The sequence below is a fragment of the Hesperophylax consimilis genome, chromosome 9, assembly GCF_061612785.1.
Source record: "Hesperophylax consimilis isolate HC1 chromosome 9, BYU_Hcon_1.0, whole genome shotgun sequence".
NCBI classification, from domain to species: Eukaryota; Metazoa; Arthropoda; class Insecta; order Trichoptera; family Limnephilidae; genus Hesperophylax; species Hesperophylax consimilis.
Genome location: NC_142844.1, coordinates 12,997,781 through 13,814,040, shown reverse-complemented (window position 1 = coordinate 13,814,040; position 816,260 = coordinate 12,997,781). Strand labels below are relative to the sequence as shown.

General features: G+C 33.8%; 8 protein-coding genes and 3 non-coding genes across 14 annotated transcripts; 6 read left to right on the top strand and 5 right to left on the bottom strand.

The window, feature by feature from the left end:
- Positions 1-18,324: 18,324 nt before the first annotated feature.
- On the top strand, positions 18,325-22,692 carry LOC149420949 (DNA polymerase beta-like). 4 transcript variants are annotated; one of them, XM_089635308.1, is made up of 6 exons: positions 18,325-18,455; positions 18,697-19,137; positions 19,300-19,422; positions 19,521-19,695; positions 19,786-19,972; positions 20,091-22,692. In XM_089635308.1, exons 2-6 carry the CDS (start codon positions 18,713-18,715, stop codon positions 20,183-20,185), a joined length of 1,005 nt encoding a protein of 334 aa, XP_089491434.1. In that variant the 5' UTR covers positions 18,325-18,455; positions 18,697-18,712; the 3' UTR covers positions 20,186-22,692. The 4 variants fall into 4 exon arrangements, with proteins under 4 accessions (XP_089491434.1, XP_089491432.1, XP_089491433.1 ...); XM_089635306.1 differs by having other exon boundaries at positions 18,691-19,137; XM_089635307.1 differs by having other exon boundaries at positions 18,325-18,604; positions 18,691-19,137.
- A 1,025-nt stretch (positions 22,693-23,717) lies between these two features.
- LOC149420948 (ATP-binding cassette sub-family C member 10) lies at positions 23,718-62,888 on the bottom strand. The gene is made up of 21 exons (XM_089635631.1): positions 62,756-62,888; positions 61,630-62,276; positions 58,390-58,516; positions 57,166-57,324; positions 55,581-55,824; positions 52,598-52,862; positions 50,774-51,011; positions 45,817-46,085; positions 44,307-44,724; positions 44,079-44,201; positions 43,861-43,974; positions 41,758-41,937; positions 41,503-41,672; positions 40,571-41,140; positions 38,319-38,451; positions 37,849-38,022; positions 35,579-35,785; positions 32,861-33,095; positions 28,588-28,779; positions 26,850-27,081; positions 23,718-25,224 (listed from the first exon to the last, which is right to left on the bottom strand). The coding sequence occupies exons 2-21, from the start codon at positions 62,254-62,256 to the stop codon at positions 24,970-24,972; spliced, it is 4,932 nt and encodes a 1,643-aa protein (XP_089491757.1). The 5' UTR covers positions 62,257-62,276; positions 62,756-62,888; the 3' UTR covers positions 23,718-24,969.
- Positions 62,889-63,236: 348 nt separating this feature from the next.
- LOC149420947 (coiled-coil domain-containing protein 97) lies at positions 63,237-64,433 on the top strand. Its single transcript, XM_089635632.1, has one exon. It carries the CDS (start codon positions 63,237-63,239, stop codon positions 64,431-64,433), a length of 1,197 nt encoding a protein of 398 aa, XP_089491758.1.
- A 9,175-nt stretch (positions 64,434-73,608) lies between these two features.
- On the bottom strand, positions 73,609-109,164 carry LOC149420945 (uncharacterized). The gene is made up of 4 exons (XM_089635304.1): positions 109,046-109,164; positions 76,711-76,896; positions 76,042-76,318; positions 73,609-75,669 (listed from the first exon to the last, which is right to left on the bottom strand). The coding sequence occupies exons 2-4, from the start codon at positions 76,889-76,891 to the stop codon at positions 73,980-73,982; spliced, it is 2,148 nt and encodes a 715-aa protein (XP_089491430.1). The 5' UTR covers positions 76,892-76,896; positions 109,046-109,164; the 3' UTR covers positions 73,609-73,979.
- Positions 94,259-94,330, bottom strand: TRNAG-UCC (transfer RNA glycine (anticodon UCC)). The gene has a single exon. It is a non-coding gene; the product is annotated as a tRNA-Gly (tRNA).
- A 138,178-nt stretch (positions 109,165-247,342) lies between the features above and the next one.
- On the bottom strand, positions 247,343-489,410 carry oaf (BRICHOS-like domain-containing protein out at first). Its single transcript, XM_089635629.1, has 5 exons — positions 489,233-489,410; positions 487,254-487,367; positions 427,410-427,544; positions 399,065-399,248; positions 247,343-250,771 (listed from the first exon to the last, which is right to left on the bottom strand). Exons 1-5 carry the CDS (start codon positions 489,338-489,340, stop codon positions 250,503-250,505), a joined length of 810 nt encoding a protein of 269 aa, XP_089491755.1. The 5' UTR covers positions 489,341-489,410; the 3' UTR covers positions 247,343-250,502.
- LOC149420944 (5S ribosomal RNA) lies at positions 255,888-256,006 on the top strand. Its single transcript, XR_016302664.1, has one exon. It is a non-coding gene; the product is annotated as a 5S ribosomal RNA (ribosomal RNA).
- Positions 256,329-256,447, top strand: LOC149420943 (5S ribosomal RNA). Its single transcript, XR_016302692.1, has one exon. It is a non-coding gene; the product is annotated as a 5S ribosomal RNA (ribosomal RNA).
- Positions 270,204-272,731, top strand: LOC149420942 (uncharacterized). The gene is made up of 4 exons (XM_089635630.1): positions 270,204-270,854; positions 271,354-271,515; positions 271,747-271,845; positions 272,509-272,731. Exons 1-4 carry the CDS (start codon positions 270,692-270,694, stop codon positions 272,613-272,615), a joined length of 531 nt encoding a protein of 176 aa, XP_089491756.1. The 5' UTR covers positions 270,204-270,691; the 3' UTR covers positions 272,616-272,731.
- Positions 489,411-490,979: 1,569 nt separating the features above from the next.
- Positions 490,980-493,717, top strand: PIG-A (phosphatidylinositol glycan anchor biosynthesis class A). The gene is made up of 2 exons (XM_089635303.1): positions 490,980-491,047; positions 491,265-493,717. The coding sequence occupies exon 2, from the start codon at positions 491,276-491,278 to the stop codon at positions 492,599-492,601; it is 1,326 nt and encodes a 441-aa protein (XP_089491429.1). The 5' UTR covers positions 490,980-491,047; positions 491,265-491,275; the 3' UTR covers positions 492,602-493,717.
- Positions 493,718-494,079: 362 nt separating this feature from the next.
- ft (cadherin-related tumor suppressor fat) lies at positions 494,080-793,761 on the bottom strand. Its single transcript, XM_089635628.1, has 9 exons — positions 787,870-793,761; positions 556,457-556,768; positions 544,522-544,755; positions 532,900-533,101; positions 530,444-530,631; positions 527,742-528,164; positions 526,942-527,452; positions 498,197-503,549; positions 494,080-497,720 (listed from the first exon to the last, which is right to left on the bottom strand). Exons 1-9 carry the CDS (start codon positions 793,078-793,080, stop codon positions 495,050-495,052), a joined length of 15,105 nt encoding a protein of 5,034 aa, XP_089491754.1. The 5' UTR covers positions 793,081-793,761; the 3' UTR covers positions 494,080-495,049.
- Between the last annotated feature and the right edge of the window lie 22,499 nt (positions 793,762-816,260).

The following is an 816,260-nucleotide window of genomic DNA, read 5'->3' as shown; positions in this document are numbered from 1 at the left end:
TGATTTAACTCGAACCGATTTTGTTAATCGAGATGGCATCAAGTGAAGTTATCGCTGCGAGCGTCCCTATGATTTCGGACCTTTTACGAAACGAACTTTAGAATATGAAAAGGCACAAAAAACTTCGTATGTGGGCTAAAAAATGGATTGATATAAATATAAGGGGTTAGAAGATACCGAAGGCTATCGCAATCATTTGCGAATTTCGGAAGAACGATTTGATGTATTGTTAAAATATCAAGAAAAAATCCAAAAACAGGACGCAGTTATTTATGCTCGCGGCTGTCCTGCCAAAAACTAAGTTACAAATTACGCTAAGATACCTGGCAACGGGGGATTCTTTTTCAAGTCTGGCTTACAGAGTTCCAAAAAATCATTGTTTATAAAAGAAGTATTCGTTGCAATAGTTGATGCCCTAAAATTTGTTGTGAAGATAAAAAATATTATTTTGTTAAACATTTAGAGACGACGAGATTGCGCTTAGTTGCAGACGTGTTTTAACCGCTCCGGTTTGTTTAATCCTTTCAGAAGGTTTCCCTTGTTAAGAGATCGCTGAAAATTGTTCAGCATCCGTGTTTTATATAGTGCTTACCTTCTTATTTCACGAAATGCGCGTAACTTCTACCGTTTAGCCGGAATTTGCAATTATTATAGCATTTTAAACCGATTAAGTTTTGAAAGTGAAGCTAGAACAAAGATTTCTCAATGCAGTCGAAGATTTTATACCTGAATCAAGTGTCAAGTGGTGTCGGGATTTACGGGACCTTTTCAACCGAGGATGTCTGCCTGGAGGACAGATAAGCCATATTTTGTTTTTGTTTTTATTTTCTGTTTTTGTTTATGTATTTTGTTACAGATGACACACATAAACTTCTCTTTGACTTTGGTTCAAGATTTTGCTTATGATAGCCTGCGATAAGCGAGCCCTAAGGGTCTGAGACAGGGGTGTGAAATCGTCGGATCACGATATTATTATATTAGCGGCGGACACATGCCTGAACGGATGACGAGCCTCGTGCTGGCACAGTTGGTGGACGGGGTAGTCTCTCTCCCTGCAGCAGCTGGTACAGTTCCTTCGCTACCTAGGACTCTTGCAGCAGAGTCTCCATCTTCTGTCTTCGTCGAGCGTCACAGCGGTGCTGCCAAGGTTTGTTGTCTATGTGAGGATGTTGTGTCAGCGCTCTTTATTGGCAGCAGACACATGTCAGCGCTATATTGGCGGCAGACACATGCCTGAACGGATGACGAACCTCGTGCTGGCACAGTTGGTCTAAATAACAAATGTAGATCCTAGGAAATAAATTGTACAGCGCCCTTGAGGTGATTTTTCACAAAAACGGCGCTATACAAATTATCCAATTATTATTATTATTATTAAGTTATTTAATTATAATAACTGCTAAGTTAAAGTTAAATAATAAACTCATACATACAAATACAGAACTCATTAAAACGTCCCAAGTACACACACACTTTACACGGCAACACGATAAAATACATTTAAACACCATATATACTCATTATGGCAAGCAATCCATTGGTTACGAGGGAAGCAACATATATTATTGCCTCCCAGACAAAATTAAAAATGATAAAAAGTATAGGTACTTTAAAAAAAAATTGTTCAGTTTAATGCTCAATCAACAAAACAATGAAAGTGAATAATATCGGTGTGTAATATATTTATGTGTAATATATATGTTATTTCTAGTTAAATAAGTGAAAATGTAATTTTCTTTTATCTAGAATAAAAATTAAAAAAAAAGTAATATTTCAAAAATAATATTATTAATTTCAGTTTCACGGGCATTCTTATTTTTGTAAGCTTCTTGCTTCTGATCCCAAAGATAAGGATGGCTGCTCGGGCCAGTTATAATTGTTCCATAGTATTTGGTTCTGTTGTTTCCCACCCGCGTTCCGCGCTTTTACCTGCATGAGTCAGTTGTGTTAAAATTACCGCGCCGCCCGCAAGGTTCAACCGACCTACCGCTTCCGCATAACCTATCTTGAGGTATTAAAACCACCGCGCCGCGCTGTAAACAGCAAATGTTATACCGCAAAAGATCGCCGTGACGAAGTGCATAAAAAGAAATACCAATCTCTAACGCATTGACCATTTCGCAAACCCAATATCACCATTTCCTTTCCTGAACTCTCTTCCAATACTAACAATTACCCTACCGGTGATTACCGCAGAGTAAAGTGGAAAGGTGCCGACAGCTTGGAGATATTGGTAAGTCAAATCAAAAAAATTCACAAAATATCGCAATTACAGTCCCTTCACGCTGCAACATTTGGTCCTTCGAGCCGGATTATTTAAATAGAGAATTACATTTTGGTAATTCGAGAACCATATTTGTTCCTATTCAATCGCATTCATTTGTGCAAGGATTCGGTTAACAATACTCGTCCGCTATTTGAAATTACATGCCTAGGTATAGGTACTCTTTGATATTTTGGGTAATTAAATTATTTATCGATGTTGTTGTAGCAAATTTGTTCGGTGCAAATCGCAAAGATATTCCAGCGTAATATATATTCGTCTATGTGTATTAATGCCAACCTAAGTACGTACGTAAACATCGCTTTGAGTATCGCTCAATATATTTAATTATTTAGTAAATAACTTCTCCACTATAATTCGTCGGTACAAATTGTCGCCAAGTACACTTGTGTTTCTTGCGCATTATTTTATAAATAATTAAACTTTTAGTTTGCAAATAATTCTAAAAATGGAAGACAAACAAAAAAGGCAATTAGTTTTACTAAAAAGTAAAAGAGATATTATTCTAAAAAGGGTTCAAAATTTAGTTTCGCTTGCAAATAATTTGCCGATCAATTTCGAAGCGTCACGTTTGGGTGAGGCATTTATGTCCGAATCTGAAAGTATTTTAGAAATTAAAAATAAATTTGAATTAATTATTGATCAAATTAACGAGAATACTGTTACGTCAAATCCGAATTCTGAACCAGATTATTCAAGCTGGGAACAGTTTGAAGAATTATACACACGTATTATTCACGCAAGAAATAATTTTAAACCAAATTTAGCTACGGAACCGCAAACATCTACAAGTGCATGTGCTGCTACGAGTAATAACAATTATTTTATTAAGTTACCCGCTATAGAATTACCTACATTTGATGGACGGATGGAAAATTGGCACCTATTTTATGAAAAATTCAAAACAAATGTTCATTTAAATTCACAACTATCTGATTCGCAACGCGTACAGTATTTAATTGAAAAATTAACTGGAACCGCGAAAAATGTTACGTCAGGTTTAGTGCCAACTGGAGACACATACAAAATAATCTGGGATACGCTAGTCAATAAATATCAAGATAAGCGATCCCTTGCCACTTATTACCTGAATAACATATTTCATTCAAAAACCGTAGCTCACAACGCAAACAATTTGACAGTTTTTATAGAAAAATATTCAGCATCTATCGCCGCACTAAAACAATTGGGAATAGAAGACCTTTCGGATCTTATATTACTACAATGCGCTTTGCAGAAGTTAGAGTCGCAAACTGCATAAGCATTTGAGCTCTCAGTTCGAGAAATTGAGATTCCCACCTGCAAGCAATTGGTGTCGTTTGTGCAAGATCGGGTCAAAATTCTGCAACGAACTTCAACAACTCGTGGACCTAACACCGCCAACACACATTCAATCAGTTCTGGTGGAACTGGACGCACAGCTCAACCCCGCACACATCATACTTACACGAGTACGCAATCAAAATGCCTTTATTGTACGCAACTGTACACTTGTACACAATTTTTAAAATTATCACCAAAGGAAAGGTTTTCCTTCGCAAAGGAAAAATCTTTGTTTTTTAATTGCTTGAGCCCGCAACATACATCTACAAAATGTAAATCAAAAGGCACTTGTCATAATTGTCATGGCAAGCATCATACTTTTCTTCATTTTGATAAACCCAGTCAAGCAAACGCCTTCACATCCAATGGAGAAACTCAACCTAACGATGCAGAACCGCCGATATGTACTATGTCAGCAACCACGCGACAAGGGGCAACCACTGAAGTTCTTGCTACCGCCAAAGTTCACACTGTTGATCAAAACGGTGAAGAGAATACCGTCCGCTGTCTTCTAGACCCAGGCTCACAAAAGCATTATATAACTTCACAATGTTGTGAAAAATTAGGCCTGGCAGTCAGTTCAGGAACGCGCTTCGCAGTCCAGGGTTTAGGTGGCAAAACGCAATCAATAAGAGGAAGTGTCACATTGACAATTCAATCTAGGATTGATCCCTACTTCAAATACTCCATAACCGCTCTAGTTTTAGAAAAAATTACCGCTCATTTACCTACTTACAAGGTGGACTTAACGTCATATAAATTTATAAATATTCCGCTGGCAGACGACACCTGGGCAATGCCAGGCCCAATCGATTTGCTAATTGGCGTCAGTCTGCTCTCTCAACTGTTGCTACCAAATAAGATAATCACCCCCGGTTTTCCAGTCGCGATTCAAACCACATTAGGTTATGTTTTTATGGGTGACCCTCCCAGAGGCGGATTTGCAGTCTTGGCCGCCCTAGGCCCCAGACCATGTAGCCGCCCCTTTCTCAGTACCCATCATATTGACCAGGAGTATCCAAACTTTTCAGTAAGTTCCTAGGGTCAAAACCGTTTTAATTTTCCTGCCATTATCATTCATGGTTCATGGGGTGAGATTTGTCCAGGTCTTGGCGGCGGATACGTCTGCCCACCTGCTGCGTGGCGGGCCGGATCGAGACAGACTGGGTGAGGGAGGCCTTTTGACCTTTCCAGCCGGACTATCTTGACCCATCGCCTTGCACCGCAGTTGGAGGGATGTATTCATACGTATGTCACTCCTGGACACACTAATCCCCAGATTCCTACCCACCCCTCATACATTTTCCTTTTCAGAACTTACTATCCTTCCCTTCCTTAAAAAGACCCTCCACACAGCATCACCTAAGATGACATAGGTCGTGAGGGAAAATATTTTCCTCAAAGCCTCCTGTGTGGAATTAATGCAAAAAAATACGCTTGCTAAATTCGCTAGTTCAATTACTGTATAATTGTCGATTGTCGCAGGCCGGATTGATGACATTGGCGGGCCGTTGTTTGGAGACCCCTGATATAGACTATAGACTACATAATGAATTTACTTTATTGACAACTTTTATCAAAATCGATTCAGAAATTTAGTTAACTATAATAGCTGCTAGTTTGTAATACTTTCTAAGGTTTCAAGGATTTGAATAAAACATTTTAAACAGTTTTAGGTTTAATTTATTTAACTAGTTTCAGGTTTATTCTCATACAATAATATATAAGTGTTTCACAGTTACAATTAGGGTTGCCAGATACGGGATGAATAAAAAGTTATTATTAAGTCTCCAAACAAATAAAAGAAATCACCACCTCTATTAAATAAAAATCAACTTAAGGTACATATTCGAATATAATAACTAAACTTAAAATACAAATTAAAACGTTGGTAAAAAATTTTACGTAATGAATGAATTTTACGGGATTGGAAATACGCGAGCGGACGAGCGACGGAGCATGATAGGTGTGGCGAGGGCGGCTACGGGGCGTGGGGGCGCGCTGTGTGCTGTGTGTGAACACGCTCGTGCATATCGCTATTTCGTATGTAGAATATTTAGGTACTTAGGAAGTAATTTCTTCTTATCATCTGTGACGTTTTTGTCACGATTGGCCGCCCCTAATATCTGGCCGCCCTAGGCCCGGGCCTACATAGGCCTAAGGGCAAATCCGCCTCTGGACGCTCCAGTAAATTCTCAACCAAACACCGCATTAACTTTCTGCGCTACGCACGAAATTGAGAACTTAATGCATAAATTCTGGGAAATCGAAGATATTGGTTCGGAACCAGTTCACAGCCTCGAAGAAAAAGAAGCTGAAGACATTTTTAAAGGCACCACAACTCGCCTCGAGGACGGTTCTTATGAAGTGGCTTTGCCATTCAAAAGCAACCCTTGTAACTTAGGTGATTCATTGCAAGCTGCGCAAAATCGGTTTTATGCACTAGAAAGAAAATTTAATCATCTGCCAGAACTAAAACCGCTTTATGATGAAGTGATAAGAGAAGATATTCATAAAGGTTATCTGTCCCAGGTAGAAGCCTTACCGTCAGAAAACGCATACTACATCCCGCATCACGCAGTTAGGCGTGAAGATAAAATGACAACAAAGGTGAGAGTGGTTCTGGACGCAAGCGCAAAGACAAAAACTGGTTTATCTTTGAACGATATTTTACACACGGGACCAAGCCTACAGAATGATTTATTTTGCATTCTTCTGAATTTACGCCTTTTTCCTATCGCAATATCCGCAGACGTTCGTCAAATGTATTTATGTATAAATGTTCGTAAGAAGATCGTCGTTATCAACGAATTTTATATAGATTCGACCCGCAAAAGCCGCTTCAGGCTTACCAATACAATCGCGTAACATTCGGTCTTAAATGTAGTCCGTTCTTAGCCTTTCGAGCAATCAAACAATTATTTATTTATTTATTTATCGTTTCTTTACATTGTATCTTTTTTTTAAAGTTGTAATGTTAGATGAAGGCGCTCGCTTCCCTCTTGCAAGGGATATTATTAATAGAGATGTTTATGTAGACGACATCGCTAGCTCTGCTTTAAATGAGCAAGAAGCTATCCGCGCGGCTGAAGAGTTGATTGAGCTCTTCCAGTCAGGAGGTTTTCAACTCGCTAAGTGGGCATCCAATTCCAGCACAGTTTTAGAAAACGTTCCATTGGAACTTCGCCTGTCGCAAAGTGTAACTTTTCATAGTGATGCATCGCTAAAAATCCTTGGGCTACGATGGCATCCTTCGGATGACTTTTTCGCATTTGAAGTTACTCCAGACAATCGAACTTGTACGAAACGCAATATTTTATCATCTGTCGCTAGACTCTTTGACGTGATGGGTCTGGTAACACCTATAATTGTACAAGCCAAGCTTCTAATAAAGGAGCTGTGGAATTTAAAAATCGATTGGGACGAAATTCCACCCGCAAGGATATCACAACAGTGGCAGCAGTTCAACGCGGAATTGCCGTCAATATCGTCGATTCGTATTCCACGTCATATAGGAGTCACGGAAGGATGCACGTTAATACTTGTTGGATTTGCGGATGCAAGCGAAAAGGCATATGGAGGAGTGGTATACGCTCATGTGACCACTCCTGATAACCGAATTAAGGTTCAATTAGTTTGCGCAAAATCAAAGGTAGCACCGCTAAAAATCGTCTCCTTAGCACGCCTAGAATTATGCGCTGCATTATTGTTATCGCACCTGTTAAAAAAAGGTAATTGATAATTACTCCGCGAGGTTTACTATTCATTCAACATTTGCCTTTTCTGATTCGACTGTAACTTTAAGTTGGATTCATTCATCACCTCACCGCTGGCAAACCTTTGTTGCCAATCGTGTAGCAAAAATACACGAAAATTTAAACAGCAGTCATTTTTATCATGTCGCAGGTGCTGATAACCCTAGCGACTGCCTGTCAAGAGGTATGCTACCATCGCAATTGATAGCAAATGACATTTGGTGGAATGGTCCAAAATAGCTTTGCCAGCCGCATTTCGAGTGGCCTATTTCACCATTTAAGCACGCCCGCGGGCCCCCGCCTTCGCTCCACAATTATAATTTCCACCAATTTAATTATAAGCGAGCAAACATAGAACTGTGCAATAATATTCTTTCGCATTTTGATTGGACATTTTTGTACACCATAAAATCTGTAGACGAAGCAGTGAAATATTTAAACAATGTACTGTTTAGTATTTTTGAATTATGTATACCAAATAACAAACCCAACATCACAAACGATGTATATCCGATATGGTTCAATAAGAGCATTATAGATAAACTGAAAAGAAAGGAATCGCTCAGAAAAAGATATCTATTGCACAAAAAGCAATCCGATTATCTGATATTTTCAGCGAGTAGATCCGAGCTAAAATCTGAAATAAAATTTGCTAAAAAACAATACATGGAAAATGTTCAGAATGGGATCAAAGACGACATAAAGTTTTTCTGGAACTATATTAGGTCACAAAAAGTTAACCCAACCTCACCAACATGCTTGATTGAGGAAGGCGTAACTTTTACTAACCCTAACACAATTGTAAATAAGTTTGCTGACTATTTTCATTCCGTCTATAGTCAAGTAACCCCTAAACTTGAAACCAATTTCCCAACAGCATCACCCTGGAACGTTGGAGATATCTCACTCGGATTGACCAACATCCAGGAAATAGAAACTTGTATCCGGAATCTCCGACCTGATAAGGCTACTGGTCCGGACGGTATTCCTCCTTCAATAATTATAAAAATCTCTCCAAATATCTGTGTTCCCCTTGCGTACATATTTAATCTCTGCATCATGTCTTCCACATTTCCACAGTGTTGGAAACTAACGAGGGTCAGCCCCATTCACAAAGCTGATGAAAAGACTGACGTCAGAAATTATAGACCAGTTGCAGTACTGTCAACAATTCCAAAAATTTTTGAAATGATTATCTGTGATAAAATCAGTCCACAAATCACGCCTTTCTTAAGAGGTAATCAACATGGCTTCTTACCGAAGAAATCAACGGTAACCAACTTACTCTCTTTCTCTCGACGGGTAGCACAAGGCCTAGACTGTAGGCATCAGACGGACGTAATCTACACGGACTTCGCAAAGGCATTTGACCGAGTAGATCACGATATTCTAATAAAAAAGATGCATAAAATAGGTTTTAATCAACCCTTACTGACATTTTTTGCGTCATATTTAAAAGATAGAAGTCAGTATGTAAATATAAATGGATACGACCCCCATAAGTTCGCAGCTCTGTCAGGAATTCCTCAAGGATCGAATCTCGGTCCCATGTTATTCCTCATTCTGATTGATGACATTCAGGATTGCATACGTCACAGCTCATGTCTACTATTCGCAGATGACATGAAACTGATGAAGGAAATCGAATCAGATTATGATTATTCGAAACTGCAGGCCGACCTCGATTCAATCATGATATGGTCGGTAGAAAATAAACTTAACTTCAATATTAAAAAATGCGTTGTTATGACTTATAGTCGTTCACAAAATCCGGTATTCTGCCAGTATAGAATGAATGGTGAAGTACTTACACGCGTAAACATCATCAAGGACCTTGGGGTGATCTTTGATCCCAAGCTGACATTTTCAAACCACATAGTCCAGCTTACCTCGGCTTGCTCCAAAACTCTTGGTTTTGTAATCAGAACTTGCAAACAATTCAATAACAAAGAAGCAATGACCTCCATGTTCAACGGAGTGGTCAGAAGCAAGCTGGAGTACGCCAGTACTGTCTGGATACCTTATCAACTTAAATACATAAATATGATTGAACAAATTCAAAAAAAATTCCTAAGGTATGTTTACATGCGATCATACGGAATATATCCGAAATTCATGCATCACGTGGAACTGCTAAAGGAGACAAATTACCAAAGCCTGGAGACTAGGCGTAATGCCGGACTCATGGTATTTGAATTAAAGTTACTAAAAAACCTTATCGATTGCCCATATCTCCTGTCATGCTGTGGATTATTCGTTCCTGATAAATACTGTCGAAATCGTAGCCACGACCTATTCTGTATACCGCAGGGTCGGACAGATGTCATTGCCCGACATAGCATGACAAGAGGTATGACCTTACTAAATGCCCTACCAGCGGATATAGATGTGTTTAATATCACTATACCATGTTTTAAAAAATATATGTACATGTATTGTTAGTTTTAATAAAATTGTACCATAATTGGACTTACCTGTCTGTCGTACAATAATAAAAAATAAAAAAATAAAATAAAAATAAAAAAATAAAATTCAGAACAGTTACCGGAATTGAAACCCAATCAGTATGAACAGCCAACTACTTTTGGCTTGTGCTCTCGTGTAGCTGATCCACCTGAAATGAAACCTAAAAACAATGGCTTTGGTATAGATCCATAAATCTAAACATCATGTGATCCGACCACTTGATATATTTTTTCATTGAAGTAGATGCCATGATGGTAGGAACTAGGTACGCATAAATATATTGAGTAGAGACATCTAACGTCTACTTTAGACCGCAGCGAACTAAAAATCGCAAGTGACTTGAAACATATGTTCACACATTTCGATTCGGCGGGAAAATCGAACGATGACTCATACTTGAACAACAAAGGTAAACGGGCTTTCAACTCACGTCGTCGAATCTTGATCAACTCTGTTGAAAGGCTGTTCATACTTGTCGATTAGCTTTCAAGTGTCATTCAACTCCGACTTGATCAACTGAAATCGCTCTGTGTGTAACAAAAAGAGGGGCTATGCATGGGCTATGTATGCTCCGATAAAATTAACGGAAATTTCCAAGACGCCATTTCGAATGTTGAAGTTTTCAGATGTTTACGTTGCAAGGGTAAATATTTTGAATTTTCTTTTACCCATCTAAAAATAATGTTGCTTGCTAGAAATCTTCACCTTGTTGTGTTAAAGGCTGCTCTGACATATATTCGATTCGATATATATATCCGATCCACGCGACAAAGAAAAGTGAGTTTCGTGAATGGTCGAGAATTGACAAGATTGACAGATTCGATTATATTGATAATCCGGTGCTAGCAAGAAGTGCATTTATTTGTGGGTGTCATTTTGCGATTGAAAGCAAACATACGGTACTACTGGGATTAAAAAATAATGCGTTGCCAACGCTTAATCTTCCAGGCATCGGTAAATATACCGATCTATCTCCACCAATTGAAAAAAGGACCCATTCCCGTTGTTGGATGCAGGTGCTAACCTCCCGTTCTTTGTTACAATGTTCCTGATTACTGAATTTACTACTTATGTTTTATATAATAGCACGTGTTATGATGGTAAAATTGCTAAAAAGGCCACGATTACATCAAACAAGGTTATTTAAACCTCTCCGGAATTGCATCATATAAGTACCTCATTCAGATTTAAGCAGCATTTTCCATATTATTTATAAGATAATATAAGATGTCGTAAGTCACCTACAGTAGCTTCAACAGTGTAGAATCCTCATTTAATGAAATATTCTGAAGATATACATCTAATTTATATTACAGTGAAACTCGCTTTTCAAGAAGTTTTGTTTTCGGTCCCGACAAATTCTGCAAAAAACACCATATTTTCCCATATAAGAAAGTTCAAAAGTTCGACAGTAAATCCATCACAAACAATAACTAGTGGCGAAATATTAATGTCCCCTTTTTCTTAAAATATTTTAAATTCATTTTATCTATGAAATTTAATAATACTAATTTAATAAATATGTGTACAATACCAGAATAGTTTTTTGTTTGTTCATCGTTGTTTGGTATCTTTTGTTTGAATAGTGTAATCATTGGCCGCAAATGTTGTCCTTTTCTAGGTAAGAGGAAGGGCATTTTGAGCTATATTGGACCGACGGCATCCTTTTCTCCCAGGAAACAGAAGACGCACTTGGAGATTTTGGGGACCAGACGGCAGCTGCGTTTGTGTTCCCATAAACAGTTCCAACTCGTCGTGGAAGGAGATTTTAAAGAATAAGTTCTTTATATTAAATCAGGGATTTATTCAATACTTCGCGTATTACAACAGTGACTTCGATAGTCGACCTAACTAGGAGCTGGTTAAATGAAATCTGCAAACACTATGTTTGTCTGGAAGCAGCCTAACTGGCCCTAGCGACTATTGACTACTAGCTGCCATCTTGCGGACTCCCAAGCAAGCTCTTTGCACTGCCCTCTATGAGTGCATCTGTGAAGCTCTTAGCTAACTCACTTCCCAACATGAAACAATTATAAATCTTTAATCAAACGTATCGCTATGAAAACTCGCTATAGATTGTACAGCTTAGAAGATTCTTTTTCAAATTTAAATCACATTCTCTCTAGATTCATTTTTCACATGAAGAAAAAGAATTAAATTTGTTTAAATATATCTTAACAATGAAATTCCACCACGAATTGTATCAAAATAGAAATATTAAATGCATATTCTTAACTTCTATTTTATAATATCCTTTGTTGTATTACAAACTATATTTCTTTTCGAGCTTTTTTTTCTTTATTCATAAAATATATTTGAATACAAATATGATTTAAGATTTCAAAAACAAAAATATTTTAGTACGGTTTTTTTTACATGCTTTTTGACTACCACACTAGAGACATGTCCGTATTATGGTAGTCGATTACTTACGCGATTTGTATTTCTTATATTATGGTTTATGTCTTATGATTACCATGTAAAAGTCAAAAGGCCTCACTGTTGTTGTTCGTCTAATCAGGGCCAGCCCTGAGCCAAATGGGGCGTGGCGCAAGTTAAATTTTAGCGCTCCTTGCCAAAACCAGTAGATGCCTAGGCCCTAGGTAATAGATAGGTGATAGGTGATTATATTTGTATGTTTGCGTTGCGCGGTTTTTATGAAAGATAATCTTAAGGGTGGTGTGTTTTTTTAATACCTTTATTTTTCCCAATTTATACATTAATTACACACAATATTATAAAAAATCAATAAGAATAATGGGAACCCACTAAAGCGCAGCCTGTGCGTGGGTAATATAGTTAAATACATTATATTATTGTACCTAGAAAGAAACAAACTGTGGGCAAATAAAACAAAAACAAGATTACATTTTGTCTAAGCGGTTTGTATAAAAAGTGTTTACAATAGTGTTTAGTGAAGTTAAAAGTGTTTAGTGTAATATACTATGGTGAATAGTTTATGAGAAACATAAATTGATACAAATTAAATAAAAAAAAGTCTCAACTGCTGTATTGAAACGCCATAATCTAAACTCTTTTAAGAATTGAGGAAGATTGGTAATCACTTAATATTTCTCGGTAAAAGATTAAAAGTACGAGGTCCAATGAAACTGCAATGTGTTTGCTTTTGTTTTGTGTTCGTTTGGGGAGTATAAAATACATTTTTATTTCTAATGTTGATTCTGTTTTCATTTATTTCGATTTTATTTTTGTTTTTAAAGATATATTTCATAGTTTGCAAAATAAATAGTTTACGAAGACAGTATAACTTAGATTATTTGTACAACTCCGTTGAAAATGTTCTTTTCCGACTATACACAGCATTGATGATATAATTTTGAGTTATTTATAAAGGTTTTATTTGTGCATGAAGCGCACCGCCCCATCCTATTATTGCGTAAATGAGTGAAGATTGCACCAAAGAAAAATAAATAATTTTCAGTTTTTCAATATTGAGCACTTCATTTTAGTCTGTAAAATGTGTAGGTATGTAAGATATCTTAATTTACAGACGGTATTATTAATTTGTGATTCCCAATTTAATTTTTTCAACTATTCCAAGTTCAAAGGAAGATGAGCATATTTCTTGATTACAGTTAGCATTATGTATTTTAATTTTAAGGTTATTGGGGGGTTTGTTTTTACTATTTTTATAAAAGGTTATGTAAAATGTTTTATTATTGTTTAAGAAGAGTCTATTACTTCTTCTTCTTCTTTCGTATGGTGGGGGGTCAGAGGGGGACATCTAGATCTGCGAGCCATTTTAGGGCCTCAGGCGTCGCCATGTGGACCTCATCAATCCCGCCGGGGAATGAATGGAGCGGGCATTCGTTGACCACATGTTCGGTAGTCTGCACCGCACCACATTCACACATCGCCGACTCTTTAAGGCCCCATCTGTGCATCATGTGGGCACAGCGGCTATGGGAGCACCTTAACCTATTGATGGCGGACCAGGTTTTGCGAGGCAGTGAGAACCCAGGCTGTCTCTCGGTGGGGTCCTGTATGAGATGGGCATTTCCCACGTTGGCCGTTTGCCACTCAAGTTTCCACCTATCTTCTTTGGTGAGAGGTAGTCGGAGGAGCCTCTCTCCTTCCGCCCAGAAGGGCTTTCGGGACTTCAAGCGGCATGCCGGGTGGGAGACGACATTTTCGTGTAGAGGTATTGCGCTTTTTTGCAGCGCCTTCTTGTATTCCCTCAGTGTTGCAATTTCTCGCCTGATGTTTGGCGGGGTTATGTTTGCAAGTCTATTACTTTCTAGCCATGATGAGACATATGTAATACATTTTGTTGCCTTTAAAAAAGTTACAGGACAGGATTTTCCATTCACTATTATTGCTGTATTATCAGCGTAAGATACAATTTTACCAGGGATCATAACATCACATAAATCGTTTATGTATATTAGAAAGAGAATTGGGTCAAGCACAGTTCCTTGTGGTACTCCATTTAGTTAGTTTATTTATTATCAGCCTTGGAAATTCGGCGCACTGCTCCAATTGCGCCCACATGGGGCCAGCCCTGCGTCTAATTCTTTTTTTATTACTTACTCACAATCGTAATGAATATCTTTCAACACTTTCTTTAAAATGTATTTTGTGTTCATATTCTTGTATTTTTGTGCAGGGTTAAATTAAATCCTATTAAGTTGTCGCAGAAAGACAGAAATTCTGGTTTCGATTCCGTTGTCTTGTTCTGTTTCATGTTTCATGTTTCGTTTACATTTATTAGTATTATCTTCTACTTCAATGGTAAATCAATGCTCAATACATCGGTGGTACTGACTGTGTTTTGTGTTACTGTAGTGGTACGCCACTACTTGACTCGAAAATTATTCTAGAAGTTTCCAAACAAGCTTCTTGGATTTTCTTTTATTTTTTTAATATTTGTTTCTGTAGCAACTGGAATGTTCGAGAATGTTTTACTTTCCACCTAGATAAGCGACAACGTGAACGAAATGGTCAGTACAGTACCAGCAACCGCGACATCGAATTATTTTGCCTATGTGACACGCTTCGGAACATTCTCGAACCTTCCTTTCGTAAATCATTTTGTTGTATTTTCTACGTTTATTTATTGTTTTCGGTTGTATTATTAAAAATAGCTTCAGCCAAATTTCGTAGTTATTTATTAATAAAAAGAATACTGAACATAACTACACATCAAATATTTTTATTTTTAAAATATAATTATTACAGCATAATCAAAAATAGTAATGATAATGTTCTAAACCACTTCTTAAGCATCTTAAATAAAATCTTCCAGACTGGTATAATGCCTGATGACTGGAGTTCTCAAATAATCATCCCTATTTTAAAAACAAACAAATCTCCAAATTTTGGATCCAACTACAGGCCAATCGCTCTTTCATCCACCCTCAGTAAACTTTATGAAAAATTAATTAAAAACCGATTAGAATTTTTTGTCGAGAGTAAACAGCTTCTCTCTCCATCTCAATTTGGATTTAGGAAAAAAAAATCCACTCAGGATAACCTTGCCATCATCAGCACTGATATTAATTTATCAATTTCTAAACAGGAAGTTTGTCTTGCCGTCTTTATAGATATAGAAGGCGCCTTTGACAATGTTTCCATCCCAATCCTGAAAAAAAAACTTCTAGGCCTTGGCCTTCCCCCCATGTTTGTCCAATCAATTATTAATCTATTTCTAGATAGAAAAATTTTCATTGAACTTCCAGATATTTCTCCTCCAAGTAGGTCTATTTGGAAGGGTTTACCACAAGGCGATGTATTGTCCCCCTTACTGTATAATATATACACATATGATATGCATGTCACTATTCCCCCACAAATAAAAATTATCGAGTTCGCAGATGACATAGCTTTCTTCTTATCATCCAAAATCATCCCTCTTGCCGTCAAATATCTTAACGAAGCCATGAATGCCCTTTGCACATGGCTCACGTTACATGGTCTTGAACTTTCAATCCAAAAGACTCAGTGTGTCACCTTCTCAAACCGCCATAAAAACCCCCCCGTTCAAATTTTATTTAAAAATTCTCCAATCTCCAACGCTTCTGAAGTAAAATTTTTGGGAGTAACATTTGATAGGAAACTTAAATGGTCTTCCCATATTAATAATTTAGTTACTAAATGCGAAAAAAATTTAAATATCATCAGATCATTATCTGGCGTTTGGTGGGGAGCTCACCCTACTTGCATTAAGTTGCTTTACAATGCACTTATTCGAAGCCATCTCGACTATGCCTGCCCACTTTTTAGTACTGCCTCAAAAAATGTACTTAATAAATTAGACAAAATTCAATCTAAATCTTTGCGAATAATAACTGGAGCGATGCAATCGTCACCCATCAATTCCCTTCAAGTAGAATGTTCTGATCCTCCTCTTTATTTAAGGCGTCAACTATTTGCTGACAAATTTGTTCTTAAATGTTTAAATTCTAAATGTCATCAGGTTATCCCCAGCGTCTCGTTGTTCATTGACTCAAACCATTCATCTACAATCAGAGCTTCAACTAAACCTATTCCTGACATCTGTAAAAATTTTAAGTCTCTCTCAGAGCTCCACATCATCCAAAATGATCTACTTCCCTTATACAAACTAAAATATAGTCACGTCACCCTATCCCCAACAATATTAGAAGGGATCGGAATCTTTAAAAGTCATTCCAATCTCCCGGCCCGAACTGTCAATAATATGTTCAATGACATTATTTTATCTAAATGGCCCAACTTTTCTCTTTTATTTACTGATGGATCCAAATCTCCCGACTCTCCTAACTGTGGTATAGGTATTAACGTTTACCACAATAATTCTAATGATAGAATATTTCATTCAATTTCAAATCAATTTTCAATATTTTCAGCTGAGTGCATTGCAATAATAGAATCTCTCAAATATATAATCAAAAATAATTTTGAACATTCCCTCGTTCTCTCTGACTCTCTCAGTTCCCTCCAAAAACTTAAATCCAGTCCTCTTCTTCATCCTGATGATCATTTTGTATGCCTTATTCGAGAGATGATAGCATCCATTCAAAGCTCTGGTAAATCTGTAACTCTGATTTGGATTCCTGGACATGTTGGTATCATGGGTAATGATATTGCGGATGCCTTGGCAAAACAAGGAGCGTCCAACCCTGTTGTTACCCTCGTAAACCACATTCCCTTATCTGACATTTTTTCCATCATCAAAGAAAGATCCCGCAATGTTTGGTCAGAGTATTGGCACATTGCTAGTCAATCCAAGGGAGCCTGCTATGCCTCAATACAAAGGACTATACCATCAAAACCGTGGTTTCAGCAATTCCCTCATTTTTCCAAAAAAGAAATTTCTTCACTCATTCGAATGAGGATCGGTCATTGTTCCGTTCCTTCCCATCTTTTTAAAATTCACGTCCTTGACTCCCCAGATTGTACATTCTGTGGTCTAGAAGTGGGAACTTTAGATCACATATTTTTTGGTTGTCCCTCTCTAAACAAATATCCTCTCTTCTATCAAGCCTTAAATAAAATTGCCTCCCCTCCATTCAACATTTCATCTCTTTTAAGTCTGAACTCGACTCCAATTTTCATTATAATTTTGAAATTTGCCTATTTAAATAAAATTAATATTTAAATTCACCTTTCAATACACCTTTCTCAATAATTTTAAATGATGGCCAAGAACACCCTTGAAGGGTGAAAGCCAGAAATAATGGAAAAAAAAAAAAAAAAAAAATATATATATATAATTATTTTGGGCTAATTAATGAACGATGCTCGCTGAGTGCAGTTATATTGTCTATGGTCGCACTTTTTTTAAAAGGTCTTGAGATTTATCTATCTATATGAGTGGTTTGGTTATGGTTACGACCTGTCTGGAACGTAGATAGTTGATTTATGCTGGAACGTACGACGTAGGTCGTAGGTGGTTTATTTATGCGTACGACCATTTATCTGTGGTTAAGTTGATTATAAACTTTTCCCCTACAAAAAGCACGAAGAAATCGATTTAGAGAGTGGCAGTGGTTTATTTATATCCCACACAAATCCATTCTGAAATTCTACCGATTTTCGTATCTAATCTACCGATATTTTTCTCAAAATCTACCGATTTTCACTTTCGCGATCTGGCATCACTATAGACAATCTTGGAAACATTTGAAACTTCATCGAAATCGAACAAAGAATCGAGAGTGAGTGGTTTATTTATGATCCAGCATTGATTTATGATCGAGACGATCGAGAATGGATCGAGACTGGGTGGTTCATTTATGATGGAGACCACGAGACAGGGGAGTATAACTCCCGTCTGACCTTGTAACCCTGATGGGAGGAGTTATCCCTAACCCAAATTCTTATAGACAAAGCTGTTGTGGCTGAAAGTTCACATCTCATTGGCTTACAGCAAAATTTGTAGTTTGATCTCTCGCTCTCTACCATAGCGACTTGTGTAACAGAAAGAGAAGCTAAGCATCGGTTACGCTAGAGTGGTTTATTTATGCTGTCAGCATAGCTGTCAGACTTGGTCAGACTTTTAGGTTAAATGATGTAGATAAATGTAGACGTGGGTGTAGTATATATATGGTTTTTATCACATCTTTTGTTTGTTTACGAGCTTCATAAATAAAGAAGTTTGCAAATAAATTTTTAATAAATCAAAGGTATACTATTATTGCGCTTAATTTTAAATACGCCCAAATTATTGAAATGACACTTTGTGTTAACTTTTAACTTAATTAGTTTAAAGAAACAACTATTTACATCTACGGAAAGAGGAAAAATACGTACAAAATAGGTTAATAATTTCTGGGTGTTAATAAGAAGTAAGCGAAGTTTTGAAACTTTACCATTTTTCATTATTGAATTGGTTCATGAAATAAAGGTTTGTTAATTTAGTTACAGTTGACAAATACTCGAAATGAGTAAACGAAAAGGACCGTCTGAAGATAACCTGAACCACGACTTTTGTGATTTTCTAAACGAGTTGGCGGACTATGAAAAGAATATTAACAGAAATGTGCACAAATACAATGCATACAGGAAGGCCTCGGGAGTTCTCGCTGCATATCCAACCCGGATAAAATCAGGGGATGAAGCGAGGAAGTTGAACGGTATCGGTGACAAAATTTCCAAGAAAATTGACGAGTTCCTAACTACTGGCAAATTAAAGAAACTTGATAATATACACAATGATGAAAGTAGCATAGCCATTTCTCTACTGACTAGGGTAACTGGGATTGGCCCTGCAAAGGCAAGAGAACTTGTTGATCAAGGCATCAAAACATTACAAGATTTAGAAGCCCACAAAGATAAACTAACCCACCATCAGAAGATTGGTCTACGGTTCGTGATCTTTCTTTTCTTCTTCCTCTAGCTCTATGTACCTACACATTAGTTATTATGTCATTTGATTAGGCGTAATGAGATCAGGTGATGTTGACTTTTTACAAATTGTGTACAAGACCTATCCTAGTTGACAAAAATTAACATAAACATTGTTTTTAGATATTTTGATGAATTTGAAAAGAAAATACCCAGGGCTGAGATCGAAGAGATTGAACGTAAATTAAAAAGCATTATATACGATTTGGATCCTGCTTTTACAGTAACAATTTGTGGGAGCTACAGGTAAGGATTAACGTTCTACACATTTAACAGGTTATAAAGTTTTGTATTATTCATCGAAGCATTGATTACATTTCAATTCACCTCACACTTTTGTGTAGGAGAGGAAAGGCCAGCAGTGGTGATATTGATGTGCTTGTAACGCATCCATCCTACATCAGTACTTCAACTGTTGCCAAATCTGAAAAAGGATCGAGACTGAAGAGTGTAGTCACAGCACTCCAAGATGCAGGCCTCGTGACTGATACATTGTCTCTGGGAGAAACTAAGTTTATGGTATATAATATATTTAAATAATGTTTATTATTCTTGTCCTTCATTGTTGTCAATTTCTGATACCATATTCATAATTGTATTTGTTTAAAGGGTGTGTGCAAACTAGAGACATCAATTGCAAGAAGATTGGACATACGGCTTACACCGTTCGATCAGTATTCCTGCTCCACATTGTACTTTACGGGCAGTGATGTATTTAATAAAACTATGAGAAGTCACGCCTTGGAGAAGGGGTTCACTTTGAATGAATACTGCTTAAGGCCTGTAGGGTCTACAGGTATTGCAGATTATTAAATCATGAAAAACATTTATTTACATAATATGCATTTACATATAAACAAACTAAATATTTGCATATTCAAAACATGTTTATGATATAAAATATCTTTCTTCAGGTGTCGCTGGTGAAGCAATTGAGATAACTTCAGAACAAGATGTGTTTGACTACATTGATTTTCCTTTTAAAACGCCAGACCAAAGAAATATGTGAATAATAATACTAACTGGATAATTTGTATTGCGCCGTTTTTGTGAAAAATCACCTCTAGGGTGAGTTTATGAGTTATCTTCATATTATTATTATAGTGGATTATGTTTATCATTATTGATTAACCCCTCTATATTTATTAGACGCTGTCAGAAAGCCGTAGCATATTTCCGCTTAGCAATAAAATCCAAATAAATTGAATATTTCAGAATGTATCCGAAAACTGAAAAGTGCTTTGAAAGGTGATAAAATACAATTTCAAATGAAACATAATGAGGTTTTAAAAATGACTCACATTAAGTTTTTTTGTCTAAACACTGAACCAAAATGAAGATAATGAAGACAAAAAAAAATTATTATACAAATGTACTTTAAACATTACTGCCACCTCACTTTTTTGTCGTTGAATATAAATATAATTAACACATTGTTTGCGGGAGATGCTTAAACGCGTCTTTTGCATACTGTTGGTAGAGAGCGGTAGACGCTTAAAAGCGTTTTTCGTATTTGTACACTATTGGTAAAGCGCGGGAGACGCCAAAACGCGTTGTACACTTAGAGTAACAATATATTACGATGATATTTTCATGTTGGTTACTCTGTGAAGTAAAAATTATGCATCAGCTCTCGTTAGACGTGTACTAGGTACCTGGCAATTCGTGGAATTAGGGTCGGGTGGCCGGCCGACTGTGGTCATAAAACATGCACTTGAATAAAATAACTGTAAGATAAATGTTTTTTTTTTTAAATCTTTACATTTCTTCAGTGTTAAAGCGATATTGTTTCGTTCAAGACGTTCTCTATTTTCTTTTCTGCCTACATTCCGCTTTAAAAATTTCGTACAAAGTATTTGTGTGCTGTGCTCTAAAAGTTATTTGTTACATAATAAAGGGATATTTTTTTATAAAAATGGACTACGGTAATGATAATCTATCACAATAAATATATGAAAGGCGTTGACCGAGCAGACCTATATCTTTCGTATTATTCTATTTTACGAAAAACCACTAAATAGATAAAAAGGCTAGGCGATGTACATAATAAATTGTGCATTATTCAACTCATTTGTTGTGTACAACTCCGTAAAAGAAACGAAAATAAAATATAAACAATTTTTTAAGGAAATCTCAGAGCACTGGGTGGCTGATCAGATTTCGTCAGATAATAGTCAAGACCCGGAACCAACACCATCAACATCTGGTATCCGAAAAAAATCTTCAAAATCTGATCCTCCAGGAAGACTATCGATGTATATGCGAAAACATATATTGGAAAAGATTGAAGGCCCTGGTGAAAATAAGAATCTACGAAGGTGATGTCGTGTGTGCGCGGCACACAAAATACGTAGCGAAACCCGGAACATGTGTAAATTCTATGATGTACCTTTACATAAAGGGAATTGTTTCCAATGATTTCATACTTTCAAACAATATTAGTGTTTAGTGGTGTGTATTTTCCAAAATATATATACTATGTTGAATGTTCATAAAATGACTAAATCGACAATACGACAAAAGTGCACTTTTTTTTTAAATTTTTTAAAATTTAAACTTAAATATCATAATTGTTTCTTCAAAAATATAAAAATTTGTGACCAGATCATAGTGAAAGATTTCAAATAAGGTAAAATTTAAATTTGATCAATAGTTCAGAAGTTATAGCTATTTTACATGAAACGAAATTTTGTGCGCGAACGTGATAAAAATTGCCCGCTTTACGGCGTAGATTGATTAAAAAACCCCCCGCAAACATTGTGTTAATAAAAGAATTCACAAAATTTCCTATTTTTTTCTCAAATTGGAACCTTTGGTTTCATAGAGGTGTTCATTTTAATTCTTCTGTTTTAAAATTCTAGATTTAATATAAAGTGTGGCATTTTCTCTCTTTAACACCGATAGATCATGTTTCTCACCATGACAGGGAAGGGAGATGAAATGATTTCTATGAGATCATATGAGCTGTTCTCAAAAGTGAACAATTTGACTCTACAGATAATAACTGTTTGTTCCCAAAACTGAGGGGTTAAGTATGTTTCTGGTAACCCATAGTTTTTATTTATGACGTGTAATGAATTTGTTAGTTATTCCAAGTAAATATTTATGGAATATTGTGTTTATTTTTATATAGAAATGGTGCATTAACAAATCAGGTGTGTGTACACTAGAATGTTTCTTTCATAAAAATATTTAGTCAAGTATGTTATTGTAAAACCCAGTTTATTACTTTACATAGGTCCAAGTCGGCTATGGTAGGTCAGTTTTTTTTTTTATTAAGCTGATCTTTATTGATTGAAAATTTTACTTTTTTTTTTTTTTAGACAATGTATAGATAGTCCCACGAAGCTGCCACATGTCAGTTTTGTATTGAGGTGAGAAAAAGGACAGGATGCCAAGGAGTCAGGTGCACATGAATCATTACATTACTCCAAAAAACATTATGTATAAAAATATTTATTGAAATATAAAATTACATTGCGTTGACTAATAATAACAATGAAAAAATAAACAACTATGTAAATTGTGTACAAAGTAGCGATTCAGAGTCATTCCTGAGCGAGCCGCAAAAATGAACTAGTTCTTTTTGATGAGCCTTACTCGTACGACTCCCGGTAAACCGTATCACGGCTCAATTGAACGGTTACTCTTCTTATCAAGAGATATTTTAAAAAGATATCACCATTAAAACTATTCAAGTATTAATTTTTATTACATACTCAGAGATGTGATTGACATCTGGACTTGGAAATATGTACCCACACATACTAAACTACGTAGCACCCGGGGAGTAGTAACGGGCGAACACAGTATTTTCATTGGTCATATGCCCCAAGCTCACGGCTCCCGTTCAATTGAGCCGTTGTTCAATTGAGTCGATTCTCTGAGCCGTATGAAAATATTGAGCTGGTACCGTGGCTCCAACTCTTAATAAAATGAGTCATGATCCATCACTAGTACAAAGGTTTTGATTCAAAATAGAATTGCACATGACATGTGTGGAATAGACAGTTTGATTCAAATGTAGGAAAAAATAAAGATTCGTTGTAGGTTGTTCTATCATTATTCTTAGCTTTATTTTGTTTCTATTCAACAATTTTGTATCACTTTTTATGAATTAGGTGTTGTAGGGACCTACATAACAAATAATGAAATGTAATCATTTCAGACTAGAAAAGAATTGAAAATGCATAAATAAAATAAAGCAACAACCATTTTGTGTTTTTACAATACAATGAACCGACATAAACATTCACAACTTGACCATCATCAAAAATCATTTAACCTAAATATGTAATGTAATAGTCATAATATAGAGTACTACAAAAATATTTCATTGTAACATTTCGTCTAATTTAAATGGGCCCCATGTACTGGATGGAATTTTGCATGGAAAACTATATGAGAAAAATCAAATTTTCAATAATTTCGACTTTTTACCAATTAGGGCAGTTATTATTGTAACACTTACACGGTAAATTTTTTTTCTCAAATTGGAACCTTTGGTTTCATAGAGGTGTTCATTTTAATTCTTCTGATAAGCCTGGCGATTTAACAAAACATTTGAAGTTCAGGGACAACTGTCATCATAAAAAATAGGTTAGATTAGGAGAGCTTTCCTTAGCATTGAAATGTATGAGTATATTGTAGAAAGCCTGATTATTGACTCTGAAACACCAATCAGCTATGATACATTACTGCATTTTAATATGTAACTGGGGGGTTTGGAAGGGTTAAGATGTGGAACTAACAAAAACAGTAAACATACCCATAAACAATTTCCCATTTTACAGATTAAAGACGACAGCGGACAAAAATGGTAAACATAAAAAAATTGGGCATTATGCATTTAATATAATTATTTATATGAATATTTCTGTAGAACCTAAAATTATGAACTATATACATAATGAGAGCAAAACTGAAGAATTGATTTGAAATGTGTAAAGCTACATACAGATATTAGCACAACAACATGCAATGCAACATGGGTTTCAATAGATTACCACAGTGTACCATGCCCATTCGGTGCGCAGTTCGTGCGCACATGAATATACACACAATATTAATTTGTTTTATTGCATGTTGTGTTGCTAATATCTGTATGTGGCTTAACATTATTGTGAAACATTTAAAAAAAAAAATATAATAGACAAAAATTAAACAACCTCAAAGCAATTAATTATTAAGTTATTTTAAAATAACATAGGAACAAGGGGCGACATAAACTTACATTATGACTCGACAACTACTATACATGTATAAACAAAATAGTTTTTGATTACTTCAATATGGTTTTCTTTCTCTAGAATACATAATAATTTTCACATTCCTTGCAACATAAGTAACGCATTAATCACAACTTATCAAAACATTTCAACCACATATTAAATAATCAGTCATGTTTCTAAGATAAATAATAATTTGTAGTTTGTCAAACACATACTAAAATTAACTCATACATGTAGTACATAATATAATCTTTTTACCATAATACATTGACAAAGTGACTTCATAGTATTTTGCTTCTTCAATCACTAATTATATCATCACACAAAGTAAAACAAGGAACCTAACAAACTAAACAAACTACATAAGTATAGACAGTAAAAAACAGCCTTAAATTAAACATTAAAACCACAAACATTGCATAATAGGGCAAATTTGGAATGTTGGAATTCTTCTGTAATATTTTTTGGTTAATTTTTTATAAATTCGCTAAAATATCATTTGAGCCTCTTCTTAACTATGTAATAATAAATTATTAAACATATTTGGTATAAAAAAACATTATTATGCATTGAGGGAATCCTGATTGATAAGCTGGTAGAAATGAGAATTGGTGTTGTGCTTCAAGTTTTCTGGAGTATCGAATTCAAGGATTTGTCCGTCTCCCATTACCAGGACCCTGTCTGAATCCAGGATGGTGCTGATTCTGTGGGCAATTGTTATTACAGTACTCTTGCGGAAAGAGCACCGTAAGGTCTCTTGAATGAGCCGATCTGTCTCCTGATCTACGTTGGCAGTAGCCTCGTCGATGCAAAGAATCTGAAAACGATTAAAATATTAAATCATGTAATGCCCATTTATTTATGCATGGTCAGCAATGGGGCACACTTAGAACCCTACCAGAAATAGAAGATGGTTTCCGATTGCAATGGTAACGCTACTTCTGCCTAACCAGGGGGTATAACTCCGATCAAAAATTGGAACCGTAGAAAAGACATGGCTTATGATGTCAAATTATTGACTAACCACATTCACCAATGAAACCATAATTTAAGGCGGCTATCTTAAATAGCCTTCCCTCCGATCCACCATAATTTAGGGCGTGTTTATTTTACGTAAAAAGTTATATGCGTTGACATCTTTATATGTTTTTTTTGTACTAAGATAGCTTAAAGATAAAGGGTTCTTAATTCCAGATCAGAACCAAAGATTGTTTCTTGAAATAATCGATATTGAAGATTTCTTTTTTTTAATTCCCGCAGTCTAAGATTCATTTTACTTTGTATACGCATGGCAAACATGGCTGGAAAACGAAGATATCCTAGACTGTACCATCGACGACCTTGTGAGTAAACGAGTAACTTGGGGTATTGTTTTGATTTCAGCATTTATACTGATAGCAAAGAAAGAGTGCGAACGGTGCCAAATAGCACTGTATGTCCCAGAGTGCTTCAAGGAGTACCACACTGTACAGAATTTAGGCTAAGATAATGTATTATTATAATTCATTTTTATTTAAGGTTTTGTGTTACATGTTTTTGTGTTATGACAAAAAAAATATACATAAGATTATTTATGTATAGAAGAACATTAACCCTTACCACTCCATTATTTTTAAATATTTTTTGTCAGCCAACTCTAATTCAAATAATGGCAAAATATTAATTTATTGATAGGCAGTTACAGTTTACAGAAAACATTATGGACTACTTATATTTTTAATGGTATGGTACTTTTTAAAACATTCTCCAGGATGGAAACCAGGTTTTCTGGAACAGGTCTAACAAAACCAAACTGTTTTGTGACTTTCGACATTTGTTGTACTGTCATCATTATCATTGTTATTTTCTGTGCTGTTACCACTATCATCATCAGGATCTTCAAAATCACAAGCAACAGGCTCGTACTAACTGTCACTTTCATAAGATTCATCTTCCGAAAACACTTGGTATTCAGATGCCATATCACGCCAAGTTCCCACATTTTTATGGTAAATAAAAACAGAAAACAGTGAAAATCTTATGAAAAAGTGAATTTAAATGTTTTTTTATCGAATAATCACAAGAAACAACATCACATGTCAAGTTTTGCGCACGAAAATACACCGACAGCGCACGTCTTGTCGGCCCCCAGCCGACAACTGAGTTGTAGCGTACAAATAGTGATGTCGGCTGGCACCCAACAAAGGAGTGGTAAGGGTTAATAATTACATTTTTACTTATTGATTTTTTACATAAATAACTAGAGTGACTCAATGCAACATAGCGTAAAAAAAATAAATGAAATACATAAACAAAAAAGTTATGGCATTTTTAGTACATTAATAAATTCAGGGTAAGTTAGCACCAACATTAATTTAGTTACTGTGGTCAGTTTCAGTCAAAATAATTTCGAACGGGATGGGTTAAAGATTTGATTTCGAATGTTCCGATATTAAATCTCACCTTAGCACTTTGCAAAATAGCTCTGGCCAAGCACAGCAGCTGCATGTGGCCCCGTGAGAGGTCTGCGGCGGAGGCCAGCAGCCCCCCTCTGCTGATTATGATCTGCTTGGCGCCGCACTTCTCGATGGCATTCCAGAGCTCAATGTCCAGGTACTGCTCCAACGGGTCCAGATTATCCCGGATGGACCCCGCAAACACAAACGGCTCCTGGGGAATGATGGCCAGACGAGCCCTAGAAAGATACAACACATGTTTTAACAACCTGATCCTACTCAAAAATGGTACTAAAGTGTGCAAGGCACATTTGAGTTACTAATAATGCTTTTATGTTAAATGATTCAGTTTATACAAAATCCTGATTTTTTTTTAGTTTAGAGAAAGAGTCAACAGAAAAAAATATTGAGGTACCTATTCACATACTATAATGATTTGTAGAAATCGTGATAACATAATTTTTACAAAAGTTGGTTGTTTGTCTCTAAATAGTATGAAATAAAGTCGCTATCCGCGTCTATCTGTTTGTGTGCTTATTTTTAATAAACTACGCAATGGATTTTGATAGAGTTTTCACTATCATTTAGAAAATTTCTTCCGGAAGGTTTATATTTACTAAACATACATATTATATTTATAGAAAGTAGAGAAAGGTCGATGTTTATCATAGAATTCAAAACCTCTAAATTTTCACAACCCAGAGCAATGCCGGTACACATCAGCTATTTAAAAATAAAAAAACAGTATTTTTCCACAATACCACAAGCAAGTAAAAAGTCTAGATCCGTGAACGCAATAATTTTACTTTACATAATGTGTTTTATTTTTTATCAATATTTTATTGCAAACATACATTTTTTTGCACAGCTTTCTTAGATATTAGCTGTAAATATCAATTTTTATCTTAAATCAGACTATACTGCTAGTTACTACAGAATGTCTTTATGTACAATGTTTACAGCTGTTCTTTCATTAGACAGCACAAACAGATTTTACTTAAAAGTTACACTTGCGAAAGGGCTTCATATGATCCATGTAAAAAACACTCAACGCTCAAATCAATACCTCCAACATTGAATGTTTGAGTCAGTATTGTACACTCTATTATAAATGTTTTCGGTGCATCAATCTTCGAGAGAATCAATTTATTAACCTTGTTCTCCTTGTTCTTTAGTAGGTGACAGAATTGCTCCCTCCTAGATTCGAAACGCATTGTTATATCGGCGTTTAGATTTAGGATGATCACCCGCCAGAAGAGAGTCTAGTGGTTCAGGTGGAGGAAGAATTTCCTCTAATTTTACTTTTTTCTGTAAGCAACACATACCTTCAGATTCATCCTTCCATTTCAGAGTAGAGCAATGTTCACAAACAACAGACATTGTACCTATTGAAACCACAGGATCATTATTATATTCAATTGAAGAATCGTAATTCATAGCAGCATTAATTTTAATTGAACACAAATTAGTAATCCTCATGGACCGGCGGTTATTTTGTCTATTTCGATCGGTGAGTAATCGACTGTTTCTTTTATTATGAGTAACATTTTCTACTAACCAGTTCTTGTTCCTCAGTATGCTATGGTAAGGCGGAATGTGTCGTATGTATTATAAACCTCTGTTTCCAGCGTTTTCCGGCAAGTGTCATTCAATGTGTTAATGTGAAGTGTTAAAATTGACCTGTAAGATCTGATTTTTTTCGCAAGACAGAACAGAACAGAATCAATATGCAACATGTAACTCACCTTAATGTGTCTAAAGGCAAGAGACTGATGTCCACTGAGTCAATGGAGATACTTCCGCTATGCAGCTCGCACAGTCTGAACAAGGCAGTCAGTAATGAGCTCTTCCCTGCCCCCGTTCTACCAACCACGCCGATCTTCTCTGCAGGCACCGTCTCAAAAGATACACCTTTCAAACTTGGCGACAGATGGTCCCTGAAAAGAAACAAAATATATATTTATATTGGCTAAGGGTAAACCTATTCAATAATTTAACATTACCTACTTTGAAAATGGTGGGTTGACAATACATGCATAATATTGTTTATTATTTTAAAGAAAGACAAACACTCCCGCCTAAAATAAATAAGAATAACCTAAAAATATATTTAAATGTCTCCTACTACCATTATCATGTTGTTTGTACAATGATGGAGGACTTAGCTAGCTGAGGAATTGAACCCACAACGCTTGGGTGGGAACCTGACGTATTTGTCAACTCAGCCACCGACCGGTCGATTATTCGTTGAGTGTTAATTTAACATTCCTTATTTTATAAGCAATAATTATTAGCCTGAAACACTCATCCACATTGAAAAATCTCCTGATAAAAGATACATGACGCCAACGGGACTTGAACCCGTGTCCTTTCGATTTCCGGTCGACAGCTCTGACCACTGAGCTATGGCGGCTTATCTCTTATCCGTGAAATAATTCAATATATACAAGTGTTTCATTCAACAATTACTGCTTGTTATATTTTTTCACCTGAAAACAACCAACTTTATTTTATACGAGAAAGGCATTGTAAGTGCTAACTCTCTCACTAGATGGCGTCGAGACAAATTGTCTACATTTTTTGGTGAAGATACTAGAACTTGTCAAATATTAATTATTATTTTTTTTTTTGGTAAACTAATGTTTTAAGACAAGATTTTTTATGCATAGCACAAAGGGTAACAATTATTTTATAAGCAATAATTATTAGCCTGAAACACTCATCGTTGGCGTCATGTATCTTTTATCAGGAGATTTTTCAATGTGGATGAGTGTTTCAGGCTAATAACACTGGTCGACATTTATTTTTTTAAGTGCAGTCCCTTAAGCATAGCTAATTTTTTTATATGTATTTAGTATCCATAAACACGAAATGAAACAAAACAAAAAAATTTATAGGTCAGGTTTTTTTATTATTTAACAATGTTTTTTTACATAATTCTTCCATAGTATGACGGGTACTTACTTAACAAAATTTCAAAACTAATTCAATTTAATTTTTTTTGCTCCTGATTTGCGCTTGAGAGTATCTTGAGAGTCTCTCTGCAGGGTCCAGCAATAGTCTGCTAGCATAGATGGACTCCACTTTCCTTGGTATCGCTTTTCCATAGCCGCAATGTCCTGGTGAAATCGTTCGCCGTGCTCGTCACTGACATCTCCCATATTTTCGGGGAAAAAATTCGAATGAGAGTGAAGGAAGTGTATTTTTAGTGACATGTTACATCTCATATTTTTATAGGCCATGAGCATTTCAGACACAATGCTGATATAGTCTTCACTTTTATGACTTCCAAGAAAGTTTTCGACAACATTCTTGAAGGATGAACAAGCGGCTAGCTCGACTGTTCTCAACAATGTTATAAAATTCGGATCAGTCAAGACCTCCCTTATTTGTGGTCCCACGAATATTCCTTCTTTAATTTTTGCGTTGCTGATCTTAGGAAACTTTTGCTTTAAGTAAATTATGCCATTTCTATCCTTAGACAAGCCTTTTAAAATTTTTTTCATCAAACCCAATTTCATGTGTAAGGGTGGAAGTAAGATATCTTAAGATTTTACTAAGGGAGCATGTTGAACATTCTTTGTGCCAGGTTTAAGGTGCTTTCTAGTAGGCCAGTCCTTGGTCTTTCCTGTCTCTGCTGTCCCACTTACACAGAAAACAACAATACTTTGTGTATCCCGCTTGCAGTCTAAATAGGAGCCCTATTACTTTTAGATCACCACATATTTTCCATTTGTATTACGCATATTTAATTTTTGTTAGCAGCAGCTTCATGTTGTCATAGTTCTCTTTCATGTTTGTGACATTCAAATGACATTCGAGCCTAGTGTTGCCATATTATAAAAAAAAATCAATGATAACTCACGAATAAATATGAATTATTACACATTTTAATAAAACTTAAAACCCATAAAAACCTGACGTGATAGAAAAAAACTAATCACATATCTGAAATCAGCGTGAAATTTCCTGTCAGATTTGGCTACTTTCGTTAAAGGGACAAAAAATGTGTTGACCAGTGTAATTATTGTTTATAAAATAATTGTTACCCTTTGTGCTATGCATAAAAAATCTTGTCTTAAAACATTAGTTTACCAAAAAAAAAAAAAAATTAACATTCCTTCTAGAGTATTTACGTTTCAAAATGATAGCAGCTTTTAGTAGCTTTTAAAATTCACAATAGAAAAATGCTACAAAATTGCATTATTTAAATTATGCATTGATCTTGAAAAAGTCATGTATTTATTTTTATTTTTGGAATAAATTAATGAGTAAATCCTCAAATTGTAATATTTAATTATTGAAGATCATATTAGCGATTCTTAAATGAAAAAACGGCTGCTATCTTTATAGCAGCCGTTTTTTCGTTGAATCAAGATAGAGTATTGGATAAATATATCCTATTTTTATTTTAGAACGGGTTGTTTCACAGAATTTGACCAATTCATCAAATTTCAAAGTTGATTTTCAAGTTCTACGAAGGTTCTATTCAAGTTATATTATTATTTCAGTTTTTTGAAGCCACTGGCCAATAATTATATAATAATAGAACTTGGATAGAACCTATACAGAACTTGTAAATCAACTTTGAAATTTGATGAATTGTTCAAATTCTGTGAAGCAACCCTTCCTTAATGTGTGACATCTATTGACTTTTCTGCAAGTCCAGTCCAGGATGAATAGTTAGTAGTTCTTATTCGAAGTATATTATAAGTAGTATGTATACAGTTAAATATGACCGATGGAGATATGGTCACATTAGCTCAGTTGGTAGAACGGCGCCCCGGCAAGGTGAGGGTCCTGGGTTCAAGTCCTAGATGAAACAATATGTTTTTCTGATTTTTCTGTTTCAAATTTTCATTTAAGAATCGCTTATATTGTCTTCAATAATTTAAGTCAAGTTTTCTTCCCTCAAAAATAAACACACTTAAAAATATAGCATTAACCACTCGGAACATTAGAACGTCAAAAGACGTAAATATGATAATAGCGGTCAAGACATTAGTACGTCTTTTCACGTAAACGCGCGAGATTTTACAAAAATCGATTTATTTCCATCACTAGTAAACGGATTGCCATGATTTAAAAAACAGAGTATCGATAATGAATAACGCTACGCGTCTGCATTCAAGAATATCTATGGAATGTAGAGGTGCATTATCTGAGTCGATTGAATCTGTCATCTTGTTCGTTCATAATTTATTGCGTTTTTAAATAATTTATTAAAAATATTTTAGTTTGGACGGTTAATATTTTGAGGTGACTAATAGTTTTTAATTATATTTCTTCAATATATAAAGTGTTATTTCTTTATGATACTCAGAAAAAAGTACATTTTTCACAGCTTTGAAATAATGGTCAGCGATTTTTACATATTTTTGACGTTTTCAGAAAATGTATATTTAGACACGCAAATATTTACGTATAACAAAACAATACGATAGTGAATTTCATAATCTTTCCAAAACATTTTTTAGAATGAGGCTACGTTTCCCAAAACGTGAGTTATGAAGCTTTTAACAAAACTCGTGAATAACACAAAAATTTTCGCGTTTTGACAGTTCGCAAAGGAACACAAAGTAAATAAAAGTCCTTTTCTGAGAGGTTAAATATCATAGAATTACTATTATTACTATGGGTCCAACAGAATTTGAATAAATCCAAGGTTAAATCATATTGATTTCTACAGATTTATGTAATAGAATAATGATTCTATTACACAAATCTGTAGAATGTGTAATGATGTAATGACATCATTCGGCATGCAATATCACAAATGTAACTATTTTTCCAAACACAAATTAATGCCATTTGATTAATAATCATTTTCTCCGAGCATGGTCATCCACAGAATGCCGGATATTTGTTAAAATTTAATTTTTTTTGACATTATATAACCATTACACCATTTCCTAGGAAAATACTTGGTTGTTTTGCTCTCCTGTACAATCTATAAAATTTCACGTATTGCAAGCCGAAAGAAATTATTTCACAGAACTATTGTTTGTTTTCACTCACCTATATTTCATGACAACTTCATTGAAGTTCACAAGGCCCATATTTGGCCACCCATATGGTGCTGACTGTAGTGAGAGATCAGTGGGTGCAAGCCCTTCAGGTTCTATTTGCTTGATATATTCCCCGACCCTTTCCACGGCAATCATTTCTCTCTCCGTTTCCGTGAATGCATTGATAACACCCCCGAGAAGTGATGTCACAGTCAGGGCATACGAAATCGCAAGACCCACCAGACCTGAAAACAGATAAGTACATAATGAGAATGGATACCAACAAAATTTTAACCTACATTTATGTTATTGTTTCTTCTTAAACTGTAATAAAATGAAATGTAAGTACATACATATTTATATTGCCATTTCAATTAGGTATTTATTAAAAAGCCAACGTTGCTCTCTCTTTTTTATCCAGTACTTGATCTGAATCTCTCTATTTTTACATCAATGTCGTTTAATAAGAAGTACAACTCTGCGACAACTGTTACAACTTGACATCTGTCCATAACTGACCTTACAACATACTTGAGTATGCGAGTGAAATGTAGACACCCAGGACACAAATGTAGCAACGGCAACTGGAATTTTAACACATCATTTGGAAGAAAAAACTGCTTTTAACTTAAGGCGAAATAGGTAGACTTGACCTGAAATTTGGCATATTTGAGGCCAGTTTTAGACGTATGGACACTTTTCTAGAAAAAAACATAAATTGATTTTGAAAGATCGTTATTTTATCTAGTAAAGTAAGATGTTAAATTTTGAAAAATAATATTATTTCCATATCATAATAAAGTGTTACCGTTGGACGTTGCGCAGATTTGTTGCATTTTCAAAGGCGAATTTGTATTATACAACAAATATTTCAAATCATATAATAATACAGTATAAACAATCAATAAATTATCTATTATATTTATGTATAAGAATTTTGTTTTTATTTCAAATAAAATTACTAATAAATAAATCCGAACACGCGTTTTGTGACGAAAATCCCTCAATTTGACTATTTATTTATGGTCTTACTAATTGGTATAGTTCAGATTTTTTTACAAAAATAATTTACCAAGCATTATTGAAACATTAGAAATAATTTATGACGAAAAAATATATTCTTAAAGTGTATAGTAGTAATTAATTTCGATTCGCGTTTGTGCATTTTTATTAACTCGGCACAAGACAAAACATTGTCATTATCCGCCGCGACCGGGCGGCAAGCGGACGTGTGTTCCACGCAGGTCTAGTTAATAACATTTTAAATAAATTCCTCGCTTAAAAATGGGGAGGAAAATACCCTTGGAACAAAAGTTTCATTACAAAACACAAATTACGACATCAAAAACGTACGCGGGAGATATATTTTCAAAAAAAAACCAAAGATTAGTGATATGTATTTAATTATCCGTGTAAATTGTACTTACTTATATGCTACAGGATCGTTCGAAAGAATCAGTCAGAATAAGCACATATTTTTTATAACATTTGGCGATAATTTTGTGTTGTTTAATTTCCAGGGAAAAGAATCAACTATGGACTATCGGGAGTTTATGTCTGTCATCGATGTTTCATGTATAAATGTTAAAACTTATGCCAAAGTACGTGAAACTGTTTGTGATTGGTGGTCAAAACGTGCCACGAACCAAATGAATTTTGATTCGTGATATGCGATTCAAATCATTTTATTGTTCATAATTTCTATTTTATTGTCCAATTCACTATTATATTGGTATAATTCAACATATTTAATTTTTTTTTTTGTTACTTTATTCAGTTTCATAATGTCATATTGTGAATTGAACTTCTTGTTTTAGGAAAAAAGACGAGGTTATTTTTGACATACTAACCTATGATTTTTCAATCGAAATTTACCTCGTGAATTTAATAATATTTCGAAAATTAGACGAGTCAGGTCGCTCCGTTAACCATGAAAGCGATACAATATTATGCAATCGCATAACTATATATGTAGGTAGGTACCGTAGAAAATAGTTGGAAATAAAACCTAGTTTTAATATAATATACTACTTCAGTTGTAAGGAATAAACCCTCTTTTCAAAAACATACGTATCAAATCAAGTAATACTTTAAAGATAAGTCTTAGAAATAAAACTTACCGGTAATACCTTTCGGACAAACGAATAAATATGTAAAACAAAAGATTTTTACTCAATTTTGAAAACCAATGTAAAATAAATTAAAAAAAATCAAATTAAACAAATATTTGAAATATTTTTATATCTACCATGTCAACGCACTGCATTTGTATTTATTTATGTTTACGCACTCCGACGTATAATTTACAAATATAACTACTTATTAGGAAGAAAGCTACAACCGAGAAATCAACAATAATTGTTATTTCATCGGAACCATGCTGTAGTTTTCGTCAGCCGCGCAGGTGTTCGGGTCGCAGTGGAATGAATTCGGTATTTCTGTCTCGTTCTAAAAAAACGTCCGATCGCGAGACTGTCTTTTAACGAAATTTGAATTCTCGTCCGCTGGTTATGACGCCTTAAGATCTTTGTGCGAGTTCCCCAACTTTAATTAAAACTACACCCAGTACAGGAAAAAACTAGAAAATGCACTTCAAACCAAGTTGTAAGCAAGTCCCCAGTTTAATTAGCATTACACTCATATCTGAAATCTGAAAGTGCTCGCGGGCCGCACCAAAAAGCCTAGCGGGCCGCAGGTTCTGCACCCCTAGATTAGGCGTTAGACTTACCAGCGTCCACTTGGTCCAGGTTCCTCTGCGCCACAGCCACGGAGGCAGCCCCGGCCAGGAGAGCAGCTCCCATCAGACGCAGGCGGAGCCCCAGCCACTGAGCGGAGGCGGCGCTACAGAGCCCTGCACGCTGTGACCTGTCCACCAGGTGCTCACCCCCGTGGCTCCAGCGTTCTGTGCGCGAGAGGGCTCGGATCATCGTGGAGCCTGGAATTTAAACATGAATAATTAACACATTGTTTGCGGGAGACGCTTAAAAGCGTCTTTTGCGTACTGTTGGTAGAGAGCGGGAGACGCTTAAAAGCGTTTTTCGTATTTGTACACTATTGGTAAAGCGCGGGAGACGCCAAAATGCGTTGTAGGTACACTTAGAGTAACAATATATTACGAGTAACGTATGATGTTGGTTACTCTGTGAAGTAAAAATTATGCGTCAGCTCTCGTGACACGTGTACTAGGTACCTGGCAATTCGTGGAATTGAGTCGGGTGGCCGGCCGACTGTGGTCATAAAACATGCACTTGAAATAAAATAACCGTAAGATAAATATTTAGTTTTTTTTTAAATCTAAATATTTCTTCATTGTTAAAGCGATATTGTTTCTTTCAAGACGTTCTCTATTTTCTTTTCTGTCTACATTCCGCTTTAAAAATTTCGTACAAAGTATTTGTGTGCTGTGCTCGTAAATTTATTTGTTACATAATAAAGGGATATTTTTTCATAAAAAATACCCTATAAAATGGACTACGGTAATGATAATCGATTTCAATAAATATATGAAAGGCATTGACCTAGCTGACCAATATCTTTCCTATTATTATATTTTACGAAAAACCACTAAATGGACAAAAAGGCTAGCGATGTATATAATAAATTGTGCATTATTCAACTCATTTGTTGTGTACAACTCCGTAAAAGAAAGGAAAATAAAATATAAACAATTTTTTAAGGAAACCGCAGAGCACTGGGTGGCTGATCAGATTTCGTCAGATAATAGTCAAGACCCGGAACCAACACCATCAACATCTGGTATCTGAAAAAAATCTTCAAAATCTGATCCTCCAGGAAGACTATCGATGGATATGCGAAAACATATATTGGAAAAGATTGAAGGCTCTGGTAAAAATAAGAATCTGCGAAAGCGATGTCGTGTGTGCGCGGTACACAAAATACTTAGCGAAACCCGGTATGTGTGTAAATTCTATGATGTACCTTTACATGAAGGGAATTGTTTCCAACGATTTCATACTTTCAAACAATATTAGTGTTGTGTATTTAAAAAAATAAATATACTTTGTTGAATGTGCATAAAATGACTAAATAGACAATACGACAAAAGTGCAGTTTTATCAATTTTTTTTAATTTAAACTTATATATCGTAATTGTTTCTTCAAAAATATAAAAATTTGTGACCAGATCATAATAAAAAATTTCAAATAAGGTAAAATACTGAAAATTTTATTTAAATTTGATCAATAGTTCAGAAGTTATAGCTATTTTACATGAAACGGAATTTTGCACGCGAACATGATAAAAATTGCCCGCTTTACGGCGTAGATTGATTAAAAAACCCCCCGCAAACATTGTGTTAACAATGAAAACTTATTTTACAAATTTTCATAAGGGGTGTGAAAAAATAGTATCTTTACCCAAAATATTTGGATAAAGATACTAATTTGTTGGTTTTCCGTTAGAAAAAAAAATTATGTAAAGCAAATTCGAATTACGATTTATATTATACCTTCAATTTTTTTTGAAAGACAGTGTATTAAGGGACGTATATGACAAATAACCATAATAAGTAAATGGCAGTAACATTTTTTGTTTGTTTTTTTTCAAATATTCTGGTTACTCAGTCGAGTAACCACCAAACACCCCACCCCTACCTTAACTCTCCAATACCTACGGATTTAAAAAATGTTTTTAGGTGAAAAAAAAGTCACAGGAGAACAAAATGACATTTACATTTTGTTTTTTCAAAAAAGATCAAGTTTTTCTTTTGCATGCTCATCTATCTATTTATATAGAGAAGAGCGCCTGTTGCAGGCGTGCACCGAGCAGACACCGGGCGGGCGGCGTATTTGATTGATGAAGCACAGAGTGATGAAATTTTGCACACTTGGCCTTCAAAATAAGAGGTCTACATTAGATTTAGAAAAACTTTAGGTAAAGCCCGGGCAAGCTTTAGCTAGTTTATAAATAAATAGGAATTAAATAACTCATTTAAAAAAAAAAATCAAAAATATTTGTTTCTAGGAATAATCTTTTACCTTCCAGCGTGTCATTGAAGTGTGAATAAATAGGTGACAGTGTCACACTGGAGAGTCTCTTTAATTCTCGTGAAGTAAGCCTGTATCGGTGTTGCAGCCAGTGGTATATTGGTATCAGGGGGACTATCACGAGACACACCCAAGGAAGACCATATGCAGTCACAATCACGGAGCCTGGGAAATTTACGTACAAAATTAATCAACACGTAATTTTTGTCAAATAATCATGTCAAAGACACTTACATAAGCTTTACTTAATTTAGTTGTTATATATAAGCGTTTTCAATAAAATTCTACAATTGAACTTGTTTATTACTAAATGATGTCTAATACTAAACAAGTTTGTTGCTAAACATGTTCGTAATTAAAGTGTAACTAAACATGTTTGTTGTAAGAGGTGTTTGTTACTCAATATATTTGTTGCTAAATATATTGGTCGCTAAATATATTTGTTACTGAATATGGTTTACCTATCACTCCAAACACTTGTGCAAGTAAGATATTCATAATGAAAGGTAGCGAATCATCCACAGTGTAGGTGTCAGATGAGAATCTGTTTAGCAATCTTCCAGCTGGTGTAATGTCGAAGAATTTCATTTTCCCCTTAAAACATATTAATATTAAATGTGTTATTTATCATGGTCATAAATTAAAAAAAAATATATATTGATATAAATACACAAACAATGATCGGAAACTCGTGGTGTTAGCGAGAAACTGGTGACTCTACATCACATTTGTAGTATAACTTTTCTGATTTGAGCTTTCATTTTCGAGCAAATCGAGTCTGAAGTTCGATTTTTTTATGTCAAATTTGGAAAAAAATCAATCTTCAGGGGGTTAGTATCAGCTGTTTAATGACTTTTAAAGTGTGTTGAAGCGTAGACACAGCTCAGGTTAACCCTTAAATAACCCAAAAAAAAAGAAAAGTAAAAAAAAAAATTAAATGGTTAAAGTTTTTTTGGGTTCTCCTATGTGTGATGTAGATTCACCAGTTTTCTGGTTGTAATACGTATTTCTGTACACTGTGAATACATATATATTTAAACTACAAAATAACATTTATAAAACGTGCTTGTAGTTAATACAAAAATTATTAGTATTCAAATATAAATGTCCCAATACTAATGCGTAAACAGCATTCAAAGCATAATTTGGATTCTACTTTCAGTCAGTATTTTGAGAATTCAAGAAGAAATGATATATTAATTTCTTAGCTTCAGAGCACTATTGGCGCACCTAGGTTGTGCTAAAATTATCACAACCCACACTTAGAGGTATGATATAAGACAATGGAATACGAAACATTGCGAAACAAAAAAAACAAACCGTTAAAGGAACCTTTTGTCAACCAAATACATATACAGTTGATAACACAAATTAAAGGATAGAGACTCAGGAAGGGTTGTTTCACAGAATATGAACAATTCATCATTCAGTCCATGGCTATCCTACGAGAAGCTGCAACGATTTTAGACTTCCCAAGACAAATTTATCGGCAACACAAAACAATATTATAAATGTTACAAAATGTTCAATGAACTCCCTTTGAATGTTAACCCCTCCGAAAATCGCCATGTAAGCACTTTAACTGTCTTTAACGAAATGACATTTTACGAAAACTTTTTGTTATTACCGCTTCACAATTAAAGCTCTATAAATGAAACATTTCTGAACGTAGCCGAATAGTAAAAACTGTTTTAGAAAAGTTACAAAATAAGCTTTCAAATTATTATATTACAAATAAATATTAGCATTTTTAAATATTAAAATTTAGAACGCAAACATTAAAAATAGGTTAAAAATGACTCACGTCATGTTTTTAGGTGAAAATGGTACTAAAATCACAGATTATGTAAACAAAAATATTTATTCTATTGTATATATGTGTAATAAACACTTTTATCACCTCATTTTTTTATCATTTCATATAAAAATATTTTATAAAAATTTAATATGTGAAGCGCGCGGCGCTACCGGCAGACATTTTGCGCGGATAAAAATTTTGTGTCAATTATGCGACTGTCAGCAGATTCCTGTTTTGTATTTCCATAGACAACTTGGTAGTGATGTGTAGCTTGATCTATAATCGACCTTTTAGTTTTTGTTTGAGGGATGTAACTAAAATAATAACGGAGTAAGAACGATTTCTATGGAGAGACACGCGTTGACGTGTAAACACGCTTATTGTACTTGACTGCTGTCGTATTTTTAACGCATATATCTGCTTACGTTGCTGAGGGGTTAAGGAAGCCAAAAGTCTTGCAGTTTTTCGTGGGTTATTTCTCAATGTTGTGAAGTTCAAATATTAGTACGTAGGTAATAGAATATTTTTATAGTAGTTTTAGAATAGATGTACACTAGATATAAAATTTAAATATATTTAAAAAAAAATAAAAAAATGTCAAAGTTAATTTTCGAGTTCTGTGAAAGTCCTGTTCAAGTTCTGTTATTTATCCAAATACTGTGAAACAAGTGGCCCATGATGAAATAATAATAGAACTTGAATAGAAAATCACTGAACTTGAATTTCAACTTTGATGAATTGTTCAAATTCTGTAAAACAATGCGTCCTTAGATTCAAGACTTGGATGTTCTGAGGTTGATTGTTAAGTTTAATGGATCTCACCAAAACTTACTTTACGGCTGTCATAAGGAACATTGTAAATAAATAAAATATTTTAAAAAAATGTAATTTTTTAATAATGAAGATCATAGTTACCCGCATGACTGTTTTGAGAAGCGTTTTATGAATAACAACAGCCGCATGTATGCCTCCGTAAGCAAACATAAACGCTCTGATGAGAGTAAATATTGAATTCAACACAGCAAATCCCGCATAGAAAGATAGGTAAAAAGACACCTCACTCTTGGTGTCATTATCTGAGACTTGTGTACTTCTTAACCACTGACTCGGGTTGTAAAAATCATTAGTAATATTGCTTGTTATTTTGTTGAAAAAGTTGTTAAAGATTTCTCCCGTTATATTCATGAACAGGTCTCCAACGGGTAGTTCTCTTTTTGTAATATTTTTAATAACCATTTCGTTTGGATTGTAAGATTCCGGGGAAGGACTCGGAAGTTCCAAAACTCCTTCATCGAGCGATGTTGAATTGGTTGAGTTTTTTGGGGACATGGACGACACCCAGAATGATAGCCACAAGTCGGTTGTGTTGCGGGATATTTGCATTAGGAATAAAGATAAAAGAGTGGCCATGGCTAGCCAGTGTCCTATGCTCTTCCAGTAAAGGGCTATAACCCAGAAGTCTACACTGCCAACTGCACTAATTTCCTGAAAAAAAACAAAAATTATTCCATTGTCTTTAGAAGCATGCTTCCGATTCATGAGATGATCAAAATCAAATACATATCACTTGTGTGTTATGTATTCTCCGGAAACTCTTTTCTCGATATAACCACATTTTGAAACCCAATTTCGAAACTCTTTTAATGTACTTAATGCATCAGCCATGCACTATTTTCTGATCCCTACATTTGTAACACAATTCTTGTGAATTCCTCCGTTTATTTCATTCTTCCTCTGCCAGTTCTATGCCTCGTTACCATACATCAGGGTTGGCATTGAAACCTCATTGTGGTCTGCTAGCCTCGCTTTGTTTTACAATAAGTATGTTCATATAGTGTGATTTTTACCTCTTGCGTCATATTGTTGTTGTTGGAAGTCTCACTTTTTAAAGATATATTATCCATTGCCACATTGTTGGGGAAAGCAGTAGATCCGCCAGGACCTTCATTGTCACTGGCTTCAATATCGCTAGGAGATAAATATTCATCCAGCTCATTCAGAATTACTTTTGGTGGCCCTAAAAATGAAGATCACAACAAATATGAAAGAAAATAATCAGACCTAAAATAGCAAGATGAATATGAAAATATAACTGTACGTACCTTGATTTTTAATGGTTCCATTTTCCATGACGATGACATGATTGGCCTGTGAAATATACTGCAGGGCATGTGTCACTAATATTCTAGTCTTGTATTTTAAATGCCCCATTATGCATTTTCTGTAGATGTGTGCTCCCACCTTCGCATCTACAGCTGATAAGATGTCATCAAGTAAGTACACTGCAAAGCAAAAGTACACTTAATAAAATAAGATTAATTTAACCATTGTAAGATTCCATAGATTCAAAGGACTGCTTTGGTCATATGGAAAGAATGTCAGATGACAAAAGACCATAGAATAATGACAGAGTAGACCGAAGCAGAGGTGAACTGAGTGAGTGGAAGAGGTTTGTAGCAAGATGGGAAGGTCTGAGGACTTGAGACAAATGGTTAAGGATTGGAGCTGGTGGAGAGCATTTGTGAAGGAGGTCAAAAATTAGATCCCTAAGGCGTGTGTGTGGTAAAACCATGTATGATCGTGTGAGAAATGTGGAGATCCGAAAGAATGCAAGTAAACGTAATGAGCAGCGGCGGCTCGTATGCGGAGGTCTTTTGGTCAATGACGTCCCAAAATATGCTGCAATAGTATTAATATAAACAAACTACCCGATTATTCATTTTTAATATTTGTGCATATTCGTACGGAAATAGCGAGTTCCAGTGCCATCTAGAGTCCAAATGAGAAGCTACTGTATGAACCTAGAGTGGGTCACATCAAGTTTTGTCCCCAAGCTATCTCCTTTCTTTCTAGGGATTTTCGGACATGACCGCGGTGAGATAGAGATATTTACGACCTAAGATTATTAATGTATTAGAAAGAGATGTGAACAAATGTTGAATATTAGTTCGCGAAATTGTTTATACATTGTTGACATAATTGGCATGGAATAATTTAAAATGTCAAATTCTGTGGATATCATATCGAAAGAAATCGCAAACAATTCATTGAATCATGACAAACGTACTAAAATAAAGTGATAATTAGTTTATGTTACAAGAGAGAAAAATAAAGAGGTTAAAAACAAAAGTTATCATTGTTATCAGTGCATTTGCGGGTGCAATAAAATGAATGTATTTATAATGTATAAATACTTTTGCTTTCATTTTTACTTTTTAAATCTACTGATAAACAATGTAATGAGTTTGGAGTTAATACAAATTAAAATTAAAACTTTTAATGGGAAAAGATCTTTAAAAGAATAAGGTAGTAGGTAAAAGTTTACTGAAAAAAAAAAATTAATTAGTCATATGCAGTGGCGGCTCGTTAATTTTGGGTGTACTAGAGTGCTAATATTACAAAAATGGCATTATTGATGTTCTTGTAGCTGAAAACAATTTTTTTTCTAAAATTCGATTTATGTATAAAGATTTTCAGGAAATCTGTGCGGTGCACGGCCAAACTGAAATTTCCTGAAAATTTTCATTAAAAAAATCGAGGTCAATTACCTTACTAATGAAATTGCTGATGTTGTTATAGCTGAATATTTATTTTTTATCGAAAGTTGAATTTCAGGAAATTTCAGGTTAGCCGTGCGCGGGCGGCGTGCGCCGCACGGATTTCCTTAAAATCTTCAAACAAAAAATTGGATTTTCGAAAAAAAAAAAATTTTTTTTCAGCTACAACATCTGTAATGTTGGATTTTTCAAACTTAGCACTCTATCGCACTAAAAAGTCACGAGTCGCCACTGGTTATATGTGTAAATAAATAATCTTAAATTAAACAATATTGTACTACCGGCTTCAGAATAAGTGGGTACCGGCAAAATTAATTACATACATTGGCGTTTTTATAATATTAATTACGCATTACCAAGATGTATTAACATTTCTGGACCCCTGGAGCCACCGTTAGTTAGTTAGGCCAAATCACACCCTGGGATGTAGGGGTTCTGATGATAAAGTTCTTTTGAGTGTACATTCATTAGTGGAGTTATGATTATAAGGAAACCAGAATACTTTTGAAAAGTGACATACATACAAAAATTTATTGACTAGCTTAGGATAAGGCGAGTTAGGTGAGTTTTTTTAACATTACTTTGAACGACTTTATATCCTTTTGTTCATTGTTCATTCCGATTTATCATGGAACTGATTATACATACCTTGCTTGTCTTGGTATACAGCACGTGCCAGGGCTATCCTAGCAGCCTGTCCACCACTGAGAGAACCACCCCCTTCCCCAATGCTTGCGTTACTTCCCAAAATTGCAATATCCTCTGAAGTAAAAAGAAAATATACAGTTAATATTTGTTACATTGTAAGGTAAGTAATTTGTTTGTAATCAGATATCACAAGTTTTATTTAAATTTTCTGTTATAACCTGTTAATCCGCATGCATTGATCACTGTTCTGTATTTAGTTTCTTCATACGCTTTTTCAAAAAGTATATTTTCCTTTATTGTGCCTCTTTGCAACCATGGTTTTTGACTAGCAAATCCAAATTCTAGAAAAATAAAATAATTTAATTAAAGGAGCAAACAATAGAGTTGTACGCAACAGACCTGATAATCAAATACACTATTATATTATTAATTCATCTTAATTTTACCTGCTTTGCTATCCAATGTGCAAATTTCTCCATCCACTTTGATCATTTCCGCGAGAATTGCATTTAAAAGAGACGATTTTCCACTTCCCACTTTCCCAATAATACAGACCAAGTCACCGCGCTTCACGTGGAACGTCAAATTGGTCAACACAAATGGTAAATTAAATTCGCTCTGTCTGCTTGATGTTGTAGCTTCAATTGAAGAATCTCTCCTTTGGATATGTTTGAATTTGGACTGAGAACTTAATTTACGGCTTGAATTTTCTCGCCTTGTGGTTTCCTGGATATCATTTTGCTTTTGATCTACCATAGCTGTCGCCCAGGTAAACGTTGCATTTTTCATGGAGAGAATTATGTTTCTATCATTGTCCTCGTCTTCAAGTTTATTGTAATAGTGTTCTTCATTCATATCTTGCAGCTGTAAAGAGAAATAGAAAAGTTTGATTTATGCAAAAACTAAATTAATATTAAAATAAATGGTGTCAGAAATGCGACATGGATCTTGGTGGATTTCAATCATTACTAATTAACTAACCATGCAACTCCATGGTACACACTCCTTGCTTCATTCACAAGGATGCTTACCCTTCTGTTGATCTGACTCTAAACTTTTGTATCTAAGTATTTGATTAACTTTATCATTCCTTTTCTTCTTGGGGCATCCCCGACTACTTCCATACACTTACAGGTTATATAATAGTCTCCTGACACTCCTTTTTTATTATGTATCAGATTTATATTCATGTCTAAACTTCTAAGCGACCCTCTTTATATTTTATTCACTGTGCTTATATCGCCATGCACTCTTTTTGGATATTTATTATTATTTACGCCCTTTGGGCTTTTACATTAAAAAAGGTCTTATTAAATTACATTAAAGTGCATTGAAATTAACATAGCAAAAATTTTAGTACCAGCGACATTAATGGGATATGCTATTCAATTTACCATGTTTTGGCACAATAGCAAACAATGGAATATAAAAAATAAGATAGGAACAAAATGAATCAATGTAATACCCGTAAGTACAGTAAATGTACAATGTAGTGAGAAGAAAAAAATAAAATAATACTTGCCCAGAGTAAATAGCAAAAATCAACATTGAAAGAAAAAGTAAGGTATGAGGTAAAAATCAACAACATAAGTAAGTTACAGATTATACTACATATATAATAATATTTAACATCGAAACAGTGTTTCTGATTCAAATTTTAGTAAGGAATAAATGAAAATATCAACAGAACCGAATTTATTTCCAAGTCTATTTTAGCTTTTGGAGTGTGGATGAATGAAATAGTTTGCTTTCAACGAATAAACAATGAACAACTCTAGAAGTCTTGTGATACAATATCCTCAATGTACAAGACATATACTGCCGTTGTAAACAAAAACGCAGTGTCTTCTTTGGGAGTAGCGAGGAAGTAGAATACGACTAAAGATATAATTTCTACTGCATTAGGTTTCAATTAAAACTACTACTGTTTGCAAAAAGTAATAAAATTCAAGTTACATCAAGTAATCTTTGAATGCGTTTCACCGACACCCATGCTTCAGTAATTCCATTCAGCACCCAGGGAAATGCATTCAAGGGAGAAATCAGCATGTTCAGCAATGCAATGGTGGTGAATACTGTAGCAGCAGTCAGCTTGTTTCCCAGCAGCACATAAGTGGAAAGGGTGAGGGCCGTTACTATAACTGGTGTCGTCGCCCACAAGAAGACACATATCGCGTCCAAGTACTTCCGTCCTTTTAGATATTTGATCTCATTGGCTCTTATCACTGCAAAAAAAAAATTATTGAATACTGACAAAAAAACTATTACTGTTACATATTTTGGAATCTCTTCACAGTACCTACCTATGTACATAATAATTGGATTCTTATATGGTAAATAAACTAATTTTACTACTGGGCTTCACCTGAGACTTAGATAAGATCAAAAAGTAAATAATTCTTAAATATTTGATAGGTCTAATAATTTAATTCATCTCTCAAAATTTTTTCTTATTCAATCTTTCTAAATAAAAATGTTCGTTTGTAAAAAATCTTAAATCTCCGAAAGTTCTTCACCGATTGCTTTGAAATTTTGACTCAACGTTGCATTAGAATACGCGTGTATTACATGTATATATACAGGGTGTATCGGCACTAACCCGACAAACTTTAACCAGCTATTCCTTAGCACATTTGGAGTAAAAAATGTTATGGGCACTTTGCTGTCCGGTAGCATTTTTTTTTCAATTAAAAACAAAAAAATTAAAAATTTCCACACTCCATCACTGTCATTGGCATTGCTTTTCGTGTTCAACAGCTATTATAAGCAAGTATGTCGAAAAGCGTCTTCGCTCTTTCGCACACACTAAATAATAATAGTTAAAAATGAGACGAATGGTGCCGTGCCATATCGTTGTGATTGTAAAAGCGCGCCAATATAGGTACACACGTACATTATTCAACGGAATTCGAATAAAATATTGCCAGATGGGTTTTCAAACTTTGACAAAGGATAAAACAGTGGTGATATGTGGTGAAAATATGAATATTAAATTTTTTATTAAAAAAAACGTTACCGGAGAGCAAAGTGCACATAAGAATTTTTACTCCAAATATGCTAAGGAATAGCTGGTTAAAGTTTGTCGGGTACGTGCCGATACACCCTGTATATATAGGTACATAAAAACACATGCGTGTTATAATGCAACGTTGTGTCAAAAAAAATTTGTGTGGGAAATATATGTTTTTGACGAGTACGACTTTCAGTTAAAAAGCTGTGATTTTCTTTTTTTTTATTATTTGAATTATTATGCTTTTTCGGAGAATAAATTTTAATACTTCAAATTCTTCAAAAATTAGGTGTGTTATATAATCTCATGGTTTTTTCAATATTATTTTTATAATTAGATGTTGTACAATTTCAACAGGGAGTACATTTGTTTTGTATGCAGCTCCCCAGCTGATTACAGCGTATTGGAGATTTGATTGTACTATAGCGTGGTAGACCGATGTTAGATTCTCCAATGAGAGAAAATTGCGAATTTTCAAAAATAAATTAAATATTTTTCTTATTTTGTCATGTGTGACAGGTATATAGATGTCACCTGTGACAGGTAAAACGTGTTTTTTTTTTTAAACAGCGCCATCCATTGGACGTAAAAGCAACACGCGTTATGTTTCTCTATCTGCACAGAGAGACAGAGCCACAGCAATGCGTTGCGGGGTACAGGTACAGCTAGTAAATGTATTTAAATAAAAATGTTCATTTGTTCAAAATCTTAAATCTCCAAAAGTTCTTCACCGATTGCTTTGAAATTTTGACACAAAGTTGCATTGGTATAAACATATGTTTTTATATACCTATATTATATAGATGTCACCTGTGACAGGTAGAAACATGTTTTTTTTTTAAAACAGTGCCATTTTTTTGCTTCATATTTTGGAAATCGTAGACAGTTTGTTTATTATAAGGGTTCCAGTTCTTTTGAATTCATAGTTTTTTCTGGAGTTCCTCAGGGGTCTATCCTTGGACCACTCCTGTTTCTGATTTTTATTAACGATATTGGTTCAGTCATCACACATTCGCTGTATTTACTATTTGCAGATGACTTGAAACTATATCGCTCAATAAAAAACCATCTTGACTGTATTCTCCTTCAACGTGACATTGACTGCGTCTCAAACTGGGCCAAAATAAATGGCTTGAACTTCAGTACACCCAAGTGCAATATCGTCTTGTATACAAGATCAAAGAAACCGCATGTATTTGAATATACAATCAATGAAATTATTCTCCAACACCTAAACCAAATCAAAGATCTAGGAGTTATTTACGACAGCAAACTAACTTTTCACCAACACATCGATGATTTAATAAGCAGAGCATACAGGTTTCTCGGCTTCGTAATTAGAAACTCATATCCGTTTCGTAACACAAAAACACTGACGTTATTATATAACACACTAGTCCTAAGTGTACTTGAATCAAACTCGATCATCTGGGCTCCACATGAATTAACATACACTTTACGCATTGAAAGAGTCCATAAATTTTTTTTAAGGATTTTATTCTAGCGGCTCTATGGACGTTACCCTTGGCTTTACCCATCGATTTATATATTAGGCATGACCAATTACCACTCCCTAGAGACACGTATAGGTATTGCTTTGCTTAAATATTTTTTACAACTAATAAATGGTCACTTAAATTTTTTTGTACCAGAGTCTCACTCTCGAGGACGTCATCACAATCTTCTATATAGTAGAGCAAGCCGCACTAATTTATCTATGAACTCACGTGTGGGGAGAGCTACATGCTTTTTGAATGCGGTAGATAAAAAAATAGATTTATTTTTTGTCCTGTAGCGCATTTGCGAGATTTTTGGCATTGCATATACACTGCATAAATGGTACAATTATAACTTCTTAGGCTATATTACCTGTAATTGTTATAAATAAATGTACAAATTATACAGGGTGTCCGGAAACTCGTAGTACAAGCGGGAAACTGGTGAATCTACATCACATTTGGAGTTGATTTTGTAGTATATTTTTTTTTGATTTGAGCTTTCGTTATCGAGTAAATTGAGTTAGAAGTTGTTTTTTTTTTTTTTTTTTTTAATCAAATTCTTATAAATTATTACTGAAGATCAAAGTACCTAACTAATTAAAACTATTTGAAAGTAAAACAAATGAAGAAACTCGGATTTGAAGCATTATTTTGAAATCACCCTTCATTTAATCCGGTGTAATCATAAAATATTTCTGCTCTGCAGGGTTAAAACATCTGTTGTTCAACCCTAAACACCAGAAAAAACTTTAACCCTAAAATAGCTGAAAAATTTTTTTTTTGGTTTTTTTTTTTTTTTTTGTGAAAATGCTCAAATCAAAAAACTTTATGTTTATTTGGGTTCCCCATGTGGTGTAGATTCTCCAGTTTCCCGCTTGTACTACGAGTTTCCGGACACCGTATATATATATATATAAATAAATTATATAAATATAAATATAAATTATGCAATTATCTGTTGGACAAATATCCATTTTTTGAAAAACTGCGCCACCTCTCAGACGTAAAAGCAACATGCGTTATTGTGTCTCTATCTGCACAGACAGACTGAGCCACAGCAATGCGTGGTAGGGTACATCTAGTCTATGTAAATAAAAATGTATAGGTTCGTTTGTTCACAACTTAAATCTCCGTAAGTTCTTCACCGATCGCTTTGAAATTTTTACACAACTTTGTCACCAGAGATGTGCTTTATTTCAAATAAATCCATTTCAAATGGAAATGCAAAATGGGTATTTTCCATTTTGCATTTTAAATGCTTTTCTAAAAACCATTTTGCATTTTAAATGCTTTTCTCAATGCATTTTCCATTTTAAATGCTTTTTTGCAACATTCTTCCTACTTTCTCCACTAATCTTTTTTTCATAAGCCCCAAATATCAGTCGGTCCTCAACCTCGCTATGAGAGATAATTTACATTTGTCAAGTAGCTCCCTCGTAGGAGCCCTGGCAATTCAGTGATACCATTACAAAAAATACTGAACATGGGGCCATGACGCTGTAATTATTAACTGCTAAGTTTCTATGTTTTTATGTTGGCAACATTAGTCCCGCGCAAATTTTTTCGTGGTTTCATAATCTGCAGTCGTGGTGTTTTTGGATTTACCATCATGTGATATGTTTGTTCTACATTGATATCCATTATTAAATGACAAAATTGTTTAAAAATTCTTTAATTATTTTATTGTTTGACCTGAGAAATCATTTTGCATTTTCAATGCATTTTGCATTTTGCATTTGAAATGCTTTTCTAAAAACCATTTTGCATTTTCAAATGGAAAAATTTTGACCCATTTCCATTTTGCATTTCAAATGGTTTTGGGTACCCATTTTGCACATCTCTGATTGTCACATTTTAATACCCGTATGTTTTCATATACCTATATTATACAGATGTCACCTGTGACAGGTAAAAACGTTTTTGTTTTTTTTTTTAAGCAGCGTCATCTGTTGGATGTAAAAGCAAAACGCGCTATTGTTTTTCTATCTGCACAGACAGACTGTGCCACAGCAACACGTGGCGGGGCACAGCTAGTTGAAAAATATGAAACAATCAATATGCCATTTTGTCATATTTTTTGAGTTATATGAATATGTATATCAAAACTCTACAGTTCACAATGCAAATTATATTGCGAGCGGGAAATAGTTGCCTTGACCTAAAAAATTTAGACAGAAAAGTTGTCAAGATGACAGAGATCATGTTCAAGAGTTTTTACTTCTTCAAACAGATATCCGTTTTATAGTTAAGATAAAAAATATGTATGAGGATCTTGTATTAAAAGGTGCACCTTCTATTTAAGGCTTTATGTTGAATTAACCGAAAATAATAAATACGCATCGGTATGAAAAATAACTTTTCATCCGATAAACTAATACCTAGTACATTAAAAAATAAAATTTACCTGTAATTTTGTCCACAAAATGGTCCTCCCAAACGTAAAGTTTGATGGCTCTCATTCCCTTGATAATTTCAGTCATCAGACTGACTCTGCCATCTTTGTAGTGCATAAGATCTGTACTTAATTGTCCTATTTTATTGGCGATGAATTTATTGATCGGAATCAATACAATGCTGAATATGAGGCCGGCGAGGAAAGATATTCCAACTTGCATATGAAGCAGAAAAAGGGTAACGCCAAGCTGAAAAGAAAACGTAAAAAAATATATATGTATATCCAAAAATTTCACAACCTCCCTCTTCCTATCTCCACTCCCTGAAACCTCACAACATATCATAGTACCTCTGGTTCCAGATAGTAGGGTTTTTTGTGCGTTATTCACATAGTAAAACATACATTATTAAATCTGAACTGTTGTACTAATTTGAAAAACATACAAAAAAAAATCTATTTTCTTCGAGGTGATTCATTGGCAAACAATAAATAAAAACTAACTTGGCACACCTACAACAAACACAAACATTGATTGTGAAGTTTATTGCAACTATGTATGTATGTATGCACAATGAACACATTATTTTGTTATGGATTGTTATTTTTTTTCTCAATATATGGTTATTTATCTTTCTTAGTTTAGTACGCACACAGCAATTTTGTGGTTTAAAGATAATAATATGAGCTTGGTAGTTGAATTACACCATTCAATGGAAAAAATGTTGATTTTGAGCACTGTTTAACATTAACTAATATGTACAACTAGTTTTTTGAACCCTTAAAATTAATTATTTTTTGATATGCCGCTTCAAACATTGGATTCAGTTAACAGCCGATTCTCGGCCCGTGTCAGCGTTTGAACAAATATGTTAAGCATAATGGTTATCAAAATTTAACCAAATGCTGACACAGGCTGAGAATCTTATTTGAAGTAACAAATGAAAAAAATTAAAAATGGCGTAGATTGCCAATTTGTGATTATGTAAAATGTGACAAGGTTTCAAACAACCACGCCTAGCCTGATGTGATGGTGGAATGAACGTGTGTGGTCGAGCGGCACCCAAGATTCAAATCGAAATTTCGGAGAATCTGTAGGTCAAATGGTACTCAACCCTGGTTTAAAATAATGTGGCTTATTCTTTATTCCATTGAGGTCTGTAGTAATATTCAAGAAGAAATATCTTTACTTCAATATGATACATGAAAAACAAAGTCCCCAATTCTCGATTTAGTCGATAAGTATCTATATCTCTCTGAATTTGTTTTTTTTATATAATTTATATTTTGTTGTAAACTGTAACCAAAATTTTAGTACAGAATGGTTTTGTAGCTTACATGTTTATGTTATTGTAATGAAATTCAAGATTTCAGAACAAGATAAGTGCTTTAACTTCTTGACCGCCAAAGCAAAATTTTTGCCGTGCGCTACGTGAATTTATTTTCGTAATAACTAGCTTTTTTTTCGCAAAACGATATTTTGATAATGTGTTTATTTATAAAAATAGCATATAATCTATCACAAATAGTTTCAACAGAAAAACTAGTTTGTGTCCAGAGAAATGATTTTTTAATAGCATCCTTGGATACGCTGGCGAACAAGAGGTGAAATGTTAAGTAAAAAATGTCAAAATCGAGCCATTCATTGTGGATGTTTGAGCTGATTTGTTGAGGAGTGTACGGGTTAAAGAGCACATATAATAAATATAAAATATGTCAAAGGGTAGACCCGGCATTTGCCAAAAAAAAGAAGTAAACAAAAAAAACAGATTCACCAGTTTCCCGTTTGCGCCACCTATAAGAATAGGAGCGAGGTTAATAGGATTAATTTTATACCTGTAAGGGTATGCTCCAAATGGCGTGAAAGCTGGGGCAAGAATTTACAATTCTGTCCGTATCTGTGGACATGTAGTTGGTCAGTTCCCCAACTGTAAAGTTCTTATTCAATTCCGTTTTGGTAACAGAAAGGGTCTTCCTGAATACCGTTGTGATGATGGCGGCTCTCAGCTTCAGACTAACAACGGACATCAGCAAATTGAAATGGGACTCGCAAAAGGCGCCGATCAGTGCGGAGAGTAATAATCCTCCGGCATAAAGGTATCTGGAAAAAAAAAGGTTATTGTAGAATAGGCCAATAGGTAGGTATCATGGTTACCTTCAGAGAATTAGAATTATTGGCAACAACGGGGTATTTTACAACCCACAGGATACTGTTAAAAATAAGTGGAAGATTGAAGGTTTATTTTTCTGATTCTTATCATCATACTAAAAATTAGATTTGAATATTTTCATTCATAATTTAATAATTTGAATATTTTCATTCGTAATTAAATAATTTGAATATTTTCATTCATAATTAAATAATTTGAATATTTTGTAAGTCAATATTTTAAAAGCAATATAAAACCGCACATTCCTAAATTGTTCCAACTGGCTACAATGACATTATGACATAGAAAATGCTACTAGCTAGTAAGACGGATGTCACCAGTATTGGCCGGCGGGACGTAAATGAAGCCATATTCACAAACAAGAATGAACAATTCATTTTGGCAGTAAATCAAAAATGGCACATTTTAAATTGTTATAGAAAATTTATTCTTTAATGTAAAAATAAATAAGCTATCATTATTACAAATTTTTTGAAACACAAAAAAAAAAAACTGAGAAAATACCCTAATCTGTCCTTGCCTGTACAATCAATACAAAATGTACTAGACCTATTGACATTTATTCCCTCTTTCGACATAGAAAGATTCAAACTAGGAGTAGTCAGCCGTCTTGGTAGGTGCGGATAAAATAATAAACAACAAAGAATTATAAGAAGATTACCACAACAGATTGGGAGACCCTGCTTATAGAGTTAAAAATCAGGATGACGAATTGAAATGAGAACATGGTATCTTTAATAAGGCTTCTTTCTTAATGTGTGTAAAGCGCAATAAAGGCCTTGCTTGGTCATCCTACCCATCCTAACAATAAAATTAATCTAATAATAACCAAACATGTTTTCTTTTTGTCGTAATATGCACGGCAGAGAAATTTTTAAGAATATCACTCTCTTGTGATTAACAACGATGCCTTCCAACAATATGTTAACACAAAATGATAAGAAAACTAAGATAATTTGTGGTAGATTCACACAAAAAAAATATAGAAGATTAATAGAATACGTTGTAGTTAATGTACCAGTGAACTAATTATGATTACAGTATGAGTGGTCGTTGAAATCTCGAGTTTCATAAATATATTTACGTACTAACATTAATTAATAAATTAAGTCAAGTATAGTTGTGGCTATTTAGCTGCCACTATTTAGAAAATAAACTGGATTAATATAAATTAAATAAAGCAATTATCTTAGTAGAGGTTATTATAATATAAAGCCACAACTACAGCTACAACGGTTAACTACAGCCACAGAAATTAATGCATAAAAAACTTTCACAATGTGTTTATGTAAATTATATAAATAATAATTTATAACATTATTATAAATTTTTTCGGGATGGTAAGGAGACGATTGAAAGAAGTGTGTAGTATCAGTGTTTATTGAGTCAGTGTAGATGTTGCTATGACTCCGAACAGCAGCAGTGGGTGGGCATGACATAAGATCGACATTGTGTCAGTCGATATAGTCGAAGGCGAATCCTCTAGGTTGACGGTCAACACCGGATGAAGCGAAGATAGACAGTGGAGTGTGGTCGTGGCGTTGAAGTAGGTGGCTCGACACCGCATTGGTGAAGACCGGACTTGCAGGTGGTGTTCATTACTGGTGAAGATCATGGGTCTTCCTGATGCTCCAGTATGAAGTAAGCCGAAGGTACAGTGGAACTGGTCGGCAGATGCGAGTGGTGGGCTCAAACCTCGCGTGCGATGCCGGGTACACTTGTATGCACCTGCTGGAGCGGGTTGAGGGGAGCGTGCAAGGAGCGCGGGGAGCGGCGGAGCGGCCGTTCATCGCCAGACGCTTAAACGAGACTGACTGCTAAAGACTGACTTGGTACCGCAACATAGCCGCTTTATATATGATAAACTCGTTCGAGAACATTTCAGTAGACGCCAGGAGATAGACGCGGTGCACTTTCACCGCTAATCTTGTAGGTTCCAAATGTGATGCGCATTGCACAAATCAATGTTCTGGAACTTACAAATAGCTTGCCGCTACAACTTTATAACAGGCGGCACAAAAGCCCTCGATTTCCTAAGGCGGTAATATCATTTGTAAATAAAAAGAATTGGTTTGACATAATTATTCCGCATTCTAGAGGTGTACATTTATTTATTTTTTATTAATACCCCAAACTAGGCAAATTCCCGTATTATGGTGGTAATAAATAAGAAAATATAAAAAGAAATCATAATAAAATATAAAAAACATATAAAATAAAATATAAACACAATTATACAATGTTGTCCATATATCGTTATACAAATGGTAAAACGAAAAAAAAATAATAAAAAGTACATTGGTTTATCGATGTGTATTCTGTTTCTGTTTACTTGACAAATGTCAAAGTCATAGTGAAAAGACATTATTTTCAAAAATGAGAGCATATTCCGATTATGTGATGGACAACTTTTGCGCCACCTGTTATATTATGAATGTAGGTGCATAACTGCAAACATTGGCACATTAAAGCAATTTTCAATTCATAACATTTTGGGTGTTATCTATCAAATTGATATGATACATTTACTACTATCATAAACAACGACAAAGCAGTTATCTGGTTATGTCCAAACATCAGTGAAATGCATCATGGAATGGTGTGAAATAACATCAAAAGTTTTGTTAAAAATTAAATATTAAGCTTACCCAAATTCAACATCAATCGAATTGTCCTCAACGTAATTTATTAATCTGCTCAAAAGTAATGGGCCGGCAAAACCAGACAAATCAGAAAGCAGCTTCAAAAATCCAATGGAGTAGAATTCAAAGCCAAAGCATCTATGAAGGGCTTTAAAAAGTGTGACATTGTATTTCCTTTTTGGCGGCAAAACTTCTACTTTGGGCAAGGAACTTCTTACTCCCGAATGTTCACCAAGAGATCCATAACTTCCTAAACGTAAAATAAAGAAGGGACATAAAATTAATCATTTTACTGGGCATTGTATGTTATTTGGATATTATATTTGACGAAACATTAGTTGGCATTTGAAAACGTTACAACCAAAGAGGATTATAAACAAAGACATTTATTGAGACATTACTTGCATACAAAGTAAATTTACTTTCAATAAAAAGACATAACTTTGCCCTCTTATAGTATTATTTACCTAGCATCAATGACGTTACAATATATCTTGTTATTGTACCACAAAGTTAAGATAAAATGTAGCATGTAAGAAACACCCTAATTTTTTCAGTAAATTCTTAATACCTTGGCTTTTACTAGTGTCAAATCTGGCTTCCAAGAAACTGGGCATCTTGTATAGGGCTATCAGATTTTTCAATAGTGACCAGTTGACAACCATATAAAAATCTCAAGTATTCCAAAAATTGAATTTGGGAGCCACCTCTGGGCTGGATCCCCACAATACTTAATAAAAATTCTTGATTCTGTGCGGGAGGGTGGTCTGTCTGATTGACAATACGTTGTTAACAGACCGATTGTCATCTCTAATGCACATACGTATTTTAACAGAGCCTGCTCTAAGGTGCTAGAAGCATTGATCGCCGATGCACGGGCGTGAAACTCAACTGACATGAGCGGAACACCCATTCACAGTTGATGCTTTCTTCATGAGAACGGGTAATTTCTTCAACTCAATTTGTGTAAGTCGGCTCAAGTCGGCATGTGGAATGAGCTACCAACATCTGTTTTTCCTCCTTCATATAATCCGGGCCTCTCCAAGACCCGCATTAATAAATCCCTTCCTACAGCCCCTATCTTAACCAGCCTCACAACGCTGCCCAACAGTTGGCCTGTCTTTACACCGTATAGGCAGGGGTACTCTTGTGAGGGTCACATAATAAATAAAGAAATGATGAGAAAAAAACAAGTTAACTGGGTTAGGTAAGATTAGTTTTTTCTTTTTCAACAATTTTCAAAGTCGAGTGGTCCCTGTCCCGGTAAGACAAGAGATCCTGGGTTCGAATCCTACTTGTGACTGTTATTTTTTATTTTCTCTCTTGTTCTGTTTTCTGTTTCATTCTGTTTCACATGTTTTATCTTCCTCTTCAATGATACTTTTAAAAGTGTTCTGTTTTGTCAGTAATCTATTTAGTCATGGAACCATAAAATATTATTTATATACCTATTTTATGTAAATATGAGAGTACCTACCTAAAACCTAATATATAAATACTAGCCAGTAAGTAGGTAATTTTTGTAATAAAAAAAATTATCTTTGATTAGTGCAGATTCCTGTGTTATCATCAGAGGATTCATTTGACTTACCAGCACTGCTTCTTGGAGTGTTTTGTATGTCACTTGGAGCCTGATATTTGTCAACATTTCCTATCAAAGCCTTGTCCATCTTGCAACTTATCGTATTGCAGGACATGTCAGCAGGCAAGTCGAAAAGGTCATCTGGATCTTTGAGTTTCCTTTCTAAACCTGAAATATTAAAAAAAGCAACAAAAAATGTTTATATCACATTTGAAAAAACTGAAATATGGAGTCTTTAGGAACAAATTAGAACACATGAGAAATACATGTAGCTATTACAATATTCTACTTCCAAATTAGTTATTTATATTTGAAATATAACATTAATAACGTTTGGATAAACTTGTCGAATTCCGCTACACGCTTTATACGCAAAAAATTTATAAATAACACTTGGTTTCAACCTGATTACTACAAGAAATAAAGGTAAAGGTTACGAATTCCGCTTCACGGTAAATATGGAATGTTTACTTCGAATTAATACTTGAATTTAGTTATATTATTACTAAAAGTTACTATAAATGTTGGGGAACCTTTAATAACGCCTGCTCGCGTCCCTTTTAGAGTTATATCCCAGTTTTCAAGTAGTTTGTGGGCTACGATAGGTTTGTATAGACTGGTTTGTGATTTAATTCTGATACGATATTATGAATATAATCCAACTCTTGATATGAACATAGTCACCGTCGGCTGCGACTATAACAGCGCCGCATACTAATTGACATATCGCGTAAGCTACTTAATAAACGAAATTAAAATTAAAAGTGCATATTTTTCCATCTCCCCCGACATAATAAATCATGTTTTGAATTAAAGCTTTTAATTTTAATTAGACCATTTATTTAAAAGTGAAATATTGCGTATTAAGAGTGAAGCGGAATAAGAGAAAAATAATGAAATAAATATTTATGTGGTAGGAGATGGTAAAAGATGCATTAAAGTTTAATATTTTCTCAATCAACGTTAAGTTTTAAGGTTAGGAAATATGCACAAATTATTAAAATAACCCAAACTAAACCCTAAAAACCTATTTTGTGCATGTTTTTTAAATCCCAGACTTAAATAGTTGTCTCCATTAGATAATTAAGTTTACCAAAGTTTGTAATAATATTGTCATTTCAGCAACGCCGAAGAATGACTTGATTGGTGAATGAATTCTTAAGAAGTTTAGAGTTCCCTTGTAAAAATATTAGTGCAAACATTAAAAAATGTATATAATAGTACAGTTGGCACCTCTTAAGAACAATGGTTCCACCCAGTGAAATAGGAGTTTTGAAACCGGAGTCACTCCGAGCATAGCCGTTCCCAAAGTTCCTTCATCTTCTATAAAACCAAACAGGAGAGGTTGCTGCTCCCCCAACTAAAACAAAACAATGACATTCAGATCAAACAAAAAACTAAATACAAAATGTCAATTTGTAAAAACAGTATTTTACTTTGACTTTTACCATTTTTTTCCTTAATAAATCAGAAAATGTGCAGTATTTTGACATTTTGAGGAATATTCCCAGTGCATTTTTCATTAATTTTGACTGAAATGTCAAATTTTGAATTGTTTACTTCTAACTATCTACATGTTTGTTGACATACAATAATTATTGACACAAACCTAAACAGAAAAATGTGGGTTGGGATAAAGTAAATTTAATAAATTAAGTATTTAACTTTTTAAGTGTCAAAAGTACCCATTTGATATGAATAATTTGTATCCGTTGAGCGCCAGCGTATCCAATTGGTAATTGAAAATGATAATTTCTGTTTGTGGGATTTTTACCCTCGACACACTAGAGGTATTAGGTTGCGGTAGGTCGGCATTTCAAAGGTTAATAAATCTGAAGGGTCAGAATACTGGTTGATGGATATCTTTTAACCTCTCTTGGGAGTGATGAATTCATACATCTGTCACTCCTGGACGCACTTGACCCCAGATTCCTACCCACCCCTCATACCTTTTTCATTCCCAGAACTACCTCTCCTTCCTTTCCTAAAAGAGGCCCTCCACACAGCATACCCAAAGATGACAGAGGCCCCAAAGAGAATTATTTTCCTCAGGTCTGTGTGTGGTCTGTGGAGCTAATGCTAAAAAAAAGTGACTTTTTCTAGTCAATTACAACTGCCGTGGCAACACTGGCATCACTTTTCAGGTTGTCATTATCTAGAAAAAGACACCGGGAGCCAGGGGGGTATAACTCCGATCGAAAATTGGAACCGAATTTATGTGACGTCATATTGTTGCCTAACTATATCCACCAATGAAAAACTATGGAATAAACTGTTGAAAGGTGAGTGCTGGCTGAGTGTAACATTTGTGGTTGTTTGATATTTTGATCTCTAACTATGCCGTTTGGACGGATTTGAATACATTGTTTATCCAATATTAGCGAGATGTCAAACAGTTTGTGACTCTCATTTCTCAATCGGAAGCAAAAGGCCGAGTGGTTCCTTATGAAATTACGCGTTTCCAATGCTTAATCTTGACATCTCAAACACATGTTTGTACACAGGTGAGAATCTCTCTCTGTTTGGTTCCTAATTTGAAAATTTGTAATAGCCTTAATTTAACTTCACCGCAGAAATGAATCTATTTTCTTTTTCAGACAGTATCCGTGTTCCTGCCTTAACTGAGTTTTTCATTGTTCTGTCGTGAGGTAATATTTTGACTTTTCAAACAATTAAATTTATTTGGTATAATAAGTAGGTTCCGAATGAAAATTATATTGTCTATATATTGGCATATCTATGGTTAAATAGAGGACCAATTTGTTTCATACAAAAAGCCCAAAGATATTTATCTAGTGAGTGGTTTATTTAAGCCGGGAGCCATTTGACTCCCAATATGAACAGGGCATTACTATTTTTAATGTAACGTAATATAGGAGTTATAAATTAATTAACTGCATTAACATTGCAGGGGAGGGCAGAGGGAAATTATCACAAGCCTTCCCCGACAAATGCTATTTGCTCCCTTCATAAATACTTATTTGATAAACCATTGTATATTTAAGGCAAAAGAGTGTGTGTTACATATAACCAACACCTTTCTAAATAAATTTCATTACCCTGACAACGAAGATAGCCGCCGATCTTGTTCAAACAAAATTTAATAAATGGCTGACATTTATTTATTTACTGAATTCCTTATCCATGGCATATTATTATTTATTTATCCATACCTAAATAACATAGCAGTCAAGTATGAAAATTTTAAGAAATAGATTGGCAAAAATTAGAAAAAAAAAAATTAAATGTTTTAAACTTAACCAGCCTTAAAGAAAAATCACTTCACGACAGTTAAATGGTGTTTTTGTTACACACCGTGCAAAGACCGTGCAGTTTCTTTTCAGAATTGTTACCAATAAAAATGATTCGTTACATTCCAGTTTTAATCCATTAATAATGTCATACTGTGAATAATATAGTATAATCTTAAGGGAAAAAGCGAGGTTATTTAATAACACAAATGCCTTATGTATGTGCAGGTAAAATCAATGTTTATATTGATGAAAAAATGAATCCAAAATGGCCGATTTTTTTTAAATTCTCTGGGAATTGTTATAATAATGTTCAATCATTTTTAATTGTATGAACGAGATAAAAAGTTAAGTGACAGTAATCTTGCACAATCTTTGAATAAAAGGACTGTGTTCTTTATTTTTAATTCTCTGAAATTATTCAATGTTTAGATGGACGGGTTGTTTCGGAAAATTTGAACAATTCTTCAAATTTCAACGTTCATTTGCGAGTTCTGTGAAAGATATTTTCTAGTTCTGTTATTATTTCAGTTCTGTCAAGCAACTAGCCTATAATGATATAATATCAGAACTTGAATAGGACTTTCACAGAACTCGCAAATTAACGTTGAAATTTGATGAATTGTTCAAATTCTCCGAAACAACTGGTCCAAAAATTTTAAGTTATTTTTTTCATGCTTCAATTTTTAAACATTAAAGTATATAGTAAATACAAAAATGTAAAAAGTAATTTTAACTAGTTTCCAAAACAGTATTTGTTTTTACAACATCTTTAAAATTAACAAAAATATAGAACATTTAATTAATACACCTTTGAGAAATTCCGAAATTCAATGAGAAATTATATTATTTGAAGTTTATACAACAGATAAACTACCCCTTTTGACTGGATAAGAAATATGTACATCTTAAGTTTCTTTCCATGAACTATTTCATGTCAGTTTCTATTTTGCGTTTCAATTAATAAGTTTTTCATATGCACAATAAAATTTGATGGCTGTTAAATGTCAGCTTAGTCATTTTACTGTTATTAAGTAATGGCTGTTAAATGTCAGCTAAGTAATTTTACTGTTATTACATAGTAATGTTTTCTATTGAATGAAATTTTAACCTCTTGCAGTGAACAAGTTTAATTTTTGCATTTGGTGCTAGAGACGCAAACAATTTAAAATTTTTTACATAAGAATGAATTGGTTTAAGACGATCAATATATTTTATTTACCTGTGAATATTGAGATCCAACGAGATGGGGTGAGTAATATGTGGGACTCGTGATGCCTTCAGATGGCAGCAATGTAAAGGCGTACAATATTTGTAAAACTAACACTATTAATTCCAACACATACGATTGCTTGAGCAAGATCAGAGTCCTCAGAGAAATAACACTCAACACCGCCGTAATACTCCACAACACTAAAACTACAATCGGTCCACGGGGACTTATCCCAAGTCTATGTCTTAAGGCGAGAATGAAAGCAAAATGTATGATCCACGTTAAACATTCCGTCCCGCTGGTGAAATAATCAATCGCCATCGCTTCATTCTCAACTCCTTGTATGACCGTGTAGATTTTGATTACCGGAATCACAGCGATGCATAGAGTGACGATACTGCGCGAGTTTATAGCTATTTCTTGTAGTCTCCCGCGTACGACCCACCGCACTTGTTTGCCGACGTAATAGGCGGATGTGATGGCCAGAAGAAACAGGATGGGGATGTGCAGAAAGAGGCGCTGGAAGCAGTATCCCAAGTCGTGGGTAGCCGGGTTCCAGGGGTGCAGCCCCCCCGGCCCGCACATGTCCTCCCATCTCCACTGTATGCCGTGTAAATGCAGAAATGCCTCCAACATTTTGACTATTTATTCATGTCCTGAAAAGAAGAAATACTAATCAAACGGTGGTATAAGTAAACAATTTATAAAACCTACCAATATGGTCTGTTACAAAGCTTGGCACGCATAATATATCTTGGTGATGGGGCTAAAATAATCTCTTGGCCAAATAAAACATTTTTGAAGGCTAATATTTACACTGATATTTTTATGTGCTGCCACAACATCTAAGCAAGTAGGACTTGATTTATACATTTGTATTACCAAATTTTGGCTGTAATTTTTTAAGTGATGTCTCTTATAAAATTCTTAAATTGATTGAACACTTCGTTTTGGATAATAATATTATCAATCATAGGTCCTGATCAATAAGATAAGCTGCGCTAGCGGATTTATTTACCTTGCTATGGGGAAATAGTGGTAAATTCGTGAAATTATTAAGTTGTCAATAATGCAAACATCAACACGCAGAAAGCATTATTATTGATTCGATATTATTTACTAATGTTGGGCTCACCTGGTTTCATTATTTATACGAATCACTTTTTGCAAAACACACCCACTGTAAATAAATTGCATGCGTAATGAATGGTCACTAGCTAAAACAAAACAGTCAACAAAGAATGACAGGATGTAAAATTGACAGCAACACTGTTGTAGTTGTAAGAAATGTGAGGTTATGACGGCTAATTTTAGATTTGACGTTTCGAAAATTCAGCGATTCGCGCGGCTGTCATTCTGGTTTGATTTGGATTGTTATTTTACAAAATACGAACAGTTTTCACAAAAGAAAAGTATATTTGAAGTTATTTTATTACGGACTTTTTCAATTACTGTTAGTGAAAAGTGAAGTGGCTTGATTCGATTACTAATTGAATATCCACGATTTCGATTGATAAAATTGTATCGCGCTAGTATTGCGCGATGTCAATAATGGTAAGGCAGATTTCTGTTTGAATAGTTGATTGTTGTATTGAATCGAAGCGCCAACATTCAAAATGGATGTTGAATCGGAGGTGATAAGTTGTCACGAAGGTTCAACAGAAACAACTGAAATAATGAAAATAGATAACAATGCAACGTCTGAAATAATTGACAAAATATTGCCTTTAAAAATAGACGATTCTGACATTGGGGTTGAAAAGGAAAGTGAACCAATTGATGACATCATAGATTATTTAGCACACAATAATGAAGTGACTTTCAAAAGTCAACAAATTGGTGAAGCGGATTTGGACATACAAGAAAAAAAGCAAATCGCTTTAGATTTGTACAAAAAGGGAAAATCGTTATTTTTAACCAAATTTGGTTCGTATCTAACGCACAATCATCTCTTATATTTTGAAAAATCAGCAACTGAAGAGTGCGAAGTTAAAATAATTATATCGCAATTACAGAAAATATTACACGATATGGATAAAAAAGTTCTGACAAAAAATCGACGATTTGAAGCCCTCAATAAAATGTTGAAAGAAAATGCATACTTTAGTGAAAGTGAAATGATGAGACGAAATCCATTACTCTACGAACATCTAGTTGGTCAGTATTTATCAGAAAAAGAAAAGCTAGACCGTGACAATATTGACACAGCTAACATCACACTTTTAAATGTCCTTTTGGAAGGTATGGACAGGCGCAGAATAAAGGACATTTTAGAAAAACAGTTGGATGATGAAGATTCTTCTTCAGAAAGAGAGGAAAATGGTAGTTCTTCCGATTCCGAAAGTAGCGATGATCAGTTTGAAAGAGCACAAGCATCAAATTGGGGGGAGTTTGAGAAAAATCCTAATGTTCCTACTAAACGGATAAAGCCAATAAAAAAACGCCAAAAAGTCGAAATCCCCGTGGCGACTTCTTTCATTAGTGCGTCTGAAAGAGCCCTTCTTCGCCAAGAATTCGTCCAAGAAATGTACCGAAGCTTCTTAGCTGGTGAGGATGAAATTGACTACGAACCCATTGACAGCAATACAGATCTGGATTGTTTGGACGTCAGAGCAATGGATGAAGAAGAGAAATACTTCGATTCTGAAACTCCCCAGGAGTCAGAAATGCCTTCCCCCGCAGCCTCTTTTACTAATGAGCCCAATGGATGTGCAGATGAGAATATTGCAGACAGTGAAGACGAGTTGGATGTTTACATGAAGCATTTAAATAATCACCCGGCACTCAACATTATATCGGACAATAAAATTTAATAAACGATTTTCAAATAACCCTTATATTATTTCATTGTTAAATAAAAACCACTTAATCCTAGAAATCATCACTATATTATAGTAATTAATGATATCATATTAACATTAGCTACCTACTACCCGGCTTCGCCCAAGTTTCTTCCCCTTTTTCTCGTTTTAAAATATTGAGCAAAAAATATATGGTGTCTTGTTTTATTTTTTTACGCAACTTAGATATTAATTTAAAAGCTATGTATTATCTTGAAAGACCTTACAAGCATAAACTATGCGATGACTTACAATTTGTAGATAGAAACATAGAGATAGAGCTCACCAATTTGATGATTTTTTTGCATCAGTTTTGTGGACGTGTTTCGTGATCCAAATATTTGTCCAATCGGGGCTTAAATTTCCAACACAAAACTGTTTAAGAAATTTAAATGGGATGGTGATCTACGATGGCGACTGTAAGTGAGACAGAGCGATGGGCTATTTGGCAAAATGTTTGTTTTGGCACTTCTAGTTTCAATTCTTCTTTATTCTATGTGTCTACCGTCTACTATCTATAATTGCGTAATTTTCACACTTATTATTTTTTGAACTGTAAATAATAACAAGTAGGTACCTACCTACCTACATATTATGAACCTATATACTATTATTTTTTTTATCGCGATACAATATTATTTGATCGATTGCATTAATTTAATTAATATTTGTTTCTCACTATTAATATGTAACTAACGTTATTTGAACAAAGAAAAAATGATAACATTTTCCAGCGAACATGCAGATCTACATACCTATTTTGGATATTTCTGGGTTCTATGGTTTTTATGGTCAGTTTTCACCATAAATAAACCACTCACCAATGACCAAATATAGTAAGTACTGTTTATTCCCTGTTCAATGGTTTTCACAGTAAATTAATCGTAGAGAGGACAGAGCAAGAGACATCATTTAAAATGCCTTCTTTTGATAGTAAGTACCTAGGTAGGTAAGTACTTACTGCAATCTAGATGACCATTGTCGTAATATCGTGATCAATATTGTTAATGTGGTATATTTATTACGCATTTATTTACAGGTCGACACTACTAAATAGGCGCCTCTCGTAAATAACATTAAGCCCCTACATCTTATCCTTATCTTTGATAACGTTTGGCATTTTTTGACATTACCATTATTAATCAATTTATGAATTAAATCATGTTTTGTTATCTGATGACTAATGTTATTAGTAGGTACGGTAGTTTTTAAGGTAAACATCCCGTCTATATAGATATAAAAAAATAGGTTGCGTCGTTTCGCGTTGTGAATTTGCGAGAATAATAAAGATTTATGTTATTTTTAATAGATTTTAATGTTGAGAATAATGTGTAGTAACATTCAGAGTTTTAAGAAAGGTAATTCCAATAAAAGGAAACATTCATTGCTATTTCAATTTTTAAAAGTGCTTTCACATATTTTTTTAAACTAGTTTACTTCTTATTAAAAAAATAATTTATTGGTATAAAAAAAAAGAACATTAATTTTAAACAGTGCTTCACCTTTTATTACAAAAACAAAATTAACTCAGCTAGCAAAATTAACTCATTTAACACAGTTAACTCAGTATTTTAAAAAGTTTTCCAGGTGGAAATATTGCCTTTTGTCAGTTAACATGTGGTTTGAAAACTTCGAGTGTGATAGAGCCGTGGAGAGAGTCGGACAGATCATCAGTCATTATTTTAATATAGCCGCATGAATCCAGTTTTAAAAATAACTGAATTTAAAAAAAAAAATTGCGAAAAATGCAAAAGTTGTATTAATCATGTGAAAAATGCATTTTTTTACGAAAAACGGTGAAAAAATGCAAAACAACCTTTTTTTCGGTCTCTAAAGAAAATACTATAAACTTAACAATGTTTCAAAAAAAAACTGCAAATGTCGAAATTTTAACAGTTGTATTTTTGACACTTCATTTTGACACATTGCTGTTACCGACACATTTGAAATGATGACATTATTTTATCACATCGAAGTCACTTTATTTATTGGCTTACCACGCTGATCAATAACACTGGCCAACACACAGTAACTTTGGTGCCTCGGGTTTTTAATGCTGTTTTTGTCTAATTTTATCACGCAGAAACCAAAATCATATTTGGTGTATACGGAGAAAAATGATTATGTATATCTGATTTATTAAAATCCTGTTAAAAATGTGATAGCAGACCATTTTCTAATAAACTGTTAGTACTTTCAGAATATATCGGAACACGCGTTCATAGAGCTACGTTTATCTACAACGATAAAATGCGAAAATATTTGAATTTTATGAACACGTGTTGGGAAATCGCCATAACACGTTCGTGTTTTAGTTTATTAGCAAATCCGTTAATTCATTAGTCCCGCCTTAGGCCTTATTAGGCCTGCAGTCCCGTTTTTAACGGGAATACGAATAGTTTTAAGAGATTTTTTAATATAATATATACACTAGAGCGATGGAGATTTCCGGATGTTCGGCTTAAATTTTTTTTTAAATACTTAATTATAATTCTTTTCAATGTATTCGTTTCACCTTAATTTGGGTAGCTATCGCTCAAGTGGATAAACAACAACGGTTACAAAGTTAAAAACATATTATTTAAAACTGTACATTCAACAATATTACTCGACACAAATAAATGAGGGAAACAATAAAATAATTCCACAAACAAAATAAAAATACAAAAAAAGCTATATTAAAAAAATATAGGTATATCTTAAAACAATAAAAAATATACCTACACAGTACACTTATTAACACAACCGGACCAATAATCACATAATATATAATTATATATATATATATATATATATATATATATATATATATATATATATATATATAGCGGGATATATATATATATATATTTAAATCTTAGTCACTGCAGTACCTACCTATGTGCTAGGTAATACACAAAGGAAATAGCTAATAAGCATTTGTTTCTCAGCAAACATGTCAAAGACGATTTAAGTGGGTAGATTTGTTAGCTCAGTAATACATCGGCATAAGAAAGGCTCGGTATGCAGGTAGTAATTAGACGGAACAGCCGATGTGAAATCACTAAAAAGGTCAAACAATTTAATCAGAATGCTTCGATTATGTTGTAAATGATATGTGTTTTTTATTCAGTGGTTTACTTTAAAATCCATCTGTTTCTAGCTTCTACAAATAGAAACACAGTGCCTCCATAAATACTAGCATCTCCCACTAAGAAGAATGAGGATGGCGCAGCGTTAGAAAAAAAACTTGATTCTCCATGTTATCATACCCCCAGTTGCCAGTAGGTAAGTACCCTGCGCATAGGTATGTCACCAGGTAATCAATACTTTATTGAGGTTATGATATTATTTACGAACATATTTATTTTTAAAACTTATTCATATCTGCATATTAACCCGAGAATAGATAAAAAAAATTCCATGCACCGTAATCTCCACATTTCGTGTTATTTATTTCTAAAGGTAGGCAGGTATTCCTGATGTGTCGAGTTGATCAACCAAAATTGAAACGAGTGAACCCGCTATACTTCTAATAAAATCGGCGATGAATAATGTAACCAAATTGGAGTAGATGTAGGTACCTATGTACAGTATTTACACTTACCACGTAGCTCTATATCAATATTATTTGATTGTGTTTCAATTATTGAACGTGCAGTTTGGTAATATCGCAGCCATCTTTATAGGTAATGTGCAAAAACGAGAATTATTTGAAAATTGGTGGGAAAACACTATTTACCTACCTTCCAATGTAAGCGTAAAATAATTAATAAATATTAATGTAAAAGTGTAATTTAAGGATACTAAGCAGTAGAGGAAAATAAAATATGCGTGTAGGTATCTACCATAAGTTCGCAACAATATAAGTCGTGATACATTTAAAAGTCAGTCGATAAATGAAATTTTAAATGGCTGTGCGATATTATCTTGGTCAGCCGGTACCTACTTGATAAGCGAGAATAATATTCTGGGAAATGGGAAAAGGCCTTGGATCGCAAGATGGTTTTTACCCGTCGAGAATAAATACGCGGGAAGTCGCATTGGGGCGCCTAGAAGCAGAGCAAATACTCGCCATAATTACCTATAACATATCGCATTACTTTCTACTACGGTAGCAATTAAAATGACCCCAATCTTATTATTTACATGGGTATCTATCTACCTTAATTTAAGCATTTTCATTTTATAAAATTAAATCTTATTTCAATTTTGAGAAATTGCAAAATGACTCAGTGTTACGTAGGTGGGTACTCCACCTTGTCTTCGGAACATGCCTAAATAATTTGAAGAGTCATGGTGCTGCCACACGCAAAGCTCACATCAACAGATAATATAAAGCACAATAGCGCTCGCCATACAATCCCATACAGACCCGACACACGTAAAAAGATAACGCGCTATAAGTGTGGTTCTGAACTTCGCTAACCGAATTTATTTTACGTAACCGCTCCCGACGCGATATTTGAAAAGTTATGCGTCCCCCTCTCCGCCGTAAAAAGGAGAGGGGGTCATTTTAATTACGGAGCTACCAACTAAGTTCCGTGTTCCCTTTGACAGCCATGACATAAGCAGCCTAATAATGCATTTCTTATTTATTATGTTAGCTCATATCGTCATGTGTGCTAGTATATTTAGAAACATAAAAAAAACTTTATTTGGCAAACATACTTAACATATATTTAAAATATAAATATAATCAATATTTGAATTTGAAGTAAACAAATTTTCGCCCTTTCAAAATTAATCATATTTTTAATCTCTATGTTTATATGGTAATATCATTCGGTTTTTTGATAAAGTTGGACGGCCTGATACCTACATAGAGAAGCTTCTAGTTTGTTCGTTTGTTGATTGTTTTCAATTGTTTTCCTGGGTAATCTGGTTTGCTCTCGTCAGCTCTCGTGCTCTCTTCTCGTTCCCTGCCCTGGTGTTGGTCCTTGCCGCCTTTGCCTTCGACATTTTTGGAAATCGACGTGAGCTTATTTTACAATAATTTATTATATGTCGCTTTCGTCGATCGGCGTGCGAACTGCGAATTTCCTGATTCGACGGAGAGGTTATGTCAGGTTATGTGAAAATGCGCTATTTACGCGCAGATTGTTTAAAATCTAAAAACTTTATAAATAGCATTTATAATTATATAGTTGGCGGCATCATCATCTGAGGATGAGCTGTCCAACAGATCCAGAAATAGGCGACAAGTATCATCCATTTCGAAAACGCGCTCAAGCTGTCAGTAAGTAAAGTTGTCACTTTGACAGATGAAATTATGTTCCTCGGCCGCTCTCGAATTCAACTGACCCCCTCTCCTACCATAGGAAGAAATATTTGATAGCGTCGTGTGTCGGTAGAAAAGATGATGCGCTGTACATTAACTTTTGATGTGAGCTTTGCGTGTGGCAGCAGCTTTAAGGGGAAAAAATCATTTCATCAAATACAAAATTTCTCAAATTACAAAAACGTATTGCAGTGCCAAAACAGTGAACACATTATTTAAGTACGTCGTATTGTTTGAAATGTGCTAATGTGCTAGGTAAAGGATTGTTTTACAAATTCATACAAACCCCAGAAAGTAAATCCTAGCTAATTTCTGATGTCAGAACTCCCCGTTCGAGCGTCCTTTTCTGCTTCAGTTATTCAGAGTTCTGTTAAAATGAGAGCGAAATTTTTGATGTCATTGTTTACAGAGAATCATTAACTGTAAAGTATTTGTGGTAGGTAATCTAATAAGTATTGGTTTTCTTTTTTTAAAAGGTACCGACAAGGACATCAACGTTGATAAATCTTTTTTTACCTTTACCGCTTTAAGAAAATTCCAAGAGAAAAAAACGTTGACACTTGAAACTGAAAACCATTAACTAGAATTACTAAATTAATGATTCTACAATCTATAGTTCTGATCATCGATATATTAACTATAGATATGGCTTGTCATACAAATTCGGTCGAATAATTTGGTCAACCAACGAGTCGTTTTATAACCAAACTCCCCATATGATTCCGTCGTCTCGCTTCGAAAGGATAATATCTTGGGAGACAAATTTGGTCCTTTGGACCAACAAAAGATATAAAACAATTCTTATTATCTGCGAATCCTGTAAAATGATGTGCTTTCTTTTCGATACATTTTTTGTAGCCCAATTTTTGGAACCAATAATTTTGGTTTCGGTGTCATTTTTAACATCCATACGCCCTGTCTAGACTTTGTTGGTCGATGGTTCTGATAGATAAGATAAATTCTTTTTCCAGTAATTTAAAAAAAGGTCAATGAATCAATCATTTTTTTCTGTCACGACAAATCAAAAATCATATCTTTTTTTTTACAATCTTTGCAAGCATCTGACATTTTTTTGTAGTTTTTAGTGATATTCATCAATTAATTTTTCTTGTAATCTGTCATAAGTTTATAAATCACAATGGCTTATCATAACTAATCTTCCATGGATATCAATTTTAAAATTTCTTTATGAACACAAACGTTCTAACTTTACTTCAAAGTCGCAAAATGTTTTGTAATCACATTAATCAACAACTTCGCTTCTCACGTGAGTCATATTCGTTTGATCTCTCAGTAAGATATTTAAATAATAATGCTTTCATGCAAAATATCTCTGAATATCTCTCTGTTCACTTTCATGTTATTATTATTATGATAATATGCATGTAACGCGTAAGGATTATGCACTCAAGAGTAAGTGCATAATAAGATATGACATGAATGCTTCACTTTCCGTGTGCACACGAATCTACGTAAGTAGGTACCTACATTTAAATCATGTTCAATGCCTCAATGCGAATTACTTTCTGTTCAAACTCAATGTAATTTCAGCCAGATGTGACAGTGGTATCTTAATTCGAATCCAATGCATTGATATACATATCTACTCGATTTTTATTGTCATATGTATCACAACAAATGTTGTTGATATCATTATGAATGCGTCATTTTATTTTCATTTCGTTGCCGTGCAGTTCTCCGCATAGAAGTACGTATTATAAATAGCGCGACACGAAGTATCTACAATCGTCAAGTGAGTCGAGTGAGGTATGGTTTACACTGTTTTCATTCGTGCTGAATCGAATGAGACCACTCCCAAGTCGATAATATCAATAATGAAGTTAATTTTAAAGTGTAGTTAAAAAAAAACATGAAAATTACAAGGTTTAACTCGCTCGAGGGGTGTTCGATCGCTTTTTTGCAGATCTTCATTTCTACTGCCAAGAAGAATGTATGAGCAAATTTTCAGAAATGTATCAATTTTGTTATTCATTTTGTGCATTTTGGTACTTTGTATGGAAAAGATTGATGAATGCACGATTTTTTTTCATTTATCGAACCCTATTTTATCTGTACTATTCCTCGGAATCCATCCTGCGCCACGCTGCATTTCCACTACACCAAAGAAGATAAATCATTGATGAAAATACTTCTCAATGGTTACGATGATAATGTCGCTTCTTGTCTCGCCATATCCCTTTCCGACAGCTTCTTTCCACGCTGCACTGTTGTCATTTTTTAAAGCATTTATTGTAACACTCACAGACTCAGAAGCAAAGCGGTCGCTTTTGGTGCCACGATGCCAGCCATGTGCTCTGTCCTCTCCGATCAGCATCCAGACACTACCAAGAATCAAGAACTCCGTACAGTTTCTTGACGACTGGTAAAAAGTTGTCCAATGATCCTAATAGCTTTTTACGACGGGATTTAATTATGATTTCTCTTTAGCCTTGATTTTCCGTCCGAAGTAGTTTGCTCCTTATATCGGTTTCTTGATACAAGACGAGTGACAGATGTGTAAGGAAATGTTTTTTTGATCAGACAGCTGGTTTGCTACTGCTAATTTTTCATATATGCAATGCAACGTTCTCGTTGCATATAATCGTTTTTATAGGCCATTCTGATATCGATAGGAAATTTTTCACAATCGCTGACCGAGTAAATTCTCGGTGGCATTTATGTTATCGATTTCAAGCGCAAGTTGACATGTTTATAATTACCGAGAGTGTACGTCTTCATTAGTATCTACATTTACTACTGTACGTTTCATGGTGGGCTGACGGCTTTGATCAAAAACATTATTTATCTACCTTACAATATTTAGAGTTCGTTCTTACAACTGTGATGTGAGTATTAATTACTACTTTTTAAAACCAAAAATTCTGTCATTTCGGGGATAATTATATTTTTTTCTCCTGCGTAACTACAATATTTACAATTAGAAGAATAACCCCATAATCTGTTTCTCGCCGCAAAGATAATGGGAAAAATATATTTATTTGTTTTTTTTTTTTAAATTCGTGAATTTTTACGTGAAATATTAATTTAATACTTTTGATTAAGCACAACATTAAATATTCAGTGTTTTTAAAAGTTATTTCGATTAATACTTAATTGTTTTTCCTTCAAATCTTATCAATATGTTATTAGGACTCACCGAAGAGTCTCTGGTGGAAACATTGTAACTGAATCAATTATCAGACCAACAAAATATATTCTTGTTACATTGGAGGTCAGAAAATCTTGGCTATAATTTAAGTCACACATTTCACTTCCGAGAAGGCATTGTACGTAAGCGATACACATCTAACAATTAAATTATGACACGGTTCCCATGTACCAGTAGAATGTATGGGATTCGGAGTGGACGTAGACTCACCAAACCACAAAAATATGTAAAATATTTACATGTAAAGTGAATTAAAATATGAACAGGTTAAATTTGGTACCATTGACAAATTTATGGTTTAGTGGGCGGAGTTGAAATAGCAGCGATATCATAAAGGATTTTCAATTGTTTACACAAACTTAATAGAAAGTTTAGGATTGATGTGACTGTGTATTAACTCTCGAACCGCCGTAGTATCAATTATAATAATTGAATAATGTGTAATACATCGAGGTTTTTGTTTAAAAATAAATATCTTTTTGGATATACTCAAGTGCATCAATGAAGCCAATAATTTACTAATGAAAGGTAAGAGCGATTGTGTTATATGTGTTTCTTTTTGATAAGTTATTGTAATGTATGTAAGTTGTAGGTTAAATTTGTATGCATCTTTCAAAATAAAAGTCACTAAAAATTGATTCTTTCATCTTTATTATGGAATTCAAAGAAAGACAGTGATATTATTATCTTTGCTAAATAATATCAATAAATAATGGGCTTATATTTAACAAATAAATAATGATTGAATGAAAATAATACTAATTCTTATTTGATTTGTAGCAATAGTACGTTGCACAAAAAATCAAATAAATGACGAAAAGTAAATATAAACTATAAAAAACATGTCAAGCGTACATACTATAAGTAATCTTGTAAGTCGATAGTCAGCACATACCAAATGAAGAATGTACGCGAGAAGTCGTGTAAGAATACACCCAATAGTCTTGAAGCACTATTTCCAATACCAATTCCGGAGTAATAAATTTAACTCCCCCTTCACCGTACAGTCCAAAATCACTTAAATAATAAGTCCTTATAAAATAATAAAAAGTTATTAAAATGTTTTTCTAAATTATATCACAATTATCTTTTAAATGTCTTCGTCTACTTCGTTGTCATCGTCTTCGTCATCATCATCATCATCATCGTCGTCATCTTCTAAAACATTAATATCGTATTCTGAGCTATCATTTGTTATGGCTGAAGCTACAATGGCACCTACACCCGATCCTTCGCTTTGTCTCTTTAAGTAATCATAAACATACGTTTCAACAGTATCTTCTACTACTGGAATAAATTCTTCGAGTTGTCTTTTCTTTCTGATTTTAGCGAGTTTTTTCAATTTTTGTATTTCAGCCATTTCGTTTTCTTCTGATTCTACTATTCCCTTGTGGTATTTCTCATTCATTGTCAAAGTTTTATCATCACTGACTTCGTATTTTACACCGATTTCGGCTTCTTGAAAGTTTCCGTAACCCACGTTTACGAGATCTTTCAAGGTCCTACCATTTTTGGTTCGGGAGTGTTGGGTATCTTCCTTATTTTCTGACCTTTCTTTATGTCCGTGTAAATGTTTAACGGGGTATTTATCTAGTTGTGGGATTTCGTTGTTTTCTGGCATAGAAAAATCTCTAAGTATTTCTTTGTTACTCGGTCCGTAGGTTTTTACCTTTGAATGTCCCTGAATAATGAGGTACATTGGGCCTCTAAGTGGCTCCATTGGTTGTTTATAGTGTTTGAATAGCGGGTCGGTTGTTAGCGACGCAACTGCTGTAGTGGTGGGCGTTGGAGTGGTTGACGTCGCAGGGGTGTACGAGAAACTTGAGGTTAATATTGTTTTCTCTGTAGACGATTCTTTATGTAAAAGGGGATGTAAAAAGCCAGATGGCTTTTTAGTAGTTTTCATTGAAGTGAATCGGGAAGGCGGCGGTGGTTGCATTGTTTGCATCGTCTGCATCGTTTGCATGGAGTGCATTATAATATCATCTGTTATAGGACCTGGGCGTCTGTTGAACGGTTGACCATTGTTGATCAGATGAGTGTTCTGGGAGCCTACATTAGTGTACACAGAGTTTATTTGATTATTTAGATAGTTTGCTGGTAAAGCTTGCAAAACATGGTGGACTGGCTTTGCGGATGAAATAAATGGTTCGTAAGTATTTTTGTATTTTTCTGTTGTAGTGTAGACAGGGCTTGATATATATGGTGTGTTGGTAGTGATTTCTTTTTGAATATGCGCGTTTGGTTTTCCAATGTTTACGTATGTATTTCCAATAGTATCATCTGATACTTGACCCTTGTGCATTGGCTGATTGCCAACTGCCATCTGCGTGGCGGCAGGCTGAGAGCCAGCCACGTGGAGAACATGTAATGCAGGACTTCTGGTAGGAGCTGAAATAATAGGAGACTGCCCCAACATGATATCTGATGTCGGAATCCTCAATGAGTCTTGCGAAATTGATCCATGCGCCAAGTTTGGATTATATGATGAGTGATGTTCAAAGACGATTCGACCAGTCTCCGTAGGGAATATGATCGGCGAATTATGTGGTCTCCGATTTTCCAAAGGTTGGGATACATGTAACGGCGTCTGTACAAATCGCACTGTATTTGCAGTGCTGGAAGAATTACGCTTAAAAACTACAGGATTATCCTGTGTTTCTGATTCTTGGAAAGTGATTACGTTGGATGGATTTTCCGTTGGTGTCCTCCATGTGGCATACTGACTGCCCGGCTCATACTGGTTAGACCCCTTTTGCCATTGGTTGTTTCCAGCATCGCTGGAAGAATGATACACCAGATTAGCCTCTTGCAATGAAACTGTTGGCAGGGGAGCGGTAGTGGTCGCAGGCGGGGTGTAGACCGGCCTGGCGGTGGTTGACGGGGGTGGCGGTGAGGGGGGTGGAGGGTTGGGTTTAAATAGCGGCAGCTCCATGTGGGGTGGAGGAATCGGTGGGGGTACCAGCACAGTGTAAGGCATACGCTGTTCGTCCGATTTGTAATGAACATCATCAAATCTATTTTTATAAAATGAATGATAGGATTGAGGTTGTGAATGCAGCGGTCGCTGTCCCTGGCTCGTTCGAACATATGGATTATGATTTTGATTTGTAAATTTTGGTCCATCAATAAATTTAAGGAACGATTCGTACGGGTCTCTTCTGTTCTCGGCCGTGGGCGGACTGGTGCTTGATTTCTTCGATGAAACTCCTAGAACTAGGATTTCGGATTTTTTCCCTTCGTGTGGTGGAGGTCCGTCTTGTTTCCTTATAGGAGGCTCTACCCAGTAGTGGACCCTCTCCAGCACTGGTGGAACGTAGTCGTACGTTGGGTCGTTTTGAAGAGGATCTCCTCTTCCTAGTGGCTTCCACTGCTCGTAATCCATCCTGGGTGAGAAGAGACCTCGAGAACTTTTAGCTCCAATTTCATCTGAAATCAAAGACAATAATCGAATAAGCGTAAAAGCAAATTATAGTTGGCAACCGATGATAAGCGATTAGAAATGTCAAATTAAATGCCTCTTCAAGGTGTCAACAAAAAAATATTATTTATAACTTCTCTTAATTTCTCTTCGATCATGTACGTCTCTTTTAAGTTCAACTGTACATGCTACAATATTGTATTTTTAGATGTCGTATTTTAGATATTCTAACAATGAACGGACTTAATTAATATTATATACCTTGCGATATTCAATATGCAATTGGCTAGAAAGTCTCTGAATGTATAGGTATATTTTAAGAAAATAGTTCTGTTCTTTCGCAATCTTGATACTCAAAATAATTATTAAAACGTAAATAAATTATAATTATTAAACGTACATGATATGTTAGGATGTCTTTGTTCAAACTTTCCAGGATTTGCTTCATCCCCTTCAGATCCAGGAATGCTGGCTCCAAGACATGTTCCAAGGCAGGAAAGAAGGAAGACGATAGTCAGGCTTTTGATCGCTTCCATTTTGAGTCTCTTTGGTTTTCTTTTGGAAGATTTAGCCTTTTTCATTGTTTCTGCAAAAAATAAATGTATATATAAGTAACTGCGCATAATTTATTTATTTGTTTATTCAAAGGCCTTATAATGTCTTTTACAATACAGTGATAATCGAATTACAAGCATACAGTGGTAAACAGGATAATAATAGCAATAAATTAAAGAACAATTAATGTGTAAACAAAAACACTATTGTAAGTAATAATAATAATAATAATAATGATTTATTGTCTTCTTTTCTTATTAACACATAGACATAATGATATCCTCACTGGGATCTCCCGTGGAGATAAGTGATACAGTTATTAATATAAGTGTAGTAAGACAATGCATAATTCAAAAGAAATATATACCAGTGTAACAATAGTTGAACTACTTTATACTAAGTTTGTATAAGACCTGTCATAAGTCGAAGCATGAGGTGTCTTTGATAATAGTCAGTACTGAGTTACCTATGTTGAGCATTTTACGTAGCACATAACGTGCCCACGTACAACCAATCGTTACCATTTAATTCGAATTTGAGAGTTGTTTTTTTACCAAGTCATTTTATGAATGGCAAATATCGTAAAAAGATATCTTGCAATAATTTCAATTACTTATGTCAAAAAATCGCCATTTTTACGCGTGGCAAACCTGACGACTAGTTACCTACAAAATGTATCTTTTGCTGACAAAAATAGATAAATTTTAAAGCGACTTCAATAGTAATTTTTGATTTCCAAATAATAGAAAATTTGACGTGTTTCATAAGGTAATTTCAAACAGCAAAGTACTATCTATGTAACTTTTTAACCCTTTTTATATATTTTGGCGTGACTAGTAAAGTATCTTTGACTAGGTATTGGCGTTATTTCAAAGGAAAATCCCCGGTTTGCAGGGCCAGTAAACGATTAACTGAGTACAAGTGATGTGGGCTGCGATACGATCACGAGTTCGTGACTCGGCGGAGAAGAAACAGTGCTTTACCCCTTTATGGAGGTAGATAACGAGGGTACCTACCTGGTGCCTCGTACCTACTTGGTTCCTACCCTGACATGGTGACTAATAAGTCGACCCCACACTTGCGAGATAGGTACTGGGACTAATATAATATTCCGACGAATGAAGTATAAATTATATATTTTTGAATTTTAATCAAGTTTGATCCTGTAATGTGAAATAGTAATTAGTTGATTACAGTCGGAGATAAGAATTTTCATGATAAGCATCGCATTGTTATCATAATTGATATGTTTTACGTGCAAAGTAGGCACGACCAAACAAAAGATAAAGGTTTTTTTGTAAATGAGTACAATCACACATACAAACATAATTTTTTTTTCTTGCAGCGTTATGAATAATACAGACATAATAATTAGATTTGAACATTGATGAAACTCTCCTTTTTAAATGTTTAAAAAGGATAGAAATTATGGATATAACTAATTTTATGCTGTCAAACTATTGGGAAAATAGATATTCTTTTCTAATGATGCGATTATTAACGATTACTTTAACAACCAAAATATCTCGATCTTTACAAAATCACTAAAATAATCAACTAAAAAACTTATTCGAGAATTTCGATACTTTATTCGATTATTTTTAATTTTGTCATTTTATTATTGATTGGCTGCATCTAGAAGTCATCTCTGCGTTATCAGGTTATGAAAAAGCGATTATTTTGATATCAAAATTATTTAGTATGATGGGTTTTACAATGAGGGTATTAAGGCTGTCGTTAAAACATTGAATTATAAATGTATCTAAAAGATCGACAATATATCTAATTCGATTTATTAAATTAAAAAAGTGAATTAAATACGAAACATTACGTTGAACGTGATGTGTATTACTATTATAACTTTCCCGAGCAAAATGGAACAGTAATTTTATATATATCAAAATATCACTAAAAATCACTGAACCTACCGAGTTATAAAATACCCCAGAATAAGTATCGATAATAAAATAATATAATATAATAGATATCGAAAAACATCTGTAAAACAACTTTATATTGATTATAAAAAAAATTAAAAATAAAGTGTAATAATGCTGTATGTCTGAAAAAGCACTCCACAGAGAGCACTGGATAAACTTGTCCGGTCTGCATGATATACTCGTTTATCCGTTAGATATTTAGAATAAAACATTTAACAATAATTAACTTTTACGGAAAAGCTCAACTACCACTATGCAGAAAATCATTGAACTTTTTAATATCACTTCATACAAGTACCTACCTACATTTCTCCCATTGAGACTGTATTTGGCGGATTACACATTATTATAAACGTTGTCCGGAAAGTGGTGTTACAAGCGGGATATTGGTGAATTTACATCACAAAGGAACAAAAAAAAATATTTTTTGTGTTCAGTGCATTTAGATTTTTTTCGAAAGATATTCTCTATACATTGGCCGAGTTGAAAAAGTAATTGCACACAGGGTTCTGTTTTTTTTAACATTTTTCGATATGTTTTTGTTCCATTTCAAAGAAGTCGTGTTTTATAAAATACCAGTGAACCCCGCAATGCTTCGCTGTTTCTAATGTCTTTCGTCTTAATGTCGGGCGTCTTCATTTTCTTCCACTATTCACTACTGTATACCACAATGACACTGTTAAAAAACTACATTACATTGACTTTAATTCTACTTCTTCCTGGGCAGAGACATTGCCTTAAGTATTCATCGAGCTTCAAACTGCTCTCTAAACACTTCTGGCACTAATAAGAACAAACTTTTCAAGTTTTATGCACAAATATATCCAGGCTGAATTTTATATATTAACATTTGAACAACAGTCCTTTACGATAATAATCGTTTTAATTTTTTTCGTCTTTTTGGCAACTACAGGGTTAAAAAAACTTTTGGAGTCGACGCTTCGACGCATTTTAAAGACAAAACACAGCTGGTAGTAACCCCGCAGAGTTAATTTTTTTTTCAAATTTGACATTAAAATTTCCATCTCTGGACTTACTCGAAAGAAAAAAAGTTTTACCACAAAATCATAAACGCCAAATGTGATTTAGACTGTGTCACTAATTTTCGGACAAATACGAGTATAAGTAAGAAATAATAACTTCTCTATGTAGGTGATGGTGTACCTACTCAGAATGAAACAAAATAATAATAATTTGTAGTGTGCCGTTTTTGTGAAAAATCAAGAAGTATGCAATGGCAATTTCTATGTACAAAATAGTGCATTTATAAAGATAGTATACAATAGTAAATATGTTCTTCGTTATGCAATAATATTGTATGTAGGTGTTAATTCGCAAACAAAAAAAGCGAATAATCCCAGCAGAAAGCTCCGCGCCACAACATCTTATGCTAATGTGAAAACAATGTTAGATTAAATAATAAATAAATAATCTCGAACGGGTCAGCGGAAGATAAAATATAAATATATAATTCTCTTTGTGATCACAGGACCGCCGGTTCGCGGCCATAAAGTTTAACGAGGTGATCAATTAGCATTGTTTGAGATGCCGTGTTCCTGATCAGTCAGTTCTGATAAAGCAATCAAATACACAGCTAATATTATTATCCAGACCACTGAACACAAAGTCTCTAGACGTGGGATGTATGTAAAGAAACACATATTACCAACTCAAATATTTATAATTTTTATTTTCTACTACCAAGCTCCAGTAATACATTTCATTTAATTACTATTATAATATCACATTAAACAAACGAAAAAATGTACATAGTACACGGGGAGAAATGAGTATCGCTAATTTATTAAGAATTTCTTCAAAATATTGGTAATCCGGTTAAAAACGAGATTGCAGGCCATTTCAAAACTTGTTCATGCACAAGCATTTGTCTTGATAATATATAATGACGAAATGCGATAATATTATAATTTTGATGATCACGTGTTCCGACATCGTGATAATACATTCGTATTTTAGTATACTTTTATAAGAAAACCTATCAATTCAAAGGCCCTGCAATCCCGTTGTGAATCGGATTACGAATAATTCTTAGTAAATTAGCAGGGTGTATATGTTGTACACTTTGAAGGTGGATATTCTATTCCTATTTCTTCCTATTTCCCCTTCCTTATCTATTTCCCTTTCCCACATTCCTCAGCCTCAAAAAAATGGTGATGTCATGGTCCAACACTTGCACAGTTGGGATTAGTTAGGACTCTTGGAAGAAATCACACGAAAAATAAAGAATTTTTAAAGTTGATCAACTTCTTCCGAAGTAAGGAAAAATTGACATAACTTCGGGCATACGGACACGCCCACAACACTCTTCTATCGGCGTGTCTCAGACCAGTGGTCCCGACCAATAAAGTTTATAACGCCGAGTTCCCGGGCATAGCGCTCGCAAATAAGCAAAGCCATATATCAATATCGATGACTCATTTTTTGCACCTTTTTTTGCCGTTTGATTTGCAGGACGAAGATAATGAACGAGATAAATAAATTTGAATTTAAAATTTTTGCTTGTGCAAAATAAAAATGCTTTGTTGATCTGATTGGTCTATCTATAATCTGGATCAATAGGTGTTGGGAGTTAAGACTGTAAAAAATTTCACATGTCAACTCACTCCCAAGAAGCTTCTAAATAATTACATTAATTAAATGAATGTAATAATATATTTCTAAAAATATTTTTTTAAAGGTAGGTTTCCAAAAATTGAAAGCAGGCAAAAAAAAAACAAATTGTAAGAAAGCGATTTAAAAAATAAATTTTTCATTATGTTACTTCCCCCATGGATAGTGGGGCAGATTAACAATTAATATGGGATATAGTGTCTTAACTATATTGCCTACACACTCTATAACTCTCATCTAGATATGTATAAAAATAGTCAGCATATACAACACATTCAAAGTAAGGCTTTAAAATAATATTATTTTTAAAGATATAGAAACGAAAATACGTAATTCTTTTCGTGTTGTATTTTGTCTTATTTCTTTTTCTCTCCTTTCCTATCCCCTTTTGTTTATAATCGAACATAATCTATTTTTACCAATGTATTAGTGGGTAAGTACCTTCTTGTAAATTCCTACCTTGGCTTTGTGCTTATGTGGATATCAAAGTTTGTTTCCTTTTTTTTGTTTCTTCTTGTTTATTCTACTTAACCTCTCTTTTTCTATTTTCTACTGTTTTGTATGTGAAAATTATAATTTTGATTATTTTTCTATTTTTGTACTGTTTTGTATGTGAAGCTTATAATTTTGATATCAAAATACGAATGTAAAATTGTACATATTAACTCCCACCTATGTATTGTAAGATTACCTCGTATTTCAATGAGTTTTGTAACTCATCGGGATTGTTCTAGCAAAAAAAAATACTGGACGAATTCTGGAACACAGAATTAAAAAAAATCCTTTGAACCACAACTACTCTACCAGGGGTAGAGAGCATGAAACAAAAACCTATATTACCTATATCTATGTAAGTATAATATTACGAAATAAGCATAATTACACACCGTGATAAATGGTTAGAAATAAAACCTAATTTTAATATCACACTACAGTTTGTGCCAAGAAAATTTTTAATGATAAGTAAAATTAAACTGAATATTACTCAGTTTTGTAAGACTCAAATGCAATTGTAAAAAAAAACTTGTTTTTTACAGTGAACTGGAGAGAGCTTTGAAATGTGCTGTGGCCGAAAGCAATTAATAAGAATCTTAAAACATTTACTGTCGATTGTCTTCCATTGTAAGTCTAAAAATTAAAGGACATTATTTTTTAGAGTATGAATTGAACTGTTCAGCTTCAAAGATAACTGCTGCCAATGAATCATCGTTTATCATTGGGCCATAATTACACCTATCACCAAGCAAAACCAAGCTGACTGAGTTATTTAAGTAATGAAATTATAATTTAGATTTCACTTAGAATTACATAATTACACTTCACCAGGTCTTTTTAAAAGAGCATTTGCTCAACTCTTTAAGTTCCACGAACAATTTGTTATATCCAGGACAACATCTGCATTAGAAAAACTCTCAACCGATGAGCTTTGTAAAATGAATTTTCACTTATTTTTTATAGGTTAACGCACCTATTTTTAGCTGGCCTCATTATGTGCTATGGAGCTTTGAAGTAGCCACTTAAATAGGAAAAAAAATAAAACAATATTCTTTGCTTGTTCTACATTTTTTTCAATTATTTCTCATTTAGAAAAAATAGTGTTAACAATCTTGTAAGTTCGCAAAACAAAAATTTAAAATATATACTTAGCAGGGTTTTGAACCCTGGTTCCAAAATGATAATCTGCACACAACAAAAATTTCAAATATATACTTAGCAGGGTTTTGAACCCTGGTTCCAAAATGATAATCTGCATATAAATCAGAAATTTTCAATTTGCCCACTCCCTGTGTTCGGAAATCACGTCGCAACGGTAATTTGAGGCAGCCCCGCCGACAGAATGCCATCGGATGATGAATTCCTATGAATCCTTATTAACTTCTCTTGTCTTTAGTGTTAAATAAAGTTACATCGCGTCGTAAGTATATGCAAGGGGGATTATTAACGAAAGATGTTTCGGAACTCTTTCGTTGATCATTAGTGTCAAAACTATCATGATGAATTGAAGTCTATATATCACGGCTGCATCATGATATAGCCAACATCATGGACAGGGTCGAGCTGATTCGGATTCACATTCTTGTACTTCAAACCAAGTCTTTAAATCAACTATTATCTGTTTGATTGGGAAAAAAGTTGCGCATCGTTCTATAGTTCTAATTGCTAGGAGCCAGTCAGAATAATCTCATGCTCATTTCAAGGAATGTTATGACAAATTTACCAGCAGTGCGGGAGAGGAAGGGGAAGTACTTAGCGAATAAGAACTGTTTACTAAAAATAGCTGAAGCCACTCGATTTTTTAAAAATATTTCAGATACAAGGAGCTTGCCACAACAGAAGTACACGTAGAAAAATTATCCTGTTAAAAAATGATAACATGCCAATTTCCTGATGAAATATTAGTAATTCAGAATATATCGAGAACACGTATTGTTTTCCTAATAAATATCATAACGGAATGCGACAATATCAGTATGTGCATACCAATATAAATATTTGTATGAACACGTGTTCGGCTGTCCTCATAAAACACTCGCTTTTAACTGATAGTTTGTTAGGAACTCTATCAATTCATTCGTGCCTGCAATGCCTGCAATCCCGTTTTTAACAGGAAAACGAATAATTTGACCAGATTTTTAATATAATAACAGTATTTTATAAAAGTAAGTTTTTTCCGTGTATAAGCTTCAAATTTACAAACAGCTATTTAAAACTATTTAAACATTTTAGAAATGCCCTTTTCTAATTCAGTTTCGTAGTAAATAGATGGTTATATCCTGTCGGAAATGTTTTTATGAGCTTTTGTTCTGGAAGTAAGCATATATACCAAGTAAGCACGTAATTATTAAAAAAAAATTAACTGGTTAATTTTTTATTTCAATTTATTGCCAAGCGAGACTAAACTAATTTGCTAAAAATAAATATTCTCATTATCTGTCTATTTAATGATTACACTTTAAAATGAAATCATTATTATTAATAATTTAGTAAGCAAGGGCTTGATTTTTAAATAAATTATTATTTAAGAATTTAAATTATGAAGTAAAATTATTTATAGAACATCTACTATCCTAACACAAATTTCAGCCACATAAATTAACGTACATTATGTCGGTATATAAGTATAACCAAATAAGTATGACCGGTCGGTGGCCGAGTTGACATCGCGTTTGGGACCCACCCAGGCGTAGTGTGTTCAATTCCTCGGCTGGCTAAGTCCTCCATCACAACACAAGCAACGTTTTCAGCTTACTGTGGTGGTAGTAGGAGATTTTCAAGTATTGTCAGGTTATTCGTAACCCGGGAATGTTTGTCTTTCTTTAAAAAAAAAAAAAAAAGCTTCCAAAAATAATCACATCTCCCGCCCCTGTTGGCGGCCCTGTTTGTGGGTCATTATATTCTTTGTTAAAGTTAGTGAAGTAGTTTTTGTCGGTAGTGATAACCTAGTTTTTATTCCGAACGTGTGACAGGGCAAAGCCGTTAGGTGGCCGGACCCAGGCTCACCCAGTTACCCGGAATTATCAGACATCTAATATCTAAAATCTAAGCCAATGCCCAATGCCCAGTGCCAACGTCCAAGGCTCAGTGCCAACGTCCAATGTCCAGTACCCACGTCCAATTCTTAGTACCTCTCAGCTCAATACTTCCTCCCAATTTCCAATCACCTGGGCCCATTACCTAGTACTTAGTGCTCTGTGTGCAGTGCCCAATTCCCAACGTCAATGCTTTATGCCCAGTTCCCAATGTTCAGTGTCCAATACGCAATGTCCAATTCTCAATACCCGTTCGTTGCCCATTTTATCTAATTCCCAAATGCTCTTTAGTTAATGCCTGTCGAAAGTGTGCAAAACAAATTTTTTAAACACACAAATTATAAATTCAAATGACTCTTTGCAAATAACAAACGCCCCTTTGTAAATAATTAAGCGCCCTTGAAGTGATTTCTCACGAAAACGGCGCTATATAAATTATCCAAATATTATTATTAACACCGAATCCTTAAAATTTCACAACTTTACTCCACTTCAAACACGTAGATTAATATCTGATCAAATATTTTATACAAAATTCTGAATAACGGCCTGGACTCTCCTGAACTCGTAAATTATTTAAGAATTCACATACCTACAAGGCCAACCAGAAAAAAACATTTTTTTCATTTGCCCGCGTGCAGAACCAACCTTAGAAAAAATTCTCCAATCTCCCGTATATGCGCGCAATATAACACGCAATTTAACAATATCGATATTCTTAATAATACTCTTGTGAAATACCGAAACGAAGTCAAGCGTACGACCACAAATGTTAATTTAATTAATGCACAGTTATAGAAAAGGTACAACATAGGCATCTCCTGTCCCCATCCCATCCTCCTCTGCCTCTTGCCCTTTCCTATTCCTTCTTCCTTCTAATATATTTATATGATTTTTTTTTCTTTTTTGTTAATTTCATTTTCAGTTAATGGTTATAACCAATTACAATTTTGTATTATATGATATTAACCAACATTAGCATAAGAAACTATTTTGGCTTACCTCATATTTAATCTCTTGTATAACTCATTCTGTATAAAATTGCTGTTTGTTTCTTACAATAAATAAATAAATAAATTATCTAATGTCCAGTGTCCAATGCCCAACGCTGACTACATAAAACAGAATGTCTAGTACTCGAACCAATGCCCAAGCCTAAGCCACCTTCCTAATGGTCAATACCAACTCCATCGAATACCTAATGCTCAATGTCCAATGTTCAATGCCCGATACCGAATGCCCAACGCCTAATGTTCCGTTGTTCAGTTACCATTTCCAAATGACTACTGGCAAGAAACAATTACCCAAAGACAATTGCAGTGTCTAGGATCCTGTGCCAAGTTCCCAATGTCCAATGCCCAGTGGCCACCCAATAGCCACCCAATACCCATCTTTCGCCATCACCCAATATTTAGACCTACCCATTAGGCTCTGCCATAAATACGCTTCGGAGCGGTGGTAACTCGCCACTCCAGAAAAGTAATGTCCGAAAGTAAGGTAACGGCTTACAGCGCCAGTCCATTGTGAGACTTTTCTGCGCGGTGGCCTGGAAAACGTATATTAACACGTATCCGAAGTGTACGTGCGGCAGAGCCTATTCACTAGTCACCGGTAGGTACCCAACAAAAGCCAGGTCCCAGGTACCACTTACCGGACAAGTCGTGACGAAGAACAATATTGAAAGCAGATTTGGTTATGCAAAAATTTACAGCTCGGTCGGTTTGGCTATCGGCGGCTCCATCTACCGATACTTTTATGACACACTCGATAAATTAATATAAATTGATGCTATTGATTTATATTGTGTGATCCATTATAACAATCCGCAGGGGTATAAAAACGCCGAGAGTTTTTGTACCATTATTCGACCTATTGTTACTTTTAACTGGCATTGTCAACATAACAAGGTGTGCGGATACAACATGTACACAACATATCTTAGTTCTAATACATAACCTATTGTATTTTACATTTGTGATTTATTTGCTTCTGCGAGAACTCTTTGATACATTTTTTGTTATGAATCAAATTTAAAATAACGGGTGGCGGACGTGGGAAATCTAAACGTATAAGTAGTAATATATCACGCATTGTTTTCACAGAAGAGCGAAATATAATCCACAAGAAAAGTGAAGAAAGATAAGGAAAATAACGAAATATCCTGGAAACTTCGTAACTACGGGCGAAGCGTTGTTGATGACATGTGCTTTATTATCAAGTTATCATATTATCTTGTATAACATCAAAGAATATAATTAAGAAGTTAAGAATATAGTTTATTTAAATTTATTATATTCTTAACTTTTATGTTGTATTAGTTGATGTTATACACTCATAAGATTATATTTATATATATTATACCTAGGGGTAAAATGCCCATCACCCGTCGTTTGTCGGCTCATACTATTTTCGTAATGACTTACTTGTATTATGCAAATTTATATTTTTCTAAATTGAAACGTCTTAGCAGTTAATGTGTTTGTATGTTTTTTTTTAAATTTATTTTTTCCTTCACGTATAGTCTCTCCAAGATAGCAACATATATTCAGAGATATGTTTGTTCTCTCTAATATTATAAAACATATTAAAATTTAATAATATGAAATATTCTTGGGATTTATTATATTTTCCAGCTAAATAAGCTTTATTTACAATAAAAATAAGTAATACGAAAATCTCCTGTAAATAAATACAGTAACATGACTTTTGACAGCTTAAGTTTTTTAAAGAGCTTACAGGGAAGGAACAATGAAGTAGTCAGAATAGATTAGAATTTATTGCTCAGGGTTATGAACAGGGCCGTTTTAAGCCATGAAGGAGCCCAACCTATTCCTTTGCGTTTGGAATGGTTAAATAAAAATTTATCTGTTTATCTTAATACCTTGATATAAAAAAAGTCTTCTAAAATAATTGCGAATACAGCACATTAATCTCAATACCTCAATAATATCGGAGCCTAGTGGAACTATGACAACCCCAACTGGAGTAAGTGACGAGAGCGAAAGGAGAGGAAAAATATTTTTTTCATGGTATCCCCTTGGGGTAGGTATGTGGTGTGGGTGAAGGGAGTGGAGTATGAATTGTTGGGGCCCTATGGAAATTGTTGGGGCCCTATGGAAATTGTTGGAGCCCTATGGAAAATTTCTTGTGTCCTCAATGTGTACCATTCTCACAGTATCCCCGAAGATGACACAGTAAGTCTTAAGGAACTTTTTTCCCATCGGCGTGTTTGGATTTAACGTTAAAAATTAATTAAAAATCGGTTCCTGAATGCCCCCCCCCCCCACACTCCAAGGTTGGGGCTCTAGGCAGGGACCCCTCTAGCCCAAGACGACGCGTTACGTCTGTATCTGGCACTAAACATTAATTATAAAAATAACAGATTGTAGTTTTGGCGCCAGGTACAAACGTCTTTTACAAACGGGAGGGCAGCAGCCCCCCTAGGCAAATAAGCAGACGCCGACGCCCATTAAAGGTTTCCTTCTTAAATGCTTCTGTAGATGAGTCCGTTGTAAACTGTAATTTTATTTGTAAACGAGCCCCCAGTTTAATTAGCATTACTCTCATAATCTTTTAATAAACATTTAATTTATTATTAGTAAAATAAAAATAAATTATGTTGAATCGCATGTTTATTTGTGTCCACACTGCTTTCTAGTAGCGTAGGTGCATACACAAGTACCTTCAGCTATGTTAAACCTTTTTCTGGGTTTTGTAATAATGTCTAAAAAATGTACTGAAGCACCGTGAAAGAAAACCGTTCTCGAGTTCTAAAAGTAATTTTTTTATACTATTTTTTTTTGTGATCAGCGGGCCGCACCGAAAGTGCTCGAGGGCCGCGTGTTTCTCACCCCCGTGTTAGAACAAAAGTATTATTTCCTTGCCAAAGCGAATAAAATATATTTTGATGTTTACAAATAAACCCGTAAAAAACATTTTTTTACCATAATAAATCTATTTTAAAATGTCTTTTAAATAAAATAAAAAAACTAATGACTGTATCTTCCTTCCCAGGGAGTAGAGTTTACCACGCTATTCACCTCGCCAAATGCTGATCGGGTAGGACCGACATTAATTTGTATATTAATTGCTGTAATGTCATCCGATTTCACGGAAATGCGTGTCCGTGTCCGCGTGTGTGTCCGTGATTGCCACTAAAAGGTGAAATACTGCATTGTCATCGACAACTAGTCTATCTGCCAAGTTTTAGATTGATCAGATGTTAGGAAATGGGTTAATTTCCGATTAAAAAATATGCATTCCTTCATTCCCGAAAATAAAAAGTTTACATCAGTAAATATTCAGCTATTAGGAAATACGTGGTTGATTTTTTCGTATTAAACGAAAATTAAACCAAAAGGAGATTTTTGTAAAAGCCGCAACCTTCCGTCTCAAAGTTAAATGCGCAAACCAATACTTATTGCAACGCCATTGATGTGCAGTACTGGATGGTTCTAACAGATAAATATAACTTAGCAACAGGGAAGGGGAGGTGGGTGTGAGGGACCCGGCTAGCCCGACCCAGTCCTCAGTCTCCAGGCACTCACGGACTCACGCTTGAGATTGGCACTGGAGAGGTTCATGTGTGAATAATGTCCGTGGGGAGATACACGCCACGATAGCCTTCGGGTACCGACGTGATAATTTACAAAGCCTCGTGTGTTTCGGTGAGAATTAAGATTTTATACTTTCGTAGACTAATATTAAAAAATAATGTCAGTCTAACCTAAATAGCAATTGCGGAGGGTCCATTAAGGTTGAAAAGCTGTGCATGTCCTAAGAAAAACGAATCTTAAAAATAAATTAAAAAAAGGCTAGTACTTTCATATATTCAGTCAACAATTCATTAGGTAGATGCTGTTGTACCATGTTTATAATTTAAATTACGTAAAGGCATATCGTAATAATATTTAAATATTCTATTGTATTACTAGTATTGTGTTGTAAAGTTAAAAAATAATAACGGTTTCGTTAATACAGAACGTTGATTGCGGGATTACAGGCACTGTTATGGTTACTGGTTGATTACTGGCACGGATTACAACACTGGGTTCGGAAAGATTTGAAGTAAAGTTTTGAGGCTGTGAATTCTAGGATAAACATAGACTTTTCCATAATTATATTATACATGTGTTATATATAAACCTCACGGAAGAAATTCTCTAAATGATAGTAAAAACCCTGGTTGCGTAGCTTAGAAGAACTAAGCGCATAAACAGACAGACGCGGATAAAGACTTTATTTTATACTGTTCAGAGATGAAAATGAAGTTAATAATCATCAGAAGGGAACGTATTTGAAAGTCAGTAAAAACGAATGAAAAGTCGTAAAGAAAGAATACGTTTATTGATAATAAAGTGGTTAGGTAGTAAAGAAAAAAGATGTCAATTCAATATAAAAATACAGTTAAGTAGCTCATAAAATACAAACGAGACTAATGTTTTATTCGAGTGTGGTCTGTAAGTCTGCCCCTGCGCAAAATGCATAAAGGATACACGTGTAGATTGGTAAGTGCATTATCGATGCACGGGTGGCGTTTTGAAACGTGGGAAAAAAATCCAGTTTCCGAATTCTTCATGCTGTAGGCGGCGGACTACCATACAAACTGAAACTGCACACAGTTAACTGCATACGTATTATAATATTCTGTCCGACGCGGAAGGAGGGAGGGGGGATTCCGCGGCTCCCTTTGACTCCTCTCTGTAATAAGAGGACCGGACCCTGGACCGGCGGCATTTTCGGGGTCGATTCTGACGCTGTTTTACGTTACTTTCCGTATACGTTAGGTTTGTATCTATGTCAGAGAAATACAGTGAAAAATAGGAATCGCAATTATTTTAAATGAGCAATTAATAAAAAAGCAATATTCCTAAGCCAATGAACCATAATGTTAAAATCACTCAATTCGTAGATGATAATAAATTAACATTCAGGATAGAGTCATTAATACTAAAAATTATAGAAAGCATATAATCAAAGATACAAATCAAATTGATGATTTGTGTAGAAAATGTTTGGCTTTTCCGGAAACTATAGAACATATTATATCGGGATGTTCTATATTAGCACCGTCCGAGTATACATTTAGGCACAATCAAGTTTTAAAATTAATTCACCAAAATTTGGTAACTAAACATAACTTGATTGACTGCCGTAATATAGTACCGTATTATGAATACGAACCAAATTCATTTTTAGAAAACGAATTTTATAAAATATATTATGATAAAACTATACTAACAGACCGAGCGATTAGTCATAATAGACCCGATATAGTTTTACATGACAAAATTAAAAAAAATAACTTATATCATTGATGTCGCTATACCAAATTCCTGTAATATTCAAAAATCTGTTAGCGAAAAAATAAGAAAATACACAGATTTAGGAAATGAAATAAAAAGAATTTGGCATTCTCAGACTATAAAAATATTACCATTTGTTATTTCGGCTACTGGCATTATACCTAGCTCTCTAATAAAAAATTTTGGCGTATTAGATCTATCAAAAAATTTATATATAAAGATGCAAATGTCGGTCATTTTGAATACATGTAGGATAACAAAGATTTTTTAAATATTTATGTTGAGGGATCAGTAGGATTTATAGGCCCTGTTAGAAGTTCTACCGAGCCGAACCCTCTGATATGAAAATATCTGGAGACGGTGAATTTTTTTTCCCATTTGATATCTGGTGAGTTGACGTGTTGTTGTTCTTGTATTGTTTTGTATTTATTTTACTTATATAATGCACTTACATAGTGTTGATTGACTAGCTGATCATTTGTGGAAAAGTGAGTGGAAGGGTTTAGTTTTTCCTATGGGGAAGATTTAACCCGGACAACAAGATCGGAAGCATAAAAAATATCATTTTACGCCCGACTGCCGCTGCTACAAGATGCGTACAACTAATGGTGCAAAAAAATGAGAATCTCAATAAATCCCTCAAAAAATGCCGCAACTGTCTTCTCGCGTAGAAGGTCTAATCAACCACTGAACATAATCATTGAAATACGCAATTATACTAGAGTCAGTAGACTCATTGTTTAGGAACTCTGTCAATAAATAATACATACCGAAGTCTAAGTCCAAGTTGCAGATTAGTAACCTCGGTACTCTCAGTACTAGCAAATGTTTTTAATACTAAGCAAATATTTGAGATAAAATAATAATTGTCAACATTAAATGTAGACAATTATTAAGTAAAATATGTACTTATGTTGGAACACCAATCATGCACATTTAAAAATGTCATAAAAAAGCTTTCGACGGTAAAGAAATGTCAAATTCCTTATTTAGTACCTACGTAGTGTAATTTTCAATTGTGGAATATTATTAATAATTATCAAGTAGAATGTATTTGAATCATGTCCTTCGTCAAAGAGCCGCACTCAAGTAGCCAAAGAGCCGTATTTGGTTCACGAGCCACAGTTTAAGATCACTACCATCGCCACCAGGCCTTACACTTGTAAGGTCTGTGTTGGGTGCGCAGGAATCAGGAATCAAGACATGAGCCCTTCGGGCCCCTTTACCTTTCCGGGCGGGCGCCGCGCCGTAGAAAGTCGCAATGGAAAATTAACCTCTGACAGGACCGACAAATAAACGTAGAATCTGCCGTGATCATTATAATTATTGTTGTTATTTTATGGACTTATTATCGTTTAAATGCTTGTTAAACATTTATAAACAAATAAGGCCTAGATAAAGGAGAAAATATCATGGACTAAACATAAACATTTCTGAAGAGGACATCCACTGTTATTATAATGGTATGACAAAGTAAAATACAAAATATTAATTATTTATACACCCACAAACTCTATTACATTTGATAAACATCAATTCGATGGAAATGTTATTTTACTTAAATTACAGGTAGCTAAATGGTAAAAGGTTACCTATTTAAATGAGGAAGAAATAAGAAGTTTCATATTTTAAAAGTGTGACTTATAGTAAAAAGTAGGATCTAATAATGTGAAGTTTTATAATATTGTGAAAGTGTGACCTGATAGCAACGTTACTCTTCCACGAGGGACCTAATAATAAATTATTACCAGTTTTAATTTGGGAGGCGTGTTTGGGTACCGCTGCCCCAGGAACTATTTATTGGATAACCAACACCTCTGACATAGGTCACCAAAAGTGGTGTCCTATGTTTGTTGATTTAGCACCGGTGCCCCGGTTCATCGGGTGAGGCGTGTTTAGGATGCGTCTGCCCAACCGATGCGTGGCTTGCCAGATCAGTTCGGGGAGACCCTTTGACCTCTTCAATTGGTCTCTTGACCCATCGCCTTGCGCCGAAGCGAGAAGGGTATATGCATTAGTCCGCACTCCTGAACACACTTATCCCTAGATTCCTACCCAACCCTCATACCTTTTTTGACAGAACTTCCTCTCCTTCCTTTCCTTAAAAAAATCCTCCACACAGCATCCCCAAAAATGACACTCCTGTGGGGAGGTTAAAATAAAAAAAAAATAATAAAAAACCATCTAAACATGACCGACCTAATAATGGGATATTTATTATTATAATAGATAGTGTGATTTGATTGGATATAATTTTAAAACCAACCCTAAAAGGAATGATTTGATAGAAATCAATTTATAGGGTCTTAACACAAAACAGGAAGGTACACACTTGATTGACCAAAACGGGATTTAGTGGCCGTAAATTAAGTATTAATAGACTATCGGAAATAATTAAAAACTGGGTGTGTCAAGCCTACGCAAGACAGAAGTGAAACTTCTAGTATTCCTCTCTCTCTATTTTCATTTCATCATCTCTATTTTCTCTCTTAGGTTAGTTTGAAAATTAGAGGTTAAATAATTCAACGACGAAGCATGGATTTGCTTTTTCTAATATTTTCTTATAGATGAATGACGTTCGATTAATGTATAGTTCCAAAAATTTTCAAAATAAAATATAATATATTTTTAAAAATAATGTACAATGTACAGAAATAGAATCCCACACAAGATCGCGTAGTGCGCTCTAGCGAACGGATATTTTATCAGAGGGAGATAGTTTTAATTTTTTTTTCTGTAAATTATTACATATTATCAAAATAAATAAATTAATTAAATAAATGTAATACAATTATCATAATATACGGATTAGATAATAATTTTAATCCAACACAATAACGCAAAGCGCGCTCTAGCGGAGTAATGTTTTATCACAGTGAGATAAGTGTTTTTATTATTTTGCAATATTATTTTCTTTTAAAAAATGTTCTGACCTACTAAAAAATAAGATATTGAATGAAAAAGGCGTTAAAAACAAAAAAATAATGTGCGATGGCCGAGAATCGAACTCGGATCAACTGCTTGGAAGGCAGCTATGCTGACCATTACACCACCAACGCCAGTTGTCGGGATGAGCTAAGAAGCATTTATATGTTACTTCAAAACTTTGACTAGATCAAATGAACTTTAATCGGTGGTGGGGGTACCCGCATTTTCGTTTCGATCGTGACTCGGTTTTACTCCGTCCCCGAAAATTCATTACGCGCCTAAAGAAGTTTCACTTCAATAATAGGAAGCTACCCTCTTATGTGGAACCTACTCACCTAAGTGGAACCTAGCCTCTTATGTGGAATCTACCCTCTTAAGTGGAACCTACTTTCTTTAGTGGAACCTACTTTCTTAAGTGGAACCTACTGATATAAAGTTAGATCTACCTACTCTACATGTTGGGAACTAATGATCTTATGTGGAAGAAAATAAATTTTTCCTTTATCACAAGAATGCTTTTAGACGCTAAATTACTAAATAAACGTCTGGAAGGCAGTAACATAAGAATATCTTAAATAAACATTGAAATCGATTTCAATCAGTGGTACAACGCATCGTACATTTAATGAATAAATTATCGTATCCATTATCCATTGCTTTCTTTACAAGTATTTGGGCGCTTCGTGTGCGGTGGTTTTGGGGTTTCACCGTTGTCCCGTGAGAGGGTCCGAGTACAGGGCGACAAGCGACGACAAAGGCGACACCGGGTGACAAGACTGGCGACACAGTTTGGCGACAACTCGGTGGTCCACGAAGACTTCATTCACCGGGTGGTGAGACATAACGTCATTCTGTAGGGACGGTTTTTTACCTTTAATAATATACCCGTTTTGCCAGACTGGTCCTTTTATTCATGGTAACGATATCTCTCAATAACACGCGTGCGATGAATAAAAAATCTTTTGCGGAAGGCTATTCAAAGTGCACGATTTGGATCTATATTTTTACTAAGTTGAAGTAATTAATCGAAAATAAATTAAGCATGAAATGTAGGTATTATGTAGGTACTCTTCGTCCGCATAGGTAGTTGAGAAATGTAACAAATTAATCATATGTAGTTACTTTCCTGTTTCCCCAGAGTTACTAAGACCCTTTACGAGATCTTTTTCCTTATTCGATAATATCAAAAAAGTTTTATTTAATTCATTGGAAATTAATATATTTCAAAGTTCCATAACTTGTGATGGATTTGATTTCGATGGTTGAAAATACTTGGGTAAACCGAGAAATTTTGACGTCAGAGCTCCCCGTATCAGTGTTTTAAGTGATACCTACGAACATGAAAATATTAAAATTGTTCTGGGAGTCTAGCACAGTGACATCGATAATTTTACAAAATAAGATTAATAGGCGTAACTACCGATAATTTTATACTTTATACCGATTACCCGAGCACGGTTGCCCTGTTGATAACTAAACCAATGTTGAAAACGTAATAAATCAAAATTGGAATTGCGCTGGCATCACTGGCGCATCTCTCTATTAATTGAAATGTTAAAAATGCTATTAAATAAACACAATATCGAATTTAAATATTAACTTCAATGTACATTGGCAGACCGCGTGTACTTTTTGAGACTAAAAAGGGGGTTGATAAGTTCATGAGGTCGTAACTCACAACTTTTGTTTCTCGAAGCTGGAACGGAATCAATTGATTGCGTCTTAGATGAATTAATCTATGTTGCGTCTTAGATGAATTAATAATTCAGTCTATGAATCGCGTATACGATTTGTTTCAGTTCTAAGAGCTTAGTTAGTTCATAAGTTCATCAATAAGCCAGTTATTTTGCATAACGAACGACATCCAAAAAGTAGTGCATATTGAGAGCTTATCCGACACCTTGGATGCCGCGCTAAAAGGTTTTTTGTCTACCGACTGCCGGAAAAATTTTCTGACCGTGCTTGCAAATATCGCTGACTCACCATAGATAACAGGTTTCCTTAATATCATATCAACATAGGGCTTTATCAATCGTCCGTGCTAGACCTCCTAATCTTATAAACTCAATGCTTTGACAATGTTATCTAGTCACCACATTATTTCGAGTCCAAAAAAGGATTCCGTTTTATTACCAATTGAGGTTTTATTACCAATTGAGTATTTAAGACATATCGGTCACTTTAAAGCAAGTTTGAGTTTCTTCCTTTGAATGCCTTTATAATAAAAGCATTTAATATCATTAAGTACGCGGGTATCGGAATCGTCCGAGCTTTTTATTACGGAGGTATTAAAGAATAAAAGTACGGCATTTTGCTTGATGAAAAACAAGAAGATGTCCAACGAGAAATTTCGACGGTGTCTTCAATTACTGGAGTAAAGCAAACGGTCCACAGTGGAGAGAGATTTTTTGAATTCTCCAGAGCAGGAAGTGTTCAGAGCTGCACCTTATTTCGGGACTTAATATCGAGAGCTTCTGGGAAACGGACAATTTGAGCGAGATTCGCTAAATAACTGGCCGAAATAATGAAGACCCATTTTAATTTATTTTTCCGTGTGTGATACCTCACAGGAGTTCCAGCTTCCTGCAGCCAGTGGAACTATGGCATCATCATGTGGGATGTTCTGGCCACGAAATGCATTTGAAGCTACTTCAAATAAAATTTCCATTTGAATTCATGGTCGTGTCGTATAAATTCCAATGATAGAGAATGAATAGAATAGAGGTGGAAGTAAAGCGCATTTGGAGTGAAATTTGACTAAAATTCTCCAAATATGTGTTCTTAAGTCAGTTATGATAAGATTAATTAATGTTGAACCTTTAATGTAATTTAATTATGATGTGTGTGCTCATTTGATTGATACGAATGTAACCATGATAAGATCGTCTTATGCACAATTGATCCACCATCAAAATGAAGCAGCGCAATTAATTATTTTTTGATTTATGTTGCAAGTGACAGTAATTGAAAGCTTCAAGTTGTTTTCCTGAGAGATAGATTTTATTTATTTGTATTATACGACCATCTGGCTTTTACAAACATGTTATATACATGATAATTTAGTGAAGCAGTAATCATGGAGCCAAATTTGTTATAATTATATATATTTTTATTTGTGAAAAAATTGCCAACTGCATGCAATCTAGGTTCAAGCGAATATCTAAATGACTCAGTTCTGATATTGTTGTTGCAATTAAAAATAATTTTCGATCGAGTAGTTCTAGTTGATATATTGAAGATGATTAGGTTCAGTAAATCAGGGCTGTCTATAATACCACTACCAATTTTAAAAATAAAAGTCAAGTCGGGAACAAGTATTTTCTATCTATGAATTTCAATAATATTATTTTTTTCATAAAGTGGTTGTTATTTATAGTTTCTACAGGTAGACCGAGTTTATAATTAATATATCTTCTAAATTTAAAAACATTTTTTTAATGGAATTGGAGAGTATTTTACGAGGAAAGTGAGGGGACCAGATAGGAGAATTATATTCGACTTGATTTCTTTTAATATATACATTTTTTAATAAAATTCTATTTAACATTTTTAGCACTAACCATAAATTGACTAACCTTTTAGGCACTTTTTTCTTCCATTTCCTAACATTATCTCACGGTGATTAAATAAAATATTGCTTCTATTAAAACCTACCGTTCATAAGTCGGTCTAACCTTTTCAAAGTAATCGATATATCGATGAATGAACTCGATAGGTAAGTGCACAGGAACATAAAACAGGTTAAGTGATGGTCCGAGTAGTAAGTAGTTGGATCTATGAGAAATTGAACGGCAGTTATCGTGTCTTATGTCTTGTGTCTCGGTATTATAATACACGCTAGTGGTTTTGGTGTCAAAGTGAAAGTAGAAGGCTATACGATATCACGATTTTATGAGTAAAATCTATTGGGATAGCCCTTGGGACCGCGGAGAGGTAAAGTTCTTGTTTTTTACATTTAAATTTTTTGTATTAAACCGTTTTTTTTACCTGTCTTTGTCTTAAATAGAGATAACTCTCAATCGGTGAGATTTGCATCATGAAATTTGGAGATGGTCTCGATTTTTTAGATCAACGCAATTTTGTTTTGTTCGCTACGTTACGGGATTTTTGAAATATCCATTTACACGTCAAATCAGTCTCAGTTTTATGATAAAACAAGTATTGTTTGAAGAGTCGTCAAAATTATTCAATCGATTGGGTTGATTCAATGCTTTAAAATTTTAGTGTCATTGTACTGATATTTTCTAATCCAGTTAATGATTAATTTGTGGCCGTTTTTCTAAGAGCCAAAGCCATATTCAGTCACCATTGATGGTAATTATGGACTTATTTTCTTTAATTTATTCGTGAAAAATTTGATAATCACTTTTTTTTTGACATGGAATATCCGTATTCTGTATCACAAGCGTCATGTAGATTTCTGTTCATCTCAGGTAAAATAATATCGGTTCAGCGGAAGCTGCGTCGCATCAGTGCAACTCTGGTACCGGAGTACCAGAGCAGCAGAAGAAACACCGGGTACCTGTACCTGATTATCTGGGCAGACTGCTTGGCGCTGTTGATCGTGAACCAGTTCAAACCTTTATTAAGGTAATTCCACGCGTTGGTTAAACGCTACGAGAACTGAACTGCACATGTCGGATAAGCTAGGATAGGTAGGTACCTACAACATACATAAGCGCCCTTGTAGTTAATTTCAACAAAAAACAGGCTATGGAAACAATTACGTAAATTCTGTTTGAATTAGCAAGGAATTCCTAATTGATTCAAGTGAAGGTTTCATAAAATAGATTTATTACTTTTTATCAAACTACCTAAGTAGATTTCGAAATTAACTTCCACCATACTAAATAATACAAACACATATATAGATTTGAGATTCCCACGCTCAAAAGTATTATAGTGATTTATTTTTGAAATATTATATCGTTTTGCCCTACCTGATCTACCTCCTTCTTTAGTCAACGTATCGGACAGCATTTCAATGTCCATCATCAAAGGCGATGTGTCACATCTGCCTTGATGAGTGTAATGCTGTCCGAAATGTTGGCTAAATAAGGAGGTAGCGCAACACGGCATCACACCCCAACAATAAATTTCTAATATATTAATAATGTTTTTCACGTTACGTACCTACATAATCTGCAAATATATGTTACTTTAAAGGAGTTTTTTATCGCGTTTTTCGAAAACCTTTTTTTAAAAACAGTTTTAGTTCGATTTTTTTTATACAAAACACAATATATTGTCTGTATTTGAATTCTCCATTTTATTCCCGTGATAATGTAAATTTGTTCGATTGACACCATAACCAACAACAATTTTATGATAAAAACGGTATATAAGGCTAAAGATTTTAAACATAATGAATACACTTCCCTACGAATAATATGAAGGTTCCCACAGGTAAAACATCATTTACAACTTTAAAAAATGCATATGTGCCATAAAGAAATAAAAAAACGAAATGGTGAAGTAATATGTGACTGTTTTAAAAGCTTTTCAACTATGTTAAAACTAACGCAAGCCAACAATAAAAATAAATGTTTTTCATTTTGGGGCATCGAGACAACGTAGAAAAAAGCCAATATATAAATCTGAGCCTAACATTGGAAAGTTCCGATAAGCAGAGATCAGAGACCACGTGACGACCTAGCCCCAAAATAATACTACAGCATATCTAGTACCTACCTGCCAGGTCGAGTCAAGCCCAAATCTTCATTTGCATAGTACTTACTCTTGTACTTCAAGCATTGTACCTTGCACCACGTAGTTTGAACTTAAAATCACCTATAAATCACGGTTTTACTCCCAAAAAGGCAATGAGATGTATTACCCCATTCAAGATTTCAATCACTCGCTAAATCATTCAAAAACGGTGTTGTTTATATCTTCGTTGTAATTGTTTATATGGTATGATCGTTGATCCCTCTTTGCGGAGTGCATATGACTTATCGATCAAGTTGATGCGTTGAGATGTATTACCCCATTCAAGATTTCAATCACTCACACAACCACTGATCAAAAGCTTTTGCAGATATGTTTAAAGTTGTGTTTTGTATTCTTTGATGGTTGATCTCTTTTTGTGGAGTGTATATGGCTTATCTATCAAGTTGGTGACGTCTAGACGTAGTTTGAGTGATTCTAATATGGCGCAGTAATATTATTTCTAGAGACCAGAGTTGCTAGTCGGTCACGGTCACGGACAGGCCACACCTTTGATCATAAAACATAAAGGAAACGCATTGTGTGCGCAACAAGTGTTGTTTGAACAATTATTTATCGTTGTTGTCATTGTTACATGCTTAACTGTGCGGTCGCGAGATAAACGCGTCATAATCTTCCCGTTAGCCAAAATGATAGGAAAGTTTTGGAAATTCTAGAAACTCATGATTTATTTTGCTCTAATTTTATAGGTATCCAAAAACAAAAGTAAAAATTTAAAAATTAACAGCATTGAGGAAATCGTATGGTACGCTTGATCAGAACATCAAATTTACAGACTTTCCATTTGGATTTTACTTCAAAGAATGTGTCTAACCATGTTTGCTACACCATTTTCTATGGTAAGATATTCATTAAACCAGTCAGTCATTTAAAATGCTTGTTCTAATTCTTTAATCTGTCTATTATACCTACCATCGAAACTTATGACAATAGAAGCTAGTTTTAACCTCAACCCCCAAGTGTCACCACTATGTGAAACATTTCTAGTACCGGCATATTCTCCATGCTTCAACCACATGGAGTATATTATACCGTCTAAGCTTTTCAAATCAGTCCAAAGGCGCTGTGCGAAATAGTTCATAATCTATCCATACCAACACTATGTGAAATGGTTCGATCTTACCATAAATACGATCAATACTGCAAGTGTTTCAAACATTCTCGCAATAAATTGTGAAGTAGTTCATCCTACGCATGCAACTATTACGCTCAATCTATCCATGCGGTGGTATTTGTAATAGCACTAAGTAAAAGAGTTAAAAATTCCATACTAACACCAGTTGAAATAGTTCAATAAAATCATACACAAAAAATCATATTTTCAATAATGCTAAGGACGGGTTGTTTAGGAGAATTTGAACAATTCATCAAATTTCAACGTTCATTTTCGGGTTCTGTGAAATATTTATTCAAGTTCTGTATTAATATCATTGTAGGCTAGCTGCTTGAAAAAACTGAAATAAAAACAGAACTTGAAAATATCTTTCACAGAACTTGAAAATGAACGTTGAAATTTGATGAATTGTTCAGATTCTCCGAAACAACCCGTCCTAAGAGTAGTTAAAACAATCCATTTTCCAATATGTGAAATACTGCGAACACTACGTGCAGCTGTATTCCAAGTGGTAGCACTATGTGGAAGAGTCTAAATTATTTATGCAATCATCAGATGAAATAGTTCATCCTATCCATATTACCACGCTGTGAAATAGTTCTTCTATCACCGGTCCACAGTCTGCACTGCGTGAGGAGGGCGCGGCTCACGGCTCGTGGCTCGTGGCTCGTTACAGGCGGAATTGTTTAAAAAAGGTCGGAGCTATTTATACACATAATATTCGAGCTCTCTCGGTTCCTCGGCTGATGTCATGCCGGCGCGGGCGACGCCCCTGCTACCCCGGGGCTCGTGGGAACAATCTGCCAGATTCCGTTACCGAGATCGTTATATCGATCGATGTGTTCCGCAGATCGGATGCTGCTGATGATGTCACCTCCGAGGATGAAATTTCGCTGCAGAATTCTTTCGGTCGCATTTCTGCCACTTTTTAAAATATTCATAGCTCGGTATTCCAGCTACGGTATTCGTAATTCGTTTAGTGGATTAACTACTGTCTCTTTTGAACACCCTTTTATTAAAATTCTTTTCTTTAGGTCGTAAATACAACAACACAAATAATGTAGTGATCCAACCATGTGATGCATAATGCACCCTGCGTATTACATGGTCTATTAAAATGTATAACTAAATTAACTGAGTTTATACGCGTTTGTCGACAGGCTCTGAAAAGTCGGGTACTTACCAACCTTTTCCTTTCCTATATCATTCCTCTCACTTACCATCAAATTTACAACATATCCCGATTGATGCCATAGCCCCACAGGCACCGAACAGTGGCAACATTTAGAACTCTTACCATACACGCAGAAAACTTACTGATGTATAAATTGTTGATTAATGATATATTCTGAATGACTAATATTTTATTAGGAAATGGTCATGTACTCACATTTTAAAAAGTAATGTGGTTAAAAAAGCCGTACTAATTTCTCTCCGTCTATACTCATAAAACTACTAATTTAAACAACTTCTTATACAAACTCGTCTATTATTCTGCCCTTTGGCGCGACCCACCTCAACTTTTTAAGTCCAATTCTCCTGACACTCCTTCCCGAGACACATCTTTGTAGGTGTATACTTGGATAAGATACAATGTTTACAAATGAAATAATATATAATAAATAAATTGAGAGCTATCCATGAGCTAAATAATACCTATACATGAGCTAACTAATACATATCCATGAGCTAACTAATACCTATACATGAGATAACTAATACATGAGCTAACTAATATCCATATAACTTGATAAAGGATTCACTGTTTTTAACTAAATTAAAACTTCCTGATAAAAATATTGCTAATTTATTAAGCATCTCTTCAAATTATCCATCCTGTACAAAAAGCGATTGTAGGCCATCAACGAATGAATTGATGGGTATACTGATATTTCGTCATGATAGACTATTAAGACAAACGCAGGTGCGTGAACACGTGTTCCTATATTAAAACAAATTTACTAACACTTTATCAGGAAGCGGCTTGCAGTCCCGTTTTTAACAGGATTATCAATAATTTAAAGAGATTTTTAATAAATCAGCATCACTCATTTTACTCAGTAGGTCTTCTACCTAAATAGATACGGTATCAGTACCCTACATATAAGTATAGTGTTAATAAGGTCATAAAGAAATTAACATTTCATTAAAAAAAAACGTCTTCCTAAAGAGTTGATTGAACTTAGACAACAATTACACCACAAATTTATCTATTCTCTAGTTTAGATCATAATGGAATGAGATGCGCACTTGTAGAAAAAATATACAGAATTTAAACCTTAGAAACCTGAATAAAAAAACGCCAAATAAACTTTTTTACGTTTAATCTATTGTTTTGATTCAGACCAAAAACTAATATTCCAGCAAAGTAAAGTGAGAGCATCTAGTATAAAGATAGTGTACTAAATATTCAATTTTAAAACTGATGTGTCTTCTTACAAAAACGAAACAAGAATTATAATGCGGAACAACCGAAGATGCAGCTTCCAACAAATTAATAAATAAGATTATTAATCTAAAACATTAAATAGAAAATTTGCGATCTCATTTGTTCCAAATGAATTACGATCTATGCACCTACACATTAACCACTTGAATAAAAAAGAACGCAGGTTTTATTGACATATCAATTAAATAATCAATACTTAAACCAATACACAATCTCGTACGTACGTACACGAATGCGCGTATACACAACACAGGTAGTTGTAGTTAGGTATGCATATAAAACACAGAATCCGTCGTGACCCCGATTCCGTACGCGCGGTGTACTTTCGTATACTTTTACACATTATTAGGTGGGCAATAAAAGTCATCAAACGTGTACAGTATTCACTGTCCACTGTTCTCTGTTCTGCTCTGCGCATACAAAAGTCCCGCGTTCATACATAATAATGTAGCAATAGCTTGCCATCAATCGGAGCCTGCGCTTGTAAATCACAAAACGGCCAACGGACATACAACTGGTAATTATGAAATTTTAAAACCGCTGAAATAATAATACACGTCGTGATTCGTTTATCGGCGAGAAACCACGGTTGAAAAAATCCGCCATTAGCCCGCCTTGGTTCCGTTTTGCATCACACACAAAATGGCGAGGCTGTGGGCTAATGGCATCTTGTCTTCTCTGCCTCTTCTACTTGCTCGTCTCCTCTTCATCTTCATCTGCTTGCTTGCACTGATCGCTAAACATTGATGGCCAACGCAGAAATGACAGCTAATCAAGAGCCGATCAAATAAATACGATAATTGTAATATTTCTATTTGAAATCTAAATTTTGATTGACGGATGACGATAAAAAGCAAGCACTCGGTCATTGCGCGGATCGTTGCTGATGACAGCCCGGGGCTAATTTTAATTGATCTTAAATCAAGCATTGTGAACAAATTCACTGACTAACTTTACTCATGGAACATTTAGTTATGCGGTTGGTAAGAAATGTAAACATGTGTATGTTTTTGTAACTTTTAATTGGTAATTTTATTCGATTAAACAAAAAAATGCATATTTATGAGAGCCGTAATACAACATCGTGAACTGCAAGGAAGTGATACTTACATAATCCACTTAACCAACATAATTCATATTACCTACACAATCCATATAAACCACATAATCCATAAAACCTACCAAACTCATTTAACCTACACAATCCATGTAACTTACACAATCTATTAAATCTAGATAACTTATATAACCTACACAATCTATACAATTTACACAATCCATAAAACCTTCACAATCCATTGAACCTACACAATCCATATAACCAGCACAATCAATTTCACCTATATAATCCATATAGCCTACACAATCCTTATAACCTATCTAAACATACCCAAACAAAACTGTTAAATGGGGCCTCCATCACCTGCACGGGTATAGCATCCAGTGAGGCCCACACAATAAGTTTTAGTTTATTACTATTGTAAGCGGCAACAGCATAAATGTTGTTAATTTATAAAAAAACACTTCAAAAGCATTTTAATCACATTAGATTACTTAAAAAAAACATTTTACTGTTGATCATTGGCATATTTTTTTTGACGGTATTTACAAAAAAATCTGACAAAGCTGTTAGGAGTTAGAAAATAACCTAATTTTCTATAACTCTATACCTAGCTAGCTAGATTTATATATTATATCTGATTATTCAACCGCAAGCCATTCGGTCGATCTAAGAGATCGATCGAAATGTTTAGATGGTAACCTCTCGATTAAAAGCAATGCTCGGATGCCACTATGGAACGGGAAGCTGGAACGTGAGACCATTTTTTTATAAATATAAATGCAATGGTTTGATGCACTTTAGTTGACTGCAAAATGAATAAGTTATGCAAGTCTACACAAGAAAGTAAAAGTGAAATCGTAAGAGAAGTAATGATGGTTATTGGTTATGATTGGGTAGTTAACCATGTATGAGATGGTTTCTCACATAAAATAACCATATCCTCAAGTAAAGAAGGTCCACGAATATGTAGACTTGAGCTTGAACAATTGAACCTCTTTTCTGTATTTTCGTACCTTAGGAAATTCAAGACAGTTAAATAATAAGGCTTGTCAATTCAGTTATCTATAAAAGAAATAAAAAAAACTGTTCAATTTTTACTACACGAAAAATGAGTTTTGCTGATTTATTAAGAATCTCTTCAATTTATTGGTAATCCGGTTAAAAACTGATCTTTTAGTAAATTCCTAATATATCCGAACACATGTACATTCACCTGCATTTGCCTTGATAATAACGAAATGCGAGAATATTGGGATTTTTATGATCACGTGATCCGACGTCACGATAATACATTCGTATTTTACTAAAAAAATATCAGAAAACCCATCAATTCATTCTGCAACCATTTTTAACCGGATTAAGAATAATTTGAAGAGATTCTTAATAAATTGGCAATACTCATTTTTCTCCTTGTAGAAAAAGCGTTAGTAATTAAATACATAAACAATGAAAACAAATCAGGTAAAAAGTTGGATGGTTACGTAATTAATGGCAAAATGATGTATTTTAAAAAATACTAGTTTTTCCTAGAAACTTCCGATTAACCACTTGATCAGTAAAATTTATAAAATGCAAATCGCTTTAGCTTGGATTTAACATCGATCAGACGAAACGAATAGGGACGGTCTGGTGCAATATCTACGAATTTAGATATTGCACCAGTCCTGATTAATTTTAAATTACATTGACATTAAATATCGTGACGTTTTGGAAAGAAAATGAAAGTACCTTAGTTTTAAATGTGTACCTAAACAGTTTAGTGATAAAAAATAGAATACTTTTTTAACCATGTGATATACGTACTTACTTTTACGCTAATCAACAATACATCTACAATAAAAAATAACTAAATAATTACCTCACTAGGGGTATCGTGTTTGATAAATTGAATTCGGAATGGAAAGGTACCTTGAAATGGCTAAATCTATGTACGAGTATATTTAGTAACTCTCTCCCAATATTCCTCATATTCCTCTTACCTCACAAAATTCTCCAAAAAGGGACATTCACGTTTGTGCAAGCAAAATATTTTTAAAGAGGACAAGTTTTAATGATTTGTGCATACCGATAGTATCGAAAGTTTTAAGAAATAATTTCGAAGTAGTTTGGAACACCCGCCCGTAGTCCTTTCTTACCTCGCAAATACGCAAAGATACTGGGTGATGTTTAATAATTTGGTATAAATATAGACCTGCAGTTCATGAAACAATGTTCTTTTTATATTTTTTTTGTTCTTCAGTTTCCAATATTACTATAAAACAATTTTTTTCCATCCAGTACACCACTACATATGCGAGGGTCTCCATAAAACAGGTTAACTGTGAGTTTCTTGTATTTGTTATTTATTTGTGGATATCCCGATAAAAAAGGTGTGCATTCAAATTATTTGCGATCACCGTTGCCATGTCATTGTAAATAAATGTATTAAAAGAGCCATGAGAGGAAAAAGGTTTAATACTACGTTGAGTACTTATAACATAAAAAGATATTTTATTCAGAATTGTTTACACCAACTTTTAATTAAAAAAAAACTATTCGTATGCTTTGCATTTATCGTGTTTACATTTATTCATAAAATCATCTGTCTGAAATATTACACTTCATTTTAATTCCTGACAAAATACAACACATTTTTGTCATTCACGTGATGATTGGTTGACTTAACCTACTCAGCGAGGAGGAACGAAACAGAAAACAGACAGATTAGCACTCGAGTGTGCCATCGACAAACAATACTGAGTGTCAACTAACCGCATGATATATGTTAATACATTAAAATTCTGCGACTATATTGAGAAACATTTATTCTGCGATTTTCTTTGACTGCAACGCTTTCTTATGCCTGTTTTGAATACGCGATTGTCATCAGTCGTGATGATGGCAGGCATAGGGCTATAAATAATGCATGCGATTGATTGTATTGATTCGAAATGTAGGTGGGATAATGCTAATCATCATAGATGTATATCAAATTGATACTGAGCACTCATCTATAAAATTTTATTCACTTGAAGTAAGGAATACAATTGAATTCGACAATAATAAAAAGCAGGTAGGGTTCAAAACAAATTTGTAAAAATGTCTGTTTTATTATTTGATTGTCATTTATAAGTTGGTTCCATTTTTATCAGTTACACGATGACTTAAAAACGAAAAAAAATTGGATCCCCACAAAATTAACATAATATGTACTTTGATGTTTTGGTTACCTTTATTGCTTCCCATTCAAAATATATATGGAGTACAAATGTGTACAATCATTTAATTTTATGCTTAAAAAGCATAGACAAACTCACAGTACTAACATCAGTATTATATTTATCTTGAGGAGTTAAAACTGCATGTAAAAAGAGTTTACTGATAATTTAATTAGGATTTTTAGTAAAGGTTGTTCAACTGAACATTTATAATATTTACTTGTAAAGACAAATAATGACAATAACAAAGATGACTGTTTTTTATAAAGTTAAACCCAAAATATTTGGATAAATGTTTTAGTTATTAATCCCTGTTTATTAAAATAAAAATAGACATGATTTTATGTTAAGGTGTGTAGAGGTTCTATAAAAAGTTGACATTCAAAAAATTATTTCATAATTTTTTCTTTTTAATAAATCAAAACCAAAATTTCTTCTGAAATCATAAGATTTGTAAAAAAGAATATCTACCTGCATAATGATAAAACATGTTTTTTGTCTATAAAAAAACCTATTTCATATGAGGAATTACTCAATTCGTCCAAAGAAACGTTACTATCTCAATGACAATTATTTTATCATTTTTTTTTTCCAGCAGGTAGGTACGGGTAGGTGCAGGTAGGCAGGTTGAAAAAAAATGCTAATATGAAAAAAACGACGATTTCTAATTTGATTAAATAATCTTTACCTGACCGTTAAAATGGAAACAGATCGAAAAAGAGATCTGCAATATGAAAAACAAAAAAAAAATTAAGGAGGGATGACCAAATAAGGCTTAAAAAATTACTTTATAATTATTTCTTGGGGCCATTTAAGTAAGAAGATGATTGGCTTTATTAATAGATGATTAAATTTCTTTACGACAGCTATAAAGCCATTTTTGTAAGGTTCATCAAATAGAATAATCTACATAAGATCACCAAGACCTACAACATCCATACTTGAAAATAATTACCTATCATATCATCATTTGCGGTAAAGAAACAACGACGGAGAAGAGTTAAACGCTAATCGATTTCTTTCTCATTATTATAACGTGTTGTGCACGTGTGATTTATACGTAATATAATTAAAAGCTCAAAAAGTTAAAACAAAAGTCATCTTACCATGTTTTTAACACTCAGTTGAAAAAACTTAAGCAGAATATCTATCCCATTTAAAATTCAAAGGCTATTTAAAAATAAGTCAACTGATATAATTTTATTTAAAAAACACAATCATATTTGATTTCTAAAAAATAATTGACATCAAAGTTTTGGTTATAAATAATAATATAAAGTGATCCACTGTTATTACCGTGAAGAATTTTTGTTTAGTAACACTCGTGTTTTACAGATCGCGGTGCCTCTACCACTGTGCTGGGTTCTCAACAAGAAGTTAGTACGAGTATAGCGAGCGTCAAGCGATGCGGGCTCTTGGCGCGGTACTGAAGTCATATTACTCGTATGGAAGTGATATCAACGCGCGGAAAGAGGGAAGCGTCATCGGAAGTGGAAAGAAAGCCTTTCGACTTGGTGAAACGTGCGATAGAAACACAGCCTCACAAAACAAGCACATACAAAAAACAATTCTAACATTACATGCAATATTATATTAACAAGAAACATTTGATTTCAACCTTTTGCCCGAGTTGCTTTAAAACTGATTATGGTTGGATCATATTTGAATATACGTGCTTTGTTTAACTACACTACTTCTGTTGTCCCGTGAAATTTAGCGACAAAAGGATTACACACGGTGGATTTTCACTGACATGTGGGATTTTCAGAATACCACGTGACTTGTTTTCACTTTCATTATTATCTCCGGTTTTGTGACGCAGATCAACCGAGATTATTAGATTAGTTGCGTACAAAACCCGTGTTACAGTAAATACAGTCATAGTAATTGGAATTTTTTGGTTGAGAAAGAATTTATTAAAAACTTTGCAATATCCTATAAACAAAAAGTATGTTTACAGTTTGTTAACCTAAGAAAAAGTCACCTGGTGGTTCCGGTTAGGAAAAACGCAATATAATCATTATAATCACTCTCAAATGAAAGTAGATATATCTACCCACAAGATAAATTAACTTAACAATCAATCGGTGCTCAATTTGGGAGACAAGTATGTGTACCGCAGCATCGGGAATGATTTATTGCATAACTAACTAATTAATTAGATAACATCTCTACCATAGATCACCCCAAGCGCTTTGCGACGTTTGGTGATTTAGCAGGAGTCCCTAGTATGGGCGTTGGCAGGGTACACAGAAAAAATAAAAGGAAAAAAAAGAACTTTGTAATTGGCGTCGAAACTAAAAATGTTATTTTTTTATAATGGTGCCAGATGCAAACGAAACGCGTCGTCTCGGTCGGGGCTGGAGGTCTGCTTAGGCTCAAGAGGTCCAACCTCGTAGTGGAGGTGCTCCTGCCAGGAAAAGATTTGAAAAAAATATATTAACGACACACAAAAAGCCCCAATGAGAAATAAAAGTTACTTGAGGCATAATATGTTATCTTTGGGGATGCTGTAAAAATTGTACTTATTGTATATCTATTTTCCATAGAGCCCCAGTTAGATTCCAAAATGATATACACTGAGGACACATAATTCAGAATAAAAATTGGAGTTCGAAATTTTGCTTGTGCAGTGATGAAGTACTTAGATAGCTTCCCGAAAAGCTCTATAAAAATTTAAGCTGCCCCCCTAGCTAAGAAGCTGGCAATGCCCCTGGTCCCTGGTTCATAGGTGGTAGGCTTGTATCGGTGTAGGCGGCGGATGCATCTGCCCACCAACTGTGTGGCAGGCCAGATCGGGTATCAAAATAGACTGGTTGAAGGAGATCTTTTGACATATCCAGCAGGAATCTCTAGAAACATCGCCTTATACCGCAGTATAAGGGATGGATTCATGCCTCCGTCACTCCTGGATACACTCACCCCAAGATTCCTATACATCTCTATACCATTTTCCTTCCCCGAACTTCCCCTCCTTCCTTTTCTAAAATGATCCTTCGTACAGCACCCCCATAGATAACATTTACTTAGGACCTTCTTTATCTAGCTAATGTTAGAAAATTGTACGTAAATGAATTGTCTCATGTAATCCCTTATCTAAAATATTTAAAAAATAATTCATATTTTAAAATGTTATCATTACGTAAGAGCCCAAACTAGTCAATATGACTACGGAAACCTTAATTTTGTATGTAATTTAAAGATGCAAAAGAAATAATGGGCTGTAAGAGAGATAAGTATTGTTTTTTTTTAAATTTTTATTATTTGAAGAGATTATATTATATGTATATAATATTCTCCACGCTAGGAGTACACCTGCGTTGTCAAGGGTTCCATGATAACTCAACACAGTAACAATTCAACACACTTTAAAAAGTGATATAAAGTTATTAGAAAAAAAAATTTTAAACCTAACCTAACCTAACTTAACCTAACCTACTAAACCCAGTTAATAAAGTTTTTGTTTCATCACTTTCCATGACTTTATATAACTTTTTAAAGATGAGATGAATTATCATTGTGATGATTTATCCGGTCACCGTTGCCGAGGACATTGTTTAAGGGTAAATTGATTCACTACTATTAATATAAAATATGCAAAGCTACACCCCACATGATAAAACAATGATATATTTGAGTACATTAAATTTTATACGCATGACATCGCGGAAAACTTACTTTACAATTTACTATAATTAAAAACGCAAGAAGCATTCTGCATTATACATCCATATTTTAAAAGGTAGGAATTCATTAAAAAATTAAAATCCAGAAGATATTAAGAATGATAATGTATTCATACATCGTTCTTTCCCTTGTTCATTATATGTAAGGAAGGAACCAGATCTTCTCAGAAGATACAGCTTGACAAGGGATCAAATAATTATCTGGTAATAACAAACATTCTCCCCTTGTCTTGATCGTTAAAGATAAAAAACTGGTTTAAGATTTCATATGCAGAATGGTATTTTAAGCATGCATATGCAAAGTTTCGATACATATATGAAATTAATCCCTATCTTAACAATATCATATTTTATCTTTATTAAATAACCCTTGACAATAGATTCCCTTAAGATAACAAACGGATTGCAATCTTTGGAGCACAGGCATCATGTGGGAATGCTTCACGGAGAAAAATGAGTATTGCTGTAAAAATGAGCAGTCCATTTCCTAAAAAACTATAACTATAACTATAAGTGGTTTCATAGTGTAATGACGATTTGCGAAAATATTTAAAAATATATGAACACGTGTTCCGACAAAACAAAATCATTTTTATTGATAATTTATTAGGAAATCTGTAAATTCATTCTTTAAAGGCCTACAATCCAGTTTTTATCAGGGATAGGAATACTTTTAAGAGATTATTCATAAATTAGCAATATTTAATATCAGTGAGCTTTCTCGGTGTGTCCTAGTTTTACCGGTATTTCAATGTAAGATGCTCTCAAGGAATTAGCGTCATTGATTCCTTCAGCACCGGTGCATCGTTGGAAAACACGCCAAATGCGTGCACAATATTAGAGCGCGTTTAACATTAATTTGTTGCATTATAACGGGTCGTTTCTACGACTAGTTCTTTAGTTAAACATCTCGGCTGTGGAAAGATTTGCCGGCCTCTGTGTTTCTTCTCTCACACGACATGGATTCTTCAAGACCCATGTTCACTCCTTCCTCTCCTCAAAAAAACCCTCTACACAGCATCTCCAAATACGATGTAGGCCTTTAGGAAAATTAGTTTGCTCCTTATGTAACATATAAAAAAAATAATTAAACGTGAACGTTCACAGTATCAAAACAAAACATTACGATTTTAATTTAAATATTTACAAAACTACTTGTTAAATATTGGAAGTACCTATATTATAAATGAATGAATATAGAGAAAAATAAAACGAATATATAAAAGTAATCAAAACATTTAAAATATTTGGCACCTTTCAGAAGGAAACGTAAAAAATGAATAGGTTATGAGTGCGCTGTAATTGCTCAATAATTTCATCCAACATATGTGGTACAATGCTTTTCTATATTCTGACGCACAATTATCTGACGATGACACGTTGCCTAAAATTAACACTTCCCCTTTCTTAGTAGCTCAATGAATAAAAATACTCATTCGAACAGAAAAATTAAATACATGAAAGCTACAAAAATGTTATTCTTTTAACAGTACACATTTTTTCCTCGTGTAAAGCATTACAATTAAACCTTTTCCGTAAATGGATCATATAACAGCTATTCGTTATTATACATATCAAAAACAACGTTTATTAAATTCGTTCCATTTTAGAATTTTTTCTCATCGTTACATAGGTGGAAAATCTAAAACAATCACAAAAGACACCATGGATTTGGAGTGTGAGAGAAATATTCAAGTTATTTTTAAACTTGACACGGAGGGCAATACAAAAAGAAAGTTTTATTTCACTGTCCCTAGTTAGTTGATAGATCTGTTATAGTGTTGTGTGGATGATAAAAAATCTAAAAAAGTTGTCACTAGGAAACTGTTTGAAGATTCCAAGTAGGCTAGACAAGAAGTATAATTACAGTTGGTTAGTAAAATACTCCGACCAGTGCAAGTTTTATGACTAATCCGAGGGCTACATATTGATGTTTTGTTTAAAACTATTAGTAATTCCAATGCTTATCTCGTGATAAAAGAACGCTTTATTAATACTTACTAAATGATAGTAATATTCGATTGCGTTTTAAGATGTAAACTGGAGTATGCAGCTGGTGTGTGGACGCCGCACCAAACTAAATACAGAAATATGCTGATACAAATCCAGAAAAAAATATTCTCAGGTATGTCTATATGTGGATGCATGGTACTTATCCGAGGTTCACATAGAGACTTATATAAGTCATAGACATAGGTTATAGACATAACTTAAGGGAACAAACAGATTTAGCCTAGAAACAAGACGTTATGAAAATCTTGCAATACATAGTATTAATAAAATTCATTATTTTATACATAGCTCATTCCTATCGGGAATCAATGGTTTGCACGTACCTACCTGAAAACTTCAGCCGTAGTCGTCGTTATGACTTCCCCAATATACCGAACGGCATAACAGATGTTCTAGCATAACACAGCATGAAAAGAGGAGTTATGCTTTTGAAAGAAATTTCAGCAACAGTGGATATATGTTATTGTTATATATATAACAAAATGCGGGATACTTGTACTGTCTAAGTGGTTGACATTCACCACATGAGAACGGATCATTTCTACGATTCATTATTGTATTCAACAGATCAGCTGTGGTTGTGGAATAATTTACCGGCCGTTGTGCTTTCTCCCTCCTCCATCACGGGTATTTTTAAAAACAATATTTACCATTGACTAAGTCTTATTACATAAATGATATTAACTCCTTCCTTAAAATAAATTTCACACCGCATCCCGAAAAATGAGATAGACCCTAAGGAAAATAATTTAAATTTTATGTGTTGGTAGAAAACACAAAAGGAAGCTATTAATAGGTTTTACGATTCTGCTCTGAGAGGTCTTTGATTGAAAATGGTTTGAAGTATTTTTAAATTTGTACATGATGTAGATTATTTGTTTGTACATGATGTAAAATTAAAGTATGTTCAAAATTTGGTATCATGGATGTTGGTTCTACATTTTACGATCTAAGGTCACAGAAGTACGCATTGGTGACTATATAATTAAGGAGTTCGTTTTCACTTGGCAGTTGTTGACAAGAAGACCATTCCGGCCATTGTCTTAGAAAGTGTTTCCGGTAAGCCCATTATAGTCACGCACCCGCCGAAACAAACACATCCTGATGAAAGCAAAACTAAATACTGTCACGTACTCAAATAAAGGTTATCAAATTTATTAAGTGCCTATTAAAATATGTTGCATTGCGTATGATTTCATAATTGTAAGAAAGCTATAATAATTAAAATGTATTTAAATTGAGCGACGATATGTTTTAATTATATTTATGTATTATTTTTTACATTAACTCCACACAGGAGGCCCTGAGGAAAATAATTTCCCTCAGGACCTATGTCATTTTTGGGGATGCTGTGTGGGGGTCTTTTTGAGGAGAGGAAAGAGTGAAAATATTGTAGGAGGGACGAAACGCAGAGGTCGGCGAATCCTTTCATAGCCGAGCTGTTGCACGAGTCGTAGAAGAGACCCGTTCTCATGTGACAAATGTCAACAGTGTACATATGTTGGGCGGGCGTTTGGAGTGTTACATTGTATACCGGTAGAACTAGGGCTGCATACCTACGCGTATACTCTACAAATTTTAATCTGCTTGCTAAGGTAGGGAATCTAGCAAACGGATCGTCTGTTTCTGCAAATAGTCAAGGGTTTTTTCAGGTTAGCTTAGGTAGGTAATATTTCAATACCATGAAATAAGTTTTAAACGGAAATAATTTTTAGTGCATTAGATGAGCCCTAAGCTACGAGAAAGGTTTGGTGCATAAAAAATGAAAACGGCGCAGTCTTTTTACTTTTATTTCGAAAAATTGCCGTCTATAATTGAATAATATAAAATTTCATTGTGTTAAAAAAATTATGAAAATAATCATTTTAAATCCACACAAGCGATAAAGTTCCTACCTTTTTTTTAAAAGATTTTATTCTAGATAAAAGAAAATAACATTTTCACTTATTTAGCTAGAAAAAACTAACACATTACACATAAATTCATAACATAACGATATTATTCACTTTCATTGTTTTGTTGATTGAGCATAAAAGTGAACATTTTTTTTTTAAATGTACATACACTTTTTTAATTTTTAATTTTATAATTTTCATTTTACCTAGAATAATATTTTCTCCAAGATTGTTATTTTAACTCAATGTTTAAAATATACGGCCTCTGCGGTAGGATTTAGACTAGCAATCCGAAAGTCGTGGGTTCAAATTCCGGCGAGCGCAAGTAAAATTTATTTTTATGCTTGTGTAAGACCATCATTCAGAATTGAAACGGTACTTGAAATGGTTTTAGTCGTATTTGGTGACCAGATCTGCATAGCCAGGTACTCCCCTACCTTCCTCTACCCCTATCTCCTTCCTCTCCCCTTCTACCTTGAGCCCCATAACATACCTCACGTGGGGATGCCATAGTCTCACTGGCTACAGTGCAATGTTATTAACAGATTAGGTAATGTTAAATTAAAATATCATAAATAAATAAATACATAACAAATCTACACGAAACGTGAAACAGAACAAGACACTCTTTATGCATTCCACCATTGGGACCTAATTATTATACGTTATATTTGTTGATATCATATTTCAATTTCAGAATTAATAATGTAGCGAAGCAACTAATTTTTCACATATTTTTGGCAGCTATCTTTTTAAATGTTCACAGAGTTCTAAAGAATTGGTTTGTAACCTAGATAGTATCTCGGATAAACATATCCGATATTTATTTATATGGGATACCAATTGACTTTTTTCTAAAAGTCTAAATGAATATTCAATTTTTATTGGAACAACTTTCTTTAAATTAAAATATTTTAAAGAGAAGAATTAATTAAGTAGGTAGTATATGAAAAAAGAAAAAAATGAGACATTTAAAAAGATAACTAGATTCAAAGAAAAAAAATATTTACATGACATTTATTGACCTTTATGGATTCCGATCGAATGATGCTAAAAATACATGGAAGAATTTGTTTCTGAAATAAATTCACTTATACAACTTGATACGCAATGATTCACCGGGTTCAGATGGTTCAAATGCCACGATTGAGGTCAGATTCAATTTAACATGTGTCAAAATGTATTGTTAATTCATCAAATTATTCATACAGTATCCAGAGCAGTCGCGTGAGAATTTATCACCACCCATTATTTTGAATGGTGAAATTTATGACCGATGAGATCAAATAAGGCGTATTCAAAGTTCTAAACAACGGGTTAACTTTTTTTATGTAATTATAAGTTTCTTCTTGTCTCATGTGACTCACCAAGAATTTTTCTTCTCGTGATTTACAATACCTTCTGACCAAAGTTCTGAGTCATGGTGTATTCATTACTCATACGGGTGGAATTTAACTTATTATAAAATTATACACCAAACAATATTATTATGTCGCCTATAAATAGCAAAGATGACGATAGTTCAACGAACTTACACACATTACCAAAAGCTTCTCTATGTAGTCTTTCTATCTAAATCTACCCACACAATCATCGTTCTGCTTCTAGTTGAAATATGTGTAATATATATTTAGTGGTCACTAAATCTAGAACCACACAATTCTGGTTTATCGCTCCTGAAATATGGAATGCATTGAGCACCGATATCAAATCAAGTAATACTATATCCCTTTTTACTATCCGTGTTAAACATTGGATATTTGATAGAGGACAAGATTTTTCTAAAGAATACCAGAATTCATTTTCTGTTAAAAAAATATCATACCTTATTATTCTTTCCTTTTCCAGTTTATTTCACTAAATCGCTGAATTAAAATGTGACAAGATGACCATAAATATTTTCTCTTCTAGACAGGTACCTACCATGATTAACTTGTGTTAAAATGTTTGTCTTACATTTATATTTTTTTCATTATTTGTTTTAACCATTTTTTTTTCCAAATATTTTTTTCGTATTAATTACTTTATATTTTTTTGCAATACGGGCATGAACCTAGTATGGTAATTGAGAAAATCACAAAAAAAATTCTTAGTAAAAAAAGTTTTAAAAATTGTGAATTTTGTTAGTCAATTGTGTACTAACTAACCTTCTCCCCAAAACCTCACATGTGTAGGCAGATATGATGGAAGTACTTTCTTCCTCCATTCACTTGTTCATATTCTCCTGATCGTCCTTTATCCGTATATCCATTATACAAATTCCAACCACCTTGCGTCCGTTCTAAATATTGTTTAATATTTTTATAAGCGTACTAATTCGCAAAAGGTCGCAAATTATTTTATCACATAATGTACGTCTCAGTAAAAAAGTGTAAAGCAAATTGAAGACTCCAGTAAAAATTGGCAAAAAAGCCATGTTGAAAAAACATTGTATGACCACTTTAACTCGGTTGATGATACTATCCCAAAAAATAATATTTCGATTCCATAAAACTTAAGTTCAAAGTCACCAATGGACATAAAGGTCTGTGCATAAGAAGGTACTTACATTATTTTATAAACCATTTGCCCTTCACCTGAGTAAATGTGACTCATTATGTACCAAATGCATGTCCCGTGTAACGTGCACTTAAACCTTTTCTTGAACATATATATTTACCATGGATGAAGGTAGTTAGAGAGGTACTTAGGAGGCAAGAGGCAAAGTTCGTTTGGGAAAGTGAGAAGTATTTTAAAGACTAACCAATAAGTACGCGTCACTTCCAAATAACCGGATGCAGTTACGACGCCATAAAAAGACGGTATAAGTAATTTTAAGATGACATTTCATAAAAAATCATATTTACTAGAAGATAACACGATAATGATGATTCTCACCAGAGAAATTGCTTTGCAACACAGATGAACTGAGGTTTTTTTTATTCATGAGTTCTCATACTAAAATTTTGTTCAGTATTTATTATTTATCGGTACGAGTCAAAATATAGGTAGGATAATCGAAATAAAAATATGTAGGTAGTAGGTAAGAAATTATTATTTGGAACAGTGAATATAATTAAATTATCCCGAAAATGTCACATAATGTAGGCATAAGTGAGTAACAATAGCATTTTGAACGTGAACTTTCCATGCCTTCTTTTTACCATAGTTTTTATTACGTACATGTACCTATAAAAGTTTACAAAGTAATTGTACGCAATGGGAACCCCCTTTGACGCTGCCTGGTGTGGGTAATACAAGTAATTGTACGCAATGGGAACCCACATGGATGCTGCCTGTGTGTGGGTAAACCAAGTCATTTTTTTTAAAAAGACAAACATTCCCGGGTTACAAATAACCTGACAATATTTGAAAATCTCCTACTACCACCACCACAGTAAGCGGAAAATATTTCCTTCGTTGTGATGGAGAAATTGAACACACTACGCCTGGGTGGTATGTGGGACCCATACGCCACCTCAACTCAGCCACCGAGCCAATGAATATGTATTATTTAAGAAATTGGGTATAACAGCTAGAAAGTTACTGTTCTAATGTAATATTGAGTTTACATTAATACTGATAACTTATTATAATTAACAATGAATTTACAGAAATAATATTTTATTAATTTATATTTTTACGCCCATATGTGCTTTTACGAACATGTGATATACACAATAATTTAGTTGAACAGTAATCGTGAAGTAAAATTTGCTATTTAAATTACAAAGAACCCATGCAGAAGGATAGTATTACGCTAAAATTAATCTTAATTACTATGGAGATATGTTATTTTAGCCTTCTTGTAACTGTATTTATTCCGTTTAGTCGAATACGCTTACTATTTCTACGAAAATTTTGCCAACTGTATGCAATTGAATTGAAAGAACGCATTCCTGATATTGTTGTTGCAATTTAAACAAAATCGATCGAATAGTTTTAGGTGGTAAATGGATGGTAATTTAGACGAGTAAATGAGACTGTCTATAAGTCCATAAACAGTATTAAAACTAAAAGTTAAGTCGGAAATAAGTTTTAACTATCTGAGAATTTTAATAATTTAAATTTTTTCACTAAGCGATTGTGAAGAATTTTATTTTTTATTAAATATAAAAACATATTACAATAGATTTAGAAATACAGATAGTACGAGGCTATTTGTGGAAGAGATTTCTTTTAAACGAATCTGCCCAACTGGCCAATTTCTATGGGTAGACCGAGTTCATAATTTCTATAAAATTTACGCACAACTTTTTCAATGCAATCGGATTGGATTTTAAAGTGAGGGGACCAGATTGAAGAAATATATTCAACTTGACTTCGAACTAAAGAATATAAGATTTTTATTGTTGAAATGTTTTTTAAGTCTCTGCCAATACAGATAATGAAGCCTAACATTTTTAATCCTTTATTTGTTACTTTATAGATGTGAGAAAAAAATTGGATTCGAAAATACCATCACTATCATTAATTTCATTGACAGAGGTGAGGGAATTACAGTTCATTTTATATTGATAGTTGAAAGGTTGAATTTTTCTAAAAAATCTTATTATTTGGCATTTGAATTATAAATCATTTAAGTAATATAACAGAAATATTGACGGTCTATGTGGACGAGAGGTAAGGCTCTCCACTAGCAAGCCAAAGGTTGCGGGTTCAAATCCCGGCAAGTATTTTATTTGATTATTTTGTGTTATTCCCGGTGTAAGACCACCATTCAGAATTGAAACGTACTCACCCAACTTCCTCTTTCTCATCTCCTTCTACTACCCTCGGCCTCACAACATCAACCCCAATCGGGGATGCCATCGTCTCACCGACCCAGACGGCTAGGAGCAGTTGGGACTCTTGTGCGGTAATCACATAAAACAAAAAAAATAAAAATATGTTTTAACTTTAAAGCATGTAAATTTTAGATGGATAATTTAGAAATTCGCAGTATCGTAGTTAAGTGAATTAACAAAAAAAATTATGGAAATAGTTTTTCAACATCTAGGTCGTTTAGCCACAATTTTACTTCTTTATGAAGAGAGATATTTTATTATTCCTTGCTTTAGTAAAAGTATAGGTCTTACTTATAAACGTGTTTTAAATTTCACAAAATTGATGAAGGTAAATTTACAGTAAATTATTTTTTTTCAGCTGTATAAAATTTAATATACGTTTATTAGTAAGGAGATTTAATGTGCGAGGATCAATCTACTGTGCGTTTGCACTAATTTGGTGTTAGTTTTTTATTTTTTATTGTTTAACTTATAACATTGTTACACTGTACATAAAATTAAGTAATAATAGGTAATAGTGAAAAACATATGTTATTAAATTTCTACTCCAATGAAGAGTGCTAGCTCTTGAGCTTGGCGTAGGAGTTATTTGACAATTATTTCATGTTTATATCAGTAATTAACATAAATACAGTACAACAAATATAAACTTTAAAGAGGATTGTGACGTTAATTTTGGTTGTAACATGAATTGAAGTTACAACATTTGATAGGTGATATTAATTTTTTTAAGATAAATTTGACCTTCTTTTTGAATAAAATAAAATCTGTTTTTTTTTCACTTCTTCGCGAAGACTATTAAAATATCTTATGCCTTTGTAAATGTAATTATTGTGCATTTGTTGTGTTGAAAATAGAGGAACTTGGATGTTAAAATTATGCCTTAAGGATGAGTTAAATTTAAGTTTTTTTATTACAGTTTGTTTATATATTTGTAATATTGCATCTTTTTTATATAGTTAACACATTATTTTTTACCTTTTACTAATTCGAATTCCATTTTATGAAAAAAAAATAGAGATGTTTCAGAGCTTGATGAATATATCATTTCCAACTTGGGAAGCGGGTTTGTGTACCGTCGCCAGGGAAATATTCATAGGATAACCAACACCTCTACCACAGATCACCCAAAGTGGTTCGTTACTTTTCGTGACTTAGCAAGGGTGACCGATTTCATTGGGTGAGGAGTTTCAGGAGGGGCCTGCCCACTAGCTGCGTGGCGTGCCAAATTGGGAGAGGCTAGTTTGGGGAGATCCTTAGACTCTCCACAGCTGGTCTATCTTGACCCAGCGACCAGCTCTTGACCTTGCGCCGCAGCGGATAGATTTGTACGTCTATCACTCCTGGACAAACTGATCCCTAGATTCCTACCCATCCCTAGTGCCTTTTCCTTACCAGAACTTCCTCTCATTAATTTCCTTAAAAATACCTCCCACACAGGTCAGGGCATTCTGTATGGAGTTAATGTAAAAAAAAAAATAGCCTATATTGATGTTTCATTACGTTACTTTATTCTATTTCTTAATATTTAATTTAAATTCGTTTATTTAAATTTAATTTTTTTTTATTTGCTAAGACATACACAGTACAATAAGATACAGTTAAATATTTTTCGTTATTACATAGTTGTAGTACCTATTACGTATGTCAATAAAATATCATTACGTAATTTTGCCTGAGATTGTTATAAAAGGAAGGAAGTGTGTGGATAGATAATAATAAATGAATTGAAAACAAGAATTATAATAACCTCATGAATTGTAATTGACTGTTAATACATAGAAGTTTTAAAAAATGATGTGAAAATATTTTTGAAATATGTCTAAATTTAATAAGTTAGTTTTGTATGTGAGAAAGGAATCATGAAAGATGTCTAAATGTAGTAATTTTTCGTAATGGGTGTATGTTATGGTTACTAAGTTGTTTGCTGCATTGGTATTGTTGGCTTCAATATGAAAATGTGTAGTGTGCCTGGTACGCTTCGTTGGAACATTTAAACCAATGACGGATAGCAATGCGGGACTATCGATTTTATTATTTAGCAGATTATGTAGAAACAACAGGTCTGACAATGTGCATCTTTTTGTAAAGTTAACATATTTTTTGTAGTTTTGTTGTATTTCTTGAGTAAATGTTCGAAAATTTATTCTGTATACTTTCTACTAAATTTATGTATACTGTATAATTTATGTTTAAGTAACATAATTTCAATACAGTTCATTTTTGTCACATAAAATTGTAAAATGGTGGCTTTGAGGGGGCCGGGTAAAGCACCCAGTGAGGCTCACATTACCAAAAAATATTAAAAAAAAAAAAAAAAAATTTAGTGTAAAAAAAAAAAAATATTAAAAAAAATCTTAAAAACATATAATAAAATAATTTCGGTTCCTTGTTCAGTATTTAAGTTGATATCTTTTAATTACATATAATTTTAATAATATTTGTAAACGCTTAATACATTCACCATGTGCACCTCCCCATACTATTTACACTGTAATTGATTATATTAAATTATACCAGATGTTTGCATCATGGAAAATAAATAATTTACAATTTGTTAATAATGAGAACATTCCCAATCTATAAAAATACATATTGAAGATATTTTAATTCAGAAACGGTTTTATTAATTTGACATTGTCATTTTAGATTTGTATAAAGAGATATATCTAAATATTTGATATTTCATTGAACAGTAAATATGTTACTTAAATTATAAATTGCATTTGTCAACTAATTATTAAGTTATTGCCCGGTTTATTTTCAATGTTTTTATAAATTAACCAAATCTTCTCGAATGGGTTTTTATACACAAATCGTTTCCTATGAACAAATAATAATTATATGATTTCTTTTTTAAAAAACAAATACTAAATCACTTTATTTCATTAAAGTGCTTTTTTGCACTGCAACTTTGCTTTTGTTCAATGTAGTATCATGTAATGGCAATAGGATTAGTGTATAAATTAAAAGCTTAATATTATGTTTCATAAATGAAAAAAAATGCATTAGAATTCAAAATATCAGGTCAAGTAAGAAATTCATAATAAGTCCCATTAAAAAAGTTAAAATGTTTTTAAATAGTGTTTTATATAAATATTTATAAAGCGGTTGGTTTAATTTTAAACACTGATTTCAATCTATTCAATGATTAAGAAAAGAAAAAAAACTTTCCATATTCATGAACCAATCTAGGATATTCTTGTAGGAAACTAACCAATTACATTGATCCTTCGGTTAAAAAACCTCCGAATAATAAACTTTTTTATAAAGATGTTAAATAGGTACATGGAGATTTTAATATCAATGTGCGAATTTCGTAGAATCACTATTCTGTAAAAAGGCGAATAAAAAAATAATTTTAAAGAAGAAGATAATACTAATAAATCTAAACGAAACATGAAACAGAACAAGACACAGAAAAAATAAAAAGATAATGGTCTCAATTAAGAATAGAACCCAGAATCTTCTGTTTTACCGGGACAGGCATCTTAACCAACTTGACCATTAGGACCTATTTATTATATCATTTTACAAAAAAAAAATTATTATATAATGATTTATTAAAAAGTACACATAAAAGGTTGCTATAATTAGTGCAGGATAAAAAAAACTGGACATTTATTTTATTTTATGTGAATACCGCACGAAAGTTCCAACAGCTCCCAACTGCCTGGAGCCAGTGAGGCCATGGCATCCCCAATTGGGGTATATTGTGAGGCTGAAGGTAGTGAGTAGGAGAAGGAGATGGGAAAGAGGAAGGCAGGGAAGTATCTGGCTATTATATCTGGTCACCAAACTAGGCTAAAGCCATTTCACGCAACGTTTCGATTCTGAATAGTGGTCTTACACCAAGACGATACTGAGAGTATCTTCCACACTGGAACGTGCCGCAAATATACTGCATATTATTAAATTATGAAAAATTAGTAATACAAAAATATAATAAAATTTAAACCCGCGACCTTCGGATTGCTAATCGAGAGCCTTACCCCTCGACCATGGAGGCAATCAAACATAAAATCACAAAAGTTTTTAGTGTAAATACAACTAACGAGTAAGAAAAAATTCTTCTCTAAACGATATTAATCCTTGCCATTTTTAACTGCTTGAAGTTTTTGTATAGTTATAGGTAATAATCTATTATGAGATAAAATAAGTAACTAACTTTGATGTTTTTGAAGCTATCGACTACGCCAACCGAGATATCAATGTATCGTCTTAATAATAATAATAATAATAATAATAAAAACAGCTTTTTAACATAAATGACATCAAGTTTTTAATTATTTCCATTTACTTAATAAAATAACTTCTTTTCTATCTAATTTATTGTGGCGTTAATGAGTTTGTTCGAGTTTTTTTTAGATGACTGACCCAGTGGAATGGGAATACATATTTTTCTCAAAAAAGACAAGATCACACAAAAAGACGTAAGATCAGAAAAATTATTATTGATTAGCATCAGTATTTATTTGCAACGAATTTCACACATAATATAAAGACTTCGACATATCATCAACTTGATTAACGATGTATTTGGTTTGTTTAACTGTTATAATATTTGTTACATGGAAAATCTTCGACAGCAGTGAATTTTGCCAACAGATGGTGTGCATTTACTTATTTTATGTGAATAGTTTCAATTTCTCCCAACCGTCAGGAGCGTGTGAGACTATGGCATCCCCAATTGGGATATCTTGTGAGATTGAAAGTAAAATGGGGAGGAGAAGGAGATGGGGAAGAAAAAGTCGGGGAAGTACCTGTCTATTCAGTTTTGGGCACCAAAAACGGCTAAAGCCATTTCAAGTAACGTTTCAATTCTGAACGGTCTGACACCACTGTAACACTAAGAGTATCTTCCACTCTGGAGCGCGTCGCAAATATACTATATACTACTTTTAGTTAATAAATTGTGAAATAACACAAATTAATCAAATAAAATTTGATTAATTGATGGATTTGAACCTGCTACCTCCAGATTACTAGTCGAGAGCCTTCCATCTCTACTACTGATACAATTTCAATTTTCTGAGTTCGTTATAAATATATATTAGAAAAATTCGAAATTTTCTTTAACCAAGATTAATCAAAAATATTTGGCATTGAGATGTAATTTTACTAATGTAACTAGAAACAAAAATGCATTGTACCCCCGCATGCGTTGAGAAATCTTTTTTCTAAAATAAAATATAAATTCTTGTGTTTATTGCCTTTGATTTTAGTTAGCATTTGAAACAGTTTTTGTGTCTCTTTCTTAAATACGTATTACAGCAATGAATCTTAAATGTCAAACTTGATTAACATAATTCTCCAAACTTCCGATTCCATTCCGATGTTTGTAGGTATTCCCCACTGCAGCTGTCTTAGAATTAAATAATTATTCAAAAACAGATATAAATTAGAATGCGCCGCCTTTGTGAGTTATATATTAACAATATCAAGTGTCGCTAGAATACAAATTTTATCGAAACTTTTAGATGTGCCGACATCACCAAAATGTCGGAAATTCAATAAATCAACGTACTTTTAGTTCAAATCAATCACGAAAGAAAGTGCTTTATGGGTGCTTATTATTTTATGTACATTTACGCATAAAGCCCCGCGAGCGGGTCCCCGAAAGCTCAAGAAACTTCCCACATAATTCCGATCAGCAGAAACGATAAAACAAAAGCAATATGCAAATGAGTGCCACTTTTCATTATTAACCATTAAATAGTGTTAAACTGACGATTTATTCATTGACCCGCAAAAAATAATTGGTAGGAGTGAATATCAAGTAAATTATGCTCTGCAGTAAAAAGGCAGTGTTTTTAAAACACTGAGTTAGTTGTAAGAAGTGCTTTTTGATGTATTGTCTAGTGAAAGAATGTTAAGTTGTCCATTTAAGTTAGTTATAGCGGTCAACTGTTTGTATCTTCTGGTCAGAGAGCTCTAATCAGTAATCGGTCTACGCACTGCAATGGTGAAATTTGAACGTGAGCTCTCATAAACAACAGAACTGATGATAAATTTTGCATAGTTAAAACCTATTAGAATCTTTATATTATTTAAATGTTGCCGTTACATAGAACTATAATTAGATATCTAGACCAGCGCGTGAACATACATTATTGAAATTTCAGCAGCCGAAGTAAATTATTCTGCGAACACAACTGAAAGTCTACGGATATGCTATAAAATGAAAGCACACATGGAGAAAATTAATTAAACGAACCAATTAACAAATTAATTCAAAAGTCTTACCTACAACTTAGGACGGGTTGTTTATCAAATTTAAAAGTCGATTTTCAAGTTCTATTATTATATCATTATTAGACAGTTTGATTATTGTTTCACAAAACAGAAATAACTTTTTTTTAACTTGAAAATCATGAATTGTTCAAATTATGACTATTATCTTTGTCCATCTATATAAATAAAAAATCGGGTCCAAAACTATGCTATATATTTCAAACTGGAAGCAACCATACACATTCACAAAATTTCATTGAAATCGGTTGGGCGGTTTCGGAGATTAGCGTAACCTGAGATTTTTTAAAATTAAGATATTGTATAGATGTCATCAGTGTCAGGTAAAAATATGCTTTATGAAAAACAGCGCCATCTGTGGGACGCAAAAGCAACAAGCGCTATTGTTTCTCTATCCGCACACAGCAACGCGTGACGGGCTACAACTAGTTATGCAGAAAATTCTTGATTTGCGTTATTTGGGCGGTTTTTTAAGTGGTCAAAATACGGAGTCGATTAACTTAAAATATCATAATCTTAAATTCAAAACACCCTGAGCAAACTTTATGTTACAATTAAGAAGGAATAATCGCCTATAAACATAACGTCTTCTGTGAGATCGCCATCAAAATGATTTATTATAAATATAATTGGAAAAGTATCAATTGACATGTTGAACCGGTCAACGTCCTGTTTGTAAATTCTGTTCCATTGAGAGTCAAAACTTAAGAATTATTAATAATTAATGCTATAATAGTAAGAAACTTTCATTGCTTTTATACTTAACTGTAATAATAATAGAAACTAATTGGAAACGATAAATTTGTTAAACTGGTTAAATTTAATAATTAATTTATTATTAACCTAAGTTATTCATTTATACAATTAATATGTTTTTCACTTCTGTGGTTCAGATGTTACAAATGTAAGCGATAGTGGGATTATCGGGTTTTTGGTATTTTGCGGTCCGGTTAGCCGGAATGTTATACACGGTATTTGGAAACTCGTAGTACAAGCGAGAAACTGGCAAAACATTGAGAACGCAAAAATAAATAAAAAAATTATGATGTGAGCATTTTGTTGTTTTTTTTAACTTTTTCCTTTTTTTTCGCAAGTAAAGGGTTAAAAAAACTTTTTAACCAGGGTTTTACTCATGGTAATTTTTAAAATAGGTACATTGAACAGTTGATATTAACCCACTAGTAACTGATATTTTTTCAAATTTGACCAAAAAATTAGTTTAAAAAAGTTTGGATTCGATTTACTCGAGAACGAAAGATCAAGTCAAAAAAAGTTAAAATCGACCCAAATGAGACGTAGGCGCACATCATACCAAATATGATATAGGCCCTGAGGGGATTATTTTCCTCGAGGCCCCCTGTGTGGTGCTAATGTAAAAAAGAACGACTAAGGGGTTCTGAAAATCTTTGGAAACCCGTAGGATAGCAGCATTGTATAGTACAATAAACCTTTAACGGTATTTTTATAGCAAAAAGGTTTTCTGGAATATACTTTTGTTCCTGAAGAGTTTAACGTTGTAAGAATTTATTAATTACCAAAACACAAATTTAAATATACCGAAATGCATATTGTACTATGAAATATTTTTTTAAAAGTACTAGAAGGTTTACAGGCATGCACTTTGACCTCTAAAGCCTTTTCGTTTCCAGCAGTGGGTTGTTGTGAAGAAGCCTGTAGCTTATCAATACCTCCTGTCCACTCTCCTCTCCGTTGACCCCGATAACAGGTAGTGTGTGTAGGTTGCGGTAGTCAGCCTTGTTAACGTTAGAAGAAAAACGCAGACGCGCAGCGCTTCTGCGCTAGTCGCGCTGTGCCGTTTTGTTGTTGTTTATGTCCGGTCTACGCATTTCCGGCAAAGCTAAGGCGACGTGACAAAGCATACGCTAACTGACTTTATGAACCACTTGCTTTTTACCACCAAAATGTGTGGTTCACACAAGTGTTTAACTTCGTAGTTTCGTGCCAATTTTGAAACGAATCTTTTAATGATGCACCAACACCTCTGTTCATAATATTTTCCGATATCTCTAGTTTATCTAAGGACTTTTGACAACTAGACCAGACTGGCCAATAAAATTGTTTATCTATTATTGAAAGATTTTCGATATTTGAAAATGTTTGATAAATTTGACTACATGTAAGGAAAAAAAAATAGTTTGCTTCGGGCCACGGAAATGGCTACAACACCTTTATTTTTGATTTTTCCTTAGTTACCAGCACTGGGTAAGCTGATGTCTTTATAGCTTTTTCTTGTTGTTTCCCTACTGCACGTTGATTATCGAAATTACGTTTTTAATCAAGTGAATTCTCAATTTGCCACTACTTCTTTAGGGATGGATCCACATGGCATGGCGAGTAAAAATAAAAAAGTTAAGCGATACAAAAAGGATTCTTTGAACAATAAAGTGATGGAAAATTAACAAGTGGTTGAGCGGTTTGGAGGAGAAAATCCCAGGTTTAGCTAAAAATCTATAAATAAGGAAAAGTAGTAACTTAATTATTGATGTTCAATTATGACCCCCACCATAGAAGACGAAGAAGAAAGTGGAGGGGTACAACAGAAGACTAATAGAAGTGAGGGTGTTTCCTCTAAGCTACAATGCAAGGTTTGAAGCGCTGATCTTTATAATACTCAAGCACAATGGAATTCGGCAAGAGTTCAATATGACACGCCTATTGACAATTAATTGGGTTTTTGAGGTTTTGCAAGGCCATCAAAATGCTTACATCAGATAGAGCCAATTTTTTAATGCCGCAATGAAATATATAGCGGCCAACTCTCGATGCAAGCTGTTCAATTCCAGAAATGCTCTAATAAAAGTCGCAATCGGTTGGTTAAACGTCCCAATACAAAAAATGGAAACGTCAAAAACCTCCATTAAAGGAATTAATTATTTATAATATTATAATGTCGATATTTATTATCATTTTATTTCAATAAACATATTCGTGTTGTACAAGGTAATGTATAATTTCCTTCACTTTACGAGTTTACCTGTGTAGAAGAAAGTTTTTGCCATTCAATGTACCTATACTTTCCATTGCACAACCACTGCAAGTAGCCCGAAATATTATTATTATTATAACGATAACTTTCTACTTATTATTAATATCTACATCATCGTATTATTGTCATCAAGTTTAATTTCTAGAAATAAATTTTAATTTAATGTTTTTTTCAATACTTAGTACAATTGTTATTTAATTTATTTAAAAAACTGTTTATTTAATAAATTCTACTACGTAATTTATTTTCGCGGTTTAGGCAAAGTCACACAGCAAAACTTGTTTATAGTTGAATAATTATTAAAATTATTAAATAATATTTTTTTCTTTTCCGATTTTATGTCCGGGTTAAATCTTCCCCATAGGAAAAACTAAACCCTTCCACACACTTTTCCATAAATGATCATCTAGTCAATCAACATTATGCAAGTGCATTATATAAGCAAAATAAATACAAAACAATACAAGAACAACACGTCAACTCACCAGAGATCAAATGGGAAAATAATTCACCGAATCCAGGTATTTTCATATTAGAGGGTTCGGCTCCGTAGAACTCCTAAATCCCACTGATCCCTCAACATAAATATTTTAAAAATCTTTCGTTATCCTACATGTATTAAAAATGACTGATTTTTGCATTTTTATTTATAAATTTTTTGATAGATCTAATACGCCTAAATTTTTAATGAGAGAGCTAGGTATAATGCCAGTAGCCGAAATAACGAATGGTAATATTTTTATAGTCTGAGAATGCCAACAACCAACAGTATTATTATTAAATATGAAAATTAAAAAACATATATTTAGTATTTTAACTGCTGTGGTCAATTCATGGAAAACCTCCGCATTCGAATGAATGCTGGATACCATAGAAGACTTAATCTAATAATTGGACTGACTACTTGCTTTCAAATCTGAAAACTTTGCTGACTCTAATCTAAGTAGGCAAATACATTCAATGTTGATTGCAAGAATAAATCCGACAGATTAACAATCTGCACTGTAAATAATAACAATTAGTTAGACGTGTAAGTAGTAAATGTCAGGTGCTACTCATGTTTCATACATTTTAACAGTAGATTTTCATACAAATATCTAGATAAATAATATCTTAATTATCAACGCGCAGGAATACCAACCATTACGAGTGGAAGGCTTTGAACTTAATATATAATGAGGGGCATTCAAGTGTGACAAGCTACAAACATAAAGATTCGCAATTGTCTTTAATTACCAGGTGCGCGCATTTTGCATACTTGAAGACATGCAAAACTTGGGAGAGGTAAAAGGCGTTAACCCGCATGACTAAGAATATAGACTGAAAAAACAGAAGGGCACTACCCACATTTACAAAATCAATTTTATTTTTTTTTTATTTTAGATCGTTTTATAACAGTAAAAGGTGCACCCAAGAGTAGTGGCGGCTCGTGACTTTTGGGTGTACTAGAGTGATAATATTACTTTTTTTTTTCAAAAATTTTATTTCAATTCGAAATTCATGCGGTGCACGGCCAAACTGAAATTTCCTGAAAATCTTCATAAAAAAAATCGTATTTTCGAACAAAAATAAAAAAAAAATCATTTTCAGCTACAACAACATCAATAAAGCAATTTTTTTGTAATATTAGCAATTAGTACACCCAAAAATCACAGGACCCAAAAAGCGAAATTTATTATTAATCTAACTTTCCATTTTAAAAATTCGTATGCGCTATTTTCCGCTGCACGTCGGATATATTTTATTGATTAGTTGACAAATACATCGAGTTCCCACCCCAGGCGTCGTGAGTTCATTTTTTCTGCTAATAAAATAAGTTCTCCATATAATTATGGTAGTAGATAGGAAAAGTTTTTCAAATATTGCTTGGTTATCCATAAACCGGATTATGTTTAAAAATGTGTAAAAGTACTTAAATAGTACAAAAAACCTCCACTGATTCGGAATCGCTCCAGGAAATGTAGGAAAATTTCAGTTTTTTTTCAAATTATTAACTTCAACACCAATTAATTTATAAAATCCCTTATTTCAAGCATACACAGCTTAGGTAACCATTATGCGGAATTAGCAGATATTTTAATAGCACCGAAAGAACTTAAAACAAAAGCATTTCACACGTTTTTTGAAAATGATTATTAGTTAATATTTTTGTTATCACATTAGTATGTTTGTCCTGCATATTTTTTTAAAATTTTTCATTCTATATTCAAAACCGTAAATATATAAATTGTTCAAAAAACCTCTACAGATTTTGAATCGTTCCCGGAAGTGCAGGAACATTTTTTGTTTTTGTTTTTACCTGAAATGAGAAATAAATGTTTTAATCATTGACACAAAATTCCCATTCCTGAGTAATCCGACTTTATTTCGGTCAGAGACAGCCTTTTACTATTTCACTGTTAAAATTGTTGCATAAGTGACGAAGTAGCAGAATTATTGCTGTAAGACGTGTTCAAAGCGTGTGGGATGGTTCTAAGAAAACAATGAACTTCGCGGTGTTATTATTATTGCCCCAGGGGGCTTGATGCGTATCCACTGAATAGAAAAGGGCGGTCCACAAACAGGAAATCAGGATAATTAAAACGTAATGTACACGAAGTTGTAAGCTGCCTCAATAAAAAAAGACGGTAGTGACATTAGTCAACGAATTTCGAGGTTAGGAACAAGGGGAAAAAAATCGATAATCCATATAATTGTTATTTTCAGTTTCCCACTCCACCACTTCTCAGGTACAATATTAAATTAATATATCTTATTTAGTACACTCCAGAAGGTTTGCAGGGTAACGCAATGAAATACCTTCCATAAATAAATAGACAGACCAAAAATTAAACAACCCCGTGAATATTATTTTCCTCAGAGCTTTCTGTGTGGAGATAATGTAAAAAAGAAACAAATTTCTTACGAAGGGAACGTGAAGTATTATATAACATGTACTAAAAAAAATTATAAAGAAGTAAGAAGATGCAAGTAGAAGCAAGATGAGGCAAAGCAAGAAAGATACTGAAAAGGCAAGTAGAAGCCAGACAAGTCAAGAAGAGTCAAGACGAGGCAAGCAGAAAAAAATAAAATGCACAAAGAGGTAAGAAGAGCCATAAATGAGCAATATGAGACTATAAAAGGCAAAAAGAAAGCCAGGCAAGAAGGGGCGAAAAAGCCATGACAAGCCAAATAAGAAGTAATAAGAAGAAGCAAGGAAAGCCAAGAATAGCCAAGAGAGAGCCAAGACATGCTAAACAATAGTCAAGAAGAGAACAGAAGAGGCAAGAAAATTATCGTGGAAAACAAAAAGAAGCGGGAAGCGAGAAACCAAAACCAACGCACAATTAATTCCTTTATTCCTACCCATCCTAATTCCATATTGGCTTATTAGGTTGCCATCATAGACTAATATTAGACATCAATGGTTGCCATGCATACCTGTCGATTAAACTCCAACCTCCTTCTAATCCTTTTCATTCCAGTTCCAATTCCAGCACTTTTTTCTAGATCTTATTTTCCATGAAATGGTGAATCATTTGAATTTACTGAACATAAAGTTAATGTTCTTTATGCAAATATAAATATACGCCTCACATTTTTTACCTCATATGAGCGTTTCAAATGTTACCTGGCTATTATAGACTTACGCCCTTGAGGTGATTTTCTCACGAAAACGGCGCTATACAAATAATCCAGTCATTAAAGGTCTTGTATATGTAAAAAACGTCTAAAAACCCTACAAAAATTTGAAGTTTTTGCATCATCATCAGTCAAAGCATGTGTTCCAAGTCCTAACAAATCAGTGCCCCCTGGTGTACCGGTCTTACCAGGACAAGAGTGCTCCTGGATAGGTAAGTACATTCGTATCCGTAGAGTTGGAGGAGCAAGGAACATTAATTCAAAGTAGTCGCTAAAACGTTTGCTATAGATAAATAATTGTTGTGGACAACGATATTATGAGTCATTTGGAAGCATTTAATTCATAGAAAATCAAATAAATAATCACTCAAGTGGTCTACTCAATGTGTCAGTACACCTTAAAATTGTAATAACCTAAATAACTAGTCATAATTTGTGTCTGACCTTTTTTATATATGCTTTATCTAACTTTATTGTATCGATTTCTGTTAGCAAAGACTGTAAACAAGTTGAAAACTTTAATAATATCACTGAAAAGATTTTTTTATTGCATAGCAATTTCATATTACTAATATAATTATATAGTAAAATCTAATTATTATTTTATCCGTACAATAGGACATTACTGCCATCTCTGAATGTAACGTAACGTTAAGTTCAGTATCACATTCGAGTCTATCAATTGGCTTCACGGATATAAGAAATGTACGTGTTGAATTATTTTGACGGCAGATGTCAGACACAAACTAGAAGTTAGTAACTTCTTCCCGGTTGGCACAGAACTTTTATTAATTGTTCAATATTAAATTTGCTTCCAACTGAATTTAAAGTTAGTGACTAACTTCTCGAGAAGTAAACTTTAAGGCTGAACGATTTTAACTAAATCTGTTAATTTATACACTCGAATTCCATTGTAAACAAAAAGCATGACATTTTAGTCGTTCTTTAAGATTTATTTATTTTAGAAGTTATACATATACTTTCCTAGACTTTCGCCAAAGACTACCAGCCATTCAAAATAAAAGAAAATACAATACAAAATATTATTTTATTGTGTATTTCAATAAGAAAAACGTAAAAATACATAAAAAACAATGACAAGTATTTTAAATGATAAAACTATTTAAATACCAAATTATTAAATCATTGAAGACAATATTAGCTACTCTCGAACGAAAAATTGAAAAAGAAAAATAAGAATACTATTCGGTCACAGCCGGAAATTGGGTCGGATTAGCTCAGTGGTAGAGCAAATCTCCGGCAAGGCTGTGATCTTGGGTACGATTCCTAAATGCGACAGAAACTTTAGCTGTTTCAAATTTAATTTTGAGGGTCGCTAGTTTTGTTTTCGATAGTAAAATATTACAATTTGGGGTGGTACTCAAACTAGTAATAGGTATTTATTTGCTTTTGTGTGTAAACAAGTAAAACATTAAAAAACAGTTACAGTGGTTTACATAACCATATGAAAATTTTAAAAAAATATTTGAACAAAGAAATTAAATTTTTCAAAAGCTTTTCATTAAAAAATTAAGGGTTAATTTTAAATTGACGGCCTCCGTGGTCTAGGGGTAAGGCTTTCGACAAGCAAACAATATTTTTATTCGCACGGAGACAACTTAATGATATTAAATACTGTTAATTTACTAAAAATATGATTAAATTATTCGTTTTCTCGTTAATAACAGGACTGCAGGCCTTGAATTGACAGAGTTCCGAACAAAGTATCAGGGAATGTTTTATGAGGACGGCGGAACACGTGTTCATACAAATATTGATATTGATATATATTTGCGGGTATTGATATTGATATTGACGTATATTTGAGGGCACATTCCAAAGTGGAAAATACTGTCAGTATCGCCATGGTGTAAGACCACCATTCAGAATTGAAATGTTAGTTGAAATGGCTTTGGCCGTGTTTGGTGGCCAGATCTGAATAGGCCAAGTACTTTCCCATCTTCCTCTTACCCACCTCCTTCCCCTCCCCACCACCTTCAGCCTCACAACATACCCCAATTGGGGATGCCATAGTATCACTGTATCCATACGGGATGGAACCGTTGGGACTCTTGTGGAAGGACTGGTTTTTCTTTGTCCTCTCTCAAGTATGAAGCAGAAAACCTGCTGTGATATCTGGCATCATGAAAAATGAACAACATTTTCTATTGCGTCACGTGGTTAAAAGTATATAATGGTGATGTATTCAAAGTATGTAAGTGTGAGGAAAGATGTACCAAAAAAATACCTTTAATAGCTGACGTGTACCCGGCGTTGCTCAGGGTTATCAATGGTTTAGGTATCATGATATTATTTAAAAATAGCTGACGTGCACCCGGCGTTGCTCAGGGCTATCAATGGTTTAGGTATCATGATATTATTTAAAAATAGCTGACGTGCACCCGGCGTTGCTCAGGGCTATCAATGGTTTAGGTATCATGATATTATTTAAAAATAGCTGACGTGCACCCGGCGTTGCTCAGGGCTATCAATGGTTTAGGTATCATGATATTATTTAAAAATAGCTGACGTGCACCCGGCGTTGCTCAGGGCTATCAATGGTTTAGGTATCATGATATTATTTAAAAAATACCTTTAATAGCTGACGTGTACCCGGCGTTGCTCAGGGTTATCAATGGTTAAGGTATCATGATATTATTAAAAAAAATACCTTTAATAGCTGACGTGTACCCGGCGTTGCTCAGGGTTATCAATGGTTTAGGTATCATGATATTATTTAAAAAATACCTTTAATAGCTGACGTGTACCCGGCGTTGCTCAGGGTTATCAATGGTTTAGGTATCATGATATTATTTAAAAAATACCTTTGATAGCTGACGTGTACCCGGCGTTGCTCAGGGTTATCAATGGTTTAGGTATCATGATATTATTTAAAAAAAATACCTTTAATAGCTGACGTGTACCCGGCGTTGCTCAGGGTTATCAATGGTTTAGGTATCATGATATTATTTAAAAAATACCTTTAATAGCTGACGTGTACCCGGCGTTGCTCAGGGCTATCAATGGTTTAGGTATCATGATATTATTTAAAAAAATACCTTTAATAGCTGACGTGTACCCGGCGTTGCTCAGGGTTATCAATGGTTTAGGTATCATGATATTATTTAAAAAAATACCTTTAATAGCTGACGTGTACCCGGCGTTGCTCAGGGCTATCAATGGTTTAGGTATCATGATATTATTTAAAAAAATACCTTTAATAGCTGACGTGTACCCGGCGTTGCTCAGGGTTATCAATGGTTTAGGTATCATGATATTATTTAAAAAATACCTTTAATAGCTGACGTGTACCCGGCGTTGCTCAGGGTTATCAATGGTTTAGGTATCATGATATTATTTAAAAAATACCTTTAATAGCTGACGTGTACCCGGCGTTGCTCAGGGTTATCAATGATTTAGGTATCATGATATTATTTAAAAAAATACCTTTAATAGCTGACGTGTACCCGGCGTTGCTCAGGGCTATCAATGGTTTAGGTATCATGATATTATTTAAAAAAATACCTTTAATAGCTGACGTGTACCCGGCGTTGCTCAGGGTTATCAATGGTTTAGGTATCATGATATTATTTAAAAAAATACCTTTAATAGCTGACGTGTACCCGGCGTTGCTCAGGGCTATCAATGGTTTAGGTATCATGATATTATTTAAAAAAATACCTTTAATAGCTGACGTGTACCCGGCGTTGCTCAGGGTTATCAATGGTTTAGGTATCATGATATTATTTAAAAATAGCTGACGTGTACCCGGCGTTGCTCAGGGCTATCAATGGTTTAGGTATCATGATATTATTTAAAAAAAATACCTTTAATAGCTGACGTGTACCCGGCGTTGCTCAGGGTTATCAATGGTGTAGGTATCATGATATTATTTTAAAAAAATACCTTTAATAGCTGACGTGTACCCGGCGTTGCTCAGGGTTATCAATGGTTTAGGTATCATGATATTATTTAAAAATAGCTGACGTGTACCCGGCGTTGCTCAGGGCTATCAATGGTTTAGGTATCATGATATTAATAAAAAAAAATACCTTTAATAGCTGACGTGTACCCGGCGTTGCTCAGGGTTATCAATGGTTTAGGTATCATGATATTATTTAAAAATAGCTGACGTGCACCCGGCGTTGCTCAGGGCTATCAATGGTTTAGGTATCATGATATTATTTAAAAAAATACCTTTAATAGCTGAAAACAAAAGTGAAATTGAAATAGATGCATATAAAAATAAGTAAAATGGAATTTAACATTTAATTAATAAAAAGGGAGTTTGGATTTGGGCGAAACCAGCTAGTAATTAGTAGTGCAAACTCTTAAATAATTATCTATTTGGAAGATTATAACAATTCTTCAAATAAATTGGTTTAATTACTCGTAAAAACTATAGCTTTAAATCAAAAACTTCGCTGTCTTATTTCACTTTTGTTAAAAGAAAGCGCAAAAACTAAATAATTACCTCACAATGACTTTTAACTCAGCGTGGCCTCAAAATACGACAAAGTCTGACTTGCACAAGAAGCTAGAAGGGTGCTTGCTCTGGAGCAAATAGCGCCTCTGTGTTCCTTAAACAAATAGTTTCATTAAGCTCCGCAATTTCCCTGTCATCTCGGAGCCGAGTGAACTGTGTAACTAATGTCTGGGACTGAAGAGCTTCCGTAAGCTCGGCTTCTGTTCCCAACAATACCTCAATCAGTCCTCATTAAACGGGAACAAAATCATTTCCACGGTGTATAAAGAATTGCTGATTACACGGTTCATTTGGAAGTTTGCGTTTAATTTATAAGGAAAAAATATGAGGGTTAGTAACAGTCTTTGAGGTCTGCGCTTTTGTCGATGTAGGAATTATATTATTGAAATTGAGAATCATAGGTTAGACGGTAAAAGTAAGCAGGGCCAGACTTACGTAGGAGCAATTGGAGTAAAATTGGCTCCGAATTGCCAAGGCACCAAGGTGCTGATAATACCTTACCTTACACATCACCATTCAAATATTTTTCATAAAAACTAATCTAAACGAAAAAACAAATGAATTTTGAATGTTGATTACAGCCGTCTCCTACCTAACTACTGGTATTGATTACAGTGATCTCCTACCTAGCGTCTTTTAAGGCCGGCCCTGTAAGTAAGTTTTGTTAAGTGTTTGTAAGTAAGTTAAACCACAGTTTGAAAGTTTAAGAGCATTGTGTCGGAAAACGTTGCTTTCAATATAAATAACAAAAGATTTCCCTTTGAAATGAAGTTTAGAAGTATTTTTTGCGTCTTTTAAGCCTAATGCGTATGTTACACGTAGCCGGCCCTGTGCAGGCGCAATTCAAGCGGTCCGCTTCAGGCGTTAACTTGCCACGGCGCTAAGAAGTCGAGGAGCCAAGGCGATGTTAAAAAAAACACCTAGTACAGAGCCATTGAGGTTTTAACAAGCGCCAGGCGCCGTTTGACTCAGGGCCGGCCCTGCGTATTTCGTAGCAAGAATAGTGATACGTGGTAACTAAATACTATCTCGAGTGAAGTGATAAGTGCCGTATACAAATGCAAGTAATTGATTTAGTAAATTCTTGTATTTATGGTTAAACTTAATTGTGTACTTGTCCATCTAACTAAAAATGCGCCCGCAACGTGGAGAGGGTTACTGAAAACATTCTAATCAGAGCAACTAAATAATAACTTCTCATTGTCTTTGTAAGGATAAAAAACAATTAATATAAAGGAGTATTATTATAAAACGTGGGAACATTTGGGAATTTTGAGCTCCTGGCTAATATTTTTTTAGAAGGCACTTAAGTCCAAACGTACACAGCGATTTAAAATTAACTAAACGATTTAGTTGCCACTTATCACTGTCCTCGATACTAGCTACTTGTAAATTTAAATTGTGAAAATATTTAATGAATTTCAGTTGGTAGGGACACTAATATAGTTTTTTAACTATCAAAACTCATTGTTTAATGGTACCATTTTTCTTCATAACGACAGCTGTATTCAAATTTGACAGGTCACTTCTTCTTTTCTAATGCTTTTTTGACACTTAACTGTTATTATTCTTTTCAAAAAATAATGTTACATTTTCTCCGATTTTCTATTAATGTGGTAGAAAAATTAATATTCAAAGTACGGATATTTTAATCATTATTTTTACTTTTGAAATATTTTTTCCTAACATACAAAAATACCAAATCCAATCAATTAAGCCCATCAAATGGCCGCTCAGCGGTATTTTGTTCCATTGTTCGATTCTAGGTGCGTTTTAGCTTTCTACCAAATTGTAATAAGCTGACAAGCTTAACAACATTTGTCTTCTTCTGTTTATCACCATTTTTTAAAAGCTGAAACGTATTTAGAATCTTCATTTAGCGGGAACCTTTCAACTGTCGAAAAACAAAATGGCGCTGAATGGCTATTTGATGACTTCGCCACACATGATTTTGTGTGAAACGACTGGGCCTAAGAACTTGGATCTGGAATAGAATAAGCGCTTAGACAGGGTCTAGCTTTGTCTTTCGCTAATGTACCTTAGTATTTTGTTTTTTGATTGGTGAACACTATCCGGAGACATTCGAAATAAATCATTCAACAAAGTAAATGTTGACTTTCAATTTTCAGAACGGAAAGGCTATTTCTATAAATTATACGCAAACACTTAGGCGGAGGGGTGCGATTTCAACCCTACTTTCCCTTGAGGGTTGGCTGGTCCCATTAGGACCGGCCACTTCAGGCACCTCGTGGTAAAGTGGACCGGTGTCATCAATTTCTAGAGCTTATGTGAATAATATTTACATTCTCCGTATCAACTACCACTTGAGAATCACTTCCAAGAGAAAACCTTTTGAAGAAACGCCGCCTTTAGGTTAAAAGAGAAGGGATAGGCAAAGGTTGACAAATAACTCTATTCAGATCTTGTCAAAAATAAACTAAAACCATCTAAGAATCGTTTCCATACTTAATGGTGGCCTCCTCGCGGGCTGTATTGGAAGTATTTTCGACATATTGAAGTACTTAAACTATAAAATGGAAAATTTGTGTCAAGAAGCGGCGAAACATTTAAAAGGTCGAACTGAAATTACATAATTCTTTTTGTCTGGAATTTATCGTATATTATTTTTTTCAACGCAACTATTGCTAGTCATTCAATCACAGCGTCTTTTATTTCTTTCGAGAGTTATGGAGCTTAAAATTAAAATTAATATTATTTGTTATTTAAGTTAAAATGTAAAAAAACTGTGATAAAACTCGAAAATTTTTGATCAACACTATTATTATTAATTAATTTAACTATTTTTATTTTTTTTTATTCTAGATAAAAGAATATTACATTTTTCACTTATTTAACTAGAAATAACATATATATTACACACTGATATTATTCACTTTCATTGTTTTGTTGATTGAGCATAAAATGAAAGTAGATATACATTATTACTTTGACGACAGCCATAATTCACATTCGAAACATTGTAACCACCACGTATTTTATGAGACTTACGGCTTAGGAAACAGTGGTGCTCTCCATGCCAGTTACAGTTAATGGGTCTCATCGAGCAAGACGAGAACGCTAATTGTTCAAGCGGATTCAGGTTCAGCAATTCAAGTTTCTCATTCTCAAGCTTAGAAATGTAAGAGGTTGTTAGAATACAATGCATATATCTTTGAAATGTGAACGTTTTCAGCGGAATAACTTGCTCCGATAATTTTCATGTATTTTTGTCGACTAGCTAATTGGACTATCATAATGTTTTGTTTGTTTGATGTAATATAGACAACCATGCTGATTTTATTTACAAAATCGACACAACTGGCCCACAATTAACTAACCTTAGTTCACGGGTAGGTACAATACGTGCCGTGCGCAAGTAAATTTTATGATATTAACTTATTTTGCTTCACAATAATGAATTCCAGTGAAAAATAATATGACTTCAAAAATACATTCATATACAATAAAGATCAATAAAGGCTGATTCAGTATATATATTTTATTATATATTATTATACGTAGAATTTAAAAACGAATAAAATAAACCGTTTGGTTGATACGACTGAACCTGCTGATTCTTACATCTCAATCAGTCAACGTGAGCAATATGTCAATGTCCACAAAGAAGAAAATGTTGTTGTTTTTTTATAAATTTTTGTGCTTCTTTTTTAAGTTTCCACATTTAACGCAGTTTTCCACCAGTCTTGCAATGCCATAGATTAATGGCATTATTTTTGTTTTTGATTGTAACATTAAAACAATACATATTTGTTTAAAACGTATTCCTATTAAAATATTAATTTTATGTTTGGTTTAAAACTTTCACTGAAATCGACATATTTAATATTATTTTTTTTATTTTCTAAAACGAAAATGAATAGGTGCCTTAATTTTTTGTTTAATTCTTAATCAAAAAATCTGTGACAAAAGTGACCATGATGCCGACCTTACCCTGTATTTCTATAACTTTTTTTTATAATTGTTTCAATGATATCTTTAAAAAAAACTTCATGAAAAAAAGATAAATAATCAGTTATGCCTATAATTATAGTGAAAAATCAGTCTCACAATGATAATTTAAATATCTCGAATAATAAAGCAATAAATTCAGTGCACACTTCACCAGGAAATGAAAGATTTGTATCCTTTATCAGGAAAATTAATTCCCGATATTAAATGAAAACTGACCTGACCACTCGATTTCCGCCGGCCATTTTGGTCCGATACTTCGTTGAATTATTACCCTTTGAGCGCTAACAGGATTAAAAATATCGGAAAAATGAGTTAGCGGATATTCTATACATTTTTAATTTTTTTTTTAAATTCAGCCATTTAATTTTATTGCTGACTTATTATTCTGCCTTGATAAGAAATTTATAAATTAAATTGCTTATTTAAATTTGATAAAGAAGTATTATTATTTAAAATTGGTACCAGATTCTATATTATTGGCTTCCGGATTTAAAAACATTGACGAAAAATGTTTTGAAATACCTAATATATTTTGGAGAAAATATTCAGAAAGACTAAAACCCCGACACATTAAAAAAATATATTTTTTAAATCACTAAGGGAGTGTTTGAATTAATTTTTTACTGGGAAGTTGTCATTTTAATTTTGAAACCGAGAATTATTTATTTAGAAGTTGATAAAGAGTAGATACTACTTGGCTTTGCCCGACTTTTATTTATTTATACTGGGTTTTTAAAGATGTTCTCACTTACGTGAGAATTATCCAGTTACAAAAAATCACTTAAGTTACTTGCAAAAATCTAGAAATTACATATATACAGGTAAAATGAAATTAAATACAGGTTACGTACAATTAAAAAACCAAACAAATAATAATATAAAATTATACACAAGTTCAGTAAAATGACAAAAATACTAGGAGAGACAAGATACACGAGAGTTACAGTGAAACATAATATAATTATCTGAACATATTATTTAGCAGCACCAGAACATTTTTTTTGACTTTCAACACATATTATTTGTAAATGAAAAAATCTCACAAAACATTTAAAAAAAAATTTTCAAACCATAAACATGACGTCTGGTAACATATTTATTTTTTATTTTATTGATACATAATTTAGAGAGTACATGTGGTTTTTTTGTGATAATTCACCCTCCATGCTAGGGATGACCCTGTGTTATGGCGGGTGAATTTTACAGTTTGCGGACATAGAATCTATACATTACTAAAATATAAAAAAAGAAAAACGATGTATAGCTAGTTTGGGTGGCAAGAAGAGGATGGAGAAGTTAGAGAATTATAAGAAGATGAAAAATTTGAGAAATTATCAGTAAATAGATCACACTAATTAATTATGTACATACTATACCGCTAAGTTCGGGAACAAGGATATATTATATACATCATCAAAATTAAAATTTATAAGTTCCATTGTTCACGACGTAGAAGACGTAGCGGGCTCAAAATATTTGAGTTTATCCTCACCTTTCAGATAGAAAATGGTATGAAAATTTCAAGATGCCAGAACTCACTCTTTCGCTAATAATTATCTGATACATTGCTATGATTACGCATTACCACACACAATCCCTGGTGTGTACGTTAAATAAAAAAATCATTGAAGACAATATTAGCAACTCTTAGTAGAGAATTTGAAACAGAAATATTAGAAAAAGATTCGGTCGCAACTAGGAGTTGAACCGATGACTTCTGCCTTGCTTTGTTTAGGAGCGAAGACCCGACAAGGATGGAATAATAAAAAAGAAATGTTGATGGACCACAAAAAATCTCGTTCTGGAGGCTCGTTTGATTAACTTCAGGTTTCTTGGAGGAATTTTAAGACTCTAGGAATCATTAAAAACAACCCTAAAACACAATATACCTTATTTACGAAATATACGATGGCGTTCTCATTAGGCAAATAAGGAACCGAGGCCGTAAATAAATTCTCATACGATTTAACCATGTAAGACTTGACAGAATTCAGAGCGAAGCTTATAACTCATCTCTTTAGAAAATCATTTATATAAATAGCTGCAAACCAAATTTACATAGCCAAGCTTGCCGGTTATTTACGCAGTCATTACAGAATATACACGGTGTCCGGGGGTAAAGTGCACTTACTTAGGGAGGTGATTATACATGATGGTAGGAGTAAAAAAGAAAAAGTAAGTTTTTTCGAAATTCATTTTTTTTATTTATAAAAAAACGTACCTACTAAAAATCCTTAGTGTAATTTACAAACTTACCTGATAAATTCGCCATGAGCACACAGTGGCAACGTCGCATATTTGTGATTAGAACCCTCAAATTAGACGGAAACAAATTATGCAGGTTTATCGTACCATTTCTGTTGAACTGGGCCTCCAAAGGATGCACCAATGAAGTTCGGGCTCTCAAGTTGCAAGAGGAGTAGCCACTGACATTGAATGAACTTATCGGAATACTAGTCATGACGAAATTCTACGAAGTGACAATTTAGGGTCAATTGTAGCCAAGATGAAGTTTTCTTCCGCGAGTGGTAAATTAGCAGTAAAGTTGTTTTGAGGTCTTCGGCCTATGCCTTGTTGGCGAATAAGTTCATGCATTTGAACAAAACAAGAGTGTTAGGCAAATTTCGATTTGGAAAACGATGTTCATATTCCTGGCGGGCGGCGTTTACGTTTTCATCACGAAGCCCGATGTCTGATGCCCTTTCTTAATTTATTTTTTATTATCTTATAAATGTTTACATGTTACATTTTTTGACATTTTTTTAACTACCATACTAGGCTAATGCCCCAATTTAATTGGTAAATTAAATAGCAAAATTACGCTAAAAAAACAACAATTTTAACAGTGAGGTAGTCTAAAACTTAATAAACACAATTTTAAAAATAATGTAAGTCAGGAGAAAACTTGTTCTGAATAAAGATGTTTTTTTAAGTAATTCTTAATAATTACACACTATGTAGATACTAGATTAACAAGTTTTGATTATAACAATCACGTTTTTAAAGTCAACACTGCTAAGTACACTGAGTTATTGACACATCGCACGGTATACATTGAATTCAAGGCGCAAGACGGTAGTTTGGCAACGACGCAAAATAATAATGCCTGACACACACGTTGAACCAATTTAATCTTTTTACATTAAAAACATTCCCTAAAAGTTGGAATTTCGAAAAAAGTACTGAGTAGTTTTGCTTCGGTAGAATCATCTCCCGAAGTTAGTGCACTTTACCCCCGAACACCCTGTAAATTATTATTTCAAGCACCAGTGCGTAAATTTACTGCTCTTCATGAAAAAAATCATTAAACTTTTCGAGTCAGTTCGCATTTTGATAAAAGAATTGAATGTGAGTATATTTCTGTACACTAATGTAACTAACATTTGCACCCCAGTGCACGGAGAAAAAATAGTACAACTAATTAACAAACTAACCATCACGCTGTTTACCCGCAGGGTTAGGTAGAGAGGACGGACCGCTAAACAACTCGGTCTTGGCACACACTCCTTGCCTCATTCACATTTGTACATCGTCTCATATATTATATTCTTCAATTATTCTGAATCTTGACACGGCCCGATTCAAGTATCTGATTCACTTGATCATGCCATGTCTTTCTAGGGCGTCCCCAACTTCATTGCTGATTTAATAAAAAATGATTTAAATTATTGGTAGTCAAGTTAAAAAGAGAATTGCAAGCCCAATGTTTCCTGATTAACTTTTAGTAAGATAAGAATTCATTGTCACGATCTAGATAAAAATCTAATATTTTCGTATTTCGTGAATATATTTCATCAAGAAAAATGCAGGTGCATGAACCCGTGTCCCGACATGTGTATTATATGTGAATTTATCAGGAAACGGCCTGCAATTCCGTTTTTAACCGGATCACTAAGAGTTTGATTTGTGATTTAAAGATATTTTTAGTAAATTAGCGATACTCATTTTTCTCGGTGTGATTATCCAATTATTATTCAATTCTTAGGGACTTACTTAAAGACGTATTTTAAATTGTATACAACCGATAAACAACCATAAATGTAGGGCAGTTAAGTAGTTATTCATCAGTTGTATAAAATTTAAAACACAATTATTAGTAAGGGCTCAGAATATTCTTGAAGGAGCGGAAAAAATATTTATTGAAGTCACCATCAATTCTCCGTCTCACATTACTTACCCGAAAGGTTTGAAAGTCGGGTACATTATTTCACGGGAGTATTTAATGCAGGATGAAATTTAAAAATGGCAAAAGCGGTGCCATTAATCCGAAGGCTCTCCTTGCTGACCTCACTCTGGCGGAGATCTTATAATTTATCACGCTACCTTTGACTGCAGGAGCATTAGTTTTACCTCTAACCCACGTATACCTACCCACGGAAACACTGAGCAAAGCGATTCGGGTTTAGATACATGACATTCAAGTGTTACGTTAAAGCTCTTAGAGTAAAAATCAAAAGCAAGTAAAAATTAAGGAAAAATATTATAGATGTACCTACTGTCGCATCACTATCTTAAGTAGGTCAAATCACTATTGGTGGATAGTGAGATTATTATTGTTTGGTGACCTGTCTAAGGAACACGTCGAATATCGTGCTTTTCATTAAAGTAATTTATAACAGCAAAAAGTGTTAAACCAAACAAAACATGGTGTAAGAAGTGGACTATAATTGAAGTAAAATATTATTCATAAATCATACTATAAAGATATGTGGAAACTAAAAAAACGTGTAAAAATACAATTAATTGCAAATTTGTATGTTACAAATTTATAAGAATACCCCAAACGACAAAATTTTCCGAATCAGATATTCTGATGACATCCATAAAATGATATAAACACAATTGAATATCTAGCGTCACTCTATATACTTACACAAATACACGCCAATATGGCTGACTACATGGAACATATAGTCTTGGACAACCAACATTACTGTGTACGTGACTAATGACTAACCAATGGACCAAAATCACAAAAGTACAAAATAGAATCAAAATATTACACAAAAAACATAAAATCGATTAACAAAAACTTGGATGTGTTTATGATATACCTCCAACAGCTTGAACATAATTTTGATGTCATTGCGATAAAAGAAAGCTGGTAAAATGACAAATACATACGTAAAACAATCGAAAATTATAGCACACACCGTACAAAAAAAAAAACAAAAACCAAAATAATGGCATAGTTATATACATCAATAACAAAATTAACACGATAATTCAAGAAATAAACATCATAGACTCCAACTGCATAAAAATGACATATAATAAAGAACAATGTATCCTAGTTATGTACAGATCTTCATCCAAAAACAACATTACAAATTTCCTATCTACGCTTAATCATCTTCATATGAGACCTTAAGGTTAAACGCAACGCTCGTTATAATCTACACGTTCATAGATAGCGGTAATTTAATTATTGCATTAAAATATGCTTTTTGCAAGTTATTGCTTTACAATTCAAGATCAATTATTTGATTGCGCTGGTACATATGTAATATGAAAATGAATAAATAGTTATATCCGTTTAAAAACTCAATTCTTTCGAGAAAGTCATACAAATACAATATTCTACCGATGATTCAATCCAACATTGTATTTGCATGCCTTTCTTGAAAGATTCTTTTTTTCATAGAGTTTAATATAATAATATTATTATTTATATTGTGCATATACGCAAAGCATAACTTGTAAAACGTGTATTTAAGTGAAATACTTTAATTAGCGCCATCTATGAAAGACGAGATTATATATTCTTTTAAGTTTACGCTTAACACAGATTTAAGACTCAGGCATCACTTTTCAGCCAAATCTTTATTTGTTAACCACGTAACAGTCCAACTAAATCTCTAATAAAGGCTTACTTTGGGCGTTGGAGTTTATAATTAGGTTAACTAGAAATTTTAACAATATTAAGTTTATTAAACTGATATATTTTGCCTGTATTATTAGTTGACTGAATCAATTCGCCGGTCTGGAACCAACATTACAATAGCTATTGAAAGAATACAAAATAAATTCTTACGTTTTCCAAGATTTAAAATAGGTATTCCCGCAATGTTGTTGAAATACAACACTCTTTTAAATGACATGAATATGCTTAAATTGTCGGACAAAAGGATTTTCCCTGACTATTTGACCTACCCTGACTTGGTATTTTTATATAAAATTTTAAATTATGCATTTGATGCTTCAGAATTGCTTGCATAGCTTTCGGATTCCACTACGTAATAATTTAGATTTATTTCAGTGCATAAATTCTGGGATATGTATTCCTCATTTGTCAGAATATTAATGGAGGGAAATAATTACACCGAGTCAGTGGACACTTTTAAATTTTTTTACTCATCAAAATAAACAACCGCACTGCCAAAGCGGTTTGTCAGCAGCTCATGTTTGCAATATTAAGTATATAATGAGGAGCCACAATCAAATAGAAACAGAAGAATAACATTTCAAGGGACTAAGATACAATCAACATAATCGTCTTAGTAACAAAATATTGTTACTAAGGCAATTCGGTTATGAATAATAAATACAAGATAATTATTACTATTCATGTGTAAAAGCACATGTTTTCAAAATGTAAAGCATATTTTTTATAGAATATTCATAAACCATCGCGTAAAATGTCTACTAACAATAATCTAATATTTTGTAATATTTTTGTATTATTATATATTTTTTTGTTTTATGGTATATGTGTGATTGCACAAACCTCCCCAAATTCTGGAAAAAAACTCGTAATTATATTATTATTAATACGGACATTTCCAACATCTGTAAGATTAAGTCATTTCCCATTAGAGATCGTTTTATAGCTCGTACATTATTTATATATACGAATTGTATTTGGCACACGCCTAAGATGGATTCAACGATAATTCTTTGTTTTATTCGCTTCGTTTCCAAGTAAGATTGATGTTTAGCCGAGGGGATAATATATGAGGAAACAACATTGCTTGAAGTATTGACGATGATCGAATTGAGAATTAAAGAATATTAATTGATCGATCGTTTATAATCAACATGAGCGATTGAATCCTACAAATAATAATATATATTATGTATGTAAGAATAATGTCGGTCTTTTCACGGAGTGGAAGGTATAAAGATTGACCTATATTCAAGAGGGAGGAAACAAAAAAGCCTATTAGTTCTTGTGTTTACACAAAAATGACGGATTCTATATCGGCAAAATGTTAACAGTTGCCTCAAGACTAGTCGCACAGAGAACGCGAGCTTCCCAACTAGCAAATTAGTAATTAGGCTGTCAAAAAGGATAAATAAAGTATTTGTAATAAGCATTTACTTTGTGGCTCGTCATAATTTACAATAAAAGATATAAATTTGTTTTAGACCACTTTAATTTTAATTGTACTCTACCGGTTTCGGAAGCACCCTTCCTTCGTCAGGAGAATATTAAAACTTCCGAAACTGGTAGAGTACAATTAAAATTAAAGTGGTCTAAAACAAATTTATATCTTTTATTGTAGATAAATAAAGTGTTTGAAATCAGTTTTGACTACAGGGTACGGCAAAACAAAGAAGTTTTGAATGGCTTTTAAAAAAACGGCGCAACTGACAGAAACTTGCAAAACTTTTTATTTCATCTGGTACATCATGTCGTTTTATGCATCAAGTCCTGAAGATGAAATCAGAAAGATGAAGTCTCCCAATAGCGAAATAGTAATGAAGGCGATTTCTGATGTTATCAGCGGCATTTTGGCACAACTCAACGGGTATAGCGGCGATTACCTTCTGAATTCGATCCTTGAGGTCTTTCAAGGTATGGGGCAGATGTTTAAACATATTTTCCTTCATGTGGACCCTCAGGAAAAAAAGTCGCAAATGCTCAAATCAGATGAGCGACTACCGCAGAACATATGTCGCAGTTTCATCATAGAAACTTGTTCAAAAAATTTTCTAAAACAAATTTCGAAACATCACGGTTCGTGCATTCTCCTAGTAAAAATAAGGCCCAATCACCCCAAATTTAGAAATCGCACTCCAATAATAATAATAATAATAATTGGATAATTTGTAGAGCGCCGTTTTTGTGAAAAATCACCTCAAGGGCGCTGTACAATTTATTTCCTAGGATCTACATTTGTTATTTAGACCAACTGTGCCAGCACGAGGTTCGTCATCCGTTCAGGCATGTGTCTGCCGCCAATATAGCGCTGACATGTGTCTGCTGCCAATAAAGAGCGCCGACACAACAGCCTCACATAGACAACAAACCTTGGCAGCACCGCTGTGACGCTCGACAAAGACAGAAGATGGAGACTCTGCTGCAAGAGTCCTAGGTAGCGAAGGAACTGTACCAGCTGCTGCAGGGAGAGAGACTACCCCGTCCACCAACTGTGCCAGCACGAGGCTCGTCATCCGCTCAGGCATGTGTCCGCCGCTAATATAGCGTTGACATGTGTCTGCTGCCAATAAAGAGCGCCGACACAACATCCTCACATAGATAACAGACCTTGGCAGCACCGCTGTGCAAAATCACCTCATCCTAGTCTACCCTAGTCTCTCCAGTCACCTCCCAGCCTTTCATGCCACCTAGTGCATCCTCTCGACCCTTTCAGACTCCTTCCTGGCTCCAATACCTAAATAAAATACAGCAAAAAAAAAAAAAAATTCTTTCTATTGTCGTGATCCGACGATTTCACACCTCTGTCTCAGACCCTTAGGGCTCGCTTATCGCAGGCTATCATAAGCAAAATCTTGAACCAAAGTCAAAGTGAAGTTTATGTGTGTCACCTGTAACAAAATACATAAACAAAAACAGAAAATAAAAACAAAAACTTTAAACAAAATATGGCTTATCTGTCCTCCACGCAGACATCCTCGGTTGAAAAGGTCCCGTAAATCCCGACACCACTTGACACTTGAGTCAGGTATAAAATCTTCGACTGCACTGAGAATCTTTGTTCTAGGTTCACTTTCAAAATTTAATCGGTTTAAAATGCTATAATAATTGCGAATTCCGGCTAAACGGTAGAAGTTACGCGCATTTCGTGAAATAAGAAGGTAAGCACTATATAAAACACGGATGCTGAACATTTTTCAGCGATCTCTTAACAAGGGAAACCTTCTGAAAGGATTAAACAAACCGGAGCGGTTAAAACACGTCCGCTCTTGTAAAAAGAGTGTAATACAGTCTCTTTTGGGAGTGAAAAGGTCTCTAGTAAAGTTGCTTGGGTTATTTTCAGCCCAGTACCGAAATATTTGTTTATTCACCGTTCCACAGAGATGGAAGCAGGCCTGGTCCATGCTGAAAAAGGTTGACCTCGAATGGATCCGGTTCAACATTTCTTGGGAGCGATTCATGCAGTTTCATAGTCAGGAGGCTTCAAATCTTGGACAATCATAATCTTGTAGGGGTGAAATGATAAGTTTTGATACAAAATCCTCTCTTAGTGCGTGTTCAGCCATCCCCAATGCAATTGTATTCTTCCGGGCAGAGCGCCTAGGCGACCGTTCAATGGCTTCTCTCACTCTTGTTAAATTTTCAAGTGTTCTTACCATTTTGGGTCTTCCTAAGCCCCTAAGTCTTAGTGTGGAATCAGTTTCCTTGAATGTACGTACCCAACTCACGATAAAATTACGGTGAGGGACGGTATCACGACGTGCAAGATTGAAGTGCAGCCGGAAGGCCCGCTGAGCAACGACGAAAGAACGGCCACGTTCTACAAACACGTGGACATCGAAGCCCCGGTGTTGTCCGGACCAAGCTGGCACGACCCTCTCGATACAATGAGACCCTTCCCAGGTTCCTACCCCCACCACACGGGATGTACCGGCCCTTCAAAACTGTACTGTCCATTTTGCTACACCCTGTATTTATTAATTTACTTGCCAGTTGGGAGAGGCTCGCGTGCATTGTGCGGCCCTTTTGGAGGCAAGTAACCATGCACAATTGTTGGGTTTGTGTTTTTCGTGCCTCCCGATTTGCACAGTAGTCAAAGTGAAAAATTATCAACTTGTCATAGTCAGACATAATTGAATCTTTAAAACATTTAATTTGAGGGGGCCAAACAATAAACATTTTTTTAAACTTGAAAACAAAGAGAAGATTAAAACTAAAATATACTACCTGCTTTATGAATTTAGAAAAAGTTTTCTCTGTCATATTGTAAAATACTTTTTATTAAGAAAAATATAAGTTACAATGAAAGTTTGAACCACATTGCAATATATCTGAAACAGAATATTCACCGTTATAACGCTCCGGGCATTGTAACTTAAAATTTCTCATTTAATATTTGAAGTTTCCCGTCTTTCTTTAGATATGATATTTCTCGAGAGGCGCTTTAAACTAATGGTGACGATTCCCATGCTAACCCAAGAAAGGGTATATATCACACAGGGAATATAAATGAACGCATTCATTTAATACTCTCGTCTTTACTCCACGTGATCTTTGACATTCAACAGTAAAGAGTAGTGGTTATGTATTAATATCATCAAAAGAGCGCGAGCTTTACGATGGAACACTACTCAAAAGTATTAAATGTTTGCATCCGTGAAAAGCACAAGCCGTAAAAAATCACGGGATATAAAATTAAAAAGAGTATTTACAAAAATTAAATATATGTATAGACATTTAAATAAGTACGTTTCCAAACAATTCCAGATAATGCAATGGCCGAGAAACGAACACCGATCAACTGCCGGAAAGCAACTTTGATGAAAATTACACCACAAACTATTGTAATAAATGAGGCATTCATTCATTACATTTACTGAAAATAAAAGGCTTCACCCCTTTACTGTTTTAAATTTTACACAACTGTTAAACCACCATTAGAGATACTTTAATGGTGGTATATCAGTTGTGTAAAGTTTAAATCAGGTTTATTAGTGAGCCTTACGTATTTTTGAATGTTACGTACATCATATCTAAAATAATATTGATTTATTTAATACGCAATACTAAATTTTAAAAATAAAAATAACATAACTAGCAGAGATAATATAAGATATACTAGCAGAGACCCGTCAAAAATCACCGAATTCTATAATCTTAAAAAAATTATGAAGCTGAAAGTATTTATAAATTATTAGACTCTCAAAATAAAATATTGACAATTTTCTATACACTACAACAATATTTTTATTGAAACATTAAAGAGGCGTCAGAAATTTACCTTTATGAATTAATACCGTTAGTTTACATGAAAAATCATTTATCAAAAATTTAAACAGAAGGAAATAAAAATAAAAATATTTTACTTTATGTACCTACTTTGTCGCTTGTATGAATTCACAACATTTGAGTTCAGATTTTGAATACCAATTTTAAACCAATTTTGAGCTAATTATACATCAATATTTCACCACGCAGACAACCGAAATTAGTACTATTTTTACATTAACTCCACAGAGGTGGCCCCGTGTCATCTTTGGGGATGCTGTGTGGAAGGTCATTTTTAGGAGAGGAAGAAGTAAATGACTATGTACCTGTGCCGAAGGGATAATGACGCTAGTTCCTCGGAGCATCTTCCATTGTAATACCGGTAGAACAGGGACAGCATACCTACCTGACGCCTGTGCTCTGAGGATTGCAAACCGTTTAATAGAGGGAAATCTATCAAACGGACCGTTTCTGCACAGAGTCAAGAGTTTTTTCAGTTATTTTGGGGCTCCAGACCAGAGGTGGCTGCCAAATTTAACAGTGAGGTGCATTTACAATTTGTACAGGGTCAGCAGTTGTGTACTATTAAAGTATCTGCGAGACCTGTACAGGACGCCCAGCTTCTGAGAGGCCAATTTGACTTTGGTTTCGATGGAGCCCCAAACATTAATTTCGACTAGGTTATTCTTACCCCAAGAGAAAACCCTCTCGCTGTAACCGTCCATTCTCTGCTTCAAAGCCCTTCGAGCTGTTGGAGTTTGTCAATCTTTTGGGGCCTGTCAAATAAAAAGCTATCATCAGTGTAAAAATAAATTGGTGTACATGACAAGAGGTCATTGATGTGCAACAAAAATACAGTCGAAGACAGAACCGATCATTGTGAGACGCCAGGATTTATTGAATGTGAGATGAGGTGAAACCGTCTGAATTGACCTTTTCCTCAAAAGTCGACAATCCAAGCACACAAGGATGCGGTAAGTCAGTAAGAAGTCAATTTGTCGACAGGTCCCCGGTGCCAAACCCGCTCAAAGAAAATATCCACTGCAACAGTTTGGGTCTCACCGTAACGTTTCAGGTACCGCCCCCAAACATCCGTCACATACGCGAGAAGATCATCGCGTTGCTCGGGCTTTACACTGAGTTTTTTTTAAATCAGACATATACAGTGTCGTTACTCCTATTTTCAAGTTCAAGTGTACAAAATTTCATCGATGTGGGGATAAAACTATAGATTTGTATACAAATCCAACAAACGCCGGCCGCCACATCTTCTGTATATAAATAGCTGAAGTGAACCAAAACCTCCTACGATATACATTCTGCTTACACACCTTTCTTAGTTTATCACATACGCCTCAATTTAGCACACACAATTATTTGATTCACTTGATCGTGCCATATCTTCCTCGGGCGTCCCCAACGTTTTCTACCAGACACTTCCACTATGTAATTCAATATCCTTATCAGCTAAACGGATGCAATCCCAGTCTGAAAAATGAAATAATAATAAGTAATGAATGATTATACAGGGGAAAAATTCAAGTAAAAAAATGCAAATTCAAGTAACTGTTTGTTGTTTGCGTTTATCGAATTTAAATTTTTTGTCAAGAATAACTGCCGTGACGTGTTTTGTTAAGTTATTATTTGACACTTTCTGTAGAGAAGTTTCGGTGTCAGTGGCTAATGATTCTATTTGTTTTCGTGTTACTTCACTAGGAATTTTATGATTTTTTATAAAAAGATTATATATATGGGTCCCCATGGGGTCACCGTTAAGCCCACTTCTAGCGGAGATATTTATGGATCATAATGAACAGGGACCGCGGAAGTACTCTATGACGGGGGGGGGCAAACTTGTTTAGTCACCCTCTTCCTTCAGTCTCCTCTCCAGTCAATCAACTAGTTATAAATAAGACAAAACGGAGATGACTAGGTCAAACAAATAACAAGTTCCGTGAATAAAAAACTTTTTTTTTTAAATATTGCTTTATTGCATTCATTGAACGATACCAAAAACGTTGCGTCTCTCAGCCGTCTTTGAAGCAAATTCCCTAATAATTTCATTTAAATCTAAACTAAATGTTAAAAAAAGTCCTCGAATGCTTTGATTATTTAAATAATTAAAGCTCTAATGCTATCTCTTGACAATTTTTCTTGTATACAACAAACACTTTTCATTTATGAAAAAAGCACTGTGAAGGATACAGATAATCTTTACCAGCACAGATTAGATAATCCTTCTTTACACAGGTAGTAAAATTAGAAGGGGCGCGGCCCCCCCTCATTTGATTTTAGGGGGGCATTTGGCCCCCTCTGCCCCCCACTTCCGCGGTCGCTGATAATGAAAACATAATTTGTAAGTCTCCCTTAACTAAGTATATAATATACTATGTCAGATATGTAGATGATATTGTCATTGATGATATATTATGTTGGAAAGGCACCAACCGTCAGTTAGATATCTTCACTAAATGGGCCAACACTTTTAATAATAAAATCTGCTTTTTCAAAGTTTGCAGAACATCTATTAGTCAATGATCACGTCCCGCTTGACAACAACGAGCACCCTTACATATGGAAAGAAAGGGCCTTAGATTAAATTTACTTGAACAATTCAAAATCAGTAAACGAACCAATGACCCTAATTTAAAATTAATTAATAAAGTAAGGAAAATTATTTATTCCACAATTCTAACTTCTAAATTGCTATTAGTTAGTTCAGGTTTACAAAACCTGAACTAACTAATAGCAATCACGTAATAATTAAGCAATTCAGATTACGAGTACATTAATGTCGGGAATATAGATTTCAAAATATCCCAAAGAATAAGAAATATATTTATAAATTATTTTATCAATTAATCGGTTTAACCAATAATAAATCATTTAAGACATCATACAATTTAAAACGGGAGGGGGTAACATAGAATAATATAAATAAGTCGTCTAAACGTGGTATGACCAAAGATTTGAGCTTTGAGCTTTAGTTTCGAGTTTGGAGATTTTAGCTGTGAGCATTGTTGAGTATTTAGCTATAACTTTACAACATACTATAGTATAGTTATATATTTTACTATAGACTATAAAGCTGTTGCTTAAGATGAAGAAAATTAAACGTCCCTGGCGTTGCCCGGGCTTTACGCAGAATTTTTCATAATTAGATGTAGACTCTAATTTTTCTCTAATTTTAAACGTCAAATGTTCAATATACATTGTTGGCATCAAATATCTGCTTTAAGGGGTGGTAAAAGAGGATTGGGGTAGTTTTTGCAAATCTCATGTAGAAAGTAACTTTCCTCATGTTTTGAAGGCCAAATCTGAAACTTTTCATAAACCTCGGAAAAACTGTAGACTTGCACGCAAATCAAATCTAGCCAGGCACAAACACACACTCAACTTTACATAATATATTAGCCAACTGACTAACAAAAACAACATGAGGTTTGGTCTTATTTTTCAAAGTTAATTGTATATTTCAAAGTTCAGGATATGGCGCGGTGATAGAAATATATAAATCTCAGACAAGTACTAAAATAGTGCTAATTCCGTTTTCCAATATTAGCCCTCCGGCACCCTCTATCTAATAAGTTGTGGACCTAATTCACAAGTTTATGTTGGCAACATTGACACAACATTATTTATGTACCTACTTGTAATGCGTTAGTCATGCCCGAACTTCGCTAAATCCTAAACGGATATAAGTTGGCTTCTAAGACATAACATTTCGCAAAGTGTGGTTTGTCTGGTGAAACTTCAGCGAGAAAAGCATTCCAGTTTCCATAAATCTCTTTCAAACACACTTAAGACCGGGAGAATCGAGGAAATTGCAAACATCAATCGGAAGATGACATTGTCACAATCGAAATACTATTGAAGATGAAGTACACAGTGTAACACAGTAATAAACAGCTTACAGCCAAATTTCGAAGTTCTGTAGGTTTCTCGCAATAACATTGTCCTAGGAGCGCATAGGCATTGAGAGCTTTCAAGTTGTAGTCGAGCGAACAAAGCCCCTTTAAAAGGATTATCCATCTGTCATAACATGAATGAACTGCTATCACAATCTAAATTTCAATCTTGAATACGTATTCAAATAGTCAGAAGTATGGAGACCGCTGTAACTTGGCTCGTAAATAAACTGAGCTGGCGTGAATATAATAAATAGTTCCATAGGTAACTTTAGTACAAAGGTTTTTAGTAATAATAATGTTTTGATCATTTTAATAGCACCAATTTTGTGAGTAAATCACCTTGAGGGCGTTTTACAACCTAATATATATATTGACCGTCCTACCAATTACATTAAAGCCGGCCTCGAGCCTGATTTAAGACCGTTTTAACCAAACAAACGCCATGGTAATAAGTAAAGTTTTTCACTGACCTTACGCCCCGCGTAATATTTACACCACGTTTTTAAATAAGGCTGTTAACCTATACCCCATCACTTATACTAATTACTTAAAACAATACATATTTTTATGGCTGAGTGGATATTTACACAATACTGATATAATATAACTTAGGTACAACAGTGGCTTAAAACTGGAGATTTACTACTAACATACATATTTACATTTACAAATAAGAGCTGTTATGATCACTGCGTGTCCTGTCAGTGGTAAGGTATTTAAAAAAATATTACAAAAAAATTTTGGCTTAGTAAAACAACATTAAAGTGGGTAGTGAAGTAGAAACTTACTGAAATACTACTGAAGAACTGCGGCTGTTTTTCTGGTTTCGATGGAAAAAGGTTAGTGTTTAGTTTTTTGAACTCAGACGAGCTGTCGATCTTTCGCACGTGAATAGAGTTTGTTTGAAGCTGTTGGTCTGCTACTACCCTTCTTGTGCTACAAGTTATCGTTATAACCGGAAGTCCGATGTCTTAACTATTTTCGATGGTTTAAAAGTATTCTTTTTTAATAATAGAAGATACAAATAAAATAATACATAGCAATCTTAATTAACTAATTACAATTCCCGGTTAGTGGAGAATTATTCTCGAGTCTAACTGGGTAGTTAGTCAATTAACAATTTTTTTTTTTTTTTAATTATTTTCCGATTTATTATTTTATTTTTTTAATGTTCTACCATAATAAGCAATTGCTCGTGTGCATGGGATGAGGTATAATTTGTTTAGATTTTTAATTTTTTAAATAAACTTATATAATTTTATTTTTTTATAATGAAATTAATTTTATTTTATTTAATAATAAAAAAATTAATTTATTTAATTTTATTTTTATTATTAATTTTTTTTTTTTTTAATTATATATTTTTTTAAGGTTTTCAGTATATTTTTTTAATTGTGTTTAGAATTGAATCTATCATTAAGTGATCTTAGGTATATTTGCTGGCAATTTAGTGAAGAAATTTGTAATTGTAGTTCTGTTGACCCAAAGTTTTTTTACAAATCGGAATTAGTAACATGTATTTTTGCCTGAGATTTACTGTAGTTTTGAATGGTGCGGTTTTGTTTATGATATCCTCTTTGTAAACTTTTAAGGTTGAGTGATACAGGAATAGAGTATTTAATTTTCTGACTTTAAATTCTTTGTATATGAGTTCAGATGAATAAAAAAATGATTTCTTTAGTATTATTTAAATTATTAGTTTTGGCAAAATGTAAAGATGTTGTTTATTGGTTTTATAGGCGCCCCCTCATCCTATCATACCATATTGGACTCTGTATTGTCAAAATGCGAAGTACGTCATTCTCAGTAGTTCTTTATTTAGAATATGTCTCAAGCAGCTAAAAATATAGGTTAATTTTCGTACTCTGTTTTTGAGAATGGTTATATGTGGTATCCATTTTAGGCATTGGTCAATAGTGATACCTAGATATTTGCTTGAAGTTTTGATTTCAATATTAGTACAAAGTAAGTTACAGTGGTGTTGTTGAGTGTTTGGTGCAGAATGAAACGTTATGTTTATTTCATGCATTTGTTTTTTTATGAAAAATGGTACGTAGCGTGTTGTTTTAGAGTTTAACGTTAGTAGGTTATTGTCGAACCATACTTACAATTTATTGATGTCTGTGTTTGCCTTTTTGTTCAGTTCTAACCATGTGTTTGCTTTTAGAAGAAGCACTGTGTCATCTGCAAATGAGACAATTTCCCCTTATTTAGCAACTTCAAATATATCATTTACATATAATATAAACAATAGTGGTCCTAAAACTGTGCCTTGTGGTATCGAGAAGTTATTACTTTCGGAATCACTTAGTTCATTTAATAATTTTACTTGTTGTGGTCTATTTTCCAAAAAACTTAAAGTGGTTGTGGTTGTGGTAGTGGTTGTGGTGGTGGTTGTGGTGGTGGTTGAGGTGGTGGTGTAGTGGTGATTGTGGTGGTGGTGGTGGTATTGGTGGGTGTTACGGTGGTTGTTGTGGTGGTAATTGTTTGTTGATTGTGGTGTTGGTTATGGTGGTTGTTGTGGTGGTTGTGGTTGTGGTTGTGTTTATTGTGAGGATATTCTAGTGGTAGTTGTTTGGCTGTTGTTGTGGTGGTTTTGACTGTGGTTATTGTGGTGGTTGTTGTGATAGTCGTTTTGCATGTTTGATGGTTGTAAGCCCAAAAGTCTTGTATTAATAATTAATTAATAATGCGATAAAACACAACATATTTAAGAGGTAGAGTAACAAATGTTGCGGCATTAGTATGCAATTCAAATTGGTAGATGAAAACACTGTGTGTTCGTACATGTGGTTGTAGAAGCTGTGTATTCATTTACATAAACAGGAATATAGTATAATGAGCGTAGAAACTGTGTATTTATTTACATCAACAAGAATACTGCTTCATTACCTACCAAGAGACGTAAAATTGCGATAACAACAAACACAATTTCAACAAAAACATACAAATTTGATACTGAATAACTTCCCATACTCAACTCATTTTTGCCAATTTTGGTAATTACTGAGTTTTTAGTTACGACAGCAGTATTCTGCCCATAGACGAAAAGAGCAGAGAAAAGTAGTATGATTTATTCCGCCTACTCAGAATATCCTCTATGATTATCCACTCCGAGAAAAGAAATGAAGTTTCATTATATTTTGTATGTAGGTACTTGCTAAAAAAATACGCGAGAACTTATATTTACTAATTTAAAAAAATCGAGTTTCATGTTCTAAAAAAAATCTACTAAGTACATGTGCAAAGTTTTTATTAAGCTATTCATTATAAGTAAATAAAGTATGAAGTTAATTATGATATTTCAGTATCACTATATATTATAAGTAAATAAATTTAAATTTAAGGAATCGTTCGGAGACAACCTGTCCTTAGTAGATACTCGGATATACCCACTGTCACTAAAAAAATACGCCATTCGAATCTGAATCCCTACATAAATTTTTTGATAGGGTTTTGTTTCCGATTTTAAATACGGAATGAACATTATAAAAAGATGACACAAAAAATTTGGAATATAATGTGGCATTACTTTTTATACAATATAACGGAATCAGTCGTTAAATGATTGATTGAATACCTGAAATTAAAATAAAGCACTTTTATGTTAATATGTATAAATGCTATATATGTACCATCGCCAATGCCCTAAATAAAAGATTATATGCAACAAAAATATTTGTTGCTATACAGCCTATAGCAAAAACGAAGAAGTCGGTTGGTTTTAACTAGTAATGGGTGCTTTTCTCTTTAAGCCCTTATAGGTAGCTGGTTAGTATAATTGCGACTTGTTTCTCAAATTTCATAATTGTGCCTTATAAAATGTTAAAACGCACTAGATAGAAGTACTGATAGACATTAGTCGTCTTTATTACTAAAATGGCTGACAGCGGTGAGTTCACTCCTACGATTGATTTAGAAAATTAAAGAAAAATGGCTAAAAAAGTAAGAAAACTGTGAGGAAAGTGTTGAGAATGACGGGAATGGAGTATAAGACATAAAATGATAATGTCGTTAAAGCTAAAAAGCCTAATAATTCATTATTAAATCATTTTAATGTAAATTACAACATCTATAAATCAATAGCAAGAATATAAGGAAATCCTGAATATACTATTCACTATTCATAGTACATAAGCATGCGTACACTTTAATATTTGTATGTTTTGTCGGAAGACTTTTCCACAACGCTGCATGTCTGACTCGCCTTTTTTCGGTTCATTTGTGTTCTATTAGACTCCTGTTGGTCGTGTTTTTGCCTTTTTTATTATTTAAGGGTGTCTTTTACTATCTATGAAAATATCTTCTGGCAGAGTTATTTGTCCGTTTGAAAAGTTACATCCATATTTCAGAATTTCAAAGAGGAAAGAAAGGACGGCATTAAAATTAAAATTTTAGTAAATACAAAATTTTCAGAATATAAATATTAATATCCAAATCTTTGTAATAAAATCTTTATTATGCTTTACTCAATTTGAAAATTCTGAGAGCTTTATTTTTGTTTTACAAAGTTGATTCTATAATTTTTACAATAGGTACATTGGAGGTATACCCTCCAATCTACCTATTATAATTACAATGCGTCATTATTCGGTCTATATTTGACTTGGCCTAATCCATTGTAGGATAATTTTTTTTATATAATTTATATTTTTATATTAAGCAGCAGGTACACATACCATCATTTTAAGAAAAAATTTTTAAATATATAAATCTGTAATTTTTTGAATACATGTTAATAAAAAATGGGGCAAAGTTCATATAAGAACAGTCTGAATTGTTCAAAAACCGACTTAGCGAAAATGTCGCACGTACTTACAAACTTTGGGATCCGCGTCTGCTATCGAATGATAAACAACCTACATAAATAACAAAGCTTTTGGGAGCTGAATTCTAGAATAAATGTTGACAAATCTTCCTCGTGTTAAAAATCTTCCTCGTGCGACCAAAGTAAAGTGGACTTGCGGAAAAGACCTCACGACCCTTTGGGATTCTCCTACCAAATTTTTACATGCTTTTACCAAAATGACGCTTTTAAATCGGCCGTATAAATATACCCACCCAAGTAAATCCCCGATGAATATGGTAAAAAGGGAAAGTTTCACAGTTTTGAGATTCACTGCCTTTTTTTAAACACTATCTGTTATTCCTAGAAAATGGGAGTCTTTATTGCATTATCTGTATCGGTAATATAAGGGAAAATATTTTCCTATTGTTTAACGGGGGATGAGTTACAAAGCTTTTATAAAATGGAATGATTAACACGACGTAATCGTAGAAATATTTTCCGAGAACGAAACTGGGAACTGCGAACCGTATCCAGTTATTTTGTCAAAATAAGTAAAACTCTCGAACAGTGAACTCTGGCATCGTGAACTTTGCTATTTTTTGTCTGGAATTTTAGGAAATTTTCCTTTCTTTCAGGTCGAAAGGCAATTTTTATCATATCTTGGATTTAATAATAATTATACGTTTCGCAAAAAATATATTTCTCCATAATTTACAAGATTTAAAAAATAAACATATATTAAAGTATTGGACTGATGTCGGGTAGTATCTAAAATAGCAAAGCTTGCAAATTAAAGAAATTAGCTTTAAAAATTTTTGAACCTTTGTTAAAATTGCTGAAAAAACTTGGTTTGCATAAAGGCAATTAACAGAGTGATTCGACATTATCATCAAATGAACTTTGTGTTTTTAATTTAAAAATTCCCTCTTGAATAGTTAATCGTTATGAAAGTTTATTGTGTTTAGAGATATCGCTATCACTTATCTGCACACCCCTTAATGTAATAAAAATATCCCGAATATCACCTGATATAATAACTCACCTATTACAGACGACTTCCGTAACAGAGTGGTAAGTATTCTTTGGTCAGGCCCCAGAAGTCGTGAGCTCAAAACCCAACGACGGAACTTAAATATTTTGTGAAACATGTACATAGTGGTGTTTTATATGTCGTAATGACGTTGTAGCCAGTTGGAACCGTTTTGAAATGTGCCGTTTTACATCGTTTTTTGAATCAATAATCATGAATGAAAACATTAAAAATACATGTTTTTAGTGGTGACCGGATAAATCATCAAAATGATAATTCATCACGTCTTTAAAAAGTTTTACAAAGTTATGGAAAGTGATGAAACAAAAACTTTATTAACTGGGTTAAGTAGGTTAGGTTAGGTTAGGTTTAATCGTTTCTAATGACTTTACATCATTTTTTAAAGGTGCGTTGAATTTTTAATGTGTTGATTTATCATGGATTCAGAAAACATACTTTCCCGACAGGTTTGGAGAAGATATGACCTTGCACGCAGAGGATGCTGTAATAAAAACACTGGAAAGTGCACGATTTTACATTTGCTGTTTTACCCCCTATTAACGTTAATTTATTACATTTATTAGAAGATTTTGGCAAAAATAAAGTTGATATTCATTTTGAATATTATTTTTTATTCTTCACTTTTAGGACTGGACATTTTTTATAAAATGACCTTAAAAAGCTTAGAAATTCTGCTTAGGGTTAACTGCGAAATTATCATAAGTTATTTATATTTTCAAAACATTTTATTATTTAAAATGTCGGGGACTATGGTAAGCAGAATTTCAACAGCCATTTGTGTGATTTCACAATTTTACGTACCTAGCATATTTGGCATGTTTCAAAGTTGTAGATACTTTCAGTATCGCCCCTGACAGATAACCATTCAGCATCGAAATGTTTCTTGAAATGGCTTTAGTCATGTTTGGTGACCAGATCAACCGTCAGAAACTACCCCGAATTCCCCCTCCCTATTTCATTCCTATACACACTGGCCTCGGATGGTTGGGAGCTGCTGGGACTCTTTAAAAAAAAAGGAAAATTAAAAAAAAAATATATAACAATAATAATGATAATACAGGAAGAATCGAGATGAAAAAATGAATGATTTTGAGAACGCCATCAATATTTAAAGGTTTTTTTAACTAACCCATCGCTCTCCTACGTTCTTGTAGTTGATCGCATATTTCAACGCCCCACGCCCACTCAAAGCCAATAAATAAGGACATCACTACGAGAAAGATTTAAAAATACAAATATGTTCCGTGTAGTTGGCCCGCTGAGGATATTTTTAGAATGCGAATTATTGCATGAGAATCGGAATTTGTCGTTTAATTAATAAATCGTGCAGGAAAAGGTAGAGGGATAAAGTGCCAAACGTAATGTTATCTGTTAAGTCACAGTCAACGCCGCTTGCTTCAATTACATAAATATCTTCTCTCAGATTCTTGACGTGACACGACATAAATATTTGGTTCTCTTGACCACAAACATTATGTTTACCTGATATGTCTTTTAGTGCAGAATCATATGTTTTTAGTTTGAAAATTTATATCCTAAAAATATTACAGATTTTTTAATTAAATATTGCGGCTGCGAGTTGACAACATCTTGGCCTTTACTGTAATGGAGTATTTTTATAAAACTAGAAAAATTAAGCATCGGTCTTATGCTTTGAAGTGTAAAATCTCGTACTTATGAATTCATTTAAATGTTTTACTGTATAACGTGTAAAATTAAGTTCTTTCGATTATGGTTCGAAACACGCATTTAGGGGATCTTTCCTTATAAATCAAAACTGGCGGCCTGCGTTAAGCGGAAATTTCAACCCTATCGCCATCTACTTAATACTGCCCGATTCGAAATGTTACACGCTGAGGTGAGAAGAAATAAGTGGAATAAATTCAAAGTCAACTTTTCTGAAACAGCTGATCACATCTGAAAACTGAAGCTGAACCACTTCTCCTTACAAAACCTACATTCCAATTAAGTGAACATTTTCAGCAACCACTAAAATATTGTATACTGGGAGTATTTATTAAAATTATTTTCATTTCGTAGGGTGAAAGCTTTCGAAATTATAACATAGCCTTCGCTGGAGCTAGTAGCAGAATTATTAATTCACGAAATAGGAATTTTAACCAAAAGGTCTAAAGCCCCCGACTACAGGGGGCGATTCGGTGAATTAAAATTACTAATAAATTGCGAGCCTACGGCGGAGTTGACCACAGGATAAGGGCATGGCGCGGCTAATCCAGGACATTAAGGACTGAAGGAAATAAAGAGATTATAAAGAACTGACTACACTATTATGATGGATAATAAAAATTCACGCGCAGCAATGTGAAGTAATGACACCGTGCAATTATCATTAGAGTATATAATATTAGAGACGATAACGCCCGAGGAAGACATGGCACGATCGAGTGAATCGAATACTTGGGCCGCACCAAGAGTCAGAAAAACAAAAGAGTTTTTATGTGACGATATATGAATGTGAATGAATTGAGGAGTGTGTGCCAAGATGGAATTGTATTGCGGTCTATTCTCTCTGCATACCTCCCTCCACGAGGAAGCAGAGCGATTTTTAAATTAGTTACCATATTTACCACGATCAATATCAAAACGTATTTACTTCGTAGTAATATGAAGTTAGCAGATTTTTTGGATTTTGCAGCTCTCTTCCTTTAAACTTACAACAAGCATATTTACTTGCAATTTTAAAGATCTATGGGTACGCAATTTTCGTTTTCGTTGAAAAGGTTCGCGTTTAATAGATTTTTCTCAACCGGTTTTAGCTTTTTCGTAAAATTTTCAGTTGTAAAGCATAACGGTAAAATTCCGCTTTTCAGCCGATGAAAATGGATCAAAAGCCGAAACGGACCAAGACCGGTATTTTTCTACTTGGAGCATTCGAATAACGAAAACGGCATTGATCATCGATTTGATAGTCATCCACTTAAAATTAACCGTTATACCATAACGGTTTCGTTTTCTGAAGATATTGTAACTATTTGATAGGTAAGAAAATACTGCATTCAAAGTTATTGTCGCATAAATTATATTTTAACTGTTAGCTTTTCATAATCGCATGAACATCACAGCTGTTTAGCGTCGACATTAAACGATAGACAAGTGGGAATAGCGTGTTGACATGTTGATGGGTTTCTGGTTTACCACAATATTACGAATATATTATTATAATTAGACGGGTTCTTGATGTTCTTTACAAGTCGATGCTGAGACGGGTCTTGATCTCACGGATTCTTAACAAGTTTATTATATGATTCTTTACGGGTTCTTGATCTCACGGATTCTTTACACGTAGATGCTGAGATGGGTTTTCGATTTCATGGATTTTTTACACGTTAATGCTTAGACGGGTTCTTGATATCATGGATTATTTTCACATTGATGTTAAGACGGATCTTGATATCATGGATTATTTTCACATTGATCCTAAGACGGGTCTTGATATCATGGATTTTTTACACGTTTATGCTGAGAGTGATTTTTGATATCATGGATTCTTTCGTAATTTCATATACCGTTTACATAGTATCTAAGGATTAAACCTACTCAAAAATGCCTTAATGACCACAAATTACTTGACCATTTTATACTTAAAAATATTCTGTATGAAACCAATGAAAAATTACATTACCAAAAATGTGGTTTGAGGAGTTTTACCAAAACACAGTTGACATTAATTATATAAAAAATATATAAATTTTATATTACATATAAAATTATTTTCCTAATACATTAAACAATGGGATTCCACAAAGAACTATCAGTTGCAAAAATATGAATTTGAGATTTTCACTTTTGTAAAAAAAAAATAACCCCTCAAAGTGAGAACACTCAAATAAATTCTTTTGACAGAAATATAATTAACTTCTTATTTCGTATGGTGGAGGGGTCAGAAGAGGACATCTAGGTCTGCGAGCCATTCTAGGGCCTCAGGCGTCGCCATGTGAACCTCATCAATCCCGCCGGGGAATGAATGGAGCGGGCATTCTTTGATCACATGAAAAATATCTTTATGACTATTAATTTATCTTATAAGTTTATGATCTTCAAATATATGGCAGACGTCTAGTGGAAGCTTTAGCTACCTTGATAGATTCCCGAGATTTGCATTTTTAGAAGTAATCGCTCATAAAGAAGGAAAATTAATCAATGAGTTAAAACGAAAGTTTTATCCAGTAACCTTTATTAAAATTCGTAATAACAACACCTCCTTCAATAAGAAAAAATAGTTTTTATTTAGAGTGTATATAAAACACAACCCACCGAGAATACAAAACTATATATAGTTAAAAGAAAAAACATTGGACACCCGAGGAAGGCGATCAAATACTTTAAGGCTTTCATATGTATAAATTTTTATATGTAAGTTGTTTAGTAGTACAATAATAAGTGTATAGTACATAATCATAATAAACTAAATTTGAACAATATAAGAAGGTACAACACAAGTTATCATAGTGAGTTCTATTTTACAAACAAGTTCAATAATTGAATATTATAACTAGAGTTCAAAACAAGTACTTAATGCTCTACGAAAGTAGTTACAGACCAATGTGTAGTAAGTTTGATATTAATAAAAATAAACGAAAACAGTTTATTGTTTAGCAAACCTTTATTACGCCAGATTGGGTGTTTTACAAAATGTGGCTAAATTTATACAGTGATAAAAAATTGACGTTTGAAAGTATTAAATGTATAATGTTCAGTGGAATATAACAAGTGTATTATAGTAATATAATAACGTAGGTAATTATAGTAAGTTTATAACATAATTACAAAATAAACACGATCAGTTTGTTGTAAAGCACGTTTGTAATAATAATAATAATATTTTGATGATTTTATGGCGCCGTTTTGGTGCAAAATCACCTCAAGAGTGCTATAATTTGAAAAACCCTTATTACGCCTGACTGGGTGTGTTACAGAACGTAAAAAAATAATTTAAAGACAAAATGTAGATCTTTTAAAAATATTCTAATAGACTGGATTTTAGTTTGTTCACTGAGAGGTTTCGGTAAACACCGATTGAACTATCCTTATTACTAAATCTGTGCGTAGCTTCTGAATTGGCAAATTTTCGATAAAATTATTAGCAAACTTTGGAACATTCTAGAGAGCAGTCAGTTAGAGAAGCAAGAAGTGTGTGCCGAGACAGAGATATGTGTTGGTCTATCCTTTCTGCCTATCTCTATGGGGAAATGGCCAGATGGTTCGTTATTTTTTTAATATATTTAAAAAATATATATTATACAAAACTGTAGGAAGAAAATGGTTACCTTCTTATGTACCTGCATAACCGTCTTTGGTTACATAATACGAATATTATATCATAATCTTAATCTTAATTACGAAAATTTTCGGAATAATTGATTATCTCACCCTTTTTAAGTTGCCAAAATGATAATGATGAAACTTTCATATTTCAAATTTGAGGTAATTTTAATCTGTCTTTCAAATAATAATGAAATGTTCGTCTTTCAACGGGAAATTTTCAACAGTCCTCAAAATTTTTGCATAAACGAACTTCGTAACAATTTTACTGAAATTTAATTTTACGCCAACTTTGTCGGCGACCATTGACGTATCTACTTAACAAGGTGTTCAAAATATAACAAAATGTTGATAACTTTGAGTGCCAAAGTTTAGCAAACTTTAAATGATTTATCGTTTTCCTACATTTTTCCGTTCAAGTATAATAAATTCTGAGTCTCATTTTATCGGATTTCAGGCGACGGAAACTTTCAATACCAAACTTAATTTACTCTTTGTAATTGTGATTTAGTTCTAACAGTAAGTTTTACTAATTAATTTTGAAAGAAATCAACACTGGGAACAACCCGGCTTCGACCAAGGTTATTTTTTATTGGTGAAAATTAAATTATATAATTCCATAGGGTATGGTTATAATCAATAGATATAAAATATGAAAATAGTATAGTTTAAAAATTCACGACAGAAAAAGCTCCGTAAATTGAATGGGCCATGGCGTGGTGAGTTTCAGAAGGACATGCTTACCGATTTTTAACATACATAACATAACCGCAATGAAGGAAAATAATGGCAAAATAAAGAACAATATTTTTTTTGGGGACTGCTGTTAAAAATTCGTATTATGTAGAATATGCATAACTATTCAATTTCCTACGTATTTTTCGCTAATTCCGAAACGTTCCTAGATTATTTAAGTAAGATTGTCTCGTTCATATTACGAACACTTTTTTGCAATTCTATGATTGACTCAGCTACTTTGTTGTAACTCTTCTCTTTCAATATACCTTCCCATAGACTCAGAAATAATGACTTGCTTTTCCTCAATCAACACTCCACAAATGATGGCTACCATTTACCAATGTCCAGAATTAATTGTTTGGTAAACCTTAATAATTTTAATCAATCATTACGCAAGTAATATTTTGTATTGATGTGGCAGAAGTCTTGAACTCCATAAAAAACTTATTACTGTCTTGACTTGACACTATTTTTTATTGTTTGTTCCCAAGTTTTGTAATCTCTGTATTTTTTTTAATTACCCTGTGTTGTAACATTTTTCATTGCAATAACTTCGTGTAATATGTTTTGTTGGACATGGTCAGTTAGTAAATAAATAAATTCTATTATTTGATACTGTTAAACCTCTTATCGGCCTATTTCAAAGCAAATTATATAACTTAAATACATTTTAAATGTAATTAATCATTAATATGCTTAGAAACATTGATGTACGAACATTGAACAAATCTTACTAAAGGTACAAATAGTACATACATTCGTTCATACTTAAAATACGTCAGTTTACATTATTTACTAGCAAACATTTTCCTGGTCTTCTAAAACATATTAAGATTATCGACGATGAAAAATTTCTTCATGAATTGGATCAAAATTCCAACTACAAAATAAATGAAACGACCCGTTTTCCGGTGTCATTAATCTTAATTTTTAAAAGGTTTGTGTCTTTGCTTTCCATCCCCGAATTCTATCGCGACCCCTTCAGGACGAAACCTCCCATCACGTGCGACCCTCCCTCGCTCATCCTCTGTCCTCTAAGGGAAGGCTTTACCGGGCCAAGTCCGAGATTCTTAACAATATTCCCACAAAAGAATCTCCAATACGTGACGCTGTCCGAAAACTGTGCGTTCGATTTTATATGTAGGTATATTTAAAACTTTCATAACGTATTTTTTATTGCTATGTTTTAAGAAAAAAAACTAGCTTTCATTGGTAGGCGTACCAAACATTTTTTTAATGAAAATCCCAAACAAATGTTTACCCAAGTCAACTATGGCACTTTGAATTGAGAATCTTATGCAGTGGAATGAAATATATCACGGAGGTAAATGAGAGGTTTTGCAAATACCTGGCTAATCAGAAAATGATATATTATATGATATATACAGCCTTAATAAATCTAAATACTGATCTTCCACGATGGCCATATACTCTTAGATAGTAATTTTCACTTTGGAGCAAAGTGTGAACTAAGTAAAATAAATATTTAAAGCTACCCCGAAACCACATAAATATACACATTTTTTTCTTTGCGCCTCTTCGGCTGAGGGAACTTTCGTCCAAGAGTCCACAGGGATGAAGATGATGACAGAGTCCACATGAGATGATTTTTCACAAAACGAAATAAATTTTTCAATTATAATTATTAAAACCTAATGCTTTCTTATGTAGGTCATTGAATAATAACCAAATCATCAAATTATTGCATTACGTAGTTTTTCACAAGCAAAATAATTCGGTTATTTTATATGCAGAAGGGTATTGTAATGTTTTTTACCTCCCTTGATAAGTTCGCTCAACTTAAACACTCCGCAATAGTCCGATATGCCAATTAAAATTTGTAATAATACTCGCGGATTCGAAACCTTTCTAATCCATTGCAACAGAAATTCCCGACGGGGCATGCAAAGTGGTGCATTATTCATAAGACGCTGAAGTTTGGAGTGCTCTGCTCAGCGGCTTAAGGTAAAGGGTAGTCCAATCTCCTTCCATTCTCCCTCATTCCTGGTGTCCTGGCGAGGCTTGCAGATGACAGGAGGGATTTGTGGGAGACTTGACAAGGCACGGAGATTAGCTTCTTCCGAGCTGTAAACGGCTTCCCTGAATTGTGGATCGAGACTACGTACCCCGTGCGGAGCTTTAAGGGAAATCCACCTTTCGCCGGCAGATTTAAATAATTCATTCTTAATAACGGCTTGTCCTTTAAATGGCACACAGTTATTCTAAAAACTATTTTGAAATACTGAAAATGGAAATTTCATTTAATTTGTACAGCAAGTTATATTATCGAAGAAAACACTTTTTATCTTGACATTTTACTTAAATGAAAAGTTATTTTGTTTTTAACCACATTGTTAGAATGTATACATTACAACACCTTGTTTAAGTGATATCGTATAAATTGTCAGTACAGTACTATTGTACACTAACCTGGGTACAGACATTCACAATATAAAATAAAAATACAGAGAGAGAGAGACTGAGAGAGCATCTTATATAACCGAAACTAGTTGACAAAATGTATACATTCTAATAAAGTGGTTGTAAAATTACCTTTTAATTTAAGTAAAATAAACTAATATACAATTTAGGAGATAGTGAAGAGGGAGGTTGTACAATACCTAGGTACGCAGATAAAGTATGTAAAAATCAAAACAAAAAACGTTATGAATGTAAGATTTAACTTTGAGAACCTAATTAAAGTAGATAACAGATATGTCTAAATATACCTTTCAAGCATTGAACGTACAATAGTTGCGCGTGAGGTTTTAAAATTGAATAGCCTTAAAATGTGTACCCTTCACCCCCCCTTTGCCCCTTGTCCCCTTTCCTTGATCCGGGCCAAAGACAAGGAGTATTGTTATCGTTGCATCTTACCGCGAACATTCGTGTCATCTTGAGTACCCGCATATGTTGAACTCTTCTGTGACTGTTTTTGGAGCACACATCGTCCAGTGAAACGTTTTACCCGCCGCAGTGAATGTCACTGTTTTTGTTTTGTGTTAAGTGAGCGAATGTTAAAAGGGAATTGCAAGCTGATAAGTGAAAAGAAACCAGCGGCTTATGGAGGACGAGGCCAGGGTAAGTCTTTGGCACTTTTTTAACACTAAGGCAAATTCAATTCGTTTGTTTGTCTTAGTCTTTATCGCACCACCGCATCCAACCCCGCACAATTGCGAACGAAGGATTTGCGCACCACCATACAATCTTTTACATTCGTCTTACTATGCCACATTTATATTCTAAAATGAGATATTGTAATCTTATGTACATAGCTTTTATTAATACTAAGATTAACACAATGAATTGTTGTATACATGAAAATTACGAAAGAAAAAAGGATGTAATTCGTAATACCGAATAAAGGTAGTTAGAAAAAGCCTCCGATGTAAATGCAGAGCCATCAATTCTGTTTCCGCTTCTTTGTTCGTTATTTTTGCGTGCCATCAAAGAATGAAGTTATTTGATCTCCGTATTTAGTCAGTATTGGGAGCCTGGTGCCTGGTGGGGGTTGTAGTGTTTTGGCAATACATCATGCTGTCAGGTGAGCGTGTGTTCTGCTTTGCAACTATCTGCGGCTTACAATTTACATTCATGATACAAGAACAGACTGCAGTGGCGGAATTGGGGATTGGATGTCCCGCGCGCCCAAGGACTACAATAATCAGCCTATAATATCTAGCCTGTACCCCGTCACGCGATGTTGTGGATGAATCTGTTTGTGCAGATAGAAAAACAATAGCTCGTCTTGCTTTATGTCCAATATATGACACTGTTTTTCAAAAAAGCGTGTTAGTCCAACAGATGGCGCGATTTAAAAAAAAAATTGTATGTCCAATAAATGGCGCTGTTTTTCAAAAAACACATGTCTTTACCTGTCACAGGTAACGTATAAATAAAATGGGTAAATAAAAACACACGCGTATTCGAACGTGTGTCATTCAACAGTTATGAGAGTCAAAATGTCAAAGCTATCGGTGAAGAACTGTTGGAGATTTGAGATTTTGAACAAATGATTTACATTTTTCTTTATATAGATAGTACATTTTGTACTTATTGACATCAAATTGATAAAATAGCCACTAGTACTTGTCTTAATAACCCAAAATAGTACTTGTCTTAATAACCCAACCGAAAATATTAAGACAAGTACTGTACCGAAGGTGACAGACGGAATAAAATAAACATATTTCTATTTAAGCTATTATTTATAGTTCTTTCTTTTGAAGCCCACACGTCTCGTACAAATACTTATTAAATAATATTTTATTTATTTTACTGATTGATCGGACACTTTCGGTTGCTTTTTTTAAAGAAAGGCGTGCTTTTCCGTCTTAAATATTCCTGATAATTTCTCCTTACTCCGATCATAAAAACGCAATTTTTTACTTGTGTCTAGATGGATACAAAACCCGGGTTGAACCCGTAACGCCTGGATGCTTTGTACCACTGAGACACATGAAGGTCACTCATCATTTTTAAAATATTTCTTAATATATGAATATTTCTCGAATACCACGTAAAAAAATAACAATAGAAAAATAACAACAAAAAAATAAATTAACAATTGAAACTCGAATGTGTCATCCGTACAATTCTATTGAATGTAACTACATAGATGTACATGCAAATAGTCTCGCTTATTTTAAAAAGCAAATACGCAATAGATTGTGAATGTTTGTTTGTTTTTTATTTACTCTATTTATTTTCTGTTGTGTCCCCACAAACAGTTCTCCAACTCGTCGTGGAAGGAGATTTTAAATAATAGGTTCTTTGTGTTAAACAGGGATTTATTAATACTTCGCGTACTACAATGGTGACTCGATAGTGGACCTTACTAGAAGCTGGCTAAATGAGATCTGAAAACACCAAGTTTGTCTGGGAGCATTCAAACTGGTCCTGGCGACTGCTGGCTACTAGCTGCCATCTTGCGGACTTCCACGAAAGCTCTATGCACTGCCCTCTATGAGTGGATCCATGAAGCTCTTCTCAACATTTTCTTTTTTTTTGCTTTTGTTTTTTGGATATATATGTTTTGTTTTTGATATCTCGGTTTTTTGCCTTTGTTCTCGTTTTGCTGTTTATATTTTTTGTTAATACAAAGTGTATAATAACACTTAAACTGTGCATGATGTGGACATTTTTAAGTGGACTGTTGGCATATACATTTTTTACAGCGATTATTTAAAGACTTTTTCATGTCAATAGTCTGTAAATGTTTCTAAACAATAAATGAATAAATAAAATTACAATACATCCCATTTTTTCATGAAGGTTGCATACGCCGCTATAATAACAATAAAACTTATTTTTGGCAAATGCATCGTGGAACCTGAAAATAATATTCTTTTTTCATAACAACACAATTTTCACAATTTAGGAGGCGGGTTTAGTTACCGCCACCCCGGGAACCATTTATTAGATAACCATCACCTCCGCCATAGGCCACCCCAAGTGGTTCGCTACATTTGGTGATTTAGACCCTTTGACTTTTCCAACTGGTATCTCGACCCATGGCCTTGCGCCGCAGCCGGAGGGATAAATTTATACGTCACTCCTGGACACAGTGATCCCTAGATTCCTACCCACATCGCATACCCTTTTCCTCCTAGAACATCCTCTCATTAAAAAGACCCTCCACACAGCATCCCCAAAGATCACATGGTCCTTGAGAAACTTTTTTTCCTGAGGGCCTCCTGTGTGGACTTAATGTAAAAAAATGTTTTGTGTCACTTCATCCAGGCCATTTTTCGATTAGGTATCAAAACACTTAACGAATAATTATTGCTAGTGAGAGACAGCTATAAAATGAACTGACAATTGGGCACATTTACCCAAGTAGGCACCCTAATCCATGCGCTGACAATATCGCCAGCCGAGTACATTGTACACTGTACAACTCTGCCAATATTTCACGAAGCGCGCATGCCCCTTTATTTTTGGCAACAACAAAAAACACACTAGTATCTCTTTCATAGATTATGGATGATGAGTGGTTTGCACACAATGGGAAATATTTTGAAGTCCTCCATTGTGCCCAGGAAGAGCACAATGGCGATAGCGAAGATTTAAAGCAATGCAAAACCCCACGTTTTCCGGTTGGAAGCCACTTTTTTATAATAAAAATTGATACAATGAGATATGATCTTACGTTGGAAAGCGAGAATATATTGAGAGTTATTTCAAATCTTTGAAAACCAAATTCAACCAAAATATTTGAAGCTATTATTATTTAAACATTTTGAGGACGGGCACGAGAGGCACCGTCGCACAGCGAAAATAGCAGGTTAAATTTGGAATTGATGACGATAGGTATACATTTAAAATAGAGATATAATTTTTAGAAAAATCCAAATATAATCCTGTACGCATTTTATGATGTTAGGGCTCAAAGTTGGAAATTTCCGGTTAGTATTTACGATTAGTTTAGTTAGTTGGTATAAGTAAGATAATTTGTGAAGTAAGTTTTTGAGTTATAATTTAGTTTGCTTTTGGTATAGAGTCTAGATCAGTGATTCCCAACGGGGGTGGTAGCGCCTCCTGGAGGCGTTGGTTATACCCAATGGGCGGTGGTGACCTCGTGGGTAAATGGGGGCGGTGAAATGCACCTAGAAGGCGGTAAAGGAGTGAAATGGGGGGCGAAGAAAATTAAAAAAAGTTCCTATTGAAATCAACTAAGTCGTAGATACAACATTGCAAGAATAAGACGAACCATTCAATTCGTGATTGTGATTAGTAGTTATTAAAAATAAACTTAGACTATTGAAAATACACACACTTTCATCATTATAAGCGGAAATGTGGCTAGTTCAATGATACTAATCTAGTAGAGATAGAACCCGCTACGCTACTGGTTGGTCGTCATTTTGCAAAACGTTCAACTTACACTTTTTTACAAAGTAATATTATCATTATTATTATAGGTATTATCAAATATACGACACACAATTTTCCATGAGAAATCTGTTTTACACTTTACTCTCGAAAAGGTGCCTCAACCCCTTCCTTAGAACCTAGGAGAAAGGGGTAGTTTGGGTAGGATGGAATGATGAAGGGGTGTTTTTGGACACGTGGACAATTTCACTAGGAAGGAAACGATATCTTGAAAATATTATAAAATTGTTTTCAAATTGTATAAATTGATTATAAAATTATTTTTGAATTATTTAAAAATTGTTTATTATTGCGACACTAAATAACAGCGAAACAAATGTGAATCCTTGCATGACTCATTAGTACTACAATTTATTTTAATGGTTTGGATTAAATTTTGTTAAGCCAGTGGATGGTTTGAAATGGAATTATAAATATTCGACTAACTAACGAATGCGTTAATCCTGTTGGACTTAAAATTTAAAGGTTTTAAAATATATTTTGAGGGGATTAAAATTAAAATCGGGAAACAATATCTGAACGTTTATCTAAATATAAATGGCAAGTTTTTTAGTGTTAATGATATAATAAATATATTTTGTTATCATATCATAGTGTGCATTAGAAAAATACACTATAAAAACCCATATGGAAAGAAGTTGTCAGTAGGCATGTTTCGAACTCTATATCGACGGCCTCCGCGCTCGAGGGGTAAGACTCTCGATTAGCAATCCGAAGGTCGCGAATTCAAATCCCGGCGTTCGCAAATAATATTATTTGATTAATTTGTTTTATTTCACAATCATTTAAAAAAAAGAGGAATATATGAGTGCAAGATACTTTCAGTAACGCCCTTGTGTAAGACCACCATTCATAATTGAAACGTTTCTTGAATTGGCTTTGGCAGTGTTTTGTGACCAGATCTGAATATCTAGGTACAAGCGGCATGTAGGGTGAGATTGTCATTGTGCAAAGGTACTGCGTTTTTATGTTTGGTCATATAATTCAAAATAACACACATTAACTTATTTTATTTATTTAAATTTTTGTTTGTTTTCTAAAATTTAAATCCGAATAGTTACCGTGCGGCGGTAGCCGTACCCGCCTCCCAAATTGAAAAATAATATGTGATCCAAAAAATCTTTGTGGAGTAAGATATTTAAATATCGATGACCGGATAAATCATCACAATGATAATTCATCACATCTTTAAAAAGTTATATAAAGTCATAAAAAGTGATAAAACAAAAACTTGATTAACTGGGTTAAGTAGGTTAGGTTAGGTAAATTTTTTTTTCATCGTGTCCAATGACTTTATAGCATTTTTTAAAAGTGTGTTGAATTGTCACTGTGTTGAGTTATAATAGAACTTTTAGTCGAGAGTGTTCGCTGCTTCCGATAATCACATTATGTACGTTTTAGATACTTTGCGTAATATTTATTGAAACCAATGTTTTACTAAATAAAATTTAGGGGTGCACCTTATTGGAAAGTTTTAGATAAACCTGATTCCAAAAGCCTCTTGACAACTTACAACCTGTGTCTGTTTAGTTTTAGAGTACAGACTCTGAATAATAAATAACCGAGTTCAAACAGATCTAACCGTCAAATAAAAGTGGCTCGCCTTTAAACTCGCTTCGGTCCAATGTCGTGTGGTTCTTTTAGTTGTTAGAATATACTTTTATATGGACGCCTTTGAGATTACTTATTGAAGTATACTCTGTAGGGACACCAATCCGAGTAGGTTCGTGGAAATAAAACACATGTTAAAAAAGATTACAAAATAATGATCAGATAATAATATAACTAGTGATATATTCAATGTTGTAATCAACATTCATACGAAGAAAAATTCCTACCCTGCACAAAATAAAATCACATTATGTTCCTGGAAGATCATTAGCACCTTCCAGAATAAGTTGCACAACGCAACTAGCAAATAAACAATTAAATTTAGCAGTCATAAGGGCAAAAAAGGGAATTTTTCGTGTTAATTTATAAATATAAAAACAAATCAATGTAAATAATTTAGATACACAGCATGCATTATGCATTTAGTAAACCGAACTAATCAAAGAAACCAATTGTGACTATATTACAACAACAATATTTTTTGCAACATAATTTTGGCATTTTCACGAGTATTTGGTTCCTTAGAACAGACAATCTGCCTAATTAGGAACTAAAATCGACCTGGCAAAACATAATAACACATTTAGTTTTATGTTATGATATGTTTATGTTATGTTCATAGTATGTTTGTGTTATGTTTTTCTTTATGTTTTATAATCACATTTGTTTACTCCCATATGCTGTGTTTGTTTATAAGATTGCCCATTTCATAATTCTATTTTTAAAAAACGCTACTAATTTTAGAAAAATCTTTGGTTTAATAACGAAAAGCGCCCACTTATATTGTACACAGGTTCCTATTTTTATAATTTTGTGATAATCTACTGTTACCAGCTGTGTACCGTTTATTTTAAGTTTGTTATGTTTATGTTATGTTATGCTTATGTTATGTTATATTTATGTTATGTTTATGTTACGTTTATGTTATGTTTGGTTTATTTATGTTACTTTATGTTATGTTATGTTGTTTTATCAATGTTGTTTTGTCAATCATGTCAATTTTATCCTGTAATTTGTTGTATTTATTAATAAGAAAAATGTTGTAATGTATGGCCAAGATCACTCTTAATGGGTGAAAGCCAAAATAAAGAATAAAAAAAAATAAATAAAATAAAACAAAACGCTTTGTACACGGTATTGAAAAATTGGTGCTTTGAATTTTGAAAAATCAGAACACTTATTGCATAAATCATCCATTAAATGAAAACCTTGCTCAGAAATCATAATATTACTGATGTTTGTTTTTGTGCAACCTTATGACTGCTTTACACCATACTTTTTTTCATACCGATCTCCTAATCGGGACCCACACAAACATTATTCGCTTTACACGATCATTATTATCATACTTAGGATTTCAAATTGACATTTGCCATTAGAGAAGAAATAATATTTTGAGACGGTACTAAATCGTCATAAAGTGGTAACACCTTGAACATAACCATAGATCTCAATCATATGTCACTGTCATTTGCATGTTTTGTCATTACCCAATCGATGTTTTTGTCTATGCGTTCGTCTTCGAACCTTCGTCATAATGATTTTATAGGTAATATACTCATAATGATTTTATATTTCCCACCTGATCTTCGTATCTTGATCGGTACGATATTCGTATAATATATGAGGTGGAACTACCAAAACAACATCTCTCAAAATCATAAATAAACAACTTACTCTGTTTCTTTAATTTAATTAATTATTTAAAAAGTAGGTTACAATATCAGGTTAACACACATAGATATTCTTTATTCTACGAGTTAAATATAGATACGTATGTAAAGTTCTCGTGTATTAATAGTAATAATATTTGGATGATTTGTATTGCGCTGTTTTTGTGCAAAATCACCACAAGCGCGCTCAAAATGTACATTGTATTATTTCCTCAAATAAAATGTCAAATCATCAAACATACACGCGAAATTTACAAAACTAACAGTAATACACATTCACAAACAGTAATAAATACAAATTGTATTAATACTTTAACTTTTATATAAAATTAATTTTTTTACATAATGTAGTGATGTAAAACAAAAATATAGTTAGGTAAATGGCAGAGAAACAAAATGTGAAACATACACGCGAAATTCACAATACCTAACGTTAATAATACACATTCACAAACAGTAATAAATAGATATTTTACTAATATTTAAAAATAAAACTGAATATATATATGAAACATTTTCGCGTAATATAGTTACGTAAAACAGTGACAGATGGCAGGCGTCCCTTTTTTTATCCCGATTAGACAAACTGGATGAAAAAAGGTGTCATGTAAAACAGCCATTATGCAGGTGTATCTAATGTATAACTAGGTACTTACCACTCTCTTCATTAATTGCTACTGTTTTTCAGTTCGTATTATATGCTATATACTGTGTATTGTTGGATAATAGTCTGTAAACAAATGTTATAAATAAATAAATATTATTAATGTATTTTAGTCACTCTTTCAAGCGATTAACCCTTTTGACGGCGTTGCTCATTGTTCTATTATAAGTATTTCTGTTCGAAATACACCAGCTGCGAAAATAATAATGGCATTTATAAAAAAAGCCGTCCGTCAAAGGACTAATCCTTTGATGGGAAGGCCCGAATAAGCTATCATAGTAACAATAATTCATTTGCTTAACTTTTTCCCTTTTGACTGCTTTATTATTTATTTGCTAGTTGGAAGCTGCTCGGTGCGTTGTGCGGCTTTGTTCGGACGTAGCAATTGGAACACAAAGGTCAGATGTGAACAACGTGTTTGTCCTACCAATGGATTCGCTCCCAATTATTACCGCCAGTACAAAAGCAGGAGACACGCCAAACGTATGCCGAACATTCAGACATTTAATACTCTCAGAGTAGTAGATGCTCTCAGTGTTTCCCTCGTGAAATAACACCATTCAGAATCAAAACGTTATTTGTTACTTTGGTAGCTAGGTAGGTACTACCCAAACTTCAGCTGTTTCAACTTCTTTCTATCCCCACTTAATCTCAGCGCTCCCCAATCGGGTCGTAGACTTAGAGTAATAACATACTCTAAGGTCGTAGACCCATGGGCTCCGGGCAGCGTTTTTACAAAGCCTATACCATTTCTGACTGAGGTGAGTTGCCCAAAAACAGTCACACGGAGATCGGAACAAGACTTAGGGCGATTCGTCCAACAGCTGGAATGTGGCAAGACGGCAAACAATACTTATTCAGACAGCAGTTTAGAGTGATGCACCCCACGATAGAGGAGTGGGACACGGTTCCAGGCCCTACCCACAAACAGGAACTAATCTGGTTCACAGATGGGTCCAATATGGAGGAGGGAATAGGGGCCGGGGTCTGTTTATAGGGTTCCAAGAGGGAACTTAGTATACTTCTAGGAACACAATGCACTATATTTCAAGCTGAGATGGAGGCCATCTTAGCTTGTGCACAGGACAACATACGTATCGGGCATAGGCATAAGAACATAGGCATATGCTCTGATAGCCAGGCAGCTCTAATGTCACTTCAAAGTAACCGATGAGACTCCAGACTGGTGATGGAACATAAAGGATATAGCACAAAAAGGAGTATTAAAGATATAGCACAAAATTAATATTAAAGATATAGCTCAATATAGCACAAAAAGGAGTATTAAAGACTATACTGAAAGTTCCGCTTAGAACTCCGACAGAAGAAATATTCAAAAACTTCAATGTTTACAATGTACAGAAACTATATTCAAAAAATATTTTATTTAAACTGAAAAAAAACATATCCGAATACTCCACTGCCCAACATAAATACACAACCAGGGCAAAAAGCGAAAATATCCTGATTACTCCCAGTTTGAACACATCCTTTGGACAGAGAAATAATAAATTCCATGCTATAAAATTGTTCAATGCTCTACCAAATGAAACCAAAAAAATAAACGAAATGAGTATATTTAAAACAAAAGTCAAAACATGGCTTAGAGATCAAAGTAATAATCAACTTACAAACATTATGAAGACAATGTAAAGACAATACAAAACTAAATACAAAAATTTAAGAAAAACTACAGGCCGCCTCAGAACAGGAAACCCTAGTGAGGAGGACTGTGAAAAAAATACAAAAAATATACTTATATTATACTTTAAACCTACATAATGTACAAATTTTGCTATTGATATTAATAAAAAATAAAAAAAAAAAACAAAAAAAAAGGAATTGAGGGCAATTTGCAGGCTGATGGACTAGCAAAGAAAAGGGCGAAAGCACCACTTGACAATGAAAACCCTGGTGAAGTTTAGAAAAGGGGCCGGATTACTGTTAAGGGAATGAGGTAAAATGGGAGACAGCACAATGGGCCTGGACTAAGTGATCACGGGAACCTTAAGTCAAACGAATCCGATAATAAAAAAAAATCTGACAACAGTTGCAGTTGTCACCGTGACTGAAATGATATAGGCGTTGTAAATACCCCTCAGTACAGTTGGGACTGTTTTGCGGAATTAACATAAAAAATGGCAATAAACGCATAAGAAGAGTCGTAACTTTGTAGTGCCTATTTGTTTTCTCTCTCCTACAACATGGCTTTATCATAGACCCAGTTTGACTCTTCTTCTTCAAAAATGTATGAATTTTTGCCGTGCGATCATCATGAATATAAGATAAAATGCATCAAAATCGCTTGGCGAAACGGAGTCTAGAAACGGTCGATTGTAGCGCAAAAGAGTTTTTATTTTGTTATTTTAATATAATAATAATATTATAAGAGAGAGAGAGAAAAGTATGTCAAAGGAAACTGTCACAGATAAATCTTAGGTACTTGAAAAAAGTTTTTTTCATACATTTCTGACGAAAAATACATGTGATACAACCATAAGTAGTTTATGGTTGTATTTTTTGTAAAGTAATTAACAATTTTATTTTAATTCTACTCAAAGGAAACGATAGAAAAAAACTTTGACCATTGAATGTTATCAAATATACTAATTTTAGTTGTTTGTTATGACGTGAAATATTTCTGCGTGCTCCTGCGTAAAATTATTCGCGTTCAATGAACTTTCAATTTTGTAATTTGTAACAATTGTGGGAACAATTAGGACCAGCGAAAAGGTTTTTTTTTCAAACGTTTAAATAATTCCATAATAATAATATTTCAATGATTTGTATTACGCCATTTTTGTGCAAAATCACATCAAGGGTGCTATCTGAAATAAGTATTTCTTTTGTTAAAATTGTTGACAAATGATTTTTCAAGTTTACTAACGATTCATTCGAAAGCTTAAATTTCAACAAAAACTATAATTATATTTTGCTTAAAGAAAATTGAAAATATTTATTTGTAAAAGGCAATGAATGAATCCCGATGCAAATATTGAAAAATTCTTCCAGCTTCACAAAATCTACAATTTCAATATCCCCTGATTTTTCATCAATTTGTCGTCGCTAGTAAAATATGAATTCTTTATAATATTTGTAAGAGCGCATTTCCATAATCTTACTCATTCGTCAGATTCATTGGGCATTATTCAAGTGAACAATTTAAGCCTTTTCTACAAAGGGAAGAAGAGATGACGTGTTGGTATTAGCGCATGATGGATGACCCCTACCAGGGAGGCCAGGGAGGCAGGAGATACAGGAGGCATCCCACTGCCTATCTCCCTTCCTCAGCATCTGTGAAATCACACGCGTAATCTGACACCGATCCTGACTAATTAGGGATTATAACATAATCAACACGGAATTGCCTGTGTTTTGTTACATTTTATGATCACGTGTTGACAACAGATGCACGTATTGAGCTATGGAGTGTTTTCTTACTCAAATATATTCTAGATATTTTTTTTATTTTTATTTTTTATTTTTTATTTTTTATTTATCATTTTTTTATATAGGATAATGTGTCCTTACTGGGGTACCCAGTATATCTGTGAAAATGCACGAAAATTCTATTAATACACTGAAGAAAATTAGTACATTCAAACTTATGTTTGGGTTTAATACTGCGTTTTAAAAATAAAGCATTAATTATAATATATTGAAGTGAAACTTCTTTACGCGCGTCATGCAATTTCGAGGACTGGAGTAAAACCGACTCATGACCGTCACGAAAAACCGTGATCATTTCGCTATAGGAGCCTAGCTAATATTATATACCTAGTTTAGGTCACTCTCCAAACTCAGCTTCGCGGTCTAGAGGCAGAGCGCCCGACTGTGGTCGTGAAGAACCGAGGTTCGATCCCCGCTTTAACTATTTTTTTTTCTTTTTGTGATTTTTTAATACGAGGAAAAGTGATAAAATTTTCCCGTGCTGCGACTTTTAGATATTTTGACTATATGATATTTTGGTCGAAATATAGCTTACAAATCGAGCCGGTAGAGTCGCTCGGTATTTTGATTAATTATTTTTATTTTGAATCATTAAAATTACTAATCAAGGCCGATAACAAACACAGCCGTAAGTGAGTTTTTCAAAATTTAGAAATGTTTTTCAAATTCAGACTCCATACGGGTATGAGACTGTTAAAACTCGATAGATCTTTTCCAAAACGGACAAATATACGGAAATATTTTGAAAAACGACAGCTGATATGACTTCACACTGCCGATATATCTTCGATTCGACCCTATATAAAGCGTTAACGAGACGTTATGTGATATTATTCATTTGCCGTGTTTGAAAACGAAAATTTGCGGGGGCAAGTCAATTGAGGAGTACACGTTGTATACGCGGTTCTCGTCGCGCGAGATACCTCTCCTCGCGGTCTAAAGGCAGAGCGTTCGACACTCGTTATGCAGGACCCGGGTTCGAAACCCATATTTTTATAACTTTTAATTTTTTTTATCACATGCTACTTATAAATATGTCAATAGACAGAAAAAAAGAGAGAATGAAATGAAAAGAGAGAGAGAAGAATACTAAAAGTTTCACTTCCGTCGTGCGTAGGCTTGCTACACACTGTATTTTTTTTAAATACCTCTAATGAACACGAAGATAAAATTAGAAACAAAAAAAATGATTTAAACTCATAATATCGTGTTTTCAAATAAATAATACAATATATTCTCAGTATGATTCGTATAGTTGATCCACAGAAAGATTGGCGGACATCATCGACGGTTGTTCTCGTCCCCCTCACACTGTATCAAAATCAAAAAGATAGAAGATACTAGAACGATGACATCACGTCTGGGACCGCATTACCTGACACGCGGGTGTAAAAAACGTATAAAGAGCTTTAAATATATTTTTTTCAATAATGTAAAATTATTTATTTAGTGAAACAAAACAAAAGTTCGGGCTTGTTTCCAAATTTTAATGTGTTACACTATTTGGTAAGAAACTTTTACAGATGTGTTATAATTTACCAACCTTATTCAATTTTAGCGTCGCTACGCCAGCCAATTCGTTTAAGATAGAACATTCAGATCCTGCGCAGAAAAGTCCCACAATGGACATCGCTGCAAACCTACGCCTGCTTTTACCGGTCTAGTAATTTCTATATGCACCCTTCTGTGGTCTATGTTAATATGCGACTGATGTCATAGTTTATTCAAAGCAATCTATTAATTTGCATGACTATGTGTACCTATGTGAATATATTTTTGTTTACTTTTTCCGTTGAAAAACGCACGGTCTTTGAAATATAAATAATATTGATTAAGAGAGAGATACTTAGCTGACGTATCGCCACGAGGCATTTAAAAATATCCCGAATGGATAACAAGTCTGGTATTTACGACTATGCGGCCGAAACTCGTTTACTGACGAAACTTGTCGCAACCGAAACTTCGTTGGATCAAAAGTTGTAAACAATACAAATGTTTATTAATAACCAAATTATGGTGAGTTTTAAAACCAAAAAATGCTTTAAAATAATCTGAAAGGCTACGTTCATTCGGGTGTTTATTTATAATCTTTTTGCTGCGGATAAAAGTGGCTTTGGGAATTGACCCGCATTAAAGAAACGGTTCCGTGGGTTTAATCATTTAAATTAAATCAATATCCTGAATACTTAATTGAATTCGATTTATTTGTCTGATTTTAACGTTCGTAAAACATAATCAGGCATTGCGGGAAAGTCTTAATTAAAATCCTGAATTTATTATTTGTATAGCAATCCTCGGATTACTGAATATTTAAACGGGATCCATTAGAGAACAAATATGTTGTTAAACTATATACGAAATGTTTTCCACTTTTCTACAGGTATCATTTATGAGATAATGGGTTTTGAGGGTTTTCGACTAGTATTTAAGTTTAACTTAAGGGTAACTTAAAACCATAAGTTTAAAAAAATAGTCTAAAGTGTTTTGTCAAGTGACGCATTTTCGTATATTTGAGCGAAATTACAGTCGAAAAGATTTGTTCATAAAACATACACAGTCTTTCTTATAAATATTCCCTAATACGCCGCTGCAGGGTTGGTATAGCTATACGGTCAAGAGGGCCGTATACTGCCCGGGTTAAAATCTTTACTCATAATAATGGTCATAAAAGATTTTTTTAGACTGGCATAACTTTGTTCCAATCCTTAAAAATAAGGTCATTTTCGCATTTCGCGTTTATTTGCTAACTTCACGCTTCTGATATTTGCGATGTCATTTTAAATGCTTGTCATTTCTGTTTTAAATTGCTTCGAAATTTTACCAATTCGATTGTGCGTAAACCGATTTTTTTTAATATTCCACTGATAGTGCAGCAAATGGGTATAACTGCTTTTTTACATTTTCTTTGCGCGACCGATCGACTATTGTCAAATCAACCAGATTGTTGACAAAGTCCGCGATCTCCGTCTTAATACGATCGTAATACGTCTCTAATCCTGGCGGTCGGGCGGTTTAGAAATCTGTCAGCCACTAATACTGCCTGATTGTTAGTAAGGTTTTTTACTAACCCGTTCTTATCCCTCGGTATTATTTATTATGAATAAGACTGAAAGGGTATATCGTGTAAATTTTGCTGATTAGACTTAACGAAGCTGTAAAATTGCTCCACGGCCTATTAATGTTCGAGACGAAAACGCACTGTGTCATATCTATAATACGAGTATTTTTCGAGTTATTGTCTGAAATAACTCGATTTTGCATAAATCTTTTCAGCGAATGAGCACTAAGGGAATTTATGCATATTCCTTGGCAATATTAAACTTGTAAAGTGTAATGTTCTTACTGTTTTAATAAAAAAGGTTCTATTATACAAAGTATTGTTTATTGTTAACTCAGTTGTTAAAAGTACAATCCAGTCCAGCTGCATGGAAGGAATCGAATGCCCGCGCCTCCCGTCCGTCCCACTGCCCGCGTTCCCCGAGCAGTGTCGGAAGCGTTCGTCAAACCTCGGCTGTCTCCGGCCGTGCACGATCGCCTATACGATACACTACATAAAGGTAGGATCATACTGGGTTGACGTACGCTACATAAGCAACGCATTCCCATATCAGGACTAATTACAACTCAAACATTAAATGGAAATAAATGCTTTAGAAACACACTTGTCATACGCAACGCAAACCCGCGCTTCCATCGCTGCGCCGATCTGGACAGCGATGGAACGTGGCAGAAGGACGGGGTGGCTGTCAGGTCTCCACCGAGTAGATTTCACACCTGTGAGTGGTATTATCTATGCATTTAAGGTTATGTTTACTTAGACGTATTGATTTGACAGTTGATTGAACAGCAGCTGGCTTGACATGAATTTATTAAAGATCAGATATTAATAGAAATTAATTTGCGATCAGCCACAAATGAAGCAGTCCTCTTCAGCAGCTCGCCATAGGTAGCGGTAGGCTGGAGGAGCAGGTGCAGAAGACACAACAACCACATAAAGATCGCTATGATCGTTAACTTCATATTGTGTTGAAATTTAATAAAAGTATTCTATAATATCATTCTTTTCAATATTATTCCCATTATACCCGTAGAATGAATGGCAATTGTACCGTTGAAAACTGCCAGTCTTTCTCTGGTACCAAGAATTGATTTTTGAAGACTTTTTTATTGATACAGAAAACTTATAATTAACATATTAGGCTTAATAATATAATAGTTTATTGGATATATGCACAAAGACATTTATAATATGAAAAGTAGAACGTACGTCGAGGATAATTTGAAATAAAAGAGTGAATACATTACCGCCTGGTCAACTTTAGTTTTGTAACTGGGCAATGCCTGTTCATCGAAAATATTGTTGTTTAATACTAACCAAAGATATTAGAAGAACGAGATGTGCTATGAGCAGTTCATACTGTGTGGAATTGCTTTGCCGAGTGTCGCCGGTTTTGTTCACCAATACTACTGCACACCTTCGCTTACGCTAAGGTATCCGCACTAATACATAGAACAGATTTCTGTGTGTACACGTCCCGATACCGTTCAAAGTACCCTAATTAGGTAGTACTCCGCCTACGGTCCGGCGGCCAACATAGCATATCTCGTTCTTCTAATATCTTTGATACTAACCTTAAATTGTAAATTAAAAAATATATTATTTTAAAATTAAAGTAATTACATAATTAAAAAAAATTAATTAAATTTTGAAAGAAAAGTATTAAAAGTGAAAAGTTGTCGATATAAACTACCACGCCTATATTGGTTGATGTGTGATATTCATTATAGCCAAAAATTTATTTGGCGATATAGGAATCACTATCATCCAAAAATATAAAAAGTCGTCCAAATTTTCTATGGTTGTAATGTTCTGATGTAAAAAAGATAATTTTATCTGACCCCCAATCGAATTCCATAATTTTATAATTTTCTTCAAAGATTATTTCAGTAGGTACTCGGCATTATGATACTATCGATTTCATCATACCGTTTATTACCAATAGAATTTCGTGTTGAATTTGTTATTGTTTAGTGGGTTAAGTTTTAAAACCGTTATTTTGTTAGTTATAAGTACTTGTAATAGGAAATAGGCAATGACAGTGACATAATCTGTGGCATTTTATAAAAAAAGAATAAATGTCGTAAACAAGTGTGCAAAGGAGAGCGATCCGTCTGATTGACAATCCGTTGTTAACAGACCGATTGCCTTCTCTGATGCATAGACGCAATGTAGGCATGCTGTGTCTGTTCTACAGGTATTTCAATGGAGCCTGCTCCAAGGACCTAGCAGCATTGATTCCTGATGCACCGGTGCACGTGCGCGAAACTCGACGGACACGAACTGAACACCCGTTCACGGTTGACGTTGGCTTCATGAGAACGGGCCGTTTTTACGACTCGTGTAAGTCGGCTCGTATGTGGAACGAGCTACCGGCATCTGTTTTTCCTCCCTCCTATAATCCGAGCCTCTTCAAGGCCCGCATTAACAAATCCCTTCCTACAGCCCCTACCTTACTCCGCCTCACAACGCCGCCCAACCGGGTGGTGACATAGTTCCCCTGTCTGTGCACTGCACAGGCAGGGACACTCTTGTGAGGTGTCACATAAAAAATAAAAAAAACAAACAAAAAAAACAATTCTTATGTTATCGTAGATTCAATGATGCTGTGAAGCTTGTCATATTTCACTTTGCTAATATGGAAGTACATGAAGAATCGTTCATTAGATTCTAGTTCCCTTGCCAGAGCATGGAACTCTCAGAACATTTGTATTTGTTCGTGAACAAAAAGCGTTCTTCTCAATTTTTTAATTTTCTTTTTGTGAAAATATTCATTTAAAAAATAGTAAAACTAAGTAAATCGTCCTCAAATTCGCTTTCAGGATCGCAAGACATGACAAAATCGCGAATCAAGTGAAACATAACCTAAAAAAATAAACGTCAAATTTGGTCAAATCAACTGACGACCCTGCGCGCCGCGTACCAGAGACCACCCGTCACCACCTTTCACGTGGTTACACTCGTTGTATACGTAGAGCCAGTCTGCACGTTGACCTTGGAACGTAGTATGTCTTTGTGTCTTTACCTTCAACCGTGTAATATACTGTGTGAAACAGCATTAAGTCAGACATTTTAGTAGCAATTTCATTGAAAGATTTTTTTTCAGTTGACAAGAGGTTGAGAGGTCAAATGGTCTCCCTCAACCAGTCTCTTCTGCTCTAGTCCACCACACAGTAAGTAGGCAGACAAATTCGCCGCCAAGACCTAGAAAAACCTCACCTATGAAACCGGGCACCCCTGCTAAGTGACCAAATGAGGCGAACCCCTTGGGGCAACCTATGACAGAGGTGTAGGTTATCCAATAAATTGTTTGCGGGGCGGCGGTACCTATACCCGCCTCCCAAATGAGACAGAGGTGTTGGTTATCCAATAAATGGGAGCCGGGGCGGCGGTACCCATACCCACCTCTCAAATGTCAATACATATTTGATAAAAAAATATTATCAAAATAAAAATGTTACGCCATGCTTGCTATATATAATTTATCAGTGAAAAAGTATCAAGTCATGGCATACTCTTCTAGTTTAAAAAAAAAGTAATAAAAACTTTGTTGTTATTTTTGACTAAAACGTGCGGGCATCAGTAGACAATAAAAGAATCTATTATTCACTATTCCTAACTATAGTGACTTGAAAATTTGAGAAGTTATTGTTGCTCAAATTTTCTAATTCGATTATCTCGATTATTTTTAACTCAATACTTGTTCTTAGAAAGCCCATGATTTGATGTTTTCTTCCCGTGGAAGCAATGATCCGCAAAAGAATATACATTCTTACCTATTATGTGTAAATCTGTAATTTTTTTGAAAATAAAACATTGACATAACAAAAGCTATATGTTTTAATCATTTTAAACCTACCCACCAATGGAGTTACCTTTCTTCGGGTTGTTGCGATCGTGTAAAAGCGTATTTTTTTATATACAGAATTACAATTTATTTCTTCTGTTCACAAATTTAAATTTTTATTACAAATTTAAATTTTTATTTTAATTTTATTTTCTTTTATTTTAATTTCATTTCTATTATTTTCATTTTATTTTACGTTAAAAAGTAAGATGTTAAAAAATATTGTATGATAATTATGTGATACAAGCGCCTGATTTATTTCTTCTGTTTACAAATTTAAATTTTTATTTTAATTTTATTTTCTTTTATTTTAATTTTATTTCTATTATTTTCATATTATTTTACTGTTTATTCTATTATGTATTAAAATATAGTAATATAAAGACTACGTGTATCCTCGCTTTCACTCTTGTAATCTCTCAAAATAAATTGTATCGGTGATTTCACCATTAAGTATATTCACTGTCAATTTGACTGTCCTAGAACGGGAGACCTTCCTAGTTGGACAGTCAAAATCTATGCTGTAATATTTTTGTAACAAACAAATAAACAAATAAATAAATAAAAAATAAAAAACAACATTCCTGCCTTTGTACGAAAAAAAAAGTTTCGTCTTGGAAAAAAGTTACTCGCTTCTGCTGATGAAAAGCTTAAAAAACTAATAAAAACGATAACTCTATACTATTTCAAAATTCAAAATAAGTTAAGTTCAAATTCATACTTATCACATCAGGAACAGCGTCTTAATCCACTAAAAGTTTCAAAACAATAACAGTTTCCCCAATATGCAGATTTCTAACATAAGTGCTAAGTAACTTACTGTATTACCAACTCGAACAAGATACGTTGTTAATTGTTTATATCAACAATGCATTTCATTAAATCAATCCTTTTTGAAACACCAAAGGAGTTGGATCTCCCAAAAAGGGTTCCTTCAGAAAGAACAGTTCGTGTCGGTGTAACTATTAAAACTCCATTTGGATTATAATGCATCACATACAAAGTGAGTATAGCAACACCAGGGCCGATCCTATGCAGGAGCAATTGGAGCAGTCACAAGTCACAACACCTGACACAGTGTACTGCCCCTGATAGCCCAGAAAATCTCCACCTGCTGACAAAGCCCAAAAAGCATCAAAGTTTTTCATTTTATGTCAACCTTATTTAACATATTATATTACCTGCTAATGTCACAGAGCATATTTAAACAAAAAAATAAGAAGCCTTTTCTTTTACCTCAGTGTCTCCTTTAAAAAAACTCCCCTCCACGCTAATGTCTTAAAACTGTAAGACTAACTTGTTCAAGAAAGTTTAAAAATGAATTATTATATCGAAAGATAATTTTAAAACAAATTTTCTTAAACCAAGTGCTTTCTAAGTGCTTGCCAAATGCTACATTGAACTGGTTTAAGCTCCTGGCACTTGGTTACAAAACAAAAATGTTTAAATGACATAATTGCTATCTTTCATAAACTTTAAAAAATATATTTTTTCACTTCAATGATCTCGTGATTTATTTTCAATATAAGAGTTTCATTCCTGAAAATGAGAATATCGCCAAAAAATTTTACTTTTTAATACTTGCAAATTTACGGGGTAAGAAACTTACGCGAGTTTGGAGTTTTTCTTTATAAGCCTTTTGAGTTAGACGTCTCAAGACTTCGTTGTTGCTCGGAAGTTTGCTTGTTATTTTTAAGTAGGTAACGTCTTTCAATAAAAACCTGAATAACCTTTATAAGTAATTTAGCCGTGATTTAACGAGTTTAACCCAGTTTCGTACATCAGTACCTTTTTAATATTGAAACAGTTTAATGATTATCCCACATTCCAGTTCCTACCTAAATTACCCTATCCCTTTTTTTTGTTCCATTCCTAAAGGAGAAATTTAATTTTAGAAAGATTTATTCTTACTTCAATGAAAATTTGAGTAAAGAAGAACAACGTTAGTAAGCAACGCGAGTCTTATTTTTTATGTTCGAATTCTCATATTAAATTATCTTTTTCAAGTTAAAAACATTAAATATTGTCGTGTGGTGATCACAAAACAGTTCGTGTAGTGGAAACAAGGGTGCTAGATGTACATCTATGAACTAATAACAGTGCCCAGGAAACCTTCCAGAAACCACCAGAATTTCCAAATGAAACAAACATCATTTACAAGGTAAATGCCTCCTTTTGCCCACTCCTAATTTTCCTGTGAAAAATAAACACGATCGCTTAATTCATTTTATCTCGTTAAAATTACAGTTCGTTCAAGTACCAATCGTCAGTACGCAACCGCACCAGTTTTATACAAATTTGTCAGTTTTGTTAAAAAATAATTATGTCATTTATCACATTTTTTCAATGTTAACTCATGTCTCTTGGTCACCTCCCTTGGAATTTTCTGGCTGCGAGAAATCTACCTCATAATACAGATTTTTTTAAACCTTATTAAATTTGATAGGTATCGTAACCGCTTGTACTGCGACAGGAACAATTAATATGCATCTTGTTAAAGCCAAAGTTTTAGAGGAATTTTATGGATAATAAATTTGTGTACTTTCTATTATTAATTAATTAATTAATTAATTTGTTGATTATCCATTAATTTGTTAACTATCCATTATCTATTATTTAAATTTAAAGGAATTTTATGATTTACAATTTTATGATACAAAAATATAATGTATACACTTATATTACCCACGCACAGGCTGCGCCTTAGTGGGTTCCCTTTCTTATTATTATAAAACTGTAATGTCAAATGTATAAATTGGGAAAAAAAAGGAAAAAAAAAACACAAAGGTACTATGCACAATTTTGTTACCTGCGCTGTACTAGAGCAGATCCGTGAAAAATCACGGGATTGTAATCAATTTAAAGCTAATTTGAGTTCATTCATCATCACAGACAACAGAAATTAGTGTTTTTATAAAATAAAACGGAATTTCCAAAACGTGCAGATAAAATTTTCGACAGCACCGATCCCTGTAGCCTATAGGACGTCAGCATTATTTGAATGTGAGGAAGAGATGAAATCCCTAGCAATGGTAAATTTACGCATTTATTTATTTTAAATACGAACAAGGTAGTATAAAAAACAACAAGCACTGTGTGTTTTTATGATGAAGAGGGGGGGGGGGTGTTAAATGTGTTTTTACGGTCTAATATTATTTAATATTATGTGTGTGTGTGTGTGTGTGTGTGTGTGTGTGTGTGTGTGTGTGTGTGTGTGTGTGAGTGTGTCTGTGCTGCGATTGTCTCAGTGGAACAGACGGTTGAATTTGATAATCTTAAATTCTAAAGAAGGTTATATAGTATTCAACGACCACACTCCTCAGTTCTTCAAGAAATTGTCATTGCATGTTTTATTTTATTTTTTAGTTTTATAGGTATGTTAAGAAGTTCAGGAGATCTAGCACGGATAATAAATAGCCGTATGCCAACATGATATTTTTGAAATCCGTCTTCTACATTCAGTCGATATTTGCGAGTACGGTTAGAATTATATTCCGACAGTCGGTAGACAAAAGCCGCTACTTTTAGCTTTTAGCGCAGCCTCCAAGTTGTCGGATAAGCTGGCATCATGCACAATTTTTTGGATAATGTCGTTCGTTATTAAAAAAAAATTGGCTTTTTAAGGAATGGGGTTGCACTAACTAAGCTCTTAGAACTGAAATACGTCGTATACAAGAACCATAGACTTCAATAATTTATCTAAGATGCGATCAATTGATTCCGTTCCATCTTCAAGAAACAAAAGTTGTACTGGACAGGAGTCCGCATAAGACTGTAGATTTGGGTAGGTTTACCGCTCGGCCGGGGTACGTGCGCGATACGGTATCGATGCTTTTCGGGGTCAGAGTTTTCGGGCAATTTTGGCCGAAAGAGGAGATAGGAGGAGAGAGATAGAGAGATCGTTTTTGTGGTTTGTGACACAACCACACAAGCGTTTTTGTCTGGCTTGTGCACTCAGCCAGGCCCCGCTACTTTTGCCGGCCGGAGGAATCCCGCCGGCCCACTGAACAGGCGCTCGCGCCCACCCAACTGCCTTTATCAAGGCAATCTTTCACGCAAAACACTCAACTTACGAAGATCCACGCTGGCCCCCACAAACCGCCCGCAAGCACCTGAGACGTGCTCCCTTTTTAAGAGGAGTCACCGCTCGACACAGATGACCATGTTCCCGACCCGGATGCTCCCCATTGACCACGAGGACTCCCCGGTCGTGGTACCGCCCGGCGCTCGCCAAATTGCGCATCGCACTAAGACCGGGACCGTGCGCTATACGGTCCCCGCACCACAGCCCCGCCCCGAGGACCCAAGGACCCGGAGACCATCCACCACCACGGCTCCCACGACGCCCGACGCCACCGAGATGACGGAGCCCGTAGCAGGCCCCTCCTGGGCAGCAGGACCCAGTCCTGCCCCCACGCGCCCCCCGATAGGCCCAGCGTCGGCCTACGTGGCGCCCCCGAGACCGCAGCAGCCGATGGAGACGGCTGCCCCCCAGGATGGAGGCTGGACGAGGCCGTCCAACCCCGTGAAGAGGCCCATGTCCCCACGGGGACCACAACCGCTCCAGTGTGGCAACCGATTTGATGAGTTGCCCGAGGTAAGCGAAGGCGCCGGCGCGCCGCGTATAAAGCGTGCCAATACTAATAATAATTTCTCTCCCGCAGGTACCGGCAGGAGAGACCGCGTTCCCCCGGTTGTGATGACCCTGGGGAACATGACGCACGCGCAGATCACAGCTGCGGTGCAAGGACATCTGGGAGCTGGTAAGCCCTTCACTTTCAGATACAACAGGGGCGGCACGGCTAACATTTTCGTGCGCACGATGGAGGACCACCGCGCCCTTACCAACGGGCTGCGAGCGGAGGCTCGCGGCTTCCACACGTTCACGGCCGAAGCGGAAAAGATGAAAAAGGCCGTCATCAAGGGCCTGCCGCTCGTCGAAGTGGAAGAAATAAAGGCAGATCTGGAATCACAAGGATTCCCAGCAGTGAAGGTGGTCAAGATGACCGCCTCAATTGAGTATCCCCTATACTTAGCGCACTTCAATAAGGAAGTCAACATGGGACAGCTGCGTGCGGCCGTCAAATATCTGTGCCACTGCCGCATTCGCCTCCAGAAGCACAGGAGCAACCATTTACAGCACGGCACCCAGTGCTACAGGTGCCAAGACTTCGGGCATGGGTCCCGAAACTGCTCGCACACAGCAAGGTGCGTAAAATGCTTACTGGAGCATGCTTCGGCAGAATGCCCCAAGAAGACAAGAGATGAGCCCGCCGCATGCTGCAACTGCTCAGGCCCGCATCCCGCCAACTACAGAGGCTGCCCCAAGCGGGTAGCATACGTCGCCTCAATACAGCAGCGACCTGCCAGAAGGGCCCAACGACCGCCGGCAGAACAGAACCCGAGCAGGCCACCTCCTCAGCCGAGGACGGATGGACGCACATGGGCCAACGTAGCCGGAGGCACCGCCCCCGCCCAAGAGCAGCGCGAGACCGCGCCGCCCCCACAGCCACGCCCACAGCAGGAGCCCGTTCGCGCGCCCACCTCTTCAGATGACAACCTGGACCTGATGGCCCTGCTCCAAGGCCTCCTGAGGATGCGATCACAGCTCGCCCGCTGCGCAACAAGAGCAGACAAGCTCGTCATCCTGATTGAGCTCCTAGACACCCTCGATGCCTAATACCGAGACGGTGAAAGTCCTCGTATGGAACGCATTTAGCGTGCGCAACAAGACAGACGAACTGCTCGCTTTGGCAAACGAATTACACACCGACATTATTCTCCTATCAGAATCTCACTTGAATCCAAGCGTACCGCTGAGAGTGCAAGGTTTCGAGATTTATCGTGACGATCGACAAGGAAGATCAGGCGGAGGAACCGCAATATTCGTTCGGCAATCTATGACGTCCACAAGAATACCTACTCCGAAGTTGAAGCACGCTGAAGCCACGATTATCGAAGTCACCATAGAGGGTAGAGCGCATACCATCATCTCCGTATACTGCACCCAAAGTAACCTAGTGAGAGAAGATCTCAATAAATTGCTCAATCTGGGACCAATTGTTGTGATGGGAGGCGATTTGAACGCCAAACACAACTACTGGAATAACTACAGAGGTAATGCGAACGGAAATACGCTCTTTACACACATGCAGACAAATACCTATTCGATAATGGCGCCCGACAGACCTACGTACTACTCGCGACTATCTAGATATCCGAGTACATTGGATATAGTACTCGAGAAAAATGTTAAGACAATATCTCCACTGCGCACATTAGACGAACTGTCTTCGGACCACCTGACCGTGAGCTTTACTATAGGCGGCACAACTTCAAGGACCCCCAGAAAACAGCGCAATTACAAGGATGCGAACTGGGAAGGATTCAAAAAAGAAGTCAACGAACGAATTCATCTCACTTCGGGAACTCTGCGCACGCCACAAGAAATCGACGCAGCTACAAGCACTCTCACAGAGATTCTTCAAACAGCACAAGATACACACATTCCTCTCAAAGAAATACACCCATACACGATCAAGCTTCCCGAGTACGTTCTATCGCTCATCAAGGAGAAAAATCGCCTGCGACGCATGTTTCACCGCACACGCGACGAATATTTCAAGACAGCGTATAACTGCCTGCAGAGGGAAATCAAGACCGAAATCGCAGAACTCAAGCGCGAACTTTGGGACAAAAAAGTCGCATCACTCACGCCGAAGGATAATTCCCTATGGAAAATGGCAAGCGCGCTGCGACATAAAGACTTCACAATCCCCCCGCTACAGAAATTGAACGGCCCCGGGACGGCGCTTTCGCTACAAGAAAAAGCTGAAACACTCGCCGACGGATTCGAGAGAGCCTACGCCGCTACAGACGGCCTTTCCGACCCGGCCACGGACCGGATCGTAGCTGACTCTCTACGAGACTTGAGGGAAGCGGAGCAGACAAACGCTGAAGATATTCACTTTGCTACGCCAAGCGAGATTGCTGTCACAATCAGGCGATTGAGAACAAACAAGGCGCCGGGAAGCGATCAAATTCACAACATTTTACTCAAACATCTCCCTCAAAAAGCCATCATCTACACAACAAAATTGTTCAATGCCTGCCTCATGACCGGGCATTTCCCCCAGATTTGGAAATCGGCGACCGTGCTGCCTTTCGCAAAGCCGAATAAAGATAGAACGCAGCCGACAAGTTACCGGCCGATTAGCCTATTATCTACGCTGAGCAAGGTATTTGAACAAATTATACTCAACAGGCTTGTACCACACCACGACGACAACAAAACGTTGCCAGACGAGCAGTTCGGCTTCAGAAAGAGGCACTCCACGACCCATCAACTCACCAGAGTAGCGGAATACATCGCAAGAAAATTTAACGAACATCGCTTCACCGCCGCTGCGCTCATCGACCTAGAGAAGGCATTTGACACCGTATGGATAGACGGGCTCGTGCATAAACTGCACCGCACTAACACGCCCATATACCTAACGAGATTGATACAAGAATACCTAAAGAATAGATCGTTCAGAGTGTTCATAAGGAACGTGCTATCTTCAATGCGTGAGATTCCAAAAGGCGTGCCGCAAGGAAGTTTACTTGGACCATTTCTCTTCATTCTGTTTACCTTCGACATCCCCCGAGACGAGAGATGCAATCTGTCTATCTACGCAGATGACGTCAAACTATACGTTTCCTCGCTGAAAGCGAATATGGCCGCTATTTACCTACAGAGGGCGCTCGACGCGCTCGTAGAATACTACAAAAAATGGCGCCTGAAACTGAACGAGGCGAAAACTGAAGCCATCATGTTCACGAGAAAACGTGTAAACAGAACACCTGACTTTAACATCGAAATGGGAGGACACAGCATAGAATGGAAAGATGAAGTGACATATCTGGGCCTGACCATGGACTCCCGCCTCAACTGGAAATCTCACCAAGCGAAGATGCACACGCGCACGCGACAAGCGATCGGCATGATGAAGCCAATTTTCAATAGACGGAGTCCGCTACTTCCCAAAACCAAACTCCTCGTCTACTACTCGCTCATTCGTCCAGTAATCTCGTATGCGATTCCCGTATGGAGCAGCATCTCACACTCAGACCACAAGAATCTACAGACACTTCAAAATCTCTGCATTAAAATCACATACAACACGAGACTCAGAACAAACTTGAAGAGATTACACGAACGAGAACAAATTCCAACTCTATACGAATTCACACACAGACTGACTGAACGCTTTTACAAATCACTCACACTTAGTAAAAATCAACTAATACGAGAAATAGGACAATACAATGCTCCGAGCGACTTGAAATTCAGATACACACATAGACTACCAAAACACATCCTCATGGACCATGACCACATATGGCACATACCAGAACTAGACGCGGACAAATAGCGAGCAGTAGGTATTTCCTAAACTCCCGACCTTCTTCCCAAATATATAATGTTTATATATCTATTTATATATTTATATAATATTTTATAATTTGTATGTATATGTATGTTTATTTTCTATCTTCCCATAAGTATATATTAACATAAAAACAGACACACACACACACATCTCAAAAATGCAGGACATCATATACCGATGTTACTGAAGGCCGCAAACGTTTCAAGTTGACGTTCGGCCGCTCCTTCCTGGGTAAGGTTTTCTGCGATTTTCCTTACTCCCAACGGCAAATGCGGAAGGACTCCAACAAAAGGGCGCAGCCAAAATTTCCTCCCCATTCCCAACACAACACAAACAGACACGTATGTAGTATATGGCCGCTGTAGGTCGCCGCTGGTGCTGATGCTGGATGATGATACATGCAATTTTAGTAGGGTTTTTAGGTAACAAATTTTTTCCCTACCGAGAAAATACAAGGCCTCTAAGTCTATAAAAGCCAGGTAATATTTGAATAAACCCATATGAGGTAAAAATTGTGAGGCGCATATGACGCCGTTCTATTTGTATAAAGAACATTAACTTTAAATTCAGTAATTTTAAATGATTCACCACTTCATGGAATATAAGAATCTAGAAAATAAAATAAATAAAATATTTTGGCCGAAACAGGATACAAATAAGCAGTGGCGGGGAGTGAGGAATTTTCCAGTGGTGTGGAGTTGGTGTGAAAACATATTTTTGAAAAAATGTGGTCAACATCGTCCGTTACAAAAGTTGTTAGTTATGTTATGACTAATGACCTTATGAACTAATTAACTCCTATTTTAGTGTTAAAAAGTAAACGCGGATTAATATTCAATTTTGAAATTGTCAATTTATTAGTATTTTTAACTTTTACGTAGCCGTCTGATGTTTAGGAATGTTCATAAAGAATTGCGCATGTGTTGAGTATTGATTCTTATTTATCGCGTTATCAGTCTGGATATCAAACACAGCGACCATACTCGGGAAATCGTTATAAAATCATCGGTAGTTATGGATATCGATCCGATATTGTGAAGTCATCGATTTCATTGTGCTAGACCCTCTGTTAAATCAGAGTTCTCTTCGGTATTTTTTAAAACGTGAACATTGTTATTTTTCTCTCGTTTTCACCGTAACGGTAAAATTTATCTTTAAAAAAAAACAACCCACATGCAATTTAAAACGAACATGCGTTATTTGAATTTTTCATCCCCTGACCCGAAAACCCTAACGAATACATTTTGTTAGGCTACCCGAGTGGGGTTGATTTAATAATACTGTGCGCTCAGATTTAGTGCAAGAAATTGCCAATTAAATTCAATTGTTGTTTCAATTTTTATTGTATCCATTAATTGTTAACATTCTCTTGCATTTGTATTTAAAAAAAATCCCTTTGTGAAAATATACATAACAAAATATCAACAATAATATTTGTAACACATTCAATGAGTTGAATATAACTAATAAATTTCGCGAAAGACACCATTATACCTACTAATAATAATAATAATAATAATAATAATTGGATAATTTGTAGAGCGCCGTTTTTGTGAAAAATCACCTCAAGGGCAACAATTAAAAAGAAATTAATTTTACACCAGAATACTAATTGTAAAGGGAGTTCAATGAAAAGTGTACATAGATTTTAAAACAGACTTTATACGGAAGGCAATACTTAGTAAGGAAGACATATAGGAGTTAGACTTCCATAGGAAGATTCGGTCGCTGGTTAATGAAGCTGTTGAGGGAATATCTTTTAAGAACTTTTAGAGTTATTTTTTGTTTGTTATTGGAAGTTTTAGGTTACTAGGTAATGTGTCGTATTGTGAATGTGCGACGTATTGTAAGAAGTTAAATCCAAATTATGTAGTGTGAGCAGAGGCGGCTCGTATACAGGGGTCTTTTGGTCAATGAAATTGAAAATACACAGATGCAAAAATTCATCTCTTAACCGGAATTGTGACTGCCCATGCTTAGAACAAGTAAACAATATTAAATATTTAGGTATAACTTTTGACACAAATCTTAATTGGAAACAACATATTCATAACACCACGAATAAAATCCGCAAATCTATATACTTTTTCAAACAAACACGCAATTTTATTGACCTTAAACTTTTAAAATCAGTCTATTACTCACTATGCCAATCACACATAGAATACGGAATTCTAGCTTGGGGTAATGCTTCTTCTAGTGCCCTTGACCCCATTATAAAAGCACAAAAATTAATCATCAAAATCATCCTTAAGGTTCCTCTTTCTACCAGCACTGATACGATCTTCAATACTATCAATTTTATGGACATAAAACAGCTGTATGCAAGATCCATCTTGGTCAACTTACACCAGAACAATAAATCACTATACAAACCAACACAAACTACTCACAATACCCGAGCCAAAAACAAAGAACTTCTTCAAACTCCTTTTGCTAAAACCTCATTCGGACAAAGACATTTTAAAAACATAGCTTGCAAACTATACAATACACTACCAACTACGATCAGACAATTAGAAACAATGACAAAATTTAAACACGAAATAAAGAAATGGATTGCAATCACAGGGCGTCCCACTATTGCAAGCATATGTAAACCAAATTGCACATAGACAACAAGTACTATTTACACACGACCAAATTCAAACTTAATTAAAATGATCTATTTATATTTTCCCAGATACTAATAATGAACACAATCTTAACAGGATTAACCCAATCGTTCTTTTGATTGTATTGAAATTATTTTGTATTATTTTTATATTTTGTATTTACCCTTATTGATATTCACTTAACTATATGTATATATATCGATGTACTCTATGTCTGTCTCGACACAGGTTTACCCTAGTGAGACAGGCATCGAAAAACCACTTATAAAAAACTTTATATAGATAAATAAAAAAAAAAAAAAAAAAATGACCTCCCAAAATATGCTGCAATAGTATTAATATAAAAAAAAGGATTTAAAAAACTACCCATTTTTTTAAAATATTCGTGCATATTCTTACGGTAGTAACGAGTTCTAGTGCCATCTAGCGTCCAAATGAGAATCCACTATATGTACCTAACGTGGGTCACTTCAAGTTTTGTCCCAAAGTTATCTCCTTTCTTTCTCTTTGCTATACAGACAAAGGAGGTAAACACTATCATGTATGACGTGTGCGTAAATTAGTATCATATAAAATTTATTTTCAAGAGATTTTCAAACATGACCGCGGTGAGATAGAGATATCTAAGACCTAAGATTATTAAGGTATTAGAGGGAGATGTGAAAAAATGTCAGTAGTAAGTTTTTTGTGTTATAAATGATGGCCATGAACTAAAGAGTTCCACAGGGATCCATACTAGGACCACTACTGTTTTAAATTTATATAAATGATATCACCCAATTAGATTTAAACGGTGATTTTTTTTATATGTATATGATACTGCAATTTTCTACTGGGGTAAAGATTTATACATCTCACTAGAAAATGCACAAAGAGACCTAGAAAAAATTAACAGTTGGCTCTAATCAAATAACCTAACTATGAATATTAAAAAAACAGGATATATCATTACAGGAAAAAACAGGATATATCATTATTCCTTTAAAATTGAATGGTTGCTATAACCTGCAAATCCTAACACAGGAGAAATATCTTGGGCTGTACATTGATAAACACCTAACATTTAAATTGCACATTCAAGATATTAAAGGTAAAATCACCCCCTTAATTAGCGTATTTAGCCGGTTATCATATCTGTTGGCAAATGAAATTAAAAATCGTCTATATATATATATATATATATATATATATATATATATATTTTTTTTTTTTTTTTTTTTTTAATGTATATTTTATTTAGTTATAAGAGTTTACATCTTATACCTAATATATTATTTCTATGACTACTACAATATTATTTACTTCTTACATACTAAAATTTAGATTTCACAACATTGAGACATAATCCAGGAAAAACTGCAAGACTTTTAGCTTCCTTAACAATTACCGAAAGTTCATTGAACATTTTAAAACCTTTAAAATAAATATTGTTTTGTGTTCCTGATAAGTGTGTTTTAGGAAGCCTAAAATCGTTGCAGTTTCTCGTAGGATATAAATGAACTGCACTATTAATTCTAAGATTCTTTGACATATAGTCAGGTAACATTTTATTTTTTAGCTTATAAATAAACACTAAGGTATTATAAACTAATCGTTGCCACACACTTAAAATATTGAGTTGACGTTGCATGGTTTTTATTCTGGTGTACCTGCTACAACACAGTATTGACCTCATGCCTCTGTTCTGGATTACTTCCATTCTCTTAATTTGGGTTTTGTTACTTAGAAATATTACACTTGTACAATAATTTAGATGGGATGCTACAGTGGTATTGTAGACCAATATCCTTGTTTTAATGTCCAATTTTCCTTTTATCCTACTTAAGAAATTAACCTTTTTCGCCATTTTTTTATTTAAAATTTAAAAGTTAGTGTTAAATTTTAACTTGTTATCTATTATGATTCCCAAGTATTTAATTTCTTTTACTTCTCCCATATTTTGATTGTCTATATTTAGGACAGTATGTACGTTTAGTTTTTTCCCTAATACCATGAATTTACTTTTAGTTACATTGAATTTCAATTTATTTATGTTTAACCACTTAGATAATTCATTAAGTTCATTTTGTATTTTTGACAACGCATCTTCAATATTATTTGCTATAATATATAAAAGTGTGTCATCTGCAAAAAGTTTGATGGAACAGTACTTTAAGCACTTCACTATATTATTAATATATAAAATAAATAGGAGCGGTCCCAAAACAGATCCTTGAGGAACTCCAATGTTGATTTCTTGTTCTTCAGAGATAGTATCTCCAATTTTGGTTTTTTGTTTTCTATTTTTTAAGTAATCAATAAACCACTGCAATTCATTAGCACGGATTCCTATGTCCTTCAATTTCATTGTTAGTCTTTCTCTGTCTATCGTTTCAAAAGCACGTCTAAAATCCAAGAACACTGCTATTGTGATTTTCTTCTGATCCATAGCCGTTTTCCATTCATTTATCACATAATTTTTTGCTGTTTCACAGGAATATTTATTTCTAAACCCAGATTGTTCTTTTACTAGGATGTTATTTTTTTCTATAAATTTACTCATCTGTTCTTTCACAATGCATTCTAGTAATTGTTCATATTTAGGCAATCCATTTATTGGTCTGGAGTCTTCGAAATTTTTAGCATTTATTATTTTGGGCACTGGTGTTATTATGGAGGTTTTCCATGACTGCGGAAAAATTCCCTTAGTCAGAGATTCATTTATTAGTGCAACTAATCTGTCTCCTATAGCTGGCAGTGCATCTTTGATTATGCTTATAGTAATTCCATCCGGCGATGATTTTGGTTTCATTGTTTTAATGATTTTCATTAAATACTCATTGTCAATTTTACTAAACCTGAAAATATTTTTATTCTCTCTTTTTTTCGATGATTGAGAAGAGGTATCTGCGACTAATGGAATACTCTTATTTATGTTTTCGACACTAAGTACAAAATTTGTGTTAAATTTTTGGGCTATTTTAAGTGTATCATCTTCAACTCCATCTGGAAACCGAACTTCCTTAATGTTTTCCCTCTGTTTGCCGCTTATAATTTCTTTAAGTGTAGTCCACATTTTTCTTGAGTCACTTTGAGAGGTAATTATTTTTTGCCTGATATACGAATTTTCGGTATCTTTTATTTCTGTACTGTACATGTTTCTAAGTTTCTTATAAGTTTCCCACCTTTCTTCAGTGAATTGTATTTTACAGGCTTTATAGGCTGTATCCCTTTGTTTTTGTAGAATATGTAGGGATTTCGTATACCATTTATTTGTATCTTTTAATATAATATTAGTTAAAGATATTAGCTCATTTACTACTGTTTTCAGATGTCTTACTAGTTCATCGGCTTTTCCGTCTAAATTTCCTTGGGTATCGCAGATCCATTTTTTGTTTTGTAATGCTGTACACAATGTATCCTTATTATTGTTATTTTTTTTCTATAAGTTATATTTCGTATTCCCTGTGGCTTCGGACTTGTGGTCGTTTCAAATATTGTTAATATGTTTTCGTTGTCAGATATTTTTGGAGTATCCATAACATTAACATTCAAGTAAAAATGATTTGTTATGACTAAATCAATAATGCTTGCTGATGTATTTGAGATTCTAGTTGGTTTGGTCACAAGTTGTTTCATTCCTAGATAATTCACTAAACTCTGAAGTCTATTACTGTAGGTATTCTTGACTTTCATGTCAATGTTAAAGTCACCGGTTACATAAAACATATCTTGATTTTAGCCTTGTACATTAACATTTAAACTACTTGATTGAAATCTTGGGAAACGCATATGAAACAGATATAAATGAACTACAGGTAACACAAAACAAAGTAATCAAAAAGCTATTTCACTTCAAACCTAGAATATCCACAAATAAGTTATACCTATATAAAAACAAAACTGTTAAAATTGAGAAAATTATATGAATATCTCCTTCTATATCTCTTCTCTTCTAGGTCTCCTTATAATAAAAATAAAAAATAAACTCATACATACAAATACAGAACTCATTAAAACGTCCTAAGTACACACACACTTTAAACGGCAACACGATAACATACATTCAAACACCATACATATTCACTATGGCAAGCAATCCATTGGTTCGAGGGGGGGGGGGACAACAAATATAATTGCCTTCCAGACAAAATTAAAAATGAAAAAAGTAAAAGTAAAATGAATGTTGAACTCTTGTTATTTTTATAATCCGATTATCTATGTCTCTAACGGATGCTGTCAACAATTAATGATCGATGAGCTGTTTCAATTTGGCTCTAGCCTTGTTATTTATTTAGTTCATTTGGATAGACAATTACAATCAAACAATTTTTGGCAAATTATGCCAAGTTCACAAAACGTTTTGAACGTTCGCTTGCCATAATGTGCCAAATTTATAAAAACTAATAACATTGGATAAACGGTTAAATATAGGTGGATTTATAGGCTTTAAACCACAGTAAGCAGTTTTATATGTTTCCATATTAATATTTCGAGGAATGGTTAAATAATATGGTAAAAGTATTCACAATTATTTTTTTATCGCTTCCAGCTTATTAAAATATATATAAGTGGCCATTAACAATATGGGATTTACCAACGCGGCTGAGCGTAATTTTAGCTATGCGGTGTGTTTTAAGTTAAGCTAAAGATTTGCAAGGATTAAATTCTGCTGAGCGTTAAACTGCCAAGGTGACGTCTGGCTACTTTGCGGGTCAGCTACGCCCACAGGGCAATACAAAGGGCATACATACTAAAGAGAAAGCTTAAGAAGAGCATATTCCGGCTTTTAGTACACTAAAAAAAGGTCAGTATTTTTTTGGTAAAACAGAATAATTGTAAAAACCTTTGCAAAGGAATAATATTTACTTAAAATAATGCTCTTTTGTAAACGGAATATTTTTACTGGTAATTTAATCAATTATTGAAATTTTATGGTTTAATCACAAGAGTCGAAAGAGTATGTGTTGCATAAAAAAAATACAGCACAAAATACTGACGACGCCGCGACGTAATAATAATTCGAATATGCATTGATTTGGGAGGTTGCGATTTCGATTCCAACTGCAGCGCAAAACAAATACATATAAACATGGATAAAACTGATTTCTTTCGCGTAGGCCCGTTTAATCAATTAACGTTATTAAAAACACACGCGAAAAAGCACCCCAGACAATATAACGTTATACAGCCTTAATGAAGTTTGATTGCAAGCGGAATATACAATAATTGAAAACATTCATTATGAATACAAAAGTATCTCAAATTTTTATGTTCACCATTTTAAAGTATAAGTCTACAAAAAAAAATATTTTGATTGGTAATATTCAATTTATTATTTGAGAGCCAAGTATTGGCTTGCCACCGATGGATCATTGATAAAAACGCGGAATGTGTTTGTGGTTGATGAAGTATTGTGAATTTTTGCTGCAATGTTTGTTGGTTTCTGGAATATATTAAAATCTGTCAATTGTATTGATTAAATCATTATTGAGGTATATTCAATATTTTTTATCGAAAAAAATTATGGTTATGAAGGTATTTTTATGTTAACGAATAAATTTTCTATAAAGATTTAAAATGTGCCATTTTCGGTTTGCTAAAACGACATGTTTGTATTGTTTGATGTTTGTTCTTATTCGCGAATTCGGCGGCGTTGATGTCACGAATACGGACAACGTTGGCGACAGCCGTCTAACCAGACATCAGCAGTTTCTATGTCATAATGACGTTGTATCCAGTTGAAACCGTTTAGAATTCAGCGGTTTTTAAAATCAATAATTTTGAATGAAAATATTTAAATTACACATTTGTAGTTTAGTTACCAGAATCAGAAAAAATTACTTTAAATCTTCCCACATATTTTTAACGGTATTCAAAGGTTGTGAAAATACCCAATTATCTATTTAAAAAAAAAAACTCACCCATTGATTTGAAATGCCCTTGTTCCCTTTCAACCCAATATCCACCCAAAGTCAACTGTAAACTGTATTTCTTGTTATACTGCCCTAAAACAATAAACAAGCGCGCCTGTAACCGAAACTAATTTTAAAATCACAATAAGTAGTGGCTGTGCCTGTAGATTTAATTAAATTTATTTTATAACTGTATTAAAAACTAATGAAATCCTCTGTTTTTTTGCTCATAAAATTAAACAATTTTCAACGAAACTATTTAAAGTTATATTTAACGAGTTATTTTTTTAACGTGTTTTTTTAAGGTTATTAACGTGTTCAAATGAGAATAATATTTTTCCTAAATCGTGTAAAAAAATTGCATATTATGTTATTCCGGCAATAAGGATAATAAATAGATAATACTAGTAAAATTAATATTAAATTTACACCTAGCCTGAAAGAGTGCCGATGTTTCAATATTCGCCACAAACTTTGTGATTTCCGATGTTACATTTCACATTAAATTACAGCAAATAGGTTAATCTGCTAATTTGTCCCTCAGCGGGCTATTCTCTGGCCGAATATTTGATAGAGGGAAACACATTTTGCTAATTGTTTGGCACCGAACGCAAACTAATGTTCGTGGAGTTTCATAAATCCTGTGTAAATACGTGTATTTAAAGATATTTGCTTTTAAAACCAAAAGGAGAAATAATAATATATATAAGAAAAAATTAATTGTTTAACAACACGAAATAACCCAAACATCGATTAGTAAAATCTTACAGGAAAAACACTACTTATTTAATATAAAGTTACGCTCTTCCTTATTTAGATTCGGTACAGCAATTTGAGATTGGTAGCCGAAGTGCTTGGTATGAAAATATCAACAACACCTGACGAGATGGAGACTTCAATTTCACCAACAAAAATCAAAATTTTTTGATATTTGGAGAATTCTCATGACTGCATCCTAGACAAAGAATATTTTGAAAATAATTTTCTCACGTTCGTTCAATAAAATTGAAGGAACTCCTTCGACGTAAGTCTACGAGTGCCACGATTATTCCTGCCGTTTTAAAGTACATGTTTGTTCTAAAATGTTTTCTTGCAGAGACGAGAGTCGAAAAGAAGAAAACAAAATAAACAAAATTAAGGTAACTTTCCCCGCCGTTTTGGGAAAACGTATTTTATCAATATACTTTTCGAAGAATAAATTTTCGTTGTATTTTTTAGTAATTTATTTTGTTTGGTTTTGTTCAGGCAGACTTGACAGACTGGCAGGCAGGCAGTACCAACACTCGTTTTAAACTTTTAATGTATTCCTGCTTTCTTTGATTTATGTTACCCTCGACTTTTAGGTAACTTGGCGTACGTCTTGTAAGTACAAACTTGTATAAGTTATTTTATAAAAGCAGTTAAGTACACTCACCATGAGCCTTGAGCGTAACTTTTTAATATAGAGGCTTTCGAAACTCCGGAAAAATAATATATTTGTATTATTGGCGTAGTTCCAAATTATTGGTGAAAATCCCTAAAAACGTATTATAATATACATTCAATAACCATTATGTTACCTAGTGGCATTTTTTCAGGTCGGGCATCGAAACCAATTTCAGTGAACGAGATAAAACAACATAAATAATAATTGCCTTACAAAAGGCTTCTGAGGATGTCATGGACTGTACGAGTCACGAAAAATGAGCAGAAGCCTATAAAACTTAACAAGGAGAGAAAACCATTGAAAATTATTATACCGCTTGAGGTGAAATATCACGAAACTTCGATATAGAATTGTCATATATTTTTATTTTATTACTTACTTAGCCTAAACATAAAAAAACACATTACATACTGTTTGCAAATAAAAAAAATGTAAGTCTTAATTTAAGTCTTGATAATAACCGCCTTGAAAGGGCTGATGTTACAAAATATCTTGGCCTTTTCATTGATTCACAACTCACATGGAATCACCAATTTAAACATGTTCTATCCAAAATTACTCCTATAACGGGTGTTTTATATAGACTTCGCGGGTTACTTCCTCCCTCTCTATTAAAATCGATTTACCATGCTATGATTCACTCACATCTAATATATCTCGCCGGAATCTGGGGATTTGCTACAAAAAAAATGATTTCAGAAGTCCAAGTCGTCCAAAATAGAGCCCTGCGAAATATTTTCAGTTTACCTTGGGACACACATGTCAAAGACATCTACAGAAACACCCAAATACTTCCTTTTAATACCATTCCCACTTTTGAAATAACGAAAACTATATTACAAGTAATTCAACACTCGGCACATTCCAACACTACACTCTATTACAATTGCGACGTACACCAACACAACACAAGAAATCACAACAAACTTCATATACCAAAAATCAAATCAACAAAATATGGACTAAGATCCCTAGAATACATAGCTCACACAAAATATAATCAACTACCCAACGAGATCAAATGTGCAAGTCAATGTAAAAAGACCCAAACTAACATGCTCAAACTTCAACTTATTAATGACTATCTGAAATAATAATGTTGTGTATGTCCCATTATATGTCCATTTAATACATACAACTATATGTTTCATGTAATGCGTATCATTCCCGCAATGAGTTTATTAACTCCTGGGAGTACGATGCTTTATATAATATACTATATTCTGTATTGTATACTTTTAATAAATAAAAAAAAAAAAAAAAAAAAAAAAAAAAAAAAAAAAAAAAAATTTATTGATTTTCAAAAATACAGTTTTCAGTTCCCGTTAAACTGATTGACATCAGTTTGTCAACGGGTTCTTTTAACAATTACTTTTTAAGTACATAAAATATACACATAATTATATTAGTACAAAAAAATTCTTTCACACAACCATTCGTTTAACATACATTTCCTTCTGTGAGTCAATTCACAGCTTTTTGTTGAGTTTGATAACATATTGTTAATTATTGGAACGAGGTATTCTAGAGTTATTTGACCGTATTTATTCAGGTATCTGGGAACTACAAGTCCATCGTTTGCAATTAGTCTTGAATTATGAACATGTGTCACTATTTTATTATATTTAGATTCAGATGTATGCTGACTCGCAATTTTAAGCCACAATATAGCACGAACAGACAGTAAATTTACAGAATTGTATAGTAATGTCTTTGGTAGGGTTGGGCGGGGCTAGTTGAACCGCAAAATGTTATACCGCAAAAGATCGCCGTGACGAAGTGCATACAAATAGCAATCTCTAACGCATTGACCATTTCGCAAAACCCAATATCACCATTCCCTTTCCTGACCTCTCTTCCAATACTAACAATTACCCCACCGGTGATTACCGCAGAGCAAAGTGGCAGGTGCCGACTGCTTGGAGGTATTGGTAAGTCAAATCAAACAAATTCACAAAATATCGCAATTACAGTCCATTCACGCCGCGACAATGTATATTAAATAAAACACATTTCCTTCACTACCTCAAGTCTCACAGGTTAAATTTTTTTCCGATAAATTACGATTAATAAAAAATGACTGGACAAATGCATGAAATAATTAGGTAGATACCAAAAGGTGTTACTGATTGGGATTGAATTTGAGCCCACAAGCACTACCTAAACACTAGCAAAAAACTAACACAAAAGAGTAATCATTTGAATGCACCCACAGCATTTTTGTTTTTTTTTTTCTACGCAAATACGGTAGAGTAAGCAGTGCTCGTGTACCTGAATGGAAAACACGCTCCTTATTAAAGCATATTTTATGTTCATACCGCCAAATTTTAGAGGAGTATTAGATCAAAAAGAGGGGAATGAGGAACCGAGGGAATTTTACCAGCGTTGTGAAGGTAAAATGTACACTTATCTTCCAAATTTTCGACAAACACAACTAATATAATCGGCACCCAAAACTTTGGTAAAATAAATGGCGAAGGTAGATGAGCCATACTATATCACGAAATTTAACGTTTGCATATAAGTGTTACATTGCTTTTAAACAGTTTGGTTTCTTTCATTAGGTAAGTAGGCGCGACGACGTCTAGAAAGGCATGTAGTACGAATATAACAAGGCATCTTCCCGGTGAAACGGTTAGGATGACTCGAAGGTGTCGCCGGAGTAATCCATCACGCAAAATTGCTGACTTGTCGCAATATTATAGATACGTGCCTTATTGCGAAAGCATGATTTTCCATTTTCATCATTTTCTTCCATTTGAAAATATTGCTTACGTAAGGGATCTTTTAAAAATATTCCAACACCTATCTAACACCATTTAAGAACCTCTCAAATTAATAACATAAAAGTTAAAGTTTTGGTTCAGTTTATTTTTGTGACGGAATCTCAAGACTTTCTGGTCCCAGTGAATCAAAAAAATATTCCGATAGGTGTATTTTTTTGCACTAACTTCACGTTGGAGGCCCTGAAGATAATAAGTTATTAACCCTCAGGGTCTATGTCTTCTTTGGAAATGCTGTGTGGAGGGTTATTTTTAGGAGAGGAAGGAGTAAGTGAAGGAGTACGGTCTTGAGGAGACGCATGTTGTAGGAAGGAGGAAATACAAAAGCCGGAAAATCGTTCCACAACCAAGCCCTTGAACTCAAAGACGAGTCGTACAAATGACCCGTTCTCATGTGACTAATGTCAACTGTGTTGGGCGCGCATTCGGCGTATTTCCAGTTTTGATCCTCGGAGTATCCTTCATCGAAATGCCGGTAGAACAAGAACAGCATTCACGCCTGAAGCCTGTTCTCTAAAGATTTCAATTTGTTTGTGAAAGGGAAATCTATCATTCTACCGCCATCTTTATTAATAAAGAGAAATCACCTCAAGGTCGCTGTATAACACTATGTATTTTATTCGGTTTTGGCTTAGCATCCAAGTTTTAACGTCCGCGGAGACGAAATATTTCCACTGTTCGGAGAATAAATTCAAGGACTAATAAAAAATTTAAGATGATTCCATATCTCCGGTAGGAACATTGCAAGGAAATGTTTTAAAATAGGAAGTTGGTTTTTTTTTTGCTTGGCTGTCCGTTCTCTCTGCCCTCCCGTGGAAATGGCGTGATGGGTATTAAATTGAAATGTAGCTATTTTATGTGTTTCATAAGCAATCTAATTCGAGATAACACAAGCATTAGGCGTAATCAATATGAGTCCAGTACCAATTTCTGCTCTGGTCACCGCACGGAGAAAGGAGTTTTTTTGAGAATCTCTTCAAATTTCAACGAATAAATTGATAGGTTTCCTGATAAACTCTTAGTACATAACATAACATACGGATAAATTATCACGATGTCGGAACACGTGTTCATAAATATCAAGATATTTTCGCATTTCGTCATTATGTATTATCAAGTCAAAAGCAGGTGAATTAACACGTGTTCGGATATATTAGAAATTTACTAAAACAGAAACGGCCTACGATCCAGTTTTTAACCGGATTACCAATAATTTGAAAAGATTTTTAATAAATTCGCTGTACTGATTACAGCCGAGTAACCGCCCAACCCACCAGTCTGACGCTAACTGTCAAATGCTTATCGTTTTTTTAAATGTTTTTAGTGGAAAAAAAACAACGAAAAATTTCACGGGTGACATAATTTTACGGATGACATCTGAAAGTCTTATTCAATTTCTGGTTATCACTGAAGGCTAGTTGCTTGACAGAACTTAAATAATAACAGAAATTGAAAAAGTCTTTCAAAAAACTTGAAAATTAACTTTTAAATTTGAAGAATTGTTCAAATTCTCTGAAACAACCCATCCTTAGAGTAGGTATATTTCTACTCTAAGTTTCTTAATTTGCCTTTTTTACTCCAAATAATGTCAGAAATCACTGATTAAAGTAAGTCAGGAACGTCCGTTAAGATCTCACAACCCGAATTTCTAACGAAATATATACTTTCCATGTACACTTTTAGTTTTTAAGTTTTTAAAAAATCATACGTTATTTTCAAAGACAATTTCTATGAATTTGCTGAGTTGAAAAAGTAAGTACACGAAAATCTTGCAACAGAAAAAAATCACAAAATATGCTCCGAAAATTATAAAAAACTCATCCGATTCTGTTATTTAAGATGTTATAGGCATATAAAATACACAATGTTTCTTTAAATGCTACTTAATGCTAGTCGCACATGAGCGCTTTACTCTTGTAATATATATTATGTGAGGTTGGCCTGTTTCACCATATCGGAATGTATAGCGAGCGATATGGTGAAACGGGCCAAGCCCTCATATACTATCAGAGAATAGCGCTCGTGTGTGACTGGCATAAGACATTTGAGCTGCTCGAGTTTAGGTAATGTTAAAGTTGAACGCGACGCTCATTATATTCTACGTGTTCATAGATGGCGTTAATTAATTAATTTTATTAAAATACGCTTTTTCCAGGTATTGCTTTGCAAAACTAAGACAAATTATTTGTTTGCGCCCATACATACGCAATATGAATATGAATAAACCGTTTTGTCCGTAAAAAAACTCAATTAGAGAAAGGCGTCTCTTATTGATTTGTTTCATCATATATAAGTGTTTTATTATATAATAAGTCCTTAAATATATAAAATAAGTGTTTTATTATATATAAGTGCTTTATTATATAATAAGTCCTTCAATATATAAGATAAGTGTTTCATTTTAAATAATATAAGTGTTTCATCATATAATTTCCAATAAGAGGTGTTATTTTGAATAGCCCGCTATTTCGGTAGATGTTACTGTTGAAGCTGTCATTTTTTGACATTTGACAAGTAAAAACTACGCCTTTAAGAAAAATGAAACGATACACGCTTCAACAACGCATTGAAATTATCAAAATTCACTTGAGTTAATCAAATGCAAATCATCTTGAGTGATGAGGCCCATTTCCACCTCGGTGGCTTCGTCAACAAGCAAAATTTTCGCATCTGGGGCTCGGAAAACCCAAACATTATTGTTGAAAAGCATCTTTATTCTCAACGTGTGACTGTTTGGTGCGGTTTATGGTCCGGCGGAGTCATTGGACCTTACTTTTTCGAAAATGAGGCTGGAGCAACAGTTACGGTGAATGGATCGCTATCGAGAGATGATCAATGATTTTTTATGGTTGGAATTGGATGGTATTGAACTGGACAAAGTTTATTTTCAACAAAACGGCGCTACGTGCCACACAAGCAACGAAACCATTAATCTTTTACGATTTAATATTAAAATAACAACTCTTATTGGAAAACCCTGTATAAGTGTTTCGTTATTAATTAAGAGTTCATCATGTGGTCTACATAACCATCTCAGATCATACGAAGTACGTCTTGAATACTTCAAGATTAATGCATAAAATTAGAAGTCAATTGACTGATCTGATAATAATAATAAAAATAATATTTGGATAATTTATATAGCGTCGTTTTCGTGAAAGATCACCTCAAGTGTGTACGAATATATTTATTAAATAGTGAATATGTTACCGTGGAATTAAGTGGAAACAAATAAAAGTAATGATGAGTTTATTATCTTGAAATAAAAAATATTTAAGAATACTAAAAATGTATTACCACAAAAAAGACATAAAAAATAATTAATTAGTATCCTACTGTCTGTCAAAGGGTTGCATAGGTAAAATGAAGGTGTGATACCAGTTCGTTCATGATGCGAAGTAGTAGATTCCGGTTCTTCACAGCAACTCCCAGTTTATGATTTATCCAAAAATAATCTTGTAGTCCAATGCAAAACATCCTCACGCTGCAGGTCTCCAAAAGGGTCCCTCTTAACCAATGAGGATCGGCAGATGCCATCTGATTCCATCAATCCAATGGTTGATGCTGCATATGCAAATCTGATGCTCACAAAAATTGGCGAATGTGTTCGTCGAACCTAAACCAAGAGGAATGCCCGCTGCTCTGGGCTGGTGATCAAAGAATGGCGACTGCTTCCAATGCAAATCACAGATCCTTGCTCCCTCAGGTTTGGCAACTCTCCAAGTCAGAATTCCAGGGCTGTCAATTTGACCAATAGCAAAATGACAATGTGTAGGTATTTAAAGGTCCCACACACCAAGACCATAGATGCGATGTAAGTAAAGTGATGCGCACACACCTTGTTACAAATCTTATATGTAACAAATACTAAAACTAATGAGTCAAAAGTAGCGATTTACATCTTATACTCATCCAGTAACTTACGACTAAGGCCTATAACTACTGTCTTAACGACATATAAATTTACACATGTAAAAACTTACAACTAAAATACTCTTTCTAATTTTAATGCGCCATAAGAAGAAGGAAGTTCTATGATATTAGGGTGTTTCATAACTAAATTTTAGAACACCGGTGCAAAATGCGTCCAATAGGTTAGCAGGATTTCTAGAAAAGTATACATATATACCTTAAATGAATGAAGTGAATAAATTAAATTAATCGTCGATCTCTAACCCCATTTAAATTATTCATCTGCCAACAATTAAACCGGTTGACGTGTTATGTTCCCACTAATATTGTCCATTGATATTGATATTGTCCATTGATATTGTCCAATGATATTGATATTGTCCATTGCTATTGATATTGTACATTGATATTGTCCATTGATATTGATATTGTCCATTATTGGCAATATGTTTACACAAAATAATTCATTGCCATCTTGATACTGCACTATGTCTTAGCAATATAGAAATAAATGTTAACATTTCCCATTGTTTAAGACGCCATAGCATGTTTCACACGAATACACTTGAAAATAATATCGCCTATCTTAGCCCTATGACCAAATGTGTCGACTGTATAATAAGATAGAGTGTGCTGAAGTAGACATTTTCGTCGATAATTTGTACGGATTTCTTAAAAATGTTCTGCTGTTGCTAAAACATATATTATGCTATTTATATTTTATGTAATACTTGTATCTCTATTTGTGTCCCTTTGTATCTTGCCTTTTTTTTGCACTGTTTGTAACTTGAGTAAGCTTTTATCTTATTTTGTTTTTTTATTTGTTTTGTTTTTGAATCACTATTTAAATGTATACAAATGAATGTATCCCGTATTTGAATAGATTTTCGCAATTGAATGTACCTATTTGTGTGTGAACTGTGTTTTTATAACTGGATTGTTCTAACGTTGGTGAGATCATCTGAAAAAACCAGGATAAATAAAAAAATTAAAACGAATTTTATTTTACAAAGTACTGTTTGCGTTAACGTCTTCAATACTTTCAATTGGAATTTAGCAATGTATTGAATAATATAATTGGCTTAATTGTGTCTAATTCGATTAATCATTAGTTTAGCATTTAATCAATTTGTTATTTAATTTTTATATCAATACGAATATGGTTCGAGACTTTTCAATTCCTAGAAAGATCCTGAGACAAGTTTTGTTTTAACGCAACTAATTTATAATGGAAACATTTCCTCTTCTTTGATGTGTTCTTCTCCGACGTCTTTATCTTTGTTTTTATCTTCCTTGTTACTTTTATGCCCGCCCTCGCTGCGGGGCGCTTAATTTGTAAGGATGTAATTCCATTTAATAGGAAGTCATATTTTCTAGCACTTTTTCACATGAACGGTAATACCGTGCATAATATTTATGATCATTTCCTTTATCTCGTAAAATTATGACTTCTACCGAATTTTTCAGTGCATTTTTTGAACACCAATATTTTACATTATGTTGAAAAAGGTCCAACTGTACTCGCTATGTATAGCACTATTGGTTTCAGGTAAAAAAGGTCTAACTGCTCCCGCCATGTATAGAACTATTTGCTTCAGGTAAAAAAGGTCTAACTGTACTCGCTATGTAAAGCACTATTTGTTTCATCGCTGGAGATGAACTGCCGCACTGCAAAACATGTTTTAATTTTTTAATGTGAATACATGAAAGCAAGGAGACAAAGGAGAGCAAAATTGGGAAGTATACTGACTATTTAGATGTGGTCATCAAACACGGCTAAAGCCATTACAAGCAAAGATAAGATTCTAAATTATGTCATTTCTTTGATACAACTGAGTACCCTATGTCTGCGTATTACCTGAACAAACCTACACCCATGGACCTGTCTAATCCAATCTTTGTAACTGTATCTCTTTAGGACTCCGTGCACAGGTAAACGTCTCCTTTATATCCTGAAATCCTCCTCCAGATATAAAAGATTTTTTATAAAGAAGGCCATCGATTCACAAATTTTACAAAGTTGCACTCACGACCCTGAGTAAAATAAAAAAAGATTCACTCACCTTCCAAACACCCCCTCTTCCTCCTGCCTTTATAAAAGCCTGAATATATTGCACATAGTCAAAATTCTGCATTTTTTATGTAATCATTCTGTTAATTATGGTCAGTGCAAGACAAAGGCTTTTAAAAATAAATTCATTAAGAATATGGAGAATTTTAAATCTCTTCTTCATATTTTATAATACAAGCTGAAATCCCTGTTGTTGCCCGGGTTTTACGAAGAGTTTTTTGAAATCTAATGTAGACAGTGACCTTCCTCTTATTTAAAAATGAACAAAATTTGTGTCCGCCACGCGGCCGCCCGTCTTGCTCGCCACAGTCACTCATCAAGAGACAAATATATTTTGAAGTTTTGGTGGGATGTATTCCGACAACGCCGAAGACTTCAGTTATTATTAATAATAACATAGATACATATATATAAAATGGTTTCTTCGCCTTTCGTATGTAATTTGAAAAGAGATTCCCAAGTACGCGTAGTTACATTATGTAACAATAAATTCAAATATCAATTTCCATTGGCATAAGTAGGGGAGTAAAATAACGTTAAACAGTTTTTTCGTGAGCGTTTATTTTCAAAAACGGTTGCACATATATATAAAATGGTTTCTTCGCCTTTCGTATGTAATTTGAAAAGAGATTCCCAAGTACGCGTAGTTACATTATGTAACAATAAATTCAAATATCAATTTCCATTGGCATAAGTAGGGGAGTAAAATAACGTTAAACAGTTTTTTCGTGAGCGTTTATTTTCAAAAACGGTTGCAAAAGTTTTGTGGATTTTGGGATAACCGTTTAAAAAAACATGTAACTACGCCGAAATGATTCCAATAGTGTACAATAAGATTGCAAAGAAATGCTTGTTCGTTAAACGCTTTCACTTTAATAGCTTATCCGCCCGTACGCAATACTCTGCCCCTAAACCTATGTAAAGAAACGCTTTCTCATTAGACGATTATCCGCCCGTCCTTGACTGGCCGCCCGTAAACCGATGCAAAGAAAAGCTTATTTACTAAACGCTTTCTCGCTAAACGGTTACCCTTATTCACATGTCCACGACTGGCCGCCCATAAACTGTTGCAAATAACGCTTCCACCCGCCTGCGATTGGCCGCCCGTAAACCGATGCAAAGAAACGCTTATTATTAAATGCTTTCTTGCTAAACGTTTACCAGCCCGTCCGCAATTGGTCGCTCGCAAACCGTTGCCGTAAATTTTCCACCCGTCCGTAATTGGCCGTCCGTAAATCGATGCAAAGAAACACTTGTTTAAAAACACTTTCTCGTCAAACGCTTGGTGTTAACGCTTTCGCCGCCACCGTTCACAGATAAATTTAAGAAGTATAATTCAATAGAAGAGTTAAAATACCCTAGAATAAAATATTTTACCTTAATTTTCACGGGGATTGAGTTACAATAAGCCCCGAAACCAGCCGTAAGCGAAATCGCCCGATTTTGGGTTTCCGCTGCCACAACACTGCTTCAATAGATGTCTTTGTGGCTGAGATTATACTTTTCTGTCTTCATTAAATTCAACGCATTTTTCATTTTATTTACGTTAGACATTTTCTATTTTCCTTTTATGTATTCGAGGTATCGTTGTTCCCTGCAAACAAATTAGAAAAAGTAAAATTAATGTTTCAGGTTAAAGTTACTGCAGTTACTTGTTCAATTCCCCCAGTTCAAAATTAGTTCTGTCCTCCTCACGCACCTAAAATAAGTAAAATAATTCTCAAAAATGCTCTGTGTAATATTCACCCCAAACACACTGAAATAGGTACTACACAGCTTATTTATTACTGCAATTTTGGATCACTTATCGTTGTTTAGAACCGATCAGCAGGTGTAAAGCTGGACACACACGGCAGCATCGTGTGTGGGGAAACTTAAGTGGCTTGGCGTGGCTCGTCAGCTTCTACTTGATCTTCGACGAGCTCAAAATCTACAGAGCCAAGCCAAAAAGCTGTGGTTTGGCTCTGCCGTATTTAGCGAATCCCCGAGACAGTGGCTTACCGGCTCTGTCGTGTTTGTGTAATCTCCGAGCCAAAATTCGTTCAGTATGAATTCAAACAGAGTCGGACAGTACGGCACACCCGGGAAAGATTCCTTCATGGTATGGCGTCTTCAAGCGGACGTGATTTTGTTTTGGATGTTATAGAAAAATGTATACCTATTTTATGTACCTACTGGTATATTATTTCTTACTACTTAATTTTAAATAAACCTTCTCTTTTATATAAAAAAATCTTTACGTATTTTATTTATTAAAACGCAACCTTAAATAAAATTTCTTCGTTGAATATTTGTAAAAATACTATTATATAATTGAAGAAGAAGATAATACAAGTAAATATAATCGAAACATGAAACAGAACAAGACACCGAAAAATAAAAAGTAACGGTCACAACTAGGAATGGAACCTTGTCTTAAAATGGTAGCTTCTATAAATATGGTAAAAAATTATTGCAAGATGAGATTGTTAATTCTGAATTTGAAATATGTTATCAACAAAAATGAAGTTTAATAAATAGGTCCGAGTGGTCGAGTTGTTAAGACGCATGTCCTGGTAAGACAAGAGAACCTGTGTTCGATTCCTAGTTGTGACCGTTATTTATTTATTTTTCTGTGTCTTGTTCTGTTTCATGTTTCGATTATATTTACTTGTATTATGTTCTTCTTCAATTATATAAAAGTTTTTTTACAAATATTCAACGATGAAAGCTTATTTAAGGTTGCGTATTAAAAAATAAAATACGTAAAGATTTATCAGTATTATCTTCTTCTTCTATTATATATTACATATATGGGTAAAGCCTTCAAAATAATTTAAAGAAAACGTTGTTCCTAAAAATTATTCTATTTCGGAACCTAAGATCTATTTTAACAAAATCTTTGTGGAATATTTGTGAAAAATAATAAATTTTATGTACCCATATATATAATTTCAGTTCACAAGTTCGAGTTGTTACTCAAGGGTGACGTAGATAGTGGTGCCTTTCCAATATTCTGGAGAAAGTGTTCTCTCTGAAGTTCTCAAGACACCAGAAATATAACAAATAGCCCGTATAAAGATTTTCATTTTTGCAACATGGCATCACCGGTCATAGATAAAACTGGTTGCCTCCTCAGCTCGGTCGTGTGTGACCCTTATATTGTACCGTGTCCAAATGGATTCATCGAAAATGTTTGTGTACAAATGGCTTTGCCGTGTGTGTCCAGTTTAAAATACTAGTGCGGTACATGTAAGTATTAAACAAACATTTGTAAGCAATACGCTGGTCAAGTTTGAACACGTTTAGATTGGTATTTCACAGTCACATGTTCATTGATTCACTCCTTCCCATGGATCACTCCTAACCAAACCCTTGCTCCCTTACTAATTTAATTCAAATTAACATTTTGGTTCTGACAACGTCTTAGGTCGGGCCAGCCATTAACATACTGGATATACATGACATTCTGTGAATGAGGTTACATATTGCTAGCCGTATTTATTTATTTATTTATTGACGCCCTATTGGGCTTTTAAGTACATAAAAATTACAAATTTCATTTTTAGCAACAGTATAAAACAAATATATAATATATACAACAAGTATATTACATTTAATTACCTTTGGTTTAATCATGATTCAAAATATTAATATTTTTATAATTTCAATTCGTGTCTTCTTTATAAATACATCAATTTAATAAAGAAGACGCCTTGCTTTGCCTCTTAACTCAAGAGCATCTTTCAAATTATTTTAAATAATTAATACTATCTCACTGTCTAAAAATTTCTTTAAAAAAATTACGTTTTCCTTTGAAAATCCAATGTACTCTATCTAAATAATATTATAATGTTTTTTGTTTATTTCAGTTGAACAGAGCGACGAGTGCAGTACTCTGTCTGCTATGCAAGAGTATAGTATATTACATGATAAAAATTAAATAAAGCATATAAATTATAATATATTTAACACTTGTATTACGGTGGCTTGAGGGGAATTATCCATCTATGGTATAAGAAAGCGCCCTGCCACTCGGCGACTGTCTGGACGAGAGTGTGTTCCGATTTTCGGTAGCGCTAACTCGTCCCGGCTACTCTGTGGCGCATTAAATCAGCGGACCCATGCAGTCTTCTTGCGCTTTAACCACTAACCTAATATACGATAATACGTTATCTAACACGTGCTAACACCTGTTTAAAGGCAACAAGGTACTTTGGTAACAATAACTAAGTGACAGATGTTGTTTTTATTTTGCTCCCGTATAAATTGATAAGAAAATAAAGTTTACAAGCTGCAAAAGCCTACAAAGTGATATTTATTATGAACTATGTTGAAAATTGGCGTGGGGCACCCGTGTTGAGAACCACGTAGGGCGCCAGTATTACAAACTGGGCCCCAGTGTTATGGGCCGCGTGGGGCGCCAGTGCCGGCTTTGGCAACGTCAGTGAGTAGAATCATGGGACTCTAATTATTTTAGCTCAGGTTTGGGTCGGCAAGAATACCTTTCCACGGGGAACATTCAACAATCTAGATTCCACTTCTCTCGTCAAATGAAACTCCTATGGGAATGATAAATGAGTGTATTTACAGTCAACAGGTACATAGAATAACACAAAATGGGGACAAAGTATACGTATAGATCCTAAATTATTTCCTGGCTGATTGAATTGAACAATCTATTTCTCATAGTTGCTCTGTCTGGCATACGTGTTTAACAGACATTAAAAGAAGGCACATAAAGGGGCAAAGGTTTAGTAAACGCTTAAATGAGTTGTTCCGGGGGATGCAGAAATTGCGAGGCCAGCGAAGTGTTACTCACATTCATTGTGGAGTGGTAACCAAGGTTGTGATCGTCTACACGCGCAAAACGGGCGCGTGCTAGACTTTGGTAAAGTTGCGGGAACGGGGTCTGGCGCTCAGCGTCCGAGACCGTTTTTGTAGTGGCAAACCCGCACGTGTTGTTGAGACCAAGACTAGAGTTAGAATGGCGGTCGCCGCTGGTCACAAAAACCGTAGGGGCTTTGGCGTTGATGCGCAGTAGAATGTGCGCGTCGCTCTGTGCTGCCAGGTTAGTTTTGCGGGGTTTTTTAAATGCGTTTGAGAGATCTGCTTCGTGACAACTATATAACCAATAATACACTATACAAGTCCCACATAAAAAAATGCGCCGGGCATTATTAAAAATAGTTGAGTATCGTTGAGGTTATTTTTGACAGTTGCTGGAGTACAGTATCAGAACAGCTATGGCCGAGAAACAAACTATGAGCAAAAGTCTAGGACTGAATATTCCTGACACCAGTGAGACCGAAATTGGAATCTTCATGAAGCAGATAAAATAAATTTGAGAATTTATGAAAAAAGAATTTTTTCAAAAAAAAAAACAACGAAAGCAAAGATGTACGAACTTCTAGAGATTTTATCAGCAGCCAATATGACGACCTCACTACAAAAATGAGTACTATTGCAAATTCAGTATCGGAGGTAGAAAACTTAAGAAAATAATTAAATGAAAAAAAAAATATTATAAAAAATTTCGAAATTCGCCTGAACATGAGGATGTTTTTATTTTTCATTCCATCCTGAGAATGCATTAGAGGTCACAGGCATACCACCATGTGAAGGTGAACAACCCTCGGAGACCGTCAAGAAGCTGGCAGCGGCTGTAGGTATATAGCTTCTTCCCCACGATATCCTGGAAGTCAAAAGGATTCCCAACAGACGACCCGGAGCTCCCTCGAAAAAGAAACTTACTACTAGTAAACCGAAAAAAATCACTTTAACTGCGAAAAGATTTTCATAAGTGCTATTCTTAATCCTTACTTCAAAGAACTTCTATGGAAAACCTAAAATATAGGCAAGGAAAAAAAGTTTTTGTACATAAATCAGCCACGGACAAAATAACATATATTAAACATTTTGATGACTTTTGTAAAATTATTTAGGTTGCTGAAGAGTTCTGACACATATCGAACACTGGCCCGATCGCTCTTACCATACATATCCTGCTCCTAACTGTTGTAAATTGTTGTTGAGAAATCACTTTACAGTGATTGTTTCCAAACTGTCAGAAATCATATATCTTACCCATGTACTTACTACTATCGGGTATAGGGCGAACTCCCAGTTTTAGCCACTTTGTCGGGGCTCCCAATACAAAATATAAAGCTCAATTGTATTTTTTTTTAAATGGCTAGACTGATTTTAGATAATTAATCAGTATCTTCTGATAAAATTAATAATTATGTATCTTCAGATATGAAATTGAATAATTTACTAATAAAAGACTACACGAACCTAAAAAAATCCATAAATAAAAATTGGGAATAAATTCTCACATTACTGAATAATCTAAGGGTTAAATTTGATATAATTATTCATCAGAATGTTGGTTTAATGAACTATATGTACCAAAATACCTTCCTGATTATACTCACTTCTCCACAGAAACCCATCACAATCAGAATGACGGCATTATTAAATACGTAAATAATTTACTGAAGGTTCAGACTTGGGAATTAATAATCCCGGGTGCAAATTGTCTACAAGTATCGTACGGTGACACATGCATACTATCAATGTATAGATCTCCCTCCTACCACAATATAACCCCGTTCATACAAAACCTAAATGAAAAATTATCAAAAATTGCACACAAAAAAAAACTTAATTTTAGTCGGAGACATTAATATTAATATTTAACCAAATAATTTTGATTGCAACAATAACATTTGGCTGTCATCAGTTGTTTTGTTTTGCTCTATCTAAAATTAATTTTTTTCCATTCTATTTTGTTTTCTGGCCAAAAAAAAGTGTAGTGTGTTGTGCCTTGAGGTTTCTTCTCCCTTTTGATCTTCCAGGAGTCACTTTTCGCTGCTGATTTCCAGATATTTATAAACTTTTTTACTTCTGTCATTTTTCATACTATTATTGTAGTTGTTTACTGTTGTGAATAATGGAGGAAGATTTCCCTCCTGGACCCCCTACAAAGCCCCCAGATCCCTCTCCGGACCCCCCAGACGGGGAAAATGTAGAAATTTCTGACAGTGATTCTGTCATTTTGACTTCTACCAAAAAAAGGAAATTTACTCCTTCTTCCCCAATAAAACTTGACTCGCCTTCGACTTCACAGTCCCCACCAGCACTTTCTCAACTTCCTCCAACAAACTTTTATTCTCTTCATTCCCGTGGCCCATTCATAGTATACGCCCAAAAAACTGAGCAAGGAAAAACCATCCACCCTCTTGAATTTGGCAAATTCCTATCAAATAGCAAGAATCTTTCAATCAAGCCTGGAGGTGTAAAAGCCGAGGGTCGCTTCCGAATCTCCGTCGAATTCCTCTCAGGGTCAGCTGCCAACAGTTTCATCAAAAATATCTTCATTTCATCTAATTCAAAGTTTAAGGCATATATCCCTACTTTCAATGTCACTCGCATGGGCCTGGTCAGAGGTATCTCGACCGATCTGTCCATCGAAGAAATTCTGTCTTCACTTTCAACCCCCCAACACATTGGCAATCCCATAAAAGCCAGAAGGCTAAATTACAAGGACTCCTCTGAGGGTATAATTTCCTGGAAGCCCTCCCAATCTGTCGTTATCACCTTTGAAGGTCAATCTCTTCCCTCCCATATATATTTATTCTTCAACTCATTACCAGTTGAAATGTATACTTATCCCACCACTCAATGTTTCAATTGCTGCCGTTTTGGTCATACCAAAGCTGCATGCAGATCTCAACCCAGATGTTTTAAATGTGGAGAAAACCACGCAGCTGACCAATGTCCTTCTTCCTCCTCACCTAAATGTTTTAACTGCTCAGGCTCACATACAGCTATCAACACATCTTGCCCAGAACAATCTCGCCAAAAAAATATTAAAATTTCTATGGCCTCTCAGAACTTGTCTTTTCTGCAGGCTTCTAAACTATTCCCGCCTGTCAAAAAATCATTTGCTGAGGCTTTATCCAGCAACTCCTCATCCAACCCTCTTCCCTCCACTACAACAACTTCTTCTCGTTCAACTAAATTCACATACAAAAACGCTATTTCTAAACCGGCTCCTGGATACGATCAGCAACAACACAACTCACTACTCTTAAATCCCAATGGTTCACCTCTTTCAAATGCCACAAATGGGTGTGCAAATAATTATAATCCGTCCTCAATGAACTCTCTTAAACTTTCTGAAAAACTCTCCCAAGACAATTCTTCATTTATCCAAACTCTTATTATGCTTCTAATTGACCTTATTTCTTCTCAAACTAATCTACCGTCCAACGCTGCTACTATTATTTCCACATTAAAATCATTTATTCAAAATGACTCTTCAGGATGTCAGAATACTTCAGTGGAATAGCCGAAGTGCTATTTCTAACAAATCTGATCTCCTTAACCTATTAAATTCCAACATTATTTCTTTGGCTGCTATCTCGGAGACTTGGTTTACTCCATCCACCCACTTTAATGTGGGAGGGTATTCCTGTCTCCGCGACGACCGCCCGGAAGGTTCGGGCGGCGGTGCTGCCCCTTTTTATTAAAAAATCCATATCATTTTCCCCAATAAATAATATCAAACCCCCCAATGCTGACTTCCAAATGGTTGCAGCTAAAATAAAGGACACATCCTTTATTTCAGTCTATCTTCCCCCAACAGCCTACTTCAATAAACAAACTTGGTTGCAAATTGTAAGTCAACTAAGCCCTCCTTTCTTTATATTAGGCGATTTTAATGCCCATTCCCCCGTCTGGGGTTCTGCTTTCTCCGACCGAGATGGTCGAAGTGTGATGGATTTCCTAGATCAATCCAACCTTTTCCTTTTGAATGACGGATCTCCTACTAGGATCTCACGCCCCAGCACAAACCCCAGTGCAGTGGATCTATCGATATGTTCTACTAGTTTGGCTTCTCTCTCCTCTTGGGTGGTGTCCCCCGACCCTTGCTCCAGTGATCATTTCCCGATCACCATTACTTATCAAACTTCTTTCCAATCAGACAAGTCTCATATTTCGACAAAAATTAAAACGAAACACACCAAATGGGATGAATTTAACTCTCATATGGACAAATTCCTATTAAATTCACCCGCCACCGATATATTTTCCGTCAAAGATGATTATAATAACTTCAAATCAATGCTCGTAACTGCAATAAATAAATCAAATCCTCCCCCTAAAACTAAATCTCTCAAAAAACTCCCTCCAACTCCCTGGTGGGATGAGGAATGTTCCAAAGTAGTAAGAATTCGGAAAGCTAAATCTCTTTCCTATCGTTACAATATGACTATGGAGAACTATCTTATATACAAAAACGCTGAATCCAATGCCAAAAGGGTATTGAGGTCAAAAAAAAGATCCGGGTGGTACAACTTCTGCAGTTCAGTATCTCCGAACACTCCAATTTCGGAAGTTTGGTCTATGATCCGAAGATTTAGATCTTCCTTCAGTTCACCATCTCCTCGAGCGTCTCATTCTAAATGGATTGATGAATTTTTGGACAAAATTGCCCCCCCTTCTGTACCTAACTTAGATGAAATAACGCCCATCTATAATACTCCTATGTCTAATCATTGGCTAGACTCTCCGTTCACCTTAATTGAGCTAAAAAATTGTTTATCAACAGTCAAGGACTCATCTCCAGGCAGAGATGGTATACCTTACAGCATAATCAAAAATAGTAATGATAATGTTCTAAACCACTTCTTAAGCATCTTAAATAAAATCTTCCAGACTGGTATAATGCCTGATGACTGGAGTTGTCAAATAATCATCCCTATTTTAAAAACAAACAAATCACCAAATTCTGGATCCAACTACAGACCAATCGCTCTTTCATCCACCCTCAGTAAACTTTATGAAAAATTAATTAAAAACCGATTAGAATTTTTTGTGGAGAGTAAACAGCTTCTCTCTCCATCTCAATTTGGATTTAGGAAAAAAAATCCACTCAAGATAACCTTGCCATCATCAGTACTGATATTAATTTATCAATTTCTAAACAGGAAGTTTGTCTTGCCGTCTTTATAGATATAGAAGGCGCCTTTGACAATGTTTCCATCCCAATCTTGAAAAAAAAACTTCTAGGCCTTGGCCTTCCCCCCATGTTTGTCCAATCTATTATTAATCTATTTCTAGATAGAAAATTTTTCATTGAACTTCCAGATATTTTTCCTCAAAGTAGGTCTATTTGGAAGGGTTTACCACAAGGCGATGTATTGTCCCCCTTACTGTATAATATATACACATATGATATGCATGTCGCTATTCCCCCACAAGTAAAAGTTATTGAGTTCGCAGATGACATAGCTTTCTTCTTATCATCCAAAATCATCCCTCTCGCCGTCAAATATCTTAACGAAGCCATGAATGCCCTTTGCACATGGCTCACGTTAAATGGTCTTGAACTTTCAATCCAAAAGACTCAGTGTGTCACCTTCTCAAACCGCCATAAAAACCCCCCCGTTCAAATTTTATTTAAAAATTCTCCAATCCCCAACGCTTCTGAAGTAAAATTTTTGGGAGTAACATTTGATAGGAAACTTAAATGGTCTTCACATATTAATAATTTAGTTACTAAATGCGAACAAAATTTAAATATCATCAGATCATTATCTGGCGTTTGGTGGGGTGCTCACCCTACTTGCATTAAGTTGCTTTACAACGCACTTATTCGAAGCCATCTTGACTATGCCTGCCCACTTTTTAGTACTGCCTCAAAAAATGTACTTGATAAATTAGACAAAATTCAATCTAAATCTTTGCGAATTATAACTGGAGCGATGCAATCGTCACCCATCAATTCCCTTCAAGTAGAATGTTCTGATCCTCCTCTTTATTTAAGGCGTCAACTATTTGCTGACAAATTTGTTCTTAAATGTTTAAATTCTAAATGTCATCAGGTTATCCCCAGCGTCTCTTTGTTCATTGACTCAACCCATTCATCTACAAACAGAGCTTCAACTAAACCTCTTCCTGACATCTGTAAAAATTTTAAGTCTCTCTCAGAGCTTCACATCATCCAAAATGATCTACTACCCTTATACAAATTAAAATATAGTCACGTCACCCTATCCCCAACAATAATAGAAGGGATCGGAATCCTTAAAAGTCATTCCAATCTCCCGGCCCGAACTGTCAATAATATGTTCAATGACATTATTTCATCTAAATGGCCCAACTTTTCTCTTTTATTTACTGATGGATCCAAATCTCCCGACTCTCCTAACTGTGGTATAGGTATTAACGTTTACCACAATAATTCTAATGACAGAATATTTCATTCAATTTCAAATCAATTTTCAATATTTTCAGCCGAGTGCATTGCTATAATAGAATCTCTCAAATATATAATCAAAAATAATTTTGAACATTCCCTCGTTCTCTCTGACTCTCTCAGTTCCCTCCAAAAACTTAAATCCAGTCCTCTTCTTCATCCTGATGATCACTTTGTATGCCTTATTCGAGAGATGATAGCCTCCATTCAAAGCTATGGTAAAACTGTAACTCTGATTTGGATTCCTGGACATGTTGGTATCATGGGTAATGATATTGCGGATGCCTTGGCAAAACAAGGAGCGTCCAACCCTGTTGTTACCCTCGTAAACCACATTCCCCTATCTGACATTTTTTCCATCATCAAAGATAGATCCCGCAATGTTTGGTCGTAGTATTGGCACATTGCTAGTCAATCCAAGGGAGCCTGCTATGCCTCAATACAAAGGACTATTCCATCAAAACCGTGGTTTCAGCAATTCCCTAATTTTTCCAAAAAAGAAATTTCTTCACTCATTCGAATGAGGATCGGACATTGTTCCGTTCCTTCCCATCTTTTTAAAATTCACGTTGTTGACTCCCCAGATTGTACATTCTGTGGTCTAGAAGTGGGAACTTTAGATCACATATTTTTTGGTTGTCCCTCTCTAAACAAATATCCTCTATTCTATCAAGCCTTATCTAAAATTGCCTCCCCTCCATTCAACATCTCGTCTCTTCTAAGTCTGAACTCGACTCCAATTTTCATTATAATTTTGAAATTTGCCTATTTAAATAAAATTAATATTTAAATTCACCTTTCATTTCTCAATAATTTTAAATGATGGCCAAGAACACCCTTGAAGGGTGAAAGCCAGAAATAATGTTAAAAAAAAAAAAAAACCAAATAATTCACACCCGCAATGCCAATATTACCTAAGTCTATTTAGCTACCATGGATTGATTTCTACAATAAATCACCCAATTAGGGTCACTAAAGAATCCAGCTCTTGTGTTGACCACATTATGATAAAAACGAACTATCGGTATAAAACACTTGTTTTTGAATCTACCATTACCACCACTATGCAACTATGATTTCAACCATTACCACCACCACCATGAAACTATGATTTCATTAAACACGCCTTCTAAAAATAAAAAATAAATGAAACACAATTATTGCATAAAACGAGTTGATTATGAGAATCTAAAAAAATCCTTTTCCAGTAATTATTGGCATAACTTAATACATATACCCAATGCTGATGATGCATGGACTTACTTCATAGACAAATTACAAACTGAAACACTAATTCTATATTAAAAACAATTTCTCACAAATTTAAATCTCTAACTCCCTGGATAAATCACAACATTAAAAATTGTGTAAGAAAAAGAAACTTACTCCTTAAAAAAAACTTTATTGAATCCTTCTGACACTATACTTAACAACTTTTACAAAAGATACAGAAACAAATGTACAAAAGTCATCAGGAATGCTAAGGAATTATATTATAGATATAAAATAGAAGAAAGCAAAGGTAATCCAAAAGAAATGTGGAACATTCAACGCCAAGCTACTCATACTAACCCTAACTTAAACACTGACCTAAAACAACTCAATATTGATGGACAGACCGTCGACTCCCCAAAGAATCCGGAAAAAATCCTAAACCATGCCAATGACTTTTTCACTAATGTTGGGAAAAAAATTAGCAAACAATATGTCCTCCCCGAATTTTAATACAAAATTATAGGAAAAAACACATATACCCAACAATTTAAATTTCAAAAGGTTACACAATTACGATATTAATAATACAACTAGCAGTTAAAAACCCGCTCCGCGGGTTTTTTTCTGCTAGGCCCTTCGGGCGGAACTTGGTTGGGCTTCACCCAGTTTAAGTGATACTAACAACAGTTACATTTAATAGGTAGATATTAGGCCATTCACAGAGAGAGGGTGAGTATATATTGTTAAAACACGGAGGAAGGAGTTTAGGCATAATAAGAATGACAGTTATTCGGGTAAAACTTTACCTTTCCCGAATATTTGCCTAAATGGCTAAAGGTAAATTAATATAGGTAAATATTCGGAATCGCTGGACACGGAAAATACGAAATATTTTTAAATAATACTTTCTGATTTACCTTAATTACTATAAAAGGAATCGAACAGCATTTGGGAATTTTTTAATTTTAGCTTTTTAATTTTTAATTACGTAAAATGAAAATTCGCTTTCGCTGAATGGGATGACAGCCTGAATAATTTCTGTTGATAACATTTTCTTTTGTCTGTATTCCTGACATGAGCGGCTAGAGACAATTGAAAAACGTAAATTAAAAAAAATATAATGTAATACAATATTCCGGCAAAATAGTGCCTTAAAAGCACAAATGATTTATTTGGCTTTTATTATCATTATTATTTTATTTAACCTCACCTATAATAACCTAACCTAACCTATAATAATGCAGCCTAGCCTATAATAATCCAACCTAACATATGTCCTAACCTAACCTATAATAATACAACCTAACCTTTATCCTATCCTAACCTACAATAATCTAACCTGACCTAACCTATCCTCACCTATAATAATCCAACCTAACCTAACCTATATCCTAACCTAACCTATAATAATCCAATCTAACCTAACCCAACCTAACCTAACCGAACCAATCCTAACCTAACCTATCCTAACCTAACCTAACCTATAAAAATCCAACCTAACCTATAATAACCCAACCTAACCTAACCCATAATAACCCAAACTAACGTTATGATTTAAGATTTTCACGGCCAAAAGTATTTTTGTTATTTGTTTTGGGGTATTATGCCGTGTTGCGCTAACTCCTTCTTTAGCCAACGTTTCGGACAGCATTACAGCACATTGCCAACACATCTGCCCTGATGATGGACACTGCAATGCTGTCCGAAACGTTGGCTAAAGAAGGAGTTAGCGCAACACGGCATAATACACCAAAAACAAATAAATAAAAATTTTAAAAAAAAAACAAACTAACGTTACCTAACCTAACATAACCTGACTTATCCTAACCTATAATAATTCAACTTAATCTAACCTAACCTATAAACTAACTTGAACTATACTAATCCAACCTAACCTAACCTAACGTAGCATAACCCAACCTAACCTATCCTAACCTATAATAACCTTTTTTAATATTTCCTTACTTGTAAAAGAAACCAAAATACCTTTATTTTATTTTTCGAGCTTGGCTAAAATAGTACCACCTACCTAGTATTTGCATAGAGTAAATGGTAAAAATTCTAGCCACTCATATCAGGAATACCAAAAAAAAGAAAATGTCATCAATAGAAATTATTCCGGCTGTCATCCAATACAACGAAAGCGAATTTTAATTTTACGTAATTAAAAATTAAAATGCTAAAATTAAAAAAAAATCCCAAATGCATTCAGATTCCTTTTAGGTATATTAATTAAGGTAAATCCGAAGGTTTTATTTAAAAATATTTCTTATTATCCTTGTCCAGTGATTCTGAATAATACCTTAATATATATTATATACCTGGCAAAATGATTGTTTTATTATACATATAAGTACATGTCAGATTAGAAATTTGTTGGCTAATTTTACAATCAACGAAGCGTTTCTATCTTTCGATTGTCTTTCATGTTATTTTATTGGGTTGGCAGTGCCTATACTTCCGTATTTTTAACTTCATGTCGGTGTTCTGTCAAATAGTGCGAAATTATTATTTACGTAAATAATATTAAATATCAATATTTCTCAAAATCGTACATGCAAAGAGTTGTTGTTTATTGTCATTAAGTTGAATCAAATGTTTGTTTTATTTGTAAATGCGTATTAAAACGGTAGTTTCACGTAAATAATTACCGTTGTTTGAATAAATGAAATTATACGTATTTGTATATCGCTCTTATGCGCTCTGTCGGACAATAGGGAAACTACTCCAGCGGCCGGTAAAGGAGGGATTGACATTTTTAAGGAACCTGAAAATGTTTGATTCTTGACAGACGTCAAATATATAAAACGTAATTGTGGATATTTTTTACTGTAATGTAATTAATCCAATGGATTGTGAACTTTCTAAAACATATTTTCTTCGATATTATCCAAAAATTATATCAGCAGAAACGATGCTTTTGAAGAAATCTGGTGATCCTATTTTAGTATGAAACTGGGTGTTAATTTTCAAGTTAGCGGAATTTAACCGAAACAAACAATTTAAATTTGACCAATCAGAGGGCCTAAATCGTCCAGACGCTGGGACAATAATACTATCAGATTAACTCATTAAAAGACAGTCCGCCGGTATGGACGGAATCACAGTAAACTTACTCACGACCACAGACATAGGAATTAATAGACGAGAAGATAATGGCGAGGGGTAAAATCAACTGTTGAAGAACGAAGGGCGTAAGGCTGACTGTGATTCGTCAATAAATCAATCTGACAGTAAATAGGCATCTCGCATTATAATATCACCATTTACTTCTTAAAAGTAAAATCTGCTTTTGAATGAATAGACATTTTTACATGGGAGCGCAAATTACTCGCCACGTTATGAACAAATTTGCGAAGTCCAAATTCGGCTTAAAAATTCGGTTCTATTTTCAGAGTCGAATATTTCGTTTAAGTATTTAGTTAAGACACTTTTATAAATGTTCATAATTTACTTCCCAGCAACCAACCAGCTTTGTGTTTCGCGTCCAGACGTTTCTCGATGTGATAGTATATGAAAACTGATCTATATTATACGATGTGAATATGCTTAAAATAAAGTAAAATAATGCTTATATATGGAATGTAATACGACAATTGGGTTTATTCTCTTTTTCACATCTATTTTTACAAGTTTTCATAGTACAAGTCAACATTTTGCCGTGTTATTTCGTAAAATGAACCGATGATGCCTCGACCATAGTTCGAACAAGAATGATGACGTCACGTTTTCAAATTTCACTTGAGGCCATACGCGAGCCCAGCCGGCTCCAATGGAACCGGTATGGAGAGTGGGGATAATACGCTTTTAATCACTTAGGGCAGGTCTACTAATATTCATATGTCTATGCTCACGACACTTGTTCATGAACTATTGGACCCTCTCACTTACATAATCACCCTCAGCATAACACAGGGAATTTTCCCTAAATAATTAAAGCAAGGGCTTGTCATACTCATATTCAAAAGTGGACATTAATAATTACAGGCCCATAACAATACTAAACTCACTCTCGAAAGTAGTTGAAAAAATAATTAACAAACAACTGAAATCATTTTTGGAAAGCAAGCAGCTATTCTCCGAAAATCAATTTGGTTTTCGGTCAAATAAGAGCACTGTCGATGCTATTATTGCTGTTACAGACTTTCTTGTTTCAAATTTAGATAAGGGCAAGAACATGCATTTCTATCTTTCTAGACCTCTCAAAAGCTTTTGATACTATCTCCCTTGACATTCTTCTTAATAAACTAAATGCCATTGGTACACGAGGGAAAGACCTAGAATTTTTTCAAAGTTACTTAACTAATCGAACCCGAAGTGTCAAAATCGAAAACACATGCAGCCAACCCCTAACCTAACCTAACCTAACCTAACCTAACCCAACCCCTCCCTATAACCTACGGAGTTCCCCAAGGAAGAGTCTCGTCACCTCACCCAAATATAATCCTCTATCTCATTACTGTTACCACTACCTAACAACCTGAAAATTGTTGTGAAATATTTTTGCTTTATTGAAAAACGTACTTTATTTTAATATTTGTAAACTAATCTGTCTCGACACAGGATTTCAACGGGAGACAGGCAAAGCCAAAAAAAATTATGTAAACCTTTTTATATAGATGCACATAGTAAATATCATCTGTTTACTTGTAAACTGTATGCACGAGCATATAAAAAAATAAACCTGACTTCACTTGACTCAAACTTTATTATATCTTGTTTTTGTTGTTGTCTTACATAATTATATGTTTTCACATTTTTGTTCACCGTAATCAGACGGTTTGTATTTATTCTCTGTATTTATTTTATGTTAACCTTCTGTATGTTGTGTAAATTAATAAAGTAATAAAACAAAGTATTTCTCCATAATTCTCTATATTTAAAATGAACACAGTGGTATCTTTTAAAAATCCACACAAGAGTCAAAACCAATAATAAAGACTATATAAATAAAAAAAATCTGAAAAATCTCAAACTCTGAAACAAATATTCAAAATAAATTAATGCTATAAACTTGAAAGTCATATTCACGTTGATTTTTCATATTTAAAAAAATACAGTCCTCTCCATAAAAAAACATTATGTTTTCACCTAAATTTAACACAAACATGATGTAACATTTTTGTTAAATATACATCTAAAAGAATCTACTATTGAATATCTAATTGTGGTTTTTATTGGAGGCTACAAATCTAACCTGTCAATTGCCTTGTGGGTGTTTGGTGAGGCGGTGGAAAGCGTGGTGAGAATGGAGGTGGGGGTTACGTGACAGAATAAGTGGGGGAGGGGGTGACAGAAGAGCATCATGAAATTTAAACAACAAACTGGGACAACTGTACCTGACACGGGATGTTTATTCGGATAAATGGAATTCGGGTGTGATTTATAACAGCATTGCCGTTTCATTACGTCAGAAATCATCTGTTGTTTACACGATGCTGATGGGTGATGACGGTATAATGGGTGATAAATAATATGCCTACATTAAGATCTCACTTGTTAAATAGATCTTGCTGAATTGAGTCTACTACTATTAAAATACATTAATTATTAAAAAATAAAATACGGGTAATATAAGTTGGAACTTTCTCCTCATTTCTCAGGTATAAGGGCTTCTTTTGTCAGACTCTCGGATTATGTATTTAAATACAAATTCCGCTCAAGTGACACTCTGGCCTGCTAAAAGTAAGTACCCTATAACGAGCTACATTGAAGGAAATTACTTTTTCTTCAAATACTGGGCGGGTTTCTTTCTTTTATTAAAACCAGCCACGCCGAAGCGGGGAAGGGATTATTTCACCTATCTCACTTTGTATTTAAATGAAGATACTCGGTGGATTTTTTTTCTTTGGATGAATAACCAGTCTTTATTCCGGGGGACTCATTAATCATTCTTCCTTAAGGGCGTATTTCTTTCATTTTATGAAGGGTGCTCTTCGCGAGTGAAAAACATGGTGTTATTGATTTTGTGTGTTCAACGGCGAAAACTCGAGGGAACATTCCATAGTCTACAAAACTTTTGTAAGCTCTCCTTAATTGTCCTTCAGTTTTTCATTCACTGTCTGAATGCTTTATCCATTACGAAATGTGCATTTTTTTTAAATAAAACTCGGTTACACGAAAGACACAAAAGAATCTCGCCAACTTTTAAATGCTTGAAAACAGTTCCAAACCCTTAAAAAGAGGCGTGCTGTAAACTTGGAACAATTATTTTTTCCAGAAAAGGGGAAAAAACATTATTATCCGTCGTCACGCTAGCAGTTTTTGCGATCAAGTGGGTATAATTGAAAAAAACACATTCAAAATAATCACTAAACTGATGTGTAATGAAGACGAAGTAAAAAAAGCTGTATTTCGTTTAAATCACATTCGAAATGAGGATTTCCATCTCATAATATCAATGGATTATTTAACTTGTGAGCTTTTGAGACATAATTTAAACAAAATACGGCTTTTGTTACTTAGTCTTCATTAACTGGTGTGTAATGAAGACTAAGTAACAAAAGCCGTATTTCATTTAAATCACATTCGGAATTAGGAAGTTTCCACCCCCTTATATCAATGGATTACAATTTGTGAGCTTTTGAGACATAATTTAACTTGAAAAAATATATACGTACGAGGATTTTACTAATAAGGATGTTTTTATGCATTAGTAAGCATTTTTTTTTGTTGACCCCAAAAATAAGTTATTTAGAAAAAAGCATTCTTATATTTTTAAATATATTTGGATTCATAAAATATAATTAACAATTATTATTGATAATTTCTAACCACCTTAGGGAAAGGGATAGTGTGGGAAAAGGGTTCTAGTGGAGTGAAGGTGAGATGGAAAACTTCGATAGACTTTTGGAACTCTTAAACTATCTGGGATTGATTTTCAAACTACAATAAGTTTCGGGAAGAATTCTCAAAATTGATTGTGATATGGGCAGTGAGTAATCCAGTGGGGAACAATATTATACTAGTGACCGATGGGACATAAATTTGGATGTAGGTACGCAGTGTGGGTTGAAGAGGAAAATGAAAATTTTTGTTTTTTTTTTTTGTGTTTGATTCGTAGAACTCCATTTAATTTTATAAAAATTTAATTAAAATCAAATTTAATAATATATTTTTTGTTTTTATTTCGTTAAAGCTGTTTCGGCTTTCAAGGCCATTTTCAAACTGTCTACAGTTGTAACAATTGTAACCACCATTCAGAATTGAAACGTTGCTTATAATGGTTTTAGCCATTTCGGAGACCAAATTTGAATAGTCAGGAACTCCCCTACCTTCCTCTTCCTCATCTTCTTCCCCTCAAGCCTCACAAGATACCTCAATTGGGAAAGCGTAGTCTCACTGGCTCCAGACGGCTGACAGCAGTTGGGACTCTTGTGCCGTATTTAAATGTTAAAATATTAATTTTGTAAATTCTTTGTTTATTCCATTGATTACACTCTACAACATTGCTTATACGTAGGTACTGTAACTTATACTTTCATCCCTTTATGCTGTAATTTATCAAAGAATTTATATTCAACTAGCTGTACCCAGCCACGCGTTGCTGTGGCTCAATTTGTCTACGTAAATAGTGAAACAATAGCACGTGTTGCTTTTACGTCCAATAAATGGCGCTGTTTTCCAAAAAGTGTGTTTTTACATAAAATATTTTTAGCATAAAAAAACACACCAGTATTCGAATGCATCGTTGTGTCAGAATTTCAAAACAATCGGTGAAGAAATTTCGGAGATTTATGATTTTGAACAAACGAACATTTACATTTTTATTTATATAGATTATTACATTTATCATATTACTTGTATTACCCACTATGGGTTACGCACAAAACATTATGGGTTCCCTTTCTTAAAATTCTTATTTAAATTATCATACATGTATGTAAAACATGGTAAACGTTATTTTTTGTAAAAACTGGGATTTAAAAGAAGAAAAAAAAGATAAATATTCGATGTCTTTGTATATGGTTTTTGTGACTGCAGCATGGGCAGGGATTTTATTTTGTTTGTTTTGGGAAACCGTTATTCGATGAACCCACTTTCACACGCTCTTATAAGGCTAGTTTTGAAGTGAAAAAGTCAAGGGTTGCTGAAGTGCAATGCTTTGTTTTAAATTATTATTTTGTGTAAAGCGGGAGCTACACAAAAAAGTGCACTCTAAATTGTCGCGCGGATTACAATATATGCCAAACCTCGAGGCAGGTGTCACTGCCGCAGATTGCCTCGCTAAATAAAATAGGTTAACATTCACCGCGCGTTGCGCCGAGTTAATTTGTGACATAATAAATACACATATGTCATGTCTTCAATTCTATTCGTGGGGCAGATAGCACGTTGAACTGAATTAAATTATAAATGGACAGTGATATAAACAACACCACACGAGCCTTCCCAGAATGGAGATTGGTGGAAAAAGCTGGAAATGCATTTTCACAGAATAATTCTAAAATAAAACACTGAAAGAGATGAGTGTAATAGTACCGATTTTGGTAAAAAAAAATAGACAGAAAAAGTGTAAGAAGTACAGAGGAAATCACAAAAAGTTACTCTAATGAAGAAATGTTGGATTAAATAACAGTTTTGGGTGAATAGGTAAATACAGAATGAGTCAAACACGTCCATCAACTAAATCACATTGAATACGACATTCGGGAACTCAAAATGGCCTACCAATTGGAAACAGATAATTCCCATTAAGAACTATTTGTGTCGAAGAAGCAAAATGACCATGTATCAGAATAGTGGTTACCTACTGTGCCTTACTTAAAATGAACATAGTAAATATACGTCTTAGTATTTCGACTATGATCTATCACAATACTTCAAAAATTAATTGATCATGAATCCACTGCATAACTTTGTTGGACCCAAAGACGGTTTTGGACTCAACGTGTAGAAAGATTGCCAGCTCAAGATCATGAGCCCAAGTGGAGACATAGGTTCTAGAGGCAGACCAATAATGAGAGGGCTGGCTGTGAGAGAAGACTGAATTCATTCATGTAGAAACATTCAAAAATATTTTGAAAATGAGGAAACAAAGGATTGGTGATACGGCGATGTTTTCCACTGCGTTTGCTTGGGTTTTAAATAATTACATCAATATTCAAAATACTGTTTATTTTCGATAAGATACCACTCAAGTAGAGAGTTCTATCGGATTTAGTCACAATATGAATTTATGTGATAATTTATTGTATGTGAACTTTTTTAACCTGAATATAATGACTTTATGGTCATGGTAAGGAATATTGGTTGTGCTGTATTAAAGTTAATCGCGTTATTCAAAGCGATTTGTATTTTACGAAAGCAATAAAGGAAACTATGAAAGAAAGATAAATCATACTATCATTTGTATCATTTTGATGAACTATGAAAGCTTTGGAGTTCAGTGAATGTGAAAAGCCGAATACTACGCGATGTGAAAACAAATAAATTGGTACAAATTAAAAAGTATAAACTAAATTACATTACATTGGAAGATTATAAGCATCAGTGACAGGCTGGTTGGTATAGGTGTAAAAAGAGGGGTAGAGTAAGGGTGGGGGTTACGTAGGGAGATAGGGAACAACTTTACAATCGGACGTTTGGTTAATTCTAACTGTTAAACCTCTTTTATCTGCTTTCTCTTTCTCTTTTGTCGACATTATTATACTTAGGGAAAGTTATTTTGCTCTAAGTTATTTTATATTCTTCCTCTTGACTGTAATTAAGAGTATTTGTTTATTGTCTTGATGAAGGTTGAGATCAACCGAAATTAGTTGATTTGTCGCCAAAACAATATGTTTTTTGTATTATCGAGAATATGGCGTTGTTGACGTCACACCGGCTAACGTCGGGGTCGGTCGTTTTATCAGCCAGTAGCGTTTTTCTACTTCGTAATGACGTTTTAGCCAATTTTAACCGTTTACAAATGTGCAGTTTTAGATCTTTTTTAAAATCAATAATTATCAAAGAAAACATTAAGTTACAGATTTTTAGAATGATGCTCGGTGATCAGAATTAGAAAAATTAACTTTAAAACGTCCATAGGTTTTTAACGGTATCCATAATTGGTATATAGTTGGCAATAATTTAATTCCAAATTAAATTACCTAATCATCTTACACATTCATTTCGTTTAAAATGAATTATACGGAATTATTTATTCTATATACATAACCATACTAGTCCCAGCGTGAGGTTCGTTCTAGTATCTTCTGTATTTTTCGTTTTTATACAAGACCAGTGAAAATAAAGAAAACGAGAGTACTGGGGGATTAGTTTACCCCCAATGTAAGGCAACGCTCATTGAGAATATATCTGATGAGGATGTTGTAATCCTTCAAGATTCATTAAGATGTCTTTCAAGAGGTTTTGGTCATTTCTGTAACATTGCGTCAATCTAGCGTAATTTTAATCAATGAACCGGGATTGTAACAAAATGATCGCTTTGTAAGGCCGTCATTTATTCTGAAGGGCGCAAGCCTCTACTCCGCTGTCAACATCGAGCGGTCCTCTGACAGCGCGGAGAGCTTTTAACACAATTTCAGAGGCGCGAACTTTTAATGTGACGGGAATTGAAAGTTGGGCTCCGAGGAAAACCTGCGAAGGTTATAAATTATGACAGGTAATAGAAGTTGCTCTGGCTGTCATTTCCGCGGGCGATCTAAGCAATTGTAGCGCTTTGGCGAATGATGGAAAAAGGAAACTTCAAAATATTCCCGCAACCCGAGCTGGCGAAATTTTAACCATTAATAGTTTTGATGATTCTTTATTTTTTGTTATTCCAGTGAGACTATAGCATCCTTAATTAGAGTATGTTGTGAATCTGAAGGTATTGGGGTCGGGGTAAAGAAAGGTGTGGTGTAGCGGGCTATTCAGATATCGGCACCAAATATAGCTAAAGCCATTTCAAGCAGCGCTTCAATACTGAATACTTGCCTTTTACCATGCCGATAGTGAGAGTATCTTTCACTCTGGAACGTGTTACAAATTTACTACATATTATTTTTAATTAATAAATTAAATAAAACTTACTTGCGCACGCCGGGATTCAAACCCGAAATAATATTCAAAAAGAAGATTAAAAAAAAAAATTTTTGTTTGAAGCAGCAAAAACTCTTGAGCTGTGAGCTCTAGTGTCATGAAATTTGCACAGCGTTTCTCTCTGGAATTCCTAGAATCACACTCGAATATTTTCAGGTAGTAGCGTCAATTTCATTCCTAGCTATGTAGCTTTTCAAATACCCGTATGACTTAAAAAAAGTCAAAATTCTTTATTAATATTTCGTTGTCTAGTGCGAAGCCAAGGAGCAAAGCTAATTAATTTATCAAACAATGAACTGCAACCCTGACAGATGTGCATTGTATTCGATTTTCTTTTGTTTTGAAAAAGCTTTGTTCAACTCGCAGCGGTTGTTGTAAAGAACTAAGAAGTTTCGGTGACAACCTTTTTTTAGAAATGGTTTAGTTCTATTAAAATATTCTAGTGGGTTTGTAAAAAAAACAAAACTAACTAACTAACTAACCATCACGCCGTTTCCCCGCAGGGATAGGCAAAGAGGACGGACCGCCAAACAACTCGGTCTTGGCACACACTCCTTGCCTCATTCACATTCATACATCGTCTCATACATACTCTTCTATTGTTCTGACTCTTGACATGGCCCGACTCAAGTATCTGATTCACTTGGTCGTGTCATGTCTTCCTCGGGCGTCCCCGACTTCTGCTACCAATCTAAAAAATAAAAACTAAAAAAACAATCACAATGTTAAACTCACTATCAAAGATCTTCGAGTGTTAAAAAACCAAATTACAAAATACCTGGAAGAAAACAAATTAATCTCGGACAAAAATTTGGTTTTAGAGAAAAAAGAAGCACAAAAGAAGCATTGCCATATGTTATAGATTATATACATGATAACCAAATAATAAGATTGGGGAAATAAATGCATAGCGATATATATATAGATTTGGCTAAAGCCTTAGATTTAATCTGCACCAACACCCTTTTTTAAAAATTGGTATCAAAGGCAAGGAACTCAAGCTGATTAAAAGTTGTATGAGTAAGAGAACACAACAAGTCAAAATTAATCACCATACTAGCAAGCCACTGCCGATTACATATGGAGTTCCATAAGGAAGCATACTATGGCCCGTCCTATTCAATATTTACATAAATGAACTCTGCAATATAGAAATAAACAGAGAAATAGTATAGTAGTTATACGAACGACGCAGTTTTACTCTTTACATCAAAAGACTGGAATAATGTCTACAATAAAGCAGAGTTAAGAAACGAGTGTAGCATGGTTAAACTAAAAATATCGAAAGCAAAATCTACAACATGCAGTATAAGTAGCAAGGAACAGCCAAAAACTACACGAACACCATAAAAATCAACGAATTTATCTAATCTACCAACATCTGCGATTGCTCTACTCTTGAAAAAACAGACCAAATAAAATACCTAGGAATCATAATTAACCATAATCTCAGATGGACACATTATACCAAACAAATCATAAATAAACTCCTCAAAACAATATATCTTTTCCTAAACATAAGAAACATATATAAACTAAAACAAATAATAACAATTTATCAATTCATAATAGAATATGGAATCATTGTTTGGGGAGGAGCAACATACTCAGCTATCGGTCATATGGAAATTGCTCAAAAAACCATCTAAAAGGTAATACTTAAAAACATAGACTGTCGGACACTGACCAAATATTCACCATGTTTAACGTACTAGATATGCGAAAATTATACATAAATAACAATACTAAACTAGATTTTTAACAACAAAAAAAATTCAACGACACAAAATATCACTGAAAGTCCAGTTGGATAAATAGCGTACAAAAATACGATAAAAATTCAGACGTTAAACACAAGTTTTGGATAAAGACACCACAAATCCCAAGCAATAAAAGCATTCAACAATCTTACACTCGACAGAAAAAATGAGGGAAACAAACACATTTCAAAAACAAAAACAGGAACAAAAAATATCTTAAAAGAACAAACCATCTACCTACATAGTACACATGAGGCTCACATTACCAAATAATACTTCATAAAAAAATACTTATAATGTATCAATAAATAAATAGGATACTTCAACTCGAATGGTACAAAAAGCGTTGTTGTTGCGTTAATTGCTGCCTTCCGATTCATCATTTTCCCCAATATTTTGTTAAATAAAAAGCGCGTTTAATGTTCTATTGTATTTAAATTGAGTGAACTAGGAGATACAATTCTATAGATCGCGGAGATTTGTTTCGTAAAATATGATTACCCACATATTTCATTAATAAACTGTCAGAAACAGGAGGGTTCCGCTAAAGGACGGAGTTCTACAAATGAAACAGTATCTTTCTTTGTTATTCATTTCTTTACAGTTTCGCCATTCTTGAAATGAATTTCGCAGTCTAAGTGGATCCAATAATAACAACGGTTACGGCGATATTATGTACAGTATATACAACCTTTCTGCAGAGCCTTTTGGATAATTTTCTGAATAAATTTAATATTCGAAATAAGGTATTGGCCTTTGGCTCAAAATATTTGCATTTCAGAGGGAATACGCCAGTTTATAATCGAGATAAACATTGTTATTACATAATATAACAGATAATGGAAGCACATGGCAGCGAAGGATCAAAGATTATTCCGCATGAACGGGAGATAATTTGAGTATCGCCGTGGTAAAAAAATCCAACGGAAAAGTTGCTAGGTAAGACTTGAGAGGATATTTCGCACTCACTGTGTTAATTGTTGAGTAACTACTAGCTTTAGTCAAAGGATTCATATGGCGGTATAGAAACGAAGGTTTCACTGTCAAGTAGCTTACAAATAGTTCGAAGGATTATGTGTTGAGTAGTGGTGAAATAGATTATATAGGCACGCTACTCGACGAGCAGTATTAAACGTGTTATAGCAGAGGTGGTGAAATATTGCCAGTGTGCATAATTACTGTGTACATATTCAGTCATAGCATGTTGGAAAGTGGAGGAAAATAGGGAAGAAATTAGAAAGGAAAAATAAAAATAAAATCTAACTTCATAGTAAAAAGGTTGTTTAACCCACTTTTCGATTCCAAAAGTTGGTCTTTCACCAGGGCGATCCTAAGGGTAAGTATGAGTACATATTTTTCAGTCAGGATCGAAGCCCAATAAGAATTGATTCCCAGGAAAATAAATTATAATTTGTCGGGTAATGAACCCGAGACCATATTTATAGCTATTCTTATTATGGCGTTTCTTAAATATGACATGAAACAAAAAACTCCCCAACACATTGCGTTGCGGTAGACACCTAAGTAAAATAAAAATCTTTTTATCCAGTGACTTTTTAAATTAGTAAGTAGCCATTTTCAATATATTATATGTACCGGGATTTAACCGCATAATTGCTTGTGTTTAGGTACTGGAAGCAATTTGATTAAATTCCTAGCAAACTTCCACTGAGATAATAAACAGATGGGCGCTGACTCACTCTGGCTAGTGGTTATCTCAATATATTGTGGAAATACCAGCAACTAATTACTTAAACTTACCTACCTAAACATACAGTCCACAATTTGGCCCTTTGAATAACTTATAAAATAATCAATATAAATTCATTATTCCGGATAATGATTATTTAAACAGAAAGATAATACAATTTTTTTGTCACCGTTGTCACCGCCACGACGACATAGGAAACACTCTAACAACTCCGATGACGCCGCAGCAGCGACATAAACAACGAGTATACATTTTATTGTTCAAAAAATAAAAGGGTCATTTTATACACATGGTTCTATTCAGTTGTATACAGTACCCATTTACAATTTGTTGCGCTTTTTGCTCTGTTTTCATACATAACAATAACTACGCATTCATTTTATTTGAATATTTTTTACTTACCAATAAATATTTTCACTCCATCAGAGACCAGGCATAATGGAAAACTCCATATTTTATGAAAAGGTCCCAAGCGGGACTGTGTGGTCTGCTCGAAAAGGACAGTAAAAGGTGGCAGACGGGAAACCAGTGAGACTGTGACGTGTCCAAACCAGCCACGTATGCATTTGGGAGACTGCTTTCTAAAATACCACACGTTAAAAATTATAAAGATTAGAATATGAATGTTTTTTCTGTCTATTTTTTTCATTTCCAGTCAATTCAATGGACACATCTGCCCTGATGATGGACACTGTAATGCTGTCCGAAACGTTGGCTAAAGAAAGAGGTATCGCAACACGGCATAATACCCCAAAAAATCACTTTAACGCCTTTAGAACATTTCCGATACAAGGAAAGATTGTTATACACGGTGGTATGGTATGGTAACTGGTGACGGACGTATGACTATATCCCTTCCACTGCGGCGCAAGGCGATGGATCGAGATATTAGTTACTAAACAAGCCTCTTCCAATCTGGCACACCACGCAGCTGTTGGGCAGGCGCATCCTGAACACACCTCACCCTATGAACCCGGGTACCCCTGCTAAATCACCAAACGTAGGGACCACTTGGGATGACCTATGACAGAGGTTTTGGTTATCCAATAAATGGTTTCTAGAGCGGCGGTACCCAAACCCGCCTCCCAAATTGTATTTCGGTTGTTTATTTAGGTTCTCCATCTGCAGCAGATGATTAGATTTTTTGCTACACCACCAGCACCCCCACCACCACCAGTTTTCGGACACCGTATGTGGTTTGGTTTGATTTACAAACACCTTGATTGTAAAATATGTGTAAAATATTAATATTATGTAATGCAAATAAATAATAGTAAAATATTAAAAATCCATTTTTCTGTTTCCCAAAATTCCCAAGAAAGGAAAATAATAAATAAACAAAACAACATTCAGTTTGCTATCTTTTCCAAAACGACATTTAGTTTTTAACTTTCTGTTGCCCAAACACCATGTAGTCAAATGAAGCTTAATGTCAAGATGGTGCCATGATATTATATGGATGCGTTCATAGAAATTAGTAAGCGTGGAGAAAGTCGCCGTTTGTAAATCCGCTTCATACGGCTGGTATTTACTTTTGTTCGTAATATTAATTTATTTATCTACTGAAGTATTGATGGATTTTAAAATATTTTAAGTTTGTTGGAGTAACTGTCTAATTACATTACTGTGCCATAATTGTGCGTAGCTATAGATGTTTCGTTAAGCTAATTATTTTCTGGCATTGTTAGACGATTTCAAAGATTTAAGTTAGTCGGTATCCTCCTTTCTCGATTTATCACCTAGACTTTACGAGGAATAATAACTCGAAGCCGCCGGCTTCTCTAGCGGAATGAAGAAATCCATAAAGAAGAATGTTGTCTTAAATCATTAATAATGCGACTAATTCATAGATAACTAACTAACTAACCATCACGCCGTTCCCCGCAGGGGTAGGCAGAGAAGACGGACCGATAACTCGGTCTTGACACACACTTCTTGCCTCATTCACATTCATACATCGTCTCATACATAATCTTCTATTATTCTGACTCTTGACATGGCCCGACTCGAGTATCTGATTCACTTGTTCGTGCCATGTCTTCCTCGGGCGTCCCCGACTTCTGCTATCATTCGCATTTGCATCATATATCCTCTTTGCCATTCTTCATACATTTAATCGAGCTTTCTATCTATTCATAGATTGAAGTTGTAAATGTTGTTTTTACTGTGTATCGATGTTTAATTTATTATGCTCGAAGGCCTACTTTAATTATTGATATTGCATGAATTACGTATTTCATCAAAACAATGTTTAGAAATCATAATCATTGTTTTTGCTGCAGGTGTAGCTAATGTTGCCAGGTTCCTACCACGTTATTTAATCTCTACTGTTTTTTAGTTCGTTTTACGTTCTTTGTATTGTGTCATTATTGGATATTAGTCAGTAAACAAATGTAATAAATAAGATTAAAAAAAAATACCGTATCCAAGATAATATATACACAAAAAAAACACAGAAATAAACTAAAACGTTACAAAAAACACATCAGGAATTGGCTACATGGCTTGTTTAATGCGACCCTACCAGAGGTCCAATGTTACCATCACAAGAGCGTATTCGCTCGTGGCTATTCGTGTTCTGAGTATAGATTCTTCAATCCAGGCCGCTCGCAATCGCCGTCGAAAGTACATTGGTCGATATTCTTATTCTTCGAAGGTACACACGTACACACGCCAAACATCAAAAGTCATTCCACTCGAACAACGAGTGGGACAAACCACTCGTTGTTCGAGTAGAATGACTTCATCGGGAATCGAGGCCCTGTAGTTAGCGATTCGTTTTCTGATTAGGGCTTGGAATCCGGGAACGCGCCCTTCTTGTATTACAGTACTAGGACAACCCAAAAAGAATTCGGTACGAGTTTTATATTAACACAATGCTCTACCGTTTTCTTCCTCCATCAGGAGAATATTAAAAGGATAGTAGTTGCTAATTTGAAACGTCTTGTAAATTAGTAACTTTATGCTGGACAATACATATTTGAAATAAAAATATACCTTTTGGAAACACCACTTTTCGTGAGTTTAAGGGTTAAATTGCTATTGTGTAAAAACCTTCTTAATGGTGGTAAGAGTATAACTTCCAAGTCATTTTTTCATACTGAACAACAATACCTTATTTAAAATATATACCGAATAAGCAAGAGTCCAGACTGCATGGTACCAGTGGGACTATGTTATTCACAAAATGGGTATTTTTGTGAATAACATAGATGAAGGGTGTGGGGAGGGGAAAGAGATGGGAAGAGAAAAGTTGGAAATTACCCGACTATTCAGATCTAGTCACCAAACAGAGATAAAGCTATTTCAAGTGATAATTCGATTCTGAATGGTGGTATTTTATCAGTTCCATACTAAGAGTATCCACAGATCTGAAACGTGTTGCAAATATACGAAAATGGATTATTAGTATTAACTATTGTTTAATTTAATTAATATGCCATGCCATGGAGTTCGACCCTAATTATAAAATCTATACCTGAAAGAATGCGCGTATGATCTAACTAACTGGAATGTAGAAAATAATACCATAAAGTTAGTGAACACATATTACGCAGTGATAATATAAAATATTTGATTATCGTATTATTGATATCATATTAGTTAATAAGCCAAGTTTGTCCACGAATTTGGTATTGTATAACATGTAAGATATAAATACGAGTAAACAGTTTTGTATAAATAGCTTTATTGAGTTTGATTTCATAAACAGATTTCTATTAATAATCGGTAGGTTGAATAATGAGTATAAATATTCATATGGGTAGACAAATTAATTAGTACAGTAATACCTCAGTAAATGAAACGCTCCGTTATCAGTAAAAAAATGGCAGTATAAGTAAAATTCATCATGGAAACATAATTCTTTTTAATGTTTATTTTACAAGGCATCCTTCAAAATTACGACAATTCGTACTCGGCATTTTAAGATAAGTCGAACCGCTATAGATAGAATTTAATGTATACGAAGCATAAACACAAAATGATCTAATAATAATTAAATAACTTATAAAGCGCCGTTTTTGTGAAAAATCACAACAGGAGCGCTGTACAATTTATTATGAATTCCAAGTCACCGTCTAATTTTATTATTTACAAACAGATTAAAATTCAAACAAATACAGTGAAACATACTTTCCTGGCTGAACACTTCAGATAAACACACTTCTATTAAAACGTAACTGGACATTGATTTTAGATTTGCTATTATACACTCCATTAATATTGATATTACATTTATTGGAAGATTAGTGGCAAAAGTAGACTTGATATTTCTTTTAAAAGACTGGGAATTTAGGACTGAAGAATTTTAATGAAATGACCTTAAAAAGCTTACATAGCTTACAAAAAAAACTAAAATTTTACACATTTAGTTATTTACAATGTCGCAGACTGTGAAGGTGAAAAGTTTCTGACTTTACGGATAAGACTGTCTGAAAAGGTGAGGTTTAAGTTTAGTTCTGAATTCTGTCGAGTCTATAATCATTCTTAAATCATGTGGCAGTCCATTCCAGGCTTTATGTCCTGACACTTTATTTAAGGGATTGACTGATTTAATATTTAGAGATCAATTAATTGATTTTAAACACAAATGATAATGACAGAGTAGTTATTTTTAACATATTGTGTATTTGCTGCAGTAAAAAAATTATACTCGACGACGTCGATATCACGGAGGATAGGACGCCCGACTCGAAGTCGATACTCAAAGCGGATACCGATTATAGCGGTTCAGCTTATGTTACATTTCAGGACAAAATATTAAATTTACATTTTATCTTACAAAAACGAGGTATTACTGTATTGAATTTTTTTTACTTATAATTAAATTGGATTCTGGAAAAAGACCATGGTTGTTCGAAAACTTTAAATTTGTACACAAAATATTTGTATAAAATAAATAGAGGGAGAAATTACTCTCCGTCACTGGAACGATTATATTCAAGGTCAAATAAAAGATTAAAATATTGAATTATAAAGTCACCTAAGGACACTTAGTTAGGTATAAAAGCTTAACGTGAAATTATGACAAAGAAAAATCAAAGACTTTAATTAACGACGCGACGTCTAGAAATATAATTACAAATTCAATAAAATATTCCAATGATAAACCAAAATTAATTGTGACGAAATTGATACAATTTTATAAGGGATAATTATTTTGTAAAGCTTTGACATTTATTTAATAACTCAAATTAAAACGGGGATTAAATACTATAAGATTAAAAAATACACATATTGGTAGTTCATAATCATTACCTATAGATAAGTCGAAATAAAAGTAAATTACTAATCTGTCTAAACATTTTTTATATACGAAGGACCACGACTGAATGAAAAATGAATTCATCCGTAATGTCAAGGCATCGCAATTTATACACGTTATAATTTTTTAAATATTCCTATATCAGTTTTTACACTCGTTCCTACTTTAAATACACACATTTTAACATACGACAAAGAGTGCTTTAAAGTTCCTAGTAAAATTCCATTTGAATACTTGGTCATAACAAAAAGCTTTTTCGGACCCTCCAAGAAAATAAAAGCATGATAAAGGCAAGTATCAATAAAAAAGTCTTTCAGATAACAGAATCGTTTAAAATAAAGAATCTTAAGAGAAAAGGAATGAAGTAATGTAAAGCAGCGACTTTTAATGTTCACATAATGCGCATTAAAATAAAATGTAGAAGTTTATAATAATCGAAAATTAGTGAAAACTTTTACGAAATAATTGAATCTGACAGAGCTTTTTAATGATCAATTAAATAATATAACTGTCGAATATCAAGGGTTCATAATTTCTATGATATAGCGGATACCATACATGACATTAACTATAAATTGAAGAACCTTCTCATTTTCTTTAAGTGGCCCGTATGTAATATTTTAAAACAAAACTGGCTGAAATGTATGTAGTTGAAGGATGGAAAAAATTTTGCTCGCATTTTAAAAACCGGCAAGTATTATCACATTTTACTTTTGAAAGATCAAAATATGGAATTCCATGAAAGAGTTATTTTTTATAATCGGTTATTTCGAGTTAATTGTCTTGGCTCCAGTATGCAACCCAAGTGAAGCACTTACAACACTTCTTCAGGCTTAATTCCACAGAAGAAAAGCTCTAATCTTTACCCTTTAGCTTAACAAAACATTATGAGATGTGAAGATAATGTTAAATGAGAAAAAGGAATTCCGGAGGAGTTAGTCAAATGATGAATTCGCTGTAATTCCTGCTAATGATGAATGTTTTACTTAAAATTTCTACAGAGTTTTCATAAGAAGATAATACACAAGATAAAGAGATCCGCTTCGCTTATTTAAGGTTAACTACGGAAACAATTAACATTTTGAATTAAAAAGTTTAAAAAAATATTCTCATATTCATTCGGTTTTACGTCAAACAAATTATAAAATTGTTTTTTAAATTAATGTGAATAAAAAAAGTTAACCGCTTACAATGTATCTACGCATGATCTTCAAAAGTCTTCACAAGACTTCGAGACATGTACAAAATGTTTACAGAGTAAAAATCGTTGTTTTATCGATTTGATTCGTTATATAAAATAGAAAATCTAACATAAAGAGCTAAAAAGGGCGAGAAAAAAGGAAGGAATTTAGGCATGTATCAAGGGATTGTTTTTGAATTTTAGAAAACAACAGAACAATACAAAAAGCAAAATGATAATATCGTGAGTGTATATAATATATGGAAAACTTTGAGATAAAACGATAAGAATGTCCGCAACGACAGTTGTATATAAAAAAGTGTTCATGATGATGCACTGTGGAAGGAAGAAAAGCACTTTGCGCAACCTTCCGGAAGTGTGGTGGCTGTTTGAGGGTCATTCGTCCCAGAGGCAGTGGTGCTTCCTGTGCACATAGTAGTCAAACAGCTGGCAGCGCCGGCAGGTGTTGATGCCGCATCGGTAGGAGAGGGGCGCAGCCGCGGGGGGCCCGCGCCCTTTGCAGTACTTGAGGCCGCAGGGGTACCAGCCCACGCACACCTCGAGGCGGCAGCGGCAGGGGGCGCGCGCCTCGCGGGACCCCCGGCACGCGGGAGCCGTGGCTGGGAAGGGCTTCACCGATTCCTGGAACGCCTCTAGTGAAGCACCTGTAAAGAAAATCATTATTAGAAATCATTAAACAGAAATCTTCTTGTGAGGCGGGTTGCTTTCATGTTTGTAATTTTGATCATGTTATTGCAATAAACGCCCGGGTTGACAGCAATTAAAAAAAAAGAGTCTTTTCCGGTCGATTAGTCTTCCCAATGATTTGTGTAGCAACTGCCGTCTATTATTTATAGTACATACACATCTATACATATTTCTGAGTTATATTGTTTGGAGTTATTATAAAGATCAATTTAACAACAAGGTGGTACGACGAATGGTAGATGGTATATTTGATAAAGACATAAACATTAATAAAATTCCATAGCTTCACATGAAGAAGCAATAAGATCCAAGACGAAGCGAAAAGAGGTAAGGAGAAGTAAAGGGGGGAGGGGGAGAAACAATACGAAGAAAAAATAAGCGCGAAAGGGATGGAGGGGCCAAGAAGAAGCAAGAAGAGACAAGAAGAACCAATAAATACAAATATAGGGCAGGATGAAACAAAAACATATAAGAAGAGAATAGGTGAGCCAAGAAGAGTCAAGAAGAAGAACGAAAAGCGAGAAGAAGCCAGAAGAAGCAAGAAGCCGAGAAGAATAAAAAGAGCCAAAAAGAGACAAGAAGAACGACCGTTCAGTAGCTGAAATGGTATCGCTTTCGGGTCCCACCCAGACGTAGTGTGTTCAATTCCTCGGCTGGCCAAGTCCTCCATCACAATACACGCAACATTTTCCACTTACTGTGGTGGTAGAAGGAGATTTTCACATTTTGTAAGGTTATTCGTAACCCAGGAATGTTTGTCTTTCTTTTAAAAAAAAAAGAAAAAGATAAAGAAAAAAAGAAGAGATCCAAAAATAGACAAGAAAATCCAAGAAGGGCAGAGAAGATGCAAAAAGATGAAAGAAGCTCCCCAGAGGTGATATCGCACAAAAGCGGCACTATACAAATTGTCCAATAAATAAATACATAAATAAAAAATAAAAAAAAGAAGAAAAACAACGCTCAATAAATTTCTTTATTTCTGCCCACCCTAAATTCCAATATTGGCTTATTAGGTGGCCATACAAAAAATACTCATTATAACATGAAATGAGGAACTTTGACGAAACGCTGGAAAAATGGAAGGAAATAGCGAAAGACAAAACCAAACTTCGAGAGTCAATCCAGAACATATATGCCATGAACGAAACGGACTCGGAGAATAGAGACCTGACAGAATAAATAGAAAGGGAAGGATGAACAAGGTAGAAGAGCCAAGAAGAAACAAGAGAATCCAAAAAGAGTTAAGGTCAAGAATAGCCAAGAATAGACAAGAGTATTCAAGAAGAGCCAATAAGAGGCAAGAAGAAGAAAACAGAAGAAAAAAGAGAAAAAAAACGCTCGATAAATTCCCGTTATTCCTGTCCATCCTAATTCAAATACTGGCTTATGAGGTTGCCTGTATACCAGACGATTAAACACTAACATACTTCCTCTCCGCAGAACACGTGTTCCAAGTCCTAACAAATCAGCGCCCCCTGGTGTACCGGGGAAAATAATATCCCTGAGGTGCTAGATCACCTTTGGGGATGATGTATGGAGGGTCTTTTAAAGAAATAAGGAATAGAAGCTTCTGTGTAGGAAAAATATAAAAGAGGTGGATAATCATCCGGTTGGAGAGTTCATGGGGTCTCGCTCAATCGGCCTCTTTAAATCCGGCCAGTCGCATCCGCCGTCAAGACCTGGCAAAACCTCACCTCGTGTACCCGAGCACCTCTGATCAGTCCCGTTCCAAACGTAGCAAACTTGGGTTACCCATGGCAGAGGGGTTAGTTATTCAATGATGTTGGTTATTCAATGGAGCGGCGGTACCGATCCCCGTCTGCCAAATTGGTTCCATGATAAATCAACACAGTGACCAATAAACACACATTTAAAAAGTGATATAAAGTCATTAAAAACGGTGAAAAAAAAAATTTAAACCTAACCTAACCTACTTGAAAAAGTTTTTGCTTCATCACTTTCCATGACTTTATATAACTTTTTAAAGATGTGATGAATTATCATGTTGATGATTTATCCGATCACCCCCAAAATTATTGGAATTTATCAACAAAAAAATAGTAGGTATTATATTGGTTTCCGAAAGTATAAATGAAATCGTATTGAAATAATGCCAACATATAAACTATAAAACTAATTTACTAACCATCGTTTTCCGCTGGGGTAGGCAGAGAGGACGGACCGCCAAACAACTCGGTTTTGGCACACACTCCTTGCCTCATTTACATTCATACATACTCTTCTATTATTCTGACTCTTGACATGGCCCGACTCTAGTATCTGATTCACTTGGTCGTGTCATGTCTTCCTCGGGCGTTCCCGACTTCTGCTACCATTCATATTTGCATCGTATATTCTCCTTACACAACATATAAACCGTATATTATTAAAACATAAAAAAATCATCTAGACATGAAAACTGGAACAAACAACAGTTTTTTTTCCAAATAAAACGTAAGTATCTTTATTTAATAGTAGGTTTTATCATGCGATATTCAAATTAAGTGTATTTATTGTATGAACGTATTAATAAGATGATAAATAAAATAATAAAGAAATTGGTGACAATTTTAACGTATTACGTAATGTAGATTCGTAGAATCTGAGAAAAAGTACATGGTAGCTGATGTCATTATGTGCTGTTCGGCGTAAACATAATTTGATTTCGAGTCCCATTTGATTCAAATCATACGGAAAAATAAACATGAGCAATACCTCATCGGAATGGGAATATATAACCACTACACTTCTTGATGAAAACAACTTTTGAAAGCTCGGAAGTTAGGATGTCAAAAGCCATTATTATGAATTTAAATAGAAATAAATGAGACTAAATGTCAATTTTAACCCTGATAATTCAAAATTTTTTTTTTTTGACATCCGAATAAATTACAATTTCACAATGCGAACTGACACTACTAAGGCGAAGCTTAATACTAAATCACTATTTTGATTAATCTTTATAACGAATTGGTGTACATTATGAATACCAAAAATATGCTATAGATAAATTGAAGGTTTTCCTATAGTTTCGCTTGAGTTAAATACAAATAAAAAAATAAATTACTCAATAAAAAATATAAATGTAAACTACTATAAAAAATATTTTTTCAATAGAAATGTATGAACGCGCAAAGGAAACAACTTTTTAAAAACACAGTATTATAGCTAAGATTATCTGTGACAGTTTCACTTGATTAACTTTTTTGCTTTCTTATAAAATTATTTACAAAAATAAATAAAAACAAGTTTTGTGCTTGAAATCGAACGTTTCAAGACTCCGTTTGTCAAGCGATTTTAGTGTCTATTACTTAGAATATAAGGTATACCGAAAATATACACATTTTTGGCTTGTAGCTTCCTCTTAAGAGGTAGAGCTGCGCGGCGTTTTTAATACAAAACTTAAATTTGGCAAAAATACTTGACCAAACCTAATACTTTCAAATCTAGAATCAAAATGTGTAGGACGTATCTAGTCAATGTGTTCCTTTAATTATTGGCGTTTTAAATAATAATACAAAATATAGGCCATTCATGTTTTAAAATTTAATTTAATGGCCTGTATAAATTAAATTTTTCATGATTTTAAAGGCAAAATTTGTCATTTATTGGTAATTAAATTGACAAATTTTGACAAATGGTGGTTAATGGTAATCATTTAAAAAATAATCTTGCATAACCTACCATTTAAATATAATAACAAATAAAATATAACTAAAACAAAGGATATTATTGGGTCAATTTTTTAAATTTATATACGACAAATTTGTGTTCCAACATAAATTGGTCGTTTGTAATTTACATAATATTTACCCGTTTAATCGTTTTTATTTTTTTATGTATCATTATACATTTGCGTCGTAGTAGATAAGGCGAGATTATTATTATTTAATTACAATTAAAGCACAAAAAATGCGAAAGTAATGCCTACAAACTAATGCAATTTTTTTTTATGACCTACATATAATCATTTAAAACAAACATAAGCAAAGTAGCACACAACCTTTACTTGATATTTGTTATATCTTTTGTTAAAAATCAGTTTGTATTTTCGCCTCAAATCCAAATTAAAGTTTTAAATGAAAAAGGCCGCGCAGCCGTTCCTTTTAAATATTATATAGACAGGTTTTATCTTCTCGGAAAGAAATGCTAACAGAAAACAGAATACACATGTTTCAGAATTTCATAAATATAAAGTTGAAATATTTTGAGAATATTACTCAAACGAGTGGGGAAATTTAATTTATTTTGGAGAAAATTTTAATTGTTTAGGATTAAATTTTATTTACTTAATGCTCATAGAGGTATTATTTTCCTCGAACCACGTTTTATAGTAACATTTTCCTAACAAAGGCAGCAGTAACGAAAACTAATACAGAAACTTCGTCTTCTTTCGGGCACGAAACGTGAAATAATTAAAAACAGCGGTTAAAAATAAATACGAGTAGAATCTAATAACTTGGTCTGAATAATGGTTTGATGGAAATTAATGAAGAAGAAAAAAAAACAAATATTCTCTGGCGGAAGTTCAACCTCTAATATCTCATATTTTCGTTGATTAATTACCCTCTTTATAAAGTCTCATAATTTATTTTCCTTTTTTAATATTAAAAAAGGTTATGATAAAAGCCGGTGCGATATCATTATCATAACATAAATAACCGAAGACATTTTTAAAACAACTTCTTTTTTACTTGAAAAAAAAAAATGGGTGTGTCAAGCCTACGCAAGACAGAAGTGAAACTTCTAGTATTCTTCTCTCTCTCTCTTTTCATTTCATTCTCTCTTTTTTTCTGTCTATTGACATATTTATAAGTAGCATGTGATAAAAAAAATTAAAAGTTATAAAAAAAGAAAAAAAAAATTAGTTAAAGCGGGGATCGAACCTCGGTTCTTCACGACCACAGTCGTGCGCTCTGCCTGTAGACAGCGAAGATGAGTTAGGAGAGTGAGTTAAACTAGGTATATAATATTTACACCTTGCTAATGTTTTCAGTATTATTAGGGCTTTTTTATACTAATTTTCATATATTTATTGGCAGGTAGAGTAGAAATTAATATTGTTTAGCGTTTGCCAACGACCATACCATGTTGAACACACCGGTTCTCGTCCGATCACCGAAGTTAAGCAACATTGGGCGCGGTCAGTACTTGGATGGGTGACCGCTTGGGAACACCGCGTGCCGTTGGCCTATTTTTTATTTTAATTTCATGTTTTTTTTATTTTTTTATCATTACTATAATTAATAATATCATAAAATTCTTTAACTTTTCAAGTATGCTACAGGCCTAAAATATTACTTAGTGGATTGATATTATGGTCAACCATTGAAAAAAAAAATTCCTACAAACTTATTAATGTAATTACGATCTTTTTCAAGCGCGTATGTAATGATTATTTTTATCAACCTCGCACACACCTTGCTAATTTTTTCAATATTATTAGGGCTTTTTTATACTAATTTTCATATATTTATTGGCAGGTAGAATAGAAATTAATATTGTTTAACTTTTGCCAACGACCATACCATTTTGAACACACCGGTTCTCGTCCGATCACCGAAGTTAAGCAACATTGGGCGCGGTCAGTACTTGGATGGGTGACCGCTTGGGAACACCGCGTGCCGTTGGCCCATTTTTTATTTTAATTTTATGTTTTTTTTCATTTTTTTATCGTTAACATCATAAAAAATTTTATATCATTCTTTAACTTTTCAATTATGCTACAGGCCTAAAATATTACTTAGTGGATTGATATTATGGTCAACCATTAAAAAAAAAAAATTCCTTAAAAACAAAAAAATAATATTCCATGGCCGAGAATCGAACTCGGATCAACTGCTTCGAAAGCAACTATGCTGACCATTACACCACCAACGCCAGTTGTCGAGATGAGCTAAGAAGCATTTATATTTTACTTCAAAACTTTTACTACATCAAATGAACTTTAATCGGTCCCGCATTTTCGTTTCGGTCATGAGTTGGTTTTACTCCTCGAAATTGCATGACGCGCGTAAAGAAGTTTCACTTCAAAAACAAACCCGTCAAAGAACAAAGTTTTTTATTTATTCATTTTATTTTAGCGATTTGTGCATCAAAACTTTACAATTTCAAAATTAATTATAATTTATATACTATATTTTTCTTGCTTGATGTGGCTCATACCATACACTTTGAATACTTTGTATAGTAAATTATTTTGCATATTCACTTTGTTCTTTTTTGTAGCCTGATTTCATTGCACGTCCTTGTGTTATGTATGTGAATGTCCTTGTTGTATATAATTTTGTTTGAAAAGTGTAACAGTTTGTTCATTATTTTATGTATAAATACCATCGTGTTAAAGGTTTTACTGTTGGTCAATATAGTTTCTTAAACATTTTAGTTACTTTTAGAAATCTATTTCTAGTATTAGTCTAATTGGACTATTTTGGAGAATTTACAACTTATTTTGTTCTCTGACGTTCTAATCTTTGAGCAGTAATCAAAATGTGGAGCAATAATGGAGTTGTGCATACTATAATACATGTATTTTTATTAATAGGTGAATTAGAAAAAAAAAATTGGTTTGATTGAGGATTTAACCTTCCTTCCCAGGGATTGACTAAAATTAGTGGACCGCGCTATCACTTAAACCAAATCCTAATAGGATGGTACCGAGAATTATTTCGTATATAAACTGCTGAAAATTTTAATAATGTCATCCAAATTCCGATAAATGCGTACCTGTGTGAGCGATTACCACCAATTAAGTGCTTTGTTATGTCGGCAGATAGACAACTAGTCTATCTGCCGAGTCTCAGCTCGATCGGATGTCGGGAAGTGGGTTAATTTCCAGATTCCATTTCATTAATTTATTAATTTATCCATTCACTCACAGAAACCAAATCTAAATTCAAATAGATTTATTTAAAAAGTATGTTAAATTTTATCAATCCATTAAAAGCAACAACGAAAAAGTTATAAATAATGAAAAAATATTTTTTAATAATTAATACCGTCGTCATTAAACCAAAATAAAAGTATGTTAACTTTAAAAACATTTAAGCAAAAAAAGTGTTTTCTGAAAGTACTCGTAAGCTGATTTGAGTTTGAAGTAGGGTTTGTGTGAACGAGTACGTTGTGTAACTATAAAAATAGCAGCCAAAGTTGAATCAGTGACAAGATCGGGAGCTTTTTATTAATACTCAAAGGTCGAGATTGATAATAATAAATACATAAAAAGATTTATTAAAAAAATAACACAATCTTTAAATTGCCACAGAATGTAAGTACTGATCGTTGGTTATTCATTCGCAAATGCATGGCAACAATATCATAATTCAAAACATTTTTATCAGAACTCATTCAAAATACATGATACATTTTAAAAATTGTTTGCCTTATTGGGTGTTAAATTATTGGTTTTTAATTTGGTAAATAAACCATTGGAATTGGCGATTGTCTCAATTCATCAGAATTTAGGGGGTTTTATGAATATTCAACGCGGGCCATTCCAGGCTCCCATTCATTGCGCGCCGACAAATTATTATCAAAATAAGGAATACGAACGGAGAACTTTAATAAAACAAAGGAATCTACTTGTGTTTCCGCACTACAATGGTGGCGTACTGGATATAACTTCACAACGTACCGAGACTAGGAAAAGAGGCCATTTGCAGACAACGAGAACCGGAAAGGGGCCATTCTGCAGACACCGTGGCCGCAACAATAATATATTGTAACAATTCCACACAATACGAGAGGGAGAACTACAGCATTCACAATATTGCACCTGGAAAAGTAATAAGAATATTTACGAACCCTTCGCCCCGATAATCAACAATTTAAGGTATGTATGTGAAATTTCGTCGATCTATTTCGCGGTTGTTTACGCTATGCTGAAACCGTCTACGAGAAACACTCTAAGTATAAAAAGACCCACTTTAAAGTCCAGAGAATCAGTGAGGAAGAAAACGCGATTACGTGAAGTGTATTGTCTTTTTTGATTCGGTGTCTTCGTACACCCGGTCACGTAAATTCAGGGGGTTGAATCGTGGAGACGTCCTGTAGAACGTGTAGTACGACCAGTTTTTCGATTGTCTCAGGAAACGTGATAAAAGCTACTTCCGGAGGCTGTAGCCGGCAATGGAGATGGCGATAAAATTGGTACGTGCCTTCACGACCCGGTGGTTCACGGAATGGGAGGTGTCTATTCCATATTATCTCCGGATGTAATCCGATTTGAACGGATACGGAGGCGCCCGGAAGAAAACACTACGCGGCCATTGTACATTTCAGTGCCGAATTGAATTTCATTCACGTCATTACGGGTAAAGTAGGTGGGATTTTAGCGGCGCCCCGCGCCAACACTACAATTCGGCAAAACAAATGATTGGAAGCGACACAAATGCAATGCTACATATGTTACCATAAAGTATAGAACAAAGGATTGTTTATCCATTTTAGCAATCATCGTCCACACACATGTAAAAACTAGGAAAACATAAGTGCCTGCTTAGAAAGCGGTATGTAAATTCTTATATAGCGTAGACTTATATTGAGGGTTAGGTTTGGGGACCCCTTGCACGTACCCTATGTACATATTTTAAAGACATTAACAAACAAACCCAAAATAATTTATTTTATCGCGGTACCATCCCGCGTGGTTGTCATATTATGCGCTTAAAATAAAACCTAAAACTCCGCGATTCCCGAAAGTTTAATCACGCCAGAATAATTTATGAGGTCATAGGGGTTCCGTGTGTAAAGCTCGCTGCGAATTAATCGAGCATAAAAACCTATGTTCTAATTCAATAAAAAATACTAAATGTCCAACAGCTGCCGCTATCGTCGCGTAAAAAATATCATGGTTTGAATATTTTACACAGACATACCCGACTTTCGAGGGATTTACCCAAAAATATTAAATATTCCGTATTCTCGGAGGACTAATATGAGGAATTACTCCATATACTGAACCCCAATTTTACAACCCTTTCAAGAACGTACACGACTGAAACATTCATAGTGTGGGCACATCCCGGGCGAACTGCGGAAATGAATCCAGGCTGTATTAAATATTTAAAACACAACCGCGTTCCCCGATACCCGAAATTGAAAACGGCCCGATTTCCTCTTTCAGGGGCGGGCACTTCCGTACACCTTGCGCGGGTGTATTAACTATCCCTTGTACGTTTGTCGGTAAGGGAGGCGAGAAGACTGCGTTAAATGGTCCCCACACTGACTTGCTCGGCACGGCAGGGGTAGGTAAACGCAGACCGCTAACAGCCTCGTCGTAACTTCTCCCTATGCATCATAAACGACGCATGTAACAGAAAGGAAGGTTCAATTCAAGTTTTCAACAGCAAACCCCATAGACATCCTAATTGATAGATTTGCCCTAACATGAAATTTGAATATCGTTTCGACGAAGCAAACCTCGTGATGATATTTTTGGCACCAGGAGGATTCGAGAATGCTTTGAAGAAACTACGACATTAGTTGTGCGTTGACCGCCGAAGAGTACCCTGCGCAGAAAAGTAATATCCAGTTTGGGAAACAAGCCGAAATTTTGTTCCCGATTTGTGATTTGTAGTTTATAAGATTTTTATGCGCGCCATTGTAAAAAGAACTAGTAATTCGTAGGAATATTTTATTTTAGAGAACTGAATAATGATATTACAATGCGAGTTGCCCGTATACTGTCAGATTCAATTATTGATAAATAACAGAAAGGGAGATGGTCACGCGCCTCCCACGCTCCTCGCAACTCTAATTTCTCTGATTGGCTCTGATCTATCAATTTGAATGTCAATGGAAAGAACGCGGCACCACATTTGCGCCTTGGCGATGAGGTACTAAATCGTAGCTATGTCTTTTTAAAGCACCAACAAAAATGTTGATGGTTGTTTTGATATGTGTTTACTAAAACAAAGATAAACGAAAACTTTCGTAATCATAACTACACGATTTCTTTCCTTCACCCCACAACGCAGATGTAATGAAACAAAACTGCGTAATTGAAAAATGAATTACTAACATTGGTTTTAATCTAAAAAAAATTTGACATTAAAAAAATTCAATTAGGAAAATTTGAATAATTATATTATAGTATAATAAATTTTTAACACCGAGAAGGCATATTTTTTATTCAAAAAGAGAAGGTACCTTCTACCTACATGTGTAAAGCACAAATTGTTCTCTGAGGAGGAATGGATCATTGTACCGCCGACTTTTCTGTTTCCGACATGCGTAGGCTTTTATTTACACACTTAATATATACGATGAAATGTGAAGAAGTGCCGCTTCTGTTTTGAACACAATTGAATTTTTTTAACAACACCCACGTTAGTAAACATTATTGCGTTTCACATGTTACATTATGACGAACTGCTGCGCGGCCTTGTTCACGAGAAACTTATATTTAGATTTAATTTAGGCTAAAATACTAAATAAACAGAATAATTATTTTTGTAATCAAAAGGCATAGCAAATATCCAGCACGGATATTTGTTAGCTGCTTTATTTATTTTTATTTTAAATTATAGCTGCTTTATTTATTTTTATTTTAAATTATAAAATACAGGCCAATAAAAAGATCAGATGTTCACGATTTTAGAGGTAATTTTGACAGTAAAAAATTGTGATGTAATTATTAACAAATAATATTTCCCAATATACTACGTTAATACAATGATATTTATTAATAAAATAAAAAAAAATGGTAAAAATAATTTTTATGTCTTTTTGTGTTTTTTATGGTTTTTTTGTGTTCCAATGTAAATCGTTCGTTTGAAAATTAAATTTAAGCCCATAAAAATCGATTATTTAAAAATTCGTTTTTTTAAATTTTGTATTTAATTATATTTGAGGTTCCATGATAAAAACAATTCAACACACCTTTAAAAAGTGATATAAAGTCATTAGAAACGATGAAATTTTTTTTTAAACCTAACCTAACCTACTTAACCCAGTTAATAAAGTTTTTGTTTCATCACTTTCCATGACTTTATATAATTTTTTAAAGATGTGATGAATTATCATTTTGATGATTTATCCGGTCACCATATTTGCATAGTAGAAGAGGTAAAATAATTTTTTTAGTAATTATATTTGATTCAAAAACAATTGCCAAAAAATCGATTTCTATAATGGCCCATTTTTTATAATTTGAAACACAAATTAATAAAGTAGCACATATCCGTACTAGAAACTTTCTAAACCTTTAGAATATTTTTTTTTTCTTTTTTGTTGGATATTTTGGCCTCAAATCCAAATTTGTGGTTTGGTATGAAAAAGGCCGCGCAACCGTTCCTCTTAAGTGGTCAGAAAAAATTGCGTAAATTCTACTGTTTGAACTTAAAGCTTTTCGTATAAATTTATTTCTTTTCATTATTATGCAATGCCGAATAAGAATTCCGGCTGCTCGGAGCAGAGGACGAATGACATCCCAATTTGGGGAAGAATAAGAGAGACGAAGGTAAGCAGGTGTCCATCAGTCTATATATTCAAATCTGGTAATTAAACATAGCTAAATATATTTCAAGGGATTTTTTTTCAGAAGGACTATCTACACTGGAAGTATCTTTCAATCTGTAGTCTAAATTGAAAGAAAATTGAAGCCTTAGGAATAAAAATGATTTGATTTTATTTTTATATGATTTTATTGAAAAAAGCTTAAATGATTGAAGGAAGGGAAGCATGTACACATTTTACAACAAAGACATTCGAAATAGATATTTTATGAACGAATAATACCTTGTTAACATCCCTTGAATAGCTTCAAGGGCCATGAAAATAATATTTTGTCCGAGTAAAAAGGAAATTCCACCGACGTGGATTGAATATAAGAGATAAAACATTGAATCTTCTCCAATATCGACTTAAAGAGTTTTTTTTTAAATTACGTATGGTGCCAGAATGTTTTATTACCTAACAACATTATATAATATGAAATATTGGATCAAATTTGAAAATTGAAAAATGTTAATAAAGTTTTTCTATAGGCTGATTAAATAAATTAAATACATAACAGTTGTTAAAATAATGTTTTGTGCAATTCGAACAGGGGAGTCATCAATGGAAGGATTTCTGTAGAATTTTTGTTATTTAAAGAAAAATTAAATACTGCCTGCTAAACTAAATAATTGTGCTTTTTAAAATAAAAGAGGAAAATTTATGATGTATGAAAGACAACACTAAGGAAATAGCGCAGAAATGTACAATACTGAGAAAGTCATTAAACATTTTCATAACTTAAAAATGACAGATGAATTGTTATTATTTAATTGTTTTGTAATTTGGTTATAGTGAACAATCTGAGGGATGATGAACAAGATTAACAAATGGACGCTTAAGCGTATTCGTTGAGGGATGGTAATTGGTTTTAGGCGATGCAAATTATATACTTGAGTTGGATCATGTAGGGAGTCCTAATAATAGAAATGCATATATGAACGTGAATATAGGAAGTAGTGTGTACCATGGTTTACACATCCAGCATCCATTAAAGGTTAGAACTGTATTTCCACAACAAATCCAATTTCACCATTAGCTGAGCAACGCGAACTTTAATGAAATGAAAGCGTCAATTGCAATCATTGGAACGTGCTCTGCCACTGCAGCCGAGGAAAGGGAGTGCGTTAACATTGATTGCTACAAAGCCGAAAAATTGGGCACTAAATTCGGGTTCAACCTCTAAAACCCGTGTCTAGCAAAACCTCTCCATATACTCGTACATTCCCACAGCCCAGTGGTTCTTAACCGGTGTCCTTCGTAACACTAATATTCCACAAAATTAAGAAAATATTAGAGCTAGTGAACTACACTTGAATAAACCTTAGCGTAAATGTAGACAAGACGCAACTTGCAATCATCACGATGTGCTAAGGAAATATATTATATTATATATAAATAATATATTGAGATTTTAGTAATCTTTGGATCCTGATGAAGAAACTATTGATACTCAAACATGGTGATAATAACTTTTTTTCCCAACATTGTTTTACACATAAGTTAGATACACATTTTCAGAATAAAAAAAATACAAACGTAGGTATAAATGTTTAAAAAATGTAAGTTAAGGGAACCCACAAAGGAACTGTCTGTGTGTGGGTAGTATAAAAATAAATTAAGAGATTAGGGAATTTATTATATTCGCATTATACCAGATATTTCAGAAATCGGTGAAAACTTAGCTTTTGCTTTACGATATAAGATATTCCATTTTAAGAAAGGATAAAAGTAAATACAAATATTTTAGATACAGTTTGTTCATTAGTTTTTCGTGATGGTTATATAAACATCGTAATTTAGAATGTTCCGTGCAAAAACGTTCAAAACCACTACGTTCATAGTCAATATGACCAACAATCTTCTTTTTATATACGACTCGATAAACATGGAGGATATTAACAGACAAATTTAAAAAATCAAAAAAAATCATCATACTCTGCTACAAGAAAATTATATATTAAATAAATCTAACGAGATTCCCTTGCATCTACCGCTAGAGGCGCTGTCAGTGTCTAGTCATTTAAATAGGAAAGCTTTGGTTCTAGTCGGGGGAGGTTGGGGTTTAAGAGTTGGGGGGAATTGCAGAGCGTGTGGCTTTTAATACCGACCCATTATCCCCTTCCTAGTTAAAGCCCGAAGGGGTAACATTACTCGGAAGACCGATTAAAAAATCGTCACGGATTCTAATGAGTTGAGCTGAGCAGGATTCGGAAGAAAATTCAAGCGGATTGCGTGAGATTAATAAAGGTATTGGAGTTATTAATTAATTTTTAATATTACTGAAACTAATAATTCGTAGTATCGTCCAATCCACTGGTTTTTAAACTTTAATCTAAAGTTTAATTTACTTCAATCGTTTAAACTTTGTTCCACTTATTTATTTGGGACTTATCGGTTAAATTCTCATAACAAGATTTTCCCTCTTTACTTACCTCGGATTTTATAAATGCCCCAGTGTACATTGATCCACAGGTCTGACGATATCCCTCGCAGAGAGAAGCCAGTTAGGTTTGAAATAAATATATGGAACAAAGCTTTAGCGTTTTTTAATATAATAGTGGAGGAATTTGAATTCAGACGCAGCAGAATCACGATGGAATTTTAGAGTTCGTTCCGTATGATTGTAGTAAGTAATAAATGTAGTTTTAACTCAGGAAAACCGTGTTATGTTGTACTGGGTTCCATGATAGCTCAACACAGTGGCAATTCAACACACTTTTAAAAAGTGATATATAGTCATTAGAGACGACGAAAATATTTTTTTTCTTAACCTAACCTAACTTAACCTAACCTACATAACCCAGTCAATAAAGTTTATGTTTCATCACTTTCCATGACTTTATATAACTTTTTAAAGATGTGAAGAATTATCATTGTGATGATTTGTCCGGTCAAAATTTTACTGATTTTACCGTTGTACTGCACGAAGATATTGTCATAAGATTGAGTAAGTCAAGTTGGGTCATGTAAAAGCAGTATGAATACGATTAATCAATATGAAAATGAATCCTCAAAAAGCGCGATTGATCCATTCGAAGATAGACACTAACCAAAAGCGAAACCTTTATAAATGTAAAATAGAAAAGCCAGCAGCGAGCATAAAGTGCGGGTGATTGAGAGCTCTGGGAGATAGCTGGAGATAAATCTAAAGCCATCCGTCCGAGGGGACGAAACCGACAGTTCACAGGACGGCCTCATTCCAGCGATTGGAAAAATATAATATATATCACCCTTTGGTTGATATGTGCTCCTGTACAGCACAAATCTACGAGTGATACGTGATTTGGATGAAAGTATCGCGTATTACCACGAAACGGGAGAAAACACATAAAAGAGTGCCGAGTATTTATTATTTACCGGCTCGTTCCATAAATACTAATATAACCATTTTGACTCCAAACCGTGGAGCCAGACTTGTACTCGTATTTAACCACGCAGACTGATTTTGGACTATTGTTTATTACCTTCACAATTCCAATGGCCACTTTTTCCAGCTGCGGGTCGAACAGGAAAAGTTCATCAATCAATGACTGGCCTTAATGTAAAAGCTTATGATGCCGATCTAGATAAATGCGCGAATAAATGGAAACGCAAACATTAAATCACATGCGATAAAATACAATAAACATACCAATTATGATGTTCACGTTGCGTATAAAAAGTAATTAAAGCGTGCGAACAAAAATTGGTCAAACGCGAGTTCCATTTTATTGAATATGGGTTTATATATAGAATTAAGTACAGCACTGTGGCCCTGGGGTCCATGGCATATTTGGGGTTGCTGTGTGAAGGATATTTAGGATAGGAAGAAATGATCCTCGACCTTGGAGAGATCCAAGCTACAGGAGGAAGGAAACACAAAGGCCCGTTCTCACGTAGAAAATAATTATGAGCAGCTTACAAATTAGAGTTTTGCGTCTCTCCCGACTGTGCACCTGTGGAAAGGGTCGATGAGGCGAATTTCTACAATGAAATTCGAGTATAACAAATACAGCATCTGATATATCTGTTCGAAAGATTGTTTTCCGTCCGTAACCACTGAAACTCCGAGATATTAACGATAAAATGCGTAGAATGCACTGTAGATTTTCGAACGTTTGGTTTTGAATTCGACTGCGCTCATTGAAAAAACTTACTTCCTGAACTGTTCACTGTCGTAAAGAAAATGAATTGACCGATATTTGGTAATTTAAGGTTTTACAAAAAATAAATATAAAATCATAAAATTCGAAACGCGTGAAATTCGTCTGATTCCTTGGTAGTGAAAAGATTTAAAGTGGTACTTAATACAGGAAATGTGAACATGTATTTAAAGTTCAATAAAACTAAAAACAAGGTTCAAACATATATATTTATAAAAACACTAAGCATTATTTTCAATTAAAAAAATTGAAGGTACTTACGAAAATAGCTTGTTAGTTTTCACTTGACTTAAGTAAAAATTATTCTAGAATTTTGTATTTATTTCTTTTTTATGAATCACTCTAACTGACGAATTAGTATTAAAAATCACATAAGTTACGATATTACACATTTCTTTTAACGATAACTTAGGTATGGCACCGAAAAAATACATGTTTTGACAGGTGAAAATTAAATTTCACTTTTCCATCTTATTTTTCATTTTAGGACTTTACAATATATTGAAATACAAAAAAACCTAACCGAGTTTCTGTAAAATAAACATTCACGAGATTTTTTATTCGGGAAATTATTATTATTATTATTTAGGAAAAGACGGCATTTTCGAAAAATATTTCTAAAATGAAAAATCTTGTTTTCATATTTGTAATAAGCATTTACTTTGTGGCTCGTCATAATTTACAATACAAGATATAAATTTGTTTTAGACCATTAATTAAAGTGGTCTAAAACAAATTTATATCTTTTATTGTAAATCTTGTTTTCGTTAAAGCACTGTTCAAAAATGAGGAAACGATATGCTTTGTAAAACTGTAATCTCAGTAAATATCTCAATCACGAAGGCGCAGAATTTTTTTTTGAAAAAATCCTAATTTTTTAATACATCTCACATTTTTGATACATACACAGCAATATTTTGGCCAGCGTAAGCTTGGGAGTTTTGCGAATTGGTTCAGTGTTAGGGGAATCTATCAAACGGCTCGCCCGCATATCTTGTCAAAGGTCTGACGTTTTATGACTTTTAGAGACCTATAATGTACCTACAATGCTCATTAAGGATTTTCTTTGTTGTGGTTGAACCTTTTTCGGTTGAAAGCAGACACCCTTTTCTCTGAAAAGGGACACACGAGAAATTATAAGATTATTTAGAAATCTTTTCTCCTCACAAAGGGATATCACAAATTTGCGTTTCACGCCTTTAAAATTATACGCCGGGATGGAAATAAAATTATTCATGTCAGGGTAGTAAAATGGTTCCTCGACCAAGTCCGCCGAACCAATCTAAGCTCTCATCGCGTCCATTTATCCTGGATGAAGAAAGATTTTCTCGGGCGTTTTCAGCAATTTATAAAAGCCGACACAAACTCTTAGGACAAATTGTTTTTGCGAAAGTTCATTAACTCGGAATGAATTGCTCATACGGCAGGATTTTCATTTAATTTCCCCGTCACCGACACTCAACCCCCCTTATCCCACTCTTCCACCCTCCTCCCAAACCGGTGATGAAAATGATGAGGTTTACTTACTTGTTGGGAAATAAATGAACAATACAACAGAAGGCCGCTTTTATTACAGAGAGCCGAGACAGACTATTTTTTGGAGGAACAATAAAGATTCCAGCACAAGTATTATTACTTCCGAGAAAATCAATCAGAAAATGATCTATTTACTTTTACCTGTAAATACTATACAAGACATTGTAAGAAATCGAATTGATCGCTCTCCGAATAATGAGTAGAGTCGAATGGGTAAAACCCACATAGACATGAGTACAGATTTGATAGTCTTGACTAACGATGTAAGTTCTGACAACAAGATTCAAAATACTATCAATGCCAACATTGTAATTGAAAGTACCTTTGTTTAAATTTCCCAGATCAGATGGATTATACTGGATAACGGTGGATTTGGTAAATATCTGAATAATTAAATATGATTTGAATTGAGGTGAAATTTGTCGAAGGTTTATTTGAGCACGTGTGGTTTAGAATATATTTATTTGTCCCTTTCCCGATCACTCAACGGAGCAGCGCTACCCCAATTACCTCGGCAGACCCTTCAAATTCCCTTCATAAAATAGTTACGACTCGAGGTAAGCATTCACCATAATCTACTCTTGTAGCCGTAAACCAAAACTTAATGACTTGTTTCTAAATTCGGCTTTGGGGTGCATACGTTATTAGCGTCGGTACTACATTAACTATGAAGTGCTTCGGTCAAACTCCGCCAGGACTACTTTAGATGTAAGCCTTCTGTGGAATTAGGATTTATTATTTATCTTTAAAAAATCTTTACGGACATACACGGTATACAAGCTGAAGCACGTCAAAATCTGGGCACAGGTATCTGCCTCATTTAGGCATTAAAATATCATGATTTTTAAATAAGTACAACAAACTCTTTTGAAGTATCGCGGGTATGCCACCGTCTTAGAAAATCTACACAGCAATGAATGTAAAGCAAATAAAAGTAATAACAGAATAAAAGATAAGAAGAAATAATAACAACGAAAACAAAGTAAAAATCCCCGAAACGGAATAATATAACATCAGCTTTATGAGCGAAAAAATCGCTTAAAACGAAATTATCCTCTTTTTCTACTAACAAGTTAATCCAGCTGTGTACTTTTAATATCAAGAAAAAATGTTAATCAACTTCATGATACAATTTATGGAATTCGGGTAGGGAAGAAGGATTTACAAAAGCGCGGAAAAATTCACTGGAAAAATTTACTTAAATTTAATCTAATACATTTTGGGGCGTGATAAAGAAAAAATGTGTACTTATTAAAATGAAATATTCGCGTTTTTGAACTGATCGACCGTTTTTAATTGGATGAAAAATTAGGGATTATTGTAACAGAGATGAAAAAATGTATGCAGAGTACTTAAGCTGCTTTATAAATGACACATTTTAATGTTAAGTCTGAATAAAATTAGCCGAAAGACTTGGAATTCCAACTAAATTTCTGCATTTATACCAATAAAACTAAAGGCAGTAATGGACATTTGTAAATTTTATTCTAATCGGTTTGATAACAAAACAACTTGTCTTTGACATCAATCTGTAGGTAATCGTTAGTCAAAGATTAACCCGAATGAATAAATCGCTACTAGGTGCGATGGGCGTTAAAATGCATAGTACTTGTTTTTCAAACTGTTGTTTACTAGTGGAATTCCATGATATTTTCATAATACTTGTTTTTCAAACTGTTATTTAGTAGTGGAATTCCATGGTATTTTCATAATTGTGTATTGTAGAAAGGACCGATTTCATCCACCAACGAGCAGTATGTCAGAAATGTCAAATGTTATTTAACGGTACAAAAACTTAGCAACTTACTTATCTGTAGAAACTGAACGCTGCAATAGTTCATATGGTAGTCTGTCTAATGTACGATTATATTATTTGTACGAGACTGCAAGTCTCGTACACACAATAGCGATGAGTCGTTCATAACGAGCCCTAGAATGGAACTTTTTTTATGAGCCGTATTGGTATGGACTCCCGATATTATTTCAGAAAAATAGCGCCAATAAAATTATCCAAGTATTGATTATTATTACTTATATATATATATATATATATATATATATATATATATATATATATATATATATAGGTTTATGATACGGCACTTTGTACATCTTAGCGTCTGCAAATAACCGGAACTATTGGATCATTTCGACTTACTTGATCATTGAGCACTTACTTGATCATCGACAAATTGAGATTTAAATGCCATTTTAATCGTCTCGGCGAGACGAGATCAGTGGCATTTTCAACTCAATTTGATGTGACAAGTGCGATTTTCGTGAGCATTAGATATGCTCCTATATGCGATTTTATCTCAGATATTCAACCTGACTTTGTTAATTATTTCTATCGTATGTTAAACTAACTTCATTGATCTCAAAAAGCGACGTTGCCATCGTTATTTGTGTCAAACGCAGGTGTACAAATAATTTTCTAAAGTAATTAAATGTTTTAACAATTGTATGCAAAAATAGCCTCTAAAGTAATATTATTTAGAGCTTATTATCGTACGACATTGCGTATTGGTCTAAACAATATTCGAAAGGAACTATAAGGCTCAAGAATTGTATGCAAAATTAACCTCTAAAGTTATATTATTTAGAGCCCATTATCGAATGATGTTGTTTGCTAGCACAAGGCTGGTTTGTTTGTATTGGTCCATTTGAAGCTAGCTTCAGGTTAGTTTTCTGAAACACTTAATGACTTGTAACTGGCTAACAGATAATATTAAATATTACCGTTATTCAATGTTCGTATATCACGAATCAGTTGACAGGTTGATTTGTTTTTGCGTTTTATTAGCTTTATTACGAAGGAGATTTAATAAAATCTTTCAGCTTTGCGAAATGGATTTTAAATACGGTAAGCTATTACATATTTCTAAATAGGTAATAACCTAAATTGTAAAATATAGAATTAATATAATAAATATAATATTAACAATTTTAATCTATGCTTATCAAATGAGTACAGAATAATTACCGTATTTTATTATATAGGTCATGATTTTTTTCTTTCTTTTTTGAGAACCCAAGCAGTAAAATTATTTTGAATAATAGATATATATTATGTATTAACAAAATTCAAAAAAACTAACCTAACAACTTGTGGTAAAAATGTCAAATCAAACTAAAGCCATATTCCTATACTAAAATATGCATTTAAAAGCATGTTTTGTTTTCAAACAGTTGTTTCTTAAAATAATTAAGTTAAAACGAAGTTTTACACGTCGGATAATCACCCATTAATTTGTTCATATTCAAATTAAACAAATTCCTTTGTGGAAATAAAATTTGCAAAAACAGAAAACTGCAGGTACATATATGTATGTTTCAATGTGTTTGTTCTTGATATTTTATAGATGTTCCAAGAACCAGTGATTTACGTACATCAATAAACAGTACTGACGACATGATCTCGTCTTCACCCTTTTCGCTAATTTCCAAAGGACAAAGTTTAATCATCAGCAATATGCAGAGCATACTGGGCGAAGAAATTAACCATGAAACTTCCTCAGATTCAGGTAATATTCACTGATAATAATCTGAAATATTACAGAGCTACCTTAGCTTATAGTAAATTGTTATAGGTAATATCAGAAATGCTGCTAATTAAATATTCCGTTGCAAATGCTTAATTAGTCTGTTGTTTTGTCATTATATTAGGTTAGGTTTCATATTTGTGCACATGACTTACTTACTACATTGAGATATTATTATTGGATAAATATATAATATATTATGCTTTATTTTAGAAACCAAAACTGAAGTAATGTTAGAAAGGAGTCCGCCGACGTCCGAAGATGATGATTCACTATACAAACCGAACAACGTTACTTCTTCGATAGAATCAGGTATCTACAGAAAACATGTTTAATACTCTTGAAACAATCAATACGTAACATATAATTTGATTATTATATGGTCAGAGGTGCGGCCCAGAAAGCCGAAGGTCCGGTGCGAGTCCCAGATGTGACCGTATCTTTTCTGTTTCAGATTTTAGATTGAGTGATGCTAATATTGTCTTCATTTAATTAAATAATTTAATTTAATTATAATTATTTTAAAAGCAATAATTATTCGCCTGAAACACTCATCCACATTGAAAAATCTCCTGATAAAAGATACTTTATTTATTTATTTATTTATTTAAACGCCCATAGGGCTTTTACAGAGAATAATGTACATCTTTATTTATTTATATATTTTTTTAATTATACAGATCTTATATCTTATATGATAAATATATGTTATACAAAATAATATAAGAAAATATCCGAGTTAACAAAATATAGGTACAAATAATTGAGATTTACATAACGCCAACGGGACTCGAACCCGTGTCCCCTCGATTTCCGGTCGACAGCTCTGACCACTGAGCTATGGCGGCTTATCGCTTATCCGCGAAATAATTCAATATATACTAGTGTTTCATTCAACAATGACTGCTTTCTTATAATTTGAGGTTTTACTAATTAAGTTTAAAGAAAGCTAAATAATGTATTGTTACTTTTTAGATATGAAAATTTCCAACGCCGATGATGAGCAACATCATTTAGAGAAGCAGGAGGCAATCGAAGTGTCATCGACTACAACTCGAAGCACTATTTCTACTAGTAAATGAGCACGAGTGCATGACCGTAAAAACTCATGTCCATATTGTACTAAACTGGTAACGAACATACCTTCAATTTCAACCTTTGATTTAGCGTTTGACCCTGTGCATTTTGATGTTTTTATTAAAGCCGTACAAATAAATAGTGGTTACGATGAAATTACAGGTTCTGTAAAAAATCCTAGCATGTCTCAACGACTTTGTACAATCTTTTATAGCCGTACAAAGTCGTTGAGACATGCTAGGAATTTTTACAGAACCTGTAATTTCATCGTAACCACTATTTATTTGTACGGCTTTAATAAAAACATCAAAATGCACAGGGTCAAACGCTAAATCAAAGGTTGAAATTGAAGGTTTCTGTTCTTTAATAACTATATACACCTTGGCTAAATCCCTCATCTTCGATGTTATATGTGTATTCAAATGGTGTTCCGTGTGATTACTTAATAATAAAGACCCATATGAACATATTAATGGGTCAGACATTGCTATTTTTGCAATATTTTCATTTTTAAATACATGAAATATTTGAGTTTCTTAGAGATTCTGAAATTTCAGAATTGTCTGGGCATAATAATATAGAAGATGATTTTAGTACTCTAACACGATCATGTGGATTTTTCTCAGGTAACGTACTTTTTGTACATTTTAAAGATAATTACCTCTGTTTCTAAAGGATGAGTTGAATTTGCATTTTCTGGCTGTTCTGAAGGATGAGTTGAATTTGCATTTATTGTAGTGTCTGTAAAAGTTGGTTTTCTAAATATTTCAAAAGTATGTTTATTATTATTCTTTCCAATTGTTAGATCTAAAAAAAATATTTTACCTTTGATCTCATGTTCGACTGTGAAGCAGATTTTATTATTAACAGTGTTGGCCCAATTAATAAAGATATCTAATTGACGGTTGGTGCCTTTCCAACATATTAAGATATCGTCTACATATCTGACATAGTATATTATATATTTAGCTAAGGGAGACTTTAGAATAATATTTTCAATATGATCCATAAATATCTCCGCTAGAAGTGGGCTTAAAGGTGATCCCATGGGAAGTCCGTCCAATTGCTCAAAATATGTATCATTAAAAAGAAAATAATTTGTTTGTATGCAAATTTTATGAGCTGGAATAACTCTTTTCTTATTATTGGGTTGACATTAGATTGTTCTAGGATATTTTCAATTATTTTAAGGCATTCTTTAATGGGGATGTTGTTAAATAAGGATTTTACTAAATAAGGAAAATTAATTAGTTGAAAATGAATGCAATTTTTTTTTTAAGTGTGATTTATTTCTCTATTTTGTTAAACTCTGATAATGTCAGTTTGGTATGACGTTTTCCATATTATTTTAAACTGAAATTATGTAAAAATCATTAATTAATTATTTTTTAAGTATGTTTTATTTCAATCGATTTTGCTATTATATATTTTGTTAATATCTGATAATGTCAGTTTGGTATGACGTTTTCCATATTATTTTAAACTGAAATTATGTAAAAATCATTACTTCATTATTTTTTAAGTATGTTTTGTTTCTCTCGATTTTGCTATTATATATTTTGTTAAACTCTGATAATGGCAGTTTTGTATAACGTATTGTATATTTTTTAAACTGCAATTATGTAAAAATCATTACTTAATTAGTTTTAAAGTTTGTTTTAGTTCTGTTGAATTTCCTAATGAAAGTTTTTAAAAATGTCTGAAAATAAATAAATTAAAATGTGAATTTTTTCAAATTTGTTTTTATTTTACCAAACAATGAATTTGTGCAAAATTTTATTAAAACACAAGACTTGTGCAATATGTGGCTATGGTAGATTATACTACAGCTACTGCCGGGTACATTCCAGAGTGGAAGACGTGACTGGTAACCCCATGGGGAATGGCGACCATTCAGGAAAGTATCTTCTAATCTATTTACAATTTGGTACTGCCACCCCGGGAACCATTTATTGGATAACTACACCTCTGCCATAGGTCACCCCAAGTGGTTTGGTGACTGTGCCCGGGTTCATGGGGTGAGGTTTGCTCGGGTCTTGGCGGTGGATGTGTCCTCCAGCTACGTGGAAGGCCGGAGAGACAGGTTGAGGGAAACCTTTCAGGCAGAACTCTATGGGAACATCGTCTTGCACCGCAGTGGGAGGGATGGATTCATACGTCCGTCACTCCTGGACCCACAGACCCCACCCACCCACCCCTTATCCTTCCTCTCCTTCCCTTCCTTTAAAATACCCTCCACACAGCATCTTCAAAGATGACATAGGCCTGAGGGAAAATATTTTCCTCAGGGCTTCCTGTGTGGAGCTATTGTTAAACAAACAAAAAAATGGCTCAGTAACATAACTAGTTCGAAGGTCGCGGGTTCGAACCCGGCGTGCGCAAATAAATTTTATTTGATTAATTTGTGTTATTTCACAATTAATTAATTAAAATAATATATAGTATATTTGCGGCACGTTCCAGAGTGGAAGATACTACCAGTATCGCCCTGGTGTAAGACCACCATTCAGAATTGAAACGTTGCTCCAAATGGGTTTAGCCGTGTTTAGTGACTAGATCTGAATAGCCAGGTACTTCCCCACCTTCCTCTTTCCCTTCCCCACTTACCCTCAGCCACACAACATCCCCCAATTGGGGATGCCATATTCTCACTGGCTCTAGACGGGAGCAGTTGGGACTCTTGTGAGGTATTCACTATAAAACAATTCACTATAAAACAGTTCTGAATATTTCAATTAATTGAGGTTAATGAGGGCGTACTGTACAGGGCCCGCAAATACTTGAATAGTACACAACTGCTAACCCTGTACAAATCACAAGGGCGCCCCACGGTTGGATTTGGCAGCCACCTCTGGTGTGAAGCCCGAAAATACCTGAAAAAACCCTCGACTCTGTGCAGAAACGGGCGGTCTGTTTGATAGATTCTCCCATCTTAACAAACGGATTGCAATTTTTAGAGCATATGCTTGTTCTACCGGTATTTCTATGGAAGATGCTCCGAGGAACTAGCATCATTAATCCCTTCAGCACCGGAGCATAGTCGGGAAACACGCCAAATGCATGCCCAACATATGTACACGGTTAACATTAGTCGCATGAGAACGGGTCGTTTCTACGACTCGTTTCGGTGTTCAACGGCTCGGCTCTGGATCAAATTTCCGGCCTCTGTGTTTCCTCCCTCATATGACATGGGTCTCTTCAAGACACATGTTCACTCCTTCCTCTCCTCAAAAAGACCCTCCACACAGCATCTTCAAAGATGACATAGGCCCTGAGGGAAATTATTATCCTCAGGGCCTCTTGTGTGGAGTAAATGTAAAAAAAAAATCAAAGATTTATTCCACTAAAAAATAATAATAATATCTTTATTTAGGAAAGTTTACACATTACAACTATACATACATATTATGGTGTACATTGATTTGTAACTTTTATATTTAAGGTTATAAAATTAACAAAAATGAAGAACTATTAATACAAAATATGTATTAATAGTTATTATTATACACCAGCACAAATATTGTGTACAAAAATCGTTTTCTGAAAATCATATAATAGGTATTTTATAATAAAAGGAAAGAAAACAACTCAAATAAATCAGATTTTATAAAATATACTTCCAATAATACTGTAAACACAATACTAATATTATTGAACTTTGGTATTTTAATTGTAAATCAATCTACATTTTCAAATAATAAATTAATGCTATTAAAAAGATAGAATATCTTATAAAAGCCTGTTCTACAAAACTAATTTTAAAATAATTAATTCAACTGTAAACGTAATATAAATAAGTTTTGATTGTATAACTTTACTTTTAAATAAACCCGCAATTTTAAATATTCGCGCCAAACGTTCCAATGCATTACGTATTTTCGAATATTCAACCAACAAATAAATCTGTTCAAGTCCGTCCAAACAGAAGCTCGACAGAAGGACAAAAGATTTGGCAACATTGCATATCAAGTAAGTGCTTTCATAAAAAAGATCAACATGCGTTCATGATTTAATGATGAAAATTTTGTGAGCATATGCATAAAATAGCTGTATATATAATAGCTGACCACATTTTAAATTTATTTCACAAAAAAACATGTTGCCACGTAATTTATAGCGTTATATATCACATGTGAAAGGATGATCAAGAAAGGTGGTTTACTCAAAGATGTTCCAATAAGTGTTGTCCGATATAAATATATATATATATATATATATATATATATATATACGTGCTTGGAGACGTGAACGGCGTCTGACAGTCCGACATCTGGACAAGGAAATATGTACCTACTTACACCTATAACTACCTAGTATCTTATTTTTACCGTACCGGTACTAAGGGTTGTACAATCTTTCTCTTTCTGTAATATATTCAATAATATTATTATTAAATTTAAAAAAAACCAGCCTATTTATAAATATGTCGTGCTGTGTAATTATTATTACGCGTGATAGCTGTTTCGCACTCTAAAGGCATTCTCAAACTGTGGTGATAATAATAATAATGTGCGACACTGCTTGACAGTCCGATAAAGTTTTACATAGTACCTATGATGACTATGATATATAATGCACTGATATCAGCTTCTACCTATCGAGTACTAGTAGTTTTTAATCTGAAGTACATAATTATTATGATGGTATGGTATTACTCGACAATTTTTGTTTTATGCATCTTTTATATGATAATAGACAATCAGCGTGATCGATGTTGGAATATTTATTGCCTAATCTGTGCAAGCGATGGATTATTGAATTTTGTTCTGCGTTAGTTGCAGTATTGTTGCAATAATAAGGTGACAATAATAAGGTGACTGTAGTTGGTCTACAGGGAACGTGGTAGTTTATCAACGAAGTTAATTCAGGGGAGTCAAACCGGTGATTGCTTATTTTAAATACAAAAATTAGATCATTAAGTATTATTCTATGTTTTAAAGATAAGAGATGCATTAATAATTAAAACATATGGTTATAATTTTTATTATCTACGCTATTATTGATTTACGAATTAATATCACAAAATATGAATGGATTTTGAAAGGTAACAGCTTTGAAAACCTTTATATACAAGTATATAAAAATAATTTATGCAACATAATTAGTGTTTAAATTATATTGCAATGAAAGATATAAAAAGAATCATAAGACAAATAAGAAAAATAATTTTTACTCAATTTTGATTAAAACGCAGGTATACCAAAGACATTTAGAGATTATTTGCATAAAATGAGGATGAAAATGTTCTTTTGTTGAAAATTTATAATTAAATTAAAGCTGGGTTATAAATTCGCGGTTCAGGGAAGAAATATGAGAACAGACATTATTTCCGTGTGCTTGGGAATTGCACAGCGAACGAGCATTATTTCACATCGCGTAAGTAGTTAGAATAATATTGAATCAGGAACACTAGGAATTTATTCGCCACAAAAATGTATTCAATACAAGATAAATATTTTTTTACTATTTTATAAAATAAAAAAAAATATGGTGAGGTTTTACAATTACCATAAAAAATAAATAAAATTGATCAGAAGGGTTTATCACACCCAAGATTTTTCAAAGCATCCTGTCATATTCTGACCAAGAGAGGTATTAACCAAATAATAAAGAACAGAATAAGAAATGCAATTCGGGATTGTCTCGTGATCCAAAAGTTTTTCAACGCTGGCCATAAATTTAAAATTCATAAATGCTCTCTCAGCACAAATTCATAATAATAATAATAGTACACAACTGCTGACCCTATACAAATCGCAAGTGCGCCCTACTGTCGAATTTGGCAGCCATCTCTGGTCCGGAGCCCCTAAATACCTGAAAAAAACCCTTGACTCTGTGCAAAAACGGGCGGTCCGTTTGATAGATTCCCCAATCTTAACAAACGGACTGCAATCTTTAGAGCACAGGCGTCAGTTAGGTATGCTGTCCTTGTTCTATCGGTATTACAATGGAAGATGCTCTGAGGAACTAGCGTCATTGATCCCTTCGGCACCGGTGCGTAGTCGGGATACACGCCAAACGCGTGCCCAACATTTGTACACGGTTGACACTTGTCACATGAGAACGGGTCGCTTCTACGATTCGTTCTTAAGTTCAACAGCTCGGCTGTGGAACGAACTGCCGGCCTCTGTGTTTCCTCCCTCCTACAACATGGGACTCTTCAAGACCCATGTTCACTCCTTCCTCTCCACAAAAATACCCTCCACACAGCATCCCCAAAGATGACATAGGCCCTGAGGGAAATTATTTTCTTCAGGGCCTCCTGTGTGGAGTTAATATAAAAAAAAAAAAATTCAATATCAATTGAAATGTAACTACATATATAGTATACTTATTTATTATTAACTTATTATCTACTCAATGATCTGACTATTGCAAATTTTTTTTAACTATTATTTACATAATTTATTTACTTGATAATTTATTTACCAATTTTCGTTTATTTTTATTTTTATCCCTCTTGACATTTTCAGTTGTCATTTTTGTTCTAATAAATTCAAATACTATGTAATATTAATAATATCTCCAACTCCAACGTTTACCATACATTCTGATGGGAACGTGCTACACTAGCGCCTCGTAGCGGCATAAGTTGTGCGCCTTTCATACATTTTAATGAATTTGCTGTGAAATTATATTATTTTTTATGTTAATAAATTATTATGTCGTAATTAATATTAAAGTGGCTATTAACTATGCCTTAAATGATGTAGAAAGGTAATAAAATAATATAATTGTGATAAATTTTACAAAAAGATATCAATATATTTAATAATATGAATGTATAAAAGACCCGCATTAATAAATCCTTTCCTACAGCCCTACCATAGCCCGCCTCACAAGGCAGCCCAACCGGGTGTCGACATAGCACCACTGCCTTTACGCTCTTGTGAGGTGTCACATAAAAAAATACAAAAATGTTTTGAGCATCAACTTGAATGCAGAAATCTACATGGAACTAACACAACATTGCTGAATTAACCTTAATTTTTTATAATTATATTTTCATAGTTTAATCCACGTTTACGTAATAAATAACATTTTATTTGCCAGGATTTCATGAAATCATTTCACCAACCTGTCAAAGTTTTTGGCATCTTGAATAATGACTTGGGAGTGTTTTTGCTGTTAGTTCGGAACTCTCTTTTTTGAACATTTTAATATATTTTTTTAATTCAAATTGTAAAAAAATACTAATTGGAAACCGCAAAACACCGCCACCAAATACTACACAAATTCAATTTGCCGCCTTTGAAAGTCAACATGTTACATTAGCTCCCTATAGCGGCTAGAATTGTTGTAATTGAATGAAACTATTTTACTGGAGTTGGACGTATTATTTGGTGGTATAAACCTAAGATTATTTGATTGAAAGCCAGACATGTTCGTATTTTAAAATTGTTTCAAGTTCGCTAAAATATATCCCACCTCTTATCATAAAACTAAACAAGAATAAAAACTAAATAATTCTGACGATCAACCAAGTAATAAGGACAACTTAAGATGTGAGAGTTGCTTATGGTCAATTTAATTTATAACGTAAGGATCAAAGCATCGAAAGCAGACTAGGAGATGGAAATAATTATTTATTCATCAAAAGCCATTGTAGAAGCGTCGAGGAATACGATGCATGTATGTAAATATAAACAAACTACTTACCTACATACCTGGTAAGAAAGTAAAATGTTGTTCCCATGCGGGAAGTAGAAAGGGGGGTGTGGCGGCAGTCGGCATCGCCCGAATCCTTACGACCGCGAACGAACGCAATGAACGGAGTCAAACGTGACCTTCCGAAACATTTGAGCAACCGGCGCGCCAACTTCAAGGGCTTGATTTTTTAACATTAAAAAGCCAATTCGCATGACTACTGATTTTGGTATAGTAATAATCATAACATGCCATTTATATAGCACAGTTTAGTGTCATTTCACTTCAAGTGCGCTTTAATATAACAAACTTAAAAACGGTAATTTAGGATAGGTGGTCATGTTCTTAAAATTATTCCTACAGTGTGCCTGCCTTACCCAATACAGTCTAATATTATAACACTAAATATACTGTTTATAAAAAGTGATGAGAAAACTTAGAATAACAATAACAGCAGGACAGGATAAAACAAGAACATTAAAACTAAAAGATAATATAAAACAGGGCGCAGTTTGTGCTCAGAAATGATAATTAGAAAATGGGTATATACCATATTTACCGATAAATGGTTATACCATTTTCATATCTTTTCCAGAATGATTTGTACAATATCTCGGCCCTTTTTCAAGTTATCGCCGGAGACCTTTGCCCGGTGAGTGCTCGACTGAAGCCTGTGGTATCTCACAGCCGACAATGAACCGATGTCTGTGGCCCATACTTCGAACGCCAATGTTGGCTCTATTTAGGTATATACCTCAATGGTAAAATTATACAATACCCACTGCAAAATTATCAAATAAAACACCTACTTCTTCGAGGTATGAAAAAGAACATCCCTCAAAACCAGTAATTCATATTACGGGAGAAGATGGCCAAGAAATGTATTGTGATATTATTTATGTAATTTAATTCGTAGAACTCAATTTTTTTGTAAATTAAAGCAAATTAAATTTTGAAGAAGAAGATAATACTAATAAATCAAAACAAGACATAAAAAATAAAACGTTCTCAACTGGGAATCGAACCCAGGATCTCTGTCTTACCGGCAAAACGTCTGTAACCACTCGACCATTGGAATCCTATTAATTATTATAGATAATTTTTGTCGATCTCATATTTCAAATTCAGAATTAACAATATTATCTTAGCAACTAATTTTCAAATTATTTATTAAGCTATCTTTTTTAATGTTTCGTTAGGATTTATCAGTATTATTTTCTTCTTCAATGATATGTAATATATTAGGTTCTTAATTTATCGCTTGTCGGAATTACTCAAGCAACAAGGGGAAACTTTTCAAAGAAAATTCAAGACCATTGAACCAGATTTCATGCTGGACTTACTAACGCTCAGCACAGACAACCGAAGACCCGTCAAAATTAAGGGATAGTCTGGATTCTTGATTCCTGATAAATCAGTTCCAACTTTTTATTTAAATAGTATATTATATTACAGGACCTACTTTATAGTTCGTTCTTATTCCAATTTTGAAAAGATCACTTAAATTCAGAAGAAATTTACAAAACATATTTCTCGGGTTAACCGACCAATTCACAGACAATTGAAATTAGTTCGATTGAGTGATGATAATGATTCGAGAATAGTTTCCGCTTCAACAGAATTTGAACCACGAATTTCCGAATTCAAAGTTTGCAACCACAACTGCTTCATTAGAATTAGAAGGTATTACGATCTTCAGTCGGTATGTTTGAAGTTGCCTACTGGACTTCCCGATTGTTTGAAAGCTCTCCATCAAGGTATAGTTAAGTAGGAAAATAAATAGTCATGAATAGGCAAACCACTGATAGATCCATTGTAACTTTTCCCTCTTTCCCACGAATACGAAACTTTCAGTGGCAGGTCCATACCATAAAAGTTTTCATAACAATAATTATTATAATTTCGATAAATGTTGATGTATAACTGTAGAACAAACTTAGTTAAAAATTAAGCCAGCTTATCATACATTCATATGCCACCGCTTATATTATTTTCAGTCATCGCACAGGTTGGTAACGGTGCAACGTGTACTGTCGGACGACCGACGATGCACGGTGTCTTCATCTCATAGAACCAACGTGACATGGTGAATTTAGACGATACAATTAAATTAACACTTTTTACGTTTGATAAAACTTTTTGAGGATTATCTTAATGTGATTGGAATGTTATTTTTTTATTCAACTTGCGTGGAAATAGTCGTAGGTCAAATTTGACTAGATTTTAAGTAATTTAAATTTGAATAGTTTATTGGTTGTTTTCGAAGGCTCACATCGTTAATATGGTTTATTTTATGTGTAATAAGTCTATTCCATTTTATTTTTTCCTACATTTATATGAATTTTATAGTTTTAAAAATATATATAAATATAGTTTGTTCTCCTGGAAACTAAAAAATTGTTAGCAATATTAAAACGTTAAATAAATGATTATGATGAAATATAATATTGTGTTCGCGGTCTATGACAATAATAACATCCAATATTCAGTAAGGTTATATCGGGCATTGCACAGTTCAAAATCCCAGTCGTTGGTGGCGCCTATTGTAATAAGAGGTTACAAAATTTCAGCTGCGGATATTTGCGGGAAGTTAGTTTTTTGGAGACAATTTTTTATATTTATTTATTTTTAATTTCGGGGACTCCAGAGACCTGTGTCGTGCATGTGGAAAATTATTATTTATATCTATTTTCCTATACTATGTCTCTTTCAAAACATATTTTGGTAGGAACTGAGTGATTTTGTATAGTTTTGAAAATGATAATAACAATTAATCAAAGAAATTCGTTTGACTTGAATGAAGTTCGTAGTTCAAGATGGTCCAGGAAATGAATAACAAAATATGTGTTAGTCAAAAATAGTTACTAAAAAAATAAAAAATGTGATGAAAGAAATAATTTAACTCTACATAAATTAAATATTCAAACTTTTATCTTCGCCTTTATGTTTTTAAAATACATTTTGTATTAATTTATAGAATTATTTTTTTTATTTATGATTTATATTTTTCCCTAGATACAATAAATGTTTGAATAGGTTAAGTACATATTAATTTTTTAATGTGTTATATTTTAATTTATTCGACTGTACTTGTACAAAATAACTTCATAAAATGACTTAATTTATATATAAACCATGCAAACATAATTTATATATAAACGACGGATCCTCCAATAACCCCAGTAAGGAAACGTTTTTCGTTCCGTTAAAAAACCTTTGAAGAAATTAATAAACATTAAAATCGAAACATTAAATTAAATTTGAAAACAACAAATTTACCATTTCTCAAGATTTGTTTTTGGTTTTTTATTTTATTTCTTGTAACAATTTCTTAACATTTTTGTTTTATTTTTCAATGTGTACATTTGTTACTTAATTTTTATTTATCTTGCTACCGGTTCGAGTAGTATTAGTACCTTACTAACATACCAAAAAATTATTTCGACGATTCAATTTGTTTTTCTTTAAATATAATAAGATCATATTCCCGAGAGTATAGAAGAAAAAATAATGGACAAAATATACTTATGATAAAAGAGTTTTGTTTTTGACAGAGATATTTCCATTTTAATTGAGTACCATATTTATATGAACCTATTTTTATCAATCTATCCAGAACATAATGACAAATAAAACAATACATATGTTAAGAAAATGTGTAAATAACAAATCAAACAACGATAGTGCAATAAAATGTTAACCACATACAGGAGGCCCTGAGGAAAATTATGTCCCTCAGGGCCAATTTCATATTTTGGGATGCTGTGCGAAGGGTATTTTTAAGGAAAGGAAGGAGAAGAAGTTCTGGGGAGGTAAAAAGTATGATGAGGGTTGTTGAGACCAGTTGGAGAGGTCAAAGAGTTTCACCAAACCAGCGTCTTCGGATTTGTCACGCCACTCAGCTGCTGGGCAGGCGCATCCCGAACATACCTCACCTGATGAGCCCGGACACCAAACGTAGCGAACCACATGGGGTGACCTATGGCAGAGGTGATGGTTATCCAATAAAAGGTTCCCAGGGTGGCGGTACCCGTGTCAGCCTCCCAAATAATATATATATTTTTTTTAATATAATATGTAAGGTACTCAGCATAAAGATGTGAAACATAGTAAAAATGTTTAAGGGTAGGTAGGTACTTAACAGGTATAATTTATATCAAGTTGAGAAGATGTCTATGTATTATAAGAAAATACTAATTTCCAATAAAACAATCATGAACGAGTAAAATACGAAAGATAAAATTAAGAATATCTGAAAATAGCAAAGCAAGAATAGCCTCTTAGGTAGGCCTTTATAAAATTTTGAGATCATGAAAACAGAAAACGTTTTCAAAATAAATGTATAAATTTACAGGGGTTAACATGTTACTTTGTTTCTGATTCTACTGTAGCAGAGTACATAGTAGCAGGACTATACACTATCTACACCGTTAATTTTAAATCAGGCTCGGGCGATGAACGTCCAGCCTTGCGGTAAGTAGTAAGTAGCGAGTTTCCAGAGACTCGTAACAGCTGATTTATCGGTAATGGCGGCCGGGGTCATAATAATGTGATACGGGAACCGGTCATTGAAACGACCACGTCATTTTATGAACCGAAACCTATTGGTGGCCAATGGAAACTACACGCTCGTAGCTCGTACACCGTTAATGAAATTTAATATACACATTATAAATACTGCATCAATGTTGCAGAACGGTATTTCGATGCTCGATAACACTAAAATTCCAGTAATCGGACGTATTTCAATTTAACGCAAATAATATAATAAATAAGTTAGGATAAAACAAACTTACACACGAAATAATTGAGAATAAATTGAGGGGTACAAATGCACAGACAATTATAATGAAAATGATGTAATTAAGAAACAACATCTGTTTTAATTAAAATATGTAGTTAAGAAGAATATATTTTTTTAGTTATACTAAGGATTGAATCTTCCTCCCCAGGGATTGGGTCTTGATTGCTGAGAACTTTCGAAATTTCTTAAAAAAAATGTTGTTACTGAGGATTGAACCTTCCTCTCCAGGGACTGACTAAAATGAGTGAACCACGCTATCACTTGATCCAAATCCTAATTGGATGGTCTCGAGATTTATTTCGTATATTAACTGCTGTAAATTTACCATCAAATTTCAGAGAAATATATGTGTGTTCGTGAGCGCCACCAAAAGCTGATAGAATGCATTGGCATCGGCAACGAGTCTATCTGCCGAGTTACAGCTTGATCGAATGTCAGGAAGTGGGTTAGTTTCCACTTTAAAAATTCCATTTTATTCATTCATTATTTCAAAAAAATTATATTTAAAACAGCGTACAAATATTTCTGGCAATAAACATAATTTAGGAGGTATGTATGTTTGAGTATAATGTTTAGGAGGAGGTGTGTATGTATAAGTATAATGTTTGGTGGTAATAAACATAATTTAGGAGGACGTAAGTAAGTTTAAGTTTAATGTTTAGGAGGAGGCGTGTATGTTAAGTATAATGTTTGGTGGCAATAATAATATTACCACAACTTCAACTCCCTTCATACACGACGTTTGATTTTTGAAAAAATCTTATTATTTATAATTCTTAACAATGGCCTCGACTCACCAGAGCTAACCAATTTAATAAATATTCATATTCCAACAACACGGCAATCCCATTTGTTTCTTATACCTACATATAGAACTAACTTTAGAAAAAAATTCACCAATTCCACGTATATGTGCCCAATATAATACTAAATTTCAAAACATAGACATTTTTAGCAATACACTTCACAAATATCGATTAGAAGTAACACGTAAGATCGAAAATTAATACAATAGTATGAAATGTATCCAGAGCATCTCCTATCCTCATCCTAAATTCCTATTCCTCCCCTCCTCACCTAAAATATATAAATATATATATATATATTATTTTTTTTTATGCAATAAAACTCCATCTCCAATCAATTTTAATATAGGAGACTTTTTTGGCTTGACTGTATTAAACATGTATATATTTATATTTTATGTATAAGCTGTTTGTCTCTTACCTTTACCAATAAATAAATAAACATAATTTAGGAGGAGGTATGTATGTTTAAGTATAATGTTTAGGAGAGGGTGTCTATGTTACGTATAATGTTTGGTGGTTTTTACATAATCATTCAATTTATTTGTTCATTAAACACAAAGAAAAAAAAAATCTAAATTCTAATAGATGTATTAAAAAATAAGATTAAAATACATTCAAAATATACCTGTTATAAGACAACCATTTCGAAAAAAGTTAAAATCACAGAACTTATTACTGCATAGGGTGAAGATGATCCAAGAAATACCGTAAAATATAAAAGAAAAAGAATGTACATTTAAATTTAACAAAATAAGTGACGAAATATGTGTAGCGTAATTTTTAATTCGTGTAATGAGCGTTCAATGAAAATAAAACAGTTTACATTAATATTGTGACAACGGTTGGGTAAAAAAAATAAAAACATGCAGTAGAAAATGTGGACGCATAACCAGAATGCAAGTTAAATAATTATGGAACGTTTAGAAATGCTCAGAGATGGAAGATATGTACTATTATTTGAAGATAATTTTAACCGTGATAAATGATAGGTGAATGATATGCATGACTTAAAATATCTACAAACAAAATGTGATTCGTTAAAAACAGTAAAAAAAAACAAGATCGAAAACCAATTTAAATTAGAGCACTGTTCAGTGCGTATATGCTGTATTTAGTTTGTAGTTGCGGGTTGTTCACGTAGGAATCAATAAACAAAGCGGTCAAATAAAAAAAAGCTCATAAAATGTGCTGCGCAATTTGCGTATTTCGAATTCGGGCTGTAGTGCAACTAAAACAAAGCAGTGCAGTAAGCATTGTGTTCAGCAATTGAACAAAACTGGTATCAGAATGCACGGGGTCTCGTTAGGGAGGGTGTCTTTATATTATGCGCTGGCATTGGCGGACGCGGGCACTGAACAGACAATCTCTAGAAGTAGTGGCGGACGGCCCTTAGGGTCAATCGGACACTGATCACTTGGTTTCGACTTCCGCGGCGGAGCGGTTAAGATCCTTGATTACGAATCCAGTGGTCGCCGGTTTTAATCCGATCTCACGCAATTGAAGAAAATTTATTGTTTCACATTTAATTAATACAAAATTATATAGTTCATTTGCGGCTAGTTCCAGAATTGTACATGCTCTCAGCATCGCTCAGATGAAAGAAAACCATTCGGAAATGAAACGTTTCTTTAAATATCTTTCGCCGTATTTGGTGTTGATGTGAAAAGCCAAATACATTCCAACCATTCTCTAACCTGTCTCATTTGCTTCCTCGCAACATATCCAAATTAAGGATAGCCGTAGTCCCAATTGCTCCGGACAGTTAGTAGTAGTTGGGATTCTTGTGCGGTATTCACATTTGAAAAGGCCGCAATGAAATTGAATATATGTTCAAGAAAGACTTTAGATATTTGATTTGATCCATTATTTCACTAGATGTAAGGACATACTGGGCTTACTTTGGGTACACAAAATTCTAATTAATAGTTTTTTGTGATGTTCTTCTTTGCGTGAGAGCAAGGGATTGTCTTCAGGTGTAAATGATTAATCTCAATTATACACGTAGTTCCAATAAAAAAACTTACCTATTTAATATAATGATACAAGAGTATATACAGGGTTTTCCAATAAGAGGTGTTATTTTGAATAGCCCGCTATTTCGATAGATGTTACATTTGAAGCCGTCATTTTTTGACATTTGACAAACAGAAACTACGCCATTTATAAAAATGGACCGATACACGCTTCAACAACGCATTGATTATTAAAATTCACTTGAGTGAATCAAATGCAAATCATCTTGAGTGATGAGGCCCATTTCCACCTCGGTGGCTTCGTCAACAAGCAAAATTGTTGCATCTGGAGCTCGGAAAACCCAAGAGTTATTGTTGAAAAGCCTCTCTATCCTCAACGTGTGACTGTTTGGTGCAGTTTATGGTCCGGCGGAGTCATTGGACCTTACATTTTCGAAAATGAGGCTGGAGCAACAGTTACGGTGAATGGATCGCTATCGAGAGATGATTAATGATTTTTTTATGGCCCGAATTAGATGGTATTGATCTGGACAACGTTTACTTTCAACAAGACGGCGCTACCTGCCACACAAGCAACGAAACAATTGATCTTTTACGATTGAATATCAAAATAACACCTCTTATTGGAAAACCCTGTATATTGTATATGTCAACAGAGCCATGAGCGCCTGATCTTCGCATGAAGCTTCTGCCTACTGCTGGCTGGCCGCTCGCTTAGCGTTCGGAGGCACTCGGTAGTATTCCGCTACCTCCGTAAAACGAACTAGCGGAATCTATTGGAATGCAAAAACACATTTTTCAAGAGAGACTTTCGATATTTGAACATATGTATCAATATCACTAAAAGTAAGTAAAAAAAATATTTCGCGTAGGGTAGGTACACGGACACGCCCACAATATACTTTCATTGGTTTATCTTTTCAGTGGGCACCGGAATGTGCAACGTGGCGCCTCGGTGCCTTATAAAAGCAGATATATCCGTGAATACTTTCTAATATGGCAACAATATGTGTCAACTTTATTATGCTCCGGGATACGGCTAACGATGGCTTGGGGCCATCAGAAGTGCAATAACGAAGGTAGTGTTAAATTAAATTCCTAATGATTTGGTTGGAAGTTTCGTTACTTTATTTTTTCGTTTTTTGCGTAGAATTCACACAGTGGACACTTTCTGTAACTGTCGTTCGACTTTAAACCTTTTTTTTTATGCAACAAATCTATGTTTTTTTTTCGTGTTCCTTGTACAATATTTCATTAATAAACATAGGATGCAACATGCCATACGATGATTAAAAATTATACTTACTGCTTAAAAGAATTAAAGCACGTGCCTTGGAAACAAAGAAATTTCAGTAATAATGTTGTTGTGGCAACACTACAATGTAACGAGTTCAGTCTAAACCAATCACAGAGAGCATAGGATCGTCATATTCTCCAATCGGGGCACTTTAAAATGCCACATGATTAGGTTTGCACTTCTGTTAGTCAGCCAGTGCTTAAAGTAAAGTGAGGTAGTTTTGTGTCAATTGTTTTTTGGTTTTTATATTATTAAAAATGGTTCCTACGACACCAAAACGAGCAGCTTGGTCACCCGGAAAGAGAAGCAGAGCTGTTACGCTTCGTGGTGAAGGATACACGTTTAAAAAATTTTTAGGCTGAGGAGCTACCAAGACTAGAGTAAAAAAAGTTTGCCAACGATATGAGGAGATGCAAACTACAAAAAAACTGCCCCATAGCCAAAGGTAGCGCCATAAGACGAAAGGAGAATTTATCGACTCGTCCTGCAGGACCACCGTCAAACATCCAAAAATATTAACAAGGTCCTTAAAGCTGCTGGACTGGATATTAATGATAGAACAGTTGGGAAGAAATTATGCATGATTGGATTACGAGCAAGAATAAAAAATCTAAAAAAAGAAAAAAGCTTTACCTTAACATGCAACAAAGGCAAAAATTGCTGAAATATGCTGCAACACATAAGGAGTGGACCTCAAATGACTGGGTAAAAGTGATATGGAGTGATGAGACCAAAATTTCCACATTTTGGAGTGATGGAAACTTGGTTCGTCGTCGTCAAGGCGAAGACATGCTACCCAAATGTTCCACTGCGACAATGAAACGTCATGTGGATGTAATGGTTTGGGCTTGGATGACAAGAGAAGGTGTTGGATGACTAGGAGTGGTAGAAGGCACAATCACGACTAAAAGGTATCAAGATGTGATTCTGGGGCCCAAATTATTGACCTAGCATCAATGATTTGTTCAAAGGTGACAGGGGCAGATCCAGCAGGATGTAACCCCATGCCACACAGTCAAAACGAACATGAAATGTTACACCATATTGATGTTCTGACTTGGCCAAGAAACAGTCTGGACTTAAACCCTATCGAAAATCTTTGTTTCACACTGAAAATACAAGTTTCTCGCGGAAAAAACCTCAATAACCCCAGCAATAAAAGAGAAACAATTGAAGCGATTAATCAAGCACAGTTCCATGTCATCACACCTGAAGATTAGCGACGTTTGGTGAACTCCATGCCCCGAAGGATTGAGCAAATTATTAAACTAAAAGAATTTCAAACGAACCGGTCGGTGGCCGAGTTGACATCGCGCTTGGGTACCACTCGGGCGTAGTATGTTCAATTCCTCGGCTGGCTAAGTCCTCCATCACAACACAAGCAACATTTTCAGCTTACTGTGGTGGTAGTAGGAGATTTTCAAATATTGTCAGGTTATTCGTAACCAGGGAATGTTTGTCTTTCTTTTAAAATAATAGAAATAGAATAGAAGTATTAAAGTTAAACGTAAATTTTAAAAACTTTAAATAATATTTTTCAGTAAAAATTTGATTTGCCATTTCGTTGTTTAATTCAGCATTTTTGTTATGTTTTCAATAAAAAAAAACATTAATAAAATTAAAATATGTCAGTATTATATATTTTATTTGTATTAATTGTATTAATTAGCTAACATAATAACAGTTGTTGTATTAGTTAGCTAACATAATTACAGTTAAACACCCACATGGTTTAAAAAATATGCGTGAATATCGAATACAAGCAATTTATAAAAAGTGTCCACACAAGTCCACTAGTGTACATAATATAAAGTATGTGTATTTATCCGCAAAATACAGTAAAAACATAGTTACGGCGTTACTGCAGAATATTAAATCAATACAGATGATAGAAATAACAATTTTTTTTTCAAAATTCAATTAGTACATAGCAAACCTTAGTTGATTAGCCCCTATGAGTATCGAACTCGATCTGTCCGACTAGTAAACTATCGTCCTGTCCACCAGGACATCGATCGCCTCTGATAACAATTGATTTTTGATATCGTCCTTATATAAACCTGTCACATATATTGTATATAAATTGGAGTATTATGTATTACAAGCTCTTGCTTACGGAATAACAAGAAAATATCATAGTGTGTGACAGTATGAGTATGAAGTGATTGCTATTTCTAGTAGGGTAGAAGGTGCTTATATTTGTAACTATTTTGGAAGTGATTAGGAACTAATTGATTAGGATTACTTAGGATTGATGAGAAATAGAGATTAATAATTGTCTCTAGTTGAATACCACACAGCGACCTTGAGGTGATTATTCACAAAAACACCGTTATACAAATCACACAAATATTATTATTACACTATCTAGGTTACAAACCAATTTCATTAGTACCTTTGTAAGCATTTAAAAAAAGGTAGTTACCAAAACTACAGGAAAAAATAGTTGCAAGATGAAATTGTTAATTCTGAATTTGAAATATGATATCGACAAATATAGCATTTAATAAATAGGTCTCAATGGTCGAATGGTTTAAATAAATAAATAATATAAATAAATTCTTTAAATAAGATCCAGACGCCTGTCGCGGTAAGACAAGAGATCCTGTGTTTGATTCCTAGTTGTCACTGTTAACTTTTAATTTTTGTGACTTGTTTTATTTCGTATTTCGTTTAGATTTATTATTTTTATTCTTCAATAAATAATACATTTTCTAATTTATATCCGGGTTAAATCTTCCCCACAGGAAAAACTAAACCCTTCCACACACTTTTCACAAATGATCATCTAGTGAAATCTAGTCAATAATCCACATTATGCAAGTGCATTATGCACAAAAAAAAAATACAAGAACAACACGTCAACTCACAAGAGATCAAATGGGAAAATAATTCACCGACTCCAGATATTTTCATATCAGAGGGTTCGGCTCGGTAGAACTCTCAACTGGACCGATAAATCTTACTGATTTATATTTATATATTTTTTTTAATATATTTTTTTCTATTTTAGACTTTATATCCGGGTTAAATCTTCCCCACAGGAAAAACTAAACCCTTCCACACACTTTTCCACAAATGATCACCTAGTCCAGGTGTGGCGAACCTAGAGCACGCGTGCCCGAGGTGGCACGTTTGATCATTTGGATGGCACACTAACGATTTCTGAGTTCAAATTATTTTTTTTTAATTAAGTTTAATTTTTTTTTTTGATTTGACCAGTTTTTTCAAAAATATCTGAACAATCGTTCATATTCTTCTTTTCTTTTCAAATGTAACAGTCATTCTGTTGATTTTTTTTAAAACCAGAATTGGGTTGTTTCAACTCAAATTTAACTTACGTTACATTTGAAAATTTTATTCAATGTTCCCCGCCGAAACTGTCAATTTTTCCAGAGAAATCGATAGGAATATTTTTTTTACGCTTGCAACATGATTGGTTTATTTATGCTTGCAACACTCACAAGTTGTTTATGGAGTTTGCTGCCTGTCAAATTTTACCGGTTTTTATTGTTCGCCGTGCACACTGTTTTCTACAAATAACACATAAGTAAGTGCTGTTTTTAATCGTATTTAGTTAATTACATGTACAGTAAAGTTTTAAAGACCACATAACACGTCGTGAAATACAGGTTAGTTGTGTATTTTTACTCGACATTTGATAGGCTTGAAGTGAAAGATTTTTTGTAACAAAATGTCTTATCCGTATTCAGAAACGTTTGACAAAAGTTTGTACGGTGTGATATGATTGTTTAACGTGTATAATTAATTAATATAACTTGATAACTATGTGTTTAATTACATTATTTGTGTTTTTTTCTAGGGTAAACATGGCTGGTGGAAATAAAAAAAGTATCGGAAACGAACCGCAGAGACTTCCAAAGTTGGTGGACTGAAGAAAATGGTATGATAAAAAAGGGTGAAAAGGCGGTATGTGTTTTATGCTCCGGTACAGTTTTTTACTGATTTGTGCTTACATTTAAATGAATTAAATATTAAATTGCAAGGCGTTAGCAAAACAATTATTATTATGTTTGATTTAATCAAAGCATTTCAAGCTAAATTACAAATTTTTGCTCGTGACGTTGTTTCTAACACCTTCAAATATATCCCAAATACAAAAAAACTTTTTGCAGAAGAAAAGCCAGATCAAATCAAATTACACAAGAATTTTCTGTAGTTATTCAATCGATAATCAACGAGTTTTCTTCAAGATTCAAACAATTCAGGAGATTTGAAAAGACATAAAAAGTTATTTTATATCCAGATACACTATCAGCAGATTACCTCAATTTGGAGATTTTCGAGTGGTTAAATCTAGAAGATTTTGAAATGCAATTTATCGAATTCCAATCGAGTTCGTTATGGAAACAAAAATTTGTTGATTTGAGAAATGATTTGGAAATAATTGAAAGCTATCGATTAACGAACATAAATAATAAAAATGCAGAAGAAGAAATAATGAGAATTTAGAAAGCCATTCCAGAAATCTTTAGCGATTTAAAAAAACTAGCGAGAGCAATATTATCAATTTTCTCTTCTACATATGCTTGTGAGTCATTATTTCCAGAAATGAATTTCATAAAATGTGATTCAAGAACGAGAATGACTGATGAATCCAGTTGGTCGTGTGGGTTACTAAAACTGACGAAATATGATCCAGATATTAAGAATTTGTCATCGAATATACAACAGCAAAAATCTCATTGATAAATAACTAATATGTACATTTATTGATTATAACTTTATTTTTTAGACTCTTGAGGAGGCCAAGACCCACCAGGGGTTGTAGAGCCAAAAGTGATGATGATGATGATGAATTTATTTTTATGAAACTCTATTGTAAAGCTTAAAATAAAATTGAAAAAAAACTTTTTTTTTATTTTATCTATTTGGTTAATTTTTTTTACAGCTTGGGCACGCCACACAATCTAGAAATAATATTTGAGGATTTTTGGCACGCGGGCCCAAAAAGGTTCGCCGCACCTGACCTAGTCAATCCACATTACGCAAGTGCATTATATAAGCATAATAAATACAAAACAATACAAGAACAACACATCAACTCATCAGAGATCAAATGGGTACATATATTATTATAATTATTATAATGGGGGCGAAAATAAAGATACTATCGTTATTTACAAGGAATCATTATACCTTGAACAACAGGGAACCATTTCTTGGATAACCAACACCTCTGCTGTAGGTCACCCCAAGCTGTTCGCTACGTTTAGAGACTTGGTAATTTGCAGCGGTGCCCGAGTTCATGGGGTTAGGTTTGTCCAGGTCTTGGCGGCGGATGAGTGCTGACAGCGGGCCGGATCGGGGGAGGCCGGTTGAGGGAGAACCTTTGACCTCTTCACCCTCCACGTCCCTCAGTTCGTCACTCCTGGACACACTGACCCTAGAGTCATTTTCATCCCTCACGCCATTTTACTTAAAAATAATCTAAGCACAGCAACCCCAAAGATTGACCCTGGATTACCAATACTAAATAACAATCACAAAGTAAATTCTAAAATTTTCAATAAACTAAGATATCTGAGTCAGAATTCAAATAATGTAGATTAAAAAAGTGTATTGCTTGCCAATTACCAAATAAAAATGACAAAGTATATTTTAACATTTAAAAAAAAACAAAGATAACTGAGTTAGAATTCAAATAATGTAGATTAAAAAAGCGTATTGTTAGCAAAATCCTGTTGAAAATACCAATAAAAAGTAGTAGCAACCATTGGAAGCGCAAAAAAATGACTAAGCAAGAAAAAAATACATAATTTGACTTCTTGGAAACAAGCGAGGGGAATGAAAGAATAAAAAATACAAATATGAGAACATAAGGGAAGAATTACATGGAATTAAGAGGTAAACTTCTCACAATACCGCCAGTGCGGGCTCATAGTAGTAACTTCAAAGCATTTATATTTTTTCCATGGGAATGAGGAAACCTTCATCCTGCCAGAATTTAAATGCAAATTATGTAAGACAAATTAATATTTCTGGAAGGTGCGAGGCGGAAGGCGGGAGGGTTTTTTATGCCCCGGACGTGTGAAATATGTTAACAAATAATGATATTTTTTTACAACCTGAATAATTAATTGAGGTGTACACAAACAAATATGGTAATGTTTGATATAATTTAGTGAGTTAAATTGTAGCAGTTCACTTTCGCCCTGCTACATTTAGTGTGAATTATCCACTTGTCAGACAGCGGAAGAGGCAGTACCAAACGGACAGCGGGAAAGGAGACACAATCATCTGGAGAGACTGGGGCGATTGCTCCAGGCGACATTATGGAAGGAATCTTGCGAACATATTGTTCCTGTTTAGCTAGCTGATGTTATCGCTGGACATCACGTTATTCATTATAAAATTTTCAGTTTCAATCTTTGAATTGCATGGCGCACTTCTATGAAACAGGTCAGATTATAATCGTTGTATTTCTGTGTCACTATTACTTATAAAAGTGCTTTCATTGTAATTCCAACTGTGCAAGTGAATCTTCGATCACTGCACACACCCTGAGATATTGTTATCAATCGTAAATTATGAGTCTCATGTTCTGGATAAATTTTCGTAAAACAACTCAAATAATCGATTTATCGTTCTTTGCCAATAAATGATCTTGTGCCATTCTTGGGTTATTTCAATACTACCTATATCACAACTACCTCACACCGTGGTATTTGTTATTATAAAATGAATCTAGGTACAAGTACCTAGTGGATTATCGAGTCATGTTATAACCTTTCTGTAACAATGGCGTCCAACGCGTGTTGAGATAATCATTTTATTACAAAGTGGCTTTAATTGTTACAAAATGTGATATTCGAAAAAAATATTATACTATGACTGCTGTTTTTATAATACGACTTAATAAAAACAAATAAAAAACAGTTTTCAAATGGACCATTCAACATGCAAGATATCGACATTATGAAGATAGTGGTTCTAATATAATAATATAAACGTTATATAATATAATTATATAAACGTTAGATTAAAATGTAACCTATATTAGTGGTAAAAAACATGTCATCTTGTATTCAAAACGTAACGGACAGTCACAAACTTTGTAACAAAAAGTGACAATTATATAAGAGCAGATACTAGCGCTATTTCAGCGAACTGCCAATACATATACAGACCTTTTCGATGTATTTAAAACCTTTCCATCCTACATCAAAGCAAAAATTATTAATTGTACGTAATTGATATGTTTCTGAATTAAAAAAATATAGCTAACATGTGTCTGTATTATGTTTGTAAAATGACAAGTATTTACTGTACTGATATGATATTAATAATACTGATTTACTATTATGTTTTTAAAAGCCTTATGGGCGTTAAATAATAATAAATAAAAAATAAATAAATACCTAATAACAAAAAAAAATACAAACAGGATTCAATAAATTCTTTGCTTGCCAACATTTGCTTAGCACTGATGCTTTCGATTCTATAGTAAGAGGTATCATATTATACGAGTATATCAAGTATTAAAGAAATACTGCTGAAAACAATTATGAATTGATTGGTTTTAAAGGGGTCAATATTTTAATAATATTAAGGGAATTATTTACATTGTGTTTTGCAGTGAAGAATTGACTATGAATTAATAATAAACATTAATAAATTATTATTAAGAGTGATAGATATTCAATATGTAAGTAAAAAAATAAATAAGTAAAATTTAAAAAGTATCTTAACTTATTAATAGAAAATCTGTCAGCTGACTCCCGAATGCTCTGGGTACTTTCACAAATATTCATACATTTTTCTGTTCGATGAATCTATTTGGAATTCATGGCTGAATACACATATTTTCAGCTCGCAAGATATATCAAGTGCTACAGAGCGTCAAAATAAATTATAAAACAAGACGTCATAGTAGTTGTTCCATAATAATTATGTTTCAAGAATACAAAATATTCCGAAAAAACAATGTTGAAACACGGTTAAAATCGGAAACAATTTTTTTTTTCACGCGGCTCTTTAAAAACAACCTCAAATTGTTAAAAGTAATGATTTTTTGGTTATAATCAGAAATAGACGGAATCGATTTTAACATGAAACAGCTTTCAAAAACCTATGTTTTAAACTCTGTCCCAGAAATAAACACGATATAAAATAGCAAATGAGTAAACAATTTCACAGCAAAGCCAGCGCATAAAAGCTTCACAAATTTAAGCCACTTCATTGAAAACCGGTCATTACTGCCAAAGCCGTTATGCAACGGAACCTTTATTCTACATATAGGCAAACAGAACGCGTAGATAGGTATTTCAAAATAAATTTTTGGTTTGGTTTTAAAAGTCTGTAAAAAATGCCAGCCCGCATTCACAGAAGGGTTCTTTTGAGCGTAAGTTTCACCACATTGCGTTGCATTGCTTTTGAATATAAACTGAGAATAGCGTGCTTACCACAAGCTTAGACATCACACAGAATTAGATGGAAAAATTTAATTTTCGGCTTTAAAAAACTTTTTGCAAAAATATAATCTTATCTAAATTTTTCTGGGGGTTTTTCCGTGTAAAAATGCACACTTGTAATGGGTACGTAAAGTTTAAAACTCATTTTTTAATAACAGTTTTGATTTTTCGTTTTCTCATGTAATTCTATTCAATATCTAACAAATATTGAACTAACTATAGTTAAATGTTTTTATTTTTTTATTTTACGTCTCGAAAAGCACGAATAATACTGTTGACTTTTTGTCAAACATTTTTAAATGAAGTTATGAATTTGAATTCGCTGTCAGTGCGACTGACACGCAAAAGCCAAAACTACATGGACGTTGATTTGACAAAGGATAACAAATTATTATTGATCATTAACCTCAACACAGGGTTGTTCTAGTGAGGTTGAAAATTCTAACGAAAATAATGATACAATGTTTTTTTTCTTTTAAAAAGAAAGACAAACATTCCCGCGTTACGAATAAACTAACTAACTAACCATTACGCAGTTTCCCCGCAGGGTTAGGCAGAGAAGACGGACCGCCAAACAACTCGGTCTTGGCACCCACTCTTTTGTTTGTTTGTTTTTGAATTTTTATTTAGATGTACGCAAATTTTTCATACATCTAGTTGGAAAATATAAAAAATACAAAAAATAACAATTACATTTTAAGAGAAAAAGATAAATACACAAAATTACATTTTATAAGATATCTAGGTGACTAAAATAATATTAGTGAGTATGTTCAACAATCAAAAATTATTTTTTACATATAAAGCACATGTCCTACGAAAAGTGCTAAGGCTTGGGGCTTCCTTTATGACATTTGGTAGGTTATTATAAAGTTTTTGCCCTTTATAAAACGCGTTGTTTTGTGTGCATGAAAGTTTAGTTTTGGAAAGCCTAAAATATCTGCGTCTTCTCGTATGATAATTGTGAACATTTTCATGGTACATAATACTTTGCCTCATTCATACATCGTCTCATACATACTCTTCTATTATTCTGACTCTTGACATGGCCCGACTCAAGTATCTGATTCACTTGGTCGTGCCATGTCTTCTTCGGGCGTCTCCGACTTCTGCTACCATTCACATTTACATCGTATATTCTCCTTACTCTCCTTTCTTCGCCCATTCGCTCTACGTGCCCAAACCATCTAAGCGTCCCTTTCTTGATCTTACTCACTAAACTTACATCAGCCTTGCACTCTTTGCGGATCTCCACATTTCTCACACGATCATACATGGTTTTACCACACATACGCCTCAGGGATCGAATAACCTGTCAATATCTCCTTCTACCACCACAGTAAGCGGAAAATATTCCTTGTGTTTGATGGAGGACTTAGCCAGCCTAGGAATTAAATACACTAAGCCTAAGTGGCACCCAAGCGCGATGTTAACCCAGCCACCGATCGGTCTATAAGCAATAATTATTCACATGAAATAACCATACAAATTGCAAATATATCCTGAGTAAAAATAAATGCCACGACGGGAATTGAACCCGCACCCTTCTGATTGCCGGTCAGGTGATATAAGCCACTAAGCTACGTAGGCTTATTCCCAATCCGCCAAATAATCCAAAATGTACTAGCATTTCATTCAACAATTATTTCTTATTAAATTTTTTTATCTGTAAACAACCACCTTTATTTACATTAAAAATCAGTCAATTTGACACTTTAAACGACCCAATTCTAACGATTAATGGAGGATAATCCGTCCAAATTTATTGCTTATCTTTTAGTGATGCTCAGCAACATTGGTGCTACCGAAAATGTGCTTTTAGGGGAAATTTGAATAGGTGAGCGTTTTAAAAGAGTTTAGATTTTCCGTGGTCTAAGTTTCTTACTTTTCATCAGCGAGAGAGAGCTGGCTGTACCACGCACGTGATATATATGTCATATCTTTATTACAACGGAAGCGCAAGTGCAACTTAGTGAGATACGCCATCGTGCGCTATGATTTTCCAATAAATGAATGACTGCAGTATCGAACAATATCGAATTATAAAGGATGCAGCACATCATTATTTTTAAAAAATAGCGGTGGTTTTAATTTGATGGTTGACAAAGAGTGGTTTATCGAAAACATTATAAAATATACGTTTTTCACACTGAACAGAATTGCATTCTGTACTGATTTAAAGGAAAACTTGTTATCGCCAGTTTACATAAAATCGTTCGACTCCTATGCCTCAGACAGGCCAAGGAAATTTATCCGTTCAAGAAAGAAATTATATTTTTTAATAATTTCACCGAAGGTAAGATAAAAATGTCCTTCTTCTGGAACATGTACAAGCCCACAAGCCACTGGAATTGATTTATCCCTTCGGTGTTTAATAGTCCACAAAAGTTAAATATCTTTTGGTGAGGATTTTTGAGGAATACCTTCATTATATTGTCCTTAAGATATTTAAAGGTGAAACCGAACTGAGCTTCAACATATAATATATTCACTTTTATATTAATGCCCCATAACTTAGGAAGTGATTTTAGAATTTGAGCCAAGAGTTTTAAAAATAGGCACAAAGAAATGGACTCGTGATAGCCAAACAAAAAGTAAAGTGCATTTTCAACTTCACCGATCAGAACAGATCTTCTATATTGGTTTAATCAGCGACTGGACAATTTTATTATGAAAATATTTGCTCAGCGAACAGACCAGACCATATGCTCCCATCCAGTTTGATGGGAAAAATATCAAGGTTGTATTTTTATAACGCTGGGATGTTGTTAATTCTAGATTGAAGGGGAGATAATTTTTATTTAATTATGAAAAAGGATTACTTACTTTATTATTAAATCAAACGATGATTTATCACCGTTAATTGTTTTATTTTCCTTTTATATATTATTTTCGCTTACGTAAAACATTACCAATCACTTACGGCAGCTGTCACTATATAATAATAATAAGAATTTATTCCAGAATGTATGCAGGGGTAGTGCAATGCAATACATTCCATATTTGAAATAATATACAAAATAAGTAATAAAATATAATAATAAGCACGTAATACCATAGGTAATTCCAACAGGCACAAAAAAGCGGAATTTTAGTGAAAAAAGATAAAATATAAAGACAAAAATGAGTGTGAACAGCCGTTTATGGGGGAAATTTGCACATCTCTCCGCCATCAGAGGGGACTCCATCCAGGCAACCATGGCAGTGATGATTTTGTTAGTTGATTGGCGTAGTCTGCGCCATAAGCTTCCCATGTGATGGCGGAGAAGCTCTCTGAAAGAGTGTACTCGTTCCTCCAGGAACATTTCCGTGGCGCTGCAGTATTTTTTTTTTTTTGACTCGTAGGACCCAGACAAGCAATGCAATCGGTAAATAATGCAAGTATTTAAAAAAAAGAATTTCATCTAGAGTAAGGAAAAATTGACCTTAACTAAGGCCACACAAGATATCATTTTTTTTTGATAATCTAGTCTCCTTCAACGGAAGCAATCTTCCGAACAGGACTTCCATTGATATGCTTGGTGTAACTATAAGTGACCAGCTCAGGTACGGGGGCTCCATCGAAGCCAGAGTAAAGTTGGCCTCTCAGAAACTGGGCGTACTGTACAGGGCCCGCAGATACTTTAATAGTACACAACTGCTGACCCTGTATAAATCGCAAGTGCGCCCTACTGTCGAATTTGGCAGCCATCTCTGGTCTGGAGCCCCAAAATACCTGAAAAAAACCCTTGACTCTGTGCAGAAACGGGCGGTCCGTTTGATAGATTCCCCAATCTTAACAAAAGGACTGCAATCTTTAGAGCACAGGCGTCAAGTAGGTATGCTGTCCTTGTTCTATCGGTATTACAATGGAAGATGCTCTGAGGAACTAGCGTCATTGATCCCTTCGGCACCGGTGCGTAGTCAGGATACACGCCAAACGCGCGCCCAACATTTGTACACGGTTGACATTTGTCACATGAGAACGGGTCGCTTCTACGATTCGTTCTTAAGTTCAACAGCTCGGCTGTGGTACGAACTGCCGGCCTCTGTGTTTCCTCCCTCCTAAAACATGGGACTCTTCAAGACCCATGTTCACTCCTTCCTCTCCACAAAAAGACCCTCCACACAGCATCCCCAAAGATTATTTTTTTCAGGGCCTCCCGTGTGGAGTTAATATAAAAAAAAATCATAACAAACATTTATCCATTTTATCATCTACCATCTCTTAAGTGGTAATAAAACTGTAACGCGTTAAATTTTAATTATGTGTATACGTATTATATTAGCACACTTGTAGAGTTTTTAAATATAAAAACATCCTAAAAATTGTGTAAGCCCCTAAAAAATAGCACCGATAATATCTCGTAATAAAGTAATTCAGATAACTGGATCGAAAAGGGATTTATCAGAGCCGTCGGCAATAATCGGATCGCCAGAGGCGTCTACCTAGATGTATGCGGCCGCGGCTGGCCGGTACTAATAATTTACAATCCGGCTATTTACACTGCTAACTGAAAGATGATCTGCCATAGAGATAGGGTGGAAGTAAACAGATTCGGGGCGGAATCAGATATTGCCTTTGCTACGCGGGAAATGAAATAGGTACCTACAAAAAAATCAATTTTACGTTATAAAATAGTGTATTTCAAACCAAGACCTCATTAAACTGATGATTTCAGAGAACATTTTTAGTTTGTAAAGTTAATTCGAGATAAAACAGTTTCCAACATTTGGAACAGAAATACCGACTTTCACCAAAAACAAGTTAAGAAGAAATTAGTCAAAACAAAAAAGAGATATGTTCTTGATAATACCTAGATATACCAAGAACGAGCAGATGAAACTTACAGAAAAAAACAGCAACTTTGAACATGTGAATGAGTATCACACCGTTCTAAGATTCCATAGCTGCCAAAAATTGTGACGCGAGAGGGATGCTAGATGACAAGACATTTTATGGGTACCTTAGTGGATACATCCTAGAGGCATACCGGAGGCAGTGGAGTGACTGCGTGGATCAGATTGGAGATATATTGAAGGTATGGAAACTGGAGAAGAATTGTTAGAGAAAGAAATTGGTGTCGACGGGAACTAGTGTGAAAGAGGTTAGATCGATTTCTGAACTGCAACACAGTGATAAAAACGATGAACTTACCAAGAGGCGTATATCGAAATAAATTTGAATTTTTCTGTGATGGATCTTACCTGCGAAAAAAGAAAAAAACGATTTAGTATTGTAAATCATTAATAATGTTAATATAAAGATTGTCAAGAAAATTCACAAATAGCAACTGGTTGAAGAAGCTAAAAACCGACCGTAAAATCAGAGACGTGTAGACTTTAGAAGTCTAGTATCGTATCTGTGAATAAAATAATCTATGAATATCTAGGAATTTCTATGTAAAGGCACTTTTTTCAGATCATATAATTAAATAAATAAAAGTAAATTAAAAAAATCATATAACTGTTTCCAATTAATCAATAATAAAATTGTGTAAAAAGAAAAAAATAATAAAGCCAGTATAAATAAGGTTATTAACCGCAAATAATATTTGAATAAATATACACAAATTTTCCAACAAAAGATTTTCTAGAAAGCAACGGTACTCGTGTATTCAAATGTTAAATCAAGGCACCTGCAGGCAGTATTATAAGCATTCGTAAGCTTTTTACAGGCGTCGTTATTCAAATTGTAAGCTAAGAATAATGATGTAAACTGATTCATTGAAGTTTATACAGAACTTGAACGTTTACCGCGCACAAAAGAGCTTTGAAAGCACCCCAAAACCTCACCACCTTTATCCTCTACCAATTATCATTTCACATTTCAAAGCGCTCCGGTTGCAGATGGAGAAAATGGCTGGTTACTAAATTCTCCGGCTCCCTTTTTGGATATCTAAGAAGCTCTGCTATTATGTAGAAGTGACTAGATGATCCCTGCTCTGGGAGGAGTCAAAGGAAACCGTACCTACTCTCACCTATATAAAGGAGCCTTCGAAAGGAATTTTGGAGGAGTGAAGGTCAAAAGAAATACAGGGGAGAAAATTCAATAACTTGAAAAAGTACCCACGTAAATGAATATACTGGAAATAAGCATAAAATGGCTCAATAAGCACCTACAAATTGTCAATAAAATAAAAATTACCACACTACCAATAAAAAAGCACAATTACAAATACATTTTCTTCTTCAACAATCGTAAATTCACTTTGTGGCGTCATTTAAATTTAATAAAACACTTCGTATACACCAATATTTAAGTATTAGTGTAGACAAAGTTAGTTATTTTCATTAAAAGAAATACATTCGCTTTTTTTTGCTCGATGGACTACATTCTCCTTATTTGTGTTTCGTGATTCTGCAAAAATACGAATTAAATAGGTATGTATGTTACATTTAACAAGTAATTCTGAATTTCATAGTAATAGGCATAGTCATACAGAAATATATGTTTAAAAGTATTACCTAAAAAGCTCTACGACTACTGTCTTAGAACATCAAAACTTAACAGGCGTAAAGGTTGAATTCTTCCTTTCAGTACCAACCCAATGAATTACTTCTCAATGTCGGCACAACTTTGTATTCAGAATGTTCGGGTTAATTTGAATGATGAGAATGATAAAATTTAAGGAATTTTCACCGTCAGGGGTAGCCCTTTTTGATTATGTTAATGAAACAAGATTTTTCTATTAAATATAATGGAATCCAAAGGAAAGGCTTTCATATAAACTCGGAAAACAGCGGATGAAATGAAATGTAGAATTTCGAGAAAATTTATAGGGTTTATTTCAAAATGTTACGAATTCATGATTTAAATCGAAAGAGAAAAGCCAGTACATAAATACTGTCGTACAAAAGGGAGATATAAACCGTATTAAGACTTCCAATTCCAATTCGAGATTTTTTTAAATCTTCTACTAGTAAGAATAATTGGCCAATTCGCTGCGCTGTTTCTTTCTGAAACTTCACATTGAGGACTGTCGATGGGAGTGAATCTAATTTAGAAAAAAATATTGGCAATTTAAGGCCTGTTGCCAGAAGTAAGCTAAATTTTTGGCGCCGTGAGTCTTCGGGTAGGAGTAATAATGACTTTGTTATTTATATAAGCGCATTGTCGGCAGTTGAAAAATTGACATTCACATGTGGGCAGTGAATTTACTAAGTATATTTTTTGTTAGCAAAATAATTCTAAATTTCAAATGCAGCATAAATAAAAGGTAAGACTTAATTACAATCTATATCTAGAGAAACTCTTGGCGAATTGGAAAAGTAGAGATAATCGAAAACCGACTAACATTGCACAGATCCTTTTTTACTAAGTATGTTCAAGATCTGTAATTGCGGGTGATTTTTTAAGCAGAGGTAAAGTTTTAAATACAAATAAAGGTGAAAATTGTTTTGACGGAAATAAGTACATAAGAGCATTTAGAGGTATTTAAGAACATTAGGTTCCTAAAAATCTTCAAACAAAACAATCATCCTCGGAAAAAAATTGATACATTTTTTCAGATTTTGCCATTTGGTAGGGAAAAAGTTTTAAACACCTGGTATAAGTATCCCATTTAATGTCAAAGATATGTTCCTTCTATCATTTATTTACTGTAAGTAGGTACATAACACATGAACGTACATATTATACTAAGCGTAATACTGTATTATTCGTTTCTAGATAAATTTAATAGATGTAAGATTGCTAAATTAATTAATATTAATGTGGATTAGCACAACTGAATTATGTTGAGCTATGTATGTAATACGCCATAAATTCTGTTGAGCTATGTATGTGATACGCCATAAATTCTGTTAAGCTCTGTATTTGATACGCCATAAATTCTGTTGAGCTATGTATGTGATACGTCATAAATTCTTTTGAGCTAAGTATGTGATACGCCATGAATTCTGTTGGGCTATGTATGTGATACGCCATAAATTCTGTTGAGCTATGTATGTGATACGCCATAAATTCTGTTGAGCTATGTATTTGATACGCCATAAATTCTGTTGAGCTATGTATGTGATACGCCATAAATTATTTTGAGCTATATATGTGATACGCCAGAAATGACGTAAATTCACGTATACTCCAATTATAAAAATTTTTTGGAATGTTATTGCCAATTCTGAAGAATAAATAATATTTCTATCAAAGAAATCAGGCCAAAACAAAAAGCTCTACGTAAAGCGTTCTCTATCGGAAGTTTAAAGACAAGCTGTTCATTTAACTTAATTGCGCCTAATGGATTGGACGAATGCAAATGGAAAAGCGATGATTCTCGTCGATTTGAAACACTTCGGTTGAACGGAATGCGAAAACAATGCAAGCGACGAATGTAGAATGAAGTATTTCCACCTCTGCTAATTTATTGCTGTCTCCCAAGAGAAAATTTATTCCAGTAAAATTGAACTGTTAACAATAAAGAGACGCGTTTAAAAGACATGGTAAAAATAAAACATAGGTAAAACAAAAATTTGTGTCGGTTAAATAAAAAAAAAACGTCGGAATTAATTCCTCTTCTTCAGACAAATAAACCAAAGCCATGATGGCCTTTGACACTAAAGATATTACCGAGGAGGTATTCTAGAATATTTTAACATTTTGCTGCTATTCCATGAAAAATCTCAATTTATGTGGCTTGATCACGTATACATGCCAGAATACCGAATTCCTCTGAAAATATCGTGCGCGAATCCAGAGGGAAAACGTCCAAGGAAAAAATTGGGAAAGATATTCCAGAGGCATCGCGAGTAGAAGCTGGGATTGCTATGGACGAAGGCCACCGAAGTAGTGCAGGACAAGGACGCATAGACATCTAGACATCTAGACCCCAGGACCGAATAGGATAAGAGGAAGAAGATGAGAGAATTGTGAAATCTGAAAGGAATATGGAGACGTGAGTTGTAAAAAATCCGAGGCTAATTTTAACTTCAAAAAGTGTACGGAGATATTTAAATGCCGTGCATGATATGATAATATGAACCTTACTTTTCAGACGATTATAGTAATATGATATATAAGTATATTTTGATAATCTTGCCATCCAAGACAACGTCGTCAGCTTGAAAATACTTGATAGAAACATTAGCGTTGTGTACACTCAGAGTGTAAACGTCGAAAAGACAACTAACAGATCGTTGGCATCAAAAAAGCGTTGAGCGCTCAGTGCAAATGGCCAAGCGCCAATTTCCACAACAAAAAGTCTCAGCGCCGAAAAAATAACTGAAACCCAACTGAAAATAGCTTTATAGCTAGTGAACAAATCTACCATTTCAAGGTATTATATTTTTTGTTGTTGTAAAGGCTTTTCCAAAAGACATATAAGAAGGAATAAACAAATAACACTATCAGACAGGTAGAATAATGATAATTATCTCAAGGCAAATATATAGCTCGCATAAAACGTTAGAGGCGGCGTGCTTGTGGAGCATCCATCGACATTCGTTGAAATAAACAAGGCGTATCATGGCGTTTAAAACAACAAATTACACAAAAGTACAAGATGCTGTAATTACCCTGTTTCGGAGGAGATAAGATATTGTTCAAGGGAGGTGGCCGACAAGGAATGGAGGTAGAAAAAAGAGTTATTACACTACTTGAAAGGGAATCTTGGAAAATAAATTCAAAAGCACTAATAGGGAAGGTGCTTTAGTGGTCCTGATTGCAAACTCGCAGGAACAATATTTAAGGATTCAACCGGGCGGAGTGAGGCGTTCAAGAACTTATTCAGATTAAAAAAATCATAGTAAAATCAAAGTTTAAAGATACAATATAATATTTTTTTGTCAAAACGGGTAGTATCAGAAGACGTCATATGGTGGTCAATGTGGTCATCGATGACTTCCCAGATGGAATCAATGACGTCAGAGGCAAGTTTTTTTATATTCCAAGACCGATTTTCTAAAAATTTATTCTTATAGATCTACACATTATATGAATACACAATTTTGAAGTCATGATATTTATCACTGGAATTCCATCACAATTTTTTAAATTATTTTTTTTTAAGTTAGTGGGATCAATTAGTTAACATTGAAGTTCATTATAAATTAATACATTGGTGTTCCTGGAAATGCAATTGTAAGGGGTGGTGAGATTATGTATTCAGTATTATATTGGGAAGTTCATAAGGATAGATACAGATTGCGGCAGTACATTGCTCGATGATATATTGCTAATTGCTATCAAACTAGTTAAACACATTGGTGGGGTAGGGTAATTTACAAGCTTTCCACAGTCGGAATGTGTTTACACAATGTGAACATATTTTGTTTTCGGCTTATTTGCAATTTTGTGTTTCCGCATCACAACATAACTTCATCTTCCCATTCTACTCGTGTAACAAAGATTATTAAGATACCTACATTTATTTAATTAATTTTAATAATAATTTATTCCAATCAAATATACTCAAATATTATAAAAGTTCGTTCGTAAAAGAAATAAAGCTTTGTTAAGCCTAAGCTTTGTAAAAGCATAAGGTTAAGGGTTCATGCAGATACCCTTTTCCGCAGCGGTTAAATGTCGATTATGTTTTGTTATGCCGTTTTGCGCTACCTCCTGCTTTAGCCAACGTTTCGGACAGCATTACAGTGTCCATCATCAGGGCAGATGTGCCTTGATTATGGACACATCTCCCCTGATGATGGAGACTGTAATGCTGTTCGAAAAGTTGGTTAAAGAAGGAGGTAGCGCTACACGGAATAATACCCCAAAAATAAATCACCAATACTTTTGGCTGTGAATATATTAAATTACGTTTGCTTGTTATTACTATCTTTCAATTTCATTTAGCATCTTTGACGAATAGAGCGTATTTATTTTATTTAATGCATTTTCACAGCTTTTTTAACATCACAGTAAACCGCTATTTGTGATTATTTCAGTTCACGGCAATTTGTCTATTCAATTAATAATTTGCAAACGGGCAGTAAAAACATGTCAATTTTCAATTAAATACTTTCCATTATTTCTTATTAATTATAAATATGACAGGACTGAGTCATACAAAACTTAACCATTTAAACTGTGTTATAAGAAATAATATATACGTAAACAATAGGACACGATAGTAAAATCAGCTATTTAAAACATAAATTTGTTTTAAATGAACTGCTAAAGAAACATACATTCATTAGATATTACGAATATGTACCTGATATACATAAGTATATAAATAAATTGTCAACTTTACACCTAACTTTAATACATATTTTGTTAAGAGTAGTATTTATTTTTTAATTCTTTATTACTCTTTAACCACAAACGATGGAAAGTTATTCCAAGAATGTAAGCCCAGTAAGTTGAAACCTCTGCCCACAAATTTTATTAGAGAGTGTTCAACCAGTAAACGAAAATAACTACAATTAGGTATAGAAATTAATTTATACGGATTCAGAAAAAAATGTTATGCTATTGCTAAAAAATATGTTGCGCTGTTATGTATTAATTGCGTCTCTATTTGCGTTTCTTTTGTCTTCATTTGTATCTCCTTTGTTTCAACTATTTGTCATTTGAGAGAGCTTTCATAAAATTTTCTTTAGATGTGCGAATATTAATGTATCCAATGTTTGAGTAGATTTTTGTAATTGTTGTACCTATTTGTGTATTAACTGAGTTTTTTTAACAGGATTGTTTTCGCATAAGTGAGATCGTCTGTAAAAAGCCTGTATAAAAACATAAACTAATAATTGTGGCGTTATTTTATACAGATATGCCAAATAATTAATAATAAGGCTACCGCTGAAGTATGGCTAGGGAAATAATTTCAGATGGTGGTGCAAGAACGTAAATAAATGTATTTGCTTCAAGAAGTTATAATGTAAGTGAAGTACATAATAATAACAAATAATTTCAGGTTGTACCTACACATTAAATGCTCACAAAATTAACATGATTCGTTAAAAGCCAGACTCAGGCAACTATAATAATATTCGGGTTATATGGATGTGAATGTTATAAACCGATTTTCCATATCAAAGGCTCGCAAAGTTAGCAGTAGGAAGAAGAGGAACTACAGTGTACTAACCTACACATTCTGTTGAAATAATATCTAACATAAAGCCAAGCTCAACGGCGAGGTAAATAAATAGGCACTTTGTTGCGGCGAAATATGTATTCTGTAATTGTGTAAGTACTAGAAATTAGTGTGTGGCTGACGGTATTGATGTGTCCCTTAAATACTCGAATATTGCGATGGAATGTTAGCAAAGGCAAATAAGCGGATAATGTATTTTAATAATCATGTTCAAATTAATCTAAATAGCAAGTATTCAATATATTTTCAATTGATAAGCCGAGCGGAACGATAAGGAAATTACTCGGATAATCCTTTTAGTTTTTTATTTATTGAAATTTCTTGACATTTCTACACGACAAAACTTAATTCACTGTGTCTTTCAATAAACTTAAAAAATAATATATCGAACAAAAAAATAAAATATTTTAAAGTATGCATAGGTACCTACCTACACAGGGATTTCGTTCGCAAATTAAAAAGTTTGGAACAAACGTCAAAGAAAATTAAACAAATTTTTTTAATTCATCTGTGGAAAATATGTTGGCGGAATACAGATACGAATATAAAACAATAATCTATCTTCTATGTAGTTCGTTTGTTCTATCTCCGAAAGTTCTTCAGCAATTGCTGTGAAAAATTTGACACAACGCTGCATTCGAATACGGGTATGTTTTTATATACGTATATTATATAGATGTCACATGTGACAGGTATAAAAATGTGTTTGAAAAAAACAGCGCTATCTGTTGAACGTAAAAGCAACACACGCTATTGTTTCTCTTTCTGCGCAAACAGACTGAGCTACAGCAATGCGTGGCGGGGTACAGCTAGTAATACATATAAAATATCACCAATTACTCGTAACTTATACCCCACTGCGAAAAATTACTACACTTGGATATTTTTCGTGATTGATTTCTAACAAATAAAATTAATTTATTAAATTTTATTTATTTATTTAGTACAGGACAAAAATACTGTAAAATTGTTTGACTGTCAAACTAGGAGGAATTCCCGGTTTAGGGCAGTCAAAATTTAGACGAATTAGCATACATATTTTGTACAAAAAAAAGGAAAAGAATAAAAAAATATGAAAACATAAAGTTAACTGATGGTTTTTTAGCATACTTATTCAAACAATAATAATAGTAAAATAATAGGTACGTATTATAAAGGATTAAAACATAAAGGTAGGTGACTGGTGTGCATCGCATATTATATTTTATTGTTTGTATTTGATTTAATTTAAATTATAAATTGACATTTTAAAATAAATTGCACCTTATCCATTAAAACTTATAGTCGATTACAATTCGTGAGCTTCACGTAACAATTGATTTTTAAAAATCTTTTCATCTCTCCAAACAAATCCTTCCGATTGAAATTTTTTCTCTTCATATTTTGACCCACTTTCTTACTATTTAGTATATTTTGTAACTATTACTCAATAAATTTCATCACAAACGAAATTACCAAGATACTTTAAAGACATAAGTAATTGGTAGGTTGTAATGTTTCCGTCCTGCTACATTTATACCTACGTTAAAATAATGATTATTTCTCCTGTCTGATCTGCAAAATGTTGTAACATCCTGGTCGTTGTCCTACGATTTTCCTAAGCTGTTGGTGGCGCCCTTTAAAAGGACTACCTTAAGAGGAAACCCTAGCTAAGCCTTTCGACCCCCGTATGGAACATACGGCAAAGATATTAAGATTTAATTCGCAATAATGCCCCTTTTTCAGCGTTGTGTTTCTTTTTTTGGTTTTGAAATTCATATGAGATATGAACGGGCTATTAATGCATATATTTGTGGTAATCCTGGTTCGTTTAAATTAGAGTGAATGATCCCCTTATCATTGAAATTTTTTTTAACTTTCTTATAAGACCGCGTGTTTAGCCTACTTCTGTCCCCTGGAGTACGCCTAACTCTAATACAGTGGTAATCGCTCACAACTTTTCCTTCCTGACCCTAAGTAAATCCTAGAACATGAAATAGTTTCGTTATTGCACAAATTAGTATAGTACAGTATAGACATGCATAGGGCGTCGGCTTTCGGTATCTCAGCTCCGGGGTCGCCTCCATCTATTTTAACATATATTAATTTTGCTACTCGACACTCAATCTTTTATAGGGAAGGGACGAGAGGGGGGGGGGGGGGGGGGGAAGGGTAAACTATATGATCGAAATATTTTTTTTTCAAATTACGTTGGCTCCTCCGCTGACCAAATACGAGAACGGTGGATGGTGATCAGAAATCAAACGCTGACTCCGACGTGGCTAGACTATACCCCATAGCTGGCAACCCATTTCATAAAGGTACCCTGACCTATCGGATCCGTTCACGTCCAAGAGAAAGCGAATTAAGTCATCACGCCATTTCCGAAATCGCTCCAACGCCCTTTCCTCCGGACGAACTACTTTACTGAGTCTAGATGGGGAAGGTAATTGCATCCCATATCATGATACTAACGCGAAAAGTGTGTCGTGTAGGTTTCGCCTGATTAAGCTCAAACTCCTGCGTGCTGTCGGACCTACACTCCACCTCAAAGAAGCTGCTGTAATTCCGCCAAGGGAGCGTTCCAGTTGGCTTACATCAGCTTCCCAGTCGACACCATTGGATAATGTGATAGCGCTGCGGACTTATTCCCACGTATCTCACGCCGTCGCCCTCCCACGTGGATTTTCACAGACGTCCAAAGTGCTTTCAGACTATACGCCCCAACTGCTGACCATGTTCCCATTCATTACCAATTGGCATCACTATTTCCATTCTACTTTCGCGCCCCTTTTTCAACACGGCCCCGTCAGAGGGAGTAGCCCCCCCAGCGCTCCGTTGGTCCGATCCACCCACGTTGGCAACCCCTCTCACGTGATAGCGTGAGAAAAAAATCCTTCTGTCTAGTCCGTGTTTGTGAGAAACGGATTTGCAGCGACACTATCAGACATTACCCAACTATGAAGTTTAGTCGAGGGGTAAATTTGGGAATGGGGTAAGGCTTGAGGGTAATTATATTGATATTGTCGGGGAATCCTGAAAATCGACATGTTGGTTTTATGTACATATTAAAGTGGATTAGTAGTAACTGTCAGTCGGCAAATATCAGCATCGCGCGTTCCAAGTCCATCTGGGAATTTGGTTGAATTGAATTGGAAATAAAAAAAACTTACCAAGCCCCTATCCGCTAAATAACAACATCCAGGTTGGGTTTTACACAACCGTTGCCATTTTGGCGGGGTGTTCGCGAATACCACTAGATTTACCCTAAGTTTATACCTAATATTTTTTCTTCACCTGAGATATCCCCCCTTTCTTATTTCCCTAATTTTGATTGTGTTACCCTCGTTATTTGCCGTAACGAATGTACTTCGGTCCTCCCTCCCTAACCTAGTAGTTATTGAAAAATTTTTGTTGTAACGCGGCTTCGATCGAGCCCAACACGCGGTAGCAAGATACTTAGGTATATCGATTTTCAGTTATAATTTGACTTTAGTCCGACGCCTCATCGAAGCCCCAACGAGAGATTTTAACACTTGCGTTCTATTTTATTCTAGAAGGAATTTTTAACGTTTATTAATTTCAATTACTGAATTTAAACCAATTAAACTTTTCAACCCGAATTTATTATTACGTCTAGGACACTGAGTCTAATTTCTTCAAACACTGAATTGAACTGTATGTTTTGACCAGAAAATTTCAGAAGTCCAGAATAAATTACCAACGTGATAATTCCTCGTAGCGCGGGGCGTATACTTCCTTAAAGGTCCTCGGCGACTTGTGACGAACTATCCCGATTTGTGCCCGCGCACGATGTTTTATAACAGTAATTAACTACGCTTGTCATTGCAATCCCACCTTTATCGAAGCGTTACGGCCCTATCTTTCTTGCCCAATATCCCCTGTATCACTGAAAACTTATCAGGTCTATACTTCTGCGTTTCTCAGAAAAAACGGGCATTTGCTGTTTCACAACACAGGCCCGTACTGGTGAAATTCTTAAGTTCGCCTCATCTGGTAGGTGCCTTCTAATCCGTCAGAATTGACCTGTTTTTCTAATTTAAATTTTTTCGCGTTCCTATTTGGTCCGTGATGTGTGTTCTGATGACCTTTCCTTTAGTGCGCTAAGACATCCTCTTACGCGTAACTAGTCAAAATTTTCCTCTTAACTTTCCGTTTTCGTGGATATTTCCTACAGCCTACCTTCAGTCTTCTTTCTTCCGTGTGAAAATAGAACTCGCAACTCGCCTTTTGTCGAATTGAATGGTGTACACGTCCGTCCCTCCCTTTACCTTCCGAATCGATCACTTCTGACAAACATTCCCATTCCTCCGTATGATAAATCCCTTGCGTAAGGTCGTCTCTTACATTTCACATTTATTCACCTTTATTTTCCGTGGTTTAGTATAACTATCTCACCTCTCACCGATTATTTCAGGTTCCTATCGGTATTCGCTCTAGTTGATATGCCCCAGTACACATTATGTCAGCTATTTTTGTCCCTCGCCCAAGTCCGCTTCGATTTGATAACCTGTTTATTTCTTTGGCCAGTTTTATTCCAAGAATTATCACTGGATTTTCACGACCCCTCTCTGTAATTTTGGGTGTTAACTCCGGCGATGCCTCCACACGCCCATCTTATGTCTTCGTCCCCCAACTCATTTCACATTAATCAGAGGTTTCAAGTCCCTGCCAAAACAAACTCGTATGTACTTGGTCATAATTCCTCTGCTAAACGTTTATCCATTAATTTAAATGTATTTTCGTCTTCCATAAGCCACGTATAAAATTAAGTATCTTCGTTAACTGTTATTACCGTCTAAATGATGCAAAACCATGTTCGAATTTTTTTCCCAAAATCAACATTTTCGAGGGTCTGAAATCGACAACCCTTTTACTTCTTTTAACCTCGAGTAACAGACCTGTTGCCACCAAATCTCGCTTCGTCCGAGTGATGCTACGCCTCAAAAAAAGGTTTTGAACCCCTAAAGTGATTTATCCTTGAATCTAACCCCGTTCGTTCACCTAATCATTTGGTGAGAATATTTCCAAGGTCGATGCCACATAAATCAAAGCCTAAACACACCCCATAGCTGTAATTTCCTTTGTCCTGTCAGAAAGTCGCCTCCCCCTTTTCTCCGATGTTCATGATTGGGCAATCCAACCCTTTCGTCGCAACCCAAAAGGAAACCTCCCACCTTTGCATGCAGTTCCCTGTAATTCATATGTGTCTGTTCCGATAGATGGCTCTACTATGACGGTTTATATCATCTACCTCGGGAAGGACCTTGGTCCATCACAAGGTACATTTACTATGTATAATTTAATATCTATTGTATTATAACTCCTAGTAAAATGTACTGGGAATGTGCAAATGAAAAAAATTGGTTATGAATAGGTTTATTCACAAAACACGGCTTAAGCTAATTCAATCAATGTTTTTAAATAACGTTTCGATATTTTCTATTTGGGAGACGAGTAAGGGTACCGCCGCCCCGGGAACCATTTATTGGATAACCAAAACCTCTGCCATGGGTCACCCCAAGTGGTTCGCTACGTTTGGTGATTTAACAGGGGCACCCGGGTTCATCGGGTGAGGTGAGTTCAGGATGCAACTGCCCAATAGCTGCTTGGGGTGCCGGATCGGGAGAGGCTGGTTTGGGGAGACCCTTTGGCCTCTCCAACTGGAATCTCGACTGGACACACTGATCCCTAGATTCCTACCCACCTTTTTCCTTACCAGAACTTCCTCTCCTTCTTTTCCTTAAAAAGACTCTCCACACAGCATCCCCAAAGAAGACGTAGGCCCTGAGGGATTTTTTCCTCGGGGTCTCCTGTGTGGAACTTTATTTAAAAAAAAAAAGATTTGCTAAATAAAAAAGTCGCATTGTAATACTGATAAAACGAAACTTCACACTTATAAAGAACAAAGTTTCAAGAATCCGCGGATTCTTTAGGATCGGGTTTTTATCCATGACCGTATTTTTTCTCTACAATGCTCTTAACGTCTACCCTAAAGAATATTATTATAATTTACAACTGTTCCTTGTTCTTTGGTTTTATTTTAAATATCAACCATTAACGGTAAGAATTTTACCCAGGCATCTTGTTATTACGCTTTAGGTGTCTGCTAAAATAATATTATTCACTCTAATACTTATCAAATCTGAACCTCCGTTGAGTCTAAACCGCGTAGGTTTATAATCATTAGCAATTTACCAAGTTACAATGTTAATCCAGCCTCTTAGTTCGTTGTTTATATTATGTAAATACGGTAAGAAAACAATGATAGTAATTTAACAGCAGAGCGTAGTTACGTAACAACCAACTTTTAATATATTATAAACGGTGACCGGATAACTCATCAAAATGATAATTCATCACATTTTTAAAAAGTTATATAATGTCATGGAAAGTGATGAAACAAAAACTTTATTAACTGGGATAAGTAGGTTAGGTTAGGTTAGATTTAATCTTTTTTTCATCGTTTCTAATGACTTTATATCACTTTTTAAAAGTGTGTTGAATTGTCACTGTGTTGAGTTATCATAGAACCATTATAAACATATTAAAAACGCTCCTTAGGTTATATTTCACAAAAATGGTGGATATCACAAAACAGACAAATATAACTAAAACTATAAAAGTTTTGCAAAAATATATCGTGTTGTATTTACAAGGTAAAATGCATGAGGGGTGTATCTCTTAATTCGCTTTGTAAATCGATGATTTTAATCGTAATTATTCAACCATTATTCGCATGAAAACTTTATAATGCAAACATTTTCCATGCTTTGTCATTGAATGCAATAACGATAAAATTGAGCACTATGATTTATTGTAGACTCGCTGACGGGTACCCGGCATTACTGGGGGTTATCCTTACAAGATAGACAAATACCATCGCTTTTCTGTTGGCCTTTTTAAGAGGAAGCTAGAAGCCAAAAATGTGTAAATTCTTGGTATATCGTATATTGTAGGTAATAGGCATTAAGATCGCTTGACAAACGGAGTCTAGAAACGTTCGATTTCAAGCAAAAAACTGGTTTTTGTTAATTTTGTAAATAATTTTATAAGAAAGCAAAAAATGTAATCAAGTGAAACTGTCACAGATAATCATAGCTATAATATTGTATTTAAAAAAAATGTTTCCATTACGCGTTCATACATTTCTGTTGAAAAAATGTTTTGTTTAGTATTTTATATTTATATTTTTTATTGAGTAATTTATTTTCTAATTTGTATTCTACTCAAGCGAAGCGATAGTGTAACCTTCAATTTATGTAAAGCATATTTTTTGGTATTCATAATGTTCACCAATTCGTTATAAAGATTAATCAAAATAGTGATTTAGCATTAAGCTTCGCCTTAAGATGAACAATTCAATAGTACATTATTATGAGGTATCGTATAATGTTTAGCCAGCGTTAGCGTGCCCGTAAATATAATTATTCTACTTGATTATAAAACATCAACTTTTCTTTACTTTCTATAAATATAATATGCATGCATCATATTTGTAAAACTTCCGGAAAAAAAATCTCTAAATGAAAGTAAAAACTCTATCGAAATCAGTTGCGTAGTTTAGAAGAACTAAGCGCACAAACAAACGATTTTATTTTATACTATTTTGAAGATAAACATGACAGTATAGAAGAAACCAGAGTGGTAGATATTCTCAGTATCGCCATGGCAAAATACCAAAATCCAGAAACGAAGATTTGATTGAAATGGCTTTAGCAGTGTTCGGTGATAGGATCAAAATAGTTAGGTACATCCCAACTTTCCTCTCTCCCATCGCCTTCCTACCCTATTCAAATTCACAAAATAAATTTATTGAGGATACCATAGGCCTACTGGCGACTGATAGTTGGAGAGTTGGGACTCTTGACGGGTTATTCATATTTAATAAAATCTGGCAAACCTAGGCTATGTCACAAGATAGAATATCCAACAAGAGTTGAAGATAAGAAGTTAGAAGATAATATTTATTACTTCCTAACTAACTAACGGTTAGCCAGTTTGTTAGTTCTTAGTTAATCTTCTGAGGGCGACTCAAAGGGTGGCGAAAAAACGGAAGTTGAAATATATGGCCGCGATACAATCTACCCCAAAACGTCGCTCCCTTGGCAAGCCGGGTTCATAAAGGACATATAGTTCTAATTCCCGGGATTAATCACATCACTTGACGTCTCGGAATTTCCAGACACGTTCACAAATTGCATCAGTTTTAGTATTCAGTAATCCACAATTGAGATACCACGCCTTAGGCATGTCTCATTTGGGTCATTTTCTTTTTTGTAGTAATAATAATAATAATAATAATAATCAAACACTTAATTTTCGGTATCTCGTGCTGTGAGTTAGTTAGTCCCGTGCGAAATCTGGTTCAAAGAACTCAAATTTGCTTTAAATTTAAATGTCATTTTCAAAATTGATTGTGTGAAGAATTGCTATAAGAATAGTAACCTAAAATATAATATTTTAACAGAAAATCATTTTAAAAATAGAAATTGTAATATCTTGTGATATTTCACAAGTCTGCGCTAGTAATAAATAATAGTGAATAATACAGGGCAATTAAGTGATATTTCACTTGAATGCGTTTTGCTCTAAAAGCTTAACTTACGTACGTTCTACGTGAACTAAGATAATCTACTCATGTTACCGTCTTCTTCGTTCAAATTACACGCACGGTGAAGTTTGTATAGTGTTAGTTAGTTGCGTAATTAATGTAAATATTAACAAAATCATACAATATGTGTTTAAGGTAAATATTGTTAACTTTAGGGAGGCGGATTAAAATAATTAATGAACAAGTAAAATGAGGCGTTAACGGTATGTAATCTAGGGAAGTTTTTACTGAAGTAATACAGGGAGAAAAATGATCCTGTTAAAAAAAGTGATAACATGCCAATTTCCTGATGAAATATTAGTCAATCTGAATATATCTAGAACACGTGTTCTTTTCCTAATAAATTTCATGATGGAATGTGACAATATCAATATCAGTGTTTGTATGAGCACGCGTTCCGACGTCCTCATAAAAAAATTCATTCGTTAAAGGCCCGCAGTCCAGATATAATTATAATTTGACCAGATTTTTAATAAATTAACAGAATTTTATATGAGTACGTTTTCTCCGTGTATGTACTTTATGTGTAAAGTAATCTTTGTCAATAAAAATTCGAGTAATTTAAAAAAATATTTTAAATAAATTTTCATATTCTAAAAAAAATACCAGTATTTAAAAAAAATTACAATTGTCGATTACATACTTAAAATATTGTTCAAAGTTTGCATTTTTCAAGGCTCGTCAAAACGATAAAAATCTGACGGGGTACGCGTGACGTCATACGTTTCTCGGTTTTGTTGGTTAACAGTTAAGTCCATCCCGCTCGGGTCGGTATGAAACAAAAAAAAATAAAGATATATATATATTTGTCAAGATCTCCAAAAAATATGAATTACTTTGAAATAATTTGTAAACCGCAATAACGACTCGTATGCGAGTATATGCAGCGCGACTTGCACATCACAATTGTCCTCATTCTCAATAAACGCGGCCGACCAACCCGTGAGGTAGCTGTTTAAGTGCTGTTAGATCCCGTCAACCAATCAGAGGGCGTTTGAGTATCTCAGGATTTGGTCGTTTTTAAATGACGATTTATTCATTTTACATGTAATTATATATATTCAGAATCAACGTTCGTTGATTATGAATCTATGTTATTTGAGCCACATTATTTTTCGCTCAAGTTCATTATTATAAATAACAAATTAACAAATAACAAATCATCTTTTTCGATAACCCAGGTAAAAAAGTTTATAAGAAACATTTAGGTGCGCCCAATCGAAAATGTACAAAGAGAAGAAATTTTTTTCGGACCAATGAAATTTGGAGAAATATATTTGTACAAATAAGAAGTGCCCATAACAACATTGAATACAGAATTTCCCCTATACGATGAAAAAACCAAATAAGAAATTTACTTATTCCAACAGTGAACAGTTACAATAAAAATATGGCATAGCGAATGAGTTCGAGCTGAAAATATCTACCCTAAAAGATTACACTCCTCGTTTACTCGAAATGGTACCTACAAATTTGAATATTAATAATATATCTAACATCAAATTAACATAATCGATTTGTATTCAGGCAAAGAAAACCGTTTCACCAAGCCAAAACCAAATGAAATTCCCGATAGTTTCGTTAGTATTTTCTGGAAAAGTTTTGTACGAAAACCATTTACCATTTGGGAAACCTTATGTTTACATACGTTCTGCACATGCAGTGGTAGTAATGTAGTCATGTAGCAAGACAAACGTGCACTGTCATAACCGCTTCATGTGCATTAAATAATTATAATACATTAAGCGCGTTATTATTTAGCCTGAGGCATACGGCACGGCAAAATCATGTATGATTCAATTATAATATAGTAGGTCCAAATATAATGCAAGGTAAATATTTAAACGTGGTTAATCAGATTATTAAATATTATTATTTTATTCCGGGCTACGTGCAGGGGTTCCGCAATTTTTTTTTATTTTTTTTTTTATAGTGAATACCTCACAAGAGTCACAACTGCTCCCGTCTGGAGCCAGTGAGACTATGGCATCCCCAATTGGGGGATGTTGTGAGGCTGAAGGTAAGTGGGGAAGGGAAAGAGGAAGGTGGGGAAGTACCTGGCTATTCAGATCTAGTCACTAAACACGGCTAAAGCCATTTGGAGCAACGTTTCAATTCTGAATGGTGGTCTTACACCAGGGCGATAATGGTAGTATCTTCCACTCTGGAATTTTATTATTACACTGCAATGCAGTGTAATAATAAAAATAAATAATAATTATTGGATTATTTATATAGCGCCGTGAGAAAATCACCTGAAGGACGCTTAACAACTTCGCTTAAAAATTTTGTGCATTTAATCTATTCCTATCACTTATACTTATAACCTATTAATTGTAGCTTATAACTAAGTTTAATATTTAGTGACTTATAAGTAGTGACTTACAACTAAGATTAATATCTAGTGATTGAAACTAAGACTTTTAACTAGAGACTTAAAACTATATATATTTTTATGACCAAGTGGGTATTTACACAATACTGCTATAATATTTTTATTTTTATTTTATTTTATTTTACATTATCGAAACAAACAGTACATGATTTACAGAGATGAAACAACATACAGGAATTAGATATTTCATGTTGGGTACCAATGATATGTTTCTTTGTAACGTTTGCTAAGTGGTATGTTTATTCCTTAATTACCAGGTGACGTATGTAGTTTATGGGTGTGTGTGTGACCTGTGTAATGTATGTGTGAGTGTTTGTGTGTGTGTGTGTGTGTGTGTGTGTGTGTGTGTGTGTGTGTGTGTGTGTGTGTGTGTGTGTGTGTGTGTGTGAGGGTGTGTGTGTGTGTGTGTGTGTGTGTGTGTGTGTGTGTGTGTGTGTGTGTGTGTGTCTGTATGTATGCGCATGGAATAGTTTAAATTATTGACATGATGCCACGTTTGAATTTGGGCAGTGAATCCGAAAAATGTCATTATTAGAGTTAAGATTATGACTATATTATATAATGACTTTTAACTACGGCTTAAAGTAGAGATTTACGACTAACAAACATTTAAGTTTACAAATATAGATTGTTATGATTGTTGCTCGTGGTGTCACTGGTAAGATATAAAAATATTTAAAAAAATTTAACGCTTAGTAAATGATTATTACTTTAAGTGGGTAGTCAACCAGAAAGGTAAAATCACCTGGACTGAGCAATGAAAGACTACTGAAAAAATGCGCTCATTACTATGGAAAGGACATGTTGAAAAGGTGAGTCTTTAGTTTTTCTTTGAACTCAGATGAGCTGTCGATCTTTTAAATGTGAAGGGAGTTTGTTCCAAGCTGTTGGGCCTGCTACTGCAAAAGCCCGGTCTCCAAAATTGGTATTGGGATTGGGCAATAGGTACAGAGAGTCTACTTATGACTGTTAGATGCTGATAGAAGCATTACTTGCCTGATATTAACATCGCTTGGAATGCACAGTTCCGACAAGTAGGGTGGCGCCATGTCATGGCTTTGAAAACCATCCAGCAGAGTTTGAATTGGATTCTCTCAGGGCACTTAAGCCAATGAAGGTTACGCAGATGTTGTGAGATGTGGGAATATTTGGAAACACCTCCTATCAGCCTTGCTGCAGCATTAAAAACTGACTGAAGTCTGTTAGTGCATATTTTAGGGAGACTTGCATATGCCATTGCGATCTATATTGGCATAGCATGCAATAAAATATGAAAAAAAAGGAAGAAAATAAAAATTAAGAGAAAAAAATGTTGGTAGTACATTCAATACATAGAGCTACAATTAGAGGCGTTACTAATATCTCTAAGAAACTTGTTCCTTAAACTGTTATTAGAACGCGATAAGCGGTTTCGCGTTATTCGGTAGGCGTTGGGAGAGTTGGAGGTAAAAAAGCGGAACCTATTTATTCGCTTCATGTCTCATCTAAATACATCAATGTATTTGAGTACAGTGTATCCACAGATCTGCCGTATAGAAGTTTGTAAAGAATGCATTGAATTGATATTGTTTTATTCGTGGGACATTTACATTAAAAAGTAAAATCCATAATATTGATGTTGAATTTAAAAAAATATGGTTTTCAAACTTCACTCACTAGGATGACGTTCTACTTAAATCTCACGTTGGAATTTTTTTACTTTAAGATACTGCACAAACGTAGGAAGGTCGAAACTATTAGATAAATGTTTCTACCAATAAAAACCCAATGATCCACACCCGGTCACTAGGCCACGAAATTTTTTCTCAAAGGATATTCTGTACTCCATAATGAGTTTAGATTTTTTAACTCATAGATGTACATACTACCGATGGATCAATATTAAGATTAACTCGGTACCGAAACAGCTTGATCTTATTGAATTCGTCCAGAGGGGAAGCATTTTTTAGAAGGGTACGACTAATGGTAGACTTCAAAAAATAAATTACGAAGAAAAGTATGTGCTTTGAATTAATTCGATACTGCTTTCACGCTTTAAAAAGCGAAAATATACGAAAAAGACGATAAGCTGTATATCAAGAAACATTACTTATGCAAAGTGTCACATTATTCTATTTTTAAAAGGGCTTCTTTAACTGATGAACGTGACAAAAACAATTCAATTAAACTATTTTATTCCCTTAAAAGAACAGTACAAAAATCACAATTTTAATCATTAATTTAAAATTATATTGATCCGTTAGTTAAAAAAGCATAATTAAATAATAAAAAAAACAGGTTTTATACAAGCCGGAACAAAGCGTGCCATTTAAGCTCTGCTTCATTGACGTTAAATAATATGTCAATATTCGAAGTGATTCAATTAACAAGATACGTTGCCATCGGCATGACCACTTGCAGTTAGTTCTGCAGGCCGGGAGGTAAAACGGTATATGCTGTGGGTGACGGAGAACCATTATCACCAGGAAAAGTTCGTATTGTTTGGCGTAACTAGTTTTCAAATAGTAACAATAAAATATACAGATAGATTTAATATTAAGTAGATCTTCAGTATAATGACATTACAAGAAAAGGTGTATCTGACGTATTTACTCCAACGAATGTACGATGGAACCAAGTCAACACTTCCGTAGGATAGTGAAAATAATGGCAGCCAGTTGAAGCTACATTACCCACATACAGTAGGTACATTACATCGCACAGGTTCAAGGTTTTAGTTTTAGGTAATTTTTTTAAAACGATAGATTTAGAATGAAATATAACAAACCAAGCATATGACATGTTAATTAATACGATTTTAATGGGATTGTAAATGAATATCTTTAAATAATATTTAATTATAAAAGACGCCAGTGGCGATCTACCGCCATCATCAGAATTTAATTGTTTGTACTTTAGTAAGTTGTATTAGTTGAGAGAAAAGTTTGTACGAGCTTAGTTCTGTGCGGGGTCCGCTCTTTGAATGCTTTTGAAGCGGGCGGCGCATCCCGACCACCGTATCAGCCGCCACTCGCGAGAGCGGCGTCATAAACAACGTGCCGGAGAATCTAATTACCCTCCGGCGCTGAGGTTAAATTATTACGTATCAACGGTGCCACATCCGACCGAAACTGTAATACACACGTCCAGGGGGCGAGGGTGCTCTACACCACCCACTGCCATGATGCGGCCACCTCACGGCCTTTCCACCACCTCGTGGACATCTCAAAGCCTCGCTACCAGAGGTGCAGAATTTAAGAGAGGGAATTACTCCGTCGCGTCTGTCATCCTCTCGCCTCTAACGAGCGACACATAATGTTATTTTTAATTCGGTCACGTGTTGGTAGTGTGCGATGCGACGGAAGTCTCACTGCACTTCACACCGCACGATATGCTCGTGGTTTATAGGAATGTTTCACTTGAGTACATACTATTACTGACATCAAATGGAGGTTTTTAGAAGGTCGGAAGAGCTTAAAACTGGTTTGTTAAAAAACGCTCGTTAAAAATTGTGAATTATTCATAGATCGCTATCTTTGGTAGTGAACAAAACATGATATTAATGATTCGAACGGACTTTAAATCACCTGTCAGAAATATAATGAAGAAGTTATAAATAGTTCCATGAAACAAAGAACAATAAATAAAGAACAATAAATTTCCACAAAAATAAGTCTTGAAAATTACCTAGAAGAATAAATGCCAAGAAAGTCTAAAAAATTGACTTGGCATCTGATAAAATACAAAAACCGTAAAACATTAATTTTGGGTTAAAATGCCGGAAACGAAAAGAAAAGCGGTAGGATTTTAATTACGCCAAGACTCCGGGCACGATTTAACAGATACTAATATTTATAGACCTTTTACATCACTCGCCTTCGCAAATCACCGCCTAAATGTTTTACCCATGCCGACAGACATGAATAAACCACCTACCCTTGTCTGGATGGATTTGAATAAATAAAACGTAAGATAGAAGGTAAACCCTCGGAACAAATCACGAAAGGTAGGATAAGTAAACATAAAAAGAAATGCGCAAACAAATCGTTACTTTAAAAAAAGAACAATATGTGATCCATCCCACGCAAATCGTTGCTAACATTATATTGGGCAGACAGGCTAAACAATTACTTAGAAAGCGTATACGGGACGTAAAAGTAGGGAAAATCAAACAGTTTTCAGGGTGAAAAAACATTATCAACATGCCGATGGGGTGGGTCGACGATAAGAGCATTATTTCAGACAAAGAGTCCATTGTGCGAGAAATAACAATAAGATGGAAAACGTATTATCCTAAGACGGACAAGGGCAGCGGCCCGGTACTATGCACGCACAATACGGCCGGACAGGACTCCGGAGATCACAATATGTTGGTAAGGCCGGTACCCAGAAGACCGCTACGTCTACTGTTTTGGGATGAAGGGACGTGAGGAGTCAATCGTGTGGATGGGAGACAATACAATTACTAGAACTGAAGGCCTATACTGATATCTACATTGTGTGCGAGAAATGTTGAGCGAGCGATTGTATTATTTTGTTATTAATAGTAATAAAGCTTTACAATATTGTCAGTCTTGCTTTATTATACGAATAATCGATACAATGACTATTACAGCGTTTTGTGCTGGCGTTAAATTTAATCAAGAGCTTAAAGCGATAGAAATTGGAAAAGTACAAATATATTTTAAAAACATATTGTAAGAAATGAAAATAGAGAGTTAGGTAAAATGATTACGTTCTAAGCCTGTTTGGTAAAGGTTTTAGGGTTAAGTATTTTGCTTACAATCGTTCCGTTGAGTATTTTAAAAAAGGCAAAGACTTCTTACTTCGCAAAAGCTTTTCTGAATATTAAAATAAAGTATTCCAACAAAAGTTATCCTGTTATAAATTTGACTAATTTCAGCATTAGCACCTACCACAAAACTGTTTTGGGAAAAGAGAAAATAAAAATTTCATAATCAGAATAATTTTGTGGTGCTAGTTTTATGAATAAATGGTGGTAGTCAGGTAAATGAATCGAGCTGAGGTGTTTCAGAGACAAAACTCGAACGAAAATCCGAATGAAAGGTGAGAGAAAGATTCCTTTGTTGCCGATGATGAGAATAGATGATAACATCCCACCAGTCACCCCACGAGGTAGGACTGAAAATGTAAATCAGAATCAGCCATTTATATTATAATGCAAAATGTCAAAATGAAGTATCCATAAAGTTAACGGGTTATACCCGCTTCAATTTTCGATGGAACAGATACAAACGTTATGGCAGAATCCAGTATTCAACGTTTACGAAATGGCCATTATATCGGGGAAAATTAGCATACACCCTTTAATAATGTGTACTGGTAGCTAGAATTTTTACATCGGTGCGGAAAATGTTTTGAGATTTCAACATGTTTTTTAGAAACGTAAGAAAACTATGAATAATCGTTCACCAGGGGGACGATTCCGGTTAAACTTAAGAGGAAACCGGGTGGTGTTTTTTCCATACAAACGTATTCCTCATTTCCCTCTCTGGATTTTGACACTAGAGAAAATATTTTTTTTACATAATATGAATATTGACTGCAAGCGTGTCGGTACGTTTTGATTTTTTTGATAAGTTACTTTTTATAGGAGTTATAACCCTTCAAAAATTGTTAAAATTGCCTTTTTTAACGCCATCAACAAACGTTCAGTATACAAATAAGACGATGTATTTTTAAAAAAAGCAAAACGTACAGACATAGAATGTTTTCTTTCAATACATTTGGTAAAAAAAATCTTGGAAATCGGTTCAGTTTTGGAGTAGAAAAATGAGGACTACAAAACCTCGATTTTGACTATTTTATTTAGGTATTATCAGGCTGAGGTGCATGTGTCCCTTTCTCTCAGTATTCGGGGGTGAGGGGGGACGGAGAGGGTTTTGTTGAATACGTATACAGTCAACGAAGTGATGTGACATTCTCAATAATTATATCGATACACTAGTCCACTAGTGTTGTCATGTCCCGAGTTATCGATGTTTTTTTTAAATTATTTTTCTGTTTGGTGACTTATCTTGAGTGTGCCAATACTTACCGAGCTTATTTACTAAAGATATTGTGACAAATTTAATTTGTTTACGTCAAATAAATTAATCGAAAAAAATTGAAAAAAAAAACACCTGTTACAGAGAGACCCCGAGATGATTCCGTTCCGTATTGCCGAGTTGGATATGGAACACAAAAATTAATTAAAATATTTTTTGATAACTTTTGAAGGTTGTACTCAACATAATATTATCCCTTTGTAGGACACTTTTTTTTAAGATACAACTACCGAACCAAAAAAAAACTTTTATATTTGACTATATATATTGTTCTAGATTTTTTTTTTAAATTATATTTTACAAGAAAATGTGTGATGGTAAGTAAGTACATACACCACTGATCGTTTGATGGAATGCTGGTACAGCGTATGTTCAGTGGTACATGCATCTACCACGTGTTGTTGAATCGATTATGTTATTATAATATCATATTATACAAATGAATATTGAAATATATGTATAAGAGGCACCATATTGTTTATTGTGCTACATATTAGGTACATACACATAACTAGTTTAGTTTTTATTTAACTTTTTTAATACGTTATATTATTACAGAAAAATGCACTTTTGGGAATACCTCCTACATCACTTGACATTTTCAATCTTCTTCAATGATCTAATATTTTTTGTTTTTAAACGCTTTATTGTAAAAAAAAATACTGTTTAACATCTACACAATGAAATTAAAACAATTTATGGTCCAGACCTTTCCCTCGCCGGTAAATTTCTTGGTATGCGACCGTCAATTATTTCTGGTAAAAGGCATTGGTGGTAGAAATTTTCTAACAGTGGAACGATTTTTTGCCAGATTTCATCGTCCCCCTCAATTTTTTCATACAGCAAACCTTTTGGACTCCACACAACAAAATAACAATAATTACGACGAGTAATATGTAACTGGCCTTGTACTTGGTAGAAGTAATTATGATTCCGTTTTAATGTTAAAGAATGGTCTTCCAATTTACAGTAATCAATTATCTTTTGTGCAATTCCCTCTTCTGGTGACATATTTGCTACACTATAAGGGCATTTAATTTCAATTATAGAATCCTCACCGATAAGGCCATCCGGACTTGCCGCTAAAAAGTTTTTGGTTTTATCGATAAATAGCCCACAAGCGGATACCTGCAAACTTGTTTTTTTTTAAAATTGCTCTATTGCTAGGCTTTCGACATGACTTTTTTATGTGTGCAGCAACCTGTATACACGCACCCACAAGTCTCATTTACTTGTGCGTGTGCAGAAGATGAGCTCGGAGCAGGCAGTCACATGTATATAACTACGCACAAGTCGCGATGTGACTGAGGTGATGAGCGAACAGCAGGCGCTCTAGTTGCGAGTTGCGACGTGACTTTTTGTATGTTAATACCGCACAAGAGTCCGAACTGCTCCCGTCTGGAGCCAGTGAGACTGTGGATTCCCCAATTGGCGACTTAATTGGACTAGTATTACAAAACCCTGTAAGCTGATTTGGCCGTAACTAAGTTTTGGCCGTAACTAAAAAACCACAGCTTGATGCCGACAACCTGGGTAATTATCGACCTGTATCAAATCTGCATTTCGTAGCTAAACTACTAGAAAAAATTGTGGCTTCTCAAATAATCTCCCACTTAAATCTTAATAAATTAATCACAAATCATCAATCTGCATATAGGAGGTTCCACTCAACAGAAACCGGATTACTTCGTGTCCTGTCAGATATAACCCTTGCCATAGAGTCAGGTAAGTTGGCACTTATTTCACTTTTGGATATGAGCGCTGCATTTGATACCATTGACCACGACTTTCTCATTAAGAGACTAGAAGTAACGTTTGGCTTACATTCTAACATCAAATATTGGCTAGAATCCTATCTATCCAATCGCTCGCAAGCAGTAAAGGTTGGAAATAAACAGTCCAACTTCTCAAAACTCTCTTCAGGGGTACCCCAGGGATCCGTTTTGGGTCCACTTCTCTTCATTCTTTTTACAAATGACGTCGCAAAAATTATCGAGTCATTTGGCCTTTTATCTCACTGTTATGCTGACGATCAGCAAATATACTTTTACTGCTCACCAAATGAGATCGACGGCCTAAAAATTCGCACAGCTGAGTGTCTAGAAGCAATCAATCTCTGGATGTCCTCAAATAAACTTAAGCTAAATCCTTCAAAAACGGAGTTTCTCTGGGCAGCCACACATAGACGCCAACATTTAATAGAAAACTCACCAATCGCTATTTCCGGCAACGACGTAACTGCTAAAACAACCGTCAAACTTCTGGGAGTTTATCTGGATTCAGACCTTTCTTTAAAAAGTCAGGTAAATAAGACCGTTAGCACGGGGTTCTTCTACCTTAGACAACTTAAGTCAGTTCGTAGAAACCTTTCAACAGAGGCAACTAAATTACTTGTGAACTCATATATAGTATCACGTCTTGACTATTGCAACGGCATTTATGCAAATCTTCCTAAATGCGAAACTGATAAACTACAATCAGTGTTCAACGCCGCAGCAAGGCTTATCACCGGGGTACCCAAGTTTTCGCACATTTCGGAACACCTCCGAAATCTTCACTGGCTGAAGTGTCCTGAAAGGATCCAGTACAAGCTATGCTGGATGGTGTTTAAAGCTATCAACGAAATGGCGCCACCGTATATTACTGAGCTATGCATTCCGGAAAATACTGGTCTAAGGCAGTCAACTCTTAGATCAGCGACATCATCTGCAATTGGAAGGTTGAAAGAGCCTAAGCGAAATCCGAACACTAAGTTTGGTGATCGTGGATTCGGGGTATCCGGCCCCAAGGCTTGGAATAAACTTCCTATGGAATTGAGATGTATAACCAGCCCAACAGAATTTAGATCCAAACTAAAAACTCACTTTTTCAGACACTCATTTCCATAAATCCGTCATTCTATCCAAATATTTCTTTTTTTTCATTTTTTTATACCGTAATTGTTACATTATCTAGCGATTCCGTTCATTCAATTTTGCTATTGACTTGCCTACCAGTGGACAATGGACAATATCAGCGGGAACATAACAAGTTAATCGGTTTAATTGTTGGCAGATGAATCATCTAAATGCGTTTAAGATTGGCGATTGATTTATTTTATTCATTAATTTAATTCATTTAACATATAATATATCCAGCTAACAATAAATCCACCCTAATATAATAGAACTTCCTTCTTCTTCTGGCGTTAGTAAGATTAAATTGTTAATTTTAATTTTAGTTGTAAGTTGCCAAATATGTAAATACTCGTGTATATGTCGTTAAGATAGTAGTTATAGGCCTTAGTCGTAAGTCACTAGATATAAGTCTTAGAGATAAGTCAGTAGTTCTAGTATTAAATATTTAAGAAATATATTTGTACAGCGCCCTTGAGGTGATTTCTCACGAAAACGGCGCTATATAAATTAGCCAAATATTATTATTATTATTAAGTCGCCGCGTGTATCATTATTTCTCCAGACAATTATTTTATATTATATTTAATTAATATTCTTTTTAATGAATATTATTTTTAATATTGTGAAACAACATAAATTAATTAAAATCAATTTACTTGCGCACGCCGTGATTTGAATCCGAGACCTCCGGACTCGAAGTCGAGAGCCTTACCCCTCAACTACGGAGGCAAAATAAATGTATCTACGTACATATTTGTAGTAAGTAATAATAATAATAAAGTTAAGTACAATACAATATTAAATAATGTAGACATCACTATTTTATTACGAATATGTACCTAGGCACCTACTTAATTTTTGGAATAAATGAATAACAGTAAATGAAATAATAAGAACTGATCGCGATAATTTGACGCGAAGTCGCTATCGGGCGCGGCGCGACGTTTCGTGCTTCGAACACCTGCAGCCACGCACACACACGCATTGGGGTTCACCAATACACCGATAGCGCTTTTGCTGTCTCCGCTGAGATGAACGAAATAGAAATAATTTTTACAAATACCTATCGTTAAAATTTCTCGGCGCTCCTGCGCGCTCTTAAGGTTAAGATATTGTCCTTAACCTTAAATTGAACGACTTTTTCGTTAATATGGGGCAATTCCGGTTCTACATAAAGGATAACGAATTGTCCTTAACCTTAAAATGAACGACTTTTTCGTTAATACGGGGCGATTCTGGTTATACTTATCTCCGTAATATAAAGAAGGAATTTTATTTGACCTTAAAATGAACGACCTTATCGTTAACTGCGTTTAATTTATGATAGTGAAAAGGCGGTTAATTAAGAACAATTCCTTGTCCTTAAATAAAACCAGGAGTCATCCTCAAAGAAAACATAGGCTCTGAGGGAAATTATTTTCGTCGGGGCCTTCTGTGTGTAGTTAATGTAAAAAAGGAAAATAAAACTAATATATGAATGGTGGTCATTCAGAAGGGTGATATTGGGGTTATAATTTACTCTGGCAATACTTATTGGCTATAAATATTTTGTAAACAATTGCTAATTGATTTTTACAAAGTCTCAAACTCAAAACATTATTTTATATTATATTCCATAACAAAAAACAAGCAAACGGTATCAGAATACCAAATAAATTATTTACAACACAAAATAACAGGATTCAAATTATTTAACGTAATAATTTAAATTCGTAGACACCAAGTATTTATTGTATTAATCATGCCCCCCCCCCCTTCTTGAAATTCCAATCCAGAAAACTTATCTCAAGAAGTTATAACATTAGTTCTAATTTGCATTTTCTTACCCCTGCCAATTTAACTTAGAGGAGTGGAAACAACTTGGAAAATGAAATTCATCAGGCATTGACACGCGTGGGGCACGTAACGTTGTAACGGCGCCGAGGGTTCACTTATCACGCAATCAACTAATACTCAACTGGCATGATTAATTTCCACACTTGATACGAACTCTAAAGTTCATTAATTAATTTGACATGCCAACAATCCCGTGGTAAATCGTCTAGCGTTAACTTGAAAAGCGGCAACGCGGAACCCTGAAAGGGTGGCAGAAGGAAAAATAACTAATCGAGCAAAAGATTAGTTAAACATTCATGTAGAAAAAGGACAAAGTAAAGCTCTTTAAATCACAACGTGCGTGAGCTGTGTGTCTGAAAGAGTTGTAATTGCTAACATGGAGCACAAAGACAAAACTTTTTTTAGCTAACATGGAGCACATATACAAAATTTAACGCGGATATCACAATTCTTAAGGCGATTCACTACGTAGTAATGCAAAATTACATGTTTTTGGTTTGAAAATTTGGTCGCCTCGAAATATTTCAGATTTAGAATACATCCTGGCCTTTAAAATAATCGAGTATTTTTTAGATAAGTCTTTTATAAACCCAGAAAAAATAATGTATAAGGCCTATGAAAACTGTTTAGAGATCAAAATCTCCTACTTCCGGTTATACCCATTTTCGGTTATGGTTTTATTGTATAATATGGCAAATTAAGTTATTTATTTATATTTATAAAAATTTAAATATTTGTGGCTGAACATCCACAAAATAAAATAAAAGGCACTTTTTGGCCATGTTTTTTTCTTGTATAAATCAAAAAAGGAGGATTGTGTTAAGCAGGAATTTGAGCCTTATCGCCATCTACGTAAGGTGTGTTATTGATAGCGACTCGATTCAAAATATTATCATCGCCATAAGATACTTGCAAGCCAAGGAACTATTTATTTACTAGGTACGCATTAAATATTATATCGTGTTATCGTATGTGAGATGTAGCAATAAAAACTCGCAAATAATGAGCATGTCTCATGGATTTTGTACAATTTTCATGTTTTGTGAAAAAAAATTACATAACTAAGTTAGGTAACCTAACCATTTTAGGTTAAAACTAATACAAGACGCCACTTATTTTGTGTCGTTTTTGCAATGAATAAATAAAATACTTATGTATTCGTGGACGAAGCGCCATTATGTAAAAATGAATTAATGTGAAAAGTATGAAGGATATCAAAGAAATTACAGTGTACGATAGAGGATGAGAAGACTTAATAACCATCAATTTGCATGTGAGTATTGATGGGATGTCTTGTATGAATACAGGTAGGTACACTAGGTACCATGATAGTAATTTCATCCCTACTGCATCCAACCCCTTTTAAGGATGTAAATGTTTCAACTCACTTATGTTGATTCAATTATACGAAACGCCAAATACTCGACTCATTGAGATGAGACGCAGTTACTAACGTAACCAACGAAATGCTTCCGAACTCAATAAAACGACATACGAGGGAAAGTGGCAAAGTAATTGGCTCTAGACATAGAGATCACGGGTTCAAGCCTGAAGAATATTTGCAAATGTACACTTAAAAAATATCCAATCAGTATCAAAACATTGGATAAAATGACTTAAACCATGTTAAGTGAACGTATCTTTTACTTTATACATAAAATAAATATGAAAAAGTTAAAATTTTCGTGGAACAAGAATCAAGAGGGCAACAATTTTGGGGATACTGTTTATATATTTATAGACTATTTATAAAACTAAGCGTAATCTAAACCAGCACTTTGTTGAATCCTACAAATTATAGTAGGGTTGGTAATGTAGTTTTAGTAATTTGTCTTATATAATAATAATATATTTCATAAAAAATTGTACAACAAAACATATGCGGAAACTTTGACTAGCCAACTAGGAATGGATCCTGGTTTAGGCCAGTCAAATTAACAAATTTAGTTCATTTCATAATTTCATAGTACATTGTTTAATTTTTTTATTTAATATATATAAGTGAGTACAGGGATGTTATCCCTAGAAGCCTTATCTACGCCTGCGAGGCGTACACACAATCTAAAATTCTCTTTCACTTTCTAATCGTTGAAGTTAGCGCCCCGTGCTATTTAACTTACCACGTGGCCGACGGGAGCTTGCCGATGGTACCTGTATCACTAAGGTAAGTCCAGCCACTTTTGAGTTTTTGAGGTATAATACGCCTGCGAGACGTGTGTTTAGGCTTTGTGTAACTTTTAGCTGAGATAATGTGTTTTTACTTTCTTTAACTTTTCGTACATTTTATGTTTATTTTGGCATTGTTTCAGATACTAATATGTCATGGTCTTATGTATTAAACAGTGACGATATTTTGAAAATCTTAGATCAAGAAGGTCTAAGATCTCTGGGAGAACCAGCTTCTCAAGACGACGACAACCAGTTTGTGGACGACATTCAAAGCGAAGATGAGAATAACTATGTAACTGAAGAGGCTTTCCCTTCACAAGCATCTACTCCCACTGAATAAGCCGACTCAAAATTGCAGAAGCTGACTTCGCATCTGATCCTGCTCATGCTTCGCAATCTGCCAACTCAGGGCGAATTCATCGTGTTCTTGGAAATATTCTTCACGGTAAGAATGGACGCGGAATGTTTGGTCAACTAATAAGTGTCAATCATCTCACAGAACTTCAGCTATGAATACAGTCCGCACCTCTCGAGGACTAGCTCAAATTACAAATTAAATCTAGTGGGCACTATTCGATCAAATAAGCGGGAAATCAACGAACATTGAAGAACTCGAATTCTCAATGTTTTGTTTTGATGGCCCTCTGACACTTCTATCGTACAGGCCAAAACCTGCAAAGATGGTTTACCTTTTATCTTCTTGTGATGAAAATGCAATAATTAATAATTCAGGTGGCAAACCTGACATGATTCATTTCTACAACCAAACCAAATACTAGATTCATTTGATCAAATGTGCTCCTCAATGTCGTGTAGCCGCAAAACTAAAAGATGGTCAATGGCTGTATTCTATGGCATCTTGAACATGGCTTTTGTCAATTCTGCTGTAGTTTATGGCCACAACATGATCAAATAAACCCTCTAACAAAAGATAATTCATCAAGCAACTCAGCACAGATTCGGTTAATTGCCTTGGTTGGAGATGAGACTTAAAAATATAAGCCGAATTCTCGCAAAACCTAATGATTCGGGTAAAAAATTTCAGGCAGGAGAACCAGAGCCCAAAAAACGTTAATACTGCGCTTTTTGCTGCTAAAAAAAAGAGAATATTGAAATTAGTGTGCTGTAAGTGCAAAAAGTCAGTATGTTCTGAGCACAAAGTTGATGTCTGTGTAGATTGCTCTAAAATTATAGCTAGTAATTAAAAGCATGATTAATTTTAATGTTTGCCCCAAGAATAAGTAATTAATGTTAAAAAAATATTAGATTATTTAAAAATGACATGTGTTCAATTGGATTTTTAAGAAGATGATTTTTTTGTTTTAATACAAGCATAATGTTTTGATTCGTTGTAATAAATACCTGTGATAGTAGTTTTCACTGATAACTGTTTTTAATTATTAGTTTATATACCAACCTTAACTTTCCATCGGAAAATAGGGCACAAGTAGGTATATTTTGGCCTACAGGCTGTCATTTATATGTGTACGTTTCTGAGACGTATGTTAAGGCTTTATGTAACTATAAAATAGATTAGTCTTCTAGGGTTATATAAATTACACATGGTTATAAAATATATTTATAATCGCAATCTCACCAAATAAGAAACTGGTTCTTGTGCTTGGTGAGCGAGTTACACTAATCATAAGGAAAATAGAATAACTTTATGCAATAGGTAATTTATATAATAGGAACAATTAAAACTTCTTGATTATCTATATGTGTAGTTGTACATATATAGAACTCAGTTACATACTAATTATTCAACACTTAATAATTAGAGTAATTATAAGGTAATTAGGAACTTTTAAATACAGTGGAGATGTATATAGATAATAAATATAAATATAGGGAAAAACAAGCAATTGTTTAGTTAATTATTTCTGAAAGGGTAACGTCAGTTTTAGTTTAAGTTTGTTGATATCCTATAATTTCTTTATTTCAATCGGAAGGTTGTTGAAATACTTTATTCCTAAATAGGTTGCATTTGTTTGGTATTACATTTTGGTATTTTGATATTGTATTGATATCTGTATATTTATTCTTATTAATTATAGAACATTTTATTTTATAGAAGGAAAAAAGTGTAAAGATTGAATTCCTGTTAGAAGCCTTAGTTAAATATACAATTTTGTACTTATAGGAATAAGCGAAGAGAAAAAATAATATCTTAAAATACAAAAATTATTATCGAATGCTTGTGTTTAACAATAGATGTATGTTTGATTATTTAAATCGCTTGCAAAAATCGAAAAACAAAACATTCTTCAAGCGTGATTACATAATATTATACTTAGAGTGAATGACGTGTCCCCCAGCTTTAGAAGCCGACAAAGAAACTAAAAAGGATGCAGCAAATAATTAATAATAGATTGACATTTATCTTAAGTAAGTGTAAGCGACATGAGACAATGGTTGATACCCAAATGTATTTTCTTCCATTTTGCTTAATTTTTTAATCCTACTATAATATAATCCTAATAATAAGATATTTTCCCTTAGAGCACATAAAATCAAATAAAACCGGTTAAGTAAATAAAAACCAGATGGTAATAATAAAAAGACAGATAAACGCAGGAGTTGTAAGGTAGAAAAATGGGAAGGGTAGTGTTATAAGTTTATAATCTAGTTGGGTGATTAGAAAATAATCAAAAGCACAGATTAATAAAGTATAGATAAATAAAGAATAGATAATTGTGTTCAGAGGTGAAAAATATGTGTTTTTGTATTGTATGGACTTTAACCAATTGTTTGAGTATTTTTGCAATTATGTATGAATACATTTTTTATTTTTTATAATGAGATTATCTATTGATCAACATATCTTCACTTTTGACCCTCACTAAATAAAAGAACTAGTTTGAATTTGCACAAAACATTTGAACTTTCGAGGCATTGGGAATGATATTAAATAATTTGGGTCCTATGTACGAAAATTGCCGTTGCCCAATGGACGTCGAGGTTTTTATTGGGACCATTAGATTATTCCTTGAAAGTCGGGTGTCGTGAAGGTGGTCGATGGAAGGGAAGTGCTGACGTTGTTTTTGTGCAACTCGTAATATAATCTTTCTAATATACAATTGTCTAACATCGAGCACTTTTCTTTCCTTGAATAATGCATCACTGTATATGTATTATTGTTTTAATTTCTATATTATTTTATGAACATATTTTACTAATATTGTTTCATATTCAGATCAGATAATTGTTATATCATGCAATAAAAAAATTCTATGATTAATATTATTGTATTCTGTTCTTAAAATGTAAAAGCCCGGCTGGGCGTAAATCTAAAAAAGGAAGATGTTAGAAGCGGAGAATTTAGCAGCTTCTCAGCTTTCAGACACGCGCGAAAGGATGTTCGCTGAACTGTCTACATTTAAAATTGAAAATGTCGACAAAGTCAACATACATGAATAATAAAGAATTGTTCGAGGACTGCGTAGGAGATAAATATTGATATACTGCTTGAGGAACGACGCTCAATGAGAAAAGGGCGATTAAACGAACAGTGAGCAATAGAAGAGAATTGATTCAGTGTTCCGGTCAGCGGGCGCTCAACTCGGGCGTGTTATTGTTCGTTTAGCTCGCCGTCCGAGCGGCGCGGCCATCGCCCGGGCGTCTGCCGTCGGCGTCGCGACGTCTAAAGGCTCCGGCGTCGTTACGGAGCAGTTAGGTTGTTAGCCATTTGCCTCGCGCCACGGAGCGCCGCGGCGGTGCGGCGTCGGCGTCGACACGCGGAAGTAAATCACCTGCCACGAGCGGTGGGTGCAATTGGGTGGCGAAATTAGTCTTCAGACGAATTAACCAGCTGATTTATGAGGGTTTATGAATAATCAAGGAGTCTTGCAATAAAAATTGTTACTGTTTGCCCATAATATTGTCCCAGTCAAGACCTGAATACAAGAATAAATGTTTATTGTTATAGTTAATTACTGTGTTGCGATTGTACAAATGAGGGAAATAAAAAATGTTTTTTTATTTTTTTATTTATTTGAGACACAAACAGGATATTTATAAAAACATTAAATATGGATTACAAAATAAAAAATACAATTATAAATATCCCTAGACTTATGTGTCTGCAGCAATCACATTTGCACATTCACATAAGCAAACATGTAAAACAGTGACAGTATTTATATACAAAACTTAAAACTTTTTTATTTATTTATTTTTATTTTTTATTTTTTTCTAAGTATAGAAATCGTGGAGATATTTCTTGAAACAAGTTATATTATTTTCAAAAATATCTATGACAGTGTGTGTTTTAGCAAGATCATTGTATGATCGAGAAATTCTTGACAAAGGATTAAAATATCCAGTGTTATTGGCAAATATTTCGGTCCAAAATAAGTTCATAATTCTAGTATATTTGGGCCTGGCGTAAAAATTGATTTGATTGACTAAGTTACTATTTACACGATTATTCACAATTTTGTAAAGCATTAAGAGGTCATTTATATTTCGTCTTTTAACTAAACTCTCTAGTTTGAAATACGTAAGTCTTTGTTCGTACCCATTTAGAAGATGGTAGATGGTAGATGGTTTGATTGATTTGATAGCCGTATTACTATCACGTCAATGTGGTTCACACGAAAAACCCTTTGAATTAATGATTCCGTATCAATATTTTGAGGAATTATATTAATTATAATATGGTAAATGTATATATTCAATACGAGTTACTTCGAGTCTTGTCTTATTTATATTTCGACTATCAAGAAAAAAATATTTGGTCGGTGTTCTCATAACGGTTTTTTATTCTAAATTTTTCGATCTCAAAAATTATTGCCTAAAAAAGTTTAAGCCAAATTTTTAGTTCATGATTAAATCGTTAAAGAAAATCTGTAAAAATGTGTAACGGCACGCCTCTGTCATCCAGACATAACTGTATCCCAAGTTATCCGATATCACGTAAATCCCACCCCAAAGTTACAGTTTACAAGCCAGAGGGCCGCACTGAACATTAACTAGTAACTAGTATTACCGTAAATACGCCTTATTCCGGGATATGTGTATTCAACGATAGCAGGCGCAAACAGTTTAAAATTACTAACAATATTTACAGGCGATAAACGTTACCGTGCAGCAGGTAAAATTAATTCCACAAACCTAATATGAAACCGGGTGGATTTGCTCGCGGTTGACTAAAGAAATACAGAAATTTGAATGGATGATCGTTAACACACGGGAGAAATCGATTTATTTCTACGATATATATTAATACACCTTTTTAATAAAACATCAACTTAAGATTGTTTTATCGATTTGCCTTGATAATAATATATCACGACAATACAAAGAATATTCGTTGTAATGCAAAAATATTCGGATTTTCATGAACACGTATTCTGACATAATGGCAATATATTCATTATTTATTAAAAGTTTATCAGAAAACCTGGTAATTTATTCGTAAGGTTTGCAATCCCGTTATTGAACGGATTACGAAAATTGTAAGATAATCTTAAAAAATTAGCATTAGTCATTTTTTTACGTGCACACAAAATCTTACATATGTAAATAAAGTAACATGGTTGTTAGGTGCATGGGCTCCTTTAGTAAAATCATTCGATAAAAACTAATTAATCTATGTGAATGGTTTACTATAATAATGGGAAGTGACATTTCTGTATGCCGTTGAAAGCACCTTCGAAAGCAACCTGGATCGCACGTTTCCACATGATTGATCAACTCACCGCTCCACAAATCAACGTTCGAGGTACTACCGCTCCATTAATTAATGCCCACTAAATTCACAAGCCTACTCATCGGTTAAGACGAGACAAAACCTTAAAATGAAGTCGGAATCTTAACGATGTTAATTGAAGAAGTCATGAAAAAAATTATGCGACGCGCGACCCTATGTGTGTTGGATAGGTCTACGGTTGAATTTTCCCTAGTAATTCTCAAAAATAAAGTAGGAATCATAACGACCTAAGTGATGAAATCGAGTTAAAAAATATTTGGCGCGCTGCTCGGCGTAACAGACGGACCTACAGACGAATTCGCACTAGCAGGTCTAGAAAATGGATCTTTCAGTTGGGTTTATTTTAATTATTTTTGATGAACGTATTACTAAAATCTCAAACAATTTTAGAGGAATCCCTCGGGAAGTTACTAACTCATCGTCGAGAAAAATAAAATTTGGTGTTTACCGCTAATTTTGTAGTTAAAAAACTTTTTATAAAATTTTCAAAACGTTAAATATTTAGTAAGGTACTGTAGGGAGCGGTCTAAATAAAAATATATATTTAATCTTTACGAATTCGTCGGAATTAATTAAAATTTGAGCCTCGTGCAAACCACCGTTATTAGAGTCTTATTCATATAATTTTATTTAGAATTTACTATTTCACAACTAACGTGATTTACGTGGAGTAATAATAATGCTCCATAACAAAGAACATGGCATCACAAAGAAAAACAGACCAAAAATTTTACGGGTTTACTTTACTAAATTGGTAGGTCTGTACGTACATATAAAATGGTGTTGGTCGTCAATATTAGGATTAACTCTAAATAAACGAGTACTCGAGTACTTCACATAACTACTTTAAAACTCAAGAAGACACTCCCTCCCTAACCTCGAATTATTCTAAATTAGGGAAGCATTAACAGCTGGAAACATATATTATATACTAACTTTATGCAGATCATTTTAAATAACATACTGTTGTACACCGTCATTGGACGGTTGGTGTATATACTTCGTAATTGTCTTAATGTTAACCCCCCGTCCGCTGTACACTTACTGATGTTTTTACTTACTTACTTACTTCTATCAGCATGTATTATTTGTTAACACACTGTTAATAAAAAAATGAAGAAAAATAAACAATAAAATCCATAGAAAAATAACCAAAGATATTACATACAGTGTTACCAACTCTCAAAAATATTTATTTATTTTGGTTTGTGATAGAAAAGAAAGTGCCCCCTTCGTAGCGCCTACTCGCGTGTTGGCAAGAAAATATCCCAGTTTTTCTATGGATTTTATTGTCAACGTGTCGAAAATGGGGTATTGTATTTTGTTCTGCATCGAAAATTTTTAAGTCGTGTATTTCAGTTTATATTGCTTGCCCCAACCTAATTCTTTCGGATTCGGATTCCCTGACCCAAAGTTAGTATAAAGATGTATAAAGATAACTAGTTTTATTGTCAGAAAGCGTTCAAAATGGCCAGTTAAATTGTTTGTGCGTCGAAATTTTAAAGTCGTGTAATTCAGTTAATATTGCTTGCCGCAACCTAATTCTTCCAGATTCGGATTCCCCGGCCCAAAGTTAGTATAAAAATAACTAGTTTTATTTTTTAGGAATTTCGCCCATAAACCGAATTTTTTACCATATTTTTTAAGATTCATAATTTCTTTTGGTATGTTTTATTTGTGAGCACAAATTTGGTGTTAGTTTCTCACCTAACAGGTGTACTAGGTCACCTGTATTGAGACAAAAACATAGAACATGAGAAAATGCTACTCCGAAATCTAATTGAATTTCCTGTAGCTAAATCTGAAAGTAACTTTAACAATTTATGAAGTCTCGTGAAAACCACAGAATTTTATAATTGAAGAATCGACAATTAAAGTTAGCTAAAATGCGCAGACTCTTGAAAAATTTGACGCAACTTTTGACCACAAGAAATTTAAACAAAAGAATAGGCGTTTCATATATAGAATTAAAAAAAATTTCGGGTAAAAAAATATATTATAGGTAGGCAAGTAGGTACTGTATAGCTTGTCTGATAATTACATTGATAACAAATCCGAGTTCATTGAACCAGAGTTACAATCACAGTCAGACATCCGAAATTAGTTTTTTTTTTAAATACAACAAAACTTAATTATTTAAAAGGATCATAAAAGCGCTTAGAAAGTTGAAGAAACAGTAATCTTTTGAAACATTTAAGTAAGGCAAATAAAAACGCATTTTTACCGGTAACCTTCCTTCAAGTAACTTGTACAATCAGTGCGACAATAAACAGTAATTAGTGTACCTTCAATCTATTATTATAATTAGTCTGCCCATCATTATAATATTCAAAGAATTTCAACGTTCATTTTCGGGTTCTGTGAAAGTCCTCTTCAAGTTCTGTTACTATATAATTGCTTGAAAGAACTGAAATAAAACAGAACTTGAAAAAATCTTTCACAGAACTTGAAAATGAACGTTGAAATTTGATGAATTGTTAAAATTTTCCGAAACAACCCGTCCTAAGTCTCTTAAGAAGAAGTATAACACTAAAGTACAACAATTTATTTGCCTTACTTAATTGGAATTGCCATTCAGGCTAAACTGAACGTACACGGCCTCGATTCTCAACGAAGTCATTCCACTCGAACGATTGGATTGACTTTTAACGTTTAACGTATGAAAGTGTGTACCTTCGACAAGACTAAAGAATAAGAATGTCGACCAATGTATGTTCTTTCGACGGAGATTGCGAGCGGCCTGGATTGGAGAATCAATACCCAGATCGCCTTCCCAACATGTACTCGTAGTCCCCTGCTGCTAAGGTAATGTCGGTTCTCGTTGACATATCTCTATCAGGTACAGCCACCGGCTTAAGCCAGACGAAAGTACTTTAGTATTCCGAATAGTTACACATAAAATCCCTGTATACAGCTACAGTTCGTACTTAAACTTTGGGGTTTGTTGACACTTATACTATAAAACCATCCCTCCATTTCCGCGATTGTAATATTTAGAATGCCCCTTCGATCAATATAACCCGTCACATTGTGTGTGATAACTCCAGGAATCACCGCCCGTGCTTAAACTAATAGTTTACTAGAATATTTAATAAAGGCTATGGGTTGATCAAACATTGGATATGATATGAAAGTGGAATGTATACCACACATCATTTGTATATTACGATAGTCCTAATGTAACAAACTACCGATCTTTTAATATATTAAAAAAGCTGGAAAGACTGATAGGTCGATACTGTAATGAACTTATGTCTAAATGTGTGAAAGAGACATCCGTGTATGAAAGAGATATTATTTTGTCGAGGTATAAATGGGTATGTCAGCTTTCTTATTTTGTATTTTTACCGGTAAACTTCCTTCAAGTAATTTGTACAATTAAGCAAGTAACTTTCAACAAAAACAGTAAATAGTGTACCTATACTCTGTTATTATAATTAGTCTACCCGTCATTACAATACTCGAAGATCATTCACTAACCCCCTTAACTTATTAACGAGATGTAAATATTACGCGGCGCGTGATATTTAAAAAATGAAAAATCTGACCTATTACCATGGCGATTGTTTGATTAAAAGATCTGAAACCAGGCTCAAGGCCGGCTTAACCACACCAACATTGAGCAAGCGTGTACGAATCTAATTAGTAAGACGGTGAGTCTATAAAGAAGAAGCTACAGAAGTAAAACACTAAGGTACTTCAAATTGGAACAGTCTACCACAGATACCTACATCAAGAAAATGTACAGTTTAATTTTTAAAAAGATCCACATTAAACTCTTTTGAAAAAACATGAAATCCTTGAGAATTTTCTAGTAATTAATTCGAAAACATTTAGTAAAACAAATTAATGTGAGCTTCGTAGCGTCGTGCACACACGAGTTAGCCGTGAGCAATCTTGGACTATTTGCCTTGCGAAGATCACTTGAAGCATAGCAAAAATAAAAAAAATCAATTGGGAAGACGGGTGTGGGTACCGCCGCCCCGTGAACCACTTATTGGATAACCAACACTCCTTCTATAGGTCACCCCAAGTCGATCGCCACGTTTGGTGATTTAGCAGAGGTGCCCGGGTTCATGGGGTGAGGTTTGTCTAGGTTTTGGCGACGGATGCGTTGGCACACGTTCTGCGTTGCGGAGACTTTTTGACTTCTCCAGCCGGACTCTCTCTCTCTCTTGACCCATCGCATTGCACTGCATGATGGATTGGTTCATTCGTCCGGCACTCCCGGACACATTGACCTTCAGATTCCTTTCCACCCCTTGTCTTTTACCTTCCCAAAACTTTCTCTCCTTCCTTTTCCTGAAAAGTCCCCCCACACAGCATCCCCAAGATGAAATAGGCCCCCAGGGAAATTATTTTCCTAAGGGCCTACTGTGTGGAGCCAATGTAAAAAAAATGTTGTACAGAGTCTTTAAAATCTTATATAATACTATTCACTTCTCACTCACAGAGCTTTCAAATAATGTTGCTGTAGGGTTTATTTCTATTGTATTACTTTTACTATCGTTTCATCAAATTATTGTCTGGTGTAAGAGGAGATATTATATGGGGATTTTTTATGTTAAAACAATAGGCTATAAACCAGGAACACAAAAAATATATTATATACAGCCTGCCACTTCAGTTAATGTTCACGATTTGAGAGCATTTTTATCGCTGTTATTTTTGTTTATAAAACGCTGTACGTAAATAATATTTAAGAGCATTATTTTATAGCCGGAAGAATCATAACTCAACAAGAACATAATGTATAAGAAAAAAAATAACAATTACCAAACATTTTCTAAACATAAAACATATATTTATTAAACCCGTTTTATTTTTAATGGTGAATCTTTAATTGTTTTTTCTAATTTGTTTATGTGTCACTGATGTTTCACGAGAGTTTCAACGACCTGAAGGCAAAATAAATGTTGCGAGGGAAGTGGGGAAAAAAGGTAGGAGAAAAGGAAGGGGAGGTTGGGATGTAAGTACCTGGCTATACAGACCTGTTGACTAAAAATAGCAAAAAATATTATTCTTTTTCGGTCTCTATATCGCAATACTTGGTGTGGGTGTTCCATAAATATTCAAATATAAAATTTTCAAAACAACATGACAATCGTGCTTTTGTGATGATTACAATTTATTCAAAAGCTGAAACCGAACGGATCTTTCGTCGTGAAATGTCGCCGATTGACGATGTTTCATTATTATTTATTTATATTCCATGTGCCGACTAGGAATACAAGACAAAATATAACATTCTTCTGCAATACATACACGACCTACTATCAGACACACTCACTGACCAATAGGATTAATGATCTGGGCAACAAGTTTGGGGGTGCTATCGATTTATTTATTGACTCCATTTATAGAACTAAGCATAATCTATACCACACTTTGTCGAATCCTACAAATTATAGTAGCGTTGGTAAATTAGTTTTAATTTTTGTCTTATATAAAGTGTTGTTGTAATTTATTTTTTACTTTATGTTACTCTTACGTTTTACTAATATTGCTTCATAACTAGTTTGTTTTTATTATTTCATAATATTTTCTCATTATAATTGTAATTACAATTTTACAATTGTGTATTTTGTATCTACTTTACAATGGATTACATCTATTTACTGTTAGAATCTCGTATATAATACAGATATTCTCCTATGTACACTGCATCATGTATCACTTTTATGTTAAAGCCTTTTTAGGCGTATATATATAAATAATAAATATTGTTTTCATTTTTATTCCTTACATGTCATGAATAAAAATTGAATGATTGACGGTAATCAATAATAAATACCTACAGTAAGATATAAGATTACTCCCATTATTATCAGTTGAAACCCATTACAGTAATTCTTCGATTTACTGCTTTTAAGCGTGAGTCTCTAAGCCTCGTTACAACGAACATAGGAACATATAATTTTAAATTTTCAGATTCAGAGAAAATAAAATTGGGGAAAGTGCAAAGAGGTTAGCAAAAAAGATCTTGAAAATAAAGCAATAGGAGATTGTTTTGAAAGAAATTGATGTTTTGACAGAAAAATATCGTGGTATTTTTAAAAATGCGTTGTAAAAAGAGGGAAATTTTAAAAAAACTGAGCACTGATAAGCTCTGGGAATCGCAAAGCCAGAAAAATATAGAAAATCAGTCTGCAATAAATAGTCGTTTTTAAGAAACCATCAAGATAATATTTCTTTTAGCCATAGAATAAAGAAGAAAACTAGAAGCGCCTTCCATATAAATTTTAATAGAAACAGATATTCCATTGCAGACACAAGACACATGCAGAAAAAATATTATTTCTATGAATGAATACGACTGTTAACAAATCCATGGCTAGAATATTTTGCCGGTTGCGATACGCTCCGTCCATACATACATACATACGGGCACAGAACGCTATGTTGAAGAGGGCATAGTGATGCGTGTCGCGTTTCTTTTTGCGCCTGAAACGTTCATAGCCCGATCATGGTATGCTCCGGTTATATGGGCATACTCCGTTAACCTAATAGCTCAGCGCCCTGTCTCATTTACATTCGCCTGACAACGTTGATCTCCGTCCCATTTGAATATTGTACACACAGTTTTGTATGGAAAATGCATGTCTCGATTAGACAAATATTTTAATCACGAAATATTTGGGCACTTCTAGGGTTCTTCTTTATTCGTGTTTAGCCAAATTCACAAGTAACTCTTATTATAAGTTTAAAGTACATGTAGATATTAAAGCTTTTATGCTGATCCTTTATTATTGACCATAATATCTCCAAGAGTGGCTAGTGACTTTCACTAGAGAGATAAGATTTAAAAAATACATAATTATTAACTATATTTTTGTACATAAATACATACTCTTTCATTAAATTCATACATTGATTTTATTTTATTTTATTGATCAACGTTATAAGCAATCTTTTTAAATACATATTTGACAATGTTATGAAGGTTATGGACCAATAAAACAACTTCATTTAAAATTGTAAGAAAAAAGAAAAAAGATATTGAGAATAACAATGCAAAATAAAACAGTTCTGAGAAAGTAGTTATTAAACGTATACATGAAACACAACCTAAGTTTAAATATAAATATGAACATGGGTGTCAATAATAACAGTAAAAAAAAGTGATTTTATTTCCGCACATGTGCCCAACACGATTTATATTTGTCGCATGAAAACGGGTCGATTTATCACTTATTGGTGGAATAATTTGCTCTTTAGTTTCCTTTAAAAAACATCTTTTAAACAATACTTATTCAAACTTCAGGGGAAAAAATATAATATAAACATTGATTTTAGTAATTATACTAATCATTGTAAAGAGCCTATGAGGTTTTTTTTACTAAAATAGCGTTACATAAAGTGTGTAATTTTATTACAATAATATTTAACATACATTTGAACTACCTGAATAAAAGGAGTAGATGAAAAGGGGAGATATATTAACATTCCAGAGGCATAAAGTGCATTCTTCTTGCTCCTAATAGAAAGATAATGACGTAGTTTATGGGCTATTTATATTCTAGTCTGGTAATATCTGATGATCGTGATTTGAGGTTTCCGTAACACTGATTGGGAGTAAGTCCCCTGGTACCTGTCTCTTCGCCGAAGCTTCCTTCCGGAAACCTATCCCCTACCCCCTACCACCCACTATCTCCACCTCACCAACACTTCTTCCCATGCTAAAGCAAAATACATTTTACAAAGAAAATAGCATGCTTCAAAAAAATTATTCCATTTTTCAATTCTTTTTTCAAACAACAAATCCAATTTGATTAATATATTTTTTTTAAATTAACTGAACTTTGTGGTTTTAGAGGAAATTGAAAATGAAATGAGATAATAATGCTTTGTGCATTTTGGTGAAAAAACCTTTGCGAACAAGTAGTTTTTCGCGTGTTTCAAGTATCTTTTACCTGAACAACGACAACAAACATGACGAACAGACAATTTAAACTACACAGAAAAAAACATTAAGGCGAAGCTTAGTGCTAAATCACTATTTTGATTAATCTTTAAAACGAATTGGTGTACATTATGAATATCACAAAATATGATTTAGATAAATTGAAGGTTTTCCTATCGCTTCGCTTGAGTAGAATACAAATAAAAAAATAAATTACTCAATAAAAAATATAAATGCAAACTACTAAAAACTTTTTTTTTCAATAGAAATGTATGAACGCATAAAGGAAACAACTTTTAAAAAATACAGTTTTATAGCTAAGATTATCTGCGACAGTTTCACTTGATTAACTTTTTTACTTTCTTATAAAATTATTCACAAAATAAATAAAAAACAGTTTATGCTTGAAATCGAACGTTTCTAGACTCCGTTTGTCAAGCGATTTTAATGCCTATTACCTACAGTATAAGGTATACCAAAAATACACACAATTTTGGCTTGTAGTTTCCTTTTAATTCGATAACTTCTATAACTTTGTGAGCTGAAAATAGTGAGAACGATGTGCAAATTTTGTGACGTTAGAGCTTACCGTTCGAAAGATCTGGTGCAACACGAAAACATATTGTCTGATTAGAAATGAAGATTTTTAACATGTTTATCACAATATTGAATAATATTAAATAAAATATATGTTAAATGAACAGGAGTGGAGACTCCGCTAGTGAATAATAAAATGGTGCAATATATTTAATCTTTACCTCGGGATAAGGTAATTTAATTTAACTGAAAGGTAGGTCGTAAATTGAAATTCATTATTATTACAAAGCGTAATACATGCAACACAAGTTTCAGTTTTATGAATATTGCACACGTCATGTAAACTGAGCACGAACGGAAAATCAGGATATTTGAAAAAATTGGAACACAAAATCTTCAATAAAAGAAAACATGAACAAAAATAGTTTTAATAAATGATTGACTGTACAAAAACATAAATACGCGCTTATAACAGCATTGTATAATTTCGAAATAATCACTTTCTTTTTTATCATCGAATCTGTTGTCACGACATTCAAAACATTGTTTATGGCGGAATAATTTTTATTACGTATTTGCCATATGGTTTAGTAATTTCTGTTGAGAGTCTTTAAACACGTTGAAGAAACATTGATCTCATTTAGCATCGCTTTTATGTAAAGTTAAACAGCAGTTTTAAATAAAAATGACAGGACGACGTTTACATACACAAACATACACAAATTGATTTTACTGCATTTAGGAAAATTAAATTAAATGTAGTGCTGTAACTGATCACAAATGATGAGTCATATGCACATCTAAGAAGAAAAGGATGGTGGTTTAGGGTAAAACAGTAAAAATACCCTAAAACCTACTGGTTTACCTACACCATGTGTCTTAGTTTAAATCGTAGGAAGGTACTACATATACTCGTGCTAAAAAAATAACGTTTAAGGCGATGCCATACGTAGTAATGCAAAATCATGTGTTTTTGATTTGATAATTTGGTCGCCTAGAAATGTTTCAGAATACTGCGAGTAGAAAACATCTTGGCCTTTGAAATAATCGAGTATTTTTTAGATAAGTTTTTTATAAGCCCAGAAAAAAATAATGTATAAGGCCTATGAAAACTGCTTTTAAGTTCAAAATCTCCTACTTACGAACCCATTTTGGGTTATGATTTTATTGTATAATGTGGCAAATTAAGTTATTTATAAAATGATCGAAAAATTTTTAAATATTTCTGCCTGAACATCCACAAAATAAAATAAAAGGCACTTTTTGTCCATGTTATTTTCTTGCATATATCAAAACAGGCGGATGGTGTTAATAGGGAATTTAAACCTTATCGCCATCTACGTAAGGGTTGTTATTGATAGCGGCTCAATTTATAATATTACACGACGTAGTGCATTGCCTTAAAAGTAATCACTTAATCGCAAACCACGCAATTTTGATGCAAACACGAAGAGTTTATCTTTCAAAAACACCATTTTGATTATGACACAGATGCAACACTTCATAAATTAATTTAGATAATAAATGAAATAGACAATCATCTGGAAGAATAAAGAAATAACAAGTGCAATGCGATGTAATTTATTTGCAATGCGGTCTTGAAGAAGGTAAGTTGGGATCGGAAACTGATTTGCAACAAAGATATATTTTAAAATTGTAAGTATGTTTGGTTTATTCTAGGGATTCCATCGGATAGAATCGAAATGGACAATAATCCATCAACGATATCAAAGCGATTAGCCGGGCTTCAATTCAAACACAAAGAGAGACAAATAAACATCGACAGGAATAACAATAATCAGAATGAAGCTGGTGATGAAAAAATCTTAAAAACCTGTAAAAATGGTAGAATCCTCGATTAAAGAAAAATATCAGTACATCTTTCAAATAGCCCCATTTTATATGCATATCTACATTGACAAGCTGAGGTCGATTGCAAATTGCAACGTAAATTTTCTCTTATGGTTTAAAAGTCGTCAACTCAAATTGGGTTTAACCGTTGATACACGAAAGGAACGCAAAATCGCTGGAGAAAATCATGACTATCAATGTGTGCTAACAAATATTCCACCTTTAATCTCTTTTGGTTTTCACCTTTTCTGGAAACTTACCTAGGCGTAAGTTGAAAATTTGAACAAATATTATTTGCAACTATTCAACGCTGCGGAGAGTGACCCAGAACTTCCTTTACCTCCACCGAGGGTTTTGGTGAGTTTTTGCCCTCGTCCGCCCACGGGGTAGCGATTAACTACGAATACAATATATAGTGATTAAAAAAATACTCAATTCAATTGCTAAGCCTACTCTTGTTACAAATTTTTCTAGATCCTTACACGTGCCGGTAATTTAACAATGAATCAAGTGCATGCACAGGACGAGATGCAAACACTGAAAAAAAAACTCAACTTATTTTAAAAGGACGATGGTATATATTTTTTAAATCGCTGAAGTTACAATGAAATACGTTCATAATGATCCCAAAAAGTTTATATTTTTTTATGAAATCTCCTTAATCTCTTGATGCCTTAAGACATATAGAGTCAGAAATCCTGGATCCATAAATTCAGATCACGAGAGGTGCCTAAATAGTACAAGAATACCAGAAAGTATTCTAAATTGTGCGAATTTTTGAGAGGTTCAGCCACCAGAGGACAAGAAAAGTGTCAAATGTACCTACTGGGTTCCCGGAAATATACCAATGCTGCAGGGCGCAACAATGGTTGCCATTAAATGACTGAAGAGTCCTATTTAGAATCACTATTGAACCATGCAAAGAAGAAGGCCAGGAAGAGGACTAAAAATACAATTATACAGATCAATGTTCATCGTACTGCTGGTTGATCCACACATCTACAATCTACAGCCGGGCGCGGCCGCAAGGCGCGCACTTAATATGCAAATACATACAATTCGGGATTCCGCTCAATCGATCAAGCAATTATTGTAGATAGCCATACTGTACACATTGCCAACAGCTTTAAGCCCTCGCAGTGGCAGAAGGGGGGAGGAGGTGGACAATTAGTTAATCCGATCCGAGTAGAGCACGACTTAACTCGAGAACCAGGGCGTGTTTGGCGGTCGTTTGAATAATAACTCTGGGGGCTAATTGACTTGGTTTTTGAGTTTCGACCATACGAAATTTGTTTAAGGGGGGAATTTTCGCTAGGTTTAAACGGTTGTTGATAATTTATTGCGGCAGAAATATATACATTTTTTTAAAATTCATAAACGGTTATAATGAAAAAACTTTTCAAAGCAATTGCACGAAAAAATGGTCGTAGGTCAACGTTCATTTGGAGACCTATTTTTTTAATAAATAAATACAAATTTAGATCACGAGATAATGCTGGGAAATTGAAAAACTTATCTCGATATTTTTATAAATTTTTTTCACGAAATTATTTTCGGCAATTCTTATTTAAATAACTGTTATTTGCAAATTTGCATCTTCAATACTTTCCATCCCTCAAAGACTAAACCTAACGTGTTGTGTCTTCATCTTAACATAACTTAATTAACATTAATTCTAAATGATTTAGTTGATAGTCCGGTATTGCTAGAGTTGATACGCTTCCGGATTCCACAACGTAGTACTAGAAGTCAGGATTTATTTCAGTGCAGAAATTCTGGGACTAACTACCATATCTATTCCTCTTTGCCCAGAATACTAATGGAGGGAAACAATTATACCGAGTCCATGGACATCTCCAATTTATCTTTAAACAAATATATAAAATGTTGTTAATGAAGCAATTCAGTTATGTACAATAAATAATGTATATTTCTTAATATTCATTTGTAAAAGTCCCGAAAAAGGGCGTTAATTAAAAATAAATAAATAACACCTAAACACAAAGGTCACAGAAATTCAAATGTAACATTAACATTTGAAAAGTCCCCGTTAAACGCCGAATATAACGAAAAGCATAAAAACGTGACAATTACGTTATGCATCAGCATATGTCGACAATCACAAATGGCGCAAGATTATTAAGTACAGACAAAAAAATATATAACGAAATGAAATGTAAGTAGGTATAGCAGAACTAATATGATTTATTATCTTGTAACCAGGCGTGTGTTAATACGCATAAATTTTCAATCAATATAATTGATAAACCTGATTAATTTCCGAATTTGTTTTCTTCTTGGCAGAATCTTGATTGAACGCGGGGAGGGGGATAATCTCAGCATCCCAAAAGTTAGAATTACACATAGAGGAGGGACGGTGGGGTGTTCCGGCAGATCCAACGCAGCCAACAAACTCCCGGCTAACGAGCGTCCGTGTTCGATGGGATTGGGCCAGTGAATCTATCAACTTGTTAAGACGCTGAGTGGAAAACTGTGTTTCAGGAGCTGTTCTGGAAAAGCGATTTAGTTAGGCACCAAAATAAGGGGATTATTATAGAATGATCTGGAGCAAGGAATTCACTGGGCTCATCCCGGATAATCTCACACTTGAAAAATAATGATCGATTAATTTGACAATTTGGATTTTAAATTATTATAAGCTTATAATTCTGTTGTCAACACAAACAAAAACAAATTATTCATGTTCTTGAAAAAATAGTTAAGCGAAGTTTAAGGTATGGACATGATTGCAATAACTATACATGTAAAAGTTATGAAAACCATTGACTTTTCACAACTTAACTTTCTTATTACAGAATATTATGTGAGTTTTGAAAAACAAATGGATGAATGGATTCTTACGGTGAGATTACATTTGGGACGCATGGCAGAACATCGGAATTATTTTTTTATTGAAGGAAGTGAAAATCAAAGTAAACATGTCATTATATTTTTGATAGTATAAAGACATGTTAATTTTATAATTCGCTTTCGTTTAGACTAGATTCATTGCGAATTTTAATGAGAATGGAAGAAAATATTTCGCAGAATTCTGGCGGTCGGACCGAAAGAGCCGTTATGTCACGAGGCTGACAGCATGAAACGTCATTGAGTGCAAGAGCGTCGTCCCGTGTTGCCATAAAATATATTTCACATCAAAAATATTTGACTCCCAATGCGTTTGCATTCACGTCAGATATAAGCTATTCCGTCGTTAGATCTGGAGGTTTTCAGTATACTTAACAAATTTTTAATTTATGCATTTACTAAATTATATCTTAAATAAATTCTGTAATGGCTTATATTTTTTGCAAGGAAACTTTTAATCCCCCAGACAAGAAATACAGACGGCTACATGTGGTTACAAGAAATAATAACTATCCTTAAGTACACTACACTGGTAGTGCAAAGATTAAGACAGAAATACAGACGGCTATATGTCGTTACAGGAAATAATAACTATCCTTAAGTACAGTGCACTGATAATGCAAAGGTTTAGACAGAAATACAGACGGCTACATATGGTTACAGGAAATAATAATTATCCTTAAGTACACTGCTCTGTTAGTGCAAAGGTTTACGCAAGTTTCACATATTCGTTTATTTCCAGAAAGGTACCAAAGATTAAAAGACAATACTTTATAAGAGTCTTTGGCATATTTTAGAAATGCTGCTTATAGGGGCAATAAAGAAGTTTTCTCGCAAGAGTGTATGAACATAGTAAATGCTCACATTACTTCATATACTTTATCCAAGGAAAGTTATTACAGCGAACAAAAACATACCGCGTTAAAACGGGGTAAACGCTATTCTAATGGAGCTACTGGCGCGATTAGGGATGAAAATTCAGGGAAGAAAATAAAATAACAGTTTCTTCCTCTGGGTAAGATGGGGTTTTCTGGAACAATGAAGAAACTATGTACGGAGCAAAACAAGCATATTAGCTGCAATAACGAACGCGCCGCGTGTTTCATTAGTAGCCAGCCGGGCGCGAACTACTCCTATCTACTTTTATCTTTAATAATACCTTATATCGCGGGGAATATTATCTCCCGATGTGTGCTAAATATATAAGGAAATAATTTCAGTCTTTTCCAAGAAAATTTTCTAGTCTTTAAGAGTTCTTAATGTCAGGCAATTATACATTAAGGAAAGCCTAAAAATAATATATGTATCAAAACCATCGATGTATATCACGCATAGAAAAGACACAAGAGCAAAAACACAAGGAAGACTTTTGGTACCGACATATACGATAACCTTTTGCTCAAAGACACCACATGTATTGTATATCCTACCTCACGCATACAACAAACTTCCGCTACAGACCATAGCAATAGCTAATATGTATTCCTTTAACAAAAACATCACTGATTGGTTACAGCTAATGAGAAAAGATCACAATGAAATTGAAGAACTTGTTATTATTTATACATTGTCTTGCATTAACATTGATTTATTATTTTATAATACCTAATCGTCGTCTTATTGGCCGTATGTTTGAGAATATCTGCTTTTCTTTTTCTGTTAAATACAACATACTTTATTAATTCTTCTTCATAACCATTTATCTAAATTTAACATTTCCTAAATCTGTCAATAACATGACAATGCAATATTTTTACTGTACATTCCTGTCACCTACCTAGTGAGGTTGGGTTCACTTTTTTTGTGAGAAAATGTTATTTTTCAATAAACGCCGATTTATAGGCACTAAATGAACTGAGAATTAATTAGCTTTAAAAATAATAACGACGAAATTCGGAAAGTAAGAAACTTCAGTATGTTTTATGTATACAGGATATTAAAAAACGTAACTGCCGTTAACGTTACTTTCACAAGTGATTCCAGACATTGTTTGGAGTAAAAAAAGTAGTGGTCTGTGGTGACATTTTTTATTGATGTTTTTTTTCAAATCAAACGAAAAAATGTTGTCATTTATTACTCAGTCGATTAACCGCTCAACAGCCCACTCCCACAGTAACCGTCCATACCTATGATTTTTTAATGTTTTAAGTTAGTTTAAGTAAACTCGACCGAAATGTCATTCATATTTTTATTATAAATAATCTCGAAACCACGGGTTAAACTAAGTCTGGTACAGCTATTGAAATTTTGTATAACACAAATCAATGAATGTCCACCGTCCCACTTTGGAAAAATTACGAAAAATCAAGAAAAATGCAGTTAATTTTCCTGGAAAGCAATCACTTTCTCTTTTGACATTATGCTAATGTAATGATCCACAATGTAATGATCTATTGTAGTTTTAAGAATAGATATAACGTTGGGGAAATATTGATTAGGAAGAAGAAATCAACGGTGTTGGGTAATCGTATCATATCTTTAGAAAACATAACATTTATTTTATAATTTTAATGACACTAATTTTCTGCATCTTGTAAGGGCACGGTTGCATCCGAAATTAGTTGACTTTAAACTTTAAACCCAAATAAAGTGGCAATGCAAGGTATGTACACCAATTAATTTTCAAAACATTATCTTTAGGGTTATTAAAATAACTTATGAGAACAAAAATTTAAACAATATTTTACTGATATTGTTAATAGGCATATAGGATTGGGACATATGTTCAGATAGCCAGCAGAACGACTAACAAAAAAATCTATCGCCAATTCCCGAGGGAAGATGTCCAGTTGACCACACGAGACAAGATGGGAAAAACAGAATGCAGAAAATATGTGCGGCTATCGAAGGAGAGTAAAATATAAAGGTCTGAAAACGACTTTCGCAGCTATGTCCCAAGAGTCGACTAAGAAAAAGGATATTAGAATGATGATTTACAGTTAAATTTTATGTACGTTTTATTAAATAAAGTCAAGATAGTTACAGGTTATTGTTGAGACCAATAGAGAATGGAATAGAAATTAGAGAATTGTCTAACTTTAATGTTATAAAGCATTGATTTTTCGAAGCAACCTACGGATCCGTTGTAAATAACCAAAACGAAAATTTGATGTAAAATAATTCAATTAAGGATTTGTCATTATCATCATTGTGCATTATAAATATTCCCTTACAGTAAAAAAAAAACAGTTTTTTCTCATTGAAAATGTATGAAAGTTCGAAAAAGACCAGTGTACCCAGCGGTCGAGATTAGAGCATAAAATAAATGAAAGATATCATAACAAGAAAAGTTTTACGGTATGAGTTAATTGAATTATTTACGACTTGAAAGAAACTTTCTCAAAACAAACAAAAAACTAACACAACTAAAATAAGCGGACGCTTTAATTTATATGGGAGCTCCACAAAGGGTCTTAAGGTCTTATGTATTTGCCCAACGAATCTCATGGAAGTTTGCGAAAGGTAGTGGGTGGGAAAAGAAAGAGGAATCATCAGCGTTTCCAACAAAATCTGTAAAGCAAACACATAAATCCACACGGAGGGTAAACAAACCCCAACAGTGACCAGATACCGGGAGGCCTTTCGGTCGGAACATTTCCAATACTGTTTCGAATGGCTGCCACGCACGGGATTTTTTCATTAACTGAATTGATACGGACTTTTATTTATACTAGCGATTTTATGGTAAGCTATTTCAAAGAATTTGCATTGACGCTGAATTGAATAAAAGTATTATATTCAATTCGAGCGGTTTCCGATAAAAAATTAAAACTTTAACTAACTCACCATCAGACCATTTTCCCAGAAACGAAAGAATGACGATTATTTATTTTTATTTTATTTAAAGATAGATACCGAAGAAAGTAAAAATTACATATTAGGAAGCTTTGCCTGTCCAACAAGGAAAGTTTCCCGTTCCAGGACAGACAAATTAATAGGTGTAGTTCATATTATTCGTTAAGAAATGTACATAATTACATAACAAAAAAAATAATTTTTCTCTGCAACTAAGTTGTGTAATGAAGAAAAATATATACACAAAAAATTACAGAGTAGTGGCTTTAAAAAAAAAAGTTTAACATGGTAACATATATTGCATTCGGATTTACAGTATAAGAGATATGTTAGGTATTTAGTAGTAATGAAAAGTAGAAATGGAGTTTTTTTTGTAGTTGTGACAATGTAGAAAAAGTAACCTGGTATCATGTATTATATTCGTGATTTACCGAATTAACCTGGTAACATATAATACGTAAGGATTTACAAACTTCAATCAGTGTTTAATGCAGCAGCACGGCTCATAACCGGGGTTTCAAAATATTCGCACATTTCAGAACACCTTCGAAACCTTCACTGGCTCAAGTGCCCTGAAAAAATCCAGTACAAATTGTGCTGGATGACGTTTAAATCCATCATTGAAATGGCCCCACCCTACATCTCTGAACTATGCGTCCCGTAAAACACTGGTCTATGACAGTCAACTCTTAGATCAGCAACATCATCAGCTGTAGGCAGACTGATAGAACCTAAGTGCAAGCCAAATACTAAGTTTGGTGATCGCGCTGTCGGAGTATCTGGGCCGAAGGCTTGGAATAAACTCTCTCCGGAACTAAGATCCATAACAAGTCCAACAGAATTCAGGTCTAAACTAAAAACTTACATTTTTAAGCTGTCATACCCTCAAATTAAATTTACCATTCCTGAGAGAAAGTCCAGTTATATCCAACTTTCTAATTATGTCCTAAATCTTGTATCTAAATTTCGCTAATAAACAATTAAATAATGTCAATTATTTAATTGTTAATCTCAAGTGACCTACCAGGTAAGTATTGTACTGTATATTATCTCCATAAGTAGTTAGTAATAACATAGATCACTGTAGAAATGTATTATAAATTTGTACAGAGCCCTTGAGGTGATTTTGCACAAAAACGGCGCTATACAAGTCATCCAATTATTATTATTATTATTATTATTACAGTGTATGAGATAAGTTAGGTAAGTGAGTAGTATTGAACAGTGTAAACCAGGTACCTGATAACATGTTGGAGGAATTACATTAAGATTTACAACATAAAGAGATGAAGTAATGTTAGGTTAGAACTTATAATACATAGTACACTTATGGGAGAATCGACATTAAAATTTACAATATTAGATATAATTTACGTATGTAATAATATATATATATATATGTTTTTTTAAGCGCTGTGTTTAAAATGTGTAATAATTTATGTGCGAACATGATTATTTTCATGTTATAACTATGTTTTGGCACATACGCCCTTTTCATTAATGTTCTTCTATACAAATTCTTGACATAATATCGTAACTTCTTTAATGGCATTTTTTTATAAATACAGGATACAGGCGCAAACATAAATAACATAAAATATAAGTAATATAGAGATATATAGTAATAGATATATAAATAGTAATAGAGAGATAGAAATAAAATATTTCATATATTAGATATTTAGATAGAAATACGAAGAATAAATCGCAGGAAAGGGTTACTCAGTTCCAATTTAATTACCCAGCTTTAAACATTTTTTCCACATGAGTTCAGGTTTTGGCTCTTGTTGATGGAATTGGGAAAGGAATTGGACAATTTTGGGGCAATACAGTTATTGCCTCTGGGTCAGCCTTTTTGTAGTGGGGCACTGTGTACATGCATGCTTTATGTCTGGCTAAAGCGGTTTGGGTTTTTTTGGGAAATTGTTAGGACGGGTGTATATAAATATAAGGCATTGAACACAGTATATCTGCATTAGTTCTATAATTTCATTTTCCTGAAACAATGGATTGGTAGGGTAAACTGATTCGCTTGGTCGTGTCTCGTCTTTTTAATGCGTCCCCGACATTTCAATGCCTTGCCCTATGTCCAAACCATCTAAACGTTCCTTTCATGATGTTGTTCATACCGCAGCATGTTCTAGGGTGGTAAATATTCTCAGTATCGTCCTGGTGTAAGGCACCATTCAGTATCAAAACTTTGATTGAAATGGCATTAGCAGTGTTTGGTGACAAGATCTGAATAGAAAGACAGATACTGCTCCACCTTCCTATTCTTCATCTCATTCCCCTCCCCACTAGCTTTAGCCTCATACCTCAACTGGGGATGCCACAGTCAACGGTGGCAGTTTCACTGGCTCCGGACGGTTTTGAGCAGTTGGAACTTTCGTGCGGTTTTCACATAAAAAATGAAAAAATAATAATAATTGGATGACTTGTATAGCGCCGTTTTTGTGCAAAATCACCTCAAGGGCGCTGTACAAACTTATAATACATTTTTACAGTGATCTATGTTATTACTTAACTATTTATGGAGAAAATATACAGTACAATACTTACCTGGTAGGTCACTTGAGATTAACACTTAATTAACATTACCTATCTAATTGTTTATTGGCGAAATTTAGATACAGGATTTAGGACTTAATTGAAAAATTGAAATTTGAAAAAGGGTTGACATAAAACTCGCAATGAACTGCTAGCCTCGATTCTTACAATAAAAAAAAATTACTGGGTCCTAGTGCATTTAGAGCGGTTTTTTTTCAGAGAATTTGAACAATTCATAAAACCTTAAAGTAAAAATGCAAGTTCTGTTACTATCTGTAAACATCCGGCCCATGATGAAATAATAACAGAACTTGAATTTTGAATTTTAATGAATTGTCAAAAGTTCGTAAGCAATCCGTCCTCAAATACATTTATCATTATTTTATTTAATTTCGTAAGTGCCTTTATTAAGTTAAGAAATATTATTGTTCGTCTGGATCTAAACAAATATACCTACCTAAATAGTACACCAGAAAACGTATGAGGGTGAATAATGAAGTCGCGTTAAAGTGGTAACTCATTTATTATCTAAATTGAGTATAAGTAGAGCGAGTAAATACCCACTTAGATTTAATACTTAATAAAAATTCGTCTCTTATTCCCTTTATTTGTGGCGGGTTTGAATGTATTACGAAGAAATTTCCCAAATGTCAAGGAAATTCGGTTACTGAATGCATGGCTGCTTTTCCCAGGAGGTTTGAAAACTCGATACAATTTACTTCGGGTATCTGTTGGTTGTATTCAATGCCATTATAGGAGCGGCAGCAAGGATTTTAGTGTATTTGGCTGGAACCTGGATTATTATTTGGTATCTAATAACATCAGAGTTAAGCGGATTCAACAAGTTGAAATGACGCATCGAAAAAGCAATTTAATATATCGAAATGGAATCCAAACGGGTAGAATTATTAATACATACTAATCCATTATGCATGACGTGTTCTGGATGAAACCTACAATATTAAATTATATATTTTATATCTATTCAATGTACCTTCAATAGAGAAAATGTTTTTTAAAAATGTTAAATTCAAATTTTTTTTAATGAAAATCGGTTAAATAAACTCGTCAACAAGATATTGGAATAACATTAAAATCCCAAAAATGAACACCAAGCATATTCAAAAGACGTATCTCTATCTACGAATAACTTACTATGTTAGTCCGTTTTTGCTTTTTATTTTTAATTGATTATTATTTGAATTTTTTTTTATTTTATTAAATTATATTTCTTTTTAATATTTTAAAATAATTAATACAGAACATTTTTATTTACATACATAATTTGTCAAAAAAAAATGTAAAATGGGGGCCTTAGCACGGGTAAAGCAAAAAAATGCTTCTAATGTATTAATAAAAAAATAAAAATCTTTTCGTGTGTTCGATAAATCTTGTGTATTTTTCTTGTTACCTTTATTTAAATTATTTTATTACTTACTTATATATGATTTTATTATTTTTTTAACTTGAATTCCCTTGCCAAACACGAGATCCTTGTCTTTTTTGGGGAGGACGAGTTATTATGATTTTACTTTATACGCCGTGAACAAATGTATGTTTTATTGTAAAAAATGCACACATTAAATGTCAAAATAATATATATTTGATTATTTTTACTGTATTTATCCTATATAGGTATAGATAGCTAGCAAAAAAAAAAAAAAATAATAATAATAATAATAATAATAACTATTGAGAGTTAAATATTTTTTTGGAAATTCCAACGATTAAGGTTTTTCAGGTAAAAAAACATTGAATCATTTGTAAGAATAAAAAGAAAAATTCTTATATGGAAAAATATTTTTGTATCGGAAAACACAAAACAATGGAATTTCGAAAAAAGTCATTCATTTTTAAACTTTTACCGTCATGTAGAATCACCTGCCATGGTTAGTGTACTTTACCCCGGACATCCTGTATATGTACAAATGAACACTCGTACCCATATTATAAATGCCAGTTTTTGCTTCTAACCAATGTGAATAGCCAAGTATTTTTAGGGTAAGTAATTTAACTGTGATTTTTAATTAATTGTATTCTAGCTTTGTAGAGCGGCTCTTGTGGAATTTTAAACAATGTCTCTACTTGAAAATTCCATTAGTTAAAATAAATGTTTCTTTACGGAATGAGATGACTACGGAAATAATCGACTAAGTCCTCTGGACTCAGACTTAAACTTCGATGGGGTAATGTGCACTTAAGTAGCTTTCTGGACATGTTCAAAGATTAGGGCCTAATCGCTTTAAAAGCACAACGAAGCTTTAATGTCAAAGCTTATTTGAGTCAATAAACGAGAAGGAAAACTTTTAATTGCATTAAACGCTTATTTAGACTTTTTACATTGTTCGAATTGAGCAGGCAACTATTTTGAGAACGCAGGTCTATTTTTTTATTCAGATAAGTATTGGATGGCCGTCGTACAAAAACGTATTTGCAATCGCTTATGTTAAAAATAAGATTAAAACCATCCCAGACGAAATAAGTTCTGAAATATATTGTACGGCTGTGCTTAATAGGTAATTTATTTATTTCTTTATTAACGCCCTTTTTAGGGGCTTTTACGTATAAACAGTAAAAAGTATATATTAATACAGTACATATTTATTATACATAACGAAGCTTTTGTATTTATTAAGTGATAAATTAAAGATAACAGCTGATTTGGTATAATTATTTACATCCTTCTTCTTTTGGTATAAGTATTCTGGGCAATGAGGAATACATATGGTAGTTAGTACCAGAATTTTTAAAATTAAATAAATATCAACTTCTAGTATTACGTATTGGAATCCGAATGCTTATCATGCAAGCAATTCTGGTCTATCAAATGCATAATTTAAAATTTTAAATAGAAATACTAAGTCAGTGAAAATCCTTCGCTCAGACAATTTAAGCATATTCAATTAAATTAGAATAGTGTTGCAGTTCAACAAAATTGATGGAATACCCATTTTAAAACAAGTAAAACGTCAGGATTTATTTTGTATTTTTTCAATAGTTTATACATGAATATTGTAATTTGGGTTCCAGACGGGAGAATTGTACTCAACTTGACTTCTAACAAAGGCAAAAAATAGCAGTTTAATAGACTTAATATTGTTGAAATTTCTATTTAACCTAGTTATAAGCCATTGTTAAATATTTCCGTTATGTGTAAACACCTGACTATTAGACAATTTGCGAAATTTAATTTAAGTCTGTATTCATTGTACTATATAAAATACAATACACATTTAAAACCATTATCACTTCAAAATAAAAGATCGTATTTTAATAAAAAATACCATGAAAAGAGTTTCATACTAAAGACTAACGAAAGAAAAAAAATACATTTTTACATTTTACGCGCCATAAAAATCAAGAGGAGCTGAGCACGGGAAGAAAGTAGTGTAATATAACAAATATTTTTTTTAATTTTTTTATATCAGTGGTCACTAAATCAACATAATCGCTGATTGCGAACCGCAGCCGAGGTCAATCACAACTAAGATGGGCTGAAGAAAATTGTCAACGGGTGAATGAGAACCGAATTAAAGAATCTGCAAAATTTGAGATATTTTAAAGACGCCCTTGTTCGAAGCTGAACGCCATAAAGCTGTAGGTGTAGAAAAACCAGCGAGTGAACAAGCGGTAAGTGAAAACCAACGATCTAGATAATGCGAGTTCATTTCACATCAAACTGGAAGCACATAATAATATATGAACATAATTTGGAAAGACCATTTGCGACTAGATTAAATTAAGCTTTAGCAATAGAAATGCCATCATTTTTCCCGTCTGCGCTTAGCGATAACGCGAATCGTGCGACATAAACATGTAACCCCTTCTGCCAGGTAAAAAATTAAAGAGTTAAAACGTTTTAAATGACGAAGCATTTCCACGAGTGAGTTGGATTGTTGATAAATTCATGCTCGTACGTGAGCTTAAAAAGCACTTGTACGTATGGACGTCGCGACGCCTGACGGATGCCGATAGGACATAACGACAGCGGCGTCCATTCAAACGGGCGGATTAAGGCTCGCCCGCCCGGCGCCGGCACCCGCCCTTTACAAGTACCCAGTATCCAGTACCCAAGTACATTAGGTGCCCGGTAACGCAACTGCCGTTATACACAACGATAATTGGAAATCATTAAAGGATATTTTTCGATGTCGCATTAGGGGAACATCGCGTCGGTTTATTTTTATCACATAAACAAGATACTTTGATATCGGAAACGTTACACAGTTTGCCAGTTTTATAATGATGCGGTGCTTTTATGTACACATATAAAAATGAGTTTGAATTGGTATATATGCAAAGTACCCGCCGTAGGGGTTATGAAAACTCTCATACAAAATTATAAACAAACTTTTTAAAACAAACAAACCTTCTTATCGTTTGGGTTTGATTTTATAAATTCAATAATTTATTTTACGAATTTTGCACGTATAATGCAAATAGAACAACTTTATAAAAGTATTTTATCGTTAGGAGATTTAGAGTTGTATTTTTAATTAGCTTTGGAGGAATTAAGGGACGTATATGACAAACTTTAACCAGAAATTCCTGACCTAACTTGAGGAAAAAAATGTATACGAAAATTTTTGTTTTTACTTTTATATAATCAATAATATTATTAAAGTTACAAAAAACAGTCTGAGCTCTAGTGAAATTCTTTGGTTGTTTTTTTTAAACGAACAAAAGCAATAGTAGTCACTTTTCCAATACCTACTGATTTTACATGTTTTTAGTTGAAAACAAAGAGACCGGGGACCAAAACGTCATCTACGTCCTTTACTTTAATAACTTTACACCTCACTTTAGACAAGTTGGTGACTTGTATTTTATATTACTAGAAACATGAATCGACATTTCATTCGGTGACTTTGGTTTTCGCTCTACGAAAAAGCTATATTTTATAAAGTCCTCCAAGAACTCTTAACAATACTCTTGAACCAAGTGGTCGACTGTAAAATCGTTGTTAATTTAATGTTTATTTGGGCTTATAAAAGTGATCAATTCCACAAAAAGTTGTTGCGTAATTAATTATTTCACTTGTATATTGTACATCGTAAGTGATCGTGTGATTTCGTTGACTCTACAGAGTGCTACAATTCATTGTTTCATAACCTTGACAGTTCAGTACCTATTCATAATGTCTGTTCTACCTACTAAAGCGGGTACTAAGTCAAAACGTAATGTTGCCGTAGAGAGCCCCGCTGCTGAGGCTGGTTCAGAGCCAGACTTTGGTAATTTACTAATTTTGTTTAAGGACGAAATTAAAGAAGAAATTAATAAAGTGTTCATGCAATTAAAAACAATGAATGATGCGCTAAGAGAGTGTCACTCCAAAATTAATAGCCTCGAAGTCAAAAACAATGAACTTCAAACTAATTATAATCTGGTATTGTCCAAATTAAACCGTCTTGAGCAAACCTCATTAAAAAATAACGTGGAAATTATTGGCATACCGGAAAAAAGAAATGAAAATTTAATAGATATCATAAAATTGCTAGGAGCCAAGGCAGGTGTTGATGTTCTCCCAAATGATATTGATGGAATCTCTCGTACAAGGGTCAAGGAATTACCCAGAGAAAATCCTAAATTTACTCGTCCAATTGTAGTAAAGTTCACAGCCAGCCGCAGTAGAGATAACTTTCTTGCTGCTATAAGGAAGAAAGGCAGTCTCAACTCAAGTGATTTGAAGCTTCCCGGGGACTCCAAAATTTATGTCAACGAGCATCTGACTGCTGCAACCCGTGCGCTCTTCAAGACAGTGAGAGACTTAAGCAAGGATAAAAACTTTAAATTCAGATGGATCAAATACGGAAAAATTTTTATACGCAAAAATGAAACTAGTCCCATTATTCAGGTGACATTGGAATCTGACGTGACTCAGGTTTTTTGCTGATAATCTTCTTAGATTTAGCATCGTCTCGTGTGACTATAAGCTATTATCAATTTATTTTTCCTATCTACCTTATCTTTTTTCCTACTTTAAAATATCATCCTTTGTACTGGTTTTTCTTTATTTGTATAATATTAACAACTAACTCTTTTAATACTACCAACTTTAATCCAAATTATCCTACAATTACTCTGCTTGCGTTACTACAACACCACTCTAATATTTATAATTTACTAGAACATGCTTACAACTATTTTATCAATCTTATATTTTATATATATTATCAACTAAATGTACTAAAATGTTGAATGTATATTATCAAAATGTGACTGGACTGCGTTCTAAGACTGATAGATTTTATTTTAATGTTACCAATAACAACTATGATATTATTATGATAACTGAAACTTGGCTTGTAGACAGTATTGCTAGTGAAGAGCTATTTGACAACCGTTACCTGGTATTTAGGCGCGATCGCAATGAGCAAAAAAGAGGAGGTGGAGTAATGATTGCGTTGAAGAAGCACCTCATAGCTCATGAACGTAAGGATTTTAACACGAATGCTGAAGACATCTGGGTGACTGTTAAGATTAATAATTTCATAAAAATTCATTTATGCTGTGTTTACATACCTCCAGGAGTCAATCACTCACAAAATATAAATGAATTCATGGATAAATTATGTGAACTTCGAGGACTACATCACGATGATCATTTTGTCATATCGGGTGATTTCAACTTACCTCAAATTAACTGGTCTTTAAGTAATGGTAATAGTATGCAAATTACGAATGGCTCTAAATCTGAAATTATTTCCAAACTATCTGACACCCTTTCATTTACTGATCTATCACAGTATTGCACCTTTCCAAATAATAATCATACATACCTAGACCTTGTTTTTAGCTCGATCCCTGTAATTGTATCAAATACTGACCAGTATCTCATCCCTGAATGTAAACATCATAAAAGCATTCTTGTTGACATTAACATATCTCTGGAAACTCCTATGGTGGACAACAAACGAACAATCAATCTTTTTAGGAAAGCTAACTATGAAACAATAAATAACGTCCTTAGTAGTATTGATTGGGATGCAGAATTTTTAAACCTATCAACCAATACTGCTATTGACCGCTTTTATACAATTTTATATGAAATCATTCGATTAAACGTCCCGTCAAAGGAAGTTCATATTAATAATTCTTATCCCTATTGGTTTAGTCCAGCCCTAATAAAACTGACTAAGGAAAAATATAAAGTGTTTAAAATGTGGAAAAGGTGGTCCAATCCTTTAGACTACCATGAATTCTGTATCCTTAGATCAAGGCAAAAGAAATTGTCTAGAGAATGTCTTAAACAATTTATAACAAACGCTGAACTTAATATATCTCGTGACCCTAAAAACTTTTGGTCTTATGTTAAAGGAAAAATAAATAATTCTGGTTTGCCTCATGTTATGAAACTGGGTGAAGTGACTGCTGAAAATCCTTTCGCAATATGTAACCTGTTCTCACAGCATTTCGTCTCCACCTTTAATTACAACACTAATTCCGATGTACACTCTACCAACTATCATTTTGACAATCAAGTTAATATCTCCTCGGTATCAGTTTCAAAACAAAAAATAGAAAAAATAATCGATACTATTTCTAGCTCACTGGGTGCGGGTAGTGATAAAATTCCGGCTTTCTTTATCAAAATGTGTAGCAAGGTAATCTCGAAGCCCCTATTATTGCTCTTTCAATCCTCATTGAAAGAAGGTATCTTTCCTGATCGTTGGAAGAGTGCTCTCATCACACCTGTTTTTAAGTCTGGGGCTAAAAATGATGTCCAGAACTATCGACCGATATCTAAATTACCAATCTTTAGTAAAATTTTTGAAAAAATTGTTCATGAACAACTATATAACTGCATCGAGTCTGTAATACTCGTGAACCAACATGGCTTTATGAAAAAAAGATCGGTTGTATCTAATCTTGCCATTTTCATTGAAAATATTACTAAATCAATGGATGATCAAATCCAAGTTGACGTAATCTATACAGACTTCTCAAAAGCGTTTGATAAAATTGACCACAGTCTTCTTTTGTCCAAATTACTAGCTTTGGGAATTCATGGGGATTTATATAGATGGTTAGTCTCCTATCTTAATGGGCGCACTCAGGGAGTAACAATAAATGGCTTCATCTCTGAGATTGTAAATATACCCTCAGGTGTGCCCCAAGGATCTCACCTGGGACCGTTACTGTTTACAATTTTCATCAACGACATTATAAAATGCTTTAATTATGCAAATGTTCTACTTTTCGCTGATGATATGAAAATATTCCTGCCTATTAATTCTATAATTGACTGCTTTAAACTACAAGAAGATCTGTATAGGCTTAATGATTATTGTATCCGCAATCGTCTCAACATGAACACTTCTAAATGTTATGTAATTACCTTCACTAGAAATAAAATTAAGTTTGACCATAATTATCATATAGCTGGCCAACTACTCAAAAAAGTTACACAAATTCGTGATCTAGGTGTTATACTTGACAGTAAACTTACATTTGAGGCTCATATTGATATGATTGTTAAGAAAGCCCTTAGAATGCTAGGATTCTTATTCCGTATTGGAAAAGAATTTAATAATATCATAACACTTAAAATATTGTATTTTTCTTATGTTCGCAGTCATCTTGAATTCGCTTCTCCCATATGGAATCCTCAATATAATATTTACATAAATCGCATTGAAGCCATCCAAAGAAAATTTGTCCATCATTTAAATTTCAAACTAAATTCAAACCTTGACGTAAACAGCTCGATGGACCTTTATGGACTTAAGCCATTAAAAACTAGAAGAGACTCCGCAGATATAATATATCTCCATAAAATTATCAATGGCTTTATTGATTGTTCTCCCCTTCTGTCTGAAATTAATTTTAGAGTTCCGAGCGTTAGAACTAGAGAAAAATCACTTTTTCATCTCCATAAATGTTCTACTAATATAAGACAAAATGCGTTTATATTCAGAGCCTGTAGTATATTTAATAAGAATTTTAATGATATGGACATATTCTCAAGTAATTTAGGAACCTTTAAAAGATATGTAATAACTAACATTAAATAATTTTAAATATTCTACTTGAAGTTATCATGTTATTGCTTTGAATCCTTTCCAGTTACTTACCTTCCAATTTATACTCATGTGTTCAATTTAGTTGTAGGTATACATTTATTATATTGTTATTATTGCTATTGTGTAGTGTTATTGATTGCTGCTGTGTTGAAATTTTACAATACATTTTGTTTTGAATTTTAGTTGGTTATTAGTATATCAGTTAAATTTAAATTTTTGAAATTTAGCTGGTTATTAGTATATTATTTGTGTTCCTAGGTTATTATTTTTTATTTATTATTTACAATTTTGTATTTTTTGTAAATTTCTCAGGCCACGGGTACAGAACCCTTAGTTTCTTGTTTTAATATTTTTTATTATTATTATAATTTTAAGTGAAAATCTGTTATTGGATTTTATCTATATTATTTAGTTTATTCTTATATATGTAAATAATCTGTTGATTTTCCCAAATAAATAAAATAAAGAGATTTTACTAAATTTATATGAATTTCCACACGCTTTAACCCAATACGTGACAATTTAGTGGGCGAAATATTAATTAAAAATATAGCTTTTAATGCATTATTGTGAATTATTGTTCCCCCAGAAGCATAAACATTATTATGTAAACAGTATTAATTTGATAGCTTCCCTAGCGCGGGTAGTGAAAAAAACACATAGGAACTTTAAAAAAAAGGGAAATATGTCCCGCATCGTGCCTGAGGATGGACTAAAATCACCCACAACACATAATGCGAAACGTGTGCATGATGTCAAACGAAAAACTCGCCAAAAATGTGTCTGAGCGGGACAGAAGATAGAGGCGAGCTGTCTCGCCTGGCAGGAACCCGAATAAACGACCCGCGAATAAACGTCACATTATTTAGTGATGGCAACCACGTGAATTTACACAAATAGGATGAGAGAAATTGGAAGGCGACATCTTTCCTTCTTCTGCACCCCTGGCAGGGAAAATATAAAAAGTCCAATTTATTCCATAACGCAATACGAAATTGTCAAATATTCAAGAGATACAGATGTAGTTCGGAGTACACTAATAATACGTACATGAATAAAATACGATATAGCTTGTTTTTCCACGGATCATAAATTTGGTTTTTCTTATGTTTATTTCACAATTTAATCATCGTATTATATAACAGCTTGATTCTTGCGTATAGAAAATAACTACTGGTAAGTGGACGAATATTTCAGATTCCCGCCCAGGCGTCACGGGTTCAATCCACTGCCAGATAAGTCCTCCGTTATTGCACAATCGATGTTTGCGGTTTATACATAATTATTGTTTATATTGTCCCAAAATAATAGCATAATATCATATAGTTACTATTCAATTGCTAATTGAAGACCATAACTAGTATGATACCAGCATATCCTTCTATGTGACATGACCTCTAATAACGACTGAGCGTAGGTACCTGCAATAACAAGAAGGAAGTAGTTAAACGTTCTATGCCTGTGACAGACCACCCTATATTTTCGTGGCTTGGCCCATTTCAACATGTCGCTCGCCATAGATTCCCATTGGAAGTGTATGTGTATCGATATGCTAAAATAGGCCAAGCCATGATGCGTACAGCATAATGTGTCGCCTACCTTATAGCTTTTAGGAACAAAATATCTGAGACATCAAATGCGGTCATCCTAATGTCGTATATTCTCACAGACATCAGAAATGTTGATTATTAACCGAATACGACGTTTTACACTGTAACATTTTCACAATACACAAATATCATGTGGACTGCGAGGATAGAAAGTCGCCTCTTTGACTTTCGCAGTGAAGAGTGATTTTTGCCAGGTGTTTTGGGTTATTTACACCTTCATATTTTTAACGGTCACCAAAAGTAAAAAAGTATAAAATGTGCCATTTTAGATTTGCCGCCGAAACGATATGTTCGTTTTTATTCGTGAATATAGCGGCGTTGACGTCACGGTGGGCAACGTTCGTTACAGCTGTCTTATACACCCAGTGGCGTTTTCTACGTCGCACTGACCTTCTAGCTAGTTGGAACCGTTTCAGAATATGTTCTTATAGATTGAATATTAAAATTACACATTTTTATTAGAATGATCAGAATTAGAAAAATACAATTTGAGTCTTCAACACATTTTTAAGGGTATTCATAGTGAAAATAACCTATTCTATTCAAACTTACCACCTCTTAGGTGAAGGGACGTAAGTATTTTTTTTTCTTCAACTAAAAGAGCAAGTTCTTAATTGCACACACCAAACAACTCCGAAGGAATACAACAACTTTCAAATAATTGTAGGTATACTTTTCAAGAAAGTACCGAACAAAAATGGATCTTTTTCAAATACAGACTTACTCACATATTCCCTTGATTTTAGACGGGTACAAGTTAATAAGTAATAAATTTACGGGGATACGAACGAATGGAGCACACCAGGCATCGGGATTTACACGACACGTAAAACTGCCAAACTATGACAGGCGATAAAGGCGAATAGAACGGGGGGGTTTAAAAAGGGATGGCATTTACCTTTATTTCTTGAATTTGTTAATTAAAATACCCCGGAGCGGGACTAGCAGGCTATAGCTGAATTTCGATAATTGCCCTGATATAACGAAATGAGGGATACCAAAAGCGAAATTGGACAAAATACAAAATAAATTAGGTCCGTTAGGCACACACACTTTGCATCACCAAATTATAAATGAAGAGGACCGAAAAGAAATCAGGGTAAACTTAATGAACAGAATATTAAGAAGATGCTCAGATGGTTTGAACGCGAACAACGAATTGACAGACGGAGGTAAGGAGAATCTACATTTATAAATAAGGGGCAATGTTTGTATGTGCATGGCCTATAGACTCAAAACTACTGGACTGTCTTCGCTGAAAATTTCAAAGTTTGTTTTTATCAGTGCCAGGAGGAGTGTTTTGAGAATGGTTTCAATAGCAATATTATCTCTGGATAGAGATATGGAGTCGAATTCAAGTCGAGATAATGTTGTTTTTTAACAGTAGCAATATGGTATAGTAAGGAATGGAAGAAAAAGTCGGGGATACCCGAAGAAGGCATGAATCAAATATTTTTTTGTGAAAAAATGAGGCGTACATGACGAACTAAGAAAGAGGTGTTAAGACAGAAACGTGGAAATTTATGGTAGAATGGGGACGCCCGAGGAATACATAGCGTGATCATGTGGAACAAATACTTATTTTTGGTAAAATTACGCATATATGATGAACGAAGAAAGGGGTGTAGGGAGAATGCATGATATGGAAGTGAATGGTAAAAGGAGTCGAGGACGCCCGAGGAAAGCATGGAAATGGAACAGATACTACTGTTTGGTGGGCTGGATTTGGAGAGATTGGTTGAGGGAGATCCTACTCACCCCTCACACCGTTTTACTTACGAGATCTTCCACTCCTTCCTTTTTTTCAAAAACCCGCTACACTGCACCCCAAATATAAGATACGCCCTCAGGGATATTATTTTCCTCAGGGCCTCCTGTGGAGCTAATATAACAAAAATAAACAATATTTTTGCTGGGGCACCTGGAACAAAAATTGTCTTAACTACAGTGATAGCTGTTTAACAGTGGATATTAGAGTTTGCGTGCAAGTACACACTTACTACCATAATTTCTTTTTATAGTACTTAAAGCCAGTTGTGTCGCAGGAGTCCAAACGTAACATTCGAAATTAAATGTAAGGTTAAAAAATTCAAATGTAACAAATGGCCATTTAGGGCCAGTTAAGTAATCTGTTCAATTTTTCACAATAATATTATATCCACATTAAAAATGCACCCAATTTTCAGGTAAACTAGAATACGTAATCTCCAAATTTTCCTCCAAACCATTCATAACCCCGAGCAAAGATGGGTACACGTCAGCTTGTACTATATAAATGAGAACCAATCGAAATGAAACCTGGGACATCCTAGAAAGACATGTGAATAAAATGCTTGAGTCCGGTCGCGTCAAGTGTCGAAAAAACAAAAGAGTAAGTAAGAATGCGGATGGGTAGCGTATCACCCTCTCGGACTAAATCTGCCTCGGGGTGATGTTTTTGACAAAAAAACAGCGCTATCAAATTATTAATCTAATAAGTATGACGGTACATGTGGATGGTGTGTTTGAGAGAAAACTGAAAGATCACGTTTACTTATTGATATTATTTCGTGTACACTATCCATCGTCGTATAAAAGTTCCGAGATTACAAAACAGATGCCGTAGATGTGTCGGTAATACGGGGGTAAGAAATAACACGATATTCCGTTAAGTTTAATAATGGCGGAGTTATATTTCATAAGTCTCGTCCACCGGAACCGAAAAGCTTCATATATATGTGTGTGTATATATATACAATAGCACGTGAAAGCTTAGGAAGCAATAAACAGACAGTAAATACGTACAATAAAATTGGTATTACAATTGCTCCATTTCTTGCCAAATTCACGTTCAATTTTGGTTTTTTTCTTTGAACTTTATAAAAATAATATACTCTTTGAGTTGACGCGTCAACAATCGCAAAGACGTCAATTAGCATTGAAATTTGTTATAACAACAAATAATGAATCGAAATATATTTTCTCACAACGAAAACAAATCAGTCAAAGGAAAGCAAAATATCAACAGCAGAAAACAAGGTCTCTACATATTCTGAATATTTCATTATAAGTTCGAAATAGAAGTATCGTGAAGAGAATGTTCAACGTGCTGGAAGATGGCAAACACATCACAAGTAAAACAGCATAAGTATGACATGAATAAGAATAATGGTGTAGCATTAAGATTAAAAGTATGTTCAACTAACTGAGGTATATATTGTACCTACATGTGCCAAAATTAATAGGCAGGATATCAAATATTTCAAATTGGCATCAAAATCAAACCATTTTATTTGTGTTTCATATTGTCCATAAAGCAGTTAAACACCAACATAATTATATAATCATTACAGAGATTAAAAATTTAGAATACATAATGGCATGGCTAATTACCACTCCTTAGAGACACGTAGAGGTATTGTTCTGATTAGATATTTTATCTTTTACTAAACCGTTACATATCTAACAATGAGATTCTGGCTCAAATAAATTTCTTTGTACCAGAATCTCACTTTCGAGGACGTCGCCATAACCTCCTTTACTGTAGAGCGAGCCGCGACAATTTTTTATAATAAATAACCACTAATTTTGCTTTTTGACATCTGACAGGTCCCCGTTAAACGCAGAATCTAAGTCAAATCGTAATAAGATTACAAGCTTAACAAAATGATAGTTGTCTTGTTCTGCTGATTACAATTTGTTGAAAAGCTAAAACGGACTTAATCGGCATTTCAACCGTCAAAAAAAATGTATTTTGTTACATTTAAATTTCTAACGTTACATTTAATATCTAAAGTTACGTTTGAATTTCTGTGACACAACTGGCACTAAGTAATAAAAAAATAAATTATAGTGGGAAGTGTGTACTTGCATGCACACTCTAATATACATTGTTAAACAGCTATCACCGTATGGAATTTAAGACCATTTTTGTTCCAGATGCCCTAAAAAAAAATAATTTTCTAAATTTCATTTCTATATTTCAACCGTCAAAAAACAAAATGGCCATTTGTTACATTTGAACTTTTAACCTTACATAGTTTCTAATGTTACGTTTGGATTCCTGCGACACAACTGGCACTAAGTACTAAGCACACTATAATATCCATTGTTAAACAGCTATCACTGTAATTACATAAGAACATTTTTGTTCAAGATGCCCTAAAAATTTTTTTGTTATTTTTGTTGTATTAGCACAACACAGAAGGCCCCGAGGAAAATAATAGCCCTGAGGGCGTATGTTATTTTTGGGGGTACTTTGCAGCGGTTTTTTGAGAAAAGGAAGGAGAAGAAGATCTTGTAAGGAAAATGGTGTGAGGGGTGAGTAGGATCTCCCTCAACCAGTCTCTCCAAATCCAGGACACCAAACAGTAGATGGGCAGACGCATATAATTATTTTCGTGAATACCACACAAAAGTTCCATTTGCTTCCAACCGTCTGCAGCCAGTGAGACTATGACATCCCCAATCGGGGTATGTTGTGAGGCTGAAGGTAACGAGGAGTGGAAGGAGATGGGGAAGAGGAAGGTGGGGGTGTACCTGGCTATTCAGATCTTGTCACCAAACACGGCTAAAGCCATTTCAAGCAAAGTTTCAATTCTAAATGGTGGTCTTACACCAGGGCGATACCGAGAGTATATTTAACTCCGCAAGTATACTATATATTATTGCGAATAAAACAAATTAATAAATTACTAAAATTTACTTGCACACACAGGGATTTGAATCCGTGACCTTCAGCTTGCTAATCGAGAGCCATACCCCTCGACCACGTAGGCTGTCATCTGCCGCCAAGAAACAATATACACTATTCTCACCCCATGAATCCGGGCACACCTGCTAAGACACCAAGCATAGTGAACCACTTGGGGTGACCTCTGGCAGAGATTTAGGTTATCCAATGAATGGTTCCCTACCCGCCACTCAAAAAATATAATTAAATTGTTTCAATATATATTTAAAATTGAATGTATCTGGAGCTCACAACCCACCTCAATATTAAATTTGTATGAGACGATGTATGAATGTGAATTAGGCAAGGGGTGTGGGCTAATACCGAGTTGTGTTCATATTTCAAGAAGAATGATATTACCTAAAGGTACCTACTACCAGGCGAGCATGTTGTGAAAGGTGGTCCTTTCACCACACGTGCGGTTATGTGGAAGAGAATAATCAACCTAAAAACAGTAAAGACAGGCGGTAAAGTGGGTTTCCCGTAACACACCCCGTTCTCTGATTCTGTTACCTAATAAAATTTAATGAGTTAATAAAATTCCGCCGACCGGGGAAATCCCTTACCGAAACGGGATAACATAAGGTGGGAAGGATAGAAGGGATCTCTTCACGAGGCAAGGTACCGTAAAGGGAATGAACGACGCATTCGTGATTCCTTTTACCTGATCGCGTACGGGGCCATCTACTCCTTTAAATGGTTCTATAAATAATATTTAAAATACAGAAAGCTCTGCGTTAATCTCGTACTAAATCCAGCTTGGTTTTGGCTTCATAAGATTTCATTTAAAATTACACCATTTTCATAAAGAAAAAAGAGAGAACTAAATAAAACAAAGACGCCCGGTGTGAATATAAATCCAGCCCTTATGGTACCCTTTCACTGGCCAAACAATCTATTGTCGGACCAATACCTGGCGTGTACTTTTAAAATGCGTGTTTTGTTTTCGATTAATCCCCATTTTTATCCACGTCATTGTGGGGCTCAGACCGCCTACTATACAAAATGTGGTCCATGCGTGAAACACATAGTAGATTGGCCGATTCGGCTAAAGCGTGTAACAAATCCCGTCAAAAATATCGCCTAATCTGACAAGTAACCGCCCGAAGCAAAAATTTATGCTTTGCGGGTTCCCGATAACATTTTGAAATGGAGTGACGAACACAGAATAAACTAATTTGCATGAAGGGCTGCGTAACTCAATAACTGTACATAATTCGATAATTCAGGATCCTCGAATACAACTAAAGCCGAACATTTATGTACACAATATACCTTTATTACATTATATCTTCAACAATCGAGAGAGGCAAACATTAATCATTTTAAGTGGTCAATCGAAAATAACGTCAACATAACCACTAAGAGGCGGGTCAATCAGTTGACAGAATAAACAGGAAAATAGTGGCGGATAATAAAAAGTAAAAATGAAACATTTCTACGTTCTTTTACATATTTTAATGGAACGGGTGGCGTTTAAAGCATTAGCCATTTAATTGTATTTAATGAAAGATCTCGTTAAGTCCTAGTCCAAACTAATCCTAGTCTAACACTAATAAGCAGAAATAATAATAAAAAAATCCAAAGCAATCTACTAAATATGTAAGTGTTTTTGTTCCGAACTGCTGAGAAAGGGAATAGTAAATAAGATTTAAATCACACTTAAGTTAAAAACAAAAATAAGCAGAAATACATTACGAAACGAGTAAACTTTAATATTGTATTTAAGTAGTATGTGTGTTGTAATATTAAAATAAAGCATATAAAAATAATTTCCCTCAGGGCCTTTCATTTTTGGTGGTGCTGTGTGGAGGGTTTTTTGAGAAGAGGAACGAAGTGACTTTGTTGAAGGAGAGGAGATAAAGTGGTCGGCATATCGTTCCATAGCCAACCTTTTTAACTTCAAAACGAGTCGTAGAAACGACCAGTTAAGTGTGACAAATATCAATCGTGTACAAGTATTTCCCGACTACGCATCGGAACATTTTCCATTGAAATACCGGTAAAACATGGACAGCATTTGGGTCTTTAAAAAAATAAATTCGACGAGGTTATTCCCAAGAGGAAACACTCTCGGGGTAACCGTTTATTCTCTGCGTTAAAGCACTCCTTGTCGTTGAAGGGTCCTTTGGGCGCTTTGCAAATAAAAATAACTCATGGACTGTACGGTGATCCGCGTAACAATGCATTGGTGCACACGGTAAAAGGTCAATGGATGTGCAAGTCGAAGACGTAACCGATCCCCGTGGGACGCCATCATTTATTGAATGTGAGGAAGAGGTGAAACCATCAGAAACCGTCTGAATCGACATCTCCCTCTAAAAGTTAGCAATCCACGTACACAAGGATGCGGGAAGTCCACCCGCAAGAAGGCAGTTTTCTGACAAATCCTCGGCGCCAAACCCGGTTGAAGGTAGTGGAAATATCCAGTACATTGGCTCTCGCGATAACACTCTAGGTCCAACATCTAGCCCCAGTAAAACGTGAAGTACATTCCGATGCCGGATCCTTAAATGATGATCTCGTATGGATATCGCAATGAGGAACCGACGCAAAGGCGGGACCTACTATTTTACCTAATAAGTTTATGGCCTTTTCGGTGGCAGTGTTTGTTAGTGAGCCTTCAGGTCTGGTGAGAGGTGGCAGACCGGAAAAAAATCGACATATGGAGCACGCTAGCGACCAGAACGCTCTGCTGTCAGTCGGGCAGGCAGCCAGCTTTTTGCTGATCCACATGAATAAGAATTTATCATAAAACATGCAAATCAATATAGGGTTCAACAAAAAAAAACACAAATATAATTTGATGTTCAAAAATCTGATATTTACATCTTGGCATCCCGCGCAGTGCAAAAATATGTAATTAAGTACAATAATATGACAATTTAATTTAACATAAATATTCTGTCAGATAATCTAAAAGTAAATATAACGAATGCGATTAACAACTTGCTTGTGACTTGATTATTATCTGAGGAAGCAGAACGGGTAAATTCTTAGTGCAAAGAGAACCTTTTTCAAAGGAGCATTCAATTGTACCATTTTCATTTACTTGTTCACTACCCAAGCATTCCGTGAGTGTACCGACCCGCCCTAGTATCATAGCGAAATACGCGAATAAGACATCATTGTTCATGCAGAGGTAGAGGTAGTTTCTGTTTGAATTAGGCACGAAAGCCTAACACGAAGCTCAAGTGAAATAATTAAAACAAATGGTAATAATATCACGTATACAAATACCATTCCGGTACACCAGGCGGTTATAACTCCTAACAATAATATTTGGAAACATGGCTTGGCTACAGTACTACAGAATACACATCTTCTAGTCTAGTGGAATATTATGTTGCGATGTGTACCCTGGTGTTATCTTCAAACACGGAAATTTAAATACGTATATGCCCCTGAACCAGCGCTCCGTAATTATTTAAGTCGATAAGATGAAATATTGTAATAATATTTGGCTGACTTCTTAAAACATTTATTTTATATTCACTTTTGTTTTTGTAAATGATTGCAAATCTGTGGAAATTGACCCACTTTCCAAAATCCGATCAAGCAGAAAGTCGGCAGATAGACTCGTTGTCGATGACAATGCACTATCTCAATCACGCACACACGTACGGACATATACGACATTACAGTAGTTAATATAAGCAATAAATGTCTATCTTTCCATTTCATCCCAAATGATACAATTATTACCAATCATTTTTAAACGTTTGTGAGCACGTCAAGGTTTCAATTAAAATTCATTACAACTCGAGCTAAACACGCAAGATAACGTAACGAAAAATATACGCATGAAACATATTTTACAATTTTGTTCATCTTATGATTAATTTCAACCCAGGACATTCAAAACTCGGGTAAAAAAGGCTAGGGTGGGAAAACGGCTCAGGCAAAATCTCGTGGCCCTCTAACCTGTTTAAATGTGTCGCTATGGGGTGACAATTAGGGTCGGGTCGGGCCTATTGTGGCGTTGACGGGGGTGGAAAACAACCTCCCTTCTAGTTTCATATGTGGCAGTAAAAAAACAACCCCTGACTCATCTTATTTGCGAAAGCCTAAAGATATACCAAAACAAAGGCGTTGATGAAAGACGAGCCATTATAAAATGTATATTCTGTACGGTATACATTATTATTAAAGTCGTGCCATTAGTTACACGAAAGAAAAAAATATATAACGTTTAAAAAATAGGTAACAAAATACACGTTAGATAAAGATAAACATAATCAGTCTTACTTATAAAGATTTACTAATGCGCCGCTGCAGCGTAGGTGTAACTATAAGGTGAAGAGGGCCGTATACTGCTCAAAATAAATGGTTAAAATTTTTACTCATAATAATATACATGCAAGAATATTTTACACCGACACCACTTTGTTCCAATCCTCAAAAACACGGTCACTATCGCATTTCGCATTTTGTTGTAAACTTTACGTTTTTTCACATGACATTTGCGAAATTAGGACAATTCATCGACAAATAATGCGTCTGTATTTGCTTTGGTAAATCGGTATTTCGATTTAAAAACTTTTATAATGCTTTTTAAATTTTCATTGCGCGAATGATCTTTTTTTTTTCAAGTCCGCTATCTCTGTCTTAATATGATGCCTGGGTGACAGGCGGTTTAAAATCGGCTTCTAATACCGTCGTATTACGGCTGGTATACGCAGTACGGATGCGCGTGATTATGAGTAATGTGTTTTACAAACTCGTTCTTATCCCCCCGTATTATCTATGATGAGTAAGACGGTGTGTAGATAGATAAATATTTACATTTATAATTTGTGAAATAAAATTGTAAAATAGGGGCCTCAGCACGGGTAAAGCGCCCAGACCATTACCAAATAATACTTTATAAAAAATACTTATGTTGTATCAATAAATAAATAGATCAAATTAAAATTAAAAATTACTCAAACTAAGAGCCAACTACGCAGTTCCACACTATTATTATTAAAAATAATTTCGATTGTGTATCTCCGAGTGATTGTAACTCTGGTTCAATTAACTCGGAGTTATTTTGAATTTAAGTGTAATAAACTACATAACTAATGTAATAAGCTACATAAGCGATAAACTACATAACTATAATATTGTAATGTTTTTCCAGAAAATTATTTTAATTCTTTTTTTTTTAAATAAGTATTTTAATTTTTTAGGGTTCATTTTAACAAGTAAAGTCAGATTATGTGTTTTTTAAAGGTTCCGAACTTTTTAATTTTTAAGAAAGTATTATTTACAAATTAACTAAATTTACTAACATACTATCCATTGATTTTTGACGGGAATGCGGGTACGCGCTAATAAAGAATAAATATAACTAATAACACAAGTATACAACTAATCAGCTCATTTATACCTGCTATATTTCTACATTACGTGAAAATTTCAACACTTAGAGGAAGCGACTGGAAAATGATGCATGCATTACCGGTGTAGCTTTTAAAGAATGTTCTTGACATCACAAGCAGCCAAGGGTACAAATCGAACGATCCAGGAAAAACTAGACTTCCAAAATAGCTGGTAACTGTCTGCCTACAACATACCCCAAGACTTTGACCAATCTCGCTCTTCCGACCGGAAAATATAATACGAAAACTCTAACGGAAATGTGAAAAAACAGAGGGAGGTCACCGATGAATTAAACCAAACTCAATTATTCGTTAAATCGGTGTGCACAGCTTTACAGTCTACAGCCCAGGACCGTGAGGAGTAGAGAACGAGTCATCGAGGCAAGACGTTTGGCAAAGGGGTTTGCGAAACTTTTATTCATTGATTATTATAACACATATTTACAATTATACCAAGGTACCAAAATTATTATATTATATTTTTTTTTTGTTTTTACTTGAAATGTGTACTTCTTTTGTTTAAATGTTTGACAGATGCTTATCTGAATTAATAGAGTGAAAATAAGTTACTGAAAGCGTGCTTTAACTGAACTAAGTCAAGTGGACATACTTTCTCGGACCTTTCATAATATATCTATTTCATTCGTACACACATTCTTTTTTTTTTTTTTTTTTTTTTTTTTTTTTTATTAACAAAATTTTTGATACATATACAATTCAGGTACATACATAGTAATATAGAATGAAAGAGTAACAAAAAAATCCCACAAAGGCGAAGCCTGAGCGTGGGTATTATAGTGTAAGGATAAAACAGTGGTGTTTAAAATATAGTTTTTTTTTAAACTTGTTAAATGTATCTATAGAGATCAATGTGATTGGTTTTTTTTTTAGAGAAGTTTCTATTTTTTCTTTTTTTTTTTTTAAATTTACAAACATATACACACACACACACACACACACACACACACACACACATACACACACAGATACACGCACACACAGACACACGCACACACAGACACACGCACACACAGACACACGCACACACACTCACGCACACACACACACACCCACACACACACATAAAACATAGATGCATGTATATATTTCTTTGATTTAAAGAAATTAATCTTTAATTTACAGAGAGACATGTGGTAGCTTAGTTATTTAGAAACAGATGGCTTAAATTATAGAAAAAAGTTACTCGCTTCGAAATTATTTCTTATCCAACTTTTAACATTTTTCTTATATAAGTTCAGGTTTTGAGACATGTTGATGGAATTGGGTAAAGAATTGAACAATTTTGGGGCAATATAGTTGATGTGCCTTTGGCCCAGCCTAGTTTTGCAGTGAGGGACTGTGAACACGCATGTGGTATGTCTTTGAATGGATATTTTCATAAGCGATGCAACATGTTTTGTTCGATTAGTGTGAATATATCACGTCTTGTATTTTTATAATGTCATCGGATAGATGTCGAAATTTTACATGTTTACCATCATTCGATGGGTAAATTTCTTCTTTTGAAAATCAATGACCGTGAAGCAATTTTTTTTTATAAATTCTAATTGCTCCACAAACCCACAATTATAATATTTCATGATTTTCACGGGTACGTGCTAATATTAATATAATTATTGCCGTTTTTAATTCACCATTGTAATAGCATTAATCTGTTGCGTTTCTGTCATAAAATGTTTACTGTTTATGTCAATGTCGGTATATTATTTTAGATGTTTATAGCGGATGCCACAAGCGATTAAACTATACCAGTACGGTATTTATTTGATAGGCATCGATTGCATAGTAAATAAAATAATTTAAATGCTTTCGATTTATGGTGAGAGCATATTTTTCCGAGATATTCGTTTATTGGAAAAGTTATCGGTAATAAATTTCAACGTTAACCGAACTTTCTGAAAATAACAAACTTGAGCCCATTCATTGATTAACATTGCCCTAAACTTCAAAAGCCCTGCGATGTTTGTTTTTCGGAAAATTAAAGGAAATACCTCAATGAAGAAAGGCTTAGTTGGAGAAAGCTTTGGTAAACGAATTAGCGGACAATGTAGAAGCTTTATAAAAAGAAGGGAGTTATGTAACCTATTACTACAAAATACTGAGAGAAAAGAAACAGAATGTATTTCCGTTTTTCAAAAAAAAATTCTTGGAATTTCGAGATAAATTAGTTGACAAGAAGAACAAAGACTAGCTAAAATTGTGTTCGAGATTCAAAGAAAAAATGTAAGAAAAGGGTTTCCTCAGACACTCGAGACGGAATCGTTTGATGGTTGTTTCAATTGAAACGGAGTTAGAGCACGTTCGACGAACTACATTAATAGTAGGTGGAGACTAGGGCTTTCAATCTTGCGATTTTTTTCAATCCCGGGATCCCGGTTCTGGCATCGGGATTATATTTGTTTAAATTATTAAAAAAATACTAGTTGGCAAAAATGTTTACTTTTAGGCTTCAGTTATTATAAATATATTACGTTAGGTACATTAATAATAATAATATTTGGATGATTTTTATAGCGCCGTTTTTGTGCAAAATCACCTCAAGGGCGCTGTACAAGTATATAATACATTTCTACTATGTTATTACTAACTATATATGGAGATAATATACAGTACAATACTTACCTGGTAGGTCACTTGAGATTAACACTTAATTGACATTAACTAATTGTTTATTAGCGAAATTTAGATACAGGATTTAGGACATAATTGGATTTAACTGAAATTAACTAAATTCCAATAAAAATTAAAATAAAATAGCTGCACAAAAAAATAATACGTGTGAAAAATATACAACAAAACATATTTGAGACTTTAAATGCGACCTCAATAAGATTAAAATGTCTAAAGCTTCATCATTTGGTGATGATGGGTCTCAATTTTCCCACATCCCGAAAAAACCCGTTCTGATTCCACCCTGGCCGGTGGCATTAATTTTGAATGATCTTTGCATTTTTCTAGATTTACTCCAAGCTTCGTTATGAATTCGAAATTTACCAGCTCCTTTTTAATAATAAATAATAAGATTTTCTTGCAGAAACAGATTTAAAACGACTTTCTCTAGAATTTCAATGTCTAATTCCGACACAAATAGAAACCTTTTTTTCGACTGATTTCGACATATAGTAACCATTGAGATTATTGTCATTTTGTTCAAACGCCCAAAATTCAACAGTGGATCAAAATTAAATGCTGCATAATCTTGGATGCCTTTGTGCAAAAACTGGAACAAAGAAAATACACGAGTTTTCACGAGTAAAAATTCGAATTCATGAACATGTTTTCCGACATCGTGATAAATTTTTTCACGATGTCGGAACACGAGTCCAAACCTTTCCAAAGATTCGCGTAAAAAAACTTCTGTAATGGTGTATTTTATAAATAAGCTTTCACTGCATTCGTGGAAATTCTTATATTATTTGGTTTTTCTCAAATCAAGTGAGAAAAGTATTCTCAAAAGAGTTATCTTTAGCACTACAGATTGGATATACGCCGTAATGTTTTTTCTCAAGTCCTAATCGTTGACAGTACCCTCAACACTTATTAATATAGTAATAAGTCTATCCCACGTAAGCGCGTAAACAGAGAATGAATTATATAAATTCATGAATAAATCGTACGTACCTTATTTTCATATGCAAAAAAAACTCAACATTAAGAAGTGAAGGATCGTCTGCCTGAATAATTCTCCAATAAATCAACAATACTGTCAGGTGCAGTGTTGCCACAAGATTATATACTGAATGTTATTCGGACTTCAATAAGACATCTTTAACCCACCACCCACAACCCACCCTTTATGACCTTTATTCTGTACCCCCGAGATCTCAACAATATTGCGCAATAAACGACATTCCGTCAATAAAAATAAAATATTCTCATGGTTGAAACAAGGTCGTCGAACCAAAACAGAAATCCCGTAATGCCAGTATTAAAACATGTGCAGCACCGGGATTACGGTGCCGAAAAAAGTGCGGGATTCCCGGAATCCCGCTTTTTGAGATCCCGGAATTGAAAGCTTTAGATAATTTACTAAGCTATTTACTAGACTTTTCATGTGAAACCGCACAAGAGTCCTAACTGCTCCCAACCATATGGAGACAGTGAGACTATGGCATCCACAATAGGGGTATGCTGTGAAGCTGAAGGTAGTGGGGAAGGGAAGGAGATGGGGAAGAAGAAAATGGGGAAGTACCTGACTATTCAGATCTGGTCACCAAACACGGGCAAAGCCAATTCAAGCAACCTTTCAATTCTGAATGGTGGTCTTATACCAGGGCGATACTGAAAGTTTCTTTCACTCTGAAACGTGTCGCAAATATACTATATGTTATTTTAAAATATATTTATTTTTTTATATATTTTATAGCACAGAAACAGTGATAAAAAATGGAATACCACAGGGGACTGTGCTTGTCCCAATTCTGTTTCTAATATATATTAATGATTTATGTAATGTTGTAATCCCTGGTAAAATTGTATCTTACGCTGATGATATAGCAATAATAGTAAATGGAAAATCCTGGCCTGAAACTTTTTTAAATGCAACAAAATGTATTTCATAATGTCTTATCATGGTTAACTTGTAATAGACTTTTCTTAAACTATAATAAAATATTTTACCTAACTTTTCATAAAAACAGTAAAAAAAACCTCCCAATAACCTTAAAATTAGATTACATAATGCTAACTGTAATAAAGTAACATGCACCTCTTGCTTTGAAATTGGAAAAATTGAAAAGATCAAATATTTGGGTATATATTATATTGACACAAATTTAAACTGACAACCACAAATTAATAACACCGTTTCTAAATTAAGATATCTGACGTACATATTTTATAGACTTAAGGAAGTACTCAATGTTGACAAATTGAAAATGATTTATTTTTCTCTAGTGCAATCCGATGGGGTGGCGCACTAGATACATTTACAAAACCACTACAAATAGTACAAAATCATATTATCAAGGTTATATATAATAAAAAGAGGACATTTTCGACTGATCAATTGTACAAGGAATCTCAACTATTCAATCTCCGTAAACTATTTTTACTTCAAAGCCTGAAATATGTCATGAAAAACCAAAACAAATTTCAAAAATATGAACCAAAAATCATGTATTTTATACCCCACAAACCAATACCAAACTAATGCAAACTCACAGTAGCTTTATTGGACCTCGCACTTTTAATCTATTACCAAAAAAATTTCAAGTAACAACTAAACTAGGGCAATACCAAAAAGAATTAAAGTTGTGGCTGTACAATGCAAATGTTGAAGCATTACTCATTTAATTTTTACTTTTTTCTCTATTTCTATTTTGTTTCTGTATAGTTATTTATTATTTTATTTTGTGTTCTTTTACTTCATATATATTATCTTACAATCTTTATTTTTACTTTGATTTATTTTTAATATGCACCTCTTGCATAATCTTTTAGACTAACTTTAATTATAATCCTACCGTTTTTCTTTATATGCATACTGTTATTTTTATGTACAAAAATATAATGTATACACTTATATTACCCACGCACAGGCTGCGCCTTAGTGGGTTCCCTTTCTTATTATTATAAAACTGTAATGTCAAATGTACAAATTGGGAAAAAATAAAGGAAAAAAAAGAGTCATTTGAGAAATAACACAAATTAAATTTACTTGCGGATTAAGACAAAAATATTTTTTAATTTAATTCTATGACACAGTAGATAGGCAGAAATATAGGACAAAGAACCATTAACTTGAAAAGAATTGATGAAAGGCGATTTTGATACCTTTCATATAAAGAGAAATTTACAATAGAGATAAAAAGGTTTATATTCTTTTAAGCGAAATAAGGTAGTCAGATTGTATGGGGAGTTTCTTGTTTACTTTCTAAGGCATTTTTATTTGAAGAAAATCTTTGAATGGCGTAATAAAGGAACGATTTTTGAATGACAGGTTCAAAGCAACAAATTATGATAAATCGTAACGGGGGTTGCGAATTTATTACAATGTAAGCGTCAAGTAACGGTACGTAAGTGCTTACTTAAATAAAGTCCATAGAAAACTTATTTACTGTCAAAATCTCTGAGAAACACAAACGTTACAAATTACATAAAATAGTTTCAGTTGTATCGTATTTTAAATAATATTACGGTTTTGGGTAGCCACGTTAATTAAACACCATCTCTATAAGCCAAGAAAACCATACACAAATATTGAAGTCATCTTTTTGCAAAGCAATTCTATTCAGAGAGTATTCGCGGAGAATTGAGGGGTTCAATACAGAAGTACAAAGCAAAGACCGGGGTCTAATCCACGGAGCCGATCTACCGTAAAGTCGCGCCACTCGGGATTTCTATACACTCTATACTTCTCTATAGTACACCCAGCCAGCAACCCAGTTAGCTAGATCCGACTTCACTTTTTCTTGCATCCTTTTTGTACAGGATGGTCCAGAATCCAGTGTTAATATAAAATTTAATCAAACTACACTAAAATTAAATTTATTCGTAAATGAATAATACATTACGGCTTCCGTGGTGGAAGGGTAAGGCTCTCGATTAGCAATCAGAAGATCGCGGGTTCAAATCCCGGCGTGCGCAAAAATTTTTATTAATTTGTGTTATTCACAACTTATTCAATTAAAATAATAAATAATATACTTGCAGCACGTACCAGAGTGGAAGATACTCTCAGTATTTCCCTGGTGTAAGACCACCATTAAAAATTGAAATGTTGTTTGAAATGGCTTTGGCCGTGGTTGGTGACCGGATCTGAATAGCCAGGTACCTTTTTCCTCCCCTCTCCACTATTTTCAGCCTCACAATATACCCCAAGTTGGGACTGTGCGGTATAAGAAAAAAAAATAAGTGTTCAAGGGATACTTAGGTAGGTCGGAAAAATACGCACTATAGACTGATACTAACACAGGAAAGATTACGAATGATGATATATAAATTACACGAGGGCGATTAGGAAAATGTAAAAATTTCGAATGAGAAAAATACTTAGACTGTAAACTTTTAAGTTCTGCACGAAATACGTATACAAATTTTAGGTAAAACTTTCGAAAATGCCTTCACTGGTTTTCAAAATGGACCTATTTTCAGACATGTATTTCATCGAATTTAAAAGATTTCACTTTGAGCATTTTATTCATTGGTAAACGTTAGACATTTTCATAACTACCCGTATATTTTATACGGATATATAATTTGAAGTGCTGCAGAAGTCAACAGACAACAAAGTGATATTTATTATAAATTCACCAGTTTCCCGCTTATACTACGAGTTTCAGGACAGAAAAAAACTATTACCGCATTATCCAGTACAATCATTGTGAATTTTATATTTTTTAAGTTTTCCGTTTCTACTACGAGTTTCTGCCAATCTGTATAAACGTGATCCAGATCATAAATAATGTTTTACATCGCTATCATTTCGAAGCATTGATTAATCATCTTCGATCAGATGTCAAATTACATATTAATGAAACACAATTCAGGTACCATTGCCACCGCCTCTACGAACGAGATTTGCAACATATATACATACATTATTATCTACGCGTAAACTACCGACGCGACGTGCTACTTAAGAATATTATAAATTACAACGCATCACGTACAAACTTTTCAAGTAAATTCAAGTTATATTTAAATAATTTTTAATTTAAATAAATATTCATAATTTAAAGGAACATCTTCTATGATCACGATTAACAATACTGAATAAAATGTAAATCTAAGATAATCACCTTAATACATAATGGATTAGATACAAACTTTTGAGACAGTTTCAGGCAATGTTAAATTTCTCATCAATATTCAGAAAATTTTGAAAGAATATCGTCTTTGAATTTGATGAATAATACAAACGGAACCAAATATACTTAGATGGGGGATACAATTCACTGTGAATGTAATATAAAACGTATTGAGGCGGTTAAAATCATATTATTACATCTACAGATCATATTATTATAAGTACCTATTAATAAAATATGAATAATAGGCATCAATAAGTCGATGCAAACGAATTAGATTTAAACCATTAAAATCTATATTTTTTGTAAATATTCATAAAATCTTAAAGGAATAACTTCTGCAAACAAGATTATCAAAATGATCAGTCAGTGGCCGATCCGGCAAAGCTTCGGGTTTCCACCGAGGCATCGTTCTGACTGCAATTCCTCGGCCTGCTGTCCTCCGTCACGACATAAACAATTTCCACTTGGTGGGAAGATTACAAAATTGACTGTCCTGAGTTACTCCAATTAAACAGCATCCACAAACCCAAAAGATCTTGCCGAAATTTACTACCCTTTTATTTTTACAACACGAGGACACTGTCTTATCAAAATTCCCCGATTCCAAGACTTCACAGTCTCGGAAAAAAATAATCTGATCTGGGAGATATATTTCATCTTAAAAATAATCAACATAAATATTGTTTATTTCAATTCTTTTATATATCGAGACACAAATAGACATCTATAATTTCCGCAATATATATATTTTTATTTTTATTTTGAATATCTATTTATGTGAGACTTCTTATCATTTTTACTAATGTATCTTATTTTATTATATGCTTTTGTTGTAACATTTAATATTTTTCTTTTTTCGTTGTATTATGTTTCCTTTATTGTTTTCATTTTGTAGAATTTATAATAACTGTGATACTCTAATATTAAACTTTGTAGTGTGTAAAAGCCCATTAGGGCGTGTAATAATAAATAAATAAGATAGTAGGATATTTTCAAATATTGTCATGTTATAAATAAATAAACCTGGAAGATTTGTCTTTAAAAAAAAGAGTGTCAGTTTAATTTTATTGAGGCTAGACTAGACGGATAAAAGTTGTTTTTCGTAAGACTCCTGCACTTTATAGTTAGCATGCTAGATTCTGTCTGTGTGAGCTAAACATGTACATAACTACTATTAGTTTACTCCTGTATTACTATTATATTATGTATCATGATAAATTATATAAAAGCCCATATGGGCGTAAATGAATAAATTATGTATTTATTTGAAATATCCAGTAAATCTTAAAGGAATATCACAAGCCACCGATCAGAGATTCAAGATATCGCCCGTTTCCATTCATTCCTACATTAAAATCAGCTACACACAGAGCTCAGATCTTGGAATTTATCTCCGGGATTGATGTCTTGGCGGGCACAGGTTCCGGCTATTTATTCGCTCCATGGACCCGAGCCGGGGGCGGGACGAAGCACGCCCTGGGGACCTACCTCGAACTGGGACCTAGGATTGGGATGGAGACCTGGGACCTGGGACATGAGACCTACCAGCACTTTCGGTGTAATGCACGAAGTGATTTACCAGCCAAAGGTTTTAGGACTGAATTATGATTTCAAATTTTCATAAATACCACTTAGGTACTAAGTTTTTTTTATAATGATTAGCTACCTAAACCGCATACTCAATGGCTAGAAGATGATGGATGGTGAAAAAACTTATTACAAAAAAAATGTCTGGTAATTGATTAGAAAATTCTACAGTTATCTACGAATTTTCCTATGGCTATTAACATCCGTGTCATACATGTACACATATTTTTAAATCCATCAGCACTGGGAAGATGGTGGAATCGCAGTCTGCCATACATGTACAATTATTACATTTAAATATAAATATAAATAAATAAAAACATAAAAGGTAGGTACGTACCTAATCTCTGAATAGTATAAAACAAAGTCGATATCCACGTCTGTCTGTGCGCTTAGTTCTTCTAAACTAGGCAATGGATTTTGATAGGGTTTTCAACTATCATTTAGAGAATTTCTTTCGGAAGGTTTATATATATATATATATATATACATAATATAATACATGCATATAATATATTAAAAATTAAAGAAAAGACTAGCAATGCAGGGTACTCGTCGGCTTGTAATATCATAAAAATAATTAAAATTAATCAAAATAAAATAAATAAGATAGTAGCACCTAAATTCAAAAATACATACTATGAAATATGGAAGTTAGGTACACCTATAATCTGCATTTTTTTCATTCTTGAAAATTAATTAAGATCACAAATTTGAACCATTTTCAGCATACGATCACTGTAAATAATATCTATATAAATAAAAAAATGTTAATGTCGTTGGTTCCAAATCTTAAATCTACGAAAGTAATTCATTGATTGTTTTGAAATTTTGACACAAAGTTGCATTCGAATACGCGTGTTTTTATATACCTATTTTATATAGAGGTCTCCTGAGACGGGTAAAAACATGTTTTTTTAATCTGTGACAAGTAAAAACAGCGCCATCTTTTGGACATAAAAGCAACACGCGCTATTCTTTATTTATCTGCACAGACAGGCTGAACCACAGCACCGTGTGGCAGGTTACAGCTAGTAAAAAGTTTTCGTTTATCAATCAGCGGAAATGGCATTGTTTTTTTACTAGAATATAATTATTATTAGAATACTAAAATATAAAAAATAATAATTTAGATCAGGAAATCCAACTTTTAGGGTATAAGTTTCGGTTTTCCATTTTATAAGCACATTAGAAAAAGCCAACAAAACTTGTTTTCCTAGAACCAAGATATATCTGTAATAAATCTGAATTTCATACGTCAGAAATTGTGCGCGACTCTAAGATTTATGAAGTAATCGCACCTCAGTCTCGGCTCTATTGAGCCGTTATCTGGGCCAGGGGGGAGGGGGGCAGGACTGTGATTTGAGTTCCTCATTCTATCCGCGCAGAATCCCCATTGTACCGAACAGCAGCCAATTTTCAGCAGATAAGAAAAATAGAGTAGAATGGTGATCTCGCTCAGGGCTTGGTAAAGTTCCTCTTCTATGAAGATGGGAACGGGTACGGCAAGTGCACTCTAGACGTGAAACATAGAATGCCATATGCACATATTATATGTCCCCATACAACTTTGGTAGCATAAAGACTAAAACGTATACGTCTCAGCACAATAAAGATCGCAAAACATGTCGTTGTCTGCAGTCAGGCCGAAGCACAAACATTACTAAACCGAGAATGGACGGACGCAAAAGGGTATTTCTGGAAGAGTAATTTGTAGCTTATAGCGTCATTATGTATGCAATTAAGAACTGCTTAAAAATGCATGTATATCTTAGCACAGCTTCCGTTAACTTATTCATTACTCAGGCCACAGGCGAACTTAATGTTTTAGTAAAAAGGAAAAGATCAAGAAAGAAAAATTATTTTATTTTACGGTGGCAGGTCCATATCTTGAAAAATAAAAACACTTTGAAAAATTGTCATGCCCTAATATCGTGAAAATATTAAAAATGTACAGTTTTCTTTATGAAATAATTAGTATACGAAAGTACTCCAATTAAGGCAGAGTACTGAATCAGTTTGCCATCCGCAGCGACTTTTAAAATATTCATTGGTGAAAAACTACGACAGCTACTTAACAAAATGAAATAGAAACAAGGAAAGTGGATTTGCTTAAGAGTAAACTCTGAAAATACCCAGTAGAAAGTTATGTTCCGTTTTCAGCTAAAAAATACTTTAACGCATTCGTGAGAAATAAAGATTGAACTAAATAATTAAAGAGTTCGCTTTGGGGGTTGAGTTATTTGGGAGGGTAGGAAATAACATTTCTATTTATTATTTACTGTAGCTGGAATAACACGAGACCCGCGAAATGAACATTAGTCAATGACATTAGCATAACGGCGGCTTCAGAGAGTTCACATTCAAAATACAAACATACCTTTTCATTATGTCATGGAATGAAGGACGCCTCGATAAACATACTTAACGTAGGTTCATGTAATAAATTTTTCATTGCGTACTCTAAATGTCACGTTCTTTGTCGATTAAGTCATAGTCATCACTGTCATGCGTTCAAATAAATACTCGTTTAATATGTTCAAGGGTTAACTGATGTTTATTGTGAAGTGTAATTAGTTTTTATTACCTGTGTGACGGGACCATAACAGCGGGGAATAATGTTATGAAAAGGGGTAGGGAAAGTGAAAGATAGGAAAATTTAGTTTTTAGAATCCAGTATTAATAACCGTTGTGTAAATTTTATACAGTTGATAAACAATCGTGTATACAAAAATCTTACTAATAGAAACTGACATTAAACAGCCATAATAGACAAAAGAAAGATATATGCAAAGAAGGTCGTTTATTTGTTGTATAAACTTATAACTTTGGAATATTCCTTAATTATTTATAAATATTGGAATATGTATAAGGTATTTAAATGTGCTATATATTACTTCTTTTTGGAGATGTCGTAAAATCAAATACCACTTTACAAACTCGATAAAATTACTGTTTAGATTTTTGTTTTTGGAAATGTAATTTAATATTTTAAAATTGGAATATTTTAATTTCAAACATGAAAAAACTTTTTAAAAAACCACATATTTATGTATTTATTTATTAATTAAGGCCCTTTTCCGGGGCTTTTACATATATGTTTTTACTCCAAATGTCGAATAATTGTAGAAAACACGAAATTTACAAAACACATTCCTATCATCTAGGGAATCTGCAAGAAAACTTTACTTTCAATTTTATGTCGTTTAGTTACCAAATAATTTAGGATTGATTGTTTACGTAATACAACGCGTTGATTTCTTAGATTTATATATTTGTTATTAAAAAACATCAATAATTGACTGACGCATCAGATTCACGTCTCGAAAAAGTTAGGTTATTTCTCACATATTATTTTTTTAATTGACTGTTACTTTTTGATTTTCATAAAAAATCCATTAATAATAACTTTTTAGAGACGAGAATCTCATTCGTCAGTCTACACAAATGCGACGTTGCCAGCTGTTTCGTAGCCCAGTTAAACACATTTTTTATTAAGAATTCAAAATAGAGTTTGTACAGTCTTCATTCAATGTGTAACAAAAACACAGTTTAACGGTTGGGGAGTGTTTTATTATTAATTAGTAAGGCTGAATGTTTACTGCCCGGTGTGGAAATGCGGTATCCACAACTACTACCTAAAAGAAGTACGGGAATGAGTCAGGACAACAAAGTTAGAGTAAAAAGAAACAGTTTTATTATAAACGTAATAAAGTGTTGTAAGCTAGCATTTGTTCATTTTTGTCATTATTGTAGACTCGGTTTGTACGTTGATAAACATCTACATACTATGTATTATTTTATTAAAAATTATTACTTCTTATTCGTAAGTATCATTGAATCGCTGAAAGCCCTGAATTGTTAATGCCAAGTTGCGACGACTACTCAGCTATTCCAAGTACAATTAATTTTGTGGGTAACAATAAACTCACTACTGACTATTATCATAGAGACCTCATGCTTCGACTTATGACAGGTCTTATACAAACCTAGTATAAAGTAGTTCAACCATTGTTAAACTGGTATATATTTATTTTGAATGTTTAAGAATGAGAATTATCCTGTTTACCGCTGTACGCCTTTAATTCGATCATCACCGTATTGCAAAAGCCATTATATGGCGTTTGAATAAATAAATAAATACTTTCATTATAATATGTGTAATTATTTTCAATATGAAATTAATGCAGATGGTTCATTACCAAATTCAGCTCACAAAAGTCCGGTATGAAAACATAATAAACTCCTATATTTGGATAATATGATGTAGTACCTATGCTAACCATGTATTCTGCACTATAAATTCAATTCATAGTCTGGTGATATACGAGTACCTAAGCCATAAACTTAATTAGACTTATAACTTATAACCATTGAAACGCAGTTTACGTATACGTAGGTAGGCCGGGACGTAAAGGCCCCATAAAAAACGGCGCAATTAAAAGCAGTTGAAATGCCCCGTGAGCGTGCTTGGCGCAAATGCCAAACAAAGTTAGTCATAGATCCTTATCCAGCGGTAGGGAAATCTGTCCACATAACTACAAGTCTCCGGGAATTCGGCCGAGCCCTAGGCTCTGTGTTGATTACGTTACCAGCAAGTGGATATGGTGCGCACTTGTTTGCCGAGTCAACAAAAGACATTACAAAACAACAAACTTGCGTGACTTGAAATAGTTTTGACAATTTTTAGCGAGAGAAGATTTACGTTTGAGTGGTTATGGCATACTGAAAAAAGTTAAATGAACAAGGGACGTGGTGTGAAGCTTTGTCGCCTTTATTATAATAATATATTAACGTTTATAAATATAATGACTGGCACCCAGTAAAAGATTGTGTTAGGTATCTAATTTCAATTAAAAAAATACGTGTTCTAAATACTAATTTCAATTGAAATAACCAAATTTACAGATGCGAACTAAAGAAAATTGTTGCTCCCGTTTCGCATGGTTTGTGCGTTGTATGGGTAGTAAATTCAAAAATTTACTTCGTGTTAGAAAATTTTCTCCTATATTTCTTGTGGTGTACAAGTTGTAAAGATTGAAAAAAATATACTGAATTGTGTGAAACGAAATTTGAAAGTTATATAGCTGGAAGAAAAAAGGGTTACATATCATTTTACAGCAGAGTTTTTAAATTTATCCAAAAACTTACTCAACTTAAACTGCATTCGGATGAGAAAAAAAGGTTTGGCCGAGAGTTCTTAGCGTGGGAGTAGACCGTTCACAACAGAACGCAAGGTGTTTTTTGATACATGCGATCAGTCGAATGTTAGTTTGTCGTTTACAGTTGAATATACACGACGTTAAAGTTATCGTGGATTTGAACAGGCGAAGAGTTGGAAAGGGAAGACTTTCAAGTCGTTATTATTTCCGACAAATTATTTATTTATGAAATAACGAATATGAAAAACGACTATCGTCGAAGTTGGAGCTGCATGCTCTTTATGAGGCTAACTTCGGTCTCTAGAGTTTTTAGCAGTTGCCCAAGCAAAAATCGCTAGGATACAACTCCCATGCGCATACGACTGTTAGATTTCATACAAAATCGGCAAGGCGAAAATTGTACCGAACAAAAAGTAAAAAAAAACACATCAGAATTAAATGAAACATGAAAAGTGAAAATAGTAAGCGATGCCACGTTCATACTGGAAATGAAAAAGCTTCCAGCGTCTTTTTCTAGCAACTGACAACTATCTGTGACAACTGCTGTGGCTACAATAAAAACCATTGGCGGCACTTCTTTAAACTAGTCAAGACAAAAAGATACACTGGCAGCTTTTTAAATCCCAATGAGAACATTCCAGAAATAAACTCTCAGAGGTAAATCAGTTATTAAGGCGATGCCATACGTAGTAATGCAAAATCATGTGTTTTTGGTTTGAAAATTTGGTGGCCTAAAAATGTTTCAGATACTTTAATTAAATACTGCGAGTAGAATACATCTTGGCCTTTGAAATAATCGAGTATTTTTTAGATAAGTATTTTTATGAGCCCAGAAAAAAATAATGTATAAGGCCTATGAAAACTGCTTTAAAGTTCAAAATCTCCTACTTACGACTCCATTTTCGGTTATGATTTTATTGTATAGTGTGGCAAATAAAGTTATTTATAAAAGATCGCAAAAAAAATTAAATATTTATGCCTGAACATTCACAAAATAAAATAAAAGGCACTTTTTGGCCATGTTTTTTTCTTGCATAAATCAAAACAGGCGGATGGTGTTAAGCGGGAATTTAAGCCTTATCGCCATCTACGTAAGGGTTGTTATTGATAGCGGCTTAATTTAAAATATTACACGACGTAGTGCATCGCCTTAAGAAACTTGGTAAGTCTATCAAACTTAACAATCCACATTACAGGGCCCTTGGGTCCTACAGAAAAATGGGAATCGAACCAGTTATCCCTAGACTCAAAGTCGAACGCGTCTACCTTCAAACAAGAAAATATAATATAAGAAACTGACCTAGTAATTTTAATGCTTACATATTTTTATTTTTAAGAAAGCTGAAACGGTTTACGGATAGTTCTTGTGAATACTCAGGCCGTGGGCCTATTGTGCTCCTATTTCACTTGACGGTTTCTTTATTACAGTTCACCAGGGTTGTCACTGGATATCTGGATGTCTCGTTATTCTACAGTGTGTATTCCCAGGTATCTGAGCCGTGTTGCCATCAAAGAGGGACATGGGCATCATAGGTGAATTGGAGTCTCTTCATTCTCTTCACATTTCCTGTATTTATTGATGCTTTCCATTCCCAACAGCTGCATGTGTCTCCTGAGATTGCAGGATTCTGTTAGTAGTTTTACCAGTTCCCTTGGCGAGTTTCTGTATTGAGTGGATGCCTGGCTCGTCTAGGGTCTGGTCCGTTTATTAGTACTTTGGATTTGGAAATGTTTTTATAAATATCTTACTTCTCACTTGTATTGCAAGAAAAAGACAATATACTAGAATTATGACATCACCTACGACCTCTCTCTGGGACTACTATATTAGGGGTAGAAACGGTGGAATTAACTGCATAAAGTTTGGTAAACAAATTTCAGGAAATGTATAGGATTCATCTATCAATTCACTTGTGGGATGCCTACAGTAATAAAATCCAAGGTTTCTAAGCAAAGCTGAAACAAAAAACAGTAGAGCAATAGGAGCTGGAGCGTATAATGTTTTAAAGCTCCGTACTCCTGATTTTTTTAATAGCACCAGCAATTTTCATTATAATAAAAAAAAACACTTCGTATACTTTAAACGGAGTTTTAGTAACACATTTAATAAAGACTATATGTATAAGCTGACTTTCGAATTATTACAAAAAAAAAATCTTTAACTGGCTGCAACAGAGCTGGCAACGTCGCATTTTGACAAAAAAATATGAGGTTCCGAGTTTAAAAAAATATTTATCAAAAGGTTATTTCTGACATATTATTTTAAGAATTTCACAGTACTGTTTTTTTTAATTACATAAAGGTCTTAAGTATGTGAAGGTATTTATAAATCCAAGAAATCAACGTGTTCGTATTGCACAAACAGTTAATTCAAATGTTTTTTTTTAAAATATTTTCTATTAATTAAAAAAAATATATTGGTATTAATTACTTATATTTTGGGAAATAGCACTTTTTAATTGTATTAACGAGATAAAACGTTAAGTGATCATTTTCTTGAATATTTTAGAAATAAAAGGAACGTGTTTTTAAAATTTTGTATTTTCTACAATTTTTCGACGTTTGGAGCAAAAACAGATTCGATTTTTTTTTTTTTTCTTGATTGTAATTAAAATATTCCAATTTATAAATAGTACATTTCAAATACACAACACTAAAAGCTAATTCTATCTAGTTTCTAAAAATGGTATTTTACAACATAAAAAAAAAATATATATATATAATATAGAACATTTAAAATAACTTGTAAATATTCCGATATTCTATGAAAAATTTCAAGTTTATACAACAGATAAACAACCCTCTTTTGGCTGTATAAACAATGCATATATCTTTCCATGAATTGTTTATTTGTTAGTTGTTTTTTTAACTGGATACAATATTCACCACGTTTATAAGAAAGGCTGTTAATGTTTTTTATCAATACGTAATGAGTAGCACATACGACTGTGTTTCAAAATATTCCAAGCTGTTGAACTTATTTATGAGTGTACAATTTTAGAATTTTGATTTTCCGAAATCCATGGGATTATGGTATCCACAATAATAGGGTATGTTGTGAGACGAAGAGAGTGGGAGGGAAAGGAGACAATGAAAAAGGAAATCTGGGAAGTACCTGTCAATTGAAATCTGGTCACTGAACACGAGTAAGCCATTTCAAGCAACGTTTAGAATCTAAATAATGGTATATCGCCAGGGAAATTCTAGCACAATTTTCAGACCGCAAAGTAATTTCAAAAATTATATAAGTCGCCATGTGCATGTATTCCATATTTTTCAATGCGTGAATAAGTTCATATCATTTATTGCTACTGAATGAAATTTCTATAGCAGATATTAATTTACAATTATTTTTAATTTCCTGTAAAAAAAAATGATTATGTATATTTAAGTATTAGATTATTAGATTAAGTATTATTTATTGAAATTATTCTTACATCTCATGTGATCGATACATATTACATATACATAAAAGTAATAATTGTATTTAATTAACCTTTACATAAAATTATAACTCCCAAAATATAAAGTCCCAAATGTAAGAACTAGTACACTAAAGTAGATTGAATAATGAATAATAGTAATATTTAATAATGAATAATAGTAATATTTAATAATGAATAATAGTAATATTTAATAATGAATTATAGTAACATTTAATAATGAAATGTCAACAAAATTGTAAGAACTACTGTCAATGGATGATGTATAATAGTTAAAATTTTAAATAAATGGTTTGATAATAAAAGGGAAAATATTAAAGCCCTGACAAGAATAAAACCCCAGTAACATTGATTAGATATCTGTTATTCGGGGTAAATAGCACCAACCCTAATGAAAAATAAGGGCGGGAGTGGGCGGCCAAAGTTTATGTGTATTCATTAATGGCGTATGTCATTTGGAGAGATGCCATTAGTGATATGGGCCTTGTCCAAGTGAGCCATTAAATATTGAAGGCCATAAGGAAATTAGTCGGTGCCTAATCGTACAGCCTATTGTTAGAAAGAGATTTGTGGATATAAATGCGTGAGCGCGTTCTATTCATGTCAAGTGCGTAATTCCTACGACAAAAAACCTTTATAAAGCGATTGGCTATAAAAAAATAGGAAGCCGTATAAATATTTTCTGAAAATTTTGTGCAGTAGATTATTATCAGGTCGTTATTGAGTGGAGTCACAAGTAGTACGTACATAGTTCGATATATTTTTTTAATGCGACGAAAGATGAAACTTTATTTCTCACTAGAAATGAGCGCAGTTGGTGGGTGGAATCGCAAAGAGGGCAGTTGGCTAGTGTTGCATGTAGGACACAATTATTCATAAGATGCTATTCTTGGCGATCTCTCTCTCACCCGACCCAAACCACTTATACAAAAATATGAGTAAGTCCCAGATCTTTTAAAAAACTTAACTTATATTAGAACTAATTAATTATTATGCTAAAGAGAGTTCGGTCTTTCTATCTGTATTATAAATATTATAATACCTTCAGCCTAATTCTCGTTAACTAATCCTAAACAAAACAGATTAAAAAAATATACTTCAGTTTCATGTCCATAGTTTCACTTTTAAGTAGAGCCGCGTCTCATCGGTCCGCCGGGCGGGCCATCCTGGAGCGGCCATCCATCGGTCCGCCCTGCTCGTAGTGAGGGGAAGCGGGGCACGGGTAAGTGAGGCCCAGGTGTTGATGCTCAACGTAAATATAAACCTCACCCGCTCCCCGCTCCTACGATTTCATAATATGAGCTAGAGGGAGCACCTCGCTGAGCGCTGTTCTTGCACAGGGAAAATAGAAAACGAGGACGGACGTAGCGACAACATCTTCCTCTTCGATTTCCCCGTCAACTCGATTGAGCGAATCGAGAAAAAACGAATAAATAATGTAGCATCGAGGATATGTAAAGTCGATAGATACATCATTTATGACAAAGCCGGAGAATAAGTCGTATTTCCACAATTCAGTAGAATCATTTCACGAGTGGTTACCTACTCTAACCCGCTCCACCTCAACCGATCACAACCCGATTTAGATTCGGTTTGAAATTCAGTATACCTAGTAAGTTAACAACAAACCTGGAACCTGCGACCAAGCACGCAGGGCCGTCTCACTTGTGTAGACGTTCTCTCCCGCCTCGGCGCACAGGGCCGGCGCACGGCGGGACAGTGCGCCGAGGTGCGCGGCGGGCACCCAGGCGGTCAGTGTGTGGTTGCTGCGCCCCCGGTCCACTTCGGCCGACCTGACGGTGCCAGGGTTTTTCTGCAAAAAATAAATAATGTTAGAAAATTTTCAAATGGATTTTTAACCTCCCCGTTGCCAATAAAGGTAACTAAAAGCTTTGAAAATACTATTCTCCGTGTATCAGTTTACTGAAAATATTATTTAAATTTTTATATTTCTTCAACACCTCTACAACAATTCTCAACAATAATCTTAGCTTTTTATAATGATAAAATGACTTCTGATAAAACATGTTTTGCATCTTGGCATTACTAAAGTAAAAACATTACACCTAAAACAAGAAAGTCGGAAAAGGGAATACATATTTACTATACATATTTGATTCGTAAATAGTGGAGATATTTTATAAATAATTTTATGTAAGTATTTGATATAAGTAGAATAGGGGAAAATCAAAATGAAAAGCATATATATATATATTACACATGTAACATTTTAAGCATGATAAATAAAAGTAAATCTGTATAACTTTCAGTTGAAAAATCATTACCTATTTATCTTTCATTAATTTAATTGTTCATTTTATATCTTAAAAATATCAGCATCTCCGATTCTTAGAATAAGAAATCTATTGGGTATTCTTGAGGCTTCATTAGCAAAATGTAATGATCAGTTTTCTACGAGAACGAATTCTATGGGAATCAGACCTCAGTTTTACAGGCAGTTTTTTCCAGATAATTAAAACGTATTACGTAAGGCTTTTTATCAAAAAAATATTTTATTTAGTAAAATAGATGCTGATGGATTCCGTAAACAATTTAATCTTTTACTGTTGTAAAAAATATTTTTTTCACTTGAAAAAAGTTCATTTCAAGAATTGTTTAATTGAATTATGATCGTTAAGAAAAGCGACTGTTAGAAATCAAACTATTTCTAAGGTTTCAGGCGAAGCTTAGTGCCAAATCACTATTTTGATTAATCTTCATAACGAATTGGTGTAAATTATGAATACCAAAATATGCTTTAGATAAATTGAAGGTTTTCCTATCGTTTAGCTTGAGTAGAATACAAATAAAAAAATGAATTAGGTACTCAATAAAAAATACAAATGTAAACTACTAAAAAAATATTTTTCAATAGAAATGTATGAACGCGTAAAGGAAACAACTTTTAAAAAATACAGTATTATAGCTTAGATTATCTGTGACAGTTTCACATGATTAACTTTTTTGCTTTCTTATAAAAAAATATTTACAAAATAAATAAAAACCAGTTTAGTGCTTAAAATCGAACGTTTCTAGACTCCGTTTATCAAGCGATTTTAATGCCTATTACCTACAATATAAGGTATACTAAGAATATACACATGTTTGGCTTGTAGCTTCCTCATAAGTATAAAAAAGGGGTAAAAAATCTACTAGATAATACATTTATTGTAACTGAAAAATAGCCACGAACATATTGGTTTCACCCATTTGGAAGCCTTTTAGGAATTCGATAACACTGAGTGATGTTTTATATTGTTTTACATTTGTAAAACTGGGGTATTTTATCTCGAGTTACATTTTTGGCAGAAGTGATGACAACGTACGAAAAGCTTTTTGTACGGTAAGTACCCCATTTCAACGTGATCGTAAACCATTCTTCAGCGGACTTTCCAAAAGAGAATTTGAGTAAAACGAAATAACAATGAAATTTAATCTGATGAATATATATTATAAGTAGGCAATTACACTCTGAAACAGGTGAGTGAATTAAGCAGTTAATTAATCATTTAAAAATAATGCAGAATTTACATTTTTAAAATTAAAAAAACTTGTGTTTTGAGGTGAATTTAGAATTTGCGGACACGAAGTGACATGATTTTTTACCACGCAATATGATTAATGAAGCCTCAAGCTTTCAAACTTAGTCTAAATCGGTTAAAAAAAATCTTCGCTAATGAGGCGTATTATTCACAGCGCTGAGTGTAGCGTCACGTAGCGTAAGAACAGTTAATTTATACGCCGTAATTATTTTGTCGTTAAATTGAATATTCATGTGGCGTTATTTGAATAAATCACCCCTTTAAGGTATTTCCCGATACCACACCTTTCCCTTGTGTACTTCAGCCATCACATTGCATAAAGCTAAGGTTGCCAGACAGCCACTTTCAAATGTATGAACCCATTCTTTACGTTCATCTCTGAATATATTACGGGTGTATCGTCCGTTTTCACGAATGTAGTACAACCACAAGCAGTACAGGGTGCAGCAAAACAGATAGTGCACTTTCGAAGGGCCGGTACTTCCATGGAGTCTCATTGTTTCGGAAGGGTATTGCCGATTTCAGTCGTTACCATGTGTTAGTCCGGACAATACCGGGCTTTGCCGTCCGCACGTTTTTTGAAAATGGCCGTTCTTTCGTCGCCACCCAGCGGGCCTTTCGGCTGAACTTCAATCTTACTCGCTGACCTGATTCGATCATTTGCGACTTCTTCCTGTGGGGCTTCCTGAAGAAAAATGTTTTTAAACATCGGCCTTATACCTTGGAAGAACTCAAGGATCGAATTCGGGAGAAAATCGCAGCTATACCGCAAGCTCACTCAAGACCACACCCTACATAATTTTCATTAATTACAATTTTTTTGTTATCTAATTTGGATTTTCGTAATTGTCGTTTATATTTTGATCTCGTGTATGTCTTGAAAATGCTTTATTCACATAACTACTGATTATTATTATGAATTTTCAGACTTACTAATATTTAAAAAAAATTATATTCACGTATAAGTGTATATCTATATGGGACGTGTTGGATTGCACTAACCTTACCACATCCTGGAATAATAATAATTATTACTGTTATACCCGTTGAGATATGCCAAAATGCGGCCGAAAACTTCAGCAATCGCCTTCATCAATGTTTCACTGCTGGAGGCCATCATCTTTCTGATGTCATCTTCATGCAAAAAAGGGGCATGATGTACAGAATAAAATAAAATAAACCCTATTTGTGTACTGCGGGCCGTTTCTTTGAATAGTCCACTAAAACTCCACCGACTGTTTTTGCACTGTCCGTTTAGCCGCACCCTGTACTTTGTTGTTCTTTATTTTTGTGGAATATAATTCAGTCTAGTCGCCCGTTGCATTACCGATGTGATTGCGAGCATTTCAAGGATTCGTTCTGAATACAGCAGGTAAATCTTTTGTATTAACAAATACTTTACACAAGTAGGTGTTTTGTTCTTGCGATTTGAACATATAATTCTTCGTTAGACATATTTGAATCGGTAAGTTAGATTAATGTAGAAATTGTGGATATTGTAGAGTATTGCGAAGATTCGTCAAAAATAAAGAACTATAAAAACTTGGAAATCAATAATTAGATCCCGGTTTCTGACAAAAACTATCTAAATTGTATATCTCAATAAAATCTTATCTGAAATAATGTTATCAGTTTTCGTTGACTAAACCTGTGATATATCATAGTGATTTATTTTTGGGGTATTATGCCGTGCCCTACGTTCTTCTTTAAGCCAACGTTTCGGACAGTATTACATTGATGGACATTGTAATTCAGTCCGAAACGTTAGCTAAGGAAGGAGGTAGTTGCAACACGGCATAATACCCCAAAAATAAATCACCATACAAGTTTTGGCCGTGAAAATACCAAATCACATCTGTGACATATTATTCACTACATTAAATTGTTTGGAATTTCTAGGCGAATCAAATTATTTCTACTAGCGCAAACCCGTGAAAATTCACGGGGTGGTCTGAATTCTCGACAAATCAGTTCCAATTTTGAAAACCGCAGTAAAAATAATTTTCCGGTAAAATTATATCATAGGTAAAAAAATATTTAACAAATTTCAAGTGCCTACAAATTTACGCCAGAACAATTTTAACTCACCTCTACAACACCAAATAATTATTATTTATTGGAAAATAAATATTACAACATACCTTTAATCTTATACGTATTTGTATGTATATGTACATTTAATCATGTATGTATAAGTACATTTAATCATATGTGTATTTGTATGTATATGTACATTTAATCTTATATGTATTTGTATGTATATGAACATTTAATCGATACGGAAGAATGGTACAACCCTGCCCTAGGCCATGCTCATCGTACGCGTACACAACTTCCGAGACAAGCAACGAACGTTAAATCGCTAGAACTTAAATTTGATTGGATTAACCGGTTTTGTGCGAGATTCGTGAAAGCTCAGACGACTCTTGCGGCGCCCATCAACATCGAAATGCAAATAGGACCGGCCAAGTATTTGCATTTATGTCTTAATTCAAATTGAATTCTAGCAGGGTTGACCTAAAACGTTTTATATCCATTGCGAGAGAGTGTTGTTATTTGTGTGAGGCCGGATTTTCGCGATTTCTGGAAAGTTTCACATCACGAAAAAGAACATTAAACGAAATAATTAAATGTGATCCGACCCACGAGTTAAGACCCCATTAGTAAATAATGCGTTTTGGGATATTGCAGTAAAACAAGTGCTGCTGTAGAAGAGGTGCTGGAAAAACAAAAATAAACAGGTTCGGCATTAGTAAGTTAGTCAGGTCAGTGGCTGATCTAACAAATGCACCGGGTTCAATTCCCCTGCTGGCTTAGTGTCTTCCATCATTATACCTATGCATAGGTGGAAACTTAAGTGGCAAACGGCCAACGTGGGAAATGCCCACCTCATACAGGACCCCACCGAGAGACAGCCTGGGTTTTCATTGCCTGGCAAAACCTGATCCGCCATCAATAGGTTCAGGTGCTCCCACTGTACTGCCGCTGTGCCCACATAATGCACAGATGGGGCCTTTAAGAGTCGGCGATGTGTGAATATGGTGCGGTGTAGACCACCGAACATGTGGTCAACGAATGCCCGCTCCATTCATTCCCCGGCGGAATTGATGAGGTTCACATGGCGACACCTGAGGCCCTAGAATGGCTCGCAGACCTAGATGTCCCCCTCTGACCCTCCACCACACGAAAGAATAATACATATGCTCTCCTCTAGCAATATTTTCAGGTTATAATGATGGTAGTAGGAATTTAAGAAAAAAGTAGGTAAGTCGGTACCGACCTTCAAGGCAATAAACAAAGGCTGACAAGGAATAGAAAAACGTTTGATATCGCTCATCAAGAACTGGATTAATGTTACTGTTGTACGCATAAAAATGTGCGACGAACACCGATGCAACGAATTAAGTTTGTAAGGTTAACTTAACCTTCGTTGGGCTGTCATAACCAAGAAATAAGTCAAACTTACTATCAAGGTGAGTCACAGAACATTAATTAATTATACACAGTCTCCAATATCACATCCCGCAATTTCGGGAAAGCCACTTTGGAACAAATTTATGTAAATTACCGACATTTGGTAGGCAGTTAACTTCTGTTAATTATACTGTTCGTTGTACGTGATACCGGCGTACATTACGTAGCATACTTAACCGCACTACCACAAGAAACCAGGTGTGTTCATGTCAAGATTTTGAACATATGAAATTATTATGGTAATTACTAATTACATATTATGCCTACCTAAATACAGCTTTCCTAAATTATATTGAACTACCCTGTAAAATACAAGTGATTGCTTCCGCAGATTCCGACACATAACATTCTTGTTAGTTTTAAAAAGAATACTAAAGTATGACTGCGTGAGGGATTTTCGGTAGGAATAACAAATTTATGTATTGTATAGGTACCCAAAATACGTTGCAGGTGATATGTATTTCTAATTTTGTTTGAAGGAGAACTTTCATAGTGATAATTATTGAAAGCGTTTTTTTATTAAATAGTAAAAAAAACTGAATAAATAACTATTCCCTGTAATCAGAAGTTGAATACATAATTTGAAACGTAAGAAATTATGAATAGTAATTTTTTTTTACTATGGTAAATCTATTTACAAATGTCATTTAAAACTTCACAACAAACAACCTCGACAAATGCCGATCGGGTAGGAACGATATTTCTTTCGTATATTGAATACTGTGATGTCATTCAATTACAGAGATATACGTACATGTCCGCGTGTGTACATTAAATGCCCTGGATTGAAATTAATCATAAGACGAACAAAAGTATGAAATATGTTTCATGCATTCATTTTTCATTACATTATCTTGCGTGTTTAGCCGCGTTATAACTGAATTTTATTTGAAAGCTTACATGGACACAAAAGCTTATATATGAATGTTAAAAATGGTATCATTTGGGATGAAATGGAAAAACGAATGAATTTATTGCTTATATTTACTATTATATCTAATGTCATAGAATTTCAGATAAACGTGTATATTTTCGTATGTGTGTCCGTGCGTGCCATCGACAACGAGTCTATCTGCCGATTTTCAGCTCGATCAGTTGTCGGGAAGTGGGTTAATTTGTGCTTCCAAGATTTGCATTCATTCATCCATTCCCGAAAACAAAAGTAAAATTGAATTAGATGTATTGAAAAAGCAGTAAAACGACGGTAGTAGTATAATTTCACGAACAGTTAATTTACGTGAACAAACTTCACAAAATCTTTTAAACCACGAGCCATTTTTTATGCCAAATTAAAAAAAAAACTCCACTTTTTGAACAGAAAATTTGAGAGATGAACATTGAAGGGTAGCCCATTTTCTTTTCTCTTCATTAGTGAAGAGGGTCGCCATCCACTTCCACCATCCCGAGTGTTTAGACCGACGGAGTGATAGATAACACCCCCTAGGACCAACTTTTTATCTCACCCATTTTAAGGGAAGCGTCTTTTGTGGAAGTTTTCACCCCCCTCAACTTCCAAAACCCACCCCAGTGCACTAAGCCACTGTGTTAATCGCTTAATACATACAAAGCTTTAAAGACTACCCTTAGGCTCCATACAACACTACAGTTTGTTGTTTAAGTGCTCGCAGCTGCAGAAGACATTCTCCTTCGGACAATTTCTCCTAATGACATCTCTGTGCAGTTATCAAGGAAAAATATAACCTCCGGATTCACAACAAGAAAACATTCCCCCGTAAACAATGTTCCCAACCGAGAAACACAGTGTTTTCCCGCAAGATGAATGACTTGTTTTATTCAAGACACGAGTATATTTACAAGCGAACTCTGGTTCAAATGAGGATATTTATGAGATAAACAAGAAAAATGAAAATCCAATACAGTTTTATCTTAAAGAAGTGTATATGGGAAAATACGCGAGGTTCCTTTTGCGTAAGAAAAATAGGGATATTTGTTTCTGTGGAAAAAAAGATTTAAGGAAAAAAAGTAAAAGTAAGGTACCTATTTGCAGTGGCGAGGAGATGGGAGATAATATAAGAGGCTTTTTTGTTTTGAAAGATGGATACAGATTTTAATAGAACTTAACCGTAATTTATCAATATCATTGAGGCATACATTTTGGAGAAATATCAACATTAAGTAAGTAAGGCATTAACATTTGGATGGTATAATTGGAACAAATTTCATTCAAGGTTTGCTCTATTTTATTTCACCTTCATTTTTGGGCTGACCGTTCAAATTTGGCAAATATATTTTAATATGAACTAATTAACATTAATTAAATTCTATTCTTTTGATAGAAAACATATTTATTATTTTACATGGTAGACTGCATAAATAGATTAATATGTTAACATTTTTCATCAAACTTATGAAAATAGAACCGTGATTTTAACAAGAACAGTTCAACGAATAGCTGAGATTAATCGAAAAAAGGAGATATTTAAGCACACTTTGCTAAGATATCGAAATTGTAAGCGTCAAATTTTAACTTAACGGTCGCAGAGTTTGATCGACAAAACCGAAAATAAGGTATGTCTGTGTCGACGTTAATTAAAGCTTTTTTCAGTTTTAACTTTATGAGAAACTTTGTTATTTTCAGGAACTTGTGCGACACGTCGAAATGGCATAATTATTGTGTTAACCCAATGGTATGGACGTCGGGACCATAATATAGTAAGAGGAGCACGTTCAAGTGAGGGAAAGGGGCTGGTGATTGGGCCCCATCCGCGGGGAATCGAGAGTCCCATAAAGGAAACAGCCCCATTTACATTTCCACCGAGTTTTCCCATTTTGCCGAAAGGACAGAGCAACCCAACTCTGAGGTCGCACTGGAAGTTTAACAAAATTGAAAATCGACCCATTCCGAGTTTAGCAGTGATATTGGTATTTTTCGGACAAGACATAGAAAAAGGTACGGCAAAGTTCATTAATTAACTTGCTTGTGTATGTAAACTTGGAACATTCCACGAATTGATTAAAATTTCGGGTGAATATTACTTTAATATAAATGGTATAAAAAATCAACAAGTACGAGACGAAATATATTTTTTAATTTGTCTTTTTGATCGCCATTGTTTTCTATAACTGGACGACTTAAAGCGAGGATAATGTTTTATTGTATTTTCAATTTTTCGCGAACATGAGTTATGTTTGCGAAAAATGAGAGTGAATAACGAGAGTTATAAATATTATTTACAAAAATAAGAAACCCATAATTATTATTCACACCCTTCCAAATACACTTATAATTTCAGTGCACTAAAATCAGTTATTCAATTTCACTGTGACGAAATAAGGGTAGAGATACAACATCAATCGGCACATTGGTTTGAGTTGTTTTAAAGCAACTAAAAAATATATAATATTCAATACAATATTAGCGGTTCTTAAACGGGGCACCACGGCAAGGCAAGTGTCCTGGATTCAAGTCATAGACGAGATCTTTTTCTGATTTTGCTGTTTTAAATTTTCGTTTAAGAATCGCTATTATTGTCAATAATAGCGATTCTTAATTTGAAATTTTACTCATTAAGTAATTCTACAATTTGAAAAATTTAATTAAGTTACATGGAAATATTCATTGGTTTCATTTATTGTTAAATCAAGAAAACGTTGGAGATACGTAGATTTTGGCAAAATTTAATCACTACAGAAGTTGACATTTTACTTTCACTGCGGTATTACGTTCTTAGTGTGCGTCACGAGGAACACGATTATGACCAATAAACCAGAAATTCCATATAATTTTGATTAAAATTCATAACGCTCTTAGTGGCACGGTGGTTCAGTAATTAGTTTTTAATCTGGGGGTATTGTAAAATAAACAACTTAATTATAATACCGCTTTGAGTCGCGTGGTTTAAAGCGTCGGGTTCTCGTTCCCTCGTCATTGCACAAGCGCTATGTGGAAGATACTCTAAGTATCGCGCAGGTAAAAGTCCACAGAGTCGTAATGGAGACGATCTCCAGATATTTCCCGAAACCTACTAAAAGAAAGAAAAAACAATTGATGATTTTTGTTGTTTTTTGTTTTTGGGGTGTTATGGGTGTTAGCGCACTAACTCCTTCTTTAGCCGACGTTTCGGACAGCGTTGCAGTGTCCATCATAGAAGGAGTTAGCGCAACACGGCATAACACCCCAAAAACAAACAACAAAAATGCTTTTGGCCGTGAGAATCTAAAAACTTACCTAATTGATGATTTGTCTTTGTTGATTTTTTGTGAGATATTAAGGCAACAAGCGACCGCTACGCGCTGACTGCGTGACTTGTTCATGAAGTTTTATATATTCTCAGGGCAGTAAAATTTCATCACACGTAAAAAAATATCAGTCCCCGCCATGGAACAAGTGGTCGAGCCGTCACTGGCAGTACCTATCCACATTTATAAAACAAAAACAACATTTTCAACAAAAAATCAAAAATTGTGCGAATATTCGTAACCCAGGAATGCTATAATAAATAAAAATATAGAATCATCGCCCAAAAGCAGGTTTCTGAAAAACTTTAAATTTGAACTAGAAAACATCGGCCATGCGTCAGTGAATAAAAATGTTTTTAGGAATATAAAAATAATTGAAAGCCTTTAGAAATTCACCGATGCCACGGAACATAACGATGCCAGCGCCCGCATTGACAAAAGCTACATAAAGTAGAACTACCATGCTCAATACACTGAAGATATAAATCGAGAGAAATGTGTCGAGGCCGTGTCTGAATGCTCGAAGTTACCTCATTTGTCCTTACTGCTGATATTCGAGAAAAAAATTTAAAAACAGAAATATTGTTTGAACAGATTTTTTGTCTGGTACATAGAAGTCGAAATAACATGTTTAAATACTAAATTAGCGACATCAGTTTTGTACCATAAATTACACTTTAACACTGTTTGTTTGTTATCTGTCATTGCCTGGTCATTATCACAAGAAGTTTTATTTTTATTTTAGCGACTATATCAAATTACAATACATTATATAAATACAAAATATAATGGTGAATTAAAGCATAGTGATGATGTTTCTTAGTCCTCTACACTAGGGAGTCCTGTGCTGTGGCGAACTAAATTTATTTAATTCTATTTTATTTGTCTTCGATGGCGGTTTTAGTGTTTTTTCAAAGGTTTCTTCATTGACCGCTTACAGCCAGATTTTTATTATTGATTTATATTCATTAAACTTTCCTATTCGTTTTATACCGGTGGAGAGGATGTTGCAAAGTTTTGTTGAATAAAAAATTAACTTTCTTTCCCCAAACGTGGTTTCATAATTTGGAATGTTTTTTTTAAATGTAATTTTGATTCGATCTAGTGTGATGGATACGCAGTCTTGTAGAGGATACCGTGTTTTTCAATTGTTTTAATAGTACATTTTTGTCATATTTAATAATCATAATAATAAAACATTTATTTGCCAATAGATAATTTTTTATCAATCAAGGAATCATTTTATGATTATTCTATAATTTCATATTCGATTTGAGAATAATGTAATGCATCGTAGATTTTCTCACTTTCTTTTTATTTACCACATTTTTTACATTTTTGAATTTCTGAAGTATACAAGACAAAATAATAAATTGTAGACTAACACAGTAAAGACTAATGTTGTTGGTAGAAGCATTGGCAATGAGAGAATCCAAATTTACAATCTCCTAAGCGAACAAAATTATAATGTCTTCTAAAGTAGAATAAATATAAAAATATGATGTACCTATTGTTATTATTATATTATTATAATATATAAGTGTCATGTGTATTCATATTATATATTGATGTAGTTAGAGAGTGAAATATTTACATTTTTTAACTATGTGTAGTAAATAACAAAAATAAAAAGACAACCGAGTTCTTTGAAATCACTAAATACGTGATGTTTCTCGAGGGAATATGTTCAGTGGTTCAGTTGTAAGCAGCGCATGTGTTCAGTGTTCATCTCTCAGCCGTTTTAAGCCTTTTGTTGTGCTCAGATGGGGGCGAGGAACGGAGCCACTATCGGCGCAGTGTGAACGATGCATGAATAAATCATTATTGGAAGCCGCGAGCTTCGCAAGCTTGGAAATATACCTCGCAACAAATTTACTATTAAATTTGCCGAATCAATCATTAAAATTCAATACTCATAACAAAATTTAGTATAAAAGAAAAAAAGCTTTTTTTCATGGTTAGAAATCTATAATTTAGTACTTATTAATATATAATTTGTATTATTAATACTATTTGCGGAACGTTTCTCCCTTGTGAAAGACCATTCACCACCCTCCCCCACTCCATTTAACTTCTCAACACATGCCAATCGAAAATGCCAGTCTTACTGGCTCCGCATTCGGGAGCAGTTGGGTCCCTTGTGCGGTATTCACATTTTAAAAAGTACAACTGAAGACGACGGATTTGGTGGACAATTGTAAATTTTATAGGGCTATCATTTAAAAATTCAGCATACTATTGAGGTTTCAATCAAATATAAAATGTTTTCTGCACGCAGATAATTAATTAGTTAATCGAGTAGACAATTATGGTCAAATGTCAACACAACAAATGACACGAAATAACCTAACCACGCATCGAGCATAACATTTTGTTCACTAAAACATTAGCAGGTTATGATGTCCAAATAAAGTTAGACGTTTTTTTTTGCTAATCCATTATTTCATTAGCGAACCATTTAATTAGTTCTCATTTTAGAGTATAATAATGAACATAGAAATGTAGGGATTTATATTGGTTTGGGACGACTCCATAAACATATAAAACGATTGATTTATTTAAATGTTCATGAATAGATTTTGCATAAAACGCCTTCCGGGAAATGAAGAATGCGCCTGGTACCATAAAATTAAGATTGAACTGTGATGCAGAGCCATAAAACATGCCCTCCTTTGTTAGGGTTTTGCTAGCCGCTTTTTCTAATCAGAAAATGTCTACATTATTTTGGTCGAAACCTTGTTCCTTATTGAACAATTGGAAAATGTAGCGTCCAGTCATGTTCTTTATAGAGCAGATAAACTTATATTTTTATTGTATATTGAGTTAGATCATATACCATTTTACATGTATCAACTAATATTTAAATGGTTACATTTTGTTATTTATATAATAAAAAATTTGCATACATTAAGCAATTCTGTGATTATGCTTTTCTCAAATGTGGCAAACTGTATTTAAAATTTTCGTTACATAATTATGTATATTTTCACTAAAAACTACTTCATCCTGAAATTAATTGGACATTTGGTTATTCATAATTATGTGTATAAAAATGAACACAATACAAATATTTTTATTTTAATCCAATTTAGATCTTATCTCATTCGATTAATGTTATCATAATTGCCTTTCCTTAGTACATTTCTCATTGCTCTGTTTTGAATAATTTCTTGTTTGTTTAGGTTTCCATCATTGGCTAAATACAACATCGTGGAACGGTAATTTAATTGTGGAACAACAATAGTTTTAGTTGTCACGTGTCAGATAATGATGTTCATTTTTGGTGGCATTATAAGAAGAAAGCTGGAGTATATTTTATTTTCTTAGAGTTTATTTTCTTTATTTTAAAGTGGCATATTAATTGCTCTTGTGTTCATGATTTCAATTTGTATTTTTCACGTTATAATATACGTGATCATTTCAAATGACTACTCAAGTATTTCTATTAAACTTTCTTTTATTTTTTAGGCACTTGTCACTAAGAATTTTTTGTATTGTTCTTATTTCAAAATTTATACAGTTATATGTGAAATTTGAACATATTTTGTTTGTTTTGTTTTCCTGGCTATAATTTTCCGGTATTTGATTTCTATCATTAGCTTATTACCTTCATCCATCATTGACTGTACATTTACTAACTCATCTCCCATACCACTAATCACTGCTGTGCAGAGACATTCGAGGGTCTAAAGTCGTTTTATTACGTGCAACTTCGTTTATAAAAAAAATTAAATCCAAGTGAGAGCCCTGAAGGAGGAACCAATGGTTACTTAAACCAAGGCGGGAAAGAGCTATATTTTATTTAAAAATTTTGTTTTTGTTTATGTTTTTTGTTTCAGATGACACACATACACTTCACTTAGACTTTGGTTCAAGATTTTGCTTATGATAGCCAGCGATAAGCGAGCTATAGGTCTGAGACAGAGGTATGAAATCGTCGGATCACGACAATAGAAAAAAATGTAATTTTTTTTGTTGGATTTTATTTAGGTATTAGAACCAGGAAAGAGTCTAAAGGGGTCGATAAGATGCACTAGGAGAGATGAGGTGATTTTGCACAAGAGCGGTGCTGTATAAATCGTCCAAATATTATTATTGATAGAGACTATGATGGACTCGTCGAACGTTACAGAGGTGCTGCCAAGGTCTGTTATCTATGTGAGGATATTGTGTCAGCCCTCTTTATTAGCAGCAGACACATGTCAGCGCTATATTAGCAGCAGACATATACCTGAACGAATGACGAACCTCGTGCTGGCACTGTTGGTGGACGGGGTAGTCTCTATCCCTACAGCAGCTGGTACAGTTCCTTCACCACCTAAGATTCTTGCAGCAGAGTCTCCATCTTCTATCTTCGTCGAACGTCACAGCAGTGCTGCCAAGGTCTGTTATATATGTGAGGATATTGTGTCAGCGCTTTATTAGCAGCAGACACATACCTGGATGGATGACGAACCTCGTGTTGGCACTGTTGGTGGACTCTTTCGCTGCAGCAGCTGGTCCAGTTTCTTCGCCACCTAGGATTCTTGCTACAGAGTCTCCATCTTCTATCTTCATGTCACCTGTTCCTGTTCTTCGTTTTACTTTACTTAACTTCACTTTATTTTGGTAATATTTATATATTTTTTTAATACCTGCATCAACTGTAAAGCGCCACTGAGGTGATAACTCACAAAAGCGCTGTCTAATTTTTATTTATTTATTTTATCCGTAAATCAAGGGAAAATGGCGTCGCAAGCTGAAAAAAAAATTGGCCTAAAAACAAATCAACTGTAAAAAAATACCAAATTTATAAAGAAATCACAAGACCGAAGTCCACAATATTAACAGCCCAGGAATACAATAGAAAAAAATTAAGCAAAGGCAGGCCATAAATAAAATTGGCTGTATAAACAATAATCGAACCACATTGCCTTAGAGAAAAATATATTTAAAGAGCTGATTGACCGTTAGGATAACAAATTATTATAAGCAATAATTAGTCGCCTGAAATATCCACACAAATTGAAAATATCTCCCGAGTAGAAATAAATGCCGTCAACGGGACTAATTATTGCTTAAAATAATTTGTTATCCTTTATGCTAGGCATACAAAAACCTTGTCTTATAAACAGTTTATCATTAAAAAATAATGATTGCCCGTTGCCTAGTTGCAATAAAAGATAATAGGTAAGTCAATATGATGATATAAAAAAGGTATTTTTTTTATTATCTATTTCAATTTACCAAAGCGTTTCACTTTTAGACATCATTAATTTTCGCATTTTCTGATACTTGGAAACACTTTTGAAACACAATTTATATGAAAAGCTGGTTTTCAAAAGATGTTCACAGAATTGAAATGATTATTGTATGAATAACATCATTTCGGAATTTATCGCGTACGCATTCAGTTATTTCGAGAATTTATTGAATATGAACCACTAGGCAATAAAAGCTATTCGCTTATTCAGTCGTATAACTAAATCAGTGAGTTTAGAATTATTGACAATGACGGTTTACACAGAATAATCTATAAAGTATCAATTCAAGCACTTGAAGTCTGCACTTTACAAATTCTATATAATAAGTTATTCAAGTGAGTTCGTAAATCCAACATTACACTAGTTCCAGCGAGAGCTCTTACGATCGTCCTCTGCCTTCTTACAAATCATGTATGAAAACAAAAAAAAAGATAATAGTCACATACGACCTCTTGCTTGTAATATAATATTATAATATACAGGAAAAAATAAATATTTAAAGAGAATAAAACATTAGTAATATGATTTCAAGAACTCACACGGAGAAAACTGAGTACGGTTTTTTTTTATCAAGATAGTTTAAAAATGTGACTACACGATTATTTCCTAATAAAATATTAGCCATTCTAAATATATCTGAACACGTGTTCAACGCAGATGGCCGTGTACGAATAAATGTAATGGACGAGATGCGAAAATATTATTATTTTGAAGAACACGTGTTCCGACTACCTCAAAACATATTCGTGCTTTAGGTACTGATAGTTTGTTGTGAAATTTGTCAAATCATTTGTTATAGGGCTCAAGTCCCGTTTTTAAAAGGAAAACGAATAATTGACTAGAATTTTAATACATTAACGATATTTCATATCACTAAGTTTTCAACGTGCAATAGGCACATATTACTACTGTAAGCAATATTTATTAGACTGAAACACAAATATAAAGTGAAAAAATCTTCCGAGAAAAAAAAAAGCCGCCGGCGGGAATTGAACCCGCACCTCATGTTGAACCACTGTAATAGGTTGGTTTATTTTTAACAGCCAAAAAATCAATAAATACTAGTCCAACAATTATAGCTTTTTGATTTTTTTCACTCGAAAACAACCAACTTTATGTTTGTAGGAAAAGGTATTGTCAAATACTTAATTTCTCACAATGTCGCGATATACTATATCTTCATTTAATGGTGACATATTTTGATTGTAAAATATCATTATTTTTTTTATTAAAGGTAAAATTTTGTTTTCACAAGACAAGGTTTTTATGCAAAGTACAAAGGATTACAAATTACTATAATCCTGAAACACAAATATAAAAAAAGTCTCCAGAGAAAAAATAAATGCCGCCGAATATTACCTTACTTTCCTTAAAAATATATCGATAATCACGCATTGCATAAAACATGACATCTCTACCATTCCAAAGATATTGACTTATTTTAACGCGTTAAAACTCAAATTTTCTAAGTGAGTAAAATGATCAACATTTATCTATAATTTATGAGAATAACGGAGATACAAAATCTCGACTAAAGCCACCGATATGGGAGAAGTACAATGTGTTAAAAACCTTAAATTTTCGCAGAAATGCTGCAGGTAATGTATGTTGTTGACTTCTGAAAAACATGAAACGAAATTAAATACGGTTTTCTGAGAAATAATAAAATGAGATTACAATTTCAAACAAACCAAAAAGATAAAACACAAATAACGCTTGGTTTGGGTAATTTTACAAAATTTTGTAAACAAAGTTGATCGACATTTTTGCATTTCCGTGAAATACATAATTTTATTTATTTTTTATTTTATTTTATTTATACGCCTTTTGGGCTTTTACATACATAGTTCTTAAGAAAAATATTCTGAAGATTGTTAGTTCACAATAGTAACAGTAATAATACATTTAACCATATCCATTTGACATATTAGCAAGTAAATAGTAAATGCATACAACAATTATTTTTAGGTATAAACCTCTTAAACAAAAATAAGAATATGTATTGTTAACAAAATATAGAGCGTTTGACTGGTTATCGTGGCCTGTTAAATCGAGGGCGTTCGGTCTGCCATTTTACATAAATATTTTAAATAGTCTATATTATAAAAAAATATTGTGAAGATTATAAGTATAGAATAGTAAAAGCAATAATATAACCTTCACCATGTGATATATAAAAGTATGTATCTCAGGAAAATAATTTGAATCCTTTTTAACACTTGTAATTGTACAATATAAATATTTCTCAAACAAAATTGTAGACGAACCCGAGTAGTATGGGTAGATATTTTACGAAAGGCTACATTCGTTGTTGTACAATCATTAACTCGTAAGTGCTGTTATAAAAAAAAACTTATTGTTAAAGATGTAGGTCAAGGTCGCCCTTGGTTGTAAGCCAAAAAATAAATACAAAGTATTAATATCTACTAGTTTTTAATTATTAAAGCGAATATGATATAAAATCTTATCAATATCACGCTGAGCAGAGACAGTAACAACACTAGAACAGTATAGAAATTACGATGAGTGCGAGGACCCTCCAAGCCCCGCCATGGGTGTCTTAATAATTACAAGTTATTCGGTGACAAAGGTGATTTATAGTGATAATTTTACAAGGATCACACCCGGTTCCCGCCATTACTCATTCCGTGTCAGAGCCGCGCCATAAATAATGCAGGAGTAATAATATGAATCATGGTGTTGGCTTTTATGCCGTGTTATACTCGAAACGTGGAAGATACTGATATGAAAAACGACCCGACGGATGGCACGACACCACGGCATATGAATATCAATGCGTGGCGTTGTTAACAATCTAAAAAATCCCTTCTAAAGAATTCCAGAGCTGGAATCGTAACTCACGATGAGAGAGTCGGGAGAGCCGGAGAGTTGGAAGTGTTAGAAGTGTTCACGTTTCTTGAATATGACATTTCGCCTTTCTTTTTCCATTTTTGAAAGTTTTCAGATGGGGTAGGAGGGGGGGGGGGGGGGCAGGGCGAAGGGCGTCACGTCGCGCATCACGGATCCCGGTACCAGTGGTGTAGCCACTTCCTTAAAAGGACCATGCTGCCAGCGGCGCTACACGGAGAAAAATATGTAATAATTTTTTTTATTGAAAATCTCCTCAAATTATTGGCAACCTTGTTTAAAACTGCAAGCCGCTTCCTGATACAGTGTTGGTAAATCCATAATAATATCGGAACACGTGTTCGTCTACCTGCATTTGTTGTAATAATATATCAACGAAATGCAAAAATGTTATGAGCACGTGTCCGGACATCGTGACAAAACATTGGTATTTTACTTAAAGTTTAGTGTTAGACTTAATAGTAAAGTCCATGGCTATCCTACGAGAAGCTGCAACGATTTTAGGCTTCCTAAGACAAATTTCTTAACACAAAACAATATTTTTATAAAGGTTTGTAAATGTTCAATTTTTTGTATTTTTTAACTTTATATTTTACAAACTTTACAAATATAAGGAAAAAAAAGTCATGATAAACTTCTTTTTAGCAGTTTGCCAACGGGATGAACTACGTCTAACGGAATGAACTCCCTTTAAATGTTAAGGAAGCCAGGAAACTTGCAGTTTTTCGTTGGTAAAGTCTCAATGTTGTGAAATCCAAGTATTAGTACGTAAGTAATGGAATATTTAAATAGTAGTTTTAGAATAGATGTACACTAGGTATAAAATGTAAATAATTTTAACTAAATAAAATATACTTAAAATATATTTTTTTAAAACATCAGTGCCTATCAATTCCTAACCATTCATTCGTTAATGGACTTTAATAATAATGTAAGTTGGTGCTGGTGCTCAGGAAAGAAGTGTTCGTTAATATATATTTTTGAACTGTAAACTGAAAACAAATTAATATAAAAATGAATAAAATTTAAAAAAGGCAGGAAAAGTATATGAGTTTTTTATTATAAAAAATGTAGACAAATAGTATTATTACATGCATTATTTATACGTACGATCATTGAAAAATATCTTAAAAGAAATCTTACGTTCATAGTTATATTTCATTGATGCATGTGTTCATAATATTTTATAATTTATAAAAATCAGTAAAATTAGTATAAATTTCATCATGATATATTATAAGACGATTAGCTTTGATAATACATCTTAAAGATACAAATAATTTTCATTGAAATGCAAATTTTTTCGGAATTTCATAAACAAGTTGTTCCGACACCATGATAATATGTTCGTAATTTACTAAAGTTTATCAGAAAACATATGAAGTCAATCGTAGGGCCTGCAATCCCGTTTTATATCGGAATTACCAATAATTTATAGAGATTCTTAATAAATTAGCAATAGTTATTTATCTCCGTGCAGAGATAACATAACACTTAATAATCTTGATCCGTTGTTTCATAATACTGCGACGTTTCTACCGACATAACCCATAAAAAATATGATTAAACATATTGTCAAGGGTGATTTACCAGGAGGGGGCGATTTCAAGGGTTGCGCTAAGTTGCTCAGGGGTTTTAGTCTACGCCACTGGCCGGCAATAGTAGGTTCTTGTGTTAAAACGTCGTATACTACTTAATAGCTACCTACGTGACCGGGGAGGTTTCACGTAGACGTGTGAATTATCTATTCCGCCTGTAATTTGGGGCTGAGCATTTCGGATAATTTACGGCTTGCTCAGGACACTTTAAAGTTATTTAAGACATGCCGCTAACTTAACTTAAAATGGTAGCAATAATTTATCAAACACTGTGCAAGTTTTACATTACCCCTGCTTTTCAGGAACCCACCCTAATAAAATTTGCGGACAAGGTAAGTAAATTATTAAAAATGCTTCTTTACTATCAGTTCTAATGTTTTTCTCCTTTTCCACAAAATATAAATAATAAAAGTTGGTTAGCAAATTTATAGCAAACAGATTCTACAAATGCATCAAACAACTTAATATGTACTAAGTGTGGCAACGTTTGGTCTGTAATACCCTAGTACTTATTCACAACTTAAAAAAATAAAATTTTACCAGATTATGTTAAAAATTGTTAGAATTAATAGTACAGTCCATGGCTATCCTACGAAAAGCTGCAACGATTTTAGGCTTCCTAAGACAAATTTATTAGCAACACTAAACAATATTTCTATAAAGGTTTCAAAATGTCATATTTTTATTTTTTTTATTATTATGTTTTACACACTTTACAAACTTTATAATAAGGCAAAAAAGTCCCGATAAACTGCTTTTTAGCAGTTTGTCCAACGGGATGAACTCCGTCTAACGGAATGAACTCCCTTTAAATGTTAAGGAAGCCAGAAAGCTTTTCGTGGGTTAAGTCTAAATGTTGTGAAATCCAAGTATTAGTACGTATGTAATGGAATATTTAAATAGTAGTTTTAGAATAGATATACACTAGGTATAAAATGTAAATAATTTTAACTAAATAAAATATACTTAAAATAAATTAAAAAAAACATCAGTTAATCAATATGTAGATTTTATCAGAAATACAATTAAAATAATTAAATATAAATAATCACGGCACTTATGCATAAAAATAATGTCCTTATTCTGTTTATTAGGTTATACCTATTGTAACGAGGAATAATGGAACTCAACCTAACCTAACTTCACCATACCCTCCTAATCCAAACCAAATGACTGACGCGAATATTTAAATATGCAGCTAACAATACGCAAAATTACTTGACCATTAACAAGCGTTTAATAGGAAGATTTCTTCTGGAAGCTTATCACTTTATAATGGCATTATTTATTTTATTAAAAAATAAATAACTTTGTTCAAATCACTTAATTACATACAACCTCTACATGTTACATGGACAAATTTATAAGTTACTCATCAGGAGGAGTAAGTATAAATTGAAGTCAAAAAATAAATATAGATTACAATTAGAAAGAAGAAGTAGAAGTAGGAGGGAGGGGTAAGAGTGGGAGGAGTTTATCAGAATTACGAATTACAATATCGTTAGACGGGAAAGACCAGTTGAGTGGAAAAATATTTAAAAGAGGGTTTATATTTTTTTTTGCTTATTAATTATATCTGATTTTATATTGACATGTTTTCATATTTCTAAAATTCCAAAATTATTTACCCGCGGAGCGGGTTTTTAACTGCTAGTTATTTAATATTTTCGCAATATGGTATAACTTTCTACATTCGGTGCTTACTCAAGAATTTCGATGATCGATAATAAATAAATCAGTGTTCATTTATTAAATTCTGATGACCATCAAATTTATTTAACATAAATGGGTTCTGGTGCTAAATTATTATGTTATCCAAGTATTATTTAGGTGACTAATTTAATTTGATTAAGCAATTGGTGCTTATTTCTCCGTAAAAATACAGTGAAATCAAATAATTTTATTTATTATATTAACCTTATTCAGCCGGAGTTCAACGATCCATCGAAGCCTTTAGTATCAAGATTGTCCATAGGTTAACCAAAGGTTAAGTGAAGGTGAAGAAACGTGGAAGGAACACGCACAATATACATAAACCACCCTTGAATTCAATTTGAAAACCAAAAACTAGCAGAGGTCCCGGATCATTACGGAACGTTGCAGAGTTTAGAGTCACATTAGGAAGTAATGAGTGCTCAAAGCGTGCTGATGGTGTGCAATGAATCAACTAGGAAATGTGCAAAGTCTGAACCTCATTGGACTTATAGGATTGTAAAGCCTAGAGGATAAAGTCTAAAAATGAAATGTAGTAATTCATTTATTACATTCAATTTACAAAAAAATATATCTACGTTTTCCTTTTTTTACATTAGAGGCCCCGAAGAAAAAATCCCTATGTCATCTTTGGGGATGCTGTGTGAAGGAAAGGAAAATAAGGGAAGGAAAAAGGTGTGAGGGGTGGGTAGGAATCTGGGGGTGTATGTGTCTACGACTCATAGTGACGGACGTATTTATTTATTTATTTATTCCTTTAGATTTACACACAGTACAATATGATACAAGATATTATTAAAATATTTTTATTGATTATAGATTATTGTACCTATTGATTATAGATTATTGTACTTATTGTCGAAATTATTGGTTCCTAACTAGGCAAATTGCCCGTTCCAAGGAACCAAAAATATGTGAAAGTAAGTGTGTGATAATATATCTCATTATGTGGTATTATGACTCATAAAACAAAAATAAAAAAAACAATCGATCTATATAACAACAATAATGATAAGTAGAGAGCGAGTACATTATATTGAGTATGTGTTTTCTTATCGAAAGTAGCCAATTGGGTAAGTAAGAATACAAATGTAGTATTATAAAATAACGGAAAAAAGCATACTATAATACAAACATTAATGTATATACTTGATAGATTAAAGAAGAATAATGTATATCTCGTGTACAATATCATGGTGGTGTTATGACTCATAAAACAAAAATAAAAAACAGTCGATCTAGATAATAATAATAAGTATGAATCCATCCCTCCCACCGCGGTGCAAGTTGATGGGTCGAGAGAGTCCAGCTGAAGAAGTCTCCTTCACCAATCTCTCCCAATCCGACCCGCCATGCAGTAGGTGGGCAAAGGCATTTTCTGCCAAGGCCTAGACAAACCTCACCACATGAACCCGAGCACCCTTGCTAAGTCACCAAACGTAGCAAACCACTTGGGGTGACCTACGGCAAGGGTGTTAAATATCTAATAAATGGTTCCCGGGGCGGCGGTACACATACCCTACTTTTTAGTTTTATAAAATTTAAAATAAATATCCATTCATTATCATTTCTTATTAAATACGTAAATTAGAAGATAGACGTAAAATAAACGAATTGACTATTTTTTATTTAAAATACTCAACTCCAAATTCGACAGTTCCTAACTCCTGCATCCCATAAACCTACACGTACCAACAAGAACAATCCGAAAAAATACGCTATTCTACTGCAGCATACCTAATCATAACTACAGTGCCCAATATCCATTCCCCGATACATCGGTTTCACACTATGGGAAACCAATACTAATGTGATATTGAAATGTTTAATATTCAGATGATGAATTTCGTGGACCACATTTTATAAAATATATATTCCAACCTATTCTTAAACCCGATCACTGTAGTTTTCGTTTCTTGTCCATTTATTTCCTGTATTCTTCATAATTATAATTTTATGTCATTATTTCTAATTTAATTTATAAATTATTTCTATGTTTAAGTTGTACTATCCTTAAGGTGAGCAAGTTACATGAGCGTTAAATAAATAAATAAATTTGGAAACCAAAAACTAGCAAAGGGCTCCGGATCATTACGGAACATTGAAGAGTTTAGAGTGGCATTATGAAGTAATGAGTGCTCAACGCGTGTTGATAGTGTGCTATGAATCAACTGGGAAATGTGCAAAGTGAGAACCTTGTAATACTTCGATTGTAGAACCCAGAGGAATCAGTCCTTAAATGAATTGTTGAAACCTATAATTTTTTTAAATCTTTAACGATCGATTTTTTTCGATTAGTTCGGAAGTGATATTGATTTTCATGTTTTACAGCAGCATCGCTTTCTAGAGATATTGCAAAGCAATATTTTTCAGATCTCAACATTCCCATCATGAGATGTAAGCCTAGAGCTAGATATTGAAACATGGATATGTATAAAACGTTACTATATTTAAAAAAAGATTTTAGAGTCGCTAGTATCGCTACCCCAATTTAAAAATTATTTTTACAGTTAATAAATAATGTGTTCTTATTGTACTATTTATTTCTTATCTTGTTAATTTCTTTCGTTCCGTTGTATGTTTGTTTTGTTTCTTTCTCTTGCAACGGGAAGAAAAGGCTTGCTTTATTATTGTTGTATTCTATAAATAAATGTACCAATGTATGGACGCGGTGGACTCTCTAGCTGCAGCAGCTGGTCCAGTTTCTTCACCACCTAGGATTAGTGCTGCAGAGTCTCCGTCCTCTATCTTCGTCGAACGTCACAGCGGTGCTGCCAAGGTCTGGTATCTGTGAGAGGATATTCTGTCAGCGCTTTATCAGCAGCAGACACATACCTGGACAGATGACGAACCTCGTGGTGGCACTGTTGGTGAAAGCGGTGGACTCTTTCGCTGCAGCAGCTGGTCCAGTTTCATCACCACCTAGGATTCTTGCTGCAGAGTCTCCATCTTCTATCTTCGTGTCACATGTTCCTGAACTTGATTTTACTTAACTTAGCTCTACTTTATTTTTGAAATATTTATATTTGATGTATTTCTCTCCCCTGAGGTGATATCTCACAAAAGCGGCGCTATACAAATTTTCCAATAAATAATTATAATAACAAATTATTAATAATTGATCTAAATTGTCGTTTTAAGGCTACATTGCACGTACATGATTGTTATAAGGTAAACAACAATTTAGGTAGCACAAGTAACATTAAATATGTTTCATGTAGTTTGTAAAAAGATCAGTTATGAAGATACTTCGTAAAAACTATGTACATAAAAAGGAGAAATTTTAAAACATACAAACATTTGCTAAACAAGCCCATTAGCTAATATCTATGAAAACTTGCACACCCCAATTTTGAAATTCTCATAAGACATTCATCTTATTTTTCTATTTTAGACCACTTTTTGGTATAATACCTTCTATTCTTTCATCATTTGTATGTGCAAACATAAAATTCGGTTGAAATCGTAAAGCCTGCCGTACCTAGTACCTAGCACTAAACAGGCGAATATTCGGGGTCGTAAATCAGAGAGCGGTAAGCAGACGAGCTAAACAATAAGCGATCATGTATGAGATATTAATGCTAGCTTTTATCTGCGCAGTAAATAACAGAATGTCGCTATCATATTTATTATACGGCGTGTAACGGGAACAGACAACAATGTGAATCCAAAAGTCAAAAAGACATAAGAATATTATGACATTTTACTTTTTAATCGTAATTTTCAATCAGCATATAAATTTCATATTCGACCCCTCCAAACATAAAATATTTTGTTAGCTATCTTAAATTTAACTAACATAATTCGGTAAGGATTTATATTTGTATCTTTTTTTAAATTTTAATTCTCTTTATTTTTTACGAACGATAAAGCGAACTTCGACGTACGATCGGCATTATCTTTAACCGAGTACCCGTGATAATCAAGTACCCGTGAAATCCTAGGTCCTAGGAGGTTTATTTTTCTAAAAAATCTGGATAACATTTGAAGGAAGTCTGACTTTGCACGTGCCTTACAATTCAATAAGTATCTATGCATATTTTGTATATCTACTTGGTCTGCAGTTACCTTCAACCAGCAAGTGATACATTTTACCTGCATTCTTTACAAGATTACATAAACGGAAAACTTAAGAAATGTTTCATATAATGTAGCGACTTTCCGATATAGTTCCACTCACTTCAATGTCATTATGAAAACTTTTACTTTGGGAGATGTTTCCTATGGGCAGAACTTCAAATTAAAAAAAAAAAAAAACAAGTTTAAGTTGCCAAGTTCTTTTCACCACTAAATGGAAAATCGTTTTATGTTTCGGTTCATCTTTTTAGCTATTTACGAATACTTATTTTATTTTAACAATTAAATTAAATAAAAAAAAATAAAAAAACATGACTTCATACTTCAAAGCTTCATTTCTCGTCATGAAAATGAGCTTGCAATCTAAAAAAGGGGTGTTTATGTAGATAAAATATAGACAGAGAAAGCTGTGCAATTTTAGGACGCCAGAACTCACCGTTGGAGAGATTGCAGCGTCAGACAAACCAGAATAAGAGGGATAATATGAATATTACCATAGATTTTATAATTCAATAAAAATTTCGCAAGTGATAAATGATTTTCCAGGTGTCCAAAAACATCTGAAAATTAATACAAAATTTAACTTCAAAACAACAGTGAAATAAGGGCAAAATAAACTCGGCGAATTTGGGGAAATAAGACTATCGAAATACCCTAAAAGTTTACATTCAATTTTATCGGCAATAAAAAACACTGTTTTATTACAATCAATAGAAAAGTTGGAACGTAAAAGAAACACGTACCAAGACAATGGGCGATCTCACAAGAGGAAAACGTTTACGACATTTGACGGGAGTGTTAGGTTGATCCGGCGAGGGTATGAGACGTATATACGTGGTGCACGTTGTCGATACGTGGGATACATTATTGTCAACACAACGAAGATGTAATGTCACCTGAAAGGTAGCAAATAGCCCCTATGCTGAATGTTATACGTATGTTCTGTTCGTTGCTGAGCAACACTGTCTCAAAATTTAAAAGCATTTTTTAATGTAAGCAAAACACACAAGCTGTCAGCTTGACTGTTTGCTGGCAATAAATATACTTTAAACATAAAGCGTATACATAGATACATAAGTGAGAGCTTTGAAAACAGGACTGACTTTTAATCGAATTCCATGTGAAGGATTACGCGTATAACCTTGTCACCACCAGCGTCATTCCAAAGGAACAAGAAGAAGAAAAATCAATATCTAATAACTGTATGAAAAAAACATTACTTTTTTAAAATGTTATCCTAAAAGTTTCGAAACATTTCTTATATTCAAAACATTATATAATAAGGCTCTAGATTTCGACTTTTGAGTTTCTTTCCAATTTTGCAGGTAATTAGTAATTTTCAATTTACAAATGATTACTTAAGAGTTTATTACGATTATTAGAAGGCTCCTGAGAAAATTCGGTTAAATAGTTTTCACGTGAAAGCCGCAGGAAATCGATCTTCTTTAAATTTGAAGGTTTCCGTCGAACGGTACCGAAAAATGGGGTGACAACTTTGAAAATAAATATTTTTTTTGTAAAACATTTGGGTCGGAAAATTTGTTGTCATTTTATTGCGTATGTTTATTTATTTATTATGTGCATCTGTATAAAAAGGTTTACATATATTTTTTTAGCTTTGCCTGTCTCACTAGGAAATCCTGTGCCGAGACAGACAGGTTCCATGATAAATCAACACATCGACAATTCAACACACTTTTAAAAAGTGATATTGTTCGAGGAACGAACAAGGGTTGGAATAGCCGACTCAAGGGCTATTCCACGCAGATAACGAATAAATGAATTAAATGGCTTTTGACAGGCGAATGCGGAAACACAATGCGTAACGTTACTTCACAATCAACTTACCGGTGAAATGATGGTGAAATCTGCATAAGCCTCATCTGTCAGCACTGGAACGGGATTGTGGTTCTTTAGCACTCGTTGTTGTAAATTAAATTGCGATAAAAAATACGTATTATAATTATTCCGATAAGACAACCGGCGATGGTGTTTTGACAGGACGAACGGTTTTTGTGCGACTGGTTCGGCTCACGGCCATCCGTGGTTTTAGCTGACGGGTGCGAACTTAAACTATACAGTTTAAATTCTGACGATACGATTGGTTAGCACACGACCTGTCAGAGCAAACGGCGTAACGGAACAGATATAAAGTCGTTAGAAACGAAGAAAAAAATTAAACCTAACCTAACCTACTTGACCCAGTTAATGAAGTTTTTGTATCATCACCATGTATCATTTTTGTATCATTTCCATGACTTTATATAACTTTTTAAAGATGTGATGATTTATCCGGTCACCGTTTAAACCACACAATACACGCACTTTTTTTAATTTACATGTGTTTAGGGAGTGAAAAATAAATTTTAAAAACATGGTGTTCAAAGTCACATCTTGGAGGATATTAAAGCGACTTTGATATGCGTATGTGATTTTATAAGTTTATTACAATGATATAAACAGTATTTTAGGGAAAACGTTAGCAAAGAAACTGATTCCCCTAGTTTCATATTATAAATTATCATATTATACTCTATTTATAATCCATAATATATATTTTTTCTTCCTTCCAAATACAATAATTTGTATGAATTTTAATTTTGTATTTTTTTTTACTTTGTAACCTAGTTATATTATTTTTTCGCAAATGTACACTCCTTTTCCATCCACAAGCAAATGCCTTTAATGGAAGTGAAATATAAATTAAAACAATATGATTTGTAAACATTGTATATTTACTGTAAAAAAACACAAATAATAAACAAATACAAATACAAATAAGCCAATCCAAAAAAAATGTAAAAAAAACTGAGAGTTAGAATATTCTAGTAGTTACATATACATCGACGGTCACTGATATACTTTACGATTATTATAATCACTGAGGAATTTATAAAATGTACTTACATTCTCTGAAAATATCTAAACAAAAAGAATCACAATTCCATCGACAATATGTTTTAAAATAACTAGAAACAAACTAATTTGACACCTTTTTCTTTTCATTGTTGCGCGGAAAAAAACATAAAAAAGCGATTAGTAGCGAATAGTAGCGAGAAATAATGCAGATATTCGCGATGGTTAAAGTAACCCCCTGATTCAAATGTCACCCTATATTACGGTACCATTAAAATGTTAAGAGAAGCATTGCTTATGTACATATTTAAACAATGAAACTAGAGATCATTTAAAACATAATAATATTATGAATGAAAATATAAACCATAGGATAGAGCATGGATAAGATTGGGAGACTCACCTGTCTTAATTTGGCCATGGCGTCGGCCGATATAAATTCAGTCTTGTCTGCATGAAGCAAGAAGCACATCACTTGGTACTGCGACTGGCCCCGCTCCTCCTCTCCCAGGACCAGCGCTTTCAGGATTTGCACTTCCTGTGAGAAACAAGAACAAAACACCATTATTAATCAAAAGACAATGAACACACATCTTGAATGGAAATACCGTATAAGAAAAAAACCTACAACGACAACAGCACATAAAAAATATAAGCATAAAAATCAAGAAAATGTCATATTAAGCGATTAAGTGGCATCAAAAACAAAGTCAATACGAAAACTCCGCCGAACAGACATGTTGTCCTCTCCTCGAGATGCTGAGTTCATAGTCAGCCTGACAGCCTGAGTCACCGACTCAGCACTTTGCATGCACGGATATACGCCTAACATAGACGCAGCGTAAATAGACGCAAAAAGTGATTCTCAAGGAAAATTCATGTGATTTTAAATTATATTCTGATACATTCAACAACAATATAAAAAAGCGAAACTTAAAAAATTCATAAATTATTCGTTATAAATTTAAATAATTATTTAAATATTGTCGTACTACACCATCTATCGACAAATGGACCAAGCGTAATCAGTCACCTACCGAGCAATATCTTTCAAAAACTAGAAGTAAGCCAATAGATGTCACTACAGTGTTAATTTAATAAAAATATAAATATGGAGGAATTAATAGAAAATATAAGAATCGATATTAATAAAATAACAACTGTAAAAGACTCGAAAATAAAACAAAGTATGGAAAACAATATTAAAAAGCTGGAAGAAGCAATAAAATGTGAACAATTAAAACTACAAAATAAAATAATTCAATTGCAAGACCAAATAATTATTAATAATGAAAATTACAGTCAAAAATTAGAAAAAATAATCACAACAAATCAAAATGTTAAAACATACGCTGAAGTTAGCGCGCAACACAAATCTCCGGTTTTATATCCCATTATTATAAGCTCAATAAACGAAAAAGAAGACATCAAGGAAATAATAACTAAGAACGTAAAGATATCAAACACTGGCGTTGGTATTGCTAGCATCAGAAAAACATCGAAAAACCAACTTATAATTAACCTTAATAAAGAAGAAGATAGAATTAAGACAAAAAACGAAATAGAAAAAATGAACCTAGAAGGAATAAACGTGGGCGATTTAAAAAAGAAAAGTCCTTGTATGATTTTCAAAGGAATCGACGAGAATTATAATAATGGAGAATTTATGAATGACTTAATCCTACAAAACGAAGACATAAAAACAATATATATGGAAGAAAAAATTAAAATAAAAGGAACAATCAACATAAAAAAATATAAACAAAAAAACATTATTATCGAATGCACTAGAGACATTAGAAATTTACTAATAAAAAAACAAAAAGTAAACCTGGGTTTCTCCCAAATAAAGGTGGAAGACTGCAACCCACTAATGCAGTGCTTCCACTGCCAAAAATACGGCCACACAGCCACGCGCTGTCTAAGAATAAATGAAAAACCTATTTGCCCTCATTGCGCTGGAGATCACGGCATTAGAGACTGTACAAACAAAAATGAAGTCCCAAAGTGCATAAACTGCACAAATAACAATCTTTTGAAAAAAAGTTCTTTTCCAACAAATCATAAAGCAAACAATGAAGAATGCAAACAACGCATAAAAATGTTACAATTTGCAAAGGAACGAATCAATTACAACTAACATGGATGATTACATTGCAAAAAAAATTGACCAAAACTACAACATTGCAGAAGAAATATGCGAAAACGTTACCGAAATTAACAAATGGTGTCAAAATAGGGATTCTACTTTTTTAGTGCTGAATATGAACATAAGAAGTATCTCAAGAAATCTAGATGAATTATTAATAAATATTAATAATTTAAATACATCACCGGTGTGCATAGGGTTAACTGAAACACACTCCAACAGCGATCAATACATAAGTGCGCTACCCAACTACCGAGGAATAGCAACTAAAAAATCTATAAACAAAAATAGTGGAATAATTATGTTTGTACGTGACGATTGTGAAGTGATAAACACAGAAGAAGTAAATATTGAATTTGTCAACTGTTTAAAAATAGATATTAAATTTAAAAATTCTATTTATAGAATCATTACAATATACCGCACACACAAATCAAACATAACGAATTTTACAAACGAACTTTATCTATACCTGAATAATTTAACAAAGATTTTTACGATTATATGTGGTGACTTTAACATAAATATTTCTAATAACCATAATTCTATAGAAAAAAATAACTTCTTGAACATGATGACTCATCTTAACTTCAAATCGTGCATCAACAACTATACCCGTGAAGTACCAAATCAAACGCCATCTTGTCTAGACCATATTTGGTGTAATGTAAACCTGAATTATTTAAAAAATATCAAATCCTCAACCTGGAAGATAAATATAACTGATCATCACGCAACCCTTTTAAACTATGAAACAAAAAATAAAACAAAAAACCTACCTAAATCAAGTACCACAAAAACCACATTAAACTACCAACTATTAGAAAAATCACTCATAACCGAAAAATGGACTGAAATAATAAACAGTAAGTGCGCCAATCAATGTGCATCATTATTTGAAAAAAAATTATCAGAACACATTTTAAATGCCTCTGAAATTAAAAATCTGCATCAAAACTCTAAAACAAAGAAAATAAAACCCTGGATCACTATCGGATTAGTGAAAGCAGTTAGAAAAAAAAACAAACTTTACAAATTAGCTAATCAACCGACTGCCAAAAAATCAATTATTTCTTATTATAAAAAATATAAAAACATCTTAACAACTTTAATTCGAAAAACGAAAAACAGCTACTACTCCCAATTAATTCTAGATGCTAAAAACAATATGGTCTACAATAAACGAAATAATAAATAAGAATAGAAAGAACAGTTGTGTATCCGAAATTTCAGATGGGAAAAAAACGTATAATGTCCAACTTGACACCAAAAAATGCTGTAATATTCTAAACAACTATTTTGCAAATGTCGGAAAAAATCTGGCTAACGCCATCAAAACATGTCCCAACAGTAATAAAAAGAATCCCCACGCTTCCCAACACCAATATAATAATTTCAACAAAATAACAGAAACTGATGTCGGAAAAATTATCGATGATTTAAGGGGGGGTTCCACACCCGGTTATGACAACATAGATGTAAACGTATTAAAAACAATGAAACAATATCTAATTTACCCCCTAACTCATATAATAAATACAAGCCTTATAAAAGGTGTATTTCCTGATAACTACAAAAGAACAATAATAACACCGATTTATAAAGCTGACTGCCCAAACGACCCACAAAATTACCGCCCTATATCCCTTTTATCAAATATATCAAAAATATTCGAAAAAATTGTAAAAAATCAAATCTGGTCCTTCCTAGAACAACATAAAATTATTAATTCAAAACAGTATGGTTTCAAAAAAAATACCAGCACCCACGATGCTATTGCAAAAATAACAAATTTTATATATACCGCCCTAGACTCAAATGAAAAATGCATTGGAATATTTATTGACCTTAAAAAAGCATTTGATAGTATTTCACACACTAACTTAATAAAAAAAATAAAATTAATTGGAATAAATGGAACGGTACTATCCTGGATCATAAGCTTTTTGGAAAATAGACCACAGCAAGTAAAATTATTAAATGAATTAAGTGATTCCGAAAGTAATAACTTTTCGATACCACAAGGCACAGTTTTAGGACCACTTTTGTTCATATTATATGTAAATGATATATTTGAAGTTGCTAAATACGGGGAAATTGTCTCATATGCAGATGACACAGTGCTTCTTCTAAAAGCAAACACATGGTTAGAACTGAACAAAAAGGCTAATTCAGACATCAATGAATTGAAAACATGGTTTGACAATAACCTACTAACGTTAAACTCTAAAAAAACACACTACGTACCATTTTTCATAAACAAACCAAATACGCCGCATGAAATAAACATTCGAATTCACTCTACACCAAGCACTCAACAACACCACTGTAACTTACTATGTACTAATATTGAAATTAAAACTTCAACCAATATCTAGGGATCACTATTGACCAATGCCTAAAATGGATACCACATATAACCATTCTCAAAAACAGAGTACGAAAATTAACCTTAATTTTTAGCTGCTTGAGACATATTCTAAATAAAGAACTACTGAGAATGACGTACTTCGCATTCTGTCAATCCATAATCCAATATGGTATAATAGGATGGGGGGGCGCCTATAAAACTCACACACAACCTCTTTACATTGCGCAAAAACTAATAATTAAAATAATATTAAAGAAATCATTTTTATATTCATCTGAACTCATTTTCAAAGAATTTAAAGTCAGAAAATTAAATACTCTTTTCCTGTATCACGCAACCTTACAAGTTTACAAAGATGATATCCTAAACAAAACCGTACCATTCAAAAACATAGCAAATCTCAGGCAAAAATACATGTTACCAATTCCGATTTGTAAAAAAACTTTGGGTCAGCAAAACTACAAATACTTAGGAACAAATTTCTTCAATAAATTGCCAGAAAATATAAGATCACTAAATGATAGTTTCAAAGAATTCAAAACACAATTAAAAAAATATACTGAAAACCTAAACTAAATTAAAAAAAATAAAAATAAATAAAAGAAAAACAAAAACAAAAAATTAAAAAATTAAATAAAAATCTAAGAAACTAAACAAATAATACCTCATCCCATACACACAAGCAATTGCTTTTTATGGGAGAACATTGAAAAATAATAAATATTAATCATATCATAATATCTTATCTTACTAGTGAAATATATATATGTATATCACACATTGTAAATTTGTTTATTGAATAAATTGAATTTGTTTTAAAAAAAATAAAAAAATATCGCTGAATTAAAATTTAAAACAATATTTATGTAGACACCTACAAGTTTTTATAATTTTTATATGTGTGTGTATATTTATTTTTTAGTTCAGTCTGGTACGTTTTAACTCTTTTTTTATAACTACCAAGGTTGAAAAACATTTAAACGGTTCAAAATTAAACAAGTGAAAAGATAATAATAGGTACGGTGATTTCGATCGTAGAATAAACCTTTAACATTATAAAAGTTCGAATGAAAAAATATTTATTTATTTATTCATTTATTGAACGCCGGTAGGGATTTTACAGACATAATACAGAATACAGACATAATAATATAGTAATGTAATAAGTACATATAATTAATATCATTAGGTACAACAAATACTTTTCGTGTTACTTTGTGTGAGTGCTCATATTACAAAAATGGCATTATTAATGTTGTTGTAGCTGAAAACGTTTTTTTTTTATTTTTTCGAAAATTCGATTTTTTGCCTGAAGATTTTCAGGAAATCCGTGCGGCGCACGGCCAAACTGAAATTCCACCAAATTACCCAAGTCACGAGCCGCCTCTGCGTTGTATTACCATTATCGTAGAATTTGTATAAAGGAGGGCAGCAAGTTATTTATCTTTTTATCCCGTTGAATAGACTTTTACATCAATAATTGTATATTTTATATATTTTTTAGAGAAATACTTCATTTTGCACACCCAGAGTTAAAACATTTCACCAAATGATTCAGTTCTATTTTATGAAAAAAAACATATTAAAGTCAACTTATAATGCAACATTGTTGAACTAAAAGTATCTACAACATCGGAGTATATGTTTCCAAAATTTTGAATTCGTCTCATAGGTGAGTAATACTGTGACGTTGTAGTAGAATTGTTACAATAATATGGTAGGTACTGTCTTGTACCTGTTCTGCTAGGAACATGGAACAAAATTAAATGTGGCATCTCAGGGGTATTCAATATCGAATTTTTAATTTTAAACAAAACATAACAATAAATAATTCTTCGTTCCGAAAATTTTACTAAATTTAATGAGTAAAGAAGCCCGTAATCTAGGTAATGTTAAAAAACATATACATATATATAGCTTATCTATTCCACAAAATACTATATTTCAGGTTTTGAAAATCTGCACTTTCAGGGAAAATGGTATCCAAAAAAATTCTACAAAATCATCGAAACCGTATAAAGCCATGGGTCACTTGGAACCTATTTTGAAACAAATCATCGAAACCATATAAATTCATGGGTCACTTGGAACCTATTTTGAAACACATATATTTAAATTTCACTTTTGTTTTAGGGAAAGGAGTTCAAACTTGAAAGCGGAAACTAACCCACTTCCCGACATCCAATCGAGCTGAAACTCGGCAGATATACTCGTTATTAACTCTTCTTTCATATTTTGGTAATTACGTAATCACGCGAATATATAAGCATTTCTCTGAAATCGGATAACATTACCGAAGATAATATACGAAACAAATGTCGGTCCCACCTGATCGGCTTTGGCGAGGTTTGTAGAGTTGTCGACGCCAGTTCCTGGGTTCTAATAAGTTATTTATAGGGTTCAATATTCAGTCAAACCAAAATAATTTCAAGTTTTAAAAACAGATGCAGAAAAAAAGAGAAGAAATAAAGGAGCTCTGAGATACATAAATATACATAAATTACAAAGATACATAAATTGAGGTGATTTTTCACAAAAACGGCGCTCTACAAATTATCCAATTATTATTATTATTATTATTATTATTATTATTATTGTTGAATACTATGTATTATGCAACTATCATTTTGTTTCTTTCGTGTATACTTTTCCAATGAGTATGTGATACCGGACAAGAGTTCGAAATACAGCGTTACTGAGATAACATTTCACTCTGGAATGTGGTGAGAATATATTTAATTTGAATTATATATTATGTGAAGTAAGCAAAAAATAACCCATGTACGTTTATTAGATTTCAAAACTGCAGCCTCTGGTTCCAGATTTCAAGGTCTGCGAGGTATTGTTTAGTGTCAGTATCGCCCTGGTGAACGTCCACAATTCAGAATTGAAATGCTTTACCAGTGTTTTGAGACCAGATCTGAATAGCCAGGTACTTCCCAACCTTCGTCTTTCACAACTCCTTCCTTTCCCTACTCATTTCACACTCACATTATATCCTAATAGGGGAAGCCTTAGTCACACTGGATCGGGACAGTTGGGAGAAGTTGGAACTCTTCATTCGGTATTCACAAAATTTAAAAAAACGAATTAGGTACCATTCAGAATTGCAAGGAATAAAAATAATCAAAAGAAATAAAACAGAGATTATTATAAAATTAAAAATATACATAAGTAATGTGAGGCTAGGTTCAATTTCATATTATGGTACCTACGTTACCTGTGGTTCCACGTAATATTAACCGGTGGAAATTTTGCACGGTTTTAATTAAAATTTCGCTCAGCTTAATCGTTGAGGTGCACCGTTCTTACGTAGCGTTTCTTACCGCCAACTCGTTCAAATGGAAACAACCAATGAAAACTTTAACGTGACTTCCATTCTTATTCCTAAAGTTTACATACGAATATAATGTTTAACATTTGCCGGCTATCCGCTAACTGAGAAATAAAGGATCACTTGTTAAAACTTATTCGTAAAAAGTTTGCAGTTAACGGTTAACGGAAGAGGTTAATTTTCAATGAAAAATTGCAAAAGTAATTTTACCTAATTTAGTTTGTGTTTTTCGGAGGCGTTGTTAGTAAACGCAGGTACTCGACCAATACTAGCGATTTAAATTTAATTGTTACCATAATTTATGAAATTTAAAAACATCACACTTAGTTTAACTTGTTAACTTAACATAACCAAATAGGAAAAAAAAATATATCAGACGTCGAGATCCGGAATCATGAAACCTGTACAGATTTTGTCTCTATTTTCAATTCACAATGTCATTTCCACCATGAGATTCGCAGCTTTTAAATATTTATTTAACAGGGAAAACGAACAAGTCGCAATATTCTTCATAACAAATGTTGAAAAATACAAAATTGTGTTGAAATTTGGTAGTAAAGGATTTTTTTAGAAGGTGGTAAATTTAATAAAGGCGAAAAAGCAGCGTTAAATAAATACTAACCACGTGATTTTCATACTGGGGCAAAAGTTCAACAGGTGAAAATATTCGAAGCTTTCGCGGAATCGATGGCAAATGGAGTAGAGGAATTAAAATTTCGTTCTTTTGTCGAAAAACTCGCCTCGAACAGTTAGTCACCGAAATTTCCGGCATTTAGCCACTTATTTAGCGATTAACTGATACGTAAATTAAAATGGAAAACAGGAAAGTTTTAGGAAGGTTTAATAAATGAAATTATTAGTTCTTTTTTGTAGTCATAGAATTTTTCGAATTTTTCTAAACTTGAACTTACGTTATTAAAAACCTCGGTTAATTCTTTGGAGTGCGGTAAAATCTATGCGTTCAAAACTGGTCAAAAATAATAAACCACAAAGATGTTATCACGATTATGATGCCATAAATATAATATTTTGTAAAATGTTGTATAAATGTAACTCATATTTTTTTATATTTCAATACAAAATATATTAAACCCTCAGGCCTCCTCTAAAGATGCCGTCAGAAAGTCAGAGAATTCCGCTTCGCAATAAAATCCAAATAAATGGGAGATTTCTGAACGTATTAGAAAACTAAAGACTATTTTTGAAATGTGATGAAATTTTATTATAAGAAATAAACATTAAAATTTTGAAATCCAACATGAAAATGTTTTAAAAATGGCCCAGCTTACGTTTTTTTTTGTCTAAACACAAAATTGCTTAAGAGGAAGCTACAAGCCAAAAATGTGTATATTCTTGGTATAACTTATATCGTAGGTCATAGGCATTAAAATCGCTTGACAAACGGAGTCTACAAACGTTCGATTTCAAGCAAAATACTAGTTTTTATTTATTTTGTAAATAATTTTATAAGCTTTTTATTAGCTATAATTTAAAAGTTGTTTCCCTTACACGTTCATACATTTCTATTGAAAAAAAATTTTTTTTAGTAGTTTGCATTAATATTTTTTATTGAGTAATTTATAAATTTATTTGTATTCTACTCAAGCGAAGCGATAGGAAAACCTTCAATTTATCTAAAGCATATTTTTTGGTATTCATAATGTACACCAATTCGTTATAAAGATTAATCAAAATAGTGATTTAGCATTAAGCTTCTCCTTAAAACACCTTTTATTTGACAAATATACTATACCATTACTGCCACCGTAATTGTCGTTTCGTATAAAAATAATTGATAAAATACAAAGTTTCATATTGCATCCAAACTGCGGTCGGAACTTTTGCTTTCATAGAGGTTTACATTTTAATTATTCTGTGGTTAACTTCTAATTGAATAAAAGTCGTAGTGTTTTCTCTTACTAACACCGTTTATATCATATTTCTAATCATGACAGTAAGGGAGACGCAAAGATTTCTATGAGATCATATGTTATCCTATTATTACCTAATTTTATGTACAATGTAACAATGTTATAAGTTAAACAATAAAAAATTAAAAAAATAAATAAAAATGAGCTGTTCTAAAAGCGAACAAATTGTCTCTACGGTTAATTTGTTCGCAAAACCGAATAACTTAGCCTGAAGAGATAATCGTTATTATTTTCTTAACTAACCGGTCAAATTCATATTCAACAGCCTTTTATTTCGGCCATTCAGTTTAATTCGGTTGGCAAGACTGAGTTCCGAGATTCACTACTTTTTGTATTACCGCCGACCAAGGACAATCGACGGGAGTATGACTTGTCAAAATACACTTCAGTTTTCGGAGTACCTAATCCCCTTTGTTTCGTTTCATGTTAATTAACTTATTTCAAACAGGTAGACACTTTAAATTGGCAGTATAAATAATATAATTAACAACGCACAAAGGAAAAGGTACTTGCTTGCCGAACAAAGATATTATAATTATCGTGTCTTATTTGACTTCACCAGCGTACGAATGTGCCGCGAAGACGCCGTGCTATATTAATTAAGAGATAATACTACTTAAAAAGGGGATTTTCGTAGCGGTTTCATTTTAACTAGGTACTACGCCTTAAGGACGCCTTAAACCCAATTTAAATTACGTGTTTTTTTTTCAATTTCGTTGATTAAATGAATGAAGGAAAATTAGGTTTTTGCCCATATATATTATTAAAATAATTTTTCTGCCACTCGTAAAAAATGAAGTAGCCAATTTATTTGCAGCCATTTACGACCAAACACACTTTTTTGAGAAAATAATGTCAACGTTTTGAACATGGTAAATGTGCAATAATAATGAAGCGATTCACTTAAAAAAAAGTAACAGTAACACGGAAGGCACGATCTTGAACATTTGATGCATTGTGAGGAATTTTTTACATTAAAAACTTTAATTTTTATTATTATTACTTGCGCAGACACGTGTTAAATCACGGGATAGTCTGAATTCTTGAAAAATCAGTTCCAATTTTTAAACTCACAATTATAATAATTTTCTGGTAAAATATTATACTGTAGGTAGCTTGTCTGAATTCTTCAGAGAACACTAAAATTTTTTTAAATGACACTTAAATTCAAAACTTGCTTAAATATGTTACCTGCTGAAATAAAAAAAAATGTACAAATGTAAAAACAAATATTATGTTGAAAAATTGGCTCGCTGAAAGATGTAGTTTGTATTAGAGTCTAGTAGATACTATCACTGTTGTGTATATGTTTTTATATTTTAAAAACAAATTGTTATTTTTATTGTTATCACTGTTGCCATTAAGTAAAATAAGTTTTTATCTTTTTTCAATATTTTTTATGTGAAAAGTTGCCATCGACAAACTACTGAAAAGTAGTTTATTGGAACTTTTCTGTTTTTTTTTTCTGTTTTTTTATTTTATTATTTACTGTATATGTATTTTGTCTTGCTTTCTTTAAATAAAAAAAAGCAAATCCGTGTTAATTGAACAAGAGTTACACAGACATTCTGTATTTTTATTTTATTATTTACTGTATATGTATTTTGTCTTGCTTTATTTAAATAAAAAAAAAAAAGCAAATCCGTGTTCATTGAACAAGAGTTACACAGACAGACACACAACCAAAATTAGTATTTTTGATAATCTTCTTATAAATATGTATAGATTATAAATTATATATCTGTACGAATGTATGTGTACTGGACACCTACACCAGTGACATCGACTGTAAAATGCCGGTTTCCTGTCGGTGGTGCCTTGGGGAAGGATTTGCAATGAAACACAACTTCACGAAAGTCGTCGGACAACTGACTGATTGGGCCAGTTGTTTGCGAATTTATTGGGTTAAAATTCAACAGTTTTACACGTGTTAATGAGGAGCAATTATTCGTATATATAAAACAGAAATATTATAATTCGCTGAGAATTAATTACTAAGGGTCCTTAGTTTTGTCGTGCGAGGAATTCATCCTTGAACTGGCGATATAGACACGTGTACGGTGATTTAAAATCTTTTCAAGATGACTCATCGTGTGAGATAAGCCTCAAAGGGTTCGGCATCGTAAAATGTGTGAAAATAGATACATATTCATTTCCTTAATTATTTCATTAATTATTTAGGTACAGTGGCCTGGCCAGGCCATGTAAGAGGTGTGGGCTAACAAACTAGTTTTATATAAAGGTAGGTGTGCAAATAGTGCGTGTGAACGTATATAACATGTTGCATACGTGTATATAACGGGACAAACACCCTGTTGGCGCGTACGGTACCAACGATAGCAACTACTTTTTCCGCCAGAAGTGACATAAAAAAGTTATACTGTGCGGCCAGTAGAGTTATACTCGACTAAATCCAACGCAACTCGTGCATCTTGATTCGCTTCACGATATAACGATATAAGCGCTTCACGATATAAGTTTTCCAGATGCTTATATCGTCCACTCTACTCATAGAATCGGTGTCATTGCGGTATTTAATTTAGAAAGGGGAAATCAGGCTTCATTCCAATAAATAACTAATGACCAAAGATAACGTATCCCAAAAGCCTTGCCAATATAGGTATGAACAACAAACCTCGCTCCAAACGTTTTATTTTGTTCACAGGGATTGTTACATCCACAATTATGGCTCTTTACCGCCGTGTAAATCATAACATTTTTAGTATTTATTTATTTATGTCTATTCTTGAATACACATTTTACAAATGATTACAGTGGTTTATATTGTAGTACAGAGAAAAAAAGTACAGAAAAAAGGTTAAAAAAATAAAGAAAATAGGTTGATAGGTATAGGTTAAACTGTGTGTGGGTGATATGTATGTTACGTGAACACCTCACTAGGAGAACCTGTGCTGAGGTGTTAACGTGTTTGTGTGACTGGTATTATTTATGTTTTATAGTAGAAAATATTTATTTTTTTCACAGACATATATTGAAACATGAAAACACACATATCTATGTGAGTGTGTGCATTTTTGGTTAATTCTTGAAAAACGTGCATAATATTTAATTTTACTTATTATATTTTGGTTATGTTTGGTTTGGAATTATAATCTTTTGAATACAGTGAATATCTTGATTTTTTATCCACGCTACGATATGTCTTTCGAAGAAAAATTTTAGATGTATTTGCAGTCAGTAATTGTTTCAAAGTAATGGGCATACTGTTAAAAAGTTCGGTTGCGTAGTATTGAAAGTGTCTTTGTCCGTGTGTGGTGTGTGTCATCGGAATGTTCAGTGTTTTATTTGTTGAGGACCTGGTTTTTATTACGGCTTTTGGTTGATTTTAAATATGAAGATTATTATGGATGAGGTGTAGGAGAGCAGTTTTGGCGTAAAGTTGTCTTATTGACATGACGTCTAGTGTTTTGAAGATTTTAGTTGAGTCTGTATAGAATAATACTTGCAGTACGAGTTTTATTATTTTCCTTTTGAACTTTTTGAATTGGGTCAATTGTTGTATTTATAGCGCTTTCCCAAGCTAATATTCCATAAGTGGCAATGGATTGACACAGTGCAAAATATATTGATCTGAGTATTGTTAGTGGGAAAATGTTTTTAATGGATTTTATTAAGTGCAAGACTCGTTTTAGTTTATTAGTGATGAAAGTAATGTGGTCAGTCCATTGTAAGTGTGTGTCAATAATAACTCCTAGGTATTTTATTTGTTTTACCTTTTCGATGTGTTCGCATTGGCAATCGGATGATGTTTGTTTAAAGTCATGCAAAAAGAGGTATATTTGTATTGTTTGGATTGTGGCAGGAGCCGGGAAAGGGGGTCAATTTTGATAAATTCCATCACATACGGGGCACAAAATAGAGAGATCTCGTCGAGAGGCGTGGAAGAGTGATATACTCTCAATATTGCCTTTGTTAAAGACCACTATTCAGAACCTTATGTAGTTTAAAATAACTATAGCAGTGATTCGTGACCATATCTGAATAGCCAGGTACTTGCTAGCCTTCCTCTTTCCCAACTCCTTCCCTTCCCCACTCCCATTCTCATAACATACCCTAATTGGTATGTTAATTGTTATGCTTTTGACAGTTGGGATTCTTTTGCGGTGCACATACAAAAATACAAAAGACAAATAAATACAAAAAATTAACACACCAATTATTCACCGTGAAGTATACTTATATTTACACGTACAACATCAACTGAAAATGATTATCTTTATAGATTTCGTATGGTATCCACAGTCTTGTGATATGATGATGAAGAAATTGGGGCAATAAAATGCCATCATAAAACAATAGTAAACGTCAGTAAATAATAATAATTGCTTCAACTTTCGAGTTCTGTAAGTCCAACACAGAAGCAGTTATATTGCCGGGCAACTTTATCCATAAATACAAGTGCTTTTGCCGAACAATGTGCGCTCGCAAAACTACAGTTACTGTCACGAGTGACAGAAAGTCCTAAAAGATATTTTCGTTTGAAATATCTTTTACTCGTATGTAATATTAATGGGAATGTAGAATGTACAGTGTGGGTAATGTGAAACTTTTTGTATTTTTATTATTCAATCTATTTTCTTTCAGACAGCTGGAAAACTGTAGTATGGTTCATCAAACTTGGGCTTCTACATCACAACACCCTAATCGAGTTCCAGTAAAATTAGCACGAAAAAATAAGAAGACGTTGGTTCAATTCAATCAGAAATTATTTTTTTATACACATAAAAATCATAATATCACACGTTAAACTGCAGGTAGTTCAGTTCAACATAAAACAACACAGAAGAGAAAAATGAAGAATGTTTTTCGATAATTATTTACACATATTTTGGGAACGTTCTTGGATAATTTACACAAATTTTCAGAAAATCCAACAAAAAGGTAATGAGCAACAAATTTTCAAATTAATGTAAGAAAATACTATGAAGCCCTCTTCGTGTTTTTCTCTCGTATTGTATTTGATATTCTTCAGCGATTAAAATACCAACGTTAGCTTTTGTTAGTTTAAAAATAAACGTCAATAGCGAAACATTATACTATTCGTATATAGAGATGAAAACATATTACAAATTAAATCAGAAATTTATACCATGAGTATTAGAAGTCGAAATATAATTATTGACAACCACAGTGGAAAAGAAACAGCTAAAAAATATGGTTGATATCAGAGCCGGATCTACCAAAAGCGGAGATGAAACTACAAACCAAGGCGCAAATACCTAAATTGTCTTTATTATTGTTATGTACCAATACGAACCATAATCTGTTAACATTCGTTTTTTATCTAATATACAGGTTTTCCGTGAGCAAAGTGCGCTAACATCTAAGGGGTGATTCTACATGAAAGTACAAGTAAAAATGATAAACAAATTTTTTAGAAATTCCAAGGTTTAAGGTAGTTTTGAGGTTAAGAATTTGAAATTTTTGTATTGGAAAATAAATATTCTTCTTAGAAAAATAAATTGTACGAGAAAATAAACATTGACATTTATAAAAAAATAATAATAATAATTCTACCATCATGTAAAATCACCTCCCGAAGTTAGCGCACTTTACCCCCCGGAAACCCTGTATAATATCAATGCCATCTAAAGACAAACATAACTTAACTTACCAAATACAACTAACTAACTAACTAAGATGATGCATAGACGCAATGTAGGCATACTGTGTCTGTTCTACAGGTATTTCAATGGAACCTGCTCCAAGGAGCTAGCAGCATTGATTCCTGATGCACCGGTGCACGTGCGCGAAACTCGACGGACACGAACTGAACACCCGTTCACGGTTGACGTTGGCTTCATGAGAACGGGCCGTTTTTACGACTCGTTTTTGTGTAAGTCGGCTCGTATGTGGAACGAGCTACCGGCATCTGTTTTTCCTCCCTCCTATAATCCGAGCCTCTTCAAGGCCCGCATTAACAAATCCCTTCCTACAGCCCCTACCTTACTCCGCCTCACAACGCCGCCCAACCGGGTGGTGACATAGTTCCCCTGTCTGTGCACTGCACAGGCAGGGACACTCTTGTGAGTTGTCACATAAAAAAAAATAAATAAAAAAGTTAATTAGTTGTATTTGGTAAATACAAGAGGTCCATAAAATAATATTTCTCTGAAGGTTTGTGTATAATGTTATGTCTATATTGTTTATATTTCTATTATGTTTTGATTTATACCTACAACCTATCTCCATGGCTATAAAGGTTTTGATTTGTTAATTTTTCGTTTTATATAATCTTTTGTTCTGTAAAAATTTATGAAATTCATATTCCTTTCTTACAAATTTAATTTACTTATTCCTTATGATGCTGTCTCAGTAGAGGCAGTCACAAGTAGGAAATCCATAATTGGTTTTATTTTGGCTATATAATACTTATGTACAAACTGAAATAAATGTAAACTGTCGATTTCCAGAAAATTAATAAATAAAAAATAACAAACCGAGCGCTTTCCGAACACAAAAATATATCATAATAATAATATAAAGACAATAATGGCAAATTACAATAAGTATACTTATGTTTCTATAAAATAGTATTTTTTCGTTATTTTAAGTTATTTTTATTATTATTTCATGTATGATTCATACTTGCATACTTATTTTTCTATAAAATAGTATTTTTTAGTTCTCTTATGTTATTTTTATTATTATTTCATGTATAACTACCACAACACGGGCATTAGCCTAGTATGGTAGTTAAAAATGTCAAAAAATGTAACATGTAAAATTTATTAAATAATAAATTTTAAAAAGTAGCTGCCAACGCGTCAACGGCTTTATTTACTATGTAGATTAGGCCGTAGCCGGAAGAGGATTGGTTTTCCAATACAAAGGATGGTGAAATACGAACAATAGTAATAAAAAAATATAATCACAACACACTTCAATCACAAAAAAACTGAATTTCTGATGCAAATTCAACTGTGAAAAGTATAAAATAAAATAATGTGAATAGTAGGTAGTTATATCGAGTAGTGTTTTATGAAGCTATATACTTATGAAATTTACAGCGGTTCCATGACCTTTTCATCCTTGGTCACCCTAATCTTTGTCGTTTTTATTTATTTATTTATTATTGGATAATTTGTATAGCGCCGCTTTTGTGAGATATCACCTCAGGGGCGCTTTACAGTTGATGCAGGTATTACAGAAAATATAAATATTACAAAAATAGAGTGAAGTTAAGTTAAGTAAAATGAAGTAAAGGAACAGGTGACATGAAGATAGAAGATGGAGACTCTGCAGCAAGAATCCCAGGTGGTGAAGAAACTGGTCCAGCTGCTGCAGCGAAAGAGTCCACCGCGTCCACCAACAGTGCCAGCACGAGGTTCGTCATCCGTCCAGGTATGTGTCTGCTGCTAATAAAGCGCTGACACACTATCCTCTCACAGATACCAGACCTTGGCAGCACCGCTGTGACGTTCTACGAAGATAGAAGATGGAGACTCTGCAGCAAGAATCCTAAGTGGTGAAGGAACTGGACCAGCTGCTGCAGTAAGAGAGTCCACCGCGTCCAACAACAGCGTCCAGGTATGTATCTGCTGCTAATAAAGCGCTGACACCTCACATAGATAAGAGACCCTGGCAGCACCGCTGTGACGTTTGGCAAGTCCATCATTTATCTCCATGTAATCCTGTTCCTGGTAATTGTTAAAGTGGTGCATTCTGTCCGTAATAAAGCGACGGTTGGGTAATAAATTATTACCCTGGGCTTAGTAAAAAACTTGCCAGTGTCCAAGCTTGCCCAGTTTCCGAGACTTTTGTTGAAACATCTGGAGTGCATTTACCGGTCGCCGTTCGTTTCGAAAAACCAATATTTTTGAGCAAATTTCAGAATATTCACTTTAAAACACTGCACTCAAATCACATATTATAAAGTTCTAATAATTATTAAGTTTATTTTTATTTAAGTTCAAATGTTGATGGATTGATTTTAAAAATAATTTCAAAGGGATGTTGCCTCATTTCCCTTGAAAATACTAAAAAAAACACAAAGCGGTTGGAGGAAGCGTTAGGACGCGTCCTGCTGCCACGAAGGGCGCTATGAGACTATTTCATCAGAGATTCAGAGTCAATCAATGGAGAGTGCAATTGACGAAAAAATGTGAAGGACTTTAAAATGACTTTTCATTTTATTAATCAGGCGCTATTTACATTTTCTTTGACGGGCCCAAAATGTTCTAGGTCGGTCCTGTTTGCTGTTGAAGAGCTAAGGAAATACATAAATCATATATTTCTTCACGAAGAAATTGAGTACCTTCACTTTACTACTTCAAAGGAGTTTTCAAAGGATTCATAAATAACTAATGAACATAAATAACACGCCAATAATATTCCATTTCAGTATTTTTCTTCATGTTCTATTTGTAATTTGAGTGTAGGTAGGTACATGAAATCAAATATGATAAAAAACGTTAGTTATAAATAAATATTAAGTTGTATTTAAAATTTATACGGACGAGTTCTTATAATAGATTGTAGGTAGAATTTAATATTTAAAACAGTGCTTCTCAAACACTTCCACGTCGAAACTTAAAGGTCCCAAAACGTGTACATTTTTATTAATTGTTTTTAATTCTTGCTAGTGCAATCCCGATGAGTTACAAAACTCATTGTAGGACGAGAAGAACTTACAATACGTAGGTGGGAGGTAATAGGTATAATTTACATTGGTATTTTGATATCAAAATTATAAGTTTAAGATACGAAACAGTACAAAATATCATAATTATAAGTTTCACATACAAAACAGTACACAAAACAGTTTCACAACAGTCTTATCGCAGCAGTCAGTCTTTACAGCATAAAGTCCCTTGTGAAGTCATACATTGTATTAAAAGCACGGCGTGTGTCCTTTGCAATTACAAATCTCCCTTTCATAATAGTACAGGAAAAACAGGTTTCGATAAATGACATAATTCGTGCATTAGTGAAACTTTGGTCGTACATCCATCTTGGCAGTAAAAATGAAGATCTGCAGAATCCGCCCAAAAAAGTGGTAGTGGTACAAACTAGGTCGAGTGAGGTATCGTTTACAATGTGCTAAATTGAAAGAGACCACTCCCAAGTCGAAAAAATCAATAGTTGGTGAGATAAGACAGGTTTTTAGTAAAGAAACGTAAAAAGGGTTAACCCCCGGAGGGATGTTGTTAGAATTTTACTTAGTCTAGTACCTGCAACGGTAAAATAATTTCAAAATGCACAAAATAAATGAAAATTTACTCAAAAAATCGTCTTGGCAGCAGAAATCAAAATCTGCAGAGTTCGCCCAAAACAAAGTGATGGAACATGCCTCTAGGGGGATAACCGTTGTTATTTTCTTTACTTTTAGGTTCTTTTGCTAAAAACCTGTCTTCTCTCATGAACTAAATTTTTTAGATGGACTCTGCAGATCTTCATTTATACTGCCAAGATGAATGTAAGAGCAAAGTGTCATTAATGCACAAATTTTGTAATTTATTTTGAGCATTGGTGATATCATTTTACCTGTACTGTAACCTACGTAAAGATTCACATATTAGATGTGTAATTTCGTAACGCAATCCGAAAGCTTATCAATGCAATCAAATCTGAGCTATCAAATGCATCATTCTGAATTTTAAATAGAAATACCAAGTCAGTCAAAAGAGTGTTGTAGTTCAACAAATTTTCTGGAATACCCATTTTAAAACTTAGAAAAGGTAAGAATATTTTTTTCTTTCAATAGCTTATACATGAATAAATAAACATTATCTATTTTATATTAAAGATTAATATAAATTTATTAATAAAAAAAATAATGTATGTATAATTTTTTTTTTTTTTTTTATGCTTTTATATTTATATTTATATTTTTTATTTTATGCTTCCAATTTTGTTGTCCGGGTTAAATCTTCCCCATAGGAAAAACTAAACCCTTCCACTCACTTTTCCACAAATGATCAGCTAGTCAATCAACACTATGTAAGTGCATTATATAAGTAAAATAAATACAAAACAATACAAGAACAACAACACGTCAACTCACCAGATATCGAATGGGAAAAAAATTCACCGTCTCCAGATATTTTCATATCAGAGGGTTCGGCTCGGTAGAACTTCTAACAGGGCCTATAAATCCTACTGATCCCTCAACATAAATATTTAAAAAATCTTTTGTTATCCTACATGTATTCAAAATGACCGACTTTTGCATCTTTATATATAATTTTTTTGATAGATCTAATACGCCTAAATTTTTAATTAGAGAGCTAGGTATAATGCCAGTAGCCGAAATAACGAATGGTAATATTTTTATAGTCTGAGAATGCCAAATTCTTTTTATTTCATTTCCTAAATCTGTGTATTTTCTTATTTTTTCGCTAACAGATTTTTGAATATTTATAATAATAATAATTATTATATTAATTATTACTAAATTATTATTAATTATTATTATATTAATTATCACTATTTTTTATATTTTAATAAACTGAATAGTACTTAATACACTTAAAATTTAAAATTATTTACAACTACGTTCGCCAAAACTTTCCTGTTATGCGGGTTTTTAAGGGACGTACCTGATTTAATTTAACCAGTAATTCCTCACATTTTTTGGAGAAAAAACTGTAAATGAAAACTTGGTATCCGGTGATATTTTTGTAAATTATTAGCACGCACGAAGAAGTGAGGTAACTCAAGATTATTAAACAATAAATAAACTCGTACAAATATAAACCAATTATTAAAAATAAAATGGTTTTCCAGTTCAAAAATACACCGTCCCTCAAACATAGGGAAACAATCGATGAAAAAAAATGTAGGTAATAGAAATAATATTAAATCGTGTAATTTTAACTTTTATTGTGGAAGGAACAAGCTTCGTTCTACTTCGTGCAGGCAATTAAAAGTAATTTAACACTAATTTTAATTAAATAAAATATATTCCCCGGTCAGAACAGAGCTCCCAACCTCATGCGTTGGGCGCTCTCCCTTTACAGGCCGGCCCCCAGCCCAAGGGTCTTGGGTAGGTCCGGGAAATGCTTTGGGCTCGCGTAAAATACATTTATATTCAAAAGACCGTTTTAACTGATCTAAATGTCATATTTGTGTTAACGGGAATATACTAGATAATATATTTTATAATATTTGTCACTATTAAATAATGTCTTTTAAGTTACACTGACACAGTACAGTCAGAGACAATAAGCATTTGACCTATTAAAATGTTATGTTGTGTTTTAAAAATTATGTGCGAGAGGCTAAAAGATTAATCAACGAATGACTTGTTTTGCGATGATGACCTTATGTGGAGACACGACGCCCCCGACTGCAAAGAAAAGTTTCTTAATATGAAGTAATTTTTTTACACATCATAAGATCGGAAAAAATAAAATCAGAATAGAACAAAAATTCAGTAATTTTTGTGTTTACTTCATCTTATTCAATTGTAATTGATGCAAAAGACACAATAAAAAAAAGTTCCTGATTCGTATAACAAAGAGTGCAATGTTTGAACAAGGACCGGACTGGTACTTAAAATCTATGCTCCAGCGGACAGTCGCAGTAATAGTTACCAATCCGCTCCGTCCCTGCTTCCGGATACCCAGAACACAGCGTCAAGGGTCCTTCCTGCCCGGCGAGCCTTGCGGTACAAGTAAAAACTTTCCACCGGAAATTAACAACGGACGCTTTTTCCGGTAATGAAAGGAAAAACTGGAAGAGTATTTTTGTTATTATCACCGGGAACAAAAACTTTCAGAACAAAACAAGGGGACATCTGCTGGCCGCGGCGCGGGACTTCCCGGTAAGGTGGGGGCGGGGGGTGAAACCTAACCTAAATGAGAGGGCGGGACATTATACGCAGAATACATACAAAAGAGAGGCCTTTGCGGGGTCGAACATGACAAATGTTTTGCTTTTAAGTACCTACTTAACTTAAGTAGATTAAGTGCGGCCTCCCTTAACGTAATAATCAACTCATTTCCGAGGTTGCAAGTTCGATTCGAACTGCGGCACAAAAATATACTGACAAGATTTTTTTTAATTCATGCATGAGTGTCGCAAGTGCGGAACTAGTAATGCTCTATGAAGTTGTTCTATGAACATATTCTAAACGGCTCCACAGTCATGGTTAGAAACGTTGATAAAAACATAAAATAAAAAATATATATTATAGAAAACATCACACGGAAACTTGTCTACCAAAAATGCCTCTCAAAGAGATGAATCTGAAAAATAGGCATGACATTTTTATTTGTTTATTCTTTATTTAAAGAATAAGTTAAGTTTTTTTTTTTTTTTTTATTTTTTTTTTTTTTTTTTTTTATTTTTTTTTTTTTTTTTATATATACAATAATATTATTATTGGGTTTATAAAAACAGTTTATTTTTAAACAAGTTCTGCTGTGTAATTATTATTACGCGTGACAGCTGTTTCAGTTTGATAATGCCTTCAGAGGGCGAAACAGCTGTCACGCGTAATAATAATTACACAGCAGAACTTGTTTAAAAATAAACTGTTTTTATAAACCCAATAATAATATTATTGTATATATAAAAAATAAAAAAATAAAATGGAGTTCTACAAATTAAACTTAATAACAATAAATAAGTTAAGTACATATGAAATAGGTTTCTACTTCTTTGAGATTTTAATACTATTTTTCCATGGAAGCGTTAACTTGTTTTCGGAAGAGGAGTGTACAGTACATTATTGTAGTTATTTATCAGTAATTAATAATATTAGCGATACATTATTAATAAAACAACAATTTTTTTGCTCGCCTATTTTATAGCTCTGCCGAGAATCTACGGGTAGTATTACAAAACAATTTAATATTTAAGTATTGAAGACAGAAAATATACTGTCACGTCTAGGACTCGAACCCAGGACCGTTGCCTTGCCGGGGCACCGCTCTACCAACTAAGCTAATGGGACCCTATCTTCTTCGGTCATATTTAACTGTATCATACTTCGAATAAGAACTGCCGACATTACCTTCATTTTTCTAACCGCAAATTTTGATTGGCAGCCAATATTTCTAGATGTGACCGTATCTTTTTTCTGTTTCAAATATTTGTTTAGGAATTGCTAATATTGTTTTCAATAATTAAATATTTATTAATATTAATTTGAGGTTTTACTCATTATGTTATTCCAAAAAAATAAAATAATATATAATACTTACACAGACAGCAGGTTCCGACATATTCCCTTTTCAGAACAAGTTAGGCTTATTGAAAAGGTCTGTATCTACTATAAATATAAGGGCTCACTGTTTTTTTTTAATCTAAGACAAGTAAACTCAACAATCATAAGGGTTAGGAGAGAAGTAAAACAAGATAAACTTTATTTAAACTATGATTAGTAAGTCCAAATTTAGTTAAGTGTTTCTATTATCTAGTATATCATATATCAAAGGAGAGGGTGTTAAAGTATACCATACACCATTTCCTATAATCCTTGAAGATTTACAACTTCATATCACGAAACGAAACCGAAATGTGTTAAAACTTCTGACTATGAGGTGCGTGCGAAGAAAACTTGGTATGTAAATGACGTCTATGAACCTACTACGTTTTTACATACTACCTCGAAGTTCATATTCCTCATGTCAACATTATTTGTTCAGAGTTGAACCTTCATGAGCTTTCTGTCAGTTGTTTGGCTGTTTGATTAGTTCAGGCTTATTTTAGAATAAACAAGCTACGTTGAATGTCATGATTATTGATGTGGTAGCGCTTTATTTCCATATTAATAATATTAGCTGTCGCATTAAAAAGTAGACATCAGGATGTAAAAGACAATACGATTAATCGTAATATTATTTGGAAAATTATAAAATCTAGCGCTTGATTTCCATATAAATAATATTAGATGGCACATCTCATGATGTAAAAAAATACTATTAATCGCAATATTATTTGTATAATAATATAATATTATTTGGCATTTGTGTCTAAGTATGTTTAATTTTCAAAAAGTGGGTTTCGTAATTGGGTATGCAGGTAATATTAATATGCATGACAAACTAAAGAGGATAGTGCTTCATTGGAATTATTCGTATTTGCCGAATACTATTTATTGGTGTCAATATAACGCAGATTATGCTTTGTTGAAAAACACTAAAAATATAATGCCACCACAATCCTCAAATGTTCCAAACAATTCTTAAAATGTCCTAAAATATTGTCCAAATGGATAAATATATATAGGGTTACAATACTATAATTTAGAGGGATAATAATTTAAGGGATAATAATAACAATACTATAATTAAGAGTGCAAGGCTGATGTAAGTTTCATGAGTAAGATCAAGAAAGGGACGCTTAGAGGGTTTGGGCATGTAGAGCGAATAGCGATACGATGCAAATGTGAATGATAGCAGATGTCGGGGACGCCCGAGGAAGACATGGCACGACCAAGTGAATCAGATACTCGAGTCGGGCCATGTCAAGAGTCAGAATAATAGAAGAGTATGTATGAGACGATGTATGAATGTGAATGAGGTAAGGAGTGTGTGCCAAGACCGAGTTGTTTGGCGGTCCGTCCTCTCTGCCTACCCCTGCGGGGAAACGGTGAGATGGTTAGTTAGTTATGTATATTACACGGACTGTACATATGTACATTACACAGACTATACATATGTATATTACACAGATATGTGTATATTTACATAGAAACCAAACAAATACTCGTACTTGCCCACACGAAACAATTAAAAATAGATAATCCTTTATAAGCGTCAATCAGTTTCATGCCCCATTACAGACCCAAAAATTTAAGCAATAATTATTAAGGGAGGAAAACTTCCCATTAGAATGTTTAATGTGCGGCAGATTCCCTGGCTTAGGGCTAAATTATATAGTCCAAACAACAACCCTTAATGAATAAAAAACGAGAACAATTTCAAATGTATTTAATTGGGAAACAAACAGTCGTACATTAAAATATAAACAATAATTATGCATAAGTTCATGTTTCACTAATTTAAATTATTGATTTAATATTTGTAACTACACAATATTTACAAAAGGCAAAAAATAAAATAAAAATAAACATTATAAAGAAATGCAAATAATTGTAAAAACAAGTAAAGAAGGACAGTTTTCGCACGATTATACGAATCAAAACAATAAAATAAACTACGGATAATGAAATTGATAGTGAAAATTATTCACAAAAAAATGAAAATAGAATGTGAATATTTGTTAGAAGAGAGAGCATTAGTGATTCTGTTAAAGTTTCTGTCGCCGACATGTTTTTAAATACAATAACTAAAACTCAGGGACGTGCAGCTCATAAAGACTGAAAAGTTGTTGCAAAACTTAAAAACAAACAATAAAAATAAGTTAAAAGATAAAATAAAAAAATAAAATAAAATAAAAAGATAAAAAATAAAATTCGAAAAATTTCTAATCAAAATGTTTTTTTTTTCCTAAATTTGTTAATATTTGTTAAGTCACAATCGTTCCATATTTTTATAAACTGTTCCTATTTGGCACGCTCAAACTTCTGTATTGACATTCTGGTACACACACTTTCAATATGTGTATGTTCAATTGATCTTCTTCTTAAGGATCAATGAATGGTCCTGAAGGAAGGAATTATTGTTATTTCAAGAATCCAATTCCTGGAGCCTATTCATTGCCTTTATAACAGAACCCAGATTCCGTATCTATATAAATCTATGTATTATGTAGTCAACATGTATGATCCAGATATGATATGAGATTTTCACGGCCAAAAGTATAAACGAGATTTATTTTTTAGGAACCGTATTGCGCTTCCTCGTTCTTTAGCCGACATTTCGAACAGCGTTCCGGCAAATTGGTTACAAATTGTCGTGATATTTTCTATTCCAAACCATTTTAAAAAATAAATATCGTGAAAATTATCAATACGAGGGCAAGGGTAATTGACAAAGCTATAAACTAAACTGGAATTATTTTTGTTATTTTACGGATCAATGTTCTCCGAATGCGAAATAATATTAAATTTAAACAATAAACATAAATTAGCCCAGGAAGAGTGGAAACTATCAAGGACAAGGAGTTAGGAAGGAGCAGAACTCAAATAGGAAAGGTTAAACTTACCGGAGTGGCCTAAAGGTAATAGTTCAGTGGATTTAACTGTTCGAAATGTTGAACTATAAATTAATAGAGACAGCTATAAATATTTCAATGGAAAATTTACAGCTGTCTATAAAATAATTTTGGACTGGGATATAATAATTTAATAACTAAACAGGGAGGAAGTTGAAGCCTACTCGTCTGCAGAAGTTTAACAGGATTAAATTCGTGAGTTTTGTACAAATATGAAGAAATTCATAATTTTCATTAGTAAAAGGTAGGTAAGTAATATATTTACAAAAATAAAATTTGGCAATCAATGAATCAATATGTTGTTTGTTTTCTACAATATCATTTCAAAATAAAACTCTTTTAAAAAATATTAAAATAATGTAAACAATTTTCAAAACAGAGTTCACTTGCCTAAAATAATATTACATTTGGTAAAACCTGCTCAATATGAGCTAACGTGTCTACGATCTCAAAAAGCGAACATTTTATGCTTTAGAATGTGGGGGAAGAAAATAAGAAAGGAAATAGTAATTTCCAAATAAAAAATCATAATAATTTAAGGAACTACTAATGCACGATACAGGAGTGAAGACAGTAACACTTGGCCTCGATAAAAGGATCGCTACAAAATGTAAATGTCTCGAAGAGAAGTCTGTCTGAGAGTGTAGAGCAGAGTTTCCCAAAGTGGTCTATATGGACCCCCAGGGGTCGACATCGGCTTGCTGGGGGTCTATGTCAGCGAGAAAAAAATTTGGGGGTCCACGAGATATGAAATGGGGGTACATACGAGCGGACAACACAAATAACACAGTTTACGTAATATTAATAATAGACTGAGAAATTACTTATTTGATATTTGTATGTTTATACAGTGGTACCTCGACATACGAGTGCCCCAACATACGAGTTTTTCGAGATACGAGCCGGCGAGCGAGTGATTTTTTGCTTTGAGTTACGAGCGAAATTCGAGATACGAGTTCGGTGGCTGACTGACGACTGAGGAGACACAAGAGTTATAAGTCACAGCAGCATACGGAAAACACCCAGAAAAAGTTGCAACAGGTCGTGCATCTGATCTTTTTAATGACACTTGCCTAACTTTGCCTAACTCTAACAATTTCCGGAACATTCTGAGAGGGAGGAAGAAACAAACCTCCTTGGACATGTTTTTTCTAAACGGCCTACAGGTGAAAGCGAGAAAAATGTAGCGAAAAAGGCAAAGACCAGTAAGGATATCTAATTTATTTATTTACATTCTCTTTTTTGTTTTTGTACAATAAACATTTGTCATTTATAAATACGTTTTTATTATTCAAAACCACGTAACAAAAATAACTGGGGTGACATTTTGGTGGTTGGAACGGATTAATGGTAGTCTAATTGTTTTGTATGGGGAAATCAATATACTAGTAATTCAAGATACGAGCAAGGTTGCGGAACGAATTAAACTCGTATGTCGAGGTACCACTGTATATCGTAAAGTTGTTTATTGAGGTATATAAATAGAGTCTACGTTCCTTTTCTCGTCAGAATTAATATATTGAACCAAAACATTGCACATTGGAAGCCGCGAATTTTCCTAGTTCCCCATATGTTTTTGAAAAATTTCCAGGGTAATAATGACGTTCAACATTTAGATGTACTTCACAGACTTCAAAACTAAGTTTGAAGACATTTTGACTATGGAAATGGTATGTTGAAGAATCGGATATCATATGACAAGAAGAACTGATCGGAATAAGCGCTAACAAAGAACTTAAGGGGCAGTTCTGTAGGGCCAGCTACAGAAAGAAATTCCCGTTGCTTATCCTGCTCCATTTTCATTTGATGTAATACCTCACAAGGGCGCCCCTGTCTGCACAAACAGAGGAACTATATCGCCACCCGGTTGTAGGGCAGGCAAGGGAAGGGAATCTTTTTGCGAAAAAAGTAAATGATTATCAAATGGTATTGATGATATTATTAGTAAATGGGACGTTAATAGTTTTAGAAAAATTCAATATTCGGCAGGCAGGGGGGTCTATGGAAAAAAAATATTTGGCAAGTGGTCTACGGGGCAAAAATGTTTGGGAACCTCTGGTGTAGAGCATTAGGATGAGTTGTAGACTTAGAGTACACGCCTGTTTTAGAGGGTTAGCTCTCCCAAAATCAATACATTTGGATAATACGCCTGGATGTCATTTCCATGAAACAGAACGAAAAACTTCAGAAAAAAATATTTTTCAAAATATATTGCTCATCCAATAAACGTCGAAATCTGACAGTTTAAACTGAAAACACGTGCGAGTTAACGATGCAATATGGAGGGGGAAATGTGCAGAATTTATTCCCTCCGTGCTAACGATTCTCCGCTCGGAATACGATCCTGGAGGGTTTACACTCGATTCGTTACTTAACAGTCGACACTCGAATAACGACGAAAACTCGCTGCAAAGCTGCAAGTATGAAAATGGGTTTCAAATGAAATATTCCGCTAAAGGAGACGCTTTCGTTCGAAGACGGACAAGGAGCTTTTGCCAGCTTCAAGTTCATAATTGACGACCGACGAAAGGGAATGTTTCAAGCGCGACCACTTTTAGACATACCTAGTGCTTAACACATCAAATTAAATATGAATACCTAACTAAAAGTGTAATGTTTAATAGGTTTATGTATACTTAGAGGCATTGCCGTAACGAAACAAAACGTTGTTGAAACGAAATGTAAAATATCGTTCAGTACATAAAAGTAATAATACTATACTTATAAAAATACATGAAACAGCAAATGAAAGTAGATTAGAATGAATAAAACACATTGAAACAATTAAGCCCTTACTAATAAACGTGTTTTAAATTTTAGACAACTGATAAACATCCATTTGTGCATCGGAAACGGTTGTTTATCGGTTGCGTACAATTTAGAGCACGTTTATTCGTAATGCCCTAGAGAAAATAAGAACACATTGTGATATTATAATAATATCTAAATTTATAATTTAATTACAGTTTTATGGTCTGTCTGCTGATATCCTTTATAAAACATTATCAAATAATCCGTATTAATTAAAACGAAAATGGTTTAAACACTTTTTCCACTTAATAATTGTTTTTGACGCTCACTGGTCAGGTAGGTAGGTACCTTCTACATATGTAAATTATTTTACGTCAACTATAACTAAAATAAAGTTCGGTACTCGTACATCAAAGAGTTTGATTTATTAGGTAGTTAGCTGAAAGTAGGATAATTTGCCATGAAGATACTAGTTTTTCGTGAGAAATTATAAATTATTTCATAATCGGGGAAAATTGCTGACGTAGACGAATCAATTCTAATTGAATTGCGGTCACAATTGATTCTTCCCCAGTTAACCACTACACTATTTTTCTTCATTTTGGAACAGAGAAATATAATTAAAATATGGTAAAAATCAAATGTGTAAAAACAAGAAATCATAAATATGGCATATCTAAATAGTATAAAATAAAGTCGCTATCCGGGTCTGTCTGTTTGTGCGCTTAGTTCTTCGTAACTACACAACGGATTTTGATAGGCATCATTTAGAGAATGTCTTCCGGAAGATTTATATATATAATACGTGCATATCAAAACAACAACAACAATCATAAACGTCAGACGACTATTTAAATGCTCCAACATTAATCTAATCAAAAGTGTAGTAAAAAGTTAAGTGGATCACTTCAGTTTATGAAATACAGTGTAGTTTTTCGCGCACTATCATCGCGTGATCTTAGATCCTGAACTGTAACACCCGAAAGTATCAAAATAGTGTTTTGAAATTAAAACAATAAACTTCCTACTAGATTGCACAGTTTAATCTCATTAAAAATTAAAATCATATAGACTGTATTTCGACAAGAAGCTATACAAAACAAAGAGAACAGTAGTAAATAATTCACAGTTTTTCGGTGAAGATAAAAAGTGAAATAACAAAATAAAAAAGTGCTAAAAACGTTACAAGTGCAACAATAAATACATGTTTTTACCCAAGAACATAAACAAAATATAAACAAGTACTAAATGAACTTTACACAAGTATATTTAAACGTATCCCACAACTTTCGCCCAAGGCTTCATAGCTCAGTGGTCTAAAACGTCAGCACCGCGCTATTCTGTCGATACAAGTTCAAATCCCAGACCGGCGAACGACTTTAAAAAAAAACCTTTTTTTTTAATACATATTAATAATAAATATTAATAAATAATACTCAACCCAGAATATAAAACTCTCACTTGGATTTTAAAAACAGCTTCACAATCAGCTACCATCACGGATTCAAACCAAAACACAACCTGTGTAACTGGTTTTGCCTGCCTATAGGCGCTAGAGAGTGTGCCAGTGTGTTTGCCTACCAACAGGCGCAACCCTCAAAATACATAACCGGTGTAATTGATTTTGCCTACCTTTAGGCGCTAGAGAGTGCCATTGTTTTTGCCCACCAACAGGAGCAATCCTAAAAAAAAAAAAAAGGACAACACAACATGTCTAAATCTCGCAGTAAATTCTCCAGCGCGAAGAAAACCACATCTTCACCACAAACTAGCACTATGGACTCACCGTCGGCGACACATCAATCTATGATTAATATAGACAGTGAATCAATATTTGAATTCATCAATACGAAATTCGAGGAAATGAAGACAGTAATGCTCAATAAAATTGAAACAGAGCTGCAAGAAATAAAAAACTTCACGAACTTCATCAATGACAAATATGATGACATTTTACAAAAACTTCAACAAATCATGGACATTCCAAACACCGTCAACAAAATCAAGGAGGAACTAGCGGATAAAGAAATCAGATTATCTACGGTAGAAATCCACCTGGCGGATATAGAACAAGCAGCCCTGCTGAACTCCATAGAGATAAACGGCCTAAAATTACAGGACAACATATCCCCAGTCCACGCTGTTACACGGATCGCTGAACTCGCAGGCGTTACGATGTCCCCAGAGGATACATACAAAGTCACAACAAACAAAACAAATGATCAAACAAAAATAACAATTAATTTTAAGGATACCACAAAAGCACAAACCATGTTAGCATCCAAACACAGTGACCCGATAAAAAAATTCAACGGAGAAGGAGCCAAATATGTTTATCTTAATGCGGCATTAACCCAATATTACAAAAATCTGCACTGGAACACCAGAAAAAGAGCCCAAGAAAAAGACTACAAATATGTTTGGGTAAAATCAGGAAAAATTCTCGTCAGAAAATCCAAAGACTCAAAGGTTATGGAAATAAAACACCTAAACGATATATCTAATAAACTGACATAAACACGACTGTACATCTAACACAACCTCACATCACATACTTACACAAATACACACCAACATGGCAGATTACATGGAATATATAGATTCGGACAATCAACACTACTGTGAAAGTACAAATGATATTAACCTCTGGACCAAATTCACAAAAGAAAAACATAGAATCAATATATTACACCAAAACATTAGATCGATCAATAAAAATTTTGATGAATTTTTTATATACCTCCAACAGCTTGAAAATAATTTTGATGTCATTGTACTGACAGAATGCTGGTTGAATGACAACTACATACCAAAAACAATCAAAAACTATAATACACACCATACAAAAATACACAAAAACCAAAATGATGGTATAGTTATATACGTCAGTGATAAAAATAACACAACCATTCAAGAAATAAACATAATCGACTCCAACTGCATACAAATTACATATAGAAAAGAAACATGTATCCTAGCTATGTACAGATCTCCATCCAAAAACAACATCACAAATTTCTTAACTGATCTTAACAATACATTAAATGATCTCAACAAATACAAAAATATCATCATCATAGGAGATCTTAATATAAACATTCTACAAAACGGACACCCACAAAACATAGAATACCTAGCAATACTAGCACAATACGGACTGGAGCCAATAATAAAGGTCCCAACACGGGTCACACAAAACACTAAAAGCTGCATAGACCATATAATGATCAAGACAAAACTAAAAACCAAAACAGTAGTACTTGAAAGCACAATCACTGATCACTACATGAATATGATAGCAATAGACACCGAAAACACTACTTCGAAACAACATAAAATATTTACAAAAAAAATAATTGACTACTCAAACTTAAAAGAAAAACTCCAAAAAATAAACTGGAATACATTATACCAAATAGATAATGTCGAGGAAGCCTGGAATACATTTACAAATACGCTAACGCAAGAAATAAATAATTACACTACAGTAAAACATATAAAACTTACACACAAAGCAAAAAAAATTAAACTATGGATAACACAAGGAATATTAAACTGTATTCGTAAACGAGACAAAATTCACAAACAAACTAAACAAACACCGTATGACATGGAACAACTTAATTACTATAAAAGATATAGAAACATATGCACGAAAATTATTAGAGTAGCTAAGGAGATGTACTACAAAGAAAAACTTAAAAAAGCAAACAATTACCCAAAGGAAATATGGAAAATATTAAAGGAAGTTACATACACACAAAAATACAAACAAAAAAATACTATCGAACATCTAAATATTAACTCGAAAAAAATAGATGCCAAAACAAATATAGAAATGATGGCAAACCACGCAAATAACTTTTTTGCAACTATAGGGAAAGTTTTAGCGAATCGTAAAAAACACAGCACAAACACACTAACACAAACAAACAGATCAAACATCGATACCCAACCAACACAACACAGATTTATATTAAAAACAAGTTCGGAAATGGAAATTAACAAAATAATAAATACATTAAAAAACCAGATTGCTCCTGGATTAGATGAGATAACAACGGATTGCATTAAAATAATAAAAAATGAAATATTAAAACCTATAACACACCTAATCAACCTTAGCATAACACATGCCTGCTTTCCTAATACTCTTAAAAAAGGACTGGTAATCCCTATGTATAAATCCGGAGATAAAATGGAAATAACTAACTATAGACCAATTACTTTGTTAAACTCTCTATCAAAGATTTTCGAAAGACTATTAAAAAACCAAATAATAAAATACCTGGAAGAAAACAAATTAATCTCGGACAAACAATATGGATTTAGAGAAAAAAGAAGCACAAAAGAAGCTTTAGCAAGTACAATAGATTATATACATAGCAACTTAGATCAAGGGTTTAAATGCATAGCGATATATTTAGATTTGGCTAAAGCCTTTGATTCAATATCCCACAAAACACTTTTTAAAAAATTAGAAAATATGGGTATCAAAGACAAAGAACTACAACTATTAAAAAGCTACATGAGCGACAGAACACAACAAGTCAAAATTAATAACTATACTAGCAAACCACTGCCGATTACACACGGAGTTCCACAAGGAAGCATACTAGGGCCCGTTCTTTTCATAATTTACATAAATGAACTTTGCAGCATGGAAATAGATGGAGAAATAATTAGTTACGCAGACGACACAGTTTTATTATTTAAATCTAAGGATTGGAATAAGGTTTATAACATAGCGAATCTAGGAATCACGCAAGTGAAAAAATGGTTGGACTCAAATACACTCACACTAAACATATCGAAAACAAAATTCACAACGTACAGCATAACTAACACAGGACAGCCAAAAAACAATACAAACACCATAAAAATACACGAATGCATAAACACCAACATCTGCGATTGCCCCTCTCTAGAAAAAACAGAACAAATAAAGTATCTAGGAATCCTAATTGACCATAATCTTAGATGGACACATCACATCAAACAAATCACAAATAGACTCCTCAGAACAATACACATTTTCCTAAACATAAGAAACATATATAAAATAAAACAATTGAAAACAATATATTATGCACTATGCCAATCAATAATAGAATATGGAATAATTGCTTGGGGAGGAGCGACAAACGCAGCTATCGCTCAAATAGAAATTGCACAGAAAACGATATTAAAGGTAATACTCAAAAAACATAAACTAACCGACACAGACCAAATATTTAAAAGCTGTGACGTACTTGATATACGCCAATTATATGTTAAAACACTACTAAACTACATTTTCGACCAAAAAAACAAACCCCAACAAACACAAAATATCACTAATAGACCGGTCAGACAAGCGTACAAAGAAAACATAAAAACTCCGACGGTAAACACTACCTTTGGACAAAGACACCATAAATACCACGCTATTAAAGCATTCAACAGTCTTCCACTTGAAACAAAAATTGAGGAAAATAAAAATAAATTCAAACACAAAATAAAAAAATGGATTAAAGAACAAAAAGACATTATTACCAAAATACTATAACATAAAAGAATAAAACATATACACGCAACACAAAAAAAAAATATAAAACACACAACACACACAAACACATATATCATTATAAATGCCGATTTACATTCTCTTTTGATATTTTTCTTTTAGTGTTATAATTATATTTTAATTTTTAATCTTTATTTTTTATTTTAAATTTATCTTTATTTTAATGTTGTTTTTCTTTTCTTTTATTTTTTTTAAATGTATAAATTCTTAAATTATAACATGGGGGCCTCAGCACGGGTAAACAACCCAGTGAGGCCAACATTACTAAATTGAAATATAAAATATTGTAAAAAAAATGTATCAATAATAAAAAATAAAAAAAAATTATATTTACAAAAAAGGAGAGAGAAGTCGATGTTTTGAAATCAGGTCGTAAAAAATATTTTCGGGCGCTTACATGGCTAAATATGGATCCTTATGAGATACATAAAAATAATGTACTACGGAATTGTACACCGTAAAAAAGCCCGCATAAAAATACGCGATGGTATATCTATCTCCTAAAGATGAACCCTAGCAACGCCGGGTACACGCACAACCTCTTAGATCACAAGACCGGGACACTGAATCAAATCAGCCTCCTAACTTGTATGGGAACCTCCAAAAAATGTATTTATATTTAAATTAACTTAAACATTTTAAGAAGTTAATAATTAATAATAAATTGAAAAAAATAAATATAACGAATTTTTTTGTAAAATCCCATACAAGTTAGGAGGCTGCTTTGAATGAGTGTCCCGGCCTTATGATCAAGGAGGTTTTGGTGCACGTCAGCTAGCCTATCCATAAAAAACGGTTTTTAATTTTGATTAGTATTTAGATAAGATTTTTATTAGGTCGTGTCGACGAGAGCTTCATTGTTACATAAATTAAAAATAAAATAATCGTTCAAAGGGGGAGAGGGAAAACGGACCTATCATCAGCTTCATTTGTCAATATTATTTTCACAGGTCATTTTTGTAAGATTAACCATACAAAACAGCATACAGACTTTGTACCGCCAATACCTGGTTAAAGGCGGTTTGTGGGTAGGTATTTCAAAATACTCTTTACACAGTCAATAGCCATTTATTACGCATACTTGAAACTTATAATCACTTATTTATTAATTTTCAATGGTATTTACGATTCCAAGACAACTCAGGACAGTGACAATAGAACAAACTTTTGAAAAGTGATATAAACTCATTAAATATTTAAGAGAAGGCGCGCCACTAGCTGACTACAGTTACAGACCCTTTACTGATTAAAATAATGTTCAGTTCTGTGATACGACGCATTCGTAATTATTTCTCCTGAATTACCAACCCGTCTCATGTTAAACTCAAAGATAGTATCATTATTTAATTGTAGTTGGATATCTGAAGAGGAATTTGGTATTGAATTGATAATTTCATTACAATAGAACATACCTGCATCCATACGCAGAATCATTGGAATGTATAGGGGTTTGAGAGACATGGATAAATTGGCGGAATTCCGAGTTCAGAGATGAACTGTCAGGGAGATTTGTTAGAACTACAAGTGAAATACAATAGAGAATGGGGTTGAAGCTAGGACGTAGGAAATATTTAGGAGCGAAATATATTCCGAAACCCTGAAATTGTGGAGTGGGTTGACTTAGTACATACTTATTGGGATGATCGTGACAAATTTGTAATTGAAATTTGTCGCGTCAATCGCCTACCTCGAATTACCATATTTTAAATAATCAAAGTGCTTCTTTTTAAACTCAGAATGAAACCTTAGTTTTTCATCAGAATTTAAATAACTAAATGTGTCGAATTATCAGGAAAAAAAAATTCAAAGACGGCCTCAGTGGTCGCGGGAGAAAATCACGAATCCGGAGGTCGCGGGTTAAAATCATGAGTTGCACAGGAAAATTTAATTGAATTAATTGAACTATTAATTTAATTAAAATTATTTTTAAATTTAATTGAACTGTTCGATAAATTTAAGGTCCTACCGGTTTTAAAATTATTTGAAAGATGTGCTATTTTAAAAGTTTTTAAAGAATCTGAACTGTCCTCAACGAGAAGCTTAAGACCTAGAATATCTGGGAATATATATATGTATCTAGATGCAACATGACAGCTGCACAACACCAATATCAATACCTACGGCCGTTGTTCCCAATCCTACTGATCAACTGTTGAACCGAAATTTTGGCTCAGCATTCCTCAAATGCACAATTACACTCTTCCCAATGCAACTCTCATATCAAGCTAAAGGAACCAAACAGCTGGATTAACATCCAGCTCAGTAAAAGAGTTAGTTATAAAAAGTGTCAACAGAGTGAAAAGTGACAGCGAAATGTCGAACGTCACTTGGTTCACGCATTGTTTTTCGTATTGCTTATTGACAATTTTATTATTATTTTTAGCATTAAATTAATATGACAGTGAAGATGAAGATATTAATGATAATATTTATAATAGATATTGCGGAGTGAATGAAAGTCAAGCTAATGCTTTATTTTTAATATATTTACATGCGTTTGTTAAAAAATTTAAAAAAATCGGTTTATGTATCACGGTACTCAAAACAAATTATCTGTATTAATAATAAGTAAAATATTAACTCATCAATATTAATTTAGATTGAAAGTTTTTATTTTGATGTCATTTTATTGTCTATGAAAGTGGGCGGGGCCACTTAATATTATCAGCGATAAAGATGTTTGGAAAGAGGCAAATCGAGGGTTAATGAATAAATGGCTTGGCTGATTGGAGCCTCAGATTGATCGATCTAAAAGTTGGGAACAACGGCCGTTAGACCCTAAACTATTCAACGATTTACCTGATATAATAAAAAGTGAAAAAAACTATTTAAAATTCAAACTGCCATTACTTTTTTGTACAGAAAACCTACACAACGATCGATGATTTTCAGATATACACCGTTGTAATTTATTTATGTATTGTAATTTTGTTTTACTTTTGTCCTTTTAATACTTAGACACTGTATTTTTGTTGTAATAACGATGCCTACTATTTATGACCACCTAAACTCTTTATAAATATTATGTATTTAATTAGTAAATAGAATAGACCCGAGATTTTTCTACTAACTGGGTAATTGAAATGTTCAATGAATATCATGTATAATAAGAATTATCCCGTATATACTTTATTTTAACAAAATACAAATTAAAATTAAAAAAATTAAAAATTTTGTTCAAAATTATTCATTTAAAAATCTTAAACAGTGTATTTGTGGCACGTTTCAGAGTGGAATTTACTCTCAGTATCGCCCAGGTGAAAGGCTACCATACAGAATTGAAATGATTTTAGCCGTGTATGATGACGAGATCTGAATAGCTACGTACTTCCCAACTTTCTTCTTCTCATATCCTTCCCTTCCCCACTACCTTAAGCACATACCCCAATAATCGGGTATGTAAAAGTCTCAATGGCTCCAGGAGGTTGGGAGCAGTTGGGACTCTTGTGTAGTTTTGACAAAAAACTGGAAATCCAAAAAAACAGTTCAAAGCATTTTTTAGTCGGACATAATATTATTATTATATAAGTTTATATACGCTTACGAATAATTGCAAACAATTTGCTCGATCAGAGTTCAGGCAAAGATGTGTCCAACTTCAAAATTAAAATCACGTGTGTGTTACATTATGTGAGTTGCTCGTTTTTTGTTATTTTTTTAATCTAAGTACCGTACGAGATTCCCAACTGTTCCCAACCGTCTGGAACCAGCGAGACTATGGCATCCCCGATCGGGGTATATAGTGAGACTGAAGGTAGTTTGGGTGATAAGGAGATGGGCAAGAGGAAGGTGGGGAAGTACCTGGCTATTTGAATCTCGTCCCCAAAAACGGCTAAAGCCATTTGAGGCAATTCGATTCTGAATGGTGGTCTTTCACCAGGGCGATACTGAAAGTATCTACCACTCTCTAACGTGCCGAAAATATACTAGATTATATTTTTAATTAAGAAATTACGAAATAAAGCAAATTAAACAAATAAAATTTACTTGCGCACGCCATGATTTGAACCCGAGACTTCCGGATTCGTTACCGAGGATCATAACCACTCAACCACATGATCGATGGTGAACATGAAAAAAAATCACTCTTTTTAAGTTATTAAACAGATCAATCACCCTAAGAATAACGCTAGAACTTCATGCATACCTACAACAAAATGTAGTAGAATTGAAATTTAGAAAAACAGTTACAGATAAGTTTTATCATTTTAAAGCGAAATCAGAACGAAAACGAAAGTGAGGATCAAAAACGAGCAATATAAGATGGAACCAAGCACCCAAACGACCATTCAACACATCTTTAAAAAGTGATTTAAAGTCACGAAAAGTGATGAAACAAAAACTAAATTAAAAAGGTTAGTTTTTTTCATCGTTTCAATGACTTTATATCACTCTTTAAATGTGTGTAAAAATGTAATTATATTGAGTTATCATGGAACCAAAAAAATCAATAGGAATAATTTTGAAGAGCTTCTAGATGAACTTCCTGGGAAACTCGAAGAATAAAGATGAAGGGAGAGAAATGTTAGAATGCAGGATAACGTAATATCGTACCTTCCGAGGAATACGTGTAAAAAACGGAGGAATCTTATTGAATTCTGGGAGATAAAAAATCCAATATCTATGCATCGGCTCCTGGAAAAAATCCTCGTTCATTCAAATATGCACCCTTCTGTTTGGAAAAGAATTTATTGAAGATGGCTTCACGCGTAGGCGCCTGTCAATAGACAACGACTGTCGAAAATAAACAACTTTATTTATTGAGAGAGTTCCATTATAAATAATTTCAACGAATATTGCTTCATACAAAAAGAATCGCCAAGTTGTACGAAAAACCCAACCAGAAAAACACCCCTTCTTAATAGGTATAACTTCCAATAATTCGATGGAGTAAATATTTGGTAAATTATATTTCAAGAATTTACCAGAATATTTTAATAATGTCTGCTACAGGATATCAATTTTCAAGCATTTTCTTAGATTTTACCCAAAGCAGTAAACATATTTTTATGGAATCAAAATGCTTTACATTCACGCGAAGTAGGTTTATCCAATTAGTGTGCTCAATTAAAGTGTTGATAATATGAGGCACGGAAATCTGTTATTACTTTTTACGTCGAATGAGAAAACAATGTTACGAGACATGGAGCTGTACATAGGTTCTTACGTCAAAGGTCAAGATAATCTACCGAGGCATGGAGCCGTAAATAGGTTTTTAAGTCAAATGAGAAGATAATGTCATGAGGCATGGAGCTGTACATGGGTTCTTACATCAAAGGAGATGATAATGTCATGAGGCATGGAGCTGTATATAAGTTCTTACGTCAAAGGTCAAGATAATCTTCTGAAGCATGGAACCGTAAATAGGTTCGTAAGTCATAGAAGAAGATAATGTTATGAGGCATGGAGCTGTGTATATGTTCTTACGTCAAAAGTCAAGATAATCTTCCAAGGCATGGAGCTGTAAATATGTTCTTACGTCAAAGGAGAAGATAATTACAGCAATAATCTTCAATTACCACTTTATAATACAATACGCAAACATAATAATAACCGATTGCCCTCGATTTAGCAGGCCACTACAACCAGTCAAACGCAGTATATTTGTTAACAATACTGCCAATAATTATTTCGTTAGCTTTCTAACTCAAAGGCCTCATACACTATGTGTCGTATTGTATCATGTTACTGCTGCCACTACCTAGCATTTACATATAAACTTTACATTTCGTATTAACTAATTTAAGTCTGTATAACTTAGGAGTAGGAATATTCTTATTTTTGTACTATTTACTTGCTGTTATAATATGTCAAATGGATGTGGTTATATGTATTTTTACTATTACTTTTGTGAATTTGCAATCTTCAGAATATTATTTTTTTATTAACTATGTATGTAAAAGCCCAATGGGCGTATAAATAAATAAATGAAAAAATAAAATAAATAATGGAAATTGCATAAAATTGAACTAATGGGGGTTTAAAGTTTATTTTTTCTAATTCTGATCAGTGTACTAAAAATGTTTAATTTTAATATTTTCATTCAAGATTGTTGTTCTTAAAAACTATCTAAGACCGCATATTCCGAAATGGTTCCAACTGGCTACAAAGTCATTATGACATAGGACAGATTCCGAAAAATTATTAAAAAACGTAGTCTGAGTTGATTTCTTCGATTTTATATTTTGTATTTACCTAAAAAATATTTTTTTTATTTTTCTTTCTTACATTGATATATTATAATTTTATTTTATATTTTACATGTACCTATCTGGATTTTATTGTTTATTACTGCTAAATTGTATTTTCCTAAAAAAAATATTTTCTTTCTTACATTTATATGTTATATTTTAATTTTATTTTTGTATTTTACATGTACCTACCTGGAATTATGTACACTCAACCTGCCAATTTGACTGTCCTAAAACGGGAAACTTCCTAGTTGGACAGTCAAAGCTTCCTTTTATATTTGTATATCTTGTATGTAATAAATGTAAAAATAAATAAATAAATAAATAAATAAATAAAATAAATAAATAGAAAACGCCACTGATTGGTGAGATGGCTAGCATCAACGTCGCCGGGCGTGAAGTCGACGCTGCCGAATTCTCAAATAATAATAATATCGTTTTGGCGACAAATAGAAAATGCCACGTTAGAGAAAATTTATTCGACAACCTAAAAATACCTTCATCGTCGCAAGTTTTTCGAGAACAGCTAAAATACCCTATTACCTAGCGACCCTTTTACAGTGGGATAAAAATACAGGGTGAGTGTTCTAATTAAATGGGAAAAGGATGAAGTAAGGAAATGAAATTAGTTAAGAAGAAACGAAAGCAGTGCTAGTAGAAACAGATTTTTATTTTTATCATAAACAATTAACTTGAAATGTTAAAAGAGGTTAAAATTATAAATTAATGTCTTGGCTTGTCTAAATGTCTACACAGCTTAAGATAACGGTGATCGTTTTTTTTTGTCTTTTTATTATTCTTTTTATTTTGGTAAACAATGTCGAACGATAATGAGGTAAAAAAGAAGCAGCTATGTACATCAGTTAATTAATATTACAAAATCATATGTTTAGTAATATTAGAATTAAATATATATAATATATATCAGATACATAGGTATATTCGGAAGCAATTATTTCTTCTTTGACGCAGGACAGAGAGGTTTTGAGTATGTCGCAAAGCTATACGAATTATATGAATGGTTATCACATTGGAAAATGTGGTGGATTCGAGACAGATTTAACAGAGACGCGAATATTTATAGCACTCAACATTTGGGGGCAGTCTATAAATATTCAGTAATTCAAAAAGTATTAATCGTTATTCTGATCTAAAATAGCGGTAGTTTTAGATTCGTCATTAATGTTTACTTTGGTAGAAAAAGTTAATTTAATATTTTATTGCATGTATTGTATTGTATTGCATGGTGATTATTTCTAACAATACTTGTCCAGGAAAAACGAGGTTGTGTATAAAACGATTCAATTATGAAGGTAACTGCGGCCAAAATAATGTGTAATATAATTTTGAATTGTTGGAGCAAGTGGGTAAGTTTGTGTGCTTAGGAAGTGTGTTCGCGAGAGACGGAAAGGCTGATAAGGACACTAACAGAACATGTGTTGCGGTGAGGCATGAAATTGTTAGAGGAAGTATGAAAGTAGGCTGAATGCAACAGATAACGAAATGAGAGCGTATGTGTGTTAAACCATGTATAAACTAATCGAAAGGGAGGTCCGAAAATAAGGCGCAATTAATATTAAATCAACCCGTAAAAAAACAAAGATGTTTAATATAATATATTTATTTTATAATATATTTATTATTTAATACATGCATATATTTTAAAACATCTTTCAAAACATTTTATTTTTGGTTTGATTAAGGATTGAACCTTCCTACCCAAGAACTGCAGTCGGAAACTCTGGTAGGACCGATATTAATTTCGTATATTTTATTTTGTTTGAGACACAAACGGGACATTTAAAGTACATTCTTGTGGTTAGTATAAAATAAATTTACATACAAATATAAATGTCCCTAGACTAATGTGTCTGCAGCAATCACATGTGCACATTCACTGAAGGAAACAAAACAATATCAGTATTTTTTTATACAAAGTCGGAAATTACAATAATTACAAGACATAATAATTTTAAAAATATGTTTAAATTAGGTATATAATAGAAAATATCAAACCATCAAAAATCAACAAACAATAATTGTTTTAATATTTTTTTTATTTATTTAGGTACAGAAATCGTGGAGATATCTCGTGGAGAAACAAGTTATATTATTTACGAAAATATCGATGCAAGCATGTGTTTTAGCAGTGTTATTGGTGAAAATTTCGGTCCAAAAAATGTTAAGGTTTCTAGTGAATTTGGGCCTGGCGTTTAACTTGATTAGATGGACTATGTTACTATCTACTTGATTATTCACAATTTTGTAAAGCATTAAGAGGTCATTTATGTTTCGTCTTTTGACTAGACTGTCTAATTTGAAATATGTAAGTCTTTGTTCGTAACCGTCTAGTTCTAGTAGATGGTAGACACCTGATCGATAAGACAAAATCCGTATAAATTTTCTTTGGACTGATTCAAGTCTAGGTACCTGTGTGATATAATTTGGATTCCAGACTGTTGACCCATACTCAAGAACACTGCGGATTGACGAATTGAATACAATTATAAGGCTATTAGAATTCTTGAACAGTTCAGTTGATCTTACAATAAAACCAAGTTATTTATTTGATTAACTTACAATGTATTCAATGTGTTGGTTGTACGTTAGTTTGTTGTCGAATATAATTCATAAATCTTTGATCGATTCGAAATGTTTCCAGATTGAAATTAAAATTTATTAACTGCTGCAATGACATCCGATTTCAGAGATATGCCTATATATCTGCGTATGAGTACCTGATTGAAGCCTAAGATGATAGAATGCATTTAATCGACAACGAGTTTATGTGCCGAGCTGTTTCAGCTCGATCGGATGTCGGGAAAATTTCCGCTTCCAAGAGTTCCATGATAACTCAACACAGTGACTATTCAACACACTTTCAAAAAGTGATATAAAGTCATTAAAAACGATCAAAAACAAATTTTAACCTAACCTAACCTAACCTAACCTAACCTAACCTAACCTAACCTAACCTAACCTAACCTAACCTAACCTAACCTAACCTAACCTAACCTAACCTAACCTAACCTAACCTAACCTAACCTAACCTAACCTAACCTAACCTAACCTAACCTAACCTAACCTAACCTAACCTAACCTACTTAACCCAATGAATAAAGTTTTTGTTTCATCACTTTCCATGACTTTATGTAACTTTTTAAAGATGTGATGAATTATCATTTTGATGATTTATCCGGTCACCAGGGATTATATACAAGTATTTTTTTTTTATTTCACTTATATTTGAATATTACATTTAATTACAATAATGAAATATTACCCATCTTAGGTAGGTACTATGTGTGGAACGCCTGTGTTGAGATGGCAATTTACAAAGTGGTTGTTAACTAGGTTTTTGTTTACACAATATTATGAAAATGCCAGATTAAATAAAATCAGTATAATATGTTATTTTCTAACTATAGAATTCAAGAATGAATGTATTAGATGAAGACGATGAAGAAGAAATTTAAATTAATTAAATTTCAGTTTGACCAAAATGCATAGTATACATATATGTATATACACAGTAGGTACAATTTTTTTAATACTTTATTAAATACTTCTAATGTATATTTTTATTGGAGGTAATCAGTGATTTTAATTTTAAAAGAAGTTTTGGTTTGTGTGTTTCTAATGGCAGTAGGTAGAGAATTGAATAGCTTAATAGCATAGTATTTAAAAAAAAAATTCCATAGGAGGTTTGACAAACTGGGATGTTAAAAGATTTTACGTGTGACTGTCTCAAGGCTCTAGTGCTTATTAGTTATTCATACATATGGGTATTTTTAAATTGATGAAGCAGGATATTTTTTAATATAATTTTTTTAGGTTATGAACATTTAGTGTCTTAAAAATAAAATCGATACTCGTTCTTAACGGGACTCTTAGAATAACCTTCAAAATAAAAATATATATTACAGTAAATAATAAAATAAAATACAAAAAAAACAGAAAAGTTCCAATAAACTACTTTTCAGTAGTTTGTCGATGGCAACTTTTCACATCAAAAATATCAAAAAAAAGATAAAAACTTATTTTACTTAATTGTGATTAAGTAAAATAAGTTTTTTTCTTTTTTTTGATATTTTTGATGTGAAAAGTTGCCATCGACAAACTACTGAAAAGTAGTTTATTGGAACTTTTCTGTTTTTTCTGTATTTTATTTTATTATTTACTGTAATATATATTTTTGTCTTGCTTTCTTTAAAAAAAAATAAATAAATAAAAAACGTGCAATTGCATGGAGTAAACATATTTAATTACAGTGATAACAATAAAAAATAACAATTTGTTTTAAAAATATAAAAACATATACACAACAGTGATAGTATCTACCTATAGTTTGTATTAGACTCTAATACAAACTATTTCTTTCAGCGAGCCAATTTTTCTACATAATATTTGTTTTTACATTTGTACATATTTTTATTTCAGCAGGTAACATATTTAAGCAACTAGGTATAATGTAGTCCAGTGTTCTTTGTCCATATTTGTTTAAATGCTTAGGTACAATTAGTCCTTCATTTATCGTAAAACGAGTATTGTAAGTGTGGTCCAGTCTATTTATGTATATAGGGCTATTCATATACTGAAATATAATTTTATACCACAGAATTGATCTTACTGAGAAAATTTTAAGATTCTGATAAAGGTAAAGGTTAGTTCATGAACAGAGAAGTCGGGCACGGCCCTGGAAGATATAGCAGATCAAATATGTTGAAATGAGTAGGATCGTGTCATGAGCAGAAGCGGACAGTTAATAAGTGCTTCCGAGCGCCGAATAACCAACAAAATTTCCGAAATGGCTAATCACAATACGAAACTCGGTTCGGTTATAACATCTCACAAATATCTCATACGTTAGATACATACTAAGCGTGCGTACAAGCCCCTACTCACCATCCCATATGCAGAACACCTTGCAAGACAGCATGCTATGGTTCCGCAAATTGGATCGTGCATAGGCAAAACTGCCAGCCGAGTTATTATCACCTTTGCCGGGCCGTCGGAATAATAATTCGGTTGGAGCATCAACATGCTGTTCTACAAGTTGTTCTGCAAATCGGATGGTAAGTAGGTCTTTTCACTTGCATTGCGACTGTGCCTATGTTCGTAGCAGTTCGTTTCGTTCAATGTTCAACCTACAAGCGTGGATAACAGAGGAGTAAGAAAGGAGAGGAGATGGCACTGTACCCCGCCACGCGTTACTGTGGCTCAGTCTATCTGTGCAGATAAAGAAACAATAGCGCGTGTTGCTTTTACGTCTAACAGATGGCGGTGTTTAAAAAAACATAGTTTTACCTGTCACAGGTGACTTGTACATAAAAACACACGCGTATTAGAATGTAACGTCGTGTCAAAAGAAAGTTACTTTAGAGCTTACAATCGAATAGCATTTATTTATTTATTTTTTTGCATCTCACTATACATAAATCACGTTTTTTCTCATAAAAATTAACGTCACTAGTTTAGTCCTGTATCGAGGTAAGCATTGGGTTGTCAGATGTAACATTTTAGGGTTTAGAATTTTAAAGGGAGAATTGAAGTTTTTCTGAAAAAGGTACAAAATTTAGCCAATTTTGAGCAATGGTGTAATCATACATTAGTTGCCATATATCAACAATAGACATAGATGTTTTCGCTAAACAAAAGGAGCGGAGAATAGAGGTTCTTTATTAATAGGTATGAACCTAATATTAAATTTATCTGACTAAATATTGTACTCTGGTGAACCCCTGCATATTTTGACAAACGGCCGCCACTGGTCATGATAACATGAATGAATGTGGATGAACCAACGAATGTATGAAACGAAAAACGCGTGTGGTATTACATCCTCTCGAGTAAATAGCACAAAGGCTTAGATAGTAAGTTATAAATTAAACATCACAAATTAACCCTAAACAAATCTCTCTAATTATACCGCATTTGTGTGCGGGATTCCTAAGCGAGCACCAGTTTACGTACAATTGTACCGAGCAAGTTACAACCGAAGAGATAACATAATATTATGCAACTGCATAGATGCAATGTGTGCAGTTTTAATGCACGGAGCATCCGTCGCTTCGCACAGCGCAGCGGAAAGTAGAATATTAGTTTCGTAGTTTACTTCACTTAAAAGCTATAACCATTTCATACAGTGAATATTAACGAAAACACGAGTCGCTAATAATATTACATTCTATGCTTACGTTTCATGGACGAGGAAGAGCGTGCCTCAATGTAGCCTGCAGTCCTGAACATTTCAGTGTAAAGAAAAGGATTTCCATAAATGTATGCACAGCTCAATTATAACATTGCAACAACATTCGTATCAAATTCTCAAAATTTCACGAAAGTCATGAATCACAATATTTTGGTGAGTCTATAATAATAATACAGAACTATTTTCGAAACTCATGGCAATACCTAAATAGAAATACGTGGAAATAATTTTCCCGAAAGCGAAATTATTTACAAAATCCTATTGAATTAAACAACGTTATGCCAACCATACTAATTATTAAGCTTCCGTGAATTATTTTGATTCGGTTTTCTTCTCAGTATTTTTTATTATTATCTACATGTGTAATGCCCAATATAAATTAAACATTTTTCTGTAATTTCTAAATATTAGAAGAAGCATTTCTTATTTTAAAATGTTATAAATTACCAATTTACATAACAATATTAGGTACACAAATTCAAATTCCTTAATTATATTTACCTTTCACATATTTTTAATTTCTATGTTTACATAAATATCAAGCCTACGAATTGGTTTGATCAATATCAATAACACGATGAAAGTTGTTTATAAAACATTGGGAAATAATTTCAACACATAAGAGTGCCCCTTATTATCTACGTGTACCCCTGATTGGGTGTAGATTCAGAATTAAGGGCACCCGGGGATAAATATGACTAAAATGCGCTTTGTACATACTGAAAATAATAATTGTATTTAATGCCGCTTTACAAAGCTGCACAATAAACGACCAACTAAAAACTAAAAAAAAAATAACATAAAAATAAATAGATATTTTACTTGATTACACCACTCAACCTGTTTCGTAAAACACTCTAAAAAAAAGAAGTGTTTTACTAAGTAATTTATTTAAATATTTATAATGAACAACCACAAATAATTAGCTGAATACAATATAAAGTACAATAACTATTTTACTTAAAATAAACAAGGCTTTATGTAATGTCACTTTATAATTATTATTAATACCTACTGAAACCTAGTTATTTGCATTGAAAATACTACACGCTATTGTACTTTACAATGCACAGCACACAAAAAGGCTTCTCAAGCCCCGAGCTCGAAGCTCTGAATTCCGCACTCAGTGCTCCAAGCGTCACAGTACCGGGAAGTGTGCGCGTGGTGGTAGTTTGTCTCATTTTAAAGCTCTAACTCTAACCGTTTCCTATCGGCAGCAGAGTAAGGACAATGGACCGTGACGGAAAAAGTGCAGCACTCCGCAATGGAAACAAACATTTTCCCTCCCCCATTCATCCACTACTATTCCGTTTTGTACCAGGGAGGACTTCTGCAGTTCGTCGACAGGATTTATACATTTGCAGTGAGCTTTATCACAATTCGCTCACGAGTTGTTTTTAAAAGTCACTGAAGTATAATTAACCGGATTTAGTATTCACTATAATGGCTATATTCCGTTCAATATAATTAATTATAAGCTGTCAACATTTTTAGACGGAAAAAATAATAATAAATAATAGTTGACCTGCAAAAATCGCCAATGTTTTCACACATCCAAACATTTACATCGTATTTTAAAGGTGTAATTATTAAATAAATAATATAACATATCTTCGTCATTTTATAAATTTCCAAATCGACGTCATCCGTATCGAAACAATAAAGTCGAGAATCAAATGTTTCGGAAACGCATTTTTTATTAAACTCAATAGAAGTATTAGGTATAAAGAATCATCGGGTTATTACTATTATAGAAAAGCTTTAAAAGAAAATCTCTCTCCATTTCTACGTTTCCTGCCCATCGGAGCGCTGAAAGTTTTATAAATCAAGAGAGACAAAATAAATCACAAGTGTACACTCGGCATCACAAAAATCGCACATCTTCGAAAATAAGTTTCAAGCGTAAGTTCCCCGAGCCAATACATCTAACCCAAAAAATACGGATATCAATTGAAAGTACATTAAAAACGTTAATTAACGTTAAAAAATGTTGCACATATATACTCTTTACAGGTGCCACAACGTGTGTCATCTTTCTGGGCTATATCACTGAGAAAACTTACTGATATAATATTTTGCTAATTTATTGGAAATCTCTTCAAATTATTCGTATGCCTGTCGAGATTTCCTAATAAAATATCAGTAAAACACGTGTTCATGAAAATAGTAATATTTTCTCACTTCGTCATTACATAATAACGGAATAAGCGCAGCTGTGTGAACACGTGTTTCGATATATTATGAAAGTACTGATAGTTTATAATTAATAAATCAGCAGTAGGTACTCATTTTTCGCCGTGATAAAAGGAGCAGTTTAAATCAAATGTAAGTCATTCACTATTCATTCACAATTCATTCACTATTCATTCACTATTCATTCACTATTCATTCACTATTCATTCACTATTCATTCACTATTCATTCTCTATCCATTCACTAGTCATTCACACAAGCGTTGAAGAGGACACACGTGATTAATAACTAGAAAACAACACCTTAAAATGGACATCACTGCTGATAATACTGTAAAGTGGTGGCACTACTGCGATTAGAGATGCGACAGCGTGTGAACTTGAGCCCTTTTGCCGTTCGACGGGTTTTCCAACGGTTTCAAGAGACTAGTGGCTTCATCCAGAGAAGTGGATCAGAGCGACGACGATGCACATCCGAAAGAGAAGAATTCTTTATTATGTCATAAAATTGCAGTAGGTGCGATTTTTGTGACGCCGTGTTTATTATATATCACTGCAAAACATACAGACTGAGGTTGCTGAAGTAATTCGGGATAGAAACACCTGGGGGCACCTTTGTTGCGATTTGTCCCAGACCAAAGCAGGAAAAGGGAAAATAAGAATAAGCATAATCTATTGCAAATAAAATATTAAATTATCAGACCCTCGGTCATATTTTGACAGAAGGTCGGAGTATTTCCGTTTCGCAATAAAATTCAATTAAATTTGAATATTTCTGAACGTATATGAAAACTAAAAAATGTTTTAAAATTAAATTTTATATTTCTTCATATGAAGCGGTTACTTTGTGATGTGACATTATAATTTAAAATTAAACAATAACTTTGTAAACATCACTTATAGGTAAATACTTAATGCCGACCGGGTTTCGCTACAACTGTAGCTTCATCAGGGCAGTATAATACGGTATTATACTGCCCTGATGAAGCTACGGTTGTAGCGAAACCCGGTCGGCATAAAGTATTTACCTATAAGTGATGTACGGTTGTAGCGAAACCCGGTCGGCATTAAGTATTTACCTATAAGTGATGTTTACAATGTTATTGTTTAATTTTAAATTAAATTTTATAATTATAAAATTTTCCATGCATTCAAATTTTGAATGCCAACTTAAAAAAATTAAAATAGCTCACCTCACGTGTTTTGTAACTTAAATTACTGATAACGAAACATATATAAAAACACATGCATGTTATTAGACAAATGTATTAAAAACGTTACTGTTCACTCACTTTTTTGACGTTTCATATAAAAATTGTTTGTAAAAAAGTCGGCTTCATAATTTATTTTTTTCAAATATCGTTCGGAACCTTTGGTTTCATAAAGGCGCACATTTAAATTCTTCTGTAATTAACTTTTACAATTGAATATAAAGCTTTGTGTTTTCTCTTTCTAACACCAGTTAGATCACATTTATTACGGTGACAGTAACCGTGACGGTTCCCAAAAACGAAAAAATTAGCCGGTAGGGTTAATATTTATCCAGCGTTAGATTTTAATGTTTTATTCACAAGCAGTCTGAACTTCTATGTTGCAAGTCGGAAGACTTCCATTGCTGTCTGCAGTGCAATGCAGTTCGGAGCAGTCGTCTCTTGGTACTTACTTTCCTCTCGTATTTTGCCTCTTCGATTCACGCGAGCGATGTGCCACGGAAAACAATGGTGGCAACGAGCACCGCTCAGTCACTATTTAAGTACTTAACGGTGCCGTGCAATGATAATACATAATACTCTAGTAAATGCGGGACAATCATTCTAATGGAACTTCTCAGCTGGCAGAGACACTATATCATTTGGTGTTGCAGTAAAAAAAATAAAGTTTTTCGCAGGTAAGTGGGTAGGTACTATGGAAAAAAGATCAGGGTTTTGTTATTATCATCAAACAAACGACTTTCCAATAAAGCCATACACTTTAATGGCAAAGTCAGTAACAATCAAATCAACCTAAATAAAATCCCAATACTTAGGTTGTTCCTTATTGACAAAGACCCCTATCTTTCCAACCCCCCACCTACTCCTACAACCTCATCCACTAGAACTCAGCCCAACCCTAAGTGAAAGCTTAATATATTGATAACACATGTTACTGGTAGATTGTAGATTTAAAAAGTATTATAAAGCCGAAGTTACGGTTGTAGCGAGACCCGATCGGCATTAAGTATAAGTAAGCGGTTCTGCGCTAGTATTATAATATTTTTATTCATTAGAAAAAAAGCAAAAAAAAAAGTTATTCCCAATTCAAACAATTTTGGAAAGAGAACATTGAAGCGATTGGCTTTTGGTCGGTGTTAACTGTAATAATAAGAGCGGCGATACAGATAGGAATTCCAAAACACCAAAAAAACGTTATTCCAAATTCAAACAATTTTGGAAAGAGAACATTGAAACGATTGGCTTTTGGTCGGAGTTGATTGTAATAATAAGAGCGGCGATACAGATAGGAATTCCTACCAATTGAAACAACATTGGGTTATCTCCAGTCCCTTCAGTGTTCTGGGTTTATATTGGAATTACAAAATTACTGGAATATTATTATCATTTCAAATAACTTGTAAATTGTTTGGTACGAATGATCTCCGAATCGCCTAAGGCACTATAATAATTCTACGATACCTTTGTCCAAATATGGAAGCATTGAATATCTATTTGATAGGTTACATTATAACAATCTAATACTCTAATACAATATGATTAATACAAGCAGTGTTTTTAGATAATGTTTTTGTAGTATTTTTGGTGTTTGATCGGGTCACATCATTATTAGAGGAGAGAAGTATCCTTTGTTTGTGTGGCAGGCAGTTCATTTTCTTGATGCTTAATGTTAATTAATTTGGGATAAAACTTTTGGTGCATAATATAGTAGTCTGTGTATAGTTTTTTCAAGTTCGAGCAAAAATCATTTTTAACACCGTGGATCGCTATACTTCGCAATTGCTAATGTCCTCGGGCAATTTTACTGTTAAAAAACTACATTACATCGACTTTAATTCGGCTTCGTATCTCATTCCGGTGCAGAGACATTGCGTTAAGTATTCTTGTCTTCTTCTACCATTAAAACCACTATCTAAACACTCCCGGTACTGAAAAGAACAAAATTTGAAATTAAGCGATATTGGTCGACTACTTTTCGAGTTTAGCGAGCACAAACATCAGAAGGATGAATTTTTATATACATATTCAGATTGAATATATGAAAATGGCAATTTAATTATTATGTTCCGCTGATTTTTGTAGCCAACTGAATAAATGAGCTACACGTTCATTTAGTAATTCGTTGCATTTTGAAATATTTTCTAATTAAATTATTTTTATGGTTCTTTATTTTTCTTAGAGTAGGCACAGCTACACGTATATCTATGAAGCTAGATATAAAGAGTAAAAAATCCTTACTCAATACTCTTTCAAAAGTAATAGAGAGATTGGCTTAGTCGAGATTGGTATCATTCTTAGAAACATATAATATACCTACTCTCTAGCAATCAGTTTGGTTTCAGAGAGAATATAGGAACAAGTGATGCAGTGTTGAGGGTATTGTCCAAAGTCACTAGTGCGTTAGACTATGGAAACAAAGCTTTGGCTGTGTTCTTAGATCTATCAAAGGCATTTGATACGGTGTCTCATGGATTACTCCTCAAAAAATTATCTTTTCTTGACATTCATAGTACAGCACTAGGCTGGTTCATATCCTATCTAAGTGATAGAACGCAACAAGTAGAGATAAATAATCATTTAAGCAATAGCAAAAAAAATCTCTTTTGGAGTTCCGCAAGGTAGTGTGCTTGGACCAATATTGTTTTTAATCTACATTAATGATTTGTGTAATTTAGATATTCCAGGTAGCAATGTTAGTTTCGCAGACGATACTGTTTTAATATTTGAGGGTAAAACCTGGAGAGATGCTTTTAACAAATGTGACTTGTAAAGAGTTGGCTGAATAATAACATCTTAACTTTGAATACAATAAAAACTAAATATGTGACATTTAGTATATCATCAAAAAGTCAGCCTTCTGACACTCATAATCTAATTATACATGATTGTCTGCTAAATTGTAATTGCCACCCCTTGGAAAGTGTAGATTGTATCATGTATCTAGGTATAAAGATTGATAATTTTTTAAGAAGGAATGACCGTATCGATATGTTAACAAAGAATATCAGGAGACTTACATTTATGTTTAAAGAACTTCGACACATATTGAACAAAGAGAAATTAAAAGCTGTCTATTTTGCCTTAGACCAATCTCGACTTTCTTATAACATAGTATGCTGGGGATCATGTCTAAAGTCTAATGTTGAACCTCTAAATATTACTCAAAAATTGATCCTTAAAGTGATGTACAAAAAAAAATCTGCTATCCATCCAACCTACTTTATAAGGAATGTAATGTTATGTATATAAAACAGCTATTATCACTCAAATACTTTGTCGATTTTTTATCAATATTAAATTTGCTGAAAGAACTCAACAAATGCGGACAACTAGAATTATCTCTGCATTGAACTTTGTGGCGGTACATACTAAAACTTCTTTTGGTCAAAGAAATTATTTATATCAGGGACCACTTATGTTTAATATTCTTCCAAATCATATTAAGTCTACCAATTCCTTAGTTAAGTTTAAAAAGTTGACTGAGATTTTTGTATTGACAGACGATTGTCTTAATATTTTTTCATCTTTGTCCTTTCTTAAATAATAAGATTTTATAGAAGTCCCATTTGCTAAAAACTGAATGTCACCCTATCTATCTTTATTATCTACTTTGCTTCTTAATAATGATTAATGATTAGTTATGGTTCGAATATTGTTACAATATACTGTCAAATTACCCATCTGGTAACACATCTAATACTTATTTTTTCTTTAATTTTGAAATATTTTGTGTTTGTGTGTAAAATTACTTTATGTTTGTGATTAATCTTATGTTTGCTTCACTCAAATGTAAGTTGTTAACGTCGATACAGGCTTAGTCCTAATGAGGTTGATTTTTATGTGAAAAAAGTGTTTTATGTATAGTGAGATGCAATAAATAAAAAAATATAATTATTCATATGGAAAACAAGAGATTTTTTTATCAATTAAAGCAGTGCTCTGCAACCATTTCTCACCTAAGACACCCCAAAATTCTTCCGCGGCACACCAATAGCTAAAATATATAGGTATTAAATTGATACACAAATTTTACAATAATTTTTTGTTTTTTATTTGAAAAGTGTACATACATATAACTTTAACATATTTATTTTTACGCAATCTTAATAATTATTATGAAATAATAATAAATTAATGTGATACCTGCGATTTTTTCAATGAACACAAAAGTTATATATTCGGTTCGATTTTTGACAGCGCAACCCGAAGTTCAGAGACAAGACCTTTTAAGCATGACCGATTATCATTTTTAATTAATACAAGCGTTGAAAAACTTTGCTCACATAAATATATTGTTGAGAATGGAAGTAGTGTTAAGATTGCTTTCTCGGAAAAGCGAGGATATTCTTTTTTGTAAAAAGCACACTGTGTAGTTTTCAACAATTAACACCTGGCGCTGGAGGAATAAACATTGAATAAATGTGTAGTTATAATAATTATTACATACTACATTTTGAAAAATTGACAACATTATGAAAAATAATTTGTCATTGTGTATTAAATACGTAATGAAATATTTTAAAATGTCAAATACATTGAATTTGACCGAGGCACACTTGCATCCGGCTCACTGCACACCAGTGTGCCACGGCACACCGGTTGCGGAGCACTGAATTAAAGGATAAACACTATTCGTCGTATAGAATATTAAATGGCCAAATACATTTTAAGTATTTTCTTCTGGATGCCATATAAAGATTTTCTCCCTGAGAATGAAATAAAACATAATTAAAAAAAATGTTTTTGATAGATGTTCATTATTGTTATATATTGTTCACTATTGATAGGTAGGTAGTTCATTATTGGCGGTGAACTTTCCCCGCAGTGAATATTCCATATTGTGGTCGTTGAATATTCGTAAAGCCATAATTTATAATGCGTTATATAGATTCACCTTGTCATAAACATATATGAATGCAAACACGGAAAAACCTACACGGAGAAAACTTACTGATATAAAAAAGTGTTGATTTTTTTTTATCTGGTCGTTTATTCGCTTTCCTGTTAAAAACAAGACTGCAGGCCTAGGACGAATGAATTGACAAATTTCATAACAAACTGTCCTCTAGATCCTCCTTTTTATAATTACGTTATAAGCCAATCTACCTTATTTATTTATTTAGAATTAACGGTACGAGTGCCATTTACAAACCTATATAAAAGTTATTCACAGTCATAGTAGGCATATTAAAAATATCAGCTAACATTACATACCCGTTACCAGTGGTGGTTGGTAATCAATTTAAAACTGAGTTTCAGCCTGAAAACGTAGTATGATTGTTAATATAATACATACCAGGAAACCTTGTTCTAATGGAGGGACATGAAAGATTATCAACATTAATATATCAGGTCAATCCAACTGATAATTTACAATTTTATATAAAAATATAAGATTAAAAAAATATATTTTGTCACTTTATTTCAACAATTTCAATGAATTTAATAAAAAACTCATAATCTATTGATTATAAAGGAATTCTAATTTTTAAATTAACACTTCTCAAAAAATTGCGTTGGACTCTTTCATTGTTTATTAAAGACAGGTGACGAGATTGTAGGGTTATAAACTAATAAAATCCAATATTTTAAAATCTATAGACCTATTAGCGATAGAAGACACAAAGCAGAGTTTTTGGTCAAAAATGATGCCTAGGTCAAGTATTTTGACTACTGAGATTAAGTCAACATTACGCAATGAATAATTATATATTAATGAATGCTTGATTTTGTAGAACCTCTAAACTCTGTATTTGTTCATATTTAACTGAAGTTTGTTGCCAAAACACCATTATCATATCGTCAGCAAAGATTAAAATTTTGTCACTGTAGAAAATGATAGTCACGTCATTGATGAATAGGATAAATAATAAAGGTATCAGGTGCGATCCTTGGGAAACACCGCTGGTAGCAATAAATTCATAAGATGTTCAGTCATTGATCTTAACAAAAAGTATTATTTTGGATAAGTAATTAATCAACCATGCCAATAAATTGCGACCTATCCCTAATTTTCTGCTTATTGATTAGAATTTTGTGGCAGACCTTAAGTCTTAAGACCTTAAGTCTTAAGACCTTAGTCTTGGATAAATCAGTGTAGATGGAGTCTACCTGTTTCCTATTACCCAATGCTGTGTTAATATAATATTCATATAATATAAAGTTTGTGAGAGTAGATCTAGATGAGACAAACCCGTGTTGGCAATAAGTGATAACATGTTTACTATATTTGGCTAAGAATGATTTTTTTCAAAGAGCTCAGGAATACAAGATAAAATAAAAATAAGTCTGTAATTGCATACATAATTTGTTTAATCTTTTTTAATACGGGAGTGAGGTATGTAAATTAGCGGATTCTTTGTATTGTAAATGTTCAAATGTAATTGGATATCGTCCACTCACCGTGATATCAACACATGTTAATTTAGATATTAGATGTTTAGTATTATACTGCCCTGATGAAGCTACGGTTGTAGCGAAACCCGGTCGGCATTAAGTATTTACCTATAAGTGATGTTTACAAAGTTATTGTTTAATTTTAAATTATAATGTCACATCACAACGTAACCGCTTAATATGAAGAAAAAAAATTTATAATACTGTTTCATCTTTCAAACAGAACATGATCGCTTGAACAAAATAGCAATACATTTTTACAGCGATGTTACTAAGGGTGAATTCGGCATGTGTGATGTAGCGACTATACGTGGGGAGTTGTGTTTTGTAGCGGGCATTCGGTTTATTATTAATAACCAGGGTCAGCAAGCAGTACCTAAATGAATGAATAAATACATTAAGCATAAAATAGGTACAATAATGGTACACAATAAATCTCGTCCGAGGGTTTAATTGTATTTATCTGATAGTTGCGAAAATATACGACGAAAAACGCGCGATGAAATTGGTCGGAGAAAATCTAGAACTCCACCTATTGGGGAAATTACCTGTTTTAAGAGATCTGTTGAAGATTATGTAAAATGGATAGAAAAGACTATATACACAATTGTTCAGGACCAGAACTTGTTTTTGGGTGGACGTGGTTTTGCTTAGACAGGGTTTCCAAGAAAGTTATTAAATCAAGGATGTGATACAAAAATAATTAAGCAAAAACACGAAAATAAAATCTATCGACTGGATTACATAGTGTAAAGAGTCGTTACGTAGATATTATTACAACTATTGACCCCGATCGAAAATCAAAACCTTTTTTTTCGAAATTATATTTGATATTTCAAGCTACATAACTCACAGCGGAAATGACGTTGAGAAGGAGAAAATAATTGATTTGACATTAACATACATAAACACACAAAAAAACACAAAGAAAAAAAAATTATTTCAGACTCTCACTACTCTCTATGTTTACATCAACACTTTTTGTACACGGCTTAAAATATGTACCTACATATTATTAAAGTAACATCTATAAAAATGGATTTATTAAAAAAAACACCATTCAAACATACTTCATAGTATTATCTTCACACAATACCTCTAAGAGATATATTGAAATAAAAAAAATTAACCGGGGAAAAATATATATTAGCAGTTTTGATGAAACAGTATTAACATGGTACCACCAAACAGGAATGGATTGCACTTAAAAATATATTAATTAATCACATTGTGTGGACAAAATGAAATGTGGTTTGTTTCAACAACTAGGTGAAATTTATTCAAATAATTCAAAGTGCAAATAAATTATTACACCAAATGAAAATTATTTTTGTTATTAACAATATATTTATTTAGATCAACTTTGATTTATATTTTTTCATGTGGAATAAATTTATTTATAGTGAAAAAAATAAAATTTCATAATAACAATAAGCATATATTATTATTGTAGTGAATATTATGGTTTAAACCAGAGTTTCTCAAACTTGTTTGCCCCGTATATTTATGCCTGCCGACTATTAATTTTCCCTAAACCTATTAACGACAAATGTGATCATCATTTATTTTTTTCCTTTTATTTATTTTATTTTTAAAGATTAAAGATTCCCATCCCTTGCCTGCCCAACAACCGGGTGGCTATATAGTCCCCCTGTGTTTACACTGCGCAGACAGGGGCCCCCTTAATAATAATAATAATAATAATAATTGGATAATTTGTAGAGCGCCGTTTTTGTGAAAAATCACCTCAAGGGCGCTGTACAATTTATTTCCTAGGATCTACATTTGTTATTTAGAAATGATACCAAAACATACTTACCTGGCAAGTCACTTCCAACAAACACACTTATATTAAAAAGTTTATGCTTATAAAAGATAGAACTGCACGCAGAGGACACTATATCAAAAAACACTGGTCGTCGCATGATCTTAAGTCTGCTATAGTTTTTATTTTAATTTAAATGTATTTTAACTGTCTTAAAAGCCTACAAATTGTTAGTTGTTATCATTTTTATTTATTTATTTTTAATTATTATTTTTATTTATTTTATTTTATTTTTAGTATTTTTTACATTTTGTTAATTTAAATTTAAATTGCCGTCAACTGTGAAAGTGGAGGTTTCTGAAATTATGGATACGACTGTCTGAAAAGGTGCGTTTTAAGTTTAGACCTAAATTCTGTCGAGTCTGCGATCATTCTCAAATCATGTGGCAGTCCATTCCAGGCTTTAGGTCCTGACACGGCAAAAGCACGCTCACCGAACTTAGTATCTGGTGTGCGCTTTGGTTCCTTCAACCTTCCGATAGCTGATGACGTTGCTGACCTAAGGGTTGACTGTCGGGAGTTGGAATCTTCTGGAATACACAATTCTGATAAATAAGCCGGAGCCATTCCGTTAAGTGACTTAAATACCATCCAGCATACCTTGAACTGGATTCTTTCAGGACATCTGAGCCAGTGCAGATTTTTGAGATGCTCTGAAATGTGGGAGTATTTAGATACTCCGGTGATAAGCCTTGCCGCGGCGTTGAAAACGGATTGTAATTTGTTGATTTGACATTTAGGGAGACTTGCATATATTCCGTTGCAATAATCTAGACGTGAAACAACATAGGAATTGACTAGCAATTTAGTCGCCTCTGTTGGCAGGTTTCTCCGCACTGCTTTAATTTGCCTTAATTGAAAGAACCCCGTGCTTACAGTTCTGTTCACCTGAGTTTTAAGGGAAAAATTAGCATCCAGATTGACACCCAGTAATTTGATGCACGTTTTTGGAGTGATGTCACTTCCAGAAATGGTTATTGGGGAGTTTTCAATGTTATGCTGACGTCTGCTTGTAGCAGTCCACAGAAACTCAGTCTTTGTGGGATTCAGTTTCAATCTATTTGAGGTCATCCAGCGAGTAATTGCTTCTATACACTCAGTTATACGAATTTTTAGACTGTTTATTTCTTCTGGTAAGCAGTAAAAGTAAACTTGCTGGTCATCAGCGTAGCAGTGAGATAGAAGGCCGAATGATTCTATTATTTTAGCGACATCATTTGTGAAGAGGATGAAGAGTAGTGGACCCAGAACGGACCCTTGGGGTACTCCAGATGAAAGGGTTGCATAATTTGATTGGTTTTTTCCTACTTTTACGGCTTGTAAACGGTTGGCCAGGTACGATGTCAGCCAGGTCTTAACATCGCAGTTTAAACCAAATGATTCATCTAATCGTTTAACCCTTGTGAAGTTGCACAAAATAAAAATGAAGTTTATATAGCGGGATAAGGAACGGGAATTTCTTACTGAAGTTGAAACTGACCCTTAGGTTCTTCGTTAGAGCTTATTCCGATAAGTTATTCTTGTCATATGATCTCTAACTCTCATTTCTATAGTCAAAACGTCCCCAAAGCTAGTTTTTAAGTATGTGTGCAGTGTGTACATTTAATTGTTGAACGTAGACCAAAAGGTCATTACCATGGACGTTTGTCAACGACAAGTTGGGGATCTGGGAAAATTTGGCGCCTTCCAATGTGCAATGTTTTGATTCAATGTATTAATTCTGACAAGAAAAGGATATTTACTCTATTTATAAACAATTTTATGAGGGATGAAATAAATAATTTGTATGTCTATTTTTAATATTATATAAAATATGCCATCTGTGTTAGGCGTATTATGTCATTTACGGAAAGCATGAATGTTGATGATGACTTAAATGTAAATGGGGAAAAAAAAAATTCTCGCTGACATGGACCCCCAGCAAGCCGAAATCGACCCCTGGGGGTCCATATATAGGTCCACTTTGGGAACCTATGGTCTAAACTAATAAAAACTCTAAACAAAAAAGTTATTTAGTTGAGATTACTTACATTAGTAAAATCTATCAATTGTGTAATGAGCGTGCCGTCAGGCCGCTGGAACTCCAGTGTTACCGTGTCATCGGTAGTATTGGACCATATTGTCTCTTGCACAACATCTCCACCCTGTCAAAAGAATCATTGTCATTAGTTATAAACTGAATACACAATACAATACAGTTTTAACAATAATAATAGCATGTATGGTCGAATGGACTAATATGTGTAAAGTAGAGAACGCAATGACATAAAGCCAGAAATTGTGTTTAGACTTTTGGCAAAAATGAGTTATGAACTAGATCAGTGATGAGCAACTTTTTTATCCGGGCGGAGTGCCAATTTACCAATTTTCAATTTATGCGCGGGGTAGGGCCTAGGGCACACACTACTCGGCGTAGTTAACTTTGCAGTCGGTGGTGTCGGGTACCTATTTATATTTTCTAAAACCGTAACTATTAGGCGCCGAAGGCGAAACATTTTTATCTCCGAGGTCAAAGGTCATTTTTCAAGAAAACTTTGATATTTTATAAAACGTAAACCTTTAAAATTCATCTAACATATATAGAAATCGACAAAAAAACGCTGCGCCGAGAAGTTGAAAATGTTTGTACAATTAAGGTCGAAACACAATATTCTTTCTGTCTGATTTTGGTAAAAAAAATTATATATATATACATGTATTATTTTGAGCGGCTGATTCAAAACTTTAAAACTTTTTACAAAACAGAACAGATGTCTAATTTTTTTTACCGCAAATATTTTGATATTTTATTTAGTCAAGACAGAGTGGCCCGTGCGAAAGTGCTCGCCGCCCTTACCAAATAGTTTCACGGGCCGTTAGTTGCTCATCACTGAACGACTCTGCAAAGGAGAAACCAAATTTCAATTGCTTAGAGTTATAATCTCAATATAAATATTGTATGTACAACTTTAGTCGAAATATTAATTACTTAATATATAGTAATGAAATATACTGAGGATAGTCTACATTCATGGTTTAAAAAATTGCATCTCCTAAACCTACCGTCCCAAAGATATAATAACATATTAAAATATATTGTAAATCTTCCGCAATGTTTTCATGAGCACAGCTATTATATATCTTTTAACAAGAGATATAAAATCATTAAAAGCGATGAAAAGAAACTGACCTGTAAACACAACCTACTTAACCTAATTTTTGGTTCATCAGTTTTCAGTTTTACCACCTTATCATTATTAGTTATCACCTTTTAAAGGTGTATTGAATTGTCATCGTTTTCCGGTTACCATAATTATTATTAAATATGTCATAAAAATGTTTTAATCTTAATATTGATTGGAGTGAGTATCAATTATTTATTATGTAAATATAAGGAAAATTATTACATAAGTTTACCAAAATTTAAGAGATGAATACAAAATTGTAATCAACCGCACTATGAACATAAACAGTAAATTCAAATAACTTTGTAGGTACCTACAATGATTGTTGGGTTCTTTGTTATGAAATAGAATGTATCATTCATTACTTACTTACTGTTACTTTATTAAAAATGTTATCTGTTTACATTATACAAGTTGACATTATGCCTGACATTAAAACAATGTCCGGCATACATGTCAATAAATGATTTACGTTTTAGATTGAGAATTTGTAGAGACCGAACAAGAAATCGACAGATCAAAAAGTCGGCGTTTTACCGGTGAACTAACTACGTTAGACTGTGATAATATTTATAGAAAAAACAATTGCGATTAAGTGTATTCGCTTACAAATAAACAACACAACATAATGGACAAGATTTCCACAATTTTCACATTTAGTTCATTGTTGTTATGATTGCCGAATGGGTTTATCAATATTGATAATAATAATGGAAAACCATTAAGCATGCCTAGAAAATGTATTTTTATGCATCAAACACTGATTTTACAGAAATAGAACCGACATAGAAGCCTTTCAAAAGCATTGAAAGAAAAACAAACAAGCTTAATATGTCTATAAATACCTGATTTTTAACATTGATTAAAAGCTGTGTATTTCCTATATCTATCACAAGTATTAAAAGCACCGTTATCAAATTCATAAACTGTCCACTATTACACACTGTATACATTTTCACTTCGAACACGTAAACTCATACTTCACAGTAAACAGTCACTAAACACGAATCAGGCGGCCATATTCTCAGCTGACAAACTGACAAGTGACAGGAGCGGAGGTTATGTTGATGTTGCCATGCTTAAACTTCTTCTTCTTTGCTTTTAACCCGAGGCGCGCGCGGCTGGTTGGAACCGGGTGCGTACTTCTATGTGTGATGAACGGAGATATAGAAAAAGCGGGCCATAGACGCATATTACATATTTCATTATTTTTCCATTCTAAAAGGAATATTTGAAATCAAGTCCTTTATTTTAAGAAAGTCAGAAATAAAATGTAAACAGTAATTATTAAAATATCACTTGACTGTTAATAAATTATTTCGAGCAAAGTTTGTCCATAACTTTTAAAAAACATTTTTTTTGTGTGAAAACACTGAAGGTCTTTTCAAAGCGATAGCATTGTCGATTTTAGAAATTATATAATAGAGTTACCCAGTCATAAATATTTAATATATGACAAAAATACCTAATAACAAAAAAAGAGATTCATAAACAAAATCTTTGTGGTTTATTATTATTATTGGTAAATTTGACCAGTCGGTGGCTGAATTGACATCGCGCTTGGGTTCCACCGAGGCGTAGTTTGTTTAATTCCTCGACTGGCTAAGTCCTCCATCACAACACAAGCAACATTTTTTCGCTTACTGTGGTGGTCGTGGGAGATTTAAAAATATTGTCAGGTTATTCGTAACCCGGGAATGTTTGTCTTTCTTTTAAAAAAAATATATTATTAACTTTCGGCGCACTTACCAAGCATCTTAACGGTTTTAAAAAACGTTTTTTTACCATACGAGTTTTCGTCAACATGAGCTAGAAGGGATTGACTAAGTACACAGTTCAAAATCCAACGCAAATTTATAAAAATGCTGCTTCTGAAATAAAATTTAAAAAAACAACAGATGGTTTTAATATTATGGTAGCATCACGAACATTTCACATTTCTATAACACCAAAAAGTTTTGCTCTCCATTACCAGCAAACTTGTGGCATTTTTCAACTTTACAACACTTCCCTTTCTCCAGGAGAAATTAATACGAGAGCGAACTATTTTTTAAATCCAAAGACTTTGACGAAGTTTACACTTCTATACCTCAATATGTTCATGTTTATCGGCTATTTTATTTTCACTTTCACATTACTCGCAAGTTTTAGAATGTCCTGAAATTTATTTGTGTTACTTGCTGAAGCTAAACTGATTTTTTAAGGTAAGGTAAGAGTTTGAGATTTGATTAATACTGTTACTTACGAGTATCGGACTTTAAAAATAATATGGAATAGAAAAAGTTCCGCTCCACTGGAGTTTACAATAGACAATCGTACATTCAATTCCTTCAGAGACATCAACTTCATCTATGGCATAAAAATCTTCTGTCAAAATGATGGGAGTATTATGTCAAAAAAGGTTAGAATCAGTAATAAAAAATAATATAAATTGAATGAAATTTACTTCAAAGGTCTTCATCTTAAAAATTTCTGACAAATGTTCAATATTTTTTTCGGGTTTTCCTGATGTACAGATAAAAGACTTGTTTTCTTTTGATACAAAGCATAAAATATTTATTTTGTTATTATCTCTTTGGTTTTATGGGGAAAAATAGTTTGAAGGAGATCTTTATCGATGGCGTGATATCTCAAATATTATTGGAAAATCTACAATATAAGTAAGATTTCATTCATGTACATAACAGTAAATTAAAAAAAAAATATAGCCTAACAAATAATGTATTGATATTTTGGTAAGTTGATTCGTTATTTGTTAACTGTTTTTAATGGTTCATAACTGAAATAATATACACACAGTTATCTCTGTTGTCGGATCCCTTCAAATTCTGACCACAAAACAAATTCACTTGTTAACCTACATTGTTTGGTTTTCAGGTAGAGAAAAGATGCCTAGTGTTATCTGTATGGCGTCCGACTTCTTCTATCCGAATATGGGAGGAGTCGAAGAACATATTTTCAACCTATCACAATGTCTGCTTCGTAGAAACTATAAAGTGATTGTAGTTACTCATTCATATGGCAATCGAAGTGGCATCAGATACATGACGGAAGGACTGAAAGTATTTTACCTTCCCATTAAAGTATTTTATAACCAGTGCATTCTACCTACAATGATATGCAATATTCCCTTAATTAGAAATATTCTTATAAGGGAAAGAGTTGATATCATTCATAAACACTCTGCTTTTAGTGCTCTTGGACACGAAGTCTCTTTGGTTGGAAAACTAATGGGGCTTAAAACCGTTTTCACAGACCACAGTTTATTTGGGTTTGCAGATACATCGGCAGTATTAACAAACAAGTTCCTGGAGTTGGCTCTCGCTGATAATAATCATTGTATTTGTGTGTCTCATACGGGCAAAGAAAATACAGTTTTACGGGCAAAAGTGCCTTGTGATCGAGTGTCTGTGATTCCTAATGCGGTGGATGCCAATGTGTTTACTCCGGACCCGTCGAAAAGAGATCCTAACAAAATAACCATTGTGATTGTGTCCCGGTTAGTTTACCGCAAAGGAGTTGACTTGATGGCTGCGGTGATGGCAGATCTGTGTCCACGATATCCTGAAGTCAACTTCATAGTCGGTGGGGATGGACCTAAAATGTGGCTTCTGCAACAAGTTCGTGAGAGAAAAGGGCTTCAAGAACAAATCACTCTTCTTGGAAGTTTGGAACATTCACAAGTAAGAAGTATCCTCAACAAAGGAAACATTTTCTTAAACACCTCACTTACTGAGGCGTACTGTATGGCCATAGTAGAAGCTGCTGCCTGCGGACTTCAAGTTGTATCTACCAAGGTTGGCGGCATCCCGGAAGTGTTACCTGAAAAGCTTATATACCTTACTGAACCCAATGTCGAAGGGCTTATCATCGGTCTCGAAAAAGCCATTTCAGACTTAAAAGATGGAAAGAATCTTTGTCCTTACAAATGCAATTCCATGGTGAAAGGAATGTACAGTTGGTTCAATATAACTCAGCGGACAGAAATAGTGTACAGACAAATATCCAAGGAACCCAACAAGTCAATAGGAGAAACTCTGAAAGATTATATTCCCTGTGGAGTCTGGCCATATCTCTTAGTCATCAGTTTAGTATATTTATTATTACAATTCATGGAATGGTTTCATCCAAGAAACTGTATAGACATAGCCAAAGACTGGAAAGAAAATACTTCACCGAGAAAAAGAAATAAGCAAAAAGCTCATAATAGTTGAAATTATATCTAAATAGTAATTGAAATTATACATAATTAGTAGTTCAAATTATACAGCAATATTAGGTGATCATTTTACTATTATTTAATAAATTACTTACAACGTAAAACAAAACTTTTTGTAAGAATGTAGTTATTTCTTCACTGCTAAAGAAAAAGTGTTGTTCAAAATCGTCAAGTATTTAATTTTACATGAGAGTCGCTAACGGAAAGCTTTACATTGAAAATTGTATTCATACTACCTGCGTTCATAGGTATTGGTGATTACGGCAGTATATATATATATATATATTGCTTTCCAGTGATGATAAAGATACTTTCAATGATGGTATGGTTTTTACATATAACTTATTTGTATATTATGACTGAACTCTCACCTTTTTAAGTTATGTATCTCATTAAAAATGTTTCACAAGCTTTTCAGAATAGGAAGTAACTATATAATTTGACCGGTCGGTGGCCGGTTGGCATCGTGTTTGGGTCCCACCCAGGCGTAGTGTGTTCAAATCCTCGACTGGCTAAGTCCTCCATCACAACACAAGCAACATTTTCTGCTTACTGTGGTGGTGTAGGAGATATTAAAATATTTTCAGGTTATTTGTAACACAGGAATGTTTGTCTTTATTTTATTAAAAAAAAAGAAAATTTCTTTTTTAACCCCTTCAATAATCATTTAAAAATTAAAAATGGAAAAAAAAACACCTTTTTTTATCAATGAATTTTATTTACTGAAAATATATATCCTCATATAAAAGCCATATTCGGGCCCAAAATGGGACTGAATATTGATGTTGTGGTGCATAGTGTGAAAAAATAATTAAAAATTTTCTTTAGTATGAATTCCGAATTCTGGCACATAATAGCCGCCCGAGTATACTCGGGCGTGGTCCTTAAGAGGTTAAACAATTTCCATAATGTGAACAATCAATTTTTGTTAGAATAACATTATTGTAGTTATATTTTATTTCGTATTGTGCAGATAAAATATAAATCAGTGTGTTACTTCATTTGTTTATTCCCCGTAGTCAAGATTGATGTTCAGTACTTCCCAAAATATTTGATTGTAGGTGCTGGTAAAATGTAACCATTGCTAAGACTGCAAAACAATTTTATGTTTTTTTTTTAAATAAATATTAATATTTTACCATTGTATTTTTTACTCCTCTCTGTTTATATGTTGAAGGTACTGGAGATTTTGACCGTAAAATCTTTAGGTAGGTAACTTAACAAGTATTATGTTTAATTCATTTTTCAGTTTCCTTATTTTGCAACCGAAAATACACAACAAAATAAGTGTTTGCCGAACGCGAACCTAATAGATGAGAAAAGTCTGATAGTTCTTTGGCTACAGCATATTTCTATTCCAGGTTTAGATGTCATTAATATTTTCCAACCTCTGATAGGAGCCGACCTGGAAGAAGCGGTTTTTGAGTTAATTAAAACACATTTATTACTTATTATGACACAATTTATTCTGTAATAAGTTTATAATTAGACATCATAAAAGTATTCAGTTCTACCATGCGTATGAAGATCGTCACACGTATTTGGCACATTAATATTGTATGGCTATTCACATTAATTTCAATTATACTTTTTACACAGGGTCAAAATGTATACATTTGTATGACACTGCAACATCAGTTCTCAACAAATTGCTTCCATAAAAATTTATACTGTTGGTAATTTTGTACATTTTCAACATATTTAAAAAATTAATACATCAGTAAACAAAAAGAAAACAAGTTACAATTTCAAAATTATATGCTTTGATAATATTAATTAAAAAATTTTAATATCCAATCATGCGAATAATTATTTAGAATAAACATTTCACTTATTTACAAAGTTTAAATCCACATGGTTAATAACAAAAGTAGAGATACAAAACATATACGATTTCTTGAATTAGGAAATATTTTTCACTTTCATTCAGGTTGATTCTTTGTTTTAAATGGTAGAATAGCTTAGAAAAACGCTAATAAGTATTTACAATGAGGTTCATCAGACATCTTCAACAATTTTTATATTTCTAACTACTTTTTACATTATTTGTCGTATTGTAAAGCTGACGGTTAATTTCCGCCAAAGGAAATATTGTTTTTCTTTCAACAATACAAAAATGAAATGACAGTTTATTGAAATATAAAAGGCACATTTTTAATTTTAAAAGTTGATTCTATCAAGAATTATTACTGCATTTAAGTCATCAGTCGTTATTTTGCTAGCTATTTCAATTTTCAATATGGCAAGAAAACACATTGAGGTTTATATTTTAAAAACCTTGATACAAGGTTAAAAACATAAATATGCACATTTTTTATAGATCACCTTTCTTGATTTCACAATATATAAAATATTATTTATTAATTACATTTACTGTACACTTCTTATTTACACAGAATTTTCAATTTCACTATTTGTCCTTATAAATACTGATTTTGTTTCATCAAACATACTCTTCAGAGGGTTTGGGCCCGCTGTTAGGAAGTCTTAGAGATGAAGGAACACGTCCATTCATAGAGTCTGGAAGCTCTGCAATGTCTTTAAACACTCCTACTAAACTTTCAAAGTTGGGACCCCAGTTGAGAAGGTAGTCCCAGCCTAAAGCAGTCGGGGCAGATGGGGACCCATCTGACTGTCTGTACAATGGTCCACCCATATGCGTGGAAAGATCATCATCGGAAGCTACTAAAGTACTAAGGGAGCCTCTGAATGAAGAATCAAATCCATCATACGACGGCCGTAACATTGGAGGCTTGCCAGCGCTGGTGTTACCACTGTCGTTAGCTCTTCTGTCATCATCGTCTGGTTTGGAATACTTGTCTCCCGCTAAACTATTATTGTCGTATTCTATTTCTGAACACGTAAAACTATCATTTCCACTCTCATCTGTTGTTGTTGAGCTGTGGTGATCTGCAGCTGGTGAGTGCATATGGGGCAGATGGTGGGAAGGACCATTTCCTCTCGGAGCTTCGCTGCTGCTGGAAACTGCATCCAAAGTTGAAACTAAACTTGATGTTCTTGGTCTAGCATTTAGTCTTTCAATCTCTTCCGCTGTTAGTCCCATCGGACCCGATCCTACAGACCCCACATGTCCGACATGCGGTGCTTGTGGAGGTGCACCTGGATTCTTTCTGCTCGCTGATGAGCTTTGTCCACTTAATTGTGACATGACTGGACTATTTAAACTTCTTTCACTATTACTATGAAGCACATCTTTTCCAACTCCTCCAGAACTAGATGTTGTTGCCAGCAGTGCGCTCTGCAAGGGTTTTCCAGAAATGTCGTGAAGAGTTAATATTCGGGGCTGTTGCGAACTGAGCTCACTGCTTGGTGAAAGTCTAGCGAGAGGTGTAGTTTGGTGTGGTCTTGGAGCAGTGGGTTGTGATGGCTGTGGTGGCGCTCGTGGAAATGCAGCATGCCTGTGTTGTTGTGCGGCTTGATGTTTATGTTGATAACTTGCAACTGGTGGGGGGGTGGCTTTATATTTTCTTACACCTCCAGCCTCTCTGTATCCTTTGTAATGATAAACAATGTCAATATCAGATGGTGCAATTGAACTAGCATTCTCTAGGTCGTAATGTTCTGGTGTTTCTGAATTCATGTCCATTCCCCCCGGGTGATCATGAGGGTGGTGGGCGGGGTTAGATGTTGGAGGTGGCGGAGGGTGATGATCTTCCCGGAGCGGTGGGCTTTTGCCTACAACTTCCCTTTCTATTATATCAGGTCTTTGTGGTCTCTGATGTTCAGCTCCAATTATTTCTCTCTCCTTGTACTTTTTGGATATAAGTTCTGGTCCGACCATGTGATGTCCACCAACTCCACGAATAACATCTCCATTTTCTGACAAGTAACCCAGGTTAGAGTCTCCAGAGTGTAGTCCTCTATTCATAACGCCGTCATTAGAGGATACCAGGTTAGATCCCATTATCGTTGATCCTCCGTTTTGTTTAGAATGCAATCCGGGAGCTTTACCAGAATGCCCAGTTTTCTCTTTCTTTTGCTTTCTTAGTCTGAACACTACGAATGATACTAAAATCGCCACGATGAGAATAACAAAGAACACAATAACGAGAGTGATTCCAATGCTCAATGGGTCGGGGGCTTGAGTAGCTCCAATGCCAATAGGACCGTGACAACCGTAGAACACTTTTCCATTTTGTAACACTTCGTTGAAAACACTTCCCGATCCATTGAATGGCTGAATTTCATTGTTGACACTGAAGTTAGCAAAACATCCTTCAAAGTTGGAGGGGTTGAAATTTTGGTACAGTTCTCTTCTGACACCTCCGAGGGATAACACTGTTAGGTATGGATCCAGAAAATCGTGAACACCAGCAGAATCCAATTCATCACCAATTTGGAAGTCATCTAACAAAAGTTGAAGTCCACGATTATGTGAATGCAGCGTGATGTTATGCCACTGTCCATCGGAAATACCATTAGGGTTAACTCCCGTCATGTTGATAGAGGTTCCTTGCTTGGAAGTATAAACAATCTTCCCATCTCTCAGTTCCAATATTGTGTAATGTTTGTTGGTTCCGGCAAACAATATGACACCTTCTGTTCTTATTGTACGGAAGAGCACTGAAATGCTTTTGGCTGGCGAAGATAGTTGTATGGGCAAGTTATTCACATTGGATGCGGTAGCTGATCTTTCTTGTCTATGATTATACCAAAGTGTCGATCCTCTATAAAGGCCTTCAAGAAGTTGCATTCGGCGATGTTTTTCCGAGATAACAAACTCTATAAAACCTCCGTCATTTACTGAAATTGGTTCTAAGGCATTATCACAATCGGGAGCCATTAACTGTGCTCCACACAGACAAGATGCTGTCTTCCATCTATCTAAACACGTTCCGAAACCTCCACATCTCTTGTTGTCATGATCACGATTGGGTGCAGCTGAACAAGGTCCATTCGAAGATCTTCCGCAAGTAGAATCGATCCCTCGAGCTGTGATGGGGCTGCTCAGATTTAGGGCTCGTCCATTTACCGAGACACTGTGCAGACAGCCAATCAGGTCATCAGAATGTATTTGTCCAGGTCTCTCCAAGACTGGGTCAGCATTGGTCAGTCCTCCAATCAGCAGTGCTTGATTGTTGAAGTTGAGTGTCCTGAAATGAAAATAAAATAAAATTATTATAATTGCTAAACAAATTTCGGTTATGTCCAAAACCAGTTGGTTTCATCAAAAAGTAAAATAGTATATACCAATTTACAGTATTAAAAAAAAAAAATTATTACATTTATAAATACATGATAATCTCATTTCATTATCAATAATTTATTATTGCTTATTGCAGTGTGGTATTCATTTGATTAAGTCTTTTGGTAATTTTTATGTTTCATAATGACGGGCTGCAGTCTGCATAATAACATGTATTGTTTATCACCTCTTCCTAATAACCTTTTTATGTCAACCATAAACACCACTCAACTTCAGGGTGATTTCATCAGCAAAATAATCTTATATTATTGGTATATTGTTTTATCTCATCATGTTTGAATATGAAATAATATTAAATGTCATGTTGTGATTTGTATAATCTTTTTAAAGAAAGATTGTATGAAAAACGAAAATTATTCTTACCCAGTTGGTCCAATATCGTCAGCATAGCATGCATTATCTCCAGGTCTGCACTCCACACATGTGTCTCCGTGCTCAGAGCAGTGGGCAATGCTGAGAGAAACAACTCGACCATTCCTTGTTGCTGTGATCTTGTGCCATTCTCCATCTGCCAGAGTTCCAGTGTGTCCAGGTATAGTCACTGAGGTAATTGAAGTACGAGCACCTCCAAATGAAAATATTGCTTTTCCTCGCACTAATTCTATGGCAACAAAGTCAGATCTTCCTCCAGTCTGAGCGCCATAGTTATAAATCAAAAGTGAATCAGATTTGGTTGTAGCAAAGATTATAGAAATGTCATTTGTTGCCGCATCTAGCGCTGGGAATGTCATGTAAGAAAGTTCATTGAAGCCAAATGTTGATTTTTCACAATGCCTTCCGTAACGACCGTCGAGGCAGCTGCATTTGTACCCTGGCTTCAAACTGACACACAGACCATCATGAAGACAAGGATTGGGCCGGCATGAATCTGCCACTGCTTCACATTGATTTCCTCGGTATCCTGGGCGGCACAGACAGAAGAACGTTGACCCATCAGAGCTTTCTCTGCAAGAGCCACCATTGCGACATGGGTTACCAGAACAAGCATCTCCACGTTCCAGCTCACATGTCTTCCCCTCTCGTGAAGCCAAACAAGTGCATTGAAACTCAAATCCTTGTCTCCTGCATTTTCCTCCTGACTGACATGGATTTGGGGTACAAGGATCTTGACGCTTTTCACACTTGGGGCCTGTAAAGCCTTCTGTACATCTGCAAGTAAAGTCATGGCTTACCAACGGTGATGTAAATATTAGCGTTTGGCTGTCTGTTATGCTTGTGTCCTCATGAACTCTTATCTCTTCGCTGCAGATTCCCCCATTTTGACAAATGAGTGTTTGACACGGAGAATAACCTATTCTTATTTGTGGAGATTGCAAAAGGAGGATCATAGCTTCATGTTTTCTATTGAGTCTATCGTACACATAACTTTTTGGTCGTAAGCCACGCTGGTGTTTGATGGCGATTGATAATTCTAGACCGTGGTCTACTTCGTATAAACTGTATAAAGACAGTGAGTCGTCTACATCCAAACTACTCTTCATCAAATCAAGCAGGCTTCTATAATAGTGCGCTAAGAATTTGGATGCTGTCATGTTTTCGACACGAACAGTTATGGATTGATCAACGGTAGAGTTATCAAATGATAGAAATTCAACAGTTACTGTAGATATGACATTGCTATGTTTACCATCATTACCAGAAACTGATAGTGAATATCCCTGACCTGATGTAATTCGAGCAGCGTGAAGGTCGCATCCCTTTGGAACATTGAGTACTCCATTTGGGTTTGGTCCGTTAATAATTTTACAACTGTATTCTCCACTAGTGTCCGGATCGTTGGGATGCACATCAGCAATTTTACCTATGGGTAAGATGTCATTGAAGGCGTGAATCAACACATGCACAGATCTTGGTGTGGATGGACTGTCATTTTGATCAAGAACAACGACTTTCACGTAATGTTGTGAATGCATCCTTGGAGTACCACTGTCTTCAACTTCAATCAGAATTTCGAGTTCTGGAGTAATTTCTCTATCGAGGCTTTTTGTTGTGCGTAAAACACCTGTATGCTTTTCCATTTTGATCAAGTTTTTGTGTTTTCCTCCAATCAAATAATAAGTAAACGGAGCACCGTTTGGTGGCAGATCTGGATCTGTTGCCGATAAAGTCATCACGCTGGTATTCGGGGGTTCATTTTCTGTTACATAGCCAACTACTTCAGGTGGATCAAATACAGGTCCATTATCATTGATGTCACTCAATGTAATTTTCACTGTTGTGGTACCAGTTTGTGGAGGAGTTCCTGTATCAATAGCTCCTAAAATAAGTGTGTACAGCGGGATTGTTTCTCTATCCAATTGCAAAGCTGTTTCTATGTCTCCAGTTTGTGGATCCACTTTGAAGGCTTGGTCTGTATTGCCACCGATAATCGAATAACTGAACTGATTATTCTGTGGTCTCACATCTTTGTCAATAGCTTTCACTGTCATAACCATTGTGCCGTGTATTGCTCCTTCTGAAACTGATGTTTCATACAACTTTTGTAAGAATTCTGGTGGATCGTTTCCATCTTGAATCGATATAATAACTTGGGCTTCGTCTGTATCGTTGCCACGTATTCCTCCATAATTTTTAGCCATTACAGTTAAAACTACGCGATTTTGTGTTTCTCTATCCAAATTCCTGGACACAAGAATGATTCCTGTTTCTGAGTTTATTCCAAAACCTTTGTCATTGCTGGATCCGACGAACAAGTAGTAAACTTTACCATCTTCTCCAGCATCTTGATCAGTGGCTTGTATCAGACCAATGCTGGTTCCTACTTCTGCAGATTCTGACACATCAAAGTGGAATACTGGTTGTATGAACTTCGGATAATATTCATTTACTCCGGTAATGTGGATTATGACTTTGGTTGATCCGTACATTGGTGAGTCAGGATTGGCAGCAACAATATCCAAAGAATAAGCATTTGATTCTTCAAAGTCAAAGCTAATTTTGGAAGAAATTTTACCAGTTTTTTGTTCTATTTCAAATACATCTTTGCCTGAACCACCAACAACTGAGTATTGAATGATTGAATTTTTAGGCGAATCTTTGTCGTAAGCATGAACAATGTAAACAAAACTATTTGGAGCAGAGTTTTCAGGCAAGAAGGCGTTGTATTCACTTTGATTGAACTTTGGAGCATTATCGTTGATGTCGGTCAATGTTACAGTTAGCATAGCTGTTGCTTGTAGGGGTTCGAATCCAAGATCTTCAGATGTTAAATTCAAATGGTATTCTTGAACAGTGTCATAATCCAGAGATTGTAAAATTGTGACAGCACCGGTGACAGCGTCAACACCAAACTCTTTTCGCTCATTTCCACTAGAGATTGTGTATCGTACCATTCCGTTTGGACCATCGTCGTCATCCGAAGCACTGACAGTCAGGATAGTAGAACCAACTGGCTCATTTTCTGGTACAATCACTTGATAACTTAGAGCAGTAAATGTAGGTGAGTAGCGGTTTTGACCAGTTACAACCAATGTCACTAACACTTCATCTTGCTGCGGTGGCACACCTCTGTCGACTGCTTGAATCTTCAAGAGGTACATTTTTCCTGCTCCTGTTATTGGTTTGGTAACAACGATCCAACCTTGAGATTTATCAACCATGAAATATTCTGTACCGTTTCCTCCTGCTTGTAAGTAATCAATTTCAGCATTGACACCAAAATCAGACTCGTCTTTAGCTGCTACTTTCATTATTCTTTGTCCAACAACTGCTCCTTCAGGAACAGGTGATAAATATTCCCTCAGATCAAATTTAGGTGCATTATTGTTTGCGTCTACAACATTGATAGTCACGAGGCACTCAGAAGACATAGGAGGTTTTCCGTTATCTGTTGCCAAAATAATGACAGAGTACATATTTTCTGGTGAGGACTCCATCTGTGTTTGCTTGTATTTTAATGTTTTCTTGCTAAATACTTCTCCTGATGCGGGATCCACAGTGAAAAGATCAGAAGGTTGTTGCAGAGAATAGGAGATGACTGAATTGGGTCCTTGCTTATCTCTGTCTGTGGCGGTGACTTGTCCTACAAACATCACATCCCTTTGGAGTTCTGGGAAATTAAAACTGTAGTACGAATGTTCAAACTCTGGTGCATTATCATTCTGATCTTGGATAGTGATGGTCAGTGGGGTTTCAGCTCTCCATGCTCCATCTACAGCTGTTACTTTGAGCAAGTATTCGTCTTGTTGTTCTCTGTCAAGTGGGCCGGCAACAGTTACATTCCCGCTTACTGGATCAATAACAAACTTCTCTCCAGGATTGTCGGTAAAGCTATATGTAGCATTCGCATTTTGTCCTATATCTTGATCTGAACTTGTAACTCTGATGACAAATGACCCAACATCTGCATTCTCTGTGACGTTAACGCTGAATAATCTGGTGAACCTTGGAGGGTTGTCATTTTTATCAAGAACTGTCACAAGCACAGAAGCAGTTCCCGTCATTTGAGGATTTCCGTGATCTACAGCTTCTACCACCAGTTCGTAAAATGGAATATCTTCCCGGTCTAATCGCATGCTTGTGTAGACTTCCCCTGTTTCGGAATCAAGTTCAAAAGCTCCTTCATAATCGTCGATTAACTTGAAGGAGATTTGACCATTTTCATTGGAATCGGCATCAGTGGCGACAATTTTGACAACCAGCAGTGGTGGTGGTTCCTCTTCGAGAACGGATGAGTTATACAAAGCGCTTTCAATGACAGGAGCATTATCATTTGAGTCGGTGACATTGATTTCCAGTTCTAAGACTGTTCGCAGTGGAGGGTAATCTGAGTCTCTGGCTTCTATCCAGACTTCATACAGTGGTAAGGTTTCATAATCTAACCCTTTTCCAGTAACAAGTACTTCTCCTGTCACAGCATCGATTTTCAAAGCGTCTCCCACATTGCCTCCTGCGATTGCATATTGAATATTCCCAGCTGTCTCTTTCTTGGGAGATGTTGCACTCAGTTTGGTAACCAACTGTCCTTCGGCTACATTTTCTTTCAAAGTGAAATATGTTTTAGGGGGTGAGACAAAAACTGGAAACAGGTTGGCAGATTTCAAGGAAACTTTCAATTCGGCCATTGCGTATTTTGGAACGATGCCATGATCCGAAGCTCTGATGAGAAGTTTGAATGTTTTGTCGAGTTTGATGTGTGCCTTGAATTCATCTGAAGCTTTAATGACTCCAGTTTCAACATTGATCACAAATTTAGATTCGTCTTCTCCGCTGAGTGAGTATTCAATCTTGCTGTTGAGTCCAATGTCTGCATCGATGGCCTTTGCTCCAAAGACAAATTTTCCCGGAACGGTGTTGTCTGGAATGTTGACAACATAGCGTTCGCTGGTGAATGTTGGGGAGTTGTCATTCTCATCTAAGACAGTGATGGTGAGGTTGACAGTTGTGGCTCTGGGATCAGTGGCCGAACAGTCCTGTGCCATCAGGGTCATGTAATACTCTGCTGACTCCTCTCTGTCCAAACTAATTGATGTAGAAATGACTCCAGTGTCTTGATCAATGTGGAACCTGTCAACTTTGTCTCCCAGTAAGCTGTATCGAATCTTAGAGTTGATTCCTGTATCTTTGTCAGTAGCTATGGGAGCAAGCACCTCGGTGCCTGCTGGAAGATTTTCTGAGATGGTGGTCCTGTAGGATTGTCTGGCGAATTCAGGACTGTGGTCGTTTACATCCTGTACCACGATTCGGACTGTTCCAGTCCCAGTCAGGGGAGGTGATCCTGGAAAAAAGAAAACAATTTGTTAGTTAAATAGGAAATCTTGTACAGGTACATCTTATAAAATTACGTGTTAAATGCGGGAAAAAACAAGTAGTTTTTATACATTATGTTCTAAGCATGTGGATTTGACTTTTCAGCCTCTTGTTTGCGTGATAAATGAACATAATGAGTTGAATAAGAAAAATAAACATCATGATAATTCTACCATTTTTTTCATTCTTGTTGGTTCAAGCTATTTCCAGCCACTAATGATGCTCCTGAAGTTTATATCGCGAGTATCCCTCCACATAAACAGTTCCGAACTATTATTTCTGTTGTTAGCTGTGACTTGTGCATGTAGATATCTGTGGCTGCTAAAAGCAACCACTGTAACTATGGCGCAGCCAGGGTAGAATTGTAGAAATGTAAGAACGTGAACAATTATACTCGACCATGCTGCTTTAAAATAAAGCAAATACCTATTGCAGGAGATTAATAGAAACTGATTGCGCATGATTTCTGTATTGAATCGTGATTGCAGCAAAGTTCTGCACCTATTGTTGCCGATGCATTTTTCCCGCAGACGATCTCAAAGTAGTTTCTCGTTGTCTATTGCAGCACTATTGGCTACCCTCTGGAATTCAACAGTGATCCCAGCAGTCTTACTTAGCCTTAAATTTCCAATTTTTTGCAACAGGTGAATTAAATTCATATGGACAACTGCTGAACAAATAGTTCATTAGAAATATTTAACAGTGTAAACAGAACCAGCAAACCATATTTCATCACAGATTTTTCTAATGAATCAGTCATACAATTCACATAAGTATGTTTTTTTTGCAATTTCGAAGGATAAATAAATTTTAGTTGAGATGTTATTTATTTTGTCAGAATCCATAAACTTTAATGAGATGTTTGGACACGAACCGCACCCATTACAGAAATTCTAGACATAATCATTCAATACTAGCAGTTAAAAACCCGCTCCGCGGGTTTTTGCTGCTAGGCCCTGCGGGCGGCACTTCTTCCTCGGCACTGATATTAACTGTAAAGCTGCCGACAGACGTAGCTATAAAAGATCAAAAGTTATTTGGCTTGGCGTATTTCGGCATATCGCTCGCCATACATTTCAATTGGAAATGTACGGCGAGCGATATGCCGAAATACGCCAAGCCAAATATCTTTTGATCTTTTATAGCTACGTCTGTCGGCCCCATTATGGTACCTAATATAATTTGCTCATAGGAGACTTGCAGTGCTTAAATATGTGTTACAACCGTCAATGTCTATAAGTTGAATCAATATCGTATAGTTTGTCACAACAATTAAAGATAGTTATATCAAAGTTGACTGAAATAATAGATTATTACATATTGATTAATTGTACCCGTGTTTATGGATAAAAGGAGGGTAATTGTGCGATGAGATTAACAGTCGGTTTAATTAAAAGGTGTAAATTTTACTCCAACTGGTGGTAATTCTTTACCTAAAACTGTTACTGTATCTAATAAAGTTTAAAGTTAGAATATATATACACCTTCATCAGGAGAGTAAAAATCTATATATAAAGGTAGATTATTACAATATAGCGCCCCTGAGGTGATATCTCACAAAAGCGGCGCTATACAAACTGTCCAATTAATAAATAAATATAATGTTTACATTTTATTATGTACGTATGCATTGATATACAATGGAAATAGATAAAATAATGTTATCCTATTAAACTTTATTTTATTAAAAAACAAATAACTTTTTTAACATCACTTTATTATATACAAACAATACATGTTTCATGAACGAAGTATACACCGAAGTCAAAAATTAAATATAGATTACAATTATAAAAAAAGAAGTGGAAGGAGGGGGGAGGGGTAAGAGTAGGCTGGGTTTATAAGAATTAGGAATTACAATATGAAAGACCAGTTAAGCGGGAAAATATTTAAAAGAGAGTTTATAAAAAAAAATCTTGTTAATTATATCTACCTTTATAAACATGTTCTCTTATTTCTAAAATTTCGAAATTATTTATTTGTGATGCTTTATATCCTGTGTGAAGTATTTTAAGACCTGAACAAAAAAATTGCATAAAACCATAAAACAATATATTCATAAGACAAATAACATTTAATAACGGTTATTCTAATAAATTGAAAGTTGAAATACTAAATAAAAAAATTAAACATATTCTCTTCAAACGGTATTTTTACCCTATTTCTTAAGATATAAATAAACAATCAGGATTAAAGCATCGCAAATAAATAATTTTTAAATTTTAGAAATTATAAAACATGTCAATATAAAATCAGATATAATTAATAAGCAAAAAAAATTATAAATAATAATGAAAAATGCCATTGCAAAGTTTAAATAAACTTCCAGAAGAAATCTTCTTATGAAACGCTTAATGGTCAAGTAATTTTGCATATTTAAATATTCGCGCCAGTTATTTGGTTAGTTTTTACACCGCCAGAGGTGCGCTCTGTGTCGGCCAGCTATTGCCGGCCATATTGAATGAACGCGTGCTTTTTTCGTCAAACGTCAAACGTAATCACGTAATTGTGGATAATTTTCACTGTAATTTAATTAATCCAATGGATTATAAACTTTCTAAAATATATTTTCTTCGATATTATCCAAAAATTATATAAGGAGAAACGATATTTTTGAAGAAATGTCGTATTACATGTGGCGATTCTTTTTCAGTATGAAATCGTGTCTTAATTTTTAATGTCTTATTTTTTTGTATCCAGTCGCCTGCAAACCGAAATGAACCTTACGGTTGCTTAAAATTGAGGGGCAGATTGGTATTTTTTGCCTGCAGACCCCCAATGCAGAATTTATCCGAATCACATAATATGAATTTGACCAATCAGAGGGCCTACATCGTCCAGACGCTGGGACAATAATACTATCAGATACGAGGTATAAATCCCATTAGTAAATTTTAAGGTATTTATATTTTTCAAATATATTGGAAAATCGTTTGAACTGCAGAAGACATTCTTAGGTAGCTCTGTACCCACAGAAGCGTGGTAGGGATCGGGTCGCCGTGCCGCAGTACAAATTATGTTCATGATAAATTATTATTTGCGAAATCGATCAGCTACTCTTAGAATAATAATTGCCTGGAATGTCTACCTCCGCGAATGTGACCCTTGCACGATGATTATACATATATTTATTCGTATCTGGAAGGTTTTCTAAGACTCTTTTTTTCAGAATTAAAAAAAAAAATCAACCCGTAAAAAAAGTTTGTTTTTACTATAAAACATCGATTTTAAAATTTATTTTTTTCGTTTGACTGAGGAATATACCTCCCTCCCCAGGAACCGAATTTATCGCCAAATGCCTATCGGGTAGGACCGAAATTTATTTGATATATTAACTATTTTAATGTCATTCGATTTCAGAGAAATGCGTATATGTTCGCGTGTCATCGACAAGGAGTCTATCTGCAGAGAGTATTAGCTGGATTAGATGTCGGAGATGTGGGTAAATTTCCGCTTCCAAGATTTGCATTAATTCCGAAAACAAAAGTGAACTTCAAATAGATGTATTTAAAGGAAACTATTTAATCGTAGTTATTTCAGAAGCCACAGCAATTTTTAGAAAAACATATGTAACGTTTTTAACATCTACCAAATTTAAACATTATTAATACCTTCCTACTAAGTACTATGTGCTCTTTATTGTCATATACCTACATACATTTTATGAACTTCATACCTATCTGCTACTTTATTAAATAAGTACTACTTTAACATATAGGAAGGACATGGCACGATCAAGTGAACCACATATTTGAGTCGGGCCATGTCAAGATTCAGAATAACATAAGGGTATAAATGGGACGATCTATGAATGTGAATAAAGCAAGGAAAAGCTAGGCCAAATAGTTTGTCGGTCCATCCTCTGCCTACCACTGTTGGGAAACGGCACAATAGTTAGTTACAAATCGAGATTGATTTTTAAAAATATATTTAAATATATGATTTTTGGTGACCGGATAAATCATCAAAATGATAATTCATCACATCTTTAAAAAGTCATGGAAAGTGATGAAATAAAAACTTCATTAACTGAGTTAAGTAGGTTAGGTTAGGTTAGGTTTGGTTAGGTTAAATTTATTTTTTTCATAGTTTTAATGACTTTATATCACTTTTTATAGATGTGTTGAATAGTCATTGTGTTGAGTTAGCATTTAACCATGATTTTTATCAAAAATTATCATAGGTTCATGATTAGAGAAATTGGTTTAAAATTTCGTTAACAAAACTAGTAAAAATTGTTCAATACATCGCCAGTTAATACGGTTCAAGCTTGTATTATATGATGGATATTCTCATTCTTGGATTACGGATATGATATGGTCATTCTTGTATTATATGATTGAGACTTTAATAAATCTTTGTCATATAATACAACAACCCGTTTATTATTACAGTGACGTCATGAGCTAAACCCACATATTAATTTCATTTATTAAAAAAATATCATTTCACGTGACTTTTTCTAAGTCAATAATTTATTATAAACCCTCAAAGAACCTGCAAATCGCAGTGTACTTTTATGGTAGGTACCTACTAAAAGACCGTCGGAAGAAGTTCGAATTAAAAGTTTTCATTATTTCCATCGGCGGGGACATCAAATGAACTAAAAGATGGAGTCATTCCCTTAAAACACCGACATTGGCGGCTGCATATTTGTGTCGTTTATTTTAGGATATTACCCACCGTGTACCAGTATGGCCGGGACTCGGGGACGTGCGGTTTATTGCCAATGCGCAACTCGTGATCTTCTGCGGTTAGTTCGCCGATTACAGAGATTTTAATATTTGTTGGCTTCTTTGCTATACCAACCCTTCAAGAGTTCCCTGTAATTCGATATCATTTTGCAAGAGCAGTACAAAAAACTGGACTTTGCAGAAAAATGCTTAAAATTGTTCCCGAATATTTCACGTAAAAGTCCAAGTTAGTTCTTCAAATACTCCTTGTAAGAAACGAAATACTTTCAGAAACCACCTGGCTCTACACAAAGTATTGTAAACTTTGTGTGTGTGCTTTAAGTTCCTACTTACCTATATGAATTAACAAACTGATAAAGGTATAGCATATTTGCACCTCGTTCAGTGCTCTTTGATAACATGTTATTTTAAACGGATATTGCTATTTTTAGTGACCAGATCTGAATAGCCAGGTACTTACCAATCTCTATTTTATTCTTCACATCCCTTACTTCTCATTCAGCATCAATCTCACAACAATCCCCAAGTAAACCTCGTCAGTGAAATTGTAAAAATTGTTATTGTGTACAATGAAAAGTATTTGTATTTAAAATTTTCTTAAGGAACACGATCCAAGTCGTTTTAGAAGATTCGATAACCAAGTAAAGCATTGTGCAAATTTTGGCTTTTTGTGCCACGACATGAATAATTCTTACGTTCCGCCGCCCCAGGAACCGTTTATTGGATAACTAACATCGCTGCCATATGTCATTTACTCCTAGACACGCTGAACCCAGATTTCTATCCACCCTAATACCTTTTTTCTTCCTTTCCTTAAAAAAGCCTCCACACATCACCCCAAAGATGGCATAGGCTTTTAGGGAAAATTATTTTTCTCAGAGCCTCTTGTGTGGAGATAATATAAAATAAAGTAAGGTTAAGTTTTGAGATATCTATTACCTAATAGATATCTATTACCTATAAACCTTTAGGAACATATTAATATCTTACGGACGGGTTGCCGTCCTTCCATTGGTTTCGGGTGGTAGAAACTCGTGTGTATCACGTAAATATAAATAAATAAAAAAAACGTAATAAAAACATTGCAATAAATAGTTACATGCAAATGAAGTTTTTGTGTAGCGATTATTTAAGAACAATACTCGCCTTTATCTCGTGACTGAAATCACTAATAGTGATCATTATATTATTCAGAACATTTGCTACACGCCACAAGCCTCGGATTCGGAAAACTTTTAATGAACCGGATAAGGCTCCGAAGCTTGTCTCGAACTGGAAAATGGATGTGCCACAGTTTGCATATAAACCTTGGATAATTTGCACGGCCTGAGTCACATTTTAATTTAGGCATTTGAGGCTTTCGCGGCGTGGTTGATTAGATGATTTAAGCTTTGGTTATGAATAAATTACCATCCGTCCAATAGTAATAAATAAATCGTTAGATTTACAGCGCTGCTCCACACAGCTACCCAACCAACTACCAACTGGCCGGGAGTTTTGCAAGCTTATTCTGCGTAGGAACATAATCAACATTCAAATTGTAATAATAATTTCAACAATAAGAATGATCATCTGGTTCCCAATAAAGTAGGAATTAATGAAGTGTCGATGCTTATACGCTGTTGCGCTGTAAACAGTTTTGTAATAATTTAGAATAACATATCGAAGGTTGTAATGCGTTTATTGTCAAGCAGAGTTACTGGTGTAATTTGTATTGATTGAATCCGTTTCCAGGTGTCCGGCGTCAATCTGCCGGAGAGATCCATAAATCTCTGTCGCACTCGATCAAAGTGACACGAAAATTTACTGATACCATGTGTATTCATTTTAATCGTGTCGATCGCATAACGATGAGAACATTCGTCCAGCTCTGAGGCTGACTACGGCTGACACACATAAATCGGGTCGCTAATCGCTGAGAACTGAGAACTGGGAACTGGGAACGGCAACTTGGTCCGTAAATCCCCCAAATAATTTAGACAGAAGACAATAAAGAGTTTGTTGGCACCGTGGCTCGCTCGGTACCCGGTGCCTACCTGCTTGCGCTCAGTACTCAGTAACTCTACCTGTGGCTGTTCCTACTGTACCAAGTACCAACGGCAGTTGCTTAGATCAAAATGTAGATACCTAACAGTGGCAGTTACTTGCAGAGTTTCGCTACATAGGATCACAATATTTGGGCCACAATATTTCTTAGTATGACCATCGTGGCAGTGAGATCTAGAGAGAAAGGTTTTTTTGAGATATATGTGACAGTATATTATTTGCAGTTCGTTTCAGAGTGATCGGCGGGAAGCGGGAGACCACCGTTCAGTATCGAAACGTTGCTGGAAGTGGCTTTTGCTATGTTATGTAACCATGTAATAAGCCAAACGATTCCCAGCCTTCCTCATCCCTGCCAACATTTTTCAAATTAGGGATGGATTCATCTCATTAAATCATCTGTTAAAATGATGAAAACTATTAGATAAGATATTTGCATGTTTAATAGTTTCCCTATTGCAAAACTAACCAAAATTTTTGGTTACCTCTTCGGAAATGCAGGGTAATAAGAATAAGCATTACAAAAAAGTGCAAATCTTCGTCTAATATATTATATGACTTTACTTTGACCACAGTACGCAGATTTTTATCCTCTGGCCTGACGAGTATAAAATATTATAATGCGAAATATTGGTATACAAATACATCAAAACTTGTTGTCCGCAGGCTATTGTTTAAAGATAAATTATATCGGGTACATAGAGCTAATATTTTATCGATGATACAACATATATTATCTTGTAACGTTATGGGAGATCATTAAGAATCTAGTCCGTAATTATAAGACACGATGGAAAATATTAAATTTTGAATATTTAACTTGCGAGGAAATAGCTTGACTTTATTAGTTTTTTAAAATGGCTTGATGGTGCACATTATTCTGGGAGATGCAATCATTTGACCATAGCTAAATACTAAATAGTTTAGACTGGAAATGGCTATGTACCTTTACAATAGTATTTACCTACCTCAGGGGCGCTGCATCATTATGTGTAAGGTGCGCGGTGTACACGGGCGGCCGAACGAGGGAGCGGCTTTTTGAATTTGCATATTTTCACTTGATGCGGTAGTCTTCATCACTGAGTCATTATTTTAGACAGTTTATTTTTATTTGCAAGTGTGCATGCAAAAGTTATTACGGAGTCAAAATTTTTTTTTTTTAATGCAGGAATGGATTTCTTAAAGTCTTTGATACGTACCTATAAGTAGTAAAATATATGTGACTGAATTATAAATGCAGATATCCGAAAAGGAGTTAAAAACCAAAATAAGCAGCATTGAAAAAAATCTCAATGAAAAAAAAAACACTTCTTAGTGGTTTCAAGAATATGTAGGTAACTAATATATATTTCGTGGAGATTTGAAAGAAATTAACAATCCACGATCCGTTTCAAAATATTATTGTCAGTGCTTTCACATGAAAGTATCATCGTGCATAACGTTTATACACTGTTGCCAGATCTTGAAAGCTTGTACCAGCTATGGGTGAAGCTTCCAGAACCACACATTTTGTATTATTAGACATTTCTAGCTTGTAACAGATTTTTTTTTCGCACACTGACGTATGTACCCCTTGTTGCGGCCCTGGATGTAATTCCAGGCAAGCCCGCTTAACGTACCTAGGATGTGAATTAGCTCCAAAGAAGAGCCTTGGGCACATCCAATAAGTCACGTACGTGGCCATGAATTCTCACGGCCTTGCAATGTGTCTGCCGAATGTGTAATAGTCAACACAATTATTATTGGTATGCTGACATCGACCCGCGATCCAACGGGCATGTGGCATGGGCATGATCACTCTAGACAACTTCTCTAGACCTGACTCTATTTATACCGGTGACCGTTGCAAACTTAGTATTAAGGCAGATGAATCAATCACGAACGAAGCAATCGAATCAATCAGTCCAAGGAATGTGTTCCAAAACGCGGTGTTAAGTATGTACTTAGTATGGACATTCTTCTGTGTGTTATAATAATTAATAGTAAGTACTATTAATTATTATAACACTGGGTCTTCTCTGGGTCTGATTCTATTTATACCAGTAATCTTTGCATGCTTGGGTGGCAGACGAATCAATGAATACGGAAACAACCGAATCGATCAGTGGAAGGGATGTGTTCCAAAACGCAGTGTTAAGTAGGAACGTATTATAACTCTTTTTCTTTACCTGTCATGTCATTAATAATATGTATCCATCTATCACGTGATCGTTAGAACTCTAAAAACGTTTTCTAGAGTTGACCGTATTTATATCGGTGACCGTTGCAAACTCAAACTGCAGGCAGAGGAAATCGAATCAATCATTGCAATGAATGTGTTTCAAAATGCATTGTTAAGTAGGTGCTTAGTATGGACGTTTCTTCTCTGTGTCATCATTAAAAGGTACCTATTTGCTACAGCTTTTGTATTCAGCCAGTTATAAATAGTTAAATGCGCTGTCTACATTGAAAAATTCTGAGAAAAACATATCTGAAACGAGAGCTGATTTTTTGCTCAAGTTGAATACCTCGTTATCACTTTATTGTATCGCATTAAATGAGCCTATGGCCAAACGTCTCATTCCTTATGTAACTTGGTTTGCGATCCTCGTACGTTTTTTTGATGTGCCAAAAATTGAATAATAGATCTCTGATACATATTGCCAGGAGCTTACCTCTTCTCGTGATGTAAAGTAAGAAATAAATAAGTTGCTGTATCGAAAATCATCGTTTAAACGTGGCTTTTAGGAATCAGCGAGACGAGGTTAAATATGCGATCAAAGCGAGCAGTATAATATTATTTCGAGCCGCGTATAAAAACAAATATTCATTAGGAAATTCAAAACACCTTACAGAGGATGTAAAAATTATCTACAAGGCGACATCAGCAGGCGACCAAAAGTCAAGCATATGCAATGAAATATGTACTTGTCGTAAATTTTAATTAGCAGACGTTAATAGATCCATCGCTCGTTGGTTTTGAACCATTCAAGCATTAAGTTTCTCTTATTATGAGTGGATAAAGCACCGCATATCTGGCCATTATTTCCCACACTCCTAAATAGTTATGGCCGTAATCATTGCGCATAATCGTGTAACGTTATCGTGAATTAAAATGAAATGTCATTATGTTCTGTTATTCGTTTGACGTCCGAAGGTTTGTTTGGAAACCTATTTTTACGATAATATTTCAATCATAATAAAATTTTATAGGTGAGTTACAAATTTTTAATGCCTGTCATTTTTAGAAAACTTAGTTTAGAATATAGTTCCCAAAAAGATTTACTGGCTTTCAAATGAATGTGTACTTTTAAGGGTTCAATTCCAATCACAAACTCTAAAATTCGACCAATTTTATTTTCACTCGTAACTATTAACCAATGACTATCTCTTACTATCGCATTTAGTTGTAAGGATATGATTACGAGAAATAGTTGATTTTTATCAAGTTACCACTTTATATAGAAATTCACCGTTTGCAGTATGGAGCAGCTTTCAATCCGTGTCATTCCTTTCCTGATATATTACATGGACATCCAATAAGGTAACGCTTAACAAGTAACCACGTAGTTGCAGTTCACCAGTGTCAATTCTTGGAAGCATTATTATTTCATCTTTGACATTCCAACGTAAGAAAGACCATCTATTTTATATTTCACAGTTCTAAAAATTCATTATTTTTCATTTCATCGCTGTTGTTAGTTAGTTATTGGGAGAGTTTCAAATTTATCAATTGTCTCGCGACACATAGATACGAGTAAATTCATTCTGTTCAAGTGGTCTTATGAATTTTGCATATTTACCAACCGTGTATTGGTACTTTTAAAAGTCAGTCCATTCTGAAGCTAGTTCATCATCACCCGTTCTTTGGAGCTTTTCATCTATACAGGGTGTATCGGCACGTACCCGACAAACTTTAACCAGCTATTCCTTATCACATTTGAAGTAAAAAATGTTATGGGCACTTTGCGGTCCGGTAACATTTTTTTGTAACAAAAAAATTACCATTCATATTTTCACCACATGTCACCACTGTTTTATCCTTTGTCACAGTTTGAAAACCCATCTGGCAATATTTTATTCGAGTTTCGTTGAATAATATACGTACGTACCTACATTGGCGCGCTTTTACAATCACAACGAAATGGCATGGCACCATTCGTCTCATTTTTAACTATTATTATTTAGTGTGTATGAAAGAGCGAAGACGCTTTTTGACACACTTGCTAATAACAGCTGTTGAACACGAGAAACAATGCCAATGACAGTGACGGAGTGTGGATTTTTTTATAATTTTTTGTTTTTAATTGAAAAAAATGTTACCGGACAGCAAAGTGCCCATAAGATTTTTTACTCCAAATGTGCTAAGGAAAAGCTGGTTAAAGTTTGTCGGGTACGTGCCGATACACCCTGTATAATTTTTTTCTTGAGACTTTTAAAAGTCAGTTTATTCTGGTTCTGAAGAAATTTACATCGTGTTTCCTGGTACATTGAAAAGTCAGTTTATTCTGAGCAATTCGCAACCCTAGTCAATATTACAGAAATGTTGAAAACAATATTAAATACCTGCTCTAAAACCATCAGGTCTCTAAATGAATTGTGCACAGTTAAACTAGCGAAAATACCGTTCTCGTTCTTTGATTTTTTTCCCAGAACTGATTTTTTTCATCCAATTATTTCACAAATTAAAAAAAAAGACTAGGGTGAAAATGACCGTTTAGTTCACCGTTCCCAATTATTATGAGCTTCTTATCTCGTTTTCATAACATTTAAAAGTCAGTTAATCCTGAACAAGTGACTTGGTTCACCGTTTTCAGTTCTTGTCTCGTCTCTTGGTACATATAAATAAGTCAGTACAGGCTGAACAAGTGACCACCTAGTTCACCGTTCTGTTCACACGCAGCTCCTAGTTTACTGAACGGAATACTAGTAGTCTGGCTGAACTCTAAGCCAGAATAATGATATTCGAATGAGATGCTAATTAGAGGAATGCTAATTGCAGTCGATCCGGTGGAAACAATGAATGTTTCGAATAAATTTAGTGTAACTTGATTTTAACTTTACCTACTGTTCACATGTGTGTAATAGTGCAATGTATTGCGTATCTATCGAAGCGCATTATTACTTGTAGGTAGGTATGTTATGCAAGAAATTATTTGTCGATATTATGAACCTAAATATGGAATATTTTCAGTATATGGAATATAATTACTCCAAGGAGAATATTATGTTGACTCTGTATCGATGTGATTTTATAAAATATCACTCAATTATCAAATTGGAAAAGGCATGTTTATGTAATTGGCGTAGATTATATTTTGTTACTAGATTTATTATTCCCCTAAACAAATATTTATGAAACGTGATGCCTTGTGACAGTTAATAAGATAGCTAGGTTGGTACCTTACGTACTTAGGTAATAGAAATATTAAAACATCGTTAAAATTGGTTATAGTAGGGATGAACAAATATTAGTAAAAATGCTACCCATAATGTTTTAGCTAGTTAAAATGTTTGTATTGAAAGATTGTCGTAATATTTTTTTATCCTTGTTCTTTCTTAAAAAATAAGATTTTATATATTTATAAGTCCCATTTTTTAAAAACTGAATGTCACCCTAGCTGTCATTATTTATGTACTTGGTTTCTTCTTGGGAATAACGATAAATGATTAGTTATGTTTCAAATATTGTTGCAATATACTGTCAAATTACCTATTACATCTTTTTTATTCCTTTTTGAAATATATTGCGTTTGTGTGTAGTATTACTTTGTGTTTGTGATTACTCAATGCTTCACTCAAATGTAAATTGTTAACCTCGATATAGGCTTATGTTATTTTTGAAGTCCTGGTTCTTTATCCACTTCCCACAATGTTAAGTTTGAAGTAATTTTACTAGTAACTAGCTTATCATCAACTTCTCACATAGTAAAGTTAAACGTAATAATATTACAAGTTAAGTTAAGTAGCTAAGCACGTTCGCAGACTTTATAATTATTTGTGCGTGCGCTGAATTGATTAAGAAGCGCCAGTAACTGCGTGCTCACTGACTGTCGCATTTCCTTTCAGCATATTATATATCATAACCAATATATCAGATGGTGTAATGATTACTGGAATCGTTAACGAGTACAATAAGCGGCGGCCGGGATATGTCGGTGTGCGCCAAGCCCGGGGCGTCGCGACGCTGCCAATATAACACGAGGGCGCAGAATACAAAGGGTTATACGTAAAAATTATTTTAGCTTGTGTCAAAATTAATTGATCATCACCCGCTTGCAACCATGATCCCGAATTATTGTTTGGACTCACAGAATTAATTTATTTGCTGGTTTAAAACACTTATGCATTAAAAAGTCGAATTTGGGCAATTCAATCCCCTTTTCTGTCTCTCATATTTAATACAGTATTATTTTGTATCAACATTTCAATATATATTTATTTTAAATCATTTGTGGTTTTTGCAAGAGATGCTTGTTATTTAATAATTTCGTAGATACTGAATGAATTCAAATGGGTGTTAAAATCTCAATAATTTTAAAAATCACATTATTATAGTGTTTCTTTAAATATGTATTTTACCTAACAATTCTTGTTGTTGCTACCCACTTACTCAAATTTAAAACGTCTTATATTTTTAAATACGTCTATTTGAATTTCGATTTGTTTTCATGATTGAAAGAATGAACTGAAATCTCGGAAGTGGAAATTAACTCACCTCCTGACCCGATCGAGCTGAAACTCGGTGGACAGATTCGTTGTCGATGACAATCCATTCTATCAATTTTGGTGGCACTCAAGCACACGCACAAGCGCATTATAAACATTTAAAGAAGTTACATACGAAAAAAATCTCGGTACCATCCAATCAGGACATGTCTTAATTGATAGCGTGTTTCACTCATTCTTTTTTAAGTTTTAAATATATTTGTAAAGTTCACAACAATTGAGAGCCAGTCCTTGGGGAGGAAGATTAAATCCTTCAATTCAAACAAAAATAATGCATGTATTTAAAGAAATATATGTATTGTTGCATCTTGTTTTTTAACGGTTATTTCGTTTTGTTTTACTGCACAGATGTTTATTTTGATGGTAAGAATTTTCTACCCACACCCAGTTTCTACTTAGTGAAGTTATTTGTCTTAACATTTACTATAATATAAAAATTTACTATTTACGCACTAGAACCCATTGACGGATGTTTAGTCAGTACTTAAATCTGTCATCTTGATGTTTAAAAATACAATATATTGCTGCGTAGTTTGATTTACGTCTTGCATATTTCAATCGACATTTTAAGTCAGTTGAAGATCAAGTTGCTATTATTACGTTACACTGCTCTGGAGTAAAATTAAATTAGTAGAACACCTTGTTATAAATGAAGGACATATATAATAAATACAGATACAATTATTGATGTATTAATAGCGGACTTGTATGATTTGTTACAGTATTGTGTTGTAAAAATATATATAAAATACAGTAATTATCACAACTTTTATATTGAAATTAACGTATTTACAATTATTGGCATTCGTTGTCCAAAAAGTCAAAATATTAAATGTTTTGGGTTAACCTTTGATTCGCCATAAAAACTACTACTAGGTTTATTTAGCCGAAATGTATGAAGGATGGCTTGCTCTGAGTGAAAAAAACGTGTTGTGTGTGTATACGCTAAACATTAGATACTTAATGGCTGGGGATAATTGATGACCATGAGTCGCAAAGTGACATAAAGCTTGTCAGTTAGCGGAGGAACAACACTCGACTTGCTGAACGGGGTTACAAATAAAGTTTTGGTTCTAGAAAACGTGGGTCAAATAGCAGTTTTTTTTACACAGATTTCCATCAGTCAAAGCACATAATTACATGAAGTATCATGTTTAAAAATAGTTTTATGGTGTGTCCTGGAAAACTTTTTTGGTTCACTTAGCCATTTTTTACTCGTAATTGCGAATATTTCAAAAATTACACGACAATAATTTCGTGGTGGTGGAAAACGTTGGTCATAAAGCAATAAAAAATGGGCTAATTTAGAATATAATAATTATATTATTATAATTATTAAAAAAATAATAATAAGGTTTTCATGTGGTGATAAATAGGATATATTGAAAGTAGGTACCTAGCTTTCGTATGTAATTAAACAAACAATTAGTAAGCAGTTATCCATGGAAGTGCAAGGTGTTCCGCGATAATTTTATACAATTATATTTGGTTGTTCATTTTTTAAGTTCTTCTGGGCAGCTAAAACGTGTTATGTACGTAAATATTTGTCCATATCATGAAAAATCAAAACTATAAAAAATTTATATTTTTTGCTACTGAAAATTCGTGGTGGATTCCCATTATAAAAATTTATTGAAATAATTTTAAACTTTTTTGAACATATTTTATTTTTTTACCCTTACCAGTTTCAGCTTTTATAGCCAGAGTGGTAAAATTATTCTTTGAACTATGGTTTATGTAAATAACATTTGGGGGAGGGAGAGGGGTTAACAGGGAATTTACGCACTGATTTTATGATGACTTGCAAGATTATAATAATAAATTCATCGTGTACCATCCCCATTAACCGCCCCCCCACCCAAACGTTATGCATTTAAACCAAAGGTTAAGGAATGATTGCACCAGTTTGAAGATGGCTATAATAAGCTGAAACTGGTAACGGTCAAAAATAAAATTAGTTGAAAAAAGTTTAAAATAGTCTCAATTTATCATTACCTACGTTTTGTACACATTGTAAACGTGTAATAGAAATGAAAACTGTCACGATGTTTGCGCAATTTGGATGCGGGGATATTTATGGTCTGCTCAACGCTCGGAACTCAGAAGTGAGAAATAGCCAAATTAGACGCAAGATATCAGTCTCTTCTCGCTTCTCACTTCTCACATTCTCCTTCAGTGATTAGAGTTTCGAGAGTAAGAATGAAGAATGAAATAAAGTCGGTGGAATAGATTTAGTGTGTGATTAGCCCTGGGACCATCGATCATCAGCCGCCACTGGCCGCCCCCCTCCCCAGTGTCATACATCGCGTGCGCGCCACTGCCCGGCCCGGGCATAAATCAATGACCTTACAAATATATAAATAAATCAGTTATTGATCGAGGCTATCGACTAATGAACCGGCTTCAAAATGAATGTTTTAATTTATCTTTTGTTGGCTTTAAACGCCGTATGAGCTTTAATTACGAGCTTTATTTGTTTGTTGGTTTTCGGACGTCGTGATTTTTATTCGTGTAATTAGCGGGTCGGATTAAAATAGCGGTTTATCAGGGAATATTGATTATAGATGCTCTGGGATCCGTGTATGTCATTTATATTAGACAACTCGTTGTTGTTCCTACTGCCTACTTTCGCCAGTTACCTGTATAGTTACCACACTCTAGCATAGCTATCTTATCTGGAGTTAAGTGCACTGTTTCACAGTTACTGTTATTACCCTCTTCTCTAATAATCTAGTCATTTCAATAAAGTAGAAAGAGTTCTAATTTCATTTATTTGAAAAATAATCTCCACACCCGAGTTCTTTACAGCATTTTGTCATCCATGATCCATAACGTGTAGTGTTTTTTGTGAGCGGTGTAGTAAATTTATAAAATTTTTCCTTCTCTACAAATCACCTGATGTTTTCTAATAAAAATCAAAATCCGCGTGTAATTCCATTATTTATCACTTTAATTTATTTTATTTGAATATTTAGAAAGTAATAAAATTCAAATTTTGTGATATTCATCTCCACGATAATGTAAAATAAGATTCTATGTATTAAATTAAGGTGATGTAAATATCAATATACCTGTCCATTGAAAGTAAACATAATTTTCTTTGCTATAAAAATTATAAAGCTGTTTATTCGTTTTAATTCAATGTAAATAATTGAAACAAGTAATTTCAGAGATTTCGTTGGCAGATTTATTTCAGTCCTTTCAATATTGGTATGCTGCATTAAAATTAAATAAACTTCTACGACTCATTTAAATAAACTATCTGTAGAAATTTCCTAATTTGACACTAATGTTGCTTTTTATTAACGTAAAATTGAGTGGAATTTTTAAATGTGTGACGTCAAAAGATTTATAAAGAACGAGGATTATTTTCAAAAAATTCAAGAAGTAGATTTCCCTTTCGCTGCTAGAAAATGCCTACTTCTCTTACAGTCTATCGTCGTTCCGCTGTACCGTAAAAACGCGGTTTAACTTACAACTGTTTAATTGGTGAATAAATAAGTTGAGATGTCGACTTGAAGTTTTCGTTCAGACTTCAGATAGAGAGGAGGGTTACCACCCAGACACTTAAAAGGCAGTGGAAAGACTTGTAAAAATTACAATTATTTAACGTGATGCAGCATCTTTGGTATGCCGAGATCTTTACTCGAATCCGCGACACCTACCGGCTCCTCACTGGAAGATGAAGCGTGTTTCAAATGTCACTGAGATAGGTAAATAAAAGATTTACTGCCAGTTGCGTTTGATAAACGTGTTTACTGATATTTGAATAGACGTATTCACATAACACTGCATCAGAGTGAAGGCTTGAATTTAATAATATGATGGTCGTGAGTACTTCAACGGATATATTGATAATTAGGTAGTGAGGTTCTGCCCCTGGCTCTGGCTGCAGCTAGAGATCACTGCGACTCGCCCAGCCTGTACTAAAGAAATGCAGCAATGGCATCACGAACGGGTATACGAATATTAATATTACGATGGTAATTTTACCGTAGTTGCTTCCACATGTACAATAACTTGAAAGCTTGTAAGCCGGTAGCTAGCTCTTCATAAAGCGTACAGTATGATTCCTAACATTCCACGATATTTTCTGCGTCTACACTGAGAATAATGATCCTGTTAACAAATTTACAGTAAGATAAATTCTTGATAAAATATTGGTCATATATCGAGAACACGTGTACTTTTCCTGGATATTATGACGGAATGCTTCAATATAAGTATATCAGTATTAACATGAACTCATACTATGTTACGAACTCTTTCAATTCATTCATTATAGACCTGCAGTCACATTTTTTAACAGGAAAACGAATAAGTTGACTAGATTTTTGATAATTTAAAAGTATTTCATATCAGTATGTTTTCTCCGTTTACCCTCATTTAAAGTTTCCCGGTATTTCGTTAGTTAAATATTGAAATAATGTACGTAAATATTAACCCATTCAGTTAGATCGTTGGAAGAAATAAGAATACGGAACTTACATAATCGTTTCTTTCTCTAAAGAATACGGAACTTACATAATCGTTTCTTTCTCTAAAGTGAACAAAAATTGTAACGTTCCTCGAATATTTGAAATCATGAATAAACTTATGTCGAATAAGCTAGTCACGTTTCTTAGATTTGAAGTGTAACGCATTGGGAACTACAAAAAAGGCAAAGAAAGTCAGTGTTTTAAGTCATTATGCATACTGCATAGTGAAAAAACACCTGTGAAAAATATACCGTTAAACTTTTGGCCATTACATTGTCGATTTACCAAGGAAATGTTGGTAACGCGTGATGAAGGTATTAAGGTCACTCCAAAGGAAGATTGGATACGCTTCAGCAAAGTTCAAAGGGTTATTATTCATAGCGATAAAAGCAAAATTAACGTGAGGCTTGAGAGATAACAAACGAAATCCATACATTTCCCCTGAAACCATAATAAAGATTTGTCTGAAAATAATTTCATTCTGCTTTATCGTTTTCCCATTCACTATTACTCTAAGCTGGTATTTTAGCCTGGAATGCATTAACCTGCTTATTTTTATACAGACATTTATAAAAAATTATATTAAATACAAAACGATTTGAACGGTTGCGATACCTACTATTTTCGGTACTGTTTAACGATAATGGAGCACATTTAAGGCGGTGATTTGGTAAAATAAAAATTTATCGATTCTAATAAAGTAACGCTCTAAGGCAGGTAACGGTTACTTGGACCAGAAATATATAAATAAGCTAGTTGTATGGAAGAGGTTCTCTGAGCGAGATGAGTTTATTTAATCTTGATGACAAGAGAGAGAAGAGAGTAAAGTATTAAACATCGGCTAGTTTTAAACCACTGAGGGATAATGAGAATATTTTTTTATGAGAATATTAAGTGTTACTACCATCCACCGCATTTTTTTCTCATTTTTGAGGCATATGACAATAAATCATAACTCCCATAAAAAAGAGAAATTTCAGTAGGTACTTACAGTCCAAAAGGTAAATAAGTTTTTACCATACTTCATTTTATAACTTAGATAACTACGTCATAAAATGGTTCTATCGGATTAAGTGATAAATACCCTCAGGTCGAGAGAAGAATATAAAACTTGTATTTTTATCACAACCACCGCGATAATTCCCTGAATATGAATTATTTGTAAACAAAGGTAATTTTTTATTTGCCTGGATAATGTTGGGATCGGTACTTATGTATGATAATGAGAATCGGGGTTTGATTTATCACGTTAGAATTAGAACCGAGACGTGGTCAGTTTGGTAAGGTTATGTATTTTTGCTCGGGGGGGCTCGCATGAAGAAAGAAGGTCCGACAATATAAGAATGAAGAAGTAAAGGCCCATAAAGATGACCATTAACTCGGTAGAAGGCCCTGAAGGATCGCTAGACGTCGAGAGATACCCCTGAGATTATGATCGGGCCGGACATTAAATATGTATTGCGCGGGCAAGCGGCGAGCTGCGCGGCGCGGTTCGCCGGATCACTACATCAATTGAATGTTAATGTCGCTTAATTCGGGACGGGCCGGTCCTCTTTACTCTAGTATAGTAATTTCGCCGTGGTAATATTATAACTGCGTGCAATGAGATGAGTTAGGGCGACAGGCGCGGCCAATAGCGGCCGGGAGGAGGGACGAGCGTAATTGTCCGCGCGGGAAGCTCCGCCTCAAACACTCTAACAGACTACCGACACATGCCCGAACTTTTCCCGTACTCGTTTCTGCACCAGGCAAATCTTGTAACCCTCTAACCACCAACCACTCATGCGCTTCTGATACCGAAGATTGACTTCATACAGTCTTGATGACTAAAAAGACGATTTCCATCCTTAAAACTGAGCTTTCAAATCCCCACGATATTTAATTTTGTAGATGGGGATATATCAAGGACATAAATAGATTATTTTCATTGTCATTTAAACAAAAGCTTGAGAATTTGCAAAAATTATTTTGTGAAAGTTATTTCCGAAAATCGTCGCTGAATTTGATAGGCATTGAAAAACGACAAACTGATGACACTCACATTGAAAGAGACTTCTAAATTTTGAGATACATAAAAATGAAGTAAGCCGGTAGCTTGCTTTTTATATATGATTTCTTATTAGGCAGGTGCATGATGTTTTTAACTTTTTCTAACTTACGTTTCTTAGGTTCACAAACAAGCTATGAACATTATATTTACTTCGATAAATTAGGTACGAATCTTCGATTTTTTAAATGAAATATGTGCGGCGTCAATTTTTCGTACAATTAATAATATTTTTAAATTTGTAAGTTATCTCTGGCTTGTTCAATAGGTATCGAATATCTTATTAGTCTTTGAAAACATATTTAAATATTTATGTTTGGTGATCTGTCGCTGGGAGATAGCATAAGGAATATACGTGATAAATGTAGCGATGACACCAAATAAATTGCTGCAGCGGCGCTGGGAAATAAACAGAGAAGATGGCCGTACTCTACTGTCCAAATGCATACAAAACAATAACCAGTGTGGCTCTTTTGACACCGGACTGGTCGAAAACAAATTGACCGCACTGCTATGGGCTATCTCTCTGAATCTGCCATACTTCCTCGTGCCTCGTTGTATTATGTTTTTAAAGTTATCTGCGTGGATTGCTTTTGAATGTGTTATGTAATATATATTGAAAAATTCTTACTTATTTATAAAAATTCAAGCCTTTCAAGAGATTATTCTATTCATAAGATAGGCAGGTGGTCAAAAATAAAAGAATATTAGATTTTTTTAGGATAATGTGAACTATACTTTATAATCATTATTGATGCATTATTTATAGAAGTCTTGTGGTTTGTCAGGTATATGTCGAATTTGTTTTGTCAATATACCAGAGGGAGCACATGAATGACTAACAAGCAAAGGTCTTAGATAGAACAGACTTATCGATGGTAGGAAGTATGCAAGGAATAGTTTGATTTCTTGGAAAAGTGTCGCCTTTAAGCCAATTAGCATGCGCAAAAGCATGCCAATGAGGGCATGGCTACCTCAGAGTGCCACATACTGCTTTGAATTCACCACGTTCACATACCTATTTATTACGTAGAATTATTTCATGCTAATTTACAAAGCTAAGGTGTCATTGCACTCGCTTCTAGGAAACTTTGAAATATTTTTACACTTCTAATTTGGAGTTTTATTGAGTTATAAATGTTTATTGACATGGAAAAATGTGATTTTGTTTGAATAACCTGTCAATCGGTTTCCTTTAAAGAACTTTACTTCACACTTCAATCGAGGTTCGTATTATTATGACTTTAGCTTCCTACGTACAAATACGTTCCCAAACCAAGCATATATACAAGTAGTACCCACACTGCCTACACATACAAATATTAATATCTTTATATTATCTGGCATACTTTATATTTAATACATTAAGTATCCAGCAATACTATACCATGTTAAACTTTGTATAATATAGTTTCAAAAGTTATTATCACATATCCTTACTTAAACACAAAACATTTAAAGTAATGAAGTTATCACTACGATACAGGTTCAAAGAAGATTAAATATACAAATTAGAGAGACATCACTTGAATTCTATTAGCTGTTGTAGGAAAATACTTATTAAATTGCATATGACCGAACCACTTGTGTCCTAGTAAGGTATCAACTATCAACAGTTGTTGCTAATTAACGTGTAAATTACTGGTACATAAATAGTGGTGTTAGTTTAGAATGTTTCCTGTCATAATTATTGTGTAGGGTATTTCTAATGCCTGACAGAAGCCATTCTCCCACACTGCATTCCACTGCACTTCTAAGCACCACGAACTCCGAAATAATATATTAGTTTAAACAAGATGTAATAAAGACGTCGTATGATCATTAAGGTAGTTTAGATGGGTTCTCTTATAATCCGTGTTTATTTTATTTGATTGAGCGGGAATGTCTAAGCATCCATTGTTATTTCGAACAATTTTAAATAATAGCTTATAATATACCTCCATGCTTGTATTTATTGCCCTAAATAAAATTTGAGCTATGTTTACTCAAAGTTGCTTGATTTTCATTGGAGCAATCTATTCAGGCATTTTTTATATGTTTTACACAATACTTGTAGCTTGTTATTTCTAAGGAAATTTTACATTTGCATTTTATGAGTTGTTAAATACTTTTGTGAGCTTTTGGATGTTGTCAACACATAACGCAGAAGTCATGTCTCAATTGTTATACAATTTATGACGTACGTGGGAATCCATTTAATCAATTTAATATTTAAAAACGCATTAGGCTTATTGAAACATCGCAAACTGCAAATGAAGTTCGATTACCTAAATATTTTGATCAGTTTGCAACGCCCTTGATGAAACGCTTTAGGCTTGTTCGTGTTCCGTGTACGGTGCACAGGATGTATGTATGTCTAGTGAAGTACACCTTAGATTAAGTTTGTGGCTGATGACGCGGTTAGTCGAGAAAACAGAATAGCTGCCTCTTATTAATGTGCCACAAGGAGGTCCCAGCAATCCACGCGGAGGAAATCGTAATTAATGTAGAGGCACCTCACACGCCTCCCGCGTAGTTAGCAGCAGAGCTATTTTGTTTTATTGCCCCGTAATTACCGCATTCGAAAATATTTTGAAGGTTCTGAAACATTTGATATATACATATAGTTTTAAGGCTTTATTCAATCCAAAAATTGAATTTATCTGAGTCGTCCATTTTGGAAGATGGCCGCTAAGGTCCCTCGAGCCAAATTAATTTGCATCTCGCATTCCTCAGATCGCCGTGTCTCAGGAAAGTGTGGGTACCTACTTAATATTTTGTTCTTACTTAAGTTGTGAGGCTTGATCTTCCACTACTCTCAGCAATAACTTTAATGCATTATCACGTACTACTATTTATAGGTGTATGAATGCTGTTATGTGGGTTTTGATCGTAATTAAACAATACATCAATGCTATGAATTATATGACGCTGACGCGCATGATTCATGTTCTATGAATATAATAAATTATCTATGGTACATTTTCCATAGACAAGTTACAGATATTCACCAAACTCATAAAAGTGAGTATATAGTAACAAACCGATAGAACAGGGAACAAAGTTTAAAGGCATTACAATTTTAGCAAATACCACCTTCTCAGCTGAGAGCAAAGTTCGGTTACTTAACCTGTGTGCGTGCCAAAAGGTTTTCTCGCCTCGTGTCACGGTCTCCTTTGGTAAAATATTAAAATTAACAGCCGATATTTACCACGTGTTCCGTCACGGTTAGAACCCTTTGATTTCACCAGACGATTGGGCATTAAATCTTTTGTCGAAGTAATGGGGAAGCATTAGTCTCGCGAGGGATTTTGTCGCGTTTTAGAGACTTTTAACTCGTACAATGGTGTTCGCTGGGAAGGTAACAAAAATATTAAGCTTACAATACAACAATAATATTTGAAAACTTACCGGTATCCATAGCAACGAGGGTCAAGGTGTATTCTGCCTGTGTTTCTCTGTCCAAGGCTCTCAGGAGAGAAATCTCTCCCGTTGAAGCGTTGATTCTGAAGAGATCAGCATCACCCTCTTTGATGAAGTATCGCACTTGGTTATTGAAGGGAGGCGTGTCCGCATCATAAGCCTGCACTGTTATAACATACCCTCCATTAGGAGGGATCACATTTTCCATCACAAACGCTAAATAAGGCGAATCCAAGAAGGTAGGCGGGTTGTCGTTGATATCAGCGACTGTGATGCTCAACTCTGCAGTGTCGGAGCGGGCCCCGCCGCTAGCCGAGCCAGCGCAGTCTTCCGCCCTCACGCGCAGCAGGTAGCGGGACTTCCTCTCGTAGTTGAGGTTCTTGGCGACGCGCACCACGCCACTGTCCTCACTGATGCTAAAGTCCCTGTTGTCGTCTCCAGCTGCGATGGAGTAGCGAACTCGTCCATTCGTGCCCTCATCGATGTCAGTGGCAGAAACCTATACAGAATATACAGCAAAATTATTATATTAGATATGTTATAAGAACACATTTTATGAGAATTATTACTTTAAAATAAGACATTTTTCTAGCTTTTGGTTTGACGCCTAAAAATATTTTACTGTTACATCCTAGTCGCGGTTTCTACTCTTTGCATTTCATGTAAACAAAGAGAAACTTATTAAAAACAATCTCCTAACGATTCAATTATCTCGCGCAGTGTGAGAAAAAGCCAAACTTAAGTAGGAGTGGATAATGAATAAAGCATAATAATATTTAATAACATACCTGTAAAACACTGGCTCCAATGCTGGCGTTTTCTGCTACGGAAGCGCTATACTGCTTGGGGTCGAACACGGGACTGTTATCGTTCTCATCGAGTACATGAACGAGTAACTTCATGTGCGTAGCTCTCGGGGGATCTCCGCGATCTTTGGCCGTGATGTCTAAGGAGTAGATGGATCTGACTTCTCTGTCTAGCGGGCCAGATACTCTGAGGAGGCCATCAGCGGCTCCGAGGGAGAAAGCTGCTGCCACGTCAGGGTCTGGACTGAGGGAGTACTCGATGTAGCCGTTTCTTCCTTCGTCTTTGTCCACTGCCTTGACGGCCATGACCACCGTGTTGAGGCCGATGTTCTCTGCCACGGAAGTCTCGTTGGGAGTGACGAATTCCGGCGACATGTCGTTCACGTCTTTGAGAACGATCGTGACCTAGAGAATAATGTAGTTACTGTTAGTTCCGTGCATTAGTGTGTGCAGTCTGGATGCCAGCAAATTCCACGTCAAGGATTAGGTAGGCTCGTATAAATTATAAATGTATTACATAGAAAAACGGCATGACTTATGCCTTTTGGATGGAATCATCCATAGACTGTAGTAATATAAGAATTCTTGGCTATGTTTTATAGCCTGTTTTGTGAAATATCTCTTCCAGAAATAGTGATGTTTTACCAAGCTAGAAACAATTTAAATCTATTTTAAAACTACTAAAAACACTTTTCGTTACATATTCACGTAGATTAACTGTGCTGGAACCGATATTTACAGAAACCATTAACTGCGAAAAGGTTTAAATTTGTGAAGATAGAAAACCAGTTAAACTATACGAAGAAAAATCAAATCAGCACAAACAGATAAAACAATATTATAGAATTTAGGTAGTTTTGAGGATAAATTTAAAAAACCACTTACATATGTAGATAGGTACTGGTTTATAAGATAGCTGGCATTTATTACAATAATATCTGATATTCCCAATAGGTACTTATTTTCATTTTGCATACCAAAAGCCATAAAATCAATCCATTCAAAATCGAACACAAAAAGGGTGGCGTTGGTCCGAAAAAACTTAATGAATTCACTGTCTGTTCAATGAGTCCTCTTATATCATCAAGCAGTTCTTTTGCTGTCAGTCCACTTGAGATGCCTTTACTTGTCAGGGCTTAAACCAACAATAGTCCCCGTGATTATTATATCCCGTCACTCCTGAAGAATGTGTATGAATGAGTGTTTACTCTGAACGTGAATGTGACATGTTTGTTTTCCCATCTGTTAGTTCATCATCATTTTATTTGAATTCGTCCGGTTCGTTAAAGGTGTTGGATCCCACAGTGTTAATAATGTAAATTAATAAAAATATTTTATCGTTAGCTGGTAGGCACATAAGATTGGTACTCAAAGAGGTGGGTCATTTATACTTTATTGATTCTCCTTTCAAGAATTTCAGTAGGTAACCATACAATATGTGTGTGAAGATTTTAGTATTTGTTTTGCAGAACTTTACAAATGTTTAATATGAGTTATGTTTAAGTTGAGTTTTTAAATGCCGAAACAGCTATCCAGCACGACGATGGTCTTAGGATATAATACTAGCTTAGAACATTAAAAAAATTGATTAATTTTAAATACGTAAATAGAAAAACTAAGTTTTCGTTATTGATTGAGAAGGTTTTTGTGTAGATGAAATTTTTTTTTACCTATTAGTTTGAAATATTTAATCTAAGCCCGCAATTCACTTCAATACTTTTCAAATATTAATAAACTAGCAAATAGTACCTAACTGTTATAATTTGTATTTAAAAATTGTAATAAATTTAGCAAATATAATAAAGACTGAACACCTAGTAGGGAGTATGTAGGTGGAAAATGAAACATGGAGTGTTTGAGGGACAAAAATAAAATAAAAATCACAACTAGGCGTTGCGTAAACACTTCAAAAAGTTCTAATCAAACAGATGCGAACAAGGTTTCACCACCGAACAAATGTCAGCGGCGGGTTTGGCTTCTGACCGAGCGTCGACATCTTCGGTAAGCCTGAAAAACATTATGTGACAAGCAACTTGCTTACCCACAGAACACCCGGAGCATGTAGGAGTTTTTTTCCCGTGTTTACACAACGCTTGAGTTACCAGAGAATTGCGCCTGACAACGGATATTACATACTATTATTATTTTGTACCTATATTGGGATTACAATGATACGCCATTTGATTACATGCAGAGTGTTTCTTTGATTAAAATATCTAGAAGGGCTCTTTTAAGACGAGGTGGCAAAACATAAGAGATAAAAATATCAAATGTATACTAGTCAGCCTTTTGTCCAGTTTCAAAATATAACCAGTTATTTGTTTCCTAATTGAATTTTCAATTTAAATCTTTTTCAATTAAAAAAAATAAGAGCTGAATAAAATATATTAGGAATACTTCGGTACAAGATTAAAGCAATACCTGTCTACTCAACCACACAAGGCGCTTTGTCGTGCGTTAAAACGTATTCAGTATTTCGTTATATTCCAGAACAAGTAGTTTTTTTTAATTTATAAATAAAGGTATCGGCTACGATAACAATAATATTTTTTGCCATGAAAAACTTTTAAAAAGTTCCGTGGTGTTTGTAGAAGTTAGCGCTATAATTTTATTGGTAGGTATTATGCATTGAACATTGATTGTTGGGGAATAGATTTTTAAATTTATTTTCTCATCTGTATTACCTGTACAGTGGAAGACAGTTGCGCTGAAGAAGGCTGCGCTTGGTCTATGGCGGTGACCACCAGATTGTAAAGGCTTCTCACTTCCCTGTCCAGAAGTCTTCGAGTCATCACAGTTCCATTTTGGGCAATCTCAAAATCATGCCCCTCATCTCCCGATGTGATGCTATACACAATTTTGCCATTGTCACCTGAAAAAAGGAGTTATAATTAGATTTTTAGCACGTTCAACCAACATCTGAGAAAAGTATCTAGGTTTCATGTTAAAAGGGAACAAATAGTTCAAACTGAAGCTGTGAAGTTGTATAGTGTTGAATTTAATTTCAGAAGGGTGCGGTGCCAAACTTTTAAGTCTCTAAAATGGAAAAAATACAGCCCCAACATTAAAATAAATCCTTTGAAAGGTTTTTTCTTCAGTTGTAGGTACCAGAATAAAAGAGCAACATAAAATAAAATATATGAGCAGCTTAGTCGATGGCGGTTAAAACACGTTTCATAAATTAAATCCTTCCATAAGAGTCGACATATTTGTTAACAAGTTTCTACAAGGTTGTTCCAAAACAATAACACTAAAAAGCTCGCGTTTAATAAGATGTCTTTAGGGAGAAATCGATCTATTCTTCCGCATGATGTGTGAACACCCGGTTTGGATTCCTGGCACTAATTCACCCTCAAGCCCGGCGCGCCTGTGTGTGCGCCGTGTATACGTGTATAACTAGCTATACGTATGTATAGCTAGTATCACTTAGTCAGACATCCTGACTCTCGGGAAAAGAATAATAACAGACGGTATTTCTTTTATCGATATTTACAATCGAAATGACGGGCTTTTACGAATATTTTGACATTATCATTTGAAGTGAAATAATATTTTTGGATGCCTTTGAATTTTATCTTGGAAGATGGAATAGGACTACCATCTCTTATGATTCATGCTTCAAGCTTTCAGCCGTTCAGGAGATTACTGCGGTTGATACTAGTAATGTTTACTTGGGTGATATAGTGCACTTAAGTTGCGTGAGAAAATACATTGTTTTTACTTTGAATAAATATTTAGTGTTTCTAATGACATTCTCAGTACCTACTTGATACTTAACTCTTTCAATACCAGAGTTTCTTCTGAGGAACATGAACAAAAAAAATCTCTTGATTAATTTTAAATTAAATTTCTTGTCAAACAAATCGCCACCTAAATATTCATAGCGTCTATTTTTTATGCTATATTGCAACCATTATTCCAGCAACATGCAGTGTTAATATAATGGCAGATACCATTTTGGCTGTTTTGCTTGGACTGCGATCCATTATTATTTTTAGGTTTTTTAAATGTTATCTTTATGTTTATTTATGTCACATTGTAAATTAATATATTTTTAAAATTAAACTATTATGCTTGTCATATATCTTGTTCTCATTACAAATAAAAAAAATAACCCTTTGAGACCAAAAAACAATAAAAAATCAAATCATAGAAAAAATCGAAATTAGAAATCAATATTTTTTTGAATTGTTTAATGGTTTAAGCTTAAAATATTGTCATGGAAATAAAAGTGCGGTCCTGGAAGTGTTAAAAATGAGTCTTTCAAACACAACAGAATGAAAATTATACCGGTGTAATAATTATTATTCTAATCCAATGCGATTTTATTGCTCTGTGTGGTAAGTATATTATTACATATGTGTGTATGAAGTCTAATGATAAGATCACCAACATAGACTTGAACAAAATCAATATTAACTGTTTTATCATTGATATTACGTAAACCTAAATCTCAATATTGACGTTTTTCTTTGTTAATCTTTGAGACGCTAAGGTATTTTTATAACGAATATTTTTGTATTATTAACTTAATACTGGAAAAAAATCCACATTTTTTTTACTTAATGTAAGCACTTTTCATTTTAAGCATAAAAGTAGTTTTTGACTTACTATCTTTTGACTTACTATCAAATTAACAGCGTTTGTATACTGTCCAGTGCACCTATATAATTAGAGTTCAACATCACAAATGACTATTTTTGAAATATCCAATATAATACAAGTATTCGTTGTATTGAAAATAACTAGTTAGCTCCGTTTTTAATTGCTATATCAGTAGTGCTGGGTTCCCACCAGATCTATTCTATAAGTCTATATGGTTAATTCATAGAACGAATGTTGAACTCGTTTCAACTTTTGATTTCTATTACATAGAAAAGCTTGTTCTCACTGATCTATTTCAAAAGATCATATAGACTTCAATGGAATCGCATTAATTTATTTCAATAGATCATAGAATAGATCAGGCGGGATCGCACCTCAAGATAAATAAAGTAGTAAGTAGTAAAAGAATTAAAATCAGAAGTTGATTTCTTGAAGGAATAGTATCTAGGTAGTTGGTTAATTCATACAGTGCCGTTTATCTGAAATATCAACAGGGTACGCTTAAAAAGCTAGAAAATATTTCTGTTGAACTTACCAGAATCCAAGTCCGTGGCACTAACAGTGACCACGGAGGTGGCGAGGGATACATTCTCGAAGATCTCGTTGGAGTAGCTCATTGGGTCGAAGACGGGTGCATTGTCGTTGAGGTCGAGGACGTTGCAGTAGATTGTGAGGGTGCTGGAAAGGGCTGGGTGGCCGCTGTCCTGAGCCTGCACCACGAGGATGTAGTGTTGCACCTGCAGGAGATCAGGTAATTAGTAAGGTAATGACAAAGTATAAGATGTAGTGTATGTACATACATTTTGAATCAATAGGTAGAAGTAGCTGAATAAAGGACAACCTTATGAGATGTGTATGGTCTTTGTGTTTTGGTAGTTTTAGGAACTGCTCAGCCATATTTTATATTGGTAGATTTACAAGTTTTTCTGATTTAATTCTGTACTCAATTCCATTTAACCTGATGTTAGAAAGACTTTACTTGTTTGATTTGTCATTCTAAAATAAAATTGATTTAATGCCTTGTTCTAACTGATTGTTAGCTCATCGAATAATAGGAATAACTATTCTAGTTATAAATTAATATGTTACAATTTTCAGTTTTATAATATACAATTCAAAGACGTAAAGAATTAAAATTATAATAAAATAACTTAGTTTTAATTCCACTTTGTTTGGGTTAATATACAAACGAACCAGTTTCGATTCGACCTGAACCTTCATCAGAGATGTATAAAACATAAAACCCTGATGAAGGTTCAGGTCAAATTGAAACCGACTGATTTATATTATATTTATACACTCAAATAAAGTGGTATCAAAATTAATTTATTTTATTATAATCAAAATTATGTATACCCACAAAGTGATGTTGAACAAATTATTGCAACATTCAGGTAAAAGTAATGTATTCTTTTGAATAATTTCCCTAAATGTATATTTGAAATAGGTTTGTAGAGATTATTTATTATTGGGTGAATTATAAAAGTGGTTATAATAGATTTTAATCTACATTATTTTAGAGAAATTTATATAACTTATAGTTTGATATTATTTTTTGTTGCCTTTTTAAATCACCCAGTTAAAAACTGACGTAAGACTTGACAAATGTGACTTTAAATATATAAGTCACAATGGTCAAGTTGGTTAAGACACCTTTGCCGGTAAAATCCTGAGTTCGATTCCTAGTTGTGACCGTTGCGATCTTTATATTTTTCTGTGTCTTGTTCTGTTTCATATTTCGTTTAGATTTATTACTATGATATTCTTCATCAATGATTTATTATTTTTAAACTTTCGTTTTTAATTTAATTGATAATGTAAAACTGTTAAGAGTTGCAACCTCGATTTAACACAAAACACGTGATAAGTTCAGGACTAATGTAGTATTATGGTATATTAAGTGAGAAAAGATCTAAGAAATGTAAAAGAGCGGAGAATAGGTAATTCCAGCCCGAGGGCGCTCATTCGTAGGGGCGTCATTCGGGACGACATTCCGCAGCGGACATACAACATTTCCGCCACTCATTTGGGCGCTACGGCCGCGCAGAATTATTACAATCCCGCGTTACCATATAAAAGGACACGGCAGAATTTCACCAATGACAAAATCGCTCATTCCCATGTGATACGCGGAATATGGGGGGCAAAAAATTGAGAAGTCGACTTTGGGCGAGTTGGCCGGCCCGCTCTGCGACCAGGGACTGTAAACACACTGTCGTGTCAGAGTCGGCCGGCTCGCTCTGCGACCAGGGACTGTAAACACATTGTCGTGTCAGATTTGGCCGGCCCGCTCTGTGACCAGGGACTGTATTGTCGTGTCAGAGTTGGCTAGCCCGCTCTGCGACCGGGTACTGTAAACACACTGTCGTGTCAGAGTTGGCCGGCCTGCTCAGCGACCAGGGACTGTAAACACACTGTCGTGTCAGATTTGGCCTGCCCGCTCTGCCAACAGGGACTGTAAAAACTTTATCATATCATTGGCACATCACATCGGATGTTGGCTGTTTGTTATTAGTTGTTCGGCGTTTCACAGAGCTTGGTAGTCACGAATATTTTTGTCGCATTGGGTGTTCGGTGTGACACAAATCACAACGTACAGAACACAGAACAGGTCACAAGTTACTGTATCTTGGCGTTAGTTATTAACTTATAATTGATTTACATGGAATCGTTAACAATGGGTAATCTCTAAAATCAACGGAAAATATATGTCACGTAGATCATCGTGCCGTCTTTAAATTCCATTTTTTTTTTAATAATCATTTTATGTTTGATAACGATATCCCGATGGTTTTTAAATATTACGGTAATTTCAATTAAAATTCCATATTGCATAAATACATTTAAAAGTGAAAACAATATTTTCTTAGTCCACACAAAATACACATTATTTTATCACACATAATTTTACTGTTCTGGTATCTGAAAATTATCTCAATATGTTATTTGGAAAATTACGTCCAATCAAATTGTTATTTCTTCTACGATTAGAGATCGTGACGTAAAAAAATGATGTAAGTAAAAATACATAGTTTTTTCCCAAATCAGTTATATGTGTGAGTCATTTAGCAGCATTGTTTATTAAGATCGACTTGTTCATAATATACGAGTATATTAGTTTGAAGTCACTAGTTATGAGTCTCGGATGTAAGTCATTATTTCTCAGCACTTAGTTGCTAGCTATAAGTATTAGTTGTATGTCACTAGTTATAAATCTTAGTCGTAAGATAACTACTAATAAATTTTAGCTTTAAGTTATTACTTACAAGTGATAAGTCAAATAAATCTAGTAATAAAGTGCCGTAAGTGCCGGGCACGAAAACAGCGCTATGTAATTAATCCAATTATTATTAAAAAGAAGATTAAAAAAAACATTGTCCTCGGGTTGAGTGCAACTGCCGCGGGACAATTTAGTTTGTGGAAGGGCGATTTCTGCGCGTTTATGCGCGTGTCCTGCGGCAAGGAAGAAGAGGCAGAGGCACTTCCCCCGCTGCTCCGAGCGCAACGCTCCAGAGGGAACTGTGTCGTAATGGCTTCTGACAGGGAGGGATAACCAGCCCTCTTTGTAATACACACTTATTGTGGGGATTCGGTTAGTGGCAACTAGTGGGTGAACTAAGTGAACATGACGACAATACGGTGAAAGAATTACGAAAAATATAGCTCAGGATGGAAATATTATTTTGCTGGCCCTTGATACAGATGTTGTATCTCCACAAATCATTATTTTGAGATGACTGGTGTTGAAAGTTTGAATCTCTTAAAAAGTTGATTTTAAGGCGAAGCACTACGAAGTAATGCAAAAACGTGTGTTTTTCGTTTGTAAATCTGATCTTTCAGATATTACAGTTTCTTTAATAAGTTTTAGGAAAAAAAAGTTTTAAGTGAAGAAAAATATAAAGTATCAAGCCTATTAAAACTGCTTTAAAGTTCAAAATCACCTACTTACGAACCCATCTTCGGTAACAGTGTAATGTTACACGACGTTGTGCATCACTTTAACAGGTTGAAATAATTAAACATTCTTGAAACTGTGTGATTATTCTCCTAAGCATAGTTTGTGAATTGAAAGTTAAAGTACAATGTCTGTGTTCTATGCCAATGATATGAATGCCAGAAATTACTCAAATATATTGAAAAGTTAAGGTACCATGTCTGTGTTGTATGCCAACGATATGAATTCCAGAAATCACCCAAATATATTGAAAAATAAACGAGTCGCCAAATATTCAAACACATTGCAGATTTAAAACAAATAGCAAGATTCATTGTTCAGTAAGACGTCATTTAAGTAGTTGGCATACCATTCAATTTGTGTATTTTGTTCGGAGCGAATTTAATGGAGGTACAGTAGAACAAAGGAAGGACCTAAAACCAAAGGTTGCGTATTGCGGAATCACTGGAAATTTTCGTGAAACAAAGAACTTTTTAGATCAAAATAAAATGGCATTAAATATTTAACTTTAATTAAGGTAAGAAGCTTCCTCTTCAGTTTCTTCACTCATTAGGAAACTGAGCCTATATGGGTTGAAAAGCTTTTACGTTAGATAATTTACCAATAAACGTCTGAGAAAAAAAATTATAATTAAAACAATGATTTTATTTGTTACTTCCGCAAAAAAACTGTTTTCAACCGGCTCATAAAACGTTAACATAAGTTTTACTTATGGCAAGTATCTTTGTAAGGGTCGATTTTGTATCTTATAGATAATATAATGTTTTCTATTGGCAAGGTTTTTAAAAGAAGGTTCAATTTTAATTTTTTGGGTGCACTTTTTGTTGATTTTTGTTTGTGTTTCGCCCTCGAACTTTCTTGACAAGGTGATACTAAGCCGAGGGACGCTTTCGGGTCGGTAGAATTGCCAGGCGGCGGCACTCGGAAAAACGATGCGATTTCGGTGATAGTATTCTGAAGGCAAATATTTGGGCGCTATGTAGGTATCTACTTCTGTTTAACGTGATCGCATATTTGAGACGGAATATCACAATGGTTCCAGCGCTATATGTCCGTGGCTTTGGTGTTTCGGTCATATAATTGCATACGATGAGGACGACAGTTAAACAATCAAATTTGCCCCAAATTATGCATACAACTGCATTTTAAAATGTTGCAATTTTGAATACAGAAATAGAAAGCATGAAAAAATAGTTGAAAACATTCCACTAGATAATTAATTCTTTATTCAAAATGTCCAAAATATGTATCGAAGTCTTCTCTCTAAAGTTTAAAGTTAATAACACATGAGATTTTTTAAAAGGAAAAGTTTAAAATTAAATAACTCTGATTGTTAATGATTCAATGATGAGCTATTTACAATGGCTCTTCACCTTTCAAAAGACTGCTGTGATATTGGCACTTTATTTACATTTTATTGATTATCCATATTCGATACCCACTACGCTGAGAAACTCAATCGTTGTCATAAGTTAATATGTGTCAATTATTATAATTTGTTTATAATCCATCGCATTAGTGAATGTTAAAACAGAAATCGAAAAGGTTGGTCGTGTTAAATAAAAAGGAATAATATAGAATGTACAGTCTCGTTAGTTCTTCCATCAGCGCCTGGGAATATGTGGAATACCGTACTACAAATCTACGGGCGAAGATCTCTGGAGTAAGAAAACCTCCGCTGGTCTCTTACGTTATTTAGATCTTAAACAAGTTTCAAAACAGATCGACTACACATATTCAGTTACGTGTCAGGCATAAAGATGACTTGCAACGTTAATAAGATTTTTTTGAATGACTTTGTTTAAAATCATTATTTTTTAATGAGCTTTGAAATTCACTTCGGGCGGTACAAACATGAAGTGCATGAGCATCGATTACAATATCAAATGTTTTAATTAAGGTATTTTGTTCATTAAAGTTCCAATTCCAATTTAACATTTATTTTATCTTGCATACCTACATGTTACGAATGATATTCTACCTTGTAATTTGTATGCTTGTTTTCCTGTTATTAGATACGTAAAACAAAATAATTGATTTAATTAGTTTGGATTGCGAGTAACTGATTTGAAACATAATCACAGTTACACGGCCCGGAGATTAAACATGTAATATTAATATAAACGCTTTAGGTTCAAACGCTAAGAACAAAATGAATGTTATCCCCGACAGTATCTTTGTAATCACCTGTTGACCACTCTAACCTTTTTTATATTTTAAAGTTTGATTGGTATCGATAAAAAATACTCGAAGATAAACCGGGTCTCCTTTGGTGTCAGATGAAGTTGTAAATTTAAATGTCCACCATTAGTGACATCTCTTATCGATTGTTAACATCGTTTGTATCAATCTTTCAATTAATAATTACAGACGCGACTTTGATACACAAAACGGCCGCATTAAAATATGACAGTTTTGTCTATGATGGTTTTGTGATTAAATCGTATTTTAGCTAAATATGGAGTGGCTTCGGTGACACGTGATTTGTTTCCGTTGCGATTGATTAATGTCAACTTACCCTCGTAAAAGTATGTTCAATCTTCATAAAATCATTAAGACTTAAATTATAAAACATTTAAACTGAGATCATAATACGCTTAATTCGTTTGTCGGTTTTATGAATAACTCAAAAGATGCTTTGTCCGATAGTATGTTCAAAGTTTAGATTCGAGATAATTCTGTTCTTACGTAGTAACTGCCGCTTTAATAGTGTAATATGCAATAGAAACAACAGATGGGTACGGTTACTAAGGAATTTCATTGTCGTTATCTGCCTACCTGAGGAGAAACAGTGTTCAGTCTTTCAGTGTTGTTTGAAACTCATGTAGATGGCATTTACGTCTACATAAAGTTTCTTGCAAAACCGAAACCTACGCTGGAAAATTAGCCATAGTTAACCAGCATAGCAACAGGTTGGAGCTTTCTGTATTCTGTAGGCACAAGAAATATAATATAGATTAAATTATTGATGTTTTGGTAACCAACTGCCACTTAGTTCACGAGAGAACCGAAGCCCCCGGGGAACCATTATATTTGCATCAGATTAAAACTGCTCATTCAACATTATTTGCGAGCATTTTTTAAGGTAAACAATAAATCATTAACGAATAATAAATTCTTCAATAATTGGTGAGTAGGTACGTATTATATATAATGAACGAACCATAAATATCAAAATGCGCGCACTTGGACACAACGAATAAGTTATTGTAATTAGGATAAACACGAGAGTCACAAACGAAATAAATAATAAGATCGCATGGTTTCCTGTCATAATTTCAAAGTAAATATTATCATATTTCGTAAATCACCGAGATTAATAATTACGAAACAAAGGAAAACAAACCAATAAAGATTATTGATGGCGCGCATGAGGCGTTCTTGGACCGCTATAAATTAAATTTACTTTGATGCGTAACCTCATTGTTCTTATAGATGTTCTCCTATTCTTAAAAAAATAACGTTTAAATGAAATCAACTTGTCTTGCAGACAAAAAACATGTTTAAGGTATCCGATTATATTGTCTAGCGTACACATAAAAAGTAAATAAAGTAACGCTACAATTTATTGATGACCTGTACCTGTACTAAGGAGAGAATCGTTTTTGGTAATGATATGAGGAATCTCTGAATGTTTGCCTCCTCGGGTATTTCTGGGTGAGCCGATTTCTTGTGAATTAACGAGATATTCCGATAGACCGGAGATGCGGTGTGTGGTGTGTTTTGTGCTGTGCTGGACCCCTAGGCTAAGTGGATCTTATAGCATGATTAAAAACTCGATATTACTGCTTTATTCTCTACCGGACCGGTTTCACCCTGCTACGGGCATCGTCAGACTGCTACATTTTTAATAATACATAATTTTGAATAATTAGTAAAAGAACCTTTTGATTTTATAACAGCCAGACTAGGCTTTACTTCTTTAATTAAATAATATTTTAATATAGGTAAGTTACCTACCAATAGTAAAATTTAATATACTAACAATAAAAAATATATTTTTGTAATATGTTTAGCAGGTTGAAGGTTATCCAAGACGGAGTTATAGGGTAAGCACGTGTCCCGCTACTAGATTATTATAAAACTAATAAACTATACCGGTCGCAGTTCAGAAGTCATTTAGGTTGTAATTATTAGTTCTACGATTGATGATAGACAATACTATCCCAGTATTGTCTATCATCAATATTGTCTATATGTTAGTGACCTAACCACTTAGTACCCATTGCTCACTGCTCAGTGTTAACTGTTCGCTGCATAAAGTGCACTGCTTATTGTTCGTCACAGCAATGTATGTATTCTATTCACTGCACCCTGCTTACTTTTTAAAGCTCACTGCTCAGTACTTACAGGTCACTGCTCAGTACTCACAGGTCACTGCGTAGCACTCACAGTTCAGAATTCACTATTCGGTGCTCGATTTTCACTGCTCAGTTTTTATTGCTCAGTTTTCACTGCTAAGTTTTCACTACTCAGTTTTCACTGCTCAGTTTTCACTGCTCAGTTTTCACTACTCACTGTACATTATTTACTTGTCAGTATTCACTATTCACTGCTTAATGCTCATTATTCAGTGATGCTAACCGCTCAGCGCCCACGGCTCACTGTTCAATGACCACTGCCTATGTTTAATTCTTAGTCCTAGTATCATCTAATCTTGAAATGCTTAATGTAATCTGGGGATGCGTGATAATTATTACTATAAACATCATCGATGTTAAACTAGCTTTCGCGAAATACCGTCTAGTCAAAAGTGTAATATTTCCGTGACAGCCATTAATTAAAATAAAATGCTTTTCTAGTTTAAAAATTCAGATTATGGTATTATACTGTAAACATATCGACTAAGTAATGAAATTTTTAATGGCAATGTATATTTTATACAACAAAAATGGACTTTCAGAAGCAACAATCAACATTTAATTAATATACCCTCGGAACAGGTTGCTAATTAAATAATGTTTGAATAATTTTATTGGATGTTTTTAATAGTTTGTTATGGGAAAATATGGCGTTTCTGGGGGAATATATGAATATCTTTATATATCTACATAATGCATCATCATGCTTTAAGATATTTAAAAGCTTATGTAGTCGTATAACTCGTGTCAATGAACATATTTTACTTGACCTTACACGATCTTTTGCAGAAGTATGGTCAACCGAATATCGGAATTAGAAAAATATTTTATTTCAAAGTGTTTTTTTTGCTATCCCTTTTCGTTGGCGGTCAACGACCGTATAAGTATATGTAATTCTTGAGAAAGGGGATTAAAATTCTCAAGAAAACGTAAAGCAATTAAATTAATTTCCTAAAAATGTTAAGGGAAAATATATAATTAGCATGAATCAATAACTCGCAGAGATTGAATCTAACTGTACGCGATTTAATAACGTCGAGGTAGAACTATGATTTATTTTACTATTAAAAATTAATGCTTTCTTCTTGGGAAATTTAGTCAAAGGAAACAGTAAAATTTTATTTTAGGAAAATGTCTTATTTCCCTTGAAATATGTACCAAATTGATTTAGTCAGTTTTCTGTTTTAGGACATTTTGGAAGGTCTACGATTGATGAAATATTGACCTCTAGTACCTACTCGTATTTATCATATTGAATGTAAATATGTCAGGTAAATTTTAACTTGAATTGAAAGATTGCATGTAGCCCTATTTAATATTCAAATATATTTTGAACCATATATTTTCCGCACACGCATCCCATCAGTAACTTACAATAAATTACTGAAGATAAGCGTTTATTACATAAAGGGAATGCAATAATATTATATCTAAACCAACTTCGAACTTATAAATGTCCAAAATCCTTTGGTTATTGAGGTTGAACCCCTGAATTCTAAAAGGCTATCTTTATTACCCTGGCAGGATATTTCATTTCACGATGCATTTTCGTGTATATTATTGATATTTATGATACATTAATTACACATACTTATTTATCAGTACTACACCTATTAATTTATTGTATTAGGTTCGTAGATATTCATTGGATTTATCTGTTTCACCATTCATATCCTACGATTTAATAAAAATATCAAAAGGGGTGGAATACTCTAATGTTGTCTCAATATCATTTAACAAATAAATTGTTTATAGTACAGAGCAAGTATTTGGAAATGTTTGATTTATTAAGTTGTAAGTTTTTTTTTTTCATTCCAGGACAGTCAATACTGTATCTTATGTTTGTAACATCAGTAACGCGTTTCGATTTCGAAGTCCTTTTCGCCCAGGAATGCATTTTTCTTTTCAATAGAAATGAACACTCTTTATCGAACTAATCTTTCTTCGAAATTAAATGATGAAACGAGCAGTATGTCGACTTCATTATTAAATAATTTAAGTATGATGGCTTACAGTAGGAAAGCAGAAGAGAAAAATAATCGTTTTTATTTTCTCGTACACACATGTTTTCTAGCTTGTACCTACATAAGATTTAGTAACTCATTTGTGTATTTTAAATTGACATTTACACTATATTTTATTTGCAAAACCTAAGTACCAAATAATTTATTATCAATTACGGAACATGTAAGTGGAATTAGCCATTATGTCGACAGTAATTATTCCTAGCCATATTATAGAGAAGTTCTAAGCAAATAATAACGTGGATGGTAGCAATATATTAAGTTGCCTTTCATTTGTGTTTTTGTGTATTGTTTGTTAACTTATTGTTGTAACCATTCATTGAGTTTCGAATTTTGTATTCATTTTATGTGTAGAATTTAAAAATAAAAAATTAACTTATGTTTTTGGATTCCCTTACTTACTAATATAAAATATTACAAATTTACTATAAATCTTGTCAAATTAATATTATTCCTGTTAAAAACGGAACTGCAGGATTTTAACGAATGAATTGACTGATTTACTAATAAGCTATCATCAAAATAATATCAGAAAAATCTGTGATCTATATTAATATTATATAAAATAATTCACTCGGTCCTGAATACCCCTGATTTAATAGAACTAATACGATTTCATTGCCCTGGTCGCGCTAACAATAGACTGACTCTACCGTTCTACTATAATAACACACATACATTATCACATTATTACTCACCAATCAGTCGATTACACATTTTGGGAAATGAACATACCAACATCGGCGACATTTATTTCTTAAAATTAGCGCAATATAAACATGCACTCAAAAATTATTTTTCCATAATGTAACTTTATATACGCAATATGGACATGTTGAAATAAAATGATGATATTTCTCATGTTCTTTTTTGTTCTTTTTGGTTGTGATACACATAATTGTATGTTATTTTTAAGTTTAAAACTACTATAATGAAATGATATTATTTTTTACTTTGTACTCTATTATATGTTTATTTATAAAAGGCAGTATGGCCGTTTATGTATTTAAAATAAAAAAAATAAAAATAAAATAAAATTAAATATTAATGTGTTATAAGGATGGCGGAACACGTTTTCATAATTTTTTTAATATATTCGCATTTCGTCATTATATTTATCAGGTTAGGCGCAGCTGCATGAATACGTGTTCTGATATATTTTTTATTTATTATTTATTAGGAAGTGAATAAATATTTTCTTATGAAATGAAAAATTTTAACAGGATTTCAATAAATCATCAAGGCTCGTTTTTCTCCGTGGAGATCAATAAGCCATTTCGTAATTTTGTTCCGAATTATGAAAATTTGCAGTTTCTTACCTTGGGGGAGAGTTTGTTGTAAATTTTGGTCCATGTTTAATATTAAGTACCTAATATGTAATAAAATTATTTTTCACCAAAATGATTTTAAATTGAAGAAGAAGATTATACTATCTTTGAAAATGGAAACAAAGTTTTTAAATAAATGGTTTATAACCTAGATAGTGTCTCGGATAAACTTTTCAGATTTTTATTTTTATTTTGTTATTTCTGAATTTGAAATATAAGATCGACAAATATGACGTTTAATAAAACGGTCTCAATGTTCAAGTTGGCTAAGACGCCTGTCCCAGTAAGACAAGAGATCCTGTGTTTGATTCGTAGTTGTGACCGTTATCTTTTTATTTTTCTGTGTCTTGTTATGTTTCATGTTTCGTTTAGATTTATTAATATTTTCTTCTTTTTTAATGATATATTATATTGATGGGTATAACCTTCAAAACAAGTTAAAAGGAAATAGTTGTTTCTCATTATTATTTAAATCAGGATTAAACTAACCTCTTCATAATCCAGCCTCGCCGTCAGCGTGAACACCCCTGTTTGGGGGTTGAGAGAGAACACGTCATTGGCCCAGTCGGAGATGACAGTGTAGGTCAAGTGCGCGTTCGGGCCGAGATCGGGATCGGAGGCTGCTACACGGCCCACCCTGGCACCGCGGGCCGCGTTTTCAGGGATGTCGAAAGAGTAGGCACTCTCGAGGAAAACTGGCGGGTTATCGTTCGTATCGGTTACCTGAAAATAAAACGAAAATCATTGTAATGTTCTGTATAAATCTTAACCTACCCCTAAACATCAATTCAACAATTTTAAGAAGAAGTTGATGATTTGACTGTGAAAGTATAAATATAGGGGGATAAAAAATGATATTACACAAATATCAAAGGAATATAACAGTTTGGTATTTTGAGGGAGGAAAATTTGGATTTTTCCCCCAATTGCTCCCAAACGTCTGGAACAAGCGAGACCATGGTATCGATAAATGGGGTGTGGAGGTGGTGGAGAGGGGAAGCAGATGCGGAATGCTGGCTGAAGTATAAATCTGGTCACCAAACACGGTTAAATCCATTTCAAGGAAAAGTTTCGATTGTGAATGGTGGGCTTTACCAGGGCGATACTGATAGTATCTTCCCTCTCTGGAACTTGAGGTAAATATTCCTACTATACCTTCATATAATATCTTAAATGAATAAATTCTGATATAACACAAATAAAGTCATTACGCGCGCTGGGATTTGATCCCGCGACCACCGGATTCGTAGCCAAGGATCGCAACCATGGAGGTCTTCAAGGAAGATATAAGGAAATCGTACGAAAGAAATATTCCCGCTACATTAAAATTACGCTTGTTTAATAATATTTCTATTGCTATGAAGAACACATAATGTGAAAAAATGTAGTGTTCATTAACCAAATAAATTATCTGCCCACGTCGAGTTTTGACAGAGCGACCTCAGAGTTTGACAGAGTGACCTTAGAGTTCGACAGAGCGACCCCAGAGTTCGACAGAGCGACCCCAGAGTTCGACCAAAGAGCTTTCAGCTCTGTTATGAAGGTTGTTAATATTTTACAAAAATGAAAGAGAGCTGACATTAAAAACTTATTAAATGATTTCAATATTTATATTATTATAAAACATACTTATACTTAGCTCTTAACAGACATACACGAGCAATTAAAATGTGATAAATTCCCATACGAAAAATGTGATATAATAATAAATATATCACATAATAGTGTTGTCATAACTACATAAATGTCACCTTTTCCTCGTCACTTGCTACACCAGTTTCGTGTTAAATGAAATATAATAGGTGTCTTCTTTTAATGTCCTTAGGTTTTCAAACATAAAATAAAAAATACCGGATTCACGGGGCCTCTTTTTAATGTTGTTAAGCATATATTTATTTTATGACGCTCATGATTTATTCTGTGAAATAAAATTTAATCTGTTTTATGAATTTTTAAATGAATAAAAAATAACACTCACTTTAGGAGGTAATTTTACTTAGAAATCCACTAAAATATTTTAATTGAATTGAGAAATGTCCCTATCATTAAAAGAAGCAGTTTAATTTATTTTTAAGGAACACATATACATAGTTATTCTGTCTAAGAAGGTACCAAAACACCATCATTAAATATATACATATGATTTATGTTGTTGTACCTACTTCAAACCACGCATAAAACTTATGAAGCATCTTTAACATGGTTCCAATAATGATGTCCTTAATATGGAGTTCGATATAGTGAAATGATTTTTTCAGATTTTATGATTGAACTCTTAGTCGACCGATAAATTTACACAAATACAACTTTAACATCACACCAATGAATGAATGTGTAAAAAAATGTAACAAGCAGTAATTGTTGAATGAAACACTAGTATATATTGAATTATTTCGCGGATAAGAGATAAGCCGCCATAGCTCAGTGGTCAGAGCTGTCGACCGGAAATCGAAAGGACACAGCTTTAAGTCCCGTTGGCGTCATGTATCTTTTATCAGGAGATTTTTCAATGTCGATGAGTGTTTCAGGCTAATAATTATTGCTTGTAAAATAATTGTTACCCTTTGTGCTATGCATAAAAAATCTTGTCTTAAACATTACTTTACCAAAAAAAATAATAATGATAAGTCATTTATTAAATGCAGTTTACTATGGAGTTCGATGTAATGAAATGATTTCTATAGACCTCAGAGTCGACCAATGCATTTGCACAGAGACAACTTTAAGAACATACCAAGGATCCATTATTTAATTTATGCAGTTTACTATAGAGTTCGATACAATGAAAAGATTTTTACATATTTTACGATTGATCTCAGAGTCTACCAATACATTTACAAAGAGACAACTTTAACATCATACCAATGATTCGTCCTTAAATAAATGCAGTATACTATAGAGTTAAATGCAATGAAATGATTTCTACAGACCTCAGAGTCGACCAATACATTTACAGATATAGATAAATTTAACACCATCCCAAAAATAAGTAATTTAATAAGCGCAGATTACTATGGAGTTTGATAAAATGAAACTATTTTTACAGACCGCAGAGTCTACTAACACATTTACACATTACACATGGACTGGAGATGTTATCTTCCACAACAAACGGTTTACGGATGGTTTAACCTAAACTAGACATTTAATAAGACAAAATTATGAAGCATTCCTTCTTCGTGGAGAGACCCCACTCACAAACCGGTAGGAGACAGTGTTTCAAATATTTCTAGATTCGTTATGACCGGATCGGAGTATCACCCAGCGATGCAAGCAACTGTCCCGTGTTCTGAAGTTTGTTTGGTTGGCAGCGAGCTTGCTTTTTTATTCTCGTCCCGATCCTAGACAAAGATATCACCGGCATACAGTAAGGCGGACACGACGCAGGGGGATGTGACAGGTGGGGACAGGACAGCAGAAGATAATAAGGATAAAGGGAATGAATTTCAGGCGAAATCCTCTACTACTGACATTATTATTTTTTCATACGCCGAAAATAGTGAAAAATCTTTTAAAAAACCTATCTATATATATATAAATTCATTTATTTAAATATATAAATAAATGAATGTGTGTTTGTTCCATATAGTCTCAAAAACTACTGGACAGATATCTGAAAATTTCAAAGTTTGTTTATATTATTGCCGTGAGCGTTTAGAGAGGGGTTTGAGTGGCAGAAGATGTCGGTGATACCCCGATAAGATTTCTAATTTTCTCTGTACTGGAATGACATACAGAGTCGACTAAAAGTTGATATAATGTAGTTTTTTAATAGTGATAATGTGTTATTAATGTAAAATAGAATTCACAACCTCAAAACTTTACTCCAAACCATTCATAATCCCGAGCACCGCTGGGTACAGGGCAGCTAGTAAAGAATAAAATAAAATAAAAAAACACTGAGTAACTAATAATAATAATAATGATTGGATTATTTGTACAGCGCCGTTTTCGTGAGAAAATCCCCTCAAGGGCGCTTAACAACTGCAATTTTATGCAATCACTTATAACTTATTTTTATTAACTAAGATAAAATTCAATTACTTGTACATAAAACATTTGTCCCAATGTTGTTGGATGGTTTTATAGCTTTTATAAAGTGCCATTTGTGTTATTTTTAACAGAAGAGGGTAGTATAATAACTATCAAAGCACTATAATTATTTGTACAATTTTATGTAATTGTCGATCGCCATGTAGTTTGTAAGAGAACGTTTAAAGCAGTAGAGAAAAGTTTATTTTTTGTTCGTTTTCCTGAAGCCGAACATTTATGTGCATTTAATATGTTTAGTACTATTACAAAAAAAGTTCGTAAAAACTCACCTGAAAAATAGATGAAAAAATAGTATGTTTTTACGTTTTGCGGACAAGGGGATTTTGAGAAAAAAGTTTATTCGGTTATAAAATGCCAATCATAAGTTTTTTGATACAGAAAATCACTAAAGTCAGACAAAAGCCATTACACGTCACTATTATTAAGGTGTTTTTCAGTTTTCTGCTCCCATACCATACTGTTAATGATTTATATTCTAACTATACCTATTCTACTTGAACATCCTTGCTGGGAACTAACGCACACTTCAGTGATAGCCTAAGCATCTCCGTGGTTGTGTTATCATTTTTTATAACATGGCGCGTACGGATGATAAGTGTTAGGTTGTCATTGGATACCCAGCTAATAGGAAATTGAGCATGATATGCTTCCTTCCGAAATGTTGACAGGACTAGTTTTTTGAGCAGTATACCAAAATCATTCAGTTTCGGTTCCAAATGAGTGACTCAATGAAACTTCTCTTTGGCTAGAATTATGTAAATAAATGTTCTGATAGAACATTTTCAATCTAATTTTCTTCTGGAGCAGATGTATTTAAGCGGCAATAAGTATTAATCAGAAGCATTGACGATAATATAAATATTAAACTCTAATTTGAACAGAAATGTATTCTATATAATATCCTAAAACTTCTTATGGGGTAGTTGTTTGGTTTCGGTTGCCTCCTTGTACCTTTTAAAATGTCTGCTCAGAAGATTCTCATTTCTGAGCACAAACTGCCTCCTGTTTTATAATATGTCTTTAGTGTTAATATTCTTGTTTTGTCCTATCCTGCTGTTATTGTTGTTCTAAGTTTTTTCATCAATATTTAGTTTATAATATTAGATCTGTATTGGGTAAGGCACACTGTAGGAATAATTTTAAGAACATGACCACTAATACTAAATTACCGTTTTTAAGTTCGTTATAGTTAAGCGCACTTGAAGTGAAATGACACTAAACTGCGCTATATAAATGCCATGTTATAATTATTATTCGTAAAAAAATATGCATTTACCATAATACATTGTTAAACTGTTATTTTCTTCCAAATGTACACTCCTCTTCCACCAACAAGCAAATGCTTCTAATGAAAGAATACTATACATCATAAGATACAAAATAATTGATTGTAAAACCTGAATTATTGTGTTATTTGTACAAAATTTATTGTTATTGTACAAAAGTTTTATTGATAAAAATAAGGCTTTTAATTTAATTTTATTGTTCCTTACCTACACTTAAGCAAGTTTTAGTTTTCTTCAGAGAGATTGTAGATGTAGATTGATCTAATCTGAAATCTAAGATCCTCTCTAATATCTAAGTCTTCATTTTTATGGTTGTTTAAAATCATGGAATCTTAGTACCTACATACATAACTACGTACAGGGTTTTAATCGTACCTGATCGTACTGATTATTTGAAATTTGGTGTTATCGGACGGAAAATTTGTATCTATGTATAAATTATGGTTCCATGATAACTCAACACAGTGACAATTCAACACACTTTTTTAAAAGTTTTATTTTTATTTTTTTATAATAACTCCACACAGGAGGCCTTGAAGAAAATAATTTCCCTCAGGGCCCATGTCATCTTTGGGGATGCTGTGTGGAGGGTCTTTTTGTGGAGAGGAAGGAGTGAACATGGGTCTTGAAGAGTCCCATGTTGTAGGAGGGAGGAAACACAGAGGCCGGCAGTTCGTTCCACAGCTGAGCTGTTGAACTTAAGAACGAATCGTAGAAGCGACCCGTTCTCACGTGACAAATGTCAACCGTGTACAAATGTTGGGCGCGCGTTTTGCGTGTATCCCGACTACGCATCGGTGCCGAAGGGATCAATGACGCTAGTTCCTCAGAGCATCTTACATTGTAATACCGATAGAACAAGGACAGCATACCTACCTGACGCCTGTGCTCTAAAGATTGCAGTCCGTTTGTTAAGATTGGGGAATCTATCAAACGGACCGCCCGTTTTTGCACAGAGTCAAGGGTTTTTTTCAGGTATTTAGGGGCTCCGGACCAGAGATGGCTGCCAAATTCGACAGTAGGGCGCACTTAATATAAAGTTATTAGAAACGATGATTTTTTTTTTAAACCTAACCTAACCTACTTAACCCAGTTAATAACTTTTTTTTCATCACTTTCCATGACTTTATATAATTTTTTAAAGATGTGATGAATTATCATTGTGATGATTTATCTGGTCACCATAAATTATACATATTTGGTATTTATGTGTATTGAAAAAAAAACTGAATTTAACTTTAAGTCGTTAATCGAATTCTATGCTTTCCATGAATGCAGTATGAGTAACTATTAAAAATGAATAAGGCGGAATGTGAGGTTAGGAAAATGAGAAGGAATGAAGTATTGTTCTTCCGAGAAGAGATCACAAGTCAGAATGAGTGCACGACAGACCAGAGATATAGAGATTCTGATCAGTAGAGATAGACGGAGGGGAAGACAGGATGGAGAAGCTTCATTCAGATCAAATCACCCGTTCAACAGAGTTGACTTGACTTCCGAGACAATAGAATTCGATAAGACAGATGATTGAGAAATTAAATAATACGAATTCTAGAACGTTTTTTATATTTTTATCTCAACAAAAAGGTGACTTGAATCATAACGTGTTTAGGTATACACGTCATCGGGCATAGAAAGTCATGCATACAATGGGAAGTTCGCGAATTCTAGCCCAGAGCTTAAGAGGATTATTTTCATGTCGATCTTTTTCATACCACTTACACATCCACTTTAGTTTGTAGTATCCAATCATACAGAATAATTAATTTTCTTAGCAAAAGGTATAGCAAATATCATATAAGTGTTATTTTTGTTTTAATTTATGAAATTTACGCAACTGAAAACATAACTTTTTATGATTTTAGAGGCAACTTTTGTAGAAAAAATATTAATCAATTTGGTTGCGTATTTCGGTCTCAAATTCATATTTTAATTTTGCTTGAAAAAGGCTGCACAGTCGTTCCTCATTTTGGTATTAATATTATTATTTAGTAAATTATGTAGGAACATTGGACAATGCCAGTCTGTGTGTTGTCGTAAGTGTCCATTTTTTAAATTTTACTATAAAACATAAAACCGGCATGACGCCCAAAACTTACATAATTATATTAAAAGGAACTTTGTTATTAGTAGGTACCTATACTGAAGACATACGCTGATTTGGTAGCATTACCTATCTTTAAAATAAAGGTTTCCATTAAATTTTCAGCTTGATTTTATAATTAATGGTAGGAATTTTTTACGTGTTAAATCGGGTCATTAAAATGCCAACTTTATCATCTATTCACACATTGAAAAGCCTGGCTTTCTTATTGTTTAGGACGCCATGTTTTTTTTATTTTTTTTTATTGAATAAATAATTAATACATATCAACAAACAAGTCCTGCTAAGCCAATTGAATCGGCTTGTCAACATGTGCTTAAAGTTTAGTTACATATACATTTTTGTAAGTTATAATTTACATCTTATATCTACAGAATCAACATTTTTTTCATACAATTTTTCATACATATCAAAGTAAATCTTTTTTTTCCGATAGCCAATTTTTCACCATATATTTAACCTTATTCATAGATTTACATTGCTTTATAGTGTCAGGTAATAAATTAAATATCTTCAGTATGTTGTATTCAAACGTTCTCTGTCCGTATTTATTGTTAAATTTCGGAACTATTAACCCGTCATTGCGCGTGAATCTAGTACTGTATTTATGTTCTAATTTTTCTTTATGCTGCGGGGTAAATATATACTGAATTATGATTTTTTGCCGTAGAATAGCCTTAACAGGTTAAATTTTAGCACTCTGAAACAGCAACGGTGAATTATGTCTCTGTTTAAAAATATTAGGGACGAATAGTAATTTTACAATTGCGTTTTGTACAACTTGGACTTGTTTCAGATTGGTTATAGTAGTATTTCCCCATATGGTTAATCCGTATCTTATAATAGATTCTACTATTGACATATAAATTATTTTAAGTGTTTCAATTGATAGGAAAAAACTTAATGTGTACATTCTGCCAGCAATTGATCTGAGTCTTTTACAGGTTTTTTTAATATGTTTGTCCCATTTGAAAAAGCAATCTACTGTAACACCAAGATAGACATATTCCCTAACTAATTCTACGCTTTCACATTTACAATTAGTCGGATATTTTTATGGATGCAATTAAAATTACAAGAAATAATATTAGGATTAAATTGAAATCTGGCATTAGGTGATCTTATATGCATAACTTTGGTTTTTTTTAGCATTTATTAATAGTCCTGCATCATGTGACCATTTAAAAAGTTGATTAAAGTCAATTTGCATGTGTTCAATTGCAATTTTTAGATCTTTATGTGATATGACCAATGCTGTATCATCTGCGAATACAAAATTTTTAACAAAAGAGAAAAGTTTTTTCATTATACTTACATAAAATTTTGTGGATCATTTAAAACATTTATTTCAACAATACTCCTAAAAACATCATGTAAACCAACAAATAGCTGTAATTTTCTGTTTTTGTTTCTTGTGTTTGTATGACTTGTTGCATAGCTTTTATCAAATGTAATTTTATTCTTATTTTTTATGTTTGAAAGTATTTGTCAAATTAAAATTATACTACCAACCATGTAAAAGCCCTCTGGGCGTTAAATAAATAAATAAATAAAAAAATAAATTATATATAGTGTAGGTCCCAATATGGAACCTTGTGGAACTCCTGCAGATACATTGTTTGTTTTACTAAAAGTATTATTTATTTTGGTACATATTTTTCTATTTCTAAGATAATCTTTAAATAAATTTAACACATTTCCTCTTATTCCAATTTTCAAGTTAATTGTGTCAAAAGCTTTAGAGTTATCGATAAATAACACAATAACATTTAATTTATTATTTAACTGATTATTTATGTAATTGGAAAAATCTTGCAGTAATTTTTCAGTATTTTTTTTTCTTTGAAAGCCATATTGATTTGGATCTATGATAGCGAATTTTTCAATGTAATTATTTAATTTATTTGTTAAAAATTTTTCGAGAATTTCTTCTAACGCAGGTAGTATATATACTAATAGGCCTATAATTTCCCAGTTCAATGTATTTTCCACCTTTAAATATTGGTCTAGTAATGCTACATTTAAATTTTTGTGGAATTTTTGCTTGCTTTATTATCGTATTGATTAAATGAGTAATTATTGGTCCAAGAGTTTTTATATTTCTTTTTAAATCAAACATACTTATATTGTCAATACCTGTGCTTTTAGAGTTTTTCATTTTTTTAACAATGTTTTCAATATCAGTTATAGTAGCTCTTGGTATAAATAAACTGTGAGGCAGTTCTTCCAGTACTATATTAGTAGCTTTGTGATTGCATTTATGCAACATGTTGCTGATGCTATCCGAGAAGTAAGTAAGTAAGAAGTAGAAAAAGATATTATTTTATTAGAGTTATTGTTTACGTAGCTATTTATCCACTATGTTGCTACTCTGTAAGTATAGTTTAATGACTGAATTCTCAGTACCTATGAGCGTTTTGAAGCTTAAGTTTAGCGGCGTATTAAAAAACTATTTTCCTATGCACTACGGCTAGCCTGTGATACTCAGTCGTCCGTAAATGACAAATATCAGCGGCCGTATCAATTTTTAGATCAAGGTTCTTGATTCTGCAAAAAACACGCCATTGGATGGGGAAACAAAATATTATTTTAAGTCAGATATTAAGTAGTTTTATGATAATTATAACACCATGGTCTCACTGGTTCCAGACGGTGGGGAGCAGTTGAATATGTGTTTCCAAAATCGAGATATAAAGTTCATAAAAAAAAGCCATTGTCTCCGTATTTTGGTATTTTTTCACATTATTAAACATGAATTATCTCGATGTTAACCGTGCCAAAGTATACGTTGATATTTCTTCAGTTAACCGTGCCAAAGTATACGTTGATATTTCTTCAGGTAACCGTGCCAAAGTATACGTTGATATTTCTTCAGTTAACCGTGCCAAAGGATACGTTGATATTTATTCAATTAACCGTGCTAAAGGATACGTTGATATTTCTTCAGCTTTTAAAACCACCACCATATTAGCTAATTAATGGATAACTACAGCTTTTAGTGCCGATTAGTGAAACCGTCTTTTATTGATCATCAATTTGTCGAATAGCGCTTATGAAAGGTGAAGGAATGCAATATAAAGTTTGTGATGGTTTAGTACCTAATGAATAAAACCTTCTTGGAACCTTGATGAAATGTGGAGAAAAAATATTTTAACGATTCTTTTACAGAATTGTATAAAAAATACAAAGAATAAGTGAAGCACTTGAAATAGGATTTTAAGCGCACTTGAAGTAAAATGACACTAAACTGCGCTATGTAAATGCCATGTTATTATTATTATTTAAAATAATTCGTTCAATATCAAAAAATAAATAAAAAAAGTTGTTATTTTGTTAAGTGGATGTTATAGTTCACCAGATCGAAAAAGTATTTTTTTCAATAAACGTTTACTATTCCTGCTCAAAGGGTTGTTTTACCAATATATTTTACCTGGATACTTCTATTATTTTAAATGAATACCTATAGCAACATTCCTTCGTGAATATCGGAACACCAATGCAGGGACTCGGATAAATTAGAAACATTTTGCTGCCACGTATCAATAGGTACCCTTTTAATCGAACAAGTATAATGATAAAAAAGGAATCAAAAGCTTCAACTGAAAGTTCTCTAAAAATCGCCTTTGAGCCGCGTCAGTGGAGCGAGACGGAAGCGTTGCTCACACCAAACCGCAATCTTCCCGAGTGGATTAATTACAGTCTAATAGGCTAAGCGTAACAACACGGACAAAAAATCTGTAAGGTTTCTCGAATATTTCGGTGAATAAACCTACCGGTAAAATGTGATTGATAACCATAAAACGAAGTGTACTTAGTCCCCATTTGGACGGCGAAGGCGCCGATTGCGCGTAGTAAACTAGGATTAACTGGCGTGGGATTTCGGTATGCGGCCGCCTAGCACTGGATGGTGAATGAAAACTCGTTATCGACAGCTCTTTGCCAATCGTTTTATGGAAATGAATTGGAGAATATAAGAAATAACTCCGCTCACAGGAAAGTTCCTACAGTTGCCTTATAAGGTGACTAAGATGCCTCATTGTTCCACGTCCTCTCGCGGAGATTGATGAGAATAGGTGCTTCGTGTAATTCGTGAATGCAAATATGATTGGTCTTGCCTACATGTTCCAAATCCTACCCTGAGAATAACAGGAAACAGGATTACATACGTTCAGTACCTACATATTGAAGTGTGGTAGCGGTTGTCCTTTCTTCTGGCCCGAGCATTGCACCAAAGGACCGTATAGCTATTAACATTACAACTGATGGCATCACTGTGTAAGCACGCGAAACTGGATAAATTTACTCCCAAATTACTCTTTTTACCGAATTGTTAAATCGATTGTCCAGTTCGTATGAGTACCGCTCTCCCTCCCCTCGTGGCGAGCCTAAAATTTTCACAATGGTCATCACATCTCTAACTAAGAATCGCGGCGACTGCCGGTGCATTCCTGATTGCCGGTAAGGTTTTTTACCCTCCCGCGGCAGCCGATTAAAAGGAATTTAGTCTACGGGCACAGTTATTCGCATTTATTTATTTGGAGATCCTTTGATCAATAGCACCGACTTTTTGTCTAGATTGATCAGAAACGCAACGAAGAACCACCGCGAGGATTTATGTTGCCAATGAGAGGTTTTGAGGTGAATTGTTTCGGACAAATGTGTTGTACACCCTGTTGTTGCGGGAAAAGAGGCACGTGTTGTGTGTTGTGTCGACCTTATCAGAGAATCCGATGCTACACAAGTCACGACACTGATAACTGACATGGAGACAACCTACGCCATATTCACTGTCATCCCGATGATCTAACATCAATCTGTTCTTCTAAGACCGTAATATGTAATGTTAAATGTGTCCTTCCTTCCTCGGTGTGGAAGGTAAGGTCACAAGGCAAACATCATTCAGTTGGATTTAGGATTGGTGGATTGCACTTCTGGGAAGAGAAGTTCGTACGATGTTTTGTAAGTAGAAACTGGATCTTACTTGTATTGTGATGGTCGTGTCCGTATTCTGCAAGCCGTCACTGGCCCTGATGACCAGCTTGTAGAGGTCCTTAGTCTCCCGGTCCAGAGGCTCGAGCAGCCGAAGGGTGCCCGAGTCGGGGTCCAGCGAGAACTTGTCGCGACCCTGCGGCTCGCGGAGGGTGTAGCGCACGCGGCCCAACGTGTCGGGGTCGCGGGCTTTAACCACGCCCACGGTCTGCCCAGCACCCAACTCCTCGGACACGGTGAAAAGAATGGGCTGGTCACCGAAGGAGGGTGGGCTGTCGTTCTTGTCGAGCACGTTAACGCGAACCTGGAGAAAAGAAAATCAAACATCAGTGACAGCATATTTAGTTTTTTTTTGCCACAAACAATGGAAAATTAATTCGGTAAATTGGTAGTTTTACTATGCATAAGCATCATCAATATGTTCATCCTTTCTTAGTCTGGTCTGGGATTAATAGTGACCACAGGGGTGTTGCAAGCTTTCCTATCTTGCCCCAATTTGGCTGCCTTGGTTCACGGTGCTCTCGCACAAACTCAGCGTCTGCTTTTCTAGCATTCTTTGGAGCATCTGACTAGACGTCCAGAGTACGCTAGATATGCCAATAGAATTCCGTGCGGTGTTAGGTACAACTGCAAGCCTGAGCGCAAGTCCTTTTATCTACGAGTTTGCTAATTATTGAATAAGTTGCAAAGTTTGAGGGCTTCTTGAATATTAAAACTTCTCAGTTCCACTATGTTACTCCTGTTGTGTCTTAAAAATCTCATTTAGGCAGCATACGAATGCAGTCTCTCGTTAATCATCCTAATTTGATGTCCACATGTGAGGGAAAATATATTATATGTACTTTTAATAAATAATTCATTCCACTCTACCCATTGAATTAAACGCACAAAAAACAACCGTGTGAGCAAGATACCCGCGCAGTATACAAAACGAAGGCAAGCCAGGCGTAATGCCGCATTTACAAAACATTCAAACACTACTTACGTATGTATATTCGGGTCCGACGGAATACTTTCAAAATTTTTAGGTGCAAATCCGGGACGATCGCCGCGGGCTGTCAATGAAGAGAAGCTTTTTTCACGCGTGAGAAATCAAGTCAGGGAGGGCAACGAGTGTACGAGAAAAAATTGGGATGCGTTTTAGCGATTGCAACAAGCAACAGACAACAGGCAATGGACAACAGGCTCAAGGAACGGGCAGAGGCACAAGCAACAGGCATTCAATCATTCTGTGGGCGGGGCGGACTCCATCTACACTCTTGACCCAAGATAACTGATGCACCGAATGAAGAATAAAATAAACCCATTTACTTCAAAAACATAACCGGAGTTGAAGGATCTCTAAATGTATGCAGGTGAGCCGCATGTCCCGCGACCACTTATGGCCATTGCGAATAAATTCACTAATCACGATTATGCGATTGTAACCGGAGGCGACCGCCTGCGCCCGAGCTCCAGCCACCTTCCCAATACGTTTGCATCATGTTCATGTCGCGGAGGACTATATTATGATCATATTGCAAAGCAAATAGGTACCACATTATACACCATCTATCCATATCTAATCATTATTTTACAGACGGCATTGCATCATTTTTACCGATCTTTTACGTTTCGATTTTCGCAAAAATGAATCCAATCTCTTGTATCGCATTGTTATGCGTGATGAAATAAACAAAAATGGATAAATATGCAATAAATGAAGTCCTACAAAAGATACAGCGTGGCGGCACCACCGTACTTGGCAGCTTATTATGAGATCAACAGTTGATATTGTTTATGACTGACACATAAATTATGGATTGTTTATGGATTGGACAAAATTGTGTCAGCATTTTTTATGTTGTTCTATTACGTATTGATTTAGGTATAAGAGATGGGATGAAGAGGAAAGAACGTCTTATTCAGATCTCAAGTTTTACGAGGGTATAAATGTCATTTAACTTGGTTATAAAAAAATCGTAAAAGACGCTTATTCGCCTGGTTTTTTAAATGGACAGAAGAACATTCTGGTCATTTTCATGACGAAACATTTAGTTTGGAGGGGCGAGCTTCAAATGGATTCAACTATTAGTGTGAGGTTAACAAAGGTCGAGCTAGGTTAGTTTCAACTCGATATATTTAAGTCAACATAATAACGTTATGGATATCAATACAGGCTTGTGAACTTGCAGCTAAGTAGGTTATAGATAAACGTAATGACGGGTTATTGTAGTGAGAATTCTCGCTCTTGGCAACCATCAGTTTCATTATTAAAATGTCAAACTGGAAATTGCCTCACAACATTTTTAGTGCGAGAGAGCGACGATATTAAAAAGAGATTCAATTTATAGGTAAAAGATATCTTCAAAAATCTTAAGGTTTTGTAGGCCGTTGGAATTTCCACCATCGTTCCTAGCCCGTGGGTGTATAACGGCGCTTCTAACGAGATGAAGGAAGCATCGATGTGCTGTAACTTGATTACCGTATTCAGTTCTTCTGCCGATGGTCTCAAAATCAACCTGATTGTGGAGGGCATGGGTCTATGTTCGTACATCAGACTGGTAATTCACAACTCCACGAGACCTCAAAGTCATGGAAAAAACTCGCATCACGATGTGTCAGATACGAACCACGAGCTTTTTTTATCCATATTACCATCATAATAAATATTTATTACGTACTTTTTAGTAAGATATATTTATGATGATGTTATGTATTTAATTATGCATAAGATGTTGCTCAGCTATATACGAGTTTTAGCTATGCTTCAGTTATGAATATTGATAATGCTTTTAGGATTGATGCTATTCTCAATTTCTATTTTTTATTGGAAAATTAAACTGCATTCATGTGCAGGTGTAAGTTCAATACTAAAATATTATTTTAATTTGAATGTAACCCTGCCTGTTGAATGGTTATTTTATAACGAGGAACTAAATTAAAGAAGATCTTACTAAAGAGCTTCGCACTCTGTCTTTGAACTCTCTATATTCTCTGGTAAATCAAATAATCTCTATCTTTTTTCAAAGTCAACGACCAAACGTTACATCTTATTGTGGTATGTATGAGAATTATCGGTTTTTAGTCCTGTAATTTTCACTAGCTGCAAGTTGTTTAATCATTTCAATTACACGCGCACCTAAGTGTTTATACTATAAAGTGACTTGGAAGGAAGCGTGTTTATAAAACTAAAAATATCTTAATTAATATTTTTTAAATGTAGTTTAAGTACTGAATATGTTGAGTCCTAGGTGATTCGCAGCAAATATCTGCACGAAGGAATCGCGTCACTTCTGTCCCGAGTGTTCTTCTGGTTTAATCATTAGAGTGCAAGCCTCTGGGCTGTAAGTTATAAGTCCTGACTGGGAGATAGCAATAGGGGGTTTGATAGGTTACATTATAAATGAACGGAGGTTTAGTCCTACTGACGGGGATACGGCCGGGGGCCATCAGGATGCGGTTCCTTCTACCCAGCAATGAAGGTACTCTCTTGATACAGCCAGCCGACTTGGAAGCCTTAACGTTAACTATAACTACTGAAATATAAGCGGCTCTACACGATAAATAATAGGCTGTTAATGTTGACATTGTTCAAGTTCAGTGAGAGATAATACAAATAATGTCTTGCCTTGATTGTCAATGGGAATGCTTAAATTGTGGGCAGTTGACTTTTTTGATTAATTATTTAATTAGACCACCTCCGTTTTGTTAGTAAGACTTCGTTATGGTTAGACTACATCTAGTTTTCATTGAATTATTGCAAAATACAAGTAAAATAAAGGCATTCCCGATTAAAATTAATCAGAGTAATTATATTTACTTTGGTAAACTTTTTCATCAGTCTTTCACTGTATTGCCCTTTTTGCACAGAAGCTTACATATTTAAATACTTCACATCGTAATTAATATCCTGTTTTCACCTCAATATCTACCTACATAAAAATTGAATATGAAATTATTTTTAAAAAGTTGCATTGTGCATCTACAAAGTTTAACTCAAGAACTGGCATTTTTTATTGTTTGACTCGAAAATTTATATATAATGATAAATAAATTGACGTATATATTTACACAATCCTGACAAGTTGTTTGAAACCTCTATTCCTTGCGTAGAATAATTTGATTTCCCCCGCTTCGAATTCTTGCTCGTGCACGTAGAGGTCTGAAAGCGCACTTTTGATATGCACATTACCTCCGGAGCCTTAAACAACTTAAGGGTCACTGGCATAACGGAACTCAGATCATGACGCGCCATTTTCATCATCACGACACGCGTCGCTTAAAACAATGAGAGGCTCTCTGTGCCTATATTCCTGCTCCGATACCGGCCCACAGTTAAATATGGGGATAATCTCAATCAAACTCAAAGCTATGCTGGTGATTTCTTTTTGACGATATGCACACATTATTACTTTACTATGTAGATTAAGTGATTTGTATTGGCGTTTTAGGAAAGCTTTAGTCGTCTTTTTGTCACGAATCTAAGTTTAAAAGACAAGAAAAAAATTAAAATATGGCAAAAGTTCAACAAAAAAATATAATATCAAAGATTTCAAATTTTAAGGTCTACGTTTTAGAATCAGGTTAGATTTTTTTCTGATTTATGGTTATATTCTAAATATAGAGAGTAAACCTATAGATTAGTTCTAGGTTAGTTTTCTTAGTGCTCGATGACTTGACAACTTGAAACCACTATTGATTTTGTTTTGTATCTGCGAGTGAACGTGACAAAATTGTAAAGTGTCAGCTACACTACTCGCTTCGACGCTTCGACGAAGTCCTCGACGAAGTTAGCCGAAGTTCGAAGTGCGTGCCCACACACTCGTGCAACTTCGCGAGTAACGCTTCGAGTCCTTTGACTCGGGCGCATTTACCGACAACAATCGGAAGTCGGGCGAAGCGAAGCGAAGCGAAGCGAAGTTGCCCGAAGCGAAGTGAAGTTCGTGCCCACACTATCGTATTCGGTCAACTTTGATCAACTTCGCGAGTAGTGTAGCTGGGCTTTAATATTAATGTAATTTCCCCTCAAACAAACATCTAGGCTGGTTTTATTTATTGAATATGTTTTTGGACATCTAAGAATAGTATGTAGTGTTACTTTATAGAAAAACATATAAAGCAAAAAAGCGGATGACTATAAATCAATGCACAGAAACCTTGGTATCGTGCATCTAAATATCTTCTGTGTATTATTTTCAATTTCATTGACCCCGTATATTTATACAAAAAAAGTTGATTTGATACACGACTCGAATTTAAAAAATTAACAATGGTTTTGTAAAACGCAAAATGATCGAAACTAGCTAGGAGCGATTTTTTCTAACCTCTCAATATGCTTATCTTAAGTACCCATTGAATTGTTAAAATAATATTAAATTGCAAACTAAACGTTTGTAAATCATATTTAAACCTTTTTCTAGTAAGGTATCTAATGTACCACCCAAGTGCCCAAGTTTTGCAAGTGTGTTTTAGAACGTCCTCAAATTTGATCAATTCCACTCAAAACGAATCCTTAAAATGTTTATACCTCGGAATCTTCATTGAGGGCTTTCGAATGTGACAACCATTTTCTTCATGGAACTTGAGTGTTGTGAAGTGCAAGAAACGTTACATCACTACACCGAGGTTTTCATCGCTAACACGTAGGCGCAGTAGGCATATAAGATGATCAAATTATAAAGCGTATAATTATTACACCGACTTGTAACGTTCTAATGTCCGAGCCCATATCCTGAAAAGTACTAGCAATTATTATTATTGTTCATGAAACTCTAGCATTATTGTGATATGTAAATAATTTACATAGGAAAACGGCGAAACGAAATGAATGTGGTAATACTGCAGAACAAAGCTCGGACTCGAGAAGTTCCCTGTGGGATTTAGTGAAATAAGCATTACCACATAATAATGAAAATCTGTGATTTACGCGACGAAAGTACTCGTATATGGCTACAATAATGTTGCTATCGATAGTTTCTAATAACAACTTCTTATATATAGAATTCTTCTTATATGTAGACATGTATTATAAGTTTGTACAGCGCCCTTGAGGTGATTTTGCACAAAAACGGCGCTATACAAGTCATCCAATTATTATTATTATTATAAAAGTATTTTTATAATAGGGTGTAATTATTCCACACGGGGAAAAACTATCCTATTAAAAAAAGTGTTAGCATACCAATTTCCTGATAAAATATTAGTCATTCAGAATATATCGAGATCACGTGTTCCTTTCCTATTACATATCATGACTGAATGAGACAATATAATTAAGGAGATTTTTAATAAATTAACAGTATTTTATATCTTTAAGTTTTCTCCATGCATATAATGTAAATTTGAGTGATCTCATTAAACGTTAATGATGATACCTATGTTATATAACACAGAACTGAGGTGATGGAAATATCTTAATATCAACTGCGACCAGGTATAAAAATAATAATTATGTTATAATCACGACCAATAAATTAAGTCGAGGCGTCAAAAATTTACGTACCAAAATGAATATATTTAAATAAATTGAATTACATTTGAGTCGAATCTCTTCAACACACGAATCTCGTAGATTAGCTTACTATGCGACAAATTATGCAGACTAAAATAACGTTTTTTATAAGACATCCATGATTTACAGCGAAAAAAAATCAGGCGGACATGTTAGCTAGTGACGGTTCGTAGGTATAAAAAAATACTTAAATAAATTACAATACCAGCGGATACGTCAAATCGGTATAAAAGTGCGACTAGGCGTCATTCTTTGGCGGAAAATGATAATTTATTGGATTTAACTATTGAATTTTGCAATTTAAAACTTCCCCGATAAGTAATACTTATGAACTAGCCACTTGTTATTGCCTATTATTTACTGGTTGGCAAATAAAATGCTAATCATCCGTCTGCTTTTCATTATTTATCTTTAACTTATCTAACTATTGTATACAAACAAGAGGTACATCTAAGAATTTTTATCTTTTTAATCCGTTCTAAGTTGGAGCCATCGTAATGCTTTCCTTTTAAATTTATGGTGCTTAAATGTTTTGAATAAATCCGCCACGCGACTTCTAGTTTTGTAAAAACGATAAGTTTGTTCTGCAGACAGCTCCATCATACTTTATCGGTTTCATAATGTGTAGTTGTTAAGTGTTTTTGGTGTTTTTACTCAAATAATTTAAATGTCTTATCACTTTGCCTCGTGAGTCTCTAAGCTTTTATGCAAGCGCTACTTAAATTGTTTCTATCATTACTAAACTCGCCTACACACGTGCGGTCATTGAATACTTCACCAAACAATACATACCCAAGTGTCAGAAACATATTCCGTAGCTGATATGGCATGACTGATTTTAGTCAACAATTTCGTTGACATGTAATGAAATATTAGGAAATTATTTTTTATCCCGCTTCGCCTCGCCGCTCTAAAGTACTACGCTTAAAGCTTACATTTTTTACATTAGATATTTATTGTTCTCATTTATTAAACAAGATAAATCTAGGCAATATTTCATCCGTTCTAGCATACCTTAAAGAATGGATTATTTACGCTGAATTCGCGTGAGTGCTAGACAAAAAAAAATTAAATCAGTTGACAACTTGGTATGAATTAATATTCTTATCAATTAATGTATATAATATGGAGTCGACTAAATTATCTGTAAAGCAATTTTATTTGCGCAATGAAACGCCATCGAGGTGTTGTGATTCATAACTGGTAATAAAAAATAAATTCAAAAAGTTTGGAAATAAAAAAGTGTACCAAGTTCCCGAGCGGCTGGTAGGTATGTAAATAAGAAGCAAGTTTGTCGCGACCTGCGATTGCGGTCTTGTTGGGGATTAATTTATTGGCGAGGGCAGATGCGAGCACGGTGATCCCCTCAAGGAACTAATGCACACACCCTCCCAGTCAGGGACGGACAATAATTGCTAAATGGCACAATTAAAGATTATATACTAGCAATTTAAAACAATTTGGTATCAGATCATGAACGCAAATTAATGTGGAACATAACGTTTTTATCCGTTTAATTATTACCTACTGTTATTTTCATGGTTCGGACGAACTTATTTTCAGAAAGGTAGAGTACTTTACCAAATCTTAAAATCGTATGAGAATAACATAGAAAACAGCGTATAACCCGTGCTTACCAACTTGAAAACGGGGAGCTCTGGCTTCACGAAATTTACAGAGTTAGTTCATAGTTAGTAATAACATAGATCATTGTAGAAATGTATTATATATTTGTACAGCGCCCTTGAGGTGATTTTGCACAAAAACGGCGCTATACAATTCTTCAAAATAATATTATTATTATAGCTTATTCGGTCATAATTTGGTAACCGGACAATTAAACACAATAATAATTTAAAACGTGATATGAAGTCATGAAAAGTGATAAAACGAAAACCAGGTTAAATAAGTAACGCTAAGTTAGGTTTATATGTTAGATTTTTGTCATCGCTTTTAATGACTTTATACCACGGTGTGTTGAATTGTCATAATGTTGAGTTATCATGGAACCATTATTTGTATAGGTCAACGCAACTATTTTCACCATGTCGGTATGGTACAAATAAAAACACATTTTTCATAAACTTCGGAAAAATTCTGTTAAAACGTGGGCAAAGCCGGGTAGAAACCACGGGTTTATTGTAACATTTAAATAAATTATTGCCGTCGGAATTCCGATAGAAAGTTCTTCCAATGAAACGTGGTTATTCCGTTACTAAATGCTTCAAACTTCAAATAAAGTAGAATAATGATGGTGCGACCGCCAACCCATCGGTAAATGGTAAATGGCACCACCTTTGAACTCATTTGGTCGTAACTAAGTGATTAACCATTTATACCTATAATTTACGAATTGAAATTTGAACAAACAATGGAGCATGAATGTGCCAACTCGATTGTAAATCTTTTCCCTTTGGTAGGCTTATTATTATAAAACACATTCTTATTTATTTAATTTTATTAATTACATAAACAATCGTATTCACATTAGGTTTCTTCATAAATATTTGAATACTACTCTTCCATAGAGTTTGGAAGAAGAGTGTACATTACATTATTGTAGTTATTTGTGTAATTAATAATATGATAGTTATTACGTGTTGTACTAAGTACCTACATTGCAATGAGAAGGTAAAAATAATTATATTGCATGTTTGGTAAATGATATATAATTCTAAGTAGGTAAATAATATTCCATATATAGAAAACAAGTGATAAAGGTTATTTTTAAGAGCAATCATTTGGAAATGGTTTTTTTGATAATTTTGTCTTTAAAAGATTTCAGTGTTCTAGTTTCTTCCGGCATTCGATTGAAGAAAGTTCTTCCTTGGTAAGTATACTAATTTTGGGCAAATTAATTATTTAATTTTAGACATGGAAAAATATATTTAAGTCTATTTCGGTTTTCATTTAAATATTGGTACAGGTCTTTTTCTTTTAAGATTTGAATTTTTGAATTATACAGATGTTTAAATGAAGCTACTTAAAATTTTTCGAATAAGTGATCTGTTGGGTTGTTGTTACTATTTTGTATAGTTAGATTTAGGTATCTATCTACATAACTTTTCAATTTTCATATATTTTGCCTAGATAGTTTCAACATTATCTGGTTTTAAATTATAGGTCAAAAACTAAAATACCTAAATTATATTGTAAAAAACAACATATTTATAAGAAACCAATAATTGGTAAGTATAATCAACAATATTTGTAAAATGATTAACATCGAAATACGCAACCAAAAATAACATAAAATTAAATTGTTGGTGTAAGTGCAAAAATAAAGTTTTGTGTTTATTTATTTATATTTAAATTTATAAATTACTACGCATTTATAACTTACATGATTAAAAAACTTTTTTTTACTTCTTTTTATAAAACTTTTTCAATTTTTAATACATTAATGTCTTGCTGATGTGCTTTTTGCAATCTATTTTGAATGTATTATTATTTGGTGTAGTTTTATGATTTCCGGCAGCGCATTATAATATTTCTACCCTTTATAGAATGCTTGGAGTATTGGCTATATCATTTTTTGTAGTCTGATTTCATTTAACGTCCTTGTGTATGTTAAAACCTGAATTATATAATTTTTTTGGAAAACTCTTTACGTAACAGCTTTTTTATTATTTTATTTATAAATATAATTGCGTTCAATTTCATTATCTTTTTCAGTGTTAGCCAATTTAGATCCGTTAGCATTTTAGTTAAATCTGAAAATAATGCAAGTGGGTTTAGGGTAAATGGTAAACTTTAGTGAGAAGAAGATAATGAGAAGTGTATTTTTAGTGAAATTTGTGAAAGGGATTTCAAATTTCTAGTTGTTAGGTGCTTTTATAATTATTTTTTTATATTTTGTACCTACATATTGTGCGGATCAAATTCAAAAATATTTTTACTTTATGTTTATTTTTGTGCAAGTATTTTAAACAGTCATTTCCTACACTATTTACGAATATAATTTCGTAAATATTGTTATATGTATGTAAAAGCCTTAATAGGCCTAAAATGAATAAATAAATAATTAATTTATAAAGTATCTAAAAATTGTCTTTTATATTTGATGTTTTTTTTAAATATAATATTAACTCCTGTGTTATTATTAATATTATTTATTAGCCGTAAGGTTATTTATTGTTTAACATTTTTAATAATATGCAAGTGTAAGTTCTCCGTGACAGATGATTTGCGAGCTTACTCGAGCGAAAGGCAATTATTTTAATATTTTTGAGATTGCCCAAAATACATAATTATTGTCTTCGAAATGCGGATGCCAGGGCACAAGATTTATGATTTAATGCCTTCCTTTGCATACCCTCACAGGAACACCACTGGCGGTAATTTTATTCATTTATTACAATTTCAGCTCGAAATTCGGCGCACAACTTTGGAATGATTATAATAACCAAAATGAATGTACTGAAAACACTACCTTAAGTAAGGTCAAATAGATTTTTGCATGAATAAAACTTTAATACATTTTATGTAGATATAGTTTTAAATAGCAAAAGACATGTCGTATGTTAGTTTTTATCACGGCAATTAGGACAGAATTTCAGTCTAATTATGTTAGGTACTTGATAATAATGAATAAACTGATTTACTTATTCAGGTATAACGTTGAATCGACTTCCACAAAAAATGTCTCTCTATATAATAATACATTTAATGTAAGATACCTCGTTAAAAATAACAAAAGACAGGTACCAGTCCAAGCCTCCACAATACTTTGAGTCGTGCACAAAATTAGTTTTCTAATTGTATTTTCGATTGTCAAGTAGATTTTGATGTTTTTCTTACATTATATTCACAGACAATTTATAGAGATTGTTTTGGATGTGAACCACTCACGATTTTCGCCATTTGTTCGTAACATTTAACGTTTTATAAAGTGCTCGTGTGGGTGATAAGATAAGCATAATTATATACTGGTATAATAATGCACATTTCATTTGATGTTTAATCTTCTTGCAAATACACTGAGTTCAAACACATTGATACCGATGAATAACAAGATACTAGGTACACTATATCAATCGTTGATATATTCATCATTATAAATGCAGTTATATGGGTAGGTATTCACGCTTTTGCGACGGCCAGCGATTTTGCAGAGATTTTTATGACAGATCTACAGAAAGGTCACTTAAGAGGTCAGAAGACGATAATCAGAATGAAAAAATACTAGACTTGAAATTGGCCTCATTTCATTATTTAGCCAGTAAGCTTTCTTTTTTTTGTTATTTGTTTTTGGGGTATTATGCCGTGCACGTTTGGGGTATTATGCCGTGCACGGCATAATACCCCAAAAACAAATAACAAAAAAACTTTTGGCCGTGAAAATCTTAAATCAGTAAGCTTTCTGCTGGTACCCCCAATAATTAAGGAATTCATTTAGGCGATACGATGTTGCAGAGTGAAAGGAATTGATTTTCAGATCGGGTTACTGAACCTTGGTAGCCGAGTAGTTAAAATCCTTGTCCACGCATCCAGTTATTATCTTCTTCGAAGTAACTAGATACATTACAACCTTTTTCTCATTCATCTCTTTCCCATACCCACTCCCTTTGGCCTCAAAAAATGTCCAATTCGGCGATGCCAATGACAAACTGGCTTCGGGCAGTTGGGTGTCTAAAGAAGTAGGTATTCAATATCAGATAAACACATAGACGTTCACATTGATAGACCTGGCAGTCAGGGAAAGTGGAACAAACCAAGTTGCGAGGAGTGCAGAGGCTTACTGTCTCCGTTTCTGTGATGTATCAGTCATCGAAAACATAATCTGCTTACAAATTACTAGTCTTTTTTTATGATGGAGCGTAAATTACTGGCCGAGTAAAAACTTCTACAAATACCAAATCGGGTAAACAAAAGTTCAAGCTTGTTTACAAAATTGAATAGGTATTTAGTTGAACACTTTCAATAAAGTGCCATAATTTTCTTATGTACCTTACTCATTTTTAAGGTGGCTATGCCAGGTGGTTCGTTTAAAAACGAACATTCAAATCCTACATGGAAAAGTCCAAAAATGTACTGCGCTGCAAACCTTTGCCTTACTTTAGCAAACTTTACTTTCTGGTTATTTCAATGTGCGCTCTTCGGTGGTCATTATACGACAGATATTATGGTTTATTTAAGGCATCGAAACCTCCTGGTGCCAAGAATATGGTCACGTGGTTTCCTCCAGCTTTTCGAAATGATACGTAGATTTCTATTGAAATTGGATCTATAGGGATAAACATATATTTGCACCGTAGAGAAGGAATACTTAAAGTTTGCTGAAGCTGGTCAGTAAAACATACTTAATATATTATAGAAGCAAACCACTTAGGTATTTCCAAAAAACGCATTCTTGTCTTACAGACAAGAGAAATCGTTTATCTCGCGTATTAAATACATGCAGTACACAACTCGCCATATTTTCCGTGCATTTATAAAACAAATTATGAATAGCTGGTAATCCGATCCGCGAGTAGGTATCGCTCAATCCAACCAGCGAACAGCGAACGGTGAACAAGGCCTGAGACAAGAGCGAGGGAGCCGGGCAATAACGAAACATGGCACCCACGCATTTTTATTGTTTTCGGTATTAGAAGCCATGTTCAACAAAACATTATAAGTAAAGAAATTTCTCATACCGTTTCCCACAAGATAGCATCGCCCAGGCGCACAGTGACAGCGCAATATGTATTATCGGGCGAACACATAATTTACGCATTCGACTTGTTAGAAATACATTTGTAAATGACAAATTTTAATCTGCCGTCGCGCTGTGTGTTCAACGAAAATGTGCCTATCATTTAATGATATCTTTTGTATTTGAAATTAATATTTTTTGTTTTCAAATATGACATTCTTTAAAAAAAATTATAAATATCGCTTGTCAAAAAAAAAACATTTTATATTTTCGCCTAGGTTCTGCCACCGAGAGCTCCGTTATAATCTCTTTTTCTGTTACATCCATTGTTTATGAGAAAGAAGGAGTGGCAACAATGGAGCACTACCTTTATTCAAACACACCTACTAAATTATCAGTTAGAAATCTGGTTCAAGGTTGTAAATTTACCCAATTTAAACAAATTGACTTCAAAGCTTCAAAACCCATTCAAACAATTTTATCGTCACAGTCTAAGGATTTACAAAACAAACAAGCAATTTATTGTCCTGTCTAAGAATTTATTTATAACACAACGGTGAGATTAAGATATAGTCAACAGTAATACTAAAAGCAGGTGTTCTAGGTACTTGAACCATGTTTGTTATTTTTTATAATTGGTGCATTGTTTTAGTTGCTGAATTACTTAAATATCTACATTTTTCATTGCAACGAAAATAATTTTAAAGTTAGCAAAGTTATTAGCCCCGATTTATATATGAATTTTATATAAATGGACAAATTTTCATAATTATATAGAAGATTAGAGTTAAGTTCAGATTTAGAAGAAATGGAGAGTTGACCGGAGGGAAGGCTTGATAGAAGAGAGGATATTTGTTTAGTGAGGGACTCACTTCTAGAACACAGAAAGTACAATCTAGGAAGTCAAGAACGTGCATTTTAAAATGGTGAAAAGGAACTGAACAAAGTCTAATTATCATTCGAATAAATGAGGAAATTTCTCTTTTGGTAAAACGGAGGAATTATTGAAACCACCGGCTTGATGGGATAGTCTTTTGTATCGAGGCATAGCAGGCTTGATTCCAAGTATTATCTATGCAATTTATATACGGCCACAATATCAACAATTGGAGCATCTGTACCAAAAATCACGTGAAAGTAAGCTAGCTAGCTATATGAACTATGAAACTAGTTTTGTAACACTTCAATCAATATCGCTTAATTTTTATTCAGAAAGCCATACCGACATTAAATAATACGGAATAGGTCAAACTAAATGAACCGCCTTTTCTAAATTAAGCTGTAATCCGTATAGTACCTATCTACCTAATCTCACTAATCAAATACAAATAGGTGGAAATCTTTATGACCGAGGTTGGATATTGCTGTAAAAGTGGGAGTGGCGACAAAGGCGTCCGAAAATATTAACTATATTTTGTACGATGGAAAACGCTATAGCGAAGAGCCGAATGTTAAAACTGTTAATAAATAACTATTGTTCTACTCTAAACGTATACGGACAAATAATTGACCTGCTGAAAATGGATGGATTCGTATTCGTGGATGTTGAAATCATGTGTTTGAGCTTCTTTACAAATTTCACACTGTTCTAATTTGTATACAAAATAATCCTTACTACCCAAGACCTAGTAAGACTATGTCATCCCCATCTGGAGTAAATTATGAGCACAGAATAAAGAAGAACACAAGAAATGCGACGTGGGCGTGTTTTGTTGATCCAAAACGTGTTTCATCATTATTATGAAATCAAATGGTTTCACGATATACGATGTAAAGCAAGTGGAAGAGAGACAAAGGACGTGCTAAATGGGCTTGAACCAAAATGTAATAAGTCAGTGGCAAGATTGGTATCTATTCAAATCTGTGGGTGAAGGAAGGATGTGGGGAAGATGAAGTTTGGGAAGTACCCGGTTAATCAGATCTGGTCACCAAACACGGTTAAATTTCAAGTAACGTTTCAATTTTTAAGGTTGGTTTTTTACCAGGACGATACTGAGAGAATCTTCTACTCTAATAATTAAATTGTTGCCGTAAGGGCCCCGGAAAAATTAAACCCTGTTCTTAAAGACTTCTGTAGCCCGGAATAAAGTACGTTGTTCATAAAGTTCTAGGAGGACCTACCCATACACGTTTTAAGATTCTTGAAATTCCGAATACAATTAAGATATAAGAGTACCTACTAATATTATGTAATTATTTCGTTAGACATATCATAATAATTTTATCAGATTTTTTAAATTCCTTCCAACACTCGTGGCGCACGGGCCAACGTGTACCGTCCGGGAAAAAAATATCACAAAAAATTTATGACTCCGTAATTTATGAGGCTGAGTACTTTGAATATCACATGATATACAGATTTTATGTCCCGGTAGTTTTCTCTTTTTGGTCGAGCATCGCACTGAGACTTGAGCGGCCCTTTCCTCCACTTTCGTATTCAGGATGGGTAACCTTACAGGTGTTATTTAAATTTGGAAATATTATTTTTTATCTCAAATATACACGCATATCGTGCACTGTCTTTGGGCGAGATGACGTACATTGCCAACTTAAATATACCTAATGAAGCATAAGCCATGAGGGTATATGTACACATTTACAATCTTCTTTCCCATAACCTGAAAACGGAGAATCGAATAAATAAATAAAATATTATAGTGTCCTTTAATGCAGAATAATTGTCAAGATAAGATATCATGTATTAGTGTGTTATATTGTGTTAAACCATTATGGTTGTATGTTGTAATATTATATAGCTTTTATGTATGTACATAATTAGTTAGAAAGTGAAATATTCATATTTCTGTAGCTAATAGATGAAGAAATATTAATTTTAAAATAATTCTGTTTAATTCATTTATAAAAACCTATTTTGTGAAATACCTGGACTAATCACGATTAAACGAGGCTTAGCAATGAGTGAATATAGATGCACGAACTGTTTTGAAAAGTTTCAGCAGTGTTGTAAAAACGTTCCTAATTATTATTGTGAAAGGAAAAGTCAAAGAAGTTCCGATTTGAATAAGAAATCGGCCGTCACAACACGGGGATGTCACTACTATGGTTGTCAAAAAATCCAAAAAAATGTAATAACCTCTTATATTACATACTGAATAAACATGGGGGCCTCACCACGGATAAAGCACCCAGTGAGGCCCACATAGTAAAATAATATTTTAGTATAAAGTTATTGAACAAAAAAAAAATAATGTTACCCAGAAGCCCCAATAATAAAAATGAAAAAAATAGGTGCTAAAAGTGGTTGAATTTAGGAATATTTCTGAAAACATGAGTTTGAGTTTTACTCTGAATTCTACGTACTTAACAACTGTTACATTCCCCGCGTACCCTGTTGCCCTAGCCCTTCGGCATGTATCACCATCTTCTGAATGATAAACTTCGAGATTCATTTGAAGATATATTTTAATTTAATTAAGGATTCAATAAATGTGTAATTTTATGACAAAATTAAAAAAATCCACAGTTATTAAAAATTATATTTTAAAAATTGTTAAAATGAAAAAACGTGGAGAGCTTTTGAAGAACTAAAAAGTAAAAGTGTTTGCTAAATACGAAATCATATTCACAGGATCAAATCAAAAGATGATACCTAGGTAAGAATTTATTCTTCAATAAAATCATGATCAGATGCTAACTCTCAGATGATAAAGAACAGATCGTGCTGTTTCTCCGGATTGCCTTACAAAGCAAATCTTGCTGCAAGAAAAGCATAGATATAACTATTTGTGTTTAGGTCGGCATAAGCTATATGGTATAATCCCGACAAGCTTTTACTAGCCACTATCCGAGGTCAAAGATCAACAAAGCGAATATTGTCTATTTTATGCATATTATTTTACAAAATAAATAATAACAACTGCGGTATTTTGACGCCATTGTGCGGTCTCAGTCTATGTTGCAATAATATCATGACCGCGCCGTTATTGTTTAACCCTGTAAGTGAAAACAAATTAAAACAGGGTAATCAATTCATGCCCGTTTAGTAAAACAAATAAATTGAACCTATTCCCAGTTCACTGCGAAGAAATCACTTCAATAAACAAACGGACTTGCGCTAAGTGCTTCGCGTCAAGGGAATAAACACCTTAAGCACACATATTGCAATTAAATTGAATAGTGTGTATTTATTTTGGTCACTAATGTCCAACCGAAATGAAATATAAACAATATTTTTTTATTTCAAGCACCGATCAGGACAGGAAATTAAGTTCGTTCATTCACGTCACATTTATTAAGTTTGCTTGTGATTTCTCTTCGTTTGTTTAGGCGAGATTACTTAATTTTAATCACCAATAAGGAATGGACGATAAAACTAATTGCACCAAATTCTAAATATTTCCCGTCCTGGTGAAAAAAGGGCTCTGATACCTGAAAGCCACGTTGTGAAACCAAAGTGCATCGCCAGACACTCTGACAACCCTGATGAAAGTTATTGAAGTGATTGAGCTACAGTCAAGGAAGAACATGACATAACATGAAACAATAATTATTATTATCGTGCCTCTTAAAGGACTCTTACCTGAGTACTAACGGGAGCAATGTAGACTGTTTTCACACACACAAAAAAGGTTTAGATTCTTACAAAATGTAGGTAGGTTTTGCAAGAACTTTTGATAGATTCTTACAAATTTTATTTGTTAGCTCTGGAAAATGTTTTTTTCGATGTAAATAAGTGAAATGTGTGTAAAATAGAGACCTACGTCTAAAGCTAGACGCTAAAAGGCTCACGAAGATGAAACTGAAGAATAAAAATAAAAGAGCTTTAAAAACAAATGTTTAAAAAAGTTTTTTTAAACATTTTTGACATCGCAATAGTACTATTTTCTTAGGCAAAATTACAGACCGTAAATTTGAGAGGGTATTTAATTTTACAAGCAGGAAGCGAATCTAGTTTTTTTTCAGGCAAAAAGAGGTATATAATATAAACTTTGTTGGGACATACAAATCACAAGGCTCGCTTATTAGGCGGGGGCGGGGGCGGTGGCGGGCCCCGGTTCCAGCCCCGGGCCCCCTGCCCGACGTATAGACACTTTAATGTGATAATGCCGGCCACGATGGATTCCCATAGTAACGTACCAAATTATCGAACAAGCGACGAAAACGAGACAAGGAACGTAATCCAAGCATATTATATAAATATATCATGTTATAATTATACCAAGTAAAATGCATAAATAATTTATCTGTACTCTGCAGAAACAAGCGATCTGTTTGATAGATTGCCCCGTCTTATTGCAGTCTTTAGATTAGAAAATAGTCACGAGGAAAGCTGTTCTTTACACCGTAAAGTTTACAATTCTATTGGTATTACAATAAAAGGTACTTATAAGAACTAGCTTTGATACTATTGGCTCCGGTACACAGTCGGAACCACGCCAAACAAACACTCAAAGTTTTGTTATGGCCGTCATTAATTAATAGTAATTAATGTTTTATTCTCTTCATTTTTGTAAAAAAATAGAGATAATGATATACACACTGTGATCTCCCGTGTTGAGGATTTCATTTAAATAATATTCAAATTTTGTAGGATGAATAATATGAAGTAATTACAAATATAATATTATGTGGTGTTTTATCTAAAATAATTATCAATATATTAGATGGTGTTTATAGTGCAGTTTAGTGATCTCGGTTTCAGTTTGTTTTTGGTGTTGGTATATTTTTTGTTTGTGATCTTTGATCTACCTATATTTTGTATACAGTTTTATATTTTATTTTATATTTAAATGTTATAATATTTCAATGATTTTTACAGCGCCGCTTTGTGCAAAATCACATCGATATACAGTTGTGAGCATTGAATGAGAGTGGGATTTTGTTGTAGATTTTAGTACATACATTACATATTAAAGGAAGTATTTTTGATCAAACGTTGTATTTGTTGTTGCTTGTTGAACCTGAGATAGTTGCCTCATGAAAACGAATAGTCTTAGAACTTAGTCTATGAATAGTCTTAAACTAGGTAGATACTCGATTTAGTGCTTTCTTTTGTTCTAAAAAAAATTTATATATTGATATTTCTATAATATTGGCATATTCAAGATATAGGTTCACTCTTTTCTAATATAAGAATTGGTATTAGTAATATTAGAACATATTAATTTCTGTTGTTGATGCATGCATGCGTAATGTGAATTATTTATTTATTTATTAGTATGCGTAGCATTATTCAAGTTCAACCTTCCTTGAATTTTTAAACTTAGCACTGACAACAATTAACAGTGATAAAGTAGGTAAGAATTTTTTTTTCTTTAATAATTCTTAATTGGAAATTTGTTTTGTTTGACAGTTGCTCAATATATGAATTAATAAAGTGAAGATACATATTTAGGTTACTGAGACAACGCGCGTGGTTCCGCTGAACTAGGTCCATAGGACATAGTTTACCATACGGTCCTTTAATATAGGTAGCTATTTCATTCAAACACACATGTTCTTTGAATGGCTATCCTTTTCATAAGCGGTGTTCCATTTTTTGTTCGATTAGTACGAATATAATGTGTAGTGTATTTATATAAAATCATTAGATAAATGTCACAAATTCTTCTTCTAAAAGGTAATGATCGTGAGACAAACATAACTATTAATCCTACAATTACAAAATTCCATGATTTTTCACGGTATGCGCTAGTTTTAAAATGATTTCAACTGTTTGAATGCCAACATTAAAATATGATTCTTTAGGAGTTTCGATGACTTTATGAAGTTTAGCGTATCTTTAGAATAATTGAATTAATTTATTATTTTACAATTTTAATTTTAAAAAAAAAACGTCACAAGAACGGAAAATAATAGAAATGACAGCAAAAGCAATGAAAAATCAATCAAAAAGTTCAAGTAATGATGATAGGCACTTTTTGAAGCGAGTACCTACTCAAATGACAATAGTCAACCATAACAGGATCGTTATCGTGTTCTTTAAAGTATGAATGCTGAAATTCTGATTTTCCTTATATGGTAACACTGAATGAGAAAAATAGCGCTCAATGAAAATGACCCGATGATTTATCATTTCTTGTCCATGAATTCCCTTGATATTATAAATATTCTGAAAATTATTCATTTGTATTTGAAGGCAATTGTAATATTTTGATTAAACACGATAAAACTTTTGTCGGCGTGTTTAGTTCCGTTAAGGTTTGAAGATATTCGATAAATGGTGAAAACAGACAAGAGGAAAAAATATTTCAAATGTAGATATGTTAGGTTGTTTTAATCATGTAAGCTGCACAGTGAGTGTAATTTTAAGTAAAATCATCATCCCTGAAGAGTGATGCTACTAAATTGCGCTACATACTGACAATGGTTGTTATTATTATAAAATATACAATTATGTTTGCATGACCATCTTAGATAGTAGGTACTACATATTAATAGATTAAGTCACCTACAATGAAGGCAATTAATTATCTGATATGTTTTCACAAAATAATTCAAGGCCATCTTGATACTTCATAATATATTCCAATATTGAAATAAAAGTTCCCAATTCCGATTGTTTATGACGCTAAAGCATGTTTCACATGAATACATTTGAAAATAATATCGCCTATTTTAGCCCCCCTGACCCAAATATGTCGAGTTTATAAAATTGTGCTGAAGTAGACATTTTGGTCGATAATTTACACGGATTTATAAAAAATATTATGCTGTTGCTAAAAATATGTTGCGCTAATTTTATTATTTTAATTTTATTTGTTTTACCAGCTGCCCAGCTACATGGATTATAAGAACAGAATATAACCTAGTGATCTATAGAAAATTATACAAAAGTTTTTAAAGCATGAAATAACGTTAACTATCAAACTTAATATGAATTATTATATTAAATTATGTATTAATTGTGTCTTGATTTGTGTATCTTGTGGCCCTGTTTGTGTATCTTTTATCTCTATTTGAGTCTCGTTTATCTCTTCCTCTTCGTATTTTTTTGTCATTTGAGTGATCTTTTACATAATTTCGTATTTGTTTTTATTTGCGATTTTAAAAAATCTTTATTTAGATGTATCCAACCCAATTTGATCTATGTTCAAGTGGATTTTTTTAATTGTATAACTGGATTGTTCCAGCGTTAATAAAAGATATCTGTAAAACCCAGTATAATTAAATAGCTTACATTATAATGGATAGCCACAAAGTTATAGCTAATTTTAGTATAAATAAATAAATGTTCAATTACATCTATGGCGTTACAAAACATCTTGACTTGTTATAGTTTCACAAAATTAAGATAAAATGTGGCAAATAAGACACACTCTTATGTTTCCAGTATATTCTTAATTAGAACGTTGGACGTTAATAATTAAGAATTTGTACGAATGAAATAAATCACAGGTAGACTAGACTACAACCCTGGTCGCCTGACTAATTTTGAGGTGTCAAGTGATCGAGTCAGTGCCGTGCCATAAAAGAGCAACGACAGTTGGCAAATGTCGACAATCGTTGTTGATACTAGTTGTATTGCTGATTTGTTTATTGGTTTACCACAAGCATATAAATAAACAGAGTGATTAGACTACTTTAAACAATGAAGTTTACTTAGCGACAGGGGCGACTTCGTAATTTGGCAGTTGCGCGCCCAGACCTGTATCGACAAATTTTGTGCCGAACTTGTAAATAATAATATTGAATGTAATGCTAGTGATAGCACTTTACTAATAATACTCTTCTAATAAAAAAAATGAAGCTACGAATGAATCTTGTTAGAATAGTATTAAAACTGAAAGATTATATAATAATTTGTATTGCTCTTTGTGTAAAGATAACATGTTTTACCTAAACGGAATTTAATACATTTCAAGCGTACGCCATAGATACTAGGGAAACACAAAATAATAATATTTTGAACTTACATATTTATAAAAGAAGATTTACTTGTATTATTAAAAATCCATAAAATATAATATGCGTTATTAAAAGCTTGTCAGAATCATAATCAGCCGTTTGCCGCAACAATCAAGATCTGGCGATGGCGATGTTGTTGAGAGATATTTACCGAAGATCCGAGAGATCGGCCTTTTGAAGCACTTGACGCATAGATGAGTAAGCACTCTCGCGTGAGGCTCGGCTCCGGGTGAATAGCAATAAAATCAACCAAAAGCTATAATGAAATATATTCGGCAGTGGACGACAGCCTGAATATCGAACGAACTCGCCCGAGGCGCTCCGATCGAAAATTATCCGAAATATATTCGCTGCAAATTGCAAAGTGCCTAAAGATCGGACTGATTTAAGTCGATCGCTTTCGTGAACTATGCCTGGAATATTTAATGCGCAATTTAAATATCTAATGACCGAAAAAAATAGTAATTACCATTATTATTTAATATAATTTTTTTGCTGGGTGCATTGTGCGTGTGTCTAATTTACTTACACCACGTATAGAATGCTTATAAACGACAGGATCAATTGCCTTTTTTTGAGATATTCAAATTCTTTAAGTTGTTGATCGTATCGAACATTCTTTGGCGGATATGCAATCCCTGATTGGTTGCCCATTGAAATGTTTGCATTCACTCTTCCTGCATTTGGATCATCGTCATCAGTCTTGACATTAAACCCATGTTTTAAAACAATGTACCTACTGACAATAGCTAGTAGGTAATTGTTTCATTTGTATATTGTGTTAACATTATTCTGATACATATAATCTATAATAAATAATAACTTATTCGTAACGATTTTTTTATTGATTTTTTTAAAACTCTGTAATTATTTCTTAAATAAAAGAGCGAGCTAATTAAATCAGATAATATAATAGTTTCCTCGGTGTTGTTGATATTTGCTCCATACCTTATATTATATTTCTTAGTGATGATTTTATTAATAAGTTTATAATATTATTATCTTCAAATATCTTCCTGTATTTGCCGTCAAAGCCCTCTAAACTTAAAACTTAAACACATAGCGGATAAATAATTCCACGAGATGGAACTAATCTGTCATCTATCGCAAATGCAGCATTTCCGAGATTGTCAACAGCGTTTATCTGTTATTCCGCTGCCGAGGTGTCTGAGTTGTCTGCTCTGCAAATTGGCGCCTTCGATAATTGCGTCCATTCATTGCGTCCATTTTCTTCGCTTGCAATTTATTCACAAATATCCGCGCGTCCTGTCCCGGTCGATGCTGAGGTGTGTCACCTTAATAACTGTTATCAATCTCCCCACAATACAATAATGCCCATGCCCAGGCAATCAGGCGGCCCACCCTTTGTGTGACTTCGCCTTTAATTCGTGAGAATGGAATAGGACACTGCAACGCGACGTACCACGCTGCATACATACTAAATTATTGTTGTTTGTCTTGTGTGTTTGATATTAAACATTTTTTTTTCATAATAATATCATTGCATCACGGATTTAACGTTTGCAAATATACGGATTTCAATTGCATCTTCAACATGGTGAGACACGGCGCATGTTGGAATTCTGACACAAAAATATTGCTTTCATATCTCCCAAGAGCTAAACATCAGCGGCTATAATATATCAAATCGCTTGACTGTGAACAATAATAAGAGTGGGGCGCCTCTAGGCCGTGGAAGAGTTAGAGCATTCCCAGAACAAAAGAGATGGTCGGTGATCACGAATTTGAGTGAAGATTTACAAGATAAGGCAGGGGTCCACGGGAGAGGCCCCAGAGCGAGCAGCCAGCCGTTGCTAGCCAGCCAGTATACGGCATACGGCCCTTGACTGAGCGGGTTAACTTCTGATACAAGAGACATTATTGTCCGCTCACAGCGCTCCGAGCACGATTGGATTGTTCACCGTATACATCGCCCCTTTGATGTTATCAACCATTGTAAGTAAAACAACTAAAAAAAAGAAACAATATATGACAAATCGTCGGGATTGGACCATTTTCGGGCCGCTGTAGCTGTCCCATCCGCTGGCACTGACGGCCGGTGCCGGTGATTACCAGCCTGTGGACGCCCGTGCATAATAAACTATTTGTTTCCGCCGTAGTCTATTGTTGTTATTGATGGCTGATTGTTTTAATAGAACATTTATCATTTTGTCGTAACCTGCAATTATTGTCAAGTGCTTTCCTAGACAAAAAAACTGGAGTCATAAATAAAAAATGATACCTTTATTGTTTTATGTGGGTACATTAATTGCCGTGGCTGAAAGCATTATAATAATATGCTCCTTAGCCCACTTTATGCTCAAGTTTCATGAAACCTACGACCGATATACTCGTATTACTATGGCTTTGAGATACTTGTAACATTTCATCATTTTATAGCATAAATTTAAATTTTCACTGTTTTTTACCGAGAAGAAACTTAAAGCTTTTAGCAAAGTAATGGCATAGTAAATATTAATTATTATAACTTTGAAAATTCACACATACCTTAAACATAATACTTTAATTGTGGAGGTTCTATTTCTCATTTATAACCACAATCAACGAATCAACCCTCAAATGTAATACATCTCGTTTAATGACCAGAGTATTGATACAGATAATGTTTACCATAGAGCTATTGTGCTCTAGAGGCGTCATGCATGTTATATTTGGAAGTAGAATCCTGGAAACGTATTCTATAAATCACCTCGTTTCAATCTATGTATTTGAATACCATACTCCTTGACACGAGTAAATAATGTGAAAACAGTCGTTTTATGATACCGTATTATTTAGTATAAAGTACACAATTTGAACCTTTACAAAACTACGCTTAATTAATCAACTACATAATATTATTATAAGAAAAAACCTTTTAATATAATAACTCCATGTTGTTTTTGGTAAAAAAAAAATTTCGCCAAATAAAACTCAATAAATTTAGAATGATTTGTGATTTGTAAACTAATTTTATTATATTGTTTGATTAAATTGAGTCAAGCCCTGATGTTGGTTGGTTCAGGCTACGCCTCGAAGCTTTAAGCTCATTCCAAGGGTCTATTTCATTTCGGCCGTCATGCAGTTCTGGTATTATTTATAAAAGTGTTTTGTGACCAGTCCAGAGAGCGGTTGGTGAAGCGTTATATCATAACGAATGCTTTCTACAGCTTAAACCAAGAAGGAATACATTTACATCCGATTTAAGAGCCCAAATAATTTACGACTAGGGACGCGGCATTTTTTCAACTAACGAGGACAATACCTACGATTTAATATTGTACATAAAATAAGTTTATGTTACAACTAGAAAAAACACAGATTTATTATTAATAAATTGTTATTTAATGGCCGTGGGCTGGGCAGGTTTATCGTAAGAAGCGAACTTTGTCATTTGATACGTATTCTAATAATTTTAATACGATACTTCTTGTGAAGCTATGTATGTTCAAATGATGGTACCGTTTATTCCACCTTATCATTTTTTGAAAGATATTTTACGCATTAATATAATATAAATTGTTTAATACGAATAATCAACTAATCGATGTAAGAATATTTAGTCCATATTAATCAATGTTATCAGAATATAAAAGTACATCTTAATACCTACAAAAAAAGGTACATTTGCCCCGCCTTCTAGAGAAATATATTTTAAGTAATCCTGATCCTGTAGCCATGTTGAAAGGCCATCATTCAAACTTAAAATATTGCTTGAGTTGTATTTAGATATGTTTAGTTATCTGATAATCACGACACTTTTCTACCAACTTTCCTCTCCATCATCTCATCCCTTCCCCTACTCGAAAATTATATTTGAATTTTCACCAAATCTTAAATAGCCGTAGAATAATAATAATAGATGACCTCCGTGGTTGAGTGGTAAGGGCTTCCGACTACGGATCAGGAGATGGCGTGTTGAAATCTCGGCGTGCGCAATTATTTTTTTAAAACAAACCACAAAATTACATAAATATTATTTAGTGTCAACACATCATTTTGTGTTTTTTCACAATTCATCAATTAAAAATTGTATAACTCATTATAATTGCGGCCCGTTCCAGAGTGGAAGATACTCATAGTGCTCATTATCAGGCGTTGCTTAAATTAGCCGTGTTTGGTGGCTAGATCTTAACAGCCAGGTACTTCCCCAACTTCATCTTACTCATCTCTTTACCTCCCCACTTTCCAAAACCTCAAAATATACCCAATTGGAGATGCCATAGTCTCACTGGCTCCAAACGGTTGGGAGCAACGGGACTAGATGGGACACTCGTGCAGAATACGGAAAAAAAATAATAACCATGGTACGAGTTTATGGTAAGCGTTAAAATTATTTAAAATTGCGTTTCTTATTTTTGGTGTAGAATTTTATCCAGAAACTTTTTTTCTATCGTGACAATGAACCCAAATCAGGCGAAGATCAAGCGTTGAATATAATTAGATGGTTTTCAAATTCCCATACAAGCGCTAGGTCAGGTATAAAGGGTGGCATTTTCGGATAGGATAGGAGTACGTAATAGCAGGCTATTCATAGCGTTGATTCTACGACAGAAAGTTTTATTATACGGTACGTAAATGGATCATTTATAGACGCGCGTGGGAGGGTTGCATCCGAGGAAAGGCTATTTCGTTTAATAATCCTTCGGGACCTGCTGCAATCCTGGTGGAATTTGAACAACAATATCAACAATAATTCTCGAATGACAAGTTCTGGCATTGTGAAATTTGCACGGAATTTTTAACCAACAATATCTCTTGAATGGCGAGTTATGCCACTGTGCAATTTGCACTGATTTAGGTATGCTAGCAGATATTTTCAAGCTAATCCAATTGTTTTCAAATTTGACCAACGGTACATAAAGACAGCTAGCGTTATTTTATTGATGGAAAGAATTTGTGAATATTTGTGTATTATTTGACTAACAGAAAATCTAAGGAGCAGGTTGTTACTTCGTCATTCGCCACCCGCGGGCCTTGCCATAAACTTTTGTGGCGAATATTTCGTCTGAAATACGTGCTGATGCAAATATGAGCATTATATGCGGCCATACGCTGTACATATAAAGCCTGTAAACAACGCCCGTTTGGCTGGGCAGGCATCCTGCGCCCATGGTCACAAATAAAATGTCCGCTTCCAGGGTATAAAACAAACATTTTTATGCACCCATCATAATATGTGTCTCCGCGGTATGCTGGCGCGAAATAAGTGTAAGGTCTCGTGCGAACTTAATATTAATAATGCGCAGAAAGCAAATTAAAATCATTCGGATAATCGCACAACCTCCACTTAACTGCCTTCCGATAAACGTGTTTAATTATTGCTCGTTTAATAATCGGAAAAAATTTTAAAATATTAATAAGTACTCTTAAATCACTCACCAATTGTGTCATCTCTAGAAAGTAAAAACCTGGGAGTTTACCTTGATAGCAAACTTTTAATTAGCACATTGACTCAATCATTGATAGGTCACATAAAATGCTATGTTTTGTCCTACGTATAAGTGTTTAGTAATCCGCGTACAATCGCAATGTTATATTTCACATTATTCAAAAATACACTGGAATCATAGAGCTACAATAAGAGTTGACTCTGCGTACTAATTAATATCGCGTCAAAACTTTTTCCACTATTAGAACGCGATGACCGTTGCGCGTAGACTGGATTCGGTAGTTTTAGTTAGACCGTTGGGAGAGTTGAAGGTATGTTGGAGGTAAAAAAGCGGAACCTAATTTTTCGCTTCATATCTCATCTAAACATAATACATTAATGGAATACGTTTCGCCAATTCGGAATCCACAACACAAACTGTACATCGATAGAATAGAATGTATTAAAAAAAGTTATAAAAAATCTTACTTCCAAATTCAATAGTAAATTTTAATGTGCATTTCAATTTTTGCAGCAAAGGCAATTAGTAGCCGATTTAACAATTTTACCTAGAATTTTAATTAACTGTATCGAACTTCTGTCCCTAAAACATACATTTGAGGCGTACACGACATACAGCGCTATTCCACATGCTTAATTACGAAACAAATACAGCATCTAATAAGCACAAACTTCACCACAATCTTCGATTACACATCTGCCCTGATGATGGACACTGTAATGCTGTCAGAACTTTTTGCTAAAGGGAAGGTAACGCAACACGGCATAATACCCCAAAAAATTCACAATAATACTTGTTGAACAAAGATCCTGCGGGAAACGAATTCTCGTCGTGTAAAATAATGTTGTTAATATGATAATAAATAATGTGTAATTTTTTGATTTTGTGGAAACGAAAATTCTCAGTTTTATTTTTGGCAAATCATATCATATCTAGTGATTTTTTACGGGTCGTAATAATAATATCGTCGGTCGGGATAACTAGCCGTAACTTATCGTTTGTAGAATATATTATAGTATTTCAAATAAGTGGTATAAAAAGTTATTCAAGTCCTTGCGACAACTGCGATGAAGTATAATTAGTAATTTCTCTCATTCCTGAGGAGCGAGCATAATCCTTTTTATGAACTTATATCTATAATCAGGAAAATTTATTGTCCCTCCACCGTTGCAAGTCCGGTGATACGTTTCACTCACATAATGCCTTTTTCGTTATCAAAACAATTTTGACACATTAAAAGGGGCGAGCGAGCGCCACAAAGGGATACCAAGAAAAGGCTATGGTACTCGTATCACCCGACCGATTCATTTGAGCACATAAATAAATGGCCAGAGACACAGTGCGCAATCGGAGCCGAGTTATTGGGGCGGGCGGTCGGGAATCAAAACGCAGGCGTCCTTGTGGTTTATATGCTCGAGGACCGCTTATCTGCAGAATGCATCGGGACTGCGTGTAAATGCTCTTCAAACCCTGACGGGACACTATCTATCTACTGTGCACATTACACATACCTGCTCTGTTCTGTTTTCTGTCTTATTTGTGTTAATTGGTAGTGAACAGATTATAGAAATTTTAACATGTAAAATGTAGAAGTCAACGGGAAATGCTGTATTTATCTAGCGATATTTCTATGAAAGGTGCTTCGAACTAGTGCCAATAATCCCTTCGGCTTCATTATACTGCCTGTTCTGTTTTCTGTAATATTATTGTTAATTGGTTGGTAACATATTCGATTTTTAACGTAGACATTATACTGGAAATCTGTGCTTATTTTACTCGTATTCCAATGAAAGATACTTTGAAGATCTGGTATCATTGAACTTTTTAATGCGGTGCGTTTTCCGAAGTATTCTTGGTTGGCAACATTCTATAAGTTAAATTAAGTCAAGTGAAAATGAGTTTAAATGGATGGCATTAGGATGACTAATAATTGTCTTTCAGAACTCTGACGCAACCAGAAAATATGCTAAACAGGGTGGTCTTAACCAGGAAGATACTAAGAGGGCGCCCTTGAGGTGATTTTCTCATGAAAACGCCGCTATATAAATAATCCAATCATTATTATTATTATTATTAGTATCACCACTTTAGAGATCTAAAATTTTCCAGATTAAAACAAAAACAAATAAAATTTATTTTTTAATCCCTCGCATACCTAGGTTAATGCACGTTTCCAAAATATGGTAATAATACACGTAGAAACTAAAATAAAAATACTTTAAAACATAAAATATAATAAAAATAAAACCTTTACTCAGTCCTTGATATGACATTAACCCCAGATCCATGTCAAATTAATTAGCACTACGTAAAAAATTATTATCACAATGAAAAAATTGCGTATTATTAAAAAGGTTTTGCGACAGTTGTTGCAATGAGATAACGAGTCATAATATATTTAATATAATTGTTGAATATGGACATGTCTGTTGAAGACCCATAAGCATACGTACGAATAGTTTATAGAATCCTTTTAGCACCATATTTAGTTGAAGCATTTGACATTAAAGCCAGCAGAGGTTAAGGTGGTCTTTCAGTTCATTGAATATTCCAATGCGACATTCAGTTGGCTGTAAGTATTTAAGTTCATCTATGATAACAATATAACCAGCCTAAAAGCATGAAAAACCATTGTTTGGATAAGAATACACAAAAACAGACGACGATTAGAAAAAAATAAATTACTTTCGGACGTTGAATACCAAAACTCATGAAGTCGTATAAATTACTTCCTTCAGGCATAAAAAATCTAAAAAATAATTCATTATTTCAAAAGCGCAATGACCTCCGTGGTCGAGGGGTAAGGCTCTCGACTAGCATTAAAATTGTATTTGTTAATTTGTATTATTTCACAAATTACTTCTTAAAAACACATAAAAAACATACATTATATTTACTTCAAGTTCCAGAGTGGAAGATACTATCAATAACCCCCTGGTGTAAGACCACCATTTAGAATTAAAAATTTGCTTGAAATGAATTTTTTTTTCGAAATATAAAACAGAAATCAAGTCTTGAATCATCAGCCAAGACAGATCCAAGATCAAAAATTTTATAAAAATCCCCTCATAAGTATGTACTAGATGCTGATTAACCAATTTATCATTTATTACTATTATTTATTATTTTTTATCATTTTCACATTGTCATTTATGTTATGAAATATTATATGTATCAAATAATGTGTAAATATTAATTTATGTTCTCAATACGTCTGTCTCGACACAGGTTTATCCTAGTGAGACAAACATCGAAAAAAAACATCTAAAAAAACTTTATATTGTTAATAAAAAAATTTAAAAAAAAATGCATTTGGCCGTGTTTGGTGACCAGGTCTGAATAGTCAGGTACTTCCCCACCTTCCTCTTCCCCAACTCCTTCCCCTCATAACTATCTTCAGCCCAACATACCCCGATGGGGGATGCTATAGTCTCACTGGCTCCAGACGATTTCCGAGACTCTTGTTAGGTTACAAATCAAATGAAAAATTTATTACGTTATTCGTGAAACGGCAACTGATATCATTTGCATACATACTAAATAATAATTGATTTTCGCAATCAAATTTTATTTATTTATTTACGTGCTTTGAATATTAAAACAGTAAAATATAAACATCCGATGTTTCGATTGGTTTTAAATGAAAATAATAAAAATATTAACGATTGCGAAAGCTTTAAAAAACGAAATAAAATACCGATCATCGTAAATACATTGAGGGATCTTATCTCCATATTATTAAAAGCAAGTACAAACCTACCGGAATAAAGTACTCAAAAGAGTCGTAACATTTTCAGGGCCACAATACAGGGCCTCAATTCAGGGCCTCAATGCCGGACCCGCTCCGCCAATTTATATCACGATATTTGAATGGCTTCTTATTTATTGGGTCGAATGTCGAACACCCGGGTAATGTTCGGCGAACTTTGAAAGGAAAGACTTATTGTTTTACAAATGAGATGTGGGAGATAAAAAAGTCGTGGTCGTCCGAGGTACCTAAATCGGAATAAACCAAATAATCCACAATATATTATAAAATACTCGTTAAGACTTACTAGCCCGAAACATCGTTTAAAATATTGCCGTCTTATGTAAATAATACGATATTTTTATTTAACGTCATTTATTTACGCATTTAGCTGCCACCCATGAAACTCCCCAGAACTGAACCTAAGTTATCTTGACAGTAAATTTAATAGCGGAGATGTGTTTCGTAATTTGGACGTGCTTAAATGGTTCAATATTTCGATGATTTGTGTTATATTTATAGAACGAGATGTTTTGAACCTTGTGAACTAGTCAAAAAACCTAAAAAATGAACTGACAATGTGACAAGTAGAAAATCTATTGCCCAATTGGTTTTTTTTCTCTTGATATTTTCATGTAATGTAGCAATTAGAAACCTTAATTTCAATCCAAAAGATGACAGGATATTTTGATGTATTGATTCCTGGTGGAACGCTGTAGAGCAAAGGCAATGTGCATCGTTAGATATAAAGAGATAGAAGGTAATGAGCAATTCTAATTCTATTCGGTAGATATCGAATGCACTGTTAGAATGCGCCTTGTCTCCAGGGAATAATAGACACAGATGCATATTCATGCACATAAAGCATTAAGTTTAATAATTGCGGCAGTAGTTGGGATGTCTTTAGCTACAGAACAGACCTCACGATTGGCCGTGGTCAGGCCGGGGTCAAGGTATAGCACGGACCGAGAATGAGTAAAAATTAAAGTATGCGGCATCAGAGGCGGACTAACTAACCGTGGAGCGAAATACATTTGACCTATCTACGTAAATACTACTTCACTGGTTAGCTAGGCAACCAGGCAACTAACTAAACAGGCAGGCCTACGTAGTATCCTTCCGGTGTGTGGGTGATAGGCAAAAGGCTAAACGGTGAACATCTGACAATACTAGAAGCACATATCGAATACATAATTTCCACCATATTCAGATTTGTCCGCTTAGCTAAGTGAACCACATGTCGGTAGTTCAATTCTTTCGAGGATTTTTACGAAATCGTATGATGCGCCGGCCCTCTTTTTATATAAGCGCTGTGATTTTGAGTACCCTAAGAATCTTTATTAAGAAAATATGTATTATTAAACATTGAAGAAGAAGATAATAAATCGAAACGTAATATGAAATAGAACAGGACACAGAAAATAAAAGGATAACGGTCGCAACTGGGAATTGAACCTAGGATCTCTGTAATAATAAGCCGAGTGGATTGACAAATTGTTATTATCTGATTAACTTATTCAATGATTAGTATTCGTACAAAAAATTGTTAAAAATGATTTCAATTAAATTAAATATATTTATGATTAAACGTTTTAAATACTTATGCACAGGACTAGGTATAATACGTAATGCACAGCACATCGCGGTACAATATTAGTTTTAAAACAAAGCTCCGGTTAGCAAAGGTCTTAGGGTTCAAATCTTGGTCGTGGCAATAACCTTTATTCTCGTGCGAATTTCTAATCCGTTTAATTTGATAAATATTATCGTAGTAACATTTGAATAGAACATTTCACCGCATAGATCTGTAATTCTATTTAACCCACTTCCCGACATCCGATCGAGCTGAAACTCGGCAGATAGGCTAGTGGCCTTACAGCAGTTAATATACAAAATAAATGTCAGTACAACCCAATCGGGAATTGGCTCAGTTGTTTGCGCAGGTGACTCCGGTTCAATCCTTATTCCAACTTTTATGATAAAATGTATTAAAATATATTTTAAAAGCTTACAGCAGTAAAGAGCCAGTCCCTGGGGAGGAAGGTTCAATCCCCAGTAAAAAATATGTTTTCTTTAAATACATGTATTAATTAAAATAGATGTATTATCGTAAAAAACTTTTTTTTTAATAATTAATATTGAATTATTATCATTATTATTATATTGTTGAAGCAATTCTTAACCTATTATACACTTATGTCATGCCGGCATTAAAGTATCCCACGGCCTCTCTGACCCCTGATCCAAATGATTTATGAAACCAAAACCGTTCTTTCGATAACACTCACCTAATATTAAATTGCTTTCCTTAGTAATTTTTAAAAATGTCATTCCCTTCGACATTTTTCGAATGTTGGAAAATAAATTCATGAACTCAGATAATTAAACTTTTGCTCTATCTATATATATAAAAAATGAAACTATCATATTGTGGGACTGCCCTTTCTTTACCCAGCGTTTTTTTCTAAACTTTTTTTTAAATATTGAACCTAATTAAATTATTTAACTCTCCTAAGCATTCGATGAATCTCAAGGTAGTACCTTGAATTTCTTGATATGTTCACAAATAAGCTTAATTTTTCATGTAATCAGTCATGACAATTTCTTTTATGGATAAAAATATTTTTAAGCATTTTGCTTTGCTTTAGACATTATCAAAATACTAAAGCTTAAAGATTTTTATCGTACTTCCAGCTGAGTATATACCTTAATTTTTGTATCTTTCCTCCAATAAACAACATTTTTGTGAGCTTTTTTCTTTCGACATGTTTTATTTTCACTGTGAGAGAGTACAACGGATGAGGACGTTGATTTTCCCGCTCTGTGCGCAAAACATTCATGTGTGCGCACTGCAAATGCACACATCTCGCGAATGTATAACGTATAACAACAATAAAGGGAACCTTGGCCACTATAAAGAAAATGTAGACATTTTACATTATAACAAAGACACTCCGATAATTTACGCGATATCGAAGTCCTCTCCTGAACTGGTGTGATCTTTGAACAGTTGTCTCGCCTTTTATAGGAAAGATGAAGATTTACTCTTGTAAGCTACCCACCTAAATTCCTAGGCTAGTATTGTTGAGATTATAGCATGGACTTGTTTTATGTCTAATAATCGAAATATTGCATCCATGTAGTCCCGTGAAGATTAGATTAGGATTAGAGGCTAATACGGAATTCCTAAAACACGCATCTATTTCATTTGAAAACCTGATCGTTTATATTTTACAGTAAAGATTCACATCAAGTGTTTAATATTTTCTAATACTAAAAATAATATTAAAAATATAATACTAATATAAAATATTTTATTGGGTTTGGGAATCGTTGCATATTAAAAATGATATCAAGCTGAGATTTTGAGCCTTACTCCTTTATGTAGGTATGTGGCCACACATCAAGTCCCTAACGAGATCGAAAATGACACAACATCCAGGTATGTCCAAATGTCGAATGTTTGCTGTTGGCTGACTGCTTGGAGCTTTATACCTGTTCCTTAGTATCGAGCTTTGAGTATTGCGCATTCAGCCGTGGCTGTGCCGATCTATGATAAATAAACTCTGGGAAAAATCTATGATAAAGGGAGTCAGATTGAATAGAAAGATGGGTCTTGTGCGATGCGAAACGGCAACACGCCCACGGAGGCGAGAGAAAGAGAGCGAAAGACTAACTCTTAGAATAATGGCTTTATTGATGTGTCAGAAGAACGACCGTTGAAGATGTCGGCTCTTCTCCGCGCCATTCTGTTAATACGACTCATAGGTAACTGAGCACATTGTGCAAATGAAAAGATCATTTTGTCTATAAGCCACATTCGTATTTCAGCATATTTATCACATTTCTACTTGACGACTTCATACCCCTCGCGACAATACCAGATCCAACAAAACGTTGTGTGCTCCAGAAAACTTCTTTGGGAAATGCTTCGTTTAACTCTAAATCTCTCACTTCTTACGTCGGTAAGCGAACCCAAGGATGAAAGTGACAAAGTCGAGCTCAACGCTATCCCTTTTTTCTGGAACGAATCTGTTTGTAAAATTTGAAGATTAACCAGCGTTGATTTGAGTTCTGGCCCGAGATCGTGATCCGCGCTGCTGCTGCGAGTTATTCAGAAAGGAGCGTATCATGATTTACAATTTCGGATGTAATTAAAGCCACAATTGTCAGGGAATTTCACTCTAAACACGAAGCGCAACTTTTTTGTCGTGCGATGATGCTGTAAATAACGCGAGAAGTAACAAAATTCATGGAGTATTTGGTTGGCCAAACGTCTGTGGATAATTACCTCTCCCGACTTACACGACGATCTGAACAAAAATAAACAGGGTAACGTTTTTTCCTTCTTCATAAAATATAAGTAATTGTTCATTCGGCACGTTTTCCTTCTATACTGAATAGGTCGTTTTAAGCTCCACAGATACCCAAACAATAGGAGAACCGAGAGCTATTATCAACACACAATATACCTATCCATAATCTGAGTTGAACGAAACCCCTTCTGTGTGAAGGCAAATCCTTTCTCAGAAAAAGACATTCGACACCATTGTTCAAATTTAAAGAATGACTCCTCACGCGATAGAAGTTGGCAAAACAAGTTAGCATTTTGTTTAACTGATAGACAGCGACAAATATTACCCAATTCCAACATCTTGGTCGTTAACGAAATTCGCAGTGCCAAGTGAACGATAACGTATGCTCTTTTGGCGCATAATATTTATATAAATCTATCTTTTTCAAATGATATTTTGTACAAGATTTGACACTTGTATTTTGTTTTATCACCAATATTCCAAGTAACAATAGTTCAAAAGCGTCAGAAGTTACAGTACGTAATGTCTTCTAAATGACAGATCACATATGAATCAGTAAAATGAAAACAAAATAACTTATCAAAACTGGTGCTTAACTTAGAATAGGTCACTAACCTACTTAGGAAAAAATGTTTAAAAAATATCGTTTTTACGACAATAAAACATGGCTAGCAGTGACAATACTATATAAAGTCTTAATTGAATTGCTGTTGCAATAATATTACAAAGCGAGTACGTAAGCTATTTCTTTCTAATTTTCACGAATGTGAACTCTTTGACCTAATTGTTCATTAAGAATTTTAATCAGGTCATATGGGTTTACGTACTGTTCAAATGAACCGAAATTAAAGAATAAATAATTGTACGATGCAAGGGACAATTCGATTCAACTTCCGTGTTGTTATTTCTCATTTAATTGGTAGAGATTCTTTCATATTTGTAACTAGTTTTGTAAGCAACATTGTCTTATCTAAAGAAATCCCTTAAATGATTATGCAAAGGGGGTGCTTTCAATTAGTTGATGGTTTTCTTATTTGGTACCGTGGATTGCTATCTTTTTCTTCTAGTTTGGATTTTACTTGGCTGAATTTGAAATTAGTTGTTTGCCGGTGATCAGGCGAGCTGGCCCCGGGCTGTGGGCATGACCAGCAACTTTCCTGATCCCATCTCGCGCGCCGCACCGGCAGTTAAACCCCGGATCCGGGATGACAAGATTCTATGTGCATTTGTTCTGGATTGGAAAAATAAGCCTTATAAATTCCTTACGGATGGCTGCTTTTCTAATGCCGACGCGAAGAGATTTTATCGTGAATTTCATCGGTTGCAAAATGCGGTGAACCTTGTGGTGTTTTGAAGAGGGTTTCAAATTAAAAGAGTTTAATTTTTCCAATTCATACCTCCCAAGAAAACTTACATTTATATTTTTAAAAACCTACAATTATAAAAGTGATAAAAACGTTTTTTGGGATTTAAAAATCTGTTATCAATTATTTCCGAATGGTGAATTATCTATTGCTTCTCAATTTGACTACTTCATGTGGCGAATTTCAATTGATGAGCAAAAAGTGCCGTGAGTCGCAAGACGTTTGTTTGGCAGATTACATTCTGCTTCTTTCAGTCAGCTTTTGGAAAAAATGTGTATTCTGTAGGAACGAAATCAACATTGTCTTTTTACCGTTAAAGGTGCTACATTCAGTGATATTGCTGGTCGGTTAGATAATGTGTTTGGACGGTCAAAAAATATAATTGATTTTTCTTGTAGTTGAGGTCTACCGGATGAGTTTTAAACCAACAATAGAAGCTTTATCAAACTTTTTTTGCAAGAATTTGTTTTTCTACTTTGAAATAAAATAGTATTTTGTAAATTTTACTCGATGTTGTTGATTACTTGCATTTTGTATGTTTTACTCGATGTTGCTGATTACTTGCATTTTGTAGGTTTTATTCGATGTTGCTGATTACTTGCATTTTGTAAGTTTTACTTGATGTTGCTGATTACTTGCATTTTGTAAGTTTTACTCGATGTTGCTGATTACTTGCATTTTGTAAGTTTTACTCGGTGTTGCTAATTACTTGCATTTTGACTGATGAAATTAATTGACGTTTGTCAATTACTCCGGCGGCTACATCTGTTGATCTTCAGACAAGATGGCCGCATGTTTTAATTTATCCCATTCGCAGTATTGAGCTCGAGCCTGGAATGACAATTTTGGGAGTGTACGGCCAACCAAGTTTTTGTGGTCGAAGTCTCCGCCGGTCCCTTCGCCCCCCGGGCCTCTTTCCCTTCCCTGCCAAATCTCTGGAACCTGCAAACATCCGCTTTTTTAGCACATCGACATACAGAGGTTTGATTAATTCCTTTGCCACAATCCCCAGAATCGGGCATAGAGTCGCTGTTATGATTAAGATGGGCTCATTCGCGAATGCTGATCGTCTTTTTTAAAATTTGCCCGTGAAGCTTCGGTTCGTTAATACTCACTGTCGTTATTCCCCACGTGTGTTCTGCGCACAGCCTCGCACATGGTCCATCCTCATTCAGCTCGTAGTTGGATCATCGCCGCCTTTGAGGACCGGCGTTTGAACTCTTCGCTTAAGTACGATAATAAAATGTGCTCTATATTACGACACAGACTTTAAGAGTGTCGTAAAGCTAATGCACTAATATTAGCTGGAATTATGATTTAATTATAAACTTAAAGGTTTATAGCCTATTATAGTTAATGAACACTGATGCTTGTGTCTTATTTTTCGCTAATTATCATTTATGAACCACAAACTTCAAAACTTTTTATTCGATTCTGAAGGTTGAAAATGAAGGGATGCTATTCGATTATTTTTATTTTGGATATCTATTCTAGCGGAGGTTGTCATTCATCAGGTCTGTCGTAACCCTTCAGGTTGCATCTCGGACAACTATGTAGAACTGCATTCGTACCAGTCGCGAAGAATTCGAAGCCACGAAGTGCGACATCTTGGTCAATCTCCCTCAAACTATCAATCTCCCGTGGAAATCAGTTTGGTATCTTGCATTTGTCACCCATGATACCCAATTCACAACAATTGTTCACGACATAACTAAGTATTTAAGATTTCTACTTTTTTATACCTAGTACACTATATATTTAGAATATATGAAGAACACGTGTTCTTTTCCTAATAGATATCATGACGGAATACCACAATTATATCAGTATTTGTATTAACACGTGTTCCACCGTTCTTACAAAACATTCGCTTTGGACTGATACTTTGTTAGGAACGCTTTCAATTTATTCGTTATAGGTCTACAGTTCCATTTTGAACAGGAAAACGAATAATTTGAACAGTTTCTTAAAAATAAATTAACAGTAATTCATATCAGATGTTTTCTCAGTGCACCACCATTCAAAAATGAAACGACGCTTCAAAGAAATTTAGCCGTGTTTGGCAACCAGATCTGACGAACCAGGTTCATCTCAACATTCCTCTACCACATCTCCTTCCCTGTCCCACTCGCTTCAGCTACACAGTAATTAGGGATGCCATGGTCCTAGTAGAATCGAGAGCAGTTGATTGATTGAGTTGATTTGTATCTTTGATTATATGCGTCCTATAATTTTTAGTATTAATGACTGAATGGCAAACATAAATCCTTATTACTTAATTAATTTATTTACTTATTATTATTGACCCTTATATTATTATATTTTATTTATTTACTTATATTTATCACCTAACAATTATTTATAGTTACATACTTACTCACTTTTTAGTATTTACCTATTTTTATTATCATTTATTCATGAATATTTTACGTTAATAATTATTCATACTATCCCTCTTGTCATTGTCAGAATGGTCACCTTCGGCTTGTGGCTGAGAAGCCAACTCTTTGTAATACTTATTTACTTACTAGAATATTATTGTTGCAAACTTTGTATATTTATAATTTGTATTATATTAAGTTTATATGTACTTTTTTATTATTTACTATTTTTTTTTTTTTAAACTTCCGATTTTGTTGTCCGGGTTAAATCTTCCCCAAAGGAAAAACTTAACCCTTCCACTCACTTTTCCACAAATGATCATCTAGTTAATCAACATTATGTAAGTGCATTATATAAGCAAAATAAATACAAAACAATACAAGAACAACACGTCAACTCACCAGAGATCAAATGGGAAAATAATTCACCGACTCCAGATATTTTCATATCAGAGGGTTCGGCTCGGTGGAACTACTAACAGGGCCTATAAATCCTACTGATCCCTCAACATAAATATTTAAAAAATCTTTTGTTATCATACATGTATTCAAAATGACCGACTTTTGCATCTTTATATATAATTTTTTTGATAGATCTAATACGCCTAAATTTTTAATTAGAGAGCTAGGTATGTATTATATATTATATTATTATATTATTATTATATTATATCTTTATTACTATTATTATTCATTTAATGATTTCTATTGCGCCGCTTTTTTGAGATATCACCTCAGGGTCGCTTTACAGTTGATGCAGGTATTACAAAAAATATAAATATTACAAAAATAAAGTGATGTTAAGTTAAGTAAAATGAAGTATTGGAACAGGTGACACGAAGATAGAAGATGGAGACTCTGTAGCAAGAATGCTAGGTGGTGATTTAATTTTAAAACTGCACATCTCAGATAGACGGGCTGAACCACAGCAACGTGTGGCGGGGTACAGTCAGTTTATTAAATAAAAAATAAAATAAATATACCAAAAACGAATATATAATATATATTATAGTAAGATACAAGTCAGAAACAATTTCATCGTCATTAATGTTAATAATGACTTGGATCATTTCGTAAATTGCACAAATTTCAGTAATCTCGTCAAATAACGGGTTGACTCGTATTAAACTTATTAGCATCTCTCATAACCTGGTCCTTTAGCTTAGACACCCACTTCAAAAGGTTCCAGGGAAGAGGTACTCAACATATTATAATCTTTCTTCCATTTAGCATTAAGTATTAACCATTTCGCTTATCTGTGAATCGTGGGTCTGTTATTCTGTTATGGACCTAAAGATGGACTGAAGGAGTTTTTGATTCTTCACGCGAACGACCTCATTTCGCCATTTATTAATTTATTACGGTACGAATAATTGAATTTGTCAATTTGTACATTTCAGGCAGCTTGTGCAGTTTATTTTGTTTTTACGCGTGTTTTATAAAAGGATGCTATAAAGTAAAATAATAAAAAAACACAGTGAGCATTAATGAAGTTGAAAGGTGCTGTAAGATAATTGTTATGACGTAATTAAATGTTTTCAGAACGGGACTACTTTTAGCGCTTAATTAATATTTATAAATACAATTTTATAAAAAAAACACAACTAACATCGTCACAATCACACCGTTTGAAGAGAGGACGGACCGCCAAACAACTCCTTGATTCACACACATCCATAAAAAAACACGATGCATTAATTTCTCACTCAACACCTACATTTTGTAAAACCAATCAAACCTACCTACCTTTTGATCCTTCATTTCATAAAACGTATGTAGCATGCATGTGGTACAAAATATAATTTGATATTAAAAGATATGTTATGAACTAGGTAATTTGTGCGAATATCATTTGTTATAATCTAGGTAACACGTGTGAATATCATTTGTTATAAACAAGGTAACATGTGCGAATATCATTTGTTTTAAACTGGGTAGCATGTGCGAATATCACTTGAGTCTGGTTTTACTACCCGACTTCGCCCGAGATACAAACTGAACCAAATTTAACAAACAAAAGTGCGATTTTTTTAAATACATTCATGGCTTTTTTAATTTAAAGCAAATCAAATAAATAATTTAATTATTGTATATTAAAATTTTGCTCTTAATTAAAAAAAAACTAAAATACTTGCAGAACTTAATTAGAACAGTATTAAATTTGATTTAGACACCTTGAAATAAAAAATTTAAATATGTATGTATTTATTTTTTGATTGGTTTTCTACGAATTAAAGAAAACGACAGTAAATAAAATACGTTAATGGCTATTTCACAGCTAAATAGCTCTTGATAGAAATCACATTGCGAGTTGCTGAAAATAATTGCATGACGTAGAATTTGAGATATTAATGCTTTGTGAATCCCATGATGATTTTTAAATGTTTTCTGAAATATTATTTCATTTCGGTTTTTGCAGTACAGGGGTACCTTTCCTTTTTTAAATCATCCGTCAAACTAAATGCAGTAATAATAATTATATCTTACAGCGGATACAACTGACAGACAGAAAAATTGGGGTATTTTCAATTACAACTACTGAAACCACACAACAATAAGTCATATTTTGGTTTGTAGTGTTAAAAGTTTCGTATATAATTCTCTGCAAAGTGAAATCGTTTATTAATTCAAGTGCCCATTTTTTATTTCATAATTCTTGATAATAAGATTCTTACTAGTATCTCTCTTTCTACTCTTCTTTGGTGCCCTGTTATCTACACTAATTGCTTCTTAGACTGCAGACTTTTGACGGTTTATTAGAAACCATCCATTATAAAAACCTTTTAGCGAACTTAAATATTGTAGTTATAGTTAAACAAGGACTTAAAAATAAAGCCGAAACCAATAACTAAATTTGGAAATAGAAACTTAAAATATTTTGCACCTTAACTATACAATAACTTTCCTGACGAAATAAGACAAATAAATAGCTAAAATCAATTTTAAATCGCCATTAAACAATGGATATTCAATAAAGGTCGTGCAATAACTAGAGAACTCACCTAAGTATAGCAAATTTCATATAAAATTATTGTACGTTGGGCGATGAATAATGTTGTACTAGTTTTATAGGAAATTAAATGGTATATATAGCGGTAAACCATAGAATAAATAATACAATATTATATTTTGCTCATAATTCTGACTCAATACACTGTCTAGTGAGGCAGGTTATGTGCAACTTAAATGTACCTACTTACCTAATTCGGTTGTTATCACACTTTTTCTATTTTTATTCTTATATATCTAATTTTACCTTGATTTGTTTAACTTTCTATTGTATTATTGATTTTAAACAAATAAATAAAATAAAAACACGCAGAGAAAAACACTAAAATCTGCTTTTATAATCAATAAACGAGACATAAAACCATAAACACGCACCAATTAATAATAATTCAGGTCGTTCTGGTCCAATCTAAAGTATTAATCCATTAAATAAATTATTTCATGGAGTGCGAATCTTTACATAAGTATTTTTTGATTAATTAAAAAACTCGGTGATCTCTTACAGTGATTGATATGTTGCAAAGTGGAGGTGAAATAATTTATATCATTGATATGCTCCGGCCCTCCTACAAACGCCTTAGGTACGTATTAATTTATTCAATAAACAAACTTCATGTAAATACAAGAAACCGATCGTAATATTTCATAATATGTAGAACTCGGTTGATGTATCGTTGTACATTTGTTAATCGCTTAATATTTCATTTGACCTCTCTCAGAAACTATTCCGGCGTATTAATCTGCTCGGACCAAAACCGAGAAGAATCGGCGGTCCGGGAGGTACACAGTACACAGTGCGGACTACGGAACACAGAGAGGTTTGTTCTTGAACATCCTGTTCTAGGAATTTGTGTATCCAAACAATAGAGCATTCTGCAGCAAGTCTCATGTTTTCATACATCATGCCTTATACCTCATGCCCCACGCCCGCCTCTCGTAATGGCATGTATGCACGGATCATTACTTACCCATGAGTGGGATTTGACACACTTAAGGCTGTATTAATTCTTAATATGCACACACAAACCCAGTGGTGCTAATTAATTAACTTAATGTTGATACTGAGACATCGCAGATCAAGTGCACGACTAACTGATTATGAGATGTCGTAAGTAGTTCTGAGAGGTACTTAATTGAGTTAGGTATAAATGAAGTCAACGGTACAATGGGATCCCCTGCCCCCAAGAATAGCCAGTTTCATACTTCTGGATTATTTAAATAAATTCCAGAGGAATTATGATGAATGGTAGAGATGTCGAGAGCAGAGCGCCTTAATGGTATAGCGGTGTAAGCTGCCAATCTGGATATGCGGGGCCCGGCTCTGTGGTTCCAATCCCGCGGACTCCATGGCCATATGCACTCCCCAGTGGTGGAACGTATCACTTCTCAGCCCCGGGTGATGCAGCGCGGAGTTCACGTTTGACGAAATATACAATAGGACCGCGTGTGGCATGTGGCAGCTGAGAAATGAGGATTTCACGTGTAAATACATGACCCAAGGGGAGGATGGTACGCACTCTAGATACCCAGCATCCAAGTAGGTACCCGAGTTACATCATAAAATTCGTGCATTTGGCATATCATCTTCAGTCCTCACACACTGCATGGATTTCCGTTACCACGTCTGTATTTACTAATATGCCCTACGAATAGGCTTTAGATATGCTTGAGAAGTTATGCGTTGCTAATTCTGTTATATTCGTACGAATTTCCTAGTCAATAATAGGCTTGGAGGAGAGCGAAGGTAGTAAATCGCAGTTATCTTTCAATGTCAGAAATGTACGTCTTTGGGGTCACGAGTGTTTACCCAAAACGAATATGTTATATTAATGTTTCATGGTTTCTGAGCACTATTGTTATAGTATGTTTAGAAAGTATTGTTTTGTTAGGTAAATAATTTTTAAATATTTCTGAGTAGTTGTAGTTAGGCTGTAGTAGTTAGGAGTAGTAGTAGTTAGGCTGTTTTAAAATATTTTGAGTGTTTTACTACCATTCCTAAAAGTTCTTTTAGAAATTTGTAAATAACATTTTTATGTACTTATCCGATGTTCCGCTACTGATATGTTTGGTTGTATTTACGCAAGTGGGACTAAGGTCTGCACAATACACGGTCTAGAAAAATCAAGAGAAATGGTAGATCAACATGAAAAACGAAGGCATTTCTTACCGGAGGCAAGGGAAAACTTCTCAGTATAAATGAATTCTTTCTACTGAGTGCCAATACACTTGACGGTGCGTTTGACTGCACCTGAATGAAACTTTATGCATTATGTCAGTAAGAAGCACATACGCGTAGGAGTGTGTCTCACACAAAAGAGTCGGAAGTCGCATTTTTTATATCACAGTCACCTCTTGTGTGCGACGTTATTTATTCATAAATATCTTCACCATCAAAGAGAATTTTAATTTAGTACAATGTTATAAAAGTCACTTTATGATTATGCTCAAAATAACATGGGGGGCAGGACCTTTTTAAGCTATAAAGTTATGTGGTATATTAAAACTTTTGCTGAACCGATCATTATGGAAATTGACTGTAAGTTAAAATTCCTTAAAAGATTTTAATGTTGATGAAATTTGGGCCATGAAAAGTAATCATTTCTCAGTGGAAAATGCCATGGCACTTCTTAAAGCAATTACATATATTGAAACCTTGTTCCTTTGCCAATACTACGCAGCTTTCCAAGTGTTGTCACTGAAGACAGGGAACGAATATATATACAAAGTTTCAAAGAAATGAAAATGTTAAAATATGAAATATTTAAACTGCACGATTTCCCCATGGTTTTTAAGTTGACCTATTATAAGAAAAACACATAAAATTAAATTACTCGAAGCAAAAGCTCGGTCGTTGTACTACTGACATAATCGAAATCTCGTATAGACGGGGATGTTCCAGCAGGAGATAGCTGCAGCAGAGATCACGCTACAGTCTGCGCTGTGCCGTATGAGCCTGTATGCTATATGCTGTACAGGCGGTACGGGCATTGCAGGCACTGGGACTTTATGGGACTTATTGGAACGTACACAGATGTGCATGTGCGGTGCCTTGTGCAGTGTGCAGTGTGCAGTGTGCACGCTAGCTATGTGTGCCGATATTTGTACACTGATGGTGGCTGCACATATGAAGGCTTTAGTATTATTCGGTTTGAGGCTCGAGTGGAGATTGTATCGCTACGGATCGCTAGGCGCCCCCCGCTGTGAGACATGACCATGATCTGTGAGGGCACGGCGACCTGCTGCCTCCTTCAGTCTCTTTACTTTACTCTTTTCAAGTCTCTTCTTTTGTCGAACCTTCCCCTGTCTCCCCTACCCTACCAGAACCATTTACTCTCATGTGGCTATGTTGATTTTCTATGGATTTAAATTCTTACAATTTCAAGAACCTAAATATATCTCCCAGTCTCAAATATTTAACGATATCGTGTGATAGAATTGTGAATTTCTTAGCCCGCAGATTAGAATGAAAACTTTAAACCACGAAATGATACCTGCATGACAAAGGTTTGTGCGTATTTCTGTGTAAGTGTTAGTATTGTATGATGTTGAATGTTTCTTATTTGATGTATCGTAGTACTGTACCTCTTAAATAATGTTCCTAGAACAAATAAACACTGACTAACGAATGACATCAGTGATCTTTTTGCTCTGTAATATTTTACTGTCAAATCATTGAAGGAACACAATAAATTTCTCGTAATTAATAACTTGTACACGGCTCAATGTGAATTAATATTCATGTCGATTAATATTGTTTTTTATTCGAATTACATAATGTATCTGACTGACATTAAATCAAAATACTCCGAACGCATCAAATGATATAAGTTTACAAGGAATGTTTCATCTTGGATCATATATTGAAATTTTGACGTGTTCAACATTCTTTTGTATCGCGCCGATTTGGGATACATGATCTATCAATTCAGAATCAAATAAAGGATTTTGCATTTGTGAAATAAATGTTATTTCATTAAAAGGCTAACGTATATCGAAGACATTCACTTTACACCGTAGTTTATAGCACAAAATGGCCACTCATAAAAATACTTAGATTTTTCTACGAGTGTGTCAGTCGCCCGTGGGAACCAATTTGAGTGATGTTTGAAAATCAAGAAACGAAGCACCTCATATTAAAAGTGTAATAGTATACAAGTGAATTATTAATTCTTGCACCCAGCCGTAACGTAGGAAGTTCTAGGATTTTTTCCGCCTGTTAGTTTTAAGTCTGTTAGATTCGTAGCTAAATTCCTTGAGATGGTTTATGAATACCTATGTTGTCACTGAAAGGCAATAGTCCGTGAGACCTGTCACGGCCGATATTGCGTACAATTAATTAGTTAATATTGATTTTTATAAATCACTCACCAGGATAAGGCAATGTCGTTTGAGTTAAGTGCATGATCGTTTTCAAGTTGCTGACAACAATTTTGTGGACGAAAATTTCTCATTTATACGGTAAAAAAATATTTGAAAAATACTATTTATATTACTTGGCATCGTCTGAGAATTGGATAAAAAAAGGAACAAACCAAAGTCTTGTCTTTCTTTTAGATTACTGGTTGAATATGTAGTTCAATGCTTTATAACCATAACTCATGAAGAAAACAAGCTTAACACATTAGTGTTGAACTAGAGTTTCCAAACAGAAAAGTAGGTTAAATGTATTGATTCAAACACTAGATATACTTGAAAGTCAATTAAGAAATTAATATTAAATACTTAATCAATATAAAATTGGAGTCAGGGGTCAAGCTTAGAACTTAGCAAATCAAACTATCAGCCAAATTTATGGCGGTGAATTACACGCACTTGATCTTGAATCATGAAATAATTGATAACTTGAATCATTCCGGATAAACAATTGGTGGGAAATATTTTATTAATAGACTCGTGTAGTTACTGGTTACGTGTGTGGCTCGGTATAATCATAGTCGGGCCATTGTAATATGGACTGACACACTTTTCTTTCCATTTTCATAGTTTTTGCATCAACTTTAATAAAGCATGTGAAATGGGATAGTTGACTCTGTAATTAAAATGAGTACCATTTGATATATCGTTAGGTGACTGGTGGGTCTGCAATTAGAATGCCAATTATGCATCAACATGACGTGGAAATTGAAATGCGGTAGGCCTCTACATCAGTTGACATTAATTTAATAACCCCTATTATGGTTGACCTTAATTGATTGCTGATTTTGCTATTTAAAGTAAACTTGTAATTTAAATTGTGGAATGTTTGCATGTTGATAAAAATGTGGGTCATGGGTTTAGAAAAGCGGTAAGTAAAATCTTGAAGGGACCTCAGTAAGTCAATTGAAATTAAATGATGAAGGTTAAAGTGGTATAAAATTTGGAGTTATTTTGAAAGCATAACATCATCTACAATAGTAGAAAACGAACGTTATCTCACGTACGATGGAATCACGTATATACGTCGAAATTATAATAGGTATATAATTGAAATTTCTTTTAAATGTGATGACAACTTTTTTATTTGCAGTGCCTTCAGTAAATATTGCAAAGGTCGGTGAGGACTTGAAACTATCCAACAGATATTAGAGGCGTACGAGAAGTACTTGTACGACGTACGCATGCGATTTTCAAGAGCGAACATTTATTTTAAATTATTGAAGACAATATTATTGATTTCTAAAAGAAAATCTGAAACAGAAAAATCAGAAAAGGATACGGTCACATCTAGGACTCTGATTTTTCTGTTTCAGATTTTCGTTTAGAAATCGCTAATATTGTCTTCAATAATTAAATATTACAATTTGAGGTTTTACTCAATAAAGTTATTCCGAAAAATAAATATTTATTTTCAAGTTTATAAAAGAAGTTTGTTTTCATGGCTTCTTTTCAATTAAATTAATAATACAGCTGTAAATACAAAATACATTTAACAAATTGTGAAGACAAAGAGGGCTCTCACTCATCCATCTTGAAATATAACGACTATTATGTTTTTTTTGTTTGTCATTTATCGACAACTATAATATTTCAACGATATGTTTGTATGGCCAGTTAAGGAAGAGATTCAGATTCAACGTCCGCAGGTAAGTAAATATTTCTCAGAAAACGAAGACTAAATAAACAAACTTTTATATTAACTGACCGGTAACATTTTCTACGGACTGAATACTTTGTGGCGAAGAACTTTCATAAACTAACCCCGGGGATATCCAAGTAGACAACTCCGAGTAAAAAGTCAACGAAATTGTTAAAAAAATTTGGAATCGTGAATTAGACATTTTTGGATTTCTTATGCGTGTGCAAGTTTTCGCGTTCGCACTTCTCATTTTCAGGGTAAGTTCATATTCCGGCTGGGTTACCCTCGTTAAGAAAATAAAATGTTTTGATTTATACACTCATGCAAATTTCATAAACCCACATGCAGTGTCTGGAATAAGGTGTAAAGGTGTGTGATTATTTCATAAAGCTTTTCAATTATCGCTCAACAGATATATTATCGCAAACGGCAAAGAAAGCTATTTGCAGCTTTCTGGCAAAATAATTGATTCATTTTCCAGCTGTTGATGTATTGAAGTGCCAATAATCGTTGGTCTTCTCAGCTTTAACCTTGATTAAATATTAACAAGCTGTTGAGGATAAATATAATTAACAGATATATTCAATTTACATCAAAATCGTTTTATTTTTAAATGATGTCAATGGAAATACGTTAATGGAGTAATAATAATAATCATTGGATCTTTTCAACTATTATGTAGCATTATTTCATACGTACATTTCAAGTTTTTGACATTTCGTTATTAGTTAACGGTTATGCCGTAGTGGCAATTTAGCAACCAATTTTAAAAGGATATTTACGGATTGTTGGCTTACATTGAACATTATTACATCTATTTCAATATTGACGTATCGGACCTTTGGGAGAATGCTAAAAATGTACTAAAAATTGAGCCGAATGATGACATGTATGCAACACGAAAGAGAACTATTCATACATCTTTTCGTACAAAATTGACACAAAATACATATCTTATTCCGATATATTCTTATCCCGACTCTTGACTCTTGACATCAACATCGTTAAGCTTCACAACACACAAACACACCCTAATTGGGGATGCCATAGTATCACTGGTTCCAGACGGTTGGGAGCAGTTGGGACTCTTGTGCGGTTTCACATATTTATTATTTTTTAATCCGTCGATTTCTTATACAATTCAATATAATATAAGTATACATCCTCTAAGATCGAAATTTTAATTGATATCTGCGAAATTCGTTTAAACGGAGGTGATTTCTTACAAAAACGGCGCTATATAAATCAGCCAAATATTATATTATTATATAGTCACCTTATTGAGCATTATTATTTCCAACTCTTTACGTTTATTACTATTTCAGATTAAATTATTCATAGATTCTGGAATTAGCTTGTCCACGATTGGTGCTTGTTAGCATTCTATATATTATTTGTCACATTTATTCACACCGTTGCAGATTATATCACAAAACTGCAATTCAAGACAAAACGGGTTAGGAATGAAATGCATAAAATCATTTACTAACTTATTCATCAAAAATAACCATTGTTACCGATGCAAATATTTACATATTTGGTCCTTAGAAATTTTATCCGCAAAGTTAAAACATGAATTATATTATTTGAACGGTTAAAAAAGAAATCTGAAGCATGTTAGACAAAAAAAAATCAATAACGTGAAGCATCTTTTAATAAAATAATGATTTGTAATAAAATTGATTGAACCAATTAGCTGTGTTATAAATGGCGATATATTAACATAAAATAGTTATAAAAAACAAATAAAGTGACACCGAAAAAATTCCGATTCGAAATTAACTACTCAGTTAAAAAGAAGTTTTATATAAATGATACAAATTCCTGAAGAAACCCGTTTTCCTCTGGTTTCTAGTTTTGCAAATGGTAAAGTAATACTGGTTTTACGGAATCTCTATTTCTGATCCCGAGAAAATAGAAACATAAAATTAATAATCGCGCCTTTAGTTGACGGAATCGTCTTGCATCCAAATCACATTGCAATATTTAAAAAAAAAATAAGATAAACATATCTTAAATTACATATACTTATTGCATACATTAACCCCTTGAGTCTCTTAGGGCTAAATATACATTATGCAAGTACTATTCTTAATCACGCCGAAATACGTGATTTTTCGGGGTTAGATAAAGAATTTAAAAATTTCTCAGTTTTACTCAAAAATTTATGCATTTTAATAATTTATGGCCAAGTTAAGAATTCACTAATTAAATTTAATTAATTCACTAAATTTACCTGTAGTTAGCGTAACATTTGGTTTAACTTTAGAAACGATTTTTTAAATTTTTACTTGTATGATGAAGATAAAAATGACATACTTTTAGTCCTTTCGGTTCCATTGTGCCTGAGAAAATTACTTCCAACGTTCGAACCCAAGTCTTGCAATTGTGCCCGTAATAATGTTGATTTTTCCACAAATGCTATTTGATAAAGATTTTTTTATTGATTACGCTTCAGACCATGATTTTTAGAACGATTCCAAAATTTCAGTCCGTTCGGCGCCATATAGCCTGAGAAAATGACTCTCAAAGTTCGAACCCAAGTCGTGCATTTGTGCCCGTAAGAATGATGATTTTTCCACAAATACAACTTTATGCAGATGTTGATGTTGATTACCTTCCAGATCATTATTCTTAGTACGATTCCAAAATTTTAGTCCGTTCGGCTCCATAGAGCCTGAGAAAATTACTTCCAAAGTCTTGCATTTGTGCCCGTAAGAATTATGATTTCTCAATAAACAAGTTAAATGTTCTTTCGAATTATTATTATATAACAGTATTTAGAAAACATATTACGTTTGAAGTAAAAAATGAAGTTGAAATCTGGTAAGCGTTTTTAACAAAAAAATTTCATATTTGACATTAAAATGTTATTATTTAGAAATTCTAAAGTTTAAATAAATAATAGAAAATACTTACACCTGAAAGACAAATTATCCAATTTAAAAAAAAGTGTTTATTTTTACGAAAAAAAATATAGCTCATGTAATATTGAAAAACAGTGAAAAATATTGAAAAACCCGAGGGGTTAAGCGCTACACCTATAACAAAACACTTCCAACTAGGAACCTGAACCGTAATAAATTATAAATAATTGAGCGAATTTTGTTGTTTTCTTTTCAAACGATGTTTTTTGGGATAGTGCAATATATTATGCTGCTTTTAAATGTTACACTTATATTATAAATGATTAGTGTTAAATATCTTGTTCTCAGATATTAAATATTGTTAATTTAACTTGTAGTATGTTGGTTGAGCGGAGCCTATGGATATTTCATACGATTCCTCGCAGGTGAAGTGATAAAGAAAAGTGAATTTATAAGGCGTCTGGCCGGCGAACTCGGCAGGATAAAGCCCTGATCACAATCTGATGGAGGAAATACCATCCTCGGGCCAGATCTCTAAGGCCTGATATTAGGAATTATTAACTGTAATCACAGCGCAGAGGACTCGGTTACACCTTTTCTGCCTTCTGGACGCCTGGTCCTGGCCTCCACATGAAATATATAAATGAGATGAGATGAGGCTTATCCCAATGGCAGTCGATCTTGGCGAAAGATTTACAGAGCCTACATGACAGGCATTCGGTCTAAACTAGTAAATAAACTTCATTTAGTTCAGGATAAATTTAATGTGAAATAGTATAGTATGTATTTCTAATAATTAAGGTCCAAAGTCAACGTGGCCCATGCTTTTCTGTGGCAAATCGAAAATTATGTTTCTGATTTCCCATGGTTTTACGAAACGAAAGGAACTTATTTGCAAATGAAAAATAAATGAAATCTTAAACTCCAGAGCAACAGACTTGGCTATAAGATTGATCTTAAACACATTGACGGATGGCTGTTGTGAGTAGTTAAATAAATTGGTTTAATAAAATGCGGAGCGTAAAAGCTTCGTACAAAGAACTTGTCTCGATTTTCGGAGCTGTAAAAATCTCACTTGAAATCCATTACTTGACTCTTTCCACACCGAACTATTAACCCCCGTAACATCTTCCTCTGATATTTACTTATTTTTCTTTGCCCGCTGTTATGCGGAGGAACCGGGACGTATAAACGAGAACGAGCTCGAAAAATGAGCAGATAACCGCAATAAAAAGCGATGCGGTTAGCCTGTTTGCTCGTAAACAGAACCGGAGCTTTCATACGAACGCGTCACACAGATTGTGTACGATGGGACTGTGATGTTTTATGGAACCAGTTTGTTTTCCTCCGCGAAGTCACTGCTCACTGCTCGCTGCTCAGGGCTGAATCGAGGGTTGGATTACAATCACAAAGGATAATGTATCTTATTTTAAATCTTACGCAATAAATCAGCGCGCTGCTAAAACGGCAATCAAAATTTGTGCAGGTTAATAAATTATAATGTATAATATCATATTTCGTGCTCAAGATTTACGACTTTCAAAATATTTATCAAACAGCCTCGCTAAGTCCTTAAAAGTATACCTAAAATCAACCCGATTCAATTTCAAATTTTTAGATTTTTCGAGTTCATTTTCTTCTGACACAATATGAGAAACACATAATTAACCCCTGTCGCAAAATATTTGCTACTATCACATTCATGCACCTTTTGGATATTTATTGCCAGGAGTACTTATTTGTTCACTGGTCGTATTTGGAGGTCCTAGACTTCTTTAGCCGTATTTTTGTGGTCATATACACTTTTTGCTTAGACGTAAAACACTAAAATAAATTTGAATTTTTCAGCTGTTAAAATATTATAGTCCACTGATGGTAGTACTCAAAATGACGAATACCAGGTGCCACAAAAATATCGAACATTATTCTAAATATTTAATGGGTATACTTAAATAGTTGAATGTGTACTAATTATGGCCTGATGGGGATTGATTTATGAATCAAAAGTTTAGGCCCGGAGGCTAAGCAACTACCCGCCATCGAAACTTTAACCAGCCGCTCAGACCTTAGGCGGAGCGGAGAAGGCTAACCGATCTTACGAACTTACTTCTTCGTGTTCAACGGCCACAATAATAAAACGCATTCTTTAATAAATATACAACCTTCAAGTTTGAATATTTTATAGTTGTTTATTTTTTAGTTTTCTTTTAATCTTTATGGTCCTGTTCGCTTTGATGTGTTCGTTATCACACAATCATTTTTCAATGATATCACTATCCAAACCCAAATATTATAAAATATTTTTTTATGTTTTCGAATTCAGCAACTCATTTGATAGTAATATTGTGTTCGTTCTATCGATATTTAAAAAGAAGATGCTATAAATAAACAGCTCAATTGTTCTCCTTGGCACTTTTCTACAGTTAGTAGACACGCCAAACGCGGTTTTAAACCCTCAGTCAAATTTGTTCGCTTTTGGGAACATCGTTGTATCTCCCTTATTGTCTGTCAAAGAGAAAGAGAAAACACCAAGCTTAACATTCAAATCTAGAAGTTTACTACCACCAAATGTTTGAAAAGCAATTTAAAATAATTTTTTTTTTAATATTTTTTTTTTTTTTAAATTGTTACCTTACTAGGGTACCCCGTTCTAAAGTAACATTGCACATAGTTATTTGTGTGATGTATAAATTTGGTCAAGTTTTTTAATGTGTTTACAGTATGAAACGACAAAAAAGTGAGGTGACGATTGCAGTACATTTTTCTAAAAAAATGGTTTTTTTTATATATTTTTTCGTTATCAGTAATTTTAGTTTCAAAGCGTAAAAAGAGACATATTTATTTTTTTATGTTCGCATTCTAAATTTTATTATTAGAAAAAATACATTTTATTTATAATAATACGATTTTAAAGAGTATTTTATCACCTTTCAAAAGCATATTTTAGTTTCCGGATACAATATTCCACGTATTTGGATTTTATTTCAAAGCGGAAGTTATCCGACCATCTGTCAAAATATTCCAGAGGCCTGAGCAGTTAACATTTGTACACGATTGACTTTCTCTCTAATTTTCTTTTCTAGTAATCTTTCTTTTCTTTCTTTCTAGGTTGTAGAAATATTCTCATTTCTTTTTCTTCTTTGTTCTTTAACGGCCGTTTATTTTATAAATTTCTCCTTCCTAAGGTTCCTTATTAGATTTCTTAAAACTAGCCTCCATGTAGCATCCTCTAAGATGAAACAGGTTCTCAAGATGTTCTTGTTTGGAGCTCGCATGAATAAAATGAAAAGTTTATTTTCTTTGATCAGAGGTGAAATCCACCCCTGTTATGATATGAAAATATTTTTAAAACGAAAGCGTATTTTGTACTTTATTTCAAATGAATCCCGATCCGTATAGATAAATATAATAACATTTATTCACATAACTTTTGCAACTTCGAGACTATCAAAAATTAAAACATGAAAACTCGCTAGAATTTTATTTTTTATTTAAATGCTCATACAGGTACCTTAACCTAGACGTTAATGCTAGATATTTTTTGACATGGATGAAATAATTTAATTCTATATTGTAGTACTAGTAGTTGTGTTCACAGTATGCCTAGCATTAAAAAAAGTATGTTTCTAATTTTATATTTTTTAATAAATCAAAAGAAAAATTGAAATTCCTCTGAAATGATAAGTTTTGTAAGTAGGCATTTAATTACAAATCATGTTTTTTAATAAGCCTGCTTTTAAATATCAGAAAATGTATTTGTATACAATTTGTCCAAAGAAACGCTACTTACTCAATGAAAACTGTTTTTTTCTTCCGACAGGTGGGTAGTAGGTGCAACATAGTTCCATGCAAATAAGAATGTCAAACAAATAAAATGCAAAACGGTCGATAAAACAGGACTTTGCTAAGATAGTAATGATTTTCTTTATACAAAACTTCAGTTTGTAAATAAATATTTTTTGGTATTGCCTGACCTTTTTTCTATATTATTACAAATGCGTAATATAAGTATAAAAATTAAATAGTGTTGTTATTATTCAAAGCATATCAGGTATATGCATGGGATTTTACAATGTTATTACCCGTCACTACCGAGTTAAGGCGCCGAAACGGCGTACTGGCCACGTACGAGATCGATTATATGAAAATAAAAACAAACCTGAGACTAAAGGCATAAATTCACACCGAACAGAAACGGATATTACAAAAAAAAGTTATGTTGTAACTAGATACCTAATCGTAAAATACAGTACAAAAAGATCGCGTAAATAATTATTTAATACGTGTTCTACGCGGTGACCAATCATAATCTAAATAGAAGATTAACATTTTCGGTTGATTGATGGACCTTCCAAAGAAGCTGTAGGTACAATCATCTTCCGATTGCAGCATTTCATAAAAATAAATAAAATACAACTCTTACAGATCACTTTTTGTTACTTCCCGGCCTAGCCCGAGCTTAGACAATATTTTTTCTGATCGGAAGAAAAACAGAAGATTCAAAGCTCCATAGCCCATGTTACAAATGACGTTGTGAGCTGGAATCTGTTCCGTTGACCTTGAAATTTTAAAACACAAATGCTGTGCAAATTGAATAATGCCAGAACTCACTATTTGAGAGTTTTGCTGTTTTAGACCTCTTGTTTCATCAACATTTACTTATATTTACATATTACTCTATCTTTCTTGACATAAATTATGTTATTTGACTCGGAAAGATTAATTTTGTACGGCAGTTCATTTGACAATAATTCCTGCGCTCGTGTGCTCACAGCCAGCGATAATACATGAAATAGCTGCAACCAATATACCCAAGCAGAGGAAAGAGGTTGCCAAGGCAGGGCGAGGCAGAGCAAGGAAAGGCAAAGCAAGGCGAGTGCAAGTGCTGGCAGGTATGCGTGACCGGGAATGTTTTAAAGTTTTCGGCGTCCAAATTAAAATTTTATTTTAAGCCATCGCGTTCTGTGCTGACACTTGCCACCTTCAGAGTCACATTGTTAGCCGGCGCGGCGGAATATGCATAAAGAAAAGTGTATACCCGAAAACAAGAACTCGCGAGCGCGAACTTTATTTTATCCCTCCTGCGAATGAGGCCGGAAACATATAAAATCAACATGATTTCTCTTGATTACTAAGAGCTTTTTGCCGAAGGTGAATTATCATCAATTTGAATATTAAAAAGCTTTGATTGTATCCAAAAGCAAAGACGAAGTATCAACTTATTTCAATATACGAGTTAAACTAATTCGTTACATTTTGGTCCATAATTTGTTATTTCTTCGTACGCAAACTTCAAAAGAGGAACATAGTGAAATGTCAATGGAATTTTAATTAAATCGTAAAAAGAAAACATTACGTACAATTATATTTTTTTACACGATTGAAAACACACTGAAGTTTCACTGGAGTTGAGTATCAGTTATTAATGGACGTGCCAAACATCATTTGTGAAATTTTACGATAAAATCAATGGCAAATCCTTTTAGCGTGCAACCTAATTTCCATGAAGAGCTACGGTGCATCCTATAATACAAAAACAACTGTCATTAAATAAGACAACACGCGTGTGTTCCGAAAATTATTATATTTCTACACAAATCTCTGGCGAATTTGGGTTGCAAAGCTAGTTAATAATTATGACTAGTTAATTAATAATATCTGGCTAATATTACCAATTGTTCAAAAATAATGACATCTTCATGCTAACAAAAACTTTGAATCTATTCTGAAAGCTAAGTAAGTACAAGGTTTTTCTATCCCGTCACATAGGTATAAATAACTTGTTTTGTATAGATATAGACAAACAAAAAAGGACCTGATATATACACGACACCAGGATGGAATAATTCAAGCATCACATTACACAATAAAAACACGAGGATGCATTTTCACAGCCTACAGCTTTATAAAGCATAATACAGAGGACGGATTCGTGGTCTTCCTTTCAGACTTCGGCGCTAAGAAATCCCATGAAGTCAAGGCTTTATTTTCTTATAAGGTTTTCTAAGCTTTCTATGAATAATTCGACAAGGACTAGAAATTGTCAAGTTTTACATGTAAATTTTCTTGTTACAGCGTAAGTGCATTTTTGCGAACGCAAACATTACGTTAAATAAGAGTACCTATAGACGAAATACGCGAAGACATCCAGAGAAGGAACAATCAATATTATACCTTTTATAGTGGTTTATTTTTGGGATATTATGCCGTGTTGTGCTTTCCTCTTTAGCCAAAATTTCAAATCAGTCATTCAAAATATATTGAGAACACGTGTTCTTTTCCTAATAAATATCATGACAGAATGCGACAATTTCAGTATGTCAATATGAATCACAATATTTGTATGAAAACGTGTTTCGCCTTCCTTATAAAACATTTACGAAGTCCGTCAATTCTTTCGTTGAAGGCCTGCAGTATTTTTAATAAATATTAATTTATTTTTAATAAATTCACAATATTTCAAATCAGTAAGTTTTCTCTGTGTACAATGTACATCATTTAATTACACATCCATCTTCAATTACGCATCTACCCTCATGATAGACACTGTAACGCTGTCCGAAAAGTTTGCTCAAGAAGGAGATAGCGCAACGCGGCATAATATCCCAAAACTAAATCACGATAATAATTTTGTCCAATATTATACCTAGTTATATTTTTACATCCACAATAAGAATCGATTGAGCAGTAAAGTTCCATATGGTTTCGAGTTTTTAAATAATCTCAACTATAAATTAAACAAAACATCTGTTTGAAAGTCTCACTCATAAACTCGAGATCGGTGAGCTCTGGCTTTATGAATTTTGGAGAGATTTAATTTGGCCCTAAATTTCAAGGCCAACGTAGATAATTTCAGCTCGCAATGAAATTTTTACCATATGAATGAAACCATTTTATTGTCCCAAAATAGACAATAAGAATAACATAATAAATCATAAAGTCATAGTAGTGGTGATACATGATATCTTCTAGTTGATTTGGTTTCTTAAAAGAACTTACAATTGTTTATAAAAAAATGCATAAACTAAGCTTGTTCGCCAAATCAAGATATAATCGCGGGACTCGCACATGTACAAATACGCCGGGCGATTATTAAAAATAATGTCAATACGGCATATCACTTCATCACACGACGGACACTCGCTCCCCGCTCGTAGCGGTCGTGCGGGCGGTGGCGGTGGCGGTTTGTTTTAAGATTACAAATGGAAATATCAGATTGGATTAAAGATGGCCGAGTGACACGGGACATGTGTAGCCCAGTGAAGCGTGTGTCGTTCTCGGGTCACCCGGTGGCGCTGGCGATGGCTGACGGACCCCGGCGCACGGAGGAGCGATGAGCAAAAGCGGTGCGATGGATGGCCGGAACCTTTTATTCATTTCTTCAGAATATATATTTTTTTCAAAACTATTTTCGACAGATGCATATTGCACTATGCGTAAAATTTCGATGTTAGTTATTTTAAATCAGTCGAATAATTACTAACGTTTTGAATGTAGACTGTTTATGAAATATTCTTCCTCCTCAAAATGACAATTCAACAAACCTGTTAAAAGTGCTATAAAGTTATGAAAACTGATGAAAAAAAACTAGGTTAAATAGATACATATGTAACCTATTTAACCTAGTTTTTGTTTCATCACTTTTCATGACTTTATAGCACTTTTTATAGGTGTGTTGAATTGTCATTTTGATGAGTTATCCGGTCACCAAGGCTCTTGACTAGCAATTCCCGGCGTTTGCAAGTAAATTTTATTTGATGGATTTGTGATCAATCGCAATTTATTCACTTAAAATAATATATATTAAACTTGCGGCATGTTCCAAAGTGTAATTCTCTCATCTATCGCCACGGTGTAAGACCACCCATCTCTTTAAACTGACTTATTCAGCTTCACAATATACCCCAATTGGGGATGCCATAGTCGCACTGGCTCCGGACGGTTGGGAGCAGTTGGGACTCTTGTGCGGTATACACTAGACAAACCATGATAATAACTTATAGCTAACAGATTGCATCCACCGGTTCATCGATCTATAATACCAAGCTATGTGTACAAATGGTTTGACCAGTGAATGTGATGCTGCGTTAAAATGTATATATATATATATATATATATATTATTTTTATTTATTGGACAATTTGTATAGCGCCGCTTTTGTGAGATATCACCTCGAGGGATAATAATAGTACAGGGTTTTCCAATAAGAGGTGTTATTTTGAATAGCCCGCTATTTCAGTAGATGTTACTTTTAAAGCTGTCATTTTTTGATATTTGACAAGTAAAAACTACTCCATTAATAAAAATGGAACGATACACGCTTCAATAATTATTAAAATTCGCTTGAGTGAATCAAATGCAAATCATCTTGAGTGATGAGGCCCATTTCCACCTCGGTGGCTTCGTCAACAAGCAAAATTGTCGCATCTGGGGCTCGAAAAACCCTAGAATTATTGTTAAAAAGCCTCTTTATCCTCAACGTGTGACTGTTTGGTGCGGTTTATGGTCCGGCGGAGTCGTTGAACCTTACTTTTTTTAAAATGAGGCTGGAGCATCAGTTACGGTGAACGGATTGCGCTGTCGAGAGATGATTAATGATTTTTTATGGCCGGAATTGGATGGTATTGATCTGGACAACATTTACTTTAAATAAGACGGCGCTACGTGCCACACAAGCAACGAAACCATTGATCCATTGTTGCCTCAAACTCGCGGAGGGTTTGTAAATGCTCCACCGAATCATGTCAAGCGACAGGTCTGAGAAATCATGTTATACGCCCGAGAGACATGATAAGTGGTGAACGAAATATGGCCAATGGGACAAAAGAGACAAGAAACTGTACTAAACGATGTAACTTGCAGTTGACCTAGATTTTTCTTTTTACGCTAAACCACATTCTATTCAAAACTGCTTTTAGTTCTTGAACCAATAAATTTTCGTGTACGAATATGAGATTTTTAATGTTGATTTCTAAATACAGCGACATAGTCGAAGCTTTATGAGATAATAAATGCCATTTGAATTTCTAGAATCTAGAACACGTATGATTTACGATATCTGTCCACTCGGTATAGTACACAGAATTCGTTTCCACAATGTCCGTGAAAAATGAGTGCATATGCTACATCAATTTCACTTTTCGATCAAAATCTACAGGGCAATTAAAAGACTAACAGGTTGTGGAACATCTAGCAAGTACGCACTGAATAAACTGTAATTAAATTGTTTACTCCTCAGCGCAGGTAAAAAGTAGGTTTATGAACCAATCCATGAAATCCCCGGTTCGGTGTGAGATGTGAATTTACATTATTTTATTGAAGCGTATTAATTTTAAGAAATTATCCGGCTCGACCTTTTTAATAGCCGATCGACTATCACCCGAATCTGTTCATGAATTAATTTTGTCAACGATATCGGGACAAGCGCAATAACGTGTGTTTATAAAGTTAATACTTTCACAGCACGCCATTGATGGGTACATGTTTATTAAGAGATGTGTTACACGTTATAGGGTACAGGCGGTAAGCACTCCTTACCTCAGTAATGAGTTTTACTCGAACAAGGTAAATATGAATTAATAATTGTTTTTACCATGGAGTGTAAACTTTCGTAAGAAGCTTGGGCAATGGGCATACTTATGTGGTATCATGTCAATATTGGATGATGAATACAAAAACGACACATCTCTGAAACTTTCGATAATATTTTATTGTAGTAAATTTTCAACAATTTACCGTCATCATAAATCGAAATAATATGTATTTTCTTAGCCTTGTATTTTTGTACCTTGTGTGGTGTTCAATTTTGTGCATAAGGTGAAGTTACCAAACGAAATACGCAAATGACAAACTTATAACTACGGGTATAAAACACTTGATATAATGGTATGAATTACTGGAAAAGAACGAAGCAACTGCATTCGGCGTTTCGCGCCATTGGCGATTGCTTCGTTTCTTTCTCTTAAGTTGAGGTTCAGATCGGCAGTTCGGCTCGCGTATGCATACGTAGCATAATATGTTGTATTATGTGGGTGAGTTTCAAAATTTTCCGGAAAACATATGAATATCGTCATAAACAGCATTTTTTATAATCTGTTCAATGTATGTGTCGTATAAAGTATTAGCTTCATGGTTGAAAAAAGATTTTAAATGTATCATTGAATTTGTTTTGTAAACTAGTTTCTTCGGAAATTGGATGACACACTGCCAAAACATCAATTAATGAACCACAACTAATTAAATAAGATATTATAACGTTTTTTGTCCATATTTAAACTGTTCTTAATGGATCTAGATTCAAAACAGAAAGTAGGCATTTGAGTGTTTTATTACAGCAGTTTTCATTCGTGACTGTTGTCAGCATTTTTCGTTTATTTTCTTGCTTATCCGGATTATGACCGTATCTGGACTATCTTTTCCCAAACGGTCCGGTTTAACAAGATATTTATTACCCAGTTTAAATATAACTGCCGATTTGACAGGTAGTTGAGTGGGGCAAGAGAAAGATGGGTGATATTGGCCAGCATTCGCAGGGCATCTTGTTACCTAGTTTAATTTAATTACCTTGAATGCTGATCATGTTAATTGATACAAGCATCGGTCAATATCATATATCTGAGTCGTGCGGTAAGGTTTTTAAAAAATCAACTAATTAATTTCTCTATGCAGAATGGCTCAATTACATCGTCATTTGATTCGCATCGTTCACGGCCAATAGAACATCGGCTTAAGCTTTAATTGCGTAGCATTAATATTACAAAACGATGATACATATTATTATTATTGTAATGTTTTTGATCTAACTGTCTCCTTTCTTGTTGTTTATATCTTGTCGTGTGTATTTTTATTAGTTTGTACTCTAATATAAATACATACACAAATACAACTACTGACAGTTTCTTCGAAAACTATCATGAGAATGGTGTAAAGTTTCATCAAATTAGTTATATCTCTGTATATTATATTTTATTCAAGTTTAATTGTACAAATATACTTATACACATATGTTATTACTATCTTAAGAACTAACTTACTTACGGCAGGGTTTAATTAAGAGAATCTTATTTCAAAGACATTTTGTTTAAAAAAATATATTTTACAACAAATGGGATTGATATGATTTGAGATTTTTGTGATTTTTTTTGGTTATTTTTCTTCCTTCTTTAGCCAACGTTTCGGCCAACATTACAGTGCCCATCATTAGGGCAGATGTGTTTTTTTAATACCCAGTTTTTAGCCAGAGTTTGATAAATGCTATAAAAACCCCGAAATAATCAAGATTTGGTAGCGCAACACAGCATAATACTCAAAAAAAAAGCTCTAGTTATAGTGAATTATTTCACTTTTTTATTAGTAGGATTTAAATAAATAATTTAAATAATATCAAATGAGAACAACATCTTTGCATAGAAAGTAAGTTGTTGTATTGTTTATTCGTAGGTTTAGAGAAAATTTGACTTAGGGTAAAATATGAGTAAGAATTGTATTATAAAATGATTTTTTTAATACCTTATTTTTAGCCAGTTTTTTTTACATGCTGTAAAAAAACCCGAACTAATCAAAATTCTTAAACATTTGGTAGGTACATGTTGTTTTAGTGTCAATAAATTGATTTGTTCAAATAATCACAATACATTTTACCTGCTTGACTTAATTTCAAATGCAATAAGACAAATTAACAATTGTTGTTTTGAATCTCAGGATAGCATTACAAATGTTTATCTCCCGAAACGTCAAATGATTTCGAGTGAGTAGCATTTCATAATGATTCGAAATAAATTGTTTTAATTAATGACTTATCAAGATTTGGACGTGGAATTACCTCGGGCATATAATGAGATCAAAGATATCGGATACTGCACTTCCGTGTTGAACAACAAAACGTTGTCAGTATATATTATTGAAGAAACTCATTTGCTACGGTACAGTTAGTAACTGCTGATCACTAATAGGAAATACCTCACATCTTGAATATGTATAACTAAACTAGCTTTCGTAACAGGGTTTCAATTCCACTTAAAACGTGTCCTACAATACTAACTTGAAAATAGACGTAGACGATGTTTAGTATTTAGTAAAAATATATAAAAGATAAAGATATTTAGTAAAAATATTTTCATGTGCCAACATTTTATAAAGGATGGTATTCTATGTGGAACTGTAGATATTTTTAGATTACCAGAATAACAAAATGTTCATTGCCTGTTATCGACATTTTGTTAACCTTAGCTGTCAAAATCACATTTATTCCTCACAAAAAAAAGATGGAACACCGATTTTTTTTCTTTGAATGTATGTGTCTAGTTGTTGCATTTAATGAAAACTTTAAAGAAACGTAGCTCAGAATGGAAATGATTTTAGAAATTTTCAATGCGGAATTATTTGTACCTGTACAAATATAAAATAGTATTTTTAAGTATTTAATTTTCATCTAGTACTAGTTATTTTCATCAAATACATCTAGTTTAGATAACAAAATATTTTTAGCTAAAAGTATTATGGTGATTAAGCGCTTCGTCAGTCTTAAGTTAACGTATCGGACAGTGTTAAAGTGTCGTAATTTCGTATTCGTAAATAAATTATTCAAATAAACTTCAGTAGAATCTCAGTTTATTACGGCGAAGGTGTCTAATTGGGATCGATTTCCTCAAAATATAATATTCACAGTTCGGAGGCGTTCGCAGAAAATGTTTCTTTGAAAAAGGGCTTTCTCAGTGGACTGCGGCCTGGGGAGTAGGTACTGGGTTCTCGGCAAACACAGCCTGAGACTCCTGGGAGAATATTGTAATGTAGATATAAAGTTTATCATCCCGCAGAGGTCAAAGCCATAAATCTCGTGGTTTGTGTAAGCTTTTCATTGTTAGTGTAATTTATTTCCCGTTATTTCGTTTCTGAGTGCCAAAGTAGGCATAAGAATAAAATAAATCATAAAGAATTGCGAATCGGTCCGAATCCCCTATTGTTTTATGCTTCAATTACTGTTTGGTGATATTTCAATTAACCGCGCTGTTACCAAAATTATGACAACAATTTGTATTTCAAAACATACTATGTGAGTATGAATGTGAATATATTTTGAATCGTGTTTCTATCACGACGGACTAGATGACGAAAAGATTTTGAGAAATTCCTCACAAACTATGAAACGAAACAATTAGAAATTTTTAACAAACTATGTGAAAAGTACATTACTTGAAATATTGAATAAAGCTTGTGGAGCTTTTTTTCGCTTTTTAAGTCAATATGCTTTGGAATACCCTTTTCAAGCTTCTGTCGAAGGGAACAACCACCGAGAGTGTAGTTTTCTGTTCCGCCAAATAGCTGTGCATGCTTTTGGTGCCTTAATTATGCACAAAACTTATTTTTTCTTTCAATTATCTCTTGATCGCGGATAAATAAAACCGTGGATAAAAACGTGAATAACTGTTATTCATTTTGATTGCGCACCTTTTCCTTACATTTAAATTTAAAACAAATTCTTATTAAGGTTGCATTTAAACCAAAGTGATTTATTTTTGGACGATAAAGACAGCACAGTAAAATGAATCATATTCTTTTGAATGAAAGTCTCCCCTTTAGGAAACTGAGGGCACTTAATAAGTTAACGTCCCCATCGACAATATCAGCGGGCCGCATACCTTGCTACACTTAAGTTTATAACGTTACTTTATAAATGGTGATTGCCTGTTGGGTCATCAAACGGATCACCCCGAGAGAACAAATCCCTTAGTAACCTATGACATCAATGATCATTACTCGTTCCCGACGGTACCAACAAAAGACTCGCTATTTTATACGCGAGTGTAATTACATCGAGTCACTATTATCAACCGCCCTTAATCTCGAGAAGTTTCGAAACTTGAGATGAAGCATTTCTCAAACTCGAGACCTTTTTGAACACGACAGTTTTGCGAAGTGTGGATGAAGCCTTTGAAACAAACAATACAGAAAAAAGAGATTTAAAAATGAAATTTTAAAATCTATCTCAAACATATTTATCGTTAACAATTATTTTTACAAGCAATAATTATTAGCCTGAAACACTCATCCACATTGAAAAATCTCCTGATAAAAGATACATGACGCCAACGGGACTTGAACCCGTGTCCTTTCGATTTCGATATGGCGGGTTATCTCTTATCCGCGAAATAATTCAATATATACTAGTGTTTCATTCAACAATTACTGCTTGTTACATTTTTTCACCTGCAACAACCAACTTTATTTTATATGAGAAAGGCATTGTAAGTGCTAACTCTCTCACTAGATGGCGTCGAGACAAATTGTCTACATTTTTGGTGAAAATACTAGAACTTGTCAAATATGTGGATGAGTGTTTCAGGCTAATAATTATTGCTTATAAAAATAATTATTACCCTTTGTGCTATGCATAAAAAATCTTGTCTTAAAACATAAGTTTACCAAAAAAATAATAATTAATATTTATCGTTGACTAACTAACCATTATATCGTTTCCCCGCAGGGGTAGGCAGAGAGGATGGACTGACAAACAACTCTTGGCACACACTCCTTGCCTCATTTACATCTATACATCGTCTTATATATACTCTTCTATTATTCAGACTCTTGACATGGCCCGACTCAAGTATTTGGTTCACTTGATCGTGCCATGTCTTCCTCGGGCGTACCCGACTTCTTCTTCTGCCATTCACATAGTTTTACAAGTTTTTTTTATAATTCCGACAGATTGTTTTTCTTTTTCTTTTCGGTTTCAAAAGTCAAACGTGCTTAGGTACATACCAATCATGGTCATAAATAATTAGCAGAACTTTTTATGCAATTTTTCATGTCTCGTATTATTTTGCCTACCTACATTATTAGTAAATGTTATCACTAATCAACAGTTATGTAGATAAATATGTGGAAAGCGAAACTGATGTGGAAATGATAAAAAATGATCGTAGAATATTACTTCCGAACGGTAACCGGAAAACTCAACAAAATGACAATTCAACACACCTTTAGAAAGCGACATAAAGTCATGAAAAGTGATGAAACAAAAACTGGGAAATAGGTTACGTAGATTTATAGATCAGTTTTTTTAATGGCTTTTAATGACTATTTCACTTTGCTTATCGACTAATGGGACGACGGAATAACTAAGTAAATGTTTAGTTTTTGCAGGTTTAGAGTAGGTACATCGTACTCCGAGTCAAATATCTCAATATGGTGGGTATGTAAAAATATATTATAACTGTTATTATTGGAGCAGTTCAATACAACCGATGGAGATTTCAGGGTGATCGATTTTTAATTCAGCCATTCGAAACATATTACTGCGACTTAAAGCCATTGATTTCACCGTCTATCCAATATGTCTAGGTTTTATATAAAAAAATAATTATACTTAATTTTAGTTTTAGAGTAGATCGCCTCTAAAATTATCATTTTGAAATAACGTTTCAATTTTCCATTAGTAAAACTATTTATTCCGTTTATACCATGTTCATATTGCATCAAAGCAATTTTCTTATTAGTAAAACTATTGTGTTTATAACGTGTTCTATTGCACCAAAGCAATTTTCCTATTGGTAAAACTATTCTGTTTATAACATGTTCATATTGCACCAAAGCAATTTTCCTATTGGTAAAACTATTCTGTTTATAACATGTTCATATTGCACCAAAGCTATTTTCCTATTAGTGAAACTATTGTGTTTATAACGATTGAACATTAAAGTCTTGATGGAATATTCATTCTGATATTGGAAATTATAATGAGCATTACCAGGAGTGCATCAATTAGGTGGGAGGTTAAAACTCTATTCCCGGGAAGGCTTTATGGCTTCGGAAACACGATAGGCGAGCACTATGCTACGGCTAATTTTTCCTTAACAGAATTTGATCGGAGGGGATAAATCATTATCACGACAACGATTATTCCCCGAGATGCTGGCAACAATAACAATAGCAGCCAGGCGGTGGAGGGATTTGAAATTGAGTAAAATTGCATCAATCTTGCGAATCGAGATAATGCGGTTATTTATCTACGATTCAGTTATGCAGGTAGTTTAGCGCGGATGAATTGCAAACCGTCACCGGATTGTACATTTTAATAAATAAATCAAGTGTATACTATTTAATTTGGCGATATTTACCCTCAGTTATGTTTACCCTTAAACGACACCTACAACCATACATTTATTTAAAAATAGATATTTAAGTGTTCTAGGATGATATTCCATAATGTTTACACACAGTATGAACACTGCTGTAGTATTATATTGTATTCATAATATTACTTATAACTTTATAAGAAACTGACTAACTTACTATCACCCCGTTTCCCTGAAGAGTAAGGCAGAGAAGATAGGTGACCATGTAACCTTGTCTCGGCTCATACACCTTGCTTCATTCACATTCATATATTCTCTCATACATACTCTTATATTATTACTTATAGGTGTAGATAAAAAATATGTTTTGCCAACTCAATTCACTCCATACACACTTAAGACTGTTTTTAATGAAAATATTGCTTTAATATTTGATTTTTTACTGCCGTATAACAACACATTTTGGGAACATACGTTCACTTTTACAAACATATTTTTTCTTAAAATTGTATTGATTTTTGTGACGTAAGTAAAAAACCTAAAAAAAGCTTTCAATTGAAATCAATAATATTAACTTACTACAATTTCACATTGTTCATTTGACTAAATTCAATTGGCTCAATTCAGGAGCTGAAACCAATTATTATTTGTGTTGTTGTTGTTTTTTTAATACGGCAAATAATGACTCACCGAAATTTCAAATTTATCAATCTCAGCTGTATTATCAATTTGAAGAGGGAGAATGTATTACCTGCAACAAAGGAAAACAAATATTAATAAAGTGTCTAGAAAATGTTGTCTTTTCAGAATGAAATAATATTGAATGTAAAACATATATTCTTGTCATAAAATTATTAAGATTACGAGAAAATACAAGAGTAAGAAGAAATTTACACGGAGAAAAATAATCCTGTTAAAAAAGTGATAGATAGCCAATTTCCTCATAAAATATTTGTTATTCAGAATATATCAAAACATGTGTTCACGCACGCGTTCTTTCCTAATAAATATCATGTATTTGTTTGTTCCGCTGTCCTCATAAAACATTTGTATTTATCTGATACTTTGTTAGGAACTCTGACAAATCATTCGTTAAAAGCCTGCAGTTTTTAACAAGAAAACGAATAATTTTACCAAATTTTTAATAAATTAACAGTATTTTATATCAGAAAGTTTTCTCCAGATTCTCCAAACAGACCAGTTTTTTAATAAATTAACAGTATTTTATATCAGAAAGTTTTCTCCAGATTCTCCAAACAGACCAGATTTTTAATAAATTAACAGTAATATCAGAAAGTTTTCTCCAGATTCTCCAAACAGACCAGATTTTTAATAAATTAACAGTATTTTATATCAGAAAGTTTTCTCCAGATTCTCCAAACAGACCAGATTTTTAATAAATGAACAGTATTTTGTGTCAGCATTTTTTCTCCTGTATTAAATACACGAACAGACTAACCTTGAACCATAATCAAATAGAGGGGATCTTCCAACATTTGTATTTCTCCATCACCCCCACGCAACGTTCTAGGGTAAAATCTTTGCACTGAATCTGAGCAGTCTTCACATAAAAGAATTTTGCGTTTCAACTTTCACTTGAGGCTTCGTAGTAAGCGTTCAAAGATGATATAGAGGGAGCGTGCTAATATTAAAAAACGGTAATAATTTTGCTAAAATGGTGAAAATATGTAATAAAAAACCATTCGCTGGAAATAAAGAAAAAATCTACCGACGAAAGCTTTAATTGCATTTAAATATACACTGAGAATTTTTTCATGTCTATAACATTATGTATTAAATAACAGAATAAATCTTGGTTTTAATCATTTTCGGAGTTTACTTTGAGATTTTTTTCTGTTGAGGGAATTTCATATAATTAACGTTTTGGCATAACAAATGTATAGATATTATCTTGAAAAATAACTTGATTTTTTTTGGGACTTAAAGATTTAAAGAGGTAACGAGAAACTTAACAGCCTAACAATTTCGAATTGGCATGGAAAGCTTGCTTTTCATAATGATTGTTTTACTATTCAACAATTACTAAAATAATGTTGATTTGTCTACGGGCTTTGTATTATTTAATTCATTTTTTTATTAAAGTACATTATATGAGCGTTGCCAAATCGTTTCGAAATTTAGCGAAATGGTCATCTGAATAGGTCATTAAAGCTTTTATTTCACCGACGTGTTTCGTATGCAACGGAGATTACTTCCTGTATTTTATAATCGCTAAATGATGGCTATAAAATGATTATAATAAATAATTTATCTAGCAAGTTAAGGGGGAACAGTTTGCGCTGCCCTTTTCATGCTAAGCTTTTAGGCCAAAATACCCAACCAAACTGAACAATTATTTGTTAATCATGGGGTGTAGTAAAAATCTAATACGGATATGAACTACTAAATTTATTTGTCTTTCAAACTATAAAATATGAGACATTTAATAAATCGATTTCTTACGAGTTTAGAGACATGTTTGGCAATTATTTTTGACTGAATGGTAATTAAGTTTTGTGTGATGAAGGCTGCGCAGCCGATCCTCTTAAATAAATCTTTCATTTTCAATCAAAACAATCTATAGAAAATACATTATTACAGGGATATCGATATATGGTCATCATCGTATAAGGATTCGGCCCAAATTAAATAAATAGTTAAAATTATGGAGAATTGAAATAAGATTTTTCTTGAATATTTTTATTTAGAAATAGAAGAAGCCATGTCATTGATTTTATCTCTAGTAGAATACGATTAGTTTTCATAATTTTGAACATAAAGAGTCTCTGATTGAAATATTGCACGTCTGCGGTCCCTATAGACTACAAAATCATGTCCTCCAAAATAGACATGTCTTTTGATGCGAACGCTGTACCACAGCATCCATCATCCTCGGGCAGTAGAGAATGAAGACAAGTACCCCACAAAGCTATGAATTATGAGACGCGAAGATGAGAACTTGATTTAAATCGATGTCTTCATAAAAGCCCCAACGTTTTCCGACACATCACGTCTACAAGACTCTTTTCTCATGTTAATTCAAACAGAGGCAGCGAGACTTCTCGCTACAATGACAAATAATATCATGGAATGTGCATCAAGTCGAATACTCTGTCAAGCAGGATGGAACCTTGTGGAACAGTTAAAACATCCTTTCTAATTTGTAAAATTTACCTGTTAATTTATTTTTGTCAAGGTTAATTCTTGGTGGAATTCCATCGTAATGGTACGTATACATTTGCCAACCTAAACGCGAACCAACCCACGAATTACGGGAAAGGAACGAAGCAACTGCAAGCGGCGTTTCGCGCCCTTTGCGGTTGCTACGTTCCGTTCGGCAGTTCGGTTCGCGTATGTATACTTAGTATAGTAAGTACAGATAATTCACCTGTTGTTTAATACGACATTTTTTAATGAATTAATTATAAGCCTGACACACGAATATAAATTGAAAAACAAATGCCGCCGACGGGAAATAAACCCGCACCTTCTAATTGCCGGTCAGATGTACGGAACCACTGTGCTACGTCGATATATGTAGTATATCACAACGCCAACTAATGAGAAATTAGGTATTTAACAATACCTACAATCATAATGTTGGTTGTTTTCAGCTGAAAAAAAGCAATAATTGTTAAGTGAAATACTAGTATTTATTGAATTATTTGGCGGTTAAAAATATAATATCATTTGTGCTTTACATAAGAAACCTTGTTTTGTAAACATAAGTTTTCCCTTAATAAAAAAATTATGATAATTTTTACTTGTGATCTGTATTTTCTTTTCACTCAATCTTAGGTCCCAGGCATCTTGGTGTCATTTAGCGAGTTACGCATTGACCTACGCTTATACAGAATGTATAATAATGATAATACTTAATCATTTGTTAAGAGGAAGCTACAAGCCAAAATGTGTATATTCTTGGTACACCTTATAACGAAAGTAGTAGGCATTAAAATCAGAGTCTAGAACGTTCGATTTCAAGCACAAAACTGGTTTTTATTTATTTTTAATGTTATATGAAAGAAAAAAAGTTAATCTAGTGAAACTGTCACAGATAATCTTGGCTATAAAACGATATTTTTTAAGTTGTTTTCTTTACGCGTTCATACATTTCTATTGAAATAAAAATAAATTTTAAGTTTAAATTTATAGTTTTTATTGAGTAATTTATTTTTTTATTTGTATTCTACTCAAGCGAAAAGATAGGAAACCTTCAATTTATCTAAATCATATTTTTTTGTATTTATAATGTACACTAATTCATAATAAAGATTAATCAAAATAGTGATTTGGCATTAAGCTTCGCCGCACTATTTTTGTAATGTCACCTTTAAGGCGCTTCACAAAGCTAGAACGTAACTAACAACAATATTAATATAACTAAATAACATCCTAAAGCGATAATTATTGTTGTTGTAAAGATTATTGTAACATACAATTATCAACGTTTGTTTTTAGAGTACGATAAATTTTCGTTGGAAACTTTTAAGTAACTGAAACGTTTGAAAAACATCTATTGATATAACACTTATCCATGTCATTCGTCACATTTGCACACCAAGTAAATTAATCCAAACTGGCAACACGAGTGTAAACAATAACAAATGTTATTATTTTATCTTTTGAAGGTTGGGAATTGTACAATTAATTCATAGGTGAATGGTAATGCAATGCCAGAATATTAGTGGGTAAATAATATATGCTATTGACCTAATCTCGCGAGATGTAAGCAACCTGCTAGCGGGTTCAAAGATTAACATGAACTGGTACTGGCGAGGATGATCATTCACATGTGATTGGCGTAATAATAACAAGTCTATCATCTTAAGAGACATTCTAGATATATATGTGTACTTTGGCAAGACGTGAAAGAAGCGATATAAATACTTACTAATACTCTATCAAAAATAATTATTCATATTATATTATATTCTAGAAGAAAGTGGTTACAACTACGAATTTGCTTGCCATGAATTTCTTTTTTTTTTTCTTTTTTTTTTATAGTGAATACCTCACAAGAGTCCCAACTGCTCCCGTCTGGAGCCAGTGAGACTATGGCATCCCCAATTGGGGGATGTTGTGAGGCTGAAGGTAAGTGGGGAAGGGAAAGAGGAAGGTGGGGAAGTACCTGGCTATTCAGATCTAGTCACTAAACACGGCTAAAGCCATTTGGAGCAACGTTTCAATTCTGAATGGTGGTCTTACACCAGGGCGATACTGGTAGTATCTTCCACTCTGGAACACTCCAAGACACTTCTATCACAATCCAAGAATAATTGGACAAGTGGCATTAATTTTTTAAATTATACATTAGTAGATTTTTTTATAAAATATGATATGGTAATGTGAGCCTCACTGGGTACTTTACCCGTGCTGAGGCCCCCATTTTACAATTTAATATTACAAATTATGTATGTAAATAAAATGGACTGTGATGAAATTATGTTGAATTAAACGAATTTTAATTAAATCATAAGGAATAAAATAATTAAAGTTTTAATAATAAAATATTTAAGGCAGTTATAAAACTAAGCAATATGCATGTAACTATTGATCAGGTTGTATATAACTATGTACATATATATTTTTTAATATTTTAAGAAAATTCGCATAGACTATTATACAATAATACAATTAACTCCTGTAACCATAGTAACAATAGAATTATCAACAACGACATTTTCTAATCAAAATGATTAAATGCTCACATTCAGTGAATAAAAGTTAACAGATAACTTCTCTGATAACACACTTGCTGGTTCTGTTAAAAAGTAAAAAATAAAAACATGTAAATATGAATCCACAACACCCTGTGAAAGCCCCAGCTCGGTATCCAATCCGACGTTCTACGTGGGCAGTAGGTTCGAATATTAACAAAGCACTAAATAATGCTACCCAGAACTATGCAGGAACTACGGTACTACTTAGCTCCTATGCCCTATGCGGCCACTACAGCTTTGGACTACTATAGAGTATAGAAGGCTATAGATAACTACGGGTACTATGGATAGGCGGTCCGTATGCCGGGAAACGAATAATGGAGATGAGACATGGGTATTGGGTAGGAGAAAAAAACTTTAAATTATAATATAAAACGATAAAAAAGCAACGGACGGACTTCACACAACGGATCACAGATTCGTCACAGACTCCACAGCGGCGGAGCAAATGAGGCCCACAGGGTGTTTCAAAAATTTAAAAAAAAAATTCACGAGATTTTCGGTTCAATATTATTATTTGTAAATAATTAACAATGTAGGTAGGTGCTGATAATTAACATTAAAACTTCTACATAATTTTTATATGAGACTGATGCTTTCCTTCGATACAATTTTAAAAATAGGGTAAATAAAATTGAAACCGACTTAAAAACTTTTATTTTCATTAAATCGAGCAAACGTGGTAATAGGAGTGTTTTAAGTTTATTTAAAATTCCATTAACACATGAATTCATTTGATGTTTTTCGTGTCATATTATATTATGTTGTCGTTAAAAACAAGAACCACAAATCAAGTATTTCCCAAACTTTCTCTTCCTTTTTTCTTCACCCCTGCTTCCATCTAATAAAAATCCCCAATTTGAAATTTCATCGATCCACTGACCTCGCGTTTAACCTTACGTGCTAAACTTTGTTTTTAAATACACACGCACCACTCATGCAAGGAGTGTGATTAGAAAATGCAGGTAGGTTATCAAGACAAATGCAATTCAAGGGTAATATATTTCTGTAATCAAATTTGTTACAGGGCCATAAATTCAGTTAATAATATGCGATAAATCATCATCAAATTAAGAGCAGTTGACTATACATAGTTACTCACCGATACAACAAAAATGATACAATAGATATTTGGCCGGCAGATTTGAGGAATAAAATTTATCAAAAGTGAAAAAAAAAATACAAACTAATCCAAACTCTCAGGATGCAAATAACACAGCATAATATTTTTATAAGCGAAGAGATTCTGATGTCATTCCTGAAAAAACCCATGATTCGATATTAATGACACTCCTAAACATAACACCATTGCGGTAGTGTACAAAAGTTTCATTAAATCTAATTGCCCAATCTTTAAAATACTATTGTGGTTAATTTTTGGATTATTATAAAAGTAGGTAAAATAATTTTATTTTTCTTAGATTAGTTTAAATAACAGTGTATGCAGAGGAGAACTCCTCTTATGTCGGTAAGTAGGTTTTTTATCTATTGATTTTTTTATAAAACTTTGTAACTTCATTTTTTTATAATTAATATTATAATAATACAGATAAAAATATTAAAAAAACACATAAGACAAAAATAAGTTTGTATAATAAACATCACAAATTTATTATTTTCTAAATTAACATCAGGATTTTTTTCAAAACCCTGATTTTATATTGAAGATAAAACTTTAAAATCGTAATTTATCAACATTTGGCAATAGCCCCACGAAATCTAAGTCCAAATATTCACTTACAATAACAATCATATGTTTAAATTATATGAAATAGTCGAGCATTAATATGAATGCAACAGAAAACGTAAAACTAAAACAACCAACCCAACAGGGATAGGCAAATAATTGAATGAGTTCATCTACCTCGCAATTAATGCATGCATATAAATTTACAACTATGGCAACTTAAAATATCTGATACGGCTTTATAGTTAGACATTAGGAATCGTTTAATGCTTCGTCGTTAAGATGGTATTGCTAAAAGCATTTCTGCATAACAATATGTTGAGGGCTTCTTTCCCGTGAGGCAGTAAATGATAATGCCACTGATCACTAATGACATCACTGCTCAAAGAGTGCAATGGACGATTTATGAAATCTACTTATTAATGATTAATGTATGTCACACCTAAAAAACTTTGTGGTCTTGCCTGAAATATAGACAATTAAAATATATAAACATGTTTAGGATAGATACCAAGACTCGAATTAACGAATGAATGTGATACAGATCTGCTGTAGCGAACCATTATAATTATGATGGTGAGTTGTCGCTAATCTGGACATACACGGCGGTTTTGAAAACAATAACTTATTTACAGAATTAAAATTGTTTTAATATGATCAGTACAAAGTAAAATTAATTTGAACGAGTTATTGTTATTTGTGGTTTAAAATTTTAAATATAAAAGTAATCTAAAGTACCACCATATCAAAGATAAATCAATAAATCGTGGATAAATCGATAACTCGAAGTTAAATCGAAGATAAACCGAAAATAAATCGAGGATATATCGAAAATAAATTGTTTAAATTGTCTCAAGAATTCTATACTTTGGCTGAACTTAAAAATTAAAATTTTCAAAAGAACCAGAGAATGTACTACAATACTAAACGTTTTTTAGGCCAGAAAAAGTTCGTTTTCCCAGCAACGACGGGCGAATTTATTCGTTTTTTCGAAGTAATTTCATGGATTAAAAAACCAATTAACATGAGCTTTGTGATATCGTTAACGCGTTTGAGTACAAATACCAACGTTTTTAGATCGTGAGGTGAAACGTTATAAATGGTATTCGAAAATTTCAAGTTTTGATATTATTCATTACCACCTAATATGCTTGAACAATTACATTACAGGCGTAATGACGTATTTGTACTTGTAATAAAAATTGTGTAGCATATGCTGAATTTGTAATAACGCTGATTGCTTTTCCTTAATTCCTTTTATAGGTAAATTATTTCCTTGGTCATAAAATAATTAATACGGCGTTAAGTAACATATATACATTATAAGCCCATATCATAATTTTTATTGAATTCTCCGGGATCGTAACTATAAACATGAATCGATACACCAGTGGTAATTATAATAATGGAAACGATTTAATAATTAGTAATGGTAATAATAATTTATTTATAAAGGTAAATAGTTAAGATGATTTCTGTGCAAATAAATGTGTACATAACGGTGTAACTAATTAGCCATTAAAATAATGAAACGAGAGACAACTGCTTGATTAGACCGACTGTTCTAATGACCCATTACAATTATATTTACCTGGTCTACCATATTTTCTGGGAGAGTCCCCGACATCTTCTTTTATCCATTGTGGCGTCATAATATTAGCTTTCTTAAATATTTTTTTACACTTACATCGTCTACTGTATTCACTTTACTTTTCTCATCGACAAGGGATGAAGAAATTTTCTTTACATCGATCACTCGTCCTTCCATTCAACCACCTGATATTCCTGTATCAACCCTTCTATTGAAGTTCTCATCACCCTTTCCATTTTTAGCTACTACACGAAGAAAAGTGATCCTGTTAAAAAAAAGCGATAGCTTTTTTTAGCCATTTTCCTGATAAAATATTAGTCATTCAGAATATATAAAGAACACATGTTCATTTCCTAATAAATATCAATTCGAAATGCGACAATATCATACGATATTTGTATGAGACGGGTTCCGCCGTCCTTATAAAACATTCGCTTTAACTGATAATTTGTTAGGAATTCTGTCCATTCTTTCGTTAAAGGTCTACTGTCCCGTTTTTAACAGGAAAACGACTAATTTGGCAGTTTTTTTTTTTTTATATCAGTAAGTTTTCTCCGTGTATCAGTATAAAACCATTTAGATATACCTGGAAAGGTTTCAGTGTGAAAATGGTTCAAATAGGCAGAAGATAAAAAACATTTCAAATATTTTGTTTAAAACGGTACAAGTTCACAGCAATATTTTGATTAAGATTTGATATGCATTTCGCGGTTTCTGCCACAGGAGAGTTTCTACCGTAGTCCGTAATTCAGAAAGAAAGTGAATATGCAATATTTATGAATGTATACCTACTAAAGTAACCTAATATTAATAAGTTCGTACACTAAAAAGCACCAAGGTATATATAACATATTGGGCCGCAAGACGGCCATGATGTTATAATACCCTTGTCCAACGGAGTGACGTTTGTTCAAATTGGAAAACGATTCTCGAGACAATGTGTTCGGAGTTCCCGCTAGTCCAAAAAATGAGACTCAATGCACATTATATATTTAAAGTAATTGCATTATGCTTTGTTTTAACGGCAACAGAAACGCTGTGAGAAGTGTTATTTCATTGAAGTTGTTTCGGGATATGAAAACATATATAATATCTTAGAGAGGCAGCCAAAAACGTATTAGCATTATCGAATTTTCATATTACTGATGTATAGTGAAAATAAAAACTCAGTATTTTACTTTATGCTTTTTCTGGTGTCCTCCCCCATCTTGCCATAAGGAAAATTTTCACCACGCGGCTGCAGTCCGGAACAACTGGTATCCTTCACGTAGATTTCGAAACCATGAAGTGTTGCGTCTTCCTTAGCTACGTATTTCATCGATCTTAATAATAATATTTGGCTAATTTATATAGCATCGTTTTCGTGAAAAATCACCCCAAGGGTGCTGTACAAATATATTTATTAAATAATAAATACAGCTGGCTTACAACTAGGATTCATAATAACTAGTGACTTACAACTAAGACATATTTCTAGTGCCTTACGACGAAGGTTCATAACTTACGACCACTAGTGACTTACATCTAATACTTACGACTAAGGCCAATAACTACTGTCTGAACGACATATATATATATTTACATATTATGTAAAAACTTACAATTGACATACTTACATTTAAAAATACATCGATAATTTTATTAGCGTCAGAAGAGGAAAGAAGTTTTATAATATTCCACTGGATATCACTCACTGGATGGGGTACTTTGACAATTTATAAATTCCATAAAAAATGTATGGTACTGGTTACAAAGTCATTATGACATAGAAAACGCTACTGGCTGGAAAGACGACGGTCACTTACGTTGGCCGGCATGACGTCAACAACGCCGTACTCACGAACCAAATCAAACATGGCACATTTTGATTCGAATAAAAAAAATATTGGTCTACATAAAAATAAATTGAAAATTTCGTCATTTTATGATATATTCATAGGATTTTTTGATGGTTAATAAAAACAGTGAAAATCTTAAATATCTTTCGATAATCTCATTTTTATCTAAATGTTATATGTAATCGGGAAATATAATTTTTTGCAAATATCTCCAAGTCATTCTGACAGAGCTTTTTGATGTGTTATATTATTTTGTATATACACCTATGAAGTGTGATAGACAAACGCATTTTGTTAATTATTTGGTAAAATAATTTTTATGAAATTTTTGAGAATCATTTATAAACTGGTTTTTATCTCGACTTTAGAAGATTCAACATTTCTCATAACACTATGTCGCCTGACATGTTAAGTCGTTTTTTTGTCGTTTTCAGGGAATGGTGGCAGTAGAATCTCAAGAGGGATCGCAGCTTATAATTTATTTTAGAGCTCTACATACCACGGCATACGATATGGCTGGCCGACAAGAAAAGGCGATGTTATCTCCCTTAGGGATCCCTCCATGCTGCGATGGGAAGGTTCAGGTCTGAGTTTCAGCCCTAAATAAAGGACACGACATGGAAAATAAGTTTAAAAAATATGACACTAATACTTGATCGATTGACGATATTATTTTTGTCAGAAATGTCAGGGTAATGTTTTTAATAAATATAAATTGATATTTAGGATCGAAAACATTAATTTATAATGCATTTTACAAGTTTTGTAATGCATTCCTTTGTCATTTGATAGGTTTAATAACGTTAGAAGTAGAATAAGGAACCTACACTAATTTATTACAGATATACTTAGTTCTTGAAAAGGTATTGTTTATCTAATGAAAATCGTAACCCAAAAAAAGGTTGATAGCTAATAAAAATGCAAATTAGACAAAAGGGTTCTTAGAAAAGCCAGAAATGATGAAATTTCATCTAAAAGACATAAATCAAAGTACTTATAATTAATGCAATTATAGCTTCCATTCAAGCAAGGTAAATATGATAACATTGGTACTTTTCTTCTATTATCGCCATTTGACATTATTGATAAATGGATTTACAGTTGATACGTTTGTATCTAAAATGTGTGTTACATACAAAGTTCGGTATTGCTGACATCTATTGCCGTTTTTCTCTATGTACAAGAATAATTATTACATAATTATGACATAATTATGACAAAATTACATAATTATAGTGTGAGAAATGTGGAGATCCGCGAAGAGTGCAAGGCGAATGAGTTAAATCAAGAAAGCGACGCTTAGATCGTTTGGGCGTGTAGAGCGAATGTGCGAAGAAAGCAGTGAAAGGAGAATATACGATGCAAATGTGAATGGTAGCATAAGTCGGGGACGCCCGAGGAAGATATGACAAAGTGAATCAGATACTCGAGTCGGTCCATGTCAAGAGTCAGAATAATAGAAGAGTTTATATGAGACGATGAGACGATGAATGAATGTGAATAAGGCATGGAGTTTGTGCCAAGACCGAGTTGTTTGGCGGTCCGTCCTATCTGCCTACCCCTACGGGGAAACGGCGTGATGGTTAGTTAGTTAGTTACAAAATTATTACATAATTAAGAACAATTATCATAAATTATACAATAATTTCAGAAACATATTCTTTTCCTGAATTTTATTTCAGCAAAAGTGCACTTATTGAAGTATAATTCATGTAAGCTATCTAATCAAAGTTTAAGTATGTCAACGTTTAATACCACGAAAAACACAATATGTATGAATTATAAATTTGAATAAGATATGTATTATACCTAATTTGAATTGTAATCTTTCACTGCTCGGATTATAGTAACAAATGAACAAATAGCAAATGGAATGATCCGTATTAAAAATATTATTAGTTTTACATAATCAGATTAAAACACAACTTAAAAATACTAAAACTACCACAAGAAAAACCCGTATGGAACACATCTAATGTCGAATGGCTTAAACATTTTTACATTCAACTGTATTATTTTTTAATGCCGATATGAAAGTTAATGACCTTATCACGTTTAGGAAGAATTTAAATATGTATAATTAGGTACCTATATCAAAATATAAAACACAGTGACTAAGCAAAGCCGATAATTTAGGAACGCAGCCATATTTGTGGTGGAGGAAAGAATTCCTCCAGTGAGATCTCCATACCTGAATATTCCCTTAGCCTTAGGGCAATGTAACCGTTAGCGCTCGAGCGCAATAGATATCTGTATTGCTTTTTCAATAACAATGTTGAACGATATATTATTTAGATCACAGTGCAATTATCGCGATAAGTTTTTCTATGAATTATAAGAGGCCATAAAATATTGATAAACACTCCCAAAGAATTGTGCTGGGATCCTGATTCGACATGTTAGATGTTACATTAGATTTAAAGATTGTGGGGTAGAAGGATGAAGTTTTCTATTAATAATTTATATTAATATTCATTTTCCGAACTGGTTTAACTTTTTAAGCACAGACCAAAAATGAGGCAGATAATTTTTTTTAAATTTGACTATTAAAAAAAACATAAGGTTTAAAATGTGGTTCGTGCAACAACAACAAAAACAACAGAATTTTACCGGGAAGTCTAAAGTGGAATGTCCAGTTGTCTTTCCAAAAAAACTAAGGAAAATAATTACATCCTGGAAAATCAAAATCTCACAATATTTTAAGCATTTACACTAAGCTGTGTGCAATAGATTTACAAATACATATATTTCGAGGCTAATTGCAAAAATGTTTTTTTTACGTACATTATGTGAAATCACTAATTATTGTAAATTTTTATGAGAAGTGTGCTAAAGACCTATCAGGAAATGAGAAAGAAAAATGATGAATGAATGAGGTGTATTTACTTAAATAATAATTGACCAAAAAGTGATATTCTGCAATTTAAAAACACATTTATTTCCTCATCATTCCTAGAATTCGGTTTGCTTTTTATACACCTATTTGTTCTCTATTCCATCATAGAAAAACATAATAAGTTTCAAAGTATGTTCACCGTAGATTATTCAGAAATTTTTTTTATACTATAACTCCGGCGGCTCTCTCTCGATAGATTGTTCCGCGACGTGTTTGTAGCCTGCAATGCCTTCATTTAACCTTAACGAGAAATAAATTGGCGAAAATTTGCTTTTACCGTTCGAAACATCCATCGTGTTGTTGATATTATTATTACACGAGGAATTCACATTCATTCTTAAACTCTTGTAGAATATTATGGATTTTATCACTTGGATTTTTTGTTCTTTTTTACACGGCGAACGTGTTAATTAACTAAAATATTATTACTTATTAGATTGGTACCTGTGATATATCTCTTTTGCAGAACAAATATCGCATTTGCATAAACCAGGGTTTTCCTACACCAATCTATAAGAACACCCAACTGTCAATATAAACATCAAAATATTAATAAGTATTTTGTGCGATGTTTAAAATCGCTAACATAAATCATTCAAATTGGTTATGAGTAAGGATAAGTTGATTCATTTCATAATGGTGCCAGTAGAGCAAATTTAATTAGTTCCTAGTAGTATCAAATATGATAAATGAGATGTAACCTGTCTCTGTGAAAGATCATTTCAATATAAATGCGGATAATAAACAGTACATTAATATTAATATAGCCAGTAATAATATTAACTCTAGTGCACGCAGCCTCCGTAAAATGTCAGTGGTGAAAATAAAATAATTGTCACTATTGAGTCTTTCAGGTAATATATATATTTCAACTGAAACTGGATACTTGATAAACAAGTGGACACTTCACACAACTTCCTACGAAGTGATTGCATTTGCACAAAACGACTCTTTGACGTCAAAAACTATGAACACTAGGTCACTGACCTGCGGTAGGGAATAAGTTATGACCTGTTCTCTTCTGCGGCGCTATTCTTTGTCAGCGTTCAAGTAATAAAACGGATAAGCTTTTTATAAGATGTCTAAACACGTCACATTAAGTATGTACATTGAAAATCCTAGATTGAAATAACTAACTAGCTCACCATCACCTGCAAGTGTAAGAACAAAGGATGAAACGCTGCAATTTTGCCTTGGATCTGATTTTTACATGACACGGCTCGAACATTTTTAACGGTTAATTAATTATTTTAAAATCTCCCGACAATAATTTGAAAATCTCCCATATCCTCCACAGTAAGCAGAAAATATTGCTTGTGTCGTGATGGAGGACTTAGCCAGTCGTAGAATTGAACTCACACACCTGGGTGGCATTGGTGTATTATTGTAGCTCTATACTGGGTGGCAATAGTGTATCAGCGCTTTATTAGCAGCAGACACATACCTGGACGGATGACGAACATCGTGCTGGCACTGTTGGTGGACGCGGTGGACTCTTTCGCTGCAGCAGCTGGCCCAGTTTCTTCACCACCTAGGATTCTTGCTGCAGAGTCTCCATCTTCTATCTTCGTGTCACCTATTCCTATACTTCATTTTACATAACTTAACTTCACTCTATTTTTGTAATATTTATATTTTTTGTAATACCTGCATCAACTATAAAGCGCCCCTGAGGTGATATCTCACAAAAGCGGCGCCATACAAATTATCCAATAAATAATAATAATAATACTCAGACGCGATGTCAACTCAGCCACTGACCGGTCATTGTTTTTAGCGCTATGCATTCTTCGGGTGTTCTCGATTTCTTCTTCCGTAATACATCTAACAGAATCGGAGGTTACCCTTCAACCAGCACCCCAAAAGATGACATCGCATCCATGGCCTGCTGTTACTAATGTCTGTGGTATCCCTCGAACTTTCTCCCTGGAATGCTAGTACTAGAACTAGATCATCAAGACGTTAGGATAACTTTACTAGAGCTAGGTAGCAAAAACTTTTTATTTTTCTAAGACACAAGACCAACCTACTGATTATATCATGCTTTTGGAGAAAATGTGAACACTCTTCGAAACCACCCTTTTCTAATTTAGAAATTTTTCAGTTATATTTATTTTAGTGACTTGAAGATCACAGTAAATATATTTTTTTTACCACAGGGCTGTGTCTCAACTGATATAATTAATGTTAGCATGTTATTAATTATGAATATACATGACATAATAAAATTATTTTAGTGAAATATAATTCGATTCATTGTTATCCACAATGCATAAATAAAATACGCGTAGAAAACTTTCTAGGATGAAATAGTTAATTTATTTAAAAATTTTGTCAAATTATTCGTTTTCCTGTTAAAATCGTGACTAATATAACAAATGATTTTTAAAAAATTCAGTTAAACTCGAATATGTTATGAGGAAGTCGGAACACGTGTTCTTAAAAATTATTATATTATCATACATTATATATATTCGAACAAGGCCACCTGCGTGAATCAGTGTTCAGTTTTATTCTAAATTACTAATATTTTACTAGGAAATGGTCATGCAGTTACATTTTTAACAGTATCTAGATTGAAAATCCGTATTCAGTTTTCTCCTGTTTAGGTCAAGTTTAGATTGAAGATGTAAAGTAAGTCGATGTGACTGGGAGAAGGGACGTTTCATATCTTGGCACATTGCCCCGGATTCTCACGGAAACACGTCTTATCTCGTTTGTGTTGGAAGCTGTAGAAAATATCCAATCAACGTCCAATAATAACCTTTTAACGAAGTTGATATCTTAACTATATAACAGAAACTTTACTCGTCGAAGTAGTAATAACGGTAAACTGCAGCGTCGTGAAATTTGCAATGTATATCTATGTGAAATTTTTATGTTAAATCAACTGTTTTCAGACCGCTCAATATGATGTCTATCACGAGGTAAGGATTTGAAATGTGTATTGATTTGTTAAAAACGAAGAAATATTTTAAAATCAAATCATGGTCGAAATCAGGTAGTAAAACAAGTTTGTGAAAGAATGCAATCACGTCGTCTTTTTCTTATTAAGAAGCTTCAGGTGTGAAAAATGAGTAATATAAATATTGGCTTAGTTTCTTTATTTTGGTATGCCATTTGTTCAACATCGTATCTACGGAATTTAATTGAAATAGATTGACCGTTCGTCAATGTCTAAAATGGCGCACGTCTTTGGAATGTCATTTATGACCTTTTTTAGAGTCTCATATTGTAATTGAATCGGTTCTTTGTCATCTTTAACAAAACACTCGAAAGTGGACGACATTCCAAAATCTCTCTTAGCTCCGGTAGCCTGAATTTAATCTTTAACTACGGTCCGATATCCCTCGCCAAAAAACCTCCATGGGAAAATGAAAGGGTAACACGCGGTCTGCCACGCGATAAGGCGTGTTTTCGGCTACCACAATGTATACCATATACCGTACATACAGATCGCTTCAATGTGTTTTATAGAGGAAACTCAGCCATTGCCGAGCTTTCATTTATATTTATTATAATTTCGATGATATTGTGAAGAACACCTGCATTTAAATATAAAAAGCAGTTAAGCACCATTATTTTGTTACAACTTTTGCGTGAACCTCTCGAAGAATGCGTTGTCCATATTTTCATCTACAGACGATGTTTTCAGTGAATAGCGGGCACTTTATCAAAAAGTAGAGCCACTGTAGTTAACATTCCCGCTGTGCTTTGTGCCGTATCGGGACTTTTCTCCAGGAGTGTTTGACTTCACCTGTTAATTACTCATCGGCAGCGCACGTATGTTTGAGTCATATTCGTCTGGTGCGAGCGGGATGTTGAATAGTGTCGGCGTTGGGTGCGAGCGAGACCAGGGGGCGTAGGGCGGTAGCCGAGCGGAATTAGTGGCCGGCGCTGGCCGCTACACGTCATACAAATCCACTCGGCTACAATATTACCTTAGCACTCTTCAGCTTTCTGCTTCCCTGGTAGGTTTTCATTTTTCTGCAGCACTTTTAAAACAGCAACTTGTTTTCTTATCTTTAACCGAAGGTTGGCTATCAACATGAGGTTTTTCACCATGCAGACAGACTGCTGTCGGAATTAAACGTTATTATCGCAGAACAGTGGCCGAGGGGTAAGGTTCACGACTAGCAAGCCAGAGGTCGAGGGTTCAAATCTCATTGTGTTATTTCACAATTTATTCATTAAAAATAATCACCATTCAGATTTGATTGCTTGAAATGGTTTTGGTTGTGTTTGGTGACCAGATCTGAATTGCCAGGTTCACCACTACTTTCAGCCTCACAGTCCGGTAATAGGATTATGACTTCCTCAAATTGGGATATTTTGAGAGAGTAGTCAGTGGTTCAGTGGCCAGTATTAATATGTCCGTCACTCCTGGACAAACTGATCCCTCGATTCCTACCAAATCCTCATATATTTTACTTTCCCAGAGCTTTAATTTTCTTTAAAAAAATACCCTCCACACAGCATCACAAAATATGACATAGGACCTGAGGAAATTATTTTCTTCAGAACCTCCCGTGTGGGTTAATATATTAAAAAAATAATATTATATTTCTTGTGCCAGCAGATTGTTTAAGAAAGTAAATATTGGCCGTATTCATCTATAGTCGCTTGAAAATCGAGAAACACTATAAATAGACCTTCGATACTAAAAGCCGCTTATGTAAAGAACATACTCATACGTCCCACAATAAAAAGGTTAACTAAATAAATGATTTAAGATGCGAGAGTTTTTTTTACTCCTAATGCAATACTGATTGACAGTCTATTACGCTTATTACGTTTAATGATGTTGCGATATTATACTTATAAAAAAAATCAATTCGTGACTTAAGTCAAATGTTGGTTTAGTTAGACAATACTTATTCATTCAAGGATTCGTCGAACAGACACCGTCTCGATGGTGAGAATTGAGATTCAGTACTTTGTTCTATTATAATAATTATACGTTTATTTTCACAGGTCTCGATGGGGTGAGCAATTAAATCTGGAGGTGCTTGTATATCCCGCCTGTAGTCTCTATTTAACTACCAACATATTCAAATATCGTCTGTCGGTCGGTACTTACGTAGATACTTAGCTGTTCTTGGATTCTCAGAGTTTGTCTTCCGTTTGTATATTCATCTCTTGGCGAATGGAACACTTTAGCGATTTGATTTTTTTACAGGACATTCAACTGGTTTTAGTCTACTCTTCGTTCATATCCCAAGCTGCGATACATTGAAATTTCCTTTATAAACAAAAACAAGGTATATTAATTTACTTCTGGTGAAATTGAATAAACATTTCCTAATGTCGATAATCTATTCCGTTGTTCTTTCTGGGGCCCAGGAGTCGTAAGATTTAGTTATGTAATTTGGTGACATTGGCTTTCTTTCAAATCGGAATATGAATTTGGTGACATTGGCTTTCTTTCAAATCGGAATATGAATTTGGTGACATTGGCTTTCTTTCAAATCGGAATATGAATTTGGTGACATTGGCTTTCTTTCAAATCGGAATATGAATTTGAGAAAACATATTATGTCAAAATCTGTGATTTTGACCTAATATGTTAGTGAGAAAAAAGAAGGAATGGGAATCTTATAAGGCTCTAGTTAGGTGACTGTTTCATTCACATTTTACAATAATTATTAACATCTAACGGGTTTTTTGCTGCTAGGCCCTGCGGGCGGCACTTGGTTGGGCTTCGCCCAGTTTAAGTGATCCTAACAACAGTTACATTTAATAGGTAGATATTTGGTCATTCACAGAGAGAGTGTGAGTATATATTGTTAAAACACGGAACAGGTAGGAGTTAACGGATAATAAAATGCTCAATTTAGGCATAATAAGAATGAAAATTGTTTGAATAAATGAAATTTTACGTATTTGTGATGGATTATTTCAAATGAAACACTATTATGGACGGCATGTCTACAACTGATATTAACTTTTACCATATCTAATATAATTTGCTCCTAGGAGACTTTCTGTGCTTAAATATGTGTTACAACTGTCAATGTATATAGGGTAAATCAATATCGTATAGTTTGTCACAACAATTAAAGATAGTTATAACAAAGTTGACTGAAATAATAGATTATTACATATTGATTAATTGTACCCGTGTTTATGAATAAAAGGAGCGTAATTGTGCGATGAGATTAGCAGTCGGTTTAATTAAAATGTGTTAATTTTACTCCAACTGGTGGTAATCCTTAAGTAAGTAAGGTAAGTACCTACTACTGTTACTGTATCTAATAAAGTTTAAAGTTATAACAAAGAAGAATGAAATAAAAGATTATTAAAATATAATGTTTATATTTTATTGCGTACATATGTATTGATATACAATGGAAATAGATAAAATAATGTAATCTTATTAAACTTTATTTCATTAAAACACAAATAACTTTGTTTACATCACTTTATTATACACAACCCCTACATGTTTCATGAACGAAGTTCACCTCATCAGGAGTAAATATACTCTGAAGTAAAAAAATAAATATAATTTACAGTTGGTAAGAAGAATATGAAGGAGGGGGAGGGATAATAGTGGGCGGAGTTTATCAGAATTAGGAATTACAATATCGTTAGACGGGAAAGACCAGTTGAGTGGGAAAATATTTAAAAGAGGGTTCAGACTTCAATGTATACTTACTCCTGATGAGGTGAACTTCGTTCCTGAAACATGTAGAGGTTGTATGTAATTAAGTGATGTAAACAAAGTTATTTATGTTTTAATAAAATAATAATACCATCAAAAATGATAAGCTTCCAAAATAAATCTTCTTATTAAATGCTTGTTAATAGTCAAGTAATTTTGCGTAACTATGCGTATAGTTAGCTGCATATTTAAATATTCGGGCCAGTCATTTGGTTCGTTCTTATACCGCCAGAGGGGCAGAGTGGTCGAATTTTGCCTGCAGACCCCCTATCCGGGATTTACCCGAATCATACGATTTGAATTCGACCAATCAGAGGGCCTAGATCGTCCAGACGCTAGTATTGGAGGTATTATCATATCGTCTATTTTGCTGCAGAAAGGCTAACTTCCTGGCCCTGCAGTTCTGGACTGTTATTCCTGTGATTGTGCAGCAATAATCTCAGGCTACAATATACATAATAGTGGCAATCGCGTCTTTTACAATAGCGACGATGGCAGTCACTCTAAGCAATGACGAATAATTATTGTGCCTAGTATAAATGTGCATTTATAAATGGTTTTCAGTCTCTATGGCGCCAATTAAAGTGAAAGAATACGATGCAATCCTTGTCCAAGCAGGTAAATAATTAGTCTCTTGGATGCTCGAAGAAAAAATAGTAATGCTGTTAACAGGAATGCAAGTCGCTTCCTGATAAATTGTTAGTAAATTCATAATAATATCGGAACACGTATTCATCCACCTGCGTTTGTGGTAATAAATCATGACGAAATGCAAAAATGTTTTTATGAATGATTGTAACATTGGAATTTTACTTAAAATCCTTTTTTAAAGGGAACACGAATAATTTGAAGAGATTCTTAATTAATGTATTATTATTATGTATTATATATTTGTACAGCGCCCTTTAGGTGATTTGGCAGAAAAACGGCGCTTTACAAATCATCCAAATATTATTATTAAATTAGCAAGGATTTTTATTAGGAAGTTTTCTCTGTGTGGATTTTCAATTGACTTAAATAATTTCATCTGAAAAAATTTTCGGTTGTTAATGCAAAAATTAATGCTTTTCAATTAATTTATTACTAAAAGATTATCAATTAATTATTCTTAAATGATAATAACAACTTATACAATTACTTTTATTTAAAATTCTATGAAGCAAAAAAAAAAGTTTTGAAATATGTTGATAATTTTTGATATAATTGAATTGGTGTAGTCCAAGTTTCTTATATTTATTTAATTTAAAATTTTGCAAAATGGAAATTTTTCAAAATAATTATTGAAGAAATTAATTAATCATATTTTTTATGTAAAATAGTGATTCCTAAACTCTCGTCTTACATTATATTTAATTATTTTTGTATTATTATTAAAGGAAAGTGTTTACTACTCTGCCACTGAATTCCTTTTGGAAACAAATGTCATGTCATTTAAACTGACCATGAATTTTATGTTTTAATTTATCTAAAATCTAGGGCACATTATACCAACGAAATTGTCATCTGTAACTTCTCCTTTAAATAAAGATAATAAGGTATTTAATTTATTTTCACGATCATTAAGGACGGGTTGTTTCGGAGAATTTGAACAATTCATCAAATTTCAACTTTCATTTTCGGGTTCTGTGAAAGTCCAATTCAAGTTCTGTTATTATATCATTATAGGCTATTTGCTTGACTGAACTGAAATAAAAACAGAACTTGAAAAAATCTTTCGCATAACTGGAAAATGAGCGTTGAAATTTGATGAATTGTTCAAATTCTCCGAAACAACCCGTCCTAAGTAAATGATATTTGTAGTGATTTATTTTTGGGGTATTATGCCGTGTTGCGCTACCTCCTTCTTTAGCCAACTTTTCGGAAAGCATTGCAGTGTCCATCATCAGGACAGATGTGTCCTGCCCGGTACACATCTGCCCTGATTATGGATACTGCAATGCTCTCCGAAACGTTGGTTGAAGAAGGAGGTAGAGTATCTCGGAATAATAACCGAAAAATAAATCACCATAATACTTTTGGCCGTGAAAATATCAAATCATAACTTCATGATATTTGGTTTAATTTAATATAGACAGCGTGTGTTTATTTAATGTACATGACTGTTGAAACCACAGTAAAGAACATTTTTCATAATAGGAAAATGTAACAAAATTTTAAGTTATCCAAATATATTAACGAAAAATTGCTTCCGCTCTGGAAATGCTATTATTTTTTTTTGAATATTGAATGCTTAATACTTAATAATCTTCCCGGAATCTAAAAAAAATATTATGCAAGGGATTTGATCTAATATAGACAGGAGCAAACCATAATATCATAACACAGCTTACAGTCCACAGCCCAGCACAGGTAGCTGGAATAATTGGCAAATTAAATAATTTATCAGATGACCCGTTTAATGGCAGGGCTCCCCTACAAGTGATGGTCAGTCGTGTTATAACAGCGCCAGCCAGTCGTACATCATGACCTAACGAAACTGACCGCGAATATGCCTCACGCTTACCTAATAATTTTCATTACATGCTCCGTATTCTCGGGAGCGAAAACCGCGAACGGGACGACCCCCCGCCAAAAGGGACCGCTTAAGTCTCACGACAGATCCAAATGCAATAACTTTTTCTTACTTGGTACCTTCACTTTACCGGTGCGATAAACGCCCACCAATTAATAGGCGCTTGCGACACGTGCGAGTTTAAGACAATGGCCAATAGTAGTAAAGGCTCCGTCCATGGGAACTGAAGCCTCCGAATTGAAAACGATTTTCCAAAAATAAATTATTTTTATTACGGATTCAACCTGTGTTACAAATTAAGGCTTTTGAAAAGGATACATTTTTTGTATTCAATCCACTACGAAAAGCAGAGAGTCGAACTACGAAGTCGGGCGGTAAAAATGGTCGACAACGAATCCAGAGGTCACGAGTTTTTATTGGTAGGTACGTATTTTTTTAGATTTCAATGTCAGTAAAAACGTTGCTAACATGGCTTTATCCGTATTTGGTAACCACATCTAAATATCCAGTTACTTCCCAACCTTCATCTATCTCACCTCGTTTCCTTTCCCACTCCTGAAAGCTTCACAATATACCCCAACTGAGGGTAACCAACTCCCATTGATTTAGGATAGTTTGAACTCAAAACAAAAATTTTATATTATTTATTCATAAATTTGTGCTTCAAATTAAGGCTTTAAAAAAGGTTGTATTTTGAATATACAATTCACTGCACTGTGACACGAAGTGAGATGCTGTCTGCCTCAACACAATACAGTCTCAAGTGTTATTCATAACGTATTTATGCATAATCAGCATCAGCATTACGGACGAAATTTCGAACGCTTCTTAAAGAGATTTTATTTATAAATCTGAAGATAAAGCTATCATGCCGACGATGAATACATCATGAAGGTTCATATTATTTTCCAGGAACGTACCAACATAGGAACCTCTTATGTTCTTTGCGAATGACGTCTCTTGTGTTTGATTTACTGATTTCTTAAGTGGCGTGCAGGTATTTTTATGCGATCCAAAAGGAAAACGTTAATGATGGAATTTTTATACCCGAGAACTTTTTGAAAGGAAAAAAACTTACTCACATTTTTATGAAAATAGATAAATTATCTCTTTCTTTTCAATAAAATAATAATAACATAGCATTTATATAGCGCAAGTTAGTGTCATTTCACTTCAAGTGCGCTTTACTATTTATTTATTCATTTTCGGGAAATCGACAGTTTACATTTAATCGGTTTGTAAATTAGTATTATATAGTAAAATAAAACCACTTATGGATTTCCTCCTTGTGACTTTAACTGAGACAGCATAATATGAAATAAGTTATTTAAAATTGTATGAAAGGAATATGAATTAAAAAATTTATACAAAAAAAGATTATATAAAAAGAAAAATTTACAAAACAATATATTTACAGCCATGGAGAGAGGTTTTAGATATAAATCAAATCATAATAGAGATATAATCAATAGAGACATAAAAATTATTCAAAAACCATTTTGTAATTAGGTAGGTACCGAATTGTTGAAAAATTATGACAAAATGCTTAATAATAATAATAATAATAATACTTGGATGACTTGTATAGCGCCGTTTTTGTGCAAAAACACCTCAAGGGCGCTGTACAAACTGATAATACATTTGTACAGTGGTCTATGTTATTATTTAACTATTTATGGAGAAAATATACAGTTCAATACTTACCTGATAGGTCACTTGAGATTAACACTTAATTAACATTATCTAATTGTTGTCATTAAGACACAAGTCTCATTTTTCATGATAGTAAAAATATATATATATATATATCTGCATTCATAACTATAAATTATGAAATTGAGTTAAGTTTTTCTTGGTTCATTTTTTTAAATATTTAATGATATTCATGGATTATAAAAACAACATTTTTTAATAAAAACTGATAAAATATATAGTAATATCTAAATGTAGACAAAAAATAAATGTAAATAACACAGGAAAAGCAAGGCCTGTTCGTGGGTATCGGTACTTATGATTAGTTAGTGAAATGTATCTACATAATTTTATGAAATACACTTATTTACATACACATATACTTATATGTTTTTTAGAAATCAAGTAAGTTATTACGGTAATAACTAATAATCTAACTAATAAATATATATGTTTAATAGATTTAATGTTATAATAATTCGATTTTGTAAAAATACCCGCTAGTCAAACTACTAGAAAGCAGTTTATCAGGACTTTTGTCTCATTTAAAAAACAAAATACTACAGATAAGTTGATACACAATAATAAAAAATAAAATAATAATAGAAGATGTGCTTTTACTGCTTTTAATGCAATAAAAATCATTTGTCTTCAGTTTTTCCGAATAATAACGGCGGTTTAATTGGTGTGATTAATTCTTAAGGGGTCCCCGACGAGTTTAAAACCTGCGATTTTTGTTATTATTTTATTTAATCTTTTTTTTCTTTGAAGTAGTATACTACAATTAAGCAGTTTGTCAACGGGATGTACGAGTTCAATTACAAATTACAATGTAAATATGTATACATAATATTATTACTAATTATAAATATGAACACCCACAAAGTGTTGCCACATGTGAAAAATTATAAATATACATAATATTGTTACTACTTATAAGATATTCAGTTAAATAATATCCTAAGCGCTAGCCAAATACTAACTTTCGGAGCATCTGGGCCGAAGGCTTGGAATAAACTTCCTCCGGAACTTAGATCCATAACAAGTCCAACAGAATTCAGGTCTAACTAAAAACTTACCCTTTTAAGCTGTCATACCCTTAAATTAAATATACCATTCCTGAGAGAAAATCAGATTATATCGAATTTTCCAATTATGTCCTAAATCCTGTGTCTAAATTTCACTAATAAACAATAAGTAAATGTTAATTAAGTGTTAATAAACATAATACTATGTTCACGAAAAATGAAGGAATGCTTGTACCAAAACATAACAATAAATACGGACAGCGAATCCTGGAATACAACGTGCCCAAAATATTCAACATGTTACCAAGCAATATAAAAAAATGCGAATTACCTCAGAGATTCAGATATTGCTGAAAACATGGCTACTAAGCAGAGATACTCTGTATTAGTAATACTTTTGATTATGGCAAGGGTTGGTGATAAATATGATGTATAAGTTGTATTGTAATAAGTAATAATATTATGAAAATATGTTATATTGTTATTGAACATGAACATCCTGTTGACAAACTGCTTAATTAACAACAACAGTACAATCCCATTAAACAAACTGGTTTAATGGGATTGTACTTTGAAGAAAAATAAAAAAAATCTTACTTGAACTTCCAGGTAAGTATGGTACTGTATATTATCTCTATAGTATTATGTTAGTTATGACGTAAATCATTGTAGAAATGTATCATATATTTGTACAGCGTCCTTGAGGTGATTTTGCACAAAACAGAGCTATAAAAATCATCCAAATAATTTTATTATTATTATTGGCAAACATAGTCTAAAATAACACAAAATCTATATGATAATAAATAATAACTATTGATTGATGACTAGTATAAAGTATTTCTATGTTTTCAGCATATATGTGAAACTATTAGGGAATTAACAATTTTTTATGTTACTCGGCAACACGTTGAAAATTTTGGGTACGTTATATTCCAGGGTTCGCTGTCCGAATTTATTGCTGTATTTTGGAACAAGAATGCCTTCATTATTTGTGAACCTAGTGTTGTGTTCATGTTTGAAATTTTTTTTTATATTCACAGTGAGATATATGCTCAATCAATATTTTGTCCCATAGTGAGGCCTGCACAGGCAAGGTATTTATGTTTCGATACGACAGTGAAATGTTAGGCCTCTGTGAAAAAATATTTTTTGAAACTAGTAATTTAACCATAGAATTTTGTACTGATTGTAGGTAATTTAAATTAATTTTTCAAGAAGTCCCCAAGTGGTTACTCCATATAGAGTTGATTCTGCGACTGAAAGGTAAATAATTTTTTAAATATTTACAGCAACGAAATACGCTTCAACATCTTAAATCGCTTTAAAATGCTCTAACTGCATAGAAATCTAAATTTATAGACTTGCCCTATAATGAAATCTGGAGCAAACCACGTGACCGTGTTTTTGGAACCAGGAGGGTTCGGGAATGATTTGAATAAACTATGACATCAGTCGTACACTGACCACCGAAGAGCGCGCATTGAAATAATCAGACCATGCGCAGAAAAGAAAAGTTCGATAAAGCAATGCAACAGTTTGCAGAGCAGCCCATTGTGAGACTTTTCTACGCAGGATCGGAATGTTAAAAAAACCGAACCGCCTTAAATCGAGATGCGAAGCGATGCTAAAAATGAGTCAGGTGGATAAAATACAACGCATTTGTAAAAGTGCCTAACTAAATAGTGAAATAAAATATTAAATTTTGGAAACAAGCCAGACCTTTTGTTTACCCGATTTGGGATATCTATGTGGTGTTTATTTAATTAGAGCGCCATTGTAAAAAGGACTAGTAATTCGTAAACAGATTTCCTTTTCGAGGACCATCACAATGCGAGTTACATGTATACTGTCAGATTCATTTATTGACAATCACCGAAAGTGGGACGGTCACGCCTCAGCTGCGTACGCTCATATTGGTTTGTTCCCCTTTCCCTATTGACTCTGTTAACTGTCACTGCGGTTTTCAGCACACTAAACGAACTACATACAAGATCTAACACGCCTAGTTGTACCAGCCCGCCTTTAGTCCTGTCTTTGTTTTTCAGACTACTAAATGAAATACAAAACTAATATAATCAATCGAACAATACTGCTATTGTTATTAACAACTGTGCCATTTTTTATACCCGATTTACTCCCATAAACGGTATATTTGTTGATATAAAGAATGCTCTCATTGCCTTAACAATGTTAGTGTTGGATATATAAGAACGTAATTTAAAGATCGTTTTATATGGACTTAATGAGGTCGTGTAGATAAAAAATGTGAGATCATATTAATACTGTTCTTGTTTTGACTTACAATAAATAAGTACTGATTGCATCTGAATTGTTACGAGTGCGCGGTAATGAGTGATTAAACATTTTGTCTTTGATGTTTTGCGGTTTATAATAATTAATGTTTCAAATGACTGTGAAACACATGTTATGCAATCATTTATATTTATATAATTTATAACATTATATTATTTAAGTTTTTTTTCAATTAACCGCGTCTGATAATAGCGTTGATCGCCGAAATGGCTGTCTCAAATGTGAAAAATAAAATATGTACTTGCAGAACTTAATAATAACATCATTAAAACCATTGAGGCAAAATTGTTCGCTTTTACGTACAACTCATACGGGGTCTCATAGAAATCGTCATATCTCCATTACTGTCGTAGTAAGAAATATGATCGGTTTTATAAAGGGAAAACAGTACGCTTTATATTCAAATCTAAAAGATAAGCACAGAAAAATTAAAAGGTGCACCTTTAATAAACCAAAAGTTTCGAAAGTAATTTGAAAAAAAAAAAACGTTATAAATTTTAATTTTTTTATGAATCATTTTTATATGAAACGACAAAAATTAAGTTTATAGTAACGTTTATAATACATTTGCCTAATAAAATGCATATTTTTAAATATGTATTTTCTGTATCAGTAGTTTTAATTACAAAAAACGTAAGGTGAACATTTTTTGCATTTATCACATTTCAAAAACAGTTTTTTGTTTTTGTTTTCGGATACGTTCAGAAATATTCCTTGTAATTGCATTTTATTGCAAAGCAGAAATACTCCGACCTTTGGTCAAAATATGGCAGGGGCCTAAGGAGTTAAATCTGATTAATTTAAAAACAAATTAAATGCAGTTCAACGTGTTAAATAAAATAACAAAAAAATAAAATTTTATGAATATTATTATTTTGTTCTTCGACTTTGGTTGAACTGAATTTCTTGTTTGAAAGCCGTTTTAGCTCTCAACCCATTATCGCAACCCAACAGTTTTATAATGGTAAGTCGAAACCATGAACCAAAAAAGCTCCGGACAGATCATCAGTGCAATTTTGTATTCATGACATGGAAACCAAATCTTAGGGTGAGGTGAAATTGCTTGAAAGCCATCTTGTATGACAACTTTTGAAATGATTTGTATGAAAAGTGATGAAATATGAACTGTTTTACTTTAATTTTTATATTTTAAGCTTTAAACTTAATTTTAGGATTAAGATTTTTTGATATTTGATGAAATATGAAATGGGACACATTATGTTGATGAAGTTAAGTAGTTAAAGACATTTTACAAACATCTTCCTCCTCACCCCGGGGCTCCAAAATGTTTTCGAACATCTCCGTTTAGGGCCTTCTTACATTCATGTACGGAGAAAAATAAGTATTGCTAATAAAGAATCTCTTCAAATTATATGTAAGCCGGTTAAAAACGGGATTTCAGGCCCTTAACGAATGAATAAATAGATTTCCTGAAGAACTTTTAGTTTAATACGAATATATTATAACAAAGTCGAAACATGTATTCATCCTAATATTTTCACATTTCGTTATTCTACATTATCTAGCAAATGCAGGTGCATGAACACGTGTTTAAAGTTTATAAGAAAACCGCCTGCAATCTTGTTTTTAACGGGATTACCAATAATTCTTAATAAACACTCATTTTTCTCTGTGTGGTCGAAACGAATATCATTCAACATGCAATGCTGAAGCGAACTAATAGTGCTTTTAGTAAGGAATATAAAATATTAAATGATAAATAATTTAAATATGTGAATTAGTATTGCACCATATTATAATAGTCCTTCATTGTGATACCCAGGCTATCCTTACCTACCATGATAACAATACGATGCCCTGTCAGAGCGGCGGTAGGCCTCTTTGACGAATGGGCCAGAGAAATCTCTGTATTAGGTACAAAAAACCATTTCAATCGACTTGAAACCTCTATATCGAGTCTCGCTCTTTCAAACCGTGATAAATTGTGTAGTTCTTGTACGTTTTATAACGATTTACTATTGTTGGGCGGGTGAGAATCGGCCGCGGCCCGAAGAGAGATAACAAAAAGCTAAGAATGTCTGTCGCCTTCGCCGCTCCTAACGGACGTGTACGGTAACATCATCGCCTCATCAAGGAATGATTACTTGAATATTTTTAAAGCTCGAGTTTTGATTAGCGCAACACACGGTCCTCCGATCGGTACTTAAATTGCGACGGTGCTTAATCTAAAAGCATCAACCGCACAATACAATGGTTAACCTAAACGTTCGCGGTGATAAAAATGTTGCATTAAATGCGGATCAGAAAATGAAATAAAAAAGTTTAATCGTGTTAGATTCCATGACGACATGATTCAAGTACTGCTCATTAGTGATTTTTCGAAGAAGAATCGTTGTTCACTTTATTTCTCTTGATTATCTTAAATACAAAGCCTAAGCACCTTGTAGGTTTATCACGTAATCAGCCTTTTTATGTGAATATATCTAGAGCCCGTGAGGCTATTGCATCCCCAATTGGTGTATGTTGTAAGGGGTTCCATGATAACTCAACACAGTGACAATTCAACACACTTTTAAAAAGTGTTATAAAGTCATTAGAAACGGTGAAAAAAAAATTTAACCTACTTAACCCAATCAATAAAGTTTTTGTTTCATCACTTTCCATGACTTTATATTACTTTTTAAAGATGTGATGAATTATCAATGTGATGATTTATTCGATCACCGTTGTAAGGCTAATGGTAGGGAAGAAGAAGGGTGGAGAAGTATCTGGCTATTCAGATCTGGTCACCAAACACCGCTAAATCCATTTTAAGCATCGTTTCGGTTCTAAATGGTTATTTTTCACGAGTTCGATAGTGCGAGTATTTTCCACTCCTGAAATTGCCGCAAATATAGGTATCATACTATATTTTTAAAACTAATTTGAAAAACTGATTAAATAAAATGCGCACGCCTCCATCAGAACCCGCTTAACCTAACCTATCTAACCAAATAAAAATAGAAAATATAGGACAGTGAATGTTATTTTTAGGGAGCCAAAATGTCTAAGCACGAATAAAACAGGCCTAAATTATTACGTAATATCAAATCAACTTATGGACATTTGTGATTATAATAAAAGAAACCTAGTAAAAATAAAGGTTTTAACACTACTTCGGTGAAAAAGATCATTCATGAAAATAGGTAAAATAAAATGATAGTTTTTTTTAGTTTGTTAGTTCGGTCAGCATAGCCCTGCCTTTATCATCTTCCGTATAGAATTCCTTTGCCTCGGAGACGTCTTTTGTTAAGGTTTTTCTAGATTAGAACAAAATTTCAGTCACCTGCAAGCCACTAAGTAACAACGTCCATTCTCGCCCACGGTCTTAAAATACAATGTTTGTGGGTACTTCAATCATTTTCTTCATTGCCTCCATTGTACTTGCTACTTTAAAGGCAACTTTATTATCTACCTCCGACAACTATTTAAGTGCAGCCGCAGTTGCCAAGAGAAGAGCTTTTCTGATCTAGTCATAGAATTCGTCTCGTTCTGGTCAAAGTGTTTCTCTCGTTTTGCGATTGCTTTTTATTACTTATTTAAAGTTACGGTGGTTTTCAGAAACATTTTATATTCAAGCACTGCACATTAAAATGATTTAACTTCCTATAAATCTTAACCATATTTTGACATTTTTTTACCAACGTTATTTCTGAAGTATACTATACAATCAAATGATAAAAGTAAAAAGTAATAATTTATTTTAATGTTCGTATCTTTGTATTGTATGAAAAGTCATACATTCTGTGTGGACTGAAAATCATGTAATCGGGAAACGTTTTTTAGTGACTTTTCTGCAAAATTCTTATAATACCTACTAAGTTCTAGTAGTGCATTACAATATTGATATACTATTCCTCTTGGAATGCTATAGCTTACAGATAAATAATAATAATGGGCCGAAGGCTTGGAATAAACTCCCTCCGGAACTAAGATCCATAACAAGTCCAACAGAATTCAGGTCTAAACTAAAAACTTACCTTTTTAAGCTGTCGTACCCTTAAATTAAATTTACCATTCCTAAGAGAAAGTGCAGTTATATTCAATTTTTCAATTAAGTCCTAAATCCTGTATCTAAATTTCGCCAATAAACAATTAGATAATGTTAATTAAGTGTTAATCTCAAGTGACCTACCAGGTGAGTATTGTACTGTATTATTTTCTCCATAAATAGGACACTACATAGATCACTGTAGAAATGTATTATATGTTTGTACAGCGCCCTTGAGGTGATTTTGCACAAAAACGGCGCTATACAAGTCATCCAATTATTATTATTATTATTTATTAAGAAATACACTCTAAATGGATGATTAATCCCTGATAAAAAATAATAAACAAATCTGATATCATCGCTAAGAACTTATAATCGTTTCTAATATTTGGTCCATTTTAAGTTTATTTGTTTATGTCAGGTTTTACAGATATTCCCACACCCACAAATTCAGTTAAAAAGTCAGCACGACCCTATTTCTTTTACCTGCTCTCCTACATTCCACAAACAGGATCCTTTCAGGGATAGATCCATTAAATACTCAGCACAAAGGAACTTAATCTTTTAGCAAAGTGCCAAAATGCTGCTCATATCCCGGCTTCGTCTTTACCTGTTTGTCACATTGGCCGCGAGATGGCACCGTATGAGCACTGAATACTGAACAGGTTGTAACAGGTACCGGGTCCTTACTGTAAATACGATCCTGTGACCCAAACTTGCATTATCCTTATTCGGCCATATTCCTCCACCAAACGGATCGTATTTGTCCATTAGTTTTATGAATGCATTTATTTGCAAACCATTCGGGTTTTATCGCTGATTAGCATAATTTATCGACATTTCTGGTTGTTTTTAATGGACTGTCTGAGTTGGTTTATCTGATTGGCGTAAATCCAAAACTAACTTAATTTTTATACATTCAGTCAATGGCCGATTGTTCCAGATGGTTTACTACGATAACTTTATTTACAGTTGATACTTTTTTCTGTTGTATGTATATTATAATCCACAGTTTTTGTTTTATTTTTAATATATTATAGAGCACTTATTTCCTAAGCATAAGCATCATCTTAAATTAAGAAATAGTATAATATTGCATAAAATTGTATATATCACGTAAAAAAATTAACAAAAATACTACCTAAAACATATTTTTTAAATTTACGGCTTATCACTTTTGTTCCTAAAATAAAAAATAAATAGAAAATAATTTCCCTCGTGGCGTACACCTTTCACTGAAGGCTCCGTTGTACTTTTATGATTAGATACTAGTATTTCAGCACTTCAACGGATCCATTATCTTGTCTATACACACCTAGTGCAAGAGTTTTATACATAATCCTTAAAAAATAATATCCTGATACTGTTAGACAATCGTAGCTTTTAGTGTGTCCTACAGGCAAAGTATTTCATTAGTATATTTTTCTTTTAGTTACTTCGAGAGAAAGAAGGAAGTGAAGTCATTAAAAAACTAATAATGCTACCACTTTAAGACACGGACTCATGATAAAGTGCAATATTAATTAGATAATAAAATGAAAATATAATTTGTAACTGCATCCGTATGTATTGATGCGTATATCGTTATTCAGTAGCGGCATGATTAAGTACCTTGAAACGTTTTTAAAATACATATATTTAAATCAATCTGGTTTCCTGACATGAGAAATATCACGTTTTCAAACTGGATATCATTCTACTTCGTATAATAGTACTACCGGTACCTTGTTTATTTCTGCTTGGCTTGGTACTCTCGGAGAACCGATGATTAATTCGAATTACTCAAAAAACAAACTCCCCGTCTTCTCTGGGGTTCAAGGAAATTAAAAGTATGGGAAAAAGGAATGAGTCCCAATTCTATGAAGTTGACTGATTCGTAATGAAAGAAAATAAATATTTTATTTTATTAATGTTATCTTTCCCAAAATCGGTTTTTTTAAACTCACTAGGATTAATATATTATAAATATTATTTTTATAATTTTGTAATGTATTATCACTAAATAAATAAATTTGTTTTTGATATATCTTTTTTGCCTTTGTTCACGTTTTGTTATTTATATTTTTAGTAAATACATAGTGTATTGTGATACTTGAACTGTGCATGATGTGAACATTTTTAAGTGGACTGTTAACATCTACGCTTTTTGCAGCGCTTATCTATTGACTTTTACATATTAATAGTCTGTAAATGTTCCTAAACAACAAATAATACAAAATAAAAAATGGTTAAATAGATACTAGTAACATTGTGATGGAAAGTAATAAAAATATAAAACATTATTGTAACACTTTATTATCGCTTTAATCTGTAGCGATATTAAACCGGATTCGGGACAAGCCTTCCTTTCGTCAAAACATTAAATATACGCATTTTAAGTTTAATCCTGTAAATCAAATCTTCCTGATGATTCCTGTGGTATATTCTTTAACTCTACCTCCCTTCCTTTGTCCTTAACTCATATCTTCTCCACTTTTCTTGCTGTCTTCTTTGTCGGAGACCATTTTATCTCTCCAACCGGACCCCCAAATTTCTACCAACCCCTCATAATTTTTCCCCTTCTCAGAACCTCCTCTTCTTCATTTCCTTAAAATACCCTCGTCACGGCATCTCCAAAGATGACATAGTCTGCGATAGAAATATTTATTTATCTCAGGGTCTCCTCAGGTTAGAGCTATTTTTTTTTTACTAATTACATTAATTAGTTGATTTCTGCCATGACGAAAGTGCATTTGTGCCGAAACCTGTTGAAATAATGTTTTAAAATAATGCGCTTAAGCAACAACGTTAAAAATAATATGTTATTACAAATATCTAGTTCTGCAGTAATATCCATGTATAAAACACATTTAATAAACGCCAGAGTTTCCCGTCAAAATAATTACTTGTGTTGATGATTGTCTTTTCACAGGAATACAAATACGAGGAGTCTTTCGTGTTTCAGGTATACGTATGATAATTATTTAAAAGAATCCTTAATCCACAATACGCAAGTAACGAGTCTGAAAGTTGACAAGGCCAGTCTACCGTGAAAGGTTACTGCGCTATTGTTTGAGCTTTGGTGTACCTAAGCGCGGGAAGTTCAAAACGAGAAGTAAGGTGTTTATAAAATTTGTTATTTTAACTCCCAAACATAATCACAAAGTCAAATATTCAAAAATGCATCAATGTGAAAGTTTTGCGAAATATCTATCAATGACAATAATAAGTAAATATCATTGTTCTCAGAGATTCGTTGTTTTTATGTGATTATCGCACAAGAGACAAAACTGCTTTCAACCATCTGGAGCCAGCGAGACTACGGCATCTCCAATTGGGGTATGTAGAGAACCTCCACTACGTTTTAATTATGATTGTCTTACACCAGGGCAATACTCATAGTATCTCCCACTCTAGAACGTGCCGCAAATATACTAAAAGTCTTTTGATTTAAAATGAATAAATTATTCAATAATCACATATCAATCAAATAAATTTTACTTGCGATTCTGGGATTCGAACCCGCGACCTTCGGATAGCTGGTCGAGAGTCTTACACCTCGACTATTATTAACTTGTGTATATTTGTTTTCGATTAATTCGTTTAAGCTCAGTATTATAACATCATCTCTCTTGGCTTTGAATTTTAACCTGAAGGTTGCGGGTTCAAAAAAAAGTTTAATTTGTTTGATGTTTTATTCGGGGACATCAAAAAGAATTCCAACATACTACATTTGCACACCGTTCAGGGGTTGAAAATACTATTATTTTATTTAGAGTTGTGGCCACCATTCAGAATCAAAACATTCAAAGAATATACTCGTAGCTATTTTCGGGCTAATGTTAAACCCTCGTCTTTCCGTTCTCTTACCACGCTACCTCTTTTTTCAACCTCACATCAAATCACACCCAAATCGAAATGCCAAAGTTCCGTTTGGTACAAAACTCTATTTGGGACTCTTGTACTGAATCACATAAAAATGAAATAAAAAGCTCCAAGTATTGCTGCGATTGACTCCTTGATCCCCCTATAAATGTTGTGATTGGCACCTGAGGTCGCCACGGATTCCTTGAAGCTGATTACCATGCACTGCGCATACCCACTGACGTAACGCACAGAGCTTACAATGCATCAGGTTTCCCAACTGCACTACTTGTATCCAGACAACACACATTATTATGCATCGGGTACAATACGAGAAACGTATCGATAAATTACACATTCAAAGACTTTCACAAACGCATCGAAAGCTTCATGTTTTAAGCAGCGTTAATCAATTTTCGAGACAAATCGTTAATCTTCGAATATAAAGTACATTACCATTTATCTTATGCTTTTGGTACTATTCCCTATCGGAAGATGGATACCATCGAAGTAATAAAAAGTATATTCTGCAAACTGCAGCTAGGTAGGAGACTTCGACAGGCTTTCAGAAACGCATGAAAAGCTTCGTGTTTTTAGCTGCCCAATAATTGCACTTTGGCAATACATACTAATAATAATAAGAGTTTATTCCAGAATGTATGCAGGGTTAGCGCAATGCAAAACATTCTATATTTTAAAATAACAGACAGATAATAGGAATACATAAATAGGCACAAAAATGCGGAATAGAAGTGAAAAATATGTGCAAACAGCCGTTTATGGAGGATATTTGAACAGAGGGACAACAGGGGTTACTCCGTTCAGGCAACCATGGCAGTGATGATAGTGTTATTTGATTGGCGTAGTGTGCGCCATAAGCTTTCCATGTGGTGGCGGAGAAGAACTCTGAAAGAGTGCACTCATCCCTCCAGGAACATTTTCGTAGCGCTGCAGTATCTTGGTAGGCGGAATAGTTGGTGATAATCATTATTGTAAGCAACCTTAAGCTTATGCCATTAAGATGTAATATACCCACTGGAAGAAGACTTTTACAAACGAATGGAAAGCTTCATGTTTTACCCCATTTTAATCATTTTTAGAGCAGAATTAAATCGTTCAGTTTCACTTATGAAATAAATTCAAATGTATCTAATTTTCAGTCCTTTTTAGTACCGATGGTTGGATCATCTTCAAGTCAGTGTGTACCGTACTTACTGCAGCCTGTAACAACCACAAACTTGCCGTCGAAGTCACGAAGTCACGAGGTACGCATTCATACATAAATATTTATCTAACATATAAATATATAGTTATAATCATCTGGGTAATATAATAATCCACTAAGTAATATAATTATCCACTGGGTAATATAATAATCCACCAAGTAATATAATTATCCACCGGGTAATATAATTATCAAACCCATCGAAAGAGATGCTAAATCTTCCATTCACACTAAGCCAAGTTATGTAATTTTGTTGTTATAAAAATTTGTCTTTTTTTCGCATATTAATTCTATTAGAACATTTTGATTCGACACACACTAACAGTACGATATGTAATGCTTTTAAGCCTCAGAGAATACGGTGTCCCTACTGCCTATGCAAATAATTATTGTAATAAACTGAAAAAATACAATATAAGACAGTTCTGTGCTTACTTACTTAATGTTACGGAGCTTTATGTATTATTCATATTAGACTAGGTTAATCTAGATGTTAACACCACTGTAAACAAAAATTATAACTATAATTATAATTTTCTAATATATTTAGAAATTTGGGGTGAAATATCACCCCATTTAAGTATAATAATAGACAAAGCAATCAGAATCACAATCTAATAGGATTGACGAGTTAAAGGTATATTGTTAGATTGTCTGATGATGTTGTGGAAAATAAGATGAATTGCAATAGTAAAAAGAAAAAAGTCCATTACCCGCCTTGGAATAACGACACCGGACAGGAATTCCGCAATGCCGTTGTCGGAATCATTCCGTAATAGAACAGAGTAACATTTTTCCGTGATAAAGCCAAGCCAAGTCGTGATCAATATTTATCCATATTGAACCATGCCATCTGTTCTGCGGTTAGGTAATTAAATATTTCGACAGGTATATCTATAACGATTAACAATTTAAAATTGACATAATGATGGCTTTCTTCTGTCAGAAATAATGAATTACAATTAATTAGGGAGAGTGGTTTTTTTTATCTCCACTTCGACCGCAATTAAATTAATAATTTATTTCACTGTATTTACAAAGATAATATTACTGTAGAACGACTTATTATTTTTGCATTCCTCCGTCGCGTTATTTTTTAATACGTTTTTGTGGGTTGGTAACTACATCGCAGCAATATGGGTATTTGATTATAGACTTCCACGGAATTATTAAAGAAATATTTATCTCTAGAAGCTCTGAATAAAAGCATCACAATAATAACGCAATAAGTTAGTTATATATTTTTTGAAACATTTTTTTACGAATTACAAAGAATTTTGAAAAATCGATTGGCTTGATTTGGGGTTTTCGGCTGTATTTTTTGTATAATTTAAAAAATATTCAATGTTTTGACTAAGAGAAATCAATAGACTGTCCGTGATACTTGAGACCCGAGAGCGGCACAGGAACCCTCGCAGCTGGGTGTCCCTTGAAGTTGCTTCCAATGCAATAAAGCCAATGTTTGTATGGAATTCGATTAGCTCCGAGCCAACTAAGAATGGTAAATATGAACCTTCAAATGTTTTATTTTATCTTCAGGGATATTTTACAACATTGAGTTTTAACTTTTATTTATTCGATAATTCTCTTTGCGATATAATTTAAAATATTGTTATTTTGAAAAGCAACATGCCAGAAGGGTTGCGTAGGACATTTTTATTTTGGCAATCCTATATATTTATGTAATTTTTAATATGCGTCTTGTGAGTTTATAACGTGATATCTTTAATAAAAAAATATTATAAGCAATAATTAGTCGCCTGAAATATCCATATAAATTGAAACTATCTCCCGAGTAAAAATAAATTCCGCCGACGGGAATTGAACCCGCACCTTCTGATGTTCGGTCAGGTGCTCTGGACCACTGAGCTACGTCTGTACTACTATTACTTCAATCAACAATTACTGCTTATTGTATTTTTTCACCTGTAATCAACCAACCTTATGTTGTATGGAAGGCTTTGTAGTGCAAAAATTTTCCCACTAGATGGCTTCGAGACATATTATATCTACATTTATTGGTGATATTTGAGGATATTTTCAATTTGTATGGATATTTCAGGCGAATAATTATTGCTTATAATAATTTGTTATCCTTTGTGCTATGCATAAAAAACCTTGTCTTATAAACATTAGTTTATCGTTAAAAAAATAATTATATATTTGACTTCGACTGTTTACAATACTATTGATCCAAGTATACAAGTGTCAAAAATTATTTTTACAATTATTTTAAAAGCTCAAGGTGAATTCAAATTTTATAAATTATTAGTCGCTAACACAATTTACTTTGATGTAAATTGTTTTGCAAATTAAATTGCTCAATAAGAAAAAGTTTTCTAAAACGTTTACTTGAGCATGATTAGCTATCAGGTAGTAAGTAAACTAAGGCAAATACAAAAAGCTTTTTTTATGCCTAAATAATATATCTCTAACTCAATAAAGCACCATACGTGAATCCGATCCCTTAATTCAGGTTTTTTGAATAAGATGCATATCTATAGCACGTCTGGAATCAAAATTCTGACCCCACCTGTTTAGGACGGAGATATATCACTCTGTACATTTGTTCTCAACATCGATCGATCACGCAGTCCACTCTGGAAATTTATGACAAAGTCTTGTTATTATACGAAACGGAACATGGAGTATATGAATGATTAATTTATGTAGAACCAGGGAATAAATAGAAAGATCCCTAATGAAATCTGAATCAATAAGTCACGTCGTGAAAATATTCCGATTTGCCTTCCAACCCTCTACTCTGTGCATATTTATTATGTTTTCAATATAATATACCAATACCATCTTTAGGAATGTGGATTGTGCGCATTGATACATAATGCTAACAATAATCGTGTGTCGATTCAAATAATCATCTTAGGTCAATATTTTTTTTTTGAAATGACATATAAAAATAGAAAAATTTAAGACTTTTCATTTTCTCTGCAATTGTAGAGAAGTTCAACTATAAAAGTTATTCATGAGCCATCGAGACTATTTTATCGAAACATCCCCAAATTATTTAAAAAATATTATATGTTTTTATTTTGTTATAAAAACTTTTACATTTAAAATTACTAACAACTTACATATTTCTATGATATTTAGGCACATTTTACACTACATCTAAAACATTTTGTATACAGCATTTAAATCCTTTAAAACAGAGATTATTTGGGTTCCCTACAAATTTCTTTGGGGTATGTGTGGGACTGAAGATAGTGGAAGGGGAAGAAGATGGGGAAGAGGAGAGTCGGGAAGTATCTGGCCATCCAAAGCTGGACACCAAACACGGCTATAGCCATTTCAAGCAATGTTTCGATTCTGAATTTATCTACCACTAACTGCATGCTAACATACCGCAACAAATCACAGTTGTATCAATTGAAATAAGGATAAAACTAAATTAATCACCACACTTATCATTTTGAACTTCATATTTTTATCACGGAATGTGCCACAAAAAGGAGGTATGTGAGTTCATTACTAAAAATAGGAATCTTAGTATTTAAAATTAACCACAAGAATAAATTAAACCTTCGTGTGATTTTGAAAGAATCTATCTTTAGAAAGAGCAAAAGTTTAACTAACCTAAAATAATGAAAAATTCCCCCAAAACCAGTGAACTTTTGATACAAATTTGTTGTTTAAAACAATGAAGTTATAATAAATATGTAATCAAATTACTACTAATTACACGAGGACAACTATAACCATCGTGTAATAATTGGTTAATTCACGAGCGTAATTTAGTTATCTACACCGTTGCTTACCGTGTGAAACAAATCATGTAAGTTCATGTTTTACAGATTACTTAACGTGTAGTGTTCGTATTTTCATACATCTTTAGCCATTTTATATATTTTAATAATGATTTGTGGATCTTTCGTATGGCGACCAATCCATCTCAATGTCCCTGAGCTGTCCCATTTATTATGCATTATCGCAAAAGCTCTCCATGTACCCGTGTCGCGGTCACCTTATATGGTCCATTTGTTTCTCGAGTAGCGAGCAACACATAATATTGTTGAGTTGCATTTCGCCACAATAGATACGGCTTTTTATGAATGTGTGTTATTAATGAAGTTCACGGCTTCTCTTCATAAATTAAAAATCACAAGAGGACCTCTCATCAGTGGTGTCTGAAGGATCATTGAAGGAGACGAACAATGAGCACCGTCCGAATAGGTATGTTGAGGATTCTCATCGTGGCAGACAGGGGCGGCTTGCGGCCATTATGCTGTCGCTCTGCAGTAAGCGGGCCGTAACTTCTTTATCGCTTTGGCGCTATCAAGTTTAAAAAGTTAATACCTGAGTTGGGAGTCGATGACGATTAGGAATATTATTAATTACTTCTGTCTTCGTAGGTTCATGATGAAATAAAAGTGTGAATTATCTACTAATGAAGCCATCACAGCTTATTACGACCACCTAATTTCCCTGACGATAGTCAACACCCGATAAGATTAAGCACTACCACAAGCAGAGTCTAACACACAAAATAATGCAACAGCCCCGACAGTAAAAGTAATAGTGTGTAATGTAAAATTAAAATAGAGTTCTCCAAATAAAAACACAATAAAGGTATTGTATGCATTATTAAATGTGGCGTGTGAGATAATCGTGTAAACAGAATTACTGTAAAAGTGATTTTAAGTTGTTAATTTCATGAATACCAATACCAAGAGTCAATATTTTTGTGGGGTTTGATAAAATAACGGATGCGAATGTTCAAAACTTGCTTTATTAAAGTATTATAACCTGTGTATCATCAATATAAAACCTTTTAGCTTCCAAAATAAAATTAAACATACCTAAGAATAGCTTGTAACCTACTGTAAAACAATAAACAAAACAATATTCGTTTGTTTTGTCCACATGGAGAGGAAGGTTTTTTTATCTAAGTGCTAATTTAATGAAAAAAAAATTGTTAACAGTTTTTTATACAACAGGTGATGTTTCACCAAACTAACAACGCTATAAAAATATCCCAGTGTTCACATTGTTCATAATTAGGTTTTTCATTTTGTAATATGTATTCATCTTCTCAACTTGAAATATAATATACCCATTATACACTTATCCCTAAGCATTTACTACGTACCTCATCTTTATGTTAGGTAAGTTACATAAAAATATTTGAATATATTTTTAATCATTAAAATATTGCATTAATTGTAGGAACTTATATTTTCTATTTTACGTGACTTGATGATGGTTTACATGACCTATTTACCTTGCATTTACTCTGTACCTTAATATTAAGTTAGCCATAAATATATAATTTTGATTCATAAGTATATACAGGGTGTCCGGAAACTCGTAGTACAAGCGGGAAACTGGTGAATCTACATCACATTTGGAGTCGATTTTGTAGTATATTTTTTTTTTTATTTGAGCTTTCGTTATCGAGTAAATCGAGTTTGAAGTTGATTTTTTTTTTTTTTTTTTTTAATCAAATTCTTATAAATTATTACGGAAGATCAAAGTACCCAACTAATTAAAACTATTTGAAAGTAAAACAAATGAAGAAACTCGGATTTGAAGCATTATTTTGAAATCACCCTTCATTTAACCCGGTGTAATCATAAAATATTTCTGCTCTGCAGGGTTAAAACATCTGTTACTCAACCCTAAACACCAGAAAAACTTTAACCCTAAAATAGCCGAAAAATATTTTTTTTTGGTTTTTTTTTTTTTTTTTTGAAAATGCTCAAATCAAAAAACTTTATGTTTTTTTGGGTTCCCCATGTGGTGTAGTTTCTCCAGTTTCCCGCTTGTACTACGAGTTTCCGGACACCGTGTATAAATATTTTTGGGCATTCCAATATTGTATTACTTAAACAGGATCTCATTTTGTTTTGTTATTGAACACAGTATGTTTTTAACTTCTATTTACTATATTTATTTATTTATTTATTTATTCAAAAAACAGTTTTTACATAAAAAACATACTCTGCACATCTCACTGGGGCATTCCTGTATCAAGATGTGCAGTTTTACAATAATATCATTTAACAAAAAAAATACATATATGTAAACTTAAAATAATAACAACATTAAATGTAAACCAAAAAAAGAAAAGTTTATGACACGGTCGTTTCGAGACCGGTAGACAAAAATAAAAAAAAATTTAGTAACAAATGTATGAAAAATAAAAACAAAAATGTCATCAAAAGAAGCATTAGTAAGTAAGTTGGCAACAATAATATTCTTCTGTTAACTAAAGTACAAGGTACCTGTGTTGGCTTATCAGACACAAGCATAGGGTAACCATACTAACAATTACAACTTTTCATGATATATTATATATGATATATCATTTGCTGTTTTAGTTTATGTCTCATACTATAAGTTATATATTATTTAAAAGCAGATAGGTGTATGTAATATAAATAAACAAATTATTTTTACTTATTTGCTGATGGCAAATTAATTGAATATGAAAACAACCCGTTGCCCGTTGCAGACACATTAAAGGCAAAATACTGCATCTATAACACTGAAATGGCTACCCATTTTATTTTTAACTTTGTGTTTTATGATGCCATCTAAAATAATAACAATATGTGTAATAATCTGTAAGCAAAAACATGGCGCCCTAGACTGCGATGGAAAACAGAAAACAGCCTGCGGCAGTGCGTCAGAGGCATAAGGTGCATTAATATAGGCCCTGTCACATAACGTCGGCCCTGGCAACAATAAAACGGAGACCATCACTCGCTGGGAGTATACAAAAGAGAGCCTCGGAATATCTTAATCGAGCGTGGAGTCAGCGACAGAACCACTATGGGCCCGACGCTTTGTGAAGGAAATTTCATTTGGCAATTTCTTACGGCGAGCGGATGCTTCGTATGAGGAATTCGTCGACATAAAGAGCACCGACCTAAATAGTAATAAAATTTGAAAACGGACAATAAACGGGTCTTAATGGTTTTAAAAAGGAAATAATATTTTTTTGTCTCATACCCGGTTTATTTTTATTTTATTTTTTAAACCGATGTTAAAGCACACAGAGAGTGTTTGATAGCTAATTAACGATAATATCAGTTACATACATGTCTTTTATGCGAGCATTAAAAGAACATGTTAACATTTTTTTACGATTCTCTAAATAAATTTGTGTCTATGTATATTGACTACCTTCAAGAATGTGGCTTAAAATTAGTAATAATATTAGCCACATTGATTTCAATCAACAGACACATTCAAAATAAACTGGTTATATTAATGTGGCTTTGTTTCGTACTACGGTGGAAAAGTGACACATTTATAATATTTCCTCCAAAGTTTGGGAACGAGAACCTGTTCAGGTAGATATCGCACTGCAGGGGGTGTCCCCCACTCCCCTCTTACCGCTCCCTAAGCCGTCCTACACAATACTCAGTCCATCTGCCGTCAAAATTCAAATACCGAACCCAACTTCAAAGCTAACCTTCAAAAGGCCGTAAAAATAGCACAAATATATATTAAACTCACTGATCGGGGTTTTACAGCCTCTCACTTTTATCCGTGTCAAATAATACAAACACACTAATAATTTACGCAAAACGAACCTGGGCTTGACATTTATCTGGCGACAAATTAATTAGTGATTAAGTTTAGATATAAACTAGAAAATCATAAATTGCAAAAAAAATTATAAAAGCATTTGAATAATTGCTAATTAAGTCTCTTTTTTCTATTAAGGAGTGCAATTATCGGAGGAAGAAATAAATTACGGGATGCGTACTTAATAATAGTGCGATGCTACGGGTTTCTTTCTCATGATAAATTGTAATTATGCATGAGAGGCTCATGAGCGCCTGTTGGATAAATTAAAAACGTCCGCATTTTACTATTTCTGTAGTGGGCGATTTCTTTTTTACAGAATTCAATAACCATTTAACGTTAAGCAGCGCATCATTTTTTACCCATAGAGATATTAATCAAAACAGCGCTTTCGAGAGGTTGTTTTTTTGTCAAGTCGATGTCGGCTGATGATTAACATATGTCACGAATCCATTGTTCTAGGAGAATGAAAAACGCTAGTAAAAATATATTAGATCCAGTGAGGAAGAACTGAAAAACTATACGAAGAAATGAAAAACGCTACTAAAACTATATTAGATCCAGTGAGGCAGAACTAAAATCTATATTAGATCCAGTGAGGCAAAACTAAAAAACTATATTAGATCCAGTAAGGCAGAACTAAAAAACTATATTAGATCCAGTAAGGCAGAACTACAAAACTATATTAGATGCAGTGAGGCAGAACTACAAAACTATATTAGATGCAGTGAGGCAGAACTACAAAACTATATTAGATCCAGTAAGGCAGAACTACAAAACTATATTAGATGCAGTGAGGCAGAACTACAAAACTCACCATTCAAAACGTAAAATATCTTGTACATTTTATCATCATTATATTTTTTTAGTTCAGACGTAAATAAATAATACTAGAATATCTCTTACCGATTTGTTCTGGACATACAAAAAAAATATTTTTCTTCTGTTGTGTTGTGTTTATATCTTTGTTAGGTATAAAGGTCAATATTGGTCTCTATTAAGGTATTTTTCAATAAAAATTATAAAACATCGCAACACTTTTTATAAACCATTTTTTAAAACTAACAGCCCTTATAGACTTACTTAATTTTATCGCGTATTTATAAATTAATAGATAGTTTGTACGAATTCTCGTCTTACTTAAATACAAATGAAAAACAAGCAGAATCTCTGAGCATACGTGTATTTGAAGACTCAAACACTAATCATATCCCCGATTGAATTTTACTGTAGGATATTATGTTCAAGCGAAAGAACCGTAATCATTTATTAAGGAACCTATAAAGTTTGTAAGTAAGTATGCATGGTCGTAGAAAATTTGTAACATTAATAATATTTTATAATTAAAACATGTTACCACAACAGCGTCTGAGAATTTCCGTGGCGTTCCCCGGCTAAATGCCCTTTAAAATTAACCTAAAACCGCAGTTCTTCATATTTTTATTATTCCAAATAGGTCCTTTTTTTACTAGAAGATAGTTTATGTGGCATTAGATATAAAATGTTTGGCCCTCGGTCCCCCGTTGCGAGGATCCCGTCGGGTGAAACATTCGAACCGATACTGTGTGTGATGCGTCTTACCACTTTGTTCCGAGGCAGTTCTATCTTAGGTAAATGCATTATATTTATCATTCGTCTTACTACTGACTTCAAAATAAAGGTCCCGATACGCATTGGAACCCAAAAATCCGAAGATGTATCAACGTAAAATCAACCGATCTTTGAAAACGCTCTGCAGTGTGCATGTCCAGGTCAGGGTTGTAGACATTTCACGCATGACTGTATACATGAGAAATATAATAAAAGGTAATCAATTCAATGGGGAATTACTTGTTTTATAATGACACGAATACTATTATTATTTTCAAATTGATTTTCTAAATAAATCGTTTTTTACGAAAATATCAGTAAAAATATCAAATAACACATTGTAATATAAATCGGGTTTGGGTTAAAATAAAATCATATAAATAAATCTTCTCAATGTGGCATAACTAAAGTCTGATAAGGACACAGAACATGCATTAAAACTTTAATTGTAGAAGGCCATCATAGGGAATACTCCAGAAGAAATGTCTCAGAGGCAGACCAAGAAGGATGTGGACCCACTGCCAGCAATAAAGATAAATGGCTAGGTAGAGCAAGATGCTAAATTCTGATATTATTTTTTTGGAAATACATATTTTGAATGTAATTACCTCCTTTAATATTAAAATTAGTGGGGTCCTAAGATGTGTCTTTGGTCCCAATTATGACATGAGGTACTTTAAAGTATTAATATTTTGAAGGGTCCTCGTTAAAAAAATATAACGAACCTGACATTGAAATCACCGTGAGTAAATGATGTCTACGGTTTTAAAAAGACGTAAAATGAATATGGCGCCTTTTATTAGGACCCTGGTTAATAAATATTAAATATCACAGGAAGGGTATCCCGGTGTGGTATTTATTCAAATATCCTGCTAGAGGTCGCTGGGCATTGTTTGAAGTTTCGGTCTTATGTAGCGGCAATTTATAATTTTCTGGTACTGAAATGAATATCCTATTCAGAACCAATGACACGAACATTTGTCTTGAATATTATATTTCAATGGCGAGCGAGTGGGACGAAACACATGTAGGAAGGAACACGAAATCTGTTGTTAGATTATTTAACTGAATCCTTTGATGTCTTCCTACATCATCTTAAAAATAAATTAATTCATTCTTGGCGCGTATTAATTTCTAAAGTCTATAAAGTGTCACAATAATTGCATAAGCATAATAAATTGTGTGTTTTATACAAGACACACGATTTTTTTATTTGCATAATTAGTCTAATTAGTTTTAATCAATTCATCATAATTCTTTACGTAAGATGTAAAGACATGTTTGTAATGAATATCAAACAAAAAAACAACACCGTGTGGGCATTGTGGGCAAGATCCATAAAGTAAGTGACAAAAAATTCACGCGCATTATATATTTATTATGTGGCGGGAATACAACCCGTTTCCTTCCGACCCAAAGCTACATATGTGTAAACGTTATAATCGAACCCTCTACCTTCCGACCCAAAGCTACGTATGTGTAAACATTATAATCAAACTCGTTACTTTCCGACCCAAAGCTACATATGTGTAAACATTATAATCGAACCCGTTACCTTCCAACTCATAACTACGTTTGTGTAAACATTATAATCGAACCCGTTACCTTCCGAACTAAAGGTACGTATGTGTAAACAATAATGTTATAATGGAACAAGCTTGATATACGACTTTACCTTCAAATAACTAAATTAACATATCAACAACTACGATTGACGGCCTCCGCGGTCGAGTAAAGTCACAAGTAAATTTGATTTGATTGGTTTGTGTGTTCTCATAATTTACCAAATAAAAATAAAATCTAGTATATTTGCCTCACTTTCCAGAGTGGAAGATACTCTCAGTGTCCCTCTGGCGAAAGACCACCATTGAGAATTGAAAATATTACTTGAAATATATTTAGCCGTGTTTGGTGACCAGATCTGAACATCCCTGTACTTCCCCACCATCCTCTTCTGCACGAACTGCCCTCTCTACCATATTTGTGTATTAACTTTACGAGTATCCTGTAACTGTAAGCCTTACTGCTATGTACCAGGACGATGCCTTTACTTGGGTGAAACCGGTCTGGCTTACTACGAATGAATGCAAAAAAATAAGAAGGTTCTAAAATATCATTTATACCATATTAACAATGAACTTTAACCACAAATTAGTCTAAAATTTAAATATGTTCACCAATAAACTTAAGCTGTTTAAAACTCGTTACACTTTGAACCGTTTTTATGCACAATATAATAAAAAAATACAGCATTCTGAACGTCGTGGGCTTTTCAAATAACTTAATTAAATGTACGTAACACAATCGAGTGCTGCGTAGCCTTAATGGTGATATACATTAGGCACCGTTGTATTATCACACCTGTCTTTTGCCAAACAATTCCGTTATTATTATTCTCATAACTGTATTCATAAAAAAAAACTTAAGCTATATTTCTACAAAGAAAATCGTGAAAGGTTGAATTTAAAAAGTCGTGACAATTTTTCGATTTTAATTTTCGTTTTCCATAAATAATAAATTGAATTAAAAAAGACTTACATCTTCTACTTCAGACGTCAGAGAATCAGCCACACAATGAAGATAATATCCATGACTGTATTTAATCAGTTAAATTACAATAATAATATTTGTATAGCACCGTTTTGGTGTAAAAATTACCTCAGGGGCGCTGTAAAAATAAATAATATATTTCTACAATAATCTTTCATATTACTAACCATAGACTAGACAAACTATTATTAACTTATGGCTAACAGATTGCATCCACTGGTTCGTCGATCACTAATACAAAACTATATGTACAATGCATTTGATCAACGAACCTGATGCCGCTGATGGACATTTATTACAAGTTATTTACATTCTGTACATGCATATAATATAGATACTGGAACATAAACTTGGTATGTTAGAGCTTGACCGAAGAAGAAGCAAATATTCTAACTTTTGCTTCAATTATTTTTTTTATATTCAATATTTATACAAAATAAGCAGTTATTTTGTATGTTTAAAATATTAAATACAATATAATATCGTCCATGTCACTTGAAAGCTTATTTGTGATCTTTCACGAATAATATTCTACCTAAAAAAATATCTTGGCATAGCAAAACATGAAATAAATCTATAACAAGGTATATTTCATAAGAAAACTTAAATTTTGTTGAAACCTATCATGATATTTGAAAGCTTCATAAGCAATCTTCAATTTGTGTTAGAGTTCAGAACTTTGAAGGACCTGCGCGGAATGCACGAGGGAAGTCTTAAATCACCGGCAAGAGGGTTTTGAAAAGGAGCCGAATGAGCTATGTTTTAGGGTCCATAAATCACAGTCGTCAGGTTAGTAATAACTGGATACCTTTATCACAAAACGCCATGTTTAGGAGGTGGAAACTTATTTTAAAACTTGTATACATATACCTGTTTCAAATATAACTCCGAAGCTTGGTGAGAGCTTAATGTTTGAATTATTTACTTATAAAAAGGATGTTTTGGCCGAATGACTGGTTAAGCACCATAATATAATTTATTTTTGTTTCGGTTAGTTTATACTTTCATAGTATTTTAATAAGTACCTCAAATAGTGTTTCATGCATTTATATATTTATAATGTGTACTAATCCGGTAGGTGCTTACCCGAATGCATAACAATTTGCTTAGATAAAGTACTTCAAAAATAGAACTATTTGTCATCGTGCTTTCGGTGTTCTACTGTTTCTTACTGTTGCTGTTTGGAAAATTTGGCATCTGCAAGATTGAATTTAAGACACTAATTTCTTCTCTTCACCACCATAATATAACAAATTGATTGATGTACCACCTGATAAGAGAATAATCTGCTGCCCATATTGCAAGGGCCAGACGAAGCCTTACTATTGCAGAGGAAGGGATCTCCGTCACATCATATTAGTGCACGTTTTTTTTATTATACGTTTAAGAAATTCTTGATCATAATCTTTGAGGTGAGAACGTCGCGTAATATTTTATCATTTGTTATATTTTCTAGGGTATACAACCCGCTTTGGTTGGGACTATTTACACGCTCCAACAATGACTAAAATACAGTCGGCAAAAAGGTACTCAATTCTTCTGGAACTGTCTTAGACATCTATCTAGGTACGTTGTGATGCATTTCTATGATAGTAAAATAATAATTAATCAAATAGGATAGGTAATTACAAGAAAACGCAATCTTTATCCTTCTCAACTTTCTATGTACATTCCATCAATTTGGTTGGATAAACAACATTTGCAGGAAATGCAATAAAGGCAAAACGAGGTAAAGGGCACATCATGCAAATTGAACACAGTAATCCATTTTCCAACCAGAGATTGAATGTAACTTTTTTACTGTGGGCGCTAGTTGCTGGCTGCTTGATACCTCTTGATGATCTTCTTAAGATCAGCTTCTAGACGTAACGGGCGGCGCATGCGCTAACATATTCAATCACACTACCCCCTCTCTGCTCGGGATTATTTATTGGCGCTGGACATGCAAACCCATTCGTCCATGCCCTGGAAAAATGCCTACTTCAATTTTTATATCTCTTACATTCTCGATAACTTGGCTCGAGGCAGATATCTGTCCTAAATAAACAACATTTCATATCGAAATATCTATTTATAACCGATATGTGGCAATCGAAATAGAAATTTATACGCTAAGGTGTGGCCCAAAGTTGCTGTATAAAATAAAATATTATTATCCTCGATTAATACCTCATCAAAACGTTGTTCTTTTGTCTTTTATCTCAACCAGGAAATTCCTTTTACGAGGATACTTAACTCGTAAAAAGTTTTAATAACCATCAAGAACATTGCATTACGATTAATTATAATTAATGAACATGAAACTCACAGTAAAACTTTGGCATGGAGATGGATTTTGCGTTGATAACTTGTATTACCCGCAGCATCCGAGAATGCATAAGCGTCTGGGTCTGGAGGAAAACAATAACTTCAGTAATAGCTTCATATCCGTAAATCTGAATAAAATTGCTCCAGGAGCACTGAAGTGCAGAAGTTACCATTCTCATGATATTCTGCGGACTGCACACAGCACAGTGGTTTGGAAACATCCTAATCTCTTTTGATATTTTTATTCTCACAGTAGACGGTGGAAGGTATAAGTCTCTGGTGTATTATAGGATATGGGATGTGCGTGTTCACGCCAGCCCAGCCCTCGACCGGTCAATAAGTCTCATTTAATTTGTGCCTTGTAAGTCGGCAGCCCTCGCTAGGAATTGTTTCCAAGAGCCGCCCGCTTTGTTTTTCATTTCACTCAAGTTTTGATTCCGAAAGATAATTCTGGAGCTCGCAAAACTCGAGACAATAATCTATTGTTGTGCCATATCGTATTGATTCTTTTCCTCAATATTAGTTTTCAACAACTCCCTAATATTATTTATATTTCTCACCATTAGGGTAGTTGCTGGGTCATATTCTAATATTATAAATGCAAAAGTGTGTCTGTCCATCTTTCGCGTCGCAACGGAGCGACCGGTTGACGTGATTTTTTGCTCACGGATAGTTGGCGGCCGGCAAAGTGATGTAGGCTACTTTTCATCCCGAAAAAAATTTCATTTCTATGGGAAAAACTTTGTACAGTATTTTCTCCTTAAAACTACATTGTGTATAAGTACGACGTTAAAAAATACTATGTCTAACTAACTATCCATCACGCCGTTTTCCCGCAGGGGTAGGCAGGGGACGGACCGCCAAACAACTCGGTATTAGCACACACTCCTTGCCTCATTCACATTCATACATCGTCTCATACATTCTCTTCTACTATTCTGACTCTTGACATGGCCCGACTCAATAATCTGATTCACTTGGCCGTGCCATGTCTTCCTCGGGCGTCCCCGACTGCTGCTACCGTTCACATTTGCATCGTATATTCTCCTTACACTCCTTTCTTCGCTCATTCGCTCTACATGCCCAAACCATCTAAGCGTTCCTTTCTTGATCTTACTCATTACGCCTGGCACTTTTTGCGGATCTTTACATTCCTCACACGACCATACATGTTTTTACCACACATACGCCTCAGGGATCTTATTTCAACAGCATTCGATCTACTTTCATCCTTTCTTTGCCAGTTCCATGCCTCACTTAAATACATCAGGGTAGGTACCAGCACTCCAAGGTGGACTGCTGACTTCACTTCTTTGGACATTTTTTTTTAGCGGCAACTGCGTTCAGTCCTCCATTAATGGAGTTACCTGCATTTACCCTTCTTTCAATTTCTCTGTCAGCCTTCCCATCTCAAAACATATATTAACTCCTCACAAGAAGCCCTAGATTAAATGATATTGAACAGTTAAAAGTACAAAAATGATATCATTCGTTAGCTATGTAAAATATTGCAGCACAGCATTGTTATGATATTATGCTCAGAGTATGAATACATTAAAATGTTGCCCGAATATTGCATAATTGCAACATTTCAATTGATATGAACAAATCCCACCTATCGTGTGGAGTATAGACGAATTGGAATTCTTTTCAGAACCCGTAAGAACGTACGTGAAACAATCCCGACAAGGCGCAAGCAGACCTGGTCGAAGTGAAATGGTAACTTATTGTGGAAATCGGAGCTAAAATACATTGCGAAATCACTGCCTTCGTCCTTTATTCACGACGATCATATATATAACTTGACGTGTATCCTCATTCTGAGCCTTGTGTTGACGTGAATTCGTCGTGATACGGCCTCCTCCAGCTTTATATGAATATTTTAAAGTTCTAACATCGGAGGCGATAACTGTTTGGATAGTCCAGAATAAGGCTCTAGTGCCGCTTCTCGGTCTCCAGGCGTACGAAGGAGGAATATCGCCGTGTCCGTTTTCCTTAGTTTCACGAGGGGTTACTTTCCGATGGCGCACGATTTTCACCCGGGCTAATGAATCGAAGAGCGGCGAGATAACGATTGCCATGGAGCCAGTAAATAAAGTGAGCCGTGATCAAATTTGATGTTTCCCGAAGTAGGTATTGAATGCATTTAAACAAACTTTTGAAATTCTATACCTACAATCTGTACTATATTCCATTAGTAAAAGCCGCGTTAAACTTCATAAAATATTTTTACGCCTATTTACTTTATTATGTAATAAATTATAAAACATTATCGAACACTTATATTGTTACAAGAGTTCAAAATGTCCAGAGGCATTGGAAAGTTATCACCATTTGTTTAATGTTGCGATGGAATGATATTGTGGGAAAGGGAATGGGAAGAGCAAGGTTGGATAGCATGTTATTCGATTCTGGTTGCCAAATGTGGCTTAAGCCATTTCAAGCAATGAATCAAATCTGGAGATACAAGTACGATATTGAGAACATTGTTTTGTAAAGAAGTCTTATAAAGTGATAAACATAAATATTAATTTTAATATTTTTTTGGTAAAAAGTGATAAATATGACTATAAAGGTGCATAATGCAATATAGTATAGTCGGTTTTAAAGATTGTCCACATAACTAATAGTGCTTTTCCTCAACCTAATTCCTATTCATGGAATCGTTTGTCAAGTTGTATTCAGACGGCCATTTTGATCGTGTGCGTAGGCAGACATAGAGCCCCGCCGGTATTTTGGAGATAAATCCTCGAAACAAAAATGAACTGTCATAATACGTGAGGCTTCAGGGATCAACGCACAATACAAAATCCCTTCCTCTAATCCTATAAGTGTTCATATGTGAATGCCTGCCATTAGAAAGGAGAAACAAGTTCCAGCTACCGGGTGATAATAGAAATCTCACGAAAAGAAGTTGAGAAGTCCAAGCCCGTTTTCTGAGGGGCGATTGTTCAAAAGCTTAGTTTTATTAAGTGCCGAGACGGACTATCTGCCTTCAGACGTCCGATCAAGTCAGAAGACTCACTTCGACGCAGACTTGTTATTTATGTTTCTCTTATCACAGTTCAGTATCTTCTTAGAGGATAATGCGTAGCCAGAACACGACAGTGGCTTAAAAGCCAAAGCTTTACACTTTTAAAGAACAACTTCTCGACGTTTTACTTTTTACACAATATATCAAAATGATTTTTGGTTTCCTCTTCAATCATTTAAATTCCTAGAATAAATGAAAGGTAACAGATACACAATTATTTACACGTAACCAAAAAATACATGACAATTTAGACATCCATTAAAACAACCTTTTTTTTATGACGATAGTATAGAAGTCCAATTAGCAATATATTTCAACGAAATCTGAGTGCTGAGTTCGATTTTAATGTTTATTATTTTGCTTTGGCGCCATTTTTATCCACTTTGAAAACCACTTTATGAATAGAACGGCATAAGTTTTTTCTTTAATAATTTGAATTATTTATGTAAAGACCTGCCTTACATAAAAACAAGCACATCAAACAGAATAAAGCTGACTGGGAGATTATAGTATTATATGAATATCATTATGTTAATTATTACGATTATGGTAACTGTTCCATCTTACGGCCTCTATTGTGTTAGATATATTATGTTAAGTTTTATGCAAAATATTGGGATCATAAATACAACCAGTAACTATCATCAAATGATCAAATCATAATTTGAATTATTAGTTTATTTCATATTCTAATGAATCATGTCGCATTTGAATGAGTCGAGCTTTCAAGCAGTTTGTGGAAGAATAATACGTGCTTTAGGTATTACGATAAGTAAGCAATAATAAGTAATTTGCTATTTAAATTGACTTCCATCGCAGCCTCTCATAATAGCAGTATCAATGATGCATCCCTTATTTACCTCCGAGAGACATCGTGCTGTCGTGTTCTTACGATATTAAGCGTGCAATCATGTTATTTGAGTTCACCGCGCAGAAAAATATGACGGTGTATAACATCACATATTTTAAAGTAATTGTCAACAATGAACTTTGTTATTTAGTGCCGTGTCACTAATGTTTCATGTTTTAACAATGAAGATCAGACTTCAAGGCTCGTCCGGGAACGATAATATTTATGTCCAGTAACTTTGCACATAGTAGCTATGGTCAAATCTAATCAGTGAAAAGCTCACAAAAGGGATAGATTGATGACTCGGTGGCATTATTTTGCCTGCAGTGTGGGAAGCTGTGAATGGCCGGTGCTGCTCGCGTAGGCTGTAGGCTGGACGGGACGATCTCGCTACAGTCGCCACGGGGGAACCGACACCAAACTTGTATTTCAACATTCCGTCCGGGACTTTGCTTAGTCTCCATATGACCAAATGAAATAGAAAGCTCAAGGGCACTTAGGAAAAAATACAAATCCAGCGTATAGGGAGGAAAACAGTGGAGGGAAACCGGACCGCACTCATCTGCGCGGAAATGAATCTAAGCTTTCCTTTGTACTCATTTACTGACCTGACATAGATACAGTATTAGTGCCAGACCGCGCCAGGTATAAATCTTGGTAGAACAAAATACTACACTTGTAAAAAGAGACGTGAAATTATAAAGTTTTCATCTGACGATTGGTGTAAAAGTTTTGCTTTTGATGAAAAAGTACAGCCTTTACAGAAATGTTAACAAAATAACTCAAATCTCGGATTTACCTCGTATCCCCCCAGTCAAAACGCAATACGATTGCAGTAAACTGCCTTTGACAGGTAAACAACATTCAGGAAAAACAAAGATCTACGCATTTTCACAAATCAAATGTCTTTTCGCTGCTCAAATAACAAATAACGATTATCTGAACTTGACGTATATACAATTAAAGTAAAGACTGTTTAAAACTGTGGAGTTTTAAAGTTTAAAGATTACTATATTTATTAAATTATACGACCTTTACCATGATCCTGTTTTGCATTATTGAAACAAATGTTACGGAACCTGTACATAATTAAATCCCGTAAAAAACACTTATTTGCATAATTTATACACCTTCAAGCACTTAGGTATGCATTTTTAACACTTAATTGCATCAATTGTAATAAAATGTCATAAGAGGAAACATTTACCACGATACATAAATATTATCAATAATTCGATAAAAGATAATTTTTCGATCTTTTTATCAAAAAATATGAATGTAGTCCGTAATCTCATTTGGTTTATTTAATTGGAGTTCACATCGTTCAAGAGTTTTCAGAGAAAACTCCGACGGACTCAAATGGCCAATGTTTTATTATAATTTTATTTTCTGTATTTCATGAGCATTAACTGTGTAACACTTTGTAGACATTTTGTTCTGAAGAGTTTTATTTCACGTGTACATTTGTTACTTGATTCTTTATTTATTAGCTAACGATTTCGACACGCCCTGGTCATTCACTAGCAATTTTAAAAATAACTTAAAAATTATGTAAGTACAGAATGATTAGATTTAAATAGGTGAGGGTAGTGGGGGGATGTGTCGAAACAGCTAGCAAATAAATATACATAAAGTAACAAATGTACATGTGAAATTAAACGCTTAAAAACAAAATGTCATTTTATTTCGTTGTTATTTTCATTTACATAAATACATGTGTTTAAAAAAATAACAAAACACGCAGTGTTTCCGCAAAGTGGTGCCAATGAGAAATAATTTAATATTCCGGTGTGCGAACGAATGCTGGCGTTTGAGAGCATGTATTATATTATATTTATATAAACCATCATCTCCGTGCAAAATTCATATTACGCCCGCAACTATTTAAACTCGTTTTGGCCGGCCAGCACCTACCTAGGAGCTTGATACTTACTCCCTGCAGCCTGAGCCCGCTCAATAGTTGCCTAAGCGGCGACGGGCTCCGTGCCCCATGCTCGCTTGGGGAAATACTTTTGCAGACATGCAAGCTCGCTCGGGTCCGGCACTGTGCTGAGTGCATACTAGGTTGGTCCCTTAATTTTACCTCTAATTCTCTCAGTAGTATCAAAAGTTGCGTATGGCAATTTAAATTATTACCTCATTTTAATTTTTCCGAGTCATTCTTCCCTGACGGTGGACACTACAAAGCTCTTTGATACAAGGAGGAAGTGCAACACTGTTTATTTATTTTATTTTATTTAAAATAGGTAAATTAAATATACGCCCATAAAGCTGATAAAATAATGAGACTTAAATACTAGCAGACTTGATAATTCTTATCTTCGAAATTTGATCACTTTAAATAAATGGAGTTCTACGGTAAGTGCGGTAATTTTGATATATTCAAATTGTTTCATACATCTAGTAGGAATATAAAATAAATAAAAAAATAGAAAATAACAGTTCACGAATTACAGTTACATTGGATTACAAAATACAGTAAAATTACTTTGTGGCCTCATTTTGATTACATGAAAATGAAATATACCTCGGTTTAAGGTGACGAAAATAATTACCTTTGTGTTTAAATCATACATTTTTTCTTACATATAATATAGCACACATCCTTCGAAGAGTACTTGTGGGTTCCTTTACGGCTGTCGGTAGGTTATTATAAATAAATTTGCGCTTTTGACCATGTACTGAACCTTGAATATGGGAAAATTAGAGTAACATTACGAGAAACGAGATACAAAATACACGAATACACACTGCAATGTTCACAATTCAGAAGTTTAATGACTCGAGTGTGACAAACAAGAACATTTACAAGTTTCTGCTTAAAATCTCTAATTATTGCAATCAAAAGTAATATATGAAACTTTTTTTTGTTTTAAAAAGAAAGACAAATATTCCCGTGTTACAAATAACCTGACAATATTTGAAAATCTCCTACTGCCACCACAGTAAGCGGAAAATGTTGCTTGTGTTGTGATGAAGGAATTAGCCAGCCGAGGAATTGAACACACTACGCCTGGATGGGACCCAAACGCAATGTCAACTCAGCCACCGACCGGTCATGAACTATGATTCATTCAAACAGATATGCGCTGTGTTTTTGCATTCAATAAAAAACATTATTACTTTTAAATGTTTGCCTTAAGTAGCATCGATTATTTTAATTAATTATTGATAAATATTCCAATCCACCACCTTTGAGACTTCTGACGAGTTAAATTTGTAAAAAGGTTTAGACGGCCCAGCCTAGCGCACACCGCGCCTGTACTCGCACAACCTCCCGCATGCGTCTGCGTCTCCGTCTCTCACATGTCCACATTAGTGCGGTACACCTCCGCCGTGTTGTGTGTAGGTATGTAAAATGTTTCAAATTATTTCTTTCGGAAATGCGCAAATTGCCGCGTGTTCCTATCCCCCAGTTCTCAGGACCAAGCCGGCCGAGGTGGTATTTTGATTTGGTCGGAAGAAAGGTGTTTTTTTAACGGTGTTATTTGCTCTTTACTAGATACCTTATGCCCAGAAAAGCAATGTACCTGTCACTCGAAACAAAAAATATTTTATTTGTCGTATATGTAGGTAATTTTGAAATAATAGATCGAATAATTTATCACACAAATATTATTTAATCAAATATGAAATTCACTCAATTGAAGTTCTAAACGCTGAAGAGTTAATACATATTAATAAGATCTTGTTTATAAAAAACATTGATTTCTATAGAAAAATACTGTCGACGTCTCGGTAGAAAATATTGAGTAGAGTTTTAGTAGGTGTGCTAATATGATTGAAAATGGCATATCTGATAATGTTGTAACTGAAAACGATTTTTTATTTATTTCAAAAAATCGATTTTTTGTATGAAGATTTTCAGGAAATTTCAGTTTAGCCGCGTTGTTACGGATTTCCTGAAAATCAGTTTTTGTTAAAAAAATTAAATAAAACGTTTTCAGCTACAAAAACATCAATAACGTCATTTTTTGTAATATTAGCACTCTTTTAACCCAAAAGTCACGAGCCGCCACTGCTTGAAAAAGGTTTCACCCGACCATAAAAAACTTACTATTGCACTAAATTCCACCGTTTCGATGACTTAAAAATAATCACCATGTACGTAAATGGAAATCACATTGTATCATATACGGTTATGCGTCTAGTTTGGTGGTCCCAAGATTCTCAGATGATACCAACGTATTAAAATTGTAGGAAGGTAATAAATAAAATTATTGTCATACAAATCAAATAATTCTTTGATTCTGAATTATAACGGGAAAGAGGTGTTTATTAAATAAGAAAAAAAGTTTTTAATGCACAGAAAATTCTAGTAAAATAAATCCTTATTTGTTTAAAATCAAATTAGTGTTTTTGTGCGTATTTATTTTTAACTAGAGCAAGTACCATGAGTGCGAGCAATGTGTGAACTGTATACTGTACACTGTACCTAAATGTCTCTTGAACCATATATAGAAGAACGTCCGTCAGTTGCGTGCAAGTTAGTTCACTGCCTCCGAAATGATATCGTAATTACCACGAGCCACGGATCTAAAAATCATCCGGCGTTATAAAATCGGATTATCAAAATTGCTCTCATGTTGAAGTATGATAAATTGACGTGAAGTTCTTCTCCTAACTTTTCTTCTCGGAATTAAATAACGAGTATATACGCGGCGGAAGAATGTGAACCAGATGATGCCTAATGTAACTATGTACGTTACATTGCTGCAAGAGTAATGTTAAGAATTGAAGACTTCCCTCTTAAATGGTTGTAACATAATATAAATAAATAAAAATATTAAAAATGTAAATTTGACTAATTCATTGTATGTTAAGGGGAAAGTTTTGTTACCGTATTACCAATTTATACCGATAACAAGTTTCCTTTAAACATTTTAAGTTTTTAAGTTCGAAAAAATATGTATGTTATTTTTGAAGATTCTATTAATTTGTTATGACAAAACGTTATTTATATGATAACAAATTATTATAAGCAATAATTAGTCGCCTGAAATATTCATTCAAATTTAAAATATCTCCCGAGTAAAAATAAATGCCGCCGACGGGAATTGAACCCACATCTTCTGATATCCGGTCAGGTGCTCTGGACCACTGAGCTTCGTCGGCTTATTTCCAACACGCCAAATAATTAAATATGTACCAGTACTTCAATCAATATTTTAGCCGAATAATTATTGCTTATAAATATAAGCATAAAAAACCTTGTCTTATTATCCTTGTCTTAGTTAACATAAAAAAAAATAATAATAATAATAAAAAATGTTAATTATATAAAATTACCTAGATAGAAAAAAATCGCAATGTAAGCTACGAAAATTATTAAAAACGTGTTTTTTTCAGTTTTTTCATATGTTATGGGCATGAAAAAAATCACAGTGTATCTTTAAATGCAACTTAAGCATTTGTCGAGAAATTGTTGCTCTATCTCAAACGAGATTAAATAAATTAAATATTTTCAACATTTTCGCTTAATTGTTACCATTTTAACATTCGTATTTACATATTTCCCATTCAAAACATCTTTGAACGCTTAGTACGGGGCCTTAAGTGGCGTCAATTAAAAAATTCAATACCGTGCGTTTTTTTTGTGGTGACCACAAAGGTGTCAAATCTGAGTGATACTATGGCAATTTATAATGCAAGGATATTCGGATTGAGGGAAGTATAGTGAAAGTGGCTAATCAAATCTGGCACCTAAATATAGTTAAAAGCATGGAATTTCAACCATGAATGCTGATTCCTAATGACTACTACATAATCATTTTATGATTATGAGCGGTCACAGGAATGTCAAGATAAATGCAAATATGTATTCTGTGAGAATTGCTGGTAAATTTTCACCTTGAACTATCATGCTGTTTGTAAAAAATGTAATAAACACATTTTCTAAAATAATGTACATTAGTGTATTCGAGGTTAAGCCTTTGAGACTAAGTACAACATTTAAGTAACTTTTAAGTGATTTTAGAAAAGAAAAATGTTTTTCTATCATAATATTTCCGATTCCGTATTGAATTGATGTGTATTTAACGAGCAGTTGAATTACAATTATTATTGTTTTATTTCATAATTTGAGGTCAATACGTTAGAAGAAGATCGCGATGAAAGTGTACGTGGGTTAGGTGCGCACATGTTGCGTGTGAATTTATTCTTTTAATGTTTTATTCATAATTAAGACCATGAAAATTTGTTGAGCGTAATCGACATTGTCTAGGATAAACAATGAGCCCATTGTTACCTTGTTTCGTTAGAAATAACGAGGGAAAGACGCCGCTATAAAACGAAATCAATTGCTGCTACACATTATCTATTGCTAATTTTGTGAAGGACGTGTTAACTAACTGAAGCCTACACAGATATAAATTAAACCAATTTATTACCTATCTGTTTTGTAATAATGCTCGTTAAATAGTAACACACAATTATTGCTAGAAACATACCTAACTTAAAATCGTTCCGTAATGAAATACACGGTGAAAAATTAGATTGAATTTATTAAAATCCTGTTACAAACGGGATTGCTGGCCGATTTCCAATTAATGTTCGTACATTCATAATATATCGGAACACGTGTTTATGCACCTGCGTTTGTCCTGGGCCTCAATTCTCGACGAAGTCATTCCACTCGAACAACGAGTATTTTGACCCACTCGTGGTTCGAGTGGAGCGACTAGGTAATATGTTACATAGGTAACTATTTAACCTAGTTTTTGTTTCATCACTTTTAATGACTCTATATCACTTTTTGAATGTGTGCTTAGTTGTCATTTTGATGAAATATCATGGAACCCATAGCTGATAAACCAGTGTTTACCATGGATAAATGGTTGTTTCTCAGTTGCTAAAAATAAAATAAATAAAAAAACAAATCGATTGTATGGTAGTTTTTTCAATGCATTTAAAAAGTTGCTGCTTGTGAAAAAACACGAAATCTGATTACATTAATATGTTGGCAGCCCAAATAACAAATGCCTGTTATAAATGAAAATTATAAAATTTAATTATAAATCTTCTTTTTTTGCTTCAAACCCTCGATAAACCTTTTCATACACGACAAGTATCAATTAAATGATTTTGTCTAAACGCTTTGCCGCTTAGGAAAATTGGTGGCTACTCTTGAATTACATCTTTAAAATAATATTAGGGAAAGTCTATACTTCCAAAACTCTAACAGGCTAATAGTGAACCTCCCGTAAAAAGTTTGCAATCTAAACAGCTAGATAAATTTTTGTAAACATCAAATGATCGGTGCTTGTTACTCGTTTTTCGTTTTGATTTTAATTTTATTAGTGAGTTATGATATGAGAACCGACCATTAGGGCAACTGTGGTAGCCTCTGGCGTAGAAACATCTTACGACACGATATCTCGAGAGTACAAAATCATTAGCCAATGTATGGGAGAAATCCTAGATACTATTCAGATAGGCAGGAGCTAATCGCTTGGAGATACGATATAAATATATAGGTTTCCGTAATCACGGTGGAAGAACGAACTCGAACTCTACCGGCGGTAAATTTATGTTCCCAGGTATGCTTCAACCTTGAATCAATTATAAATTTAAGAACCTAAATCACATATCGCGTCGGCATTTAAAGATTAATGGGAATTTTGTGGAAATTCGGAATAAAATAATAAAGAAATGTGTTATGCAACCTTGTAATTATTATCAATATAACCGACTAAAAACATTTGAAAATGTTTAAAAAAATCACAGGAAAAGGGTGGAAAGAAAAAGAAGCTTCTTCCCTGTATTTTGAATTCCTCTAATTCAACAAAAAAACTGGATAGTTGCGGGGGTAAAAAACAAACTGTTATTAACTAACTAACAATAATGCCATTCTCCACAAGGCTCACAATTATCGTTTCATATAAATCTCTAGCACACTCCTCTATGCTAACTCAACTCAGCATGTTTTTCTGGAGCATTTCTTCGGAAATTGTGTGTCCTCAACAGTATGTAGGTTTACCTGCGTATTCTCTTAATTTCGGAACGGAGGCAGAAAGTGGTTTTACTTAATACAAAACGTCGCGACAGTAGGTACGGGACGTCACGCAAAGATTTCAATCAATTTTGAATTATTCATCTCTTTAATCTGACGAGTTGTTTTAGCTGAGAGCCAGTTTTATCTCGAGCTCAGCCCAGCGGGCTTTGCGCATTGTGGCCTTAATGATAAGCCCTTATTCACAGGTGAGTAGGGGCCATGCGCGGAAAGTAGTACCCTGCGTCTGAATGCAGGGGCGGACTAGCGATGGGCAACTGCGATAACAAATGAACGATTTTTTTTTATATCGCCATTTTCACCAACCAAAACATATTTAAACAAGCCCTACTACAGGATTTCTCAATACCATTTCATAAACAATTATTGACGAAACCCACCTAAGCAACAAATACACTGAGTATTTGATCAAAGAGGAACTCGTAATTTTGTGATCAACGTAAATATAATTATGACTGTACGTGCTGAAAAAAAAACAACCGCTTTTATTTGATTTATTTTCTATGATGCACAACTTACACAGTGCAGTCAACTCACAACAAAAACTAGGTAAATATCACATTCCGCGGAGTTAAATCCATGGAAATTGATGTTGGCTTTACTTATGGTATTCCTAGGTATTGATGGATTGCGATCAGGCACGTTGGATCTGAGATTGCACATTTGTCAAAATTTTCTTCTTATAATTAATGTTGATTGACGAAAATCATATAAAATACGTAATAAGCACAGTTCGTATGCTTACTGTACAAGAATATTGAGGTCACCATTTATGAAATTTTTGGAATTTAGTCCGTCCCTCACTACACGGTAAACACAGTATACCAAGCACTCCGCATACACCGCTAACGAACCGAGAATGCATGTATTTCTTATTAAAAGCTTTTATATTGTGAATTAAGATTACGCGCGATCACGTATGAGATGCATTATTGCTGGCATCGCTGGGAAGGATAAACGGCCGTAACGTAAATGGCACCTCCATATTGTCCCTCGTCAAACTGTGATTGAAAATCTTTGTCAATACCACGGCCCGGTCAAATGCACTTACACTAACAGCTCACAGTGGCTGCTTACTTTAAATGCATCGTCTCAAGATTGACGAATGTAGATATTGAAGATTTACCAACGTACTCGTATGTTGAGGTGGATCGCATTCGCATATTATGGAATGCACATTTGACGATGTAAAGAAACTGTCAGATTGACGATGGGTTTGCATAGTATGGAATGATAATTGATCGGTATAAAATATTAGGAACTTCTGTCAGATTGACCATGGGTTCCAATTAGAGCACGAAAGAAGTTATTCTCGATATAAAACTGCATCATTATATTGACGATTGATTGACATACTAGAAAACTAATCATTTTCGGCAAATAGGTTTAAGAAATATTTCGTAAAATTAACGATAGATTCGAACAGTATCTAAGAATTGCGTTTAAGGCGATGCCATACGTAGTAATGCAAAATCATGTGTTTTTGGTTTGAAAATTTGGTCGCCTAGAAATGTGTCAGATGCTTTAATTAAATACTGCGAGTAGAATACATACTTGGCCTTTGAAACAATCGAGCATTTTTTAGATATGTTTTTTTATAAGCCCAGAAAATAATAATGTATAAGGCCTATCTAAACTGCTTTAAAGTTCAAAATCTCCTACTTACGAACCAATTTTCGGTTATGATTTTATTGCATAATGTGGAAAATTAAGTTATTTATAAAATGATCGAAAAAAAAATTAAATATTTACGCCTGAACATCCACAAAATAAAATAAAAGGCACTTTTTGGCCATGTTTTTTTCATGCATAAATCAAAAGAGGCCGATGGTGTTAAGCGGGAATTTAAACCTTATCGCCTTCTACGTAAGGATTGTTATTGATAGCGGCTAAATTTAAAATATTACACGACGTAGTTCATCGCCTTAATGTCAGGCTGGCAATAGTTTTCCATGGTTACTAAAACGTATGCTTCGATGGAAGAAAAAGTTTCACAGTTTTTGTGGACAATACCAGTTCACAATGCATTATTAATATAAACAAGTTAAAAGAAGTTCCCGCAAAGCCCAACATAAACTTAGGTTTTACTGTATTTTTATAAATGCATACAATTGGTCTTACCAGACACGTTCCAACCCCACGTAGTAATTCCATTGAAACTTGTAACATACCTGAAACAAGAAAAAAAAACAGTTAGTCAAGACCAGTATAAATAAATAAAGCACAAATCGATTGATTTATATCAGGCGCATTATAATTTTGGTGAAATAGTCTTTATTACTAAAATTGGCAGCAACATTTTTTAACCGTTTCCAGTGCATTCATTTTTATGTTCTTTTTCGGTAAAAACTTGTTAAACATCACGCTTTTATGTTTTGAAATTTCTCTAGTAAGGCACAACAATTATCACAATAATATCAGACCTGTATTAACTTTTGGATATAGGTTTTAACTTTTTTTTCGTCCACGTGAAGAGAATGGTGTTCAAAAAACTTATAGATTTTTGACTAGTAAAGTGGTGCACGGAGAAAAATTATAAAAAATTAAAACTGATATATAACACCTACTGGTAATTTATGAAGAATTTCTTTAAATTATTAGTAATCCGGTTAAAACGAGATTGCAAACCTTTAACGAATGAATTAATAGGTTTCCTAATAAAGTTTCAGTAAAACACGAATGTGCTATCGCGATGTCGTATTTCGTAATTTTATATTATGAGAATAAACTCAGGTGCATATGGACACGTGTTTCGATAAATTAAAAATTTACTAAAAGTTTGTTGGAAAACGGCCTGCAATACATTTTCGTGGAAGTAAATTTGAATATTAAAATTACTCCAGAAACTATATATAGATATATATACTCAACCACTGACCGGTCTATATACTATAGACCGGTCAGTGGTTGAGTGGGCATAGCGCTTGGGTCTCACCCGAGCGTCGCGTGTTCGATTCCTCGGCTGGCTAAGTCCTCCATCACAACACAAGCAACATTTTCGGCTTTCTGTGGTGGTAGTAAGAGATTTTCAAACATTGTTGGGTTATTCGTAACCCGGGAATGTTTGTCTTTCTTTAAAAAATAAAAAAAAAAATTGAAAAAATATATAATTCAATATAGACAAAAAAAACATTATATCATAAATTTTATGAATATATTATCAATTTAATGTGTACCGAATTTCAATACCATGTTAGCCGACGTACCTAATCTAAAAAAGTGATTAGTAGTCGCATCTACGAGAGCATTAGTTTTTAATGATTATATTTTACAATTTTAATATTTTAAATAAATTTCCGATCGATCTTTAAAATAAATTTCCGATTAATCTTTAAAACAAATTTCCGATTAATTTTTTAAATAAATTTTCGATTAATCTTTAAAATTAATAAGAGCCTTACGAGATGTTTCGGTAATTGTCTATTAATTATAATTTTTTTACATAAATTGTAAATTTGAATACCTACACGCAAAGGTTCGGAGTTACATAATAATATGTTTCTATCATGGTTAGTAATAATATAATGATGTCGCCTTTTAAAAAATATGTGTTTACAGGTCTTTAGCCATAAGTTAGCATAAAACCACGAGTAAATTAAAATGACATGTTTTCCTTACAAGGCAGGCTTATAAATTTTAAATCTAGTTTACGACTTTGTGAACAAATGATAAATTATGTATAACGCATTCATCTTTGCGAATTTGGTTCTGAAAATATTTACGACAATATAGGCGCCCAGTCAAGGTTGATAAAAATAAGAACATAAATTTCATATTTTTTTACATTAAAAATACCCATATTGAAAACTTAATTGGCAGTTGGTTTGACCTAACGCAACTAAATAAAATGCCAACTAACAATTTTTGATACAATGGACGCAACATTTCATTGATAGTATTTTTTGTGTTGGCAAAAAGTAGTTTTTATAATTTACGACTGCAAATACGCGATTCGGAATGTTCATGATTATAAATCTAATATTTTTTCGAGAACTATCCATATTATTATGTATTTCAATTACATGCCTTGACCAGAGTTCCCTAAAGTTAAGTTTCGTTGCTCGGTGTCTACAATAATACATGTTAAAAAAAAGTGACATCATGCTAAATAACTAAACTAAACTAGAACTTCATTTCTAATGCACTTTAACATAAGAAACTTCTGTGGCTTGACTTCAGTTAACTTGTATATTTATATCTATCACTGCATATTATATAAAAGCTGTTTGTTTCTTACAAAATTAATAAATAAATTTCCGATAAAATATTAGTCATTCAGAATATATCAAGAATGCCTGCTCTTTTACCAACAGATATCATGACGGTATGTTTCAATATAAGTATGTCAGAATCAATATCAGTATATGTACGAACACGTGTTCCGCCATCCGCATAAAACATTTGCTTTTGACTAATACTTTGTTATGAACTCTTTCAATTCATTCGTTATAATCTCGAAGTCCCATTTTTAACTGATTAACGAATAATTTGACCATTTTTTTAATAAATTAATAGTATTTCATATCAGTAAGTTTTGTATTTGCATTTATCGGAGTCTCGTGGTATGTATAGTGTACATTTATTTTTATTTTATTTTTATTAGTTTTGTCTCTCCACTACCTATATATGTATTAATTAGTTAAGATTAAGAACCGTTCTCATTCCAGACAAAATTACTACGATATTGTATTGACATACGTAATAGGTACATTAATCATGTATAATTTAATATACCTTATCATTTGTATCATGGACTGTGTATGTCTAAATAAGTATATGTATATTTGATATATAAATAATAAGTAATACAGACAAATAAATAATTATTACTACATAAATTCCCTAATTGGATTCACATAAATGAAGGTATTGTAAGAACATCCCTGTAACATAAATGTTAGTTTTGTACTCCACGCCTTTACCAGAGTCAAATACAGGGAAGCAATGTGATTTTTATGAATCCAATACGAGTATATTATGTTTCTTGGTGACTTAAAAAATACAGAGCTTAGAAAAGATAAAAGACTCTAAAACCGCTAGCTATACTTAAATGCAGACGTAATAAAATCCATTTGGGAGTTGCACGTCAAACGAGTTGCTAACTTATTTTGGCTAATGATCATTCCCGTAGTATTAATTATGAAATAATAATTATGGGATGGGCTTCGAGGTGATAACACGCGGTAAGGGAGAGCGAACTCGCGTTCAGAGGAAAAAAAACTTTGCTACTGAATTCGGCTACATTTAATGCTATATCTGTCCTTGGACTCGAGAACCGTTACAGCGTAGCAGTAATTATTACCTCCTAGCCGTATTATTGTAAATTTACCATTAGCCTATTTGTTCTAAGGATAATCGAATATTAATCAGGTTTTCTAAGAACTTACTTAAATTTATTATAAAGTATTATATTGTAAATAAGTAATGGTAAAATAATAATATTTTATAAATCGTAAGCAGTATCTTAATTTCGATGTGAAATGTTTATAATAATACATAGGGGAAAAATACCGATATATAATAATGTGTATGTAAATCATCGGGGAAGCATGAATAACTTTTAATTTCCGTGGTTAACCTTTACAAAAAATATTTTATTTGTATTTCTCTACGTGTAAGTTTTTATGACAAAGAATATTCAAAAGTTTTTATGTTTTCAAAACTGTCTGTTGATGACTTCTAAGAAGATAACTTTTTTCAGTATTACACAAAGTTTGAAATGAAAGAAAAACATTTTATTTTTATTTTATATGAATACCGCACAAGATTCCCTAGTACTTCCAACCATCTGGAGCCAATGAAACAATGAAATACCACCACCAAACTCACCAAACATGTCTTCACATTCTGAATGGCGGTTTTACATAAGGGCGATACTAAGAGTATCTTCCACCCTGGAACATCTGATATGTCTTGCGAGTTCATACGAGTAATATTGAATCGTTTTTTCAATACTAGTTTTCAATACTAATACTATATATTGTTTTAAATTAATGAATTGTGAAATAAAACAAATTATTCAAATAAAATATACGCACGCCGGGATTAGAACCCGCGACCTTTGACTTGATAATCTAGAGCTTAACCCCTCGACTACGGGCCAATAAATGAAATTAAAAAACTGCATCGATGCATTAATTACTGGAAACTGTGATCTTAGGTCGTAAAAAATATAATATCTATATTTTATAATTTATGTAAGTAGATGATTTATAAGAGCAATCTCAGAACCCTCTTTTCGTCGTCCTGTGAACAACCGAGATACCAAATTGTACGCCTGATTTATTATGTATGAATTATTCCTTCTTAATCTACAAAAAAAGTAACCATCATCTACTTGATTTGATCCATTTTAATAATATGAATCTGGTTCCATCCACACTTTAATTAAAATAACAACCTAATTCGTTGATGTTACACCCAGATACACAAGATACAAGATCACAGGTTGTTTGGTGCGGGTACTTGAAGAACCGTGGTCTCCGTAATATAATAAGCGAACGGCTTTTTTGTGTTTTATTTCTTACTTCTTCTATCACATTCGGCTAGAGTTAATTAATCATCATAATGTTCAGAAGTAATGTTATTAAACAAACTGCTCAAGCAAAGTTCTGGCACATACTGATTTCAAGATATTGTGAAGCGTCGCATATTTGGGTCAAGTCTTCATTTCTTCCACCTCAAAGCGCACTAGTTTTTTCGCTGCTGAAATATGAAAAAAAAATTTAGTTTGGTAATATTAAACTAGAATATCAGCGTTTGTTGTTTGACATCTGATATGTCTTGCGAGTTCATACGAGTAATATTGAATCGTGTTTTCATTTGTATAATTTCTATAGAACACAGCAATAATTATTATCAATGATCAGAGCAGGGGCACCTTTGGTGAAATATTTAATTGAACTATAAATGTGCATGAAATAATTTTTATATATTTTTTATAAATTGATTATTCTTTCATATTTAAAATGTGTTTTCTTAGCTAGCGATTGTAGTAGAAAAAAATGACGGAAATTAAACTTTAAAAAGCCTCAAAATAACTCCTAAATACGATGTCGTGTTATGGATGCATCTTTGAAAACGTTTGCCCCAGGCTTGCAATAACTTGTCCCGCCTCTGTGAAGCATCGCCGGAATCGGAACTATGGGGCGTAAGATTTAAATTAAAACAACTTTTTTACATTAAATGACCCAATTTTTTGCATGTAAAAGTACCAATATGATCATTGAAAAAAAAATTACTTGGAATAAATGTCAGATTATAAAAAGTTGTGTAATTAAATTGTGATGGGCGATATCATTTGATGTGGCGAGGCTCGTTACTTATCCGTACTGCGCTGTTAACTAAATATAGAATTAAATATTGGCGGTAAGCGATCGCTTTGCGGCCACCTGTTATTGCTCATCCGTTTGAGAGCATTGCCGAGATCGGAGACCTGTTAATTAATTATAGTTTATACATTATTGATAAGTAGTTAACAAGAAGCAACTACTCGGAAGGATGGCCAATAAAAAAAACGCAAGAGATGTAATAATATTGTGTAATATGGCAGACTGAGTAATGCACAATCAAATCAGTTCGACAGAATTTTATTTATATTTGTTGAACTGTTTTTAAAAATGGGGTTAATTCTTTATTAATGTACTAAGCTGCTTATTTTTAGAGATATGTATAATACGCTATAAAATAAGCCAAGGCTTTGAAATTTTTCATTTCTGTGGGATAAATTATAAGTGGACAGTAATTTTTTTCCAGTTAGGTTGGAAACCGTAGAAAACGTAAAATAAACCTAATTATGAAATTGATGACTTAGGATCTGTTTACATAATATCTGAAATGAATGGTCCAAAAAATGTTGCATTATAAAAACAAGTCAATTTTAGCAAGTAACCAACACATGATTTTTCCAGGACTGATGTAGTGACATACTGCCGCGGCAAGTAAAAAATCGAGGATTAAGAATCTCAAGGGAGAGACTGTTTTTACTTACCGTGGTGTCTCGATGTCTCAGAATAAGTTTTTTTCAGTTAGTCCTTGTCACAGTTGCCCCGCAGTTATCTTACAGTGCCGCTAGAACGCATTATTTCGTTCGTTGTCAATCCGGACTAGATTTATAAATTCACCTCCTGTAAAGGTAATGTTGTAGATTTCAACATAAACAACAAATCTACGAAACACAAACAGTGCTAATCATCACACTGGGTGGTCAGAAAGAACACGTTACAGCGGCCCGGGTTAACAAATTATCCATCAAGCCGGTACGATTTTCTTTGATACATCTGCACTGTACAAGAATCAAGACTCAGAAAGATTTATGAGTTCGTTTTCTTAATGAACTCTGCTCGTAACGGTTTGATTAGGTCCATACATAGATACATAGAAACGATAATAGTACAGTTTCGTTTTCAGTAATTTGCATAGAGCGCTCTATAAAATAAACTGATTATCATTGATTGTCTTTGAACGACATCATTAATGGAGTATAAATACCTTAGCGGAAGTACCTATCCCTCATTATTTCCAAGTAATTATTTAATAGTACCAGTAGTTAAGTTATTGCTTTATTACATAAAATCTTTTTGACTATCTGATAAAGAAAATAGCCTAATACTGATGATGTTAACATTTCTGTTATGGGAATCCTTTAGTTCTAATACGTGACCATGGGTGTATTTTTAACGCCGTTTTTAGGGGTTTACATAATGTTTATACAAGGAATAGTTTATACAATTATTGACAGTAATATTACTTATGACAAATTTAAAATTCCGCAACATGCAAAAAGTTTAAAAGGTGACATAATTTGATGACACTTTACATGAAAATTCTACAAACTATATTTTGTTACCAGAAGTTTGTTGGTAGGTAGGTACTTCTTAACCTTCCATTTTCACTTCTCCTTTCAATCACTATTTGCCTCACGCCATAGCCTTACTTGCTGGCACTTAGAATCATCAAATTGTAGTTTAGATATTATGTTTTCTGGTGCCTTTTTCGACAGAAGGCTGACTGATCATGGAAACTTGCACAAAACAGAAAGGAAACTTTACTTTCTTCAGTCGTGTTTTTTTCATTAATGATATGCATTTATAAAATATTGCTCCTTGAAAAAAATAATATGATGTATGGTAGCTACTTGGATGAATATCATCTCAGCGGCTTATCGGCCCATGAAATGAACTCCCCAGCATCCGTACAGAGAGCAGCGGCGTAGCTACCTAGGGGCTACGCGGGGCAGTGCCCCAGGGCCCTCAAGCTCAGGGGGCCCTCGAATCCTTACCAGAAATATCGACCATACTGAACTTTTGGAAATTTCTCCCATTTTCAAAATAAGTATAACAGGTTGCAACTTGCAACCCCACTTTATTCATGAAAACTCAGTTGAGAGAAATTCAAAAGTTATGCCTAGGGAATTCCCCTAAATTCTTTCTGTAGATTGGCAGTGTTGTCAATTTGACGGATAGTGATATGTGCGTCATTCCCCAACGACACTTGTAACGTATTAAAATATGGATAAAAAGAAGAAACCCAGTGGTGCATTTAAACGCAAACAACGCCAAGAAAGAGAAGATAGTAAACAGCCTTCTGCAAGTACATCTGGCCAAAATATTTCTATTGATAGTGACTCAAATAATGTGGTAACTGCAGTGTTGGTTGAGAAGCCTACTGAAGAAGATTCGACAATTATTGCAGTTGGAGATACCTCCGCCGCCGATCATGTGAACGTGCATGACACACATAAGAGCGGAGGGTTTGGAGCAGTTTGGAGGAACCACAGACCTCTACATTTTTCGAAAATGTGTACGATAAATCTTCTTATGACTTGGAAAACTTCACGAACAAAATATGAAGTGATAACGAAAAACATCTTGATATGGGGCCTTTACAGCCTTCATTCTTCGTGTTCTAAATATGGGCCAGTTAATCGTTTTTGGTTGTGTTATTCCAAAATACTAGAAGCTGCCTAACGCAAAGTATGTGCCACACATATTTAAATTTGGTGATGAATTATGCCGTTAGCAGTTGTGTGGAAATACAGATTTTTTTCGCAACGTTGCAAGATTTGTATAACTTTTTCGGAAACAGCATCAAACGTTGGGATCTACTGTCAAAATTCACTGGCGAATCGGACACCACTCTAAAAAAACTAAATCCGACTAGATGGTCCAGTAGCGTCAATACGATATCTGCAATAAAACTTCGTTAGTTTGATATTATCAAAGCATTATCAGAAACAGTTCTAAAGAGTCCTAATAAAGATGAGCGTAGTGAAACAGAGAGTATTAAAACAAAAATGCTAAATTTCGAGTTCGTGTTGCTTTGCGAATTCATGCACAGTGTATTGAACGACATCAATTATGCATCCAAAATTTTACAAAAATGCGACATCAATTTGGGCGAGGCGAGTAAACTTTTAGCAGAGACCAAAGCAAAGTTGCAAGTTTATAGAAATGATTTCGAATTATTCAAGTGCAAAGCCAGTGAAACTGCAAGAAAATATGGTATTGATACCCATTTTCAAGAAAAAAGGCATTATCAAAGAAAAAACATTTTGATGAATTAGCTGCTGATCACCGATTTCCAAACCGAGAAAAATATTTAAAATTGAGATTTTCAATAATGCACTAGACACAGTAATATCTCAATTAGATACACGTTTTATTGGTATGAGTGCAGTCTGTCATATTTTCGATTTTCTAACACCAACATTTTTATTACATGTTGATGAAGCAACTTTATTACAAAAGTGTGACGAATTCCAAAGAAAATATTCAGATATAATAGGCCCTAGTTTTTCACTTCAATTTATTAATATTTACCATCTAGTTTTACCTCAACTAACTCAAGCATGGACTGTTCACCAATTATGTAAGGAAATAATGAGCAAATATGGAGTGCTAGAATGCGACCTAACGGAAGTATTTACAGCAATGTTATTATTCTTTACAATTCCTGTCACTTCTGCAGCAGCTGAAAGGTCATTAAGCAAACTAAAAATATTTGAGAGCAATAATTATTAGCCTGAAACACTCATCCACATTGAAAAATCTCCTGATAAAAGATACATGACGCCAACGGGACTACGGGAACCCGTCAAGTCCCGTTGGCATCATGTATCTTTCATCAGGAGATTTTTCAATGTGGATGAGTGTTTCAGGCTAATAATTATTGCTTATAAAAAATAATTGTTCCCCTTTGTGCTATGCATAAAAAATCTTGTCTTAAACATTAGTTTACCAAAAAAAATAATAATTAATTATTTAAGAAATAAGATGGGCCAAACTTGACCCCGACATTTATCGCTAATAGCAATTGAAAACAAAACCGCATCAAGCCTGGATTTAAACGAAGTCATTGATACTTTTGCGAAAACTAAAGCTAGGAAAAAATTGTAAATATAATTGTTATTTAGTCAGTTGGTAGGCCCGACTTTTATATAATAAACCCTTGAATCTTCTCTATTTCGTTTTATCAGCCAAACCTACACCAAGTATTAATTGTAATTTATGTTGTTACTGTTTAATATTTTTATTACCTGCCCTGCAGTCTGCAGTACACAAAAAAGAGCTTAAGTAGCTTAGCATTTTTAAAGTGTTTGTATATTTCATATTTTTATTTGATAAAACCTAATCAGTTTACAAGCAGTGGGGCCCCATTTTTTCATTTGCCCCAGGGCCCTTGGTTACCTAGCTACGCCACTGACAGAGAGATGCACCAAATTTGCAGCACCGATCGTGTTAATCAAACTCACGTTCCTGCTCGCTCACTCCCGCCTTGTCGGCATACGCCTCTCTCCCTCTGGCCGGCTACCGAATGTAACGCCCCTTATTAAGATCAGCGCGCCGCTCACTTTAATAAGCTTTAAACAATTATTGACCCGCGTCTCTCACTCGCTCTTAAGGGGTTCATACGTGCGTCTCGCTCTGTTTTGGGCGCAAGTGCGGGATCGCCGAATGGAACGAACTTTGTCAGCACGGGATCAAAACTATTTTTATTGTTATTAATTTAATGCATCTATTAAAAATGTTTTATAAACCAACAAAAAATCCATATATATGTATTGAGTAAACTTTTCCCACAAGGCGTTTGTATCTCTAAACTAAAATTACGAATAAGTTTTTTTTGGTACTTTTGTTGATAACTTAACCCCTCAGGCCTCTGGCATGTTTGGCAACAAGGTCAGAGAATAATAATTTTAAAAAATTCACGAATTTTTCTGAAGTCGCGGTTGGAAACATGTTTCATACAGGTGAACATTTTTAATTCTTATGTGGTTAACTTCTAGATTTGAACACAAAGCGTGTTTTTTTTCTCTTTGTAACACCTCTTATATCATATTTTTCACTATGGCATTAAGCGAGACATAACGATTTCTTTGAGACTTATATGAGCTGTTCCCAAAAGCGAACAAATTACCCGGAGGGGTTAATTTTTAACAAAATTACCAAACACGGAAATAATGATCAAGCAACGAGTTTTCTTGTGTGGAGGACAACAACACTTTTGATAAACTCGGATAAAATTACTGATACCAATGTACCATAGCGAAGGCTTTTTGATTCCTTTTTGATTTATGAAGCATTAAAAGAACTGATTTCAAATGAAAAGATCCGAAGATATAAGGACGATCCGAAGATAATTTACACGGTTAAGAAAGGGACGCTTGGTTTAAAAAGGAAAAAAAAAAGTTTTGCGAAACCAATAATAATAATAATGGTTTAATTTGTGCAGCGATTTTTTTGTGAAAAATATCTGGATAAATAATTTTCAGCGTTGTACAAATATGATATAATCATATGTCATGGACGTCTCAAAATGACATGGCTTGCTGAGAGAATTACCTGTTTTTGGTACGACCTCCGTTGACGAGTCAAATGCTGGCACACGCAAGTTAATTTTTTATGATTGATTTATATACCTACTTTCACAAATTATTCGGTTAAAAATAATGTATATATGTAGTAATTATATTTGCGTATGTTTCAGGGTGGAAGACAGTCTTAGTATCGCACTGGTGTAAGATCACCATTCAGAATTTAAACAATGATCGCTAAAGCCTCGTTTGGTGACCGGATCTGAACAGCCAGGTACTTTTCTACCTCCTTCTCCCCATCTCCTTTCCATCTCGACATTTCCGACAACCTTCAGTTTCACACAATATCCAAATTGGGGATGCCATAGCATCACTGGAAAAAATATGGGAATGTAGTTAAAAAAATGGGAATGTAGTTAAAAAATATGGGAATGTAGTTAAAAAATATGGGAATGTAGCTTAAAAATACGGGAATGTAGTTAAAAAATATGGGAATGTAGTTAAAAAATATGGGAATGTAGTTATAAAATATTGGAATGTAGTTAAAAAATATGGGAATGTAGTTAAAAAATTCAAATTATTATGAGCTCCGTAACTGGGGTTTGAGCTCTTCACTTTTGTATTCATGGGCGATCGCTTCACTAGACTGACTAACCGGAAAAACAAGTCTAGTTCCCTAGTAAGCCTCCACACAGAGCAAACTATCGCAGTACATTTCTATTGGACAATTAAACAGATGATGTAGAACCGCTAAGCTGCATCTCACTGTATTTATAAACAACTATCGATCTTCGTTTGATAACGAATTATTTCGCGCAACCAGTTTAGTGTGGGCCCTAAAAAGCTATAAGTGGAATAAAGTCTACTATAGTAAGATCGATGTCTTCCTAACAGTTATTTGAACCGTTTTTTTTAATAAATAATAAGAGTACATTCAAAGAGTAATTGCCAGTATTTTACGTTAAGGCGATGCACTACGTGGTGTAATATTTTAAATTGAGCCGCTATCAATAACAACCCTTACGTAAATGGCGATAAAGTTTAAATTCCCGCTTAACACCATCCGCCTGTTTTGATTTATGCAAGAAAAAAACATGGCCAAAAAGTGCCTTTTATTTTATTTTGTAGATGTTTAGGCATAAATATTTAATTTATTTCCGATCATTTTATAAATAACTTAATTTGCCACATTATACAATAAAATCGTAACCGAAAATGGGTTCGTAAGTAGGAGATTTTGAATTTTAAAGCAGTTTCCATAGGATTATACATTATTTTTTTCTGGGCTTATAAAAAGACTTAAGTATATAAAAAATATTCGATTATTTCAAAGGTCAAGATGTATTCTACTCGCAGTATTTAATTAAAGCATCTGAAACATTTCTAGGCGACCAAATTTTTAAACCAAAAACACATGATTTTGCATTACTACGTATGGCATCCTCTTAACATTAACTTCGTGACGTCATTCTACACCGTCCCGATCGCGACAGGTTGACGTTAGGGTCAAACTGGAGCGTTCAGATGAGAAGATTTTTTTTTTAGAATTGATTTTTTCATTGTACGAACCGCCTTACGTAGAGATACATATTTGAAATTATATTACTCACTTAAGCATCGACGTTTGTTATTCCATAAAATTATTTTTTAAATGCCAAGAGTTTGGGTAATCGAATATGTCTAGGTATATAACTAATTATCTAGGTATATAACGAGAGTATAACGAGTATATGACGAAAGGATAATATATAACAGTCAACGAAAACATTATGAAAAAAACTTACATATGCATTGTATATCAGCACGTACCCGAAAGACTTTGACCAGATTTTCAGTAAAATAACAATATTATAAATAAAAATAACAGTAAGTTTTCTCAGTGCAGAATCGCATGTTGAATTATTTTGGGTACGTGATGAGATACTATTATTTTGTAGAAGAACACTGCTTATTTTATTTCCTTTCAGTTTTCTTGCGTCCTAATTTCAACATACCTACACTTCATAAGTTTATAGATTCTTGGCGGAAGGAGACAATTCTCCCCAGGTCGTCAGCCTATCTCATTTGTGAGCGACCTCTATTTCTCTTCCTAACCAAGGACGCCATTGGAAGGAGCCTGAGTCCACCTGTCAAGCGCCAGTCGTGCCACATGCCTAGCGCATTCCCATCAGAGTGTGGCGGCCGTGACAGTACCAAATGCCGGCTACCTTTGTAAAATAAATATAATTGACTATAATAACTGTAAGTAATTTACTTTGATTCAAGGAATAATTTTACATTATTAAAAACGATACGTTATCTTTCTATTTATGAGTAGCTGTTAGCTCTCGTGTGGCTGACAATTATACATTTAGATTCATAACTACGGAGTAGAAACCAAGATTTCTTGAAATTCTAGTTTTGTCACTTCTGCGTTGCTAATATCGGTCTAGAAACGGTGGTGTTAATATCCATTGCACGTTTTATAGACCCCTCACCATCATACCGATTGCACAGTACTTCATACGTTTCTCCAGTTACGAGTATAATAATGACCGATAACAATTAGGTTTATATCAACGCATAGATTTTCTCCATTCACCAAATTTTCTTAAAAATTGGATAGCGATAGTTAAAAAATAGCTACGTTTAATTGCATCTAGTAGTATCTATTTGCAACATTGAAATCAAAAAGAGTCTTTCATTTGCCTTCAAAAACAGAATTTCATTTAGGGATAAATTTGGGCCTTTAACTAATGAATTGACAGGTTTTCTAATAAACTATCAGTTAAACACCATTGTGTTATGGGGATGTAGGAATACGTGTTCATAAAAAATCTAATATTTTCGCATTTCGTCATTATATACTATCAGGACGAACACAGGTGCATGAACACGTTTTCCGATATTTCATGAATGCAACGCGTAGCATGATATCCCGTTTTTTAAAAGGTTTTTAATAAATCAGCAATACTCATTTTTCTCTCTGTATGGTTGGAAAGTTAAACTTGCATCAGAATCCGAATAGAATGAACTCATTTAACTATATTTTTGTTAACAGAATTTAATCTTGATTATGAACATATGGTGCTATTGTTCAAGTCCATTTCCTCGGATTCGGAAAGCACAAATTTTCTAGAATTTATGAAGAGTTTGTGTTAAAAGTAATAAAGTTTTTCTGTTCAAGGTTAGTTACAATATTTTAGTATTTTAGTCACAGAAGAACACAGCGGCGACTGTACAACATGAACCAGAGGAGAACACTCGTTTCTTGTATTCGTGATTCAGCCTTCCCGTTGAGGGAATCTCTCGATCAAGTCGTGCTGAGGCGCGGGGTGCAATGTGCAATGGTCAGGATAATAATATTTTACTAAAGCCCTAATGACTGTCAATATTTCTAGGTTATCGTTTCTGCAATCCAGAAAAAAACTTTAAAATCACAAAAGATAATGTGTTCTTGGACGTGCCCAAAAGGTCATTTTAGTAACCCTATCTTTACCATTATTTCGTTCTGTTGCAAGGATAATCACATATTCTAAAGTAAAAAAATCAAACAGATAGACTTTAAAAAAACCATCCAAATTTAACCTAACCTAACTTAAGCTTCCTAAAAAATACCAATTGATTAAGCAATTCTTAACGTCGTAATAACTTCCTTTTTCTTAAAACAAGGCATTTCAGAGGAAGACAATAGCCAAAAATGTATATATTCAAAGTGTGCCTTCACGGAGAATACTTGGTTGTTTCGTAGAATTTGAACAATTCATCACATTTCAACGTTCGTTTTCGGGTTCCTTGAAAGTTCTATTCAAGTTCTGTTATTGTATCATTATAGGCCAGTTACTTGACATAACTGAAATAAAACAGAACCTGAAAGAACAGAACTTGAATTTTTCAAATTCTCTTAAACAACCCGTCATTAATATTCCTATTAAGCTTTTAGTACATTCCTAATAAATCGGAACACGTGTCCATGAACCTGCAATTGTCCTAATAATATGCAATGACCAAATGCGAAAATATTAGAATTTTAATGAAAACTTTTTCGACATCGCGATTACACATTCGTTTTTTACTGAAAGTTTATTAGATTAATGAATCCATTCGTTAAAGGCCTGCGATCCTGTTTTTTACTTAATAAATTATCAGTTAGTTTTCCCCTTGTTAAATCACTACATAATTTAGTTTTTTATTTATTTAGAATTTACGGCACAAGTGCCATTTACATACAAAGTTTTTATTTTATTTTTTTACAGACACACAGTGCAGTATTTTGATGAGAAAAATTAAAGAATTAAATTAAGTTAAATAATAACAAATAAAATAAAGAAGCAATGACAATAGCCTGTTATATAGTGACCACATTAAAATAAGTGGCGTTAAAATGTGTTATTAGTGCAGCTTTATACTTTACAAGGGCAATATTTAAAGTACCTATCTGCGAATTTAGCATAAAAGTTCCGAAGTGTGTGCAATCTATTTATAACTGAGTTATATCCTGAGACTGTGGTATAATTGTCACAATAATACATACTAGAGGGACCTTGATCTAATGGTAGGTACATGAAATTGAATCAACATTAATATGTCAGGGCTATTCAACTGATAATTTATAATTTTGTATAAAAATATAAGATCAAAAATTTTTCTTCTATCACTTAACTTAAGCAATTTCAATGAATGTAATTAGAAATCATAATCTATTGTTTCTAAAGGAATTCCAAGCCTAAAATTAATACACCTCGAAAATTTGCGTTGGACTCTTTCAATTGTATTAATGTGATTATTAAAGACAGGTGACCAAATTGTAGTGTTGTATTCTAGAATACTTCTAACGCGAGATGTGAACAGAATTTAATAATAACAGGTAATAAGCATAAATCGTTTGGCAAACGGAGTTCAGAAACGTTCGATTTTATCCGAAGAGTGGTTTTTATTTATATTTAGAAAGAAAGAAAAAAATAATCTAGGGAAATCGTGACTAATAATCTCATTACGTATATTTTTTTAAAGATTTTTCTTATACACTTTCATAAATTTCTAATTAAAATTAACATTTTTTGTAGTTTCTGCTTATATTTTTTATAAAGCATAAAACGATTTTATTTTAATTCTACTCAAGTGAAACGATGGAAAAAGCTTCAATTTATTAGTATTTTTTTGTATTCATAGTGTAAAACAATTCATAGCAGAGATTAATCGAAATAGTGATTTCAAAATAAGCTTCGCCTTAACCGAAACATGGAATAAAACAGAACTATCGTTGGCAGAACCACAATCTTATGTAAATCATTTAACCACCGTAATGCGGGCATTTGCCTTGTTTGGTGGGTAGTAATGGGTTATTTGACTTATAAACAATCAAAAAATTGTATCATTCAAATGCTTTTAATTTTGCACACTGAAAAGTAGCTACCGACGAAAATAAGTCCATTACGTAGGTACTGAAAAATGCATAATGACGTCATTAGTGACGCTCAACATTTACTATTATCCCTGGCCGGCATCCGCATTGTTCCGAATGAAATTTTCCGTTACGAAGGCAGAAAAGTTTGCCGCAATTAAGGTTGTCAATCTCTCCGACTCAGAACTAACGTTTGTCTAGGAAATTGTAGCAGAGCCGACTCAGAGGGCATGTCAGCCCATCGCTGGCCAGACAGACCAACGGTGGTTGGACGGCTACGTGTGACTCGTAATTTTATCTTGATTCTATATTAAATATCAGATGACGGGTAATAATAAATCTCAGCGATTTATGCTGAACAAAACGATACAGGTGTTGGATAAAGAGCTCTCGCACTTACTTCGAGTATCTTCTGTTTATGTTGGAAAAGTATTCTTGGCTGACCTTGCGTTTTCGAATTTTGATCCAAGCAGTACGTACCGTACGTATCATTAACGTACCATACAGAATTAAAATACAATCAACGCTTGGGATCGGCTCTTCAAAATGTTAAAATACATATTTCGAACACGTGTTTTTTTCCTCAAGAATTTATGCCTCGGGTGATAAAGAGTGTGATAAGTTTAAATTATATACTGAAACACCTAATCCAAACGTCTGTCCAAGTCTGCAATGGATTGCACATGCAAGATAGAGGAGTGTCTCAACCCCAGTGGAGTTGTGACGGACCGACAGACCAGCTAACTGTAGTGCCAACATGATTGCCAGCTGACGAGATGATTGGCTGACCCCTGCCATGTTTATTATGGTTGCGTCTTATTTTCAATTATCACCGGCCGCGCAGAAATCGTCAGAATCCGCTGTGTCATAACCGGCGATGTTCTCTGTACCTCCGGACCATCCCGAGATGCTCTAGCAGAGATCTTCACCTAACGGAACCCATCGTCCCGGTGACGTCAAACCGCACAACTCAAGTACAATTGTTATTATGTACATCTCGACACTTAAAAACATCCACACATTTACATAATTTAAATTCCAAAGTGTGTTAAGAATTCAACAGTTATTTCCCATAAGACGTGTATTACATCTTGTTCCATAACATTCCAGTTAATTATGCGTAAGTAATTGTTTTGAGCGAGAGTCGTTGAGTTTTGTGGAGATTCCTCGGCCCGAGTGTAACCGCAAAGCATATAAAATGGTTGCGGTGAACCGTGGCATTTTACCATGTGTCAAGGAGCATTGGTTAAATTTTACAAGCGTAAACTCGCAGCAGTTGCAGACAATAACTTTATTGTTGTGCTGAATAATAAATAATGCGCGTTACAGAACTGCAACAAAAGCATCTTTAAATGGTAACTCGCTTAACAAAGTCTTAACCATAACTACGTGAAGACCAAGATAATAACAAGAAGAAACAGAATTTAGAATGTTTCTGCAAATATTACCCGTTCCTTTTAGAAATCGAAATAAAAGTAAATCATATAATTACTTTGAAAAATATATTCGCATGCCAGCTATTTCCCCTTTCGTAGAAGATAAATACATTTTATTACGAAAGCAGTGTGACAATAATTGACAGCTGCAACAATTATTTACCTTATACGCTTTAATCATTAGTCGATAGTTATAGATCGCTCGTAATAAGTTGTCAATATTATAAGTTGTTATCGTTACTAGGTTGTAGTTGGCAGGTTGTAAGACAGATCTCCCAGACATCGTATCTATACGATGTGGATCTAAGTTCTCAGTGTATTTTAGCGACCCAAGTTATAGTTTTAAAACTAAACCTTGAAGAAAAATTCATTAGCAGTATTGCCTTTAAAACCGAATTAAATATATTGTTATATTGTTAAAAAAACACTTCATTAATCACACTTTAGCTGATTTCATACTGCCTTACTTTGTACTATTAAATAAACTGAAAGAATGATGGCAGTCACCAGGTGCTTCTTTTGCAACATTGCATAGTACGAGTATTTCAAACACATATCGGCAGGTCTTTCTGTAACCTCAACCCATCACTTGAATATTTACGTACAGATTCTCAGTAATAGATTTAAATCAAGTTCAAAGTTAATTTTATGACAACATCACTTAAAAATACATCAAAAACATAACATTTTAGATATATTACCGAAGGCAATATATCTAAATGGCAATAAATAAACGATATGAAAAATTCTTGACAATACTAAACGGGAAAACCCCTCTCGGGTATTTTTTTATGCATTACCGTTCGAAACGTAAATTGATTTTCTTGCGGTCAAAATGACTTTATTTACAGACCGGTGCTCAGCAAAAATGTAAAGCAATATCCAACAATGATTTTCAATTACTATCTAGACGGTGATGCTCGATTCGCGAACAGGAAATTAATCATATTAATGTGGTGTTAAGCAAATATTTAATCAGGTTAGTATAACTCGATAAAAACTAGTTAGCTTCTGATCTAAATTGGCTTAACTTTAGCCGCTTTGTTAACTGGTTTTATTTGAAAAATTAGGACACCTTATACTACGCATACTTTCAATTATTTTTCGCTTATCGAATCAAGCGACATGGTGTCAATATGGGAGTAATTCAAATTAATTAGTATTCGTTGGAAGATTTGTCAAGATTTAATTGAAAAAGATACATATAGGTACCAGCGTACATATTTTTATACAATATCATATATCAACCAGTGACGGGAAATAACCATAGTTCCGATTTACTACTTTTCCAAAGTGAAAAATTAAAGCCACATTTGAACGTGAGGCATGCAAAAAAAATGGTAAAAATTGTTTGAGACCTGAAAGAAAAACCCTTTCCAGATTTGATTCAGTTAATTTCACTCCAAAACACTGGTCTCTACTCGTTATAACTTGTCAGTATGTGTTTATATGTCAGATAGCAAAACTGATTGTAAAAAGTAAAAATAAAATGTTAACATTAATAAAAAAATCTGTCTTCTAGAACTGCCAAACCGTAGTGTATTTCCAATAAGATGTGTTATTTTGAATAGCCCGCTATTTCAGTAGATGTTACTTTTGAAGCTGTCATTTTTAGACATTTAACAAGTAGAACGATACACGCTTCAACAACGCATTGCAATTATTAAAATTCACTTGAGTGAATCAAATTCAAATCTTCTGAGTGATGAGGCCCATTTCCACCTCGGTGGCTTCGTCAACAAGCAAAATTGTCGCACCTGGGGCTCGGAAAACCCAAGAGTTATTGTTGAAAAGCCCCTTTATCCTCAACGCTTGACTTTTTGGTGCGGTTTATGGTCCGGCGGAGTCACCTTACTTTTTCGAAAATGAGGCTGGAGCAATAGTTACGGTGAATGGATTGCGCTATCGAGAGATGATTAATGATTTTTTATGGCCGGAATTAGGTGGTATTGATTTGGACAACATTTACTTTCAACAAGACGGTGCTACGTGCCACACAAGCAACGAAACCATTGATCTTTTACGATTGAACATCAAAATAACACCTCTTATTGGAAAACCCTATATTACCTTGGTTAATTTTTAGAAGCCTAGCAGCACGACAACTATGTTGCAGATCAGTGAAATAGACCCGTATAGTGTATCCTGTTTGTGTGTATTGTGCCTTATGTTAATATATTTTCTTATCATAAATAATTCCACTTATTGTATTATTTGGTCTGCTTCACATTTTGATTAATGAGAACCAACACATAAGAGAAATCATCACCACCTCCCGGGCGTTTGACCAATGGCGTTATTTAAATTAAATTTTCACATGAAATGCACGCGAATAATTATTCCGACTGGTACCCATTTATTAAAACAAACCGGTGTGTAATTAAACCGATTGTCAATGATTGATTTTTATAAATGGGTCTTGGTGAGAAAGTATATTAAATTTGTGTTGATCGAAATCATTTCATATTTAACCTACTCCAAAGAACTGGTTACCATTCATAAGGCAATCCTAGATTTCAAAGCACAGGAAACTCGGAACTTGTTAGATTTTTTATCGTTTTATCTTATCGTTTACCTTATAATCAATCATTATCATTTGTAAGAAGTCTGTTAGAAGCTACTTATCACTCTAAGATTTTTCTTGGATTACACCTGAATGAATTATTCCTGTGTGTTGTATATTCTTTATTATTACATTATACTGTATGGCATGAAAAACCAGTGCAGGAAAAAAGAAACCGTTGAAATGTGGATAGCAATAATAATAATACTTTTTTTTTTAAATCACCTCAAGGGCGCTATTTCAAGCCTAGAATTTGGAAAGAATTTAGAGCTAAATTTAAAACTCATCTTTTCAGACAGTCATATCCATAAAAAAAGCTTTCACCTTAACAATCCGCGACACTTTAAATAAGAAACTGCAAAAAACGATTAATAATTTAACCCAAGTAAACTTTAATATCATTTCATAAAAATTCTCCAGCCCTAAAATTGAACAATTCAAATAATATATAATTTGAGATTTTCACAACCAAAAGAATTAAAATATTTATGTTTAGGGTATAATATAATGTAAAACATGATTTTAATCGAAATCGTGTTTTAAAAATAGAAATCGCACAGAAAACGATATTAAAGGTAATACTCAAAAAACTAACCGACACAGACCAAATATTTAAAAGCTGTGACATACTTGATATACGCCAATTATATGTTAAAACTCTACTAAACTACATTTTCGACCAAAAAAACAAACCCCAACAAACACAAAATATCACTAATAGACCGGTCAGAAAAGCGTATTTTTTTTTTTTTTTTTTTTTTTACAGTAATACCGCACAAGAGTCTCAACTGCTCCCGTCTGGAGCGAGTGAGACTATGGCATCCCCAATTGGGGTATGTTGTGAGGCTGAGGGTATTGGGGAGGGGAGGGAGATGGGGAAGAGGAAGGTGGGGAAGTACTTGGCTATTCAGATCTGGTCACCAAACACGGCTAAAGCCATTTCAAGCAACGTTTCAATTCTGAATGGTGGTCTTACACCAGGGCGATACTGAGAGTATCTTCCACTTATAAAAAAAACATAAAAACTCCGACGATAAACACTACCTTTGGACAAAGACACCATAAATACCACACTATTAAAGCTTTCAACAGTCTTCCACTTGAAACAAAAATTGAGGATAGTAAAAATAAATTCAAACACAAAATAAAAAAAATGGATTAAAGAACAAAAAAGACAATATTTCCAAAATTCTATAACATAAGAGAATAAAACATATACACGCAACACAAAAAAATGTATAAGGCAAGCGGCACGCACAAGCACATAGATCATTGTAAGGGCCGATTTCCATTCTCTTCTAATGTTTTTATTTTGGTGTGAGAATTGGATTTTGATTTCTAATCTTTATTTTTGATTTAAATTTATCTTTGCTTTAATGTTGTTTTGTTTGTTTTTTTGTTTAAATGTATAAATTCGTATATTTTAAAATGGGGGCCTCAGCACGGGTGAACAACCCAGTGAGGCCAACGTTGCTGAATTGAAATGTGAAGTACTGTAGAGTAATGTATCAATAAATAAAAAATAAAAAATATAGTACAATATACCCCAAAATTATCACTATAATTGAAATATTTATATTGAAAATAAAAATAAACACAATTTTTGCCACTAATCTTCTAATAATTATGATGGAATGGAGAGTAAAATAGCAAATATAAAATCATACAATGTCCAGTATTTTTAATATTATATTGTCTGTCTGGAGCGACCTGCCAGGTAAGTATGTTTTCTGAATCTGTTTTTAAATATTGAAATTAGTTAAAGCCTAGAAAATCATATTGCACAGCGCCCTTGAGGTGTTTTTTTTTCACAAAAACTGCGTCTTACAAATTATTCAAACATTATTATTATTATTATTAATACTTAACTATGTGAACCTTCGTAAAATAAAATAAGACTTGGGTAGTAAAAAAAGAAGTTTTAATAATTTACGTGAAGACAAATAGGGTATCATGCGCACTGAAAACGTGAAACATTAATTCAACCGAAACGCTGAGTTCCTCGTAAATTTAAATAGTAAAGAGTTATTAGTTGCTCGTTAATCCGTTTAATATAAATTATTATTGTCTGTCATCGATAAATCAAACATAAAGAGATTATCAGTAAACCGTATAACAAATTACCGAGTTGGGCAATCATCTGAACTATGGGAATGGTAATCTAAAGGCCATGATTAACATTACGGGCATTTCCGTCGAGAAAATCTGGTAATAATGTTGAAATTAGATACCAGGGAAGCAAAAGATAAGATAGCTAGAAAATTTCTCTAGATACGTTAAAAACTTCGAAACTAATAATTACTTTAGTTTGTTAGGAATGACGCAGTAAAGCTTGTAAACTTCATGTAATATTTAATCGATGAAGAAGATAAAGTTACCTAACAACTGTCAATTAAATATGAAATTTATGATTTAGATGTTAAAACACTTTTCCTAATTCTTTGTAAACCATCATGTTTCACTTTTCACTATAGTACTACCATAACTTCCAAATTAACATTACAAACTTTGTTACAGATTTTTTTTTAATTTATCATGAAGCTTTTATGTTATTAGACTTTTATTTATTAAATATTAGACACTTAAGTTAACATTTTCCACTGTTGATGTATTTTAGTCATTTTTGGTTACATTACCCAGTAACAGGCGTTGCCTCCGTGGGTTCCCATGACTTACTTTTATCTAATATATATATATATATATATATATATATATATATATATATATATATTTTAAAGAAAGACAAAAATTCCCGAGTTACGAATAACCTGACAATATTTGAAAATCTCCTACTACCACCACTGTAAGCTGAAAATGTTGCTTGTGTTGTGATGGAGGAGTCAGCCGAGGAATCGAATACACTACGCCTGGGTGGGACCCAAACGCGATGTCAACTCGGCCACCGACCGAGTATTATTATTATTTATTTACTTTGGCATCACTTTTGTCTTATATTTATATTTCAGAAGCAAAAAATATAGCTAAGTTTAATTAATTACCACAATAAATGATAAAGAATAGAAAAAAATAACTTTTTTAAACTGTTTTTAATTTTTGTGTTTTTTTCTACTCCACATTTCATTGACAGTTATTAATATAACCTTCTTTATTGAATGAATACTTACTTCCAAAGATTTATTCTTACGACACACTGAAACACCTTTTGAAACTTTGCATGATAAAAAAACTCTTCAGATCTGGTCGTATGTGATGACAATACATAATTTGTTTTAATGAAAACTGAGGAACGTAATGAATATTTTAATCGTTTTAGTAAGTACGTAGTGACTAAGGTTGGGTTGTTTCAAACTCTCGTTCTCATTTGACCGGTCCTCGTTAAAAGTCGATCCTTGGACCGTTACAGCATGTGATGACATTTCTCATAAAACGCGCATGCTGTATATATCTTCACCATTGATCGCAATTTGATCAATAGCTTAAACAACAGAGGAATCCATTAAAAAATTCTAACTGGCGCTATCTTTAATTGTCAATCAAGTGTAACGGGGGTTCAAGCATCCCGACTTTAGTATGTAATTACCTCATATTGCGCCGATTGCACGGATCTTTGGTTAAGCTATCTGAAGGAATCACCTAGTTATTTGACGTTGCAATAAGCGCCTGACCTCCTTATTGGCGAATGTGATAAGCGGTATGGAGCATGGCGCTTGCCACATTTTATAATATTATAATAAACGAACACACCTTTCCACCAACGTAAAATCAAGTTCGTTACGTTCTCGGCTCATAATTATATTCGCATACTATGGGTTTATTATAACTAATTATTATCTGGTATATTTTTGCATTTCCAGAACTCAAAATGTAGCTACATTTCATATAATTTATCACATTAAAATAGTGTACCAGAATTAAGCTATCAATATTACACATTAAATTTTCATAAATTTACCTTATAGAAGTGTGTTTGATACTAGTATAACCCGTTTGAAAGACTATTATTTACAATAAAAAAGTTACTATAAATGAAAAAAAATAATAAAATGAGATCAAAATCTGTGTGTACGAAGTAGTAGGTAGGTATAAAATTCTCGATCGGTGAGCTTTGGCGTTATGAAATTTGCATCGTTTTTTCTATCCGGATTTTTTTAGGTCAAAGGAACTATTTTTATCTTGAGCTTAAATGTTAATTATTATGGTTAAACTATTGTTCTATGTTGAAATCTCGATCAAGGCAGAGTAGTAAATCGTTGTTGGCTATAAATGTTGTCCTAAAATCGAAACCATTCCCGACATAATTAGCTGCAAAGCGTCCTGACACTCGGAGTGTTAACAAAATCAAAAATTTAAAAGATTCCCTCTAGTCCCGAAGGATGCGCATTCGGTTCCCGGCGGATCTAAGATTGGGATCGCATAAAAGGGGTAAGGCATTCCGTTCGTTCGGAGAAGTAATAATGAATGGCCGTGCATTAGGCGACCATTGATAAAATCATCAACGAAAATCCGCGCAAGTAAAATAGCAAGATTAAGTTTTGCTCGCGTTTTATTAGCGGCCATTTTGGGAGCAACGTCTTAGCTTTTAGTGGCAGCCCAGTATCTAAAAAAAACAACCTCAAGCCAGGCCATGACACTGAATCAAACAGTACTTCGATTTCTATAAGATCCTCCTACTAGATAAAAAATATTTTTATAATTTTTTTTTTATTATTTAATGAAGTTGTTATATTATATTGAATGGCCTATGACATAATTATGAGGGAGAAATAGGAGGCCGATTTGATTAAATGTCCTGGCCTGGCTTGATGTGGTTTTGATTTAACAAAGGCCCACGCCATACCCTTTCAAACATGGAGAAAAATGAGTTTTGCTAATTTATTAAGAATCTTTTCTAATTATTCTTAATCCGGTTAAAAGCGGGATTTTAGGCCCTTAACGAATTAATTTATAAATTTCCTGAAAAACCTCGTGTTCATAAAAATACAAATATTTTCGCATTTCGTCATTATACATTATCAAGGCAAATGCAGGTGCATGAACACGTTTTCATATATATTAGAAATTTACTAATGCAATGCCTGCATTTCCGTTTTTAAACGGATTTCCAAATAACTCATTTTTCTCCATCTCACGGGTCTTACCTCTCAAAACACACAAACATATCTTTTTATTAATACTCACTCTCAAAACTTACAAACGCACATCCCTGTCTTTAAATACCTACAAACTTTTCTAATTCGTACCTAACCTAAAATATTACATATTACATATTCCTATACTGTTCTCTTTATTCGTACTTACTCTCATAATATATTCACTTCTCTTTATTTATACCTACACTCAAAACTTCCATCAGTCACACACACATGTAAATGAGGTCGAATACCTTCTTACACCGCCCGGTCGCATGTGCATGTTTTTTTTTATATCGATTTATTGCAGTATTATAAGTTAAACATTTCGAGCAATCACTTAAGGTAAATATAAAGTATAATTCGGTTTATTGCACTAATTGAGGATTGTTAACATTTTATAGCTTAATACTTTCCGTATCATCATAAAGTTCATTTCCTTTTTATTCAGGTCAGGAAACTTATTACTATATCATTACTTGGTGACTCCGATCCTGTCTCTCCTGAACTTCTGCAGTAAATTTGTAATTCTCAAATTCATTTACAACAATGTCAATCTGGGCTTCTCAAAGATTTTATTTATAAAATCGACGATGCTTTTGCGGAACATGTCAAAAATGATCATAATTTTTTTCTCTGTAAAAGGTTTACCAGCACAGATTTATTTGGAGTGAAAAATGTACATGTCTTTTTGCAGTTCGATGGTCGATTTTTTCATTTAAAAACACTGACGAAAAATTCCATCACACGTCGCCAATGGGTACAGCCTAGCGGGTTACGTGATAGCACGCCGTTTCATGTCAGCAGCACCATACAAACGAGACAGAGCGCGTATCTAGTGATCCGTCGCAACATATGGAGGTACGATTAGTGAAGGCGTGTGATTGAATTTTGAATTTGTTCTTAAAGCTCTCGACTAGCACGTTGAAGGTCGTGGGTTGAAATCCTGGCGCGTACGTGTAAATTTTATTTGATTCATTTGTGTTATTTTACTATTTAATAATTTAAAAAAATATATTGAATCCTTGCGTCACGTTCCAGAGTGGAAGATACTCTCAGTACCGCTCTTGTGTTAGACCAGCATTCAGAATTGAAAAGTTTCTTAAAATAGCTTTAGCCGTTTTTGGTACTTTTCCACCTTCCTCTTCCCCATCTCCTTCCTCTCCCCACTACATCCAGTCTCACAAAACACCTCAATTAGGGATGCCATAGTCTCAATTTAAGCATATTCATTTAATTTGAAAGAGTGTTATAGTTCAACAAAATTGCTGGAATACCAATTTTAAAACATAAAATTTACTTTTCATTATTTCAATAGCTTATACATGTGGGTTCCAAACGGGAGAATGTTATTTGACAACGACATAAAAACTATCAATATTTTTAAAAAGTTATATGAAAACATTGAAAATCACGTGGAGTGGTACTTAAGCGCAAACTTTCATTTAACCTGTAAATTAGCTAGTTACTTAGAAAAAGTAGAGTTATTTAATAAAGGTGTTAATTGGATAACACACAGATTCAGCAACATTAAATCCTTCTTTGTAAGTCATTTTCATTGATATTTAATAATCGGTCCTTCATAAACTTCGTTAATCCCGCCAGAGTAACATTAGTATTAACACTTTTTATTAATCAACCCAATTACACGTGGCGATATCGCGGTAAGTAGGCTATTTGAATCACACAGGAAACCAGCTCAACAGTCAGTATCCAATCATTAGGTCTGCTCAGTGAAAACAAATAAGAATCATTTATTATGGTCGTTGTGCGAAGCGTGGAGTTTTCTTTGTGTCGTGGTATGCTCAGTGGAAATCGACGTAAGACCTGTACTGAATAATTTTCCCTTTTCTCGATGATCTTTTCATAAAAGTCCAAAGTTTTCTAACTAAATCATGTACTCCTTACCCAGATGGTAATAAGGTTTAAATTCCTCTTAACACCGGACGTCTGTTTTGATTTATGCAAACAACTTCGCCAGAATATTTTTAATTAGTTTTGTAAAAATAGGAGAAATATTTAAAAAATTCACATATATTTTAATAAAGTTTATATATGCTATGAAATAATTATCTTCTCAATTCGTGTTGGTTTTCTTCAATAATTTTCTTGTAAATTCTTGTTGGTTTTCTTCAATAATTATCTTCTCAATTCGTGTTGGTTTTTTTCAATATTTTTCAGCAAATCCAAAATATTTAAAATTTTATTAGCTGTACTCTCCTCCACGCGTTAAAAACAATAGCGCGTGTTAGGTTTACGTCTAACAGATGGCGGTGTTAAAAAAGACATCTACGTAATATAGATAGAAAAACACTCAAAATTTCAAGGCAATCGGTGAAGTACTTTCAGAGATTTAAGATTTTGAACAAACGAACATTAACATTTTTTTATATAGATGAAATGCCGCAAAAGAGAATTGCGGAAGGTTGGAACAGTACCTAAATATTCAAATACAGGGTGTATCGGCACTAACCCGACAAACTTTAACCAGCTATTCCTTAGCACATTTGGAGTAAAAAATGTTATGGGCACTTTGCTGTCCGGTAGCATTTTTTTTTTCAATTAAAAACAAAAAAAAATAAAATTTCCACACTACATCACTGTCATTGGCATTGCGTTTCGTGTTCAACAGCTGTTATAAGCAAGTATGTCAAAAAGCGTCTTCGCTCTTTCGTACACACTAAATAATAATAGTTAAAAATGAGACGAATTGTGCCGAGCCATTCCGTTGTGATTGTAAAAGTTCGCCAATATAGGTACACACGTGCATTATACAACGGAATTCGAATAAAATATTTTCCAGATGGGTTTTCAAACTTTGACAAAGGATAAAACAGTGGTGACATGTGGTGAAAATATGAATAGTAAATTTTTTATTAAAAAAAACGTTACCGGACAGCAAAGTGATCATAAGATTTTTTACTCCAAATATGCTAAGGAATAGCTGGTTAAAGTTTGTCGGGTACGTGCCGATACACCCTGTATAGTCACTGAATATAGCTAAATATTACATACTAGATTCTGGATGGTGGTTTCCCGGCCATGTTAAAAAAAAGAAAAGTTTTTTTTGTAATTGAAGCACAAAAGATAGAGCACAAACTTCAATCAGAAATTAAACATTCAACATAATGTCGTATGCAAAAATAAAGTGCATATATATTCCAAGGAAACCGAGCAAGTGGCCTTTTACAATCTAAGGACAAATGCTCATAACTTCTGAATATTACTAGCTCCGTCGCTTAAAGCGGGTCTCCAGAAATAAACTTATTAGTTCAGTAATACTCTGAACGGAAAGGCTTATTCCTCAATACGTTTTAGATACGATGATATAAATTTATTTTGTGAAGTATGTAAGCCCTTTGAATCAAGGGCAGTGTTTTGACCAACAAATTGATTGACGCATATGCAATATGCATCCACAAGGAACTGAGATGGTTTCTTGACTTCATGTGGGTTTTCTTAGCAGATAACGCTGACACTGAAAAGCATTGTAATCGTTTATGGTGATGCACTCTATAAAACTATTAACACAGCAAGAAAGATATTTAATTTTAAACCAGTCCAAATAATATTGAAAATATATTCATATGTAACCAATAATTAATACTCAATTTGACTTGTAAAATATAGTGTTAGTTTTCTTTTCAGAAATAATGTATTTTATGTAAAAACTGCTTCCATATTGAATAATATCACACCGGTGAGACATCGGCATTAAAATTCAAAAAGTTGCTTTAGTGGAAAACTTTTTAGAGGCAGTTTTTCCTTCCAGGGGAAAAGAGGATGCCGTAATTCCCCTGGCTCTGATGTTCACTATGCGGTACAAATTAAAATTTAAAAAAAGTTAATATCCGATTTCTATCCTTGTATAAAAAGTATTCACTTGTATCAAATTGGTACTTCAAACAGCTATCAATGCGCAGTTGAATAAAAGTACCGCATAATTAATCGTCTCTTATGAAAGAAGTATTAATTATTATTAAAAACACATCAGGAACCCATAGGAGACTAATTCGAAGTTAAACTATTTTCAGAAATGAGTTCATAGTCAAACATAATATTGGTACAGGCACGAAACAATAGAAGCGAAGCGTGTGGGTTGCCACCAATTATGTTCAAATGGTTGGAAGTCATCCAGTTACATGTAACATGGCGTTTAATCTTTGACGGAGGAAAAATATCAATGATACGTCCTGGGTCCTAGGTAGGTACACGACACGCCTTCAATATTTATTTATTAACTTGTAAGAAACAAACCGCTTTTATAATAAAAATATACACACGAGTTTAAATAAAGTTAACCCAAAAAAAGTTTCTTATGCTATAGCTGGTAAGGATTCTTCTGTATTCAGTATCACAGAGCTAAAGACTAGTAGTTCTGTGAACAGTAGACCTTGCATCCAAAAATCTGTTTCGAATTTTCTCTTATTTAATAAATCAAAAATCTAAATTTCCCCTAAAATCATAAGATTTTTCAGTTGGTACTTTAATACATACCTACTTAATTATAAAACATATATTTTATCCACATTTTTATTTCAAATAAGGAATCACTTATACAATTTGTCCAAAAAAACGTTATTATCTAGGGGAAAACATTCTTTTTTTAATTTTTTTAGGACAGGTAGGTACCATAATATTGAAAAGGGGATTAAAAATGTCCAAATAAAAATTATAAATTCACAAAGAAAAAAAAACTTTACTGAAAGTTAGCAATCTTGCCAAATTATGGCTTGTTTGAATGATAAAGTGGATGTAGCACATTTTTGAAAACGGAAACGGAACACATATATAAATTTGCTAACAGATGAAATGCAAAACGGTCGAGTTAAAACGGGACTTGGCTACGCTCAGCCAAAGATTCACGTGTGACGTAATTTGAGGGGTGTGAACTAATGCTATTTAGTTTCATAGTAGTTTCACCAATGAAGAATCTATGAATGAAATGACCGAGATGTGTTTCATTATGTTCGTAGTAAGGTGCTCGGTGCCCAGTGCTCTGGCAAGAGACAATTATTATTTGATACTGACACAGCATTATTCCATTATATCCTTCTCTGAATTATCAGATGGACCGAGTTCAACAAACGGTTAATTTACTATGCGCGCTCTCGCCCCGTGAGCAAAAGATTTGACTCGCTTATGGCCGAGGTGCCCACATTTAATAAATATACTCGAGATTATCTCGAGAGCCGAGTCCTGAATGGTCTCGACTCGGAGGGAATCGCATTAGAGATTAACAGGGTAATGGAATATGAAACGGGAACTTTGTTTGAATTATACGGAATTTGATCCAATAAGCTAGAGGAGCTTTTGTGCATTTACACCGTAAAATGTTTTGTTTTAATAATCGTAACACATTTTTATTTCAGCTTGATTGTTTGGTGCACAATATTCAACATGCCATAAAGAAAATAAATCATTAACAATATTATTTTAACAAAATTAAGTGTAAGCTAGAAATTAAGTGAAAAATAATGTATTCACTTAAAACGACAGTGAGGAGAATAAATTATTTAACTGTGTATATTATAAAATTTCGCAACCAACTTATCAAAATTAACACTTTCGAGATAAATAATAGTGGAATACAGTAAGTCTAAGAAGGTTTTTAGTAAATTTATAATGTTTTACAGGACTGTTTAAAAGTAACTCTTATCTGGAATAAATTTCAAAATGCACGACTAAGACTAAGCTAGCCGCAACTGCATTAAAAAAAATGTTCTTTTTAAATATTAAATAATATCAAATGACAGCTTTTTCGCCATCTGAACGCATTATTAAACTGTGCATTGAATGTGATAATAATTGTTCACTATCAACAGTTTGATTATGCCTTTAGAAGGCGAAACAGCTGTCCGTGTAGTTAATAATTAAACAGCAGAACTTGTATCAAATAATTTTTTTTTAGAATTATAAACATTGATTATATCAAAACTACTTACATTGACTAGTGTCGACTGAAACTTCTCACATTGATTGTATTTTCCCAATGAAGTATGTGTTAGGTAGGGATGATTAAATATTTTGAGAGTAGAAACTCTAACAAACATACCCTACCTAAAATTTACTTAATTTTCCCAATGAAGTAAATGTTAGGTAAAGATTATTGGATCATTTTGAGAGTTTCTACTCATAAAGCCCAGATTGAACCAGATACTGTAAGTTTGGGAGTTTCTACTCGTGGAGCCCCGATTGGACCAGATACTGTAAGTTTGAGAGTTTCTACTCGTGGAGCCCCGATTGGACCAGATACTGTAAGTTTGAGAGTTTCTACTCATAAAGCCCAGATTGAACCAGATACTGTAAGTTTGGGAGTTTCTACTCATAAAGCCCAGATTGGACCAGATACTGTAAGTTTGGGAGTTTCTACTCATAAAGCCCCGATTGGACCAGATACTGTAAGTTTGCATCAAAGAGTTGCGCTTTTAACTGGTCGCAAAATTCAACAATTGATTTGAATCGGGCTGCTTGGCAACGGGAACCCTTTCGGATAAGACTTTTCTGACAGATAATTTAGTGAAAAGGACGCCATTGGCCCGGGGGACCGCTGATAAGGCAGCATTCTTTAAGAGGGTATTACCGCCGCTAATCCGAAACCAACATGGCTTTCACATTAGCTACCGACCCGATAACCATTGTTACTTTTCTGCCCTCCGGACCCTGAGAAGTTCATATCTACAATTGGAAATAAATAGCTGCTAGGAAGCGCTAGTAGCAGAAAGAATACTTCTTTAAATAAATCAGCACAACTCATTCAAAAGACCACCACGTGGTTTTATAAGGATACTATTCAACCTACATAATATTATTGTTTCTAGTCGTCTGAGAAATATTTTGTCTCTCGATCGGAAAGATTAGACTAATTGCCTGCCGTTTCCGAATTAGATACAACCTACTTTTAGTGCGAATGTTTTTTTGTTTCTCTTGTTTGCGATTTTCTAGAGATAACAGCTGTCAATGACACAACTTGAGAGAAACGGGGAAATCAATGCCAGTTGAATAGTGTTTGAATAATGGCATTGGTTTGCTTCTCAGAAACACCATTCCTTAAATGTAATTAGCTTCTTCGGGACCTGTTTTGCTGTTCCCATATTGTGTTGAAAGTTGTATCATATTTTCATAAAATAACGACCTACTTATGGTATTAATTTGGAGGAGGTTCAAAAAATAATTTAGCTGCTGTGGTATATTTAAAGTCCTACCGACTGAGCGATAAAATGGTTCAGAATTCATTTAATATTAACCAATACTGACTTTGAATAATGATCTTGTTATTAGTGCCCAGGCACTAGAATAAGCCATAAACTGTTCACAATAAACTTTGGTATCAAAAAATTCATCCAATAAAACCACGCGGAACTTACGTGAAACCTAAATTTTGTACATTAGCAAGATAGTGTCAGCTGACGGAAGTAATAGAATAGAGAGTCCAACGTCATAAACCCCATTTCAACTCAAGTTTAAAATTAAACAGTTCACACATACCGAATGCGACGCTTCAATATTTATACAGCTTTGATGTTACGAAACTCAGCATTTTATTCACTTCTGATATGCCGTGTCATAAAATGGCTACAAAATCATTCCGAGTTTCGTAAATTCAACCAATAAAATTGACACCCAATGGAGCTTTTAGCTTAGATGTAAGTGCATTTCAGCATTTGAATGACAAAATAAGCCTTGGTATATCTATACAGAATACAGACTAAGGGGTCATAAAACATTTGTCAATAAACTAGTACAAAAAGTCGATTTCAAATACCATTCAGATTAATTCGGAATTTTTCGAATAGTAATTTTATGCAGATATTCAACGCCCATAGTCATTGAACTGAAAATCATGATCTGTTGCTAGAAAGAATATCAATACTGCGGCTGCGTCTTCCGTTGTAAAAACTGTGTTTAGATGATTAATGACTATAGATGATAAAAATATAGTTATTTAAAAACTAGATCAGCATTCTATGAATGGGAGCAAGAGACTTAGTAAGTCAACACCTCAAAATGCAAGGATTTTTTTAACGGTCATTTAAGTATATTACTAATCTAAATATGTGTTCATCTCAGCGCCCGATCAAAACCACTTGTTCCTGTTTGGACAAATGCCAAAGCACCACGGAGAAAGTTTGGCAACTTTCGTCTACAAAAATGCCCGAAAGTAAGACCGTAGGCGTGTGAGAAATTATCTCAAGTAGTTAAGTATACCTAGTCGCAAATGAGTACTGCTTTATTATTATCGTGTGTGTAATTGGGTTCTTATGCCAGTGGGGTATTATGTATTTATCACTCGGAGAAACATACCCACCCAAAGAGAATGTTAAAAGATGGAACAATAAAAAATCTTGTTTCGTTGTGCCACATATGAATGCATTTATTTGCTATTTTAAATTATTGGTAGTTTGTAATGAAATATTTATCACTTGATTCATAAAGAAATCATCTAAACTTGCAGTTTTCAGGTGGAATCATTCAGCATAGAGGTAAATAAAATAAAAAATTATATAACGTCAAATCGTAGCTTTGTTGCAGTTGTGGCTTCCATAAAAATGGAGGCTTATATTTTGTCAAAAGCTTCGAAATCTATTTTTTTATTTACTTTCTCCCATCGTCCATTTTCGTAGTTTTGTCGATGTTTATATGAACTTGAAAACTCATTAAGTCTGACTTTACTTGTCAAAATTAACACTACGAAATATAAAAAATACGAATTTAAAATATGGAATTGAATTTATAATACTTTTCTTGTAACAAAATAGCTATATAACTATATTATTGGTAGGAACTGGTCTGAATTTTTCACACAGTCAGTTTGGAAAATAAGTCGATTGAACCAAATTTAAAACGAAATAATTGGGTGTGTTTGATTGAATGAATAAATGTCACCAGCTAAAGGGCCGAACTTCAAGAAATCTCATCAATCGGGAAGATTCTACTTCATCGCATGGACTCCAGTTCCCTATATATTATTAAGGCCGCACCACCCCGTAACTAATTCGTTGTCGAGCCTGGCATCGTACTTCAATGTTGAATGTTTCCAGTACATGTTCGGAGGTAGGGTCCACTCCCGTGGTCATCTCTCGAACTTCGCGCCCGCGTTGAAGGTAACTTTAACACTTTTATGACGGTCATAAATTGTACTGAAAAACTTTTACAACAACGGCCGTATGTTAATATTACGCAACAGGTATTTTAATCAGCCAAGAAAGATTATATATACCAAGTTTTTATTTACGAGCCTTTTTGGGTTGAAAAAAATTGTGATGAAAACACGTTGATTGCCATCTGCATACTGACGCCGATAGGAAACAAATACAAAATCAAAACAACTTATGGCAAAAATGTTGCATTTTCTCTTGGTCCTAGCTTGATATTTGAACATCGTTTTACAACGGATATTTTTTGTATCAAAATAATAGAAATATTTCACAAAGGACATAAAGGTTCTTCAAAATGCTTTCTTTAATTTTTTTTGTACTTTGTTACTACTTGAGCTAAGTATTATATTTGAGTCGTAAAAGAAGTGCTCTGTGCATATCTAGGTAATTCTTTAACTATGTTTGAATGGGCAAGTCTTAAATCAACTGGTGAATGAGTATTGAATAGATATAGTACGAAAGTAATTATATAAGTCGACAAGGTTTTACTATAACACCATAAAAACATGCCTTTGTTTTAAAAGCTTACAATCTATAATATATACCTAAGTTGTATGTAAGGTTGCGAAATAAAATTAATATCATATATTTTTTAAATGTATTCAACGAAATATGAAAAAAAAACTTCTTTCTGCAAACTCTCTTGTTAGTCTACCTTTAGACATTTAGGTACCAGTCTCCCCCAAAGTGCCACACATTTTTTTATGAACTACGGAACTGTCAACTAGGATTGTGGATTATATAATTTAATGCACGGAGACAGCAGCAAAAAACACCAGTGTGCCTGTATTACTAAATTAAAGTTGTAATTTACGACATTTTTGCGCCGTAATAAAAAAAACTTAAATGGCCATTGCCTTCCGTTACATTCCGAGAAGTATCCTTACCTTTCAAAATACGACACCACTTGTTCTACCTGTTACATTCTTCTACCTGGGAATCTTCCCGACTACTTTATCATAATATTAATAACGAAGAATCCTTAACATACAATTCTTTTCTCCAGTTTAAAAATGATGCAAAGAACAATTTGAATACCTAATTATTAAAAAAAAATTGTTTCGATGTTTCAAAGATTTGCTTAATTTATGATGCCTGAGTAACTTAAATGTCTTTAACGGAGCATATTCAAAACTTATTCCAACACGCTCGTATATCAATCATATTACATGTAGGTACCGATTGCTTAACATTCAATGGAATTTGACCAGTAGTAACTAACCTTCTTAGGGACATCTATAAATAGTAAAAGTGCGTAGGCGTTCCCCAACAGAGAGACAACATTGTATGCGCACGTATAAAAATAATGGAACTACTAAAATTCAACGCGCGGTCGTAACAAAAAACTTTTCGTACCCTAAAAACAACCTCAAAATACGGATTCCGAGAAACGTTTCAAGCATTCTACCAGATAGATGAAAGTGAAAAAATCAATAAAATAACACATATTTATGCCTCTTTGTAACCTAACCGCAACATAAATAAGGTAAATTAAATGTTTCACAAAATTTTCTGACAGGTGTATCTTAAAACTCAGCTTCCTTTGATTTACGAGACCTATCGTGAAAAATTTATGGACAACAGTAATTATATGATCACGTTAGTAATTTTTTAAATACCTCACGAAGACTTGAAATTCGGCAAGTGGTTGGAGTATTGAGAGATTGAAAGTCATTGAGAATCTGAGTGTTGGTTCAGCCTGAGAGTGCCTTGTAACAATAAGATCATCAGTCTAGTCAAGATTTCGATAGTCACACAACCGGTGGCCACTCGCCGGGTTAATGACTCCCTGGTCCGGCGAGCCGGGACTAATCACGACCCATTCATCATCACTTGACACCACTTCATTTTTTCTCCAATTCACACATTTTCTGCCGTTCTTCTCGCGAGTTCTATATTCTATACGACATTCCAGGGGTTTTCTCTTCCACACAAATAACCAAAAAAGACCACTATTTGTTCTGTGAAGAATGAGTTTATTATTTCGTTTGTATTTTGGAAAAGTTTATTGTAATTTTATGAAGTTTTAATTTAGTATGGTTAACAGTCGATCAGAAGAAAATTTCGACGTTAAAATTCAGTCGCGCATAAAAAGTATAATGTATCCAAGCAACAGGTGAAAAATTCTGCATTTTTTGGCTTTCTCCAGCCTTACAAATAATCTAAATTTTAGTATGTTTTTTTTGGTTTTTTGCTGAAAACATGTTTCCAATTAGCATCCTTAAAAATTCGCCAAAGCACGTATGTTGTCACCATATGACACTTTCCAGGAAATTATTATATTTACATAAAAAAACAAGCTTATGGAACTATAAACCTATATTATGGATCAGGTTATAATTAGGGAGCGCTTGAGGAGCAAGAACCGGAAGTAAAGGCCATAAAAGTGACACACACATAAATAATTTGGTCCATCTAATTATTTCGTAGCCCTAGCAAGAAATCTTCTAAGGCATTTAATCAAACCCACGCTAGGATTATAATACGGACAGTGTACAGGCACCAGTCATGTTTGTTTATTGAGCGGGAGAATGGACAATAAGCGTTTTGTTTAAATTATCGTTTCTCTAGTTGGAATGAAACAACTACATTCGGAGAGAATAATATGGAAGCCGCAGCCTTTAATGTTAATTGCAACTATCAGGATGGAAATCTGAATGTTTTCAGTTAATTTAAATTCAAATAAGCCCTAATTAGTACATTTGAATGTATAAGGAATTGGAGGACGTCTTTGGAAACGGTGCGCCGTTTTTTTCACACAAAACTTAAATTTGTATTTGAAACCAAAATACTTGACCAAACTGGATAATATTTTTTCAATCAAAAGTTGTAGAAAATATCTAGAACGGATATGTGCCACTTTAGTTTTGATTTAAATTGTATAAAACAGTCCATTAAATAAAAAGATTTTTCACGATTTATGAGGCGATTTTGGCAATTGTTTGTGAATTTATCATTAAAAAATAAAATAATCCTGCATTACGTAAATAAAATGAAATATAAAATAAATAAAAAAGAATTGTTATACCTATAAACTATTTTGATGGGCTTATATTTAAATTAAAAACGACAAAGTTACGTTTACACAAATTTGTCGTATATTAAATTAAAATTTCGACAAAATAAACGCACTTTTAAATGTTTTATTTAAAAAAAAATTATATGCATCATATTTACATATTAGGTCAGATAAGATTATTTTTTGATAATTACCACTAACTCACATTTTTTTAAATAGCCTCTAAAGTCATGAAAAATTTTATTCTTTTGTAGCCTATTTTTTTATATTATAAAACAGAAATAAATAAAGTAGCACATATGTACAATGTACATATATATAAAATGCCGCGCAGCCTCTCCTCTAAGTGATCTATGACTCCACACATACAAGCGAGTATTGCGTGTGCAGATGCTCACAAACACCGATTTAAAGATGTACTCACACACTCATGTAGGTATACGTATCTCACACACGCGGCGCGGCGTGGCGGTCAGGGCAAATTACATATTCACGCGAGATTCCCGCGCAGTCACTGGGCGGGCGGGCGGGGGCGGGGGCCACCAGGCTCCGGGCGCTCCGCTCCCCGCAATTAAAAGCGATCGTGCGCCGGGCTCCGGAGACCGAGCGTGAGCGCCTCGGGGAGCCCCGCCGAGCCCCCTTGAGTACCCCCGAGACCCCAACCTTTGCTACCACAAACCCGACATATTTTTTTTTATTTTCGATAGGTGCAAATTTTCACGTGAACCGGCAAAATCGTGTCAAGATAAGCCGCCAATAATTAGAAACTATAAAAGTGCATAAATAGCAGATCTTTTAAAACTACATATCATGTTGTATTCCATGTCTGAGCATACTAATGGTATCGCTAATCTAAACTATTTTGGTGGTTTACAACTTATATTCTGCGATTTTTTCTGAGCTTATTTTTTATAGTTTTTGGTTGAATCATTTCGATCTTACCCTCTCCAAAATATTGTAACATTGAAATTTTTTAAACTGTTGTAAAGGTTACACGTAGCAACTAATGAGAGCAAATATTTAATAACAGTCAATTAGAAAAAATACCACCACATGGAGGATTGCAATTTACAGTTTTTTTACATAATACGTAAATCCGGATCACAACCACTGTCACAATCGGCAAATATTTTACTTAAAAAACTGCAGATTAAACTTTTTATTTTACTTAAACAAATTTACGATGCTATATCATGATGGTGACCGGACAAATCATCAAAATAATAATTCATCACATCTTTAAAAAGTTATATAAAGTCATGGTAAGTGATGAAACAAAAACTTTATTAACTGGGTTAAATAGGTTAGGTTAGGTTAGGTTAGGTAAAATTTTTTGTCATCGTTTCTAATGACTTTATATCACTTTTTAAAAGTGTGCTGAATAGTCACTGTGTTTAGTTATCATGGAACCATCATGATATATATATATATATGTATATTATGTCTATCATATATTATAAATACGAATTCGCGAGATTGTATTTATGAAAACAAAAGCAAGTAGTTCAAAATTTATGACAGTTTTTCAGTTCCCACAGCAATCGTTTTTGTATGACTACAGATTTCAACGCTTGAGCACTTGATATCTTAAGACTTGATGCTGCATCTTGACAGTTTAAAGATATTTTTATCGAATATTCAAGGCACCAATTTTTTGCCGATAAACTGTTAAGTATCTATTCTTTGTTGTTGCCTCTATCGATCCCAACAATATGTAGAAAAGAGCTTTGATATGTGGTATTTTGTCAACGTCACTTGATCCAGGTCTTGTGGTTGAATTTAACGTCAAACCAAAGAACTTCTTTTAATTTAGTTTTGACTTTTACGACGTTTTCGTGAATACACCTTGAAGTAAGGTCGCAGTGTCAGTCAAGGTGTTCCGCGTGAAAATATTTGTCCTCATTTTACATCTATTGTAGAGATTTGACTTTTTTGGAGAAAAAAAATCTTCTCCATGAAGCAGATAATCAATAAAAAGCCATTAAAAATTGTCCAAAAGCAAACTCTTGAGTCATGCATTTTAGACAAATTTATTTTTTTAAAAGAAATACAAACATTCCTGAATAACAAATAACCTGACAATATTTGAAAATCTCCTACTACCACCACAGTAAGCAGAAAATGTTGTGATGGAGACTTTGTCCAGCCGAGGAATTGAACACACTACGCCTGGGTGCGACCCAAACGCGATGTCAACTCAGCCACCGACTGGTCCTAGGTCTAGGTTAACCTAGAAATTCTAGGTTAACGTAACTATTTTCAGCTCTCTACGTTATTTCTACCATGAATTATATAGCATCTAAATATTTATAATCTCTCTAAAAATATGAAAGACGCCATATGTCATTTTGATTATGTAAAGATATGGAATTTTTTTCATATTTTTAAGTTAACCGCACGATAAGAAAAACGGCTTCGAAGAACAAGCGTTGTAATCTGAAGCAAAACCGGGTAGCAAATAGCAAAGCTAGTTTAATAATAGTCCTGTTTATGTTCTGTTAGATGATATTTATAAAAGCTGTCAGTTGAACGTAACGTCCAAAATCTACCTAAATATGAGGTGATGTTCTGCTGAGCTTTTGATTGTGATGTGTGAGCTAAGTGTGATGTTTTGCTGAATCTGTTTTTGAGTTCTTTCCGATACGCGATACTCTTCCAAAGTTGACCGGTGATCGGCTACTTTTGTTCGGTTGCCTGTAGCTCGTTGCCCGTTGCCCGTTGTTCGTTGCTCGTTGCTCGTTGGTCGGTGGCCCGGCCTGCCCGCGGCGGTACTGCCTGTCCGGCAAGGCCCACTATTGATGTGAATACAAATTTCAGCTAATTCTATAGCAGAGCGGAAGATAATTTTGAGTGGGTAATGCTTATTGTTGCCTTCCTACTCGTACTTAAATGCACCATTAGTTCGTCGCCGGTGAAACGGCATTCTTCTATCGTGATCTATTTCCACTGAAAACTAAGACTTACGACCAATAAACTCGGCGTTGGGTAAACTTCAGCCACTTCTCAGTTACCGACTGTTATCTTAATTTACATTGAAATTTCGAAACTTATAAAGTTCAAACGCCAATTTAAGAGACAATATAGACTACATATATTAGAGTGCTCGAAAAATCGGTGAAATCATAATCTAGTTCAGATATTGTGTTTGAGATCGCTACAGAAATTATTTTGAACCATCGAATATAAACTATTATAATAAAGCCTCAACTAACGTGTAAATCATTCAGATAAACTAGAACAACCTCATGATGTTTTAAATACATCATACAGGTTTTTGTGTCTGAAAACCAATCACTTAACATCAGGATATAATATGCAATAAGCTAAAATATCGACATTCAAATATAAAGTATTCGAACTATTGCTATACTTGTCGGAATCGAAAGATTACTTAAAATAGTTAATTAAACAGGTCGAAAGCTTCCACTTTCCGGTCCCATTCTTGTCGTACTTTCCTCTTCATCATCAAAAATTCCTGAAATTAGAACGGCAAAGTAATATTTGCTCCATGTAGATAGAACTATGGTGCGGTATTACATTGAAAAAAATATCCTGTGTAGAATTTAATCTACTCTTTCCGACTTTATGTCCGGGTAAAATATTCCCCATAGGAAAAACTAAACCCTTCCACACACCTTTCCACAAATGATCATCTAGTCAATCCACATTATGCAAGTGCATTATGTAAGCAAAATAAATACAAAACAATATAAGAACAACATGTTAAATCACCAGAGATCAAATGGGAAAAAAATTCACCGACTCCAGATATTTTCATATCAGAGGGTTCGGCTCTGTAGAACTTCTCACAGGGCCTATAAATCCTACTGATCCCTCAACATAAATATTTAAAAAATATTTCGTAATCCTAAATGTATTTAAAATGACAGATATTTGCGTTATTATATATACATTTTTTGATAGATCTTATATATTATTAATATGAATGAATACATTATAACTATGTTACATTCATTTCAGCATTGTAAATTAATATGTAAATAATGTTAAATTATCCAAGATTCTGCATATTTCCTTTTCAGTAATAAATAGTAAGTTCAGGCCGATCGCTAATCAATTTGTATCTGTGAAATCAATAAATTTATATACCTGGTTATAAATAATACTGTACTTACTCGTGCTCTGATAGGTACTCGTTGTACGTATTGGTAGTAAGTAAACAGAAACGTGTTTTAAATATTTATGAGAAAGATTCAAAGATAATGCAACTGAATATTGATGTGTCATGACAAAGAGAAATAAGCTAGTAACATATTTATCAATTATAGTCAATTAATTATTGATAGTGGACGTATGGTTATTTGATCAGAACACAAATAATGTGGCGCCTTTTGACAATTGAGTCCTGTTTTGGATTGCATTAATAAAGTTTTATAAACGTGACTACAGTGAACTCGCCCAATCGAAATGATATTATTGTGAAATATAATTTCAAGTTCCCACTCGATCCATGTGATGTAAGTGTATTTGTCCTATAAATACAGTTTCACTTGTGTTTCATGTATGTGTTTACACGTTTTTATATTGGAAACTTACTGGAAATATGGTATACCCATTTAGATAAGGTTGTAAAACTGTTGACATTTTGGAAGTAAATCAAGACGGCAAAAAGGAAGATTAGAGGAATCTGACTGTTCAGATCTGAATGCAGCTAAAGTTAATATTAAGATATTCAAAGGGCGAAACACTAATTATTATTATTTATTGGATAATTTTTATAGTGCGGCTTTTGTGAGATTCCCCCCCCCCCCTCAGGGGCGCTTTACAGTTGATGCAGGTATTACAGAAAACATAAATATTACAAAATAGAGTGAAGTTAAGTTAAGTAAAATGAATTATATGAAAGGTGACACGAAAATAGAAGATGGAGACTGCAGCAAGAATCCTAGGTGGTGAAGAAACTGGGCCAGCTGCTGCAGCGAAAGAGTCCACCGCGTCCACCAACAGTGCCAGCACGAGGTACGTCGTCCGTCCAGGTATGTTTCTGCTGCTAATAAAGCGCTGACACACTATCCTCTCACAGATACCAGACCTTGGCAGCACCGCTGTGACGTTCTACGAAGATAAAAGATGGAGACTCTGCAGCAAAAATCCTAGGTGGTGAAGGAACTGGACTAGATGCTGCAGCAAGAGAGTCCACCGCGACCAACAACAGCGTCCAGGTATGTATCTGCTGCTAATAAAGCGCCGACACCTCACATAGATAAGAAACCCTGGCAGCACCGCTGTGACATTCGGCAAGTCCATCATTTATCTCAATGTATTCCTGTTCCTGGTAATTGTATAAGTGGTGCATACGAAGTAATACCAAATAATGTGTTTATTGTTTGAAATTTTGGCCGCCCAGAAATACAATAGATGCTTTAATTCAGTTCTGCAAGTAGAACACATCTTGGCCTATGAAACAATCCATCATTTTTAGTCAGGTCACTAAAAACTGCTTTGTAGTTCAAAATCTCTTACTTACGAACCAATTTTCATTTATGGTTTTATTGGATAATGTAGAAATTTAATTTATTAAGAAAATGATAGTAAAGCATTAAAATATTTGTTTGTGAACTTCTCAAAATAAAAATAAAACACATATATTTTTTTATTTTCATATTTAGTTATTTTTTCTCGCTAAAATCCAAACAGGCGCTGGGATTAAGCTCCCGCATACCAAATTTCTACCGATTTATAACAAGTTTCTCATTAAATCTAAGCTCTTAAGTTTCAAAAAATGTTATTTTTTTAATAAAATATGTAATTATATTAAATTCCATCGATATAAAAACATCGCAAAGTAAACTCAAGTATTATTAAACTAATATTATAACTCTTATTAAAAACAAGTTTTGTTCTGTTATTTGATATGTTATAGTCATGAAAAAAAATACAGTGTATCTTTAAATGCAACTAAAGCATTTGTCGAGAGATTTTTGTTCTATTTCAAACGAGTCGTATTTTAATATATTTTTTACCGTTTTTTAATATAAGCGTGCTCCCTCTTACATTCGTATTTACATATCTCCCTTTAAAACCATAGTTGAACGCTTACTGGGCCTTAAGCGGGAATTTAAACCTTATCGCCATCTGCATAAGGAGTGTTATTATTAGCGGCCTGATTCCAAATGCAGGCAAAGTACTACGAAGCATGTTCTTTTGGTTTGAAATTTTGATCGTTCGGAAATATTTTCGATGCTTTTTAACTAACATAATATTTACCACAGATGACACCACTGTAAAATGTACTTAGGTATCTACAGTTTTCTTTGTTTTCAGTTATATGGGCTCATTTAAGTTAAACGTAATGTACGAGTATACATCCATATCATATGTAGTACGGTTTTCTTGTAAAACAGGTATCCAGGTTACTATCTACTTGTACTTGAGCAATTTAATATTGCACTCACTATCGCTGGAGAATGAAATAAGGAGGCACCGACTCCGATTCAATAATACCGAATTATGCAAAGGTGGTTTATTTGACCGGCGCGGCGCGGCGGCGGTCTGGGAATCGCATAATACTTCTTAAATAAATTAATTCGATGTGCATCAGCCTTGATTTATTTGAAAACCAATCCACGGGGGCTCATTTTTGTTCGAATAATAAATTTTCAAGATTTTTAATCTGTGAAAATAAAACTTTTGAATAATAATGAAGAATAACGTACTTTATAGCCTTATTCAATAAATACTACAATTAATATAATTATAAAGGAATTTTAATTATTTTATGATGTAATTCGAATAGGAGGATAATAATATTATGTATCAATGAATGGTAATAGATGCAAGTAAAACCAGAAAAACCTCTCGGATTTTTAGTTCTTGGATCCTGAAAATTGACCGGAATTTTTTAACGAAAACCACTTTATTAACTAATAATTAATTGAAACATCCATGTTAAATTAAATGAAAATAGCTTTAAAAAAATAAAATACAATAGGTTTTTTTCAGATCCAAGAAAAGAAATTCTTCCACAACTAATTAATTAAATGAAAAAGCGTATTTTGTAATACACCACTTTTTTATTGAATTAATAACTGACAGCCAACCAGGTTTCGTTTAACTCAAGCTTCATCAGGGCTATTATATTACACGGTTGGCTGTCAGTTCAATTAATTCAATAGAAAAGTGGTGTATAACAAAGTGTGTTTTTTCATTGAAAATATAAAATCACACCCCACAGTATGTGCTTCCTTCGAAAAAATGCTAATCAATTATTTATTTTTTCATCATTTTACAGTAGTTACATAATAGTTACCTTGGTGTAGGTACCTAATAGTTTCCTTAGTGTACGAGTAAGTACCTAAGTGAAGTTACATTATACGTTCGTTTTATACTATCTCTGTGTTCATATTATACATATACATATTGACAAAATAATAATTAGATAAAGAAATACTGTGAACCCGTACTGAAGTTGAAGAAATAAATTCCTAAATTGGGGATTTCCCCTACGCAAAAAATAATAAATTTCGCTCAAAGTACATATTTTTGGTGACGGGTAAAAACTGCTTGTTCAACGTGGTCTTTTAAAAAACTATGATTGCACAAATGACCAAAAAAACAAGAAAATATGGTAAAAACCATGCATCTTCAAGTTAAGATACTTAATACAAACATGATGTGCGCTCACATGTGCTGGTGAATTCGCGTGTAAACCAGGCGGTATCAACTGTGTCAGCAGATGGGGAAGAAATATAGGGGCATTAAAGCGAACCTTGAGGCTTTTTCACAATAGATGGCAATATTTATACACTATATGACTATATAAACATAAAGCGAGAAATCTCGTGCCACGGCCGGGAGATAAATCATGACTATCATACCGGTTTGCGTTGCCATTACCAAGCTTTACTACGAGAGATTTTGACGAATTTCATCTGGATTTCATATTTATTGCACCCGAGGTCTAATCATTCACTTCTCAGTTTGAACTCTCAAGAGAAAATTTATTATATCATGTTTAAATTCGCCCGACTGGTCCTACTATCAGGTTCTCTCTCTATATTACTTATTTAAATATTTACGCTTCATAAAACCCCATCTCGATATATTTGTTGAAAACACAAAACGGACAGATCGTAAGAGAGAAGAATGGACGCATTTTATGGAGAAAATAAATATTTTTTTAAAATGTGATTTTTACAAGAGTTCCAACTGCTCTAAACCGTAAGGGGCCAGTGAGACTATGACATTCCCATATTTGTGTATATTATGAGACTAGAGGTAGTGGGGAGGACAAGGGGACGTGAGATATAAAGGTGAGAAAGTACATGACTATACAAATCTGGTCACCAAACACGGCCACAGCCATTTCAAACACCGTTTGAATTCTGAATGGTGGTATAAAACTAGGGCGATACTAAAAGTAAATTGAATTGATTTGCCAGCCTTTTGCTTTAATTAAATTAAGTATTAATGGATCACAGTACTCATGATTATTTTACACCTTCTAATTAATAATCGAGTGTAGCAACATGCATCTACAGTCCTTCTACTTTATAAGGAAGTGTTGTATAATATGCTATAAGCAGGTAAACAGAAAATTCCTGTGTCACGTCTTTTCCGCATAACAGTGATTTAAGAAAAAATATGAGGAATCTATTTAATTCTACGTACAGAGTCGTTACGGCGGTACCAATTATTCGTAAATTGCAAACTAGTCGCATAGGAAACAGCTTTATAATATAAATTAGGTTAGAGATGGATATAACAGTTATACTAAATTCTTCCAATGAGACAAATCATGTTTATCGAATAGTGTAATTAATGTGGAGATTTTCATCAATAGAACGACTTCGTCGGTATGTAGGTGTAGAAGTTAAAGTATATTTTCTTTAAATAATACTCTTAATTACTATTACTTTAATTAATGTTACTACATCTAACTTTTTATTTAAGTAACTCTTTGCAGAAGTTAAATTCTGTTATCTTTCTGTTATGTGTTGAAACATGCACCGTTCGCAGTGCTCAGAAATCAAGCTTCCTTGCAATATAAATATAATTAACGTTGTTAATTTACATATAATGTATGTTTATTTAAATTAATAAATAATAAGAAATCATTATTAATAATCCTGAAATCCAAATAAGATTTTTTCAATTTATAATTTCAGGTTAATATTTATTGCTTATAATATTTTTTATCCTTTGTGCTTGCATCTAAAAAAAATAATTAATAATAATTATATTGATCGTGTTTAGGACTTACGGTTAAACACGTATTTAACAAAACATTAATGATGCGGTATTATTTTAACGAACACATAATTTACCTTGTAACGGCTGCTTCAAAGTATGAAGCCCTGACCATCGCGGTACCATCCGGTGCAGGCCGCAAGGAATACCTCGAGACATTCCAATACCAAGAACATTTTGCAGATAATTGAACCTAGACCAGCCAGTCTAGCAGTTCAACCGTCGCGGTACGTCTCCAGTCTCCGAGTCCTTCGTACGTTGCACAAAACATATTACATATTACCAATACTGTCAGAAACAGATGGCGTGGTCCGGGGTGACTGACGCCATTTTATGTGTTTTGGATAATAACACATCTCGGTACGTGAGATAACGACATTATTAAGAAAATCTCAGGAACTAAGTGAACCGCGGAGAACAATTTAATTTGAAACTGGATATTATAATAGCGCGCACACACACAATCGTTTCTAAAGACGACTCATAAATTTGCCACTTTACTTAAGTGACTTTAGTGTAGCTTTTGCCCTTAGAGAATCGTTGTTATTACTTATTGCTCGTTATTACATGATATGGTACTTAGTAGACCGATACAATCATGCACGACGTTTTTATTTTATTTTGATGAGCGCAGAGTGCAATGGATCAACATTATTTCCTTTGTTCAAAGTACAAAGATACAACAAAGATTATATATGTGCAAAAATATATTCGTACTTCCATATTTAAACTATAAAAAGATTTTTCTGCAAAACGTTAACTTAAAGCTTCTGTAAAAGTAATACGAACCGTTTACCGTAAAGGGGTAAAAATTGACCTAACTAAATCTGTCCGATTGTCACCGTCAATATTAATTTATTTGGTTAAGGCGATGCACTACGTCGTTGAATATTTTAATTTGAGCCGCTATCAATAACAACCCTTATGTAGATTGCGATAAGGTTTAAATTCCCGCTTAACACCATCCGCAAGTTTTGATTTATGCAAGAAAAAAACATGGCCAAAAAGTGCCTTTTATTTTATTTTGTGGATGTTCAGGCATAAATATTTAATATTTTTACGATCATTTTATAAATAACTTAATTTGCCACATTATACAGTAAAATTATAACAAAAAATGGGTTCGTAAGAAGGAGATTTTGAACTTTAAAACAGTTTTCATAGGCCTTATACATTATTTTTTTCTGGGCTTATAAAAAGACTTATCTAAAAAATACTCAATTATTTATTAAGGCCAAAATGTATTCTACTCGCAGTATTTAATTAAAGTATCTGAATCATTTCTAGGCGACCAAATTTTCAAACCAAAAACTTGGATTACTACGTATGGCATCGCCTTAATTCAACGTCTGTATGGTTGACAACCTGTAGCAGCATTATATACCGTGTACTGATAACTTGTTTGATTTCTATAATGCTTGAAATTACTCAAGGATTATTATTTACAAATGCGTAGCGACGAAGGTTCAACTCACAATAGAAGTTAGTTCCTACCATAGTCGCTATGTTAGCAAAATTATAAATATCCAGTGAGCCTAAGCCATTATCAGATAGGTATTCATGATTAAATACAGCCGCGGATTGCAGCCTTACTTGCGGATCTATTTATTTATTTACGATCGGGAAAGTTAAGCCTTATTTGTCAGACTTATTATTTATTTGTGGAAATAAATAAATAACTTTCATAATTCCCTCTTCTAGGGGATTTGAACGAAAGGATGCTTGATCCTAGTTATGACGTTTCTCATCCCGGGACTTTAAATTTAGTCAGGATTATAACCTACCTTTCCATACCTTTCGCTATTATATTAAACATATTCATTTTTATAATCTCCCTTCCCAACGTTTTTACTATTCATCAATGTTTAATATTATAATACGTTACACAGCTTGATAAATACTCTTATTCTAGCACATAGTTGGAAGTTATGTTGTTAATCAATATAGACACAATGAAATTGTTATTTTTTTAAGTGAAGGGCACCCCTAGTAATCATTATAAATTTATTTAAAAAAAATTTAATGTTTTAAAAACACAAATATATATAATTTTTATTCTTTAATGTATTCAATATTACTATTATATTATTTATTCATTAACGATTTCTGCTGTATAATTATTATTTCGCGAAATAACTGTTTCGTCTTCTGAAGACATTATCAAACTATCTGATAATGCCTTCAGGAGGCGAAACAGCTGTCATGCGTAATAATCATTAAACAGTACAGCAAAAAAAAAATTTTTTAAACATTTAATAGAATTTTTTCCAAAGTTAAAAATAAAATAATGAATTTAATTTTCCTAAAATAAAAGTAAATAAATGAGAAAAAAGTAATGTTTTGCGGGGAGAATATTTGATAAAATATTAAAACAAAGTAAAAACAAAATATGCTCTTGCGGAAGATTGATAGTATATGTATAATTTCCTTTGAAATCTACGTGACTGGTACAAATGAAGTTCCAGAGAGGTGTTCCGGGGTACGTCCAACAGGGTGAAGAGTGCCCCGATGATAGCCAACCTCCAATAGGAGTGAGCACCGCAACATTAAATAAATATTAGTGAATTGTTTTGAATAAAAAAGAAGTTACTATTTTAGTACCTAGGGAATTATTGATTGGATAACCAACACCTTTGCCATAGATCACCCCAAGGGGTTCGATAAGTTTGGTGATTTAGCAGGGGTGTTCGGGTTCAGGAGAGGCGGGTTTGAGGAGACTCTTTGACCTCTCCAACGGTCTCTCTCTACCTATCGCCTTGCGGATGGATGGATGGATGGGGAGAGATAAATTAATACGTCCGTCACTCCTAGACAAACTGATCCCTAGATTCCTACCCACTCCTCTCTAAAACTTCCGTAACAACTGTCACAACACAGTTTAAAATATTTTCTTGTTGGTAGAAGTTTGAATGTTATATTTGGATCACTTGTCTCGCCAATAAAATTAAAGCATAGATGACGTAAGATTTGATCTTGAAACGAACTGAGCAAATCATTTGAATAAGTGCTGCCATTTATACCGTGAAGCTTAATGGTGACATGTTGTCATTTTGGCAGTTATTAACTGTTATATCCACCCATTTGTGAGTTCTTACAATGTCTACAACACGTTGGAAGGTTTCCGTTTAATTTAAATAATAATTTATGGTGACCTACAGTAAAAACTTTATGCGAGAAGGAACGAAGGAAGTTACTGCTGTAAAGCTTTGATTGAGGTTTATGGTATATTTATTGCTGTATATATTTTTGTTGTTGTTTAATTGTAGGCTTCCTCCTAGTTTAAAACCACTTATTCAAAAAAAAATTGTAATCAAGAAATATGGTGCCGAACCACATTTTTCCAATTTATATAGATTTTTCGAAATCATCTTAAAAGTTGTACAGTGTTCATGATGTCAAAGCTTGCTATTTGAAAGTTTTTGATAATTCAGCAATCAAATGTTCCGCTTGTGATATGTGTGGATAACTTCAAAGTATTGTAATTTCCGTACATAAATTAAGCTGAACACTCGCATAGATAGCTCAACGGTTTATAATCCAGAATGATAGTATTAATCGAATGCACATTAATTAAAGGAACCGATTCCTGCTCGTGGCCCGGGGCACCGGAGGGGGGGCTGACAGTGATTCGACAATCAGCCCGAATATCGCTTAACATTGTCGCATTGGTCCGCAAGGAAAATTAAAAAGCGGTTTAAAAGCGTCGACTCCTCCTCCAAGGGTGGGGGGAGGGGTGCACCTCCCCGTTTCCCATTATGATTTGTCGTTGTTAACCCGTCGATGGCAACTTAACAACAAAAACAGCGGCGGGGATCGCAACGAGCCCGGGCACGGCAAAAGAATCCGCGTGGCCATGGCTCGAAATATTCGGGAGAATCCGCCCGGGCAACAGAAGGCGGGAGTAGAGGTAGCTGAATTATTTGTCAAATACTTCCAGCGTCATTAGATATCACGTGCGCATAGCGTCACGATGGGACTTCTTGCTCCAATGAGGGCAGCTCGCATTTACCCAGTCATACGACATTTATTTTTATGATATCTGGCAACAACGTGTATGCTTAATCAAGATTTATAAAAAGTCCTCGAAATTATTTTGGACCAACTGAAAAGTGTTATCATTAAATGTTTTTTTTTTAAATAAACAAACGGACTAACTCCCCTATCACCTGGAGTACATAATTCATAAAAATTCCTTAAAGAAATCAATACCACGAAATTAGTAATTGAAGTGAAATTTCTTTACGCGCGTCATGCAATTTCGAGGACCGGAGTAAAACCGACTCATGACCGTCACGAAAAACCGTGATCATTTCGCTATAGGAGCCTAGCTAATATTATATACCTAGTTTTGGTCACTCTCCAACTCAGCTTCGCGGTCTAGAGGCAGAGCGCCCGACTGTGGTCGTGGAGAACCGAGGTTCGATCCCCGCTTTAACTAGTTTTTTTTTTCTTTTTGTGATTTTTTTAATACGATGAAAAGTGATAAAATGCTCTCGTGCTGCGACTTTTAGATATTTTGACTATATGATATTTTGGTCGAAATATAGCTTACAAATCGAGCCGGTAGAGTCGCTCGGTATTTTGATTAATTATTTTTATTTTGAATCATTAAAATTACTAATCAAGGCCAATAACGCGACTAATTACCCTCGCAGACGTGAGTGACAAGTTTTTTTTAGTAAAAAACACAGCCGTAAGTGAGTTTTTCAAAATTTAGAAATGATTTTCAAATTCAGACTCCATACGGGTATGAGACTGTTAAAACACGATAGATCTTTTCCAAAACGGACAAATATACGGAAATATTTTTAAAAAAAGACAGATATGACTTCACACTGCCGATATATCTTCAATTCGACCCTATATAAAGCGTTAACGAGACGTTATGTGATATTATTCATTTGCCGTGTTTGAAAACGAAAACGAAAAAGAGGAGTACACGTTGTATCGCGCGAGATACCTCTCCTCGCGGTCTAGAGGCAGAGCGTTCGACACTCGTTATGCAGGACCCGGGTTCGAATCCCATACTTTTATAACTTTTAATTTTTTTTATCACATGCTACTTATAAATATGTCAATATTATGAATCTAGTCAAACGTTCATTTGTTAACAACACGCCTATAAATAAATTAATGCTTTTTAAAAATATAATGTACAGCATTCTGAATAATAATAATATGAAATGAAAATAGAAAGAGAAGAATACTAAAAGTTTCACTTCCGTCGTGCGTAGGCTTGCCACACACTGTATTTTTTTTAATCTTCTTGCCTCGATTAGCCAAAATGTATCCTTAATCGTTAATAACTATAAATTGTAATTAGTTTTAATTGGATCTTAATGTGTTATTAAATAATTATCGAAGCTAGCCCACATTTCAATGAGTATTTCTAAAAGTTCTGTGTGTTTTCGGAAACCATGAAAACTTATATACATTAATTTATTTAAATAGAAAAAGCGGTGGAGATTTAACTTACGTAATCAGTGACATCTCTTACAGATAATACTACGAATCTCGCCTTCTTCACGAATATTATTAGTTGTTCCTACAAACAAAGCGTAAAAATGTAGACAGGTAATATATACTTCAAAATATCAAGTGACACGTCATACATATCTCGTTGAATTATTATAAAATCAAGAGAAAAATTTATTCCATTCTCTCGAGAACAAATTTCATTCGTCAGCCATTTTCTGTCAGAAATTCGTTAACCATTTTGGTATAATGTCAAATTATTCAACTTAACTCGACAGCCGATAGACACCAAATACCTCAACCCTGTTTTATAAACATGTTTATTGAAAAATCATTCAATGGTGATATAATCCTATATTTTCACAATTTTCACTTTTATTTATGGCGGGACATAATGGAGATGTCAGTCCTTTCAACCATTTTAAATAAGTACCGCGATGCCGGGTACGGGTATAGGCGTATAACACAGGGAACATTTTTATGACACGGACGTGCGATATTTCACGAGGATTTATGAGCCAGACTCTTGATACTCTTGATACGACAAAAGAAACAAGCGCAACTTTGTTTTCCTATCTAATTGACACGAGAGCCTTTTACCATACATTTTTCATATAAACTTCTAGCCGAGGCAACACTCGATAAAACGCTCAAACTAAGTTATTGATCGTAAAACTAGCTTATAGAAACAGACTCACTCTTTTAAAGAGTGTATTTTCCGTCTGTATTGTCTCATTCTTGGTTTGGTTTAGACGAGGTGGGCCACAAAATAAACGAATGGGGATTATGTATAACGACGGATTGTGTAAATAACGTTTATTGCTCAACATAAACGAAGCTTTTTTCCTAGCGCAAACTTTATGTCGTTTGTTGGTTTAACAATTTATCACGAACGTGTTTAATCTCAAATCGACCACACACGGATTGTGTGAGTTGTGGTATCTTAAGTAATGGGCTAAATGAATAATCATGACAAATACAAGTTTAGCTAATGCTGCTGCACGCCGACAAATGTAACGGTTGTATGATTAACTCACACTTTCAAAGGTTGTTTGACGAAAATCAGATGAATTAAATAATGTCAAGTCAGGTCTCCTCTGTGTTTTGGCGGTGAGTTAAAATATCAACCAAGAGTAGGTAGTTCCATTGAAACTTTTCCCACGAAGCTGCAGTTCATAAGGTAGGTTCCTCTTAGAAGTTTGCGGTTCACAAGAAATAATATAAATTTAATTACTCTGCACTACCCAGAAAACAGCTAACATGAATGAAAAATACTTAACTTCAAGTAAAATCGAAAATGGATAACTTCAAATACCAAAAAGGCTCACAAAGTTAAGTATTTGGCAAAAAGTGCAGGGATTGTTGCCTTCATGTTGATTGTAATTGTTTCTGAATCAGACGATGATAAAAGATGAACTGCGCGGCGGCAAGGTTTGAGTACCTCCGTACATATCTACCGATACCGCGGGATATTAATTTATAATGCTTTATAGACCTGGACGAGATTTTACATAATAACAGATTTACAGTCCCGCCTCATGCAAACGCTGTAATGCTCATCAGTAATCTTACTTCAAAGATTTTGTTACCGATGTTATTTGATCTGTAGAATTCCTAATAGCAACAATAACCAACCAGATTTCTTCTTGTCAGAGTTACATTATTCACTGTGAAGAAAGATTCAGTAGTTGAAACCAGAATACAACATGATTAAAAGCATCAAAAGTCATTAAAAGCTTATACTAAAAGAGACATGTTTGTTCTAGCAATTAAATGAGATTTGAATCAATTATGAGATGAGCAACCAATATGTAATATCAATTGCAGAAAAAGTGTCGATTAAATGTATAGAATTTATGTAATTTACCCATGATCCAGAAGCTATAAATATCCTGGCTTAAGTTTTTAAAGTAACAGTCTGAAGAAGTCGCCGCAGTGTAAAACCGGACTGGTAAAAATCGTTGGTCATAACAATGAAATGACACAAACATGTTTTTCATTTTGGAAATCCACCACAAAAGGTAGATAAGTATTATTTTTTAAGTAATTTGATTAATAGCGTGTTTCTATTTGAAATAATCTGCAATTATTAATCTATCACCATCGACAAACTAACTCTGTTACTAACATAAATTTTCGCATTGCTAAGGAAATACTTACCATTAGTAAAGCCCATTTCTAAAGCTACTAGACTAGCAAGTCCGGAACGCTGATACCCTTTGGCCACATGTTCTTGAGAAGTATAAAAATCTGGTTACAAATCATACAGATAATGAGATAAGCCGGTGCTCGCTGTAACGCGGCAGACTGTGTTCTAAGGAGCGAATACAATGTAAAGAACACATATTATTCTGAGCGTTTTACGACTGAGAGGTGTGATAAATATTGTGAGTATTAATTACGTGAGACGGTGCACTTTTGATCTCGGATTGATCTTATCTTGGGAACAGTTACGAAAGCTGAATCAAACTTTAATTTTATGTGAATACCGCACACTGTCAATAGTTAGGGGCCAGCGGGACTTGCAAGGAGTTGGGGAAGATGACGGTTTGAAACTGAACTTGGCTGTTCAGATCTGGTCGCTAACACGGCCAAAGCTATTTTTAGCAACTTTTCGATTCTGAATTTTCTTTCAGCAGGGTGATAGAAGTATCTACCTATCTGAAAAGTATCTACAATATGTGAATATGTGAAAATATTAATGCTGCTGATTATTAAAATCCTGTTAAAAACGGGATAATATGCCGTACCCTAATAAACTTTAATTTAGTAAATTCATGAAATATCGGAACACGTGTTCATGGCACACCATGACGAAATGCGAAAACATTAGATTTTTCATCAACACGTGTAATAACACATTCGGATTTCACTGATAGTTTATTAGGAAACCTGTCAATTCATTCGTTAAAGGCCTGCAGTCCGATTTTTAACCGGAATAATTTTAAGAAAGTTTTATTAAATCAGGAAATTTTATATCAGTAAGATTTCTCCATATGTGAAAAAACTAGTAAAAATTAGATCAAATTTATTAATGGACACAAACCCGCCACTTCTGGATCCGCACCGCTCTGCTACGGAGGTCTTCAAACATTATATCCATACTTTTAAATTCCCACTAACTGAAACGCGAAAGAAATACAAATATGTATTACTGCCTCTCGTGTACATTCAATGCGCAATGCATCGGGCGAAGTTGATTAAAGATAATTCAATAGGTACCCCTACACCTACTCAAATAGTTAAGATGAATTTATAGCTTATTTCATGGCTTCAGACGGCGCACTGCTCAAAGACTCGTATTCCGTGAGAGAAGCGGGGTTAGCAATGCACACGATCGGGCTTTCAAGTTTATTATGACAAGCCTATAGTTTTGCCATTAAAAAATAGAGTAATCTGTAAGTGTGTGGGCGCGGGCAGCATCCACACCACACGTCTATGGTATAGGTGTCATTCAACTTTTTATTATTTATTCAAAGCGGATTTAATAGACGTTGATATCGAGTTGTGACAAATGGTTTCTTGATAAGAGTTCAACTCGAACATTAATTTAATTTCGACTCCGAATGTCAAATCAAGTTGCGTTACAACGAATACATACTAGTATGGGATTCAGCGTTGTCATAAATATACATTTTGAATAAACAATCGACTACTGTGTGGGTGTGCAGTAAAACAATTCGATACATTTCTGTAACTACCAATACGCTGATGTATAGGTATAATCTACCGACCAAATAAAAACGACTTTCTGTGTGTCGAAAAATAAATGATGCAAATGAAAATGCTTTCGGTACATAAAACACGGTAAATTGTTTACAACGACTGAATCAAGAAATTTGATACATCGACCAAAATCTTCGTGATTTTTTATTAATTATTATTAAAATCACAAATGTATCTAAACATGAATTCAAGATCTTCAGCTTTGCATAATGCCACATTTTCAACAGCTTTTACGCGTTTAATTATAATTTAAGATTAAAGCAATTATTCGTAAAATTGCTAATTCCCAAGCTGAAGCGCTGTTACATACCAAGGTTATTAGTAACAAAGAGCGAAGTTCTGATTTATACGAAGCGATTTATTTAGAGCCCGAGACATTACAACATTCAAAGGGATGTTTGTGAAACGCACTCCCTTGCATTCAGAGCTGTGTGATCATTGAAAACAGGTGGAAACCGTCTTAACAGCGCTATTCATAATTAGCCATTCATCAGTTGGAAACCTTGGAAATGGCTCTACAATTTATCATTGCACTCGGCTGTGAGAATAGCAAGCAGCCGAGCACTATATTGTAATATTGCGGTCTTTACAGCTTGCGACACCGGGGGACCTTCTAACAGAAGGGGACAAGGATTATACGTTGCCTCTGAATGCGGTATACACAAAAACCATCATTATAATTAACTATATTTAAAACCACCTGACGATAAAATATGATAGGAAAAATGAGTTATTTAAATAAACAAAAAAAAGTATAAATTTCGAGTGTTTTAAACAGAATTTGAATACCTATGACTTCCACAGAACTTTAATAATATTAACTTTGAACTTTGATGAAATTTTAAAATTCTATGCAACAAATCACTGTTATTCAACTTTTTATTTATGCAATCTTATGTTAACGTTACGTGCATTTTGATGGGAGTTGCTTTTATCCAAATTATTTCATTATCATTTCTAGATTTAGTACTGTTATTCATACTATTTTGAAGCACACATTTGAGCACTTTTTAAAACATGTTGTCCCTAAAATGCACCGATTTTCTTATTTCTGATATGCGGTATGATTTTACTCGTGTTACGTCTGAATGCAAATTACATAAGATTGACGGCCTCCATGGTCGAGGGGTGAGGCTCTCGACTCAGCAAGCCAGAGATCCCGGCGTGCGCAAGTAATTTTTTTTTTTTTAAATATGTATTATTTCACATTTTGCTCACTTAAAATTATATATTGGAAGATACTCTCAGTATCGCCCTGGTGTAAGACCACTATTCAGAATTGAAACGTTGTTTGAAATAGCTTTGGCCGTATTTGGTGAAAAAATCTGAATAGCCAGATGATACTTCCCCACCTTCCTCTTCCCCATCTGCTACCCCTCCCTGCTACATTCATCCTCAAAACATTCCCTAATTGGAAATTCCATAGTCTCACTGGCCCTAGAAGGTCGGGATCAGTTGGGATTCTTGGGCAGTTTCACAAAAATCAAGAAAAAAAATATAAATTTTTAATAATTGTTCCTTTTTTTTAATTAATAAAAAGTCTGCTATAACATCAGATGGTAACACTGGTTTACCTGTTGAATGGAATACGGTAACAAAAGCACAAAACGTTATGTAAGTGTTCATATTATTATTATTTGTAAGCGAACAAACAACGATCCAAGAACGAGTATCAACTAACAACCGTACAGTGCATAGAATGTCAGACCTTAGCTTATGCCTAATTAAATGTTCAAAGACACAGTGGGATGCCCAGATTTAAAGTAATTCCTCTCTCTTCTAACACACGCACGGACGGGTTGCGAAACAGGCTTAATGAAATAAATAATTTTTAGTTAGAAAAAATATTCTCGAGAATGAAATTTACACCCGTCCAGAAAAAAACTGCTTGTTGCCTCCAAAAATGAATAGATGATGAGTTGCCAGTATTTCCAGCTTCAATTTATAGTTATAAATTTATTGTCATTTGAATGGGTTGTATATTACAGGCTTACAATCATGGCAGGACTAATGTTAATATATTAGATCGTGGTGCTTTTAAATAAATACACAAAGATACTTCTTAGATATATTGTTATATTAAATTGAAATATACGAGAACCGCGCGTGTAAATAATATCTACGAGTCGTATTGAAGAATTTTTTTTAGGGTATTATGCCGTATTGCGCTCTCTTTTTCTTTAGCCAACGATGCGGACAGCATATAGCTTTCTATAGCCAACGTTTCGGAGAGCATTACAGTGTCCATCATCAGGGCACATGTGTAAACGAAGATTGTGGTGAATTGTTAAATTAATCTTCGTTTACACATCAGCCCTGATGATGGACACTGTAATGCTCTCCGAAACGTTGGCTTTAGAAGGAGGTAGCGCAACACTGCATAATACCCCAAAAATAAATTAATTACCAAACAAAAATAATAAACTTGCATTTCGTAACATGTTCATGACATGAAAATAAATTATGTAAGAAGGTACATAAATAATTTATCGAATAAAAATCGTAACATAGGAATTTAAAAAATGCTTAAAAAAAAAAAAGCGCGAGGGGCGTTTTAACGCCGGAATATTCCGATATTCGGGCGACTGCTTCAACCACTAAGCTGTCGTGACAATCTTAGAACCCGTCGTGACCTTCAAACACACGAGGTGTTTGGATATGACGATTTCAACATTGTGTCCTTCCTGAAAACATTTATCCCGTTTTTCTAAGTATCTTGGGTTGGTTCCTAATTTTTTTATAAGATTTTTTTTTAGGAATAAGTTAAAAAAATACATAAATAAAAATAATATATCGTATTAAATTCCATTGAAATCAGACTGCACAATTATTATTGCCACCGTACCGTGATTGAATCAGACACATCAGTCGCCAAAAAAGTTCACGAATGAAACTAGATACACTTTTTTCTGTCAATAATTAATCCATATAATCATTAAAGATTTTTTTTCCCAGTCTATAATTTATAGAAGCGATGACAGTTGACATATAAAAATGAAAAGTGCAGTTAGCGCCGTAAAACAATACCTATGTGACAATATCATGGCCAACAAGTGTGAGCTGCCATGAATAAAACATTATGTTGATACAATCTGAACGACTGACGTTTGCAAAATCGAATACAAATGGGCCGATATTGTTAAATTCTTTGGGCAGCTAAAAATAGTGCTTTGCTATTGTTCCATAAATAACTTCCAGATTATTAATACTTGAAAGTGCTTTGCATTAATTACGTACTGATTTCCTCATAGTTTTGAGTGTCAAGGATAATGACTAATTAAAATGCTTATTCATCGTATTATGAATGCAAATAATTCATATGTTGCAAGGGATTAAAGTTTATTTGTCATCTTGTCATTGATGGCCTTACATGCTATAATAGTATTTAAAAGTATACTTTTACAAATGCAAAATTTTAAGGGTTAACATTGCTATTATCTTTATTCTATGATTAAACAATATGATTTCGGTATTAAGTAATTACCTACTATTCAAAAATTCTAAAAAAGTTTCCTAATTAAAAAGCCTCTCGTGTCTCTCTTCCTGCAGGTTGCCTTATATTTTACAGAATATTATGATGAATAATTAATTCCGTAGTTCTTCCAATATTTAGTGGTGAAATGGTCAGCGTAGTTGCCTTCCAAGCAGTTGATCTGGGTTCGATTCTCAGCGGTGGTAATTTTTTTTGTTCATTTTAATTAATTAAACTTTTCACGGGTCTGCGCTGGTTCAAAATTTAAAAAAAAACTTTAGAAGTAACGTTTTGAAGAAGAAGTACAACCACGTGAATCATTTTGTTTTGCCTGATATAACGCTGTAAAGGTCAATATTGATGTTTACTAGAGCTGTGAAAGTTGATGATATTTTGGTCAGGATAAGGTTGCAAGTTAAATGTTTACGAATGGAAAACAACGATAGAAGTCTAGTACAAGAACGTCAAAGTAATATAAGTAGAGGCAGTGACGTTTTCAGCTACACTCTCTGTAAGGTAATAAATACTTTAAACAGGTTTTCCTCGAGCACATCTTCTGGATGCGTCTCGTGTGATTCAGTGCAGAAGACGGGCACTGCGGTGTGCACTCACTGCGCTTATTCTGGCATACGAACGTTTGCATTCTTCCACTTGGCTCTAATGCATTGCCTTCTACATGTTTAAATGTTATGGACAAGGAAGTTGTTACCGCGTATGTAGCCGACCAACTCAGCAGACATCCTTTTACAAGATAACCAGGCAGAATCGTATGTAAAAGCCACGACGAGAACTCACCAAGGGTACTCAGTGCTCACTACTCACTACTCACAGTACTCAGTTACCAGACCAGGAGGCGTGTACTCGTTAGTACAACCATTCGCGAGTAGGTTAATGATGCAGCGAACGCAACCTCGCAAAGGACCAGGCGACCGTTCTAAGCGAGATCAAAGGTTTAAGTGAACTTGTATACGTGCCAGACAATGACATCTCATTGCTACAGTCTTGAACTTCCCTTTGTCACTGTGGCTATATCATGTAGGTTAAAGGTGGGAAATATTTAATTGCCTCGGCGTTTGGCTCGCCGCAGTATAATGAGTACATAAATGCACAGTAACGATGATTTAGTACGTTAGACACGCCTCTGAGGCAGGTTGGGAACCGATAAGGATCCGTCGTGACATTCGCGATAAAACTGATATACGACCATTTTATAAAACTTTCGTAATGAATATTGTATGAACACTTGTCGGTGCGTATGCATCTTAAAATACATCAACGAGATTAGATCACAGAATAGAAAGAATACGTAAATCAACTGAAATGCAGACTCAAAAGCTCAGGAGGAAAACATAACCTTCACCCACATGTTTATACGTAATAGGATGCTCGCATTCATATCTTCCCACAGGGGTGCGAAAACCTTAGATCGCGAAATGTCGATTAGTCTGGGGCGGGAGGGCCGATGGGCGCATCGTATCTCTTTCTCTCTCCAGAGAGAGAAACATTTTTCAGCAATGTGATCGGAAGGTCCAGCTAAGTCGGCCCAGAACCTCAGGACCCCGCTGCCCTCCTCTCCCAGCCCCTGGCCTATTAGCTGCGGCGGCGGAACCCGATGTATATCTCGCTAAGTATAGACCCGGCTAGCGGCTGAAGAGAAATGACCGCGAATATGTTAATGTTCGACGCGACCGGCCGCCGAAACAAAAAGCCAACAATTAAGATAATGATAAGAATAATATAAAGCATTCAGATTTTTTATACCAGTCCTCCTTTTGTTTATGGGAGCGAGTTTGGTATCAGAGGATAGCGAGCCGAGGCCCCGGCAGAAGCTAGATCGGCAGCGGCGAAGCAGCTTACCGACAGCCTCATCATTTACAGCCACTAATTATATGAGATATGGAAGCTTTCTAAGTTGTGTTGACCATTGCTGCCTGCACAGTACAAACTTGCGTTTGGGTATGACTAGGATGTCAAATTAAGGCTGGGGTAAATTACGAATGCAGTCCACTAAAATGAATTAATCGCTCCGGGCAGTAACGATATCCGAGCATTTTGCATTCCGTTTATCGAATGCAAAACTTGTACCTGAGGTGTTTTAGTTTTATGAAATGAAGAGTGTTAGATTTATTACACCCATTAAAGATAATTGAGCAGTAATATTATTTGGGAACCTTGAATTTAAAACGTCCATCGCGAGTTCATCAGCGAGTCACAAGAGCACAAGAGCAAACGTCCGTTTAGCGAACGATCCAGGGGGAAGGAGTGCACCTCTGTCAAACGCTTGTTCTGCATTTCAATATGACGCTATGGAACGAAAATAAAATAATTCGAATCGGAACAAAACAAACCTAAAAGGAACGCCAAGATCGTGGTATAATATTGAGAATACCGCGGCCGTGGGTAGGTATTCGTTATTTATGGGAGGGCATAATTTATTGAGATATTGTTTTTGAAGTTAGTGGTAGCTGCGGGCGTCCCCGCGTGCCCGCTGCACCCCGCGTGCCCCGGCGTGCCCCGTCAGCCAGTGCCCCCGTGCCCCCGTGCCCGTGCCTCCCGCCCCTGCCCGCGCGAGCTTCATAGTTCACATGCGACGCGACGGTAGGATGCCATTATACCATATTATACCAACCAACAACCGGCAACCAACTTGTAAATTCGAGGCATATAAGGAAGATGTATTCAGATACGTTATTATCATCATCGTGAGCTTCTCCTGGCTAAGATTGTTGCGATCACCCACAAAGAAGATGTACAATGATACAAGTATGGTTTCGTGTTTTAAAGAGTTTTGAAGGCGGCATTTAATACATGGATTACTTATTAAGATACTCGTATGCATACCAGCATGATTTATTATTTAGACAAAACGAAAAACATATATTTGGCTACAATATTTGAATAGCAACTGATATAAATTGTTTGTTTTCTTACCATGCTAGAATATTAACTGATGATGATGAATATTTTTGAACATACCTGAAACAAACAAAACACATTATTAGATGTGACATAATGACTTCATAATCAGCTTCAAAAAAACAAACAAAACACCCAATTATATGTTAAACAATGACTTAATAATAAGTTTTCTAACTGAAAACAAACAAAACACACAATTAGAAGCTACACAATAAATTAATAATAAGCTTACTAACATAAAACAAACAAAACTGAATAATATTAACCCTGAATATTATTAGGTACCTACACCGTTTTGAAAAGAACGCGGAACCCCTTGTCAAACGACATGCAGTGGGAAGTCCAAACCTTTTGACAAAAATGCCCCCATGTTATTTAATGAATAGAATATTCTCTAATTGAGCCATTGAATTTTTCTGAAAGATTATATTACATATTATGCAATGAAAGAATGACATAAGTAGGAACTAGCTTTTATGCCGTTGTTTGTTTTTCGATGATAAAACACCGACACAAAATATATGTAGGGTCTTCTTGTGTGCCTTATCAAATATGTTAAACGATAATCTTCAAATCGGGACAAAAGCGCTCAGATTCATTGAAAACAGTAAGTCGTGGATTCAAATTTTTACTGTTCCTACACTCGTTTTATTTTTTCGTTACATAAATTTATCATGTAAGTATTGAGTCCTTTTCATTAGGTGAACTTATATTTTCAATTTGTAAAATCCGCTTCTCTACACAAGCTTTCATGGTATTTTAATTTAAATGATACATGTAATTGACTGCGATAGTAAAAAAAATATAAAAAAGAAGTTTGTTTAACATTTAGAATAAGCAGATTTGATAAATTACTGGGACAGTTTACAGTTTACAATTGTTACTAGAAATTTATTAAAATAAGATTTTTTGAAGCCATACAAGAAAATTATACCAGACAAACTAGATACAACAACGAGCTATTCCAACAGGTATTTGAAAGATTGTCAACATTGATGACATCATTAACAAAGCCAATAAAATGCTGGAATTTATAATTCGCATAGCAAAACCCTTCCACAACACTAACACTCTATATTCCCTTTACACCTCATATATTCGCCCGCACCTGGAACACTGTACACCGATCTGGACTGCTTTATACCAAGCCCAGATCGAAAGAATATAAAGAATTTAAAAAAAAATTAAAAAACGTAAATTATAAATTAAACTTACACTTCTCAAATTATACCGAATCCATTAAATTTCATAATTTTAACTCCCTCCAAACACGACGTCTAATTTTTGATCAAATCTTATTATTTAAAATCCTAAATAATTGTCTGGACTCACCAGAACTTACCAATTTAATAAATCTTCATATTCCGTCTAGATCAACCCGACAATCTGATTTATTTTATCTACCCTTGTGTAGAACAAACATTCGAAAAAATTCCCCGATTCCTCGTATATGTTCACAATATAATACAAAATTTTACAGCATTGACATTTTTGGTAATAACCTAAAGAAATATCGATATGAAGTAATGCGTACGATCGATTATTAATATGAGAGTGTGGAATGTATCGGCAGCATCTCCTATCCTCTTCCTATTTTCCTCTTCGTCTCCCCTTCCTTTAACACCAAATTAATTTTAAGATACTAAAACTTCATTTCTAATGCACTTTAACATAAGAAACTTCTGTGGCTTGACTTCAGTTAACTTGTATATTTATCTCGTATATTATATAAAAGCTGATTGTTTCATACAAAATAAATAAATAAATAAACTTCAAAAAAAATTAAGCTGAAAGGACATCGCTGAGCAAAAAAAATCAGGAAAGGCGAAAGAAGGCTGACCACTTAACAAGCTTCTTAATATTAAGCCTTCCGGACAATTGGACGTTGCAGAGGTAAACAATGTATCTTTGGATATGAGAAACTGAAGGGAGACTGAGTGGAAGTAATTCCAACAGTTGACAATGTCATTGCTTCAACAGTTAAGTTTCATTGACCGTCGAAAAGCAAAGCTTTGATAGTTTTCCTCACCGTCCAAAAACGTTCATGAATAAAGAAACTAGACTCAAGAGACGGGTTTGGAATGTACCTACTTACCAAACAAATACTTTTTCAATAACGGCGTTACATAAATAACAATGGTTATTTTGGAAAGTCATCGAGCAATCTGATGGGTAACCGCTTCTCGCCGTGGATAACCAATGTTGCATTACATTGTAATAATAAATACATGACAAGGCTTGGAGCGGACCGTTAGACTGGCAAGTCCATTGCAAAAAGTGATACGATTATTCACGCGAAATGAAACAATAATCGGCGAGACTAGACGTGCAAAGATGAATAGATCTCAAGATTGAAAACCCCGGATTTTGCGAGGCAAAAACAAACAACTACCGCAAATTGACTCAGGTGTCAATCGCGAATACCTGCAACCAATATTTTAAATTTATCGAGAAAAAATTACATCACGTACTGGAGATGTTTGACAACCGGTGATAATACATAGAAAAATGAACTCGATTTGTACTTACGTTGTTAACACACGGAGAAACTTACTGATATAAAAAATTGCAAATTTATTAAGAATCTGTTCAAATTATTCGTATTTTGGCTTAAAACGGGACTGAAAGCCTTTAATAGGTTGAATTGACAGATTTCCTAATAAACTATCAGTAAAACACGAATGTGTTAAATCGATGTAGGAACAAGTGTTCGGAACAAAAGTTAAAATATTTTCGCATTTCGTCATTGTGTACTATCAGGACAGACGCAGGTGCATGAACACGGGTTCCGTTATATTACGAATGTACTAAAAGTTTATCAGGAAACGGCATGCTATCTCGTTTTTGACAGGATTTAAATAGATTAATAATACTCATTTTTCTCCGAGTATGTTTAGAAAAGACTACATTTATTTGCAACTGTACAAGTGGGTGTTTATCTTGTGGCAATTTCTTCCAACTCCCATCCAATCAATTTATCAGTTGGTATATAATATGAAGCGTTTTACCATATAGGTATGTTTAGTCTTGTGCAACAAATATTTAAAAAAAGCAATATTGTCAGTAATAATATATGTGCAACCTCCTCATATATGCCTACATCAAAACAGAAATATGATCCCGATAGAATCATAGTTCTTGGGCCCTCACTCATTTCTAAAGAGGTGTATTTAACTGCATTTTCTGATAAATATATTGAAGTGAGGGCGGTTGTTGGGATAAATCAATACTAGATAGAGTGGCAATTAGCCAACTAAGATGGCATCTTAAAACCACGGAATCATATAATTATAGCCTACTACTGCAGGAATGCTGCGAGAAGTAGAAGATTTTTCTCTCCGAGGCGTAGTTATTATCTTATATGTTCCAGTTATCGAGATGTTTTTCTCGGCTGGTTTGCAGAATGTTGAATCTTCTGTTCTTATTATTCAAATGAAATAATGTACATATGTCTAAATAAATCATATTGAAACACAAAGAGTTATTTTCACGAATTTAATCAGGACTTCTGTTCTGGTGTCAGCTATGACGTTTTAATAAGATTAGTCAGTTAAGTAGTCAGATTTAAAAAAAAAATGAAGACTGTCACCAACCTGTAATAAAAAAGATCCCGGTATCTCTTTATAAAACATGACAACTGTCGCAAAATTTGTGCATGGCTCGAAATTGACGTTGGTAGCTTTTGACTCGTGTGAACATAGAATTACTGATTCACTTGCCTTGCCTGTTATTAGATCATTAAAACAGTTGGATTCATCAGAACTAACGGATGTTTCACAGAATTTGAAAAATTCATCAAATTTCAGAGCTAATTTTCAAGTTCTGTTATTATGACATCATGGGACAATTATAATAATAATAATAATGGACAGTTTTTATAGCGCTTCACAGAACTGAAATAATAACAGAACTTGAATAGAACTTTCACAGAATCTGAAAAATCACTTAGAAATTTGATGAATTGTTCAAATTCTGTGAAACAACCCGTCCTTAGTGTACAGAACATGGGAAATATGACTTTAATAAAAGCTCCCATGAAAAAGAGCGAGTCCTTCTTTCATCCCTGTCCCGAGTCGATAATAGCCAGAGCACGATGCCTTGATTTATACATGGATCGGCATAACAGTGTAGCGATTAGGTTGCAACTCGCAATCGCTCCGGTTATATCGTTTCCTATAATTCAGGTAGTTTCCTACATTTCTGTTAGTTGGTTAATTACCGGCTGCCATGCCAAGCAACAGCAAAAGTGTTGTCTATCTGATTTACGATGTTTGTACTACAGACTACAGAGCTTCTTTGCGTCTTCCATTAGACTTCAAATGAAAATTCTGAATGAATTACTGAGCTTTCGAAACTCACAGAGCGTTCAGCTGACTTTTATTGTGATTTTCATTTCGCTTAGTTTTTAACATTTTAAATAATTGACAACGCATTATATTCTATGCTCTTACTAGCGTGATATAAGACGATAAATTGTTACCAATCACCCATAAATTGATAGCCCATGCAGTAATGTAAGAATTTTATAGATACTAAATGGTCGATTAATGTTCTAGGCTTCATCTCAAGCAGTGATGGCGGGAGTTTTCCGAGAAATCTGAGGATTTTACCATCAAAGTTGTTAACCCTCAAAGACGGATCAGACCATGGATATAAGACAATCACACGGTAATGTACATTAAAGAATCATTGCCGGTACAACGTTAAAGCCATGTCGAACAAAACAACGAGGATTGATGTTCCACTAACTTTATGCTATGCTAAGTTTAGTATTAACCACGGGGAACAAGGTTTATCGTTTATTTCTGGGAGGTCAATACAAAATATTGAGGTCTGTAATATAAAGAAATCTTCATTAATAAGTTTTATTTCGCTGAACACAATTGTGTGTAGCGGGCTCTTATCTTGAAGAAAAATTAAATTTGGTGCTTGGAGTATAAATCCTCACTTAGCTTACATGTGCAATTTCTTATCATTTCCTTCCACTTGATATAATCGTTAGCATTAATTCTCTGTCCTGGATCCCAATTGCTTTTCTTAATAGAGTTTATTAATAAACTCTGGATGGAAAGCTCGGTATATCAAATAAAACCACAAAGAGGATAGAACTTAACGTAAACCTCCCTAGCAGACAGGATAAGTCTCTGGAATATATGGCAGCAAATCGTACTTCTCATTTAAGACACTTTGATGATAACGTTGAATTATTTATTATAATAGAAACATCTATAAAGCATATTACAATCTAATCGGAGAAAAAATATTATTGATAATTTATTAAGAATCTCTCCAAATCATTGGTAATTCCGGTTCAAAACAGGATTTCAGGCTTAACGAACGAATTAATAGGTTTCCTGATAAAGTATCAGTAAATTACGAATACATTATCATCATGTCGGAACACGTGTTAAAGAAAATCCGAATATCAAATAAATCCATCATGATACATTCGGATATAATATATTCGGATCTATATTCAGATAATACGTCATGATGATTTGCCTTGATACTATATCATGACGTAATGCAATGAATTTTAATCAAATGTAATTTAATAAAAGGATTTCCACCATGAATTACCTTTTAAAAAATCATAACTAATATATATAGGAATAGATAAGTATTTTATTACAGACTGCAATAAAATTACTAACCTACTTATTGTATATATATTTGCATTATGAGTAGTACTTCCTTCTAAAACTTGTGAAAATTGCTTATGATTACTGGATTAAATTTGACCTACAAATAATTTACTCGAATAAGTAGGAATGGAGAACTTAATTAACGTGTGGAACAACGCAGTAATGATTATCATATTCCTAGACCGTACCGGTAAGTATTATAAGTTTTAATCATATACCCACTTGAGTGTACAGCTTTTCCAGTAGGTGATGCATCGGATTTATCTTTCCACTGGTAAATCTGCCTCTTGGAATAACAAAATATCTAAAATATAAGCTCGGTATTGAGAATTCCGTACAGAAGCTCGATGGCTGGAGGACCGGGTAGATCTTGTAATTATGCTATGTGACCGAGATATGGCGGATGAGAAGTGCAACAAGGAATGGTAATGATTAGATGATAAACAGGGAGCGGATACACTGCCGGCATGAATCTAAATACAACATTTCATGAAATATTATAAACATTTCATTGCAGAATAACGGCACAGTTTTTCCACAAACAAGCTCTGCTAATTATACATTATTGTAGTAATAATTTTTACTGTGTTTTTTAATTATGTTCATGATTTTTGTACGTGTCTATATATTGCTTTTCATTAGAAATAATGTAAAACTAAATTTAACGAAACGGTTTCCTATAAATAGTTGCTCAATAATAGGTATAGAAAGTATTCTAATTTCAATAAAAAAATAATTGTCGAATTAAAAATTACACAATTATATTTTAGAAGTACCGGAATATGACTTATAATTTTATTTTTATTACTATTTCATTTTCGGATGTATTCAAATTACAAAATCAGATTTTTTACTTTTATCGTAAGCTGACGTGAAGTGTAATTTTAATTTAATGCCAGAGGACAACCAGCCAAGGATTATGCTCTCAAAATACATGATTGTCAAGGAAAAAACTTAACGCAATCATGTCACTGCCCCACCATAACACACTCCAGAAACATAAAATATCTCGGCGTTGAAATCGATGAAAATCTTCGATGGGACACTCACATAAATAGCATTACAAAAAAATTTACAAAGCTCATGTACTACTTTAGAAACGCACGCAATATACTAAATAAAAATGATCTATATAAAGTCTACTATGCTCTTTGCCAATCACGCTTAGAATATGGGATTATTGGATGGGGATCTGCCTCAAACCTTCACATGAAGCAGCTCGTTAAAACACAAAAAGTAATAATAAAAATAATCCTGAAAGTACCCATAAGGACTCCATCAAAAGAAATTTTTTAAAATGTTTTATATGTTCAGCATTATAAAACTGTACTCAAAAAATGCACTACTCAATTTTAAAGAAAAATCTGAGTACCTTGCTGAACAACACACCTACACTACAAGGAAGAATCCTCAAATCTACTAAACATTCCAAAATTAAATACATCTTTCGGCCAGAAAAACCACTATTTTCATTCTATAAAATTATATAATGCCCTTCCTATTGAAATTAAAAACAACATGGATATAGAAAAGTTTAAAAAAGACATCAAATTCTGGCTAACTAAACATGATGATGAAGGAATCATTAAATTTATGAAGTAACCCCAACGCAACCTAGATACAACAAACATAAATACTTTTTTCTTAATTTTTTTTTATATTTTGTGGGAACAAACAAATTTGAAGATGAAGAAATTCTGATCAACACACATACAACAACCTACAGTTCGCTTCGGAACGGGAATACCTAGTGAGGAGGACTGAGAACAAACTTCATCACTTTATATTTTATTTTACTTAATATTGTATCTTTATTACTTTACTTTATATTGCCGTTCAATAAAAAAAAATTTAAAAATCAAAGACAGACAAAGATTCTTGGGCTACGATAACCTGTCAATATAACACGCACGGTTGGGAACCGAACCCAGCCACTGGCCTGGCCGGTCAATCTCTGATATCTTATATAAAATGATATCATGCAATTCTAATTTATCAGCAAATTTTTTGAAAAAGCTTCCAAAAAGATCTTTCGTTTCTGATTTTCAATAGACCTTCTATATGTAAGCATTTTTTTTATCCAGATTCTAAAGTAATGTTGTAAATAGAACCAGTTAGAGCTTAGAAAGTTTTTCTCCATTTCGTATTGACCATCGTAACAGATCTTCCATCGAACACTTGCTTCTCCGTGATAAAGCACCAATTAACACCACAGAACCCGCAAAGGGCAGTGGGTCGATCCATGAGTCAAGGCGTCACGCCGATCTGCGCCTAATTACCTCCAGCCTGCTCGAGTATTGCCTACACCGCATCCCACTGCTTACACGTTCTTTACAATGTACGAATGTACCACCGATACGTACTTATACGGTTTAGTCGGATATGCCTGCGAGAAAACTACCACCGTATTGCACTAATAATAATATGTAGATATCGCATGTACCATTTTAAGCAAGTTCGTTTAACTGTCTACGAGTGTAGATCAATGTTATTTGAGCTCCCGCGCTATTTCAGCGCTTCGACAATGTGTTCCGAAGGTCGTGTTCACAGCTTACACCTTCTTAACAATACATCACCGATACTACTTACATGTATTAAACGGGTAAATTATATGTATTTAGCATGCTACATTCAAACACTTATGAGTGCACAACAGTACTATTTTGGCTTCCACGCTACTGCAGCGCTTTATTCAGCTGGTGAAGCATGCTTTTACGGCTAAAACTTTCTGCAATGTACCTTAAATACGTATTTAAACGTTTTACTCTGAAGAAAACTTTTAATAATGCTAACCGAAAAGAATTTAGACTCCCGTGAAACTGTAATGTTTCGACGAATTTGGATGGTTTATAAGTCACTTGAAAATAAGGCACAAATAATTTGTATCAATTAAAAAAAACCAGACATATTCCACCAACTGCAACTGCACTAATTCAGAGTGCTTACAGTAAGGTATTTGGGCTACCGCAGTACTGCAGAGCTTTAACGATGTTTTCCAAAGTTTACGTACAAGGCCTCGTCTTCTACGAGGTACTGGGTCAGTATCAAATAATGGCTTATCTAGTACATCTAAGTATCATTATTCGAGCATTTAGCATGAATTCCTCAGCATCAAAAAATACACAATTTTTAAAGAAATCCTTTCATTCGTTTGAATTTGACAGATTTGATTGTATACAAGACGGTACAAATTGACTCATTCGGTTCTATGCATAGATCCAGCTAGCTTGCATTAAGATATTCTTGCAATGTCAAAGTGCAAGTTATGAGCGCTGATTGCCTCGTACTGGAGGTGTATCGGGTGTAATAATTATATCGTATCGTGTTCTGTTCACATGAACTTGCTGGTGCATGTTTCAATAATTCTGAATGGATTAAACATTTCATACCGGGTAAAGAGAACATACTTACGAAACGAAAGGGCAAAAGACTGATTGTTTTCTATAATATATTATCTTATTTATTTATTTACGACCTTGTATTAAATTACATTGGTGTAGGTAATAAAATATATATAATTATAATTAGAATAATAATAGATTTATTCCAGCTACATGAATGGGATATGCAATTCAATTTAACCATATTGGCATCATCGTACAAAATAAAATATTAAAAATAATAAATAAGGAAAACAATTATATCCTTTAGTAAATAGAAAAAAAAAACAATATTTAAAGAAATAGTAGGACATGAAATGATAAAATATTAATCGTAAAAGTATCTAAGCTACAGATTATTTATTATATTAGGGAATCAAAATATCAGAAATTTCTGATTTAAAATTTAATGTAGAATAAATGAAAATATCAACGGAGATAAATTTTGTTCGTTGCCTATGTAGCCTTTGGACTGGAGAATGAATGAAATAGTTTGTTGTCAGTGAATAAACAAAGAACAACTATGCAAGTCTCATGGTAGGATTTGGTAATCGGTTCAAGTGCATCCATTGAGCCAATGACATTTTTTCAAACGCTCACGGTTCTTCTGCAAGATAGGTCGCTTATATTGAGTAATTTCATTAAATGAATGTGATTAATTTATTCAATGGACATGGACTATGAATAGTTTGAAATTTGATGAACCTCAAAGATTTGTGTTGAACCCTCACAATTTTTAAAGTGTGATACTAGAGAGATATCTGCATCATTGATAAAGGATGTAGGTACAATGGTTCCATGATAACTCAATACAGTGAAAATTCAACACACTTTTAAAAAGTGACACAAGTCATTAGAAGCGATGAAAAAAAAAATTAAACCTAACCTAACCTACTTAACCGAGTTGATAAAGTTTTTATTTCATTACTTTCCATGATTTATCCGGTCACCAGGTTCTATAATTATCAAATAGATAAGAAGAAAACAAATAGAAACTAAAAATTAAAGATTTTGAGAGAAAATATGTTTTTTATTTATTTTATTTATTTATTTAAACGCCCATAGGGCTTTTACCTATAATAATGTACATCTTTATTTTTTAGTTATACAGATTACATATAAAAAATTATTAAAAAAAAAATCAGTGTTATCAAAATACAGGTTACATAAAAAAATATCAGAGTTGACAAAATATGTTACATAAAATATAAGAATTTTAAAAATATAGGTATGGATAGAGTAAGTGAGACGAAAAATATAAAATCTGCCAAAATCCACAAAATCAACCATAATGATAATAAGAAAATATAACAATAGTTTACAAATTAGGTAAAAATAGTTCGCACATACTCCGTTTAAAGTTGGCAAAGTTCAAATTATTGTCAAATACATTTATATTATTTAAGTATTTGTTACCAAGACTGTGTAAACGTTGTATTGGAGAGTGAAAACTATAGTTGGAATGAGATGTATGTATGTAAAATGTTGATATTTGCCTAGTTGTTCGTGTAGGTATGTGTAGATTTATTAAATGCAGGAGTTCACAACAATCGAATTTAGAGTTCAATAATTTTAATAAAAAGGTTAGGTCGTTTATTTTTCTTCTGTTTTCTAATGTCGGAATATTTAAATGATTCAATAATGACTGGTAATTTATGTGTTCTAAAGGGATGTTAAGTTTAAAATTGACGAAGCGTAGAAATTTTCTTTGAATTCTTTCAACATTATGAATATGTACATTGTAGAAGGGCGACCAAACTATGGAGTCATGTTCTATCAGGCTTCTAACAAGGGATATGTACAATAGTTTTATGATTTGTAAAGATTCAAAGTTTTTAATTGTTCTTAATATAAAACCTAATGTTTTCATACCCTTATTCACAGTTTGTTGAATGTGGGCCGTAAAGTCTAGTTTCTCATCCATTATTATGCCAAGATCTCGCATTTCCTTTACTCTTTCTATTTTTTTATTTATTTATTGAATAGCCAAAAAATTGTGATGTTTTTTTTCTGGAAAAGGTCAACATTTTGCATTTTTCTACATTTAAATATAAATTGTTTTGTGAACACCAGTTATTTAGCATGTCTATATTAGATTGAAGAACTTGACAGTCGTTTAAGGAGGTTATTTCTTTATATAATTTTATATCGTCGGCGAATAGCAGTACATTGACATTTTTAAAGCAGTTGACTATGTCATTTATAAAAACAATAAATAAAATTGGGCCAAGATGACTACCTTGCGGTACGCCACTAGTGGCCAGAAATGGTTTAGATAAAAAAGATTTTATTTTAACAAGTAAAGTTCTACCAGATATGTAGCTACTTAACCAGCTTAACATATTTGCTCTGATTCCTATAGCATGAAGTTTTTGGATCAGTACTTTGTGAGACACTTTATCAAAGGCTTATTAGTTATGAGTGGATGATACTCCAAGTGACCACCATTTAGATATTAAACGTAAATTGAAGTGGCTTTAGCTGTGTCAATCACGAGTTTTGAATAATCTGGAAGTTCCCAATCTTCGTCTTACTATTTGTCCTTTTTCTTCCCACTAAACTCAAATTTCACAAAATTTCGCTTTCTGACGTCGAAAACTCAGATCAACATAACTCTTCTACACTATAAATGACACTGAGATATTTTTTTTATATCAGAACCAAAAAAATCTCCGTGGTAGTACGGTGCAATTTACGAATGTGGCATTAAGTACATCGTGCGTACCAAGTATTGGCTACATTCCTGTAGCTGCCTATCCGATACCGATGAAGAATAAATAAGTTTTTTCGGGCCGTTAATTGTTTTCTCCACGCGGCGAGATAGGAGATGCTGCTACCGAGAAGCGGCTTCTCGTGTTGAGTGGAGGTAGAGAGGCTGGCTAGGTAGGTCGGATATGGGAGCCACGAAAACAGGTAATAATTATGATGGTTTGCAGATTTTACGGCTTCTCTACCCCATCGCGCGTTCAGCAGCCGGACTAAGGAGTCTATTAGGTTTTTTCATACTCACCTCTCTCGAATCGCGATGTTTGGTAACCCACTTACGGCCTTACAGCTATAAAAAGGAGGAGCCGGCATTTTCACCGACCTTTGAGTAACGTAGCGTTACCACGTGTCGACTACGGTCAATGATGGGCTTATTACTCGTTCTAGCTCAGCGATGTGGGAGATGCGAGTTAGCCCCTGCCTCCAATTTGCCGGCTCACAAATGATACCTTGAATCGCTATGCGCTCTTTCCACTTAAAACCGACGATCGATACTTTGACATACTTCACAATAATGTAGATTCTAGAAAATCCAGAGAAACGGGGTCAAACGTGACATTTTTCGAATATTGACAAAACTTAAACGATTTATTTTCTTATCTTGATCACAGTTTCCTGAATCTAGCTGAATTCAAACCGGTCGTTTTTTTTTAATAATAATATAGCCGTATTTTAGTCGTAGTAATGCGATTCTAAATAAATATGAATAAATCGTGTTTTAAACCTACGTCCATCGCTACTTTGAATTTTTTTACTAATGTTGTATTTTTTCTATAATATCCTTACTACCTACTCAAAAGCCTGTCATGATTACAATAAATGAGCTTTTCCTCTACTTTAAAAAAAATATTTATCATTATTTTTTTAATAAAACATTTTTGTTACAGTGAAAAAAAAAGTGATTAACAAAATACGACAATTTTTTTTTTCAAAGTGTTAAAAAAAACCCTACAAAGGCAAAGCCTCTACGTGAGTATTACAATAATTTTTCACATATTTCTAGGATTTAAGATTTTAAAAATGTACAATAAATATTAAGAATTACATAAAGTCTTGTTTTTCTAAGAAAAAATAATTTTGAAGAGGAGTATTACAGAAGAAACTCTAAAACCGTTTTTTTTTTCTAATGTATACTTTTAATAATTAATAATTTTGTTAAGTATCCATAACTCATAAGTTTATCTCCAATAAATTATTTAAAGATAACCTTTTGCTTCTAGTTAATTAATTGTTTTACTCGGGCAATAGCCCGAAAAAGGTTTATATGTACTTATTGATAATATTAATCTTCATTACTATTATACTTATATACACAATTAAGTGAAATAGCTTCCATTATCATGTCCACTTATGAGTGGAGTTATTTTTAATACACTAGGCTTGTAGAATAAAGCGAATATAGAGTAAAATATTACTTTTCCTACTTAAATTATATTATATAACATTGACGCTGTTAGATTTACTTGATATATTATTTTATTACTCTCTAAAATAATTTGCATCTACAAGTAATTAACTACCATCTGCGTTAATTTACTGCGTGAAAACATAATATATCTGTTGTCCGATATCAGTTTGATACGTTATGTCAATTAAGATTATAATTTCGTTAAGTGAAACAGTAATAAAATAAGTTTATAGTTCCAGCTACATTTTTGCAAGTTGTTTGCATTTAGAAGCAACGTTTTATCAGATAAATTACGAATAACAATAATAAAAGTACACATGTATAAATATAATACATTTTTGTGATAATTCACACCCACTGGCAATATCTTTAAATAGCATGACGGTAGATAATACAACGATTTACTAATAACTGGGTTACTAATACTTATAGTGGTGAAAAAACACAGATACTTTTTTATTACTGAAGAAAAACAGATTAACGAAAATCAAGGAAATGTTGAATGATTTTAATATCTTGGCATTAAACTGATAATTACTTCAATAGCTTATTTTAATCTACAAAATAACGACCATACGTCAATTGAACTCCTAAGAAAAAATGAAAATAAGACCCCCCTTCAGAATAAAAACTCAGAATCAAAAGCCGTTGATGTACGGATCAATGAAGATATTTGACGAATTACCTACAAGAAGAAATAAAATTAGAAGAAAAAAGTGGGTGTGTCAAGCCTACGCAAGACAGAAGTGAAACTTCTAGTATTCCTCTCTCTCTATTTTCATTTCATCATCTCTATTTTCTCTCTTAGGTTAGTTTGAAAATTAGAGGTTAAATAATTCAACGACGAAGCATGGATTTGCTTTTTCTAATATTTTCTTATAGATGAATGACGTTCGATTAATGTATAGTTCCAAAAATTTTCAATTTATTCACAAGTATACAATATTACATAAATAACAATATTACAATTAAAAATTACAAAGAAATTACAATGACAATGATGTGTTCATCACCTCTATCTCGTCACTACTCATTTTTAACACTGAAATTCTGTACCAAACCGTATGAACCACAATCAATTACGTATTTCACTCGTATTACACTCACGACGCAGTATACTAACCAAGCAGCTGATGCTTGGCGTGGCGCAGTTCGCTGGTGTCTGAGAGAGAGGAAAGAAGAGAAGAGAGAGAACGTTCGTGAGCGGCTCCCCCACCTCAACAAGCGCATATGGTGAGAGAGGGACAGTGAACGGTGAGCGGTGGTGGGGGTACCCGCATTTTCGTGTCGATCCTGACTCGGTTTTACTCCGTCCCCGAAAATCCATTACGCGCCTAAAGAAGTTTCACTTCAAAAATAAATAAATTACGAAAATATATGATTGCTTTATCCTTTAAAATATTATAAAAATAATATATACATGATTGTATTAAGCCATAGATAACTATTTAAAATACCGAATAGAAATAAATAAATCCATTAATTATGCATGCAAACCAACCTCGGTACATGTAAAAACTGTTCAAGAAGCAACATGGCAATTGGAATGTACCTAAAGTTAAGAGTTAAGGTTTTCATTTCTGTACAGAGTAATGTGTCGATGGTTTGCAGTAGGTGGGTACCTACATACATTTAATAATATATTACCAAAGTTCCTACATATTTCACAAGACGATTTTACCAGTAGCAAAATGTTCGAAAAATGAGAACCAAACAAGATACCAACAAATACCAAGAAGATAGGATACAGTAACAATACATTTTTTAATGTGCAATATACTCAACTTGGAGCAATAATAAAAAATAAGAAAATCAAATGCAAAATGTGCCGTACATAAATAAAATGTACAACGATCTCAGAGGCCGTTCCCCTCAGTCGTGTATGCCTTAAAACTATGTATCGTGCATTTTTCGGTAAATTTATTCAATAATGATAGATAGTCGAACCTGTTTTATCTTACCTACGCTCGCAGGTATGGGCTTACCGGAGATAGTGCGGTCCGCATTAACAAAACACACCAACACGGCTCGGCGGGCGCGCGGGACTGGTGGCCCCGGGCGGCTCCGCCCGCCGAGCCAGTCGGCCCACCTCACCGGCAAACACTCCTTTCTTCCAACGTCTCCTTTAAACGCTCCCCACCTTTCTCTACAGTGCCCGCCAATTCCCTAACCACCGGCATTTAACTAAATCACGTCCATTTATACGTTAAGCCTAAACATACCGACACGCAGAGGTACTGGTAGAAAAAAAAACACTGGATGAAAAGGGATTGATCAATTTCTCGGAATAGAGATAAATATACGAGTTAAATCGTACATTTTGACTACTGAAATACATTTTCTTGGTATTTATGTGATGGGACGATGTAACTAACGCAACATCGGGACGGAATAGTTGCTAGACACATTTTAAACACATAAAACATACATAAACTGTTCCGGGGTATCATATTCTATAATAATTTTCTGATTCTTTGATAATATTTAAAATGGCATGACTACCATCTTAAGTTCCCGGATAATCGATGCACTGAGATAACAAGTGCGGCCAGTTACGTAATGGACCAATATTATAAATATGTATGTACTAGATCTGTAACCTTAGTAAATCTTTTAAGTCACACACTACAGCTTCATTGGTCGAGCCATCACGTTCGTGGCTTAAATTCATATGGGTATGTAGAATTTAATAGTAAAATCTATTGCAACTTTACACCTTATTTCAGAGTGGAATATCGTCTGGTGAGAGATTATTTTTTATAATCGAAAAGTTGCTTTAAACGGCTTTAGCAACGTTTCGTTATTACTAGATCTGAAGATCCAGAAACTTTCGAACCATCCCTATCCATTGCCTTTACTTTCATCATGTCCTTCAGTCTCGCAATAAAGTGGACGACATAGTCCCACATAATCTTCTGTGACGTATAACATAAATAAATAAACTTTTTAATAGCAGCAAACACTTTCATGGATCGTAAAATGACATTCACTTTGTAGCAAAGTTAACGTGTTTTGAATTTATGTAGAAAAGCGTAAAAGAAAAGTTTCTTAACTAGCAATTTAAGTCTCCATGCACATAAAATGTGACTGTTCACTGGCCTCTAACGACTTTTCAGAACTGCGATAACTAACGAGAATCTCCTTCGTTATCTTTGTTCGTGTTAGCTTTTATGCTTTGGCTGGTAGAGAGCATAAAGCTATGCAATAGATATTAAATTATTGGATTTGATTCAAATTTTCACGCAGGTTTGACACTTAATAAAGTGAGGAATGTAGGAAAGCTAATCCGACGGATGCTCCAACGCTAGAATTTATACATATATTTTGCAGAGTGAAACATTCCTCGAAATGGTTTTAGATATCTCTGGAATTCTCCTCCCTCTCTGTTACTAGCTCAGTACATTGGGGCTTTCGTGTCAAATAAAAATACAAACGTTCGCGGGCTACGAATATTTGGCACAGTATAACTCCTCCAACCATCATAGTAAGCGGAAGATGTTATTTATGCAAAAATGGAAGACAAAGCTAGCGTAAAAATTGAACCCCTGATGCCTGGGTGGGAACCAGATGCATTTTCAACTCAGTCTTCAATCGGTTAACATCAATGAACGTATTCAAGAATACTAACTAAAACTTCTTTATGGAAGCTAATTTTTACATAATTGTCAAATTATAACAATAGAAATAAGTTTCACTGTCTTAATTATATTTTAAAACCTCTCAAGAAGTAGATTAATGCATATAAAATATTATGTAGGTATAAAAATAGAACAAGCTTGTTTTTTTATTTAATAAATTATTACTTATTACCATTTGCCAAGTCAACTTTTATGCACCTCCATTAAAACAGAAAGGTGTTAACTTCTTACACAATATATTATTATGGAAATACGACAGTAATAATAGCACGCAACTAATACCTCCGCTGAATAATAATAATAATAAAATAACTGTCGTTCAGGCTGGGACGGAAATCGCATAGAAAATGTATTATTTCTGTATAGAATTTAAACGAACGCGCACGCACAGAACCTCTCCATATAGGTACCTATATCCTTTCAGGCCAGTCAATCGGTCGCAAACTACTCGAGGGGCAGATTCCTTGGCCAGAGAAATGACTATGTTATTTGCAATGTTGCCACATCTATTCATCTTATTCTATGAAGAGTTTTTACTATCGCCATACAACACAATCATTAGGGGGAATAAAAATACACTGAACAAGTGAATGGTAATAAAAATATAATATTTTATTTCATCTCATCGAGGAAGGAGCAGATGGGTGTAACTTTTTCGGATTTATGAAAATTTTCTATAATATTATGTAAGTACCAACGTTATACATTATTTGAAAAATAACATTGTCATAACCTTTCTTATTGAATTCAGAGTGGCATTATTAATTTGTTTATGGGAGATAGGTGGTTAGGTACTTACCTATATTATTAACCTATTAACTACTGCTTACAGTAGGTAATAAGTTACATTAACCTAATATTAATTTTAGTATCATAAATATCAGTAAATGACTAATTGCAATATTTGTTATTTTGACATAACATAATATTATATTGAATACCTAGATTGAAATATGGTTGGGTTCCTAATCGTGCTACCAAGGCAACTACCTACATGATCTGATTTTATTAATAACTAAAGTGTCCATTTTACAGGCAACTTTTTTAAGTTGGGTATTTTTTACAAATGTTTGTCTTTCGTATCGGGTTGGCAACAATCAGACGTCCGAAGAGGCACGGCAAAAACTGTATTTTTCTATCCTGCAAACGTATCGGGGATCCAATGTCAGAATGTTACCGCTGGAGGAATGCGGACTGCGAACAAACGCCTGAATCCGTACCATCTCCACCGGCTTAATAAATTCAATGCAGCCTACTTTATGTCATCGACACTCTGTGATAGCCCGTAGATGGAATTTAGATTAAAAAACATAATTGCACCTGCGGACGAAGTACAATGCTCGTAGGGGAAATGGCCTCGTTCTTTCCTTCTGATTGCAGAAAAACAATTATAAGGTTAAATTAGTAATGTTGTATACTTCTTTTACGTGTTTATATAGTTGATAAATGTACACTAAAAGGGTTTCAATTTAATTTGTTTTCATTGATAAAAAACTAGGTAGGTAAAGGAAACTACAGATGCACATCATCAAAGGCAAGTAGTATGTTAGGGTAGATAGTTTACTGTATTTTTTATGTCGTGTGTATTATCGAGGTTTCTGACCCACATAATGCTGCCAATTTTTGCTTTGTCTGTTCTTAAATTACAATGTCAATATATATTGTCAAATACTCTTTGAAATGTACCGTATTTCCAATTTACGTAATCTAACAAATTCCATGATTCTTGATGTGGCGTAAAACTCAGTTACACCTTTTAAATTCTAAACTTCAGATGTGTTTGAGGTCATTAATATTGTCGCCCTCGCATAGTACCTACACTTCTTATAGTATGTTAAACATCTTCAATTTTTCAAGTTTTTTTTCTTCATCCTTCCGTAAAACAATAATGCACTAATTTGTTGCGTTGTATATTCAACACATTGAAGAATCAGAGAGGCCTATCAAACACAATATTGGTCACATGTCGGGATCTCAATCTAAAAACGGTGTTTTAAAGAGTTATTTTTGTAGCTTTCTATTTTCCTACTAAGTTAGTAGTGTATGTTTTATTTTTATATGATACCTCACAAGAGCGCCCCAGTCTATAAGGCAGAGGAGCTATGTCACCACCCGGTTGGGCAGTGTTGTGAGGCGGGTTAAGGTAGGGGCTTTAGGAAGGAATTTATTAATGCGGGTTTGGAAAAGCCCCGGATACGAGCCATCTTACACAAAAAAACATATATATTATTGTATATTGTTGGCAACTATTAATGACTCATAGTCAAGCACTTTAAAAAGTTATTTTTTTTATAATTTAACAAGCCTGGAAGTCTTAAGCATAAAAGTATGCTAATAACTACTCCTATCCTTCAGAGACTGAGATCAATGTCGAAGCAATCAGACTTTATTTATATGTACACCATAGGTGTTTTTTTTAAGGATTATTTATATTTATCATCGCTCATTGAAGTGTTAAGTCGTATCATTAATTAGCGACTTTAATGCCAAAACAAAGGTTCGTAGAGGCACAACGTGCGTAACAGTACGTCAGCAATACATGTTAACAATCATATTCAGAAATTTTTATAGCCGTCCGTCACTGAATTAATTTCCATAAATTAATTGCAACGCTCAAAAAAGTGTAATACTTTACTTAAATGATATAAATTCGCTAGAATGGCATGCTACAAATGCGTGAAGTGTTTTTAAGCAGGATTTTTAATTAAAACTTTACAGGTAAAACTCGGAGTTGGCAAAAAGAGGGCAACCTTCATTCCCGCAGTCCTTGCACACCGCCCGAACAATAGCGCAAGTGTTCATCTAGCCGCGGCCGGGTAGCCTGTATCACCCTACAGCATCCTTTCAACAAAGCAATCACTGGAAGGCTTCTTTCTTTACGTCAGCCTTCATCGTCCCGTCTCTTTCATCCTCCACTTCTACTTTGTGAGGTCTATTTGGCATCACACGACTGCGGAGGATACAATTTTACGATACCATAAATGAAGTTAACCCGATGAATAAATCAAATCAATTGCATAGCACAAATGATTTTACTGTACCTAATGTTTTTAACTTACCGGTTTCACTAATACATAAGTTAATGACTTGTAAATGAAAAAGTGTAAAGGTGTTTATATATTAAGTCACTTCACAGAGTGATTATATTACGCCAACATACATAACAGTACACCACGAGCCTATTTGTATGTAAAGCCGAACTTAGACGACATAAAAATTTCAATGCAAAAGAAATAATAAAATTATCAGTTCAATAATCATACGACTATGTGTAACACGAAAACTCTGTTTTAGGAGTAACCTAGTTGTAGCAATGCCCCAAGATATGTCACATATCCTCTATAAGTTTGCCCATCAGAATTCTCTTCTGTGACATATCTTTTTTTTGAAATAGCGAGAGTTTTATTCCATTTATTTATCTGTTGGTTCATAAAAGGACGGGACAGGTTGCTTTGCTTCTTTCAAACGAAAGCATTGAACATAACCGCATTTTAACACGCACTTCAAGAAATTACTGAAATTGCAGAAACTGGCGGCATTGACATTGCGACCGACAGATAGCCATTAATATTACCTACAATGATTGATTGTAACACGGTGATTCGAATCTTCCATACAAATATTCGAAACATTAAGACCAAGTACTTTTAAAGATAATTCACCTCGGTAGACAGGTACCTACTTACTCGTGGGTGAGCAGAGGTGAGTATGTCTCTCGAGGAAATTACATATAAAACATGAAATATTTATGGTTTGTTGAAAAAAAATATCTTTTGATTTATTTAAGAATACCTTTATATGACACACTAAGCATCGTTTCAGCGCATATTGCCAGTTTAAAACTTTGACAATATTAAAAAAAATACAACTATTGAATAAAATTTCTGCTATAATTTATTTTTGGCTTACTTTTTTATTTGGAAAGGACTAGTTTTTATTGGTGTTAAAATTACATTGGGATTCTATCACGAATTAACAGTTCCATAATTGAAATCATTTATTTTATCAAAAACACTCATTATTTGCTTTGAATTTTGAGTCTTTTTCAAAATCGGAACTTATTATGAGAAGAATTCAGACTAGTGATAAATTACCTACATTATAATATTTGACAAAAAAACATGAATTTTTTTGTTATTTTCCAAAATTTGAACTGATTTTTCAAGAATTCAGCCTATCCCGTGATTTTTCACGGATCTGAGTTAGTTAAATAATATTTAAAGTATGTAGATAATCTTTGAGGTCATTTTTCACAACATTCCGGTACTAAAACAACGATTTATTTAATTTATAAGCTAGAACAATGACGTCTTTAATTTCATTATTGCTTAACTATATGTATCAACCAATTAAATTCTGATATTCCTACTAGCTCCATTATAATGTACATAACGTTTATAAAATGTATTTATAATAAGTTTGAAACACGTGGTAGCGTTAATCAATGGGTTCTGGCACTGGAAATATGTTTGAAGTTCAGAACATACCCACATTACACAAATAATTATAGGTTTGCGCTATATAAATATTATGCGTTAGAGTTACATAGCTGGTCCGTATTTCGACGGTCTGTATAATGAAGCTTCTTTTATCGACATTTTGAATCGAAAATATTTGGTAGTTCAAACGGCGCTGGTATTTATTCAAAGAAATTTCTGCGTTGCGGGAATCGGCAGACTACGATATTGAGATTCAAAACAGGATTTTTACTATACACCTTATTATATAACAAATACAAATAGTATATAGAATTATTCTTTGTTTTCTGAAAAAAAATTATCGAATGAAAACTACTCTATTCTAAAACAATACTTATTTTTATTCGTAATAACAATACACAAGAAATAATAGCTAACACGTATATTAAAAACACTCAAACTCAGGGTCAAAAACATATCAAATAAGCATCTACTAAACGCTACAGTAAAATCCCAAACTTATTAAAAAATCATAAATTATATTATTGTTGTGATTTTTGAATGCGAGTGGAATTTTATTGTCGAGTTTAGTAAATGCTTTTAACATTTAAATCTCAAGAAAAATGCTGGATACAAAACAAAGGGAGATCAAAAATAGAAAATATAGTCACACCAATTACAGAGTCAAACCGAAACCAATCAATCAACTGCACTAAAAATCATCATTTAATATCTTTATATTTTTTTCAGAAAAAATTCTACGAAATAATGAATACTAAATTTATTATTTCGTAGTATTTTTGAAAATAAATTGTAATGACATGTAAATTAAATCCTCACCACAAGAGATCCCAGTGATGATATCATTATCTCTAATTATTGCAAAAAAGGAAGATGATATAGCATTTATTATTTTTAAAACTATATTAAAAAATACTATAGATTTTATAGAAATAGCTATAACATTAATTCATTTCCACATTGAAAACTATTTTCATAATATTTTTTGTTAATTAGATGCCTTGTCCGCTCCTTAATTCTGTTGTCGGAATAATTTTATATTTATTTTATTTCACATTTTCTTCTTACTATGGTGATATGAGGAGATTCTGAAATATTGTCAGGTTATTCGTAAACCAGAAATGTAATTTAGTTCAATTATTTTTGTAAAGTAATACCTTGCTTTAAAAAAATGATTGAACTAAAATTAAAAATAAATTGAATTACATTAAAATTAAAAATGAATTGAATTAATATTAAAAATTAATTAAATTAAATAAAATATTTTTACAATAATAAATAATTAATTATATTTTCCCATCAGATATCGTTATATTTTCATCCCAGCTTATTTCATATTTCTTAATTTTTAGTAAAATTTGAATCAATGAAGGAATAATCGATTCTGAAGCATGCATATATTTTTTTCACCAAAATGGTGATTTAATCAAAGTTTATTAATTTTATTTAGTGAAACAACTGTATTTCATCATTTGACACATTAAATATATATATTTTTTACCACTATGTAGATGTAGGTATTATGTGACTGTATTTCTGTGGTAGGTATTTATTATTGAAATTATTCTTAGCTTTCCTTATAACTAAATATCACGCAATAATATTTTACTATGTCAATATACAATGCTTTCGGATTGATTATTTGCCAAAACGTAAAATAATACAAAAAATGTGTAACATGTATATTTGCAATATAACAATGATACATACATTATATCCAATATTAAACTAAATATTAATAGTCAAATAAAGAAGATGTTTTTCATGTTAAAGGATCCCTCTCGATTTGTTTAAAATTTAGATATTACACATGTTTGGTTTATGGCAATAACTCTTAAAGAAAAAGTATTTTTATCAAACAATTAAAACGATATTTCTCTTTTCACCAGTTTTCACCAGCGAGTTTTTGATTGTAGCGCTCTGTTAGGAATTTACTGTTTAATTTTTTATAAGGATTAGCGCATTTGATGATTTTGTACATTCTCCGTTCCCATGCGGGTACTCTCCACATACTCTCGCGGAAAGCGGCAGAGAGATAATGTATTATATGACGTTGTTAATTGTATTTAAATAATAATTGGCCAAAGGTTAAATACCCGCGTAGCGTCCTCGGCAAAGCAAGTCCAGAGCTTCCGCGTGAAGGCTACCGTATTACGCCTACTGCTTGGTCGATTGTAAGTCAGCACTAGGTGTCCGCCAATATAAAACCAATTCATAAAGATAAGCAAACAATTCCAGGTATTCGATTATTTTAATGGCTGGCACAAAGGCCGCGGCAATTTTCTAATTATTTCCGAACGGAGTGCGCTCCGCATGGTGTATCGTATCGCATTTGATGAACGGGTAAGAGATTATAATTATGCATTAAAATTTAAAAAGGATTTTTTGTAGTTCAATGTGAGATTCGTATGCAATTTTATGATGGAATGCGTTAAAACAATGAATGATGAACTAACAATAATAATTAACATAACTAATTACTACGTATTAAACTTATTCTGAAATTAGATATGAGTGCATCAGCAGAATGTTGCCAGTTCAATAAGTAATAATAAAAATACTTACACCTACATTAGTACATACCTACCCCAGATAATATAAAACTTATATTCTTATTTGGATCAAAAATAAGAATGGGGCCTTCACCGGTGCATTCACCCAAATTCGCAGTTATTGAAGTCTCCACATTATTGAGCGAATACTTCTATAGGTATGTCCAAATGTACTAGGAACTAATACGAAAAATTCTGCCTCAACACAGGCTAGCCTAGTGAGGCGGTATTTAAGAAACCTCAACTGTACTTTTATTTTCTTCTTACCTTCACAATATTATGTTTGTATTAATAGTTCTTCATTTTTGTAAATTTTATAACCTTAAATATAAAAGTTACAAATCAATGTACACCATAATATGTATGTATAGTTGTAATGTGTAAACTTTCCTAAATAAAGATATTATTATTATTATTATTACTTATTTTTATAGTTGAAACTAATTTTAGGATTTTTTAATTCATCAAAACCTTAGTAAAAAAGACATGTGGCAGATCCAGGAATTGAGTTGAATGATGTAGAGCTGATATTCCTTAGGTACATGTGTGGTAAAACCAAGTTTGACCGTGTTAAAAATGTGGAGATCCAGAAAGAGTGAGAGGTCGAAGAATGCGTATTGAATAAGATTATGAAAGGGACACGTAAAGGGTTTGAAAATATGCAGCTGACGAACGGTGACAAGTGTGTCGAGAGAATATATATGACGCCGAAGTGAATTGTAGAAGAAGTCAGATGATGTATCAGAAGAATTTGCAGATTAATGCGACATCAGCAAAGTTGAATATTATACTAATATGTATCCACTATTTCTAGAAATTTGTATTCATGTTCACATGTGCTAACTCATAACTTTTTTTGTAAATTCCAACTTTTCTAAAGTCGGAATTTACAAAAATATTTATTCGATTATTCAAAATTTTTGTAAGTTTGATAAACTTACAAAACGAACAACTGAAAATATCAAAATGTGCCTCTATTTAACTATATAATAACTTTTAGAATATTACATATCGTGTTGATACGTCATATTCGTAGTTCATATAGAAGTTTTTTTAGTAAAAAAAGAATAATAAATACGAAAAATGGTATATTTTTTCACAAGGATGATTGTTTACAGGTGTTATCCCTTTAACAACATAATTCGATTCAAATTTTGAATAATCCAGTAAATATTTTCTTAACCGGTGATATTTTTAATAATTAATGTTTTGTTCACGTTTAAAAAAGTTTATTAAAATACTCTCGAAATACACACAGCATCCAGAATTACGTCATATGACCTGAGAGAAAATATTTCCTTCGAGGCATTCTGTGCGAATCCAAAGAATTTTTGTTTTATAGTTGTGTACTTGGATAGGAATTTATTAAACCCCAAAACCAATTTACACTTAAATATAACATTTTAACTGGAAAATTTAGTTAGGTTTAACTACTATGTGAAGCTAGGACGCGGCAAGAGCTTTTTAAATGGTTGTCTCCATAAATGAGAAGTAGATATATATTTTTCTGAAAAAAAAAAGTGAAAACAAGAAAAATATCGACAGTATAAAGTATATGCCAATGCAATAAAAATAAGCGCCATTATAATACATAAATACAGTTGTCCCGCTCTCGCGAGCTTTTAGTTGTGTGTTGGCCTCCTTGGTTCGGTAAATCACATCGCCACCAAAACAACGTGACATTTCTCCTTTCGCCCGACGCGGTTCAACCAACGTTTATTATTATTACGAATATGAGATATTTGCAAGCGTGGAAGGCCTTGCGGATCGTGAAGTGGCGTGGCATGGCGTGGCATGGAGTGGCGTGTCGGCGTTATTTTATTAAATACGAGCCGAGGTCGGGGAAGAGTGCTACATGTTATATATTTCTTAAATTAAGTCCAGTTATACTATTAATATTTTTATAAATAAACGGCTGCTGTGGAGTAGGTACTTGTGGAGCTTTAAATATATGAATTAAACCCCACTCACTGCATATAAAAATTACATTATCTTGATTTATTTTTATGTGAGTTAGGAAAGGTTTATAAACTTCAAGTTAAATAAATAATTGCACATAGTGTGCAGTTAAAGGAAATTACTTGCGAGAGGACAACTTTTGTTTCTTTTTCGAGACGGAACAATAAGTTCAAAGGTACTTAATACTACGAATTTCATGAAGTTATTTTTCTGTGCCGCCGTTTTTGAGAGAATCACCAATAATAAATCATCCCAAGGGTGCAAAACATGCTATAAAATCGTTAGTTAATTTATGGGTGATTCATTAGATGGAACCTATTCAACGGATGTGAATTCGAAGAAGAAACTTTGGTAAAAATTTGGAAAATATCGATTGCTTCATAGGAACGCTAATGAAGTTCTAAGTTGTGGTTATTATATGGACACAACATTTCCATATATTAACCTGTTATAGGTTCAATTCAGTTGGAAAATGATTTTCGATACAATAATACAATTTCGTTAGATTTATGACTTTACTCTCAAAAATGGAAAAGCAATGATATTTCCATGTTGCTTTTCTTACAGAACACATACTTTTAAAGCGGATATTGCCAAACTCCATAGCTAATAATTATGAAACTGACGATTCAAGCTTAAATAAAATGTAAAAAAAACAGAGTTCATCATTCCATTCAGTTACATTAACGCTTTACAGTCATAAAAGGTAGAAATATTATATATTCCGTGTTTTTCAAAATATATTTATAAAGCATCCATTTCAAAGTTTTAAAATCTGTTCTAAAAAACGTGTGAGATTTCATAAGCTGTTCATGAAAACATATTTGTATTAATTTAAAATTAATATGTCTCCGCGTCGTGCACGTTTCGCCGATAAATATCCTTGTTATCGCCGGCTTGCCTTCCATTATTCAATAAGCAGTCATTAAAAGGTTTATCACGTTCGCCCGCATGATATTACTGAATTTGTTATTTATGCCTATGCCAATGAAGGTGCTGGAGAAAGTGGTCTATTCTCTGTGGCCAAAGCCGCTTCCCCGGGTACGAATTCTCCGATCGCAAACAGATACACACAGATCTATAACTATTCATTGTGCGCACGGCTCAATCTCACCACAGGAGATGCTGATCAATGAGTGAAACTATCAAAAGAAACAATACAATGAATAACTAAAAAATAAACGAATAGTTTTATATCAATCCCTTTTTATTAGTTCATTAGGCTAGTTGACTAACTTCTCAATCTCCAAGGTAAGGTTTGTTGAGAAGAGGCGAGGTATTTGTATATAGAAGCCTGACACAGCCTGATCTAAATTACAATGCAATATGAAAGTCTACGTGGAATTTTATTCAGTGGTTGCTTTTGGCTTTCTGATAATGTTTAACAACTATTTGCTGCTGTAGATCGACCGAACCTCTTAATCTTTGTATCTCGGGTTAATACACAAGTTCATTATGTTGTCTACCTTCGCATTGTGCGCTATTATTGTTGATTGGTACAAGTCATTTGTACCTATTGTTCTCCGATTGTATTCCAACTAATAGGTATTGTTAATAATTCAGATTGTAATTTGAATGGTAGTATGTCACGAGGAATTAATATCACAAATATATGATTGAGAAACGACCTGGTTTGAATAAACAGGAATGTTAAAGATTGACTTACAAATAAATTTATCAAGGATTTATTCGAATTATCTGTGTACTACCGCTTATTTGCAATAAACTCAAGTTAGAGTGTAACAATTAAATGTTTCGGGAAATGCAAATAATAAAACAAGACTTTCGCATGTTTTGTGTAATGCTCACGCTTAGTTTAGATTCCAGTTAAATTAAAATGTAATCTCAAAGTAATGTTGTATTTCAAGTCGCCATTAACGACAGACAATTATTGCGTAAACACCAATGAAATGACTCGTTTAGAAATTGAAACAACAAATAATTTATTGCTCGCGCTGCGCTGATTGAAAACAAAGCCGGAATATCGTTTGTCGCGTTCCTTGGTCCGAGTGGCCGGTCGCCAGCAACTATAAATCATTAGGCATTGTTTGCAAACTTGTCGGGGACTAATGCGGATTATTTTTTCCCCGGGGTAACAAATGAACAATGAAAGGCAAACACCGTGAAGAAGGGGGTCACAGTTGAGGTGGGTGGACTGGACACCCAGGCTCTGGGAACAAACACTCTGATCTACGGAGACACGGTTAAGAAAGCTGACCGTGGTTGCGAGGGCAAGGAACATTTCAGTAGCCTCCTACTCTTGAATTGCTTGTATCTCTTGGTATCTGCGAGGAACCTCTAGTGGCTATAATATTGGATTGCAGTCTATTAAGCATGGAGAGACAAAAGCTTGCATATTCACTTGTAATATGAAATATGCACTACGGTATGCACAGAGCACGAAAGTAAAGCAGATTGATAGAAGGATAGATCACTTAGTACCGAAAGTCAAAAGAAGACTGAAAGCGTTAAAATTGATATTCCTTAGGTGTTGCGGCGTGAATGGACTGTAATTGCGGTATTTTGTGATATTGTGTGATCGACTTACCAATATCTCCAAGCTGTCGGCACCTTTCCACTTTGCTCTGCTTTAATCACCGGCAAGGTAATTGTTAGTATTGGAGGAGGTCAAGGAAAGGGAATAGTGATATTGGATTTGCGAAATGGTTCAATGCGTTATAGATTGCTATTTTTATGCACTTTTCACGGCGTTCTTTGCGGTATAACATTTGCCGTTTATAGCGCGGCGCGGTGGTTTTAATAACTCAAGATAGGTTATGCGGAAAGCAGTTGTACTTGCGGCGCGGTTACTTAAACAACTGACTCATGTAGGTAAAAGGCGCGGAACGCGGGTGGGAAACAACAGAACCAAATACTATGCAACAATAACTGGCCCGAGCATTAGGTACATATGTTTTAAAATTGTGTACAACCGTTTTACGAACGAGAATAAAATGGAAAGTCATCATTGGAATACTCACCAACCTAGTTTTAACATGGGCAGAGAAAGGAGTATAAGGATATATATCAAATATATGAAACGCACTTGTATGGATGAAGAAGTTGGTGAAGCCAAGGTTATACTGACAAGCATTATGTATACGCGTGAATGAAGCCATATTCTATAATACCTATCTGCGAACTGTTGTGGAGAAATGGAAAGTTGGTCAGTGTTGTGAGGCCGAAGGCAGTGGGAAGGGGAAAGAGATGGAGAAGATGGCGGGGAACACTGGATATTGAGATCTGTTCGCCAAACACGGCTAACGCCATTTCAACAAAGGTTTCAGTTCTGGATGGTGTTCTTACACCAGGGCGATACTGGCAGTATCTTCCACTCTGGAACGTACCGCAAACGTACTAGTAGTATTATTAGTGTAGTATTAATCAAATAGAATTTGAACCCGTGACTACCGGATTGCTAGTCGAGATCCTTACCTCTCGACCATGAAGGCCGTCAAGTTAGTTAGATTGAACATCAGAGAAAATATATTTTGATGGAACTCTTACAATTGAGTTGAATTTATCTACAATATTTAGCCTAAAGAAATCCGCATAGTCATGTATTTGATTACTATTTAGAGTTAGTCAGAAGATTGATTTCAACACTTTTCACATGGAAGAATTCAGCTTGCAAAAATCCCTCATTACTTCCTTAGTTATCTGAAATTTTGATTGAAATTTCTAAGATCATGTCATTAAAAATGTTTATGAAATAATTTAATAAGCCATTACGAATACCACATTTGATGTGAAAACGTGATAAAAAACTGGTAAGAACTATAAAATGAACATTAAAATCTGCAACCATATTCGATTTTAGATGAAAATATGCATAAAAAATAATTGACTCGCTTTTCAGGAGCGCATAAATATTCATTATGCAAAAATCATTTCGGGGCATTTCGCAAGCCCGCAGGTGGTAATGACGAACCAGACCTGGGATATTTTATCAATCCCTTCACCGTAACAGTTCCTCATACCTAATCCCGATGGGTTGTATTTTAGTAAAAATCGTGGGTGACGGTAGGTAGAGATGAAAGATGTGGTAGTATCACAGAGTCTTTATTGAGTAGTATGTGAAGTTTCTGTTTTTTGCTGATGATGAATTCCTCTGGGCCGATGCTCGACGCTGTAGTGGAGATGATCGGTGGCGAATCCCTCAAGTCGACTGCTCGACACCGCGGCGGTGGAGATAATCGATGGTGAATTAACAAGGCCGATGTTGGACACCTTAGAAGCGAGGATGAACTGTGGTGGCAGTATGGTCACGGTGATGTAGTCAGAGGCTCGTCGCGCTGCGGGCGGATATCGAACTCAGCGGTAATGGTCATCACTGGTGGTGAAGACCACGGGTCTTTCTGATGCTCCACTGACAAGAAAGAGTAGGTACTGTAGAACTTGACGGCTAACGTTGCGGGCGCGTAGCACGGCGCGGGAGGGTGGTAGTCCCACGCAGTATGTCGATGGGAGCACGTACAATACTGAGTGCTGAGACTGAACGCGGTGACAGTAGCGCTTATATAGGAACACACGCATCTACAGGGTTTTCCAATAAGAGGTGTTATTTTGATATTCAATGGTAAAAGATCAATGGTTTCGTTGCTTGTGTGGCACGTAGCGCCGTCTTGTTGAAAGTAAACGTTTTCCAGATCAATACCATCCAATTCCGGTCATAAAAAATCATTAATCATCTCTCGATAGCGCAATCCATTCACCGTAACTGTTGCTCCAGCCTTATTTTCAATAAGTAAGGTCCAATGACTCCGCCGGACCATAAACCGCACCAAACAGTCACACGTTGAAGATAGAGAGGCTTTTCAACAATAATTCTCGGGTTTTCCGAGCCCCAGACGCGACAATTTTGTCTTGTTGATGAAGTCACCGAGGTGGAAATGGGCATCATCAATCAAAATGATTTGCATTTGATTCACTCAAGTGAATTTTAATAATTTCAATGCATTGTTGAAGCGAATATCGTTCCATTCGTATTAATGGCGTAGTTTTTACTTGTCAAGTGTCAAAAAATGACAGCTTCAAAAGTAACATCTACCGAAATAGCGGGCTATTCAAATAACACCTCTTATTGGAGAACCCTGTATTAGAGCCGGGATTGCTCCAGAAGTCAAAGGTAGACAGGCGCGAATTCCCGAAACTTCCACGTGTAATGCGCGCTGCCCATGTTGATACTATCTAACTTTCTAGTAGCTAGCCGATAGATCTTTTGGAGCTTTTTGCAACAGTTTTTAAGAAGATTTCTTTACTTGAATGATGACAATCGCTCAAATCTTCCTATGTAGCAAATAAAAATAGCGGATTCAAAAAGTTTCCTGTTACTTTTTATAAATTTTTGAATACGCTATTTTTTAAAGCGTATTCACCATCGATTATAAAGTATCAGAAATGGAGGCATTTTTGATACTTTCTGTTACATTGGAAACAAGTAACAGAAAGTATTCTAAACTCCAATTGTGCATCCCAAATATTCATTAGTATCAAATCAATGAAAGTTGTATTTTTGTGCTTTCTTTTTTAAAAATATATATTTAAGAGTGTTGAAATTCAAAAAATCGATGTAGGTGTAGCGATAAGTTGTCAGAACAGAATTTTCTATTCGTATTTTAATGTGGTAGACTGGTAGGTATAAAATTGGTAGTTGTATCTTTTCTCCATGTCAAAGATTAAAACACGTGAAATATTCTTTGGAAGTAACTGATGGAAAAAGAATATCTATTCTCTCTTACTATTGTGATGCCAAATATTTAAAGCATGTCTAATAGAGATTGTAATAAACTAATTAACAAGAATAAAAAAAATCTAAAATTCTACGAGCCTCACCGACCACATTCCAAACCAAGTATTTACTTATACGTGGATTTGAAATGAATATGAGTTTATTTGAGTATTTTTTGTAAATGACAATGTTGTGATGAGTTATTCATTAAATTATTATCATGCTCAAATATGGTATTTAACAAACATAATTTATAGTCTAATGGTTATTTAGGTAGTAACCCAAACTTCAGTATTGCGTGAAACTTATTTCCATTGTCAGATGTGAATAATTATTTAGTCAGTTCATTAGCGCTCAACGCAGAGGAAGGGCAGGTTGAAGGGCGGCAAAGGAGGAGAGGGGGGGTGGGAGAGGTGGTGGGTCAGTTGGGGGGAGGGGTGAGGGGGTACAGAGGCGAGAAGCGGGCGCTAATAACGAGACGGGAATGCAAATGATACGAAACTGAGTGAAGGAATTCGGAGCGCTAATAACGAAGGTATGCCTCCATTTGTACCGGGACGGCCCTGCCAATAAGTAAACACGGGGATGGACGTGGGCCGAGGGCTCGGCCCATAAATCAGATTGGGCCCTGCCTAATGCGCGAGGCACAAAGCTCTGCACAGCTTTCATAAAGTTCAAAGTGCTCGTCAAAAGTGTAATCAGTTTTGATAATCTTCCTTTATACGCAAAGTGAAAAGTCACCTCCAAAAAATGTCACAAGGAATCATACACCAGGGTAATATTATTTCTTATGCTTGATTTATATGTAAAATGCTTATTATAATGATCATTCAATATTGAAGTCATTATTATGGAGGTAGGTACTAAATATGCAAAATCTTATTTAACGAGACGTCCGGTTAGAGACCGTAGACAGTTAATAAATAACTCGATAAACGTTGAAAAAGACAATTTCTGATGAAAGGACATTTCATTAGTCATGATAATATTATAAAATAAATGTACTACTTGCACAATAATAGCACCCATAAATGCATAAGTACACGGTTGTAAGTATTTTTTTAAATTTGTTTCAAGATAACAGTTTACTAACGGGTTTTTCAACAATCAACAATCTGTATTTTCAAAATTAGAATAGGAACATATAAATTATTATTTTAATTACAGACATTATGAAAAATATATATATATAAAGAAAACTGTATCTCCTTCAAAAAATATGAAAAATTAAACGAGATAAAAAATCAGAGAAAAAAGATTAGTACAATTAATCTTTTTAACATAACCATTATTTCAGCTTGTTTATATCTCCTATGAAATTAATTCACAATTTTTATTTGGGACACAGGGTTTTTTACTATGGTTCTTTGACCGGATTTTTGACATCTGTTAATAACAAGTCCATCATTTGCTGTTAGTCTTTTTCGATGAGCAAAATTGTACATATTGTTGTAACACTGAATAATAATTTTCAATGAAAACTGATGTAAGTAATGAAAGAAAGTGTTTTTGAGATGCCAGATACAACTAACGAGGTACATTCGTAGAAATAAATCTAAGAAAGTCAATACACTTGAGAGTGTAACTTAATAGGAACCAAATATTAACACATTTAAATTTCTGAAAAAGTTGAAGCCAAAGCGAAAACCGGTCGACATCATAAATATGAACAAATTACTGTTTAAAACAAAGGACAGTTTTTAATTCATGTCAGAAATAATTATTTAAAATTTTATTGAAGCATCACGATAGGAATGAAGTGCTCTTGTTACCCTCAATACCAAATTTAAAGCATTTAATGTTTCCCGATACAATTATATTTAAACATTCACGCAGAAGGCAAAGAATAGCACCATTAAGTCGCTCGTCGGCCGCATTTATACTCCTTACTTAAGGATTGCTGAATAGTTTTCGATAGATAATCGAGAAGTTAAGTGATGACTTCCTAGCTGGTCACACAGCTCGTTTCCAGCCGCCTTATGCTACGAAATAAACGTCTAATAATTGTGAATGCAAAGTCGTTTTTTACGCAAAGCAACTCTGCGTGGTTAGAATCCCGACTATTGTGAATTTAAATGAGAAGGATATAATATCCACTGTGAAAGAGGAACACGTACATAACCTCAGATCTTCAATGTTCCTGGCTGAATCCATTTCTAGCTAGTTCCCAATGTGGACTAGTTGAGAGGAAATATTTTTATGCCTGGTTACATACATTATAACGTTTCTAATTGCTGTCTAATTCTAGCAGTCCACAATGGAGTGCTACTACATACCCTGATGTATAGAATTGAGGCATGGAACTCGAAGAGAAAGGATGAAAGTAGACTTAATGCTGTAGAAATGAGATCCCTGAGGCGTTTGTGTGGCAATGTGGAGAAATAAGGAGATCCGGAAAGAGTGTAAGCGTAATGAGTAAGATCAAGAAAGGGACGCTTAGATGGTTTGGGCATGTAGAGCGAATGAGCGAAAAAAGGAGTGTAAGGAGAATATATGATGCAAATGTGAATGGTAGCAGAAGTCGGGGACGCCCGAAGAAGACGTGGCAGGACTAAGTGAGTCAGATACTTGAGTCGGGCCATGTCAAGAGTCAGAATAATAGAAGAGTATGTATGAGACGATGTATGAATGTGAATGAGGCAAGGAGTGTGTGCCAAGACCGAGTTGTTTGGCGGTCCGTCCTCTCTGCCTACCAATGCGCGGAAACGGCGTGATGGTTAGTTAATTAGTTAATTAATTTGGACGAATGTAAGAAATAAATATGATTTTTCCCATGCACATTATTTATTCGTATTGCATTCATAGGTAAATCCGAAGTCAACTTCTCGTAAAAGTTATTTTTCAGCATGGCGAACCTTTTTTATTTCTCATTCCAAATAATTTGTTAATTACCAATATATAAAGCAATTAACAAATTTCTGAGATAAAGTTTTCACATCTACTTATGGGAGGCACGCTAATGCTTAAGCACCAGAAGAGCAAAATATCACATACACTTATTATCTTAATTTTCAATCTCTTCGATCGTATAAAATAACATATACTTTTTGGAATCGGCATTTCAATTCGATAATCTTCATGCATATATAAATGTGTTTTGCAGACAAATTTCAAGGTAGGTAACTTTTAATTTGGCAGGCGGGTGTTGGTACCGCCGCTCCAGATACCATTTATTGGATAACCAACACCCCTGCCATCGGTCACCCCAATTGGTTCGCTATGTTTAGTGACTTAGAGTTCATGGAGTGAGGTTTGTCTAGATCTTGGCGGCGGATGCGTTCGTCCACCTACTGACTCATTGAGGGAAACATTTTGATCTCTCCAGCGGGACTGTCTCTCGACCCATCGCCTTGCAACGCAGTGGGAGGAATGGATTCATAAGTCCGTCACTCCTGGACACATTGACCCCCAGATTCCTACCCATCACTCATACCTTTTTTCTTCGCAGAATTTTCTCTCCCTCATTTCCCTTAAGAGACCCTCCACACATCATCCCCAAAGATGGAATAATGGAGGCCTAAATGAATTCGGTTTTCCTCAGGGCCTCCTGAGTGGATCCAATGTAAAAAATAATTGTATTTCCACACTTATTATTTAACTTTTTAAAGTTTCGATAGAGGGTTTTTAAAAATTCTTCTAAATTACGTCCGAATACCGCCCAAATAATTATGCAATAATAAACTAAACAGTATTGAATGTGAGATCTTCTGATTTTTGTCGTAGAACTTTGAGATATGTTTATTAAGTTTCAAAATAAATTGTCATATTTATAAAGAAATGCGTATTAGAAATACTTCATATGTCTAAATTTCTAATAATGTATTCGGTGATAAACCTGTGTTTTTATGTTTTCTTTTCATTACATTGTTAGTATATATATTTACTTTTATGATGTATTTAACTGCTACTAACCTAAAATACAATAACACTTTACTTAAAACATGAAAACACCTCAGTACAGGTTTTACTACTTAACCATTTTCATACAAAGCTACTGATTAGTTTACCTCCTTCTTTCATATAAGGAACATTTTCGTTTTACTTGCACCTATCAAAAATCATAATATATTTACCTATACACAGTATGTATGATTATAGAAGTAAATAAATGAGTGAGTAAGAATTTTAAAACTTAATCTTAGTAACTCAAACTGTGCATGATAATATATTATTATGTTTTAGAGTCGGGAGTACGATCATCGAACAAACGTTCGTTTGAAGACCCTGCCACCGAACGCAGTCTCTCGCATCGCCCACGCTCAAAGACTTTATTGTACAACAACACAAGAATATCACAAATGATTCCGCAGAGAGTTATTGTGTAACATTTATAATATTTTTAACAATGCACGCTAATTGAAGACACAGCGCCAACGGACGCCATTTGCATAACGATCTTTGCAACAATGTCTCCGTGGAAGACGGATTTATTGTGACATCTCCACTGCTAGTTGAGACCTTTTCAGCGATAAATATAAAATATATTAAATTTTTTCTTCAAAGCTTATTTATAATAAAACAACGTGTTAATATGTTTTTTTAGAAAAAAATATTGTGAAAAATCGTACCTGTAACTTGACTTATCAAGATGAAAACTGAGAAATTAAAAAAATACACATAACGAAGTACAGATTTAAAATAATCGTCTCTTGAAACAATATTTTTACATACATTTAGGTACTTTCATCGCCTGTCTGGATTGGAAAAGATTATTTTTATAATCTGATAACTTTTTCAATACGCAACACATTAATTAGTTTGAATTTTTAAAATGTCGCACACACGCAAAGAAATTATATTTAACCAGCAGTATTATAAAATCAACTTATATGAAGTAGATAAGTAGATATTATGGATACCAACAATGCACCATTATTTTGTTAAGTAACGCAGAAAAACTGAATTAAAAAAAATTATAATAAAGTTAATATTTAAAACCATACCAATATAACCAAGTTATTTTTTGTATCTTAATACGAAATGTGTATGCATTAAATGCCAATATCATGATATTACTACTCTATGAGTACGTGAAGGAGATTCGTAATTTTATTCTTAATTATACATCTCATCACACATGCATCAGACATACGAATTACTGCGCAAGGTTTTTATACAAATTAACTTCTTTGAATATCTAAACTGGATGAAGCGTCGATGTAGGTCTCGGTCAATAAACATCAAACAATGAATCATATTTCCATTTTATGTGACTTTATCGCTACGATTTGTTTGAGTAAAGCTGAGCTCGGCAAAGTGCATTTTAGTTTATGATTTTAGGCAGCTCAGACCTGCTATTGTAAGGAAGGGAGAATAAAACTTGTGGCCGAGGAAAATTAAAACTAAACACAGAATACGGATACTTCCTCATTATTTTTTACAATTCTAACTATACGGATTACTTATTTCTATTGTTAGTTAATAGCTAATAGTTGTTTGATTTATGTATTTCTGTTTAAGTATGGTTTGGTTCAACAAGAATATAGTAATGATGTAGTTGAATGTATTACCTTTGCACTTGAAGTCCTTATGGTACCGGTGACAGCAATGGCGAATACCTCGACATTGTAAAAGGGCGCAGCCTCCCGGTCCAATGGGGCGGCCGTGGACAGGATCCCAAGCCGAGGATCGATGTCGAAGAGACGGTCCACTTGCCTTCCTCCATCGGTCACATTGGTTACATAGTATTCCACTTCGGTACCCTCAAGACGGGCATGCACTGTCAGTATACTGGTACCGGCAGCCTCATTCTCATACACACTGCCCTCCATAGCCGGGCTTTCAAACACTGGGCCTGACCCAGATGGCCCTGCAGAGATCACAGTAATATAGTCATCTGTACTCCGTCTTTCGCTCTGCACAGCCTCGTCCGTTGCTTTTACTGCTAGGCGGTAACGTGGCTCGATTCGACCCCCAGGCCTCCGCAAGGACAACGCGCCCGAACTCCGATGAAGCCGGAAGAGTTCCGTATTGCCAGAGACCAGCTCGTACGTGACCAGACCATTTGTACTCGAATCCAGGTCCCTGGCGAAAACGTTCATGATAACGGTGCCGTCTCTAGCTTGACCCACCAAAGTGTCCTGTGCCGGCAGTACGGCGGCATTCATCGACACGAAAACTGGTGCGTTGTCGTTTATATCCTCAACGATAACTGTGACAAGTTTCTCGGCGGAGAGACGAGCCGATTCGGGCTGAGCGCGATCAGACGCCACAACTGTCAATCGGAAAGTGTCTATTGTCTCCCGGTCTATAGGCAATAAAGTATGTATAACACCTGTGGCCGCATTAATCCCGAAATGTCGATTGGAATCGTCGGGATCTTGATGTGCTATCGCGTACGTAACTTTACCATTTATTCCCGAGTCCGGATCTTCCGCCGTCACTGTGACGATGGGTGTGTGAACCGGTATACCTTCTCGTATTTGTCGAACAATTGCCGTATTAGGAAAACTTGGAGGGTTATCGTTGGAATCTATCACTGCGACGGAAAAGAGTATTGTGGTTGAAAGACGTGGATTGCCTCCATCTGATGCGGTTATATTTAGTACGTAAGATGTTAAATCTTCATAGTCCAATGGTTTGTGTAAAAATAACACTCCGGTAAGTGAATCTACACTAAACGAATCTTTTCTATTACCCGAAGATATGGAAAAAGTTATTTCACTGTTTATACCTAAATCAGCATCTGTGGCTCTAAACTGCATTAACTCGGTGCTGATAGGAGTTGTCTCCTTCACTGATATCCTAGATTCAGTTTGTGTGAACTCTGGCGCATTATCGTTCTCATCCAGCACCTCAACGGTTACTACAGTTGATGAACTTAGACGCTGTTGAAGACCAGCATCGTATGCTACGACTGTCAATTCATATTTAGGAACTGATTCGCGGTCTAGCTGTTTTGCAAGTGATAATTGGCCTGTTGCTTCGTCGATTGTAAACTTCCCCTCGTCATTGCCGTCACTTAGTGAATAAAATACATCTCCATTCAAACCCTCATCAGCATCAATAGTATAAACTCTGACCACTTGAGTCCCGATTGGAGAACCTTCAGATATTTGTACTTTGTATGGGGCCCGTAAGAATTTTGGCGGATTATCATTCACATCGGTGATGTAAATATTAACTTTGACTTTATCGCGTAATTTAGTCATTCCATTGTCTGTTACCGTTGCTTCTAGCGATATCAAATTTTGACCGGTCATTTGCATGAGAGCCTCGCGGTCAAAAACATGCAACGTTTTAATGAACCCATTTCTTGGGTCGATTGCAAAATCGGTTTGAGCGCTAGCCAATGTAAATATCAATTCAGCGTTGCGCCCGATATCACGATCCGTTGCTAATAATTTCCCAACAAATGAATCTGGTGGCTCATTTTCTCGAATGCTGAAGGTAAATGTAGAATTTGTAAACTCAGGACTATTATCATTCTCATCGATTACATGAATAACAACTGGTACTTGTGAGCTTCTTGGTGGATTTCCTTGATCACTTGCAGTTACCGTCAGGGAATAATAATCTTTATCTTCCCTATCTAGAGGGCTCCTGACATAAAGATAACCATCGGGGAAAATTCCAAACTTTCCTTCTGTATTTCCTTCGGAAATATAGTACGTGACTCTTCCATTCAATCTAAGATCAGTGTCAGACGCAGAGAGAGCAAAAAAACGTTCATTTACAGGGGTAGATTCAAGTAATGAAGTTTCGTATGATGTATGATCGAAAACTGGCGTGTGGTCATTTACATCTTCTACCATAACGATGATGGAATGCTTCGAAGAAAGTGGTGGGCTTCCTCCGTCACTTGCGGTCACTTCAACTGACAATGTAGTGCCCGGTTCAGTTCTTACAGGTCTATTCAAATAAATTACACCTGTGGCCTCCGATATTCTAAATTGATCATCCACGTTATACGTGAGAGAGTAAGACACAGTACTATTTATTCCAGAATCGCGGTCCCTGGCTCTTGCAAAATATATTTCCTGTCCAACAGCTGTGTTTTCAGGAATCCGAACTTCATCTTTATCTTTCGGAAACACTGGGTGATTGTCATTGACATCCAACACGGAAATATTTACAATAGTTTTGCCATAAGCAAGTCCTGATCGGGCAACAACTGTCAAACTGTACATCATTTTTTCCTCACGATCAATATTACTCGCTGTTGTAATACGGCCTGTATGTTCATCAATTTTGAATACATGCTTGATATCACCGTACACTATTGTATATGTTACAGTATCGCTGAAGCTTCTCACACGAACTTTTCCTACTTCTCTTCCAATGTGAGCACTATTCTTTCCACTATCTTCTATAATTTGAAGATCATAGCCTCCGTACGAATCAAATAATAGCTCTTCCATATAAGATTCTTTTATTATTTCTACGATTGCATCTTCTATCGCTCTTCTTTCACCGCGATCTTTGGAAGATATTATAAGTTTGTAAAGGGGTTTTTGTACATTCCTCAGATTGCCTTGAAGAGTAATAACTCCACTCCATTTATCAACAGAAAATAGTCCCTCTCCTCCACTTTCCAAATTATAAATAATAATTGCATTGTCGCCATCGTCCATGTCGGTGGCAGATATTTTCAGCAAAGATGTTCCTTTGGGCATATCATCCGCTGCCGTGAGAAAGTATCGCTGTGGATAAAATTCTGGACTATTGTCATTTATATCTTGAACACTTAGGAATACAGTTGCAGTGGAAGACTGTGGTGGAAATCCTTGATCTTTAGCTATTACGTGAATTTCATACTCGGATATCTTTTCTCGATCTAGTTGTAACTTTGTAGTGAGCTGCCCAGTTAGAGAATCTAAAGCAAACGTGTCGGGATACTTTTGTTGCACATCCGACTGCAAAGTATATGTGACGGAGCCGTTCGTGCCTTGGTCGTGATCAGCCGCCGTCAGCATAGCAACAAGGGTATGGGGAGGGGTGTTCTCCGATAAACTTACATTAATATACAATTGCGAGAACTGAGGAGCTTCATCATTCTCATCCAGAATAGTCACCTTAAGTTGCGTGTATGCCCATTTCGGATTGGGACCTCCGTCACGAGCGGAGACTTTCAGCTCAACAGTTCCTTGTACCTCTCTATCCAGAGCCGATCGAGTAGTAATGAGACCTGAGGCAGTGTCTATGGCGAACCATTGATTGTCATTCCCGGATGTGAAGGCATAATAGATTTCCGCATTTACTCCAGAATCTTCATCAGTCGCTGTGATGCCGGCTACATAAGTTCCCGGCGGCGCTAGTTCACTCAGTATGGCGGAATATTCAGATTTTTCAAATACAGGCTCGTGATCGTTCACATCGTTGACGTGTATTATAAGAAAAGCCGTCGCCGTCCTGCGCGGTGTTCCTTTATCCGTAGCTACTACACTCAAGTTATATTTGCTTATTTCTTCCCTATCTAGCACACCGTTGACGCGAACAATATCAAAGCTAGGGGTGTATTCTAACCGGAAGTGATTTAGTTCATTGCCTGAAATTATTTTGATTTCTGTATCTCCATTCAATCCTTCATCAACATCTATAACGGACATGGCTGCAACAACGGAACCGTTTATTGCATTTTCGTCAACCGTTGCAAAATTTGCGGTAGCTGGAAAATACCTAAACTTTATAACAGGATCATGATCATTAGCATCCACCAGATTTACCGTCACATAAGTTCGACCATCTTGTCTCGGGGAACCATGGTCTCTGGCAAATACAGTAAAAACACAACTTTTAGGACACGAACTGCCATGACGTGTAATTGTTTGACAGTTTTGTTGTGGACAATTCAATATTTCAGTGGTTGATATAACTCCAAGCTCAGGATCAACAGTAAACTGTCTTTCGGTATCGGCTAGATAGTAGGTAATTTTACTATTGTCGCCGAGATCACTGTCCGTGGCCGTCACTTGCAGAACGGGAGTACCAGGAGGCACACTCTCATTCAATGACACGATGTAATCACTATGATCGAATATTGGAGGATTATCATTCACATCTAATATCGTTACATTCACTTGTAAGAAACCACGCTTTGGAGGATCACCACCGTCTCTTGCAGAAATATTTAGAACATAAAAACCGCGGGTTTCTCGGTCTAATTTTCCCGTTGTCTCCAAATGCAAGTAAGACGTCTCTCCACTAGGATTAGCGGTGAGCGCTAAACGGAATTTATCATCATGGTTTCCTTCAATAATCCTGTAATCATCAGATACCCCATTCGTTCCTGTATCTTTGTCTGTTGCTGCATCTAATAGTAAGCGAGTTCCAGATCCGGAACTTTCGGAGAAGGCTACAGCGATGCTGAGCTCTGGAAACTCCGGCGGATTGTCATTCACGTCAGTTACCATTATACGCACTTCTATGGGGTAGGTAGGCTGGCTAGAAAGCACCACCAAGTCGTACCGGTCATTCTCGAGAACTTCTCTGTCTAGTACAGCGTCAGTTCGTATTTCTCCCGTACTGGGGTCCAGGGTAAATTCCGCAGGGGGCTCATTGAAGCGATAAGTGAACCCCGGCTTGGTAGGAATATATCCCACGGGAGATCCTCGGGGCCTCCCCTCGGGGATCTCCAGGGTAACGCGTGTGTCCACAGCTCTGGACTGCATCTGCGGTGACAGTGGTGACAGGGGCGACAGGGGTGGCAGGGGCGGCGCGGGCGGCGGCAGGCCTGACACCAGCCACACCGCCACCGTCAGCAGCAGGCATCCTTGAAGCATCTGTGATCCCTATCGACGACACGCTGGAGACACTACACTCTCGCTCATGTTTTATCCTTATTATTTTGTAAATCCACTGTTCGATCGCGGAAACTCGCGCTAGAACTGATCGGTCATACCGCACGCGCGAGACTTGTAAAGTGTCGGAGAAGAAATTTCACGAGATACCACGCGTCTCAGTCTCCTGGACCGCGGGGGCGGCTGGAGCACGCGGCGGAGCGAGGGGACGGGGACCTCAGAGTGAGCGCGTCGCACGTGTGCTCTGTCTCACTCTCACAACATGGCGGCTGACCGCCCGCTTCCGCGAAATTCACTTATATTATCTTTTAACAAACTTTTACACGAAAATATATAAAACACAATAATCAAACAAAAAAGTTCGAAATAGTCAAATGTTCTCGAGAACACGTGAAGGGATCTTCGACCCGGGCCGACGTAGATTCCACAAGACCATCCGCCGCGCACGCAACACTGTCATAAATATCGAATACAATTAACTAAATACCGAGCCCGGATTGGCGAGATGAATATCGGTTGTTAAATAACGAACTTTAGTAACGCGTAGAGCACTTGAAACAGTATTTATCATTCACTCTTATCGTGTTTTTGTGAAACTTAACTGTCGGCAGGCGTAAACAATCGAGAGAAATCACAAGACGCGCGCTCGCCTTGTTGTCGGGGGGACAGTCACCCGGGCACTGCGAGTGGCGCGCTGCTCTGCCTTCGTCCCCCTCCCCCGTAGAGCCTTCGCCCCTCCCCCCTCCGCCTGCAGCCACCCTCTCATCTCCCGACCGTCGCTCGACCTAACACTGATTAGACCGTGTTATTCTGGCACAGAGTAACACGCGAAAGATTTTAGTATTGTGGACATGGGCTTAAAGCTCTCATCGCGAAGCTTATAAAATTAAAACTAATTCCACGCAATAATTGACAATACCTACTACGAGACCTTCGCCCAGTAACAAATTTGGGTTCGGATTCACTCGTTACTATTCAAATTAATTATCTCTTTCATGCGATTACATTAATAAAGGTATTTGTTACCACTAATAATTGTTATGTAATAATATAAAATAAAACACAAGTAGTTTTATGACCATTTTTTATTGGAAAAAATTTTTTCCTTACTATACAAAGCAATTAAATTATTCATAAATAAACATGAAAGCTTTCTGAGAACCGCTGAAAATGATTTAAAATTTTTAATTTTTCATCGAGGGACTTCAACGCAAGAACAATCAACAAACCTAGACGGGAAGCACGAGAAACCCAAAATTTTGTAGGGAAGTCGTAAATAAGAAAAATTAATTTAGTTCTATAGAATTCTGATTGTTATTCAATAATTGCTTCTGTTGTGAGAAAATTCCCATGAAAATTAATTTATAAGCTAAAATTAAAAATTCATTGGTAATGTTTAAATTTGCGTACCAACTAACAATATTTTTTACTCGGTAGCTAAAAATAACTAATAATAATAAGATTAATTATCTAGGTTCTGCTGAAACCAGATTTAAAAAAAAACAACTGTAATTTAACCGTGTAATTTTGATAATCACCGAATTTTGTTTTCGCTTTTGTGCAGTCACAATCCCAATAAAACAAAATAATATTGTTTTCTAGCTAACAACTACAGCACAAGAATTTATAAATTTCCTTTTTTATTTATTTTAATTTAATTTAATTTTCATAAAATTCATTCACTATGCAAGGAAGCTTTTGACTGTCAAACTAGGAAGGTTTCCCGTTTTAGGACAGGCAAATTAAAAGGTTTCAAATTATTCTAGAGGAATACAGGATTTAAGAATAGAGAAAATAAGTATGTAAAAGCGAAGATACAACAAGGCGTTCGTGATAAATAATTATCAGATTACATTTTTTTTTCAATATTTCGGAATCAGTCCTACCTAGATCTAATAACCATTTTGTTATGTTTTTACCGAAGGGTGACAATTTACACAGTTTCAGCTCTGAGGGGATTTTGTTATATATTTTAGGACCGAGATATGAGAACAGTTTTTGATAAGCCGCTCTGTTGCTTGTTGGAACGGAAAGGTCATTCCTTCCCTTACTTCTGGTTTTATGTTTGTTTGCGGCTATTTTCATTTGGTTTTTATTTTTATGAACATGGATTACCTACTATTTTTTATATATATATATATATTTTACTTTGGCATTTGAATTTCAGATTCCGTGGTCAAGAGGTAAGGCTCTCCATTAGAGAGCCGAAGGTCGCGGGTTCAAATCCCGGCGTGCGCAAGAAAAAAATTTGATGTATTTGTGATATTTCCCAATTTATTCATTTTTTTTTTTTTTTTTTTTTTTATTAATGCAATAAACAACATAATATATTATAATTTTACTGGTCTTCCATTAAAAGCCTTAGCTTGTAACAATAATATATTGAATATTTGCGGCACGTTCCAGAGTGGAAGATACTCTCCGAATCACCCTGGTCTAAGACCACCATTCAGAATTGAAATGTTGCTTGAAATTGTGTTTAGTGATTAGATCTGAATAGCCAGGTACTCCCCCATCCTCCTCTTCTTCACCTACTTCCCTTCCCAGTACCTTCAACCTCAATACCCCAATCGGGGATGCCATAGTCTCACTGGCTCCAAAAAAACTGGTTTAAATAGATTAGGTTTAAAGGTCTTTTTAATCGCTTTTAATGACCTTGTATCCTATTCAAACGTGTGTTGATTTACCATTGTCCTGAGATGCCATGGAACCGTTTTTAAACGGAACGGAACCGCATAATCTAACCTAATCTATCAAAAAAAATTTAAAGATTTTTTAGTATTTATCATGCATAGATATACTCATATAGTATATAGTTAATGTTGTTATTTTTTGGGGGTAAAGTTCGTATTAATTTATCTTAATAATTTAAATATATTATTAATTTATTAAGAATCTCATTAAATTATTTGTTATCCGGTTAAAAACGGGATTGTAGACCATTAACGGAAGAACTTGTAGATTTCCTGGTAAGCCATTTGTAAAATACCAATGAATTGTCACAAATCCTAACATTTTCGCATTTTGTCATAATATATTATTAATACAAACGCAGTTGCATAAACACGTGTTATATAGATATTATTACGAATTAGCGGCCTGCATTCCCTTTTCTAACCGGATTACCAAAAATTTGAAACGATTTTTAATAATCAGCAATTATCAAGTGTTTGCATTTATGTAAAAGTGGACTGATCATTAGACAAATTAATACCGTTCAATACCTACTAATACCATATGAAAATTTATTATTTTCGTATGTATTTTTTTAATATTTTCTGCTACTGCTAAATTGAAATAAATAATATTCACAGTGACTACCCCTAGTATTATTTTGATTATTAAACTTTTATTATTTTAAGATTTATTACTTTTACTATCATTAAATTTAAAAATAATTTTAGTTGGGTCTACCAAATATTATTCACCATTTTCTCATGTGTTCCTGTAATATTCAGACAGGAAATCATATACTTTTTTACTAGTCGCTGTGTTAAGTTTTGACTTTTTTTTCGAGGAAGGGGGTGTGGGTAGGTTTGTGTGTGTGTGTGAGTGTTTACGTGTATTTTTTTATGTTCTCCGGAAGGCTATTGTACAATATTGTTGCAATGTTCCTAAAATTTCTGTGTACAGGAATTTGGGGAATATCTTTGTTATTGTTTTGAGTACAGCGAATATTTAAACTGTCGAACGTCAAACACATTCACAATATTAAGGATTAAGTTCGAGTCTATAATTTGAAGTAGCCTAAGGATTATTTCGAATTTGGTTTTCTGTACTTTTATGATTGGGTCCAGTGCAGAAGAAGTGCCACCTATGATTCCATACTCAATGATAAATTGACAGACAGCAAATTAAATAATTTTCAAGTTTTGTCAGCCGAGAAAGTTTCGTATATTTCCAAAAAAGTGCATGGTTTTTCTTATTTTGTCTGCAATTATTTTAGTGTGAAGATTCTATTTTAGGTATGGATTAATGGTGAGGCCGAGATACTTCATCTGAGTGGTGCTCTCAATGTCGGAGCACTGACAGTATTCATCGGAATTCAGACATGAGTGTATTCGAATAAAGGCACCGACATTGGGTTGACCTGTAATATTTATACTTGATGTGATATATTTAGTTTTCTCGGTGTTCAGAGCACTGTTTGCTAAGTATGTTATTTGTTTTATCTTGTTGTTTGCGTCCGTTAGTTCGTTGCCCGCAATACCGATTTTTTCAAGTTTATTTATTAATTTACTGTTGGATATTGTATTAAAGGCTTTAGAAAGGTCTAAGAAGATTGAAATACATTTTTTGCTTTTATCGAGGTTTTCTTAACTATTTTACTTTACTTCTTTTGAAACCCGTATTGATTTTTTGAGAGCAGTTTATGGCGCACAAAAAATTTAACCAACTCTGCACTGATAACTTCAAATACTTTAGATAAACTGGTCAGTAGAGTTAATGTTCGGTAATTGGTTATGTCTGTCTTGTTACCTGTTTATGTACGGGAATAACAATACCTTGTTTCAGGTTTAAGGGGAAGTGTCCCTGACTGATGCCAAGGTTTATTAAATGCCCTTAAGCAGTGCGATTTCCGTAGACAGCGTTTTCTAAATCTTGGTTGTTATCATTAGCTCCGACAGAAGAAGTGTTTTTTTAGGGAATTAATTTTTATTAGAATTTCTTCCCCCGTCACAGCTTTGAGATTAAATCATTTATTGGAATATTGAAATCCTGCTCCATTAAGTTGATCATTTTCACAATTTCGGTAGAAGAGAAACAAGATTTTAACAAAAATATTACAACCCAATATTAATAAAAATAATTATTGATATGATACGCAACGAGCTTTGGGTTTTTTGACGTGTCAATAATATTTCTGTTAATACAGAGTTTTCTCCTATGTCTTTTTGTCTTTGGTATTTTGTGTATTTGTAGCTTCTCTTCGAATTTGCCATATATTTTTGGGTTCATTGTTGCTTTTTTCGATATTGTCTCTGTAGTAGATTTCTTTTGCCTTTTTTATGCCATCACTGCACGTATTTCTATATATATTTTTTATGGATATTTAATGATATTGTGTCGTGTATATTTTCTTTCACTTTTTTGTATAGAGCTTTTCTTTTCCTTCTTCTCCAAAGCAGTTGATGATTGTATAGTTTATCCATGATTTCAAGGGTTTAGTTTTGTTTGAATTTTTTTTTTGTCATAATTGTGATATTATTAATGAATTCGTTTTTCATAAAGTCAACTAAATATCTCCATGCATCATCTGAGTTTTTTTTATTTGAAAAAGCTCAAGTCCAGATTTATTTTTTTATAATATTTTTTAAATTATCAAAATGAATATTATTGGATGCGATCTTTTCTGATTTTTGTGGAGTCGGATTGGAATGTAAGTAATGATCCGTAATTGTTGATTCATACAAATGCTTTTGTTTTGTTAATTAGTTTTGACCATTATGAGATCAATGGATGATATTGATTCATTTACTATTATATAGACCAGCGCAGGGCGATGAACACGTATTCCGATATTATTACGAATTTTCCAACACTTTATAAGGAAGCGGCTTACAGTCATGTTTTAAACAGGATGACTAATTATTTGGAAAGATTTTCAATAAATCAGCATTACTCATATTTCTCCGTGTACATTCGAAAGAACTTAGAGTAAAAAACTCGTCCTATATTCCAGACTTTTTTTTACCTTTTCACTTATTTACCTAGATTGAGTAGGTACCTAAATAAATTCATTTTTATTTTATAAGCCGTGTTCATAATAATGAATTTATAAGCCGTATTCAGTTAGTTATTTTAATTTTAGAAGCTAATTTTTTTTTAAATAGAGGTAGGTGCACCTAAATAAAACTACTTATTTCTTTTTAAATATCATCTGGATGACAATTATTATTGCTCCTTTTCATAACTAATGGCTTGCTTGCCATATCTTGTGTGTATTGTGAAATGTATGATATTATGTTATTGTGTAAAATGTGTGTACTTTTGACATTTTATGTTTGTGTTTATGAATATATTAAAATTGGGTTAATTAACTTACCAAAGCTATACGCTCGTTGAAATACATTATCATAAATAGGTAGGTATGTTCTAATATCAAAAATATGAAACAGAATAAGACACAAAAAATAAAATTATACGGTCGCTACTGAGATCCTTTGCTCTCTCTCTTGATCCCTTGAGCCTTGCATAGATATACAGGATTTTCCAATAAGAGGTGTTATTTTGAATAGCCCACTATTTCGGTAGATGTTACTTTTGAAGCTGTCATTTTTTGACATTTAACAAGTAGAAACTACGACATTAATAAAAATGATAAACGCTTCAACAACGCATTGAAATTATTAAAATTCATTTGAGTGAATCAAATTCAAATTATCTTGAGTGATGAGGCCCATTTCCACCTCGGTGGCTTCGCCAACAAGCAAAATTGTCGCATCTGGGGCTCGGAAAACCCAAGATTTATTGTTGAAAAGCTTCTCTATCCTCAACGTGTGACTGTTTGGTTCAGTTTATGGTCCGGCGGAGTCATTGGACCTTACTTTTTCGAAAATGAGGCTGGAGTAACAGTTACGGTGAATGGATCGCTATAGATCGCTATCGAGAGATGATTAATGATTTTTTATGGCCGAAATTGGATGGTATTGATCTGGACAACGTTTAATTTTAACAAGACGGCGCTACGTGCCACACAAGCAACGAAACCATTTATCTTTTACGATTGAATATCAAAATAACACCACTTACCTATTGGAAAATCCTGTATATCAGCGCGGGAGATTGGAACCGTAGGTGAATTTGAGTCCGTCTCTGTCAACTTTAAAACCACAGCGTATATGCTTCTTGAAAGACTTCAAAACGAATGAAAAATTTTCCTTCCTGAGAATGATAATAGTTTACTTCTGCGTCAATCTGCGTAAACTCCACACATTTGTAAATAAGACAATACATAGTCTCTAGTTTTGTTTTTTTTAAGAAGCACGACAATAATAGCTGGGAACTTTTGGTAATTAATTCAGCCATTCTTTGATATAATTTTTCTTCAAATTTTTTGCGGCTTCTTTGGCAACTTTGTTAAATTCCAATTCAGCTGATTCTGTTCTGGCCTCATTATTTAAAGAAACATCAGCTTTTTCAATCCATCTTGCTTAATTATCGCGAACCAAGTCTAATGTATTAAGAAAAAACGAAAATTACGACACGCCCTTAATTTCACATTGTGTTTAAAACAAATATTGTGTGACAATCTTTTTTCTAAATTTTCTTAGTTTATTGTGTTCTTCGTTTTTAACTTTCATAGCCGATGATTTTTAACTTTTATAAACTGATGTAAGCGTAATGAGTAAGATTAAGAAAGGGATGCTTAGAATGAGCGAAGAAAGGAGTCTAAGGAGAATATATGAGGCGAATGCGAATGTTAGCAGAAGTCGGGAGCACCATCAAGTGAATCAGATACTCGAGTTGGGCAATGTCAAGAGTCAGAATAATAAAAGAGATGTATGAGACGATGTGTGAATATGAATGAGGCAAGAAGTGTGTGCCAAGACCGAATTGTTTGGCGGTCCGTCCTCTCTGCCTACTCCTGCGCGGAAACGGCGTAATGGTTAGTTAGTTAGTTAGTTAGTTTAGAAGACTCTGAGGTTGATTGATCCTGGAGAGTGTTTAATTGCTTTTCCCTTTTATCAGAAATATCTGCTGTGTGATTTTTGGGCGAAAAAATTTATATCTGTGATGTGAACTCTTGTCTCATAGCATGTATTGCTGATTATTTTTTAGATCATAAAATGAACAATAATATAAGAATTGCCTTGTATTATTATTACTTTCATTTTTCGTGATCCAAATATAAGAAAAATTTGGGAGAATATTTCAATACAAAACTGTGTTTCACCATGTTTATGAAATTCAAATGGGTTGGCGATATATAATTTCAGGCAAGTGTAAGCGAGACAGACCTCGTGCTAAATTGTCTAAAACCAAAAGGTACTAAGTTATTGGTACATTTGTTTCAACTTCTAGCACAATACAGATATTGTATACAGGTGGGAAAAAATTGCTTTCCAGTGATATCCAAAACTCAATTCCATCAAAACTAGTAGATGCTTCTGCAAAGACTACTTTTTAGTATTTTAAAATATATTGTTCACTTGGAAAAGAAATCATATATCTTAGTATTATTCTAGCTGGTTGTTTCGTCACTAACATAGGTATATATTTATTTATATATTTTTGAAAATTCGAATTTTTTCTCTCATTGGAAATTATAACATCAGTTATATCACCACGCTTTAGTACAATCAAATCTTTAATACGCTGTAATCAGCTTGGGAGCTGCATACAAAACAAATCTACTCCCTGTTGTAATTGTACAACGTCTAATTATAAAAATAATAAAAAAACCAAGAGATTATCCAACACACCTAATTTTTGAAAAATTTAAAGTATTCAAATTTAATGATCTTGTCCAAAAAAACATAATAATTAAATAATTAAAGAAAAACAAAATCACAGGTTTTTAACTGAAAGTCGTACTCGTCAAAAACATATATTTCTAGCACAAAAATGTAACACCACTTTTGCTCAACATCATAACATATATCTAGGGAAAAAATACTTCAACAGCCTACCCGAAAATATCAGAACAATAGAAGACGATAAACACCTACTAAAAGCAATTAAAGAGAAATTCAATGTAAAAATACCAAAATAATGAAAATATGTTTTTAATTAATTATAAATTTTAATATTCATAATTACAAACACTAAATATTCTTAATCTTGATGCTCACCACTCTTCTAAACAAAAGCGCCAGCTTCTATAGAAGAGGAATATTAAAAAATCAAAAGCAGTGAAAACTAATTGCATGAATTATTTTCGTTAACATTATTGATTATACGCTGTAATACTATTTTACTGTAAATTGATTAATTATTTAATAAATAAATACATTTTTAATTGAAAAAAAAATATTTCATCTATGAAAAAAGGCGTCAAAATTCCATTTATGTGTTAATTCCATTTATGTGTTTTCCATTTATGTGTTAATTCCGAATTTCAAAAGTTGTATTACGTAGTAGGTATTTATTCATTTACTGGAAAGATTTAAATGGCTTACGTTTATTGTGAAGAACGCATATTAAGGACGGGTTGTTTCGGAGAATTTGAACAATTCATCAAATTTTCGTTCGTTTCCGGATTCTGTGAAAGTCCTATTCAAGTTCTGTTATTATATCAATATAGGCTAGTTGTTTGACAAACTGAAATAAAAACAGAACTTGAAAATATATTTCACAGAACTTGAAAATGAACTTTGAAATTTGATGAATTGTTCAAATTCTCCGAAACAACCCGTCCTAAATATGTATATTGTAAAATTCACGAATATTTCCGTCCGCCATATATGAATACTATATTTTATAACATTATTCGCTTTATAAAGCGAAAAAACATTCGTTTCAATATAAATAAATCCAGGGGAATCTACGTAGCCTAGATATATTTTTTTATAAATATATAAACAAATCATCTGGTAAGATGGTTCCACTTTTCATAACAATTTCGTAAAAAAAATATTACAAAAGTAGTGTCAGCCAGCGCCGCATCCAACCACCGGTACACTAAGGAGTACAAGGCATTCAAAGGTTTATTAATCTTGTCGAATTCCGCTGCACGCTTAATATGCAAAACAGCACTTGGTTTCAACTTAATTACTACAAGAAATAACTATTTACGTGGTGGGAGATGGTAAAAGATGCACTAAAGTTCCATTTTTCTCAATTAAAGATACGTTTGAAGGTTAGGAAATATGCACAAATTATTAAAATAACCCAGACTAAATCTATTTTGTGCACGTTTACTTAAACCCCGACATAAATAGTTGTCTCCATTCATCAAGTGTTGTTTTTTTAAAGAGCCTTTGCCTGCAGCAAAATTCTAAAAGTTTACCGAAGGTTTCATGTAAAAATAAATTACATTGCGGGTTTACTCTTCCGAATATTAATAAAAGCAATTCAACAATATTTCAGGATCATATAAATATATTTTTTTGTAATATAACAGTGGTTAGTGTCTATTCTTTTGGCTAAATGTTATATTTCATTTTTTAACTACTGACGTCCATCCGCCATTTTAACCATATAATACATAACTTTAGACATTGTTACATGGTTGCTATTCAGCTTAAAAATAATATATGCAAGTTACCGAAGAATGTCCGCTCGCGAATTGCATCGAGGCTTGGGGCGAAAAAATTTGACGGTGCTACGGAATTACTTAGAGAAGGCAGGTTTGTGAATTATGATGGAAAGGATAAAAGCCGGTGCCACGAATGAGTGGTTCAAAATTTATCCAACTATATATTTATAATTTTCAGATAGATGTTTTATTTTATAACAGCTTTGTCGATGTCCGGTCACGTTTTTTTTATTTTGTTTTACAGTCCACTTAGAGGTTCATACAACTAAGGATAACCAATTTTGAATGCTTAGAAGGTATGCATTATTATCCATTTTACTGTTGTATTGGTTTACTTTACCCCCTATAGACCACTTCTTTGCAAATAAGAATAGGTACTTTTGGTGAGGGTTACCATAGTAACAGTTAAGAGTTTTGGAGTCGTAAATAGGAATTAACAATAAAAGATATAAATTTGTTTTAGAACACTTTAATTTTAATTGTACTCTACCGGTTTGGGAAGCACCCTTCCTTCGTCAGGAGAATATTAAAACTAACCTATGATACAAAATATTGACAGATATATACACAAAAATATAATTTAGGTGTTTGAGTGGGAAGAAAGGGGGACTTCCGGCAATAACAGAGCGGTTTGCTGGAAATATATCTAGAATGGGACTAAACGATAAATTAATTTGGTCATTCAATATACTAGCGGTATTATTTAGGGATTTTTGATTTCAAGAGCTTCTAAGTTATCCAATATTTTGCTTTTATTATTACGTTGAAGAATTTTAACCCCGGTGTCCTTATAGTCCAGTCAGTGGGGAGTTTTACCTTGCAAAAGGTTAGGTAGTAGCGATTTTGATATATGTTGTTAAGATTGGGACTCTAAGGAAAAAAAAAGTTTTCGACCTTGGGAGGGTCGAGCTCGACCCGCCATCTTGGATTGAAGGTGCCAAAATTTGTTTTTTTCAAAATAATTGTGAAGTGGTCGTTTTTACAACCAAATTGTCGATTGCAAACTTAAAGACAATTAAATTACCTACATTTTTTGTAGAGAGTTATTTTTTGGAAGTCTAATAGGTAACGAGTTACAGTGGCGGAAATGTGAATATTTTTCTAAAAAATGATGAAATTCCCAACTTTGTAATTTTTTCGGGTAATTCATTACATAATTATAATAATTTTGCTAACTCATTTCCACACCACCATGAGGTAGAGAACATGGCGCATTTTTTATTGTGGTATCCCCAGTAGGTTTACCACACAGATATACCAGCGATGGTAGATTTCGAAATTATGTTACATTACTATGAATTATGTTACTTTAAATTATGTTACTTAATAACAGTCTTCGTCATCATCTAACTCATTGCCTGTAATACTGAGATTCTGGGCTTCCATTGACAAAATCTCTTCTTCTTCGTCCTCGACATCGATGTGAACCTCTGGCGAATTTCGGCATGTTTGACCATTACAGCACCCACATACAATAGAACACTTCAATCCAGCTTTCCTGCAGCTACATGCAATGCCGCATCCTTTTTTACAATTGCATGAAATAAATTTTAATAAAGTCGCGGGTGCTGGTTTCTTTGTCATTCTTACTGGAACAAGCCCGTTGGTGTCACGTTTCCAGCACCAGTTTTCTGGATTTTTTTTTGATTCCATACCATTTTTGGACTTGATGGTACGTTCTAAATGCATGGCACCGTGCAGCGTCGTTCGTTGGTGGCAAAGAGGCAAGATTGAATTTGCTTTTTGTTGTCGACTTTGCGAAACGTTTGTAGTGGACTTCTTCCAAGGTTTCCTTATCCATGTCACCCCCGTACAAAGCAACAAGAAAGCGTGTTCCTTCAACTGCTATGTCTTCTGGTGTTGCATCATGTTGTTTGAAGATTCCTATCATGGCATTGAGTCTTGTGTCGTTTTGCACAAGCGAACAAAATTTTGTTTTTCCTTGGTTGAAGAAGGACGATGTTGTATCGCAGCCGCTAAAGGCATGAAGAAACAGAATATTCTCAGCCGCCTCTTTGTATTTCACACTATTCGCAGAATACAGTCTTTCAAAAGTTTTGCCTCTCCCGGGTTTGCGAAGATATACTACTTTTGGGTGGCGCTAATGCTGTCAACAGAAGTAGGAGATCAACGTCTTCGCCAATAATGAAAACAGCGTCGATGAACACAAGGAAATCGCAGTATTGACAATCAACTCATCTGCATCTTCTTTAGCCTGCTTAACTGTAAAATCATCCTGTATAAATTGCTTTGTAAGCATCGAAATCAGACGGACTTTGTTATTTTCATTGGCTAAAAATCGTTCTTGTGAAACTGGCATTGTTTCATCGAAAAGAACATCTGCAGACATGTTCTTCTTCGATCGGCGAAGTCTTCTGGCGGTTTTCGTATTTTTTTCACCATCATCAAGCGGATATCCATCGAAAACAATGACTGCATGTGATCCATAGTGATTTCTTACATAGTGAACGTACTTCTCGCAAATTGACCCAAAATAATCATTCCGATTCCATACAACTTTATGTTAAAGATATCCTCCATCCACAACATTAATTTTGCTACCTTCAAGTTGCACGACTTCTGGAAGTTGTTAGAAAACACCATAAAATGATGATTTCGTACCTTTGCGCACGAGCACACTGAGTGACCGAGCATCCAAGCAACGTCCTGTAACCAGGACTCAATCAGTGTTGCCAAGTCAGCTGTAGACTAGGATCCCACTATAACAAATCAACGTCATCGAGCACACGGATGATGCTATATAAGTATATTGTAACGTAGAAATACGTTGAAATGATATTGTGTAATATTTTCGTACAAAATTTATCAAGAAAACTGGAGTTTTACAATTTTTTGTCAAAATTTTCTTCTTTCAACCGCTGTAACTCGTTACCTATTAGACTTACAAAAAAAAACTTTTACAAAAAATGTAGGTAATTTAGTTGTCTTTAAGTTTGTGTTCAACAATTTGGTTGTAAAATCAACCACTTCATAATTATTTTGAAAAAACCACATTTTTGCACCTTCAATCCAAGATGGCGGGTCGAGCTCGACCCCCCCAAGGTCGAAAACTTTTTTTTTTCTTTAGAGTCCCAATCTTAACAACATATGTGAAAATCGCTACTACCTAACCTTTTGCAAGGTGGAGCCCTTTTTTATCCCCCACTGACTGGACTATTATTAAAAGTATGATTGGTGGAAATAAGATGATTGGCAAACTCTGAAAAATTATTGTTATTTAAACATCTTAAATGTTCCGTGATTCTAATATTTGATTGATTCTAATGTTTAAATAACAATTTTTAATAACAAATTTTGTTATTCTAATGTTTAAATAACAATTTTTAATAACAAATTTTGTTATTCTAATGTTTAAATAACAATTTTTAATAACAAATTTCGTGATTCTAATGTTTCTAGATATATATACAGGGTGTATCGGCACTAACCCGACAAACTTTAACCAGCTATTCCTTAGCACATTTGGAGTAAAAAATGTTATGGGCACTTTGCTGTCCGGTAGCATTTTTTTTTCAATTAAAAATAAAAAAAATTAAAATTTCCACACTACATCACTGTCATTGGCATTGCGTTTCGTGTTAAACAGCTGTTATAAGCAAGTATGTCAAAAAGCGTCTTCGCTCTTTCGCACACACTAAATAATAATAGTTAAAAATGAGACGAATGGTGCCGTACTATTTCGTTGTGACTGAAAACGTGCGCCAATATAGGTACACACGTGCATTATTCAACGGAATTCGAATAAAATATTTGCCAGATGGGTTTTCAAACTCTGTCAAAGGATAAAACAGTGGTGACATGTGGTGAAAATATGAATAATAAATTTTTTATTAAAAAAAAACGTTACCGGACAGCAAAGTGCACATAAGATTTTTTACTCCAAATATGCTAAGGAATAGCTGGTTAAAGTTTGTCGGGTACGTGCCGATACACCCTGTATATGACCGGTCAGTGGTTGAGTGGGCATAGCGCTTGGGTCTCACCCGAGCGTCGCGTGTTCGATTCCTCGGCTGGCTAAGTCCTCCATCACAACACAAGCAACATTTTCGGCTTTCTGTGGTGGTAGTAGGAGATTTTCAAACATTGTTGGGTTATTCGTAACCTGGGAATGTTTGTCTTTCTTTTTAAAAAAAAAAAAAAAAAAATTTTCCAGTAAACCGCTCTGTTATTGCCGGAATTCCCGCAATTACCCGTCCACCTTTGTCAACCTCCCACTCAAACACCTAAATTATATTTTTTGTGTATATATCTGTCAATATTTTGTATCATAGGTTAGTTTTAATATTCACCTGACGAAGGAAGGGTGCTTCCGAAACCGGTAGAGTACAATTAAAATTAAAGTGGTCTAAAACAAATTTATATCTTTTATTGTAAATTATGACAAGCCACAAAGTAAATGCTTATTACAAATAGGAATTATTTTGCCTCGATAAGATACCACATTTGGATACATTAAAGAAAAGTTTCATTCGACATATACCGCTGTGTCAAAGGATCACGCATTTTGTGTTCATTTGAACATTTGGATGAACTAAAAATTTTTTTTAGCACTTCCCACTATCACATATGATTTTTTTAAGGAATGAACTTACTTGGGTATTGAAGAGACTCGTGTATGAGTGTAAGAGGGGGAAAAAATGAAGCCAGCAAACTATTCCACAGAAGATCTGTTAAGTACTATAACGGGTCGTGAAATCGATTCGTTCTCACGCGGAAAATGAGTTTCAATATTGTGTATTAATTACGTGTCTACTTCAAATTTTTCAATAAAAAAAATATTTTGATTAATAAATAAACTCGTTATAAAATCTACCCATAAAAAAACTTTGTTTTTAAATAACACATCTATTTTAGATGTATTTAATTATATACACATATTTTGTTTATATGGTTCGACTGGGGATAGAACCGTCTTTCTTTCCCAGAGACTAGAGTTAACCGAGCTAATAACTGAGTCAAATCTCTACCGGGTAGCACCAACATTTATTTCATATATTAACCCCTCTAAAGCGAATTTCAGAGAAATGCGCGTATGTCCGTGTGCGTCTTTGTGATTTCCACTGAAAGTTGACAGAATGCATAGTCATTTACAAAAAGTCAAAACAAAATCGAAACTCTGGTTTTAAAGAGTCCAAAAACGGTATAAGTTATATGGACAATATTTGAGATTTACACCAGAGTGGAAGATACTACCAGTATCGCCCTGGTGTAAGACCACCATTCAGAATTGAAACGTTGCTCCAAATGGCTTTAGCCGTGTTTAGTGACTAGATCTGAATAGCCAGGTACTTCCCCACCTTCCTCTTTCCCTTCCCCACTTACCTTCAGCCTCACAACATCCCCCAATTGGGGATGCCATAGTCTCACTGGCTCCAGACGGGAGCAGTTGGGACTCTTGTGAGGTATTCACTATAAAAAAAAAAAAAAAAAAAAAACATGATGCACGAAAAATAATACTGTTATTGTTAATGTAAAATATTATTTAAAAAAGGTTCAATTAATAACGTATTATGTTAATATGTCAACAGAAAATTATTTTCATTATCTTTTTTTAAATTGGAACTGATGTGCCAAAAATTCTTACTACACATAGAAAAATTAATATTGCTAATTTATTAACAATTTCTTCAAATTATGGTAATACGGTTAAAATGGAATTGAAGGCTTTTAAAGATTAAATTAACAGGTTTCCTGATAAACTTTTAGTAAATTTAGAATAACTTCTTAATTATAAACTTGTTAATTCAATCCCGTTTTAACCGGAATAACAATAATTTAGAGGGATTCCTAATAAATTAGTTATACTCATTTTCTCTGTGCTGCCCGTGAATTTCCACGGGTCTGCGTTAGGACCCATAAAAAGTGGAACTAATAAACGAACGAACTATATTTTAAATCCATATTTTTTTGTATTGAACTAGGAACTATCTACTACAAAGTTATAAGCTTGTAAAGCTGTAATGTGTTTATTCTCAATAACGCTAACTTGCAGACGGTGAAATCAAAACCTTTCAAGGGTATACTTAAAATAATTCATAATCAGCTCTTTTATAGATGGCGCAAATTAAATTATTTAAAGAAAAAATTTCTTCTGCACGTCATGTTTTAAAATAATTATCTACGTGTTCATAAATGACGTTTGATAAATTATTTTAAAATACGCTGTCTGCAAGTAATCCTTTACAATACTAAGACGAATTGTTTGTTTGCGCCCGTACATATGCAATACGTATATGAATTAATAGTTTTGTCCGCATAAAAACTCAATTCTTTCAAGAGAGGCATACAAATAAAATATTGTACCGATGATTCAATCAAATATTGTAATTGTATGCCTTTCTGGAAAGAATTGAATTTTTTTACGGACAAAGCTACGCAAAGTATGTACGGGCGCAAACAAATAACTTGTCATATTCTTGTAAAGCAATACCTTGTAAAAAAATATTTTAAATAAAATAAATTAATTAACGCCATCTATGAACATGTAGAATATAACGAGCGCCGCGTTTAACCTTAAATAATATTTAATACATCTTCAATAATAGCAATATCACCGCGTGGCGTCATTTAAATTAGATTAAATAACATTTTTTTAACTTATTTTATTATTATATGAAGGGACTTTATCACTAGCCTTTTTTCAATGTAATTCATTTCTCCAAACAAACTCTTCCGATTTTCGAATGACGTTTAAATATATTATAGATTGGATTGTTGACAGCAGTGCCATCTACATATTTTATTCGAACTAAAAAGAAGTTCTCTACTAAAAACGGAGAGGTGGTTTCGCTTATGTGTAAGAAAATAGTTTCAATAAGTTCGAAAAGGTGGCTTAATGTATTTTCTCGTTTAGTAGATACCAGAGATGTGCTTTATTTCAAATAAATCCATTTCAAATGGAAATGCAAAATGGGTATTTTCCATTTTGCATTTTAAATGCTTTTCTAAAAACCATTGCATTTTGCATTTTAGGTTAATGCTTTTCTCAATGAATTTTCCATTTTAAATACTTTTTTGCAACATTCTTCCTACTATCTCCACTCATCTTTTTTTCAAAGGCCCAAATATCAGTCGGTCCTCAACCTCGCTATGAGAGATAATTTACATTTGTCAAGTTGCTCCCTGGTAGGAGCCTTGGCAATTGAGTGATACCATTAAAAAAAATATTGATTCAAATACTGAACATGGGGCCATGACGCTGTAATATTAAATGTTAGATAGCAGTTTCTATGTTTTTACGTTGGCAACATTAGTCCCGCGCTTATTTTTTGTGGTTTCATAATCTGTAGTCGTGGTGTTTTTGGATTTAGGTAACATCATGTAATATGTTTGTTCTACATTGATGTCCATTATTGAATGACAAAATTGTTTTAAAATTTTATAAATATTTTAATTGTTTGACCTGAGAAACCATTTTGCATTTTCAATGCATTTTGAAAATTGGTATTTTGCATTTTGCATTTGAAATGCTTTTCTAAAAACCATTTTGCATTTTGCATTTTCAAATGGAAAAGTTTTGACCCATTTCCATTTTGCATTTCAAATGGTTTTGGGTACCCATTTTGCACATCTCTGGTAGGTACGGTCACAGTAAAAAAATGTTGTTTATTTCGTGGAACAACTCCAAAAATAAAATTCACTAAAATTAAAACATATTTAGGAATACCTAACGGTCGGTGGCTGAGTTGACATCGCGTTTGGGTCCCACCCAGGCGTATTGTGTTCAATTCCTCGACTGGCTAAGACCTCCATCACAACACAAGCAACATTTTTCGCTTACTGTGGTGCTAGTAGGAAACCCGGAAATATTTTTCTTTCTTTTAAGAAAAAAAAACGAAACCTTTTCAGTTTTATTAAGTATACTTTGATAAATTAAAGATAATTCTTTCGTTGTGGATATAAATACAACATCATAATTATTATCTTATTTTACGTTACTAAACCAGAAATTATTAAAAAAATAAATTTTAATATATCTTTATTTTTTGGAATAACTTTATTGAGTAAAAAATCAAATTGTCATATTTAATTATTGAAGACAATATTAGCGATTTCTAAACGAAAATCTGAAACAGAAAAATCAGAAAAGGATGCGGTCACATCTAGGACTCGAACCCAGGACCCTGGCCTTACCGGGGCACGGCTCTACCACTGAGCTAATGGGACCCTATCCCCTTCGGTCACATTTAACTGTATCATATTTCGAATAAGAACTATCAACATTGTCTTCATTTTTTCACCGCAATTTTTTTATTGGCAACTTTCTTTATGTATGATCGCAAGATTCTACCCGAACTAAATGCAATCTAGACAGCGTCTTTTAGATAAACCTATCTTATTTTTTTAAATTTTAATGTGCGACATCTATTGACTTTTCCGCAAGTCTAGGATGAATATTTATTTTTTGGAATAACTTCAATTTATCTAAAGCATATTTTTTGGTATTCATAATTATACACAAATTCGTTATAAAGATTAATCGCATCGACTTAAGGTGTTCCAATAATCGATGTGTTAATATTCTGACTTTTGACTCTTTATTTGACTTTTATAGAGCTGGCTTGTTCTGCACGGTCTTTTCTGCCATATATGCCATGTACATATTATATTGTGTTGTGGCATACATAGACGAGGATATAAAGTGTGCAACTCGAAAAGTTTATTTCGGAGTTACCTACTTTCTTAGTTCTAGTAATTTATAAGCTAAACTTATAAGCTATACGTAATGACTGTCGCCTACTTGTTTACCATGACAGCAGGAAAATAGTGTTTAGTTTTTTTCCAACTGATACTTTGAATGAAAATTCTTGTTAGTAATGAGGAAAAACGTGATTTCTTTATGTTTTATTTGTAATCCGGTCACCAACTTGCCAAGGCGCAACACCTAACAAAGCGCCCTTGAGGTTTTCACTAGCTCCAGGCGTCATTTGGCTCATGGCCATATAGAAGACACATCATGAGAATAGACTGGATGTGGAAAAACCTCGTACCATATATATGTATCTGATAGTATTATTGTCCCAGCGTCTGGACGATTTAGGCCCTCTGATTGGTCAAATTTAAATTGTTTGTTTCGGTTAAATTCCGCTAACTTGAAAATTAACACCCAGTTTCATACTAAAATAGGATCACCAGATTTCTTCAAAAGCATCGTTTCTGCTGATATAATTTTTGGATAATATCGAAGAAAATATGTTTTAGAAAGTTCACAATCCATTGGATTAATTACATTACAGTAAAAAATATCCACAATTACGTTTTATATATTTGACGTCTGTCAAGAATCAAACATTTTCAGGTTCCTTAAAAATGTCAATCCCTCCTTTACCGGCCGCTGGAGTAGTTTCCCTATTGTCCGACAGAGCGCATAAGAGCGATATGCAAATACGTATAATTTCATTTATTCAAACAACTGTAATTATTTACGTGAAACTACCGTTTTAATACGCATTTACAAATAAAACAAACATTTGATTCAACTTAATGACAATAAACAACAACTCTTTGCATGTACGATTTTGAGAAATATTGATATTTAATATTATTTACGTAAATAATAATTTCGCACTATTTGACAGAACACCGACATGGAGTTAACAATACGGAAGTATAGGCACTGCCAACCCAATAAAATAACATGAAAGACAATCGAAAGATAGAAACGCTTCGTTGATTGTAAAATTAGCCAACAAATTTCTAATCTGACATGTACTTATATGTATAATAAAACAATCATTTTGCCAGGTATATAATATATATTAAGGTATTATTCAGAATCACTGGACAAGGATAACAAGAAATATTTTTAAATAAAACCTTCGGATTTACCTTAATTAATATACCTAAAAGGAATCTGAATGCATTTGGGATTTTTTTTTAATTTTAGCATTTTAATTTTTAATTACGTAAAATTAAAATTCGCTTTCGTTGTATTGGATGACAGCCGGAATAATTTCTATAGATGACATTTTCTTTTTTTGGTATTCCTGATATGAGTGGCTAGAATTTTTACCATTTACTCTATGCAAATACTAGGTAGGTGGTACTATTTTAGCCAAGCTCGAAAAATAAAATAAAGGTATTTTGGTTTCTTTTACAAGTAAGGAAATATTAAAAAAGGTTATTATAGGTTAGGATAGGTTAGGTTGGGTTATGCTACGTTAGGTTAGGTTAGGTTGGATTAGTATAGTTCAAGTTAGTTTATAGGTTAGGTTAGATTAAGTTGAATTATTATAGGTTAGGATAAGTCAGGTTATGTTAGGTTAGGTAACGTTAGTTTGTTTTTTTTTTTAATTTTTATTTTTTTGTTTTTGGTGTATTATGCCGTGTTGCGCTAACTCCTTTCTTTAGCCAACGTTTCGGACAGCATTGCAGTGTCCATCATCAGGGCAGATGTGTTGGCAATGTGCTGTAATGCTGTCCGAAACGTTGGCTAAAGAAGAAGTTAGCGCAACACGGCATAATACCCCAAAAAAAATAACAAAAATACTTTTGGCCGTGAAAATCTTAAATCATAACGTTAGTTTGGGTTATTATGGGTTAGGTTAGGTTGGGTTATTATAGGTTAGGTTGGATTTTTATGGGTTAGGTTAGGTTAGGATAGGTTAGGTTAGGATTGGTTCGGTTAGGTTAGGTTGGGTTAGGTTAGATTGGATTATTATAGGTTAGGTTAGGATATAGGTTAGGTTAGGTTGGATTATTATAGGTGAGGATAGGTTAGGTCAGGTTAGATTATTGTAGGTTAGGATAGGATAAAGGTTAGGTTGTATTATTATAGGTTAGGTTAGGACATATGTTAGGTTGGATTATTATAGGCTAGGCTGCATTATTATAGGTTAGGTTAGGTTATTATAGGTGAGGTTAAATAAAATAATAATGATAATAAAAGCCAAATAAATCATTTGTGCTTTTAAGGCACTATTTTGCCGGAATATTGTATTACATTATATTTTTTTAATTTACGTTTTTCAATTGTCTCTAGCCTCTCATGTCAGGAATACAGACAAAAGAAAATGTTATCAACAGAAATTATTCAAGCTGTCATCCCATTCAGCGAAAGCGAATTTTCATTTTACGTAATTAAAAATTAAAAAGCTAAAATTAAAAAATTCCCAAATGCTGTTCGATTCCTTTTATAGTAATTAAGGTAAATCAGAAAGTATTATTTAAAAATATTTCGTATTTTCCGTGTCCAGCGATTCTGAATATTTACCTATATTAATTTACCTTTAGCCATTTAGGCAAATATTCGGGAAAGGTAAAGTTTTACCCGAATAACTGTCATTCTTATTATGCCTAAACTCCTTCCTCCGTGTTTTAACAATATATACTCACCCTCTCTCTGTGAATGGCCTAATATCTACCTATTAAATGTAACTGTTGTTAGTATCACTTAAACTGGGTGAAGCCCAACCAAGTTCCGCCCGAAGGGCCTAGCAGAAAAAAACCCGCGGAGCGGGTTTTTAACTGCTAGTTATTTAATTAATACCTTTTATTTACCTTTATAATACCTTTATTTCTCAAAATATTTATATGAAAACGTGTGAAACTGTTTACTGTGGATTAAATTCAATGAATCTACCTAGATTTTGCCGTATATCCTATATTTTTAGGTTCTATAAATATGGTACATTATGACAAGCGATCTCTCATAACTTTTTATGCCAAAAACTCCATTGGCAAGCCATGCCTTTATATTTCTTTTAAACTTAATAAAAGGATGCCTGTCAGAGTTCTTTTTGTGTCATATTTTCTTTAGCTAAAAATCAACTCAAGGGACTGATAGCAATGGCTACTAATAAAATATCAATGATTTTCTCAATGCATCTAAAATTTATTGTCTTAACCGAACTATGATTTTTTGTGATTTTGTGTCAAATGATTTGAAATTCCTTGAAGTGAGAAGCAGCCAAGTTGCGGTCACTGTGCCCAGGAAGGTCACGCCACGAAGCCTTTCTGTGCAACCTGAAATTGGCCCAGATTTAGCTAACAAACCTTCTCTCCTACCGGATCAAGGAACAAGTGCCCACTAAACTGAACTTTTTTATCAGAATTAACTATGGCATACTTTACACACTTTATAACAGAAGTGAAGTTGTGGGAAACTGGAAGTAGGTACATACATGAATAAACCTTATTTTTAGGCGTGTTAAGTTATTATTTTTTTTTTAATTACATGAATACCGCGTGAGAGAGAAAGAGTCAACAACTGTTCCCGACCGCCTGGAGCCAGCGAGACTATAGCATCTTCAAATGGGGTGAGTGTTGAGGCTGAAGTGAAATGTTGTGAGGCTGAAGGTAGTGTGGAAGATAATGAGATGGTGATGAGGAAGGTGGGGAAGTACTTGGCTAATCAAATCTGGACACCAAACACGGCTAAAGCCATTTCAAGCAACATTTCAATTCGGAATAATAGTCTCCCGCCAGGGCGATACTGAGAGTATCTTCCACTCTGAAACGTGCTGCAAATGTAAGATGTATTATATTATATGATTAAATTGTGAAATACCACAAATCAATCAAACAAAATTTACTTGCGCATGATATGATTTGAACTCGCGGCCTCCGGATTGCTTGTCGAGAGTCTTACCCCTCGGCAACCGAGGCTGTGTACGCATTATTTTTTAAAATTTTATTTAAATCATTTGTGTTTTTTCACACATTAAAAATAATTTCTAGCAGTAGCATTTCTATAGGTATGTTTGCGGTACATTCCAGAGTCTACTCTGGAGCTTCCCGCTCAGTATCACCTGTTAATACTTTTGACCTGGTGATTTGACCACCATTCAGGATGGAATCGTTGCCTTAAATGGCTTTAGCCATGCTTGATGACCACAACTGAATAGCCATGTACTTACTTACCTTCCTTTTCCTCATGTCCTTTCCCTCTCATCTACCTTCAGTATCGCAAAAGAGCCCTATTGGGGATAGTCTCACTTGC

Bases quoted from the DNA above. Each gene is read 5' to 3' on its own strand.
- LOC149420945 (XM_089635304.1), bottom strand. From the start codon at position 76,891: ATGAAAAAGGCTAAATCTTCCAAAAGAAAACCAAAGAGACTCAAAATG. The intron at 76,319-76,710 runs GTACGTTTAATA...CTTTGATTTCAG, and splicing joins AAGACATCCTAACATATCAT to ATGAAATTGGAGCTAAAAGT. The intron at 75,670-76,041 runs GTACGAATCGTT...TCATTCTTCCAG, and splicing joins GCCGAGAACAGAAGAGACCC to CGATGCTGGAAACAACCAAT.
- LOC149420942 (XM_089635630.1), top strand. From the start codon at position 270,692: ATGACTTGTAACTGGCTAACAGATAATATTAAATATTACCGTTATTCA. The intron at 270,855-271,353 runs GTAAGCTATTAC...GATATTTTATAG, and splicing joins CGAAATGGATTTTAAATACG to ATGTTCCAAGAACCAGTGAT. The intron at 271,516-271,746 runs GTAATATTCACT...GCTTTATTTTAG, and splicing joins TGAAACTTCCTCAGATTCAG to AAACCAAAACTGAAGTAATG.
- oaf (XM_089635629.1), bottom strand. From the start codon at position 489,340: ATGTATACAGTGTGTAATAGTGGACAGTTTATGAATTTGATAACGGTG. The intron at 427,545-487,253 runs GTAAGTAATCTC...TGTTTCTCACAG, and splicing joins AATTGATAGATTTTACTAAT to GAAGTGCAAATCCTGAAAGC. The intron at 399,249-427,409 runs GTGAGTCTCCCA...TATTTTTTGCAG, and splicing joins CCATGGCCAAATTAAGACAG to AAAAACCCTGGCACCGTCAG.
- LOC149420948 (XM_089635631.1), bottom strand. From the start codon at position 62,256: ATGTTGGAGGCATTTCTGCATTTACACGGCATACAGTGGAGATGGGAG. The intron at 38,452-40,570 runs GTAACTATGATC...ATATGTTTTAAG, and splicing joins TTCTCAAAACAGTCATGCGG to GGGAAAATGAAATTCTTCGA. The intron at 35,786-37,848 runs GTAAAAGATTAT...TTTAAATTCCAG, and splicing joins CTTCAATGACACGCTGGAAG to GCTCCACGATGATCCGAGCC.
- ft (XM_089635628.1), bottom strand. From the start codon at position 793,080: ATGCTTCAAGGATGCCTGCTGCTGACGGTGGCGGTGTGGCTGGTGTCA. The intron at 527,453-527,741 runs GTATGTTATTAA...TATTCTGTATAG, and splicing joins TTGGAGCCAGTGTTTTACAG to GTTTCTGCCACTGACATCGA. The intron at 503,550-526,941 runs GTAAGTTTTCAA...TCTTTTTTCCAG, and splicing joins CCTCGTTGCTATGGATACCG to GATCACCTCCCCTGACTGGG.
- LOC149420947 (XM_089635632.1), top strand. From the start codon at position 63,237: ATGGATGTTGAATCGGAGGTGATAAGTTGTCACGAAGGTTCAACAGAA.
- LOC149420949 (XM_089635308.1), top strand. From the start codon at position 18,713: ATGAGTAAACGAAAAGGACCGTCTGAAGATAACCTGAACCACGACTTT. The intron at 19,138-19,299 runs GTTCGTGATCTT...CATTGTTTTTAG, and splicing joins CATCAGAAGATTGGTCTACG to ATATTTTGATGAATTTGAAA. The intron at 19,973-20,090 runs GTATTGCAGATT...ATCTTTCTTCAG, and splicing joins AAGGCCTGTAGGGTCTACAG to GTGTCGCTGGTGAAGCAATT.
- PIG-A (XM_089635303.1), top strand. From the start codon at position 491,276: ATGCCTAGTGTTATCTGTATGGCGTCCGACTTCTTCTATCCGAATATG.